This window comes from Sorex araneus, chromosome 4 (assembly GCF_027595985.1).
Source record: "Sorex araneus isolate mSorAra2 chromosome 4, mSorAra2.pri, whole genome shotgun sequence".
Lineage (NCBI taxonomy): Eukaryota > Metazoa > Chordata > Mammalia > Eulipotyphla > Soricidae > Sorex > Sorex araneus.
The window spans coordinates 177061939-178044435 of NC_073305.1; the positions used below are offsets into that span (position 1 = coordinate 177061939).

At 46.0% G+C, this 982497-nt stretch overlaps 4 protein-coding genes across 6 annotated transcripts; all 4 read left to right on the top strand.

Moving 5' to 3' along the window:
* Positions 1–41481: 41481 nt before the first annotated feature.
* On the top strand, positions 41482–142527 carry PPP1R14C (protein phosphatase 1 regulatory inhibitor subunit 14C). Its single transcript, XM_055135572.1, has 4 exons — positions 41482–42250; positions 117179–117262; positions 118465–118497; positions 140943–142527. The coding sequence occupies exons 1-4, from the start codon at positions 41939–41941 to the stop codon at positions 141015–141017; spliced, it is 504 nt and encodes a 167-aa protein (XP_054991547.1). The 5' UTR covers positions 41482–41938; the 3' UTR covers positions 141018–142527.
* A 119390-nt stretch (positions 142528–261917) lies between these two features.
* Positions 261918–275759, top strand: IYD (iodotyrosine deiodinase). Its single transcript, XM_055136901.1, has 5 exons — positions 261918–262121; positions 266849–267046; positions 269487–269646; positions 273501–273657; positions 275469–275759. Exons 1-5 carry the CDS (start codon positions 261941–261943, stop codon positions 275649–275651), a joined length of 879 nt encoding a protein of 292 aa, XP_054992876.1. The 5' UTR covers positions 261918–261940; the 3' UTR covers positions 275652–275759.
* Positions 275760–476664: 200905 nt separating this feature from the next.
* PLEKHG1 (pleckstrin homology and RhoGEF domain containing G1) lies at positions 476665–766437 on the top strand. Of its 3 annotated transcripts, XM_055135924.1 has the most exons (17): positions 476665–476813; positions 544118–544176; positions 652120–652625; positions 688322–688422; positions 710837–710906; positions 720546–720592; positions 724987–725137; positions 731205–731336; positions 734878–735060; positions 735174–735269; positions 735689–735775; positions 747220–747253; positions 748847–748942; positions 749408–749446; positions 749846–749868; positions 750467–752075; positions 764384–766437. In XM_055135924.1, the coding sequence occupies exons 3-17, from the start codon at positions 652218–652220 to the stop codon at positions 765448–765450; spliced, it is 4143 nt and encodes a 1380-aa protein (XP_054991899.1). In that variant the 5' UTR covers positions 476665–476813; positions 544118–544176; positions 652120–652217; the 3' UTR covers positions 765451–766437. The 3 variants fall into 3 exon arrangements, with proteins under 3 accessions (XP_054991899.1, XP_054991900.1, XP_054991898.1); XM_055135925.1 differs by lacking the exons at positions 476665–476813; positions 544118–544176 and adding an exon at positions 637903–638094; XM_055135923.1 differs by lacking the exons at positions 476665–476813; positions 544118–544176 and adding an exon at positions 638183–638336.
* Positions 766438–777499: 11062 nt separating this feature from the next.
* Positions 777500–970713, top strand: MTHFD1L (methylenetetrahydrofolate dehydrogenase (NADP+ dependent) 1 like). The gene is made up of 28 exons (XM_055136619.1): positions 777500–777773; positions 787186–787270; positions 789548–789598; positions 789760–789813; positions 795169–795293; positions 798428–798528; positions 800541–800677; positions 813424–813535; positions 823314–823405; positions 824514–824611; positions 827205–827378; positions 838060–838196; positions 840775–840821; positions 845719–845826; positions 847334–847408; positions 848964–849066; positions 852331–852407; positions 855249–855389; positions 860452–860520; positions 864578–864689; positions 899073–899212; positions 906810–906851; positions 907852–907952; positions 908940–909117; positions 927503–927610; positions 929995–930147; positions 962513–962631; positions 970420–970713. The coding sequence occupies exons 1-27, from the start codon at positions 777523–777525 to the stop codon at positions 962600–962602; spliced, it is 2961 nt and encodes a 986-aa protein (XP_054992594.1). The 5' UTR covers positions 777500–777522; the 3' UTR covers positions 962603–962631; positions 970420–970713.
* Positions 970714–982497: the final 11784 nt, after the last annotated feature.

A 982497-nucleotide genomic window follows, 5' to 3' on the forward strand; every position in this document is an offset into this window, starting at 1 on the left:
AAGAACCCAGCCCTGGCAGCTGAAAACCTCTGGACATGTCATACCTCACACCACTAATATTCCAAGAGTAATGCACCACATTTGATGGGAGTTAGAGTAAAAGGCACCAATCTTAGAGGGAAATGTGTTTTTGCATCTATATGTATATTAGAGCATCTTAAGCAACACATTAGTAATCTCTTATAGAATGGCTTAATGGCCTCTGGGTGAAACACAGCAATCTTCACACACTCTAAGGAAACCTTTTGGATCAATTCCAGTGGTTTTTCACAACAAACATACAAAATAAATTATTTTGGGTCTGCTTTGGGGCAGGAGTTAGAGTTTGGGAAGAAAACTCCCGAAATATGGTGGTAGGAAGGTGTAATGGTGTTGGGATTGATGTTTGAATATTGAATGTAATCAAATATTGTGAACTACTTTATAAAAATTAAAAAAAAATTTAAAAAGAAACAACGGGCCAATCAGAAGCCATGGAATCTCTGTATGTGTTCTGTTTGTCTAGCTAGAGCTGGTTTCCCCATTATGAAACCACTCAGAGAGAAAACTTGCCACACTGGCTTCCTGGGCAGTCTAAGAATGTTGGCGAAGGGAGGAGGGTGATGAGGAATGGGCTTAGATATCCTGAGGAGGTAGTGAAAGGGAGTGTGAAGCAGCCTGAGTCCTGACCCTTGAACAAACAAGGGCATAGAAGTTGGGGCGCTGAAGTTGGAGAGATAATACAGCAGATAAGGCACTTGTCCTGTATGTGACCACCCCATTTGGTCCCTAGTATCTCATATGGTCTCTGAGGCCACCAGGAGTGATTACTGACCTTAGAGCCAGGCAATGGTAAGCCCTGAGCACCACTGAGTGTGGCCTCCCAAACAAACAAACAAACAAACAAACAAACAAACAAACAAACAAACAAATAAAAACAGTCCAGAAAAGTTGGGGGGTGACTTGGTGTCTCAAAAAGGACCCTAATACTGAAAATAGAAAGATCTCAAATGACAGAACATCTGCTTTGCAGGCACAAAGTAAAGAGTTTGGTCCCCAATATTGCCCCAAATGTAGAGTGAAATTTGGATGGCATCACTGTTGGATCCTATGCAATCCTAGTATGCAAGGTACCACATCAATTGCCTGCCATTACAACAGCAGCAGGGAACGGAGAGGGGGAAAATAGAGACCTCATTGGAGTTGATGTGAATTCTATAATGCTCATTCAGATGTAAACTAAAGTTCATAGTCTCCTGACATACCCCTGGCAAAAATTATAACTTCCCCGAGTTGTGGCTTACTTTTACCTTGTTTTTGTTGTTGTTCCACTCAAAGACTATTTAGTATTGAAAGGAAAAAACAACAGGGGAAGAAAAGGAAACATTTCATGGAACAAGTGAAGTTAAGATGGAGCTTTAAGAACAGAAGATACTCTTTGGAAGGCAGGCAACAATAAATAAATCAGGAGAACAGACTAGAAAATGGGGGAAAGGAGGAATAAAGGGAGAATGGATATTCTCATCCCAATAGCATGTGCCTTGTCAAATGCAACAGCTTTGAAGTCTTCTATTTTTTCTCATTATGAAATATTCTAGCATGCTTACAGGAGGACTTTATGAATTATATTTGGACAAAGCAGGTCCACTGGGGGAAGCTGAGTTTGATTACAAAGGTGGATGAAAGAAGTGAAAGATGGGGATCTAAATCATTACCTTTTTTTTTTTTTTGCTTTTTGGGTCACACCTGGAAATGCACAGGGGTCATTCCTGGCTCATGCACTCAGGAATTACCCCTGGCGGTGCTCAGGGGACCATATGGGATGCTGGGATTCGAACCTGGGTTGGCCGCATGCAAGGCAAACGCCCTACCCGCTGTGCTATCACTCCAGCCCCTAAATCATTACCTTTTGACTAAGAGAGGTGAGAGTTGCATCAGTTGGACAGTTGAAAGTCTCGTTGAGAAGAAAGCCTGCAACTAGGCCTTGAAGAGAGGCAAGTGAGATTCAGGCGTGACCTGGTGCGCAGACATGCCTCATGTGGAACGTGAGACAATGAAGGTCTTGATAAGGGAAGAAAAAAGCTGCACTGAAGGACATCTGATATGGAAGACAGGTGTCCTTCATTCTCCAAATTCCTTGGAAGGAATTTTGAAATAAGTCTAAAATATTTTTGAATGTTTTCATTCTATGGTCATAGTGATGGTGGCAGTTGGGGGTAGGGGGTGAGGAGTGTAGACAATGGAAGCTCTTGACCAGTCAGTAGGTGGTTGAAACCAGTGGGTCCTGATGCTCAGGTGACTGCAAAGAATCCATCTCTTCTTGCCAACTGAACATGATGATGTTTCTGTGTAATCATCATTGAATACAGGTCCCATTAGCCCAATTCAGTCTGCAAGGGCAGCTGGCGCTGGGAAAGGAGCATTGTCAGAAGAAAGTTTTAAGAATCAAGAACACCCTTGGGGCTGGAGCAGTAGCACAGTCTTGCACGCGGCCGACCCGGGTTTGATTCCCAGCATCCCATATGGTCCCCCGAGCACTGCCAGGAGTAATTCCTGAGTGTATGAGGCAGGAGTAACCCCTGTGCATTGTGTGACCTGAAAAGCAAAAAAAAAAAAAAAATCAAGGACCTCCCAAAACAAAAAGAAAATCAAGGCCCTCTCTAGGAAAACTTGCGTGATAATAAATGACAGAGTCCTCTGAGCCATCAATAGCTTCCCAGTTATGATTTGCTCTGACTCCTGCTAACCTCAGCTCCAGATTTACTCTCTTCTTTGGAAGGTAAACAACCTCTCCCTCCCTCTCTCTTCCCCCCCTCTCTTTTTTACTTTTTTATTGAATCACTGTGAGATAGACCTTTAAAAAGCTGTTAATTATTAGATTTCAGTCATAGAGTGTTTCAACATCCAACCCTCCACCAGTGTATCTTCTCTAGCACCAGTGTCCCCAGATTCCCTCCCATCACCCCCCACCCCACCCCCTTTCTGCCTCTATGGCAGGTGCTTTCTCTCTCTCTCCTCTCTCTATTTCTCTCTCTCTATATATCTCCTCCTTTTGGGAATTGTGGTTTACAATATTGATATTGAAAGCTTATCAAGTATATCCCTTTACCAACTTTTAACCCTCAGATCTTGTCCAGCGTGATCATTCCATTATTGTTGTCATACTGGTCTTTGTCTTACCTACCCTCAGCCCCACACACACTGTGGTTAGTTCCAACATTGACCAGTCCTCCTAGCCCCTGTTTATCCTGGACTTAAACAATCTCTTTTTATGTAGCGTTTACACATTACACTCCAGGGAACTGCCTGGCAGCAGACATACTTCAACATACACAAATAATTACTATTCTCGCAGCTTTGCCTCCCCCATCACATTGGCCTTCAGTACTGTAGAATTTTGGACTAATTTGGAGTCAATTTGTGGAAGACTACAGTTCCCCGTATGGTCCCCCCCTGAGGTCCTCCCTTGACCAGATTATCTCTGCTTCTAAGTGTCGTTGTGTCCTGTCAACCCCCAAGATGAGCAATCCTGCAGCTACAATACAGTGTAATCCAGAAATGGAATATTTATGTTCCCCAATGGCAGCACCATCATCTCATTCTCCTTCGAAAGAAGCAACATGTGTATTTGAAATGGTGGGAAAGTATGGCACTGCCTGGGTCCCTGTCAGTGGTCGAGGAGAGAGAGCCTGAAATAGGCAACAACCATCACAATAAGCATCCAGGTTTTGTCTTGGAGGTTCTGGCCAGAGCAAGGGGCACTTTTGTCCTCATTAGATAAGATCCGTGAAAGCAGGCAGGAGCTTCCTGCCTTGCTCTGGGATGCATTTCCTATCAGAGTGGGTGCATGTAGCAAGCAATAGATCTTTGTGTGCTAAGTTTATAATGAAGCACTTTACTATATTCACTGTTTCTAATAGATTGTGCAGTGATGGTTGGGGTGGCCAGTGATGTCCAAGGACCCTGGAGGCCATGCCCTCCGGGTCTCAGCCAACCGAGCTAATGAGTTCACTGATGCCATGTTGATCAGATTCCAAGGTATTAGGGTTTACTAGGATCACCCTGGCAGTGCTCAGGGGTCTCTGGAACCACAGCCAGTCGTGTTTGGGGTCTTCAGATGATACTTCGCGATGCTCAGTGTGGGGGGCATATGATCCTGAATTTGAACCAAGGTCACCCATATGTAAGGCATATACCCTGCCCCAGTACTATCACCCAGCCCTGTTTCTAATGTCTCTTTATTGTAGTCATTAATTTTTTATAGATACTATCATACCTACAAATTAAGACAGCTTTAGTTGTCTTGTGGTTTGGATTTTTAAATTTCTTGTTGCTAACTAATTGCTCTGGTTAAGACCTCTAAGACTAAATGAAAGAGAAGCAGTCTTATCTTGCTCGGATCTTAAAGAAGATCTTTCATTGTCCTACCACGGAGTCTATTACAATAGGCGTGTATGGTCTTTATTATGCTGATATGTTCCTTCTATCCCCATTTTCCTGAGAGCTTTTTAAAATCCTAAAAGGGTAGTAAATCTTGCCAAATGCTTTCTTCACATCCATTGATATTATTTTGTGAAGATTTTGTTTATCTGAGTATTTATTTTAAGGCCATGAATTATTACCTGTTCAGTCTCCTGACATATTTGAGGCCCTGTGCCTAAACAGTTTTGTCCCCATGCCTGACGAAAGGAAACAGACTTTTCTTCTTTTTCTTCTCCTTCTTTTGTGTGTGTGTGTGTGTGTGTGTGTGTGTGTGTGTGTGTGTGTGTGTGGGGAGAGAGAGAGAGAGAGAGAGAGAGAGAGAGAGGTTGTATGTGTGCATGTATGTGGGAACACCAACTGTGCTCAGGGCTTACTCCTGGCTCTGTGCTCAGGGATTACTCTTGGTGATCTCAGGGGAACCATAAGCAATATTGGGGACTGAGCCCAGGTTGGCCACAGGCAAGGCAGATAACCCTGTCCACTGTTCTATCTCCCCAGCCTTGGAAACCGACTTCTCTGACTGGTGAGCATGAGGACTTTCTCAGAAACCCTTGCTTGATCAATCAACACTTTGTCCAACACTGGAAAAAAAAATCTCCATTTACAAAAAGCACAGTTACTAAAAATTTTGCTTGAAAAATGCTGTGGCACACACAAGTCCTCTTGACATGGCTGTGGGCATGAACAGCTGTGGTGGAGGAGCAGCTCTAGCCTCTGCAGTGACCTCAGGGCCCTGGAAGCTGGCATACTTCAAATCTCATCAGAGCAAAAGAAGAGCCAGCCGGAGAGAGTTTAGCAGGGGTGACAAACCAGACAATGCAGAGTCACCTTTCTGTTCAAAAAGAACTAAGTTCTTAGGGAGAAGCAAATAGAAAAGTCTTTGGCACGAAGAAATTGAGGAGTAGGGAATGAGGAAGCACGACTTATAGAATACAGCTCCGAGAGATGTTTGTTAACAAATAAATGAAGGAAAGAGCAACGGGGCCTAAATATCTTGGGCAGGAAGGAGGGTCAGCCAAGAGGGGCTGCCTGGTTTTCTCGCACTGTGATAATAAAACATTGTTTGCCTCATTTCTTTTTTTTGTCGGGCAGAGATGAGGCACTTGCCCTGGGATGGTGGCCCAACACCTGTTTTCTCAGAATGTGGAACCCGGGGTTCCTGGCCCTGGACGCCTATCTCCCAATGCTTGGTTAGAAGGCTTGGTGGCTTACACTTTATCGTAAGGGCAAAGCTGAACACCAAAAGCGTTGTGTTTTGATGTGAACGTGATGCTCCTCGCTGTCTGGGGAGCTGTCTGCTGGATATGAGATGTACTGCGCAAAAACAGCAAATTGAAGTTTTGGTAAAAGTTCCTAAGGCCCCAGTTACTAGCAGTTTGTCTGTGATGCTGAAAGATATGGACAAGGAGAAGAAGTTAATCATCTGCCTGCTTTTTGTTTACTTTTTGTGATTCAGTTTTTAAAAAATTTTTTATTAGAGAATCACTGTGATGTACAGTTACAAACTTATAAACTTTTGTGTTTGCATTTCACTCATACAGTGATCATTTACCCATCCCTCCACCAGTGCCCATTCACTTCCACCAATGATCCCAGTATCCCTCTCACCACCCCCACCCCATCCCCCAACACCCCACCCTGCCTCTGCGGCAGAGCATTCCCTTTTGTTCTCTCTCCTTTTGGGTGTTGTAGTTTGCAATAGAGGTATTGAGTGGCCTTCATGTTTGGTCTATAGTCTACTTTCAGCTCGCATCTTCCAACCCTAATGGGCATGATTCAGTTTTAAACTGTTCCTCTGAATGTTGGCAGTATGTAGGCTGAGACACAGTCCACGAGACATCCTGACGGTTTCTTTCGTTAGAAAGTTGTAAGAGAATAAGCACGGACATGCGCCCACTGTAGTGTTTGCTGCATGACGCTAAAATTAATCTTATTTTAGTGAAGATCATCACTGTGGCTTCAATTTCTTTAATGAACTCCAGGCTAAATCCATTATTACTTCACATCTGCAAGTGAGTTTCAAATTCAAAATTTGTTCAAATTTGCAGATTCCAGTCATCAGGTGCTTTGGTTTTCTTTTAATATAAGAGGAATTTTCCCTTTTCTCTCATTGAAGGATAAGCAACTTGTGGCTTCTGTCAAAAATGGAACAGAAATGACATTTATAATTGTGGATCTTTAGGATAAATAGACTTATTTAACTTTAGGTGAAATGTTCTAACAGTTAACAAGAATGATTTGTCCTGGAAACTAACCTCAGATGATTCTTTCAGTTGGGTGAAACTCCCACACGTACGGATCGAATTGGGTCCCCCTAGGATTCATATGTTGAAGCCCTAATTCCCTGGTGCCTCCAAATATGAATGTATTTAGAAAGAGAGGATTTAAAGAGGATTAAAGTAACAGGAGTCTCCCCTGCTCCCCCAGAGGCCCTATTCCAATCTTATTGGTGCCATGGAAAGGTTAGTAGGACACAAAGATACCAGAGGGCCTCAGAAGAAAGATAAGATGAGGACATGGCAAGCAAGTGAGAAAGGGACAGGAGAAACCAAACCTTTATCTGGAACAATTCTAGTCTCCATAACTGCAAAAAATAGATTTCTGATGTTTAGCCACTCAATCGGCAGAGCCTCTTGCCCCTCGCCTGGCTGTCTTCACCGCTCCCCTCCTCGGAGTGGGGCGGGTTGAGTTTCTTTCCCCCCCACCCGCGCCCCTAGCAGTAACAATGATGGCTCCAATGTGGCACCACTGTGAAGAACGAGTAAAGAGAGTCTGCTAAAATCTCAGGGCTAGAATGAATGGAGACGTTACTGCCACCCACTAGAGCAAATCGATGATCAACGAGATGACAGTGATACAGTGATACAGTGATAGCCACCCAATCTGTGGCATTTTCTTACGGCAGGCCTAGTAAATTAACACAACACCTGAATGTACTCATTCTTTGTCCAAATCCATTAACTCTGTGGACAAAGCATCCCGGCCTCTGGAATATCTACAAGTTCCCCCCAAAAGTCCTGTCCATCTGCAGGTAGTTGGAACCATCCTCTAGCTTTGGTTTTGTGAGGCACGAGTCCATTGTGAGCTCAAACTTTCAAGGGCTCCTCTGAGACTTTCCAACAATCTGAGTTTCTGTTCTGGTGACCAAGGGGTGTGGCTCCAATGTGGTGGAGTTTCCATCATCTCCGAAGAAACTAAGCATCAAGCGGTGTTGTGTATGAGCCCAGGTGAAGAATAAATTATTCTGGAATTTGAACTTGGGGCCACATTCAGCAGTGCTCAGGGATCACTGGAAGAACTCAGAGATCATAAGGGGTGTTGGGATTTGAAGCCTGAGTGGCTACATGTAATGCAAATGCTCTACTGGCTGAACCATCACTTTGGTCCCAAACAGCTGGAATTTGGGAGTTTATATCTTCAACTTTACGTGCTTATCAAGATCAATACAATTACCACCCTTTTAATTCTCCTGGGAGAATTACGTGTAGACGTACTCATCTATTTGAACTTCTGTCACACTATAATTTCATATCTGATAGGTTATTAGTCCTTTTTGCTCTGTTTTGTAACACTTCGCAGATTTATTTCTACTTTTTCATTCATATGGATGCTATAGCTGTTCCTAGAATCAAATGAGGCTGAGTCTGGTGTGGTGGTGATAACTAAGCATGGTTTGGGGGACTGTTTCAGTGCTTTGTGTCTATGAAGTCATTGAATCTCATCCCCTATGAAGCTGGCCCTATAACCAACCCCATTTTTAGATAAAGAGGTTGAAGTGCAGTTGAAGAGCTTAAGTCAAAAGTTCAGGTTCACACAGGTAATAAGTGGCAAAGCTGATATCTGAAACTTTTTAATATAATTTCCATTACTTTAGAACAAATTCAGGGCATGACCGACCCTGCAGGTTCCAGTCCCTGTATTTTGGCGTGTCTCCTGTATCAAGAAAGATGATTTTTTAATCAAAATCACCTCTATTTTGCTTGATTTTTCTTTGCTTTTGGATAACACCTGGATACCTCTAGGGCTTACTCCTGGCTCTGTGCTCAGGGATCACTCCTGGCACTGCTCAGATACCTATTGGAGACTGAACCTAGAGAGGTGCCATGCAAGCCAGCCCCTTACCTGCTATACTATCAGAACTCTCAGGTTGTTTCTAACATTTTTATTCAACTTGATTATTTCTGTACTCTAAACAAAGTCTGCTTTTGCCAACCTCTCTCTCATTGCTCACTTCTTCCACCCGAATTGCTCTATTTCCCATTCTTTCTCATCCCTTGACCCAACCTGTCATTTTCCTGTGCATCCTGAAATGCTCCATTTGTTGCCTCCTTTTCTGGAAAGGCTTCTTTGGGTCATCTGTATACAGCTCTCTCTTTACCTCTTGCCTATACTTCCCCTGGACTCCAAGAATCTCCTCTGTGTCACTCCCTAACGTAGCATGACTACTGGGATGAAGTTTTCTTTGCTTTTAGACAGTCTCTGCAAGTAATGAACACAGCACATTACATGCGATTGTTGGGCTATAAATGTTGATTATAGTTTAATTGAAAAGTAAGTTTTCTTGAATGCCTTGTTCTTAGAGAGAACATAAAATGTCCATGCTTCTCATTTCAATTGCCACAGCTTAGAATTTCTTATCACACTGTGTGGAAGTAACTTGCCAATATTAGAACATTTCCCCCTTCCTTCTCTTAGCTTCACTGTTCAGAGTTTGATGTTATCATTTCTTATCTGTGCCCTGTTAGCAATTTGCTTTTTCACCATTATATTAGAAATTTCACTGACATTTAATTATTAGTTAACTTTGATTTATTAAGAACAGTGTTCTGTCTGGTGGCCCTGTTCAAGCTTGTGGTAATACATGTCCTGGTGAACTGAAAGAAAAGAGAAATAGGTGCTCCTGCTTCTTCTATTACAAGAAATTCTGTTTCAAATGAAGGATGGATTTGAGGTTGAACTCTATTGGATAACTAAAGACTTCAGCTAACCATTTTTCCCAAAATGTGTTTATGTGAATGATATTCTTAGATAGACCCACATTTCCTTATATAGCAGCTGGTCTCCTAGATGCCCTCCACTGAGCCTCACTTCTAGGTATTTGTGCTTAGGTGGAGTCATCTCTTCCACTAAATAGGGCAGACATTCTGTGTAAACAATAATAGAAGTGATGGTGTGGGATTTCCAAGGCTAGATTGTGAAAGACATTATGTTTTTCCCCTTCCTCTGCTGGGTCACTTACCCTGGAAGAAGTCAGTCCCTGGGTTTTGGGGACCTAGAACAACCCTATAGAGAAGTCTGTGAATTAAGACTTACTGCCAACAGCCAGCACCAACTTGAGAGTGTTGTGAGCAAACCACTTAGGAGGGATGAGCACGCCTTCAGATGACTACAGCTCCCCCCATGTCATGAATCTAAGTCCCTCAGAGACAGAAACTGGATCATCCTGGTCAAGCTGCTCCCCAACTCCCAGCCTATTAGAATATGGGTGAGATGATAAATATTTACATTTGTCTTCAGTTGCAAAGTTTTGAGGTAGTTTGTTTGTAGCAATAAACAGCTCACATTTGTGGGTCATGAAGTTTGATTTTCTATTCTTTGGGTGTGATCCTATGGTCGAATTTTCTAATAGTATTTTTACCTATATACGGAGTTTGACTATATGACTGGAGTGAAAATCAGTGGGATACAAGGAAAACTCACCATGGTTTGCTCAGATGTTGGGCAGAGACAGATTTCTGAGTTGTGGCTGAACCCCTGAAAGTGCCTAAAGATATGCTCCCCTTAATTGCTTTATCCCCAGACTTCTTTTGTTCCATGCCACAATTTTCCTCCCCACCCTCACAGGTACATTTTCCTGATTTGTTTGTCATCAGGACCACAGTGAACAAGAGCATCCCCAGTTCAGCCTGGACACCCCAAATTCTTACATCTCTCATTATGGTCAACTCTTCCAGTGAAATAGCCATGACTTTTAAGAAATTTGTGGAATGTCTTCATCAATCACAGAAAGAGAGGCAAAATGCTGAGAAGTTGATTCGAATGCAAAAACTACTGGAGAGGTCAACCTTTGGCAATTGAAAAAAATTGCTAAAAGCAAGGAAAATGTGCATCTCACTAGGAGAGAGATTATGAGTCATCCATTATTTCAATAGAACAAATTAGCTCTGTATAGTGGCCCCACATAGGGACCTCCATGGGACTTCACTGTCACTGTATCACTGTCATCCCATTATTCGTCGATTTACTCGAGTGGGCACCAGTAACATCTCTATTACACTCAGCCCTGATATTTTCGCAGCCTCTCTTTACTCATCTTTCCCAATGATTGGAGGCTCTTTCAGGGTCAGGGGAATGAGACCCATCGTTACTGTTTTTGGCATATCGAATACGCCATGGGTAGTTTGCCCTCCCTTGACACTTATTACCCAGAAAGTGGTGAAGTCCCCAAAACTAAGCTGACACGACAGACTATATTTTTGACAAGTACCCTGGGGACATCTGCAACTGAAGTCAAGTTATGGCTATCTCCCTCGATTCTGACTCCTGTGTGCTTTGAAAGATGTCTCTAATTATTGTGGGTGCAGTGTCGGAAGGAGTGGGAGCTCTCCACATCACCTGCTGAGACATTGAATTTTCCTCCTATTCCTCCTCTCTCAACACAAGATCCAATGCAGACACAGTTATACAACTGATCTTTTCCATTCTAAAGGGTGCATTTAAGGCACAAAATTAGTGGAAATTCCCCATTGCTTTGTAGGCCAAAAGTGTGGAAAACACTGCATGCATTTTGTAAACTTGAATTCTATTTTTTTTTTTGCTTTTTTTGGGTCACACCCTGCAACGCACAGGGGTTACTCCTGGCTCATGCACTCAGAAATGACTCTTGGCGGTGCTTGGGAGACCATATGGGATGCTGGGAATCAAACCCGCGTTGGCCATGTGCAAGGCAAACGCCCTACTCACTGTACTATTGCTCCAGCCCCATTGAATTCTATTTTTATTTTTTATTTTATTTTTTGCTTTTTTTGGGTCACACCTGGCAATGCACAGGGGTTACTCCTGGCTCTGCACTCAGGAATTACCCCTGGCGGTGCTCAGGGGACCATATGGGATGCTGGGAATCAAACCCGGGTCGGCTGCGTGCAAGGCAAATGCCCTACCCACTGTACTATCAGTCCAGCCCCTGAATTCTATTTTTTAAAAATTTTATTTTCCTAAGGTAGTTCATATTAGTTGGTTACATTCAATATTTTAACACCAATCCCACCACCATTACACCTTCCTACCACCATTACTTTGAATTTTCCCACCACCATTCAAGCCTGCCTGCCAGGGGCAGATGCTAGATAATTTATTTTCTATTGATTATAATGAATATCATGAGAGGTCATGTGCGCTTCTGGAATTCTAAAATTGGAAATGGTGGGGGTCCAGAGACATCTCTCTAGGGAGCTAATCCGTTTTGAGATTCATTTGGTAGTGTCTGGATCAAGGCTGTTGATGCGCCGAGTTGGCGCCTGGTGGCGGGTCCTGGGCGTGACAGCCAGGACCCCAAGCGGGCAGGGAGATGGGGAGGGACGGTCCATCTCTGCCGCTGCCACGTGGCCTGGACTTTTAAACTTGAATTCTATTACCTTAAAAAGTAAGAGGTTATAACAAATATATATATATGTATATATATATTTTAATTTATTTTTAATTTATTTATTTTATTAGTTTATTTTTAATTAGAGAGTCAACGTGAGGGTACAGTTACAGATTTATACATTTTTGTGCTCATGTTTCCCCCATACAAAGTTCGAGAACCCATCCCTTCACCAGTGCCCATTCTCCACCACCAGTAAACCCAGGGTCCCTCCCACCCTCCCCAGTCCCATCTCCCCCCACCCCAAACTGCCACTATGGCAGGGTATTCCCTTTCTTTCTCTCTCTCTGATTAGGTGTTGTGGTTTGCAATAAAGGTGTTGAGCGGCCATTGTGTTCAGTCTCTAGTCTACATTCGGCACGCGTCACCCCTCCCCCGCATGACCTCCGACCACATTTTACTTGGTGTTCCCTTCTCTGAGTTGCCCAGAATGAGAGACCAGCCTCCAAGCCATGGAGTCAACCTCCTAGTACTTATTTCTACTATTCTTGGGTATTAGACTCCTCGTCTATTATTCAATATTCCACAGATGAGTGCAATCTTCCTATGTCTGTCTCTCTCTTTCTGACTCATTTCACTAGCATGATACTTTCCATGCTGATCCACTTATATGCAAACTTCATGACTTCATTTTTTCTAACAGCTGCATAGTATTCCATTGTATAGATGTACCAAAGTTTCTTCAACCAGTCATCTGTTCTAGGGTGGCCTGGACTTTTAAACTTGAATTCTATTACCTTAAAAAGTAAGAGGTTATAACAAATATATTAAGTGCGTATGTGTTTCCTGTGAAAAGGTCATTTTAAACATATATTTGCTGTGTATCTACACAATTTAGAGAGAAATGAAAGTTTAAAAAATGCGTAGTTAATGTATGCAGTGTTCAAAACCGTACTGGGAGGTTTAGGCAAGAAAATAGATTTTATGTACTTTGATTAAATCTGCATCACACCAACATTTCACTTGGCTCCTCACTGCAGTCTTTTCTGTAAGATGGTGCCAGTAATTCCAGTTATAGGGGCACATACAATGTGCCAAAAAGTCCACCAGAGTCATTTTATGTCTATTTTTCTTTTTCCCTTTTGGGTCACACCTGGCAATGCACAGGAGTTACTCCTAGCTCTGCACTCAGGAATTACTCCTGGCAGTGCTGGGGAGACCATCTGGGATGCTGGGGGTCAAACTCGGGTTGGCCGCATGCAAGGCAAACACCCTACCCGCTGTGCTATCGCTCTAGCCACCTTTGGGTCTTAGTTCACTGCTGCTCACTTAGAATGCATATGCAGGTGTCACTCAGCTAAGGGTTTTGGTAGTGGTTCTCAGTGCTCTGAAGTAATACTGGTGAGTCCAAGGGCAACAGATGATTCCAATTCTTTCAGTCCCTCTTGGAAGCACTCATCTCCCCTGATTATCCCAGCCACAGTTCCCTGTTTCCACAACCTCAGGGGCCCGACCTGGGATTGCTCTGGCCCGAAATCCTTGTTCACTTGGACTCTGTTTGAAAGCCGCTCTCCGGGCCTGTGGCCTAGAGTCTCTGTTTCCCTTACCAGTGCCTGCCCATCAGCTCACTCAGACTGGTTCCAGGTAAGAGCACAGTTCTGGAGCAATCCAGTGTCTGATTACACCTTTCCTACTTTCGGTGCCAATCAAGCTCTTTCCAAAATTGTCCCACACTCCATACCTCAACAAGAGCCATTGTGCTGTTGACACTGCTGCAGGCACTTCCTGGGAACCAGGAATTTATCAAACAAAAACCCACAAGAAGTATGAGCAAATTCCTCAAGTGTTTGCTCCTCTTGGGGCTGTTGGGTTAGGAGAGGGCTTTATGCTTCTGTTTTCTTTCTTTCTTTCTTTCTTTCTTTCTTTCTTTCTTTCTTTCTTTCTTTCTTTCTTTCTTTCTTTCTTTCTTTCTTTCTTTCTTTCTTTCTTTCTTTCTTTCTTTCTTTCTTTCTTTCTTTCTTTCTTTCTTTCTTTCTTTCTTTCTTTCTTTCTTTCTTTCTTTCTTTCTTTCCTTCCTTCCTTCCTTCCTTCCTTCCTTCCTTCCTCCCTCCCTCCCTCCCTCCCTCCCTCCCTCCCTCCCTCCCTCCCTCCCTCCCTCCCTCCCTCCCTCCCTTCCTTCCTTCCTTCCTTCCTTCCTTCCTTCCTTCCTTCCTTCCTTCCTTCCTTCCTTCCCTTCCTCCCTCTCGCCCTCCCTCCCTCTCTCCCTCCCTCCCTCTCTCCCTCCCTCCCTTTTTTATGTCTTGGGGCCATACCAGGTGGTGTTCAGGGCATACTTCTGTCTCTGCACTCAGTGATCACTCCTGGCGGTGCTCAGGGGACAATGTGGGGAGGCTGGAGTTGAACCCAGGCTGGCTGTGTCCATTACACTATTGCTCAGGCCCCATGGACTTGGTGTTCATCTCCTGGGGGAGTCACGAGGGCTGCCAGCAAGTGACTTTGAGCCACAATCATGCATCAGGTTTGTACTGCCCTGTGGGAACTTTCTAGACAGGTCTACTATTCCCCAGGAGAACAATCCATCCCCCAGGGCTCTCTTGGGACCAGTTCTCTGGTGAGGCTTGGGCACGGAGGAATAGCTTTTGGAAAACCACTTTTTTCCAGGTTTTCTCATCCTGTCCTTCTGACACCTACAGCTCGCTCCCCCCAGCCACACGTTTCTCACCACTGACTCACCGCAAGGTGGCTAACCAGCTGCTCCTTCATCTGCTTAGCCCCCCCACCCCCCACTGCCCCCGTTTCTTCCAGCTCATAATCTGGAAAAGCTCTTCCCTGCAAATCCCATGCCTAAGAGCCCACAGCACCCCCAAGGCCTTCTGTGCCTATGATGGGGCCAGGTGTAACCTAACATGCTCCCGTGGCTGCTCCTGGTTTTATGTAGCCCTGTAATGGCTCTGAGGAGAGAAAGAGCAGCCGCGGGGAGCTGACCTCACCGTGGGTGGGCTGAGAGCACCATTTCCAGGGGCGGCATAAGGAGCGATTTAGCCTCGTTACACTCCACACTTCAAGGAGCCTCCATGTTTGACTTCTGTTTTGCTCACGCAGTTACCTTCCATTTTTCTTTGGTCGTCAGTGTTTTACAAGGAGATTTCAAAGTTAAATCTGTAGGTTGGAATTCACTTGAAAACCTGCAGATGTGGTATTACGGGTCTGCATGCATCTCGGTGTGTATGAGTATGAAAAAGCACTTTTTCAGTATGCAAATTGGCCTGCTGCACCAGGCCTGGCAGGGAAGGCCTTGCTGGTGGAGATGATTCCCCGGCTCCCGTGCTGGGGGCCGGTGTGAAGGAAGTCCCATCAGAGTGTCTGCTGCAGGCCTGGAATCAAAAGGAGCAAATATAAGTGACAAATGTGCACCTGACTAAATATTATTTCACAATGAAGCTGACGTCAGCACTTGGAGCTAACTCAGGAAATTCCCAGGAGGTCAAGGAGGATGAGTGCCGAGGAGGTAAGAGTTGGGTGGAGCTCAGGGTGAGCTCCTGGGGAAGGGGGTGACCTTTATAGACACTAGGGCCTCATGCTGGGCTTAATGCTCTACTGAGGGTGTCTTGAAATCAACTGACACTTTACTTTTGGTGCTGGGATCTAATGCAATCTAATGTCACACTGAGGATCAAGCCCAGGTCCCTTCTGGATACAAAGCTTCCCATCAGCCCATAGAACTGTCTCCTCTGCCCTTACAGACGCTTTAAACAAGGATCTAATGATTTCATTTTCTGCAAAGCATCTTTCCCAGGTTCACGAATCATGGAATCCTGTTATTCACCGATTTCTCGGGCGGGCTCAGTAACATCTCATTTTGTCCTTTCCCTGAGATCTTAGAAGTCTATCTCGACTCTGCCCTCCTAACGATGTTGCACTGGGGGCTCTTCAGGGTCAGGGGAAATGAGATCCAGCTTGTTACTGGATTTTGCATATGAATACACCAGGGGAAGCTTGCAAGGCTGTGCCATGTGGGCAGGAAACTCTCAGAAGATTGCCAGTGTCTCCCAGAGGGAGGCCATGCACTTCTGATAGCTTGCTTTTAAGTCTCTCTCTGGATGTTGGCCGTTGATGGGATTACACACACCTGGGTTCCTCTGCCGGTACCTTCATGCATGAGGCCTGTCCGAACATGTGGAGAGGGGCCTCCAGCATGGCTGTAGCTAGGTTCCGGTGGTCTTCGGCCGCCAGGAGCTCTGCTCGGGGTGGGGAGGGAAGCTGGAGCCCATCCCCTCCGAGGGGCCCCGGGGAAGACAGCCAGGCATGCGGGCAAAAGACTCAGGTTAGAGAGCCAAAATTCTAACAGGAGGCCTACACCAGTAGGACACATTCGAGAGTTGATTCTTTAAGGACACTTAAAAGAGTGGAAGTCCTGAGTCTAGAACGTCCTGAGCTGAACAATTTGGTGTAATGGGGTGCTAATCAGGGAAATTAGAGAATCTCACTAATTGATGATGGAATTCCTAGTAGAATGTGGGAGCAACTTAACACATTGTTCAGGGCTCAGAAAACTACTGCTGTATTGAGGAGGTAGAGATTAATATCTCTTCTGCTTGAATGAACATTGTAGGCTGTTGGGTGGAAGAGTAGAGCCAGCTAGGACCACACATGGAGTAGGGCTGGCTTGAAGCTGCCATTCCTCAAAGTCTCCGCATCCAAATAAATGCTCTGGATTCCTCTGGGGAGTAATTTACTCTGGATTGCTACTTCCTTCTGATGGAAATCAAAAGAATATGTGTATACCTTTGTCCATTAACTAACTAGCGTTTTTCCCAGTCGGTGAGACATAGAAAACAGGCCAATAGAATGAAAACTGACAAATAATGAAGATATGGTATACATATATAATGGAATACTATCAGGCCATAAGAAAAATGAAATCTTTTGTAATGTGGCTTTGAAATGAAACTGGATGGGGTCATGCTTAGTGAAATGTCAGAAGATGAAAGACAAATCCTAGATGATCTCACTGGTATGTGAGACATGGAGAAACAAGGCAAAGGAACAGAGAAAACAATGGAAGAAAAATTCAAGGATTCAGATCCCATCACTGAGAGAGCAGAAAGGGAAGAGAGAGGGGACATGAAGGGGCCAATGCAGAGACTGGTACTTTGGTAGTGTATACTGTGGTGACATGTACTTGGGAGGGTGTGTGTAGGGATATTCATTCCTGTTCTGTCGTCTTTGGCTCTGCCTTTGTTCCAGTACCATGCTGTTTGAATTATTACCACTTTGTAGTAGAGTTTGAGGTTGGGGAAGGTGATGCCTCCCATCTTCTTTTTCCCAAGAATTGCTTTGGCTATTTGTGGGTGCTTATTGTTCCATATGAATTTCAGGAATGTTCGCTCCATTTCTTTGAGGAATGTCATGGGTATCCTTATAGGGATTGCATTGAATTTGTATAATGCTTTGGGGAGTATTGCCATTTTGACAATGTTAATTCTCCCAATCCATGAGCAGGGAATATGTTTCCATTTCCTCCTGTCCTCTTTCATTTCTTGAAGTAGCGTTTTGTAGTTTTCTTTGTAACAGGTCCTTTACCTTCTTAGTTAAGCTGATTCCTATGATAGCTATTTTCTTAAAATCTAATAGTCATGGAATTACTTCTCAGTCCTCTAATACTATGAACTATACTATACTTTAAAAATACTGACATTTATTTGTGAGGCAAAAAAAAACTTTGTAAACGTAAAAATATCAACTTTGTAAACTTAATGCCCAATCTAATAGTTGGGTACTCTTCTTTTTGGGTAAGTCTAGTTCTTTATGGGTAAATCTAGTTTACTATTTTTCTTTTTTGGCAAATCTATTTCTTCTTAGATGCATATTATTAGAAATTTAAAAATAAAAAGGTGGTGGGTTAAGAGATATCACAGTGGATAATGTACTTGCCTTTCTTGTGTATTCAATCCTTGATACTTCATATGCCTCCAAAGCCTTACCAGGAGTGACCCTTGAGCATGAGCAGAGAGCCAGGAGTAAGAGTAAGCCCTCTGCATTGCTGGGTGTGGTCCAAAAACAAAAAATAGGGGAGGGGAAGGATGTATTCTGTATTCTAAGATAGCTACATCTCACATTAAGTGAGATAGAGACAGACAAAGATTGCACTCATCTGTGGAATATAAAGTAACAGAGTGGGAGACTAACACCCAAGAGTAGTAGAGATAAGGACCAGGAGGTCTGCTTGGAAACTAGCCTCGCATGCTGGGGGGAAAGGCAGCTGAGATAGAGAAGGGAACACCAAGTAGAGGATGTTGGGAGGACCCATTTGGGTTGAAAGATGATTGTTGAAAGTAGATTATAGACCGAACAGGATGGCCACTCAATACCTCTATTGCAAACTACAACACCCAAAAGGAGAGAGAGCAAAAGGGAATGCCCTGCCACAGAGGCAGGGTGGGGTGGTGGGGGATGGGGTGGGGGTGGTAGGAAGGATACTGGGAACATTGATGGAGGAGAATGGGCACTGGTGGAGGGATGGGTAAACGATCACTGTATGACTGAAATGCAAATGCTATAGTTCATAAGCTTGTAACCATGTCTCACGGTGATTCACTAATAAAAAATTTAAAAAAATAGCCATCATCAATGAGCCTGCAAATATTACAATGAAAGTACCAAAACCCTAGAGTGTGATTTGTCTCATCACTTTAGTTTCTTGCCATCTCATAAATTTCTTTGGGGATTTCATTCTTATTCCTCGCTGTAAGATGAAAGAACCAGAAGATTTTCATGGCATTTTTAGAATTTTTCTGGTTATTTCCAGTTGACCAGACTTCATGTTGTGAGGGTGATCTGGCTGTTACTCCACTGATCACCAGGGTTGATCCTGCTAATATGACTGGCTAAGCGAGTCTCTCCTTTCTCCCTTGCTGCTCCGTGGGTGTCCTTCCTGAATCCCCGAGTCTGTGCCCTTAGTGTAAGAGGATAAGGATGACTTTCCCAGAATAGAGTAACTGTTATGGGATCAAGGTTATATAAGTAGCTGCTTTCCCTTGCTACAATCTCCAAACAAGCGCTCAGTAAACCAGATTCAACCTAGTTATCGATCTGCTCCCTCAGTATAATGCCAAAGCTTCCTGCTGCTCTGAGCTTCCTTTTCTGCAGCAAACTACAGCTATGGTGTTGGTGGGGCTCAGTGCTGTGGGTGGATCTCTCCTCTCTCTCTTACTCTGTCTGTCTGTCTGTCTGTCTGTCTGTCTGTCTCTGTCTCTGTCTGTCTTTTGCTTGGGAATTTTAGGACTGCTTCCCATTCATCTACTACAGTACTGAGTCCTCCCAAGTTTGGATTTTAGGGCAGAGAGGGTCAGTCAGGGAAGTTAGAGAGCCAACATTGCGTGATTATTGTCACTCCCTTTCCAATTCATGTTCACACCTATCATTTCTCCCGAGAACTCATCAACTGCTAAGCAGCCTTTTATTTTGCTTGCTTGCCATATTTATTATTTATCTTCTGTCTCCTCCCAACATATTCAAACTGCACAGAAACAAGATTTTTGTTTGTCCACTGCTGTCTCCCAAGCTCCTAGAAGCATCCTTGGCAATAATTGGTACCCAGTGCACATCGATGAAGGAATGTGTGCTTGAAACAATAAGATGTAAATTACCTTTATGGGTTTGACAAGTTTGGAGAGCTAACATTTTATTTTCCTGTTGAGCCCTTATGTGAATTGATGGTGATCTTTTCTAACTCTTTCCCCAAATCTTATCATTGGGGTCTTCAATGTGGATGAAGCTTCTCTGTTGCCTCTTGGTCCTCTGTTACCAAGAAGTACTTCATAACTGCTTTCTGCTAAAATTCTAGAACCTTCCATGAGTTCCTTTTGATGAGGAGTCAAGAACATCTTTGACTTCAGCTCTATCCCAGGCATATGTGGATCTCACTCTTGATTTACTTTTGAGTCATGGACAAAGTTCATATTTTCTTTAAACACTTTGAGAGAATGGTGGATTCTCTCCTAGCTCAGCTGACCAGTGGCCAGTCAGTTGGGTGTCAGGTTACTGTGACTCCAAGAGCTTCCACCGAAACCCACCCGGTCAGGACACTGAAGGTAAGCACCGAGAACTTCAAACTGCTCTCCTGCAGATTTTGAGGATTTGAGGGGAACGCTCAGCAACAACTCTTCTATAACTCCATCCCTTTAATACTCTTAATGTGAGAGAGGGTTGGAGAGTTGCATTGCTGCCACCCTGCTGCCTTTCCTAATTCCTAGACATTATGTTGTGCACTCACTTTACTTTGGCATGTGGCATCTATTATCATTTGGGAATCTCAGTGAAGTGTGATTTAATTTAGGTTATTCTGAACTAGGCACTGGAGCGATAGCACAGCGGGTAGGGTGTTTGCCTTGGCCAACCCAAGGCCAACCCGGGTTTAATTCCTCTGTCCCTCTCGGAGAGCCCAGCAAGCTACTGAGAGTATTTTGCCCACACGGCAGAGCCTGACAAGCTACCCATGGCATATTTGATATGCCAAAGACAGTAACAAGTATCACAATGGAGACGTTACTGGTGGCCGCTCGAGCAAATTGATGAACAACGGGACAATGGTGCAGACAGTGCATTCTGAACCAGATCCCAGTTTAACTGTTGTAATAGAGTCAATCTCATTGAATCCTCCTAGCAACTTTATGAGATTGGCACTATTTATTTTATTTTATTTTTATTGAATCACTGTGAGATACAGTTACAAAGACTTCATGTTTGAGTTTCAGTCATACAATGACCGAACACCCACCTCTCCACCAGTGTATATTTTCTACCACCAATGTTTGTAGTTTCCCCCTCCCCACCTCACCCCCTCTCTGCCTCAATGGCAGAGAATTTCCCTATACTCTCTCTCTCCTTTGGGACATTATGGTTTGCAATACACATACTGAGAGGCTATCACGTTTGATTCTTTACCTACTTTCAGCACACATCTCCCATCCTGAATGACCTCTCCAACAATCATTGACTTAGTGATGCCTTCTCTATTCCAGCTGCCTTCTCCCGCAGCTCATGAGGCAGTCTTCTAACCCTGGAGCAATATTCTTGGCCCTTGTGTCTACTGTCTTTGGGTATCAGTCTCATGTTATTTTATGATCCACAAATGAGTGTAGTAATTCTATGTCTGTTCCTCTATTTCTGACGCATTTCACTTAGCATGATACTCTCCATGACCATCCACTTATAAGCAAATTTTATAAGTTCATCTTTCCTAACAGCTACATAGTATTCCATTGTGTAGATGTACCAAAGTTTCTTTAACTAGTCATCTGTTCTCAGGCACTCGGGTTGTTTCCAGATTCGGGCTCTTGTGAACAGGGAAACAATGAACATACAGGTGCAGATGTCATTTCTATGGTGCCTTTTCACCCTTGGGATATATTCCCAGAAACAGTATTGCAGGATCATATGAAGCTTAATTTCTAGTTTTTGAAGAAATGCCCACATTGTTTTCCAAAAGTCGGCATTCATCAACAATGAAAGAGCATCCCTTTCTCCCCACATCAGCACCAGCACTGGTTGTTCTTGTTCTTTTTGATGTGTGTCACCATTCTTGAACCAATTTTACTCGGGTTAAGAAAGCTGATTTGTCCATATCAACCAATTTCTAAGTTACAGATCTGATTATAATCTTGTTCTACCCAACTCCAGGATCAAATATGGATTGCTATAATACCAATATATTTTTAGATCAGCTTTTGTTTGTCCAGAAAAGTCCTAAAACAAAACTTCAAAATAATAAAGATTTTAGGGACTGGAGTGATAGTACAGCGATAGTACACACAACTTGGGTGTGCAGTTCCCCTGGCAGTGCGTGGGGCCAACACCCAGCCTGACTCAGTACAACTGTGTGACATGCTGCCCAGTGCTTGAGGCCTGGTGATGCCGTGCTTCTGCAGCCCTGGCATACTGGGGGCCACTAGGGTCCCCATGACAGTGCTGGGTGGGGGGAATATGATACTGGGCATTAAATTCAGGCTCTTACACATGCAAGGCATGTTTCTCAGCTCTTTAGCTATGTTTCTAGCTTTTAGAATGGTACATTTTTATTAAAAGTGGGAAATAAAGTTCAGGATTTATCAGTAATCTCACAACTCTTCATTATATAGCAGAGGCTGCTAAAAATTCATCAGAATCTGTTCATTTCTCCCTGGGCACAGGGTGCATTTTCAGAATCCCTTCTAATTAGGAGTGACTGAGTTCTAGTCAGCAGAATGTGAGGTATGCCAGGTGCAGGCCTGCCTTGTGAAAAACTGCTCCATACTGTCTTCTGGGCTTTTTCCCCATCTCATTTGTGGTGGAGGGTGGACACACCTGGCAGAGTTCATGGCTTAATCCTGGCTCTATGCTCAGAAATAATTCCTGAAGGCCCTCAGTGGACCATATGTGGTGCTGAGGATCAAAACAGGGTGGGTCAGATGCAAGGCAAATTCTTTAACCCCTGTAGTATCTCTCCAGCCCCACTATCCCTCTTCTGAAGGCTTGATGACAATACATTTACATTTGTAGGTTGAAAATGGTTGAGCTTCATCAACCTGGGTCTCTTGCTCAAGAGAGGATGGGTCTCTTGTTTCCCTTTGTCTGGGGAGAGGCTGCTTATCTATCAGAATAATATGTGACCACAGAATAAACTTCTGTAGTATGATTTGTGGTTGGTATTAGAACTCACACTGGATTGATGACTTGTAAGCAGGTGCATAATCAGAGCGGGTGGCTCATGGACCAGGTGAAAATACTTGTGCCATGGAATCCATGCCTGGTATTTACTACCCAGAAAAAGAAGCATACTAATTAAAGTTTTTAAAGAATAGTTTTAAGATATCTTTGATGGCCATAAAGGATCGGCTAATTAGTGACAGCTCAGGAGATGTCCTGGGGGAAGAGTTTGGATAAGTAAACATGATCCACATATTATCTCGAGCACATCAAATAAATGTTCCCTGTTAGCACAAATTTCCCCCAACCTTGCTGCAATTGCTAATGATCACTAAGAAAATGGACTGGAATTCCTAGGCACTTTGACAAAAAGGACACATCACCCTTCCTCCTGCACCTAGAATCCTTGCTGTCATCCTCTGGCTCATCTGCTTAAAACTTAATTTCAATTCTGGTCATTGTATCATATCCAGGGGAAATGTGGCATCTGAGAAGAGAGCTGTCTAAGCAAATACAAAGTTCATCTTTTCAAATATGCGAAATTAATTTATGTGCCAACATTAACATTCCCCTCAAGGGAGGCAGTTGACAACTCTAGGTATCCCACATTTCCACTTGAACCCTGAATCTTGCTTCATGCGGGGGTGTTGCATCGGGAAGGATCCCCTGCCTGACATGGGGGGTGAGAGAATGAAGGAACTGAGAGACTGTGGAATCTGGACCTCAGCACTCACCACAGATGGTGGGAATCTTGGGTTTGGAATAATGTGATCAGGCAGGACCCAGGACAGACTTTCCTGGCGGAACCTGGTGGAGCCCCTTCATCTCAGTGCCAGGGCCAGTACTACATGCAGTGACTACTTCAGAAACATTTACTGGAGGGGATGTTTATGAGAGGTTGAGTAGGGCAGCGGCCACCCTGAGGGTGCTGTCCCTACTAGCTCAGTGACTTAGGCGACTTATTTAGCTTCTCTGTTTCCATCAACTCATCCATAAAATGATGAATTGTGAAGATTAAAGAAGCGGCTGGGGGGCCGGAGTGATAGCACAGTGGGTAGGGCGTTTGCCTTGCACAAGGCAGACCACGGCATCCCACATGGTCCCTCAACACCAAGAGGAGTAATTCCTGAGTGCAGAGCCAGGAGTAATCCCTGAGCATTGCTGGGTGTGACCCCAAAAGCAAAAGAAACAAGAAGCAGCTGGAAGTTAAAGAAGCATCCATGACAGTGGTTGCCATTCAACAAGGTTCTGCAGGTGGTACTCTTGCTAGTACAGTAGTCATATTAATATTCTCTTTGAATATTGGGTTTTGGAATGCTGAAGTGATTCTCAATGTTTCTATCTTAGTTAACTGAGTGCAAGAGCCTAGAAGAGGTATTGCCTACTAAGAAACATTTACTCCCAAAAGGCATTTGGTATTCAAATATTATTATTTTTATTTATTCTTTTGGCTTTTGGGTCACACCCGGCGATGCACAGGGGTTACTCCTGGCTCTGCACTCAGGAATCAATCACCCTGGCAATGCTCGGGGGACCATGTGGGATGCTGGGAATCCAACCCGGGTAGGCCGCGTGCAAGGCAAACACCCTACCCATTGTGCTATTGCTCCAGCCTCCCCAAATATTATTATTTTTAAATAAAATTGACTTAGGTAGTCATGTGCTTATTCATTAACCTACTGCTTGCCAAATACTATTCTAGGTACTAGGGATAAATAATACGCCAAGCAAAGTTTCTATTTTTTTCAGAGATTTTATAACTTTGTTAGCTAAAATACATTTTTTCAGCCCCACAAATTTGCTGAAACCAGTTGGATTTTATATTTAAAATATTGAAAAATATCAGAGCCGGGGCACGTAGCTCTCATGTGTGAGCCCCGAGTTTGGTCCCTGACACTGCTGTTTCAAGCTGGTCCCCCCCTGACTAGTGCCTTTGGAACATTCTTTGGCCTACAGACTAAGTACCGGACCTTGTTTCCACTCATAAATCATAGATATTTGGGGCAGTTATATGTGAATTAGTCATTCTACTTAAGAGTAATTAGATCACTGACATAAGAAAGACGATTCTTCACTTTAAGTGTGCTTTTCCTGCATCCATTCCCTTTTTTTCTATCTAGAGAGTGAAAAACAAAACATCTATTTTGTGGGGAAAGGCCTACCTGGCAGTGCTCATGGGTAGCTCCTGGCTTTGCACTAAGGAGTCACTCCTGGTGGGCTCAGGGAACCATATGGGATGTTGAGGATTGAACCCGGATCTGTTGTGTGCAAGGCAAATGCTCTCCCCCATTATACTATCACCTTGGCCCGTTAAAAGCAAAAACCTCTCAATATGGTTGGCTGGTGGGTGATTGTGGGAACCTCTGGCTGGAATGTGGATGCCCAATCTATGAGTGCAAGGAGGTGTTTCTAGCAGGGTTGGCAGTAAGTTGGCATGAGGCCCAGGATCACTGTGTCTGGGACCCGAGCAGACAGAGTGAAAACCTCGGTGGCCCTATCTCAGCCCTCGAAACAGAGACTCAGGCTGTCTGTGCAGCAACATGGAGATGAGGCTTATTTTCCACCTCAGTGCAGCAGAAGGCTGTAGTGAGCAGTCAGCCACACCCTTAAAGACTGCAGTTATTCCAAGGGCTGGAGTAACAAAGTACCATGAAAGGTGTGGCTTAACACGGCAGAAAATAGCTTCGCTCATAGTACCGAGTTCTCTAACTCTGAAAAATCAACCTGTGCCTAATGGGGCCTTGCTATGTCCAGCAGCAGCGTTGGGCAAGAGCCTCCTGCCTCTTTTAGCTTCCAGTGGTTCAGGGAGCACTTGCATCTTTAATCTCTGCTCTGTTGTCTCCTGGCTTTTGCTCCCTGTCTCTTCACACTGTTTTCCTCCAGCTTGTCGGTGTCCTGGTGACTCCTTAGGTTCTATAAGGACACCACTCAGTAGGCTTAAGAGCTCTTCCTACTTAGATCTCGGGTTGGGGGGCGTTACCGGCACACTCTCCGACCAGACAAGACCCAGAGTTGCTGCACAGAAATGGCTCCTCTGCTCCTAAAACACCTAAGACCCAGAGGTCTACTAATTAATTTCAGCACCCAGCGGCTTCTCACAGAAATGCCTCTAGACTGTGAACTGAGCTGCCACCCCATGCCGCCCCAGGAGGGGAAAGGTTTTTCTCTCTCAGCTTTTCCTTTCAGTGGTGGTGGTGGTGGCAGCAGCGGTGGCCGCATGGTGACCGCCATCTTATAGAGCCCACTAACCGGAGGTACGAGCTTGCAATGATGCAACTTCTGGCAGAAATTTTTCCAGACTTAATTACTAAAATACCAGAAATCCAAAAATGCGCGGCTGCGACTTCATATATTCTTCATTCTCAGCAATGTAAAACAAATTATCAAATGATGCCTTTTCAGCAGGTTTGATTGTTGCGGGGAAATTTTAAATAATAATAGTGAGTTTTCTGTTGAAATATTGAATGTAATCAAAGTGTAGCGAGAGTAAAGTGAAGATCATTAGCCACACAGGTGGTGGTGGAGGTGGGATGGGAGGTATACTGGAGTTCTTGGTGGTAGAACATGTGCACTGGTGAAGGGATGGGGGTTTGATCATTGTATGACTGAGACTTAAACCTGAAAGCTTTGTTAGTTTTTTCATGGTGAGTCAATAAAAAAAAATAAACAATTAAAAAAAAAGAGCCCTCCCTACTTTAATATGACCTTCCCCCAAGGACACTGTTTCCAAATGAAGTCACATTCGAAGATTCCAAGAAGGACAAGTGTGGATTAGGGGGTAGGGGGGAGGGGGTCACTTTTCACTCCAGTTCAGGATCATCTCTGTCTGTTGTACCAAACAGTTGGTTTATCCTTGTCAATGTCCATATCTTGGGCCAACATGTGAAAGAAGGTTGGTGATGAGGAAGGAGAAGAGTAAGGGACAGTGTCAGGGGAAATGGCAGTGAAGGAGGACCAGGAGACCAGAGTACACACATGCACCACCCAGAAGAGGAGATGGCCTGGAAGAAGTGGGACACTATCCACCCCTCCTAATCCCTCCATTCACAGCACAGCTTGTAGCCAAGAGCCAACCCTCAGCCACATTCTTGGATTGGCAACTGCAGATTCCCTCCACCCTCACTAAATAGCCCCAATGTTGAGGATTTGCCTTGTGCCTTACAGGACAAAATACTGGCTCAAGTACCAAGGGTAAAAGAGAATTTTATTCTCCTTCTCAGAAAGACCTCACATTTCTAAGGGCTGGAGAGATAGAACAGCAGGTGATATCAGCATGCAGCTGACCTGGATTTGATCCCTGGCACAATATATGGTTTCCTGGGTAATGTCAGGAGTAATCCCTGAGCACAAAGCCAGGAGTAAGCCCTAAACATGACTGGGTGTGGCCTTTGCATAATGAAAAACTACATTTCTTTTTTTTTTCACTAGATTCATGAATGTACTTGAATCTATATTTTCTGAACAGACGGCTGTGATTACAATCGCCGCTTTATGATATATTACAGTGACAGTTGGGAAGTATTTTGAAGCTTATCATCATGTGTTATATGCTAGTCTGTAGTATTTATGGATTTTTTGTAGAGAGAAAGAGAGAGACTCTTTTTACATTCATAAGTCCCGACAGCCAAAGGGCACTAGTGGAATTTTTTCCTATAATTTTCTCTCTCTCTCTGGGTTGGACAGTCAGAGGAGAGGAGGTTAATGGCATTTATTAATCCTACAGCTCATTGCTTTGCTGCTGCACTGAGGACATTACACCTTACTGTTTGCTTCATTTTTTGGTCAATAGCATTATTGTTTTATCTTGATGCACAATATTACAATTGGGTCTGTTTTCCCAAACTTGTCTGTGACATAGTGCAATACATTTTTCTCTTATTTTAAATCTAAAAGATAAAATGCCATTTTTTACTTTTTCAATATATTATGATTAATAAAATCGACTACATTCTTGACTCAGAGTCTTTTCTCAATTCTAATTAATTTTCTTATTGGAATGATAGATTTTAAAAATTGATATAATAATACAAATATCTTTGATCCATTTATTATTCCATAACTGGGTCTTTTGTCTGTTCACAAGAACCCATCCTTTAAATTTCTGTCACTGTCACTGTCATCCCGTTGTTCATCGATTTGTTCGAGCGGGAACAGTAATGTCTCTCAATGTGAGACTTATTGTTACTGTTTTTGGCATATCCAATACACCACAGGTAGCTTGCCAGGCTCTGCCGTGTGGGCGCGATACTCTTGGTAGCTTGCCGGGCTTTCCTTTAAATTTAATTAAAATTTTTTTCCACTTAATTTTTACAGCATGGTTTACAAAGTTGTTCATGATAATCTGTTATAGGCCTTCAATATTCCAACTCCAGTCCCACCACCACTGTCACCTTCCCTCCACTCTTGTCTACATTTTCCCAACTGTCCCTCAAGCCTGTCCCCATAGCAGCCCCACAGTATTTTCTTTTATATTCCTTGTTACCACTGCATGGCTAATGGAATTATCAAAATACATCAGTAAAAGAAAATTTCTGAACATTTTGAAATTTGTGAAAATTTGTGAGGGTGTCACCAAGGTGACTGTCTCAGACATGTCACCTTGTCTGAGGGTTTACTAGCCTGTTGTTGCTAGTTGAGTTTTCTGTGTCAATGTTTTTATTAATCAAGCTTAGTGGGCATCTACTGATTTCCATTTAACCTAGTGTTCTTCGACTGGGATGTTAGTATCCTAGAGTTTGGAGATGTTGCTCTAGAAAATTCAGAATGTTTTTTTTTTTAAATATGTTTTGCTTTTTTGGTCACACCTGGCAATGCACAGGGGTCATTCCTGGCTCATGCACTCAGGAATTACCCCTGGCGGTGCTCAGGGGACCATATGGGATGCTGGGATTCGAACCCGGGTTGGCTGCGTGCAAGGCAAACGCCCTACCCGCTGTGCTATCACTCCAGAAAATTCAGAATGTTTAACTGGGCAGTGAGCTTACATAGTCGAGGTGGGTTTGGAATGTGGGTTTGGCTTCCAGGGCTTCTGGAAGTAGAGGGGTAGGGGGGGCAGGTAGCCCACCCCCATTCTAAGAAGACCTGGACATCTCAGCTAAAATTTACCCCCTTGTACCTGAACCTGAAAATTTTGGCAGTTCGGCGTCTCTGTGGAGCTTTGTCGTGAGACAGTGAAGTCCAGTCGTAGGTTTGGCGGCAGCTGTTGTGGTGCGAGTGAGGCAGTGGGACTTTGGCAGGGAGAGGATCTGACCCGCTCTGCTCCTGAGGTGCCTCAGGTGATCCATCCTTTTCATATTGCAAGGTTGCCAAATTGCTCTACTAGTTTCAAAGTGAATGATGAAATTCACAGTGACTGACTAGGAATCGATAGCTTTGATTAAGCACTTATGAGGAAATTGAAGATCATGACTGAGGTTTTTGTGGATCAAAACCTCTGACGAGAGAACGGTTAAGAATGGGAGAGAATAGAAGAAAGCTGAAGAGGTCAGGGCCTGGGAATTCAGTTCTTACACCTGAGATTGTTTGAAAGGGCTTGGGGAAGTTGTCTTCAACCCTTGCTCTATTTTGCAACCTGGAACAACACCCAACTGTGCTGAGGACCCGACTCCCAGACTTTAGCCTATTGTCTGGGTAGGCCCAGCATTGTACTTAACACCCCACATGGCTGGGAATATGGAACAAAGCAGATGCCATAGAGAATTGCTACCAGTTTCAGAGGCGCTCGGCTCTGTTCTTAAAAGCAAAGATGAACAGAACAACTGTCAACAATCCACTGGAAGTTGGCAACTTCAGATTTGGAACTGTACCCACTCTTTCTGCAAGGGTCAGACTTGTCTCCCTCTGAGGAAAGCCCACTCTTCTCCGAGGCTCTCAAAATGACCTGAGGTCTGTCAAGTCAAATGACAACTGAAGAAAAGGGTGGTCCTATAGTATCATGAGTGCCCTTGTAACCCTGTGGCCCCGTATAAAGATCCCTTAACTGAGATGAGGGGAAACTGAAATATGTAAGTAAGTTTGGGTCATTATTTGTATTATTAGACCCAAACTATTATAAACCTGCTCCAGGTAAGAGTAGCATGTTAATTCTAGTTGTGTGTTCATTTTGCCATAGAGGACACCTTCATGCAGAGTCAAATGTGGACATCTCAGGTATAAGAAAAACCACTCCTCTCCCTTTTTTCCTATTCCTTCTCTCTTTCAAAAGAAGTTTGACTTCCATAAGGATCTTGCAATTCCAGATATCATCGACACTTGGAATGTCAGGTCCCTCAACAGATACTAGCCCTGTGTCTGCTGCCGTAATATTGCTAAAGTCCTATCAAACTTTCTAAATATTTCTCCACACAAATTCTGTGCTCATTGTGCCTGGAACCGAGCCTTTTGCAAGACAACACAACACACCATTTAACATCACCAACACAATACAATGCACAACATAACACAACCAACATTGAAAAACATAATAAAGCACAACAAAGAGGAAACACAACACAAGACAAAGTAGATCATAATCAACACTGCATAATGTTTTCCAGCTGTCAAAAGGGGCATATAAATAAGGATGTTGATTTCCCACGGAACGATGTTCACACCATCTTTGAGACCATGTGGCATACAAACAGTTTGGAAGCCACATGGTCTTGTTCCATGGTGGAGTCTTTCTGGGCCGTTCAGATTAGCTCTATTTTTTTTTAATTTATTTATTTTTAATTAGAGAATCACCGTGAGGGTACAGTTACAGATTTATACACTTTTGTGCTTATACTTCCCTCATACAAAGTTTGGGAACCCATCCCTTCACCAGTGCCCATTCTCCACCACCCGTAAACCCAGTGTCCCTCCCACCCTCCCCAGTCCCATCTCCCCCCCACCCCACCCTGCCACTGTGGCAAGGCATTCCCTTCTGTTTTCTCTCTCTAATTAGCTGTTGTGGTTTGCAATAAAGGTGTTGAGTGGCCGCTGTGCTCAGTCTCTAGCCCTCATTCAGCCCGCAACTCCCTTCCCCCACATGGCCTTCGACTACAATGTAGTTGGTGATCGCTTCTCTGAGTTGACCTTTCCCCGGAACGTGAGGCCAGCCTCGAAGCCATGGAGTCAACCTCCTGGTACTTATTTCTACAGTTCTTGGGTGTTAGTCTCCCACTCTGTTATTCTATATACCATAGATGAGTGCAATCTTTCTATGTCTGTCTCTCTCTTTCTGACTCATTTCACTCAGCATGAAACTTTTCATGCCCATCCACTTAACTACAAAATTCTTGACCTCCTTTTTTCTAACAGCTGCATAGTATTCCATTGTATAGATGTACCAAAGTTTCCTCAACCAGTCATCCGTTCTGGGGCATTCGGGTTTTTTCCAGATTCTGGCTATTGTAAACAGTGAGATTAGCTCTATTTTTATCAGACTTCCAGAGGAGGAAATTGAAATTAGTGTCTCATCTTATCAAGCTGGAGGGCAATTCCCAAATCTTATTGCTTTGATCATAGCTTTTAAAGTGTTGAAGACATTCATGATCACAGAAAGAACTTTTGTTATGGTGCTTTGCAGAGTTGAGTTCCTGGGTGTGTGCCAGTTGGTAAACTGCCTCTGGTCCACAGGGAAACAAGTGCAGAGCTTGAAAGAAAAGGGTTAGAAAATCTGTGAGATAGTTGGCAATGCTATGGGACCAGGGATAGAGTTTTAGTGTTACCAAGCAGAATGTAGGCAGTTCATACATGACAAGACTTGCTTGGTGAGTCAAAGGAGCATAGACAGCAGGTATCTGTGCCCTGTGTCCGTGCAGAGCTGTGTCCTGCAGGGCCATGCCACCTTCACAGTGACTGGGGTGAAACAAAGCAGGTGTCTTGCACCTGAGGTGCAAGACTTCTGAGTCATTCTTTTTTTTAATTTTTAGAATTTTAAATTTTTTTTAATGAATTACCATGATGTGCAGTTACAGACTTAAAAATATTACATTTCAGTCATAAAATTATCAAGTACCCATCCCCCCACCAGTGCACATTTTCCACCACCAATGTTCCCAGTATCCCTCCTGCCACTCCTCCCCATCCCCCCACCTGCCTCTGTGGCAGGCACATTTCTTTTACTTCTGAGTCATTCTTTTTTTTTTTTCTTTTTGGGTCACACTCAGCAATGTTCAGAGGTTACTCCTGGCTCTGCACTCAGGAATTACTCCTGGAGGTGCTTGGGGACCATATGGGATGTCAGGGATTGAACCCGGATTGGCCACTTGCAAGGCAAATGCCCAACCTGCTGTACTACCGCTCTGGCCCTCTTCTGAATCATTCCTACCTTTGCAGAGGCACAAGCAGAGACTGGAGAAGCTGATGGCAGACCTGGGTGAGAACACACTGGAGTGACCATTTGATTTTATACCTGATTCCTTGGTCATGTGTCAGAATAGTCTCAAACAAACAAGGCACTCAAGAACTCAATCCAACTACCAGAGAAAGAGGATGAGGGGCTGGAGCGATAGTAGAGAAGGCAGGTGCTTCCTCTGCAGCGTCTAACCTAAGTTTGATCTCTGGCAGCCCCTATGGTCTCCTGAGCCCCATCAGGAGTGATCCCTGAGCACAGAGACAGTAGAAGCCCTGAGAACTGCCAGGTGTGGCACAAAACCAAAAAGAAAAAAAAACGAATGAACAAGCAAACAAACAAAAACCAGAGAAAAGGGATTAATGAATCAGCTCATGTGCTCCTGGGCCAGGGGGTGGGTGTGGGGAAACTGGGTGTCAGTTGTTTTCTTTGTTTGCTGTAGAAAATCTAGTAGAAACCTATTGAGATTTAGGGTTTTCTTTTTCTTTTTCTTTTTTTTGGGTCACACCTGGCGATGCACAGGGGTTACTCCTGGCTCATGCACTCAGAAATTACTCCTGGCGGTGCTCAGGGGACCATATGGGATGCTGGGAATCGAACCCGGGTCGGCCGCGTGCAAGGCAAATGCCCTACTCGCTGTGCTATTGCTTCAGCCCCCTATTGAGTTTTAGGAAGGAGGTGAAGAGTGTAGTGTGACTTCCTATGATCTGGAAGACCCATTGCCACCACTGGGCAGATTCTGAGGAGAGATGGAAGAGAGTTGCCTTTCTGTATATCTCTGTGGCAGAAACTAGTAAGTTATAGGAGGGGTTGGGGAGGTAATACAGGGCTTAGGGCACATGCTTTACATGTGGCCAACTTGAGTTTGATCTCCATCATCTCATCACCCCCTGAACAGTGCTGGGTGTGCTCCTAAAGGCCCCTGAGCCCATCCCGGGTCACCCTGGTGTCTTCAGTACCACAGGGCTCAAGCAGCCCAGCATCCTTACATCCTTGGACTCAAGTGCTCAGGCTGGTTCACTGAGTCTCTCCAAGCCTGAACCACTTGGAAGGGTCCTTCCCAACCCCCCAAAAGAAGGTATATGTAGGTATGGACATGGTTTACTCTTTCACTCTTTGGGATGCCCATGAGATAGAAGTAAGTACTGTTTGTGGTTTTGAACATACAAACTCCACTGAGTTACCTGTGTGCTTTGAGGTGTTGATACTCCAAGGGAGAAGCAGATGTCCGAACAGACTTTGCCTTAATAGGAGATACTTAATATAACTGTTAGTTTCACAGTATTCTAAGAAGTGGAGAAACTAGGCTGAGTTATTGGGTTCTGGCCTTCATGAAAGTTGCATTCTGGCAGGAGAGTTGGGCAGGTAACAAGTCTATATATAACTTCGTGTGTCTTTGGGAGAAGTAAGAGAACGGAATAAAGAAAGAGATGCAGAGAGAGGGCCCTGTGTGAGGAGGCAGAGTTTGATCAGAAATCTGGTCTCCTCGAGTTTTGATAATTGATAGGACCAAAAGACAAATGTTGGCTATGGGAAAAGAAGAGGCAATCCTGAGCTAAGACTAGGAGAAAAGGAGAGCACTGAGTCAGGGAGATGAGATGCCAAGACGACCCTGAAGAAGGAAGAAATATCAGCCTGATTTGCAGGGAATTGGGAGGAAAGGTTATCAGCACAGACAAAGGCAGATGGGGGGAGTGTTCCATATTCTTGGAGGATGCCAGGTTCAGTCAGGTATGGGCAGAGTGAGGGTGTAGGAGCACGCGGTGGGAGTGTGTAGTAGATGCTGGAGAAGAACGTGAAGGCCAGAGCAAGAAAGCCTTGAATGCTTGCACTGAGCAATTTGAGCTCAGTCTGAAGTGAGTGGGGGAGTATAGAGGGAATTTTACACATACCATGCCAATCACATTTACTTGCAGAAATTACCTATCATCTGTAGAAACGATCTGGAGAAATCATGGAGATGCTAAGACATTTTTTTTTCTTTTTAGGTCACACCTGGCAACACACAGGGGTTACTCCTTGCTCTGTACTCAGGAATCACCCCTGGTAGTTCTCAGAGGACCATATGGGATGCTGGAAATTGAACCCGGGTTGGCCATGTGCAAGGCAAATGCCCTACCCGCTGTACTATTGCTCCAGACCCGATGCTAAGACTTTTTTAAAAAAAAATAAAAACCAGTAACAGCGATGGGTCACATCTCCCTGTCCCTGGAAGAGTCTCCAATGTGGCACTGTTGGGAAGGACGAGTAAAGAGAGACTTCAAAAATCTCAGGGCTAGGACGTTACTGAGACCACTCAAGAAAATTGATGATCAATGGGATGATGATGATGATGATGATGATATGATATCCACGGGACATCAAAAGAATGCCTAGTTGCCCACCTACAAGATGGTCGGACTTCTTTGTCAAGACCCTGAACAAACGGTTTGATGCTCTTCGTGTACCTGGAGTGAGCAGACGCCATTGGGCTACACTAGCACACAACAGGGACGAATGGAGACATTACTGGCATCTGTTTGAGCAAATCTATGAGCAACAGGATGACAGGTGATATATTTTATAGAGTAGCTCACAATATTTGATTCCATTTAATATTCAAACACCAATCCCACCACCATTACACCTTCCTACCAGCATATTTCAGATGTTTCCGTCCTGAATCCTAGTCCCTGCCTCAAAGCAGAACCAAAATAATATAATATTTCCTTCTAAGGCTGGTTGTTCCCTACTTTGAATCCCATCAGATGTGGTGCGGTACTCTTTATTTATTTATTTATTTATTTTATTTTATTTTATTGAATCACTGTGAGAAAAAAAACAACAAAGCTTTCAGGTTTAAGTCTCAGTCATACAATGATTGAACCCTCATCCCTTCACCAGTGCACATGTTCCACCACCAAGAACCCCAATATACCCCCTCCCACCCAGCCCCCACCTTAGTAGCTAATGGTCTTCATTTTATTCTCTATACTTTGAATGCATTCAAAATTTTAATAGAGAACTCACTATTATTGTTTGGAATTTCCCCCTAACAATCAGGCCTGCTGAAAGACATCATTTAATAATTTATTTTCATTGCTAAGAATGAAGATTCTATGAGCTCTTGGTTTTGGATTTCTGATATTTTAGTTCAGTTCACAGTCTAGGTGCATGTCTGTAAGAAGCCACTCTGGGTGCCAAAATGGGTTAGAAGACCTCTTGGATCATAGTCTGTACGAGCAGAGGGTCTCATGGTGCGGTACTCTTGGACTATGGGTACAGCATGTCCTATAAAGTGTCCAGGGAAAGGTTCACTTGTGGGTGAACTTTTTTCTGTCAGGATGTCGGGAGCAGCCATGAATGTGGCGGTGGTTGAGTTCTGGAGGTTTTCGACTGCAGGGTCTGGGTCCCTTGGGGAGGGGAGGGCTCTCACTCGCCCCCCTCTGGGGCATCCCTCGTGAAACAGCTTGCTATGGTGCCCAGCGGCATGGTTGTGGAGAGCGTCATGTTGATGCTAAGACTTTGAACTCAGGGGAGTCCAGCTGAACAGGGAACTTGACATCGTTCACAACGTTTGGACACGGTGCGTGAGAGAAAAGGCCTTGGCCTTGAAGCTGTGAGGATGGCCAAGAAAGACTGGTGTTGGGGCAAAGGCGATAGGTCAATGGACTAGAGCATGTGCTTGTCTGCAGGAGACCCCCCCCAGAAAGATTTTTTTTTTAAATTTTTTATTTTTTTTATTGAATCACCAAGTGGAGGGTTACAAAGTTCTCAGGATTATGTCAGTTATACAATATTCAAACACCCCTCCCTTCACCAGTGCCCATCTTCCATCCCCAACCCCCCCAGTATATCTGCCGCCCCCTCCCACCTCCCTAGTCCCCACCCTTGTACGTGATAAGTTTCACTTCATTTGCGCTTATCTCGATTACATCCCATGTTTCAACACACAACTCACTACCGTTGCTGGGGTTTCCCCCCAAAAAGAAAAAGACAGTCCTATTGCCAATGAGGCATTTGATAATTCTCCATTACTAAGCATATAGAGATATTAAGTCCTGCTGTTTGTTACATAACTTTTCTTTTTCCCCCTTGCCCCGCGCCACCGAGTTCACGCCTGTTTTGTAATCGCCACGCTGTCTGACAAAGGGAAAAAAACCGAAGAGGATGGTTATTTCCCGTCATCAGCCGGCGTGGGGCTCTGGCTTAGTTGATAGTCTAGTAGAGTGTCTGGAAGCAGTTTCTGGAACCAAAGCTCTTGCGCTGATATCGGCTCCGGCTCGAGATACCACCAGCGTCCCGCTGGTCCATGTACCTAATTTTTCCCCTTATTTCCCATTCCCACGCCACCAGGTCTGTTTGCTTAATGGACATCACACTATGTTTGACACCACGCCACGTTTCTTCCCGAGAAAGAAGGATATTTCTTCTCAGCCGGCGTGGGGATATAGCTTAGTTCAGTCTAGAGAGATGGCTACCATTTTGATTGCCTTCAATATTTCAACAAAATACTTACTATTCTTGTTAGGATCACCCACAAAAGTCCGACCCATTAAGAAGGAACCATTACATACTGCTGATACTAAGATGACATTAGGTCGGTTCTGGGTTTCTGTCTAAAGTCCAGGGAAAAAGTTGAAGGAGAGAGAGAGAGATTTCCACACGGGGGACCTGGCGGAGACTCTCAAGTCACATACTGCAGGTTGCTGGTGGGCTGCCGGTGTCCCAAGCAGCTCCATCCTCTTCGTCAGTCATTCTGGGGGTGCGGGCGCGGAGAAATGGGAAAGCCCACGTGGCTGCACTCTCTTTAAGTGTCCGATGTGGGCGGAGACCGGTACTTCCCCGCCCTCGATCCCCCGCCAGCCGCGCCGCGCACTTGGGTGCGTCTCTCCATTTTGTGCTCAGAAGTGGGGTAGATGCTGTGCTGTGCCCAGAGGTTGAGGGGAAGAGAGATAGATTAAAGAGAAAAAAAAAAAAGAGAAACGTCAGGCCCCCGCTCGGGGGACCTGGCGGAGGCTCTCAAGTCACATACTGCAGGTTGCTGGTGGGCTGCCGGTGTCCCAAGCAGCTCCATCCTCTTCGTCAGTCATTCTGGGGGTGCGGGCGCGGAGAAATGGGCCAGAAAGATTTTTTTAAAAATAGCTGAAAAAACACGATCCGCTGAGCACAGAGTGAAGAGTAGCCCCTGAACTTCACTGCATCTGGATCAAAAACAGACATGCAAAAGCGACATCTTAAACCTTAGAACTTGCCTCTTTATTGCAGTAAAAGGAAGAGAGAGGGACGGGTCAGATCTAGTTAAGGAGTTGGACGACATTGGTGTCTCTCCCCTACTTAGGGGACCTGCCCAAGAGTGTTGGAGCACGTTCCCTACAAAGCTCTTTCCTGCTGTTCAAGTCACAGTCCTTTTTTTTTTTTTTTTGGTTTTAGGGTCACACCTGGCGATGCACAGGGGTTATTCCTGGCTCTGCACTCAGGAATTACTCCTGGCAGTGCTCAGGGGACTATATGGGATGCTGGGGATCGAATCCAGGTCGGCCGCGTGCAAGGCAAACGCCCTACCCGCTGTGCTATTGCTCCAGCCCCTCAAGTCACAGTCCTGATGTCTTTGTGGCACTGTTGGGACAATGGCGAGCCAGATCTCTCCACCATATCTGTGACCCCCTTCACCTGTCGCTATATCCATTTCCTGGTTCTTTATTCCTAGTTATTCCTCACGTTAGTCCCTTCCCCCCAAAACAGTAATTACTGATCATTTTATAGATGGATGAATAGAGGCACAGGGTGGTGAAGTCTATGACAGAGTATGTGACAAAAGCTAGGACCAACCCAGAAAGGCCAATCATGGGTTTTTGCAGGTAACCACCACTGACAACTTATACTCAAACCTGTCCCCAGCGACCTCATGATCCTCCTCCATGCACTCTGCCTTCTCCTCAGGACTCATGGAGACCAGCAAAGCTGCAGGGGAATGTTCAGAATACGCTGAATCTTGAGTTCTTGTGAGTCATTGCCGGTAGAATCTCATATATGACCTATGTTTGCCTATTTGGGGTCAGAGTTGCACACCAAAATACCTCTGGCCCCAAAGAAAGAAAAAGTAAAAGGAAAATCTACACTATTATGAGATGAACAATTGTGTTGTTCTCACTCCCTAAAGAACAGTGACAATGCAGTGTTCCAGCACTGGAGTGTGTTGGAATAAAACTAACAGAATATCAAAGGACAAATGAAGTTCCTTCTAATCTTATGCCAAAAACAAGACTAAAAATTACTTTTCATTTGTCTTCATTTTATCAAATCTTCAAGAGCTTGGAGGTAGGCCTCTTGCACTAACATTTATTATTGAAGATAAGAATTCTGTGTTGTGGTTCGTGGGCCTTGGGCTGTAATTATCAGTCTCTGGTAGATTACCAGGTGTTGCAGAATCATTGCAACATCTCCGCTTCAAGGAGTAAGGAAATTTGTATCTGAGTATAAATATTTGTATTTAATCCCCTTTCCCTCAGGAATAAACACTGGAATTCCCGATTGCCACCTGATGTGTTTTAGCCTAAAGATTAATTTTCAGGGATAAAGTATCTATATAAGTCTTGAAAGAAAGTTGCCCCCAGTCAGAAAGAAAGTGAAAAATATCCAAGAAAACACAAAGCAGGAGGAAGGATATTGATAAAGGATTGACTAGACTCCTACAGATTATGTTCACATTAGGTAGCAATTAATTGCCTTAAGATAAAAACTTCATCTTGTCTTCCAGGAAGGTCTCAGATCATTCAATTCAATTCAAATGATTCATTGTTTTTGAATAAACAGAATTTCAAAAACTTGTCTGAATTGTTAGAAATGAAATGTTTGCTTTGAGTTAGTATATGCATTGGGTGTAGAGGAAATAATGTTGAGGAAATAATGGTAGAAATAATGATTCAGCTGAATTGAAACAGTTATCTGTGCAAAAGGTCTCTGGCTCTTTTCTAGATTTCTTTTGGTTTGTTTTCGTTTTTTGAAGCTCTCTTCCAGCAAGCAATAGTTTTTCTTTTATCTGTCAGGATGTCAACACTGAGTTTTAATTATTTAGACATGTGGTTGTGTGTTGGGGGTCAGGAAACATATAGTTCATTCAAATGTAATTATTCCTGGTGGCCCAATGCTGATTTGCATGTAAGTAGTGATTCAAAGTTGTAATTCTAAGTGATAATGACTTAGTTAAGGATTTGAAGATCAAGTGGTCTAAGGATTCCTCACTAATTATTTTCTTATAAGTTAAGATAAGGAAAACCAGATATAATCTTTTTGGGGGTGGGGGGGAGGAGGTGCACACTCTGGCAATGCTCAGAGATTACTCCTGGCTTTACACTCAGGAATTAGTCCTGGAAGTGTACAGGGGACCATATGGGTTCCAGGGATTAAACCCAGTTGGCCACGTGCCCTACCAATTGTATTATCTCTCCAGATGTATTCTTGGATGGCCTCTTGTACCAATAATTTTTGAAGTCATAAGTGAAATCTGAGTCAAACACAAAGAAGAAATCAGTCCCTGCCTTGAGAAAAATGTAGCATGGAACTTCTCAGAAAGAACTTGGTGAATTTTTTTACACATTCTTTGAAGCTATTTTTGAATGGCTGAATTCATTGTCCGAAGACTCAAAATATAGGAGCTGGAATTTCTCTTTCCTTGCTCTTCCCCTGGATCTCAGACAGAATTTTCAGAATGATGTATATATCCAGAGTGAGGCAGAGACTTTACGTGGTTTTTCCTTATTAACTAAAATTTTACCTGGTTTTCTTTTGATTGAAATTCTGGCTAGTTTAGTTGGTGGAGGCCAGTGTAGGTGAACATGGATGAGTACCTGGAGAAAGACATTCTAGGTGGGAAGACATTCTAGGCAGGGTCCTTTCTCCTCCACTATCTCCGGAATAACAGTCCCACTTTTTGCAGAGAGGTGTAAGATAGGGAATTTGGGGATACATCAGGCAGTGCTCAGAGGCTACTCCTGGCTGTGTGTCTGGGGATGAGAAACGGTGCTGGGGATCTAACCACGGTCAGCAGCTTACCTCATGTTACCTCCTCAGCCTCGTCTCTGAACTCATGTCTTGACCATGTGTTCAGGGTTTAGGAGATCTCTACTCCCCACCCGCAGGCAGGTGGAGTTGGAGGTGGTATGAATACTTATCAATCTCTAGGGGGTGGGGGCAATCACAAGCTGTTTCCCGGAAGTTAGTTTTCTTTCATGGGACACAGATCTTCTTGCTTGACTACTCCCTCAATTTCTTATGATGTCAGGGCCTCAGCCCCAAACCAGGAGCTACTCCTGGAAGTGTGCAGGAGATCATATAGGGTTCCGGACATCAAACCCTGTTGGCTACGTGCAAGACATCTTATCTTATCGCACAAAACCTTCAGCGGTCTGGTCCATCTGTCCTTCCCAGCCTGATGTGTGTGTGTCCTCATGACGGGCATCGAATAGGGGACACTCTGGGATGAAATCCCTACACAAGCTCTGGCGGGAAAAGAAGAGGGGGAAAAGCTGATGCTACCTCTCAGCAGAGCAGACCTGGTGCCAGCCCCTTGCAGAAGTCAGAGAAGCAGAACTAAGCAGTCCCTGGGGCTTTGGATGATCTCAGATTTCATGCAGCAGTGGGCCTAGATCCCAACTCAGAGCCCTCTCCAGCGCAGTGTTGGGAGGCAAATGATTTGATTATCTTCTATCTCTGGGAAACTTCTTTGAGCAGCTGCCAGCAACCTTTGCCAGATTGTTGTTCAAACACATAAAAAGCGGTTGACTTGTGTTTGGGCATCTTTGTCATTTCTTTCAGTTGCTTGAACAGAAATGCATTGTTGCGTTCAACAGAACTCTCTTACTGTCTCCCTATAATTTCACACACCAACACATACAGTCTTGGGTTTATAGCTGCCCTCTCTGTGCCTTTGGCCCTAAGCCTTATAACAAGCTCATTCATTTGTAAATGTGCTTGTTGGCACGATGTTTCAAAAGTAGAGTTTAGTCAGTGTTGTTGCTTTTCAGCAATAAAAAAGAGGTTGGTTGGAAATGGCACCCAGAGAGGAAAACTGGCCACGCGGGGAATGCGGTATCAGAAATGCAAGATCATTTCTTCTAGCAAGATGTTTGCTGTCTGGACGTCGCCAGTCCCTGAGTCAAACGACCAGCTAGCCTTCGGGCTCTTTCAGAGATGAAGCGATCTCCTCTCTCTGCTTATGAATAGACACTTCATGAGCAAAGAAAAACTGGTCTGCAGAAATTTCTCAGGCTCGGTGATTGCCTGATTGCACAAATATCGCCTCGTCAATCTTTCTCTGCATCCGAGAGGGAAGTGGCATGAATAGGAATGTGTTTGGAGCGGTGGGGTGGGGCCGGGAGGGGAGGCGACGCTTCCCCGCCAGCCAGAGAGGCAGCAAATGCGCGGACACCCTCCTTCTCCCCCGGTCCCGATCTCCCCTCTCCGAGCCGGGAGGCGACGGGGTCGGGGACCGAACTGAGGAAGGACGCGGCCGGGAGGCGACAGGCCGGTCCCGGGGCCGGGAGATCCGCGCCCGCCCTCTCGGCCGGGTGCGCTCGGACCACCGCGCGCGCGTTTGGGCGCGCAACTCCCGGGGCGCGGGGTCCGCCTCCCGCGGCCGGACGTCGAGGGTCGTCGGCGGCGTCTTTAAGGCTGCGGTCCCCGCCCCTCTCTCCTCCCCGCCCTCCCCTGCCCGCCCTCCTCCGTGTCGGTGTCGTCGCCGCGGCGGGCGAGCGCGGCACGAGCCAGGCGGCCCCGGGGCGTGCAGGGCGCGGAGCAGGTGGCGGCGGGGCCCTCGCATGCCGCTGCCCGGCGCCAGGTGCTAGCGGCGCCCGCCGCGCTCCGCCCGCGCCTCCCGCGGGGCCGCTTCGGGCTCCGGCAAGCGCGGGGACATGTCGGTGGCCACGGGCAGCGGCGAGGCGGCCGGCGGGGCCGGCGGCGGCGGCGCGCGGGTGTTCTTCCAGAGTCCCCGGGGCGGCGCCGGCGGGAGCCCGGGCTCCAGCAGCGGCTCCTCCCGGGAGGACGCGGCGGCGCCGGTGACCACGGCCGCGGCGGCCGGGCAGGTCCAGCAGCAGCAGCAGCAGCAGCAGCGGCGCCACCAGCAGGGCAAAGTGACAGTGAAATACGACCGCAAGGAGCTTCGCAAGCGGCTGGTGCTGGAGGAGTGGATCGTGGAGCAACTCGGGCAGCTCTACGGCTGCGAGGTACCCGGGCGGCGGGGCGGCAGGGGCGCACCCGGGAATCCTCGGGGGCCCCCGAGTCCTGGCCGGGACACGACACCGGGCGCCGGGCGCGGCGGGGTCTTTCTCCAAGGGTGCCTTCTGGTGCCTGGGCGCAGCGATCGGGCGGGGGGTCGTGTGGGGAGACCCTTTCCCTAGGTCCCACTGCCCGGGGCTGGGAGAGTCGCGGGCGCCCTCGAGGGTCTGGGGTAAGGTCGCGTTCGGGGTTGGGATGGGGGACGCGAGCGCTTCCCGGCTCCCGTTGCGGCCGCACAAAGCCGGAGCTCACCTTAGCCCAGGGAACCCGGGAAGCTCGGGTTCTGATGGAGAGGGAACCGAGAAGGGACTTGAGAACCGCCGCAAGAGAGAGGAGGTGGGAGGAGAGGTTCTGGGCGCCTCAGAGACTCCCCCGGTTCCTGACGTTTTACACCTAAACCCTGAGATGAACGCGTTCCCTTTCCCAGCCAGCCCCAACGTGCGTTCTCCTAAGGCGTCGGTGCATTACCGAAACGCTCCACGCTGGGCTTTGTTGAAGCTGTTTTCTGGGTGGTTTTTTTCTTTTCTTCCCTCACACCCCGCCTGAGCTAAGTTGCTCCTGTTGATGGGCATAGAATGAGAGCCTGGGGCAACCTGGAAGGATGCCCAGGTGGAAGGAAGGGAGCCCCCGCGGGTGGTGTGCAGGAGGGCTAAACCCCACCAGCGCCCCCCGCTGCCCGGACACCGTGATTTCCCATAGTGCAGGAGCTAAGGTTACACCCAAGTCTAACTAGTGGGTTTGCGTTGGGTATGAACAGAAATATTCCGCATAAGCTGTAATAAATGTAACCCAGGAAAATGACTGAAGTCCAAATAATCCCCTAGAAGAGACTATAATAAAACAGTAATTCTGAGGAGGTATTCTCTCAAGGGGGTAGAGTTTGGGAGAGGGTGGGAGAATGAAGAGGATTCATAATTTAGCATATGGTCCCCAAGTTAGAGAGAGAGGTTCATATTCATGCAATTGTTAGATTCTTCAGCAGAAATGAAAGCCAGATGACCCCCCTGGCTTTTTCACTGGTTGGTGGGTATTCTGTCGTTCACACTCTTTATGGTCTATTGTGAACACATATTTTCCTGAACGTTCACATTGCACAAGGAAACAGCTTTCTCATTAGCGACTACTGATGAATGATTATGATATAATGAAGCTTGGCTATATGACTAATGGGCTTGTAAAAATATAGTTTCTCCAGTCCAGCTCTTATTAAAAGCCATTTTAATTGCATCCATAAAAATTGGCCCAAATAGGAAGTGTTCATGGGATTTTATATATATATATATGTATATATTTATAGGAAGTTGGTGAAACTCTTTACAGAAACACTACATTTGCTTTAGATGGGATTCATGTTGGGTGGATAGATTGTGCATAGTCTTGCCCCTGTGGAATCCAATTAATTTTGATTAATTTCATGCAGGCCTTTATTCTCCATTTTGGATTTGAAGATTTGAGTTAATAGAAAAACTGTTGTTAAAATTAACTGCACCTTTTATGGGAGATTAATTATATGTAGCTCGAGGAATTAGGAAAAGTCCCAGACCCTTTGCAGGTTGGAAAATCATATATATTGTAAAATTCTTTGAAGACTTGGGGAAGATGGGGTATTGAAATGCTCACTGCATTGAACATGTAGTTTAGGTACATAATTTAGAGGGCAAATATGACCTTGAATCTTCTCCTTGTATTCCTCCCACTTTCAACTTTCAGTATGTGGCAAGTAGCTAGAGATTTAAGAGGTTTTGTGAGGGAATGGTAAAGATGTTACAAGCAGTCCACATGTCATTAAAATGTGACAAGTGTTTCTCTTCAAGTTGTTTGTGCTGTCATTTGAGGCTGAAGGATTATAAATCAGTGTGAAGATTGTTGGTAATTTGTAGTGACTATGCTGAATGTAGACCTTCACTTAATCATGATGAATACATGGAAGCCAAGGAGGAAAGTAAGATGAAGAAGGGCAGTGGTGGAAGAGCTGGGACCAGGAGCCTTAGGTGACATCAGTCATGTGGCAGAGTGGCATGGCTATATATCCAAACACCAGACTCAACAGCACTGAAAACAGGGGACCCCAACTACAACAACCAAAATTTATTATTATTTATTAATTAATTTATTTTTATTTTACAAAGCTGTTCATGATTGGATTTCAGTCGTACAGTGTTCCAACACCCATCCCTCTACCAGTGTACATTTTCCAGCACCAGTGTCCCCAGTTTCCCTCCCATCACCCCCACCCCCTACCACCTGCCTACCTCTATGGCAGGCACTTTTCTCCCCTCCCTCCCTCCCTCCCTCCCTCCCTCCCTCCCTCCCTCCCTCCCTCCCTCCCTCTCTCTCCCTCCCTCTCTCTCTCTCCCCCCTTTGGGGCACTGTGTAACAACCAAACTTTGAAATGTTGCCTATCAGGGTGGCAGTTGGGAGTGGGGTGGTGGGAGGGAACTTGGGAGCACTGGTGGAGGGAAGTTGATACTGATGATGGGATTGGTGCTGGAGCATTATATATCTAAAACTCAACTATCAATAACTTTGTAAATCAGTTCTTGAATGAAATAAAAAAAACTTTAAAAAAGGAAAATTATAAATAGCTACAAAGGACTGTCATCTTGCATTTGTTTCTTCTCTATTGGGGCTTGATTTTCAATCTAGTTTCTCTTGAATTTTTCTCTTGAATTGCCTTTCCTGGTGGCAGCCCCTGGTTCGCAGGAGGACCTACCCTGACTCATGGCTCTGAAGCTCATGAATGTAAAGGTGTCCTTTTTTTTTTTTTTTTGGATCACACCCGGCAATGCACAGGGGTTACTCCTGGCTCTGCACTCGAGAATTACTCCTGGCGGTGCTCGGCGGACCATATAGGATGCTGGGAATCGAACTTGGGTCGACAGCGTGCAAGGCAAACGACCTACCCACTGTACTATTGCTCTAGCCCCAAGATGTCCTTTTTGTACTTAAGACTGGTAATGTTTTTCAATGTTCCATCACATAGAATTGACAAGACAGCCAAGTTTTCAGACTTCAAACTGTTCAAAGACTCGAGTTACCTGCCAAATTGTTGGGGGAGGGGGGAGGGAGAAGATGAACATGTTTCATTTCAGAAGGACGCATACCCAGCAGCTCAGTCGTTGGAGACTTGTCCTTTTTGGAATAGAAAATGAGGTATTTTGGAGCATTATATTTAAAATTAGAAAGGAGTGGGAATGAAGGAGCATTCAGAATAACTTTCTGGCTGGATCTTATCTAGGACTTTGCAGTGACCAATTAGTTTTATGTGGAGAAAAGCATAATCGCTTTTGTGCGGTGTGTACTGCATACCAGGTGCTGTTCTAGGCCCTTTGTGAGCACCAGTTCATTCGATCTTTACAAAACTCCTACAAAAAGGGGCGCTATTATTAGCTCTGCCTTACAAATGAGGAAACTGTGGCACGGGGAGTTTAAGAGGTTTTCCCAAGCGCTCAGGGCTGGCAGGGGATGCCTGTGGGAGTTTGAACCCAGGCAGTATGGCTTAGAGTCACCACCGAACACAGGACTTGCCTGTAACTCTGCAGGGTCCCGTGCAGGAGAACAAATCGGAGTCTGCCCCGTAGACATCTGAACGTTTCAAAGTAGTGAAGTAAGCTAGCAAGCTTTAGGTAAAAGTTGTTGTTCTAGCCACTTCTCTTAAGCTTTGAAGTTTGACTTTTCAGACCTCCAGGAGCTCCGAGCTGGGGATTGTGGTTGGATGAATCTGCCTCCATCCGGGCTTTCCGTCTATTTCTTACTCATCCTCCTGTCCCACCTGGGATGACAGTGTGTTCGCTTGCATGTCCAATCTTGGTCCACGAAGATTGCCACCCCAATCATGCCTTTGGTTCACACTAGTGACAAAATTGCTTCCTTGGGTGGACAACTCTGCTCCTGCCTTAATCTCTGACCTATTTTTTTTTCCAGGGAGCAGTAGAGCAACCTTAAACCAGTTCTGCCTGAGCAGACTCACTAGGACCGCTTTAGCTCCTGCAGAAGAATCGTGTGGCAGGAGTGATGCCCACAGTTCTTCCCTAGGCCAAGGGTGGAATTATTAGACATCACAGCGTGTACACTTCAGACGCATAGGTCAGTGCTTTTTAGATTCTGAAATGATTTTTTTTTTTTTTGCTTTTTGAGTCATACCCAGCGATGCTCAGGGGTTACTCCTGGCTTTGCACTCAGGAATTACTCCTGGAGGTGCTTGGGGGACCATATGGGATGCTGGGGATTGAACTCGGGTCGGTCTCATTCAAGGCAAACACCCTCCCTGCTCCGGCCCCGCTATCGCTCCGGCCCCTGAAATGATTTTTTTTGTATTTCTCAATTCACCTTCTTGGACAGGTAATTAAGTTAGCTAGGAATTTGGTTGTAATAGAATTGTTATGTTAAATCTCCATTCACATTTAAGGATTTTTAAAGACATAACATGTCTGCTTTGAAAAGCTACATTTCTGTCTCTCTTCCAAGCCCTGGCAGTTTTGTAGCACATTTGAAATTTGGCGTAGTGTCTTCTTTGACACCTTGTATTGCAAAGTGGCTTACTGGATAAGTCACTCCAATTTTCTCCATCTTGCCCAGCATTGAGATAACATCTGTACTTCTAGTTTTGCAATTTGAGTTTCGTTGGAAATAAATCCTGTCGTGAACCTCATGCTATTGAAACGCCTATAGGAACCTGGCCATAAGCAGACTTCTGAGGATCTCCTGGGTTATCCTGCCATCCATTTGGAAGGGCTTCCTCCCCTCCCCCACCTTTGCTCTTGCATTTAAAAGAGTAACATCTGTCATGTTGCACCATTCATTTTTCCTGATTCCTTACTGTTATCATTCTGTAAATCAGTCTTCCAGTGTTTTGGTGCTGACCCACGGGAAGAATGATCTCAGTTGCTGCCTGACACATTCACAGAAGCACTGAGGTATGAAAAGAGATTCACAGGGCACTTCATGTTACTGTGCCAAAGGAACTGTTACGCCACAGAAACTATTACTTACCTCAAATGAGTGATTATTTAGGGTTAGAAATAGTATTCTGTTCTAGTTTCAGAAGTTGCTGATTATGACCCTCTCATTTGGTTTCATGGCACATGTTTTGGATTGCAACACGCAACTTTTAAAAAATTAAGTATCGATTTTCCACTATTTTACAACAATATGGGCAGTTCAGGAATATAGCTTAATTCCTCCATATGTAGATAAAGTCTTATGCCTCCATCACTAAAGTCCTAGCACTGTTCTCAGATCAGATTGGCTCTCTGTGCCCTTTCATCCCACACCCTTCATCACCTACTGTGGTCACCATCTTATTTTTCTCTTATTTTTTTGTTGCATTTGCTAGTTATTTGCTTTATTTGTGTTTGAGAGAGGTGCTCCATAATTGTCTCTCAAATTCTGATTCATTTGTGTTAGCATAATCAAGTTTCATCCTTGTTGTTACAAAAAGCAAGATCTTATTTTTAATAGCTGAGAAATATTCCATTGAGTATCTTTATTTATAATTAAAAACATTCTTTATTCTTTTAATTAATTAATTTATTTATTGAATCACAGTATGGAGAGTTGCAAAGTTCTCAGGCTTATGTCTCAGTTATACAATGCTTAAACACCCGTCCCTTCACCAATGCCCATATTCCACCACCAAAAACCCCAGTATACCTCCCACCCCCCACCCCCCCACCCCTGCCTGCATAACTGATAGATTTCACTTTATTTTCTCCATTGAGTATCTTTATCCAGTCTTCTGTTGATAAGCATTTAGGTTGATTCCATGTTTTGACGATTGTGAATAAGGATGCTTTCAACAAAGTGGTTTATGTCTTTTTATGTTCGTGTTTTCCTATGTACTAGAAAATAACTAAGAGTGGTATTTTTGGGTCATATAATTTTTAGTGTTGTAAAGAAGCTCCATATCATTTTCATTTAATTTTTAGGGAAGCAAAATAGTTTTTTGGGAAGAAATTTATTTAGAGAAATGCAAGGGGAGAGAGAGACAGACAGACACACATGAAGAAAGAGAGAACAATGGGAATCTCCAGAGGAGATATCATTTATGTCTGTATCATTTCCCATGAGGTTGGACCAATTGACATTCCCAGGATCTCTGTAGCTCATTCTTTGTGTACATCTTTAGCAGCACTTCTTGATCACAATTTTTTTTATCTTTTTTTTCTTCATGTCTTTATTGAATAGTTTCAAAATGAAGACATTATTTATAATAAAAACATAGTGAACAAGAGAAAATAGCAGCCATCATAATTTTGATTTTCCGAACTAATAATTTTTTAAAATAATATACACTAGTTTTCCTTTTTTTTTCTTAATTTATTTATTTTTAATTAGTGAATCACCGTGAGGGTACAGTTACAGATTTATACACTTTTGTGCTTATGCTTCCCTCATACAAAGTTCGGGAACCCATCCCTTCACCAGTGCCCATTCTCCACCATCAGTAAACCCAGCATCCCTCCCACCCTCCCCAATCCCATCTCCTCCCACCCCACCCTGCCACTGTGGCAGGGCATCCCTTTCTGTTCTCTCTCTCCAATTAGCTGTTGAGGTTTGCAATAAAGGTGTTGAGTGGCCACTGTGCTCAGTCTCTAGCCCTCATTCAGCCCGCAACTCCCTTCCCCCGCATGGCCTTCGACTACATTATAGTTGGTAATCCCTTCTCTTAGTTGCCCTTTCCCCAGAATGTGAGGTCAGTCTCCAAGCCATGGAGTCAACCTCCTGGTACTTATTTCTACGATTCTTGGGTGTTAGTCTCCCACTCTGTTATTCTATATGCCATAGATGAGTGCAATCTTTCTATGTCTGTCTCTCTCTTTCTGACTCATTTCACTTAGCATGAGACTTTTCATGCCGATCCACTTATATACAAAATTCATTACCTCCTTTTTTCTAACAGCTGCATAGTATTCCATTGTATAGATGTACCAAAGTTTCTTCAACCAGTCATCCGTTCTAGGGCATTCGGGTTTTTTCCAGATTCTGGCTATTGTAAACAGTGCTGCAATGAACATACATGTACAGATGTCATTTCGATTATACTTTTTTGCATCTCTGGGATATATTCCCAGCAGTGGTATTGCTGGGTCAAATGGGAGCTCAACCTCTAGTTTTTTGAGAATCGTCCATATTGTTTTCCAGAAGGGCTGTACCAGTCGGCATTCCCACCAGCAGTGTAGAAGGGTCCCTTTTTCCCCACATCCTCTCCAACAGTGGTTGCTTTTGTTCTTTTGGATGTGTGCTAGTCTCTGTGGTGTGAGGTGGTATCTCGTGGTTGTTTTGCTTGATCACAATTTTTTTCCGTAGCCCATTCTTAGGGATTTGAGGTGATGTATCTTGTGGTTTTGATTTGCATTTCCCTTATTCCCTTATAATTAGTGAAATTGAGCATATTTTTATGTGCCTCTTGGGATTTTGCATATCTTCTTCTTTGGGGGAAGTGTCTATTCAAATCTTTTGCCTACTTTTTGATGGAATTTATTGTATGTGTTCTAAAAGCTCTTTATGTATTTTGGGATATTAGCTTTTTGCTGATACATTGTGTACAAATATCTTTTCCTAGTCAAGATGCCTTGGAGAAGAAAAGGAACTTGCCTTTTCAGTTTTGACATGGCTTTCTTTCACTGTACAAACGATGTCTCACCTTAACATAATCCCACTTATTTATTTATACATTTGTTTCCTTTGAAGTTCAAGTTGAGTCTGTAAAGATGGCTAACACACCTCTCCAGTCAATTTCCAAGAGTATATCACATGCTTTCTTTTGTGTATTTTGTGGTTTCGAGTGTAACCTGCTGTTTGAAAAGTGCATATTTTGAAAGGGAAAAGTTCATGCATATGTAATAGAATTAGAGAAATGTATTATTTGACATTTCTATGTATCAGATATTCTGTGTAGAACTCCAGTCACATTCTTTGATACTCCCATTTTATGGACAGAAAAGTAAGGCACAGAGAGGTCAAGAAGTCACACCAAGATTCTGAGCTCGGCTGTGGCAGAGCAGGACTGTGTCCAGAAATAAGATGCATTTGCACTATTGCATTATTCTGTTTCCTGAGGTGAGACACAGAGTCTGGAACCTTCTATGAACCCCATATGGCGCTTGTTTTCCATGTGTGCATGGTAAAATGTGACTTGCACGCTTTAAGTTGACCGAAACTGCTCCTGTACCTGATCTCGCCTCTTGTTTTGAGTTTGGAGACTTCCTTTGTATCAAGATCCTCTCTTCACCCTCAGGTTAATGTGATTTGTTGTCATTTTGTTGCTGTCTGAGCCAGCAGGTAGGAGCTGCTATCCACAGTGCAGGAGCCTATGGAATTATTTGGCGAATCCCCATCTGTGCGAGTATTTGAGAATGAATAGCTACTTTTCTTTTTCTTTTTTCTTTCTTTTCTTTTACTTTTTTTTTTTTAACAAAACTGCCTTTAGAAACTCCATCTGTAGGTATTAAGGAATAAATTAAGCACATGAAAACCTTTGAATAAAAGAACTCTAAATTGTCAAAAGAAGAAAAGAAAACCCGTGTTGAACACGCTTCTCTTTGGAACAGTGATCAGGCTGGGAAATTGGACCTGGGGGCAGTGGTTAAGGAGCAAAGCTTTGAAGTAAGATGAACCTGAAATTACATCCGCCCCAGCACTTAGTTGGAGTTAGAGATTGGGCAATTTCCTAAACCTCTTGGAGGCTCTTTTCCTGGGAGTTAAAGGGACTCATCCCAACCTCTTCACGGGATGTTACGAGGACCAAATGGAAAATACACCAAGTGGAAGAAGCTGTAAGATAGTTGTAATTCGAACCCTAACCCACCACTGCATTTTGGTTGTTTCCCATGAGGTGGGAATAGGCCGGGAGAAGATGCCCCATTATTGGTAGGATGTGTGAAGGATGGTACTTAGGGGTCAGCTATTGTTGGTGTGTTTTATTTAAACCTTGGCAAATTTAAAAAATAGGGGGTTGGTCAGACCATCTGGTCACATAGTCATATGCTCAGTATTTACTCCTGGCTCTGTGCTCAGGGATCAGTCCTGGTGGGACCAGATGTGGTGTTAGGGTCGGTAAAATGCAAGGCAAGTGCCTTAACCATTGGCCCATCAGCAAATATTCTCTATCTTACTTTCCTGTTTCTCTAGAGCTTTCCTAACTCCGGAATATTTGGTGGTTAGATGAGATCAGTTATATTCCAACAATCTCCGGGGAACACCTGTTCTAAGCTTCTTTTATATGTCCTGAGTACGCATCGTTCATCAATAATTAATTATTTGTTTGAATGAGTGACAAAAAAATCCATCATCAGAAAACCTAAAAAAGTCAAGGATGTTGACTGTAGAATAAAATTAGTTGCTGGTGTTTCTTTACTGAGTCATGGCTAGGGCAGAAAACAGGTCTATGGCTTTGTGATAATAATCCACATCAAATGCCTGTATTATTTCTACTTAAAAATAGAATTGCTAGAGAAAAAATCCCATGTTTCATTGCCTTATTGGCTCCAAACAGAAAATGAAAGGTCATAGCAGCAGCCAAGTTTTTTTTGTTGTTGTTGTTTGCTTTTGGGCCATATCCAGTGGTGCTTAGGGCTTACTCCTGGCTCTGTGATCAGAAATCACTCCTGGGGGGCTCTGGAGACAAGATGGGATGCCGGGGATTGAACCAGGGTCAGCTGCATGCAAGTCAAGAGCCCTGCCAACTGTCATAACAGGAGCCAAGTTTTAAACTTGAGTTCCCCTACACATGTTCTCCCTGCAGTTCCCCTCTTCGACATGAGTCAGTTCCCAGCCACTGGTCCCACAGAACATGCCTGCCCAGTGCCCCCCGGGGGAGCCTTCTCTCTCCCTTCCTAGGTGAAGGGCAGAGTGGAGCCCAGCTGTGTTATTTTACATGCCCTGTGTGCTTCATTGTGTGGTTTACTCTGTGCCTCCCGCTCCTACCGTTCCTACTTGTTGTCTTTGCAGATCTTTACGTACTGTCTTTTCTGCACACCTACCTGTCTTTCCACTTCCCTTCAGCTGTTCTCAAAGCTTCCTTCAACCCCCTCCCCCGCCCCGCCCCTCTCCCTGTGTGTTCTCTTCCCTTCCTTGGTTGCCCTCTATTCTGGCTGCATCGCCTGCCTCCCCCTTCCTACTGGTTCTTGTACCTTAACTTACACAGAACACAGGTGAGGTTGATCTCTATGAGCATCAACTCTGGCCATGAAAAGTGCTTCCCTTGGTGAATCCTTTATCTTTTACACACACACACACACACACACACACACACATACACACTCTGTCAAGGACCTTCTTGAGTCTTAGACTAGTGGGTTGGACCTTCTTGAGTCTTAGACTAGTGGGTTGGTTTGGGTCTTCATTTTCCTGGCCTTCCTGTGAGTTTAGGTACTTGTCACCATCTCCCCTTGATGCCCCTGTCCTATGGCTTGTGAGTGGCCCTCTCTCCTGGTCCACATCCTGTTCTCCGGCCACTGGTGGGGACTCCTTTCTGGACGTTCTGTCTCGCCCACCTCTTCGTGCTGACCTGCACATCTGTCTGAGCTGCTGTTTTCTGCTCCTTCTCGCTTTTCTCTCTGTCACAGGATAATTCCCGTGGATTCAGCTGCTGTCCGTATGCCGACAGCTCTTACAGCTGTATTTCTAGCTCAGATCTGTTTTCTGGGTGTCAAACATATTTCATATTTAGGGTTTTGAAATGGACAGCCCCACTTAGATGCCCCCCATGGGAAGCTGCGGGTCTGAAAATGAATTTTCTCTCTTCCCCATCTCTCTGTTTCTCTACTTCCTCGATGCCCTGTCGATGGGTGGACATCCACCCACCTGCCTGTGGGTGGACGTCCCAGGTGTCCTGGCCGAAGATCACACTGGAGTCCTCCTCTCTTGCCTCTCCCTGGCCTGTCACACCCAACAGCCCGGCGTCTTGTTGCTGCTTGCTCCTCTGAGCTCTGGAATCTGATTCTTTGATTTCTCACCGCCTCTGCTTTCGCCCTGCACCTGGGCGCACACCCATTCACTTTCAACTGTGGGACGGAGCAGATGCTTATATTTCTCTCCTTGACAAATAACACCTTGCTATTGGTGTTCCTCCCAGCCCCAGCCGCCTGGATAAGACCCTCAGTGGAGGGTCGCGATCTCTGCACGATGCAGTGGTCGGGGCAAGGTGGGGTGTTGCTTTCATTTCTGTATTCCTAGGAGAAATGCGCTAAGCTGGGCTATCACTGGTCCTTGCCCGAGGTTCCATAGTCATGCTACTACCATTGCTTCCAGGGGGCGACGTGTGTCTGTAGCTCTTCCTGCATCCCTGTCGTCCGTGAGCCCTTGACTCCGTGCCAGGGTTCACCCTGACGGCTAAGTCAAAACTGAGGGGCCGGGGAGTTTGAGCAACAAGCCCACCCTGACTCTGTTAGTGACCGAACCAGGGTGGGCTGCTGGCCCTCTCCTGGCCTGGCCTCCTCCCCCGAGCCTCTGTGCGACCCGGCCCTGCCACTCTCGAATCCAGAGCGGCTCTCCTGGTCCTGCTGCCTGAGGCTAGAGCAGGGGTACGGGGGTACTGAGCCACACTCGGCCTCCCCTGCCCACCCCGCTAGCCTCACCCTCGCCCACAACCCATGCGTTTTGTTTCCTCAGCTCCTCATACAGGCGCCACTTCTCACTTGCTTCGCCTTCTGCCAGAAACATGTTCCCTTCCTTTTCCACCTCGGCTGTCTCCCTGTCACCTGTTTCTTAGACGGGTTCCAAGGACCAGCCTTAAGACACAGGTCATCTCCGGGCATCTGGTGTGCCTTCCAGGAAGCCTCCTTGATTGGTATGTGCCTCCTCCACCAGGCTGGCTGCCAGGCTTTTTGCTGGCCGTGTTCTCACCTCTTGGTCCATCTTCTGGCATCCTGTGCCGGCCCTTGCTCTGCTACTCCAGGACTCCTGGCCCTTGCGGCCGCCACATCTCTCTCATACCAAGTTCCACTCACTCTGTGCTCTGGGCTGCTGGGGCTAGGGCGATGTGGGCTGGAGGGAGGCTGCTCCAAGGTCTGTGCTCATGCTGTGTGCAAAGCCCCGGGTTGATGCCTGGCAGCACAGGGCCACCTGAGTAGGCTGATGTGGCCCTCTTGGTCCCTGAGCACCACGGGGGAGGTGCCATCCCCCCGCCCCCCAGCACACCCAGGGTCGAAGAGAGAGTTACAGGGGTTAAGTTTCTTGCCTTGCACACAGCCAACCTCAGTGTGAACTCTTGGCAGCACGTGTGGTACCCTGAATATCGCCACGGTGTCTCCTGGGTCCAGAGCCAGGAGTGAGCCGGAGCACAGCTGGGTGTGCTTGGACATCCCTCCACGAATTAGACACAGGGATAAAAAGACTCAGAACAAAATTGCCTTCAAGGGCAGTTGGTAGCAGATTGCAGGGGATGCATTGGGGGTGGGGAGGGGTAAATAGGTCCCAAATTAACTGTATTCACGGAATTTGGCTCTATCCACGTCCCCACCCTGCTCTTTCTTTGCCCCCTCATCTTGTTGCTTGTTCACAGCGATGAAGGATATGCCTCTGTCATCCTTGGAACCTGTGGACACAAAGGACGTTGTTGCCAAATAAGGCACAGGGGCATGGGACCCGAGAGCCTTCAAAGAAGGAATCATGGTTCTTGTTGTTCTGCTCCGCAATTTTCACTTTTCAGTCTGTCTGAGAATACGGGTTTATTTGCAGTGATTGTTCATTTCCTTGGGAGTGGGGACGCGGTGCGGGGAAGTGGTAAGTTTCTCATCAGCTGATAAAATTCCGAGCGACAGGCTCACACAAGCCTTGGTGCAACACGCCATGGGAGCCTGGATTCTTGCCTCTGCTTCAAGTCCTGGCCAATAAGCCCCCAGCAGGTTTTTCTTAGTCAGCACTGGCATTTTGGAAATCTGTTCCACTGTGTGAAAACTGAGGGAAGGAAGAGACCAGAGTGTGGATTTGTCTCTAAGCCTCACTTTATGGTTGAGGAAAATGATCAAAGGGAGGCTTTTCTCTTTTTGAAAGAATTCTGTGGGCCAACCCTGGAATAACTGTCAGAGCAGAAAATAGTCATCTTTTCTCCCTCCCTCTCTCCTTTCCTCCCTCCCTTTGTCCCTCCCTCCTTCCTTCTTCCTTCCTTCCTTCCTTCCTTCCTTCCTTCCTTCCTTCCTTCCTTCCTTCCTTCCTTCCTTCCTTCCTTCCTTCCTTCCTCCCTCCCTCCCTCCCTCCCTTCCTTTCTTCCTTCCTTCCTCCCTCTTTCCCTCCCTCTCTCCTTCCTTCCTCCTTCCTTCTTCCTTCCTTCCTTCCTTCCTTCCTTCCTTCCTTCCTTCCTTCCTTCCTTCCTTCCTTCCTTCCTTCCTTCCTTCCTTCCTTCTTTCCTCTTTTTCCCTCCCTCCCTTCCTTTCTTCAACAGATATTTTCATGGATGAAGAGGAATAATAAAACTTCATCCTTTCAAGAGAGAAAGTGGAGAAATAAGGAAACTCCATTAGACAACCCCGAGGTGTTTGTGTGCTTGGCAATCCTTTGAGCATGGAGATGGCCTCCCATGCAGCATTTTCCCCTTTGCAGTGCTAGGGATGGATCCCAAGTCAGCACACACCCAGGATAAGGGCCCCACCGCTGAACCACACCCCAGCCCCTCTTTTGCAGTCTTGACAGTGTAGTAACACATTTATATAGTGGTTGTGTACTCTTTTCTCAAAGTCTGTTTTCAGGAAAGGGCCAGATGAATTTCTCTTTTTGTTTTAATATTTTTATTAGTCAGTCACCGTGGGGCTCAGTTACAGAGTTATACTTTCGTGCTTGCGTTCCAGTCACACAATGATCAAGTACTCATCCCTCCACCAGTGCCCATTCACCACCACCACTGATCTCAGTATCACTCTTCCCTCTTTCCCTGCTTGCCTCATACCTCACCCCCACCCTGTGGCAGGGCATTCCCTTTCATTCTCTCTCCTTTTGGGTGTTGTGGTTTGCAATAGAAGTATTGAGTGGCCACTGTGCATTGTGTTCAGTCTATACTCTACTTTCGGCCCTCATCTCCCATCCCGAGTGGGTTCTCCACGCATCCTTTACTCGGTGTTCCCTTCTCTATCTGAGCTACCTTTTCCCCCAGCATGTGAGGCCAGCTTCCAAGCCATGGAGCAAACCTCCTGGTACGTATCTCTACTATTCAGATGAATTTCTTGACGTAATGTCAATGGCCAAAAACAATTTCACTCTCTTTCCTTTATAAAAACATAAAGGTCCAATTTACAAAAGGGAATCTTTCAGCAGCTGAAATTTAGGAATTAATAAGCCAGGGCGAAGTGTATTGTCTGTGGGCTCGGGGACCTTGTTGGCAGACATGAAGTCAAAACCTGGACTGTTTTCATTGTTGTGGGAAGGGCGCTGGCCTTCGAGACTGTTCCAGCTTCTTACCAGCTGGGTGACCTTAGCAATCTGTCATGATTGATCTTTGTCTTCAGAACTGCTTCCTCCACTGAGAAAAGCAAGGGCCATCTAGAACCTTTAAGCGTTCCACCTTTAAACATTTTTTTTTCTTATTTTTATATATTTTAGTTTTGGGGCCACACCTGGCTGTGTTCAGGGGACCATATGTGGTGCCAGGGATCCAGCCCAGGTTATTTTATTTTATTTTTGTTTTTTGGGGGGTCACAACTGGCAATGATCAGGGGTTACTCCTGGGCTCTGCACTCAGGAACTACCCCTGATGGGGTTCAGGGAACCATATCAGATGCCCGGGATTGAGTCTGGTTCAGCCACATACCAGGCAAATGCCCTTTCCACTGGACTGTCGCTCCGGCCCCAGATCCAGCTCAGGTTATCCGCACAAGGCAAATGTCTACCTGCTGTGCCAGTTCATCAGTCCCATGCACTACCTTTCAGATGGCATCTAGAATGAAGCCAGTGGGATTTTGGAGAAAGTGAGATTTTTTAGAGGAAGACCCGGAAGAAGAAACAGAAGTATCTTGAGGCAAGAGTTAGACTTGCTAACAAAGGATCATCTGTTTTCCTAGCCCATTTTCTGGAGCAGAAGTGCGAGTGTAATGCACCCTTTCTTACAGGATCCATCTGCTGTGGTGGAAAGACTCAGGCTGAGAATCCTTGCTGGAATTTTCTTACCTTCAGCCCCAACACTTCCTCCCTACCATGGACTTCCAAGTTGCATTGGAAATTGGACAGTACAGATATTCATAGCTTCTTTGTCTGCATTTTTGCTTTTCCCATTTAATTGGCTTAACCTTTAAGAAAAACGCATTTGACTTACAAATTTTTTGACATGTAATTTACAATATTGGCCGGGGGTTGAAGGGGGGGTGCTTTCCTGTTTTGATTATTTGTCCTTTATCTTGGCAGCACATAATGAACTAATTGTGGTATTTATTTTAATTTGAGGATGGTTTGTGTTGAGGTGTCAAAGGAGCCTCTGAGAGGGCAAAATCATAGATGCGAAGGAACTTTTCTCAAAAGGTGACAGATGAGCCCGAATAAGAGATTGGCTACATCTGTACTAAAGAAATTTATATTCATGGGAGAATTTATTCCTGAAATGATGGCTTAGAGTTAGTTTTAGAACTAACATTTCAAAACAGGAAAAAGAAATTAAAAATTTTCACAGACTGTTCTGATAGGAACTGAAAAGCACCACTTATGACAGTTGTTGATTTTGTTTGATGATCGCATCATCAGCCTCATGCAGTTCACACTGGAGTTCTGTGACATCACTAGTTTATCCCATTTTGGTTTTGTGTTGGGGCCACACCCAACAGTGGTCAGGGCTGACTTGTTCTGTGCTCAGGGATCATTCCTGGCAGGCTTGGGGGACCATAAATGGTGTTGGGGATTGAATCCTGGTCGGCCGCATGCAAGGCAGGTGCCCTATCTGCTGTACAATCACCCTGACCCCAGTTATTTCATTTTTTAAACAAGAAAATGAAAGGTCAGAGGGACTTAGTAAGACACACAGGCTTAAACTGTCACTTGAGAAAAGGGAAACACTCAGACTTAGAAGCTGTGTACCTGATTTCCCCCCATCCCAGGTTATAAACATTTTGTCCGCATGGCAGAGCCTGGCAAGATCCTGTGGCAAATTTGATATGCCAGAAACAGTAACAATGATGGTTCCCATGACCCTGAAAGAGCCTCCAATGCAGCACCTTTGGGAAGGACGAGTAAAGAGAGGCTGCTAAAATCTCAGGGCTAGGATGAGCAAATTGATGAACAATGGGATGACAGTGATACAATGATTGAATCGTAGTGAGATACACAGTTACAAAGTTGTTAATGATTGAGTTCCAGCCATATAATGTTCCAACATCCATCTGTACTTAATTTTTATCTCCACCAGAGTGATATTCACTAGAATTACATTCCTGGGCATTCTAGCCTATTTGATACGTTTGCAAGCCATTGGTACCTAATTTACTACATTTTCCAACACGCTTCGTCTTATTATACATTATTTGTTAGGTAAACCATATGCAGGAGGCAGCTATTTCTTTAGAAAAATATGAATCCCACTATCTCTCAAGGACTTATCATGGTGAGAATGAAATCTTTGACTCAGATTTGCAGGAACAGGAAGCGTGGGATGCTTTGACTCCATAGTGTTAGATGGAATCTTGAGTTTGGAAGTTAGAAACTCACTTAGGTAAGTCTTAAGGATAACAGGGTAGCTATATTTTCCTGTATTTGAAATGATGACAAAAATAAAGAAAAATAATGCTTCTAAATACAATAAAAATAATGCTTCTTCTGAATACTCATGGTTATTATTATTATTATTTTTCTTTTTTTATTTTATTCTTTTATTGAATCACCATGTGGAAAGTTACAAAGCCATTATTATTATTATTATTATTTTTGCTAAAGGGTGTTTTTATTTTATCTTGAGCAGCTGTGATCAGTCATCTGCTGGGATATTTTATAATTTTGAAGGCACTAGTACAACTTACATGGCTGCTTCATTCACTTCTGTGATATTAATGGAATCAAATCTAATTCAAGACAAGTAGGTCAGGGGTTTGGTTTTCATATTGGCCAGGATGACTCTTCTGCTTACTTTTCGTGGGCTGATACTCTGTATCACAATTCTCGTTAGCCAACTGTTTTTTTTCCTCCTGTCTGTCATGGGGTGTGGCAGACAAGTCAAAAGAAAAATGAATCATTGATTTGGTGCTAAGACATGATTATGCTTGCTGAAATGAAAACACCCTACACATAGTACAACTGAAAAAAAAAGTATTATCTTTGGTAGACAAGTGACTTCAGTGAAGCTAAAATACTCCCTTTCTTCACCGAATTGCAGATAGTTCAGCACCTGTATACTTCAGCCAGAAGCAGTTTATATGGATGGATGTTGAGGGACGGAGAACATGTGTGTATCCAGATTAATGGCAGACCATCATCTACACCTCCCTTAGATTTTGAAAGCATTTAGCTGCTAATCACGCTTCAAGCCTCTGGAATATTCCCCCGTTCGATTTCAGACGGGCATAGAGGTCTGCATTTAATAAGTGAGAGATCCTATGGTTGAGTTAATTCATTACTCTAAGGAAGAAGAAAATGAGGAACTTGTTTACTTATTATTGAAGACTTACTAGAATAAAGCAATTTAAATTGCTTACTTGCATAAAGCAATTTAAACTGTGAAAGAGGGCAAAGAATGAGATACGAATAACTATAAAGCCTATTAAGTGAAATTCAAATGTGAGGTCAGCCATTGCTACGATGTTGAAACGCACCCGTGCCCCATTCACTTCTGTGGCCCAGGGCCGTGTCCTCTGGGTAGGGTGTCTTTCTCTAAGAAATTCAGGATCCTGATCCCTTCCCTTCTCTTGACCCCACTTCAGGAAATGAAAACAAGCTTTTCATAAAGCTCCTCAATAGCCCACTTTAGGAGGTAAAAACAAACTGTAAAGTTCCTCTTATTGTAGGTCGGAAAGAGTAGATTTCGCTTATGAGATCTCTGCTCTTTGCTATCACAAATTCTTTTTGCAACCCTTAAGCTGGGTTTGGGCATTATAAAGGAACTGTCAGCGAGAGACCCACCCATCTCCTTGGCTTAGGAGTCGCTTGGTCTGGCAGAATGAAGACTTAGGTGTCCCCGCCACCTTTGTTCACTAGTCATTATGCTGGGCTTTCTTTCCCTTCCCTATTTAAAGGAAACAGTCCACTTCAGGGGTATTTAGAGGATGAATGAATCTGGAGATCATTCACAGAAAAGCTCGAGATATTTATGAAAGCATCATTAGCCACATCCGTGTATCACTGTATCACTGTCATCCCGTTGCTCATCGATTTGCTCGAGTGGGCACCAGTAACATCTCCATTGTGAGACTTGTTGTTACTGTTTTTGGCATACTAAGTACGCCTCGGGTAGCTTGCCAGGCTCTGCTGTGCGGGCGAGATACTCTTGGTAGCTTGCAGGGCGCTCCGAGATGGGTGGAGGAATCGAACCTGGGTCAGTTGCGTGCAAGGCAAATGTCCTACCCGCTGTGCTATCACTCCAGCCCACTGTAGTGTCTTAACTTCATAAAATAGAAATTAGGGGAAGATATTATTTCCTGTGTATAGGCAAATTGGGTGATGTAAGCCACAGTTATCCACAGGTTTATGGTGAAGGTCAAAATGAGGTAACAACATCTGTGATCTTTTTTTTGTTTGTTTGTTTTGTTTTTTGTGTCACACCTGGTTGTGCTCAGGGGTCACTCCTGGCTCTGCACTCAGGAATTACTCCTGGCAGTGCTTGGGGGACCATATGGGATGCCGGGGATTGAACTTGGGTTGACTGAGTGCAAGGCAAATGACCTACCTGCTATACTATTGCTCTGGTTCCATCTGTACTCTTTTTGACATAACTAATTCAGCCTGTGGAATACCTATATTCAAATCAAAGTTATGTTCTTTAACCAAAAAGCAGAGACGTTTCATCATTAAAAATATACTTTATTTTGTGGAATTTATACCTTGATTGAAAATGTTGGTCACACACCAAGTTCTGTGAATATGTATCTCTTAAGTACCTCAAAATGAAAAATCATGCTGAGTTTATTCAAGAGCATCACCTCTCTGCACTGTGAACTATATCACATTTGACTTGGGTGATAATAGATAGTGTGCACTCAGGATAAAAATAATTCTTATAGAGTATCTTTCATATGTCCCTGAAAAAAGAGACTGAAAATATACATAATAAGCATTAATAACATAATATTAATTATGTACTATACGCATAATTACATGATTACCACATAATTACATAATTAATTATGTGTTGATGTGACCATAATTCAGTAGCAGTTTTAAAGTGTTGCTCTGAGTAATTTTGATTTTATCTCTTTTAAACTAGCGAACATGTATTCCTTTCATAAAAGACTCTGAAGTTGTTTTTCAAAGGCAGTGGGCATGGATGTTTGCTCTTTTTATCATCTCCTGCCAGAAAGGGCTCCTCAGCCCCCTTCTTCATCGTGTCCAAAACAGCTTTCATGATGCTTTGCCTTCCCTACTTTTTGAAGTAGCCAGGCATTTAAAAGTTTTTTAATTGCCAGTAATTAAGAAAAAAACAAATCAGGAAGTTTTTTTTCATTTTAGATTCTTCACATTTTCAAGTCACTGTCATCCTGTTGCTCATCGATTTGTTCGAACGGGCACCAGTAGCGTCTCTCATTGAGAGACTTATTGTTACTGTTTTTGGCATATCCAATATGCACGGGTAGCTTGCCAGGCTCTGCCGTGCGGACTCCATACTCTTGGTAGCTTGCCGGGCTCTCCGAGAGGGGTGGAGGAATCGAACACATTTTCAAAATGAGGAGGGGTATAACACTTGAGGAAACCAGATTACCTGTCATTTTGGTGAAAGGTCTGTTTCCATTAAAGATGTGTCCCCATTCTTCAGAATTCAAGTTAGGAGGATGGACTGACCTTGATTTTCTCTCAGGAGCTCCCCGGATCTTTCCTGCTCCTCTGGAGGGGCTTCTTCCCCTTCACCCTCGCCTTGATGCCAGGCATCATAAAGCTCTCTCCTGACACATTGCAAAGTAGATCTTGTTGGAGTACTGGAACCCCCCGCACAAAATGCTCCCATTAGCTCTCAGACCACAAGGCGCAGAGAGCTTGTCTGGATTCTGTCCTGTTTTGTCAACCTGTGTCTCCCTCAGCCTTTCCTCCCCACCTACAAGACTCCAGCCTCCATATTCTGAGTCCAAATGTTCATCCATGGGCTCTCAGCTTTGTCTTGTGTTTATTGAGCTACCCTATGCATTATCCATCCATCAGTCATGCCAACATCTGCCCATCCTTGCATCCATCATTGTGTCTCTGACCTGTACCTCTCTTGCCAAAGCTGTTCACTGGTCCTTCCATTAGCCTTCTGCCGTGCGCACTTGTTTTATTCAATAAACTAAAATTTTAGATGGTTTTTATAAAATTTACAGACAAATTATGTATAAGATAGTAGAGAGCGCCTATGTACTTAGCAACCAGTATCATCATAAGTTAGTATGGTTCTTTTTCTACTACCATGAGATTTTACGTTATAATTAATTAGAATCCATATATTTTTCCTTAGTTTTCTTAGTTCCTAACTTCTCGTTGCTGTTCCAGGATTCTATGCTGGAGACCACATTAATTGTCGAGTTTCCTTAGATTCTTCTTGGTTATGACAAATTCTCAGACTCTCCTTATTTCTAATGATCTTGAAAATTGTATGGTATGCTGTTTAGGTAGTTTTGTAGAATGTTCTCATATGCAATTTGTCTGATGTGTTTCTCCTGATTAGATTTGGGTCGTGAGGCTTGGGGAGGAAAAAGCACTGAGGTTAAAAACCAGTCTCATCACTTCCTGTCACGGGGTATTCTGTCAACAAAACTCACTCTTGCTGATGTTGACCAAGGCTACCTGACTGAGGTTGTGGTGTCTGTCAGGTTTATTTACTATAGAATTGGCCCCTTGTACTCTTTCCAGACTGTACTCTCGGTAACGAAGTTTCTATGCGCAGTTCACTTCTACGGGATGAAGAGCTATGCATCTCCGTAATTTATATGGTATTCTTCAGCAAGGGAGCATTTTTACCTCTCCTCCATTTGTTTATTTGGTCAATAATATATTAGCATGGACCGTGGATATTATGTACTTTGGGTTATAATTCACTGCTTTTAATTTTATTCTGTAGTCCAAGTAATTCAAACTTTGATGACAGCAGGCTGTTTCTACTGGATCCATTGTGTGTTTGACATATAACCAGCAGTGTGTGTGTGTGTTTAATAAAGATTTCCTTAAATTCTTTTTAATTGAATCACCATGAGATACACAGTTACAAAGCTTCCATGATTGAATTTCAGTCATACAATATTCCAACAAGGATTTCCTTCCTTTACTAGTACCACAAGATGTTTTAGATTCATCTTGTATATGTCTTGCCCTGAACCTAGAACCAGTCATTTCTCCTGGGAGCCCTGCCTGCTTTTATCAGCAGGTGCTATTCAACACTAAGGGATGGAAACTAGGTGTGCTTGTTGCTACTAGGTATCCCTCGGACCTCACAGCTGATAGATGAAGGAGATATATGTTTGCATACGAGCCTGTGTGTAATCATGCCTCTAGAAATATTATCTGTGTAGCTATCCATATTTAATTAAGGTAAATATGAGTTCAAGCTTGTGCCTCTGATTCTGATCCTTTACCACATGAATCATATTTGATTCCATCATTTGCCTTTTTTGTAAGCTCTCATTTCAACAGTGATGAATCTGTTTTTCCACTACCATTCTCTTAATTAGATTTTTGGTAATATACAAACAGCAGTCTCAGAATTGTTATACCCTATGAGGGATGACTTTATCAGTGGGAGCCCACTGCTTATGTGGAATGGCTCTTGCTTTTAGTTTTATAGATTCCACTATCTTCAGTTACTTAGAATTTATGTTTTCCTGAACCTCCTTCACTGAGGTTGTTTCCTGCGCTTGTAAGATAGTCACCATCTTCATTCCATTTTGTCATTCTTCAATTAGAAAATTCTCCAATTTTCTAAATGATCAAAAAGATTTAGATATATAGAGTTAGTTCTTTGCATTGTAAAGTTCAGTGGGCTTTGAAGATTAATGTCATGTAGCTACCCTTACAGTATCATGTGAAATACTTTTACCATCCTAACGTGCACACACACACACACACACACACACACACACACACGTACTCCTATGCTTCACCCATTTAATTCTCTCCACTTATTCCTGAGCCCCTGGCAACCACTAATGTTTTTACCGTTGCTATAGTTTTGCTTTCTCCAGCCTGTCATATAACTGGAACCATCTAGTATAAAGCTTTTTCAGCTTCCTTTACTTAGCTATATGCATTTAAGATTCATCCATGTCTTTTTGTGATTTAATAGCTCATTATGTAGCAGAGCACAATTTCACTGCATAATGTATCACAATTTGTCCATCAACTATTGAAGGACATCTTGGTTGCTTCAAGCTTGGGGTTATTATATATAAATGTGGCATAAATATTTGCAAGCAGGATCTTTTGGGGATTTATGTTTCAAGTCCATTGGAAAATTATACCAGAGACACTTTTTAAGTGCTAGGGACTCAAGTGGTATGGCTAGAGCTTTGAATTAGAGAGACAGAGACCCAGTGCTCCGAAAACAAACACACACGAGTAAATCAGATGATGACAAGGGGAAAATACAACAGGTAGATCGAAGAAAGAGTACTAGGTGGTAGCCAGGGTGGTGAAACTAAAAGAAACCTTCCTAAGAAAGTTTGTCACATTTGAACTTGAACTCACATGGGGAGAAATGCTGCCAGATGGGCGGGCAGGGAGGATGAGATTTCCTGCAGTGTGTTCTGTTATTGGGAAGATGCTGTGGCTGAGGGGACCCTGCCTCAGTGGAAGACCTGGAAAAGAAAGAAATCAGAGAAGAGACCATGAATGAAATTATTAGTCTCAGCAATGGAAAACAAATTATCAAATGCTTCCTTTTCAGTAGGTCGACTTTAGGGGGGAGAAACTCCAAGCAATAATAGTGAGTTTTTTGTTGATATATTGAATGCAATCAAAGTAAAGGGAAAGTAAAGTGAAATTTACCAGATACACAGGCGGGGTGGGGGGCTGGGGTGGTGGTGGGGGGGGGAGGTATACTGTGATTCTTGGTGGTGGAATATGTGCACTGGTGAAGGGAATGGTGTTTGAGCATTGTATAACTGAGATTTAAACCTGAAAGCTTTGTAACTTTCCACATGGTGATTCAATAAAAGAATAAATTAGAAAAAAGAAATTATTAGAAAAAATATATATATATATTTACAGCATACAGCATACAAAGTATATGACTTTTTTTTTTTTTTTGCTTTTTGGGTCACACCCGGCGATGCACAGGGGTCACTCCTGGCTCTATGCTCAGGGGACCATATGGGATAATGGGAATTGAACCCGGGTCGGCCGCGTGCAAGGCAAATGCCCTACCCGCTGTGCTATCACTCCAGCCCCATGATTTTCTTTATAAAAGTTAATTTTATGTAATTAAAGAACAAAGTTATTGATAATTTACAAAGTTATTGATAGAGTTTTAGGTATATAATATTTGAGCATTAATCCCACCACCAGTGTCAGCTTCCCTCCACCAGTTGCTTCAAGTGTTCCCATATTACGTCCTTACCCTCACCCCTGGCCTGCCACCTTGACAGGTACGTTACAGAGTTCGGTGGTTGCAGCTTAGCTTTTATGTTTTCAGTGTTGTTGAGTCGCGGTTTGGGATATATAGCTGTTCCACTCTCACACATCACCACTCTAAAGCCCTGACCCCCGGTCTCTTATTACTTCCCCTTCTCATCTTCCTTCTTGCCCTCTTATTTCTTTCCTTCTCTGTCCTTCTCCTCCCTAAACTCTGGGGTCATGGGCGATCTGAACAATCCCCCTTAAGTACATTTCCTGTCCAGTTACTGGTTGTTGAGTTTCTTTAAATTGAGCCCAGCCTGTAACCGCCATCCAGGTCAGGAAATGGGATGCTCTTAGATCCCCAGTTTATCCTTTCTGTCCATCACTGACCTTCCACCCCACTCCAGGATAATATGATACTAATGTTATTATCAATATTGTCATTATTTTGGGCTTGGGGCCACATTGGCAGTGCTCAGGGCTTACTCCTGACTCTGCACTTGGGAATCACTCCTGGGTGGTGCTTGGGGAACCATGTAGGGTGCTGCGGATTGAATCTGGGCCAACCATGTGCCAGACAAGTGTTCTGCTCTCTCTAGCATCTCTCTGGTCCCTTATTGTACTGTAGCACTGTAGCACTGTCGTCGCGTTGTTCATCAGTTTGCTCAAGCGGGCACTAGTAAGTGCCCATTGAGAGTCACTTTGTCTCAGTCTCCATTGAGAGATTTGTTGTTACTGTTTTTGGCATATCGAATATTCCACGGGTAGCTTGCAAGGATCTGCCATGCGGGCGGGATACTCTTGGTAGCTTGCTGGGCTCTCTGAGAGGGATGGAGGAATTGAACCCGGGTTGGCCACGTGCAAGACAAACACCCTAGTCCCTTATTAGCTATATTAAATTATTTAGACTTTAACCACCCCCAGCCATGCTCAAGGCCCCTCTCCACATGTTCGGATGAGCCTCACGCATGAAGGAACTGGCAGAGGAACCCAGGTGTGCAGGACCCAGGGCTGAGATCTCCAAGCCTGATCGGATTGGGATGGGCCTCCTCCACCCAGATCCCCCATTTTCCGGTAGTTTGGCAGCCACACCCACAAACCGGCTCCAGGGCCATGTGTTCCCATCAATGCCAACATTCAGAGACTATAAAACAATGCTCCCGGAAGAGCGCAGCTGCCACACGACCGCTTATAGTCTAGTTCTCCCTCTTGGAGAACCTGGCAAAGTACCGAGAGCATCCTGCCTACACGGCAAGCTTTCTATGGAGTATTTGATATGCCAAATACAGTAACAATGATGGGTCTCATTCCCCTTACACTGAAAGAACCTCCAGTGCGGCACTGCTGGGAAGAACAAGTACAGAGAGGCTGCTAAAATCTCAGAGCTAGGATGAATGGAGATATTACTGGTGCCTGCTCAACCAAATAGATGATCAATGGGATGAAAGTGATACAGTGAAACAGTAAATGAATTAATGATTTTTCTCTCTCATTATTATTCTTGCTGTTGTGATGATCAAACTTGATTATATTCTGACCGTATGAAAGTTCCTATTTTTTTACCCTGACTCTCATGTGATCTTTTCTTTTCAGTTTTAATGATCTATGAAGGTAACCCTGGCATTACATTGTGGCTTTCATGAGCATTTACTATGGATTTATGAAATCCAGCCCCTTTTTGTATGTTTGTTGACTGTTTGTGTTTCCTCTTTGCAACCTGTCTGTTCAACTCCCCTTCCCATTAAAAAAAATAACAACACTGCATTGGGTTGTATGCCTTTGCTGTTATTTTTACATCTAGGATATTAATCTTTATATATCCAGGTACAGAATTACATCAGAAATGCATCCTGCAAACATTTGCTTCCACTTTGGGAGTTGACTTCCTCACTATCTTGCTCGTATTGTTTAAGAAAGAGAGGCTCTGAATCTTCACAGTGTCCAATTTATTCACTTCTCTCTTTATTACTCGTACAATTTGCATCCTGTTTCAGAAATATTTGCTCATCTCATAAAGTCTCTGCTGTCACCTTTCAGATTATTTGTTTTCCTCTTTTATATTTAGATCAATAATCTATCAGAAATTCATTTTGTGTGTGTGATAACATGTAGGCATCAAGATTATTACTTTTTCCAGTTGCACATTGAGTCGAGCACACACTGAAAGGATCATCCTCTCTCCATTGCAGTGTCATCAGAGGCCATCATGGGTGTGTGTGTGCCATATTCTGGGGATGGGTGGGGCCTTCCCATCAGCCTCATCTGCATTTCTTGGCACAATGGCCCCGTGTTCCCAAATAGTAAATCTCAGCTAGCTGATGAACAGGTCTGAACTTGCTTCTAGGCAAGAGTATTTAAGACTCCCATTCAGGTTCAAATGAAAAGATATCAATATTTTATTCTAGAAGTGAGTAATTGACTAGTTAATTTTATTTCTTCAAGTATGGTTTTAGATAATGCCTGCTGGCCGGAGCCATGGGGAAGGCGTGTCACCTTTAGATTGTCACTTGTTAGTCCTGCATCTCTTCAGCCAGTTGTGCCACCCCGTAAGTATTTAGTGTGGACCTACTGTGTGCCAGGCAGAGAGAGCTGTGCCAGAATGGGATTCTTTCCAGAGTTTCTATTTTTAATTTTAGAACATGTGTTGTTTCTCTCTTTACTGCTCAATGCAGGGGGAGTCATTTTCAGAATTTTCTTCTATTTCTGGGGTAGCTTTGCTCTTCTATTATAGTTATTTAAAATTTTCTTGTGTGACAGTCTGGGTAAACAGGCAACAGGACTAAGAATTAGAGCTTTTGTGCTGCCATCAGAATATTTAAAAACAAACAAAACCTTCCCAAAGAACCGAGATTTAAGGTTTTTTTCAAGCACAGTTGTAGGTGGCAAATTCAGCCAGCATTCGAATGCTCTTCTCGTTTTCAGAATTCAGTGCCAGCCCTCAGGAGTCAGTGACCTCAGGAGGACACTGTCACCCCAGATTACAGTGTTGTTCGTGGCTCACGTGCTCTTTCTGCTGTAGAGTCCTCTCTTTCAGGGGCAGTGTTGGTGGGTGACTTCCCCATGGCTGCCACCTTGCCTGGGTAAACTGGACCCCGTGTTCCTGTTACTGTCTTTGCTTCTTGTTTCTCTTGGGGATTGGCAGGAGGGATAAAATGCCCACCACTAGAGTCATGTCCCTTCCCCGCCACCACCCCATTCACTGCTGGAAAGTGGAACCTCCTCCCCACCATTTCTTTATCCACCGTCTCCTGTTTCTGGTGGTTCCTGTTCCAGATATTCAGACATTTGGTGGACACTGGGCAAGGTAGTCATGGATCTGGGCCCAAGAGGTTCTCTCTGGCCTCAGGAAAAGGAAAGAGACAGATTAAAAAAGAGAGAGAGAGAGTATTTGTGCCAGTGACTGTCACATACTCGAAGGAGCTGTTCTTTCTTTCATTAACTTTTTTTTCTTTGGCACACTTGGTGACTTGGTGATGCTCAGGGCTTACTCCCGATTCTGTGCCCAGCAATTATTCCTAGAGGGCTCGGGGGACCAGAGGAGATACTGGAGATTGAACCTGGGTTGGCCACATGCAAGGCAAGTGCCATACCCACTGTATCCTGGCCCCTCTTTCATTAAAATTTTAAATTTGTCTCAATTAAGGCTTTTTGGGGTTTGTTTTGTTGTTGTTGGTTAGGGACCATACCCAGCTACACTCAGGGTTTACTCCTGGCTGTATGCTCATGGGATCATATGCAGAGCCAGTGAGCAATCCAACTCGTCTGCCATGTACAAGGAAAGTGCCTAACCCCTGTACTTTCTCTCTGACCCTTGTTTTGTCGCCGGTGCCAAGGTTCAAAGCCAGGCCATTACACCTCCATGGCTAGAGCTCACCCACTTTGTTAAAGTTGAAGGTTTCATGTCTTGAGTGAGACCTCATTCATCCTGAGGTCACTAGTCCTGCAGCCTCATTGATTCGGAATCCGGTGAAGGACCTAAAAGAAAGCAGGCGGGTTCATTTGAAAACCCTGCAGAGGTTGCCTGGAGCTGAGGGTCTTTATTGGAGAGAGCCCTGGCCTTTTGGTCTTCCCACTCCTTAGTTCCTCTGATTTAGAAGCAGCCAACAAGGCTGCTAGATCTGAGAACTGGGAGAACAGCTCGAAGTGACAGCTGACAGCCTGACAGAGGAGTTGGGAGTTGACAGTCTATAAAAAGCTCAGAAGGTTGGAGCCATCTTATATTAGGCGAAAAGAGCTCAATGCATGTCAGCGCCCGGAGGCAATAAAGGGCTAACCAGAGTCACTAATAGGACATATCTATTGGTAGCTTCTGCTTCAGAACGGGTGCGTGTGTGCGTATGTGCATGTGTGTGTGTGTGTGTGCGAGCTACATTTTGAGAGACTTTCTGGAAAAGTAAAATTTAGCTATCTGTAATAATTTGCTAGATAGAGTCATTGATTTCGACTGTATCACTGTTGTCCCGTTGCATATCGATTTGCTCAAGCGGGCACCAGTAATGTCTCCATCTGTCCCTGTCGCATTCAGGGTCAGGGGAATGGTTTCCACAAGATACAAAACCCATCACATAATTTCTGTGTTCCCTCTTTCCCTCCTCTCCCTCCTCCGTTTGCCCTTCTGGCTTTCCCCGACTCCCTTTCTCCATCCACTCCCCCTCATGGTCCCACCCCCTTGCTCTCGCCACTTTTCTAGCTCCCTCCCCCTCCCCACAATACAATTTCTTGATTTTCTTTGTCTGAGAGGGAATTCAGATCAGTGGGTTGCTGGTAAATATTTTACAACTAGCTCTCAGGAGAAAACCTTACATTTACAGCCTTTGTCAATTTCCTTGGTGTCAGTATTAGCTCCTAGTGGATTTCAGGCAACATATTGAAGTCACCGCCCTGTGGGGCAGGGAGTAGTGTTTCCTCCTTACACATATGTTCTGTGTAAGTGACCTCAGTAGCACCGATAAGAGTGAGATGTCATAGAATCATTAGAAAGCAATGAATTTAGAATATCTATTAACTTTGTCAGTAGAATTTATTTACCAGCACATTTATTTGTAATGATGAGGGTTCCATAGTTGGCTTGCAAAATTCCCGGAAGTGGAATTGTCCTCTCAAATGAGATGGGATGGAAGATGGAGTAACAAGCGCTCAATGGAGAGCTGGGGGAAGCCAGCGCCAGTGCACCGTTGCGTGTCTCTGACATTTGAGAGCCGAATCTTGTTTGACCCTAACTACAGGTGACCTCAGGGGTATCAGAGAGTCTCAGGAGCTCGGTGGGAGCCTCTCTTCCCACCTCGTCCCCTGGCATACTCATCCACAGTGTGGCAAAAGGATATTGCAGCTTCTGCCACTCAGATTTCTCCAGTCCAAACAGGGAATCCATGATTGACGGACATGTTTGAAAGTTAAAGGGCTTGAGTCAGGCTCCAAATTGGGACCAGAATTTAATCTTGTTCTCCTGTGGGCCTCTAATTTTATTCTCATGAAACCAACCCTGTTTTTGATTTCATAATTTTGCACAAGATGTGTTTCATTTGTAAGGATTAATTTAAGGACCACAATGCCATGTAAAACACATCAAGGTCTAGTAACACTTGTTGTGTTCATGGTGTTTAGAATCTCTTCTCATTTTTTGCTAAGGAATGTATTTTAATGATTCATTTTCAGTAAGAGTGCTCATTTTATAGTTTTTTTTAAAAAAACTCAGTTATGTTACATTAAATGATATTCTACATAGTGTATGTGGGTAATATATTTTATGTGAGATGTCGATTTGTACAGAATATTCATTTTTGTGCAGATAACTGGTTTATATGGTGAATCTTAGGGTGTCTTTTTGACTTTATGATGGTGCAAAAGCAATCAAAGCACACTAAGTTTTTTGTTTTTTGTTTTTTTTTTTGCTTTTTGGGTCACACCCAGCAATGCACAGGGGTTACTCCTGTCTCTGCACTCAGGAATTACCCCGGCGGTGCTCAGGGGACCATATGGGATGCTGGGAATCGAACCCGGGTTGGCCGCGTACAAGGCAAATGCCCTACCCGCTATGCTATCGCTCCAGCCCCTCAAAGCACACTAAGTAAGAACTGTCTTTTGAAGTTTGAACTCTCTTTTTTTCCATGGGCTATCAGCATGCAGTTGACTCTCATAACGCCATCGGTACGGCCATCCATGCATTCACGATGGTAGAAAGCCTGTATTTTACAAACTGCTTTTTTGCTACTCAGTTTAGTGGTCAAAAACTTTCATGAGACATTCAACCCTTCATTATTTGTGTTAGACAGTTCTGCTCATCTGTAGGTGAATGCAGTGTTCTGAGCACACTCCAGGCAGGTCAGCTTAAGGCAGGATGTTTGAAAATGGTGCTTAAGAGGCCTGGAGGTTCCTCCTAGTGATTCTAAGGTGAACAATCCAGTGGTTCAATGCAAAGGTCCTCGGAGAGGGTGCTGCTCAGGGCCTTAGTGTGGGGCATTACCCAGGCCTCCAAGATCTCCATCAGTAAGGCTCGGGGGCCTCCAGGACTGCACCTGGAAGTATCTGGGGACTACATGAACTGGGGTTCAAATCAGGGTTAGCAGCATGCAAGCCATGTGCCTTAACCCTGTACTATCTCTCTGGCCCCTTAAATGCATTTTTTAAAAAGTGCACATGGCGGGGCCGGAGCGATAGCACAGCGGGTAGGGCGTTTGCCTTGCACGCAGCCGACCCGGGTTCGATCCCCGGCATCCCATATGGTCCCCCAAGCACTGCCAGGAGTATGTCCTGAGTGCAAAGCCAGGAGTAACCTCTGAGCATCGCTGGGTGTGACCCAAAAAGCAAAAAAAAAAAAAAAAAAAGTGCACATGGCTTCAACTTACAGTGTATTTATTGGGCATTACTCCATCATAAGTAGAAAAATGTATATCTATATATTTTTATTTGCTTAGTTACTTTGCTACTTAGTTGCTGATCTTGATCCCTCTGTGTGTCAGGAACTGAGTTAAGTTTTTAATCAGTCTTCAAGAGGTACCTGTGAAGGGACCAGTTAAGAAACTGAGGCACAGAGAGGGTTAAGTAACAACTCATAGTCACACAGCTCACCTGTGATTTGTACCAAGGATTTACACTAAGGGGGTCTGATGGTTGAATTCAGGTTGTAAACACTCTAGTGTCTTTCTTTCTTTCTTTCTTTCTTTCTTTCTTTCTTTCTTTCTTTCTTTCTTTCTTTCTTTCTTTCTTTCTTTCTTTCTTTCTTTCTTTCTTTCTTTCTCTCCCCTCCCTCCCTCCCTCCCTCCCTCCCTCCCTCCCTCCCTCCCTCCCTCCCTCCCTCCCTCCCTCCCTCTCTTTCTTTCTTTCTTTCTTTCTTTCTTTCTTTCTTTCTTTCTTTCTTTCTTTCTTTCTTTCTTTCTTTCTTTCTTTCTTTCTTTCTTATAGTGTTACATTTTTAAAAAATTGAATCATTGTGAGATACACAGTTACAAAGATGTTCATGGCTGGATTTCAGTGCTACAGTGTTCCATCACCCATCCCTCCACCCGGTGGTTTCCCACCAACAATATCTGCAGTTTCAGTTTCTTATATGCACTTTTTCTCTCAATTCAACAGCCAGCTCCTAGGGGGTGCACTTTTGCTTGGAATATACTGCATCCTCCAAGCAGTCTACCAGATACTTTTTCTGCAATAAACATGCTTTATTTTTGTTTTTGTCTTTGGGGACTGGAACAATAGCACAGCAGGTAGGGCATTTGCCTTGCACGCCGCCAACCCAGGTTTGATTCTTCCATCCCTCTTGGAGAGCCTGGCAAGCTACCGAGAGTATCCTGTCCGCACAGCAGAGCCTGGCAAGCTACCCATGGCATATTTGATATGCCAAAAATGGTAACAATAAGTCTCTCAATGGAGATGTTACTGGTGCCCGCTTGAGCAAATCGATGAACAATGGGATGACAGTTATACAGTTTGTCTTTGGATTTTGGGGTCATACCCAGTAGTACTCAGGGGTCATTCCTGGTAGTGCTTAGGGGACCATATATGGTCCGGGGGGAGTGGACCAGTAATCTCCATGCAAGGCCAGCATCTTAACTCGCTTTACACTCTCTCTGGCCAATATCTTAACCCCTGTACTATCTCTCTGGCCCACATTTTTTTTTGTTTTTCTAAGACATTTGCTTTATTTCATTAAGCACACACACATGTGCATAACCACTCACAGATATATTTAAGGTTTACTTATGTTTCAAGTAAATTTTGGGGATAGGATCAGGAATGAGATATGTTAATTTTTCCATATGAATATCTATTAATTTTAGTTAAAAAGTATTTGGTCACCCCGTTGGGTTACCGCAGTATCCATGTCAAAGTGAAACAGACAGTCTATTTGTATGTTTCTGTTAGGACTTTTTGTGTTTAAATGTGCTGCAAATAAGTGAAATTTCCCAAACCTCATTTGATAATAAACAGTGAAGAGCGAATTTCTCTCAGGTCTTGTTTTGATACATACAGGGGCTTGAGTGTTGCTATGGTGTTTAATCCTTACTGACCTAATAATAAAACCTCAAAAAACCAGAATAGAACTTATACAGTGTTTATTGTATGCTGGGTTCTATTCTAAGGCCTTCCCCACATTAACTCTTCATCCTCTTAATAAAGTCTTGAGAGGGGTGCGACGACAGTCCCGTTTTGGAAGGGTGGGCCAGCAGAGAGAGGGTCAGTAATGAACCGGAAACCACAAAGCAACCCTGGCACGGGTGTCTCTGTGCCCCGAGCTCCTGGATTTGCTTCCATGTGGTCTTGGCCAGCAGAAGTCATGCAGCTGGGCATAGGACATACACTAAATAATTTCCTGAGGGACAGATCTTTGATATGTTGGGCATGTTTGGGGAGAGTGAGTTGGTTAATACAGTGAGTCTTTATAAATATTTAACTCCTGACTCTTTAGGGCTGTTTAATGCCCCAGTAAAATATTACTTCAATTTAAGAGAAAAAAAAACAACCTGTTTCTAAATAAAGGCGAATTCTGGAGTATGGAGCTAGTGACAACATCTCTAAATACAAGGAAGCACCTTAACAATTTTCTCCCTGGTGGTGGTGTGGGCACCTGGGAAGCAGGGAGGATCATTAGCAAGCTCTGAGTAGGCGCTTAATCATTTCACAGCGTCTACCTGTTTGAGTAAGCGTGGTACATGTCTTTTGACTTGGCTAGGTTGAAGGCTGGTGTTTTACTCAGCGGTGCGGTTAAAGTAAAACCTGGCCGTCATACACTTGACCTGTTTGGGGAAATGCGATTTGGACCATAAGCATGGCAAACCTGTCGTGGTTTTTAAATTGTATTTTAGCAACATCCATTATTCATCATAATGAGTCTCATGCTAGTCACACAGCAGCCCAGTGGAACTTCTGGGAACAATGAGAACATGTGTATATACAGACCGTGAGTCAGTTGTTCGAAGTCCCACCTCTCACATTTGATGGAATCAGAGTTGAATCTTGGGTCTTATGGATCAAGAATTTGAATCCTTTTATCCCCCCTGAGTATTTATCTTTTAATAAGGCTAGGTTAGTGGCTAAAAGTGGCTTTTTCCACTTCATGAGCTGAGGGAGAAGGCAGCTGGTATAGAGGAGGGATCATTAAGTCAAAGATGGTTGGAGAAATTGTTCGGGATGGGAGATATGTACTGAAAGTAGATAAAGGACCAAACATGATGGCCTCTCAGTATCTGTATTGCAAACTATGATGCCCGAAAGTAGAGCGAGTAAGAGGGAAACTGCCTGCCATAGAGGCAGGGGTAGGGGTGGAATGGGGGGCGGTACTGGGGACATTGGTGGTAGAGAATGTTCACTGGTGGAGGGATGGGTGTTTGATCATTGTATGACTGAAACTCAAACATGAAAGTTTTGTAACTATTTCATGGTGATTCAATTAAAAAAAATAAAAGTGGCTTTGCCTTGCAGAGTATGGTACTGGGTTCAGTCTACAGAATGCCAAACTCGGTCCCTGCAACCCTGCTGTTGGGGACTCCTGGCAACACAACAATGTTCAGTCTCTGACACAATCTAGTGTGTGCAAATGCTGCAACTAAAAATGTTTGAGCATTGCAGCCAGGATGTGAGCTCTGGTGAGCAAATGTGTAAGTAGCACATTGACCTCCGGAGATCATTACAACCAAAATGTGTTAAAGCATCACAACACAACAGGTGAGCAAATGTGAGAGAACAGCAACTAAAATGTGCAACTCCCAGCAAGCACCAGCCAGGCATGTGTGGTCCCCAGCTGTCACAGCAACGCTAGCCATGAAGGGAAGGGAAGAGAGAGGGAAGCTGGAACCGGATGAAAGTCATGCTTTGAGATACAAATGATGCAAATTCAGAGTCAGCTAGTAATGTGCTTGTGTACCCTTTAATACGTGTAAACTTCAGATATGACAACATGGAAATCGATAATGTGCTTATTGATGATCATATTCCTCTTGTAGAACTAGTTTGGAACATGGGTACATACTTTCGATGAAAACCAGCCATTTGAAAGTCTTATGACTAATATCCAGGAAGATTTTTATATGCTCTTTTTTTCTAACTCTGAATACTAGAGTATTTTACCTCTTTTTGCCCTTATTTATTTATTGCTTAGTGAGTCTTGGGTCATACCCAACTGTGCTCAGGACTTACTTCTGGTTCTGCACTGAAGGATCACTCCTGGCAGTGTTTGGGGATCACATGCAGTGTGGGGGTTCAAACCAGGGTCGGCTGGGTGTAAAGCTAGAGCCAACCCCCTGTGCTATTTCTCCAGCCTCTGACCCCTCCTTTATTGATTCATTTACAATATCACAGAATTTCCTAGGCTATAGCTTACTGTGTCTGTATAGATTCACTCCATCCAAATTTGTGGTAATTTTAGACACTGTTGGGGTTGTTGGTCCTAATTGCTTTAGTAGAGAAGAAGATTTCTAGACCAAACATTCCAGATTCACAAGTCACTCCATAAAATAATTTAAAACTCCTCCAGGGGTATCTGCAACTTGAGTCCATTACCTGGTGTTCCACTGGAGTGACTGATGGGGGACCCCTGGTGGAGCTCAGGCCAGGGACTGTGGGCTTAGGGGCTAGAGCCCATGAGATGCTTGCAGCCTGCTCTTGGGCTAGTTGGAGAGTTATCCTTGGAGGCTGTGTTCATCCTCCTCCTTGCTTCGGCTTCTGTGAGGTACCAAGCCAGAACTTGCTCCCAGATTCCCAGCTGGAGGCCAGCTGCCCACGGTACAGTTTGTGCCTGGCTTTCTTGACAACTGCTGCTTTCTTGCCTTGTTCCTGCTTTGGGGCAGTCTTTTGGGCTGTAACCTGAACTATCCCCTTGGTTGCATGTGTTGGTGCTGAATGCACGCGGCAGAATTTTGTTCTAGGTTGTCTGCTCAGAGATATCCACAAAGTTCCAGTCTCTGTACTTCATTTGTGGGACTTGTTCTTCGTTTAATGTCCTTAGATGAATGTGCTTCTTTCTACTGATACATTTAGCAGATAAATGCATGGTGATCTTCAGGGAGTCCAGTTTCCAACATCACAGATCACAGATGTGAGATTTTCCTTTTGGATAGTTATAGGGAGTAAAGTCAGGTCCCTGTGATTGCTACAGGGGTCCAGATTTAACCAAGGCCGAAATCACTGACACTCTTGATTGCCGAGTGGGTCTCTTGATGCCGGAGACAGGGACTTGAGGAAAAGGCCACTTGGGGAAGAGAGGAGAAAGATCAGCCAGTTATATTGAAGGGCAGCCCCCCTGAGAGTCCTTGAGCCAGCCTCTGACTTCCTGTGTTCTTGACCTCATGTCCTGTTTCTCATCTTCCCTTGCCCAGAAATGCTGGTATCCTTGTTTCCCAACCTGCACACGTGACCCTCCTTCCCGACATACATCGTGCTGGGTGGTCTTATAGTTGTTTTCACACTGCAGAGCGGTCAGCACTGTGTGTGTGTATGTGTGTGTGTTTGTGTGTGTGTGTGTGTGTGTGTGTGTGTGTGTGTGAAAAGGAATGAACTGTAGCTGCAGGAGAAGTGCCTGGATGGTTCTAGAAGAATAAAAGATGCACCTGTGTTGCGTGAACGTTCGTGCAATCGGAGGCGCTGAGATAGGAACGCGGAAGAAATGCTCGCTCTGGCTCTTAGCAAAGGCAGAGGGCCTCGTGGACCTCCTTTTATTGATCATGGTACCTCTAAAGGGCGCAATATAGTGACAGTCACCAAAGGCATCAAAAAATGTTACAGGGAGAACATTGAGAAAATGGAAACATTGTTTCCTTGTATGGGTAGGCCTATAGCCTCGGGAAAAGAATACAGAACTCAGAAGGGAAAGATACAAAACCGAAACTGAAACCTTCTACAGGCACCTGGATTTACATCCCAAAGACAAAGCTGGGCCTGCACCTGAAATCTATAATTTACAATATCAAAGGTCAGGCCTGGCTAACGCCATTTGCATGTCAAAGACCAGCCAGGCTTCTGTGAGAGAAGGAAAAACTGCTCTTTTCAGTATTCTGAAATTATTTTTCTGAAGGCAGCTTGAAGGGGGAAAATGTTCAGCTTCATCCAAACCAGTCAGGACACACGAGAAGTCTCGCCCATTTTCATGGGTCCCTATGTTCCTGTCCGTAGCACGGTACAGTATACATGGGCTCGCCCTGATAGCTCAGTCCAGCCCCAACACACCTGTTTTCTACTTGTTGCTGTGAAAGCGCCTGGAGGACCTGAGGGGATAGAGTGGGAGCACGTGGGCCATATCCATGTAGGTATTGTTCCCCCCACGATACCATACCCCCAACACTATACCCCCCTACACCTTAATGGGATTTTCAGGTCAGGTTTGTATTGGAAAGGACTAGCTCTCTTGGTAGATAGGAAGTACAGGGGCCCTGGCGACTCAGGACTGGAATCTGTCTGTTGACCGCAGCGGGCAGACCCAGGGTCATGCTGCGTGAGTGTCCTGGGAGTGACGGAGCTCTGGCGAAGAGGCGGGCAGCAGTTTCACCGTGACCCTGATTCTATTGTCTCCTCTCCTTACTGCCTTCCTGTCTTTCCCTGCTAGAAGGAGGTGGAGCTGGGGACATACAGCCCACCTGGGGGCGGGGTTAGGAGTCTGGGACAGGTGTCCAGCTTCTCTGTCTGATAACACAGCTCCCCCTGGGAGGCCAGAGGAAGCCCCAAATATAGTCGAAGAGAATGGTGGGATCTGCAGAGATTGGAGGGGACGGTCAAAGGAAACTGTTTGTGGGTTATAAAAAGAAGCAAGACTAATTGATTATCAGGAGGCTGCAAGTGGAGGATCAAGGGTGACAGCAGGTGGGATTGGCTGTTGTCCTAGGCTGTGTGACCAGTCCTGGAAGTTCAATCTTTCCATTTAAGGAGAGTCAATGACATTGATTTATAAACCTGCAGGAAGCAGTCTGGCCCAGGAGAGGATGCTGTGTGGAGAGTGACAGATGCATGTCTGGATTGCTTTGTTTCCTTCTTCCTCTTCTCCGGAATCTGTACAGGTGCACAGATGCCTGGGGTTCAGGGTTCCCCTGGCTACCCAAAATACCGTCTCAGGCACAGGCAAGAGGATTTTAAGTTGTCGGTGCAGGGCTATGACTCTCTTCCGGGGGTGGAAAATAACCTCCTGAGATGAAGACGCAGGCAGCTTGGGACCGCCTCTGGGCTCTTGCCCAGGCCTCCGGGGAGACGGAGGCATCTGGGGCTGCTCTCTGATCTGTGGGTTTTCAGATCTCTCAGGCGACTGATTTCCTCAGCCGCAGCAAGCGGGCTCTGGGCTGCCGGGCGCAGCCAGCTCTCCGGCCGCACTTGTGAGCTCTCCAGACTCTCCCTGCTGCTACGGGCTCAGAGTCCTCTGCAGGGCTTCCGTCTACTTCCTGAAATATCCTCCCAATCCGGAAGCCCGCAGTGCCTGCCTGAGGGAGTGCCAGTGTGGGAGGCCTGGGGGGCACCCAGGGCACAATGGGCCTGCTTGGAACTCTGCCACCTACTGTGTGACCCTGGCGGAAGGGACTGAACCTCTCTGTTCGGTTTCCTTTTCTGTAGAATTGGGGGTTACAAAAAGGATGTTGCCCGAATCCATTGAGGTGATCCATGGGTGTCTGACTGACCATATTCACTGAGCGAACAGCAGTGATTGTTTTATCGGAGGCAGAATAGCGGAGGTTCATACACAGCATCCTCTCTCTCAGTCACCAGGGGCTTCCTCTGTGAGACTCAGTTTTTCCATCTGCAAAATGGGGACATCAGTCCCGCCTGTATGAAAGGGACTACATGAGAATTACAGGAGAGTATTTGTTTAAAATTTTTTTTTATTTTCAAATTTTTTTTTCCTTTGAAATTTATTTACGAGTCTCTACAATGCAGCCAGTAGATGAGCTTACATGGCTGTGGCAGTGGGGATGGGTGGACGTGACTTCTGGATCTGCAGAAGGTGGGGGAGGTCGCCCACCCTAACTCTGAAAAGGCCTGGAGTTTTCAACCATGTGCCTGAAATTTTGGCAGGTCAGGTTTTCTGTGGCACTCAGTCCTAAGGGGGTGGGATCTGGCCAGAGGCCTGGCGGAGACTTTGGGCGTGGAAGCAGCTGTCTCGGTGGAGAAAGCACTTTAATAAGCTTTCTGGACCTTAAGTCGGGGTTGTTTTGTGTTTGATCCGGTGTTGCTGAAGGAGCTTGGCACCTAGAGACCAAGCTTTACAGCTCTGCCTCTTGGGTTTTGTCATTTTGTTAGATGCAGACAATGGCCTAACTGCACCAGCCCCTCTCCAAAGTACAGTTTTAAGCATGTGTTGTGAAGATCTTGGGTGACAGCCTGTGTCCCTGCTAGAGACCATGTGACATGACAATACAGTGATCTGGTAGAGATTCAGGACTCTCACGGAGGCGGTGATGGGGCAGGGTGAGTCACCACTAAGAGGTGACTCCGTCTGATCAAGGACCTCAGGATGGCCCAAGAATGAAGGAGGGGCTGATTCAGTGCTAGGAGAATGAGTTGGTGTCTGTAAGTTCTTGCTGCAGGCAACCTGGCACAAGGGCAGAATGTTAGAGTTCAGGTTTGCTTGGATCAGAGCAAGGTAGAGAAACTATAGCTCCTTTTAGGAACAAAAAATCAGATAAATCAGATTTGGGGGGGAAGAGGGAGTGGGGTCACATCCTGGGTGCCCAGGGCTCACTGCACGCAAGGCCCGAGCCTTAACCCCTGTCCTAGCTCTCAGCCCCTGATGGTCAGATTTGACACGAGGATTAAGTGATGTGCAGTCATGCTCTTTTGATGACGTTGATCGATTCTCAAAAACTGGGACCTCGAGCAAAGCGACCTGCTGTGAAAGTGGTCCCTTGAATACTGTTCCCTTCAGCAGATGCCAGGAGAGCATTGTTCTCGACGTTAGAAGGAAACAACACTGGAAAGTGTTATTTGAGGACCTGCTGTCATTTCTTCCTGATTATTTTATTTCTTCTCACTTTTTTTGAAGCACTGTGATCTACAAAACTGTTACTGACTGTTTCATGCATATGCTATTATAATACTGCACCCACCTGCGTGCTCATTTCCAACTACCGGTACCCCAGGGACTCTTCTCATGCTTTTCCTGTCCCCTGCCTCCACCCCCCACTCCCAGTAAGCCCAGTTCTATGGACCAGCTCCCCAGTTCTGTTGCCTTTGGCCATATGTTCCTTCCTTACTATGTTTGTTTATTGTTTATTTATTTATTTTTGGCTTATTTGGATCACATATGGTGGGTGCTCAGGGATTATTCCTGGCTCCGTGCTCAGGAATCACTCTTGGAAGTGCTTGGGGGACCTTATGGGATTCCAGGGATCAAACCTGGGTTGGCCATGTGCAAGGCAAATGCCCTCCCTGCTGTGCTACAACTCTGGCCTCTCTATGTTCCTGTATATCTACTTTCCTTTATTTCTCACCTATGACAGAGATCATTCTTGTATCTTCCCTTTCCTCCTGGCTGACTCACTCAGCATGATACCCTCTAGTTCTATCCGTGTCCTAGAAAATTGCATGATTCCGTTTTTTCCCTTTTAGCTATGATTTATTCCATTGTGTACATATTCCACACTTCCTTTAACCAGTCATATGTTCTTGGGCACTTGGGTTGTTTCCAGATAATGGCTATTGTGAATAGTGCTGTAATGAACACAAGGCACACAAACGTCTTTTTGAAATAGTGTGTTTTGGGGCTCTTGGGGTAACTGCTGTAGATATATATATTTTGAGGTGAAATTAAGTTTGTGTTCAGAAATGCAGTTTCTCTTCTGTCTCCTTCGGCTGTTGGGTAGGTGGCTGGCTACTTCCTGGAAGGCTGGCCAGCCAGGAGAGATCCTAGAGCAAAATAATCAGCTGGGCATGGAATCTGCTCATCTCTGGGAGAGTTTGCTCCAGGGAAATTTCCAGGAAGTTCCAGGTGGAGGGGCCTTTCTTTCCCTTCCCTTTAAGCTTTCAAATTCAGGTTGTTCTCAGAAAAGAACTTTGAATGTTACATTAGGACAGACAAAAATTCTGGTCTTCATGGAGCTTTGGTCACTGAGCTGGGTACCCCAAACTCACCAACCAAACAAAAGAAAAAGAAAAAAGAAAATAACATAACAAAATGCTCAATTGAAAAAAAGATATCTTTCTATTTGCAACAGGAATAAAACTTGTAGGGATTAAACAAGTCAGAGGAGAAAGACAAAGATCAGGTTATTTTACTGATATGTGGAGCATAAAGAAACTATGTAAAGGTATAGATCAAACAAAGCCTAAACAAACCTTCATATCTGACAGCAAAACTAAGGTTAACAGAGAAAAACATGGGCTCAGAGCAAAGGAGGGAGGAAGTCCAATTTTTATTGGCTCATTAAGTAGATGTGGAGAAGTTTGAACTGTACTAAAATATGAAATAAAAAGAATCACTGTATCACTGTCTTCCAGTTGCTCATCAATTTGCTTGAGCGGGCACCAGTAACATCTCCATTGTGAGAGTTGTTGTTACTGTTTTTGGCATATCGAATATGAATATACCACGGGTAGCTTGCCAGGCTCTGCTGTGTGGGCGAGCTACTCTCGGTAGCTTGCTGGTTTCTCTGAGAGGGGTGGAGGAATCGAACCCCGGTCAGCCGCATGCAAGACAAATGCCCTACTCGCTGTGCTATTGCTTCAGCCCATAAAAAGAGTCATCATCATCATCATCATCCCGTTGATTGTCAATTTTCTTGAGCAGTCTCAGTAACATCTCCATTTGTTCTAGCCCTGAGATTTTAGAAGCCGCTCTTTACTTGTCCTTCCCATTGGAGGTGCTGCATTGGAGGCTCTTTCAGGGTCAGGGGAATGAGACCCATCATTGTTACTGGTTTTGGCATATGAATACGCCACAGGGAGTTTGCCAGGCTCTCTCATACGGACAGAAAACTCTTGGTAGCTTGCCAGGTTCTCCAAGAGGAAGAACTAGGCTATAAGATGGCTGCATGCTTCTGGGAACTTGGTTTTATAGTCTCTGAATGTTGGCCGTTGATGGGATTTCACAGTGCCAGGGGCAGTTTCTGGGTGTGACCACCTAGCTACTGGAAAATGGGGCATCTGGGCGGAGGAGGCCCAGTCCCGATCCGAACAGGCTTGGAGATCTCATCCCCGGATCCCACACACCTGGGTGCCTCTGCTGGTTCCTTCATGCGTGAGGCTCATCCGAACATGTGGAAAGGGGCCTTGAGCATGGCTGTGGCTGGGTTCCGGAGGTCTTTGGCTGCCGGGGCTCTGGTCAGGATGGGGAGGGAAATTCAACCCACCCCCTCTGAGGGGCCCTGGTGAAGACAGCCAAGCTGGGGGGCAAGAGATTCTGCCATAAAAACGAATAAGGAGCAAAAAAAAAAAAATTTTTTTTCTGGTCTTAAATACTTAACTGTTACTTATCAGTGATCTTTCTTGTTCCCCTGTTCTTCTGGCTTACCCTAATGCCCAGTTTCCCCAGTTAGCCCGCTTCTCGCGTTAGAAAACAGTGTCTTGCACATAATGTTTATTCTGATAATTATTCCTTAATTAGGAAAAATGTCACCTGAGCAGGATCCTTGGCGACTGGAGATAGAGCACAATGCTTTGTCCTTAACCTTAATTGTCGCACCCAGAGAGCTCAGCCAGCGAAGTTCCTCAGACTCTGAGTGGTCTGTCTTTCGCAGCAGCCCCTCACCCTGACAGAAGCCCTTGACTGTGGCTTGGTTTATTTCCGATTTGTGCCTTCGACAGGTTTTCCTTTGTGTTTCTTCCTTAACTTGAGACTTGAAATAAAATTACCTGCCGGAGTAAAGGATATATCCTCTTCTTCTTCACTCTCGGTTGCTAGATGGAGTGGGAAGCAGGATGCAGGCACAGAATATGAATTTATTTGGTTCTGGAAACTCTGAGGTTGTCAGGCAGCTTACTAGCTTGGGTGGAAATGGCATTAAAGGAGAATAAAACTTTGGTCAGTTGAACGAAATTCAGCATTTTTACCAGGTAGACTTGTGTGACTAGATCTTGAGGTTCTAGTAAGCAGCAGGACCATGTTAGCAAGGTTGGGGGCCAAGGGCACCCCCTCTACACTGATGTGCTGGCTTTTTATCTGGCTCTGGCTCTCTAAGTTGTGCACCTCCAGATTCTGTTCAGAGCTGCTCTAGCTCTCTATTTGTCCAACTGTAAAATGGGCATAATAAAACTATGCACCTACCTTATGCACCTTTAAGCTCATGAGGCTTAAGCAAGATGAATCATGTAAGTTTAGAGTTCATCGCCAAGCATGCTATAATTGTAAAAACCCATCGTGGTACTCTTAAACTGAGAGGTGTAGGTTGTGGATTCTGATTCTGTTTGTCATGCATACTCTAGCAACGTAGACGCTTCGCATTTGAAAGAGTAATTTCTTTCCTTTCTTTTTATGAATCACTTTGAACAACTCACAAGCAACCCTGGTTAGTGTTTGCCATGAATTCCACTTGTATTTTCTACAGTTCTCTTTGCTTTAACATTGCAATAGGAAAAAAGGTCTGGTAAGGGGACAGATAAATAGCACTGCAGGTAGGGCGCTTGCCTTGTACGATCCCCAGCATCCCATAGATAGTACCCTGGCAACACCAGGAGTGATTCCTGAGCTTAGAACCAGGAATAAACCCTGAGCATCACCAGGTGTGGCCCCAAAACAAAACAAAACAAAACAAAATGGTGAAAAGGGGTGTATTGTTTTGACCCTCTCTCTTGGAAAATGGCAAGTATGTTGCTCCTTGCCTGAGGACTTCAGAGGAAGTATGATGCTTAGGAGAGTATTTCCAAATGTTCACATTTCCTGGAGAGTTTATTGCAAGTCTGAGAGATGAGTGTTGGTTCTTACTTAAGTCACCAAACGATAACAAGCCATAAGATGTCTAGAGTATCCAGGGATGCATGTGAAATCTTACACAGATGCCAGCAGAGAGAAGCTGATCTCACCTGAGATCAGCACAGGACCTTGATGTAGTGTCTCACTCATTTTTTTCTTTCTGTTTTTGGAGGGGGCTGGCATATCCAGTGATGCTCAGGCAGTATTCCAGGCTCTGTGCTCAGCAGGGACCCCTAGTGGTGATCAGGGCACCAGCTAAAGTGCTAGAGATCCAACTGGAACCAGCCACGTGCAAGGCATGTCCTTCATCCCTTACCTCTCTGGTCTACCTATTTCTTTAGGGTTGACTGTCAGAGATGTTCCGGCTTTTGATTGGGGGAATTAGTTGCCATTTTTTAGTGATCAAAATCAATCAGGTTAACTAAATAGCATCTTCCTCTGTGACACGAATGGGCCCAGAAATTAATGCCTGGGCTCTCCAGTAACTGCTTTGCAGGTGAAGTCACGTATAAGTCCCACCCCTGGTGATCCTTTATGGGAATCTCTTGACCCCCTTCCATTGCTCACAGACAAGCCCAGTTTCTCAGGGGCACCCAGCCGCCTCCTGGTGAATATGGATGTGTGTTCCTTTGTTGCATCTCCACATCGTACCTCTTTGATATCTCCAGGGTGTGATGACTCACCATTACTTACATTTGGGCAAGGGTGCAACGCATTTTAATGCATGTTTTGAACTTCTCTCTGCCCAAGAGATGGGAAAGTGACCCTGCTTTGTCCCCAGGGCGATCCAACTATTTCTCTACTAAACTTTTAAGGTTTCCTGACAGCAGCCTCTGTATCCATTTTACTTTATAGTACCCATTGCACACCCAGTACACAGCATTCTGGTGAACACCGCCAAAGATGGGAGAGTGAGTTAACGCATGAACACGTTCATGCCTTTGAGCAAAGCTGGGCACACCCGATGCAGCCGAGACAGCACCATCACGAGCTTGTGGTCTTGCTCATCCATTACGGGTGAGAGTGACGAATTCCCCTACGCTGTCCCGACACTCATGGCTAGACAGCCAGGGCTTCCTCTTGGTGAGCCGGACTGTCACTTGTGGTATTTGGGATTGGGGCTGTCATATTTTGTTGTAAATCTACCTCTCTGAGAATTTCAGATGATGACTGATTAAAAGAAATTATTTTTTAATTAAATCACCATGAGATACACAGTTACAAACCTATTCATGATCAGACTTCAGCCATACAATGATCCAATGTTGGCCCTTCCCTCCACCAGTGTTCATTTCCCACTAATGTCCCCAGTTTTCCTCCCACCACCCCCTCCTCCAGTCTGCCTCTATGCCTCTATGTCAGGCACTTTCCTTCCCCCCCCCCCATCTCTCTCTCTCCCTCCCTCCCTCGCTCCCTCTCTCTCCCTACCCTACTGGGTACTGTGCTCATGCTCTGCAACACAGATACTGAGATGTCACCATGTTTGTTCCTTTGCCTACTTTCAGCACCCGGTTCCTATCCAGAGTGATCATTTCCAACGATGACTGATTTTTAACCCATGCCTTCTCATTTCCCCACTTCTCACTTTAGCAGGGTGGCTTTAGCAATATTCCCAGCATCATGCGTCTCCCTTATCAGTCGGGACAGCAGTGTTTTTGCTTAAAGGTTGGTGATGGCAGAAAAGGCATCAGGCACGAGAGTGCTCCCTGCAGTCTAGGCGTGGTCAGCTTTGCCACCAATGATGCTCTAGCCCTGGGGAGCCCCCAGGCTCTTGCCTCCACTCTTGGCCAGAACGTTACTTTCCTTTCCTGGCCTTGTCCAGCTTGATCAGAGACTCTCCTCACATAAACCATAGGGGTTTTCCAGCAGGGCCCCCCCCCTCAGTATAATCCCTAGCACTTAGTCCCAGCTCACATCACTACCAAGCAATGCTTTTCACTGTTGGTGACTGGGAGATGCTGGTGCTGGCTGCTGGCCCTTGATGCTGGTGTGGGGCTCAGGGACCCCTGAGCTGAAGATGGTCATGCCCTGAGAGTTCAGTAGGCTCCTTGTCTGTATGAGAACCTGGTGATCAAATGATCACTCCCTACCATCAGTGCCAAATCAGCTCAGTAGACCCAGTAAGAGAGGGTAGATTACATTATATAGCAGGACTGGTCCCCAATGTCAGTGGCTGAAAACGATAAAGTTTTGTTTTTTTTTTTTCTTCTCATGCAGTGTGGGCAGATGTGAGGGTTCTCTTTGTCTCTCAGGGATCCAGGCTGAGGAATGAGTTGCTTAGCAAAGTCCCTGGTTTCCAGCAGGAAGGACAGACACGCCTTTCACCTCCCAGGAGGTCAATGCAGGTCAAACAGCCGGGCCTGCCCTCAGAGGGAGCGGCAGAGTTGCACCACTCCCTTCCAGGAAGGGTCACCAGAACTGTTGGGGCAGGGAGAGATGCAGTTGATAAGAGCCTGGCTGTCCCCATTGCTGCTGTCACACCTCAGAAGGAGCCTTCTGGGCCACATCTCCGCCCTCATTTAGATTTTATCTAGACAGGGTGTCACTGTCTGTAGCACTGTTGTCCAGTTGTTTATCGATTTGCTCAAGTGGGCACCAGTAACGTCTCCATTGTGAGACTTGTTACTGTTTTTGGCATATCGAATATGCCACAGGGAGCTTGCCAGGCTCTGCCATGTGGGTGTGATACTCTCAGTAGCTTGCCGGGCTCTCCAAGAGGGACAGAGGAATTGAACCCAGGTCGGTCGTGTGCAAGGCAAAAGCCCTACCTGCTGTGCTGTCGCTCCAGTCCTATAAAGAAAGACACTGCATAGAATCTTCAGTTGCAAATGGTGTTCTCTTCAGCACCATAACTAGCAATGGGGTTTTCTGTGCAATTATTTATGCAACTAAATCAATTTAGTAATTTCTAGGCACGGTGAGAAGATGTTAATCCCAGGAAGCTTACCTAGTGTGTTTTAGCCTCTGTGCTGTCTTCTCAAGCTCTTAGTAACGAGTTTGCATTTATTCATGTTGAAGCTACTGTCAGTCTGAGGAACAGATGTCTGGGGAGCCCTTGGGCCGGCCGCCACGAGTGCTATCGAAGAAATGTCACTCAGTGAGCTCCCTCACGCTGTCGGGTTTTGACCCAGGCCTTCTCGTACTCGGGCTCTCTGAGGCCTTCCATCCTGACTCACAGCTGGCATGATGGATAAAGCTGGGGCCGGTCAGCCTGCTCTCCTCATCTGTGTGGGAGGCAACCGGCAACCTGGGAGAGTTGCCTTCTGCGAGGAGCTGGGGCTTGCGTTAAGGGGATGGACAGGTTGGCCAACCAAGGCAGCGTGAAGAAGGCGAATCAAAGGTCAGGGTTGCGCTGGAGAGTGAGGGTGGGGGTAAGGTCACCTGAGGTAGCAGCTCAGGGAGAGTCTCTCCCAGGAGATGTCTGGAAGGTGAAAAGTCAGCTACCCTGTGGTTTAAAAAGAAAAAGGAGCAAAGATCAGAAAATGTTTCCGCCAGCTTGGCTGATACTGACAGTGGGGCAGGACCTTGAGAACCTTGTGGGTCAAGTTAGGGAATTCGGTTGTTAAGTTTGAAATGAAACCGTTGAAATAGGGGTTTCAAAGTGGAGGGTCAGATTTGCTTTTGTAAGGGTTATCCTTAATTCATGGGATTTTATTTTATTTTTACATGCTTTACTTCTTGCTATCATTTGTATTTCCACAATGATTCACTCTCTGCAATACTTCTGCTTTCAACCTACAGTTCAACATGACGCTGAATAATTATGTTTAAATCTGATCCTTTCTAATAATTTCTCCTCCCACAGAAAATCCCAACAGCGTGGAGAAACCAAAATAGAATATTCTACTCTAACAGCGATTTAGTGATGGTGGAGCCAGATCTGTGTATGATCTGGGATTATTTACTTTCTGGCAAAACTGCTGTAACTGTCATGTTGAAAATTGACTGTTTGTACTTAAAGAATCAAGGATTTCTCATTCGTAGTAGATTGAGCTCATCATGGTGTTGTAAATTTTATGGTGAGATAATCTATTTACTTATATCTTTTTTAGGAGTAGCTTAATTGGACCCTCTGGCAATTGTTTATACAACATATTCCCAATGGGCAATGGCACATGGGGATGTTGGAAAGATCCCTGTGGCTGCTGTATAGAGTATGCCCGAGTGCACAGGCCAAAGGTCAGGAGAGAATTAGTGGCCTGGAGGTCACCATGTGTCTTGGGCTTGGTGGCGGGCAGGATGTTGTCGTGGAGATGCAGGTGCTGTGTGGAGGAGGCTGATTGATCAGGTTGGAGGACAGGGCTTACAGATGGCTGTGTGTGAGGTGCAGCAGGCAGGAGAGAGTGGTCACTGCCTGGGAGTCACTGACCTACCCATCCTGGTGGGCAGGTCCACCTCCGAAGGGAGAAGAGAAATCTGGAGATTGATTAGTGGAGAGTAAAAGAAGGAGGCGACCAGCTTACTGAGTATTTTAATTACCCTTGTTCTCGCACAAAACTTCTTCTCCTTTGAATATTGCTCCCCAGGATCTAACTGAAATCAGCCCAACAGGTCTCTGCAGGCCCAAAGTGCCCGCTGGAGAGGAAATGTTTGCATCCACCTCTGTCTTTCACCCTCTGGGCCCCTTCTCTTTAAAATTATGTTTTGTTTGTTGTTGCTCTGAAAGGACTTGAACCCAGGGCCTCACACCTGCAAGGCTAGGGCTCTGCTGCTGAGCTCCAGCTTTGTCCCATCCTGCCCAGGGCTGGGGCTGCTTAATCCATTCCTTCCCATAGACACAGCGCCAGTATAGCTAGGATCGTAATGCAATTGAGCCGATTGCAGCGACTTCAATGACTTTGATTGACATCAGTGTCCCCTTCTTCATGGCCACTGTTATTTGATTTTAGAGCGACTCTGGATAAAGAATTGGATAAGGAAGACACCTGGGTGTCCCTGATCAAATTCACCCAGCATTCTGGTTCTCGTGCACAACACTTGGGAAATACCCTAATCTCATCTGCAAAGTGTCATCAGACCATCTTCTGTGTTGAGGGGACTTCTGGTGTTGGCTCAGCTCATCATTTGATGTTGACTATTTTAACGTTTGTTTCAGTAGGAAGATTGTCTGATTTCATTTTCAAAGGCCACCCCTGTTCAGATCTTTCAAAATCTTTCTTCAGAACAGTAAAGAAAAAAATTTGAATACTGTAAACACTTAAGACAGATGATCACAGTATGGAGTGTTTTGTTTTTGTTTGGAATTATTTTGTGGCTTGGGGCTGCTCTGGCAGTGCTCAGGACTTATTTCTCATTCTGTGCTCAGGGATCACTGCTTGCAGTTTTCGGATGATTGTATGCATTTCTGGGTATTGAATTGGGTTGAGTCATGCATGGCATGTACTTAACCCCTGAACTGTTTCTTCAGCTTCCTTGTTTGGATGTTTGTGCCATTCCCAGAGGGGCTCAGCGGTTACTCTATGCTCTGGAGTCCCTCCCTCAGGCCACCTTATAGTTCCAGCGACCATACCTTAACTACTTGAATGCAAGCAAGATCTCCAGCCTCTTGAGCTATCTCTCTGAACCCATGTTTCAGAGTTTTAGCTATGATTAGATTTAGTTTTACACCCATTTCAACAGTTACCACCCACTTTCTCTTAGTCCTATTAAACCACAAACACTGGGCTATAACCCCACCTATCCCCCCCCACCCCCTGCCACACACACACACAGTCTTCAATATGTATCACTGTCAGAAAACTACAGGTAGGGGAATGTCAAGGAGGTACCTTCTCAGCAATTCTCCCGGGTCTTAACTTACCCTGGATTCCATCTCACTTATAAATGAAATGAGAGTGAAGATGATTTTGTTAACTGCATGATCTAGGATGCAACACGGAACATCTTGAAGCCTTCATTTCTTCATTCATAATAAGACCATCAACCAGGCTAGCTTTGAGACGAGAATAATTAAATGGTTGATTGTGAAATTCACAGATTCTGGCATGGAGGTGATGTTGAAGATTAGCTATTAGGAGTTTGGAAAGAGGACTTTCTTATTTAATTTTGCTTTTCTCAACAAAACCTGGGACTGGAGCTGTGGGATAGTTTGTATTTTATGCCAGCTTTTAAAAGAAAATAGGCTTAGCAGTGCCAAGTCACTGATTCATAACTGACACTGAAGCCTTGGTCTAATCTTCCTAGAATCAGTGTTTGGAAATACCGTATTCTACCGTAAAGATAAAGCTAATGTTAGGTTTGAGAAACTGTCCTTTGTGAGCAATTATTTAGTGAAGCATCAGTGATGTGCAAGGTGGTGTGTGATGAAGTGTTAAACTGCGTATTGTCCCTGTGCTGCTGTTCTTCATTTTGGAGGGAAAGAGTGAGAGAGTCATGCTTTCTGCATTCTGGTTTGTGGGCCTGTCTCAGATGAATGTCTTACCCACTCATTTTCTTATTCTTTCCATTGTTTCGGGACTCACTAGGAGCTGGAGGTGATTAATTACAAGCCAGCCCCAGCACTTTGACCGTATTTTCCAACCCTTCCACTCACACATTTCCCCAGGAGATCAGGTCACATAGTTCCTCTCTCCTCTCTCCAATGCTCCTCCACTAGCATCATGTCAGCAAATGAGCTTTCTGCCTGTTTCATTGAACTAGAGAGTATCAGAAGGAGTTCTCACTTGGCCAGACGGGCACCTGTGCTCTGGAGACACTGCTTGCCTCCAGTCATGGGGAGACTGTCTGCATCTGAAGCAAGGACTCTTAGCACCGACCTCATCCTTCCAGTCAGCTCACGGATATTGCTCCGGTAATTTTCTCACTCGCTTGCCTCACAGTAATGCTTTTTTTCTGCCGGATCTTTCTTCTCAGAGGATAGGCAAGCTATTTTGACTTTCTTTGTAAAGAAACAGGAAATCCTTTATTAATCCTATACTCCAAACACCCATCCCCTCCCTCACACTCCACCCCATGAAATCCCCTGCCCCAGAAATCTAGAATCAGATCTGGATTTGTGAGTAACCATAATGTTTTGTTACTCAGTCCAAGTGCCTGTCATGTGTGTGATCTAACACAGTTGATAAGAATCTAATTTCTACATATCAGAGGCCTCAGGAATTAGTCCTTGGATCTTTTATCTTATCATGCATTCAACCTCTTGGGGTTACTTTTTTAGATTTGATTTGAAATATTGTCTTTGGGACTAGAGAGATGCCGCATTGGGTAGGGTGCTTGCCTTGCTCATAGCTGACCTGTATTTGATCCTTGACACCTCATACCATCCTCAGAGCACTGCCAGGAGTGTTTTTTGAGCTCAGAGCCTGGAATAAGCCCTGAGCACCTCTAGTTGTGGCCTCGAAAGCAATCAACAAACAAAAATGCTGTCTTTATACCTGTCAATCCCACATTTCCACCTTTAAACTGGATCCCTCTACCTTACTTGGTTCTTAGCCAAGTCTTGAGTTCTAACTGTCTGTCTCCTCTTCAGTGCCTGGTGAAGAAGTTGAACCCAGTCATCTAAAACCAAGCTCAGTTCTCCAACCATGTTCCTCACACAGTTACTCCTCTTCGTGCTTGTCAATTCATGTCCACAGTGGCAACCCTATCCTAACAGTTGCTGAAGACTGAAACTGACATGTTTCCTCCTGTATCTTGCATTTTCTTTTTTTCTTCAAAAAAAAAAGTATTGATTGAGATTCTGTGATTTAATACTATTGCTAATGATGGTTTCTCATGAACACAGTTCTGGTACCAGTGTATGCACGTGCACCCCCCTCGAGGACCCTACTAGCCCTCCCTTTCCAAATTGCCTCCCCCAGTCTCAATGGTGTGGATCAGTTGCCCTGTTGTGTTGCTTTTGGCCCTCATTACTACCTTGCTGTGTATCTTTACATCACACATATGACTGAAACCTTGACATCATGCTATCCTGTGGCTCCTCTGCCTGGTTGATCATCAAATACAAATAGAGTTTACCTTCAAAATATACCCATAGTCTGACCTCCTTTTCCTTAGCATCTTCAAATTCTCTTGCATGGATTATTTTAGTAGCATTTCCTGCTCTCTCTCTTTTTTTTTTTCACTCTCTGACTCTTTTTAATATTCTCAACAAAGAAGCTAGCGTGATCCTGCTAATGCAAATTATATTTTATGTGTCTCTATAACTGTCTCTATGGCCTGTATGATCTTTACCTCCCACTCATTACCCCTCTGAGGGCTCCCTTTCCGCCTTCCATCATGCTGTGCCCCTTCCATTGGCCTTTTTGTTCTTTGAATATGCTCTCTGTGTTTCCTCCTCAGAAAAAACTGTGTGTCTCTTCTGTCTGAAGCATTCTTTCTCTGGATATCATGTAGATACATGTCCAGTCCTTTACATCCCTCAGAGCTCTTTCTCAGTAAATATTCCATTATCAACTTGGTTTTTTATTGCAACACCCTCAGTAGTCCTATCTCCCTTTCTTGCTTTCATTTTCCCTAGAGAATCAGTCTACATTATTTGGTATATCTGGTTTCTAGGAGGGAATGCATCTTGTTTCCTATTTTGTTTCCAGGATCTAGAGCAATTCCTGGTAAATAGTAGGTGCTTAGTAAATTTTTATCAGAATAAATTTTTCCACCATCTGTTTATATGTTGTAACTGTGCATAAAGAGGAATGCTTAGAGTCACAAGGAAACAAAAATAAATCAAACAAGTATAGTCTGCTCAGATCTCCATGGTATATTAGGAAAGAAATGCACACCACATCCACCCCTTAAAATCACTAAATTTCATAGCAATAGACTGCTTTAAAAAGAGGGACTTTGGACCTGGAGCAATAGCACAGCGTTTGCCTTGCACGCGGCCAACCCGGGTTCGAATCCCAGCATCCCATATGGTCCTCTGAGCACCGCCGGGGTAATTCCTGAGTGCAGAGTCAGGAGTAACCTCTGTGCATCTCTGGGTGTGACCCCAAAAAGCAAAAAAAAAAAATGACCTTGCCCTTTTTAAGAAGTAAATGGTCTCAGGCATCAGAGTGGGCTTGAGTTAGGGTGTGGGGTGTTATATGGGCTCAGAAAGTGGTCCAGGTGTGGGTGAATTGTACAAGGGGGCAGGAACTTGAGGACTCAGCATAGAGAATGAGTCACTTGGCAATTTCTTTTGTTTGTTTCTAAATTTTCTGTTGATGAAGTGAGGTGTCTCCTTCAAGGGAGGCCAAATACCCTCTCTGGAGTCCTTGTAAAGAGATCTAGTGCTTGAGGTTTGGTTGACTGTAGGTTTAGGTGGGTCTGTTTTGACATTTTCCATTTATTTTGTGGACCTAATTTGCATTTCAGCCGAGCTTTGCAGTATTTAATCATCTTTGGCCCCTGGCCCATTGTTTGTGCTGAGCTGAAGAGTGTTACAGCAGGGCATGAGCACATTTGCACACTCACTCAACCTTTTTTGTTTTTCCTTTTTGGGTCACACCGGCGATGCACAGGGGTTACTCCTGGCTCTGCACTCAGGAATTACTCCTGGCGATGCTCAGGGGACCATATGGGATGCTGGGAATCGAACCCGGGTTGGCCACGTGCAAGGCAAATGCCCTACCCGCTGTGCTATCGTTCCAGCCCCTTCCTCAACCTTTTAAGGGAGAAGATAGACAGTGGAGCCCTCTTTTTTCTGCATTTTTTAAACTACAGTGCAAAAATCCATTATAGAAGTTGTGACTGGCTGGTGGTTACTGGTCAGGCTTTGATTCCTGGAAAGAAGAAAGATGAGAGGTTACCAAGTCCTGGGTTTGCCAAACTTGCTGCTTCTCAGAATCATCAGGGGAGCTTCTCCAAGCCCGTCTACACCAGCTAAGAAGCCTTTCCAGAGACAGAACCCAAAGTCAGCTAACAAAGAAAAAAGCAGCAAACTGTGATCTGGAGGAGGGAAGGATTTCTCCAGCAGCCTCTGCTGGGTTCTTTGGATCGGGAACATCCTTTCCAACCACTCCATTCTGATTCGAGCAGCTCTGGCTCCATTGCCTTTAACTGCTGCTCCTGTGTCATACCCACCAACCACACAGTTCTAAGCCTCCTTCACCTGGCTGGCGCTCATCCAATTCATCAGAATTTTCTTATCTCATTTTCCCCCGGAATCATTTCACTTCAATGACCTTTCCCTGATCCTACAGAAGGTCAGTCAGCCAATCCATAGTCCAGCTGAGGATTGGGGCATGGCTGGAGCTGAGGTTTATCTCTGCATTGCACCCCCCACCCCTCTATTCTCCTGCTTGTTTTTTTTCTTTTTGGGTCACACCTGGCTCTGCACTCAGGAATTACTTCTGGCAGTGCTCGGGGAACCATATGGGATGCTGGGAATCGAACCCAGGTCGGCCGCATGCAAGGCAAACGCCTTACACACTGTGCTATTGCTCCAGCCCCACTTGTTTTCTTTTTACACATATATACCCACCACGGATTGCAAGTGGTGTGTTTAACTTAGAGCTGAGAACCTAACAGTACTCAACCACAAATGGTGTTCAACCCCAGATGGCAGTGACAAATTCTTCTTTCACACTCATTGAAAGACTTGGTCTATCAAGAAATGATTTTCTCAGGATGGATTTTGAAATGTTACTTTAATATGATGAATTAGCTTTTCATTATTACTCTCTTACGTTTTATTTTGCCCTGTTGTCCCCTCTTTACTTTCAAACCGCCAAAACTTAGAAGGAAGTTGGTTACTCTCGCTCCAAATGATTCTGTCATTTGCCAGCCTGAAAAAAAAATTCCTCGGTTGACTAACTGTAAATGGTAAAAGATGCTCTTATAATTTGTTCCAGAATTTAAGGTCCTGTTTTGTTTACTTAAGTCACTAGGTTGTAGATATTCACGGTTCTTTAGCTTCTCACATATAACAGGGAAGGTGTACTGGTTTAAGTACTCATGCGTTGCATACAATTATTGACACAGTACTTAAAGTGAGATGGAGCCAGTTCATAAATATAACAATTGATCCAAGATGCTCTCTGTCTGGGATAAATTGATCAATAAAAGTAAGAGTTATGAAAATAATGTATGTCCAGTTTCCCTTTGGACTTTCTTCAGTGACACACATAGAATAATTACTATTTATAGCCTCTCATATAGGCTACGCTCTATCCCTAATCCTGGGTCCATTGCCAGAGGAAATTAAGTAGACACACAAGGATATTCCTTTTATTTGTAGCTATTCAAATAGTAAATTTGAGACGTGAGCATTTTGTTTAAAAGAGAGCTTCAGGGGCTGGAGTGATAGCACAGCGGGTAGGGCATTTGCCTTGCACGCGGCCGACCCGGGTTCAAATCCCAGCATCCCATATGGTCCCCTGAGCACCACCAGGGGTGATTCCTGAGTGCATGAGCCAGGAGTGACCCCTGTGCATTGCTGGGTGTGACCCAAAAAGCAAAAAAAAAAAAAAAAAGAGCTTCAATGTATTTATTCAAGAAATCGTGTAAATTTCTGTGCATGCATGTGTATTAGATACCGTGCATGTATGGAAGCTAAAGAAATAACGGATATAGGGCCCCTACCCATGGTCCCTACTTCTCCAATTTCTCTCTGCTGGCAGAAACAAATGATGCCCATCGTGATAGGTTTTAATGTGCAGGTGGTCATGGTGGCTTTTAGTAAGCCAGTACCCATGGGGTGATGGGAGGACTGGGGGACAGGAAACTACAAAGGCTGCTATCAGATCCTGAACAGCCTTCACCCCCCATCTCCTCATATGCACTGGATACTGATTGACTTGATACTTGAGCCTGTGCAGGCTGAAGAAGCTGACTCAGTGAGTGTGGAAAGGGCATCCTTCTGTCTTAGGTGACGAAGACTGAGAACTATAGTCTTAGGATATTGCTCTTTCTAGCCAGGAGCCCCGGAAGGGAATCTTCACCATACGTGATTGTTATGACTGCTGAGCTACTATCTGGTCCAGTGGAGCAACCTAGAGCTGGAAAGGATTTATGGCTGGAGGGGCTAACTGGGTGGCCATAAATCTTAACCCTGTCTGCCTTTGTAAAAACTGAATTGGCTTGCTTGTGCAGAGAGTCATTGGGACTCAGAATAAATCATCCCTTCCAGTCACTCAGCGGATAATTATAGGGTGCCCACTAGGGGTGGAGCGTTCAGCTTCCTCTTTCATTGAATGTCAATATTTAGCAAGTAGGAACAAGGTATCCTATTTTTCCATTTAATTTCTGTTCCAAGTACTTTCAGAAAAAAAAAAAAAACCTTCAAGGTTGTTTTGAGTGTATCATCTTCAGTCCAGATTTTTCCCAGCTCAGCAGAAAACAAAACTCTGGATAAAGACTTAACCACATGAGTACCTCATTCTGGGAATGAAAAGGGAAGTTAGAGTAAGGAAACTGCCTCTTTGTTGCTGGCTGCCATTTCTTCTCCCTCCTCCTCCCCCGCCCCCCCCCCAAACAGATCTGTAGTTTAATAGATTCATTTGTTAAAATTAAAGATAAAATAAGCCTCCCCTTCTCTCTTTCCATCTGCTGTGCGTGCGATCTAGAAACGAGTGTCTGTTCCAGGAGCAGAAGTGACAGATGTAGGTGAGGCAGCAACTTGCTGCCTTACGAACTGACGCTTTCTGTGATGGAATCAGAAAATGAAATGGGAGTTGCTGAAATTTTATCATACGCTTCTTGCCTGGTATCTGAGTTAAAAAGCTGTTCTTGTAAAGGTGAAATTCTCTCAGCAGAGTGGAGTGCATGTGTAGTAGACAGATGAGAATCTCCAGGTATGAGGGCAGCCTGAGTGTTCTCTCCCGCCAGTCCAGTCCCTCCCAAACCCAAACATTCATCCGCCACTGACTAAGACCTCAACTTTGCTTTTAGCTTCCTTCCTATGAGTTCCCAGACATCGAACAGTTGTGAAAGACTCCAGTCTCGGTGCCTGAAGGGGCACTGCAGGGATATGAGTATTATCAGTCGCTCTCAGGGCTCAGAGAGGAAAGGATGGGGCCATTTTGTAGGAGGAGGAAGCTAGGAGGAAGCTCAGAGGAAGCTAGGCAGAGCCCGGTCAAAGAGGATCAACTCTCATGAAATTTTTTAGAAATTTATAAAACTTGATTGTGGTTGAAGTCACATGGCTACAGTAGTATTGAAATTTGTGCTTCAGGTGTGCAGGGTTAGTGCCCAGGACCGTCCACTTCCAGTGTCACTTCTAGTCCGCTGCTTTCTTCCTTCTTGCGCCTCCTACCCGCCCTCTTGGTAAACTCAGTTCTGTAGTTACAGTCCAAGGAATTGTTGTCATTTGATTCCATTCATTCCCTTGATTTGTTTATTTATATTCCACATCTGAGTGAGATCATCCCATACTTGTCCTCTCTCTCTTTCTGACTTATTTTGCTTAGTAGGATCCCCTCTCGTTACATCCGAGTTATGGCAAAGGAAAGATTTTACCTTTTCATGTAGCTCAGTTGTATTCCACTTTACACTATAACTTCTTTATCTACTTATCTGTTGTCAGACACTTGGGTTGTTTTCTAGAGCTTGGCTCATGTAAATAATCACAATCACAATCACAAAAATCCTGTTAATCACCGATTTCTCGGGCGGGCTCAGTAACCTCTCCATTCGTCCTTTCCCTGAGATCTTAGAAGTCTCTCTCGACTCTGCCCTCCCAACGATGTCACACTGGGGGCTCTTCAGGGTCAGGGGAATGAGATCCAGCTTGTTACTGGCTTTAGCATATGGATACACCATGGGAAGCTTGCAAGGCTGTCCCATGTGGGCAGGAAACTCTCAGAAGCTTGCCAGTTTCTCCCAGAGGGAGAAGCAGGCTACATGATATTATATCATGTAAATAATATATAAATAATATAGTAATGAACAGAACTCTGCATATATCTTTTCGTGTTTTCGTGTTTATGTGTTTGTGTTCTTAGGGTAGATACTAAGGAGTACAGTTGCTGGGTCATTTGAGAGTTCTATTTGTTGTTGTTGTTATCTGGGGGACATGTGATGCTCAGGAGTTGCTTTAAACTCAGGGATCACTCCTGGTAGTGCTCAGGAGACCCAGTGGGATGCTAGGGATTGAATCCAGTTTGGCCATGGGTAAGGCAAGCACCCTAACCACTGTACTACCACTCTGGATCCACTATTTTTGATTTTTTTCTTGTGCTTTTTGGGTCACACCCAGCGATGCTCAGGGGTCACTCCTGGCTCTGCACTCAGGAATTACCCCTGGCCGTGCTCAAGGGACCATATGGGATGCTGGGAATCGAAGCTGGGTCAGCTGCATGCAAGGCAAACGCCTTACCCGCTGTGCTATCACTCCAGCCCCCTATTTTTGATTTCTTAAGCAATCTCTACCATTTTCCAGAGGCTTCACCAGCAACGTTTCCAGCAATAGTGAATAAGGGTTCCTTTTCATCAACTCCCTACCATTCTGACTGCGTCTTGCCTTTTTTTTTTTTTTTTTGATAGATGCCATTCTCACTGCCTGTGAGATGGTAGCTCACGGTGGTTTTGATTTATATTCCCCTGATAAAATGTGATGATGAACACTTTTTTCATATGGCTGTTCCGGCTGGAGGAATTTTAACTGGCACTGCTGTAAGCACAGTTCTGTGAAGATTGACGGTACTTCCTGCTGTTTGTCTGGGAAGTTGAGCTGTGGGCTTCTTCCGGGCATCTCTCAGAAGATGGGCAGCCAGGCATGTGCTCCAGAGGGCACCTGGCTTGCTCACGGACGGCACTACATGTTTTAACTAACGTGAAATGAATGTTCACCGCTTGCAGAGATCTGTGAGGTGGAGGAAGAGGGAGCACGTGGCCTCAAAGGGAGCACGGCTTGCACATCGATGAGTTCCCCTCTGTTAAAGGATTTCTGGTGTTGGATATCAGGAGGCGGAAGCCTGACTTTGCAGTATGGTGGTTCTAATCATTCTGGCTCTATCATCTCTCCCCACCTTGCCCTCTCTGTTTGTGGCCAGTGAGGGGGAGGCGTGTGCCTCTGCTCTGTTTGCACCATTGTCAACTGACCCCTCACCGGGAGAAGCAGGCTGCTCCTTACTTGATACAGGGGTATGGGAAGGTGTACATGACCCAGTTCCCCTGCCACCCCTTCCTTCGTCCTTGCCACTCTCATCGTCTTATGTTTGAATCTCAAATGATTGAAAAATCTCTGTATGATTTTACACACACACACACACACACACACACACACACACACACACACACACACACACACACATATATATATATATATATATATACCACAAATCCAAGTGGAGGCCTCAGCAGGAGCTGAGAAGCACTCAGTCCCCCACCGCCAGCAATGCGCATGTTCACAGGGGTCTGGATGAACAGTGACTGAGCACTTGGAGAGAGGGTGAACCGAAGGTGCCCCAGAGCCAGGGCAGGTGTGTTGGCTCTCACACATGCTCAAACACATCCCCTGGCCACTTGTATCTGCCACATCATCTGGGTGCAGCCTGGTCATACTCCCAAACTGCAGTTGTGGGTCTTTGAATCCTCAGCACCCCAATCAGGGCGCACCCTGCAGCAGGAATGAGTGAGTGAACAATAAAGTTCCCAGGCAAGGGAATTAGTGACCCTCTAATAATGAGAGTTCCCTCCTTTGATGTTGTATCTGTCATGGAATGGCTTCCTTTACTTAAAAGATACCCCAAGCCCTCTGAGCTGTGAGCAATGGTTTGCAAACTTTTCTTGGTTTACAAATCCCACGAGGGCTCTAGCTTCCAATGGGTCCCCAGAATAGGACACCCATCTGGAGGCTACAGTAGCTCCCAGGGGTGCTCTGGAATCTGCGTTTTCTCAGAGATCTCCTGACGGAATCATTACATGAAACACAGCTTGAGAGAGTTCACCTGGGGCTTCTTCTTCTTTATTTTTTTTACTTTTATTGAATCGCTGTGAGCTACTTACAAGCTTTCATATTTGGGTTACAATCTCACAATGATCAAACACCCACCCCTCCATGAGTGCACATTCCCCACCACCAATGTCCCTGGTATACGCCCCCCTTTCCCACCCTCCTCTGCCTCCATGGCAGACAATATTCCCCATACTCTCTCTCTACTTTTGGGCATTATGGCTTGCAACACAGACACTGAGAGGTCATTGTGTTTGGTCCATTATCTACTTTGGGCACACATCTCCCATCCCAACTGGTTCCTCCAGCCATCATTTTCTAGGACAGGCAACGAAAGAGGGTCTCTGAATGGAGACCTCTCCCTTCCCCAGTGAAGAAGGGATACTTCTTCAGATGCCTGAGCTTTGCACACTTGGATTTTTCTGTCCTATGCTACTGAGTCCCTTATTCCTTTTCAGGTACGCTTTAACTTTTCAGCAACATGGTTGCCATTAATGGTTAATAATGGTTGATATACCAGTTAACTTGTTTTTTTAATGATTACTCCCAAATTGAGTACTTTTAGTTGGAGACCAACCACACACACATTAAAAAAGACTGTGCTACAGTTGAAATCCAGTTAATTTCCTAATAAATATTAGATCTTGGGCTTTCTATTAGTACCTGGGGACTGGTGATATACCCCAGCCACCCCGCATAATATCAGAGGTCCTAGTTTCGTGCTTCTGTGAACCAGTTGAGTTTTTTTCCTTCTGTGGAGCTTGGAATCCATCCCCACCCAAGTCTAAATCTTCAGACTTCGCTTTAGCTCTTTCGTTGTCATGTAGGTATCTAGTTCAGCTTCCAGTCTACAGAACCCTCCTTTGTACTGCTCCATGGCTAATTCAACTGGTCCCTGGCTTCCCACCCACTTTAGGAGTGGTCAAGGCCCCTTGGATACAGAGGTAGCCTTTCTCTGGCGGACTCAGAGAACACCAGCACCACTAAATGTGTGTCAGGTGAAGCCCAGGCCTCCAGCTGTGGCTTAACATGTTCTCGGAAAATGGTTAATCTTTCCCAGACTTGCCTTGACACTCGAGTCCGTTCATATCCATTCATGCCTGTGCATGTAGGATGGTGTCCATGGAAACTGAGAGTCACTTTATGGATTCATACACTGTGGGTGTCTGGAAGCCCCCCAGTGACCACACCCACATCATGGCGCTGCTCAATGCTCCCATAGTCGTTAAACAGTGTGTGTTCAGTGGGGAGGGGAAACCTTTCTGTTAATATTGCTGTATCCCGTACAGCACCGTGCTCACACTGGCATAGCCCATCCATGTTGGCTCATGTGTCCAGTTCGGAAGCCAAGACAACAGTCCCGTTGGGATACTCAGAACATGACTATAAATAGAGATGCTAATACTATCTCAAGGTGCTGTTCATCCTTTACCTCCTCCACTCTCTCTCTCTCCAAAGTAAGTATCTTTCATCAGGGGCTTTCTGTCCCCAGGACTACTGTGTGGACCTACCACTTAAGGAAGGAGAGTAAACTGCAACATTTTCCCTGCGTGGAAAGTGCCACAGAGGGGAGGTGTGGGTGTAAGGAATGCAGTTTCAGGCAGGGGTGACACGGCAAGGGAAAGCAAGGATGTTTGCCCTTAGGAAGTGTTTCCTGGGTCGAGGTCATGTGAGAACTATGTCACATGGGTGCACAGCATGCGCCTGGGTCCTGAGTGAGCAGGGATGGGAGAGGGTTAATGCCTCTGGGAGCACCGTATCCAGTGACGCTGGAGAGGTAGCCAGGGAGAGACTTTGCACTCTGAACGTGGAGGCTGTGTGAAGAATTTTGGTGTGAAGAGTGAATGCACAACTTATGAAAGATTCTCGGCAGAACCGTGCCTGATTCCAGTTTAGCTAGACTAGGAGTTGGAGAGGAGGGGACTGTGAGCAGATGTGGGGAGATCCTTGTCATAGCTTAGATGAAAGGTGACTTGGCTTAGACTTGGAGCTGGTAGGGGTGATGAAAGGGCAGATGCAGGAGACCCTTGAGTAGAAGAAATGACAGCCTTGGTGATGGATAGAGAGAGAGAGAGAGGAGGGGTGAGGGCTGGACATGGCACCCATTAGATGTTAAATCACCATGGGTGCTATGTTCCTTTTGTTCTACTCATTTCCCACTGAGCTCTAAGTAAATGACCTGTTGCTATTTCCTGGATTCTCTTGGGTCACTTGGGTCCCTGTGTCCAGGGACTTGCCCTCTTGGACCATAGGACATTCCTCTTTCCCTCCCTCCAGGAGAGTATGAAGGTGGTGGTGAAAGGAACCTCCCGTGGCTTCTCCTTCTGGGGCAGACCCCCTGCGGGTGGCCTTGAGCCTCACGGGGCCCAACCCTGCAGGGTGAACATTTGCCTTCTCATCTCTGCCTGGGACGTGCCAGAGGTAACTTGGGTCTTTAGATTCAGAGTTGGAATCTCATTCAGGGCTTTCCTGACTTAGCAACTTGCCTATGGGACAACTGTCCAGGGCCCCTTCTCTGGGAGTGTCCCCCACTTCACCCTCCTTTCCCAGGTGGAGCTAGTTTGACTTCTAGGAGCTGTTCACAACCACTGATGCATCAGTCTGTCTCCTCACGTGTTGCATGTTCCCACCAAAACAGTTGTCTTTTCTTTTATATCTAAGGCTAGGTTTTATTTTTCAAGGACAGATTTATAACTCTAGGAAAATTGGGCAGAAAGTGTAGAGCTCTCTGCTCATTCTTACCCCCACCTACCCCCTAACTCCCCTGTGATTGACATCTGGTCTTTGTATTACAATGGTGAGCCTTTTTTTTTTTACATTTAAGATAATTTTATTAAGCAGAGAATTGTGAATGAAAAGGAACAATAATCACAATAGTCACAGTTTTCTGGGGCTTTGTCGGCACTATTCAAAACAACAGTATGAGCTCAAATACAAACCTATGTATTTGCATTTGACTTTACATATATAGACTTACCAACTATTAGCAGATATTAAACCAGGTGTCTCCCTCTGTGTCCTGTGTCTTCCCCTCTGATATTCAAGTTTTATTTATTTATTTGTTTGTTTGTTTTATTATTATTATTATTATTTTTTGCTTTTTGTGTCACACCCGGCGATGCACAGGGGTTATTCCTGGCTCTGCACTCAGGAATCATCCCTGGTGGTGCTCAGAGGACCATATGGCATGCTGGGGATTGAACCTGGGTCAGTTGCGTGCAAGGCAAATGCCCTACCCGCTGTGCTATTGCTTCAGCCCCTTACTTATTTATTTTAAAAGTTTAAGTTATTTTGTTTTATTTTATGCATCTATTAATAATAAAGAGGTTTTTTTTAAATTTTATTGAATCACCATAAGATAGTTATAAGCTTTCATGTTTGCGTTACAATCACACAGTGATCAAACACCCTACCCTCCACCAGTACACATTCCCCACCACCAATATCCCCGGTATACCCCCCTTTCCCACCCTCCCCCTGCCTCCATAGCAGACAATATTCCCCCTACTCTCTCTCTACTTTTGGGCATTATGGCTTGTAACACAGACACTGAGAGGTCATCATGTTTGGTCCATTATCTAATTTTGGCACACATCTCTCATCCTGACTGATTCCTCCAGCCATCATTTTCTTAGTGATTCCTTCTCTATTCCATCTGCCTTCTCCCTTCCACTCATGAAACAGCTATGGGGCAATCCTCCTGGCCCTTGTATCTACTGTCCTTGGGTGTCAGCCTTACATGATGTTATTCTATATTCCACAAATGAGTGCAGTCATTCTATGTCTGTCCCTCTTTTTCTGACTCATTTCACTTACCATGATACTCCCCATGTCTATCCATTTATAAGCAAATTTCATGACTTCATTGGATGAGCCATTATTGATATTGTATTGAGTGAGCCAAATTGAACCAATCCTAATGACTAAAGTCTGTGGTACACATCAAGTTTCATTCTGATTTGTACATGCTGTGGAATTTGATAGGAATGATGTGTATGCACCATTGCAGCGTCATACCAAATTACTTCATTGCTCTGCAATGCCCTGTGCTTGGCTGCTCATTTCTCTTTTCATGGTATCTGTTGATCTTTTCATTGTCCCCATTATTTTGCTTCCCCTCCCCCCCAGAATGCTACAGAACTGAAATCCTACAGTAGTAACCTTTTCAGATTGGCCTCTTGCCCTTGGTTCTTCCAGACTCTGTGTGTGTGTGTGTGTGTGTGTGTGTGTGTGTGTGTGTGTGTGTGTGTGTGAATACCTCATTTTAACAAAAGCTGTACAAACTGCAAACTTGCAAGGAGCCAGCTGGTCAGCACCTGGATGTCTCCAGATGGGAATACCAGTAAAGTGCTGGAGTCTGTGCTAAGTCACATTTCCATATCACCTTCTCAGTCTTACCCTTTTGTGCTCCATCAATCCTGAATACATTTTGGCCGAGGCTGACTTTAGAACTCCTCCCCAAGTAGGAGGTGAAAATTTCTCGGCCCAGGGCCTGTGCTCTGAATAGCTCAAACCTAATATGGTAAGCTCAGGGTCCCCCTCAGTGATGCGGTTTATCACAAGGATGTGAAAGATTTGGCAGCATGGAAGAAAGGCCTTCTCTCTAAGGACTGTAACTGCTTAGGAGTTTTTGTTGCCTTTGTGACACTCTGGGACAAACGGAGTGTTTCCAGCCTTAGGAATTCTGCTTGGTCCGTAAGTAGTTTTACTAGCAAGGCGGGTGCGAGCCATCTTATAGCAGAAGGCAGGCCAGATCAGTAGTGGATGGGAAGCAGGATATAGCCAAATGGGACTTCTTAGAGACAGGCTAGCTAGAGAGAACAGGCTAGCTAGTCATTCCCACTTCTCTTCTTGGGGGGATTCTAGCCTTTCCCTGATTGGGGGCACTCCTTGATTTCCCCCTGTGGCCAGAAGCAACGTAAGTTTATTGCTGGCTTGTGTGATCCATAAGCATTGAGCTGCCCTGTCCCCACTGTCTTTCATGATGGACATGCCGCAGCCTCTGCCCACCTGCTCTCTCGTGCCATCCTGGAAGCTCACTCATTGGTACTGTGTTGAGTGGCACCGCTCTGCGCCAACATAGCGCTCGTAAGGATGGTGACTGTGCCTCTGCTCGCTCGGAGCTACAGGACTCGCAGTCTCCCCTGCTGGCCTCAGAGAGCTCTTGCTAGCTCATCCAGCTGCCTTCACTGTCATTCCTTGCAGATACCTAATTAGGAGCAACCTGCTGAGTCTCTTGTCACTGGGAGGCTGTAAATGACAGACAGCTCTGTGTGTGTGTATGTGCGCGCGCGCGCGTGTTGACCGCTCCTGTGTAAAAATGCAAAGTGTTATTGTTCCCAGAAAGTTCTGCATCTGGGAATTTTTGCTTACACTTTCCTTTCTTTTCTTCCTTTCAGCCCTTGTGCTTTTGAGAAAGTGGGTAACGGGTTAGCCCTTGCAATTTTCAGGCCTCTGGAATGAAGTGACGGTTTCCTGGTAGAGATAGTTATGTTGGTTTTCTCTTAAAAGAAGAATCAACCGGGGCTGGAGCAATAGCACAGCGGGTAGGGCGTTTGCCTTGCACGCGGCCGACCCGGGTTAGATTTCCAGCATCCCATATGGTCCCCCGAGCACTGCCAGGAGTTATTCCCGAGTGCATGAGCCAGGAGTAACCCCCGTGCATCGCCGGGTGTGACCCAAAAAGATTAAAAAAAGAAGAAGAATCAACCAACTGATGTGTCCTTGAAGCCATGTGAGTTCTGTACTATATGGATTCCTGTGGCGTTTCACCCAGCCCTGAGAAGTAGGTCCTTGGCCCATTTCCAGGCGTGGGAACCCAGGGTTTGGAGGAGATTCCCTTCCCAGTTCCCGTAGGCTGAGTGTCAGGAATGGAGTTAAGCTCAGGGGTCTTGTTTATGGTGAGAAATGGGGCAGTGTGGGAAGATGCAGTTTGGGTGTTGTGGGAGATCATCCCCCAAATCAAAACCCCAAAGTTGAGATAGTCCCCTAAGAATAACAGTTTAAATCGGTCAGGCAAAAATGCACCACAGGCAGCAAAAGTGCAGCCAGGAAAGGATAGTTCTGTGTCCTTTAGATGTAGAAGACAACAAAGGCAAATGTCAAATAGGGAATTGTCATGGCTGTACTTTAGGGGTTCCTGCTGGCCATTAAGCCTGAGGATGCTGCTAATCTGCTTTCCTTTGGGAAGCTTCCAGAGTCCCCCATCTCCCCCAAGGTTCTGGTGGCTTGCAGGGATGTGTTCTAGCATGGGCCTGGCCTCCTTTCTAAGAGGCAAGCACTTCTGCTGATTTCCAGAACTTATTTAAATATTCAGTTCTACATTAAAATACGTGCCACTTAAGGCCAAGTGTGAAGTAGGCTTTTGGCTATTCCAATTATATAATAAATGCAAAATTGCAGCTTAAACATTAATGACCCAGTCAATGAAACTGACAAACAGCGTGGATCACTGTCCTGACTAATGTTACTACTTTTATGAGAAATTGTCCCCTCTTATTGTCCTCAGTGATTCTCCTGGCTTCTCTGGTTATGCACAAATCACTTACATATTAAATCTGTCCGTGTCTTCCTGCCAGTGCCGGATCTAAGCACAGAACTTCCTGGCAGGACCAAGAGGATGAGCACCGGCTGATTCTTAGAAACACTTGCTCACCGACAGTATTTTGGGTTGTCATTAAAATGAAGCTCTGAAATGTAAATATTTTCATAGATGACTCACATCATCCAAAGATTCAGTTCATCTCGCTTTTGGGTTTTGGGGGCTGTCAGGGGGCTGAGTGAGACAGGGATTGGAGACCCTGGGGCTTATGCAAACAGAGCATGTACTCTAGATCTTTGAGTCATCTCCCCAGAGCGCTTTATTTATATATCCTATGTGCTTCCTGTGCCAGTGTCTCCTGCAGGCTTCTAGAAAAGTATTTTAGCTGCCACCATAGAATGGTGCCTGCCATATTATGCCCCCCCCACCCCCCGCCCACTCTCTAACTGTGCCTCCCCTCACCCGCCGATTCTCTCTTTGCTGCCCAGACACTCACAGAACTCTAATCCGGTGGTCATGTGGCAGTGAGAATCTTTGAGAGGAAGACTGCCAAGGACTGAGGGTGGCGTCACTTTGGGGAGCTGTTAGATTGAATGTTAAGCGCAGCTCAGACACCACCATCCCTTCTCAGGCCATCTCGGCTCGCACATTCCTGCTGCTTGGTTCACACTGGGCAGAGGTGAGCGGTGGTGATTCTTTAAAAGTCGGCACAACGCTTGGTGAGATTCATGGGCTATATGTTCTGGCTAGTTAGGCATGGGTGTGTGTGTGTATGTGTGCGTGTGTGTGTGTGAGTGTGTGCATACTAAATGGGGTGTCTGTGTTTGCCCATCTATGTGGGGTGTTTGTATATTTGAGTGTGTTGGATATGTGATGGGCGGGCATGCACGCATGTTGAATGTGATGTGTATGTGTGCGCCATGTGTGTTTTGTGCAGGCTGACTAGGTTTCTGGAAACCTGCCTCCGTTGCATTATTTGCAGTTCTGAGCTGCTGTGGGCTGCAGTCCTGGCTGCTGGGGGCTGACCCCCGCAGTGTAGTGTGTGGGTCCTGCTCTTACTAAGGCCGGAAATGATAGTGAATGTCCGGGATGGACTTCTCATTACCGGCATCTTTGGGGCTTGCAATTAGAATCCCTTCTCCAACATTCCATCATCTCCAGCTGTTGCTTCCTCGGTGTGTCTCAGCATCTCTGTGTTTCTCTCTCTGCCCCGTGCATCACATCAGGCGATGCCCCTTAGCTCACATCAGGAAGAAGAATTACTTCTAAGAGCCTCTTTATGTCCACCCTGGACCCTCCTGTCTCTCCTTTCGCTCCCTGGGTCTGAAGTTCTATGTAGCTCCAATGTGCAAGATGAGAAACCCCCGACCGTGTGTAGGCTGAAGGCTTTTGTTCAATTTTCACGCTTTCTTAAGGCATTATTAACCAACTTCGGGAGATCTGTATCCCATAAATCTGTATTTTCCAGTTTTTCTGAAATCACAGACATTCTGACAGGGCCAAGCAGCTTTTCCTACAAAGATGGCACCAGAGGACCAGGAGATACCCTGCCTAGCCTGCGCCTGACCTGGGTTCGATCCCGGTCACCACGTGTCCCCCAGCATCACTGGAGACAGCCTTGGAGACCCTGGGTTGCCTGGGTAACGCACGGGCCCTAGAAGCGCTGGCTGCTTGAACCACCAGCTCAGCTGTCTGGGAATCACTGTGGAGCATATTTGAGTGCCCTCCCCTCAAAAGGAAAGAAAACAAACAAAAAGTGTTACTCTAGGCAGGGTGGAGTGCTCTGTGGGACTTGTCTTCTCCAGTTTGCCAGCCGACCCGAGTTCTTGCTTCTGCTCCTTGTTTGGCCTCCACACCTATTCATATTTGCAGCCTGGAGTGGCCTGACACCTAGACTGCAGGCCTGGCTACACCCATATTTTGTCTCTCACCCTGTCCTAGTCCTTCCATTCTACAAGGTCAACTGTCATCGTATCATCCCCGTGAGACCTGTTCTGGCCATACACTTGGGCATTTTCACTTTTCCTCACTAAAGTGCCCGCACTGTTTCTCTTCAGGTACCACAGAATATCCCTTTGTTTCCGAACTAGACTAAGGGTCCCTCAAGGTAGAACCTCCAAGTGCTGACCCACCACATGGTGTATGTTGTGGCTTCTCAACAGATTTCCATAGTGAAGTGCTGGGAATGCTTTCTGAGGGTCTCCACAGGAGGGGCTCTGCAGGAAGGCCCTCTGACTAACTGGGGAGCAATGTTAGCTTGTGACCTGCCTCAGCAACTCTGAAGTGATTGATTCAGTCTTTGTCACCAGTGCCACTATTTGGGGAACTATTTTCCTGAGGGGAAGTCCCCACACCCACTGGATTATGAGTCACTACCTTGGCAATGGTTGTATCTATCACTGAAGTGACTCAGTGATACTCTCTCAGGCCAGGTATAAGAGCAACAGCAGCAGAACTAGTGAGAACCTTGTGGAATTTATTAATTTTTTTAATTGCATCACCATGAATTATAAAGTTACAAAGGTGTTTATGACTGAGTCTCAGGCATACTGTGTTCCAACACCAATCCCTTCACCAGTGTCCCCTCAGTGAAATCTAGAATATTTCCATACTCCTCATTAAAAATAGGAAATGGAAGACATAGTATAGGGATTAATACGCATGCCTTACATGAGGCCATACCTGCTTCTATTCCCAGCACTGCATGGCCTCTCACGCATCTTGGGGTGTAGTCCTGGAGACCATGAGCCCTGCAAAAGTGACCTGAGTGAGCCCAGCACCCCACCCCCTAACCCTCACATTGAAAGTTGACCATACTCAGTTGACCATGATATAACACAAGAGGAGTCTCTAATGCTCCTGAGCACTCTTGGGAGACCCCACCCTCAACAAAGGTAGAAATTTTACACTTCCACAGGATTCTGATGGGTTTTGCCTCCCAGGATTCCCACAGAGTTGCCTCCATGGTCTGAATGGCCAGATCAGATTTGGTTCCATGTCATTGAACCCCAGCACATATCTCTATTCTTCCACCAATGGCACATGTGACCTTGGCTTTCTTCTCATTTCTCACAGTCAAGGGTGGGTCAGGAAGTGCCATGATACACCACGATGGGTGAACAGAGCCCAAGCCCTGTGATGTTAGTATCACTCAGTGATGACTTAGTTTGTATTGGTTTACCCACTTGGAGCACCAAGCCCAGAGTCTCCCAGCCATGTGCCTGGGGTGCTGGCCCAGCTGCTATCTGCTAAGTGTTTTCTTGACTCCTACCAAGCACCTTTGACAGAGAGGGAGCTCAGCTTCCCAAATGTCCAGGCTGGAAGGGTCATGGACCTGGGGACAGAGCCGCCCAATGGTGCCTTCTCCAGGGATGCAATGTTCTGTACCATACTTTAAATCCCGCCAGTGTAACTGAGAAACTGAATTTTCAGTTCTGTCTCCTGTGATTCCCTTACTGGACAGTCTGCAGGGCAGAGGCACGTGGGCCAAATGCAGAGCCTGACCAGGAGCTGGGTGCAGTCCTATTGATGATCCCCTCGTGGGTAGGACCTTACCTTGTCACATCAGTAAAAAAGCCCATGTGACACTCAGCAGGGCACACAGAGCTAAAGGCTTGCTGGAAACCCTTTGCCCTGCTGTTCTGCGGAGGACTCTGCTTAGTTCTTAGTCCTTATTTCCTCGAATTCGAGCAGACCTGGGGTGTCCTTTGTTTGCCTGGGGCTCATTGAATAGACTCTCCACCCTCAATTTCATTAAAAACAGAAATAGAGTCCTTACTGGGTCCTTACTGGGTATTTATTCCAAATGACTGCTTCAGAGGGAGGATGGGAAAATGTAGGGGAAGGTTGGGTAGACCATCACACTGGTTAACATGCGTTGGTTATTTCTTTTGCTTGGCATTTCTGGAGTGGACTCAGCTGAAATGGGCTATGGGTGTACTGGTGGTAGTTAAAGTCACAGTGTTCTGTGAACACTGGCTTTGCTATGGACGTTGGCTCAACCTCGGTGTAGGTGCAGTGACATTGCCTTGGGGAGGGTCTGTGCGTGCTGTTCTCATAAGGGCTTCCCCTCTGCCCTCTGCTTTCTGGATCCCTGGTCCCCTTCAGGATCTAGTGATTTTCTTTGGGAGTTTCAGTCTGCTGGGCTCCATTCTCTGTGGAGAGATGGTCTGACCTGGAAAGATGAACAGGAACTGTTCTTGATGACCCCCTGCTTCCCTTGCACTGTTCCTTGCAGCCAGGACTTCACATGAACACAAAGAAAGGGCTGAGCACTGACAGCATGATGAGGACCTTGGAGGCTGTTGCCATAGAGGAGAGCATCAGTGGTCTTTCCCTGCAACCTGACAGTGGGGTGTCAGGAACCTTCTGTCTGATGGAGGCTGCATCTGTCCAGGTGCATCTGTGTATCTCCTCCCTTGGAGGCCTGGAAAATGGAATCTTGCCGGAGACAGTAGCTCCATACTTCTGTTGAGGACACGTAGGGCAGACTGGCTATATATATATATGACAGAGTGGACAGATGGATTCTAGGGAAGGGGGAAGTCACAGTGACCTGCCACCTCTAAGCAGGGGACAGGCAGATTTTTTTTATTACTTGTAGGCAAAATCCCCAGGGCTTGGCAGGGTACCGTCCATCCTCTCGTAGTTGGTGCCTTCCCACATCCACCTCACACTGCCTTTCCCTCATCCTGGGAGCCAAGAAACTGTCTTTTAACTTTATTCCCTTTCACTAATTTCCTGCAGTAAACATTCATTCCGAGCACTGAGGTTATTAGACATTTTCTAAGAACATGTACTTCCCCCATCTATCATTAGTATTATTATGAAATATTTTGAAGGTTGTTTTCACCTCAAAAGACTAAGGGTGTTGAGATTGAGCCTGCTTTAGGCTTGGTTTTCTTTCTGTTTTATCTGAGCTTTCAGAGTGGTTTGCTAAATTGGGATTGAAGTATGAATTGTGTACCAGATACTAGTCTAAGTTAACTTGGTAGCAATAATCTCATTTAATCTGCATGTCAGCCTTTGAGGCAGCTGTTGTGTATTCTCCCATTTTATCAGTGAGGCTACTGAGACCAGGGAGGTGAAGAAACTGTAGAAATACAGTGAATCATTGGCACAGCTGGCTGTTCTCCCCTCCCCCCAGTTTATTTAAACAACGTGTTTTACAAAGTTTTTCATGATTTGTTACAGGTACTCGGTATTCCAGCACCAGTCCCACCACTACTGTCACTTTCCTTCACTATTGTCTCCATTTCCCCAACCCCCCATCAGGCCTGCCCCCATAGCAGGCCCACAACATTTATTTTATGTTGCTTGCTACCACTAAATGACTTAACAATGATCAAAAATTATTTCTATCGAAAAAAAATGTGTGAAAACTTTGTATCTCACCACGGCACATTAAGTCCTTGTCTGAGGGTTTAAACTAAGCTGTTGTTGCAAAGTAAGCCTTCTGTGTTGATGTTTTTCTTAGTCGAGATTCGTTGGCTTCTACGTTACATTCCCATCTGGTGTGCTACTACTGGGATGTCAGTGTTGTACAGTGTGGAGATGTCATGTGACCAGGAATGTGGCCGCACATTCCAGAAAATCCAGAATATTTAACTGGGCAGTCCAGCCAGCCAGAAGCATGGTGTGGCAGTTTTGGGACATCAGTGCAGCTGTTGGGGCTTTGGTCAGGCAGGAGCTGGGCCGTCTTCCCTCCCGAGGTTGCCCCAGAGGTCAGAGCTGGTCTTTAAGTCAGGCTGTGCAGTCCAGAACCTGTGTTCCTAGCACTGTTTATCACACAGTAGCCTTATTCTCATCAAATAGTTAAGTCTTCTATTTTTATATATCCAGTTGTGCTGATAGGTAAATGATAATATGAGACAAATACAAAAATTGATGAATGTGGAACTTCTTGATCATTGGGCAGAAGTTTGGTGATGCATTTTACACCCATGACTCAGTCTCCCAAAGACCACCAAGGAGCTGAATCTAATATAAACACACGAGGGTCTTTATTGCAAGCTCGAGCTTACAACACTGACCCAGCGGGTTGAAGCTGAGAGCCCTGAGCCCTTAAGGAGCAAGGTTTATATAGGGTTTACAGCGGGAAGTGGGAAATTCAAACAACATTATTAGAGGATTGGTTGATCTTCATAATCTGAAGAATGTGGTGCTTCATGATTGGCTATGTTCAACCTTAACCTGTTACTAGCTTGTGCATTTGATCTAGGAGGAGCATCTGTGCTGTGGGCCCCTGGCAAGGCGCTTTTGATTGGCTGTGGCCTGGGAGGTTCAGGCCCCCTGTGGTGTTTCTAGACCTGGCCCTTTGTTCTTGGAATGGGCTGTTGAAGTTCCAGTAAATGGAAACTGGCCTATGCTGCCCTTCCACTAGTGAAGCCGGCCATGGCGTAGTTTTGGTTCCTCAATGATACCAGAAACACCCACTGTGATTAGACACTGGCTTTGAAGTGGATTGTTTCACTTAGCACCCAAGCAAAGGATCCAAACAGGAATTGCTCATGGGAACAGGAATGAATCACTCCAGATTCACAGAGGCTGTTTCTGCAGCTCCCTACCGGGAGGTTCATGTCACAGAGAGGAACTGAGGGGGAAGTTGCTCCCCGACCCTGTGTTTTCCACCTAACCCTCATACTCACACACACATCACTTCTGACACCAGGTGTGTGGGCTTTCCACACTTTAAATGAAGCAGTTCTGAGTGTTCTTTAATTTGTTCTTACCTGGAGTTAGCATCAGGTCCCGGAGTGAGGGGCTTGGTCTCACAAGACCCGCTGTAAATACTAACGGCAAATTTCAGGTTATTACCTGTACTTCTGAGAAACTAGTGGTGAATCAGCATTCCTCGGGCCCCCTCCAGAAGTTTGATAAATTAGTAGAGTGGCTCACAGACCTTGAATGGTTTGTAACCAAGAAGATTATAAGGAGTACAGGTGAACAGCCAGGTGAACATATATAGGCAGAAGTCTGGAAGCACCACCCAGCATGCAGAATCTGCCCCCGTAGACTAGACTTAGTGTCTCACCATCCTTGTGTGCTGATATGCTCACCAACCTACACACTCCAACAATCAGGACTTTCATGGAGGCTTCGTCACACTGGTATGATTGGTTAGTAAGTTGACTTCCAGCTCGGACTCTCCGTCCAGGAGAATGGAACTGGAGTGGAAAGTTCCAGGTGACTGTTCTGGGTAATGAAGCCCTCATCCAGGAATTCACCCAGATTTGTCATTAGAACAAAAGATACCTTTATCCTCACCCACCCCAGGAAATTCCAGGGTATTTAGAGTTCAGTCAGGAGCAAAGATCAGTACACACTCACACACCCAAATGCACACATATAACATATAAACACACATGCACAAATGCAAACACACATATACATATAACACAGATGAATACATGTAAATACATGTACTGTAGGATTGTTTCAGTGTTCTCAAAACATGTGGGTCCTCACTTTTGGCTCCGAGTAGAAAAAAAATAACAAAAATGGTTGAGCATTATTTATTAATAAACTAATTTCACTAGAGCTGCAGGATTTCCCCTAAGACCGCATGGCACCACTACCTACCAGAACAGCTAAGTTCAGTAAGGGCACAGGGATTCCTGACCCAGTACTGAAGGCACTTCCTTGGCTTCCTGATGGCTGGAAGGAGGTGGAGAGCAGGTGATATAGGAGAAGGTGGAATACCAAATTATAGTTCTCTCTCTTTTGCTCTTTCTCTTTCATGGTGTGTGTGAGGGGTGGGGTTGTGGGGGTCACACCCACAGTGCTCAGAGCTTGCTCCTGGATCTGCACTCAGGAATTTCTCCTGGTAGGATCAGGGAACCATTTGGGATACCAGGGGTTGAATCTGGGTTGGCTGTGTGCACAGGAAGCATCCTACGCACTGTACTATTTCTCTGGCCATAAATTACAGCTTTTATTAATTAAAAAAATTATATTGAACTATTTGTTTGGTTTGGATTGGGGTCATACCCTGCGGTGCTCAGGGTTACTCCTGGCTGTGCATTCAGGAATTTCTTTCTATGAGAAAGATCCCATATGCTTGGGGGCCCATATGGGATGCTGGGGATCAAACAGGCTGGTCCCATGCAAGGAAAGTGCTCTACTCACTGTACGATCTCTCCAGCTCCCCACTACAGCTCTTTTTATTTTATTTTATTTTTTGCTTTTTGGGTCACACCCAGCGATGCACAGGGGCTACTCCTGGCTCTGCACTCAGGAACTATTCCTGGTGATGCTTGGGAGACCATATGGGATGCTGGGGATTCAACTCGGGTCAGCCACGTGCAAGGCAAATGCCCTACCCGCTGTGCTATCGCTTCCCCCCACAACTCTTTTTAAAAGCAGTTTAGTTTCATGCTTCTTGAAGTAGGGGAAGCCCCAGGAATGGTGGAAAGGAGAGGGAGAAAGTAATTTGGGGTTAGAAGTTCAGATTCCAGGTGACCCAGGTCCCTCGTCACCTTCCAGTGGCTGCTCATGCCTTCTACTTGGCATGGGCCACCCTTGGTTTCGGGAATGGGAAGGTGACACACTGGTTGTAATTATTCTAGGGCTTACCCCAGGGGAGGCAGGCCTGGGAGCTGACAGGCTGGCATGGCGCAGAGTCCTCTCTTCCTGTTTCTCTGCCTTCTGCCCAGACTTGTTCCTCTCTTTCTTAAAGGCTTCTACACTTTCCCAGTTCCCAGCCTCTTTAGCTGACTTGCCAGCAAGACATGGGGGTTCAAGGAGCTCCTTCTTCCAGAAGCCTCTGAGCCCTCTCCTGAGTCAGTCACTGGGGTGGGGCTGGAGCCAGGCTGGCCTCAGCACTTCCACTCAGAAAGCCCCCTCGTCCCCCAGAGGAACCAACCTCCCACACACAGAGCCTGGAGGGGCAGGCGCAGACCCCTGAGAAAGATCATCTAATCACCTAAAGAAGGGTAGATGTTGGCAGGAAACTAACAGTCTCTGCCTTGCTATAAAATGCTAGAATGATAGTACAGTGGTTAGGACATCTACCTTGCATGCAGCCGACCCAGGTTTGATCCCCAGCATCCCCTAAGGTCCCCTGAACACTGCCAGGAGTAATTCCTGAGTGCAAAGCCAGGAGTAACTCCTGAGCATCTCTGGGTGTGTGGGTGTGGCTCAAAAACAAAAGGAATAAATAAATAAATAAATAAATGAAGGAAGGAAGGAAGGAAGCTTCCAAATAATCTCTCCTATGTGCCCAAGTGTAGTTTTCTATTAGAAATTAGAAAATTGGTTTTGGGAAAATCATGCTGTTTTCTACTACACTATGGCTTCCATCTCCTTTGTACTTAGGCCCCTTCCCTTCCTTTCTCCTCCTTCTTGTTCTTTTTCCTTCTGTTTCTTCCTCTCCTCTTTCTTTCTTCTCCCCTTCCTTCTTCTTTCCCTCCTAGCCTTTCCCCCTCTAGTTCACAAGTTCATTAATTTATTAATGAATTTTCCTCCTCTAAGTCTTCCCCGTCTTGATTCACTTATTTAGCTCAAACATACTGGTTCCTGCTTGTAGTTTCTCTCTAAACAGAACGTCTTCTCCTTTGCTGCCCCTCCAGGAAGAAGAAATGCCAGATGTAGAAATTGACATTGATGATCTTCTTGACGCAGACAGTGAAGAAGAAAGAGCTTTAAAATTACAGGTAAGCACTTTTCAAAGCTTAGAAGCTTCCAGCTATGGATATTTGAATGCTGATAGAAAAGCAATGGTAGCCTAAAGCAGCGGTCATTTTCAGAAACAAATGCCCGAGGATAAGGAAGACCTTTGGGATGCGCCTTAGAGACAGGAGTTTCTCCAGCCTCAACTTGTGTCTTGCGGTTGAGTGCAGGATTTCTCTCCAAAGAGATTATCTGCCTGAGGGAAGTCAGGACCTGGTGGGCAAGGAGCAGAGGCTCAAGTAACAAGTGCCTAAACCCAGGGATCTGACCTTAAAGTTGTTGATTATATCATTCATGAATTTCATTTCTAGGGAAAGTGTTTATAACTTAAATTTTTATTTAATGAAATATCTTCTTTTAAGAGTCTGCATCGCATCTTAGTAGAACAATAGGTGATGAGATGTCTCCTGTTTTCTTAGTCCAGACCAATAAAATATTTATTTCCCTTCCCACATGAGGTCAAATCTATCATTTCAAAATCTGTCTGTGGGTGTTTCTAAAACCAATTAACCTCTGACCTCTCGTTGTTCTCTGATAATTACTGCTAATGGCTGTTGGTTATCAGCACAGACAAATGATCACAAAAGGCAGTGCATTAAAGGGCACATTTTCGTGTGTTAATGGATTTAATGTGTTAATCATTACTAGAGTCTCTTGAGTGGCAAACAGTCTCAGTTTAATAATTATTTCTTGTTGGTAAATTTAGTCGTGAGCAGATAGCATCCTAATTATGAAAATGAAAAGTGATAATAAGGTCGCTGCTGGTCCTGTGGAAGATGTAATGATACAAAGATTTGAAAGGGGCTTTTGCTACTATCAGATCATCCTTTTGATTCCTGGCTTCCCACAGCTGGAATGACTATCACCGTCTCTTTTCACTCGGACCTATACAATTTATTATTAACTAAGTTGTCAGTCCAGAGGGGAGGGGTGTGTGTGTGTATATGTGTGTGTGTGTGTGTGTGTGTGTGTGTGTGTGTGTGTGTTCTGGGAGTGTAAGATATGTTTACATAGGAAGAGTACAGCTTTTCATATCTTCAGATAGCCATCAGATGCAGTAATAAAATGCAATTTTGATACTTAATATGAAATTTTGATTTGCCATGTTTTAAAAAAATACTTTATAAAGATGAAATGGTTTAACTTTCAAAACCCTTAAACTCACCTTCTGTGTATTTCATTCTAGGAAGCGCTTGTAGACTGCTACAAACCAACAGAGGTAAACAGATCATTTTTACTATCATGTTTAAATTTTTTTTTATTAAATTGATTTTTGAAGCTAAAAAGAACAATGACTAGGTTTGATTTCATTATACTACATAGTTTAGTTTTTTTAAAAATCATATTTAAATAAGAATGCCTGACTAGCATTAACATCTTTATATATGCCTAAACATGTCTAATTCAGCAAGATTTAAAACTAATAAAATTCGGGGTGTTGCTTGTTTTATATTTATATAAGGCCAATTTCAACGGTAATTGTGAAAGCGCTTGGAATTGTTTTAGTGAAAGATTGAGATTTTTAACGAGCATGCATTCTTTTCATATGTAGTATTTATTTTCACAAAGGTTCTAGCCTGGGCTGGAGTGATAGTACAGGAAGTTAGGCACTTGCCATGCATGTGGTTGACCCCAGTTCAGTCCTTGTACCATATATGGTGCCCTGAGCACATGAGGAGAGATCCTTCAATAGAGAGCCAGGAGTAAATCCTGAGCACAACTGGGTGTTGCCCCAAAACTAAAAAAAATAAGTAAGTGAATAAAAAACATCAGCTGGAGCTTGAGCAAAAGTACAATAGGTAGGGCTCTTGCCTTGCAAGCAGCAGACCCAGATTTTATCACTGGCACACCATATAGGCCCCCAAGTCTGCCAGGAGTGGTCCCTGAGCACAGAGCCAGCAATGACCCCCTGAGCGCCATTGGGTATGGCCCCAAAACAAACAAACAAAAAGCATCGAGTCAATTTTGTTACTCAAAAGAATTACCTTTATCAGAAGAAACTTCATGCTTTGAATAATTATCATATCCATATCTGTAAGTATAAAAGGCTCATATTACTAGACCAAAGCATTTAATGTATACTTTGGCACAAAAAATTAAGGATTTGATGAGTTATGAAAATATTAATAAAGAACTGTTCATTTGTTTCTATATCAGAGAAATTAGAATATCAGATAGTCTGTGCGACATCAAAACACTTCTTAGTTTTGAAGACACATAATTATAAATAAAAGAAAGCATTCTTTCCTAAGGGAGTATAAGTTCTAAGTAATTAGATAGCTTTATGACCATTTATTTGAGACCAGTTACTTAGTTGAGCTTCAGTTAATGTACTTTCTGTTTCCCTTTATGTTTATTACATCTTAAAGTCACAAAGATATAAACTTTTAATTTTACTTGTTAAATTATATCTTTTAATCAATTTGATACAATTCATAGTTTCAAAAGCCAAATAAATCAGCAGGCTTATAAAAAAAAAGCAAACAAACAAATAGAACTTTTCCCATCCCCCTATTACTCTTCCTAAAACATATTTTGTATTTATATACTTCAATAATTTTATACCCTACATTTGACTCTTTCCCTATTATTTACTTTTATCTTATTAAATATGCATTTTCACTTATTGACTTAAGGAGAAATATTTTAGCTCTCATAATAAATTTTACTTCCCTCCAACTCCTCAATATATAAGTATTTTGTTAACTCAGTAGTTAATATTTATAATATTGAATTTTAAATAGATGCTTTTCACTGCTAAGCCAAATGCTAAAATGTAACCTTGGTTCTCTTAAAATTTATTTTTTGTAGTTTTATTTTACTTTAACTGCTGTGATTTACAATTTTATGTTATTGTCAACGGTAAGTTTTCATGCATACAGTATTGCAACATCAGACCTTCTGATATAGCATCCATTTTTCTCCACCATTGTCTCAGTTTTCTCCCCACACTCCACCTCACAATCCTTCCCCCATCACCCAGAGCAGAGAGATGTGGCTCTTTGTTTTTCCTGGGGTTGATAGCTACCTTATCTTTGATTTTATTGTATATGAGTGATAGCACAGCAGGTAAGGTGTTTGCCTTGCACGTGGCCGACCCAAGTTTGATTCCTCCACCCCTCTCAGAGAGCCCGGCAAGCTACCCAGAGTATCTCGCCCGCATGGCAGAGTCTGGCAAGCTACCTGTGGCATATTCAATATGCCAAAAACAGTAACAACAATTCTCACAATGGAGATGTTATTGGTACCTGCTCGAGCAAATCGATGAGCAATGGGATGACAGTGATACAGTGATGTATATATAATGAAAGATATATTTGTATGTTTTTAGTGAAATCGCCAATGTATTTATCAAGTATGTAATATGTTTTCTGTATGTTTAAACACATTACCACCACCCTCCCACACCACATTTCACCATGGAACCTCTGCAACAATCTGGAGAACTCATTTTCTGGGCAGAGTAACTCCAGTCCTGAGACTTTTGTTTACTATTGTCCTATGTTAAATGCTTCATTCCTTCCTTCCTTCCTTCCTTCCTTCCTTCCTTCCTTCCTTCCTTCCTTCCTTCCTTCCTTCCTTCCTTCCTTCCTTCCTTCCTTCCTTCCTTCCTTCCTTCCTTCCTTCCTTCCTTCCTTCCTTCCTTCCTTCCTCTCTTTCTTTCTCTCTTTCTCTCTCTCTTTCTTTCTCTCTTTCTTTCTCTCTTTCTTTCTCTCTTTCTTTCTTTCTTTCTTTCTTTCTTTCTTTCTTTCTTTCTTTCTTTCTTTCTTTCTTTCTTTCTTTCTCTCTCTCTTTCTCTCTCTCTTTCTTTCTTTCTTTCTTTCTTTCTTTCTTTCTTTCTTTCTTTCTTTCTTTCTCTCTTTCTTTCTTCTTTCTTTCTTTCTTTCTTTCTTTCTTTCTTTCTTTCTTTCTTTCTTTCTTTCTTTCTTTCTTTCTTTCTCTCTCTCTCTCTCTCTTTCTTTCTTTCTTTCTTCTCTCTCTCTCTCTCTCTCTCTCTTTCTTTCTTTCTTTCTTTCTCTCTCTCTCTTTCTTCTTTCTTTCTTTCTTTCTTTCTTTCTTTCTTTCTTTCTTTCTTTCTTTCTTTCTTTCTTTCTTTCTTTCTTTCTTTCTTTCTTTCTTCCTTTCTTTCTTTTTAAAAAATCTTGGTCTCCTTATTTTTGTTAGAATATATCCTCCACTAATTTTCTGGGAAAGGATGCATAGAAAGGCAAATTTTTAACCTTGCATATACAAAAAGTATCTTTTGATTAATAGGATGGTGTAGACTTTAGCATAAAATTCATTTGAATGCTCAGTTTGAAAACCATCACTCTAAGATTGCATCACTTCTTAGTGTTAAGAAGTCTGGACTAATCACAGACTTTTATTTGTGACCTATTTTTAGGACTATATACATAGTTTGAAATTTTACAGTGAAATATTTGAGTGTGGATCCTTTTATTCATGTTTTAGAAAAATTTCCCAGGCCTTTAAGTCTGAAAACATGTCTTTCAGTTGTCCTAATATTTATTTTTTTCTTAATTTCTTTGTTAATATTCTATAGTTATGATTTGTCTGTTATTTAGATGCTACATCTCTGGATGGGAAGTCATATTTATTATTTGTTGCCATTTATTTGGTTTTTTTTAAATACTATTTTATGAAAGTTTTTCCTGACTATTTTCTAGCCTTTTAAAATTTCAACTGTTTTTATCTTTAAGACCCAAGACCCCTTTCTTGAGCCCTATTTACTGGTGTGTTTTAGTATTTATTTTATAGATGCATTTTATTATTTTGCTGTTTGATGGCTTTGATAAAAAGCCTTAGTTTTTTCATTTGTTGAGATGATTTTGCTCTCTGCGTGTCTCTGTTTAATCTGAATCCTACATTTCAGTCTGTTTTAGTGTGTTCTTGATAATTTGGGGTGTGTGCCTATGTCTGAATGTCAGGAGTGAATTTATGTTGCTCTCTGAATTTTTATTCTGTCTGTTGGTGGGAGATTGTAATACGAAGTTGCTAAATTAAAAGCCTGGAGGTTTTTGGTATTTGTTTTTTTCATTGTATGTGGATGAAGTAAGAAAATCATTTAATATGTTGCTGTTGAGATAATAAATATTTATGGAGATAATTGTTTCATTTATAGGAGTTTGACATTCTGAACTCTTGCCTAAGGACTGAGAGTCTGACTTTAGGCTTTTTGGAAGCAGAGATGTAAAAGAGAGAAAGACTCGGCATTTAGTTCTTCGGGGAGAGATTCTTTGTCTATAGTTGAAGATTTAGTACGAATAAGTTAAGCAATTAGATATTTAAAACTCCTACTAAGTTGTGAAATATTAGGCAAGAATGGTAGGATTATAGTCAAGAAAGGTGGCAGTTAGACTGATGAACTCACATGTGAGGGGTGTCGGGTGGAGAATTGGTGCAAAGGCAGAAGACAGATCCAGACTGGGAGGTGTAGACAGATCAATTCTCTCTCATCATTCTCTCTCTTTCTTTATTTCTTCTAGATGGAGAAGTTCATGTTTGGGTATTTAGATGGGAAAAATTGGACTTTAATGAACCTCATTCTTCCCAATGTGCTCTCTGGGGAGTAAAGCATTCATAGTCCTGGGTTCAATCCTCCTCACTACCTGGAATGCCTCCTGTGGTTCTAGAAGGAAGCTAATGAGGTGGAAAAAAAAAGATAACTTTAAAAAGGAAGGGAAAAAAAGGCACGGGATTGAAGGCCTTGGAGGTCATGAACAAACATTTATCTCTGCTCTCTGTTTTAACTCATGGTTTCTAAAATGAATGAAGATGCGTTTAAATGCTGAGGAATTTTACTCAAGTTCATTTATCTATTAAAGGATCGTTTCAAGAAAGTTTGCATAACTCAGAGAAGCGATCACCAACTACATTGTAGTCGAAGGCCATGTGGGGGAAGGGAGTTGCGGGCTGAATGAGGGCTAGAGACTGAGCACAGCGGCCACTCAACACCTTTATTGCAAACCACAACAGCTAATTAGAGAGAGAGAACAGAAGGGAATGCCCTGCCACAGTGGCAGGGTGGGATGGGGGGGGGAGATGGGATTGGGGAGGGTGGGAGGGACGCTGGGTTTACGGGTGGTGGAGAATGGGCACTGGTGAAGGGATGGGTTCCCGAACTTTGTATGAGGGAAGTATAAGCACAAAAGTGTATAGATCTGTAACTTTACCCTCACGGTGATTCTCTAATTAAAAATAAATAAATTTAAAAAAAAAATTTTTTTTTTTAAAAAAAAGAAAGTTTGCATAGTTTTTCATTTGCATTAATAATGGTAAGAAACATTTTGCCGGCAAGGGATGGTGATAAAAATAGTAACCTATTTTTCCAAAGCATTGTTTTATTTAATCTGGACAATCATGATTTGAGGTAGAGGCTCTGGGTAATTTAACATTTCACGTCAGCAAACACGGTGGCTGAGACTCAGCTCTATGTTCAGACACCCAGCCTGGTACTCTTTCCTTCCATCCTGCCAGTCTGCCTGGGATGTTCAACTCAGCAAGACAAAAGGCCCCTTAAGGACTTTGTTTGATCTCAACTAAATGCTTAACAACTAATGATGCTCTTTTAAAAGTAGCCTTTTCTGGAGGTGCTATTTTTTGATCAAAGGATTTTACATACAATTATTATGCCTCTTTGAAGTTAGAAATGTAAGGGGGGGGGGAAATCTTTGCTGATTCAGATACATTTTATTTATAGTCTCGTGCAGCGGGTCTGTGGGTGGTGGAAAGCTGGAAGTAAAGTCCAGAATCTTATGCCAGCCCTAGCACAAAGCTTTTGAGCAATTTTCTCATCTTCTCTGAGCTTTGATGTCCTCCTTTAAAAACTGAATATAATCATAAGCTCCTCCCTGGGTTTCAGTAAGGATTATCTGCATTGATAATAATTTAGTGATTGTTATTAGCAACAGCAATAATATAAACCAGATAATTACTGAGCACATGCCAGGCTCGACTCTAACCACATCATATGTATAAAGACATTGACGCTTCCCAACAGGGTTATGTGGCTGACACAATGCTTATCAGTTAAGCATTTGAAACGCAGAAAGGCAATGTCATTTGTCTAAGGTGACATAACTGATATGTGGAGAAGTCAGAATACTTGAGAAAGCACATGACAAAGCTTGGCACAGGCTAGTTGAATCTGTTCTATATAAAGGAGTGCTTTTCTATAACACGAAATGCAGGGTTCAGGGATATGGTCCAAGTGGTAGAGCATGTGCCTTACATGTGAGAAACACTGAATTGGATGCTTGGCACTCAAGCACTACTTGGTGTAGCTCTTATTTAAAAAATATATATTTGCATATACATATACCGTGAAAGCTCACCAATAATAATATTCTTGAGTCATTAAATTTGAAAAGTATATTTTGGAGAATCATGAGTGCTACTGAAGCATGTTTTTGGGTAATCACTTTTTATTTGAGTCCTTGGTATCACCCTATGTGAGTTCCTGACTAATACAAAAAGGGCTTACATTTGCCCACCTTTGATTCATAATCCAAACTGTGGACTCTTGGTATGTAAGTTTTTCCTGGCTTGGCCACCTTAATCATGGTGAGCACTGTGGCAATATGTTTAATTCATTAACTCATAAGAAAGGTGTTTTGACTTTTTTTTCCCTTCAAGTAAATAACATTTCTCACATGGTTGATATTAAAATAGAGCTGATGTAAGGATAGAAAGGATAGAAAAGGTATTCTTAAGTGCATCAAGGAGTAATTTTATTTTAGTTAATACTGGGATTTGAGCAATCGATAGTGACAGCCCGGATATTGTGGAAATAGAAATGGGGCACTGGGTCAGCTAGTCGAGATGGTGTGTATGTATCCAGGTGGGGAGAGGAGAGCTCTCCTGGTTCTCATTCCTTTCATTGGTTTGAGTTCCCTGATGCCCTCCAATATTCTAGACCTGAAATACAGAAAATACATTCACTATGGACTTGAGAGCATCTGTCTTTCCATCTGTCAGGGGAGTGGTCAGTCCACCCAGTGGACTTTTACACATCTTTTTATTGTTGTTTTTAATAGTTCAGGGTAGCATGCATAGCTCTCTGATAGACATCAGAGTTTTCTCTCTGCACACTCATTCCATTCTATGAAACAGGCACTGTGCTTTTATATATCCTTTTAACCATCAAAGCCAATATGTTGACACATGTCCAGGACTCATGTGAGGGGTCTGAGGCTTGTGAGGAGGTGGTAAGAGGCATTACCAGGCCCCAGTCATCTGCTGGCCATAAAAATGTCACAGACAGGTGACTGAGAGATGGTTCAGGAGGTGAGGTGCTTGCTATGCATCTTGCCGACCCCAATGTGACCCTGGAACTGTCTGTGGCCCCATGAGCACCAGCAGGAGTGATCCCTGAGCACAGAGCCAGAATGAGCCCTGAGAAGAAAACAAAAAAGAAAAATGTCATGGCCGTGAGGTGGTTATGGGAAATGGATGCCTGACCAGGGTTTGCAAATGGACAAGCATGAACCTGTGTTTTCAGGGATTCAGATGGCTAATCTCAGACTTGGGGTCTGGAGCATTTCGTTAAAGCCAGCACAGAAGCTTGGCAAAGACAAGTACTCAGAGAGCACGATTCGGGACTTTATTAAACTATAAGTGATAGATGAGGCTCCAGATGACCATTTTCACTCTGTCTTCACTTGCAAGTCCCAGACTTCCCAACATCATAACTTGTGTTTGGTAATTGGCAAAAAGGACCCACTGGACTCCCTAAAAATTGCTGTGTTTGTGGTAATGGCTTATTTCAAGATTAAAATCAGCCATTGAAGAGATGAATGGAACCAGGTCCGGGTATGTTCCAAATGCCGAACCCCATGTCCAACTGTCTTTTTCCCAGTGGTGGGAAAATAATTTGTGCCCAAATAAATGTGGCTGTTCCTACAGAGGATGAACACCCAGGAGGGTTCACTGGAGTCTGGATGTGCAGAATCTATCGAGGTTTAGTAACAAAGACAGGGACTACTCCTTGCATGTCTGACCTCAGTTTCCAGTCCCTTGAGATCAGCTCACTGATATGAAATGGCCCAAAGCCATTCCTCCCCCCCATACCACTCTGGATTTACCATGTTGGCTCTTTGATATTCTCCAAGATCTCCAGGTAAACAAAGGCAGCTTCTTTCAGTAGGACATTCCAGGAGTGTCGAGCTCCTCTTAAAGGAGCATGGACAAAACTGCGACCTCACTTTGAGTGAAGTTAAGTTTTTTCCTACACTCTCTTAGAAGCTTCATGGTTATGAGAAGAATGAAAACAATGATGGTGATATCAGTGAAATGTGGGAGGAAGAAGGCGATGCCACTAGAGTAAACACCACGTGCCTCTTGCCTTTGCAAGTTTTTCTCACTAGCAATGAATGGTGGTTATTTTTATCAAAGACATGATGGAGGAGATACAGGCTTTAAAGGGTAGTAGGCCTGTAAGCGGTTGGCATTTTCAAATGATGGATTATAATTTTATGGCCTTTCTTTTTTCATTAAATTCAGGATGAATGATCATGTTTGAGAAATGAATCAAGCTTGTGTTTAAAAACAACTCCATGTTCTCTTCTTGTATATGGACTTCAGTGGGCAGGAGAAAGATTGTATGTTAAAGGCAATTTGACAGAGGACTTCTGTGTCTTAAGCGAAGGGAGGCAAAATTAAAGACCAGTCTTAAACACTTTGGAAATGGGTTTCTTTCATTCTGACAAAATTGAGGTATTTGTAGCAAAGGCTATTCTTCCTCACTGATAATCTGATTCTTGACAAAAACAACTGGAAGTTCCTATCATGATCATAAAGTGGGAGAGTATAATTTTACCGAATTCACTCAAAGTGGTTATTTATTGTGATTAGATTATGAAGGTGGATTTTATTTGATGTTGTCTGAATTATAAGTGTACAGATTCTGTGAAATGTATTGGTAAGGGAGGGAGAGTTAAATACTGTTAAGGGGGAAATAGGTGAGAACAGAGGAGATATTCTGCTACATGCAATCAAAGGTTGGAATTTGGGTACAAAATGAATGAGTCTAAATGCAATGGTCTGGATCTCCAAAATAGATTAATGGGACTGCCATCACCAACAGAACAAAGTGATCTTTAGAGTTAAGAAAATAAATGGACAAAAGAGTGTCCATGGTTTTACGTTAAAGGAGGAGGGGGGAAAATAGCACCCTCAGGAGGCAGCTAAGACCCTCAGGAATCTCTGTTGACAGAAGTGATTATAACACCACAGGCACCAACTCTAACCCACAACAGATTCATAAACCTCTCTTCAGATCATGAAAAATAGGATTAGTTCTGGTGTGCCCTGTTAGCAAATGAACCTCTGTAAAGATAAACAATACCCCCAGCTGCCATAAAAGAGGGTGATGAAAGATTTTAGTGATGCCTGTGATGGTTCCTGTGGTGCCGAATAATGCCTGGGACAGCAGCAAGCAAAGCCAGTCCGCGTTCTTTACCGGCTGTTTACTGATTCACTGTTCGCCTCTTGGCCTCCTCTGCGACCCGGATGTTCAAAATAGTAGCAGTTTGCTGGATGATATTTAGCACTTTTCCCAGGTTTTGAGTAAGGACCATTTGCCACTGGAAACAATTTTCAGCTGTTACTATTGTCTTAACAGAGGCAGGAATGTCCCTTCCATCGACCAAATTGTAGCGCATCTGGAAATTCTTCATTCCATCCACTTGATCACACCTTTCCTGACTTCCACACCCTCATCTGACACTTTTTGGAAGAAGTGTAAGTTAGTTGTGCAAAACTGTTGTGTACATTGGCTTGACTTGCTGCCATTTGATAGGGAGACTCAGGGCCTGTGGCATGTGACCCTTTAAAGAGCATTTTTTTTTAAATACATTTTTTAAAATAAATTATTTATTTTTAATTAGTGAATCAACGTGAGGGTACAGTTACAGTTTTATACATTTTTGTGCTTGTGTTTCCCCCATACAAAGTTCGAGAACCCATCCCTTCACTAGTGCCCATTCTCCACCACCAGTAAACCCAGCATCTCTCCCGCCCTCCCCAGTTTCGTCTCCCCCCACCCCACACTGCCACTATGGCAGGGTATTCCCTTTTGATCTCTCTCTCTGATTAGGTGTTGTGGTTTGCAATGAAGGTGTTGAGTGGCCATTGTGTTCATTGTGTTCAGTCTCTAGTCTGTATTCGGCCCGCATCACCCTTCCCCCGCATGACCTCCGACCACATTTTACTTGGTGTTTCCTTCTCTGAGTTGCCCAGAATGAGAGACCAGCCTCCAAGCCATGGGAACAACCTCCTGGTACTTATTTCTACTAATTAAAGAGCATTTTTAAAGGCAAACTGATAATACACTCAAGGGAATAGAGTGGAGATAGTACTACAGGTTAGTACCTGGTCCTGACCCACGTGGATCTCGGCTTTCAGAATTCTCACCTGCTGTTTCTGTCCACTCCACTCTGGGTACTATAGGAGTGGGTGATGATTTTCTGGAACAGCAAATTAAACATGCAGAATCCTGCTGGTCACCCCCTTTAGGGGGTTTTATGATTGACACACTCACTCTATTAGTGGCACCATTCACAAAACAGCATTTGTATTTTTGTTTTGTTAATTCTTTGTGTGTTTGTGTGTGTGTGTGTGTGTGACACAGAACTGTGCTGTTCAGGCTTACTCCTGGTGGCTCTGTGCTTAAGGATCACTCCCGATGGTGCTCATGGGACCATCAGGTGCTGGTGATCATGCATGGACACCCACATGCAAGCAGGAGCCCAGCTCTTAAGCTTTCTCTCCGGCTCTAGAGCACTGTTTTGGATCATTTCTTGTAAAAAAAATTATTTCAGGAAATACTTTCATCAAAGGCCTATCATGTAATACCCACTTACCTTCTTGAATGACTCAGTGTTGGAAAGAATGACTTGAGTGCAGTTTCATGATGCACAGGCCAAAGACTTGCTTGTTACCTTCATCCTTTTCGATAGCCTTGTCTGGACTAAAGCCACCCAGTGTTGTCAATGAAGTAACAGATGAGTCACTGGCTCGAGAAGGCTCTCAGACGCCTGGCTATGGTGATAATTACAAAACGGGTGTCCATCTGTTGCCTCTGGCTCAGGCCTGTGACGGGAGGGGTGGGAGCAGAGAGGCTCGGGTGGGAGCTGAGAGGCACGGGAGCCCAGGAGGGATCAGGCGGTGAGCTCGGGGCCATGACAGCCCTGCATGCAGAAATGCCAAAGCGAGGACGGACCTTCTGTTCTCACGGCAGCTGCCAGGTCCCCTCAGAAACAGACCTTGGCTTCTTTCATTCTTAGAAGCCACCCAGAAATCAGGTAGCTGCATGTTCTTGATTATCTAACTCCTAGATAATGATGCTGCTATTCCCTCCTTCCCTTCTCTTTCCCTTCTTTCTTCCCTCCCTCTCTTCCCTTCTATTTCCCTCCTTCCTTCCTTCCTTCCTTCCTTCCTTCCTTCCTTCCTTCCTTCCTTCCTTCCTTCCTTCCTTCCTTCCTTCCTTCCTTCCTTCCTTCCTTCCTTCCTTCCTCTCTCCCTCCCTCTCTCCTGCCCTCCCTCCCATCCTTCCTTCTTTCCTTCTGTGTGTCATATAAGCACATGTATGTGCTTATGTGTGTGTGGAGGGGAAGGGGTATATACATATGCTACCTATATGTGCATGGTATGTGTGCAGTGTATATGCTTGTGTAAGACCTGTGATGTAGGATTGTATTGTGCATGAGTTCTCTGATGGGGTGTCTGAATGTATCTGGGATGTGTATATATGTATAGAAGCTTCTTAGGATCCACCCTTCAGAAGGGTTCATTTTCCAGAGCTTTGAGGAGAACATCCAGAGACTTCTTCCATAGTGACCGAGGCCAACTGAACTCTACAATTCCATGCCCCACCCAATGGGTACACAAAGCTTTCAGTGTCTCCTCTAGGTGCCTCCAGTGTATGCCACAGTTGCATGAATTCACTGCTTTATGTGTGTGTGTTTCTTTACTCTGTAAACTGATGCTGAGAACCTCCTGTACACTCAGCACTGTGTTCAGAAAACAAAGACGAATTGAACTCCCACGACCAAATATAGATGTGGATTATCTTGCATGCCTTATAGCTGTATAAATATTTTCCAGGTTTTCTGCCTCAGCTTGCTTATTTTACCCAGCATTAGACTGCTAAGAGTTGACACAGGAAGCTTTATTTTATTCATTTTTATTGCTAGATAGAGTCCTATCATAGTAATAGCCTATAATATAGTTATATATAGTCATGTATATAGTCATATATAATATAGTCATATATATTATGGCCATGTCCTATAATCCCTCTGTTGATACTTTCTTAGGCAGTATCCAGGTTCTTATTATTGATAACAGTGAGCACTCCATTCTAAATATCCTAGCTATTCTTAAATATTCGTATTTTGGGAACTGGTACAGCGGGTAGGGCATTTGTCTTGCACGTGGCCAACCCGGGTTTGATTCCGAGCATCCCATCTGGTCCCATGAGCACTACCAGGGAGTAATTCCTGAGTGCAGAGCCAGGAGTAACCCCTGTGCATCTCCGGGTGTGACCCAAAAACCAAAAAAAAATGTATTTTTGAAAGGAATTACATTACATATGTATAATTTGGAGGAAAATGATATCAGAGACAGCAATAATAGACACTGAATTCTTGAGAGTAAGAGACTTGCTTGTGGAGAGATTAGTTACCAATGGATTAACTTTTGGTCATTTTGACCTTACAGTTCCCAGGAACACTTCTATTGGAGATCTTTGGCATTGCAAGAAATGCAGACCTGAGAAGAGGCCTGTGGACAGTGGTGGAAGAATTGGTGGTGGATGTGATACAGTGTTCTCTGTCTGCATGATAAATCTAAAACTATTACAAGCCATGCTATCTCAGTCAGAAAAAATTGAAAAGGAAAAAGGAAAATTCAGACCTGGAATCCCTAGAGAATCCCTAGAGGAATCCCTGGAATCCCCAGCTAGAGCTGGCATCTGAAAGTCCCTGTTACTGCCGAGAGAACACTGGGGACTGTGGTTTGGAGCATGCTTGCACACCACAACCGCATGTCACATTAACAATGTTTCAGCCAACGAGGAATGGCCTATGTGGCAGTGATCCATAGATCATACCACGTGACCTAGTCTGTGTCGTAGGCCATGCCCTTTAGGTGATTCTTGGTGATGATTGAAAATGATGAAACTGCCTAATGGTGTGTTTCTCAGACTATATCCTCATCATTAAGTGGTGCATGACTGTGTCATCAGAAGATCCAACAGAAGTAGTTGGCCAACAAAGGGGCGCAAGGGAAGGTCAGAGAATTAAAGGTCAGTTTCTAGAAACATCACTGTGCATATCCTCCAGAATGACTAAAGCATGTGAACGACAGGCAAAACCAAGTATTGACAAGAATATGAAATGACTGGAACCCTCATAGTCTGCCAGTAGCAATGTACAATGGTGCAACCGCATGGAAAATGATTTGGCAAGAAGTAGACATGCAGTTCTATCATTGCCTTGCCAGATATTTATTGCCTCAAAACCAAAAAAGTATATGACCGTACAGACATTTCTACAGGTATATTCATAGCAGTTTTATTCACAGTGGTCAAAATATTGAAACAATCCAAATGTCCATCAACAGATGAATGTATGAATGTGCCCCATGTAATGGAATGCTGTTCAGTGATAGGAGAGAATTCTCCAGATTCAACTTTGATGAGTCTCAGAAGCATTAAGTTAAGAAAAAGAGTCAGGCAAAAAGAGCACATAATGACAGATTCTGTTTTCATAGAATGCAAAGTATAGCAATGGAGTGTGTGTGTGTGTGTGTGTGTGTGTGTGTGTGTGTGTTTGACAGGTAGGAGGAGGGAGATGGTTGAGAAATGCCACCAACCAAATCCTCTGAGGTCTGCCTCCACCCCCTCATGATGTGAAGAGCCAGCTCACTCGCTTGGAGCCCCCTAGAGAGAGAGGGGACGTACGCACAATGTAGCCCTGAGGCAGCTGATTTGGGGAGTAGCTGCGTATGGTGGTGGTGAGCCTCCAAGATCATAGGCAGGGAGTGTGCTAGGCAGGCAATGTGGTCCCGGGGGCCTTGGCCGCATAGTCACAGGGGCACCTGCTGATTTCCTTGGCGATTGCCCACTTGTTTGTCAGGCTCCCTATGGGCTTCTTTGGAAGAAGTGCTTTTGTGAGACTCACAGCCTATGCAGACTCGGAACAAAGCACCCGCCTTCTCGCTGTGGGCCAGGGGCTGGTCTTACAACATATTTCTCATTGACCATAATTGGCAGACCTTTCCCAAGGGTCTGGTGGTGGAGGGTGGGTCAGGCTTTCACTCCAAAGCAGAAATGTCAGGTTTTGGATTCCTTTGGATGCAGAGCTTCTAATCTCTCTCATTAAAAAAAAAAATATTAAAGGGCCATGATTTACAAAGTGACTGATAGTTGCGTTTTAGGTGTACAATAATTCAACACCAATCCCTGCATGAGTGTCAACTTTCCTCCACCAGCGTTCCCAGATTTTTTCCCCACCCTCACCCCCGCCCCCACTCCACCCCTGCCTGTCAACTTGACAGGCATATTACAAAGTTTCAGTGGTTACCACTTAGATCTCATGTTTTCAGTTCTGTTGAATCTGTGTTTTGAATATATGGTCATACCTCTCACTCATACCACTGGTATAACTGAAGCCCTGATGCCTGTCAACCACTGCTTCTTGTTCTCTTCTTTCCCCCATAATTTCTTTCCTTCTCTGTCTCCTCTCTAAACGCTAAAGTCAAGGATGATCTAAGCATCCCCATTTTAAAGGCTTTTGGACGTTGTTCTTTCATTTAACCTCTCCCCCCCGCGCCCCCTTAAGAGAGGCTGAGTGTGAGAGGCTGGAGTTGTCGCTGGTTTGGGCTGGGCAGTGTCCACCTGTGCACATAGCAGCGTTGCAGTGTAAGCCTTGGGGTGGCTGGACCTGTCTCTGCCTCTTTCTACTCTCCTGGTCTAGTCTTTGCTCACACCACAGCACCAGGAATAGAGTCTGGCACAAGGTGAGGGCTCAGGACATGTCTCCAGCCCTCAGTTGACTCACATCCAGAATCCTGGATTTAAATATTTCCTACATGACCGTGCACAGTAACAGATACAGAACCAGAGCTTCACATTTTCTAACCTGTAAAAAGGCAAAAGCTACTACATTGCATTCAATATGGTAACATGGACAAAGCTACATGGAAAGACCTCCAATAAATGTCACATCCTTTCCCTTTCTCCTGGCTCTGCACTCAGGAATCACTCCTGGTGGTGCTCAGGGGACCATATGGGATGCTGGGAATCGAACCCGGGTCGGCCGTGTGCAAGGCAAATGCCCTACCCACTATTCTATGGCTCCAGCCCCCACATCCTTTCCCTTTCTTAGATTAAGCATAACCATTGCCAGATTCCAATACCTTATCCACATTTTTCCAGGGGGTTATTCATCTGTCCTTACTCATCATTTCAACCAGGGACTGAAAGGTAGAAAGAAACAAGGGTGCCCTTTTTAGCGTATGGCAAAAATTCATGCCCATGGTGCTTCAAGAGTCATTGCCATGAAGTTATTACTTTCTCCTAAAAATTGTACATCTGGGAAACCGTTTTTGAGCATCCTTTTGAGATGGTCCATGCAGGTTCTATTGGCAGTGGATATATAGGAGCAGAGGCAAAGCCCTGCTTGGAGTCAGTCTGGTTCTTTAAAAATGCACACTGACATTTGCCAAGACAGATGTACTCCGGGCTATTGAATGAGTGTGAAATTTAATACAAAGTATATTCTTGGACTGCAATGGAATTAAATTAGAAATCGACAACGGAAAGCTATTTGGGAAATCCATAAATGTTTGGGAAATTGAATGACACATTTCTAAATAATGAGCCAAAATACAATTAGAAATTAATCAGATGGGCCACTAGGAATGATTTTTGAAATGAATATAAATTTAAAAAGCTATGGAATTGAAGTGTATGAGATGCAGCTAAAGCAGCATGTCAAGGTAAATCTATAGCAATAAATAACTGTATTAGAGTAGATCTCAAATCAATGGACTCAGCATCTATGCTAGGAACGAGGGAAAAAGAGCAAGTTCAAAGTAAGGTGAAGTAAGAATATAATAAAGGTGAAAGCAGAAATCAATAGAGTAGAAAACAGAAAACAATAAATAAAATCAGTGAGACAAAAATTGTTCTGTGTAAAGATCAATACACTTAGTAAACTTGTGGTATACTGATCGAACAAAGGGAGGAAAAATTTCCAAAATCGGGAATAAGAAAGGTTATATCAGTACCAACTCTGTAGATATTGTGAACAATTTTATGCCATTAAATTCAACAACTAATGTCAAATAGACAAATTTCTTTTCATGCATAAGCTAGCAAGACTTCCTTTCAAAATAAAGCAAAACGAAATACTTTGGATACAAATGACTTTATAGGAATATTTTGCTAACTTGTCTTAATTCATAAACAACATTGAATAAAATCCAATGGAGTCTACAAAAAAGCTGCTGGAACAAATCATTGAATTCAGAAAGCTTGCAGGGTACAAGATAAACATATTGAAATCTACTATATAACAATATTTTAACATGGTACTTATATATTGGAATTCGATAGTGCAGTGGGTAGGGCCTTGCACGCGGCCGACCTGGGTTCAATTCCTCCGCCCCTCTCTCAGAGCCTGGTAAAGCGACCGAGAGTATCTTGCCCGCACGGCAGAACCTGGCAAGCTCCCCGTGGCGTATTTGATACGCCAAAAACAGTAACAGCAAGTCTCACAATGGAGACGTTACTGGTGCCCTCTCAAGTAAATTGATGAGCAACGGGATGACAGTGACAGTGACAGTGACAATATATATCAATTACAAGGTCAACAGTATTTAGAAAAAAATACTTATTATTTGGCAGATAAGTATAATATTTTTAAATGAAAAACTATAAAACATGGCTGAGATGAAGAAAATTCTAATTGATATGTCATGCAGATAGGTAAGAATCACTATAATTAAGGTAGTTCTTCCCAAATTTATCTTTAGATTAGATGCATTATAGTCAAAATCCAGTAGACTTTTGTTAGTAGATATTACAAGAGAATCCTAAATTCAGAAGTAAATGTAAGCAATTAAAGTGGTTTTTAAAACAATCAACTGACATTATCAAATTTAGCTGACAAACATTACCCAATTTCAGAACTTATTATAAAAGTCTATATTTATCCAGACTCCTGGTGTAAAGAGAAGCAAACAAAGAGACCAGTGACTCATCAGTTCCACTCTCAGGTAATTAGCGTAAAATACATGAAGGCATACAAAGACTTACAGATCAATTTTTTTTAGCAACTTTGTTTCTAACAGTTCCAAACTGGATGTTAATCAGCTTCCCATCACATCACTGTAAACAACATCCTGGTCCACTGCAATAGTTCTGAGATGGTTTCCCTTCACACTGTCTTCTTCAAACCTGTTGTCTATACAGGTGGTCCCATGATGTCACTCCCTTACTTAAAAGCTCCAGTTGCTTCTCACTGTACCAAGTCTCTCTTGGTACTTTTCTGTAGCCTATGTAGCTCTGGTCTGCTGACGCTGTACCTCTCATCACGCCCATCTGTACCTGTACCAGGACCCCGACCCCCACCAGCACCTTCCAGTATCTGTTTCTCTACAGTGACTCTTGATGCTTACTGGGGCCCAGACCCCTTACTCGGCTTCAAGCTGACCTTTCTTGTTTAGGACTTGTTCATGTCTTGTTCAAGCCCGCTCGAGCAAATTGATGAGCAACAGGATGACAGTGACAGTGACTGTGACAGTGTTCTGGACTCAGATGTCTTTCCTCAAAGTCACAGCCCTTTTCCTAACTAAATTATTATTCCTGTTCCCCATCTAAATGATCTGCTTTGGAGATAAATGATAGAGGTTGTTTCTTCCATGGAGTGTTTTTGAGTAATACGAATCAAAAAGCACTAAAGCGTATTCTGATTAGAGATCCTCTAATGTTCCTGAAGGACCAAGAGTAGACAATGAAATTAGCTGCCAGTGCTGTGGTTGGTTTCTGAAAGGAAAAGAAATATTGAATATCTTTCCCTTTTTTAATTTACTCAGCTGAGTATCTCCTTAGGCAAGTGTAATGAACAGTTTAAAATATGAACATCATAGTACATTAAGTTATAGACAATATTGCTTATATAAAATTGTAGAGTTTTTAATTCATGCCACTATACCATAAATAAAAATTATTTAAGCTTTTAGAACATTCCACCATGACTGATGTTCTTTGAAAAAAAAGTGAATTCAAATTAAATTACCAAATTACTTTTGTTTTGAAGAAGAAAGCTCTGTAGTTTAGGGTACATTATTCCTTAGGTAATTTTTAGTCTTTATTCTTATACTAATTATTGTAAGCAGTGTTACGAAGAGTGCAGAAAGGTTACCTATCTGAGTATTAGCAAGACAAATGATAGGGTTTATGATCCTGTTGCTTATTAAAAGCAAAAAAATCTGTGCTCAAATAATAAAACTTTTCACAACAGTCATTTGAGTGAGATTCTAAAAACAATAAACTTGAAGTTGTGAAATGTATTGAATATTCTTAAGTCACATAGTAAAGGGGATAATAATGCAGTTAATTTTATGACAAAACAAAAGCTGAATGTGTAAGTGGGGAACTGGCATTTCTTTTTCATCCCAGAAAAGCCTTTAATTAGATAGTGCTCAGAAAATTAAATTAGTTTTTCATCTCACTTCACATATATTCAATTCCAATGATCTTCAACCAGCGAATAGACCAGTGCAAGCCTGCAGTTGTGGGAAGGTTGAAAATCACTAGCCTATCACCTTGGTCATCACTGCTGGACTGTCAGTATGCAGGACAGGAACTGGTCCACAGGAGTGAAACGACTGAAGAATGCTATTCTATTCTGTCCAAGTTCTTAAATGGTGGCATTAAGATGTATATGTCATTTGAGCAGCTTTTGCAGGTCGGTACTCAAAGATATTAACACCATTGTCCCGTTGTTCATCGATTTGTTTGTCCGGGCACCAGTAACATCCCACAATGGAGTTGTGAGACTTCTTGTCACTGTTTTTGGCATATGGAATATGCCACGGGTAGCTTGCCAGGCTCTGCCGTAGCGGGCGAGATACTCTCAGTAGCTTGCTGGGCTCTCCGAGAGGGGCAGAGGAATCGAACCCAGGTCGGCCGTGTGCAAGGCAAACGCCCTACCCGCTCCAGCCCACTCAAAGATATTAACTACGGCATTTTTTATACATTGGAAAAGCCAGGAACCAGTGAAATATCCAGTTATGGGTCAATTAAGCAGACTGTAATATCCAGGCACTGTTAGCACTGTCGTCCCATTGTTCATCGAGTTGCTTGAGCGGGCACCAGTAATGTCTCCATTATGAGACTTCTTGTTACTGGTTTTTTTTTTTCCCCTCTTTATTGTGAGGAAATTTTTTAATTGAATCACTATGAGATGTTTACAAAGCTTTCATGACTGAGTTTCAGTCATACAATGATTGAACATCCATCTCTCTACCAGTGTACATTCTCCACCCCAAAGTTCCCAGTATCCTTCCCACCACCCTCACTCCACCCCACCTCCTGCCTGTATGGCAGGCACTTTCCCTTTTATTCTCTCTCTACTGTGGGGCATTATGGTTTGCAATACAAATACTGAGAGATCTTCACGTTTGGTCCTTTTTCTACTTTCAGCACATATCTCCCAACCCTTTGGGGCCACACCTGGCAGTGCTCAGTGCTCAGTGCTCAAGGATCCTATCCCTACCAATCCCTCCACCATCATTGATTCAGCCACTGCACTATTTCTTAAGCTCCTTATTTCTCACTTTTCTAGAACGCTTTTCTAGAACAAACTGTTTTCTAACAGTTTGAATTCAAACAAGTTAAATGCTTTACTTACCGATTCTGTGCAATCGAGGCAAAAACCAGTTTAATTGGAACTTGAGAATTGAAACATAAAGAATGAACTAGAAGTGATTATTATTAAGAGATCAAAGAGTTGTATATCTTATGTATAATTAAAATTGTGATATCAAGTTGACTTCTATAGAAAGCTTTAAGGTCAGATCTTCCTTAGAGCTATATCATTTTAAAAATAATTTCTCAAAAACAGTAACAAAAATTTTAAGACTTCACAAAAGTCACAAGTAAAGCTAGGTAATTTGTGGTTGATGTCTTTGATGTAAGGGTATGTTTAGTTATTGTTTTTTAACATACTCAGAGTTATCAGGAGCCTTTTATAGTGCTTACATTGCTACATCTGTTGCATCATTGTTACTGTTTTTGGCATATATAATATACCACGGGAAGCTTGCCAGGCTCTGCCTTGTGGGTGGGATACTCTTGATAGCTTGCCGGGCTCTCCGAGAGGGACAGAGGAATTGAACCCGGGTCGGCGCTGTGCAAGGCAAACGCCTACAAAAGTGCTATTGCTCCAGTTCATAATATCCATTTAATACAGAATTGTCTAACCATTAAAATTGTGTTTTAGGAAAACTTTAGTGTTGTGGCAGAAAAACAGGTGACATGATGCTAAGTGGGAAAAAGTATTTTTCTAGCGTCACCTTAATTGTGTGAAAACATTTTCCATAGAGGAAAGTTTTACTGGCACACTGATTTGTATTTTCTAAGTTTTCTAGTAAAAGTACATATGACTTCTATGGCAGCAAGATTATTTAAAAGCTCATGGTGGCGATAAGATACTTTAAACATCTGGTTAAATTTTAGGGTGGGAGAGTAGTTCCCACTACTACTCTTTTGTGACAGAGGTGATGACTAAGTGATCATTTAGTGCAGAGGTCATGACTAAGACTTAGAGTTGGCCCCGAAGATTGTCTGAGAGCTGTTTTTCGGAAAGTCAGGTGGAGATGAAGTCTTCGTGGGTTTGCTCTCGTGCTCCCTGAGGTGCATCCTCAGACTATCACACATTGATCACAAAGTCTGACTGCCAGCTTTGTCTGTGACAAACACAAAATACAAAGACTATATTTATGACATAAATGTTACTAATTTTGCTGCCAGCTATTTGTCAACATGAGGCAAGAGGCAAATATTCCTGAGGGCATAGACTAAGAACCATCCTAGAATGTTCTTCATCTTGGGTGTCTTCATCTGTGTCATGAAATCACTTTGTGGATCTTCCCCTTTAAAATGCATTGGCTGAGCTGGAGTGATAGTACAGTGGGCAGGGCGTTTGCCTTGCACAAGGCTGACTCAGGTTCGATCCCCAGCATCCCATATGATCCCCCCAAGCACCGCCAAGAGTAATTCCTGAGTGAAGAGTCAGGAGTAACCCTGAGCATCACTGGGTGTGACCCAAAAAGCAAAAAACAAACAAACAAACAAATAAATAATTAAAAATAAAATGCATTGACTTCTCAGCCAGAAAGAAAGAGACTCACTTCTCTCATATGTGGGATATAAAGAAACCTAGTAGAGGAATAAATAACAAATACTCAAAGAAAACCCAACGGGACTAGAGAACTGGTCTATAGAACCGAGATACTAGGGCCAAGCCAGAGTGGATAAAAGGGGACTTCGGGATAGTGGTGGAGAGAAACAGACACTATGGACTCTGGTGGAAGGTGTGGTGTTGGAACGTTGTAATGCCCGTATGCATGAAATGCCATTGTTAACAATACTATAAATCAAGGTGCTTCAGAAAGAAAGAGAGGGAGGAAGGAAGGAATGGAGGGAAGGAGGGAGGGAGGGTGGGAGGAAGGAAGAGAGGGAGGGAGGGAGGGAGAAAGGGAGGGAGGGAGGAGAAAAAGCATTGACTTTTAACTGGAGACAATGAAATAGAAAATATAAAGTGTACTGTGGGTAGTAAGTATTCATTTTCACACTCTATTTCAGGAATGTGTACTGAATTATGAACAAAATTTTAAAACTGATTTTCAGTCAAAAAGGGTCAAGGTCTCCTGTCATGATTTAGACACCTGAGAGCAGCACTCTAGGTTTATCCTGAGCTTGGCAGGATGACAGATCCTCATGACCCCTCCAGACTTACAACATCAGGAACTCCAGGAGGGCTGGGTTTAACACCCTGGGTTTAGTTAGTCCCCTCAGGGGGACCTTAATCGGGGCTGGGAATCGAACCTGGGCCAAGTGCATGTATGGCAAACTTCCAAGTACCCTCTGTACTATTGCCCCAGCCCTGCTGACTGAAAGGTTTATTAAGGGAGGAGAAGCACTGATCTGAACTCCAGAGCCCGCGGAGGATGAAAGATAATGCTCTGGAGTGGAGACAGACCCAGATTTCCCCAAAGAAGGCAGAATTGTGGGGGCGAAGTGTCATCATTCCTTAGTTTTTTTTAAGTTCCCTATACTGGGCCTGAGACATGGATGCTGCAGAGGCTAAGACACTCGCTTTGCCTGTAGGTGACCCCACTTTGATCCTTTGCACTTGACGTTTTCCTGAGCATGATCAGGATTAACTCCGAGCGAGTGCAGAGCAGAGAGTAGCCCTGAGCACTGTGAGCTGTATCCAAGACCCTCCCAGATGTGCTTCTTCAGGTTCACACACCCAGCCCAACTCATTTACACAGGTTCACTGCAGTGGACAGAGAGCTCCAAAAGATTTTAAACATGGATTTGAGTCTGGTCACCCTCTCATATTGACAACTTGTTTTGATCTGTTTTAGGAATTTATCAAGGAGCTGCTATCTCGGATAAGAGGCATGAGGAAACTGAGCCCTCCGCAGAAGAAGAATGTGTAATTTGGACACAGGGTAGAACTCTCCAAGAGGCAAAGAAGAGGGCTTGGGGCTTGGACTTCACCAAGACTTTTATTAAAGAATAGTTGTCCTTAGCAGTAGCTTTTTTGGGGGGGCGGGGGGTTAGGTAGATCTACTAGACTATTCAAGAGTGTTCCTTTGTTTTGGGGGGTTTTGTTAGTGTAATATTTTAATAGCATAGCTATCATAACTCTGGTTTCAGTCCAACCAAGGAGTACCACACCAGGCAAATAGCCAAGGATGGGCGGAGCTAGGTAGCATCTTCTTGGAGAAACCAGAGATTTTTAGGACCTAACTATACAGGGATGATGGTTTTCTTATGGCCTGTTTGGTAATTTTTTCCCCCTTGAGTTGTACATTTGACTCAAATGTCAGATTTCTCGTACTTGTATATATCTACAAACGACTAAGTGAAAGTGTAGATGTGAGTTTGACTTCACATTGATGGAACAAACTTGTGGCCATCCTACTGTGGGGAGTCATGGACATGTGTGTTTTTAAGAGGCCACTAGATATTCTTCATGTAAGTGCTGCTGACCTGTCCAACATTCACCGTAGGCACCAAAGTGAGAGATTTGAGTGTATCCATCATTTCAATGAGCTACATGACAAATGTGTGACGTTGGCCCAGGGCTTGAACTTATGGACTCGCTATTATTTCATTAATTGGGATGCTTTGCCAGGTCATGTACTTCTTGCCTCATTTGTGGTATTTTTCAAGTTTTAAGAACCCTTAGTTTGAAGAACTATTTGGATAGCTCGAGAAATGCCCACAGCTCTGTGCGTGGCGTTGGGGGGGAAAGGAAACACCGTGTAGCAATTAATTCTCTGCTTTCAACCAAATACTGTGTATTGTTTTCTCGCCATGAAAGCAGGTCATAAAGAAGTTAGCCAATTCAATAGCTTCCTCCTTAGAAGTAGATTCTGGTCACTTCTGTGCCTGGGCAGCGTCAAGCAAGAGAGGGGACTCTAGAGAGAGTAGGTGTGGAGGTGAGTATTTCTCACCTCCTGTTCAGGAGCATTTGCTGGTTTGGAAATATGGTGGAGATTGTAATTCCGACTTATGGTGAGAACTCTGGCTCCTGTTCCTAATTCTTACACCCAAGTCCTCTTATTTGGAGCAAGGCCTGGGGTGTCTGCCCTGCCCCTCTCAGTTATATACCAGCTCCTTAGAGAAGGATCAACCTTCGGATGGATGTGGGTCGGGTCAGGGTCAGCGTTGGAACTCTTCCTTCCATCCCCGAGGCCCTGTGGCCTCCCTGCAGAAACCTCACCTGCCTATCAGATGTCTCCAGGTGGCCCTGACCCAGGATGCGGGGCCAGGCATTTTATATCAAGGGTGCTCTGAACATATTTTATTTTTTAAGAGAACTATGTTTGTGAATTTTATGTATACTGGCAAGCTTTTGAAAATGTATTTAATTTTGTAATGTTTACCAACAGTTTCTTTACAAGCTATTTACTCAAATAAATGGAGCTGCTTACAACTCTGCTGATGTGTTTGCCTCGCAAAAAGCACCCAAATGTGATGATTTTACTGAGCTGATGAGGCTTCCGAGTGCTTGCTTTTAGCTTTCATTTGAAGGATATTTTGGGTGGAAAAAGGTACTGAGACATCCTCCCAAGTTAAGAAAACTGGACAAAATCTGTGCCCATGGACTTGCCTGCCCTCTCTCCCAACAATCATCCCCACTCTGCAGATCTTCTCGTTCCATGGTTCCATGAAGATCCTCCTTGTCCTTCTGACAGAAATCCTTAATACGAGTTCAGACGAACAAATGTCATGAGAATTGTCAAAATGCCATGGCACAGAAAAACACAGACTTTGAGTCATTCCCCTATAGGCTCAAGCAGAGAAGGGTCTTTGGATAAAACAATAATAAATTCTGCAGCCTCCATCCAGAAGAGATGTACCACCCTGCCTCCACAGTGTTGGCCATGGAGCAGGCCCTGAGCCTCGGTTCCCTTCCCTCTGCCCCAAGGAGCCATCCCACGGTTGGGGAACTAGTACCCAGGACTGGCTGGACTGATTAGGTTGTTCAGGGAACAGAGAGAGACTGGGCAGGAATGCCCCGTCAGAACCCCATTCTCTCTCTGGGGTGGTTCAAATTGCAGTGGACACCTGGTTACAAATTGGTTTTTTGCCCAAGAATTGTGATTATTTTTTAAAAAGCCAAACAGATGTTGGCAGGAGTTCAGACTAAATCTTGGGGCGTGGGTTCCTGTGTTCTTGGCCTTCCACTCCCTTCCCGGGAAAAGCACAGGAGGATGTTGGTGAGCCTTCGGCCTGTCCCCCACCTACCAACCTGCTCAGGCCCCGAAGACCCTTCCCTTCCCCTCTGGCCTCACCTCCTCCCTCTTCTGATTGGAGGAGGGAATAGTGGGAAGCTGTATGGGAACTGGTTTGTCCACATCAACGTCCCCATTGTTCTTGGCCCACCCTCAGGGCAGAGCCCCCTGCCCAGGCTGGGTAAGCCATGGGCTTGGTCTAGCAGGAACCCTGAGGGAGCAAGCCCTTTTCTTTTGGGGGAGGATGTGCCCCCCCACCCCCATGTAGAGATAGGGGCTAGGAGCTCCCCTCCCCTCCTCTTTAACAGCAGGCTCTGTGGGTTTCACTTCCCATCCTCTCCCACCCTGGCTAAGTGTTGTTCAGCCTGTATCCTATCATGTGTCTGAGTGTGTGTGTGTGTGTGTGTGTGTGTGTGTGTGTGTGTAGTTCTGTGCTAATTTCCATGGCTGGTGGCTTTTCCTTTCATGCATCACCCCCCCCACACACCCTCCCGCGTGCCCAGGGGTCACCCCCTGGCATTGCCACACACGCTGGGGTCATTGGGGGAAAGGGGTGGGGCTCACACTGTCTGTGGTCTTGAGATTTTTATTTTTGCATATGGAATCCATCCTGTACAGGTAGCTAACTTTGTAAGCACTGTGTATCTCCCTGCCCCCATGGCTGCTGGTGTGAATAAATGCATCTGCCGTTGGTAAAAAAAATAATAATAAAAATAAACTTTACTTGAAAGGGCCTCAGACCCTAACACTCCCTTTCGGGGCCTGCATCACCTGCCTCTCAGCACTCAAGCTCTGAGCTTATTCTGTGTCCCTATCTTATTCTCAGTCACCAAGTGTGTCTAATCCCTCTCCGTTTTGTCCTTGGTGAAATCTTGTACTAAGGTGGTTGCAGCGAGAAAGGCGGATTTCACCGGGGACAGAATTGAGAGGAATTAGTAAAACTTGATGACTAAGGACAAAACGGGGGTGTGGCAGAGGATTTGAGGAGGAGGCATAAACAACATCATGTCTAGTCTCCACCTGGCAACTAGAATGGTCTTAATGAACAACAGCTTAGATGGTGCTAGTTCTTCACCTACTTAAATCCCAATCCTCGGGCTGCAGTGAAAGCAGAGTGGGTAGGGTGTTAATCTTGCACACGGCCAACCCGGGTTCGAGTCCCAGCATCCCATATGGTCCCCCAAGCACCACAAGGAGTAATTCCTGAGTGCAGAGCCAGGAGTAACCCCTGAGCATCGCTGAGTGTGACCTAAAAAAGCAAATAAATAAATTAATTAAAAAAAACCCTAATTCTCCTTTTGACTTTCCTGTCTCATCTTTAAGCCTTTGCATAGATGTCTAGTGCTTATTTCATTCGGGGCTTCTGGAATATTCTATGTATATTTTCTTTTGGGGGCTTTGTAAAAAAATGTTTCTGTGATCTGGAACACCCTCTTCACCAAGAGCTGCATCTTGAGAGGTAGACGAGATCTCCTTTGTGTTTTTTTAATTTTCAGTTTAACACCCAGTGATGCTCAGGGGTTACTCCTGGCTCTGCACTCAGGAATTACTCCTGGCGGTGCTTGGGGGACCATATAGGATGCTGGGATTCAAACCTGGGTCGGCTGCATGCAAGACAAACACCCTACCCACTGTTCTATCACTCTGGCCCTTTGATCTCCTTCTAAATTGTCCGACACCTCCGCTATCTCCCTCGTGTTTTGTTTTTACAGGTTCTTTCTGTCCATCCACCTGCTGGAATGTCCTGTTCAAATTCGAGATTCTTGAGGTTAGGACAGTTCTGATGAATCAACTCCTCTTTCTGAAGGATCCGAAGGATCAATATGTAAAAAATCAATATGTGTTTGCCTCCTGAATAATCACTGTATCACTGTCATCCCATTGTTCATCAATTTACTCAAGCGGGAGCCAGTAATGTCTCCATTCGTCCTAACCCTGGGATTTTAGTAGCCTCTCTTTACTCATCCTTCCCAACGGTGTGGCATTGGAGACTCTCTCAGGGTCAGGGGAATGAGACCCATCATTGTTACTGTCTTTGGCATATGAATATGCCACGGGGAGCTTGCTAGGCTCTGCCGTGTGGATAGGATACTCTCGGTAGCTTGCCAGGTTCTCTGAGAGGGAGAACTAGACAATAAGATGTTGCACGGCTGCTAATGTGGCCACATGCTTCTGGGAGCACCTCCTGAATAAATGTAATAAAAAATCTCTTCAAGATAACTAAACTCTTTCAAGCTGGGATAAAGTTTCTTAGACCGAAATATACTTTTGAATCACCTGGGAAAATTTAAAAACGACCCCAGTCCTGACTGATTTCATCAAAATATGTAGGAGCAGCATAGTGGCATTTTTCAAGCTCCCAGATTAATAACCACTGGGCCACTAGCTCATTCTTTTGTAACCTCATGCATGAGTTTGACCTCAATTCATTCCATGTATGCCATTTCAGCAGATGGCAGCGATGGCATTTGTGCTTTGAACTAATTTGAACTATTAGCATATTTTAAATTTTTTATTTTCTACTGGAAAGGCATGAAAGCACAGCCCCAGAGGAATAAAACCAAGGTAGTGAATATCTTGTGTAGTGTATATACTTAAACATGGGGGAAATCTAGGTTTAAATGGTATAGGTGGCTCCCATATACTATAATCATTGTAATGGCTCCTATTCATTCGTCACATGTTAAGTACTTGCATGTACTCTTAAGTGTCTGTTAAGTACTTTCATGGCTGATCTCATTTAATCCCATCATTAATCTTATGAGACAGAATGCATTATCCTAACTTTGCAATGGGAAATAAACTTGGATGGTTGAGAACTACCTTGAGGTCACATCGTTGCAGAGCTGAGCCTGCAAGCCCTCTACTCTTGGGAACTGTCCCTTTGTGCAGACACTCGGGGAGATACCTCATCATATCATATTGTGGTTCTCCTTTGACCCTTGTTTTGGGTCTCTAGCCTCAATATGGCACAAATAGCTTAAGTGGTGGGTCTCCCATGGCTATGAATTCCCTTATCTGTAGTCTCCTGGGAAAATAAAAGGACTTGGCGTATTTGCTCATTGGAATTTGTGGAAGTCATAATGGAAATGGACAAAGAGGTCATCTTTCTTCACTACCTCAAATGTGTATGGATCCCAAGAGATCTTGGATAGTTATAACTAAGATTTTAAAAAAAAAACCTAGAGAGTAATTTTCTTCTGAAATTGGGATATAACTTATAAGGTGTTTGTAATATATATATATGCATATATGTAATTTTAGGTGGTTTCTGTCTTCTGAGAGTAAACAAGAGCTATTCAGACTTCACATAATTATCTTCCATTGCCTTTTTACTTATTTTGTGACCATGACTTATCTTGCCTATGGAATGGTTTGTTTTCATTTGGGACCACACCCGGTGGTGTTCAGGGCTTGCTCTTAGCTTGGTGATCAGGGTGGTGCTGTGGGATCATATGCAGTGCTGGGAATCAAAGCAGGATTGGCTGCAAGCAAGGCCAGCAGTGTGTTGTCTTTCTGGCCCTGAGTTCTTGTAGAACTGGCTCATTCTCCACTCCTCTCTGCGCCCACCCCACAGCTGGTGGTGAAATAGAATCTGGATATTAAAACAACAGTGTAAGTCCTGGACATCTGGAATTCTGCTTCTGTCATTGGGTGACTGTGAATAAAGCCAGGTTCTCTCTGCTCTCTCTGGCTGGAGCCATAGCACAGCGGGTAGGGCATTTGCCTTGCACATGGCTGACTCGAGTTCGATTCCTCCATCCATCTCGGAGAGCCTGGCAAACTACCAAGAGTATCCCACCCGCATGGCAGACCTTGGCAAGCTACCCGTGGAATATTCAATATGCCAAAAACAATAACAACAAGTCTCACAATGGAGATATTACTGGTGCCCACTTGAGCAAATCGATGAACAACAGGAGGACAGACAGTGCTCTCTGCTACACATTTCCGTCAACTGCAGGTTCCTCCAGGACAGTGCTGAAAAACACTTAAAATGCACTTTATTGGGGCTGGAGTGATAGCACAGTGGGTAGAGCATTTGCCTTGCACGCAGCTGACCCGGGTTCGAATCCCAGCATCCCATAGGGTCCCCTGAGCACCCCCAGGAGTAATTCCTGAGTGTAGAGCCAGGAGTAACCTCTGTGCATCGCCAGGTGTGACCCAAAAAGCAAAAAATATATATATATATTAAATAAATAAATAAATAAATAAAATGCACCTTATTCTGGTGAGCTTTAGGGGGAGGTATTCCTAGTGTAGCCTAATTTAGAAAATAAAATCAAAACACAACACTTGAACTTCACTGCTGCGTGGAATTGACCCATTCTACATGGGTCTTATGTTTCTGCATGTCTTAATCCTGGACCATTGTTTTCAGGTGTGTTTGTTTATGTAAGCAAGCATCCTTGGAAGCTGGAGAATATTTCCTTCCAGTGCAAAGGGCAGGCCAATTTACTGCACAGTGTAAAAGATCAGGTTCCCTGAACTCACAGTTTCTTGTTCTATGACACAGAGCACCATATACACACTTGGTAGTTTGTTGGCCTCCTTTGCCCTCCCAGGAGAACTGGGGAAACTGGCACCCCAGATGTTACTGTTCTGGTTGCTGCTATTTTCTATAATTGGCTTTTCTCTTGAACTAGGAGTGTTGGGGTCTCTCGGCAGCAGTGATCATGGCACTGAGCTGGCTAGCTTGTCAACTTGCCACAGGTCACACCTTAGACTCTGTATAAGTCTCCACACTTATCACTCTCCGGGTCTCTTAGCAAGGCTTGGCTCACTGTTGTAACTAGTACACACAGTCTAGTTATAACCTAACTCAGTGGGTTATTAACACTCAACTATGTAGGGTCAGAAGTTTTCATTTCAAGACATTTCATGACAGAGAGATAATACAGAGGGTAAGGCACTTGCCTTGCACCTGGCTGACCCCAGTTCAATGCCAGCACTGTATATTGCCCCCAGAGTACTGCCAGGAGTGATCTTTAGGCATAAATAATAGTAAGTCCTAAGAACAGCTGAGTGTGTGAATGTGGCTCAAAAAATACACACACATATACAAACACACAGAGAGAGAGAGAGAGAGAGAGAGAGAGAAAGAGAGAGAGAGAGAGAGAGAGAGAGAGAGAGAGAGAGAGAGAGAGAGAGAGATCATGTCTAAAAATGGTGTTTCTATGAACAGTTTTGACTTACTTTCTTCCTCTTAGCACCAAGAATAGAACCCTGTGTGGTGGACACAATGGCCACTGGCTGATGAAAGTGGCATCACATTTACAGAAAACTGACCTGCTAGCATGAGGTAGAAGAGACAAATCACGGTATTGTTCATCTCGCCCTTCTCATTTTGGAGCCGTGCCCAAATAAATGATATGACAAGCGCACGATCACTTGCTGTTTTGAAGTTTCCAAATTAAACTCTAAAAGCAGCTTCGTGACTAATATATTTGTAGTATCACTGTCCCACCCAGTGGTGACTGAAGCCCAAAATAGAAAATGAGCTCACGGAATAAGGTGCCAGGGTACTGACGTGCCTGGACTCAAGTCGATCCATGTCCAGTGTAACCCAGCGTGCCCTTCGGGTCACGAGTTGTTTGAGACTGATTTACTGTTCAGTGTTTTTTCTATAGTCAGTAGCAGAAAATTCCTCCCCTGGTGCTGATAAGATTCTTTAAAAGGAACATCATTGCTCAAGCCTCCTTTCTGATAGGTCATGAGTAAGGAGACAAATAAGATCATTTATTCTTTTAAGAGGAAAAAATACAGCACTTAGCAGAATACTTTCTTTTTTCTGGTTTTCATCCCCAAATTGGAGGGGGAGGGGTGTGAAAACAGTCTATACTGTAGGCTTGTATCTCTGGAATATCCCAAAGTTACAGTCACCCTTTTTCTGAAACTGGTGATGGGAAGAGGGGTTTGTGAGCAGAATAAAGTCTTCCAAACTGGGAGGAAAATTACATAGTGTTGTTTTGACTTTCTGAATCATACTTTCAGTTTCAAACATGTGTTCATGCTTTTTTTTTCCCAAGAAAAAAAATCTGAGAATTGTCTGTTCATATCTTTAAAGTAGAAGTCCTTTGTTTGTTTTGTATTTTTCTTTTTGGGTCACACCCGGCAATGCACAGGGGTTACTCCTGACTCATGCACTCAGGAATTACTCCTAGCAGTGCTCGGAGGACCATATGGGATGCTGGGAATCGAACCCCACTAACCCGGATTAGCGAAGTGCAAGGCAAATGCCCTACCTACTGTGCTATCTCTCCAGGCCCTAAAGCAGAAGTTCTTAAAACTATAACTCCTGTAGGTTTAAAGGAATCCCCAAGGTCTCCAAAATGTTCTAGGAGAGAGACTAGATTGAGCCAGAGGCCAAAGTGAAAGTGTGTATGTGTGTGTTTGGGGGGGGGCAAGGGGAGGGGGAGACCCAGGCAGAGCCAAGAGAAAGAGCAGAAAGCACGGACTTTGTGGGGAGAATCTGTATTACCATCAGGTTGTCCAAATGTCCAGACTCTGAACAGGTGGGAACTGGAGCCTGGGACTTTGGGAACCAACACAGTACAAAAACCTAATGTTTCTGGGGTTTTAGAAAAGCTGTTGGCTAGTGCAGCCTCCTCCTATCAGCCTAGGACATCCCCCTGCCTCCCACATCTGACTTGGCAATCTCCCTCTTTCCTGCCACAAAACCAGGTGTTCCACCCTGCTGAATTCCTTTTATGTATCATAGCTTCTCTGTGAGATGCTATCCTCTGAGGAAGGGACAGTCCTGCAGAGACACCTGCAATGCTCCAGACCCCCACTCCCACCTCTACACACACACACACACACACACACACACACACACACACACACAAACTGTCAATCAAGAGAGAAGGTCCTGGTAGGGTAGCAGGTAGGGCGTTTGCTTTGCACGCAGCCAACCTGGGTTCGATTCCCAGCATCCCATATGGTCTCCCGAGCACTGCCAGGAGTAATTCCTGAGTGCATGAGCCAGGAGTAACCCCTGTGCATTGCAGGGTTTGACCCAAAAAGAAAAATAAATTAAAAATTAAAACTGGACAGTCACAAGCAAAAAAATAATAAAGAACCATGGCTTGTCCCATGACAAATAACTTTCAGACTCCTTCTGTGTTTTGTTTACATATTTTAGGCATGCAAATCAAGTCAGTTATTGTGTTATATTTGGGCTGGGAATTTAAATTACATAAGATATTTTATAATTTCTAGGAAATAATGAGATCTTAATTGCTCTTTTTTAGTGCATGCTTGATCTTGAGTCTCATTTTATCCTCCATGCTATTCCATAATTTAGGATCCTTAGGTGGAAACACGGAATGATATTACTTCAATGCCACTATACAAAGCAACTGTCCATTAGAGGTTAGGGACAGAAGCCACACTTGTGGCCCTGTACCCACTTGCTTCCCCATCGGAGCCATACAGAGGGTGAACCAGACAGAGGCAGATGGCTAACAGGCTCAGGTGCATAAACACAGAAACCCAGTGGGAGCTAAAGTGCCCCTCTTGCCATGAATATCAGACTTAATATTGATTCAATGATGATTATTTGGGGAAAAACAGGAAAGAAAAAGGGCCTTTGAAATCATAACCAACTGTCAATACCATCATCTCCTTCAGACACTTCATTACGAAGAGGGGGTCATTATCTTTGTTTTGGGGTCGTGCTTTGCTGAAAAGTCCTTGGGGCATGATTCACAGGTAATTGAGAAAGTCGATGTTAATGCATGCTATGGATTAAAAGGGCCTGTTTTATGACTAGCTGCTCAGATGATTGTATTGAATTTGGCTTAGAAATTTCATTGGCTTCTTACCCCAGGCTTGACACATGCTTTTAAATTACCTGTGGCTGTCAGAGGGAGGTTGTCTTTGGCAGCAGGTGGATGGAGTTCCATCTCTGGCCAGCATTTCAGGTTGGTTTGTCGTTTTAAGGTCACACCTGGTGATGTCCAGAAGTTGCTCCTGGCTCTATGCTCAGGAATTACTCCTAGAGGTGCTCGGGGGAACATCGGGGATGCTGGGGATCAAACCCGGGACTACCACTTACAAGGCTAGCTGGACTATCTACCTGCTGGACTATCACTCTTTCCTTCACTTCAGTCTCCACAGTTGAAGCTGTGATTCTGATCCCAAGCTGGAGTGCTCATGATTTCCAAAGAATAATTTCTATAGGAGTTGGAGCTCTAGTACAGCAGTAGGGCGTTCGCCTTTCACGCGGCCAACCTGTGTTCGATTCCTCCGCCCCTCTCGGAGAGCCCGGCAAGCTACTGAGAGTATCGAGCCCTCACAGCAGAGCCTGGTAAGCCACCCGTGGTGTATTTGATATGCCAAAAACAGTAACAATAAGTCTCACAATGAGAGACGTTACTGGTGCCCGCTCAAACAAATCAATGAGCAACGGGATGACAGTGAACTTCTATAGGGAGCAAGCTTAGGTTACCATGCGTGAAAGGAACCCTAGAGAATAGGATGGGATTACAGCAGACATAGATGCATACCCCTTTCCTTCCTTCGTCTCAGCCAGGACAGCAAACTAGTAAGCCCCCCTTCCCCCATCACTTTAGTGTCAGAGAAGACAGTCACTCTCCTTCGAGTTCACCAGCACAACCTCTAGGTAAAGGCTTATATTTTAATTACCTTCGATTGTGCATGAGCGTTGGCGGGGCAGGCCAGCAGTAGGCATAGGAAACAATAACAGAAGTCATTAGAATATCATTAAGTTGTTAAACTCTTGTCCTTATCTGGTAAGAAACCCTGAGGCGTGAGCATCATTCAGTTTGCATTTACAATTAGGAGCTAAGAGCTGAGGAAGGTTAAATAAAGCCTGTGCAATGTGGACATCTAGAATGGTAACCACCATTTGGCAGGGCAACTGGCGTAAGGAAGCTAAAGCTTGGATATATTAAGTACCTGTGACCATAGAGCCAGTAGGTGATAAAGCTTTGATTTCAAGGAAGCCGACCTGATTGCAAAGCCAAATTTTCCCAACTGTGTATCTTGTGCTTATAGGATGAACTAGGATTCTAAGTTAGACAGTAGTCTAGTCTAAGGACGCATGGACCATCATCTCTTTGGCACTTTCTCTATGAACTAGGTCTGCCCCAGACATTGTATAGAGGTATAGATATACCTCTATGAGCTAAAATTTAAACAATAAGAAAACCAAATATGTACTGAAGCAAACGCTGCCTTGGTGTTAAGTTGTCTGACTCTGGTGCATTGATCTCTGGATTTCCTTCACAGACAAATTGTGCAATGCAAATACAGTCAAGAAAAGTCTATATTGGAGTAAGACCTAAGGGACTCAGTTTGAGGCATGTTACATTTGGGTGGTGTAAGGTATAGTCTTTATTGGGATTTTCCTGCAGGCTGGTCTGGTCTGTAGGGGATTGATCCAGTGAAAAGAACAACCCAAATAAAAAATACATTATGAAACTATTACCCATGAACAATAGAAATGAAGGCCAGGAGAACTGGCCCAAGGTTGGAAACTTGTCAGAAGTAAGGGGAAGGGTAAGAAGGCAGCTGGGACAGAGAAGGGACCACTATGATGACAATGACAGTCGGGAATGATCACTCTGGACAAGAGTTGGGTGCTAATAGTAGGTGAAGAGATACACATGATAACCTTACAGTACCTGCACCAGAAACCATAATGACCAAAAGGAAAGGGGGGAAGGGGGAAAGGGAGGGAGGAAGGGAGGGAGAGAGAGAAAGAGTGTTCCATAGAGGCAGACTGGGGATAGGAGATGAAAGGAGGGAAATTGGGACATTGGTGGCAGGAAATGTACACTGGTGAAGGGAGGAGCGTTGGAACACTGTATAACTGAAACCCAATCATGGACAACTTTGTAACTTTTATCTTATGGTGATTTAATAAAAAAAAAGAGAACAACCCAGCCTGCTACTACCAAATTCTGTGATTCTCTGGGATTTAATCTCTTTAGCTAAACAAACATATTGGTCTTCACTGTCATGTGGGGTTCAAGCAAGCATTAATGACAAGGTCCAATAACTCTCAACAGTGCAAGGTTCATTAGATCACAATTGAGTAGCTACAAAGATGGGGTGCCCATCATTCCCTCACTCACATTGGGCTTGGAGCTGTCCTGCAACCTAGCCCCCACGTTGCTGCTGTGATTTCCAGTGCTACTTGAGGTATCTTCTTCTTGCTTTCTTCATCCACAAAGAGGGAAGGGAAAGTAACAGTAGGTGTGAGCATAACTAGACATACTGCATCTTACCACTCTAAGGATATGCTGAATGCCTTTATTTAGAGTTTTTTTCTTATTCGGTTTCCATTTATTTATTTGCAATTTTTAATATATTTTATTTTCATAAAATAGTTCACAATAGTTCATTACAGATAATATTCAAACACCAGTCCCACCACTGAGCACCTTCCCACCACAGTAAGAGGGAAGTGTGCAAAGGTTGTTGCATTTCATTCTGGAGACATTTAATTCCGTATATAACAGAATATAAGCAAATGTGTTAAAACCGAACAAATGTGTGCTACTTTTGGTATGTAAGTGGGCTAGAGTATATGAGGTTGCTCCAAGAGATTCTGTATCATTCTCTTCCAGGGGCTTGAGTTTATAGTCTCTGGATCTTGGTCATTGTTGAGATTACATGGCGCTGGGGCGGGGGAGTTTGTGGGTGTGACTTCCAAGCTACTGGAAAACTGGGGAGCTGAGGGGAGGATGCCCAGTTCCGATCTGAGCAGGCGTGGAGATCTTGGAGATCTCAGCCATGGGTCCTGCATACCTGGGTTTTTCTGCCGATTCCCTCTTGGGTGAGGCTTATCTGAGTGTGTGGAGAATGGCCTTGAGCATGGGTTGAGTGGTTGGGTTCTGGAGGTTTTCGGCTGCTGGGATTCTGCTTGGGGTGGAGAGTGAAACTCAACCAGCCCCCCTCTAAGGTGCCCTGGTAAAGACAGCTTGGCACTGGGTCAGGACATTCTGCTCGTTTTCCATTTAGAGTGTCATCACTACCTTTGGGGCTCTAGCTCTTCTTGTCTGTTCCCACTGTTCTTCTGATTCTGCTAAATCATGAAGGGGAAACCAGGGGAATGTTAGAACCATGCTCCTACAGTCTATAGTCTATAGAGACATAATTAGATGTCTCTAGAATCGAGTGGAGGCCCTGCTTGTGAAGGACCATGTCTGCAAACCAGAATTCTGTAGTTTGAATCTTAGAGAATCTGAATTATTTTTTTATTTGTTTGTTTGGTCTTCATTGTCTGATCTACATTGAATCTTCATTCAATGTATATCAATGCTGTCTACTTTAAAAATATTGAAATATATTGGTATTATTTTTCCCTCTTGGGGTCATCTTTGGAGGAGGGAAGAGTAGTTAACAGTTCAGCAAGAAACCTAAATCCAATGACTGGCAGTCATCCCACTGAGCCAAATTATAGGTGGGGAAGTGCCGTGCCGTATCTCAGGATCAGAGAAGGGGAACTCCATCTAACAAGGCACATGTGTTTTCTCAAGCACTTCTCGGGGCTGATGTTTTTCCAATCAAGGACAATGCTATGGAAGCTCATCTTTAATTAAACTTGCAGCCAGTCCCTCTGGGGATTGGTGTTGAATTCACCTCTTAAAGTATGTTCTCCAATTAACAGAATACTTTCTCGGGACCTGGGGGGTTTATTCACAGGTGTCCTCATTTGTGGGCAGCTCTGATCTGTTCAATTCTTCTCATTTCTTACTCTGATTCCATCAGTTGGAATTCTTTTTCCTTTCCAGTGTCTTCTTGTGAGCTTTAGGAAAGAAACCATTCTCTCTTTAATCACTGTCTGTCTCTCTGCCTCTGTCTGTCTGTCTCTGTCTGTCTTTCTGTCTGCCTGTCTCTCTCTCGCTCTTACACACACACACACACACACGCATGCACACACACACACTATCTCCTTCTGTGTCCCTTGCATTCTAATAAAGACCTTGACTACCATATTTTGCTGTTTCCAAAAAGAAGCCACAGAACTGATATTCTTTCCTTCAGCCAGAAAGCCAGAAATATAAAAGGACTTCCGGGAAGGAGACAGAATTTCTTCCTAAAGTCATCATCCATTCTTCCTGCTAAATTGATCAGAAGGAAAAGTCATTGAGTTTTTCATCATCATCACTCAATAAATTGCTTCAAGAGTGACAAGGGAGTCTGGAGTAATAATACAGCAGGTAGCGTGTTTGCCTGTCAGGCAGCTAATCCAGATTTGATCCATAGCATCCCACAAGTCCCTCACGCCCACTAGGAGTAATTTCTGAGTACAGAGCCAGGAGTAAATCCTGAGTGCTAGTGGGTGTGGCCCCAAAACCAAATTACTTAGCAGAATTACTTTAATATTCTAATATTTCTGCTGTGCATGAAAATCAAGAAAATGATAATGAAATATCAATATCTATTTCCTCTCTCCCTCTTTTTCTTCTTTCTCCCTCCTTTGTTCTTTGTTCTTTCTCCCTTCTTCCCTCCTTTTCCTTCACCTCCCTCCCTTTTCTTTTAAGGCGATGCTTGTGTAATTTCTATATACTATGGAAATTTCTTGCATGAACCCATATGTTTGAATACATTTCAGGAGATGAGTGTCTTCAATAAAACTCGTAGAGAATGAGACTCATCCCGTTCTGAAGACTCAAATGTGACCTGGCTGGTGGTACAGTGTGGGACTCTGCAAGCAGTTGTGGGAAGGGAGCCCGGTAGGCCATGCTCACTGGACACGTGGCCAAAGCATGCTTCAGTTACTTGGCATATTTCATGCTGATACATATTAAAGCTTCTGATTTTTATGACTATCTGGAGGAAAAACATATGAAGAATGGAAGACAACAAAAGCATTAACAATGAACAGTCTTGGGCTGGAGCGATAGCACAGTGTGTAGGGCATTTGCCTTGCATGTAGCTGACCCAGGTTCGATTCCCAGCATCCCATATGGCCCCCTGAGCACTGCCAGGGGTAATTCCTGGGTGTAGAGCCAGGAGTGACCCCTATGCTTCACTGGGTGTGACCCAAAAAGCAAAAAAACCAAAACAATGAATAGTCTTGAAATACAAGGAGAAAGTATGACAAGAGTTGGGGTGAAAAGGAAAACAATATTTATAACGAAGAAGTAAATAAATCAAGGTGGTAGCAAGAAGACATGGACAGGAAGTAATGGGGACAGGGGTCTGGGGCCTCAAGCACATGAGTGGTGTAAAGGAGTGTATAGCTGTATATCCAAACCACAGAGTCCATGATACTGAAAGCAGGTGATATAAACTATAGCAACCAAAATTTAAAATGTGCAAGTCAAAGAGGCAGGCTGCGGCAGGGCAAAGGGTGGGGGGTGCGGGGAGGGAACCTGGGGACACTGGTGGAGGGAAGTTGGCACCGGTGGTGGGATTGGTGCTGGAACATAGTATGCCTAAAACTCAACTATATAAATCATGATGTCTTAATAAAAAATTAACTTAAAAAATAGTGTCTGGGAAGAAAATTTTAGGAAATGGAGAAATCCCAGATGCTGGGATTAGTGGGACTTTTCACAAACTGGTCACAGTGGGGACTTTCAGGGCACAGATGCTCATATTTGAGGAATGAGTTGGCTGAAGCGATAGCACAGCAGTAGGGCATTCGCCTTTCACGCAGCCGACCCATGTTCGATTCCTTCGCCCCTCTCGGAGAGCCCAGCAAGCTACCGAGAGTATCCCGCCCGCACGGCAGAGCCTGGCAAGCTACCCGTGGTGTATTGGATATGCCAAAAACAGTAACAACAAGTCTCACAATGAGAGAAGTTACTGGTGCCCGCTTGAACAAATCGATGAGCAACGGGATGACAGTGACAGTGACAGTGAGTTGGCTCTGATGGATTCGAGAAGACAGCATTTTCTTTCCAGAATGAAACTGTTGGCCTGGAGATAGGCCCCCCTGGACGCCAGGTGAATGCTGACCCTGTGTCCTGTAGGCAGAGGGTCACAGGCTCTATGAAGAATGGGCCGGGAGAGTGGGGGGGCGACTTCTGAGATAGCTGATGTGCTAACGGCCGAGCTCTCTGCAGTGATTGGACAGGAGCAAAGGGATCCCAGAGCAACTCAGCCAGCACAGCAACCTGGCCTCAGTGTTGTGTAGACAGATAAGGGTGGTGAGTGCCGAGCCTGGTGAGGAGGGAGGCTGGTGAGCCTGGTGAGGAGGGAGGCTGGGCTCTGGGCTCTGCAGAGCAGCCACGGGGCCTGGTGGCTTTCCTGATGCAATGGAGGGGACAGGATAGATGTGAAATCCCTTTTCTTCTGAGTCTGCACATGCACTGCCCTCAGGGCCCAACTTCCACCCTCCCTCCCTCTGTCCTCCTGTGTCCTGCAAGGACAGTCCCCCCTCTGCCGCTCCTCCTCCTCCCCCCTTCCCCCGAAGCGTATTGATTACCTCACTGAATTGACTATTTGACCTCCAGCATCTTGATTCATCCTGTGTGAAATCAGCTCCTCCTTGCATTGTTCCCATTTGAGGCTCATTTTATAAAGTCTGAAAAGAAAAAAAAAAGTAGTTGGTTATCATCTGCAAGATCTATGCCCTTGGAACTGAATAAATGATATCAACATGTTTTTTTTTAACTGTTCCAAGCCAGTATTATCATTCCCAAAAAGGTTTTTGTTGACACTTTCTAGAGAGGAATGTAAAGTCTGAAAAATACGGTTTTCATTTTAGAAAATTGGAATAGTATTGGGTTGTAATATTATTGGTTTGTGATATTTGTTAGCATTATATATTCTGTTTCAGGTGTCCACATCTGTATGCACCGTATACACACTGATATATACTACAACATGCCCCCTAACTAAAATCTAGTTTCTGTCTACCACCCTGTAACTAAGCCCTTTACCAATCTTGCAGACTCCCATTTCCTTTTCCCTCTGGTAATCACCAATCTGTTGCCTGTATGTGTGAATTCTGTTAGGTTTTCTTATTTATTTGTTTTGCTGATTTTTAATACTCCAGGTAAAAGTGAAATTATGTCATATGTCTTTTTACATCTGACATTTAATATAATATCTTCTAGATTCATTGTGTTATTGCCAATAGCAAGATTTTTATTGCTTTTAATAGCTGAGTAGTATTTTATTATGTATATTTATATGTATCACTGTATCACTGTCATCCCATTGATCATTGGTTTGCTCGCATGGGTGCCAGTAACGTCTCCATTCATCCTAGCCCGGAAGCATGTCCAAATGCTGCCCGGGCCCATGTGCTGCTTGTGTCCACATAGCCAAGCACATGTGGTGCCAGCTGGAGATGTGTACTGGGACTCTCTCCACCTTTGGAGAAGTCATGTTCTTTCCTTAGTTTGTTCCTCTCTCTAGCTCTCCCCCTCTCCTTCTTCTTTCCAAAAATCCTATGAATAAAATCTATTTTTGCTTCACTGCTCTTCTCCTGAAATTATTTTCTGTGGGAAGGACAAGGACCCAGAATGTCTGGGGAACTGGACTGGTTTTCCTTTACCTGCAAAGAACAATTTCTTGCTCCAGCCTGAGTCCATAGTTCCCCAAGAAATAGATTGGTGGGGATTAATTCCTGTGCCAAGAAGGCCAGGGGACATCAGATGTGGCTTGATGGCTACCCAGTGGGGCTGGCGGGACTTGTGACTCATTCTGTGAAGAGGTTCATGGCCGACTTTATCAGTTTCAGCCTTCCCAGCCAGTCCCAGAGGGACAGAGGTGGATAGGAAGAAAGTGACCATCTCTCTCCTCTCTGCCTCACATAAGTCACAGTGCAGGGAGGGTCAACCGCTTCAATATATATTATGTATTACATATAATATATATGTATACATTATATATTACATATATAATATAGGGTCACTCCTAGCAGTACTGGGGCCAGACTGGGAGTACATGAAGATTGTCCCCAGTAGAGCACGTGGATGGATGCCAGGCTTGCAGATGCTTAGGCATGTGCTCTGCCATAGCTATCTCGGTGGTCCCACAGTATTGTTATATTTTGCTATCTTTTCCCTATTTGATAATAAACACTTACTGAGTCGGCCATGCCACTGCTACAGCCTTCTTTGGAGCACAAACTGAAATGAAAAATTACAAAGAAGGCCAAACTCTGTGCTCCTAGCTTTAGGGAGAGAAGAGTTAGCTGAAATGTAAGAGATAATGGTAGATAATTTTCAAAAAGCATTCCAACGTGGGTACTGATTTAAGAAATTGCTTTTCCCACTTTACATGGAATCTGCTCTGAAAATTACCTGTGGTTCTGCAAGGTCTTTAGACTGCCAGGCCTTCACCTCCCCTGTCATCCTGCCTCCCTGGAAAGGTGCAATGCTGTATAACAAGGCCCAAGTTTTCATAAGTATCATCTGGTTGATAGGGCCATGTCATAAGATGTTCCTCTGAAATATCTAGGAAAGGCAATTGTCTTCACTTCACAGGTGTGGTGATGGGATGCACAGAGGGGAGAGTGATGGAGGGTCCATAAAAAGATTCCACCCCAGGGGCCAGAGTGATAGCACAGCAGGTAAGGCGTTTGCCTTGCACATGGCCGGCCCAGGTTTCATCCCCGGCATCCCATATGGTCCCCCAAGCACTGCCAGTAGTAACTCCTGAGCACAGAGCCAGGAGTAACCCGTGAGCATTGCTGGGTGTGACCCCCAAAAAAAAATCATGCTAAGAGATTCCACACCAGAGCCCTTCTTACTGCTGCAGGTGAGGGACATAGGAGAGCAAGAACTTCCTTCATGTCTGCACAACAGTAAGTGCAGGCCAGTCAAGGAACAGACTCTAGAGCTCTCAGAAAAGCAGAGAATAATCCTCATGACGGGAAAAGGTAGAAGGACCCAATGTGAGTGTAAGTGGAAGCACTCTTTGAAGTGGAAGCCAAATGCTTGAGAATGAGTTCCCAGGCATCGCCTACTTTTGAAAAGATTTGGCCCCAAAAATCAATTGCCTAATTAAGGTCAAGTCTTGACATTCACTGAAAATCAAGCTTGATGATGTTGATTCCTAAAACCCGCTCATTGCCTGCTGGGAACAGCTCTTGGTCCTGCAGCTCTCGGCCATCTTTGCCTTCCACCAGTATAGGTGCCTCCTGTCATCCAAAACATTCCTTCACCCACCAGCTCACACACACTCCCCCTTTGCACTAAGCCTGTTGGGAGGGAACTGTGCGCAGTTGAATAGATTCTAGAAGAATGAGATCCTGAGATGCTCTTGGGCATGGTACATCCATTGCTGGCAGGACAGGAAACAAGATTCAGGAATGTTCATGCAAGTCTAATTAGGCGTCTGTCACATGCAGGAAAGCGTGTTGGGTGCTGGATGCCAGTTCAGTGTACTGACTAGTATTTTCTGGATCCTGTAGGTATCAGCAGAGCACCAAGAAACTTCCCGTGTATTACTTCCTTGAATCCTCTCAACATTTCTTAGTGACCAACAGGGACTAATAATGTCCTATTTCACAGATAAGACAGATGAGGCTCAGAATTAAAACATATGCCAAAGATATAGTAAACATTGTATGTGGCAGACCCTGATTCAATCCCTAGCATCCCATAATTCCCAGAGTATTGCCCCAAGTGCAGACCTAGAGGCCCTAAAAAACATTAATTGTGGCCCTAAAGTTCCCTGAGAATCACCAGGTGGCCGGAGTAATCCCTGACATAGTAAGGTCCAAGTAGCACTCATATTCAGTCTCTTGCATTAAACTGCAGGTCCAAGGCCCGAGAATCACTGGGAGGAGTTCCTGGGCCTCCTGAGCACTGCTTGGGAGCCTTCTCAAAAGAAATGCCTCCATGTATACAGCAAAGATTAGGAGAGTCAGGAAATTGTCTTTGTTGGCTTGACTTCAGAGCAAGGTCTTATCAGCACTTCGAAAACCTAAAGGAGTTGTGAGATGATACAAACCATGACAACAACTCTGAGAACAGAGAGAAAGGACACTGAACAGTCTTGGGGTGGCAGTCATCGGAGCATTTCCAGACTTATGTTCTTGCTATGTGTCCCCATGGCACTCTACAGTGCTATTTTTATGTGCTAACTTGACTTGAGCCGTGGGCTGCCCAAATATCAGTTCAAGCACTTTTCTGGATGTTTCAGGGTGATTCTGGATGAGATGAGCACTTAGAGAGGTTACAGGGTAAAGCAGATTGCCCTCTCTAAGTTGGGGGCTCTGACACAATCAACTGGAAGCTTGAATGGAAACGAAAGTTGACTCTTCTCGGAGTAGAGAGAATTCCTCCTGCCTGCCTGTCTCTGACCAGGATATCAGCTCTTGCCCTGACTTTAGACTAGACCGGAATCATTGCCTCATCCTGGCTCTCCAGCCTGCTGGCCTTTGAATCAGAACTAAGGCATTAGGCCTTCTAGGTCTCAGCTCACCAGCTCACTCTGCTGCTGTTGGCACTTGACAGCCGCCATAGTCCTGGAAGCCAATTCTGCTTCCCTGCAGAATCCTCAGCTACTGGGATGCTACGCGCAGGGGCAGTGCCAGCAGAAGGCCTGTGCGGAATGGAAGACTGCAACTGGAAGGATGGGAGGAAGCAACCAAGCAAGGTGTGGGTGGTGGTGCTGTAGGTGGAAGCTGGAAGATGTTGCAGCGAAGCAATGGCAGGAGTCGAGCATCTGAGAACCGGCTGGGGGAGAGCAGTCTCAGGCCCCGTGAGTTCTACAGGGTTAGAGCCTGCAGGAGACGGTGAAGCCAGAGAATGGGGTTCTCAGGGCTCCAGCTACCTACCTACCAGCTTGGACTTTATCCACCAAGTGGGGCTGAGTTTTCTTGTCTGTCCTTTTGGTTGTTAGACAAGCAGAGGAACATATGCAGGTCGTGAGCATGCAATGGGAAGTGCAGGAGCAGTGTCAGGAGGTCTGAGGAGGGCTGGTGGGCAGCACCCAGTGTGCCTCTGGCTCCATCTCCACAACAGCTTTCTGCTGCAGAGCAGGGCTGGGCAGTGGTGGGGAGGAGTCTGCAGTGGCATCCAAGAGTTATGATGCCTTCCCCGAGTGCCTGACATTAGGAACTGATCTCTGCCTTGGGAGCAGTCAGATGAATACAAGGCTAGAAAGCATCCCTGGGGAACAATCGCAGCAATATGAGCAAGCCTTGGGCTCAAAGCAAGGCTATTGCACTCCACGTTTATAAATACCAGATTCATTTAAGAGTCTGCTGTGTCCTGCGCACTTGGTATTTATCTACACTCCTATTCTACTCAGGTCAGCAATAGGACCTTTTCACCGGCCAAACATGCCACTCTATGAAGAAAAGCAGGACGTGAGTGGGTTAAAGAAACATCACAAACCCCTCTTGGCTCCCAGGTAATCTCCTATATTATAGCACTAGTTGGCCATGCATATTTCTCTGTGTACCCAAATGCAATTATTGTCATTATGGGCTAAAGGGGAGAAGCACCAGTATGATTGGTGGCACATAAGAGGTGTTCAATTGTAAAAAAAAAATATGCACGCGGAAGGATGTGTGTTTGCGGGCTGTCCGGGTGGCTCTCTCACTGGCCGCGTTCGGTGCTCTTGAGCCGCTGTGTATGGACTGGATCCGGATGGCTGTTGGTGATGGGCAGGCAAGGAAGAACGAGGATTGGTTGCTGATTAGTTACCGTTTATTCAATCTCTCCTGTCTCTCCCATCTCACACACTCTTTCTTCATAGCCCCTCATTCCTCGATCCCCGCTCTCCAGATTCTGACTCTGACTCTGACCTCTGGATTCTGATTCTGACAGCTTCTCCCCCGAAGACTCCCTGACTCCCCTTTTATGCCTCTCCCCACTGTCTCTCCACCCCTAGCCCTCTGGGCCCATGCTACATGCAGTCTGGTAGCAAAATCAACATAAGAAAGCCCTTCCTGACTGCCCATCGGGCTCAAGGGCAGAAACACCACCTAGGGGTATTCCTTTTCTCCTAGCATCTTAATTAATATCTTAATATTAGTTATTTTTTATGGACACAGTAAGAGATACACGGAAGCTTGTAGGGCAGTTCTCCTGGAAACATCTTGTCACAGACTCAGACTATAGTTCTCAGGCCAGATTAATAATTCCTAACCCTAGCAGGGTCCGGATCTAGTTATTACATTTTGGACCATGACAGAATTTATCCATGACCATGCTCTTAACTTCACTTTGACCAGGCCCATCTCAATGCCATGGTAGCACATAACTCACCACTTGCCCTGGGTCCATCCAGGTCCGTCCTAACCCTGCTTTTGGGGGTCTAGAAAGTAAGGGAAACTGAGGCTTAAGTTGAGAGAACAGATGTCCAGGAGGTAAATATCATTGAGAGTCAATTAACTCCCTAGTTACAAAAGCATGGCATTTACTGTCTTCCTGTGCCCATACAAAAAGGACATTGCTCTGAATAAACTATGCAAAGGACTTAAGGAGAATAGGAAAACAATATTTACAAATCAATGGAGCACAAGGAAAGAAGTTGTGAATAAACACAGAGGAATGGGAGCACTGTGATGGGAGTAACCCAAATAAACCTAAGCTCCCTGCCGCAAGGAAGAAAATACAAACCAATGTTATCCTACACTCAATAAAAACAAACGAACAAGCAAAAAACCAAAAATGAAAGTCAGCATAGAGTGTGGCATCTACTGAACATTAAGCAACCCCTTACTAAAACACTTGGGTGGAATTGTAGATCATAGAGTCTATTGTAAATATTTTAGACAGAAAGCTTGTTGCTGTTGTGATTTTTTAAAAATTTTGTACAGCGTATTAACTGTTTACCAAATTATCGAAGGTCTAAAGGAGTGGGATTAGAGGCTTGGTCTTCAAGAATGATTCTCACTGTGTGCTAAAAGTAGATAAAGGACCAAACGTGATAGCCTCTCATTATCTGTATTGCAAACCGTAATGCCCAAAAGTAAAGAGACAGTATGAGGGAAATTGTCTGCCATGGAGGCAGGGGGAGGGGTGAGATTGCTGTGAAGGGGAGGGGGGCGAGATATTGGGGACATGGGTGGTGGAAAATGTGCACTGGTGGAGGGATGGGTGTTCGATCATTTTATAACTGAAACTCAAGCATGAAAGCTTTATAACTGTATCTCACAGTGATTCAATAAAATATTTTTTTTAAAACCAGGAATGATTCTCAGAAGATCATAAGTACAAGACAAACCCAGAAAGAATCTGGGGAATTGGTTAGGGTTAGGTTTGGGTTAGGGCTAGGCCTACAGAGGGCTCCACAATCCTGATGCTTATTCTAAGAATCAGCCATTCTAAATCCTGTTCATAGGCACATATTCTCCTACCTGAGACACTAATATCAAAAGCTCTCTCTGAGTCTGCAGGCCACAAAGCCAGCAGCCATGCATCCCCATGGAAATCAGCTTGACTCAGGGCTGCATTAGTGCATTTGAGAGGTAAACCAATCAAACAGGATACCCTAGTGGCAAGGAGTCTGGGAAATCCTGCTTTTAACCTTTTCAGTATGACTCTGCCCTCAGCAAATCCTTAGAAGGTCAGAAGAGATAGAGTTACCCAGCTACCCTGTATCTATTGCACTACGGATCTGATTGTTTCTCTGTCCGGCGTGTGCTGTTAAAGGTCACACTGGAAGTTGGCAAGAGGAAAATTCTCATTAGCCTCCTGTTTTAGGCATGCGTAATTTAATAGATCCACCTCAAGAGGTCTAAACATTTACTTTCTCCCCTGCCACCATTTGTGCTCAAGGCAACCTCAATTTGGAGAAATGATTTACTAGTGCAGACAAGGAACAAGTCCCTTGAGAATTCAGATAATGGCTACTTTTATGAGCCAGAGACTTGGAATCAGTTGGACTCACGGGAACCCACTCACCAGACCTTCTTTCATCTCAAATCTTGCTTCCCGCCCCTTTAAACAAGAGAGGATGGTCGATAGTCATTAAAGTTGAGGTTCTCTACCTCTTAAGAAGGTCTCTGGAAGCCAGTGCTTAACTGTCTTGGTAAGTGGGCTTGGATGATGCTTCTCCCATCTCTGCTTCCAAATCCAGCTGCAGGTCCAATTGGGATGAGGTTCTGTTCTGAACGATAAACTGACATGAAGATGCTCTGATGCTGGATGCACATGAGTCATGAAACCATGGAGGCCTGCCTCATGCACCCCTAAAAATCCCCTTCTCCCCAGTTCCTGGATTGTCACAGTGTACACTGCCCCAGTTCCAGTGTCTAGCTTTCTTTCTGATGATAAAGATAATAAACGTCTAGAACATTGGAAAGTATGCATAAGAGGACAAAAGGGAAAATGAATCTACAATTAGACTGTACACCATTAGATCTTGGCACCTTGCCTTCTCTTCTTTTTTCCCCCCAAATTACAGAACTTTAAAAGCAATCCTAGGGAATAAGGCTGTCTATACACTTCCTTATATAGCCAAAGGGGACCAATTGTATTTTATTTTCTTGCCAGTGGGATTATCTCTTCATAGAGAGTCATAGCCTGGCAGACATTACCACCTACTATTCATTATTCTGGTGAAAAAAAATACAACATTTTGTGGTTCCTTTTAAAATGGTGCCATGATCGTCTATTTTCACAATCTATGGCCCTTGATGATAAATGACATTTGGCCCTGGCTATCTGAAAGATAGACAGAAAGGCCCTCAACCTTCTCAAAGACAAAGGAACTGCTTGAAGGATCACCAAGGAACTGACTATGGTCCAGGGGCTGGAAGGAAGTGCCTTGAATTAATTAGGGTCCTTTGTTTCCCCAAAAGTGTGTGGACAAAAGCTGCTCTGAAAGGACAGCAGCTCCAAGCTCTCTCGACATATGCTCCCACTCTGCTACTTAAGCCCTTGAAAAGTCAGCATATGGCTCTCCTTCTCTGTCCCCAAAGGAGAGGACAGGCCGAGGCATGTCTGTCTAGCTGGCTCTTGTCCCAACTCTGGAAGAAGCCGAGTCTGGGGTTTTGCTGTCAGTAAATCTTCTTCCCAGTAGCTTTGGCCTAGTTTGACCCTGACTTGGGAGAAAGCAACCAAGCCTTATTGTAATGAAGCCCGGGTTTGGTTTGAGTTTAAATCAAGCCCCGTGCGTGGTCTAAAGTCACACCTGGATAACTCAGATGTACAAGGGGAGTATGAAGAGGATTCTCTCAGGAAAAGCCACCCTCTTTCTTTTCCCTTCAGCCAAACCTCCAAGGTCTGTATTGAATTCTGGAATCTTTCTGTTATGGAGATAGGGGAGGGGGAGGGCAGATAGTAAAGACCTCTGATTGGTCATTTTGCAAAGCTTCATTTGCATAAAAGCATGCAGAATCTGATTGGTCATTGTTTCCCAAACTTCCGTTGGGTCTGACCAATTGAATAGCAGGAAAAACTAAGGATAGGATGGATAATGTACATAAAGGCAGGTCATAGGACAACGATTTGGCAGATGACTCAGACTATGCAGGTGATGCAGACAGCTGGAAGAAGATGCTGAGGCAAACAGCAAGAAAGAAGAGAAGAGGAGTAGATATTAAGGTGCTTGTCTCCTGTTTCTGTGTCTGTTGCAGCCCAGAGAGATACCCACATCAGCTTTAAAATAAAGAGCTATTAAAGAAGAGAGTTGTAGCATTGTCGTCCCGTTCGTTGTTCATCGATTTGCTTGAGCGGGCACCAGTGAGACAACACTACTATAAATATAGGGACCAAACTACAATAATTAAACCTAAAAGTGTACCCATTAAGGACGGGACCTGAGATAATTGGTGGAGGATGCTGACACTCATGGTAAAACTAGAGTTAGAACATTGTATTCCTGAAAAAAAAAAAAGAACATTGTATGCCTGAAATTCAATTATTAACAGCTTTGTAAATCATGGTGCCTAAATTAAATAATAACAATATAAAATGAGCCTATTTTTTAACAAAAGAGCTGTAAGACTGGAGACATTCAATGTTCAGCATGCTAATTTAACATGCCATCCACAAGAATTCAGAAGTTAGCTGATTCCACTGTAACATTTCCATGAGAAATGACCTCACAGAAAAAGCTCCTGAGAGGTTGAACGCCTGGCCTTAGTCAGCTCTGTCCCTTTCATTCTCTTTATTTCCACTCAAACTTCACACTACACTACTTTTCCTTGGCACTGATGACAAGTCAGAAACATCCAGAAAAGAGGGCAGGGCCAGGAGAAGCTAATTCAGAAAGTAAGCCCTCGGGTGACAGGAGAAGACCGTGATGAGACTTTTAGGCATAGATTGGCATGGTAACTTTGTCTTTTTGAAAGGGAAGTTATAGAATCACAAAACCTTTCAGCTGTTTCCAGAACCAACCCTGTCTCAAAGTTTGGACTTTGACACACACACAAAAAACAAACCTAACCAAAATAAAACAAACCCTACTGGGCTATTGCTTCCTTATTCCACTCAATAGCAAACAAATTGAAAACTCTCCTTACCACTCCCTCACCTTGAGCAAATGAAAGAGAAGGTATGGTGTTGTGAGGCATAATTATACATTTTTCAGCTGATCTTAGTGTCTCTCTTTCTGCACAGAAGCCCTAACCCCATGACATTTCTTGAGAAGAAAACAATACAGCCATCTTTATTATGTTAATGGGGTCACTTTGGAAAGCCCCTAGGTAGGTGATGTGAAAATGAGGCCCTTTGCCTAAGGACTCAGCCATGTGACTAAAAGATTCAAACTCCTGTTCCAACTAGCTTTCACGAAAGTGAGAGTTGCTGAAAAGATGGCCAATGTTCATTCAACAGACAATCTCAGTTTAATGGTCAATGTTACAGAAAATATTGTAACTATAAGTAGATTTCACTATAACTATTAAAGATCTGCTGATTTTCATATAAGAGATTTAGCAGATGAACCAATAAACATGTTAATTAAGCTTTTATGTATCAATTTTCTAGGCTATGGGACTTAAAGTCAATTCTGTCTTTAACACACATGTCAGATACCCATTTCTCTCAAAATTCATCCTCACCAATCAAATCAATCAATATTTTTGTCTTCAGGAAAAAAAAAGATGGCCAATGGCCAATGACTGAATTGTTGATCACTGTGTAATAATGAAGTTGACATTATAAGTACCAAAGTGGACCAAAGATGGTGTATAAGGATTAAGGTACTTGCCTTGCACATAGTTATCACTGATTAATTGCCCTAAACACTGTCAGAAATAAGCCCTGAGCACCAATGAATGTGGTCTAAATTCCCCCCACCCCCACCATAAAAAAAAAAAGAATGGGGACTTAGAGAATTTGCGGGTTGGAGAACACAGCATATTTGGCCAATAATCACTTTCAGGAAAAGACTTGGACATTTCTGGGCCCTTCTGCTTACTTGCCTTAGGCATGTCTTCTATCTGGTGGATCCTGAGCTGTATTCTTTTATAGTATACCTATAATCTAGTAAGTTAAACATTTTTCTATGAGCAAAAGAACTGCACCCAAGGAGGGGGTTGTTGAAACATCCAATCAATATCTGGAGGGTCAAAAACAGGTGACAAGTTGGATGTGGAATTTTAGCAGAAGTGAATGGCAGTTTCATGGACTGAGTCACTTGTGCAGTATTTAGCTGTGTGCAAGTGAATGGTGAATGGTATTTATTACCATTAATATAATGGTATTACTGACCAGGGAGATGCTACCAATACTACAGTTGGGTGCAAAAACATTAGAAGGCACATAAATGTTTGTGGTAGAATAATCTGAGTGCTTCCTGATCTGTGTTGCATCTTGACTTGCATAGAAAAAAGATATTTGAGACAAGGCTGCAAGCAGAAGGGGAGACCTCTGCAGATCAGACCTCTAACCCAGCAGACAACACCAGGGAAGGTTCTGAACCCTGCAAGCCCAATCTAGCTGTGCTCTCTCAGGACGAGAGGGAAGCCACTCACTATAGTGTTCTTGGAGAGACCCGTGTCTGCATGATTGATTGCTCCTTTCCTTGCTTCCTTTGCCTCCTTTGACTAATTGTATGATTCGTTCTGTCATTAATCAAAATCTGTCTTCAGGGATTTCAACTTTCATTCCAGTGAAAGGAACTGTTAAACAGCCACAAAGCAGAATGAAAGGTACCTCGTGAGGACAATGGTCAGAGGACATGTATTGAAACATGCTTCCAAATCAATTTCATTCAAGAATATGATGCATGTTGGAATAATCTGTTTTACAGATCCAGCCTGAGACCCCTGTCTCAGATTTCTGAGTAGAGATCAGGAGTTTACATTTTATCCAGAAACCCAAAATTCACTTTTGAGGAACATGCTTAAATCAGTGTCCTTTTCTCTCCTTCCTCCCTATAAACTGAATGCCAGCATGCTGAGTTCACGCTGCATTTCTAGGGACTCCTGATGCTCACCTTTAATTCTTTTTCTGTTGAGACATAGGCCCAGAAAAGTGCTATCTGTCAGCACCTGGCCTCCCTTGCTGGGTCCTTGAGCTGGGTTGCCGGAGTAGACACAGTGCCCCAACCTGTTGGGCATGATGGAAATGGCTGCAGATTTTCAAGGACAAAAGACTCCTTGACCTTGACCTGGGACAATGGATGAAGAAAGCAAGTGCTTTGTGACTGTGTGCTCGGGTCACGCCAGATGAGTGGCTTTCTTTTTTTTTTTTTTAATTTTTTAAAATTTTATTGAATCACTGTGAGATAGTTACAGGCTTTCATGTTTGGGTTACAATCTCACAATGATCAAACACCCATCCCTCCACCAGTGCACATTCCCCACCACCAGTATCCCAGGTATACCCCCACTTTCCCACCCTCCCCCTGCCTTCATGGCAGACAATATTCCCCATACTCTCTCTCTCTACTTTTGGGCATTATAGCTTGCAACACAGACATGGAAAGGTCATCATGTTTGGTCCATTATCTACTTTCGGCACGCATCTCCCATCCCAACTGGTTCCTCCAGCCGTCATTTTCTTAGTGATCTCTTCTCTATTCCATCTGCCTTCTCCCCTCCGCTCATGAAGCAGGCTGCCAGCTATGGGGCAATCCCCCTGGCCCTTGTATCTACTGTCCTTGGGTGTCAACCTCATGTGATGCTACCCTACACTCCACAAATGAGTGCAATCATGAGCAGCTTTCTTAAACCTGAGTCCTGGACGCTTGCTTTAAAGAAGTCTTTTTGTCTCTAAGATCTGGCAGGCACTGATGGTCATATTAGCACATAACAGTCTCCCCCTTAGCAGGCCCTGTGCCAGCCTGGCCATATACTTGATGCTCAGCAAACACTGCTGAGAGTGCCAAGGGTTACACAGATTAGGGAAGTTCCACAGGACAGAAATACACATCAGAGTGTCCTGGGCAGCCAGCCTAATACCCAGGCCCTTATGGAAAGAGCCATGAGACTCACTGTGAGCTGATAAGAGCACTGTGGTTTCAGCCAGTTTGATAGAAGTGCTTTATTTTCCATGGGTACTTCCCACCTTAGAGGATGCTAAGGGCTGACCTTTGCTGTCTCCTTACCCAGCTGTGATCTTTACTCCCTCTCTGACCTCTGTGATCCCATCACCTTTTCAGTAAAATGAATCTCTTCCCTCATGCTGATCCTTAGACTCCTTCCCTGGGGACAGTACTGATTCAGGAGCATGTGCTCTACTGCCTTTCTCCTTTGTATTTTCCCTCTTTTCCTTGGCACTAACACCCAATTCTGGACTCACTTGTGATGGAAGCACCTTAGGTTATTGTAGGATAACATTGGTTTGTGCTTTCTGCCTTGCCTCAGGGAGCTTAGGTTATTGAGTTATTCCCATCACAGTGCTCCCATTTCCCTGTGTTTACGTGTAACCTCTTTCTTTGTGTTCTGTTGACTTATAAATATTGCTTTTCTCTTCTCCTCAAGTCCTTTGCATAATTAATTCAGAGCAATGTCCTTTTTGTATGGACACAAGAAGACAGTTAATGCTATGCGTTTGTAATTTGGGAGTTAATTGATTCTGAATGATATTTTCCTTCTGGACATCTGTTCTCTCAACTCAATTGCCCTTACTTTTTAGTACCCCAAAAGCAGGGTCCCGATGAGGGACTAGATGGACCCAGGGCAAACTGTGAGTATGTGCTACCCTGGCATCGAAATGGGCCTGGCCAAGGCGCCATAATACTTAACTATGTTAAGAGCATGGTCATGGACAAATTCTTTCATGATCCAAAAATGTAATAACTAGATTCGAACTCTGCTAGAGTTATAAATGATTAATCTGGCCTGAACACTGTAGTCTGAGTCTGTGGTGAGATGTCCCCAGGAAAGCCACCCTGCAGGCTCAATGTATCTCTTACTGTGTCCATACAAAATGACTTATATTAAGAAGTAGAATTGGGCCCCACTCGCCGCCGAGATGTGATCCTGGGGGCCGCACGTGTGTGCCCTCTCCACAGCTGCACGAGCATGACTCCAGAGACCAGCTAAACTACTTTTGGTATGGGCAGCTCCTTGCAGAATGTCTCCAGACTGAGAACTAAGCCTCGGCCCCATGCCTTTCCAGGAGGGGAAAGATATTTCTCTCTCTCTCTCTCTCTCTCTCTCTCTCTCTCTCTCTCTCTCTCTCTCTCTGTCTCCTTTTTCCTTGCCCAGGGTCAAGGGTGGCGACCGCCATATTATGAGGACCACAGATGAGAGTTACAAACTTGCAATGATCCAATGTCTGGAAGAAATTTCCCTGGACTTAGTTTCTAAAATACAGAAATCCAAAACCTCATATCTCTTCACAACAAGTCTGACTCTAATGGGGAACTCCTAACAGTAATAGTGAGGTTTTTGTTGAAATAGTGAATATAACCAAAGTAAAGAGAAAGTAAAGTGAAATTTATCAGTTGGGGAGGTGGGGGCGGGATGGGAAGTATACTGGGTTTTTGGTGGTGTTTTTTTCTTTTTGATGGTGGAATATGGGCAATGGTGAAGGGATGGTTGTTTCAGCATTGTATAACTGAGACTTAAACCTGAAAGCATTGTAATTTTCCACATGGTGATTCAATCAAATTAAAAAAAAATTTTAAAAAGTAGAATTAAGATGTAAATCGAGTTATTTGACTAAGAAGAGCAGACACACTCCTAGGTGGTATTCCTGCCCTTGAGCCTGATGGGAGGACAGGAAGGGCTTTTGATATGTTGATTTTGTTACAGGGTGTGGGGGCTACCCCCGATGCGGGGAGTTGGAGAGAGACTAGAGGGACCAGGGCAGCAAGATGGAGTGCAGAGAGACTAGCAAGGGGGACAGAGGGAGAAGAATGTAGGGGAAGAACACAGAGCAGGCACATGGAGAGAGACAGCCCAGGCTGTGAGATGGAGGGCAGAGAGATGAGCAGGAGAGACTGAAGGGGACAGGAATGAGGGGCAGTGTGAGACTAGAATAGGGGGGCTTAGTGAGACTGGAACAGGCGCATGTGGAGAATGGAATAAACGGCAACTGATCAACCAACCAGCTTGGTCCTCGTTTGCTTCTTCATCTGTCCCTGGAGAGGGAGCGACCTGAGTCCAACAGTCCAATGAACCGAGGCTGCGAGAGGGAGAGCTGTCAGGGCTTTCCCTAGTCGCCCCAAGATTACACAGGTTAGTTTTACTCATTTCAAAATTCTTTTTCTTATGTAAGTCATATCAGTGATTAAACTGAAGATGATGTAGACATTGTTACTAGTATTATTTCTTTACTTGTTTACAAGTCAGTTTTCTTTTTTTTTCTTTTATTGAATCACCATGTGGAAAGTTACAAAGGTTTCAGGTTTAAGTCTCAGTTCTACAATGCTCGAACACCCACCCCTTCATCAGTGCACATATTCCACCACCAAGAATCACAGTATAGCTCCACCCCGCCCCCCACATCCCCAGCCCCTCACCCCGCCTGTGTAACTGATAAATTTCACTTTATACAAGTCAGTTTTCTAAAGTGCACGGTGTGAATCCCTTTCCATGAGACTGGATTTTAGGGCTTACATCCAACAAAACACCTTCCCTTGCTCTGGGAAGTGTGAGAGAAGGGAATAAAAGTCACAGAACCAATCTCATTAAGTTCTGGTGCCCATCAGGAAATTAAAAAAGCTCAGTCTTAATGGGGTTGGGAGCCAAAAGTCGCCTTCATTTAGTGTGAGGAGAGTTTTTTTCTAGTTCTCTAGCCATCTAAAATTAAAATTCAGTGTTCATCAATAAAGTTACATTGGCACATAGCCACTCCCTTTTGTCCTTATGCCGCTTTGGTCCTTTTGGGTTGTAACAGAAAGCTCACTCTAAATTATAGTCACACTGTGTTAGGACTACCTTATACTGCCATGTGGGGACATTTTTGTTTACTTTTTCTTACTCAGAGTGCAGTGAGTAACCCTGGAGCTCTGGCCTCTCCAGCTCAGGACTCGTTAAGGATCATTTTACTGATAGTTGTCCTCAAGAATTCCACATGATCATGATTATTCTGTTTTTTTTTTTTAATTTGCTTTTTGGGTCACACCCAGGGTTGCACAGGGGTTAGTTACTCCTGGCTCTGCACTCAGGAATTAGCCCTGGCGGTGCTCAGGGGGCCATATGAGATGCTGGGAATCGAACCTGGGTCGGCCTGTGCAAGGCAAACGCCCTACCCGCTGTGCTATTGCTCCAGCCCCCAATCATGGTTACTCTTATGGGATGATAGAGGCAGTGGTGCTTGAGATGGGGTAGAGTTTCATTGTGAAGTACACTAGATTCACCTAGTACTGGTTTAAATAGCTACTTCGTGATCAAGAATATTTATTTTTTAGACATCAACTGTCATTAGTGGCAAATTGTCTCTTTTGTACAGTCTTGCAATATAGACCATATGTATTATCACCTGTTTATTACAAATTATCTGAACAGAGATACATACTATCTTTGATTTTGCTTCAAATACTTAATAGTAGACCCTTTGTGAAGAGTTTGCTTTAGGCGTTGCCATCTCTCTCCAGGGAAGTCCATTATCCCGGCATTCCTTGGTCTTATGGCTGAGTTCTTGTCTTCCCATATCTGATCTTGCTTGATTCTCTGTATCAAGCAAGGAACAGGGACAGATGTGTACCCAGCAGGATTTCACACCTCTTCCCCTTTCTGTGCTCTCAGTGGCTCCTTCACTGGACCCAGCATCCTCTTTCACACCAAGCGCCAGGTGCAGAAGAGCACTCCGTCCCCAGCTCTGTTTCTGTAAGAATTATAATAGCTAATTAAGCACTATCTGTAACCAGGGTCTGTTTCAGCCACTTTGATATAATATCTAGTTTAAGCCTCTTGTAGGTAGGTATTACTATCATCTTATTCTTACAGGTTTCACAACAGAGACTCAGAGAGGTTAAGCAGCCCGCCAAGCTCACACAGGGGAGAAGATAGTTTCCCAGGCTTTGAGTACAGACAGTAAAGCTCCTGAGAGTGAGACTATTTTACACCCTCCATACTTGTGACCTTTCTCTGACCCTCTAGGAAGGCTGCTGCTGTGAGCAGATTGGGGTTCATAGTTGGGAGAAGCAGATCAGTGAAAACTCTTCAAGTCCTGGGAATGCCATTTTCTCTCCTCTCCATGCTAGGTCAGAGACTTTGTACTTCCGGAGATGTTGCTCCACTGTCTACACTTGGACCAGTATCCGGGGTGCCTTGGCATGCATCCACTCTTGACATGTCTCTTGATATTTTGTTTCTTAGAGTGGTTTCTAAATTCAGAGAAAATCAGAAATAAAGTCTAAAGTGGCTCAGAGACCCAGTGCCTAGTTCCTGTTGTTCACATCTTAGACCAGTATTGTACCTTTGTTAAAGTGGATGATTCCAAATTAATATTTTAAGTGAATAAAAGACCGTCATTTGTAGTGATTTCCAGAGCACTTACCTGCTCTCCTTTTTATATTCCAGGGTCCCATCTAGGACGACACATTGCGTCCTGTCCTCTGCTCTCTAGCTCTCCTTTTGGACATGCAGTTTCTTAGGGTTTTTTCCTTTTTGTTGACCTTGGCAGTAGTGAGGAATGATGATCAGGAATTTTGTGGAAAGTGCCTCAACTGGGTTCTGTCTGAAGTTTTTTTTTTTTTTCATTCAGTATGTGCTGTGTCCTGCTTGGCTAAGTCGAACAGGGTCCCCGAGATAGAGGGAGAAGGGCAACGGGGTAAGGAGGGCTGACAATCAATAAAGATGCAGCATCTTTATTGAACAAGCAACAAACCTTTATAGGTCTCTAGAAGGAGACATAGATTGGAAAAATATGCAGGAATGTTCAGGATACATAAGTTTAGAATATACTGGGCTTCTAGACATCGATGATGTTTTTCTGTCATTACATCATTTTAATGATATCTTCCTTGGTTATATATTGATATACCTTAGCAACATGTTTCAATGATATCTTCCTTGGTTATATATTGATATACTTTAGCAACATGTCTTCCACAAGAACAGGGGAAGAGCCACTAGAAAAACAAGAAAGTCAGCTCTTAGATTGTGTAACCCCAAGACAATGGTTTCTAATAAGCCAGCCTTTAGACAACACATCCCATGGACAAGAACTTTCTTAATATTAACTAGCACAGGTTCCCAACAAGTATGGGTTTGTGGAAATAAGACTGCTAAGTAGGCTAGAGAGATACAACAGCAGGTAGGGCGCTTGCCTTGCATACAGGCAATCAGAGTTTGACCCCTGGTACACATATGGTCCAGTGCCCTGCCAGAAGTAACACCTGGGTGCAGAGCCAGGCGTAAGCCCCGGGGACTACTAGGTGTGATACCAAAACAAAAACAAAGGATTGCACAGGTACGTGGTATCCTAATTCTTTTATATCAAGGGCATGTGCTATCAAAATGATTTATGTGTGTTGCTGTTGGCCATGATTTCCTGACTGGGATTATGTTTGTCAGAATCCACCCTATAAACTTGATATTTTTGGAGGGAAGTGGGGTAGATGGATAATCATTTGACCACAGACCTAATGCCACTTTTTCAAAGTGGCTTTCTCAGCAATAAAGCCAACACTGTGACTCACTCTGTCGATTTCTTGTGTCTTATTTTTCCATTGATTATATTCTTGGGAAGGAAAAAAGATAACTGCTTTTATAAGCTCTAGTGCCATTCTCTTTCTAGTTTTCAGATGGAGACAGGGCTGAGGTCTGGTGTAGCTGGATTAACACTTGAGTCCAATAAAGACTGCAAACTACTTTAATATTTATAGTCTTTATTGAATTAACAGCAGAAGGAAGACAGTGTGCCCTGGGCATTGTGTTTCCTGCTAATTGGTTTCTTAAAACATCTAAAAATGAACCATCATTGGAACTGGAGGGCATCATGAGAAATAAACTAGAGAGAAAAGAACAAATGCAACATGATCATAATTATCTGGAATATAGAGAAACAAAATAAGGGCATGGAAAATATTCACTGAGGACACACTCTTGTGCTTTTGATTATAAAACTGATATTACCAAGTCCACAGCAGGTAGAGGCTAAGAGAGTGAGATAAAGAAAAAGGAGGACTAAAATGACATACAACAATGTAGAGGGTCTTGACAACTTTTGTGATTATGAAGGTAAAAAAATTTTGTACACCAAAACCATGAAAGTTAACATCAGTATAATCAGGTTCTTTAGCTACTATACTTTTGTTTTTCACTTTACTTTTTGTTTTTGTGGTTTTGGGTCAGATTCAGTGATGCCCAGGGATTACTCCTAGCTCTACATCAAGAATCACTCCTGGAGGTGCTCAGGGGATAGATGGGATGCCAGGATCGAACCCAGATTGGCCATGGGCAAGGCAAATGCCATACCACTCTACTATTTCACTGGCCTCAACTGTAAACACTTTAAAATTAATAAAAATACCATCTTCTTAGAAAGGTACATGGCCATTGTCATCATAGCAATCATTGTTGATCATATATGATCATCACTGTGCTAGGTGTGTCATACTGTGTTTTTTAATTCTTCCAACTCTGCTGGGCAAATCCTTGCTTGATCCTACTGAAGGAGAATTAGAAACTCAGAGAGGTAAGGCAACTTGCTCCAGTTCATATTTATTTATCACTTGCTTCAGGTAATAAAGATTTGGAACTGCGTAGGCCTAATTCAAGGTTCATTCTATTTCTACCAATTCTACACCAATTTCCTTTATAAACTTTCTAATTTTATTCCTGTTCTGCTTTTTTAATTAGCCAAGTCCAAGAAATTGATGTGAGAAAGGACACAGTATTGGCCAATGGAACACAGCAGATGGACCGAAGTTCTGTTCTTTTGTCATAAATAAGACTCCATTTTTGTAATCTTTTTTTTATTCACTTTTTGGGTCACACCCAGCGATGCACAGGGGTCAGTCCTGGCTCTGCACGCAGGAATTACCCCGGCGGTGCTCAGGGGACCATATGGGATGCTGGGAATCAAACCTGGGTTGGCTGTGTGCAAGGCAAATGCCCTACCCGCTGTGCTATCACTCCAGTCCACCATTTTTGTAATCTTACCCTAGGGTAATCTTACCCTAAAGAAAGCTCATTCTAATCTACTTGTGTAAATTTTACCTGAATCTTCACTGATCTGATTTACTGGATTTTAAGATGCATATTTCGGGGCTAGAGCGATAGGACAGCGGGTAGGGCGTTTGTCTTGCATGAGGCCAACCTGGGTTCATTTGGGTGTGACCCAAAAGGCGAAAAAAATGCACATTTCCCTACATTTTAATAGGCTATACAATTTGAGTGTCCTCTTTTATAGCAATCAACCCTGGATGGAAGTCAAGTTTCTTAGAAATGGGTGTGCAAATAGTTCTATTTAAAATTTTCTCAGTTTCATTCACATTCTCTAAGGATATTTTATCCTACCTTTTCTCAGTGCAGGTTGAGACTTCCATGCCTTTCTTTGGAGGGGATTTTCTTCATTGCTGCCCCTATGCTGTCGTCATAGCCGTTGGTGGCCCAGCTTTAGTTTTCCTTATTGTCATGAAAAAAATAGATATGTCTTGTGGTCAATACTGTTTAGATCCAATGGATTACAGTGTTTATTGGAAGTCAGTTTCAGATAGAATTGTAACCTGTGTTTATAAAGTGTCTCTCTTCCCGTGATTGTCCTCTCTTGATATTTGAAGCCTTTGAAGCGCCCTTCCACATAGAATAAGGCCAACCATCAGACAGTATGGGAATGACATAGAGTGACTTCCAATGATGCATCATCAAAGGCCTTGCTGCTTCTACTGTGTTCTCTTCGGTCACTAATTTTAGAAGGTATCAGTTGCCACTATGTGAAGATACTCTAGCAGTCCAAGGGGAGGTTCTTGTAGGAGCATGTTAGGACCTTCTGCCAACGGCCAGCTCTGACTTGCCAGGCTGTGAGTGAATCACCTTGCAAACAGATCCTCCAGATCATGGCAGCCTGGGTGACTGTTTCGTTTGTTTTATTTTTGGTTTTGGTTTTGGGGCCACATCCAATGGTCCTTAGGACTTATTCCTGGCTCTGTGTTCAGGGATCATTCCTGGCATGATTGAGGAGACTATATGTGATGACCGCTGGATTAGAGCTATTACCGACTGGATTCCAGGGTACATCAAGAGACCGCGTGGCTGCCCACCTATGAGATGGTCAGACTTCTTCGTCCAGACACTGAATGAATGGTTTGAAGTTCTTCGTGCTCCTGAAGCGAGCAGACGCCATTGGGCTACAATGGAGACGTTACTGGTCCCGCTCGAGCAAATCAATGAGCAATGGGATGACAAGTGATACAAGTGATATGTGGCTTCAAGGATCAAACCCTGGTTGACCATGGTTGTACGAAGCAAACACCTCACTTGCTGTGTTATCCCTCTGACCCCTCCAAACATTTCAAATGTCTAATCTAAGTGCAAAGACTTGTAAGTCACTTTATAGTCTATATGTCATATTTCATATTCTAAATGTCATAGTTTCACTGGGGATATTTTTCTGATAGTGATGAAAGTATGTTGGGAAAACTCAGTTTTCTCAATCTGCTTATGGGAAAACCAGTCTTTTTTCTTATGTCTTTCTTCTTTGTGAGTGTCCTTTGCTTCTCACTTCACTTTGGTCCACAGATGTATGTGTGTTAGGGCTTGGGTGCTTGTGGGGAAAGTGGCACCCCACAGCAAACTGGGTGTCCTATAGTAAAACTCACTTGTGATACAATCTATCTGGAGTTAGCTCCAGACATCATTGTCTCTGTCTCTGTCTCTGTCTCTGCCTCTGTCTCTGCCTCTCTCTCTCTCTCTCTCCCTCTTTTCCTCCCCAAATCACAAATCACAAGTAGTATATCTCAGGTTTCCCACAACTTCAGTCTATTTTGGTTACAAACAAGAGGTTCCCTTCTTATGTATTTTCTTTTTTTATATTATTATAGTTCAGGCAATAGGATTACAGTAGATTTTAAAGTTTGTAGTAATGATGTAAAGTTATGCCTGCCTCCACCACCACCACGAGTATCACCACCAGGTCCATGAGCCTCTATCTTATGCCATCTCTGGTCCACTTTTCCTTCCTCCTCCCTTCTCTCCCTCCAGTATTTGTTGATTGACAATTATTATTTGGATGCAGACCGTTATTCACTTCCACCAAAGTGCACTAGAGACCCTCCACCTATGTTCTTGTATTACTTCAAGCCCCCTTCTTCTTTCCTCCCATTCTTCCCTCCCAGCCTGGTATTCTCAGGTCTACAGTTCAGTGATCATCTCTTTTTAGTTCAATGTATTTGCTGAGAGAGCTTACAGAACACAGGGAATACTTACTTGCATTTACCAATTTATTGTAGGATGCGATAAATGAGACAAATGAACAGCCAGATGAAGAGATATATAGGCTGTGTCCTGGGAGAACAAAATGTTCTGTTCTCATGGAATCTGATTGCATCACCCTCCCAGTATATGGGTATGTTTGCCAAGCTGGAAGCCCTCTGAATCCCATTATTTTATGGATACATCATCACACAGGCATGATAGATAATTAACTCTGTTCCAACACTTCTCCTTTCTCCAGAGAATAAAAGTGGGACCTGGACATTTGACTTGTCTTTCTGGTGACCAATCCCCACCCCCACCCTGCCCCCAATTAGTAAACTAGAAACCTATGCAGAAGTGTCTCATTAGAATAAAAGATTCTATCAGTGTCCTTAGGAAACTGCAAGGGTTTTAGAGTTCTATGCTAGGAGCAAGGGGAAGAGAATATATATATTTAACTATCCCAAATTGGGAACAAATGTTTTTTTGTTGCTTTTTGGGTCACACCCAGCGATGCTCCTGGCTCTACACTCAGGAATTACTCCTGGCGGTGCTTGGGGGACTGTATGGGATGCTGGGGATTGAACCCGGGTAAGCAGTGTGAGGGCAAACATCCTACCTGCTGTACTATCACTCGGGCCCCAAAATGCATTTTATTAAAATGATAAAATATTGGTTGGATTATTTTTAACACAGAAGGAATATTTGCAAAGTTTTCTACCTTTTGGGTAGGAAACAACCTTTGAGGAATGGAGAAAGAGGAATGAATCTCCGGGGTAAAGCAGTGCAGCTTAAAGATGGATAACTCGGGCACAAAGGAAAAGGAAACAAGAGAGAGTGAGACAGACAGACAGACAGAGATAGAGACAGAGAGACAGAGACAGAGAACCAGGAGGAATGTAACAATCCCCGGGACTTTCAGAAGACATGGCACAGCTTCATGAAGAACATGGAAAGAGCTCAGAATAATGCTGGGAGGTAAAAGGAAGGGGTGAATACCCCAGAAGAAAGGCTTGGAACTGACATCCCACTAGCATCATAAGTTTTCTGCAAAACGGTCAAGCTTACACCATTGCCACACACATTTCTGCCACATGGAAACCTCAGGTCCTGATGGGCATTTTCCCCAAAGGCCTTTCTTTTCATATACATCCAGCTGTTCTTTAGACACAAAGGAAAAAAACCACAAGTACTCCATCACCAGGAAGACAGGGTCACAATAGCTGGGGCCCAGTGCTTAAATGAACCCCCAGGAAAGGGACAGAGTTGTCAGGGGAGAAGTCAGGGACCACCCCGGATCTTCCCAGGCTTTGTGTTCTGGGATTCTTTGGAAGAGAGAGGCCAACCCCTGGTTTTGTATAGCTGGGAATCAAATGGCCTGGCTGGCTGTCAGCTGGCCTGCCAAGTCTGGTCGCTGGCAGGGAAGGATCAGGGAACTTCCAAAGAACTGGCTCCATTTGCATGTATTGTGTGTTCATATATGGGGTCCATATATGAACATATACAACATCCACGGCATAGACCAAGGGACTGTGAGTGTCTGGGAAAGAAATAAGCTCAGCGGGGCTGGAGCGATAGCACAGCGGGTAGGGCGTTTGCCTTGCACTTGGCCGACCCGAGTTCGATTCCCAGCATCCCATATGGTCCCCTGAGCACCACCAGGGGGTAATTCCTGAGTAAAGAACCAGGAGTAACCCCTGTGCATCGCCATGTGTGACCCAAAAAGCAAAAAAAAAAAAAAAGAAAGAAAGAAGCTCAGGAACAGACCATCCTAAGGCAGCACAAATCAGGGCAGAGATTCAATTCTCATGCATGACGTGATCTCCCGAGAAGATATTTGGCAGCCAGGAAGGCACACACGTAAGAACGAAGAAAAATCATGCTCCTCGGCAAGGTCTGGCCTGAAACCTGAAGCAGGAGAAGGGTTGCCTGGAAACCAGAACCTCCTCCTTTTTCCAGGAAAGAGCACTAGAAGAAGTCTCCTGCAATTCATTTGTTTTTTTTTTTCTTTTACAGATTTTTTGTTCTAATATCATTTCATTTGAAATTGTTGGGAACCCAATGTGATTTGTTTGAGGTCCCATTAAGATGGGGTGGGGGTGGGGGGTCATTCCTCATGGGAAAACTGAACCCCAAGGAGCTAACTTTCATTTTTATTTCCCTGAAGTATTTGCTTATACCTTATGGGTTTGTCAGCTCCCACTATGGGCAGAGTAAAATTAATAACTCGGGGTGGAGATGACATGGTCAAATGTTTATAGAAGCAGGAGAAAATTGATCTGTATGCTCACTCTAGCTTCAGGCCATCAGGATTTTTAAAAATCCAGACACTGGCTTCTACTCCAAATCCACGACTGACTGCCCACGTCCTTTTGTCTCTTAGGCCTTGCCCTTCCCCTCTTCCAGGAAGTGAATCTCCACAGCCCTGGAGTATGTTGTTCTGATACTTGCTGAGAAAGGAAGAAAGCTGATTGAATTAGAAAAACTCCCAAGAATGGAACCCAAATTTGTTTACCTCCATGTACTTTTTATTTTTATTTTTATTTTTTTTGCTTTTTGGGTCACACCCGGCAATACACAGGGGTCATTCCTGGCTCATGCACTCAGGAATTACCCCTGGCGGTGCTCAGGGGACCATATGGGATGCTGGGATTTGAACCCGGGTCGGCCGCATGCAAGGCAAACGCCCTACACGCTGTGCTATCACTCCAGCCCCTCCATGTACTTTTTAATCATTAGCACTGAAGTTTAAAAAAAACATACATTAGGTCTTCAAAATATTCCTTTTCTAAAAAATAAGAAGAAATGCCTTTCTGCTGCATGGTACCTGACCTTTTTGAGTATACCATGCATTTTGTTTGGATATCAAAGCAACAGATGACCAGCAGAAGCTAGACTAGGAAAGTGAGCTCTCAAGAGCAAACACCGGGATTCAATTATAAAATGCGTTCCATGGGATGGAAATCTCATGCTTTCAGCAGATGTGCTAGATGTGCACATTTTCTTCGAGCTTGATGCTTTTAGGTTGGGGACAGGGCAGAATTTTACTAGTAATAGAAGTCTTGCTGACTGCTGGTCATTTCCTGTCAAGATGGAAGCAAACAGATGTGAATCAGGAGGGTTGCATGGGAGATCTTGAGCTGTCCTGGAGACTTGCATGCAGCCTCGAGTAGTGTGACTGTCTCATCCCAGGACTCAGGCATTCTAGAATACCCAGGTAGGATCTGACACCAGCCTGAGGCAAGGAGCATAATCTTTAATCTTTCTGATGGAAACTAAGGATTTCAGTGGTGTGTTGATTTTTACTTTGGATGGTGGTTACCAATGTTGCATGTTTGGAAATGGCTTCTTTGTTTCGTTTTGTTTTGTTTTGGGGCCACACTGGTGATATTCAGGGGTTACTTCTGGCTCTGCACTCAGGGATCACTCCTGACAGTGTTTGGGGAACCATATGAGATGCCAGGGATCGAACTCAGGTCAGCTACATGGAAGCCAAGTGCCCTATCAGCTGTACGATCTCCCAGCTCCTTGAAATGACTTTAATTTTTTTTAAATTTTATAAAGTAGTTCACAATATTTGATTATATTTAATATTCAAACACCAACCCCACCACTATCACACCTTCCCACCACCGTATTTCGGATGTTTCCATCCCAAACCCCAATCCCTGCCCCAAAGCAGAACCTAATAATTTGTTTTGTATTGTTTGTTATGAAATACTGTTGAAAATTCTCCAAAGAAGTTTCCTTAAAGGAAAGAGTGTGAAGATTGTTGTATTTCACCCAGGAATCATTACGCACTTCTATAAGATATCACTAACATGTTGTTAACGGTTGAGCCTTGCAAAAACAGTAACAAGTCTCTCAATGGAGACGTTACTGGTGCCCGCTAGATTAATTAATGAACAACAGGACAACAGTGCTACAGTGCTTATATATATGTCTATATATATATATATAACTGTATTACTGTCACTATCATCCCATTGTTCATCGATGATAGTGACAGTAATACAGTTATACACACGCACACACACACACACACACACATATATATATATATAAAAGCACTATAGTACTGTTGTCCTGTTGTTCATTAATTTGCTTGAGTGGGCACCAGTAACGTCTCCATTTCTCCCAGCCCTTAGATTTTAGCAGCCCCTCCTTACTCATCTTTCCCAATGATGGGAAGTTCTTTCAGGGTCAGGGAATGAGACCTGTTATTGTTACTGTATTTGGCATATTGAAAACGCCACGGGGAGCTTGCCAGGCTCTTCTGTGCGGGTTTATATCTGTAAAAATAATCTCCCTCTAAGATTGGTTGCCTCCTACTTTGAACCCCATCAAATGTGGTGTGGTATGAAGTGAAGTGGGTGAGGCTTAGCCAGAGCTTGTGGAGAGTGGCCGTGAGCATGGTGGTGGTTGAGTGCTGGAGGTTGTTGGCTGCTGGGGATTGGTCCCTTGGGGCAGGGCAGGGTCTCACCCACTGCAGGGTGCCCCAAATGAAACAGCCTGGTGCGGGTTCCGGCTGCATGGTTATAGCGAGTGTCGAAATAGCTTTTTGATGTTTTTTTCTGATCATCTCAAGACTTGAGTTTTGAGAAAACTCATCTGTTTTATTTCAGGGACCACATTATGGTAGTGCTTTGGGGCTATTCATGGCATAATGCTCAAGAGAGGCATGTGGTGCTGGAGATGGAACCTGGGACTCTCACATGCATAGCCTGTGTTCTAGTTCTTTGTACAATCTCACAAAAACTTTTGTCATGGTGGTTAATCGAAGGCACACTTCCCTTGCATTTTTTTCTAAACAACTGACAACACTGAGTTTAAATTTATAAAAGTGAAGTTTATAAAGAACTAACTCATATTTTTCTAAAAACCTCCAAGTTGGGTCTTTTTAAAAAAAGCTTAGACTATTCAGAAACATTTCCAGAGATAAAGAGAAAGTGACAAGTACACGAAAGGCCTGGCTGTTGGATCAATGGCATTGTGCAAATGTAGGGGCGGAAGCAGGTGAGTGAGCCAACGCACATTTGGAGATGAGAGACTGGAATATAATTGTGCCTCAAAGACTCTGGCACTACAATCATAATATTGTTACGTTTGCATTTTATCTCATCAGGTTCATTGCCATATAACTGACAAAATTGCAAGCAGATAAAGTACACAGCATGATGCTATGACACACGTATACCGGATGAATGGTTTCTACTATGGACGGGCTGTACATCCGTAATTCTCCAACACCAAGCTCACATTAGATCATCATGCTTTATTTAACTCAGAACTGTAAGTTTTACCTTTTTATCTACCTCTTTGGCTTCCCACTCCTGCCAACCCCTAGCAACAATCATTCTCTTTTTTGTTTCTCTGCATCTCACACTTTTCTTTTTTTTTTCCCCAAAGACTTCACGTGTGTAATATTAAGTAGCATCTGTTTTCCTGTGTCTAATTTCAGTTAACATGATGCCCTCTGCTTCATCTATCTTGTTGCAAATGACAGGACTTGTTTTTAAGATTAAAAATATCACAGTGTGTGTACACACCGCATTTTCTTATCCATTCATTCCATCTACTGATATTTAGTTTGTTTCTATACCTTGGCGATTGTTAACATTACTATAAACAGTAAGGAAGTGCTCAGAACCCTCTGAGAAAATGATTTGATTTTCGAGTCTGGCAAGCTACCCGTGGCATATTCCATATGCCAAAAACAGTAACAAGTCTCACAATGGAGATGTTACTGGTGCCCGCTCGAGCAAATCGATGAACAACGGGATGACGGTGACAGTGACAGTGATGTACAAGAAGTAGGATTCCTGGATCATATGGTAGTTCTATCTTTTGTTTGTTTGTTTTGTGTTGGGGCCACACCATGTGGTGCTGGGAGGTGACTCCAGCCTCTGCACTTAGGAATAACTCCTGGTGGGTTCTGAGGAGCATCTGGGAGGCCTGAGGTTGAACCTGGGTTGGGCGTGTGCAAGGCAAGTGCCCTACCCATTTTACTATCTCTTTGGCCCCTAGTAGTTCTATTTTTAATTTCTTGAGAACTCTTTATACTGTTTCTCATACTAAAATGGTATCATTTTTATTTCTACCAACAAGGTACAAGGGTTCCCTCTTTTCATAGCCTTCCAACTTTTATCTCTCTCGCTTTCTCTTTGTAACAGACATGCTTACATGCATCATGGTTTGAATTTGCAGTCCCCTGGTGATTAGTGAATTTTAGCACCTTCTCATGTATCACTATATCACTGTCACTGTCATCCCGTTGCTCTTCGATTTGCTCGAACGGACACCAGTAATGTCTCCATTGTGAGACTTGTTGTTACTGTTTTTGGCATATCGAATACGAGACGGGTAGCTTGCCAGGCTCTGCCATGCAAGCAAGATACTCTTGGTAGCTTGCTGGGCTCTCTGAGAGGAGTGGAGGAATCAAACCCGGGTCAACTACCTGAAAGGCAAATGCCCTATCCACTGTGCTATCGCTCCAGCATTTGTATGTCTTTAAATATTTTTATTAATATAAAAAAGCCCATTTATTTGCATGGAATTAATTTTTAATTGAGTGGTGGGTGCTCCTTAGATATTTTGGATATAACTTGTCAGATACGTGGCTAATAAATATTTTCTCCCATTCCATAGGTAGATTTCTAATTTTGTTATTGATTTCCTTTACTGTCAAAAAGCAGAGGAAAATACCACTTTGAATTTTTGTTTGTGTTGCTTTTGAATTTGGTGACAAATCTGAAAAAAATCATTGCCAGGATAAACTTATCTTCCATATTTTGTATAAGTTTTATGGTTTCAGGCCTTAGATTCAAATCTTTCATCCATTTGAGTTGGTTTTATCTATGGAATAAGATAGTCACTAGTTTTATTCTTTTGTATATGGCACATCAGTTTTCCTAACAACATTTATTAAAGTGACTATTCTTTCTCCATTGCATATTACTAACTTCTATTTAAAATGTATTGACCATCTCTGCATGGTCAATATTTATTTATTTATAGATGCTATTTTTTTCTATTTATATTTGTGGCTGTTTTGATTGCAGTACCATAATTTTTTCACTAATGTAGCTTTATAATATGATTGAAACCAGGAATCATAATGTGTCCAGTTTAGTTCTTCCTCAAAATTTCTTTGACTTTGAGGTCCTTGAGGATTCATATTCATTTTAGGATATTTGTCTCTTTAAGTGAGAAGTGCTATTTAAAGTTGACCACCATTTTGAGTTTATTTCTAATTCAGTTTCTTTCTTTGGCATTTCATAATTTTCAGAGCTTTTGCCTTCTGGATTAGTTTATTTCTAACTATATTACTTTTTTTGTTGCATTACTAATGAGATTTTTTTCTTCATTCCTCTTTCAATAGTTTGCTGTTAGTGTATAAAAGTGCAATTGATTTTTGTGTATTGATTTTGCGCCCTACAGCTTTATAGAATTTTTTTTTAAGTGTCCATACTTTTTTCTTTCTGATTTGGGTGCTTTTAATTTTTTCTTATCATTACTTTCTCTGAACATGATTTCTATAATATGGCAGAGTGGACAAATCAATTTTGTTGCATATTTTAGAGGAAAATTTTTTATCTTTTCTCCATTAATGATAATGGGGATATGATTATAATGGGAATATAAATATTATTATATCAGCTGTGGACTTGACATGTATGGCCTTTATTTGGAGCTATTCCTTTTATACTCAATTCCATGAAAATTTTATTATGGTAGAATGTTAAACTTTGTCAAATTATTTTTCTGCTTCTATTGAAGAAAGCATATGGCTTTTACTCTTTATTCTTTGTTACTTTATAATATCACATTTATTGATTTATAGATATTGGACCATGTCATACCATATGTAGAGAAATCACTCTTAATTACTCTACTTGATACTCTATTGTGCTATTGAATTGTTACCACATATTGCTGAGATTTTTTTACATCAAGGGTCATCAGAATGTTAATCTGTAATTTTTTATTTCTTGAACTGTCTTGTTTGAATTTGGTATCAAATAATGCTAGTCTCATACGAATTTTAGGTGTTTTCTTCTCTTCCATTTATTGGAAAAGTTAGGGAAAGATTGATGTTGCTTTTTCTTTAAAATGTGAGATAGAACTCACCAGATCTGTCATTTGGCCCTGTGCTTTTTGTGTTGGAGGGTTTTGATTATTGATTCTCTCTCCATATGAGCAATTGATCTGTTCATATTTTTTATTTTTTCATTATTCAGTCTTTGAAGCTTATATTTTTCTAGAAAATTACTCTAGGTTATCTACTTTGTTAATGCATTTTCAGTATCTTCTTATGATTTGTGGTATTTTTGTGTTATCAATTGTTCTTTATTTCTGATTTATTTTGAATCTCCTCTCTTTTCCCTTTGTTCTACCTAATATTTGCCCACTTTAAAATATTTTTTAAAAATCTCTTAGTTTTGCTATATTTCTATTACCTTCGCAATTTCTATTTTATTTATATCCTTTATAAAGGGTTATTTTTATTTCTTAAATAAATATGGGCTTAGTTTTTTTTCTAGATTTTATTTTTGAGGTATATAATTCATTTAAGATCTTTCTGTTCTCTCATAGAATTGCTTTTGTGGTTTTCTATAAATTTTGTAGACCTTGTTTCCATTTCCATTTCTCAATTTTTTTTCTCTTTTAATTTCCTATGTGGTCCATTAGTTGCCCAGAAGTATTTCTTTTTATTTGTGAACTTTTCAATTTTCTTCTTGCATTTGATTTATAGTTTCATATTACTGTGATTTAAATGGAGTCTTCATATTATCTTGTTAAGTTTATGATTATAGGAATTATTGTGACAACATATGATCTAGCCTATCAAGTGTTCCATGAATGCTTAAGGAGAATGTGTCTATTCTTTTTCTGCTGATTGAAATATTCTAGATATATCTGTAGCTATCAGGTTAAATGTACAGTTTAAACTCAAAGTGTCCTTATTGTCTATAAGGGTCTTCTAGCCAATGTTGAAAGTGGAAAACAAGTCCACAACTATTATCATATTGCTTTCTAGTTCTCCGTTCAGATCTGTTAATGTTTTATATGTAAGATGCACATACATTGGATCAACAAATATTTTTTACAGTGGTTACTTTCTTTTGATGAATTGACTCATTATATAATGTTCTTTGTAAATGTCTCTTGTGTCAGTTTTCATTCTGACATTTTTATTTTAAATATTGTAAGTGTAACTGCTGCTTGATTTTTTTCATTTCCATTTGCATGAAATATCTTCCATTGCTTCATTATGCATGTATAAGTATAATGTTCTTAAATGAAGTGGATCCTTTTGGGTGGTAGATAATTGGATCTTTTATTTGCTTGCTTTATTCCCAACTACTTTGTGTATTTTAGTTGGAGAGTTTAATCTATTTTAATTTAAAATAATTATTAGTAAGCTTGGACTTGCTACTGTCATTTTGTTTTGTGGATCTTTCATCCTTCTCTCTTCTCTTATTCCTTTCTTTAATGATTTGATGATTCTATGGTGGTAAGATTTGACTCCCTATTCTTTGTATATATATATATATATATATATATATATATATATACTATAAAATTTCTCCTTTGTGACTAACATCTTATACTTCTAATAGTCTATTTTAAGCTGGTAACTACTTATCTTCAAGAACACACAAAGTTCAGGGCTGGAGTGATAGTACAACTGGTAGGGCATTTGCCTTGCACGCGTTCAACCCGGGTTAGATTCCCAGCATCCCATATGGTCCCCCAGCACTGCCAGGAGTAATTCCTGAGTGCAGAGCCGGAGTAACCCCTGAGCATCGCTGGGTGTGACCCAAAAAGCAAAAAAAAAAAGAAAAGAAAAGAAAAAGAACACACAAAGTTCTTCATTTTAATGCCCCTCTCCCTCTCACAATTTATGATTTGATGTATTAATTTACACATATTTAGATATTAATGAAATATATATTAATAAATATTGTAGTTACAGTCACTTTAGTGCTTATGTACTCTCAACTTGATAATATAGTAGTAAGTGATGTACTCAACTCTATTACAATGTAAGATTATTTTTTACTTATTTTTTATTAAATCATCATGAGATACAGTTACTAACTTGTTCATGATTGGATTTCAGTTATGTCATACAATGTTCTTTTTCTTTCTATTTATTCATTTATTTTAAATTTTTATTGGATCTACAATATTAGATTATTTTAATTTTAACTCTATGTTTTATATTGGTATTTTGCTTCTTTAAGTTTAAAATATACATACCCTGTAATCCAGCATATGTTGGTGCCTATGAACACATTGAGATAGAAAAGTTTTCGGAATAATATCACCTAGAAATAATTCTTATGTCCATCACCATTAAAATGGGTAAATGATATTGTATTCATTGAATGCAATCCTGAATGTAAGTAAAAATAAATCAGTTACTATTGTGGACCAGACTAATAATTCTCACAAACATAATAAATATACGAAGAAACCAGAATTAAAGAAATATGCCAAATTATCTTATATTTTATCTAGTTTTCTTCATCTCTCTTTCTGTCCTCCCTCCTCTCTCCCTCCCTCCTTCCTTCCTTCCTTCCTTCCTTCCTTCCTTCCTTCCTTCCTTCCTTCCTTCCTTCCTTCCTTCCTTCCTTCCTTCCTTCCTTCTTTCCTTCCTTCTTTCCTTCCTTCTTTCTTTTTTGTTTCCTTTATCTTTGTTTGTGTTTTTTGACTCATGCCTGACTTACTTTTGGTTCTGTGATTCAGGTAGTGAGTTTCACAGGCAAGTGGTGAGATGCCCTACATACTACATTAAATTTCCGGCTGCATATCCAGTTTTAAAACAGACAAATCTAAACAGCATTAGAAGCCAGCAAGATGGCTGCCTTGAGGTGGAGAGGAATGAGGTAATGATCAGAAGGGGGGAAAAGAGACTTCTTCAACACTGATGCTATCTAATGTTTATACCTGTGCAATTTTTGTCACGGCTGTTGACTCAGTAAGAATCTATTAAGATAATCATCTATATTTGTGTGCTTCATAACTTATTATTCTTCATAGCAAAAATATTTCAGATACGATGTCATTTGCCCACTTCCCTAAAAGAATATTATAAACCCTGATGGTTGGGGGTCGAAAATAAATTCCACTTTCCCCTTCCCCCAGTAGGCAGGCCTATTTAACTTCTAGAATGAGTCATCACAGACATATTAACAGCAATTCTTTCTGGTTTCATAAAGTAACAAGGATACTTGGTTTTGAAGAACTCATCTATATAGTACTCAGTCTCAAACAATTGTCACTGACAGACCCTCCAGGACATTGAACTCCAGTGTCACGCTGACTTTCCCAGGCAGCCGGCGTAAATCCTGAAGGAGGAAACACTGTCTCCTTTGTCACACAGCTGGCAGGGAGGGGAGGACAGGCAGAGCCCAGAGCATCTCCATAACCTCCCAAGGCCACAGAGCTAGTAAAAGCTGGGGTGGCATGATGACTTCTGAGTGGCCTCAGTCTACAGCCCATGCCCTACACACCGTGCCACTTTGTCTTTCCTTTTCTTGTTGCTAAGCTGTACTGACAGGAACAGGCAGAGAAAAGATGACAACCTCCTACAAATTAAGATGGATCCTCTCATAAGGGCAGATGGGCCAGGCTCCAAGGTCAGATCTATTAATCCACAAGTGATGGGTGAGTCCAGCCATGCTCCTAAATTCTACCTTGGACACCGCTTCCTGATAAAGCCAGAATATCCCTCCCGAACACAGCAAGCCAAAGCATCTCACGATACAGACAGTGAGCGTTCAAAGTCACAGAATGGTAAAAGATGAAGGAGGGACTGGAAAGATTGTATACAAATGCATGTGGCCTTTCCTGATCTGATGGTCCTTGGACCATCACTGGCAGCAGCCGGGAGGCCTCTGAGAACACTGTTGGGGTGTCCTGGGTAACCTGGAGCACCACAGGTCTGAGCAGCACCATAGACTCAGGCCCTAGCATTGAGCTCTCTGCTTGGTAGCCTGAATCACTGGTAGAAGCTCTTGGACTTCCTGGGCACCGTCACCTCCCACCATCACCAAAGCATCAAATTTGAAGCCTCTGTTCATCAACTGGAACTACCAAAAGGCAAAACGAGTGGATTGGAAAAGGAAGTGATAGTGAGACAAGGAAAAAAAACGTGCCATGACCAGTAAGGATGGCTCCAGATGGTGAGGATGGAGACGGAAACACATGGTGAAGGGCTCTAAATTGTGCAGGGCTCTGCCTGTTACCTTCCAATCGTTTCCCTCTCAGCTTTCCCACTGTGAAACAGCCACCGATGAGCTCAGCCTGACAGATTACGTGAAATGTAGTCGCTGGAAAATGACATTTATATAGCTTAATTTAATTGATATAAAATAAATTGATATAATAAAGCTGACAGATTGACAGATAGACCAGCCTTTCATTTGTTAGTACACATAAAATCCCCACAGCCTGCACTACCTGTGAAAACACAGAGCATCATGTTTCCCAGATGGGATATAGCATCGTGCTTCCAAAACCATAACGAAGGTGTCCTGGGGCAGCCAAACTTACTCAGGGCATCAGAGAATATTTTTCGAATGTAAAATTTGAGGGAAACCAGTGACATCTGTCAGGCACCAAGTGCTCAGCCAGCTTGAGGTAATTCTGAATTACGACACTGGCTCATGCCTTCTTTCTGAAGACGCCATCCTATTCCTGCCTCACACGGCACTGGCGGGTGGTTGCAAACTGCACATAGAGCAACATGGAACAAAAGGTGAGAATAGTGACTGCTCTGAGCCCAGGGTCTGAGCATCGATGCTCTGTGCAACACACACATCCGTGGTAAGCTCGGAAGGTTGTTTATGAATTGACATTTTAATCCTTCCACCCATTGTTTTTCCAAGAAAGTGAACTGTTCAGTCTTATGCATTTATTAATATATTTGCATTTAATAAATTAAGCAAATGGATCTACTAAGCATGGGAGCATATCCAAGCAGTGTTTAGGGGGTTCCAGGTCTCTCTCTCAGTGATATTCAACCAACAGATCTGACGGTTCAATGCAGCTTAGAGCCTGGCAATGTGGGACTGATTGAGCCCTGTGGTGAGCACGTGAAGGTCACCTGGCTCTACCTAGTGGTACTCCTGGGGACCATGGAGTGCCAGGGATTGAACATGGGTTCTTGTGCAGGCAAAGCATGCACCCTTGGCCCCTGGGAAATATCCTGGTTCCTGTTGATGTTGCGAACATTTTTTTTAAATTTTTAATTAGTGAATCACCGTGAGGGTACAGTTACAGATTTATACATTTTTGTGCTCATGTTTCCCCCATACAAAGTTTGAGAACCTTTCCCTTCACCAGTGCCCATTCTCCACTACCAGTAAACCCAGCGTCCCTCCCACCCTCCCCAGTCCCGTCTCCCCCAACCCCACACTGCCACTATGGCAGGGTATTCCCTTTTGTTCTCTCTCTCTGATTAGGTGTTGTGGTTTGCAATAAAGGTGTTGAGCAGCCATTGTGTTCAGTCTCTAGTCTACATTCAGCACGTGTCACCCCTCCCCCGCATGACCTCCGACCACATTTTACTTGGTGTTCCCTTCCCTGAGTTGCCCAGAATGAGAGACCAGCCTCCAAGCCATGGAGTCAACCTCCTAGTACTTATTTCTACTATTCTTGGGTGTTAGACTCCTAGTCTATTATTCTATATTCCACAGATGAGTGGAATCTTTCTATGTCTATCTCTCTCTTTCTGACTCATTTCACTTAGCATGATACGTTCCATGCTGATCCACTTATATGCAAACTTCATGACCTCCTTTTTTCTAACAGCTGCATAGTATTCCATTGTATAGATGTACCCAAGTTTCTTCAACCAGTCATCTGTTCTAGGGCACTCGGGTTTTTTCCAGATTCTGGCTATTGTAAACAGTGCTGCAATGAACATATAAGTGCAGATGTCATTTCGACTATACTTTTTTGCTCCTCTGGGATATATTCCCAGCAGTGATATTGCTGGGTCAAGTGGGAGCTCAACCTCTAGTTTTTTGAGAATCGTCCATGATGTTGAGAAAATTTTGAGACACAAAAGAATCCAATAAAGTGGGGACCTATGCCTGAAGGTGCCTTGGAAAGTATTGTTATCCTAAGAAGTCCCACCTAAATCAGCAATGGAGCCTCTTCCAATCTCCCAGCCATGAACTCCTCTGATGCTGCTAGGCAGAGAGTTGTCTGGGATTTAAGTGACATGCTCAGGTTCAATTTTTGCTCTGGCACTTTCTGTCTGGGTGATGGTCTACTAATACTCCTATTTTCTATGTCTGGTGGGGGCAGGACTGTGGGAGGCCCCAGGGAGGGAGGAGTCGAGGAAGCAGAAGTGTGGACCGAGGGCTGGATTCCTAGACACATCTCTGCTCTCAGTCCTTTGCTGTCCTTCAGAGGCTCAATGGTCAGAGGATCCCACACTTGCTTTAATGCTTTGCTTTTATATCCTTAAAAAGATCAATTTCGTCTTGAAGTAAGAAATCATGTTTTCAAAATCTCAGTCTAGTACCCGGGGATAGAGGAGAGCTCACTGGCTGTGCTCAGGGCTTACTCCGTGCTCTTTGCTCAGGAGTCCCTCCTGGACATGCTCAGGGGGAAATTTGTGATAACAGAGATCAGACTGAGATCAGCCATGTGCAAGTCAAATGCGTCAGTCTCATGCTTTCTCACCAGCCTTCTAATATTACACTATTTAGTGAATTCACATCACACTGTTCATCTCTCTCTTCCCAAGCTGAAGCCTCATAGCTCTTAAACACTGCGTTCCTATTCTCTCTCTCCCCTGTCCTTGGCAGTCACCATTATTCTTGCTGTCTCTGTGATTTATACTCTTCTGAGGTAGTCTGGGTACTTTTATAGGTGGAATCACGCAGTATTTATACTGATGTGTCTGGGTAATCCCGCTTAGCGTTACGTCTTTCAGGCTTATCCATGTGGTGCTACACATCAGCACAGCAGGTAGGGCATTTGCCTTGCATGCCGCTGACCTGAGTTTGATTCTTCCATCCTTCTCGGAGAGCCCGGCAAGCTACTGAGAGTATCCTGCCCTTACGGCAGAGCCTGGCAAGCTACCCATGGAGTATTCGATATGCCAAAAACAGTAACAAGTCTCATGATGGAGACGTTACTGGTGCCCACTCAAGCAAATCGATGAGCAACAGGATGACAGTGACAGTGACAGTGATATTCTTTTTGATCCACTCATCTGACAGTGGATTAATTTTTGAACAATGGCCTCTGCTTGCTCATTTTGACTAGGCCCTATAACTGGTGTAGTTGTGTGTCTCCATAGAGTGTAATTACACAAACCTCGACAGTACATCCTGCTACATACCTGGACTATAGAGAGGGGCCCCCATCTTAGATGCAGTCTGTTGTTAACCCAGTGTTCTTATGTAGCACATGACGATATATATGACCTTTGATACCCAGTATAAAGTCTACCTTTTTTTAATCAAGTTAATTTACCTCCTCCTCCTCAGCACCTGAACAGCATATCTGACCTGATCCTCATTATATGCTTTTCATGATTGGGTTTCAGTCATACAGTGTCCCAACACCCAGCCCTCCGCCAGTGTACATTTCCCAGCACCGGTGGCTCTCTCTCTCTCTCTCTCTCTCTCTCTCTCTCTCTCTCTCTCTCTCTCTCTCTCTCTCTCTCTCTCTCACTTTCTCCTCAACACTTTGTAATTATAAATAAAGCATCATTATTTTTACCGTAAGAAACAATAGTTCCACATATTCATATTATGAATCTAATCACATTTGTCCATCATTCAGGAGACACTGAAGACTCTGAGGTGCCAATGACAGTCTCTTCTCAGGGTAACCTGAGAAGCCTTTGTTGTTCCTCTCTGAATTCACAAGGTGGCTCCTTCCCAAGTGAGCCTAGTTTGACACATAGTTTATTTGGTTACTAGGATCAAGCAAATGTGACCCAAGTGCTTTCCCATTGGCTTCTGCCCTATCTTGCTTCTGGAAACTTCCATCACCACCTGAATGAGTCTGTGTCGGTATCTGGGGAGGGATGAGAGGCCTGCATAGCCACTCACCCCAATCACACCAACTGTTCCAGCCAGGCCTCAGAGCTGCAAGAGGGACCATCAGAGACCATTGAGCTCAGTCAAGCCAGGACAGCGACTTTGGAGGATGTCAGTATTAGTTCCTACAGCCAGAAAGGACCCTGATGAATGATGCAATGGTGAGACGCAGGTGGTGGGACGTAGGTGCCAGCATCACTAGCCAGCACAGGAGCTGTGGGTAATGGGACAGAGCGGAGGAGGCCATCAGGTGAGGCTGGGACTTGGAGAAGGAGTAGCCACTGCTCAAGTGGAATGAGAGACAGTTGTCAGGGTGAACCTGGGCACAGGATGGGCAGAGAGGGCCAGAGTGAGGGGTGCGGGCATGCTCTGGGGGTCATTATTGTGGCACTGTTATGGGTACATGCACATGAAGCTCTTCCTGAACCCTGCTGTTTCTTAGCCTTTGTGTCCTACAGTCCAGCAACTTAAATAGGAACAGAGTCACAGACACATGTGCATGGACATACATTCACACACTCATATAGCACACATACACACACATACACATATGTGCCTACCTATAAGCCTTTCCCCCAATCCACCACCACCCAATTTTATTTTATTAAAGAACCATGAATTACAAAGTTATTCATTGTTTTTTTAAAAAACTTTTATTAGTGAATCACCGGGGGGTATAGTTACAGACTTACAAACCTTCATGCTTGTGTTTCAGTCATACAATGATCAAGTATCCATCCCTCTACCAGTGCCCATTCTCCACCACCAATGATCCCAGTATCCCTGCCACCACCCCCACCACACCCGCCTCTGTGGCAGGGCATTTCCTTTTGTTCTCTCTTTCCTTTTGGGTGTTATAGTTTGCAATAGAGGCATTGATCAGCCATTGTGTTCTATCTATAGTCTACGTTTGGCTCGGATCTCTCAACCTGAGTTGGTCCTCCAAATACCCTTTACTTGGTGTTCCCCTCTTTTTCTGAGCTGCCTTTCCCCCAGCATTTGAGGCTGGCTTCCAAGCCATGGAGTAGACCTCCTGGTCCTTGTCTCTCCTATTCTTGGGTGTTAGTCTCCCATTCTGGTAGTTTATATTCCACAGATGAGTGCAATCTTTCTATGTCTCTCCCTCTCTCTCTGACTCATTTCACTTAACATAATAACTTTCCATGTTGATCCATGTATATGCAAATTTCATGACTTCATCTTTTCTAACAGCTTCATAGTATTCCATCATGTAGATGTACCAAAGTTTCTTTAACCAGTCATCTGTTCTTGGGCACTTGGGTTTTTTCCAGATTTTGGCTATTGTTGAGTTTTTGACCTACAATGTTCCATCACCCATCCTGCCACCAGTGTCTACTTCGCTTTACCAGTGTTCCCAGCTTCTGGCTCCTATCTCCCAGCCTCCAGTCCCAGCCTGTCATCTTGGCAGGCACCTTTTAAGTTTGGTTGTTAAAGTTTGGGTCTCATGATTTCAGTGTTGTTGACTCTGTGGTTGGATATTTAGCTCTATCATTTCTTGACATCCCCATGTGCCTGAGTCCTCTTGACCTCTGCTTCTGTTGCTTCTCATCTATTTCTTCTCATATTCACAAACTTGTGTGTACATACATGAAACTCAAGGTGAAGGTCTGTCAGAAATTACCTTTGCTCTTCAGGTTTTATGACTGCTGTTTCTCACCTTTTCCTTGAGCTCACATATTTTTGCTGAGAGAGCAGATATGTTTATAGAATCACCTTTGTGAGCAAGTCTAAGAAACATGAAAGAAATTTCTGCTGATCCAACAAGGGCAAATTTGTATGATTCAAACCAGTGTTGTCCCTCAACATTTTTTCCCGTTGGTGGCCCCCTGCCAACCTTGTTTAATTCTTGTGGCCTCAGTTAAGAAACATTGATCTAGACCACCTGGGTCCTCTCCAGACCCTTCAGTTAGGTCATTTGCACTGGCAGCCTCCATTTTCCTTGGCTCTGTTAGAGATTTTAATTGATTTGAAATGAGAATTAACTCCACATTGCCAATTGTTAAGCTTCTTGCTCATTGTTCTGCACATTATGTGGGACAGTGTCTTCTTCAGCCTCTCTTGATGCCAGTGACAACAAAGGCTACATATCTCTCTCTCTGTGCTCCCTGGAGCAGAGCCCTGGTCCAGCAACTAGCAGGGACATAAGAGCAGTGATGGAATGGGATGTCAGCTGTCATATCCAGAATGTCACACACCACACTTGGGAAAACTCTTTATTCACGCCAAATGGTTCTTTTGCTGTCATCTGTCTTGACCCATTCTGTCATAATTCAACACAATTCACACTTCATTGTGGTGTGAAATTTGTTTCTCTTTCTCATAGGCATCCTGAACAGTATCATTTCCTGGCACTCACTGCTGATATATTAAGGCATATTTTTATACAGCTGAGCTTTGCTTTGCTCTATGAAATACACATTTTCATCTACTTGCTCGACAGCAGATGGGAGTCCAGGAAAAAATTCTTGCCATCCTAGGAGGGCTGGAAAGTGCTGGAACACTGTCTGAGACCAGGTTTTCAGGTCACTGGCAAAAGTCTGGGTCAGAAGTGTTCACTCAATGACAGCAAGGGTTCCAGTCCCTCGGAGCCAGAAGGCACTCGGAAGGACCTCCGCTGTCTTCCAGTGCAAAGAAATCCATCCTCACTGAAGAGAAAACAGTAATGAACGGAGACCAACAGAGTCTCAGTGCTATAACCCCCCCCAGATCCCCCTGGTTCTCACTCTTTATGCTTCTCTCTTCTACAGCCCCCACTCCCAACACTAGAGAGACATTTCCAGTCCCTCCGGACTACTGCAGCAAAGCAAGAATTCTGCTCCCCACCCAAAGTCAGTCACGTGAATCTTTTGTGTTTTCCACGCACATAAAAGTTATATTTACAGCATGCCATAATCTATGAAGTGAGCAATAAGCATTCTATCTAAAACATGTTCATAGCTTAATGAAAAACCACTTACTGCTAAGAAAGACTTTCCATCACTGGAGCCTCAAACAGCCTTAACTGTCTTCCTGGTGGAGGGTTCTTATTTGAAATGCAAAAAGTAAAGCACAGGAAAAAAAAAGTAAAGCACAGAAAATCCAGGTGTATCTGGAGAAGCATTTTCTCCTCTGTGAAGGAGTTAATGTCATCAGAAGGAATTAGGATCCTCGTTGTCTAGGGCTTAGGCCGCAGGCAAGAGTCAAAATTTAGGATTTGGACTCAATTCTCTCTCGAATTTAACCAGTGTGTCTGTTATTTGGGGCTGCATAACAAATGAGCCTAAACCTCAGGGCTTAAAATATTTATTCTTTTTGATTTTTTTTTTTTAGGGCTGGAGCGATAGCACAACAGTAGGGTGTTCGCCTTTCATGCGGCCTATCCGTGTTCGATTCCTCTGCCCCTCTTGGAGAGCCCAGCAAGCTACTGAGAGTATTGCGCCCACACGGCAGAGCCTGGCAAACTACCCGTGCGTATTGGATTTGCCAAAAACAGTAACAATCAAGTCTCACAATCAAGAGACAAATACTGGTGCCCAAATCGATGAGCAACGGGATGACAGTTTGGGGGGGATTGTGGGAGGTGCTCAAAGATCCAACAGTGGCTTTACTGGGTGAGGCTAGTTCGGCCTTTCTTGGGAGGCTGCAGACAAGATATTGGCCCAGGGGCAGTTGGGGCTGAGGAGGACCCAGCTATGAGATGATGCTGGGGCAAGAGGCGGCAATAAAGGGGCTTTGAAGCTGATGGAAGTGATATAGTTGCATTGGGACAATAGGAAAACAGACAAAGTGAGATTAGAGAGAATGTCCCCCACCCACCCCTCACCTTGGGGCTGGAGGGATAGCACAGTGGGTAGAGGGTTTGCCTGGGTTGCCGTCAACTCTGATACAATCCCGGCACCCCATATGGTTCTGAGCACCACCAAGAATGATCCTTGAGTACAGGGTCAGGAATAAGTTCTGGGCCCCACCTTGTGTCCTGTTGTCATCATTGTTCCCACCTCCATCCGCCCCTACTTCTCACTCCACTCCCCTGCCTGCAAATCAAGGAAGAATGGCCCCAGAGGAAAATTTCTGAGAATGGTTCCGTGATACGCACCCAAGATCTACAAGAAAATAATCCTTTTAAACATCCTGTTCTTCTTCCCCTTAGTCTTTCCATCTTGGATGCCTTAACGCCCATTGCAGAGAGCTCACCTACCCCCCTGGTAAAGACACTAATAAAAGGTTTTCTGCCTTTACTAGCTCCTCTTCCCCATGCTCATCTTCCCTTCCTTGTTTGCAAATGGAGTTCTGGCTGAGTTCAGTCATCTCATCTTCTGTCCTCTGCTTTCTTGACTGGCTGAGGTCAAGAACCTGATTTTGAAGTCAGTGGGCCCCCACGGGTGGCTTATGTGCGGCAGGAAGGAGAGAGATGGTCACTTTCTCCCAATCTGCCTCTCCCACCCCGAGACCTAGGGTCACCGTGTTCTTGTCTTGCATCACAGAAAAGAATTTTAGGAATAGACAAGACAGCGTAGTAAAAATGGTTTTTATTGGGAGGTTTTTAGAAAGTGAAAGGCAGGAGACAAAGTGAGAGAGAGAGAGCAAGAGAGATGGGGGGGAGAGAAAGTAATGCACTCAAAAGAGAATGTGGGTTTCTCCAAAGGCAGAGAGAGCCCCTACAGACATCCCAGCATTAGCTATGAAAGTCCACATCTCAAGAGGGGAGATGCGGGCGACATATGTGCTCAGCCCCGTGGGCACAAGCAGCACTGCCCTTCTTTTGTTCAAGGTGGCTTTTATAGGGTTTTTCCAGCCTGCCCCACATGGAGTTTCTACCTAGGCAAAGTCCCTTGCCAGGGTGGTTGCCAGGGATAGAGTTGGGAGTGGTGGATGGTCTTCTTTGAAATTCCTTCCCTGGCCTTTTATTCCTGCTGGAGCTTCTCTCAGAGGGGGTCCCGCCTTCTCTGGGCCTGTTGCTAGTGCCCAGTGAAAGTCTTCTAAGGCCTTAATTCCTGTGCTCACAAGGTAGGGCTCCATGGCCTTGAGGTTAGGTGGTTTAATTGCATCCTAGCAATTCCCTTGCCATGGGGGCCCTTCCCTGTCTACTTGCTTATATCAAGTTCACTACAACAAAAGCACATGTGGGGGCTGGAGCAATAGCACAGCGGGTAGGGCATGTATTTGCCTTGCATGCGGTCGACCCAGGTTCAATTCCCAGCATCCCATATGGTCCCCTGAGCACCACCATGAGTAATTCCTGAGTGCATGAGCGAGGAGTAACCCCTGTGCATCTCTGGGTGTGACCCAAAAAGCAAAAAAAAAAAAAGCACATGTGTTTCCTGCATGTGGGGGTGCATTTTATCAAGAGCAGTGCAGGCATGGCATGGTCAGCGGGTGAGCTGACCTAGGGAGTGTGGTGGGGGCAGCACAGCTAGCACAAGAGGGGTGCAGAGAGGCGCAGAGATTGGACAGGCGTGAGGAGCATCACCCCATCTTCTTGGACCCATTTGGAAGCATGAGCACACACTTAAGCAGGAGGACCGGCCATTTGGTGGAGAGTTGATCGGTGGGATACAAAGGCCTGTAGCACCAATGCTAAGGGCCGGAGAGGGGCCTGGAGCTAACGACTGGATAAGGCCGAGTCTCCGGCAAGCCGGAGCTAAGGAGAGGACAGTGAGACTAAGAACTACTCAAGAGCAAAGGAGCTGGATCAAACAGCTTTTCCTTTCCTTTCCTTTCTTTTTGAAAGGTGTGTTATTAAAAATGAAAATAACTCAATGATTTACTTTAGGGTGGCCTATGCACCCCAAAATATGAAAGTGCACATCTCAAGGCATTCCCTTTTGTTCTCTCTCCTTTTGGGTGTTGTAGTTTGCAGTAGAGGTATTGAGTGGCCTTCATGTTCTGTCTATAATCTACTTTCAGTTGGCATCTTCCAACCTGAATGGGTCCTCCCAACATCCTCTACTTGGGCGACTCCTGGCTGCCTCTTCCCGGGGCCAAGTTAGTTTCTTCACGGTTCTCCCAAACTGGCCCCCTCTGTTGCCAAGAGAGAGGGCTTCTCGAAAGGGATGGATTTTTCCTATTGCAGGGGTGGAGCCTCCTCATGGAGGGAGTGGTCCTCCAGCACCCCTCCCCTTGAGGCTCTCTCCAAGCTCAGGCCTGGAATTCTGCATCTCAATGATTTTCTGGGCTCCTGAGCTGGGTCTTGTGTCAAAGGCTGACTTGCCTTTGGGATGGTTTCAGTTTCAAAGAGTGTTTTTCCCAAAATAAATTTTCAGCACCACCCTCCCCCCACCTTCCCACGAGCAACAGTAGTGTTTGCTGAGCAAAGCTACTATCCCACCTTTGTTCCCCCCACCCCACCACCCCATTCCTTTGTTACCTCTGGTCTGACTTTCTTTCCCTCTTGATGTAGACAGGTAGATAGGAAAGGACCCATGAGTGGCAAATGGAATTCCTGGGAAGTAATAAAACCAATGCAAAGCATGTGCCCTAGCCCCTGAACTCTGTCTCTAAGAAAATAAAAATATATATGCTGGTCTGGAGCGATAGCACAGCAGGTAGGGCGTTTGCCTTGCACGTGGTCGACCTGGATTTGATTCCTCCGTCCCTCTCAGAGAGCTGGCAAGTTACCAAGAGTATCCCGCCCGCATGGCAGAGCCTGGCAAGCTACCTGTGGCGTATTCGATATGCCAAAAACAGGAACAACAAGCCTCACAATGGAGACATTACTGGTGCCCGCTCGAGCAAATCAATGAACAACAGGATGACAGTGCCACAGTGCTAATAAAACCAATGGTCCTGAGGCTGCAGAAAGCCCACCTTGTGGACTGAGGCCTGACAAGACTTAGGCCTGGCGCCAAGAGACCCAGAGGAGGCTGGACTCCCGTCTGAGAGAAGCGCCAGTGGGAACAAAGGCCGGGAAAGGAATTTCAAAGAGGAACACAGACCACTCCCCACTCCACTCCCTTGGCAACCACCCTAGCAACAGACTCCAATCTAACTAGAAGCCCTATGGAGTGGGCAGCTCCGAGAAGCCCTATAAAACCAGCTTGAAAAAGGAAGGGCGTGGGCATATGCTGCCGGAGCCCATATGACTAAGCACATGTGGTGCCCGAGCACATGCATCACCGAACGAACACACATGTGCCTTCCACATCAACCCTCTTGAGATGTGTAATGAGGCTCTTGCCATCCTAGAGAAGCCCGCATTCTCTCTTTGATGGGTTACTGTCACTCTCCCTTTTCTCTCCCTCCTTCCCCTTCCTCTCCTGATAAGATATTTATTTTATCGAAATAAAATCTGTTTCCACATCGCTGCTCTTGAAATTCTTTTCTGAGGAATAAGACAAGGGCCTGGGAACTGTGGGTAAGGCCTCGGCCAGGCTTTCCTTTCCCGCAAAGAGCAATTCCGCACTCCAGCCTGAGCCCCTGAGAAATGAGGTGGTGGGATTAACTCCCCTCCTGAGAAGACCAAGTGGTCTTCAGGTTGGCTTGATGGTCAACTCGGGGAGCTGTGGGGCTCTGACCCGGGCCCAGCAGGGGCTCATCTGCAAACTTTATCCGTCCTAGCCTTCCCAGCCAGTTTCAGGCTGGCAGAGGTGGATCGGGAGAAAGTGACTCTCTCTCTCCTCCTCACCCCACCCCAGCATTTGTGGGGCCACCAACTTCACTCTGACCCCTCTCCCCGTGACTTGCTAGTTGGCAATTACAGCTTCAGTGCTCACTGTTACCTTCCTTAGCAGCATCCTTGTTCCCGACCCTCCACCTATGCCCCCATGGGGCTCTTGTGTGCTCAGAATTGACACTGACATGCAAGTTGGGCTCATAACATGTTAGCTGGAGTGAGTCCTGGACCTATGGCAATCTGAAAAGTGAGAAACCAGGGTTCTAGGGAGTCTGAAATCCTCAAAAACAGAAGGTCACTAATTACGGGGGGCAAACCTGCTACTGACCTCCCAGTCTCCTGACCCGTGAACTGGGCTTCTTCCCGTGACACTGCCAGAAACAGTGAGGATTTCTAAGACAATGAACCACCTCACCCCAATCCACCAGGGCAAGTTCAGGTTTCGGCCACCCGGTGCCACCCAGGGGTGGGAAGCACCCTTTGAGCGTCAGACCAGAAGTTCAGGAGATGAACAGGGTTGTTTAGGCTGCTGATGCATTTCTCCTTCCTGTCATACATCTCAGGGTGATAGAGGACACTGCAGAAACCTTCAACACTCACAACCCATTGGAAGGAGTATGTGGTTTGCATCCACAGCATCACAGGACTCGCCTAGATTTTAGGATATTTGGCTTCCTCTGACCCAGCGGTCAGAAAACCATTCATCCCGCCATCCCTTGCAGACAAACTCAGACCAGACAGGCAGACCCTACTGTCACCATAATTTCTCATATTCTGCTCCACTGGGTCTGTTTCACCTTTTCCTGGTAAGGCAGGATGCCCAAGCTACTCCTTGGAAGAAGCTCTGTTGAAATCAATGTCTTTACAGTGGGATTTTCATACACTCTTATCAAATCTGACCCTATAGTGAATCACGTGCACCAGTGGCTTGCTCTTTGAAGACTGAGCCAGGAGAACCAAGCTACAGAAAGCCAGAAGTTTACAGAAAAAGGAGTCACTTACAAGCAATGCTTACTTTTCTGTGCTCAAGGGTTAGAACCTTGGTTGTTGAACAATGAGGAGAGGAAGTGGGTGGGTGGAGTCAGCTTAGGGTGTGTATGTGTGTGCAGGAAGGGCCTGGCCTTGCATGTCAGCATTTGTCCCTAGATCCAGCCAGCATTCTCTCTCACCCTTCAGCAGGCATACGAGATAATAATTACTGAAATAATCTTGAAATTAATGGGCCTCATTTGACCACTGGCCTTCACCAGGACTGTGACCAGGAGCACTTCTTACCAGCTTCATATCCCAGTTCTACTTGCTTTTCCATAGCACAGCTATCACAGTAGATACCTGGGGGTCACTTCCTGGCCAGTGGGGACCTGGTTAGAACGAATCCGTGCCCTCGCTGGCTCTAAAAACTTAGATCAAAGCTAGCCAGAACAGGTTTATGGCAAGTGGATAAGTTTCACTCTGACCCCCGGAAAAGCAGCAGGAATCAAACAGTTTCGAGGTGTTGTAGACAGCAATTACCGGGTAGCTGTTCTGTCTGCTTCCACAGGCAGGGCTATGCTAAATTTAGCACCTTGTTTTATTGGTGTTGTACATGATGGCTCAAGGATGGTGCAAGATGCTAAACACAGCTTCCAGCAGCCTGGCCATGGTGGCAAAGATAGAAACAACAGGAGCTGTGAGTCTCCTTTGGCCTGGGGAGCAAGCTGAGCTGGGAGCTGGTAATAAACCAGACTCTGCAGCATGTGGGAGGCAATCTGACCCTTCAGTATATCTCCTGGGTGATAGATTTCAACAATGTGGCACCTAAGGAGTCAGGCTACTTCTGGAGGATTCCCGTCTTTAAGCTGAATCTCAGCTTGAATAAATAGTTCTCTTTCTAAAAGCAGATAAACCAAGCAGGAGATTCATGTTCGACATCTCCAGAACAGGACACTTTACAAAGTAGGTCAGCATATTGCACCCAAAGGCTGTCTGTTCACAAATAAAGTTTTATTGAGATCCAGCTGTACCTGTTATTTTATGGATTCACTTTGGCTGCTCCCAGTCTGCAAAGGAAGAGCAAATGCAAGAGAGGCAGAATGGCTACCACGCCGACAACATTTGCTCTCTAAGCTTGTAAGGAAGCTATCTAGCCTCTGACCTGGAGAAACAGATTGCTCACGTTATGAATTGACTGCTGAAATGATGACAGAAACTGATCACAGCAGGGCATCACCCTGGTGGCCCGGGGTCCAATCCAACCTTCAGAGATGTGTTCTCAGGACAGCACTGTGGCATTTTGAAAAAGTTAACACCATTTTCAAACCAGGCGAGTTTCCTATGAAATGTTTGCTTGTGGGGTCTACGTTGAGAAAATTGGGTGATCTGACCATCTTGGGTTCACAACTACAGCCTTCTTTAGATATGGGACTCTTTATTTGGCATCCATACTCCAAATACAAAAGCATTAATTTGAAAAGATATATGCACACATCTGTTCATTGTTGCATTTAGCACAATAGACAAAAAACCTAGATGCCCAAAGAAGTTGGGGTATATATATGTAAAAAACTATGCAGGCCAAAGGGTGTGTGCACTCTTGGGCTCTCCGGGCGGCTCTGTCTCACCGCCCGTGTTCGGTGCTCTGGAACCTCTGTGTATGGGCTGAATCGGGATGGCTGTTGACCGAGGACAGGCGAAGGAAGAACGAGGACCAAGCCGGTTACTGATTAGTTACTGTTTATTCAATCTTCCATCTTTCTCATCTGTTGCACTCCTAGCTCCTTTCTCTCTCTGGATCTACCATCTTTCTCTTGTCTCTCTCCCCTCTTTTTCTCTCTCCCCCTTGCCCCTAGGCTATACACAGCCAGGTAGCAAAATCAACATAAGAAAGCCTTCCTGAGGGCTGGGCATTCCAAAGCCCTACCTGACTGCCAGCAGGCAAAATACCTCTTAAGGTTTTTCTCCTTTCCTTAGTCCAAGAACTTATTCACATCTTAATACTAGTTATTTTTGTATGGACATAGCAAGAGATACATTGAGGCTTGTAGGACAGCTCTCCTGGCAACATCTTGCCACAGACTCACTACAGAGCTCAGGCCAGATTAATCATTCCTAACCCTAGCAGGGTCAAAATCTAATTATTTCCTTTTGGATCATGACAGCATTTGTCCATGACCAAGCTCTTAACTTATAGTTAAGCATTAGGCGCTTTAGCCAGGCCCATCTCGATGCCAGGGTAGCACACAACTCACCGCTTGCCCTGGGTTCGTCCCGTCCCTCGTCGGGACCCTGCCTTTGGGGGTGCTAAGAAGTAAGGGCAGCTGAGGTCAAGAGAACAGATGCCCAGGAGGAAAATATCATGTACAATCAAATGACTCCCAGGTTACAAAAACATAGCATTTTCTACCTGTGCCCATACAAAAGGACATGGCTCTGAATAAACTATGCAAAGGACTCAAGGAGAAGAGAAAAACAATATTTACAAGTCAACAGAACACAAAGAAAGAAGTTACAAACAAATACAGAGGAATGGAGCACTGTGATGGGAGCAACACAATAAACCTAAACTACCTGAGGCTATGTTATCCTACACACACACACACACACACACACACACACACACACACACACACACATATATATATATAATGGAATACTATGCAGCTCTAAGAAAGAACAGCATTGTGCGATTTCAGCAACATGAATGGAATAGAGGATATCATGCTGAGTAAAATGAGAAAGAAAGGGACAAATGAAGAATATTTTCTCTCTATGTGGGACTTTAAGTTACACATCAAGGGAGAAGGTACTTGCCTTGCATGTGCAAAATACGGGTTCAGGGGCTGGAGCAACAGCACAGCAGGTAGGGCATTTGCCTTGCATGCGGCCAGCCTGGGTTCAATTCCCAGCATCCCATATGGCCCCCTGAGTACCGCCAGGAGTAATTCCTGAGTACAGAGCCAGGAGTAACCCCTGAGCATCACCGGGTGTGACCCAAAAAGCAAAAAAAAATAATAATACGGGTTCATTTCCCAGCACCCCATATGTTCCCCCAAGCCCCACCAGGAGTGATCTCTGAGTGCAGGGCCGAGTAAGCCCTGACTGCCACTGGGTGTGACCCCAAAGCTAAAAACAAAAAGATGCGCAGCAAGATAGCAACAAAGGCAACACAATGGGGGAACTGATTTACAAAGCTGTGTTTGGGGGGAGGGGAATGGAAGAGGAAGCCCCAGTTTCCCTTGCCAACAAATTCATTTTAGCTGTTGCCACCAACCGAGCACACTCATCATCTCCAAGGTCCTGTCTTATATTCCTGTAATTTCCCAAGACCATAACATTCTGCCCTAGAGTTTAGGCTCACCAGACACTAAGATAATGAGCAATACCTTAGTTCTTCGCATTATGCAAAGAATATTTGCAAATATTTGCATTATTTGCCCATTACCATGAGTTTACAAGCCTAGAATTAAAATCAAGAATCTTCTTTGTGTTGGGTCTGTCTGAATTCTCTCAGACTTCTCAGAAGTATGGGTTATGTCACAGTGTTCAGAAATACAGTTTGATCATTGACTATTATAGGCTAATAGTTGATGGAAATAAAATAATTTTCTGACAATATGAGCTACCCTGGCTCTAAAACAGCTAACAAAACAAAACAAAAGACACAAGATGAAAGAAGCAAGTGTTGGATTGGATGTGAAGAGAAGGGAGCCATTGAAAATTGCTCAGACATGTATGTCAGTGTAGTCATCACAGATAACAAACAGTATGGTGGTTTCTATAAAACTAGAAATAGACCTCAAAGGAGCTAGTACCAGGTCAAGTGTATGTGCACTTACAGGAAACCAGCTCAATAACCAACATTGCATGGCCCTTTGAACACTGATGGTCATAGTCCTGGTGACCCTTGAGCACCTCTGAGGTTGCTCTGTAAGTCCTTGGCACTCCCTGGTTTAGGCAGCACTGCATAGCTGGTCCCTTACCTTGAACCACCAGCCCACTTTATCTTTTAGGGTTCCCTGAACACTGCCTCTCAAAAATGAAACAGATGATGCAGTTATTCCTCTTCTGGGTCTTGAAGAATAAAAAACACTAATTCAAAGAATGGTCATTCCAGCATTATTGCCAATAGTCAAGAGTTAGAAACAACTTAAGCATATGGACAACTTGAAAAAAAGAAGATAGAGTATTTATATATATATGTATATATATATATATATATACAAACGAATATTATTCAGCTTTAAGTAAAAGAAAAATTCTACTTTTTGCAGCAACATGGATGGAACTAAAGAAAAATAAACTTAGTGAAATAAGTTCAGAGGGAATATTGCAAGCACCATATAATTTTACTCATATGTGGGAGATTTAAAAATAAAACTAACAGGGGGTGGAGTGATAGTACAGTGGATAGAGCACTTGCCTTGCATACAGCTGACCCAAGTTCTACGCCTAGCATTCCATATGGCTCCCCAGCCCTGCCAAGAGTGATCCCTGATCACAGCTCCAGGCAGTTAGTCCTGAGCACTGCTGGGTGTGACCCAACTTCCCTCCCCCCACCCAAATAAAAGCACTGAGCTCTGTCATCCTGTTGTTCATTGATTTGCTCGAGCAGGCTCCGGTAACGTTTCCATTGTGAGACTTCTTGTTACTGTTTTTGGCATATCGAATATGTCACGGGTAGCTTGCCAGGCTCTGCCATGCAGGCGGGATACTCTTGGTAGCTTGCCAGACCCTCCGTGAGGGACGGAAGAATCAAACCCGGGTCGGCCGCGTGCAAGACAAATGCCCTACCTCAAATAAAAGATCAAAAACAAAACAAAACAAAAACAAAACGAAAAACCCAATGACCTAATAACAAGAAAAGCAAAAAGAAATTCAGTTAAGGCCCTACCCTTGTATGAGCTGAACCCGGTTCAGTCCCCAGCACCCCACAGCTGGTCTCTTGAGCACAATCAAAAATCACTCGTGAACAGAGGCCAAGTATCCCTCCAGTGCTGTTCGGGGTGGCCCAAACTCTTCTCCAAAAAATCATACTCTAGTGTTGCAGAGTAAAGGGAGAAGCGAGGTTGGATTGAATAGAAAAAAAAGGGGTTCAATCATGAGGCTGAAGAGATCCCACAGATATTGAGGCATATGTCTTGTTTACAGCCAACCTGAGCTGGATCCTGGCACCTTGGGGTCCCTCCAATATTGTATTCTCAGACGTTTGCATTGAAGCTCTGGATGATTGGCCAAGAATTGCTAGAAGGGACACATACGTCTTCTGAGCACTTCCTGGAAAGCCCTCCCTCTCCTCCTGCTCTCCCCAGCCCCCAAAAGGGGTGTCAATGAGATGGTAGGGAACAGTAGCTTTTGGTGGTGAGCTACAGTGGGGCTCACAGATGTTGCTCTACCGTGCTGTGCAGCTGCAGTCCATATAATCCTATAGAGCAGGGTTGTTCAATGCAAAATTTTAAGTTCCTCTTAAAATGAAACAGATGATCCAGTTATTCCTCTTTTGGGTCTTGAAGAATATAAAAGCACTAATTCAAAGAATGTTCATTCCAGCATTATTGCCAATAGTCAAGAGTTAGAAACAACTAACTGAAGAAAAAAGGAAAAGCAATGCATTGTCTTCTGTAATTAGAATCACTATTACTTACCAACTATGAGTCACTAGCAAATTGTTAGCTCCAGAAAGATGTGCTAGCAACGGCCTCTGCTAGCGCGTTTCCTGCTTCCAATAGGCTAACATTTTCTCCCAGGATACTCAGAGTGGACTAGAGTGATAGCACAGCGGGTAGGGCATTTGCCTTGCATGTGGCCGACTCGGGTTCAACTCCTCTGTCCCTCTCAGAGAGCCCAGCAAGCTACTGAGAGTATCCCGCCCACACGGCACAGCCTGGCAAGCTACCCGTGGCGTATTCAATATGTCAAAAACAGTAACAACACAAGTCTCACAATGAAGACGTTACTGGTGCCCGCTCGAGCAAATTGATGAACAACGGGATGACAGTGTGACAGTACGATACTCTGGGTGAGCTTTCCTTAGAGAATGGCACCCAAGTCACTTCCAAGGATTCCCCCAGAGCACTTGCTAAAGATGCGCTTTCCTGTATCTGTCCCCAGACCCAGACTCTGTGTCATCTTGCACACTGGGGTTTGTTATGAATGCTGCAGTTTTGTTTTGTTCTGGGGGCCTCATCTGGCAGTGCTCAGGTCTTACTCCTGGCTCTTCCTTAGAGATCACTCCTGGTGGAGTCCAATGAGGACTTTATGTGGGGCCAGAAATAGAATTCAGAGTGACTACATGCAAGGCAAGCACCCTTCTCTCTCTACTAGCTCTCCAGCCCCAGTGCTACATTATTTTTTAAAATTAATTTAAAACAGCATGATTTGCAAAGCTTTTGATAGATACTTGGGTTTTAGGTATAAGATTTCAATACCAGGGACTGGAGTGATAGCACAGGGGGGAGGGAGTTTGCCTTGCACACAGCTGACCCAGGTTCGATTCCCAGCATCCCATATGGTCCCCTGAACACTGCCAGGAGTGATTCCTAAGTGCAGAGCCAGAAGTAACCCCTGAGCATCGCCAGGTGTGAACCAAAAAGAAAAAAAAATCCTACCACAGTGTCAACTTCTTTACACCAGTGTTCCAATATTCTGTCCCCACCCCCGAATACTACAATTTTTGACAATTTTATTTGCCTTCTAAACTCTGAGAAGCTAGGTACATTTGATTTCTCTTTTCTGACTTTTTCTTCTTGTTCTTCTTGTTCTTGTTCTTCTTGTTCTTCTCCTTCTCCTCTTCCTCCTTCTCCTCCTCCTCTTTTTCCTCCCCCTCCTCCTCCTCCTACTCTTCCTCCTCCTCCTCTTCCTTCTCCCCCTTCTCCTCCTTCTTCTTTCATCTTTCTTTGTCATTATGAGGTTTTATTAACTTTGTATTCAAGAGGGGGAAAGAATATTGACTTTCAAAATGCTTTAAAATATCATAATTTCATCTTTCTTCCATCTGCTTGTTTACACAGTTTAGTGCAGAAGGTATTTATTGCCTGATTTAGAATCTGCTGGAAGCTTGAGGTATAAACTTTCAATTCTGGGGCTAATTGGAGGGATGTTCATAGTTATCTAGCCAGCTTCCGTCCAAATGCACTAGGTCAGAACTTTCATTTATTCCATCAGAGAAGCCAACACTGAGGAAACAGACCCCAGACAGAGGTTCTTTCAATCCCGAAGAAATGGCCTCACAGAGGCTGGGGGTGGGTGGGAAAGACTGGCCAGCTCTGTCTTCCTGGTCACATGCATGTTGGACAGCATCATTAACATTTTCTTTAAATGAAAAGTGACGCGGACTTGGAAATTCTAACTTCCCTACAAGAGTTTGACTATTCCTGCATGCAAGTTATGAATAAAGCTTTGTTCTCTCTTTTAGGAAGCCAAAGATCACTGAGAACTTGCCCCAAAGTTTGGAATCTCCCATGCCAGCCTCTGAGCATATCTTAGAGGCTTTGTGGCTGGTGAGTTTAATTCAAATGTGGGGTGTTTGGGTACCCCCATGTTCAGATGCCCACCAAGAGGCAGGCAAGGTGGCTGATGCACCATTGTTAACTCTCTTATTTATTACCTGTAAGGGGTCTTTAGACAATAATTTTTCCTATATAAGCTCCCTACAATTCATTTGTTGAAGAAAGAACTCGATTTTTGTTTGTTTGTTTGTTTGTTTGTTTGTAGGACTGGAGGGATAGCACAGTGGGTAGGGCGTTTGCCTTGCACGTGGCCTACTTAGGTTTGATTCCTCCATCCCTCTTGGAGAGCCCAGCAAGCTACCGAGAGTATTTTGCCCACATGGCAGAGCCTGGCAAGCTACCCGTGGTGTATTCCATATGCCAAAAACAGTAACAACAAGTCTCACAATGGAGACATTACTGATGCCTGCTCGAGCAAATCGATGAACAATGGGACAACAGTGCTACAGTGCTACAGTGTTTTTTTGTTTTGGGGCCACACTAGTAGTGCTCAGGGGTTACTCCTGGCTCTGTACTCAGAATTCACTTCTGGCCAGCTCAAGGGACCATGTTGGATGCCAGGGATCAAAACTGGTTATCCATGTGCAAAGCAAACGCCCTACCCAATATACTCTCTCTTTGGACCCAAGAACTTGGTTATTTAAAGACATTACTTAAGGTAGCAGACTGTGGACTCTAACAGGGGGATGGATGGCTGTCTTTCTCTTTACCTGGCTATACTTCCTTATATGTTAAATTTATGTGTCAATTTTGCTAGACTAACATGCTCAGAGAGTTCATGAAGTATTATTACTGGGTGTATCTGTAAGGGTGTTTCTCAGGAGAGATAGGATTGATTACATTGGATTCGTTAGCTGAAGCAAAGATCATGTGAAGAGAAAGGAATTCTCATCCACTGCTGGTGGGAATGTTGACTGGTTCAACCTTTTGGGAAAACAGTATGGTCGGTTCTGCAAAATACTAAGCATTGAGTTTCCATATGACTCAGAAATCTCCCCAAGGGCTAAAAAGTTTATCCAGAACAAAAAATTGCACTTCTATGTTTATTGCAGCATTATTCACAATAGCACAAATCACAAGTATCAATTTGTGAACAGATGACCGTATAAAGAAACTATGTTATATATATACACAATGGAATACTGCTTTATATATACACAATGGAATACTGTTGGGATGTCAGGAAAAATATAATCAGGCAATTTGGTGCTACGTGGATGGAACTTGACATTTTGAAGCCAGCCAGAAGGAGAGACACATACCTCTCTCATATGTGGGAGTTAAGGAAGCATAGAAGGGAATAACAAATGGCTGAAGGCAACAGAACCTGAGAACAGTCTATAAAACTTAGCTTAGCATAGAGGGGAGATGGTAGGATGGGGACCCTAAGTGGGAGGGTTCCCTGAGACAATGGTGGAGGGAAGCAGACACACTGATAGAACATGTGGTATTGGAACTCTGTAGGCATAAAAGCCTTATCATTAGGAATTTTAAATCACTGTCACTGTCATCCGGTTGCTCATTGATTTGCTCTAGCGGGTGCCAGTAATGTCTCATTCGTCCTTGTTGTGCTCATGTTACTGAGATTACATGGTGCCAAGGTGGTTTGTGGGTGTGGCTGCCAGCTATTGGAAAACAGGGGACCTGGGTGGAGGAGGCCCAGTCCTGATCCGAGCAGGCTTGGAGATCTTAGCCACGTGTCCCGCATACCTGGGTTCCTCTGACGGTTGCTTCATGAGTGAGGCTCATCCAAGCATGTGGAGATTATGTGTCCGGCCCATCTCATTTTCGAAGCTTTGGCAAACGAGACAGCGTCCCTGATTCTTGGTCGTCGACGGAGGTTGGAACTCCGGATTCCTTCTCTCACTTGAGTGAAATGTGATATTCCAAGTATAGCTCTTTTGATTTCTCTTTGAGGTACCCGAATAGCGTTCTCGTCCTGTTTTAGTAGGACCCAGGTCTCAGAGGCATATGTTAGTGCAGGAAGAACGGTGGAGTCGAAAAGATGTGCCCGGAGCTGGAGGTCCTTCATCCTCTTAACCACTTCTTTGACGCTCTTGAAGATGTTCCACGCTGCTCTCTTCCTCCTGCACAGTTCTGGCCAAGTCATTCCTCATGTTGAGTTCTCAACCCAGGTACACATAGCTGCTGCATAATATTATTTAACAATAATAGATATTTTAAAATACTTTTGGAAGAAAGCCACATCCCTTAGGACTAAATAAAGTATATCAAATAGACTTTAAGTGAGACCATTGAATATACTAATTAGCAAGACTATCAGATTGGGTCCTAGGACTGGGATGGGGCTGGCTCCACCCAAAAGGGAATAAGGCAACCATGGTGAGTCTTCAAAGTATCTGCCAGTGCCTTCATCACTGCTGGCATTCTCTGTCCTGGGCTGACTGCGGAGACTGAGACACAACTGCACTCGCTGCCCTGGTCCTCTCAGACTTTGGGTTCATAGCCAGATGGAGTTTGAAATGGAGTAAGCGAGGTGGGCAACAATTCTCTGGGACTCTGGAATCAACTCTTTTGGCCATACTGAGATCATAGGGACTCCATCCATTTACCATACCATTCATTTACTATACCTTCCATGCTATCCACTTGTGCATTTCAGCATCACGGAATGAAAGGAGCCCCAAGAAGTGACGTTTATCTACTTACCACTACAGGACTAAGGGAGGGATAAAAATAAAAGACCAGCAAGTAGTCTGACTTCCTTCACATAAGAATGTCTGAGTTTAGCTTCTAACAGGAAAAGGTGGGCAAAAGACAGTAGTGGAAATTAGCTTCCTTTTATTTGCAAGGTGCAATCTGGCATTTAGCTGGAGGGAGTGACTGTAAAAAGATTTGCAGCAACAACTGTGAAAGAGAAATGGAATGTCAAGATTTCCTCCCCAGTGGGGCCAGCATCAGGGCCAGCATCAGGTCAGAGCAGATGGTACCTCCCTTTATGCAGTTTGCTGAAAACATCCTAAAGGGTGGCTTGTCAACCTAGCAACTCCAACACTCTAATACAATGGGTTATGAGATAGCTAATAAGACGCTGTGTGAAGGGTTGGAGAGATAGTGCAGAGGGTAGGGAGTTTACCACAGCTGACCCAGGTTTGATCCCTGGCACTACATATGGTCCCCCAAGCCCCACCAGGGGTGATCCTTGAGCACAGAGCCAGGAGTAAGCCCTGAGCACTGCCAATGTGCCCTCCCTACACACACAAAAAGATGCTTTATGAAAACAATGATTAATATGAATCCTTATTGGAAGTACTATAAGTTAAAAAAATAGCAAACTCGAAACACTTGTTCTTTTCATAACAATATCTATATTTATCTCTATCTATCTATCTATCTATCTATAGAGAGAGTGGTTGGAACCCATGGCACCTTAAAAATATGATAGTAATGAAACAAAATGGGTTTAGGTTGCCATTCCTTTTAGTCTCATTGATGGCTTTAAGGCAGTCTCTTGCCCCACACCTGACTGTCCTCACCAAGGCCCCTTGGAGGGGGTGGGTTGAGTTTCTCTCCCCGCCCCGAGAAGAGCCCCCACAGCCAAAGACCTCTGGATCCCAGCCACAGCCATGCTCAAGGCCCCTCTCCACACGTTCAGATGAGCCTCACGCATGAAAGAACTGGCAGAGGAACCCAGGTGTGCTGGACCCGGGGCTGAGATCTCCAAGCCTGCTCAGATCAGAGCTGGGCCAATTCTGCCCAGATCCCCCATTTTCTAGTAACTAGGCAGTCACACCCATAAAATGCCCCCCCACCCCCCTGCACCATAATCCCATCAATGGCCAACATCCAGAGACTATAAAACCGAGCTCCTGGAAGTGCTTCACAGCAGCACGACATCCTATAGCCTAGTTCTCTCTCTGGAAGAACCTGGCAAGCTACTGAGAGTTTCCTGCTTGAATGGGAGAGCCTGGCAAACTCCCCGTACTGTATTCATATGCCAAAAACAATAACAATGATGGGTCTTATTCCCCTGACCCTGAAAGAGCCTCCAATGCAGCACCATTGGGAAGGACAAGTAACGAGAGGCTTCTAAAATCTCAGGGCTAGGATGAGACCACTCAAGAAAATCGACAATCAATGGGATGATGATGATGATGATGATGATGATGATGATGATGATGATGATGATGGCTTTAAGATTATCTCCATCTGAATCTTCCTTTTGCTGCTGAAGTTAGTGGATCTCTTCTTCATTATCCTTTTCTTTTTCTACCATGGATGATAAAATGGGCAACCATATCCCTTATGACCAAATAAAGTAAATCTAATAGACTTTAAGTGAGACCTACTGGCAAAGGGTTAAACTGGACCTCTCCTATTTGGGGGGTGGGTATCATTTTGGCTACTAAATTTACTTAATGGTGATAAAGATGTATCAGACACTAGGGGGTTCACTTCTAAACTTTCAGATGCCTTAAAGGCACTGGGAAGTGTTGGAGTGTGGCTTTGCCAAACAGTTGTTCTGTTCTCAAGTTGTTGGAACTGCTGCTGCCATACTTGGTGGAGAATAACCATGCAGCACAGGCAGCTTACTGGAATTCAAACAGCTCTATGTCCTTTATCATTTGAATCTTTGTAAAGAGAACTGCATTAATTGTGTGATGTGATTGGACAAAGGTGAGGAGGTTAACTAGAAGCTGGTTTGCTATGAATAGAGATCATTCTGTCTGGAGGGATAGTTGCAGTGACAAGAAATAGACATGTGGTGGAAACCACAGATAATTGGGGATTCAGAGCAGAGCCTGTGGGAATGGAAAGGAATGTAGGTAAAAGTACAAAGTCATCTGAAAATAAGTGGTAGATACAAAAATGAGACCGGAAGACATGTTGATCAGGGATTTGGTAGGTATGAAATTCCTCAAAGGACCAAGGCTTGAGTCCTGGGCGAATGGAGGGCCAGGCAGTGGGAGACCACATGTGCAAAGGCCCTCCTGACTCCTGAGAGTTGGTCATCTTGACGGAAACCTTAAACATCACACCATGAAGGACTGGAGAGTGTCTACTAAGTGTTCATCTGGGTTCTACAAACCACAAGTGCTGGGGGTATCCATGAAAAGGAGATGGAGATTCTGTAGACATCCTTGTGGGAAAAGAGGGCAAAAAGCCCACGTGACAAAGATCACTTGGGAGGAGTCAAGTGCAATGTATTTGGGGGAGGACTCTTTAGCTGAAAAATGGGGGATCTAATACGTGGGGAAGCACTTTAACCCTACACTCCTCACTCAGTCAGACTCTCTCCCCAGCAGTGCTCTGCTGCAAATCCCTCTCCCTTCAGTTCTGGAAACTCAGATCTTGCCTCTGAAAACCGGGAACCCTATCCCTGTCTGCAGGATCTCCCCCTTTTCAGAAGAAACTATCTTCTTTCTTCAGAGAGGCAGGAAGCTCCTGCAACCACACATGTGAACTGCATTCCTTACCTAGTTTTATTGTTATAGAAAAACTCTCTCTATATGTATTTATTAATTCCTATGACAATAACTGCATAGTCATTTGAGTCTTGACATATATATTGGCTTTGGGGACACAATCAGGGATCAGTCCTGGTGAGACTCAGGGAATCATAACTTTGGTGCAGGGAATTGAACCTGGGTTGGCTGCCTGCAAGGTAAGCACTCTACCCACTATACTATGGCTCGCTCTGGCCCTGGTTTTTCAATTGATATTCAGCACCCAGAGGTTTGACCCACTCACAAGATCAGATTGTCTCTTGCCTGGCTTAGGTTGTTGAAAGGATTGGGGGTAGGTACTGAAGACACAGAATAAGAGTTTCCTGTTGTTATAGAGTGAGGCCGTGTCCCCCTGGGATTGGTGGACATGTCTGAGGGCTTCTCCACCCGAGCCAAGGGCACTCAGTGAATGAATACAGGATGATATGCTAGAAGATTTCCCCTACATTTCCCTGTTTTCTTCTGCACGAGGAGTAATTTTGCTTAAGAACAGGATTCGTGAGAACTGTTCTGGGAGTTCTAAAGAAGACACCTCACTTAATTTTTAAAAGAAGTAGCTGGAGAATAGCCACGCCTGTTCTCCTTAGTTGATGAAAGACACATTGCTTCATGAAATAAAACATCTCAGTCTTTCAAGTGGACGTTAGTGGGAATTTTAGGTAACAGCAAATGGGGAATTCCTGGCACAGCAAAGAACGTGAATAGAGAGTTTGAAACCGCCAACAGTCTCTCTTGCTTGATCCCTTAATGTCTCTGGCAATGTTCTTCATCCCCTCTGTTCTAGCCGAGAACTTCACCATTCAGAGCACCCCGCAAGATGAGAGGGGGAGGGTGGAAAAGAAGCTGGGGGGAGGGGGCAGGGCTCGAGGGAGGGATTCAAACCAGCCTCTCATAGAATATACACTGACAGGGATAAGATAGTAAGTACAGTGGCTAGAGCGCTTGCCTTGCATGCAGCAGACCTACTTTCTCTCTCCAGCACCCCATATGGTTCCCCGAGCACCACCAGGAGTGATTCCTGAGTGCACAGCCAGGAGGAACCTCTGGGCACTGCCAGGTGTGGTCCACAAACCAAAAACACACCCCACTCCCCCCCGCAAAAAAAAATCAGAAAAGCCCACGAATATACATCAACAAATTAAACTTGAATTATTTCCAAGAAAAGCACAGTCCTTGTGGAATTTTCTCCAGATAGACAGGTAGGAATTGGAGGTGAGCAATAGAGTTGACTGAAAAGGTTCGCAGACCCCAGGGGAGGCTTGGAGGCACAGAGGTGGTGAGAGACATCCTCCTCCTTGGCACGCCACAAGGGACGCGCTTCCTGACGGTGCAGCGAGCTGGAAGGAGGGCGAGGCTGCAAGCAAGGGCAGGAATCTCCTGCAGACAGGCTCCCAGACGAGGTGGAGCATTCAATTGCCCTGGAGGGCGGATTCCCTCCCGCCTGGCGCTGCAGAGAAGGTGCACCCAGAGGTCACGGGCAAGTTCCACTCCTAGAATCTTCCATGGCATCTAACAGCAACTTGATCAAAGTCCGAATGTGGCTTTCAGGGCAGTGGACCCTGACAGCGGGTCAGAAGGACCGAGTTCCACCTGCCCCCGGGGCACTTTTCTGAGCAGCGTCTGGGTAATCTCCGGGTTCATGAATCAAGATCATTTCCCACGGCTGACCGGTCCCTGCACGGAAAGCGCTTTCCTAATGCAGCCGAAAAATGAGTAAGCCAGGGCTCACTGGTATTCTCGTTGGACAGAGTGGAGACCCTGGGTCAAGGAGTTTCCTTTCCTTCCTGTCTGGGTTTCTGCTCTGTCCTCGCTACCCAGTGATTCTCGAACAGAAAGAAAAGTGCGTGACTCAAAGCAAAGCTGGAGCCCGGGACGCACCTTCCCCGCGTGTCTCCTGCGCGCCGGCATCTCGTTTCCTGTGTCTGCGGCAACTTTTATCTTTTTTGGGGGCCACACCTGACTGTGCTCAGAGCTTCCTCTTGGCTCTGACCTCAGAAGCCAGTACCGGCAGGGCCCAGAAATCAAACTCCGGCTGGCTGTGTGCAAGACCGGCGCCCTGGCGGCTGTCCTGCCTCTCCTGTTCCTCTCCAGGCTCCCTTTTCTGGGTTGCTCCCTGCGCCTTATCCCGCAGGTCGGCTACTTCATTTCCCAGATGTCAGGTGTCTCCCTGACTGCAGCCTGCACGCAGTGCTGTGAAGCTTGGCTATGGACACTGCCTTGCTTTCCAATGTAGCCTTCCAGGAAGCAGCCAAATTTGAGGAAGAATGCAGAATGGGGGAGACTGAATTGGGCTTTCTGCGCTGCCTCCGCTCTGGCTGTGTCTCTGAGCTTTTTCAAGCTTCCGTCTTGTCACCTGTGAAGTGTCCCCAGCCCACAGGGTGACGACACCTCCCTGGCTGCCAGGGAGTTCTTGGAGATGCCAGCAGCGAGAATGGCTGTGGGGTTTCACTGAGCTCAAGTGTGGACCAAACGGAGTAGGGATGGTGAGGTTGAGACCATGGGGAGGCTTCCTCAGACGGGAGTTCTCTAAGCCTCACCCCTCACAGAAGGGAAGAGACTTGGGGCATGAGGAGTCAACTGAGGATGATGGAGAAAACTAGGCTTTTTGTCGTGAACTTAGTAGTGTCTGAGCACATGCTGATTTTCAGTGCCGTATATCTGAAACTTCTATTAAGGTCAATGCAGCATGACATCAGTGAAGTAGGAAAATGCCCGGAAACTCTGCAGCCATCCCGGAGTAATGGGGCAGGACGGATCCTAGGCTGCTGGGAGCCACATGGGCTCTGCAGAGGAGCTGAGCTCTCCATCGCTCTCGTGCTCTTGGGTGCAATTGCCTCTTTGCATCTTCATCCTCAAAGCCCCACAGCTCCCTGTGCTTTCCAGCAAGGGCTGCTGGCTGGAGGGCATGCCTTCTACTCTACCATAAACCTTGAGACATTAGAGCGAGAGCAAGAGAAGGCCTGTGTCTGCACTCACGATCCTCTTCCTGGTGAAAGAGGAACCCTCGCAAGCTGCTGTGAGCAGTCCCATGTTTGACTGCCCCATCCTATGTTTTCGACTTTTGTGAACTCCCGGGCTCTTTCTGAAAAATAGGGAGTTAACAATTGTCCAGCATAGAATTCTGCCCGAGCGCGTAGGCTCATAGGGAGACTAAGATATGGACACGGCCGGAGGCAAATAGCCAGAAGGACTCAAACCAGCTAGACCCCTCTTTTACAACTTCTTGCACTCTCTGGAACACAAAGACCTGGTTTGCCTATAAAATCCCCACAAAGAGAGCCAGAATTAACTTAGTCCTATGCTAAGTTTGTCCCCAAATGGAGAGTTCCTATTTCTTTCTCTTCTACTTTCCAATCAACTCTTTCACTTTCCAGCTCTGAGCATGAGCATCTTTATTACTCAATATTTTCATTCTTTATTACTCAATATTTTCATTCTTGGGGCTAGAGCAATAGCACAGCAGGTAGGGCGTTTGCCTTGCACGCAGCCGACCTGGGTTTGATTCCCAGCATCCCATATGGTCCCATGAGCACCGTAATTTTTGAGTGCAGAGCCAGGAGTAACCACTGAGCATCTCCGGGGGTGATCCAAAAAGAAAAAAAAAAAGATTTCCATTCTTGATTTCATCAACAGCCATGATCCAGAGACTCATAAATCTCTTGGAAGAGAGCATAAACGACTCGCCATAGCCATGCCACTGGACCTTGTGCCAGACTGTTTCATTTGGGGCATTGTGGAGGAGGGGCTGGTGATTTCTCCTCCCCGCCCCAAGGACCCAGCCCTGGCAGCCAAAAGCCTCCGGAACTCAATCTCTGCCACACTCACAGCCACTTTCCACATGCTCGGGCCGAGCCTCACCTATGAGTGAATCTATTCCCAGACAACTCATACATCACACCACTCACATTCCAAGACTAGCACACCACATTTGGGGGGGTTTAAAGTAGAAAGCAACCAATCTTAGAGGAAAATATATTTTTACATATATATATGTACACACATATAAGTATATAAGAGCACACAGGGCACAAGGCTCAACCTTTAACAACATGTTAATGATCTCTTATAGGGCTTAATGGCCCCTAGGTGAAATACAATAATCTTCACAAACTTTCCTCTAAGAAAACTTTTTTGGATCAGCTTTGGAGGCTTATTCATAACAAACAATACAAAAGGAATTATTTCGGTTCTGCTTTGGGGCAGGGGTTGGGGTTTGGGATGGAAACATCCAAAATATGGTGGTGGGAAAGTGTAATGGTGGTGGGATTGGTGTTCAAATATTAAATGTAATCAATTATTGTGAATTACTTTATAAAAATAAAATAAAATTTAAAAAAAGAAATAAAAAACTCTGTCTAGGCGTCTGTATGAGAAAGAGTCAACCAAAAAGATTTCTCAGGACTGGAGCAATAGCACAGCAGCTACGGTACTTGCCTTACATGCAGTCGACCCGGGTTTGATTCCTGGAACCCCATACTGTCCCCTTAGCCTGCCAGGAGTGATTCCTGAGTGCAGAGCCAGGAGTAAGCCCTGGGTACTACGGGGTGTGACCCTAAAGCAAAGCAAAACAAATATTTCCTGAGAAATGGTTTTTTGTCTTGGTGGGAAAGACAGCCTTGCATGTCAGATGGAGATCGGGGCTAGTGGGACAGAACGGGGACTGTGTTCAGGACCTGCCTTTCCCATTCCCCAGAGCCCTAAACTCCAAAGGAAGGCTAAGCTGCTCATCTTTATCTCACGGAGAGGCAGGGGACGCTGTTTCCCATGAGATCAGTTCAGTGGAAGAAAGCCGACTGAAACAGCTTGTGTCCTCAGTGCCACTGTCTCCATTGAATGCCAGCAGATGACCCACAGAGGGAGTGACTTAACCCATCCATAAAAGAGATACCTGTCTGTTGAGCCTGCAAAGCTGACTTCCTGTGCCTCTCTGTCCACCCGTGCTTAGCTGTTCTTTCCCACCTGTGCCCCTGAAGAACCTTTCCTGAACCACGAATCAGGAAGTCAGTCAAGACATACAATCATGCACTGCCTTTCTCGTTCTCACACATAATAAATTCAGCCTCAGGGCCCAAGTGATACCACAGCAGATATTATTTTTGCCTTGCATGCGGCTGACCTGGGTTCGATCCCCAGCTCCCCGTATGGTCCCCTGAGCTCATCAGGAATGATCCCTGAGCATAGAGACAGGAGGAATCCCGGAGCATTGCCACATGTGGCAATTCAATGCAGACTGAATCTTTCCTAGGCTTTGTGTCCGTTCCTAATTGCATCGAGTGCCAAAGAACTCTGGAGCTGAGAGCACCAGGGAGAAAAGCGACAATAGAGACTCCAAAGGCTATGCAGCTCCAAAGGCTCTATTTTCAGGGAAAACCCAAGTTGTCCCTTGAGTAGTGAGGGGCCAGGAGGAGAGCTGGGGTTCAAGAAGTGAGTGGGGAAGATGTAGTGGGGCCAGGTGGGATGTGGGCACCGACTCTGGGCAAGATAAGAAGCCGACTAAGAGCAAGAGAGTATCATGAGCTAAGTTGTTTTCGCAAGGGTCCCCGGCCAGGGCTGAGGAGAGAGAGGGAGCAAGGACAGAGCATGGAAGGCAGATGAAAGCGTCAAGCTCAGTCTCCCGGTGAAAAACCACAGGAAACGCTGATTGGAGAAAAAAGCCAAATGTTCTCTGTGGTCAGGGCTGGAGAGGCCCACCAGGCCCAGTCAGACAAGGTCAGGGAGAGAGACCCGATGTGATGGTATGAAACCCTGATCCCAGCTTGAAATGTGGCTGGGAGTCACGTTATCTGATGGCAAGCTGAAAACAATAGGGTAAGAAATCAGAATCTGAGCATTGGTGTTCTCCCTCACTCTGGTCTGAAACTTTATTCACTTCTGTGTTCCTGTGGTCTTCCCTGCAATGTTTGTACAATATTCTACCACTTGCTCCACTAAGAATCAGGGTGGAGAGGATTCAAAGGCCATCAGATCAGAACCAGCACAGAATGAATCAGCACTTTTCTCTGCACAGATTTGGTAGAATAACTTTAGACCAGATTTTTGCGTGGAAGTTGGAGAGGAAACAACCCCCACCCCCACCCCCACCCCCCAAAAAAGAAAATTGTCATGGCAGCTTCCTCTGGCTTATCTCAACCTCACACATGTGGAACTCACTTGACCTTCAAGTTCCTTTCTTGGAAGCTAAGACCAGGAACTTGAACTTTTGGTAACTCTGGAGTCTCTTTAGCTCAATAAGATGAGACGGTGAGTGGCGCCCGCTGAAGGGAGATGGGAAAGAAAATCTGATTGTGTGGTGGGCCCAAAGGGCTGAGTCATAGCCACTCTCATGGGCCGTGATTTTGGGATGTGACTGACCAACTCGCTTAGCATTTCTACCTTCACTGTTGAGAAAGGGGAATAAGAGAACAACCAATCTCCATTACCCCTAGATTCTGTATGTATTAGTCGGCCTCCTTGCTAAAATTTTTTTGGAATCTCCCATATCATCACTCCTGGCCCATCTGCAGTTCGACAAGAACTTAATCTGAGCACCAGACCCTTGGTGTTACCTGATGTGCAGATTCCTGCAGGATAGCTTCCCCCTTTTTATCATGATTCCATGAAAAAAATCCTGTTTGCAACAGGCATCCTTTCCTCCATATTTACCTCATGTCACATCTTTTAAAGTTATTTTCCTTTTGGTAACTTTGCTCTTTGAAGTGGTTCCAAACCTCATGCTGAAGTGGTTCCTGGTGTTCCTAAGTGCAAAAAGGCCCTGTGGAGAGAACACAGGCCTTAGAGGATGCTTCATCCAGGAGTGAGTCACAGTGCCAGTGGCCATGAGTCCATGAGTTCCAAGTGTAAGTGAGAGTAGATGCTAATAACATAAATACTCATCAGTCACGATCCCTTCATGACAGTGCTCTAGCCAGGGACTCCCCAGAACCTAAGACATTTCTTCTCCAGGAGTGATGATTCACTATTTGAAAATTTATTATTTATGCAGACATTTTGTAACAGAGTTTTCCAAAGCGGTGATACTATTCCCCAGACTGGACAGTGTTAACCTCAAGATTAATCGGGGAACCTGGGATGGCAGCACTAATTTCACGTGCAATCGGCGGGCTTTTTACTGAACAAATTAGCTTGAACACTTAAACACAGTAGATTTCCAAGGGGATGCTGTGTAATATTTTTTTCTGAATAAATGGTTGCTAAAGAGATGTGTGGTCAATTAATCAAAGAGAAACACTGTAAAATTTTACTCATTGTGGTAGCACTGTAGCACTTCCTTGGAAGTGACTTGGGCGCCATTCTCTCAGGAAAGCTCACCCAGAGTATCGTACTGTCACACTGTCATCCCGTTGTTCATCGATTTGCTCTGAGCGGGCACCAGTAATGTCTCTACTGTGAGACTTGTTGTTACTGTTTTTGACATACCGAATACGCTACTGGTAGCTTGCCAGGCTCTGCTGTGTGGGTTGGATACTCTTGGTAGCTTGCTGGGCTCTTTGAGAGGGATGGAGGAATCAAAACTGGGTCGGCCACGTGCAAGGCAAACTCCCTACCCTCTGTGCTATAGCTCCAGTACATAAATCATTTATGTACACATAAATCATTGTGGTACATAACTAAACAAAACAATCAAGTAATGCTAATTAAAATTGCAGATTGTTAGACAAAATTAGTGATTACCAAATGGGAAGTTTATCTGTTTAACCCCTAGAAAAATGTATAGAGATTTCTCAGAAAAGTTACTATACAGCTGCCATATGACCTAGCACTTTTGTTTCTTGGTTTCTCCCTCCAAGACACAAAGGCATTTATCCATCAGGACATATGCACACCATTTTTATTGCAACACTTTGCATAAGAGCTAGGCTATGGAACATAATAGCTAGGCTAGGTAGATCATAAGGCAATAGTCTATAGACCCAATGGAATACTATGCAGCTTCAAGGAATGATGAAATCATGCAATTCACAGCAACGTGGATGGAAATGAAGGATATCATGTTAAATGAAGTTAATCAGAAGAAGGATGAGCAGAGGACGAACTCACTAATCTCTGGTATATGGAATAACAGAGAAAGGGGTGCAATGTTTCAAAGCAGATGGATACCTAGATTACCCTTGACTCTAGATTATAGAAATCTATAGAAATATAGTCTATAGTCTATAGAAATATAGACTATAGAAATATAGGCTCTAGATTTTAGAAGGAAGGGAAAGAAACAAAGAAAGGAATGGGTAAGAAGTGGTGGATGGGAGGTAACGGGTGGGAGTCAGGAACCTTAGGCACTTTAGTGGAGTAAAGGTGTGGTATACGTAACTATCTGAACCACAGAATCAACACACTAAAAGCAGGAGATCTAAACTACAATAACCAAACTTAAAATGTGGCTGTCATGGAGGTACACTGAAGGGCTGGAGGGAACCTGGGGACAATGTGGAGGGAAGTTGACACTGGCGGTAGGATTGGTGCTGGAACACTGCATGTCTGAAATTCAATTATGAATAACTTCGTAAATCATGGTGCCGTAATAAAAAACTAATAAAATTTAAAAATGCTTTCCCTTCATTTTGAATACACAAAAGAAGAAAATAACCCAATGAAATAACCATTTTCCAAAGTGCCAAATTTTAAATTGCACCTAAAGTTAAATTCATGGCTTGAATAAGTGCAAAAGAAATATATTATGCTCTCTCTCTCTTTGAAGTAAAACAATTTTATTTAGGAAGAATGAGAGAAAATAGATGGAATCCCCTAACTTGAAAGAAGGAGTTATGCACCCAAGTTAGAATGCCATCAATTCATAGTGTGATGCCATGTGATGCCCCTCCTTTAAAACAATTATACATTACTAGCTATCCTCATGATTAAAATATATTTATAAAGAACTTCATTTTTAATACTAAGTGTTGTAAAGTGAGTTAAGATGATTGTATTGACTCTGAAGGTTTCAGGTATCAATATCACTCTCAGAATTTTCCATTAGTTTGGTGGAAGAGATCAGGAAAAATGTGCCTTCCCCAACCCCCGAAATAAGCAAGCACAAAAATTATTAAACCAGCAGGTGCCAAGAGGTGAGGGAAAGGGACCTTTCTCTCACATCTCCACGGACTCAATTCTCCAGCATATGATACAGACCTTTGACATTTTCTAAGCAGAAGCATCAACATATTTTGTTTTTTCAACCAGAATGTTGCCTTTTCTCTCTCCTATGTAAACTTGGGGCCCACCAGCTCTAAGCATTCAGTCTTATCCCACTCCTAGAAGTTAGCCCAAGGTCCTCTAAATTCCATTTTGTTGGTGTAATTTTGGACCCCAAAGAATGTTAATCCCTTGTGGATCACTTGTCTGATGGGAATACTGAACAGTTTTTTGGCAGGTGGCCATAGCTGCCACTTTGACAAGGTACATGTCAGCTGGATGGGTGAACCAGTTAATGATACTAGTGTGACTCATAGGCCTGCTGCTTGTGAAACAAAGCAGGTCATTCACTGTGTTTAAGTGCCCGCTCTGCAATGCTCAATTCAAAAGTCGGCTTCTTCAGTTGGAAGTTGCATGCAATTTAGATTTTTCCTTCCCGTAACCCGTAAGATGACAGGCTAAAAACAAGGTCAGAAGCATTAAAATTTCAGGTGGCAAAACATTAAGTCACACTTAAGAGCAAAATGAAAAAAAGGAAGTTATTAAGGTTGGCTCAGCAGAGTGCCTACAAGTGAATTGAGTGATAAATCTAAAAATGTAGAACTTCTTTGAGTGGAACTTGACAAGAACAGACAGATGGGAGGCTTAAGGAAAGGCACTCCAATGTCCTTGGACTACTTAGAAAATATGCGTCTCATTGGGAGATGATAGAAAGAAAAGTTAAACCATTTAGACTGCCAAGGAGAAGAATAGAGCTAAGAAGGCAGGGTTCATTCACGGAGCACTCATTGATTGCTTATTTATTAAATTCCTTCCCAGATTTATTTGACTATTCATTCAGTTTAGTCCTTCTTTATATTCCTTATGTCAGATTCTTCACTAGGCAGGAGTGACAGCCAAACCAGATAATCTGAGTTTATGGGACTTGCAGCCAGAGAGGAAGGTAGATATGTTAGAAGTGGGAAGGCAGTTACCAAGAGGCATGCACAGGGCTATATTCTTTTTTTTTAATTTTTATTTAGGCTAGAGCGATAGCATAGTGGGTAGGGCGTTTGCCTTGCACACGGCCAACCCAGGTTTGATTCTTCTGTCCCTCTCAGAGAGCCCAGCAAGCTACCAAGAGTATCTCGCCCGCACAGCAGAGCCTGGCAAGCTACCCGTGGCGTATTTGATATGCCAAAAACAGTAACAACAAGTCTCACGATGGAAACGTTACTGGTGCCTGCTTGGAGCAAATCGATGAACAATGGGATGACAGTGCTACAGTGCTTTTATTTAGGCACCAAGATTTACAATAATGTTAATAAAGGGCAAGAGAAAAAAATTATTAATAAATAATACAGGACTATAGGAAAAAAATTTAGAGATCCTGAAATGCTTCTGAGGAAGTGGTTCTTGAATGGAAAAGGATTCTTTTTATTAGAGAAGAGGGGGGAGTCTATGGGAGCAGTAGATGGCGTGTGCCATCAAAGCAGTAGATGACACATGGTCCGAGAGTCCCATGGAAGGACCATGATGATATCTGCGCAGGGAGGGAAAGAGGGGCAGGCTGGAGGGGATGAGCAGGAACTGAAGGGTGCAGGGCTCTGGGGCCATGGTGGGGGTGACTGGGAAGATGCTTTGCTCCTCTGTCCCGTTTCAAACACCTTGAAACTCTCTAGCTTATCACCAGGAGAGGTGTGACAAGGCAGAAAGAAAAACCCACAGGCAAGGCTCTTCCTGGCTTTGGTTTCCATTGAAATGTTTGAGAAATGCAAAGGACCCTGAGTGCAGAAGGCCAAGAAATTCTATTTCCCTTGGAAGTGAAAGAGCATTCCTGGGATCCTAGGAAAAGAGGGGTGTCGGTGATGGTGGTGCCGGGGAGAGGGGACAGGGGGTGGGGTTTGATACCTAATGAGGGTTCTTTCTGGAGGAATCCTATTTCACTGAAAAATCCAGAGGTGAAGATGGTGGGGATGGAGGAAGTGAAGGGTGCCCATATGAGGTGCAGGCAGATCTGGGAGCAGCAGAAAGAGCCACTAAGCAGAGCAGACATTTGATCCCATGTGGAAAGAAAAGGAGGGATGGTCCAGTGGTGACCTGGGAGAACCTAGGGCCATCTCAACCTCTGTCTGGACCCGTCAGGGCATGCACTAAGGGAGGGCTCTGCTTTCTCAATTTAGTTAAAGAAAAAGCTAAGCTGGGTGTAGGAAAGCTGCAAATTAACTGAGATTTGGTTGTTGCAACTGCAACTGAAATAAAAGAAGAAAAGGAAGTGGAACAAGGGGGTGGTTTCATTTCCATGACCACAAAATATTCTGGAATGCAGACCAAATGCAGACCAAAATGAATTTGTTATTATTTGGGAAAGGGACATCTATTTATTTATTGAATTTTATTGAATTATTGGGTTGGAGTGATAGCGCAGCAGGTAGGATGTTCGTCTTTCACATGGCTGACCCGGGTTCAATTCCTCTGCCCCTCTCAGAGAGCCCGGCAAGCTACCGAGAGTAACTTGCCCACATGGCAGAGCCTGGCAAGCTACCAGTAGCATATTCGATAGTCAAAAACAGTAACAACAAGTCTTACAATGGAGACATTACTGGTTCCTGCTCGAGCAAATTGATGAGCAACGGGAAGACAGTGACAGTGATGGTGACATTTTATTGAATCACCGTGAGATACAGTTACAAAGCTTTCATGTTTGAGATTCAGCCATACAATGATCGAACACCCATCCCTCCACCAGTGCACATTTTCCACCACCAATGTTCCCAGTATCCCCCACACCCCTTCCAAGTTCTCACCCGGGAAGGGGACATTATTTACATGACTTCGTTTGCATTCTGGGTGACATGCATTTCTCCCCTGCCCTAAAAATGGGATGGATATGCAAGTCCAATCAGAGTAAACAGAATTGGTTTAATTTTTCTGGGCTCTTCTATTTATTTCAGCAAACAGAAACACTTATAGCCCATTATTTCCCCCAAAGGGCATCAAGTTGTCTTCTGAGAGCCGCCAGTTCCCATCTTATCCATTTTATCCTTATATTGAATATCATGTTCTTTATTCCCATGTTGATCGGCATATAGTCTCAAATTCTTCCAATAAGACACAGAGCAGAAAACTTAAATAAAAAATATGATTTAAACTTGTTCTTTAAAGTGCTCAGTTAGAAAGAGTTTCTAAATCACTCCAGATAAGTGGGTGCATTTACTACTGATAATGGTGCAGATACTGGAAGATTTTATTGGCTCATATATAATTCCTACTCTAATTACAGTAGTATTTCCTTGTTCTATGTAAGAGTTTGCCTCAAATCTTTAAAAAGTGGCAAGAGACTCTCATTTATTTTCGCTGTTTCTCATTGGTTAAAGTCCTTTTATCTATGATGCATGGCATATGTTTTGCTTTTGTAGTTATTTAATTATACAGTTTTCCTTGTCCAGAGCAGTTGTACAGAGCATAGGGCATTTGACTTCCATGCGACTGGGCTGGGTTTGATCCCCAGAACCCTCTCTGCTTCACCCAAGCTCAGCCAGTTCATTCCTGAACACAGAACCAGGAGTTCTCAGCACTTTCAGGTTTGGTCTAAAAGCAACAGCAACAAAATTATCCAGTTTTCTGTTTTCCAGTTAAAATGGTAGACAAGAAATAATATATATATATAATATATATATAGACAAGAAATAATAACACATATATATACCAACAAAGACCAGGCCTCAGGAGCAGAATCTTGTGACATTAACCTTTAAATAAGGTGCTGGGACCTTGGAGCCATGATTCTGGAATGAACATTTTCTCCCATTGGAACAAGTAGACACTCAACTTAATAGTTAAGAACTATTACAGCCAATGACTTAATTAACTAATGGATGGTGTAATACCATGAGAATAGTAATATCCTTTCTTGAATATGACTGCACAAAAGTTTTAAAAAGACATTTCATTTTTACCTCACATGTAATCTCCAGAGTTTAAATTACTTGCAGTAGATCCTGGAAGCCCTATTTCCAACAGTATTTAACTGAGGATAGGGATGAGTGTGTTCTAAAGTTGATACATAGGAACAAATCATTAGCTTGGGAGTAACACTAGCCAACTGTCAGTATCTTTGTTATCACTGGACTTTAGTCCTCTACTTTCTGCCTCACCTGCAGTAGTTATCTGGAAGGGCTGAAAGCCATCACTTAGCTCTTTCCCTAAGAGTGGAAATTGTGGAAATTGTCTCTAGTGGAAATTGTGCATCCTTAAATGCCAAGAGGCATTTAAGCGTTTGACTGAGACCTGGAAGATGTTCATTACATTTTCTTCCGAGAAAAAAAAAAAGTATTTTATTGTAAAAGTATGTAAAAAAAAAGTATTTATTTAACCTTTGCCAAACAGAGCATAGAAATACATCTCAGCTCCCTGCCCAGACACACAAATGCAAACCTTTTTTGTCAGTTTTAGAAACTGCACGCAAGTGTCCTAGTTGCATTTGGGCTGCATCTGCATGAGCAACGGAACTGGGGTTGCTTCTTAGTTAGATCAACAATAGATTGTAGAAATAGTCAAACTGGCCACAAGGTGGGGTCCTTTTGCTTTTTTATTGTTTCGTTGCTGTTTTGACAATGACTTTCATTAAAAAATTCAACTCACTGGAATTATTCAAATAACATCAAACAGACATACAATTTGGGTTTAATTACACAGTGAAGATCGGGGAATTTAGAGTCTAATTGGATGAAAATGTTGAAAGTGTAAATAAAATTGTGTTCTTTGAACAAGCTGAGTTTTTTTCTAAATAAACATCAATGTCTAATTATGGAGGACAGACCAAAATAAAATAAAATTGGTGACCCAGAGTGGCCGCACACAAACGGCTCCTCCGTTCCTCAACGCCCATGATCCCAAAGGTCCACTGACTACTTTTGGCTCCCAGTGGCTTCTTGCAGAAATGCCTCTAGACTGTGAACTAAGCTGCGGCCTCATGCCGCCTCGGGAGGGTAAAGGTTTTTCTTTCTCGGCCTTTCTGTTCCCCGGCAGTGTGGTGATCGCCATCTTATAAGGCCCACTAAACAGAGGTATGAACTTGCAGTGACAGGATTTCTGGCAGAAATTTCTCTAGACTTAAGTTCTAAAATACCAGAAATCCAAAACCACAACAGCATGCTCTTCATTCTCAGCAATAGAAAACAAATTTATCAAATGATGCCCTCTCAGCAGGTCTGATTGTTGGGGGAAAGTTCCAAATAATAATAGTGAGTTTTCTGTCGAAATATTGAATGCAATCGAAGTAAAGAGAAAGTGAAGTGAAAATCATCAGCTACTCAGGTGTGGGGTGCGGGTGGGATGGGAGGTATACTGGGGTTCTTGTTGGTGGAACATGTGCACTGGTGAAGGCATGGGTGTTTGATCATTGTATGACTGAGACTTAAACCTGAAAGCTTTGTAACTTTTCACATGGTGATTCAATAAAATTTAAAAAAAAATTTAAAAAAGAATAAAATATTCATGATTCTGTACTGCTGTGTTTTTCTACCTGTTCTTGGGTTCTGAGACTGAGATAACCTCCACAGGGAAATGAGAGAGGGTGAGTTAGGTAGGTAGGATATTAGGATGTCATGTAAAAATGAGATGGTTTCACCAGTAAATATCCACAAAGGCATAAAAATCTCCCATCACTCATGTATTTCTCCCACAAATATTTACTTAGTGCTTTTTATAGCAGAAACTGTGCTATGCTCCCTCTGCCTTCCTTGATAAAGTGCATTTATCCCAGTCTCAGGCATTGAAATAAAGGGCAACACAAATAATTATAGTTCCCTATTATTTTGCAACATGTTTTGAACATAGAAACTACTGTCAAAATTATCTTGCAGAGAGGAAACTGAACTGGAAAGATGCTATTTAATACATTATCGCACCTGTTCTTTCTCTTGCACTTCAGCTTAAGATTCAAGTGGCGAGAGAGGGGTGTGGGGGGATATCGCTGGAGCGATAATACAGTGGGCAGGGCATTTCCTTGCACGCAACCTACCAGGGTTGGATTCTCAGCATCCCATATGGTACCCCGAGCACCACCAGGAGTAACCCCTGTGCATCACTGGGTGGGACTCAACAACAAACAAACAAACAAAAAAGATTCAAATGGGGCTAAGAAGAAAAGCAACAGGAGTAAAGGTGCAGGAGATGTTCCACACTCTCCGTCACTTCCTCTTTCTCCCTTTGGCAGTAGGTAGGATGAGTTGGGGTCTCAATAGGGTCTCATGAGTTCACAGCAAGTGAGGAGAGGACAGATTCACCAAGGTGGGTAGGTGAGTGCTGGTAAGGTCAGTAACAAGTTTACTGGACCCAATTCTGCTGTGTCTGCTATTCCATCCCGCTGGCATTCCAAATCTAGGTCAAACTTGGCACATTGAAGTTTTTTTTTTCAACAGTTGAAAGCTTTGTGTGTTTTCTTCTTCCAGAATGGATCTCTGGACCTGGAGATAGGCTGCCATGTCATTCATCTTGAGCAGAGGAAAGTCCCGCCCACAGAGATGTTCCCAGGAACTTCTGGGAACTGTGTTCCAAAGTCCACCAAAGAGGAGCGCATCTCACAGGATCTCCACAACCACTGAAGGGACAGGATGAAAGCAAACACTTTCTCTCCCTTTTATGTTATTCTATTGGTCACATTTGGCTGTGCTCAGGACTGACTCCTGACTCTGCACTCAGGGATCACTTCTGGTGGACCCCGGAGACCATCTGTGGTACCAGGGATCCAATCTGGATTGGCCATCACTCTGGCCCCTGTCTCCCTTTGACTGATAAGAAAATGGGCCTTGGAGAGGTTATGAGACTTGTCCAGGCTCAAAAAACCTATAGGTGATTGAGAGAAACGTAAGCCCAGATCTTCTGTCACCAGGGCTTGGTGAAAACAACATTGGCTTGGCAGTGAGCACATACATGTTTTAGATCTGCCCTTTATACCACCTGTCAACTAGAAAGTGAGATGCTGAGATCACCTGATTTTCTCTGAAATTGATTTTGATTTGGGGGTCTAAACTCTGGGGTAATTTGGAATTTGCAGGGATTGATACACTGCCAAGGATTGAACTGGAGTCTTTTTTTTTCTTTTTGGGTCACACCTGGCTATTCTCAGGAATCACTCCTGGCAGTACTCAGGGGACCCTATGGGATGCCGGGGACTGAACTTATGTTGGCCGCGTGCAAGGCCAACACCCTATCCACTGTACTATCACTCCAGCACCCTTGAACTAGTGCCTTGTGCACGCAATGCACCCATACCCTTTGTGCTATCTCCCCAAATTCTGCGACTCACTACACTGTTGTGAAAAGGGTGATCCACTTCTCCTCCCACTAAGAAAAGCTCAGGTATAGAAATTGGGAAAAGAAAAGAATAGCAAGTTTTCCAATGAGATTTTAGTTTTTTCCCAGATGTATATATTTGCTTAAGGAAAAAAGAATTAATGGGGGAATCAGCAAAACCCCTCAGTTCCTCCAAATCTCCTTAAGTAATGTGTGCTGCCTTAAGCCAAAATTAAGCTCTGGCTTTGTTGTGAGCTGCTGGCAAGCTTCCCATCTAATCACAATACAGCAGACACTTCTGTTATGTCTTGTAGAACAATAATTAACCTTACCTGCCTACCCAACTCACCCTCTCTCATTTCCCTGTAGAGGCTCTTCTCTCAGCCCCAGAACCCAAGAACAGGTAGAAAAACACAGCGATACAGAATTATGAATATTTTATTCTTTTGTTTTGGTTTGTTCTCCATAATTAGATGTTGATCTTCAATGAAAAAAATTGTTTGGTTTGTTTAAGGGATACAATTTTATTTATACTTTCAACATTTTCATCTAATTACACCCTAAATGCCCCTATTTTCACTATATGGTTAAACTCAAGTTATATGTCTGTTTGATGTTATTTGAATAATTCCAGTTAGTTGAACTTATTAATGAAAGTCATTGTCAAAACAGCAATGAGAACTCATTTCATAGTGTGAGCTATGAGACTGTGTCACAGACTCTATATTCAGGCTGTCATGATGATTTTGGACTTCATGTCGCCTCTCAAAGTCCCTTCTACCTTCAGTGACCTTCCTACCAGTTTTTCTGAAAATAAACAAAATAAATTGTCAGCAATGAAATTAAGCTTTTAAAATTTTTTTTAAATTGTTTTAATTAAGGGCTGGATCCATAGCACAGCAATAGGGCATTTGCCTTGCATGCAGCCGACCGGGTTCAATTCCTCCGCCCCTCTCGAAGAGCCCAGCAAGATACCCAGAGTATCTCACCTGCACGGTAGAGCCTGGCAAGCTACCCATGGTGTATTCGATATGCCAAAAACAGTAACAACAAGTCTTACAATGGAGACGTTACTGGTGCCTGCACAAGCAAATCGATGAGCAACAGGATGACAGTGACAGTTTTAATTAATTTTTTTTGTCAATTACCATCTTTGTTTTTTAATTAATTAATTTAAAAATTTGTTTTCTGCTTTACTGACTCATCATGAGATACACAGTTAAAAGCTGTCCATGACCGGGTTTCAGTCATCATCCGGTTTCCATCACCCATCCCTCCACCAGTGTACACCTCCCACCACCACTAACCCTCCCTCCAACCCCCCCCACCCCCAAACCCAGCCACTTTTCCTCTCTCTCTCTCTCTCTCTGAGCATTATGGTTTGCAATACAGGTACTGAGAGGTTATCGTGTCTGCATACACAGTTCTTATTCAGAGTGATCATTTCCAATTATTAATGTCATAGTGATCCCTTCTCTGTCCCAACTGCCTTCTTCCCCAGCACTTGAGGCAGGCTTCCAAGTGTGTAACAAGTCTCCTGACCCAAGTCTGAGATTCAGCTTTTAGAACAGTGCCTTGATTTCTGTAGTCATTCCCTCCAGCAGGAGGAATGAAGGAAGAAAGAAGTTCATGAGTCATTCAAAGCTCTGTCTCCAACCCCATGTGAGGAGATGGATTTGTCTGGGTGAGACACACACCCTGCCCCGCCCCCCACCCCCACCCATCTGCAGCTCCCAGGAGTCCCTGATGTGAGTTTCTGCAAGACTCCTCTCCTGGGGCAGCCTGCTTTTCACTTCACTCTGTTATTCCTTATTTACCACAGAGCAGCGGGAATTCATGCTAATACAGTAGCAAACAGATGGAGGGAGGCAGCAGAAGCATCTTAGTTAAAAGACAATTTGATTCTAGCAAGCTTGTTGAAACACTTCGCCCCTGATTTCATTCTTACTCCAGTGGAACCCACCAGTTCTTACTGCTATCCTGCACACCAGTTACTCTCTAGAAAAGATGTAATGTCTCTCTTCTGCCCGTTTCCCCACCAAGATTAAGGATGTGAAGAGTCAGCACCATACCTGTGAGTCCCTCACTGAAATGGGTGGGTGGGGCAGGCAGCTTCGATGTAGATGACAGGCTAAGAGAAGAAACCATTCCTGCAGAGAGAACCTCCAAAGTCTGACCACTTGGTCCTAGATTAATATTAGCAACTCGCCTGGGATAGGAGATATTTTTCTTCAAAGATATTTCTTTGAAGTAGTTTTCCAGGTTATCATCCTCTGAAGCCCTTGAGAGTCTTTCGGAAAGGTATCTCTTGAAATGTGCATCTGTGTCCTAAAGGATGTCGTAGCTTGGCATTTCAGCCTGTCTTCGTGTTCTAGAGCTGCCTTAACAAAGCATGCAGATGGGGAGGTTTAACACAACATAAAAGAATTCTCTCATAGGTGTTCAGTCTGGGACCTTGATCTGGAGTCAGAGATTGAGGTGTTTTCTCAATCTGGGGAAGTAGAGAAGGTAGTGTGGAAACCACTATAAGAAATAAAAGGAGGGCTGGAGCGATAGTACAGAGGGCAGGGCATTTGCCTTGCACGCAGCCGACCTGGGTTCAATTCCCAGCATCCCATATGATCCTCTGAGCACCACCAGGAGTAATTCCTGAGTGCATGAACCAGGAGTAACCCCTAAGTATCACCAGGTGTGACCCAAAACACAAAAAAATAAATAAACAAATAAAGTGCACACACAAATTTCAAAAAAAAAGGATTGTTTCATGAGACTGGAGGGGAAAAGAGACTTGAGGTGATGAGTCAGGCACCCTTGAGGTTACCAAGTTCCTGACAGAGGGCTCAGGAATATCTGTTCCAGACAGCTGCTAGAGCATACTCAGAGAACGGGCCGCTGCCTTTTCTCCTGTTTTAGCCCCCAGTACTTAACTCACACACACCCTAGTTGCATGATGAGATGCTAATGACATTTGAAATGTAGGAGTAAACATGTGTCTTCTCTAAAAATGAGCTACTTGAGCATCACCCAAATCATGCCACTAACACCTCTACCCCTTAGCTAACTAACTCCTTAAAAAAACACTTTACCCCCAAATCCAGTGCCAAACTCTCCCTTGAGGATATCTACATCCATACTCAGGGTACTGTAGTTTCAACAAGTCCTTTTACTCTTATCTACACTTTATCTTCCCTTTGAATTCTCTCTCAGGAGAAGTCAATCCTAGTTCAGTTCTTCTCTCCACAGACAGCACAGATTTGCTTTTTCCTAAGATCCACCCGGCCCTGGATAGTGGTAGCAGAGATGTCAGTCCTTGGCCCTACGTATCAAGCTGATCTCAAGTGTAGCTGATTGCCCCAGTGGAGCTGGCAAGAACCTATCCCAGAGGCTCATGCACGGTCTCCAAATCTCCTCTTCCTCATGATCACCCTGGGAATTACACTGGCACCATCAAAATTTGGGTTAATATCACTCTCATCTCTTCCTGGAATACAAAGAATCAAGTCTCAAGCTGCCACCATGCTGACTCACCCAGCGGCTCTGCTCTTTAGATTCAAGAACTAAATCTCTGGGGAGATGCAAGCCAAGAAGCTGAAACTCATGGACATGCCAGTCTCTCGGTTGAACAGTCTGGGGAGCCCTCAGGGGGTGGGGAGGATGAGTCTCTGCTAACGTCCTGGCAGTCACACACAAATCCCACTGCTGCCTCCACACCAACGGCCCAACCCCATGGCCTCAAGAGAGTCTTTGCAGACTCATCCCAGTTCTACAGATCCTGAAATTTCTGGACCACAATGCCTTGTATATGGTCATGTAACACCTTCATATTCCATAGCACTGAAATCCCAGTAGGAGCACACAAAATTAGATAGGAAAGTCACATAGAAAGCAACTAAACTCAACAAACAAGCCAATTGTACAGAAGGCTCAACTAGCGACACATAGCTTTGTAAATCTTCTGACAAAGACTTAATAACCCCATGGTGAGATATAACACTTTTCACAAATTTTCTTTTACTGAAATATTTTTGATAATTCCTTTAGCTATTTAGTTGTAACAAGCAATATAAACAAATTATTGTGTGTCTGCTAAGGGGGCAGTCTTGGGGAGTGGTTGGGGACATGGGGACAATGGTGGAGAGAAGGTTACTCCAGTGGTGGGATTGGTGTTGGAACATTGAATGACCATAACAAATGTATTATGAACAACTTTGCAAACCACATTATTAAAATAAAGCATAAGAGAGAAAGGAAGAAGGAACAAAAGAGAAAGAAAGAAAGAAGGAAGGAAGGAAGGAAGGAAAGAAAGAAAGAAAGAAAGAAAGAAAGAAAGAAAGAAAGAAAGAAAGAAAGAAAGAAAGAAAGAAAGAAAGAAAGAAAGAAAGAAAGAAAGAAAGAAAGAAAGAAAGAAAGAAAGAAAGAAGGAAAGAAAACTGCAAATCAGCTTACTTTTCTAAATCGCCGCCCCCCGCCCCAAACTAATAAATCTCATCCTGGCCTAGCTCACAGCTCACCTGGGACTCAGAGTGGGAGGAGTTGATGATTATCTGGGGGAGAAGATCAAGTGGGCGTGGCCTGAAGCCACTTTGTGGGACCTACCCCAAGTTTTCCTCAGTCTCTGGCCTCCCAGAGTCTGATTTCCTGCAACATAGATGAGTCCTTCCTGGTCTCACCTAGGTCCTAGGGTTTGCCGGCAATCCTTGGCTGCTTATCAGAACCTTTGGAATTTTGGAAGAAAGCTCTCTTTGATTTCAGTTTCCTCCCTGCAAACTAGTTCCAAAGTAATTTCTTGATTTGTAGATACATTTCTTCAATCTTTGGCTCAATAATTATGTGTGACTGTCTCCCTGTGTGCCTCTCCATGAAAACGACAATAGTCACCTTGAACTTGGGGCCCACCTACATCAGTATGACATGTTCCTAGCTACATGTGAAACAACATTACTTTTTAAAAATGTCAAAATCTGTGGTGCTGGAATTTGGACTTCATAATATCTTTGAGAGGTATGTGACATAGAGAGGATATAAAATCCCAAATTTCCCCAATTCCTATGTTCAGAAAACTTTTTATTTTTTTATTTTTTTGCTTTTTGGGTCACAATCGGTGATGCTCAGGGGCTACTCCTGCTTCTGTACTCAGGAATTACTCCTGGTGGTGCTTGGGGGACCACATGGGATGCCAGGGATCGGACTTGGATTGGCTGCACACAAGGCAATTGCCCTACCAGCTGTGCTATCGTTCTGGTCCCCTGATCAGAGAACTTCTAATAGAAGATAATACTGTGGGCTGAATGATCTGTGGCCCACACTTGTGATGTCCCCAGACCTTCAGCAAACTCTTTCAGAGCGTTCTCTTGCTTACCTCTTCCTGTTAACATCACTTCTCTGTCTTTCAGGCTTCAACAACTCCATTTCCATGGCAGGTTCTGGCTAACCTTGAACATGCTCCAGCACTCGTAACAGTCCCGGTCCCGCCAGGCAGGGCCTCCCTCCCTACTCCTCTGGAGCTCTCTCGAGGTGCCTGTCTGCCATCTGGTGGTTAGACCCGCCTTTTCCCCAGACACTGAGAAAAGGGGGGAGCATTTGGCTGCAGCTGGGATTAATGGCTCCAAAGCTCACCTCCCTGAGGCAGTTATGTACTCCTACTTCTCTTTCCTCTCCTGGTGCTCCCCACCAAGTCACTCTCTGGCCTTTCCGCTGGTCTTCAGAGGATCAGACCAAGCACTGCTTTGTCCCTTCTTTGAGTACTATGTCTCAAAAGTCTCTTTGGCCCCGCTGACCACACACACCTTTGGTCCTTGTTCCTTAGTCTTAGTTCCTTCTTAAGTCATCTTTTAAAATATTGGTTAGTTGGGGGCTGGAGTGATAGCACAGCGGGTAGGGCGTTTGCCTTGCACGCGGCCGACCCGGGTTCAAATCCCAGCATCCCATATGGTCCCCTGAGCACCGCCAGGGGTGACTCCTGAGTGCATGAGCCAGGCGTGACCCCTATGCATTGCCGAATATGACCCAAAAAGCAAAAAAAAATTTAAAAATAAAATATTGGTTAATTGATTCGGTCATAAAATCAGTCAAGGGGATCAGTGGCTTTCAAATACTTTTGGCTAAGGCTTACAGCAAAATGGTTACTTTTAATTTTCAACCAATGCCTACATAGAAACCTGACTTTACATCAATAACTCTAAAGAGATGTTTGCTCCTACCCAATGAGGTACATTTAATTTTCTAGTCTGTTTTATTCTATTCAAGCTTAGCCCGGGGCTGTTTGCATCTTAAAAATGTTCACAGTCATTGACTTGATTTTATTACCATCGATGGATTGTAGCTTGCGTGTTGGCAAAAAAGATCAGGATAGAAATCTTATGGAAAGGCTCCCCGCCTACCTTCGACTTTGTAGCAAGAGTACATTTTGAAGACTGAAAATTGATCATGTTCTTTCTAGTACTGAATTACAACCACCTCTCCCCATCCTCTGCCCCCATCCGTTCTTACTAAGCAATAAGCTCCTAGCAGAGAACACTTTCCAACTTTGTCCCCTCCCAATAGTGGTCCCTCAGATCACTCTATTTCAGCTCATGGGCGTCTGTCTGCCTTTAAAATGCCTACTAGCCCAGGCCTTTGCTGCCATGAATGCTGTTTTGCGATTTGATTGCTAAAGTCATCCCCTTAGAAAGCTTTCAAGATCTCTCTAACCCCGTCCACTCACCACTGATCAATTTTTCCATTTTATATCCTTTTCATACTTACTTTCTTCTGAGGTTATTCATTGGTTTGCCTTGTTTGCTTTCTGCAACTCCCCCTGGTCTGTAAATTCTGCAGAAGGTAAACTCAGAGCACTGCAAACTTATCTCACTGTAAAACTCATCGCACTGTAATAGTCTGTAAACTCGTAGCACTGAAGTAACCTGGAGCAAACAGAGCCCATGGGGCAACACGGTGGAGAGATAAATAGAACTGGGCAGAGGGGATTCACTCGCAATGCCCTCACAGCAGATGCTTCTTTGTTCCCCCTGCCTCCATACAGAGTGCTGAAGACAGGGTAATATTTCGTAAGTATTCAGAACTGTCTCTTGCCCACACGCCTGGCTGTCTTCCCCGGGGCTCCTCGGAAGGGATGGGCTGCAGCTTCCCTCCCTGCCCCGAGCAGAGATCCTGGTGGCCGAAAACCACCGGAACCTAACCACAGCCATGCTCAAGGCCCCTCTCCACACGTTTGGACAGGCCTCACACATGAAGGTACCGGCAAAGGAACCCAGGTGTGTGTAATCCCATCGATGGCTAACATCCAGAGATTTAAAAGCAAGGTCCCAGAACTGTGTGGCTGCAAAGTGGCCGCGTGATATCGTATAACCTACTTTTCCCTCTGGGAGAAACTAGCAAGCTACTGAGAGCTTCCTGCCCACATGGGACAGCCTTGCAAGCTTCCCATGGTGTATTTATATGCCAAAGCCAGTAACCAGCTGAATCTCATTCCCCTGACCCTGAAAGAGCCTCCAATGAGGCATCGCTGGAGAGGCCAAGAAGAGAGAGGCTTCTAAAATCTCAGGGATAGGACTAATGTAGAGGTTACTGAGACCGCTCAAGCCACTTGACGATCAACGGGATTTCATGATCGTGATTCAGAACTGTCCTGGGCTAGAATTCCAGAAGGGAACTCACCAAATTATCTAGGATGATGCCATCAACCTGCTCGTGACCACAACCAGTGTGAAGGGTGGTTGGTACCCAGTGTCATTCACCGTGTTATCTCTGTTTATGGCGGTTGTGCTCTGACCTCCTGGTCACCTCCTCCACTCCCCGCTCACATCCCTGCTTGACCCCCTACTCAGACAGATCCCATCACCAGGCCCCAGGCCACTTGGCTCTACATTGGCTCTAAATACTGAATTCTCTCCTAGACAGTCTTGGCTTCTTTCAAATATGGCCCCATTCTCCTACAGCACTGAAACTGCTCAGTCACCTTTGTAGACCCCATCTGGGTTTCCTGCCTGGTGTCCAGGCTCAAACATTTCTTCTCCGTTCAAACTGATGCTCAACAACTTAGGTTGTGTTGCAAAGCCAGCCAGTGTCATTGTCTAGCTAAAGGCATTTTGATAAAAGCCAAGTAGCAACATGGGCTTTGCTATCATTAAATATCTCACATTGCCCATGGTACTTAATAATAATAATAAGCACTGCATCACTGTCATCCCGTTGCTCATCAATTTGCTTGAGCAGGCACCAGTAACATCTCCATTGTGAGACTTGTTGTTACTGTTTTTGGCATATCGAATACACCACGGGTAGCTTGCCAGGCTCTGCTGTGTGGGCAGGATACTCTCGGTAGCTTGCTGGGTTCTCCGAGAGGGGTGGAGGAATTGAAGCCGGGTCCATTGCATGCAAAGCAAATGCCCTACCCACTGTGCTTTTGTTACAGCCCAATAATAATAATAATAATAATAATTTTATTCGAGTTAGTACACAGATGAACAAGATTTCATTACATGTGAGAAAGAGGTTTCTGTATCACTGTCATCCTGTTGCTTATCGATTTGTTCGAGTGGGTACCAGTAACGTCTCTCATTGAGAGACTTATTGTTACTGTTTTTGGCATATCCAATACGCACAGGTAGCTTGCCAGGCTCTGCCACGCGGGCTCCATACTCTCGGTAGCTTGCCAGGCTCTCTGAGAGGGGCGGAGGAATCGAACTCGGGTCGGCCGCATGAAAGGCGAAAGCCCAACCCCTGTGCTATCGCTCCAGCCCTGGATATGTATATCCGAGATATGTATATCATATGTATATTTACATATTACATATGTATATGTACATAAAAATAATAATTATTATTATGTATATTGTGTATAGCTATAATTACGTTATATATGCTATACATAATTTGTGTAATACTATGTTATTGAAATAGCATAGTAATAAGGAGGATAACAGTAGAATGCTATGTTCAACACATTAACCACCCATGCAGGGCAAGCCACTTATGATACTTACAGTACTCCAAGAAAAGGAGTGAAAGAAATATGAGGAAGTGACTCACCCTGTATTTAACAGGAAAATCACAATAGACTCAGCACTGCCCTAAAGGTGTATTGGGGTGGTGGGGTAGTAAAGAAATAGATAAGAGTAACCCATCTTTCAAGGAGTGTACAATTTACCAAGATGAAATTCTTATTTTCCTATATAATAATAGTTTCATTTCTCCTTGCACTTTACATACATGAACTCAGCTACTCTATCAAGGCATAAACCAGATGTGATCTCAAACTTGCCTCCATACAGAGATCAAGAAGACACTGAAGACAGATGCAGACCCTCCCAGAAGGGAAGGTGGTAGTTTTCGTGAACTCATGAGTGGGTGGTCTGCATCATGGAGTGGAAGACACTTTTCAGCTTAACGTCCCCGAGCCCCCCTCTGGCCCTGCCTTCCCTCTTGAATATGTTGTTTATCTCCCACAGGGCCGTCCCTGCGACTAGGCACTACCTGCCCCAGGGAAACACACGTCGGGGCCAGTGTCAGCTGCACCCTGGGTGTCCCTGATGAGGTCATAGTCACAGTTCATGTAGATCTATACCTAAGGAAAGAGCTTGATAAAAACTCTCTTTGGTCAAGCTCCGTGCTCTCTCCTAGATCAAGTCCTGAGTTTGGACTCTATTCTTGGCTCTCATAGTCTTGATTTAGCAAACATCATGCTGGGTAAATTTAATTAATACTAATATTCCCCCACTGTTTCCTTGTGGGGAATAGTAATTAAATGATTTTCTCATTTTCTTATCCTGGTTATATTAGCTCCTTAGCTTCCCTTCAGCACAAATAAGGGGGGTGGTTAGCAAGATTCCCCTAATCCTTGATGTCTTAGTAATATTCTATCCACTGGCACTCTCTCTCTCTCTCTCTCTCTCTCTCTCTCTCTCTCTCTCTCTCCACACATACACACATTGTGTTCATCAATTCCCACATTTCCTTGTTTTTTATTTTTATACATTTTATTTTCATAAAGTAATTCACAATAGTTCATTACAGATAATATTCAAACACCCACCCCCAGCGAGAATCTTCCCACCACAATAAGAGGGAAGTGTGTGAAGGTTGTTGTATTTCATTCTGAAGCCATTTAAGCCTGTATATAAGAGAATACAAGCAAGTATGTTAAAACCAAACAAATGTGTGCTACTTTAGGTACATCAGCGGGCTAGAGAAAAAAGTGGCAGCCATGCACTCCAGGAAATAATGCATTGCTCTCTTCCAAGAGCTTTATTTCATAGTTATTTCATAGTTGCTGGATCTTGGCCATTGAGATTACATGGTTCTGGGGGCAGTTTGTGGGTGTGACTGCCAAGCTGCTGGAAAACTGGGGAGTGGGGTGGAGGAGGCCCAGTCCCAATTCAAGCAGTCTTGGAGATCTCAGCCACGGGTCCCGCATACCTCGGTTCCTCTGCTGGTTCCTTCTTGGGTGAGGCTCGTCCGAGCATGTGGAGAGTGGCTTTGAGCATGGCTGCGGCTGGGCTCTGAAGGTTTTTGGCTGCGGGTTCTGCTTAGGGCAGGGAGGGAAATTCAACCCGCCCCCCTGCCTGAGGTGCTCCGGTGAAGACAGACTGGCACAGGGTCATATTTTGTCCTTGTTGAATTCAGAGCTGACCATCATCTCTCTCCCCTAGGCATTCGCTCCCTAAAGCACATGCCCACCTGATGCAGTTCCCTTCCAATGGGCACCCAAACCATTGCAGTTACCGTGTGGGATAGAATACTGTGTCCTGCCCTCTGGACAGTGCTGTGGCCATTCAGGTGCCCAGCATCGAGGAGTAGGGTGTCCTGCATTGGAGACAATGTTTACATATGCTGCTCAATGGCTCCAAGCTTCACTTCCCTGTATAAAGTCAGTATAATCAAAGTATTTCAGACTTGAGGGCAATAACTGATCACATCTTTCCCTGATGCTTGAAGTTTAGAGATCGACGCAGAAGTTAGAGAGATAGGAAGAAAAGCACGTATTTCATTACTGGGAAACCACTATTGGAGAATGTAGCTTAATATTTGACCAGAATCTGACTTTCAATTTCTTTCCCACAGCTTCCAAAGCCGCCAAAGTAGTCCCGCTGCCCATCACCCTCCCAAACCCACTCCCAGTTCTGCTCCAGCAGCCCAGCTGCTCAGAGGAGCAGAGGCATGACCAGCACAGGCCTCTAAAAATCTGGGAGATTTCAAAAGCTCCTTGGTCACAGAGCTTACATTAAAAAAAGTTAATTTATTAGTTTTGGGACTATGGTCACAATAGTGCTAAGTATTGATCTACAAACTTTCTGTTCCTCTCCAATAAAGTGCCAGTGATCTTCCATAATTTTTAAAATTTTTATTTCATTTTATATTTGAATTTAGCGCCATACCTGGCTGTACCAAGGGATTACTCCTGTTTCTGTGATCACTCCTGGTAGAGTTCCAGGGACCATATGAAATGCCAGGGATCAAGCCCGGCGAACTATGTGCAAGGCAAGAGCTCTACATGCTGCACTGTTGCTCCAACCCCCTGGTCTTTCACTAATGGCCTTTGTCACTGCTCTGATCTCCACCACTCCCTCTATTGCCTGTCAATAAGTTTTGTAATCCAAGGCCAAGGGGTTATTATTATCTAATATTGTTTATTTTCTTATATTGTTTCTTTGTATACCACAGATTACTGACTTATTTCACTTAACACTATACTCTCCAATTTCATTGTGTAGCAAATCATAAGAGTCCATCTTTTCTTATAGCTAATATGCCCTAATATGTAAACATGCCACAAATGAATTCATCTACTGTTGGACATTTGGGATGTTTTCATTCCTCACTATCTTACTAAGGCAAAGCTTCCATTCTTCAATTTTTATGAAATCACTGTGAGATAAACAGTTACAAAGTTGTCCATGATTAGGTTTCAGTCATACAATGTTCCAACACCCATCCCTCCATCAGTGTACATTTCCCACCACTGATGTCCCCAATTTGCCTCCTTCCATCCCACCCCCACCCCAAGTCTCATTCTCTAGCAGACTCTCTCTCTCTCTCTCTCTCTCTGGTCATTATGATTTGCAATACAAATACTTACAGTTATCATGTATATTCCTTTACCTATTTTTAGACTCAATTTTTTTGTCACATCTGGCAATACTCAGAGGTTACTCCTGGCTCTGCATTCAGGAATTACTCCTGCCAGTGCTCAGGGAACCATATGAGGTGCTGGGAATCGAACCTGGGTCGGCCATGTGTAAGGCAAATGCACTACTGGTTGTACTATCGCTCCAGCCCTTAGGACTCAATTCTTGTCCAGAGTTATCATTTCCAACTGTCATTATCATAGTGGTCGTTTTTTGTCTCTCTCCTTCTTCCCTTAACTTGTGACAAGCTTTCAACCATGGGCCAGTCCTTCTGACCCTTATTTCTATTGTCCATGAGTAATAGTTTCATACTGTGTTTTTTTTATACCCCACAAATGAATGAAATCATTCTATGAATGCCGCTCTACTTCTGATTCTTTTATTTACTTTTTGCTTTTTGGTTCACACCTGGACATGCTCAGAGGTTACTCCTGGCTCTGCACTCAGGAGTTATTCCTGGCGGTGCTCGGGGGACCATATGGGATGTTGGGACTCGAACCCGGGTTGACTGCGTGCAAGGTAAATGCCTTACTTCTGATTCATTTCACTCAGCATGATACTCTCCATGTCCATCCATTTATTACAGTTTGCATTTTTTTCTTTTTGCCTTTTGATTCACACCCAGTGATGCACAGGGGTTACTCCTCCTCTTGGTGGTGCTCGGGGGACCATATGGGATGCTGGGAATTGAACCCAGCTTGGCTGCGTGCAAAGCAGATGCCCTACCCGCTGTACAATTGCTCCAGCCATACAGCTTGCATTCATGTCTGAATCTTGTCACCACGGACAGACTCTCTGAAGCAGAAGAGCAAGGTGAGCCGTGACCTCAGCCTGGGAGCCTCTTGGGAGGTTCGTTCCTTTTATATGGATGATAGTGAGAAGAAAAGAAAAAAATGCTTCTTGAAACCTATGTCAAATAGTTGAAATGAAAATGAAATGCTATAATGCGATCATTATAGTTTCTGAAGCAGGGGCAATTCTCACAAAAACATCAACAGTGATTTTGTCATTAGCATTATCTTTAGCTTACTTTATGCATTTCTCTTCTGAACTACTTTGAGGCAATTTTAAACTGAAATATAAGCAATCCTAGTTTTCCACTTTTCCCAGTTTTATGGTGCATTTTATTTTGTACTTATGTTCTATTATGTTTCACTCTAGGTCTATCATGTTTCACTCTAAATATCTTCACTAAAATTTCTGAAACAAGAATTCTAGAAAGTAAACTATTTTTCTTCTGCCTCCCCAATCCATTTCCTTGTGTTTTTTGTTCTTAATTTATAAGTGGATTTCTATTCCTAATGAAGTTACTCTGATATTTTGTCATCAAGAATGTTAATAGTGCAATGAGCAAGGTGCTTGCCTTGTACACTGCTGGTACAGGTTCTATCCTTAACACCGTGTATGGTCCTCCAGCAACGCCTGAATGCAGATTCCTGAATGCAGAGTCAAGAATAAGCCCTGACGGGGCTGGAGCAATAGCACAGCGGGTAAGACGTTTGCCTTGCACGTGGCTGACTGGGGTTCGATTCCCAGCATTCCATATGGTCCCCTGAGCACTGCCAGGAGTGATTCCTGAGTGTAGAGCCAGGAGTAACCCCTGTGCATCGCCATGTGTGACCCAAGAAGAAAAAAAAAAGAATATGCCCTGACGATCATGGGAGGGGGGGGCGTTACCGGCACGCCCTCCGCCCAGATAAGATCCAGGCCCCTCTGCTCCTAAAGACTATGATCCGAGAGGTCTTTTAACCCATTTTGGCACTCAGAGCGACTTACAGAAATGCATCTGGACTGTGAACTGAGCTAAAATATCAGAAATCCAAAACTGCGTGGCCGAGCTTGTAGAGCTTGTAGAGTCTTTATTCTCAGCAATGAAAAGAAATTATTAAATGATGCCTTTTCAGCAGGCCTGATTGTTGGGGGGAAATTCCAGACAATAATAGTGAGTTCTCTATTGAAATATTGAATGTATTCAAAGTATAGAGAGAATAAAGTGAAGATCATTAGCTATTTAGGTGGGGACGGGTAGGAGAGGGGTATATTGGGGTTCTTGGTGGTGGAACATGTGCACTGGTGAAGGGATGGGGGTTTAATCATTATGTGACTGAAACTTAAACCTAAAAGTTTTGTATTTTTTCACAGTGATTCAATAAAATAAAAGTTTTTAAAAAATTTAAAAAATTAAAAAGAAGAAGCCCTGAGTTCAGTCAAGAGAGACCCAATGTCCAAAGAAATAAAAAGAAAGAAACTTGGGGATTCAGTTAGGATAAGTTTTTAACCATGCTAAAGAAATGGTTTTAACCATGCTCAAGGCCACTCTCCACACATTCGGATGAGCCTCAGGCATGAAGGGACCAGCAGAGGAACCCAGGTGTGCAGGACCCAGGGCTGAGCAAGCCTGCTCGGATTGGGACTGGGCCTTCTCCTCCCAGATGCCCCATTTTCCAGTGGCTTGGCAGTCACACCCAGAGACTGCCCCCAGTACCATGTAATCCCACCAATGGCCAGCATCCAGAGACTATAAGACCAAGTTCCCGGAAGAGAGTCTCTTGCCTCCCGTGCCTGGCTGTCTTCACTGGGGCCCCTCAGAGGGGACAGGTTGCCTTTCCCTCCTTGCCCCAAGCAGAGCCTTGGCAGTTGAAGACCTCCGGAACCCAGTCACAGCCATGCTCAAGGCCACTCTCCACACATTCGAATGAGCCTCACACATGAAGGGACTGGCAGAGGAACCCAGGTGTGTGGGACCCAGGGCTGAGATCTCCAAGCCTGCTCAGATTGGGACTGGGCCTTCGCCACCCAGACCCCCCTTTTCCAGTAGCTTGGCAGCCACACACCCAGAGACTGCCCCTGGCACCATGTAACCCCACCAATGGCCAACATCCAGAGACTATAAGACCAAGCTCCCGGAAGCGCGCTGCCGCAAAGCGACCGCTGACATCTAATAATCTTGTTCTCCCTCATGGAGAACCTGACAAGCTACCAAAAGTCTATTGCCCTCAAGAGAGAGCCTTGCAAGCTCCCCATGGTGTATTCATATCCCAAATACAGTAAAAGATATATGCATACTGCTCGGAGAGCCTGGCAAGCTACCGAGAGTATCCCACACACACAGCAGAGCCTGGCAAGCTACCCGTGGTGTATTTGATATGCCGAAAATGATAGGTCTCATTCCCCTGACCCTGAAAAAGCCTTCAATCATTGGGAAAGGAGTAAGGAGAGGCTGCTAAAATCTCAGGGCTGAGTGTAATAGAGACGTTACTGGTGCCTGCTTGAGTAAATAGACGAACAACAGGATGATAGTGATACAGTGCTAAAGAAATGGCATCCAAAAGCATTTCTGAAAATCAGACTCGATACTAAACGATATCAGATGACTTTTGAAAATCCTGATAAATGTACATGTGACTCAAAAATTTGACCATTTTGGTAAAGGACCTGAATAACTCTTGCTTGTTAGGGTTGTCAGCATTATTTAATTGAGATTAAAATATAAGTAAAATTAAAACATGGTACCTTTGGGTCTCTAGCTTTTCCAGAGACCAAGATTGGATGGAACAGTTCCAAGTGCTAATAATGATGATCATAGCAATGGAATTTAGTCTTCCAAAATTTGTTTAATGCAATCGCAGCATCCTACCTGGAAAGGATAGTCTCCAACAGAAAATTCATTGTAGACAGATAGTTTGTATGGCCATAATCAAGGTTAAAGGGAGAGAAATGGTTCAATTTCTAATGCTTCTTTCACTTTACATTAGAGAGACTAAAAATCTACAGAGTTCATATAGTTTGATTAGTATTTCCCAGTTAACTTGTCCTCAGACCAAAGTGCCTTTATTTCCATTTTACCAGATATTATTAATTGAAATGTGTCCTGAAAGACCTGTGTCAAGTTCACTGGAACCTGTGAGTGTGACATTACTTTGACTTAGAGTCTTTGCAGGTCAAGCTGATGTCATGAAGGTGGGATCTAGTAAAAACTGATAAGCCCCATAAATGAAGAAGGAATAGAAGCCCCCCAGAAGAAGGGGAGGCAAAATCAGATTGTATATCTGTAAACCAAGGAGCATCAAAAAATCACTGGAAGGCTCCAGGAAAGAAGAAGAGGATCTGCAACAGATCCTACTCCCAGCCCCAAGTTTCAGAAGGACCTGATCTTATTGGCGCCTTGATTTTGATGGGGATTCTGGCCTCCTATGCAAGATACTGTGCATTTCTGTTGCTTTATTTATTTTTTATTTTTTCCAGAATTTTATTTTATTAAAGCACCTTGAGTTATAAAGTTATTCATAGTTGGGTTTTTGACATATAATGTTCCATCCACAGTCACACCACCAATGTCAGCTTCCCTCCACCAGTGCTCCCAGGTTCTGTCTCCTACGCCCCATCCCAGCCCCAGCCTGCCATCTTTGACAAGCATCTTTTCATTTTGGTTGTTAAAGCTTGGGTCCCGTGAGTTCATTGTTGTTGACTGTGGTTCAGATATGTAGCTCTGTCGTTCCTTAACACCATTGATGTTCCTCAATTCCCTTGATCTACGGCCCTGTTTCTTCTCATCTCTCTCTTCTCCCCTTCCCCTTCATTCAATTTCTTTCCTTCTCCTTCCTATACTCTGGGTCGAAGGGTGATCTAGGCATTCCCCCCTTTGCTCCATTGCATTTCCTCATCCACTTACTCTTATAAATGTCAGGTAAGTGATATCATCGTTTCTGTTGTTTTAAATCACTCTGTTTGTGATAGTTATAGTAACTCTCAAGAATGAACAGAGCAATCATTCCCCTTCATGAAAACAGTGCTGGGTTGAGGACACCGTGCAGAGGTTCGGACACAAGCCTTGCATGTACCAGACCCTGGTGAGGAGCTGGCACCACAAACCACCTCCAAGCATCATCATCAGATATGGTCCTGGAGGCCCCCTAGGCACTTCCTGGGTAACCCTGAAGGCCCCTTGCCCTGCAGTGTCAGACTTGACTGAGACTATGGTCCCTGTTCCTTGACCATTTCTTGGGAGAACTCTTCAAAATAAATAAAATACAGTGTCTAATCAAGTACCATCATGTTTTGAAAACCTTATGCTTCATAATTTATTCTTAGGGGAGAAATAGTTCTTGCAAAAAGAATCACTCAGAATCACTAGTTCTGACATATATGTTTATATCACTGTCACTGTCACCCCGTTGCTCATTGATTTGTTTGAGCAGGCACCAGTAATGTCTCTCATTGTGAGATTTATTGTTACTGTTTTTGGCATATCCAATATGCCACGGGTAGCTTGCCAGGCTCTGCCGTGCGGGCGGGATACTCTCGGTAGCTTGCTGGGCTCTCTAAGAGGGGCGGAGGAATCAAACACGGGTTGGCCACGTGAAAGGCGAATGCCCTACCACTGTGCTATTGCTCCAGCCCCATATGTATACATACATACATATATACATATACATACACTAATTTGAAGATAAGGAATAATCAACCTCTTTAGGAAGCAAACACAATATTGCTAAGTGCTGCATAATTTTTCTCTGAAATATGCCATGTTTTTCTATTTTAAAAAGTGTAGGGACTGGAGAGATAGCACAGTGGGCAGGGCACTTGCTTTTCTCACGGCTGACCCAGGTTTGATCCCCGGCACCATGAGTCCACCAAGAATGGCCCCTGAGCACAGGGCCAGGAGTAAGCCTTGAGCACTGACAGGTATGACCTCAAAACAACCCCCCAAAAAAGTGTAATATCACCACCACAGGGTTTTTATTTCCTTGTGTAGAATATACACCATTTTGTTTATGATTATGCTCTTTTATATAAAAGCACTGCTTCTAGAACTGGAGAGATAGCACAGTGGGTAAGGCGCTTCTCTTGCATGTGTCTGATCCTCGTTCAATTCCCAGCACCCAGTACATTCCCCAAGCCCATCAGGAGTGCTCCCTGAGTGCACAATCAGGAGTAAGCTGTGAACACTGCTGAGTGTGGCCCCCAAATCACTGTATCGCTGTTAATCCATTGCTCATCAATTACTTTAGCGGGTACCAGTAACATCTCCATTTGTCCCTGTCATGTGCTAGTGTAGTCCATTGGCATCTGCTCACCCCAGGAACATGAGAAGCACGTTATTGTTACTGTTTTTGGCCTACCAAATACATCACGGGTAGCTTGCTAGGCTCTGCTGTGTGGGTGGGATATCCTCGGTAGCTTGCTAGGCTGAGAGTTATAGAAAATGAGTAGGGAGTGTCTTATGATGTGTCCAGGAATATGTTCACTCATATGTGTGGCTTGGCTCGAGCATGTGGGAAAAAACCTGGAGTGTGGTGGCAGTCGGGTTGTGGAGGTCGGATGCTGGGGCTGGGTCCCTTGGGGCAGGGAGGGCTCTCACCTGCACCCCTCTGGGGTGAAAACAGTGAAAACAGTCTGGCGCTAAGTCCTCAGCCCCAAAATAAACTAACAAAAAAGGTGTTATTTTCAAAAGGTACTATCACATAAAGATTGAATAATTCTATCATATTCATTTGTGGGTTCCAATCCATGACTTAGTGGTGCTGTTTGGCTGTTTCATGAAAGATTAAACACTCAAGAAATCCCACTGCACAACCCACTCTTTTACCCACAGAATACCCCCAGGTGTGATCAAAACATCTCAGAAGTCGTGTTTTGATAAGGGCAGTTTCACTTGAAGAATCACATTCAGAACAATTCCTAGCTTTGTGAGACCTGTATTTTCTAAGATTATTTTTCTTGAGCGTTCTTTCCATTGAAGAGTCTCTCCAGGGATCCCGTTGCTGTTCCCACTTAAATGCTTACTGGGCTAAATAAAACAATAAGTCTGTAGACACTCGAACTCCTCAGGAAAGCGGTAGGGTATGAGACAAAGTACAGAGTGGAATATGTGATTTCCTGGGAGGGAGAGGGATTATTTTTTGATTCCCTCTATTATGCCCCATGTCTACTCTTGATATTTTCCACCACCTCCATATTTTGCACAAACATTCCCTCTTCCAAGCTCACAATTTTCTCCTCAGAGCAGACTCAGATGGAATCCTCTCAGTTAGAATCATCCAAACCGCCGCAGTGGTTCTTTCCTTGGCCTTCCTGATGACAGAATCTTGGTTTCGTGAGAAGATTCATCTTCCTTAATATAGTTCTGAAGTCATCATTTTGTCTTAAAATGCAGAATTTATATTTAGAGAGAGGGAAAGACATATAAGCTACTGTATTGTAGTAAGACACTAGGTAGGAATGATGTCAAGCAAAATTTAGTCATGAGACTTTGCTCTTCTGGTTGTCTTAGAGGACTCGAATTTGGGGAATATGAATTTTGGGTAAACCAGGAATGTGAAAAGGAAGTGTACATATTTCTGGGCTCCACCCCAAGTGTTTCAGATTTACTGTGTCCAGAGCCTGAGAACTGTTCTTTCTAACAAATTTTCTGATTGCTGATGTCAGTAACTCAGGACGATGTTTCCAGCACTTTGTACTATCTCTGCTTAGCCACAGTGGACACGCTCTTTGATTTCTTTTCATTGAGAGACATGAAAAAATCTTTTTCTTTAATTTTTTTAACTGCTAGAAAATGGGACTGGAGTGATAGCACAGGAGGTAGGGCATTTGCCTTGCGTGCGACCGACCTGGGTTTGATTCCTCTGTCCCTCTCGGAGAGCCCGGCAAGCTACCCAGAGTACCCTGCCTGCATGATAGAGCCTGGCAAACTACCCGTGGCATATTCGACATGCCAAAAACAGTAACAACAAGTCTCACAATGGAGATGTTACTGATGCCCACTCAAACAAATTGATGAACAACAGGACAACAGTGCTACAGTGTAGTTAGAAAATACATGTTATTTAGGTAAGTAGTGTTCATTACATTCATACTGTTGTATAACCATCACCACCATCTGTCTCCAAGACTCTTCATCATTCAAAGCTGAAACTCTCTCCCTATTGGATAAAACCTTCCCTTTGTCTCTCTCCTAGTCCCAGACAACAGTGATTTCTGTCTCTAGCAATTAGACTTTGGTAGGTACCACATATAAGAAGTAATGATTTTCTTTTGTGGCTGACTTATATCCCTCAGCATAATATCCTCAAGGTCCATCCTTGTAGCATACCTGCATTTCTCTTCCATTTAAGAATGAATAATATGTTGCCATATGTACATATTGCACTTTATTTGTCCATTCATCCATCCACAGACTCTTTCACCAGCTAATTATGTATATATTGTATACTATCTCTATCCTATATGTTCTATTCTTACAATAAATGTAGATAAAGTTTGTAAGAGAAAATTAGTTGTTATTAAGAAAATCATAATATAAAATATATTCATCAATATTATAAGTTCAATTAATTTGTCTACAAAAAATTCTTCAACTCTATGGATCCACATTGGCTCAAACCAATGTGGTTTGAAGATCAACTGAACAACTAAAAGAGAAACTGCTAAAGAGTAGAGCTTCTTAATAAGTGATGTGTCCTGTGGATTAAATGGAATGAGGTAGATAAATGGTAAACACAGTGCTGGCACATAGTAGTATAGATGTTAGGATCACGCAGTCTTCTGAGCAATTAGGTGCAAATAGAACAAATACCCCTGGTAGTGTTGATGTTTCCAGTGAGTGTGACTGTAAGTGATGTCAATTAGGTTTAAAAGCATATGTGAATTCTCTGTCTTTCCAAGTTCACACCTGAACTCAGATTGGATCACGAAGTACATAGAGCTACATCTCATTTCAAGCCTTTCACACAGACACTTGCTATAAAACACTTGGGATAACACTGGTGAGCACTTGATATAAATATTTGATAACAGCTTGCTTGTGTGAACTATTAGAACAGTAACACCTCACTCACAGCCCCAAGAAATCTTTCCTGGGAATTTTTCTTTCAACGTCATTGACTTTCCCTGCCACTGCTTATGGGATAGTATGAAAGCAGAAAGGAAAAGGGAAGAGAGATCATCGGATTCAACATGAGCACTGAAAGTAACAACCATATGTGTGAGTTAGGAAAATGTGTTTTTCTAGCACAGAGCTATTCAATCTTATCAGAAAACTGATCTATACATTCACTTTCAGTTACCAGTCACAACATGAGGTTTGGAGCAGTGGGCATGCACTGGAATGTAAATTTCTAAAAAACCAACCCTCGCTATATAGTGTATGGGGTATGGCTCAGCTGACTTTACAAAAGAAAGTCTATCTTGAAGAAGTGAATGATGTTGAGTTGATTAAGCTTTGGCATAAAGTCCCTATACCACAGACACATTGACCAACAGTGTCCCAGAAGACAATGACTTTATCCAGGCTCTGTAAGTTCTTTGTCTGGGGCTGGAGTGAGGTCGTAGCAGGCTGACCTGCATTGGATTGCCAGCATCCCATATGGCCCCTCAAGCACCATCAGGAATGATTCCTGAGGCAGAATCAGGATGAGTAAGCCCTAAGCATTGTTAGGTGTGACTCAATAACCAAAAACATAAACAAAGAAAACAACCCCCAGGTCCCCAAAACCAAAGTTCTTTGTCTTCTGTGGGGACCAGTCCTTTTCAGGTGGAATGGATTCTGTATATATTTTAACTGCACTCATCACACTGTCTTGTGAAGGCCATATTTTCAAGCATTACAAAGTATGTAGTATCTTTTTGTAGTTATAAAACATGTTTGACACATGCTAAGCCATAAAGAGGGTTGGAGTTCTGATACCTATTCAAACATGAACTCTGAAAACCCTATGCCAAGAGAGAAGCCTCTCACGATATGGTGAGAAACACAGGATTACACTTAGAGAGCAAGGCAGAGTCAGCTTCACAGAGACAGGGAGAATGTGAGAAGTTAATAAGGGCATTGAGGTGGGTGGTCTTGGGATAATTATTATTAATAATTATTATCCTTAGTCACTGTTGTTTAATGGTTATGGACTTTCCATTTTAGTTAGGAAAGATTTGAACATCGGTGCTTTCTTGGATCCTCTTCTTGTAAGGCACTAATTCCACTCACGAGGTCTCCATCCTTATGGCCTAACTACTTCCTAAAGACCCCACCTCCAAAAGCCATCACCTTGGAGTCAGGGTTTCAACGTAAGAATCTGGGGAGTCACACACATTGAGTTCCTCAGTTTACCGCCTTCCATTCCCTAGTGAGGTCAGTTTGGCTCCAATGGGTATGAAACTAGTGTTGTTAAATTTCTATGAAGAAGTCAGTGATGTGAAGCCATTTTTGGCTAACACTCAGGAATTATTTACTCTTCACCCATTCAAATATTTATATTTCCCCTTTGGCATATTAACTTCTTGGTGCTTATTTTCTTCATTTGTGGAAAAGCGACGATAATGAAATTGATTGCATAGACTGATGTAAAGCGCATGTGCGTTAATAAACATTAAATGTGAAAGGGATAACCTAGCATCAAGCTGTGTGAATTAATTCTAATCTCACAACCCCTCCCCCAAATCCCACTTAGGATGGAAAAAAAGCCTCTTTTATAGGACTCCTGGAAGTTGGAGTAATAGCAAAGTGGCCTTGCACGTGGCCAACCCGGGTTCGATTCCCAGCATGCCATATGGTTCCTCGAGCACCGTCAGAAGTGATTCCTGAGTGCATGAACCAGAAGTGACCCCTGTGCATTGCCAGGTGTGACCCAAAAAGCAAAAAAAACAAAACAAACAACAAAACAGGACCCCCTTCTAGCTCTGAGCCTCAGTGGGTTCACTGTATCTCCTGTGTCCACTCTGCAACAAAGGCACAAGCCCTGTAACCCTGACCTTCTGCTTGACAGCTCTTCCCTTTTCTCTCTACTTAATTGATTCCACTCATAGTTCCAACCTGAATGCAAAAATTTCTTCCTATGTGACATCTCTAATATCACCAATGAGGCCAAAACACATTATGTTCTGCTCCCAAACATTGTGTTTGGAAGGGGAAATGTGAAATAGACTTGTGGGATTTGATCCTGCCTATCTTCCCCCTTTACCTATAGCTCCACAAGACACATGCCTTCTGTTCTGTTCGCCATTTTATTCTCAGCACCTAACTCAATGCCTTTCATATTGATCTTCAAAACTCTGTTGTACTATCTCCAGATCTGTAGTACAATGGGTAGGACACTTGCCTTGCATGAGGCAAACCCAATTAGGTCCCATTCTGAGCTTGATTCCCAGAGTCCCACAGGATCACCTGAACACCACCAGGAGTAATTCCTGAGTGAAGAGCCAGGAGGAACCCCTGAATATTGTGAGGTGTGGACTAAAAACCAAATAAATAAATAAGCTAGGTGTATTTTTTAAAATTGTTGAATGAATTAGTGGAATAAGAGAGTGAGCAATTTACTTTTCTTCATTGCCTTTGGCCAATAAATACAGTATAAGAGTTTCTTCCTTAACTTCTGCAAGTTGTCCACCCTCACAGCTTTTCTCCTTTTATTTATTTTTATTTTTATGATTTTTCTTTAGGGAGGAGGCACACTTGGCTGGGCTCAGGGTTTAATCCTGGCTCTGAGCTCAGGGATCACCCTTGGCAAGCTCAGGGGCCCATATGGAATGCCAGATTTCAAACCCGGGTCGGTAGCATGTATGGCAAATGCCCTACCCACTGTACTTTGGCTCCATCCCCTTTTTATCATCATCATCATCATCATCATCATCATCATCATCATCATCATCATCCAATTGATCATCAATTTTCTTGATCAGTCTCAGTAACGTCTCCATTCATCCTAGCCCTGAGATTTTAGCAGCCTCTCTTTGCTCATTCTTCCCAGCGGTGCTGGTGCCCCATTGGAGGCTCTTTCAGGGTCAGGGGAATGAGACCCATTATTGTTATTGGTTTCGGCTTATGAATATGCCATGGGGAGTTTGCCAGGCTCTCCCATGCAGGCAGGGAGTTTGCCAGGCTCTCCCGTGCAGGCAGGAATCTCTCGGTAGCTTGCCAGGTTCTCTGAGAGGGAGAACTAGGCTAAAAGATGACGCACACTGCGCGCTTCCGGAGCTTGGTTTTATAGTCTCTGAATGTTGGCCATTGATGGGATTACACGGTGTGTGGGGCAGTTTCTGGGTGTGACTGCCTAGCTACTAAAAAATGGGGCATCTGGGCGGAAGAGGTCCAGTCCCGATCTGAGCAGGCTAGGAGATCTCAGCCCCAGATCCCACACACCTGGGTTCCTCTGCCAGTTCCTTCATGTATGAGGCTCATCCAAAGGTGTGGAGAGGGGCCTTGTGCCTGGCTGTGGCTGGGTTCCGGAGGTCTTCGGCGGTGAGGGCTGTGTTCGGGGCAGGGAGGGAGACTCAACCCACCCCCTCCAAGGGACCCCTTTTTATAATTATTTTTAATTTTTTAAAATTTTAGGTACTGTGGTTTACAAAACTGTTAATAATATGATTTCATACATAGAACATTCCAGAACCACACCCTCCACCAGTGTCTGCTTCCTTCCACCATGTCTCAGTATCTCGGCCCTGCTCTGTCTGTCCTATGCTTCCCACTGAAGACCAGTTTCAGCTTTGTTGCTGATGGGCATTTGTTATTCTGTGAACCAACCCTACTGTGTTTCTTTATATCCAACCCATGAGAGAGATCATCCTGTGTCCCTCTCCTTCTGATTAACTTCATTCAGCCTAGCACTCTACAGATACATCCACACAGCAGAAAATTGCCTGATTTCACCTTTCCTTAATGCCAAGTAGTATTTCACTGTGCATATGTCCCATAGTTTCTCTATCCAGTCATCTGTTCTTGGACACTTGTGCTGTTTCCAGGTTTTGTGAATAGTGTTACAATAAACATAGGGGTATAAATGTCTTTTCTAAATAAAGGTTTTGAATCCTTAGGATAGGTGTAAGAAGTTGAATTGCTGGGTCACAAGGAAGCTCAACTTCTATGTTTTTTTTTGAGGAGTGTTCTAAAGCTAGTGTATTAGACACTGCATATTTGGAACTGAGCTATTCTTATATTTTCTATCCACAGCAATATCTATATTATTCCAGATATTTTCTCTGCCAAATCAACCAGAAGACTGCCTACGTTTCTCCTCAGCCCCTTAATGATACCTCTACTGGAGAATGTTCTGGTAAATTCAAAAAGGAAAAACGTTCCTGGTAGAAAAGGCAAAATAGATTTCCATCATGCATATCTAGAATGCAATTGGACTGGAGAAATAATAGCAGGAGTTGTTTCATAAGTACAATTCTGAATTTTTTGTTTGTTTAGTATCCAGAGGACCAGCATTGCTATAGTCTTGCAAGCTACTGACTAGGAATGGCTAGGAATGATACAGAACATCACTGTATCACTGTACCACTGTCATCCCATTGCTCATCGATTTGCTTGAGCGGGCACTAGTAACATCTCCATTGTGAGACTTATTGCTATTTTTGGCATATCAAATATGTCACGGGTAGCTTGCCAGGCTCTGCCATGTGGGCGAGATACTCTTAGTAGCTTGCTGGGCTCTCCGAGAGGGGTGGAGGAATCGAATCCAGGTCGGCCATATGTAAGGCAAATGCCCTACCCACTGTGCTATGCGCTCCAGCCCATATGAGGAGGTAAATGGTCCTGTGAAGAATATTATGTGCCAGAAGGAGCAAGTGAACACAATAAACTGGGTGGGGAAGCTGTGCTAATGAGTATCTCTGCATAGCAGGGGGAGAAGACCATAGCCAGGTGCAGTGCAACTCTAAGGCTGTTCACAAGGAGGCCTAAAGAACAGTCTTTCCTGTAAATGCAGGTCTCAACTGCAGTAGCAAGAAATAGTGGACTTAGTGATCCCTTCTCTATTCCATCTGCCTTCTCCCCTCCGCTCATGAAGCAGTTTTGCAGCTATGGGCCAATCCTCATGGCCCTTGTATCTACTGTCCTTGGGTGTCAACCTCATGTTATGTCATTCTATACTCCACAAATGAGTGCAGTCCTTCTATGTCTGTCTCTCTCTTTCTGACTCATTTCACTTAGCATGATACTCTCCATGTCTATTCATTTATAAACAAATTTCATGACTTCATCTCTCCTAACAGCTGCATAGTATTCAGCTGGGATGGGAGATGCATGCCGAAAGTAGATAATGGACCAAACATGATGACCTCTCAGTGTCTGTGTTGCAAGCCATAATGCCCCAAAGTAGAGAGAGAGTATGGGGAATATTGTCTGCCATGGTGGCAGGGTGAGGGTTGAAAAGGGGCGTATACCTGGGATATTGGTGGTGGGGAATGTGCACTGGTGGAGGGATGGGTGTCTGATCCTTGTGTGATTGTAACCCAAACATGAAAGCTTGTAACTATCTCACAGTGATTCAATAAAATAAATAAATAAATCCTTCCCTTCCCGCAAAAAGAAACAGTGAACTGAGAGTGTGGGAGCGGTTGGTGACTACATTTTCAGCATTGCTGCCAGCTGCAGTGCACACTGCCTTTGCTGTAAAGGAGATACTGAGTTCTACATACTGAGAGGATAATTGGCCAGTGGGGAGTGTCTTATCCTTTTTGCTCTGCATCTGGTGTTGTTCCATGATCACCTCTAAATAGTAACTTGATTTTAATGAAATGTGTTGCCTAACTAAAAATCTCTAAGTTATTGTCTAAATTTTGAATTAACGTCTGCTATCTTACAATCAAGTGACAGTTGAAACTAAGAACAAAAAGAAAGGGGAATAAAAAAAATGATAGTACTGGGGTTACGGTGCTCACCTTATATGCAGCCAATCTCTGTTTGATCCCCAGCATTACATAGGGCCCCAGCACCATCAGATGTGGCAAAAACCAGGAAAGGAGAAAGGAGGAAGAAAGAAAGGAAGGAAGAAGAAGCAAGGAAGGACGGGAGGGAGGGTATAGGGAGGAGTGAGGAAGGAAGGAAAGAAGGAAGGAAGGAAGGAAGGAAGGAAGGAAGGAAGGAAGGAAGGAAGGAAGGAAGGAAGGAAGGAAGGAAGGAAGGAAGGAAGGAAGGAAGGAAGGAAGGAAGAGAGGGAGGGAGGGAGAAAAGAAGAGAGGGAGGAAGGGAGGGAGGGAGGAAGAGAAGGAGGGAGGGAGGAAGAGAAGGAGGGAGGGAGGAAGAGAAAGAGGGAGGGAGGGAGGGAGGGAGGAAGGGAGAAAAGAGGAAGGAAGGAAGGAAGGAAGGAAGGAAGAAAGGGAGGGAGGGGAGGGAGGGAGGCAGGGAGGGAGGGAGGGAGGGAGGGAGGGACGAAGGGAGGGAGAAAGGGAGGGAAGGAGGGAGGGAGGGAGGGAGAGAGGAAGAGAGGGAGGGTGGGAGGGTGGGAGAGAGGAAGGGAGGGAGGGTGGGAGGGTGGGTGGGAGGAAAGGAGGAAGGAGGAAGGAAGGGAGAAAAGATGAAGGAAGGGAGAAAGAAGGAAGGAAGGAAAGGAAGGAGGGAGGGAGGAAAACGCAAAGTATAGTTTCACAAACATATTCTACAAACACAGAGTGTCAGGCTTTTTCTGGAAGTTTGTCTTCAGCACACCCGGTTCCTGGAAATATGTTCTTTTAAAAACAAATTCTCCTGGCTTCAGGCACATTGAAGACACAGTTCTCTCAGAAAAGTTCTAAAGAGGACGATGAAGTGCCTTCCACCACTGCTAGTGATCTCAAGTGCATTCAAGTGTTTACTGAGATTCTGGCAATTATTGCCTAAAAATCTATTGATTGAGTACACAGTTTAAAAAGCGATGCCTCTGTGCGTTGCCAAACCCACAACTCGCCCCAGCGCGCACCCACCTGTCTGGCCTTTGCCCCTTTCAAAGTCCTTGTGGGCCGGAGTTCGCGCTGCCCCTGCCCGGGCACACCCCTTCCTTCGGCCCACCTCCCAGCCACCCTCACTCCGGTCTGTTTGTTTAAATCCCACGGTGGGAAGTGTGTGCCCTGTTCTGGCCGGCTCATAACCATGTTCTTCCTGACTCCGGTCTTGGTAGCCGTCGTCTGCATCCTGATTGTGTGGATCTTTAAAAATGCAGACGGAAGCCTGGGGAAGAGGAAAGAGGAATCACAAGCCAGGACCCAGGCTCGTCCCTGGGTGGACGAAGACTTGAAAGACAGCACTACTGACCTCCACCCAGGGGAAGAAGGTAAAGATGCTGGCAAAGGGCCTGAGTGTGACAGGGAGTATTTCTGTGACCAGTGAGTGTGGATTGGTGGCAGGACTGTTGGGGAGAGCGGGGGAGGAAACGTACTCAGGTCAATTTCACCATCAACCTCTACTCTGCAGACGCGTGAGTGGTGGTAGAGGCAGATCATTTCCCCAGGGGGCCAATTTATGGAGTGTGGTACCCACCTCCCTTATTGCTGGGTACTCTGCAAACTCAGGATGACATTTTTTCAGACTCCAAGCCTCTTCTAGACGCTAAAACTTTTCTGAAAAGGGAGCCAGGCTGGCAGCAGAAGGAGAGCAAGTGGTCAGGTTTTGATGGAGAACTTTGTTTTTGTTTGGGGGGTCACATCTGGCACTGGTTAGGGGCTACTCCCAGCGCAGTTCTTGGAGGTCACTCCAGTGGGTACTGCGGGAACATAAGATGCCAGAGATTGAATCTGGGACTCCTGCCTGCAAAACATGTGCTCCAGCTCTTTGAGTCATCTCCCCAGCCCTGGGTCAAGAACTGAAATAAATCATGGCATCTGGCCAGAGACTTTTTACCATGTTAGAGACAGAAGTGTCCTCTGTTCTCAGTGCTGAGGATCCAGTGTAGCAAACAAGGTAATAAGCAAGCAAAAGAATAACAAAGATGAAGACTGGGTGAAATGATTCCAAAGTATTCCCGGGTGGTAGAAGGGCACCCTTAGAATAAGGGGGAAGCCAGTTTTGAGGTCTAGAAGGATCTGAATTTCAAAGTTATGTAGGCGTCCCAGAGAAGGAGCATGAGGACAGGACAGAGACACTTGGGGAATAAGGAAGAGTGTACTGACCAGGAGAAGGGACTGGAATGAGATGGGGGAGCTAGGGAGAGCCACGGTAGAGCTGACCTGAGCAAGAATTAGTCACAAGGGTGCTGGGAGAGGGTGCGGCGGGGGGGGGGGCAAAATTTTCAGAGTCTTGAGTTATCAGTGTTTCAGAATAGTTTGGGGTGGGTTCGTGGGGTGGATTCAATTCCTGAAAAAACTCAGTGATTATCTCTTGCATAGGTGATGCTCCTGAGCTCCCACAGAAGCTATCTGGAAATATGTGTGTATGTCACAAGGGTGTACTTCCGTGTGTGCATGCACAAATACAGGTGTGTGTTTGCACATACCCGAATTGTTCCAATATTAGCATCAGGGAGTTGGGTATAGAGTTGGCATCAGTTCTGGGAGACAGCATTTTTGAACGTGCTGCACAGGGTCAAATGCAAGCAGCCTCTTGTCTGGACCACCTCTCACTCATAGGTTGTAGGATGCGCACCCACATAGCCAGTTATCCCCTACTATGAGACATGCCCTTGAACACAACCTTTTGAAACTGAATAATGATCTGCATGGTAAGGTGTGTATTTAAGGCTGTAAATTTCTCTCCAGATAAAATACTATAGAATATTACATATTTTAGTACAAATTAGCACAGCGGTTGGGCGTTCGCCTTTCACACAGCCGACCTGTGTTAGATTTTTCTGCCCCTCTCGGAGAGCCCGGCAAGGAACCGAGAGTATCGCACCCTCGCAGCAGAGCCTGTCAAACTACCCGTGGCGTATTGAATATGCTCAAAACAGTAACAATAAGTCTCTCAATGAGAGATGTTACTGGTGCCCGCTTGAACAAATCGATGAGCAACAGGATGACAGTGACAGTGACAGTACAAATTATGTTAAAATTAAATTAATATTAAGTTTGAAGTGCTTCTAATTTATACTGAAGTATTTTATTCTATTTTTCAGTTACCTTTTTATTATTGATTTCTAACTTAACTACACTGTGATTAGAAATCTTTATTGAATTAGAAATCTATAAACATCTTGAGTTACCTCTGGCACAGTGAATGACCAATTTTTACAAATGCTTGCTTGAATTACTTTAAAATGGCATATTTTCAACAATTCTTAGGTGCAGCACTCTAAACATGTTCTTTTGGCTACTTCACCAGTTTTCTTCAAACCTCTGCTGTTGATTGATTTTTTTTTCTACTTATCCCATCATTACTGAGAGATATGGAAGAGCTTACAATACAATGAATGATATTTACATTTCTTTTTTTTTTTTTTTTTTGCTTTTTGGGTCACACCTGGTGATGCACAGGGGTTACTCCTGGCTCATGCACTCAGGAATCACTGCTGGCGATGCTCAGGGGACCATATGGGATGCTGGGAATCGAACCCGTGCCAGCCATGTGCAAGACAAATGCCCTACCCACAGTGCTATCGCTCCAGCCCCTTTACATTTCTTTTTCAAAATCAAAAGTCCTGTAACATAAGTGCATGTACATGTGATATTCTGTTTTACAGAATCATTCGATCATTCAATTAAAATTTGTTATGACACCATATTTATCATCAATACTTTTTGTCTTGCACCTTAAAACATTTCATATTCTCATATTTTATATGTACTTTATTACTACATTGAAAAATGCTTTATAGATAAATACTCTTAAATATATACTTTATCTTAGCACTGTGATTCAAGATTTACAATGCTGTCAATGGTAGGGTTTCTTGCATGTAACATTCCAAACCCACACTGGCCGTGAGTGCTGTTTCCTTCCACCATCGTCCCAGGGTCCCTCCTCACCCCTGTGTTACCTCCCAGCCCCACTCTCCCCATCACTCTCTGCTCTCGTAATCACTTCTGTAGACCAGCTCTGATATTCTGCTGCTTTTGGCCATTTGTTGCTCCTTTACTATGGGTTTTCAAATTCCACGCATGAGAGTGATCAGAATGATCCCTCTCCTTCTGGCTGTCTCCACTCAGAGAGATCCCCTTCAGTTCCTTATACGTAGGGGCAGCAAGTTGTGCAATTTCATCTTTTCTAATAGCTGAGTAGTGCTCCACTGTGCATATATATTCATATATCTTTACATATACTAATATATGTACACATATATAGCATAATTTCTGTATCCAACAATCCCTTCCTGGACATTTATTTTTCTTTTGCTCTTAATAAAAATTTAGGCCAAAGGGAAAATTATTACTTCATTTGAATACAAATAAGCTATTAAATTAGCTTATTTTAAATCCGCATCTACCAGATCTTTTACTCTTTGTTATTTACTAAAAGTATCAAAAATACTTAATTTTTCACCTAACAAAAGCATGGTTTTTGAGACCACTAGCACTGTAGCACTGTCATCCCATTGTTCATCGATTTGCTTGGAGCAGGCACCAGTAACGTTTCCATTGTGAGACTTGTTGTTACTATTTTTGGCATATCGAATACTCCACCAGTAGCTTGCCAGGCTCTGCCGTGTGGGCCAGATACTCTCAGTAGCTTGCCGGGCTCTCCGAGAGGGACGGAGGAATCGAACCTGGGCTGGCCGAGTGCAAGGCAAACGCCCTACCCACTGTGCTGTCACTCCAGTCCTTGAGACCACTAAGGTTTCAAATACATATTTCCTAATAATGTGATCCAGGATATTGGACATAAAACTTTCATAGATTCTAAAATTATAGTGAGAAAATATCAGTGAGTATTTTATTTTAAAGTTATTTCCATTATGTGAACACATTTATTTTTCTGGCTTATAGAAAAAAATTGACAGATAATACCGAGTATCTTTAAGGCACATGGTGTTAATTTAGCAAATAATATACTTGGGTTGGAGTTGCAATTTCATAGTAGATAACTTACCTTGCACGTGTGAGACAAGGCAGTGCATGGTTCTCTAAGCACTGTCAGTTAGGGGCCTGGTGGCCCCCAGTGCTACTAGGTAAAACCACAAATGTAGTCCATATATATTCAGTGAAATTATTCTTGTTGTTGGGAGGATTTCAGAAATTTCCTGGGTCTCTTGGATCTGTAAAGTTGTTATTTTTCCCAGGACTAGGGAAAATCTCAGCTGTTTTCTCTTTAACTTGTTGCCTTGCCACATCTTTTCCCTCCAGTCCCGGTTATTCTGTCATGCATGGTAGACATTCTCATTCTGCTTTATTTTTTCTTGCTTTCCCCCAAGCCATGTTTCCCATCTTTTGGTCTCTCCTAGCTCAACTATAAATATTTTTTTTTCTGACTATTCCTCAAGCCCATTACGTCTTCCCTTTGGTGTGTCTAACCCATTACTAAATAGTTCCATTAAGATGTTAAGCACATTATTTTATTTTTTAGTTCTAAAAGTTATATATTTTTTGCTTTGGTTTGGTTTGATTTTTTAGGCCAAACCTGGTCATACTCAAGGCTTACTCCTGGCTCTGTGCTCAGGAATCAATCTTGGTGGTGCCTTGGGAACTATGTATGGTGCCCGGGATCAAACCTGGGTCAGCTCTATGCCAGGACCAATGCTCTTCCTTCTCTGCTGTCTCTCTGGGCCTAATTTTTGTACTTTTTATGTCACTTTTGGGGGGGGAAATATATTAACCATTGTTGTTTTGTCTTTAGAGTCTGGTAATTTTGCATTTGGGATCTCTGCTGGATCTATTTTTAAACTCCATTCCTGCTGTTTCTTGCTCAAGCTGTTTTATTTCTTCTTTTGTGTGACTATTTGTGCTTGGCCAGTAACTCTAATTAACTGACCAACATCTTCTTCATTGTCTTTTTTGTCATCTTCATTCAGCTTCTACTTCATTCTCTGCTGCTGATAGGATAGGGTGCGTATCACTTGACAGCACCCCGTCCTCCCTCCCGTCATTCTGTCTTCCTGTTCTCCTGTAGAGTGACGGTCTTCCTTGTTTTCAGTCGCAGATGCTGACGAATGGCAAGAGTCCGAAGAAAGTGTGGAGCATGTCCCATTCTCACACACTCGGTATCCTGAGAAGGAAATGGTAAAGCGATCCCAGGAATTTTATGAACTTCTCAATAAGAGACGGTCTGTCAGATTCATCAGTAATGAGCAAGTTCCAATGGAAGTCATTGATAATGTCATCAGAGCAGCAGGTTCGTAGTTGAGGACAGGGCTGTGTGGTGATACTGAAGCCATGTTTAAGTTCCAGCACAGAGAACAGAGTCTAGAGCGGTATGTTTATCTAGAAGCGTTACCCACAAGTCAGCCTAGAAACAGAACTTACACTTTCTTTCTTTCTTTCTTTTTTTTTTTTTTTGCTTTTTGGGTCACACCTGGAGATGCACAGGGGTTACTCCTGGTTCATGCACTCAGGAATTACTCCTGGAAGTGCTCAGGGGACCATATGAGATTCTGGGAATCAAACCCAGGTTGGCTGTGTGCAAGGCAAATGCCCTACCCTCTGTACTATCGCTCCAGCCCCAGAACTTACACTTTCAACTTCTAAATTTGATGGGGTGGAGGAGCCACGTTAAGCAATGGTGCTCAGGGCTTCATACTGGCTCTTTGCTCAAGGATCCTATTAGTAGGGCTCCAGGTACCACAAATGGTGTTATGGATCAAACCAGGGTTGCTCATGTGCAAGACAAATGCCTTAACCCTTGACTATTTTTCCAACCCTCTAACTCTTTTAAATTTCTTGGGAGCAGATGTGGCAGCAAGTGATAAACTTCTGAGATTGTTCAGTATTATGATATTCTATTTTAAAAAATCCCTAAATTTTCTGAAGGCACAGTTATATATTGGAAAAGAAATGTTTTCCCACATCATAATGCAAATATTTTCTTATTCATCCCTATTGATTTTTCTTTTGGAAATAAAATTTTTAATTATGTATATGCAAACATGATGCCACAGGACTGTATATCAGTGAATTTGACAAGTAAATCAAAATAAGGCAAACCATTTTCAATGTAGAATATATATTAGTATAATATAGAATAACACCAATGAAAACAATGAGCATTGCAGGAAAAGTCAAAATAAGACATGGTAGAAAACCCTTTATTTGAGGCTTCTCTGATTGCAATCATATTCCTAAAACATCACATTTTAGTAGCAGCTCAATTTATTTTATGATTATATCTGGATCTCTAAAATAAGTACAAAGATAAGATATTCATATCAATCTGGCCTAACAGCAAACATTAGGAAAAAGTTTATTTCTTATGCTTAGTGATATACATTTTTAGTTAAGACCAAAGTGAACTAGAGTCATGATCAGAAATTTTGGCCTTATGTTTAGTTTTTGATTTGCATCACACAATCCAGTCAGACCTCGCCACCACGGGAGTGAGCCTGGTGAGCAAGAACCCCACAAAGTCCTGCCACCCCCTGGCGCTAGGCACAGTTTATGCCATTAGATTATTCACTACTTAGAAGTAAAAGTTTCTTTTGAGACACCCTTCCTGTGAGTGACTATGGCCTACTGCAAGAAACAGTGGGCCACTGAAAAAGAGAGAGAGAGGAAGAGAGAGAGGAGAGACAAAGAGGGGGAGAGAGGGGGAGAGAGGGGGAGGGAGAGAAAGTGAGAGAGAGAAAGAGAGAGAGAGGGAGAGATAAAGGAAGAGAGTGAGAGAGAAAGTATCTGCCATAGAGGCAGGCAGGATGGGATTGGGGGAACTGGGAACACGGGTAATAGAAAATGCACATGCATGCAGGGCTGGGTGTTGGAACATTGATGATTGAAACCCAATCATGAACAACCTTGTCACTGAGTATCTCACAGTGATCCAATTTAAAAAAGTAAGATAAAGAACTTTAAAAAGCATAACAAAAGAAAAGAAATAGTGGACCATTGAGGACAGAGGGATAATTATCAATCAGAAGTTAGCCTGTCCTCACTGGGATGTGACTTGAGTTCCTTGGCCATCATGTTGCATTGTCAAGCTTTGTTCCACAGCACCAGGACTGGTCCAGGTCTGGGCAGAGGGCTGTGGGAGCCAGTGAGAGCAGAAAGATGCAGAGTGATGGATGCTGAGTTCCAGGAGCCAGGAGTTCCAGGGAGTCCTCCCAGATACCATCAATCCAGAGTGCTCCCCTCAGAGCTCTGACATACGCCCTAAACAAACATGCTGCAGTTGCCTGTAAATTAATATTTTCAAAATTCGACCATGTGAGACTTATTTCTGTTAAGCTTCATAACTTGATCCTTCCCCCGCCCAAGACTGTCCAAGCAAACTACACTTTGGAGAGCGTACTCTAAATTTCCCCTCTGCATTTCCTTTGTGCCTACTGAGGGTTATGTAGTGGTCGCCTGGGACTTTGCTTCGCCTAATTAGAGAAGCGGTGATGCATTCCCACAGACCTGGAGCTCCCGTTCTTGATCTCGCTCGGCTGGCTTGGAGGGCCTAGGGTGACGCTGAACAAAACGGTGTCAGTCAGCGGCAACACCCCAGGGTCTCTAGTCGAGGACTTTGTCTACCACTTGACCTAACTCCATTTGGAGCAAAACTGAATTGTTCCATGTTTTCCTAATTAACCTTCCCACAATTTCCTCATTTTAATTTCCGGCTTTAATTTCCTGGGTGATAGGCACAGCCCCAAGTGGGGCTCACACAGAGCCCTGGACTTTTGTGGTGGTGAAGGACCCAGAAGTGAAACATAAGATTCGTGAGATCATTGAGGAGGAAGAGGAAATTAACTACATGAAAAGGATGGGACAACGATGGGTCACGGACCTGAAGAAACTGAGGTACAGGAGCTATCGGGGAAGGGGGATGTTTGATTTCGTCTCCCTCAAAGAAATGACTTATAACTTAGGTTTTTTGGTTTTGTTTTCCATGTCAAACAGTTTGGTTCCACCACTAGGGGGAAACACTGCATTGAAGTCTGGCCTCACCGCTCACCATCAGCCGGAACCTTGAGGCCCGTGGTGTTGGTGAGGGATCCTGGCTGGCTGGAAGCAGAGCTGGATGCAGATTCTAGCTCTGGTTCCCTGATTGCAAGGCTTGGAAACCTTGCAAGTTCACGTTCACAAAACATTAATCTGGATTTTGGTGGAAATAAAAATGTTAGGAAAAGAGAGGTAGAGAGAGAGGGGGTCGGAGAGAAGCACACAGATTTATTATAAGTAATTGACGTGAAATTAAGGAGGCCGAGAAGATCCAAGTGGTGTGATTCTGAGGCTGAAAACCCAGGAGACCATATGGAATTGTTTCAGCCCAACTCGCAGGGTCTGAGAGTCAGGAGAGCCGATGAAAAAGCACCAATCCAACACTGAGGCTCTGTGAAGTGAAAAGGTCCCAGCTCAGACACTTCTAGACAGAGAAGGAAAGTAGGAAAGTTCTTCGTTATTCCACCTTTCTGTTGTATTCAGGTTGTCAGCAGGTTAGGCGGGGTCTGCCAACACCAAGATCTTTACTCAGTCTAGGGATTTTTTTTGTTCATCTTACCAGAACCTCCTTCATAGATCTAGCCAGAATGATGTTTAATCATGTGGTTGGTTAATCAGAGACACTTTGGTGGGGCGCAGGGGACCACATTTGGTGCCGGGAATCAAACCCAGGTCATCTGTATGCTCCACTAGCTAGCTCTCTGTCCTCTGTCCCTCAGATCTTCTCACTTCTCTGTTGCTGGCCTCCAGAGTCTGCCCACAGCAGCAAAAGTGCTCTCATATGTTGCCATAATGAATATTTATAAGTTAGAACAAATTCAAACTATTGTCAGTGAGTACCTAGGAAAATAGTATTGAATAGTGCAGAAATTGTAAAAAATTACCAATCTGGATCATATATCATTTCATGACACGGAGCCTCGCTACCATGATGATGTATGTGTCTCAGCTATCATTGGACATTTTGTTTTGAAACTTATAAAGGGAGCTGAGCGCTCTGCCCGCAGGAACCCTAGGTTCAACCCCCAGCTCCACATGTCCTCCAGCACCACCCACAGCAACTTCCAGCAAAGAGCCCGTAGTCCCAGAGCACTGCAAGTATGGCCCAAAAGCCAAAAGAAAGGGGAAAGGGAAGGTGCAAAAATTGAGCAACCTGTCAGACAGATACTCAAAGGACTGGAATACATGCTTTGCATCCAGGAGCTCTAGAATTAATCCCCAACATTGCATGGTTCTCTGAGAACTTCCCAGAATAACCCCCAAATACCATGCCAGGTGCAGCCCTTGAGTATCACCATGGTTAAAAAAAAATAGTTACCAACATGCATTCAAACAAGGTGAATTGGCCAACATTTATTCTTTATTTATAGTAAAAAATATTTCATATACTATAGCGTGATACAACAGAAATAATAACACCAGTTAACACCTATCTGGCACTAGGTCCTAGGGACTATTCTAAACACTTTATGCATTTGAGTTTATTTCCTCTTCACCATAACTGTATGAGTCTTGTATGCAGTAGTCCAAGTGACCCAGGAGGAAACTGAGTCTTGAGATATTAATTAGTTTTCACTGCATGGCCAAATTAGTAAAGTCCAGAGAGTATCTTTTAGAGCATGAATGTCCTAATTTGCTGGGAGAAAAGGATAAAGAGGTCATGAATGAGCAAGTTGCTTGAGGTACAGTAGAGCTGCTTTAAACTGTAACCAAGAAAGGTTAGTCAGGAAAGAAGAACTCAGAAAAACACACAAATGAGGGTAGTGTGCTTAAGAACTCTGAAGCATAAAATTGACTAAAAATGAATAATCATCTCTTAATTATGACACATTCTAAGAAAAAACCCACATGTGACATTATGCTGTCTATTATTTCTCTACTTCTACCATTTTAAGAACTTTATTTACATTTCTGCTATAGATTTCATTTAAATTGTTTTTGGAATTGATGCACGATATTTCCCCATTTATAAGTTTATGTGTGTATCTTTTCCTTGAACATCTGTGCAAGAAAGGTGTTTGGGCCAAGATACATGAGATGGGGTAGCATTGTAGCATCGTAGCACTGTCCTCCTGTTGTTCATGAATTAGCTCAAGTGGACACCAGTAACATCTCCATTGTGAGACTTGTTGTTACTGTTTTTGGCATATCGAATACGCCACTGGTAGCTTACCAGGCTCTGCCATGCAGACAAGATAATATCAGTACCTTGCCAGGCTCTCCAAAAGGGATGAAGGAATCAAACCCGGGTTGGCCACGTGCAAGGCAAATGCCCTACCTGCTATGCTATGCTCCAGCCCGATGGGGTAATGAAATAAAAATATTACCCTATGAGATGGGGTATCACTGTATCACTGCCATCCTGTTGCTTATTGATTTTCTCAAGCGGGCACCAGTAATTTCTCCATTGTGAGACTTGTTACTATTTTTGACATATCGAGTATGCCACAGGTAGCTTGCCAGGCTCTGCCGTGCGGGCTGGATGCTCTCAGTAGCTTGCCAGGCTCTCTGAGAGGGGCGGAGGAATCAAACCCAGGTGGACCGTGTATAAGGCAAACGCTCTCTCTACCTTCTATGCTATCACTCCAGCCCACGAGATGGGGTAATGAAATTAAAATGTGCACTTAGGTGGAAAACAGAAATTTAAGCTTAACCTTCATAGCTCACATGAAATCTCCCCACTTTCGCAAAGTCTCCTGCCTTTTCTTCGTGACGGGTCTACCCGACCATCTCAGGCCTAGAATCTCGGTCGAACCTTGACTTTCACCTTCTCCACGGAGGCCCTCCCCCTTCAAGTGCTCCCTCATCTGTTTCCTCTGCTCCACCATCAACACCTCCCCAAATTCTCTGGGCTTTGCTGGCATCTCCCGACACTCCTGCCCCTGCAGCAACCTCTTCCTGAAACAATCAGATTATGAGATGCTTCTGCTCAGGTGCGTGGGCCACTCTACTCTGTACCCAAAGATGTCCACTCTGCTCAGGACCTCCTAGGTCACCTGTGCCCCAGCCTCCCTGCCTCCCAGGCTTCTGGAAATGCCTGTGCAGCCTTCTCCATCCTCATCCCACTCACCTCCCCACACCTCCACCATCACATTCATATAACCCTCCCTCATGCCCCTTCTCCACCTGATCTGCAGGAAAACTCTGGAAGGATTCTTCCACTCTTCACAGTCAAAATAACTAATATTTCACTTTGCCCTCTCCCCCCCCAATGCATTTGTTTTTTTTAATTTCTTTTAGACTACCAGTTGATCTGGATTTTATGTTGCCAAATCTGACATATTGCTCTCTGGATGATATGAATAATTTTGTATTATTCCTTCTGCTCTGCTATACTAGGCCTTTCTTAATACCCGTTTATTGGATCTAATAACCTTGTGTCAGAAAAAGATAAACAGGACACTAAAATCCTGTTTCTTTTATTTTATAAGACAAGTGTTTTTATTTTCAAGGTAAATAAACCGGAGTGGCCGCAGAGAATGGAAATTGCTAAGAACAAATATGTTCTAGAATATCTTTTTTTTGGGGGGGGTCACACCTGGCGGTGCACAGGGGTTACTCCTGGCTCTGTACTCAGGAATTACTCCTGGCGGTGCTGGGGGGACCATATGGGATGTTGGGATTCGAACCCGGGTTGGCCGCATGCAAGGCAAACGCCCTACCCGCTGTGCTATCGCTCCAGCCCCTAGAATATCTTTTTTTCTCCCCTTCAGAACCAATTGGATCAAAGAGTACTTGGACACAGCTCCAGTTTTGATTCTCATTTTTAAGCAAATTCATGGGTTTGCTGCAAATGGCAAGAAGAAGGTTCACTACTACAACGAGATCAGTGTGTCCATCTCCTGTGGCATGCTCCTGGCTGCCCTGCAGGTACGTGACCCTCCTCCCTGTCAGCTCTGTGTGAGGGTCAGACAGTGGCCATCCTTGCAAATTGCAGCTGCTTTTCTGGTATGGGGACGCTCAGAAACTGTTGAAAGGTGAATTCCTAAGTAAGGTGACTGACGTGAAAACTGTCTCTGGAACCCTGGATGGGTGGGTCCTCAACAAGCTGGCACTCCCCTTGGAAATTCATTCCACCTTATTTTTGGGCCAGAAGAGTGGTCTTTGTATTTGCCTTCCTCTGGATGGATGAGGCGCTTTCAGGCTGTGGGACTGTGTAGATACACAGTCCACTGCCCAGCAGTGAAAGGTCCCAGGGCCTTTCCCAGCTGTGTTTCCCAAAGGTCCCAAAGGTCCCAGCTGTGTTTCCTCTTTTGCATGATTGAAAAAGCCAGAAAGTGGCACACAGCTCCTTCGAGGTTGAGTTTGCACAGTCATGTATTAGAAAGACTGCGTGTGCTTTCAAAAATTCCATCTACCCAGAAGGGAGAGCAACGCACAGCAGGAAGCAGAGCAGGGCTGGAGTTTGCCTTTCACACATTCATCCCCAACGCTTAGCAACCACATTCCAAGCTCTGTGGCTTTGTGGCAGATGCTGGAATGCACTGGTTTTGGCGGGGACCAAGTTAGAGGGGTAAAGTAAACAGGTACAATTAAAATAAAGGTCTAAGTAAGAAGTTCAAGTGAAATCACTTCTGGGGAGCACAAACCATTCTGGGCTCTACACTACCTCAACAGAAAATGGTGTGGACCCCAAAACTTACAAAACTTAACAAAACTTTGGTGTAACAGTCATTGTTACACCCAAGAGGGACGTGTTTTTGGCGATGTGTGTTAAAGGCCCCGGCATCCTGTTCCTTCCCGGTCCTGGACAGGAATTAGTGAAGAGCTCAGGGTGAGCACCCGGCACTGCCATCCTGTTCGGGGTCCCCAAAGGTGGCCTGTAAAGCGCTCGGGGCGGGGACTCTCTCCTTGCTGTTGAGTTTGCTGCCCTCTAGCGTTTCATAGGCTGGATTCTGGGAGACAAGAGCCCCCAGCAGTGACTGGATTAAACCAGCTGGTCTTGCAGGACTGCCTAGCTCGATCCAGAACTTTCAGCTCAGGTTTACGGGAACTCTCTGATGGGGATGCATGGAGAGGACATGAAACTGCAGAGGTATTCATTAGAGATTTAGGAGGGGCCTGGGGAGCAGTGCATGGAGTGTTTTCACTCCCTCCACCATCTCCCGTGGCAATGAGGTCTCCTCTCATTGGTCATAGGGATTTCCAGTTGGGGCGATGCTGTACTTCCCTCTCTAGGAACTCTTTAGATTTTTAGTTTTCCTTTGTGATTTGTTTTTGTCACTTATTATTTGGGGGAGGGGGCACACCAGCAGTGCTTAGGGCTTACTCCTGGGCTCAGGGATCACTCCTGGTGGTGCTCAGGAGACCATAAGAAGTGCCCAGGATCTAACTGAGGTCAGTCATGTACAAAGCAAGCACTTTACCCACTGTGCTACCTCTGACTCTTTCTCATTTATTGGGTACAGTTGAGGTCCAAGTTTCTTTCCACAAAATAAGCATCGTAAGCATCAATACAAAATAAAACCAATGTTGTTCTTCTTAAAAGGCTTCTGACCTTTGGTTCAAAGAAGGGCCAGGCTGGGCGCAGATAAGATCCAAGATACGAGTGGTCTTAGCTTGGCAGCCTCCTTGCTAGGACAAGTCGATCTTGAAAAGGACTAGCAAATGCCCAGGACGGATTCAAAGCTGTACCTTTACCGGCCAACTGTACCAACGCCTTTCTTTTCCTCTCCTTTCAGAATGCAGGGCTCGTGACTGTCACCACCACTCCTCTCAACTGCGGCCCCCGTCTGAGGGTGCTCCTGGACCGTCCCCCCAATGAAAAGCTGCTGATGTTACTCCCCGTGGGGTACCCCAGCAAGGAGGCCACGGTGCCAGACCTCCACCGGAAGCCTTTGGACCAGATCATGGTGTCGGTGTAAGCAGGAGACGCAAGGAGGTACATGCCTTGCTCCCTCCTGAAATTCCTCTGGGCTACTCAGGTGCCCTTTTTATGGAGGCGTGGGGGTTCATCTCCTCAGCACTCTGCTCCACGGGGCTGGCTCCTGGGTGTGTGCGAAGCTTTCCGCATTCTCCAGCACCAAGTGTGAGCAATCTGGTCCACACTAGTGAGACTGGGAGAACAGATAGACTACATGTTATGTTCTAGTCAGTAGCTATGTTCTCTTCCGTGTCTCATCGATTTTGGAGACGTATTAAAATGGTACCAAGAACATGCCTGGCTTTGTGCACTTTTCTAAATTGTTTCAGAAAATTCACCGACCATTTTCTCATTTTTCTTCTTAATTCACAGATAACCAGAAAATATAATCTCAAGAATTCAGCTATGTAATAACTAGTCAGGTGGATTTTTGCTCTCTGCTTTCTAGCAGCTTTGAGACAGGGATGTGACTTTAGGAGACACTCCTTGACTGAACTTTGAGCAATCTGCCACTTTTGAATAGTCACCATCAAAATAATTACAAGTGTCAAACACAGAGATATGTGTTGGGTAGGCGTGCACAGCAGTGCAGCAAACAGCCTGCTGGATCTTTGCCCTGGCCCAGTACTGTTAGCGTGGTAGGGCTGGTGCTCACCAGCACATGGACGCTCTAAATCTTGGTAGATTGTGAATCAGTTAAGCTCACTCACATTGCCCATGGCAGGGTACTTAAAACACTCAGCACATACTGAAAAACAAAACCTTAGTAACAAGAATAAGTGTAAAAGCTGGAGAAAGCTTAAAAATATGCACACATTCGTTTAAAAATATTCATTTAAAATATGTCATCCCGTTGCTCATCGATTTGCTCGAGCAGGCACCAGTAACATCTCCATTGTAAATTTGTTGTTACTGTTTTTGGCATTCGAATACACCATAGGTAGCTAGCCAGGCTCTGCTGTGTGGGCGGGATACTCTCAGTAGCTTGCTGGGCTCTCCGAGAGGGACGGAGGAATTGAACCCGGGTCGGCCACGTGCAAGCACCCTACTCGCTGTGCTAGTGTAAGAGCTGGTGATAAATCTGTATCAGAGATTACATTTTCAATATAGTTAGATATTATGGGAGTTCATGTCCTCAAGTTTCTAGAAGTCTCTTTTAAAATCTCAAAGCATCTATTTGTGGCCTAATTTTCTTTCATCGTGATTCTCCCTAGATCCTCACATTGTAATAAACACAAGCTTTCTGACATTTCATTTATTTTCTTAGGAATTATTAGTACTGTGATAGGTATTTGTCTTGCCTTCTCTATTGTAAATGAGCGTTCCTTTAGCTGTGTGGTGGCGTTTTCTGGCTCATGTGGGACCGAAGGGAACCTACTCTCTGCACATCCCCATTGTTTTTAACAGGAAAAAAGACACTCTGCATTCCAAATATCAGAATAATAAACACACTTGGGCCTTACAGTGCAAAGACACTGATGTTATATTTATAAACTTCCCTTTCTTATATGAAAAACTATCTGAGATCAGGGAGTTCTTGGCTGGTGTTTTAGCCCACCCTGCTGAGGAGGGCTGAGCTGTCGAAGAGAATCCAGCCTCCTGGGTTTTGGGTGGGAGGAAATCTGCTCAACCGTGGGAGGTCTGAATTCAGTCATGAAGGCAGAGCTTCTTTTGAAAGCAAAGACAAAGCCTAGGGTGCTCATGAACCAGGCGCTCTCACCCAAAGGATTGCAAAGGGTTGGCCACCCTCCCAGAAAAACAACCCGCATGTTTCAAGACTGGACAAAAGTGCCAAGGCACAGACCAGAGAAGAGCTCTCTAGTTGGATGGATTAACAGTAACTCTTAACTTTCCACAATCCCCTCCACCCTACAAGTAAGCACCAGAAGAGAACCTAGATAAAAGTGGAGAGTGGTTCGGGAATGTGTTACTCACCAAACCCTACCATTAACAGAACTGGAAATCATGGTGCAGAAAAGAAAGGAAAAGAAAAGAAAAGAAAAGAAAAGAAAAGAAAAGAAAAGAAAAGAAAAGAAAAGAAAAGAAAAGAAAAGAAAAGAAAAGAAAAGAAAGGAAAGGAAAAGAAAAGAAAAGAAAAGAAAAGAAAAGAACAGAAAAGAAAAGAAGAGAAAAGAAAAGAGCAAGAAAAGAGCTTTTCTGCTGCCGCACGAGCTCGACCCTGGAGGCAGCTGAACTCCTTTGGACACGAGCAGCGCCCCCAAAATGCCTCCAAACTGTGTGATCGGAGCTACTGGCCCCTGGGCCTCCAGCGGGGCACGGTCTTTTCTCTCTCAACTCTCTCTTATTGATTGCAGCAAGGTGATTGCCGGTTTTTAGAGTATGCAGATACCCGCGGAAGTCCGGGAAAGCCGAGGGGGCGGGATTTCCGGATCCCCCCTGCGGCGATATTTAAGCACAGCGCTATGTGGGTACGTTCTTTTCTGCTGCCGCTCGAGCTCGACCCCGGAGGCAACAGAACTCCTTTGGACACGAGCAGCGCCCCAAAAATGCCTCCAAACTGTGTGATCGGAGCTACTGGCCCCTGGGCCTCCAGCGGGGCACGGTTCTTCTCTCCAGGCTTCTCCATCATATGAGCACCACGAAAGGGAAGTAAAAGATTGCAGTGATGCAATTACCAAAAGAATTTTCCCTGGACTTCATATGGAAATCCCAATCCGCGCAGCTGCGACAGCAGCTGTGCGACTTAATATCTCCTGATTGTCAACAATGTGAAAAGGTTCCTTTTTAACAGATCTTACTGTGGGGGGGAAACTCCAAATAATAGTACCGAGTTTTTTGTTGAAATATTGAAGGTAATCAAAGTAGCAGCTATTTCTTTAGACTGTGAACTAAGCCAAAGCCCCACACTGGCCGAGGTGAGGAAATATCCTTCTTTCTCAGTTCTTTTCCCTTTTCTGGGAGAAACACGGTGTGGTGTCCACTATATTATGAAGTCTATTAAGCAGGCACGAACTTAGAGGTGCGGGGATGGGAGGGGAAAAAAAAACAACAACAAAAAACTATATACTTGGAACAGCGGGATGCTTGTGAAGTCTCGGGCCAATACCAGCACATGCTCCGCCAAGACTCGACCCGGGTGGCCACACTTTTGAGTTGCCGCGATGTTGCTGATCAACCAGAACCCGGAGCCTAACTAGACTACTTCCGGTTCCAGAAACTAGTTGCAACCATGTCTCTAGACTGAACTAAGCCATAGCCCCACGCCGGCAGAGGACTGGAAATATCCTTTTTTCTCGTAGGGCGGCGTGGTATCAACCATAATATGAGAACTATTCATTAAGCAGGCATGAACTTGGTGGCTCGGGAAGGAGGGGGGAAAAACTCTATGTACTTGAAACAACGGGACTTCATATCTCTCCAGTTCCAGCAATGGAAAACTAATTATCAAATGTGGCATGGGCAGTAGGGCTGTCTTTCTTGGGGGAAAACTACAACAATAGTGAATGTTGTGTTGAAATATGGAATGTAATCAAGGTAAAGTGAAAATGAAGTGAAATTTATCAACTAAGCAGGCAGGGATGGGGGGTGGGGGGCGGGGTGTGGGAGGTATACTGGGGTCTTTGGTGGTGGAATATGGGCACAGGTGAAGGGATGGGTGTTTGAGCATTGTATAACTGAGACATAAACCTGAGAACTTTGTAACTTTCCACATGGTGATTCAATAAAAAATAAATAAAATTAAAAAAAAGAAAATATAGAAAACAAACAACAACCTTTTTCTAAACCAGGCAAAGTCCTCTGCAGATTCTCAAACCCACCAAGATAATTGTTCTCCAGGGGGGTGGGGGGACTCAGTTCTATAGTGGCTACACTGCAGAGAGCTTTGCTTCCTTGCTCATGGTTCTGGCACCACTCCCTCCACGGGAGTGTTCACTTTTATCTGGATTTTCTTCTGGTGTTTACTAATATCCCTCCGATGCTCTCTCATGGTCCATTGGCAAGAATGAGTTCCCTGGTCTCCCAGGAGCGTGAGTGTCACTCTCCTGCATCTGCATGGAGGTCAGACATGGGGCGACTTTACTTAAGTGTTTCTTAACTCACTGGGAGCTTGGGAAAGAAAAAAAATATGAGATAAAAAAACAGGGGAAAGGAAAGGAGCTTGAAGGAATTGACAAAGTTAGAATAAAATAGTGAAAGGCAGAAGGATTCTCTTTTGAAAGTTTAATTTCGAGATTGGCAGAAATTTGCCTGAGAGACTTGCAAACAGCTTCATTTGGGGCTAAGAAATGGATGGAGAAATGTAGATAGATGAGGACTCAAGTTCCCTTCTCTCTAAGTGGTTCTGTCTCTCTCCAACAAATGAAATAGGAGTATCTGAGAAGAAAAAGAAGAAAAACTCTCATTTCCACTCAGCTTCATCTTACAAAAGTAAGAGCGATTTCTCTAGTGGGTAAAATTGGAGGGGAAGTGTAGTTATTGCACATGTCCAAACCTCACTAAACAACATTTGATTTTATTTATGTGTGTGTGTGAAGCAAATTAGTTTTTTAAAAATGGAAACTTATTGAGAAAAATGTGAGAGGAGAGAAATATGTTTAAGGGAGAAATCAAGAGAGATATGTGTTCAAGGACTTGAAGAGCAAGCTGACAAAGACCACTCGATTTTAAATCAAATGTACAAATTAGGACTTATTATTCATCTTAGAAAATTGACTTACCAATAAATTTCTCTAAATATCAGAGTTTTTTTTTTTTTGCTTTTGGAGTCACACCTGGCGATGCACAGGGGTTACTCCTGGCTCTGCACTCAGGAATCACCCCTGGTGGTGCTCAGGGGACCATATGGGATGCTGGGAATCGAACCCGGGTCGGCCACGTGCAAGGCAAACGCCCTACCCACTGTGCAATTGCTCCAGCCCCTAAACATCAGAGTTTTTTAAAAAACATGCCAATTGACATGATAGTCTTAAAAGGTACATGTAAAAAAATACAAAAGCACACGCATGTGTTGGAGGGGGGGACATGTGGTGTGTGTTGTGTTGTTCTCGGGCTCTCAGGATGGCTCTCTCTCTCTTTCTCTGTCTCTCTCTCTCTCACCGCTCACGTTCGGTGCTCTCGAGCCGCTGTGTATGGACTGGATCAGGATGGCTCCTCCTTGTGCTCTGCTTCTGTGTGTGCTGCTGTGCCCTCTTCTGTCTCTCTATCTCTGTCTCTGTCTCTGTAGTCTCTCCTCTGGTCTCTTCTGGCCTCTCTCTGTCTCTGCTTCTGTGTTTTCTCCTGTGTTTTCTGTCTTGCCTCTGTGTCTTCTCCCCGCTTCTGTCTCTTCTCCTTGCTTCTGTCTTACCTCTGCCCCTTTGTCTTCTTCTCCACTTCTGTGTCTTCTCTCCTCTGTCTTCTCTGCTGCTTCTGTCTTGCTTCTCTCTTTTGTCCCTCGCATTGGTGTCTTCTACCTACTTCTGTTACAGTCTTAGTTTATATAGCAATCACGTAGGGCGGTAACACAAAGTAGGTTGAACATTAACAAATCAACAAAGAGGGGTAAAACCACTTCTCTAGGAGATTAACAAAATCTCATCTAAGGAGATTATTCCAGATTACTAGGTGATCCACGCAAGGGTGGGATCCAAACAAGGGTGTGTCGCTTTCTTCCTTCCTCAGCTAGGAATCTACTTAAATAGTTATAGTAAATTTACTTCTAATATTTCTTGCAATGTAATTCTGTATGAGCACAGTAAGAGATATATCAGACTTAAAGTTTGATTCTTCCTGAGGACATTCACAATATATTCCAGACCACAGTCCTCAGGCCAGGTTAGTCTTCCTAACCCCAACAGGGTCCTAGTCTTATCGTTACTTTTGGATTATGACAGCATTTGTCTATTACAATGCTCTCAACTTATAATTGAGTATTGTGGCACTTTGGCCTGGCCCATTTCAATGCTAGGGTAGCTCACAGCTTGCCCTGGGTCCATTCCATCCCTCGTCAGGACCCTGCTTTTGGGGTGCTAGGAACTAAGGGCAACTGAGTTGAGAAGCAGATGCCCAGGAGTAAATATTATTGGAGTCAATCAGCTCCCAAGTTACAAAGTATAATATTAGCTGTCTTCCTGTGTCCATACAGAGAGGACATTGCTTTAAGGTAAACTAAGTTCCCTATCGCAAGGCTGAAAGGACAAACCCAATGTTATCATACAGTACAAATATCATTTAAGAGTATCTATGGAGGATCCAGACAGAAAGAATAACTGTTAGCCTATGCCAGAGATCCAAGCTTGATCTCCAATAGTACATGGTACCCTGAGCACCTGGGAGCACAGATCCAGAAGTAGCCTCTAATAGTAGCTATCACTGTTGGGTGTGGCCTCCTCACCAAGAAAAAAAATTATAAACCTAATGAAAAGGCAGTATCAATGAATATTTTTTCCAAGAGACATTAGAAAGAGAACTTATTTTTCTTGGTATTAGAGTAGTGCTCAACTCAGATAATGTGGCCAAATAGAAGTGATGGCAGGGCTGGAGAGATAGTACAGTGGGTAAGGTGCTTGCCTTGCACATGGTTGACCCAGGATTGATCTCAGCATCCAATATGGTCCCCTGAACACTGCCAGAAGTGATTCCAGACTCAGGAGTAACCCCCATGAGCATCGCCAGATGTGGCCAAAAACAAATACAAAAAAACAAAAGAAGAAATTATATCTATCAATAATGAAAATTCTAAAATCAATATCACCCCAGGCCTACTGCTGCATTTAATTCATAACCAAATGAAAAGACTGAAGATTGAAAAAAGGAGATGGTTATCTACCTATCAAAGAGAGGAGCTGGGAAAAGAGAACAGGACTTGGGATGGTAAGGAAATTTCCCATTGGGGTAGAAAGAATAAACACTCCCATCTGAGGGAGACCAGCTTAGTGTCAGCTCTGGCTAATTTAGAAAAGATCCAGGGATGAGCCCAAGACAGAAGAACCCCTAAAGGAGAAATTCTGCCCGGTCACAGATAGTGATTCTGATGAAATGCAAACTGCTATAATCCCATTGGGGAATTTCTTAAAAGTCACAAGGAAAGGGAACAGTTTGTGTTATTAAGATGACTTTCAAGTCATGGCCCAGAGCCAAATGCTCAGGATTAAACTCAACAGCATTAAAACGTCCTTCGAGCCATGGAACTATGTCAGCAATGTTTGTAGAGAGCCAAGTAAACAGAGAGGCCAATGAAGTAATAAAGGAAGTTAGCTAACGTGGGTGGAGGTGGAGTAGCCCACTTCCTTCTACTCTAATAATTAAAATCTCAGAAATAGTAACTAAAAGGGAGCTGGAATGAAGGTCCTAAAAGCAAACTCCTTTCAGTGTCTCCATGGTTACCATAGTGGCCCCAGAAAGGGCAGGGAATGCATTGCTCTACTCTCAGCAGTCCCAACTGATCTGAGTTGTCCATAATTTAGTAGATATAAGTTCTTGACGCAATAACTTGGGCTTTCTTGATGCAGAAAACACAACCGTTGTTGAATAAATGACTTTCCAGGTCTGGGAAGGTTTAGAATTAAATATAGAAAGGATGAACTGAATCAAATCCATCATGTTGATACATTCATAATCACTTTAAGGATAACTGTGAGTGTGTTTCTTATTTTAGTGATTCAGAGGCTCAAAAATACATGTGATTTCAATTAAAAATGAAAAATTGATTTTTGGCTCTTGATCTTAAGTTTAAAGGTGTAAGGAAATTTGAGTAAGCTCATTAGCAGCATTAGAACAGAATCACTATATTTTGAAGGCTAATTTGTTAGATTCAGAAGACAAGCTTAAGAGAACATTTTTGGTTTAATTGACTGTAAACTTTCCATAGCAATTATTTTAAGTGCTAAAACAGAAAATTAAATGTGATAAATCTGTATCAGGAGTTTAAAATGTTTAGGAGATGTTAATAAATGATGCTTGTAAAAGAGACTAATGGTTTCAAAGAGTTTAGCTTCTTCAACTTGAGTTCATCAAACATTAATCAAAGGCCCTCTTCCCAGAAGTGATCCGTTTTTATTTGATTTGGTTTTACTAGGTTTATAAATATGATGGTAAAATATGTGTTTCATATGAGAATGCTTCTGTTAGAAAATAAACAAAAATGCTGACTACAGTGGCTAAAAGAAATAAGGATTATTTCCCCCTCATAATGACTAGTTTGGATGAAGATGCATTGGTTTAATGAAATCAATGCCAAAGTGTTCGTGGTTCCTTTGGCCTCTCTTCATAACCATAGGATATTGCTATAGCTCTACCATTCAACATAGAGCTTAAAACATAATAGGCACTTAGCATTGAACTTATGCAAAGCTGAATATCCATAGCCTACAATTTTGGACTACAAGATCTGAAGGGGACCTACGAATCTATGTTTTCATTCCAGGTGATTCTGCTGACCCTTCTCTTGTGACCTCTTCTCTTGAAGGCCTTTAAGCCTGTGTACTCAGCCCGATGGCTCCCAGGGTCTTGCCGAAACCTTAGCTAAACACACTTTCACCCAACTCTTTTCTGGGCTTCTCCACTTTGATGTCTATTAGGAATCTTTCTCTCACATCACTGTATCACTGTATCATTGTCGTCCCATTGTACATCGATTTGTCACATACTCAAAATAATATGTATCTCCTTCTCACCCCTTGCTATGACTCATTCTATGGGCGGACTTCTAAAATGAAAAGCATCTTTTGTGTCTAGCATGCTCATATTCCTACAACCAACCCCATCACTAAGGCTAACCCACTGACTCTTCCTCTGACATTGCCCCTGCAAGAGAGAAACACAGACACAATGTGAGCACTGCCTTCCTCCAATGGAAATAATCAAATCTGGAGCTCTTGACAGAGGTCTTGAGTCTCTCTTGAGTCTCCACAGATTGGACAAGCTACCTTGTTAGTTTGCAAGGAAAACACAGCTCAGACCCTTCCCAGTGAACACTTTGCACCAAATGTTCTCTCTGCCCCAAGTGCTGAAATTACCATGTCATTCATACTTTGAGCTCAGTTGTACCTCTCTGAACTTTCCCCCAGTCTAAATTCCCATTGTGCTATTTTATTCTCTTTGTAGAACTTGTCCATATTCAATGCATTTATAAATGTTAAAGCGAGACTTAATGTAATACATATACAGCCTAAGAATATAATTATAAATAATTATTAACTACAACTTGCATTAAAACGCAGCATTATTATCAATACAGTTGATGCCCTTTAGGTACTCTTGCCCATTCTATGCACTTCCTTCTCTCCGCAGAGGAGGGAATTAATATGATTTTGATGTTATTCCATCTCATGCCTTAAAAATTGCATCTGAAAACAATAAAATTGCTTGACTTGGTTTAAACAATAGTAGTCACCATCTGGGAAAGAGGGTGGGTGAGAGGAAGGGGCAGAGGGGTCTTGGGAAGGTAGGATGGCACTGGAACTTTGGTGGTGGGTGCAGTGAGCTCTAGATACAAACACAGATGAAAAATTACTGAAATGCCATAATGTTGTAAAGTCTTGATAAATCAACAATAAAGAAATATGAATGATGTGATAAAAAACATGTTTGCCATTCAATAATACATATTGGCATTTGTTACACAAAGGCATGGTACTTTACATGCCCTGTAGCATATTTTCCTAAGTCACAATGACTTTTGAGATAACCCACATTCATATTTACAGTTTATTTCAGTTTTTTTTTACTGTTAAACCTCATTGAATAATTATATCATACATTATTTACTCTCTTGAGTGGTCATTTACATTTTTATGACTACTATTTCTCCTTATTCATATATTTAATTGTATATACCAACACATATAATTGTGAGGTTAAAAGGTGTTCATATTTTAACTTTCCTAGATATTTCAAAATTAATAATAAAAAAATCTAAGTTTCCCTCTCAACCCCTACAATTTTTTAAAAATGAAATTGTTAATGACCTTTATGACCAGACTGCAAATTCTAAGACTTCTTATCAATTACATTCACTTCTATATCCCCAGTGTCCAGAACATTGGCTGCTCCACAAATATTTGCTAAATGTCTGAAGAAACGGAGACCCAGAGGGATGAGTCACCCAAGGAAGTTATCTAGTGACCAGGCTGGGATTTGGGGTGTGACTCTTCTCTCAGAGTCTGGCTAAAGGGAAGCATGTCCTGGCCCCAGAAAGTGAATTCACACTGGCTAGAGGGCTTTCCACTTTGCCCCAGATGATATAGGCTAGGTGGGCCTTTCTGTTCTAGAATGTTCTAAAATTGTCTAGAAGATTTCAGAATCAGAATCCCAGCATATAGGAGGAGAGTGGCTGGAAAGATGGGGTGGTTGTACAAGGAGAGTGGAGCTGAGGGAAGGAAGAGACCACTGCTTGGTAGAGGGACATTCACCTGGCAGAGCCTTCCCCAAGAGTCCTGAGCTCACATCCAAGAGATGCCCAGAGACTGGTTCCCCTGTCCCCACAAGTCGCTGCGGGGCAGCCCTGGGCACTGCTTTGAACAGAGATGGAGAACCCCGGAGGGACAGCTGGGAGGGAGGCATGGCCTTAGAAACTGTTGGTTTGAGGCCTTGAAGTTTGTTTATTCTGGCCTTTCTTTCCAGTCAATTTGCATTTGGTTTGCTTCCCACACTGACTTGGATCCAACCTGATAAATCAGTTAGCAAGCCAGCCAAGCAGGGCCACCAGAGGGGTGGAAAAGAAAACCCCCAAAGTGGGGTTGAGGCAGGGCAATCGGGGAAAGGGGAGCAAGGGAGAGGGGGACGGCAGGGCTGGGCACCCTAGAGGAATGGAGGGTGGGAGCTGGCAGGGGCAGAAACAGTGTGTCTGGTCTCCGTGCTGAGATCCAGACTCAGACACCTGAAGAGCGAGAGAGAAAAGGAAGGCAGAGACAGAGATAGACTGAGCATACATAAAGTGCAGAGAGAAGATGAGGCCCGGAACCCAGCCTCAGGGTGTTGACCATCACTCAGAAAGATGATTGGAACCTTCTCTGCCTCCTCACCCCACCCCGCACACATATAACACACATATGCATGCTCACCCACCCAGTCCTGTGTAATCCAATCTCTAATCCGTTGCTGTTTTATCAGTTCCCCTTGGTTGTCCTCTTGCCTTAAACACAGTACATCCTCCTCCCACTGTGCGATAACAGATCAACCCTGCCCTTAGGGCGGGGCTGGCTCTTTGTGGTTTGACAATGCAGACAACCCTCTCTGCATTTCTTGTTCTATCTGGATGTTCCATCCTTAGATTTAAGTAAAATTTTATACACAGCAATTCTTTTTTTTGTTTTTATTCTTGGGCTACACCTGGTTATGCCCAGTGGTTACTACTAGCTCTGCACTCCTAAATTATTTCTGGCAGTGCTCTGGGGAACATAGGGGATGCCTGGGGTCAAACCTAGTTGGCCTCATGCAAAGCAAGCAAGCACCCTACATGCTGTACTATCACTCAGGCCCCTGTACACAACAATTCCTACAATCACGAGATAAGCAGACCTAAATTCACCAAGATGTATTGTGTGAGGCAATGTAGCATGGAAAAGTGTGAAGTATTAGACCATTTCTTCTTTTTTTTTTTTTTTTTTTGCTTTTTGGGTCACACCCAGCAATGCACAGGGGTCACTCCTGGCTCATGCACTCAGGAATCACCCCTGGCGGTGCTCAGGGGACCATATGGGATGCTGGGATTTGAACCCGGGTCAGCCATGTGCAAGGCAAACGCCCTACCCGCTGTGCTATCACTCCAGCCCCAAGTATTAGACCATTTCTATACTTTTGATGGAAAACTTCTTTAAGAAAGGACAGGAGCAAGTTCTGTTGTTTTCAAATTTAGTATCTAATAAACTAGCTACAACGAAGTCCACATAATTATGGGCAGAGTGGGGTACGGTATAAGTGTGGAGGGTGGGTGGCAAGTTGAGATTTAATGAAGCACGGCTTCTTCACTCTGTGACCCTCTGAGTTTATCATTTAATTTCTGATTGCCAGCTGGAAGTATTGGGCTGACTCAACACCATTACTTTGGAGACTAAAAGAGGAATGAAATGGCTGTTTCTGAGGTCATCCTCTGCTCTTGGAAGGGAAGGGTGCCACCGTGTTGCTTCATTCTAGGAAAGATATTACAGAGTGGATTAGACAAGGTAAGCAGATGCTTTTCTAGGTTTTTACATACACAGGAACTAAGACATGAACTCAAGAGTGAATTAATGGTCAGGGAGTGGGGGTGAGGGTAGGGCCAGCAGACAGACTGCCCAGAGGAAGCTGGGGATATCAGGTAGGAGTTAGAGCCGCAGGATTCTGCAGCCACAACCACAGAGACAGAGACAGACACAGCTGAGGCAGGAAGAGGTCAGAGACTGGCTTTGCTTTCACTCTTCCTCAGACTCCCACCAAGGCATCCCGGGCATTGGAACCATCTGCCTTTCTCCTTTCTTCTTCCTGACTTCCCTACTTGTGTTTGAACCATTTTTAAAAACATATTAAAAATGTGTTTTAAGGCAAATCACAAAATTTAAATTTTATTTTTTACTTGTGGTAAAAGACACATACATAAAATTTACCATCTCAACTGTTTCTAAGCGAACAGTTCAGTGGCATGTTCACGTTACATAACCCTTGACACCCAGACTCCTTATCTTGTTAAAAAAAAAAAAACTGAGGTTGGCGAGATAGCACAGCGGGTAGGGCGTTTGCCTTGCACATGGCTGACCCAAGTTCAATTCCCAGCATCCCATATGGTCCCCCGGGCACCACAGAGTGCAGAACCAGGAGTAACCCCTGTGCATCTCCGGGTGTGACCCAAAAAGCAAAAACAAAACAAAATAAAACAAAACAAAAAAACCTGTCCCCATTAAACAAACCCTGTTCTCCACTCCAGTGGTCTGTGCCAAGCACCTCTGTTCGTAGCCTGTCTGCCTATGAATTTGCTCGAATTGGGGGTTGAAACTGGGCCTCCCATATGCAAAGCTTTTGAGGTAAGTCCCCAGGTCCCTCTGTTGGTTTTTTTTTTTTGTACTTCAATAATAGACATTTTAATAAAAATCAGGTGGCATCTTATTTTCTCTTCTCTAGTGTGTATGATGTTGAATTTTTGTGTGTTCATTGGTTATTTGTATATAGTCTTTGGTAACATACATTCAAGTCTTTTAGCTGTTTTTGAATCAGGTTGCTTTGGGTTGGTGGTGTTCATTGTTGAATTAAAGGAGTTTTTTACATATCCTGGACATTAAGCCTTTAATAGATATATGATTTGCCATTCTATCATTTTTCAGTTGTCTTTGGCTTTGGGGCCACACCTCGTGGTGTTTAGGGTTTACTCCTGGCTCTGTGCTAAGGGATCACTCCTGGAAGGGCTCAGAGGACCATACAGGGAGCTTATGATCAAACCTGGGTTGGCCACATGCAAAGCAAATGCTCTATCCACTGCTCAATTGTTACAGTTCCTCACCATTATTTTCCTCATTCCTTGGGTTGCCTTTTACTCTGTCTATTGTGTCCTTTGATGATTATAAGTTTAAATTCTGATAGAGTTCAAAATATTTGTTTCAAGTCATGTAACTTCTGTTGCCTTTATGTTTTGTGATCCAAGAAATTCTTGACAAATGTAAAGCCATGAGTCTTTTTTTTTTTCTTATTTTCTTTTTTGTTTTGGGCCACATCTGGTAGTGTTCATGGCTTACTCCTGGATACTCAGGGATCATTCTTGGCAGGGTTTGTTGGACCCTGTGGGATGCAGGACACTAAACCCGGGTCAGCTGCGTGCAAGGCAACTGCCCTGCTAGCTGTACTATCTTTCCATTCCCTTTTATTTCCCTTTAATATTCCCTTTCATTTTATTTAAAATGTTTTAAAAATATCTTTTTTTTCTAATTTTTTACAAAATGCATTTGTTGACTGCCAGGTTAACAAGAAATAGCCAGTCATTGAGAGAAAGGGGGCATCTGGGTGATTCTGTGGGGACACTGCAGGATTATCCTTGGAGAGCAACACTGAAGGAACAGATCAGGCCTCAGGTTTGGGAGATCATCAAGGCCAGGACAAGGGTAGGAAATAAAGCCCATGATCACTAAAGGTGAAGAGTCCAAAGGATTCTTTTACTTCCTAAAGCTGTGAATCAAAATAAAAAGGGGGAGAGATAGAGAAAGTATAAATTCCTCATAGACCTAACACTCTCTGTCCTCCTACAAAAAAAGTGCCAATCCCAAATTTTACTGAGAGTACACTGTATCACTGTATCACTGTCGTCTCTTTGCTCATCGATTTGCTCGAGCAGGCACCAGTAATGTCTCCATTGTGAGACTTGTTGTTACTGTTTTTGGCATATTGAATATGCCACGGTAGCTTGCCAGGCTCTGCCATGTGGGTGGGATACTCTTGGTAGCTTGCCAGTTTTGATGGAAGAATCAAACCTGGGTTGGCTGCGTGCAAGGCAAATGCCCTACCTGCTGTGCTTTCACTCCAGCCCCACTGAGTGTACAAGGGAAAAGAGATGCATAGCTCCTGAGAGAAGCTGGCCCTCATGAAGGTTTGAACCCTGAATTAGTACCCCCTGGGTGGCTCAAACATCCTGGGCGGAATTTAACACACCCCTAAAATGGTAGTGTTACAATGGATCTAACTTTAAGTTTTGTTTGTAATATGTCAAAATAACATGCCAGCCATCAGATGTCTTTAGTACCCTGGCTCTTTATTTTACAGCTCACTTAGGTGCATCTCTGTGGGTTGAGTCTTTGAGGTAATCTTCAGCAGCAGCATAACAGTAACCTCCACATCTGAGACAACAACCCCCAACTACCACTCTCTGCCTCCCTCTCCTCTTCCTCTTCTTCTTTTCAAGTGACTTGCGTTTTTTATTTAACTAGGTATATGTACAGACATATCCTCACCTCTTAGGGTTTCTGCTATCCGCTTGATTGTGCCCTACATAGTTATCTGGTTTGAAAGGCCAATCAGATGTCACATGCAAATCAGTGTTGATTATGAACAACCAACCAGATCCTCTATCCCTTCATAAGGATTTGCCTATGACTTGTGTAAGTAAGTGTTTGTAATATAACCAATGGAATCTCATCTGCCCATATATTTTTGCATGAGGACCCATCAGATGTCTTGGTTATCCAACCCCTTCCTCTTTTTATCCTCCATGACAGTAGCACCCTGAGTATGAGCAAGAACAAATACAAATTATTTCTGGAGTAAGTATTTTTCATATCAGTGCCCAAAGAATCATCATAACCATGCAGTGATCTTTTTGTCCCCAAACAACTGCATCCTAATTTACATAAAAATTGGATGACCAGGGGCTGGAAGGATAGCACAGCAGGTAGGGTGTTTGCCTTGCACATGGCCAACCCAGGTTCGTTTCCCAGCATCCCATATGGTCCCCTGAGCACTGCCAGGAATGATTCCTGAGTGCAGAGCCAGGAATAACCCCTGAGCATTGCCAGCTGTGACCCAAAAACAAAAAAAAAATGAATGACCATTCCCCTCTCCCCCCCATGGAGCTTATTGATAGACTAGAAAAGAAAAAAAACTCACACATTTACAATAAGGAGTAACATCTCTAGTACCTCAAGAACCTTGAGCATCTTGAGAACACTTCTTTCTTCTTGAGGTCACTGAACCCATGTAAACTGGAGAGCAATATTTCTCTCATACCAAGTCCTGTGGGTGTGGAGAAATGTCTGGACATTCCACCCAAGTTCCAGCTCCTCCTCCTAACCCTCTTCCTGAAGGTTGGGTGTCAACCTCTACCCCAGAGTTAATTCTCCTTCATGGGAAGGGGGCAATGCTCATAGTCCTTACCCCATAGAGTTATCACAGTGTTTACGTACTCAGGACATAGACCAGTGCCTGGCTATCAGTACCAAGCGGCTCTGTTGTCCTCAACTGTCCTTGGAAAAGGATCCAGAGAATAGAAAACCTTCCCCCACAGTCCTCCCTTGGAACTATTTGGACTCAGAGCTCAAGGATCCTCCACTCTCCGCCTTTAACCAAACACACACGATTTCCACCAGTGGGATGCCGGTGCTATCTTGGCCTCCTGCCGAATGTCATCTGGTTAGGACCCAATTAAAACAGGCAGTCCTTCCGGAGGAAAGACAAAATAAGCTCCTGTAAACGGTTTGCAATGGCATTTCAAAATTTGCCATGCTCAGCCGCTGCCCCAGCGCAAATCAGGGTTAATGTGTTGCACCTGCAGAATCAGGGCCCTGGGCATCGGCTAGTGATGTGGCCACCCAGTTCCAGCCAGAAGGCCTGGCAGGCTGTGCTGTTCCGCAGAGACAGCGCAGAACGTGTTAGCACGCATCCATGTCACCCTGTGGCTGGTGAGTCACCCGAAGCCTGGGCCTCTGTGAGTTGGGTTCATATTTGTGAACATCTGCTGACTCGAGGGTTCCTCTAGGACATTCCTCCTTCATGATGCTTGGGTTTAGACGAATACAAACCAGGCCAGTGAAAAATCAGGTTATGGCTCTGTAGATTTAATATGTCAATCTTGGAAACAAAATAAGATTATATAAGGTACAAGGCTCAGAGTTTGATCCTGGAACTATGTGTCCCCTCGGCCCCCAGCACCACCTGCTGTGGCCCCGAGCACTTCATCATCACTTCTGTACCACTGTGGGTGGGGACAAATGTCTCTGGGTTTGGCTTCAGTTCTCTTGGGAGTACTTGTTGGAGGTAGTTTCTTTTCTTTTTTTTTTTTTTAACGTGAGGCCCTCCCACCAATTATCAAAGATTCCATTTATATGACTGAAGTGGAGGTTGGTGAAACTTTTATCACACACTCTCTGTGTACTTAGAAGCTAGTGGACCTCTGATTTTCAATGAGGTGTTTAAATGTAATTAAATCAGCACGGCTGCAATTCCCTTAATTAAGGTCTCAGGGAATGAAGTGATTTAAGTTATGCCAGTTTTTATCCATGCATGAAGCTTTTCCATGTTGAAAGTAAACTCAGAGTTTCCTAGCTTAGAGGCAGAAACTGAGCCTGAGCCAGCGTGAACTCTGGGTGTGACCCGAAGGGAAAATTAGGGGTGCGGGAAGAAGCTCAGAGGAAAGCAGGCTTAAAAGAGGCAGATGTCCACTAATTGAAGCTAAAATGGGACACGTAAATCAAAGTTAATAGATGGTGGCTTAATTCTTTAAAACCTCATCTCCGAGTTTTCAAGGCCCATTCCAAGCAATAGAATTTGAGTGTTAGTTAGATGTATAAAAATGGATTAAAAACTCTCTCACCTGTTTTTTTAATGTGTCTACCTTCAACAAACATTTAAGGCAGCTGACACAACAAAAATACACTTTTTAAAAGGTAGAGTTAAAGACCATTGGGAAGCAGCTCCTGATAACATATGCCTTCTTCAGTGCTCTTTCTATTCATCATGTGGCACTGCAGTTTGGGCCAATTTTAATAGGACATATGGCATATTGTAGGATAATGTTGGTTTGTCCTGTCTGCCTCCCACAGGGAGCTTAGGGTTATTGGATTACACCCACCACAGTGCTCCCATTCCTCTGTGTTTATTTGTAACCTCTTTCTTTGTGCTCTGCTTCCCGACTGGTCAATAACCTTTAATCTCCTAATCAGACTGTTAACTTGTAAATATCGCTTTTCTCTTCTCCTTATGTCCTCTGCATAGTTAATTCAGAGTAATGTCCTTTTTGTATAGACACAGAAAGACAGTTAATGTTATGATTTTATAAATTGGGAGTTAATGGACTCCTAATAATATTCATTCCTGGGCATCTGTTTTCTCGACTTCCTAGCACCCCAAAAGCAGGGTCCCGATGAAGGACTGGATGGATCCAGGGCAAACTGTGAGCTACTCTGGCATCAAAATGGGCCAGGCCAAAGCGCCATAATACTTAACTGTAAGTTAAGAGCATGGTCATGGACAAATTCTGTCATGATCCAAAAAGTAACAACTAGATTAGGACCCTGCTAGGGTTAGGAAAGATTAATCTGGCCTGAGCACTGTAGTCTGAGATCTATAGCGAGATGTCCCCAGGAGAACCACCCTATGAGCTTAAATGTATCTCTTACTGTGTCCATACAAAATAACTAATATTAAGAAGTAGAATTAAGATGTTAATTAACTTATTGGGCTAAGGAAATGAGAAAAAAAAAAAACACCTAGGTGGTATTTTGCCTTTGAGCCTGATGGGTGATCAGGAAGGGCTTTGGTATGTTGATTGAGCTAGATCTGGATGTGTGGTTGCTACCCCCCAAGGCAGGGGAGTTGGAGAAAGACTAGAGAGACTAAGTCGGTGAGTTGAAGTGTGGAGAGACAAGGTAGGGAGACAGGAGGAGATGGGAATGAGGGAAAATTTAATGTGATTGGAACGGGTACATGGGGAGAATGGAATAAAGGGCAACTAATCACCAACCAGCCTGGCTCTTGTTTCCTCCTTCATCCTCCCACGGCATCGGCCCTCCTGGGTGGGGAAGTGTCTCCAGACCACCGAACGAACGAACGAACGCAGGTGGCGAGAGAAAGCCACGGGCTTTCCAGTCGCTTGATGTATACGCAGCATATCAGTGGTACAGATGCCCAAGATCGTAATTGTTGCGATAATTGCTCACTTCTACTCGATGAATTACATTGAGGTCTTTAAGCAATTCTGAGCCTTACATACTAATAGATTAAAGTGCCATTTTCCTCCTTGTCAGTCAAATTTCTATGATTAATCATAAAATGTAAACTGGCACATGCGCCAGCCGACTACCAGAAGACTGGTCCTTTCAAAGTTAAAGGGAGAAACTGGCCGCTTAATGGAAACTCTGGACCACACTGAGTGTGGTCTGTGATTGGGGGAAGCTTTCTATATAGGACAGTTTGTGTAGAAATTACTGCAACTTATTTGAGATCACTAATTGATAAAATGATGCTTATGGTGAGGAGCGTTTATCATAACTGGTAATTAAGCTGAAACAAGTACAAACTGGTGAACTAGTATGAGCCAACCAGGAAGGTTCCCTGGGGTTACTGAGAACTAGCACTTCAGATTCATTTCACAGTGACTCTGAGTGGTCAAAGTACCAACGCAAGACAGAGAGGACAATCTCTCAGTTCTTTGGGCAAGTGAGGTCAGACAAATTTACTCCTACTGTGCATTGTAGAATCTGATGAGATCATGTATTATTGGAAGCTATAAAGCACATTATGATGTCATGGATAATTTGAAGCTATAGATTATCTGTGAGAAATACAGGGAACACAGAAATATTAGTGATTCAATATAAGTTTTTTTTTAACTTCTGAAAGAACAATAACCCAAACATGTGCCTATAAAATACAATCATGGTCTCTATTATAAAAGATAATAAGTGAAATAAACAGATTCTCTAATGTAAAATGGAAAAAATTCCATCTTCTGAAAATCACAATTATGTTTTTCTCCCATTGCTCTATAGCTTCAGAACATAGTGAATATGATCACTGGTTTTTTGAAGGAAAACCTAAGCAATCACACAAAATATATCTGAATACTCAACTGTCATATTTTAAAAGTAAACGTCTCAAAATATCAGTTCATAGTGTTTACTTGGTTCAAGTGATATTTCATGTATTTCATGGTACACAGATCATGAGGTGAATTTTCCCTAGATAAAATAAAAAAATGAAATAGGGGTAAGAGATGGGGCTAGAGTGATAGCACAGCGGGTAGGGCATTTGCCTTGCACGAGGCCAACCTGGGTTCGATTCCTCCATCCCTCTCCAGAGAGCCGGCAAGCTACTGAGAGTATCCCGCCCACAGAGCCTGGAAAGCTACCCATGGCGTATTCGATATACCAAAACCAGTAACAAGTCTCACAATGAAGACGTTACTGGTGTTCGCTTGAGCAAATTGATGAGCAACGGGATGACAGTGACAGTGATACAGGGGTAAGAGAAGCAGCTGAAAAGACTAGAACTCATGTTTTGCATGCAGGATTTCCAGGCCAGCAGTGCACAGTCCCTAAGAAGTACCACCAGCAACCCCCACGCACAGAAACCCAAAAGAAGATTTTTTTAATTAAAAAAGACTAAAAGACCAATTTTATCACTATTAAAATCAGCAAATCAAAAAATAAGTTAATATTTTCACAATGATTCAAGTGTCTTGATTTTGATTTTCAAGGCACAATTTTCAATAGCAAGTATATAATTTGTTCAAAAATTCTCTAATGGTAAAAATGAGAAGGGTGTAGAGTTTCCATCAAGTATAAAGACATATTACGTGGAAGACATTTAGATCTATAGAAATATCAAATTCTGGGCATGGAGATAGTAGAAGGTTTGGGCACACGCCTAGCATGCCCCTGCTCTGGGCTGATTCCCAGCAACACATGATTCCTGGAGTATCACTCATTGCAGCCCTGGGCACTGCTGAGTGCCCCCTGGCACCAACAAGATGACCAGGGTAATACCCACCACCTCAGGGCCTGAGCAGCCCCATCCTCCCTCCCATCCTTCCTTACATTGAACCTCCTGCCCAGTGGGCTGAGAATCACCAAGGGGCCCTGGACTGCTGAATAGGAGAAGAGCTTCTCTTCCCCAAACATCAACCGTTTGGTACATAAGTGAATTTCACCCCATTCAAGACATAAGGAAGCTGCCCTAAATGTCTTCCTGAAGATGCAGAACAACCATCTGCTACAAAGATCTTCAGATCTTCATTCTGGGTCTGTTTATTTTACAAACAAGCTCAAAATACCTACTTAATTACTTCCCCAGCACTTTAAAAATGCATAGGAATTTAGAAGGTGACAAAAACAGAAAGGGGGAACATTAGAAAAGATAAGATGGCCAGCAAGGCTGGCAACTAACAAAAATATAAAGTCAGATGCGTCACTGCTCTGTATCCATAGCAGTTTAGGGGCAGCAAATTATTACTTGTAAATGCAATAGTGCTCAGTAAATGTCTAGCTTTGTCAGAGCATACGAACTCCTAGAAGAGTATTCAAAAAATTGGAAGACAGAATATATTTCAAGAGAATTTTTTTTCCCCTGTGGAAAATCTGGGATGGGCATGAAGACCATGATCCTATAATTTAGAAATGATCATTATTTTTCATTTGTTTTATTTCCGCCAATATGTGTAGTAATTTGCATAGCACTACCATTTGTTAGTTCATTTCCTAATTGCCTGGCCTGGCTTTAAATAGAAAGCTAGTTATTAGAGCATCTGAGAGGAATCCACACACTGTAAGGGATGCTAGATATTTCTCTCTTCCTGGTCTTGGGAGCGAATTGGTGTTCTGGAAGAACCATGAATCCAAACGTACACACTACACATTTTCTGGATATGCCTTTTGAAACACTATTTTGGTAACTTGAAAAATGCAGGTACAGAGACCACAGAAGCATGCAGAAGTCACAGGTCCAGCATTGCGTCTTGCCTAGCTGGCTCAGTATTCCTGGGAATAGCCCTAGCTTCCCTGGGCATTCCTTTGGAGGATCCCAAAAAAGGTAAATAAATTACTATACACTTGTAAGCATAGCACTTGGGCTAAATGAATATTTATGTTTTGTAACTTTGAAATTTTCTCTTTAAAAAAATGCCTGGGAAATAAATGTGCAAACCCCCTCCCTACCCTTGGCTTGTCTCATCTTGTTCTCAACTCGTTTTCACCTTTCTGTAAGGAGTCACTTCCTCAGGAGTCACTTTTGAACAAAAGATATCAACAAGTGGTAGAAATAGGTGGATGACAATAATGAAATAGTGTGTTCAGTGCAAACTCAATAATTCATCAGTTTTTCTAGGTGAAGGTCACAACTTCTTGAAGGATGTTAAGGTGGGCATCCGATAGCTTTCCTGCGTCTAGGTTGACTTGATCTGTGTTGAGATTTCGGATGGCTTTATTTTTTTTCTCAGCTTTATGTGCTGGATGATTTACTTAAATCCCCATACTCGAACTCTGTGCTTTAGTTTCCTCAACTCTAAAATGGGAATAATTGTACCTTAAAGGTTTTCTGTAAGGCTAGAATGAAATACTATACATACAATATTTAGCCCAGATCCTGCCACATAAATAAGACTGAAAAAAATTGTAAACCAAGGGTTAGAGAGATAGAACAGAGGTAAAAACACTTACTTTTCATACAGTAGGCCCTGGTTTAATCCCCCCCACTACATTTGGTCCCTCAAGCACAGCCAGAAGTGACCCCTGAGCACAGAACCAGAAAAAGCCCAGGACCACCATAGAATGTGCACTACCACCCCTGTTAAAAGCTATTATTTTGAGAATTAGGAAGATGGAGAACAGTGTACCAGATTCACAGAAATCAAGTGTGTGTGTGTGTGTGTGTGTGTGTGTGTGTGTGTTTCTTGACCATAATTTAACATAGCTCAGCAACACAATTTTAGCAGGCAACAGTAGGTGACTTATGTGTTTGTTAAGTGCTTCTATCAAGTTCTAAACTGGCATTGAAAAGGAAGATTTAATTCAATCAAATAAACATTTATAGAATGACTGGTACTTACAAAGACCAGTCTAACCTAATAGAGAAGCAGACAAGTGAAGAGGGATTCAAGCATGTAAGTGTGCTCTCTGTGTGGATGGATGCTCTCTTGAGAGGGTATTTTCTGTATGGTTTATCAGAATGACCTGGCCAAGAACCAGTAAAAGCAGATAACCTATGACTGACATAAAGCTAAGAAAGTTTTTGAAGTGAAAACAGATTCTGAATCCAAAAGATTATAAAGAATGAAAATTTATAGGGATTAATATAAGTTGATTAATCCCTAGGCCATAAACTTCCAAAACCAGGGATAACTGGGATAACAGCATGTGATTCCAGTCCTGGGGATTTTAGCTGACCAAAACAAGCCCAGTTTGAGGTAATATAACACATAATTGCAAAAAAAGTCATGCAGTCTTTAGACTACATTATCAGTTTCACAACTAAATAATGTTTTTACTGTGTCCCCGTTTCCCAGAGCACCTTGTGGTCAGATTTGAGTGAAAAGAATATTGACACATTTTATTATCTAGAACAAGGTCCAAGAGATAGGAAGCAATCCATGCCTTTTTTTCATAAAGACAGCTGCACAGAGAGAAATACCAAAGACAAATAGGTGACTTGATGACCTTAAGATTTTTCACAAGGTCTAAAACTTTACCGAAGCATTATAGAATGGAAACCTTAAGGTTGGACTGCTGTAGAAAGGCATTTTAGAAACTATAAATAAGTTGGAAAACCTTGTGAAGGAGACTGCCCATCACTAGATGCAGTGAATGAAATCATTCTCAGTCAGTAAACAGCAGGGAACTTTCTGGTGTCTGTTGGAAGAACTCCTCCATAACAGACTGACTTTAAGATTCTGGGATTGGACAAATATCCTGACAGCAGAAAATACACACAGACAAGCTGTAGAATTCTTCTCTGGATTCGTTAATGCTAAAGTATGTAGCTGGCTGACTTTAACATATGCCCAAAGATCTTTCCCCACCCCACCCTCCAACCAAACTTGCATTAATATCTTTTCTTATGCAACTTTTTAGACAGAAATAATGTTGGTAAGGATACAGAGAAATTTAAACCCTTACAAATTGTTGGCAGGAATAAAATGATACAGCTGCTTTGGGGTAGGGGAGAACTTGTTACGCCTCACAGTTACGCAGAATTACCATATGACTTACCTAGATACACGCCCGAGGACACTAACAGCATCCATTTACACAAAAACTTCTACATAAATGCTCATAGGACTACACCTAACAGTCAAGAGTAGATGCATGCAAAGTGGTGCAACAGCTACTAAGCATGAGAGTAAAGTGTGGTATATGTGTTCAATGGACTAGCATTCTACATAAAAAGGAATAGTAGCTCTCAGTGCTCTAAGACGAAAGAAGTTTAGAAATCATTTCAAGAGCCAAGGCCATGAACACTGTATGAAACTATCTATATAAAATATCTAGAAGGGGGCAAATTCATAGAAATTAAGAAGCAAATTATAATTGCCCTAGAAGGAGTGGCAAGAGGGAGGAGAGTTGCTGCCATGATACCGGGTGTCTTTGGAAGATATCGAAAGTGTTCTAGTGTTTGAAATGATGATTACATGACTTGGTGGATGAGCCAAACCCACTATTCTTAAGAAAGGTGAGTTTTAGGCTCCGTGAATTCTACCTCATTAGAAAACACTAATTTAAAAAATGCATCGATTATTTGGGCTACTCCAGTTTCAAGATGTAGAATGTTTTAACAAATCTGAGATATTCAATTTTCCAAAGTATCTAGAGGGTTTTTTCCCCCAGTCCTGAGTTCTTCTTAGCTCAATTGTTTTGCTATTCTGTAGGGTCATATTTTTACAGAGGTATATGAAATATGTAGTCACTTCAAGGAAATCGGGGAAATAAACTCTGAAAAAATTTTTTTTTAATGTTCTCTGAGTTTCTTCTGGTTCTTCCCTTGTGGTTAGCACTAAGTGCCCCCTTTTCCCGAACTATAATGCAGGGAGTTGAGCAGAGAACTTTGCAGGGATCAGAGCACTGGGAACAGCCTTTGGTGGTGGTGGTGGTGGGGGGGTGGTGTCCTGATGGCCTTCACAATATAGCTCATGGAGAAGATTCCAGAAAGAATAAATAGCTCATGGAGAAGATTCCAGAAAGAGTTTGAGGGAGTCAGAAGTTGATGTGACTAAGTTTCACATTTAAATCGCAAAGGACTAATATCAGAAACATTGCTGAGGAAGGATTTGAAAGATCAACGTTGCTGCTTTGGTTATGTTGAAGGATGGCTATTGAGTTTGGGGATTCTTGTGTATCTTTATTAGTTGCAACAAATGCCTTCACCGCCTCCTGACACCTAATAAAAGAAAGAGAGAGAAGTTGATATCCTCTCCCAGGCAGCCCAAGCTCTGTTAGGAGGGTTCCCCATTTGCTGTGCTGCTGGAATGCAACCACGACACACATTTTGGCATCGAGAGCCTGATTGCAGATGATGTGTGAAGTTCATGGGCTTTCACTCCGTGATTAGTTTAAGTAATTTGGAAGCAGCTGCACACTGGTGTCCTGAAAAGCACTTTCAACCCCCTTCCCCTGTGGCTGCTGGGAAATTGAGGCAGTTAGAGTGAGTGAGAGCACTAGATGGCGTAGTCACACTAGCTGTGACCAAGACTACTGCAGACACGGAAACAACCGTTCCCAGTTCCCAGCCATCTTCAGCTGACATTTGGGATGCTACAGTCTACTTTTTTTCTTTTCCCCAGAACTTCCCTATGTGTTAGCAATTTATGCCTTCCAGATCATGTAAATACAGATGTGCTAGAGTTAGTCATCCTCCAAATCAACTGTTGAGTGACTAAAACTCGGCTGTAAAAATGCTCACTTCCCTTTGTTTTCAGTTCAAGTATTTTGACTATTCCTTTGCCATGCATTCCTTTCTTTTTCATACAGTTACATCAGTGGCCTGGGTCTCTTTTGGTTTGCATATACATTGATAGAGGGGAAAATTATTTATCCTCTATGTCATGGAAAGTCTTTTACAACACACAAGTTTTCCAGCCCTTTAAAAGAGATCACTATAATCTATGTGGCATTGGGGAGTTGGAAAGATGGTAGATGAAATGTGCCAAGATTCAAAGTAAATGATTGATTCCAGGAAGGGAGGGAGGGAGGGAGGGAAGGAGGGAGGGATGGGGGGAGAAAGGAAGGAAGGAAGGAAGGAAGGAAGGAAGGAAGGAAGGAAGGAAGGAAGGAAGGAAGGAAGGAAGGAAGGAAGGAAGGAAAGAAGGAAGGATGGAAGGAAGGGAGGAGGGAGGGAGGGAGGGAGGGAGGGAAGGAGGGAGGGAGGGAGGGAGAGAAAGGGAAGGAGGGAGGGAGTGAGGGAGGGAGGGAGGGAGAGAAAGGGAAGGAGGGAGGGAGTGAGGGAGGGAGGGAGGGAGAGAAAGGGAAGGAGGGAGGGAGAGGGATGGAGGAAGAGAGAGGGAGGAAGAGAGGGGGAAGAGAGAGGGAGGAAGAAAGGGAGCGGGAGAGAGAAACAGAGAGGAGAAAGAAGGGACAAAATGAAAAAAGTAAGAAAGAAAAACTGTGTTTGCAGTCAGAGGTTGAGCCTGCAAGACCAGACATGTTTGTGAAACTGTTTGTGTCCAGTGACACTTGACCAGATCAACTTCCTGTGTACCTGTGGCCCCTGCCAGGAACCCCTCCAGAGCCTAGCACACTCGTGCCCCAGGGAAGAAGTCCAGTAGGTCATTATTTGGAACAGGTCCAGAGTCAGCAAAGGAGCCTAAAGCAACTGGTCTGAGGCCACTGAGCCTTCTGTAGGGCAGCAGAGGCTCCTCCTCAGCACCGGAAGTATAAACTGAGCCACCAGCTTTAAAGGTTCAAGTCCTGCAGGAGGCCAGATGGCTGCAGCTGTCTCAAGAAACGCTTGAGGGGCCTCGGAGGTGGCTCATTAGTGAGCTCTTGCCCTGTAGGTGTGAGGCCTTGAGTTCGATACTCAACGCCACATACATATACACAGATTTTGGAAATGGAGGGAAAAAGAAGAAACTTGAGTTTAGGATCTCATGAACTCTGAAGAAGCCCTGCTGAGGGGGGGGCACAGGAAGCGAGTGGGGTTCTAAGGAAAGGGAGTCTATAGTGGACCCCCGGGAAGGTGGGAGGTGGGTGGGTATGAGCAGACAGCCCTGCTTTCTTAGTTTTCTTGGGATGCTCGATGGCCACAAGAAGAGGATGAGGAAATCATGTGATGTAATACAGAAATCAAATTTATAAAAGAGGGGTGTTATCTTGCTTTCTTATAAAAAAAAGGTGTTGAGTCTTTGTAACGTGCCTGTCAAATTGACAGCAGGTGGGAGTCGGGACGGGGAGGGAATCTGGGAACACTGGTGGAGGGATGTTGACACTGGTAGATTGCTACTAGATTATTGCATGCTGAAAACTCAACCATCAGTAAGTTTGTAAATCATGGCTCTTTAATATAAGTTTAAAAAAACATGAAAAAGAGTTAAAAAACAGTTTTTGATTGTTCTGAAAGATTTTAGGAGATGTTTGTATGACTAGGGTTTCCAATGATGATCTTTAAATCTAGAAACATACAAAGAAAAATCTTCTCCTTCTTCTCCTTTTCTTTCTTCTTCTCCTTCTCCTTCTCCTTCTCCTCCTCCTTCTTCTTGTTCAGTATATTATGAGAGTAGTTCCAAGGAAGAGGGATGTGTGTGCCCTGGATGATCTACCACAATTTTTAAAAACATAGAGTTCTTTTTTGTTTTTTTTGCTTTTTGGGTCACACCTGGCTCTGCACAGGGGTTACTCCTGGCTCTGCACTCAGGAATTATCCCTGGCGGTGCTCCGGGGACCATATGGGATGCTGGGAATTGAACCCGGGTCGGTCGCGTGCAAGGCAAACGCCCTACCCGCTGTGCTATCGCTCCAGCCCCCCCCCGCCAAAAAAAACATAGAGTTCTTTAATATTTTTTTAAAAATCATTGAATCAGTTTTTATACAGGATTGTATTTGAATGATCCTTATTTAGATAGAATTTTTGAACCCCATCTTTCTGTCTGTTCTTTTGAAGCAGATGTCATGCCATATGCATCACGTTTTACATCTCTATCTTAGATCTGTGTTCTGGGGCCTTGGTGCTCTCATGGTTTAGAAAGGGTATGTTCTGTGAGAAAACACACAGGTCATATCAGTTTTGTGACCATGAAATTGAATTCTCAGATAACAGAGATTGGCATGTGATTTAGACATGGAATTCATCCAAACAAGTATAATCATGCTCTGTGTCATTTTTTTTGTCAAAGATTAAAGTGTAAGACATGTGCATATATTTATACGTATATGTGTATGTGTGTATCTATATATATATTAAGATGATCTTCTGTTAAGAAGCTGAAACCCTGGAATTGTGGCAGAGAGCAAGGGGGGAATAAGCACTTTAGAGAAGCTTCTATTTTTAAAAAATTCATCGCTGTCATCACTGTCATCCTGTTGTTCATCAATTTGCTCGAGTGGGCACCAGTACATCTCCATTCACCCCTGTATTGTGCTAGTGTAGTTCAATGGCATATAGGGGGCTCTTTCAGGATCAGGGGAATGAGGATCATTGTTGTTACTGTTTTTGGCATATCAAGTACACCACGAGGAGCTTGCCAGGCTCTGCTGTGTGGGCAGGATACTTTCGGTAGCTTGCCAGGCTCTCCGAGAGGGACGGAGGCTTTTGGGGCGATCTCTAATCACCTTTACAGATGTTCCCAGTCTACTGGTTGACTGGCATGTTGTAATGATCTGCACACTGACAAACACACACTTGTCTGCATCTCTTTGCAGCACCTGGGACATCTGCGGCCTCAGGTTGATCTCTTAATTACGATTAAAAAATTAAAAATTTTAAATCAAATCACCCTGAAAAATATAGTTACAAAGTTCTTCAGGGTTGGGTTTAAATCATCCAATGTTCCAACACCCGTCCCTTTACCAGTGCACGTTCCCAACCACCAATGTCTCCAGTTACCCCTCCTGCTACCCCTCCCCCCAGCCCTGTCTTCCTTTTCCTTCTGTATATTATGGTTTGTAACAATACTGTAACTGAGAGGTTATCATGTATATCACTTTATCTGCTTTCAGCATTCAGGTCTTGTCCAGAGTGACCATTTCCATTTATCATTGTCATAGTAGCACTGTAGCACTGTTGTCCCATTGTTCATCGATTTGCTCGAGCGGCCACCAGTAACGTCTCCATTGTGAGACTTGTTGTTACTGTTTCTGGCATATCTAATACGCCACAGGGAGCTTGCCAGGCTCTGCCGTGTGGGCGGAGACTCCCGGTTGCTTGCCGGGCTCTAGTAGTCCCTGCTTTGTCCTATCTGTGCTTCCCCACAACTTGTGGCAAGCTTTATACCAGAGAATGGTCTTCCTAGTCCTCATTTCTATTGTCCCCAGATATTAGTCTCATACTATGTTTTATTCTATTCTGCAGGGGAGTGCCATCGTTCTCTGTCTGTCTCCCTCTCTCTGACTCTTTTCACTGTCCATGTCTTGGCCTCAGTGTACCCGCAGAGCATCAAGAGTTAGGTATTCAAACAAGCGAAATGATTAGAAGGCCAGACGAAATGCTTTCTCAGTACACTTTCACCTTCATTTACTTTTGGGTGAGGGGAGGGAGGAATGAAGTCAGAATTATTTTTAAATAAGAAAAATGATTTGAAAAAACAACCAACCATTAAAAGGTACAAATAAAATATTCATAAACAATTCCACATCCTTAGTACATCCTTATTCGGCCCCCTTCTAGAAGAGAGTCGAATGCTCCCTCTTTTACACATCTTTCTTCCTGGGACCCCCACCCCCCACCAGCCACTTCCAGCATCTGTCTGCCCCTGCCCGACAGTGCCAGCTGGCCCTCTGTCCCTGCAGGCCTCACCCAGGCTACCATGATGCCTTATCTTTTGTGTTTCCTTTTTTTTCGATAATTACCACAATTGCAAACAAGTTAGCCAAAGTAGCTCTTGGCCCTCAGGAGCAAATGTTCACCATTTTATGTCTGGGAGGAGGAGAGGCAGCAGAAAAGCAGGTTTCTTACTCTGACTGTAAATTCCTGTGTGCTGGAAATGAACAGTGGGATATGACACTTACATTGGCCACAAAGAACAGTGACATCAGTCCAGCTTGCATGACTCCTCCTGCCAAATTAAAAGAGGTGAAAGATGGTTTCTAAAAGTTCAGGTGACTATGAAAGAAAGTTTTGGTCTCCCAAGTTGATACCAAGAGTGCATATGAGTTGACAAATGATTATACAGAGAGCATAAGCTACTCAAGTCCCATCAGAATCTCCTTCCTTCCTTCCTTCCTTCCTTCCTTCCTTCCTTCCTTCCTTCCTTCCTTCCTTCCTTCCTTCCTTCCTTCCTTCCTTTATCTCTCTCTTTCTACCTTTCTCTCCTCCTCCTCCTCCTCCTCCTCCTCCTCCTCCTCCTCCTCCTCCTCCTCCTCCTCCTCTTCTTTTTCCTCCTCTTCTTCCCTCTTCTTTTTGTTTTTTGGGTCACATATGGCAATGTTCAGAGGTTACTCCTGGCTCTGTGCTCAGGATTAACTCCTGGTGAACTCAGGGGACCATAGGGAATGCTGGTGATCAAACCCAGATTGACCGCAAGGCAAAAGCCCTACCCTCTATGCTATCGCTCAGGCCCCGAATCTCTCTCTCTCCTTCTAAAGATTTGAAAGATCTGTAATTTTTGTGCAAGCCAGTGAAAACTTAAAAAATCAGGTTCCCTGTTCAAAAAATTATTCTGAATTCTGAGACATGAGAGCTGAGTAGGAAGCCAGGAGGTGCTCCTGTGGTACAAAGGCGTTGGATTGCCACATCCACCCTACCCCATCAAAGCTGGAGGCAGCTCTCCAAAGGCATTTCATTTTACTCCAAGAGTTCATGCCCCCACTCAGAAAATCTTTAGAGAGCAAGAGAGAAATGTCCTGGAGTACTACTCCATATGTAAGAGGATGAATTGACCTGTGTTGAATTTAAATGGTTCAAGAGAACTTGTCAGAGTGAGTTGCTCACTCCAAGAATTATTTGCGTTTCACACATGTACATCTAATATCCCCACCCTGGCGGGATTGAACATGCCTTGAAATAGTATCATCTCTGGACTTTATCAAAATGATGGAAACCCTATTTCCTCTCTCTCCTCCTCCATTAATAGAGATGACTGCCTCCGTGTGTGGTTACCCTCTGAAGTGGGCTCTGTTGAGGAGCTTTAGTGGAAAATCATCTCCCTGAAGCTATTTCTCAGCGCAGTATGAGGAACAAACAGCAATTTTAGCCCCGGGACCAAGAAAAACAATTTGGTAGCTGATGTCACCTTTCCAGGTTTGTGAGCACTTAGTGGCGGGGCAGAGAAGGAAGGACCAGCCCCGGAAGTGATGGCGGAAGTGGAGAGGCGTCATGCTAAGGACTTCCGGTCTCCAGGAGAGAGGAGCCGAGCAGGAGGGCGCTGGGGAAACTCAGCAGAGACCATGCTCAGGGCCCGGGAGCTGGCACAGACCCAGGCAGAAGGGGGGCAAGAGGCCAAGCGAACCCCATCAGCAGAGTACCGTCACGTGACCACAGTCCGCAGGGAGGCACATCCTCTACCGCACACTCTCCACGGGGCATGGAGGAAAGACTAGAGAATCATCCAGAAGGTCAAATGTGTGGCGGAACTGTGCCAGTCCTCCTCAGGGGGCCTCATACCAGAGACCCTGCTTCTCCCACAGACTTGAGCGAGTGTGGCTGACATCAGCTGACTTGTGAAAGAACATGCTGGAAGGTCTCAGGCTGACTGAGAGGGGAGGAGACATAGGAGAGGGGCGGGAGCAGCAGAGGGGGTCATATGTTCAGGGTCGGAGAGATAGAAGTCACCTGTGGGGAAGCAGGCAGGAGGGATCCAGGTGAGTTCTGAGGCCCAGTCACTCTCTTCCACTGTCACAAGAACCTGAGTACCCTGGAGACTCCCCGTCAGAAGGGAACAGGATAGTACTAGGTATCCTGACTGGTGAGAGGTGCCAAGGGGGGCAGCACCCAGCACCCAGCACCCATGGGCCATTTTGAGGCCAGACACTGTACACAGTGAAGGTCCCTGCATACAAAGCAGAGCTGCTTACGTCTGGAATTCAGGCATGAGCCGTCTCACCCTCTTCTGGGCCTATGGGGGCTGCCCTGGGCATGGTTATGAGCTTTGGTGGAACTGAACCTCGGCTGGGTCCGAGCAGAGGTGGCAGGTGGATGCTAAGAAGGGAAAGTTTGGCAGAGCAGGTGTGCATGGGCTGGAGGGATGACAGCTGGAAATATCTCAGGATGGGGTATTCTGGGGCACCGAGGTCCTTGAAGAGGTTCTGAGGCCAGGCCCAGGAGTGAAGAGGCAGCTGTGTGGGCCATATGGCCAGTTGGGACGGTCACTCCAGTTAGGATGGTCACTCCACTTTATGGAATCATCCAGAGATTCTTTAGAAGGACTTCGTGAAGGGGAAGTTCTCTGTAGAGCCATTGGCATTGTGGAACCACCCGACTGAATGACTTTTAATGAGATAGGTCATGGCTACCCTGACCTCTCCACGGGTGCTGTTAGGTTCAAAGGGCTTCTCCCATGTCGGACCGAGCTATGCAATTGAGAGTCAGGACCTAGGGCGAACAATGGTTTCCCCCCAAGAGTGAATAAGTCGTGTCTCCTTTGCATTATGCCTTTAAATATTTGCATGAAGTAGGCAGAGTTCACAGGGGTCCCCGCAGCCCCTGACCCGCTGTGGGCCACCTTGCAGGAAGAAGCTGAGCTAGAACAATGGTCCGAGTCGCTGCGGCTCCATCTGGGCCTGCTGGCTGGTTGCTGAGCCAGCTGCGTTGGGGCGTGGGGCTCGGGCGGGTGGGCCCAGTCCTCTACTGGACTCCTGCCCGAGCAGGACAGCCAGCCGCTCTGCTGGGTGGAGATAACCCAGCAGGGGCTTGGAGGCTATTCTTCAGCCGGCTGCCCGGTGGGTGGATGCTCAAGCATGCATGACGTGAGCTACTGCTCTTGTCCCACACTTCCTTCTGAGCTCCAAAGTGCTCTTTCCTTCCTTCTTTACACCCTGGAATTTCTCCCCCACCCCCCACCCCACAGTAAAAAAAAAAAAAAAAGAAAGAAAATGACATAAAGAAACACGAGGGATCTGGGTCTATATAGATGTCCTTTGGAATACAGTCTGTGGTTCTCAATTTCATAAATACTTAAAGAGGGAGAGATCAAAGCTCTGGGAGTTTTATGAGACCCCACCGGACGGGCTTCTCCATTTGCTTCCTCCCAAGGGAGCTGCTTTCTGGGAAGGGCAGAGTCCAAGGGGAGTGGGCTAGGGGGGTGGGCACACAGTGTCCAGCTCCTGCCCTGGTGGGTTTCTCAGTGTAGAATAAAAGAGTTCTAGCGTTCCGTGGCTCTACGCTTAGGCCTTTCTGTGACGGCTGTTTCTGTCTCTCTTGCTTTCAAATGCTTGGATTTATTCCAAAAGAACCAGATGCTCAAAAGTGAGAGGGGTAGCTCACTTATTTTTCTTTCATTACCTCTGTTCATAAAAAAAATTGAATAAGGTGTGGGGCAGGTGGCTTGGTAGCTGGGACATGAACACTCCCCAGTGGTCTTCTAGTGGTAACTACTGCCAAGTGTCCCCATAGCTTGGTCCCCGTGAAATCTGTTCATATCCCTAGGGATCACTGTATATTCACAGAGAGCGCCTTTCCTTCACCTTCCACCACCCGAGAAATGTTCCCAGGCACTGAGAACATTACTTTGCCTATTCTAACGCACTGTGTATAAGAATTTCCCTTCTAGAAGAATGTGAGTTCTATGGACCAGCTTTATTTTTTATTTATTTAATTTATTATTATTATATTTTGCTTTTTGGGTCACACCTGGTGATGTACAGGGGTTACTCCTGGCTCTGCCCTCAGGAATTACCCCTGGCAGTGCTTTAGGGTCCATATGGGATGCTGGGAATCGAACCCCTGTTGGCCACATGCAAGGCAAATGCCCTACCTGCTGTGCTATTGCACCAGCCCCAAGACCAGCTTGATTTTTAGGTGTTGTGTTAAACTCACATTTCTACTTCATGCTGAATTGGGGTGGGGGAGTATTTAAGTTCACTTAAAATGAAATCTGGTTTGTTTACAACAATTGAAAAGAATCCAAACTTATTTTACCTCTTGGCCCAGTGCCAATAAGCATGAAGTGGTTCAAAGTCAAACCCTGCAGCTAAAGAGTTCAAATTTCTGGCTAAGGAGGTATTTATTGCTTAGTTTGGATTAAACTTGAAGCTGTCCATCAAAGAGAGAGAGAGAGAGAGAGAGAGAGAGAGAGAGAGAGAGAGAGAGAGAGAGAGAAAGAGATTTAATGAGGATGCTGGTTAGTAAGAACAGTTGCTCAGATTGGAGAGGTGGTTTCCTAGGAAGAGAGACCATCACTTTACTGAAGTACTTCTAGAAAGCATCATCCTTACTTGATACATTCAGGTCTTCTTCTCATTCTCTCCTCGATCTATCCCAATTAGGTTTTCACCATACCATAGATACTGCCCTTGGCAATGAAGAGTTTCGACCATTTTTTCTTTTTTTTTGCTTTTTGGGTCACACCCGGCATTGCCTGGCTCATGCACTCAGGAATTACTCCTGGTGGTGCTCCGGGGACCATATGGGATTCTGGGAATCTAACCCGGGTCGGCCACGTGCAAGGCAAATGCCCTACCTGCTGTGCTATGGCTCCAGCCCCTGGACTAATTTTATTTGAGTCCAGAGAACAATTCTGAGTTCATGTTTACTTGAATCTTAGCAGCATTGAAGTAACAGATCACTTCTCTTTCTCTATTGATCATTTCTCTTGAACACATTGAGGCTGGCAAGTACCATTCATGGCTTACACTTGGGTGTGGCTTAATTAACACAAATTGCAATGCTGGCATCATATAAACACTTAAGCAACCAACTGATAAATTGCTTAGCCAACTGATAACACTAGTCTTCCAGATCACCAACACATTCTTTTCTTTTTAGTTGCCTGCTCTCTCCTTATCAGATCTTGTCAGGATGCTCCAAAATTCAGTCCTCAGCCTTCCCAGGACAAATTGAACTTCAATGTCAGTTACGCATTAATGATTCCCTATCTCCAGCCCTGACCTTGAACAACTGCCAATGTCATTTCTCTTCTTGTACATGTAGAGGCATCTTAAATTGACCACAGCCAGGTCAGAACTCTGGATTCCTTCCCTCAAACTCACCCTCACCCCAGATTTCTCCATGTCCCCGGCAGCATGGACTTAAAAAAATGTGAAAAGCTTTTGTTCATCTTTGTGATCATAATTTCTACTTCTCTGGTAGTAAAATAATCAAAATATCATCTAGCCCAGAGAGAGGAATAAATCTTAATTTTAAGAATCTGAAATGTATTAGTCAATTAGTATGGGTTGAATGAACAAATGATAGGTAAAGAACTTTTATCACCTTTCTATGTCTTTCAGACTTCATTTATCTGTGTAGACATGAACCAAAATGTCTGATTTCAGAGATAGAACCTCTCTGGGCTGACTGCAGTTCTCACCTGCTGTCTATGGATGCTTCTCTGTCTGAACTTCTCATTCTGAACAGACATCAATAATTGGACTAAAATGTTCTAATGAAGGAACGGCAGAGGAACCCAGATGTGTGGGACCCGGGGCTGAAATCTCCAAGCCTGCTTGGATTGGGACTGGGCCTCCTCCACCCAGACCCCCCATTTTCCAGTATCTGGCAGCCACACCCACAAGCTGCCCCTGGCACCATGTAATCCCATCAATGGCCAAGATCCAGAGACTATAAAAGCAAGCTCCTGGAAGTGACATTTTATGGCCTACTTCTCCCTCTTGGAGAACCTGGCAAGCTACCAAGAGTTTCCTGCCCGCATGGGAGAGCCTGGCAAGCTCCCCGTGGTGTATTAATATGCCAAAAACAGTAACAATGATGGGTCTCATTCCCCTGACCCTGAAAGAGCTTCCAATGCAGCACTGTTGGCAAGAACAAGTGAAGAGAGGCTGCTAAAATCTCAGGGCTAGGATGAATGGAGATGTTACTGTGCCTGCTCAATCAAATCGATGATCAATGGGATGACAGTGATACAATGACAGTGATTTAATATATAGCAGAATATATTCCTGTGTCTATATTTATACACAGTATGTGTATGTGTATGTCTATATGCTTTTATACTCAAATACACATAATATGTATATGCCTGGGTATATATATGCTTTCTTATATGTGTAATAAGCACATACATACACTCAAATATACATACATATGTATACTAACATATATAGACACTCACCCTTAGCTTTATACTTCAAGAAAGAATAGTTTAGGGCCAGAGATACAGTACAGGGCTTAAGACATTTTCTTTTCACACAACAAACTTGATTAGATCCCTGGCACCACATACAGTCCCCAACACCACCGGGAGAGATCCCTAGCATAGAGAGATCTCCCTGAGCACTGCCATTTGTGGCCCAAAAATCAAAACCAAACAAAACACCATGGATTAAACAAGATTTTTTAAAAGACAATTTATTTTTACAAACTTCACACATATAGGAGAATTTAATAAATTGTTAAATACACATATTATTTAAACACTGGTTCATTCAACCCATGTTTAAATATTAATATCAATGCATCAGCTATGATTTCTCTGCTTCTAGTTGGTTTGGTTTTCCTGAAAACCCATATTGAGCTTGGAGGTAGACATGTGTATTCTTCTCCAGTCAAGTTAAAAATGTGTAAGAGAATGTTTCTCAATATTTAAAGGAAGGAAAGTTGACAAGAAAAAATGAATAAGATGGTGTTTTCAGGCATAGCATAAGCTAATGGGAAAGGCCAGATAATTATTGAAGACTTAATTTTTGAGAACAGCTTGCAAAGCTGTCTTGCCTGGTTCACTTCTGGTTATTTCAGCTCCAGGCTGTCAATACAGTTCCCTACTTAATCTCCTATGTATTATTTCCTTGTAGTCAAGAGATAGCAAGGCAGTTGCCATTTTTGTATTGACTTAATGCATCAGGAAGAAAATTTACAGTTCCAGTGGTTTGTTTCCCTTGTGAGTTTTATGCCAAAATTTGGAAATGTATTAAGGTGGCATCTAAGAGGTCGCTGGGCTCAAGGGAACAAGAAAAAAAACAAATAATATGACTTTGGGCTGGTGCTGGGGCAGGGAGAAAACATTGTGAAGGCATGATGGCTGAGGCCTTTCCTCCCCCAAGCTTAAGAGAAAATGAAAAGAAAACACTATACATCCTAAACCAGTACAATATATCTAGATAGTGCCAGAGATTGAGCATAACTTGGCATGTCAGAACTGGTGATGTCATGTTTAGTATGTCACTTTACCCATATGGGCCTCTGTTTCCTTGAGGCCCTCAATTTTCTCGTGGGTCAATTGAATGGGTGTCCAGGCAGTCATCACTAGTTGTCAACCCATCAACACTGCCCCTTACCCTTCATCTATACAAAAATCAGTTTCATTCTGGAGGCCACATGCCCAGGGAATTGGCCCTTTCTTCAACGTCAGGGCATAAATCTGACTGGACTAAATCAAACATTGTTTGATTTAAATTTTTAAAAAAATAAACCTATAGTTTTTCAGGAGTGGGCATGAGCTGAGTTGCTTTCCCACCAAAAAAAAAAAAAGTATGTTGTAATCTTAAACACCACTCACATCAAATGAGCCCTTATTGGTGATTCAGCCTTTACACTGGAAATCTCATTCAAAATGAGGCAATGAGGTAGAACCCAATGCTTAGTGCATGATTACTGTCCTCATAGAAAAGGGGAAATCTGAACATGCAGATAGACCCCAATGAGGGGAAGTATGGAGAGACGTGGAGGAAAGATAACCAGGGACAAGCTGAGAGGAGAAATCTGACTCAGATTTTTCCTCAAGGCCCCCAGAAGGGACCAATTTTGTTGCTACCTTGATTTTGAGTGACTAGTGGCCAGGAATAGAGCACTGTAGCACTGTCGTCTCCCGTTGTTCATCAATTTGCTTGAGCGGGCACCAGTAATGTCTCCATTGTGAGACTTGTTGTTACTGTTTTTGGCATATCGACTACGATTACTGCCTTTGGTAGCTTGCCAGACTCTGCTGTGTAGGCAGGATACTCTCGGTAGCTTGCCGGACTCTCTGAGAGGGATGGAGGAATCAAACTCGGGTCAGCTGCATGTAAGGCAAACGCCCTACCTGCTATGTTATCACTCCAGTCCAGAAATGTATGATCAAAAATTTTTTTCTATTGTTTCAATCACTCACCATGTAACACTTTGTTATGGCAGCCCAAGGACACGCAAATTGCAAGTCTGGTCCATGTGCTTGTGAGGTTAATTCCTCTCAGAGACAGAGACAGGAGCATAGAAAGAGTTAGCTTCCCTTAGCCCTGCTGTGCATGTGAAGCATGAGCTTAGGTTCAGCTGTCCTCTGATGGGGCAGGCAGGCCAAGAACAAAGGCTTCCTCAGGTCCGTGACTGAGTCAAGGGGCTGCAGAACTCAGCTGAGACACTGGCCTAACCTGGTTGTCCACTTCCAGCTGGAGTACTCCTGATCTAATTGTCTCAGCCCATGTCAGACCATGGGGATTACTGACTGAAGTCCCAACACAATCAAATTCTTAATATTTATCCTTCTGTGCCCCCCATCCTCACCCCCTCCCTCACTAGCCTGGTGTCTTTTTGTGAACGATGGCTGTGAGGGGAAGAAAAATTCTTGGTGTCAGTAATGTTTTCTGCAGAGAGAGCTCACTTCACTTTGATGTGGTATAGACTTCAGGTGAAAGATATTAAGTTTGCAGGGGCATATAATTCATTTTTGCTCAAAAATTTTTGAAGTGACTCATACACGGGATCATACATAATTCATGTGCATCATTCGTGTATCCAGGATTTTGCATACTAAAATGTAAGAATTGAAACTTGACACTTTACAGTAGCGTTGGAAATCCCTTTGACCCTAGAGATGGATTATTTGACTGTGAAGACAGCTTCTTCAGGTCAAATGAGCTCTCAGATTTTTTTTTCTCAATTGTGAAGTTGATTGAAAAGTCAAAGAGAAAGAAAAAGGAACTGCCCATAGCAGGTGGAACTTAGCACTGCACTGCACTGTCTTCCCGTTGTTCATTGATTTGCTCGAGCGAGCACCAGTAACATCTCCATTGTGAGACTTGTTACTGGTTTTGGCATATTGAATACACCATGGGTAGCTTGCCAGGTTCTGCCATGTGGGCTGGTTACTCTCGGTAGCTTTCCGGGCTCTCCAGAGAGGGATGGAGGAATCGAACCTGGGTCGGCTGATAATTTTTAACAGTGCCATTTGCTTTGTATTGAGTTAAGAAAATTATTCTCTTATTAAAGAACTATAACTTAAAGAGCTATCTATAGTTGAGTTTTAGACATATAATATTTCAACACCAATCCCACCATCAGTGTCAACTTCCTTCCACTACTGTTCCCATAGTCCCTCTCCACCCAAGGAAAATTCTTTCTAAACTTTGAACACAAGTTCTTTATCAGATCAGTGTTTGGTAAATGTGTTTCTCTAGCTGGTCTTTCTCCTTTAATTTTTGAAGAGTTCCTTTTTGAAAACCAGGAACTCTCAGTGTTGGTGAAATTCAACTTTAATAAATTATGGGACATATTTTCTATATTAGATCAGTCAGTTTGACTCAGTTTCCTGTTTCAGTGGCTGCAAGCCCCCAGGCGTTTACAGGGTTGCAATCCTCACTTTCCACTTATAGCTCTTTTTCAAATAAATAAGAAGCCAATTATATATTAAATCATCTTGAACAACTGAGAATCTATTGTATGTATCATATCCTGACTGTCACAGTCTTGACAGAGACAGGAAAAATGGAACAAAAAGCAGCAAACACACGATAGCTCCTTTTAAAAGAATAAATCATCTTTTTTATGACTCTCACTGCTTTGCCCAATTAGAATGTCAATGATAAAAATGAAGTCATGTTCACGACTTAAGAAACAACAGGGAACCATAGCCTAAAATAAGGAGGGTTAACATAAGCAGTGTGGGCTAGGCATAGAACTCAGCGGCAACGCATTTGTTTTGAAATATGTGACATCTTGGGTTCAATCCCTGACATTCCAAAACAAAAAAGAGCACAAACACTGAATTACAGCTCACGCCTCTCTCAAAGGGAAGATCACCTGTCATGTGGCTTGTTGAAGGTTTTATTTGGCACCTTCGCCTTGCCATGCAGCAAGGACTGTGCAAGTTTTTAAAGACATGAAAACTGGTATAAAACAAAACTATTAATAAGCTGTTTAGCTGAGCACCTGTCAATTTTGTTTACCTAATTTTCAAATCATCATCTTTTGAAAGATAACCACTTATAATAGAATATTGTTTGTTCAGTATTTTTTTGCTATCTTGGATGATATCACTGGTTTGTAAATTGTTTTAAAATCCTTCGTATTTTGTAGCAAGTTATTATTTTATGTCTAAGTAACTGCATTGTTGAAACATTTCTCGATTGCATCATTTGTCCAAATTAACGTTAACATTATCCTCTTAAAGGATTATCCTCAGTATTTTGGCTGAAACTTTTTGAAGTTTGGGAATAACTTTCATCTCTATTTCAAAACTACTAATAACCCACTGCAAGTCAAATAACTCTGGATCAAGAACCCAACAAAATATACTGTCTGATCATTATCACAGAGGAATATAGGTAAATACATAAAAGGTATATAGCAAGCAGGATTTATTTTACTCACTTATCAATCAAGAAGTATTTCTCAAGAAGCTCCATGGGAATAATGAGTGACTGCTGTAGTTTCGGGAGACGTAAATATGAACAAAGACTGGTATTTCCTCCACAGGCTGTAACATGTAGTCTAGGTGCATGAAACCATTATCCAATAAGCTCACGAGTAAATGTCAATTTTAAAATGTGTTGTGTTATGAGTGATAGTTTAAAAATGACCTGAGAGATCTCATGGAAATAGGAAAGATTTTTTCCTGGGAAAATAATGTTTGGGTTGGAAACTGAGTGAGAGTTATAAAGAAAAAGGTAGTAGTAGGGCAGGTGAAAAGTCCAGGCAGAATAGTCAGTGCAAAGGCCCTGTTATGTGTTCCCAGAAGACACAAAAGCCTGGATAGGAGCAAACACAGGAAGGTGAAAAGACAGGAGAGGAAGTAATAAGGTAAGAATGAGGCAAAGTAGGGACTTTCAGGTGAAAGATTTTCTTTGCAAACAATGGCAGAGCCTTATTTCAAGTGAAGGAGAGGTTAGAGAGCAGGTATGATCTGATTTTACCTTTTGCTGTATGATTTTACCTTTTGTTGTTACAAAATATGTTAGAGTAGATTAATAAGGATTAATTTAGAGACCATTAAGAGACCAGCAGATAGCTCAAAGGGCTGGAGCACATGCTTACCATACTCAAGGCCAAGAGTTCGATCCCTGTTGCATGCCCCTTCCTCAGCACCAATATTGCTTTGGAGATTCTCAACACTGCTGAACCCAGATAGCATCATATTGCCAGGACGGAGCATTTAATCACTTGTACTGGTTGGCCTAGGAGTGGCCCTCATTGAGAATTGCTTCCTCCCCCTAGCTGTCCACCCCCCCCCCCCACCCCACAAAGGTCATTAAAATAACATCAGTGAGAAGGGATGGTGATTTGGATTGAAGTGGAAGCTATGAAGACAAAGAGAGACTGTGATGAATATGTCTCAATTGGGGATTGAGGGACAGGAAATTCCTTGGCAAAGGATGGCTTCAATGCAGTTTTGGTCATGCTGGGTTTGAAGTCTCCCTAGTGGAGGTCTTGAATAAGATCTAGAGTCAGAAGTGGGGTCTGGACTAGAAATTCAATCTGGGGAGACTTTGAGATATTTAAAACATAGGTACGCATGGAATCATCTGGGCCTTAGTCATGGACAAGGTAAGAAGGGAAGGCCCAGGAATCTGGCCAGTGATGAGAGTAAACTTGCAAGACCTGCAGGGAAAAGTCAGAGGGTGACAGTAGTATGTGGCCCACTGTCTTCAATGCTCCTGAGAAGTCAAGTGCCTGAGAACTGTACAATGACATAAACACCCAGGGTTTATTGCAGCTGGATGTAACAGGATGCAGAAGGGAACAAGGTAGCCAGATGAAACATGCACTGTAGTGAGCAAGAGGGAAGCAAATGGAGATAACCAGTGAAGAAGCTGGACTGAGGACAAGAGGGAAGTAAAGGCTGGAGGGACCCCCATGGACAAAGAGAAAATAATCAATAAATCATAAACAAGGGCAGGTAAAGTGGTGGAAAAATATTATAAACAGTAAAGACCTGTAATATATTCCAAGTAATTTAAGTATATGAATTAAGATGTATCTAAGGGTACTGGCAACCTACTATTTGCTTTAATCCTTTGAAAAAATTGATCTACTATCAGTTTACAAGAGTATAAATGTTATATGCTTTAGGGGCATAGAGTTATCCCATCAAATGTACCTCAAATGCCAACATCCCTCTGTCCCAGTCTTCTGGTCCCTTCAGCCCACTCCCACCCACAGTTCTGTGGTCAGATTCTAGGACCTTGTTTTTGTCCAACTCATGGTTAAGGAAGTTGTATGCTTTTATCTCCACTTACAACACTTCTTCCAAAGCAGATGAAAACGGGCGATCCTGAAGCTTGCAGATAATACAAGCCCCTCTCAGAACAAACCAGCGTCCTTTGCAAAGGCTTGGAAAGGTGGTCCACTTGTTACCTGATGAGCATTCAATAATGACTTACTTTCGAAATTATTGTATTGGAGGCAACTTGAAAAAGACACAACCCCTCCCCCCAAAATAAAACAAAAAAAGGCAACTAATTTGAGCAGAATTAACTATAGAATAGCTTCTAAATGAGTAAGAATTGTGTACAACTTCTAGATGGGCAAGAATTTTTGTCTTTGCACTTCTCAATCCCCAAAGCAGAGGTGTGCACAATACACAAAGGTCCTCCTACTGTCTTATAAGGTTAAGGACTCCCAGCTGCTCAAGAAAGCAACTTTATACGATGAGACAAAGAAAGATGTGTGCTATGAACGCTCACATGGGAAGGGCCAGCACGTGATGGGCAGTGTCCCCCCACAGTACCTTCATTTGTAGTTTGAGTCACAAATTCTCTGCACCTGTTTCCCATATCCCCAACAAACCCAATGGGAGAACATCAAAGTGCAGTAGAATGAAAGCAATTTTGTGGGGTGAAGGAAGAGAGTTGGAGTGAGCTGAAGTCTTCTGAGTTGGGAGGCTGGGCTCTGGATGATGCTGTAGAGTATTGTTCTACTCTCCTTTTCACTCTCGGAAAAACAGAACAGAACAGCTCATGATTTTTCTTTCTTGCACAAGGAATGCCCATTCCTAACAAAATTGCAAATAATTCTGAAACTACTGATTGATTTCAGCCTGAGTATTTTGTCCTGAAATTTGTGCAAGCCTGTTCTGGATGAATTGGTGTGTATTTTACAAGATGAGGTGAGGCCCTAGATGGTGTACATAAGCCCATCTCTTTTTATTTTGCTTGACTGGGAGTATTTGAGTCTTACCTGGCAGTGCTCAGGATTTCTACTTGGCTTACTGTCTGGAGAGGTCACTCAGGGCAGTGATCAATGAACTAAGCAGTGCCAGGGATTGAACTGGGGCATCCCACATGCAAAGCTCTTTGAACCATCTCCCTGGCCTTCAACCTCATCTTTTTTTTTATTGGCCACAATGAGTTCATGACATGAATGCACAATGATCCCCTATCGATGCATATTTGGAGTGTTTCCATTTTCCCCATTATTCAAAATAAAGCTGCCATGAATTTTTCATAGGCTTCATTTTACCAACTTCCTTTCAGGCTCTTCCAGATTCCCTCGGTCAACCTCCTCCTGCTCCGGGGACCTGGTGTGAGCTCATTTGTTTTCTCTCTTTACCATCAAAGTGATCTTCTGCTTCATTTCTTAAGGTCTTGGCCTTTCTCTGTTGGCTCTTCCCTGAGAGGAAAACAATCCCCTGCTGCAAGTCGCTGAGTACTAATGGTCTCGGTGTTTACTCTCCCAGTTAATACAGTTCCAATGCACTCATGCCCTTCTAGATGTTCTCACGCATGCACAGTGCCTCTATCTGGACAGCAGCCTGGCACTGAGGGGCTAGCGGAAGAGCCTGGGCTCCGGCTGACTGGGTTTGAAACTAGCATCTGCACTGTGTGGGACACTGGGGTCGCCTAGCCCCTCTTTACCTCCATCTCTAAAAGTAAGCGTTACAAATATTAATAGCATTAAACATTTTAAAGCACCCGGACTAATGCTTGCCCATAGTAAATAACTGAACTATTTGAACTACTACTGTTGGGAAGTAGAGATAGCTAGCTCAGGAGTCAGGAGCACATGATTCACATGCACAAAGCCCTGATTCAATCCCCCAAGTCCCCCCACCCCCTAGCAGCTCTGAAGTTGCTCCTAGAGGCCCCAGAGTACTAGCAGATATGGCCCCTGGGCCCACAGAACCACTGAGCACTGATCAACACTGCACTGAACCATCTGGCCGGATCAGCCTGGGATCACCAGGGGTGGCCTTGGAGTAAGGAGGCATGCTCGCACACAATGAGACCTACTCTCAGCCTGCTTCACATGGCACAAAGCACTTGGAAACTCATACTAACTTCTCATTCCATTCAACTGGGGCAAGATGTACCACTGTATCACTGCATCACTGTCATCCTGTTGTTCATTGATTTGCTCGAGTGGGCATCAGTAACATCTCCATTCATCCCTGTCATGTGCTAGTGTAGCCCGATCGCGTACTGGGAGTTCTTTCAGGGTCAGGAGAATGAGGACTGTCATTTGTTACTGTTTTTAGCATATATAATACACCACCGGTAGCTTGCCAGGCTCTGCCATGCAGGTGGGATACTCTCGGTAGCTTGCCGGGCTTTCCAAGAGGGATGGAGGAAAGACTGCATTGCTTTCTTCTGGGAGCTTTGTTTTATAGTCTCTGGATCTTGGCCATTGATGAGATTACATGGCGCCGGGGGCAGTTTGTGGGTGTGATTGCCAAGCTACTGGAAAACAGGGAAGCTGGGTGGAGGAGGCCCAGTCCCGATCCGAGCAGGCTTGGAGATCTCAGCCACGGGTCCCACATACCTGGATTCCTCTACCGGAACTCATCCTAGAGTGTGAAGAATGACCTTGAGTATGACTGTGGCTGGATTCTGGAGGTTTTCAGCTGCTGGGGTTCTGCTTGAGGTGAAGAGGGAAACTCAACCCGCCTGCCTCCGAGGGGCTCTGGTGAAGACAAGATGAGGTCCAGATATTTCCATGGCTAATCAACTCACAAGTTATTGAATCCATTCTTCATATATTCATCCTTTTATTGTTATACCCAAAGTTTTATTTTATCTTGATCAAGCTTAATTAGTGAAATTAGAGTAACTTTCATTCCATCATTGTAGTAAACTCCACTATTTCACAGCCAGAGCAATAGTATAGCAGATAGGGTGTTTGCCTTGCATGTGACCAACCAGGGTTCAATCCATGGCATCTCATATGGTGGTGCCACCAGGCACCACCAAGAGTATTGAGTACCGAGTCAGGAGTAACCCTTGAGCATCACCAGATATGCCCCCCAACAAAACAATAATCCCCACCCAAACATCATTTTATTTCTTTAGTTAAATTCTTAACAGATTAGATAGTAGCTTAAGAATTCCCTAGTATACAGCTTAATCAATGGCTGAACAAATAACAGTACTGCTACATTATTTTAAAAAAATGATTGATATAAATAAATTTGTAATAGATCAAATACTTTGAATGCTAGGGAATAAAGGGATTGGGGAGATAGTACAATGGGTAAGGCACTTGCCTTGCCCACCGGGCTAACCAGGATTCAATCTCCAGCATTCTATTGTCTCTTAAGTACTGCCACGAGTAATTTCTAAATTCGGAACCAGGAGTAACACTTGAGCATCACTTGGTGTGACTCAATAAACCAACCAAACAAAATACGAATGCTAGAGTACACGAATATGAGTTAGTTCTGTTTTCATTATAGTAAATTATGTATATTTAAAATTCCTACTCTTACTCTGAAACAGATTTGAAGTGACCTGATTTTCTTGAGGAAAGAAAATTCTCCACCACTATATTCCTAAAGACAGAGAACATTTTCAAAGAGAGTCCTAACTCCTCATGGATTTCACTAGGCTCTTTTCCAAGTTGGCTTGCTAAATCAGTGTTATTATATTTTGATGAAGAAAAGCTCAACAATAACCAGCTTTATTCACCTACCGAGAGTATTCTAGAAACATCCTTTTGAGTGCATACAAACAATGGTCTGTTTATTCTCTCTGCAGTCTCCCACAGTGCCACAGTCTTCCAGGTGCTTCAGAGGACTAAAAATGTCCATAAATATACACACTTAGTTCACCAATTTCTTCTGAAAACTTCTGGACCACTGCAGCTACCTACTGTGGAACCTGAAATATGAACCTACATAACCAGCTCCAGTTACAGAATTTCTGTTCCATAGTTGCCACTATGTATATTAAATTATAATCTTTAGAAACCACTCTGACACACAAAATGCTGACTCTGGAGAATAAACATCAACATAAAAACTCCAACTCTAATAGATAAAACACCTTGGACTACAGCTTAGCTGTGCTTCCTTTTTTGTGGTCTTCTGTCTAGCGATGTTTTACTATAACCTGAAGATAATGGGCCTCTGCATTGACTAAGGACCAATTTTACTTGACCCTAGTGTGTGACTTGACTCTCCTCTCTCCTACTTTAAAAGAAATCACATTAGAGGTTTTCCTTAGGGGGGCTAAATGCATGAACAAACAGGACTTAATTTGGTGGGAGTGGTCATTTTGAGAGCTAAATCAAAGATTGATTTTTGAAAGATTTTTTAAAAAGGGTTGTTTAAAAAAAAGACTGAATAAAAGAAACAAGTAACCATCTTAAGTCCAACTTGGAAAATGTTTTGTGGGGTATTTCTTCTGAGAGAGTCCTTGACAATGGTTTTGCTTTGTTTTGTTTCGGGGGGGAAGGGGGTTGTGGTCTTTTATTTATTTATTTATTTATGCTCCAGTGAAGGCAACAGATAATTATTTTCTTTTTACACATAAAATGATGATTTAATTTTTAAAAAAATGACCAGTGTAAGAGTTATCATCAGAAATATTCTGGCAGAAAAAAAAAACAGTCCATAAAAGAGAGCTAGTTTGGAATGCTGGTGTAACTGGTGAGTTATTACTCAAAGTGGAGACTGGAGCAAGACGTGACAGGGGAGGTAGAGAGGAGAGAGATCCTGAGAGTACTTCAATACAACTGTAAGAGATTTGTATTTCAATTGAGGGTGCCACATTTACGGTGAAATAAGTTTGTATTGCCTTAGAACTTTAGCAAAACTTCTATAAATGATATAAAACCAAAACTAAAAACAAAAGCTACAACTCTCTGAAGTCACTGGCATGTACAGAAAGCAGGCAGATTTGGGGAGGGTCAAAACCTAGAAGCATGGGGGGAAGGGATTAGGGGGTGGGAGGGATACTGGGTTCATTGGTGGTGGAGAATGGGCACTGGTGGAGGGATGGGCTCTCAAACATTGCATGAGGGAAAAACAAGCACGAAAATGTGTGAATCTGTAACTGTACCCTCACTGACTCACTAATTAAAATAATTAATTAATTTAAAAAAAACAAAAACCCGGGGCTGGAGAGATAGCACAGCGGGTAGGGCGTTTGCCTTGCATGCAGCCGACCCGGGTTCTAATCCCAGCATCCCATATGATCCCCTGAGCACCGCCAGGGGTAATTCCTGAGTGAAGAGCCAGGAGTAACCCCTGTGCATCGCCGGGTGTGACCCAAAAACCAAAAAAATATATATATATAGCTGCTTTGTTTACTTGACATAAAAATGGGCAGCTGAAATACAGCTACCTACCCTCAGCTTTTTCATCAGTGAGAGAATAAGTTCCAGGCGTCCGGCTGCCCAAGGAACAGTGGTCTGTACTGCACTGCTATCTATGAGAGTTGTAAGGACAAAGAGCTGAGCATATTCATTGGAAAATGACTTTTTTCTCTAAGAATGCAAAACATTCTGTTAGCTGACATGTAGTTCTAAAACCACGAAGTGCACATTCTAAGCACCAGGCAGGGTTGGGTACATGACAAAACAGAAAGCCTAAGAAACTGGCTTAAATGCGGGCTGAGCCCAGCCCATTCTGCAAGATATTTTGTTTGTTTTCTCAAAAGCCAGGAAATCAGTTTGCTCCCCTTAGGCTGCCTGCCATCTTTGCCTGAAAAAGGAGAGCACAGAAAAAATAGAGAGTGATTCCATTGGTTTGATCCAGTAAGTCTTTCTACAAGTAGACTGCTCAGACCAGCTAGACAGACATGTGGAACCCCAGAATGTCCTGTTGCTGAATGGGTGTCTGCAAGACATAGCCTCAGATGAGGGTGGGATGTGCCAGCTACACTCACAAGATGAGTCCCAGGACTTGAAGTGTGAAAGGACTGACTACCCTCTTATTCGATGATAACTGTGCACGCGTGCACACACATACACACATACATTCACACATAGCCTCTTCTTAGGTCAACTATTGGGTGAGGCTCTCTTGGAATAACCAAGCATACTGGCTGCGCAAAGAGCAGTATCCTTACAGAGCTGGGCTTGGAGGAAGAGAGGCTCACAGGCTGTTGAGCTGGAGAGGATTAGAAAGGTGCCACCATCTTATCACTCCGAGAAAGCTTTGTCAAGTGTGAATGAGGGCTGTTTGTTTCCACCCGCTGAGCTCTCATTGCTTGCCATCATGCTAAGCTCACTGTCATCGGGGGAGCTAATGAGGTGAGCAATGTGCTCTTTCACCAGACAAGAGGTCTAGGCACGGAGAGGCCTGTGGGAGCTAGTTTTCTCAATTGATGCAAGTGGAATACAGCCTGTGCAGTGGAACTTTGGGAAGGTTTTGAAATCAAAGAAGGGAAATGTCCCTCAGGTTCAGCACTTGTGATGGTTGGGTGGGTTGGTTGGGTGGGGAGGGGTTGGGAGGATGGTGCTGGCCATCAAACCCAGAGCTTCACACAGAAGGCATACATTTGACCAAGCAGACACACCCTCAGCCCTCAATATCGGGGTATACTTTTGTGGGGAGCATTGGGTGCAGGGAATCACAACAGATGGTTTCACTCCTAGCTCAGTTGCTGCTTGGGTGTTAACTCCAGAAGGTGCTCAGCAGACCAAGAGGTGCTGGGGATCGAACCTGGGCCTTCCACACTCAAGGCCTGTGTGCAGCTCTTGAAGCTGGCTCTCTAACCCGGACACTGATTTTAAGGGTAATTCCTACATTTTCCCCCTCCCCCCAACCACTCCCAGTGGATGGGATTGCTGACTTCTGGGTCTGCCTTCCTAGTTTCATTACCAGGTTCTGAAAAAGACATCTCCATGGAGACCCTGTTATGTTCCTTGACTACTAGTTCCAACATGAAGGAGCACCTCTTCAAGTAATGGGGCGAGAGGAGAGAATTCCGAAAACTTGGTCAAACATTCTAGCCTTCGCACAGACAGTCCCTTGAGAAACGTCCTTGAGAATTGCTGGCATTTGTCCCATGCTGGCTTGAGACGGGGGTCCCTGAAGACCATACGCCTGCCCCACACCCCCGCGCCCTCCTCCCCCTGATCTCCTCTCCTTTCCTTTTGGCCCAGGCTGCACGCACACCTATGACCCCATGTGAGAACCAGGGGCACATGTGACCCAGTGGACTGCGGAAAATAAAGTAGCCACCCTGCTTTCTGGATTATTTCCCAATGAGCCTGATTCCTGGCAACTGAAAAGTGCTTCCAGGGACAGGATGGTGGGGCGGAAGAGGGAGGAGAGGAAAGCGATGCGAATACTGCTGACAGGGTGGAAAGGCTGTCTGGGAGGGCCCCCGGCACCAGTGGGAGTTCACCTTCCTTCCCGTCCTCTCTCCGGGCCTCGGGGCCAGGTCAGTAGTTCATGCATAAGAAATCAGGATTCTTCGGAACAATTCATGCTGCCAAATCCACTCCGACAATCCAGCCACCCCCCTACCCGCCCCCATCCCCAGTTTTTGAAGGTCATTTGCTCTGTGTCAAGCCAACTTGACAATTACTCAAGGGGAAATAAGGGAATTGTGTCAAAATGAGTCAATTTACCTTCAATGAATGAATACAACTTGAAGCAAACATTTCAGCGATAAACATGCTGCCATGGTTTAACCTGGATGTTACTATAAAGCAGAGCATGTAGCTCAGACTTTTTGACTCTGGTTCTACATCAAGTTTGGGGTAGACATGTATGTGGTTACAGTATGTAGTTCAGGCAGTGTCAGAAAGATTGGAGGTACTCGGGTAAGAACACCTGTTCACATTTGAGTGATCCACAGTGAGTAAGCAGAGCTAATAAAAAACTAGTACCCCCCTTTCCCCGTCTATACCCCAGTCCTTTCATCTCTTTATCTCTGGATTGGATTTTGGGAGGCATATGCATGTATCCAACCCCAGAACTGAGGACCCCAACCTACTTCCAATAGAGTAAGGGGATGGAGAGGTAGCTATTGAGCAGGATGACCTGCAGTAAGGGAGAGTGGACTGTGCAGGTACTGAGCCAACAGTGGGAAAATGTCCCGTTGATACACTACCTGCAGTGGAGATGGGCTATGTGGCGGTGAATAAACTCTACCACATGGGAATAAAGGAATCCTACACAACGTACGTGTAGACAAGACAGAATTGGGGCAACTCTCTTTCATCTTAAAGTTAGTAGGGTTTTCCTTCTTTTCCAACTTCTGCTATGAGCTACACTGACCCAGGGGAGCCAAGCACTTAATTCAAGGAGGCCACTATTCTATTTGCAAACACCAGGCAAAGCTAAATGGTTTTGCATTTTTATAATCCTTAACTCCACCACCAAAACAGTTGATTTTGTTGAAGGATTTACCAAACTCAGAAACTAGATTTGGGGGAACAGGGATATAGCTCAGCAGTAGAGCACTTTGCCTTCCATGTGTGAAGTCTTGGTTCTGAGCCACAACCACCACATACACATGTATGCAAGCACATGTATACATGTACACTCATATCTGTACTAGGTCTTGGGTTCACACCACTTGAGTCATTTAGATATAATTTCAGTTAAAGTCATATTGTGTAGATTTGTGTTTAGAAGAAGAAAAAAATCCTTACAATCTATATACTACTAATGACCCCCAACTCATGACCAATAATAGAGCAGGTAGACACCTGTAGAGAGACCCAAAGTCTGGCAGGGTTCTCTGGGGTTGGCTGCTACACTTACCTGGTGATCCACTCACCTGCCTCCTGGGAAACCCAGGCACTCTGTCGATAGCCTAATCCAGAAAATCACTATCAGCTTCTCCCTTCCTACCTGAGATACCTGAGATATTGGAGATGAATAAAAGAGAAGGGTTATATGTTCCTGCCTATGGAAGTTAAGGGCTCTTGATTTAGATAATACCGCATCTGGAAAACCAGGAGAGTTCGTGTGAGTGTCTATTACTCGACTTCTACATATGGGCTTTTCCTTCTAGCCTCCTATGTAACGGTTCTGCATTGGAAATTTATTCCCTGGGCTGCGCTAGATACATACCAGACTACGTATGTGTCTCTGTGTATTCACATGTACGTGTAGATATTAGAGAAGGGAAGCTTGCCTCAGGGTTACTGAGGAAAGAGATGCCAACTTCTTTCTGTCATCAAAAGGCTTTGGAAATTACTGGCTAAGTCTGTGAAGGGCCAGACAATGTCACATCAGGAGTCCTATAAGCCTGACAGGGTCGGCTAGATTGCAGCAGGGACAGGGGCGTGCTTCTAGGAGAAAAGTGATGAACCGTGGATATGACAGAGAAGAGAGCTTTTCCCTTATAGTCAGAAGGGGGCCAAGGGAATTGCTCAGAGCCTATTTGGATTTATAAGACAAACCAAATGCACAGCTTCTATAGAAAAAAAAAAGAAATCAGAAATCATGAATCTGAGAAAGCAAAATAAAATCCGAGGAAAAATCCTTGCATAAACCGAGAGCTGTCATGTTCAGACATGTGAGTATGAGTTTGAACATGTGTAAGAGATGCTGAAGAGCGTGTGTAAATGTGTGTGTGCTAGAATGTGTGAGTTGTGGATGTGTATATGTGTGACTGCATATGAGCATGTATGTGTAAATAAGCACGTGTGAATGTGTGTGAGGAAGTGTATGTGTGTGAGTGTGGGGTGTTGCCTGCACAATCCCCCAACCCCACTGCTACCAGGGCACAAAATTGTACAGATTCAGTGATGGAAGAAGAAGTTGGAGAGACTTTTTTTAAATTTATTTTTAATTAGTGAATCACCGTGAGGGTACAGTTACTAGATTTATACATTTTTGTGCTCATGTTTCCCCCATACAAAGTTCGATAACCCATCCCTTCACCAGTGCCCATTCTCCACCACCAGTAAACCCAGCATCCCTCCTACCTTCCCCAATCCCATCTCCCCCCACCCCACCCTGCCACTGTGGCAGGGTATTCCCTTTTGTTCTCTCTCTCTAATTAGGTGTTGTGGTTTGCAATAAAGGTGTTGAGTGGTCATTGTGTTCAGTCTCTAGTCTACATTCAGCACGCATCACCCTTCCCCCGCATGGCCTCCGGCCACATTTTACTTGGTGTTCCCTTCTCTGAGTTGCCCAGAATGTGAGGCCAGCCTCCAAGCCATGGAGCCAACCTCCTGGTACTTATTTCTACTATTCTTGGAATATATCCCAGAGAAGCAAAAAAGTATAGTCGAAATGACATCTGCACTTATATGTTCATGGCAGCACTGTTTACAATAGCCAAATAGCCAGAATCTGGAAAAAACCTGAGTGCCCTAGAACAGATGACTGGTTGAAGAAACTTTGGTACATCTATACAATGGAATACTATGCAGCTGTTAGAAAAAAATGAGGTCATGAATTTTGCATATAAGTGGATCAGCATGGAATGTAACATGCTAAGTGAAATGAGTAGAAAGAGAGAGACAGACATAGAAGATTGCACTCATCTGTGGAATATAGAAGTTGGAGAGACTGTTAAGTGACGCTCTATTGTGTTTTCCTATTTCCTCGCTAGGATCTGAAAATACAAAAGGTCAAGCAAAAACAAAAAAACTAAACTAAAAGGAAAGAAGCAGAATGCCTATGAGACCTGTTACCAAGCTTGAGGAAAGTGGGACTCCAACAGCTGAGATCTTGCTCTCTGGCCCTTGTCAGCCACTCTCCCTGCACTCACCTTTGGCCTGCACTGACACGCTTGATGTCACCTCCATGATCTCTGTGTCAGCCCCACCCCTCCCAGCTGCCCAGCAGCCCATCACCACCCACCTTACAGCTGAGGTCACAAGGCCACACTCTATCCACTCTGTAAGGATTAAAGTCTGCCAGCTTCATCCTCTTCCAGGCTCTCTCTGGTGTCCCACCTCATCTTCATTACTTTGTGTTTTTGGTGGTGCTGCTGGGGGTGGGGAGGGGGGAGTAGTTTGGGCCACACCCACCCTGTGCTCAAGGGTCACTCCTGGAGTTGCTCTGCGGACCATATGTAGTGCCAGGGATTGAACCAGGGCTGGCCTCATGCAAGACAACTGCCTTACCCACCATACCATATCTGCAACCCCAATACCCTATGAGCTTCTCATCACCCTGCTCACCTGGATAGAGCCTGAGCCTGACTCAGTGGCACCTGCATATTTTCCAACCTGCACTGGAGGGAGGAAAGACTCAGCTGGAGACAAAGCTGGGACATCAATCCAAAGTGCCCAAAGGCTCTGCCATACCTCCTTAGCACATGTATCCTCTGACACCCCCAGAAAACTGTGTCACCCCCTCTATTTTTGTCCCCAACACCCAGTATTTATCCTGACTTTTTATTTGACCGTGATCAAACACCCAGAAACCATTCTTATCTTCCTACTCCCTAACTGACGAATCTAGCCAGACATCCTGTTTCCCACTGGCCCTGTTTGTGGAATGCCCTGCTCCTCACTCAGCTGGTCACCCCTCCTTCCACTGGGGCTTTTCAGAATCAGATCCTCAGTTGAAGATTTGGGTAAGGCTTTGCTTAAGTTGTTCCCTTCCTAGGGCTGGAGCAATAATACAGTAGGTAGGGCATTTGCCTTGCATGCGGCTAACCCCGGTTTGATTTCCAGCATCCCATATGGTCCCCCGAACACCGACAGGAGTAATTCCGGAGTGCAGAGTCCAGGAGTAATCCCTGGACATCACCAGGTGTGTGTGACCCAAAGTGCAGGAAAAAAAGGAAAAGAAAAAAAACTGTTCCCTTCCTGGAGTCAGCAGTTATAGAGTCAGGAAAGCAGAACAGAGAAGGGAAGAAGCAAACCAGGGTGAATCTCAGATGAGATTCCTGGCGCATTAGTAAAGTTTGATCCTCACAAGTCTGGGCATCCCTTGGCCTTTGCTTTTGTCTGCCTGATGGAACTGGACTCTCCAGCCCTGCCCTTATCAACTACTGGCCAAGGCCCGCCTGAGGGGGCTTCATATTCCCAGATCACTGCCAGTGCTCCCGCACCCCCAGGGCAGGCTCTACTTCTGCAATGGTAGGCAAAGTCAGGTAAATGATAGAAAGATTAAGGCTAGACAAATGCAGTCTATTCGTATAGAATGACAAGTTGATCATGGAATGTGCCGGACTCTACTTATGTAAGAAATAGGAGAGACGAGGGTGTGGAGAGCTGCAGGATAGAACTGGATAGAAGATGAACCTGAGCTGACTTGAGAGGGGTCAGAGAGTTAGTAAGGCAGCTCCAGCAGAAGGGTCTGGGCATGAAAACTCCAGGTTCAACGGAACCGGGAATGGGTGACCTCCCCCCATCTCCCCCTGTTTCCCATGACTTGGCAGTCATGCCCAAAAGCCACCTCTGGCAGGTGCCTGATAATCTCATCATTGGCCATGATCCAGAGACTAATAATTCTCTCAGAAGAGAATATAAAACGACTTGCCATAGCCATGCGGCCGGACCCCACGCCAGGCTGTTTCATTCTGGACACCCCAGAGGGGGCTGGGTGAGGCCCCACCCTGCCCCAAGGGACCCAGCCTCTGCAGCCGAAAACCACCAGAAATCAACCATCACCATGCTCTAAAGCCACTCTCCACATGCTCAGGAGAGTGCATGGGTTCCCTCTCACCCATGAGGGAACCTATTCCTGGGCATCTCACAGCTCATATTCCAAGAGTACTGCACCATATTTGATGGGGTTTAAAGTAGAAGGCAGCCAATCTTAGAGGAAAATACAAATACACACACACACACACACACACACACACACACACACATAGCACTGTCCCTTTTGCACTACAGTGCTGTCATCCCATTGTTCATCGATTTGCTCAAGCAGGTACCAGTAATGTCTCCATTGTGAGACTTGTTGTTACTGTTTTTTGGCATATTGTATCCTGCCCGCACGACAGAGCCTGGCAAGCTCCCCATGCCGTATTCAATATTCAATATATATACATATATGCATATGTATATATGTATAAGCACAAGAGGCTCAACCTTTAACAACATGTTAGTGATCTCTTACAGAAGGGCTTAATGGCCCCTAGGTGAAATACAATAATCTTCACACTCTTTCCTCTAAGGAAAAATTTTTGGAGCAATTTCAGCAGTTTATTCATAACAAACAATACAAAATAAATCATTTCGGTTATGCTTTGGAACAGGGGTTGGGGTTTAGGATGGAATTATTCGAAATATGGTGGTGAGGAGGTGTGATGGTGGTGGGATTGGTGTTCAAATATTAAATGTAATCAAATATTGTGAACTGTAGCACTGTAGCACTATCATCCCATTGTTCGTTGATTTGTTCGAGCAGGCACCAGTAACATCTCCATCATGAGACTTGTTGTTACTATTTTTGGCATATCAAATATGCCACAGGTAGCTTGCCAGGCTCTGCCATGCTGGCGAAATACCCTCGGTAGCTTGTCGGGCTCTCCTAGAGGAACAGAGGAATTGAACCCAGGTAGGCTGTGTGCAAGGCAAATGCCCTACCCACTGTGCTATTGCTCAAGTCCATTGTGAACTACTTTCACTGTATCACTGTTGTTCATCCCATTGTTCATCAATTTGCTGGAGCGGGCACCAGTAACGTCTCCGTTGTGAGATTTGTTGTTACTGTTTTTGGCATATCAAATACGCCACAGGTAGGTTGCCAGGCTGTGCTGTGTGGGTGAGATACTCTTGGTAGCTTGCTGGGCTCTTCAAGAGGGGCAGAGGAATTGAACCTGGGTTGGCTGTGTGCAAGGCAAATGCCCTACCCACTGTGCTATTGCTCCACAGGGAGCTCCACGGGGGGGAGGGGGGGATACTTAATCAGTATCTATAAGTATCTATAATATTTTCTAATCTAAAGTCAACATTCCCTTTCTTAGAATAAAACACTTTATACTTTAATATGCCTATTCAGATTTTCTACTTTAAATATTTTTAATTCTCTTCACTTTTAATAATTCATATTTGCAGCATTTACCAATTTATGTAAGCAAATATTCCATAACATTCATTCTTTTGTGAGGCTGAAGTGGAGAAATGACAGGCTCCACTCGAAGACAAAAATTCAGCAAGCAGGCCTAAGTTTTGGTATCCTCTATCAGAAAGTCCCGACTTCTCAGAAAACAGTATCATCCTGGGCCGATAAACTGCCCCGTGGCAACAGCCTATCAGAATAGAGGACACAAGCAGTGGTGTCCAGCCAAGTAGAGAGGGCCAATGGAGAGGAGTCACGGGACAGGACTGGGACCAAGAATTGGAAACATAGTGTTGGTCTCTGGAATCACAGGACAGAACTGGGACCAAAATTAAAAACATATTGTCAGTTCCTGGGAGAATGCTATTATATAACAAAACCCAATATAAGCTGCGCAGAATTCCAAGTTGGGGTCCTTATCAAGACTCCACTGTGTTGGATGAGACTTGGGTCCTAGCTCGAGCTAGCAGTAAAGAGTGCCTTGCATTTGCATCCTCACGTCTGGTCGGTCGACGTGTGACCATAACTCCCTTCCTGGCGCATAACACTTTAAATTTGCACATCTCTAAAAAGTGAAAGATTTGATTTTTATTTTTTAAAAAATTCCCTTTTGTTAAAATTTATCATTGGTTTACAATCTTGTGGAATTTCAAGAAGAGTAGCCCTATTTATACATATGTATTGACTTTAGAATATGTAAAGTCAATGTATTCTAAAGGAATATTGACTTTAGAAAATATTATACTGTAGATACTGCTTAAGTGTCTGAATTAATAAGTAAAAGATCATAGTAAATTTAGTAAAAGATCATGGGTGTTACCACTGAGAGAGAGAGAGAGAATGTGAGAGAGAGAATTACCATATGTGGGATTAAAAAATATAGTAATAGAAGGAAAATAGTCAAATTCATCAGAATTGAAGATTTTTGTCTTTAGAAATGAGTTTACATGGGGCCGGGGAGGGTCGGGAGTGGTCCTTGAGGTCTCTGCTGATGGGTGTGATATTGAGATGATATATTCACGAAAATTGTGGATTACTACTGTAAATTTAATATTAGTGTTGTACATCCTGGAACCCAATTAAAATAGTTAAGGTAAATAAAAATAGGATTTTTTAAAAGGCCCAAATGTAAAAATAAATAAATAAAAAGGTCATTTATGTCAGGCTCCACCTTACCTTATTGCATAGTTGTCCTCTCCCCCCAGGGGAATTTTATAAGCCAGTCAAATCAAATTCTCCTGATCCCCACTGGTGAGGTAGTTTGCATAAAAGCACCTGCTTCTGGGAAAGCGAGTTTACCTAAAATCACGTGTCTTTTCTTTTTCTGAAAATGTCCCATCCTCAGAGGGACAAAAACTCACTTTCTGTACAACTCCTAAACCATCTGCATCTTGGACGGATGCTGCCAGGCTCATGAGTCATTGATTGAAGCCAATTAGAGCTCTACAAGTGTTTAAATGAATGTTGGGTTTTTAGCAACTTTACTACTCAAAGAACTAAATATTTGTCAAAGACACTGCACTTAAAGGGGAAAGTGGAGGGCTGGAGCGATAGCACAGCGGGTAGGGCATTTGCCTTGCACACAGCCAATCTGGGTTCAATTCCTCCATCCCTCTCAGAGAGCCCGGCAAGCTACGGAGAGTATCCCGCCTGCACGACAGAGGCTGGCAAGCTACCCATGGTGTATTTGATATGTCAAAAACAGTAACAACAAGCCTCACAATGGAGATGTTACTGGTGCCCGCTTGAGCAAATCAATAAACAACGAGACGACAGTGCTACAACAGTTGCTACAGTGCTACTGTGGTATCAAGTGATATTTATAGAATTTTTGTATAGAATTCTGCTTTGATCATGTGGTCTTTCTTATAGTCAATACCCTGAATCTTATTGTGAATCTGTCATGAATATTAAAAGAGAGAAATAAATTTTAATTTTAAAAATGAGGATCTGGTGATAAAGTACAGCTGGTCGGGCGCTTGCCTTGCATGCTGCTGACCTGGGTTCTATTTCTGACATCCCATATGGTCTCCCGAGCTCACCAGGAATAAGTCCTGAGCGCAGAGCCAGGAGTAACCCCTGAGCATCTCTAGGTGTGGCCCAAAAATCTTACGGAAAAAAAAAAAACAACCCACTACAAATCAGGAGAGACAATACAGCAGATAAGGCATTTATTTGTCTTATACATGGCTGACCTGGCTTCAGTCCCAAGCATCTCACATGGAGCTTAGCATCAGCACTATTCTAAGTGCTTTACTATAACTCATTCTACTCTCCCATGCAACAACCCCTAAGGTAGATGCTATCATTTATTGTTCTAAATATTTTAATATTTTGCTTCTCTCTCTCGTTTGTGTTTTGTTTTTCAGTCCCACCAACAATATTACACTTGGCTCTGCACTCAGGAATTACTCCTGGCAGTGCTCAGGGACCATACTGGATGCTGGGGATCAAACCAGGTCAGCCACGAGCAAGGCAAGTGCCCTGTCCCCTATACTATGTCTCCAGCCCTAGAGACTATTACTGTTACCTTTGATAGATGATGGAAGCTGAAGCACAGAGAGGTTAAATAACTGACTCCAGGCCACACAGCTCTCACAGAGCAGAGCTGGGGCTCAAACCTGGAGGTCTGTCGTGGGACCCTTTGATCTTATCATTGTACCTCATGAACTGTACTGGGCATCTCTAGGGGCCAGGCCTTCAACTCTGACACTTTGCAGGTTCTCACCACCGGTGGCCGTCCGTTAGCTCTGTTCGTGGGCTTCGTGCTCTCTCCAGAAGCTGTCTGGAGGATGCCCGACACTCTAGAGCCCAGCCCCCACCAATCCAGGAAGTCATAAAAGGGAAGGGACCCGTGATGTCCTGATGCACGTGGGTGCTCTTGTGTCTTCCTGCGTTTTCATTTTGTTTGTTGTTGAGCCTCGCCCCCACCGCCGCCCCTTATCTCTGCTCGTCTGGTTGGTGCAGACAAGCTGGGGTTTTCCTCTATTTAACAGAGTCTGGATGTGGAGTTAGTAAACAACGTGCGGGAGAGAGCATATGTGGCGGAAGTGGAAACAGCTGGAGCTGGGGAGGCTGGCGGGGGGTTGTTTTGATGTGGGGGTGTCCTTGGAAGCGCTCCCAACGCTAGCCTGGAGCGTCTCTCCCTGACCCCTGTGGTTCCTGCCTTCTCCACTCCCCTCCCTTCCCAGTCCCTGCCGTCCCCTCCTCTTGTCCCCTCCTCTTGTCTCTTTCCTCTGCCCCCCTTCTCTTTCCCCTTGCTGACTCCTCTCCTCTCTATACCTTCACTTGCATGTTAATCAGTGCTTAATAACACAAAGCCTTCCTCCCCCAATTCTCACCTCTTCTCACTCCGTTTCTTGGAGGTGGTAGGTACAGTCATTGCTTTTTTTTGCCGGCAACCAGCAGTAAGAAGCAGGCCATGGGGTCTCTTGCACCTTGACCTCAACAACAGTGACTGCTAACTCCATCGGTGGGTGGGGAAGGGGATAGTCAGAGAGCCTGGTGGGGTGGGAGGTGGGTCTCAGGAGAAGACAGAGGAGGGGCCCTGAAGAGCCCCTGGCAAGGGGACCGGCTCAAGACATTGGCTGGGACTATAATGATAGAATGGAGCCCAATTCAGTCATCTATTTTCATTAGTAATGGCAGTGGGACTATTAACAGGGCAATAGTAGCAAGTACCTATGCAGTACTCCTGGCATACACAGGCACTCTTCCTCTCCACAGTCCTGTGAAGTGGGTATTATTAATAATATCAGTCTCATAAATGAGGGGAAAGACACATCCACACAGGAGACACCAGTTTGCCCGAACCACAGAGCCGAGAAATAACAGAGCTGGATCCAGGCATGTCTGTGTTGTAAACTAGTACCATTAAATAAAATGCTTCTACTTCTCTTTCTCCTTCTTTCCCTCCTTTCTGCTCCTCATCCTTCTTCTTCTTTACCTCCTTCTTCTCTTTCTCCTCCTCTTCCTTTTTCTCCTCCACCGTGTCCTCCTTTTTCTTCTTCTCTGCCTCTTCCTCCTTCTTCTCTGCCTTCTTCTCCTTTTTCTTTTCTCCTTCTCCTTCTCCGCCTTTTCCTCTTTCTCCTCCTCTTTATCATTCTATTTTCTCTCCCTTCTCCTCATTTCCTTCTTTCTCTCCTTTCTCCTCCTCTTTCTCCTTATTCTGTGTCTCCTTCCCTTTAACTTTTTCTTTCTTTCATCTTTTTCAAGTCTTGTCTTGTCCTTCTATTTTTGTATTGTAACAGAAATGTTGGGATATCTGGTTGCCAGCCAACATGGGTACAGACGATATTAAGTTTAAGAGCATCATTCTTGTGTCTCACTTAGCAGTTGTGGATACACAGTCTAGCCGTGTGCCAGATGTGCTGTCCTGTGAGACCCTGATGCTCTCTCATACACTTAGATGGCATGGGACTCTCTTAGTAAGCGCTTTGCCCGCTTGTGGTTTTTCCAGTGGTTTTCTGGTCTCTGTTGACAAAAAAAACCTAAAAAGTTATCTCTTCATTTACTCACTCATTGTTTAATTCTCTATTCTGTGCCACACACTGAGCTGAATTGTCAGAATATAGAATAATAAAATTTTGATCCAGCTGATTAGACAAGAGCCTCTCGAACTTTTTTCACCGGTGACCCCTTTTAGCCCAAGAAATGCAACCAGAGCGAGCTCTGCCAGAAACCCTTTGGATTTATTATGTGGTCGATTTTGAATTAATTTTTGGTTCTTGCATGTTCAGAAATATTTTACTGTTGCCAAATTTTTCTCAGCTCCCACATTCAGTTGCAATGAATTTAAGAAGTTAGGGATTAGACTCCCCAGCAAACAAAAAAGTCTAGTAACATAGGATGATGAGACGCTCCAAAGACCCCAGGGACAGGAGAGAGATGCCAGAAGCGCCCATCTCTAGAGGGCACCTGTAGGATAACATAGCTTCAGGTAGTTTAGGTTTATTGGGTTACTCCCATTACAGTGCTCCTATTCCTCTTTATTTGTAGCTTCTTTCTTAGTGTTCTGTTGACTTGTAAATAATGTTTTTCTCTTCTCCTTGAGTCCTTTGCATAGTTTATTCAGAGCAAGTCCTTTTTTTTGTGGACACAGGAAAACTTAACAAATGTTATGCTTTTGTAACCTGGGAGTCATTTGACTCTACATGATATTTTCCTCCAGGGCATCTGTTCTCTTGACCTAAGCCTCAGCTGCCCTTACTTCCTAGCATCCCCAAAGCAGGGTCCCGACGTGGGACAAGAAGGACCCAGGGCAAGCGGTAAGTTGTGTGCTACCCTGGCATTGGGATGGGCCTGGCCAAAGTGCCTCATTCTTAACTATAAGTTAAGAGTTTGATCATGGACAAGTGCTGTCATGATCTTAAAGTAATGATGAGACTAGGACCCTGCTAGGGATAGGAAAGACTAATCTGGCCTGAGCACTGTAGTCTGAGACTTAGATGGCCCCAGGAGAGCAATTCTAAAAGCTTAATGCATCTCTTGCTATGCCCATACAAAATGATTAATATCATGAATGCTTATACGTTTGTTGGACAAGGAGAGGAGAAACACAACCATGGGATTTCATCATTGATGGGTCCTGCTGAAAGAGTATCTGTCCTAGAGAATAGGTGTTCTGCTATTGTTATTGAACTTTTTGTGCCTAGCATTTTATTTTAAGCTTGAATTGTTATGATGGTTAAAATCTGTCCTAAACAAAAAGGGGGAGAGTGTATAGAGGGAAGATCGGAATAAACTGCAAGTGAGACCAACCATCTTGGCTCCATCCCTTCCCTCGCCCGTGCTTCTCGCTCTACTTTAGTTTTTTACAGGCACCCCCCTCCAACTCCAGATGAGGCTGGCAGGGGCATCTCCTAGGAAGAGGCAGTGTGTGTGAGCTCGGGAGATGAACAGACACAGAGTTACTGCACCTGACAGAAGTTCTTTCCTCAGGACCTGCTGTGTCCTCAGTGGGGGACAATGTCTAATCAAAGATACTCCCTGGTTTGTCACCACAGGTGAGTGGGAACATTGAATTTTCTCTTGCCTGACAAGACCCCCACACAGACTTATTCTCCAGGTAGATAAAAGTTAGAAATATACACGGCATCCTTATGCAATGCTTTCTAAGGTTGGTCAATGAAGAAAAAATTCTTAGATGAATTGTATCTCTCCCTCATTCCCCAGTTCCAAGCATGAAGTCCTAAGCCCTAATCGCTCACAATGTAACTGCATTTGGAGGTAGGACCTTTAGGAGGGGGATCCAGTTTAGATGAGGTCCTTAGGGTGGCCCTGATAATGTAGAAGAGAAGAGTAGGACCTAGACAGAGGAAGAGCCAGGAGGGCTTTAGGAGACAAAAGCCACCAATAAGGTCGGGAAAGAGGCCTCCAGAGAAACCAGCCTGCTGACTCCTTGATCTTGAACTTCCGGCTTGCCTGAAGGGGAGGAAATACCTTTCTGTTCTTGAGTCACCCAATGAGTGGGATTGGTGGAGGAACCCACAGAAAGAGATCCTCTCTTTCCCCATCACTGGCCTACATGCGCTGGGTCAAAGCCCTCCATCTGGTCCATGTCTAGGAAGCTCTTCTGGCTAAAAGCCCTGGATGCTTACCTGCGGGCTCAGAGGGAGAAGGGCACGATTTCTCTCCCCAGTGACCCCAGTGGTCTGAAGAAACACGTGGAGGAGGAGCATCTCCCAGCAGCCCCGCACCCAGAAGGTTAAGGCAGACCCTCCTCTTACCCCCAGCTCTGTCAGAGGCTCTAACCAGAGCAGGTGCCAGGAGCTGCATATGCACCACATGTGTGCACGGCCAGCCCATCTGCACATAAGCCACAGCTGATGAGCTTCAATACCGCTCCATCAAAGAGACTTTTTATTTTCTTTTTCAGAGGACTCTTATTTGCATTTGGCAAGTGGAAAGATGGACACTCAGAGTTTGCGTTTACTAAAGTAGTGTTTCTGTGTAACCTGCCAGAAAATTAGGCAACTGAGTTGGCTGAGTTTTTTTTTTTTTTAACTATTATTAGGTCTAAAGCTGTTCGGAAAATTTGTGCTATTTTATTCAAAGCTAGCATAATTTAGAAGTTGTTTACAAGCCATCTACCCCAATACTTCCTTCATTTAAAAAAAAAAGAGCAGATGGGACAGGTCTACTTACCAGCTTAAAAACTCGGGTAATTAAGTGACAATCTAATTTATCTTTCAAACTAGGACTTTTTTTTTCAGAGTGAAAGGAGATAGGATTAAAAATGATGCCAGGAAAAAGTCAGCATCCAGGTTTGTTCTAAGCAAACATACAGTCATTACACTCGAAAACCCATTTTTGCCCTACATAGAGCTGTCAATGAAGCATCTCCTCGAGTATTACCTCATCGTTTATGAAATCTTAACAAACAGCCATTGCAACTTTTTTTCCCCCTCCCACAAAGCTAATTGGATAAGATCATGATACAATGTAGTTTCAATATTTTCCAAAACTTTGCCCTGTGAAGAACCGCCAATTTGGGTACATCTGGTTCCCGTCTGTGACATGCAACTCTGCTAATGAACTCATGGTTGTTGAGGATCCTAGTTCTGGCTCTGCCAGTGAAGGATGATGATAGTTTTCTTATCTGGAAAATGCTGAGGACGCGATTGCTCAGATCAATCACACCCAGCATTTAAAGACAGGAGTAGTTTTATAACAGCAATTGGGATGGAAGGAGGCTGGGCCCTTGCCCTGAAACTGTATTTACAGTACACCTTTTCTTTTTTTTCCCATAATTTATTAATTTTTAATTGGTTAATCACAGTGAGGGGACAGTTCCAGATTCACACATTTTCGTGTTTGTTTTTCCCTTATGCAATGTTTGAGAGCCCATCCCTCCACCAGTGTCCATTCTCCACCACTTATGAACCCAGTATCCCTCCCACCCCCTGATCCCATACCCCCAACCCCGCTCCACCTCTGTGGCAGAGCATTCCAATTTGTTCTCTCTCTCTCTCTCCTTTTGGGAGTTGTGGTTTGCAATAGGGGTATTGAGTGGCCATCATATTCAATCTCTAGTCTACTTTCAGCGTGCATCTCCCTCCCCGCTCAGGATTTCCAATCACATTTTACTTGGTGCTCCCTTCTCTATCTGGGATGACTTTCCCCCAGTGTGTGAGGCTAGCTTCCAAGCCATGGAGCCAACCTCCTGGTATTATGTACTACTATTCTTGGGTATTAATAATCTCCTACTCTGCCATTTTATATTCCACAGATGAGTGCAATCTTTCTATGTCTGTCTCTCTCTTTCTGGCTCATTTCACTTAGCATGATACTTTCCATGTTGATCCACTTATACGCAAAGTTCATGACTTCGTCTTTTCTAATAGCTGCATAGTATTCCATTGTATAGATGTACCAAAGTTTCTTTAATCAGTCATCTGTTCTGGGGTACTCGTGTTTTTTCCAGATTCTGGCTATTGCAAACAGTGCCGCGATGAACATATAAGTGCAGATGTCATTTCGACTATACTTTTTTGTTTCTCCAGGATATGTTCCCAGAAGTGGTATTGCTGGATCAAATGGAAGCTCAATTTCTAATTTTTTGAGTAGTGTCCATATTGTTTTCCAAAGGAGCTGGCCCAGTCGTCATTCCCACCAGCAGTGTAGAAGGGTACAGGACACCTTTTCTAAGGTTGAGGAAAGCAGTCATTGACCATGTCAAAAATGGGAAGGGGTCAAGAAAGCGAGCTGACCCAGTTAGATTCCTGGTACTGCATCTGGTCCCCTGAGAACTTCCAGAAGTGATCCTGAATGCGGAGCCAGAAGTAAGCCAGGAGCATAGCCTGCGTGGTCCCCAAGCCCTAAATAAACAAGTAAATATTTTTGAGAAACAGGAATTTTTAAGCGCTGATTAATTTTGATGAATTAAATTTGATCAAATATATAATCACTATTTTATAACCAATATTATGTAACAGTATATGCTACAATCAGTCATTATAAGTCTCCATTGTAATTATAAAATTATAAATGTACGTTTATGTGCACATAGAGTGATTTGTGTTTTGTGTTTTTATTCAAAAACTATTTTGTTCTACCTTTGTATTTAGGACTATGGTTACCTGGAATTAATTTATGTTATTAGTGTGAGTTAGGGTTCAAAGTCTTATTTCTTCCCTTAAGGATATAAAACTTGGGGGATGAAGAGACAGCACAGCAGGGAAGGCACTTCCTTTGCACACAGCCAAGCCCAGTTAGATTTCTGGCATCCCATATGGGCCCTCGAGCACCAACAGGATTAATTCCTGAGTGCAAAGCCAGGAGTAACCTGTATGCATTGGCAGGTATGACCCCCAAAATAGAAATGGATATTTAACTACCCTAGAATAATTAGTTAAAAACGTCATACCCATCTCCCCAAACACATACACACTGAATTGCAAAATTAATTTTCTTATTAATGAATTATAAAAATTCTTCACATAGTCTTGAGGTGAATGCTTTGTTACAGGTATGGAGTGTGACTTTTCCCAGTTTTTCAGGTATCTTTTTAATATTTTTAATAATGTTCTTTGAAAAACAGGAGTTTTTATTTTGAAGAAAAATAATTTATTAAGTTTTTTTCTTTTGTTATATGTGGCTTTAGTCTAAGAAGTCTCTGCCTAAATAAGGGTCATAAATATTTCCTTCTCTCTCTTTTCAATAGAACATTTATAGTTCCTGTTTTACATCTAGTTCTCAATCCTGTTTTGAATTAATTTTTACTAGGGTGAAATCAGAGTTAAAGTTTACTTTTTATGTTGCTCTATCATTTTAACAATACATTAATTTTTTTGGCTTCCCCCAGAATCCTACATTAAATTTTTAAAACATGTAGGTTTTGCAGAAAAATTGAGCAGATGGTAGAAAATTCTCATAAATCCCAAACTCAGTTTCCCTATTAGTGACATCTTATACTAGTCTTGTACATTTGCTGCAATCAATAAACCAACAGTGAGTGGCACCTGATTTTTTTTTTCTTTTTGGGTCACACCCGGCGATGCTCAGGGGTAACTCCTAGCTCTGCACTCAGGAATCACTCATGGCGAAGCTCAGGGGACCATATGGGATGCTGGGAATCGAACCTGGGTTGGCCATGTGCAAGGCAAACGCCCTACCCGCTGTGCTATCACTGCAGTCCCTTAAATATTACTATGACAAAACATTTAAGTATTATTATATTTTCATTTCAAATTAATGAAGATAAATTTGTTAAGTGGTCCTTCATTTCTCAATTTGTGCATAAAATTCCTTGGAATAAGCTATTGAATTTCTTTATTTTTTCTTTATTTTTAATTAGTGAATCACCGTGAGGGTACAGTTACAGATTTACTCATCTTTGTGCTCTTGTTTCCCTCATACAAAGTTCGAGAACCCATCCCTTCACCAGTGCTCATTCTCCATCACCAGTAAACCCAGCATCTCTCCTACCCTCCCCAATCCCATCTCCTCCCACCCCACCCCACCACTGTGGCAGGGTATTCCCTTTTGTTCTCTCTCTCTAATTAGGTGTTGTGGTTCGCAATAAAGGTGTTGAGTGGCCACTGTGTTCAGTCTCTAGTCTACATTCAGCCCGCATCACCCTTCCCCCACATGGCCTCCCACCGCATTATACTTGGTGATCCCTTCTCTGAGTTGCCCTCTTCCCAGAATGTGAGGCCAGCCTCCAAGCCATGGAGTCAGCCTCCTGGTACTTATTTCTACTAGTCTTGGGTGTTAGTCTCCTACTCTGTTATTCTATATTCCACAGATGAGTGCAATCTTTCTATGTCTGTCTCTCTCTTTCTGACTCATTTCACTTAGCATGATACTTTCCATGCTGATCCACTTATATGCAAAATTCATGACCTCCTTTTTTCTAACAGCTGCATAGTATTCCATTGTATAGATGTACCAAAGTTTCTTCAACCAGTCATCTGTTCTAGGGCACTCGGGTTTTTTCCAGATTCTGGCTATTGTAAACAGTGCTGTGATGAACATATAAGTGCAGATGTCATTTCAACTGTACTTTTTTGTTTCTCTAGGATATATTCCCAGCAGTGGTATTGCTGGGTCAAATGGGAGCTCAATTTCTAATTTTTTGAGAGTCGTCCATATTGTTTTCCAAAAGGGCTGAACCAGTCGGCATTCCCACCAGCAGTGTAGAAGGGTCCCTTTCTCCCCACATATTGCATTTCTTTATACCAGAATGTAGAACTTCTAAAAGTACTACAAACCTCTACCTAAAAAATATATGTCATAAGTCAGAGTGCTTGTGTTTGACTTCATTCACTCATAAACTTACTTATTTATTCATATGTACCAATGTGTTTTGACCTTGTAACAGTCATTTAGCTAGGTTTAAAGAAATCAGATCTATCGACAGATACGTAACCATAACTAGATAATAAATAGGTGGTTAAAGAGATGAGAAATAATCATTTTGTAGAGATAGTTTAAGATCACTTGTATCACTTGTATCTCATATTAGTTATACAGGTAAGTATATATTATATATTCCTATCTATCCCTATGGATAAAACTGTTTCTGATCTTCCTGTCAGATAGGAATTGAAAAGAGATATTTCACTAATCCTAATCTGTTTATGTAGATTTAAGGCTATCTTCCTCTTCTCTAGCAAAACCAATCACCTCTGGCATCATAACTGTACTTAGAGCACTGGGAGAGTGAGGGTAGCAGAGCAGAAAACTGGAAATGTACATGGTACCAGGTTGCCAATGGGCCTTAAGGGCTCATCAAAGGTTGGACTTTGGTTTAAACGCATAGTGGAGCCCTTATAGTAAACAAGATAGATTACCCGTTTGAAACCCTCAAAAAGAAAACTCTCCTAGCACTGTAATAGCTCACAGACGAACTGTCTCAAGGCAGAGTGGGCAGGGTGGTGTGGAGTGCTGAGGGCTGCCCTGACCCACCCTTTGGGATTGTAACTCTCACACTCTGGGTTTCCCGGATGTTGTCTGTAGATATTTCACAACTCAGGCCCAGATCTCATTTTTCTAGAATCTGTTATTCACTGTCAAGTTCTTGGTGATTTGCTGTTCTTTCTTTGAAATATCTCCTCCACTTCCTATGCCTGGAGCAATTCTATTCATTCATCAAGACTTCCTTAGATATCTCCTCTTACGCCAGATAGGATTGACTGCTTCCTTCTGCTTCCAGAGCATTCTGTTCATAATGTGAGTTTAAGCTTACAGAGTCTATCACAGTCCAACCATACATGTCCTTGGCATCCCCGTGAACTGTGCTCTCTGAACACCAATCTAGGCCTTTCTGATTTATCTTCATCCACCAGAAGTTTGCATAGACATGAACACAAGAAGCAGTGATGGAATTAAATATGCTATTTAATTGAATCTAATTTTTTGTTTGGTTTGGTGACTACACCCGATAGTGCTCAAAGCTTAGTCCTGGCTCCTTGCTCAGGTCTCACTCCTGGAGGGCTCAGGAGACCGTTTGGAATGCCAGGGGACTGAACCTGGGTCAGCTACACACAGGACAAGCCCCCTTCTATAGTATTCCTGCAGCTCCTAATTGAATCTGATTATAATGTGAAGAAAGGAAAAGAAATTTATGCTGAAATGCACCTGGTTATTCTTTCTAACATGTATTTACTATCACACCATAGCAGCTTCAAAGAAGAATTTTCATATTGGTATAATTTCTCATTCATGAAACAATCACTAACAATCCTGTAACACAATAATTCTATCAATAAATATTTTTAAATTTCAGGGTCTAGAACGTATGTCTAATGCAAAAGCATGGAATAGGAAATTCATAATTTGCACAGCAGCTCTGAGATTACTGGAGTTTCAGTTGCCCCGGGATTTCTGTGGCACCAAACCAAAATCCTGCTCCACTTTCTTTTTTTTTTTTTCTTTTTGGGTCACACTCAGCGATGCTCAGGGGTTACTCCTGGCTTTGCACTCAGGAATTACTCCTGGAAGTGCTTGGGGGACCATATGGGATGCCGGGGATCAAACCCGGGTTGGCCGTGTGCAAGGCAAATGCCCTATCCACTGTGCTATTGCTCTGGCCCCCCTGCTCCATTTTCTTAAGGTCTGGGATGGGGAGCTAGCTATAACAGCCACATGACGATTCTGGTGTGGAGAAGCCTCCTTATTACCTTTAGAGTCCTATTCTAAACTTGAGCATTTCACTCTCTCAAATCCCACTGGCCCGAACTGAGTTCTCTGGCTACAAACAGCTGCCAAATGGACTGGGAAATATTGTCTATATTTAGTATGGCCACGTGACCGGCTGAGTATTGGTGCTTCTACTGCTGAAGAAAAAAAGGACAAAATACTCTTTGGAAACTACTGATCTCTTTGCCACATGCACACATACCAAAGAGAAAACACAATGCTCAGATGACATTTTGCAAAAATAAACCAACTTGAAAGACTCCAGCTCTTGGGAAGCTGCCTTTGCTGGCCTTCATTACTTCCATTGGCCCAAATATTAGTCTCCCACTTCTACTTCCTGTTTTCGTGTGTGGGAGCATGTGTTCATCAGAGCCTCCCAGCCCGGCAGGCCTGCTTCGTAGAGCCTTGGGACTGGCTTTGGTTATTCGGGAATGTGCCTAGTTTGCTCTATGTGAGCTCCACTCTGAGTGGGAACTCCCTTGGCTAAAGTGATTTACTTATCAATGATCATTAACCCTTTTTGAAAAGTGTTTTGTTATGCCTTTGATCTGATGCAATTACAATAGTATTAAAATATATTTTCTGCTACTTTATCTTTAAAATATATTTTAATGGAATCTTTGGTTCTGGGCAATACTTTTGGTTTGTTTTTGTTTGGAGCCACACCCAGAAATGCTCAGGTGCGTTCAGGAAACTCAGAAGTGCTCAGGAAACCATATGGGATGTGGGATACCAAACCTGGATCAGCTGAGTACAAGGCAAATGCCCTACCCACTGTACTATTGCTCCAGCCCCTGGTTATGGGAAATTTTTTATATTTTTTAATCTTACCTGTCTTAAGTTTGAAATAGATATGCTATCAGCTGCTTGGGTGAAAGTGAAATAATAGATACCCATCCATTCTTTAGTATTCTTTAGTGCTGCTTACCTTCTATTTATTTAGAGGTGTTTTACTTTCTTGGAGATAATCCTTCACATACAGGCAAATTCAGAAGTATCTCTAACTCTAACCTGAAGATTTTTTTTTTCTGTCTATAAAACACTTGGAGTGATGATTAAGTTGGGGTTTCTTTCCTAGCTCTTCCAAGCTAAAACAAAATAAGAGTCTTGGCTTTATGTTATCTTCACAGATTTTTTTCACTTTAAGAAACTATACATAAGATCAATTTTTCTGTCTTAACAGCTCTCACAATGGAGATGTTACTGGTGCCTGCTCGAGCAAATTGGTGAACAACAGGTGACAGTGCAACAGTGCTACCGCTATATTTACGTGTATTAGGTATTTTAAAGTGTTAGTTACGTTCATATCATCTGCAGACCAGTTCTAGAATGCTTTTCATCTTTCACATCTAAACATCATACCCAATAATGGCCCATTGTCCAGACACTGGACACCACTTATTTCTGTCTCTGAGTTTGACTCTTCTAGAAATCACATTTTAATGGAATCATGTAGCATCTTTCTTGACTTGCTTATTTTACCCACCATAATACCTTCAACGTTCATCCATGCTGGTGCCTGTGTCAACTTCCTAAGCAACAGTACCTCTTTAATCCATCATCACTAATCTAGGTGTTTCTGGGAAGGTATTTTGTTGATGTGGTTAACACCTTGTGCCAACTGACTTTTAGAAGAAAAGATGACCTTTCATAGGAAGGATCTCATTCAGTCAGATGAAGATTTTTAAACCAACACTTGAGACTTTTCTTAGGAAGAAGGAACTTTGCTTAAGACTATATCATCAGATTCTGTCCTTGCAAAGTCAATACCTTGAAATTTATTTATCTGTTTATCATATATTCATTCATCCCCCTTTCTGTCTACATCTACTCACCTATCATCTCTTTGTCTATATCTGCACATCTATCATATTTTATCTATTTATCCATCTTTCTATCCACCCTTTCATCCCTAATGGTTCATCTTTTCTGATGGAATTCTGAATAATACAAGTAACAAAGCTTCATTGGGGAAACTGTTTTAACTAACAACAATAATAGCAATCAAAGCCGATGGTTTCTTAAGTATTAATCATTAACTTGTAGACCAAAACAGAAAGTTTCAAGAGAAAAGCACGTGTCCTTTATAATTTAGATAATTTAGAGTTCTCCCCCACGCTATCTCAACTACACACCTACCCTGCCATAGACTGTGATCCTGACCAAATTTCTAAAATTGATGATTTCATTTTCCTCATCTCTTAGGTTTCTAAAATGATTTTGATCATTAAAGGAACTAATCTATATGTAAAATATATAGTAAAAGAGTGGCCTTTGATATACATACTGCATTTAAATTCTTTCTCATCCCCCTCTGAATTATTTCTCTCAAAGAGTGTAAATTGTTTTGACCTTTTCCAGGGCTGATATAGAAATTTAGTCACTAAAACAAGCATCTTTAATGTTCAGGACACTTTTATGTTTGTTTCTTTATTTATTTGGAATTTTCCTTAGGTAGACAACACCTGACATTAACAAAATCAGAGAAATCCAGAACATTATCCTACACTCAGGCACTTTCTTCCATTACAAATAACCAAACCAAGTTCCCATTTGTTCACAGAAACATATGTGTGGGCACCAAAGTCCAGGTAAAATAAGCAATCATTCATTCCATTTTCTGGGCTGAACCCATTGCAATAGGAAATGAGATTCTTCTTAAATACAAACTTTCACATAACACATAAGCAGCAAAAAAATTTCTAGTGTGTCCACTTTGCCAATCTCTTCCTCTCAGGCTCTGTTAGGAAACTCAGCGCTGCCTTCAGTCCCATCCTACAAATCTCAGCTAGTTTTCCCCACAGGAATTGCTGGTTTGCCCTCTTCCCTCGTAAACAAGACTTAGTCCTACCTCCCAATACATCTCAGGTGGAAAGCTGGCCATACGAGGACATACATAGTACAATACTTGATTTTTTGTGATCATGACCCTATACTTCTTTGTACCTGACCTACAACTGCATTTGCCACAGGTTTCTGAGTTTGTTTCCCTTGTTTTCTGTCTATATCGAGATCAATCCATTGGTGTGATCTACCTTTCCTTTCTGTATCCTGAAGCTTTTCAAAATCCTCATGTGTGCCTATGTTTTCTCTGTCACTCCATGTAGTAGCTACAATTTTAGGCCCTTTTCTCATTGGAATAGCCCTGAGACTTAGACCTGAATTTTGGTTGATGTGCTTGTCAAAGATAATCCTTAACTTTTTTTTTATAATTTTGGATCCCTTACACAGACTACCAGTTTCCAAATTAGGAAACAATCAACCACAGAACACTTCTTCTCATCTACCCTGTGACTTGACCAGAATCAGAAGACACTGTCAAATGTCCTTCCCTATTGAATCATGTTGATTTAAAATGTCATGCCAGTGGAAAAGGTCCTTTAGTTCTTTGAGCCCTTTAGATGAGTATGATAGCTATGATTGCTGACTTAAGTATGTTATCACTGTCTTTTTAACTGGTAATAGGTTATCCAATCTACTCATGTGACCAAGAAAAGGCACATACTTGAACTAGCAATCTAATAGTTTAAACTCAATTAAATGTACTAGGGATAAAGAGATAGGACAGGGGTTAAGGCACTTTGCTTTGCACATGGCCAACCCTGCTTCAAGCCACAGCACCTCTTTGGGCCCCTGAGCACTACCAGAGTGATCACTGGGCACAAAGGCAGGAGAATCCCTGAGTACCACTGGATGTGGCCCACGACAACAAAAATCAAGTGAACAAAAAATAAAAAATACACAAATCAGGTTGCTAAATAGGAAACAATCAAACGGCGGAGCACTTCTCGTCTACCTGGTGACTCAACCAGAACGAGAAGACACTTTCAAACGTCCTTCCCGATTGAATCATATCCTCAGGGACACTTTCCTTTGCCCCTGAGGGATTTGCTCCCACTTCTGAAATGGTTACTCACCTCCTTGGCAGAAGGCACATGGGTTCCTGTTTCTCTGTTGTTTCCTGAAGGATAAACACTGACCTAAACTCCCTTGCTGTCAGTAAGTCCGATTTCACGTGAGTGCTATTTCCGGTCTGCTGGGGTTGTTTGTCGCCTCAAAGAACACTCAGGATGTTTCTCTCTGAGTACCTCAGGACTTTTCATCCCTCAAATGTCCTTCAACAACTAAATAGAATGATGTCATGTTCTAGAGGTTTCCTAACCTGATCTCATGGAGAATAAAATACCTTATGCCTATGTAACTTTGTCTTAAATAAATGGAGAACTGTACATGTATGTGCATAGTTGCATATTTAGTCATATGTGTTTATATTCTTACATGTCAATGCATAACCCATAACCTCTAAGTACCTTGATTATTTATGTGCATGTCTACTTTTATGTGCATAAACTGAGCTTCATCTTATTGTGTTTTGCAGACAATGGGTGCTCTACAAACAGTAGGCTGTTGACAATCCTTCCTAGAGCAATTATAGTCATGTTATTTTTCCAATAATAGTTCTTCCTCCGTGTGTGTGTCATATTTAAGGAAGGGTTCTAATTCTAATTCTAATCACTGTAGTATAACATACACATGCCTTTCAAACATACTGGAAATACTCAAACCTTGTGCAAATTGCCTTATATCCATATTTCCTTTATTAGAAGTTATGTGGAGCAGAACCTGGTGCATCTCCAAAGTAAGGAAATGTTTTTGTAAGTGTGCCCATGTGTTAGTAGCTTCATGTGACACTGCAGACCCACACACATACTTCAACTAAACTGTTCTGCTCACTGTAAAGACAGGGTACTCCACAAGCACTTGGTATCAGAACTTGCTCACTTACTGTTTTACAAAGAAAACTGAGGTATAGGTCACACAGTTGATAAGGGCTGTGCTAAGGCATGAGCTCAGGCCAGCCATTTCCTTAGTCTTTATCTCCATTTATCTCTTACTCTTTATTCAGTCTGCTTCCTGGGGAGGCTTTCTCCTCTTCCTCCTGAGTCTGCCCATCCTTAAGCACCCATAAAATTTCCCTCTCCTTAGCCCTCAGAGTTCTCACTCCTGAGAGGGGGTAGATGGGAGTGCTGCAGGCAGCTGTCTCACAGAGACTCACAAGGCCTGTGTTACTTCTCTGACTCTTCCTGGTCCAAGGTCAATGGCATTATGTTGGGAGCTTAAGATGGCTCATGAGGGCTGGAGCGATAGCACAGTGGGTATGGTGTTTGCCTTGCACATGGCTGACCTGGGTTCGATTCCCAGCATCCCACATGGTCTCCCGAGTACCACCAGGAGTAATTCCTGAGTGCAAAGCCAGGAGTAACCCCTTAGCATCGCCGGGTGTGACCCAAAGAGAGGGAAAAAAAAGATAGGCCATAGTAGGAATGTTTACACCATAGAAGTGTTCAAACAATGAGAAAAAAGCAGACTTTCTTTTTGGAAAACAATGAATAAAAAATTTATCAGCACAATACCCTCCCTTCTAATGTTTAAGTTTTTACCCATTGTGATGTATTTATTCGGGATTAGTTTCCCTACACATATACAGTTCCCATCTCTCAATAATGTAATATGATTTTCTTGGGAAGGATGGGGTAGGGAGGGAGACTTTTGCTCTTCATCACTTAATACTCTTGAGAGACCAAGGACCGTGGAACTCAATGGCCCACATGACACTAGGTGAAAATGCACATAAAGTCCTGTGATTCCCCCATGGCACATGAGATTATGTTCACAGGCTCAGTCAGTTATGACCCATCTCCCCCAATACCACCCTTTGGGCTAGGTGCACTTTATGTCTAAAACTTGGTGACTTAAAAACCCAGCCTCCCATCCTTTCAACCCTACAAACTCACTTCCTTGCCTTCTGTGTCTCACTTTAGGCTGGGTCAGCTTGTCATTACTTTCCTCTCTCACCCACCTCAATTAGTTTTCACAGGTTTGTGTAGTGAATTACTACAAACTGTGTAGCTTGAAACACCAGAACATAATGCCTTGGTGTTCTCCAAAAGGAAGAACATGGCTAGAGCCAAGGTCCCCCAGAAAGCCCCAGAGGAGACCTTCCTTGTCTCTTTCTAGTTCTTGGTGGTGCCAACAACCCTTGGTACTCCTTATAGGTGTTTCAGCAGCATTATTCCATGTAGGTGTCTCTCTACCTCATTATCCAACTTTCCCTCCTCTTAAATATCAACACACTGAATTCAGAACTCACCCTACGCTTGTAAGACCTCCTGTTAACTTGATCGCGTCTGCAAAGACCCTATTTCCTAATGTGGTCACATTCTCAGAATCTATAATTTAGGATTTGAATGTGACTTTGGGGAAGGAAACAATTCACCCAGAACAACACTGCAGCTGGAACTCCATATTTTGCTTATTGGTCTGTTTCTGAACTGTTTCTGTAACATTAAGGATGCAGACATTTTTAAGGAACCTTCTAGGACTTCAGGAACAGGTAGGGGCATATGACTCCCCTCTTGAGTTTTCTTGCACCTGGACAACATCTCTACCATAAGATCATATTCTCTGCAGGTTTCTGAACTCCATGTAGCACCAAGCACCAAACACTCAACAATACCATTCGGTTCCTCAGTGGATTCTTCTGTTTCCTACCCAGACCAGTGATCTTTCCTAGAACATTATGTGTGTGAAAGATTTATTAATTCAGCTGAGCTGCCTAACCTAACCAGGACCAAATGCCAATGAAGTAGGATAAAGTTTTACTTAGAGGATCTTTCTTTTTAGATTTTTAAAATTTGTTTTGTGTTTGGGATCCATATGTGGTGGTACTCAGAGCTTACTCCTGGCTCTGCATTTAGAAATTACTCCTAGTGGTAATTACGGAATCATATGGGATGCCAAGGGATCAAACTCAGGTCAGCTATGTGCAAGGCAAGCATCCTACCAACTGTACTGTCTCTCCAGCCCCAACTTAGAGTATTTTTCTCATTTGTGTGTTCATTGGCTCGTCTTTATTAAAGTCTCTACAAAACTAGACTTCTGAGCCCCACCTTACACAAGAGGAAAATATTAGAAGACCTACAAATTTCTGAACTATTTTTATTAGTTTATTTTTAATTAGAGAGTCATCGTGAGGGTACAGTTACAGATCAATACATCTTTGTGCTCATGTTTCCCCAATACAAAGTTCCCTTCACCAGTGCCCATTCTCCACCACCAGTAAACCCAACATCCCTCCCCCCAGTCCCGTCTCCCCCACCCCACCCTGCCACTATGCTATGGCAGGGTATTCCCTTTTGTTCTCTCTCTCTGATTAGGTGTTGTGGTTTGCAATAAAGGTGTTGAGTGGCCATTGTGTTCAGTCTCTAGTCTGTATTCGGCCCGCATCACCCTTCCCCCACATGACCTCCGACCACATTTTACTTGGTGGTCCCTTCCCTGAGTTACCCAGAATGAGAGACCAGCCTCCAAGCCATGGAGACAACCTCCTGGTACTTATTTCTACTATTCTTGGGCGTTAGTCTTATAGTCTATCATTCTATATTCCACAGATGAGTGCAATCTTTCTATGTCTGTCTCTCTCTTTCTGACTCATTTCACTTAGCATGATACTTTCCATGTTGATCCACTTATATGCAAACGTCATGACCTCATTTTTTCTAACAGCTGCATAGTATTCCATTGTATAGATGTACCAGAGTTTCTTCAACCAGTCATCTGTTCTAGGGCACTCGGGTTTTTTCCAGATTCTGGCTATTGTAAACAGTGCTGTGGTGAACATATAAGTGCATATGTCACTTCGACTATACTTTTTGGCTTTTCTGGGATATATTCCCAGCAGTGGTATTGCTGGGTCAAATGGGAGCTCAACCTCTAGTTTTTTGAGAATCGTCCATATTGTTTTCCAAAAGGGCTGAACTAGCCGGCATTCCCACCAGCAGTGTAGAAGGGTCCCTTTCTTCCCACATCCTCTCCAACAGCGGTTGCTTTTGTTCTTTTGGATGTGTGCTAGTCTCTGTGGTGTGAGGTGGTATCTCGTGGTTGTTTTGATCTGCATCTCTCTGACGATTAGTGATGTAGAGCACTTTTTCATGTGCCTTTTGGCCATTCGTATTTCTTCCTTGGTAAAGTTTCTGTTCATTTCTTCGCCCCATTTTTTGATGGGGTTGGATGTTTTCTTCTTGTAGAGTTCAACCAGTGCTTTATATACCATTGATATTAACCCCTTATCTGATGGGTATTGTGTAAATATCCTTTCCCATTCTGTAGATAGTCTTTGTATTCTGGTCACTGTATCTTTTGTGGTGCAGAAGCTTTTTAGTTTAATGTAGTCCCATTTGTTGATCTCTGTTTTTACTAGATTGCTTAGTTCTGTGTCACCTTTGAAGATACCTTTATCTTCAATATCGTGGAGGGTTTTGCCGACCTTGTCTTCAATGTACCTTATGGTTTGTGGTCGAATGTTGAGGTCTTTAATCCATTTTGATCTGACTTTTGTGCATGGTGTCAGGTCGAGTTCTAAGCCCATTTTTTTGCATGTGGTTTTCCAGTTGTGCCAGCACCATTTGTTAAAGAGGCTTTCCTTGCTCCACTTAACATCTCTTGCTCCTTTATCAAAGATTAGATGATCATACATTTGAGGTTGTGTGTGGGGATATTCCACCCTGTTCCATTGGTCTGCAGCTCTGCCTTTGTTCCAGTACCATGCTGTTTTAATTGTTACAGCTTTGTAGTACATTTTAAGGTTGGGGAGGGTGATGCCTCCCATCATCTTTTTCCCAAGAATTGTTTTAGCTATCCGTGGGCGTTTATTGTTCCATATAAATTTCAGGATTGCTTGCTCCGTTTCTTTGAAGAATGCCATGGGTTTCCCTACAGGGATCGCGTTAAATCTGTATAATGCTTTTGGGAGTATTGCCATTTTGACAATGTTTATTCTCCCTATCCATGAGCAGGGGATATGTTTCCATTTCCTCATGTCCTCTTTTATTTCATGGAGTATTGTTTTATAGTTTTCTTTGTAGAGGTCCTTTACTTCTTTAGTTAAGCTGATTCCAAGATATTTTATTTTCTGGGGCACAATTGTGAATGGGATTGCTTTTTTCATGTCCCTTTCCTCTGTCTCATTGTTTGCATATAGGAAGGCCATGGATTTTTTTTCCTTTCCTCTAGATCGGGGACAAGACAAGGATGCCCACTCTCACCACTTCTCTTTAATATAGTATTGGAAGTATAAGCAATAGCCATCAGGCAAGAAAAAGATATTAAGGGGATTCAGATCGGAAAGGAAGAAATAAAGCTCTCACTATTCGCAGACGATATGAGGTTTTAGGTTTCTTCCTAGAGAAACCTAAAAGCTCTAGTAAGAAACTCTTAGAAACAATTGACCTATATAGTGAAGTCACAGGCTATAAAATCAATACCCAAAAATCATTCTCATTTGTTTCGAGGTATCTCTTAATTTCTTCCTTGATTTCCTCCGTGACCCACTCATTGTTCAATAGTGAGTTGTTTAATTTCCAAGTGTTTGATTTGGTTCTCCGCGTCGGTGCATGATTAACTTCCATCTTAAGTGCATCATGGTCTGAAAAGATAATTGATACAATTTCTATCTTCCCAATTCTATTAAGGTATAATTTGTGGCCCAGAACATGGTCTATTTTGGAAAATTTCCGTGTGCGCTGGAAAAGAATGTATATTCTTTCTTTTTGGGGTGTATAGCCCTGTATAGGTCTATTAGCCCTGTCTCCTCCATTTCTTCCTTCAGGGCCATCGTTTCCTTGCTGAGTGTTGTTCTTGTCGATCTATCCAGAGGTGATAAGGCAGTGTTGAAATCTCCAAATACTATCGTGGTGCTAGTTATGTCCTCCTTAAATTCTGTTAGGAGTTCTTTTAAGTATTTAGCTGGTCGTTCATTAGGTGCGTATACGTTTAGGAGTGTGATTTCCTCCTGTTGTATATATCCCTTGGTGAATATAAAATGACCTTTGCTGTCCCTTCTGATCTTTTTCAGCCTGAAATCTATGCTATCGGATACTAGTATGGCCACCCCCGCCTTTTTTTTGAGGGGGCTGTTTGCTTGCAGGATTGTTTTCCATCCTTTGATTTTGAGTCTGTGTTTGTTCTGACTATTCAGATGTGTTTCTTGTAGGCAGCAGAAAGTTGGGTTTAGTTTCCGAATCCATTTTGCCACTTTGTGCCTCTTGATTGGTGCATTTAGCCCGTTAACATTAAGAGAAATTATTGTCATGGGATTTTGTGCCATTTTTCTGTAGGGTTTGTTGTTCTTATAGGTCTTTTTCCTTGTCTTATAGTAGCCCTTTGAGTCCTTCTTTTAAATTTGGTCTTGAGTCTATGAAGTTCCTGAGCTGTTGCTTGTCCATGAAATAGTGTATGGTTCCTTCAAGTTTAACTGAGAGTTTAGCCGGGTAGAGTATTCTTGGTGAGGCATTCATTTCATGAAGTTTTTTCACTATGTCCCACCATTGTCTTCGGGCTTGGAGGGTTTCTTCTGATAGGTCTGCTGTGAATCTAAGGGGTGCGCCTTTGTATATGATCTCTTTCTTTGATCTTGCTGCTTGCAGTATTGTGTCTCTATCCACGGCATCCATCATTCTGACTATGATATGCCTTGGGGATTTTCTATTTGGGTCCCTTTTAGCTGGCACCCTTCGGACTCCTTGGATCTGGAGGTCCGCATTCTCTAGCTCTGGAAATTTTTTAGCAATGATGTCTTTAATGGTGCTTTTTTCATTGGGATTGGTTCCGTGTGGTTCCGGCACTCCCATGATTCTTATGTTGTTTCTCCTGAGGTCATCCCCTAGGATTCTAACTCGCTCTAGAGCCATTTTGAGGTCTTTTGCCATTATTTGTTGTTGCCTATATGCTTTGTGCAGCTCATCTTCAAGCTCACTGATTCTGTCTTCGGCTGTAGTCATTCTACTATTGAGGGCTCCTACAGAGTTTTTAATTTCATCTACTGATTCTTTTAGTTGTGTGACTTCTGTTCGTAGCTTTGAAATTTCTGCTCTCATTTCTTCCTGGATTATCTTGGTGGAGCGTTCCAACGCTGCATCCATATCCTCCCTTAATTTATTGGATGTTTGTTCCATAGTTTCTTTGAGTTTGTGAACCATCCTCACAATTTCCTCTCTGAATTCTTTATTTGAGAGGAGGATGTATTTCTGGGAGGTCGCTGCTGAGGTTAGTGAGATATTTTCTTGGCTCTCTCCTGGTGGTGGGGATTTTCTCTGTTTCTTCATGTTGTTATAGGCTTTACTATCTGGAGCTCTTGTTAGCTTGGGAGGAACCTCAACTGAAGATTTAGGGCTATGCTCCTTTGACAAAGGACTTTTGTGTGCAAGTTGATGTGTTCATTGACAGTTTTCGTGAAGTTAGGATAGGCTAGGTTAGTTGAGTATTAACATATAGTAACTAAGATGATCAGGGAGTTCTTCGGAGGAATGAGTTCTATCAATTGTGGCCAAAGGACAATGCATGGAATGGTAAAAAAATAACCGAGGCCGCTCTGGAAAGAGGCCACGCCCACTTTTGCGGCCATGCCCCCTAAGATGAGGACACGCCCCTACCCAGCGGAGTGGGGATTGGTCAGGAACCGACGGCGGCGGCAAGGTGCCAGGCGGGGGCTTCAGAACAAGCCCCAAGCCGAGGCGGGCAGGGGGCGGGGAGGGGGCTTCTCCCTCTGAACTATTTTTATTGAATAGCTATAAATTTTAAAAAGCAGTGTATAAAGCATACAAATAACAAGCTATTTAAATTGTATTCCTAAGTCTCCCTCTCATTCACCCTCTTTCTTCATAATTCCAAATATTATTCATTATTTGAATCTAAGTTTACAAACAGTAACTTACAGTGTTATTTTAATTTTCATGCAAAGTTTATAAATACTCAGTAAGATTGATTTAAAATTGATAGGCTGAAAGTATACATAATGCATATGCATAAAAAGGAAAATTTCCATTGTTCTTTTTATACTGTGTTATGGTGGGCCATTGTGTCAGTCAACTATAGCTTAATAAGGACTCCCATATTACTGTACACTTGGGTTACTTCCAATCCTTTGTTATGACAAACAATGTTGCAGTAGATAACTATTAGCTTATGTCATTCATTGTGTGTGCAGGTGTCTTGTGGGGAAGACTATGAAAAGTAGGGTTTCCAGGTCAAAAGGTAAATGTTACTATAATTTTGTTCGTTACTGTCAGAAACTTCCCAACATGGGCAGGATAAACCATAGATGGGTCTGTATACTATTTCTGTAATGCTATTGAAAGAGTTAGATATTGGCCAGTTTGACATTTTGAAAATGTGTTTAATACTCTAGTTTCAGTTTGTACTTGTTATTGTGCATTGGATATATCTTCAAAGTTATGGGAAGATAATATGTGTTTTTAACAGAATTCTTGAATGACCCTATGCATAGAGCTCTCTGACAATTTCTGGTCTAAAGCCAAAAGAAATTGAAGGGGAAATGAAATGAACATATGAAATACTGAACATTCTATTGAGTGGTAATGCTGAGAAGTAGGCTCCTGTCCAGTTTTCCTCAAAAGACAGATTCCTGAAGAGCACTGTAGCACCGTCGTCCCGTTGTTCATCAATTTACTGGAGCGGGCACCAGTAACATCCCCATTGTAAGACTTGTTGTTACTGTTTTGGGCATATCAAATATGCCATGGGTAGCTTGCCAGGCTCTGCTGTGTGGGTGGGATACTCTCAGTAGTTTGCAGGGCTCTCCAAGAGGGATGAAGGAATCAAACCCGGGTCAGCCATGTGCAAAGCAAACGCCCTACCTGCTCACTCAAAAATCAAACAAACAAAAGTAAGCAGTCTCTCTCCCTCTGGCATATGCTCCCCCATGACTCGAAAGCCAGAGAGAGTTCTGAAGTTGCTGTAGGCTGACTACAGACAAATTGGATAAGTCCTTACCCATTTCCAGGTTAGATAAAGAAGGTAGGGGACACTGAATTACTGGAAGAAGTCGGGCTTCCTTGGAGTATTAGCTGTGATGATTTGAACCAGCTCTACCAGGGAGAGATTGTCCACTTCCACAGCCCAAAGCTAGAATAGGAGCTTCATGGGCTCATTTGGAAGTTTTGGTATGAAGCCCTGGAATTTGATGGCCGTGGGAACCGGTATTGTACACACACCTGAAAAGCCGAAAGGTGTGGTTGTAGCTGAAGTTTGAGTGCAATTGATTTTGGTCTCCACATTCTAAAATGACCAGTTATTCCAGTTGGCCCAGGACAGATAGACTTCCTGGGATGTGATACTTCCAGTGTTTAAATCATGATAAATACAGAATGGCTGCTCCCTAAGGGTGAGGCAAAGGAGGCAAAGTTGTTTTTCCAAGGAACAAGATGTTGCCTCTGAAGATTTCATCTAACTCTAAATTATCTTGAAAAAAAATTCCAAACTGGAAATTTTAAGAGTAAAGTATAGCAATGAAAAGTGAAGACTCAAAATCCCAGACTGGCTCACGAACTACAGCCCACAGACTGAAAGGCATTGTCCAGGAATAGAACAGCAAGGTGAAGGTGAAGGAAAAGGGGATTTGTCAGGATGCCCCAGAGCTCCTGGGATATCTGCCCTTGCTGGTCTTCTAGAAGAGAAGGATGGCATGCCACAGTCTCTGTCCACATAGGATAGTACCTCCTCTGATACTGAGGTGGATGCTGGAATGCCTTAACCCAGGACTGAGGACTTGGTTCCAGCTGCTATGAGAGCCCTCTGCTCTCTGCTGCCCAGAGGGCTACTCTTTCTGGGGAAACAAACTTCCAATGGCTGTCAGGTGTGGAAGAATAAAGGCCTGATCCTTTGTCACAACTGGGGTGACTCAGGAGGGTCATCCCAGTTTCAGCTCTCTTAGGGGTCAGCTGAGACCCCAAGAAGATAGCCCCTCAGCTCAGACAAACTCTCTGCCCTATTCTACTTTCTCCAATTCTTTTCTTCTCCTCTCATTTTCTTCCTTCTTCCCTCAATCTCTCTATCACTACACCTATTCTCTTCCACAGATGAGGGTAGTAAAGTCTCATGCACAGTTTTCATGTAAAATAATTGCTATAGAGGAAGCCATCTGGGATTCAGGGGAGCTTTCTCTCATCCCTGTTAATCCAATTTATCCAATGCATCACTAATAGAACACCCTAGTGACTCTTGCACTCTCTACAAAATGAGAAAGCAATACTTTATCTGCTTCTTGTTTCACAAAAAGAAGCAAAGAGTGTTTCCAACTCAGAGAAAAAACGTTATGGGATGTGATACTTTTAGTCAGATGTGCAAAGGCCATATTTAAAACTAAGAACAGTGCTCAGAACAGCGCTGCTCTGGTGACCCCCAGAGTCAGGGTATGGGGATTTTATGTGAGTCACTTAGCCCACTTAGTCATTATCCCAGTTTTCCAAGTGTGCTTAAACTATTTTCTTTATAGAAATGATACAAACCATGTGTTAGCTCAGGCACATGGGGCATGTCTGGAGTTTAATCAAAGACCCCTAGTCACATTGTCATATGATTTCTGAAAACGCTTCTTTATGTGATGAGCAAAGACCAGGTCAGTTAGGGTTCTTGAACAGAAATGCTGGTCTTTTAAGAAGGAGACATAATGTGGCAATTCCATCCTTCTCCTCTGGTCTCCAGCTGGTGTCCCAGACACTGGTGTATTAGAGGGATTTATAGACCCTGAGAAATGAATGTGCACACAATTATGTCTTCACATCAAGGGTCACACCAAAATAACACTGGTCAGAAGGAACCAGGAAAAGAGAAGAAAATCCACTTTATCCACAAAATGTAATTTTAAACATTTGCTTTTCCTGTGCAGCTGTGCAGTCTTATTCCTTCATTGAAGGGTATAAAGTTAAAAAATTATTTATTATTATTATTATTATTATTATTATTATTATTATTATTATTATTATTTGCTTTTTGGGTCACATCCAGTGATGTTCAGGGGTTATTTCTGGCTCTGCACTCAGGAATTACTCCCAGTGGTGCTTGAGGTACCATATGGGATGCCAGGGATTGAACTTGGGTCAGCTGCATGCAAGGCAAACGTCCTACCTGCTATACTATCACTCCAGCTCAAAAAATTATTATTAAAATAAAAATTATTCAACTTACCTCAGGAATATAATATGTTTGGACTGGAAAAGGTCTTTCACTTCATTTAGTCACTCCCTTATGTAGGTGAAGTCATAGCATCAGAAAGGTGACTTACTGGTTAGAAATGGGATGACCCAGTTTTGCTGATACAGAGCAGCCATAACAATATTCTCTTATGCATTTATGAATTGCATTGTACCATGGACAATCTCAACCAAGAATGTCTGAGCTCACCAGTAGGTCGGAAAAGTGTTGTCTCATCAAGTAACAGAATGTTATAAACATTATGTAACTTGTTTTGGTGTGGGACCGGTGGGTAGACTGAGGGAGGGATACTGGTGAAGGGTATGTTGTTGAAATATTGTAGGCATGAAACCCTATCATTAAGAACATTGCAAATCATGCCTAAAGTAAAATATAATGACTTAATTAATTTAATTGAAAATTTAAAAGTTTCCAATGCTTCTCCCCACATTTGAAAGAGCATGGGCCCAGAGATAGTACCCTAGGTAAGGCATTTTCCTGGCACGTGACCAAACTGGGTTTGATCTCCGACATTCCAAAGGGTTCCCCTAGCATCACCAGGAGTAATCCTGAGTGCAGAGCCAGTGGTAAGCCCTGAACATCACTGGGTGTGACCCCGAAACAAAACAAAACAAAAATGCTTTCCAGCCCTATCTTTGCACTTCCTCATCCCTCACCGGCCCACCTTCTTTCTAATTGGCCCTGGTTTCTCACGAGTCCCACCCTTCACTGGCCTCACCCTCTCTTTCCCCATTTTCGACTGGCTGGCCTCTCACCGACTCTACTTTCTATACAAACCAGACCTTCTCATTGGCCTCCCTTTCTCACTAGCCACACCCTTGTCTCCAATCCTATCCCTCATTGACCTACCCTTTCATTGACCCCCACATTACAAGTCGGGTTCCTCACATCTGCCATCCCCAATCTTCATTTTAATTTTATTTTTATAAAGTAATTCACAATATTTGATTACATTTAATAATCAAACACCAATCCCACCACCATTACACCTTCCCACCACCATATTTCGGATGTTTCCATCCCGATCCCCAATCCCTGCCCCAAAGCAGAACTGAATAATTTATTTTGCGTTGTTTATTATGAGTCTCTCTCTCTCTCTCTCTCTCTCTCTCTCTCTCTCTCATAGAGTCTCTTGCCTACACGCCTGGCTGTCTTCCCTGGGGCCCCTCGGAGGGGATGGGCTCCAGCTTCCCTTCCCGCCCCGAGCAGAGCTTCCGGAGGCCGAAGACCACCAGAACCTATGCTCAAGGCCCCTCTCCACACATTCGGACAAGCCTCACACATGAAGGTACCCATGAAGGTACCGGCAGAGGAACCCAGGTGTGTGTAATCCCATCAACGGCCAACATCCAGAGACTTAAAAACAAGCTCCCAGAAGCGATATCTTATAACCTACTTTTCCTTCTGGGAGAAACTAGCAAGCTACTGAGAGTTTTCTGCCCACATGGGACAGCCTCACAAGCTTCCCACGGTGTATTCATATGCTAAAGCCAGTAACAAGCTGGATCTTATTCCCCTGACCCTGAAAGAGCCTCCAATGCAGCATCGTTGGGAAGGCTGAGAAGAGAGAGGCTTCTAAAATCTCAGGGATAGGATGAATGCAGAGGTTACTGAGACTGCTCGAGCAACTCGACGATCAACGGGATTTCGTGATAGTGATCGTGATCATTTATTATGAATAAACCACTGAAAATCCTCCAAAAAAGTTTCCTTAGAGGAAAGTGTGTGAAGATTGTTATATTTCACCCCGGAGCCATTAAGCCCTTCTATAAGAGATTACTAACGTGTTGTTAAAGGTTGAGCCTTGTGTGCATATTGTATACATATATATGTATATGTGTGTGTGTGTGTATGTAACAGTATATTTCCCTCTAAGATTAAGATTGGCTGCCTTCTACTTTAAACCCCATCAAATGTGATGCCCCACTCTTGGAACATGAGTGGTGTGAGGTATGAGATGTTGCGTGTTCCAGGAATAGGTTCACTCATGGGTGATGCTTGGCAGGAGCATGTGGAGAAAGGCCGTGAGCATGGCAGAAGTTGAATTCTGAAGGTTTTTGGCTGCCAGGGCTGGATCCCTTGGGACGGGGAGGGGCCTCACCCACTCCCCTCCTGGGTGCCCCGAATGAAACAGCCTGGCACAGGTCCAGCAGCATGGCTATGGCACCCATCCCCAATCTCAGTTCTGGTATGTTTTGCCACCAGTATCTTTCTGCACCTGCCACACTTCTGAAGACATTGCCTCTGCCTCCCAATGCCCTGCCACCCTGCAATGTAGGGGATGCTGGGGGCATGGCATGAGTCCCAGCTCAACCACTAACCACGCTGGGTGAGCCTTGAGGACCCCTGGAGATCCAGCTTCAGCTGCTCAGGGAATAGCTCACCTCCAGGACTGCATCTGAAGGTTTAGAAGGTTTGAACTCTGAATCTACACCGACTTATATGAGCCGTGTGCGTTCTTGTAGAGCTGCTGGTCTCATCCACAGTTGTGGATCTGCCTGGCAAGCTGCAAACCCCACAGTCTTCTTAGCACTCCTCCCTGATTCTTCTTTACCCACAGTCCTCAATTCATGGAAAATGTCAGCCAAAACTAACAATGGTTCCCAGCGAAACCTATGTTCTTATCAATTTCTTAAAAGCAGACACTTGGTGACTGGTATGCACTATCTAAAGCCTAACAGTATTTCATCATAATTACTTTCAAGACAATTTTTTTCATAGAGATAATAAAATGAAGGACTAAATAAAAATATAATTATGTTTGCTTTAGAACTAAATGGAAATACACATTTCTCAAGGATGCATTTTCTATATCCTTAACCATTTGTTCTTGCTGGCATATGATCTAGTAGTTTCCTTACCAAAATGGAGTAATAGTTGTATAATAATACAACTATTTATGCAACTCTCTGTCTAATATCCATGTCTTTGTTTGGGATATAAGCTCCTTCTATATTGTCATGGCTTTGTCCACAGCACCTCAAACAGCATTGTGACACCAAGTAGATGTTCAATAATTATTCATTCAATTCACCCAATCTCATGTCAGTTCTCAAAGTACAGTGACTGTGCGCATCAGTGGTGGAATTGATGGAATTGGACATTGGAATTGGGACTGCACATCACCTGAGAGTATAAATAGGGTATACTCTATAGACTATAGGGTCTCCACATGCTATAGGGTCTCCACTAATCTCAGTAAATCAGAAAGGGATTGGGGTTGTAGATCCTAATAGTCTAATATAATAAGCCTTCCAGTGATTCTAGTACATAATCAAGGGTTGGAGTATAATCGATTAAGGTGCAGCACAAGACTCTCCTCATATAGGGCCTGGAACAAAGAACATGAAGACATACAGAAAAGAACCTCAGCCTGCGGTTTGGGGAAGCACATCAGAATTGGATGATGGAGATTAACGTGCATCTCTGTGGGCCAATTCAGACTCCATTGAGCTCCTATTGAGGATGGAACTGTCCCTACCCACACCAAGGGCAAACTTTTCTTTAAAACACATTCCCTGGCCACTTGTGGTCTGCTTTTTTAATAACCACGTGTCGTGGGGTCCAGATTTGTGAATATTAGTGGAAGAGGTAGCTGGCCTGCAAGACCACAAAAAGTATCCTGGAAATTTCTGCCTTCAATGCAAGAAGGGAATAAATGCACCAATTTTGAGAATCTAATATAATAGCTATTAGAATGACTGTTTTTTTTAACCCTGTTTTTCCCCCCTCCGTACAAGTCCTGTTAAGTGAAATGGAAGTTCTTGACTCAAGATTTTCCAGGTTGGCCGCCTTGTTTGACTTAACATTGTCCAGATTGGTTTTCTTTTTTTCTATAATGTTTCCTGAAAACATTGAGAAAGCTTAACTTGTTCATTCTACACTTCACATGGAAGAAAACATATGTGATAAACTCTCAGTACTGTATCAGAGATGGATTTGGAGACAAAATCTAATGGCAAGGAAAACAAAAGGAATATAAATAAGTGGAAGAGCAAAGCAAATTTTTTTAAAGTTCAATAGAAACAAATAAAAACAAGTGATCAATCTATTAATTGGGAGAAAATATTTGTACATTTTATATGTGATATAATTGATAGTCAAAATATATAGAGAACTCACACAGGTAAACAAAGTATCTGAATAGATTTTTTTTCTAAAGATATACAGTTGAACCACGGCATTATTTAAATGTTCAAATTCACTTATTTTTATGAAAACACAGATCATATCTGTGGAAATGTCCTATGTCAAAAAGACTGGAAGCAATAAGTATTAGCTAGGGTGTGGTGAGAAACATTTTTCACACTGTTGGTGGGAAGGCAAATTTATTGAGTCTTTATCAAAAATAGTATGAAGTTCCCTTAAAAATCTAAATAAGAAAATGCCTTATGAACAAGAAATAATACCCAAGCCATATACTTGAAATATATAATAAAACTAATTTAAAATTATTACCTATGATTATGGAAGCATTATTCTAATAGCCAAAATATGAAATTAACCCAGATATCTATCAACACCTGATTGAATTAAGAACTTGTGTCATGTTCAGGTATTTTAAAAGTTAAGTCTTTTACAATAACATAGATAAAATCTAAGGTCATTATGCTAAGTGAAATGAATCGAGAAGTACAACACAATTACCAATATTACCACCCATATGTGGAATGTAAACAAGCAAAGGATGAAATAAACTGGCGAAACACAACCAGAACAACCTTTAGACTTTGAAAACATGATACTTATAAGAAAGAAAGGAGGAGGAAGTGTGTGTGTGTGGGGTAGGTACAGACTAATTTGGGTTTAATAATGACTCTAGAACTTTGATGATAGGTATGATGAGGCATATATACATATAGAGTTATAAATATGTACTTCCAAAATTTTACAGCACTGTAAACCAATACTAAATCAATAAAAGTTGGGGCTGGAGCCATAGTACAGCAGGTAGGGCACTTGCCCTGCACACAGTCAACCCAGGTTCGATCCCCGGCATCCCATATGGCCCTTCGAGCACCACCAGGAGTGATTCCTGAGTGCAATACTCAGGAGTAACCCCTCAGTATTGCCAGGTGTGACCTAAAGAGCAAAAAAATAAAATCAGTGTAAAAGTTTATTTTGCTGGTCTGGAGAGATAGTGTAAGGGTTTAGGCACTTGCTTACACCATGACCAACTTCAGTTCTATCCCTGGCACCAGGGAGTAATTCCTGATGTCAGAGCCAGGGGTAAGCTGGGGCACAGCCAGGTATAGCTCCAAAACCAGATATACGGGACTATTTAACTTAAAAAAACATATGAAAGTAAGGTTACATTCATAGTGTTTAAGATACATATGAATATGAAAGGGACTGGAGCAATAGCACAGCGGGTAGGGTGTTTGCCTTGCAAGGGGGCTGACCTGGGTTTGATTCCTCTGTCCCTCTCGGAGAACCTGGCAAGTTACCGAGAGTATCCCACCCACAGAGTATCCCGCCCACACGGCAGAACCCCCCCCCCCCCGTAAGCTCCCCAGGGCGTATTCATATGCCAAAAACAGTAACAAGTCTCACAATGGAGACGTTACTGGTGCGCGCTCAAGCAAATCAATGAACAGGATGACAGTGCTACAGTGCAGTGCTATGAATATGAAAGAATGAATGGAGACAAAAGGAACTTTTTACTTGACCTCCTGGATGACTGGTCCCAAATGAACCAGATTTGAGTTTATTCTCTTCCTGTGACCTTGAGGATGTGGACTAGGAGCCACCTCCAGGAAGTACTCCTGCTTCTGAAATGGTTTTTCTCTCTCCCTACTGCCTGCTTACCCATTCCTTCAACTCTACCCTCACTCTATTACCCCAGGCTCCTTCCCTGCCTGGAATTCCCACAGGCATGCCACAAGGTTAGGACTCTGCGTGCCTCTGCTGGTTGCAACTCTGTCACTGAGTTCATAGTTCAATCAACTGTTTGTGATCTCCCGCCTAAAGTGTTCTGTTTATTCTGTTCAGCCAGATTGTATTTTTTTTCCATACTCCTTTGCTAAGAGAAAAGGTCAGTGGCTTAATTTGTTTAGAAAACATTCATAATGGGCACAGAAAAAATCATAAGAATTCATGTATATGTGGAAGAGAAATTCCTGGTAAATAAGGATTATTTGACCATGGACTTGGTTTGGTCAAGTTCATGGAATCACAATGTTCAATGGACACAGCTGCAATGTATCAGACTATTAAAATTGGGATATTTCAGTCAGGTTGAGATGGACCTCTCAAATAAGTCACTTGAGAGAATGGCCAAGGCACCTAGATCTCTAATCTCTAAAGCACTACCTTTGTTCATGAACTCCTAGAACCTTTATCTTTGCCCCTGATCTCCTGAAAATTCTCTTCTCACTCTCAACCAGCTAGATGAGGTCAAAAAGAATTTAAAATGGAATCAAGGAGAAAAATTCCAAAGTCAAGTTTTGATCCTAAAAACAGTCAAATAATTAAATTACACAGAAACTATCCATAATGCTGTTGGGACAAGAAAAAAAAACTTCATCAGTTTATTTCTAGTCTCATTCCTTGTCTGGTCTCTGTTTATTCTTCCAGATTATATGATAAAGTGAAATTGCTCCTCCTGAAATACCAAGTCGATTGCCAGTGACTAAGAAAAATGAGTAAAAGAAAAGCAAGAGCCTGAGTTGGCCCTCGGGCCTTTCTAGTCTACTAGTTTATTGATAATTATTTTCCCATAAGTGTGTTTCTGTTCCCCATGGGTGTGCCTTGGATTTCACTGCAAACATCCTTGATGGCCTCAGCAGTATCTCCTGATGAGGACTCAATGCTTACTCCCAAACTCCCTTGCTGACCCAGCTCAGCCAACTAGATCATGCCTGAAACAGATGTTCTGACTTCCCCTGGCTGAATTTGGGTCTGCTCCCAGCAAATAAGATATTTCATCCCTCCGACACCAGAACAACTTTCATGACATCATCAGATCAGATGAGATATTTGTTTGGGGGATTATCCTAAAGTCTTGGCTGAAGGAAACAAATCAAATGTGTTAACTTAGTATGAGCACTAACCTGATATGCAAAATACAGCATTAATTAAGAAAATTGTATTGGGCTTTAGCATATTCTTTCTCCAAATCAATATCCCAAAGTGATTTTGGCAAAGGAAGGATAAAATTATCTCAGGAACAAATTTTCATGTTCTGGAAAAGGTAAACCAATTGGAGATTGTGATTGTCATGTAATATTTCCCAATAAGAACTTGAAGTATAATTAAGGTCTAAAGCAATGTTAAAGTGCCTATTAAAATATATGATTATCATATTTCTTCACTCTCACCTAAGGAGCACTTTCCAAAATATAAAATTCTTTATCCACTAAACTTTATGGGGGCACTTGAGTTGTCTCCAGATGTTTGTCATTGAAAGCGGCACTGCTGTGAACATAGGTGTTACATATCTTTGAGCATTAGGGTTTATACATTCTTTGAATAGAAGCCTCGAGAGGGACTGGATGCACACTGTCCTTAAAGCAGTGTTTGTCCAGCAGAGGCATTGGATCATTGTATGAATATCTCTTGGGTTATCTATTAAAACACCTAACAGGAATGCCATGCTTGTCACAGTTCATGAAGTTCAAAAAAATGAAGCCCAGGACTCTGCAGTTTACAAATTGCCCACATGTGTCTTATTAATGCTAAATTCTCAGCACAGACACTGCCTAAGGAATAAATGGAGATGTTGAAATTACCATGAAATTTACATGGGAGCAGTTTTGGCTGTGGTAAGAAGGCTCTTGGTCTGGAAGGGAAGGTACCAGGCAGGTACATAGATATGCAGAGGTATTTTTCAGGGTATCTAATAGCAGTGAAGGAACTAATATAAATATTCCTGACAATATTCTACTGTGTTCAATTTTGTAGCTAAAGTGTACTTTTTTTGGTCTATTGGCACATTTATTAGCTGCTCATTTGGTTTATAATTACACGTTTTCTTCAATTTGGAGTTCAAGATGGGCAAACAGCATGCGGATGGAACAGGTGGTAGTTGGGCAGGGAGATGTTCCCTATCCATCACCAAGGATGGACATGGCTCTGAAGGTTGACCAGTTACTGCTTTGAAGCTCCTGTTCTTGTTTGTCTGAAAATTAGGAGAATCTATCCTCTGCAATCCTAAAAGCAAGTTGTCACTTCCCAGGTTGGCCCAGCGTGGCTCCCACGAACGTCCTTTTATGTAACTTTTTACACTTCAAAAGATGGAGGGCTACCCAAGAAAATTCGGGTACCATATTCCTGGAAGGTTGGATGTCTTTGTTCCCTGTCCCTGCCCCCTCTCCAAATGCAAAGGACCTCATTATGCTGCATCTGCCTTTAATGTTATAATTTGAATAACAAAAGAGAGGCACAAGATGTATGGGAGCCAGTAAATGGCTTTCATTTTTCAGTATTGAGCCAATCCTCCTTCCTTTAACAAGAATTACAATTGAAGGGAGGTGGGACTAGAACAATGATACATCAGGTAGAGCATTTGCCTTATACCCAGCCAACCCGGGTTCGATTCCCAGAACCCCAAATAGTAGCCCGAGTACCACCAGGAGTAATTCCTAAGTGCAGATCCAGAGCACTGCTGGGTGTGGTCAAAAAACAAACATGCGAAAGAATTATAATTTGGAAAAGTTGCTAAAATTAGGTATTTTCTTATCTTCTCCTCAACTTGCTCCATCATGTTTGAGATATTTATCATCATTTATGTGAATTCTTCCATTGGTGATGTGTCTTTTCATTTCAGTTCTCATCTATCTCCATACCTCAGTCCTTTTCTCTTTAATGGGGGAGCAAACAATTTATAAGAAATACTAATGTGGGACTGGAGCAATAGCACAGTGGGTAGGGCATTTGCCTTGCACGCAACTGACCCAGGTTTGATTCCCAGCATCCCATATGGTCTCCTGAGCACCGCCAGGGGTTATTCCTGAGTGCAGAGCCAGGAGTAACCCCTGTGCATCACCAGGTGTGACCTCCCCCCCAAAAATAAATGCTAATGTGTACTAAGAACACACATCCTCAAAAAGCAGTACAAATTTATTAAAAATTGCATGTACTCATTAATACGAAGTTTATATTTGCAACATTGATATGTACCTAGATGGTGACCAGTGAATTGAATTTATCATTGCCGTTAGCCCTGGGTGCGAGAGATGAACCCCTACGGCACATGAGCTTCCTCGAGTCTCCTGAGCGTAGAACATTTCTCCTGGCTGAGGGGCCATAGCTCTTGGCTCGCCCTTGGCCAGTGCATCACCCTGCAATATTCTCAATCTTCTTTTTCCTTTCATGGAAACTACTGCAGTTGCCAGAGTTGGGTGTAGCCACCCTCCCTGTGGCTCTGACCAAATCCAGACTTGTTGGAGTGTGTTTGGCAGCCCCACCCAGCATGACATGGAAAAGTCTTCCTTAAGAGAAGCCCCATCGGATGCCTTGAAGTTAGAGCTCCTCATAAAGCATCATTATGTGAAATTAGTAGAGGCAACATTCTTTGCTTAGTGTCACTTGTATAAGTGAACAGCTTCGTTCTTCCCTTGTGGCCATAGGGTATGGAGAAGAAACCTGCAGATGGAGATCATGCAAACTAAAATTGTTCCTTTGTTGAAGCTATCAACTGGAAATTATTCTAAGTTGTGGGTGGGCCCACATAAAGGTGCGGAGCTCCAACCTCCCCCACAAAAAATAGTCCCCTTGAGAAGGCAGGGTCTACAAATGCCAAGGCGTGAAAGAAAGAAAGACAGTGTGGCAAAAAATGAGAGAGCAAATCTTTTTTTTTTGGTCTGGCATTAATGGAGCTCTAGCCACAATCTTTTGATAAGGGTTCATGTTTTCATCTTTTAGTATGCTGAGGTTGGATATATTGTTGAAAATTGCCTATCATATTAAGGATTTATATAATCCAAACAACCTCTGCTTTTGGACTTACATTCTTTATTGTTGGGGAGATGTTGGTTTAGATCAAATCTCTGGTCATCCTCGATTCATCTCTTTCATTGTGCACTGGTCATATTTCAGCCAAGACTACCCTTCCTACCACCTTCACCTGTCCAAGCATTTGAATTTCTGCAGAGGTTATTCAACTGGTCTTTTTCACCCTTTGTCTGTTTCAGGCACAGCATCTAGACTGGTCCTCCAAAATTAAGAAAATCAGGTCCTGCCTGAAACTCAATCATGAATAACTTGTAATTCACAGTGATTCAATAAATTGAAAAGAAAGAAAGAAAATCTGAACATCTCCTTCATCTCAAAAAATTATGTAAGACTTTTATTCACCTCCCTCAAAGAAAAGGCCAAGGTTGGGGTGGGGGGGAGTCCAGAAAGACAGCATAGAAGGTATGGTGCTTGCTTTGCACCAACCTGCGTTTAATCTCCTGAGCACCCTGAGAACAGAGCTAGGCTCCTCCCAAAGACAAACATTTTTAAGCCAAGGTCTTCTAAGTAGCTCCCAAGGCCTTGCATGATCTAGTCCTGCCTCCCTCTCACCCACCTCTTCCTTCTCTCTCCTGTGCTCCTGCAGTGACCTACCGTGGGGGTACTTAGGACAGTGTTCCTTTGTCTGCAGTGTTCTTCTGTGTGCATGATTCTATTCCTGATCTCTCTTGCATTGGAGTGGTACTACCTTCTCGATGACGCTGTGCCTGACAAGTCTTCTTCCATCTTTAGAGCATCCAATGCTCTATCTGACTCGTACCTCTCAGCAAAGACCTACATGTGATTTGTTCCATTAGCTAGGTTCTGGTGTTTCCTCTCAATAGGACAGAATATTCAAGGAGATCAGTCTTTTCTATGTTTGGTTTGCTGCCACTGTATCCTTAGTTCTCAAAAAAAGTATCTGGCTTTTAGGTAGCACTTTACAGTAAATCATTGAATGAATAAATGAGGAATTTTTCTTCCATTCACACTCTGTATTTTTTTTCTCTTTTGGTCATACTGAGCAGTGCTCAAGGATTACTCAGGAATCACTCCTGGTGGTGCTCTGGGGATCATATGGGATGTTGGGGATCAAACCTGGGTCGACCACGTGCAAGGCAAGTGCCCTCCACACTGTAGTTCTGTTCCAGCCCTCACTTTCTAAGTATTCCCCTCTCCTTTATCTATTCCCCCTTATCTTGCTCATTTTTAAATTGGGTTTTAGTTTTTTTTGTTTGTTTGTTTGTTTTTTGCCCCTTGGACTTGTTACTTCTGCTCTTAGAGGTACCAACCTTTCCCATTTAAATTTAAATTTGATGAGCATTCATAACTAAATCCAACAGGAATTCTCATCCTATAGAACAATACTACTTAACCTTTGAGCTACTACTGATTTCAGGTTGACTTTCTGCATCATTTTCATAATTTGGGAGAGGGATGCAGAGGGGCTTACCAAGGAATGCTCAGAAAGCTTAGGGAGTCCCAGGAAATTTTCAGCCAACCAAGCCAATTCAGGGCAAGGGCCTGAGGGTATGGTGCCGTATATGAGGGCCTTTCCATGCCAGAGATTACTGAGCTTGAAGACTCTTTGGTCACACCCAGCAGCGTTCAGGGGATAGTGCAGTGCTGAGAATCAGACCAGGGGTGGTTGCATGCCAGACATGCACCTTAATCCCTGTACTATTTCTCCAGCTGCTTAAATATTTTTTTTAAATGTGAACTGGAGCGATAGCATAGAGGGTAGGGCATTTGCCTTACATGCAGCAGACCCAAGTTCGATTCCTCTGTCCCTCTTGGAGAGCCCTGCAAGCTACCAAGAGTATCCCGCCTGCACGGCAGAGTCTGGCAAGCTACCCGTGGCATATTCAATATGCCAAAAACAGTAACAACAAGTCTCACAATGGAGATGTTACTGGTGCCCGCTCAACAAATCGATGAACAAAGGGATGACAGTGCGAAAGTGCAACAGTGGATGTTTAACATTAAAACTAAGAAAAGTACCTATCTCTCTCCCCAGATGTTCACAGTTGTTGCCCGAGAGTTGCAATATAATGTTCTGTTCTTTCTCTTGAGCCTGAGGGTTTTCAATCATAAATTCTGCCTTAACTGATGCAAGAGAAGTGGCAATGACATATTGTGTATACATGCATATAAAATTCATTCTCTATATTTTCTCTTTCCTTAAACTTTGTGTACCCTTCATAATCAACAACAACGACAACGGTCATTTCATAAGCCATTCATAATAAATGGACCTACCAATAAACTTAATTTTAATCCTTTGAACTGACTCAAAATTTTATTTATCCCTCTTTTGTGTTTTTTGTTTGGTTGGTTGGTTAGCCTAGTTATTTCTTCCTTATTTCCCTCCTTTCAAAGTTCTATTATGCTTGCCTATTGTTATCTTCTTTGTTCTGGTTTTCTACTGTGATAATCAAATAAATATAGCTAGAGAATACCAACACCTACAATCGTTCATACTCAGGCAAAACAAGGCAGAGGGAGCTTCTGAGGAGCACACATAGGAATAAGGGACTAAACTGAATCCTTTTATATTCTTCTAAACTCTTTAGTCAGATGTTATCTTTTCTTAAATAAAATTCCTTCCATGATCTGGTTCCACTCCTTATAAAGATAATGAGAAGTGGTTTAAGGTAAGATCGAAGGTAGGAGCAAAATGTCTCCATGAAAAGTTTACAGCAGAGAATGGCAATGCATGTTTGGTACAAATACAGCATAATGGACAGTGGGTCTCACAGTATCTCCTAGGTTGGCAATTGAATAAGCTAGTCATGGGAGAAAGACAGGGGTCCTCTATTTTAATGAAAAATCTATGATGATCTACAAAGTATGAGGCTGTTTCTTGCACCTCTTTGGGAGAAACAGCCAAGAGACATTGCAAAGGGCATGGATACAAAGGGTCAGAAACTGGTCATTTTTTGGTAGACTTTCAAAACAACAGGAAGTTATTTTTTATTTTAATCTTTTCAGTATTGGCTTCATAAAAAGTTAAAGCTTAAGCACAGTAAAAGAATTTGAAAACTGAACTAAAAGAGAACTATCCAATTGATAGAACTACAATGTATAGGTGAGATTAAAATGTTCTCATTAACAATGAAAGGGTTATGTCCTCATCTGAAAATAAGCAAAAGATAACAATGGTAGATTCCTTAAAAAAACACAAATATCCCATAAAATTATAGAAAGATTCCTTTGCCTACTTTCAGCACTCATAATATACATGATATATGGGACGTATATGATAACCTCTTCATACCTATATTGTAAACTATAATGCCTGGAAGGAAGAGAGAGAATGAGAGAGATTCAGAGAAAGAGAGAAAGAGAGAGAGAGAGGGAGAGAGAAGTGTCAACCATAAATCTGGGATGGGGATGTCAGGTGAGGAGGGCAACAGGAGGGCAACTGGGAACATTGGTGGTGGTAAATGTACACTGGTGGAGGGATGGGTGTTGGAACACTGTGTGACTAAAACCCAGACATGAACAAACTTGTAACTACATATCTCACAGTAATTCAATTAAAAATTAAAATTTTTAGAAAGATGCTCAGCTCACGAGTAACCAGAAAGCACAAATCTAACAAATGCTGGGGATGCCATCACTACCAGCAGCAAAGATCAAAATGATCAGAAGTATTCAGACTGATATACTGCAGAGAAATCAACTTCCTTACCTTTCTAGAGGCCAGTGAATAATGTTTGTAAAACTACCATTTGTATGTAGGGACTCTGTGTCCCAACCATTTCCCTTCCAGAGATATTTCTTAAGGGAATGATTGGGCAATTATTGGTAACAACTAAAAAGAATTTGATGTCTACTGCAGAGAACTGGAGACCCAAATAATGTTGGTATGTCCATGCCATGTAATGATGTGTTCCAGTTGCTGTAACAAAAGAGAGGGCATAGTTTCTCAACAGCAGCAATGTATTTTCTCATAATACTGGAGCTGGAAGGCTGAGGCAGGGTGTACCTAGGGTTGAGTTGGGTCCTCTTCTATGTAGCAGGCTGATGCTTGCATTCTCACATGGTAGCGGATTCCTGGCAACATTATGGAGTCCTATTTATCAGGGTACTATGCCCATGCATGAGGACTCCACCCTCATGATCTTGCAGTTCCCAGAGCCCGTTTCCTCCTGATACTATCACCTGAGGGCTCAGGATTTTAATTCAGATTATAACATTCTACAATCATTAAAAAGAAGATGGCAAGACTATGTAAATTGTTGGGGGGGGGCAGGAATGCCTTTGCTATGTGAGAATAAATAAACTTAAAATAAATGATGCTATCAACCAAATCTTAGTTGAGTGAGGAATACCTTGTCTCAACCTCTAGAGCTTTACCTTAAAGTTATTTCTCTGACTGGAAATATTCTCAATCCCCCATTTTTCAAAATACAATATGAGTCTGTCCTGAGCAGTCCCCAGCTAATATAATTTACTGCCAGAATTGACAGATTTCTTCATATTCCCCGAGCCAGGGGACAATTCTAAAGAACAGTTTTGTTCTGTCATTTTGTTCAGTCTCTCTGCTGCTGAATCTCTCTCTCTCTCTCTCTCTCTCTCTCTCTCTGTATCTTGCCTAGTCCCTGTAGTTAGCTTTTTTTAAACAAAGGAAAATAATAAGTCTTGTTTATAGAGGAGACAGAAGTTGATAATGTCTTGGCTGATAATAATTTTTGGTTAGTGTTCAAAGAAACAAAGATTTGAGAATGCCTTCAATTTTTGTTTGGATGTGTGTTATTTTGTTGTATAAGAGAGCAGTAGCCTAGGCTAGGGTTGTGATCTGTATCTCCCAGTTCCAGGCCTGGAAGAATACAAGGCTCATTGTAGAGTACATTTGTCTGTCAAAGACAGGCCTGCTGGCTGCTGAACATAGCCTCACATCCCAATACTTACCTGCTTTAGGGGCCTCTGTCAAAGTTTCTCCAGAACATGAAGGTTAACTTACAAATTTACTCCATTTTTATCTCTTTGAATGAATCCACTCAAGATTGATTTGAATGCTCTTAATTCACAAAAATGAGAAGGCACTTAGAGTTGGAGGGAGAGAAATCTGTCTATACCCAGAGGCAGAGCTGAAGCAACACTAAAATTTCACAGGGATAGAGAGAGCAGAGCAAGGACTCACCCCACCCTAGAGCACCAGGAAAACTTCACTTGGAAATAAGAGGTCACTTTTGTAAGATGAGGTCATTTTATGTGACAAGAACCATGGATATAATAATGATTGTCTTTCTTTCCCCACGAGTGCAGACCCAAGAAAATAGACTTTAGTGAATTTTTTTAAAAACTAGAATGATCCTGTAAAATCTTGTGCCAAATAAGAAACAGTATTTGAAAACTACTTCAGCATGCCTATCAGCTATGATGCTAGTCTTGGAATGCAATTAAAAATGATGAAAATACACATAAATGCCAAAGTCTTTTGTGGGTATAAAATTCACAGAAAGACAACAGCTAAAACATGACAGCATTCTCTAAATTTTCTGAAACCATAAAACTTCATTTTAACCCAGGAATAAACTCTCCTCTGCCAAAATATTTCATATTGACTGAAATTCACTGAATTCCTTACCAAATGGAGATATTTAATAGGTAAATGTTATAAACTTGTTATTGTATTATTGTTCAGCTGTTGGATTATTGCTCTTAATGGCTCCAAAAGCACAGAATTGAGATTTTTCCCCCTTGATAAACCCTTATTTTCTAAATATTTCTTTTGAGGGTTCTCCGAAAATGGAATTGCATCGGGGAGGGCACAGAAGTTGGCATTCTGAAAGAAATGACGGTGGCATCGGGTCTCTGACCTCTTATCGCTCACTGATAGAAGATGTATTTTCCTTATTCTTTTGTAGTTAAGACTCCTTCACATGACACAACAAGGTTACATACATGCAAAAAATCTTGTATCAGCCTTCCTACTTTTAGTGATTCTATAGAAAGTGACTTCAGCTGAGAAAAATGTGGCAAACACGGCTGCTTGGCAAGTTTTCATGGGTCCAGATTAAGTACTTTCAGAAGAAATATTCCTTCTGACTGACTTCAATCAGCATGAAATCCTCTCATTTCATCCATATTGCTGAGAATTGCATGTTTTTGCCTTTCTTAGAGCTACATAGTACTCCATTGTGTTTCCATTGTGTTATTCTATTCCATTCCATGCTACAACTTCTTGGATCCTTAGCTGGGCATTTGTGTTGTTTTTGTATCTTGGCTATTTTACTAATCTCTGTGATAAACTTAGCTATGCATTTTTTCTTTCAAATTAATGATTTTGTGTTTGGGGGATAGATGATAAAAAGTGGTTCACTGGGTCTTATGGTAGTTCTATTCCTACTTTGGGGCTATATCTCCATATTGCTCCCCATAAGAGGCAGAGCCAGACAATATCCCCACCAACAGTGGGTGAGGATTCCTTTCTCACCACAACCCCACCAACATGGCATGTCTTTCCATCTCCTGGTGTCTTCTATTTCTCTTGGAGAGAAATAGACTTCCCTCTAGTGATTTATAGTTTTTATTTGTTTATATGTTTTATGTCTCCTATTAAGTTGATTCCTAGGTATTTGATATTTTGAAGGGAACAGTCTTTTAAATTTTTTTCTTTTTCTTTATTATTTCTGTACAGAAAAACCATGGATTTTTGTGTATTAATTTTGTAATCTGCTACCTTACTGTGTTGATGTATCATTTCTAGATTTTTTTGTGGGTTTACATGCCAGACTGAGGTGTCCAGACTTTTTGATTTGTAAAAACATAAATTTTGCCTAGAACTGGTACTATTGGGTTATATGGAAGTTCAATTCTTAGATTTTTGTTTGGGAAGAAGTAAGATATTTTTCTTTTAAGTTTGCTTTTATTGATTGAAGTTCTGTGATTCATAATGCTGTTATTGTTGGTTTCTCTTGCACATAATATTACTTGTTCAGGAAAGTATCATTATTTTTCAAAAGGATCTACCAGTCAGCATTCCCACTAGCAGTGAGTGTGGATCCCTTTTCTCTGACATCCTTGCCAACACTGGTTATTTTTGTTCTTTGTGATGTGTTCCAGTCTCACTGGTGTGAGGTGATATCTCATTGTTCTTTTGACTTGCATTTCCCTGATGATCAGTGATGCCGAGTATTTTTCATATGTCTTTTGGTCTTTAGAGGAAGTTTCTGTTCATCTCTTCTTCCCCCTTCTGATAAGATTGGTTGATTATTTTTCTTATAAATTACTGACAGTGTTTTTATATCTTGGATATTAACTCTTTATAGGTGAGTGATAGAAAATATGTTCTCCCAGTATGTAAGGATTCTTTTTTTTATCCTGGTCGTAATTTATTCAGAAATAAAGAAGTTAGTTCATCATTTCTGAACTTAAGCAGTGCAGAAGCCTCTTAGTTTGAAGTAGTCTTATTTTTTTCTATCTTAGTCAATGGTATTGAATCCTTGAAGATACATCCAGCTTCGATGTCATAAAATGTTCTGCTTCTTTTTCTCAATATAGTTTATGAATTAAGGTCTGATACTGAGATCTTTAATCACTTTTTATTTGACTTTTCTGCATGGTATTACAAGATTATTTGTCTGAATAGTAAGGATTTCTCGATGGACTGTCAATTCTATTCCACTCATCTTAGAGTCTGTTCTTATTCAATATCTCACTGTTTTGATTTCTAAGGCTTTACAAAATATTTTGAAGTTGGGTAAAGAAAGTCTCCCATAATTCTTTTTCCTAAGATTACTTTGGCTATTCTGGAGGTTACTATTCCACATAAGCTTTAACAGCAATCTATATATTTTTTAAATTTCATGAGTATTTTTGTAAGGACTGCACTGAATGTGTATAGTGCTTTGGGCATGACTGACATTTTGATAATTTAGTCCTTCCAATCCAGGAAGAGGGGATGTGTTTCCATACCTCCATGTTCTCTTTTATTTCTTTTAGTAGTGTTTTATATTTTTCTTTATATAAATTTTTCACCTCTTTTGTTGGACTAATTCCTGTTTCAGGATTTTCTGAAGCACGATTGTGATTTAATAATTTTTCTCTATTATAGTTCATTATTTTCATATAGAAAATCCATGGATTTCTGCATATTGCTTTTGTAGCTTTCCACCTGCACTTTCTGCCATCCACCCCGAGGGTTCAAAAAACTTTAGTTCAAAAAGACTTTTGCACTCCTATACTCAGTGCAGCACTGTTTACAATAGTCAAAGCCTGGAAACAACCCAGAGTTGTTTGGTTATTTTACAATTGCCAAAATCTGGAAACACCTAGGTGTCCAAAGACAAATGACTGGAAAAAGAAACTATGGTCCATATAGCACGATGGAATACTACTCAGCGTTAGGAAAAGAAAAATCATGCAATTTGCTGCTGTGAGACTAGATCTGGAGGATATCATGTCAGGGAAGTTACAAGGAAAGAGACAGACTCTCTCATAAGTGGGGCATAAAGGAGACAAGTAGGGTTAAAACACATAACCAATGGCAACAGAAACTGAAAATTGGTCTTTGGTATGAAACTTACCAAAGAGAAGGGAAAAGAGGAGAAATAAGATGGGGGAGAGGATACAGACACAAGGTGGAAGGGGCACTCTGCTGGAAGGTGTGGTACTGCAATGTGTTGTATATGAAACCTATCGCTAACAGTATTGTAAACAATGTAGTACTGTAGCACTGTCATCCCATTGTTCATCGATTTGTTTGAGCAGGTACCAGTAACGTCTCCATTGTGAGACCTGTTACTGTTTTTGGCATATCGAATATGCCACGGGTAGCTTGCCAAGCTCTGCCATGTGGGCAGGATACTCTTGGTATCTTTCCGGGCTCTCCAAGAGGGACAGAGGAATTGAACCCAGGTCACCTCGTACAAGGCAAACACCCTACCCACTGTGATATCGCTCCAGTCCATTGTAAACAATGTACCTAAAATAAATTAAAAATAAAACATATCCTTGGAGAAAACAAATTTTATTAGTGTAATAAATACTGAGTTCTAACAGTACACAAGTTTTTGGTGTACAGTATTATAATTCAACATTTGTACTTACAGTATCATGATCACTACTAGAGATCTAATTTCTTTTTTATTTATTATTATTATTATTAAATTTATTTTATTAAATCACCATGTGGAAAGTTACAAAGTTCTCAGGCTTATGTCTCAGTTATACAATGGTCAAACACCCATCCTTTCACCAGTGCCCATATTCCACCACCAAAAAAAAACAAACAAAAAAACCAGTATACCTCCCACTCCCCCAACCCCCAACCCCCCTGCATAACTGATAAATTTCACTTCCTTTTCACTTTACCTTGATTGCATTCCATATTTCAACACAAAACTCATTATTGTTGTTGGAGTTTATAGCCCAAGAATACAGCCCTATTGACAAGGAAACATTTGATAATTAGTTTTCCACTAATGAGAATGAAGAGATAGAAAGTCTCTTTATATTTTAGGATTTAGGATTTCTGTATTTTAGTAATTAAGTCCAGGGAGATTTAAGTTGGAAATTGCATCATTTCCCTTCCTGGAGCAGCATGGAGCAAAAGCTTAGTTCACAGTCTGGAGACATGGCTGCAAGCACTCGCTGGGACCCCAAGTCATATAGCTGGCTCTGGATCCTGGTCGTTCAGCAGCAAAGTGGCTGTGCAAAGACATAGCCACCCGGGTCGAATCTTGGCGGAGCTGGAGCTGGCACCGGCCCCAGTCCGAGACTGCCTAAGCGTCCCGCTGTTTCAAGTTCAAAACACATTTTTTTTCTTCCACGCCACCAAGTTCATACCTGTTTAAAAGTTCCATAAAATGGCGGACGCCATACTGCTTCTTCCCGGAGGGAAGAAAAATGAAGAAAGAAGGATATTTCCCCCCTTAGCCGGCATGGGGCAAAAGCTTAGTTCACAGTCTGGAGACATGGCTGCAAGCACTCGCTGGGACCCCAAGTAATATATCTGGCCTATTATTATTATTTTTATTGAATCACCATGTGGAAAGTTACAAAGCTTTCAGGCTTAAGTCTCAGTTACACAATGCTCGAACACCCATCCCTTCACCAGTGCACATATTCCACCACCAAGAACCACAGTAAACCTCCCCCCACCCTAAAGATCTAATTTCTATCCACTGCCAGTTACCACCCTTTGCCATTTAACTTAACTCTCAGATTCCTTCTTTTCCAGAAATCACCACTCTGTTTTCTGTGTCTGTTTGTCTTTGTTTGTTTGCGTACTGGCATGTTTTATTTTTTATTATATTCCATGTGTGAGTAAAATCATACAGTATTTGTTTTCTCCAATCGATTATTTGACTTAACATAATATACACACTGTCCATTTATATCACTGAAAGTAAACTGGGAAATTTTAGCACACCAGTTTAAGTCTAAAAGTATTATGGTCTTTGTTTTGGGAACACTAACTAGACAAGTTCATTTCCATAGAAATCTTAGCAGGAGAAGTCTCAGAGTCTCTTATGGTATTTCTCTGGGAAGTTTCCTATTTTCCAGATCACCCTTGTTGGAAGGATGAATCCATGTGTCAGTAGAAACTTTCTCAAGGATCACAGCATTTTCTGGAGCATTTGGGGTCTTTGCCAGTGACTGCTTACCTCTATTCACAAACTCAGACCTATCTTTCTGGTTCCAACTCAAAAGAATTTTACCTATGCTCTGAAGTTGGCTAGAATCAAGTCACAAAAGGAAGGACATGTTCTTGGCTATTCCAGTTCTAGCACAGAGTTCAAGGTCAATGCTAACTCTGCACGTTGAGAACTCAGAATAGTTGGAACTTGTAAAAAGTTTTCTTTTTAAATGTAAAACTCAGGACTTTCTGGGAGGCACTACAGAAAAAGACCCATTCATCGGAGATCCAATAAATAACTGAAAATTAACTTCATGGGCAGAATTCCAGCTCTCATTGACTTTATAACCCATCTTCTTGCAATGACTAAGAACATTGACTAAATACAAACAAATATTTCTCTTGCTGACATCTTTATTTCAAACTGTTCTATTCTACAGGTTGAGATATAATCCTAGACTTAGTTCTTGGATCATAACAAGTCTAAGCCTCCGGAAGCTGGATGAAGAGAGAGTAAACAGAGGATACTATCCTTCTACTGACCAAAGAACCACTGGGTTTCTTTGCCCTGATGTGACCTTCTGAAAAACAGGGTCATGTATTTTCATGAATATGGAAATAAGAGAGTGATTGGCACAAGATTATTTCTCCTGCCTGGTCATCAACTGTGAGTATACATAGTTTCAGTCATTGGAAAGTTCCATAATTTAGGGCAATAAACAAAGATATATTTACTACTGTTGGGATAATTCAGGACCAGTGTTTCTCAATTGGGGGGCCGTATGTCCCCCTTTGGGCTTCCAGAATGTTCCAAGGAGGCCACACAAGTGAAAATTGCATAAATGGAACAAGGGTAGGACAGAAAAAAGCAAGATCAGAAGTGGATCACGGTTGAAAACAAGGTTGATAAACACTGGTATAGACTATTCAATTTCTGCAAATCAAAATTATAATATATCTTAATCAAAGATATTGCTTCTAATTTAATTTATTAATGTTCCCAGCACTGGTGTTGTATTTACATTTCTGAAGTGGCCCGGAGCTTGGGGCTTCAGGTTTGGAGGTGAAAATGAGCCTCAAGCTTACTTGACCCATCAAAGAGGAGGGCAGACGCTTCCAAGGAGGGAGCAGAGATGCCCCGCCGCCAGGGGACTGTTTCAATCTCCCAGTTCCTCGAGGGAGACATTGGAGGAAAGTCATGTCCACGATAAGGTCTTGCTTACACCCAGAAAGGCCTCAGACGCCCCAACCCTATCTCTCTGGATTCCTAACATACTTGCCTCACAGCATTGCAAAACCTGCCCTTAAGCCAGCCCCTTTGTTACTGCAGATAGCTTTCTCCGCCACGGCACATGGCCTAGAGGTTCTTTAAGAATGACTTTTCTTTGCTTAGACAGACCCTTGGCAAGCCCTTTTTTTGTAGGAGGTCTAATCTACTTAAAGCCAAAAAGAACAGCTTTTCCAGTTTCATAAAGCACATCTAGACACTCCACCTGGCAGTTTCTTTAGGAAGGACATAAACCCGCCAAGTTGCTGTGGAGAACATGTGGCCCCTGGTGTCCAAGCATCTGTCACCTAAATCTCCCCTCAAACCTTCATACTTCTATTCTTCTCTCCCGGAAGGGAGCATTATATGACACTCACCATAGTCATGCCACCAGACCCCGCTCCAGGCTGTTTCACTTGGGGTGCCCTAGATGTGGGCAGATCAAAGTCCTCCCTGCTCCAAGGGACCAAGACCTGGCAGCCAAAAACCTCCAGAACTCAACTGCCACCATGCTCAAGGCTGCTCCCCACACGAGAGAGAGAAAGAGAGAGAGAGATGAGAGAGAGAGAGAAGAAAAGTGCATGTCATAGAGTTGGGGGAATGGGAGGGAAAGTAGGGACACTTGCCATGGAATATGTACACTGGTGAAAGTATGGGTGTTGGAACATTCTATGACTGAAACACAATCATGTACAACTTTGTAACTGAGTATCTCACTGATTCAATAAAAAAAAAAAGATTAAAAAAAAAAACCTTCATACTTCAATGCTGGGATGAGTACTGGGGCTCTCCCTCTCCAGTCCGGAGAAGCCTGCAGTCTCTTTTGAGAGCTCTCTCTCTCTCTCTCTCTCTCTCTCTCTCTCTCTCTCTCTCTCTCTCGTTCCTCAAAACTTTCAAATAAAATCTACTATGCTTCCTTTGGAAAAAGAAATGACATAAACCAATTAAGACCTTGAATTATTTCTGATTGGTGAAATAATGAAAAGGGTTCTTGCAAATGCAGGCCTAGCTGGCATCACTCCATTATTTTCATTGTAAACTACTTGACTATAATGGACACAATCTTGAATTTCTCTGATTGTCCTCCGAACACAGACACAGAATCCCAATAGCTTTATGTTCAAAAGGCACTCCACAATATGTTGATAGAGATATAAATGACATTGGTATCTTCAAAGATGACATGGAACTAAGCAATCTAGTAAAAACAGAGATCAACAAATGGGACTACATTAAACTAAAAAGCTTCTGCACCACAAAAGATACAGTGACCAGAATACAAAGACTATCTACAGAATGGGAAAGGATATTTACACAATACCCATCAGATAAGGGGTTGATATCAAGGGTATATAAAGCACTGGTTGAACTCTACAAGAAGAAAACATCCAACCCCATCAAAAAATGGGGCGAAGAAATGAACAGAAACTTTACCAAGGAAGAGATACGAATGGCCAAAAGGCACATGAAAAAGTGCTCTACATCATTAATCATCAGAGAGATGCAGATCAAAACAACCATGAGATATCACCTCACACCACAGAGACTAGCACACATCCAAAAGAACAAAAGCAACCGCTGTTGGAGAGGATGTGGGGAGAAAGGGACCCTTCTTCACTGCTGGTGGGAATGTCGGCTAGTTCAGCCCTTTTGGAAAACAATATGGACGATTCTCAAAAAACTAGAGGTTGAGCTCCCATTTGACCCAGCAATACCACTGCTGGGAATATATCCCAGAAAAGCCAAAAAGTATAGTCGAAATGACATCTGCACTTATATGTTCATTGCAGCACTGTTTACAATAGCCAGAATCTGGAAAAAACCCGAGTGCCCTAGAACAGATGACTGGTTGAAGAAACTCTGGTACATCTATACAATGGAATACTATGCAGCTGTTAGAAAGAATGAGGTCATGACCTTTGCATATAAGTGGATCAGCATGGAAAGTATTATGCTAAGTGAAATGAGTCAGAAAGAGAGAGACAGACATAGGAAGATTGCACTCATCTGTGGACTATAGAATAACAGACTATAAGACTAACACCCAAGAATAGTAGAAATAAGTACCAGGAGGTTGTCTCCATGGCTTGGAGGCTGGTCTCTCATTCTGGGCAACTCAGAGAAGGGAACACCAAGTAAAATGTGATTGGAGGTCATGTGGGGGAAAGATGATGCGGGCCCAATATAGACTAGAGACTGAACACAATGGCCACTCAACACCTTTATTGCAAACCACAACACCTAATCAGAAAGAGAGAACAAAAGGGAATACCCTGCCATAGTGGCAGTGTGGGGTGGGGGGAGACAGGACTGGGGAGGGGGGAGAGGGATGTTGGGTTTACTTTTGGTAGAGAATGGGCACTGGTGAAGGGATGGGTTATCAAACTTTGTAAGGGAGAAACATGAGCACAAAAATGTATAAATCTGTAACTGTACCCTCACGTTGACTCACTAAATAAAAATAAACTATTAAATTTTAAAAAAGTCCATCATTTTAAAATTACCTATAAAATTTTAAAGAGTGAAAACAACTTAAATCACTGAATAAGAGACTAGTTAAAATGGAACATCCACACAATGGAATACTATGAATCATTGAAAGAGAATGAAGGGATTTATACAATATAATAGAATGATCTTCATATAGATTACATAAAAGATCTAAGTGCACAATAGTATGTGTTTTTACTACCTTTTATCTAGAAAGAAAATAGAGATAAATAGTTGTGTTTGCATATAGATTTAAAAAATGTACAATACAACAAAAAATCTGCAAAGGTAATATATATTCATACTTTTATATTGCTTACATATTCAAACATTTACATTTGGGATATATTGACTTAAACATAATATTTAATTAAAATTAATTGTATCCACTTAAGTGTTTTTAATGTGGATGTTACTAATTTTATGTGAAACTCTCTTATTTCTATTGGAGATTGCAACTTTTTCACCATAGGGTGAGTCAAGTATTGTTTGGTGACAAGGATGTAATGTTCTGAGGATTCATCATTAAATGAATGTCATAAGGCATATGACATAACCTTAATGATCTATCCTATTACACACCTATGCAAACATAGGGACCACCAATGTATTTATAATCTATCATTGCCTGCAGGCATCCTTCTGCAGCATATGACTATAGATAATGCCTCTAGACACAGAAAAAGGACGTTGACTCTCATATGAGTCATACTAATAAAAATCAGTACCACATGAATTAATGAGAATATTTGAAATATGTATTCTAACACCTTAGGAGGTTATCTCACTCTTTTGGAACTACTTACCCCAGTGAGACTAAGAAACTCAGAATCTTTCAGAACAGGAATCAGGAAATAGAAGCCATGGATCAGAAAAATAAAACCACTTGTTAAAAGAGATGCCTTTCCTAAAGAATTTAGACTGTATTTTTAAAGTGATATTAGATGTAACAGTGTAGCTTTCAAGTCACAAAGAAAATCCTGTGAGAGAATGGAAATACTGCTGATGTGAGGTCACTAGACTTGGCACATTGGCACACACCTGTCTGTGGTGTACCCACTGAATTTCATACACCCTGGAAATGAGCTATTGAGAAGCCCAATCTGTTCCTAGTGTTGGCATCATAAAAAGGTACTGGAGGCTTGCTCTTCAATCACATGTACACCCTTAAACATGTATATTGTGTGCTTGTCTTTATGTCTTTTTGCTTTTTTCACTCTGGAGAAGCCCATGTTTTCCCTTGAACAAAAACTTCCCTTGTTTCTCTCCTCTCACATCTTTCTAAGCAAGTTTTATTCAATAAAAACAGTTTGCTTCATCAACAAAAAAGGAAGATGTCAGTTGCTACCAACATCAAGATAAGTAAATTTCATTCCAACATAGGATTTTACTAAAAGAATATACATAATATAAATAAAGATGTAATATATATGCTGGGATATTTTCCCCTAATACATATAATCCCCTAGATACATTTTATATAATATATAGCTCCTATATATTATATTATATAATACATAACATATTATATATAATATATAAATAAATACATATGTTTTATACATATATAAATAAAGATGTCAGAGATACTTTTCCCTAGAATGTAGCTTTTGTTTGATTATAAAATAATATAGATTTTCTTTCATATATGATGGGGTTACAGCCCACAAAATCATTGTAAGTTAAAAATACCTTAGTGAAAAATATATTTGTTACAGCTAGCCTGCTGAACACCATAACTTGGCAAAGCCTACCATCAACATTTTCAGAACATTGACATTAGTCTATGACTGGATGAAATTAGCTCATAGAAAGCCTCATTTTATAATGAAATGTTAAATATCTGTCACTGCTCAGCATGCCAATAACTCAAAGAAAGCTCAGACTTAAAAAATGGAGGGCCTAGGAGATAGCCCACAGGTTGGAACACATGCTTTGCATGCAGGAGCTAGAGGTTAGAGTCCCAACACTTCATGGTCCCCCAAACACCCCCGGTATCAACCTCTGAGCACATATCTAGAAGTAGAACCCAAGAACCGTTTGGGTGTTGCTCCCAAATAAATAAATACATGAAACCAGATTTTTTTTCTATTTTTTTCTTTTTTATTATTTTTGAAATTTATTTATTTTTTTAATTAGTGAATCACCGTGAGGGTCCCTCATACAATGTTTGAGAACCCATCCCTCCACCAGTGTCCATTCTCTACCACCAATGAACCCAGTATCCCTCCCACCCTCCAATCCCGTCCCCCCACACCCCACCCCGGCTCTGTGGCAGGGTATTCCTTTTTTTTCTCTCTCTCCTTTTGAGTGTTGTGATTTGCGATTGGGGTATTGAATGGCCATCGTGTTCAGTCTCTAGTCTACTTTCAGCATGCATCTCCCTTCCACGCGGGATCTCTAACCACATTTTACTAGGTGTCCCCTTCTCTATCCGGGCTGCCTTTTCCCCCAGCATGTGAGGCCAGCTTCCAAGCCATGGAGCCAACCTCCTTGTATTATATACTACTATTCTTGGGTGTTAGTCTCCTACTCTGTTATTTTATATTCCACAGATGAGTGCAATCTTTCTATGTCTGTCCCTCTCTTTCTGACTCATTTCACTTAGCATGATACTTTCCATGTTGATCCACTTATATGCAAAGTTCATGACTTTGTCTTTTCTAACAGCTTCATAGTATTCCATTGTATAGATGTACCAAAGTTTCTTTAAACAGTCATCTGTTCTCGGGCACTCGGGTTTTTTCCAGATTCTGGCTGTTATAAACAGAAACCAGATTATTTTTGCACCAATATAAAGTTCAAAAATTCTATTGAGGTCCAAAGAGATAGTACAATGAGTCAGATGCTTGCCTTACATGCTGCTAATCGTTCTTCTACCCCCGCACAACCGCATGTGGCCTCCTGAACACCACCGGGAGTAAGCCCTGAGTACAGAACCAGTAGTCAGCCCTGAGAGCTACTGGGTCACCATAAGCAAAACAAAACCAAAAGTTCAGCCATTTCAAGTCAACTACTATTTGTAATACAAAATCACTTCAAATTTTTATAAATTACTAAGGACTACAAAGGGAAAGGAAAAAGATCCAAAATCCCATCACCCAGAGGGAGCCTCTGTGAACTTTCAGGAACACGTTCTTCCAGGTAATCACTTCTACATATTGTAATCACTAGGTGTATACATGTTTAAACAAAGTGGAATTATTTCTACATGCTGTGACTTTATCCAAAGCAAAACTGTGCAGGAAAGACATTCTGTAGACTGTCAACAAGTATGATTTATTGAGAAACATTTACATGGCTAGGAAAGTGAACATGAATTCCCCCCATCAGAGACACAGGAAAATAATTGGAAAGACCAGCTAAGAACTTCGCCAAATTAGCAAGAAAAAATCCTTAAAGGGATGTGTTTCTTTTAACCTTTGTCACTAATGTCTACATCTTAAGAGTTCCCCTTTGTTGTTTAAGCTGCCTCTGCCCTGATTTAGGAAATGTGAAGCAAGAGCTGTATCAAGAATAGAAACTCTTCCGAGCCAGAGAGACAATGGGAATTCTCCACCACCCCTTCCCAGCACTGGGACTTTACACGTTTCTGCACCACTTCCCTTATAAATTCAGGATAATAGTGCCTACATGGTGAGATTTAGAGATGAAATATGTTCATAGCATTATGCCCTTCAGGGACATTTCACAGACCCTCAGTGAAAGTAGAATATTGTCATCACTGATAGAAAGTGCTTGTTAGTAAGATTTTTTTCCTCTGGAAATAGAACAGAACATTTGCTCTGTTACCAGCCCCAGATGTCTGCAGTCACCAGAGGGAACAGTAGAGTATGTGATCATGTCTTTTTACAGTGTATGTCTTAGGACTGTTGTATGATTTCCTCTGGCAGCAGCAGTATTGCCACCAGATTGTCAGGCTGCTCAGGGTGAGCGGATGGGTTAGGTAAGGGCAAGGACTGGTCAGGAGGTTGAAGATAGGATATTGGTTAGGATCAATCCCGTGGCTCAACTTGGATCCAAAAGTTAGGTAAAGAGCATGTCAATCATATGAGAATGACACCCAAAGACAGTAGACATAAGGGCCAGAAATACTGCCCCATAGTTGGAAGCCTGTCTCATGAACTGGGGGAAAAGGCAGCTGGAATAGAGAAGGGATAACTAGACAGTGATGGTTGGAGGAATCGTTTGAGGTGGGAGATGTGTGCTAAAAGATAAAGGACCAAATGTGATAACCTCTCAGCATCTGTATTGCAAACCATAATGTCCAAAAGTAGAGAGAGTATAGGGAAAATTGCAGGGAGGCAGGGGGAGGGTAAGGAAGAGGGCGTATACTGGGACACTGGTGGTAGAGAATGTGCACTGGTGGACGAATGGGTGCTTGATCATTGTGTAATTGAAACACCAACATGAAAGCTTGTAACTGTATCTCACAGTGATTCAATTTTTTTAATTTAAAATTAAATAAAAGAACATGTTGACAGGTTGGGAGATACAAAGGGGGTACAGGAGAGGTTACAGGAGCTAAGGCACCTGCTTGCATGTGGCCGGTCTCAGTAGGATGCTCAGCAAGACGTATAATCCCCTTAGTACTATGAAAGTGATTTATGAAAACAGTGTCAAGAGTTACCCCTGAGTAGCACCAGCTGTGGCCCCAGACCCCATCCCACCTTCTTTCAATAAAAGAGCAGGGGAAGTGGGACATGGCTGAATGACCAGAGAAGGAAATTCCAGCCTAAGATGGTGAACTCAGTCTGCTCCGGGTGATGAGAAGCCTGAGGTGTACAGATGCCCCAGGAAAGGGGATTCTACCTCTAGAGAAAAGGCTATGAAGGCTTTCAAAATGTGGCTCCAGGTAAGGCTTCCGCGGGCTTTGCAATCACCCATGAATTGGGATTAGGCCATGTAAAGAACTCTGGAAAGGAGGGGGTGACAAGAATGTCCGCAAAGGCAGCCGTGAGTCAAGTGGCATGAGTCCCACATCTGAGCGATGGGAAGGAAGCCCAGGAGAAAAGCATGTGGGTAGGAGCACAGGCTTGGGAGCCAAACAAGCTGCTTCAGATCCCATTCTGCCACTTAAAACTGTGGGACTTGGACAAGTTCTATAGCCTTGTGGTCCTTCGTCTCCCTGCCCCCAATGATGTGTTTTGTGGGTAGCTCTCACATGCCAAAAATGGTCTCTGCTTAAACCTGAAAGCTTTGTAACTTTCCACAAGGTGATTGAATAAAAGAATAAGTTAAAAAAAAAACTTTAAAAAATAAATAAAATAAAATAAAATAAAATAAAAAAATAAAAAATAAATTTTAAAAAATGGTCTCTGATGTGTGGCAAAAGGCCATCTCCCTTAAATGTCTCCATTTTCTCATCTGAGCCTTAATCTTCTGTTAGGACTTAGGTCAAATATCAACTCTCCTCCAAAAGGTTTTCTCTATTCTCTGAGTTCAAAGTGCTCTTTATGGAATTCAAGTTCTCGGGCCCCCAGAGACCCTGTCTCAGAGATGGGTGCCTGTCCCGGAATTAAGGATGGCAGCAACATTGGCCAGGGACATGCCAACCTGCTCAATCCGAGTGCCTGTTGGGTTCTGTGAAGGGGGAAACCTGCATTAAACTTATTTTTCCCTATGAATAAAAAAGTTCTTTCTCTTCACTGAACTCCATGGCAATATCTTTGATTCCCACCTCGCATCCCAGTTGGAATTCTTAGAGCTCTCTGCATTTTTGTTTTTCCTGGACACGTCTTTTATCACTATTAGTTTGCATATGTATGGAGAGAAAGAATATCAGCTTAGTAGTTTGTTTCGTTGAAATGATCAGCAAATATGTGTTGAATCGTTGAAATGATCAGCAAATATGTGTTGAATTTTCTCTATCTCCTATCAACATGAGTCTTCTAACTAAAATTAAGGTAACATTATATAGCCTTTATAACTGATCAGGTAAACAAAACAAAACAAAACAAAGAAACACACAAAACAACAGCAACAGCAAAACCTTTTCAATTTCCTGGCAAAAACCTCTGCACAGATACTCTAGACACAGTCTAAGAATGTTGAGAGAAAGACTGTGAGATCACACCCATGAATTACAGGTAATTCTGGGATCAAAAGATTTCTTGTGAAAAGCCAAGTAATTCATAAACCTTAACTGACAGTAAACAAATGGTCTAACTCAGCACATTCAACGCTTGGGTCTTAGTTTAAGCCAAAGCTTTTATTTGTTTTTCCTTAAGTCATTGAGAAATCTCCTGTTGGTGCAGAAAAAGGAGGTGTTGTAGAATTTAATTCTGTCAGACAAGAATATGTAAGAGTAGTCTGGGAGACAAAACGCAAACCTCCGCTGAAACCTCTCTAGCAGTGAGTTCTTGGTGGCCCAGGGAGGCTGGTCTCTCTCCACGCACAGTGAGTCACAAAGAGAAACATGGTGCACACAACGCAAAAGAACCTTAGGAGCCAAGAGGACGTATGCAGAGGACTAAGTATTACACAACCACTTTTGCATGAAATTCTAGAAAAGGCAAGACCACTCTCCAAGGACAGAGAGCACGAGTGATCTGGGGACTGGGCAAGAACAGCCAAGGGGCAGATGGAACTTTTGGGAATAGAGGTGTGACCTTTAACTCAAGTGGAAGGTGGATGACCTGAGTAGGTGTGTGTGTCAAAATTCATATAGCTGTACATTTAAAATGGGCGCATTTTATTTCAAGTTATACCTCATTAAGATGACTCAAAAATAGCCAGTCCCATAAATAATGGAAATGCCTGAGAGGTAGAAAATAGTAAAATATAAAAGGACACTGTGGCTGGGCAATTCCTCGCTGACCCCGCAGTCACACCCCAATGGGGTGTGTCTGTTTGACCCCTCACCTGTGAACCTGTGAACTACATGCAAGCAGCAGTTCTCACCCACATCGCTTGAGATCAAAGAAAGGATGAGAAACAGGAGCTGCTGGGCTACAGGCTGTGAGAAGGCACCCACAGAGCCCAGCCAGAGACGGAAGAGAAGCGAGCACTGAAAAAGGGGCACAGGCTCGAGGGTTTCAGCCACAGGACCAGACTCCCTACAAGCCGTGTAGGAATCAAGTAATGAGTGGACAGGACCCCGGCTTCATACAGTGAAGGGAAGGACACTGAAAGTCTTCCTGAAGACCGGACTGTGAAGAGAATGAGTGACATGGTACATGGTGAGAGAAAGACAGAGAGAGACAGACAGAGATAAGAGAGAGACAGAGAGACAGACAGAGACAGAGAGACAGAGACAGGTACAGAGACAGAGACAGAGAGACAGAGTTAAAGACAGAGAGACAATTGAATATCAGGGAAGAACCTAGAACCCCTACTGAAAAACATTTGATGTGGCAGTTGGGCCACATCTGTAGGTGCTCAGAGGACCTTCTGTAGTGTCAAGGGTTCAAACTAGGGGTTAGCAGAATGCAAAGCAAGTGCCTTAATTACCTTCTTAAACTGCACAATAAACTGAAACTTCATAAACAAAGACCAAAAAAAGAAGACTTAAATAGGGGCCAGAGCTGACCCGGCTGTGTTCCCTGGCACCCTGTAGGGTCCCCCGAGCACTACCAGGAGTGATCTTTGAGTACAGAACTAAGAATAAGCCCTGAGCACAGCTGGGTGCAACCCAAAACAAAAGTGACTTTTAAAATTAATATAAATCAGGTTAATCTGATGAATCCCCTATGTATCACGAACATTTGATAAGTTGATGTTATGGGGAGGGATAATACAAGGGGGTAAAGTACTTGCGTATTTTGGTTTGATCCTTGTCACCGCATATGGTCTTCTGAGCACTGCCAAGAGTGATCCCTGAACACAGTGTCAGGAATAAGTCCTGAGCACATCTAGGTCGAAATCCCTCTCCTCCCCACAAAAACAACTGATGTTATCAGCAGTGTTTTTAGACAGTTGATGGGATGGAGGAGGATGAGAATGAATTAATTAAAAAGTCAAGGTTGTAAGATATTTATTTTAAGTGAAAATAGCAACGCAACAGAAAGTTTCTCCCCAAGGCAGGAACTCTGCTCTCTCTTCCTCTTAGTGTAAGAGACGGAGGAAGCCAACACCCCCAGTTAATGAGGTAACGTCAGCTTCCCTCTGACAAGGCCATACAATTGGCCTTCCTGATGAATGTCAAATTCAGGAGAAGTCAAGGCTGCTGCTACAAAGTTGCACAGATGAGCCACAAATTTCGGAGCGAGAAGTAAATCCCATTGAACACTCTTGGGGGTGGGTATACTGAGTGGTCATTAACAACAGCTGAAAATTCCAACGTTGCCTCTCACCTTCACTGGTGGTTCTTAAAACTCATGTACTTAAATATAATCTTCAGAAACTTTAGTCCATTTTATACTTGGTTGTCTTAACAAAGTTTTTTTTTTTCGCTTTAAACCATTGAAGTTACTTCATACCTCTTTTTTCTATTTTTTTTTATTTTATAAGGTGGTTCACAATATTTGATAATATTCAAACACTAATCCCACCACCATTACCCCTTCCCACCACCAAATTTGGGATGTTTCCATCCCAAGCCCCAATCCCTGTTCTAAAGCACAACCAAAATAATATATTATGTATTGTCTGTTATGGAAAACTGCTGAAAATGCTACAAAAAAAAGTATCCATAGAGGAAAGAGTGTGAAGATTGTCCTATTTTGGCAGGGGCCATTAAGACATTCTTTAGAATATCTCTAACATGTTGTTAAAGGTTGAGTGATGTGAGCTTTCAGATATATCTGAAACTATGTATATATGTATATATACATATATCCCTCTATGATTTGTTGCCTACTATTTGAACCCCATCACATGTGGTGTGGTACTTATGTAGAATGGGTAGGGAGTGTCTGTCTTATGATGTGTCCAGGAATAGGTTCACTCGTGTGTGAGGCTTGCCTTGGGCGCACGGGGAGCGGCCTTGAGCATGGTGGCAGTTGGGCTCTGGAGGTTTTTGGCTGCCGGGGCTGGGGAGGGCAGGGCTCTCACCCACCCCCTCTGGGGCGCCCCAAGTGAAACAGCCTGGCGAAGAGTCCAGTGGCATGGCTATGGCGGGCGTCATGTTGCTCCCTCCCAGGAGACAAAGCCGTGTGATCTGGATGGTGGCCGATGAGATTATCTGGCCTTCATACCTCTTTTGTGGGAAAAATGCTCAAGTTCCTTGTCTATCAGTTTGGACCCAGAGACCGAGGCACTCCAGTTGCTACCCAACTGCTGTAGACCAGGGTTGAGAGACTCTTGAAGGGTAAGCTGGCAAGAGTTGAGTTCAAAGAGCAGAATCATCAAGTATATAGCCTGATATTTTATAGGTTCTGTGTCCCACACTTCTCACTGTGTGTTGTGTTTTATTTGTTTTGCTTTCCAAACTAAGGCGTGGGAATTTTAGTCTATATTACCCAGAGTACTTTGCACATTCAAATTTTGCCCCAAGACCTGAAGTTCTTTCAATTTGGGGAGGAAGAGAAGACTCTGGGATTAAATTCAAGGTTCATACATTTGAGCCGGACATTCTACCCTGGCCCCATGTATGCTTTCCTTTTAGTGATTATTCTATTTATGATCTCAAGTGATTATTCTATTCATGATCTCATTATTCTATTTTATTATCTCAAGCCCTCTGCTGGAAACTCGAAGCCTATCTCTACTTAGCTGGCTCCAATCTTTGCTATGTTGATTTCTACCATCTTGAGTCCACACTTCTCCTTGACGAATCCAGTCTTAGGATTTCCAATTTCTTTGCAGCGCACGCGCGCGCGCACACACACACACACACACACACACACACACACACACACACACGCGCGCGCGCGCGCAGATGGGGGGGGAGAGAGAGAGAGAGAGAGAGAGAGAGAGAGAGAGAGAGAGAGAGAGAGAGGATACTCATTTCTCTTCCTCTTCCTCATCCCCAGCCAATGATAAGAAGTTCTTCCTGGATGCTACTAATATATCCTGAAAGCATCTTCATTCTCTAAAGAGATTTTGCTTTAAAAATAAAACCAAACAGACTAGATTACTTGTGGCCCAATGCATATACAAATAATTATAGACATGAGAAAAAGCCCCAGCATGCAAGCAGGTATATTAATTTTTTAAGTAATATTTCCTGAGCATTGGACTGGAGCCATAGCACAGCAGGTAGGGCATTTGCCTAGCATATGGCTGACCCAGGTTTGATTCCTCCGTCCCTCCCAGAGAACCCGGCAAGCTACCGAGAGTATCCCACCCACATGGCAGGTCCTGGCAAGCTCCCCGTGGCGTATTCAATATGCCAAAAACAGTAACAACAAGTCTCACAATGGAAACGTTACTGGTGCCCGCTCGAGCAAATCAATGGACAACAGAAAGACAGTGCTACAGTGCATTTTCTGAGTATAACAAGTGCTTGTAATTTCACCTCTATCTGGAATTCATACCCAGTGGAAAAACACTCTGATATATTCTATACTCACAAAGTTCCCATTGTGAAGTAAATCTCACCAGGCAGATGCATTCCTTCTCCCAGGGTCCACTTGAAACAGTACTCTAGTCCCCACACCTGGAAAATTTTCTTTTTCTAAAAATACAGAATTTTATTTTTCTTCGTGGATATTATTCAGAAAATTATTCTTGATTTTCAAGTCCATGCTGGTGTTTTACCTTATAGACCATGCATTGTCATTTTCTCTCCTCCAAACTCTCATTGCCACTAATTCTCAAGTTTTAGGGACAAGATACGCACTCCGAGAGAAGTCACAGTTCCCATTGGGAAGCATATGATTACATATCAAGATGTGTTTTAGAGATGATTAAATATTCTTTCAATCTTTGGAGGATGTCTCATAAAGTTAAGTAACCCAGAAGAAAGACCAGCACAGGCTGATCTCACTTATCTGTGAAATATAGAATCCTGGATGAGGAAATATAGTGGAGTAAAAGGGGGATGTTTATCATTAACCGCCATGATCCAGAGACACACAAAAGAATCTCAGAACCAAAGGAGAGAGAGCAAGAAGGAAAGTGCCTCCCATAGAGGGAGGCCGGGAGTGGGGGCGTGGGATGTTGGGGGATGGTGGGAGGGAAAAAGGGGACATTGGTGGTGGGAAACGTACACTGGTGGATGGATGGGTGCTGGATCATTGTGTGACTGAAAACCAATTATGAACAACTTTGTCATGGTCTATCTCATGGATATTCAATTTAAAAAAATTTTTGGGGCTGGAGCAATAGCACAGCGGGTAGGGCGTTTGCCTTGCACTCGGCCAACACAGGTTCGATTTCCAGCACCCCAGATGGTCCCCTAAGCACTGCCAGGAGTAATTCCTGAGTGAAAAGTCAGGAGTAACCCCTGTGCATCACCAGGTGTGACCCAAAAAGCAAAAAAAAAAAAATTCTTTTTTTAAAAAAGCAATGTGGAGTTCATGCCCAATTCAATCAGCTTAATCAGTGGCTGAATAAATATCTGTACTCCTACATTTAAATATATATATACTGAGCAGCTCGCTACAGAGATGCCTCCGGACCTTGTGCCAGGCTGATTTCACTGGGGTGCTCAGACTGGAGCAGGCGTTGTCCTTCTACCTGTCCCCTAGGAGTCCTGGTGGCCGCCAACTTCCACAACTCAATGAGAAGTGCAGGTACTCGGGTCCAGTGACGCCAAACTCCAGGCCTCAAGGAACAGGGGGTGGGCCGGTCCTTCTCATCTCCAGCCCCTATGGGACCCTGGAGGTCAGGCCCACAAACTGCCTCCAGCTGCTATTTAAGCTCATTAATGCCCATGATCCATAAAATCATAGAGGGAAATATATATATTGTTTATTGTTTCTGTTTTTGGCATATCCAATACGCACGGGTAGCTTGCCAGGCTCTGCTCTATGTATATATATGCCCATATATAGATATATATGTATATACATATACATACATATGAGCCATATATATACATATATATGCCTCATATATATGCCTCATATATATATGGCTTATATATATATATATGCCTCTCGGAGAGCCTGGCAAGCTACCGAGAGTATCCCGCCCACAAGGCAGAGCCTGGCAAGCTCCCATGGCATATTCGATATGCCAAAAACAGTAACAATAACAGGTTTCATTCCCCTGACCCCGAAAGAGCCTCCAATCATTGGGAAAGATGAGTAAGGAGAGGCTGCTAAAATCTCAGGGCTGGGACGGATAGAGACGTTACTGGTGCCCACTTGAGTAAATCGATGAACACTGGGATGACAGTGACAGTGACAGTGAATGCCCATGATCCAGACACACACAAAAGAATCTCGGAATAAAGAAGATCACTTCAGAGATTTCCCCAGACCTTAACTATCTAAAATTTTAGAATTCTAGGGACCTGAGGCCCTGAGACATCTCGTGCTATATTCATAACAACCAATACAAAATAAATTATCTAGCATCTGCCTATTTGTCAGGTTTGAGTGGTGATGGAAAAATTCAAAATAATGGTGGTGGGAAAGTGTAGTGGTGATGGGACTGGTGTCGAAATATTGAATGTAGGCCATTATTGTGAACAACCTTATGAAAATAAAAATTTTTACAAAAGGGGATGCTTAGATCATCCTCAACCCCAGTGTTTTGAGTGGAGATAGAGAAGGAAAGCAATCAAAGGGGGAAGAAGAGAAAAAGAAAAATAGGCGTCAGGGCTTGAGTGATACCAGTGATATGAGTGAGGGGTGTCGCCCTGTACTCAAAACACAGATTCCAGAGCACTGAAAACATGAGAGCTAAGCAGCAACCACTGGAACTTTGTAATGTGCCTGTCAAGTTGACAGGTGGTGGTAGAGTGAAGGGTTGCGGGGGTGGGAAGGGAATCTGGAAACACTGGTGGAGAGAAGTTGACACTGGTGTGGAGGGATTGGTGTTAAATTATTGCATGCCTAAAATGGAACTATGCGTAATTTTTTAAATCGTGGATCTTAAATAAAAAGTAGTAAAGCAGTATAGCGATGTAGCAGGCTGCAAAATCAATAAAACAAATATTTGGGGGAAATGATTCATGAAAATGTAATTCTGAAATTGCTGCTATTCCACAAAAGAACAGACAAGGTAGCACTTTCTGACTCCCAAATACAATTGAGAGAATGTAACAAAAAGAAAACCCATTAAAATAAAGAAAAGCAAAGAAAACCCAGTCTCTTTCTTTACAGTTGGGATTATAAATGAGCATGCCCAGGTTCTTTGTCTTTTAATCCACCAGTGACTTAATAGCATTTACCAGAAGTGAGCATTAAAGGGCAGAATCAGTGGCCATCGGGAGAATATCTGTGTGAGACCAGTTAGGTCAAGACTAGAAATCTGAGTCATCGCTTTAGGCTTACAGGGAGCCCTGATGCTTGCCTCAGGAGATAAATAGTACGCACAGTCCAGCAATGCTCCCTGAAGCACGGAGTTCCTATAAAATGAAAATTGCATCAGTTAGGTAACCTGTCCACCCTTTCAACTAACTCACCTCTCAGTTAGCTTCACCTCTTCTGTCAATCAGCCAGCCCTATCCTGTTTATCCGCTTACTCATTTCCTAAGAAGTTTGGGAGTTGGAATTTCCCTCCAGTCTTTTCTCTAGGAGTCATTCTGGAGAAGAGCGCATTCTTTTCCTCCTTTAAAAGAAAAAAAAAAAATTCGCAAATGAACAGTTAGCCACAGTAAGGGCCAACACTGCCTGGCTTCTGCTCTATGAACAGTCTCTTGGTGTTGTATTTGAAACCCTTATCCAAGGAGCTCTTCCTTCGCTTGGGAAACTACACTGAGTTCTGCTTGTTCCCGATCTGGAATGTTTTCAGATGCTCTTCTCACTTAAGGAAGAAAAAGAAGAGGAGGAGGATAAGAAGGAGGAGGAAGAAGAAGACTGGTTTATTGCCTCCTGAGAGCCACCAGCAGAGCCTGGAAAGCCCACTGTATGTCCAGTCTATCCTTCTAAAGATTGAGAACAGGGGCTGGAGCAATAGCACAGCGGGTAGGGCATTCGCCTTGCATGTGGCCGACCTGGGTTGGATTCTCAGCAGCCTATATGGTCCCCTGAGCACTGCTAGGAGTAATTCCTGAATATCCAGGAATTCCAGAGCCAGGAGTAACCCTGAGCATAACTGGGTTTGACCCAGAAAGAAAAAAAAAAAGATTGAGGACAAATTTGAGCTAGTTCAGTCCCTGAGCTGCCAAACCAGCCCAACTAGCAGCACATTGGCTTTCCTGGGCTCTGGCAGAAACTAATTCACATCGTTTTTATGTGTCCCTTTAAGACAGAAATAGAAATACAGTTGCCTTTTCTAGGGCTGTTCAGAGGAGAAGGTCTTAAATTCCACTACCTTTCTTGATAATTTCTCATCAGCATTAAACACACTCAGAACTTTCTCGCTTAAAAAAATAATGATCTTCTCTCAGCTCCTACATACTTCAGTGGTTGTTTCATCACTCACCACCTCTGCAAAGAAATGCGTGCAAGACTAATCTCTCTCAAGTCTCCGTCACCTCATGCCTCAGTCGTGTAGTCTGGTTCACTGCTCCCCTGTTCTCTGCTAAAACTGCTCTTACCTCTGTCATTTTTTTCCCACTAAACCCAGCAAACACTGGGCAGTCCTTAGATTACTTGCGCTCGAGGTCAGAGAAGATAGTACAACAGGTAGGGTGCTTGCCTTGCATGGGCCTTAACAGGGTTCAATTCCCATATAGTCCCCAGGACCCCTCCAGGAGTGTTCCCTGAGCCCAGAGAGGGAGTAAGCCCTGATCACTGCTGGGTGTAACCCCAAAACAAACCGAAAAAAGATTATTTGAACTCCTGGCAGCATTTAAATGTTGAGCTTTTTCTTTTCACAGTCATCTTGCCCTCTTTCCTCTCTCAGATCCCATGCCTCAATTTCCTTACATTCTCTCTGGTTCTTTTCTCCTTTCAAACAGCTGGACTAATTCTGGTTTTAACTATCTTTAACTGGCATGCACTGAGATCCTGTCCTGAAATCTCTTTCTTTGCTTTCAGTGTTTCTTGCAGTGCATTGGCTGTTCTGTTTAAGGAATTCTTTGCCCCGAGGTTCCAGTCTCACTGTGATGTTAAAAAAGTAAGCAAGGAGCCAGTGTTTCCCTTCACATTGTAAACGTTTGTCTCTATAAGATAGGTATCTCACTGATGTCCCACCATGTACTGAAAGTCCATCTCATAGCCACATTTGCTTTATTATACCTCCTTTGTCATAAGAAAGCAAACGTGCATAAATGTGTCTGCTCCAGGACTCTGATTTCTGTTGCACAGACAAGCTGGGCATGTTTTCGCCAATATCAAATTTTGTACTAGACTTTGGTAACAAAAAGAGCATTATTTTTTCATAAAATTTGTGGAGACATTGAAATTGAAATTTAGACTGTTGAACATGTACATTAACTTTAGTGAAAATGAATAACTTTACAATATTGACAACTTATGAACACAGTATATCCCTATACTTTTAGGTTTCTTTAATTCTTTAATTTATATTAAGAATTTCATATTTTGAAATGTAATTCCAGTAGAATATTTTTAATGACATTTAAAAACATTTTTAATTGAATCACTGTGAGATGGACCATTACAAAACTCTTCATGACTGGATTTCAGTCATACAGTATTCCAACACCCATCCCTCCACTAGTGTACATTTCCCAGCACCAGTGTCCCCAGGTTCCCTCCTGTCACCCCCCACCCCCCACTCCCTGCCTACCTCTATGGCAGGCTAAATAAAATTTTGTAGCTTTTCTGGCATATAGAAATAAAATAATATTTGTTGTTTGCAAGTTTATAGTTCTTTGATTTCTATATAACTCTACATGTTGCTATGTTGTCCATTTTATCTATATTTTTCTGTACTTACTGTACAAATTTTTAAATCTTCCTTAAAGACACTGATTTGAATCTACAATATAATATGAACTAGAGCGGTGGAAAAATAGTGCAGAGATAAATGAACTTAACTTTGCATGAGGCCAATACGGGTTCACTGGCCAGCACTGCATGAAGTCCATCAGGCAACATCAAGAGTGGTCCCTGAGCACAGAGCCAGGTCTAAGTCCCAGATACCACTGAGTATGCTCCAAAAGCCAAGGAGTGAGAAAAATAATAACTATGACTATTATTTTGACTGGAATAATGATAGTGGGGATCCTATTACTTTCCTCAATATTATTTTCTCTAGAATTATTTCCTTTGTTAATCCTAAAGAATAAAATAGAATTATAGAATTTAAGGACAGGAAAAATCTTTGAAGATAAACAGCTGAAATACCAAGAAGTGAATTAAATTTTTACATCACGTATTGAAAGCAAAAGCGAAGATCCGAATCCAGATATTCTGATAACTAATTGCATTTTCTTTTCCCTATAGCAAAAAAAAATGTTAATGGAGAGAGTAAAAGAGACAGGAAGTGAGTGAGAGAGAGAAAGAGAGAGAGCAGAGAGCAGAGAGAGAGAGAGAGAGAGAGAGAAAGAGCAACCAAAGCCATTTTTCCCTAAGGATAGAGAAAGTGCTTGAACTTCAAAGTTTCTGGAGCTGAATAAATCACAGGCTCTGCCATTAACAAGGCTGCTCACCGGGAACAAAACAGGACGTCCTCATTGGCAGGCTCAGCTCATTCCACTGAGAGCTCCACGTCCAGTTCACTTCCAGCAAGTTCCCAGAATGGGCCCTGATTTTTACTCAGCTTTGGAATCAGTAGTAATTTCACTGATCATCTGGCACTGTAAGAATAGTTGGTGAAAAACAAGGCTATTTATAGACACCATTCTCCCTTCAATCTGCTTTCCACAAGATCAAAAATAAAATGAAGAGCCAAGACGCTTGTACAGGACTTAGGACGTAGGCCTAGCAGGAGGCCCAATCCGGTTTGATCTTAGTGAGCATATGGCTTCTGATCACCACAGAATGAAAACTTGAAGGCTCCAGAGCACTTGTAGGAGTGAATTTGGTGGACCAGGGCAATATATGACCTGAGCTGCATCCCACTCTCAAGCTCTAGCATTCGCCAAATGGCCCACATGGCCAAGAATCTCCAAAAGAAGCCACCAGTCCTCTGAAAATCCCATAGGAGGGCAAATAATAAAACTCTAGGGACCGGGGAGATAGTACAGTGGGTCTTCACATGACTTGCACACACCCAACTGGAATTCAACCCCTAGCATCCCATATGGTCACCCAAGCACTGACAGGAGTAACTCCTGAGTGCAGAGCCAAGAGTAACACTGAGTGAGATGCAAATCAAAACAACAATGAGATATCATCCCACACCACAGAGACTGGCACACATCAAAAAGAACAAGAACAACCAGTGCTGGCGTGGATATGGGGAGAAAGGAACTCTCTTCCATTGTTGGTGGGAATGCCGACTGGTCCAGCCTTTTTTGAAAACAATATGGGCATTCCTTCAAAAACTAGAAATTGAGCTTCCATATGATCCTGCAATACCACTTATGGAAATATATCCCGAGGGTGCAAAAATGCACAGTAGAAATGACATCTGTACCTGTATGTTCATTGCAACACTGTTCACAATAGCCAGAGTTTGGAAACAATTGAGTGCCCTAGAACAGATGACTGGTTAAAGAAACTTTGGTACATCTACACTATACAGCTGTTAGAAAAGATGAGGTCATAAAATTTGCTATAAGTGGATGTCCTGGAGAGTATCATGCTAGGTGAAATGAGTCAGAAAGAGAGGGACAGACATAGAATGACTGCACTCATTTGTGGAATATAAAAGAACAAAATAACATGAGATTGACACCCAAGGACAGTAGACATAAGGCCAGGAATATTGCTCCAAGCCTGCTTCATGAGCTGGGGAAGAAGGCAGCTGGGACAGGGAAGGGATCACTAAATCAGCGATGGTTGGAGGGATCATTCGGGATGGGACATGTGTGCTGAGAGTAGATACAGGACCAAATGTGATAGACTCTCAGTATCTATATTGCAAACCATAATGCCCCAAAGTAGAGAGAGAGTATGGGAGAAATTGTCTGCCATAGAGGCAGGGGGAGGGTTGGGATGGGGGGGAATACTAGGGACAATGGTGGTAGAAATGTGCATTGGTGAAGGGATGGGTGTTTGATTGTTTCATGACTGCAATTCAAACATGAAAGCTTTGTAATGGTATCTCTCGGTGATTCAATTAAATAAAAAAAAAAGAGTAACCCTGAGTATAGCCAGGTATGGCTCAAAAACCAAAAGTAAATAAATAAATATAAGTAAATAAAACTCAAAGCAAAACAAAATTAAATTATGCTACCCAGTGTTTTCATTTGTCTTAAGAGCTAAAATAAATGACAAAGCATGACCCAGTGTCTTCATGTCATTGCCATTACCTTCAAGGTCTTTATCTCTTTCTCCTCTCATTAGCTTCTGTCTGGTACTTGCGAAAGTCATCCTTAAAAAAATGTTTTTATTGAACATCTGTGAGATAGAGCATTCCAAAGCTGTTCATGATTGGGTATCAGTCATACAACAATCCAATCCCATCTCTCCACCAGTGTACATTTCCCACCACCAAGGTCCCTCATTTCCCTCCCACTGTGTTCCGACACCTCAACCCCACCCCAGCTTGCCTCTATGGCAGGGACTTTTCTTCTTTCTCTCTCTCATTTTGTGCATTATGGTTTCCCATACAGATACTAAGGGCATTCAGTATTTTTATCGGGAAGGTAAGGCTGGAGTAGCTTTTTTAGCTAGATGGAAGCTTTGGGGTGTGGAGACTTGACTGCTGAAGCTTCTGGATGTACAGGGAGGTGGGGGTAGGTAGCTCATCCCAACCCTGAGAAAGCCTGGAGATTTCAGTCTCAAAACCTGCATACCCAAATTTCCAATATATTAAAACTTGGTGAAGTCCATCCCAAGACAACGGAGTCCGGCCAGGGGTATGGCGGCGATTTTGGATTGTGGAAGCAAGCGGCTGCCTGGGGCTCAACTTGGGCAGGCACCAGGCTAAGACACCCCACTCTGATTTACCGTAGTCTGTTCAGCCTTGCACAGGTCCAAGATTAAATGTCACTTTTGATCTCTTTCAAGATTTATTTATGGGTCTCTGAAGCAAGGCCAGTGAATGAGTTTGTATAGTTGAACCAGAGATGGTTTGTGGGTGTGGCTCCCACACACCTAACTTTTGGTAATTTAATTTCTCAGGAAATTTGGCCTATGTTGGGGTCTGGCCAGAGGCACAGCGACAATTTTGGGGTATCAGGAAACCTGAAGTCACCATCAGGCTGCTGATGCACTTGGCCCGTGGGTACAGGTTGACCTGTTGGCAGCACTGCATCCCCAATAATGTCATCTTTTAATATGATTTCACAGCATTACTTGCATTGCTAACTGCTGCTGGAACCAAGAAGACACTGAAGTCATTCATTTATTTCAAGATCCTACCTCAAAAGGTAATACAGACATCATACACATGCCAGACCTTTCAGAATGTATAATCTGGCTGAGGAGGCAAGATTAACACAACATTAAATGGGAAGCAGTCAATAATCATGTACCTGCAGAAATAATTCCAACAACTAAGCAAGCTAAGCAAGTGAGCAAACCTTAAAGAGGTGTGAGGCCTGATGCCCGTAGTCCTGACTTAGGCCTACAGTCACCCTGCTTCCTAAAAAGATATTATGCCCTTGTCATTTGAGCTCTTCTTCCTGGTTCTTTCTGCCTACCCCCACGTCCCACCTAAGTCTCAGAGAGAAACGTTTGCTTGGTTGCAACTTAGATGGATTTTGTGCCAAGTAGCAGTGGTTAGAAATCATGCAAATACAGGTTATGTGGACTTTTGTGAAATATTTATGACTATTTCTTTGGAAAAGCCACTTTTAATACAAACTAACCTGCTTCAAGTGAAGTTTCAGAATCACAGATTTGTTTTTATCTCCAAATACTCTAAATTCAGCACTCGGGAAATAGGACATTCTCCTTCATCAATGATGCTGATTATCTTCTTTTTTTTGTATGATTTTTTCCTACTTTTTTATTGAATCGCCTTGAATTACAAAGCTACAAAAATATTTATGATTGAATTTCATGTGTACAATGTTCCAACACTAATCCCTTCACCAGTGCAATTATCCTCCACCAATGTCCCCAGTTCCCCTCCCATTCCCAGTCTGCCTTTTCCCCGCCTACATTGTCCTATCATTCCCTTTTCTAACTTATATCCACACCCCTGCCCCAATGCCAAGCTTCCTACTGGAGAGCAGTTCTCATGCTCTTCATTTCCGTTGCTACTGGGCCTTTGATACTCCCTTTTGACATTTCCTTGTATCCCACATCTGAGCGACATCATTCAGAGTCTGTCCCTCTGCCTCTGGCTGATTTCATTCTACCTGATACTCTCCAGATTTGTCCACATTGCCATAAATTGCATGACTTTATATTTTCTTAAGGTCAAGTAGTATTTCATTGTATAATGTACCGTAGTTTCTTTATCCAGTTATCCGCTCATGGGCATTTGTATTGTTTCCCTATGTTGGCTATTGTATATAGTGCTGCAATGAATAGAGGTGTGTAGATGTCTTTTCTGATTTATCCTTTTAGATCCTTGGGCACATTCCCAGGTGATTATCTTCCTATCGTGTACAAAAGAATAAAAATGGATGCATTGAGCAGTAAAGTATGATGGGCCCACTTGTTCTATGTCATGGATTATAGCACCTTTCTATTTGTCATAGCTTTTTTTCTGTCAAGGGCCACTAAAAACATTCCAGGAAACGTGGTCATGAAAGCATGACCACGGACTGCACACACTTCATGTACAACCATAGTACAAAATCAGCAACGCCATCTTGGTTTTCATTCTTGACTTAATCTGAGCAAGACAACTTTGAGGCTCCAAACGGCACCTAACCTGGAGGCTGCCTCAATAATGCAAGCGAGGCCATATCTGAAGAGGCCAGACCTCAGGTTTCCCATTGTTATGCTACTCCAAATATGGTCCCTGGACAAAACCATCAGCCTGATTGCGAGAAAAGCAGATTCTCACTCAGGGGTCCCTAGAATCAGAATCTCTTGGGTAAGACCCAACTATTTGAGCATTAATGAATTTTTTAAGTGAGTGTTATGGTTGGGCTTGTATTCTCCCAAACTGTGAGTTAGCCTTGGTGGTGGTCTGTTTGAAATGATAAAGGTCCCAGAGACTGAAGAGGACCTCTACTTGGCAGGCATAGATTAGAGAAGAAGCTGAGCATGGCGTCTGGCTCCGAATTTGTGGAATGAATGCAGGTGGTTCTCCCTACTTCCATATACTCTTTGTTATCTTTTAGGAACTGAATTTGTTACTCCTAATTAATATGTGGAAGTACTAATCCTGTTAGCTTATAAAATACTTCATTTGAAGATAAAGTTTTTAAGAGATATTTAACTGGGGGCTAGAGCCATAGCACAGCGGGTTTATTGCATTTGCCAGGTTCAATTCCCAGTCTCCCATATGGTCCCCTGGGCACTGCCAGAAGTAATTCCTGAGGGCAGAGTGCATGAGCCAGGAGTAACCCCTGTGCATCGCTGGGTGTGACCCAAAAACCAAATATTTTATATATATATATATATATATATATATATAGAGAGAGAGAGAGAGAGAGAGAGATTTAACTTTTAAATGAGCTTAGTAGGGTCAACCTGCATTTGATAAGACTGGTGTCCTTATAAGAACCCCAGATGAGGACACAGAGATACACAGAGAAAAAGCCTTGTAAAAGATGCAGGGACAACGAATCTCCAACAAATTGATGAGAGAGAAGGGCTACTCGAAAGAAGTCAGTCCTGTTGGCATATTGATCTTGGACCACTAGCCTCTAGAACAGAGAGAAAATAAATGTCTGTGGTTTAGTCCACCCATTCCATAGTACTTAGTGATGACAGCTGAGCAAATTAACTTACTGCCCACCTCTGCCTTCATACAAGTAGAGTAGTTGATACAGTAGTTGATACTCAGTGCCCAGAGTAACTGCTCGTTCTTATAATAACACATCACTGACCTATGCAGTGAGGACTGCCTATAAGATTATCTGTGATGGGACATTTGTAAGGTGTACCTGTGCACAGCCCTGACTTGGGAGAGCCACAACCTCTGTGCTCTGGTTTTCAAGTAGAGAAAGAAGGCACCTGAGCTTATGTCAGGAGCCCAGGGTCCCAGTGTACACCTCTACCAACATGAGTTCCTCCTCACAGGTAATGGGAAAGCATTGATGACCACTATATTGACAACAGCTCTTTCTCACTCAGAAGGCTGTGGAAAAGGTCAAGTGGGGTAACTTATGTAAGAGCATTAAAATGCATTGCAAATGGGAGCTGGGCATGTGGGCTATTGTTTCCGCAGTATCATCAGGACTATTATTAGTGAACCTGAGCTATTTAGACAGCCTGGGCTAAGCACAGCTGGATGCACATAAGGGAGCATCTGCTTCCCTCCACTCAGTCACCTGCTAGAATTTAAGGGACATCAGGGTCAACCCCACAGTCAGGACTCTGGAAATGTGCCAAGGGGTCATATCAGCATGTGTATATTTTTGTCATTTCCTTGTGGCTCCACATTTTCATCTCAACCTTGGTGTCTCTGTGTTGTGTGTGTGCTTCAACTCTAAGCAGACCAAGTTAATGCATCTGTGGTTTGTATTCCATCTATTCCCTCTTCTCAGTTGAAACCATCACACTCCTTCCTCCTCTCAATGAAGCATGTCTGTATCTTGGATCAATATGGATACAACTGGCCTGAAGAGAAAGGCCCCCTTATTACTCAGTTTAAGTCATCAGAAGAAAGACATATCAAGGACTCTGCTCTGTGTCAGCCAGGAAATGCAGTAGATGGGGTGCTAAATGACACTAGACAAAACAAGAGAATGTTTTGAGAGATCATTGGTGGAATTTAGACTCAAAGACTTCTATTTAATTCAAACCACATAACAACTGATGGTGATATCATTAAAATAAATATCCCACATGGGCCATCTCTTTCCCTCCCATATCATAGCACTGACATCATTTTTGCATATTATATCAATGGCATTTTCCATTTTCTGCGAAAGGTCACAATTCTGTCAGTAATGAGATTCAGCCCCCAGTCCAGCGGTTCCAAGACACCACCACCCATTTCCAAAACAATGTTCAGGGCGGCTTCCCAGCAGCATGAATTCCAGAGAGCAGATGTCTCCTTGGGTGTGAGCCACAAGTGAACTGGGGGAGTCCACTCCAGATGACTGTGATCTGAGATCCAGGCCACCAAGGAGGACACATAGTAGCATGCAATGTCCAGAAGGGCAGGGTTCTACAGAACAAGTGGATAGAAGCCCAAGGGCCCAGTGACACCATCTCTCTGAGTCAACCCTAGAGTCCTTATGCAGACAAACACTGTGATCAAACAAGGAATCCTTGAAATGCTGGTAAGCGTACTTTGTCAGAACAATTAAGAGCTCTTTACAGTGAGGTAGACCTCAGAGACCTGGACCTATTCCTTGCAGATCTGTGGGTGTTTAAGAAAAATATGTAGCTTCTCTGAGCCTTAGTTTCCCCAATTGTAAGACAGAGATAAAATTTATAGGTTGCTGTTAAAATCAAGAGATAATGCACGTATGCAAGTCCTCCACAAATACCTGTTATTTTGCAACACTAGTGAGGATTTTAAAGTTGGAGTGAAGGTCAATAGCTATTGTATTGCTTCCCTCCATCCCTTCAGTCCCAAATGGGGCCATAGATAGGGAATATGAGGTGCATTTGACTGCACTTGGTTCATTTCGTGGTTCTTAGAATAGAGAAATAAAAGTAAAGTGTGCATTGGATTGGATTCTTCAGGGGCAGTATAATTAGTTATAAGTCTATCTCTCTCTATATTCATCTGTGCAAGGATCTATTCTTGAGCTTGTTTGCAAAGTCACTAAAATCTGTTCCCAGTTCCCATTCTCTGCAACTACACACCTTTTACATTTATAATTACAACCCTCCCTCCCTCTCCCCACCATGCACTGTGACTTCCCTAATCCCACCTGGGGCCGATAGAAAGAGGTGTGTGATTCTGCTACCATGTGAGTGAATGAATGCAACATTTTCTGTTTCAAAATGAATGCACAGGAGAGAAAAGGTCTCGTGTCAAGGAAATGATACAGACATAGACTATCTGGATTTTGGCAAAAGCCCTCACGATATCCATGTGGGAGAAATAGAAAGAGTGAGCCATGGAGAAATGTAAACCAGAAAAGAACACAGTTCTATTTATAACTAGTTCAATGTTCATAGCAGAAAACAATGTTCATTGAGGAAAGAAGGTAGAAGAAGCTAGTGTACTTGCAGAGGGTCAGAGAACTCTCCAATAGGAAAAGGCAGATGGCAAGCTAAACAAAGCTCACAGCTAGCCGATTCTGTCGCTGATACAGTTTGGTGACCTCCCATGCTCTTGTTGACCTCATAGCATGGCAGAAGAGACCACCCTCAGTTCTCATGGACTGTGCTCCTGATCGTCTCAAGCAACGTGCCAAGTAATCTGCCCACACGGTTTCTAGTCTTACAAAATATTGCCTCTCATCTCCATATTTGAAATAAGGAAATATATTCATCATAGTTGAAGAAACTGGTGGAGGAGTCAGGAGGTAATACAGAGGTTAGGGTGCCTGCTTGGAATACACCAGAGAAAGATTTGCTTCCCAGCACCACATGGTTGCCAAGCATTGCCAGGTCCAGCCCTGGAGGCCACCAGTCAAGGTGACCCAGGTATCCCTAGCTTGGACATGGCCTGAGCAGCACTCCATCCTTGGGCCATGGCACTGGGCGGCCTGTCTGGTTGGAGGAGAATCACCAGTGGTATCCCTGAGACTCCTAAGCCCCACTTGGGAGCCCCCCACCAAAAAGAAAACAGAAAACATGAAGTCATGAAATTTTCATATAAATGGATCAACATGGAAAGTATCATGTTGAGTGAAATGAGTCAGAAAGAAAGAGACAGACATAGAAAGATTGCACTCATATGTGGAATATAATGTAACTGAGAAGTACAAGTTGGCAACGATGCAACTTCTGGCAGATATCTCTCTGGACTTAGTTACTAAAATACTAAAATACAGAAACCCAAAACCGAGAGGCTGCGAAGTGTGGTCACTCGACCTCATGCCTCTTCATCCTCAGCAATGGAAAACACATTATCTAATGCTTCCTTTTCAGCAGGTCCGCCTTTAGGGGAGAGACTCTCCAAACAATAATAGTGAGTTTTGTTGAAATATTGAATGCAATCAAAGTGAAAGTAAAGTGAAATTTATTAGTTACACAGGCGGGGGGGCTAAGGGTGGAGGGGCTAGGGGCGTAGCGGGGGGCTAGGGTGTGGGGGTGCGGGGTAGAGCTATACTGGGATTCTTGGTGGTGGAATATGTGCACTAGTGAAGGGATGGGTGTTCGAGCATTGTATAACTGAGACTTAAACCTGAAAACTTTGTAACTTTCCACATGGTGACTCAAAAAAAATTTAAAAAAAAAAAACGAAAAGAAAAGAAAATGAAAACAGAAAACATGAATGGAATCCTATTGCTGAATTAGAAGGAAAGAGCTGAAGTTCAACTTCAGATTCATTTAAATTCAAAATCTGTATACTTTTTGGATCTAATTTAGTGTAAGATATGTTCTGCATTTCCTTTAAAATACAGGAGGGCCTGGTAGACAGCAGAGGGAAGGATACCCAGCAGTGTCTGGCACATATAGGTGCAAAACCATTCATGGGAGAAAGAAAAATGGCAGCAGGTGGGAGAAAGGAAGGGAGGGATAACAGTTCATTCGGTCTGTGCAAGTAATTGTGATCAATGGAAAATAGCCAATGGTATTTAGCTGAGGGAATAGAGACCAACTATGTTTCTTTGAATATTGAAAGCATTGTGATATAAAGAAATATTAAATGTAACTCAGAGAGGTAGATTTTAATTCTGTGTGAGTCTGAACTTCCTCACTTAATGAGCAGCAGCCTTCCTCCTGACCTGGTGTCCTGCCCCCTGGATCAGATCTGTCACTGGAACAGTGGGGCAGCCATCTGTGCATTGCGAAATCAGTGTAGCAGTTCAGATCCCTCAGTACTGAGATGCAGAGTCATTTTGGAGCAGCGGGGTTCTCTCTCCTTCAGTGTATTACACAGGCCTCCACCTTCTCCTCTGAATATGCGAAAATGAGGAACTTAGCAATGGTTCCAGACTATACGAAACGCCAGCAAAATGGTGGCTTGATTTCATTCTTTGTTTTGGAGAAAGAGCTAAACACTCTCTTGCAGACTTCTGGGGAAAAGAGAAACCCTCGAAAGTACAGCAGGGGGTGTACTGAGAAGCACAAAATCAGCTTTGTTCTGCTCTGCAAGTCTGTGCCAGAGGAACAGTGAGCAAATGGAAAAGTGCCCTGATCCACCATGTGGATCTCTCATGCCATCCTGCATTCTTCCGAGATTCGTCCCCCAGCGACACCTCCTTGCTGGGACACTCCTGCAGATGAGTCGGAGCTATCTGGAATTCTGTTTTGTTTTGCTGGATTTTGATTTCCAAGGCAGTCAACCAGGAAGATCTTTAGCCATTCTCCCAGAAACTAGAATACTAACAATGAAATACCCCAGGACCGGGGCCCTGCTTGATTCCTTCCTCGTTTTCTCTTTAAGCCGGTTCCAGCCCTGGAGACTGCCAGATGCTCAGAGCTTCCTTTGTGGCCGCACAGTTTCCACTTCCCGGTTGGGAGCCAGCCTCCAAGAGGATCTTCTGATTTGAAACGAAATGAAACAAAAGATGGCCCAGAATTTGACTGCAGCCAGGAATCACAGGCTCACAGACGAGAAAAAAGTGTGTCCCAGAAATCCCAAGGGTGGAGGTGGTGCTACTCTACAGAAACAAATCTACTTGCTGTACAGTCTTTCTACCCAATTTCTTTGGACTTTTGGCAAAATTTTGTTAAAAAAATAATTTCATGTTAAATTCTCACCAATGTTTCTTTTGCCTCATTCCCTTCTCACTCATCTCTACAGTACTTTCTTTATGTGCTATTTCACCAGCTGAGGTTTCAATTAAACTCAGTCAACCACTACAGGATAAAATATTCTATAAAATTCTTTGAGAGAACACATTCACACATTTTGTCTTACAGTATACTGTTATAATTATTCTGCTGTATTATTACTGTTCACTTTTTATTATGCCAAATTTATACATTAAACTTTATTGTATGTGTGGGGGTAAAAACAGAACAGAAGATAAAACTTTTAGTTTGTGCTGTTGGGAGTGTTAGAATATGCTCCTCATGGAAAGATAAGTAGATATGCACGTACTTCATGTACAGAACTTCCATAATTTCATCATTTGGTCATTTATCTTCTCACTTGATAATTAAGTCAACAAATGCATATTGAGCATCTTATCATTTATTTGCTTCTGCAGTACCCATCACAAATAAGAATGGGGTTGCATTGATGAGATTAAAAGAAGACAGTTTCTCCCGGTACCATTGCCCTCACATGTTGAATGTTTACTCAATGCCCTGCCTTTTCAAAGAACTTTCACCTACATGCAAAATGTTCCATCTGTACTCCTCCAGACCTTTCTGTTTTTTCCATGCCCACAGCCATATTTCAACCTGCTTGCATGGTTCACTCCCGTCCTGATTGTTCCCCCACCCCTTGAACTTCAACATGATCAGAACCGAACCGTTCGAACCCACTAACACGGCACCTCATGACCTCCTGTTTCTCTGACATGATCATCTCAATGCACAGGCGCAAGCTCAAAGATGACATTCATGTTGCTTTTCCCTTTACCCAAAAAAATAGGTCAAGTGTCCTTGTCCAAGATGTCTCTCAAATGTTTGTTTTATTCCATTTTTTAACAATACCATTTAAAGACAGGAGATCAGTGCTGATTGCACTAATTGCAGTAGCCTCTCCACTGATCTTCGACATCTTCATATTGCCACACTCTGAGCTGTCACCAGAATAATCCCCCTTATTCACATTCTTGCAGTGTCACATTCCTGCCATTTACATACAAGACAAACACGCCCTTACAATATGTCCTTAACCCACTACTTCTCTCCTGTTTTTCTGTTCTCAAATTTTGCCAGATACTTTTTAGACTTTACAACACCGTGCCCTTTTTCCTCCAATATTGAATCACCGCAGTAGTTACAAAGCTTTTCTGTTTGAGTTTCAGTCATACAATGATCAAACACCCATCCCTCCACCAGTGCACATTTTCCACCACCAATCTCCCCAGTATCTCCCCATCCCTCCCCTCTCACTACCTCTACCCTGTGCCTTTTCTTATGCTCAGGTCTCGGCCTGGTACCTCCATTCCAATTTCTGCCTGCAGAACGTCTCCCAAACTTAAGTCTTCAAGCCCAGGTCCTCTACAAAACCTCCCTCCCTCCTCTCCCTTTCTTTTCTTTCTCCTTCCTTCCTTCCTTTTTTTCTTTCATTCATTCTTTCTCTTTCTTTCTCTCCTTCCTCTCCCTCCCTTTCCTTTCTTTCTTTCTTTCTTTCTTTCTTTCTTTCTTTCTTTCTTTCTTTCTTTCTTTCTTTTTTCTTTCTTTCTCTTTCTTTCTTTCTTTCTTTCTTTCTCCTTTTTCTCTCTTTCTTGCTTTCTTTCTTTCCTTCTTGCTTTCTTTGTTTTTTTTTATGTGTGTTGGCAGGAGGGATCGCACCCAACTCACCTGTGCTTACCGCTCATTCCTGGCTTTGAGTTCAGGGATCACTCCTGGCAATGTTCTGGAAAACCATAGATGGTGCCACGACCAGACCTGGGGCAATTATGTGCAAGGCAAGTGCCTTAACCCTCTGTACTAACACTCCAACCTCACCTGCTTCTTCATTTGTGAAGTTGGGGACAAGAGTATTCCTGAACTTATTATTTGGTTGTGAGAGGTATATGAAATAATGCCAGTCAGTGCCTGGTCCAGACTCAGTAACTTATGGCAGTTCTTATCATATTGTAGTCCAAAAAGGGTGGAGTGGAAGATGTTGCAGTGTAAAAGTGCCCGGGTGTATAACGAAGATGTAAGTGACTGGCTGTGGAGAGCAGATATTAAAATGAAGATGCAAGATCACCAGCGGGGGTGGATGTGATGAGACAGCAAAGCAAGTGATTGTTGAAGACCACCCTGCCTTGATCCAGGACAGCAAAGACGGAGACTGGTTATAAACTACCACTTCCCTAGGATGATAGGGTAGTTCTGGTGGGCATGTGTAAGCAACAGGCTATAAAAAGAAGCTGTGATGAAGAATGATCCAAACAAAAGTGAAAAGTTACTTCCCTTCCCAATGCAAATCTCAGCATTGCATCATCAGTAAATCATCTTTCTTCATTCCTTTCCTTCCTCGAACTTCTCTTTCTCCCCTTTGGACTCAGGTACTGACATAAAACCATCACAATATGGTGGGGGCGGGGGGCAAGTTCTGGGTGCCAAAGCAACCTACACTTTTGTACCTTTAGCAAATCACCTGGCGGGTAGGGAGGGGGAGGGTGTGATTTCACGTTTCTGTATTCCAAGAAGATTTGGACTGGGAAGAGGAATCAAAGGCACCTATTCCGAGGCCCAGGGGAGGACTTTCAACTACTAACCCATGAGAAATAAAATTCTATAAAGATGCTTCCTTAAAGCTTATTCCATTGCCGATTTCAAAAAGTATAGGTACCAGGGAAGCAGCCTATATCTAAGTAATAAAATCGAGATAGGACTATATATTTAGATCTAATCTGGCTGCTTTGATAACAAAATGAAACCTATGACCACATCATTTCTTTAGAAGATAAGTTTTCTGGACAAGATCTGATCTGAAGGTTAAAAGTAGGTAAAGGATATTCTTGATAACCTTTTAATATCAATGCTGCAAACCACAGTGCCCAAAAGAAGAGAGACAGAGAGAGAAGAAAAGCACCTGCCACAGATACAGGCAGGGAGTGGGAGGTGTGTGTGTGGGGGGGGGTGGGGGGGTTGATTGGAGAGAACCTAGGGACACTGGTGCTGATGCACTGGTGGTGGGATGGGTGTTGGGATACTGTATGACTAAAATCCAATCATGAACAGCTTTGAACTTGTCTGTCACAGTGATTCAATTTAAAAGTTAATAAATAAATTAATTAATAAGAAGATAAAATTTTGGAGGGAAACTATTGGATTCTGACAATATAACTGAGGTTATCAAGGTAGGCATGGAGTGATGGGGGTCGGGGGTGATCCAGAAAGGACCTAGGGACAGAGATATAGAGGGACTGGGGCACTGTAATGCAATGGTGTTGGTACAGTGCCTTCGAGCACTGAATGCATGAACATTAATTCTATTGTAAAACATGTTGCAACAATAATAAAAAATAAATAAAACAAGAAATAAGTTTCCAGGATTTCTATGGAGATGCTTCAGTAGCCCCTGCAAGGAAGCCATCTGTTGTTTTCCATGCTTCGGCCCCCCCTGTTAGATTTTCAGCATCCTCAGCCTGTGTTCATACAACTGTGGTTGAATGAACTGTGGTTCCTGCTTTGAACCAGGAACTGTCCCAGAGACCCAATTAACCCTCCAGCCCTCATTTATTTGTAACAGCTTCAGGATGATCTACTTTCTCTGCCTTGCGAGGTGATTCAGTACAGGATTCGTGCTCTAGGACTGACTCCCTGATCAGGATCTAGAGCAGAAAATTAACTCTAGGCATTCACCTCTGCCAAGGCGTTCTAGGTAGCTGGCATCTCGGGGTAAAGAGATACCAAGTATCTCTTGGAAAGACCGAAAGCAACACCTTTTCAACAGAGTCAGGAAGCAGAATTAGGTGGGCAGATTGCTCATCAGGAAGCATAGGCTCATAATTTTGACTTTGTATCTCCTGGGCATGAGAGAAAGTAAATTTCCAACCCCACCAGGTCCTAGAAGTTGTGAAAACAGCAGTTATTCTTCTCTTGAGGTTTTAATTCAATTTGGTATTTTTATATTTATTTGTTTATTTATTTGAGCCATACCTGGTGGTACTCAGGGCTTACTCCTGGCTCTGTACTCAGGGATTCCTCATGGTGATACTGGAGGAACCACTTGCAAGACAAGTACCTAAACCCCTGTACTGTCTGTTCAGCTTCCAATTTTTTTTATTGGAAAGAAAACACAAAGTTCAGTAATAATCAACTGATATTAATTTTTCTCATATTTTCCTGTTAATTTTTTGTTTTGGAGCCACACTTGCGATGCTCAGGGCTTACTTCTGGCTCTGCACTCAGAAATCACTCTTGGCGGTGCTCAGGGGATCATATGGGATGCTGGGGATTGAACTCAGGTCTGCTGCATACAAGTCAGGTAGGTGCCTTACCTGCTGTACTATTGCTCTAGTCCCAGCCTGTTTGTCCATAGACGGGATAGTTTAACAGCATAAATTAGTTTCTTCTCAATTGAAGAGAAAAATGGAGCCAGTTCTGTTAGGTCTGAGAAAGAAATTTCTTTCTGGCTTGCAGAGGGCCACCTTCACCTGACTTCTTCCGCGGCAGGAAGGAGGGGCTTTTATGAGTTTCTTCTTTATAAGGACACTCGCCCTATCAGACCTGGGGCCCATCCTTATGGACTCATTTAATTTAATCCATTAAGGGTCCATCTCCAAGTTCAATTATGGAGTTACATCTTCAACAGAAAACTTTTAGAGGGACACACATACGTAGCACATGATACTACAGAAGTTGATCATGAAGATACTCATGGGGAAGTCCATTCATTACATGGCTTTAGTACAGGATCTCGTTCTTCTCCAGTCCCTGATGAAGACAACAACAAATACATTGGATGAATGAAAATTCCAATCTCACAAACTTTCTTCCTGAGTATTTTTGGTAGTGAATTGACCTTATTTTATTGAATACAGTTAAAACACAAATATATATATAACACATAAATATATATAAAATGTAAATATAAAAACTAAATGATAATTGGGGGCCATTTTTTATTACATATTTTAAATAGTGGTTTTACAGAAATGCAATTAGGACAACAATTTTTTTGTTTTTTAATGAAACAGTATAAAGGAAAACCTTGGAAAAAGATGCTTCAGCTAAAAAAGATTAAAATTCAAAGTTTTTCCCATAAATCTCTGGATAATTGACCAAAATAGACTAAATTTTAGGTTGACCTTCCTAATAGAAAAAAAATCATAAAGATATTCTGAATTGTTTTTTTAACAGCTAGTCCCATAATCTTTAAAGTTTACAGGGTGGAATGAAATGGAAAGAGAGATATTATGTTCTTAAGGAAATTAAGAAATGAATTAGAATACAAACTTATGTTAGATGTGCTGAGAAGTATGTACCATCAATTCTGCTGTACAGAGAAAGGGGTTATGAGAATGTGTCTATTAGCTAAGGCAAGATTTCCAAAGAAAGTTGTCTCTTTGGACAGAAAGCATAAGTTCTTAAGTTTAGTCATGCAAAAGAACCAGCTGGAATCATTTGTTAGAATTCATCACATATGAGGGCCACCCCTGGAAATCTTAGTTAAGGATGTGAAGGCTGGTATCTAACAATCTATGTGGTTTGTAACAATGCTAATTCTGGTGGCCCACCAACCACACTTTAAGATACACTCTCAAAGAGAACTCGTCTGCTACAACTTCACCAAGAAAATATTTTAAGAGACTGGGAATGTGCCTCAGAGGAAGACCACATGCATGGCACCTATGAGGCCCAAGGTTCAATGCCCAGCACTGATAAAAAGGAAAGCTTTCCAAACAAAATGTACAACTCTGTATATAGAAATATGTATGTACACATACATATACACACTTACACAAAGAATCCATAGAAAGCACATTTTAAGTAGTGCCACTTCCCAGTTAACCTTCCAACATAAACTAGTTCTAAAATGTATCCCAAGGAAGCTTAAAAAAAAAAGTTGACTTGCTGTACATGGTTTTGGATAGAAGCCAATTAAAACTCACAGGTCTTTTTCACATGAGCTGCCCTTGAGTTATTGATTTTTTTTGAAGCTCAAACACAGAACTTTACATTTATTCTTGTTATTTTCCACCCATGACTCCAGTTGATTGGCTGGCCTGAGTCCACGGAATTGGTCTCATGGGTCCAGTACTCTAAGAGCTGAATTCATAAAGGACACCCTTACATTTAAGCTTTGGGAACATTTATCAAAGTCAGTCGATTTTCTTGAATTGACAATGAACAACATATTCTATTTAAAGTTTCTTATAGTCTTCCAAATTTAATTTCTTATTTGGGGAGTTAACTGAAAACTGACTTAATGCTTCTGGAAGTCTCTCTGGATCACACAAACCCATCACTGTCTTCATCTTTAGATGTCTTGGGTCTTGAGTGAATGAGGATAAGAAACGACTGCTGGATGGGAGAATAAAGAAAGAATGGATTAATACAAAATTCTCCTGGACTTTGAACTAAAATTTTCAATAAAATTTTACCTAATGGATAAATGACCACTAGAGCATTAAAAAAATCAATTAGCCAGGGGTCAAATGCAGGCAGGGCACTTGCCTTCTACTTAGCAGCAAACTCAAGTCCAAGATCCTCGGCACCCTATCGTCACCAGAACCCACCAGAAGTGATCCCTGAGTGTAGAGCCAAGAGTAAGCTCCGAGCACAGCCGAATGTGGCCAAAAAAACAAACCAAAACAAAACAAAAAGCAATTTAGCCAGTAATTACTAAACTCTGTCACTTAAATCAGCTTCAGTAAGGGGGGGGGGGGCGGGAAATGAACAGAAACTTTTCAGAGAAGAAATACAAATAGCCAAAGTCACATGAAAAATGTTCTAAATCACTAATCTTCAGGGAAATTCAAATCAAAATAATGATGAGATATCATCTCACACCACAGAGTTAGCACCCATCAAAAAGAACAATCAATGCTGGCGTGGATGTGGGAAGAAAGGGACCCTCGTTCACTGTTGGTCGGATTGCCGACTAGTCTGGTATTTTTGGAAAACAATGGTATTTTTCCTCAAAAAATGTAAATTGAATTTTCATATATAGAAATTGAGCTTTCATATAACCCAGGAAGACCACTTATGGGAATATACCCCAGGTACCCAAAAACACATTGCAGAAAAATTATCTACACTTCTATGTTTATTGCAGCACTATTCACAGTAGCCAGAATCTGGAAATAGCCTGAGTGCCCAAGAACAGATTACTGGATAAAGAAACTGTGATACATCTACACAATGGTATACTATGGAGTCACCAGGAAAAAAATTACATCATGAAATTTGCTTCTAAATGGATGGAGATGGAGAATATCACTGTCACTGCGTCACTGTCATCTCGTTGTTCGCCAATTTACTTGAGCGGGTTCCAGTAATGTCTCCATTTTCCCCAGCCCTGAGATTTTAGCAGCCTCTTCTTACTTGTTTTTCCCAACAATTGGAGGCTCTTTTCAGGGTCAGGGGAATGAGACCTGTTATTGTTACTGTATTTGGCATAACAAATATGCCACGGACAGCTTGCCATGCTCTTCTGTGTGGGCAGGACATTCTCGGTAGCTTACCATGCTCTCCAAGAGGTATACATATATATTTCCCTTTATGATGATATGTCCAGGATATGTTCACTAACGCGTGATGCTCAGCCCGATCATGTGGAAAGCTGCCTGAAGCGTGGTGGCGGTTGGGTAGTAGGTCGGCTGCCGGGGTTGGGTCCCTTGGGGCGGGGAGGGCTCTCACCCGACCCCTCTGCGGCGCCCCTGGCACGGAGCCCAGTGGCATGGTTATAGGGACCTCGTTTTATAGTCCCTTCCAGGAGAGAAGCAGCCGTGAGTTCTGGAGGGTGGCCGATGAGATTATCTGGCACCGGCAGGAGAATATCATACTGAGTGAAATGAGTCAGAAAGAGAGGGACATACATAAAATAATTACAAAGACAATAGAAATAAGGGCCAGGAGGACTGGTTCATGGTTAGAAGCTTGCCACAAGTGATAGTGGGGTGGGGGTAGGATGGCAGTTTAGGATAGAGAAGGGACCACTATGACAATGATCACTCTGGACAAGAACTGAGTGATGAAAGTAGATAAAAGGACAAACATGATAAACTTTCTGTGCCAGTATTGCAAGCCATAATGCCCATGAAAGGCAGGGGGAGGGGGGAGAGAGAGAGAGAGAGAGAGAGAGAGAGAGAGAGAGAGAGAGAGAGAGAGAGAGGGAGAGAGAGGGAGAGGGAGGTAGGGAAGGAGGGAGGGAGGGAGGGAGGGAAGGGAGCAGGGAGGAAGGGAGAAGAAAAGTGCCTGCCCTAGAGGCAAGTTGAGGGGGTAGGGACCGTGGTGGAAAAGAAACTGGGGACTTTTATGGTAGGTAATGTACATTGGTGATGGGACAGCTGTTGGAGCATTGTAGGACAGAAAACCAAATATGAACAACTTTGCAGGTACCTTATGGTTATTTAATTTTAAAAAAACACTTAACTAAATCTTTTATTCAAATTAACTGTTTTCAATGCCGTTTCCTCCCTTGGCTACCATTACCACCAATATTGATGGCTAGGGCTACAGGGGAAAAGCTTAGAAATGCAAATTAGCCAGTCCCCAACCCAGATCTACTGAGGCGGTCTGTCTTTTATTCTGCCCCCTACTCATTCTGATGTAACCAAGCTCGAGAACCCTTAAAATAGCACCAGTCTTTCAGAAGTTACAGATTATCTGTGTTTCATAAAGTGCTCTAACACAAGTATATTGGTTGTTCAAAAATAAAAATCATCCTGTCAACATCATTGTAAACACATTATCTTAACTATAATAAATTAATTCTTAATAATAAAAATGCAATTTATTAGGCACTTACTATGAGTTAGGAACTATGCTTGACACCTAGAATAAAGATAATAAACACGAACTTATACATACCACATTCTATTTTTTTCTGCTCATCAGTATAATTAATCACTGTATCACTGTCATCCTGTTGCTCATCGATTTGTTCGAGCAGGCACCAGTAATGTCTCCATTGTGAGACTTGTTACTGTTTTTGGCATATCGAATATGCCACAGGTAGCTTGCCAGGCTCTGCCCTGTGGGTGAGATACTCTCGGTAGCTTGCCAGGCTCTCCAAGAGGGGCAGAGGAATCAAACTCGGGTCAGCTACATGCAAGGCAAATGCCCTACCCACTGCTATCACTCCAGTCCCAGTATAATGAATACTTAAGGAAAAAAAAATTTTAAGCACAAAAAAGTACTTATAAGCAGCAAGAGAAGGAAGACTAAAATTCCATTGCCTAGAGGTAAGCTTTGTTACTCCATTTTCATTTAACAGCAATATCAACAATTAAGGCTTTCAAGATCATACAGGGGTTAAGCACCTGCCTTGCAGGTGGTGGATCCTAGCCGCACTTCTTATGACCCCCTGAACACTGACAGGAGTAATCTTGAGCACAGAGCCAGGAGTAAATCGTGAGCACAGCAAGGTGTGGCCCCCAAACAAAGCAGAACAGGAAAATCCACAATGTTAAGTGCTGGACCTGGGGTTCGTTTGAGGCTGTTTCACAACTTGGACAGACTCTAAGCAATAGCACAGAAGGGTCTGGAGAAGCCAGGATGGAATCAGCGAATTGGTGCCACCCCCCTTTCAGCCAGCCCATTGGGTGACCGGCTGCTCTGGTTTGCCCATGTCTGTTTCAGTTTTAGTACTTGAAAGTTCTACATGCTAGGACCCACTCAGTCCCCAGTAAACCAAAATTGTTGTGACCTGAACTGACATCAGGTCTTCTCTTGATCTTCTCCTCTTCTAAAGATAACTGTGACATGATGAAAGACGAGGTAAGTTAAGAGCTCTCATTTCACACCAGGCCCTACCTCCGTGGGATCCAGGCAGTTTGTGGAATGTCCCTAAGTCTACGAAGATGGAATTAATTCTGCTGTTTTCCCTACATAGCTCGGAGGAAAAAGTCCAAGCATTTACACTGGTCTCCCGGATTCCACACACCCAAGCCAAGCTTATACCTCTGGGCCCTCTCTTCTTGCTCTACGACACGCTGGACACTCCATGGCAACCACATTCACCTGTCTTGCAGATTGTAAAGACCCCACCATAAACAAGCTCTGCAGATGAGCAGCTGGCTGTAAGAAGTCATTTGCAGCATATGTAATAGGCCAACCAATGTCACCGATGGTTTATTTTTTTTTTGAAACCCTAATTATCAAGGGACTGGAGCGATAGCACAGTGGGTAGGGTGTTTGCCGTGCATGTGGCCGACCCGGGGTTCGATCCCTCCATCCCTCTGGGAAAGCCCAGCAAGCTATTGAAGAGTATCCTGCCCACACAGCAGAGCCTGGCAAGCTACCCGTGGTGTATTCGATATGCCAAAACCAGTAACAACAAGTCTCACAATGGAGACTGGTGCCCACTCGAGCAAATCAGTGAACAATGGGATGGCAGTGCTACAGTGCTATAATCATCAAGAAGAAAGAAATTGGGGCAGAGTGATAGTACAGTGGGGAGGTCATTTATCTTACATGCTGCTGGCCAGGGTTTGATCCCCAGCACCACATATTGTTCCTTGAGCCCCATCAAGAGTGATCTCTGAGTGCAGAGCCAGAAGTGAGCCCTGAACAATGCTGAGTGTGGCCAAAAAAACAACAACAATGCGGGGGGAGGGGGGAATCTAGCAACACAACAGAAAAAAAAGAAAGATATTAACAGGAAATCTACAACAGGAGAAATATGGTGCTTAATGGCTTTGGGCAGGTGACTAGGTTCTGTGTCTAATTTTCCTAATCTATATAATAGCTCCCTGGCTCCAAAGATTAAAAGCATGCGGTGAAGTAATACAGACTTATAAAGTGGTTAATGTAATGATTAGTAACGTGAGCAATACAGCTAGGAAAATAGATGCCACATCCTGCTATACAAACTCCAGTGGGTATCACTGTGAGTGGTAATTAGCAAATGTGTCTGAAAGTGTAATACCACCCTTTGCTCATTAGATTGAATTTTAAAATGTGATTCTAACAGTAAACGACATCAGAGATATAGATAAATATACCTATTACATGAAGCTGGTGTGGCGATCCAATGGAACAATCCTTTCACTGGGTAACACCTGGTAGAACTAAAACTGTTTCCAGCCTCTAATTACAACTTAAAGTGATACTGTCCAGACCTCTTTGCTAAGAACACATGGGTGACGGTGAAGATGCATATCCCTGGAACACAGTCCAGACCCACTGACTCAGATTCACCAGGGAGGGGGTCTGGGAATCTAGATAATTCCCATGTATCCTGGGGAACCTCATTAGCAGGCAGCTCTAGGAAACAGTGAGCTTGTCCTTTTATTTCAGACTTCTGGCAGGAGGCTAAATGTGGCCATCTTAACAAAAACAAAAAGATGGAAACAGCCCAGTGTGTATCAATAAGGCATTACCAAAGAAACTATGACAGATGTACATGATGGAATGGTCAGCAGTTTAGAGTTAGAACTCTATGTGTCGGTATGAGTAAGTCATTAAAAACTGGATGAAAATAAAATGTAGAACTCTATTTGGCAGTATTTTACAGTCTAACAAGCACGGAGTCTAATAGTATGGCACTATTTCAATAAACTTTTAAATGCACTAATTGGTGGCATTAGCACTTTGTAACATGGTTCACTGAGGTCAGCTAAGTCTAATAATAGTATCATAAATTCAGCAATTCCACTACTTATTATATAATTCATTGGAGCACCAAAAGCCACGTGTGGGGCTAGAGACAGTGTAGGAGTTAAGTGCTTGCCTTTCATGTGGCCAGACTTATTTCAATGCCCTCCAACACATGGTCTCTCAAGCTTTTCCAAGAGTGACCCCAGAGCATAGAGCCAGGAGTAGTCCCTGAGCACTGCCCACCCCCCAAAAAAGCCATACATGAGAATATTCATGGCAGCAATTATTTATTATGACCTCAAAATGGAAAGAACTCAAATGTATATGACAGAATGTAAAACTAAGTTGTAGAATATAAAAGTGATTACATAGTATGAAGCAATGGAAGTAAATGAATTACAGCGACATGCAAAATCATGAATGAATTCCACATAATTCATTTGTTGAGCAAATGAAGCCAGCTGCAAGAAACCCCATTTACACAGAATTGAAAAACAAAATTAACTCACATGAGACAATATAGGAGCAAGAGGAGGTAGAAGATAATACAAGGAGTGTTTGTGCAGGAGAGCGGGAACCTAGAAAGAGTCTGCTCTTAAGGGGGATGTCATGGGTCACACCTGGTGTACTCGGGGCTTACTCCTGTTTCCGTACTCAAGGATAACAGCTGGCAATGCTTAGAGGACCATATGTGGTACCCGGGAGCAAGTTAGGGTCGACCACATGTAAGGCAAAATGCCTTAAGCCTTGAACTATCTCTCCAGCCCCCCAAAATAGTTCCTTCTTTTATCTAGATGCAGTGTGTGTTTGTGGTAGAGAAATGTACTGAGATATAATTTTTAACATACTTCACACACACACCATTTGCTTGAGGACAAAGCAAAATACACATTAAGTATATCCTGCATTTTATTAAAATGGGCTTTAATTATACATGCCAAAGTCATCATCAAAATTTGGGTGTCATTGCATAGTTGGGTGACATTTATGATAAAGGTTAGAGGGGTCATGGGTGCTGATAAAAGTTAATTTTAGCCAAATTTGTGATTTTTTTTATTCAGAACTGAAAACCAGGGGTCGGAGAGTTAGTACAGCTAGTAGGGTGCATGCCTGGCACATGATCAACCCAGGTTCCATCCCTGGCATCCCATATAGTCCCCCTAGTACTACCAGGAGTAATCCTCAGTGCAGAGCCAGGAGTAACCCCTAAGCATCGCTGGGTATAGCCCAAACCATGATCATAATAAAAATAGATAAAAAATTAAAAACAGCTTGTTCTTCAAGCCCATATTCTCCCTTGAACATGTATCTCACTTGTCTCTATGTTTCTTTGCTGCCTTTGTTCTCTCTTTAACATATATCCTCTTTCTCTCTCTCACCTCACATCTTTCTAAATAAGTTTCAATAAAAACTATGTTGCTTCACTGAAAAAAAAGAAGAGAAGAAAAAGAATGAAACGAAAGAAAAGCAATGATAAAAAATTGTAGAAGATGATAAAATAAATGTTAATTCGATAGTTCTGGGTTAAAGAAATACATACACAATGTCAAAAAAGAAACCCTCCTTTACTGCTGCTTTGTCCTCTACAGAAAACATTTATGACAATTTCTAAAAAAAAATAGTAAGAATAAAGTTTTCATAGGATATATATGCATACACATCTATGCTCATTGCAGCCCATAATACAACAGTCAGAATATGGAAACAACCCAATTGCCAATGAAAGATGAGTGGGTAAAAGTTGAATAAAATACTATAGAATACAATAGAATACTATAGAAGAAAAGAGATCATACAATTCACTGCAAATTGGGTAGAACTGAAGTCCGTGATAACACTGTAGCACTGTCATCCTGTTGTTCATCGATTTGCTTGAGTGGGCACCAGTAATGTCTCCATTGTGAGACTTGTTACTGTTTTTGGCATACTGAATACACCACGGGTAGCTTGCCAGGCTCTGCCGTGTGGGCAGGATACTCTCAGTAGCTTGCCGGGCTCTCCAAGAAGGACGGAGGAATCAAACCCAGGTCGGCCATGTACAAGGCAAACACCCTACCTACCCACTGTGTTATTACTCCACTGGGGGCTGGATCAAAGGCCATGATATTAACTAAAATAATATCATTTAAAATAATATCATATTAACTAAAATAAGTCAGAAAGTTAAGGATAAATACTGGATGATTTCATCCATCTGTAGAATATACAGAAACAAACTTAAAAAAACTCTGGATTAGAGAACTGAGAATATCAAGTAAGGGGATTGGAGAGTGGAGTGAGGGAATGATGAGATAGATTGGAAGAATAGGGGAACATTGGTGTATAATCCTGAGTGCCTTAGTTGTGGTGAAGTATGACTATCATATACATCAAAACTATAAAACTTAGTCCATCGTGAACATGTGACATAAACTATTATTAAATTTTAAAATACATAAAAATAGAATATGTATGTGGACTGGAGCGATAACACAGAGGGTAGGGCATTTACCTTGCACGTATCCAACCCAGATTCGATCTCCATCCCTCTCAGAGAGCCTGGCAAGCCACCAAGAGTATCCCATTGCAGAGCCTGGCAAGCTACCCGTGGCGTATTCGATATGCCAAAAACAGTAACAACAAGTCTCACAATGGAGACGTTACTGGTGCGCACTCAAGCAAATCAATGAACAATGGGGCGACAGTGCTACAGAATATGCATGTATTATTAGTTATATTATTCTTTGTTCTTTCTTTAGAACTCAATATTTTTAATATAAGAAAGCAAAACATTTTAAAGCACGGCACTGTAAAATCTGAGAGGAAATAATTGTTTTTATTTTCATCAAACAAATTTATGAAATGTTTTTGCTGTGTCATCTATAGCCTTTTCTTTAAATTCTTTTTAAGAGTGAAATTTGAAGAACATAATAAAATCATTTACCTGTTGCCCCATCTACCCACTGCTATAACCTGATGCAAAAATCCCTTGAACATTCACAATTCTGGTCGTTCTAGTGTTACTAACAAAACAAGGGGAAAACATGTTGCTCTTTGGACAGAGGAGGGAATTTTACCCCTCTGGCTAGCAGACAGAAAGATAGATGGAAGGAAGGGAGATGAAGCCAGAGGAAGTTTGTCCTTCTCATCTGAAGAACATGATGAAGACCTAATAAGACCTCTAGGACTTGTAGAGGGGGACTTTGGTGCAAGTCTGTGTTGGGGCTGGGCAGACAGGCCACGTGCATCAAAGGCTGGCAGCTGCTGCAGCTGGAGCTGAAACATAGCACGGAGGATGCTCCAACCAACACAATTGACTTCCTGTCTCTGCAAGAGATAAAGTCGTCCTCAAGGGAAGAATGCCAAAAATAGGAAGTCCCAAAATACAAAAGAGTCAAGCATTGTTTTTTCCTGACCTTGGTCCTCTTGACGTGGCCATCAGGAGATAAAGTGTCCCCTTTAAAAGGAGCACATCTTCCAGAAAAGAGAAAAAAATGTAGCTGCACCTGTGAGCCATCTGATTTCCAGTTGAGCATCATTAAGGTTCAGGGGTGACTTTTGAACCCTGGTCAAAAGTTATGGAAACATTGGCTTCCAAATGTCAGCACTTTCCCCAATGTCTCCAAACACCTCCACGGCAGCTGTTGATGTCTGCAATGTTCGACCAATCATGAAGCTTGTAATTGTCCTCCTTTTCCTGAGTGTCTGCTTGGAAGTGAAAACGGCACTGTTCCTTGTTTACTTAGCCTGCCGAGCCCGGGTGGACGCGAGCCAAAAGTGAACAGTCTGACTCAACCGGTGGAAGAGGCACCTTTGTGATCAAAATGTTCATTCTGAACAAAAAGCCGCCTGTCCAAGCAATGAGACAGAGGTTTAATACAGGCTCATTGTAGGTTTACTGGTGTGTATTTTGTCTAGGATTTTCTCCATTCCTTTTGATGGGAAGTGGCTTTTTGCACACCACCTAAGGAGCAGAACAAAACTCTTTCCCAGGGGCTGCTTCCTAGTCTCCAAGCTTTTGGTTTCTTGCGCTCAGATGGGTGTTTTCATGCACATGGTGGAAAATATAAAAATAGAAGTTCCAGTTGGCTTTCAGAAGGATTGCTTCTGGTATGGTTCTCCTGATCCACTCCAACCAGGTGAGTGTGGTGGTCCTATCCTCCAGAGACACCCCAGTTCCACTCCATTACGTGCACATTTTTCAGATCTGCTTTTTTCCTGTGTTCCGGCTGCTGCCAAGGAGGATGTGAGCAGGGGTGGCAGGAGAGAGAGGGAGAAATCAAGGAGTGTGGGATTCCTCGAAGCAAAGAAGGGTTCAAGACTAAGAATGTGTGGTGGTAAAGGAAGAAGCAAGTACCAATCCTACTTGGAAACTAACTCTGAAGGTAATCCTGAAGAAAAGTTGGAAAAACTTAAGTGGATTTCAAATTGGCCTTTTGGTCAGAAGAGAAATTCATGATCAATAAGGAATACTTACTTGGGGCTGGAGCAATAGCATAGCAGGCAGGGTGTTTGCCTTGCATGCGGCCGACCCGGGTTCGATTCCCAGCATCCCATATGGTCCCCTGAGCACCTCCAGGAGTAATTCCTGAGTGCATGAGCCAGGAATAACCCCTGTGCATCACCAGTGTGACCCAAAAAGCAATAAATAAATAAATAAATAAATAAGGAACCCTTACAGTCACTCCTTTTTTGGCAAAGGAACAGGAAGAGACTTGGCAAAAGCTAGGAGGATGGAGAGTGGGATAGGGGATTCTGTACAAGAGTTGTAGCTTAGATTCAATTCTAAGTTTGAATCTTCATTCAAGTTCCAACTTTATACCACATGCCTTTGATTTTAGCTCTAGCTAAGTCCAATTTGAAGCTTCCTGACAACAGGAAGTGATGATTTGGCCAAGGAGCAAAACTCAAACGACACAATGTTTAACAGAAGAGAAAAAAAGATGGCCATAGCTAGTGCTGTAAGACAGAGACCCGCAGACAGACAAAGTTCCTTTTCTGTTGCCAGGGAGGTATTTGCGATGAGGAGAGTGGTCAGAGCTGAACAGACAGGCCCAACAGAATTCTTCCAAGGTGGCTGTCAACGCCAGTTTCCGGTCAGCCTCACTGAATACCTTGTTGCAGAGATCACATAATACATTACATCCCTTAGAGTACATGTGACTGTTGGCCAGCCAGTATTTTAACTTATATTCTGTCGACATTTCCTTACATGTGGAGAAAGTGGATCTGGAAGGGAAATGGGAAGCATTAGGTCTATGCACAGTTTCTCCCTTCTGAGTATCTACGTATCCTATTGGCCAAGTCCTGGGGGTATCAGTGAACTAGGACAGTCTATAAGAGCCACTCCTATGGCTCCCGGCAAGATGGCTGAGAGCGGAGGACACATCTCGAAGATCAAAGACACGGGATCCAACATACTGCCTACCTTTGCGGCCTAAGAGTTTGAAATGATTGCCAAGATGGGGCAGAGAGAGATATCATCTAGGCTCCTCTCACAGCCTACATCGTAAAATAAGCTCAACCCACCTCATGGCAACACCCAAACCTGCACTCTTTGTCAGCTTCAGTTACGTCATCATCAGTAAGAGGATCCTCCTTGGGCATCTGAGGCGGGTGACGGCTTTGCCAGGTCCATCCTACCTTGCAGCAGTCCTGGCGAGAACCGGATCAGCCATCAGCAAAGACGCATCCGTAGACTATTCTAGGGCTTCAAACTTAGAACTCATATTTCCACCAAAAATTCCACCAGAAGCTAATCAAAATCTTTCTTTCCAGTGACTCCAAAATTACTCAGACCAAGTCTCCACCTTCCACTTCATTCCTGAAACGCTCTCCACCCTTCAACCTCCGGCCTCCCAGGCCACTCTTGCTCAGGTAACTTGTTGACCCCTGTTCTTGCCTAGGTATCCTCCAGTCTTGGTCAGACGACGCTTGTTGGTTCCGGTTCTCTGGGCCCCTTCAAAGCACATGGCTATGGGATAAAATTCTGAAGGAGCCTCCTTATTGGGGCCTTCCCTTTCCACCAGGTTCTCTCCACCCCTCACTATGAAATATTAGAAATCAAAGCTGAAAGGACCTCAGGGTCCCCTCCTTCAACCTCCTCCTCTATGCACAGAGTCACAAGAGCCGATCAAGCTCCTTGGTCTGCACTCTCGGGCTCCCAGCCCTCTGCCAGAGGGATTTCTACTGGTTACAATCTCTGCAGGGCTTCTAAGAAAAAGTGCCTTTGAGAAAAGCTATAGCTAAGGCCTTCTTTTCCTACATGTTGCAATGAAGGATGTTTCTTTTTCAAAACTTTTATTTTTTAAATTGAACTACAGTGAGATACATCGTTACAAAATTCTTCATGATTGAATTTCAGTCATATCATGTTTCAACAACTGTCCCTTCACCAGTGTACATTTCCCACAACAAATGTCCTCAGTTTCCCTCCCATGGCCCCTGGCTCTATGGCGACACTTCCCTCTCTCTTTCTCTCTCTCTCTCTCTCTCTGCATTATGGTTTGCAATACAGATACTGAGAGGCTATCATGTATAGCCCATTACCTACTTTCAACACTCAGTTCTTGTCCAGAGTGATCACTTCCAACTATTATTGTCATACTGGATATTCTTAGGACTAACCCCTTCTCATGCTCACCAACTCCTGGCTCTTGGGTCTTGTCCTCCTACTGCCTCTTCCTTTCCCTTTACTTCTCCCACTCTGGATCTTCACTGTCTCGTCTCATCTTATACATCAGCCTTCCCCCTTCCAGCTGCTGGAAAAAGGTTTTGAGAACTGAGAAAATTCATAGAATGAGGCGGGCTGGGAGTGGGGAGAGGGAGGAAGTATCTGGAGCTCCTGCTAAGCTGTCTTTGTATTATTGTACTTTGAATAGCTGACCTCATTTCCCAGGGAGTTTGTTTATGTGGATTTTTCTTCACGCTCTGTAATGAAGTTCTCCACATTCCAACCATGAGCGGGCCCATCTGGGCACTCTCTCTTTAATTAAGGGCACCACTCCTGATATACTTAATTTAGAAAATTCTTCTGGAGTGATTAGATCTTCTCTTTGTTGAACCAGTCTAGGCTTGTGACCAGCGAATGAGCATTTTGGGGAGAAGGGGAGGCAGGGCCTGCAGATCCCTCCTTGCCTTGCCTTGGTCCTGCTTGGAGCATCCCCAAGGAGCACACACCCCACCATTACAGATCTCCAGAACAGCGTTCTGCTGACCTGCCCCGTTGGGCATGTTCCGTTCCCCCAGGCCCTTCCCTTCACTAAGTATGGCCTGGCCCCTAAAACAACGTCCTGGCAGGCAGTATCTTGATTTGTCATCCCTAAGGTTTTCCTAGTAATAATAGTCTATGAATCAAATCAAGTTAATTAGTGATGCATACACACACACACACACACACACACACACACACCAGTGCCCCATCAAATATGCATCTACCACTATACTTCTCATACATACATTTTGGGTTTAGCACAAACTTATTCAAGCCAGATGGGAAGATCTCTGCTACTTGGACAGTGGTGCCTGTCTAACAGGATTGTGTATACTCCTGCGGGGCACCGTCTGTGATCCACAGAGGGCTCTATACCCTGTCTGGAACCCAGCTGATGTGGATGCTGACTTATGATCGCTGTGACTGTGTAATTCCACTCAAGGCCACTCCAATCCTCAAAGCCAGAAATGCCTTCCTTCACTGTCCTAGGGTAGCCTTGTGTCTTCTGAAGAAGACAGCTCTTCAGACTCAGCCAAATCTTGAACAGAATTGGGACCTGAGAAATCACAAGCATTTTCTGCTTTGAATGTAAACGCTTGATTTTTGTGTCTCTCTCTTTTATGGGGAAAAGCTGCCTGATAGGGTCACTTTGGTTCACTGACTTAGCTATTCAATAATGACTTAGTGCTAAGACTACAGTTTCTAGGCTGGTAATCATGAGCAGAGCTCCTGCAGGGTATCAAATGAAAAAATAAATACAATCAAGTAGAGAGGCAATATTTAATAGCTCTAAGGGTAAGAACAAATCCAGGATCAGGAATGGATAATGATAGAAGAAGATCTATTTACTCATTTTGCAAACTCTTCTGATTGAATGATTTGTTTGTCACATAGAACTTCAGAAATATAAGTTCACACCTCTGTATGTGTCTAAGATTCACCACACTCAGGCGGCCAGAGTGGTAGTACAGCAGGTAGGAAACTGCCTTGCAGGTGGTCAACCCAAGTTTCCAAATTTGATCTCTGGCACTCCATATGGTGTGCTCACCTGCCAAAAAAATATCCACTACATCTACCACCAAGGTTCCAATATTGTCCCATTACCAGAAAAAACCCTTTACCCACTCATTTTTCTCTCTTCCCATTCATTTTTCCCCTCTAGGAATCACCACAGTTTTTTAATTAAGTCTTGGGGCAAATTTCTTTTTTTTTTTTTTTGACAGTTGCTTTGCTTTGTAAAACTATCTGGTAACTGTCCTTTACGTCTTTGTTTGTTTCATTTATCTAGTATAATCATTTCACCTATCATCCAATTTTGTCCCCAAGAGCATTTTTGGCATGTTTTAATGGCACAATCATTATTATGACATTGAGCCTGTATGCCATACTTCTTTATCCAGTCATCCATCAATGTGACATTGGGTAGATTTCTTGTTCTAGCTATTGTGAATATTACTGTTACAAACATAGGGGTGCAAATATCATTTTAATTGTGTTTTAATATTCTTCAGATAAATGCCTGTGAATGGTATTTCTGGATCACATATATAATAAGAAAGTAACCCAAGTGTTCACTGATAAATAAAATATGATATATAAATACATTGGAATATTTATCAGTACTAAGGGCATAGAGATTTTTACACATGTTACAATTGGGATAAAACTGGAGGACATCCTTCAAATTAGTCAGTCACAAAAAGGTAAATACTATGTGATTCTATACATAGGAACTTCCTAGAACAAACTCATGGAGGGAAAAAAAAGTAGAACAGTGGTTTCCAGGAACTGAGATAAGGGAGAAAATAGTAGGGGTGATGGTATTTAATGGGTGTAGAATTTCAGCTTTTTAAAAAATTTTTCTTTATTTATTTTTTGCATTTGGAGTCACACCCAACAATGCTCAGGGGTTATTCCTGGCTCTGCCTCAGGAATTGCTCCTGGAAGTTTTTGGGAGACCATATGGGATGCCGGGGATCAAACCTGGGTTGACCACGTGCAAGATAAATGCCCTGCCTACTGTCCTATCCATCCAGCCCTAGAATTACAGCTATGCATTATGAGGACCTCTGGGGATTAGTACACAATTAAATATACACAATTAGCACAACAAATGTACAATTAAATAGTACACAATTAGCACAGCAATGTAAATATGTTTAACATTCTCTGTGTCATGTAAACATGTAAACATTAAGCTAGAATAATAAGTTTACGGCTGGAAAGATAGTATGGGAAGTACGGAGCTTGCCTGGCATGTGATCAACCCGAGTTCAAATCCCTGGCACCATGTATTATCCCCCAAGTACCACAGGAATGATCCCTGAGCACAGAGCAAAGAGTAAGCCCTCAGCACTGCCAAATGTGTTCTCTAACCCTCCCCAAAATGGTAAGTTTAATGTTAAGGAAGTTTATCATTGTTAAAAACAAAAGCTTTGGAGTAAGTAAAGTAATTTAATTGTGAACTGGAGTGATAGCACAGCGGTAGGGCGCTTGCCTTTCATGCAGCCAACCAGTGTTAGATTCCTCCGCCCCTACCGGAGAGCCCAGCAAGCTACCGAGAATATTACGCCCGCACGGCAGAGTCTTGCAAGCTACCCGTCGAATATTCCATATACCAAAAGCAGTAACAATAAGTCTCACAATGAAAGACATTACTGGTACCCACTCTAACAAATCGATGAGCAATGGAATGATAGTGACAGTGACAGTGATACTAATTTAATTGCAGTTTACACAACAGAGTTTCAGCATCGATAACTTGTGTGGTTTTGATGAGCAGATAATCCACATCACTGCCTCAGAAGTGCCCACATCTCTCCACCGCTGCTCTTCTCTCAATTATAGTCTTCCCAACATCCTCACCACTGCTTGGTAATCTCAGTTCTGCTCTCAAAAGCCAAGGGCTTACAATCCTTTATCTAGGTTGTGATCAAGACTTGTCTAGATGAGTGAGATGATCTAGTATTTGTCCTTCTCTTTCAGGCTTATTTCATTTCACATGATGCCCCCTCCCAAGTTACATCCAAGTTGCAGCAAACTGCAAGTTTTCTTCTTTTCTTATAACTGTGTAATATTCCTTTATTAATATATATCACATTTTCTTTATCCCATTTATCTGTTATTGGACATTGTTTCCATAGGTTATTGTTCTTAGTGCTGCAATGAACATAGGTACACATATTTCTTTTCTAAATAATTTAATACACATTTTTAAATGAACAATAGCATATTTTCAGGAAATAGGAACTGAGATTTTATTTATAGAATTATTTCATTATAAAATTACTAATTAATGTTGTTCTAGTGACAGCAGAACACCAACAGATGTTTGATCAAAATAAAGGAAATCGATTTCTTTTTTCTTGAAGGATAAACTAAATTTTTTGTAAAGAAATAATTTTATTGAAGGATTAACTAGCTTTTTTTCATTATTTCTTGAAGCAATAACTAAAGCACTTAAGGCAAAAATAATAATATAGTGTAGGTTTTCAAAAGTAATTAAGTGAATGACAACTATCAAGGAAGAGGTATATTAAAATTATACTGTTTTATGGTTCTTGTGCTTATAGTCATATGAAAATAACTCAGAGAAGCCTATATTCCCGTAAGTATAGTAAAACCATCAGAGTAACAGTTAAAAATAAAACAATGAGATATTTTATTATTCCTACCTCAATAGCTGATCAAACAAGTGCAATCAACTTATTTGACATATTGACTTTCATAGAACTTTCCAAGCGAAGAATATTCATAATCTTACAAATAAATGTGAAAAAAACCAAGGTAGATTATATGCTGGAACATTAGAACATCTGTAACTTAAAAATATTCAATTATACAAGGTGTGTTGCCTAACTTTTATGAAATAATTTTGAAAGGGACTCTTCTTCACTGCTGATAGGAATGCCGACTGGTTCAGCCGTTTTGGAAAGCAATATGGATGATTCTCAAAAAATTAGAAATTGAGCTTTCATTTGACCCAGCAGTACCACTCCTGGGAATATATCCCGGAGAGGCAAAAAGGTATAGTAGAAATGACATCTGCATTTTTATGTTCATTGCAGCACTGTTTACAATAGCCACAATCTGGAAAAAACCAGAGTGCCCCCAAAATAGATGACTGGTTAAAGAAACTGTGGTATACCTACACAATGGAATACTATGCAGCTGTCAGAAAACATGAAGTCATGAAATTTGCATATAAGGATCAACATGGAAAGTATCATGTTGAGTGAAATGAGTCAGAAAGAAAGAGACAGACATAGAAATATTGCACTCATATGTGTAATATAAAGTAGCAGAGAGGTACAAGCTTGCAATGATACAATTTCTGGCAGAAATTTCTCTGGACTTAGTTACTAAAATACTAAAATACAGAAATCCAAAACCATGCAGCCGCTAGTGTGGCCACTTGACCTCATATCTCTTCATCCTCAGCAATGGAAAACAAATTATCAAATGCTTCCTTTTCAGCAGGTCCGACTTTGGGGAAGAAACTCCAAACAATAATAGTGAGTTTTTTGTTGAAATATTGAATGTAATCAAAGTAAAGTGAAAGTAAAGTGAAATTTATCAGTTACACAGGCGGGGTGGGGGGCAGGGTAGGTGGGGGGTGGGGGAGGTATACTGTGATTCTTGGTGGTGGAATATGTGCACTGGTGAAGGGATGGGTGTTTGAGCACTGTATAACTGAGACTTAAACCTGAAAGCTTTGTAACTTTCCACATGGTGATTCAATAAAAGAGTAAATTTTAAAAAAAAATTTAAAAAAAACCTAAAAATTTACAAATATTTGGAAATTAAATCATGGTATATAGTTAAGCAAGTGAAATAGAAAATAATAAATTAAATGTTTAGTAAAAAAGAAACTAGTTCTCTAAAAATACCAATACAACTCAAATATTCAAGCTAAATTAATCAAGATAAAAACATCAAAGGAAAGCACAAATTACCAAGAGAAGAGAATCACTACAGATAACATAGTTCCTAAAAGGAAATAAGATAATATCATAATCAGTTTCAGTTCTACAACCCATATTAAATAATATACACTGAAGTATACAACCTGTCAAGACACCTCAGGAAGATAAAATTAAAAATGAAACTTGCTTAAACCTCTATCAACAAAAGAAGTTATTTTAATTTTTTTCCAGAACATGAAAATCTTTTTAGATTCTATCAAATATATATCACTTGTATCACTTATGATCCTGTTGATCTTCAATTTGCTCGAGCGGGCGCCAGTAATGTCGCCATTTGTCCCTGTCATGTGCTAGTGCAGCCCAATGATATCTGCTTGCTCCAGGAACAGGAAGAGCCTCAAACAATTCATTCAGGGATTTGACGAAGAAATCTGACCATCTAGTTGGTGGGCGGCCACGCAGTCTTCTGATGTCCTGTGGAATCCAGTCGGTAACAGCTCTAGTTCAGTGGTCGTCTCTGAATCGCATTTCATGACCAGCCCATCTGATTTTTGATGCCTTGACAAACAAGACATCGTCCCTGATTCTTGACCGCCGACGGAGGTCAGAACTCAGGATTCCTTCTCTCACTTGAGTGAGATGTGATACTCCTAGCATAGCTCTTTTGATTCCTCTTTGGGACACCCGAATAGCGTTCTTATCCTGTTTGCATAGGGTCCAGGTCTCTGAGGCATATGTTAGTGCCGGAAGAGTGGTGGAATCGAAAAAGATGTGCTAGGAGTCAGAGGTTCTTCATCCTCTTATCCACCTCTTCGATGTTCTTGAAGGCATTCCATGCTGCTCTCTTTCTCCTGCACAGTTCTGGCACCAAGTTGTTCCTCATGTTGATTTCTTGACCCAGGTACACATAGCTGCTGCATTCGGAGATGTTCGTTCCATTGAGAGCAAATGGAGCTTCAGGGACTAGTTTGTTTTTCATGAGCATTGTCTTGTTGAGATTCAGCTGCAATCCAACCTTTCCACACTCGAGGTCGAAGTCGACTAGCATTTGTGCCACTTGGCTAATGTTTGGCGTTATGAGAACGATGTCCTCAGCGAAGCAGAGGTGGTGTAATTGCCAACCATCTATTTTCACTCCCATTCCTTCCCATTCCATTCATCGCATGATGTTCTCGAGGGTGGTACTGAAGATACCATTTCATTTCAGTGAAATGGTATCACCCTACCACACCCCTCTCTTTACATCAATGATCACTTCCTTGTAGAATGGTGAGATCCTGGTGGTGAATCCATAATACAGCTCTCGGAGGATTTTGATATACTGAGTTTGAATGCCCTGTTTGGCGTTAAAGAAAGATTATCTATTTTGCAACTCTTTCCAAGAAATATAAAATTATTAGACAACCCCATAATCCTTTTATGAGGGCAAATGTACTAGACAAAAAGATAACAATGAAAACAAGCCTCAGGTCTGTATCTTTCATCATATTAGATAGAAAAGTCTTAAATCTATTATCAGTTCATATAACACAGAAATATGTGAGGGGGAAAAACAATTGTTCAGGACAAACTGAGCTCTATTCAGGAGTTTAAGATGTTTAATATTTAAACATCAGTCCATGTAAGTCATTAAGGCAGCAGAATAAGAGCAAAATCATACAACCATAGGAGTAGATATAACAAAGTCACTTGACAAAAATATATATAAAACTTACAATTATTATCCAATTTAATGGCATAGGCCTGAATACCTTTCCTCCTCTGATGGAAATCAAACCAATATACCTGCCCCCATGATCTCTATTCAGCCAAGTAGTCACTGTCCTCGCCAGGACAGTAAGATGAGAGAAAAGTTAATTCCTCCAAAAAGAAAACCACTGAAACTCTATTTTTCACAGGAGCCATGGGTGTGTACAGACAATCCTATAGAACCTCTGAAGAAATACTGGAACCAATAAGATAAATTCGGCAGAGCCTTGCAAGCTACCCGTGGCATATTCAATATGCCAAAAACAGCAACAAGAAGTCTCACAATGAGATGCTACTGGTGCCCGCTCAAGCAAATCTATGAACAACGGGACCACAGTGCCACAGTGCAATAAGATAAATTAGATAGGCCGTAGGATATTTACTTAATGCAAAATACAATTTTATTTCTATATTCTCGTACCTGATCTCCCATTTTCCAGTAGGTAGGCAGTCACATCCACAAACTGCCCCCCAGCACCGTGTAATTCCATCAACGGCCAAGATCCAGAGACTATAAAACAAAGCTCCCAGAAGCGCACAGCCGCACGACCTCTTATTGTGTAGTTCTCCCTCTCAAAGAACCAGGAAGCTACCGACAGTATCCTGCTCTAACGCCAGAGCCTGGCAAGCTCCCTGTGGCGTATTCGATGTGCCAAAAACAGTAACAATGATGGGTCTCATTCCCCTGACCCTGAAAGAATCTCCAATGTGGCACAATGGGAACGACAAGTAAAAAGAAGTTGCTAAAATCTCAGATCTCAGGGCTAGGACGAATGGAAACGTTACTGGCGCCCGCTCAAGCAAATCGATGAACAATGGGATGACAGTGATACAGTGACAGTGATTCTCATACCAAACAGAAAACAGTTTAAAAAACAGTACCATCTATTTGGGAATTCAAAGATACTTTAGTGAGGCTGGGATAATAGCACTGGAGGCAGGGCTCTGCCTTGTATAAAGTTGACTCAGGTTAGACTGTCCTGCATCCCATATGGACCCTTGAGCACCACCAGGAGTGATTCCTGAATGCAGAACCAGGAGTGACCCCTCAGCATCACTGGGTGTGGCCTCAAAAACATTAAAAAAAGATACTTTTTGGTAAGTTTAACAAAAATATACAAAATATCTTCACAATGAAAGTTATAGTGCATATCAGGTTGAAAAATTTAAAGCCCCAGTAAGTGGAGAAAAAGATCATGCTTACCAAATATATAATATTAAAATAACAATTCTCAGATTAATTTACAAATTCAGCATTATTTCTATCAAAATTCCTTCAGAGTATTTTTTTATTAAATTTGATGAGCTAATCTAATATTTACATGCAAATAAAAGATCCTAAAGAGTCAAAATAATTTTTAAAATAAAAACAAAAGTAGAAGCTTTGAGAGGCTGAAGAGATAGTACAGTGGGTAGGGCACTTGCCCTGCACGCAGCCAATCCGAATTCAAACTCCAGCATTCCATATGGCCCCTCGAGCACTGAGTGCAGAGCCATGAGTAAGCCCTGAGCACTGCCTGGTGTGGCTCAAAAACAAACAAACAAAAGTAGAAGCTTTTTGATGATTTCCAAACCTTACTATAAAGTCATAATAGTCAAAACTAAATGTCAGTTCTGACATAAGGACAGACAAATCAGTGGGATAATATAGTGTCTAAAAATATTATACACAGCTGTGTGTCATCAACTGGATTTTGACAATAATATTAAAGGAACTGGAGGAAAAGACAATCTTTTCAACAAATAGTGCTGAAAAATCTGGCTATTCATGTGTATATGTGGGTGGGAAAGAGCCGTGACTCATGTTATACCAAACACAAAAATTTATTTGAAATAGATTATAAGCCAAAATCTAAGAACAAGAACATATTAATTTCCAGAAGAAAATATGAAAAAATTACTGGCATTAAGCGAAGATTTCTTAATACACAAAAACACGAACCATAAGGAAAAAATAAATAAATCAGAACTAACCAAATTTAAACTTTAGCCCTTCCAAATTCTTGGTTAAAAATATAAAAATGCGAGGACTAGCGTGATAGTACAGCAGGTAGGGGCCTCGCCATGCAAACAGCCAACCAGAGTCCACTCCTTGGCACCTCATATGGTCGCCTGAACCCTGCCATGAGTGATCCCTGAGCACAGAGCCAGGGGTCAGCTCTGAGCACCACTGGGTGTGGTCCACAACCAAAAACAGGACAATAATATCAAAATGCAATACACAAGGTCAGGGAGACAGTGCAAAGGATTGGAGTATGTGGTTTGCATGGTCTCCAGAGCACTGTCTGGAGCAACCCCTGAGCACTGAGCCAGGATTATGCCCGGAGCACCACTAGTTCTGGCTTAAAAACAAAATTTAAGAATACAAGATGCAAACGGGGGAATACAGTATGCAAAATGTGTATCTAAAGAAGGACTTGTTCTCAGAACATGTAACTAACTCATACAACTCAACTGTAAGAATGTAATCAAATTTTTATTTGGTAGGAGGGCTTTCAAGTAGTGCTCAGGAGCCCTGGGAACCCAGAATCAAATCTCAGCCAACCAGAAGGGAACCTAAATGCAAGGGATCGAGTATGAGATGCTGCTAGGCACCCCCAGTGCCACACCCAATTGTGCTGGGGTCACTGTTTACAATAGCCAGAATCTGGAAACAACCTGAGTGCCCAAGAATAGACGACTGGTTAAAGAAAATTTGATACATCGACATAATGGAATACTAGGCAGTAGTTAGGAAAGTCATGAAGTTATGAAAGCTATGAAGTCATGAAATTTGCTTATAAGTGGATGGAGAGTATCATGCTAAGTGAAATGAGTCAGAAAGAGAGGGACGGACATAGAAGGACTGCACTTATTTGGGGAACATAAAATAACATAACATGAGACACCAAGCACTGTAGAGACAAGGGCCAGGAATATTGCTCCATGGTTGGAAGCCTTCCTCGTGAGCTGGGAGAGAAGGCAACTGGAATAGAGACGGGATCACTAAATCAATGCTGGTTGGAGAGATGGTTGGGGATGGGAGATGTGTGCTGAAAGTAGATAAAGGACCAAATGTGATAGCCTCTCAGTACGTGTATTGCAAACCATAATGCCCAAAAGTAGAGAGAGAGTATGGGGGAAGTTGTCTGCCATAGAAGCAGAAAGAGGGGTAAAATGGGAGGGGGGATACTAGGGACATTGGTGGTGGAGAGTGTGCACTGATGGAGGGATGGGTGTTCGATCATTGTATGACTGAAGCTCGAACATGAAAGCTTTGTAACTGTATCGCACAGTGATTCAATTAAAAAAATTGTTCTGGGATCCTCTGGGGCTGCACTCAGAAATGATTGGGGAAACATGTGTTGCCAGGATTCGAACACAGATCAGTCACAAGTTAGGCATCTGCCATAGCTGCTGTACTTATCTCCATGTAACCTGATTTTTTTAAATAGAAGATTTGACTCACACGTAACAAAGAAGAAAGACAATGAATATAAACACACTCAACATAATATTGAAATATTGAAACATAAATATTTATTATTTCAACATTTATGTTTCAATATTGAAACATAAATATTGAAATAATAAAATTTAAAACTACAGTGAGTTACTAATCTATGCTTATTAGAATTACTAAACTCAAAAACCTGACAATATTAAGTATATGAAAGAATTTAAACTCTCATACGTAGCGGGCAAAATGGAAGATGAAAGAATCACTTTTTTAAATGATTTCCTGGTTTCATATAAAATTAAGCATACCATACATAATTTCCACAAGTAAGCTTTTACCCACAAAAAAAATGAAAACCTGGAAATAAGTATTAGTAGTCTTCAAAGAATATGCCTACCTCCTCCAAGAATTATAAAATTAAGCATACTCTTACCTAATCTCCACAACTAAGCATTTACCCAAGAAAAATGAAAACCTGGAAATAGGTATTAGTCAAATGGTTTACCTTCTCCAAAATTTTTGTTTCCTATCCAAGACTAAAAGGCTACCCCATTTTCCCCCTCCAGAACATTTTTTCCAGGACTTTATTTTTCTAGCAAGTTAAGAGTTTATAACCAGAGATACTCAGAGATACTCCTAAGATTCCACGGTTGTTAGAATCCTCATCCATTTGAATTCTACCACAGTTCACAATTCTTACACAGAGTGTAAGTCCTGATACTGACCAAACTACCCCACCTTTGAAAGTTAAGGTTTCTCCAGGCACCTAATGTACTTCTTTCTTCCCTCAAGACAAAGCAAAAAGGATTGTCACCAACAGCTCCAAACCTCCCCCTTCCCACGCTGCAGTAAGAAAAACCTATAGTCCAAACATGGTACATTATCCTTAAAACACATTTGATTCTGACTTCAGTGACACCGAAATGCTCTGGAAACAATGGCCTTGGCAGGCTTTCAATGTTTCTGGACACTGCTTCTTAACATAAAGTGAGTTCACAAAGGCTGGGGTTTCACTTCTGAGGATAACAGATACTTTAAACACTGCTCACTTTCGTGTCTGCACATACAGAGTCAATCAGTGAACTGAAGCAATTATCCCTGTAATCCAAGAGTACCCATTCCTCCCTACTTACATATTTGGGGTTTAATTATTTGAACATTTCAAATGGGAAAAAAAAATCTCCCCCTCTGCCCCCTCCCAACCCTCCCGGGGAATTGCTTTGCCTTTGCCTTTCTACTTTGTTTCGTGTGTGTGTGTGTGTGTGTGTGTGTGTGTGTGTGTGTGTGTGTGAGAGAGAGAGAGAGAGAGAGAATGCAATGTAATCCCTTGGCCATATGTAGAGATGAGAGAAACGTTTGAAAATAAATCATTTCAGAAGCAACACTTTTCCTGATGGAGAGCCTAGAGCAGTTCAAATGGGGGTAAACAGGCAAAAGATGGTTCGCTGGTGTGGCTGCAATCCCACCCATGCAGAGACATTGTGTCTCCTCTGTCTCCCACCCCGAGGAGCAGGGAGGGTGGGAAAGACCCTCCCCTCTGGGGTCAGACAGAAGTTGTCATCCAGGAGGCAGGAATGCAATTCACCTGTGGCCTGTGTCTTATCATCAGATGTGTTGACAGGAGTTGGGGCCTGCAGGGGGAGACGAGGTCTCCTCTGCCAGCTGCTGAAAGCATGGAAGCTTCTCTCTCAGACAGCAGCGGAGAGATGCTAGTGTCAGCATCAGGGGTGGGCATGAGCCCTCTAAGCTCTGGACACTGAAAGCTCTGGACACTCTAGGGATCTTTTGTTTGTTTTTTAGTCAGGGAACCATGGTTTTTTTTTTTTAATCGGGGCCCATAGAGTAGGGAGGAGAGAGGCGCTGGACAACCAGGATTGGAAATGGTCAACTGGTCTTCGGTGCTGGTGCACACACTCTATGTGATTGACCTGAGAATCCGAATGAATCACCTGCCCTAATGCAGTCCCATCAGTGTAAGTCCCATCAGAGTGCTGTGGTTTGGCAGGTGCACCAAGTACTCCCTTTGGGTGGTTGTTTGTCCTTTGCACTCAACTATGAAAGGAATGTGTTGCTTTCTTTCAAAACCAGATAGACACGCTTTGTTTCAGGAACCCTTCGCGGTCCGTCATGGGGTGAAAGAGGAACACACTTTTAAGAAATCTGTATGACAAACTCAGTCCATATACATTCAATTCATCTGCAAAATGCTTTCGCTACGCCAGTATCTCTGAAAGTGATATATATGTGTCATGCGGGAAACCAAGGTCAAAAGAGTGTAACCCCGAAGGACCTTTCACAACGAAAGTGAGGGGCGGGTGCTTGGTGGTTTTTATTGTACTGTGACTGTGATTCCAAGATTTTAGACAACAGTAAAACATTCTTTGTTCCCTGGGTAGTGAGCAGGAGAGTTTGTTGGTTCCAAAGAAATTCCGAGTGAGTGGGTGTGGGTGGATTCTGCTTAGAAGCCAGTTTCTTCATAAACCAGCTGATAATGAGAACAAGATGCCTCGTTTCTGGAAGGAGCCGTAGAACCAAGCCACGGCAAGAGGCCCGAGGCATTGAAGCAGTGAGTTCCTTGGGACTGGCTGGAGCCGTGGAAGACGGATGGTCAGGATGAAAGGTCTGCTCCTAAATCCTGGGAATGGTCAACACACAATGTGACCGTGAGGATGAAAGATTATTTCCCAGTCCTTAGCTTTTTGTTTTCTGTTCATCAATCAACCTCGGTCAATGTCAATGTACTTTCAAAGGAACACTTTGTCAGATGAGATAAATTTAACATCATTTCCTGCTGTTTCAGGCCCAAAGCACAGGGTGTCAGAGAAGAAGGCCTGGTAGGTAATGGACCCTTGCATGGAGTCCAGCTGGTCCCATTCAATGGCCAATGCCTTCAGCAGTTACAGATCTCTTCCTCCAGGGATATACTATGAGATCCTAAAACACTATTCCTTGTTTCAGTTTCATCCTATCTACCTTCCCGCTACCCCCTCCATTGTCATGTTCTGGTAGAATCTTCAAGACCCTGTCCACCCTTTGAGTTTTTTATCCTACACCTTAAATTTTCACCTTTGCCCTTAGTGGAGCCTCCCCTTTCAGAATATTCCATAACACCCCCTGTCTGCTTCTCATCCTTCCTCCATCCTTCTCCCTTCTCCCTATTTCCCTCTCCCTCTATCCTCTTTGTCTCTCTTCCAAATTCAAATTCAGTAGACAACTTTCTTCTCGGCTACTCTTTGACCTTGGACACTTTCAGAATCTCTCATTTTAAACTAATTTCTTTGCTTCCTTGTAATTGACCTAGCTCCATCTCTGCTATGTCCCTTTTCCCTTTCCCTCTTTCATCTCAAGCCTCACCTGTGAGCACTTTAAGTCTCTCTCTTTAGCACTCACCTCTCTCCCCAGCCATCATCTTTATTCATATTCACTGCTCTTGGGAAGGTCCAGCCTTTTGGGAGAAAAATGTGGACACTTCTCAAAAGAAACCTAGAAACTGACCCAATAAATTGACCCATTGAATTCCACTTCTTACTATCTCCCCCAAGGACTCAAAACCTGATTCAAAAAGTCATTTGCACTCCTATGTTCATTTTAGTACTATGGGTAATAGCTCAAAGCTGAGAATAACCCACATGTCCAAAAACAGATGACTGGATAAAGGAAGTATGGTACATATACATAATGGAATACTGCTTAGCTGTGAGTGAAAAAAATGAAATCATGCAATTTGCTGCTCTGTGGATGGGCCTAGAAAAATATCATGCAGAAGTGCTGTTAGTCAGGAGGGGGACAGACACAGAATGAACCCACTCATATGTGGGATATAAAGAAATATAGTAAGGCGGGGCTGGAGCGATAGCACAGCGGGTAGGGCATTTGCCTTGCACGCGGCTGACCCAGGTTCTAATCCCAGCATCCCATATGGTCCCCTGAGCACCAGCCAGGGGTAATTCCTGAGTGAAGAGCCAGGAGTAACCCCTGTGCATCGCCGGGTGTGACCCAAAAACCAAAAAAAAAAAAAAAAGAAATATAGTAAGGCAATAGCAAATGCCCAAAACTGAGACACTGAGAACTGGTGTTCAGTATAAAGCTTACACAGTGGGAATGGAGGGGCGTGGGGTGGGCCCTGGGACAGTACAGTGAGGGAGGGAAGAGGACACTCTGGAGGAGGGTGTGGTGCAAGAATGTTTTATGCATGAAACCCTGCATTAACAGTTTTGTAAACCACAGAACCTAAAATAAAAAAGAATTTAATATTTTTTACACAGTTACAAAGCTGTTTGTTTCATGATCAGGTTTCAGTTATACAATGATCCAACACCCATCCCTCCACCAATGTCCATTTCCCACCACAAATGACCCCAGTTTCCTTCCCATTACCCTCCACGCCCCCCCCCCACCAGCCTGTCTCTATGGCTCTATGGCATGCACTTTTCTTCTCTCTCTCTTTTTCTCTCTTTCTCTCTCTCAAATTTAAAAATTTTAAAAAGAATTCCCTTTCTCAAGGGTCCCATCTCCTAAACTTAGGCTGTTTTTTAATGTAAAATCCCTGACACTTGATTTTCCTCCCTATTCCTCAACCCTCATCTCCAAGTTGGCACATTTCAACAAGACCCTTCTGTAGAGCCTTTCCTTACCTCTCTCCCCAAATATACTCTTCCTCCCTCCCCTTTGACGTTTATTTCTTACTCCTAACCCAGTGCTCCCTCTACTTCTCTTGCATGAGATCAGTCCTTGATCCTCCATGCCTGTCTTTCTGAGCAGCGTGACCTCTGTGTGAAATTCAGTCTCTCTTAAGGTCACAGGAGGCAGTGGATCTCAGGGTCAGTCTTTGGATCCTAATTGGGCTACTTACAAATAATTTACTGCCCGTCCCTAAGAGTTATAGTTTCTCTCCTTACAATGTCTCTGATATTTGTCTCTTTTTTCACATTCCCACACTCAGCATCTCAGTTTCAATTCTTTCCACAGCTCATCTGGACATAGACAGTAAGTCCTCCCCCAAATTCCCCTTTCCGTCCATCCTCACCCTCATCATTGTCACCATGATCATCTTCATGACCATTCCCATCACCATGCTCACGATTTTTACTATGTTCTCTGAGTCTCCATTTACTGAAGACCTTTTACATGTTCCCATCATATCATCCTCCGCATATCAGTGCAGAGTCAATGAGCAGATTTAAAAACTACAAACAATCAAGACCAGGATGACTCAAGGGCTATCCAAGAGACAGGGACTGTGGGAGTCACCTTCCTGAAGTCACAGGTCTGAATTTTCTTGTAACTGTTACAAGTTAAACCATGCTCTACCACTCACCTGCGTTATTTTCCAATGTGAAGATTATTGTCCACAAAAGAGAGCCTGATTTCATGTACCTGGCTCTGGAGGTAGAGCCCTTGGTCAGATTCCTAGCTCCTTCTCCTACTCTAGCTCATGAACCAATGCACTAATTCTTCAAGTACAACATCTGCCCACCTTGCTACTGGAACTGGCTCCATGTACAGAGCTTAGTTTGTCTCTCGGCTCTAGCCTCCTGTGTCATCTTAGCAGTGCGAGTGGTCTTTTAGAAATTTCAGCACAGTCGTGCCAGCTCTCTGCTCAGAATAAAGCACCAGGTGGTTACTATGGTATCCAAAGAACCTCATAATCTGATCCTAAGACCTCTTTAGAGCTCTTATCACTTGCCTCCTATACACTTGCCACGTTGATTTGTGCTGAAGGATTTCCCCTTCACTGGGCTGTTACATTTATCTGGGGATTGCAAACTCCAGGTGATAACCTCCTTCCATGAGACTTGTGTTTCTCAGAAAGGATTTCCAACCACCTTCTTTATAGTAACTCTTCCCTTGTCCCTCTCAGGCCCCCTTTTCCTGCCTTAATTTCTTTTCAGTTTCCAGCTCTGCTATTGATATGCTATAGTTTTATGTAATATAGTCTTTCTCCTGATGCTGGAAAGTAAGGTCCATGAGACCAAGGCATTGTGCTTAGCTTATTCCAGCACCCACCCCCCGACACACACACCTGGAACCTGGGGAACAGAAGGAGTTCATAGATACTGCCAGATGAATCATTCAGGGAAAGAAAACGGAGCGGCTTGTTCTTTACAGTCAACACATTCCTACTTGTGTTGTTCTTTCGGCTGACATACATGGGGTGTTTGTTCACTCTGCCTGAGACTTTGCAAAAGAAGTAGTGCCCTGATTCATGCTAGTTCATTAATCCTCAACTCCAGGAACAAATACCCTACTTCTGAGCACTCAAGATCACTCCATCTGCAAGTGGATTTGCTTACCTCCACACTCCAACAACAATGCCCTTTCAGGGAGGTGCAGGCATTGCATCTGTTATCAGCACATGTGCCAATTGCATCCGCCTGTCAGACCACACTTGCAGGAGCAGAGATGTTGTATCTGTAACAACTGTAGCACTGTAGCATTGTCATCCCGTTGTCCATTGATTTGCTCGAGTGGGCACCAGTAACGTCTCCATTGTGAGACTTGTTACTGTTTTTGGCATATCGAATATGCCACGGGGAGCTTGCCAGGCTCTGCCGTGCGGGTGGGATATTCTCGGTAGCTTGCCAGGCTCTCCGAGAGGGGCAGAGAAATCGAACCCTAGTCGGCCGCATGCAAGGCAAACGCCCTACCCATGTGCTATCGCTCCAGTCCTCTGTAAAACCTATGACATATCTATTAACAACTAGCTATACTAGATATAGAAAAATCTTTACAAGCATATTAAGAGAATATGGTCTCATATTTAGTTAAATATGAACATAGAGAAATAAGGAAAAGTGAAAGGTGACTGGGTAATTGTAGGTCTGCATGCATAAAAAGAGGGAGGAGATGAAGGGATAAATTAAAAGAAGCAGATATAAATCTATTATCCAGACTACATAGCTTGGTGCTGGAAAGATAGCACAGGGGTAGGGTGTTTGCCTTGCACTCGGCCAACCCGGACTTGATTCCCAGCATCCCATCTGGTCCCCTGAGTACCGCCAGGAATAATTCCTGAGTGCAGAGCCAGGAGTAAACCCTGTGCATCACCGGTGTGACCCAAAAAGCAAAAACAAAAATAAAAACCAGAGTACATACCTTGTTTTGTTTTTTCTCTCACTTTATTTAAACTCTGCGGTGTACAAAGTTGTTCATGATGATTTGTTAAAGGCATCCAATATCCAACACCAATGCCACCACCACTGTCACCTTCCCTCCACCATTGTCCTTATGTTCCCATCCACCCCTCCAGCCTGCCCCTGTAGCAGGCCCAAAGTAATTAATTTTATATTGTGTGTTGTTACTAAATGGGCAATGGGATAATAAAAAAAAAATAATTCCGTAAAATAAAATTTGTGAAAATGTTGTATCTCATCAAGAGGCTATGAAGTCCTTATCTTTACTCAGCTAGTTGAGCCTTCAGTATTAATGTTTCTGTTAGTCCATCTTAGTTGGCTTCTACACTACATCCCCATCCAATCTGGTGTGCTCCTGAGGGATGTTAGCAGTGTAAAGTTTGGAGATGTCCAGAAAATCCAGAATATTTAACTGGGTAGTGAGCTTACATGGTGGTGACAGTGGAAAGGTGGGCGTGGCTCTGCGGCTTCCGGAAGTACAGGGGTGGGGGAGAGGTCACCCACACTGGCTCCAAGAAGGCCTAGAGTTTTTTGTTTTGTTTTGTTTTTCTTTTTGGGTCACACCTGGCGATGCACAGGGGTTACTCCTGGCTCTGCACTCAGCAATCACCCCTGGCGGTGCTCAGGGGACCATATGGGATGCTGGGAATCGAACCCGGGTCAGCTACATGCAAGGCAAACACCCTACCGGCTATGCTATCGCTCCAGCCCAAGGCCTAGAGTTTTCAGCCACAAAACCCGGTGTACCTGAAATGTTCGGCAGTTTGGCATCTCTTTGGAGTTCAGACATGAGGCGATGGGGTCCGGCCACAGGCATGGCAGCAGCTGTTGGGGTGTGATCCTGGCTGCCAGGTCTTTGGCAGGGGGAGTGCACATCCTGCTTTGGGCTACACCCTTTCTTGAGACAATAACCTGGTTCGTGTCAGATGACCTCAACTTTCATTGCTCTTTCAAAGCCAATGGGTGGCTGGAGTGTGGAAGCAGGGGAAACAGAGATAAGGACAGAGCAGAGAGCTCGCTCTCAATCTCCCTAGCTCTGCTAATACCCACCAGTGTCAGCACTTTCCCCCGTGGCCCTGCTGCTATTGTTCTGACCAGCCTGCACACCACCAGAAAGTTCCCTGACCCTCTGCAAGCAGAGATCAGAGGTTGCTTCCCGACGTCACTCCTGGGCACGGACCCAGATCAAGGACTAGCGGTCAGCAGTAGAGCAGAGTGGGGGACACTGAGTACACAATCTGTAGCCAAGAATGCACGCTCCTTCCTGGCTGCCTCAGAGAAGGAAAGTGGGAGGAAGAGGCCTCTGGGTCATGATCACTAAGGTGTAGCAACAGGGTATTTCCAGGACTTTGGGAGATCAGCACGTGGAGTGGGATGAGTGCCCGGAGCACAAACTGTCGCCTGGGTCAACGAAGGCAGACCAGAAGGGCACAGGCTGTCCCTGCTCAGCCTTTTAGGGAGGGAGGTGAGTGGTTGTAACAGCAAGTCAGCAGCTGTTCTAGCTTTGTGCCCTGCTGACCCAAGGTTCTGAATCCCTCCAATCTCTGCCTTTACCACTCACACATCCCAGAAACTGGAGCACACAATAGACACAAAGTATATGTGTATTTCCTGCACCATAATTCTACAATCTGCAAAATGGGTCAGATATCACTTATGCATCCCATGCCTCAAATAAAATCACTGTCACTGTCACTGTCATCCCATTGCTCATCGATTTGCTCGAGCGGGCACCAGTAACATCTCCATTGTGAGACTTGTTGTTACTGTTTTTGGCATATTGAATATGCCACAGGTAGCTTTCCAGGCTCTTCCGTGTGGGCAAGATACTCTCGGTAGCTTGCCGGGCTCTCCGAGAGGAGCGGAGGAATCGAACTCGGGTCGGCCGTGTATAAGGCAAACACCCTACAGCTGTGCTATCACTCCACCCATCAAATGAAATATAAGTGAGAATTTTCTTGTAAGACATTATGCTTTCAAGGCTGATGCAGACCTTCTTCCACCTCCAATTGTACCCTTTCCTCGCTTTCTTCATCTTTCCTTATCTGTCAACTTACAAATTGTCAACCTGTAAGTTGACAGGTAAATGCAGATCAGGACACCGCACCGGGGAGGTTGATGGTAATGATGAGGCAGGCGAAGGAAGGAACGGAGCCAGGCTGGTTGGTCTCAGTTGCAGTTTATTCCATTTCTATCTCCATTCTCCTCTGATTCTCCTCCTGCTTCTTCCTCCCCCATCCTACTTCATTCTCCTTCTCCTCTGGATCTGGATCTTGGTCTAGCTTCTCCAGATCTCGCTCTGGGACTCGCACTGGGACTGGCCCTGAAACCAAACATAAAGATTCTAAAACCACCAGAATAGATCATATATATATATATATACTTTGATTTAAAAAATACAAAAAATATTCATTATTTCAAACTGATTATGCAGAGTTACATTCGTTTTGCTCCAAATCACCTTTAAGTGGATGCTGGCAACGAAGCTTATTCAGGGTAACTGGGTTCCTGTTTGTTTTGTGTTAAATCCAAGTGCCAACAGCAATGTTCTGCACCCACTTTAGGCCTCATACCCCTGACCTTCTCTCTTTCTCATAATTTTTGATGACTCGAATGTCACCATTCTTTAGAAAAGTTGAGAATTGTGGCCTAAAATGAGAAACTCTATTTGACAGCCATCATGATGACCAAAATGCACCTTTCCAACTGAGAACAGATTCCTAGAAAGCAACCAGGTGTGGCATGGTGCATCTGACATGGGAAAAGGGGGTCTTCAAAAGCATGTATGAGGTAGGGGAAGAAATATAAAGGAAGCAATTAAACACCTCTTCGGACTTCAATAAATATTCTAAGTGTTAAGAAGAGATATGCTGGTATTTTTATTCCAGAATCAGAGTTCTGTCAAGCACAGGAGTCCCTGGATCTATATCCAATGATAAAACACTCTATTTTGGAAGGGTTGGGGTGCTCTATTGCTGACACACAGTAACTTACTTCTAGCTCTGCATTCAGGGGACTATGTGGGATGCCACCGATCGAACCTGGATCAGTCATATGCAAGGTGAGCACCCTACACACTATTTCTCCAGCCCCATCCGATGGAAAAAGCCTGATATAACCGGCCAAACAGATGACAGAGGGGCCTGGAACCAGCGGGGAGTAAGAGGACACGCAGGATGAAACACTGTCCGAGTCAAGTGTTATTATTGTTAGTGATGGGGGTAGAAAGGTAGAATAGGTTTAAGGCACTTGCCTTGCACACTGACAACCCTATTTCATCCCTGACCCTATATGATTCCCTGAGCACTTGCCAGGAGTGATCCCTGAGCACTGCTGGGTATAACCCAAATGCCTCCCCTCAAATACCATTGTTAATGGCTGAACTTAGTCAGGACATGCCATGCACATTGAAAAGAAAGAAAAAAATGCAATTTCATGTTTGTTGGATCCTGCTCTAATTCCAAAAGCTACCAGGATTTGGATACCTACTCTATGCCAAGTGTTATTCTAAGCGCTCCACACATAACCCTTTCCAGCACCTCTATATGACATGTACCCATCTCAATGATGAAGAAAATCAAGACTAAAGTTGAGCTATTTGTCACTGATCAGCTGTCAGATTAGCTCTCCACCAGCAGGCAACAGAAATGGGATTTGAACCCTGGCACCAGGACTCTTATGTCCACTTTATGCCACAGGCCTAACTGTCCTGTACAAGATGGGTTTTATAAAGCCAGTAAAAGGACTTCCTCTTTTCTGAATACGAGCCTGGCTAGAATTCTATTCTTTATTATTATTACTATTATTATTATTATTATTATTAGAGAATCACTGTGATGTACAGTTACAAACTTATGAACTTTTGTGTTTGCATTTCACTCATACAGTGATCGTTTACCCATCCCTCCACCAGTGCCCATTCTCCTCCACCAAATTCTATTCTTCCCATATTTTCCTCACTTGCCAGCTTTCTGAGACACATAATGACTCAAACCCTTTCCCTTTCATTCTTCTAATGACCAAATATGTTTTCAGGACTGTGGTGGAGGTCTTAGACACTTAATTCAATCGTAGCGGGGGTGCAGAAACTGCATCAAAACCATAAACATGAATGTGATTGTCACCTAAACTATAATATGAAATAAAATTAAAATGTCCACAGTGAGAATTACTGATTGAACAGCCCGGTTCTCCATCCCTCCCTACCTACAGTAGAGGCCAATCTTTACAGCCACTGGTATGGCAGGGCCCAAGGGACCCCGTCAGCCTTGTGGCCAAAGTAAGATCTCTCCAACCCCTCTAGGCTGGAACTCAGAGCCCTTAGGCTTCATACAATTGTTTTTCTTCAAACATAGACATGCACGTGCATGCGCGCGCGCACACACACACACACACACACACACACACACACACGCATGCACCTATAAACATAAGCACATTAGGGAGCAGAGACCTTGTCTAACCCCTCTCCCGGTGTCCTATGACTAAGCTACTGATCTCTACCCCTGTGACTCAATGCTCATCTCTGTATTACTTTATGCCCTCTCTTCTCTCCTCCCTCCAGAGCCCTTCCCGGGTCCACGAGTCCCATGCAGAATTAGTCTGCTTCTCTTGAGACATTTTGCAAAGATGTTAGGCGCCTATGTTCGTGGAGTGGACGGAGCAGTACCTTGTGGGGTAGTTGGGAGTCCATGGCCCTTATCTGATAACATCAGTCTACAGCCAGGTTTCTCCAAATCCCAGAATAAAGGCTGGTGTGGGAGAAGGAGGGAGGGAAGGAGTGTGACAACCAAACACAATGCTTCCTTGAAGGGCATGCACTGTCTCGGGAAGAATGAGACACATACTTTTCTCACCAGACCGAGAGGAAGGGCAAGGTGTTTAGGCAGATCTCGGGGGAAAGATACAAGACGTGTGTCAGGTGCAGATGCAGAAAAACGAGGGTAGATGCAGAAAAACGAGAAGCCACTGGCTTTAGAGCTGGGCTTTGCCAGGCAGGTCACAGCAAGCTGCAGAATGGGCGTAAACAAGGCTTGCTCCGGGAAAGCATGGGACTATGCAGGAAACACGAGGTGGTTTCCTTTGACGGGAGCAGGAGAAGCATAAAATGAAAAGAGCTGCAGGGCCAGAGGCGGGTGGGGTGGGGCTTAGGGTGGAATGGTGGGGGTGGGGGTGGTGAGGGAAGCAGACGGGAGGATCAAGGTGCCCCCGGAAGTGCCAGGCTGTCTGAGGAAGCAACAAGGAGGCCTGGCTGCCTTTTATGCTTTCTCCTCCCTTCTCATCTGGTTCCGAGAATCGGTTCTGTTTTCAGTGGACCAAGGGACTTTCCTTGACTCCTTTCTGGGCCTGTGACTAGACTCTGCGGAGCCTGCAATAATGACTTTCTGTTTAGAACCAGAAATCCAGCTTTGGGAGGGCATTCTTCCTAGAGAAGGGAAAGAATGGACTGTTATCTGTTTGGGGAAAGCTCTCATCCTAGGCAACTCCAGGAGGCTGCGTGCCGGGGTCACAGAATCCTCTGGTCAAGAGGCACATACTCGGTTCTTCCCATCGGCAGTATTACTCGACTGGATTCCAGGAGTGGAAGCTGCTCCAGTGCTCGGATAATTGGCAAACCTGCAGGGGTTTCTAGGAATAAGGCAAATGAGTAACAAGTGAGATACAAGTGAAGATAAAAACCCCTTTGAGTCCCCTGTTCATGTCTCCTTCCTGCATCTGGCTCCCATCATCCCTCCCCATGAATTATCACTGTTATCCTGCTGCTGTATATAGTTCCAGGACTTTTTCCTTTGTATCAACTTTTGAGACTCTCTGCCCTGCACTTTGTGTCCATATACCTAAATATATAACTTCTATGACATTGGAATTTGTTTCTCTCTCTGTTTTTTTGGTTTTTTTTTTTTTGCTTTTTGGGTCACACCCAGTGATGCACAGGAGTTACTCTTGGCTCTGCAATCAGGAATAACTCCTGGTGGTGCTCAGGGGAGCATATGGGATGCTGGGAATCGAACCCAGGTCAGCCGCATGCAAGGCAAACACCCTACCCGCTGTGCTATTGCTCCAGCCCAGAATTTGCTTCTGAAAAGCCTGAAGGAAGAATATGAGTGGAACATTGAATGCATGCTGCAGCATAAATATAAAGTTTTTCACGTTCTATGAATAAAAGAATTTTTCCCAACTAAACCTTGGGATTTTTCTAACATGTTTAGGAAGATATGGAAGGACAAACTGACCCTGCTTGGATTGTTATGGATTTTGTGGAAATCCCTGGAGACCTCCCATACTTTACAGTTGTGAAGAGTCTATTTTCCAGGGATGAGTCGAGGGAGAAATCCATGATTGCCCAGAAATAACCATTCTGTTCACACAGAGAAAGAAGGACCCTCTGGCCACACCCGCTGGAAGGGCACTGGCAGCTATTTTGCAAGTTCTCTTGCCTTCTTTTCATTCCAAATGCTTTTCAAAGAAGTCCAAAAGTCTAGCAGATAGAGGCTTTCTGTTGAGAAAGAATGTGCAGCCTGGTGAGATAACTCATAGACTGGCAGTGTTTAGGTGAATTATTAATAAATTCAACAATAAAGATGATTTCTTCACCTGGAAAATGAAACCCATCTTGTAGGCACCTTTGAGTTCTTTGGTACTTCTTGAGACTTAAACCTTTTACTACGTTTCCCCCAGCACAAAGCAGAGAAGGTCGATTGCATGCCCCTGCAAGCAGCTCCAAGGCTTAACTAGAACCCTGGATGAATTAGCTCCCGGCACTAGTCTGATTTCCTAAAGTACCAGTGAGAATTTCATCAGGTGGCGGATAAAGAGCAGGTCAACCTTCCCTCCCAATTCATCATTCTGTTGATTTCCTTATGGCACTGACAATCCTTGTTGTCTATTGTCAACTATGACAACAACTTGTCCTGCTTTCATTGTAAGGACAAATGACAAATTGCTTTAGAGTCATGTTTTATGAGGATGATAAAATCCTCTAGTGGGCCGCAGGCACTGCTGAGGTCACAGGACGGCTGTTAACAGAGCTCAGTTATATTGATAGGACAGGTGGACCTGACATTTTTCTTTCACCTTTTCTTATAAAGGATTTCCTTTGGAATTTGGAGGTCTTGAAAGGTTGAGATGTGCACTCTGAAGGGAAATAAATATTATTGTCCAAGCTTCTGCACATATTCTGTTTCTCTGGTTTTCTAATTTGTCTTGATGGCTGGTTAGTTTATTGCATTTCAGGTCACACTTGGTGGTGCTCAGAGGTTATTCCCAGAATACATTGCTTGGGTGTCACTGCAGGAGGTGCTCAGAGGATCATGACACGCCAGATATCAAACATGGGTCTCCTCTCTGCATTCCTGCCTTTTTAGCCTTCTCCTCAGCCTGTCACTGTCACTGTCATCCCATTGTTCATAGATTTATTCGAGCGGGCACCAGTAACATCTCTATTACACTCAGCCCTGAGATATTAGAAGCTTCTCCTTACTTCTCTTTCCCAACGGTTGGAGGCTCCTTCAGGGTCAGGGAAATGAGACCTATTGTTACTGTTTTTGGCATACTGAATACGCCACGGGTAGCTTGCCATGCTCTGCTGTGAGGGAAGGATATTCTCAGTAGTTTGCCGGGCTCTCTGAGAGGTATGCATATATCTTTTACTGTATTTTGGGATATGAGTACACCATGGTAAGCTTGCAAGGCTCTCCCATGAAGGCAATAAACTCTTGGTAGCTTGTCAGGTTCTCCAAGAGGGAGAACAAGGCTATTAGATGTCGCGCGGCCGCTTTGTGGCCACGCGCTTCCGGGAGCTTGGTCTTATAGCCTCTGGATGTTGGCCATTGGTGGGATTACACTGCACCGGGGGCAGTTTGTGGGTATGGCTGCCAAGCTACTGGAAAATGGGGGGTCTGGCTGGAGAAAGCCCAGTCCCAATCCGAACAGGCTTGGAGATCTCAGCCCCGGGTCCCGCACACTTGGGTTCCTTTGCCAGTCCCTTCATGCTTGAGGCTCATCCAAGTGTGTGGAGAGTGGCCTTGAGCATGGCTTTGACTGGGTTCTGGAGGTCTTCAACTGTCAAGGCTCTGCTTGGGGTAGGGAGAGAAAGGCAACCCGTCCCCTCCAAGGGGCCTAGGTGAAGACAGCCAGGCACGGGGGACAAAAGACTCGCCTCTCTCTCCTTAGCCTACAAATTCTGTGTCTAATTTATCTTAATAGTCCTGGTAATTAATTTTCTCACTCCATCTTGCGTTTCCCCTGAGTACCAGCAAGGTACCTCATAATACAAGTTCTGCCTGGTGACATCCTGATGGTCTCTCTATGGCCATATCAAGTCTCATGTCACCTATTCCTTGGCCTTCTACAGCTGTTTTCTTGCATATAAGTGAGTGAGTGGTGGAGAGTGAGTGGCAAAACCTAGAAATTGATGTCCAATCTGATAAAGCAGCATCAGAAAAAAAAATTTTTTCCCAAAAATGAGCTTCATGCCCTCCTGAGACAGCACATTCTGTTGCTGTCACTCTTGTAAGTGATGATGCTACCCTTACAAGCAACACATTTTGCTACATTTTGACAACTTTACACTCTCATATTCAGGGTTCGAGTTAAACTAGTCCTGTTTAGGGGGGACTCCAATTGGAGGTCCGATGTGTTAAGGGAAAGACTTAACACATTGGAGATTAGCACAGTGAATGGGCTACTGTAAATCTACCAGGAGATGGACAGTAGTCCCCCGTCTCTTTGCTCTGCGCACCCACGGGAGAGTCTGGAGCCTCTCAGAGGACAGTACCGATCTGCCATCACCCTCAGAAGCCCAGAGCGGGGCGCAGGGATGGCATTGCCTTGTGCTGGGACTCTGTAGCTTCCTCCCAGGCGACTGTTCTTGCCCTCTGCCCAGGCTGCACAGCTATTCTTGCCCACCATCCCACGCCTGGCTGCAGGGAAGAATGGGCTCCCTGTTCTCAGCAGCTTGCCCGGCGTGGCCCTCTGACAGCCCCTCTCTGGCGTCTACAGTCAGCAGCGACAGGGATTGTGGTGTCACCGCACACACCCGGCAGTGACTGGCAGGCCTCCGGCGATACCCACCAGGAGCTGGGCCTCCACCAAGCCCAACCAAGGGTCTCCATCTAACGTCTCTTGTCTGTCTGGTGTGGTTTCCTCTTCTGAAGAAAAGACCTTTCAGTCCGCTCTGCCTACTTTCAAAACATAGTTTCCCTTCTGCCAGGAGCTGCCTAGCACAGAAGTTGTGAAGCTCAGAGCATGGAAATGGGAGTGGGGTGGGGACAGGGGATGACTGCAGTGGGCGTAGGGATGGTGGCTGGGTGGCCTGGGCTAGATTCCCAATCTCTTTGTCCTCTATTTCATTATCAGCAAAATAGAGGTAACGGTGGTGATGGCTTATGGTCTCGGTGGGGTTCTTTGTTGGATTAAGTTATAGCATACTAGGAAGCACTTAGTGATAGAGAAATCTGCCAATAAACAAAACGGTTTTTCCATGTTCTTTTTCAATTCCCACATGCCTTAATATATTCTGTAGTACACGGTATAATTATTGGCAAATTATTCCCAAATCCTAGACCATAGTATGTGTGTGTGTATGTGTGTGTGTGTGTGTGTGTGTGTGTGTGTGTGATCCAGATGTTGCTAGATGCTCAATAGATCGTATGTGTGCCATGAAAGAGGAAAGGAGTAAACTGAAGTTAAAGAACCAATTAGGGATATGAGATGTTTTGTAAAATAAATGCTATGATGGGACTCCTTAGCATAGACTCCCTCATCTCGGGACACTAAGACTTTATTTGCAGAGCTAGTACAAGACTTGTACCAAGGAGCAAAAGACAAATGTTCTCAGTGACATTTTCAGGTACCAGTGTGTCTAAAGATTTCCTACCAAATGTACTGCAAAGAAAAAGGAGCTCTCATTACTCCAGTCCCCTCGATACAGTAAGCCATAATAGTTCACTTCCCAAGATTTTATTTAATCCAGACTTTTCTCAATTGAGTGAGTGAAGAACACTTGTGGATTGGGGGACCCTGGCTGTGTGTGGTTGAACTAGTATACATTGCATTTCTTTTTTTTTTTTCCTGTCCTCATGCAATGCCATGTCATTAGTCATTATCTATGGTTTAGGTCTTGGATTAGAGTGCATAAAATACATAATCACCAGATAATATGCTTCTCTGAAAGCAGTTTTTAATGCTATTAGTCTAACCCTGAAAATTCTCTTAGGAGGCAAATAAAAGTCAGTCATTACTCCTTTCTATTGCCAGAGAAATGAAGGGAAGAAACTGGCTGGAAGGTTGTTTGCAGTTCCCAGTAAAGGATACTCTTCCCCAACTCACACTGGTTCTGAGCCGTATGGATTCTCTTCCTTCCTCTCCCCTACCATCCTGTCTTTGAAGATTTGCTTACAACTGTATTCCTGACTTTCCCTAACCTGAGTATTCCTGATTTAGGGAAGAATGACCAGTCCGGGGACTACTGTCCATCTCTTGGTGAAGTTACAGTAGCCCATTCATGATGCTAATCTCCAAGTGACTCATACAACAGCTGCTTAGATTTATGGTCAGTTGATGTAGTTAAGGGCTGTTGGATCTTTGGCTGAAGTGCACATTAATAAAGAAGGGGGGATTCTATAAAAACTAACTGTTTCAGGGAAGGAAGCCAGAAAGCATAACAATGCAAGGATTGTGATGGTCTTACAACTAACAGAAGGTAAAAACCATGCTTTCTTCTGTCAGGTTCTGTGGCCTTAAAAGAAAGTAGGCTTTGAGGGAATTTACTCAGGAAATTTTCAGGGCAGCCTAAAATCCAGCAATTACATATAAACTCCTTGTTCTCCTCTTCCCCACCACCACCACCACCAAGAAGTTACTTTTCCCGCCAAGGCATAATGATTATTATTTTTAAAAGATTATATGTAAACACTCCAAGGTTAAGTTCTGTCTCTGACCCAAGTTTTTAATTTATACCCTCATCTAGCCCATATCAGTTTCATCTACTCAGGAGAAATTAAAACCTAGTGATGCAATACAGACCCAAAAAATTCTGAAGGAGCATCCAGATTTGTAAGGGAGAAGAACCATTCCTCTTTGTAATAGAAAATCTCTGACATAAGAGCTAACCTGAGAAACCAGAAAAGGATATTTGCTTTTGTTGCATATTTGCTATGTTTTAGATCCCATATATATTTCTCCTTCTCTTGATATGGAGTATTCTATCGATTGTGTATGTTGAACCCTCCTTGCATCCCTAGAATAAACTCCATTGGTCATAGTTTATGTTACTATGTGTTACTATCAACAGAATAATGTGTCAGTGAATGTTCTCCCTCCATTGTACAGAAGAGTAAACTGAGACCACAGTACTTGCATAACAATCTCATTGGGGTAATCACAATAAGCAGTGTCTGAATGGCACCCAAGATTCTACGCCCTAATTCCCAGAAACTGCGGCAATAATGAGATGTAACTAATGGTTATGCCATAAAATATGGCAGAGTTGGCTTGATAATATCCGTGAACCTTATTTATTCCCATAAATCCTGAGAAACAAAAATCTTTCTCTGCCTACTACTGGAAGTAATCAAAGCGATTCAACGTATGAGGGAGCTTCCACCCACTGATGGCTTAAAGTCAGAGCATGGCAGAGCCATAAGCAAGTACTAGAAAAATGTCTCTAGTTTCAAGGATGACCTCTACTAACAGCCAGCGGGAACCCTGAACCTCAGTCTCTCACACAAAAAACTTAATTCTGTCAACAATCTGAGTCAGCTTAAAGTGGATTCTTCCCCAGAACCTCAGATGATATAATTGCCAGTTAACATTTTACATGTGAGACCCTCAGCAGAGAATCCAGATGAACTAAGTATGCAATATTTCTGACTTATGGAAACTATGAAATAATATTAAGCATGTGACTATTCATTATCCAACAAAAGGATACTCATAAGGTAATTACATGAGATTGAAACTCAATATCCATTTGATTTCAACCAACTGAATTTAAAACAAACTAACAAAATAACAAACAAAAAAATCTTATGCCCTTATCAAAGTTAACTCATCACCAAAATAGATTTTTGCAGGATTGGGGACCACATTCAGTAGTTCTCAGGGACTACTCCTAATGTGGTTTTCAGGGTCACTCCCAGTGGTACCAGGTGTCAAACCCAAACCTCCTTCATATATGATCTAGCCCATTGAGTTATCTCTCTTCTCCCTAGATTTCTTAAATGAGCTCTTAGCTTAATATTTGTCTCCCCCTCATCCCTGATCTAATCTTTTGAATCATCACATTTCTGCTAAGCCTTCTTTACTCATTGCTATTGTAATCCATATTATATTATTGGGCTGTTGCGATAGCATAGTGGGTAGGGCGTTTGCCTTGCATGCAGCCAACCTGGGTTCGATTCCTCTGTCCTTCTCAGAGAGCTCAGCAAGTTACCAAGAGTATCCTGCCTGCACGGCAGAGCCTGGCAAGCTACCTATGGTATATTCGATATGCCAAAAACAGTAACAAGTCTCACAATGGAGACATTACTGGTGCCCACTTGAGCAAATCACTAAGCAATGGGATGACAGTGATACAGTGACAGGATTATACTATATTTTTATATTTAAAAATCTTTTGTTTTGCTTTTTGGTTCACACCCAGCAATACTCAGGGGTCACTCTTGGCTCTGAACTCAGGAATTACCCCTGGCCGTGCTCAGGGGACCATATGGGATGCTGGGAATCAAACCCGGGTTGGCCGAGTGCAAGGCAAACGCCCTACCCGCTGTGCTATCACTCCAGCCCCTAAAAATCTTTTTATATCTCCTTTTTATTATACTTCCTGAATTTTTATAAATGTGTTACTTCCCAATTATGCCTCTTCCTCTATGCACTTACTCAGCAAAATATAAAGGGATATCCCCACTCTATAGGCAAAATGTATCCAAAGATCAGAGTAGCTAATTTTTCAAATAGTCCCCCAAATTGTTAGTAGAAGAACCAAGGACCAATCCTAATTTTTGGTCAACACAATCTCTTTCTGGACATTAAGAAAGCAAATCTCTGCTGGAGATGTAGCTTAATAATAGATTTAGTGCTTCACATGTCTCAGACCCTGAGTTTATCTCTCGCCTCACCCTTCCCCTTTATCCTATTAAATCTAACTCTTTTTTTCTCTTCCCAACTCAATGGATAACTTCCTTAGAGACAATGTCTCAGAAACTCTGAGTTAATTGTCTGTGTATGAATTCAAAATGACAGTGTCGTTAAGGTCATTGTACTCACTTTTTGACAAGTCCATGATACTGGACCATGACCTCTTTTTTTTTTTAATTTTTTAATTGAGTCACCATGTGGAAAGTTACAAAGTTTTCAGGTTTAAATCTCAGTTATACAATGCTCGAATACCCATCCCTTCCCCAGTGCTCATATTCCACCACCAAGAATCCCAGTATAGCTCCACCCCGCCCCCCCACACCCCTAACCCCCCCACGCCCCTAGCCCCCCCACCCTTAGCCCCCCCCCCCGCCTGTGTAACTAATAAATTTCACTTTACTTTCATTTTGATTGCATACAGTATTTCAACCAAACTCACTATTATTGTTTGGAGAGTCTCTCCCCTAAAGTCAGACCTGCTGAAAAGGAAGCATTAGATAATTTGTTTTCCATTGCTGAGGATGAAGAGGTAGGAGGCCATGACCTCTTTTACATGTTTGTGTGTAGCATGGTGTTAGCATATACATGGAACACAGCTCCTATTAGATGCATTAATAAATGCATTTCGTGCACTTAGGCATGAATCATATATTTTGCCAACTCCTTATACATCGAAGACTTGCCCTTCAAAATGTTTGTCAGTGAAAGTAATTTGGCAATTTTCACGACCAAATCTTTCAACCTCCACCTTGTATATTAAGGCCCAATAAAATTGTTACAATCTATCTCCTCAAAACAATACCAAAACAACCACCAGCACCAATACCTCTTTTGCGATCCTGAAAGAAAAGCCATTGGTACCATCATTTCACTTCTTCCATGCCATAGGCTGAGTTGGAAGCTATTTCTCACATCACCCAGACAGCAAAAATACTGGCAGATTTTCTGAGGAAGAGCTTCTCCCACCTCCAGGTGACCCAAGTACACACTGGAAGCCACTGTGTAAATAAAGACCCCTGTCCCGAGACTGTTCTACATAATCAATGATTCACCCAATGACTGTTGGCATTTTGTTTTCTTGAAAAATGGTATCTGAAAATTATTTCAGAAGTTGCACCATACAGTCTCTCAGTTCCTTTCTGAGACTGAGCAATATTATCAGGCTGTATTCACCTTGGCATGTTAGAATCAAGATTTACTTCAGTGTCTCACTCACTGAGAAAAATCAAGCAGCATCAGATTCCAGAAAGTTCTCTGTCAACATAGAGAATGCTCTCTTCTCTGAAGAGGGACATGACTAATGCATCTAATGCATTAATGTTACTTTTAATCTAGTTTGAGCTTTTTTATTGCTTCTGCCAACTCGTTAGCTATCTATTAAAAATACTTTTAAAAATCCACTCATGAATCATTTCTTTATACAAATAGCTACCTCTAATTATACCAATTTTGTTTGCTTTTGTTTAGGAAAAAACAACAAAGATCATGTACATGCAAGCCTAGCTATTATACAATTGCCATAAAATTGTCTCACCTGCCTTAGTCTATCAAAGTCAAACTTTCTGCTCTGAGTGTAACCCACAACTCATTCCTATCCTTGTTGCAGTTTGGGACAAGAAAATATGGTCAGTGCTTGGTTTGTATGATTTGTATCTACGTTTTTATATGATTTGATCCCATCCCTGAGATTTGTAGGAAACATACAGGAATCAGAGCTAGAACTTTTCCTTGACAGAAGAGAGACAGACAGACAGAGAGAGAGAGGAAGAGAGAGAGAGTGCATATTTCGTCCACACAAAAATTCATATCATAAGGTACAGTATGGGACAGAACATAGGACTGCAACTTACTTTTCATTGTATGTGTTAACGGAATATTTTGAATGGAATTACGATAATGATAGTGGTGGTGATGATGATAATGATGATGATAGGCAAGGTGATCACTTAGGAACTAGATTAATAGGCTCTGTATGTCAAACTAAGAAGTTTGAATTGGATTCTAGGAAGACAGTAAAATTTCCTCCAAGGGGAAGCTAATATTCACCTCCATGAAGCACATGTGGCCCACACCTATACAACTTTGTTTACTTTTCCACACTGAGAGTGGGTTCCCCACCCCACAAAATCTTTCCTTAACAATGCAGGGGGCAGGGGAATGTTCTGAATATATAATATTATAAAGTTATCAAGGAATAAATTAATTCAAGCTAAAATACCCATATTATGAAATGATCCAGAGTTTTTTAAAGCGATGAATGCAAGTAAATGTGTAAACAACAATGCAAATAATATATAAGCGTTTATGTATTTGAGTCCTTCTTAAGAAATTTGCCTTCAGAAATCAAGAAATTTGTGAAACTCACATGAACAAGGCCTTCGGTTTAACCCCTGGAAGAGGAAGAAAAAAAGGAATTTATGAAACTGCCTGCGAAGCAGAGCCTGGCAAGCTACCCGTGCATATTGGATATTGGATATGCCAAAAACAGTAACAATAAGTCTCTCAATGAGAGACGTTACTGGTGCCTGCTCGAACAAATCAATGAGCAACGGGATGACGGTGACAGTGACAGTGACTGATATAGTGAGGATTTGACTCAGTGAACTTCTTTTATTTTTATTTTTATTGAATCACCATGAGATGCAGTTACAAAGCTTTCATGTTTGAGTTTCAGTAATACAATGATTGAAGACCCATCTCTCCATCAGTGCACATTTTCCACCACCAATGTCCCCAGTATTTCCCCCAACCCCCATCTCACCCCATCCTCTGCCTCTATAGCAGACAACTTCCCCCATACTCTCTCTCTCTATTTGGAGTCATTATGGTTTACAATACAGATACTGAGAGGTTATCATGTTTGGTCCTTTATCTACTTTCAGCACACAACTCCCATCCCAAATGATCTCTCCAACCATCATTGACTTAGTGATCTCTTCTCTATTTCAGCTGCCTTCTCCCCCAGCTCATGAGGTAGGATTCCAACTTTGGAACAATATTCCTGGCCCTTGTCTCTACTGTCCTTGGGTGCAGTGAACTTATTTTAAGAGAAATATCTTTGTACCGGAGCTATCAAGCATTTCTTTTATGTTCCTGATTTGGGATGATTTGGTGATCCTTTTAGAGATCTAGTCCACATTCCAAGAAAATCCATAAGCATTTGTTTTCTTGCAATTTCTAGCTTGCAATTTCTCAAAATTAAGTGTTACAAAAAAGACTTCCTAAGTCACAGTCTTAACTAGTTACATTTTTTTCCACTTAACCCCGGGTTATTTCCGAAGGGGATTCAGCACTGATGGACCATATCCACACAGTACCCAAACTCATTGAAGTTTCACGTGAGTTCAAGATGCTGCTCTGTCTATTGTTCATCGACTTAAAGAAGGCCTTCGATTCTGTTGAGACTGAAGCAGTCATCGAAGCCCTAGCCAAAGAGGGAGTTAAAGCTTGGTATATCAAAATCCTCTGAGAGCTGTATTATGGATTCACCACCAGGATCTCACCATTCTACAAGGAAGTGATCATTGATGTAAAGAGAGGGATTCAGCAGAGTGATACCATTTCACCAAAACTCTTCAGTGCCACCCTCGAGAACATCATGCGACGACTGGAATGGGAAGGAATGGGAGTGAAGATAGACAGTCAGCAACTACACCACCTTCACTTCTCTGATGACATCGTTCTCATAACGCCAAACATTAGCCAAGCAGCACAAATGCTGGCCACTTCGACCACGAGTGTGGAAAGGGCGGATTGCAGCTGAATCTCAACAAGACAATGCTCATGAAAAACAAACTAGTCCCTGAAGCTCTATTTGCTCTCAATGGAACAAACATCTCTGAATGCAGCAGCTATGTGTACCTGGGCTGAGAAATCAACATGAGGAATGACTTGGTGCCAGAACTGTGCAGGAGGAAGAGAGCAGCGTGGAAGTGCTTCCTTCCTTCAAGAGCATCAAAGAAGTGGTTAAGAGGGTGAAGAACCTCCTACTCCGAGCACAGCTTTTCGATTTCACCGTTCTTCCTTCACTAACATATGCCTCAGAGACCTGGGCCCTAAGCAAACAGGATGAGAACGCTATTCAGATATCCCAAAGAGGAATCGAAAGAGCTATACTAGGAGTATCACGTCTTACTCAAGTGAGAGAAGGAATCCTGAGTTCTGACCTCTGTCGACAGTCAAGAATCAGGGATGCTGTCTTGTTTGCCAAGGCATCAAAAATCAGATGGTCCGGTCATGAAATGCCATTCAGAGACGACCGATGGACCAGAGCTGTTACCGACTGGATTCCATGGGACGTCAGAAGACCTCATGGCCGCCCACCAACTAGATGGTCGGATTTCTTCATCCAATCCCTGAATGAACAATGTGAGGCTCTTCCTGTTCCTGGAGCAAGCAGATATCATTGGTCTGCACTAGCTCTCAACAGGGACAAATGGAGATGTTACTGGCACCCGCTCGAGCAAATCGAAGATCAACGGGACGACAAGTGATACAAGTGAAGTGATAACCCCTGTGCAAGACTCTATCAAGGCTGAGACTTCCTGAATTTGGAAGAGTGGTGCCTAAGGTTGGCATGGAAAGAGGAGAGACAGGCAGCAACCCACTAGCAAGTATCCACACTCCACACCAATTTTTCAGCCTTACTTTTATTCTGGGATACACCCCCTAAGTCCTTCTGGGTCATGCAGCTTGGTTTTATTTTTAACCATTTTGGAGCCTTTGTATGTTGTTGACTATGCTAACAGAATCCGCCTGGCGTCAGCAGGCAGAGGCTCTCTCTTCTTTCCTTAGGAACTGGGAGGGCTCCCAGCCCAGTCTCAGAATCGTGTCAAGCATTGAACTAAAACCAGAATGAAAAGAAGTCATGGATGGCCAAGCTTCTAGAATATTAATTTATGCTTATTTCATTTTTATGAAAGCCATCATCTTTTTAATTGCAAGATTACAAGGCTGTTTGTTACTTAGGCTACATCGAAACTGGCGTCATCTTTTTTCCCCCTTGTTGGATAATCTTAAAAGAACTCTCTGTCCTTTTGAAGGGTAAAAGGATACATTTCCCAAGAGAAATAGGAGCTCCTCCAAATCCCTTGCTACTAGGAATGTGGGAGTCAACTCTTAGAAAGTATTTGGTGGCAGAGAGCGATCATGAAATTGGGTTATTCATAAAGTCGTTCTGTAATCACAAAAAAAGGAACTTTGGAAGCTGTATGCTGAGCACATGTCATTACAAAGGGTTCCAATGCACCCAGCCAGAGATGTGCAGTTGAATCCCCTCCCCCAAGTCATGTGTGAAATTTCCACCTATAATATTTGTCTACACCTAAGTCAATTACTCCCCTATGATAGATGAGTCACAGGAAACTTCTTAAGGGGAGAAATGAATTTTTAATAGAAAGTTTAATTAAAAGTTTTGACACAAAATTTAAATAACTATTAAATGTGTTCATTTAACTTTACTTTTGTTACTAAACATACTTTAAAAATAAATTTATAAAAGGCATGGCAATTGAGGGGGTACTTCTAATTTTATTTGTTCTCTTCTAAAATTGCAAAGGAAAAGGGGGCATCCCAGAAGGCACAGGCAAAACATTGATATCACATAATCCTCTTTTGCTGAAATAAGCTGGTAAGAAAATATTCATGGGAATAAGAGTCTTGATCATGTGAGCTAAGTTGGGCTTTGGGAGAGATGGGAGTGGGGAGACTGTGGAGCTCAGAAATTAAAAGGGGAAGAAGAGGAAGGCCGGGGAGCTGGAACAATAGTACAGAGGGCAGGCCACTTGCTTTGCACATGGCCGACCTGGGTTTGATCTCTGGCATCCCATATGGTCTCCTGAGCACAGGAGTAATTCCTGAGTGCAGGGCAAGAGTAACCCTTGAGCATTGCTGGGTGTGACCCAAAAAGCAAAAAAAACAAAAAGGAGTGGGGGAAGGCTGGAAGAAGAGGTCTGTACAAAGAAGCAGAAACTTGCAAATAAGGTTGCAAAGGGGAGGTGGATTTTCCTTCCGTTCTGAAGAGAGACTTAGAGGTGAAAGAGTATGATCACTACTGATGCATACAGAACTGTCCATCAGTCTTTAATTGATGCAGCATACAATTCTAAATATTTAGGATATGATCCCTGAGCCAGCATAAAGGAACTAATAATTATGTTTAATATTTAATTAATTCTTTATAATGCTTTCATTCATTCAGAATACTATTTTAATATACTCTAATTACTACTGAGGATAAATAAAACTGTTCCTGAGTTTAATAACAAAGGAATTTGGAGACAAAAAATTGGAGATATTTTGGTATTAGTGGTGTGTATGATCCTCCAAAAAAGGAAGTTCGCTCAGTTTAGTACATTAGAAAGGTTGATCAGGTTTAGCTTGCAGAGTATCATGGGGTTAGAATGATGTCATCCTCAATTCTCACCTCTCCAGGAACTCCCAGCGATAAGACAGAAATTTAATCTTTCCCTATTCACTGCCTTGTTCACCTTTGATACCCATATTGTCTCTGTTTTTCCAAGACCGGGTTTTATGAGCCTGTTGATAATTGCTTCCTTCATTATTAAATTCTATTTAAAAGTCAAGTCACCATATCTTAAATTTATATATTATCCAGTAAAAGAAATCACCAATTCTCAGAAAGTATGTGATTGTAGAAATAGACCATGAAACTAATTTCATAGAACTTAATTATTTTATTTCATATTCATTCATCTTATGAATTTTAACTACGTCAAGCTATTTAAGTTTTGACTTATAAAATGTGTAATATTAAGGAAAAACAGTTCTAGGACTAGGAGATAGTTCAAGTCTTAGAACACATGCTCAGCCCAGGACATGCTAGTCCTTCTGTTTCACCCCCAGTCTGGCATGGCCCTGTAGAATCAGAATGCCAGGTCCTCAAGACAAGCTGAGAACCACCAGGCATGGTTTTTATTAAAGAACGACTAATTTAGACAAGTAGTACCGGGGTAGGGTGTTTACCTTGCACAGAGTTGACTCAGGTTCGATCCCCAGCATTTTATATGGTCTCCTGAGCACTGCCAGGAGTAATTCCTGAGTGCAGAGTCAGCAATAAACCCCTAGATATCACTGGGTGTGACTCTAAAATCACAAACCAACCAAGCAACCAAAACACTAGAAAGCTTAATGTCACTAAAACTCCCTTTTGGAGCTTTTTGCTAAACAGAAGGCTAACACAGTCATTTTTAATTCTTCAATAAATCTAGCCTTCTACCACTTAAAAGGAAGAATTTTTTAAAGGAATGCCATTCTGTTGAATATCCCATCTCCAAATTTGCCAGCAACTTCTAAAGAATTGTTACAGAATCCCCAGCAATGGCCCTAGATAATTATTCCTAAGATTATGTTGTGTCTGAAAAAGCACTGCCAATTTCAAATCTCAGTGACCTTTCCTAGGATGTAATGAATAAGAGTAATTATGGAGTTATTTCTCTTCCCGCTGATCCCTTTGCTTCCTATAATTATTCAGTTCCTTTTTATTCCTTTCTTTCTACAGTGTGTGCATTCAGATCTTGACTACAGATTCCTTTCCTTGCAGGTACCAGAGTTAATTCTGAAGATTTATGAAAGAAATAAGTAGCTAATCATTAAGCTCCATCTGAAGGTGGCAATATATGAGTCAAGGCTTCAAGGGACTAAACACTTTGTTTCCTTCCAAAATTTGTGTTAGACCTTGTACTAACTGTTCAGCCATGTGCTCTTCCTTCAACCCATACACTCATGCTATTAAGTAATTTCCCAGTAACTTGTCTGGGCTGAGAGAAGATGAAACTCAGGTCTGCAGAGAAACATCACAGTTCTGGGTTAGCACCATTCACTGCTCTGACTCAATCCATCACTTTTCTTCCAGTGGTCTTTGTGCAGTAGAACCTTAATCTTACTATTTTTTATGTCTTCCTTTTTGAAAGGGAAGAAATGTGCTGGAGAACTAGTATAGGAGTTGTGAGGGCTTTCTTGCATGCATGTGACCATAATTTGATCCCCAGTACTATATGACCATCCCCCCACACACACACACACACTCTCACACAAACACCACTGGGAATAACAGAGTCTGGAGTAAACCCCAGCTAAAAGCTAAATGAAATGAAAAAGGAAAGTGAAAGAAAACTAAAATGAAAATAAAGAGGAAAGACACCAGAAAGACACATCTTACTCTTGTCCCATCAAGGTACTGATTTTTTTTTTTTGCAATTTCACAAATTCCCTAGCACTTGACTGAACATGCTAAGGCAATGCCACAGAATCCACCTTTATTATGCAGCAATAAAATACACCTCAAATGTGTATCTCCTTATGCTCTTGCACTTTCAAAATCCCAAGGCTGCTTCTTACTAATTATAATACATTGGCTGCATTATCTAAATTTTCTAAATTCTAATTTCCTGACATGCCTGCGTGCTCTAGGAATCCATGAAAAGTGCTTGTCAGTGAAATCAGTCACCATTTTCTCCTTCTCTGTCCTAGACCCTCCCTTAACACTGTGTAATCTGCAGGTAGATTAGGAAGAGTTTGCAGTGTGACGTTTCCCACCCCCCTTTTCTCTAATGCCTATTAAGTGGTATGCTGGTTACTGTTTAACTGCCATCTGGAGTATGGGGAAGAGGAACGCCCTCCTGGCTACAGTTTGCCAATTTCTGTGTTGTAAATATTTCCACCGAGGCTGATATCAAGTGGCTCACAGAATTCCTGAAACTTTGACAATCACCTCTTGCAAAGTGGTACAAACGAATTCCAACACATCACTGCTTCTTACCATTCATAAAACAATTTTAATATTGCCTATTCAATGTTTACATGGACATGTGTAACATCAGGTGCATAATCCCTAATTCAGGATTTTAGACAGGTTCTGACAGGAGACTTAAAAGGGCAGTGCAATGCATGTATCATATATTATGCAAAACCCCAGAGCATCACTCAAAAGGCAACACTTTAATATTTCTACAGGTAAGGGAATAAAAATCCACACTAATTTTATTTTCTTTTTGGGTCACACCCAATGATGCACAGGGGTTACTCCTGGCTCATGCACTCAGGTATTACTCCTGGGGAATAATGGCTCAGGGGACCATATGGGATGCTGGGAATTGAACCTGGGTCAGCCGCGTGCAAGGCAAACGCCCTACCTGCTGTACTATTGCTCCGGCCCCAATCCACACTAACTTTTAAAAAGACTACGATAGTCTCTAACCATTGAGTTGCTCCATTGCTTTCTTGAGGGCTGAGGCAGCCATGCCTTGTAATGCTTGAGGACTATTCCAAGCTCTGGACCTGGGGATCACTCCCAAAGGATCTTGGGGGACCTTGCAGTGACAGGAATTGAACCCAGGTCTCTTACCCTTTGCACTCAAACCCTTTGTACTCTCTCTCCAGCCCTGAAGGTAAGTTATGTTTTATTTAACCATTTTTATTGAGGTAGCAGGATTTTCAATACTGTTAATTATGCTCTTCCTGTATACAGAGGCAAGAATTTTGTGTTGGTTTTTTGTTTTGTTTTGGACTGGAGTGATAGCACAGTGGGTAGAGCATTTGCCTTGCACATGGCCCACCAGGGTTCAATTCCTCCGTCCCTCTTGGAGAAACTGGCAAGCTACCGAGAGTATCCCACTCGCATGGCAGAGCCTGGCAAGCTACCCGTGGCATATTGGATATGCCCAAAACAGTAAGTCTCACAATGGAGACGTTACTGGTGCCTGCTCAAGCAAATCGATGAACGGGATGACAGTGCTACAGTGCTACCCTACTAGTAACAGTGGTTTACAAAGTTGTTCATGATGCATTTGTTACAGGCATTAAATATTTCAACACCAATCACACCACCGGTATGACTATCCCCTCACCATTGTACCCATTTTCCCAACTACCTTAAAGTCTGCCCTCTTAACAGGCCCCACATTATTTTATGTTGCTTGTCACAACTAAATGGCTAATTAAATTATCAAAACTATTTCAGTAAAACAAAATTTGTGAAAATTGTTACATCTCACCGTGGGGTTGTCAAGTCCTTGTCTGGGGGGTCTGCTATGCAAATTGAGCCTTCTGTGTTACTGGTTTTGATTATTGAGCTTAGTTAGCTTCTATGTTCCCACCTAATTTGATATGTGCCCGCCGGGATGTCAGTATTGTAGAATTTGCGGTTGCATGCTACATACAGAAACTCCAGGATATTAAACTTGGCCGTGAGTTTACATGGAAGTGGTTGCATCGCACTGAATTCTCAGCAGGGGAGAAAATATTTTCTTTCAATCTTTCTTCATGCTCTTGAGTGCATGTCTCTGAGAGAGAGAGAGAGAGAGAGAGAGAGAGAGAAGGCAGAAAAGGAAGAGAAGAAAAGAAGGAGGAGTAGGAGGAAGAGAAGGAGGAGGAGGAAGAGGAGGGGGAAGAGAAAAATGAAGAGGCCAAAGGTTTCCTTTCTTCTTACTTCTCCTTTGTCTATCTGAAAGGCTGCCCCAAAGTAATTGGGGGTAAAAGAGAAGGAGCCAATTAGAGGTCTGAAAGAAGACCATGACTTATAGGAAGGTTGGTTTGGCCAAAACAACTAAAGTGTTAAAGGAACTTGAGTTCAGGGTACTGGAGCAATGGTAGAGTGCATTTCACATGGCAGACCCAGGTTCTATGCCCAGCACAACTATATACTCCATCAAGTTCCCCCAGGTGTGATCCTGAGCACAGAGCCAGGAGTAAACCCTTAGCACTGCTGTGTGTGGCCCCCAAACAAAAAGTTAATGAAACTTGAGTTCACGCCAGAAAGATAGGGTGGGAGGTAAGTTACTTGCCTTGCAAACAGCTTTGGCTGCCACAACGTTGGTTTGATTCCCTGTCACTATATATGATGCCCTAAGCATTGCCAAAGATTTCTTTTGAGCACAGAGGCAGGAGTAGATCCTGAGAACTACTGGATGGAGATACACAGCAGTGAATCCCAGAAGGCAGCAGCTCACCTGAGATCTCTCCGGACCCCGTACCAAGCCAATTACACCAGGGCACCTCAGACGGAGAAAGTGTGCCTTCTCTGCCCACTCCAGATGAAACCCCGGTGACCACAAGCTTCCAGAAGCAAAAACCAAGTATGCGGGTTCAAGGACTAAGACCCCAGGTCACATGATGGCAGTGGAAATGGACCGTCTCTCTCCATTTCCCTGCCCGCTTGGGGTCCTGGCTATCATGCCCATGATCTGCCTCGAGGCACCATCTCAGCGCATCAACAGCCTTGATCCAGAGTCTCCCAAATGAATCTCAAAATGGATTAGCTCCATACAGAGATGTCTCTGGACCCCAACCATTTACAATTTTAGAATTCCAGAAGCACGCGACCTCTCATGATATTCATAATGAGCAATAGAAAATAAATTATCTAGCATCTGCCCCTGGCAGGCAGGCTTGAATGGTGGTGGGAAAATTCAAGTAAACCATAATGCCCAAAACCAGAGATAGAAAATGAAGGAAGTTGTCTGCCTTAGAGGCAGGGGGAGGGCTGGGGTTGGCAGGAGGAATACTGGGGACATTGGTGGTGGAAAATGTACACTGGTGGAGGGATGGGTGTTCGATCATTGTATGACTGAAAGTCAAAGGTGAAAGCTTTGTAATTATCTCACAATGATTCAGTTTGTTTTTTTTTTAAAGGAAATAAAAAGAGAACCACTGGATGAGGTCCCAAACCCCCAAACAAACAAACATTCTACTGGGATTTTCCCCCCACATATCAATAATTGAGAACCCTAAACACATACACCTTACTATACACAGAGTTGATCAGATCCAAAGAAATTAAGGCAATTACAGGACTAGATAAAATCGTGGAGCTGATGATGAGCTATTAACTCTTCTTATTTTCATTCTGTCTAGGACACAAATTTCTGTCTCTTTTGCATCTGTTGGTGTTCCTTGATTGCTTTAAGTCCTGACTGATATCTGGGGAATCCTTCTACATGGGACCTTTCTCAACCAACAGATACGTCACCTTCCAGGAAGAACCACTGCACTTAGTGTGCTAGTTCAGAGATGGGTGGGATAACCTTTCACCTTTGTCCTTGCTACATCATGAAATTTGCTCTTACTCCCAGCCAAGAAAGGTGACGTCATCTGAAGGGAACTGGGAAGGAGATGTTGCAGACCAGCAATGGAGAGGTGCAGAAGTCTCAGAATTTCTTGGTAAACTCGAATTCTGCTCCCTGCTTTTAAGTTCAACTCAGCAAGACACAAATAATTACATTCCTTTCTTTTTCTTCCCTTTTGGGTCATGTCTGGTGATGTTCGGGACTTGCTCCTGGCAGTGCTCAGGGGACCACCTGGGATGCTGGGGATCAAACCCCATGCAAGGCAAACACCCTACCTGCTGTGCTATAGCTCCAGCCCCTATAACTATTTCTTACATTGCCTTTCATTATTGAGTTTAGCACAGCTTCTGAATTTTTAATCTTCTAATCATAGGCTTGAGGGAAGGTAGCATCAGCACCAGTAAAAACACTGAGGGTCATCCTACTCTGGAGGGCATTTGAAAGCCCCTGCCATCCTAATCACATGCTTCGTTTTCTGTCTTCCCCATATGCAAGTCGGTCCTAAGTTCCTACTCTTAACCAAATCTCAAGATGGCCAGAATATTAAAAAAAAAAAATTTTTTTTTGGTCTCATGAAATTTGTAGTTGAAATAGCTCTCTTTGGCTGGGGCTCAGGGTGGATAAATTCTACCTATGCATCTCCTCAAAACCAATGGACATGATCTTCCTGATTTTGTGTAACCATAAATTCAGCAGAGCTATCATCTGTATCATAAAAGTTATCACTTTTCAGTCATAAAAGGAAAGCAACCTGCGAGCGAGCCTTTTAACTCTGTAAGCTCTGCAAACACTAACTCCCATAGGTGTGGAGCTTGGTGACCCTGAAATGTGATTCAGCACCAGATTGTGTTCGGCTATAACTATTGTGATCATAGGCCACGCAGGAGAACTGGAACGCAGAGTTCGGCCATGGGCCGCTGAGTAGCCTGGAGCAAGTCACTGAAAGTTCTTGAATGTCTGCGACCTTGTACATAATTTGGGGATTACAGTACCTTACTTTTCTAGAACTGGATGGTTGGAGAAATAAATTAGATGCTGTAAGAGACACTTGGTGATTTCTTTATTTTTAACAGAAATGTAATTGGCAAATTTTATTTGATATTTTGAGAAAGAAAAGGGCATGACTTCAGGGCTATGAATGTCTGACTGCCTCAGGTCCGTTTTCCTCCTTCTCCTGTTGAGGACGCCAGGATTGCAAGCATAGCTGTGAGAATACACCCCTGCAGGCAACCCTACTAAGTATTCTGTCACCCAACAAAATGGGTTTGGGGGGAAGGAAGGGACCCTAGGTTATTTGGCCCCTGTGCCAGTATATAAGGCAGTGGCAGTCCCTCGGGCCCCATAGCCCCTTCTATCTGGACCACCCTTTGCCTGCCCACCTCTCCAGTTTAAGCAGATAGTGGTTTTCTGCTGGGTTAATTTCTGGATTGCCACACTCCCTCCTTCTAGGCTTTTGGTTTTTCTGCCCTGTAACAGAAGAACCAAATGAACCCAAAGAATTATGAACCCCTGTTGTTCATCGATTTGCTCAAGCGGGCACCAGTAACATCTCCATTGTGAGACTTGTTGTTACTGTTTTTGGCATATCGAACATGCCACGGGTAGCTTGCCAGGCTCTGCTGTGTGGGCAGGATACTCTCAGTGGCTTGCTGGGCTCTCCGAGAAGGATGGAGGAATCGAACCTGGGTCGGCCTCGTGTAAGGCTAATGCCCTACCCACTGAGCTATTGCTCCAGTCACATCTTCCAGTCTTCTGCCCTATGTGGAGACAATATCCTCCATAAAGAGCCTCTCATGTGTGTACTCTAAGTAGTTTCTGTTTCCCTTTGTTGGTCTCAGCTCTTCCTATTAATATTCAGAAGGCCTCTCACCAAAAGAACTTTCCTGAGTCTGGTCTAGCAAGGGGAAACCATCCCACCAGATTCTTTTCCGAAGTGGGTAAGTAGTTTCTGGCTACCATGAAAGGGAACCAAAGAGCGTTTTGACAAAGAGCACGTGTTCCTTGCACCCATCCATTCTTCCCTCCCTCCACCCCTCACTCTTCTGCCTTCCTTTCCCCCTCCCTCCATCCGCCCCACTACCCACCCTCCTATTTTATATCTGTTCTGAGTTAGGAGGCGAGCTCAGGGCTGGGGGTGTAGCTCATGAGTAAAGCACTTGTCTGACATGTAGAGAACCTGGGTTCTATGCCCAGCATGGAAAGGAAAAAAGCAGGTGCAGTGAAGCTAAGGGCTGGACCGCGCACAGAAACTAGAGACACGGTGTGTTCCTGCGAGATTTCAAGTCCCCTCTGGGATGCCCTGAAGGACAGGGCTTTCATCTGACGGGGCATCAGCGTGAATATTTCCACGTGCCCTGTCTGGCTCTTGGTATTACCCAAAGAGGTTTCAGGTTTCCGTTTCTACCTCCCACCTCACTGCCAAACTGAGATAAAGAGAAGTGGGCCAGTGGGGCAATAGAATAACCCTGGCTATAGAAGAAGAACCAAAGTTCAGAACTGTTATCTGCCAAGGGGGTGCAATTAGCAAGTGGCAGAGTCTACAGCTGGTGTTCAGCTCACACTGCGTCCCTCCCTGTGCTCGGTGCTAAGGGGTGTGGGACCAGCTGGAGCCAGGCAGGAGAGCACCAGAGCGTTCCAAGGAGTCAGGAAACCCTAGCTCCCCTCCTATCCTCTCCCAGCTCTGCCCAACCCTCACCCAACACAAACACACCCAGCCCTTGGCATTAGGATCCAGGGAGAGAGTCCAGTGACGACCAGCCCCCAGGTCGTGGGATGGCAGGAGATCACCAAGTCAAATGCCACCGCCAACAGTTGGGGTGTGGTGGGCGCTCGGGTAATGGAAAAGTCTGGTTCAGACTCCAGGACCTCAGTTTCCTGTCTGTGAAAGGAAGGCATTCCCCCACCTCTTTTTCTCCCAAGGCTGTGGAAGTGCCCCGGGATGAGTGCTCTGAAGGCCAGTTCCTGGTCTAGTCCCACTGCAAATCTCCCTTGGGAAATATACCCCGTGCATCACCCAGTCTCTTCCCTCGAGAAAACAAAGCCAGAAGAGGAAGAAATAAATAAATAAATAGATAGATAAATAAATAAATAAATAAATAAATGGGAACCAACTAAAACTGTACAACGTAGCAGAATTGCAACTCGGTGCGTCTGGTTTGCTGGTGTGCAGATGCCTAGAGCTTGTCGGGATGGGGAATAATCACTAACTTGTACCCCAGATTCTTGCCTGTAGATCTCCAAGTTTCCCCCTCATTGATGTCACACGGATGCACGCGCGCGCGCGCGCGCGCACACACACACACACGGAGCGGTGTTCTCCTTATATACCGAGGAGGAAGTGAACTAATTCCTCAGGTCTTGAGGAAGTGAACTAATTCCTCAGGTCTCAAGGGGACACGGCCATGGGCAGGGTGAGCAAGTATCACCCTACAGTGACAGAACTCAGGGGGGCTCTGAGCCGGACTGATCTGCCAGAATAGGCAGCGGAGTAAGGGCTCCCAACCCCTTTGCCTCACCTTGGATGTTCCTCGCCAGGCACCTTAGTTCGAAGCCATCATTTTACAATGGGGTTGGTGTCTTTAAACACCCAGGCGCTATCACCAAGTGACCCTGCCTTGACACTCTTACTTTCCCTAAGCAAAGGTCACTGAACGCATTCACTGCAGTGGTGGAGGTAATAAGGTCTACAAGTAGCGAGCCTCACCCCTCTTTACCAATGATCGCCAAATAAGAACCAAAAAACTGCCTTAAAATAATGATTGCGGGGGGGGGGGAGGGGGGCTGAGCGATAGGGTGTTTGCCTTACACGCTGGGCCGACCGGGGTTCCACCCCCCCACCCCCCCACACCCCCCCCCCCGGCATCTCATATGGTCCCCCAAGCACCGCCAGGAGTAATTCCTAATTCCTGAGTGCAAAGCCAGGAGTAACCCCTGAGCATCGCTGGGTGTGACCCAAAAAGCAAAAATAAAATAAAATAAAATAAAATAAAATAAAATAAAATAAAATAATAATGATTGCGGGGTGGGCGTGGGACGGGGGTGACGAATGTTAAAGAACCCAGATGGGCACGATATCGCTCAGGCGAACCGCCCCCCTTCCGTTCCCCCCTCCAAAGATCGCCAATAAACGAAGAAGAGTGAGGGATGCACGGTGCCTGCGCGAGCCCAGTAGTAGCGGGGACTGTGCTGAATAAATCAGTACCGCGCCTTCTCCCCGCAGGGGCTGCAGTTTGACTGCTCCGCCTGGCACGGCTCCAGAGCCACGTCCCGGCGCTTCATCCCTTTCTCCCCGGGCCCCGCCGCCGCCTCCCCGCCCCTGCGGCCCGGGGGCCCGGGGGGAGGCGGCCGGCCGAGCCCGCATCTGGGCGCTGCGAGGGGCGGGCCGGGGCGCGGCCGGCGGCGGGGCCGGCGCGAGCAGGAGGAAGTGGGTCGGCGCGGCCGCGGGAGCCGGCGGGCAGCGCGCAGAGTCCCCGGGCCAGGAGCCGCGCGTCTCCGGTAAGCGCCCGCTTTCTGCCGGCACCCCGGGGTCCTTCTGCGGGGGTGGCCCCCGCGGGGCGTCCCGGCCGGGCGGGGTGTGGGGGGGAGGAGCACCCTGCAGAGGGATCTTTGTTGGGGGCGCCCCGCTCCGCAGGTGGAGGTGGGCGGGGCGGCGGGTGGGCTGCAGGTTCGGACCTTTCTTTCTCCGCCGGGCGCTGCTGGCCGCGGGGTTGGGGGGGTGGGGGGGCACCCCGGGAGGGTCTTCCAGGAGCGCCCCGCTGCCGAGATCCGGCCGGGCCGCTGCCCTCGGCCGCCTGGAGGGGGCGACCCGCGGAGTCCCGGTTCCAGTCGGGGTTGCTGCCTGGCTGGACCCGGCGGACCCGCGGCGGCTGCAACGGTGGCGGCTGAGAATTGGAGGCCGGGGGCGGGGGGGGGGCGGGGGAGGTGGGCGAGGTGTTTCCGTGCATCCGGGAGCGTGACTAGACCCCCCCACCCGCCCCCGCACGCAGAGGCAGACCCCCAAACGATACCCGTTGTTGGGGGACCAACCGCGCCTGGTGGACTCCCTAGCACGGTGGCGGGTCCCAGTGCATCGTCCCCCACCAGGACCCAAAACGGGGGGATCTGCGGGGGCGGGGGGCGCGCGCTAAAGCTGCAGGGTCCCCGCTTTAGGAGCAAAGTCGCGGCTGGTCGATGGCCCCTTGGGGCCGGTGCGGGGGGAGTCGAAAGCCGGTGGCTCCTCCGTCCCCAAGGGTCAGCGGTCCACCTTTCTGGTCTCGGAGGCGCGCGCGGGTCTGCGGGGGACGCCGGGTGGACCCTCTTTGTGTTCTGGGATGGAGGGGTCTGAGCCTCAAGCTGGAAGCTGCAGGGCGGGAGGCGGAGCGGTGCCTGGGACACGGAGAGAGACTCCCCCTGGCTGGGAAACTTTCTTCGGTGCGTCCCGGGAAACGCCGGCGGCGCGGGGCGTGGGAGCCGGAGCTGCGTGACGTGTGAGCGCGCGGCTTCCCGGTGTCCCCCCACCCTGCAGGTGCTCGCGGTTCCCGCACGCATTTCCGCGGTCGCGGAGCAGCCCAGGGCCGGTGCGGGGCTGTTTCCCGGCGGCTGCGGTGTAGCCGAGGACAATGCCCCCGGGCTCCGAGGCCCAGCTGCTCTGGGGGGTTTCCGACCCACGACTGGCTATGGGAGTACCGAGTGTTTGTGTGAAAGCCAGGAAGCCCCGAGGTTGAGTCTAGGTCAGATTTGTCATCCGCCAGAATTCCAGGCTCCACGCTCCGTCGTATAATGCCTCTGAAAATAGTTTATCAAGGGTTCGACTCCTCGGCATCTTCTGGCGTCTCGATCTCTGTGCTTGGAGTGCTGGGGAAGAACTTGGCTCTTCCTTAGACACCGTTGAGCCCGCTCTGAAGCCCAGAGATGGGGAATTAGGAAACTTCTTCCTCGCTTGGACCCGGCCAGGTGCGGTCTGCTGACCTTGGCTTCCTCTGAACAGCCTGACTTTCATGCATCTGATGGTTTTCTAAAACCTCATCCGCCTTCCTTACCTTTCACTCCGGGAAAGGTAAGGAGTGTGGATACTGAGATACAGAAGGGACATTTGACCATTTGTCCTCTTGGAGCCGAACTTCACTTTTTGTTCTGTTTGCAGCCACAGGTGCCCACCACCAAACTACCTTAAGAACTGTTTTCCCAGGGGTCACCCTCCTCTCCCCACCCCCCTTCTCAGGATGTCTTAGAGTGCCTGGCCACTTCCTTACCTGGTGCCAAGTTCCCCCAAAGCTCTCTGCTGCAGGCAGAGCAGAGAGAAGAGTAGGTTCTCTGGCCATGCTCTCAGTCTGGGTACTTCCTAACTCTGCTTTTCCTTTTTTCCTTGACTGGATATCCCTGCTCCATCTCCGTCTTCCCCAAGGTCATCAGCTTCCTTCATTGCCTATCATGGTCGTTGCCAAAATAGTCCAAGCTTCCAATTTTCCACAGTATGTTTAACAGGTATTTCAAAGAGGTTAAATGATTTTCTTTTCATAAATCAATAGAAAGTGACATTCTGATTTTTCCAAACCAAGAATAATTATTGAGGCGATGATTCCTCCTCAGGCCAATAATTTAAATAAGATATAAAGGTATAGAGACTGACACAGAAATAGAAGACAGATTTGAATCATATTAAATCTTTGGGCCCGACTGGTGGAGGGAGGGATGTTTGATCATTGTGAGATTGTAACGCAAACATGAAAGTTTGTAATTATCTCACGGTGATTCGGTAAAATTTTAAAAATTAAAAAAAAATCTTTGGGCCCTATAGAAACTAAGATCCACTCCTGGATCTCTTCCTGGATTCTTTTTCTTTTCTAAGGGGGTGGGGGTTGGGTGGGGTCACACCTGGTGATGCTCAGGGGTTACTCCTGGCTCAGCACTCAGCGATCACTTCTGGTGGGCTCGGGGGAACTTATAAGACGCTGGGGATCGAACCTGAGTTGGCCGCGTGCAGAACAAGCGCCTACCTGCTGTACTATGTCTCTTGCCCCTCTGCTTGGATTTTTAATGGCTGAAGTCTACATAATAACGGTTTCTGATCACTGCTGAAGGTTATCTTCCCGACAGTTGTCACCAAGGAGCTAGTATAGCCCCTGACTCCTGCTGAGTTCGGACAAAAATAAGTACACTGGGCCCAGCCAAGCTCTGAGTGAAGGTGGCCTGTGCAGCTTCTTAGCACCAAGCCTGTTAGGCCCCGAAAGGAAATCACTTGGACATCGGCTCTTTTACAGTTGGGAACGTGGTGAGGTCAGAGTTGCTCAGTCTTTCTGGATTACCTCACCTTTGCTCATTTCTTCCTCTATAAATGTAAGAAGCAATGGCCTTTTCTTCTGGAGTTGGGCCGGGCTGTGATGATTATCAAGGAAATAATGCACCGTCTGTGCTGGGCACATATTGTGTGCTTTAGAGATGATGGTGGTCTAAACCCAGTCCTGGGAGTGAATGGTTTTGCTGGTGGCTATTCAGCTCTGGATTGTTTTGGCATGGCTGGGATTTCACCCATGTGTGTTGCTTTCTCCCCTGAACCTCGATACCTGGAAGTGATGGTGCCAGGGAGATATATTTCTAGTTAAAGGTTACGGCTCACTCTTTAAGAGACACCAGCAAATCGCTTGTTGTTTTTGACTCAGCAAAAACATGGTTTCTAAGGCAAAATAGTCATGCATTTCAGCAGGGATGGCATTGGGAACATTTTCTAAACAAAAACCTTGAGCAGGGGCTGGGGCGATAGCACAGTGGGTAGGGCGTTTGCCTTGCACTCGGCCAACCCGGGTTCGATTCCCAGCATCCCATAAGGTCCCCTGAGCACTGCCAGGAGTGATTCCTGAGTGCAGAGCCAGGAGGAACCCCTGCACATCGATGGGTGTGACCCCAAAAGCCCCCCCCAGAAAAAAAACCCAAGAAGCCTTGAGTAGCTTAGTCCTTGTGTGTCTAATGTATCTCAAATAATAGTGTTTCGTTGCATGCAGACCTGCCTTAGTCTTGCATAATCTTGCATTATGAAATGAAAGACTGACACCCAGCTATTCAGGCATTCGGAGCCATGGGCATCTGTGCTAAATAGAACTGACTGGCTGAAGAGATAGTTTTCAGGTAATTAGCTGCTGATGGTGTGCTTGGTTTTGAATTATTCAAGCTGAAGGAAGCTTTCACAAAGATGATAGAAATAGAGGCTATATTCATCTTAGCAAATATAGACTACTCTTGGAAGCAGAATAACTGGACCATGGATTATACAAAGTCCCATTTCAAAGACTCATCCAACTTGACCGTTGATCAAAACGGTTTTCACATTTGAGTCATGTGGGAGTATCTTTTCCATCTGAAGACTCTAGGTTACTGGAAACAGTTTCCCTGATAAGGTAGTAGCCAAGTAAAAAATTCTAACATTGTGGGGGTCTGGGGATAGGGATTCACACCCGGTGATGCTCAGGGGTTACTTCTGGCTCTGCACTCAGGGATCACTTGTGGTGGACTCAGGGGAACAAGTGGGGTGCTGGGGATCGAACCTAAGCTGGCCGCATGCAGGGCAAGTGCCTACCCGCTGTGCTGTCTCCCTGGGCCCTCTACTTGGAGAGGCATAAACTTCATTTTTGGGTAAATATTGAATTACTGAACCTCATATTTGGGTAAATATTGAATTACTGCTTGACAGAAAGATTCAGGGACTGAAAACCCATCCCCCCAACCCAAGCTTCCCCCCACCCCCATATAATCCCAGAGGAAAGACAGCCTGAAGGTTGTTAATGTTAGGCTAAGTTTTGAAAAGCTTCCAGCTCCACCCACTTGATACAGTAGCCTGACTCTAGGAGGGAGAGTCGGGCTGTTTGCAGGTCTTTAATTAAGAAAGTTGTTTTGGTAAATTTTAATAACCGGGGTGCTGCCAGTCCTTCAGAAAACCACTTATCAGCAACATTAGGAAGGTCAGATGGTTAGAACATTTGGTCAAAAAGTAGCAAGCCTCTAAATGTGAACAACTTCTCTTTAAAATATCGAAGGACTAAATTAGTAGATCAGGATATCATCAGGTGAGCCCTAAATTTTGCTGCAGTGAAAGACAGCCTGTTCTCTGCATCTGGTCCCACTGAATACAGAGCTCAGTGACCTACATCTGACTAGAGATGGAAGAGCAAGACAGGACGAGAAGTTCCAAATTGCAGAAGAGAGGCAGGGGCAAACCTTTGTTCTATAAAGTGACAAATAACATTTTAGACTTAGTGTGTGTGGAGGCGTTGGGGGTGAGGGGAGAGATTATTTACTGTCCTTCAAAAATGTAAAATCAAGTGTTTGCTCATAAGCTGGATTTCTCCTGCAATCATAGCTCACCAACTCTCTTCTGATGAGACATTCTGATGAGACGTAATATCCACCCCTATTTTCATGGAGACCAGAAACACTCAGGTCATCGCCTCTGTTGAGTCTGAATCCACTTGACTTATAGACTTATGATCTCTTTCGCCCTCCTTTCTCCAGCCCTTCTTCCTTGTTTTCTCCTTACAGTGGGTTGGAAGTCTTGATCAGTGTTTGACAATCAGTTGATACAGGAATGGCAATGAAGAATTTGTCAGTGTTGCCCCCTTGAGTTAAGTGCTGCATGGGGAGAGAAGCCCAGCTAGGGTGGAATAAAACTCATGTGGAAACCGGTATTTGGTGAAGATTATTGGCCCTGTGAAATGAAATCCAACCCACTTTCCGCCCTGCAGAGCCCCTAGGCTGTCTGATCTGTACCCCTTTTCTAACATCTTCCCCTGTATCCCCTTCATACCTGTAATTCAGGAGAACTCACCGAACCATAGACGGGCTGTGCCCTCGGCAGTTACAGAAATCCCTGGATACAAAATTTAAATCAATTTCTCTTCCTGGGAGTATCTCTCCATCCCATTGGGCAGAGATGTGAGATGTGTTGTCAGCAAGCGACCTTATACATGAAGGGCTTAGGAAGACGGAGGAATCTAGTCTAGATCTAGGTCCAGGATATGGCCTTTTGAGACTAGGGGACAGTTTTGTTCCTCCTTGTATCTTAATGGGTTTGAGCTTACCTCTTGAACCCATCACAGAGTCGGGCACGGAGTTGTTACCTGATTTGTATATGAAACACTATCAAGCATCGCATCTACAGATCAGGCTTTGAAGTCGGGTTATGCTGAGGTCTCGCCTGAGCTTCCCCATTTATCTGATGCAAGTCCCACCATCTTTAAAAGAAATGATAAGAATGATCTCCTAATTGGTTTTTTTTTTTTTTTTTTGCTTTTTGGGTCACACCCAGTAATGCTCAGGGGTTACTCCTGGCTTTGCACTCAGGAATTACTCCTGGCGGTGCTTGGGGGACCATATGGGATGCTGGGGATCGAACCCGGATTGGCCACGTGCAAGGCAAACGCCCTACCCACTGTGCTATCGCTCCGGCCCCTGATCTCCTAATTGTTAGGAATGAATGAGAGTTCCCTCTCTAAAGCATTTAGTTCAGGATCCAACATGTAGTAATTGCTTAATAAATGGTAGCTTCATTATTCTAGAGCCATTTATTGAGAACCCATTGTGGCTAAAATTAGACCTGATGCTGTTCTAGGTCAAGTGGCCAACACTGAGACATGGTCTTTAAAAAGCTGTCACCATAGGGGGATGATGGGTGGGCCACCGTGGACCGGTGCCTCCAGGAAGCTTCCCAGGGAAGGCAACCTTTGATCTGTGATTTTAATGATAGCAAGAAGTTCCTGTTCATCAGCTCTAAAATACTTTTTAAATACGTCATTTTTAATGTACCTCTAAGAAAAGAAAATGTTATCAGTAAAATTGACATCATCTCTGAGAAAATGCATCCGTAAATTGTACAAACATGATTCTTGGAATCAGTAAAATGTGTTGGTTATTTGTGCACCTTAAATATCTGTTGCCCAAATTATGTTAAGTCTGGTTGCATTTTGCTTCATTGATTTACATTGTAACTCATTTTCTCTTTTCTGCTTCTTAGCTCTGGGAAGTTGTCTTAGATATGGCAAAAATAAAAAAGGTTAACAATAATAAATTCACGAACAACGTTGTGAAATATTTGTTGTCTGGTTCACTTCAAACGTATGACTGAAAATATTAAGTTCAGCTATTTTAATGAATAAAGTATATAAGTGGTTCTGTTTAAGTGAAATTGATCTACACACGACTTGGGTAAGCTAGACTTGGCCTACTTTCGCAGCTGGAGAATTCCCTTTGGCAGCTGTCTGAAAGATGTGTGAAAATTTAATGTACATAAATGCCTTCCTAAGAGCAACAAAGACATTAATTAGCTGTGTTTATGTCCTTCTGTTTTCTACATTTGATTTAACTTCAATACTCCTCTCCTCTGTATCCCAAGGGACTGATCATCTGTCTTGGTCCGTGATGAAAATGAAATGGAAGGAGCCCCCTTCCTTGAGAGCGGGCCCTCTTCCTGCTTGGGCCGACCTTGCCTGCTTCTCTTACAGGAAGCTCTGTCCTCTGTCCTTCCTTCCCCACCCTTCCCTGTGCCCATGAGAGGGCAAAACGCTTCTGAGTCTTTGCTTCCCGATGTCCTCAGAACCCTGAATCCTCCCCCAAGATCTTTTCAGGGCCCCGCTCAGAGCCCTGGTCTGCGCTCTGTCCAAGCTTCATTTAAGCTCCCAGTTTTTGATGACTCCCAGGACTTCTGATGGCCCTTGGCTGTCTCTAGCTGTGACAGTATGTGCCTTCCTGTGGCCATGATTTGCGTTTCAGCATATCCCCCAAGTCCAGTACCCAGTGGCATGCTGGCTCTGCACCACGCCCTTCCCATATCTCCCTGAAATCTGTTCCTCTGGGGACACTTTAAACATTTGATTTATCACTGTGGAATCCCAAGGTCATAAGTTCACATCTCTCTATGTGTTCTAATACTTCTTCCACCGCCACCGCCAGAGCTCTGGCTCACCCTGAAAAGACACCTTATTCTTCCCTGGGCCCCGTTCCCTCTGATAACCACCTGAGTCTGGAAGTTCATTGTGTTGGCTTTTGCCAGTTGATTTGCTTTAGCTTTTCCTATCTGACATATGACTAAGACATATCTGACATTCCTATCTGACTTATGAGTAAGAAAATATCTTTCACTTCCTATCTTATTTCACTTTGTTTCATCATCTGCTTTGACCTCAGAGGTACAACTTCAATCACTGTTAACGGCAGAGTAGTGTTCTATAGCTATATATGCCGCCACCACCAGTTTTATCTTTGGGGGACACTTTTCAGCTCTTCCCAACCCCCACTCCATCCTCTGACAAAAACCCAAGCAGAGATTCCTTCCTGAGAGAGAGCGTTTGGCCAGGAAGGATGCTAAAAACAGACTTTCTCTTCTTCCTGAGCCACCTTCTTTCTCCCTTCGACTTTCTCACACGCTAGAATAGTGACCCTCTTAAAAACCAAAACAAACTTGAGGAGCCTGCAGACCCAACCCCATCGCAAGCTAAAAGGGAGTCTTTGGAAGCAGAGAAAAAGCCACTGGTAGGCGCTCCAGGGGTGCCTGTCACCCAGGTTCAGTGTTAGCGTGGCATAGGCCTATTTCTGATCAGTGACACTCAGGTGATGGGGGTTGCTGACAGAGGGACATGGGAGGCTGTCGGGAGGGGCCTGAGGTAGACATGGGGCTGCAGGAAGAGGGAGTGGGGGCATGAAAGCACTGTGATTATAGACGGCTCAGACACTGACACTGTGCTTCTCTGCTGTGCTGCAGTCCGGGGCCTGAGTCTGCAGTCCTGGGTTTGCGCCCCTGCACTGGCTAAACCTGTTATTAGTTTAAGCCTCTGTGTGGTGCTAAAATATCATAGCTGCCTTCAAGAAGGACATAGCAACCTGTCTGAAACTGCTTACAGTTTAAACTCTCAGGTGTCTCCGTACTGTACAAAAAAAAAATGTGAAGGAAATAAACACAAGAATTTTAAGATCCAGTGGGGCTGGAGCGATAGCATAGTAGGTAGGGCGTTTGCCTTGCACACAGCCAACCCAGGCTCGATTCCCAGCATCCCATATGGTCCCCCAAGCACCGCCAGGGGTAATTCCTGAGTGCAGAGCCCGGAGAAACCCCTGTGCATCGCCGGATGTGACCCAAAAAGAAAAAAAAAGAATTATAAGACCCAAGAGTCCAATTAAGAATTGAGGCTTATAGAGTGGGGGCCTGGGGAGCCCAGTGGGGCCTGCGAGGCCTTTAAACATTCGTGTCTGTGGGGAGAGGCCTCTCTGGTTTGTGCCTTTCCCATCTTCTCGAGGTTTGGAGGTGGAGCTCCCAGGGTGAAGAGAGGCAAAAGCAGATGGGAAATGGGGGTGGAGGTGGGCACCTCAGGGTCCTCGATTCTCTAGGGTAGGGCTCTGGGAGACACTGGCAAGCTTCGAGGTAGCGTCAGAAAATCCTGATGGTCTTGTCTTTTATCACCTCCCCTCTGTCTCCAGAAGACAAATGCTTATAGTTCCCACCTCTACTCTCATTTTTTTAGGTTAAACTCCAGGACATGCTCTCTGCTCCGTGTCGCCTGGTATCTGGTATTGGATCTAAAAACAGCCGAGGCAGTAAAGCAAAAAGAATGTCTTGGTCTGGATGCCCACGGGTGGGGGGGTGCCCCAGCACAGACAAGGCATCTCCTCAGGCGATGCAGAATCCCGATGACACCCCCAAGGTTTCCTTCTTACACACCTCTCACACCTCTTGCTCTGAAGAACATATTTTTTGTGTGCTTTTTGGGTCACGCCTGGCAATGCACAGGGGTTACTCCTGGCTTTGCACTCAGGAATTACCCCTGGGGGTACTCAGGGGACCATATGGGATGCTGGGAATCGAACCCGGGTCGGCCGCGTGCAAGGCAAACGCCCTACCCACTGTGCTATTGCTCCAGCCCCTGAAGAACTTATTTTGATAGGAAACTCAGATGGAGTTGTGACGGTGGAAAGCACAGAAGTTTGTTACACTCTTCCCCACCCCCCTTCTCCCCCCGCCCCACCCCTACCCACCGCCCAATGTCAGGAGGAGATCCCATCCAATCTAGTACAGCAGCTCGCAACATTTCAAATAAGAAGATCTCACATATTGGTTTCTGGTTTTTTATATAAAGAAGGCACCAAAGATGTAATCACTCACAGTCACTATTCTAAACATCCCCTGGGGTTTTGTTTTAATGATATGCAATGGTGTACTAGGCTGGCCAGTGGTCAAACCTGGTAAACTTCACTTTTTGACTGAGAAAATTCATCCCTATTGGAGGTTTCAATAGGCAGGATGGAGATGGTAATGGAATCGGATATTTTCTTACTCTCTTTGCTGACTTATTTTAGTCGTAGTTCAGATGCTCTGGATATGGGGAGGGCGGGGATGAAGTACATGAAGAGAGAAGTTTGTTTCTCTCTTGCTTTTGCTTATCTCTGCTGAATAGCCTGGATTTCTCTCTAGGCAAGGTCTGAGACTCAGATTCTGACAAGGTCTCTGACTCAGAGTTGACACATGGGACTGATCTGGGACAAGATGGTCTATAGGACTCATTTGGATGTTATTTGAAAACAGTTTCTAAAATGGGGCTTTGGACCAGAGAAGTGATACAGAGATAATGGTACTTACCTTGCAGTTTGGTCCCCACCCTCATATATGACCTCATATATCACTCCAAATAGGAGTGACCCCTAAGTACCACTCGGCATAACTCAATCCCTCCAAAGATAAATAAATTAATTAAATAGGGCTAAAACTATTAGATACACGGTTTTTATAGATATTTTGTGGGTTGAGTACATACTGTATATAGAGCTCCTTGTTCATAATCAACCCTGAGTGAATAGTGTTTCTCTGATTACATTTATTGAACATCACAGTAAGTTATGTTCTGGATATCGCAGGAAGGGATGTCATGATCCCTGCCACTAGGCATCTGGAAGAGTAAACCACATGAAAATTGGCATGAAGTTCACCCAGCCTGGAAGGGTAGCCTTCTGTCCCCTGAGACAAAAGTCAGTGGTGAGCGAAAAGGAAGAGGAACTAAGTTTTAGCTTGCTCCTTCATACGAGAAATGCACGATCCACTGCCCTGGGATATCTGATTAGAAGCGGTTTGTTCCACAAACAAATTTTTCTAAGTTTCAGGAACACTGTGATGAACAAAACAGACCACAAGTAGCAGGAAGAGAAAGCCCTATGTAAAGACTTCCTTAAAGAAAAGCAAGAGGGGGTGGTGTTAGGGGTATTTTGAAGGGCACCCGAGGGGTGTGTGTGTCTGTCTGTGTGTGTCTGTGTGTGTGTGTGTCTGTGTGTGTGTGTCTGTGTGTAGAAAAGTCTCAAGTTGCTGGGTGCTCTGAGGCAAGGTTTCAATTGTCAGTGCCCTGGAGAAGATCCAGATAGAGGGAACCAATCAGTATGGAGGCAGTAGCCGCAGGAGCAGAAGGTGAAGCCATGCCTGGATGGTATAGCTTGGAGTGTTCAGGGTCTTTATCTTAGTTTCAGAAGTTCAGTGCAGAGCCACACTTTGCAGGTGTGCTGAGCTCCCGGGGCAGCTCCAGAATCTACTTCATGCCCAGGTGGCAGTCTAGAGCAGCCACTGCAGGTGGGGAGAAGACAGTGTGGTTCAAGAGGCGGGGTCTGGGGGAGGTGGGAATGTGTGGCCGCCTTCTCTCACTCTGCCCAGACCGGGCTCACGAACTTCTTTCTTCATGTACATCATCCCCCTCCCCGCCCCACCATCACCATTTATTCCACAACATTTGAACTAGTACTAAAATAAATAAGTAAGGGGCTGGAGTGATAGCACAGCGGGTAGGGCATTTGCCTTGCACGCGGCCGACCCGGGTTTGAATACCAGCATCCCATATGGTCCCCTGAGCACTGCCAGGGGTAATTCCTGAGTGAAGAGCCAGGAGTAACCCCTGTGCATCGCCGGGTGTGACCCCCCCCAAAAAAATAATAAAATAAAATAAATAAGCAAAGAGTGCAAGAAAGTATTCAATTTGATCCTTCACTTCCGTGGTGCTCCCTCTTCTAACCTCAAGGGGGCGCTGTGTGTGAGGCCGTATGGAAAAGCTGTCCTCTCCCCTCAGAGCTCAGGGGCTGGTCCTTCTGACTCCATCGCATTCTCCACATTTCTTGTCTGCAGCTAAGATGTCATTTTGAGAAGATATGCATTGAGTATCTGCCTTCTCTTCCTAGACTTGGAGTTTCTAGAGAGCAAGCATTTAGACTATCATTTTTTTTTTCCCCTTCAACAGCTTGAAATGAGTTTGGAGGTCATACCCAAATCTCAGTTTTTGCAAACTAACTAGGAATGAAAAGTCTGTGGCAGAGGAAGGAGAAAAAGGAAGTGGAAAGGAATCCCACAGGAAGAAAATAGAGGAGCTCCCCATTAGCTCTTCATAAAGGAGTCTTTAGATAAGTGTTTTTGTTGAGATAAGTTCCTATAAAGAAAGTTGGTAGCCACGGTGTATGAGTCGAGCGGGCCTGCAATAAATGCAGTGCTCTATAAATATGTATGCCGATGCCTGCCTTTCACTAGTTTATAGCCCTTGGAAGCTCAACTGTGTTTATTCTGGAATAGAAACAACTATTAGAGAAGCTATATTGGTAGGAAGTTGTTTCATGTTCCAAGCCAGTTGAGTAGCTGTTATGCATTTCCACACAGGATATCTGCCCCACTCCAACTCATAAACAGACCTTCTTCTGGAGAGAGAGGGCAGCCTAGGTCTTCAACAGGTTGAGAAACTACTGAGGAGGAGAAAAAGGGCTGTCTCCATCCTGGTATTCCCCCCTTGAGAGTATGGCCTTGGGCTCACCATTGACCCAGAGTCAGTTGTTTGCCTGGAAGTTTGGTCCAGGTCTCGATTTCCCCTGCAAAGGAGAACGGGGAGGTGTGGTGCTCCATGTTAGTGTGTGGGTTTGGGATGGAAACCTTAATTTTAGTTCACCAATTTAGAGTTTAGAAATGTAAGCGTATTTTGAGAAGTCTATGTTTGTGATTTTCATTCAGAATTTAACAATCTTACTGGAAGAATACAAATATAGCTAAGCCAGATTATAGTAGGCTATTCTAAGTGGGGCCATCACTTGCTCTACTATTTGTGAATTTGATTGATGAAGACAAGTCTTCAAATCTTTTTTTAAATTATTTTATTTTATTTTATTGAATCAACATGGGCTGGAGCAATAGCACAGCGGTTAGGCATTTGCCTTTCATGCGGCTGACCCGTGTTCGTTTCCTCTGCCCCTCTCGGAGAGCCCAGTAAGCTACCGAAAGTATGGAGCCCGCATGGCAGAGCCTGGCAAGCTACCCGTGCATATTGGATATGCCAAAAACAGTAATAATAAGTCTCTCAATGACAGACATTACTGGTGCCCGCTTGAACAAATTGATGAGCAACGGGATGACAGTGACAGTGACAGTGAATCACTGTGAGGTAGTTACAAGCTTTCATGTTTGGGTTACAGTCTCACAATGATCAAACACCCATCTCTCCACCAGTGCACATTCCCCACCACCAAGTCTTCAAATCTTTACTAATGTGAATCTTTCACATTAGTTTTAGTTACTGAGCCTATCAGAAAATAATAGAATGCAGTTTCTCTTAGAATATTGTGATTTAGACTATTCTGGCTGCAAAAGTTAGGCCCTATTGTGTTTCCAAGTCAAGAGAGAAACTGCAGAAGGCCTTTCTGGGCCTCCCACTCTTATTCATGCATTCTGAGATTTATCTCTTTGGCTTTTGCACAATTGATTTAAAGTCACCCACCCAGATCTGGACTCATAATCTTTATGTCCAGACCTACCTCTAACTTCCCGAGGTTGTTTTCTTTTTCTCTTTTTCTCCTCTTCTTAGTTAATAGCCATCACAATTTGCTGGTCAGTGCAAAAGCTACTTTCCTTCCTTTCCTGCCTCATCTAATCAGCAGTAACTTCCTACAGAGTTCATTCATTTTCACTTCTTCATGCTCCGTTGCCAACCTTTTAGATGCCTATCTCTCACCTAGATCACTAGAACGATTCTTAGCCAGCACTGATTATTCTGTCTAGAATACAAATGTGACAATTGGATAAACTTTCACAGAGGTCTTTTGAACCCAATGGAAAGGACAATGGTAGAACTTAAGAATAGATGAAAATTTCAGTTAGAGAGACTTTAAGACTCTTTTAGTCCCAGCCCTCACCCCCACTCCACACTCTCATGCCACAGTTCTATTCTCTGGACAAAGCCTATGGCCTTACCTCCCAGCCTGCAGAATCTTGCCACCTTCACAATCCTCACTGGCCCCATATGCCCAATTTATTGTCTCATTCCCAGGATTAGTGCAGAAGGGTCTAACTCATCTCCTTGCCAAGATCCTTTGCCTCTTTACTACATAGTTTGCATGTACATGTCAGCTCATTGAGTCTTCTGAATGGTTTCCCATCTTTCCCAGAGTCAAAAGCAGGTCCACCCAACAACCTCTGAGACTCTATACGAAGGGGGAAATTCTTCTCGCTAAGGAAACTTCCAAATTAGTGTAAGGAGAGGAAAGGGTGAAATGATTCCCCTTTGCCCACTTTGGACCCTTAAGAACCTATCCCAGAGATGATGTTATTTTACCCAGTATTGTACTAGTCATCTCCAACTGAGAATAACACGCTTTCCCATGTGGTTGCCACACAATTAATACAGCTGATAAAAATAACCACTCTTGGGGCCAGAGAGATAGGACAGCAGGTAGGGTGCTTGCCTTGCACACAGCTGACCCAGATTTGTTCTCCCCGGCACCTCGTATGGTCTCCCAAGTCCTGTGATGAGTGATCCCTACATGCCGAGCCCAGAAACAAGCCCAGAGCACAGCTGGGTGTGGCCCCTAACCCAAAATAAATAAAAATCAATTTTTTAAATACAATTAAAATAGCCACTCTCTCTTAGCCTATCAAATGCTGTCAGAGTGAAATTGTCCTCTGAGAGTCAGGGTTTTTCTTGCCTAGTTGTTACTGCTGCATCCCAAATACGGACTACATACTACAGCATTTAATTAGATGAGTGATTGGGTTGTATTCTAAAGTTTTATTTTTGGAAGACAGCTCTATAAAAACGTTCTAAGTGGTGATTGTGATCTTGTATTATTAAATGAAGACCTGCTTGACTCGTGACGTAACTGAGCATTAGTGCTGTTGATGTTCACATGCCATTAATCTTACACCAGTGTTTTTATTTATTTTTTGAGTTTTGTGTCATATCCAGCAATGCTCAGGGGTTACTCTTAGGTCTGCACTCAGGAACTGCTCCTAGTCATGTCAGGGGACCATATTATATAGTCGGGTATCGAACCCGGGCCAGCTGCATGCAAGGCAGGCACTTTACCCACTGTGCTATTCCTCAATGTCTTTAATGCACAACACCAGTGTCTTTAAATGTACAAAGTCTTCAGGATTCCCCTGTGAAATAGGGGGTTCTCAAAAGGAAAGAGAGAAAAAGGGAATGCCCTGCCACAGAGGTGGGGTGGGATGGAGGGAACAGGATGGGGGTGGTGGGAGAGATGCTGGGACCTTTGGTGGTGGAGAATGGGCACTGATGGAGGGATGGGTACTCGATCATTGTCTGACTGAAACACAGGCACAAAAGTTTGTAAGTCTGTGACTGTACTTCACGGTGATTCACTAATAAAAAAAATAGAAATATTTTTTCTCATATAAAAAAAGAAATAGGGGGTTCTTTGAGCTCTCTTGCCTCACAGGAGTCTAAAATTTTACCTCTTCTCCCCTTCTTCAGCAGGGAGTGAAGACTACGTGGGTCATGGTTTTAGAGTCGGGTCAACCTTCTTTTGTAGATGGTTTATACTAGTAACTAGCCAATTCTTCATCCATACAATGGGGATCCTTATAACTTTTTAAAAGAGTTATTATGAATAAGTAATAATTGTGAATAAACTGTTAGACAGTGCTTGGCTTTTAGCTGCTATTAATGGGCAATTGTGATCTTTCCCACGTCACGAAATAAGTTGCTGTGATGCTTCCAAGGCAAGAAGGGAAGGACCCCCAAGGGTTGGTTGGGACCCTTAGTTGTATTGCCTCCTCAAGTTTCCCTGCCCCTCTACCCAGTGTGTGTATGTGTGTATGTGTGTGTGTGTGTGTGTGTGTGAGAGGGAGAGAGAGAGAGAGAGAGAGAGAGAGAGAGAGAGAGAGAGATCTGTCTGCCTGGAGAGAGATCTGTCTGTCTCTGTTTCACTTTTTGTGTCTGTCTCTGTGTGTGTCTGTTTCTGTCTGTGCCTCTGTGTGTCTGTCTCTGAATGTGTATATACATGTCTGTCTGTCGTCTCTGTCTCTGTCTCTCCTTCCTCTCTTTTGGTTTCTCTTCCTACTTTAGACATTCAGAATTCTCACTTTTGTTGTGCTCTACTGTGGAATGGAAATCAGTGTTGTATTTGATTTTGGGACAGTACATTGCCCTTTGAAAGGTTAATTTGTCAAATTTTTATTGCTTATAATGAGACTTAAGAAAAGCCTCATGGTTTTGTTTTCTCTTTGAACAAACACTTAAGAAAAAATTATGGGTATCAGAAAACAAATATGTCTTCTCTTGCCAGGTGAGAGGGTTGCCTCCCTTCCACTCTGGAGAAATCCGAATTGTCCTCCATCCACCCCAAGTGTAGGCATAGATGATTGGGCTCACCTCTGGATTCGTCCCTCAGGAAGAGTATTGTCAAGTGTGCCAACTTCCTAGTCCATTTTGAGGTCCAAACTAAGCATGTCAGCAACAAGCTGGCAAGCCCTTTTTTAGAACAGACTTCGATACAAGTTTAGTTTTCTTCCTTCATTGCTCGTCTGGTACATGGAACTGGTCTCCCCATTTTAGGGTGGGAAGTAGCTGCCTTCTGCTTCCAAGACCACACCCTGCACTAAGGGAAATGAACCTGGTGTTGAAGTAATGCAGCTTCCGATAACCTTTCACCTCTGCAAACTTTGTTCCTTGTCTGCAGCCCAGAGGGTTTCAAAACTTTAGATCCAACTCTGATAACTTTGTGCTGGCATCTAATCGAATCGATCCCCTTTACAGTTATGACTCGAGAGCCCCACTCTTCAGACTAAACCCAAAGTACAATTCGGAATTCTCTGTTCTCAGTTGGCTTGGGTCTCCCTTCTAAAGTTGGCAGTGGATTATTTTTTTCTTTCTCCTCCAAGAAGCCCTTCCTCTTTCTAAATCTCCCCAATGAGACATTCTCAGCACAAGAAAAATATACACGTGTAAATCTGTGTCCACTGCAACATTTTGCAAGGAATTACACTGAGGAGGGAATGTGGTGGATGCAATTGGTGTTTGGAGAAATAGGGTGAAAATTCTAGGTTAGGAGGAAAGTAGTTCAGAGGGGGCATGGTATCTTGGGAGCAGCTATGGGGGCGGGGGTGAAGGGAAGTGCAGAGGGCAAAGGTAGCAATTAGGAACTTTCCTTCTGGTTCCCATTTGCTGCTGTCTGCCATCCAGTTCTGTGCTGTAGCAAGAGTACCAGCCCCAGCAGTGTCTGATATGGAGCTGACGACAGTGGAAATGATTCTCATTTCTGTTAGGTCCAGGCGATGTTCCAGAGACTTTGAACTTACTAATTTCATGATCACAATCATTTGAATAGGTTCACTCATACCCTTTTCATAAAGAAGAAACTGACGCATTGAACAGGTTAACAGACTTGTCCATTGGCACCCAACTAACCAGTGACAATGTCCGGATCAGTGTCATCCAGGGAGGGCGCAGTCCTGTGCTCACGGTCATGCTCAGTCCTTATGGTTTATGGGTTAGGATTAAATCTAGTCACAGGTGTGTGTGTGTGTGTGTGTGTTCGTGTGTGAGAGAGAGAGAATTGTGTGAGAATGAATGTGTGTGAGAGAGAGAAAATGTGGTTGAGAATGTGTGTGAGAGAGAGAAAATGTGTGTGTGAGAATGTATGTGTGAGAGAGAAAAAAATTTGTGAGAATGTGTGTGAGAGAGAGAAAATGTGTGTGAGAATGTGTATGTGAGAGAGAAAATGTGTGTGTGAGAGAGAACTTGTGTGTGAGAGAAAATGTGTGTGAGAATGTATGTGTGTGTGAGAATGTGTGTGAGAGGGAGAGAAAATGTGTGTGAGAATGTGAGTGTGTGGAAGAGAGAAAGAGAGATGTGTGTGTGTGAGAATGTGTGTGTGAGGGAGAGAAAATGTGTGTGTGAGAATGTGTGTGTGTGAGAGAGAGAATGTGTGTGTGTGTGTAGGGTGGGGCTGAGGGGTAGGGAAAGAGAATCACATGCTGAGTAGGTACAAGTGTAGACGTAGGTCTCTGCTCATGAGGTCCCAAGCTTCCTCTGTCCTGTTCTTGTGAAAGATGTCGTCTTAAATACGGGCAGTCAGATGCTAGTAAAAATTGACAGAGCTTTATGCAGAAGACAAGACTGGGGAGCTGGGGGAGAAATCCCCCTGAACAAAGGGGACATTGCAAGATCTGGCAGACAAGAGGTTGAGGGCTCCCAGACCCACAGTCTGTAAACTCCTCTGTACCTTGCGAAGTTGGGACACAGTAACTATAAAAGCAAGGTTTCTAATATCTTTTTCCACTGTCACACAAGAAATTTTCATACAAATTATAAGCATCTGAGATAGATTACTACAAAACATTACCAATAGCAAATCATAAAGAAATTTATTCTGAAGCAATTTTTTAAAATATCCGCAACCCCCACTTTCAAATTATGTATTGGGGGTGGAAGATGGGGGCGGTCACAATCCACAGTTTACGAAGCTACTTTCTACAGAACTTGAGTGGCTCCTGGGATCTTCTCTAAAGGGAAAAGTCTGCATCTGAAATGTTTTATCAGGGGGCTGGAGCGATAGCACAGTGGGTGCGGGTAGGGCGTTGGCCTTGCACACGGCTTACCCAGATTCGATTCCCAGCAACCCATATGGTCCCCCAAGCACCACCAGAAGTCATTTCTATTGTATGAGCCAGGAGTAACCCCTGTGCATTGCCAGGTGTGACCCAAAAAGAACAAATAAAGTTTTATCAGCTGCATGCAAATAAACAGTAGATGCCAGCGTTTGGTTAACAACTGGGCATTGCTAACAAAGTTGAGCTTTGGCAGGGGCTGTCAGCTGACAGTTTGAAGCAGTCTCTTTTGCCCAGAAATTTTGAAAGGTACTATCAGGAGAGAATGTCACTGGTTGCTGGTGACTTTCGGGAGCACTTGAAAGCTGATGAATGTGCTCTGCTTGCCTCCGGCCTCATGTTTTCTAAAATATTGCTTTTCTGTCAAAGGATCATACTCACAGACACTTGCAGAATCCCCAATTTGGATTCACTGCACTGTGGATCGACATTGCAATAGTCTTCACACACGATGGTTTTCTTGCATCGTAAAGGTTGATGTTCTAGAATTAAGGAATACCTTGAGCAAGGGATAGTTGAAATATTATTGAGTGGAGGATGGTTTAAATATTATCAAGAGCTTGGGAGACAGAAGTGTCTGCCAAGATTAAGGATTTGAAGATGTGTCATTGAATTAGATTATATATTTTCAGAAATTTAAATTCAGTGTTCTCTTCTATTGCATGTTCCCAGAGAATTACAGGAAATCCTTTGTAACTGGGTATCCTGAGTTGGAGGGGTTGTTAAGTTTAAAAAAAAAAGCAACCTCTTTTGGTTGTATGCTCCTGGTGAAGATTATAGAATCCTTTATGCTTCACTGAGTCTGAAGAACAACAATCACTTTTATCACACTTGTTTTCATGGTGACCAGGGAAGAATTAAGAGGTTTCCTTTTAAAAACTTTTGGCTTACATAGCATTTTTATTCTCCACTTGAGTCAACTGAATTGTCTTCTGTTGGGATTCCAGAATTAAAAGACGCCCCATAGAGTTTTGAAAATGAATGAATAAGAAGCAGCTAGCCAGTTTGTCACTAGTTGGCAAGGTAAACTTGTACTTAGATTTTTTTTTTCAACTACTTAAATGGCCGGGACAATTTGTCCATGTTCTGAAGCCTGCCGAGTAAGGAACTTCCTTGGCCGTGTTTTTCCATGAGAGTCCATAAGATTCGGATCTCATAGAAAGGTATTTATTTCTTTGTGAGCTCCCTAAAATACTTAAGCCCAGTAGTGATGATGGGATGGGGGAAGAAAATTGCCAGCTAATGAGCCTGGGCTTGGGAGCCGAGCAGCAACACCCACCCAGGTTTATAAATGCAGAGGATTTCCTCCCATTCTCTGAGGCTGTTTGACGGACAGATGCCTGCAGTGGATTGATGGCCCATATCAGCAGACATTGTTATGTGCCAGACCTGGGGTGTGGGAACAGGTCTGGGGGGGGAATACAGCAAACACAAGAGCTGTGGCAGTCAAATATGGTGTGTGTTGGTAAATGTTTAACTTGCACAAGGAAAGTGGGATGTGTGCAAGCAGGACTATATTTGCAGACACACACACACACACACACACCCCAGATAGACATATCCCCATGCACCATTTTATTATAAAGTGTACTGATGATGTAAAAGAGAAGTGCATAGTCCACAATTTTCAAATACTAAAACTTCACCTTGGTCTTCAGAGAATGCTCTTGTGGATGTCTGTGGAACTGCGTAGATTCGTAACCGACCTATCAGCAAATGTAGTTTCAGTGTGGCTAGTGTTTGGGCTAAGAAAGGTGAAGTAAGGAAGATGTACCTCAGTAGAGTCTGCTCGGTGGGATAGCCCGAGGCGGTGCCAGGATCAAACCTGAGCCAGCCACAGACAAGGCCAGTGCCCCCCCACCCCACCCCCCCACACTTTTGCTCCAGCCTGAATGCTGGATGCGTTTATTCCGGTAACAGCAGCGAGACAGACAGCACACTTGGACTTAGTCTGTCTTGCTAACATTTTCTCCAGTTCTTTCATACACATGAAATGAACAAGCCAAGCCCAGATCTTTAGTATTTGCCAACTTGCCTGGTCTAAATAGCGCCACTGTGGCCACTTTCAAGCTGCCAGAGAGGCGGGATTGAATTCAGAATTGGATGAAATGTGCAGTCCCACAGCACTGATGAGTATTTGTACCCTGTTGATGCAAATAATCTCGAGCACAGAGAGCAGTAAAATACAGTGATTAAGAAATAAGAAGTTGGGGCTGGAGTGATAGCACAGTGGGTAGGGTGTTTGCCTTGCACACGGCCAACCCGGGTTTGAATCCCAGCATCCCATATGGTCCCCTGAGCACTGCCAGGAGTAATTCCTGAGTGCAGAGCCAGGAGTAACCCCTGTGCATTGCCGGGTGTGACCCAAAAAGCAAAAACATACAAACAAAAAAACCACCAAGAAATAAGAAGTTGAAATCATGAAATTTGCATACAAATGGATCGACATGGAGAGTATCATGCTAAGTGAAATGAGTCAGAAAGAGAGGGACAGATATAGTATGACTGCATTCATTTGTGGAATATAAAGTAACATAATGGGAGATTAACACTTAAGGATAGTAGAGATAAGGGCTGGAGCGAAAGCACAGCCGTTGGGTATTCACCTTTCACGAGGCCGACCCGGGTTCGATTCCTCCGCCCCTCTCGGAGAGCCCGGCAAGCTACTGAGAGTATGGAGCCCGCACGGCAGAGCCCGGTAAGCTACCCGTGTGTATTGGATATGCCAAAAACAGTAACAATAAGTCTTTCAATGAGAGAAGTTACTGGTGCCCGCTCGAACAAATCGATGAGCAACGGAGGACAGTGACAGTGACAGAGATAAGGGCCAGGAGGATCACTGCATAGCTTAGAAGCCAATCTCATGTGCTGGGGGAAAAGGCAGCTAGGATAGAGAAGGGACCACTAAGTAAATGATGGTTGGAGGGCTTGCTCCGGATGGGAGATGTGTGCTGAAAGTAGACTATGGACATCCCGGTCCCTCCACAGGGGAGAGTCTTATGAGAAGGTGCACTCAGGATAGAAGAGTCTAGAAGAGCATCACTGGTCCTCGGAGGAGTGAGTGAGCTGATGGAATGGTTCTGAGAAAAGGTGCTGGGAACCAATCCCCTCCCCAAGAGGGAAGCAGATGCACTTAGGGAACTAAGTTACTAAGGACAATTGAAATTCCAAGGCCCGGGGGTTGGAGCGATAGCACAGTGGGTAGGGCATTTGCCTTGCATGCAGCTGACCTGGGTTCGATTCCCAGCATCCCATATGGTCCCCTGAGCACCACCAGGAGTAATTCCTGAGTGCATGAGCCAGGAGTAACCTCTGTGCATCACTGGGTGTGACCCAAAAAGAAAAAAAAATTCCAAGGCCCTGGTGAGCCCCTGGCTAGCCATTGCTAGAGACCACCTTCTGGTCACCCCAGTGACCTATGACCCACTGGAGGTGAGGGGGATTGTGGTGAAGGACTGAAGGAAGGACAAGCTTCTGCGAAGAGCTTAGAAGCCCAAGAATTCAAGAATTAAGCAAAACACACACCCATGCATGTTGTGGGGACAGATCTTAGACTCGAGACCTTTCTCCAGATTGCACCAGATGAGAGACACGCGGACTAAAGCCGTGGTTCCAAAATCTTCCACTCAGTGCTCACGGTTGCTCTTTTCAGCAACTCTGCACAGCTCAGCACTCCTGCTGGCTTTACCGTGTCCCCTTGTCCTGTACCCTCTCCCCTGTCGCCTGCTCTGAGAAATGCTTTCCCGGTCTTCCACATTCTCCCGGCTTCTGCTCTTGCAGGAAGTTTTTGTATGTTTATTTGGTTCGTTCATTTGGGGGTGGCAGAGAGACACGGCCAGTCATGCTCAAGGATGACCCCCAGTTCTGTGCTTCCGGGATCCCTTCCTACAGTTGCCGGGAGAGCCACGAGATGCCACAGATTGAACCTGGGACTCCTGCATGCAAAGCATGCACTCAGGCCTGCCGGGCTCACTGAGCCCCCGGTTTAGGTTTCTACAGTCTCTCCATCCGTTGCATGATCACACTCGGCATGCGAACACCCCTCCACAATCTGTCTTCCTCAGGGGCAACAGATGATAAAAGCAGACATCCATTTCTCTGGCACATTTTTGAAAAGTGAATTCAGTATGAGCTGGTTTTGTCATAATGCTCAGAGTTCGCCCTTGGGGTGCAGGTGGGAAGGAAGTTCGGTTTGGAAGTAACAGTGGTGAAACCAGCTCTGCGTTCTACCGGGGACAGAGCAGCAGAGCCTTTGGGGGCTATCCAGACCACCGCTGCTTGCACTGATGATAATTTGGGAACCTACAGTGATTCCCTCTCCTGAAAAGATGCGCGTTGAGTTAGGAGAGGGATTTGCCACCTTCTCCACGTCCTGCTGTGCTGTTAGATTCACAGACAGACCGTCACCCTTCCAGGTCCACACTGCTTCCTCTCATCATGCTCACACGGCCCTGGTCATGTTCGATTTTCCGCGTGATTATTTATATGTTTACCCGTAGTATTGATTTCATTGGGATGGAGCGATAGCACAGTGGTTGGGCATTCGCCTTTCACGTGGCCGACCCGAGTTTGATTCCTCCGCCCCTCTCGGAGAGCCCGGCAAGCTACCGAGAGTATGAAGCCCGCGCAGCAGAGCCTGGTAAGCTACCCGTGCGTATTGGATATGCAAAAACCAGTAACAATACGTCTCTCAATGAGAGACATTACTGGTGTCCGCTCGAACAAGTCGATGAGCAACGGGATGACAGTGACAGTGATTGATTTCATTGTGTATATTGGTATAAGTGTGTGTTTTCTTTTATTTACCTGTTGGACCTCCCAAGCAGTGCTCAGGAGGCCCCAGGAGCCCCAGTGATGGTTCTCAGCCTACACAGCCACGTTTCAATACAAGGGTCCAAGGTGGCAAAGTTGTACCTGGTGATGCCCAAGGGGTGAAGTGGTTCTGGGGGTCATTCTGGGCATGCATGTGCCCTAACCTCAGCTCTCTGGCAGGCCTTATAACTGTTTCTAGTAGAGAAAAGGTTTCTCTGTGTGTGAAGAGTGAGAAAATCACCTTCCAAGCCACGGCTCAGCCCTGTAGGGACGGAAGCCCCCGGGTCCCTGCTGCAGGAAGGCGCCTGGACTTGATGCCCACCCCCCCCCCAGCCTCACCTGTTCCCAGACACACCCAGGCCCTACCTGAGATTGCAGCAGCCTCCCGGCCCGGCCTTTGTCCCCCAGGCCCCTGTAGTATTTGTGCAAGTGAGGAAGGGCTCTTTGTCAACACTGTCCCTCCCCTCTGTGACTCTCAGGCCCTCCACCCCCACCAAGCAAGGGTTGCACTTGGCTTGGCTTGAAATCCCAGCCTCTGTGGCAGTGGGGAGTGTGTGTGTCCGGGTGTGCGGTGGGTTCTGTGGGAGCGTGCAGGCTCTCGAGACACGTGGGTGAGTCAAGCCATCACCCTCTGCAGAATGCACAACCCCTTCAGGGGCAGGGGTAGAAACCATCCAACAGTCGATGCTTCCGGGAGTGATCATGCAATGAGGGAAGGGAAGCAAGGCCGGGGAGGAGGGAGAAAGGGCGTGGAATCCGGGCCAGAGAGAGAGGACGAGGTTTCAGACTTGCACACAGATGACTCAGGTCCAGTCCCCAGAACCACAGAACACACCCCCCTGCTGGGCTGGTGTGGTTGCAGCGAGTGATGGAGTTCATCTGCGTGATGCCTTTAGAGCCTGGGCGTTAGCTCTGATTTGGGTGATGATGACATTTGCTGCGTAGCACTTGTGCCAGGAGACCATGTTCCAGTTATGTCAGGAGAGGGGCCTGACCGAGAGTCACCACAGTCTCTCTGAGCCTCATCCTCCCGGTGCTCCCTACCTCAGGGCATTTTTGTGGTGCACGTCCCTATGGCCCCGGGAGAGCACTGGGAAACTCCGGATGGGCAGAGTGGGTGGGACTGAGTATGGTGTAGAAAGGATTTAATTGGGGATGCTATGAAAATCCTCCCACGGAGCTTGGCGGAGTGCTCAGAGAGCTGGGGTGAGGGCCTGGCTGTCACAAGACTGTCACTTTGATACTCAGTACCCGAGACACCACCAAAGCATCACTGCAGTGGCCCTGGTGGCCCCAAAAGCCTGCATCACTAGGCCTGAGCATTCCCACCCCCTTACCAGGCCAAGTATCCCTGAGTGTGGCCCCCAAGCACCCTGGGCAGTGCTTGGGTCCCCCACTTTGCGGAAGAATTCTGCACGTGCCATAATGTATGCCTTCTACCTCCTTGTCCTTCTCACTTGTGAAAATTTTCCTCCTGTCACCCAATGCCTTCTAGTTCACCCCAGGGGGTGCGGTTCCCCCCCCCCCCCGTCTTCCCTGTGTCCCGCCCTGCTCACCGCCAATTATGTTGCATTCATGTAGTTAACTGTGAGCTGTAGGTTGTAGCTGTGAGAGGCACGCTCAACTCCATCCCACCTGTGAATCCGGTTCCCCTCCCCTGACAACTGTCACCCTCAGGGGTGGATTTGGTGCTGTCAGCCAGCAATTCTCATGGCCCCGCACGGAAGGAAGCCAGGAGGCAATTGAGAATGTCAAGCCAGGGCAGTAAGGAGTGGGGGTGTCAGAATCATCCCTGAGTTGAATGAATGAATGAATGAATGAATGAATGAATGAATGCTAGCAGAAGCAAAATTGTTCACTCAGAGCATTTCTTCACTGTAGGGAGTTTTCTAAATGCCATATTGATGATTTGGGTCACTTTAGTCCAAAGGCAAAGAGCAAGAGTTTGTCCTGCTAGGTACAGGAGCACTGTAGCACTGTCATCCCATTGTTTATTGATTTGCTCGAGTGGGCACCAGTAACGTCTCCATTGTGAGACTTGTTACTGTTTTTTGGCATATCGAGTATGCCACGGGTAGCTTGCCAGGCTCTGCCGTGAGGGCGGAATACTCTCTGTAGCTTGCCGGGCTCTCTGAGAGGGACGGGGAAATCGAACCCGGGTCGGCTGTGTGCAAGGCAAACGCCCTACCCACTGTGCTATGGCTCCGGTCCGCTAGGTACAGTAACAAGAAGGAAATCTTTTTCCGGTACAGACTTGTTTTGGGGGAAATTCACTGGAGACCCCAGCGGTGTTCTAACCAGGTGGGGCACACACCTATTCTGAGCTGTGTCCCCAGCTAAGCTCATACTCCCAGGGACAGTGCTCAGTGCCAGAGGGTCTCAAGCAGCTTCGAACTACGCCAGGAGCCTCCCCGAAGTCTCCCCCATGCCCTGGTTCTTGAGCCAGGTGGCCGGATGGTCCCACCCTTCAGGCTGGTGGACAAGATGTGCGTGCCCAGCCCCTCGCCGGCTCAACACTTCCCGCGGCAGAGTCCGTGTTCCTGGATGTTCACTATGAAACCTGCTCGTTTGTTTCCGTGAGATCGCCACGATAACCAGCCCTTGTTTGCTTCAGTACCTGCCAAGTGCGTGAAAGTGCATCCAGCCCTACCAGGGGAAACGAAGAGGGAAAAAAAGCAAACAAACAAAGAGGAGGTGGTGGTTATAGCCTCCCCCACCCGACTATAAGCGGGAAGGATCTCATCAACACTGAGCTTCAGCCTGGTGTCAGGAGGAGATGGCTCTTCCTTCTGTGGCACTAGATACGGGGTCGTAATTAGCATCTTTTTTTGTTGTCGCTCTGGAGGAAATGAGTGTGCGGGCTGGGGAAGCCATTTCTGTCATTTGTAGAGGACCCTGCGTGTCCGGGAGGCATTCTTGAGGTTTCACTTCTCTTCCCTGAAATCGCCCCCTCTCATACAATCCATCAAGTGGCCCTGAAATCCCAGTTGATTGTTATCATGCCTTCAACCACGCAGGTGCAGCCTCAAGGAGGAAAACAGATGGGATGAAGTTTGGTGTGTTTTTTTTTTTCCCCTCTCACTTTGCAAGTTAAATAACCTGATGAGGGGATAATGTTCACATATTTTGTGAGGGCTGGGACTCTTGAGGCCCTGGAGAAAATGTCATCTTAGAAAGGACTTTAAGAGGAGGGAAGTTCTATTCTAAAGATTCCTTAGTAAGGGGCTGGAGCTATAGCACAGCGGGTAGGGCGTTTGCCTTGTACGTGGCTGACCCGGGTTCGAATCCCAGCATCCCATATGGTCCCCTGAGCACTGCCAGGAGTGGTTCCTGAGTGCAGAGCCAGGAGTAACCCCAGTGCATTGCCAGGTATGACCCAAAAAGAAAAAAAAAGAAGAAGAAGGAAAAAAAGATTCCTTGGTAAGAACTCTGAGAAGAGGGGCTGGAGCGATAGCACAGCAGGTAGGGTGTTTGCTTTGCACTCTGCCAACCCGGGTTCGATTCCCAGCATTTCATATGGACCCCTGAGCACCACCAGGAGTAATTCCTGAGTGCAGAGCCAGGAGTAACCCCTGTGGATCACCAGGTGTGACCCAAAAAGAAAAAAAAAAGAACTTTGAGAAGAGCATTAGGGGTGTGTGTGTGTGTGTGTGTGTGTGTGTGTGTGTGTGTGTGTGTGTGTGTTGGGGTTCTAGATCAGCAGTCACCACAGTAGGGTTGAGGATGCCTTGTGGCTTCCTGGCGCCCTGACAGGGTCCCAACTATTTTTGCAATAATGCAAAGCTGCTATTTGCCTAGACTCTCGTCTCCCATGCAGACACAGTGAAGCCTTCCAGAACGATGTGACATGTGATGTCATGACAGATTGAATGCAGGAGTGGGTACAAGAATTGACCTGTTTCCTTACAAACTTAGAAAAAAATAAAGTGCCATTCTTCTCACTAAATATTTTTGATTTGAACTTTAAAAAAAATTTCTGTAATGTTATTCATATGGACATGTTGTAGGTTTCAAGGCGTGCTGTTCCAAAATACCTATGTGGGAAAAATTCAGCTTCTAATAGGATAGACATCACTATTCATAATTCACATAATCCAAAACCCTTTGGGGTCCTCCATAATGAAGGCAGTAAAAAAAATGCCCTGAAGATTTTAAGAATGCTGATTTAATGCAAGAACTCTGAATAGAACAGTAGAAACAATCTATTGCCACCTTTCTAGAGAGAAAAAAAAATTCTATATTTTCCCTAAGTATATGGAAGGACACAATGCTTACATAAACTCCCACACTGATATCTGTTTCTGTAGGATTTTTCCCTCTGACGCTCATGCCCAGACACTTCCAGCTTCCTCCCTTTATTACCCTGTTGGTGACCCGGTGCTTTAGGGAGTCACTTCGCACTTGGGCTTTGGGCGGACTCCAGTATGCCCAGAGCATCCCTATCTGTGCTCCTTGCCCTCAGGATTTCCACTCTTAGGTAACCCCGTCTCCTTCCCCATGCCCTCAACTCCCAAGCCTTAGGTTTCCCAAGCCTTGGATTTCCTCTTTGCTGTGTGGAGAAAATGGTACCTACCTCCTAGGGTTGGCGGCAGGAACAGTTCAGTTCATTTCCAGAGCCTCTGGATGAGGGCCAGCACAGACGGATTGCTGAGACACTGCCTTTCATTAGCCTCTACTGCTTTTCACTTACCCTTTAAAAATCATGTCCCTTGTACCCTTGTTCTGATAATCACCTCTTGTGGTTTAGTAAAGGATGTTTTCTACACTTCGTATGTAGCATCCAGGAATGCAATTGCCCTAGGATTATTTCTTTTAAAGAAATTCAGCATAAAATTGGAAGACCCTTCTTGTGTGCATAAGAGAAGTAGGAGAGTATTAGCAGCGTCATGATTCCTACAGGTATAACGATTACTTCTTCATTCGAACTCACCAAGCAGACCTTGAGGCTTCTGTTTGGACAAAGAATGAGCGGGATGACTGCTTCATGAGTGGAGGGGAGAAGGCAGATGAAATAGAGAAGGGATCACTAGGAAAATGATGGCTGGAGGAACCAGTTGGGATGGGAAATGCATGCCAAAAGTAGATAATGGACCAAACATGATGACCTCTCAGTGTCTGTATTGCACATAATGCCCGAAAGTAGAGAGAGAATATGGGGAATACTGTCTACCGTAGAGGCAGGGGGAGGGTGGGAATGGGGGGTATACCTGGGATATTGGTGGTGGGGAATGTGCACTGGTGGAGAGATGGGTGTTTGATTGTTGTGAGATTATAACCCAAACGTGAAAGCCTGTAACTATCTCACAGTGATTCAATAAAATTTAAAATAATAATAATAATAATAATAATAATAAGAAGAAGAAGAAGAAGAAGAAGAAGAAGAAGAAGAAGAAGAAGAAGTAAAAAATGAGAGGAGAAAGAAAGAATGAGTGAAACTCGATTGAGTCGCAGACCAGAAAACAGCAAAATAGCCTTAGGATGGTATATTTGCTTGCTGGGGCTGTCATAGAAAACTGAGTGGCTTTAAACAACAGAACTTCCTTTTTGTATAGTTTCAAAGACAGGAGATCCAAGATGAAGGTATTGGCAGGGTGGGGTTCATTCTGAGTCGTCTCTCCTTAATCATCTTCTCCCTATATCTTCACTTCATTCTCCCTTGTGTCTGTCCAGAGTTCCTGTCTTTGCAAAGATCAGAGTCAAATTGGATTTGGATGCACCCTCACCACATTTAATTTGGTTATTTCTTTTAAAAATTTCCGAATAACTCTCAGAGTCACGTTTCTGTGGTCCTTACTTAGGACTAGCATTGGGTTTGCGAGCAACACGGCTCATCCTGCAACAGAGTTCTGGTTCACTCTGAACGTAGACTAGATATTAAGTGTCATTATGAATTCTTGAAAATTTTCTGTGGCACAGAAATGACTTGTGGGTCTCTAGGAAAGTGTTACTTCATGTGGGGGCAGAGGCGGAGATACTGGGTGAATATGTGCAGGTGTGAGAAATGATTTCTGTGCATGCAAATCATTCAGCAACCACCAAAAAGTCGTGAATAGAAGGAGAGATGCAAGAGATGCCAAAATGGGGAGACAGAAAAAAGTATCCCCCATATAAACAACAGACAAGGAGTTATTCTAGAGAGTACGTAAGAATGCCTGCAGGTTATTAAGAAAGACCAGGGTTCCTGTAAGAAAGAGTGAGTAGCAACACTGTGATTTGCCCAGAGCAAGGCTGCTGGCTCTCTCTCCAGGGGTTCTCCGCAAAGGTGCATTATTCCTTAGTCTGGCTGAGTACCTGCCTGGCCTTGTCTGTTGGCTCAAGATTGGACACCCTGGCCCTGGGCAATCAGGAATCAGGCATCAGGATTGATCTTCCTCATGTTTCTGTCTGGTGGGGAAACATGAGGACATGGGCAACGTTTTCACCCCTCCTGGCCTCTTGAGAGAAACTTCCATGGCCTCTGCATCTATACTGCAGACCCACTTTTCTCACATTGTGGGGCTCCATTGTACCTCATTAGCAAACTTTTGTTTTAAAATATTTTCAAGATATTTGGCAATGATAGCAACCAAGTATTATGGGATGTGACTGGAATTAGCTCAGCTTTTTTTTTTTTTCCTTTTTGGGTCATACCTGGCGATGCACAGGGGTTACTCCAGCTTTGCACTCAGGAGTGACCCCTGGTGGTGCTCAGGGGACCATATGGGATGCTGGGAATTGAACCCGGGTTGGCCGCGTGCAAGGCAAATGCCCTACCCGCTGTGCTATCGCTCCAGCCTCTGGCTCAGCTTTTTAAATGGCTGCTTATCAATTCTGGTTCAAAGGTTCACAAGATCCAGGCATTTGGTCCCTCAGTGTGCTGGAGGAACAATATCCTTTCAAGGACAGGTTTTCTTTGACTTCCAGTGCAGTTACATCCTGGTAATATTCCAAACTGCATCTAATGTTCCTGGCTGATGAGGCTCCTCCTTTCGCCTGGCCTGTCTTACGTGTGCTCAGAAAATTGACACAGACCTGCCATTGGCAGAATTATCTAACACACAGTCTACTTCATGATGAAGGGTGCCATATCGTGTCTAAAGTTATTGAAAAGTTGTCTGTAGAGTACCGGTTGTTTATTCCTTTGGTCTCTGAATCCCAGCATCACCAGAGATTATCTGGATTGCAGATTGCCAGACAGGATGAGTCCAAAATTCAGCATTTGTGGTACCTTTTTACTGAATGTATGTAGCTGTTATACATCATAGAACTAAAAAATTAAGAAGCTGCACCATCAAGACTTGGGTTAAGTCTCTATAAAAAGTCGCTTTATTTTCTTTCTGGAATTTTGTGGTGGGTGAGGTAGATTTTTACCTCCTGTTTAGTTCAAACTTAGAGAAAACTAAAGTTAGAGAGCCTTGTTAGAATGCTATGCCTGGGAAACCACCAATAACAGTATTGTAAATCGCAGAACTTCGATCCATTAAAAATAAATTTCAGAGAAGTAAAAATTAAATGAGAGAGTCCTGGGCTCAACTGCTAGGAAAGCTGGGGAAGCTTATGAGAGAAAAGTCGTGAATAAACCATGCATGAGTGTGGAGGGTCCCTTTGACAAGGCGCATGGAAACCTCGCTGTCTAGACACCGTGGTGCGGTCTGTTCTCTTGTAACAGATCAAGGGAAGGGTTTCTTCCTAGGAACCGTTTCTGGAGGCATGCTATAACAAGGGAGCAAGGCCATGAACAGACATGCTTATTTATACCATGTCAAATTCTGGACAAAATATTTACTTGAAAAATGAAAAATATTTATGTCTTGAAAGGCGTTTGTGTGGCAGAGATGGAAAGTCTTTTCATCATTTTTCTTCCTAAACTCTTACTTAGGAGCTACAAAATCTATTCTGAAAAAAAAAATGGGGGAGTGGGGACAGCTGGCACTGTGAGAGAATTCAAAGCATCATTATCTCCACTTCTGAATTTTGCCAACGTTGCAACAATCTGTTCCAAAGTGAAATTTTTCCTTTGTTCAGAAAGCAGCTTATCAAGCTTTTTTTCCACCAAGAAGAGTGAACATTTCCATGAACTATTGTAGTGCAAATTTCGGCGTGAAAGAGAAATGAAACTTGAGCTTAAATATAGTGGTGGCCTTTAAATAAGAAATCAACACCAACATTATTGTTTGAGAAGAAAACTTTAAACATCTGGTTTCCTTCTGGAAAATGGCATATTTTTTTTCTACCTTAATTTTTAAACATTCTTTACAAGCCTGGCCCGAAATTGTGAATTAAAAAAGAATTAAGACACACCTGATAAAAAAGCTGGCATTGACACACAAATTTTTTTTAGAAGGATTATAGGAAGACTGAGGAAATTGGCTATCCATGTTGCCCTGCCTGGAATAATTGAATATAAATATCTGTGTCAGCATATGGCTGCCACAATTTGAAAAGGTTTTCATCACCCTCTTGCCTTGAGCACTATTGGAGGAATTTATTGCCATCTGCCTTCATTAGAAACCTAAATCCCAGATTACATAGATAATAATAAAAATCGCTGCTTTGTTGCTTTCTACACATGTTGCTGTGTAATATGCTGGGAGTTTGTGGAATGCAGGCTTATTCTGTCTTAAGTAGAGAGACAGAACTCCATTAATTTTATTTTTAATGATATCCTTGTAACTGCATGATAATGGGACTTTTAAATAGAACTTGTTCTGGTTCTGAATCAATATTGCAAATTTAACTATTCTTGCAGCGGACATATGGGAAACAGATGAAGCCAAAGTAAATGTTTCAAAGGTTTGGTAATAGTGAAGTGATGGGCTGAGGAAAATACTGTTTCTGTTATAAAACTGAACAATGAAGCCATGATTTAGGCATTTGAAGGTCCCCTATTAGAGGTTTGCAATGGAATATATATCTTTCCTGAGTGGAGTGTTCTGTTGTCCTGTGTTTGAAATGTGCATATTTTTCTTAGTATAAGCTTCATAAATGATGTTGACTGAGTAGAAACTCCCACATCCAGGAGAATAGTATAAAGTAGCAGCTATTGACACATAAAATTTTCATCTGATTTCTCTCAGCTTTTCTTTGAGATTTGTTTTCGAAGTGTCCTCAGCAAATGGACATTTGTTTGGGGGCAAAGGGTAAAAATACACCCTTATGTACCCCCCGCAATGCACACATGTGCCCGCCATGCTGCCTTTTGTCCTTCCAACTAGCTTGTATATTAACTGGACTCAGTGTGGGGGACTTAGGGTTGAATTCTTTTTGATCAATGGAGTTGGTTAACATTCTGCTCTTACTTATGGCTGGCTTTGTATCCAGTAGAGAGGACACCGTGATTGCACCATCACTGTATCATCTTGGAAGTAGGGATTCAGTGTGGGGAGCTCGTGTTTTGCCAGCTGGAGTCCCAGGCTCCAGGCCCTGAACGTTCAAGCGCTAAGCCAAGAACAGCCCCTGAGCACTGCCAGTTGAGGCCAAAATTAAAATTTGTAGAGTACCTCCACATGGAATTCACAGGTACATTGCAATAAAGAAGTTCTGCCCAGGTGATCGTGGCGAGTGCTGAGTGGTGCCCACGTGCAGGTGGTGAGCTCAGTGACAGTTTCGGTGGAGCAGAGGGCTTGACATTTCTCTCACCCAGAAAACAAAGCAGAAACTCCTGATTTCACTAAAGGTCATGGAAGACTAAGAGGCAGGGAAGGTGCCGGAGATCCAGACAAACCCTAGCTCAGACAGGCGGTACCAGTTTCAGTGATTCTGAGGCTGTGTGACCCTGAGGCTTATCAGTGTCAGGTCACTGCCCAGCCTGTTTTGAAAGGAATCTACAGTCTAGCTTCGACTTCAGTCACTGCCGATGATCTTACACTAGAGCGAGTCCCTGTAGCTTCTCTCTCTCTTTTCTAATTAAAATAAGAAACCACTGGGGGCCAGAGAGATAGTGCAGTGGGCAGTGCTCACCGCTGATTTAGGTCTCCCAAGCCCTTCCAGGAGTAGTCCCTGAGTACAGAACTGGGAGTAAGCGCTGAGTGCAGCTGAGTGTGGCCCAAAAATTAAAAAGAAAGAGAAAAAACTTATTTCACCCACCTTCCATCTAGCATGCTTCAAGATCTGCTTAATGGGGCTGGAGTGATAGCACAGCAGGTAGGGAGGGCATTTGGCCTTGCACGCGGCCAACCCGGGTTCGATACCCAGCATCCCCTATGGTCCTCTGAGCACCACCAGGAGCAATTCCTGAGTGCCGAGCCAGGGGTAAACCCCTGTGCATCGCCGGGTGAGACCCAAAAAGAAAAAAAAGGAAAAAAAAAAAGATCTGCTTAGCAGTGATGAGCAGGCAGGAGTGTGGGGCAGGTTGTAAGGAATGAAAGTGTCCTTAGGCTACCCATCTCCTACACACAGCGCCCCCTAGAGGCTTAGCAGGAATGCCTCACTGCACACCTCGCATCTCCTGATCTTCAGACCCCTGGTGGACCCCACTGCCTGAAGGGAGCGTCTTTAGCTCAGCTCACAAGAGACTCCAAGTCCCTGAGAGCTCTCAGCAAGTAGAAGTTCCAAGCTGGCATCCCAGAACCTTCTTCCCTTGCTACCACATATGGATCAGGACCTCCTGTATCTCTTGCCAACAACCTCTCCCTACTTGTCTAGCAAGAAATTTCCAGAGGCTTCTAAGCATAGAGGCAGGGGTCCTGAAAGGGAGGGTGAAGGCTTTCTGGTCTGGTGAGAAGGTGACGGGGCGGATGGTGAAGGCAGCCTCTAAAGAGGTTGCGGGGAACTCGGGACGTAGAGGACCACCTTCCTGCCAGGGCTCTCAGCTCCCGGCGTCTGACCAGGCCCCCAAGCTCCCCGCCAGATCGTCCCCCAGCCCTCCTGCTCACTGGTCTTCTGAAAAATCATCACTGCCCTCATCTTCAGGACTGTTTGGCTCCCCAGACAAGCATGCGGCACTCCTGGTTATTTTCTGAACATGTTTGCGGCGAGTAATGAAAGGGCAAAGGACTGAATCATTCTCTGCTCCCTGCAGGAGGCGAGGAGGTCAGAGTACGCGGAATTGTTTAATGTCCGTTCTTGCACACAAACAAACAGGAGGGCTCTGGAAGGGAACGAGCACGTTCCCAGGGCTGTCTCTGGGCAAGGAGCTGTTTTCTCCATGTTTTTCCTCTCCCTCTAGACTGTGTACAGCAGGTCTCTTATTTTTCTCACCGAAGGAACAACTTAGAGATTTCTTCCCAAATCCAGTTCTCTTCTTGTCCACAGTCCCATTCTGCCTTGGCAAATGGGACACCCGGGCAGTTTGGGGGACACCAAGACTCTGCTGATGGCCATTGTCAGAGTCTTGGGAGCTGAGCTGTATCCTGTGAGGGGTGACCTGGAGTGAGGCTACTAAGGGAGCAGTTGGAGTCCAGGGATGGCCGCCCACCCGGCCTCGCTTCTCTGCCCTCTTCCTTCATGCCTTGTTCCTGATGGCCCAGCCTGGAATAGAATGAATAGAATCCATAGCACTCATAAGATAGGACATCTGCCTGGACTAAAGTGCCTTTTCCCCCATAGCCAGCCAGTTGGGGTGTTTGGGGAGGGAGGGGGCACACAGTTCGGGTCACACCTGGTGAAGCTTGGGGAACATAAGCTGTTGGGGGTCAAACAAACCTCGGGTCAGGAGCATACAAGGCAAACTCTGCCCCATCTTTCCAGCTCCTGGGAGGGTACTCTGGAGTCTTGACAAGGTATGAGAAAACTGATGTCTGAGACTTCCCAGACTTGCACATTCCAAATGGGGAGATGGAAATTCAGAATCCTTGTTTCCTTTCACATGCCATAGGGTTTTTTTGTTTTTTTTTTTCTTTTTTGGGTCACACCTGGCACTGCACAGGGGTTACTCCTGGCTCATGCACTCAGGAATTACTCCTGGCGGTGCGCAGGGGACCATATGGGATGCTGGGAATCGAACCCGGGTCAGCCGCATGCAAAGCAAACGCCCTACCTGCTGTGCTATCGCTCCAGTCCCCACATGCCATAGGTTTGTAGATCATTGTAAGCCATAAAATCTGTGGCAAACCATTAGGGTACAGCGGGGAGGGCGTTTGCCAGGTTCGATCCCCGGCATCCCACATGGTCCCCCAAGCACTACCAGAAGGAATTCCTGAGTTCAGAGCCAGGAGTGAATCCTGAGCACTGCCGGGTATGGCCCAAAAATAAAATACCAAAACCAAAACAATCTATGCCCCCAAAACATTGCTATGAAAAGAATGGATATGAGAAACATAAATTTGAGCTGCCTAGAATGAGTGAGAAGGGCCCAGCCTTAGGAAGTGTGTGGAGGAGGGGATGTGTTTTTAATCATCAGGACACCCAAGGGCAGAGCTGAAGAACCCACCGGCTCAGGCCATGCTGAGCTGGGAGGGAGGGAAAGAAGTAATCAAAGCCAGCAAAACGCGTGGAGGAAGAAAATAGAACTCTCCGATATGCAGCAAGCACACTCCATCACGGACAGCTCGGAGGAAGCTTGCAGGGGGGTTCGAGCTAAATGGTGCAGAGATAAGAGATGAGTGACACCAAGTCAGAGCCCAGCTCGCTGCAGGAGGGGCTGACATCCTCTGACGGGAGTTTCCACATGGAAAACACATAAATCTGCATGAGGACGCATGCATAAGAAACAAGTGATTGAGGCCCCCCTGCCTGAAGTGATAGCACAGCAGGGAGGGCATTTGCCTTGCATGCGGCTCACCCAGGTTTGATCCTTGGCATCCCATATAGGATTCCTGAGTGCTGAGCCAGGAGTAACCTCTGAGCACTGCTGGGTGTAACCAAAAAAGTAAAAAAAAGAAAAAAGAAAAATAAGTGATTGAAAATTTATTAATATTTTTTATTGAATCACCATAAGATAAACCATTACAAAGCTGTTCATGATTAGGTTTCAGTCATATAGTATTCCAACACCCATACATTTACCAGTGTACATTTCCTAGCACCAGGGTCCCAGGTTCCCTCCCACCACCACCCCACTCCTGCCCCCACCTCCTTTCTTCACTCTCTCTTTTGCTCTCTTCTCTCCCCACCCGCCTCTTGCTTTCTCTCTATATATAGCCTTTTGGGCTTTATGGTTTGCAATACAGCCACTGAAAGGTTATCATATATATCCCTTTACCTACTTTCAACACTCAATTCTTGTCCAGAGTGATCATTTCCAACTATTATTGTCATACTGGTCCCTTCTCAATCTTAACTACCCTCTGTGCCCTACACACTTGTGGTAGATGCCAACCATTGACAAGTCCTCTGGCTTCTATTCTCCATGGCCTTGCATATTAGTCTCATGCTTATTATATATATATATATATCACAAATGAATGCAGTTATTCTATATCTGTCCCTTTCCTTCTGACTCATTTGACCACTTCTGCGAATATACCCTGAGAACCCAAAAAAACACACAGCAAAAACACCATCTGCACTTCGACGTTCATTGCAGCACCATTCACAATAGCCAGAATCTGGAAATAACCCAAGTGCCGGAGAACAGATGAGTGAATAAAGAAACTATGAGAAATCTACACAATGAACTACCAGGCAGCTATTAGGAAAAATTAAGCCATGAAAGTTGTCTATAAATAGATGGATCTGATGATTGAAAATCTCTGACCTATTCTTTTTTTCCATGCACACCACACTCATCCTTCTTTCTGAGCTTTTTTTTTTAATTTTTAAATTTTTATTGAATCACCATGAGATAGTTACAAGCTTTCATGTTTGGGTTACAATCTCACAATGATCAAACACCCCTCCCTCCACCAGTGCACATTCCCCACCACCAATATCCCGGGTATACCCCACTTTCCCACCCTCCCCCTGCCTCTAAGGCAGACAATATTCCCCATACTCTCTCTCTACTTTTGGACATTATAGCTTGCAACAGCTTTGAGACACACGATGGGGCATGTGTGTGTGTGTGTGTGTGTGTGAGAGAGAGAGAGAGAGAGAGAGAGAGAGAGTGTCTGTGTGTATGTGTGTGTCTTTGTGTATGTGTGTGTCTGTGTGTGTGTCCATATACCCAAGCAAAGCTCTTCCAGAGTTTTGCCAATGGGGATCCAGTGTCGCATGTAGTCCAGTCCATTTTCCTTGAGTTCCAGATGTGTGCAGGGCCCTCTCTGCATTTTGACTTCTGAAGTATATCATGAAGGTAAAGTCAGTGGTGGTGATAGGGGCCAAACCCAGAAATGCTTCAGGGGCGAGGGCCTATACACCGTGGTGCTCAGGCATGGACCCTTGGGCCTCCCACATGCAAGGCTTGTGCTCTGTCCCTCGAGCCACACTCCTGGTGTACACCAATTTTTTCGATCTTTTATTTTATTAAAGCACTGGGAATTACAAAGTTATTCACAATAGGGTTTTTGCCATATGGTGTTTCATCACTGATCACTGGCACCACCAGTGCCAGTCTTCCCCACCAGTGTCCCCAACTTCCCTCTCCTACCTCCCAGCAGGGGCAGACGTGGGCAGTGGGGTAAGACACGGGTCCCAGCCCCAGCCTGCCATCTCGACAGGCACCTTTTAAATTTGATTATTATTGTAGTTTGAGTCTCATGATTTCAGTGCTGATAACTCTGTAGTTTGGATATTTAGCTCTGTCTGTTTTTAACATCACCCATGTACCTGAATCCCCTTGACCCCTGTCCCCATTGCTTCTCATCTCTCTCTTCTCTCCTTCCCCTTCACTCTTTTTCTTTCCTTCTCCTCCCTGTACTCTGTATATAGGAGTCATCTAGGTGTCCCCCCCCCCTTTAAACTACTGGATTTCCTCATCCAGTTACTCTAAATACCACATATAAGTGATATCATCCTGTGTTTGTCCTTCTCCTGACTTACCTCACTTAACATGATTTATTCCAGTTCCATCCACCCTGCAGCGAATTGCGGGATTCCATCATTCCTTACAGCTGCCTAGTGTTCCACTGTGAATATATACACTGCATCTTTTTTCGTGATCTCCTGATCTTTGTTTGGACATCCAAGCTGATGGTAAATCTTAGCTATTTTGCTAAGTGCTACAATGAATAAAGGTGCACATATCTCCTTTTGAATGAATGTTCTTTAAACTCTCAGTTGTTTGGTACCTAACTTAACCTTTCCCCTTCTCAGCTCTTAAGTCCCTTTAGACATCTTGTGTTGGCAGCACCTGGCTTGGTCATCAGTGCCAGTTTGATCGAAGTCTGTTGGAACCAGAATGTCTTTGATCGTAACCTGGGCTCTGTCTATAGGGTTCTGTGGCTGTCTGGGTCCCAGCAAGAGGGGAAACCCCAGACCTGCTGAAGCTTTTCCCAGGGATCGACACAGGCTGTGGTTGGTGCTGAAGGTTCAGTACTAGCTGAGGAGAAAGAAAAACCACCCAGTCCCACCCAGGCAGCTTCTAAGACTGTAGAGGAAGGGGGGTCCTTGGCATGCAGTGTGAAGGGAAACAGCGCTGGCATTCTGGAGAGGACAGGAAGTCGATGTCTGGGGTTGCATGTGGCAGGGTGGGGTGTCTATGAAGAAGCTGTGGTTGAAGACTCCACAGCTCAACTTGGGATGTTGAGGCCACACATGTGGCTCTTTCTTGTGGTAGAATCTAGGCCAGGCCTCCTTTTGCCCTTCTTCAGTGGATGCAGCCCCCTGGGGATCTACTTGAAGCCCTGATTCAGGAGGTCTACGGGAGGCCTGAGTGGTCTCATGTCCATTAATGCACCAGATGGTGCAGACGCAACCCGTTGATGGTGGATCTGCAGGTCATTCCTGGAGGTCTGTGTGGAGAGAGGCTCAGTGCACAGCACGGCCAGCACCCCCACGGTGCTGGTGAGGAGAGCCAGAGTGTGGAGATGGAAGACTGGAACTGGAGGGAGGAGTGTGGAACCTGGGTGGATGGTGCCTTTGAGGGCCCTTGGATCAGAAGCTGATGGTACAATGGGTCTGTTTGTGGGTTACACCCAGCAGTGCTCAGGGGTTACTCCTAACTCTGTGCTCAAGGATCACTCCTGGTGAGACTCAGGGGATGATATTGGGTGCCAGGAATCAAACCTGGGTCAGCTGTATACAAGGCAAGTGTCTTACCCGCTGTACCATCACTCTGGCCCCGGAAGCTGACATTCTGATCTGACTGGAGGCTGCTGGAACATTCGGAATGTGGTTGGTCTTTGACTCACTCTTCTTTGGTGACCAAAAGTTATGTCTTGTGACTGGTTGGCTTCAGCATGGCCCTCCAGTATTTGAGAAACAGCAATACTTTTGTCACCAGAGAGCAGGGTTATGAGTTTAGAGGCTTGGGCACCTGAGCAGACTGCTAGCCAAACAGGCTGACTCTGAGGCCACAGGGAGGTTTTGTCTATACCAAAGGGCCTTTCCGAAGAAGTCATCAATTCTGTAGGTGATCTTGAACACTGCCAGGCTCAGCGACATGGACCCAGCAGTCGAAGCTCCCTGAATGCCACTTTTCTCCCTTCCCTCTGCCGTGGAGGTGGTTGTGATGCCCCGACCACATTCTTTGGCAGCAGTGCGCGTCCTTCTTTGGTGGACCGTGCAGGAGATCATGTCCTTGGTTGTGGTCCCAGAGATCCCCAACAGCTACCTCCAGGACTGCTGGGTGCACACTTCACACATAGAGCAGTGCTGGCTGTTGAGCTTATGGCCCGTGTCCTGCAAAGCGGTGCTCTGCCACCAAGCTGCCCCAGGGGCCCCCACATAGAATCCTTTTTTATTTTCTTTTTGGGTCATACTCAGGGATGCTCAAGGGTTACTCCTGGCTCTGCACTTAGGAATTACTCCTGGCAGTGCTCGGGGGACCATATGGGATGCCGGGGATTGAAACCAGGTTAGCCGTGTGCAAGGCAAATGCCCTACCCGCTGTACTATTGCTCTGGCCTCCACATAGAATTCTTGACACTTCCCAAACCAACTGATTATAGCCTGCTGTGACTGCAGACACTAAAAGTGTTACTGATAATGCACAGTCAAATATACTGTCCGCCTTGGTGGTAGAAAATGTGCACCGGTGGAGGGATGGGTGTTTGATCATTGAATGACTGAAACTCAAACATGAAAGCTTTGTAATTATCTCACAGTGATACAATAAAAGAAAAAAAATAGGGGCTGGAGTTATAGCACAGCAGGTAGGGCATTTGCCTTGCACGCAGCTGACCCAGGTTTGATTTCCGTCATCCCATATGGTCCCCCGAGCACCACCAGGAATAATTACTGAGTGCAAAGCCAGGAGTAACTCCTGTGCATCGCCAGGTGTGACCCAAAGAGAAAAAAAAAATAAAGAAATATATGGTCCAGTAATACAGTACACTGTTTGTACATGATTTGTGTGTTCTATGTATTGTATATTATATTCTTATTATAAAGTAAGCTAGAGGAAAGAAAACAATATTAAGAAAACCATAAGGAAAATAAAATACATTTGAAATACAGTACTGTGGGGTCAGACATTAGTACAAAAGTTAGAGCATTTTTTTATTTGCATGCTACTGATTCCGGTTGAGTCCCCAGCACCTTCTGTGGTCCCCTAAATACCTACAGAAGTGACCCCTGAATACAGAACCAGGAGTAAGCCCTGAGCACCACCAACTATGGCCCCCCAAAACAAAACACAATCCTGTACTATGTTGACTCCATAAATTTACATCATCCATGACAAGAAGTCTGTAAATGGCCCCTCATGATTCAATCCCTGTTGTTCAAGAGTCAACTGTGTATATGTGTGCTCTGTGCATTCTCATCTGTCTACATATTTATTAGTAATAGTACTTATACTTAGTCACAGAAGCAGAAGAATCCTGGTGCCAAAGGCAATTTATGAAGTAGTCCAGTCCTCTTAGTATGATGTGAATGGGGCAGAGAGAAGCAACTGGGCATGCTCACGTTCAGAAACCTTTATAGCTTTCTGTGGCTCATCAGTGAAGCATGTGCCTTGTATGAAAGAGACTAGAAAAAAAAAGAAAGAGACTAGAGTTCCCTCCGGAGTGCTGCAAAATAGAAGAATGAAGTGCAAGTCCAGCCAATACTGCCGGGTTCTACCATGAGTGAAGTGAAGAGGGAACAGTCATTTGAGAAAAGAGAAGACCACTTCAGAATTAAGAGTAAATTTGAGTTTCATGTATCCATGGCCACCCTCTGCTGGTGGAGTAGGCACTCACTCCCTGGAAAGGGGCCTCTTTTACATAAATACACACATGCACACACACACACACACACACACACACAATGGTGCTATCGTTTTCTTTCTTTCTTCTTTCTTTCTTTCTTTCTTTCTTTCTTTCTTTCTTTCTTTCTTTCTTTCTTTTTCTCTCTCTCTCTTTCTCTCTCTTCCTTTCTTTCTTTGTTTCTTTCTTTCTTTCTTTTTCTCTCTCTCTCTTTCTCTCTCTCCCTTTCTTTCTTTCTTTCTTTCTTTCTTTCTTTCTTTCTTTCTTTCTTTCTTTCTTTCTTTCTTTCTTTCTTTCCTTCTTATTGAATTACCATGAAATGCAGTTATGAAGCTTTCAGTGTTTGAGTTTCAGTGAAACCATGATGATGCTGATGATGGAACACCTATCCCTTCACTAGTGTACATTTTCCACAACCAATGTCCTTAGTATACAGCCCCCATTCCCATCTCTCCCCCTGCCTCTATGGCAGACAATTTTCCTCTTACTTTCTCTACTTTTGAGCATTATGGTTTGCAATACAGATACTGAGAGGCCATCATGTTTCAATATTTGCAAACAACTGTACTAGTGATTGTTTTAATCAGTTGTTCATGAAACCCCTGTAGTAATTACAAACAAATGAGCCCTTTTCTGGTATGTGGCGTGGACACTTGAAGCCTGGAGGTTATTGATCACTGGTTGAGTGTCAGCTGCCTTGGGCTCCATGGCCCTGAAAACAAGGTCTGTCTTTTGCTTCTGTTGACTTGCCTTTCAGTGATGGCAACAAAGCTTTTCAGGGTTGTGGACAATGTAATCTTGTTCTAATAAATAGATCCCCTTCATCCAAGGATGAAATGAGGACTCCTGACAGCGTCGCTGGTGGGAGATGGGGGAAAGGTGAAGACAATGGATCTATGCACCCCAGGAGGAGAAGGGACCGCCACGTCCAAGGCAGTGCAGGGAAGTTCAGCAAACACAGCGTGGAGGCATCACGGGGCGGATCCCGGGAGAGTGGAGATGACGGTGCTGCTAGGGCAGACTGCTCCAGTACCAGGCACGTCTTGAGTCTGAAGACGCCTTCTTTTCTGTTGCAGTTTTGGTTTTTAAGTCACCGTAAGAGTATAAAGTCACTTGTGATTGGTCTCAGGCATCCCGTGTTTCAACACCAACCCCTTCACCAGTGTCCACTTTCCTCTACCAGTTGCTTTCCCTGTCCCGGCCATTTGCCCCCCACTCACCAGTCTGCTTCTCTGAGAGGCCCTTTTTTCTATCTTTCTTCATTTTTTTGTTCTTGCATGGTGTTTCACAGCACTGTTGCTCATAGGGTTTCATACGTAACACTTCAGCTTCTTTCTGGGACAGCAGAGCAGCCCTGACTGGTGAGAGGCAGATATGGTGGCAACAGAGTTCTATGATAAGCATTTGATTTTTTTTTTATTGAGCCACCATGAGATACACAGTTACAAAGCTCTTCATGTGGGTTTCAGTCATACAATGAATACCAGTCATATAATCCTTCCATCAATGCACATTTCCCACCACCAATCACTAATGACCCCAGTTTCCCTCCCCTGACCCATCCTGCCTATATGTTAGACACTTTTCTTCTCTCTCTCTTTCTCTCTCTCTCTCGCTCTCTCTCTCTCTTCTCTCTCCTCTCTCTCTCTTCTCTCTCTCCCCCTACCTTTTTTAGGCATGGTTTGCCATATACATACTGAGAGGTTATCATGTTTTTTCCGTTGTCTTCTTATAGCACTAAGTTCTTATCCAGAGTGATTATTTCCAACTGTCATTGTCAATAAAACCCGGGTTGGCTGAGTGCAAGGCAAATGCTCTTGAGCGATAGCACAGCGGATAGGGTGTTTGCCTTGCACGTGACCAACCTGGGTTTGATTCCTCCATCCCTCTTGGAGAGCCTGGCAAGCTACTGAGAGTATCCCGCCCCCACGGCAGAGCCTGGCAAGCTAACCGTGGTATATTCAATATGTCAAAAACAATAACTGGTTACTGGTGCCTGCTCGAGCAAATCGATGAACAACGGGATGACAGTGATTGTTGTCAAAGTGGTTCCTTTTCTATCCCAACTCTCTTCTCCCCCAGCACCTGAGGCAGGCTCAAACCATGGACCAATCCTCCTGGCCCCAATCCTACCCCAATCCTTGGGTATTAGTTTCATACTATGATTTTTTTTTATGTCCCACAAATGACTGTAATCATTCTATGTCTGTCCCTCTCCTTCAGACTCATTTCACTGAGTATGATGCTCTCTATGTCCATCCATTTATAAACTAATTTCATGACCTCATTTTTTTTCTTAACAGCTGAGTAGTATTCCCATTGTGTAGATGTGCCATAATTTCTTTTTACAGCCTCTGTTCTCAGGAACTTGGGTTGTTTCCAGATTCTGGCTATTGTGACTAGTGTTGCAATGAACATAGAAGAGTAGATGGCATTTTTGCTGTGTGGTTTTTAACCCCCCCCCCCGCTCCAGGGTATATTCCCAGAAGTGGTGTTGCTGGGTCATGTGGGAGCTCAATTTCTAGTTTTTTGAGAAATACCCATATTTCCAAAAACACTGTACCAGTTAGCATTGCCACCAACAATAAATGAGAGTTCCTTTCTTCCCGCGTCCACACCAGCACTGTTTGTTCTTCGTTGGGATGTGTGCCAGTATCAGTGTGTGAGAAGTGTTAAGCATGTGAGTCTTGTATGTTTGGTGAGATTCTCATGTGAATTGGTGAGTGGTACTTTGGGAATAGCAATGAAATCTCTTGTTTGCCATATTCACACATCATTTATCTACTTGGTTGGAATTTTATGACACATAAAAATAATTTGTATCTCTTGGATGAATGCAGTCTCTCTATGTCTCTCCCTCTCCCTTCACTCATTTCACTCAGCATGATGCTTTGCATGTACACCATTTATAAGCAAATTTCATGGCTTTATTTTTCCTAAAAGTTTCATTGTATTCCATTGTGTAGATGTACCATAATTTCTTTATCCAGTCATCTGTTGTTGAGCACTCAGGTTGTTTAGATTCTGGCTTTTGTGAATAGTGCTGCAATAAACATAGAAGTGTAGGTGGTGTTTCTGCTGTGTGTTAATATGAGACTAATATCCAAGGACATACAAAAACAGGGGCCAGGTGGACTAGTCCACAGTTGGAAGCTTGCCACAAGTGGGGGCTAGGGGAGGGCAGTTTGAATAGAGAAGGAACCATTATGGCAATGGTAGTTGGAATGACCACTCTAGACAAGAACTGAGTGCTGAAAGTAGATAAAGCGGTGTGCATGATAACCTTTCAGTAGCTGTACTGAAAACCACAATTCCCAAAAAGAGTGGCGGGGGGAGGGGGGAGGGGAGAGAAAAGTGCCTGCCATAGGGACAAGCGGGGTGTGGTGGCAGGAGGGAAACTGGGGACATTAGTGGTGGGAAATGCACACTTGTAAAACAATAGTGTTGGCACATTGTATGTCTGAAACTCAATCATGAACAACTTTGCAACTGTGTATCTCACGATGATTCCATTTTTCTAATTAATTTTTTTAAAGAAGACTTTTGTAGTCGCTTGAGTGTAATTGCTCTCAGCATTGGTCATACTAACTCCAGTGAGTTGTATGTGGGGCTTCTAGGCCCCAGACTTCTCAGCTGTTGCTGTTGACTTATTTGCTTTCAGAATCTGGGTGGGTACTCTCTTATAACACCTTTTTGTTGGTGCTGTTTGTTTGTTCCTTCTCTAGTCATTCTTCCCAGATTTTTAGCTTTCCACAGTTATCCCTACAATGAACTCAGCATCTAAAGTCATCAAGAGAAACCCACCCACCCCAAAGCCTCCCACTCATCCCTCTTCCACTAGTTCTCACAGAAGTACAAGACCAATTACAGCAGAGCCTAATGAAAGCACGGAACTGAGGGGTTCTGCACACCGGACACTCTAAGGAGTGTAAGGGGCTTCCCCTTTCCAAATTCACTGTGTTCCCATCTGTGGCCACAGGGGACGAGTATCCCCTGAGTTACACTTATGACACTCTGGGATAAAGGACATAACCACGTACCAGTCCTTAAGGCCACACTACAATATGGAGGGAGCTATATCGTCTGCTCTGAAAGTGTATGCATCAAGGGCCAGAAAGTATGGGGGTTAAGGCACATGTCTTGCATGTGACTGACCCCCATTGAATCCCCAACATCACAGGGTCCCCTGAGTATTGCCAAGGGGCAGCCATACCGGCCCCTAAGCACCACTGGGCTGACGTAGGGTCATCAGCACTGCAGGATGCTTGCAGCACCACAGCCTCAAGCCCTCGAACTAAAGTTCCAGGAATATCCAGGAGTGGCCCCTGGACCCTCATGACCCCACCCCCTACCCTCAAAAGAAAGTGTATTGATTGAACATGATTTAAATGAGCAGGTGAAAATGCTCTTTATCTGAAGAGGAAAGACACACTCCCTGCTTGTTAGGGGCCCTGCGCAAGAGGGAGAAAGACCTAGAGAATACTGATGGTAAAGACGGGGAAGCGATGAAGCCAAATGGGAAGGAGGGGGCGGTGGTTTGCAGGAAGATATCACGTGCTGGTTTAGGCTGTGTCTCTTAACACACCCCTTCTTTCCTACCCCTGCCACTTGCTGCCAGCATTTCTCACGGAGATGTTCTTTTCCTCCTCCTAGAAATTCCCCAGGAGACTTTGGGGGCAGGTCCTGTGGGCATTCCTGGGCTCTCTTACTTAATTAAGGGATCTCCGGGCTGCTTTTCAGGCCAGCATGTTGGGTGTTCCATACCCATTGCTTCCCTGTAAGCAGAGAGTTGTGTTGCTGTCTCAGCAGGACAGACCCCCATCCCTGGTGGCCCCCAAGATGAAGCAGTGTCCTCTGTCCTGCTCCACTCCTGCTGTGCTTTCGTTACTCAGCCTTGAACACTCTCCCCCTGCTAGCAGTGAGCCAGCGAGGACGGAGTTATTCTCCTGGAGCACCGCGTCTAGCTTGATTCCTGGCAAGTAAGAGTGATGCCTGGTGGTCGATGGGCACTCAGCATGGGGACCAGACTGAGGGGTCCCTAGAGGAACCCAGACCGATGAGAAAGGATCCCCAGAGGAGGGTGTAGAGGAACTGAGTATGGATCATTAGCCATTGAGTCTAGATGAAGAAATGCTCATTGAATATGCCAAAAGCATTCTAAAAAAAGTCCCATCAGGACAAAGATGCAAATTCCCTGGGTTTCAGTTCCTTTCCTCTGTTATTGTACTGGCCTTGTCAGCCCTCAGAAACATCCCCTCTCTCGGGGACCAGACACAGAGTGTGGGAAGGAAGACACTGGTCTTGCATGCAGCCCAGATTTGGATCCCTGGCACCACACACAGTCCCCAGGGCAACTGCTCAGGGTCACTCCTGAGCACAGTCAGGACTAGCCCCTGACCACTGCCAGGTATAGCCCCCAAACCAAGAATAGAAATGTCACCACTGTCGGGGCTGGAGCAATAGCACAGTGAGTAGGGCGTTTGCCTTGCACGCGGCCGACCCGGGTTCGATTCCCAGCATCCCATATAGTCTACTGAGCACCGCCAGGATTAACTCCTGAGTGCTAAGCCAGGAGGTAACCCCTGTGCATTGCCGGGTGTGACCCAAAAAGCAAAAAAAAAAAAAAAAAAAAACAGAAATGTCACCACTGTCTTCTCAGGGATCTGACCGTCTCCACACTCATGACACCCCGCCTAGAATGGTGTGGGGAGACCCACAGGGGCTCAGAGTTGCTGAGATCGATGGAATGATCTCAGTTGCCCATGATGAAAAGGACTTTTAAAAAAATTATAGGACCTGGGGCCAGAGCAATAGTACAGCGGGCATGGCACTTGCCTTGCATGCAATCGACCTGGGTTCAATCCCCGGCATCCCATGTGGTCCCCCCAAGCACTTCCAAGAGTTTTTCCTGAGTGCAAAGTAAGAAGCAATCCCTAAGCATGCTGGGTGTGACCCAAAGAGAAAAAAATTATAGGACCAGAGAGGTAGCACAGCAGATAGGAGACACTTGCCTTGCGCTGCAGCTGACTCAGGCTTCCTCCTGGCACCATGTATGATCCCCTGAGCACTGCCAGGAGTGATCCCTGAGTACAGAGCCAGGAGTAACCCCCAAGCACTGCTGGAGAGCAAACCTGGATCTGCTCAAAAGCCAACATATACATATGTAAAGGATGCATCATGATGGTGATTGGGAAGGAAAAATAATCATAGCATCTAAATCTCAGCTGTATCGCTACCCATCGGAGTAAGGCATTTTGCTTGCTGGTGTTTTCCTCACATTTGCCTTTTCCTGCTCTCAGAAGTGGGATCTGACTCTCCAAGACTCTTGGGTCCAGGCCTGCCTTTGTCACCACCAGATTGCAGTCATTTTGGCTATTTCTTTGCATCGAAGCTTCACAGTCCACCAATTCCTGCACTCTGCTTTGCAATTCTGACTGCAGGAAGTGGCCCACTGAAGCCCAGAGAACCGTTCCTTAAGCTCCTCATTGTAACACAAACACTGTTATCTATTGGGGTGCGGATGGTTGGTTCCAGAGGCAATATGGGAAATGGCATGAAAAGGAGAAACTCTCTCCCAAAGCAGCGTTTTCAAGGTGACGCTTGCAGACTTTATTTTGCTATAAAATGAGATGGATCACTAATCGTGGGTTTCACGTACCAAAATGGCTCTGAGGAAGCCAGCTGGTTTCTAGCTAGAAGGTGTCAACAACTGAAGTCGCCTGTGCTGCTAATGATTTCACTTGAATTTCCCTTTTCTAACACAGTTGATGTTTTGTTAATGACTTAATTCTTTAGTTAGGCTCTTGAACCATTCTCTCAAAATACCTTATGCAATGCTTTTTTTTTTTTTGTCTTCCAACTTCCATTATTTATTTTCACTAGGCCAAAAAAGCAGACTTCACATCTGGGAACAACTAAAGAATGGATTTGCTCTGCTTTGAAGACTTACTAATTCAGTTTCACATTCTTGAATAGTGACTCCGGGCACGAGAGCCCAGAGAGGAGACCAGGTTTGTCTGCCCCTGAGGTCACAGTTCTCAGGAGGAAAAAGCAAAAGGAGGGGTCCCCATGGCCTTCGTATTTGGAGGTGCCTTTCTGAAGGAGGAACCTGGTGGACGAGCTGAGTCTCGAGGGGAGGGGAGAGAGTCTGTGAATGTCCTGCCGTGTCACCCAGCAGAGCAGACAGTAGGTCGGGCCTAGGAAAAACGCATCTGGGCAGAAGCAGCCACACATGCCAGGGGTTGTCCCACCTGCAGTGCTGGGCTTGAGGGAATTGACTGAGGATGGTGATGGACAGAAGCCACTGGAGCGTTTCATGCTGGCTGGTGGCCAAGACAGAGGCGTGAGGCCATTCCCCAGGCCGTTGGAGGGGCGAGCCTGCAGGTCATCAGGCTTGGGGGCATGCTGGCCTGTGTCTCCATCATCTCAGTGGCCAAAGAGAAGCAGCAGGAGTGAGATGATGAGGATAAAGAAGATCCAGAATGACCGTCAGCCATGTCCTTGAGTGAGGCAGATGGTGCTAGCAGAAAGAGGGGGCTCGGTGGGGTGCAGAGAGATGGGTTTTAGTCTGAGTAGGTTCCATTCATCAGTGAGTGGGGGCAGAAGCATTCACCTGGGGGAGAAATGTCTAGAAGGAGAGTCCTGGTGACAAAGTGCTGCTTATCATGGCTGGCCATTCTCTCCTGGAACCTACACGGTAAGCCAGAGTTGGATCTATACATGGCTAAGAGAGAGTTCCCGATGCCCTCCTTCAGCCGTGAAGAGGGGGCTCTTTTCCAAGAGAGCATGGATGGGTGCGTTAGAAGGCTGCAGGGGTGAATAAGTGTGAAGCTTGCAGCAGCGAGCAACACCAAGGGGTTGGAATACAGCAGGCCTGGCCAGCACAGTCCCTGCCCCTGCCTGCCCTCCCCGCAGTATTCAGAAGCCATTTGATTCAAAAAGGAAAGGTAGGGCCTTGGAAGCAGCACAGAAGGTAATGTTCTTGCCTTGCATGAGGCCTACCCAGGTTCAATCCCTGATACCCCTTATGATAGCCTGAGCCCTGCAGGCCAGGATACCCCATATGATCCCCTGATCCCTGAGCACAGAGCCAAGAGTAACCTCTGAGCACTCCTAGATGTGACCCACAAACCAAAAACATACACACACACACACAAAAAACAGTTTCTTAGTGTTGGAAAAATGTGTCACCTGAGATTGTCTAGGGAACCTTGGATGGATTCAGTGAAATGTTAAGTCATAGTTGGAAAAAACAAAACAGGAAGCTCAGAAGGAAGAGTGAGTCCTCCACCAGCCAGCCACTGACTTAGGTAACAGAGCCGCGTTCAATGCTATATTGGAAAATGCAGAGCTCCTAGGAGGCCTCCTTTAAAAATAATAAAGGGCTAGAAATAAACCTTAAAAAATATTTTTCTGAAACAATAAATCAATTTCTCCCTCACTAGATTTAGTAGTTTGAGTTCAAACATATGGAAAAAATTAATATTCAGTTCCAGACTCTGATACTAATTCTGGAAGAGAAATAATTAAAGAAATGAAACTATTGAACAGTAAATCTTTATTTTGTAGAGACTACAGTGAATGCCTTGAGTTATGTCATCATTGCTGTGTTTGGGGTTTATCACAAACACTAACATCTTGGTTTGTAACTGACTTCAGGATAGGGCTGGGTAAGAACTTATGGGATATTATCCTTCCAGAGACTTCGGAGAATTTTTCTTAGGCCAAAACTTAAAACAACTGGGTTTTTAAGGAGTTGAGTGATTCTTTTCCTGGAAAAAAAATAATTAGTTCTCAATCCTGTTTTATCTGAATGTTTAGTAGAGACTTTAGTGGGAAGCAAAGGAAAATGTAGGCAGGTATTGTTGCTACCCATAAAAGATTTATTATAGAATATTTTGAATTTCACACAGATGTTTTACATTATTCCATTAGATTTACTCTAGTGCATTTTAATTTCACTGCCTTTTGGAAACTTCTGAAGAGTTGTGACAACTTATATACGGCAAATTTCACTTTCAATCTATGACATTGAAATAGTTGAATAAGAATTTGAGGAGTCTTGTAATTGCAGTAAAAGACACACAAACTATGGGTAGACATTCCCATGGAATTATAACTCTGTTGGTTTTTGTTTTGGACTTCATGAATCAACTCTCTGTGATTTGTAGTTCAAAAGAATTGAGAAACATGTCTGTTTGGGTCTAATTTTGTCCTTAATGTTTCTAATTTCAGCTGTCTTCACTTATAGAAGCAAGAGCTCAGCAGCTTAGCATCTCTGGAACTACATTTTGTTAAAGTTTCTTTCTTGAATTCAAATATGTTAGTCATCTTCAGACCCATGTTCAATGACTTATGACTGTGATATTTTTGGATTTTGTCAGCTTCTAGACTCTGGCTGTTTAAGATACACAGTTAATTTAGCAACTTTACAAGGAGCCTATGTACTCGTTGAGTTGCTAAATGTGTGAAGGACAGTGTCTACATTTTGTATACTCAACGGATTTAATTATGGACTTCGTAGCTCATAACTTGCCATGGGGAGAACTAGGTGGTTTCTTTCTTTTCTTATCTTTTTTTAAATTTTAAGTAAATATTGTAGCTTCTTGGTGTTAAAAGAGGGCATTCTTTAGTTGATGGGAATGAAACAATTATCATCTTTCATGGTTGTGTTATCATTTGTAGATAAGTTAATGGTTTCCTGTGCAAATAGCTGTGAACCAGCATACTTAAACTTTGTATTCTCCTTAAAGATACACACACAAAACCAGCTCACACACTTACCTGCAGATACGAATCCCCCTTCCGGGTTATTAGACATCAAAGTATTCTGTGAGAAGAAGCCCTGTTTAGAATTTTTTGCTTGTTTGCTTAATGCAATCCATGGTTTGAGCATGAAACATCTCAATATTCAGAGGTCACTGCTGGCTTTTTGGGAAATTCAGGGTAGTAAGACTCACAGACAGGGCGTCTTCTAAGCAGGTTCTCCCTGGAGGGGCTGGGGTATTGGCCCACCAGAAACATCAGTATACAAAGCATCTGCCAGACTATTTACATGATTCACTTGGCTTATTTGGTCCACCCTCCCCCCCACCTTTTTTTTTTTGGTCTGTTGAAGGCTTCCTCTGTTCTTTCCTATACCCATCAGTCTTCACGAGAGCACAGACACTGCCACCAGACAAAGGAACAGATCTTCCTGTCCTTGGTTTTGTTTATACTCTGGCTCTCAAATCAAAGTTAAGATAAAATTCCCTGGTTTCATCAGTTTTTCAGTTAGCTTCCCTGTTTGGAGCCCTGGGTTTTTCTCATTTTGAAATATTCTCATTGTTAGCTGCTAGTCGCCGCAAATAAGACTCGGCTCCTTTCACTCAAAATGGGTATAGTGTTTTGAAAATCTAACCTGTCTAATTAAAAATGAAATTGTCTGAGAGGAGAGGAAATCAAGCAGAGGAATTGGATTGTGTAAAGGTGGTTACTACTAACAGTTGTTCTCTCCATGCTGGTTGTCACCACTGTATTTCTTTCCCCAAGCATCTCCTAAGGCCAGGGAGAAGCTCGACAGCAGAGCACTAATCTTTGTGTCTGAAGTCCTGGGTTCCAATTCTGACACTATAATAAATAAACAAAGCATCTGTTGAACTTTTGCTCTGCAAAAATGAAGATATTAGTGGCCTTTCTTTGTTCCCCTACAAAAAAGATGAAAAACTATTCTGGTTTTCCCAGGACTTGCCTAGTAAAGGGGATGACAGTGATGCAGTGACAGTGCCTAGTTTTAACACAAAAAGTCCCATATCTGGAAACCCCCTAGGTCTCCTGAGGGTCAGTGTCTACCTGTGACACCCTCCTGTGGGATGTCAACTGCAGTAGGGTGGTTTCACACTGTTCCATTTGCTCTTATAGTAAAATTTAGAATGTTTGTTTCCTCTGAGGATTGTTTTTAATGAAAGCCAGTATGCAAAATTGTTCACCAAGAAGCCAAATCATGTACTAAGTAATATATCCCTAGGGGGAAAAAATATCCCATCCCTGGTCATTGGGTTTTGCTACATGAAGGAGGTTTTTCTGATGGCTTCATTTCTTAGTTCACACTCCACTTGCATTAGATTTGGATTTTATTTGCATAATATTATATTTATACTCTCATTTAATATTTCACCCTAATCCTTATTCATTTTGGTTATATCATCTAAGGTCTTGTCTAATTAAAGATATTTTCTCCCTATGAAAATATATGGATTCTTCATTTGCAACTTTAGGAAATGGATTTTTATACTTTTTTTTTCTTTTTGGGTCACACCCAGTGATGCACCGGGGTTACTCCTGGCTCATGCACTCAGGAATTACTCCTGGCGATGCTCAGGGAACCATATGGGATGCTGGGAATCAAACCAAGGTCAGCCGCATGCAAGGCAAATGCCCTACTCTCTGTGCTATCTCACCAGCCCCATGGATTTTTAGACCTTTTGGACCAGTTTTCTATGTCTTTCATATTTTCCTCCCTTTTGAGGGTTTTATTCTGAGGTTTTTCATGGTTTTACATTTTGCAGCCTACCAGATAGTGCGTTAGCCCTTTACAGTATGAATGCTATTATTTAGACTATGGGATTTTCTAGTTTGGCAACTTTTGTTTAATAATGAGAGAATGTTCCCCTTCTTCTCCCGTAGAAGAAATGTGAGCCCCTTTCTTTCCAGCTGTTAAGAAAGCATCACTGTTGACCATGATGACCTTTTGAGTTTTCAGAATTTCTTTTCCTCCCCATCCCCAAATAAATTAAGGAATCCCTTGATAAATTAAGGGACACTGACCCTTAACTTATTAATTAATAAATTAATGTATTAATCTTTTAAGCTTAATATAATATTGTTTTGACCCAAATTCCGGTAAGTTAACTTGGTTACCTTCAGACAACCAAGGTTTTATACCTTCTCACACTGGTTTTGAATGTCATTCTTCCCAATCCCAGCTCTTCCCACCCTACTATTCTAATTGCCCCCAACACACACACACACACACACACACACACACACACACACACACACACACACACCCCTCCCCTTGATCTTACACTCACTGACTCTTACTTAAGCCTTTCTTCTCATCACCCTTCCCTCTCTCTTGCTGGGATTCCACAGCAAAGATTCCTGAAATGAAACCTAGTAAGAGTATCAAGGGAACAGGACAATTATCAGGTTTGAGAGGAAGCCAATGGGAGTTGTAATGTGAAGTGAATACTGGCCTACAAGAGCCTCTCTGTTACATAAACCCTAGGGGTTTGGCATTTCCGATGTTACAGCTTACCTAGAAACTTAAGTGGACTGAAACAAAATTTTTCAAATTATTTTATGTGTCAAAATTCTTCTAAGTAAATGTCAAAAGCTGACCAAAAAAAAAAAAAAGTAAGTCATTATAAGTCTTATTACATAGAAGGAAATAGAATTATATAATCTACATGCATTCTTGAAATTTCTTTGTGGTTTGACTTCAGTAAATTGTTGCTTTACATACAGCTTTTAAAATATATTTAGACTTGTGTTTAAAGAGTGAGAACCACTTGTGTAAACATCATTGAATACCATTCTTTTAATGAATGGGGAAATGTTATTTATGTTCTTTCTTCACTTCCTCTGGAAAGCCCATTTCTTTGGGGAAGGTTCTCACTTACATTATACACACCTCAAAAAGTGAAAGGAATTCACTTTAGTGTATTCTAACTCAGCCACAAGATTCTCATTATTGCTACTGAGAAGTGCTTGGACAAAGTCCCTGTGTACAGACAGTATTTTTGAATTGGGTGCCCTTTTGAAAACTAGGACATGACGAATACATGTATCACCAGAGTAGAGAGTAGTTATATCTAAAGGATTGACTTGACCCTTGTTTATGCTTTGATAGAAAATAGTTTCTCTTTCTTGATTTTTTCCTTTCTTTTGAGAAGTAATTTTGCAGTTAGAATTTCAGCGAAGCAGTAATTGAGGCAGAAACTGTTGACAACGGACTTCCCGAGCTGGACTGAGTAGTCGTTCACCCAGACAGCAAGACAACAGAAGGGAGAGTGTGTAGTGGTGGTGGGGGAGGGATCGGGGAAGGGATTCTTTGAGGGATTAAAGCAAAGACATCACCGGATCCCATCTGCCATCTAGATAGCAGGATGGAAGTAGGACTGGAGGCAACCAGAGAGTAATTCATGTTAGAAATCCAACCCAGACCATGAACCCAGGCAATAAAATGGCATCTATCCAGTTCTAAATTTTTATTCTGTATTAATTGGCTACCATCAGACAGAGTGGCTGGTTATTTTATGAAGAATGAGCTCCTTAACTTATTTGTTATAGTTTAGGTTACATGGTTATAAGCGTGTTAATGAATTAGCCCCTTTAGAGATGGGTCCTTGGCGAGTTTGTACAACCTGCTCATTTTACACATTTATACTACGGCTTAAAGAAGGAAAGTGATTCCTGCTGTGTAGACAGTGCAGGAACTGGGGCTTGTTCCATAGTTTCCTGAGGCTGAAGCCAAAGCTTTCCTGTGATGCTACATAGCCGGGTGTCCTACACTTTGCACCTCGTTGGCTGATGGTGCTGTGAGATATTGACCAACTTCACTGTCTCTCGCTGGGCTCTTAAGGCCCTCCTCCACAAAATGACTTAGTTCTAGGGGGATGGAGCTATAGTCCAGCAGATAGAGCACTTGCTTGCATGCCGCCAACCTGGATTTCATCTCCAGCATCCAATATGGTACCCTGAGCACTACCAGGAGTAATTTCTGAGTGCAGATCCAGGAATAACCCTTGAGAATCACCGGGTGTGTCTCAGCACCCCAAGACTGTCTTAATTCTGTCCTTCCCTATTCTTCTCAGATACTCACTGTTGGCCCATTACATCCAGAAGAGGATTGAGCCTCTTATAACCCCCCAAATAGATGTTCCTCAAAATCCCCCCAAATTCCCCTGCCATCAACTCTATTAGCTGCCATCTGTGGGTCCCCGTGTTTGAATAGCCAGTCCAAACCTAACTCAGTCCAAACCTAAGTCAGAGCCTGCCTCTGGCTTCTCCTGCAATTAAGAAGGGTACTTACTATGGGTCGTGTTTTTCTGTTCCAGTATTTTTTCTTTTCTTTTCTTTTTTTCCTTTTTGGGTCACACCCGATAGGGCTCAGGGGTTACTCCTGGCTCTGCACTTAGGAATTACTCCCGGTGGTGCTCAGGGGATCATATGGGATGCCGGGGATCAAACCCGGTTCAGCCACTTGCAAGTCCCCCCACTATGCTGCCTTTGGACCTTTGTGGCACTCCTACCCATGGGGAGATCATCCGGTATCTATCCTTTCCTTCTGACTCAGGCCGCTCCACATGATATCCTCTAGTTTCACCCATGTTATGCAAATGGCATGATTTTGTTTTCTTAGAGATGCATAGTACTCCATTGTGTATATGTACCACTTCTTGATCCATTCATCTATAATTCAGCACACAACCTAGACCCCCAACTGTAGGTTAATCATTATTTTTGTTTCAGCCGTAGCAGTCTGTGAAGTATTTTCCTATTTTCATGTGTTGGCAGCTGTAAAAATGTTGAATCATTACTGATCTGGATTCTCAGGGAGGACCCTGCTTCTCGAGCTGCGGTGTGGCACAGTGGTAGAACATTTGTTTTTCTAGTGTGGGTTTGATCCCCAGCACCATATATAATGATAGTGATACTAATTAAAACACAGATAAAACACTGTTAGACCGCTACTGATCTGAGGTCACACCACTCAGTTATTCAGGGGCAAATTGTATGTTAGGGTCAGAGAAAGCATCCGGGTAATGAGGCGCTTGCCTTGCATATGGTCAGCTCCAGTTCCAGTGCGAGAACAACCATGAAAGGTCCCTGGAACAATGCCAGGAATGATAGCTTGAGCACAGAACCAAGAGTAAAGCCATGAGCACCACTGGGCATGGCACCCAGACAAAAGAATAAAATACAAAAAATAAATATATGTGAATAATCACCAAGTATGATTCATCAAGAATGCTGTTCTCTCCTAAAGAAATGCAGTCTCGGGGCTGGAGCGATAGCACAGCAGGTAGGGCGTTTGCCTTGCACGTGGCCAACCCGGGTTCAATTTCCAGCATCCCGTATGGTCCCCTGAGCACCACCAGGGGCAATTCCTGAGTGCAGAGCCAGGAGTGACCCCTGTGCATCGCTGGGTGGGACCCAAAAAGAAAAAAAGAAGAAACGCAGTCTCCCCTGGCCTCCTGTGGCAAACAGATGCTACAGAAATATTTCTTGCTGAATTTTTATTTCTTTATTTTGGTTTTGGGGCCACACCCAGCAGTGCTCTGGGTTTACTCCTGATTCTTTGCTCAAGGATCACTCCTGGAGGGGTTCAAGAGACCACATGGAATACCAGGGATGGAACCCGGGTTGGCCACATGCAAGGCAGATACCCTGCCCACTGTCCTATTGCCCTGACCCAATTCTTGCTAACTTTTAGATTGTAAAGTTTTGTTTCCACTAATGTTGTGACAGTAGGTATCCTATTTCAGTCATTTCATTGATGCTGTCTTGGTTTCATAGTGAAATTAGTGGCAATAGAGTGTATTTGTAGCATATTTGGAATTCCAGTCCTGCCCTTTGCTCTGGGTTTGTTAAATATCACATGATTCAGTGTCCATCCTCTTGTAACTTGTTTAGATCCAAGGGTCTGGTGTAAGAGTACACAATCACAGAATCTGAAGAAATATTAATCTGGGGGCTGGGGAATTGGTTCGGTGGTCTGAGCACATGCTTTCCCTGGGAGATTTTGTCAGTCCCTCCCACTTCATAGCCCTCTGAGCAAAGCCAAAAGTGACCAGCTTCTGAGCACAAATCTGAGAGTAGTCCCAGAGTACTGCTGGTTGTGACCTCAAACAAAAATAAAAAACAAAAACTATCAGTCTGATTATAAAATTTGGATCGAGAAATCATATCTATTATTTACTTGAATTGAAATTCATTTTCCAATTAAAATACATGATTGACCTAATCTAATGTAATCTAAACTTACAAGATAGAATAAAGAAAATAATAATTATTTTCTGCAACAGGAACCAACAATATGACAAAAAATTATCTGTTAAGTTTCATAGTCCCTGAAATAGTTTTGAAAACAATGTTTTCTTTACATAGTCAATTATCACCTTCCTGTTTCCTCCTGGCTGCATAATTTGATTTTACCATTTCTCCTCATTAAAAATATTTTTTTACTTTATTATTTTTTTTATCGAATCACTGTGAGATACACTTATAAAACTTACTCTATCGGGTTTCAGTTATACAATGTTCCAAGACCCATCTCTCCACCAGTGTACATTTCCCACCGCCAATATTCTCCATGTCCCTCCTGACACCACCCCACCCCACCCCGCAAAGTTTTCTTCTTCTCCCTCCCTCTCTCTCTCTCTCTCTTTCTCTCTCTCTCTTCTCTCTCTTTCTCCTCCCTCTCTACTTTTGGGGCATTATGGTTTGCAATGAGTATCCATCATGTTTGGTCCTTTACCCACTTTCAGCACACATCTCCCATCCAGAGTGATCCCTTCCAGCCATCATTGTCATAATGGTCCCTTCTCTATCCCAACTGCTCTTTCCCCCAGCCCTTGAGGCAGGCTTCCAACCGTGGACCAATCCTCCTGGCTCTTGTCCCATTTCTCCTCTTCTTAAAAGTAGAAGCGGGTCACATTAGCAAAACCAAAGGTTTCCAGGATTCCCTAGGTGAGGAAGGTGTAGCTGGATCAGTCTGGGCAGTGAATGTATGTGATTCATAGAAGGCACACTCCCAATTGTCCGAAATTTGAAAATTCCCTGGAATCACCTCAAGATGGATATTAAATTAAACTCTGTACTACATTTGGTAGTTCACTTCTAAGACACTTGTATGTCCAAGATTTGTTTTATATAGAAAGGTTGGAGAAAAAAGGTCTACAGTGAAAGGAAATTACCATTCTAAATATAACTTTCTAAAGTGATGTAACAACTATTTCCATATGTTGCCTGAATAAATGTAAAGTTTTTACATAAATCTGGTTTACATAGACTTGTGTGTGTATATATATGTGTGTATATATGTGTGTGTCTATTTTGCTATAGACAGCACAAATTTAGTTTTATGTCACCTCTCCCAAAATATTAGCTAAGCAAATAACTGGAATAAAAGAACTGGTATTGGGGCTGGAATGATAGTACAGAGGGCATGGTGTTTGCCTTGCATGCTGCCAACCTGGGTTTGATCCCTGGCACCACATACGGTCCCCTGAGTACCTCCGGGAGTTATCCCTGAACATAGAGCCAGGAGTAAGCCCTGAACACAGCAGATATGAAATAAGGAAAAGAGAGAGAGATCTGGTTTCTCTTTACCAGAATCTATTCACATTGTGCATTTTTACATTTTTGCTAGCACATTCTAAATTGTTCGTCTTTACTGATCTAAGTTGAATAAGTTCTTGGACACTAATGTATCTTACCATTATCTATGGTAGCAATACCTGCAAAATTTGTTGTTTATAATATTTTTCCTGCTTAGAGATGTCTATCTATTCTTGTGGCTTCCTCCACTTTACTAAGTATAGATTCTCCCAAATCTTAGTAACTTTCACCTCTGCCTTTCTTCACCATTATTTTTTGGGACTTGAGAGTCTTTGGAAAGTTTTGACTTACCCATTATACACCTCTACTGTGATGTTACCGAGGCTCCAATTATAATATTAGGGTTATATTATTTTTATGCTTTCTCTTTTGTTTGTAGTTTTTGTTTGAAGGGAGCATGCCCTCAGTGCTCAGGGCCTACTCCTGGCTTTGCACTCAGGGATACTTCTGGTGGGCTTAGGGGACCATATAGGGTTCCAGGGATCTAATCTGGACTGGCTATGTGCAAGGCAAGCCCACTCCCTGCTGTACTGTTGCTCAGACCTCTATTTATATGCTTTAAAGAGTATACTAAAAAGCTGGAGAGATAGTACCAGAGGTAAAGCATTTGCCTTGCATGTGATCAACTGTGATTCCATCCCCAACAACATATGATTAACCCCCAGAACCACCTGCAGTGAGTGACCTCGAAGAACAAAGCCAAGAGGAGCTCCTGAGCATGGCCTGTCTATGCTCACACATGCATATGCCACGTGTGTACACATACACACACACACACTATAACTCAGCTATCTCTGGGTATTGTAAATTCATAACAGTTCATCACCTAGCTGAAATTCCCTGCTGAGTAAGGACCCATCTAACCTGGTCGCTTCTGGATCCTCATGGCCTAGGCCTGCCATGTCACCCATGGCCTGGTGTTAGATGAGTTCAAGGGACATCAGGAGGAGCACAGCTGCTTGGGTGATAGGGGAGTAAATGAGGCAATTGTTAGAGTACCCATAATTTGCTCCTACCCCTGGTCACTTCAAAGACAGCTGCTGTCTGGGGAAGTCTTGGTATTTTTCTTTGTCATCCTGCCACCCATATAGGCCCTTAAATCAAAGTCATTCATACTTTATATTTTTGTCCATTGTCACCTCCAGCACTGAAAAAGAAAAAAAAGTGATATTGGACTCCCCAGTTTCATTGGATTAACTTTTCTTAGCTAGAGAGCAGACCCTCTTTGCTATAGAATTGGAGGAGAGAGAGAGAAAGAGAGAGAGAGAGAGAGAGAGAGAGAGAGAGAGAGATCTAGGGGAAGAGGCCACTTGCTAGAACTCCTCACCTCTGATTAAATTTAGCCTGAAATTTGTCAATAATTATGTCAGCTGTTAGTCACTTTAAAAAGAAACCAGTGGGAAATGGCATACTCATTAGTCCATGGAGTTTTTGTTATGCAGTATGCAATTTTTGTTATCTTTCACTTTTCTCTAATCAAAAGCCTCATAGCCCATGTGGCCCTGGATCTTCACTTAGTGAGCACTCCTGGTAAGCTTGGAGAACCATATGGGATGGCAGAGCTGGCCACGGGCATTGAAAGTAGCCTACCCACTGTACTATCTCTAGGGCCCAAAGATCTGTGTATCCTCTCCACAGATTCCACTTTTCAGTTCTAAAGTTGAATTTTGTTTTAGGTGATAGAGACCAACTAATTTTTTTTCCAAAGCAATAAAGATAGCACATTAGAAATGGAATTGACGAGTTTATAGGGGAAGCAAAATGCCTGCCATTGGCCATGTCTATGAGAATAGGAATATGGTTGGTTATCCACACCCGACCCTATAAGCTTGTTGAATGAATAAAATGAAAACCGAGGGACAAATAGCCTAAGTTTCCAGAGGTCAAGCCTATAAATAAGCCATAAAGCATTCAGTGACAATGCAATAGGATCCTGTCCATCTGTAAAAACAATTGCATTGCCTAGTTAGCTAAGCAACATGGAGCAATCTCACTAAACATATTATTTTTATTCATTATTAATTTTTTTGCATTGGCGCCTCACCTGGAGGTGCCTTGGAGCTATTTAGAGGAGAGCTGTTTAGAGGTCACGCCCAGTGAAATGGGGCATTATGCAATGCCATGGATTGAACCTGGGCCTCCTGCAGGCAAAGCAACAAGCTTCTTAAAATGCATCTCCAAACAGATCCACTCTACAGTTGGATTTATTTTTTTTTCTTTCTTTGTTTCTCCCTTCACTTCCCTTTGTTGCCCCCCATGATGGGGGGGTGGGCGTGAAGCGGGGAGGGGGGATCACACACAGGAGCTTGCACACATGGTTGTGGTACCAGGGCTCACAGATGGCAGTGCCACCAGGAATACACTCAGCTCGTAGGGTGGTGCCAAGGCTTGGACTCTTGGTCTTATGCAGGTCTTCTATCTCTGCTGTATCCCCAGACCCATAAGCATAGAAACAAGTCAATGGAAGTCATGGAGTCTGTTTCACAATTCAGAAACACACAGAATCACACACATCAGAAGGAGAATGTCTCCAGGAGGGCACATATTCTGATCCCATGGGTTTATTGGAAGCCCACAGCAGCTCCAACCTCTAAATCCTCTATAGTATGTGGAAGAGCAGGTAAAGGTCTATTGGCCTAATCGTTCTTGTAAAGGACTCAAATCAGAACTCACAGACCCTGATTGGTGTGGTGTGGGTCATGTGGGCCAATCAGGGAGAGGAAATGATGAATAACTAGCTTAGCCCGACTCATGTTATTCAGAGCCTGTGGACTGGAAATCCAGTTTAAAAAGGTTATTATGGCCATGGTTGTCCTTACTTGCTTCAAGTCTTCAAATGGAAGTGGCAGCTGGATGCAGAGAGGTTCACATGTCAGGCATTTCTTTGGGGTGTACATGAACAAATGGTGTATCCCTCAAAAACACTCGCTTTGTTTCTGTGTGTTTGACCACCCATGTTGCTGGTTCAAATAATACTTTCTAGATAGTGACAGGAGGAACATAGCAAAATTTTCCTTTGGTGGGGAATGTTGTCTCTATGAATGACATTCTTCTACACATAAGTTCTGTGATTTCTGGAAGCCCCTATATAAATTCCCACCCTCTGACAGTGTTTTTATCAACGAAATTAGGGAAAGCAGATTTTATGCTTAAGAACAGATTTTGTAGGCCTCCTTGTTCAGATAGCCGGCATTTTTTGAGCACATGTAGAGTTATTACCATACGTAGAAGAGTATTTCCCAGATGTGCTTTTTAATCTCTCCCTCATTTAAACCCCATCTACTAGGTCTATTTTTCCCAAGATCTATTTTTTCCTCTGGCATTCAGGTGCCTTCACTCCTCAATTCTGAGACATTTATACATATGGTTTCTTCAATTAGTGATTCTTCATCAAGTTTGGCTCCAAATGGTCTTAGATTGTTCCTCTTAAACACTTCCTGTAGTTCGCTGGTGTGCTATTCAATTCTTTGTAGACTTTTAAACATCTTGTGGTTTTTTTTTAGAGATTTCTCGCATCTCTGGATATTTAGCCCTTTGAAGCTCACAGTTCTTTTATTTTATCCTACTTATAAAGAGCAAAGCTGGTTCTTTTGTGGGTGATTTTCATTAATATTCATTCTGGAAGAGTTAGAATTGATTCTCTGCTGGCCAGGGACACATAGCTTTTAGTGTCTTTAGTTTCTTTTCTGTTGTCAAAAATTCAAGGTAAGCTTATTTCAGACACTGTAGCTGGAAGGGCATGGTGACACATTGGGCTGAAGTGTCCCTGATTATAAAACCAACCCTGACATTTTGTTTATTTTTACTCCCAAACTCACATTGGTTGTGTTTGGCACATATAGCTTATTTTAAACATCACCTTGCCTCTATCTATAGCAAACTATAACTTTAGCATTGTTCTTCGGCCAAATGCAATAAAACCTGACCTATTTCACTGTGATTCAATGACGTGCAGCAGCATTTTATTTTCACAAATATAACATCAATGAGAATTTATAACATTTATCCAACCTTCAAAGGAATCATAAAGTGCTTTGGGGTTTCTTGGTAACATCAGATTCTATTTGTATTTAATGTCCTGAATACAATATGTTAGTGGATTTTGCAGTAAAGGCCGGATGATCAAATATTCTTAATGCATTTTTTTCTAAAAGTTCTATTTTGGATTTATGTAACAGTTTCTGAGGCCTTCAAGTATTCACCTATAAATAAGCATTGCTGATTGTAAAAGCCTCTTACTGTTCCTACATTTCTATAATGATAGTTTACAAAAAAATGTCAGTTCATTAGTTTAGCTCCTATTGAATTTCCTGGCTAGATAATGCTTTTTCCCCCCTCTTTTCCATAAAAGCACATTTGTATTTTTCATTATTTCTCATGAGAAAACCATTATCCTAAAGATTCTTTAAATAGATTCTTTACTATAGGCAACAGTCACTGAATGATGTATTTTTGCATCATCTGTTTTCTCTTCCATCTTAAAAATACCTGGTCATTGGTCCTGCTGGAGGCAAACAGTGCTTTTTACATATTCTTTTTCATATCATCTAGGGCACCTTTACTGTCTCCAATTGGGTATTTTTCAGATGCTCTCTCTTGGGTTTTTAGCTATTTAACCTTGTCATCCAGCTGCTTATTATTGCACTGTAAGCATCTGTTTTTTTTTTTGCTTTTTGGGTCACACCCAGCGATGCTCAGGGGTTACTCCTGGCTTTGCACTCAGGAATTACTCCTGGCGGTGCTTGGGGGACCATATGGGATGCCGGGGATTGAACCCAGGTCGGCCGAGTGCAAGGCAAACGCCCTACCCACTGTACTATCGCTCCGGCCCCAAGCATCTTTTTTTTTTATTCCTAACTTTTAGAGAAAAAATAGTGTCTTGCTAAATTGCCTTTTTATGTATGTCTAGGTTACCGGGAGGTTATATAGAACTTAATTGACTAAAAACATACAGTGTCATTATTTAGTATATTCGAATTTTACTTTTCTGAGCATTCTCATGTCTGTCCATTTTATTTAGCTAAACAAAATGAACCTCTTACTTGTCTCTCTTTGTACTGTACCAGGTTTTGTTAGCAGGCTTGTGTCAGTCTGACAAACTGGGAGGGGACCATTTTTCTCTAGAGCCTGAAAGCTTTTAACATGTTTTGGGAATATTCTAATTCTTCTAGGAAACTACATGTACTCAGTTTTCAGCTTTTGTTATTTGGGTTGAGTTTCAGTAACTTTATGACACTTAAGAAAACTGTCTATTGAGAGAGAGGCAGAAACAGAGACAGACAGAGAGAGAGGAGAGAGGGAGAGAGAGAGAAGAGAGAGAGAGAGAGAGAGAAGAAAAGCTCCTGCCACAGAGGCAGGCTGAGAGGTAGGGAGGGAACCTGGGGACACTGGTGCTGGGAAATGTACCCTGGTGGAGGGATGGGTAATACTGTACGACTGAAATCCACTCATGAGCAGCTTTGTAAGGGTCTTATCTCACAGTAATTCAATAAACAAATTAATTTCACTTAATCTAATAAACTGTCTATTGAGTTGTCCAAATTTGTTTCCATGTATATATTACTTTTCATTATTTTTTATCTCTTTCATGGCAGTCATATATTTGTCTAATAATTCTAAACAACTGTGTACTGAACAAATGTTGAGTTTTCAGACTAGATTTGCCCAAAATATGTCTGAGATATTTTATTTGGGGACCACACCTGGCTATGCTCAAGACTTACTCTTGACTCAGTACTCAGGAGGTCCACGGACTCTGCCCATGATTCTTAACCAACTGGGCCAGTGGTTCAGTGTGAGGTTCAAGCATGTGGTGCAATATCGGGGTTCACCTGGGCTACCCTGCAGCAGACAGTACTCAGGACCCCTCGTGGCACTGGGATCAAATCAGGGTTGGCCGCATGCCAGACAAGCACCTTAACCCCTTTCCTGTCTCTCTGATTCCTGTGCTTCAAGTTTCAAATATTGACCTTTTCCTGGGCTAATGATACATGATGGTATGACACTCTTTTGTCATGCTGGCGGCCGGTGGCAGACTCATCAGCCACTGATAACCAGTGGTTATCAGTAACGGGGTTCACAGCCAACACTCTCCACCACGCCGCAGTGTAAGGGTACTCAGCGCGATTAAAGTGGGCCAAGGCAGGCTCTGTTGTTCAGTGGTTTCTATGGCTCAAATGCAGTTTTTGATTTATAATTATTTCAGCTTCAGGTGGGTTTGTTAGAACATAACCACCTGGTAAGTCACAGGAAATCTGTTCTGCTCGTCTCCTTTCAGTTCTCTCCCGAGTAGGGCACATTCTTCTAGGTTTCTGGCAAGTCCTTGATGTTAGTGCTATGGAACGCTGAAGATGCCTTTGATTTTCTGAGTATTTCAAGTGAAAAGGAGAATCAAGGATTGGACATCAATAACATTCTAACATCACATCCTGAAAGCTTTTTTGATCTTTGTCTTGGTGATTGCTAAAGTTCTCTTGGACACCTATGGTGCATATGTGGCACTTTCCTGGTACAATACTGTCCCTTGTGTGTCCAGTCTTTCTTGACACTTAAAATCAGCCCTGTTGGGGCTGGAGAGATAGTACAGATCGAATCAGGGTTGGCTGCATGCCAGACAAGCACCTTAACCCCCTTCCTGTCTCTCTGATCCCTGTGCTTCAAATTTTGAATGTTGATCTTTTCCTGGGCTAATGATACGTGATGGTATGACACTCTTTTGTCATGCTTTACAGAGCACTTGCCTTGCACGCAACTGTTCCTATATGTCAGTGACGTGTTGTTCCACTATGTCACTGATCATCAGAGACTGCTTCCTTCCACCAGTGGTGGGCCTTTCCCAGACACCCCCTACTGTAAGCTCAGTTCCCTAGACAAAATCTCTAGTACCTATAACTTTGGCTATTGTTAGTCCCCAATTTTCTCTCTCTCCTTTCATCTCCCTTTCACTCTCTTTCTGTTTGGGGGCCACATCTAGCAGTGCTCAGGGCTTACTCTTGGCTTTGTGCTCAGGTATCACTTTTGGTGGGCTTGGAGGACCCTATGGGGTGCTGGGGATTAAACCTGACTGTCTCTTTGGCCTTTGGCCTTCTGTTAGTGTCTCTAATCCCACTCATGAGAGAGAAACTTCTTTCTTATTCACTGTGGAGGTGGTGACATCTACACACATATAGATGAATGAAGCTAAATTCCTAAAATCCCACAAAATTACCAATTATAAGTTTATTTTTTCAAAAGCTATAATTTTTCCTAAGGACATACACATTTTGAAATGAATAATTCTATGCTAATGCATTTTAAAATTGACATGAAAAAGATAAATTCTACAAATATTTAGTAAGACTGAGAAGAGGAGGATTATATATAAATATAAAAATGTGAGAACATTGGCTTTATGTTAGAAAATATTATATTTTAAATAATGATTAAGTATCTGCATTCATAAGTAAAAGACTGTAATAAGAATCTCTACTGGTATATAAATATTGCCTGAATAGAACAGCATATTCAATATAAATGAAACATTAATTCATTATTGAAAATCCCTTAGTAAACTAGGAATAAAAAGACACTTCTCTCTCTTTTTAAATGTAGAATTTATGTTTCATATTTTAATTTCAGATCTCACATTGTAAAGTTTGTGTACAATTTGTCCTGAAGCTTTGTGTTTGGCTGCACCTGCTAAAGAACTGTGATTTAAAAAGTTATTGGTAGCTGAGTTTTAGGCATACAAGATTTCAACACAATCCCACCAGCAGTGTCAACTTCCCTCCACCAGTGTTCCCAGGTTTCTCCTCACCCCCACCTCATCCCCACCTTAACAGTCATATCCTCAACTTTACAGGCACATTACAGAGTTCCAGTGGTTGCAGCTTAGATCTCATATTCTGAGTTGTGTTGAGTCTGTGTTTGGGACAAATGGCTGTACCACTCACCCATATCACTGGTATAACCAAAGCCCTGTTCACCCATTGCTTCCCTTTCTCTTCTTACCCTTTTGACTTGAAGTGATAGCACAGTGGATCGGGCATTTGCCTTGCATGTGGCCGACCCAGGTTTGATTCCTCTGTCCTTCTCGGAGAGCCCAGCAAGCTACCCAGAGTATCTCGCCCGCACGGCAGAGGCTGGCAAGCTACCCATGGCATATTCAATATGCCAAAAACAGTAACAACAAGTCTCACAATGGAGACATTACTCGTGCCCACTCAAGCAAATTGATGAACAACTAACTGGACGACAGTGCTACAGTGCTACCCTGTTGACTTATTTCCTTCTCTGTAAACAGACATTTTTTAATCTAGTGCTGTGCAACCATAACTCAATTCTGTATTTAGTGGCAAAGTGCTGAGAAATTTGGACTGACCTCAGTTTGATCCCCAGAGTTGCTTAAGGTCCCCCAAGCACCACCAAGAGTGACTCTTGAGCACCTGAGTTTGACCATGTCCCCTCAAAAATAAAATTACAAAATACGTAAAACAAAATTATCCCCATACATAAAATAAAATTATCCCCATCATCTCATTCTTCTTCTTTTAAAGTTACTCTAGAGGAGTAATCTTTGAGTAAAAAATGGTTTAATTTGTCCGTTGCAGGTGAAGACGGATGCTAGGAGCCTGTGGGTAAGAGCTCTGCGAAGACTTCAGCTATAAAAGTGAGTCATTTTCTTCTTTTGTTATTTCCATTGACATGTAAAAAAACCCTGTTTTGATTTTTAAAACAGTATGGAACCAGTTTAAAGATTGATACAGTCGGAATTTAGGTTTGTTGGTAATTTTTAAATATGTACTCTATAGGCAAATTTTTTTTTGCTTTTAACTATTTTGTAAGTTATTTGATAGAATAAGCAATTTGTTGCCATATTCATATTCATTTTTATTGAAAAGAAAATGCAAACTTCAGAAGATGCATCTGAGGGAACCCCAGTGTGACCTGGTGTGTTATTTTTTCCTGAGGGGCCTTTTAATGTTAACGACTTAGTCTTCTAGGTAATATTTGAAACGCTTTTCATTGGTCAGAAAAGTTCTTGTTCTTCTTAACTTTCTAGTTTTCAAGATGTGAAATCTCAGTCTAGTCTTGTGTAGGGAGCACTTGAAAAGCCATAATGCATGATAAAAGGCAGAGGAAGGAAAGGGATATGGCTTTTATTTTTAGATCTGGGCAATGATTTTACTTTTGCTTTCCTAAGTACTTTAACTTATCCTCCGACCGCATTATAAGCTATTTGGAGGACGCACAACCCTGAACTTACACTCCATTACATATGGAACCTTGCTACAGAGCCTGTAGGAAGAATTGAAGACCCCAATCTTTAAACACAGGGTCCTCGCCTGCCATTTTTTCCCAGCCCTCTTCTTTTTTAATAAAAGTAAAATAAAAAAAATTAAAATGTAATATGTCATGGTGGGTTAGAGTTTTATGGCCTTTCACTTGCAAAACCAGAGAGCTTCCTTGGAATCATACATATTTGATATGCTGCATCTGTACTTGTAGTACTCAAGGTCATTCGAAAGTCAAAGGTATTTCTGCAGAGTAAGATGGGTTATTCAAACTTATTGGTGTTTTATTAACAGGTAAAAGAATGGTTTTCTTATTGCAGATCTTTATTACTGGTGAGAAAACCCCAGAAGTTTTTTGTGAGTTGTCTCTTTTTCCTCCTAATTTAGGATTGAATGCAGAGTAGCTTAAAAGTTAAGAGTTTCTGGTCCAGAACTTATCCATTAGGCATACAGCCCAGGGCTCATGATACTTTTAGTGATCCACAAAAATGTTTTAATTATAATTGCATTTAGGAGCAGTAAAAAATGAGTATTATTATAATAATAATAAAGATATAATAGTACACCAAGTCTGGGACTGTAGTTTTATTCCAAGGCAGCTGTCAAATATCATTTTTGGTATTTTTATGGAGAAAGAACATAGCCCATAAAAATCATTGTGTGCTCATACCCCAATCTTAGATACTCCACATAGAGAGATTGGCTATCAGACTGTTTGCCTTTTCTTGTTTTATTTTCTGGAGAATGGTGTCTCCTTTTTATGTGTATGTATCTTTTTATTTTTGCATTTATTTTATCATGAAGCCAACTTCATTGGATGTCTGCTTGTCAGAGAGACAAGGATTCTCTTTACAGAAAAATGTCATCCTTCTACGTTCATTTGCTGTAGTTATTCCTTCTGTTTTCCTGGCATAAAACAAATCCTTTCCCCCTGGAAGTCCAATGGATACTTGATTTGCTCTATAATATGATACGAGGTTTGGGAGGGAAGCCAGATTTGACTCCAGAGTCTTGGGTCCATTTAAGTGAGCATTTTTGACTAAGGATTGTGCACTCCTGAGACCTGTGGCTGACCCCACCTCTTGGCTGCTGTAAAAGTCTAGAAGTTTCATGTTCCCTCACTGCTGCTCTGTACTACCAAATGAACAATATTTTCTGTTACCAGGATTGGTTTGGTTGTGTTTGTGTCTGAAGCCGTGATCTGGTTTTGGAGAGAAAATATATATGTTCATCTTCAACATCAGGGACCAGATGCATGACGCACAGCATGTCCCAAGAGTGTTCCTCATGATTAACATGTTGATTCTGGTGCTGCGATTGTGTTACTGAAGCCACATTGAAGTGTGAACAATTGGTGATCTGTATTGACATCAATGTGTTCAAGTCAGACTTATTCTTTTTTTATTATTTATGTTTTTATTTTATGCTTTTTAATTGAGACACCATGAGAACAGTTACAGAGCTTTCAGGATCAAGTCTCAGTCACACAATGATCAAGCACCCATCCCTTCACCAGTGCACATGATCACCAGTGCACCATCAAGAACCCCAGACACCCTCCCTCCCTCTCCCCCTCTGCCTGTGTGGCAGATGATCTTCAATTAACTCTCTCATTGCAGATTTATTCTTATTCATATAAGAAAGTTCTATTGCACAAGAGTTGCACACCTATGTATATACTTCATGCTTCCCTGAGAACCAGCATCTTTATTATTATTATTATTATTATTATTATTATTATTATCATCATCATTATTATTATTATTATTATTGCTGTCTAACTAGGAAAAGCCAACCAGGAACTCAAATCTTGGCTGATTGGATGGATGCACTAATGTGTTCCTTTAGAAAAGATCTGTTTTACTTCTGAAGGATTCTGAAATTGTTTGGGGTATTAGTTTGACTAGTCCAGGCATGCAGGCAAAATTGGTAGTAGACCTATATAAAATAATTATCTACCACTCTATTGTTCACAAACAGCATAAAGATCTGTCTTCTCTGGTTCAGAAAAATCAGAAGATGCCTTTGAACACCACTTAATCGAGCTAGGAAAGGAGAGTTTTAGAGGAATATTATGCCCCAAACCTCTGTAGCTAGTGAAGAAGACTTATCTGGGAGTGTAAACAGAGAACTCAGCCGACCTCCACTAGCAGTAGGTGGTCAATGTTTATAGGAACTTGAAAATTAGAGGCATGAAGACCTCTTTTGCATGATTTGTTGACCTTAGAAAATGCAGGAGAATTGGCCCATGGGTGGAAATCTGCCTTGAGTGCTGGGGGAGAAGGCAGCTGGAATAGAGAAGGAACTGCTGTGACAAAGATACTTGGAAATGATTACTCTGGGTAAGAACTGCATGCTGAAAGTAGGTAAAGGAACAAGCAGAATAACCTCTCAGAATCTGTATTGCAAACCATAATGCCCAAAAGAAGAGAGAGAGAGAGAGAAAGAGAGAGAGAGAAGAGCTAGAGAGAAGGTGCCTGCCATAGAGACAGACTGTAGGAAGGGTGGCGGAGAGAAACTGAGGACATTGGTGGTGGGAAATGAACACTGGTAAAGGGATGGGTGTCAGAACACTATGACTGAAACCCAACCGGACTGTGAATAGCTTTGTAACTCTGTATCTCATAGAGATTCGGTTTAGCACCATAGCACTGTCATAGCACTGTCACCCTTGTTCACCGCTCAAGCAGGCACCAGTAACGTCTCCATTGTGAGACTCGTTACTGTTTTTGGCATATCAAATATGCCATGGGTATCTTGCCAGGCTCTACCGTGCAGGCGGGATACTCTCGGTAGCTTGCCGGGCTCTCCAAGAGGGGTGGAGGAATCGAATCTGGGTCAGCCACGTACAAGGCAAACACCCTACTTGATGTGCTATTGCTCCAGTCCAGAGATTTGATTTAAAAAAAGAAAAAAGAGGGAAAAAAGAAAATGCAGGGGGCTGGAGTGACAGCACAGCAGGTAGGGCATTTGCCTTGCACGCTGCTGACCCATGTTCTATTCCCAGCATCCCATATGGTCCCCTGAGCACCGCCAGGAGTAATTCCTGAGTGCATGAGCCAGGAGTAACCCCTGTGCATTGCAGGGTGTGATCCAAAAAACCAAAAAAAATGCAGAATGCATTCTTTTTTCAATTGGTATGATCTGCATAGGTGAGTGGCCCTTGAAAAACACATGCAGCTCCACACACTCGTGTTACCTGTCCCCCCACAAATTTGACCCCCACAAATGCATATGTCCCAACAATTCATTTTGAGTCTCTGGTCCAGGGCTTCTCTGCCCTTTGAGGAAAGCGTGTGGGGTTAAAGCTGCTGTGGAAGTGTGCCAAGGAGAGCAGCCTGCAGGGCAGCGATGCCAGCTTCTTCCCAGGCGTGCACCTGCTCTTTGACCTTCCTTCTAGAACTTTCCAAATCCTTTCAGCCGTTTGTGAGGGAACTGGATCGAGGGCTGCCTTTAGGAAATGTCTAAGATTTGAAAGACAGTTCCTGCTCCCGCCCCACAGGCCCGTAGCTCCGCTCTGCAGTGCTGGTCCCTGGCGACTGTTCTCTGCAGGCCCGGCTCACGGCCTCTTTCTCTGGTGCTCCTGATGCCTTTTCCGTCCCTGCCATGCGCAGTCCGGGAAATTCACACCCACACGCTGAGCCGATTCCACACCAGTGGCTGCTGCTCTGTCACCTCCGAATGCGTTGCCTTGAAGCGGAAGGCCTTGTGGGATTAGAACATTGTGGCTTATTACCCCTAAGACTCACAAACAATACCATAGAGGCGTCCTCAGAGGACGTGACCCTTCCCGTGTCCTGTGAGTGACCTTGCGACCGCGTCCCAAGGGCCCTGTGAGTGTCTTACTTAGGCCTGATAGATTTGTCAGACGGCCACTAAGAGAGGAGCCCTCGGTATCTCTAGCACGAAATGCTCCACACGCTGAATAAATAATTTGTTGTATTGAGCTAGACGCTGCTAATAATATAACCATCCAGCGTGATCCTTGGCAAGCACTTAAAGGACAGGATGCAGCGTAAAGTCTTTAAAAAGCCACTGAGAAGTTTTCCTTCTGTTTCTTTCATTGCAAAATCCTCTCGTTATCTCTTGACATGATGCGTCATAAAAAATGATTTTTAGGGGCCAGAGAGAGAGAGAGAGCACAGAGGTTAAGTCACTTGCTCTGCCTGCAGCCGATCTCGGCATCACAGATGTTCCCTCTGGAGACCACCAGGAGTGAGTCTCAAACATTGTCAGGTGTGGCCCGAAATATATTTTAAACATCCAATCATAGGGGCTGGAGCTATAGTATAGCAGGTAAGGCATTTGCCTCGCACATGGTGGACCCGGGTTCCATCCCCAGCATCCCGTATGGTCCCCCAAGCACAGCCAGGAGTAATTCCTGAGTGCAGAGCCAGGAGTAACCCCTGTGCATCACCGGTGTGACCCAAAAAGCAAACAAACACACACACACAAACAAAATAAATGTACAATCATAGAAATAAAGCTGCTATAATGACTAAATATTGTGCTTGCAAAATTATAGCAGAAGGTAGGGCTTGCAGGAAGCTCATTCACATTTCACTCCAAACATTGAGCAGCTCTTTTCTGTCCAAACCGATGTCCTGAAGTCAGGGGTGTGACCCAGTGCTGGAGTGCACCTCTCACATGTGTGACCACTGGCCCTGCAAAGAAAAGAAAAGAGATATATGCCATGAAAGAGTTCTGGCAGATATCTTTCATGTTTGTATGCATGTATTTGCTTGTATTTGCCACTGTTAAACTGTATATTCTAAGAAATTGCTAAAAAGGACAATTTTCTCTATGCCTAATTATATTATGTATAATTATATTTTTCATTAAAGATAAAACTACATAGAATGACTGCACTCATTTGCGGGGTATGAAAAAAACATCATAGTTTGAGACTAACATCCAACCACCCTAGAAACAAGGACCAGTGTTGGAAGCTTGCTATAAATAGATGGGGACAGTTAGGATAGAGAAGGGACCACTATGACAACGATAGTTGGAAATGATCACTCTGGGCAAGAACTGAGTGCTGAAAGTAGGTAAAGGATATACATGATAACCTCTCAGTACTTGTAGTGCAAACCATAATGCCCAGAAAGAAAGAGAGAGAAAGAGAGGAAGGAAAGAAGAGAGGGAGGGAGGGAGGGAGGGAGGGAGGAAGGAAGGAAGGAAGGAAGGAAGGAAGGAAGGAAGGAAGGAAGGAAGGAAGGAAGGAAGGAAGGAAGGAAGGAAGGAAGGAAGGAAGGAAGGAAGGAAAGGTATTTGCCTTGCATGCGGCCAATCTAGTTTCTATCCCCAGCATCCCATATGGTCCCCTAAGAACCATTAGGAGTAATTCCTGAGTGAAGAGGCAGGAGTAATCCATGAGCTTCACCAGATGTGACCCAGCAAGCGAAAGGGGAAGGAAGGAAGGAAGGAAGGAAGGAAGGAAGGAAGGAAGGAAGGAAGGAAGGAAGGAAGGAAGGAAGGAAGGAAGGAAGGAAGGAAGGAAGGAAGGAAGGAAGGAAAAAAAAGAAAGAGAAGAAAAGTGCCTGCCATAGAGGCAAACAGGGTGTGAGGGAGGGAAATTCAGGACTTTGGTGGTGGGAAATGTACACTGGTGAAGGGATGGGTGTTGGAACATTGTATGACTAAAACCCAATCATGAACAATTTTGTAACTGTGTATCTCACAGTGATTAAAAAATGTTTTAAATAAAAAATAAAATCTCCCTGGAAGTGTGATATAGAGACTAGACAGCTTTTTTTCAGCAGGGGAGAAAGTTCCTCCATACAGATCCTTTGTTACATCTGGCAGAGGAGATGAGCAATTTCCAACCATTCTCGGAAGAACGAGGATGTTAGTTTCTTTTCTCAAACCTTGTTTTCTCATGGAGCGATGACCTTGGGAATGAGGAACTAGTCCCAGTTCCTGGCACTGAGATTTAGGGGATTCTCGGGGCAGTATGTCCTGAGTTTGGCGAAAGGACAGCGTAGGTTTCTGTGTAAAACCCGGTGGCTGGAGGGCTTCATGGTCTAGTGAGTTGGGAGTCTCCAGGGGTGCAGGAGAATCTTTTCCTGCAGAACCTTCCACGAGCTGCGGCAGCCTTCATCTTCAAAGTTAAGCCACAGGCAGCATTTCCCAAACCTGCTAGAGCATGGACACCTCCTCCTCCTCCTCCAACCTTGCCTTTCAGACTTTTAAATCTTCCTTGTTTAGGGGCTGTAGTGATAGCACAAGGAGTAGGGTGTTTGCCTTGCACGAGGCCAACCCTGGTTCAATTCCCAACATCCCATGTGGTCCTCGAAGCACTGCCAGGAGTAATTCCTGAGTGCAAAGCCAGGAGTAACACCTGTGCGTTGCCGGTTGAGACCCAAAAAGCAAAAAAGAAAAAAATCTGCCTTGTTTAGTAGTTTTGTAAAAGCAGACTTGGAGTGAAATGTAGAAGGGAGGAAGTGAAGAGAAAAAACCCAAAAGTCAATGATCAGGAAAAATAGAAGGGAGAGATCAGAGATGGTACAGTGGATAAGGTGCTTGCCTTGAGTGTGGCCAGCTTGGGTTTGAGCCTCAGCACCACAGAGGGTCACCTGAGCACCACCAGGAGTGATCCCTGAGCTTAGAGCAGACGTAAGCCCTGTGCACTGCCAGGTACGGCCCCCAAACAAAATAAACAAAAATGAGTTGAAGCCATCCTTGATACCTGCCATTCTAGGAAGAGGTAGGGAGACACCCCTGAGAGGTTCAAGTCCTGTTTACAAACTTGGCCACTCCATCTGATGCCCCAGTGGAGAAAGCTCCCAGGTCTGCTGGCTCAGGAGTTCTCTACCCTTTGCTCTCTCCTGGGATTGATCTACTTGTCCCGCGTATAAAACTTGTGGGGCATCTGGAAGCACTTAGCTGAGCCACTGTCTCAAGGATCAGGGCTGGAAGACCCTCAATTGTCTGAAATTCTGATGTGGCAGAATTTCACATTAGAATTTTCTTAGCTTCTGTGGTACCCTTTGAGAGATTCTATGGATTCTTTGTACACCATGTTATTGGAAGAGTTGGCACATAAAGTTAATCTAAGTGACTGTTTCTAACAAGATTGAAAATGATCTCTTTCTGAAGGCACATTTTAGAAATGAAGGCTTACTTGGTATAAGGTGATCACTGTGTAAAGTACTATGTCATGTGCTGTTGGGTATGCTTTATGCACGTGTGAACAATGCAAAGGCAAAAGGCAAGTCTTTCCTTGAAAAGGTTTAAAGTGAGGCTGGAGAGATAGGAGGGTGCTTCCCTTGTACGCAGCTGACCCTGGATTGATCCCCGGCACTCCATATGGTCCCCGGAGCAACTCCAGTAGTGACCCCTGAGTGCAGAGTCAGCAGTAAGCCCTGAGCACTGCACATTGGTATGTCCCCCAAAATAACAACAACAACAAAATAAAATTAAGAAATAAAAATAAAATGAGAAAGAGAAGGCGAAACATCTTTCTTGCAAGGCAGAATGTGGTAAGATGTGGCATCTGAAATGTCGAGTCACAAAGGAGTTAGATAAGTGATATACTGCCCACATAAATTGTTCACTCTCTGGGGCCAGGAAGATAGTATACAGGTAGGATCCTTGCCTTGCATGTGACAGACCTGGGTTCAATCCCTGGCACTGCATAGGGCCCTTCACGCAGGAGGGATTCCTGAGCACTGCTGGCTGTGGCTCCCTCAAACAAAAACTAAATATTTACTCACTTGTGAGTTCTCTGTTTCAAAAGAAATAATACTTTCTGCATTATTCATTACATTGAAGTCATTTCTTTATTATTTAAATAAAGATATCTTTCCTTTTATTTTCTACGCCCCCCCCCCCCCACCACCACCACTTGTTTTGGACCCATTCAACTATGTCTAGGGCTTACTCCTGGCTCTGTGTTCAGGGATTATTCCTGCCTGTGCTCAAGAGACCATATGGGATGCCAGGGATCAAACTCAAGCTAGGCATGTATAAGGCAAGTGCCCAACCTACTAAACTGTCTCTCTGGTCTGATTTCGCTTTGGCTACGAGACTTGTTTTGGCGTTCTCAATCGATTAGTAGATTGCAATACGCTTCAGCTTAGTTCTATCAGTTTTTCCTTTCTATGTATGAAAGTGTGTTCCAGATATAGAAGGTTAACAAATTATTGATTTGTTGTGCTGAGAGGTGCAAATGAATCTTAAACCAGATTAAAACACCGTTTCCCCACTGAAGGCTGGAACCACAGAATCTTGTTGAAGGCCTCGTGTCTTTAACATCTGCAGCTGGTGCCTTTGACATCTGCAGACTCCAACTGCCAGGGCCTTGCTCAGCACCGTCTCATCAGCACGGAGAGGCTGTCATGTAAAATGTCAAAAGAACCAGCTGTGCCTCATGGTGCCTCATTCATGGTCAGCTGCTACAGATAATGGGCGCAGTGTCTGGGACAGCCGTTCCTAGTATAATGTTTAAGAAATTTGTGTAAGCAAAGAGCCAGACTCACCAAACAGAAGAAGTGGAGTGAGACTGCATGATCCATTCTGGTGTCAAGTAATCCAGGTCTGCCCGCGTTCTCCTCCTCTCTGCCCAGCTCCTTCCTTCTAGATCCGGATGGGGGTGACTTCAGCGCTTTTTCTAAGGTCTGCGTGCTTTCAAAAAGCTGAGTTTTATTGCCTTTCACCCCTCCTGCCCTTCTCCGCCACCAGGAAAGCCTGTTCTGGAAGAAGATTGTATTTCTGATAAAGATTTTTTAAGAGTCCAACAGGGCATTAAAGCTATTATTGGGCTTTAAAGTCCAAAGGTTCTAAGTTGCTTTTGATCTTAAATCCTGCATTAGGCAGAATATTTTCTTGTGAAAATATTTGTCTTAGAGAAAAATGTTGAGTCTGGTTTCCTGAAATATTGTTACTTCATATAGGTTCCTTTGATTTCTATTTTTTGTTTTTGTTTTTGGGTCACACCCAGCTGTGCTCAGGGCTTACTTCTAGCTCTGAGCTCAGGGAGCACTCTCGACAGGCTCAGAGGAACTTTTTTGGGTGCTGGGGATCTAACCTGGATCAGCCGCCTGCAAGGCAAATGCCCTACCCACTGTACTATAGCTCTGGCCCAGTTCTTTGATTTCTAAAGCACAGTCATTCAAAGAGAAAGAATCAGGCCACTTCACAGGCCCTCACTGTATCACTGTATCACGGTCATCCCATTGTTCATCAATTTGCTCGAGCAGGCGCCAGTAACATCTCCATTCATCCCTATGGCGTTCAGGGTCAGGGGAATGAGGCCCATTATTGTTACTGTTTTTGGCATATCGAATATGGCACAGGTAGCTTGCCAGGCTCTGCTGTGCGAGATTCTGCATCTTCCGGCAGCTTTGTTTTATAATCTCTGGATCTTGGCCATTGATGAGATTGCATGGCGTTGGGGGCAGTTTGTGAGTGTGGCTGCCAAGCTACTGGAAAACTGGGGATCTGAGGGGAGGAGGCCTAGTCCCGATGCAAGCAGGCTTGGGGATCCCAGCCCCGGGTCCCGCATACCTGGGTTCCTCTGCTGGTTCCTTCATGGGTGAGGCTCGTCTGAGCATGTGGAGAGGGGCCTTGAGCATGGCTGTGGCTGGTTCTGGAAGTTTTCAGTTTCTTCACAGGCCCTCATCAGTAGAATATTCTAGCAACTAGGCTGCCAAAACAATTTTTCCTGGTTCCCCTTTTCTTCCTAACCTTTCTGCTACTTGCCTTGCAAGTGGTTGACCAAGTTCACGGCCTAGCAACACGTATGGTCCTCTGGGTACCACCAAGAGTGACCCCCTGAGTACAAAGTCAGGAGTAGACCCTGAGCACTACCAAATAGGACCCTCCCACCCACTCACCTACTGATAAATGAATAACACACCCTCTGCTTATTTCTAACTCATTTCTGGGTGTTTTCTATTAGGCTTTCAGTAGCCCCTAACTGCTATCCTTCCTAACTCCTATTTCTGACAATCCTTGTGTTGAGACTGATCATTTCAAGTGCTCTTTAGATTTTTCTCCCTAACTCCCAATTTACAATTTGTCACCAGATCTCACCAAGTTTACTTCATATGTCATCCCATTTACATGCCCCGCAGTGGGGTAGGATGGGGGGAGGGGCAAAAGAAGAGTGTGTTAACTGCAAGCTACACTGGATGTGCTCTCAGTTAATTCTGGTGGTGGTGGTGTTTGGTCTCACCTGCCCTGCCTGTGCTCAGGGCTTATTCCTGGCTCTGTGCCCAGGACTCACCCTTGGTGGGGTTCAGGGAACCACATGGCATTCCAGGGATCAAACAGAGTCAAGCACCTTACCCACTGCACTATCTCTTCGATGCCTCTTAGTTCTTTGAAGCTTGAATTGTACCTGACTGAAATGCAAGTCACAGCCTATGTTCACGTAACACGTGACTGTAGACAGGAATTAGCGGTGCCCAAATACAGTCCAACTTGGGGATCTGAAGAGCCTCGCAGCCCCCCAGGCCACATGCCCCCCATATTTTCACGTGTGGGCAGAAGACTTGGAGGCTTTGATTCTTCTGAACTTGGGAACCCCTGCTCAGGCTGCCTGTCAGCCTGTTTCATACATGCTGGGTCCCTGATGCCAGCCACCTGGTACAGAATTCGCAGTGGCATGTTGTTGCTGGCTCCCTAGGTCCCACCTTTCATGGTTCTAGAGAAGTGGGTTGCAGGCTGGAGAGACACTACAGTGTATGAGGCCTTTCATGCCACCAGGCTGTTTTTGATCCTCAGTCTACATATGGTCCTCCAAGCCCTTCCAGAAGTGATGCCTGCGCACAGAGCCAGGAATGAGCCCTGCACAGAGCCAGATGTGGTGAAAGGGAAGGGAAGGGAAGGAAGGAAGGAAGGAAGGAAGGAAGGAAGGAAGGAAGGAAGGAAGGAAGGAAGGAAGGAAGGAAGGAAGGAAGGAAGGAAGGAAGGAAGGAAGGAAGGAGGGAGGGAGGGAGGGAAAGAGGGAAGGAGGGTTGTGGGGGAGAGGGAGGAAAGGAAGGAGAGAAAAGAAGATTTTCAAAATGTTTGAAGAGTATTTGAACATTGAAGACTAGTATTCTATAGCAAAAGATGAGCCAGTAAGTATTTGGTTATATATGACATATGTGTATGTGTTACATGCAGGTGTTCTTTCCTCCAAGACACGGCAATCTTCGTAACATTCTTTTGTATCTTTTTCTCATTTACCATAACATTGTGTGTGGGGTCCTCAGACTGGCAGAGAATCCTGCACCTGTAAATCAGCTGGAGTCGTGGGAAACCAGCAGCCAATTCTTTCTGCTTCGTTCCCATTAGTAATTTTGTCCCCATAAGTAATAGAGAGACTCCTGAATACAGAACCCGGCTTTGCTTCTGAGCACCACAAGGTATAGCCCAGAAAGAAAATAATAGTAACTATTTTTTAAAGAATGTCGCAAAAATAAGAAAATATTTTTATAGGCCATGTACCTGTAGTGATACAGAAATAAGAAAACATCAGTAAGAATACTTTAAGAATGCAACATCTATACATCACTCGATAATAGAATGCCCTAGTGATTAGATATTTTAAATGTTCATGTCAAATTTTATCCCAGTTTATATATCAAAACTCCAACTCCAGATATTCATACTTCCAGGCCAGACCTAGAGAGAATACTTGGAAATGAATGCTGAGCCTGTCCAGGGAGGAGAATGGAGCGGCACAAAGAATGATGGATTTGACCAACCCCCTTAGCTAGCAGAGGGTGGGGCATAGATTGTACAGAGGAGGGGCCCAGAAAAGGGAAGCCCTCACATGAAGTGGAGGTCCTCCTCCTTGTGTACCCCACGGTGATAATTTACTCGCATGTTCTTTGCAGTGGAGAAGGGGTGGGGGGAGAAGCAAAGCCCTCAGTCAGGGGTATCCCCTGGCATCATAGATGCATCTGTCTGTTAAAACACTGGTCATCCATGGGCATAGCTCCTGTGTGAGAAACACTCTAGATAGGAGGTTTTACAGGCAGAGGGCTGGAGTGATAGCACAGCAGGTAAGGCGTTTGCCTTGCACGCAGCCAACCCAAGTTTAATTCCCAGCATCCCACATGGTCCCCCGAGCACCGCCAGAAGTAATTCCTGAGTGTATGAGCCAGGAGTAACACCTGTGCATCGCTGGGCATGACCCAATAAATAAATAAATAAATAAATAAATAAATAAATAAATAAATAAATAAATAGAAGCTTTTACAGGCAGAGCTGGGAGCCAGAGCAGCTATTGGAACTCTACACATGTTATGCTATGGAGATAAAACCACCACTTAACAGGAGAGTTTTAGAATGTGCTCTACTTTTAAAGCCTTCTGCCTATACACTTATAGCTGGGTGTGCACGCAAAGAATAAAACTCTGGAAGTAGGGCTTCGTCCTTTGGAATTCAGTGAACTGTTCTGCTGACATGCACACTTAGAAACTTGTCTCAGTTATGGGTTTCTCTGACCAAACAAAATTTTACTTTTCCAAGTCCATAATCTTTTTTTCTATGTCCATGAGCTTTCCTAGCTGGGAAATTTTAAACACTAAATGAAAATGAGCTGGATGCTCTCGGGGTCACGGTAGAGTACAAAAGGAAAACAGATGGCAAGAGGTTTGTTGACATGACCTGCTGACCTCCTGTGAAATAGTGGACACTTCCTTTTTCTTCCTCATAGTCATGCCTCTATCTTGAAAGATAGGGCCAACAAAACTTTTTCTTCTAATTATTTTCAACCACTCAGAAATCCATCCAGAGTTACAACTGAATAAATCTTCTCTTGCTTTGGCAGCACCAATTTAAACATTAGATGTTCACATATCTTTATGGAGAGAGAACTAATGATCTCTTCCTCCAAACAGGGTTTAACCTTAAAAGCAAGTTATTTTAGGTTTTGCTATACTTGAATCCTAAACAGTTGCTCATTAAATAAACGGGTTAAACTAGTCCTTCCCAAAGAGGAACTGGCTTGGGGATAAGGGACGGAGGATTCTGTCTCTTTTTTCACTTAAAGGAGGTTGATTTCCAGGGGTAGTACAGTGTAATTTTTTTTTCTAAAAAGTGATGACAGGTCAAATTAGTTTGGAGACCTCCGTCTTAAACAGTGTCTTCATCCCAAAAATTCTGGTTCACAAGTAAACCATTTACAGCCAATGCTGAACATTTTGAATTTTACACTTCTGGCAAATCAAAAGCTGACATTAAACAGAATTTTAATGAACAGATCAGCATATGTTCAGAAAGAAAAGTGAGATACATACCAAACTTTTATTTTTACATAGCTTTCAAAGCATTCGCATTACTTATTACTTATTTTGAGGGGGTATTTGGGTTTGGGGACACATCTGGTGAGTGCTCAGACTCTTCCTGGGTCTGTACTTAGAGATGAATCCTGATGGTGCTCCGGGGACCATATGTAGTGCCGGCAATTTGAACCAGAATTGCAGCCACCACAGCCCTACCTTCTGTCTTCTGTATAGTCTCTGCAGCCTGTTACTTTTTTTTTTCAATCTCTGGTATAGCAGAGAAGTGGGTTCAGGGAAGTCGGCCGAGGTCACTTTGGAATCTACTTTAAGGCTCAGAGACATGAGTCTCAATAAAATTCGGTCAATGACAGACTGCACAAATGACAGTGGTCCCTATATATAGCCTAAGTGTGTAGTAGGCTCCATCTCACTTTGTATAATTACACTCTTTGACATTCACATAACAGATGCATTTCTCAGACAGCGTTCCCATCACTAAGTGGCACTTGATTGTAGAAGATATGGTTCAGGTTAACTTCTAAGTCATAAACCTGCTTTAGTGGGCCTGTCTCCCATGAAGGGACCATGTTCCACCCATCCCACCTCTTGAGTGAAATAGTTATCTCCTAGAAGACCTGGTTTCCCCCAGTTCTTTGCACATTGAAATCGCCTTGCTTGATTAAGAATTCCTCATTTAAATCCATAGCAGAATATTGCAGCCGATTCATGTATTTGTCTTGTTTCTCCTGAGTTTTTTTCTTGGCGCTGGCAATGCTCTGGATTAAAGAAGCAAGTTTATGGATCATGTGGGTATAGACTATATTCACACATGGAGCAAAGTTGTCTACATATTCAGTTCCCGCTGAGGCCTCGCTCCAGCTAGGGGAGGTCCCTTTCTAGCCTCAATCCGATGTCATAGCTTGCTGATCTCTGTGTGTGTATCCAGATTTGCTCTAAGAAGAACACCAGATTGGATCAGCGCCTGCCCTGGATGATCACCCAATATTCTCATCTCACTTAATCTCCCTTTGATTAAGTAACCCAACTGTTTCCAGATGGGTTGTATCGCACATTTAAAACAAACAAAAAACCACAACTAATGAGCAATAAGAAAGGTTTTTTATGGTGTGGTTGGTTTAAAAAAATACATATTTGCTAAATTAGTCTGTTGGAGTTTTGGGGACACACCACCTAACCGTCACGGCGTGGAGATTGGACTCATTTAACTGTGTATGGGGATTGAATTTCTATCACGTTTGATCATCTAACCACTAACATTTCAAGTTCCTGGCATCACCAAATATTTGATCAACTACCTTTATAATTAATATGATTCCATAATATCCATAAGTAGAGAGAGAGTAAGAGGGAAATTATCTGCCATATAGGAGAGGTGGGACAGGGGCTAGGGAGGGATACTGGGGACGTTGGTGGTGGAAAATGTGCACTGGTGGAGGAATGGGTGTTTGATCATTGTATGACTGAAACTCAAACATGAAAGTTTTGTAACTGTAGCTCACAGTGATTCAATTAAAAATTAAAATAAAGACAACAAAAAATTAATGTTTCTATATATAAGACTTCTACTTAAAAGAAAAATTTTTATTGAGGTACTGTTAATTCTATATGGTTCTAATACCACACACACCACCAGAGAACCAACTATTCCCCACCAGGTCCCACAACCCCTTTAATTCTGCCTGCATTCAAGCTTAGTTCTATAGGTTTTCATCTTCTCGGCTGTTTGTTGTTCCCTTACAATGTTTCTTTATTATTTTTTAGTATCATATTTCATGAACTGGAGTGATAGCACAGCGGGTAAGGCGTTTGCCTTGTACATGACTGATCCAGGATTTATTCCTTCGTCCCTATTGGAGAGCCTAGCAAGCTACTCAGATTATCCCACCTGCATGGCAGAGCCTGGCAAGCTACCCATGGTGTATTCCATATGCCAAAAACAGTAACAAGTCTCACAATGGAGACATTACTGGTGCCTGCTCGACCAAAACGATGAACAATGGGATGACAGTGCTACAGTGCATATTTGGTATAGATATCTCTTTTTAATTATGGAGGTGACACCTACACAAACACACCTAGGTAAATAGAGCTAAATTTCTGGAGTCCCCCCAAACTGTAAATCAATAATAATAAAGTAAAATATTTTTTTCAAAAAGTCTATCCTGTTTTTACAGGTATATAAATAAAAAATAAGAATATGAATAATTCAGTGCTAATGCATTTTAAGATGTACATGGAATAGATAAATCCTACAAATGTAAATTTTAGTAAGAGTAAAAGGAGTTAAGAAAAATTAAGAGGAAATCTGAATAGGCCTATAGATGTATAAAAGTTGTTTTATCCTGGGAGGAGAACATTGGCTTTGTGTTAGAAAATACAGACTTTCAAAATCACAGTTCTTTAATAAAGAATTAATTACTTTAAAGTTTCATATAATAGGTACTGCTTACGTGCCTGCATTCATAATAAGTAAAGGATTATTTACTTATTATTTATTGTTTGATCAATAGATCCAAATCTATATTGATGCCCCCCAAAACCCCATCTGATCAGATATAGAACATTTGACAAATAAAATGTTAATTTTTGTTGCAAATGTATAAAATCCCTTGGCAGGATAGAAGTAAGCAAACCTTTGTAATCTAGTAGAGAATAGCATACGCCATGAGTAAAAGCCACGCGCAGTGCCAAGTGCTTAGTAGTTTGTATTACCCTTCTTAAAAAGCTCCTTGATTGCTTCTTGCAAGACTGGTTTCAAGGCTATGAATTCCCTAAGCTGCTGCCTGCCACTGAAACTCTGTTATCATTCCTTCAAATCTAAATGATTATCTAGCTGGAAAGAGTATTTTTGGTGACATGCTCAGTTCATTGAGTTTTTTTACCCTATCCCTCCACTTTCTTCTGTCTTGTAGAGTCTCAATGATAGATCTGCTGTGTCTCTTAAGATATTTCCTGTGTAAGTTTCTTATTTTGATCTTGTTGGTTTCAATACTCTATCTCTATCTTTGGATTTTTGTCATTTTGAATACAGTGTGGTGCCTTGGAGTTTTCCTAGTTGAGTCTGATTTTCCTGGGACCCTTCGGGCCTGTTGGATATGGGAGCCTGTATTCCTCAACTTTGGAAAATTCTTATCTTTGATTTCTTTAACAATTGTTAGGGGGCTGGAGCTATAGCATAGTGAGTAGGGCATTTGCCTTGCACGAGGCCGACCCAGGTTCGATTCCTCTGTCCTTCTCAGAGAGCCCAGCAAGTTACCGAGAGTATCCTTCACCCATGGCAGAGCCTGGCAAGATACTCGTGGCATATTCGATATGCCAAAAAACAGTAACAACAAGTCTCACAATGGATACGTTACTGGTGCCTGCTCGAGCAAATTGATGAGCAACAGGATGACAGTGACACAGTGATTGTTCTTCATACAATTTGCCTTCCTCTTCTTCAGGGACTCCAACAATTCTTATATTGTTTGTTTCTCTTGAATTCATCCCATGGTTCTGTGTCATGCTGTTTATTTCTTTTCAGAGACTATTTCTTTTTATTATTTTTTAAATTATTTTTAATGAAGTACCATGAGGTACAGTTACAGACTTACAAACTTTCGTGCTTATGTTTCAGTCATACAATGATCGGGTACCCATCCCTCCAACAGTGCCCATTCTCCACCACCAATGTTCCCAGTATTCCTCCCACCCCCCCCCCATACCCCCTTCTCCCCCCACCTGCCTCTGTGGCAGGCACATTCCCTTTTGCTCTCTCTCTTTTAGGGTGTTGTGATTTGCAATTCAGGTATTAAGTGGCCATCATGCTCGGTCTATAGTCCACTTTCAGCACGCATCTCCCATCCCGAGTGGGCCCTCCTAGCACCCTTTACTTGGTGGTCCCTTCTCAATCTGAGCTGCCTTTTCCCCCAGCATGTGAGGCCAGCTTCCAAGCTGTGGAGCAATCCTCCTGGTCCTTATCTCTACTATCCTTGGGTGTTCGTCTCCCATTCTGTTACTTTATATTCCACAAATCAGTGCAATCTTTCTATGTCTGTCCCTCTCTTTCTGACTCATTTCACTTAGCATGATACTTTCCATGTTGATCCACTTATATGCAAATTTCATGACTTCATCTTTTCTAACAGCTGCATAGTATTCCATTGTGTAGATGTACCAAAGTTTGTTTAACCAGTCATCTGTTCTTGGGAATCAGAGACTATTTCTACCTTTGGTTATTTTCTACTGTTTTCTTCATGACTGCTTGGAGCTACTTGGTCTTTTGCTCAGCTGATCTCAATCTGCTGCTCAGAGCACTCATTCAGTTTTTTTCTATCATCTACCATACTCTTCATTTCTGCTTGTAGTTTTCTTATTGCATCACTCATACTTTATTGAGCTTGGCTGACTACCTGTGTCATAATTTTATTTGAGTTCATGAAACATCGCACAATGATGTCCCTTAAGTCATTGAAGATTTACTGAGCTGGCTGATGCTGGTTGAGCCCTCTAGGTTCTTGTTTTTGCTCAATGAGCATGGAGAGCTTCTACAACCTTCTCCATTGGGTTTTGTGGTGCTGTTGATGTGCTGAGGGTGAAATGTTGTAGTTAGCCCCCCTGGTACTCTCTTAGGAATTGGGCTAGGGATTACTCTTTTCTTTCCCTGCCTGTTTTCACTGTATGATAGGAAGTCTGACTGTGAGCAGTGTGAAACTTGATGAGGAGCTGAGCTGCACAAACGTCAGGAGCTATGGGGCTGTGGAGGTCAGGCTTAGAGACTGCTGGGCCTAGCCAGAAGGGAGGGGAACCCAGCCACCCTTATTCCAAAAAGCCTCAGAGTTGTCAACTGGGAGATCAGTCTGAAGGGGTAGTGCCATGAGCAGGTAGGAGAGGCATTGTAGAGGTGGGCTGGTTGGAAATCCTGTTGATGATACTTTTAAAAAGCACATTCTAGGGCTGGAGAGATATCACAGTGGGTAGGGCACTTGCCTTGCACGAGGCCAACCCGGATTTGATTCCCAGCATCCCATATGGACCCCCAAGCACCTCTAGGTGTAATTCTGAGTACATGAGCCAGGAGTAACCCCTGTGCACCGTCGGGTGTGACCCAAGAAAAAAAAATAAAAGCACTTTCTTCTATGCCTAACTTTATGCTCATAAAATCAACGACACTAAGAAGGCTACTTGTTTTCTATTATCTGTCCTGTTGAGTCTTGTGTTTTAGCGAACGTGTAAGATGGTACTGTATGGTCTTAGCAGCAAACAAAAACAGGGTTTGGACAGAATGGGCTGCTGTGTATTGTACACAATCTCACATTGATAAGCAAGCTTGGAAAAGAGCAGTGTGAAGCCCAGAATCCGTGGTCTCAATTTACTGCTTGTCTTTATTCATAGCTGCCCAGTGTTTCCTGTATGCAGCAGATGTCTGAACAATATTTTATTAATTCAAGCAGAAAATATTTCCTGTTCTAAATTTACCTAGAAAAAATCACCTTTTTTGTTTTCTGTTTTTGGTTTTATTTTGGTTTTGGTGTTTTAAAATACCCTTTCGTGGGGCTGGAGCAATAGCACAGGAGGTAAGGCGTTTGCCTTGCACACAGCCAACCTGGGTTCGATTCCCAGCATCCCAAGTGGTCCCCTGAGCACTGCCAGGAGTAATTCCTGAGTGCAGAGCCAGGAGTAACCCATATGCATCGCCGGGTGTGACCCAAAAAGCAAATATATACATATATATATAAAGTGTCTATATATACATACAAATACACACACAACACACACACACATATATATATATTCATTACTGTTAATGAATAGTAACAATAAGTCTCTCAATGAGAGACGTTACTGGTGCCCGCTCAAACAAATCAATGAGCAATGGGATGACATTGACAGTGACTATATTCATACACTGTATCACTGTATCACTGTCATCCCATTGCTCACCGATTTGCTTGAGCAGGCACCAATAGCGTCTCCATTGTGAAACTTGTTACTATTTTTGGCATATCGAATACACCACGGGTAGCTTGCCAGGCTCTGTCATGCGGGTGGGATATATAATAAATATATATACCTCTCGGAGAGCCCGGCAAGCTACCGAGAGTATCCCACCTGCATGGGCAGAGCCTGGCCAGCTACCCGTGGTCCCATGGTGTATTAGTTATGCCAAAAACAGTAATGATAGGTCTCATTCCCCTGACCTTGAAAGAGCCTCCTATCATTGGGAAAGACAAGTAAAGAGAGGCTGCCAAAATCTCAGGGCTTGGAGAAATAGAGATGTTATTAGTGCATGCATGGGTAAATCGATAAACAATGGGATGACAGTGATGCATATATATATATGTATATATATACATATATACATATATATATTGTTTTTGTGCTGCTTGGAACTCTTAGAAAAGGAATTCAGAAATACAGAAGAAATGGGCCAGGAAAAGCAGAATTAATCCTCCTTTAGACTTAAAAGTGATATTGAGCTCACCAACAATAGCTAAAGTTGCTATACTACTTTTGTTCAGTATTCCTTCATTAGATTTCTCTGTCAGCAGGTATAAAGATTCCTTCAGAAGATTTCATGGACATCTTTGTAAGATTTCTCTATAAGCAGATATAAAGATTTCTTAACCTGTCTGTGACATGAATGCCGAAAGGTATATAAAGAATGAAAATATTAGAAGACTGATTATATGAAATACTCACGTGTATCTCCAGGGTTATAGAAGTGAATATTTTTTTAAATTTTTTAAATTTTATTGAATCACCGTGAGATAGTTACAAGCTTTCATGTTTGGGTTACAATCTCACATTGATCAAACACCCATCCCTCCATGAGTGCACATTCCCGACCACCAATATCCCAGGTATATCCCCCCTTTCCCACCCTCCCCCTGCCTCCATGGCAGACAGTATTCCCCATACTCTCTCTCTCTATTTTTGGGCATTATGGCTTGCAACATAGACACTGAGAGGTCATCATGTTTGGTCTGTTATCTACTTTTGGCATGAATCTCCCATCCCAACTGGTTCCTCCAGCCATCATTTTCTTAGTGATCCCTATAGAAGTGAATATTGATTCTAAGAAATGGCTTGTTTTTAAAACACCTTGCTGATGAATGTGATCTATTTCTATGAATTGGTGAAGATTATACCCCAATTTTGGTCTTCGTGTCTACACAGACACTGAAAAAGCCCCTTTTATGTTTTTTGTATCTTCTGAGAAAGCTTATAGAACATCAGCCACCCCACCTGTATCTCTGGCTCAAAGTAAAATATTATCATGGGAGCATTAAAGAATTATAACCCTTTCTAAACAAAATGCAGAGTGACTTCATTCTTTATGATATCATCAAATATTTTCAACCACCTCTAGTCAAAATCAAAAGAAAGGAATTATGGTTTTCTTTCAGAGTCAGATGTTTCTTTTGTAAATTTCTGACTTTGGGGGATGATACTGTGAGTTCTTCAATACAATTCAATGCTTCATTTGAGAAATTGTACACATCTTGAGCGTAGTTTCTATCACTGGGTTGTCAGAGCAATGCTTGAGTGGCAAACTCTTCTTTGATCTGTTGGGACTCACTGGTTTCCAAGGAGTCTTTCTGGCTGATGACCAAGATGTCAACATTCTAGTCAGCTGGGTTCAATGTTCCTAATCAAGTCTGACCTGAAATACTTGCACAAGGAAAGAGTTTTAACCGTGGCCTTGCCTTATGTATAAGCACTGAAAGTTAGTTGACTGGGGAAAAGAACATGGCAAAGGTTTTTAAATGTGTATTTAAAAACTTACATTTTTAATTACTTGAGAAAAATTGTTTTACTCATCTGATGATACAAACTATATAGTTTTTCTAGTTCTCCTGTTCCATACAAAATATTACAAAACATAGTTTGTCTTATTTGTTCTTAGATGTGAATCAAATAATAACCAAAGGTTTGCAACTAATGTATTTCGTACATTATGGCAGAAATGTTTGTATTTTACACAAAGGATGATCCAATGCAATAGTGGATCCCCATTTATTTATTTATTTTGCTTTTTGGGTCACACCCAGCAATGCACAGGGCTTACTCCTGGCTCATGCACTCAGGAATCACTCCTGGCGGTGCTCAGGGGACCATCTGGGATGCTGAGACTAGAACCCAGGTCGGCTGCATGCAAGGCAAATGCCCTACCCACTGGGCTATCACTCCAGCAACCCCCCCCCGATTTATTTTTAACATTTTTTCCAGAGATTGCTTTACTTCTCTCCCTCCTGGTTGGCTCAGACAGTTAAAACAGGATCTCAGTAAGTAGCGACATTCATTTTCGTAACTCGAGTATTTGCACAGCTCCAGTGTGGATTTAAGAAAGACAAAAGGAGATTCCTTACTCAGAGCAAGCCCTTAAAAAAAAAAAAAAAGGATGAAAGCTTTGCAGGATCATCCATGTAGAGTCTGAGATGCATCCGTATTGTAGACAATGAAGAGAGCAAGAGGAAGAAAAGATGGCTTTCGCCCAGGTGGGTGGTGTCTTGAAAAGGCTTTGGAGCTGACGTCTGCACGCCCACAGAGTGCACGCTCTGACCTAGTTTGATGCCTTTCTGCCTTGAAGTTACTTCTGAAGTCCACAAGACTTCACCTTAGAAGGCAGATTCACTCCTGAGCTAATTTATAAAATCAGGAGATGCTCTTTAGAGTAAATTTTGGCCTAACTTACTTTGCATATTATACTTAATATCAAAGTTGTTGAAACTGGGGTTAGATCCTCTCAGCAAAATCTGTGAGGCAGATGTTGAGAATGATTCTTAAACACCTATCATGTGTGTTTCATTGACATTACCCTAACCTAGATTTTTATCTTAAAATGGATTTCAGATTTCCTTTTGAAACCATTCCTGGATTACTAAGAGGTCTTTGTATGTAAGGAAAACAGTGACTTCATAATTTTTTTCTCTTTGCTCTCAGTAAAATAAGTATTTTTATTCAGGAGCCAGAGCAATAGCACAGTAGCTAGGACATTTGTCTTGCATGAAGTCACCTGGATTCAAACCCTGACATCCCATATGGTCCCCTGAGCTTGCCAGGGGTGATTCCTGAGTATAGAGCCAGGAGTAGCCCCTGAGCATTGCCGGGTGTGATACCCCCCAAAAAAGATTTTTCTTCATAAGCTTCATGAATTTTTTATAGCAGTAGCAAGAAAAAAATTATATCATGTTTTTATATGCCCTTGTTTTTAAATAAACCTGAGATACTAATTTTCAAAACATAATCATACTAGGTGTTGTTCTAATGAAAAATTGACTTTTGTCAATCATCTTTCTTCTCACTGATGTTTAATTCATTGAACAGATCTTTGTAAGGAACATTTCCCACTGTACAGTATCCATGGTGCATGTGTAATTTAGAGTGAACTTAGGGGCAAAGCAGAGTCCAGAAGGAATAATCTAGAAGGGCTTCCTGCAGGAAGACCTGCCTAGCACACTCCACCAGGAGCTGAGTAGAAACCCATCTATGATCAGGCTTCCTGGAGCTGTGTCAACACATTACCCCAAGAGCAAATGGTTATAAAATGGTTTTTACTTCTTGTGCTCATCCTGCAAACTTTGGGGTTCCATAATTATCATCAGAATGATGAGAGAAACTTGGGTCACAAAAAAACATTCACATCTCAATGACCCATCGCTTTTGACCCCAAATATTCATCCATCTGAGAGAGGCAGAGTTGCTGCATCCTCTTTCATTATGGGCTGAGCCACTAAAGGGAGGAAGGAACCCAAACCCAAGATGGTGGAAGGATTGGTAATATCAGAGTCCTCCTGTGTTTCGCTTGCTCAGCCTTCCATGTTGCCAACATTCATGGAAGGGCTACGTAGGGCAAAGAGTGGAGTGGAGACCAAGGACACAGTGATTAAAATGAAGTGGCTCCCACAGGGCACTCAGAATCTAGTAAAGCATGAGGATAATTTTTAAGACCATCATAAATGTTCAAAAATCAGATAGGCCAGTCATGTAATGCGATTCAGAGACGACTGCTGGACTAGAACTGTTACCGACTGGATTCCACAGGACATCAGAAGACCTCGTGGCCACCCACCAACTAGATGGTCAGATTTCTTCGTCAAATCCCTGAATGAACAATTTGAGGCTCTTCCTGTTCCTGGAGCAGACAGATATCATTGGGCTGCACTAGCACGTGACAGGGACAAATGGGAGACGTTACTGGCGCCCACTTGAGCAAATCAAAGATCAACGGGACTACAAGTGACAAGTGACATAAATGTAGTGTTACAAGTTTTCGGGGGTATGAAGAAGAATGGGTGGGAGTAAGAGAGTGAGTGTTCTTTGGCAGGAGACTCATGGGTGGGTGGAGGTGGAGGTGGGGGGTGGTGGAGAGAGTAGTCAGGGTATGAACAAAAGGAAGAATGGGCAAATGAATGACAACCAGAGAAGAGAGTGAGCAGTAGGCTAATGAGTCCCAGAGATAAGGTTGAAAGGACCGACGCAGATCATGTGTAGGGTTTGGATTTTATTCCAAATGCTTATTCCGAAGCATTTGGCTTTAAGCTGGAGAGTAATAAAAAGAAATCTAGTTTAGCTTTTTGAAGATTCACTGTGGCTCATGGGTAGAGAGTGAATTGCAGTCATGAGTGGGAGAAAAGAGGATCAAGTTAGTAACCTTTTGCTATGGAACAATTAAGAACAAATGTTTCCTTTGAGATGAGCCTCCAAGGCACACAAATGATGTGATGTGGATAATAAAGAAGTAAAGATTTTAGAAGTCTTCCTTGGAAAAAATTTTCCAATGTAACTGAACTTTCTGTACTTAATTCTGTTATTTTTGTTAATTTGTTTTGTTTTGCACACAGCAGTACTTAGGGCTTACTCGTGGCTCTGTACTCAGGGATAACTCCTGGCAGTACTAGAGGACCTTATGGGCTGCCAGGAATCGAACCCGAGTCATCGGAGCACAAGTCAAGTACCCTACCCACTGTGCTCTCATTCTGGCCCCAGGTACTGACCTTTTTTTGCCCCTCTGCCTGGGTTATCTCTACCACAGAGAAAACTAGAACCTGATTCTGTGAAAGTTCATGTGAATAAATTCACATTACTAGGCTCTTTGAAGTGTTATTCAAAGTCTAGAAATTACTGCTGTCTTCTCTGCTTTGCCCCTTTTAAGTTCCTGAGGGCAGCCACAGGCCCTTTGTGTGTGACGATGAGTGTTCATCAAAATTAGGAACTGATTTTATAATTGTCTTAGAAGTCGAACTCTTTGAAAAGATATAATTAGTTGTTCTTGTGACCCTGAGCCTGTACTGAAATTGATGCTGTTTCATCTACAGTAGCATGTAGGTGAAATTAGAAAATACAAAAAAAATCTAACTCATTACTGCTTTGCTCTGTGTGCAATAAAAGCAATATAAACTGCTCATTATCTAAAGATGCACATTAAATTGTTATTGACATATGCCCTGTGGCCCCTGGAATAACACAGGTCTCAACTGCATGATCTCTATATGCTATTTGTTTAGTAAATACAGTTTGATCTTCCATAGCCCTGAGTTCTATATTTCTGGGTCCAGTCCACCTCAGTTTTTAGCGGGATAAATATGTAAGTGCAGAACGCACAGATATAGAGACCCATGTCTAAGGAAACTTAGGCTTTGGTACCGATTTGGGGGTCTTTTAACCAATCCCTCTCAGATACCTAGGGATGACTTTAGTTAAATTTGGTGGGAGTCAAAGTTAAATATGGATTTTGTTTGTTTGCTTTTTATTTTTTTAAGTTACACCCCATGATGCTCAGGGGTTCTTCCTGACTCTATACTCACGAATTACCCCTGGCAGTGCTTGGGAAACCATATGGGATGCCAGGGATCGAACCCGGGTTGGCCACATGCAAGGCAAACAGTCTACCTGCTGTACTATCGCTCCGGCCCCTAAATGTGTATTTTTACTACAAGCTGGGAGAGGCACTATTCCTAACCCCCACTTGTTTAAGAGTCATTTTTAAATAAGTTATGTTGATTACAACACATAAGACATATTTGAGAAATGCTTTCCATTATTATTAAATATTATGGGATTGATGTATCATAGCTATACCCACTGCCTTATTCCCCAGCCTCCCAGAGGTAACTTCTTAATGAAATGAAGGTTAAAAATACCTCACTTCCAGATTGAATGGGAAGCAAGAGAACTTCTCTTTTTTTATAGCCAAAAATAATAATAATAAATAAAAGACTTTAATCAAAGCCTGGTCCCCTTTGCCAGCCCCCTTCTCTCTTTCAGGGTCCCTACAAGTAGACTGGTTCATGATCAAATGCTCCTAAGAACCACGAAATAAATAATTCAGCGTTTTCTGCTACATATCAACTCTACTTATCCACCACGCCCCCTCAAATTACATATTCTGGCAAGATTTCTCACTTGTTAAAGCATTTAATTATTATGTTTGGCAGTCATGACTGGTTGCATTGTATAAACAAATGCCTACTTCAAACATTGAAACTGATTTTTTCATAGTCTGCCAGAAAAGCGAGACAATCTGATGTGTGCTTTGAACGTGCCACCTCTGATTATATCATTGGGGTCTGGGAATAGAATTTGGGCATTTGTCTGCAGTCCTTATTCCATAGAAACATTGGCTTCCTTTCCAGGAGGGCAAATCACACACACACACACACACACACACACACACACACACACACACGTTCCAAAAGCACTTTGAAGGTAAGCTCCCTTCTGTAAAGCAATTTTTTTCCTCTTGGAGCATGTGGACATCTATCTACTGCTTCCTGATTCTCACACATTCGGTGTCACCTGTGGCCTCAGCTAATTTGGTCCCATTTTCAAATCACAGAGGAACACTGATATTTCAATGAAGAACCTCCTCTCTTTCCACTATCAGATGTCACTTGTCATCCCATTGTTCATTGATTTGCTCGAGCGAGCACCAGTAATGTCTCCATTTGTCCCTGTCACATGCTAGTGTAGCCCAATGGCATCTGCTCACTCCAAGAACAGAACACAAAGAGCCTCAAACCGTTCATTCAGGGTCTTGACGAAGAAGTCTGACCATCTCGTAGGTGGGCGGCCATGCAGTCTTTTGATGTCTCGTGGAATCCAGTCAGTAACAGCTCTAGTCCAGTGGTTGTCTCTAAATCAAATTACGTGTCCAGCCCATCTGATTTTCAACGCCTTGGCAAAGGAGACAGCGTCTCTGATCCTTGATCATCGACGGAGGTCGGAACTCCAGATTCCTCCTCTCACTTGAGTGAAATGTGCTACTCCAAGCATAGCTCTTTCGATTCCTCTTCGGGATACCTGAATAGTGAATAGCGTTCTCATCCTCTCATCCTGTTTGCGTAGGGCCCGGCTCTCTCAGGCGTACGTTAGTGCAGGTGAAGTCGAGAAAATTTCTGTTCATTTTATTGCCCCATTTTTTGATGGGGTTAGATGTTTTCTTCTTGTAAATTCCAACCAGTGCCTTGTATATCCTTGATATCAACCCCTTATCTGATGGGTATTGGGTGAATATTCTTTCCCATTCCGTAGGTTGTCTTTGTATTTTGGTCACTATCTTTTGCGGTGCAGAAGCTTCTTAAGTTTAATATAGTCCCATTTGTTTATCTCTGTTTCCACTTGGTTGGTCAGTGGCGTGTCATCTTTGAATATACTGTTAGCTTCAATGTCGTGGAGAGTTTTGCCAGCCTTGTCTTCAGTGTACCTTATGGATTCTGGTCTGATGTTGAGGGCACTGGTGGAGGGATGTAAACAAAAGGCAATCATGAAAGCTCATAAGTTTGTAACTGTAACTCATGGTGACTCACTAGTGAAAAAGAAAAAGAAACCAAAAAATGGTGGAGTCAAAAAGATGTGCCTGGAGCAGGAGGTTCTTTGTCCTCTTAACCACTTCTTCGATGCTCTTGAAGGCATTCCACGCCACTCGCTTCCTCCTGCATAGTGGAGCCTGACCTTGGACTCTAGGCTCCACTATCAGATGCAACTAGAAATTTCAGAATGATTTCCTAGGGCATTTAGAAGCATAACATGTAGAAAAATCCTTAACACACGATTTCTTTTGAAGCTAAATTATTTTAAAAATCGCCTTTAGGAACACCAAGTAAAATGTGGTCGGAGGTCATGCGGGGGAAGGGTGACGCGTGCGGAATGTAGACTAGAGACTGAACGCAATGGCCACTCAACACCTTTATTGCAAACCACAACACCTAATCAGAGAGAGAGAACAAAAGGGAATACCCTGCCATAATGGCAGGGTGGGGTGTGGGGAGACGGGACTGGGGAGGGTGGGAGGGAGGCTGGGTTTACTGGTGGTGGAGAATGGGCACTGGTGAAAGGATGGGTTCTCGAACTTTGTATGGGGGAAACATGAGCACAAAAATGTATAAATCTGTAACTGTACCCTCACGGTGATTCACTAATTAAAAATTTTTCTAAAATTTAAAAAAAAAGAAATCTCAATACTTTAATAAATAAATAAATAAAAATCGCCTTTATTTAGGTACTGGGATTTACAATCTTGTTCCTCATACTTTACATGGATACGTGGTTGCAGCACTGCACTCAGCACTCGAGAACCCACCCCCCCACCGGTGTCCCAAGGGCCCCTCCCCCCACAGCCCCAATGTAAGCTCTGTTCTCTAGGAAAAATCTTCAGTTCTGGTAACTTTGACCATTTGTAGTTCTTTTATAATGTCTCTTTTTTAAAAATCTCATATTTGAGATAAATTTCTTCTTTTTTTCTAAATTGTGGAGGCAGTGATACCAACACACATAAGTAAATAGAGCTAAAGTCCTGGAATGCCAAAAATTTGTGAATCAATGATAAATTGATAATGTAATTTTTTTCAAAAACTATATTTGTACAGGTATACATGTTTTCAAAATTAATAGTATGAATAATTCTGTGCTGATGCATCTTAAGATTTGCATAAAATAGATAAGTCCTACAAATATATAATTTAGTAACAGTGTACAGAATTAAAAATTTAAGGAAAGAATCTGAATAGGCCTATAGATGAATGAACGTGTGTATTATCCTAAGAAAGGAAATCTTGGCTTTATGTTAGAAGATTATGTTATTAGATTATTGATAATGCTTAAGTGTCTAGATTAATAAGTAAAGGATTATAATAAAAATCTCTGTGGATTTTAAGAAAACCTGATCAGATATATAACATTTGATACAAATGAAATGTTAATTCATTATTGCCAATGTATAAAATAACCCTTAGCATGGGAGGAGTCCACGAATCTAAAAGAGAATCTAACCCTCTCTCCCCACTGTATACACAAAGTGCATAGTCATGAAAATCAGTTTTTGTTTTGCTTGGGGAGTGTGGGTTTAGGATCACACCCAGTGCTGAAGGGTTACTCCTCATGGGGCTCAGGGAAATATACGTGGTGCCAGGGCTCAAGCTAGTGTCAGCAGCATGAGGACCAAGAACCTTCTGTTCTCCCTCTCCAGCCCCCTAAGAAATCTATTGCAGGGGAAGAACAGATCTCTGCAGTGGATTCTCCCGTGAGTCTGTGAAATCCAGTCTCCCACCTTTTGTTCCTGGAAGCTGTTATGCTTGTCCTTGGACCTAGAGCTGGTGCTGAGGTAGAGCAAGTGTCTGAATCATCCAAGGAAAGTTCTCATTAGGACACAGGACTTACTTATTGAGAGGGGGGACTCCTATGTCCCTGTTAAAAAAAATTTGGTAAGGGTCAAATAGGGCCTTACTGTTAACCCTGAAGAGATCAGAAACTTCAGTGAGGCAGAACTTCTCACTCCTTGAGGAACTTGGATAATTGCTGTTTCACTTTAATAATGACAGTGATGACCCCACAGGCTGAGTTCTCTCCCCTTCCGACTTTCCCAAAATTAATCCCCAGGGAGTCAAATAAGCTTTTCTGAGAATGGTTTTCACCTAAAGGAGGTACTCAGAACCCACTAGGCCTGAGGCCTGAGCTGTTGTCACATCCCATGGTAAATATGCATTTATGGTATCTGGGGTTTCATTTATTTCAAATTGTATTATACCAGATTGTATTTAAATGGTTTCTAGAAAAAACTCACACCAATGGGACCTATTCATTATTTGCAAATGCAGTGATTAATCTCAAAGCTTTTATGTGACTTGATGAAGTGTGCCTCGCTGAGAACCGTTTCTTCCCAGTTCTGTTTTGTTTCGGTGCCACACCTGGTGGTGCTCAGGGGTTACTCCTGGCCATTTGTGAATCACTCCTGGCAGTGCTCAGGGGACCATATGGGATGCCAAAGATCTAACCCGAGTCAGCTGCATGCAAGGCAAGCGCCCTACACTCTGTACTGTCAAAATAAACCCAGTTTATTATGAGACACTTTAATTTACAAACCTTGTAATAGATTTTCAGGTATGCAATATCCTAACAACACATGCATCACCAGAGTATCAACATCTCTCCACCCATGTCTCAGGGTTCCCTCCCAGACACCCCTCTCCCTACTCCTGTGGTTAGGTCTGTAGGCTGTTGTCATTGGCCATTTGTTATTCCCTAACTACTTATTTATTGTCCACATATGAGAGAGATAATTCTTTATTTGTCCCTTTCCCTCTGACTCAGCATGATTTTTTTTCTACTTCTGTCCACATTGCAGTGAAAATGCCTGATTTCATCTTTTCCTATAACAGCTGACAATGGGTAATATCCAAGCTACATAAAGCACTTGCAATAAATAAAACAAGTATTTGTACTGCCAAGCCAGAGAGGTAGTACAGGGGTTAAAGAATTTACCTTGCATGATGCTGAACTTAATTCAGTCCTCAGAAATGCTTATGGTCCTTTGAGCACTGCCAGGAGTTATCCTTGAGCAAAGAGCCAGATTTAACTCCTGAGCATAGCTAGGTATGGCCCAAACTCCCCAAAATATTTTTTAAGGAAAGAAAAGAAAACCAGGGAGATTGCTGAATATACACCTCTTTCCTCAAAGAAACAACATATAGATGGCCAATAGAAATGTGAAAAAGTGCTCTTCATCTTTTTTTTTTCTTTTTGGGTCACATCCAGTACTGCACAGGGGTTACTCCTGGCTCTGCACTCAGGAATTACTCCTGGCGGTGCTCAGGGGACCATATGGGATGCTGGGAGTCGAACCCGGGTTGGCCACGTGCAAGGCAAACACCCTACCCGCTGTACTATAGCTCTTCATCATTTATTATCAGGGAAATGCAAATAAAAACAACAGTAACACATAAGCTCACACCAGCAAGATTAGCACATATCAAAAAGAGTAGAAACAACCAGGGCTGGCGAGGATGGGGGAGGGGGGGAGAGAAACCTCATCCTCTGCTTTGGGTGAGACTGTCATCTGATTTAGCCTCTCTGGGAAACAGGATGGAGAGGTCTCAAAAAAATTAAGAATTGTGAGTAATTTCACAGCCATAGCCACAGACAACGGCCACATTTGGGGAGCTGCAGGGAGTTCCCTTCTGCTCAGCAGCCACTGTGGGCCGGGTGCTTGGGGCACGGTTTCGTATTTCCCGCCTCCTTCATCATGCGATAACAGATGCCGGCTGGTATTCCCGATCAGGGTCTGAGGCTGATCAGTCAGTCCAGATGGTTCGGGATTGGCCTGGTGAGTGGTGACGCTGCAACCCAGCAGTGCTGACCACCACCAGGGCCCCCCGATGCTATTCTGACACTCCATGGATTATACCCAGGTGGTGCCAGGGACCAGACTCGAAACTTTGTGCATGCAACAGCTGTATCCCAGCCCTTTGAGTAGCCTCCATGCCCCCCCTTCTCATCCCCCTTGTGCACCATTTATGAACGCACGGAGTTGGCAAGACTCACGCGGCCACGAAACCTGCCTCAAGTGACACGATTCCAAGGCAGCAGAAGCAGAACAGCAGCTAGGTGTCAGGCACCAGCCTGTGCCCTTGGCCCTTCGCGTGGCCTCCGTTGTGTCTTCTCAGATCAGCTCATCTGGTTTTGCCCCTTTCTCAGCTAAGCCGGGGCCTGGGAAGAAGGAAGGTGCTACTTCTCCAACTCCATCTTCTACTCTCCACATTTCCTATATACAGGTGGACTCCATCCTTTATCTTTGTGTTTGAACCATCCCCAGCAGTGCTTGAAGTGACTCCTACTTCGGTGTTAGGGGTCACTCCTGGAAGTTTTGGAGGGTTTGAGGAAGACAGGGGTGGAGGGTGGGAAACATGGGTGGCAGGATCAAATTTGAGCCTCCTGTATGCAAAATATGCATTCAGTCCACTGAGATATTTCTGCATTCTTAGAATTTTGTTTTCTTTTTGTCTTTGCTTTCTCTTTTGTACATACCCTCTTCCCCGCTCCCCTGCCCTTTCTCCTCAGGACCTTAGAGCTATTTTCAGTGTAGCCTGATTTGTCTTTTTATTTTGTCCCATCAATTTTATATCTGCATATTGCACATATAGGTGGAGTCATCTATCATATCCTTGTCTTTTTTCTCCTAACTTATTTTGTGTCACATAATTCCCTGGAGTTCTTCTCTTTTGTTGCAGGTAGAAAATTCTTTTTTATAGATAAATAGTAGAGTAGTGATGTATAAATGTACCTCTTTTTTCAATCATATGTTAATAGGCCCTTTAGTTGCTTCCATATTTTAACTACTGTAAATATTGCTGCTATAAGCATTGAGGTGGAAAAACTTTTGATGTGGATTTTTTCATGTTTTTGGGATAGATACTAGACAGCAGAATTGTTGGACCTTCTGTAGCTTTATTTTATTTTCTCAAGGAAGTTCTCAAGACAGTTTTATTGTGGACTTAAATGATAAAGCATCTTTTGGAATAGGTGAGTAAGCATGAGAATTATTTAATCCTGGAAGATGAAGTTGAATCACAAAAAGGAAATTTAACTTAATATCAAATGGTCATGATTCAGTATTTTTAATATATAGATAAATTACATTATAAATTTATTTTTATTGAATAACTGAGATCTAGAGTTACAAAGCTGTTCGTGGTCAGGATTCAGTCAGACAGTGTCCCAAGACCCATCCCTCCACCAGTGTACATTTCCATCAATGTCCCCATGTCCCCAGTTTCTTCCCACCACCCTCCCCCACAGCCTGTTACTATAGCGAGCACTTCTCTTCTCTCTCTCTCTCTCTCTCTCTCACTCTCTCTCAATCTCTTGCTCACTCTCTCTCTTGTTCACTCTCTCTTGCTCTCTCTTTTTTTAATAAGAATTTTATTTTATTGAATCACCATGTGGAAAATTACAATGTTTTCAGGCTTAAGTCTTGGTCATACAATGCTGAAACAACCATCCCTTCACCAGTGCCCATATCCCACCACCAAAAAACACACACACACACACACACAAAAAAAACACAGTACACCTCCCATCCCGCCCAACCCGCATCCCCCCAACCCGCCTTGTAACTGATAAATTTCACTTTACTTTCTATTTACTTTGGTTACATTAAATGTTTCAACACTAACCTCACCATTATTGTTAGGAGCACCCCACTAGAGTCAGACCTGTTGTGCGGCCGTGCGGTTTTGGATTTCTATACTTTAACAACTAAGTCCAGGGAGATTTCTTCCGGATGTTGGATCATTGCAAGCTTGTAAACCCCATCTGTGGTCGTCATAATATGGCAGTCCCTACGCCCTTCATCCCCAGGAAGGGAGAGGTGTCTCTAGCTCTTTTGCTCTCAATCTCTCTCACTCACTCGCTCTTTCTCTATCTCTTTTTTTTGCCATTACAGATTTTGCAATGCAGATACTGAGAGGTTATAGTGTTTGTTCCTTTACCAATTTTCAGCAAGAGTTTATTTTTTTTAAGTCTAGTAAAAACAAAATTACTAACCACAAGATAGAAAGGATTCAAACAACAGAAACCACAACAAATGCTCAATGAATTAAAGAGTCTCAATTTGGCATAGCACAGTTTCTGCTATAAAGGAGAAAAATTTATTGAAGGAAAAAGTGCTTAGGGGAAATATTAACAAATATAATTATTTAAAATTTAAAAACCTTTTAAATTCAAAAGCAAAAGAAGTGGGAAAATATCGCTAGTGAAGTTGTACTTGATTATATACACATAGACACACAAGCATACACACACACAAGTTCATATAAGTGGGAGCACAATATCAGAGCTTTGTTGGGTAAATGATCCAGTAGCATCAGTGTTGGTTTTGAAGCAGCCCTTGCAGAGCCAGTGGCACCTCAGGCTATTTCATAATGTGGAAAACCAAATCTCAAGATACATACAAACCGTTTTTAAGCAAAAATTCCTACCAAGTAGAAGTCAAAGGCCAGCATTGTATAAGTTGTAGTAAACCATAGACCCTTGCATTATTATTGATGATATAAATGTATTTGATCTTTTTTGACTAAAATCCACAATATTTAGCAGCACTGTCATCCTGTTGTTCATCTATTTGCTTGAGCGGGCACCAGTAATGTCTCCATTGTGAGATGGTTGTTACTGTTTTTTGCATATCAAATATGCCACGGGTAGCTTGCCAGGCTTTGCCATGAGGGCAGGATATACTCTCGGTAGCTTTCAGGGCTCTCCGAGAAGGACGGAGGAATCGAACCCGGGTCAGTAGCATGCAAGGCAGTTGCCCTACCCGTTGTGCTATTGCTCCAGTGTGAGATATTAAACTCTTACTACTTAGGCTGCAGCATTCTTCCGGGGAATTTATCCCAAGCATATTGTGAGATAAGCATTTATTGAATAACTGTGGTGTTAGAAGCTGTGAGAAAGACATGAAGGAGAGGGACTGGAGAGATAGCACAGCAGGTAAGGTGCTTGCCTTGCACTCAGCTGGCTCAGGTTCAATCCCCAGCATCCTATATGGTCCCCCTAGCTTGCCAGGAATGACTCCTGAGTGCAGAGCCACGAGTGACCCCTAAGCATAGGTATGGCCCCAGAACAAAACAAAAAGCAGACAAACAAAAAAAGAAAGATGTGGAGGAGATAGATTCTAATGCAATTGCAAGAAGTAACTAGGGCAGTTCAAGCACACTAAAACAGTACACACACATTTGAAAATGGTTTCCAGGGATTGGTTGTATTGGTAAAATATTATGCTAGCTAAATAATTAAAAATAGAAAATTTGTATTTGCCGTAATCACCCACCACCTTCTACCCAAATTCCCTCTTCTCTTCCATGTTAACCCTTGAGAGGGGGTGACATGCCAGCCCCCAAGGTATCAACCCCACAGACCTTTTCTCCCTGCTTCCTCCCTCCTCACCTCACCCACACCTACCCAGTGACCCCGATGCCTTCTTTAGGTTGCTGCCTTCTCTTCCTGGCTGGGTTTTCAGCTCCCCACTTACATACTCTGATCTGTTGACCCACGTTGTTGAGAGTGTTTTCAAAATGTAGAACTGATCTTGGTCATCACCTCTTTCAAACCTGCATTGCTTCTGGATAAAGTATGCCTGTGATCAGATGTATAAAGCTATTCCTTTTTCTTCTGAGATTTTTATGCATTTTATTTTCATAAAGTAGTTAATAATAGTTCATTCCAGAGAATATTCAAACACCCACCCCACCAGTATCTTCCCACCACAATAGGAGGGAAGTGTATGAAGGTTGTTGTATTTTATTCTGGAGCCATTTAAGCCCATACATAAGAGAATACAAGCAAGTATGTTAAAATCAAACAAATGTGTGCTACTTTAGGTATATCAGTGGGCTAGAGTACAAGAGGTCGTGTGGCTGAGAATGCGGCCGCATGCTCCAGGAAATATTGCATCACTCTATTCTGGGAGCTTTATTTTATAGTCTCTGGATTTGGCCATTGATGAAATTACATGGCGCTGGGGGCAGTTTGTGGGTGTGACTGCCAAGCTACTGGAAAACTGGGGAGCTGGGTGGAGGATAAGGCTATTCCTACAGCCCTCAGTAATCAAATTTCTCTTCCTTCTCACAACTGCTCTCTCTTTCTCTCTTATTCCTCTCTCTTTCTCTCTCTCTCACACATACACGTGAAATGAGAATTATATCTCTCTCCTCATCAGTGATGATGACTTACATTTAAAAGGCCAAGAAACAAGCGATGCTGGCAGAGATGCAGAAGAAAAGAAAAACTCTAACTTGATATACATACCTATGTTCATTTTGACACTATTTACTATAGCCAAGATGTGGAAACAACCCAAGTGCCCAGTGACAAATGAGTGGATAAGGAAATTGTAATATATGTACATAATAGAATACTACTCAGCTATAAGAAAAGAAGCAGTCTTTTATTTGCTACAACATGGATATCTTGAAACGAGAAAGCTGAGGAAGGAAGGACGTCTGGGAGAGGAATGAGGAGTCTGTAGCTATGGAGTCAAGGGTCTCAGACACTTTGGAGATCTAGAAGTGAGGTAACTATCTACATCAAAACCATGATTCACCACAAAACCCATGACCCAAACAATAATAAGTTAAAAATATATTTTAAATTCACTTGCGAAGGAGGAGGGGTAGAGAGCAGGAGGAAACTTTGTATCATTGATGGAGGGATGCTGAGCTGGTGGTTGGTTTGAGTTTGAACATTACATGACTGAAACAGCACTGTTAATCATAGTGAATTTTTTTAAAGGAACTGTCACAGATTTGACAAGCTCTCTTTTTTTTTCCTTTTTGGGTCACACCCGGCAATGCACAGGGGTTATTCCTGGCTCATGCACTCAGGAATTACTCCTGGCGGTGCTCAGGGGATCATATGGGATGCTGGGAATCGAATCTAGGTTGGCTGCCAGCAAGGCAAACACCCTACCCGCTGTGCTATCACTCCAGCCCCGGAGATTTGACAAATTCTGATAGCGGAATATCTAGTTTCCCTTCTGTTCCACAATTTTAAAGTCTATTAATTGATTTTAGTATACATCGTATTTGTGATCTTACATGTTTCTACGAGTATTATCTAATTCTTAAAAATAATCATAAAAGGGGTATTAATTCCCAACTTTCTCTAGTAAAATGTTTTAACAACCTACATTTTTAATTCCTGAAAAAGTTTTAGTAACTATAAAATGAGTATGAAAAAATCTCATTCTGTGCCATTAATGGTTCTTTATTTGTAGATAAGAGCTATTTCCTAGAGGAAAGTATCCAAGTTAACATCAAAGGCCTTAGTAAACAGACTTTTTATGTTATGTTCAGCCTGAATTACCCATCTTGACCCAATCTAATTGATGTGAGTACCAGGAATTAATTTTGTGCAGATAGGGATAAAGACTAATCCAGGTCAATCAACAGCTTGTAATCAATCCACGTATTCTTTTTAAAAAGAGAGGAAAATGTGGGCTCATTCTCTGGCTTAAGGTATTGTGCCAATCTAATAGAGGATTTTAAATTTTTATGGAGCTCAAATTTCAGGGTGAAATTACAAATAACAAAGGTTTTGCTAAAGCAGATGGTTATTTCCAACAGCCAGACTTGCGGTTTGGAGTTTGTTCTTGCCATCTGTAAAATCAAATAAATGAGTATGTGAAATAAAAAGAAAAAACATTTCTAGAGGTCTCCTAAATATGGTGGTAAAACATGAACTTGATCATTAGAATTATCATGAGTATAATGGTTATTAAAGCCTGAACTCTTTGGATAGTAGTATTTGATAGTAAACTGGAAATCAGTCTTAACTTCATCAGCATCTATTTCTGAGAAGATAGAAAATGAAGGGATGAAAATATGAAAGTTCATGTTCTATAAAGTTTTAGGGTGTTAAACAATTCTTGTTCAACCGCGTTTGTGAGGAAGGTCCATACCTTGTTATTTTAATATAGAGGTGAAGTTTAATGTTGATATTATTCTGACTCTTTATAGAGGGTTTGGCATGAGAATGCTCTATTTGGCTTTATCTGGGTTGCAGTGTTTAAAGTACAGTTTCACAGTTTTTAATTTTAATTCAGGTATTAGTCTTACATACTAAGCCACAAAAACTCATTATTTGTTAACTTCTTGAGCTATATGGCCATACTCATCGATGTAGAATTTTTAGAGATCTCAAATCTAAATGGGAGATAAGTACAAGCACAATGATCTTTAAACCACAATGATCTCTTTGAATAATCCATAAAATAAAGAAAGTATATTAAGTTGACCATGTTTTCCCATGGGAATGAGTTTATAATTATAGACTGCTTTCTTTACCAGAAGTTAGGATCTAATTATAACAGTAGCATGTTTTTTAAAAAAACTACAACAGCTATAATAGAAATATCACACGCACTAATTATATTAAAATCCTCAGGGCACTAGAGCTCATTCATTCAGTTACCAAGTGCTCAATGAGTGTGTACTATGTGCTAGGCTCCCTTCAGGCCCTAGGTATTTGATGCGAACAAAAACACACACCACCCTTTCTATTATCAGTGTGTCCCAGGGAGGGGAGGACTATAAGTCATTGAAAGTTATGAAGCTGGAAAGGAAGAAAATGTTGACCTGGCCTTCCAAAGGTGGTGAGCAGATCTGACAGACCAGGCCTGTCAGAAGAGCGATGTGGAGAGGCCTTGGTGGGTCCCTGGGGAGAGTTGGAGAAGGGCGACGAGCCTGGCAAGGTCCAGGAGAGGAAACCAGCAAGGCTGACAAAGAGGCAGGGACTAGACATGGAAGATGCTCGAGACCAAACTGAAGGTTTGATCGTTTTCCTAGGAGAAATAGAAAGGCGCGGTAGTTTCTGTTTGAGTGAGGGTGGAGTAGCATCCGATTTACAACATGAAAAGATCACAGGAGAATCTACTTACTCCGGGAGAAGTTCAGAGAAAGCTTGTATAGAAACAAAAAAGCGGTGGTCAGGATAGAGATGGAAAATAGTGACGATGTGGAGGAAGACTAGGGGTGATTTTGTTTATTTATTTATTTATTTATTTATTTATTTTGCTTTTTGGGTCACACCCAGCGATGCACAGGGGTTATTCCTGGCTCATGCACTCAGGAATTACTCCTAGTGGTGCTCAGGGGACCATATGGGCTGCTGGGAATCGAACCCGGGTTGGCCGCATGCAAAGCAAACACCCTACCCGCTATGCTATTGCTCCAGCCCCACTAGGAGATTTTGATTTGAACATCTGGTATCAGGGATAAAAGGTGGAACCAAAAAAAGAAAAAAAAACGACTTCATGATTCCTGGGTATTATAACCACAGAGAAGGTAATGGCCTTTCTAAGGAGAGGCTTTGCTTTGGTATGAAGGTTACATTTACTTTAGGGTTCCCTGTGACATCTCAAAGCTGAGATATCCTCACTTGTCTACCGGGCTGATCCTCAAATGTTTGGACTGAAGTTAGAAACAAATCAGAAGATGCCTCCCGGAAAGGAAACTGGGAAGGAATTCCAGTACAGGTAGGTGGCAGAGCAGGACAATGGACCAGGGTCCCTGAAGGAAGACAGTGCTTCAAGAAGAACAAGCAGGACCCGAAGTGTCACTACCAACAAGTTACATGCGATGGTCACAGCTGATGGAATAAGTAGCTCTCTATCAGAGATTACTATTTGGGCGGTCGGCGAGAATGGGGGAATAATTAGATGGAGTGCATTGGGGTGGAGATGAGGCTGAGTACAGAGAGCACTTTGCACAGAGAGGAGAGCGAAAGCCAAAGGAGGAGTACACTGGGCTGGCCAGGGGCCTGTCCTCTGAGATGGGCATCTTTGAGCACATTGCCCTGCTCATGTTCCCTCCAGCTTGCTCACTGGGGTAGAGAGAGAGAAGAGATGTCTTCAACAGCTAACACACACCAAGACCTGTTTACATACACACCAATATAAATTCCACCCAAAATTACAGGTGATTAGTTGAGGGATGCACTAACATTGACAGAAATCACATGTGTTGCTCTTTCCTCCTGGGGGAACACTCCAAAACAAAGGATGTGATCATGGCATGTAGGAGTCAAGAGTGGAGGGTTTTAGCAGTATCCTGTTCTGAACAGTTCAGCCTGGGTGTTGGTTATTATGTAGAGGAAAGACATGACTGCGGATGCTATCAACCTTTCATTTCGTTTTTTGGAGAAACTTCATAGAGTTCCCTCCAGTTGCTCATGTTGGGAACAAGTCTAACAAATGATTCCTCAGCCTCCCAATTTAGAAAACAGGTTTTACTTCCTACCTCTTGGAGGAGCAGTTAGCTGTGTGTCATCACTTTTTAATGCAGTACATTAACCCAAAGACATTGCCAAGTACAGAGCAGACTGGGTGGTATTGAACAAAACCAAGCCATCGATAAAGCCACCTTGAGGCCCCAGAGTGTGGGGACAGTCTCCAACCTGAGGATGAACTTAAGTCTAAATGTTGCCCTTCCCCACTTTCCTCTGGACCTTGAATGCAGAATGAAATTTGGAGCCAGATCAATGTGCCTATCTCAGCCTGGCCAACATCACCGGAAGGGCAGCCTGCTCGACAGAACTTGATGCCTTGCAGCCAGCCTGTGGTTCTGTCCTTACTGTCTTGTAAGTTAGTAAACACACAGACTCCCCTTTGTCTGGCATGGACTCCATCCACTCTGCACCTGTATAGATCAAAGCCAAGCCATGGCAGCCTGCTTCCTAAGCAATGCACCCCCGCTCCGCCCCCATCCAGTGAAGTCAGCCTTTCCTGAGACCATCCAGCCCCGCTTTGATGGGTGAGCCTGCATGGCTGATACTCTGGAAAGAACCATTCACCTATGGCCAAGTATCTGAAGCTGAATCAGCCACCCATGTAAAAAGCCCATGTGGCATAAAGCTTAAAACTGTCCCCAGCCATCCGAAAGGCCAACTGTGTGACAGTACAAACGGACCTAACCCTATGACAACACAACAGTCTGCTGTCAATTACCAAATAAACACTGGTGGCCACCCTTCGTGTCTACAGCGAGTGTCTGCCAGAAACATCAAGCCGTTTTGTTCCCCGAATGTTCTCCATGAGCTAAGCCACCAGATGCCGGGGCCTGGGGTCAGAGCAATAAAGACCTCTTCTGTTCCACCCAGGTGCTGAACCGGCCTGGAAATTGGAAAAAAAAATTAATAATAAGGCAGGTGGGGGCTGACCTCCCAGCTTTCTCCCTAGCAGAGTTGTTCTCTGTAGACAGGTGCGCATGCCCTGTCAGACTCGGACAGTGCTCCCAGGAAGGAGTGGACGTTGTGACTGATAAATCATTGACAGATAAAGCAAGATCATGTGCTCCCTCAGCACAGCCCTCCGCCCCCAGAGAAGTAGAGGTGGGTGACACCTGCTCCATTGTCCCTTCACCACTGACCATCTCTTCACTGACTTCCACCGCCCAAGAGAGACCTGAAGTTCTGGGAACTGCTCCCAGAGAGAAGAAAACTTGAGGCCTGAGAAGGAAATTCTCCATAAACAGCCTTACTGCCAAGAGCTTCTCCCATCCCTGCCCCCATCAGCCTCTCCCTGCAGACTGTGGTAGGAAATTACAGGTAGGTGGCTCAATTCACAACTTCACGGTTGACAGCTCTGTCATCACAGCCTGATGCTTTGATCCCATCAGCACCTGCTAATTCCCTCCATGTGCCCTGAACTATGTAGGTCCTAAGAAATGACCTAGCAGAGCCTGCGCCAACCTTCTTCCTCTTTTGTGACTGAACGGGGGCAGGTACCGATGCTCATGGGCAAAAGAGCCTGTAGCTCCTCATCCCCCTAAGAGAGCAGAAGGCAGCATGTGTGAACTGAGCTCTGTCTCCTGAGCCGTATTGGCTCTTTCAAAGCTAAGAGTCTGATCCTGGTTTTCTTAACGTCTTGCCTGAGGAAAATGTATTTCCTTCTCCGGTGAATATTCCTTCCCACGTGCAGGGTAGGAGAGAATAAGGAGGATATAGTGGGAAAATGACCCCGTGCACCTGCAGTGGAGCTGTTTCCCCTTGCATCATGATGGAAGGGCTCGGATGACCAGTGGCCACAGCCTAAGGAAGTATATGTGTATGAGCTGGGAAGGGTGGGGCGGACCTTCACTGGCAGGATATTCCTCTTCTTCCTCTTCCTGACCACATTTCTCACAGCAGTTAGGGTCATGACTCAGCCTCCAGTTGGGAAAAACTGGAGACTGAACTTCCACCTGTCGCAGTGGGCCTACAGAACAACAAAGTACTGGGTACCGTCGTAAAACCCGAGCTTGAATTGACATCGTGACCCCAGTATCCAGGGCCTGGTACCACTGAAGCAAAGATGACATCCTACTTGATGGTGCGAAAAAGCCAGGAAGAGGCTGCCTTCAAAATTATAGTTTGTGTCAAATCATCCTGGAACAGGGAACAATGAGGTTTCCAAGGGCCTGAGTGCAGAAAAGACAAAGAGATGTCAAAAGATTTTAGTGGCAGCTGGCAAGGCATGGCGGGGAGTGGCCACCATGGGGGCCCAGGGAAGTATGAAGGGACCAGGCAACTTGATTGGTATGGCCCTGGACCAGTGTTGATTCTCTTTGTCCCACTGCTGATGTGCTAGGCCTGACAGTCATCAAGGTCATGGTCCCAGATTTCAGGACATTCCCAACTCAAGTATATTGGCTTCATCATTTCCCTGGCTGGACCCCAGGATCATCATGGCCCCAGTGGTAGTTGACTACAGACACTCTTGGCTCCCTGACTATAGCAAGGCAAGCACTGAGTATCTGTACTGTGTGGTGTTTCTGAGGCTCAGTGAGGTTTGGGGATAGCTGGTTGAGTGAGGGGGACAAGTATACATAAACAGGAAGTTGTAAGGGACTGCCCAAAGAGCTATGAAAACAGAGAGGAGGTAGTGGGGAATTGCCTATGTGGGGCCTGGGGAATTGTCATTGGCGTGTTCCATGGTTCCTTTTTCCCATTTCTCCTCGCACCCTGGTGACTGATAACAGCTGAACAGGATTCTTACTGTCTGAGTCGGAGCTGTTTGCTGTACTTCAGAAAGGCTCCAGGATGGAGGGATGTTAGAACACTATTCGACTGAAACCCAATCATGAAGAGCTTGGTAATGGTGACTATCGCATGGTGACTCAATTAAAATATAATTTTAAAAAATGCTCCAGGGGCTGGAGAGATAGTACAGTGGGTAAAGTGCCTGTCTTGCATGTGGCTGACCTGGATTTGATCCCTGGTATCCCATCCTGCTCCTGAGCACTACCAGGAGTGATTCCTGAGTGCAGAGCCAGGAGTAACCCCTGAGCATTGCCAGGTATGGCCCAAAAAAAAACAAAAACAAAATAAAATTAAGGAAATAAAAATGTTCCAGGCCTTGTGTACTTTAGCCCCCTGGGAATGGCGCTTCAGGTAAGAGGCAGCAGGAATGCTAAAGACCCCAAAGAGGAACCTAGAGGGAAAGTGTTAGTAGCCCTTTGGTGTCTTTATAGATGCTCTTGCATTCGGCATCACTGTGTTATCTCTGCAATCTCACACTGAAGAGGCCCCAGGTGCCTTCTGCTTACCCGGATGAACAGATTCTCCTGGATTCTCTGCTGCCCACCCCCTTCCACTCCCATTCAGGTTTCTGCAGTGGGACCTGCATTTGGAAGGGACATGATCCAAGGTGAATGACCACTCAGTTCTCTCCCCTAATGCATACGTAGTCTTGAGCCCTTCTCAAGATCCTTGCCTGACCCCATGCCTCCCACCCAAGTACAGCCCTCAGGCCTGAATCCTTGGCTTCCCTTCCCTAGAGTCATCCCCTGCTCATAGGGAGTGGCCCCCACAGAAAGCAGGTTCAGTTGCCTTCGTGACTCCAGAGGTCACAGACATAGACTGTTGAAAGACTCTTTGCCCTTTTCCTAAAAGTCAGCTCTTTCGGAACTCCATCAGAGCCCGGCTCAGCCCTCTGTAGCAACAGAGTTGTCCACAGGGGCCCCCACATTTCCTAGGAGATGCACCGCAGGGAGGAATGAGCCTGTAGCTCTCACTGGAGGATGCCTAGTGAGTGACCACTGAGCCACAGTGTGATGCTGAGATGCAGAGGGAGCAGAGTCAATAGCCTCCTATTCTGATGTCATTTCACTTGATTTAGGGAGGGTTGAACCATGCCCAGTGGTATTCCTGGCTCTGTGCTCAGGGGGGGACTCTTAGTTGGCCTCGGGCATCATATGCAGTGCCTGGGATCAAATAAGGACAGCACCATGCAAGGCAAGCTCCTTGCCCCCTCTAGTATCCCTCCAGGCTCCTCTGATGTCATTTTAAACTCCCAGCTTTTATTTCTACTTTCCCTCCATTTTGCAGTAATACCAAAGTCTTCCAAAATCATGGAAATGTCTAAATAACAAGGACACAGTAAGGGAGATGTTAACTAAACGACTCTGTAAAGCACATGTTCTCACTGCACTGCTGCCTTTTTTACCCAGTTCTGGGCTTAATAAATAATAATAGTGGGGGAGATGAAACAATAGTACTGTGGATAAGGCATTAGCCTTGCACGACTCCTGATCCAGGTTTGATCCCCAACACCCCACTGGCCCCTGACATCCTGGAGTAATCCCCGAATGCAGCCAGGAGTAGTCCAAAAAGAAACCCGGACAGGGCCAGCAACACCGGGGGGCCAGAAGGAGGAGGTGCCGCCAGCACACCTTCTCCAGATGGAGCCCTGGCGACACTGAGCAGCAACTAACATGGCTCCAGGATTCGGGACTGGGACACATCCGAGCCGCGCGGCCGCTAATGCGGCCTTTTCTAAAACCTGAAAACATACAATCTTTGAATGGAAAACTAATTATCAAATGCCTCCTTATTAGGGTTATCTTGTTTGGGGATATAACTCCCACAACAATAGTGAGTTTTGTGTTGAAATATGGAACGTAATCAAGGTGAAGAGAAAATAAAGTGAAATTCATCAGTTATACAGTTGGGGTTGGGGGCGGGGAGTATACTGGGGATTTTGGTGGTGGAATATGGGCACTGGTGAAGGGATGGTGTTTGGATACGGTATAACTGAGACATAAACCTGAGAACTCTGTAACTTTCCACATGGTGATAAAATTTTTAAAAAAATAAAAATTTTTAAAAAATTAAAAAAAAAGAAACCCGGACAATAATAATAATAATAATAATGTGACCGGTGTCAGGGGGAATTTGGAGAAACTGCCTGCCTTCTACAAAATCAACCTTGTCCTATTAAATAAGGTATAACTGGGGAAAGGAGAGGAAGAGTGATATCAGGTATGAATCGTCCCATCCTGGGTGTAACTCAGTGATGTCACCAGAGGAATTAACAATATCAGAAATCTCTCAGACTTCCTACAATTAATTTGAGCTTAGTTCCACCCAGGCTGAATGAATTTTGTCTTTTGAATTTTTATTTTGGTTTGGGGTTTGTTTCTGTTTTGTTTTGGAGCCACACCTGGCAGTGCTCAGGGCCGACTCCCAGTCTATGCTCAGGGGTCCCTCCAAGCAGTGCTCAGGGGACCAGATGCTGGGGATGAAAGCCAAACCTCTAGCACTCAAAGTGTGTGCTCAGCCTGCTAAGCGACCTCGACAGCCCAAAGCTGAATAAAGTTTCAATACCATGCTGCTCAAGAGGTTCTAGAACTTTCTATCACTTGCCCCTCCCGCAACAATAATGCAATCATCAGTCTCTAACCAAGGTGCACCTGGCATTCTGGTTAGAATAGCAAGGAGCATAAATGAGCAACAAGCATCTGTGAGTAAAATTCCAGGTCCACCTACTCAGGCTGAGGCAACTCCAGCTGTCTCACCAGGAGAGAGCAAAGAACTAGGGCATTGGAAATTGAGCCTTAAAAAAGAAGAAGAAGAAGAAGAAGCCTTTGAAAGTTTACATGATGATAAATTTTTATTGAATCTTTTTATCAACTTTCCTCATCCACTAAAGCTACTCCAGTTCTATGATGGGAACACTCAGAACATAAGAAATACTTTTCAGATATTATAAACAAATTCTGTTTATCTAGAGAATGATCTTCTTTGCGGAAAGGGCAAAAACTGCCCGAAGTTTCAACTCAGCAGAGAAACTTGGATGAGGAAAGAGAAGTGGCTCGGGTGGGGGGGCCCTCCTTGCCCCTCCCCACACCTTGAACTTCCTCCCCTACACACTCATTTTTTTTTTCATGCTGAAACATTAAGCTTCTTCACGTCCACAAGTGAAGTCTCAAAATACCAAATACCGACATGCCTTCTGTATAAACACTTCTCTGCCTGGACCACCCTCTTCCATGGGCGAGCTCCGTTCACGGCCTGACTGGTTTCTCCCCCCCTGCCCAACTTTCCCTGGCCCTGCTGAGGGAAGGCTCGCAGCACAGGCCCGGAGAATGTGGGTGGAGGACAGAGGCGGGTGGGTGGAACTGCCCGGACCTGTCTGCTCTGGGCGGAGCACCTGTCCCAGGTGGACACGATTCTCCTGACGGTGGCAGTCTGACAGGGCCATCCCTTCCCCAACGCCCATTGTGACCAGGGCCGCCCAGGTGTCTGCTGCCAGCCACCATGGTGGGGGCCCTGGTCAGAGGCTGGAGGAACCGAAGTGCTCCCCGTCGGGCCGGAGCCAAACTGGCCACGCCACAGAGCCAAGATGGAACCCGGAATCTGGGTATGTGTGTGACACTTGACAGGGCTTTTTTTTTTCTAAGGCTTCAGGAGGGAGACTGTGTTTCCCAGCTTGATTCTCCGGCCTTTTCAAATAGAAGGGGCAAACCTGGGTTTCTCTCCCTGTTACTATTAATTATAACTTACTCCGTTGTGTGGGGCTGGGGGGAGGCAGGCGGAGGAACGTTCTCTCTTCCTCCTGCAAAGGCACAGGGGCCTTCAGCGGTAGATATTCTGTGAAGGAGGAGTGTTCCATCTTCTTTGCTTTCCAAAGCTCTTGTTCTACGATGCCATCCTCATTCAGTGTTACTCACCTCTATCTAGTAGGAGAAAAGAGGTTTCCTGGCCTTTGGCAAATTCTAATTGAAATCATATTCTTTTATTAACTCTAGTCTGGGAAATGATCAGAGATTGCTTTGGGGTTTCCCCACTCTTTTATTTTTTTTTCAATTTTCTGTTACTGTTGTCCGGTAGCCACGTGACCAAAACGGACTAGTGACCACAATGTATTCTTAGTCCAAAGCCATTGAGTTCTTTTCTGAAACAAATAGAAGTGTGTTGGAGTGAAGGGCTTGACAACTCCCTGAACTCAGCCTCTTCTGTGCAGTCCTCAGACTTCTTCATGATACCCATTTAGAAGGGTGTGTTCTGGCCTTCCTGATCACTGATCTGTGGAGAAGCCAGAGGCAGCTGAAGAAGCAGGAGGAGTCATTCCCGGGGCTCCGAGCTGCCTCCTGCCCTTCAAAAATACTTCCTCTGAGGCACAGAGATAGCTCAATGGTTGGAACATATATTTGCTTTGGGGTGGCCTGACTTCAAAAATCCCAAGCACAGAGCCTGGAGTAGCCCCTGAGCGCCACTGGATGTAGCTCAAACACTCAAGTTCCCCCAAGAAAATTTTTACTTGACTCAGACACTTACTTAGCAATCAATATAAATGCTCTTCCATTTCAACAAACATGTATTTAAAGCTAATATATGGCAGGTATTCTTCTCAATACTGGCATGGTTTGATCTATGCTTAATCTATGTTTAAGGGGTGCCAAAACCAACTGTTGTCATTTGTTTTATTTTGACGTGGTTTCCAGTCATACTTATCAGTGATCTAGAAGAATTAAGCCAAGAGATTATTTTAGAAGTGCTCTGATAAGTAATCACTACAAATAGGAAGTTAGCTATTTCACCAGACATTCAAAAGACATGTCTTCTGTGGATAAGTTCTGTGGATAAACTGCCAAGGGATTATGATTTATTTGTAACACCTCGCATTTGGTAAGAAGTATGAATCATAGCATTTCAAACAGTGAGCAACTCTTTTGCTCCTACTAAGTTTATTTAACAATATTCAGAGCTCATAAGGTAGCAAAGTAATGAGCTAATGTATAAGAAATGGCAATTCTCTTTTTTAAAACAGCTTCACTGAGATATAATTTTTTTGTAAACTTTTTATTTTTTTATTTTTTTATTAGTTTATTTTTAATTAGAGAGTCATCGTGAGGGTACAGTTACAGATCCATACATCTTTGTGTTCATGTTTCCCCCATACAAAGTTCGATAACCCATCCCTTCACCAGTGCCCATTCTCCACCATAATTTTTAAGCCATACTGTTCACCCATTCTAAGGGCACCTACTCATTGGCTGCTGGTGTATAATGCTATTTGCCTGGTTGAATTTGAAATAAGATATCTATGACATTGAGCTTGTTGCTTGGACCATTTTTGACTCTCCAATTAGGTGCATTCCTAACATTTGCAATTTTGTGCAGCTATCACTGCAGCCACTTCTAAAACATTTTCATCTCCTCAAACAGAAATCCCATAAGCACTGGGGAGGAGCTTCCCTGCCCCTGCTTTTGGTAACTACTCAAAGAGCCCATTTATTAGACCAGTCTAGGTAGCACTGTAGCACTGTCATCCCGTTATTCATCCATTTGCTTGAGCGGGCACCAGTAACGTCTCCATTGTGAGACTTGTTACCATTTTCAGCATATTGAATACATCACTAGTATAGAAGTAAAATCATGCACCATCTGTGCTCTTGTATCTTTCTTTCGCTTAATGTAGGAATTTTGAGATGCATGACAAGTATTAGACCTATACTTTTTCTTATCACTGGTGAGACAGGATGTTGTCATTCCCTTTATTTTTATTTGTGTGTGTGTGTGTGTGTAACAAAACAAGTTGATTCAGAAAAATAAAGGTAGGCTAGCGAGAGACAGTGCTCAAGAGAGAACACAGGCTTCTCCAGAGTGGAAAGAGCAAAGTATATATCCCAAGCAGGATGTACAGGTCATTGCCCCAGAATGGAGAAGGGCCCCCTAGAGTAAGAAAGTCCACATCTTGGGGGAGATGCAGGCAAATATGTGCCTTTTCCTCTGCCAAGTTAGTTCATATTTGGTTTTCCCAAAGTCCATGGCCAGGGTGGTGGCCAGGGGGGTACACTTGGAGTTGTTGACGGTCTTCTTTTGACATTCCCAGTATGGCCTTTGTTTCAGTGGTGAAATCTCTCCTCCTGGGGTCCAGCCATAGAATTCTGCATCTCCGTGGTTCAGTGGTCCCTTTTATTTTATTCTCATCATTTCCTTTTACCTTAATTTCTCACCTGGCCATGAATGAATTTTTCAAATTTTATTTTATTCTTATAAAGTTGTTCACAGTAGTTCATTACATTTAATATTCAAACACTAATCCCACCACTGTGCACCTTCCCACCACCATAAGAAGAAAGTGTGTGAAGATTGTTATATTTCATCCTGGAGCGATTAAGCCCTTGCATAAGGGATGGCAAACATATATGTTCAACCCAAACAAACATGTGCTACTCTTGGTATATCAGTGGTATGGAGTAGGAGAGGTCACTCCAGGAATTCTGAAATATGATTATAGAGCACATTCACTCATGGGTAAGGCCTACGCTACTCTCTTCCAGGAGCTTTATTTCTGAGTCTCTGGATCTTGGCCACTCGTAAGATTATATGGTACCAGGGACAGTTTTTGGGTGTGACTGCCAAGCTACTAGTAAACTTGGGAACTGGGATGAGGAGGCCCAGCCCTGCTCCGAGTGAGCTTGTGGATCTCAGTCACAGGTCCCACATACCTGGGTTTTCCTACAGGTTCTCCCATAGGTGAGGCTCACCTGAGCCTATGGAGGGAGAGAGGTCATGAGCATGACGACTGTTGAGTTCTGGAGGTCTTCAGCTGCTGGGGCTCTGCTCGGGTGGGCAGGGAAACTCAACTCGCCCCCCTCTGATTTGCCTCAGTGAAGACAGCCTGACGTGGGGTCAGGGCATTCTCATGAATTAATTTTTAACTCTTTTTTCCCACTCAAAAATTTAAATATATAATAAATTTTGATATTCAATTATTTAAATTGTGAAGTGAACTCAGAAAGGTGTTTCTGAGTTCAGTTTTTTAAAAAGTCAGGGGTCATTGATGACTCTCTTTTTATTAACAAACAAACCCAAAAGGAGTCTATTTATCTCCATTGGCTAGTCCAGATCTTGGTATAGAATAATTAATTATCCACAAAACTTGTTTTAAGATGGACAGATGTATGCATTCCTTCTATGGTTTTACTTTTAGGTGCCAGGAAAGAGATCTTAAATAATTATATGGCTTTTGTACTTTAAATCTTTGTTCTCTGAAATTAAATATTCTTAATTTTTATGTTCTATATTTTATATACTGGACATAAAATGGTATAGCTACAGTTGTCTCACCCATCATACAATTGCTAAGTATCAAAGCCTATGTGTTAGATTGTGGAAGTGTGTCCCTGACACATGTCAAAGTTAGCCCTGGCAATCACAGTGCCTCATTCATCCCTCAAGTGAATATTTGATGATGCTTTTTTATGGAACATTGTCTGAGTGGCCCAACAGCTAAGCATTTTGACTTGAGATACATCCATAATACTCTTGATCCTGGCTACCTGGCGCTTCATTCCCAGTACTGGGCTCAGGAAAGCAATCAGAGAGAAACAAACGGCTACATCCCAGGAACCATGTCACACTTGACTAGAGTAAAAAAAGAAAAGGTGAATTTGGATGATTCTTAGTTTTTCATCTTTAAGTGCAGAATGTAAGTAGGTGTCCACTGCGCTGCCCACATGAAGTCAGGATGCGTGCACAGCCTGACATGCAACATGCAACAAGGTAAAACTTGATCTCAGAGGTCAGAGAGATACTACAGGGGTTAAGGCACTTGCTTTGCTTTGAAGGCAGCCCACCTGGATTTGATCCTCATATGGTCCCCAGCACACTGCCAGGAGTGAGCCCTAAGCACAGAGTCAGGAGTAAGCCTTATGTCCAACTAGGTATGGCAGAAAATCATAATAGGGGAAAAACCCTACCCTTTGCATATTTCAATAAGAAGGAAGCAAGAGAGGAAGTGTGAGTAATGCAAAATAAAACTCTGATTATTAGGTCTGTAGATGATTTTCCCATCACTTTCACACACACAAAATGATGAAGCACAAAAAGTTTTTTTTCAGTTACTAGTGAAATACCACTGGTTTACAACATTGTATATATGTCATCTACATTATAACTATAATGTTTTTATATCATTATAAATAAGCAGGTGTGGTTAGGAAGATGTTCAAAGGACTGGTATGCATGCTCTTTGCATGTCAGAGTCTGGATTTAGTCTCCAGTGCTTGGCATGGTTCTTTGAGCACTATTGGGAGTGACCTTCCCACACACACACACACACACACACACACACACACACACACACACACACACTCACTCACTCACTCACACACACACACTATGCCTGGAGTAGCCCTGAGCACTGCATGGTGAGAGTAAAATCCATAAACCTAAAATAAACAAACCTGTGGGGGCTGGAGTGATAGTACAACAGGCAGGATGTTTGTCTTACATACAATGGACCTGGGTTAAATCCCCGGCATCCCAAATGGTCCCCAAGCACCGCCAGGAGTGATTTCTGAGTTCAGAACCAGGAATAACCCCTGAGCATCACTGTGTGTGCCCCCTTTCTCCCTCCCCACACACATACACACAACATGTATACTCTTAGATCATATTTCATATTTTACCCACCATCATACAGTTGACTTCTTTTAATCAATATGCTGCCATCCTTACCCTTCTGGTATCCACCATTTGGGAGGCAGGGGAGGAGACAAAACTTGATGGTTGTTACTTCCTCCTGGCTGTGTGTTCAGGGATTACTTTTGGTCACATCAGGAACCATGTGGGAAGCCAGGGATCAAACCAGGGTCAGCAACATACAAGGTAAGGGCCCTACCCCCTGTACTATCCATCCAGCCCCATCTATTCTCTTGTTATAGTCTAAGAATTTTGTCTTGTCTGGAGGACAAATGCATTTTCAATCACAACTACTTTGTTGTGTTGGATCCTCTCTGTTTTAGTGTATCCACTCTTCCAGACGTGATTTCTCCCATGCGGTCACCTCTCGGGTCTGTCCCTGAAGAACATTGTGTGACACCCACTTGTGTTTAGCATGTGTGCTTTGTCCTCTGAGAGTCCTGTCACTGTGGTGCCCATCTCCCTAGATTTAGCCTGCTTCAGCTTTTCTCATTCACAACACTTTTCACCAGAGAGATGCAACTCGGGCAGCATGGTAGAAACACTTCTAGTTCATTACACACTTCATTTTGAATTGCTTTTTGGACATTGGACATTTAGGAAACGTACCATTTGCCAAATTTTTCACACCAGATTCAGTTATCAGATCCCATGTGAGGTCACAACCACAATTTAAGAAGCTTGGATCTATGAAGTCACATAGTTCAGGGGTAAGATGCTTGCCTTGCATGTGGCTGGATCTGGTTCATTCTTTGGCACGTTATGGTGCTTTTAAGAGCACTGTCAGGAGTAATCTGAGCACAGAGATATGAGTAGCTCCCTATCACCACCAGGTTTGGCCCCAAAATAAAACAATAAAGGATGCTAGAGTCTAGATGATTAGCACAGTTAGAGGTGCTTTGCTTGGTCCTTCCCAGGTCCACCACGCCCATGTCCTGTAGTGTATCATGACTATTTGATATCAGCGACTTTAGAAACACACAGTGTGGTGGCTGGAGCGATAGCACAGCAGGTAGGGTGTTTGCCTTGCACACAGCCAACCCCGGTTCGATTCCCAGCATCCCATATGGTCCCCTGAGCACCGCCAGGAGTAATTCCTGAGTGTACAGCCAGGAGTAACCCCTGTACATCGCCAGGTGTCACCCAAAAAGCAAAAAAAAAAAAAAAAAAAAGACGCAGTGTGGTGTATTATAAAATCAGGAGCATGGTTTTCATCTATGGCCCGTGCAGTTTATCACGATGCTTTGTAAATCATACCAGCCACTTAAGTTATTATTGTTTTTCACATTTCAAAGTCATGCAGACTACCATTGGCCTAAATATAAAACAATAATTTCTGACTGTAGAGCTATACACCCTGTAGTCTCAATGAAAGCCCTTCCTTCCTCATTTCTCAGTGACAGCCTGTAATCATCTTTGAGTAATTTTTAAGATTCTTTCTAAACCGCCATTTCCTTCACAGTGTCGGCGGTGGAACTTTTTCTCCTTATCATCAATGGGATGGTTGTCATTCCTTTCCCAGCTTAACCACCCACCTAGTGACAAAAAGGCAACGAAATAAATCCAGTCAACTTTCGATTTCAACAGTTTTGTTGGGAACGAGTAAGAGGGTAGAGTGAGCTATACACCAGCTGTTTATTGGGGCCCTGTCGAAGTCTCAGTAGCCGTGAAAGAGGATATAACTGTGTTCTTCCCAGTCCCAGTTCACTCCTTCAGCTCCGGCTGAGGCTGTTAGATCAGGAGTCAGGCAGGGGGATCTGGAGTCCAGCCAGGACCTGGGTCAGTTTTTCCCTTTAGGATCGGATGCAGTTTGGGGTAGCCTGGCGAGACTTTTACAAATCCCATAGGATGAAAAACAAACTGAAAATATATATGGCTGAGCAACTTCAAAACTGAGTTTTAACAAACACTGGGAAATTTCCTGTCACAGACTGATATGGAGTCTGTTTAGAAATTAAGAAGAAATTAGCTCCGTTTTATAATAAATAGTAATGAATGCATTTAACAGTAATGTTTTGAAATCATTTACTGTCACTATTTACTCGGTCCTGTATGAATGTACTTAGTTTAAATTCTCTCAATAGCGCTATTCCATATTTGCCCATAATTAGCTTGTAATTACCACTTGATAAGAGCCCCTTATTTTAATTAGAATAATCACTGAGCTCATGATTCAATACCAGTAAATAATACCAGGCAGCTGCTATGGGTAAAATCCTGGCTAGAAAGAGAAAAGAATTAATAAAATTTATCCTTGACCACATAAAATTATTTGCTATCTGGAGAAAACAACTTTAAAGAAATGTAAGAAAATGGGCTGGAGAAATAGTACAGCAGGCAATATGCTTGCCTTGCATGTGGCCTGCTCCAGATGGATCCCTGACCACTTCTAGAAATGATTCCTGAAAATGGTGGTAGAAAGGTGTAATGGTGGTGGGATTGGTGTTGGGATATTGAATGTAATACATTACTAGCACAGCAGTAGGGCATTTGCCTTGCACGAGGCCGACCTGGGTTTGATTCCTCCGCCCCTCTTGGAGAGCCCAGCAAGCTACCAAGAGTATCTCGCCAGCATGGCAGAGCCTGGCAAGCTACCCGTGGTTTATTCAACATGCCAAAAACAGTAACAAACAAGTCTCACCATGGAGACATTATTGGTGCCCGGTCGAGCAAATCAATGAGCAACAGGATAACAGTGACAGTGAAACATTTTTATAAAAAAAAAATAAGCTTAAATTAGAAAAAATAAGTTATTCCTGAATGCAGAGCAGGAGTAAGCCCTGAGCACAGCCAGGAGTGGATGGAGGAAGAAAGGAAGGAAAGAAGGAAGGAAAGAAAGAAGGAAAGAAGGGAGGGAGGGAGGGAGGAAGGAAGGAAGGAAGGAAGGAAGGAAGGAAGGAAGGAAGGAAGGAAGGAAGGAAGGAAGGAGAAATGTAACAAATATAATATGAATAGGAAGAATTAAATACTTGTTAAATGAATGATGGGGAAAGAAATGATTCACTTTAAGACAAAGTATAAAATTTGACAAATAGAACTTGAGTTGGGCCTTCCAAACCATTGAAGATACTTTCAACTCTGCAATTAGGGCCACAGTTCAAACAGCTTAATCAATGGCTGCATAAATAGCAGTACGCTTACATTTAAAAAATGAAAAAAGAAAGAAAGAAATCAGGGCCAATGGAAAGTCAGTATTTGCTACTATTTTATTTTTGGTCTTTTTTTAAACTCATGAAGTTTTTGCTAAATCATACTGAAGACTTGAAATCAATCAATTTAGTTATATTTGGCAGGGGCAATCATAGTATATATAAGCAAATTCAGAAGTCTGGAAATGTTGGCAATTTCCTTAGTCTGGTGGGAGAGTCTGTCCCGGGCAGCTGCCAGCATGAGACGGGCAGAGAAACAGGACAAGCAACTGGCATTGGTGGGCAATGGTGAGTGTCCAGTATGGCTGCAGTTCCAGACCAGAATCTAGAAGGCCCTTTCCAATATAACAAGCCTGTTGGGCTTGGTCTGTGAACTCTTGGGAAGTACATCATGCTTTCCTGGCAGAAGAAAGCTCATATTCTTGTTTAGAGGAAAACTATGGAAAGCCTTGAGTTAAAGAGGCAAGAGATTGAATATAGCAAGTTATGTTAAGAAGCTTATTGCAGAGCCAAAGAGATCATAGAGGAAGTCCATAAAGGACTGCACTTGAGTGCAGTCATGGTGGATCCCTATTCAATTCCCAGTACTGCATATGATATTCTGAGCGCCATCAGAAAGAGGTCAGTACCAAGCACAGATCTGGGAATAGCCCCTGTGAATAACACTGGGTGTAATTCCAAAATTCACCCCTCTAAAAATGTTATTGCAATATTGCAGGCCCAAACTATGTAAAGGATAGGAAAGAAGAAAAGGACAGAGGCGGCACAGAAATTTAGCTGATGGGGGCAGAGCGGTAGAACAGCAGGTAAGGCATTTGCCTTGCACTGGCCAATCTAGCTTCTATCCCCAGCATCCCATATGGTCCCCTAAGAACCACTAGGAGTAATTCCTGAGTGTAGAGGCAGGAGTAATCCATGAGCATTACCGGTGTGACCCAGCAAGTGGAAGGAAGGGAGGGAGGGAGGGAGGGAGGGAGGGAGGGAGGAAGGAAGGAAGGAAGGAAGGAAGGAAGGAAGGAAGGAAGGAAGGAAGGAAGGAAGGAAGGAAGGAAGGAAGGGAAATTTATCTGATTCTATTTTATATCATACATGAAAATTGTTATTTTACTTGTTTATTGAGATCTATTCTCAATGATTGTACCCATGGAAGTGTGTGTGTGTGTGTGTGTGTGTGTGTGTGTGTGTGGTGCCAGGGATGAAACCCAAGGTCTCACACATGCAAGGCAAGTGCTCCAGCTGCATTTCCAGGTGTGCCTATGAGATTTTAATTGACAGAGGTCACTGAGTGACATCACGGAAGACTAATGTCAGTAAATGGATGTGTGTGACATTTCACAGGAAGAAGAGATAGCAGGGAATCCCAGTGTAAGTTGGAAGTAGAATGGGAAAGAAGAAAACTTAGGGACCACCCTTTAGTGTGTGTGTGTGTGTGTGTGTGTGTGTGTGTGTGTGTCTGTGTGTGTCTGTGTCTGTGTCTGTATATCTGTGTGTCTGTGTGCAGGGAATCCCTGGGCAGAATAAGGAATTTAGAATTTTCTAGTTTGCATTATTCCTTCAGGCCTAGACATAGGGCTGCTCCTCCTTGTATGGTTCTTGGTCCTACAGGAAGTGGAACACAAGCAATACTGGTTCTGTGTTGAGTTGGCTAAGGAGGTAGTTTTGAGAAGCTTATTGCAGAGCCAAAGAGATCATAGAGGAAGTCCATAAAGGACTGCACTTGAGTGCAGTCATGGTGGATCCCTATTCAATTCCCAGTACTGCATATGATATTCTGAGCGCCATCAGAAAGAGGTCAGTACCAAGCACAGATCTGGGAATAGCCCCTGTGAATAACACTGGGTGTAATTCCAAAATTCACCCCTCTAAAAATGTTATTGCAATATTGCAGGCCCAAACTATGTAAAGGATAGGAAAGAAGAAAAGGACAGAGGCGGCACAGAAATTTAGCTGATGGGGGCAGAGCGGTAGAACAGCAGGTAAGGCATTTGCCTTGCACTGGCCAATCTAGCTTCTATCCCCAGCATCCCATATGGTCCCCTAAGAACCACTAGGAGTAATTCCTGAGTGTAGAGGCAGGAGTAATCCATGAGCATTACCGGTGTGACCCAGCAAGTGGAAGGAAGGGAGGGAGGGAGGGAGGGAGGGAGGGAGGGAGGAAGGAAGGAAGGAAGGAAGGAAGGAAGGAAGGAAGGAAGGAAGGAAGGAAGGAAGGAAGGAAGGAAGGAAGGAAGGAAGGAAGGGAAATTTATCTGATTCTATTTTATATCATACATGAAAATTGTTATTTTACTTGTTTATTGAGATCTATTCTCAATGATTGTACCCATGGAAGTGTGTGTGTGTGTGTGTGTGTGTGTGTGTGTGTGTGGTGCCAGGGATGAAACCCAAGGTCTCACACATGCAAGGCAAGTGCTCCAGCTGCATTTCCAGGTGTGCCTATGAGATTTTAATTGACAGAGGTCACTGAGTGACATCACGGAAGACTAATGTCAGTAAATGGATGTGTGTGACATTTCACAGGAAGAAGAGATAGCAGGGAATCCCAGTGTAAGTTGGAAGTAGAATGGGAAAGAAGAAAACTTAGGGACCACCCTTTAGTGTGTGTGTGTGTGTGTGTGTGTGTGTCTGTGTGTGTCTGTGTCTGTGTCTGTATATCTGTGTGTCTGTGTGCAGGGAATCCCTGGGCAGAATAAGGAATTTAGAATTTTCTAGTTTGCATTATTCCTTCAGGCCTAGACATAGGGCTGCTCCTCCTTGTATGGTTCTTGGTCCTACAGGAAGTGGAACACAAGCAATACTGGTTCTGTGTTGAGTTGGCTAAGGAGGTAGTTTTGAGAAGCTTATTGCAGAGCCAAAGAGATCATAGAGGAAGTCCATAAAGGACTGCACTTGAGTGCAGTCATGGTGGATCCCTATTCAATTCCCAGTACTGCATATGATATTCTGAGCGCCATCAGAAAGAGGTCAGTACCAAGCACAGATCTGGGAATAGCCCCTGTGAATAACACTGGGTGTAATTCCAAAATTCACCCCTCTAAAAATGTTATTGCAATATTGCAGGCCTATGTACTCTGGATGGAATGGAAGATAGGAACAACTTGAGCTGTTAATTTCACCCTAAAATGTATGAATCCCACAGGCAATTAGAGAATCTAAGAAAACCCAAATTAGAATAGTGAGTTCTAGAACACTTGGCTAAATGTGTGCTGTACTTGATCCCCTTTGCTCCTCTCAGCAGTCTGCTAAGTTGTCCTCACTGTACACATCCAGCAACTGAGTCCCAAAGCATTTCAACTCCTTACCTAAGTTCACACAAGTGGCAACGAGTATTTTTTTAGCTGGCTGTAATCCTTTGTACTCAAATTCCAATCGTCTGCAATTGATCTCTGCACCCTGATGGACTTGGTCTTCTCTGCTGGGATATTTATTTTTCCTCCCCCTGGATTCAGAATGTGAGACTAGTTTCTGCTGGAAAAGGAATAGTGGAAACTTCTAGAGGCTGCTCCAGTGCTCCCTGAACTACGGGCCAGGGGATGGTATGTTTTACTGTCTCTCTACGGTCTTTCTGCTCCTTCCTCCTTTGTCCGAACGGTGTGGAGACATATTTATTTGCATTGTGGTGGCCTGCCATTTGGCATGTTAACAAAACAATCAACTTTTAAAAAAGAAAACACTAATATGCCTGAATTAATTGGTGTCTCCTTTCTTCTGGGGAAATTGCTTCTTTTGGCTTTGGCCCTAACTTTTGGCTTCACTCTCTCTGATCTCGCTAAGTCTGAGACTTGGAAGTGCTCGTGTCAGCAAACCAAACCCTTGGCAGATTCCTTCCTCCCATGTATCATCAGTCAGTCCTCCAAATTGCGTATGGAATAGTCTCTGCGTTCCCTGGAATAGATTCTCAGGTCCAGCATCCATAACTCCCCTCCCATTCCAGCACGATTTTTTGATTGAGGCCAACTGTTCCCCTTGAGTTCCATCTCTTTAAAACCATCATAGCTTTGTTCTCCAGAGCACTTGGCTGCCTTCTCGGCCCTCTTATGCTCATCTTCATGCATCACTTCCATGGAGGGCTTACTCGTGTTCAATCTCGGCGGGAAGGCACCCACAGCTCACATAAATCAGATAGTCACCTTCCCAGAGAGTCTGTTTTACACAAAGCCAAGGTCGGGAGATTGAGCCAGGAGTGGCCCATGTCAGGATCCCAGGGAACTTGAAAGACCAAGTGCAATCATAAAAGGTTGTAATAACATTTCAAGAAAGTGGAGCATCTGCCACGTGGGAGTGGAGAAGTCGTTCCACACCAGGTGTTATTGCTTTGCGCATTGTTAATGCTTTGCTCATCTTTGCTGGTGTTTCTGCTTGTTCCTGAGTTTTCCTGGGGCCCCTGACTCTCTGTGTGGATTGTGAGCCATTCAGAGACAGAGAGACATCCGCAGTCTCGTGACATAAAGCCTCTGCTGAAGGGGCATCGTGGAAGTTCCTCCTTTGAGACCACCATTGATTCAATTACATAGAGACAATCTCTGTCTGGCAAATAAGATTCTCTTTCAGGGAACTCTTACCACAGAGACGGTAAAAGATACAATTCCAGAATTAGACTGTTTCGGTTCAAATACCAGTTGTTGTTGTTGTTGTTGTTGTTGTTATTGTTGTTTTCAATGTTTATTGAGAGACCATGATTTATAATGCTGTTGATGATAGAGTTTTATTCATATAATGTTCCAGCAAGACACCCACAGAGCGTCCACTCCCTCTACCCATGTCTCGAGGTCCCCTCCCACCCCTCACCTTTAGTGACCTCAGTTCTGTAGGCCAATTTTCTGTTTCTTTGTTTCTTTTCTGTAAAGGTGGTGGAAGTTGGGGTACACCAGGTAGTGTTCAGGGCTTGCTCCTGGCTCTGTGTTCAGAGATCACAGGTAGCAGTGCCCAGGGACTCTGTACAATGCTGGGGGTTAGACCAGGGCTGGCTGCGTGCAAAGCAAGCACTTTACCTCTTCTAATATTTCTCTTGCCCTGTGGAGTTCTTTATATCTAGCTCATGAGAGAGACCATTCACTATTTACTATTTGTATTGCTTGGACTGTAATGTTCTGTCTCTCTCAAGTGGCCCTTTTTTCCACAAGTACATAATAGGGGTGATGGTAATACCACCTCTTAGAATTTTGAGAAGTACATTGGTTCAACTTTTTTTTCAGTTTTGAATAGTAACTAGCTCACAGAATGTTCTAATTTAGTGTTAGCAATTACTGTAAATTGTTGCTATGGGGCCATCATGATAAGTGATTCCCATTTCTTAGAGGTTTCCTAGTAAATCTTAGTAATAAGCTGCCTTACGTATAATTTATCTCATTCATCTTTCTCCTATGCGAACAAATCGTCATAAACTAGAGGTTAAGAACTTCAGTATGGCCTTTGCTCTGGGATACTAAAATTATTGGTATTTTATCGTTTCTGCCAATGTCAATCTATCGTTGACATTTATTAGCCAACAATGGCTTTTAAAAGAAGTAGGAAGACATATGGCATCTGTTGGTCTTGGTATTGGAGTTCCTGTTGTGTCTTTGTTTCCATGGGAACCTTATTTTTTTCACAGTTTTATAAGCTTCTTGCTCCATGGTGAGATTCAGCAACAAGTTTCCATTCCAAATAACACTACTTGCCCTACAAATGTACCCGGGTTTCCATTTTCTTTCTTAAGTTGCCCAAGGTTTGTGCTTCTAGACTATGAATCTAGCTTGATGTTTTTTTAAGTATCACTTTTCATATTTGATCCTTTTGCAAGTCATCTTTAAGGTGCAGAGACAGCCCATCTTCTTTTGGAGTTCAGATGCTAGGCTGTCTTTCCTTGTGCTTGGTTTGAGGAAAAGAGAGTGAAAATATTAGGAGTTCACTGAAAACAGCTCTCTGTCCTTCACACAAGCTACTAGATTCAGATAATATTTCTCCCTTCTAGAAATAACTGTTGATTCCGTTTTCCTTGAGTTTCAATGTATAGTCAGTTACGACAGACTCCTAGCCCTGGAACCAGCCATAGGGATCAGTGGTAGAGCATATGTGAGAATTTGAGTTCAGTCCCTGGCACTTCCCCACAGAGGAACACACCGTCCCCACATTGCAGCAGGTGCAATCCCTAGCAGTACATCCTCCCCCCTCCCCCCCACACCCTCCTTACCAGGTCCTCAGCAGCAAGCAAAGAACACTAACCCTGGAGGGCAGATCTTGGATCCAGGCCCTTCTGCTTATCAGTTATGTAACTGCATAGCTTATCTCAGCCTCAGATGGGCCGTCATTGGAATGGGAGTAACAGTTCTTAGCACAAGCACTGACAACAAACACAAACTCTCTTTATTATTAGTTTGCAGAAGTCTTACTAATACTGGAAGTTTTGATAGTGAACTGTATCTGGATGTTGATGTTTACTTACAAAATAATGTTCCCTCCTTATATGTGGTGGTGGTGGTGGTGGTGGTGGTGGTGGTGGGGTGTGTGTGTGTGTGTGTGTGTGTGTGTGTGTGTGTGTGTGTGTTTGAGAGAGAGCGAGAGAGAGAGAGAGAGAGAGAGAGAGAGAGAGAGAGAGAGAGAGAGAGAATACCTGTGAAGTGACCAAGGGTACTGCTTTTAAATCAATCCATTCAGATAGTTGTTCAGACTTAGTCACTCACCTCTGAAAATTGCTCATTCCTACTATTCTTACCACATCACAACCAGCCCACTGGACCGGGACACTCACTCCGGAAGCTATGAGGGGGAGTGCAGAACTCGGGTGACCCCCACTAAAGCAGTGTGCGAAGAAGCCCAGGGCTCAAGGGCAAGATGCCGAGGAGGAAGAATTTCCTCACAGAGAGTAGTTTAGATATCCCCTCTGTAAATATTTGTAAGAGCCCGTGCAGACTTTAAATTATTTCTTGGGTAGCTTGAGTTGAAAGCACCCAGAGTCTGACGGGGGAATTTACACGCAAACGCAGAGACGTGATGGCTGTGGGCAGGGTTCAAGCTGGGGATGAGGAGACAGACGTGGCCATGGAGAGGCACCCCATTCCCTCAGTCCTGAAGCCCCGTTGCCTTTCACAGGGCTGCATGTGGCAGGCTGCCGGCTCTGGAAGCAAATCTGCAGTTTTCAGTTTGACAGTAAGGATGACAGTTAGACACTTATTGATCTTGCATTAAGCCCTTGGACAGTCTACTTACATCCACACACACAAGTGCATATAATTTGGGCAGGTGGGGGGGGGAATTGCTTGTTTCAAGGTTCTGTTTTTCGTCACACCATTGATCTCACTTTGTGGGTGTTTTTCCAAACTCCTGCCTCTCTATGTGTGAGGCAGGAGGGAAGTTTTTTGTTTTGTTTTGTTTTGTTTTGAGTGTTTTTTATTTTTGGCTTTTTGGGTCACACCTTGCGATGCACAGGACTTACTCCTGGCTTTGGACTCAGGAATTACTCCTGACGGTGCTCGTGGGACCCTATGGGATGCTGGGAATCGAACCCGGGTCGGCCCGTGTGTAAGGCAAATACCCTACCCACTGTGCTATTGCTCCAGCCCCCAGGAGGGAAGTTTTAAGCCCACTAGAATTTGAAAAACAAGCCCCTGACTCAGGAGCATGATTTTACAAAGGCTTTTTAAGTGCGGAGATAGATAAAACGGTCTGTGCAGAGATAATTGGTCTTGAGGTCAGTGCTGTCTACACCCCATCCTGCTGTCTACACTCATCCTTGCCAAGTCTGAGTCTGCTGGTGGTGGTAGGGGGTAGATATTTCCTTCCAAGGGTGGTTTTAGAAACCACATTGGAACGCTTTCACAGGTGCCTGTCTCTTTCCCTGGTACCTAGTGGATGGATGACTTTGTTATCTTTCAAAGAATTCCGTTCCTTTCGAATTTCTAAGAAAACATGTAAAACTACACTGGCCAAGGAAAACTTCCTTGATTTTTGATTCTTTGGTGAGTTTTTAATTTTTCAGATATGAGTTTAACTATAGACACATCACAAAAACATACTTTCATGTCTTTGTCTACATCACTACATTTTACTAAAGATTGATTGGAAACCTTATGTTACTATTGGAAATACTTTTGGTTTGAGGGTTTTCTTTTTTCTTTTTTTTTCTTTGGTTTTTTGGGTCACACCTAGCAATGCTCAGGGCTTACTCCTGGCTCTGCACTCAGGGGTCATTCCTGCCAGGCTCGGGGTGCTCAGGTTATGGGGGCCAGGGATCCAGCCCAGGTCAGCTGCATGCAAGGCCAGTGCCCTGATCCACTGCACTAGACTCCGGCCCTACTATTGAAAATGCTTTGTACACAAGAACACTTTAAAGCATTGAACAGCCCGTAAGGCGCCGAAATCAAACATACACGATGCTTTGATCCTAAAGGAGTAGAGGCAGAAAGGTGTCGTCACCCTTGAGCGTGAACAGGAGTAAAACACTAGGATCTTCAGAGCCATGGAATCTTGGAGTCTCCGGCTAGTGATCTTGGTAGGGTGACAGCGGCAGCCTAATGTGGCAGCCCTGGAAGAAATGGGATCCTGCATGAGGAGGGGGTGGGGAATTATGAGAATTAAGGACACTCAGTTAGGCAGTGCCTGGGGTGCCTAGAGACCACGGAGGTGACACCAGTGGATTCCACACTAGCGTCTCCTATTTCAGAATCGTGCAGCTTTGGGTGCTGAGAGCCCTTTCCCAACATTCTTCTCGGTTATTCACAGTTCTCATGGCCCCGGTCGGGCGGATCCTGATTCCTCTGTCTATCAGAGCCTCTGCTTATTCTGGCTGCCCTGGCGGCTTCCCCGCCATTCAACAGGTGGGGCTGGGCTGGTCTCTCCCCCCCACCCCACCCCCGCCAGACCCACTCTCCGCCGGCCAAGAGTCAGGCTGTCACCACATCCTCACTGGCCTAGGAAAGGCGGTCCAGGGCTTCAGGGAACTCCTGCTGAATCTGCTTCTTAGGAGTGTCTGCGAACTTTTCTGTTGTTCTAAGTGGGTTTTGGTAGCGGTTGTGACTTTCGTTTCTAAAGGCCAAGTGTTGGTGCCAGTGTCAAAGAGGTAAATCCATTGGGAGTAATCTTGGGATCTATTTTAATAGCCGAGAGAGAGAGAGAAAGACAGAGACAGAGAGAGACTGAGACAGAGACAGACAGGCCTAGAGAGGAGAAAGAGACACAGAGGAAGAGAAGAGGGAGAATTACCTATTGTAGAGGCAGATGGTGGGTGGGAAGTAAAAGGAGGGAAATTGGGGACGTTGGTGGAAACTTACACGGGTAAAGGGATGGGTGCTGGAGCACTGATGGAAATCCATTTGTGAGTAACTTTATTACTGTGTATCTAAAGGTGATTTGATAAAGTAAATAAATAAATTTTTAAAAAGCTACTTGCTAGTCAAGGAAGGTATTGAGATATATATTTTCCCTTCCATTTTATTATTATTTTTGCTGTGGGCTGGGGGAATCACACACGTGGCTTCAGTGCAGAGGCATACGTGGAAGATCCCGGAATCAGTGAGACCTTGTCAGGGATCGAACTCAAGGCCTTGTGCATGCAAGGCAGGTGCTCTGCCACTGGACCGCAGTTATTTATATACTTATGTTTTGTCTCTTTAACCTCACTATCCACCATAATAAAACAAGTTACAGAGTAATATCTTACTCCTTCTCGCTAACATACCCGGTTTTAGTATTTCTAGTTGCGTCTAGAATAAGGCAGAGTATGCTAAAAAAGATTATTCTGGGAACCTCTTCTAAATTGTGAATGTTTATAACAAATATGGCAACTGAGGTTTCTCACTATTACTTGAGAGAATTCAGCAAATCCAAAGACCTCTTACGTGCCAGGTAGAAAGTTCTAAATCTCATTTATTCTTTCATGACAACCACCAGGTCTGTGTGTTTGTTCAGGGTTAGGTTCTGTGTGTATCGACACTCAGGGTCACCTCTCACTTCTTTTTTACATTTTTTAAAATTTATTTTTCATTTTTTGGGGGCTGGAGCGATAGCACAGCGAGTATGGTATTTGCCTTGCACACACCCAACCCAGGTTCGATCCCCAGCATCCCATAGGGTCCCCCAAGCACCGCCAGGAGTAATTCCTGAGTGCAGAGCCAGGAGTATTCCCTGTACATCGCCGGGTGTTACCCAAAAAGAAAAAAATATATATTTTTCCTTTTTTAGTAAAAAACAATGATTTCTAAAGTCATTGATAGTTGAGTTTTAGGCATATTATTATTTCAACACCAATCCCTCCACCAGTGTCGACTTCCCTCCACCAGTGTGCCCAGATTCCCTCCCCATCCCGACCCCCCACCCTACCAACACCTGTCAACTTGACAGGTTACAAAGTTAACAGTCGGTGCAGCTTAAATCTCGTGTTTCAGTCTTGTTGAGTCTGTGTTGGATATGCAGCTATACCACTCATCCATATCACCAGCCTAATGGAAGCCCCGTTCCCTGTTCAACCATTACTTCCTGTTCTCTTCTTCCCCCCCCCCCCTAGATATTTTTCCCTCTTCATCTTTCTCCTCTGTAGACACTGGGGTCAAGGGTGATCTAGGCATTCCCCACTTTACCACAGTACAGTGCCTCACCTAGTATTCTATTTGCCACAGATAAGTGAGACCATCCTTTGTTTATCTTTCTGCTTCTGACCTCCTTCACTCAACATGGTATCTTCCAGTTCCAACTGCACCGCAGCAAATTGCATGATTTCATCGTTCCTTGCAGCCACGTAGTATTCCATTGTGTACATCTACCACATCTTCATAATCTTTTCATCTGTCATCGGACACCTCAGCAGATTCCGTATCTTAAGCTGTTGTACTGTCACCAGTCACTTTTTTTTGAAAAGAGGTTGGATGTGGGCCTGAGGGATAGTACAGGAAGTAAGGCAGTTACCTTGCATTTAGTTTCTTCCACTGACCCCGGCCCTGACTATCATCCCCCACGTACTGCTAAGGCTCACTCCTGAGCACAAAAATGGCTCCTAGAAAAGCCCCTGAGCACCACTGGCTTAAACCCTCCCCCCAACGCTCACAGGGAAAAGGAGGCTAAGTGTCTTCACAAATAAACTATAACTATAGATGATTTGGACAGCTGATTACTCGGATAAGTGAAGCTCAGTCTGAAAAAGAGATTAAGTCCCTTCTATTTTCCAGAAGTTTATTAATCCCATCCATGTGCCTAACAGTGACTGCTTTTCAAGGCTTGTCCAAAGACAAATTTCAAAATAATTGCCACTGATCATGAGTGTGTCCATTACCTTTATTTCTTCTGATTTTTTTCCCTCTCTGCTTTTTATGGCCTTCAACCCCAGAATGTAACTTACCTTAAAATTGGTGAAATCTGGTTGTGTTCTTTGACTGGAACCCCAGTGAGGAGCGAGCTTAGTCCTGGTTTTCTTGCTGTTCGGGAGTTAGATGTAGGACAGGCTTGCTAATGAAGGGTATCAGGGATACAGAGAAGTTCTTTATATACGTAGGACAGCATATTGAAATATGGGTGTCACAGGTTTTTGTGGATCCTACTTGTTTCCAAATCCAATTCAAGAAAAAACAAAAGTGTTACAATGGAATACTTCACAGCCCTTAGAGAGCTCAAAATCACCCAGTTGGCAGCAACATGGAAAGAAGTAGAGGATATCATGCTGAGAGAAATCAGTCAGAAGGGATAGATACAGAGCGATCTCTCTCATGTGTGGAACCTAAAGATGCACAGCAAAATAGCAACCAAGGAAAGGCAACTGGTACACACAATTGAGTTGGGGGAGAGGAGGTTGGGAGAGAGGGGCCTTTGGGTCCTTGGGACAAGGAGGTGGGTATATTAGGGATGGGTGTGGTGTTGGAATTTTGTGCATGAGAAACCAGTGTTATTAGTATCATGAACAAGAGAATATCAATTAAAAGATTATTTTAAAATAAGGTGTAATTGATATCGAGGATCATTACCTGAGGTCTCTGGGCCCTGGCAGATATTCCTAAAGAGGCACTGATGAAATGTTAAGGCACTGCCAAGTCCAAAGCCCTGCGAGGACTTTCCAGGCACCAGCTAATCCCCCTGGACAGGTAGGTGCTCCTTGGCGCTGTCTGGATGTTTTGGTTTCCAAGTCCTCTTGGCCAGCCTCTTTATTCCAGAAGAGAAAGTTTTGATGATGACTTGTCTTCTCTGACGGGGATTGTACTTAGTCCAACTGTCTGTCCAAGCAATGGCGCCAACCTCAGGGTCCTTTAATAATGGGAATAATAATGTGAAAATCTCTCTGGCGCTCTGTGAGCACTTAGTATGCATCCGGTTCCATCGTGCCTTGCACTCCTTAAGCCCCTGAAAGCCCCAGAATACCCCTGCAACCCATGAAAACAAAGCAATTTTCATCTTGGCGGGTTTACTCAATGATTAAATAATGTCCCCCCTTTCAAAAAAGACACTGCACTGCTGGAAGCTTCATGAAAATCAATGGGTCGTCTTAGCTAAACAAATAAACAAAAAAATGTTCCTCTTGAATTATAATGTCAACAAAAGAAAACTTTGAAATTGTCTCCTCTTCTAAGGCTACGTACTGGCCATTGTCCATCACCCCTGCTCTTTTCGCTAACTCCTGCTGTTTATCGCTGGGAGAGCCAAAGTCTAGATTACACGTCTCAGTAAATAGCTCAGAGTGAGAAATAATATTGACTATTGGCAGCAAGCGGGTTTGTGAGGTTTCAGATTGATTGTGTGTTGGGGGAGCCATAGAAAGTCATAGTTAAGTCTTAATAGTGTAGTGGATCGTGATATACTGTACTGAATAGAAGTTTCTGGATAACTCAAGTAAATCAGTCATCAAGAGAGCATCCCCTCCCTGAGTTCCCTGGGCTGTTCTTGCAAGCTGGGCACTTCTGTCCCTCCCCATAAAAAGACTGAATCCCGCCAGTTACGGGGAAGGTGCTGACTGCAGTGAACAGGATTCTTCTGCTTCAGCCACCAACAAGGTCTTTGAGTCTTAAAATGTGTTTCCAGAACCAGCAGCATCAACACCATCTGGGGACATGTTAAGAATTCTCAGAGACTCGGTGGCCAGGACCCTGCTGTCTGTGTGTTGTTCCAGATGATTCTGACTGCAGCTGAAGTTGGGGAATCGCTGATCTACTTACCTCTGGTGGCCATTTTTTTAGTTCTATTTCATTGTGTTTTTTTTTCTATAAAATGGAAACTTTGGAACAAACTCTATATAATGCCCAAGAACGTACAACTCAAGCTGTCTCCTTCAGTGATCTGAGTAGTAAATTTATACATTAGGCAATATTACAGGGATACAGAGAGGACAGACTCTTCAAATCTGCCTTTTCTAGTTCAAACCTTGGTGCTTCCACTTAACTCATTGGGTATCCAAGCAACCCTTGGAATTGCCCTGTTTGGAGCTAAAGTGGTAGAACTTGGGGGTAAGACACAGCTGACCCTGGTTCAATTCCCTGGCGATGCATATGGTCCTTCAGACAGAAACTTGAGCCATGATTGAGCAAGGAGCCAGCAATAGCCCCTGAGCACTGTAAAGTGTGATATAAAAAAAAAAAGAAAGAAAAAAATATGTCCTACTCGTTGCTTTTCCCATACATAAAATGAAGATAATTGCTCCCATATACCTGGCATTGTAAGCCTGTGGAGCTGATCTATCAGAGATCCTCATGAATTAGTTATTAGCAGACCTCTCCCCCAGCCCCCCACTAAAACATCCTGAAACTTGGCAGATAAGAGTCATAACTTGTACTGCTTGCTTTAGTACCTACCTAGGAGCCATGCAAGTAAAAGTGCTCTATGACACTCATGGAAGGAATGCAATAATCACTCTAACATTTGTATTCAGGGCCAAGGGATGGTTTAGTGGCAGAAGCGCCCACTTGCATGCTTGAGATCATGAGTTTGATCCTTTCACACCCCAGCTCTCACACAGAGCTCTGTCCTGGAGAGTCTGGTGTTTGGGGAACCCGGAACACAGCAGCGTTTGCTGTCTCTGGCTCTCCAGAGACTGGTGTGTATGAGCATCACAGCAAAGGATGCAACCCCCAGCAAGCAGCTGTGTGGGTACCGCAGCCAAGTATATGCCAGTCTCGGCCATGGCAAAAATGAAAAAGTGCAAAAGGGAAGGAAAAATAAAAGATACTTGTTGAGTCCTTGCTCTCTCCCCGCTCTCACCCACCCCACAATTCAAGTATGTCCATAAATGTCACCAAAGCTGAATTCCCCCCCACACACACTTTATTTAAACACTATAGTTTACTAAGCTGTTATTGTAATTTGTTGCAGGCATTCGGTATTCCAGCACCAATCCCACCACCCCTGTCACCCTCCATCCACCATTGCCTCCATTTTTTCAGAGTGTAGGAGTATAGGAGTGGCTGCCAAGCAAGGCTAAATTTTTAAAGAAGTTATTCCTTAATTGAACCTCGAACTTCAAACCTAACTCATCACCTGGTGTCCTTACAACAGAGCTGGCAGATCTCACATGCTGCCCAGACCCCTGTCCTCCTGCCAGACAAAGTGCAACTACAGAGGAATTCGCTATAATCGAAGGTTGCTACATCCCAACCCTAAAACCCAACCTGATTTCTTACTATCTCTATGTCCAGTTTTCCATTCCTCTTTCAGGCACTCTCACGTTAAGTGCCCAAGGTCTCTGTCATTGAGTCCACGCAAACTAATCTTTATTTTGTTGATGGAATAGGGGTGTCTGCCCTGGGGTGGGGGCTATTGGGTCTTGAGCTCCCTCTGGAGCAAAGTCACTTGACCTTGGCTGTCCTTTAAAAACCACACAGCGTCCTGCCGAAGTCCATCCAGAGTTCCCATCCCAACGTCACGCTCTTAAGGCTGACTGTTTGTGTTGACAATCCAGCTGGGTGACTGTCTGAGTCAGCCCAGGTGACTTCCGCAATAAGGCACCGCAGAGGAAGCGGCTGAAACAGCTGACTTGTGTTTTCTCACAATCCTGGGGACTCTCGTCTAAGATCAAGGTGCAACAAAGTTTCTGTGGAGGCTTCTGTCAGACTTGCAGGCGGCTGCCTTCTTGCTGCGACAAAGTTGTCTGGGATCTGTTTTTCCTCTTTGATCCAGACTCCGCCCTTCCAACCACATTTCATATTCATTGCCTCCTCTCTCTCTCTCTCTCTCTCTCTCTCTCTCTCTCTCTCTCTCTCTCTCTATCTATCTATCTATCTATCTCTCTATCTCTAAATATGCCCCTCCAAGTACCTTGGGGGTTAGGTCTTCCCTAGTTGAATTGGGGGCGGGGTGGATTGGTGGCACAGTCCTCTTCCTTGACAGTGATTGCGGGAGCGGTATTGGCCCATACCTGGAAAAAAAGCCTTTTAGAAGGAATACAGCAATCGAGTTTCTTTTGTCAAGGATTGGCTTTCCTCATCATTATTATAACAGATGGACTGGAGCGATAGCACAGAGGGTAGGGCATTTGCCTTGCACGCGGCTGAGCTGGGTTCGATTCCTCTGTCCCTCCCGGAGAGCCCAGCAAGCTACCGAGAGTATCCCACCCACACGGCAGAGCCTGGCAAGCTCCCCGTGGCATATTTGACATGCCAAAAACAGTTAACAACAAGTCTTACAATGGAGACGTTACTGGTGCCCGCTCCAACAAATCAATGAACAACGGGACGACAGTGCTACAGTGCTTTATAACAGATATGTAATTGAGATGTCTAAAATACTTCAAAATCTTTCGATGCCTACAAAAGAATATTTGAAATACAAGGTTTATCTGAGGTTTGCTTGTTTTTTATTTTATTTTTGTTGGTTGGGCCACACTAAGTAGGGCTCAGGGCTTACTCTTGGCTCTGTGCTCCTGGGTCATTGTTGAGCAGTGTTCAGGGGATCACTTGTGGTGCTGGGACTTGGGTCAGCTACCAGCAAGGCATATGCCTGAGCCCGTGTACTATCTCTCCAAAGCAAGATTTACTTTGAAGATATGTCTTCAGAGCATTCATTTCCATACTTTATATATGGGGTAGCTCTTTAGAGGAACTTAAAAAAAATTAAATAACCACTTAGTACCACTGGGTGTGGCCTTTCAGCAAAACAAATTAAAATAATGATGATAATAATGAATTTAATCACAGAGCTGGGCGACTGACTCCAAAGGCTGGAGTGCAGGCTTTGCATGCAGGAAACCCAGGTTTAGACCTCCAGCACCCCATGGTCCCCTGATCACTGCTGGGAGCCGTCCCCAAGTTCTGAGCTGGAAATAACTCCTGATCCCCACCAAGAGTGCTGCCCAGGATAGGAGATGCGTGCTGAAAGCAGACCATAGACCAAACAGGATGGCCACTTACTACCTGTATTGCAAACCATAACACCCAAAGGGAGAGAGAGAGAGTAAAAGGGAATGTGCCTGCCACAGAGGCGGGGGAAGGGCGGGGGGGACTGGAGGGCAGGGAATGGCAAGAGGGAGACTGGGAACATTGGTGGTGGAGAATGGGCACTCGTGGAGGGATGGTTGATCATTGTATGACTGAAACGAATGTTTGTAAGTCTGAAGCTATATCACAGTGATTCATTAAAAAAATAATAACTGTAGCACTGCAGCACTGTCTTCCAGTTGTTCATCAATTTGCTCGAGCGGGCACCAGTAACGTCTCCGTTGTGAGACTTGTTACTGTTTTTGGCATATCGAATACACCACAGGGAGCTTGCCAGGCTCTGCCATGTGGGCGGGATACTCTCGGTAGCTTGCCGGGCTCTCGGAGAGGGGATGGAGGAATCAGCCCGGGTCGGCCACATGCAAGGCAAACGCCCTACCCGCTGTGCTCCAGTTCATTAAAAAAATTATAGTAATAAAAAATAAAAATGGATTTTTAGAAAAGTGCTGCCCACACAGAAATAGCATATCACAGAATGGGATGCATGGACACAGAAGAGAAAAAGAACCCTCTTCTGTCCACTACGTGCTTGTCCCAGGCTTTCTAGGAATACGTCACAATGAAAGCATCAGGAACCAGCCTCTCTGCATTCAGCCTCAGTTGCAGTGCTCATCCTTGTGCTCTCCTCTGACCTCAGCTGCCAGGTCCACACTCACCTCGCGCTGAAGGCCACGTGGCTTCTAGAAGACAGGCTGGAAACCTGGGGTCACGTAAACAGATTCCCAACTTGGGGAGAGAACTGGGAGCACAGTCAGCAGCTTACACACTTTTGTGATTACGTTTCCATCAAACGATGATTGAGTACCCATCCCTCCACCAGTGCCCATTCTCCACCACCAATATTCCCAGTATCCCTCCCACCACCCCCACCTCATCCCCCCCACCCCTGCCTCTGTGGCAGGCACATTCCCTTTTGCTCTCTCTCTCCTTTTGGGTGTTATGGTTTGCAATACAGGTAATATGTGGTGTGGCCATTGTGTTCGGTCTATAGTCTACTTTCAGCACGCATCTCCCATCCTGAGCGAGCCCTCTCAGCACCCTTTACTTGGTGGTCCCTTCTCTGTCGAGCTGCCATTTCCCCCAGCATGTGAGGCTGGCTTCCAAGCCATGGAGGAATCCTCCTGGTCCTTATCTCTCCTATCCTCTGGTGTTAGTCTCCCATTCTGTTACTTTATATTCCACAAAGGATATACAAGGCACTGGTTGAACTCTCCAAGAAGAAAACATCCAATCCCATCAGAAAATGAGGTGATGAAATGAACAGAAACTTTCTCAATAAAGCCTTGGCTTTCTGCCTTTGCTCACTCACCAGGGTGAAGACAAGAGCAGTCCGCTCTGTCCATCCCTGACCCTCGCACCCTCTGGCTTCTCCTGTAGCAGAGGGAGCCATCCCAGGCCAGAGAGGGCTCTCCGTTGTCTCCAGATCCTCACCGAAGCCCCCTGTGTCACAGCTTTTATCCCTGGGCTCGGAAGGAAATACACATGAGTATGGGGAACACAATGACGTTTTCCCCTTTCTAGGAAAAATGCTGATGCCACAGAATGAATGCCTCTGGGGGTCTTATCAAACAGAGTCTCCTCTCAGACAAGGGGGCTGCTAGTCCCCTGTCCCTTACCCAGAAGCCCAGTCTTACCGCCTGTCTTCATTTTACTGGGGTGGGAGCTCCAAGTCTTAACTTCTGTCTTTAATAATGATTGCTTTCGGGAGATAGCACAGCGGGTAGGGCATTTGCCTTGCATGCGGCCGACCCGGGTTCAATTCCCAGCATCCCATATGGTCCTCTGAGCACTACCAGGAGTAATTCCTGAGTGCAGAGCCAGGAGTAATCACTGTGCATCACCGGGTGTGACCCAAAAAGAAAAAAAAAAAGATTGCTTTCTTTTTCCTTTTTGAAAAGTTATTGTTTTGTTTTGGTCTTAAAGGGGGGCCACACCCATCGATGCTCAGGGGTTCCTCCTGGCCCTGCCCTCAGGAATCACTCCTGGTGGTGTTCTGGGGGTCCATGTGGGATGCCAGGGATCAAACCCAGGTCAGCCCTGTGCAAGGCAAGGGCCCTAACCTCTGTGCTACCTCTCCAGCCTCTTCCTTTTTGAAAAAAATGTAATGAGTCCTTTTTCACATAAAACTTTTTAAAAAATATATTATTATCTGTATGAGGTCTCTCCCTGGCGGTGCTCAGGGCTTACTTCTGTCCCTGCCCTCAGGGACTCTGCTCTCCTGGCGGGATTCAGGGGACCATATGCACCCCCACTGGGGGTCGGGGGTGGAACCCAGGGCAGGACCTGAGGCGTGTCCCTTAACCCCTATACTCCATCTGTTTGTGTCTGTTCCCTTTCCCCTGTTGCTGCTGCTGTTGCTGTGATCACCGGGGGTCTGTGCTTTCCAGACCTCTTTCTCTTTCATGGGGCTGCCTGTGTAAATTTGGATTGTAGCGCTCTCTGGGGTGGTCGTGGGGCTCACGCCGGTGCTTACTGAGTAGGGGGGGTGGGGGGGTCGCACTTTCTAGCTATGAGGCTCATGCCTCTGTTTTAATTACAGTGCTCACTGGAAGCTGTACCCCTTTGTCGGGATGTTTATACAAACCTGGCTTCAGTGCAGTCAGAAATCGCCTGCAGTGCCAGGGATCAGAGATGGAGGAGCTATCAGGAGGATACTCAGCCATGTGGTGACACCAGGGATCGAACTCTTGACCTAGCACTTGAAGGCAAACCACTGAATCATTTCTCCAGGCCCCTATGTCCTGTTATTCCTTTAAGAGATGCAGATATGGGGGCTGGAGTTATAGTACAGTGGTTAGGGTGCTTGGCATGCATGTGGCCAATCTGGTTTTATCCCCAGTACCACATATGGTCCCCCAAATTCCTCTACGGAGTGATCCCTGAGTGCAGAACCAGGAGTGAGCCCTGAGCACAGATGGGAGTGACCCTGAACAAAACTAAGAGAGATGCAGATAGTAAAGGAGGTCAGATGCTTGCCTTGTGGTGGTTATCTCTGTACCAAATCCCCAGCACCAAATCCCCTGATCCCCTGAGCATTGCTAGGGCTCACCCCTGAGCACAGAGCCAGGGGTATCTCTTGAGCACCACTGGGCTTGGCCCAACACCCTCCCTCCACTACCAGCACCCCCCAAAAAATAAAAGATAACAAAGCTCGTGTTTGATGAGATGAGGATACAATATGGAGATCTGCCGTTCTGTTTGATCCTGACTTATTTTCAGATGACTGTCTTGTCTAAAGGAGTTCTCCACACAGTACTTGTATAAGGGTATCTTATACAAGTATAAGGGTGAAGCCTTGCATTCACCGAGGTTCCCGTGGGAGTTGATCTGAGTGGCCCCACAACCTCAGCCCTGATGATACTTATATTCTACTCTTCCCTTTTATGGGAGTAAGATTTCCTTTCCTTGATATTCTCTTCCCTGTGAAAGAAGATCTTACAACTAATTTACAGCTAAGTTTCTCACTCTTGCTCTCACTGTCTTGCATTCTCTTCTCTCTTCTCTTCCCTTCCCTTCCCTTCCCTTCCCTTCCCTTCCCTTCCCTTCCCTTCCGTTCTTGTCTCCTCTCTTTCTCTCCCCCCCTCCTGCACCCCCTCCTCTCTCCTTATGGTTTCAGTGAAGGTTGGGGTCATTCTATTAGTGATACCAAACTCCCCCACCCCCTCTCTCCGAGGACCAGGAAATCTTTCACCACTATCTTGATCTCTGATCTGCATTCCCACCCTCCTCTCCCAATACAGAAGCTGAGACCTATACCTGGAACTGTCTAAATCCCACTCTTATGTAATCTTAGAATCACTTTTCTGGGAGCCATCTAAAAATAAAAACAAGTAACAATCAAAGCAAGGACCCCAGATTGGACTTCCATGAAGATTTCCTGATACCATCACCATAAATTTGCTTCTATCACCATGATTGCATGTATACTTAAGAGATATGAGTGCTTCAGATAATTTAGAACAAGCCACACTTTCCATTATATATCTATTATAAGTGTAATTTTTGCAGTTGTACAGATCTATCCATTTTTATGTTGTCATTATTCTAAGGAATATTTTAGGGCAGGTGCAACCCCAAATGATATGCCTCTGTGGTCAAAATGACCTATTTCATGATCTGCGTAACCTGGTTTCCAGAGGCAATTTTTCAGAAAATGAAGATGATGTCACGGAGTAAATCAAAAGCATAATCTTGGTTCTAGACATGGGTCTCCTGTCAGATGATTCTATTAAACACTTTTGTGGGGAATCTTTCTGTTGATTATAGTTGAGTTCAGTGTCTAGCACAGGTTCTGCCACATAAATTACAGGTGAGTTGAGGCAGATTCTGTTCAGAGGCCCCCCGCTCCTGGTTTTCATCAGTCCTTGGTTCTCTGGGTCAATAGTATTACCGCAATTAAGACCCTCCAGTGATCTGAGATCCTAAAAAGAGATGTGTGAGGGTTAAGAAATGGGTCATTGTGTTATAACAGCCCCTGAGTGATGGCGTCTCAGATTGGCAAATTTGGAAAGCGTTCTGAAGTTTCATGGTCTCTGGCGTTCTCATTTTCCTAATCAAGAATCTCGAAACCAGAGAGGGCCGTAACTTGCCCAGGATGACAGCATTGTCTGGGAGAGCCTCGATTCCACACATCTCCAGCACTCGTGGCCCCGAGTCTCCTACACGCGTCACTGCCTGAGCAGTAAATAATAGTTTAGGTGGAACAAAGCCAGTTCCAGCCTGAAGGGCGGTTTTCATTGTCTCATCATTAGGATGGCAACCAACAGTCTTTATGAAAAACCTAACTCCTCAATATTCCAGGGCAGCTTGATGTATTGGAGCATGCAGGTGTATTGTGCCCTAGTTTTGTTTGTTGTTGTTGTTGTTGTTTAAATTTTTTATTGAATCACCATGTGAAACGTTACAAGGCTTTCAGGCCTAAGTCTCTGTCATACAATGATCAAACACCCATCCCTTCACCAGTGCACATGTTCCACCACCAAGAACCCCAGCGTACCCCCCCTCCCACCCCCACCCCCTGCCTGTGTGACTGATGATTTTCACTTTACTTTCTCTTTACTTTGATTACATTCTATATTTCAACAAAAAACTCACTATTATTATTTGGAATTTTCCCCCAACAACCAGACCTGCCGAAAAGGCATCATTTGATGATCTGTTTTCCATTGCTGAGAATGAAGAGTATATATGAGGTTGTGCAGCCGCGACAATGGCCATGCGATTTTGGATTTCTGGTACTTTAGTAATTAAGTCCAGAGAAATTTCTGCCAGAAATCACATCATTGCAAGCTTGTACCTCTGTTTAGTGGGTCTTATAAGATGGCCGTCGCCACGCCGCTGAGGAAGGGAAAGACCGAGAGAGAAACACCTTTCCCCTCCTGGGGCGGCATGGGGCCGTAGCTTAGTTCACAGTCTAGAGGCATTTCTGCAAGAAGCCGCTGGGTGCCAAAAGTAGTTAGTTGGCCTCCGGGATCATGGGCGTTCAGGAACGGAAGAGCCGTTCGCGTGCGGCCGTTCGGGGTCACATCTGGGTGGAGAGCGAGTTTTGTTTGTTTTTATTTGGAGGCCACACCTGGTCATAATCAGGGACTCCTCCTGGCTCTGTGCTCAGGGATCACTCCGGAGATTACATGCTATGCTAAGGATGTAACCAGTGCTGACCTTATGCCAACCTTAACCCTATTTAACCCTTGACCCCTAGACTATGTCTCTAGCCCCTGTGCCCTAACTGGCACAGACTTCACAGCTGGTGTCTTAGGTTAGGAACCAGACTGCCCCTAGGAAGTGGTCCCAGGCTTGAGTTGTCCTAGAAAAGGTGACAAACTGCTCCTAGGAGATACTGGAAGCTCGAAAAGCATTTAGCACAGGGTCAACCCCTAAGTCCTTGAGAAGGAACAAGGCAAGGCACTTAGAGCCGCCCCTCCCTGAACCTGTCCTTCTGTGACCTCACAGCCTTCGTGCCCGCCTCCAGCTCTTTTGATGTTCATTTTAATCTGATTAGACTCAGGTGCAAATACTGGGCAGGGAAGTTTACCTTGTGATTTAGTGTCACCACACCTTGTAGGGGGCCCTGTCCAAGCAGCTGGGCAAGATACGGAGTCAAGTTTACTGTCCAGGCAGCTCTTCCGTATTCAGAGGGGATAAATAAGAAAGGCAGAGAAGTAGGGCTGGAGCGACAGCACAGCAGGTAGGGCATTTGCCTTGCATGTGGCTGACCAGGGTTCGATCCCCAGCATCCCACAAGCACCTCCAGGAGTAATTCCTGAGTGCAAAGCCAGGAATAACCCCTGTGCATCACCAGGTGTGACCCCAAAAGATATATATATATATATATATATATATTAAAGGCAGAGAAGTGAGATGCAGCTAGAAGTAGTATCTCTAAATATATGCAGCTAAGAGCAGAAGAGAAGAAAGGAACTAGAAGATTCTTTAATAAGAGGGCATTGTTACAGAAAACATCGTTATTAATTGTGGCATGCCACAGTATATTTTCAAACAGGATCATTCTAGGGTAGTGGTCACTGTGAGCATACTGGGAGTCTGTCCTATGGAGAAGTAAAGTGACCTTATCTCTTCTTGATGCCTGACTGCTTGCCCTTGAACTTCTCTGCCATTAGAGGTCAGTTTGCACATCCATCCTGAGGATATCTTTCACTGGCCATGCAAATGTGATCTGCTCCCCCTCATGTGTCTCATAGACCTCATGCCTCCCTGCATAGTGCATAGCTCCTGTCAAAATAGTATCATGTCATTGTCCTACGTCTGTCTCCTCAGCCATTCTCCATGACCTTGGAGGGCAGAGGGTAGAGGGCGCATGTGAATAGGACTTAGGAGGAGCATTTCTTTCCAGGGGATGTTTCTAGAAAGCGAATCCTACTGGACAGGAGAGATAGTATAGCAGGTAAGGGGCCTGCCTTGCATGCAGCTTACCCAGGTTTGACTACTGGCACCCCATGCGGTCCCCTGAGCCCTCCAGAAATGACGCCTGAATGGGGGCAATGAGGAAGCCCTGAGAACTGCACCATGGGGCTCCCAAACAGACAACAACAAAAAGTGTTTTACTGACATTTATTTTCAGTAGTTAGCATGGGGATTAAGAGTCTGAAAACACTTTGACAGATACCATCAGAAAGAGCCAAGTCCTAACTAACATGGAAAAGGGATCATTTCTTAGGATTCACTCCCATTCCCCACAGCACAAAGAGAAATTCTGCTCTGCTCTGTTGAACGCCACCTCTAAGGATTTAGACTAATAAATGGGGTGGGAGTCCCCTGCATCATTTGAAGGCCTAGGGGTCACTTTGCCAGTACTTGGCCCAGCTATGTGAGCCCAGCGGTTCAGTGTCCAGACCTCGTGGTGCAGCCCTGCTGACCACGCTCCATACTGGCTATGCCTAGTGGTGCTGCAGTGTGGGGTCGAATGCAGTCCTGGGAGCGTACAGCAGGAATCAAAACTGGGGCCTCCACCATTGGTGGAGGAGAATGGGCACTGGCGGAGGGATGGGTAAACGATCACTGTATGAGTGAAATGCAAACACAAAAGTTCATAAGTTTGTAACTGTACATCACAGAGATTCTCTAATAAAAATTTTTTAAATGATATTGCATACCAAAAAGTGTTCTATGGCAGATATTTTATATTGCTGCATATTATCTTTTATCTTGGCCATTAAAGGTTAAATAAGAAAAAAAATGGGCCTCCAAAAAAAGTATGCACCCCAGCCCTTTTAACTCTTTCCAAGCCATATTAATAACTATTTTAATGAAGAGATAACTACATCTGGGTACACCTAGTCACATACATGGTTCCTAACTGTTCAAAAGTAGAAAGTGCCGAGTGGATATGATTTTATAAGTAATTACGTACGGGCTGTGGGAATAGTCAGATTTTTTTTTCCATTTTGACCATTGACACTGGAGAAATATTCCTAGCAGGAAAGGTGGTTGCCTATACACAACCAACCCAGTTCAATCCACAGCACTCTGTATGATTTCCCCAGCACTGCTAGAAGTGAGCCAGGAGTGGCCAAATTTTTTTTCCATATAAATTAATGGCAGCTGGAGCTGTTAAGGTAGTTCAGGGGTTCAGACACTTGCTTTGCATGTGGTCATCTTCCATTTTCCTGCCACCACATGTGGTCCCCCAGATAGTTCCAGGAGCGACCTCTGAGCACAGAGTCAGGAGTAACCCCTGAGAACAGCCAGAGGTAGCCCCAAATTCCAAAAGTAAGGAAAGAAGTTTTAAAAATTAGTGGCACTAGCTTTCTCAGAGCTAAAGTATAACTTATGTCACAGCAAATAGAAGCATCCTATTTTCAAATAGCAAGAGAAACCCAGATCATTAAGAAATTTCCAAATGAAGGTGAGGTCTAATGACAATGGTCCTTAGTGAACTTCAGCTTTAGGCGAGAAGATCTTTTATAGGTTGGGATGGGCTCTCCGTGCCGAGATATGCCTGGTGAGGACAGACTCAAGCAGAGACTGGGCAGTACTCGATTGGATGCTCGCCGATTCCAAGACCAGACAGATGTGGAGTTAGACTAGAAAACCCCTGAGGCCAGAAAGATAGTACCAGGATTAAATACCCTGGATACTTAAGCCCAGGATAGTACTCTTGCCTGTACCCAACTCCTATTCTATCCCCAGCAGCACTGGTGGTCCCCCAAGCATCACTAGGAGTAATCCCTGAGCACAGAGCCAGGAGTAAGCCCTGAGCACACCCAGGAGTGAAACCAAACACACACACACAAAAAAAACAAGCAAAAAAAAAAAAAGATGATAGGTGAGAGGTGGGTGGGGGGTAGGGGGATAATGAGGACATTGGTGGTGGAAATGTGCACTGGTGGAGGGATGGGTGTTTGATCATTGTATGGCTGAAACTCAAACATGAAAAATTTGTAACTGTATCTCACGGTGATTCAATAAAATAACTTTTTTAAAAAGATGATAAAGACTTCTATCCCAGTAGTTCCCCCACTCAAAAAGTATTAACTGCAATTAATTTTTCAAAATAATTTTAGGGCCAAAGCAATAGTACAGTGAGTAGGGCACTTGCCTTGCATGCAGCTGACCATTCTCAATCCTCAGCATCCCCTGTGGTTCCGTAAGCACCGCCAGGAGTGATCCCTGAGTGCAGAGCCAGGAGTAACCTCTGACCATCGCTGGGTGTGGCCCTCCCTCCAAAAAATTTTAATTGATTGAGACTCTGTGATTTCCAGTCCTGTTAATAATGGTTCCTCCTGCACATAATTCCAGCCCCACATAGGTCATCGTGGTACCCACTTCCCTCCCTCAGGCACCTCCCGTTCTTGCCACCTTGCTGGGCCACCACGATGGCACACCCGGATGTCCCAGCCAGTGGCCTCACTCACGAGCATCAACAAGGGGAGCTGGAGCAATAGCACAGCGGATAGGGTGTTTGCCTTGCATGAGGCTGACCCGGGTTCTATTCCCAGCATCCTATATGGTCCCCTGAGCACCACCAGGAGTAATTCCTGAGTGCATGAGCCAGGAGTAACCCCTGTGCATCACCAGGTGTGACCCAAAAAGAAAAAAGAAAAAAAAAGAGCATCAACAATGCTGACGGGAGTGACCAATGCCAGGTTCTGTGGAAGTGGTGCTCCGCACTCATCCTCTGCTGTGAACGAACATGAACAGACATGGTTGACATCATTGAGCGTTCCCAAGATGAGAAAGTTGTGGTGATTCTTACAGGTGGGCTAAGGAAGTGGGGAATGATCAGCCCTAGGTTTGACGTGCAATTCCAAGACCCAGAGAAATGGCAGGCACACACCACGGAGTAGCCACGGGAAGCAAGGAGGAGGGGAGAGCCTGGGATTCCTCTCGGATGGATACACGTATGTTTTCTTTTATCCACTTCCTGATTAAGTGCTTTTTTCCATTGCTTTGAATCAAGCCATTCATAATTCTAAAGAGAGGCCAAAAAAAAATTGGCAGTGTATCACCCATTGAAAAGCTGATGTCCAGCTAAAAAAAATAGTATAGCAGCTAACGCGCTTGCCTTGCATGCAGCCAACCCAGGTTTGATCCCCAGCACTGAATATGGTCCCCCAAGTTCCGCCGAGAGTGACCCCTGAGCACAGAGTCAAGAGTAAGACCTGAGCCAGGTCCAAAAATCAGATTAAAAAAAAAAAAAGCCAAGCTCATCCTTCTGACAAAGCCTGTGTCAAAGTGTTATTCGCCCTTTAGATAACCAGACTCTAGAGTTGGTATGAAATTCTACCAGTCAGGGGCTGGGTAAGATGCAAAGTCTGCTGGTTGGGTCAGAATGAGACCTGTGGGGTCCAGGGAAGCATTTAAGGAAGGGTCACTTGGTCCAAGGTGTGAAGGGCCAGTGGGAAGATGATGGCGGAGGGAGGTGGCCACAAAGGCAGCCCCAGGCCCTGCCAGGAACATGATCACAAAAGGAACCTAGTGGGAGTTGGGAGCTTGGAGTCTGGGCTGCCCATGAAGAAACCCCCTCATCAGACAGGCTGCCCACTCCTGCCCCAGCACCCTGACACCTTCTTCCCTTAGCCTTCTTGGAAGCTGTCAGCAGGGGCAGTGTGTTAACCTGGGCAGAGCAGAAAGGAGGTGGGGACAGTGATGTGAGGGACATCAGCCCCTGGGGAATCGCCATCACATACGGTCATTTTGCTCTTCCTCTATTATAATTACATGTTGACATGTGATTATATATATATAAGATAATAAATATAGAGACCTATCCCCATACGAAATGAGTATTATATCACTAATAATAGTATTTGGATGCTCTCTTCCTCTCTCTCTCTCTCTCTCTCTCTCTCTCTCTGTCTCTCTCTCTATCTCTCTCTCTGTCTCTCTCTCTCTTTCTCTCTCTCTGTCTGTCTGTCTCTCTCACAATATTTTTTTCTTTTCATGTATTTCATGTATTTATGTGGGCTGGAGCAATAGCACAGCAGGTAGGGTGTTTGCCTTACACAGAGCCGACCGGGGTTCGATTACTCCGCCCTTCTTGGAGAATCCGGCAAGCTACTGAGAGCATCCAGCCCGCACAGTAGAGCCCGGCAAGCTACGGAGAGTTATCTTGTCTGCACAGCAGAGCCTGGCAAGCTCCCCGTGGCATATTTGATATGCCAAAACAGTAAGAACAAGTCTCACAATGGAGATGTTACTGCTGCCCGCTCGAGCAAATCAATGAACAACGGGACAACAGTGCTACAGTGCTACATCTGTTTATGTAGGATTCACTCAGTTTTACCCAGAATGAACTAATATAAATTTCATTACACTTGTTCCTTGGCCTAATTAAGATTAAACCTGTACACTGACAGAGAGATCTTTTTTCCCCTGGCTTTGTTCTGTTAACATAAACAAGTTACTTCATGTGCTCCTGTGGGAACTGGAAATTAGGCAAGTGTTGAGACAAAAAAAAAAAAAAAAAAACCTTACAGCAAGTTTGGCTGTCAGCTCAGATACCGAGTAATTAAATACAAGATGAAAGATGAGTCAAGAGCTCACTCTTAAGATTAGAAACAGTAATAGAAGGAGATGCAACAAGTTTGCTTGATTTGAGCATCTCGAAGTGGCGGTTCTGTTTCAGTAGGACTGGAAGGGTAGTTTGAAAATAAGAGGGGAAATGGTTTGTAAAAAGTTCTGCAGATGTAGAAGGTGTAATTCTTGTTACACCTGTCACATCCCATACACTGCTCACGCTTCTTATTGATGCTTGTCTACGCTTGCTAGACAGAAGCTTCTAGAAAGCAAGGCCCATTCACTGAACCCAGTGTGGGGCCTGGCCTTGAGTGGGCCCCCAATGTATGGCTAATGCTCTTATTTAAAGTAGAAAGGTATGAAAGGATGTGGGTCTGCAGGTTGGCACGGTCTTTGCTGAAGCTGTGAAGGGCAGCATCAGGAACAGGTCGCACAGGTTGGCACCCAGGAGCTTTGTAACCATAGACCTAAAACTGGCTGCCTTCATGCCCTCCTTCCACTTAGGAAAAAAAACTCCTGAACAGCAATCATTCGTCTCTGCTTCTTTTTTGTTTGTTTTTTTGCTTTTTGGGTCACACCCGGCGATGCACAGGGGTCACTCCTGGCTCTGCACTCAGGAATTACTCCTGGAGGTGCTCAGGGGACCATATGGGATGCTGGGAATCGAACCCGGGTCGACTGTGTGCAAGGCAAACCCCCTACCCGCTGTGCTATTGCTCCAGCCCCCTCGTCTCTGCTTCTTAAGAGGGAAATATGTCTATTTTCCCCAGCTGGGGTCTTCACTTGACCTTTGACAAATCTCTGCCCAAAGGGGAATGCCATCATGACTGGGTTCAAGAGCTCAGAGAAGTAGAAACTCAAACCACCTATTTCAGTTGTAGGAACTAGATAAGGGTGCTCACCGGTCACTCCTCTGGCTGGTCAGGCCGTCAGCCCCTAAGCACTGAAGATGGACTTGGGGTTGGGAACCGGACACCAATGGGGACCATTCCTGGGAGAAAGATTTGGAGCCTGGAAAAAAGGTTCTCCTCAGAGATAACCTTATTGCTACCTGGATGACTTGTCTGCAGTGAGTGTTCTCACCTCTATGACTTTTGATTGTTCTCCCTCCGAGCGCCCCATCCCCCATTTCAAAGTCTATATTGGGTGGGTGGGGGGGGGGTGACCATGATCAGCTGGATCCTCCACATCACACCTCACTTTGGAGCGATGGGGAAAACACCGTCCAAGGCAGCTGCTGTCTGTGCCCTGCCAAGACATGAAGTGGCTTTGCAAACTCACATTCAAGTTGGGACCCTCCCCCCTGGCTGTTCCTCTGAAGGTCTCATCGATTCTCGTTTTAATTAGTATTTTGGAAAGCACTGCAGCAGGATTTCCACAGAGCCTACAGGCCCCTTTCTCCCAGTTCAAGTACATTTCTGAAGAATGTCTCGAGTAGAGATTGTGTCGAATGCCTCTGGTTAGGACTGGATTCGATGTGTGTTATCTCCAGGAGAAAAATGTGTCTGGAAACACTGCATTCTTGCAGGGATAATTAGTCCATTGTGCTGAGCATGGGGAGTCTTGATGGTGACCTTAAAGATGGGGCTGAGATACGGACGGAAAAGCAAGGACTCTTTGTAACATCTCGCGCGCTGGCTATCTGCAAATTGTTCGGTTTAGAAATAGCTCAGCCTTGATTGCATTGTCTCTGGAAACGAAAGACTGAAACATCCCAAGGAAAGAACAGAGTACAAACTAGAACGAATGACAATGCACCAGACAAAGAAATGAGCTGAGGCAGATCGGCTCCCCAGAGCTGAGAGAGCTGGTGGTGCCTGGAGACCCAGTTGGTTTTCAGGGCATCGCTGAGGGGGATGGAACGGGTGCAATGCAAAGGTAAGGCTGTGCTGTGCTCAAGAGCGGCCAGGTGCTTTGTTTTCTTTTTTTTTCTATCTGGGTCACACTCAGCGATGCACAGGGGTCACTCCTGGCCCTGCACTCAGGAATCACCCGTGGCGGTGCTCAGGGGACCATATGGGATGCTGGGAATCGAACCCGGGTCAGCCATGTGCAAGGCAAATGCCCTATCCACTGTGCTATCACTCCAGCCCCAAGGTGCTTTGTTTTCTAAAATTCTCATGGCCATGCCTCCCCGCTGGCCTTGCAGTAAGGGGTAGGCGGTATGGTCATTTCAGTTGCATCATTTAAGTATGAGGAGGACTTAGTCTTTATACAAAATGATTTCTGTTGTTAGATTTAATACTCCAGGACTAACCAAAACAAAATAATACTTTCCTTTCATGTCTCCTATACATGTTATTTTTTTTCTGCTTCAAATCTCTTATCTTTTGTTCTCCTAAGCACATTCTAAATTTGTGAAGACAAACTCACGCACAATGAAAATGACTTCACTTTGAAAAAAACTAGCTTAGGGGAAAACAAAATGATAAGTGTGTTTGTTAAGCTTTAGTCTGTGTAACAATAGCAAAGCTGAAAGTTGCAGTGGGTGATCTTGAGTGGGCTTAGACCCTTCTGTCTGGAATAGTATATGAAGATTTTTAATAAACAACATTTGCAATAAACATGGTGTAATGAATAAATAATACCATATAGAAAGATGTTAGTGAGGTGACTGAGGCCTCCTTGGGGACATTGGCATGTGTTTGTGGGGAGTGGGGGAATGAGTGATACCTTGGCAGGAAATTGACTTCATATTTATCACTTTTTTCTTTGATATGTACTCAGAAAAGGTCATTCCATGGCTTTTGCTTTCAAAGAAAAAAAGCTCGAATTGATTAAAAATATAGTAAGAATGAAAATATATTAAGAATGTGGGGCTGCGTGGTTAAAGAAACTTTGGTGCATCTATACAATGGAATACTATGCAGCTGTTAAGAAAGAAGTCATGAAATTTGCTTATGGACATGGAGAGTCTCATGCTAAGTGAAATGAGTCAGAAAGAGAGGGACAGACATAGAAGGACTGCACTCAATTGTAGAATATAAAATAACATAATATGAAACTAATAGCCAAGGACAGTAGACATGAGGGCCAGGAATATTACCCCATAGTTGGAAGCCTGTCTCATTAGCTGGGGGAGAAGGCAGCTGGAATAGAGAAGGGATCACTAAGACAGTGATGGCTGGAGGAATCATTTGGGATGGGAGATGTGTGCTGAAAGATAAAGGACCAAACGTGATAACCTCTCAGTACCTGTATTGCAAACCATAATGCCCAAAAGTAGAGAGAGAGAGTATATGGGGAATATTGTCTGCCATGGAGGCAAGGGGAGGGTTGGAAATGGGGGGAGGGGGGTATACTGAGTACATTGATGGTGGAAAATGTGCACTGGTGGAGGGATGGGTGTTTGATCATTGTATGACTGAAACTCAAACATGAAGACTTTGTAACTATCTCACATGATTCAATTAAAAAAAAAGAATGTGTGGTTGGAGCAATAGTACAGCTGGTAGGGCATTTGCTTGCACACAGCCTACCCAGTTTTCGATCCTTTGCACCCATATGATCCCCTGATCCCCTCCTAAGCACAGAGCCAAGAGTAAGCCTTGAGCACCACTGGGTGTGGCCCCAAAATACAAATAAGCAAGCAAACAAGAAGAACATGTTGTGCATGGCCTTGTCTTGGAGAATAATTGGCTTTATCCTTTGCATCGAGAGATGTGTACCATGTTTTAATATTTATTTTTTAATTAATTTTTTAATCACCATGAGATACAGAGATACAGTTACAAAGCTTTCATGATTGAGTTTCAGTCATACAGTCATCAAACACCCATCCCTCCACCAGTGTATATTTTCCACCACCAATGTCCCCAGGATCCCTCCTGCCACCCCACCCCACCCCTGCCTCTATGGCAAAAACTTTCCTTCTTACTCTCTCTCTACTTTGGGGCATCATGGTTTGAAATACAGATACTGAGAGACCATCATGTTTGGTCCTTTGTCTACTTTCAGCACACAGCTCCCATCCCAAATGACCCCTCCAACCATCATTGATTTAGTGACCCCTTCTCTGTCCCAGCTGCCTTCTCCTTCCAACTGTGGAGCAATCATCCTGGCCCTTGTCTCTACTGTCCTTGGGTGTTACTTCTATATTCTGTTATTTTATATTCCATAAATGAGTGAAGTCCTTCTATGTCTAGACAGTATCTTTAATCCAAAGATAGCATTGTGGATTGCCCCAGCCTTCTCCAACATTTAAGCCACTATATTCCATTTATTAAACATTAGTTGGGTGTTGCAGTTTCCCTTATGACTTCTATTTTTTTCTTCTTTTTGGGTCACACCTGGTGCTCCACAGGGGTCACTCCTGGCTCTGCACTCAGGAATTACCCCTTGCGGTGCTCAGGGGACCATATGGGATGCTGGGAATCGAACCGGGGTCGGCCACGTGCAAGGCAAATGCCCTACCCGCTATGCTATCACTCCAGCCTCCCTTATGACTTCTAGCCCTGCAGGGGCCAAGGGGCTAACTCAGTGGGCTGAGGGCACGCTCCATATGTCGGAGGCTCTAGTTTGATCTCTAACAACACATGGGATCCCTCAAGCATCACGGAATGTAGTGTCTGAGCACTACCCCGTGTGCCCCCCCCAAAAAAACAAACAACAATAAAACATAAGAACTGACTGAAAGCCCTTCCATATTTGAAAATGTAAAATTATTTTCTAAATCTGCATTCTCCAATCATGATTCTAGGAAGCATAAGTCTCTCCTTGGCTCCCGGAGACTGCGCGTGGCGCGCCCTTCTCCTTTTTCCAGGTCATTCTTTCATCCTTTGGTCCTCAGACTCTGAGAGCTGAGCTGAGCTTCAAAGTCAACAGAGTGTCTACTTGAAGCCGGATTTTGAAGGCAGGGGTAGCGGGTGGGGTGCAGTGGCACAATGCATGCTCTCCGCTCTCTGCACTCTTTCTTCTCCCCCTAAGTCTTTCTGGCTTCATTCCCAAAAGACCCCAAAAATTGGACAGTTTTTTCCTACCTTAGCCACCTTTCTAGAGCCCTTCCCAGGGAGTATTTGAGGTTCCTTCCCCCACCCCCACCCCACACCATGACTTTTCGGTTAAACCAGAAAGAGTCGGTTCTCAGGGTGGAATTCCAGGCCTGCTCAGAGATTTCTGGGAAAGGATGTTTTTTTCATGGTGGGGCTGCCTGGTCCTCCTTCAAGTAGGCCACCAGACTGGCCGGCGCTTGGCTGGCCGGCCAGTGTGTGTTCTGCAGGTTGGAGATAGGGTCCCGACTCCTGCTTTTCCGCTTTGGCTCCCCGCTCCTGGCGGGGTGACTGTGAAGAGCCCCTGTCCTTCCAGACTGTGCCACCTCTCGAGTGGGAGAGGAAGTTGAAAAGAGCATCTTTTACAATGAATAAAGCATACATGTGCATGTTATTAGAGACAGCTTTTACCATCCTTTAAAAAGAGATGTGGGTGAGGCTGACACCCAAGGATGGTAGATACAAGGGCCAGGGGGATTGCCCCATAGCTGGAAGCCTGCTTCATGAGCAGAGGGGAGAAGGCAGATGGAATAGAGAAGGGATCACTAAGAAAATGATGGCTGGAGGAACCAGTTGGGATGGGAGATGCATGCTGAAAGTAGATGATGGACCAAACATGATGAACATGATGACCTCTCAGTGTCTGTGCTGCAAGCCATAATGCCCAAAAGAAGAGAGAGAGTATGTGGGAATATTGTCTGCCTTAGAGGCAGGGGGAGGGTGGGAAAGGGGAGGTATACCCGGGATATTGGTGGTGGGGAATGTGCACTGGTGGAGGGATGGGTGTTTGATCATTGTGAGATTGTAACCCAAACATGAAAGCTTGTAACTATCTCACGGTGATTCAATAAAATTTTTAAAAAATTTTTAAAAAAGATGTGGGTTGTGGAATATAAAGTAATAGCATGGGAGACTAACACCCCAGGATAATAGAAATAAAGGCCAGGAGGATCATTCTATGCTTGGAAGCCGGCCTCCCATGCTGGGGAGAAAGGCAGCTGGGATAGAGAAGGGACCACTAAGTGAATGATGCTTGGAGGGCTTGCTCAGGATGGGAGACACGTGCCCAAAGCAGACTATAGACCAGACATGACGGCCACTTACTACCTGTATTGCAAACCATAACACGCAAAAGGAGAGAGAGAGAGAGAGAAAGAGGGAATGTACCTGCCATGAGGCCGGGGGCAGGGGGTGGTGAGGGGGGAAGGGGGATGGGGGGAAGGAGAAATACTGGGAACATTGGTGGTGGAGAATGGGCACTGGTGGTGGGATGGGTACTCAATCATTGTATGACTGAAATGTAATCACGAAAGTTTATAAGTCTGCAATTGTATCTCATAATGATTCATTAAAAAATTAAATTAAAAAAAAATTTAAAAATAAAAAGAGATGTAGGGTGAGGAGAGAAAGTACAGTGAGAAGGTGTTTGCTTTGTACACACCAGACCCAGTTTTGATCCCTTATAGGGTCCCCCAAGCCCTGCCAGGAGTGAACCCTGAGCACCAAGCCAGAGTAAGCCCTGAGCCACAAACCAAAAAAATAACTAAAAAGAAACTTTGCTGAGCAACAGCAACCTTTCACTTGCAGTTACTGTTAGCAAACAAAGTAGGTAGCAGGAAGCAGCCAGACTGCAGTATTGGTGCCCCTTTGCATGACTTCGATTTCTTTTGTTACATGCACAACAGTCCTGTGGCAGGGTACCTCCAAGAACTGCAGTGCCCAGTGCTCCCCTGAGTGTGGACTCTGAGATGGAAAGACCGAAAAGCAAAACCATCGCAGAGTCCTGACCAAAGAAAAGATCCACTGAAATGTGCTCTGCCCTGTGCAATGCAAGCCCCTTGGCCCCTGGCCGTCTCTCCAGCCCACATCTTTATGTTTCTAAATAAAAGTCCAAGTCTCTCATGTTATAACCAATAAGAACTCTCAGTAAGTTAAAGCAGTGTTTCATAATACCGAGAATCTAATTTCAGTTATCCCTACAGAGGAAATTACATTTTATTATAACATAAAATACTAGCTCAGATAATTGCGCATGACTACTAACTTAACTAATTGCCCTTCAAGAATTTGTGACCAGGGCTGGAGCGATAGCACAGCGGGGAAGGCATTTGCCTTGCATGTGGCCAACCCAGCTTCGATTCCCAGCATCCCATGTGGTCCCCTGAGCACCGGCAGGAGTAATTCCTGAGTGCATGAGCCAGGAGTGACCCCTGTGCATCGCCGGGTGTGACCCAAAAAAGAAAAAAAAAAAAAGAATTTGTGACCAATGTGGTTTGCTCAAGTTCATAAAATCAGGGGTCGGAGCAATAGAACATCGGGTAAGGTGCTTGCCTTATATGCATCCAACCCGGGTTCCATCCCTTGCACCACCCAGATTCCCTGAGTACAGCTGGTGTGGCCTCCAACATCAACAACACCACAACAACAATAGTAACAACAAATAGCTCATAAATCAGTTTTGTAAAAGCCTACTATGTAAGGGAGAATTCAGAAGTTCTTATTGTTTAATCTTAAATGAGTATAAAATGAGTTGTATTCTTTTGGCTAGAGTAAAATGTGAACACCTTAATTGTCATATTATAATTTTTGTATGGAAAAGACAATATATCTTGAAATATATCATTATAACTGTATCACTGTATCACTGTCATCCCATTGCTCATCGATTTGCTTGAGCAGGCACCAGTAATGTCTCCATTGTGAGACTTGTTGTTACTGTTTTTGGCATATTGAATATGTCACGGGTAGCTTGCCGGGCTCTACCATGCAGGTGGGATACTCTCAGTAGCTTGCTGGGCTCTCCGAGAGGGACGGAGGAATCAAACTTGGGTCGGCCTGAAATATATATGTAGCATAAATGTTTCTCTTTAAAATTGGTGTCTTAGGGGATCAGAGAGATAGCATAGTGGATAGGATGCTTGCCCGGATTTGATCCTCAGCATCCCAAATTGTTCCCTGAGCACCACCAGGAGTGATTCCTGAGTGCAGAGCCAGAAGTGAGCCCTGAGCATCGCTGGGTGTCGTCCAAATAACAAAGCAATAAAATAAAATAAAATTGGTGTCTTAAAATTGGTTATCTTTTATCTCTATACATTTAATCTATATTAAATTATATTATAGTGATGTCTTAAAATTGGTTAAATCCATATTAAAATTTTTTAAATAAAGAAAGAGGGGACTAGAGCAATAGCACAGTGGGTAGGGGTTCAATTCCCAGTATCCCATATGGCCCCCCGAGCACCACCAGGAGTAATTCCTGAGTGCAAAGCTAGGAGTAATACCCCTGTGCCTCACTGGGTGTGACACAAAAAACAAAATAAAATAAAATAATAAAGAAAGATCCACCAGTTCTCAGGTATAAAGAAACCTTTACTTTTGCTCAATAAATATACTTTTCTTTTGTCTTATCCCTCTCCTGGGTCTATGTGCTATTACTGTATTAATTTACTCAATAAGTGCTTGACACTGAGATAAATATAAAGGCAAAACAATAATTTCTGTGTTGTTGCTCTGAAATGTTTATAATCATTTTACAATTATTTATTATGTTATAGCATACCTAATTATAGGTGATAGAAAAGCTCTTTACACAGGTCGATGGCGCCGCTAATGCAGAAATCATGGGTACACTGATCAATGACTCGTACCTGGGCCGTGTTGCCAGCTTTGAAGTCTCTTTTAAACCAAGGCCTGTTGAGTGTGTCGTGGAACCGTCTCCCCCTAGCATCCACCACCAGAGCAGCGTGGTTGACATAGACACAGCATCTTTCAGAAGGGACCTTTTAGGACCAGGGAGACGGCACAAAGGACCAAGCATTTGCTTGTCGTGCTGGAGCCTCGGGTTTGATCCCTAGCACTGGTTTATCCCTCAAGTCTCACTGGAAGTGACCCAAACAACCAGCCTGGAGTAACCCCAGAGCACCACTGGGTGTGCCCCCACCCCAACACACACACACACACACACACACACACACACACACACACACACGAAAACAACGTTCATCAGAGCATGTTTCTAGGTGGGGAAATAAACCCAAGCCAACCTAAGATAGTACTTAACTGGAAAATGAAAGTAAGTAAACTTAGGAGAAAACAAATAAGCCCAGTTGTAGCCAGGAATCTCTGCCTGCGAAGCCTGGTCTGAGAACAGTGATCTTCGAGTCTTCTGTGAGCTGATAATCCCGGGTGGCAGCTAATGATAAGGAAAGAACGAACCCGGAGATTGCTCTGACTGTCGCAAATGATCGTTGAACGGATGGAAAGAGCAGTCAGCCTGTTTGCAGAAATGCCACAGAAGCGTGAGAGGAGAGAAGCTTAGCTGGCCTGTAGCTAAGTACAGTGTTTCTAAGTTGGATTCAGAAAGTTGAGTCCATCTGAGGCAGAGGTATGGGGAGGGAGTGAAATTAGGGAGTGAAATCACCGTGGAGATCAGAAGGAAGGATTCAAACAGCTCCCACAGCCCTGGGGAAGTCATGTGCCTTGAATCTGCCTTTTCAGGAACCAGAGAACTAGCTCCGGACTTAAGATATTACCTTGCATGCAGCCAAACCCAGTTCAACTTTTGGCACCACATAGGGTCCCCCTTGAGTCCCACCAGGAATGATCGATGATCTCGAGCACAGAGCCAGGAGTAAGCCCTGAGCTCTGATTGCCAGATGTAGGCCAACACCAGCAGCCAAATTAATTCATTAAAAATAAACTGAAAAAAATAAATAAACTGATTTGGGGGCTGGAGCGATAGCACAGCGGGTAGGGCGTTTCCCTTGCACACGGCCGACCCAGGTTCGATCCCCAGCATCCCATATGGTCCCCCAAGCACCGCCAGGAGTAATTCCTGAGTGCAAAGCCAGGAGTAACCCCTGAACATAGCTGGGTGTGACCCAAAAAGCAAATAAATAAATAAATAAAAATAAACTGATTTGGGGGCTGGAGTGATAGCACAGCGAGTAGGGCGTTTGCCTTGCATGCGGCCGACCGGGATTCAATTCCCAGCATCCCATATGGTCCCCAAGCACCACCAGGGGTAATTCCTGAGTGCAGAGCCAGGAGTAACCCCCGTGCATCACAGGGTGTGACCCCCCCCAAAAAAATCAAAAAATAATTAATTAATTAATTTTAAAAATAAGCTGATTTTTCAGCCTCCACAAGCTCATGACTTCTAGCAATTGAGTTTTGCAGGGAGGAATAGCGCCCCACATTCACCTGTACTGGTAAATTCCCCTCCGAGTGGGCTTCCTAAGGCAGTCTGTCTCCGGTTCAGCCTTAGTGGGGAGGAAATAGGCGTTAAAAGAAATTATCCTATTATGTTGTTAGTTTAAAATCACTTAATAGGCATGATAGAAATAGCTATATTAAAGATGATCAGCTAATGTTCCTTTCCATAACCACAAATTAATGCTTTAAATGGTGCCTCTATTTAAAGGATTTTGATCCTTTGCAATCATTTCATCTGGGGTGTCTATACAAGGACAAAATTCATATTTGCAGACAGAGTCCCATGGTGCAGCAGAATTAGTTTTCAATAACAATACCAATTTTCGCTCCTTTTGAAGATCTTCATCAATACCATTTTCAAATAGGAACCTTTTGGATCTTTCCATACAGGCAGACAACATCAGAACCCCAGGTTCTTCCTACTAACGGTGGAAGTACATCATTCTGGCTTTACCTCTTAGGATTTATAAATAGAAGGCAAAAAAAAAAACAAAAACCCTTGCTTTTTCCTAGAAAAAGTCTTTAACTTTTCATTTAAAGTATTTGTCTTAAGAGAGATTTATTTGGGGGGGATGGGTGTTTGGATTTCTTTCTCTCTTTTTCTTTTTGTAAGTTTAAATCAAGTTTCACTTGATTGCTTAAGGTTGTATTAAAAGTGAATGGAAACTAATTACCCCAACTGACTTCAACTCTGGTATTCGCTCCCCCACTGCCCAAACCTCCGTCAAACTAAATCTTAAGTTAATGGTCTGGGGGTGTAGCTCAGCGGTAGATCCCATGCCATGCCTGTGTGAGGCCTGAGTTTGATGCATGGCACTGCAATATATATATTTAATTTGAAAAAATAAACTTAGGTTGAAGATGTATGGGTCTGTTTGACTTACAGGTTTTAAGCGAACGTTTCCATTGAACTGACTTTGCATTCAGGAAGTGAACTTGGAAATATCAGCGCTCCCAAGCTCTTGCTGGCTGGGGGAGGAAATTTGGAGGCAGGAAGGTGGAGCTCTGGGCAGCTTGAGCCCAGTGTGGGCTGTATTTGATGTTCACAAAAGAATGGCCAGGGCGGGCGGGCGCGCGGGCGCGCGGGGTGCTGCTCAGCCAAGTGTGCATTTTCAAGTTCCCCACAGTGCTTTCCATTGTCCTGCTTCTCAATTGAATGATGTCATGTTTCATTTAAGGCTCGCGGTGATGCCGAAGCTTGTGGTCGGCACACGAGGGTGGGGGGGAGGCAGGGAGAAAGTTGCAAATCAGGTTTCCGTCCAGCCTTTGTGCGGTGGGGTTCCGCGAGATAAAAGCTGACTCATGCAATATTTCCAAGGAGGGAGCTGCGCGCACTTACGGGTAAGCGGCTTGTTTCACCTGACCGCGCTCCTCCTCCTCCTCCTCCTCCCTCCCCCCTCCTCCTCCTCCTCCTCCTCCACCCGGGAGGGGTCACTGCATCAGCTGAAGGCAGGCGCCAGTGGTGGCTTGGGGCCCGGGAGAAAGAACTCACGCACGTGGAGGTGCCAGGGAGCCGATGCCCCAACTAACTTGTTCCTGCAAGTTCCCTGAGCAGCCGGAGCCTCCTCTCCGCCGTCCTCACGGTGAGAAACTGCACTGCGGGCCGACGACGACGGGGTTCTCGTGGCTCCGCGGGGTAGGAGATGGATGCATTGTGAAGAGTTCTCCTCGGGCAGACAGCGGGGCGGAGATGCGCCTGCCACCTGAACTGCCGTGGTGGAACGGTGGCGGCTTTGGGGTTTTTTGCTTTTCTTGCTTCTGTAGGACTGGGGCTGGACTGGAAAGGGAGATGGAGCTAGTGTAGAGAGAGGATGACCTGATTGTGCCCAGGGCAAGCTGGGATCCTAACCCGGCACTGAACACTCACTCAGCCTTGTAAGTGTGTGTTTCTGGGGAGGCTCCAGCAGATTTTTGCTGGGAGGAAGAAAAAGCAGCGGTGGCCAGTTTCGTGCTTAGCAACAGCAAGAGATGAGATTCAGTCTCCCCCCCCCCCCCCCCCCCCCCCGTTCGGCGGGAACCAAAGTAGATTAAATGCAGTTTCCACTCAGGATGGTTCTGGGTAAGAACAACTTTTGTTAGGAGCAGTGATTGGGGAGAAAGAGGCATGGAAATTGTGTTAGGTGTGTTCCCAGTTGGAATGGGATGGTATTTTGTTTTGTTCCTATAAGTTAGGCACGTTGATGTTTTGGAAAGGTGGTTGGCATTTCTGTTTGATGACAGCGTACTGAACACAAAAATCATGATCTTCATTTAAAATGTTTCAGTATGCGAGACAGCCTAAGGCTGCGATTTTGATTTTAAGTAGTTTTTTTTTTTTTGAGTGGTGAAAGTCATACAGTTATTGACAAAAAGTGATGTTTATAGATAATTATCCAAGGTGAGAGCCATCTGCTTCCCTCCTTGATAAAAATCAATGTTAATATTTTATGCTATATCCTGTCCATTTTTCTAATATGAATAATAAATAGATGGCATTTCAAGTCTAACTTCAGTTAACATCGCCTATAAACTTTATAAGCCAGCATCTCACTCTGTGGCTTGTCATGGACATTTCCTATCGCCTCCAAGATGTGGAAACATGACCTTCAGTCTTTTCACATTGTGTGCCTACTACAAGGATTTATTTACTCAGATCTCTATTGTTAGACACTTTGAATTCCCTTCCTCCTTTTTCTTCCAGAAAATGTTTAGTGTACTATCTAGGCAGGGAGATTTATTTACTCAGAGACCTATTGTTAGTCGCTTGAGTTAGTCCGCTTGCATTCTTGAATTTCTCCTCTTCTTCCTCCTCCTTTTTCTTTAAGAAAGGGTCAGTTAGCTGCATGCCTCCCTCTGTGCTGTGCGGCCAGGGCAGTGTTTGCAACTGAGTGTGTTCAATCCAGCTGGAGCCTGTGTATCTGCCTGTCCTTGTCGCTGGCCTGAGTGTCCACGCTTAAGTGTCGGTGCTGTTCAAAGGGAAGCTGAAGCATGGATGGTTATTTCATTTAAGGGAAAGGTAGAGATCCTTGATCTTTGGCAGTCGAAACACATTTCATCCTCCAAGAGTTAGGGAAGAGGACAGCTCCATTGGGGTTACTGCTCAGGCTCTGAGCCTAGTTAGAAAGGGACAGTGGGGCGGTTGCTTCCAGGGACTGGGGTTTATTTCATGGTTAAGGTCTTGTCCTGAAGGCTGGGTGCTACCAGGGGAAGTCGTCACCCCAGCTGCCCTCGTGCACGTAAGCAACAGACCAGTGGCACAGAGATCGCTGTGCAAAGCTCTTGATGCAGGCCTACACCAGAAACACAGTGCCCTCTGCCCTAAGGGAAATGTTAGGTCATAGCCGGTCCTGTACATGTGGTTGGTGCGCTCTCTCTCTCTCTCTCTCTCTCTCTCTCTCTCTCTCGCTCTCTCTCTCTCGCTCTCTCTCTCTCTCCTCTCTCTCTCTCTCTCTCTCACACACACACACAAAAAAAAAATCTTTTTTTCTCTCTCTCTCACTCTGTCTCTGTGTCTCTCTCTGTCTCTGTCTGTCTGTCTCTCTCCTCCCTCTCTCTCTATAGAGGCCCTTTTGGCACCTGCGCCTCTGTGCTTTAGACATGAAGCTTTTATCAGTTTCTTATCTGCTCTGTGTTGATAAGAATCTATAGCCAAGTACCGGAAAAAGTGGATTAGAAATCAGAAACCGTAGTCTCGGATTCACAGTTCAGCTTTGAGCAAGTTGTCGAACCTCTCTGAGATTCTCCCCACCCCACCCTCCTCCTTCATAATATTTTTCTATGTGTGCAAGTGAGCTTTGAGGCTGTATGTTTTGTTAAGAATATTTGGATAGAGGGGCCGGAGCGACAATGCAGCAGGTTGGGCGTTTGCCTTGCACATAGCCACCCAGATTTGATCCCCGGCATCCCATATGGTCCTCCGAGTAATTCCTGAGTGCAGGGCCAGGAGTAACCCCTGAGCATGTTGATCATGCGCCCCCCCAGACACCAATAAAATAAAATAAAAAGCAAATTAAAAAATATAATTTGGATGGAGCATTAAAGCAGTGACATATCATGGTAGGAGTAATCATCTGTTATAATAGGAGATTAGGCGGTTAAATCTTACTGCAGAGCAAACCACTCAAAACCTAGCAATGACTGAAAACACTCACTGTGAGTCAGAACTTCAGGAGAGGCTCTGCAAGATGCTTCCGGCCCTGCAACTCAGGAAGTTGTTCTTCCATGTAAGGGTCTGTCATCTCGAAGGCTCTCAGTCATGTGTAGAAACACTCTTCTTGCAGGGGCTGAACATCGTGGGGCCTTGAGTGTCTCTCTCTCTCTCTCTCACTCTCTCTACAGATCAACATGCAGTCTGTCTAGCTTCAGGGTGACCAGAGTTTCCATGCTCAGGGCATCCCTGGCCTCCCAGACTTCCCGATGTCCACTTGCTCTGCATAGAATTTCTCACCTTTTTTTCAGACATGGTACCCTTCTGGCCTCGTTTCCTCTTCCACACCCCCCTTCCACCCTACCAGTTGGCGCCCCCCTAGTCTCATACTATGTCCCCCAATTTATATTTACAGGCACTAATTTTACCTGTGGCCCCATTGGGATATTGTTGGGGTCCCCAGGATCCAGATCGCCCCTAGTTGAGAAATGCTGCTCTAGGATATCAGTGCCATGTTCACCGAGTCATGGTGGTGCCCTGCCATGTCTGGGTTCTAGTGGGAAGAAGAAAGAAGGTGGGGGATGGGGGCTGGAGTGATAGCACAGTGGGTAGAGTCACACAGCCGGCCCAGGTTTGATTCCCAGCATCCTATATGGTCCCCCAAGTACCGCCAGGAGTAATTCCTGAGTGCGGAGCCAGGAGTAACCCCTGTGCATTAACAGGTGTGACCCAAAAAGCTTGAAAAAAAAAAAGGTGAAAGATGATATCTAATGCTTGGGAAATAGTCCCTCACTAAAACCTGTATTTCCGTTGGGGAGAATTTGACCATATGACATTTCCAATGGCAGGTAGCTGGGAAGTGTATCCAGACACAGTTGCTAGAAGGAGTGGGTTTGGGTGGATAATGGTGCTCTCTGAAATGCATCCCAAAGGGATAACTCAACCTGAACCTCCCCTCCCCAATTTCTTTCACCTTCTACATGAAACCAAAATCAACCCCCTCCCCCCAAAAAAAAAGCAGAGGATAAATGTGAAAACATGAGCATTTGGTTAAGAGGCCTTAATGGATTTCCCCTTAGATCCAGACTGGAATGTGTATGACCTTCAATGTAGAAATTCTGGAGGTATTATTACTTGAATTATTATTATAATTTACAGATCACATTAGGCTTCATTCGCTGCCTGACTTCCCTCTCAGTTGCAGTAGTCATGGCCCCTCCGAGTCTCTGGCATAGACACAGTGAATTATCTGTGTGTGGGTATCGGACTTTAACTCTTGAAGGAATCTTGATTCACCACTCAACGCCTCACCTCTTCTGTGTTTGAACAACAGTATTTTTGCAAAACCTTTTTTCTCATTTTTATTCTCTTCGACAAATACTCGGTTTACTGACTTCTCCAGGTTCAAGACTTTTTTCTCCCACTATCCATTTTGGAAATTTTGTTTAGTTTGGGGGGCCACACCTGGTGTGGTGCTGGATGATTATTCCAGCTTGGTGGCTGGGGGCCACTCCTGGTGGTACCCAGCCATAGGGTGCCCAAGAATTATACTTGGGATTCATGCATGCAAAGCAAGAGCTCCTGGAATATTTTTGTTTGGGGGCTACACCTGGTGTGCTTAGGGCTTATTCCTGGCTCTGCACTCAGGGATTACTCCAGGCGATGCTCAGGGGACCGAATGGAATGCCGGGTATTGACCCCAGGTCAGCCTCATGCAAGGCAAATGCCCTAACTGCTTATATCACTCTAGCCTTGGAATTTATTTTTAATCTGCACAGAAGTCACAAAGCTAGTCCAGCTTTTCTTCAAACCCATATTTCTTATTGCGAAGAACATTTAACATTGGTCAAGAGAAGGAAACAGAGTTTATACCTTTCCCATTACCAGGCCACCACTAGTTAGTGTGAAGACCAACTTCCCTACTTGATGCCTTTGAGCCTAGAGGAATAGTGGGACCCATGTTCCTTGCCCTGCCATTTTTGCAGGGTTCGGACTGGTCTTGTCTAGAACCAAGAAGTCGAAATCCATGTTACTCTCTGATGGTTTTTTTTTTCCTCCGTTGTACTGTCTACTCTGATGAAGGTGTGTCAGGGAAAAGGATTCTTCCCAAATTCCCACTGTTGCCTTTGAAATACAGTGTAAGTCTGTAATAAATCCCTATTTCTTGCTTCTTCTGTGCTTGTTTTGGGGTCACGCCCAGTGGTGTCCAGGGCTTTGTGCTCATGGATCACCCCTGGAGATGCTCAGGCAACAAAACGCAATGCCAGAGATGGAACCAGCATTGGCCACATTTAAGGCAAGCACCTCACCCCCCTGTGCTATCCCTCCCCGATCCAAGTCTGTAATTTATAACATTGACTTTAAAGTCTGGATTGTTTTTGGTCTTGTTTTGTGTTTTCATGATGACATCAGTTGTTTACAGCTTGCATAGGCATGGTGTGAAGCAAACTTTGTTGGCGGATAGAATCGCTTCTTGCTGGTTTTCTTCTGTCCCTGCCTCCCCTCTTTGAGTCATTCACAGCAGTGTAATGAGGAACTACCTCGGTTTCGTTATTCATGGGCCCTAGGCACAAGACATTCTCTTGGTTTCCCTGATTGTCCTGCCAAGGAACTCAGACTAAGTATTTGAAGACTAGAATAACAATGAAGAGAATCTGGAAACCCTGCTCCATCCTCACCCCCTGCTGGGTGGGGAGGTTTTTCAGTCTCTCCTTGCCTGGATAGCTGGACAGGGAGTGTCTGCTGTGGAACCAGCAAGCCCCCCCCCCCTTCAGCATGTAAACACAGTGACAGGAAACGTGGGCCGAAGGGCCATGGAAAGTTCTGCTTTAACCCTCCCGCAGCCCGTGAGCCAAGAAACGCTGTTTTTCATTCTGGCAGTGACATTCCAAAGGAGAGCAATTAAAATAATGGGAGTTTGAAGAGCAAACAAAGAAAAGCTCAGGAATTAGAGCCTTCACCTAGAATCACAGGGCCCCATGCGGTGTGAGGCTGTCTCCGTGGAGCTGCATGGCTCGTTTCCATTGTACTTCTGATGGCACCAGGAGGATAAATACAATCCAAGAAGATACAGAGCTGTTTTATTGGATGCTCTTAGGCTGACTGGGCTTCTCGGGTGTGTTGCCTCCTCTGTGCCCCTCTAACCCAGCAAGCAGCCTTGGGTTTGGGGAGGATCCGGTGAGCCAAGCCCCATCCGAGGTGGAGCGCCAGCTTGTTTTAGGGTGCTAAAAAGATCCAGGGATGTGGGACCTAAATCCTGTTTGACAAGTTCTCGGAGGTTGTTGCTATATTGGGGACTTGGTGCACTGGCAAGAAAAGAAGGAAAATAGCAAGTTTCCCTGATGTGGACACAGTTTGCCACCGGGGTTCACGGAGGGCAGAGAGGAAAGTCTTCCCGCTCTGCTGCTTTCTATTACCCGAGAAGCCCATGAACCCGGTGGTGACTGCACAGTACAGCCCCAGCTCCATGTAGGGAGCTCAGGGCAGTAGCAGGTGTGAGTGAACAGAGTGACAAAGTAAAAGTCAGGGTCTGAGCCAGAGAAGTAAGTAGTACAGCGAGTCCGCTTGCCTTGTATGCTGTGCACCCAAATGTGGTTCCCCCAATTCCCACCAGGAGTGATTCCTGCGGGCAGAGCCAGGAGTAGGCCCTGCCCAAAGAATCGGGGCCAGAGGGGGGGGGCTCAGGGGTTAAGGCGTTGTATGCGGCCCAGTGTAATTCAGTCCCCAGCACTGCAGCTCATTCCCTGAGTGCTGCTCGGTACCCCAGAGCACAGAGCCAGGCGGAGCTGGCTCCCCGAGCATCGCCAGGTGAGTTCCTTTCGCTTGAGGAAGTAAAATTCCAAGATGAAATACTCAGGGACAGTAGAAACACAGGCCAGGGGGATGGGTCCGTGGTTGGACTCCTGCCTCAGGTGCTGGGGGGAAGGCAGGGAGGGGACCATTACAGCTACTCTAATTGGAAATGACTCTGCATGAGCTGAAAGGAGGTAAAGGAACAAACATGATAACCTCTTGGTATCTGTAAGGGAAACCATAATGCCCAAAAGGGAGAGAGAGAGAGAGAGAGAGAGAGAGAGAGAGAGAGAGAGAGAGAGAGAGAGAGAGAGAGAGAGAGAGAGAGAGAGAGAGAAGGTACCTGCCATAGAGGCAGGCTGGGGGTGGAGGAGGGAAACCGGGGTCATTGGTGGTGAGAAATGTACACTGGTGAATGGGCAGGTGTTGGAACATTGTATGACTGAAACCCCATCGTGAACAGCTTTGTAACTGTGTATCTCACGGAGATTCAGTTTAAAAAATAATCATCGTTACATTTTAAAAAAAACACTGAGGGGCCGGAGCGATAGCACAGCGGGTAGGGCGTTTGCCTTGCACGCGGCCGACCTGGGTTCGATCCCCGGCATCCCATATGGTCCCCCAAGCACCGCCAGGAGTAATTCCTGAGTGCAAAGCCAGGAGTAACCCCTGAGCATCGCTGGGTGTGACCCAAAAAGCAAAAAAAAAAAAAAAAAAAAAAAACACTGAAATTCTGTAATTTTTGTATAATTTCCTGATATTGGACTGGAGCGATAGCACAGTAGTAGGGCATGGTAGGGCATTTGCCTTGCACATTGGCCTACCCGGGTTCGATTTCTCCGCCCTTCTCAGAGAGACCAGCAAGCTACCAAGAGTATCTCGCCCGCACAGCAAAGCCTGACAAGCTACCCGTGGCGTATTCAGTATGCCAAAATCAGTAACAAGTCTCACAATGGAAACATTACTGGTGCCTGCTCGAGCAAATTGATGAGCAATGGGATGACAGTGACAGTGACAGTTCCTGATATTATTTGACAATGTATATAAACTACGAATAAAATAAAAGTCACTTTTCACAAAAAATAACTCAAAGATGAGGGACCTGGCAGTTAGCACAGATCCAGACCCAACCCCAGTTAGATCTTCAGCATCCCACTCCCACCCCCCACCCCCACACACATACACACCCAGCACCTGGGGTGGCCCGGGGGGTCCATATCCTCAGCTTTTCATTGAACCGCTAGCCCAGTTAGCTGAGTATCACCAGCAGTGGTTCCCAGCTCCCAAGCACTTCTTGGAACATCCAGGATCAGCCAATTAAAGATGAACTTTAAATTGTATGTTCCTCTCCATTCGATTATTAGGCAAGGATTAATAAAGAAGTACATTTGAACTCTTACAGAATAGCAACTACTTGGGGATTCCTACCTCAGTTTTATCTCACTGAAGTACAATACAACACAAAGTAGAATTCATTTTATGGAGGCAGGCGAGTCTTTGTATAGTTGACTTTCTGGCCAAACCTGAGTGTGTTGGGGGGTTGCCCCAGCAGTTATCCAAAGACCATGTAGTACCAGAGATGTGCTATGCCCTTCAGAGCCAGCTCACCCATCCCAAATCACTGAAATCATTTTGAGGTTACTGTATGTAATCCACTCTTCCAAAAATATTTTTCAACATGTCATTAATATCACTGTCATCACTGTCACTGTCATCCCATTGCTCATCAATTTGCTCGAGCGGGCACCAGTAATGTCTTCATTGTGAGACCCACTGTTACTGTCTCTGGCACATCGAATACGCCATGGGTAGCTTGCCAGGCTCTGCCGTGTGGGCAGGACACTCTCTGTAGTTTGCCGGGCTCTCCGAGAGGGAATTTCATTAATATAAAGAAAATATTAACATGAACTGAAGATGCTAGTGCAGAGATTATGCCTTGCATGCATGAGACCTGGCTTCAGTCTCCAGAAACACAAAAAGTGGTGGGGGGATGTTTAAAATTATTAACGAAGTAGCACTGTAGCACTGTCGTCCCGTTGTTCATCGATTTGCTCGAGCAGGCACCAGTAATGTCTCCATGGTGAGACTTGTTGTTACTGTTTTTGGCATATCGAATACGCCACGGGGAGCTTGCCAGGCTCTGCTGTGCAGGTGGGATACTCTCGGTAGCTTGCCAGGCTGTCCAAGGGGGACAAAGGAATCAAACCCAGGTCAGCCACGTTCAAGGCAAATGCCCTACCCACTGTGCTATCGCTCCAGTCATTAACGAAGTATGTGGAGTTTTATTTATTTATTTATTTATTTTTATTGAATCTGTAAGATACAGTTACAAGCTTTCATGTTTGCGTTACAATCATATAATGATCAAACACCCATTCCTCCACCAGTGCACATTCCCCACCACCAATGTCCCCAGCGTAACCCCCCTTTCCCACCCTCCCCCTGCCTCCATGGCAGACAATTTTCCCCATATGCTCTCCCTACTTTTGGGCATTATAGTTTGCAATACAGAGAAGTATGTGGAGTTTTATTTATTTTTTGTTGATTTGTTTTTGGGCCACACGCGGCAATGCTCGTGGTTACTCCTGGCTCTGCACTCAGGAATTAGTCCTGGCAGTGCTAAGGAGATCGTATGGGATACTGGGGATCCAACCTGGGTCAGTTGTATGCAAAGCAGCACCCTACCAGCTGTACTATCTCTCTGACCCCATGTCTGTGGGTTTTTGTAATTGTTTCCTATGATGTCTGTGAAACCTGATGCATTTTTTACACTTAGAACATAGCTCAGTTTATATTTTATGCATTGGCTCAAATTCCTGCTGCATATGAGCCCCGTGCAGCTTTCAAAGGTAAATATTAATCATTGGTGAGTTGGTTGTGTGAGGAAAAGTAGACCAGACAGGGTCGAAATCTTAAATTATTTTGAGAGTGGTGAGAACAAGACTAGACAGTTTTTATGAGGTACATTTCCTTATGGAAGAAAACTATAATTATCTTCTAAGCAATGAATCAACATAAAAATGTTATCCATTAGCAAATGAAATCTCATATTATATGCCCTGATGTGCTCTAGTTCTAAACGGTCCACTTCTGTCATTGGTAATTTGGGGAGGTATGTAACTTCTCCCTCTGGGAGAAACTCGCAATCTTCTGAGAGTTTCCTGCCCACATGGGACAGCCTTGCAAGCTTCCCATGGTGTATTCATATGCAAAATCCAGTAACAAGCTGGATCTCACTCCCCTGACCCTGAAGAGCCCCCAGTGCAACATCGTTAGGAGGGTCAAGTCGAGATAGACTTCTAAGATCTTAGGGAAAGGACGAAATGAGATGTTACTGAGCCCCCCCCCTCCCCGAGAAATCGGTGATTAATGGGATTTCGTGATTCGTCATGTAACTTAGGCCAGTACATTTGGCAAAATACTATGGAGACTAAATATCTCAAAAGTTCTGCTTTAGCTCCTGGTTGCCGACCCATTCAGCCAGTGGCGGTGGCTAAGTTGGCCTGATTGGGAACATCTGAGCGTCCCTGGGGGCAGGAACCAATTCATGGTTCTAATTGATGATCCATTTATATGAGGATCTTCTGTTCACCTGGGAAGCTTTGGGATCTTCCCCTTGACAGTTTAAAAAGCACCATCATCCTTCACAGTCCCCGTAAGCTCCTCTAAAACGTTCTGCAAATTTATTTGGTCCTCTTTTTATCTCATGATGTGCCTCTGGCCATCCAGCTTGGAAGTGAAAGCTAGTAGAGAAAAGGAGTTTCTAGCATATCTGCTTTTCACTCTAGAGTGATATATTACGTGTTGTTAATATGGAACGGAAGGCTGATTGTTTACGCATCAGAATAATCAGAACTTGCGCTGGAGATCACTGTATTCATATCTACAGGGTAAATTTATCTAGATCTTTCTCGGTTGCTCTGGAGTTCTATACCTAATTGAGATTTGGTCCTAACTCATGCCTCAGTGGGCCTTGGAGATCTAAAAGAAATCTTGATTGGGGCCAGCCATATGGTCTAGGGGTCAAAGCATATGCCTTGCATGCATGCAAGCTGGGTTCCGTCTTTGGCACTACACTCAGTTAAAAGCATCCTGATATACTTCCAAAATTTAGTGCCCGTTTCTGAATGGGAGATTGGCCACCTGGTAACAGTCCTGGTGCATGGTGAAGGGGGAGCAAGGCCTATTATGTCTTTTGCCTCCACTGACCTGCAGGAGTTTCTCAACTGTGGGCATGCACACTTTGCTGTGGGCACACTTAAATGCCTGGAGGCTCCTTGGATTCTTGCCACACCCAAACAGGACCAGACTTTCTAGAGCAAGTGCACTTTAATGACTAGGACCAATCCATGGTTTATAGGCTATAAAGTTGTTATAGAGCAAGCGGAAAGCATATTGCAAAAGCTTTAAAAATTTGTGGCAAACAAGCCATGTGGCAGTGGTTACACTGGTCGTGGTTAAGTGACTCATTTCCTACATGTTTCTTACAATTCCTTATGGCTCTTTTTGTTTCTCTTCATAATTTTCATATTTGCATTTTAAGGTCACACTATTACTTGCCACGAATTTAAACTATCTAGAAGAGGCAAGATGATCACTTGATTTATTCAAATCAGAACAAGTATTGCAGAATTATTGGTAGGTCCAGTTTGATCCTTAAAACAGAGTCAGAGATGGGCTGGAGCAATAGCACAGCGGCTATGGCATTTGTCTGGCATGCGACCAATCTGGGTTCGATCCCCAGCATCCCATATGGTCCCCCGAGCACCGCCAGGAGTGGTTCCTGAGTGCAGAGCCAGGAGTAACCCCTGAGCATCACTGTGTGTGACCCAAAAATAAAAATAAAATAAAATAAACAGAGTTAAAGCATGCTCCTTTTGTGTGTGTGGGGGGGGGAGTCATTGGGTTTATGTTTGTCCCATTATATTCTTCCAACCATAAATTTCATTCCATTTTTTTCCCCAAAAATCGTGAATATGGATTTCTTACCCAAGAAAAGCAGCATTTTTCATTTATCACTCTCTTTTTAGTTGTTTTCAGTTTGGGGATATTTTGGGGTTTGGTTTGGTTTGGTTTGGTTTGGGGGCCACACCTATTGGTTCTCAGGGCTTACTTTTGCTCAGGGATCACTCCAGGTGGGACTCAGGGGACCATATGTGGTACTAGAGATTAAACCTGTGTAGGCCTCGTGCAAAGCAAGCGACTTGCCTGCTGTACTGTCTCTCTGGCCTCATTTATCACTCTCTGGATCACATTCATTATGCAGCATTTTGTTTCCATAGACCTGGGATCTCGCTATTGGAGGGTGCAGAGGAACGGGAAGAGAACGAGATTCACAGCAATTAAAGACTGGAATTTTGTGTTGCTTCAGATTTATATTCTGAGGGAACACAGTGAAAGTAAAGTGAGGAGGGTGTTTGCCTTGCATGCGACTGACCTGGGCTTTGATCCTGAGATGGTCCCCTGAGAACCTCTAAGAGTAATTCCTGAGTGCAGAATCAGGAGAAACCCCTGAGCATCGCCAGGTGTGACCTCAATTTCTTTTCATTTAGAAATATTTTTATCATTAGCTTCTGAATGTTTTACTATCACATGACTTTCTGGAGCCAAGATACAATTTACTGTGGGTTGTTGTCACCTTTTGACTGCAGAGAGTCTAAACACTTAGAACCCTATTTCTTTTTTTTTTTTTTATTTTTTTTATTTTCTTATTATTTTTTTTTAATCGTATCTTTTTCTTTTTTCTTTTTTTTTTTTTTGAGGGTACAGTTACAGATTTATACACTTTTGTGCTTATACTTCCCTCATACAAAGTTTGGGAACCCATCCCTTCACCAGTGCCCATTCTCCACCACCCGTAAACCCAGTGTCCCTCCCACCCTCCCCAATCCCATCTCCCCCCCACCCCACCCTGCCACTGTGGCAAGGCATTCCCTTCTGTTTTCTCTCTCTAATTAGCTGTTGTGGTTTGCAATAAAGGTGTTGAGTGGCCGCTGTGCTCAGTCTCTAGCCCTCATTCAGCCCGCAACTCCCTTCCCCCACATGGCCTTCGACTACAATGTAGTTGGTGATCGCTTCTCTGAGTTGACCTTTCCCCGGAACGTGAGGCCAGCCTCGAAGCCATGGAGTCAACCTCCTGGTACTTATTTCTACAGTTCTTGGGTGTTAGTCTCCCACTCTGTTATTCTATATACCATAGATGAGTGCAATCTTTCTATGTCTGTCTCTCTCTTTCTGACTCATTTCACTCAGCATGAAACTTTTCATGCCCATCCACTTAACTACAAAATTCTTGACCTCCTTTTTTCTAACAGCTGCATAGTATTCCATTGTATAGATGTACCAAAGTTTCCTCAACCAGTCATCCGTTCTGGGGCATTCGAGAACCCTATTTCTTTAAAGTACTTGACCTTGAGGCAGAAAGAGAGGGACAGATATAGAAGGACTGCACTCATTTGTGGAGTATAGAATAACATCACATGAGGCTGACACCCAAGGACAGTAGATACAAGGGCCAGGAGGATTGCCCCATAGCTGGAAGACTGCTTCATGAGTGGAGGGGAGAAGGCAGATGGAATAGAGAAGGGATCACTAAGAAAATCATGGCTGGAGGAACCAGTTGGGATGGGAGATGCGTGCCGAAAGTAGATAATGGACCAAACATGATGACCTCTCAGTGTCTGTGTTGCAAACCATAATGCCCAAAAGTAGAGAGTATGGGGAATATTGTCTGCCATGGAGGCAGGGAGAGGGTGGGAAAGGGGGGGGGTATACCCGGGATATTGGTGCTGGGGGATGTGCACTGGTTGAGGGATGGGTGTTTGATCATTGTGAGATTGTAACCCAAACATGAAAGCTTGTAACGATCTCACTGCGGTTCAACAAAATTTATAAAATAAATTTATTAAAATAAATAAATAAATAAATAAAGTACTTCACTTTGGGGGCCAGAGATAGAGTACAGTAGGTAGGGCGCTTTGCCTTGCATGCGGTAGAGACTAGTTTGATCCTATAAGGCTCCCTGAGCACTGCCAGGAATAGCCACTGAGCATCACAGGCTCTGACCCAAGCTCCCCCAAACACAAAAATTACTAATTGCACTGTGCCCTGGACGCTAAATCTGGAGTTGAGCCCTTTGGGACAAATCTGACTCCAACTGATTGATCGCAGCTACTTTGAGGGAGCCCTAAAGCTCGGACCCCAATGAGTGGACCTATGGCCTTGGGGATGCGCAGGCACACATTGAGGATACCGGGGAGCACCTGGCCCTGCTTCCCAGGCCTCTTCCGGAGGATGGGACGGTGCCCCGCAGCCGAGCACCGCAGTCTCTTCCTCTCCCTCCATGCCCACTCGCTCCCCCGGGCAGATAGTGCCTGGGGTTCGCTCTTCACCTCTTCAATAGACTCTGGAAAGCCCCACTGACCTTGCCTCTCTTGCATTGCATACAGATGTGCAGCCGTCGCTTCGCCAAGCACCCTCAGCTGTGACCGAAATTGCAGCGCCCGCGCCCGCAGCCAGGTGCGGCCACTGCCCAGCGCAGAGGACCATGGAGCTCTCGGACAGCGACCGCCCCATCAGCTTCGGCTCCACGTCCTCCTCGGCCTCCTCCCGGGACAGCCACGGCTCGTTTGGCAGCAGAATGACCTTGGCATCTAGCAGCCACCTGGGCTTGTTCCCCCAGGATAAGGACGCCGGGGCCATCAAGCTGGAGCTGGTGCCCGCCAGACCCTTTTCCAGCAGCGAGCTGCCCAGGGACAGCCCCTCGGGGCCACCGGGCGCCAAGGAGGGCAGTGAAAGGCAGCCCCGGACGCCCTGGAGGGCCGAAGCCAACGGGATGGCCAAAGCCGGCGCTCAGTCAGCCGCGAGTCCTAAGCTGCTCTACGTAGATCGTGTGGTCCAGGAGATTGTGGAGACCGAAAGGACGTATGTGCAAGATCTGAAAAGCATCGTAGAGGTAAGGCGCGGTGGGGCAGGTTGGCTGGGCTTGTGGCTGGAGCAGATGGGTGTCTCCTGCACGGAAGTGTCCGTGTTCAAACAGACCAGAACAGCAGAGGAAATCTAGCCGTGTACTCAACCATGTGAAAATCCTCAGGGTGAACCCTTTTTTTTTTCAATGTAGGCGTTACTGCTATTTATTCAGTCACTGATAAAGCTGATTGAATTGGGCATGAACTCCACATCACTTTTTTTTATTCAGTATGTTAATTTTATATTATTATTATTTATTATTATTATTGCTTTTGGGGTCACACCTGGAGATGCACAGGGGTTACTCCTGGCTTTGCACTCAGGAATTATTCCTGGTGGTGCTCAGGGGACCATATGGGATGCTGGGGATTGAACCCCCGCCGGCCGGGTGCAAGGCAAACGACCTACTACTGTGCTATTGCTCCAGCCCCTATTTCTTTTTTCAATCACTGTGAGTGATTAAAGTGATTACAGTTAGAAAGCTTTCCTGTTTGAGTTTTGACTGAAACAATGATCGCCTAACCCTCCACCAGTGCACATCTTCCACCACCAAGGTCCCCAGTATCCATCCCATGCCACCCCTCTTCCTCCCTCTATGCCAGACAATCTTCCCCCTACTCTGTTTTGTATTGCTTGTTATGAATAGCATAAGATGCTGCTCAGCTACAAGAGCGATCACATGCTCCTGAAATTCTAAAATTTTAAATAATTAGGATGTGGAGAAATCTCTGCAGCGAGCTGCTCAGTTCAGAGATTCTTTTGTGTGTCTCTGGATCATGGCCCTTAAAGAGCTTAAGTAGCAGCCGGATGCAGTTTGTGGGCGTGACCTCCAGGGACCATGGGAACGGCAGGGGTGGGGGATGAGAAGGACCAGACCATCCCCTATCCCTTCAGGCCTGAAGTTTGCCGTCACTGCACCCGCGTACCTGCACTTCTCATTGGGTTCTGAAAGTTGGTGGCCATCGGGGCCTCAGGGCGAGCCTTTGCATTGATGAGGTGATTCTGTGTTTGAAGCGAGGATGATGAAGCGGGGAACCAGAGAGAGAGAGAGAGAGAGAGAGAGAGAGAGAGAGAGAGAGAGAGAGAGAGCAAGCTTAAAGGTGTGAAATGTAAGCTTTGTTTTTGAGAGTCCTGGGTTGCATCCCCAACACCACATGGTCCCCTGAGCACTGCTGGGAGTGACCCCTAAGCACAGCTGGAAGTGGACCCCGAGTGCCATCAGGCGTGGTTCTAAAGACCAAAACAAGAAGAGGAGTGTTAATCCAAGATCAAGAAGGTAGTTCAAGGTCTATGACACAGGCTTAGCATGCTAGTGGCCTGGATTCGAGCACTGGCACTTCCCTGAGTACTGCTGGCTATGACTCAGAAGTCAAAAAGTGAGGAGAAAAAAATAGAATGATGCTGTGACTGTGTTTGCCAGTATGTTGAGTTCATCATTTCTACCCCAGGATCTGTGTTGTGTTCATCAATCCAACACCATGACCTCAGGGGCTTTGTGGGTTGAGCTGAGAGGCGAGCTAGAGGATGCTGTTTGCCAGTGAGCTTGAAAACCCGATTATAAAAGATTCTCTGCTCCTGGCGGGTGTTTGGGGGAAAGGTGCGAAGGGTGGAGAAGGCCATGGGGGTTTGTCTTCTCATGAACATGGACCTTCCTGTTCATCTTCACGGTCCACAAACCTGAAAAGATCACTTGACTTAACTCCACATGCCCCCTCACTGACTCTGAAATTTCAGTCACTGACTTTGCTCTGGTGTATAGATCTTTCTTCAAGGACAAAGTGAGAAATTGCCACGATAGCTCAGGTGTAAGTCATTCTCATTGATTAACGATATTAATATTTCAAAGGCATAGGTATTCATCTATTATAAAGCTGTGTGTGGGCTGGGAGATAGTTCAAAGGGCTGGGGTGCATGCTTTGCTTGTGGGAGCCCTGGATGGCCCTCCAAGTAATGAGCCTGGAGTGGCCACTGAGCTGGGTATGGTCCCCCATAAAGCAACAAGAATACCAGGCTCAAGTTTGGAGAGAAAGCGTAGGGACTAAGACGCTTGCCTTGTGTGCAGCTTCTCTGAGTTCAGGCCCTGGCATCACATGGTCTTCCCCGGGGTATCACTGAACATAGCCCCGGGGACCCCTGACTACTTGCAGGGTAGCTTGGGTAATTGCTACATCCCTTGAACTGTAGGACCCAACCAGCACCCTATTCTCAGGCTCTTATTGTCTGAGTAATACCAGGAGGGGCTCTGAGGTCTCTAAGGACAGTTTAGGAAGATTTAAAAAAAAATTTTTTTTAATTGTAAAAAAGCTATAATCGCTTTTTGCTACCTAGTAATATATCAAAATTTCTCTCAGTTACCCACTTTCTGTTTCTGACTTTTGATCTCAAATATGTTCCAGAGCATAGTAGAGCATTTGCTGATGTGCACATTTTTCACCAAGTTATGTGCATTCTTACAGCTTGAGAGAAAAATTCTAAGGCACGATTGTGTGTTGAGTTTCACAAATTCAACCCTGTTGGCTAAAAATAGCTATGACCTAACTTCCCAGTAAAAATAGAACAATCAATTGATGCTCAACCCAAACAATATGTGATCCCAAATGTAGATGAATCCAAGCCAATTTTTTTCATTTCAACAATGATGTCATTTGTACTTGAGAAAAAAATACTTGTGAAATTGCCAAAAACTTTATGACCTCTCAGAGAACTTAAGGTTGTCAGGGATTCCTTTAGCCTATCTTATTTTTCCTATCTTTTTTTCTTAAAACTTTTTCCACTTAGTAAAAATATTAACATACCTTTAGTTACTAAACTGGTATTTCAGAAAAAAAAAATTTTAATTTTTGGAGGCTAATTGATAGCTTAGATAAAAAGAAGTAAAATAGGAAAAAAAATAGTCAGGGAGTAGCTCCAAGGATCAAGCCTAATCTGCATGTGGAAGCCCCAGGTTCCATCCCTGGCATCACATGGACCCCTGAGATCAAACTGGCTGAATCAACCCTTGAGGACAACAGGGTGTGGGAAAGCAAGGAAGGAAGGGAGGAAGAAGAGAGAAGATGGAAAGAAAAAGAAATCCCACTTTCAAAAGGAAAGAAAGAGTTTGCTTTTGTTTGCTTTATTTGTTTCACCTTTTTGGGTCACCCTCTGGATATTCAGGAGTTACTCCTGGCTCTGCACTCAGGAGTTACTCCTGGCAGTGCTCGGGAGACCATATGGGATGCCGGGGATCGAACCCAAGTCGGCAACATGCAAGACAAATTCCCTGTATTATTGCTTTGGCCCTGAAAAGAGATTTTTTTTCTTGTCCATTTATTAAGTATGTTTTGCACTAGGGGAAACAGAAAATTTCTCTAAAGTACCAATAGTAATAAAAAGTTTAAGCTAGAGAACAGATGACTGGTTAAAGAAACTTTGGTATATCTACACAATGGAATACTATGCAGCTGTTAGAAAAGATGAAGTCATGAAATTTGCATATAAATGGATCAACATGGAAAGTATCATGTTAAGTGAAATGAGCCAGAAAGAGAAGGAGAGACATAGAAAGATTGCACTCATCTGTGGAATATAAAGTAACAGAATGGGAAACTAATGCCCAAGAATAGTATAAATAAGGACCAGGAGGTTTACTCCATGGGTTGCAAGCCAGCCTCAAATGCTGGGGGAAAAGGCAGCTCAGATAGAGAAGGGAACACCAAGTAAAGGATATTTGGAGGACCAGCTCAGGTTGGGAAATGTGAGCCAAATGTAGACTATAGATGGAACACAATGGCCACTCAATGCCTCTAGTGTAAACTACAACACCCAAAAGGAAAGAGAGAACAAAAGGGAATGCCCTGCCACAGATGCAGGGTGGGGTGTGGGGAGGGATACTGGGAACATTGGTGGTGGAGAATGGGCACTGGTGGAGGGATGGGTACTCGATCATTGCATGACTGAAACGCAAGCACAGAAGTTTGTAAGTCTGTAACTGTACCCCACGGTGATTCACTAATAAAAAAATTTTTTTAAAAAGAGAGTTTTAGCTAGAGGTTTTCAAACCTGTTGGGCTAATTATCCCATTCTTAGAAGAGAAGCTACTTAGCACACCTTCTCACCCCCAGCCTTAGAAATCTGCCTTCTTTCGGTGAACAAACAGGATCCCCTCCACCACCAGCCATTGCAGCACCATCCCCCCTGGCAATACTTTGGAAAGTGTTGGCTCAACTTCCAGGGCCTTAGGCATTATGTCAATGGATAGAAATAAACATTCCAGTTTAACTTTAGGGCTGGATTCCACCCGAGCCAACCCCTATCTTAGAATATGTCTGTGTTGAATTAACTGCAAAGTGGGGCTAATAAATAATCACTGCCTCCTCGAGTTCTTAGGAGGTTTAAATTAGCTGGGAGATGACCAAGGCGTGCAGCTGTGACACAGGGAGGGCAGTTAATAAATGGGAAGCCTCATCATCACTGCCCTCCCTTGAATTTGCTGGTTCAGAGCAGTAACCAATACTTAGTTGCACATTCACTTATTCACTCAGAGAATCAGACTGGTCCATTCACTACAACTAGAACGTAATTGTGGGGTGGGGGGGGGGGAATGAACGGGTGATGCCCACATTATTAGCTCTGTGGTCCAGTTGAAAGTAGGTGACCTCACTAGTGCCCACAATTTTCTCCAAAGCAGGATTGTCAGTGACCCACTGTGATCAGCCTCTGCCATACAGATCTCCCTTATAATTGATTTCTTCTTCTTGGCTGGGGGGAGGGGTGTAGGATTTTTCAGAGTCTCTTGGCCAACTGGCCTGAAATTCAGTGTGAGGACCTGCAGGGGGTGGTGCTAAGAGGTATTAGGGATCAGACATGTTCAGCCCATGCCAACCATGCATCTTAACCCCCATCATGTCCTTCTGGCTTTATCATTTTCAAAGCAGTTATTTTGAGGTGTGGGGAGGGGGGAGAAGTCTGTTTTAGAAAAGTAACTGTGAATCACGTCTCATTTATGCAATAGGAGGTTGTCGGGTTTCTGCGCTCCACTTTACTGAATCCCATCTGATGCACAAGCTTCCATACTCATTCTCTGTTTGGTTCATTTCCTTCACAAGTGGCACAGTTACAACTTAAACCCTATCCCTAAGCCGTCCTCACAGCTCAGGTTTAGATTTTGTTTTTGGAATTGATGAATAGAAATATCCTTGTGAAATATGATGGATACGCACACTGATTTCCCAGCCGTCAGTGTCTTCACTTGTGATCAGATGGTCCCCAGCGTCATCAAATTATTATTGTAGAGAACAAACCCAGTAAAGTTACTTGCAAGATAGGATTCACAGATGTTGGTTGCACATGCGAAAAAGGTTATATGCCTTTCTTCCCCAAATGTACAGACATTGTATTAAAATAATTCCACATATAGAGAGAGAGAGATTTTTTTTCCCTTTCCCAGGCCATTAGCTGTCCAGAAATGAATTCCCTATGCTTTCTGAAAATTAATGGAAAATATTATGGTTCTTTTCTTGGAGGGAGAAGTGGAGTGGTTTGGGCCATGCCCAGCAGTGCTCAGGGTTCTGGTTCTGCACTCAGGGATCACTCCTGATGGGGTTCCAGGGAACATGTGTGGTGTTGGGGATTGACTCTTGATCAACCGCATGCAAGACAAGAGCCCTCTGTCCTGCACTCTGTCTCCTGTCCCTGGTTCTTACTCCTTTTGCTCTTTTTTGGGGGGAGGGTGGAAGGTAAGGGGGGAGTCAGGGGAGGCCACATCCGGCAGTGCTCAGGGGTTACTCTGGGCTGTGCACTCAGGAATCACTCCTGGTGGTGCTCTTGGGGAAAGGAGCGGGGGCGTATATGGGATGCTGGGGATCGAATCCTAGTTAACTGCATGCAAGGTGAGCACCCCACCCACGATAGCTCTGGCCTTTCCTATTGCTCTTGATTCCTCTTGTTCTTCCTAGCTCCTCTCTCAGTGCCCAAACTGACTTCTCCACCTTCTGTGCCTCCACCCAACACGATAACTATTTACTTTTGTACATTTGGTACTTCAAACACAGAGAGCACTGTGGTCTGGATTGTCATTTACGTCGTAACAATGGAGCTAACATGCCCATTTCTACATAGAGTTCATAGTAATGTTCATATGTAAAGAAAAAAATTCAATATGAAAGCAAGTTTTGAAAGTTAGCATGGGGGAGGCAGAGAGGCGGCACAGGAGAGAAGGCATTTTTCTGGCATGTGACAGACCCCAGTTCAATCCCCGGCACCACATATAGTCCTCTAAGCACCTCCAAAAGTTATTCCTGAGCATCGAGCCAGGAGTAAGGCCTGAGCATCACTGGTTGGGGCACAAAAAAAACAAAAGAAAATTGAAAATGGAAATTTGAAAATTTCAAATTGAAAATTTGAAAATTAAAAATTGAAAAAATGGAAAAGTTAGCTCTTCCCCCTGACCCTGGCTAATAGACTTTGAAGTGACAAGGAACAGAAGAGGCAGAGCCAGCTCAAGGGTACCCCCTCTCCAGCCAGCTCACAGGGGCCCCACAACACTGAGGGTGTGGCAGTGGTCTCGGTGACTCTGGAATCCTTTCGAAGACGCAGATGGTTCAGTGTGGAAAGGCTGTCCGTGTCTCAGGCGCTCTTTCCTGCAGCCGTGGAAAGACAGTTTTGTGTGGGCACTGCCGGGATGGGTCGCGTAGGTGAAGAGACTTGGCAAGAGGAGAAAGGAAGGTTCTGAACAGGCGAGGCCAAGGCCAAGTGGTGAGCCATGCTAGAGTTCTCGCTAGCTTTTGATTCGCAGCTGTCTTCATCCGGACTTTCTCTTCGGTTGAAGTGGCCTTTATTATCCCGACACTCTTTACGAGACTCATTTCAAGTTGTGAGACTACTGAGGGGAAAATATGATGAATGCATCTGTGTAGGATTTGGCAAGGAGAGTTGTAATGAAGGCTGCGTGTGTGGGAGGATTTAATAAAGATCCTGCTCTGTAGCACTTGGCACGGTGGAGTGTCCTTTTTTCTTTTATGGGACTTTTGAGCACCGTTCTTGAATGTGTCTCCTTCATTTTCCCGCCAAGGGGCTTTTATCCTAAGGCGTGGAGGTGAATCTCCTTTAAAGCCATTTGGGGGCTGGAGCAATAGCACAGCGGGTAGGGCGTTTTGTCTTGCACGCAGCCAACCCGGGTACGAATCCCAGCATCCCATAGGGTCCCCTGAGAATTGCCAGGAGTGATTCCTGAGTGCAGAGCCAGGAGTCACCCCTGTGCATCGCCAGGTGTGACCCAAAAAGAAATAAAATAAATAAACCCATTTGGGTTCTGCGATCATTTATTTTTTTTTCTTTTGGGGTCACACCTGGCGATGCACAGAGGTCACTCCTGGCTCTGCACTCAGAAACTACCCCTGTGGTGCTCAAGGGACCATATGGGATGCTGGGAATCGAATCTGGGTTGGCCGCGTGCAAGGCAAGCGCCCTACCCGCTGTTCTGCCATCATTTAGGAGCCAATCTGTTCCATTGCCTTCTGCTGGCATAGGGGCTGTCTCTAGGCGGGGTCATCTGCACCTTGTACAGACCTCTCCCAGATCTCACTCTGCTCATTTCCATGTCTCTGCTGTTGCTCATGGCATTATTAGACCCCTGAGTCCCCACCCAACCTCGCTCTCACCTCAACGACAGCAAGAGCTGAGAAGGTGTAAACTCGGGGAGTTCTGCTTCCTCTGCCACGTACAGGGAAGGAGGGGCGGGAACTGTTCTTCCTCTTTCCTCCTTCCTGGTGGGTCTACCTGCTTTGAATAGTTGCTTCATACCTTCTCATGGGCTGGAGCCATAGCACAGCGGGTAGGGCGTTTGTCTTGCACGCAGCCAACCCGGGTTTGATTCTTCCATCCCTCTCAGAAAGCCCGGCAAGCTACTGAGAGTATCCCACCCACATGGCAGAGCCTGGGAAGCTACCTGTGGCATATTCAATATGCCCAAAACAGTAACAACAAGTCTCACAATGGAGACGTTACTGGGGCCCACTCGAGCAAATTGATGAATAATGGGACGACAGTGCTACCTTCTCATCGATTACTAGTGAACAGTGAGAAGAGTGCAGCCTGGGACACTTCCGGGGCCAAGTCGGCTTGTTACCACTCAATGGCTAATGAAATGATAAAAAAAAAAAACCTTCAGTAAAAGAAAATTAGTGAAAATTCATATCTCACCATGGGCATATTAAGTCCTTGTCTGGGGGTTTATTAAGCTGTTGTCGCTAATTAAGCCTTCTGTGATAATGCTTTTATGGGTGCCGCTTAGTTGGCTTCTACGTTACATCCCCACCCAATCCGGTGTGCTCCTGTTTGGATGTTAGCATGGTCAGGTTTGGAGCTGTGGCTCCAGAAAGTCCAGAATATTTAACTGGGCAGTTCAGCCAGAGGCCTGGCGGCAGCTGTTGGGGTGTGAATGTGGCTCTGGGCCTTTCCTAGAGTGGGAACTTTGCCCACCCCACCTCACAACGTGGCCCCCGAAGTGTCCCAGGCTGCACTGTTCACTGTAATTAATACCTGAGAACTTCCCCTCTACCTGGCGCTGGAGTAAGTACTTCCACCCTTACTCACAGCCCCATCTTAAAGGTGTTGTTTACATTTTCCCATTTTAGCCCAAGAGTGCCGAATCTACGCACCAGGAAGAGTAAGAATGAAAATACTTGAGAAAATAAGAAAGGTTTAGACTGGTGCTTGCAGTGGAGGTGAGGGTTGGGTGTGTGTTTACATGCAACTCCTCACTGAGCTCTTGGAACCCATTCACATCCTCGTAGCCTCTTGTATTCCCCCTCCCCTCTTCTGTCTCCGTCATGCCCTTTTTTCCCTCTTAATTGCCTTCCTCTTTTCTTTAGCTATTCATGCCTACCCATGTGCCCTGCCAAGAGGACTCTGGAATCATTGGCTGCCGTGGGATAGTGTTTCAGTTTAGAGAAAGTGCTACTGGGTCTTGCAGACTTCAAAGGCAGGGCATGTGCTTATCTTGCTGGTAGCAAGGAGACCTTGTGCGTTGAAGGGAATCAGCGGGGATAATGGACTTAAGCTGTCAGACACCTCCTAGAATCACGCTTGAAAGCGGCAAGTCTGCGGCCACGTGGGTAGTGTTTCTAAGGAAACTGAATGTCCTTCTTAGTTCCCAGCCCTTCTTTTATACGCACTTCCAGAGCCTTTTTGAGAAGCCAAAATAAAAATGATAGGCACCAAGGGAAACCATAAGCAATGAAAACTCAAAGTGTGAAAATCACTCTAACACATTCTTAAGCCATATACTCCTTACCAAATCAACCAAAATCCTGTGGGCGCTTTTCCTTAAGAAGTGGAAATCCAGGAACTGGAGTGATAGCACAGCGAGTGGGGCGTTTGCCTTGCATGTGGCCGACCCAGGTTCAATTCCCAGCATCCCATAAGGTCCCCCGAGCATGTCCAGGGGTAATTCCTGAGTGCAGAGCCAGGAGTGACCCCTGAGCATAGCTGGGTGTGACCCAAAAGGCATAAAAAAAAAAGAAGTGGAAATCCAGGCACTGAAGCAATAGTAACAGCCAGTGGGCTCTTGCCTTGCACGCATCTAAGCTAGGTTTGATTCTCGGTACCTCCTATGGTCCCCTGAGCATCACTAGGAGTGATCCCTGAGCACAGAGGCAAAAATAAACCCCAAGCATCTCCAAGTGTAGCCGCTACTCCTGAAAGAGGTAGAAATCCAATAGCGTCTTTTTAGGGGTGGCCTTGTAGAAATAAAGTTTCCATTATCAGTGGTAGTTTGCTCATTCACAGCAGAGCCTGGGGAGCTCTCCATGGCATATTCAATATGCAAAAATAGTAACAAGTCTCACAAGGGAGACGTTACTGGTGCCCACTTGAGCAAATCCATGAACAACTGGACGACATTGCTACAGTGCTACAGTTTACTCATTTGCTCACCTTTACTGGAATACAGTTTTCAAATCACTGAGAACTTTGAGGCACTACCCTAGTGCTCATCATTGGTGCCATAATTATGGATGGGTGAGGCTTCTCATCACCCTGACAGGCCCCATATCTGATTACGGAAGTGTCATCTTTGAGTTCCTGCTAATCCTGATTGCGACTTGTTTTACAAAACTCAGAACTAGGACAAATAATCGAGGTCAATCTAAGGATTCTCAGAGCATAGGAGTCTCTGAATCTAGCACTGTAGGATGTTCAAACCAGACTGTGAGAATTCATGGCCTGGGAGAAGTTTGGAGGTAGACTGTTCATAGTAGCCTGATCACATGTCTGAGACCCTAGAAATCAGAATCCATAGAAAGGATGGGCTATGTGAGTTCCAACATGCCTACAATTGGTTCTGCCCTTCTGTGACACGTAACATCAATGCTCCTATAAATCTCTCCCCATGCAGAATCACAGGGAGAAGAGGAAGCAGGGCTTGTAGAGGAAAGGGATTCTGGGCACAACACCCCAAATCATCATCAGTGGCTGGGGAGATAGTACAACGGTTAAGTACTTGCTTTGCATGTGGCTGACCCTAGTTCGATACCTGGTACCATGTACTTTGCCTGAAAACAGAGCCAGGAGTAAGCCTTGAGCGCCTATAGCTGTGCTTTCCAGTCAAAAAATATATCAATAACATTTGAAAAGGGACAGGAATCCAAGAAGAATGGTGATCCATTCTAAACATGTTAAATGTTAAACTTGAGCAATTACTCAACTTGAGTAACTTGAGTAGTTACTTCTTGTAGTAAATACCACTGTTCACCTTGGGAAAACATGCAGTGGCTTGGAATAAAACCCTGAGTTAGAGCAGGTGCCAGGTCCCACACCTCCCGCTCTCTGTGTGTAAATAAGAGAAGAGGGTTGAGGGGGAGTACAGGAGGGAAGGTGCTTGCTTGCCTTGCAGCCAGCCAGCACTGAGTCAAATCCCCAGCAGGGTATACGGTTCGCCAGCACCGGGGAGCACTCCTGAGCAGAGCCAGGAACAGCCCCTGAGTACACAGAAAAGAAAGAGAAAAAGGAGGGGGAAAGAACTACAAAAGGGGGCCGGAGCGATAGCACAGAGGGTAGGGCGTTTGCCTTGCACTCAGCCGACCCGGGTTCGATCCCCGGCATCCCATATGGTCCCCCAAGCACCGCCAGGAGTAATTTCTGAGTGCAGAGCCAGGAGTAACCCCTGAGCATCGCTGGGTGTGACCCAAAAAGCAAAAGAAAAAAAAACTATAAAAGGGGGCTGGAGTGATAGCACAGAGCGGATAGGGCACGTGGCTGACCCAGGTTCAATTCCCAGCATCCCATATGATCCCCTGAGCACTGCCAGGAGTTAATTCCTGAGTGCATGAGCCAGGAGTACCCCCTGTACATCGCCAGGTGTGACCCAAAAAGCCAAAAAAAAAACTATAAAAGGGTCAAACAGAGCCTCTGAGATTACCAGACTTATATGGCCTTCCAGTCCCCTTTTCAGAAAAAATATTCACTGTATCACTGTATCACTGTCATCCCGTTGCTCGTCGATTTGCTCGAGCGAGCACCAGTAACGTCCCCATTGTGAGACTTGTTGTTACTTTTTTTGGCATATAGAATACACCACGGGGAGCTTGCCAGGCTCTTCTGTGCAGGTGGGAAACTCTTGGTAGCTTGCCAGGCTCTCCGAGGGGGACGGAGGAATCGAAACCAGGTCGCCCAAGAGCTAGGCAAACGCCCTACCCGCTGTGCTATCGCTCCAGCCCAGAAAAAGATATTATCAGGCAATAATTATAGATCCTGGAAATCGTCCCTTTTTTCAGCAAACACAAAGGAAGCACCCCCAGTTGCACCCCCTGAGTCTACTACTGTCCCCTTCCCTGGGTCTTTCTACCACCGCCAGGAAGAGGATCCCAACTTTGGGAAACACTGACATCCAGAGAGGAAGGCAGAGAGGAAGGCAGCTGTGGGGTTGCAGCCTGTGCATCCTTAGGAAGTGGGGTCACCTACACGCCTGGGCTGGCTTACATCTGTGAGGTGGACACAGGGGCTGTCAGGGACTGGGGGAATGTGTCCTGCACTCCCCCGGGAGCAGGCCCAGTTCTTGGCTTTCACCAGTGGTCCTCCTGGGCAGTCTTGTGAAGCATCTGCAATGTTTGGACACTTAAAAATGGACTTGGGGGGGACTGGAGTGATAGTACAGCGGGTAGGGAGTTTGCCTTGCACGAGGCCGACCTGGGTTCAATCCCTGGCATCCCGTATGGTCCCCTGAGCAATGCCAGGAGTGATTCCTGAATGCAGAGCCAGGACTAACCCCTGAGCATCTCCAGGAGTGACCCCACCCCTAAAAAATAGCCAATAAAAATGGATTTGGGTGAGGGAGCTAGAGAGAGAGCACAGTAGGCAAAACGCTTGCCTTGCATGTGACTGACCCAGACTTGATCCCTGGTACCCCATGTGGTCCTATGAGAGCTGTCAGGGGTAATCACTGAGCACCGAGTCAGGAGTAAGCCCTGAGATTCAGTGGCTGTCCCCCCAATAAGGGACTTTCAATGGATCCCTAAAATATTAATCTTGTGGGGACAAATTCATGTTTCCAAAACAAAGGTTAAAGCAATAGTGACTTGTCATATTATGAGTCGTAACAGGTTGATTTTTCTCTCCACTCTCTGAGAAGTCTAAAGGATGGAAGAATTCCCTATCTACTACCTAAAGGCGTGGTCTTCCATTTATAGTATGTTTTTGTTTTTTGTTTTGTTTTGGTTTTTTTCAGGTTTTTTTTCTTTTCAGGTCACACCCGGTGATGCTCAGGGGTTACTCCTGGCTCTGCACTGAGAAATTACTCCTGACAGTGCTCAGAGGACAATATGGCTTGCTGGGAATCGAACCCGGGTTGCAAGGAAAACATCCTACCTGCTATTCTATCGCTCCAGCCCTTCCATTTATGTTTAAAAAGACTAAGAAAGCCTCTAACAAATATGCCTAATGCACTTTTTTCTCGACCTCCTGAAAAAAAAAAAAGCCCAAAGAATTATCATCTCGCTTAGCCATTTGAGACTACACTCATGTTTCTGAAGCAATATTTACATCCGCTATGGACTAAGAAATACAATTATTGTAAATACAAATAGTCATAGCAGATTTTTCTTTCACTGGAACAATTCACATGATTTGGCCAAGTAGTTTCTCCTGACTCATCACATTTGCTGTCTATGACATGGCTTGCTTAGGACCAAGAGAACTTAGGAGGCAATAGTCAGTGGGTTTCTGGTGTTAAAATCACATTCCCCATCTCCACTTGCAGACTCTGCCTTTTAAAGGAAGTGACAGACATAATTAAAGGAAAAAGAAAGTGGAAACTGCCCTTTGCACAGACATCACTGAGAATGTCAACTTCATGTGCATGATCAGTCTCTTCTCTGAATGCCTGCGGCTAAAAAGTCCCTTCCTGTTCTTTTAGGCTTTTCTTTTCAGGCAACATTTTGATTTTTTAATGAAAAGGCATTTCAAAAACTTCAGTTAACTCAGGTGATTGAGTAGCTATTATTACTGGTCTGCTAAAGAGCTGCTAATATATTTCAAAGACTGCCTTTGGGCAAAATTCTATTGAAGATTTGCTAAAACAGGACCTGTTGGGTTAGAATCTTGCTGTCTTTTGGGTTTGTGCCATCTTGAATATTCAATTATACTGAGTGGGTAGAAAATTATGGAACCCAGGAAATTATGTTCTAAACAAACCAGTCTTGGGTGGGGAGAAGTTTCCCATGGCCAGAAACTTCTTCCAAAGGTGTTGCCTACACCTTATGAAACTAGTCACAAGGAAGAATGTACCCAGTTCATGCTATAAGCCTAATACAAGTGGTGGGTGTGTGTGAGTGCATGCGTGCGTGCGTGCGTGCGTGCGTGCGTGCGTGCGTGCGTGTGTGTGTGTGTGTGTTCACGCGTGCTTGCGTGCGATCAAGTGCATCCAAGTATCTTTGTTCACCAACTCCCAGCAAAAGGAAGAGGCAGCCTGAAGTGATTCATGACTTGTCAAGCTACATCATTTGACTAAAACATATCTCTTTTCTGAACATTTTTAGTGCTTTTGGTTTCTCCCTTGACCACCAAAAGTGCTTTGCCACTGAAGGAGTATAGGTTAAGGAGTATAAAAGTAAAGTGGCAACTGGCTTTAAATTTGTGTGCATAAAATTTGTAATTTTAAGTGTGCAATTCAGTGATGTTTTTCAACCATCACCACCATTTATCCCTAGAACTTTCTGTCTACCAAACTCTGTCCCTGTTCAACAGTCATATGTCATTCCCCCTTCCCTGGGCCTCTCCGGCCTTTTGTATACATATTTCTTAGATTGTGGTAGAGTTCCAGAATATGTGACTGAGCCTGCCATGGGTTTGTGTCTGTGTTTGGGGGTGGGGGCCGAGTTGCCCCAATCCCCGTCATCCTAAAATGATACAATGAAATAAGGGGCCAGAGCACCAGTGCAGTGGGTAGGAAGTTTGCTTTGCACTTGGCCAACCTGAGTTCGATTCCCAGCATCCCATACGGTCCCCTGAACATCACCAGGAGTGATTCCTGAGTGCAGAGCCAGAGGTAAGCTCAGCACAGCCAGGGGTTGCCCCAAAACAAAACCAAAGTCATGCAAATGAAACAAGAGACCCAAAGATAACCAGCAGGCTGGAGCACATGCTTTGCGTGTAGGAGGACCTGGCTCAATCCCGACATTGCATGGTTCCACCCCAAACAGAGCCTAGAGTAGCCCCTGACCGCTGCTAGATATGGCCACCAACCCCTCCAAAATGAATAAAGCAAGAAGATTAGACAATAAAATACTTAAAATTTTAATTGTGTATCATAAGAAGTTGATTGCCGTGAAAGGATTAAAAAAGATCTAGAATAGAGGTGGGGTTTTTTTTCCTGTCTTGTCTATGAAGTTTTGGGGTTACTGTGTTATTGTTTGTTTGCCTGTTTGATGTATATGTGAAGCATGTTGTCTAATAAGAAGCAAAAATTTAATTTTTCTGAGCTTTAGCCACAGCAGCAAAGTTGAATCATGGTAGACCACAACCTGAAATGTCCTGTCTAGATTACGTGTACATAGACACTTCAGTGGCTTTAAGTATATTCAGATCGGTACAGCTACGACCTCCAGTTTTACCAAACTAAAACTGAAACTCAGACGCTAACTCCTGCCTTCCCCCTGCCTCCAGCTCCAAGACCCTCCAGTCTGTCCATGTAACACCGTATTTCTTTCAGCAGAATGTCTTCAAGCTTCAACTGGGCTGTTGCATGCATGGGCTACAACGTTCTATACAGGTTAAATAAACCACTGTAAGCAGATGTCCCATTTTGCTTGTGCAGTCATTGGTGAGCTCTGAGATTACTCAAAACTGCACCCAAGTTCTTCTAAGCTAATTCAAATCATAAAACTGGACACTGACTTCACTCTCACAGACTCTCAATTCTCTAAGGGGCTTGAGAAGTTTGCAGCTCCTAGCAATCAGCACTGTCTCTGGCAGCTAAGAAACCCCCAGTCAATATTTGCTAACTAAATTCTAGAGTCTGACCAAGAACTTTTAGAGGTGGAGATCAGAGAGCAAAAGAGCCGGGGTTGCTCTCCTCCACCTTCAATCCGAAACCATTACTCAGGTGACCTTTCTCCATTTAAGCCGAGGTATTTCACACGTCCTAGGACATCTGGAGGGTGGAATACAATGATGTCTGGAGGTGCTTTGCACAGCCCTGCAACCGTGGAAACCTCAGAGCTGATAGATGTTTGTGCCAGAATTGTATTTCAGTTTTGTCTCCCAGCCATTTCATTTAGAAACAACTGGGAGAGGAGAAAAGAGAAATAAAAAAAAAAAAGCATATATTGAGTGTCTCTTGGGTACCAAGAAGGCAGTTTCTCATAAACACTGTTAATGAAATTTTCTGGACGCATTATATTTCATTGCCTTTCCAGTAACTCACCTGCCCACTGACAGTTGACAAGGTGAAACTGACAAGCAGGTGTGCAACGGGGAGGGTTTCTGGCCTCTCCTTCCTGCCACTTCCAAAGAAGGGAAACAGGGTGAGCCAGGCCTTTCCTGGGTATGCTTTGGGACCGATGGAAAGCCACCTGTGAAACTGCCTCTTGCTGTTCCCCCACACTGACAGAGGTGGCCTTTGCACAGCAAGAAATTGTCTCCAGCAACCCTAGAAAGTGTGATAGGTCCTGTCTACTCATGATAAGGAACAGACTCTGACATATTCTGAGTCTCTTTATTTTGCCACCTCATGTCTTTTTTTGTTTTTTTGCTTTTTTGGGTCACACCTGGCGATGCGCAGGGGTCGCTCCTGGATCTGCACTCAGGAATTGCCCCTGACGGTGCGCAGGGGACCATATGGGATGCTGGGAATCGAACCTGGGTCGGCCGCGTGCAAGGCAAACACCCTACCCACTGTGCTATCACACCAGCCCCCCACTTCATGTCTTAACTAGGAGCTGGTTCTTCCTGAACTAAGAACTAGAGGGGGAAAGGGAGGTTGCTGGCTCGATGTGTAGATTTACCCAGGTTATCAGGATGATTTTGAAAAAATGGCTATTGAGAAAATTCATTGGGAGAAAAAGCCCCACTTCAGAAATATAAATTTCAAAAAAAAAAAAACAGCTTAAAGATCTCTTATGAGCTGCAGGCAATTAACTGGTCATGAGCTCAATTCCTACTGAGGATACTAAACCCTCATAAACAGGTTCAAAGGTGCTATTATTTGAGCAATTAGAAGCTATCACCTGAGAAATCTTGTCAGGAGAACAGCTAAAATAGAGGGATTTTTTTCCCCCTGAAGCTGAGGCTGCACTCAGTATCACCTGAAAATCTTTTGAAACTTCTGCCACCTGACAGGTAAAGCCTGAATCTCTCTCCCTGACATATTTTTCTCTTAAAGCCCTTCAGATTCCAATACGCAGTCTGCCTTAAAAGTTGTCCTAAAGAGAGTTTCTTTTTCTTCATTGAAAAGCAAATAAACATTTAAAACAACCCAAATATCTTCCCCTCCCTCCTGGAATATGACAAGAGCAGCAAAAAGCTAAAATCTGCAAAAAAATATCACTTCACTGTGTGATGTTGAACCAGTTACTAAACTTTTCTGAGTTTCAGTAGTCTCATCTGTAAGAGGGGGCTAATGGGATAATGGGAAATCGAATGAGGTTATCCATGTAAAACGCTTACCATCATCTCAGTATTTGGTAAGCCCTCAAATGAGGGCCATTAGGATGATTATGATTATTAATGTAATTGGTATTATTTGGACATAGCCAATTCTTTCTGGGATGTTTGAAACGATCACAGCATCATTGTGTTTGCTAATGTCTAATTAAGGAGCATCGCAGGACGTGTTTGAGCCTTGCCATTGGAAGAGAGCTATGTGATGCTTTGCTGTGACACTGTAGTTTATCTGCTGTAGCTCCGTGAAGCTACCATTTGTTTCCAGAGCCCTAGAGGGTTGTAGTTGCTTGCCGGATTTTGAATTTAACTGAGTCAAACCAGGATGGTTTGGGCTCCAGTCTCAGATTCAGCAGCACTGTGCAGCAGTGACCAGTCGGCCTGACCTCAGCTTTGTCCTCCATGAATGAGTCTTATTCAAAACCATCTAAGTCTGAAGCGTGCCTGGAGAGGCATCTCCTTCAGCCTCAGCTCTTAAGAACGAGCCAGAAATAACCAAGTCCTTTGAGCAGTCAAAATAGATATTTCAAATGCCAAACAGTCACTTCAATGTCTTTTGCAGACAGAGAGGCCCTGCTGCACTCAGTAAGAACCCGTTTCCCCTCCACGTTTAAAATAAACTTAATTATTTGGAATCCTAGCCCATAGCACAGGGAAGGGAAGGATGTGAGAGTGTCCAGGAGCCTGAGGAAAGAATTTCTTGGCTAGATTCATTATTGAAAGCTGGTTTGGGGGGCGGGGGCAGTCACCTCCTTCACCCTAGTGAATTTCACATGTGAGTTACACGTAGCCAGGAGCAGAACCGGAAGTGTTATTGATGGAAATACCCAGACATTTTTCATAATGGTTGCTGTCCCATGTGAAATACACTGCCTGATGCCTGCCTTTTTCTGCATAGTGACTTTGTTCATTATAACCTACTTTTTAAAATGTGTGTTGTTGGGTTGATTTACCAGGTGAGAGATTGAATTCAGGTTCTCACACTCCTTCTCTGAGCCCAATCTCCAGCCCCTTAAAAAGTTTTCTAGGGGCTGGAGCGGTAGTAAAACGGGGAAGGCATTTGCCTTGCATGCAGCCAACCCGGGTTCGATTCCTAGCATCCCATATGGTCCCCTGAGCATCACCAGGAGTAATTCCTCAGGGCAGAGCCAGGAGTAACCCCTGTGCATCTCTGAGTGTGACCCCCCCCCCAATAAAAAGATTTCTAATGTGGTAAAATAGACATGATCTCAAACGACCACGTGTGCTGTTTTTACTGTTCTGGGCAGAAGGACGTTCACTAGGCAGTGCAGCCTGGTTTACTTCCATTTTTCACTATATTTTTTGTCATCCCAGAGAGAAACTCCATCTCCGTCTTCTCTCAGCCTCTGGTTCCCTCCAGCCTGCTTCTTGTCTATGAATTTGAAGCTATTCCTGCATTCCTCATGGAAATAGAAATAATATTTGCCTGTGCTGTGTTTGGCTTATTTCGCTTAGCATAATGGATAATCCATATGGTAACATGTAGCAAGAATTTTATTAATTTAGAGTTAGTTTACTTTTGTTAGTCTGGGGGTAGGCCTGCTCGTGCTTTGAGGCTATTTGCTCTGACTCCATGAGAGTTTGCTTCTGGTGGTGCTCTGGGGACCATGTCATGCTAGGGGTTAAACTGGGGCACATGCAAGACAGGTGCCATGCCCGATTTCATGGCCGCATGGCGTCTCATGCTTTATGCCACTGATATACCAAGAGTAGCACGCCATATTTGATGGGTAGAAGGTAGAAGACAACCGATTTTGATCAAAAAATATATATATGTATATATATATGTATATATATATAATTAGCACACAAAGTCTCAAACTCTAATAACATGTTCATGATCTCTTATACAGGGACTTAATGGTTCCAAGACGAGGTACAACAATTTTCACACACTTTCCTCTAAGGAAAACTTTTTGGATCACTTTTAATCAATTATTCATAGCAAGCAATACAAAATAAATTATTTAGCATCTGCCTGTGGGGCAGGCTTGGGTGATGGTGGGAAAATTCGAAATGATGGTGGTGGGAAGCTGTCATGGGGGTGGGATTGGTGTTGAAATGTTGAATGTGATCAGTTATTGTGAACAACTTTATGAAAATAAATTTTTTTTTTAAATTTAAAAATTGGTGCCATAATGTCTGTAATATCTTACTGAATCCTAGTTTGCTTTTTGGGTTAAAATTTCCCCCCCTCTTGGTTTGAGGCCACCCCCAGTGGTGCTCGGGGCTTACTCCTGGCTCTTTGCTAAGGACTCATACTGGTCACAGGAGACTCTATGCAGGAACAGAACAGGGTCAGCTGCATGCATGGCAAACTCCATAACCCTTGCGTTTTCTCCCGGGGCCCCAGCTTGCTTTTTTCCCCATGAATTTTATTGTACTAAAGCACTGTGAGTTACAAAGTTATGTGTGCAGTTCAGTTCTTGACATACAATGGCCCGTCACCCATCCCGCCGCCAGTGAGATAGAGAGGCATTTTTTAAGTTTGGGTGTTAAAGTTTGGGTCTTGTGATTTCAGTGTTGCTGACTCGGTGGTTTGGAGCATTAACTCAGTCCTTAACACCACAGATGTATTTGAATCCCCTTGCCCCCTGCCCCAAATCCTTCTTGTCTCTCCCTTCTCCCCGTCCCTTCACTCTCTCTTTTTCCTCCCTCTCCCCATGCTCTAGGGCCAAGGTGATCTAGGCATGCCCCCTTAAACTATTGGCGTTTTCTCCTCTGTTATTCCGGATACCTCACATGAGTGAGATCATCCTGTGTTTGTCCTTCTTCTGACTCACTTCATTTAGCATGACATCTCCCGGTTCCCTCTGTCTTACAGCAAACTGCATGATTTCATCATTCCTTATAGCTGCTTTTAATTTTTTTATTAGCACTTTTATAAATATATTTTTTAATTTATTTTGGAATGATGGGTATTTATAAACAAAAAAGTACAGAGATTTCAGATGATTAATTCAGGTTTAGATATACATGAAAATTAGCTGTTAAGGTTTTGTTAATTAGAATCATTATGCCCTGTTGGGTGTTAAGCAGCGTGAAAGGATGCGAGTATTTTTTTTCCCCAGCAGAGTCCTTTAGGCATTGATTCTGAGCATTAAATTCAAAGGCAACAAAACTAGCCTATATAGGATATATTTTTATATGTTATAATTATAAAGATTTTTACTTAAAATACAACTCTCTGGGTGAAGTATCATACACTTCATTTTTTTCCCTGTCTTATTGGGTTTTTTATTTTACTTTTTTATTGAATCACGCGAGATAAGTGGTCATGCTTAAGTTTCAGTCACACAGTGTTCGTTCCAACACCCAGCCCTCCACCAGTGTACATTTCCCGGCACCAGTGTCCCCAGGTTCCCCCCCCTCCCCTCCCCTCACACCCCACCCCCACCCCCGCCTCTATGGCAGGCATACCTGCTTTTTAAAAGAAATAAATCCTTGGGCAATGCTAGCTGGTCCCTTAAAGGCACTGACAGGGCATGCAACTCAGCAGCAAAGCATGTCCCTTGAAGCTGTGCAGGTCTTGGGTGTTCCACCCTCCACACCACCCCGTTGCCAGGGGCGATGCCCAGCAACTGACCCCCAGGGCACCACAACCAAGCACACCACCAAGGGTGCAGCCCCGGAAAGCCACCCCAACAACAGCTGAAGAAATGAAATGGCACAATGGAAAGGGAGCAAGGGAGGGTGATCCTGACTGTCTTAATGACCGGAGACAGGCGTCCTGAGGAACTGCATACTGCTGACCAACGCCAACGCCAGAGGAAATTCTTACCAAGAGTCTTTGTTGAGTCAAACGAATAGCAAAGAATCCACAGTGACCAAACTCTCCCTCCCCTCAAAGTAGACACAGTAAAATGAGAACAAACTGCAGTTAAGGTGTGGTTTCACATGGCGAAATCATTGAGGCAAAAGGATAGCTCAGTTTTCTCTGCCTGCCTGCCTTATGGACATCGTATGTGTATGTGTTGTGTGTGTGTGTGTGTGTGTGTGTGTGTGTGTGTGTGTGTTGGAGAAGACAGTAAATTCTTTTACACCATACTGTACAGTATTTTCTCCTGGTGATGGGGTGAAGAATTCTTTTCAAACTCTTTGGATCAATAAGAAAGACTACAAAATGTTCTTCCCTCTCCTAATGGGATTTGCAGTTGCTCTATTAACCTTTTCAAAAGCTAGAAGTGTGGGAGATGAGTTGGGAGGGGCAGGGACACTGGCAGCAGCTCCAATAAGTACAGAATTGCTAAAAAGACTGTCCTTTGCTTGCCAGGATGTAGCGGATAAATCACTCCATCCGAGGGCCTGTCATAGCCTCCTAAAGCATAAACACTGTTCCCGGTGTAAATGCAGTGAGAAAGGGGTGAGAGCTAATCTCCCTCTTGGTGTTTTGTTTTTTGTTTTGTTTTTTGTTTTTGTTTTTTTGGATTAGGAAAGCTCGGCTTTGAAACCCTTTCCTGGTGGGAAGAGCTGGAAAATGCTGGGCTTAGGAACCTTTGTCATCTTCCAGAGGTAGTGAGTGGTGTAAAAATAAAAAATTAAAAAAAAAAAAGACCTGTGCTCCACAGAGACAAAGGGAGGGGAGGGAGCCCAGGGAGATTGTGGGCTTGGGTTTCAATTCAATACAACTTCAGGCCACTTCCAGAGCTGGTGAGATCTGCCTGAGATGGGGTTAACCCTTGCTTGCCCAGGCAGGCCCTTCTGTCCAGATCCTCCAAGTTCACTGGAGGAACCCATGCTCATTCTAAGGCCATTCCATGCAGAACGAGTTAAAGCATCATTGAGGAGGGTTTTGCAGGAGGGAAGGCACCACAGGTGACTTTTGTAACCCGGGCCGATGACCTGGCTTCCTTTATCTGGGGATTTGTGACTCGGTGCTCCCAGGAGCCGCTGGGGCCCCCTGTGGGTGGGCAGGATGTTGGAGGGCCTCGTTAGCCAGGTGGTGACCCTAAGACAGCTCATCTTTTGGGTGGAGGGCTGGGGAGGTGTACTCGACAACGGTGCCCGAGACGGAACCCTGGCTCTGTGCCCCTCGCAGAACCCCAACTATTTCTGTGCCAATGAATAACTTCTTCCCCCTCCCCACACCTGATTTAAACACCATGGCTTACAAAGTCACTAGTGATGATTTGTTAGCGACATCCAATATTGGGGGCTGGAGCGATAGCACAGCGGTTGGGCGTTCGCCTTTCACACGGCCGACCCGAGTTCGATTCCTACACCCCTCTCGGAGAGCCCGGCAAGCTACTGAGAGTATGGAGCCCGCATGGCAGAGCCTGGCAAGCTACCCGTGCCTATTGGATATGCCAAAAACAGTAACAATAAGTTTCTCAATGAGAGACGTTACTGGTGCCCGCTGGAACAAATCGATGAGCAGCAGGATGACAGTGATCCAATATCGAAGCTGCCTTCCCACCACCCCTGTCGCCTTCCCTCCCTCCACCGCTGTCTCCACTTTCCCGAGCCCCCGCCCCCGGCCCCCAGGACCAATTTATACCTTCTGCTGGAGCTCACACATCGATGAGGTCAGTTGGAGCCAGGGAAGCAGTAAGACATGTCCTTCAGCGGAGGCGCATTGTTTGGGGTACAATGGAAGGAAGAGTTGGGCTTTCCATATTTAGCAGTGGATTGCCGAATGCCCCCAGAATATCATCACGTTCTGACAACTGCCCGCGCAGAGGGGGTCCTTGTGGAGAGAGATTCCTTTGTTTAACACGCACGCAGCCTTGTTGCATCTTGGTGGGGAGCTTGGTTCCCAGGCCCTCCTCAGGTCGGGGGACGCAGCCTGGGGAAAGTTGACGTGTCTCTTGTCTCTTGCAGCGGCTCCCTCTCCCCGTCTATTGTCTGGGTCAGGGACCAGTGACCTTGGCTGGCGCTTTGGGTAGCCCAGGTGTGCAGGACAGGTGCCAGTCTGCGGGGGTAAAGGGCTTGAAGAGGGGCAAAGACAGAGCACGAGGGGGAAGGTGCTTATCCTGCACACAGCCCATCCCTGTTCAGTTACGGCACCACATCTGGTCCCCCAAGCATAGCCGGGAGGATTCCATGAGCACAGAGTCAGGAGTTTGCTGTCCGCCCCCCCAAAAAAGTTTGAAGAACACTGATCTAGATATCCCTGGGGGGGTGGAGGGAAGGGGAGTTGGGGGGCCCTGGTTGAAACTTGGTTTTATGATTTTATATCAAGCGTTAGAGCTCCAAGTGGCCGGAGCAATAGTACAGCAGGTAGGGCGTTTGCCTTGCATGTGGCCGACCAGGGATCGATCCTCAGCATCCCACATGGGCCCCCAAGCACCACCAGGAATAATTTCTGAGTGCAGAGCCAGGAGTAACCCCTGAGCATCACCAGGTGTGACCCAAAAAGAAAAAGAAAAAGAGAGCTCCAAACATTAGAACCAAACAGCACCCAACATTTGACCAATAAAGGCTGGCCCTTTCTCCTGCGTGAGCACTGCTTGAGCACCTATTGTATTCAAATAGGTTGCTGTGGGAATCGCCTGCTTTACTGTTCCAGTCCCAGGAAGAGGGATGCGTGTGTGTGTGTATGTGTGTGTGTGTGTGTTTGTGTGTGTGTGTGTGTGTGTGTGTATGTGTGTGTGCTAGAATTAAGAGCCATTGGCTCTAGGGGAGGTTGTTATTTCACTTACAAATAGGAAATTGTTTTGTGTGTGTGTGTGTGTGTGTGTGTGTGTGTGTGTGTGTGTGTGCTAGAATTAAGAGCCATTGGCTCTAGGGGAGGTTGTTATTTCACTTACAAATAGGAAATTGTTTTGTATGTGTGTGTGTGTGTGTGTGCTAGCTAGGAGGTGTGTGTGTGTGTGTGTGTGTGTGCTAGCTAGGAGAGGTGTGTGTGTGTGTGTGTGTGTGTGTGTGTTAGAATTAAGAGCCCTTGGCTCTAGGGGAGGTTTTTATTTCACTTACAAACAGGAAATTGTTTTGTCTTTGTTTGGGGGCCACACCCAGTAGTGCTCAGGGCTTGGCCCCTGGCTCTGTGCTCAGGGATCATTCCTGGCAGGACTTGAAGGACCCTAAGGGGTGCCAGGATTAAACCCAGGTGGGCAGTTTGCTAGGCAATCGTTTTAGCCTCTGTACTGTCTCTCCAATGTTTTTACTGTAGAAATCAATGGTCATATTTTAATGTTGAGTGAAGGCATGTAGTCATAGTAGTAGTAGTAGTAAAAATAATAACGGACTCTCAGTGAGGAGGAGCTGAACTTCAAATGGCCTAATAATGTGAATTTATTTGACCAGTCTTCTGTTTTCTTTCCCATCTACAAATCTCTTGGGCTTCTTTTGATCTTTGTTTTGGGACCATACCCAGGGATGCTCAGGATCTGTTTCTGACCCTGAGCTTAGGGGTCACTCCTAGCATTGCCCAAGGGATCGTTTGTGGTGCTGGGGATCAAACTGGGGTCGGCCACGTGCAAGGCAAACACCATAGCTCATGTGTTCTCTCTCTCTCCAGCCAGGCTTTAAAAATGTGGCAGGTTATATAAACATAGGAGAAACTGTTTCAGTAATGAGACATACGTAATAGGAATTTTTTCCGGGGAGCCTTCCCATTTCTCCTTCTAAGAACTTCTACTTATGAGCTAATTATCAATGTAATTTGAAAAATAAACAAAATGTAAAAAATTATTTTAGGGTTTTTTTTTTTAATTTGGGGGCTTTGGGGTCATATTCTGCAGTACTTGGGGGCTCTTCCTGGCTCTGTACTTGACCTTTGATGCCTGGTCGTGCTCAGAAGGGGATTCAAACTGGGCATGGCGGATGCAGCTTAACTCCTAAGCACCGTTTTTCAAAGAAAATATTTAGCCGAGTAGGGATGGAGAGAGCAAGAACAGCGAGTAGGGCGCCTGCCTTCTACACTGCCGACCGGATTCTGTCCCTTGCACCACATGAGGTTCTCTAAACCCACCAGGAGTGATCCCTGGGCACGGAACCAGGAGTAAGCCCTGAGCGCGTCTGGGTGTGACCCAAAAACCAAAGGGAAAAAAATCAACAAAGTAATAAAAAAATGAAATTTGTTTTTAATACGAGAGGAGTTGGAGCAATAGCACAGCGGGTAGGGTGTTTGCCTTGCATGCGGCCGACCCGGGTTCGAGTCCCAGAATCCCATATGGTCCCCTGAGCACTGCCAGGGGAATTCCTGAGTGCAGAGCCAAGAGTAACCAACCCCTGTGCATCGCCAGGTATGACCCAAAAAGGAAAAAAAAAAAAAAAAACAAGAAATTCTTCCAAGAACTTTTTGGCATGTTATAACTCAGGGTTGAATAAGAAATTGATTTTAGTGTTCTGTTTGTATCAAACTTGTCTGTGTCTACTTCATTCTGTTTCTGTGTGTCCCATCGTTTTCGTGGCGCCACTGTGCATTGGATGAAGGCATAGCGGTCCTGAGGGCAGAAGGAAACAGGAGTCCAGTTGCTTTAAGAACTTAACATTAACCTTGGGGTAGATAGAACTGTGTCTCAGTGGCGAGGCACTCTCCTCACATGTGTCACCCTTGCTTGCATCCTGGTTCCCAGAAAGATGTTCAATAGATCCCGTCTCTTTGGGCCCTTCTTCTTCCTCGCTGTTGTTGCAACAACTTGGGGCCACACATCTTGGTCAGAGTGCTAGCATGGACCCCCCCCTTCATGGACTTCCAGTGGCCGACACATTCTGACTGGGCTGCTCGCACAGCCACTGGAGTGGTGCCAGAGGGGGGAGGGGAAGGGGGGGTGACACAGTGCTCTGGAAATCACATACTTCCTTGTGGTGCTGGGGGGATCCCTGGATCAGTGCATGTGGGGATGTCGGGGGCATCAGGCATCAAACTTGTGGCCTTACACTTGTAAGAAGGCCATTTAGGGGTTGGAGCGACAGCACAGTGGGTAGGGCATTTGCCTTGCACGTGGCCAACCTTAGTTTGATTCCCAGCATCCCATAGGGTCCCCCTGATATCGGTGGGCCCCACGGATGACTTTCGTGAAGCGGGGAGGAGAAAGACGGTCACTTTCTCTCCAACCGCCTCAAACACCCGGGACCCAGGGTTACTGGGTTCTTGTCTCGCTCGCGGAAAAGAATTTCAGGAGTAGACAAGCAGTGAAGTAGCAGATTTTATTTAGGTCTTAGGGAAGGAGGAAAGGATAAGTGGAAAAGGGAAACCAGTAGGAGTAACGCGCTCAAGAAAGAACTCGGGCTCCTCCAAAGATGGAGAGAGCTCTACACACATCCTAGCACTGGACACGAAAGCATGAAAGTACACATCTCAAGGGGGGAGATGCGGGCGACACATGTGCTCGGCCACATGGCACAAGCAGCACATGGGCTCAGGCAGCATATGCGCACACTTCCTTTGTTCAAGGTGGCCTTTATAGGGTTTCTCCAACCTGCCCCCACCTGGGGGCTTCTTCCCAGGTAAAAGTCTCCTGCTAAGGAGGTTACCAGGGAGGTTGGGAGTGGTTATGGCCTTCTTTGGGGAACCCCCTGGGGAGGGGTCTATTGTCCTCAGAGTCTGTTGAAGGTCTTATCAGGTCCGTTTCCTATATCCACAGGGTGGGTCAGTCTCAGGATTCTCCTCCCCGGAGACTTTGATGATCTAAGTTTCATTGCCAGGGGCCTTTCGCTATCTACCTGCCTACATCACCCCGAGCACTGCCAGAAGTAATTCCTGAGTGCAGAGCCAGGAGTAACCCCTGTGCATCGCTGGGTGTGACCCAAAAAGCAAAAAAAATAATAAGAATAAGAATAAAAAGAAGGCCATTTATCCACTGAGCCCTCCGCCAACTCTCCATCTTATTTCTTCCTATCTTACTTTTATCACTAGGTTACTAGCACATTTAAGTTCCAGTTCACAAATGTTTTCTGTTTAAAGTTGCTGGTGGGAAACTAAACAAATATTCCTGACTGTTTTCAGACAAAGATGTCTGTCTCCTCCTCCTCCTGTCATCCCAAGCCCTCTCTCTGGGGAGACCTCCCCTGCCCTCCACTTGCTCTGTCCTCTGTCCAGCTGTCCACTGCTCCTCTGAGACAATTGAGGTGGCCGAGCAAGCACATGTTGCCTTTGTCACAGGAAGGCCATGCCTGGCACTGTAGCACTGTAGCACTATTGTCCCGTTGTTCATCGATATGCCAAAAACAGTAACAAGTCTCACAATGGAGACGTTACTGGTGCCCGCTCGAGCAAATGCCTGGCATTTTTTTTTTGTTACTTCTTTTTGGGTCACACCCAGTGATGCACAGAGGTTACTCCTGGCTTTTCACTCAGGAATTACTTACTACTCCTGGCAGTGCTCAGGGGAACATATGAGATGCTGGAGATCGAACCCGGGTCAGCCACCATGCAAAACTAACACCCTACCTGCTGTACTATCACTCCAGCCCCATGACATTTTTCTTTAACTGATATCTTATATATGGATTTTAGAAGGTAAGTGAGGCTGAAACCACCCATTAAAAAATTTATTCTTGGGGCCGGAGCGATAGCACAGCGGGTAGGGCATTTGCCTTGCACGCGGCCGACCCGGGTTCGATCCCCGGCATCCCATATGGTCCCCCAAGCACCGCCAGGAGTAATTCCTGAGTGCAAAGCCAGGAGTAACCCCTGAGCATCGCTGGGTGTGACCCAAAAAGCAAAAAAAAGAAAAAAAAAGAAAAAAGAAATGACTGCTGTGCACCCCTCCCCCAAATAAACAAATTAAAGTCAAAGTCTAGCTCTGTTTAAAAAAAAAAAAAAAAATTTATTCTTGGGGCTGGAGCAACAGGACAGCAGTAGGGCGTTTGCCTTGCACGCGGCTGACCTGGGTTCGATTCCCCAAGGGCAGTGCCACAGTGCAATGCTACTTAAATATCTTGGAGGCTTTCATGCTGACGGCCACACCAGCCTTTTACAAACTGTCATCTGCAGCAAAGCTTCTAGCTTGAAGTCTGGAAAGCGCTTTCTCTCTCCTACCAGCTATTTCTTCTCTCTTTCTTCCCCCTTACCCCCACCTCCCCTTTTGCCCCCTCTTTTCTTCCCTCCCCACTCCCCCACCTCTCTATGGCCCCCTCCCTCCTCCTTTCTCTCTCTCCCTCCTCCCATCTCTGCCTGCCCCATCTCACCATTGGCAGAAAGATTATTTGTGGAGTGTCTTCTCAGACAATGCCCTGGGCCGGGAGCTGTTAGCCAAACTCAGGAGACATTGTTCTCCCAGGGAGTTTGTTCCCAGAGTGCCCAGTGGCGAGGCCCCCCCCCCCCCATTCCTTTGCCTCTGCCTTCCTCCTGCCCTGCTACGCCCCCTTGCAGATAGAGAAAGAAGAGAAAAGAGATCGACTCAAAGATTAGAATTCTGATACTTTATCTCCAGGCTACAGCAGGAAATCTTTCTATAAACCCTCTTCCATGGCTTATTCAGGAGAGTTTCTTTCTTTTGGAAATGCTCCCTTCTAGACTCAGCACTGGGTAAATAATTGTCAATGCTCACGTGACTTGTTTTGTTACTTCTTTCTTTTACCTGTCTCTCTCGTCCCTCCCGCTCTCTGCTGAGTCCCTGGAGGAAGAGAGATCCTGTCTTCCTCATTTTTGTATGCTCTCTGCCTTTCTGCACTAGCGCAAACCTCATCTTTGCTGTATGAAAGTGCACCCCAAAGTCTTGATCAAGTACTTTATAGTAAAGCCACCCAATGCCATTATAAAGAGCAGGAAGACACTCTATATGCACATAGGAATTATGAGCGTTTCCATGCATTGAGTGGCAAGCATGAAATTATGAATCAAAAGAAGAATCTCATCTTTGACAGCTGTAAATATGTCCAGAATACACCCCAGAAGCCTGTTCATAGATGGACGGATAGGTCAGTGGGTGGATGGCTGAATGGATGGGTGAATAGATGAAAGAATGGACGGATGAATGAACGGATAATCGGATGAATGGATGGATGAATGGGTAGGTGGGTGGATGGATGGATGGCAGATAGGTGGATGGACAGATGAATGTGTGGACAGATGGATTCATGAATGGATTCTTGATTGGGTAGATGGATAGATGGACAGAGAGACAGATGGATGGACAGGCAAATAGAAGAACAAATGGATGGATGGATGCAAGATTAATGAATCATCCCTCGCTCCTCAGCAATCCTAGATCTCTCCCAGTTACTGCCTCACCACTCTCCTTTTCTAACCCAACATCTCAGAATTTATGCTCATCTTTTATCCCAGTTCCAAATAAGTCCACATCTCCCTATAACATGGGCTTGGGGCTTCCTTGTTAGGACCTGGGGGAATCGGTTTCCCTGCTGCTCCTTTAAGGCTCCTTGCACACTCACCACCCCCAGAAAGCCTCTTGGAAGGGGCCACTTCCTCCTCTGTCTTCTGTCTTCTGTGCCCAGTTTGCATCTGTCCTGCAGCCAAGCACTGGATTGGATGGATTTGTTTGCTCTGGTCTTTCATTCAAACAGAGAGATCCTAGGGGCAGGGACTAGGAGAGGAGGAATTGTGTTTTTTTTTTTCTTTTATAAAACAGAGCTTGGCACACAGTGCACACGTCCTCAGAGAAAGAAGGGGGAGGAGGGTTTGCTTGAGTGAATGTGAATGTGCTTTTCAACTGTGAACTGGAGTTGACAATGTAGGATATGGTAGTGTAGCATCCATGGCCTTCCAGGGCCATCCATGGTGTCTGGAGGGCAGGTTTCAGGGTAAATAGATGACCAGGAAATGGTACTTCCTCTAGAATAAAGATAAAAGAAACATTGTACATGGGCATTATAGCAAAGGGGCATTTTGCTGTATCAGAGTACTCACATCAAAAAATAAGACGTACAGGTATGTAGTGCAGTGAGTAGGGCCTTTGCCTTGCACACCGCTGACCCAGGTTCGATTCCTCCATCCCTCTTGGAGAGCTGGGCAAGCTACCGAGAATATCCCACCCACACGGCAGAGCTTGGCAAACTACTTGTGGTGTATTCGATATGCCAAAAACAGTAACAAGTCTCACAATGGAGATGCTACTGGTGCCCGCTCGAGCAAATTGATGAGCAACGGGGATGACAGTGATACAGTGATACAGGAATAAATCATAAAACCATAAGATACAAATCTGAAATACAAGCAAGAAGATCAGGACTGGGACCATGTTTGGTTTGTTTCTTGGATGAGCTCTGTGCTCCAAGACCACTCCTCACTCGCATACCTCATATGTGGTGTTGGGACGTGAACCTGGATTTATCCAGTGCTAGGCAAGAGCCTTAACCCTGGACTATCCTTTTGGCCCCCAATATGAAAACGTTTCATGTTATTTTAGAGGAGGAAGGAGATGGAGCAGGAGATACACGTTTCATAGCATCATTGGAGAACAGGGCAATGCTGCCAGGGGCGTTGCCTTTGAATCTAAATTTGAATCCACCCATTTCTGTAAAGTGTCTTTACTGAATGGTTGTTTAGACCAGGCTTCTTAAACTCTCCGTGAGGGATGGAGGTGTTGTCGTTTGCATGTTTTCTAATCAGTAACACAAAAGACAGTTTCTGAAAATAAACTAGAATGGTTGCATTCATTGGCGGGATATAAAGACTAAAGAAAGTATGAGAGGGGCTGGAGCGATAGCACAGCGGGTAGGGCATTTGCCTTGCACACAGCCAACCCGGGTTTGATTCCCAGCATCCCATATGGTTCCCCCAGCACTGCTGGGTGTAATCCCTGAGTGCAGAGTCAGGAGTGACCCCTGTGCATCGCTAGGTGTGACCCCAAAAGCAAAACAATAAAAATTAAAAAAATAAAGATAGTATGAGAATCTTCCAGCACGCACCTTCTTGTACCCTAGGAACAGTTTGCAAAGTGACTCCTGCACACTTAGCCCTGAGTTTAATAGTTCCCATCACAGTCAGTTTAAGGTCAGAAAAATTACCAAGAGGGCACTTGTGCACAAATCTTGTCATGCTGAAGAACTTGGCACATAAATTAGTTAGGAAATAAGTTATCGGGTTGGAGCAGTAGTACAGTGGGTAGGGCGTTGCTCACCTTGCACGTGCTGACCCAGGGTTCCATCCTTGGCACCCCGTAAGATCCCCTGAACTCCACCAAGAGTGATCCCTGAGCACAGGGCCAGGAGTAAGCCCTGAGCACTGCTGGGTTTGGAGAAAAGAAAGAAAGAAAGAAAGAAGGAAGGAAGGAAGGAAGGAAGGAAGGAAGGAAGGAAGGAAGGAAGGAAAGAAAGAAAGAAAGAAAGAAAGAAAGAAAGAAAGAAAGAAAGAAAGAAAGAAAGAAAGAAAGAAAGAAAGAAAGAAAGAAAGAAAGAAAATTAATTCTGGAGGCAACATTGAAAATCAGATGACAGGGAATTATTCCAATGGAAGAACACCCTTCTTGGTTTCTGTCTCCCCACTTTCTTCCCCAAATTAGAGTGAATTATTTGATCCTCTTGGAAAACAATTTGTTCTCAATGCAAGAGCTGACAATCCATCCTACGTTGCTAAGAGAAGGGTCACCCTGGCTGCCGATATCAGGCCAATAAAGTTCATAAGCAGCATGACAGGCGCTAATAAATTTCATTGGTGCTTTCCTCTGTCATTTGAGCATGGAGTGCACTGTTATTATCACTGTGCTTCAAACCTCTCATTTTGGTTGCAAATGATGGCAGCTGCAAATGCAGGCCATGCTACAGTCCCTTTCAGTAAGCAGGTTAGGGGTAAAGTATCATATTTTAAAAGACTCAATTATGATCAGAGAGAGGAGCAAGCTGTGGCCAGCGGACGCTGATCTGTTCTCTAGAGTGGGCTACAGAAAAAAAAAAAGAAAATATTGGACTCCTAACAATCCATTTGCTCCCCAGTTCCAGATCTCCTTTCTCTCCCACAGACTCGGTTCTGAATCGTTTTTAGTACAGATGGGTCCTCGTTAGCTGGGAAGGGGCCACGATTCGTGTCTCTCACCCCAGATGAAGCTCTTCAAGCTCTTCAACTCAGTCTTTCCCTGAGTGGGAGAATTTAGTATTGGGTTTCTGCACATGAGAGCACTTTGGACTGGGAGTGAGAAATGGGATTGTTTTCTTAAGAGGTCCCGCACCACAACCTGTTGCTTGGCAGAGATCATTCCCGTTCTTAGACTTCTGTTTCATTTGTTGATTTCAAGCCCCATCTCTATGCTTCTATTCCTGCATCCTTCTTCATTTTGCGTGCTTTGTATCCTTTGAAATCAAAGGATGGCACAAATATCAAAGCATTCCACTCAAGTTATCCTGTTGTGTGATTGCATGAAGATATCACACATTTTACACCATGGTTTGCATCAGTCAATAGGCTTAAGAGGAAGCAAAGCATTGCTTAGATTTTACATACTGTTCAAAATGTGCCATGACTGCCTTCTTCAGCATTTCCGTGTGGGCGTTAGATCTCTCTCTCTCTCTCTCTCTCTCTCGTGCACCACATTGAAGCCCTTTTACTCTCACTGTCATCCCATTGCTCATTGATTTGCTTGAGCGGGCACCAGTAACGTCTCCATTATGAGACTTGTTGTTACTGTTTTTGGCATATCGAATATGCCACAGTAACTTGCCAGGCTCTGCCATGCGGGCTAGATACCCTCAGTAGCTTGGTGGGCTTTCCTAGAGGGACGGAGGAATCGAACCCAGGTCGGCTGCATGCAAGGCAAACGTCCTACCCACTATGCTATCACTCCAGTCCATGAGCTATCATATTTATTTATTTATTTATTTATGTGTACATGCATATGATTATATATACTTTTCCCTCTATGATTTGCTGCCTACTATTTGAACGCTATCAAATGTGGTATGGTACTTAAGTACCACACCCCAAGCCCTTTTAAATAGTTCATAAATGTAAGGCAAGTAGGTCTTACTATTGTGAATTTGTTATTATGTCAACTACAGTTAAACTGGATGAATGTCACTCCATAGTCAGATGGCCACTTTTGTTTGTTTGTTCTGTTTGGGGCCACACCCTGCAGTGCCTAGAGCTTACTCCTAGCTCTGCACTCGGGGAATCTCTCCTGACAGGCCTCAGGGGACCCTATGAGGTGACTAGGATCAAACCTGAGTCAGCTCTGTGCAAGGCAAGCACTCTAGTCACTGTACTAGTGTTCTAGCCCCTAGATGATCACTTTCTTAAGAAGAAAGTATGTTACCACAAAGCTTATAAACAGTTCATATGTGTATGAACATACATACAAGGCCCATACAGTTTATAACACCGGTTCATGCATAGCGATGAATCGAGCGCTAAAGGACTAGAATGGTGGGTGGTTTCATGCAGTCTCTGTAAGATGTTACTGAGAAAGTTAAAGTCTTCCCTGTTCTTCATTTGAGGAACATAAAGGAGAGAGAGTGAATGCAGGTTACCAAGATGTAGAAAAAGCAATTATCTGATGATTCTTAAAGGCCTGTGTCATCTTTGGCTAATTGCATCTCAGTGGTCCTGTGTCTGCGACCGGCATTGGCACATGGGCAGAGAGCGAGCGTTGTCAGGACCTGGCCAACTTCACAGTGTTACAGACTCTGGATGCTGAGGCAGGCTGCGTGACATTTGCTAGAAGGCACTGCTTAGCCCAGAGCAGTGGATGGATTTTTTTTTTTTGGTTTTGGTTTTTTTTTTTTTTTTTTTTTTTTGCTTTTTTGGGTCACACCCAGCGATGCACAGGGATTACTCCTGGCTCTGCACTCAGGAACTACTCCTAGCGGTGCTTGGGGGACCATATGAGACACTGGGAATTGAACCCGGGATGGCTTCATGCAAAGCAAATGCCCTACCCGCTGTGCTATCGCTCCAGTCCTGGTATTTATTTTTTAATTTTACATTATTTCAGCTGTTTTCACTTTTTTCTTCATTGTTTTCTTACCTCCTGCAGATCTTTCTCTCTCTCTCTCTCTCTCTCTCTCTCTCTCTCTCTCTCTCTCTCTCTCTCTCTCTCTCTCTCTCTGTCTCTCTGTCAGTTATGAACTAACTCTTTAATACACAGAGGCAAAAAGCGCTTTCCTCCTCCTTCAGCAATTCCAGAAGCTTCTAAGTCACATACTTTGAACCCACTGTGGTCTGCGCCCATATTAGCTCTGCTTTGAAATTCTGCCTGTGTTAACACTGAAGGTCATTTCTGAGCTTTCTGTGCTTGGGCCGGAGAGCTAGTACAGAGAGTGAGGTGCCTGCTTCGAGGGAAGCTGACCAGGGTTTCATCCCCGGTTCCACATGTGCTCCCCGAGCACTGATACAGGAATGATCCCTGGGTACAGAGCCAGGAGTAATCCCTAAACACTGTCAGGTATGGCTCCAAAACAACAAGGAAAAAGCAAAGTTTTCCATGTCCCTATTAAGGTCATTAATGCCTATGAGATAGTATAAGTGAGTTATGTGCTTTTTTCTTTTCTCAATTATTTTTGGGGACAAGGATTTGGCTGGGTAGCTTAGCAGGAGAATGCATGCCTTATGTGCAGGAGGCCCTGGGTTCAATCTCTGGCATTCATTAAAAAAATTTGTATAAATTTTATAAAATTGTGTATTTTTATAAAATTATAAGATTTAGTAAAATTTTATAAATTGTCCCAGAATTGCAAAAATAAAAATGTTATTTTTTTACCAACTGGTATTTGAAGAGGAATTGAGGTCTGTACTTCAATAATCAAAAGCTTTCTGACATAAGGATTGTGTTGACACACGTCTCACTTTTTTTTCTCCCTTATACTGAGATATAACTGGCCTAGAATATTGTGTGAGGTTTTTGATCTTATTTTTGAGCAGTATTCAGGAATGACTCATGACTCTGTGCTCAGGGGTTACTCCTGGCAGTGCTCAGATTGTTGAGCAAGAGTCAGCAACATGCAAGCCAGGTACCTTAACCTCTTGGCCCATCTCATGTTAGTTTATGGTGTAAAACAATGCTTAGCTGATAGCACAGCGGGTAGGGTGTTTGCCTTGCACATAACCAACCCGGGTTTGATTCCTCTGCCCCTCTCAGAGAGCCCGGCAAGCTACCGAGAGTATCTCGCCCGCACGGCAGAGCCTGGTAAGCTACCCGTGGTGTATTCAGTATGCCAAAAACAATAACAACAAGTCTCACAATGGAGATGTTACTGGTGCCCACTCAAGCGAATTGATGAGCAAATGGGATGACAGTGAGAGTGACAGTAATTTTAATATATTGCAGAAATAATTGCTATAATGTTTGGTTAGTACCCATCCCTTCACCATTACCCATTTTGTCTTGTAAAAAAAATTAATTTACAAATTCTATTTTTGGAGTTTTGGAGGATATTTCACCACAAATCAGCCAAGAAATAGAAGGAAATGTTATGTCAAAACTCTGATGTGTTGGTTACTGTGGTTATTATAATCTTCTCTATTTAGGGAAGCTCTAAGATGCTCAGAGAGTTTAACGTCTACCATACCCTCTCTCCATATGTAAGCCCCCTATTCTGTAGGCAGTAAAGTGCCGCTGTCATTAATAGCAGAGGCTGTATTCTCAGAGGAGTGTCCGCGGGCACGGCAGTATGACCGGAAAGTGAGCACACGCCTAAGCTAAGCGGACTTAGTAAAGGACAGAATTACCTGACTCTTTCCCATTGACTCCACAGGATTACCTTGACTGCATCAGGGGTCAAACGAAACTTCCTCTGGGCATGGAAGAAAGATCCGCACTTTTTGGAAATATTCAGGATATCTACCACTTCAACAGGTGAGTTGATGCTCGAAGGCTGGGGCCAGGGGGAGAGCTCAAAAGACTCGAGCGTGGGTTTTGCATGCTAGGATCGATGCCTGGTGCTGTGTGATTCCCTGGAGCACTGCTAGGGATGACCCTCCACTTGAAACCCGTCAGGGCTGGGAATATCACCGTAACACCAGAGTGTGGTGCCAAACCCCCAAAAAAAACAATTTTTGAAAAACCTCAAAAGATTGTTGTCATATAATAAAATTATGATCTTGGGGCCAGAGTGATAGTACAGCAGGTAGGGCATTTGCCTTGCACACGGCCCACCTGGGTTCAATCCCTGGCATCCCATATGGTCCCCCAAGCACTGCCAGGAGTAATTCCTGATGCAGAGCCAGGAGTAGCCCCTGAGCATCACTGGGTGTGACCCAAAAAGGAATAAAAAAAGAAAAAAATGGTCTTAATGGTCTTATCTGACATTAATGCAGACAAGAAATTTTGACCTATAACCCCTGATTCATCTTGCTATATTTTTGTGGCTGGTCATGACACAAAGCATACCGTGAGCATCCTTGCTTGTCTATTTTTTTCTTGGGTGGGGAGTTGGTTGGTTTGTTTGGGTTTGTGTGTGTATGTGTGTGTGGTTTGGGGGCCATGCCCAGCTATGCTCAGGAGTTACCCCTGGCTCTGCACTTAGGAATTATTCCTGCTGATGCTCAGAGGGGGACAATAGGGATGCCAGGGATGGAATCTGGGTCTGCCACGTGCAAAGCAAATACCCTACCCACTGTCATCTCGCTCTGGCCCTCACATCCTTGCTTGTCTACAAGTCTCATGTTATTCTGCATTTTGGTCCACTCCATCCTCTAGCTCAGAGATAAGCTCTTTTTCCCGGACAGAGCAGCATGTTCCTTCTTCAGCCCAGCGAGAACAAAACTTCCCCCAAAGGCCAGGGATGAGAAAAGCTCAGTGGTGGAACTACATCCCCGGCCAAGCATTTATTCTGCATGTATGAGACCTACAGTTCATCCCCAGTACCAAAACCAAAGAGAAGATATATGAGTGTCCACACTATCCCCACTTCTACTAATCTTTCTTTAAAATATTCTATTCCTTGGGGGCTGGAGCATTAGTACAGTGGGTAGCGCGCTTGCTTTGCACGCGGCTGGCCTGGGTTTGATCCCTGGCGTCCCATAGGGTCCCCTTTGCCCCAACTCAAAAACCAAGAAATATATAAAGCAAAATCCAAAAAATCTTCTATATCCTAGACAATGGACAGGACACGGACAATAGACAGAAACATACAATACATACGTTGTCATCACGTATGAAATGAATTCATGATTTGTGTTTAAATGATTGAAATCAAACGTGCATTAGAGGGCAGGTACACGGTAGGCGTTGGGGGCGAGAGTTAACAAGGCCAACAGAGCCTGCAAACAGCTCCTCCGCTCCTGAACAGCCATGATCCCAGAGGCACACAAACCAATCTCAGAATGTATCGGCTGCTGGCAGAAATACCTCTGGACTTAATACCAGAATCCCAAAACTGGGCGGTTGCTTTCTCGACTGTGCAACACCATATGCTCTTTGTTATTGACAAGAGAAAACATAGGATCTAATGATGCCATTCCACAGGTCTGACTGTTGGGAGTAAAAACTCCAAATAATGATAGTGAGTTTTCTGTGGAAAATTGAATGTAATCAAAATAAGGAGAGAGTAAAGTGAAAATCATCTGCCACACAGGCAGAGGGGGAGTGGAAAGGGGGTATGCTGGGGTTATTGGTGGTGGAACATGTACGCTGGTGAAGGGATGGGTGTTTGATTATTGTATGACTGAGACTTGATCCTGAAAGCCCTGTAACTGTTCTCACAGTGACTCAATTTTTAAAAAAATAATAATAATTAAATAAATAAATAAATAAATAAGGCCGACAGAGAGCTGACAGGAAGTGCAGGCAAATCAGTTGTAATAATAGTCCTACAGGTTGAGAGCAGAGGCCTGTTCTGGCATGCTGAGCCCTGGTGAGCCTCTGAGTGGAGTCGAATCTTGCTTCGCTGCAGCCTCCCTTGCTCAGCAGAGCCTGCAGGACACCCTCACACGTGCATCCCCTGCTCCAATTCTCCCGGCTCGTTGCCATTTCTCTTGTCCTCTGTGGTTGGCTGTGGGGTGTCGTGGCTTCCTTCCTTCTTACCCCCAATCTCAGAACTGTCCCCAAAGCAGGGGACACCATGTGCCAACTTCACTGTCCCAGTTCCCCAGGCAGCACCTGGCTCCTCTCACACTTCCGAGGGCTGGAGGAGTAGGGACAGAGGGATGCCTGCCTTATCCGCTATTGGAGATTTCAGTGAGCGGGCACGCCTGTGTGCCGGGCTCAAGGCCAGCGCAGAATAAGCACCCAGGATTCTAACATTCAGGGTGAGGCTAGTGAGTTTGTTAGCGTCAAACCTCATAGTGTCTTACAGTGCCTTATTGTACTATCAGCTAGTATGCAGATTGGAAATCCTACCACTTTTTTGCTAACCAAAATTGGCGTATGTGAGATCTTTGATTGGCAAAATGCCCATCACTCCCAGGAGATGCTCAGGAGACCAGTTGCAAACCCTAGGCTCCCACATGCAAAATATATGCTCTAGCCCTTTGATCCATCTCTGTAATGCCAGCACAAACCTCGCCACTGGAAAACATGTATTAAATCGCATCAACTTAGACTTTTATTTTTGGTCTGTTGTTTTGTAGTATGGGCATGTGCACATGTGTTTTGGGTGTTGGGGGGAGCCCAGCACCCACATTTGGGAGTGTTCAGGAGCTGATTCCAGCTCTGTGCTTGGGGATCACTCCTGGTGGTCCTTGGGAGTCGTGCTGTGTTAAGAACCAAACTGAGCCCCCCCCACATACACTTACAAATCATGTGCCACAGCTTATTTTCAGTATCTTGTCAGCCCCTCAGCCTTGCAAAGGCGACCTCCAGTTGCCCTTGTTGCCGCCTCTTTTGTTGTTGTTATTATTCAATGACCTATAAAAACCAGTTTGGGGGCTGGAGTGACAGCACAGCGGGTAGGGCGTTTGCCTTGCACGCGGCCCACCTGGGTTCGATTCCCAGGATCCCATAGGGTCCCCTGAGCACGGCCAGGGGTAATTCCTGAGTGCAGAGCCAGGAGTGACCCCTGAGCATCGCTGGGTGTGACCCAAAAAGAAGAAAATAAATAAATAAATAGAAACTAGTTTGCATGTTCCAACATAATGATTCCCAACCAGGGCTGCACACTCGAATCACCTAGGAAGCATAAAGAAAATTTTTCTGATGAATTGTTCTGGGGGGTTCCCAGAGCTCTGGAAATTTTTGGAAAGTCCTTCGACGTTTGCAGTATGCAGCCCTGGCTGAGACGGGCTGCGAGACCAGAGGTTCCCAGAGTCTCTTGCTCTACAGAAAACATTCCTAAAAACGTGCCTTTTGTGGGGGGTCACACCCAGCCGTGCTCAGGGTTTACTCCTGGAGCTGTGCTCAGGGGTCACTCCTGGCAGTGCTCAGGGATCGAACCTAGGCTGGCTATGCTGTACTATCTCTCCGGACAGGAAATGTGCCTCCTCCTTTAAATAAACAAATAGAAAGTTCTGCCTGATTGCATCCACGACTACTGCCACCACCTGTTTCGGTTCAGCATTCCCAGCCACCCCCTAATCCTGGAAACTCGGGAAAGACAGGTCTAGATAAACCGACAGTAGGAACAGAGCAAGGGTGTAAGAAATGTCTGTTCAGGAGGAGAATCTCACCGTCATTCCATAGCTCTGAATTCCGGCGTGCATTCAGCGGGGCTAGTGGCGGCGTCCCTGGCACCCAGGGGAGCTTGTCCCTGCCGAGAATACCATTGCCTCGAGCCAGATCGAGGCTGCCTGGCTGCCTGGAGCCTGCTGACTTCAGCCTTCTGGTGGTTTGGCTGCGAGCTGCGGGTAATGATAGTTTATCTAGGCTGCTTCAGGCCAGAGCCAGAAGCTGTGTGTGCGTGGTCACTCTCTGTGTCTCCTCTGGGCTTCTTGCACTCCAGACCCCGACGCCTTTAGCCGCATTTCCTGCCACCAGGGTAGGACCGCTGCCTTGGCGTGTGACTTTGGCGGCATTTTCTGTGAAGGGGTTTCACTGCCTAGAGTGAAAATCTTTCAGAAAGGTTAGAACGAGGCCAAGGTTTATACAGATAGCATTTAGGGTGTGTCATACGGCCTGGTGCACCCCAGCGTCCCCTGAGCAGTCGCCCAGGTAGGACCTGGCACAACAGGGCCCAAAGAGCTTCACAGGTTATCTGAGAACCGCTAGAACCCAGGGCCTCTAGCACGCCGGGGGCCCACCCCTGACCCCCCAAGAAAAGAAAGATGAGAATGAAGTTGCCCCTAGACCTGTGAGAGGGGCCTTAGACAAGAAGCCCAGTCTGTCAGCTGAACAAGACATTTATCTGCCTGAACAGGCTCTGGCCTTTCTCTTTGGCACTGAACCAGGGTGTCAGACTAAGCAAAGCTGAGGCAGGGTGAGTGTGCAGTGATGGTGCAGGGAGAGTGCAGTGATGGTGGTGCAGAGTGGATGAAGGCAGTGGTGGTGTAGAGATATTGCAGTGACGGTGCAGGTGCAGAGTGAGTGCAGTGATGGTGCAGGGAGAGTGCAATGATGGTGGTGCAGAGTGGATGAAGGCAGTGATGGTGATGGTACAGAGTGAGTGCAGTGAAGATGCAGAGTAAGCGTAGTGATGGTGATGGTGCAGTGAGTGCAATGATGATGATGGTGCAGTGAAGATGCAGAGTGAGTGCAGAGTGATTGCAGTGATGGTGATGGCGCAGAGTGAGTGCAGTGATGGTAATGGTGCAGAGTGAGTGCAGTGATGGTGATGGTGCAGTGAATGCAGTGAAGATGCAGAGTGAGTGCAGTGATGGTGATGGTGCAGAGTGAATGCAGTGATGGTGATGGAACAGAGTGCAGTGATGGTGATGGTGCAGAGTGAATGCAGTGATGGTGATGGTGCAAAGTGAGTTCAGTGATGGTGCATAGAGAGTGCAGTAAAGGTGCAAAGTGAGTGCAGTGATGGTGATGGTGCAGAGTGAGTGCAGTGATGATGCAGAGTGAGTGCAGTGATGGTGATGGCACAGAGTGCAGTGATGGTGATGGTGCAGAGTGAATGCAGTGATGGTGATGGTGCAGAGTGAGTGCAATGATGGTGATGGCGCAGAGTGAGTGCAGTGATGGTGATGGCACAGAGTGAGTGCAGTGATGGTGATGGTGCAGAGTGAATGCAGTGATGGTGATGGTGCAAAGTGAGTGCAGTGATGGTGCATAGAGAGTACAGTGAAGGTGTATAGTGAGTGCAGTGATGGTGATGGTGCAGAGTGAGTGCAGTGAAGATGCAGAGTGAGTGCAGTGAAGGTGCAGAGTGAGTACAGTGATGGTGATGGTGCAGAGTGAATGCAGTGATGGTGATGGTGCAGAGTGAGTGCAGTGATGGTGATGGTGCAGAGTGAATGCAGTGATGGTGATGGTGCAGAGTGAATGCAGTAATGGTGATGGTGCAGAGTGAGTGCAGTGATGGTGCATAGAGAGTACAGTGAAGGTGCATAGTGAGCACAGTGATGGTGATGGTGCAGTGAGTGGGTGATGGTGTTGGTGCAGAGTGAGTGCAGTGATGGTGTTGGTGCAGAGTGAGTGCAGTGATGGTGTTGGTGCAGAATGAGTGCAGTGATGGTGATGGTGCAGAGTGAACTCAGTGATGGTGATGGTGCAGAGTGAACGCAGTGATGGTGATGGTGCAGAGTGAGTGCAGTGGCAGTATAGAATAAGTGCAATGATGGTGATGGTGCAGAGTGAGTGCAGGGATGGTGCAGAGTGCAGTGATGGTGCAGAGTGAGTGCAGTGATGGTGCAGAGTGCAGGGATGGTGCAGAGTGCAGTGATGATGCAGAGTGAGTGCAGTGATGGTGCAGAGTGAGTGCAGTGATGGTGCAGAGTACAGGGATGGTGCAGAGTGAGTACAGGGAAGGTGCAGAGTGAGTGAGTGCTGCCGTGATGGCCTTGAGGCGGCATCCATATTGTCATCTGAGACTAGTGTTCACGCCTCTCCACTGTGGGTGTTTCTGTGCGTGTCTCTGATGCGGAGTCTGATCCTTTCCTCCAAAGCTACTGTGTGTGGAGAGGAAGCTGTCTGCTCATCCTCAAAGCCAGGGGTGCAACAGATGGTATTGGAGCAGGACCGTGCTCAGGCATGTCAGGCAAAAAGGCAAATATTGCCCATTTTCAGTCGCAGGATTATGTCAGTCTCTATTGGTTATAAATGTTATTTATTGTTGTCATCAGCACTATATATCATGTTACATATAATACATAATATATACGATCATAAATTGTCCATGACTATCTTATTTAACTTGCTTTTGAATTGTCTGTACCATCTTGTCCCTATTCATTTTGTTTCCTTTCATTTTGGTCTGGCGTCTAATTTTTAAGTTCTGATGTCTTTGTTATTCTATTTGGTTAAATGAGAGCGCTGTTCATTTATGTGAATGCCTCTTGTGAATCTCTTGCCCTCATCCGTTGATTTGAAAGTAAAACTGTCTGGAAAATTGATGATTGCGGCTTAAAGTAATAGATTTTAAAGTACTATTATTAGTTCAGGTCTAGTTTTTCTACATGATCTATTATTATTTTGACCAACTAAGCAAGATTTAGATCTCGGAAATTAAAGAGGACAAAAAGAAAATGGTTTTGTGCTGGGCTGAACCTTTTAGCTGACTTTGGAGTTTTTTTTTTAAACAATAACCCCCCCCAAAAAAAATACCAAAAAAGCAAAGAGCAATAATATAAACTTCATGGACTGCCCCCATTCTATTCACGCGTGTTTGCTTTAGACATTCTTCAAAGCATGAAGATATTACGTATCATGTTGAGGTCCCTGATTTGCCCCTTCTCAATTTAACACCATGCTTAGAGAAGGGCGGTGATGTGCTGGTAACTGGCTTTCTAGGATGGGGATGAGGAAGGGAGAATCTCCAGCTTAGCGTCTGCCAATTTCCATGGTATAAATACTCCCATCACAGCAGACTCCAAATTACTAATAAGCGTCACTGAACATGGAATTATAGAAAGAGATGGTGCATCTTTGGCTCCAGCAAGCCATGTAATTTTACCCAGCATACCCCTGAAAACATAACAACCCCCCCAAGTCTTGGTGTTTTGTTCCCAAGTAGGATTTTATCACTGTAATTGTATATAAAATGTTTTTTAAAATTGTAGCGTGCTTTCTCTTACACAGCACAAATTCTATCAGATTTACAGTCTTTTTTTTTTAATTTAACTTAGCATTGGTTTTGAAATTTCTAACTCTACTTCATTTGGTTTGATGGTGATTTAGCATTCCAGCGTTTCTCTGATTGCAGTGAGGTCTGGCATCTCTCCTCTGTTAACCCCCTAGATTTCTTCTGTCAATTTCTGATTCACTTCCGCTTGCTGATTTTTTTGCTCAAGGTCTTTCTTTTTCCTATTGATGCACAGGAGCTTTGGTGAATGGTGGCTACTAAGCTCTGTGGAAACTGGGAGTTGCAGATCTCCTCTGATATAAGAGACTTTCTTTTTAACTTTAATTGTGAGCTCTTTGAAAAGTAGTTGTATAATTTATAAGCTTGGCAACGCTCCATAAGTGTACTTTTTATCCTTGGTGGATATTATGCTGTGTTCTTAAAAGTGTGCCCTACTCTTAGTTTATATCATTTTTCCTCTAAAAGCCTAAAATCTTGCTTTTTTGCATTTGTCCTCATCTGACTAAGATTGATAGAGGTGTAGTGTATCAGAGGCATTCCAGATTCTCTGATATACCACCCCTCCATCATAGCACTATACCACCATAAGGAAGCGAGAGTGTGGAATTTCTATGATATGTCTCACCATTGATGGATACTCTCACCATTGATGAACAAGTGCTCCTGGCGGTACTCAGGGAACCATATGGGATTCTGGGAATCAAACCCGGATTGGCTGTTTGCAACGCAAATGGCCCTACCCGCTGTGCTATCGCTCTAGCCCCCAAGTACCTCCTTTCTATACTGACTTCCAGCCCATATTTCTTGTGTGTCACATTCACATGTAGGTTTGGGTCTCTTTCTGGGCTCTGTGGTTCATTTGCCTTTCTGTCCATCTCTGCCCCAAATCACACTCGTTCCTAATGGAGTCGTCAGTGCCCTCAACATCGGTTTAGCTCTTACTGGCACTGCGCTGTCGAGTTTGTCAAATTCCAGGAGTAACTCTGTGGGGATTTTATTGGAATTTTATTTATCGATTAATTTTGGCAGACTGGATGGCTTTGGAATAGGGAATCATCCTGTCTATGGATATATAGCTCAGTCATCAAGCCTTTCGTAAAACATCCTGCAGTCGTATTTTATCATTTCTGTCCCTTTCATGCACACAGGGGAGAGTTCCAAGCAGTACTCAACAGCCCGCTCCTGAGTGGGCCTGACAGTTCACTGCATTGGCCTGGTTCTATGGTACCACTCTGGTCCAAGGTTGCTTAGAGCCACATGGGTCGGAACTGGCAGTGCTCAGGCAGGGTACATGGTGCCAGGGATTGAACTCAGGGATTGAGCTTCTTGTGTGCTGGGCATGTTCTCTGGTCCTCTGAGGTTATTTCCTCAGCTCCTAAACTTCTCATTTGTGTATGTGTTTGAGGGATGACGGCTTGGGAAGGAAGTTACAAACCTAGGACTTCATACTAGTACTCATAGATAGTACTAGCTAAATTATTCTCTTCCCCCCCCCCCCCAATTTTTGGGTCAGACCTGGGCCTCTTGCATATTGTACACAAGACTGAACTCTTTCTCCAGCTCTGATGTTGTTTTGACTAGAACGTTTTTACTAAGTAATTCTTATTGTCATCTGGCAATGTTCTGATTTCCTTTTCTAAATGTTTTTGATTTGGGGCCACACCCAGCTGTGCTCAGGGCTTACTCCCGGATCACTTCTGGCGGTGTTCATGGAAGGGGGGTGGGGGCTTTGGGGTGCCTGGGATTAGATCCAGGTTGGACACATGCAAGGTAAGCACCTTAGCTGTTGTGCTGTCTCTCTAACCCTGTTTTTCATTCCCTGATATCCGAAAGACAATTTGGATATGTTAAGACTATACCCAACAAATTTCTAAACTGTCCCTTCAGTTCTCATATTAATTTATAGACTCTTTTGGATTTTTCTAGATAGTATCACTGAAAATAAGATTTTCTCTGAGTGTCTTTTAATAATTATTCACCCCTAACTTTTTTTGTCATAAAACTTTGGCTATGTGTTCCCATACATTGTTGATTAGATGTTAGCCTCTTTTATGACTTTAGCAGAAATGTTCAAACTGTTATACCTTGAAGCAAGATGTTTCCTAATAGATTTAGATAAACACTTGTAGCTATTTTGTCCAGATTTTCTTGTGAATTAATATTAAACTTTCTTGTATGTTTAATCAGCCTTTTAGAAAATCAGCACGGGGGCGTGGGGGCTGGAGAGGGAGGCTGGGGTGATAGCACAGCAGGTAGGGTGTTTGCCTGGTACATGGCCAACCTGGGTTCGATTCCCAGCATCCCATATAGTCCTCTGAGCACCACCAGGAGTAATTCCTGAGTGCATGAGCCAGGAATAACCCCTGTGCAGTACTGGTTGTGACCCAAAAAGAAAAAAAAAAAGAAAAAGAACCCCACAAAACTTCCTGAAAATCAGCACAGGGGTTGGAGACATAGCACAAGGGGTCAGACACTTGCCTTCCCCAGTACCCCAAGTACTGTCACAAGGGACTCCTGAGCACAAAGCCAAGAGTAGTCCTGGAGAACTGCCAGGTGTGGCCCAAAAATAAGTAATATAATAAAATTTCTTAATGTATAATTTTAATGATATGTTTTCATTTAACTTAATAAAAATTATCATTAATGATAATAATTTTTAGTTGGACTAAAAATAAATTCCTGTCTGTTTTGTTTGTTTTTATCCTTGGACTGGAGCAATAACACAGCAGGTAGGGCATTTGCCTTGCACGTGGCCAACCCAGGTTTGATTCCTCTGTCCCTCTCGGAGAGCCCGGCAAGCCTCTGAGAGTATCCCGCCCGCACAGCAGAGCCTGACAATCTCCCCGTGGCATATTCGATATGCCAAAAACAGTAACAACAAGTCTCACAATGGAGACATTACTGGTGCCCACAGAGAGCAAGTTGATGAACAAAGGACAACAATGCTATAGTCCTATAATTTTTAATGTAAGAAAATTAGCCTATGATATTCTCCCTATTTATAGTGTGCTGACCTTCCTTAATTGGCTTCTGATTTGGGCAATACTTGCATTACTGGAATAAACCCTACTTGGTCGCTGTATTTTACATATGTAAGCATTAGTTTGATTTGTTTATATTTTGTTTGCTTCTTTTTTATTGTAGTGTCAGGGTCCAAATTTAGGGACTCAGATGTGCATGGCATATGTCCTACCCCCAAACCACATCTCTAACTCTATTCATTTACTTAGTTTTGTTGTTCTGTGTTAGAGAATCAAACCTGGGACCTCACGCTTGCAAGGCAAGACCTACATATCCCTGGCCTCCCTGATTGTACTTTTCAAAGAATTTTTTATACACACGCATAAATGATAGTGGTATAGAATTTCTCTCCTTGTACCAGCATCGTTTAATCTTACTGTATAACAAGATTTAAATTATTACATCACAAAACCTTCTAACATGAAATGTTTTAAAATATAATTGAGATTCCATTTTTGTTTTCTTTTTTGTAGCCAAATCCCTTTTTTCTCTCCTCATTCCCAGGATAGCCTTGAAATTTAAGCCTTTGGTTTAGTGTCTGGAATGAATTCTCTAATAGTCAGGAAACTAGGTCAGTCCAATGAAAGCACTTTCCCCCCTTTTTTTAACTTGCCCCTAAAGTCTCAAAGCTTTTGCTTTCTTTTCACCAAAGAGCAAAGCTGCTTTAGATAGCATCTTCTTCTAAAGAAAGGAGCGAGGTCGAAAACTTCAGTGATTTTTATTTAATTCCTTTTATGTTTTGGTTTTGGGGACACACCTGGTGGTGCTCAGAGCTTATTCTTGGCTCTACACTCAGGAATAACTCCTGTCAGGGGAGTCACATAGGATGGGGGGATTGAAGCCAAGTGGACCTCATGCAAGGCAAGAGGCACTATAACTCTGGCCTCAGAGAAGTCTAAAGAATTAAATATTTCTGGAAGAATGAGGAAACAAAATCCATTCCTTTATACAGAGTTTTTCTCTTTCTCGTTTCTCATCACACTGAAACCATCCACGTCTGCTTTCATCTTCAGAAGAGGGATGCTTTTTCCTTTTCCTTCAATTCTTTCTCTCTTCGGAATAACACACTGAGTCATGGCAGTGTGGGAGACACTGAGAAGGGCACCAGGAGACCTAGAGGCATAAGTCATCCAATTAAGGAATGAGCAGAGCTGCTTTGAAAACTGCAGGGAACATGCAATTAATTTTGTCTGAGAGGGCTAGTGAAAGTTTCATGGAGCAAATCACCTATGTCTTAGGGAATAAATGGATTTGAACCAGGCTGTTTTTTTCCTCCCCTGGAATGTGATTTAGATAGTGAAGCATGAGGGGTTTTTTATGCAGCTGTACAGATAAGGGGTGGATCTTGCTGTCTGTAAATTATAGCTCCATTTCCCTGGCTAGTAGAAATATTTATGTGTGCGACATTCTTTCAAAGGGTGCCCATGACACTGAATATTGGGGAGTGCCATTTTACACATTAAATTACTCGTGATTTAAGGGAGACTAAAAGGTTCCAGCTAAGTTTCTCTAGAAATCTGGGGAGATGACTCCATGGACTGAAGCACAGGATTTTTCTATTTGTTTGGTTAGTTTGGTTGGGTTTTGGCTTTGCGCTGACTTTCTCAGGGTTTCCCTGGCTTTGTGCTCAGAGCTCACTACCAGTGATGCTCAGGGGACCGTACGTAGTACTGAGGGTTGAACTGGAATCAGCCATATTCCGGGCAGGCACCTTAGTCCCTGTGCTATCTCTCCAGTCCAGAGCACAAGGTCTGCATGCAGGAAAGCTGTGGTTTAATCCTTGGCATGATCCATGAGCACTGTGTGGGGCGTAGACACCGAGCACCACAAAATGAGAACCAAAAACTACAGAAAAGTGACGATGTTCATTGCCTTATGGTACATTATCAAAAACTATAGATATACATACTTTGTAGTTTTTTAAAATTTTTTATTAGTGAATCACCGTGAGGTACAGTTACAAACTTATGAACTCTCATGTTTGCATTTTGGTCATACAGTGATTGTTTACATCCCTCCACCAGTGCCCATTCTCCTCCACCAATGTCCCCAGTATCCCTCCCACCACCCCCGCCCCAACCCCCATCACCGCATCCTGTCTCGGTGGCAGGGCATTCCCTTTTGTTCTCTCTCCTTTTGGGTGTTGTAGTTTGCAATGGAGGTATCGAGTGGCCTTCATGTTTGTAATTCTTTTATCTGTTTGTTTTACTTAATATAAATGTAATTTTATATCCACTCAAGCTAATAAACACTTCTCTTTGTATTTTATAATAAAGTAAAATGAACCATGGGATACGTAAAAGAACAGGCAATCAAAAGTCGGGGCAGTTAGGGCCAGAGCAGTAGTACAGTGGGGAAGGCGCTTACCTTGCACACAACTGACCCAGGTTCGAGCCCTGACACCCTAGATGGTTCCTTGAGTTACATCTGGAGGGATCCATGAGTCAGATTTAGGAGTAAGCCCTCAGCACCACTGGGTGTGCCCCAAAACAAAACCCAAGAATGTGGAGCAGTTATTCTTTAGTGCCTGGGGTGTTCTCCAGTGGTACTCAGGAGTCCTGGAGGCCCCATTAGGCATTTCAGTCCAGTCGGGTCAGTGCAAGGGCCTGAGGCTGTGATGCTGCTCAGATGCTGAGTGCCAGAGATACCCGGACCACTGTGGGGGCACCGGGGCCCTCCAGGGCCGCACATGGTGATACTCAGAGAAATGTGGTACCAGGGATCAAACCTGTGTCTGGTGTACACTAAGCCTGATTGCTATACAATCTATGGGCACTTTTTTTTTTGGTATATAGATTTATTTTATTTTATTTTACAGACTTAGAAACTTTCGTGACTATATTTCAGTCATACAATGATCAAGTGCCCATCCCTCTACCCATGCCTATTCTCCACCACCAATGTTCCCATTATCCCTCCTGCAACCCCCATCCCAGCCCCATCCCCGCCCCCCACCTCTGTGGCAGGCACACTCCCTTTTACTCTCTCTCTCTCCTTTTGGGTATTATGGTTTGCAGTACAGGTAGTAAGTGGCCATCACGTTTGGTCTATAGTCTACTTTCAGTACACATCTCCCAACCCAAGCGAGCCCTCCTAGCACCATTCACTTAGTGGTCCCTTCTCTGTCCCTCTCTGGACTCTTCTTTTGGTGCATTTTTATCCCACAAATTGATCTTTAACTTCTATACAACTGGCTGTGGAGGAATATATATATTTATTTATCTTGGGGCTACACCTGGCAGTGCTCTGAGGCTACACATATTTCTGTGCTCAGGGGTCACACCTGGTGATGTGTCAAACAGGGATTGGCCACGTATAAGGCAAGCACCTTAACCCCCGGACTATTTCTCAGGCTCCTGGTAGAAATATTTTTGCCCACAGTCTTCTTTTTAACCGAACTATTTCATGACAGTGCTATTGTATTACTGAAATCAGGAGGCTGTCGAGTGCTATTAATCTCACCCCATTTTCTGGCCCCTCCCCCACAAGCACAGGGCCTCTGTGGATGCAGCAAGTTCAATGCCAGCTGGCCCAGTTAGGTGGGAAAAGGAAGTGGTGCTCGGAGTTGTTTGGAGACTGGAAGGGGCGAGGCCCCATTCCTGACTCTTGATGAAGGCAGAGGAATCAAGGTCAGAAAACAGTTCCGGCCTTTGAGTTTCCAGCAGTGGCGAGAGAGGAACTTGTGCGTGCAGTATGTTCTGTAAAGGATCCCTCACCCAAACGAGGGGCTTGAGCTCCAGAAAGAATCTCAGCAGGATCTTTATTGTCCTGGTCAAAAGAAGTAAATACTTCCAGCAGCAGTTACTCAAAGGGAAGTGAAAATACCCAAATCCTGATGATAAAGTGACTTTTATCACAGATTGTTGTCATGTATTAGGATTCTTGTTATTTTCCTAAGTTCAATTGCCTAATGCTCTCTATATTTTGTACCCCTCGAATAGATATCATTTCCCCCCTCCCCCACAATTTGCAACTAGATCTTTTGACCTAGTATAAAAAAAAAGATAAAATGATTCTAATTTCAGCTTTGAGCATAAAACACATATGAGTTACTCTATCCTGCTTGTGAACCCCTAGGATTGTACTTTAGTTTTTCCGGTGCATTAAGAAATTTCATTCCCATGCCATTCTAACGGTGGCCCTGGAGTCTGCAATAGTTTTGTTGCTCGTCTTGTTGGTTTTTTTTTTTTTTTGCTTTTTGGGTCACACCCAGCAATGCTCAGGGGTTACTCCTAGCTCTGCACTCAGGAATTACTTGTGGCAGTGCTCAGGGGACTATATGGGATGCCGGGGATGGAACCCGAGTTGACCGAGTGCAACAGTACCCGCTGTGCTATTGCTCCGGCCCCTGTTGCTCGTCTCCAGTGACTGATCACACATCAGCTGACCTGTGCTGCGCCCCCACACCCCGTTGTACTTGACATGGGATTAGCCAGTTCCTTAGTGTCCCTTCTCTTCCCCCGCACTCAGGAATCACCGCCACGAGCACCTTCCCTTGGTTCCAACACTGTCCCCTGAAACACCCCCCAGCCGGCCTCAGTCTCCAAATACTCTCCATGACGTCACCGTCCTATTTCCTTCCTCTCTCCGAGGACAACATCATCTCTGGTTTTTTCTTTTGTTTTGTTCTTCAGCATAGATGTCATTATTATCTACAGGTCAGGTATTTCAATACTTCTATCACATTCATCAATTAAAAACAGTATTTTTCACACAAATATTTCTTTATAAACAAATATTTTGGCATGTGCCTGTGTGCTGTAACTTCAGATTTTTCTTAGAAAATTCATTTTTATTTTATTGCATATGGAAACTTAGCTTGTTCTTTGTTGTTGTTGTTGTTGTTGTTCACCCTCTGAGCAAAAAAAAAAAAAATTATTTTCATTTTTGAGTCATACTGTGACCAGAGCATACTTCCGGCTCTGTGCTCAGGGATCATTCCTGGTGGTAGTTTGGGGGTCGTCTGGGGTGGGCCAGGTGCAAGAAAAGTACCTTGTCCTTATGTCACTGGTTGAGTCCTTCAGTGGCCGGTATATTATAATTAGTGTCAATGTTGTACTGCAGAATTTTAGAACTTTCTCATCTTATGTAAGGGAAACTTCATAATAAGCAACTGCTCCTTTCTTGCCCCTGGCACATAGGAACCACTGTCCTTTCAATCCTGTGAGGCAGTTTCAGATTCTTCCTACAAGTGGAATCATACATCATGTGAGCTTCTGGGACTGACTTGTTTCACTTAGTGTAACAGCCACCAGATCCATTTATGTTGTTGTATGTGATAAAAATCCCTTTTTGAAGGCTGAGTAATGCTTCATTTGTGTGACCATGTCATTTTCTTTTTCCACTCTTGGACTTCTAGGGTGTTTGCACATCTCTTTTGTTTGTTTGTTTGTTTGTTTGTTTGTTTGTTTGTTTGTTTGTTTGCTTTTGGGCCACACCTGGAGATGCTCAGGGCTTGCTCTTGACTCTGGACCATCTGGGGTGTCAGGATCAAACCTGGGTCAGCTGCTTACCAGGCAAACGCCCCACCTGCTGTGAGATCACTCCAGCCTGTTTTCACATCTCGACTGTTATGATGGTTATTTAGTAAATACAGATGTGCTCCTCTCTTTACAGCTCCAGATTTCAGTTCTTTTAGCTAAATGCCCAGAAGGTTGGATCAGGGGATGGTTCTACTTTCTCTTCTCTGAAGAGCCGCCATACTGGTCAGGACCTGCACCATTTTACTCTCCTCCCTCCCTCCCCTGCCCCCACCGAGGATTCTGATTCCTTACCCCCAGACCAATGTTTATTGCCTTTTGTGTGACACAGTGTCTGCTTATTCTCCTAGGGAGTTCTCATTCCTCATCCAAATAGAAGCACCATAAGACAGGGCCTCTCTTCATGTTCCCCATAACCTCCATGATTCTGCCCGTACCTGGCTCAGGCAGCTTCAATCCTTAATGCTGAATGGAAGCAAATAAGGTTCTGAGCCAACTCTATCCTAATGTTAAGAACTTAAAAGTGAGGCTAGGGTGCTGGAGTGATAGCACAGCGAGTAGAGCATTTGCCTTGCATGCGGCTGACCCGGGTTCAATTCCCAGCATTCCATATGGTCCCCTGAGCACCACCAGGAGTAATTCCCGAGTGCAGAGCCAGGAGTGACCCCTGTGCATCACCGCCGGACTTGAGGTCAGTCCCCAGCACTGCTAGGAGCAATTCCTGAATGCAGAGCCAGGAGTAATACCTCAGCCTAGTTGGGTGTTGCCAAAAACAAAAAAAAGAAATAGAAAAATAAAGGGTTGTAAATAAAATGGGGCCAGCCGGTCACTCAAGGCCCCCTAGTCTAACCCATGTTAAGAACCCCAGGATGCAGACCTTAGCCCACAACTTTCCTGAATCAATCAGGATATGCCTTTTGGTGGGACATTTGTCATGGAGCTAAAGGCATCAGAGAGTTCTGATCCTGGACCAGAGTGATAGTATAGTGAGTAGGGTGTTTGCTTTGCACACAGCCAGCCCAGGGCTCGATCCTGGATCCCATATGGTCCCCTGAGCACTACCAGGAGTAATTCCTGAGTGCAGAGCCAGGAGTAACCCCTGAGCATTGCTGGGTGTGGCCCCCAAATTACGACAACAGCACAAACATCAAGAGCCCTAATCCTAAACCCAGCTTTGAAAGGCTAGCTCGCTCCCTTTCATGAGCCATGATTCCCAACTTTCAGATTAGGATTTGAAACTGGGAAATTACTTGAGCTCTCTCCCTACTCTGGGCTTCTTAAGCCGTGAATGCCAAACTTTCATGGACTGAGCACTGTGTGCGAGTCCAGGCCTGGAGATCAGAGAGGAGCATGACAGCATGGAGAACCCAGGGGCTTAACTAGTGTCACTGTTGAGAAACGTTTTTACGAAGCAACCTGATGGATTCTGCTCCAAATTTGTTTCTGCACAGAAGAAGAGTTTCTAAGACCTGGACACAAAACCTGTCAATCTCTTAGGAAAGTTACTCTTTGGAGTTAGGACTATCCTATAGTCATAGATTAGTGAAAAGCGTTTTTCAAGACACACGATCAGTAATGGATTTTAAAGGGACAGGGGGGTTTCAGATTCAGCAAGCCACAAAAAACTCGAATAAACTCTCACTAGGTTTCAGGCTGATGTTAAAGGCAACTTTATCCACACACATCTGAACAAGCTATTAAAGTACTTCTCCTCTTGCCAATGACATATCTGTGTGAGGCTGGATCCTTTTTTTTTTTTTCTATGTACTTCAGCCAAAAAAACAGGATACAGTGGATTGAATGAGGACACAGATATGAGATTCCAACTGTGTTCTAGTAAGGTAGACATTAGAAATTTTCAAAAGTGTAAAACAAGGCCTCTACTCCCACTGAATTTTGTTTTTGTTTTATAAAGACAAATTATTTTGTACAAGTAATTTTTGCTGATGTGTGTAGATTTATTATTAAATTAATCACTTCTTAAAATAATTTTATTTAACTAAATATGGATAGACAGGGGCTGGAGCAATAGCACAGCAGGTCGGGTGTTTGCCTTGCATGCGGCCGACCCAGGTTCTATTCCCAGCATCCCATATGGTCTCCTGAGCACCGCCAGGGATAATTCCTGAGTGCAGAGCCAAGAGTGACCCCTGTGCATCGCCAGGTGTGACCCAAAAAGCAAAAAAAAAAAAAAAAAATAAATTTAAATAAATAAATAAATAAATAATATAGATAGACATAATCTAGATAAGGGTTTGTTGTTTGTTTTCTTCAATAACCCCAGTAATGCTCAGGGGCTACTCCTGCCCCAGCACTCAAGAATTACTCCTGGTGGTGCTCGGGGAACTGTAGGGAATGCTAGGGATTGAACCCTGGTCTGCTTCGTACTAGGTAAGTACCTTACCTGCTTATTACTATCTCTCTAGCCCCAATAAAGAATTTTTAAGTATTTAAACAGGTCTTCGCACACACACCCAAAACTTAAGAACTCTTTGCGACTGGGTGAGGAGTACTCCAAGGATCAATCCATGGTTCATAGTATTTATGTGTCTAACCTTCAAATAGGACAAATTCACAAATATCCAAGGAGTCTCTAAGCATGAACAATATGTGCCAAAATAATCAGAGAAAAAGATGGGAGTTTGGGCCTGAGCAATGGGTAGGGCACTTGCCATGCACCTGGCCAACCTAGGTTCGATCCCTGGTCCCCGGCATCACATATGGTCCCCAAGTCCTATCGGAAGTAAGCCCTGAGGAGGCTATGTGAGCTTCACCCCCCACCAAAAAAAAAAAAAAAGGAGGGGGAGGGAAAGAGTTGAGGAGAATGAGCATAAAAATTGAAGTTCAAAATAATAGCAACACTATCCCCCTTGGAGTTAGAAGAGATTGTGCACTCATAAAATAAGGGCAGAAACAAGAGAAACATCTAATGAGCAATTTAAAGTTACCTTTAGATTAAAAACTAGGGAGTAAAATAGAATACTCAGTGGCAAGGAAAATAAAGTGGAAGTACGCCAGAAAGCAAAACCATTAACCAGAAGAGGCAGAAGGAAGAAAAGAGAGAAAGGGAGACCAGAAATCCTGAGTGGAAGACCTCAGTGTCCATTATAGAAGCTCCAAAAAGAGAGAGCAAGAGAAAGTGGGAAGGAGAAAATAGCAAAGGCATTGGGATTTTTGGTCCAATGATCTGTTCCTGTTTAAAATTTATGAAGTAAAACATTTTGGGGGCAAAACATGGCCAGCCATGACCAGGGTATACTTCTGGTTCTATGCTCGGGGAGCACTCCTGTCAGTGCTCATGGTCTCATGTGCCCAGGATCATATAAAATGCCCAGAAGGTGAGCAGCTAAACCTCTGCATTATCCTTTTAGGCCCCCAATTTTTTTAAAATGTCCTGAGGATCAAAAAGATTTTTTTATTTTTTATTTATGCCATTTTGTTTACTGTGGTAGAAATCAAAACTGAAAAATTGTGAAACTATCCAGTATTTTGCTTTTCTTTTGTTTTCTCACTAGCAACGTTTGTATATTGGAATTTACAGTTTTAGAAACTCTTGGCCATCTGTCTTGTTCGCAGCCACTGGCCTTTCTTACCTGCTGGCTGCTCTCAGTCCATCCCTACCCCATTAGTCACAGGCCCTCCGGAAAGGCCCACTTCATTCCTACAAGAGAATGAAAGTAAAAACACACAATCGTACCTGTTCGGAGTGTTTGTTTGTTTGAGCCATGCTTGAGGATTGCTCCAAGCTTCATGTTTGGAGGTTGCCCCAAGTGGTACTCAGGGGACCTTGTGGTGCTGGGGATTGAACCCAGGGCTCTTATAAAGCATCCACTTCAACCCATTGGGACATCTCCCTTATCCATGGTATTTTTAGGAGAACAGTGGCCGTAGGGGCCTGCCAAAGGCATCTCCAAAATCTCAAAGTTTACTAGATGCTCAGAGAATTGATATCCAGGATTTCCGTTTCCAAATTTTGCGTGTTTTTAGAGGGGAGAGTTGGGCCACACCAGCAGTGCTCAGGGGATACTCAAGGCTCCCGAGTTGCCCTTGGTGATGCTCAGGGTCCCCCAGGAAGAAGAGGCTTGATCCTGGGGCTCCGGTATGCAAAGCACATGCTCCTGGTCTTTGGAGCTCTGACTTCTACCCAAAACTCAGAACAGAATTTGTTGAGATGATGTATCCCTGTATCACTTGTCATCCCGTTGCTCATCGATTTGCTCATAACATCTCCATTGTGAAACTTGTTGTTACTGTTTTTTTTGTTTTGTTTTATTTTACATATCGAATATGCCATGGTTAGCTTGCCAGGCTCTGCTCTGTGGGCAAGATACTCTCGGTAGCTTGCCAGGCTCTCCAAGAGGGGCGGAGGAATTGAACCAGGGTCGGCTGCATTCAAGGCAAACACCCTACTCGCTCTGCTATTGTAAGGAAAGGATATTTGAGTGAGGTAAAGTTAAGAAAACAATATCTTAGAGCTGGAAAGATAGTATAGCAGGTAAGGTGCTTGCTTGCATGTGACAGCCCCGGGTTCGATCCCCAGCATCCTCTATGGTCCCCTGAGCACCACCAGGAGTGATTCCTGAGCACAGAGCCAGATCAGAATAAATCCTGAGCATAGGTGGCTGCAGCACAAAAGCCAGCGCATGAGAGAGAGAGACGTGGGGAAGAGAGAGAGAGAGAGAGAGAGAGAGAGAGAGAGAGAGAGAGAACTATCCAATAGTTGGATATAATGAAAAATAATGAAAGTTCAGTATCAGTACATTTAGAAAGATGGAGACATATAACAGAAACAGCTGAAGAGTTAAAAATACATTCTGGGCAGTCAAGTATGGGGAAACAGCAACAAACTATAAAATTATCGAACTTTTTATTAACTATATAGTTAATTAAAAGAAGAATTCAGGACTAGAGCAATAGCACAGAGGGTAGGGCGTTTGCCGTGCACACGGCTGGCCCAGGTTCGATTCCCAGCATCCCATATGGTCCCCTAAGCACCTCCAGGGGGTAATTCCTGAGTGCAGAGCCGGGAGTAACCCCTGTGCATCACCAGGTGTGACCCAAAAAGAAAAAAAAAAAAAAGAAGCACTCAACATGGTAAAATTCGTATTAATGGAACTGGAATGGAATGTAATTTAGAAATGCGTTAACAATTACACTGATAATGGTCTTCAACCCAACAATTCCATTTATAGAATTTTATCCTGCAGTAAGATTAAGTTAATTATAGTATCCATATAGTGTAATATATGTAGTTACTTAAAATAATGAACTATTAAAATAACATAAAATTTAAATATATGTATGCATTTCATTTGAGAGGGGCCAGTGTAATAGTACAAGACATAAAAAGCTTGAGAGAGTAAGAGGGAAGTTGTCTTCCATAGAGACAGGGTCGGACGATGTGTGGGGGGATACTGGGGACATTGGTGGAAAATGTACACTGGAGGGATGGGTGTTCGATCAGTGTATGATTGAAACTCAAACATGAAAGCTTTGTAACTGTAGCTCACAGTGATTCAATTAAAAAATATTTCTAAGGGGCTGGAGAAATAGCACAGCGGGTAGGGTGTTTGCCTTGCATGCGGCCGACCTGGGTTTGATTCCCAGCATCCCATATGGTCCCCTGAGCACTGCCAGGGGTAATCCTGAGTGCAGAGCTAGGAGTAACCCCTGTGCATCACCGGGTGTGACCCAAAAAGAAATATATTTATATATATATACATATATATAATTTTTTTAATTAAATAAAGAAAGAGGTAAAGGTCTTAACTTGTCAGCATCTGGCCCTGATTGAATATCCAAAACCACTAACCCTAACCCAGACCTCCACCAGGGGTCACTCCTGAGCACAGAGCCAGGAATGGTCCCGAACACTGTTACATGTGGCCCCAACCTCCCTTCCCTATACACACACACACACACACACACACACACACACACACACACACAACACACACAACACACACACACACTTACATCTGAGAAGAGATGTTTTCTCTCCAGTGTTTATTTCCATCTGAGCATTTTTTCCACCTGTAGTGTTAGATTTGTGAGTGTGATATTTTTTTCCCCATCACTGAATGTCTGACTTCTAATGGACTTCAGTTTTTTTGTTGTTTGTTTGGTTTGTTTTGGGGTCACACCTGACAGAGCTCACGGGCTACTCTTGACTCTGCACTCGGTGATGTGGGGGGTGCCATATGGGATGCTGGGGAATGAATCCAGCTCCTCTGCGTGCAAGGCAAGCACCCTAACCACGACACTATACTCCAGCCCCTGACTTCCAGCAGGACTCAGACTCCAAGACTCCCAGAAATGGGTGTCACTTTACTCAATGACATGCTTATTCTTAGTGGCTTGCTCCACCCCTGCTCTCTAGAGAGTGTGTGCATGTGTGTGAGCATGTGTGCAGAGTGACAGACATGTAGAAGATTGTGGGGCTTCTCTCTGCCTGCTTGTGGATCCTTTTCCATCTGACCTTGGGACATCCTCTCCCTTAACTTTGGTTCTCTGGATAATGGTCCTCAGTGTTCCCGTGAAGAACCCTTCCTTGTCAATGCCAGGTAAGCGATCACACTTCTTAGCGATGTAAACTATCATTGTGAGACTACGGTCTAAAACGTTCTCTGCTTGCTGTGTTTTTCGTTAGTGAACTTCTGCAAGATTTGGAAAACTGTGAAAATGATCCGGTGGCCATAGCAGAATGCTTTGTGTCCAAGGTAAGTGTGTTCATTTCTCTGAGCCTATCAAGACGGAGATTTCATTTTAAAGTTAAAAGATGGGTGAGCACTGCCAGGAGTAACTCCTGAGTGTATGAGCCAGGAGTAACCTCTGTGCATTGCCAGGTGTGACCCAAAAACAAACAAACAAACAAAAAAGTTAAAAGTTGGGTAAAGTTAGCCACTAATCTCTGTGATTTGTGTGTGTGTGTGTTTTACCAGCAAGAAAAGTACAGTGTTACTGTATTGTTTAGTAAGTTAGAATTTTACACTTGTCATAGAATATATAGAATAGCTAGAATGTTGGTATCTAACTAGTCAGTGAACCTACAGCAGCCAGAGTAAAATATTGGAAAAATAAGACATGAAAAGTACCAGTTGTAAAACTTGTTTTATTTAACTATTTTATAGATTACGTACGTGCGGCTGGTAGAGGCTGGGTAATTACCCTCCGGGGGATAGAGAGAAGCAGACTCCACCTCCTGTATCTTAAAAAGCTGCACTGGGGGCCAGGCATGTGGCTCAGTGGTAAAACACCCAGTTCAGTCTCTAGCATAGAAAAAAAAAATAAGGGGACATTCATATCCAGGCCTTTATTAGGGGGTGGGCAGAGGGGGTAGCAGCACCCCACAGTGCTCAGGGGCTACTCCTGACTCTCTGTCCAGTGATGCCCAGGGTGGAACCCGGGCCTCCCCACTGAGCTCTCTGCAGCTTCTCCTGCTTTTTCCCTTTGGCAGCTTTGATGGTTCAGAAAAGTACCAGGATCCAAGGCAAGCCTTTGACTTTGAAAGCCTCGGTGGTGGTTCCTCGCCGTCTCGGGGCTGGGGTTTGGTTCTGAGACCTACACCGCAGCCCTTCCCCACCCCCCCCACCCCCCACCCAACATCTCCGTGTGCTATTGGCCCTCCAGCATCTCCCAAGTTTCTCTTAAAAACCCAACAGCTTTGGGGCTGGAGCAATAGCACAGCAGGTAGGGCGTTTGCCTTGCACGTGGCCAACCCGGGTTCGAATCAGCATCCCATAGGGTCCCCTGAGCACCACCAGGAGTGATTCCTGAGTGCAGAGCCAGGAGTAACCCCTGCGCATCGCTGGGTGTGACCCAAAAAGAAAAAAAAAAAAACAGCTTTGGCTGGAAAAAATCTCACGCGGCAATGATTTTGCAGCCGAAATGGACGTGATCTCTGCCAGGTGCTTTTCCAGACGGGCCAGGGTTCAGGCAAAGTTCGCCTCGGGTGCTTTGGGATGGGTTCAGAATGTGCACCTCAGTCGGAGCTCCAAAGCGAAGGGGAGGGCAGCTGTCCTCCCCGCCTGACCTGGAGCCAACGAAAGTCTTCCAAAGGGCCGTTTCTTCGGCTGCAACACCCAGGCAATGGTTTTCCAGCCAACTGCCGTCCTGAGGGGTTTCCTGTGGCTCCCTAGAGGCAGTGGCTGGGCGCGGTGGCCCGCTGTGGGGTTCGGGTGAACCCGTGTGCACACAGCTCTTCTCACAGGCTTCGTGGGTCACTCTCCTAGAGGGTAGGGCTGTGAGAAAGAGGAAAGGGAAAGAGGAGGAAGGGATCAAAGGAAGACGGGCCAAGGGTATCAGAGAAGATAGGGTTCGAATAACCGCAGCGCATAAACAACACAGAAGCTTTCGGAAACGTTGGGGTTTTTACTGGTAACTGTAATCACACGTTGATTAAAGATGGTCCAGCGTACGCTTAGCTCAGGCTTAATTATTCACATAAAAGTCTGTTTATGGGCCACGCTGCCAACTCCCCGATCTTCCTTTCATTGTAATGGTGCCAAGTTTCATTAGCCGACTCACTCGGGCGGCCCGCTCTCCCATGTCAGCCGGGAAGGGGGAGGGGGGGCGGGTTTGTCCTGGCACGGCCCGTTTCTCACTCAGCACCCTGAGACGGAGGCGCGGGGACGCCCTCCTCGCCGAGGAATGGAAAATCGCTCTAATTGAGCGGCCGAGGGAGAGAGGAGGGCGCTCCAGGCTGACTGGGTCCCCGGGGCTGACCCGGGCTGCAGCTCTGACCTCGCCTTGGCCATCCCACCTGCCAAAGTGAGTTACTAGCCACCCATGATGACAGCCAGGAGCCACAGGACCCTGCTCTGGGTGGTCCAGGCCGGGCTGGCCCCAGGGAAACTCATAGACAAACACTTGATTTAACTTTTGCTTCGTGCCTCACCTCCACCCCATTCAGAGTCTCTTATCTCCACTGTCTATCCAGGGGATACCCCCACCTCGGGCGGGAGTGATGATACAGCAGGTAGGGTCGCCGTGCATGCAGCTAACCAGGTTCGATCCCCGGTATCCCATATGGTTCCCCCAGCACCGCTAGAAGTAATTCCTGAGTGCAGAGCCGGGAGTAAGCCCTGAGCATCGCCAGGTGTGACCCAAAAAGACAGGAAAAAAAAAAGACACCCTCTTTCCTTCCCTGCAGGGTGCGCATGCACATAAACCACACACACTCATACACACACACACACACACACACACACATGCCATCTGTTGAAATTATACTCCAAGTGCTGATTTTAATTACTTACATCCTTGGAGTGAATTCAAGTCAAAGTTACTCACATGTGCTTTGCATGTTAAGCCTTTGGTGTGGGGGGCCCAGAAGGTGGCTCCAAGGGCTGGAGTATATACTTGGATCTCCAGAGCACTAGAAGGAGCAACTCCGAGCACTCAGCCAGGAGTAGCCCTGATGCACCACTTAGTGTGGTCCAGAAACAAGCTTTGGTACGTTTCCCAGTGAAAGCCTAGGAACCTATGGTAGGCGTGGGACTTAGGCTCCGAGGGGAAGTGAGAGCCTGTAAGGAGGAAATCCTAGAGTCACAGATTTCCTCGGTCTAGTGAACATCAAGAGCTGAGTGCCCATTGGTGGAATATAAAGTAACAGAATGGGAGTCTAACACCCAAGAATAGTAGAAATAAGTACCAGGAAGACTCCTCCATAGCTTAGAAGCCGGCCTCGCATGCTGGGGGAAAAGGCAGCTCAGATAGAGAGGGGACCGCCAAGTAAAAGGTGCTAGGAGGGCCCACTTGGGATGGGAGATGCGTGCTGAAAGTAGACTATAGACCGAACATGATGGCCACTTAATACCTCTATTGCAAACCACAACACCCAAAAGGAGAGAGGGAGCAAAAGGGAATGCCCTGCCACAGAGGCGGGTAGGGTGGAGGGGACAGTGTGTGGGTGGTGGGAGGGATACTGGGATCATTGGGGTGGAGAATGGGCACTAGTAGAGGGATGGGTACTCAACCATTGTAAGACTGAAACACAAGTTTGAAAGTTTGTAAGTCTGTAACTCTACCTCACGGTGATTCACTAATAAAAAATTTAAAAAAAAAAAAAAGCTGAGTGCTGAGGGCCCCTCGGGTCAGCTCTGCTTGTGTTTTGGGATCTTCCATAATTAAATTTCCCATTTTTATATCATCTGAAATTGCAATTTGAAAGAGTTAAATAGCCAGAGGGAAATACCCATATTATTTTTCATAATGTCTTTATCACTGCTTCTGAGAAGGAATTAGAGCCGCAGAAGTCCTAAGTGATGGGAATTTAAGGACTGATAAGGGGCTGCTGTTTTCTTTATGTCAAACCTTTGTGTGAGCAGTTGGCAGGGCTTGTAGGTCTACGATTAAACATGTGTTTGATGGTACCGTAAGAATGCGTAGTTGAGGGGCCGGAGTGATAGGACAGTGGGTATGGGGCTTTCCTTGCCTGCCGACCCGAGTTCAATCCCCAGCATCATCCTGATCCCCTGATCATCACCATATGTGGCCCACCCCCGCCAAAGAAAACCATAGTTGGAGGGCCCAAGAGATGACTCCATGGGCTGAACACATGCGTCCTATCCAGAGACGGCAGGGCCACATGGTCACTCAAGCATCAACAGGAACAACCCCTGAGCACTGCTTTGAGAGACCTTGGCCCAAAGCAAGACAGCAGGCAGTTGATCTGCATAAAAACCCAAGGTAGGAATAAAACAGTCTGGTGTCATGGAATGGGCAATTAAATGGTGCCAGAGGGGCTGGAGCAATAGCACAGCGGGTAGGGCGTTTTCCTTGCACTTGGCCTACCCGGGTTCGATTCCCGGCATCCCATTTGGTCCCCCAAGCACTGCCAGGAGTAATTCCTGAGTGCGTGAGCCAGGAGTAACCCCTGTGCATCGCCGGGTGTGACCCATAGATAGATAGATAGATAGATAGATGGATAAATAAATACATAAATAAATACATAAATAAATAAATGGATAAATAAATACATAAATAAATAAATAAATAAATAGATAAATAAATACATAAATGGTGCCAGAGCCCCAAGGCTTTGGGGGAGAGAGACATGCAGAGGGCAAGTGTTGCATGTCCCATTGACCTTTGACCTCTTCTCATTGAGGGGGTTGTGTTGAAGTTTGATGTGGCGAGTGACCCCCAAAGCCCTCAAATTTAAGGAAATGCAGTCTGACATTGCCCAACCCCAGGGTGAGTTCCACAGAGGGGTCAGGAGGGGAAAAGCAGGAAGCTCAGAGTGGGGAGGGTGGAGGAAGGTCCCAGTCTGAGACTCAGCGGGGAAGACCAGGGACCGATGCTTCACGTCTCTCTTTCCCGCCCAGGAAGCAGGGGCTGGAGGTTTCCGGGCCTTGGGGAGGGGGCTGGGAATGCAGGGCCCTGGTGGCCCTGGAGACGGGCTGCCTCACAGCGACAGAGAAGCTGGTCGCACTTCGGGCCCATCCCCAGTGGCTTACACTTTTCCAGGAAACATCAGAAATCAAGATGTTTCCGTCTTCTAATTTTTAGAGGAGTTGGCAGCTAGTTGTAGGTTTGGGTTTTAAAGGACTTGGCTTGAAAAAATTGGTAGCATGAAAGTTGCCAGGGCCATAGAAGAACAGGCACTCATATCGGGGGGTGGGAAGGGGGCCCAAGGGGTCCACGGAGGAGAATCTCCCTGCGTCCACCAGCATTACCTCCAAATCCACCTTCAGTATTGCAGTCTCCTTCTGGAGTCCGCTCCAAAGGCGGAATGTCTCACACCCAGTGAGGGGCTGAAGAGAGAAGATGGGGCGAAGGCGTTTGCCCTGCAGGAAGCCAACCCCAGTTCAAGTCCCGACACCACATAATGCTCTCCCAAGCCCCATCAGGAGTGATCCCTGAGCACAGACCCCTGGGTGCCCCTGCCAAACTCACACTAATACGATTCTTTGCAATAAGGTTATAACTTATAAATAAACAATATATAGAAATATATACAAAGGATGGGGCTGGAATGATAGCACAGCGGGTAGGGCGTTTGCCTTGCACGTGGCTGACCCAGGTTTGAATCCCAGCATCCCATACGGTCTCCTATAGGACCCAATATATATATATTATATATATATTCACATATATATATACAAAGGAGTAGAAGTAAAACCTGAGGTGTAGAACTATAAAATATGTGGAAACAACCCAAACATCCTTAAACAGGACGCCAGTTGAATCAACCCTGACTTGGCCAAATAATGGAGTATGGAGTATGATCAGAGAGTAAGAGGAAGTAACTGTCACTGTTACTACTACGTGCAGGGGGTGAGGAGAGTAGGCAGGCACGTGGATGGTTCTGCGGGTCCTGGGTGAATGGCAGTAGCAGCAGTGAGGAAGTTGTTAGAGGTACACACAGGCCCGAAAGGTGGCTCAGTTGTGCATGCATGTCTTTCTGCATTGGATTCATGTGTGCAACCCAGGCACCACATAGAAAAACACAAATTCTCAGTTCTATTAAATTAGAAACTTTGGGGTATGTATGTGCATGTATGGCGGGGGATGGGGGTGAACAAGCCCTCCAAGCATTTGTGATACACATTTAAGTTTGATAATCACTGACCTAGTTTGATTGTATTTATCTAGGATGGGGGTGGGGTTAATGTCCATGTCCCTTTATTTTAATGTGTGTGTTTCTGTGTTTTAAGGATAAACTATAAGATAACCAATTGGCTATCGGGGGCCAGAAGGATAGTAGCACTTGCCTTGCATCCCCAACCAGGGTTCAATCACCGGCATCCCATAAGGTTCCCCCAAGTGCGCCAGGAGTGATTCCGAAGTGCAGATCCAGGAATAATCCCTGAGCACTGCCAAAAGTGGCCAAGAAAAGAAAAATTAGTTATGATAGAAAAGAGAAGGGGCTGGAGTGATAGCACAGCGGGTAGGGCGTTTGCCTTGCATGTGGCTGACCCAGGTTCTATTCCCAGCATCCCATAGGGTCCCCTGAGCACCGTCAGGAGTAATTCCTGAAATGCAAAGCCAGGAGTAACCCCTGTGCAAGGCCGGGTGTGACCCAAAAAGCAAAAAAAATTTAAAAAAAAATCTAGAACACAAGGTATAGGAGCAAGTCCTCTCTAAAATGCCTATCCCTGGACAACTGACTGTAAAATCAGTTGCCTGCTTCACAAGATTGCAAAACTAAATTAAAGTTTTGAGAAGCAGTCTCTGGAAATCAAAAGCAAAATAAAACAATGAGGCTAATTGTGTATTTATTTTGTAGCAGAACCACACAGAGGAAATTCTGACTGAATTTAAAATAGGCAGTGGACAAGATTGAGCAAATAGATCTTTAACTGCTTTCAGTAATTAAGTCATCTCTGGTGGTGTTTGCAGCGTTGGTCTGAAATTAAGTGTATTGTGAGAACACGTGAAAATTTATGATAGTGGCTCTGGGAATTGAAGTTGGTCAGAAAAAGAAAACACGAAACAAGAATGAGACAAATCAGAAATGCTGTAATCCTTCATGAATGTCGATTGCAAGTTGAACTGAGAATTTATCTTTAGCTTTTTTTTTTTTAATTTTTTTGGTTTTGGAGGTTATGCCCCAAAATCCTAGGGGTAACTCCTGGCTCTGCATTCAGGAATTCCTCTTGGTGGTGCTTGGGGGACCAATAGGGATGCTGGGGATCGAACCCAGGTCAACTGCATGCAAGGCAAGTGCCCTACCTGCTGTACTGTCCTTCCGGTTGGGAATTCATCTTTTAAAATCATCATATTTGGGGGCTGGAGTGATAACACAGTGGGTAGGGCATTTGCCTTGCATGCAGCCAACCCGGGTTCGATTCCCAGCATCCCATATGGTCCCCCCAGCACCGCCAGGAGTAATTTCTGAGTGCATGTGCCAGGAGTAAACCCTGAGCATTGCTGGGTATGATTCAAATAGAAAAAAAAAATTCATTTAGAGAAAAAAAATCGTCATACTCTGGACCTGGAGATAGCTCAGAGGGTGTGGTTTGAGTTCCAGAGTTCCAGCTTGGTCCCTAGCCCTGCACGGTCCCCTGCGCATCTCTGGGAGCAACCTCAGAGCAGATCCGAGCTATCCCCTGAGCAACACAAGATGTGCCCCAACGTGTGAAACAAACCAACCCACCGTATCGCTAGCTCAGAAAAGGCCTAGAAATAACTAGCAACCTTTTAGTAAAAGAATCCCTAGTGCTCAGATTGTGGATCCAGGTTCTACTTACAACAAACAGAGAGCCAGGAGTCCATGAAAGAGTGGAAGTAGGAAGTGTACAAGATGGCTGGAACATCTTGTCAACCAGCAAACACAAGGACGCTCCTGGAAGGCTGTAGGTCGAGCTCGGAAATTTAAAAAGAGGCTCCTACTGGCCAGATGTGAGCTCATTCCAGCCATCGATCAAAATAACGAACTGAAAGCAGCTGAAACACGTCAACGGGGATGGAGAAGAGAGTCCAATAGTCTGAGCAGATGCTTTGCATGCAGGAGCCCAGGGTCAGTCCCCAGGCCCGGGTTGGAGGGGAGTGGGGGAGCCCCTGAACACCTCCTGGAGCACTCCCTAAACACTGAGCTGGAAGTAGCCCTGAACACTGCCAGGTATGGCCCCTCCCCCCAAAATGTAATTCCATTTAAATTTGCAAGAGTCAGTAATTCACTGGCTTTGAATGCTTCCTCCTAACAGCAGTTTTACAATCAGAGGCTTAAAAACTTGGCTTTGGCATCTCACCTGCCAGGCATGTCTCTCTTTCTCGTGGCAGTATAAGGGAAACTTGCAGAAGACTTTGAAGCAGACAGAAATGATTTCTGGATACCTTTAAAAAGAGGGGAAGGGATGGGATGGAGAGGGAAGGGACAGAGGAAAGCAGAGGGGACAGGGAGGGAAGGAGGAAAGGAGGGGAGAGGAAGGAAAGGAGAAAGAGAAAAGGAAAGGCATATTTTTAGGGCCAGGGAGATAGCCCAAAGAGCTGGAGCATGTGTCTTACGTGCAAAAGGCCCCGGGTTCAATCCTTAGCACCAAGCACACGTGAGCACTGTAGTCAAGTGGGTTTTGTTTTAGTGTTGTTGGGTTTTGGTTTTGATTTTAGTTTCAGTTTTTGGTTGTTGTTTTTTTTTTTTTTTTGCTTTTTGGGTCTCACCCGGTGATGCACAGGGGTTACTCCTGGCTCTGCACTCGGGAATCACTCCTGGCAGTGCTCGGGGGAACCATATGGGATGCTGGGAATCGAACCTGGGTCAGCCTCGTGCAAGACAAATGCCCTACCCACTGTACCATCGTGCCAGCCCCTCTGATTTTTTTATTACTATTATTGAGGCCACGCCTAGTGGTACCGCCCAAGGAGGGCCACATGCAGTGCTGAGTGCTGGGAATCGAACCCAAATTGGCCACATGCAAGGTGAGTGCCTTACCTACTGTGCGAGCTCTCAGGCCTTGAGATTTCTTTTGAAAGTGGGGGGAGAGGAGAGCCAGAGAGAGAGCTCAAAGCGCTGAGGTCATGCGCTGCATGCTGCAGACCTGGGTTTATCCCGGCAACCCATGGCACTCAAGATCCACCGGGAGAAAGCCCCGAACACAGAGTTGGGATTGGTCTCCGAGAACTGCCCGCTGCACCCAACTCTCCAGCCCCCCGACAGGAAGAGTCGCTATTCTTTGGCAAATACTACGAGAATGCTGACAACCATAGGTAGGGACCCAGAATTAGGATGTGCCTGTGTACAGGGCCACGTAGCGGCCGCCGGAGGCAGAGATGGGGGGACACTGGGCAGAGCTGTGGAGCAAGGCCTCAAGTGCATGCGACGGCTTCCTCTTACTTCCGGCATTTTCTTACCACATGCTGGGGTTTTTTTTGGTTTTTTTTTTTTTTTTTTTTTTGCTTTTTGGGTCACACCCAGCGATGCTCAGGGGTTACTCCTGGCTTTGCACTCAGGAATTACTCCTAGCAGTGCTTGGGGGACCATATGGGATGCCGGGGATCGAACCCAGGTCCTGGGTCGGCCGCGTGCAAGGCAAACGCCCTACCTGCTGTGCTATCGCTCCGGCCCCCACCACATGCTGTTTAAACACCCCATTCATACCTCTCCCGCACTGCAAGTCCCCCGAAGGATGCTGGGCAGAAACCTTTCCCTCCTCTTCCCATTTTGCCTGCCTGGTCACCCCAGGGTAAGCAGCTGCTCCCTGTTTAGTGGCCTCAGCGGGGTTCAAGCATAAGTGGGTTCCAGACAGAAAACAAGGTATATAAAGAGGCACAGATGTCTGCCCCGGGGCTGAGGAGATGGCCCCCTGTGATCAGAGAAGTACAAGCACGGGTTCGGATGATCGTTACTGTTTTCAGAATGAATGCTGCTGCCCCTTCTGCCTCGCCCACTGAAGTGTCCTTGTGTTTCCTTGCAGAGTGAAGAGTTCCACATTTACACCCAGTACTGCACCAACTACCCCAGGTAGGGATGGGGGCCTGGGGGCGGGCTCAGAGCATTGCAGATCAGTCTGGCCCTTGTGGCAGACTGAGTTTCTGCATAAGGGCAGGGCGTGGGCACTCACGGAAACTGAAAACGAACTGTGGCCAGAAAACAGGCGTCGGTCCATTGAGATCTGGGGCTCCCTGCTGAGCAGTATGCGAAAATTATCACAAAGACTCTGAAAGAGACCCGAAAAGCTGCTTGAGGTCTTTCCAGGGGAAACCGAGTGAGCCGCCTGTGTTTGGCATGTCTTGCCGTGAATCCTTCCTGCACGGAGCCGTGTGGCAGACAACCCGGAGAGCGTTTGCAGTGCGTTTCTGGGAAGAAGAGACAGCTGTGCTGCCCAAGTATGAACGTGCTATGGCTGTCCATTTGTTTGGGGCCATGCGGGCTGTGCTTGAGCCTTCCTCCTAGCTCTGAGTTCAGGAATCAGCTATGGTGGGTCTCGGGGGACCATGTCTGTGCTGGGGATCAAACTCCGGTCAAGCCGCATGCAAGGCAAGTACCTTACCCACTGTACTGTCACTCCGGCCCATAACGTTTTATGGTGTTTTGAGATAGGACAAGTCAGGATACACTTAGCTGAGGACAGCCAAACTCACAAGATGCAGGACCTATGATCCTGAGAAGGATCCTAGCCGTCCTGGGGGAGGCAGGGAAGGTATCTGCAGACAAGGGAAGAAATCACTTCTGAGTTGGCAGCCTGGATGTTTGTGTTCATATTTTTCTTACTGAATGATCAGAAAGGAGATGAATGATAAGTTTAGGTAAGATAGAAAAGGGGATTTTATAATTGCACCAGGGGCTGGAGCGATAGCACAGCGGGTAGGGCGCTTGCCTTGCACGCGGCCGACCCAGGTTCAATTCCCAGCATCCCATAAGGACCCCTGAGCTCTGCCAGGAGTAATTCCTGAATGCAGAGCCAGGAATCACCCCTGAGCATCACTGGGTGTGACCCAAAAAGAAATAAATTAAATTAAATTAAAAATGCACCAAATAGAAGAGACAGGAGTTGAAACATTATGCGACTGAAATCTAATCATAAACAACTATGAAAAAAATAAAAGGTATTGGATCCAAAAAACAAAAAATGTCCCAAATAAAGGTAGTGTTTTATGTCACGGGATTATTGTTAAGAAACCATCATGCATTGAGCATGGTTCCAAACCTGGGATACATTGGTAGAACATAGGAACTAATAGCCCCGGCCTTCTGGCAGTTGATAATCTGTTTTTGTTAGTTTGTGCGGGGGCCACACCTGGCAGGTCTCAGGGGCACCATGCTAAGTGTTCACTCCTAGGAGACCGTGCAGTGCCAGGCATCGAACCCCAGCCTCCAACACACGAGAGAGCGTGCTCAAGCCCACTTGAGTTATCCTATCTCCTGCCCCACTTAATCGATTTTTAAGGGTCAGGACCAAATTAAATACAGTGGTGAACCGGAGCATTAAGGAGCATGTCACCAGGGCTGTAGAGATAATACAGTAGATAAGGCTTTCGCCTTGCACACAGCAGACCCGGGTTCTATCCCCAGCACACCCTCGGGTCTACTGAGCACCACCAGGAGCGATCCCTGAGCACCGCTGGGTGTCCTTCCACCATCCGGGAACAACAGGAAAAGGAGGATTCAACCAAAAACTACAAATCAGCGTGGAGCGAGTGAGCTTGCTTGAGGAATGGGCCGGTGTCACGGCAGCCACACCTTCACTGCAGCAGAAGCGAAAACATTGCAGGCGTGGCCGCCACCGTGGGCCCCAGCGAGGAAAACTAAGGACAGTTTCCCGGAGGAAGTCCTTTGTTTTGTTTTGTTCTGTTTTGAGCCTGACTTTGAAGCAGCAAAAAAAAAAAAAAAAAAAAACTTGTCGGGAGAGTTTCCGGCACCTTTTCCAGACCAGCAGACCTGGCTGGTGTCTTGCCCAACTCTGTGGTTTTTATCTTCATGATGAAAAATCTCCATGCTTGGAGAGATAGTATCGGAGCTCGTGGGACGTGCCTTGCACACGGCCAGCCCCGAGTAGACCCGGGTACTTGGTATGGTCCCCTGAGCACTGCTGAGTAGCCTCTGAGCACAGAGCCGGGAGTAAGCCCTGTGTCCAGCCTGGTGTGGGCAGAAAAATTAAAACAAAACAAATTGCCTGGTCTCCATGGAGTGTCTCTTGGGGCTTCCTCTGCACTGTTGTAATCAGTCAAGAGCAACAGATGGTTGAGCCGACAGCCTCTGCCACCTGGGGCCCGACTGGTCCTGAATGTCCCCTGCTCCCTGGGCACAGGCACCAACACCCCCCCCCCCCGTCCCTCCACACCTCACAGCTGGGAGGGGCAAACCTGATAGGGGTCTCTGTCGCCTGGGTGTCCCAGAGCCCCCACCCCCAGGCATGTGAAGCCTCACGTATCTGGGATTTTCAGCTGACCCTTGTTATCCTTGGGCGAGCACTCAGGCCTTGAGGTGGCGGGAGGGCCACGGAGGAACTAGTTCTGTGTCTGAAGAACCTAGAAAAGTGTGTGTGTGTGTGTGTGTGTGTGTGTGTGTGTGTGTGTAGCTCCACAGCGGAGAACGTGCCTTGTATGCTCAAAGCCGTGGGGCCAATCCCTGGGACGAGGGGAAAGGAAACAATGACATAATGACAAGTCAGGGGTCCCAGAATCATTGAATGGTCCCCTGGGCACTGCAGGAAATGACCAGCAAGCACTGCCAGGTGTAGCCTCCAAAAATAAACCCAAAATAAGGCGGGGGGTGGGCAGGAATAAAAAGAACTTTGAAATATTCCTCAGCTTCCTGCTGAAGAATTCTTCTGAAACTTTGATTTATGGGGCTAGTAACCCTATTTGGACAGATCATTCTCAAAACAGATGAGCATATGGGGGTTCTAGAACCTTCATTGTAAAGCCCCTGTTTCGTTTCTTTCCAAGGGGTTTCAGTTTATTGTTTGACTCTGTCCAATTTTCCAAATTGATCTCTAGAAACATACTGGTGACCTAGAGAAGAGGGGCTGAGGTTCCTTCCCCAGCTTCCAGGTTGCGAAAATGTGAGATTCTAACTTTTACATGTGTGTGACTCCATGAACCCGGTCGCTTGTGGTCTGAGGTCTGAGCACAGAGTTGACCACTCCCCCACGCATTGGGGCAGAGAGAGCGGCTGCTGTCCCCATGAGGGACACCTGCCTTTCCCCATCCACCAGAGACTCCTTCCTTCCAAAACTATCTTTGAAATAGCGAGGACCACTCAGGAGCAAGAAGGAATCTGCTCTGAGATTCTCAAAAGAAAGTTGGTGTGTGCTACTGTGTCTTTAGTATGTTGAAGATAACCAACAGAGGGGGCCGGAGCGATAGCACAGTGGGGAGGGCGTTTGCCTTGCACATGGCTGACCCGGGTTCAATTCCCAGCATCCCATATGGTCCCCTGAGTACCGCCAGGAGTAATTCCTGAGTACAGAGCCAGGAGTAACCCCTGTGCATTGCCGGGTGGGACCCAAAAAGCCAAAAAGTAAAAAAGGGAAAAAAAAGATAACCAAGAGAGGGTCCGAGAAATAGTATGGGGCTCAGGGTGCTTGCTTCACACATGACCAAGCCCCAGAGCACTGGGGCACTGGCCCCCGACTGAGCATTTGGGGGGGAAGGGCACCAAAAGGGGACCCCCCCCATGTTTTATTGGTCAACAGAAGAGTGGCAAATGCCCAACACAGGGTTGGATCTGTGGGAAAGAAGGAATTCAAGAACTGGGCTGGAGCCATAGCACAGTGGGCAGGGCATTTGCCTTGCATGCAGACAACCCAGGTTTGATTCCCAGCATCCCATATGGTCCCCCGAGCACCGCCAGGAGTAATTCCTGAGTGCAGAGCCAGGAGTGACCCCTGCGCATCACTGGGTGTGACACAAAAAGCAATAAATTAATTAATTAATTAATTAATTTTAAAAAAAGAACTGAAGCAAACATAAAAGTTCATAAGTTTGTAACTGTACCTCACAGTGATTCACTAATAAAAAATTAAGAAAAAAAAAAAGAACTGAAGCTACGTGTCCCCCTTGAAGGGCCCCCCCTTTGCTCATTTGTCCAGAGGCATTCTAATCTAGGTGCAATTTTTTTTGGTTCCCCTACTGGATTTAGGATATTTAAAATGTGAATCTGGGCTACAGAGGTGATAGAGGAAGTTAAAGCACTTGCCTGGCACACGGCTAGTTTAGGTTCAGTCCCCAGCACCACTTACAGTCTCCTGAGCACTGCCAGGAGAGGTCCCCAAGCACAGAGCCAGAACTAAGCCCTGAGCATCTACCAGGTGTGACCCAAAAGCAAAAACAATTATGAGGGGGAAAAACAAACAACTGAATGCCCACGTTCAGCGTTGTCCTTCTGATAAGGAGTACGTTTTCTTCCTGCAGCTCGGTGGCCGTGTTAACCGAGTGCATGAGGAACAAGACGCTGGCCAAATTCTTCAGGGAACGGCAGGAGACTCTGAAGCACTCGCTGCCTTTGGGGTCCTATCTGCTGAAACCTGTCCAGCGGATTCTCAAGTACCACCTCCTCTTGCATGTAAGTTTGCAGGGGGCGGGGAGTGGGCGTGTGTATGTGAAGTTTAGGAGAGGACCGATCAGAAAAATCTGGGGACATATGGAAGCGTTTTCCACCCTCATTCCTTACAACTGACTAATCTGCTTTGAGGAATTAGAGGCCTTTCTAGGCTAAGCCCGCGGCCCCACTGACAAGCACCAAGTACAAAGGCTCATTTTTCGCAGATTCGGATCGGGTTTTGGACTCCCTCGCCCCGGTCAGTGAGCGTTGCGGGCAGGGAGCTCTCCTAATGGAAACCAGACTAGGGATGTTTCCGTTCCTGGAGAGGGAGCTCTCAGTCAGGAGCCAACTTCTGCCGAGCAGGGGAAGGGGCTCAGGAGGGAAAAGGCAGGTGGGCAGCCTGCAGGGTCTCTGAGGAGGAAATCTCAGCTCCTGGTTTGGGTGGGGGTTTGGGGACGGGGTGGAGCAAAGGGCCCTCCCCACACACGCAAGGTACAGCCCCACCATCGACACCCAGCTGCAGCTTCACTTTCTTTCCTGCCGTTCCTATAGTTTGAAGGGAACAGATAGGCATTAGAGATGAAAGTAGGGGCTGGAGCGATAGCATAGCAGGTAGGGCGTTTGCCTTGCACACGGCCGGCCCGGGTTCGATTCCCAGCATCCCATATGGTCCCCTGAGCACTGCCAGGGGTAATTCCTGAGTGCAGAGCCAGGAGTAACCCCTGTGCATCGCCGGGTGTGACCCAAAAAAAAAAAGAGATGAAGGTAGACCCTCTTGCGGGCCCAAAGGAGGGAAAGAGAGTGTCTTCCATAGAGGCAGCTGGGTGTGGGAGGAGGGAACCTGGAAACACTGGTGGTGTTAAAAGTTCACTGCAATAGCACAGCAGGTAGGGCGTGTGCCTTGCACGCGGCCGACCCGGGTTCGATTCCCAGCATCCCATATGGTCCTCTGAATACCACCAGGAGTGATTCCTGAGTGCAGAGCCAGGAGTAACCCCTGTGCATCTCTGGGTGTGACCCAGAAAGCAAAAAAAAAAAATATTCACTGGTGGAGAGATGGGTGATGGAATATTGTAGGACTGAAACCCAATCATGAGCAGCTTTGTAACTGTGTATCTCACAGTGACTCAAAAAAAGGAGAAAAATGTCTAACTTTAAAAAATAAAGTGTATGATTTGACCCAGTTGGCTGGGTGTAAAGTACTCTTATGATCCTTGAGCACAGAGCCAGGAGTAAACATGAGAACATGAGCACTGTCAGGTCTGGTCCCCCCGAAAAAAAAGAAAAAGATAAAACTAAATAAGATAAAATGTCTGATTTTTTTTTTTTTTTTTGCTTTTTGGGTCACACCCAGCAATGCTCAGGGGTTACTCCTGGCTTTGCACTCAGGAATTACTCCTGGCGGTGCTCAGGGGACCATATGGGATCCCGGGGATTGAACCCAGGTCTGCCGCGTGCAAGGCAAACGCCCTACCTGCTGTGCTATTGCTCCGGCCCCAAAATGTCTGATTTTAGGGGCCAGAGAAAGAGCCCGATAGGTCAGCCAACATACTTGGCCTGCGGGAAGCCGGAGCTCAGCTCCCTGCACCCCGTAATTCTGCAAGCACAGAACCAAGAGTAACCCTCAGACATTACTGGATGTGCCCCTAGAAATTTTCAGTTTACCATGAGTCAATGATGAATGTGCCTGTTCAGTTTCTGCTTGGTTTGAGGGCCAGCAGTGTGTCTGCTCCTGCCTCTCTTCAGTTATTTCGCCAGCCACCACGGTACCTATTTAATATACCTGGGGATGGAGCCAGGGGATAGTAACAGCAAGTAGGGCATTTGCCTCACACACAGCCAACTCAGGTCCGATCCCTGGCATCCCGGCATCCCATACAGTACCCAAAGCATTGCCAGATGTGATTCCTGAGTGCAGAGCCAGGTGTGGCCCAAAGCATTGCTGGGTAGAGCCTAAAGCCTCCAATTCCCACAGCACCCCCAGAGAAAGTTGTAGGGGCTGGAGCAATAACACAGCAGGTAGGGCGTTTGCCTTGCATGCAGCCAACCCAGGTTCGTTTTCCGGCATCCCATATGGTCCCCTCGAGCACTGCCAGGAGTAATTCCTGAGTGCAGAGCCAGGAGTAACCCCTGAGCATCGTCATCGCTGGATGTGACCCGAAAAGCAAAAAAAAAAAAAAAAAAAAAAAGGGGAAGTTGTATACCTTGGGTTGTTTACAAAAAGATTATTGGCAGGGCCTGGAGAGATGATGGTGCAGTAGGTGTAGCGAGGATAGGGTGCTTTGTCTTGCCTCTGCCAACTCTGACTTGGTCCCCCTGCAGTACCATAAGTCCTGTCAGGCGTGAGCCCTCAATCCTGAGTCAGGGGTATATGCTCTGAGCAGCACCCCTCAGGGTCACCAGTGGGAACCGTTTCAGAACCTGATCTTCCCAGCATCCCCCGCAAACCTCTGTTCCCCAGAGCTCGGGGCGTTAGAGCCGTGGCACCAGGAGCATGCGGGGCTGAGCACTCACGAGGGCCACCTTGGTGGAGAGAGACAGGAGAGCTTGCTCCTGGGGCCCCTTGGATGAGGCCACTAATCCCACGGGACCAGGGTTGCTCCACGGTCATGGCCCTCTCATCTCCCCAGACGTCTCCTAATACAGTGCAACCAGGAGGATTTCAGCACAGGCTGGGATGGAAGAATACGAACTAACTTCTAGCTGCCCTTCCGAGCTGTTTTGCTATTCCATTTGATTTGAGTGTACCTTCTAGAACATTCCCAGCATTTCAACACTGTGCAAAGAGCCCGGCTCCCAAGTCTGTTTATTGATGGAAGAGATTGTCTCTCAAGGGGGGCTGGAGCAATAGCACAGCAAGTAGGGTGTTTGCCTTGCACGTGGCTGACCTGGGTTCGATTCCCAGCATTCCATATGGTTCCCTGAGTGCAAAGCCAGGAGGTAACCCCTGTGCATTGCCCGGTGTGACCCAAAAAAAAAAAAAAAAGATTGTCTCTCAGAAGGCTGGAGAGATAGGGCATTTGTCTTGCACATGGCCAACCCGAGTTCGATCCCTGGCATCCCATATGGTCCCCCGAGTACCACTGGAAGTAATTTGTGAGTGCAGAGCCAGAAGAAACCCCTGAGAATTCTCAGATATGCCCCAAACACACACACACACACACACACACAATGTGTGTACACATTGCCTGTCAGTCTCAGAGAGTAAAGTAGTTTTCAAAACATTCTCTGATGCTCTGCACTTTTCCTGGGAGAGGTGAACTCAGTGGTGGGATTTCTCAGACTGAGTGTGGATAGAGAAGTGTTAATGGAAAGTTCTTTTCCAGTTACAGCTAGCTGGAGAACCTGAATTTTTGTAAAAGTAAATAATGAAAAAGCGTGACTCTAAAATAATACAACTGACCCTCATTAGTCATGCTATCATATTCAGCCTCCTTCTTGTATAACTGAACAGTGACTCCCAACAATGTCATAGGAGTGTTCTGAGACACTGTGATATCTTCTGTCACTGCTGTTGTTATAAGAAGATATAGCTTCAGGGCTGGAGCGAGAGCACAGCAGGTAGGGCGTTTGCCTTGCACACAGCTGACCCGGGTTAAATTCCCAGCATCCCATATAGTCCCCTGAGCACCGCCAGGAGTAATTCTTGAGTGAAGAGCCAGGAATAACCCCTGTACATCACCAAGTATAACCCAAAAAGGGAAAAAAGCAGATACACCTTCAATTTAATGAGCACTTGCTGATCACTTAGCTAAGCCAATAAAGAATTAAAGGGACTAGATAGATGCTCTCCTTCCACTCCTTAAAATGAAAGACATGAACAAGAGAGATGACTCAAAGATACTTTGCATGTGGAATCCCTCCCTTTGGTTGCCAGCACTTCTATCCTCCTGAGCATCTCTGGGCATGTCTCCCGAGCACCATGCCAGGAGTAGCCATGGATCAAGGTGCCTCTGGGGTAGGGCCCAAAGCAAACAATAAAATAAATTCCACTTTACTGATTGGCCATTGGGTTGCAACACTGAGTTTCTGGAATTTGGCTTCCTTCTCCCCCGGCTGTGTGTTATCCACAACTGCTTTCTTCCCTTGACCTTTCTGGACAGTGCCCAGTGCTAAAGGCTGCTGCAAATACTTTTGAGCGTCAGAAAATACAAGCCGTGAGGACTTTCTCAGCACTAGACTTGAGCAAACTTCTTTGGGCCTTAAAGCCTTGACTACATTTTTTTGTTTTGTTTTGTTTTGTTTGTTTTTGGTTGTGGTTTGCTTTTGGGTCACACCTGACAATGCTCAGGGGTTACTCCTGGCTCTGCACTCAGGAATTACTCCTGGTGGTGCTCAGGGGACCATATGGGATGCTGGGAATCGAACCCTTGGCAAGGCAAACACCCTCCCCACTGTGCTAACGCTCCAGCCCCTTGACTACATTTTTTTTTTTAAAACTGACATTTGCTAATGCAGCCTGTAGCTCAGACGGTTCACCTACAGCTCAACCTGAAATGTGTCTCTCTCTGTCCACTCTGGAGAAGCCCACTGTGCTCTTGAACATCCGACTCTCTCTCTTACTCATATATCTCTAAATAAAGCTATTTTGCTTTCTTTAAAAAAAAAAAAAGATGTTCTTACTATAGAGCTACTTTGTTTTTTTTGCTTTTTGTTTTTTTTGCTTTTTGGGTCACACCTGGTGATGTACAGGGGTTACCCCTGGCTCATGCACTCAGGAATCACTCCTGTTGGTGCTCAGGGGACCATATGGGATGCTGGGAAGCAAACCCCAGTCGGCCGCGTGCAAGGCAAACGCCCTACCCGCTGTGCTATCGCTCCAGCCTCTGGAGCTACTTTTTAAGCATAATATCCACTGTTATCTTTTTTCCTTGCAAACATACATATTAGAGAGAATTGATTTCTCGAAGAATGTTCAGTTGAGGAATAGAGTTGAACAGTTTGAATAATTACAATGGACATGGCCACCAGTCCTATATCTCATTTACTTATGATTATATTTTCCCTAATAGGATTACAGTAATGTTAACATTGATGGTTATGAAGGACAATTAATGAAACTTTACCCCCACCAATCCCCCATACCCCTCCACCCCTGCCATTCTGCTTCTTCTAATCCCCACTTCCTCCCCCACCCTCCCCTCCCACTGCTGGGTAATCTGGGCTTTGTAATCCATCACTGTGATTTTGAGTCTATTACACATGTAAGTCCTGTGTGATTCTATTTTCTTTCTCTGGGGTTAAAAAATAAGTATGTTTTCTGTCTTGGAGAACGGTGCTGATGGTGCTGAAATTATATTGTGTGGGCCAACAGGCAGCTGGGAAACCTCCAGCTCTAATGGTAATTTTCATTCCAGTTACATTAGCGCTAATATCTCAGTGAGACGCATGGCTGGTTTGCATGCCTTCACCTTCCTTGACTTAAAATCTAACCCATTTTTTCTAGTTCTGGTTTTACTCCTAGCCTGCCTGCCATTTTGTGGCTGGTATTTCTCTTAAGTTATCTCAGCATCTTAAGAAATGAGGGTATACACAACACCCAAAAAGAGAGAGTGAGCAAAAGGGAATGCCCTGCCACAGAAGCAGGGTGGGGTGGAGGGGACAGGGTGGGAGTGGAGGGAGGGATGCTGGAACCATTGGTGGTGGAAAATGGGCACTGGTGGAGGGATGGGCACTCGGATCATTATATGACTGAAACGTAAGCATGAAAAGCTGTAAGTCTGTAACTTTGTCTCACGGTGATTCAATAATAAAATAAAATTTTAAAATAAAAAAAAAAGAGGGGCTGGAGCAATAGCACAGCGGGTAGGGCATTTGCCTTGCACGCGGCCCACCTGGGTTCGATTCCCAGCATCCCAGATGGTCCCCTGAGCACTGCCAAGGGTGATTCCTGAGTGCAGAGCCAGGAGTAACCCCTGTGCTTCGCCAGGTGTGACCCAAAAAGCAAAAAAAGAAAAAAAAAAGAAAAAAGAAATGAGGGTATATAATGAGCAGAAATAAAAGATGATTTTATTTGTTCTGTGGCACATTTGAGAATGAAAAGGGGAATAACCAGCCTTGTGGGGTTTTCTCGGTTTTCTTTCTTAAGGAAATAGAAAATCACCTCGCCAAGGACACAGAAGGTTATGACGTGGTGCTTGATGCCATCGACACCATGCAGCGGGTAGCCTGGCACATCAATGACATGAAACGGAAGCACGAGCACGCCGTGCGCCTGCAGGTGAGCTCGGGCCCGCTCTGGCAGTGCCCACCTGGGCGGGTGCCCGGGGTCGCGCACGCACACACTCGTGCACGTGCACGCGAGGCCACTTCTGCAGTCAACTCTTCAGGCTGCTCAAATACTCTACTCGGGCGCCGGGGAGATAGTACAGTGGGGAAGGCACTAACCTTGCACACGTTCAACCCAGGTTCGAGCCTCGGCATCCCATAGTCTCCCCATGCACTCCTAGGAATGATAACTGTGCATTGCTGGGTGTGGTCCCAAAACAAAAGAAATACTGCATTTAGTTCACTGTAGTCTGCGTGGCTCCCCCTAGGAGAAAGATCGGGATGCTGATAAGACCGATCATTGTTTTCCTTTAGAATGACTGGACGGCTGGGGGTGTAGGGTAGGTATACCTAATTATGAATCATTGTCTAAAGCGGGGATTTAGGAGAAAGTTACACGATGACTTTTTTTTTAATTTTTTATTAGTGAGTCACTGTGAGGTACAGTTACAAACTTATGAACTTTCATGTTTGCATTTCAGTCATACAGTGATCGTTTGCATCCCTCCATTCTCCTCCACCAATGTCCCCAGTATCCCTCCCACCACCCCCACCCCATCCCCCACCCACCCCACCCTGCCTCTGCGGCAGGGCATTCCCTTTTGTTCTCTCTCCTTTTGGGTGTTGCAGTTTGCAATAGAAGTATTGAGTGGCCTTCATGTTCGGTCTATAGTCTACTTTTGGTACGCAGCTGTCAACCCGAGTGGGTCCTTCCAGCATCCTCTACTTGGTGGTCCCTTCTCTATCTCAGCTGCCTTTTCCCCCAGCATGTGAGGCCAGTTTCCAAGCTGTGGGGCAGACCTCCTGGTCCTTATCTCTACTATTGGGTATTAGTCTCCCACATTAGAAAGTCAGAACATGAGTGAGAAAGAGAGAGACAGGGGCTGGAGCGATAGCACAGTGGGTAGAGCGTTTGCCTTGCATGCGGCCGACCCTGGTTCGATTCCCAGCACCCCATATGCTCCCCCAGCACCGCCAGGAATAATTCCTGAGTGCAGAGCCAGGAGTAATCCCTGTGCACTGTAGGGTGTGACCCAAAAAGCAAAAAAAGAGATAGAGAGAGAGAGAGACAGACAGACAGACAGACAGACAGACATAGAAAGATCGCAGGCATCTGTGGAATACAAAGTAACAGAATGGGAGACATGGTGACTTTTAAGTGGATCCTTGGCCCCTCGGGTGACCCAGGATGCTGAGTGGGCCACGGCCTCACCTCCTGTTCATTTCAAATAAGTAATTCTAAGGGATGAGAGTTTTCTTTAAACTCTTCTGGGCTCCTCGGACCCCTTCCCTTACTTGTGCAAAATCATGTAGTGGTGACTGTGTCCAGTGGCGCAGGGACTTGGGGGATGCAGAGTTGAGTCTGTTCTGTTCTGTTTGGGGGCCGCAGCTGTGGGGAGGGGGTGGCGGGGGCAGGAGGGCTACTGCTGTGCCTCAGGGGCCTGTACTGAGAGGGAACAGGCTGGGAATTCATGGAAAGCCAAGACCAGGAGGAACCAGGTTCTCTGAAGTTTCCCCTGAGACGAGACAAAATTGGAGGCAGAGCGGGGAGAGACCCCTGCACTGCCCGGGCCCCCGAGCGCATCACGTGCTGTCCAAAAAACAAACCAAGAGAGGGCCTTCTCTTCCAAATAAAATGAGGGGTTTTGCTCATAACAGTATTTGAGCCTTCGTAAGGGTTTTGCTCATCATAACATCTAAGCCCTCCCTGGGAGCCTCTGGGAGGTGTTTGCTCAGTGCTCACGTCCAGGGGCCCTCAGAAAATGCATTCTTTTAATGCAAAACAAGCATTACACCGAGAGGCCATGTTCAGGCGCCTCCTGAGGGTCCCTGGAGTGAGACATAAAAGCAGGAATGTATCCCGGCTTGGCAGAGCGCCTACACCCAGGGCAGGAGGCAAGCTACATGATTTGGCCTTTAAGTCCAAGTCCAACCCGAGGCTTCATCTATAGGCGCTCGGGGTGTGTGGAGTACTTGACCGTCACAAAACAATGCAGGAGAACAGTGTCATCTTAAAGCCACCTCTCTCTCTCTCTCTCTCCCCCCCTCCCTCTCTCTTCCTCCCTCTCTCTCTTCCTCCCTCTCTCTCTTCCTCCCTCTCTCTCTCCCTCCCTCCCTCTCTCTCTTCCTCCCTCTCTCTCTCTTTCTCTTTCTCTCTCTCACTCTCACTCTCGCTCTCTGTCTCTCTCTGTCTCTCTGTCTTAATCTGACTCTCTCTCTGCAATAATAAAATATCCAGTGCTTTATTACGAGAATGTTTATTAAACTTAAGGTCAGACGTTATACCATATTCAGAAATGGTCTAATGGCTGATTTTTTCCCTCCCTTGAGGATCTGTTGTTTGTGCTAGCCACGCTGCTACATCCACTATGAATCTCTCTGTTTCTCTGGCCAGCTAATGGAATTTGGGCTTGTCTCATGGGCTGCTATATTAAATGCAATTGAGGATTGTTTGCACACTTCATAATAATGAAATATCTCTTCCTCAAAAAACCCATAGGTGAGGTGGTGGCAGCAGAGAACATATAAAAAAAAAAATCCCCAAAGAAATTTCAAGGCCATGTTGCTATTTTGTTTCATATGTAAAGTTCTAGATTTTAAAAACAGTGGGAAAAAAATGTATATTTCTTGGGTCAGAGAGATGGTACAAGGGGGTGGGCACTTGCCCTGCACGCAAATTCCATCCCCAACACAGATATGGTCCCCCTCGAATCTCCCAAGGGAGACTAGACTGAGCACGGAGCAGCCAGGAATAGCCCCCGAGCAATGCAGGGTGTGGCCCAATGTGTGTGTGTGTGGGCAGGAAGCTTATTTCCCCTAAAATGAATGAAATTGTAACAGAAAATGTCTGCAGTGTGTCCTGTGTGATTTTCTTTCCCCCCCCCCCCCCGAGACTTTAGTTTTGAGTTACATATCTGTGATGTGGACTCATGTTTCTGGGGGTAGAAAAAAAAAAGTTTCCAAGTCAGTAGTTTTTAATGTTTTTGTTCAGGTTTGGGGTGAGAAAGCCAGGGGACCAAAGCGAGGTCGTGTCCAGACAGCCCCTTACCTCACTGGCAGCCAGAGCGCACGGCTGGTGAAGGGGTAAAGTTGACACCCCACCAGCTAACGACTGTGTGTCTTTGTAAACCTGTGAGTGGTCCCCACTCATCAATCAGCCAAAATCAACTTATGTTGGGGCTGGAGCGATCGCACGATGGGTAGGGCGTTTGCCTTGCATGCGGCCAGCCCAGGTTCGATTCCCAGCATCCCATAGGGTCCCCTGAGCACCCCCAGGAGTAATTCCTGAGTGCATGAGCCAGGAGTAACCCCTGTGCATCGCCGGGTGTGACACAGAAAGAAAAAAAAATTCAGCTTAGGTCATTGATCATTAGACACCCCGTCCTGGGTCTCTAGCCCACCCCCCACCCCGTCCTGGGTCCTGGGCTTGCCCTGCAGACCTTCCCTCCCAGGCCCTGTTTCACCCTGGGGCGCGGGTGCCTTCCCTTCCCCAGGAGATCCAGAGTCTGCTCACTAACTGGAAAGGACCGGACCTGACCAGCTACGGAGAGCTGGTGCTGGAAGGCACCTTCCGCATCCAGAGGGCCAAGAACGAGCGGACGCTGTTCCTCTTCGACAAGCTGCTTCTCATCACCAAGAAGAGAGACGACACCTTCACCTACAAAGCTCACATCCTGGTGGGTCCCTCTGTCACGGGCAGGGACTCCTGGGTTGGCTCCATTTTCCTGCAACTGTCTCACCCGCTGCCTCCCCCCTCTATCTCTCTATCTCTCTCTCTCTCTCTCTCCAGTGTGGCAATCTCATGCTCGTGGAAGTGATCCCAAAGGAGCCACTCAGCTTCAGTGTCTTCCACTATAAGAATCCCAAACTGCAGCATACGGTTCAGGTAACAGCCACACCTCTATCCCAGTGGGCCCACTCCTGGGAACTGTGAGTTCTTTGTCCCATTCCAGAACCTTCCAGACCTTTCCAGAATGGTCCAGGCCTTCCCAGAACTTTCTGGCCCACCACACAGTGTGTTTCCCTTCTGGTCAGAAGGCTGTAGGAGTGGGGCTGGAGGGATAGTACAGCGGGTAGGGCGTTTGCCTTGCACGCAGCCGACCCGGCTTCAATTCCCAGCATCCCATATGGTGCCCTGAGCACTGCCAGGGGTGATTCCTGAGTGCAGAGCCAGGAGTAACCCCTGTGCATCGCCGGGTGTGACCCAAAAAGCAAAAAAAAAAAAAAAAAAAAAGGCTGTAGGAGTACCTGTATCTTGTGAGTGGTGGGGGTATGCATCGTCTGATTGTCCAAATCTTCTGGTAGGCTCGATCCCAGCAAGACAAACGCCTGTGGATTCTTCACTTGAAGAGACTCATCCTGGAGAATCACGCGGCGAAGATTCCAGCGAAGGTGAGAGCACAGGGAGACAATGTGCAGAGGAACCTGCTCGTGCTCCTCTCTGGGTAGCCTGGCATGTTTAACTTCGAGGTCAGGGAAATTGAGAAACAAGATGTGTTCGGAAACCAACTAACTCTACTGTATATGCTGAAAACAATTCACACGTGGAGCGCTATGGAGAAAGGGGGATTTGCCGGCTTTATCATGTTTGGTGAGGTATTGGGGGAGATAAGGGAAAGACCAAGAAAACTTCTCAGATACCTGCTGGAAGTAAGTAGTCATGAAGCATCCACTGCAGACACCGCCTGCTCCGGGTCCGTGTGAGGCTGGGGACCAAGATCCCTGCTCGCCTACACGGGGGCCCATAGACAAAGATGCTGATCAGAAACCAATCGATGGTCTGCCGAACACGCTGAGTAAAGAGAGGTATAAACCGGGGCCAGAGCGACAGCACAGCGGGGAGGGCGTTTGCCTTGCATGTGTCCAACCCACGCTCCATCCCTGGCATCCTGTATGGTCCCCCTGAGCACCACCAGGTGTAATTCCTGAGTGCAGAGCCAGGAGTAACCCCTGAGCATCGTTGGGTGTGACCCAAAAAGCAGAGGGGCAGGGAGAGAGAGAGAGAGAGAGAGAGGTATAAGCCAAGTGTAGTGGAAGGATCGTGATCCGTTCAAATCAAGGGGAGGGGGAGAGAGGAAGGAAAGGCCCTTCTTTTGATCTTGAAGGATGAGGGATACGTAAGCAGGAGAAAGGAAAGAGAGGCTGCCCGGGAACCGGGGACACCATGAGCAGAGCAGAGAGCTATGAACAAGCCCCCGTGTTCAACTATTGACGATGCCAAGACCCCGCTTTGGGAGGTGGGGCAGAAGCAAGTCCTCAGAGGTAGGGGCAGTCAGCTGGCCGGGAGGAGCCATCAGGAGGAGTCAGGACAGGGTGGTGGGGGCGAATTATTGGAAGTTTAGGAGGAAGGGGGATGACATGATCTCCCTCGGCCTCGGAGAGTCTAACTTTATGGTCAGAGAAGGCAAATGAGCTGAGGAGTGAGGCCGGAGATGGAGAAGAATGAGCCCATGGAAGCATCTGGAAAAGGGGACCGGAGCACTAGCACAGCAGATAGGGTGCTTGCCTTGCACACCGTCGATCCGGGTTCCATTCCCAGTATCCCATATGGTCCTCTGAGCACCACCTCCAGGAATGAGTCCTGAGTGCGGAACCAAGGAGTAAACTCCGAGTATTGCGTGTGTGTCCCCCCCCAAACAAAATACGTCTAGAGAAGGAGGGCGGGCCATGCCTGGGAGCCCCGGTATGGAGGGGGTGGGGGAGAAGCCCCCTGTGGGCAGCGGGCACAGAGCCTTGTCCAGCAGGCCCAGGGGAAACCGTTGCCAAGGCTGAGCGAGGCGGCCGGGCTAGGGGATGTGTTCCAGATTCGAAGCGGGCTCCCGGGAGGAGGAACCGGTTCTGTGGGGCGGATGTGGGCGCGCGGGGCAGGTGCTGGGCGGGTCTGCGGCAGGTGGAGAGTCAGGTCGGGGCGCGGCCGTCTGGAGGCTTCCTTCCCACAGAAGCCCAGAGCTGCCACGGGGTGTGAAGGAATGTGATCCCCCCCCCACCCCGTAAGAGCGTGCAAAAAGGGAAGGCGAGCCTCGGGGAGCCTGGCATCTATGCCATCTACCTGGTGGGCAGGGGGGCAGGGGAGGGGAATAAGAAAATGGGAGGGGGCAGGGGTGAGGAGCCAGGAGAGGAGGGGCTGCAGGGCTGTCTGAACTGCTGCTGTGGTCCGAACAGATGCCGTCCTGAGGAGGTGTCCCTGTGGCCGCAGAGATAAGGGAGAGGTTGCTTGGGGGTGAAAGAAAAGGGAGTGAGGGAAAGAAAAGGGAGTGAGGGATGGACTGGGGTTGGTTTCAATAAAATTCAGGGCCAAAGGGATAGAACCGGGCGTAAGGCGCTTGCCTGGCATTTCATGAGCCCAGGTTAGATCCCTGACACTACAGAGGGTCCCCGGGCACCGCTGGGAGTGACCCTTGAGCATCCTTGTACCCAGGTTAGATCCCTGACGCCACAGAGGGTCCCCGAGCACCGCTAGGAGTGACCCTGGAGCATCCTTGGACCCAGGTTAGATCCCTGACACCACAGAGGGTCCCCGAGCACCACTAGGAGTGACCCTGGAGCATCCTTGTACCCAGGTTAGATCCCTGACGCCACAGAGGGTCCTTGACCACTGCTAGGAGTGACCCTCGAGCATCCTTGTACCCAGGTTAGATCCCTGACACCACAGAGGGTCCCTGGGCACCGCTAGGAGTGACCCTCGAGCATCCTTGTACCCAGGTTAGATCCCTGACACCACAGAGGGTCCCTGACCACCGCTAGGAGTGACCCTCGAGCATCCTTGGACCCAGGTTAGATCCCTGACACCACAGAGGGTCCCTGGGCACCGCTAGGAGTGACCCTCGAGCATCCTTGTACCCAGGTTAGATCCCTGACACCACAGAGGGTCCCTGGGCACCGCTAGGAGTGACCCTCGAGCATCCTTGTACCCAGGTTAGATCCCTGACACCACAGAGGGTCCCTGAGCACCACTGGGAGTGACCCTTGAGCATCCTTGGACCCAGGTTAGATCCCTGACACCACAGAGAGTCCCCGAGCACCACTAGGAGTGACCCTGGAGCATCCTTGTACCCAGGTTAGATCCCTGACGCCACAGAGGGGCCCCGAGCACAGAGTAAGCCCCGGGCACAGCCGGGTATGCACCCCAAAACTAAATGAACAGGTGAACTGAGTCCCACTAAGGTGAGCGGTGGTCGTTGGTGCAGAAGCGAGACCCTCTGCGTCGGTGAAGGCTGTTGGTTTCCTTGGGGAGGGGGACCAGGAGGGCAAACACCCGCGCAGACAGACTGGGCGTGGGAAGGCCCCTGAAGAGGGGCAGGATGGGGCCCAAAGCCTGGGGGTCTGGGGGCCTGTCGGAAAGGGCCGGGCACATCCTCCCTTCAGAGCTCGGAGAGGAGAACCTGAGAACCACCAGGGGCGGAGGGATTTGGGCGAGGGCCTGAGGGATGAGGAAGGTTTTGAAGTCACTGAAGAACAGACGAGATAGTTGGTGGGGGTGACTGAAATGAAATTTGTGGAAAGAGAGGGAAGGAGAGACTGAGGGAGGAAGAGAGGGGAAGGGAGACAGGGCAGGAGGGAGGGAGAGAGGGATGGAGGGAGGAGAGGGGGGTGAGAGAGGGATGGAAGGACGGAGGGAGAGAAGGAAGGAGGGAGGAGAGAGGGGGAGGGAGAGAGGGATGGAGGGAGGGACAAAGGGGGGAGGGAGAGATGGATAGAGGGAGGGGGGGGAGGGAATAAGAGAGGGGGAGGGAGAGGGGGGTGAGAGAGAGGGAGAGGGGGGTGAGAGAGAGGGATGGGGAGAGGGAGGGAGAGAGGGGGTGAGAGAGAGGGATGGAGGGAAGGAGAGAGGGGGTGAAAGAGAGGGATGGAGGGAGGGAGGGAGAGAGGGATGGAGGGAGGGAGGGAGAGAGGGAAGACAGAGGAAGGGAGGGAGAGAGGGAGCCTGCCATAGAGGCAGGCTGGCAGGGAAGGGGGGTGGGTGATGGGAGGGGCCTGGGGACCCTGTGCTGGGAACTGTGCACTGGCGGAGAGATGGATGTTGGAACACTGTGACTGAAACCTAACCAGGAACAGCCTTGGAAGGGTCTATCTCACGGTGACTCAATAATAAACCTTTTTTAAAAAATTGTGGGAGTCCCCTCAGACGCACTGAAAACTGCCCCCCTCAGAACTAGTGAGAATTGGGCACCTCGGCAGCCCCTGGCGAGGCCCCCCCCACGTCGTGCCAGGGCGCCCCCCGGGCGCAGATGGGCGAAACCAGTGAGTGGGGAGGCAAGGAGAGGGCTGGCCCTGCCCGCACGCAGGCCAGGCAGTGGCCGGGCGCGACTTCCTTGGGCGTGGGGCACTGGCGTGAAGGGAGAAGGTTCTGCGGGGGGGGGGGAACGCGGGGGGGAGGAGTTGGGGGGAAAGGCCGGAGGCCCAGAGGTGGGACCCGGGAGTACCCTGCGGAGAAGCGGGTGTGGGGTGGCTCCTTGGAGGGAGGCGATTCCCAGGGGGACACAGGCAGGCTGGGGGGCGGCTGTGATCGCCCCCGAGGACGTGGGTGGTCTGGGTTCGAGGACAGTGGGTCCCGCTGGAGCGGCCGAGAGGAAGAGGTCGGAGAGCTGAGAATGCGCAGGGTGGGAGGTCAGGGGGTTGGAAGGAAGGGTCGACTTTGCTCTGTGCCCTTGGGGGACCCCCCTGGCTGCGGCTGTGCACCCGGGAAATGAGGGTGCTGCCCTTCCCCGAGCCCGGTTTCGCCAGGGGATTCCGAGACAGACGGGTGGGGGCGAGGGAAGGTGTCGGCAGGGCCTCTGGGTGAGTCACCTGGCAGCCGCAGTGCCTGGGAATGCCCCCAGGAGCCGGCTGGTGTCTGGACGCGCCACCCATTGTTCCGCCTGTGGGAACTCTGCGGCCAGAGCAGCCCCCCTCACCTGCCCGCAGCTGGGGGTGGGGGGGGCTCCGGGCAGTTTGTTTCTCCTCCCGGAGTAAAAAGGTCCCACCGTCGCCCTCGGGCCGTCCGTCTCCCGAGTTTCAGTTTCTCTGAGACTCAGAGCCGTGTTTTGCCCGGGTTTGGGTTTTAGCCTCTGGAGCTCCTATAGTCTGTTCCAGGCGGGCTCCCTAACCTTTCCCCAAGAAAGGCAACACTGGGCCGGAGGGCGCTTGCCTGGCATGCAGCCAACCCGGGTTCGATCCCCGGCATCCCATAAGGTCCCCTGAGTAATTCCTGAGTGCAGAGCCAGGAGTAACCCCTGAGCATCACTGGATGTGAGAAAGAAAGAAAGAAAGAAAGAAAGAAAGAAAGAAAGAAAGAAAGAAAGAAAGAAAGAAAGAAAGAAAGAAGGAAGGAAGGAAGGAAGGAAGGAAGGAAGGAAGGAAGGAAGGAAGGAAGGAAGGAAGGAAGAAGAAAGAAAGAAAGAAAGAAAGAAAGAAAGAAAGAAAGAAAGAAAGAAAGAAAGAAAGAAAGAAAGAAAAGAAAGAAAGAAAGAAAGAAAGAAAGAAAGAAATGTAACACCAGGGGTGGAGCCATAGGACAGTGGGGAGGGCATTTGCCTTGCACGTGGCCACCCGGGGTTCGATTCCTGGCATTCCCCCCCACAGTGGTTCCCCCAAATACCACCAGGAGTGACCCTGAGCATTGCCAGGTATGCCCCTCCCCCCAAAAGAAACTAAAGAAAACAGAAGTGGATCCTGCCAGAAACACCTCCGTTCAGGCCACACAGCTGATTTTGTGTTCTTCCTCGACCATGGTGGGTTCAGACACCGTTCCCGGTAGCCCAGTGTAGACACCCCCACAGTCCGCCATGGCCCCTGGCTGAGCAGCCAGGCCCCAGGCACAAGGGACTTGGTCCCTCAGCTCCTCCTCAACAGAAGGCCTTAGATGCGTCTCCTTTCCCCTGCTCGGAGGGAGGGAGAGCGCGGCGTTAACCCAGCCGCCTGTGCGTGCAGCTAGCACGAGGCCAGGGCCGGCTCCCTTGCAGGTCTGCGTCATCACCACGTGGTCCCGGTGCGGACATACACGGTCCATAGATTCCATCCCTGTGACACTGAAGTCATTTTCTTTTTTCTCTTCTTTTCTTTTCTTTTTTTTTTTTAACTTTCTGGGTCACACCTGGCGATGCTCAGGGCTGACTCCTGGCTCTGCACTCAGGAATTATTCCTGGCGGTGCTCAGGGGACCATATGGGATGCTGGGAATCGGACCCGGGTCGGCCGCGTCCAAGGCAAATGCCCTACCTGCTGTGCTATCACTCCAGGTTGGATGCATGCAAGGCAAACGCTCCCCCCCCCATGCTCTTTCCCCTCCCCGACGTTCTCTCTCCCCTCCCCCCACCCCGTTGGAACCATTTTCTATATTATTTAAGCAGAATTGGTTTTAAAATGGGTTCTTCTTATGGGGCTGGAGTGATAGCACAGCGGGTAGGGCGTTTGCCTTGCAAGCGGCTGACCCGGGTTCAATTCCCAGCATCCCATATGGTCCCCTGAGCACCACCAGGAGTGATTCCTGAGTGCAGAGCCAGGAGTAACCCCTGTGAAATGCATCTCTAGACCCAGGAGTAACCCCTGTGCATCGCCGGGTGTGACCCAAAAAGCAAAAAAAATAAAATAAAATAAAATATATGCATTCCTTTTAAAGCAAAAAGTGCCTAATGGGAAATTTTAAGTAACCAATAACCCGTGACCCTGGCCTTCCTCCCAGCCCCAGCCGTCCACTCACACCTGGTCCCTGGCTGCCCCCTAGTGGCAGTTACGGGAACCGTCTGTTTCTCAGTTAAATGTCACCAAACCTTGGAGAGATTGGATGTGAAAGACTTGGGGGTGGGATTGCCCCTGGCAGTCCTCAGGGTCACCCTGAGAGGTGCTGGCGTGGGGAAGAGGGTGAGGGCTGCAGGGTGGACAGAAGCTGGGCTTGAGCTCAGGTCTCCTGCGTGTAAAGTCTGTGCTTCAGCCCGTGAAGTATCTCCCAGCCCCTAAGCTAATGTGTCCAAACTGAGAATGAAGGTGACGGTGGGGCTTTGCATGTTGTGTGTAAACCTGGGTCTAGAGAAGCATTTCACAGGAGGCAAGCTGACCTTGGCATCTGACACCAGTTCCAACCGCTCATCTCAAATTCCGAGTCTATGATAGAAGTTTGGGCCTATAAAAATGGAAGCATCCGTCTTCTCAAGACTAAGATGGTTACATTCAGGCTCCCCACCCCGTTTTCTAAAAAAAATATGATTTGCATTCAGTTTACATATGTGACATGTTCAATTATTTTTAAGTGATTAGTTTATCCGTAGTTTTAAAAACTATAATAACATTAAAGAGACAAGAAAAGCAAGTAAGCCGAAGTTATTTCCTTCTGTGAATCACGCCGTTCTTTTTGTTTGGGATCGCACCTGGTGGTGCTCAGGCCTGACTCCAGGCTCTGCACTCAAGGATAACACCTGGCAGTGGGTGGGGGTGGGGGAGATGTAGAACCATATAGGGCACCAGGGATGGAACCTGTGCTGTCCTGCACAAGGCAAGCAACCCTCCTTTTTGGATCTTAAGTTAGTTTCATGTTCAGGCAATTTCTTTTCCTTTCCTTTTGGTTTACAGATTACATCATATAGGGCACAAGGCCACAAAAAGAAACCTCAGTGCAGAGAGGGAGAGGAGGAGGAGAGAGAGAGAAAGAGAGGGAGAGAGAGAGAGCTGCCATAGAGGGCAGGGAGAGAGAGAGAGAGAGAGAGAGAGAGAGAGAGAGAGAGAGAGAGAGAGAGAGAGAGAGCTGCCACAGAGGCAGATTGGGGGGTGATGGGAGGGAAACTGGGGACCCTAGTGGTGGGAAATGTGCACTGGCAGAGGAATGGGTGTTCAAACATTATGTGACTGAAACCCAACCATGAACAGCTTTGTAATGTTTTATCTCACAGTGATTCAACTTTTTTTTTTTTTTAATTTAAAAAGGAAAGAGGCGGGGGCTGGAGCGATAGCACAGCGGGTAGGGCGTTTGCCTTGCACGCGGCCGACCCGGGTTCGAATCCCAGCATCCCATATGGTCCCCTGAGCACCGCCAGGGGTGATTCCTGAGTGCATGAGCCAGGAGTGACTCCTGTGCATCGCCGGGTGTGACCCAAAAAGCAAAAAAAAAAAAAATAAATAAAAAAAAATAAAATAAATAAAAAGGAAAGAGGGGACTGGAGTGATAGCACAGTGCATAGGGCGTTTGTCTTGCATGCGGCCGACCTGGGTTCGAATGCCAGCATCCCATATGGTCCCCCGAGCACCGCCAGGAGTAATTCCTGAGTGCATGAACCAGGAATAACCCCTGTGTTTCACCGGGTGTGACCCAAAAAGTAAAAAATTTAAAAAATAAATTTAAAAATTAAAAAAATATAAAGGAAAGAAAGGAGGACCATATAAGTGAAGTGCAAATCCATTCAGAAAAGTTATTTGAAAATATTCTAGTTTTTAAATTGTCAAATTTACTGTTGCCAATTGTCTACTAAGTTACATATATTTATATATAATCTTTGGGGTATATCGAATTGTTTTTAATAAATAATTTTAAGAGGGGCTGAAGCAATAGCAAAGTGGGTAGAGCATTTGCCTTGAACGGGGCCAACCCAGGTTCGAATCCCAGCATCCTATATGGTCCTCCAAGCACTGCCAGGAGGAATTCCTGAGTGCATGAGCCAGAAGTAACCCCTGTGCATCACTGGGTGTCACCCAAAAACCAAAAATAATAATAATGATGATGATAATAATAATAATAATAATAATAATAATTTTAAGAGCCTTCAATCGTTGGGAAAGACGAATAAGGAGAGGTTGCTAAAATCTCAGGGCTGGGATAAATGGAGACATTACTGGTGCCTGCTCAAGCAAATTGATGAACAAAGGGATGACAGTGATACAGAATTTTAATGAAAAATAAATTATTTATTAAATGTTAAAAATATGAAAAGAGGGGCTGGAGTGATAGCACAGTGGGTAGGGTGCTTGCCTTGCACACGACTGACCTGGGTTCGAATCCCAGCATCCCATAGGGTCCCCTGAGCACAGCTAAGGGTAATTCCTGAGTACATGAGCCAGGAGTGACCCCTGTACATTGCCAGGTATAACCCAAAAAGCAAAAAAAATATACAGATATGAAAAGAAAAGGGCCAGAGCAATAGCACAGTGGGTAGGGTGTTTGCCTTGCACGTGACCGACCTGGGTTTGATCCCCGGCATCCCATATGGTCCCCCAACATGGCCAGGAGTAATTCCTGAGTGCATGAGCCAGGAGTAACCACTGTGATCCAAAAAGAATATATATATGAAAAGAAAAAGGAAGACACCTCATACTTGTCCCTCCCCAGGGGGAGAGAGGGATCCGTGAGGGGGAGAGTGCCCCCTTGGAGGTTTAAGAGGCCAGGCTGGCCCCTGAGGGGTCAGGCAGGAGGTGCGGGGTCACAGCTGGGCCACGAGCCCGACACTTGCTCCCCAGGGCAGCGCTGACAGCTGAGGAATCACACTCCCTGGAGTGAAGCCCCCCACATCCCTCTGATGAAGCCCCACACCTGGATCCCTGAGTCACTCTCAGACGCCCACCAGTACGCACGCTCGCACAACCCACCCATGAACACACGCGCTCACACGTGCACAGACATCACACACGCACCCAGCTCTTTCCACCCCGCGCTTTACTACACATCTGCAGTCGTGTGCATGCTGACATACGCCTGCACACCCCACAGTTCTCTCTCCCCCTCGGGGTGTTTGTGAGGCACCCCCGGAGAGTTTCCTGACGAGGATCAAGCATCAGAAAAGAGGGGACACAGCTAGAGGAAACTGCCAGCAAACTTTGTGCAGTGAACTTGAAATACTGGGACTGGACAGTTAGAGATAATCAAGGTGCTGGCCTTGCATCTGACGGACCCAGGTTCCTACTAGCAGCAGGCGTGATCCCTGAGCACAGAGCCAGATGCAGCTTCTGAGACCCACTGGGTGTCAGGAAAAAATAAAGCCGAATTGAACACGGAGCTAAGGCCCACCAGATACAGCGTATCTGTAGGGTGTAGGCTCTAGCTTCTACCCTTGCGTTCTTCAGTTCAGTAGATCAGGGCAGGTCATAGGAATCTACAACTTAAAGATAATGTTATTGGGGCTGGAGCAATAGCACAGCGGGTAGGGCATTTGCCTTGCACTCGGCCAACCCGGGTTCGAATCCCAACATCCCATATGGTCCCCTGAGCACCGCCAGGAGTAATTCCTGAGTGCAGAGCCAGGAGTAACCCCTATGCATTGCTGGGTGTGACCCAAAAGGCAAAAAAATAAAATAAAATAAATAAATAAATAAATAAAGATAATGTTATTGATGCTAGTGGTTATCCAGGCAAAATAATATTTTTTTCTTTCTAACTTTATTTGTCAAGGCCATGGTTCACAAAGCTGTTCATGGTACAGTTGTTTCGGGAATTCGATATTTCATTATCCGTCCCCCAACCAATGTGACCTTCCCTCCCCCACAGCCCCAGTTTCCCACTTCTTCCCCCCAAGCCTGCCTCCTTGGCAAGCCCAAAATAATTTATTTTATATTGCTTGTTGAAACAAAATGATAAGTGGAATTTTTTAAGTTCAGTAAAAGGAAATTCATGACAAATTTTAGACCCTCCAGTGGTGTTATTAAAGCCATTGTCTGAGGGTCTCCCGGACTGTTTGTGACTTGTTGAGCTTTCTCTGTTGTTGTTTTCACTTACTAAGTTTTGTGGGCTTCTTGCCATCTAATCTGGGCCGAGCATGGTGGAATTTGCAGGTGTCACAAGGCCACGTATGTGGCCACGTGCTCCTGGAGCTGTAGAAATGAGACGATTCTTCGGCTTGACATCTCCAAGATGAGCTATGAGGCTGTCAGGCAGGGCCACAAGGCCACAAAAAGAAACCTCAGGAGGGGCTGGAGGGATAGCACAACGGGGAGGGCATTTGCCTTGCATGCCGCTGACCCGGGTTCAATTCCCAGCATCCCATATGGTCCTCCGAGCACCTCCAGGAGTAATTCCTGAGTGCAGAGCCAGGAGTAACCCCTGTGCATCGCCGGGTGTGACCCAAAAAGCAAAAAAGAAAGAAACCTCAGTGGGAGGGGCAGGCAGGGATTCAGACAGTAGAGGGGTGAAGGGTGGGGGGAAGCTGCCCGCCCCCACTCTGAGAGGGCCCCAGAGTTTTCAGCCCATAAACTGGTGATGTACCCAGAGGTTTCCTAAAATCCTATTTTAATTTTGTTATGGTTAAGGAAGTTACAGTTGTGTTAAAATTTATAGTATTGAGATGCAGACTCACTACCCTCCCCACCCCCCATGGCCTCCACCACTGTCCTTACATCTCCTCTGGTCTGGGCTTCATGGTTCTGTGTTTCTGTATTCAGCCCTGGCTGGCGGGTCAGATAATCCTGCCTGTGCTGGTGACCTTGCAGGGAATCTCCAAGGCAGGGAGAAGCCAGTTTGGCACATCAGCTGCAGTGCCTCATCCCCCCACGTGAGGGCGCTCCTCTCTCTCTGAACCCCTTGAACGACAAGGAAACATTCAAGCTTTTCTTGAATGCCGAAAGTTCTTTTCCCCAATTGCAATAAGACTGTTTCTAGGCTCAATAGTTTTTTTGGGGTTTTTGTTTGTCTTTTTGTTTGTTTTTTGCTTTTTGGGTCACACCTGGCAATGCACAGGGGTCACTCCTGGCTCTGCACTCAGGAATTACCCCTGGCGGTGCTCAGGGGACCATATGGGATGCTGGGAATCGAACCCGGGTCGGCTGCGTGCAAGGCAAACGCCCTACCTGCTGTGCTATCGCTCCAGCCCCTTAGGGTCGATAGTTTAAAGGAAGAAACAGACAAACAAAAGTCACTGAAATTATACTTTTTTTTCCCCCTTTCAGGCCAAGCAAGCAATACTGGAGATGGATGCCATTCGTAAGTTTGTTTCCTTCACACAACTTGCAATGTTACTGTCTGCTGGTACCCAGCACTGTTCTCCCTCAACGCATAGCAGCAGCTTTCTGTGGATTGGTTTGTTCCCTTTTGCTTTTTCTCCTTAGTTTGGGGGCCAAACCCAGCAGTGCTCAGGGCGTCCGCTTGAGAGCAAACACCCCACCCCACCCTCTCTCCACCCCGCTACGAGCTTTTTTTTCTTTTAATCTCTGAAAAGAGCCTCCAGGCCCAGTGTCTCTTGCAACACAGGGCTCCTTGCTCGAGGCTCCTGGTCGTGGCTGGAGTCCCTGTCCCTGACTAGTGTCACACTGCGTTTCCCTCCTGCCCCTCCAAAAGGAAACTGCTGATTACCTGCGAGAAACCCTCTTTCTAGACAGCCAGTGCTTTTCCTGATGCCCGTCGTGCTCTGAGATCACAGTTTCCCACCATCTCACCTGTGCTCCTCCCTGGCTGGGAAGAGCACTGGACTGAGGCCATTTCCCTTGGTCCACGGCCTCTGCGGATAGACTTGAGGAGGAAATCTGGCTGGATCCCCTTTCTGGGGAAAGCGTCCGTCCTGGCCCCGGGGCTGGGGGCTGGGCTCCTGCGCCCCCAAGAGACCCCAGCAGCACGGTGGGGTTCTCCTGCAGACTTCCCTCCACAACCCCGACTCGGGGGCCTTGGAACAAGGAGTTTCCGGGTTGGTGGAAACTTCGGAACTCTGAGCCGCGCAGAGCTGCAGAGGAGACTCGGGGTGTCCGTGGGAAGCCACGGCGTGGCGTAGCTCTGTCAGGGGAGGGAAGCCCAGGCTTAGGTGAACATGGTCCCTCCAGACCCCGCCAGCAGCATCCTGGAGCACAGAGCCGGGAGGACTCCAAGCACCAGTGGGTGTGGCTCCCAAAACCCCAAAGAACGACGATTAAAAACAATTATTATTGAGGCTGGAGCGATAGCACAGCGGGGAGGGTGTTTTCCTTGCACGTGGCCGACCCGGGTTCAAATCCCAGCATCCCATATGATCCCCTGAGCACCGCCAGGAGTGATTCCTGAGTGCAGAGCCAGGAGTAACCCCTGAGCATCGCCGGGTGAGACCCAAAAAGCAAAAAAAAAAAATCATTATTAAGACCAGAGAGATAGTAGAGCAGCTTGCCCTGCACACAGTTGGCCTAGGTTTGATCCCTGACCCCCCCCACCACCACCGAGGGTCCTCTGAGCTCCTCCAGGGGTGAGCACAGAGCCAGGAGCAAGCCCTGAGCACTGCTGAGTATGGCCCCAAACACCAGGCACCCCTCAAAAAAAAAAAAAGGAGAATGATAAAGGAGCATCAAGACAGTGTGGACCTGTGTGCATACGTGCATGTTTGTTGGGGTGCACAAGGCTGTTGCTGTGTCTGCACATGCGTGCGTGTGCTGCTGTGTGTGTGTTGCTGTGTGCGTGTGTAGGAAGGCTCGGGCCTCTGGGGAGAAGTGAAGCCTCCCCCTTTCTGAAGGGGGCGACATTGTCTAACGAGCGAAGAGTGAATCTGGGGGTGAGCACCAGCCTCGGTCATGGTGGGGGCCGGGGACGCCGCCCGTAACCCTGGGCTTCCCTTCACAGACCACCCCGGCTTCTGCTACAGCCCTGAGGGAGAGACGAAAGCCTTCTGCGCTCCGAAAAACAGCTCCACCCCCTACCGCCTTCGGAGGAAGTCAGGTAACAGCAGAGAGGGGCGGGATTCCAAGTTTGGAAATGGGGTTCTCTTTTTGTTTTGGTTTGGTTTTTTTTGCTTTTTTCTGGAGGGATGGGGGCGGGGGGTCACAGCTGGCAATGGTCAGAGCTTACTCCTGGCTCTGCACTCAGGAATTACTCCTGGTGGTGCTCAGGGGACCATCTGGGATGCCAGGACCAAACCCGGGTCGGCCACATGCAAGGCAAACACCCTTCCCACTGTGCTGTCGCTCTGGCCCCGGACTCTGTCATTTGACTCCGAGTTGTGAAGCTCAGGGTTCCTGAATTTGATGAAGGCTAATGTTTCTCAAAGAAGGGTGGCTGATGGGGAAGACGGACAGGAAATTTCTAGAGCTCCATTTTTTCATAAATGCGTAGTTCAGTCATAAATTTAATAGAAACCTTGATTAGGTTTTACTAATGGTGCTGCGTTTATATTTCTTCTCACAGAACCTTCCTCGAGGACACATAAGGTTTTAAAGACCAGTGGTAAGTCTCTCGTTCATTCTTACTGCTCTTTAGTAAGGGGGTGGGGGTGTATGTGTGCAGATTGGACTAATTTCTGTAAGGATGGGCCAGAGGGAGAGAGAGCACAGGACCTGTGGCTACACATGGCTCTCCCGGCACTATGTAGTGTCCCCTGAGCACTGCTAGGTGTGCAAACACCCAAACAGCCAGCAAAACACTGTAAGACGCAGAGGGTCCCATTGTAAAACAAAAAGCTAGGGTTGGAGAGATGGTTCTTGGGATCTAGCATATGCTTAGCATGCGGGAGCCTCTGCTTCCTCATCACCCTACACCATGCACGCTGGCCTCTCTCTGAGATACTGTTTATTAAACTTTTAAAAATCATCATCATCATCATCATCATCATCTTTTCTTTTTCAGAAACGGTGCAGGACATCCAAAAGGTAAAGCCCGTTTGCATTTCTTCTTCCTCTTTTTTTTTTACGCTTTTTGAGTCACACCCGGCGATGCACAGGGGTTACTCCTGTCTCTGCACTCAGGAATTACTCCTGGCGGTGCTCGGGGGACCATATGGGATGTTGGGAATCGAACCCCAGGTGCAGCCACATGCAAGGCAAACACCCTACCCGCTGTGCTATTGCTCTGGTTCCCTGCAGGGTTGTTTTTTCTTTTTTTGGGGGGGGTTTTCTTATTTTCTCCTTTTGACCTTTTGGGTCACACCCAGCGATGCTCAGGGGTCACTCCAGGCTCTGCACTCAGGAATCACTCCTGGCGGTGCTGGGAGGACCATATGGGATGATGGATGCTGGGAATCGAACCCAGGGCCACCACGTGCAAGGCAAACGCCCTCCCCGCTGTGCTATCGCTCCAGCCGCCTGCATTTCTTTTGGTCCAAGGCTCCCGAGCCTGCTTAGCTGGACGCCCACGTTTGTCGGGCCCTGCCAGACAGTCCCACGTCGGGTGGGGGGAGTGCGGGGCTGCGTGTTGGGAGAGGGGCTCCCTGGCGCCGAGGTTCACCGATCCTGTCTCTGTCCTCCGCAGGCGGCGTCCAGAGAGGAGGGGTCCCCGCGGCTGCCTTGCGCGGGCCCCACCCCCGCGCAGAGAGGCGGCCAGCCTGGCGGCAGCGGCGCTGCCAGGGGCGAGGCCCTGGTGGGCACACGGAGCATCTGGACCGACCACCAGATCCGCCAGGCGCTGTTCCCCAGCCGCCGCTCCCCGGAGGACGACGACGACGACGACTACCAGATGTTCCTGCCGTGCGAGGACAGCGCAGCCAGCCGCCCCTGCAGCTGGCACCTGGGGCAGATGGAGGCCTCGGGCAGCCCCGGCCCCGGCCACCGCGTGGTCCGGCGGGCCAGCAGTGCGGGCGAGAGCAACACGTGCCCGGCGGCCGAAGGCAGGACCCGGGACAGTGGCAGCGCCCGGGCCAGCACGGTCAGGGGGCTGCAGGACGGGGCCCCCGCGGGTGCGCAGGAGGACGCCACCACGCCCTTCGGGTCGTCTCTGGAGCTGACCGCGGACCCCCTGGACCACGTGTATGACAACATCAGCTACGAGGACTTAAAGCTCCTGGTGGCGCGGAGAGAGGCCTTGGAAACCTCGACCCCCAAGCCCCCCACCCGGGGCTCCGTTCGCCCCAAGAGCACCCCGGAACTGGCCTTCTCCAAAAGGCTGGCGGGCCACGAGCAGGGCGCTCTGCGTCCCGCCGGAGAGGGACCCCTGCCCGGCCAGGCCGCGGCCACCCCCGGCGCGCGGGAGCTGGAGGAAGAGGAGGAGGAGGAGGAGAACATCTACGACACCATCGGGCTGCCCGAGCCGCCGCCGCCCGGCGACTTCAGGGCCGGCAGCCTCAAGCCGCCCAAGAGGACCAGCTTCCTGGGCCTGGACGCGGACTTCGCCTGCTGTGACAGCCTGCGGCCCTTCGTGTCCCAGGACAGCCTGCAGCTGAGCGAGGACGAGGCCCCGCCTGCCCACAGGGACGCCGAGTACCTGAGCGCCCTGTACGGCGCCTCCCCCCGCGCCAAGTCCCTGTCGGACAAGCTGTCGGAGGAGGTGGACGAGATCTGGAACGACCTGGAGAATTACATCAAGAAGAACGAGGACAAGGCTCGGGAGCGGCTGCTGGCCGCCTTCCCGGTCAGCCAGGACGACGTGCCCGACGGGCCCCGCGCCCAGGGCCGCCCCGCGCCGGCCAGCCCGGAGGCAGCCCGCGCCCCGTCCACCCTCTCACTGCTGCCCGGGAGTCACCCCCTGGGCTCCCCGCTGAAAGGCAGGCCGGGCCGGGCCGGCCGCGCCCACTGGCCTCAGGAAGGTGACCGCGGGGCCCAGGAAGACTCGAGGGTCACCCTGAGCCAGCTCTCGCTGGCCAGCGAGATGTCTCCGCTGGGAAATCCCTACGAGCTGGTCAACAGCCATCTGCCCCTGGCGGACCCAGAAGCAGCAGAGCTGGAGCTGGACCCCACGGATAAGACCAGGAGCCGAGTGTTCATGATGGCCCGGCAGTACAGCCAGAAGATCAAGAAGGCCAACCACCTGCTGAAGGCCAAGGGCCCCGAGCCCCAGCAGCCCCCGGCTGGCCAGGCACACACAGCCGCGCCCCGGGACCTGGCCGCCATCCTGGAGGACAAGAAGCAAGGAGGGCCCGCCATCGGTAAGCCCCTGGCGAGTCCCCCCCCAGGCCTCGCTGGACGCTCTCACCTGGCCTCCTCTCTAAGGACACACTTGGTCTCACGCGAGTGTACACACATGCCCAGTCGCCCGTACACGGGCACACACGCTCCCCACAAATGCACAAGCACGTGTAAGTAAGACACAGAGACACGTGCTTCTTCCCACACACGCGCACAAATAAAAACATTCATGCAAACACAGGGGCACACATGCTCACACAAACACGCCCTTTCATACTCTCACACACATACACACGCGTGCTTTCAGTAACACATTACAGAAACACACATACACTGCAAACATGCTCTCTCACACATTGTCACAAATAACATTTATTTATTTATTTTTGCTTTTTGGGTCATACCTGGAGATGCACAGGGGTTACTCCTGGCTCTGCACTCAGGAATTACTCCTGGCGGTGCTCAGGGAACCCTATGGGATGCTGGGAATCGAATCCGGGTCAGCCGCGTGCAAGGCAAATGCCCTACCCGCCGTGCTATCGCTCCAGCCCCACAGATAACACTCATAAAACATATACACATATTCTTGCACAAACGTGCTTTCACACACACACATATGCTTTCACTAACACACGCAAAAGCATATATACTGCAAACAATCATACATGAACATGCTCTTTTTTTTTTTTTTTGCTTTTTTTTGGGTCACTTCTGGTGATGCACAGGGGTTGCTCCTGGCTCTGCACTCAGGAATCACCCCTGGCGGTGCTCAGGGGACCATATGGGATGCTGGGAATTGAACCCGAGTAGGCCGAGTGCAAGGCAAATGCCCTACCTGCTGTGCTATTGCTCCAGCCCCCCAAACATGCTCTTCCACACGTACTTTCTCACAAACGTGCTGTCACACACACACAGCCTCTCACACATTCCAAAACACTCATATTCTACACACACACACACACACACACACACATTCTCTCACACACACTCTCACACATACTCTCATACACATAGACATGCTCTTACACACAAATACACTCGTCCCACGCAGACACACATAAACACACTCTCACACACAGAGACACAGGCGCACGCCAGGCCGTTGGTAAGTCCTCTCACGCGGCCTCCACCCTCTGCGCGCGTGGCACCTGGTTTGGTCTCCAGGGCTGTGTTGGGGGAGAACCTGGCCATTTTGCGACACTCGACTCTAAGCTGACTGGAAAGCAGCTGTGGGGGTCTCCCTCGCAGCAGCTGGTCTCCCCCGGCGCATAAGCAATGCTCTGAGGGGTGAGGGGCTGCGTTGAGGGTCGAGCAGAGGCCCGAGCTGGCTTTCCTTCCTGGAATCCCCTGCGCCTCCCTGGGGGTGAAACTGAGGCCTGTCGGCGGTGTCCTCCGAGGCTCAGCTGGACACGGTGTCTCCTCACCTCTTTCCATCTTCTGTCACTGTCACTGTCGTCCCATTGCTCATCGATTTGCTCGAGCGGGCACCAGTAACGTCTCTCATTGTGAGACAGGTAGCTTGCCAGACTCTGCCGTGCGGGCGAGATACTCTCGGTAGCTTACCGGGCTCTCCGAGAGGGACGGAGGAATCAAACCCGGGTCGGCCACGTGTAAGGCGAATGCCCTACCACTGTGCTATCACTCCAGCCCTCAGACTTTCCATCTTCACAGACTTTTTATCCCTGAGGCAACAGTTCACCAAAGCCCTCTCTTGGGTCTCCTCATTCTGGTCCTCCTTTCAGTTGAGGGCCCCAGGGGTGCTGTTGGCACCTTTGGGGCCAGAGAACGAGATGGTCACGGTTTGGTATTGTCTCTGTGTGATGAGGTACATGTCACGCGGCCAGACCGGGGGAGGGGTCCCGCGTCCCGCTGCACCCCAAGCTCAGTGAAAAACAGGGTCGGCCCCCAGACCTTGTTGCCGTAGAAAGACAGGTCCCCCGGGATGTGACCCCTCCTGAGTTCTGCATCCCCGGCCAGTTCTGCATCCTGGGATCAGGCCCAGGAATCTGTATTTGTCAGACAAACAGAACCCACCACCTTTATTGTATTTATTTATTTGTTTATTTATTTATTTATTTATTTGGCTTTTGAGCCACACCAGACGCTGCTCAGGGCATCCTCCTGCCTCATGCTCAGGGCTCACTCCTGCCGGACTCGGAGGACCCTACGGGGTACCAGGGATCAAGCCCAGGTCAGCTGCATGCGAGCAAGAGCCCTGCCGCTCTACTGCTGCTCTGGCCCGTGCACCCACTTCCTTTCCCCACTCTTTTAGCCTGGTGGAGGGGACACCCTTGTTTGCAGTGCTCAGGGCCTGGAGACCACGCCCCGAGCTACCAGGCCAGCAGCTGGACCAGTCAAAGCCGGGGCCTGCGGGTACGGGGCTGCCAGGAGCTGCCAGGTAACCTGGCAGTGCTGGGGAGTGGGGGCCACACTGGGTGCTGTCTCTGAGACCCCAGCACAGCCGCCGTCTCGAGTCCTTCGCTGCGTGGTTGGGTTTGCTCACCCGTTTTCTGTCCTGACCCACTGGCAGGTGAGGCTGCCCTGTCCGTCTCTCGGTTTCACCTCGTGACTCACTTCACTGGGCTAGGAATCCGTGCTAAGGCCACTGTGTTCTAACCCTGTCGGGCCTGGCCTGACACAGGCCCACCTAAGAATCAGGTGGGGGAAGCAGTTTGCCAGCTGAAAGGAAAACCCAGGGCCTGGAGCGATAGCACCGTGGGGAGGGCAGTCGCCTTGCCCACAGCCGACTCGAGTTCAATCCCCGGCCTCCCGTATGGTCCCCCGAGCACTGCCAGGCGTGATTTATGAGTGCAGAGCCAGGAGTAACCCCTGAGCACTGCTGAGTCTGGCCCCAAACCCAGTAAATAAATAGATAATTGGAAAGTGTGGGGCCTTTGAGTGGGCTCTACGGGCTGAGCGCTTGCTTTGCCCGGGGGTCCCCGGCTCAACCCCTCAATCCCACATGGTCCTGCTGAACACTTCACGTATAGTCCAAAAACTAATAAAAAAGACGAAGAAGAACTGGCTAAACCTAAACTTCCTTTCCTTTCAACAGGTCCTCTGTGTCTTATGTATAGTATCAAAAATACCCAATAGTACAATTTCTTTTCCTGGCCCTGGTTCAGAGTGACCGGTCCAGTAGCCACTGGGGAGATAGTACAGCGGGTCAGGCACTTGTTCCACCCAGGGGTGACCCCTGAGCACAGAGTCAGGAGTAAGCCCTGAGCACCACCAGCTGTGCCCCCACCCCGGCCAGAACAGTGAGCCCTGGGAGTGCTAGCGAGGAACGTATGAGGGTACTGAGGAGGGCAACCGGGTCAGCCGCATGTGGGGCCAGCGCCTCTGCTCCTATACTCTCTCTGGTCCCAGGATCACTCTCACTGTCATCCCGTTGCTCATCGATTTGCTCGAGCGGGCACCAGTAACGTCTCCATTGTGAGACTTGTGGTTACTGTTTTTGGCATATCGGATACACCACGGGTAGCTTGCCAGGCTCTGCCGTGTGGGCGAGATAACTCTCGGTAGCTTGCCAGGCTCTCCGAGGGGAGCAGAGGAATTGAACACGGGTCGGCTGCATGCAAGGCAAACGCCCTACTGCTGAGCTATCGCTCCAGCCCAGGTCCATCCTGGTCCCAGGATAATTTCTGTATTTCATGACCAACCAATTAAGTGAAGCCTGGGGAGCAACATCCGATTTTGCTGATTCTCTTTGAGTTGTTCTTCTCTTTAGAGCAAATAAAAGCTTAGAGGTTTAGTTGGGGGGCTGGAGCGATAGCACAGCGTGTAGGGCGTTTGTCTTGCACACAACCGACCTGGGTTCAATACCCAGCATCCCATAGGGCCCCCCAAGCACTGCTAGGAGTAATTCCTGAGTGCATGAGCCAGGAGTAACCCCTGTGCATCACCGGGTGTGACCCCAAAAAGAAAAAAAGTTTATTTGGGGGGCTAGAGTGATAGCACAGTGGGTAGGGCATTTGCCTTGCACTCGGCCAACCCGGGTCCAATTCCCAGCATCCCATATGGTCGGTCCCCTGAGCACCGCCAGGAGTAATTCCTGAGTGCAGATCCAGGAGTAACCCCTGAGCATCGCCGGGTGTGACCCAAAAAGAAAAAAAATTTTTTTTTTTTTTATTTGTGAGTGGAGGTGGGGGCATGGCTGTGCGCGACTTTCTGGCATGTGTTTTCTCCTGGTAAGAGTGCGCTTGGAATAATTCATGCTCCTGCACGCGTGTGGCTGAGCCGCCTTGCGGCTCTGGGAGGGAAGAGTGTGACTGCGTCTCAGCTGCATGTTCCTTGGCCGTGGCGGGGGACAGAGAAGGTCAGGAACCGGTAACGAATGGGGAGAGTTGTTCCCCCGCTGAATCGGAGGAAGCACTCCGCAGGAGGAAAGGCACTGCATTCCCGAATTTCTGGCGATGATGGATGACACCAGCAGACCACCATTTTAAAACGTGATGGGGGGCTGGAACAATAGCACAGTGGGTAGGGCATTTGCCTTGCACGCGCCCGACCAGGGCTCGAATCCCAGCATCCCATATGGTCTCCCGAGCACCGCCAAGAGTAATTCCTGAGTGCAGAGCCAGGAGTGACCCCTGTGCATCATTGGGTGTGATGCAAAAAGCAAAAAAATAATAATAATAAATTAAAACGTGATGATTCTTGCAGGGCTGGAGAGACGGGACAATGGATAAGGCTCGTACCTTGCATGTATTCTACCCAGGTTTGATTCCTGTCCCCACATTGGATCCCTACACCCAAGAGTGATCCCTGAGCACAGAGCCAAGAGTAATCCCTGGGAAAAGCCAGGTGTGGTCCCCCTCAAACAAAACAATAATGAAGACGAGATAAGATGACCAGGCCAGGAAGGGAGTAAGGGAACAGGCATTTGCCTGGCATGTGGTTACCCCAGAGTCAATCCCTGATATTCCAAATAGTTCCCCTCAACCCCGCCATGAGTGAGCCCTGAGCACATAGCCTGGAGTAAGCCCTGAGCACCACTGAGTGTGGCCCAAACTCCCCCAATAAATAAATCAATGAATATGCAAATAAACCTGCATGGCTGGGTAGTTTTGTTTTGTTTTATTTTGTTTTTGTTTTTTCGGTCACACCCAGCGATGCACAGGGGTTACTCCTGGCTCATGCACTCAGGAATTACTCCTGGCGGTGCTGGGGGGACCATATGGGATGCCGGGGACCGAACCCAGGTTGGCCACATGCAAAGCAAATGCCCTACCTGCTGTGCTATCGCTCCGGCTCCTTGGCTGGGTAGTTTTTTTGTTTTGTTTTATTTGCAATGCTCAGGACTTACTCCTGGTAGTGCTCATGGGACCTTATGGGATGTTGAGGATCGAACCTGGCTTGGTCACATGCAAGGCAAATGCCCTAACCGCTGTACTATTGTTCCAGCCCCCTGGCCAAGCAGTTTTGAATATGGACTGTGTCCATGACAACGTGAAACTCTTTTTTTTTTTTTTAATTTTATCGAATCACCGTGAGATAGTTACAAGCTTTCATGTTTGGGTTACAATCTCACAATGATCAAACACCCATCCCTCCACCAGTGCACATCCCCACCACCAATATCCCGGGTATACCCCCCACCCTTTCCCCTTCTCCCCCTGCCTCCATGGCAGACAATATTCCCCATACTCTCTCTCTACTTTGGGGCAGTACGGCTTGCAACACAGACACGTGAACCTCTTAAAAGCGATGGAGCACATCGGGGTAACGGAGCCATGGGGTGCCCAGCAGCTGGAAGAGCCATCCCTCTCTCCTTTCTTCTCCGTCTGCCTCTCTTGTTTCCGACGGGGTGACGGATCCTCGGCCGCTCTGGCTGTGTGCTTGTTCCATTTGATCCTGCCTCCTTAGTGATGCTCTCTGGAGGTCACACAGGTCCTTCGTGGACGTGGTATGCCAGCACCAGCATCCCCTCAGACCCCCAACATCGAGGATCAGGCATCTCCCAAGGCATCTCAGAGAGTGGGGGCCACCCCGTCCCCCACACCCCATGCAGTAGGGTAAGAGAATATCCCAAGGGCCTGGGACAGTGTCCCTGCAGCAAGCTCAGACCCCCCCCCTCCACCGCCTCCGTCTGGGCTTGTCCCGACACTTCCTGTGCCCAGCTGGCTGTCCAGCGGTTGACGTGACCACCCCTCTTCTCTCTCTCCTTTATCTGGGCACAGGACGGCGTAGTCGCACGGACCGATTCTCCAGACTGCTTCGCGTGGGCCTGGCCACCCTGCCCGGAGCTTGCTCTCGGTGCTGTCCAGAAGGAGGCGCGCGCTACACACCCGCGGAAACTCTCGAGCACCTTTAGTGGACTCGCGGGCCGGGGTCTACAGGCCCTGGGTCAGATTTCCGCCTAGAAATCACCAACCAGGTGCAGCCCCTGGTAGCATGCTGGCCGTCCGCCGCGGCCCGTTCTCCCTCCTCACGGTCCCTGCCTCCGAGGAGACCTCTGGGTTCACGTTCTCCTTTCACGCGGGAGAAAAGCTTCACACGGGCCTGAGGAAGTTTCATGTTGAACCCCAGGGAAGCCAGACAGCACTGCGTTAGGGCCTGTGACCCAGACGCCGTCAGAAACGTTCATTTCATTTGGTGGGTTTTTCCTTTGTTTGGTAGCTTGGTTGGTTTTGGTCCACACCCGCAGTGCTCAGGGCTCACTTCTGACTCTGTGCTCAGGGGTCACTCCGGGAGGGTTCAGGGGACCTTGTAGGGGTGCCGGGGATTGAACCTGGGTAGGCTGCGTGCAAGGCAAGCGCCCTCCCTACTGTATTACTGCTCCAGCCCTGAAACGTTGATTTACATCCTTTGTCATTTTTGTTGTTGTTGGTTTGCCCTTCTTTTATGTTTTTTATTTTATAAAGTAGTTCACAATATTTGATTCCCATTTAATATTCAAACACCGATCCCACCACCATGACACCTTCCCACCACCATATTTCAGGTGTTTCCATCCCGAACCCCAGTCCCTGCCCTAAAGCAGAACCGAAATAATATATTTTCCCTCTAAGGGTGGTTGCCTCCTACTTGGGATCCCATCAAATGTGGTGCTTTGATGGAATCCTTTGACATCCTTTGTCTTGAAAACAGTTTTCTTGTTTGTCTCAGCAAAGACTATTCCGGATAAACATAAGAACCCTCCTTATAAACCTGCAAAATAAGAATTAGACCTAAGGTCTCTGTAGACCCTGGGGCCAGTCACCTAATGGTCATGATGTACACGTTTCTATAAAGACCATTAGGGGCCAGACAGATGGTAGACCAGACAGGGTACTTGCTTGTAAGTTCAATTTCTGGCAATGCATGTGGCCAACCTTGATTCAATTTCTGGCAATGCATGTGGTCCCCTGAACACTGCCAGGAGTGACCCCTAAGTACAGAGCCAAGAGTTATCCCTTAGTGGTCTGAAGCACCACTAGGTGTGACCCATGCCATCTCTGTTCCCCCCCAGCCCCCCCCACCGCCATCTCCCTCAAACAAAAAGACTGTCAGGGGCTGAAGAGATGGCTCAAGGCTGGGCACATGCTATGCATACATGACACCCATGAGAAAGAGAAAAAGATCGTACCACAACTAAGGATCAAGAACCTGGATTCAGCTGGCTGGCACTAAGCTGTCTGAAGTCTAGAGATGTTCGCTGTGCTCTTGGCTCAGGGTTCAACCTGATGCCAGTCAGTGCTTGGGAAACTCGCTTTGCTCACATCAGCTGATGTCGGCTTAAAGAGTCTTAGAAGGCGATGCTGAAAAGCAAAGCGGGGGCCGGGGGGGAAAAGACACAGTGTCGTGTCAGCTGGTGAGAGGCTTTCTGTTCAGACCATAGAACTGGTGGGTTTAGCATCTGAAGAGAGACGGGGTTCATTCTGCATGAATCTGGGGAGCATTGCAGTCCAGGTCATCTTCCTTCTGACCGCTGGTCTGTTCGCCCTCTGACTTCCGGGCTGCCTCTCTGCTCAGCCTTAGAGAAACACTTCTTGCGTTAACTTTGTGCTTCCACATTTGACATTACGTTTTAAAAACAGTCTAGAGGGGCCGGAGTGATAGCACAGCGGGTAGGGCGTTTGCCTTGCACGAGGCCGACCCGGGTTCGATCCCCGGCATCCCATATGGTCCCCCAAGCACCGCCAGGAGTAATTCCTGAGTGCAGAACCAGGAATAACCCCTGAGCATCACTGGGTGTGACCCAAAAAGCAAAAAAAAAAAAAAAACAGTCTAGAGTTTGGGAGGTAGACCTGAGGACTGCAATACATGTTTTACATGCCGGACACCATGTCCAAGTCCTAGCCCTGCAGAGTCCCCAGAGCACTGCGCCAAGAGTAGCTCCTAAGCACCTCGGGGCATGTCCCTCCCCCAAACAAAATTAAAAGGAGGGAGGGCCCCACTTTTCTAAGTAGCAGTTCTTCCAGTCAGTTTCTATCTAGACCCAAGCTTGGCATTCTGCAGTATTTGTTCTCTCTAAGAGTAAAAACTTGATGAATTGGCTATAACACAACACAGAGACATAGAAAACAAGTAGCGGGGGCTGGAGCAATAGCACAGTGGGTAGGGCATTTGCCTTGCACTTGCCCGACCGGGTTCGATTCCCAGCATCCCATATGGTCCCCTGAGCACCGCCAGGGGTAATTCCTGAGTGCATCGCCAGAAAAGCAAAAAAAAAAAAAAAAAAAAAAAAAACAAGTAGCAAGACTGTGTCTTTTGTGTCTTGCCACAGGTGTAAACAATAGCTATTAGCATACACATTATGCAGAGCAATCAGAAAAGAATGTTGAAAATGTATGAAACTTTTATAAAGGAGGGCCAGAGAGATAATACAGCAGGTAGGGTGCTTGCCTTGCATATGACCAACCTGGGTTCTAGCCCTGGGTTCAGGCCCCCCATATGGTCCCTTCGAGCCCCACCAGGAGTGATCTCTGAGCCCAGAGTGCAGAGTAAGCCCTGAGCACATCCGGATCAGATGTGACCCCCCCAAAAATGTAGAGAACTTCATCAAGGAATAAGGACTCCGGAGGGCTTTGCAAGATATATCGGTAGATTTTGATTCAACAAAGGAAGAAAAGGACATGCAAATTATTTTTTTGCATGTTTGTTTTAGGGTCACAGTCAACAGTGCTCGGGGGGCTAGCTCTGGCTCTGTGCTCAGGTTGGACTCCTAGCAGTGCTCAGGGGACCATTTGTGATGCCGAGGATTTGAACCAGGGTCAGCCACATGCAAGGCAAACTCCTTACCCCCTACATTATCTCTCCGGCCCCAAGAAATACTATTTTGGACAGACCTACATGGTTTATAAAAGAATTTTATAAAATGAATCAAGAATTCATTGTTCTCACGAGATTCCATGATTACATTTTGGGGATAGGAATCATCCCATTTCCCCTAGGTTTGTGCTCCTTTTTTTTTTAAGAGACATTATTAAAAATAATAATAATTTATTATTTTTGGTTATGGGGCTACATTAGGTGATACTCAGGGCTTACTGCTGGCTCTGAACTCAGGAATTACTCCTGGCAGTGCTCAGGGAACCATATGGAATGCCGGGGATCGAACCTGGGTCAGCCACGTGCAAGGCAAATGCCCTACCCACTATACTATCTCTCCAGCCCCTGAGTTTGTGCTCTTCTTAGAACATTGGGTTCCTGCACAGTCTCCCCACCTTCAGCTGCAGGGTCGGGCTCTGGAGTGGAATGTGGGTGAGAACTGGCTACCTCTTGGGTGGGACTGCTGGCCAGTGGCTCAGTCTGAAGTCCAGCTGCCTTGAGTTGTGTTTCATCGTGGATGCATGTCTGCCGTCTCAGGATGGCTGACAAAGATTCCTCGGTGTGGTATATACATCACTCTCCTACACGGTTAGTTTAATCCTGATTGGGACCGGCTGTACCAGCTCAAGTCTGTGTTACTGAATCATCTCTGTCTTTCCAAGAAATTTTGATAGGAAAACCCCAAAGGACTTGAAGAGAGGGTCTAGACTAACTGATCAAGTCAGGATGTTCAGCCTTGTCACTGGGAAGCAGGCAGCAAGCCATTTATGGTCATGGAAGGACCTATGGAATTATGAGCAGAAATCTTTTTTCTGGCTCCAAAGACTCAGGGCTGGAGCAATAGTACAGCAGGTAGGGCATTTGCCTTGCATGTGACTGACCCAGGTTCAATCCCCATGTGGTCCCCAGAGCACCGTCAGGATTAATTCTTGAGGACAGAGCCAGGAATAACCCCTGAGTATTGTCACTACTTGTAACCCATTTTAGCACTGTTGTCCCATTGTTCATCGATTTGCTCAAGTGAGCACCAGTAATGTCTCCATTGTGAGACTTGTTACTGTTTTTGGCATATCGAATACACCATGGGCAGCTTGCAAGGCTCTGCTGTGGGAGCGGGATACTCTCAGTAGCTTGCCAGGCTCTCCAAGAGGGATGGAGGAATCGAACCCGGGTTGGCTGCGTGCAAGGCAAACTCCCTACCTGCTGTGCTATCGCTCCAGCCCCAAGGAAAAAAAAAAAGAAGAAGAAGGTAGACTCAAAAGAAACAACTGAACTAGATAGTTTAAACTCAATGAGTTAAATTGCTAAGAACAGGATTATGGAAGAAAACTATAATGTCTCTTGCCGGCCACCATCTCCGGGGTAGAAAAACCCATCCTAGAAATTGTGGAGCTGTGGTCTGAGCCATGCATAAGTCTCCTGAGAGAAACCTTTTGATGCATAGTAGTCATGCGACTACCTGCACTAGGGTGGAGAGGGTTTTGGGCCCCCTCTCTGACATCATGGCTGGCCCAGGAGAACGCTCCTCTGGATCACAGCTCTGGTCATGTCTTTAGAAATGTCCACATTCAGAAATAGAGCGGAGAAGGGAGCAACCTCGGCGCCAAGAGCACTCCTGTAAGGCGCTGTCAAACCCTGCTCTGGAACTCTCCCCACACAGCCCTGGAGGGGCAAATACCAGCACAGCCTGTTCCTTTCCCGTGTCCTGCAGGCGCAGGCTTCAGTGGCTTGGCTCACTGGGGTGAGGGGGGGGGTGAGGAAGCATGGTGTAGAAGTACCGGAAGGGACACCCTCTCAGGGGGGAGGGGCATGCCAGGAAACAGGAGGTGCCCGAGTGCTGGCCGACTCTTCTGCAGTAACTGTCCGAGGACAGTGAGAACCACTGCCTGGGGGACTCTGATCCTGCAGCTGCTGTGGACACTTCTTCACTGACCGGCTTGCACTCACTTCGTTTTCACCTGTCTTTTTTGTTTGTTTTGTTTTGGGGGTCACACCCGGCGATGCACAGGGGTTACTTCTGGCTTTGCACTCAGGAATTACTCCTGGCGGAGCTCAAGGGACCATATGGGGTGCTGGGAATCGAACCTGGGTCAGCCGCGTGCAAGGCAAACCCCCTACCTGCTGTGCTATTGCTCCAGCCCCTCACCTGTCTATTTAGCGGGGATGCCTTTCCATGCTTTACAAAACAGCTCTAGGGGGTTTCTTTGGAAATGACAGACACATGCAATCCTTGCTGAAATAATCCGGGACTAGATTAAATTGAGTGAACATTTCGGTGGCATTCTTATTTGTCTTTAACTTTTGCTTCTTCCATTGGTTTGTGTGACTTCATATCCAGTGACTTCTGGTCCTCAAATTTGATCTCAAAGTCCTATGTATCTAAATCTTTTCAAAATCTGTTGATTGGAATATTATATACTTTTGGAGGTCGAGACTGGGGCGCACTCGGCTGTGCTGAGGGCTTACTCCTGGCTCTGGACTCAGGGATCACTCCTGGTGGGGCTTGGTGACCATCTGGGGTGTCAGGGAGGAAACTGAGGCCAGCCTTGAACAGGGCAAGTGCCCTACCTGCTGAACTATCTCTCCAGCCCTTGAATGGCATTCTTTTTTTTTTTTATCATTATTTGCTTTTTGGGTCACAGCCAGTGATGCTCAGGGGTAGTTACTCCTGGGTCTGCACTCAGGAATTACTCCTGGTGGTGCTTGGGGGACCCTATGGGATGCCGGGGATTGAACCCAGGTCAGCCGTGTGCAAGGCAGACACCCTCCCCGCTGTACTATCACTCCATCTCCGAATGGTACATTCTTCTTTTTTTTTTTTTTTTGGTTTTTGGGTCACACCCAGCGATGCACAGGGGTTACTCCTGGCTCATGCACTCAGGAATTACTCCTGACGGGGCTCGGGGGACCATATAGGATGCTGGGAATTGAACCCAGGTCGGCCACGTGCAAGGCAAACGCCCTACCCACTGTACTATCGCTCCATCCCCGAATGGTACGTTCCTAAATTTAACCTTCCCCTGGCTAAGCGAGCCCTGTGTACATACTGAGCATTTCTCCTTGTGTCTCACAGGTGCCAGGATCGCCGAATATTCCCAACTGTATGACCAGATCGTCTTCCGAGAGACCCCAGTGAAACTGCAGAAGGATGGCTGGGCCTCCCCCCAACCACCGTCGGGCCCAGCGGCCTCTGCCTCGGCATCCCCCGCCCAGCTCGTCAGCGAGGACTGGCTTTTGAATTCGACCTACAGTAACGGGGAGTTGGCAGATTTCTGCCCGCAGTCCGAGCTAGACCTGAGGTCCAAGTACCCCACGTTAGAGCCCGGCAGGAGGACCATGCCTCGGAAGCTGTCCACAGCCTTCTCCGTGCCTTCGCTCCAGACGGCCGACCCTCTGCTGGGCTCCGTGCAGAGACGCAGTGTGATCGTGAATCAGCCCAACAAAGACCCCTCGGGTCAGGGGCCCCTCTACAACTCCCTGGGGCGGAAGGGGCCGGGGGTGCCCCCGCAGCCCTACAGCCGGTCCCAGTCATCATCTTCCATCCTGATCAACAAGTCCCTGGACTCCATCAGCTACCCCGGGGAGCTGGGGCAGCCCCAGCCGCTGACCCCGCACACAGGCACCCGTGGGGACAGCCTCCAGGATCTGCTGCCCAGGATGGCTGAGTCTAGTCCGCAGGGCGGGGACAGACACTCCGACCTCACCCTCCAGGATGCGCAGAAGGTCCTGGTCGTGAACAGAAACGTGCCCTTAAAAGCCCAGATCGCCACCCAGAACTATTTCTCCAATTTCAAAGAGACTGACGCGGAGGAAGATGACTATGTGGAGATCAAGTCAGAGGAGGACGAGGCCGAGTTCGAGCTGACTCACCATCGTCGGGCGAAATCGGACCCCAAGCTCGTGGACAGTTACTTCCCCCATAGCCTCGGCAGCAAGGACCCCGCATATGCCTTGGGTAGCCCTTGCACTCCCAAAAAGCCAATGGGTGGCAGCCTGGGCCTTGCGCCTTATCTGACCCCGTACAACGAGGCCGACAGGCTGAACGACTATCTCTGGCGGGGCCCGTCTCCCACTCAGCAGAACATTGTCCAGTCGCTAAGGGAGAAATTTCAGTGTCTCAGTTCTAGCAGCTTCGCCTAAGGTTTTTCTCCAAGGTTGCCGGGGGAAATCGTGCACCGGAGGCGGTGTTTTGTTTGTACCCAGTTGAAACCGTTTTGTAATAGCCAGAGGTGTAAAATATACTTTTCTTTTATGGCACAAGTGTTTTGAGACTGCTGAGGGGGCAGCCCGCAGTGGTCCGTCCCCAAAGCCTGCCTCTGAACAGGGCGTCCAGGGCTGTTGGTTTCTCCACGTTGCATGGAAGTCAAATCTGACTTGGCATTTTTTTTTTTTTGTTTTTAGGCTTGGTTAGTTCCCCCCCCCACGCCGCCCAGTCAAGCACGATGACCATGACATTTTGTTTTGTTTCCTTGACAAGAGTGCTGAGATTTTAAGAAATGCCACATCATCCTTTCTAGAGCCACACGGAAGTTTGAGTCCCACGTGACAAGAAGGCCGTTTCCCCTGGTTAGGAAGGAAAAAAAAAAAAACAAAGTCGATTGCTGAGCTGTACTAGCATGTTAAGTTTGGCAGCAAGATCAGAGTATCAAACTCTCTAACTCTGTCTGCAGCGGCCGAGTTAGGGATTCTAACCCGGGGGTTTCGCCACAAAGCAAAAATTGGGTGGGAAATGAGAAAGGAGAATGTGGCGAGCCAGCTCTCGCCCCTGGACCCCGTATTCCTGGACAAGGCCGCAAGCCTGTGCCGCTCCCTACCCCCATGTTCACGATGACTCCTGGGGACAAAGAAATGAGTCCCCAGAATGTAAAAGACAAAAGCGTCCCAGGGCATCCACAAAACCCAGAGCAAGAAAATGCAAATTGACTTAACTCTTAGATGGGTGAATGAAGGGATTCCCTTGCCCGACCTCCTGCCCGCCCACCCCCCACCCCCCAGCACCTTGACATCCTCACTGGGTGGGAAGGAGAGGGTCGCAGGATTTTTTGTGTGTCTCTGATGAGCATGAAGGAAACCATAAGTTAAAGGAAAACAAGCACTTTACAGGCTCCCTTTTCGGTAGGACGCCCCTCCCCCCCGCTCCCTCCCCCCCCCCCCCCCACTTCTGGGCTCGGCCTGGTGACTTCACCCTGTGTTCATTCCCAAGACACGGAGTTTCACACAGTATTTTTTCCATCCCTGGGAGGCCCACAGAGGAACAGACCCGAGGGTTGCTCAACCTTGACCCAGAACATCTGACTCTTGGTTCTCATTATGATCTCATTATAATAGCAGTTCTCTGTGATTTTATGCCCTGCTAGAGCTCATCAAAGGGGCACAGTGAACAGAAATACACACACACACACACACACACACACACACACATATACACACCCCAAAAAAACGAGAGCAAGACCGGGAGTCAAAAGAACCCAATCAAAGAAACTTAGGGCAGAGTGACTGGACTCCTGCTATGTTATAAAGGCTTCTGCCCCATGGAAGGCGCCAGCTAAAACATTTTCTCTGGGACCCGGAGCCATTGTATAGTGGGCAGGGTGTTTGCCTTGCCCTCGGCCGACCCTCATTTGTTTCCTAGTCTCCCGTATTGCTCCCCTGAGCACTGCCAGGAGTAACTCCTGAATGCAGGGCCAGGGATAACCCCTGAGCACCACCGGCTGTGACTCAGTGGCCTTTATCTTTTCAGGACAAGCAGTTTTTCCCTTCTGTGGTCCCTGCTCTACCCGCTATTTTCATTTTATTTCATTTTGTTTGCATTTTAAAAGCCATGCTAAATAAATCTTGTGGCATAGCAGGGAGATAAGTCAAGGGCAGAAGCCTATGCTTTGCATGCAGGAGTCCCGGCTTCTGTCACCACGCTGAGAGTGGCCCCAAAACCAGAAAGAGGAAAAAGAGAGTCTGGGACCTGGGGAGCTCAGAGGGTGAGTGTGACCTAAGCGCCCAGGTTTGATCCCAACTCATCAGTGGCGGCTGATGCTCGCAGACGTGCTCCCCACCTTCCTCCCCCAAAAGAGTTTATGGAAAGGGATCCTGAGCTTTTTCTGACCCATACTTCTTTTCTTCTTTGGAAGCTCTGTGATTTTTTAAAATATTTTGGTTTTGTTTTTGGTGGTCGTGGTGTTGGGAATCAACCCCGGGCTTCCCATATGCAAGTGCTCTGCCACCGAACCTCATCCCAAGTTAGTGCTCTCTTAACTGTAAAATAGAAAATGTGACCACCCTTCTTTCCAGACAGGTACTGAGCATTTTTTTCTTTTTCTTGTTTTTTTTTTTAATTAAAAAAATTTTTTTTTGGTTTGGGGGCCATACCCAGCGATGCTCAGAGGTTACTCCTGGCCCTGCACTCAGGAATTATTCAGTGCACAAGGGACCCTCTGGGGTGCCGAGCATTGAACCTGGGTTGGCCGCGTGCAAGGCAAGCACCCTCCTCCCCTCTGTATTCTGTCTCCAGCCCCCCTTTTTTTCTTTTAAAATACTAAAATATGACCCAAGTGTCCCTGCTTCTCTATTTGGTTATAAAACAAGTGCAGGGCCCAAGGATATAGCTCAAAGGGCTTTGTGTGCAGGACACCTGGGTTTCTCCTGGTACCGAGTGGATTACCCTGAGCACAGAGCTGGGAGTAGCCCCTAAGCATGGCAAGGTGTGGGGCTGGACACTGGGCAAGTGAGGAAAAACTCCATCTAGCTTAGGGTAGTTCTGGACACATTCCGTCTTTGCTTCCCTTTCTCTCCGTGTGATAGGAACTTTCAAGATTAAGAAGTTCTGGCTTAGAGGAGCAACGTATGAAAGTATATTCTTGACTTACCGTTGTTTTGTGTGTGTTTGTGACAAACACACTGTGTGCCTCCTCGCATTCCTGAAATTAGAATTTTTGCTTCTGCCTTGTAGGGCACAGATCCCATTTTAACCATAATGCAAGAACTGGTCTTACTCTCGGTCATTATTCATTCTTCCGTGTTGGGGTGCACGCTCGGTAGACTGAGTGCAGACCCCCTGTGTGAAGGGAGGGTGTCATACTGTAGAAACCATCTGTGTGGTTGTCCGTGGGCCCAAGAACAGTCCATAGTCTCATAGATCAGTTCTGCCGGCCAGGTGCCGATTTTGAGAGCTGTGTGTAAATATATAAGCATGTCTCTCCTGCAAAGCATCAGGCAAGGGCTTTGTTTCAAAGAATTTCAGACGTGGGGGAGGGATGTATATAATTGGGAGGGACTATTCTGTATACTTAAAAAGTATGTCAAGTTCTTCTTAGGTCTCTGTGCTGAAAGTTCATTTTGGTTTTGTTTTTATATGTAAGTTCACTTTTCACCTACCCTTATTCTTTGTGCAAAAAAAAAAATGAATTTCATCTAGGAAGATATAGTTTAAATACTGTACATAAATATACTGGAAGTTAGTGATGCTCATTATTTAATAAAGTTTGTAAAGTACGAAGTCAATGAGCCTGTGAATGAATGTGTTTGTCTCAGAAAGATCAAGATAATTCCGGACTTCCTTTTCGTCATGCCACCCGCCTTTCTGAGCTATGTGGGAGAGGGGTTTGATATCGAGAGGCACCGTGTTCCAGCTTCCGTACGATCTGGGGGAGGCCGCAGTCCGGTGGGGTAGAGGGAAGAGACCAGAACGTTCAGATTATCTGATGCCAGCCGACCAACGTGCATCCTTCCCCACGGCGGTGAGTGCCCAGGGGGCGAGTCCTCTTTCCCGTATCTCTGAACCCACAGCACAGCCTGCTCTCTTGGCAGCTGCTTTATTAGTTCCGGGTGACTCAGCTGGACATCAGAGAACGGCTTGTTGAGCACATCAGCAGCTCCCAGGCCAAAGACAATCTCCCAAACGCCCTATTGTTTTCCAGAACCCGCGTGGGTCTGCACGTGATTCTTGCATAACCACCAGGAGAGGAAGGGGTTAAGCAGATGCCTTTCTTTAATAGGAGCCACACCCAGCCCTTTCCTAGCTGGGGGGGAGACTGGGAGGGAGAAGTGGTCTGTTTATTTTTGTTTTTGTTTTTGTTTTGCTCTTTGGGTCACACCCAGTAATGCACAGGGGTTACTCCTGGCTCTGCACTCAGGAATCACTCCTGGCGGTGCTCGGGGGACCATATGGGATGCTGGGAATCGAACCCGGGTCGGCCACGTGCAAGGCAAACGCCCTACCCGCTGTGCTATCACTCCAGACCCCCCAAGAGAAGTGGTCTGACTTGTGGGGACAGTGCTCACCTCAGGCCGTGTTAGGGGGCCAACGAGGCTGCACCCCGCAATGCTAGGGGGCTATGCACGCATAGGGGTCAAATTCAGGGCACTGTGCCGAGCACGCCGGTGTTCTGCTCCCTGAACCATTTCCCCCGTCCCATGCAGGTGCCGCTTTATGAAACTCAGGTGCATTCAAGCCAAAATGGTAGCCCGCAGAATTGGCTTGTGGAAAGCTTTTTGAGCTATCGAGGTGATGAGGTGAACCTAGTTCTATCCTGATCACCACAGGTAGTCCCTAAGCACCTCCAACATGACTCCTGAGCCCAGAGCCAAGAGTAGCGCCTAATCTGCCACCCCCCACCCCGCCCCCGCCCCTGGAATAGAAACCTACCATCAATAATATCCAACTCCACATTGGCGCCAGGAGAGAACGCTCGCCAGGCTGAACACAAGCTTTGCATGCAGGGGGCCTGGGTTTGACCCCCTGAACAACACAGTTCTTTGCACAGGGAGTGACACCGACCATTAAAAGCTGTGGCCCAAATAGGTTTCCCCCCCCCCAAACACACACACACATACACACATAGATGTTGTGTTTTTTGGTGGAGACATACAAGCTCAAATCTGTCTCTCCAATCTTGGAACGAGGGCGAATTTGACAAAAGGACACTTTGGCTAACGCTGGCTGAGAAGATGAAGTCAATATTGGAAAAGGCTTAGCTTGTTAGTGGCACCCTCTGGCAGTCCACAGTCCTTAACGGGCTTGTCCTTCTCTGCTCAATTTATGCTCATTGGTGTTTCTTTCGTTTGGTTTTATTTTTATTTGGATATGGGGGTCATACTGGCAGTGCTCTGTGCTCAGGGAGCACCTCGGGGGACTATAGATGGCACCAGGGATCAAGCCTGGGTACGCTACATGCAAGGAAAGTGCCTTCTGGCTGTGTTTTCTGGTCCTAATGGTGGTAGGGCCTGTGTGTGTGTGTGTGTGTGTATGTGTGTTGTGTTGTGTTGCCAAAGACAGAACACAAGAGCCTCACATATGCAAGGCAAGTGCTCTATTGGTGAGCCACATCCTTGCTGTGTCTCCTGCTCCCACACCCTCTTCCTCATCAGCCTACCCCACACCTTGGGCTCACATAGGAGTCTCTGTTTGGAGCTACACTGATGACCAAGTCTAGTCCTCTATTCTTGAACTTTTGACTATACATAGAGGGATCCGACTATCAATAATATACATCTAGATGTCTAGTAGGCTAGAGTGATAGCACAGCGGGTAGGGTGTTTGCTTTGTACGCGGCCGACCCGGGTTCGATTCCTCTGTCCCTCTTGGAGAACCCAGCAAACTACCGAGAGTCTCCCGCCCGCATGGCAAAGCCTAGCAATCTACCCGTGGCGTATTTGATATGCCAAAAACAGTAACAACAAGTCTCACAATGGAAACATGACTGGTGCCCTATCAAGCAAATTGATGAACAACGGGAGGACAGTGCTACAGTGCAGATGTCTAGAACTAGCCAAAAAAAATAGATCATATTATGTTATGGATACATTGAAAGTAAGGACTTCAAGCACTATCTTTTCCCAATTTCATGATATCAGAGAGAGAAATTAGTACATAGATTATCATCATTCATCATCATCATCCCATTGATCGTTGAATTTCTCGAGCAGTCTCAGTAACGTCTCCATTTGTCCTAGCCCTGAGATTTTAGAAGCCTCTCTTTACTCATCCTTCCCACAGTGCCACATTGGAGGCTCTTTCAGGGTCAGGGGAATGAGACCAAAGATTGTTACTGGTTTTGGCATATGAATACAACATGGGGAGTTTGCGAGGCTCTCGCAGGTGGGCAGGAAATTCTCGGTAGATTGCCAGGTTCTCCTAGAGGGAGAACTAGGCTATAAGATGTCTCCCCCGAGAGAGAGAGAGTCTCTTGCCTCCCGTGCCTGGCTGTTTTCCCTGTGGCCTCCCGGAGGGGGTGGGCTCCAGTTTCCCTCGCTGTCCCGAGCAGAGCTCCCACCTCTGCTCCCATGGCTGAAGAGATATCTACATAGATATGTAGAATAATTGCAATCTTATAAAAACAATGTAAAATGAAAAGCTGAGGTCAGAATTTACTTTTGTCTGTTGTTTGACCTCCCTTGGTGAGACTCAAGGGTTTCCTCTATTTCTGGGTTCAGGGGTCACTCCTACTGGATCTCAGGGAATCAAATCGTGGGGTACTGGGAATCAAACCTGTCTACACTTAGCTCACGGAACTAACTGGCCCCAAGAAATTCAATAGTTATGTTTTGAATAATATTGCCAGTGATTTAAACTTCTAACTGATACATGAGACAAATGGATATGTTTTGGGGGTGGTCACATGCAGCCTTGCTTGTGGGACCATGCAATGCTGGGAATCAAACCTGGGTCCCCAGGTCATACAAAGCATGAGCCCAGCTACCCTTTGGACCATCCCCCCGGCCCCCGATCGATATTCTATACAAATTAAATAGTCCTGGCTATCTAAAAGCCCTCAGCTCAAGCTCTAGTTTCTCTTTTCTCTGATTTTTCTCCAGAAACAATGAAAGAAACAGCCTTGTCTCCCAGCGTTTTGGTGTGACCAACTTGACTGACACAGAAACGCGTACGCCATACAATTCTACACATTGTGTGCGCCCAACTCAGTGCCTCTGAGAATATTTCTGGATCTGTGCAAATAATATCTCAATTGATTTCAGGACATTTTCATAACCTCATAAAGGCACTTTGTACCCATTAACTATGACCTCATCCCCCCCAGCCCCCATCATCCCACCCCGAAGCAACCACTAATGTATTCTTTTCTCTCTCTATCGTCGACTATTCTGGCTATTCCTACAAATGGTTCATAAATAAATAATCTCCACAGTCTTGTCTTTGCTTTGTATATTTTTGTCCACTAGTTTGGGGGCCACACCCCGTGACAATCAGGGGTTCCTCCGGGCCCAGTCCTATGCTCAGGAATCACTCCTGATAGTGCTGGGGGGACCATATGGGATGCCGGGGATCGAACCCGGGTCAGCCCCATGGAAGAGAGACCAAGACAAGTGTCCTGACTGCTGTACTAGCGCTCCGGTCCCTTTTGTTATTCTTTTGTTTGGGGGCCTGAGCACTTGGTGGTGCTCAGGGCCTACTCCAGGTTCTGTGCTCAGGAGTCACTCCCGGCAGTGATGTCCGAGGTGGTGAGGTAGGCCTTTGGCGCGTCCATGGGGTTCTTCCTCTGGCCTCGCCATACTGTTTCCAAACACGACCGTCAGCATTCCTGAGGCAGCTACATCACCACCATGATGAGGTATTCTTGGAAATTGCCAAGGGAAGGCAGCCGGTAATTTGCTGTTAGTGTTTCATTTTCGGGTCACATCCAGTGGTGCCCAGGGGGTTCTTGTGTGTCAGGGAGAGACCCCCATGCCTCTTGCATGCAAAGCATGACCTCCCAGCCTTCAAGCATCTTCCCAGCCCCAGGACTGATTTTCAGGGTTACACCCCCTTCCTCTCCCCCCCCCCCCCCCCGCCCCCACAACGCCCAGGAGCAACTCCTAGTTCTGTGCTCAGGGACAGAACCATGACTGGCCTCAGGCAAAACAAGTGCCTAAACCCCCTACTCCTTCTCCACTCACAACTGGAAATTTCTCCTGCAAGCACCTGGCCTGGCTCATTCTTGGTGTCCTTAGCTCACTTTTGAACTGGTTTTCCCATCTTGCTTTGGAATGTAAATAATTCCCTGAGAAGGGGGCAATTTCCCGATAAGACTGAAAAGACAGCATCACTCTTTGTAACAGCTGAGGTAAAGTTTTGCCTGCAGCAAATGATGCTTCTAGATGAAGACTATCTTTGCCAAGGATTTACTCAACACATATGCTTGGCAGAAATTTATACCATTTCACACTGCAATAGCACCCAGAATAATAGCTCTCAAAAAGCCAAACATACTCCAAAGTAACAGTAGGTTAGTGACACTATCCCAGGCAGAAGGGGAGATCAAGGACGTGTGCTTTTCTGAGAGGTGATTCTAAGGAAGTGGACTTGGTTAAGCCAGGACTGAAGTCCAGGGGATGTGGGCAGACTCCACGGGTGCTTATGTGAAGGGGAAGGAGAATGATGTCACTTTTTCCCGATCCGCCTCTGCCCCCCGGACCCAGGGTTACTGGGTTCTTGTGTCACTTTGAGTTTCAGGAGTAGACGAGCGGTGAAGTAAAACAGATTTTATTTGGAGGTTTTTGAAATGGAGAAGGGAGAGAAAAGAGGGAGAGAGTGGACAGTAACGTGCTCAAGAAAGAACCCGGGCTTCCCCAAGGGCGGAGAGAGCCCCTACACACAGCCCAACATTAGACGTGAAAGCATGAAAGTCCACATCTCAAGAGGGGAGATGCGGGCAACACATGTGCTCATGTGCTCAGCCACATGGGTGCAAGAAGCACACGGGCTCAGGCAGCATATGCGCGCCCTTCCTTTGTTCAAGGTGGCCTTTATAACAGGGTTCTTCCAACCTGCCCCCACATGAGACTTCTACCTAGGTAAAAGTCCGTTGCTAAGGGGGTTGCCAAGGGGAGGGGGTTGGGTTGGGAATGGTGATGGTCTTCTTTGAAATTCCTTTCCTGGCCTTTTGTTTCTGCAGGGGCTTCTCTCAGAGGGGGTCCAGCCTTCTCTGGGTCTGTCGCTGGCCAGGTGAAAGTCTTATCCGGCCTTAATCCCTGTTTTCTGCAACGATGACTTTCGCAATTTCAGGGCTATAACTTCCTAGGACATTTTCTACCATTGCCTTGGGAGGGAGCCTTCCTTATCTGCCTTCCCGCCTACATCAACAGGTGTCCAGGCAAAGAGAAAATTCTAGATTGCTAAGGTTGGATGGTCGCTGAGCTCAGACACTGGTTCTGGGAGGCAGAAAAATCTTCCCAAACAGCAGCGGACTTTGCCTCTTCTCAGGTGAGCGAGGGGTGGCAGGAACAGAAAGCCTCTCGCCTCCGGGTCTGCAGACCTGTTCAAGACTTGCCCAGACTGAGACTCTCTGTAAATCCTCACCCTTCTGGATTTTTAAAGTTTAAAGGCCCCTGGATGTCAGTCATGCCCCTGGATGTTCACATAGAGAAGCTTGATGCCACCAGATGAAAACCGTGATCCTAAAGGGACAGTGCGACTTGGCATGGTCCCAAGGAGTCAAATGGAAAGAGGACTCATGCTCTTTTTCCAAGAAACTGCTTTGCAGAGGCCTTGCCTAACCATAACCTTGGCAGGAAAACAAACGAACAAAAAAAAGCTTGGCTGGATGGGGATGGATAGTCCAGTAGGGAGGACGTTTGCCTTGCACGTGGCCCACCCGGGTTCGATCCTGGCATCCCATATGGTATCCCTGAGCACCACCAGGAGTAATTCCTGAGTGCAGAGCCAAGAGTCAGCTCAGCACTGCTCAGTATGGCCCTAAACCATAAACAAAAACAAAAATGAGCTGGGGTGATAGTATAGTGGGTAGGGTGTTTTGCATGTGGCTGGGTTCAATCTCCGACAGCCTATATGATCCTCCAAGCACCACCAGGAGTGATTCTTTTTTTTTTTTTTTAATTTAAATTTTATTGAATCACCATGTGGAGGGTTACAAAGTTCTCATGATTATGTCAGTTATACAGTACTCAAACACCCTTCCCTTCACCCGTGCCCATATTCCATCCAGGAGTGATTCTTGAGTGCAGAGTAAGGAGTAACCCTTGAGCATCGCTGGGTGTGACCCAAAAAAAGAAGATGACTGATAGATGACTGGTTCAATCTCCAGCACTGCTAGTAGTGATGCTAGAGCAGATATATATATATATATATATATATACATATATATATACACACACACACACACACACACACATATATATATATATATATATATATATATAGAGAGAGAGAGAGAGAGAGAGAGAGTGATATAGCACAGCAGGTAGGGTGTTTGCCTTGCACACGGCCGACCCAGGTTCGATTCCTCCACCCCTCAGAGAGTCCAGCAAGCTACCGAGAGTATCTCGCCTGCATGGCAGAGCCTGGCAAGCTACCCGTGGTGTATTCTATATGCCAAAAACAGTAACAACAAGTCTCACAATGAAGATGTTACTGATGCCTGCTCGAGCAAATCGATGAGCAATGGGATGACAGTGATACAATGATATTTATATATGTATATATATATATCATATGTATTATATATATATATAAAACTATCAATATGACCTGAGCGGTGTGCAGCTCCCAAACCGAAAGCTCCCAAGATGAGGAAGCAGACAGTCTTTGACCAGAGCCTAGGACTCTTCCACTCTAGGTTAGTAGGAAAAGCAGAGAGCATTCTCATACACTTGAGTCCCCTGACCTGACCTCACTCAAGTCCGCCTTCCAGTCTATTCTGAAACTCCCTCACCTCCATAGCTCAACAAATAGACAAGAGACGAGTTCCCAGCTCCTCCTTTTTGCCCAAGTAAGTATTCTCTGAAACATAGGACACGGCGCTCCTTGCACTCTGCACTACAACGAAAAAGACTTTCATTCCTTGCTAAAAAGCATGTAAAGGCAGCGCCTGGCTTTTTGGAGCACTGGGGGGGGTGGTTCAGTTCAGGCTTTGGATAATCCAGAAGTGTGACCTCTTCCTGCATAAATTCATGCGGATAAGAACGAAAGCAGCCAACTTTGAGTCCAGAGGTTTAGATGCTTGCTTTACAAGGGGTGGACCCAGCAACACATATGGTACCCTGAGCACTGACAGGAGAACCCCCCCCACCCTGCGCCACGCCCACCCCGGGTGTGGCCCAAAGCTCCCAATCCCCCCCCAAGTATCCAACTTTGAAACAGTCTCACTCAAGTGATTCAAAGAGTTCAAACCTCAACGACCTTTGTCCAAAACAAGCTTTTGAGAACTAACTTTGAAATCTTAACCCTGGACCAGTAGCTCAGGTTCAATAGGTTAAGTAACAGGCCTAATGCTTACAAAGCCAGGATTTGATTTATTGGGGGGTGGGGGGGAGTGGGCACACCAGTCCATGCTCAGGGGTTACTCCTGGTTCCGCACTCAGGAATTACTCTTGGCAGGACTCTCCGGGACCACAGGGGATGTTGAGGCTCGAACCCAGGTCGGCCATGGGCAAAGCAAGCGCTGTGCTATAGCTACGAGACTTGGGCACAGAGACCTGCTGTGTTATATAGCTCAGCCCCCCCAAAACGTCCACATTTGAATCCCGAGGCTCATTCTTTCTGGTTCTAGGATTGTGATGTCTCTCCGATAGCCTGAGAAAAAGGTAAGGAGAAAAGACCAAGATCCTAAGGTGGTGTTGCTTTGTTTGGGGGTCACCCCTGGGTTACTCCTGGCTTATTGCTCCCTGTTCGGGGTTCAACTTCTGGGGAAGGGGAAGGCGCACACGCGGTGCCAGAGATCTCACCTGGTGTCCTGCATGCAAAGCAAGTGCACGCTAACCCGTAGAGCTGGTTCTCCGCCCGGGACCAGATGTTTTCATTGGAGAAAGCAATACATTTGCATAGGCCTGGGGGCGGGGATGGGGGAGAGAAAGACCCAAGCACCATTCACCGTTAGGTCTCCGCGAGCTTCACAGGTTCAAACCCAGGTCCAACATCTTGGGGGGAGTCGGAGGGGTGGCAAGCGGTCTTCAGGCAGGACCCCCGCCCCCCCCCCCCCGCCTCGGACGTTTCTCCCTCGCTCCCTCTGCAGGAGGCGTGACCCCGGGGGCCCCTCGGGTGCGGAGTCCCGGCCCCGCCAGCCCCCGCCCTCCTTCCAACGTCACGGCCACTAGGTGCACTGCCCCCTGGAGGCCCGCGCTCCGCCCAGGAGGAAGACACAGGTTCTGCGTCCCGCCCGCCCGGCCCGAGCCACCGCCACCGCCGCCGCCGCCGCCGCCGCCTCTCCGCGGAGACCCGCCGCCGCCGCCGCCGCCCGCCGCCTCCGCGCCAGCTCGCCCCGCGCCATGAGCGCGCGCCTGTCCCGGCTCCTGCTGCGCCAGCTCCGCCGGCCGCCGCCCCCCGCGCCCGCGGGCCGCCCCCCAGCGCCCCGGCGCGCCAGCAGCGGCCGCGGAGGAGGAGGAGGCGCTGGCGTGGGTAGCGGCGGCGGCGGGGAGAGCCTGCTCGGGCAGCGGCGCCTGCAGGATGCCCAGGCCACGAGCAGCCGCGGCTCGGGCAGCGACAGCCAGGCGCCCCCGGCGCGGGACTCGCTGGTGCGGTGAGTGTCCCGGGAGCGGCGTCGGCGCGGGCCGGGTGGCTGCTGCACGGCTGGGAGTAAGGCGGGAGCCCGCTGGCGCCCGTCGGGGGGCGAGGGGCTTCATATAAAGGGGGCTCTGCTGAGTAACGGGGCCCAGGGTGCTGGTTGCCAACTTGCTAGGGGCGGACGGGGCGCGCCGGAAGGGGGTACCCCCGGGAGAGGGGGGTTTTGCGTGCCCTGGGGGTACCGAAGCGGGAGGGGCTTGCGCGCCCTGAGCATCCCCCGCGCTCTGAGCATCCCCCGCGCCCCCCGGCATCCCCCGCCGCCCCCCGGCATCCCGCGCCGCGCCGGTCCACGTGCGCCCCGGGCCGCCGGCTCTGATGCAACCGCGCCGCCCCTTTCCGGCCTGGCGGGAGCGGGAGAGGAGGGGCGCCCGCGGGCCGGCCCCCGGGGAGGGTGGGGGCCGCGGGCGGGGCCCCGAGAGAGGCGGGCCGCGGCCCGGAACGTTTGGCCACCCGAGGCTGGGCTGGGCGTGCGCCAGTGCGTGGCCACCTCCTGGCCCCCAGGCTGAGCGCCTCTTCGGAGTTATATAATTTCTTTTGCTTTGGGGAGCAGCGACCCGGCAGCCCGCGAGCCGGCCGGGCTGGAAGGAAGCAGAAGCCTCGGGGTGACTCACGGGCAACATCGTGTTCCCCGGGGACATCGGATCTCCCGCGTGGCTGCGGTTGGCAAAGGTTTCTCGGAACCCCACTGCTGGTTGTCTGAACCCGGGTGTTGCCTTTCCGGCCCGCCCCAGGAGGTGCCCCAGACCTCCCCCCCCCCCCAATACCCCATCCCGCACCCCCACTGTATTGCCTCCTTCATGGTCCTCAGCGCTCCAGTAGGAGAGGGGAGGGAGGCCTTGTGTGGCCCTTTCTGGAAGAGGTACGAGTTTCCTTTGCTAAGGGATTCTTTTTGCGGTTATTGGCAGAGATTGAGTTTGGGACCCCCCGCACAGGTGAGGCAGCCGCTCTGGGCTGAGCCATACGCCCGCCAAAGGCGGAGGCTTTTGAGTTGTTTTTGTTTAGGGGGGCATGCCCGTCGATGCTTAGGGCTTACTCCTCGCTCTGTGATCAGGGATCACTCCTGGAGGGCTGGGGGGATCGTATGGGTTGCAGGGGATCGAACCAGGTCAGCCTCATGCAAGGCAAGCGCCCTCCCCACGGTACCGTCTCCCCGAGCCCAAGGAGGAAGTCTTTTTATTGACTTACATCCATATTATTGAATCACCGTGAGATACAGTTACAAAGCTTTCATGTTTGAGTTTCAATCCTGCAATGTTCAAACACCCATCCCTCCACCAGTGCACATTGTCCACCACCAATGTCCCCAACATACCTCCCCTTTTCCAACCCTTCCCCTGCCTCCATGGGAGACAATTTCCCCAAGGGGGAGGTTTTTGTTTTGGTTTTTGTTGTTTTGGTTTTTGGGTCACACCTGGCAATGCACAGAGGTTACTCCTGGCTCTGCACTCAGGAATTACTCCTAGCGGTGTTCAGAGGATCATATGGGATGCTGTGCTATTGCTTCAGCCCCCAAGGGGGAAATCTTAACCCTGGACTTGGGGGTGGTGGGAAAGCCCTGGCTGGGTGGCACCCCCAAACCCCCACGAGGATTTCTGGTTCCAGGGTGCCATGCCACTGGGCTGGCTGTCCCATGGCGACCATATCCTCCTGCCCGTCATTCTGCAAGTACTCTCCTTCCTCCTCTCTCGTTTCCAAGGCTCTTTCTTCCAGCCGAGGCCCAGAAATTGGCAGCCTTTTGCTTCCTTATCTAGTCATTCATCTGAGTGTGCCCGTTTCTCGATGCCAGTTACCGGTGCCAGGGATCAGTGTTGCAGGTGCATAAGCACAGAGGAAGGGCTCCAAGGTGGGGCCACACACAGGCCTTTCTGGGCTTGGGGGGGTGGGGGAGATACCCAGATACTCAGCAGTGGTCCTTGGGTGCTGTGGCCCTTCCTGGCTTAGTCCTCTGGGGACTCTGCAGTGTGAAAGATCCAACCTAGGCTCCTCCTTCCAAAATTTATGCTCCAGCCCTCTTACCTGCCCAGTCCAGGTCATTTGATTTTTTTTTTTTTGGCGGGGGGGGGGGGGCGGTCACACCTGGCGATGCACAGGGGTTACTCCTGGCTCTGCACTCAGGAATTACCCCTGGCGGTGCTCAGGGGACCATATGGGACGCTGGGAATCGAATCCGGGTTGGATGCGTGCAAGGCAAACGCCCTACCCACTGTGCTATCGCTCCAGCCCCAGGTCGTTTGATTTTAACCAGAGTCAGCCCGAGCACATCTTAGTGGATGAGAAGCTGAAGACAGTGCATGAGGCATGCTCCACCATCACCATCTTTTTTTGTTTTGTATATTTGTTTTCTTATTGGTACGGGGAGGAGGGTGTTCACACCCGGTAAAATTACCCCTGGCGGTGCTTAGGGAATCATATGGGGTGCCTGGGGTTGAACCCAAGTCGTCCGCGTGCTAGGCAAACGCCCTACCCACTGTACTATTGTTCCGGCCCCAGGAGTGAATCAATGTAAATGTACACTGTGTCCCAGGGTCCCAAAGAAATCAAAAAACCATGCTGCATTGACTGAGGTTTATTTTTCTTTCTGTGTTTGGATTTTTGGGCCACGCTTGACGATGCTCAGGGGTTACTCCCGCCTCTGCTCTCAGAAATCACTCTTGGTGGTGCTCAGGGAACCATCTGGGATGCTGGGGATCGAACCCCGGTTGGCTATGTGCAAGGCAAATGCCCTCCCTGCTTGTGCTATCACTCTGGGCCCATCACCCTGCCTTTTATTTCCTGCACACCTCGGGGACCCTTGTGTAGGTCACCCATTTCTGGCTGACAGGAAGCCTGGTCATGCCTTCACTGTTTGATCCGCGCCCCCTCCCCCCAAACATACTGATTTAGACACTGGCGACATGGATGAATCATGACTCAAGCATTTTGCCTCCTGTGCGGTCTTTCGTTTAAAGCCCTAGCTGGGGCTGGAGAAATAATCGTGCGGGGGTTAAGGCACTTGCCTTGCAGGTGACCAGCCCTAGTTTGGTCCACTGAGCACTTGCAGGCGTGATCCCTGAGCCCTGCCTAGGTGCTCAAAAACAACAAGGAAAAAAAAATTAAGGGCATGACTGACAAGGCCTGGAGTGATAGCACAGGATAGCACAGTGGGTAGGGCATTTGCTGATCTGGCTGATCCAGGTGCGATTCTCAGCATCCCATATGGCCCATAAGCACCGCCAGGAGTAATTCCTGAGTGCAGAGCCAGGAGTAACCCCTGTGCATCGCCGGGTGTGACCCAAAAAAAGCCAAACAAACAAACAACAATAACAAAACATAAAAAAAAGGCCATCTTGGGGCTGGAGCAATAGCACAGTGGATAGGGTGTTTGCCTTGCATGAGGCCGACCCGGGTTCGATTCCCAGCATCCCATATGGTCCCCTGAGCACCGCCAGGGGTAATTCCTGAGTGCAAAGCCAGGAGTAACCCCTGTGCTGTTGCGGGGTGTGACCCAAAAAGCAATAAAATAAATAAATAAAAGGTGTGCAGGCAAGGCAAATGTTCTATGATGGAGGCCACCCCCAGCCCCATATTTTTACATTTTTTTGGGGGAGGGACAGTTGTTCATTACACCAGCGATGCTCACGGCTTGCTCCTGACTCTGTGCTCAGGAATTACACCTGGCGGTGCTTATGGGCTATATGGGATGTTGGAGATCGAACCCAGATTGGCCACATGCAAGGCAAACGTTGTACTATTGCTTCCGCCCCAATTTTTACCACTTTTATTGGTAAAGTTCAAATTCAGTTTGTGGACACTACGCGGCAGTGCTCAGAGATTAATCCCAGCTTGTTTGCTCCGGGGTCTTCCTTCGTGGGGCTCAGGGGACCACACGCCATGGCAGGGATCAAGCCCTCTTGCTGAACTATCTTTCTGGTCCTTTTGAGACTTTTATTTCCAATTTTGTTTCGGGCACTGTGGTGTATGAAACTGTTATCAGTACGGCTTCAGACATAAAACATCCCCGCACCCCACCCTCTTCCCGTGTGCCTGCCTCCCCCGCTGTTGTCACCGTGTCGTGCCCCCCCCCCCACCTGCCCGCCAGCCCTCCCTCCTGACTGGCTTCCCAGGGAAGGCCAGTTCTGTTTCTGCAGCCTCTGGGCCCTGGTGAGTCCCCTGTGGTGCATCTTTATGCTCTGTCCACAGAAGACCATCCTGGGAGGAGACTGGATTTCTAAATTTCGGGTAATATTGTCATGGTCTTTTTTTGGTGGGGGCCAGTCACACCAGTGACACTCAGGGGTCACGCCTGCCTCTGTGTCAGAAATCACTCCTGGTGGTGCGCAGGGGCACATACGCGTGCCCTCGGTCTAACGGGGCGGGCCAGATAAAGGCCAGCGCCCTACCCACTGTGTTCGCTTCCCAGCCCCTGTCCTACTGTCCACCTTGGAAAGCAATGAACTGAAACCTTTGGGGCAGAGAGAGAATACAGCCCGTTCTGGGCTGGGCTTGCACGCAGCTGACCAGGGTTCAGTCCCCAGCTCCCTAGATGGTCCCCTGAGCCCTGCCCGGAGCCATCCCTGAGGCAGAGCCAGGAGTAAGCCTTGAGCAGAGCCGGGTGTGGCCCCAAACCTAAAAATAACTAAAAATGAAGAAATCAAAGTTACTCATTTTGTCTCTTGGCAACTTGTAACAAGTGGAGGTTTCATTCCCCGGGGTTCTTCCTTTTTCTTGTATATAGTAACAAAGCTAGGGAGAGCCAAGTGACCAGGCTCTGGACTTTTTTTTTTTTTTTTGCTTTTTGGGTCACACCCTGTGATGCACAGGGGTCACTCCTGGCTCCGCACTCAGGAATTACCCCTGGCTGTGCTCAGGGGACCATATGGGATGCTGGGAACCGAACCCGGGTCGGCCACGTGCAAGGCCGTGTGCTATCGCTCCAGCCCCGGGAAAGGCTTTCTTAATGGACGGGCAGTAGTGTCCAGGCTCCTCTGCTAAGAGAAGCAGGTGTTGTATGGTCACTCACTGCTTCCTGCTGGCTGAGAAACAGGGGCTTAGTCTTTTGCGAGGACGCCCCCACTTAACCGTGGGAGCCCAGGCAATGCTTCGATCACAATCCTTAATGAGCGACACGGAAATCATGTCACCAGCGTCCTAAGGCTCTGGTGAATATATTTTACTGGACTTTCTGTCCCTCACTGCCATCTGCCAGAACTCACCAGCTGGTGGCCAGAAGGGAGTATCAGGCCACATGCAAGTGCAGACGAGAAGGTGTGTTGACGGGGGCTCCCACCTATTGGTTCTATTAGGGAGAGGAAGGGAGCTCTCGGGGACTGCTCCTGACACAGTGCTCAGGGGACCATGCAGCCCTGGGGACCAGAACCCAGGACTCTGGCATGCAGACTTTTTTTTTTTTTTTTTTTTTTTTGCTTTTTGGGTCACACCCAGCGATGCACAGGGGTTACTCCTGGCTCTGCACTCAGGAATTACTCCTGGCAGTGCTTGGGGAACCATATGGGATGCTGGGATTCGAACCCGGGTTGGCCGTGTGCAAGACAAAAACGCCCTACCCGCTGTGCTATCGATTCAGCCCCCGAGGCATTTGAGCCTGGCTTTGAGCAGTCTCCCTGGCCCTGGAAATGCACTTCCTCCCCGGTAGCTGTGTGCAGAAAACTATGAAAGGAGAGGAGCTCAGAATTCTCCAACATATTCCCGTGCATGGGATTGCTTATTACTCAAAGGCAGTACCCAAGACTAGGTAACTCATCATTACCTGCTTGTGACTGCGAGCGAATGAACTTTCTAGCGCCAGAGCTGGGGTGTATGATAGTGCTTTCCCTCTGGGATGTCTCTCGGAAGATGCATGGTCATCTTTGGCAGAAAGGGTTGAAAATATTACATATCTTCCCTCCCTGGCCACTGGAAAGCGTGAAAGCTTTGAAGATAGGGACCATGCTGAAGCTTGGGGAGAGGTGCTTAAATGACCAGTTTGCAGTAATGTGACCGGCCAGTGCTTTGCAGACACTCTGGCAGCCTGGCTCAAGGGAGGCTGGGAAGAGTCGTTACGCTGACAGCCTGGTGCCCAGCCCGATGTGCAGCCCGTCTTGGAGAGGAGAACATGAATCATAGCAAGTCCCGGAGTGATGCTTCAGCCTAACAGCTAGAGCTGCTGGCTTTAATTCTCTGGTTTCTCTCGGATGACAGCTCTGATTTGCGCAAGAGTCACATTCTTTCCTGGGAGAAGTGGACCCTTGGGAGGGCTGGAAGTCCCGTTAGGAACACAGGTGCTACTTTTTTCCGGAGTCTGGACCCGGGGTGCCTTGGTTCTCCTTTGCTTTGTTACTGTAACAAAACAGGAGGATCCCAGGGAATGAAACCTCCACTTATTACAAGTTGCCGGAAACGGAATGAATGAGCAACTTTGATTTCTTTATTTTTAGTTATTTTTAAGTTTGGGGCCACACCCGACTGTGCTCAAGGCTTATTCCTGGCTCTGCCTCAGGAGTCCCTCCGGGCAGGGCTCAGGGGACCATCTAGGGAGCTGGGGATTGAACCCTGGTCAACTGCTTGCAAGCCAAGTCCAGAACGGGCTGTATTCTCTCTCTCTGCCCCAAATGTTTCAGTTCATTGCTTCTCAAGGTGGATGTTCCTCTAGCCCACCCACCCCCAGCAACTGGGCAATGCTTTGTTCATTGAAAGAAGGTTGGTTTCCTGGGGGAGGCGGGGAAGGGGTGCCGAGTGATTTGGGGGACCATTAGCTCAGGATAGTCCTGGCTCTGTGCTCAAGAGTGACCCCGGGTGGTCCTCAGAAGATAGAGACAGAGTCACCGGTGCGAGCATGTACCTTTCCTCCTGTCACGAATTATTCTTGTTTCGGTGGGGGGGCAGCCCTCAGCAAGCCCACCGCTGTTTCTGGGGAACTCAGCAGAATGAGCGTTTGTTGTGTGTGGCTATTTGGGGGGCACAGAGAAGCTGTACCATTGGACCAAGAAGGGCACGGCTTCATGATCGTGGGACTTCAGCCACAGCACAGCGGGTAGGGTGCCTGCATTGCATGTGGCCAACCGGGGTTCGATCCCCGTCTTCCCATCTGGTCCTCCGAGTCCCGCCAGGAGTAACCCCTGAGCATCACCAGGTATGGCCCCAAAACAAAACAAAAAAGAACTGCCCCAAAGGGCTCCCCAGTGTGCCCTCCCCTCGTCCCACCCCCCCTTTCCCCGGTTGGTCAGGAAAAGGCCCCGGGCACGGTCGTAACCGCACACTCATTTCCGGGCTCCACCACGATGAACTGAATCAGACTTTCTGGGCCCGCCCCAGCAGCCTTCGCACCAAGCTCCTGAAATGGGCCTTGTGTGCTTCGGCCTTGCCAAGAACCACTTGGCAGCCGCCGTCTGGCGCTCTGGGGCGCAGGCAGCCAGAAGAGTTGCCTCGGCGTGTGCAGGAGGACGCGGGGAAGGGAAGGGACTCGTCAGCTGCACTTCCCGGCCGAGCATGGCCCTGCTCACTTGCATGGTGTGGTGTGGCCTCGACATCGCATTCCTGCCACATGGTGGTCCGTTGTTTATTCTTCTGGGGATCAAGTTGTCGGGCCCACGTTTTGTTACAGAACACACTGACCTTTGCTTTTGCTTTTTTTTGGGGGGAGGGGGGAAGCGGTGCATCCGGCGATGCTCAGGGGTGACTCCTGGCTCTGCACTCAGGAATAACTCCTGGCAGTGCTCGGGGAACCATATGGGTTGCTGGGGGTTGAACCCGGGTCAGCCGTGTGCAAAGCACACGCACAACCCGCTGTGCTATTATCACTCTGGCCTCAACACAGCGCCTGGGCCCTGCCTGCCCACTTACACCCGCTTTGATCCATTTCTCCAGTCCAGTTTCTTGCCCACAGCAAGGCGTGTCCTGCCTCAGCATCTCCTTGTGGGGCACCGTCAGAAGTCACACCCCGCCGGGGGTGGGGGTGAGCCCAGGGCCTCCCACATACCAGGCCTGTATCTGCCCCCTGGAGCCGCACCCTCAGCCCCAGCTTGAGAGTCCTGAAGGCACACACCGCTGCCCTGTCTGTCATTCGCCAGTTTCTCTGGCTGCCGGGGCAGGCTGGCCCAGGCCTCTTCTGTCCTCAGGGGTTTCATTGCTGATGCTTCTGGCTGGAACTGCACTTGGCACGATTGAAAGTACTTTTGCTCCTGCCAGCGCCTGAAAGAGGCAGAAACAGAATGGAAAGAGCTTGAGAGTGACAGAAAACAGGATGTACAAACGTCTCCTTATTTTTGGTTTGGGGTTTAGGGCTACACCCAGCGGTGCTCAGGGATCACTCCTAATTACTCCTAGTTTAGTGCTCTCGGCTACCAGCCAGGGTTTCCTGCATGCAAAGCTGGTGCTTCAGCCTTTGAGCTGCTTCCTGCATGGCCCGGAAGCAATCCTTTGTCTGTCGGGGGAGAGAATTAGGCCGCCTTCCCTGGCTTTTCTGCCAATGAGAAGGGTGCTGACAAGGGTCAGTGAAGTCTGTCTTCTTAAAAGACTGTGGAGGAGGGGCTGGAGCGATAGCACAGCAGATAGGGTGTTTGCCTTGCATGTGGCGTACCCGAGTTCGATTCCCAGCATCCCATATGGCTCCCTGAGCACCGCCAGGATAATTCCTGAGTGCAAAGCCAGGAGATGATAACCCCTGTGCATTGCAGGGTGTGACCCAAAAAGCAAAAAAAAAAAAAAAAAAAAAAAAAAAAAGACTGTGGAGGGACTGGAGTGATAGCACAGCGGGTAGGGTGTTTGCCTTGTACTCAACGGCCTGGGTTCCATTCCCCAGCATCCCATATGGTCCCCCAAGCACCGCCAGGAGTAATTCCTGAGTGCAGAGCCAGGAGTGAGTCAGGGGTAACCCCTGAGCATAGGCAGGTGTGACCCCAAAAGCCAAAATTTAAAAAATATATATATATATATGTATATATGTGTATATATACATATATATAGAATTTAAAAAATTCAGGCCGGAGCTATAGAAGAACAGTGGGTAGGGCACTTGCCTTGCATGAGGCTGAGCAGGTTCAGTCCCCGGCATCCCATATGGTCCCTCGAGCACCGCCAGGAATAGTTCCTGAGTGCAGAGCCAGGAGCAACCTCTGAGCGTTGCCAGGTATGTCGCAAAAACCGAGAACGAAACTCGAGGTTCTCTCTCTTCAGGGTCTATCCCTGAGGCTTCACTTTTAAACGAGAGGGTCACACTGCACCCAGAGTTTCCAGGTAAGGATCCCAGTGTGTCTCTGGCCACAGCTGGGGCATTTGTCTCGCCTCACTGGTCTTCCTTCTCGTGAGACACTCGCATCCCGGATGTGTGGCATCAGCGTTTGGCCCGTCAAAGCACTGACCAGGTGCCGGTGGTGTTTTTTTTCTTCGTGCAGGGAGGTCATCGAGAACTCCAAAGAAGTCCTGAGTTTACTGCAGGAGAAGAACCCTGCCTTCAAGCCGGTTCTCGCTATTATCCAGGTGAGTGGCAAGGCGGCTCAACCCCCCGGAGGGAGTGTGCCCAAAGTCCAGCCATGTGGCTGCCCCGGGAAGTTCCAGTGGAGCGTGCCAGAGGGCAGAGAGGCCACTGGCCACAGCCCCTGGGGCTGCTAAGTTTGCTTCTTCAGGATCCAGTTTGGGAATTTTCTTTTTTCTTTTTTTATATTTTGCTTTTTGGGTCACACCCGGCAATGCTCAGGGGTTACTCCTGGCTCTGCACTCAGGAATTCCTCCTGGCGGTGCTTGGGGGATCATATGGGGTGCCAGGGATTGAACCCGGGTTGGCTGCGTGCTAGGCAAACACCCTACCTGCTGTACTCTCCTGCCCCTTGGGGAACTTCTGAGTGTGCAGGTTTTTGTTGTTCTATTTTTTTTTGTTTGTTTGTTTTTGTTTTTGCTTTTTGGGTCCGACCTGGCGATGCACAGGGGTTACTCCTGGCGGTGCTCAGGGGACCATATGGGATGCTGGGAATTGAACCCGGGTTGGCCGCGTGGGTAGGCAAACCTCCTACCCACTGTGCTATCGCTCCAGCCCCTGTTTTTTTTTTTTTTTTTAAGCCACACCCATGATGCTCAGGGGATAGTTCTGACTCAGCTTGGGAATTACTGCTGGTGGGATGTTACTCTGGGGACCCTATGGGATGCCGGGGATTGAACCTGGGTCAGCTGCATGTAAGGAAGGCAAGTGCCCTGCCCGCTGTACTATCGCTCCACCCCCTAGCGAGTCTTTCCTGGCCTTGGGTGTGGAGACCTTTGTGGTCAGGAGACGTGGAACCTGCGCGACTCGGATGTGTCGTGCTTCCCATGTGCTTATCAGACGTGAGTGAGCGTCAGATCGATAGCACGAGATACACAACACTGGCCTTACATGCAGCCCATCCTGGTTCAATCCTGGAGCGCCTTAGGGTCCCCTGAGCCCTGCCAGGAGTGACCCCTGAACACCACCGGGTGTGGTGCAGACACAAACAAAAACTGTGTCTGCAGAGGAGAGTGGGCCTGAGTGTATTTGCAGGGCAGGTAGCTCGGTGGGGCCTGGGCTGGGCCGTCTGCCCCTCCGTCCTCTGAAGCCTGCGTGATCGGGAAGGGCCGAAAGCCAGGGCAGGGCACAGGGACTTGAAATTCCACGCGCATCTCTTGGCTGCCGTCCCCGTGTTCCCAGTCGTGCTTGGCACCGCTCGCTGCCCTCATTGGCACAGCCAGGGCGACAGGTGCAGGGGGGACGGTGGCGGCTCCGCTGGGCCGCTGAGTTGCCACTGTGGGTCTGAGCCTGTGTGCTGGGTGGCTTGCAGGACCAGTGGCTGATTCTCGGCCGGGGCCTCTGCAGGGGGAGGGAGCAAAGCTCCAGTAACTGGCCCGAGCTCTGGCTTTGCACCCCGCCTCAGAGCCGCCAGGAGGGCTTCTGGGATGCGGAGTATGGGGCAGCCCCCCTCCTGGGGACGGGTCACCTGTGCCTGGCCCCGGGTCCTCCCTAGGGGAGCTGTAGCCTTGCTGGGCCCTCCGGCCCCCTGGCACTGACTGATTGACCTACTGGAGGGAGGAGCACTCTGGTGGGAGCGGTGTCAGGGGCTACTCCCTCGGGGTCTCTAGCTCTCGGGTACTTGCAGAGCGTGGGGGGGGGGGGGGGGCTCTGGGATGTTGGGGTGGGAGTTAAGGCCTTGTGCCTGCCAGGCAAGAGCTCCAGGCCCTGGAACGCTCTCTCCCCAGCCCGAATGCTCTTTTATTGGGTGGAGGAGCGGGTTTGGGTCACGCCTGACCCAAAAGTGCTCTGGGCTCACTTTTTTTTTTTTAAACATTTATTGATGGTGAATGTCATTCAAAGAATGCACAGTTCCACACTTCCTGTAAGCAGCACTTAACTGTTGTATATTTGAATGGTTGTTGTTGCCGTTGTGTTTGCTTTTTGGGCCGCAATGCTCAAGGGTTACTTCTGGCTCTGCACTTGGGAATTACTCTTGGTGGTGCACGGGGGACCATGTGGGATGCCAGGGATTGAACCTGGGTTGGCCGTGTGCAAGGCAAATGCCCTCCCTGCTGGACTGTCGCACCGTCCCCCAGGGTCAATTGCCAGCCAAGCAAGAGCCTTCCCCATCTTATCTCTGTAGCCCTTCTCTTTTGGCACCTCATGGTCTCTTCTGCCTTTTCCTTCTCCTCTTTGTCATTAGGTCATGTATCATCACAAGCTTGGGCTCCCTCTCATTGAGTTATTATTATTATTTTTTTAATGTTTTCACCCTCTCTCTTTTACTCCCTTCCCCTAAGGCCGGTGATGAGAACTTAATGCAGGAAATCAACCAGAAATTGGCCGAGGAGGTGAGGACGCTGTGTCTGTGTGTGTGTGTGTGTGTGTGTGTGTGTGTATGTATGTGTGTGTGTATATATATATATATATATTTTTTTTTTAAGTAATTGTCATGTGTTTTTGGCGGTGAGTTCCCACGGGTGACAGGAGTAACTGGTGGCTCTCGTTTCAGGCGGGCCTGGACATCACTCACATCTGCCTCCCCCCGGACAGCAGCAAAGACGACGTAAGTGGCGCGGGGCACTCCCCCCCTCTTCCCTCCTTGGAGCTAACGGAGCTGTTCGATCCCCTTCGCTGTGCCGACCGCAGGCCCCGTCTCCTCCCATGCTGAGCTCGGGGAGGGAGACGATCATTTTCCCCTCCCAGCCCTACCGCGTGTTTGCAGGGGACTCACGCATAGCAGCAGGCTGGGGCCACCCCCAGCAGTGCTCTGGGGTTACTCCTGGCTCAGCACTCAGGACTCACCCCGGCGATGCCTGGAGGACCGTATGGGATGTGCAGGGTCAAACCTGAGTTGGCTGCGTGCAAGGCAGGTGTCCTCCCCGCTGTGCTAGTGCCCTGGCCCTTTGGCAAAATGGCTTTTCCTTTTGTGTTGGGACCACATCCAGCGGTGCTCGGGGCCCTGTGCTCATGAATTAATTCTGGCAGTTTGTGGGGGATCCTATTGGATGCCAGCGATTGAATCCAGGTCGGCCATGTGCACGGCAAGCACCTTCCCCGCTTTTCGATGGCTCTGGCCCTTGGCTGCATTTCTTCAGCGCTGGTGCTGCGGAGTCCCGACTACCCATACTGGAGGCCCAGTTCTGGCTTGGCGCTTAGCTGACAGGTGGTGTGACCTGGGCCCCGTGTTCTCTGAATGTCTCTGTGCAACGGAAGAACAGGATACGGGGGCCAGAGCGATAGCACAGCGGGGAGAGCGCTTGCCTTGCATGCCACAGATTTGTGTTCCATTCCCAGCATCCCATATGGTCCCTGAGCACCACCAGGAGTAATTCCTGAGTGCATGAGCCAGGAGTGACCCCTGAGCATTGCCGGGTATTACTCAAAAAGACAAAAGAAAAAAGAAAAACAACAGGACAGGATGATCTTCGGAGTCTTTTTTTTTTGCCAAATGCTCAGGGAGTTATTTGGAATAGTGAAAGGAAACACCACCAGCCACAGCGTTCCTTCTTCCTGGTGTGTGTGTGATTTCAATGTTTCTTTTTTTTTTTTTAATTCATTTATTTATTTATTTTTTTATAAGTAGCACTGTAGCAATGTCATCCCATTGTTCATTGATTTGCTCAAGCGGGCACCAGTCACGTCTCCATTGTAAGACTTGTTACTGTTTTTGGCATATCGAATATACCACGGAGAGCTTGCCAGGCTCTCCGAGAGGGGCGGAGGAATCGAACCTGGGTCGACCTCATGCAAGGCAAACACCCTACCCACTGTGCTATCACTCCTGCCCCATTGATCCCCCTTTTTCTTTTCCCCCAAGGGTCCATTTGTCTGCTTCTTTCTCCCTTCCTGCGTTTTTTTAAACGTTTCTGTAAATGTGAGTTTGATGAGTAGGTAGGGCTGTTCATTTATTCATAAGATGTGTCATCGTGGCTTCTGCCATGTCCTCGTTATTGTCATTGGTGGGGGACAGAGAAGGGCGCTCGGGAACGGCCCTGGGGTCAGCCTGTCCTTGGAGGCCTGGCTCTGGCCATGCCCATGGCCATGGGAGGATGGTGTTCGATCCCCTTCGCTGTGCCGACCACAGGCCCCGTCTCACACCGGGAGGGGCTCACACCGAGCCTGCTCCCGCCTCTGCTCTCACTCACCAGCGGTTACAGGCGGTTGGCCCTGGGTCGTGGGGCCAAGAGGAGGCGTCTGGCAGGGCCCCGAGGCTGGCAGGTCTCAGTGACTTGCTGAGTCTTGTGGGGAAGCGGGATCTTTGCCCGATGCATGACTGTGTCCTCCCCGCTCTCCCCGTCACAGTGCCCAGGTGAAGCTCCCCAGTGCTTGGCCCTAGTGAGGGAAAGGATGGCCGAGGTCTAAGTCCATGCCTAGCCCGGGGTTTCCATCACCATGTGGTCCCCTGAGCGCCATCAGTGTGGCCCCTATAAAAAATGCAAAAAGTGGGGCTGGAATGATAGCACAGCGGGGAGGGCGTTTGCCTTGCACGCGGCCGACCCGGGTTCGATTCCCAGCATCCCATATGGTCCCCTGAGCACTGCCAGGGGTAATTCCTTAGTGCAGAGTCAGGAGTGGCCCCTGTGCATCGCCGGGTGTGACCCAAAAAAAGCAAAAAAAAAAAAAAATGCAAAAAGTCTAGGACTAAGAACCCAGATATTGGCCGGGTAATCCCTGTAATAACCTGTCCCGGTTATTGTGTCAGTGCTGGGCAGGGCTGTCTGCAGAACGACCCCCTGTCTGTCATAGAACTTGCATTTCCTTGGCTGTTTTTTGCTGCTGGTATGAACGGCTCTTGGCTTTGCTTTTCTTACAACTTTTATAGTTTTCTTGCTATTTTTCTAGAGGGAAGTGTTGGTTTTTTCATTTTTTCATTTTTTTTTTCTTTTTGGGTCACACCCAGCAATGCCCAGGTGTTACTCCTGGCTCTGCATTCAGGAATTACTCCTGGTGGTGCTTGGGGGATCCTATGGGATGCCGGGGATCGAACCCAGGTCGGCCACGTGCAAGGCAAACGCCCTACCTGCTGTACTATCACTCCGGTCTATCACTTTTCCATTCTTATCTATGAAGCTAGTATCTCACTTATATGTTAACAGATAATATTAATTGTGTTGTTTTCGAATCTATTATGAAAGGGGAAAGAGCTCCAAAGCAGTGCTCAGAAGGCCCCGGGACTGAGGGCTTAAAGATGCAATACTGCTTGAACCGTGTGGTGCTGGACAGTGCTTGGGGGGCCTCCAGAGAAGCCCCTGTGATACTTGTGGTGCCAGGCTGCTAACTGAGTCGGCCGCATGCAAGGCAGGCACGGTGACCCCAGAACAAATACTATTTATCATCATCCCGTTGATCGTCAGTTTTCTCGAGCAGTCTCAGTAACGTCTCCATTCGTCCTAGTCCTGAGATTTTAGAAGCCTCTCTTTACTCATCCTTTCCAACGGTGCCGCATTGGAGGCTCTTTCAGGGTCAGGGGAATGAGACCCATCATTGTTACTGGTTTTGGCATATGAATGCACCATGGGGAGTTTGCGAGGGTTTCCCATGCAGGCAGGAAACTCTCGGTAGCTTGTCAGGTTCTCCCAAAGGGAGAAGTAGGCTCTAATGTGTCGTGTGGCCGCAAGGCAGCCGGGAGCTTGGTTTTATAGTCTCTGGATGTTGGCTATTGGTGGGATTACACAGCGCCAGGGGCAGTTCCTGGGTGTGACCACCTAGCTACTTGGAGAATGGGAAATCTGGGCAGAAGTGGCCCAGTCCCGATCCGAGCAGGCCTGGAGGTCTGGGTTCCTCTGGGTACCTTCATGCGTGAGGCTCGTCCGAATGGGTTATAATATTTATAACCCAATGAATCAGTCAGCATGTTACGGATATAAGCCAAGAGTGGGCAAAATGTTGCTCACTTCCAGACATTCCTTAGCTGTTACACAAACTTCCTAAACTATCCTTGGGCTTTTTTTCTAAAGAGTGGGTTATGAGGGGCTGGAGAGATAGCACAGCGGGTAGGGCGTTTGCCTTGCACGCGGCCGACCTGGGTTCAAATCCCAGCATCCCATATGGTCCCCTGAGCACCGCCAGGGGTAATTCCTGAGTGCAGAGCCAGGAGTAACCCCTGTGCATCGCCAGGTGTGACCCAAAAAGCAAAAAAAAAAAAAAAAAAAAAAAAAAAAAGAGTGGGTTATGAGAGTGTTCTAGAACAAGGAGATCTCTAGACTGAGAGTTGATCTGTTGGAAGCCTTTGAAAATGTTCTTTGTGTGCCACTCCGATCCAGACAGGGAGGGGACCTGAGTGATAGCAAGGATGTCTCTACTTTTGGCAAGTGCAGTGTTTGAAACACAGTCTGGCCAGGTCGTGTCAGAGCACTCAAGATTTGTGGCCCCTCGTCTTCCAGAAAGTTGGCTCCTTTTGGGGATGGGTGACCTCCCCCCACCCCCCTGTTCTTCAGGGACCCTGGCAGTCACGCCCATGGCCTCTAGGGCTGTATAAGCTCGTTAACCAGCCATGATCCAGAGACTCAAATAAATCTTGAAAGAGATCACCAAGCTGCAGAGATGCTACCGGACCCCAGAGTCACCACTCAGTTAAAAATTTAACTCCAGGGGCTGGAGCGATAGCACAGTGGGTAGGGCGGTTTGCCTTGTACCCGGCCAACCTGGGTTTGATTCCCAGCATCCTATATGGTTTCCCGAGCACCACCAGGAGTAATTCCTGAGTACAGAGCCAGGAGTAACCCCGGTGCATCACCAGGTGTGACTAAAAAAGAGAAAAAAAATTAACTCCAGCTGTATCACCTCATTTAAAATTGTAGATATCTCATACTCTACACCACTGATGTACCAGGAGCTGCATACCACGTTGGACAGGATATAAAGGAAAAGGCAACCCATCTCGGTTAAGAAAATAATTAACACAGAAGGTTTAACTTTTGATAACATGTCAATAATCTCTTATTTAAGGGCTTACTGGCTCCAGGGTGAGATGCAGCAATCTGCACACACTTTCTTCTAAGAAAACTTTTTTTGATCACTTTTAGTGAATTACTCATAACAAGCAATACACACTAAATTATTTAGAGTCCGCTATTGGGCCGGCTTGGGTGGTGGTTGGAAAAATCGGAAATAATGGTGGTGGGAAGGCATAATGGTGGTAGAATTGGTGTTGGAATATTGAATGTAGTAGATCATGAACAACTTTATAAAAATAATCAAAAAAAAGAGAGAAGAAAGAAAATTGACTTCTGTGTTTGGTGCAAATATAGTTGCCAGGATTTCCTTCTCTCTTGCCTATCTAAAACTATTTTTTAAAAAATTTTTGGGCTTTCGTTTGATTTTGTTCTGTTCTGGCAGAGAAAAGAGTGAAAAGATGGAGAAATCATACACACAAAAAAATTTAGCTTAGAATTTTTGCTTTTTGCACTTTTGATAAAAATGATGAAAAGAGAGAATGATTGCCTTCCTTTTGCTGGACACTCCAAATGTGAAATGCAAGAGGCATTTCATAAATTTGTTTCATGTGTAAAGCTTACTTGGTTTTATATATATATACATATATATATATACACACACACATACATACATACATATACACACATATATATATGTATATATACACACATACATACATACATATACATACATATATATGTATATATAACACAAATATATATACATATATATAAATATATATATTTATATATTTTTGGGGTCACTCCCAGCAGTGCACAGGGGTTTCTCCTGGCTCTGCACTCAGGAATTACTCCTGGTAGTGCTCGGGGGACCATATAGGATGCTGGGAATCAAACCCAGGTCGACTGTGTGCAAGGCAAATGCCCTACCTGCTCTGCTATCACTCCAGCCCCTGGTTTTATATTTTTTGATACGTAAAATGTCCATTTTTTAACATGGATTTTTTTCCCTTCTCCCTTAGATCATTGATGAGATCCTGAAGATCAATGAGGACCCTCGGGTCCACGGCCTCGCCCTCCAGGTGTCCGAGGACACATTCAGCAGCAAAGTCCTCAATGCCTTGAAGCCAGAGAAAGATGTGGATGGGTGAGTAAAAGCGGATTAAAAAGGAACCTCCATGGCTAACTGAAGTTTCCTGGGGTGATTAAAAAAAAAATTTTTTTTAAACATCAATTATGTCAATTTTAAGAGATGCCCCCAAATGGTTTAAAGTGCTTCAAAATTTTGATGCAAATATGAAAGTTCATAAGTTTGTAACTGTACCTCATGGTGATTCACTAATACAAATTAAAAAAAAAAAAAGATTTTGATGGCTTTTGAAATTTTTGATGAGAAAGTTCCTTATTCAGGTGTGGTTTTGCTTTGCCTGGGAGGGGACGGGGTACAGGTGGTCTTGGCTACACACCCAGCAGTGCTCAGGGGCAGCAGTTCCTGCCTCTTGGCCCAGGTGCTCCTCAGGGGACCATAGACTATCAGTGGCGCCTGGGTGCGCAGCCGGGCTGACAGCGTACGCAGCCCCTTCCCCCCTGTGCTGCATCTCTCGCCCGAGAGCTCTTTCTTCCTGCCTGTACACTTGCCTTCTGCGTGAGGCCGTGCCCTCTGCAAATGATCTCTCTCCCCCATCCTGCTCGAGCCTCGCGCCAGCTCTCCCCTCGGGAGAAAGAGGTTTTCCTTGCTCATCTCCCAGCTGGAGAGAAAGAAAAAAGCCCCGAGCCCTGGTTCCCAGCAGGACCACGCTCTGCCTTGGCTCCAGAGGTTGAGAAAAACCAGACAGTCGTGTTTATTCATCACACAAGGTCTCCTCTGACATTGGAGGGGGAAACTCCAACTCTCAGGTGCTCTGGTTTTGCACTTTGACTCACATCCTGGCTGGCGTAAGCTTCCTGGGGCATGAAAACGGCCCATCCGTCTGCCTGGGGATTTGTGGGGATTAAAAGTCCTTGTTCTTGCGGCTGGCCCCGTTTGGATCCTGGTACCACATAGGATATCCCCTGAGCATCTCCGTGAGTGATACCTGAGCACCGAGTCAGAATTGAGCCCTGAGCATCACTGAGCGTGGTCCCAATCCACTGCTCCCCATTCTGGTACCAGTACCACCCCCCCAAAAAAAAAAATCCTCTGTGGAGATTCTCCTGTATGGAAATAGCAAGTATTTTGTTAATGTGAGAAAACACAAGAGAAAACACACACACACTCAACACACAAACACACACAAGCACATGCACATCTATATAAAATTGTGTGAATGTGTGTATGTATATGTAGTTGTCCGTGTGCATGTATGTTGTGGTGCTAGGCATAGAACCCAGGACCTCACACACGCAAAACACGTTCTCAGCTCCCAAACCACATCCCCGACCATATACCGTAAATACACTCAGCGTTTTCCAAGGTCGTGGGCGTCTTGCTGGGGGCTGGCACGACAGACCACGTTCTCCCAGAGATGCCAGAGGCTCCGTCCGTCTCCATCCCGGCCTCTGCGGTGACTCAGGCGTGGGTGGGCTGTGAACTCAGGCTCAGACTTTTGAGAACCGGCAGCAGTGGCCTGAACCAAGAAACCTCTCTGCCTGGTCAGCGTGGAGGCATCCAGAGCCGGGCCAAACCAGGCCCGTTTCACATCTTCTCGTGACGGAGCGGTTGGACTTTCCGTCCCGGGTCCCCACTGTGTCGCTGACCTGTTTGGAGACGTCAGTCGAGCTCAGGAGGGTGGGATCCGAGTCTGAAGGAGGAGGAACACGGACACCACTCAGAGTGTCTGACACTCACTTGTCCCTCCAGCCTCCTCTCCCCAAGGGGTAAATATTGACTCTCAGGGTCTTGGTCTTCCTAGCTCAGCGCAGAGTTCTGTGATTGCTCCTGGGTGCCCCGGGTGGGAGCTCTTTCAGCTTAGGTCCTGAGGTGCTGCGTGCATGGTCCTGCTCCAGGCAGAAGAACCAGGACCCCCCAGTTTATTCCACTCGGGGGACCCACCTGCCTGGAAGTTTCCCACGGGATTGCTCATAGGAAGCCTCGGTCCCTGCTGGCTTTTTATATTTATTTATTTTTTTTAAATACCGATTTTCATTTTATTATATTGAATCATTGGGAGATTCAGTTACAAAGCTTTCATGTTTGAGCCTCAGTCATGCAATGATCAAACACCCATCCCTCCACCAGTGCACATTCTCCACCACCCATGTCCCCAATATTACCCCCACCCTTCCAAACCCTCCCCCTGCCTCTATGGCTGACAATTTCCCTCATATTCTCTCTCTATTTGGGCATCATGTTTTGCAACACAGACACTGAGAGGCCATCCTGTTTGGTCCTTTATCTACTTTCAGCACTCTTTTCCCATCCCGAGCGATCCCTCCAACCATCACTGACTCAGTGATTCCCTCTCTATCCCAGCTTCCTTCTCCCCCAGCTCATGAGGCAGGCTTCCAACCATGGAGCAATCTCCCTGGCCCTGTCTCTATTGTCCTTGGGTGTCAGTCTTCTATTATGTTATTTTATATTCCACAAATGAGTGTATTCTATTTCCCTCTCTCTCTGACTCATTTCACTGAGCATGATACTCTCCATGACCATACACTTATCAGCAAATTTCCATGACTTCATCTTTCCTAACCGCTGCACAGTATTCCATTGTGTAGATGCACCAAAGCTTCTTTAAACCAGTCATCTGTTCCTGGTCATTCAAGTTGTTTCCAGATTCTGGCTATTGTGAACAGGGCTGCAGTGAACATACAGGTGCAGATGTCCTTTCTACTGTGCTTTTTTTGCACCCTCGGGATATACTCCCAGAAGTGGTATTGCAGGGTCAGTTGGAAGCTCAATTTCTAGTTTTTGAAGGACTGCCCATATTGTTTTCCAAAAAGACTGGACCAGTCGGCATTCCCACCAACAATGAGAGTCCCTTTCTCCCCACATCCACGCCGCTTGCTGGCTTTTTAATCTGTCCCTGACTGGTTTATTTTGGGCCACACCCAGTGATGCTCAGAGGTGACTCCTGGCTCTGCCCTCAGGAATTACTCCTGGCAGTGCTCGGAGGACCCTCTGGGATGCCGGGGATCACACGCAGGTCAGTCACGTGCAAAGCAAATGCCCTTTCCTGTTATACTTATTACTCCAGCCCGTGTCGCCAATTTCATAATGGCTCCATCCAAACGCTGGCTGTGGACCAGGGCTGGCGAGTGGCAGACGAGCGTGTCTGGACCCACTTTTTTTTCTCCTTGCAGGGTTACGGATATAAACCTGGGCAAGCTGGTGCGCGGGGACGCCCAGGAGTGCTTCGTTTCCCCTGTGGCCAGAGCAGTGCTCGAGCTCCTGGAGAAGTCAGGTAGGCGCCTTCCCGGGGCTCTGCGCCCATTTGCGTTGTTGACTCTCACCTGACTCTGTGCAGGCCGGGTGCTCCTGGCTCGGTGCTCCGGGATCATTCACATGGGCTCGGCAGACCCAGTGTGGTGGTGCCGGGGACGGAACCAGGGTAGCCCGTGGCCACTGTCTCTCTGGCCCTGATCCTCCCCTCCTCCTTCGAGAGGGTCTCGGAGTGGCCAGCAACACTCAGGGGGAGCAGGCGGTGCTGGGGACTGAGCCAGGGTCGGCCTCAGGCCAGGCTTGCACCTTGACCCCTGTACTGGCCTCCGACCCTGACAGTGTACTTTTAACTTTTATTATCTCATTTATTTTGAATTAGTTTTTGGCTCAAGGGTTCCATCGGGCAGTGCTCAGAGCTCATCCTCACAGGGCTGGGGGAACCGTGTGGGGTGCTCAGAGTGGAACCCCGTGGGCCGTGTGAAAGGCAAGGCCTTGCCTTCTGTGCGACAGCTCTGGCCCCTTGGTTGTATTTTCACACTTTTTTTTTTTTTTGCTTTTTGGGTCACACCTGACAATGCTCAGGGCTTACTCCTGGCTCTGCACTCAGGAATTACTCCTGGCAGTGCTCGGGGGACCATATGGGATGCTGGGAATCGAACCCGGGTTGGTTGCATGCAAGGCATGTAACGCCCTACCTGCTGTACTATCGCTCCGGCCCCTGTATTTTCACTCTTATTCTGTGGTCCTGCAGATGGACGCGGGTTGTCACATGCTGAGCCACACCGAGACCCTCACTCTGCACCCTTACGTCAGTGATGGAAGCAAATCACTGCATGAGCTTTAACCCTGTTGTAACTGTGTCACCCAAACAGAGTGGAGTCAGGAGAGTGGGTGTGAGCTCGGGTTCTGTCCCTGGGTACTGCCTGCAGTGGCCGCACTGGCCATGGCTCCAGCAGCAGAAATAGCCGCCCAGGGAGGACTGGAGCCAGCGTCCTGCGGGGCGGGCTCTGCACTGGCCTTGCATGAGGCCGATCTACGTTCCGTGCCTGGTACCAACATATGGATCCCTGAGCACAAAGCCAGGAGTCAGCCCTGAGCAGGACCAGGTGTGGTCCCCAGGCAACAAAACCCGGTTCTCTCTTTTTTTAAATTTTATTTTTAAGGAGTTGTTCACAGGAATTGATTACATTCAGTGTTTCAACACCAATCCCACCACCGTTATTTTGAATTTTCCCACCACCACTCAAGCCTGCCCAAACGGCAGATGCTAAACAACTTATTTTGTATTGCTTATTAAGAATAATTGACTAAAAATGATCAGAAAGATTTCCTTAGAAGAAAGTGTGTGAAAATTCTTATATCTCATCTTGGATCCATGAAACCCCTGTATTAGAGATTATTAACATGTTAGAATTTTGAGTTTTGTGTGCTAATGTGTGTGTGTGTGTGTGTGTGTGTGTGTGTGTGTGTGTGTGTGTGTGTATACTTGGGCTGGAGCAATAGCACAGCAGGTAGGGCATTTGCCTTGCACATGGCCGACCCAGGTTCAGTTCCCAGCATCCCATATGGCCCCCTGAGCACCGCCAGGAGTAATTCCTGAGTGCAGAGCCAGGAGTAACCCCTGTGCATCGTCGGGTGTGACCCAAAAACCAAAAAAAAAAAAAAAAAAAAGAATGAGTCAATTTTGTTTATAGTCACTCTAAGCTCAGGGGGCCCAGTTTCCAGATGTTATTAAGTTGGGGGGCTTGGGAGGCCACACCCGGTGGTGCCATCTCTTTTTCTAAAAAAAATTTGAGGTCCCAACCAGCAATGCTCAGGGTTCACTCCTTGCTCTTGGGAATTACTCCTGCTGGTACTCGTGGGACCTTCTGGGATGGAACCCGGGTCGGCCTGGTGCCACACAGGCACCCTACTCTTCGTCCTGGGCTGCTTCCCTCCCTCCCTCCCCCCGCCGTTTCTTTTCCTTGAAGCGAGAGGGGTGCACAGAGAGGGGCCCCGAGCCAACCCTCACGCTGCATTTCTGTTCGTGCCCAGGTGTTGATCTGGAAGGAAAGAAGGTGCTGGTGCTCGGAGCCCACGGGTCCTTGGAGGCTGCGCTGCAGTGTCTGTTCCAGAGACGAGGCTCCCTGACCATGAGCGCGCCCTGGAGCGCCCCCCAGCTGCAGAGCAAGGTAGGGCGCTGTGCGTTGGTGGCAGAGAACCCGTCCAGGCAGAGAGCGAAGAAGGAAGGAAGACAGGGGTCACGGGCTGCTTGATCAGTGAGCGTTGGTTCTCCTCACAGCATTGGTTATATGGAAATCGTGAAGGGTGGGGGTTACACACAGGTGGGGCTGAACATTGTCATAACAACAAACAGATGCAAAACCACTCCTTCAGGGGAAGTTCTAGGAGATTAACTCAGGGACAAAATCTCATCTGGGGATTCAGCACTCGAGATTACATGGAGGTCCGCTCAAAGGTGGGATTCCATCCGGGGTGTATTACTTTCTCCTTTCCTTAGCTATTAAAATATAATAATCAGGGGCTGGAGCGATAGCACAGCGGGTAGGGCGTTTGCCTTGCACGCGGCCGACCCGGGTTCTAATCCCAGCATCCCATATGGTCCCCTGAGCACCGCCAGGGGTAATTCCTGAGTGAAGAGCCAGGAGTAACCCCTGTGCACCTCCAGGTGTGACCCAAAAACCAAAAAAATAAAATAAAATAAAATAAAATATAATAATTATATTAAATTCACTTAATAATATTTCTAGTCATTTTGTATGAACACAGTAAGAGATATACTAAGCTTGAAGGTTGGCTCTTCCTGGGACATCTGGCTCTATATCCCAGACTACAGTTTTGGGCCAGGTTAGTCTTTCCTAACCCCAGCAGGGTCCTTATTCAGTTACTACTTTTTGGATCATGACAGTTTGTTCCATGACTGTGCTCTTAATTTATTATATGTTTTACTGCTCTTAGCCTGTCCCTTTTCTTTACCAGGGTAGCTTATGCTTATCCATGCTACCCTGGCAAAGGTAGCTTATGGGACAACCAAATGGGACTTGGTTCCATCCAAGTCCCTTGCTGGGACCCTCCTTTTGGGGGTGTTAGGAACTAAAGGCAACTGAGGCTTAAGTCAGGTAAATATGAAGGATGCCCAGGAGTAAATATTATTCGGAGTCCATTAACTCCCATGTTACAGAAGCATAGCGTGAACTGTCTTTCTGTGTCTATACAAAAAAAAGACATTGCTAACCCATGCAAAAGGACATAAAGGAAGAAAAGCAATATAGGATTATTAGTGCCTGATGGAATTGGGTGTGCCTTGGGAGCACTGTAATGGGAGTAACTCATAATAAGGTCCCTGAGGGAGGAGCAAGGACAAACCAGTGTTATCCAACAGGGCGCCCTGGCAGCAAGCACAGAACCTTCCCTGGGCCAGGGAATGTCCAAACCTAGCCTGTCTCGGGAGAAGTCGGAGAAAAGGGGGTGAACTCTTCTCCCTGCCGCCTGGTGAGCGTGCCGGAACCCCTCTGAGCTGTGTTTGTGCTTTTCCGGCCACACCGGCAGGGCTCGGGGCTTCCTCTTGGCTCTGTGCTCAGGAATTGCTCCTTGGGAGCTCAGGGGACCGAGTAGGGTGCTGGGGGTCACACCTGGGTGGGCCACGTGCAGGGTCAGCATCCTGCTCTCTGGACTAGCTCTTCTGTGCCCTACTAGACTTTTTTTTTGCTTTTTGGGTCACACCCGGCAATGCACAGGGGTTACTCCTGGCTCTGCACTCAGGAACTACTCCTGGCGGTGCTCAGGGGACCATATGGGATGCTGGGAATCGAACCTGGGTCAGCCACGTGCAAACACCCTACCCGCCGTGCTATTGCTCCAGCCCCAAAAGACGGTGTCTTTCCTCCAATGTTCACTATCTTCCACTATGGGAAAACCTTTGAAAGTACTCCATGACTCAGCCATCAAAGGGATAATAGCTTTGATGGGAAACTCTTTCCTAGCCTCTAGATCCATGGTCTCCGGCCCCAGGACATGGCTCAGAGCCAGAGTGCTCGTCTTAGTATGTGTGAGGGTTCTAATCCTGGCATATGGGATGCTGGGAATCGAACCCAGGTCAGCCGCATGCAAGGCATGCAAGCCCTACCTGCTGTGCTATTGCTCCAGCCCGACTTTTTTTTTTTTTTTTTTTAATAAGAAACAGGGCGAGCAGGAGCACCCCCAGAGTCACACGGAACGAGGAAGGCCGGGGGTCTCCATGTGCCCAGGGCAGCAGTTTGGGGACAGGAAGCGAGCTGTAGAGGTCAGGCTAAGCCAATTTTCTGGGACTGAAAAAGGCTCCAACTACAAAGATCATGTTTCGGCTTGAATGCTTTGAGCCCAGCTGTGGAGCTGAGAGAATTCTGGCTTTTAAAGAGATGTGAGGATTTTGAACTGGAAGGAGATGAAAAGGAAGGGGCAAAACATTCTGAACTTCATGTTTCATTAAAAAGACAATGAAATCTTGGGTTATGTTAAAGTCGGGGCCACCAGGCAACCATTGGTGTTTGGGGCAGGAAAATTGAGTATTGTGAAGAAAGCTCCCCCCCATGGGAAAATTGGCTTGGGCAGAAAATATTAGGGCCCTAAGGGGCTTGCTGTGCATGCAGCCACCCCGGCTTCTATCTGCCTCCCACCCCCAACTCCTAGAAAACAAAACAAAACAAAAACAAAGAAAAAAAGAGAAAAAGTAGCCGAAAACCTCAGGTAATGAAAGCAGTGGAGAGCAGCGTCATGCAACGGAAAACAAATCCGTGTGAGAGATTACTAACAAAGCCCGGAGCCAGAGGTCTAGCAACATACACACCAGTAGCCAAAATAATCAAGACAAAAGGATAATGACCAGCAAGGCTGGGGATGAACTGGAGCCCTAGCCACAGAAATGCATTATTCTTTTTTTTGTCACCAGGAGAATATAAACAAGGTTTTCTGCTGGACTGGAAAATCTGTATCAAGTGAATGCTTTCCTAGAAAAAGTAATTTTCGAAAAAGAATCTGTGTAAAATTACCCTGTATACATTCAGGACTCCCATGCCCCCCAAACAGGCAAACCCAACCCACTGGAGGTGATTTTAAATACACAATAGACTGAGTTTCCTACCAAAGAAAGAGAAAAGGAAGAATCTGCCTTTTGGGATCAATTTCATTTTTTCTTTGTTTTTTTCTTACTCCCAAACCAGATAAGGGCAGATGTTAAAGGATGATTATAGGCTAGTTTCGCTTAAGGGTAAAGAGGAAAAAAAATCGTTAGCAAAATTGCGGAAATTTTATTGCAATTTTATAATCTTAATAAAATTAACAAATTTTATAATTTTATACAACTTTATACAATTTTATTATAGGATTGCTGTAGGATAACAATGAGTTTGTCCTTTCAGCCTCGCCGCAGGGAACTTAGTTTACCTTGAAGCTATGTCCTTTCTGTATGGACACAGGAAGACAGTTTATATTATGCTTTGCAATTGGGAAGCTGATTGACTCCAATAATATTTATTCTTGGCATCTGCTTTCTCAACTCAGTTGCCCTTAGTTCTTAGCACCCCAAAAGCAGGGTCCCGACAAGGGACAGAATGGACCCAGGGCAAGCTGTGAGCTACCCTGGCATTGAAATGGACCAGGCCAAAGCGCCACAATACTCAACTATAAGTTGAGAGCATGGTCATAGACAAATGCTGGCATGATCCAAAAGTAATGACGAGACTAGGACCGTGCTGGGGTTAGGAAGACTAACCTGGCCTGAGGACTGTGGTCTGGAATATATAGTGAATGTTCTCAGGAAGAACCAAACTTTAAGTCTGATATATGTCTTACTGTGCTCATACAGAATGACATTGCTAGAAATATTAGAAGTAGATTTACTACAACTATTTAAGTGGATTACTAGCTGAGGAAAGAAGAAAGTGACATACCCTGGATGGGATCCCACCCTTGAGCAGATCTCCTAGTCATCTGGAGTAATCTCCTTAGATGAGATTTTATCCTTCAGTTAATCTCCTAGAGAAGTGGTTTTACCCCTCTTTGTTTTTTTTTTTTTTTTTTTTTTTCTTTTTGGGTCACACCTGGCGATGCACAGGGGTTACTCCTGGCTCTGCACTCAGGAATTACCCCTGGCCGTGCTCAGGGGACCATATGGGATGCTGGGATTTGAACCTGGGTCGGCCGCGTGCAAGGCAAACGCCCTACCCGCTGTGCTATCTCTCCAGCCCCTACCCCTCTTTGTTGATTTGTTAATGTTCAACCCACCTTTGTGTCAGCACCCTATGTGATTGCTATATAAACTAAGTCTGTAAGAGAAGTAGAGGGAGAAGACACCTAAGCAGGGAGAAGACAAAGAAGCAGCAGGGAAGACACAGAAGCGAGAGAGAAGACACAGAAGCAGAGACAGAGAGAGGTCGGAAGAGACAGAGATAGAGACAGACAGAAGAGGGCACACACAGAAGCAGAGCACAAGGAGGAGCTATCCCGATCTGGTCTATACACAGCGGCTTGAGAGCACTGAATGTGAGGGGGAAGAGAGAAAGAGAGAGAGAGAGAGAAAAAACAGAGAGAGAGAAGACACACAGAGAGAGAGAAGACAGAGAGAGAGAGAAGACACAGAGAGAGAAGTGAGAAGACAGAGAGAGAAGACGGAGAGAGAGAGAAAAAGAGGGAGGGAGAGAGAGCCCGCAAACAACATACACACATCACTTCCCCCTCCACACAAGGATTGCAAGGATGATTAATGTAATAACCTCTTTAAAATTTGGAGGCCAGAGAGATGGCACGCTTGCCTAGCACACGGCTGACCCCAGTTCCATCCCAAGTACCATCCCTGGTCCCCTGAGTGCTGCCAGGAAGTGACCCCCTTGGGCCAGGAATCAGCCTTGAGCAGACGCCCCTGTGGCCCAAACGGATGTGTTTCCCTGTGGCTGCCACTAGGTGGCAGCCTATTCAAGATAATGCAGGGGCACAGCTGGCGCTTTTGAGGTCAGCTGCTGGGGTTCAGGCAGAGGGAAAGAAAACCCTGCCCCGAGGAGAAAAACGCTGGCATTGGCGATCGACTGTTTTCACAGCTGTCAGGATGCTTTTCCCATGATAGCTGTCCTTTGCAACAACAAAGGCATCTTTCAGAGCTTTTTATTTTTTTAATTATGGAATTGAATCACCTTGCCTCTGTGCTGGGGCAAATCCTAAGAGGGAGGGCGATTAAGTGCTCTCGCTCCTTTGGGCAAAGTCCGTGTTCTCCTCTGAGGAGGCACTCTTTTGCTCTATCTGGGGGCTCCTTGGTCCTTTACAGCAGCGCCACTGGACCCGAGAGATGGCAGGCGCTTGCCTTGCTCACAGCCGACCTGGCTACATTGCTGGCATCCCACCCGAAAAAGGCAAACTAGCCTCAGGCTGTGGGCGTCACTGTCCCAGGGTGGGGAAGGGATGAGGGGTCACTCTCCTCTCCTGGGCTGTGGGGTCCCGCATTCAGCTCCCTGGCCCTGGCCGCCCACCCCGCCCAGGGCTGGACACCCCAAGGTGTGGAGTGGCCTCCTGTGGGGATACCCAGAGACGGGAAGCAGCCTGGGGGCCTCTCCTCAGCTCTCCCTCCTGGTGCATTCTGGCTCTGGCGAATAGTGTTGCAGTGAACACAGACGTGCCGGTGGTGTGGTGGTGTTTCTGCCACCATGTTTGGGTCTCCACAGCGTATATTTGTAGAAGTATTATTATTTTTTTATTTTTTTATTTTTTGCTTTTTGGGTCACACCCGGCGATGCACAGAGGTTACTCCTTGCTCTGCACACAGGAATCACCCCTGGCGGTGCTCAGGGGACCATATGGGATGCTGGGAATCGAACCCGGGTCGGCTGCGTGCAAGGCAAGCGCCCTACCAGCTGTGCTATCCATCCAGCACTTGTAGAAGTAGTATTGCGGAGTCATACGGGGTTTTTTTTGTTTGTTTTTTTTTTGGTTTTGGGGGGTCACACCCGGCAGTGCACAGTGGTTACTCCTGGCTCATGCACTCAGGAATTACTCTTGGCAGTATTTGGGGGACCATATGGGATGCTGGGAATCGAACCCGGGTCAGCCGAGTGCAAGGCAAATGCCCTACCCGCTGTGCTATTGCTCCAGCCCCTTAATTTCTAGTTTTTTTGAGGAATGCCTATATTGTTTTCAGAAAAGGCTGGAGCAGTCGGCATTCCCACCAACAATGAAGGAGAGTCCCCTTCTCCGTGTTCTTGTTCTTCTGGCTGTGGGCCAGTCTCTGTTGTATGAGATATCTCATTGTTGTTTTGATCTGCATCTCCCCGATGAGCAGTGATGCAGAGCATTTTCTTTCATGTGCCCTTGACCATTTGGATGTCTTCCTTGAGGAAGTTTCTGTTCATTTCTTCTCCCTATTTTTCGATGGGGTTGGTTGGATGGTTTTTCCTTGTAAAGTTCTGCCAGTGCCTCATGTATCTTTGATATTAACCCCTTATCAGATGAGTATTGGGTGGATCGTTTTGGGTGGGCTATCTTTATATCTTGGTCACCATTTCTTTTGAGGTGCAGAAATTTCTCTGCTTTCGCCTGCTTAGTTCCGGCAGTCTTGAGGCTCTTTATTGCTACCATTTCTAGCCTTGTTATGTTGGTGCTTCTCTCCCAAGGAGGTTGTGAAAGTTCAGTGAAAGCCTTGCTTGCTTTTGTGTGTTTGATTTTTGTTTGCAGTGAGGGGAGCCACACCTGTGGTGCTCAGGGCTTACATCTGGCTCTTAGCTCTAGGCTCCAGCAGCGGAATTGCCATAATTGTATGGGATGCATGTGCGACACCCGGGATTTGAACTCATGACCATACCATGAGAAGTTGATGCTCTGAGCCGCTGCAGCATTCCTCTGGCTCGGAATAGACTTTATTTATCGGACACCCGGCAGTGCTTAGGGCTTAATCCTGGCTCTGCTCAGGGATCTCTCCTGGCAGTGCTCGGGAACCATATGTGGTACCCAGGATTTAACCAAGGTCACTTGCTTGCACTACAAGCATCTTAACCCCTAAAATATCTCTCTGGCACCCGTGAACAGAACTTTTGCTCAGAACCCTGAATCGGGTCATTTGTATTCCGACTGGGAGGAAGGGATTGATGAATCTAGTGAAACTAATTCGCAGTGCCTTCGGGGGGGCTAGATGTGACTGTCTTCAGTCAGGGTTCAGAGTTTGAGCTGGAAAAATGAAATTCAGGAGAAACAAACTAGCAGTCTTGTATCAGATGGGAGAGAAATGTAGTCAGAGACAGTCCACTTCTCCTTGATTCCCTTCCAGCCACCCCCCACCCCCGTAGCTTGTGGCAAACTTTTCTCCTTCCCACCTCCCTGGGCGGTGGGCAGGGAATGGGGGTTTCTCGCTGCTGTAACATTAGCCGTGGTGTTAGGTTCCCCGGGTTGGGGGACGCCAGCGTAACAGCTAATCCGCCTCGGTTAGACTCTTGGCGGCTCCAGTGCTTCTGGGGGAAGCTGCCTTTGGAGGTCCCGTTTCAGCTTGAACCTCCTTTGAGACCACAGGCCAGTGCGTGAGTGTGCATGGATGTACGTGTGTGTGCTCATGAGTGTGCATGTGTGCCTGTGCACGTGTGAATACATGTGTTTGCATGTTTGCATGCATGTGTTGTGCATGTTTGCATGCGTGTGTGTTTAAGTACGCGTGCTTGCATGTTTGCATGCATGTGCACATGTGTGTATGTGCGTGCATGTATGTACGTGTGTGCTCATGTGTGCCTGTGCCTGTGTGAATGCATGTGTATGCATGTTTGCATGCATGTATGTGTTTTATGTTTGCATGCATGTGTGCCTGTGTGTGCCTGTGCATGTGTTTGCATGTTTGTGTGGATGTGTGTATGTGCACATTTACATGCATGTGTGCATGCATGTGCGAGTGTGTATTTGCATGTTTGCATGCATGTGTGCATGTGTTCTTGTGCATGTTTGCATGTGTGCATTTGCATGTGTGCATGCATGTGTGTGCACACATGTGTGTGTTCTTGTGTGCGTGAGTGCGTGGACGCGCGTGAAGTGGCATCCCAAAGGGCTCTGTGCAGGCTGGTAGGGCCAGAGTGGATCGCAGTTCCCCTCCTGTCTTCCCGGACCATCGGCAGAGCCTCGTCTCACCTCTCTCATCCCCTCCTCAGCTCCTAAGGATGTGGGATTAGGAGACGGCAACGGGGTTGTTTTTGTTTGTTTTTCATTCGGGAGGGGCCATGCCTGATAGTGCTTCCGGGGCTGCTCCGGGCTCTGTGTGGCGCCAGGGACCACGCCCAGTTGGCTGTGTGCCAGGCGAGAGCCGGCCCCCGGCCCCAGGCCTCCACGCCAGCCTGAACGCAGTGCCTCACGGGATCCGTGTCTACCTGGGGTACGAGGGCTACCCGAGGCCTGGTGTTTGGGGGTGGTCCTGGCAGTGCCGGGGATGGGTCCCCAGTGGGGTGGGGACCCCAGGAAGGCCCAGAACCTGGGGTAAAGAGCGTCTCCACAGGCCATTGTTAGTACCGATGGTCCGGCCCCAAAGGCAGTGGTGGCATATTCTCATAACCGAGAGCTCAGAACCCAGACGGCCGAGGCTGGACAGATGGTCTGGGGTAGGCACTTTGCACACATTGAGCACAGAAGGAGGAGTCAGAACACTGGCGGTTGTGCTGTGCCCCCCCCCCCAAATAAAAACAAAACTAAGTAAAACAAAAGTGAATTTTTACTGAACTTGATTAAAGTGTCTCATTTCATGGTAGACAGTGCTGAGATGGTCGCCATCAGCCTCAGAGCACACTTTCCGGAGCCCCTCCGGCCACTGTGTCTGAGCACCACTGGGAAGGATCTGGAAGCCTAGAGCTGGGAGTAACCTCCAGCACTATTGGGTGCAACCCAAAAATCAACACAAGAAAAGAGGGCTCATAGGGGCCCGAGGGATTGTTCAACAGGTAGGGTGTTTGCCTTACACACGGGTAACTTGGGTTCAATCCCCATATGGTCCCCCAAATCTGACAAGAGTGATCCCTGAACAGGAAGGAAGGAAGGAAGGAAGGAAGGAAGGAATAAGGGAGAAAAGGAGGGAAGGGAGAAAGGAGAAAGAAAGGAAGGAAAAAGGGAAGGTAGGAGGAAGGAAGAAAGAAGGAAGGAGGAAAGGAGGAAGGAAGGAAGGAAGGAAGGAAGGAAGGAAGGAAGGAAGGAAGGAAGGAAGGAAGGAAGGAAGGAAGGAAGGAAAGGAAAGGAAGGAAGGATGGATGGATTTGGTCTTTTGTGTTGTTTTGGACTCAGCTGTGTCTTGGACAGCCTCCTAGCCTGCTGAGCTGTGATGAAGTAAGGGTTGGACTTAGGCACAGTGAGACAAAGGCTCGTCATTCATTATCCTTTGGAAGGAAAATGTGAGCGGTTAATGCTGTAATCGAATCCCCGTGTGTCCGTTTGGCGTGCAGGGGTTCTGATTTATGAAAGGACCGGAAGAAAGGTCTGCTCTTGACAGCCCCGTCCTGGGCTTTGCTGACTGCAGGAGACAGTGGGGGAAAACAAACACGCCCAGTTCCTAAAAGGAAAAGCTGCTCCCAGGATGAGATCACTTGGTCTTGCGAGCGGGAAAGTTCCTCTGACCCAAACTGACCGTTCGTGTCTTCTTACCTCGCCAGAGAATCCTGGTGTACCGTGGTCCCAAGAGAGCTCAGAGGACAGGCGCACAGGCTTGGGGTGGTAGAGGCTCCAGGTCTGATCCCTGGCACCACCCGACGTGAACCAGCTGTACCACCCTCTCTGGTACTCATTTTTTGGGTAACACCCGGCAATGCTCAGGGGTTCCTCCTGGCTCTGCACTCAGGAATTACTCCTGGCACTGCTGGGGGTGGTACCATATGGGATGCCGGGGATTGAACTCAGGCCAGCCGCGTGTAAGGCAAACGCCCTCCCCACTGTACTATCACGCCGGCCCCAAGGCACTCAGGATTTCTGATTTTTGTTTTTGGCTTTTGGGTCACACCCAGCAACGCTCTGGGATTATTCCTGGCTCTGCACTCGGCAATTACTGCTGGCCGCACTCGAGGGACCATATGGGATGCTGGGGATGGAACCTCGGTCAGCCGTGCTTGAGGCAAACGCCCTCCTCACTGCTCACTGTACTGCCCCTTCCAAGCCCCTGATTTGCTCCCTGTTCATAAGCAACATGGATGAATCATGTTCTGGCGTCTGAGCTGCCTGTCTCTGAGCTTTCTCCATCCTTGCCGCTGCTCACACGGGCCCTTCTGCCTGGGGAGTGGGCGGGCCCCCTCGGGCCTGCAGTGTTTTGTGGTGAGGTCAGGTTTCAAGCCCAGCTCTGGCCGGGTCCTTCTCACTTAGGAGGGGAAAGTTCGAGCCAGCCAGTGTGCCGGTCATTTTCACTGCATCTGAGCTCCTTAAAAATCTTCCCTTGTCCATCGTGGGTTATGTCTTGATTGAAAGCAGCCAGCTCTTCTCCGGGCCGAGGGACCTGGCATCTCTGAGGTGGTCCTGCGGGAGAGGGCTTCCCTCTTCTCTCCGCAGGATCCGCTGCTCCCCTGTAACTTGCCTGCTTCGCCCTCTTGCTCGGTGCATCGAGGCAGGTTGGCTGAGGGGCTGGCGGGAGAGCCCGAGATTTCAGGGTAAAGAAGACGGAGCAGGTGGTATCATCAAAGGCAACTCACTGCGGCGACTCTGGCTCTCGGGGACCTTGTGAGTCCAGCGGGAATGCTCCCGCCTGTGAGAGCGTTTCAGCCGTGAGGACGTGCTCTCGCTTTTCTCGGCGCACGAGCAGGCGACATCTCTGACCTCCTGAGAGTTTGCCGCAGGCGCCGAATGCGTGTTTCTCGACAGCCATCGGTGGTGGGAGATCCAGGTCTGGAGGTGTAACTGAAGAGTTGCGTTTTCTCCAGCCGGGCAGATGTCTCTGGTCTTCCTCCCCTAAGGGTCAGCTGGCCTGGAGCCTGGCTGCGTTCCAGATCTCCCTGGAGAGGAGAATCCTGGGCCCGTTGGCTGCAAACTCAGTTTCGTGTCACCCTGTGGGTGACAGCAAGGGAGAGGCGCTGCTTAGGCAAATTCTTGTATTTACTTATTTTTTTCTTTTTGGGTCACACCTGGCGATGCATAGTTATAACTCCTGGCTCATGCACTCAGAAGTTTTACTCCTGTGCTCGAGGGACCATATGGGATGCTGGGAATCGAACCTGGGTCGGCCGCGTGCATGGCAAATGCCCTACCCGCTGTGCTATCGCTCCAGCCCCAAATTCTTGTATTTTAATTGTATTTCTCGGGTTTTGAGTGGTACTGGGGATTGAACCGGGGTTGGTTGCATGCAAGACCTTAAGCTTGGCGCTATCTCCCCAGCCCTACACGGCAACTTCTTTTGGATGTGCTGAATCCAGTTGATTCTCTGTATCCTCTTTTCAGTGCTCAGGGATTATTGTCTGTTTCCTTTGTGGCTGCTCGATGAATGGTTTTTATTTTATTTTATTTTGTTTTATTTTATTTTGGCCACACATGGTACTCAGGACTTACTCCTGACTCTGTGATCAGGAATCACTCTTGGCGGGGTTCAAGGGGACCCTATGGGATGCTGGGGATCAAACCTGGGTCGGCTGCTTGCAAGGCAAGTACTCTCTCTAGCCTCTGCTCACTGAATGTTAATTCTCTCTCTGTTTGCATGATCAAGTTGATGGAACGTGCGGATGTGAGCTTTTGAAAGTTGGCTTTGGGACTGGAGAGATAATACAGCTGGAAGGGTGTTTGCCTTGCACATGGCCAACTCGGGTTCAGTCCCCTCCAGCCCGATTTATTTGTTTTTCACTTTTGGGGCCACCCCTGGCAATGCTCGGGTTACTCCTAACTCTGCACTCAGGAATTATTCCTGGCGGCCCTTGGACGACCATATAGGATGCTCGAACCCGGGTCGGCCACATGCAAGGCAAACGCCCTTCCCCTTTGTTCTACTGCTCTGGCTCCGATCCCTGAGATTTAAAAATTTTTTAACTTACTTCCCCCCCCCCCTTTTCTTTCTTTGTTTTTGTTATAATACAACAAAGTGTGGTGGTCCGACACTTCAGTTGCAGTGCTGGTCACCCACGGGCATGTGGGCTGGTGCCAGGGATCGAACTCATAGCCTCACAGCTGCGCTACCCCAGACCCTAAAGACATTTGGGGAGGGTGGAGGACACTTCTCACGCAGTGCTCAGGGCTCTTCCTGGCTGTGCTTCAGCTGACCTGGGGGCTGCCAGGGCTACTTGGGGTCTTACTGGGGGGGCCACAAGCTATTCGGGATCAAACTCGCGGGCTTTTCACGGGCCTTGGGACCACACCTGGCAGTGTGTGACAGACCAAGTGGTGCTGGGGAGGAAACTTGGGGTTCCCGCCAGCAGAGCTGGGTCTGTGGCCCTTTGAGCAGTCTCCCTGGCTCCCCGAAGACAGGCTTTAGATTTTTTTCTTTTTCCTTTTTGGGTCACACCCGGGGATGCACAGAGGTTACTTCTGACTCTGCACTCAGGAATTACCCCTGGCGGTGCTCAGGGAACCATATGGGATGCTAGGAATCGAACCCGGGTCGGCCGTGTGCAAGGCAAACGCCCTACCCACTGTGCTATCACTCCAGCCCCCTTTTTTTTCCTTTTTGTGGGGAGAGAGGTGGGCCTGGGGTAGGGATTAGGGCTCACTCTTAGCTCTGTGCTCAGGGATCACTCCTGGTGGTGCTCAGAGTCCATAGGGGATGCTGGGGATCGAATCAGGGTCAGGCATGTGCAAGACAGGCCCCCTCCCCTCTGTACTGCCACTCCAGCCCCAGATGGTAGAGTTTTCTGAGAGGCGGCCGTCGTGATGTCTGGGAGCCGATGGCCTAAGCTGATCAGCTGGCACCGGCTGTTGTTCATCATGTCTGGGGGCAGTGTGGGCAGGGGTGAGAGCGCTGTGGTGTCTTTCTTTCCAGCTTCAAGAGGCTGACATTGTGGTCTTGGGCTCGGCCAAGCCAGAAGAGGTTCCCCCGACCTGGATACAACCAGGAACCATTGTTCTGAACTGTTCCCACGACTTCTTGTCAGGTAAGGTGTTTTTGTGGTTTTTTTTTTTTCCCCATTTATTTGATTATTTTTGGGGTCACACCCAGTGATGCTCTGGGGTTACTCCTGGCTCTGCACTCAGGAATTACTCCTGGTGGTGCTCGAGGGACCACCAATGGGATGCCCAGGATTGAACCCCAGTCAGCTGTGCGCAAGGCAAACGCCCTCCCCGCTGTACTATTGCTCTGGCCCCACAATTAACTCCTGATGTTGTCACTTTGAGATGCTGTTTCACATGTTTCCACATTCTAAAGCAGCATAGAGCCTAAGTGTTTTGGAATCTAACAGAAAGAAGAGAAGATACATGGGACTTAGAAGCATTAATGAAGTGCTGCCTGTGAGAAATCATGGGCCTCCCTCTGTATCACAGACTTGACATCTTCCTGAATTGACGGATGAGCTTTCCACCCCTTTGGGAGTGAAGGGGTGGTGTGGATTGGGGGTTACGAGGCAATCTTCCAGAAGTCTCATGTTTAACTGCAGAATGCTGAGCGCAGTGCCGAATGAAGCAATTAGCAGTACACTATAACGTCAGTGGGATTAATGGCTCTTTTTAGGAAAGAGAAGTATGTGCTAAATAGCTTCTTTGAAATATGTGACTCGAGCATGAATTTCGTTCTGTCTGAGAAAGCCAGTGTCTGATCATAAATAGTGGACAAGGCAGCTGTGCTCCTCCTCCATTGTTTGAGTTAGATTGCAAAGTCGATTATGACAATCTTTTCTTCTTCTTTTTCTTTTTCTTTTTTTTTTTCTTTTTTGGTCACACCCGGCGATGCACAGGGTTACTCCTGGCTCTGCACTCAGGAATCACTCCTGGCGGTGCTCAGGTGACCATATGGGATGCTGGGAATCAAACCCGAGTCGGCCGCGTGCAAGGCAAATGCCCTACCCGCTGTGCTGTCGCTCCAGCCCTCCTCTTTTATTCTTAATGATGGCGGCTTGCTGTCATTACTGACCAGTTGTTTTATTTATTTATTTATTTTTGCTTTTGGGGTCCCACCTGGCAATGCACAGGGGTTACTCCTGGCTCTGCACTCAGGAATTTTCCCTGACGGTTGTCAGGGGACCATATGGGATGCTGGGAATCGAACTCGGGTTGGCCGAGTGCAAGGCAAAGGCCCTACCCGCTGTGCTATCACTCCAGCCCCTGACCAGTTGTTTTAAAGTTTACATGTATTTGGATAATTTTGGCATAGTCCTGCTAGATGTCAAGGCCCAGGAGCCAGCTCAAAGGATGTATTTGCACACGTACGGCCTGCACTGACCCCCCCCCCCCGCCCTGCATGCGTCCCCCCGGACCCCTGGGAGCAAGCCCACTCCCCACTCGAAGCACAGCCAGCCCCCCAAACAAACAAAAAATATTCTTCTGGGACCCCCCTGTGCCTATTGGGTCTAGTAAAGTGCTTTTTTTTGTTTCTGTTTAAGGGCTGCAGCCAGCGGTGCTCAGGGCCTGCTTCCTCCTGGCGGGCTCTGGGGACCATATGGGATGCCGGGGATCGAACCTGTGTTGACCAAGTGCCTTCCCATTGGATTATCACTATGGCATCTACATTTTTGTTTTGTTTTGATTTGGGGGTGGGCCACACCCATTAATGATCAGGACTTAACCCTAAAAGTGATTTTTTTTTTTTAAAGGGAAGAACATTGTGCTTTTTTTTTTTTTTTTTTTTTTTTTTTTTGCTTTTTTGGGTCACACCTGGCAATGCACAGGGGTTACTCCTGGCTCTGCACTCAGGAATCACTCCTGATAGTGCTCAGGGGATCATATGGGATGCTGGGAATCGAACCCAGGTCGGCCACGTGCAAGGCAAACGCCCTACCCACTGTGCTATCACTCCAGCCCCAGAACATTGTGCCTTTTTAATATTACACTTTTTTTAGGAACTTACAACCCTCCCCCCCCCTTTTTTTAATGCGTTCTGAAATTTGTTACAATTCAGTGTGATGAGGGGATAAAAAGAGTATCTTTATTTAATGGTTCTTTTGCAGACAGATTATAGGTAGTTTATTTTACATATGTCTGGCCCAGTAATACAAGTTTTCTTCCAGTAATATGAGTGCCTGACACAGCATGTGCTTAGAAAGTATGGGTTGAATAAGTGAAAAATGATGTACTCAGCGTTCAGTTCTGATTGAAGACAATTTGAAGTTAAAGTTAACTGCAGTTCAGTGTCAGATAAACAAAACAATGATTTTCTTTTCTTTTCTTTCTTTCTTTTTATTTTAATGGTTTTTGAGTAAGATCTAATGATGCTCAAGACTTTTCCTGTGTGGTATTCAGGGAACCACATATGATGCCAGGAATCAAACCTGGGTCAGCTGCGTGCCAGGCAAGCACCTGAGCCCTTGCACTTCTGATGGGCCCAATGATTTTGATATTTATACTCCTTGACCTTTTTTTTTTTTTTTTTTTGCTTTTTGGGTCACACCTGGCGATGCACAGGGGTTACTCCTGGCTCTGCACTCAGGAATCACCCCTGGTGGTGCTCAGGGGACCATATGGGATGCTGGGATTCGAACCCGGGTTGGCCGCGTGCAAGGCAAACGCCCTACCCGCTGTGCTATCACTCCAGCCCCCATATACTCCTTGACCTTTAACCAGCGTGGGCTTAAGGTTGCCAGCCCCACCTATGCTGGAAAGCTTAGATATAAGTCTTGACTCCCCCGAATTTAATAGTCTGATGTTGGCAGCCTTACTGATACTATAAGCAGGCTATTAACATTATATGCTTCCTGTGCGTTATGTTTGATACTGTTTACGTACCATAAACTGGAGAAAATGAAAGCGTTAAGAAAAATCCTAAGACATCGAAATTGACTTACAATCCTGAACCGTGTTTATCAGTGCTGCAGTGAATGTATGCCATCTGTTTATCGGAGGCCCCGCCCCCTTAAACCCCAGCCATCAGCTGCTGTCACTGCGGAGTGATCACCGGTCCCCGCCTTGTGAGCCTCCGTCCAGCTGACACACACCCTCTGGCTCGGGTATTCGCTCCACTTAACGTTTTTCACTCATTACCCCAAAGCAAAGGGGGCTTTATTGAAGCTGGAGAGCAAAAGAATTTTTAATAACCTTGTGGCTTGGTGAAGGCTCCGTTTTATAATGAAATTTGTATGCTCGTCCTGACAGGGGTTCCCCCCACGCCCCCTTGTGAAAACAGATGGGATCCGGTGATGGATGACGGGGTCCCTCTACGGAGGCAGCTCTCGGCGGGCCCCTGCCCAGGCGGCGCTGTCCCGATGGCCGGGAGCCCGGTGCAGGGCTCAGAAATAATTCCCCTGGACTTGTTGGATCTGTCCGCCGTGCCGTGGCCTGAGCCTGGCGTTCAGATTTAAAACAGAAACCCGGCGATGCTCGGCCTGCTGGTTTCCAGGAGGATTCTTTTCAGTCTTTGATATGGGGGCCACGCCCGGCAGCTCTCGGGGCTCAGCTCCTGGCTCTGAGCTCAGGAGTCACTCCTGGCGGGCCTCAGGGGAGCAAGGTGGGGTGTCGGGGATCAAACCCGGGTCAGCTGCGTGCAAGGCAAGAACCCTCCCCGCTGCTGTACTATGACTCTGGCCTGCACTGTGAAATAGGTGTGACTTTCAGGGGCCCGGGAGGTAGGCCTGAAGGACCGGAGCAAACGCATTGTGAGTGAGTGGAGGTGGGCAGGGGCGGAGTTCTGGGGTATTCAGGGGCGCTTCCTGGCTGTGCTCAGGGAACCGTGTGCTGTGTGGTACCTGTGCTCTGCAGCCTTAATCCTTACACCGTTCCTCTGACCCTGTAGTGTTTGCTTTGTATGCAGGCATCTCAGGCTCAATTTCCCCCCTGCTCATCCTGTCTCACACACACACACACACACACACACACACACACACACACACACACACACACACACACACACACACACACACTGAGCCAGGAATAGCCCCTTGAGTACAGATAGGTGTGTCCCAGAAACTTCCCCCCTGCCCATCCTCTCTCTCTGTCTCTCTCTCTCTCTCTCTCACACACACACACACACACACACACTGAGCCAGGAATAGCCCCTTGAGTACAGATAGGTGTGTCCCAGAAACTTCCCCCCTGCCCATCCTCTCTCTCTGTCTCTCTCTCTCACACACACACACACACACACTGAGCCAGGAATAGCCCCTTGAGTACAGATAGGTGTGTCCCAGAAACAAAAGGAAAATCTTTGGAAGGGAAGACGAGGGTTCTGATCTTATAATGCTAATAGGGCAGAACCGGTTTTGTGCCCCTAGTTGGAGTTTATTTCCTGGTTGCTGAATGGGGCTCAGAAGAGCAGGTCCTTTGTCCCGGACTTCACACACACACACACACACACACACTTCAGACTGTGGAGTGATAGTACAACCGGGGTAGGGCGTTTGCCTTGTATTCATCCAACCCAAGTTCAATCCCCGGCATCCCATATAGTCCCCTGAGCACTGCCAGGAGTATATCCTGAGTGCAGAGCCAGAAGTCAGCCCTGAGCATCACTGGTTGTGACCCAAAAAGCCAAAAAAAAAAAGAAAAAGAAGGGAAAAAGAAACCAAATTGCGGACTTTTGGGGGGCCACTTTTGGCGATGCTTAGGAATCACTCCTCGCAGACTCAGGGGACCATCTGGGGTGACGGGAATGGAACCCAGGTCAGCATATAAGGCAAGCGCTCTACCCACTGTGCTACCTCTCTGGCCCCTGCAGACTTATTAATAGAACCGATGTCTGTCCAGGAGCAGTCACTGCCAGGGAAGAAAGCCTAGTGAGAGTCTGGTGGAGTGGAATTTCGAGAAATTCAGGTGGAATGGAATTCTTGTACCTGTGTACTTGTGGTAAATTGAGCACATTTGCTTATGATTTTACTTGTTCCCCGCCCCCTCCCAGGAAATTCTATATGTTTTGCACCCATCTCAGTGATTTCAAAAGAACTCCTTATATAAGCTGAAACTCATATTTTAGTGATACTTCTTCCTTTGAAGCTTCTGACATTGTATTATTTTAAGAACTCGCAATGCACTGTCATTGGGTAATGGACTGCAGATGTTTAAGGCACAGTGAAGCCCTGAATATTTTCATATAAATTATACTAAAAGGTGATGGCTCTTTACGGGACAAGGTTAATGTAGTTATTAAAGAGTGAGCCCAGAGTTTGGGGACGTTTTACCATACCGATTTATAATTTTTGAACTCTTCTATTTTCATAACTTCACGAACTTTTTTTTTTTTTTTTTTGCCGTAACTTCTAGAGGGGGAGAGCGTATCCGAGCCTGAGTCTCTGGGTTCGTGCAGCCTGTTTGTGATAAGAAGGGGCCCTCGCTAAAGCTGGCCTGTTTCCAGACAGCAGAGATGGCAGGGGGTGGGTGGAACCCTCGAATTTTTTTTTTTCACCCTTGCCTCCATTCTCCTCTCTTCCCTGTTTCTTTCATTCTGGCAAAAATCCCGGGGTGGTCTCCGACCAGCTCCTGGGAGGGAGAGACCATCCAGATTTCCAGGGAGAGCATGTGAATGCATCAGCTGACCTTCACTCACCGTAGAAAGTTTGTTCATTGTCAGAGTCGTTGGGGAAAGTCCATCTTTTATTCATTGCCTTGTCCCCCGGGGACCATGAGCTCATAGGAGTGTGGGTGGGCGTGAAAAGACTCGTAGGGTTTGGGTCCCGGGGCCCTGCTGGACTTGCTGGCCCGGTGTGGACAGCACGGGCCGAGGGGGTCGAAGCAGTGGCCTCCCTTAATGACTGTCCTCGGCCGTGGATTCCAGAGGCTGTATTTCTGGTGTGCAATGTTGCCATTCTTCATCCTCCCAGCCCCAGGGAGCCCGTGACATAGCTGTAAGGTTACGGTGATTCCTGTGACAAAGGCAGTCCAGGGACACTGCTGAGATGCAGAATGGTAAACAACAGTGATTTCCGATCCAGTGACCTCAAAAGAACTAGTTAGTCCCCGGTTAAAAGGCCGGTGAATTTATTGTATCAGGAAGATGAGAGCAGGCGGAAATGCAAGCAGTGTATTAAAAGCATCACTGAGAGGCAAATCCCGTCGCTTTAAAAGAGAAAGATTTGGAGAAAAATAAATAAAGAAAGAAAGGTTTGGGTTCAGCGAAGACTCTGCTAGAGTTTATAATCCAATATGTTTGAGCTTTGCCTCTTATCTTCAAATCTTTGTTGATTCTAACCTTGTTCTCTTGTTCACCACAAGGCGGTTGCCAGAATGATAGGAGGGTTGGTTTTCTAGCTAACGGCAGGTGAAATCGTCTTCATTTGTGTCTGTGATTCTGTTCTGGAAACGTGCATTATACGTGAAAACTATTTCCTGGAATGTAGCCTTTTCATTTTTCCCAGTTACTTAAACAGAGATAGGATAAGAGACACTTTTTTTTTTTTATTTTGTATTTTTTTCCTTTTCTTTTTTGAATTAAAGAGCCATGATTTACAAAGTTACTGATAGTTATGTTTTTGGGCATGCAGTGATGAACATCAATCTCTCCACCAGTGTTCCCAGAGTCCCTCCCCACCCAAACCCCACTCCATGGCACCTGTCAACTAGACGGGCACATTACAAAGTTCTAGTGGCTGCCACTTAGATCTCATGTTTTCAGTTCTGTTAAATCTGTGTTTTGGGTATATGTATGCATCCCTCACTCATATCACTGGGATCACTGAGGCCCCGATGTCTGTTAACCCATTACTTCTCATTCTCTTCTTCCTTTTTTTTTTTTCCTTCTCTTTTTGGGTCACATCCAGCGATGCTCAGAGGTTACTCCTGGCTCTGCATTCAGGAATTAGCCTGGTGGGGCTTGGGGGACCATTTGGGATGCCAGGGATCGAACCCGGATCTGCCGTGTGCAAGGCAAATGCCCTACCCACTATACTATCGATCTTCTGCCTCTCTTCCTCTTTTGATATCTTTCCTTGTCTGTCTCCTCTCTAAACACAGGGGTCAGGGATCATCTACGCATCCCCGTTTTCTACAATGCAGTGCCTCATCCGTACTCTCTATTCCCACAGATAAGTGAGATCATCCTTGTGTTCGTCTTTCTTCTTCTGGCCTATATCACTCAACGTATATTCCAGTTCCAACCATGTTTCAGCAAATTCCATGATTTGACCATTCCTTGCAGCTGCATAGTATTCTGTTGTGTATATAGAACACATCCTTACACTCCAGTCATCTCCACTTCTATTCAACACAGTATTAGAAGTCCTGGCTACAGCAAGCAGGCCAGAAAAGCAGAAGGGATCCAAATCAGAAGAAAAGAACTACTTGCAGATGACATAATAATATACATAGAAGGCCCTAAAGATTCCACAAAAAAGGCTCCTAGAAAAAAATAAACCAACTCAGCCAAGTGACCGGGTACAAAGTCAGGACACAGAAATCAGTTACACACTCCCATCCTTGTTGAGGTACCATTACGGTCTTGTGATTGGCTTTCATCCTCCATCGTTCTAGTACCAGATGCAGCATCTTCATCACTCCACCAACATCTCACATACTTACCCATTCTTTGGCTGGTTTGATCTTACACCGTGTCTCTCTTTTTATTTTGTTTTGTTTTCTCTGGATTTCCAGAGGCATCATGATTGTTTAATTTCCAGGTGTTTGTGTTTTTCCCACTTCCCTTGGGGATTAGTTTCCATTTGCAAAGCTTTGTGGTTTGAGAGGACAGTGGATAGGATTTCTACCTTCTTGATCTTACAAAGAGAGTTTTTGTGGCCCAGCATGTCAGTGGGGAATGTGTACTCAGTATCAGAGGGCGTGGAGGGACCCTATCTCTGTCTGTTAAGCCCACCTTCTTATTTCCCTTCAAGGCCAGTTTTTCCTGGTTGAGTTTTTGCCTACTTGATCTTTCTAGCAGTGAAAGCCAGGGGACAGGAGAGATTTCTTATTTATAGTGGCTGGATAACACTTTTGCATGAAATCTCTCGAGGATCAAAGAAAACAAAATAGATCTCACTCTCTCGACTCTTGGCTTTTGCCCAGATACAATTTATGAAACTGAAGTGTTGCTAATCTTTAAACAATACCCAAGGGGTGTGATTTTTCTAGCTCATTTAACTGGAGAACATCACAAGGCACTTCAGAGTGAGTGTTTTGTGCTCGTTTCGGCAAAGGATTGGCAATGAACATAATTTGAAAGCAGGGTGATCCAAAGAAGAAGTATTGCCTTTAGAAATGTTGGCTTTTTTTTCCCCTCTAAGGGAAGGTGTGTGCAAAAAAAAAAAAAATCTACATATATCCTTTATAGTAGAAGATTCTCATCTCTTGTCGTTCTTTACAAAAGCCAGTCACTATTTTTCTGAGGTTCTCATGGTTCTGGTTTTAAAACGTTTCAGTTCTTTGGTAGGGGGAAGGATTAGGCTTTTGGTGCACACCTGGTGTTGCCCAAGGTTTGTCTATTCCTGGCTCTGTTTAAGAGTGAGCCTGGCTATGTTTGGGGTCCATTGTGGTTCTGGGGCACGAATGAGGGTCAGCTGCCTGCAGTTGATGCCTTAAGAGCCTTATTCCTGTACTATCTCTGGTTCCTAAAATGTTTCAACTTCGATTGCACTGAAAAGTTTTTGTATGAAAATTATCTTAGTTTTAGTTATTTAAAAAAAATTACATTTTTGGGGCTGGAGCGGTAGCACAGTGTGTAGGGTGTTTGCCTTGCACGTGGCTGACCCGGGTTTGATTCTTCCGTCCCTTTCAGAGATCCTGGCAAGCTACCCGTGACATATTCCATATGCCAAAAACAGTAACAACAAGTCTCACAATGGAGACGTTACTGGTGCCCGCTTGAGCAAATCAATGAGCAATGGGATGACAGTGATACAGTGATGTACTTTGTATAAACATTCCGTATGCCAGTTGCAAAGAAAAAGGCAGCATTCTTACTGATGGCTATTTTGTAAAGAAGTTCAACCTGAAAATTCGCATCCTAAAATATGACTTCCCTGTTTTGTTTGTTTTTTCTTTTTTGGGTCACACCTGATGATGCTCCGGGGTTACTCCCAGCTCTGTGCTCAGGAATTGCTCCTGGCGGTGCTCGGGGGACCATATGGGATGCTGGGGATCAAACCTGGGTCGGCTGCATGCAAGGCAAACAAACGCCCTACTTGATGTCCTATTGCTCCAGCTCTGATTTCCCTGTTTTGATAAAAATTGGTTCTGACAATTTTATATAGGTTTTTTTTTTTTTTTGGAGGGGGGTGGTGGTGGCGGGCCACACCTGGCAGCACCCAGAGGTCTCTTCTAGTGGTTCCGGGATTGGGCCCAGGGAGTCCCGCGTCCTTGCATTTCAACCTTTCAGCCGTCTCCAGCCATCTCTCTCCTCCTACCTGGATAGGGATTTTGTAAATGACCCAGTAGCCCAGTCTTTGACATTATGCACCAACTGGGCTGATGTCGTGAGCTTTCTGCCCCTTTCTGGCTCATTTAGAAATGCAGCCCCATCCATGGAGTTGTAGTTCTTACTTCCCGTGTTTGTCTGTTCTCCTGGCTTAGAGCCACAGCCATGCGGTGCCGGGGATTGAACCCGGGGCTCCTGCTCACCCTCCTGGACACTCCCCAGGCCTGCCTGCCACCTTTGTTGAAATCCCTACCCTGTCGCTTTGGCTCTTCCCTATCATGCTGCATGCAGCCGTCCCTGAGTGTCCACAAGGGAGGCAGGGAGAGTTCCAGAGGCCCAATTTCGAATGAGAAGTGGCGTGAGGTCTGGGCACCAGGTGAGAGCCTTCCCCCTCCAGCCTCCTTGGAGTTCGCTGACTCCATCTTTTCCCCTCCTCACCTGTCTTGCAGGGAAGCTGGGCTGTGGCACTCCCGGGGTGAATTTCAGCAGTCTCTTCGCCGAAGATGATGTGAGTCTGCTCGCGGCCGCTCTGCGGATCCAGGTGAGTCTGAGAAAGCTGGTGAGGGGGCCCCGGCATGCGGGCGCGGGGGCACTGCTTGGTGCAGGGATGGCACTTCATTCTCATGACCGGGCCAGGTTGCTCTCTCCCTCAGAGAGGAGCAGTGGAGACTTGGAAAACTGGAACCTGGAGTGACTTAGGCCTGGGCCGTGGGGAGACAGGGACCCGGAGAAAGCGTGGCTCCTAGCCAGCTCCGGCCTGCCACCCGTTACTCCCCGACACCCGGCAGCGTCAGACAGCGTTTGTTTATATGCGGCCCACCTGCCTATGGGTCAGCGGTGTGTCGGCCCCTTAGCCAGGTTTGTCCTGACTCAGGGTCTCTCGGGGTGATACCACAGCAGGGAGGGCCTGTGACTTGCACGCAGCCAGCCCGGGTTCAATGCCTGGCGTGTCTTGTGGTCTCCTGAGCACCACCCAGGGGTAATTCCTGAGTGCAGAGCCAGGAGGAAGCCCTGAGCATCGCTGAGTGTAATCCCCAAAACAGTCAGACAGCTAGAAAGAAGTCTGGATGTCGGCTGGGACTGCTGAAGGCTGGCCCCAGGTGGAGGCTGTATTTTCCATGGTGGTGGCGTTACTATGGCGACAGGTATTTGATGACTGCTGGCAGGTGTCTTTGAGACCCGGCCCACAGGTACTGGCAGTGGGTCAGCGCCCCAGAAAGAGCCGAACAAAGGGCAGAGCAAGGAGGAAATGGCAGTCATTCTAGGACACAATCGGGACCCCTCTTTTTTTGTTGTTTCCCCCTCTTTGCTCCAAGAGAGATTTTTGCTCTTTCCTCCAAGTCTCATTCACACGCAGGGGGAAGGGCCAGAGGAGCTTTGTTGAATTGGATGGAAAATTGGATGAGGGCCATTTAGGTAGCACAGTGGGCAGGGCCCTTGCCTAAGCACATGCCCATCTGGTCTCCGAGCACAGAGCCAGGAGTCAGCCCCGAGCCCTGCTGGGTGTGGCCCCCATAAAACAAAGGCAAAGGCAGAAGACTTGCGGGTCTCCTGCACTCCCCGGGGGTCCGTGAACACTGCTGTCCTCTCCCCCCGGCCCCCGCGGGCCAGCGTTCTCTCCGCCCAGGCGCCCCTCTCTGTCTCTGCAGAACATGGTGAGCAGCGGCCGGCGGTGGCTCCGCGAGCAGCAGCATTCCCGCTGGAGGCTCCACTGCCTGAAGCTGCAGCCTCTGGCCCCGGTGCCCAGGTGAGGAGGCTGGTCGCTCACGGCACGCGCGCGGCGGGTACTGGGCGCCGGGCGTGAATCGCGCCTCCGGGCGGGGATGACAGGGAGTATGGGACGAGTCTCTGATGGAACACTGTGCAGCTGTTGGGAAAGAGGCGGTCATGAAGTTTGCTTCTACGTGACGGCATGGAGATGAGTGTAAGGGGCCACCAACATGCTGGCACGGGTTGGGTCTCGTGTGCTGGCATTCCTTGCGACCGAGAGCGCTTGCCTTCTACCTTACATACACCCCATCCAGTGTGGTGTGCTGGTACGTCAGTGGCTCAGGGACTGAGATGTCACTGCATAATTCTGAAATTTTGGTTAGATAGAGCAATAGTTACATTTTTTTTTTCCCTTTTTGGGTCACACCGGGCGATGCACAGGGGTCACTCCTGGCTCATGCACTCAGGAACTACTCCTGGCAGTGCTCGGGGGGACCATATGGGATGCTGGGATTCGAACCCGGGTCGGCTGCGTGCAAGGCAAACGCCCTACCTGCTGTGCTATCCCTCCAGCCCCGCTATGGTTATATTTTTAACTGGATGGTGACTTTGGGGACCAGCGGCTTCTCTGCAGCGTGTGGCTCTCTTCTGAGATTGGTCTGTGAGTCTCTGGGTCGTGGCGGTTAATGAGCTTCTATGGCAGTTTGTGGGTGTGCTTGCCAGGCTCCCAGAAGCACAGGGAGACGTGGGGGGAGGTCACCCATTCCCAACTCCATGAGAGCCTGCAGATTTCCGGATACCAGCACTCTTTTTTTTCTTTTTTTGCTTTTTGGTCACACCTGGCTCTCATGCACTCAGGAATTACTCCTGGCGGTGCTCGGGGGACCCTATGGGATGCTGGGAATCGAACCTGGATCGGCCCCATGCAAGCCAAACGCCCTCCCCACTGTGCTATCGCTCCAGCCCCCGGGCCTGTTTATTTTTGTTTTTAGGTTTTTCTTTTTAAGCAGATGAGTACCTTCTTATTGGGAGCAAAATAATAATAATAATAATTGTGGATGCCACAAAATGCTGTGCCAGTCTATGTATCTTAAAATAAACCCTACTGGCAGGGAGCATCTGCTTTTATGGCTTAATCACATTTGGCTCCCCGCGCCACTGGGGAGAGGGAGCGAGCAGCGGAGTCATTAGCAGGCCCTTAAGGAAGCAGAAGGACGGCACTGGCACGCGGGCGGGGGCCGAGCAGGCCCTGGCACCTATCCAGCCTTGCATTTAGGGCCTTGTCGAAGGAGAGAGAAGCTTTCTGGTAGGAGGCCGGCATGAAGGCGAGCCCGGGTGGGGAGGGAGAAATGGGAAAGAAGAGGCAGAGAGAGTGGGTGGGAGGCACCCCTCCCGGTCACGGGCCCTGGGGTGCGTGGGGAATGGAGTCGGTTTGCTGTTTCCAGGGGTCCTCGGAGATGATGCGGACCTCCGAGGGCTGGTGATGAGCACAAACAACAGCAGACTCGGAGCAGGAGCATGGCCTGTGCACCCTGACCCCCTTCCCCAGCACATCAGGCCACAGCTGTCTGCTCACAGGTCAGACCCCAAGACAGGACCTGAGACCTCTCGATGCCTCGGCTAGCGGGTCTCTGCAGGAGGTGGGCCAACAGCCCGGTGACCCGAGTCCCCCACCAGAAGCCCCGGCTGTGCTCTGAGTGTGGCTCCGCTGGTTTTCCCGGCACACATCAGAGATGAGCAGGGCGGGGGCGTGGTCACAGAATGTGCTCAGGGATGCTCCTTCGTTCCTAAGACCATCCCCGGATCTGCAGTGGTGCGTCCCGTGCTGGGTCTGTTGGCTGATGATGTTTTGGATGTGAACTAGGAAAGAGGTGGGGGGGGAGGTGGACACAGATCAAAGGAAATGAAATAGCATCCCCCGGTTCTCAGTGAGCCAACGGAGCCAAGAATCCCAACGGCATTTCTTTTTTTTTTTTTTTTTTTTGCTTTTTGGGTCACACCCGGCGATGCACAGGAGTTACTCCTGGCTCTGCACTCAGGAATTACCCCTGGTGGTGCTCAGAGGACCATATGGGATGCTGGGAATCGAACCCGGGTCGGCCGCGTGCAAGGCAAACGCCCTCCCCACTGTGCTATCGCTCCAGCCCTGACATTTGTTCTTTTTGTTTCTTTGGGGACCCCACCCAGTCTTGCTCAGGGCTTACTCCTGGCTTACTCCTGACTCACTCCTGGCGGTGCTCAGGGAACCATGTGGGATGCCGGGGATCGAACCCGGGTCGACCATGTGCGAGGCACATGCCCTTGCATTTTGTTGTTGGATGGATTTCTGCTCCATCCTGGAAGTTTTTCTGTTAGAGCATCAGCACTAATCCTTGTGCCTGGGCAGGATCTTAGCACTTTCCTGGGTGGGTGGTTTTTTGTTTTTTTTTTTAAGAGTTGCTTTTCAAAAGAAATGTCCCATTTTCTCGCGCATGTTAATCCTTAGCAGTTGGGTCCGATGCTGTGTGGGATCAAGGACGTCAGAGCCGTCTCGTTGATTTAATTGCTGGCGGGGTGGCTGGCTGGTTTTCGAGCCAGCAGAGACCACCGCAGCTGAGGCGTCTCTTGTCCCTAATGTGCTTCTCCCCCAGTGATATCGAGATCTCCAGAGCACAGACCCCCAAAGCCGTGGACGTCCTTGCCAAGGAAATAGGATTGCTAGCAGACGAGATTGAAATCTACGGCAAGAGCAAAGCCAAGGTGCGTCTGTCCCTGCTGGAGAGGCTCAAGGATCAGGCAGACGGGAAATACGTCATCGTTGCCGGGTAAGACTCCTTGGAAAGTCGTTTTTCCAAAGACGCTTTCTGACACGTCCCTGTGTCTGCCCTGTTGTCCACCTTGGCCTGTCCGTGGTGTTTCTGATGGAACAAGTTTGGGATTGTTTTGTTTAGCCTTCTCATATTATTGGGAGGGAGGTTCCCCCCCCTTTGTTGTTTGTGTTTTCATTTTGTTTTCATTTTCAGTGTCCAAGAGTTTCCATGGAATATTTAAGCATACGAATTTGCTAATCCAACCTGGAAGTTTTCGTTTCTTGTAGTATGGGAATTTTGATGTTGTGAGTTTTATTTTGGTGCCACACCCAGCGATGCTCAGGGTTTACTCCTGGCTCTGTGCTTAGAAATTAACCCCTGGCAGTGCTCATGGGGACCATATGGGATGCTGGGGATTACACTGCAAGGCAAGGCTGGCCAGCGCCCTACCCCCTGTACTGTCGCTCTGGTCCCGCCCCACAGATTTTGTTTGAACTGGTTCTCCTTGGTGAGCACTTAAGTGTGACCTCTCCCTCTGGGCCCTTATAAACAGTGCCGAGCAAGCCGTTAGGAGAGATGAAGTCATGAACTTGGCTTATAACTGGATAAACATGGAGAGTAGCATGCTAAGTGAAATGAGTCAGAAAAAGAGGGACAGACAGAGGGACTGCATTCATTTGTGGAGTAGCATCACATGAGGCTGACACCTAAGGACAGTAGATACAAAGGCCAGGGGGATTGCCCCATAGCTGGAAGACTGCTTCATGAGCAGAGGGGAGAAGGCAGATGGAATAGAGAAGGGATCACTAAGGAAATGATGGCTGGAGGAACCAGTTGGGATGGGAGATGCATGCCGAAAGTAGATAATGGACCAAACATGATGACCTCTCAGTGTCTGGGTTGCAAGTTATAATGCCCAAAAGTAGAGAGAGAGTATGGGGAATATTGTCTGCCTTAGAGGCAGGGGGAGGGTGGGAAAAGGGGGGTATACCTGGGATATTGGTGGTGGGGAATGTGCACTGGTGGAGGGATGGGTGTTTGATTATTGTGAGATTGTAACCCAAACATGAAAGCTTGTAACTATCTCACGGGGATTCAATAAAATTTAAAAAATTAAAAAAAAAACTTTTGTCCTGATAGTCTATCTACAATGTCATTTTTTTGCCACATTAAATTTACATTCAATGTAATTTATCTAAGTTCAAACAAATATTTCTAGAGAACTTAGTAATAAAGTTTTTAATAGGAAAAAAATTTAAAAATAATAATAAACAGTGCCAAGCAGACAGCCCGCTAGCTTGTCTGGTGATGTCCCCTAGAGGTGAGTTCAGTGGCTTAAAGCTGCAAACACAGGTCAGGCAGCTGAAGCGGGGTAGCCATAACGACCCCCTCTTTTGTGGCAGAATCATGTGTCCATATGTTCCCTCCTCTCCCAGCCTGCCCCCTTCCTCCCCTTCTTTGTTTTCTCTAAGGCAGTGGATGGTACTTACATTTTCTCTAAGTGGACAGTACAGGCACATCCCACCCCCTCCGCCCATACCCCCCTTTTTTGTTTTTTCTTTCTTTTGTTTTTTTCTTTTTTGGGTCACACCCGGTGATGCTCTGGGGTTACTCCTGGCTCTGCACTCAGGAATTCCTCCTGTCACTGCTCAGGGGACTGTATGGGATGCTGGGAATCGGACCCAGGTCAGCTGTGTGCAAGACAAATGTCCTACCCATGTGCTGTCACTCTAGCCCTTTGATAGAGACTTTGGAGGTGTATTTATGGATGGTTTTATTCCACTGGTAGTGGTATTAGCATCACTGCTGAATGCTTTAGCATGGTGTTTAGATATGAAGTCTCCAGCCCCTTGTTTTTTCTTTTTTGGTTTTGTCTATGTCCCATGGTGCATAGGGCTTATTCCCGGCTCTGTGCTTAGGGACATTTGTATATGCTTCTGGGGATCCCTTTTGGAGTGTCAGACACATGCAAGGCAGATAGGTTGTCCTCGACATTCTTCTGCTTCCCTCTACCTGTTTGTTTTTTTTTAAATTTATATTTGTAGTTCTTTATTCTTTTTTGGGGACTGGACCTATAGCACAGAGGGTGGGGTTCAAGTCCTCCGCCCCTCTCGGAGAGCCGGGCAAGCTACCGAGACTATCCCACCCTCATGGCAGAGCCTGGCAAGCAACCCGTGGTGTATTCAATATGCCTAAAACAGTAACAGCAAGTCTCACAATGGAGACATTACTGGTGCCTGCTGGAGCAAATCGATGAACAGTAGGATGACTGCTACAGTTCAGTGCTATTCTTTTTTTGGGGGGAGGGTTCACACGCATTGGGTGCTCAGGGCTCACTCCTGGTTCTGTGCTCAGGGCTCACTCCTTGCAGTGCTCGGGGGACCATATAACGTAACCAGGAGTGCACCCTGGGGTGGCCACACGCAAGGCCTGAGCCCTCCTCACTGTAGTCCTAAGGCAGCTATACCTGGTTGCCTTCTAACAGCCCAACCAGCTCCCTTGGTGTCAGAACCCCCACGCTCATGTCCCCTGGGCGGAGGGAAAAGCTCCTTGTCAGTGGACGGAGGGGCCCCCCACCACCCACACCCTTGCTTCAGGCCCTGTGTGTGAAGCAGCTGGCTGGCGGTGGCGGCAGCCCCGAGAGGGGAGAGCAGGCGCCAGGCGGAGTTTCTTTGGGCACTGGGCTTGATAGGAGTTTGCTCACGGTGTCGAAACAAGCTCCTGGACGTGGAGAACTGTGAGATCTAATTCAGCGTCTCCTCCGTGGTTCGCTTCCCTCTTCCACGCGTCAGCTGGCTGGTGGGTGGGCCAGTTTTCTCCCCTGGGTTCTGGAGGACATGCAGGAAGCTCAGGAGGCTGCACTGCCCTGGGGCTCGTGGACACAGCCCCGGTCTGCACAGAGCCTTGTCCGCGACTGAGGAAACCACTGAGGCTCCTGCTTGGCAGCCCAGGCCCAGGCCTGGATTCGTGTAGGAGGCACCAGCAGCCTGGCCAGTAAGGACTGTGGCTTCCCAGCCCTGCCCAGTACAATCAGCTGTCATTGCTGTGCCAACTTTCTTTTTTCTTTTTTTTTTTTTTAAATCATCATCATCATCATCATCATCCCATTGATCATTGATTTTCTCGAGTGGTCTCAGTAACATCTCCATTCGTCCTAGCCCTGAGATTTTAGCCGCCTGTCTTTACTCGTCCTTCCCAACGGTGCCACATTGGAGGCTCTTTCAGGCTCAGGGGAATGAGACCCATCATTGTTACTGGTTTTGGCATATAAATACACCACAGGGAGCTTGCCAGGCTCTCCCATGCGGGCAGGAGACTCTTGGTAGCTTGCCAGGTTCTCCCAGAGGGAGAACTAGGCTATAAGATGCTGGTCTTCATAACCATGTTACCAAGATAATTTTATATTCTGTCCAAATGCCTACTCCTTCCACTTCAATATATTATATTAACAGAAAATATTCAGCTACTCAATCCTAGGTGCCCTTCAATTTTTTTTCATTTTATTTATTTTTTTCTTGGTGGTACTTCTTTATTTTGTGATTTTTTTTTTAATGGAGTCACCGTGAGGTACAGTTACAGACTTACAAACTTTCATGATTACGTTTCAGTCATACAATGATCGAGTACCCATCCCTGCACCAGTGCCCATTCTCCACCACCAATGTTTCCAGTATCCTTCCCGCAACCCTCAACCCATTCCCCCTCCTTCCCCAGTCCCTGCCTCTGTGTCTGGCACGTTCCCTCTTTCTCTCTCCTTTGGGATGTTATGGTTTGCTAAACGGGTACTAAGTGGCCATCATGTCAGTCCATAGTCTACTTTCAGCACACATCTCCCATTCTGAGTGAGCAAGCGAACCCTCTGAGCATCATTTATTTGGTGGTCCCTTCTCTATCTCAACAGCCTTTTCCCCCAGCTTGTGAGGCCAGCTTCTAAGCTGTGGAGCAATTGTGCCAACTTTCTTTTTTCTTTTTTTTTTGCTTTTTTGGGTCACACCTGGCGATGCACAGGGGTTATTCCTGGTTCATGCACTCAGGAATTACTCCTGGTGGTGCTCAGGGGACCATATGGGATGCTGGGAATCGAACCTGAGCCGGCCGTGTGCAAGGCAAATGCCCTACCAGCTGTGCTATTACTCCAGCCCCTGTGCCAACTTTCTTGATGGCACTGAGCTCTTAGAAGCCAGCTTGCCACACTGTTGGGGAAAATGAACATTTAACTTGAATTTGCCAGGATAAAACCACCAGAGGCCAAGAGTTCTTAAAAGTGGGGTCTAGCATCTTGGACCAGTACCACAACCTCTGCACTTCTTTCTCCTAAAATGATGACAGAAGCCAAAACTCAATTCTATTCCTTCCAAGTGCACCTATAAGTAAATAAATAAAAAGGCAAGAGAGGATAAGATTTTGAGAGATGTCTGCTTCTGTCGACGTGCCAGAAGGATTTAAAAATGTCCAGGCCACACTGTATTCTATAAACTCCCTCATCACTTCCAACATATTGTTAGTGTAGAAACTGCCTTCATTTATCTCATCTCTTAGTAGTTCAATGCTTGGGCTCAGCTTACAACACAGAAACTAGTTTATCATCTAAAATGAAAAGTTATTAGAAAGAAAAAAAGTCACCCTATGTTTTTAACTTAGTTCAGTTTAATTGTGGGGAAATGACATAAGCAAACAGGTATATTCTCACAACTCCCTGAGAAATAGAGGAGCCAGGGGAGACCAAAGCAATAATACAGTAGGGAGGGTGTTTGCCAACTCGAATTCAGCCCTCAGCATCCCACATGGTCCCCTGAGCACTGTCAAGAGTGTTTCTTGGATCTGCACTTGCATGTTCATTACTGCACTGTTTGCAGTAGCCAAAATCTGGAAAAACCCGAGTGCCCAAGAACAAATGACTGGTTAAAGAAACTTTGGTACATCTACACAGTGGAATACTATGCAGCTGTTAGAAAAGATAAAGTTATGAAATTTGCATATAAGTGGATCAACATGGTGAGCATCATGTTAAGTGAAATGAGTCAGAGAGGGAGAGACATAAAAGATCGCACTCATCTGTGGAATATAAAATAACAGAATGGGAGACTAACACCTAAGAATAGTAGACATAAGGACCAGGAAGTCTACTCCATGGCTTGGAAGCCAGCCTCACATGCTGGGGGAAAAGACAGCTGAGATAGAGAAGGGACCACCAAGTGAAGGGTAATGTGTAGGACCAACTCAGGTTGAGCGATCCAAGCCGAACTTAGACTAGAGATCGAACACAATGGCCACTCAATGCCTCTAGCGCAAACTACAACACCCAAAAGGAAAGAGAGAACAAAAGGGAATGCCCTGCCACAGAGGCGGGGTGGGGTTGGTTGGGGGGGTGGAGGGAGATTGGGACCATTGGTGGTGGAGAATGGCCACTGGTGGAGGGATGGGTACTCGATTATTGTATGACTGACACGCAAGCACGAAAGTTTGTAAGTCTGTAACTGTACCCCACGGTGATTTACTAGTAAAAAATTAAAAATATAAAAAAGAGTGGTCCTTGGGGCTGGAGTAATAGCACAGCGGTAGGGCGTTTGCCTTGCATGCGGCCGATCTGGGTTTGATTCCCAGCATCCCATATGGTCCCCTGAGCACTGCCAAGAGTGGTCCTTAAGTACAGAGCTAGGAGTAAACCGTGCACACTATGGGGTGTGGTCCAAAAACCAAAAATGGAAGAACTGCAGGAGCTGGAGAGACAGTGCAAAAACTAAGGCACTTGGCACTTGCTTTGCACACGCGTGACTGGAATTTGATTCCTGGTACCTCATATGGTTTCCTGAGCCTCACTCGGGGTGATCCCTGAGCACATATTCAGAATTCGGTGCTGAGCACCACTGGATATGGGCCTCCATCGCCACACCACAAGAAAAAAAAGAAATATGAATGAGCTCTTCATTAAATGGAGAATTATTATTTTTTTCTAAAAATTATTTTATTCTAAATGCAATGCTAAATTATTTTATGGAAATTTAAGATAAAAAAATGAAATATTTTTTATTTGGCCAATAATGAAATATCCCATTACTTAGAAATGTTTTCAAAAATTTGTATTTCTGTCCAGATTCTAGGTAGGGATCTACCCCCCACTTTTTTGTACCGTCACATGCTACACAGTACTACTTTTTGTTCTTGCCTTTTCTCAGACTATTCTAACACATCTTTCCCCATGTTTTAGAAGAATTCAAATATCCAAGTAATTTTTTCAACAAACCTAAATAACGATCCGTTATTGTCTCTTTGAATTTATGTATAAATGTGACTTAAATGTATCAGCAATGGGATTAAAATACAAAGCAGTGGGATTTTTAAAAAATCTTCTACTATTAATAACTTAAATGAAGACCAGATTAACTCGTTTAGGACAGCAATTCCTCAAACTTTAGAATTTCTTATTCTGTCAGGATCATCTGTATTTCATCAGCTACACATCGAATGGTATTTACACCTCCGTATCACTTTATTTGCTTTGCCTGACAAAATGAAAAGTATTGGGAATTGTTCAGGGAAGTAAGCCAAAGAATCTTAAGGGCTCTTGAGTCTTACATACTTTCCCAGTTACACTAATGAAAAGGAATTTGTTTGAGAACTTGCCTCAGAGTGCAGCTGTAGGGCAGCGAACGTGTGTGCAAGGGGCTCCAAAGACCCTTTCCCGGTTCTGTGTAGAAGTTTCTAGAACTCCTCTGAATGGCTTGGACAGAATCATTAAGAGAGGGGCATGAAGTTGCTGGTAAACAGACCAGATTTCATATCCAAGAAAAAATTTAAATCACAGCAATTTTGTGTTTTCCCCCGAGGAGTGTCAAATGTGTGATTTGGAGTGTCTGTGTTTCAGCCCATTATTTTGGGTACTTCCAGACCTAGCTACACATTTGCTTTTCTGCCTGGGGCAGCCATTTATAGATATCTGTGTTTCCCTTTAATTGGCACTGTTTGCTGTATAGAAATGAGGCCTCCAGGAGGAATCATTCCTGACAGTTTGTTTGAACTCTTTATCTCATCCTATGTGATGCAAAACCCAGCCGAAATGACAGTTGAATTTGTCATTGGATGATGATTTGTTTCATTTTGGGGTCACACCTGGCAGTGCTGAGGGCTTACTCCTGGCTCTGCGCTCAGGAGTCACTCCTGGTAGTGCTCAGGGGACTGTATGGGATTTTGGAGATCGAACCCAGGTCTACCTCATGCCAGGCAAATGCCCTACCCACTATACAATCTCTCTAGCTCCTTATTAGATAACAAAAGGCTATTTAAAAAAAGTCATGGGGGGGGGGCTGGAGTGATAGTACAGCGGTAGGGCGTTTGCCTTGCACGTGGCCTACCCGGGTTCGAATCCCAGCATCCCATATGGTCCCCTGAGCACCGCCAGGGAAATTTCCTGAGTGCATGAGCCAGGAGTGACCCCTGCGCATTGCTGGGTGTGACCCAAAAAGCAAAAAAAAAAAAAGTCATCCAGGAACAGAGAGGTAGTAAGGGGCTATGGTGTTTGCCTTGCCTGTAACCAACCCTGGTTCAGTCCCTGGCATCACCAGATACGATCCTTGAGCACAGAGCCAGGAATAACTGTGAGCACAGCTTGATGTTATGCTAAACTAAAAAACACCAAAAACCAAAACCAAAAACCAAAAAAAAAAACTAAATTAAGATAAAAGTCATTCAAATCATATGAATAATGGGGTGAATAATACGGATTCCTACGTTGTTTGAGCACATAGTTTTGGAGTGGATGGTTAGGCTTACATGGCTTGTGTCAGTAACTGTTCTGTGGAAGACAGATTTTTTTGTTGTTCTTTAGTGGTGCTAGGATTAGAACCCGCACACATACTAAGGTGAGCACTCTACCTCTGAGCCATATCCTGGGGCTGGAGACCGTGGATCTAGAGGCTAGGAAAGAGTTTCCTATCAAAGCTATTCCTTTGACGGCTGAGTCACGGAGTACTGTCAGAGGTTTTCCCATAGTGGAAGATAGTGAACATTCGAGGAAAGATACCGTCTCCTGGGGCTGGAGCGATAGCACGGCGGGTAGGGCGTTTGCCTTGCACGTGGTCGACCCAGGTTCGATTCCCAGCATCCCATATGGTCCCCCAAGCACCGCCAGGAGTAGTTCCTGGGCGCATGAGCCAGGAGTGACCCCTGTGCATTGCCAGGTGTGACCCAAAAAGAAGAAGAAAAAAAAGAAGACACCGTCTTCTGCTGTTTGGGAGCTGTTCTTGCCCTGAGTGGGTGAGATCGCTTTCTTTTGCAAGTGTGTGGTCTGGTAGGTGAGAGAGAAACAGGCCAGAAAACGGGACATAGCCCTCTCTCTCCAAAAGTTCTATATGAAACCTGTCATAAATGCTTCGCTCTCTCCGAGGGGGCAGATAAATCTGCCTAAGAGAAGTGGAGTTAGGTAAGGAAGCAATAGCACCATTCCAGGTCCACAAATTCCAAGGTCACACGGAAAAAGAAACCAAGTCCCTTCGACGCTCTTTCTGAGCTCTGGATACAGGACGGTCATTAAACCGCAGTGTGATACCGGCTTGCAGGAATGAGGTGACATAACATTTTTTTTTTTTATTGTCGCTCGCCTTTTACTGCTCCCAACAAATCCTTCCTCCTTCCTGACTTTTCCTGAACCGTGGTCATTGGCAGAACACTCCGTGGGCCTGTGTTTCTAATTAAGAGTTGGATGGTGAGCCGGAGTTTTGACGGGGTCATCTCTGGGCGTGTCGGCCTTGGTCCACGTCCAGCAGCTGTTAGTGTATCCTTGGGAATGAAAATGGAATCCTTCTCAGGACGGGCCTGAAGAACACCGCCCCGTCTTCTGCAAACAGGAAATGCTCAGTGGGTATTCACACCCCGCGACGTGGGATACCACATTTCCTCCACAGGCCGTTGCTTGGCTTGTGAGGCCCGTGACCTTGTCGCCGTGTCAGAAAGTAGAAGGTCGATGCAGAGCACCCCATCCTCAGGGGCCCTCGCTTTGACCCAGGCTTGTGTGGGACCTCGGGACGTTCTTTTCCGTGGCCTCGTCACTACATTGGGCAGGTCAGAAAGTGAAAGTTTGTAGGTCAGAAAGTGGGTGGGTGGGTGGTGGGTGGTGGTGGTGGGTGAGGAACCTGGCAGCCCGACAAACCCTCTTGAGTTCCTCGAAGACCATATTGTAAGCCCACGGACTGTAGTTTGTTTCTTTTTAATTAGTGAAGGTGGTTCAAATACACAAAGGGCAGATCTTGTGGGTCCCTGCTTGGGAATGCAACGGCCGCCTTTCCGTGGCGCCTCTGATGTGCGGAGCTCGTGATGTTTGTTCTTGTAGGTCAGCTGTAAACCCCAGGAAAGAGGCACTCCACGGCCTTCGTGTGCTGAGGCATTTAGACTTAGTCTTTTCCGATATGGGATGGGCTGTTCTGTAGGACGAGATTAGGGACTATGTAAGACACCGGAAGCTTCACGAATGCAGTCATCTTGAGTTTTTTTTTGTTGTTACTGTTTTGGTTTGGCTTGGTTTGGGGGCCACGACCAGCGTTGCTCAGGGGCTGCTCCTTCCTGTCTCTGCACTCATGGTGCGCTTGGGAGACCATATGGGATGCCAGGAATCAAACCCTTATACAAGGCCAGTGTCCTATCCACTATTCTATCTCTCTGGCTGCTCGTCTTATTTTTTTAAGCTGTAGAACTCTCTCCCTGCAGAAGCTATCTAAACCGACTGCAGGTTATGATCCTCCTATCTCCGCTGTGTCCTAGCGTGGTGGAGCAAGCCCTGAGCTCTGACGGAGGAGATACCTGGATCGGGACTTTGCAGATTGTCCTTTGGCCCAGTCCATCCATGCCTCACTCCTGAACCGCCTAGTTAGACCCGCGAGCCCAGCCAAGTTTAATGACTCAGGAAGAAGAGAAGCCAAATTATCATTCAGTAAGAAATGATACTGGCTTAGTTTTGTTCCCCCATTTGAATATGGTTGGTGGATAGTCAACCATGTCTGATTGGTGGTTTTATTCCATTTGATAGAGACTTTGTTTTTTGTTTGTTTGTTTGTTTGTGTTTGTTCGTTTTTTGCTTTTTGGGTCACACCTGGCAATGCACAGGGGTTACTCCTGGCTCTGCACTCAGGAATTAACTCCTGGCAATGCTCATAGTACCATATGGGATGCTGGGAATCAAACCTGGGTCTGCCGCATGCAAGGCAAACACCCTACCTGCTGTGCTGTCACTCCAGCCCCTTGATACAGACTTCGGAGGTGTATTCATGGATGGTTTTCTTTTTATTGGTAGTGGTATTAGCATCACCTCTGAATGTCATAGCATGTTGTTTAGTTTTGAAGTCTCTTTGTAAAGGTGGAACTATACCTGGTGTTAGGCACAGCCTGTGCGATGTGGATAGACCGTTACCATCTGAGAAAATTGAATTTGATTTTTTTCTTTTTGGGTCATACCTGGCGATTCACAGTGGTTTACTCCTGGCTCTACACTCAGGAATTACTCTTGGCAGTGCTCAGGGGATCATATGGGAATTGAACCCAGGTTGGCCACGTGCAAGGCAAATGCCCTCCCCTCTCTACTACCGCTCCAACCCCAAGATTGAATTCTTATTATGGTCTCTACCAGTAGGTGGATTTGGTTCAGGGACCCTGGGCTGCTTTTTTGTCTAGAAAATGTCACTAACATCATCTCTTTCCTCCGCATCAGGATCACACCCACCCCGCTCGGAGAAGGGAAAAGCACGGTGACGGTGGGGCTGGTCCAGGCGCTGACCGCACACCTGAACATCAACTCCTTCGCCTGTCTCAGGCAGCCTTCTCAGGGGCCGACTTTTGGAGTTAAAGGTACTTTGTTTTGGGCCATTGCGATTGTACAGCAGGTAGGGTGTTTGCCTTGCAGCCATCCTGGCATGCCATATGGTCCCCTGAGCACTGCCAGGAGTAATTCCTGAATACAGAGCCAGGAGTAACCCCTGGGCATCGCCAGATGTGACCCAAAGCACTGTCTGTCTTCCCATTGTTCATCGATTTGCTTGAGCCGGCACCAGTAACATCTCCATGGTGAGACTTGTTACCATTTTTGGCATATCGAATACACCACGGATAGCTTGCCGGGCTCTGCCGTACGGGCGGGATACTCTCGGTAGCTTTCCAGGCTTTCTGAGACGGATGGGGCAATTGAACCTGGGTCAGCCACGTGCAAGGCAAACACCCTATGCACTGTGCTACCTCACAACCCCTTGTTATTTTCCAAGTGCACAAGTAGAGGGAGTCTTAGAAAGAATCCCTAGTAGATGTAGGTCTTAGAAACCTCAGGTTGCCATGGGAACCCCTCCCTGTACCCTCTGTCCACGCAGGCTACTGGTTGGTCCCCCTACAGAGAGGGGGCGCTGTTAAGGCCTCATTGGAGCCCCTCAGGAAGCCGACCCCCCAGTTCCATAGACCCAGGGGCAGACTCCTGACCTGCAGCTTATGTTTCATCGGCACCTTGGCCAAGTAATTCTGAAACTCTGTTACTCACCCTGGTGCTCTGTCACCCCAGCCACAGTGAAAGGTCTTTCCGTTGTGGGGTTCGAGACCCCTCTGAGCCCCTGGCTGGTCAGACGTGTCGTGTGAGGCCACAGAGCTCCTCAGTCAGGCCTGGGATGGAAAGACGGGGAAACTCGTCCCAGGCGCTGGTGTTTCTGGTTTCTGGGACCTTCACCTTCTCTGCTTTTCTTTCACTGATTCATCACAAGGTCACTTGCCGCTCTTCACAGTGACCTCTACTCGGGCACTTACTGTGTCTTCTGGGCACTTCGGGTTCTTAAAGCGTTATATTTATGTCCCAGGTCTGAGTAACTCCCTATATATTGATAACTCCCAATTCATCATGTACTGATTCACTCAGGGAATGCCGCACATTATGTCTTGGAGTAAACACGAGACTTGGGAGGCTGAGCCTTGTTCGTTGGCTGCGTCTCTTAATGCTGTGTCACCTTTTGCCAAGCACAACCTCTCTGAGCTGTACCTATGAAAAGATAAAAATAGTCAGAGCCTTTTGGGGGTGCCAGAATGATAGCTGAGGGGTTGGGGCCTTGCACACAGTGACCTGGGTTCTATCCCTAGCACTGTATATGGTCCCCTGAGCCTCATCAGGAGTGATCCCTGACAAGCCAGGTGTGACCTGAAAATCAATACAAAGCAAAACAAATAAAAAGCCATTGGGGAACTTGTGAATGATGTTCATGTGGAAAGTATTGTTTTTGAGAAAAGAAATGGTTCTTCAGAGACCCTCCTGGAGATCCATGGCAAACTGAGCTCATGGGGGATGCATGCCAGGCGTTGCCCTGAGCCACCTAGTGGTATCTGGGTGGGGGGCCAAGGGCTCCCTCAACAGTGCTCCCGGGACCTTGTGGTGCCAGGGTGGGTGTGTGCCTAACTGCCCTACTCTCTCCTGGCCCCTGTAATTACTATTTTCAGGGATAAGCGGCATGCCAATCGTATATGCACTTACCTAAAATAAAATGAAAGGAAGTTTATAGTAGTCTTTCTGCTTAACTCTTGAGCGTTCTTTGATGCAATTTAACTGAAGCATAGCCGCCTAGATAAAGATCAAAAACAAGGGGGCTGGAGCAATAGCACAGCGGGTAGGGCATTTGCCTTGCACGCAGCCGACCCAGGTTCGACTCCCAGCATCCCATATGGTTCCCTGAGTACCGCCAGGGGTAATTCCTGAGGCATCACCAGGCATGACCCAAAAAGCAAAAAAAAAAAAAAATCAAAAACAAGCCATAATCTCATATTCTGCTTCTGACGAGTGGCATGACATTTGCCTGAGTCGTTTTTATTTTATTATTATTATTATTTTTTTTTGAGGGCGAGGCAGGGCGCTCCTGGCAGTGTTCTGGGAACCACCCGGTGCCAGAGATCCGACCCAGGCCACCTGCTTCCATTCCACATGCTCTGCCCATTGAGCTCTCTCTCCGGCCCTCATTTTTCACATGATGGATGTTGTTATTTTATTTTTTTTATTTTTTTTGCTTTTTTTGGGTCACACCTGGCGATGCACAGGGATTACTCCTGGCTCTTTACTCAGGAATTACCCCTGGTGGTGCTCAGGGGACCATATGGGATGCTGGAATTCGAACCCGGGTTGGCCGCTTGCAAGGCAAACGCCCCACCCACTGTGCTATCACTCCAGCCCCAGCTGTTGTTATTTTTAACACAGACCGCGGGCCTTCCTCAGCCTGTGCCATGGGTCTGTGGACCGGTTCCCTTCTGTGCCGCTCAGACGGGTGTCAGTGTCTGGAGCTTACTGTCCATTGCTGCATCTGGGGCAGGTGCAAGTCACCTTTCGGACTGGGGAGTATCTTCAGGGCTTTGCCCCTCTGGGTCTCGGTCCTCGGCTACTGACTCTAACCGGTGCTGCTGTCTTGTCTAGGAGGAGCCGCGGGGGGCGGATACGCACAGGTCATCCCCATGGAAGAGGTAAGATTCCGCAGATACCCCCGGGAGCCTTGTGCTCTTCCCCTTCCCCATAAACGCAGGCCCACAGTCCTTCCTCCTCAGCTCCAACGTCCCCCAAAGCTCTGAAAACCCACGGTATTATCTGGCTCACTGGGTGGCCAGAAAGCATCTGTTTGTTTTGTTTCTGCCGGTGATAGAGATCATACAGCGGGGAGCACGTTTGCCTGGCTTGCGCCTGACCTGGCTTCGATCCCCGGCATCCCATGTGGTCCCCTGAGCACTGTCAGGAGTGATTCCTGAGTGCCGAGCCAAGAGTAACCCCTGGACATTTCCAGCAATGGCCCCAAAACCAAAAACTTAAATGAGAGTCTGGTAACTTGTTCCCGTGGAAGGTCGGCAGTGGGAACCAGTGATGGGGTGATCAGTTTATTGGGGTGTGGAGGGTGGGGGTGTTGTCTCAGGACATACCTGGCGGTGCTCAGGCATCGTATGTAGTGCTACACGCAAGACGAGTGCTTGCGCCTCTGCGCTGTCTCTGGCCCGAGAGGTCATTCTTGCTTCTCTCCTTCAGTCACTGCATCAGCTACAGCCCAGGTGCTAAGATAAGACACCGTGGCAGGCAGGGTATTGGACTAAGCACAACCGTGGGACTAACTATATTCTTTTTTTTTTTTTTGCTGCTTTTTTGGGTCACACCCGGCGATGCTCAGGGGTTACTCCTAGCTTTGCACTCAGGAATCACTCCTAGCGGTGCTCAGGGGATCATGTGGGATGCTGGGAATTGAACCCGGGTCGGCCGTGCGCAAGGCAAACGCCCTACCTGCTGTGCTATTGCTCCAGCCCCTATATCCTTTTCTTAAAAAATTTTTTAAATTTTATTTTCATAAGGTTGTTCACATTAATTGATTGCATTGAATATTTCAACACCAATCCCACCACCGTTACACCTTCTCACCATCACTACTTGGAATTTTCCCACCACCATTCAAGCCTGCCTGCCAGAGGCAGATGCTAGATAATTTCTTTTCTATTGCTTGTTATAAATATCATATCATGAGAGAGTGTGCTGCTGCCTTTACTGCTGAGTCTCTCAGATTAATTATTTCTTAAATGGAGAGGCAGTGGCGTTAGGGCTGGGAGATATAAACGAAGTTGCCAAGGGAAGGGGCATCAGACAGAAGGAATAGATTCATGTAAGGCCAGTGGGCATCTATGTGGATAACGAAGGACATCTGGAATGAAAAACTTAGTCCCCGGTTGTAAAGGATTTGCTTGCAGATGGGTGTTTGACTGCGCTATGAGCCCAGAGAATCCACACTCAAACCACCCTCTTGTTCTTTTACTTGTCCAATGGGCAGAGCTGGATTTCTTTTAAATAATGATTATATTAAATGTTGGTTAAGTGAAGTTGCTAATCGCACTGTTTCGAAGTGGGCAGTGATGAGTCTTCCCTGGAGGGGAATTAGAAATGTGCATCCTATGCCTTCAAAACATCCAGACCCTCTGGACTAAATAAAGCCTAAGGAAAAGCCGTGTGTACAAGCATGTCATTTTAAAGCACAGCGGTTGGGCATTCGCCTTTCACACGGCCGACCCATGTTCGATTCCTCCGCCCCTCTCGGAGAGCCCAGCAAGCTACCGAGAGTATTGAGCCCGTGCGGCAGGGTCTGGCAAGCTACCCGTGCGTATTGGATATGCCAAAAACAGTAACAATAAGTCTCTCAAGGAGAGACGTTACTGGTGCCCGCTCGAACAAATTGATGAGCAACGGGATGATAGTGACAGTGATATTTACATAATCTGTAGCATTTAACAGTTGGGGAGAGGAGAGAATTTTAAGTGTCAAGACATCAAGGCAACTATATTTTCAGGAAAAAAACGTTGATACATGTGAAATTTAAGGTATAAATTATTCCAGTGTTATATCAATCGTTAGAGTTATAAGTGTAGGGGCCGGAGAGATAGTGTAGTAGGTAAGGCCCTTGGTGCTTGCCTTGCACGCAACCATTCCTAGTTTGATCCCCTGTCCAGAACCAGGAGTAAGCGCTAAGCACCACTGGGTGTGGCCCGAACAGCTCCCCCACTCCAAAAATTACGTTTATTTCGCATAATTAGTATATATATAATCACTGACATTCTCTGGTGTATGTCTATTTAGAAGATTTGAGCAGGAGAAGATAAACATTCAACTTAATCAAGCCCTTAAAACCTGGATATTTTGTTTTGTTTTTGTTTGGAGCCACACTTGGCAGTGCTCAGGAGTTACTTCTAGCTCTGCACTCAGGAATTACTCCTCGAGGTGCTCGGAGGCCCCTGTGGGATGCTGGGGATTGAACCCCCCAGGTGGGCCTCGTGCACAGCAGATGCCTTACCTGCTGCACTATCCCTCCAGCCCCTGAACTATTTTTTTTTATGTCTAGGGGTTATTTTGGTTTTTTTGAAGTAATGAGTTTACTACTATTGCAAAAAAAGCAGTTTGGTGCTATTATCACGGTGCTTTAACCTAAACATCACTATTGATAGTACTGGGAGGAAGGGGGTGTTGGTCTTCCAGGTGGTGTTGTAGGACCCAGGCAGCTCCTCCTGCTGACTTTCAGCGAACCAGGCCCAAGGTCCAAGGTTGAGCTGGTCAGAACCTTTGATATTAGGGACTACCTGGGTCACCCTTCAGTGCTGGGTCGGGGGGAGGCTGTGTGGTGTCCAGGGTTGAACCTGTCTGCTGTATGCAAGGGCTGTGACTTTCATCCTCTCTCCAGCCCCATTATTTGATTTATGGGAGGGAAGTGGCCCATGTCCAGCACTGCTTGGGACTCCCTGGGGACCAGGGAGATCAATCCAGGTTTGACTCCAAGACACACTTGACCCCTGTACCATCTCCCCAACCCCTCCCTCCCTGCCCAGTATATTTTAGCTTTTTCCAGCCATTCGGTTATTTTCTTTATCATTGAGAAAGTGAATAATGAGAAGCAACTTGAGGAGCTTAGGGTAGAAAACGGGAACATTGGGAGCACTACAGACCGTCTCCATATTAGTGTCTTGAGAACCAAACTAGGCCACTGTGTCATCCTGGTATTTAAAAAAGGAAATGACCCAATTATTGGTTTGCTGCCTTACAGATACCAGTCACAGTACACGTAAGGTTAGTAGGAAAGTAACTCTCACTATAAGATTAGTAGGGAAATACCTCTGACTAGAGTTGGGCAGTTAGGGATTTTTCTGTTTCTCAGACTTTCTAACCTTTTTATGTCCTTCTGTTATTGTTGATTTTATTCCCTAGTCCATTCCCAGTGCATTTGATACGATGCTATTTTTTTTAAATAAAAATTTTATTTTATTAAATCACCGTGTGGAAGATTACAATGTTTTCAGGCTTAGGTCTCAGTTATACAATGCTGAAACAACCATCCCTTCACCAGTGCCCATATACCACCACCAAAAAAAAAAAAAAAACCACACAATACACCTCCCATCCCGCCCCCCCACCCCCTACCTTGTAATTGATAAGTTTCATTTTACATTCTGTTTACTTTGGTTACAATCAATAATTCAACACAAACCTCACTATTGTTGTTAGGAGTACCCCACTAGATTCAGACCAACTGTGAAGACAAATAAGGTTGCGCAGCCGCAGTAGCGGCCGCACGGTTTTGAATTTCTGTACTTTGACACAAAGTCCAGGGAGATTTCTTCCAGATATTGGATCATTGCAGGCTTGAAAACCCAATCTGTGGTTGTCTTAATATGGCGGACACCGCGCCCTTCATCCTCGGAGAGAAAAAGGCGAGAGAGAGAAATACCTTTCCCCTCCTGGGTGGGCACGGGGCCGAGGCTTAGTTCTCAGGCTGGAGACATTCTGCGAGAAGTTGCCCATGCCGAAAGAGGTTTTGCTGGGTCTGGATTCACGCTTGTGCAGCTGCGGAGAGGCCGCACTTGCGTGCAGCTCCCAGGATCACATCTCGGCGCTGGGAGGGGCCGGTGCCTCCCACCTTCCCAAGAGCACCCTCGTGTCCTTTTGCTGATGATGCTATTTTCTAAACCATGAATTGATGCATCAGAAGTCAGTGGACAAGGGATCACCAGGCATTGAGATCATTCAGTAGCCTCATCATAACATTTGCCCTTGTCCCCTAGAATGGGAGACCTTGCTACAGTCTGTCCGACTTCTTAGTGAATAACTGGAACACGGCTAACACGGATTTTCTGATTTTTCTGTACGCCTTTCTTAGGTGTACTTAGCTCATAAGCAAGTTCTATAATTAGAAGAATGTCACATTCATTCAGGAAGTCCTTGAAGGCTGCCATGTTTGTTAAAAGCAAGTCAAGATGTCTTCATTTTATTTACAGTTCAGATTCCAATGGTTTTTATTGTTGTCCTTTTGCTTTTTGGTTGTTGGGGGACTGCGTCCCAAGATGTTCAGGGCCTGTTACCAGCTTTGTGGGTAACGGGGTCATTCCTGAGGGGTTCCTAGATTGTAGGATAACATTGGTTTGTCCTTTCCACCTTGCCACAAGGAGCTTAGGTAAGGGTGACTGAGTCTTAGATCAAGAGAAATAAGGAGGTAAAAATGATTCAGAGTCAGTTAACTCCCAAGTTACTGAAGCATAGCATTAACTGTCTTCTTGTGTCCATACAAAAAGGATATTGCTCTGAATTACTATGCAAAGGACTTAAGGAGAAGAGAAAAACAATATTTACAAGCCAACAGAGCACAAAGAAAGAGGTTACAAATAAACACAGGAATGGGAGCACTGTGAGGGGAGCAACCCAATAAACCTAAGCTCCTTGTGGCAAGGTGGAAAGGACAAACCAATGTTATCCTACACTAGATGGTTCCGGGGATCAAAGCCAGGCGGGCCCCCTCGCAAGGCAAGCTCCTTAACCTCTGTGCCTCAGCCCTGTCTTCCTGCTCGTTCGTAGTTCAACCTTCACCTGACCGGGGACATCCATGCCATCACTGCTGCCAATAACCTGCTGGCCGCTGCTGTGGACACAAGGATTTTCCACGAAAACACTCAGACGGACAAGGTAAGAAAGGCCCCTCACGTGCCCCTTGGCTGTGCTTACTCAGGATTCCTGAGTCCTGCAGGAGTTCAGGGAAAAGTTAGGGTGTATGCACGTTCTCAAGTTCTGTTCAAAGTTGTGTGCAGTTCACAAGGATCCTTTCCTCAGGATGGAGAGTTGCTCCACACAATGGTTAGCACCTCAAATGAGTGTGTGAGCGCAGTCAAGGGCCTGAGAGAGTAATAGTAGTTGTACTTAGTTGGGCGGGGGGCATCTCCCAACAGCGCCAGTTGTGGTGTTCATTGAACGAGTGAATTCCCAGCTTGTTTGGTGCATTCTTGATTTCCTCTATCGACTGAGAGGACCATGTTGTCCTTGGGCCAAGCAGTTCGGGTGCCACATAGGCCCCCCCCTCCCCAAGCAGTGCTTGAGGGACCGTTGGGTGCTGCTTCATACCAGCGTGCGTCAGAGCCCTTGACATGGTCTCCCTCTGATCACCGGACCTGGAGTTTGGGGGACTCACCTCACAGTGCTCTGAGGCTCGTCTCAGCTCCGTGCTCTGGAGATCACTCCTGATGGTGCTCCAGGGCCCATGCGATGCCAGGGATGGACACTGGGCCTCCGGCATGCCAACCGCACACTGGCTGAGCTCTCTCTCCTGGGTGTACATTTTCAGCCAACAATTCTTGGAGATGAATCTGGTTTGGAAGGAAGTTGGTAGAGAGGTTTTTCTCTATTTTTTCACGGAATCCATCTTGTCTGTCCTTAGGGGAGTGGGGAATGTTTTTTTCTTTAAATTTAATTATTTATTTATTTAATTTAGAAATATTATTTATTTATTTATTTGCTTTTTTTTGGGGGGGGTCATACCCGGCGATGCTCAGGGGTTACTCCTGGCTCTACGCTCAGGAATTACTCCTGGCGGTGCTTGGGGGACCATCTGGGATGCTGGGAATTGACGCAAGGCAAACGCCCTTCCCGCTGTGCTATCACTCTAGTCCCCACCCCTCCATTTTTTTTTTAAAAGATTGTAATGTTTCGGGCCGCTCTCCTGGATGTCAGATCGCCCTGAATTTGACTCCGAGAGATGAGTGACTCTCCAGAAAAGGGGACAGGACGCCGGGTGCCGATTTTACAGATCCAGGACTTGGATCACAGTGGAACTTTCTGGCATGTTCCATAAGTCCTGATTCCCTCCAATTAAATTAACTCCCTAGTGAGTTTTTGAGTTCAAGTATAGAGATAAATATTAATTTGATGATAATAATAAGGCCAAAATAATAATAAGGTCAAAAGGAACACGTACTTATGCAAACTCCTTGCAATGTGCATTATTTCAGATCTTGTCAGATAGATTAAAATGACAGAATTGAAGTTCTATATTGTTTGCATCAGCCAAGAATTTTTATAGGGCCTGTAATCTAAACAGTTTGGTTATAAATGTAATGGACTTTGGCATATCCTGTGCATTTTCCAAGTTCGTGGTTGACCCTTAAAAACTTCTGCGGGGTTTTATTTTTTGTATTTCTAGGCTCTATATAGTCGACTGGTTCCTTCTGTGAATGGTGTTCGAGAATTTTCCGAAATTCAACGTGCTCGGTTGAAAGTAAGTCTTCAATTTGTGGTACTTTCAAAAGGAAATGACTCTGGGAACAAATCAGAAAGTATTCAGAGGCGGAAAATTCAAATCCGATTTGATTAGGGTTTTAAGATGCTCTTGGGTATTAAATCTCAAAGCACAGAAATAAGAAAACTAAGAGCACAGAGGCATCAGTCACTGGTGCCTACACCAAAAGCCAGACAAGTGAATTCCCAGCTTATTTGGTGGATTCTCAGTTTCTTCTATCGAATGAGAGGACCATGTGCTGATGCAGTTACCTCTTGAATAACCAAATGAGAATTCCCATGAATTTTTCTTTTAATTTCTAACAATGCTACTCAATAAAGAAATCCAGCTTTTTTTTTTTTGTTCTTTTATTGAATCACCATGTGGAAAGTTACAAAGCTTTCAGGTTTAAATCTCAGTTATACAATGCTCAAACACCCATCCCTTCACAGTGCACATATTCCACCACCAAGAATCATGGTATACCTCCCCCGCTCCCCCCCACCTCCCCAGCCCCTCACCCCACATGTGTAACTGGTAAATTTCACTTTACTTTCACTTTACTTTGATTACAAAGAAATCCAGCTTTTGAAAATTCATCTATTGCGATTCCTGTTATAATCAGATGTTAAAATTATATAGGGTGCCGGAGCATTGGGCCTTTGCCTTGCACGCAGCCAACCCGTGTTTGATCCCCAGCATCCCATAGGGTCCTGTGGGCACCGCCAGGAGTAATTCCTGAGTGCAGAGCCAGGAGGAACCCCTGAGCATCACTGGATGTGACCCAAAAAGCAAAAAAATAAAATGAAATAAAATAAAAAATAAAATTATACAAGCAAACATAATTTCAAGTCTTAATGATCTTATCACTTCCTTGCACTCTTTGCTATGCGAAGTTTTACTAGTCATGTAGAAATCAAAATAACTTGTTTGCAGCCAGCCCGGGTTCGATCCCATATTGTCCCCTGAGCACGACCAGGAGTGATTCCTGAGTACAGAGCCAGCAGTGAACCCTGAACATCACTGGTGTGACCCAAACACACAAACACACACAAAAAGCAGAAATGCTACTGAAATTGCTGGTGTTTGTGTTTGCAAACGAGAGCTCAGGAATGGAAGCACCAGTACTGTGGACATTCACACATGTCCCTTGTGAGCATAGCATTTGGTGGCGTGGAGAACATGGGACATCCTGTGGTTTACCTATTGCACATGTGCTACAGGAGTAAATGCTGAGTACCACTGGGTTCTACCCCAGAACAAACCATAAAAGAGTGATGGTTTTATCAGTCATAGAAAAAAGAGGGAAAATCTTTTTTTTTTTTCTTTTTGGGTTACACTCCGCGATGCTCAGGGGTTACTCCTGGCTCTGTACTCAGGAATTACTCTTGGCGGTGCTCGGGGGACCCTATGGGATGCTGGGAATCGAACCCGGGTTGGCCGCGTGCAAGGCAAACGCCCTCCCCGCTGTGCAATCGCTCCAGACCCAGGAGGGATAATCTTGGTTGCCTTTTTCCTTCTGAAATCACTCTTTCCCCTTCTTCTTCATCATCAGAAACTGGGAATCAACAAGACGGATCCAGGCTCCCTGACAGAAGAGGAAATACGGAGATTCTCCCGCCTCGACATCGACCCCGCCACCATCACTTGGCAGAGAGGTGGGTGGTCGCTGCTACGGCCCTCGGACCACCTCCTGCAGCATCACTTCTCCCTCCTCCTGCTTCTCAGCATGAGCCTCGGCTACATCCTCTCCGCAGCTGCTCACCTGGGCCCTCCCCCCCACGCTCTCCTTCCTCGGCCCCAGGAGAGGCTGCTTCCTGGGGCCCTCACCCTCTTCCTGCATGAAGGATACATCCGTCATCCCATTGGGCTCCTGCTCGCTCCTTTTATCTCCTGATTTCCTCTTATCCACGCCCCTTGATGTCTGTCTCTCTTCCTTACCACCTTTGCGAGGCGGCTCTTCTGACTATATTTCCAGAGCAGCGTTTTTTGCCCATGCAAAAAAGAGCAAACTGCATCAGCACTTGGTAACTGCATTTGCCCAGTGTCTCACGTCAATTGTACGGGCATCTTTGACTTCTGTCCGTCCAGTGGCAGAAAATGAGACAAACACAGCAGGAGACAAACAAACACACGGACTGTGCAAGCTCTCGGTCGCTCGGGCAGCTATGACCTCACTGGCTGACCAGGTGTTCAGTGCAGTGTCCTTCCCAACATACAGTGGGTTCATGAAGACCCCAGTCTGGGCTACTTCACACAGCTGTGTAGCAGCCCTTTAAAAGTATAAAGTCTTCACTGGTTTTTCATTTTGTTTTTGCCCCTGTTGTCATCTGCGTGTAAAAGATCCTAAACAGTCTTACTCGGGCTTATCCTACGCTTGCTTTATTCTATGCTTATTCTCCGCAGTCTTCTTCTATGCTTGCCGGGTACACAATGGCCGCCAGCAGTCATTAGTCTTCTATTCTCCTCTTTCCTGCTGTTGTTTTTCTTTCCAGCGTGCACATTTTTGCAAGTCCTTTGCGTTCTAAAACCTAAACTGTTGTTGCAAGGGAAATCTCCCAACCTGGCTATTCTCTTTTTTAAAAATTTTTTAAAATTATTTATTTATTTATTTATTTATTTATTGCTTTTTGGGTCACACACAGCAATGCTCAGGGGTTACTCCTGGCTCTGCACTCAGGAACCACTCCTGGTGGTGCTCAGGGGACCATATGGGATGCTGGGAATCGAACCTGGGTTGGCCGAGTGCAAGACAAATGCCCTACCCGCCGCTGTGCTATCACTCCGGCCCCTCTCTTTTTTTTTTTTTTTTTTTTTTTGCTTTTTGGGTCACACCTGGCGATGCACAGGGGTTACTCCTGGCTCTGCACTCAGGAATTACCCCTGGCCGTGCTCAGGGGACCATATGGGATGCTGGGATTTGAACCCGGGTCGGCCGCGTGCAAGGCAAACGCCCTACCCGCTGTGCTATCTCTCCAGCCCCTCTCTTTTTTTTTTTTTTTTTTTAGAGGAACAAATTCCCACTGTCCGTTATGTGCGTCTAACCCATCCCCCTTTAACTTGGTGGGGTTCCCTGTATATCTGCCCGCAACACCAGGACCCTCCACCCCAGAGCTGTGTGGCTCCATTCTCAGTCTACTCATGTCCTGCCCAGTGCTCAGCTACTGATGTCTGAGGTGGGCCTGAGTCTCTTGCAGATAGAAATGGCCCTGGGGATTGCGGCTCAGAGGCACAGGGTAGGAGCACCGGCTAAAGCCCACTGGACTGTGACGTCTGACGTATTTGGAACTTTCCACACCCGCCCCCAAACCTTTCCCCTGTTTCTCCTTGTTTGTGCTGGGGTCGTATCTAGTAAGGCTCAGGGACTACTCCTAGCTCAGTGCTCCTAAGTCCCACGTGTGAACTCTCTCCCCGGCCTCTCTTTTGTCGGTTGGTCGCACCTTTGCCTCTCTCTAGGGCTCAGACTTCTCTCATCATCCCCAACTGAAATTGGGCCCGTGAGGCCCTCACTCCCTTCTCCCCCGCCCACCCCCGGGAACTCCCGCCCCGCTGGGACTGTCTGAGTGAGTTTGCCGAGTGGAGGTGCCACGCTCCTTGGCATCGGGCCTTGCCCGCCCTTCTGCTTCTGATCTCTCTCTTGGTGCTGCTTCCGGTCTCAGTCTCCATTCGTATTGTCACGTTCCCCGTCCCCCATTCCTCGTCCCGGACTCGGACACCGTCCCGTATTTCCGCTGTGCGTATCTTTCTCTGCACAGGAGACTTGGCTGTTCCCTGTGGGCAGCGCTGCCCTGAGGCGTGGTGCGTGGGAGCTGGTTCCCAGCCCTGCGCTCTGTTCCACTGGGTGCATGCCTGCAGACAACGTTGCTGGGTCTGGTGACCATCCGGTGTTGAGCCTTTTATTTTTAATGTTTTAATTTTTTAAATTTTCTTTTGTTAATTTTATTGAATTCTAGATATGCCAAAAGCGGTAACAACAAGTCTCACAATGGAGACGTTGCTGGTGCCTGCAAATCGATGAACAACAGGATGACAGTGATAATGCTACAGTACTAATTTTATAGAATCACCGTGAGACAGAGTTACAAAGCTTCCATGTTTGAGATTCAGTCTTAGAATGATTGAACACCCATCCCTCCACCAGGGCACGATTTCCACCACTGATGACCAATGTTCCCAGTGTCCCCTTCCTCCTTGCCCCCCATCCCACTCCTCATCCTGCCTCTATGGCAGACAATTTCCCCAATACTTTCTCTCTACTTTTGGGCATCATGTTTTGCTTGAATTTCCCCACCACCATTCAAGCCTATAACTGCCAGGGGCAGACGCTAGATAATTTGTTTTTCATTGCTCATTTTGAGTATCATGAGAGCTTGCGTGGCCGCAAAAGCAGCCGCGTGCTTCTGGAATCCTAGATTGTAAATCGTTGGGTTCCAGAGACATCTCTGTAGGGCACGAATTTATTTTGGGATTCAGATGGGCGTCTCTGGACCAAGACTGTTGGTGCACTAAGATGGTGCCTGGGAGGCACATTGTGGGCATGACAACCAGGCCACGGAGCGGGTGGGGACCCGAGGAGGGACAGCCCAGTGCATGCGGCCTAGAGATTCAGTCCAGGCACCTGTATACCCTGAAGCTAAACATGCCCCTTAGGACTCAGCCTGCGGTGGAAACCCTGGGGAAAGTGTTTCTTACCCTGTCATCACACTGTCATGGAACATGCATGCCCTGCCACACGCCCTCTGTCCCTTCCTTCACTCTCTCCTGGTCCTGATCCTCCTGGCTAATGGCTTCCCCTGTTTCTTGAGGCTCCCTCTCTGCACCCCCAGAGCTGTCAGTTCCACAGAAAGCAGGTTTTGCCTCCCTCTGCCTCCCTGACACCGGGAATCCCCCGCCCATGTTTGCTCTCTTCTGTTCCCTTTCAGTATTGGACACAAATGACCGATACCTACGAAGAATGACCATCGGCCAGGCAGATACGGAGAAGGGCTATTCCCGGGAGGTAGGTCACTTCTCTTCCTGAGAGGACTCTGTGTTCTGTGCATTTCCTTGGGCGGGGGTCCCTGCTTCTGTCTCTTGGATCCTCTCTGGGCGATGGCCCGGGGACGTCTGCCCGTGTGGGCTTTAGACACAGTCCCTGCACAGCTCGAGGAAGGAAGCCGAAAGCAGAGGCCCCAGCACTGTCGTCTTTCTCTTCTGCATTTTATTGATTCTGGGCAGAGCCATTCAAGGTGCCCCTTGAATGTAAATTCTTCTACCCAGCCAATCGGGAGTCTGTTCGGAACCCCTGACAAATGAAGGTCTCAGCGGTATGACTCAAGTCTTGGAAGACAAATACTTATTAGGCAAATAGTCGGAGATTTTAAGGATGATGTCTTATTACTCAAATCCACGGAAAAGAAAATGTAGGATAAATTATGCTCTCAGCCTTCATTTTAATGATGCTGAGGGAATATGAATTCATTCTGTGATTTTTCAACCAGCCACACTAGGCTGCTAAATTTTTTTTTCCCTTGTAATAAACTTCGGACGCTTAGACAGTGGTAGAGTTATTTATGGCTTTTTCATTGTTGGGTTTTTATTGGGGGAAAAAGGAATCCTTCTCACCCCAGCATTCATTGCTCATGCCAAGCTGACTCCTGGCCCGTTTGTATGGAAAAGTAAATCTCGAGCAAGAGCACGGGGGTTCAGTTCCGGCACATCCCTGGCACACGGCTGGCCCTGATTGGACCGCTGGCACCCGGCATCAGTGTGTGCAGGTTAGGAGGTCCCCAGCGCCTCCAGCTGTGATGTTCGGACCCGTCCACTCCCCTGACCCCCTAAAACATCTGTGTGCTGACCCGACCAGCACTGCCTCCTGGGCCTTCCCTTTTCACCCCGTCACCTCCGGCTCCTCCTCCTCCTCCAAACTCTAGAACATTCTATCCTTAGCCGTCAAGTGAGGCGGGTGGAGGCCTCACTTCCTGGACAGCAGACATTCTGTTCCTCGAAGTCAGGACAGGGTTAGCCCAGCTCCGCAGGGCACTGGTGGGTCCAGGGACAGTTCCCAAGAAGCCATCACTCGGGCACCAGCCAAGGAGACATGGTGGCGGTAGCCTGACGGCCTGAGTGCGGATCTTGGGCTGGTTTGTCCTGCCCTGGCCACAAATTCACAGGCAGGACAGGGAGAAGCTCCAAGAGACAGCATCGGGCCTGGGGAGAGAGCTTCGTTCTCAGGGCTGAGGGCCCAGTACCCACGTTCAAACCCCAGTAACTTTTTTTTTTGCATTTTGGGTCATACCCGGTGATGCACAGGGGTTACTCCTGGCTCTGCACTCAGAAATTACTCCTCCTGGTGCTCGGGGGACCATATGGGATGTTGGGGATTGAACTCGGGTCGGCCGCATGCAAGGCAAACGCCCTACCTGCTGTGTTATCGCTCCAGTCCCTAAGTCATTTTTTAGTTGCAGTTTCCAGTGGAGTGGTGCTGTAGAATAGCATGCAGTCACAAATCACTTAGGCGCAGGGAGCATATCTTGATATTTAACTTTCAATGCATTAGAGGGTCCCCTGCGGGTCTGGGAAGGAGGAAGGGGAGCAGGTGTGAACATGGCGGTGGTTCCGTGCCAGAGACCTACAGTGCTGGGGGTCTGCAGGCTGAGCCCAACAGTGCTCATTGTGCAGTGTCCAGCATTGAGCCTGGCCATGTACGCTGTAGCCTGGACGGTCTCCCAGCACTCGGGTGGTTTGTTTTCCCTGAGTCAGTGACTCCTGACCTCGGCCTGCCTGGGAACCCCAGGACGTTCCTTCTCGTCTTCGTTTCCTGCCTTGTTGGTTAGCTGCCTTCGGAGGGATCCTCCCACACCGCCCTCTGGCTCACATGCCCTCGGAGGAGAAGAGACGGAGGCCAGAGTCCAGGTGTGCTGGAGTCCAGTGGTGGCGTGATGTTGGGGAACAGGTTTTCCTCAACGTGTCCAGACACATTGCACACTCGGTCTGACAGACACGGGACGAAGGATGACGGGTGCACGGAGAAACCACTCCAGGAGACCACTGATGGCTGCTCACTTTATTGCCGAATACACACATATTTTAGAGAGGGTCTCAGCTTACAAGGATGGTCCAGTCACATCAAGTTCAGCATTACTGACCTATCACCTTTCCAAGTCTGCTTTGGCCCGGCCCAATCCCAGTCAGGGCTAGATGCTACGGTTAGGAAGGAATGCAGTTAGTGACAGTGCTTGGGGGATGAGACTCAACACTGGATACCTGGTGCTAGTAAGATGTGCCCAGACACTCCCTACTGGGTCGCTATGCAGGGACGGGTCTTATCAACTCTGGCTTCTCTTGCCGTGCTCCACAGCATCAGGAGGACAGGAAAGAGAGGGAAGGCCAACCACTTCAGCTTCCCATGTTGTTCTGCTTATCTATCCTGGTTACTTTTTTTTTTTTTCCTTTTTGCTTTTTGGGTCACACCCAGCGCTGTACAGGGGTTACTCCTGGCTCATGCACTCAGGAATTACCCCTGGTGGTGCTCAGGGGACCATATGAGATGCTGGGAATTGAACTTGGGTTGGCCGCGTGCAAGGCAAACACCCTACCCGCTGTGCTATCACTCCAGCCCCTGTCCTATCCTGGTTCCTGATGGACAGTGCAGCTTGCAGGAAGAGCCGAGGGGAAGCCCTGAAAAGCCCAGGAACATTCTAGTTTGAATAAATGGGTCTGTTCTGTCCTCAGCGACATGCATTCTGTGTCACTGGGTGACACCCTCAGCCCTCTAGGGTTGGGGGCTCGGGGGTGTCCTGGGCTCGGGGTGTGAGGGTGCAGATGGCTCATGGCTGAGTCCCTGTGGATGCTCTCCCAGGCCCAGTTTGACATCGCGGTGGCCAGTGAGATCATGGCAGTGCTGGCCTTGACCGACAGCCTCACGGACATGAAGAAGCGGCTGGGCAGAATGGTCGTGGCCAGTGACCGGAGTGGACAGCCCGTGACGGCGGAGGATCTGGTGAGTCCTGGGAACTCTAGTGTGGCCTTTCCCCCATCTCTATGCAGGACACAAGGAGAAAGAGGATTTATTCATTTGTTTATTTATTTTTATTGAATCACTGTGAGTTACATTACAAAACTTGCCTGTTTGAGTTTCAGTCATACAATGATTGAACACCCATTCCTCCACCAGTGCACATTCTCTACCACCAAGGTCCTTAGTATTCAACCCCCCCTTTCCAACCTCCCCCTGGTTCTGTGGCAGACAATTTCCCCCCTACTCTCTCTACTTTGGGGCATTGTGGTTTGCAATACAGATACTGAGAGGCCATCACGTTTGGTCCTTTACCTACTTTCAGCACACATCTCCCATCCTGAGCGATCCCGTCAACCAGCATTGACTCAGTGATCCCTTCTCTATTCCAGCTGCCTTCTCCCCCAGCTCATGAGGCAGACTTTCAACTATGGGGCAATCTTCCTGGCCCTTGTGTCTACTGTCCTTGGTTGTCTGTTTTATATTATGTTACTTTATACTCTATAAATGACTGCAGTCCTTCTATGTCCATCCGTTTCTTTCTAATTCATTTCACTTAGCATGATGCTCTCCATCCACTTATAGACAAATCTCATGACTTCATCTCTCCTAACAGCTGCATAGTATTCCATTGCCCAAGGACAGACGACTGGTTAAAGAGAAAGAGAATTTTTGCACATGCCTTTGCAGGCACATCTGTACCCCAAGCTGCTGTCTTCCAGCTGCAGGTTCCCGCAGGCCTCCTGGGGGCCTGCAAGCAGAGCACGTGACCTGTCTTTCAACAGCTGTTTGGGACTCTGGCCGAGGGTGGGGAGGAAGTGAGGTGGTTTTTCAGTCTATTCTTGGTGGTGTTTAAGGACTACTGCCGGCTTTATGCTCACTTGGAGGTGCTCGGGAACTTGAATGTGGTTCCAGTGAAAAAACCCAGGTTCCCCTTGTGCAAGGCATGCACCTTAACCCTGGCATTATCTTCTGGCCAGTTGTGGTCTCTCCTCCCCGAGTAGGCTGGTCATGCAGCTGTGGCTTTAAGAGTAAATCCTGGAGGGCTCAGTATCTGTATAGCTTAGTGGAGAGGGCGTTTTCCTTGCATGAGGCCAACCCAGGTTCCATCCCCGGCATCCCATATGATTCGCTGAGCACTGTGCCAGGAGTAATTCCTGTGTGCAGAGTCAGGAGTAACCCCTGAACATTGCTGGGCGTGACCCCAAAACAAACAAACAAACAAAAAGGTAAGTGAATATTGGGTCTGTGCTTTTCACTCAGGGCACGTCACCCTTTGCGCGATAGAAGCTACCTTTCTCTGCTCACCAGAGGGAAGACAGTGAAACTGGGCACATTGGTCACCAGTCTGCTCTCTTGGCCTCTGTCCTCTATAATTTCATGCCTCGGGTTGGGTTTCCTGCCAGGGGTTAGCTCAGGGGTTGAATGTGTGTTCTGCTTACATGGGCCTTGGGTTGCCTCTCTGGACTTCCCCCAGCCGAGTTTGTTTTGAAAGTGGGTTTCACATTCTAGAAGCTGCTTTCCCAGGAAAGCCTTTCACATACAGAGCCTTAGAGAGCGGTGATGCTTCCTGATCCAGCCATACCACCTTGCATACCTATACCTTGGCTTTCTCTTTTCCTTTCTCCTTTTTTTTTTTTTAAAGGGGTGGAGGCGACACCCAGCTGTGCTGATGGGCCTAGCTCTGTTTTTCAGGGTCACTAATGGCAGGTTCTGGTGGTCGTGCAGGGGATTGTACCTGGGTCAGCCACGTGGAAGGCTAGTGCCCTACGTGCTGTGCTGTGGCTCCAGCTCGCACCCCCATCCCCAAGTCCTCCACCTCTTGCTTAACGGAGCCTTCTCATTTAGCATGCTCATTGGCTTTATTTGGGAGGTTTGGGGTCACACCCCGTGGTGCTCAGAGGGCTGTTCTGGGCTTTACACTTACGTGGTCACTCACTCCTGCTTGTGTTGGGGGTTGAACCAGGGTCAGCCTCCTGCACGGCATGTATCTTCACCCCTCTATGTTCTCTCTGGCCCTCGTGTTTTCTTTCAGTGATGACCCTTTTGGGGTGAGGATATGGGATATGCAGCGTGGTCTGGCCGTAGACCATGAGACAGAGATTGGGACATATGTTTTGCATGTTTCATGTCTCACCTGACCCAGGTTTGACCCCCCCAGCATCACGTGGGCTCCAGAATAGGTCTGGATAGGTGCCCTCGCAGCCCTGGGGTGTGCCTTGGAGAGTCCCCCCTGCCCCCTGCCCCCAGCTTAGCCCTGGTGGTCCCCAACACTGCAGGTCTAAGCAGCACCTCATCCTGGATCCCTGACACTGCTTTAGTAGCTCGATTGGCCAGTGGTTACCTGGAGTGATCGATGGTCTCCCTGGGTACCACTGGGGAAGCTCAAAAAAGAAATCATCTTTTTAGTTTTGTTTTATTTGGGGGCCACACCTTGTAGTACTCAGGGCTTACACCTGGCTCTGCTCAGGGATCATTCCCGGCAGGGTTCGGAGGTCCATGCAGGGTGTCGGGGAACAAAGTCGGGTCAGGCAAGTCCCTTACCGTGTCTTAACGCTCTGACCCCACAGTGAAAGAAATATCTCTCCTGATCCACTCACCCTGCTCCCGGCGGCAAGTCGTTCCCCCGGAGAGGCCGGGGCTGTGGGCACCCAACCTGGCAGGCCTCTCTTACTCTTTGCTGACTCACAGGGTCACAGGGGAAGCACTCCCGCTGACGAGCGTAAGAGGAGAAAGGCAGCTTCATCCTTCATGAGTCCCACGAGCTTAGGACATAACTGGGATCCTTGGCCAAAACGTCTGGGATGGCTTTCTTGGCTCCGTGCAATGAGGCCAGTCTGACGGACTCAGTTCATGGTCTTGTGGGGAAGCTAAATGGATACAGGGCTGGCAGCCTCCCCACTGTGGGCGCGGGGTTTGAAGAGGACACCCAGGTTCAGCTGGTGGTGTGGGTACCACTGCGCTCTCTCACTCACTTTTTGTTTGTTTGGGGTCCCCTCCCCAGCAGTGCTTGGGGTTTGCTAGCTTGTAGGGCCAGGGATTGAACCAGACCTCCTATATGCGAGGGCTTTGTTCTTGCCCTCCGAAGTACCGCTCTCCAAAAAAACCAAATTTCAACATTTCTATCTATGATAACCTATTTCAGCTTCTTTAAAAATATTCCCTAGGGGCTGGAGCAATAGCACAGCGGGTAGGGTGATTGCCTTGTGCGCGGCCGACTTGGGTTCGATTCCCAACATCGCATATGGTCCCCTGAGCAGCGCCAGGGGTAGTTCCTGAGTGCAGAGCCAGGAGTAACCCCTGTGCATCGCCGGGTGTGACCCAAAAAGAAAAAAAAATCCCAATTCCCTAGATGAGAGTGACAGAGGCTCCTGCCTTGCATATAGCAGACCCAGGTTCGATCCCCAGCATCCCATATGGTCCCTTGATATGCCAAGAATGATTTCCAAGTAAAGAGCCATGAATAAGCCTTGAGCATCGCCAAGTGTGGCCCCAAAACAAAAACCAAAACAAGCAAAAATAAATTGCCTCTGTTATTTTACAAGTAGGTATCCATCTCATATATGTCAGAGGAAATTTTATTATTGTTATTTTATTATTATTATTATTATTATTTTGGTTTTTGGGCAACACCCTGGCTTGCTCTGGGCTTACTCCTGGCTTTGTGCCTTGGGCTCAGAGGACAATATGGGGTCCGGAGATTGAATCTGGGTCAGCTGTCTGGAGCAAACACCTTACATGTTGCCCTGTTGCTCTAGCCCTGTCAGGTATAATTTGAAACATAACCGACAACCCTAAATTTTTGCCTGTGTGACGAATTCTCACCAAGTGAGCAGAAACCAGAGCTAACTCTTTTTAGTTATCTTCTAATTTGTCAAAAGCACCTAATTTCTTTTTTTTTAATGTTTTTAATTTTTAATTTCTTTTATATTGTTTAATGAATCACCATGAGATAGTTAGACTTATAAACTTTTGTGATTACGTTAAAGTCAGACAATGATCGAGCACCCATCCCTCCGCCAGCGCCCATTCTCCACCACCAATGTTCCCAAGTGCCCCCACTTCTTCCCCCCGCCCCCTCTCTGTGGCAGGCACAGTCCCTTTTGCTGTCTCTCTCCATTTGGGTGTTGTGGTTTGTAATGCAGGTAGTAAGTGGCCATGATGTTTGGTCTACACTCTACTTTCAGCACGCATCTCCCATCCCAAGCGAGTCCTCCAAGCATCATTCACTTAGTGGTCCCTTCTCCATCCCAGCTGCCTTTTCCCCAGCATGTGAGGCCGGCTTCCAAGCCATGGATCGATCCTCTTGGCCCTTAACTCTACCATCCTTGGGTGTTAGTCTCCCACACTGTTATTTTATATTCCACAAATGAGTGCAGTCCTTCTCTGTCTGTCCCTCTCTCTTTCTGACTCATTTCACTTAGCATGATACTCTCCCTGTTGATCCACTTACATGCAAATTTCATGATTTCACCTTTTCTAATAGCTGCCTAGTATTGTGGATGTACCAAAGTTTCTTTAACCGTCTGTTCTCGGGCACTTGGGTTTTTTCCAGATTCTGGCTGTTGTAAATAGAAAAGCACCTAATTTCTTCCAATGATGTTTGATCCCGTTGGAGGAATCATGTCTTTGTCCCCTCTCTGTGCTCGGGGGTCAGTCCTGGTGGTGCCTTGGGGACCCAGTGTGGCGCTGGGGGCAAGTCTGGGTCCTTGCTGCCCTCCAGGCCCGCTTGGTGACTAGCTTTGCCAGCTTTTACATCAGCAGCCATTCCCAGGAAGCCTGTAGTGAGAAGACCGATTGCACAGTTGCCCAGAAACTCCCCTAGGTCCGTGGGCACCTCTGCTCTGGGGCCTCCTCCCAGAGCACTGTAAAGGGGAGTTTGGAAAGGATACTGTGACAGCTGCCACCATGTCCCAAAGTCGATGACACCTGTTCCTGCGTCAGGGTGGCAGAGCTGGGCCCGGCAGGGACCTCGTTGGGGGAACGGCCTTCACACAGATGCCAGTTATCAATAATCCAAGTGCCGTCTGTTTTTTTTTTTTGGCAGGGCGTGACTGGTGCTTTGACCGTTTTGATGAAAGACGCAATAAAGCCAAATCTGATGCAGACTCTGGAAGTAAGTGGTTTTCTTGGGCAGAAGCTGGGGACAGTTTGCTTTCAATGACTGCATCGTCCCTCATTCCTCACCCCACCCACCGCCTCCCCTAAATGAGTATTTCCCGCCCAGAGGCACCCACGAGGAACCCCCAGGTAACTTCCGGGTTGTGCAGAAGGCAAGTTCGGAATGTCCTCGGCTCTTAGCTGGGATTCCTGTCCTGGCTAATGAAGTATGTGCTGAGCTGTGTAGACACTCGCACCCTCCGCATGTCACTTCTCTGCCGTTGTGTGGCTGTATTTCTATTTTCCATCTTGCCTTCCTGTTGCTGATTGGCTTCTCCTGATCCTTAGGGTTGGGGGTTCCAGGCAGTGCACGTAGTAAATCCTCCAAAGTGCCTTCCGGAAGAGTCTGTTAGCCCGCATTCCCAAGGTTTGCTGTCCCCGACTTTTCCGGCTCATTGAACTTAAACTTGATCATCAAACTGAGATGTTCTCAGCCAGATACTAGTTTTCATCCAATTTCTTGGCCTCTTGTCTTATGCATGTGAGGCCATGAGACCTCAGGATTTGCGTGTGCATGAGGCCGGGAGGAGGGGATGGTTGGGGTGGGGTGAACAGGAGGCGGGTGGGAGGTGGAGAAATGGGGGGGGAACAGGGAGCATGCCAGCAGGCAGCTCTCTGGCGAAAGAGCCTATCGGTGGCCCGGGCCAGTGTGTGCTGTGGAAGATTCCACCGGGGCTGACCTCTGGCTGCCTCCCAGATGCCCGTTTTCTGGCAGCGGGCAGAGGGCGTAGCGTGGTACATGTACTCTGGCTGTCATGGGGCAACAGGAGACGAAGGAGCCACAGGGCGGACAAGTTCATAAAGCGGACAAGTGCTCAGCGAGTAATTTGTTCATTTGTGGGGGCTGGGGTGGTTGGTCTTCCATGGCCTCACTGTGTCCTCTCCCAAGGGTGCTCTTAGCACGGTGCTCACCTTCTCAGCCCCTCTTACCTGTGACATGGAGCTTTAGCAGAGCACGGGCGGAGATGGCAGGGCTGGGGAGAGCCGGCCGCCCAGCACAGCTGCCTAAACCTGCATAGCTCGGCCAGCAATGCTGTTGCCATGGACGTTTGTCTGATCTCATGGGGACCCGGGATATTTTTCCCCCTAGGGAAAGTGGGGTTCGTGGCGGAGCGGGGGGAGGGGATGTAGTATCTGGGATCCACCCTGATTCTCCGAGATGAGTCTCTGGCTTCCTTTTTTCCTTTCTTCCTGCTTTTGTTCAGCTTCTCATCTCTGCACCATGGTGGGCTGCAGGCCCCGCCTGGTTCGTGGCTCCCGCCTCGCCCACCGGCATCCCTGCGGTCTCCCGGGGTCAGCGCGAGGCCAGGCGGGGCCTCTATTTTCACAGGTGGGGCGGAGGCTGTGTGGACACAGCCCTCGGCGCCCCGGCCGCTCTCAGAAGCAAAGCTGGACGTTTCCCTTCACAGGAGAGAGCAGTTCAAGCTGTGGCCTGTTCTCACGGAGAAAGAAAAAGAAAAAGTCTGGGAGTCGCATTGTGAATGCATATACATATATATATATATATTTAAATTTTGGCGGGGGGGCGGGAGAGGGGTTGTTTAAGAATTGAAAGCTAAATTTTGATAATTCCTTTAAGAGACCCCCCCCAACTTTCTTGCAAGAAATTAGTCAAACACTGTATTTTTCACTTAGCTTTTCCTTGGCTGAACAGCAGCGAGGATTTTTGAAACACAACAAAGAAGGAAACAGACCATTAAAAGAAAGAAAAGAAGAATTGGGACTAGAGCCGTAGGACAGTGGGTAGGACATTTGCCTTATACACGGCCAGCCTTGGTTTGAACCCTGGCCACCCCTAGGGTCCCCTGAGCACTGCCAGGAATGATTTCAGGGTGCAGAGCTAGGAATAAGCCCTGAGCATCGCCTGTTGTGGGCCCCAAAACAAACCAACAAAACTGGAATAATGAGTTTATTGTTGCAGATATGAAAACTGGCTGTAAAAACTCGAACCTTATTTAGTTGCTTTTTGGGTCACACCCATCGATGCTCAGGGGTTCCTCCTGGCTCTGCACTCAGGAATTACTCCTGGTGGTGCTGTGTGTGATCACAAAAAAGGGGGCAGTGGCGCTCTATCTCTCCCACTGCCTGTGTTCGGTAGTCTCACGCCGCTTCCCCCACCCCGGGGAGGTCAATGACGATGGGCCAGGCTGGTTGGTCTCAGTTGCAGTTTATTCCATTCCCATCTCCATTCTCCTCTGATTCTCCTCCTGCTTCTCCCTCCCCCATGCTACTTCATTCTCCTTCTCCTCTGGATCTGGATCTCAATCTGGCTTCTTCAGATCTCGTACTGGGATTGGCCCTCAGCCCACTCTTTCAGCCTAGTTAAACTGCCAAGCATCAGGGGTTGGGGTTTACACATAGGTGGTCACGGTTCTTTCCCTCAGGGGATGCTGCTTCTAGGACAGATTTTCATACAGCAAGATGACCCGCCTAAGGGCGAAATACCATCGAGGGGTGCGTTTCCCCTTTCTTTAGTCCGACAAGCATACATTCATTATACTAGTCATTTTGTATGGACACAGTAAGACATATATTAAACTTATAGGATTGCTCTCCTGGGGTCATCTCGATCTCAGACTACAGTGCTCAGCCAGATTAGTCTTTCCTATCCCTAGCAGGGTCTTAGTCTGGTCGCATTTGTCCATGATCAAACTCTTAATTTATAGTTAAGAATCGTGGCGCTTTGCCTGGCCCATATTGATGCCAGGGTAGCTCACAACTTGCCCTGGGTCCTTTCAGTCCCTCATCAGGACCCTGCTTTTGGGGTGCTAGGAACTAAGGGCAACTGAGGCTTAAGTTCAGAAAGCAGATGCCCGGGAATGAATAATATTCAAGGCATTGAATTATAAAGCATAATCTCAATTATAAAGCATAATATTGACTGCCTTCCTTTGTCCATACAAAAGTGACATTGCTTTCAACTAAACTATTCAGAAGACATAAGTAGAGGAGAAAGGCAGTATTTCACTCATGCATATAAAATCATGTATTTCTGGAGAATCTGACCTTACAAGTTAACAGAGTCTGATTAGGGGGAAAAGGTGATAGACCGGTTGGGGAAGAAAGCATAGAGAGGAGTTTATAGATAAACGTAGTGGAATGGAAGTGCCTCTGGAGCACTGTGATAAAACTAAGCTTCCTGTGGCAAGGGGAACCGGACATACCAATGTTATCCTAAAATGTTTAGAGCTACATTCCAATAAACACAGGGGAATGAAGGTGCTTCAGGAGGACTGTGATGGGTGTTACCAGATAAACCTAAACTCTTTGTGGCAAGGGAGAAAGGACAAACCAATGATATCCTACACTCTGGGGACCGTATGGAATGCTGGGAATCGAACCCGGGTTGGCTGCGTGTAGCGCAATTTTTTAATGAACCCAGCTCATCAGAGGTTGTACCTGAGTATGTTAAATTTCCTCTTTCACGGCCCCCTGAGGCAGCTAACAGAGTCGAATTTTTTGAAATTATATTGGAAAATTTTGATGTATCAAGACTCTTCTTTCTAGTTTATGGAGAATAGCATGTGTGTATGAGTTGGGAATTGAGAAAGGTACTTGAATTTTTTAAATTTTTTTATTTTTATTTATTTTTTTGCTTTTTGGGTCACACCCGGTGATGCACAGGGGTTACTCCTGGCTCTGCACTCAGGAATTACCACCTGGCAGTGCTCAGGGGACCTTATGGGATGCTGGGAATTAAACCCGGGTCGGCCTCGTGCAAGGCAAACGCCCTACCCGCTGTGCTATTTCTCCAGCCCCCGGTACTTGAATTTCTTTTTGAGAATCGGTGCTTAAATGCAGTGCACTGCCTGGGAACATGGCTCCATGCTTGATTCCCTTGCATCGTGAGGTGTGGGGTCGATTCCTCCTGCTGAGGGGAAGGAGTAAGGCTTCCTTGTAGAGTATCGACGGGAGAAGATGGCTCAAGCGAGTGCCTGAATCCCCCTGGCTGGGTCGCCTTGCCCGCCTGCCTTCCGTCTGCGGGGTTTTCATTTGTGTCTCTCTCTCCTCAGGGGACACCTGTGTTTGTGCACGCTGGGCCCTTCGCTAACATTGCCCACGGCAACTCTTCCGTGTTGGCCGACAAAATCGCCCTGAAACTTGTTGGTGAAGAAGGATTTGTGGGTAAGTCATTTCTCCTAAGCTTTCTTGTGGAATCTCAAAGATCTTCCTAAGTTGGTGACCGGAAATAGAGTGACAAGAGTACAACTGAATGTCTTCTGAATAGGGTAGGGGGAGGAGGACCTGGGGCTCAGGGGCGACTCCTGGTTCTGTGGGCCGGAGTGACCGCGGCGGAACTCAGGGTAAACCCGTCTGTGGTGCCGGAGATCTGCACCAGAACCTGGGCCACTGCGGCCGCTCGTGAGCTGTCTCTGGGGCCCTGGCAGTGTTTTCTTCCCGTCTGTGTGGCATAGATGGTCTCTGTCGTGGAACCATCCTGTCTGCTGCGAACTGGATTGTAGGTTTCTGGTCTCCGGTGCTTCAGTTTCCATCGAAAGCTCTGATGCTTGTTGGCCAGTGTATTTGTTGAGCGCATATACATTCTCGTACCCGAGCCTCAGGTTTCTTCCTCTCCTGTCAAATGATGAGACCAATTATTGTCCGAGCTCTTTGGGGTGACTGTGGAAACCAAGCGAAGCCCTTCACTCAGCTCTTTTTTTTTTTAATTTTGTTTTGGCGGCTACTCCCAGCCCGGTGCTCCAGGGTAAACACTCACTGCTCAGTGCTTGGGGGTTGTCGTGGTGCCAGGGATTGAATCTGGCACTCTCGGCACTCGAGCTGACTCCCCGGCCTCCCTCAGCAAACATGGGTTAAGAATCTGGGGCTAGGTGGTGAGCAGACCGGATCCAGTGCCTGCTCTCCTAAGGTGCGCCGTACGATGGGAAAGACGATTTAATAGGAGCAAGCCGGCCGGCTCTCTCAAACCCGTGTTCTCTCCTGAAAATGTATTGTCTCTCTTTCTGCCTGCTCTTTCTCCCTTGGAGGAGTCTGCATTCTCTCTCGAGCACATATTCCTCTCTTTCTCTACCCTCATGTCTTCCTCAGTTAAGTTCATTCCATCGAAGCTATCTTGCCTCACTAAAAAGAGCGAGTGAGAGAGCCAGAAAATGCCAGCTCACTGGATCTGAGCCATTATTAGCAGCAATAATACTGCTAATAACGAAATCCAGGGGCTGGAGCAATAGCACAGCGGGTAGGGCCTTTGCCTTGCACACGGCCAACCCGGGTTCGATTCCCAGTATCCCATATGGTTCCCCCGAGCACCACCAGAGGTAATTCCTGAGTGCAGAGCCAGGAGGAGTGGCCCTCTGTGCATTGCCGGGTGGGACCCAAAAAGAAGAAGAAAAAAAAAAAGAAATTCAATTGATCTTCCTCTGATCTGAGTGGTTTTGTGGCCCGACGGGGGAGAGAGGGTGGAATTGCCAGACAAGAGGGAGAAGTTTGATTATTGTGATTTCACACTCCGTCGCCGCCAGGCTCTCTGCTTTGGACCTCTTCCTCTTGGGCTTTTATTAGAGATTCCAGCCAGAAAGAAGAGGGCGTGGCCAGAGAGCGCGCCCGTCAAGTCTCACCGGGGATGCTGAGACTGCGCAGAAGGCGACAGTGCCTTCTGGTGGGGAGCACCGCATGTGCCGCCTGGAAAGCTGCATCGGCCTCAGTTTCCTCAGGGCCCACGGGGGTGCCTCTCTCTGATCAAGGCCGCACAGCGGCTCCTTTCATGCCCATCACCAGCCTTGTGGTCTCAAACGCAGACCGAGTTATTTTTAGTAGAAAAGAGCCCCGGAGATCAAAGAGCTTAGGTTGGCGCTTTTATGTTCAGACAGAGGAGTGCTGAGACCAGGTCATCGAGACCGTCCTAGTGTTTCCTCCTGGGCATGGCCAACCGAGCCAGTGCGGCTTCCTGCAGCTTGTTCCTCGGCGGTTGGCATGATAGGGCTCTCTTCCTGCTTCGTACCAGGGCTCACAGGGCAGTGCAGAAGAAGCCCTCTGGCGCTTCCGTGCCGTTGATCAATCAGGGCGAGATTGTAGCGTCCATGGGCAGGGAGGCTGGGTGAGGGCAGGCTCTGGGCAGTGGGGTGATTATGCAGAGTGGTGGTGCTAATGCATCAGCTCCGCAAATAACAGGGCTTTTAGGAGGAAGCACTCTGTTTTACGCTGACGGCGGGCACGCCTGCCAGATGGGTATTTATAGAACGTGTGTTACCCTGGCAGGCTCTGGGAGCAGCTGTACGGGCCGATGCCAGGCGGGAGACAGACCAGCTCTGTGTGACCTTGGAAAAGCCACCAGCCCATCTGTGGGTGTTTCCTGGGGAGCGAGGCTCTAAGTTTAGAGCTGTGGGATCAGAACCCTTTGTCGGATTTGAGGCCGAGTGTGAGGGCCGAGCGCCCAGTTTCTAGGGAGAGGAGATTCCCTGGACTAGAGTTCTGTTTCATTTTGGTTTGGGAACGTATCTCGCCGGACTGGGGTGCTACTCCTGCACAGTTCTGCGGGAGGGCCACTTCAGCCCCCTCTGGGAGACCGCAGGCCATGTGGCGCTGGGGGTGGACCCTGGGCCTCCTGTGTCCTTGGGCTGCGGTCCTCGAACCCACACCCCCTGGCCGTACTAATGAGAAAATGCTGTGTAAACTCTGTGCTTTGCGAGCTGGCAGAGGGCAGGGATTGATTACACAAACCTTTTTATTATTGTTGTTGTTGCTCTTTTTTTTTTTTTTTTTTTGCTTTTTGGGGTCACACCCAGCGGTGCACAGGGGTTACTCCTGGCTCATGCACTCAGGAATCACCCCTGGCGGTGCTCAGAGGACCATATGGGATGCTGGGATTCAAACCCGGGTCGGCCGCGTGCAAGGCAAACGCCCTACCCGCTGTGCTATCACTCCAGCCCCTGTTGTTGCTCTTTTTGGGTCACTCCTAGCGATGTACAGGGGTTACTCCTGACTCTGCACTCGGGAATTACTCCTGGCCATGCTCAGGGGACCGTATGAGATGCTGGGAATCGAACCCGGATCAGCCACATGCAAGCCAAACACCCTACCCGCTATGCTATCGCTCCAGCCTCATTAGACGAACCATTTTGATGAACTCTTCCAGACGACGACGAGGCTGTGAGCGGCGGGAGAGTTCCGTGGCTCTGGAACCTGCCTGCCGTGGCCAGGTAGACTTGAAGCTTGCTCCAGACCCGGGGCCTCGGGCTTAATTAAGTCCTTTCGACTTGGGTAACTTGAAGCCGGTTCCTCCTTCCGAGCCTGTTTCCTTCTGGGGGAAGTCGGCCTTTCCGGTGGCACGTGCCACACAGGTTTGAAGTGAGGGCGGAGTCCAGGCTTCTGGCATCCTGGCACGTGGTGTAATGCCATGTCATGCCCGCCACACCTCTAAGTCAGTGAGTAGCCTTGCGCTCCTGTCATTGATGTGTCAAGGATGAATGAAAGTTGGGTTTCCTTTTTCAATTCAGCTTATATTTTTTTTGGCTATTTTCTATTTATCTGTGAAATATGCATTGAGTTTGGATCAGCCCTTCTGCCCATGAATTGTGCCCGCCAGTTGTGAGGTTCTGGTGCCGCCGTCTCTACTGTGCATCTTCCCAACTCTCTGTATAACCATCCACTGCGTGCCTGGCAGTGCTCGGGGCCTCTTTGTGTCCTGGAGTGACCCCCGCTTGTGGTGAGGAGCCGTGTCCTGTCCACCCCCTCTTTCTACTCCCACAGCACCAGGGTGTGGTCCATAAAACAACAAATGAAGGGACAGAGCCAGAGAAACATTTGCAGTTAGATAACTAAATACCCTTCTCGATCTGGCAACCATCAAGAACTGCAGAGTGATAAGAACAAATAGCCAGATCATCCAACAAAGAAATGTGTAGCACATTTGAAAAGGAAAAAAATCATAATATGGACAGAATTTCGGAGTAAAACACTTAAACAAGTAAGTGTTCGAGCATTTAAAAATAAAAAAAAAAAAACATTATTCTCTTATGAATATCCTAGAAAAGAACTAAGGGAACAGACATGTACGTTCTCTGGACTCATTAACCCGCTCCATCGATTGTGCGTCTGCTTGCCGTCCGGGAATGGGTGGTGGGAGGTGGGGGGTTGGGAGGGGACAGACGCATTGCTTGGCGCCAGTCATCATAATGTGGCGGGTGAGCGCTTTCCATCCGAGCAGAGCACTTAGGAGATTGAGCATCATATTGATGAAGCAACAAGCCTGGGAGAGGTCGGGCATCTTAGCAGTTTTTTCCTTTACTACTGGCTTTGCTGAGGGACAGCATTAAGCCTCTTTTGATTTGGGTTCTAACCCAGCACACTCCAGAAGAGAGGAGAGAGAGAGAGAGAGAGAGAGAGCACTCTGCAGGACTCATGCCACCATCTTCGAGTCTTTGCCACCGTGTGATGCTTAGTTAATGAATGTGTGTATGTGGGAAGTCTCTGAGAATGTGGGGCACCCTATTTCGGGGGGGGCTTCCATCTCCCTTTTTCTGGGTCTTGGAGGAGTCTGTCTGTTTTGTCTGTCATCCCGTTGCTCATCGATTTGTTCGAGCGAGCGAGCACCAGTAATGTCTCTCATTGAGAGACTTATTATTACTGTTTTTGGCGTATCCAGTACGCACGGGCAGCTTGCCAGGCTCTGCCGCTCGGGCTCCATACTCTCGGTAGCTTGCCTATGCTGCAAAAATCATCTGCACCACAAAGACAGACGCTTCTCTGCTGGCATGCGGCCAATCGCGTGTGAGGCTGTGAGGAGCCTCCGGTGAGGCCCAGGGGCTTCCAGAGCTGTACCAAGCACGGTCGGGGTGGGGGGGGCCCGGAGGTCCCACTCTGGCTTAGCTCTCCTCGCTGTTCCTGTCACATGCACCCCTGCTCAGCAGATTGTCTTTCTGCTTTGGCTTCCGGACGCTGCCTGTGACCCCAGTCTGTTCTACCTCTGTTCTGCTGCGTACATAGGGCTGTGAATTTTGCATCGGAGACCTTCGTGTTTGGTAGGAGAGAGCCAGACCAAACCGAACATTCCTCTCACTTCACCCGCCCGTTAAAAAGCAAGTGTGACGTCGAGCGGTCTGCCCGCTCTCTCCACTTGGATTCTCCCAGACCTCACTGTTTATGTGGTGGAGAAACACAGGCCCACCCCACCCCTTGCCGCATCGAAGATGCTGTTTCCATTCTGTCCCCCACTGATCACTTCCTTCACGCAGTCAAGGACCCAAGAAGCATGCAGCTCGCCAGGAGAAATTCTACTCAGCAACTGCTGGGTTTTGTTTTTGTTTTTTTTGCTTTTTGGGTCACACCTGGTAATGCACAGGGGTTACTCCTGGCTCTGCACTCAGGAATTACTCCTGGCGGTGCTCGGGGGACCATACGGGATGCTGGGAATTGAACCCAGGTCAGCCGCTTGCAAGGCAAATGCCCTACCCGCTGTGCTATCGCTTCAGCCCCGCAACTGCTCGTTGATTTACAATTTTGTGGAATTTCAGGAGCTTGGCTTTAGACATCTCTGTGTCAGTAGGCGTCACCACCTTCACAATTAAAGAAAAAAAAATCCATCTCGAATGTGGGATATAAAGAAATATCGTGGCTGAAAATTCCAGGCCTCCTCGGGGGTCAGGGTGGGCGATCTCCCCCTACCTTCCATACTTCTAGATGACCCAGCAGCCGTGCCCAGTTAAATATTCTGAATTTTCTGGAGGATATGGCCACATTCTTGGGTCGAACAAATATGTCGAAATTCTACAACACTGACATCATGCGGCCGACTCAGGTTCTATTCCTCCGTCCCTCTCGGGGAGCCCAGGAAGGTACCGAGAGTATCTCGCCTGCATGGCAGAGCCTGGCAAGCTCCCCGTGGTGTATTCGATATGCCAAAAACAGTAACAACAAGTCTCACAATGGAGACATTACTGGTGCCCGCTCAAGCAACTCGATGAACAACGGGACAACAGTGCTACAACAAGTCTCACAATGGAGACGTTACTGGTGCTCGATCGAGCAAATCGATGAGCAACAGGATGACAGTGATACAGTGATACAGTGAAGCAGTATAAATTAAATTATTGTGGGCCTGCTCCAAGGGCAGGTTTGAGGGGTGGTTAGGAAGATGGAGACAGTGGTGTTGGAAGGTGACAGTGGTGGTGGGATTGCTGTGGAATATTGAATGCCTGTGACAAATCATCACGAACAACTTTGTAAACAACGGTGTTTAAATAAAGTGAAAAATAGAATTAATTTTTAAAAAAAATTTAATAAAGAAACATAACAAAGGAACAACAGATGGCCAGTGTCATCGGAGCTGGAGATTTTATCTGCGTGGGGGTTGGGAGGGGCCCTAGGGACCCTGGAGAAGGGAAGCTGCATTACTCTGGTGATAGGGTGTAGGAGTGATGTGTGCATGGAAAATAACTATATTGTAAATCCTGGGACCTCACGTGTTTGACGTTGGAAGGAACACAGGCTGCCGGTACTGAAACAGTGGTGTCACTCAAAGGAATAGGACTTACGGCCTCCACTGCATTGGTGCCCGGGTATTGCCAAGTCTCCAAAATGATCCCAGTCCCTTCTGTTTGCTTCTGTCTATGCCTTTTGGGCACACCTTTGGGACCCAAAGACAGGGCAATTGCGTTTTGATATTCTTTTTCTGTGTGTGTGTCTGAATTTTTATGTATTAGAACATGTCACAAACTGCACTAAGCTGTAGTGGGACTCCACAAACCTTTTCTGCAAAAGGCAAAACTCATTCATGGGGCTGGAGCGATAGCACAGCGGTTAGGGCGTATGCGTTGCACACAGTCGACCCTGGGTTCAATTCTCAGCATCCCATATGGTCCCCCAAGCACCGCCAGGAGTAGTTCCTGAGTGCAAAGCCAGGAGTAAACCCTGTGCATCGTTGGGTGTGACCCAATAAGAAAAAAAAAAAAGCCTTCATAATTTCTGTCTTTGAGAGCACTATTGTCTGAGCCAGTACACATGGTCAAATCAGTCACAGGTGTAGCTGGACTGCAGTGAGGCTGTTTCCAGTAGACTTTCACTTGGACTGACATTCGAATCTCTTGCCATTCTCACTTTTTTGTTGTTTTTATCAAACATTGAGAAGGTGTGAAAATAAAATATTTGCAGACAACACCAACACAACCCCCACGCTCTGTTATTTTCGAGCCAAGTCTCGCCCTGTAACCGGCTGTCTTGGTTTGCGTTCATTTTTGCATTCTTGCACTGGCTCTGTGAATCTCGCACCTGTCGTAGTGAAGCCTTGGAGAATGGCACGTCCAGGCCTCTCGGCGATGTCTTGTTGCCGGTCATGCAGCAGGGGGCTGTGGTTCCAGCACATTCGTGTTCATGTCTCTAAGAATACGTGTGAGGAGTTTTGGGTAGCGCCAGTTCCTCTGGGAAGAGTTGCTGCATCCTAAGGAGGCTAGTACCAAAGTAATAGTCAGAGCAGTTGTTTCTAATCTCCACCTTGTTTTTATGTCACTTCCCCTCAATTATCACAGATCTCATTTCTCCATATTTTTCCCAACATTCGTGTGGTTAGAGTCTTGTCAGTCTGAGGATAATGAAACGACATTTCATCTTCATTGGAAGGGCAAGTTTATAGACGGGTTTTGCAGTCTATTCTGGATTATTTTCTGTTAGTTTACAGGGACCATCATGGTGTCTTCTGAAGATATATAAATTACCCTTAGGTGTTGAAAATATCCCCTCCCATGTATGGTTTGTCTTTTAAATATCTATACACACACACACACACGTATACATATATATATATATATATATATATATATTAGTTGAGGATTTTTTTGTTTTGGTTTGGGTTTTTTTTTGTTTTTTTGTATTTTTTTTCTTTTTTCGGGTCACTCCCAGCAATGCTCCTGGTTCTGCACTCAGGAATTACTCCTGGCTTATAGAACCATATGTGATGCCAGGGATCAAACCTGGGCCGGTCACATGCAAGGCAAACACCCTACCCACTGTACTATCGCTCCAGCCTCTTTTAAATATATTTTTATTTAAAATTTTTTATGAAGCTTTATTTATAAACAACAGCCTTTAAATCGCTGAATGTTAGACAGAGCAGCATCTTGAACTCTCACAAAACCTCAATGAGCTTGGTCACCATGTGGATGTGGTCCATAAATAAAGAATATTTATCTTTTATCATGAAGCTTTATAAAGATGTTATCAGATTCACATTTAGTCCTTTAATCCTATCATGCAAATTCCTAATTCATACAGTTTGTGAAACTTCTTCCTCAGTGATTCTTTCCATTTGGGAAGAGTTCTAGGGATAGACCCCAGGGCCCCTGCCAGCAAAGCACACTTTCCCTCCTGCTATACACGTACTCCAGCCCCGTGCACGCAACCAGCCCTGTGTACACGTTCCAGCCCTGTGTTTGCACTTCAGCCCCTTGTACACATTCCAGCCCTGTGCACACACTGTAGCCCCATGTACACATTACAGCCCCATGCACACACTGTAGCCCCATGTACACATTACAGCCCCATGCGTGCACTGTAGCCCCATGTACACATTCCAGCCCCTCACTCGCACTCCAGCCCCGTGTACACATTCCTGCCTTGTGTGTACACTCTGGCCCTGCACATGCACTCCAGCCTCGAGCTCACACTCCAGCGTGTATATTTTCCAGCCCTCTGCCCACATTCCAGTCTCACATATACACATCCCAGCCCGTGTGCATATTCCAGTCTGAGTACACATTCCAGCCCCGCACTCTCATTCCAGCCCTGTGCACACACTCCAGTCCCGTGCTCGCACTCCAGCTCCGTGCATGCATCACAGCCCCATGTACACATTCCAGCCTGGAGCACGCACTCCAGCTCTCAAACGCAGGGTTGTCCACCCAACCCTCACACCCCTGTAGTTCTGAGTCATTAGTCAGCTCCTTCCCCGTGTCCAGCAGTGGGGGGAGCCCTGGAGGGGATTGATCAGTGTGTCTCTGGGCCGCCAGGGATTGGCATCCTACCTGCAGGGAATTCATCTCCCACTCGCCGCAACTACTCCTCACTCCTCCCCTGCACAGTGCCTGTCTCCTGTCTTTTGACTCCCCCAGGAAATGCCAGTACTTAGCAGGTATTCTCCTTTTTTTTTTTTCGTTTTTGGTTTTTCTTTTCTTTTTTTCTTTTTTTTTGGGGGGGGGTCACACCCAGCAGTATACAGGGGTTACTCCTGGCTCTGCACTCAGGAATTACTCCTGGCGGTGCTCAGGGGACCATATGGGATGCTGGGAATCGAACCCAGGTTGGCTGCGTGCAAGGCAAACGCCTTACCCTCTGTGCTATCGCTCCAGCCCCTTTTTTTTCCGTTTTTGGGTCACACCTGGCTCAGGGGTTACTCCTGGCTCTGCACTCTGGAATTACTCCTGGTGGTGCTTGGGGGACTAGATGGGATGCCAGGGATTGAACTCAGGTCAGCCGCATGCAAGGCAGACCCTCTGCCCGCTGTGTGTCGCTCCAGCCCCAGAAGACGTCTCCACATCTGCTTCTCTCCTTCTCCATCCAGAGGCCCCACATCCTTAATATTGTGTGTTATGGATATTCAGTGGATTGTGTTTGTGTGGGATTTTTAAATATATTTCCAATGAATGAACCTAAAGCCTCACACCTGGGGTGTGTAGGGTTTTAAGGTGTTTTGTTTTTGTTTTTGTTTTTGGGTCACACCGGCGATGCACAGGCGTTACTCCTGGCTCATGCACTCAGGAATTACACCCGGCGGTGCTCGGGGGACCATATGGGATGCTGGGAATTGAACCCGGGTCGGCCATGTGCAAGGCAAACACCTTACCCTCTGTGCTATCGCTCCAGCCCCGGGTTTTGAGTTATTGCTATCAAGGCTGGAGTTATAGCACAGCGGGTAGGGCATTTGCCTTGTACATGACTGACACGAGCTTGATTCCTACATCCCTCTTGGAGAGCACAGCAGAGCCTGGCAAGCTACCCGTGGCATATTTAATATGCCAAAAACAGTAACAAGTCTCACAATGGAGACATTACTGGTGCCCACTCGAGCAAATCAATGAGCAGGGGGACAGGACGACAGTGCTACAGTGCTACCAAGTGAAGACTTTGGGTTTGGGGCTTTTTGGATTTTTGTTCTCAGGTCTCACTCAGTGGGTCTCAGGGGCTGCTCCCAGCTTGGTGCTTGGGGTTCATTCCCAAGCCGTGGTGGCTAGATTACTTCCAGCGTCCTCCTTGGCTCAGGAAACCTTCCTGGGTGTAGAGTAGAATGCCCAAGTGTCCAGCAGAGTCCAGGGAGTCCCTCTTTACCCTGAGCCTGGGTCTTTGCTGGAATGGGAACACAGAAATGCTTGGGAAGCCGTGCAGGGGATTTTTGCAGTGGCATTACACATCAGAATTTAAAACACATGGTCTTCAATCCACTAAGCAGAGTTAACATCTCACATACACTGTTGGTGCCAAAAGAGAGGCGGCTCAAGACATTAGGGTCTTTGCTCCTTATTTGGGGAAGACTGTCCCTGCCAATAAAGAAAAAGACAGAAGACAATCACAAATAGCTAAAGCATTTAACATATATATATGTATACATATATAGTAAATGACTATATATATTTACTATATTTAGTATATTTATATTTCGTATATATTTATTTAAATATATATTTACTACATATAAAGTATGACTATATATGTAGTAAGCAGCTCTCCATATTTTACACGCATATATGTTATGGACATATATGTATCTTTGTTTTTTTGTTTTGTTGTGTTTTGTTTCGGGGTCACACCAGTCAAGGCTCAGGGGTTACTCCTGGCTCTGCCCTCAGGAATTACTCCTGGCAGTGCTCAGGAGACCATAGGGGTTGCTGGGGATTGAACCCAGGTCAGACATATGCAAGGCAAGTGCCCTACCCACGGTACTATCTTTTTGGCCCCGACATATATGTATGCTTGAAGCAACTTTGTGGTATTCGTTATCTCTATACTGTAAGCAGTATATTCTAAATTTATTTATTTTATCGACAGTGCTGCTAAATGATGCAAGATTCAGTGGGACAACTGTTTTGTTTTTGCTTTGGGGCCATACCTGGTCATTCTCGGCCCTTACTCTAGTCTCTGTACTCGGGAATTTCTCCTTGGAGGTACTTGGGGGACCTTAGGGGATGGATGCCGGAGATCTAACCGGGGCCAGTTGTGTGCAAGGCAGGCGCCCTCCCCGCCGTGCTCTGGCTCCGACCCTTCTTCCTTCCGTTTCACGCTGAGGTCACATTGGCTGACCAGAGTCTGGATGTTTTGGGGCTCAGTGGTCCCACACCTCTGATTTCTTAGGAGCACAGTCGGCATCCCACCGGGAAGCGCCCGTGGGATGCTTTAACAGGGCAGAGTCTCTTCTCTGCAAAGTCGGTCTCTGAGGTGGGTTTCTCCCGCAGCCGTGCTCACTGGGCTTTCTCCACTTTAGGGGGTGCCCTTGGCCCTGCGCCCCCGTCCACCCGCCATGCCGGCTCTCTCACTGGGTATTGCTCTCTCTGCTCTCGGGGGATCCTCGCTGCCCCGGGTGTCCTCTCCCCCCGGCCCCCCCTGGGCTCTCTCTCGGGTGGGGAGAGGAGATGTGCACAGCTGCCTCGGGCTCCCCCCCCCCAAGCCTGGCCCGTCTCCCTGGGCCCTGACTGGCCACTCTGGCTAGCGCCAGCTTCCTCTTCCCTGCACGTGGGGTGCCTGGCTGCCTCCCGAGATCCTCTCAGTTGTCTTCGTTCCCGCCTCCCGGTCTCTCGTCTCTGCCCTGCTAGGTCTTCCCTTCCCCGGGTCCCCACCCTGCTCCGCCTCTCAGTACAGTGACCGTCTCCCAGGGCCTGACCTGCCTCTTGATCCTCCCTCCGCCCCTCTCTCCGCACCCCTGCAGGCCTCCTGTCCCCTCAGCTCGTCGCCACTGTCCGTGCTGGGCTCCGTGAGAGCTACTGCCCCGAGTGTGCCCCTGTGGTGCTTTTGGAGTGGCTCTGTTTCCTGTCTGTCCTTCTAGTGTTTTCTGTCTCCCGGAATCTCTCCAGACCTTCCCTGAACCCCACCAGCCCTGGGTCTCAGGTGCTGCTACCCTGTCAGGCCTGTTCCACCCCAGGGCCTTTGCCCAGGCTGGGCTTGCAGCCTGCCCTCGTGGCTGTGTGCCTCCTCCCTCGCTCTGTGCCACGCTGACCCACACTCACTGTGACCCAGACCCACTGTGTGCTTTCCAGTGACAAGACCACCCAGCCTTCCTTCCAGGTGCTGGGCCATGTGTGTGTCTGCATGTCTGTGTGACTGTGTGTGTCTGTATGTGTATTTAGTGTCCGTGAATGTGTCTGTGTGTAGTGTGTGTGTCTGTCTCTATGTGTGTCTGACTTAGTGCATGGGGTTTGTGTGTATCAATGCGTGTTTGTGTGAGTGTATGTGTCTGTATGGGTATCTGTGTTTGTCTATGTGTGTGTGTCTCTGCTCATGGTGTATGTGTGTGTGTGTATCTTTATATGTATCTCTCTCTATCTGTATTTCTGTGAGTATGTATGTGTCTGTATAAGTGTGTGTGTCTCGGTGTGTATGTGTGATGTGTGTGTATCTGTGAATTTGTATCTGTATAGTGGATAAGATGTGGGTCTCTGTGATTGTGTGTGTGTCTCTCTGGCGTGTCTGTGTGTCTGTGTGTGTCTGTCTATGACAGTATTGTGTGTGTGGTGTATGTATGAGTATGTGTGGGGTGTGTGTCTGTGAGTATCTCTGTGAGTGTGTGTCTCTATTCGTGGTGTGTGAATGTGTGTGTGTGTCTGTCTGTCTGTGTGTACTGTGTATTCTTACACCAGAGGCTTGTGCCTGCATCTCCCCTCCATGACACTGGAGCTTTGCTCCTCTCCTTCCCTGCTCGGTCCCAGATTCTGTGCAGACATCAATAAGTGTCTCCCGAGTCCAGAGATGACCTGGAAGGCAGCCCTCGGCCTTTCCGTCAGCAGGGTCGGGAACGTGGCTTTGGGGCAGCCGCACACCCCAGCCCAGCCCCATCCTCTCAGCCCCGTGGCTCTGGTCAAGACTCCAGGCGTCCCCGCACTATGCGTGGGGGTTGCAAGAAGTCTGGAAGTTTTCTTTTAAAATGAATTTGAAAATGATCATTGGGAAATGATTGGTTGATTTGTACACGTAATGTCTATACCCATGTACCTGAAACAGGAAAACTGGGGACAGAAAGGGGCCAAGAGTAGGAAACCTTGAAACAACTTTGTTCTAAGCTCACGCCTCCATACCGTTTTTGCCTTTAGTTTTTTTGGTTTGTGGGTCACACCCGGCAATGTTCAGGTTACTCCTGGCAGTGGTAGGGGGACCATATAGGATGCTGGGATTGAACCCAGGTCAGTTGTGTGCAAGGCAAGTGCCCCTACCTGCTGTACTATCACCCCATCCCACTCACCCCCTCCTCACTCTCTTTCAGAGCAAACCCTCACCTGCTGTGAAGTCAAACCCAGGCCCTGCAGGTGGTATGGTAGGACAGAGAGACAGAACATTGCATGGTAGAACACCGCAATAGTTGTCATGGAAAAGTAAGTTTAGGGGGCTGGAGCAATAATGCAGTGGGTAGAGTGCTTGCCTTGTAAGCAGCCAACCTGGGTTCATCTCTGGCATCCCGTGTGGACCCTCAAGTGCCCAGGAGGGATCCCTGAGTACAGAGCCAGGAGTAACGTCTGAGCACTGTTGGGTGTACCCCTTCCTTCAAAAAAAATGTCATTTTGATACTGTTTTGCCTGTGTTTCAACCTGCATTATTCTGGGGCCAGATCGATCGAACAATGCACCTTGCACGTGAAAGACCCGGGTTCGATCCCCAGCATTCTATACGGTCCCCTGAAATTCCCAAAGGCAGAGCCAGGAGTAAACCCTGAGCATCACCCAGTGTAGCCCCCAAGCAAAGAAAACAAAATAAAATCAGTATGCCTCATTCCAAGAGCTACACTGGGTGATTCTCTGAGTGGTCAGTCACTTGTACAAGGACAAGACTGGACAGGTTTGGAGAAAGGGTCAGGTTTATTTTTGGCACCTCAGATCCCAAGGGTTAGCTGTGTCCGAAACACGATTTTCTGGAAGAGGATCAACCCTTAGCAGCATTTCAGAGGCAGCCCCGGTCTCTCTTCTTTGCCTGTTGACTTGTATTGATTGTCTCCTTTCAGAATCTGCCTTGGAAATATTATGGTCCATTACGGATAGCTTGGGGGGGAAAGAAGAAAAACAAGTGTTTTTTTGGTAAAAGCCGAAGGGAGCGCTCCCACTTTGTATAAACACACATGATCTTTCAAACACAAAAATGCCACAGAGATGTGGAAGGAGAGATCTTTGTGGGATTGTCCTGCGTGTGACCCTGAGACCAGCATCTCAGCATCTCAGTTCCATCAGCCAAACGCACAAAGCATCGTCAGGTCGTTGAGATGATCAGCTAGGATGTGCCTCCCCCACCCCCCTTCCTCTGGGAGCCGACAGTGTTTGGTACCCCTATTTTCTCATCTGCATTGGGAGGGGAAGTAACAAGCCTAACTCAGCATCAGCCACAGAGAAACAAAGTATCCACAGAGAGTTTGTGTGCAGAACACCCTTTGGGTCGTATTCCATGCGTGTAGAGTACAACAGCCTAAGGCATTGGCCAAACAAGTTAGTCTTTTGCCAGGTGGTGGTGGTGGGGGGGGGGGAACCCTTGCAAAAGTACCTGGATTTGTGAGCCACAGCGATAGCACAGTAGATGGGCCATTTGCCTTGCATGCAGCCAACCCGCTTTCAATCCCCGGCATCCCACCTGGTCCCCTGAGTCCCACTGGGATTAATTCCTGAGCACAGAGCCAGGAGTAAGTAAAGTAAGCCTGGAGCATTTCCAGGTATGACACAAAAACCAGCAGAACAAAATAGCTGGGATTTGGACCCAAGTCCTAGGCCAGAACCTTTGCTCCCTCTCACCCCCAACCCCTCCCATGTTTTACAGCTCCTTCCATATTCACTTTTCTCTCCACCTGGAAAGGCACTAAATGTTCTGGGAGTGAAAAAATGATGACAAGACAGTTCACTGACAGACTCAGGGACCGGGAAATGTGTCTGAATATGGCACAGAGAGGCGCATTTGACCCTTGGTGTGTTAAAGCGGTTTTTAAATAAAAGAAGAACTAGATGAAGAGAGTCAAATGTATTTGCAAGGAGTTCTAGACTCCTAAACCGTCTGACCTGACTCTGTTTGCAAAATGCTAATTTATTTTCAATGGGATGGCTCACCCGCCCCAATTGAATGATTTATGTATATGTTCCAAAGAGCGTGCTCACCACTGAATCCTGCACAGCATCGTAAAATATGAAGTGAAAAGAAGCCCTTGTCAAAACACTCTCTTGCAGAGATTAGTGCTATGAACGTTCACATAAAACTATTTAAGAATGTGACCAAGAGATTAAACATGAGTTTTGGGGAGTCCCCAAATTCGTGAGTTTTTTTTTTTTTTTTAAATTTTTTAAAATTTTTCTAAAAACTTTGTGAGCTTTGGAGGATTTAAAGAAATATAGCCACTGTGACCTGGGAGCTATGGAAATGTGTCAGGGGCTAAGGGGAGTTGCCGCTGGTGTTTGGGGGGGCCAGAGTGCAGGGGTCAGCTCTGGGAAGCACACACAGCATCACTTCGTTGGTTGACTGGTCTCTGGTCCCCATGCCATGACTCTGCAGTGACGTTGTCTGACTCTCATCTCACCCCGTCTTCTGAAGAACTTGAAACTGAAGGTGTAGAAGCGGACCATTATCCTCACCTCATATATAAATTGTCCTTTAGAACGTTGTGCTCACACGAGGCTGTTTTTAAGCTCTTAGCAGTGTTAAAGCAATCTGTGCTGTTCTCCAAGAAAAAAAAAATCCAGCAAATGATTAATAATTGCGAAGAGATCAGGTCACGTAAGAAAAGTCCATGACTCTCTTTTCCTCTTGGGAGCAGGGAGAGAAAAATGAATTATTACCAATTTCTACGAGTCTTCAATTGCATGCTAACTCTTAATCTTCAATGATAAATATTATTTTAACCATAAAACTTTGATACAAGAAATATCCAGTTTAAAAAACCCTAATTACCTACGGTTTAAGAAGTATTGTGGTGGGGTGGGGGACCATATGGGATGCCGGGGATTGAATCCGGGTCAGCCGTGTTCAGAGCAATGCCTTATCTGCTGTACTATCTCTCCAGCCCCTGCTCCAAGATATTGAATTATATCTGTAAGACCCTTTCCTCAAAGGAGTTCATATTCATGGGTTCTCAGGAAAATATCTTTTTTTTGGGGGGGAGGGTGGTCACACCCGGTGATGCACAGAGGTAATACTCTTGTCTCTGCAGTCTCTGCACTCAGGAATTAGCCCTGGCGGTACTCGGATTCGGGATATGGGATGCTGGGGTTCGAACCTGGGTCAGCCACATGCAAGGCAAACGCCCTACGCGCTGTGCCTGAAAATACCTTTCGAAGGATGACTGTTTTGCCCTCTGCTGAACTCTTAACAAGGCAAGGGCCCTGCTGTACTGTCAAAACAAGGAAATCCTAAGAAGGCCTGAGAAAGGCTGTTCAGTTTGTTTCTGTTCTGTTTGTTTGCTTCCGGGGCCCTGCAACTGTGCTCAAGGCTTTGCATCGTGGTTTGGTTGTGTCTGGAGCTGGGATCTGCTCAGTGGCATGGCTCTGGGGGTCTGACAAGCATGTCTGCCCACCTCTCCGCCTCCAGGCTTTTACCTCTTGCATTCGCATCACTCTGAGCAAGTCTCTCCTCTTTTCGCAGTGAGAAATGAAACTTTGACTTCCTTCCCAGAGTTACCATTAAGCAGAAGGAGATGCTCCGTAGTGTTCAAATCAAGTACAAAAGTGGAATGATGGAATCAGAGAATGCTACAGGGTGTGTGTGTGTGTGTGTGTGTGTGTGTGTGTGTGTGTGTGTGTGTGTGTGTGTGTGTTTAATTTGCTCTGGCAGTGTTGGGGGAAAGTGGCCCAAAGAGTTTCTTTTCAGCTTTCTTTCTCTGTCTCATAAAAGACCCGCAGTGGGAAGTAGCTCGTCCCACTTAAGGAGCACTGTGGGGCCTCATCGTCCAAGATGGCAGCACAAGCTCCGGCCATCATACCTGTATCCCTACCAGCAGAAAAGGGGAAATGCACATCCTCCTTTTTCCAGGCGCCTCCCTGGTCATCAGGCACCTCATCTCTTGTCTTCAGATTCCTTGTGGGTATGGCAGGGTTGTCCCAGGCAGAAATGAGCTTGTCCGTTCCCATTTTGGCAGCACCAGCCAGCGCCGGGAAAGCAAACCTCATCTCATCTACAACCAATGTTGTAGATACCCCTGTCTTCAGGGGTATCTACAACATTGGTCACACTTGCTGGGGCCACATGTGTGTTGGTGAAAGGAATTGAATACAGTCAGAAACAAAAATTTCACAGGGCCTTAAGCACAAAGGTGGTAGTTGGCTCGCTGGGTGCAGGAGGTGGGTGCTTGGTCCTGAGAGGTCTTTGGGGTGGAGCTGAGGAGGCCAGCGTGGGTGGGTGCAGACAGAGTAGCCACAGAGTCGGCAGGGAAGCCCGGGAGTAGAAACGTCTGTAGAGATGAAAAGGGGCCTGTCAGGAAGAGGAAACTTCCCAAACGTGTTCTTGTGAAGACTCGGGAGTTGGAGAAGGCAGGTCTGTTAGGGCGTGGATCGAGATCTCCCGACAAAGAGACTCCAGAGGCTGCAAACAGCATGCAGGATTTATTGTAAGACTGGCTAGCCAGGGTCCAGCCTCCTACACGGACACGCAGGTCCAGCAGGTTGGGCAAGACCCCGAGCTTCTCCAAAGGAGATCTTATACAGGCCTTGCCCGGCCGTTACAGCAGAGCCCGCGCATTTCATAGCCAATAGATTTGTAATATTACAAACACTCTTAACCAATCCATTTAAAAGGACATCACTCCTTAGCCTATGGTTTTAGAGATCAGTATTCATGCCAATATTTAGGAATGTCCCGGTTCTGGGGACAGTCCTGGGTCCTGTGATATGGGTCTTGTGATATGGGTCTGGTTATCTGGTCTGACCACCACCCTTCTTGCAACCCAGGGTGCCTGCATCCAAATTCCTTGCTCAGGGACAGATAGACAAGTTATTCTGCCATGCAGCCTCCTGTAAAAAGAGTCTTAAGAAAGCTACATAGATTCCTGTGGTCTGTCCTGGGCCAGTTCCTCACAAGGTCCAGGAGTCTGCAGGAGAGTTGGAGAGGTCAGGGGAAGGAAGGGGCGGGCTGGAGGGTCCCGGCCCCCTGAGGCCCCTGGTGCTTGCCGGGCAGAGGGACCCGTGAGTCGTGGTGAGTTTCTCTGACAGAACAGCCCCTCGCAGGGTGGGTCATGGGCGAGTGAGGATTGACGGGATTAACGGCGTGCCCTCAGGAATGAGAAACAAAGTGAAGTATGCTTTCATCCTTGAGTTCATATCCCAGTTCAAAGAGAGCTTAAACTCTGGCCAAACCCCGCGTGGGTGTTTTGGTGTTCTTTGAGGGGGGCTTGAGAGGGTGGCATATGGGGCCACTTCCAGTGGTACTCGGGGCTTACTCCTGATTCTGCACTCAGGGATCACTCCTGGTGGTGCTCAGGGGATCGAGCGGAGGTTAACCCCGTGCACAGCACCTGCCTTCATCCCATCCGGTCTCTCCAGCCCGGCCCCAGCAGATTTCTAACTCCTCATTTCACTGGGGGCTGCACACTGGGCTTGTGCATTGTCGTGTAATGCTTGCTCACTCCCTGCAGTACTCCAGAGGTCAGCTCCTGGTGTGTTGCCAGGAATCCCAGGGGCAGGGTTAGGTTATATATATAGTAGCTTGTACAGGGTCAAGTGCTATACTCGCCTTGTGTACTTAGGCAAGTACCATACAGAGAGAGAGAGTACAGGGTCAAGTACTACACTTGCCTTGTGTACTTAGGCAAGTACCATACAGAGACATAGTACAGGGTCAAGTACTATACTCACCTTGTATACTTGGGCAAGTACCATACAGAGAGAGAGCACAGGGTCAAGTACTATACTCGCCTTGTGTACTTAGGCAAGTACCATACAGAGATAGAGTACAGGGTCAAGTACTATACTCACCTCGTGTACTTAGGCAAGTACCATACAGAGAGAGAGTACAGGGTCAAGTACTATACTCGCCTTGTGTACTTAGGCAAGTACCATACAGAGAGAGCGTACAAGGTCAAGTACTGTATTCACCTTGTGTACTTAGGCTAGCACCCTACAGAGACATAGTACAGGGGTGAAGTACTATACTTAGGCAAGTACCATCCACACAGAGAGTTAGTACGGGGTGAAATACTATACTTGCTTCGCGTATACTCAGCATGTTGACAGGGCCTTAGATCTAATGCAGAGCCTCAGATCTGAAAGATGAAAGGTCTAAACTGGTCTGTCCCCCCCGCCCCACCATGGCTCTTTCTTACAGTGAAATACTATATAATAAAATCTTACCAGCCGGGGAGATGATATAGCGGGCAGGGCATTGCCTTGCTAACCCAGGATTGCTTCCCGGTATCCCGTATGGTCCACCGAGCATGACCAGGCCTAAGCACAGGTCCAGGAATAAGCCCAGAGCACCGCTAGGTGGACCCTCTCCCCCCCCAAAAAAAAAAAATTAAAATGCAACCTTATCATTTGGGTATAAGAAAAGGTTCCTAAGCAGCTCCCGGGAACTACTCCCTGTGGTGCTCAGTCCCTGCCTTGTGGCCCTGTTCAGGGTCCCCGCTGCCATCCTGGCCTGTTCAGGTGCTGCCAGGGCCACACCTGGCAGTGCTGGGATTTGAATCTTTGGACCCTCAAGGCCTCCGCCTGTGACCCCTGGCGGTCTCCCTGGATCCAGCAGTTGTTACTGTGGTGTGGAAATGCGTCGTCTTAGTTTGACAGTGAAGATCAGAGCAGAGCCCGGTTCCCGGGATGCTGAAGACGTCCAGTGGGGGGCTGCCGTCTTTGGGGGCCGCCACGGCTAAGGAACCCACCTCAGAGTTTTGCAAGCCAACGGGGCATACTGGCACTTCGGTTGTAGCAGATTATCTTCTTGCCGGGATAATAACCGTAACAGTAGACTATTTCTGTGCGTCTCGTGTTTCCCGGGGTGAGGCAGAAGGCCCTCTTTCTCGCCCGAGCTTCTCTCAAGGCAAGGCCAGTTCTGGGCGCAAGGTCAGTCTGCAGACTTGACAGATGAGGGAGAGAGGGAGGGGGCCGCCAGCGGAGGGTTTGTTCTTGGATCATTCCAAAGTGAGACCCGACCAAACAGCTGAAAGTCCCGTCCCGGGCTTCCGGGGGAGAGAGAACAGTCATGGGTGCAGTTTCTTTTTTTGTTCTTTCCTCATGAAACACCCAACTTCCTTCCAAGGCAGCTCTCTACTCTGGAGTCTGGATGATAGAGAGAGCTTTTCTCTTCTTTTCTTTTCTTTTCTTTTCTTTTCTTTTCTTTTCTTTTCTTTTCTTTTCTTTTCTTTTCTCTTCTCTTCTCTTCTCTTCTTTTCTTTTCTTTTTCTTTTTTCTTTTTGTTTTTTGTTGTTGTTGTTGTTTTGGGTCACACCCGGCGATGTTCAGGGGTTACTCCTGGCTCTGCACTTAGGAATTACTCCTGGCAGTGCTTGGGGGACCATATGAGATGCTGGGAATCGAACCCAGGTCAGCCACGTGCAAGACCTACCCGCCGTGCTATCACTCCAGCCCCGGAGAAAGCATTTCAAGGGCCCGATCTGTTTCCTTCCTCCCGTTGCTCTTTCCAATAGCCTATTCCTAATGATCCATGGATTTGAGAGGCAGAAGTTGTTTTGGAAAGACGTCAAAGAGAAGCAGACACCTTTTCGAATTGCTTTGCTTTCTTTGTGGCTTTTTGCCCCAGATGGAAACAGGAATCGTGGGTCCTCTCCCTGGGATTCACTGGTTCTGTTCAGCTAAATTCTTCTCTTGTTTGTTTAGTTTGGGGGCTATACCTGGGGATACTCAGGGCTTACTCCTGACTCTGCACATAGGAATCACTCCTGGCCAGTGATTGGGGGACCACTTGGGGCTCTGGGGATCAACTCAGGTGAGCCACATGCAAAGCAGGTGCCCTGTACTAGTGCTCCAGCCCCTAAATTAAATTCTTTTTTTGTTTGTTTTTTTTCCCCAGAGGGAACAAAACTGTTCCGGTCCCTGGGAATTTTTATTGGCCAAGATGGTCCTAACATTGGGTCGGAGCGATAGCACAGCAGGTAGGGTGTTTCCCTTGCATGCGGCTGACCTAAATTCAACCTCGGTCATCCCATATGGTCCCCCAAGCACCACCAGGAGTAATTCCTGAGTGCAGAGCCAGGACTAACCCCTGAACATCACTAAGTGTTGTTAGAAAAAGAAAAAAAAAAAAAGGATGGTCCTAACTTTAAGCTGAATTATTTTTTTTTGCTTTTTGGGTCACACCTGGTGATGCACAAGGGTTACTCCTGGCTCTGCACTCAGGAATTACTCCTGGCGGTGCTCAGGGGACCATATGGGATGCTGGGAATCGAACCCGGGTTGGCCGCGTGCAAGGCAAACGCCCTACCCTCTGTGCTATCGCTCCAGCCCCAAAATTGAATTCTTTTAAGATCTAACACCACTATTGAGTTAGGGGAGATTTCATTGGTCAGGGATACACACATGAGGCTGGGACCAAGTCCGATCCCTGGCACTACATAACCTTCCCGGTCCTCCCACGACCCCTGCCCCAAGTCCTTCCAGACGTGGCCCTGTGATCCCCAGCGCCATCAGGCCTAGTCAGGCCTAAGCTCTTACCACAAAATTATCACAGATTTCATGCCAAATTGTGCATTCTTGACCACAGAAAGGGGGTGTGGCCATTATGTGACGTTTTTTGTTTTACAACTTTGGTGGTATTCATTGGGGATAGGGTGTCGGGGGGAGGGTGACAATCACGGACTCATATAGGAGTGGTGATAGGGGCTGCTGAGCACTGCTGGGGCGCCCTTCCCCACCTCACCCCCGAAATGAATGAAGAAAGAAAGTCATCTAACACCACTGGTAGATCTGGCAGGCCTTAGGCTTGTCCCGTCTCCTGCACAAGCAAACAAAGAAGGGACCTTCGGACCGTTCTTGCCCTGCACCCACGAATACCGCCATCTGCTCCCTCACCACCCTTTTGGGTGGTCCAGGCCTGAACAATCACGAACTTCTTTTGGGGGGTGGTGGGGGGCGGGGTTGAGCCGTACCTGACAATGCTCAGGGGTTACTCCTGGCTCTGCACTCAGGAATTACTCCCGGAGGTGCTCGGGGGAGCCTATGAGATGTTGAAGATCGAACCCGGGTCAGCCACGTACCGGGCAAGTGCCCTACCTGCTCTACGATTCTTCCAATCCCGGAATGACTAATTCAACAAGAGAGTGGGGGGCAGATTCCCCTCCCAGATATGAAATCTCCCAAGGACACAGTCTAGGGCTTGAGCGCATTTCCAGTCCCAGCCAGGTCATGCATGCGTACATACTTGTGCACGAAGAATGTTGATTTCTTAGGTATCAATCCAGCTTCCTCTGCGTGTGACCTGAATTTGCCCCACTTCGTTTCTTTCCTTAAATTCAGATTATGGTCCAGGTTTTGGGTTGTTTGCAGCATTAGAAAGCACCCCCACCTTCACCTTGAAATGCCCTGCTTGGCTTGCATAATTTGGTCAATATATGGTCAAACGTGCTTTCCTTCTGTGTCTTAATTTCCTCTTCTACAATAGAAGCCGTGGGAATATCGGCATGTTTATTTTTAGCTCAGTGATCCCAGTTTTACTTGCCAGGTTTCTTACACTTGTTTAGAAAAAAAAAAAAAGCTATTACAGGTGTGTTCATGTTGTTTTTCTCTGGGGACATTTGAGATAAAATATTTCTTATCTTTTGGTGTTTACCTTTTCTTTTTTGGGTTTGTTTTCACAAGTAGCTCCAAGAAAAATGTTCCGTTTCATCTTTCCGTTGTTTCAGGTGAGGGTCTGTTGCTACCAGAGCCTGTTAGCAGTGGTCTGTTTTGGGTTCTCCTTGAATCCAGTTCTAGTAACTTCCACAGAGCTCCTCCGTCCCCATGTGGTCTCCCTCGGTTCCAGCTGTGGGGATCCAGCTGTTGGCTGCAGTTTCGAGGCTCTCTCCATGCTGGCTCGTACAGTGACATGATGCGAAAGCGTCTGATCCTTGGAAGAAGAGGGGAGCTATTTGGATAATGGGTGTATGAATTTAATTCAGTTGGATTTTTAGCAGCAACATGAAAAATGAGATGTTTAATTTAATTTGCATTTGCATTTTTTCCCCAGAATTAAATTTCACTCTGATCAAAATCATTTTGCAAGCCAGGATGATTCACGAGGGTTCTGAAGATTGGGAACCCTTGTCTGTAACTAATTAACTCTGTAGAGGAAGGGAATCTGGGGTCTTCACACCAGAACACATCTAAATGCTGTTACTGGAGTTTTCAAAGCTGCTGAAAACCTGTGTCCCCTTTTACACTTTGCTTCTTTTCTTTACCTGTCCCCCAAAGAATCTGCTTTCCTGTTCGTTCTACAATACAGCTCAATTTCCTCCCTCTGTCTTTTCATGCCTTTTCCTGCTAATAATAAAGACCCAGGGGCTGGAGCGGTAGCACAGCGGGTAGGCATTTGTCCTGCACACAGCCGACCCAGGTTCGATTCCCAGCATCCCATATGGTCCCCTGAGCACCACCAGGAGTAATTCCTGAGTGCAGAGCAAAAGTAACCCCTGAGCATCGCCGGGTGTGACCCAAAAAGCAAAATAATAATAATAATGATGATAAGAACCTAGTCAATTTGTTCTCCTCTGTGGAAATTTAACCCTAAGATATTTAATAAAACTAAAGAGGATCTCAGATCAAATAGCAAATTCCAAACAAATGGATGAGATTTGATTTTTCTGGGGTGGTGGTGGGATGGAGGAGAAAGCACAGCTTTATAGACTCAAGAGGACTTGGCTTCTCCAAATGGCTGTGCTCTAAATCCAGGTCAGTGTTTTGTGTATTGGCAATGTGTTCTTCCCCCGACGTTCACGGAATGATTCAGCTGGTTTCCTTTCCTTCTAGTAACTGAAAAAATAATGAGAATCTTCAACGCGTAACCCTACCTTGAGCCCCAGCTCAGACTCCGCGAGCTTCTGAGACTTTGAACCCGACTCACCCTGTTTGTCTGCAGAAAGCTGAAGCTCAAGAGAGGTGTTGACACAGGGCAGAAAGGGCCTGTTGGAAAAGCCGATTTTTCCATGGCTTTGCTGTTCAGGAATTGTATTATCCTAGTCCAGTCCGGCCTATGCCTCACAGCTTCCTGCACAGAGACTTGCTCTTTATGCTCTTTATTTTTGATTGGTTATAAGGAAGTCAAGTTCTGAATCCACGGCAGGTTTCATTTCTCCCTTGGGTCTCCAGAAATCCTTCGGAGGGTTCAGTTGGCCGAGCTGCTCCGTGCTGACAGATTTCTTATCTCGACCTGTCTCGAGCTACGCAGATAGCGCTGGTCATATGACAGTTCCTTCTCTGGGACCTCAGACCATTCATAAATTCAAGTTCATGTCCGGAAGTAATGGGACACTGAATGTGTTGTGCATTTGATATGTATGTGTGTGGAAGGGGAAAATTACCCTTATAAGTGGCTCTGAAACCCGAAAGGTCTGATCTTCGGAGGATACCTGGAGTCAAGGGTTCCACACTGACCTTGCAAGGTGGAAATTCGATTTGCAATTACGGTGACGATGTTCAGGCATATAGCCAGTAGCCAGAGACTCAAGGGAAGGTTCCCTCATGCCTCCATTTAACTCACTCAGTCCCGGGGAGTTTGATCCCCGGCATCAATGCAAAGATGAGAATCTCAGATCTAAAACTGTGCTGCCTTGTCTCCGGGTGCATTTACAGTAACAGGAAACTGCAGTTCGGGTGTGGGAAGGAGGCAGGCGAAACTCAAGCTGGAGATTACGACTTTCTTCAACCAGCAATGGGAGGGGCACATCTAGCTGAGAAGTCTGGGGGTCTGCCTTATTCCGTTGGAAACCGGTCAGTTGTCTCCTGCACACACACACACACACACACACACACACACACACACACACACACCAGAGAACATTTGGTTCTGAGGGGTCAGATTGTAGAGCATCCTTGGGTGTCCCTGGGTGTCCCTGGGGGGGTCAGATTCTAGAGCATCCTTGGGTTTCCCTGGGGGGTCAGATTCTAGAGCATCCTTGGGTTTCCCTGGGGTGTCAGATTCTAGAGCATCCTTGGGTTTCCCTGAGGGGTCAGATTGTAGAGCATCCTTGGGTTTCCCTGGGGGGTCAGATTCTAGAGCATCCTTGGGTTTCCCTGGTGGTAGGACAGTAGAACTTAGGCCACCATGATGTCCCCTGGACCAGGATTTCTGCAATGTTGCTTTGAAAACCAAGAGCTAAGAGGGGATGGTGACTCATAATCCCTTAATGAAATGCTCCTGGAGGGAGGGAAAAAAAAAACAGCACACACATATTCACTGAAGGGGAGAGAGAGAAAGGGGAAGTGGCCCTCGAAGGTAGAGCTATATGATGAGAAAATGTCTGAAGAGCTCCCAGAGTTCAGCAAAGGGCTCAGATGTCAAAATACTAGTTTCTAGCAGACCTGGATTCCGCATAAGAAGTGCCGTGTGATTGGATGGGTGTTGACAAGAGAACATGGTGGGGGAGGGGGCTAAACCGGAGAGATGGGCGGTGGTTACTGTCCCAGATCTATCGCTCAGATCTGTGGGACCTCAGAAAAAAAGAAGTTAAATGTTCTCCTCTTTCCTTGTCTATGCTCAAAAGAAGAGCGGGAGGTATGTCCCGGATAGCAGGGAGTGAAATGGGGACGTCTGTCCTGATGTACTGAGCGCGCCCTACTTGGGGCTCCCGAAGGCTAATTAGCCTGGCAGTCCCCACCTTCGATATTCCCCACCAGAGTCCTAGTGGTAAGGCCGATCCCGTCTGTCCCTCGTACTGTCCTATGCTGAGGTTTCTTGCCCATCCCTCCCACGTCCTCTAGAAATTAGTACCACGGTCACCCTTGGACTCAGCTTGGCATCCTCAGAAGCTGCCCAGCTGAACGTGCTCTGCAAGGTGTAGAACAGAACTTTCACCGTGATTATTCTTATTTCAGGATCTCAGAGCTGGTCATGTCGGTGAACGACAATGGTAATAACCTGCCAGTCTTGAGCATTTCTTCAGCATCTGATGCCTGTGTGGCCTTTTCAGAGTCTCTGGAATGTACAAGGCTTCTTGGCATGCTTGAGTGTCTAAATCTTTGGGGGGGATGTGGGGGCGGTGGGTTGGATAGATTAAACTGGCTCTGTTTTGTGGCGGGGAGTGAGATAGAATTGCCCTGGGCATTTAAAATTGCTCAGCAGCTTCCCTGACTCTTTTTGCTAAAAATTATTTTGGGCATCACCATGTACCCCCCCAGAATGGGAGGAAGAGAACCATAGAGCATCCCAGTTCAAAACCTTTGAGTCACTTTGAGTTGTAGATTATCGTTTCTGTGATTCCATGGAAAGGGCTTCATTGGGTGTGCAAGAGCATGGGAACGTGCAGAAATAAATGGGAACTTTCCAACGTCAGATGAGCCTGTGTCCAGATAAATAAATGAGGAAGAAGTTTCAAGTCCCAAAGGGAATGCCAGTAAGGAAAGGTGAAAAGGAAGGTCGAAAAATGTCCTCTTTGGCATGAGAAGAGGCAGCTGGAGGCGGGTGGGGTGGGGGGCTGTCTGCTCCCTGAATGCAAACACAAAGACTTGGGTGATTGTTTAGAGGTCATGGGTCATCATTCATGACTGATTGAGAAGACACGGAGCTAGTTCCTAAATTCTGGGATGTTTGGGTTAGAATTCCAGGAGCCCCCAAGGAGGTAAACATGCATTATCCTGAAACTTCCCTCATAGATTGGGAATTTCAGCCATATGTTAGAGGGTCTGCTGACGGGGGAAGGAACACCGCCCCTGACCCCAAGTGAGCAGATTCATGATTGCATTAAAATCTTCATTGTTCAGCCATAAAACAGATAGTACAGGGGTTAAGGTGCTTGCCTGGCATGAGGCCAGCCCTGGATCCAACCCCAGCACCACGTATGTATGTGTGGTCCTCCAAGCACCACCAGGCACATCATTCCTGAGTTACAGAGCCAGGGAGAAGTCCATGAGGTCTCTGGGTATGGCGCTCCCCCCCCCCCCCGCCACGCACACACCCCAAAATATTTATTTATTTATTTATTTATTTATTTATTCATCTTTGCCTTCTGGGTCCCACCCGGCAGTGCACAGGGGGTTCCTCCCGACTCTGCACTCAGGAATTACTCCTGGCGGTGCTTGGGGAACCATATGGGATGCTGGGACTCAAACCCGGGTCGGCCACGTGCAAGGCAAACACGCCCTACCCGTTATGCTATCGCTTCGGCCCCGAGAAAAAAAATTTAATTGTTGCTTGTGATATGCCACAAGTTGGAGACAGGGTAGAATAATCTGAGAACAACAAGGATCACCTCTTGGAAGCGCTTTCTGGAAGGATTCCCGAAACGAGCTTGCCAGGATTACTCAGTTGTTGCTGCTAATCCCGTTTGTGGGTGCCAGGAGCCCCAGCGTGCCCTCCTGGGGGCTGCCAGGGTTTCCTGGGGTGATTCCCGCCAGCAGAACCCAGAGCTGCTGCGGGTCACTCACAGTGCATTCTCAGTCCATGCCTCTCCCCCCCCCCCCCCCCCATCTGCTGGCCCTTCTCTCTGGGCACTGGTGTGATTTGACCCCTGAATCCATCCCTGCTCAGAATCACTAACTGTCCCTCCGCCCCCAAGTCAGCATTTCCTGTTTTCGCTCACACTGTCCATCTCAGCCACCCCGTAACCGCTGCCACTGGGATTGCCAAGATAAATCATCGCTGTGGCATGTGCAAACAGTTCCTCGCCAGCCCGATTCCAGGGGCAGCTTTCACGGAGGAGTTGTCGTCTTGTGCTTTTCAGGAAAACGTTGGCGAATGCGTGAGCTTGTGCCCGGCTGCAGAGCGAGGTGAGGCTCTTGCCTTGCATGCAGTTGGCCCAGCCTCAGTCCCCAGCTTTTCTTTTCTTTTTTCTTTTTTTTTCTCTTTTAGTGTGGAAAAAAAAATATATATATATATCTCCAAAGATATATATAATATTTTTAAATGAATTACCATGAAATACAGTTACAGAAATACAGTTAAATACTTTCATGAAATACAGTTAAAATCTTTCATGGAGTGATAGCACAGCGGATAGGGCATTTGCCTTGCACACTGCCGACCCGGGTTCGATTCCCAGCATCCCATATGGTCCCCTGAGCACCACCAGGGGTTGTTCCTGAGTGCAGAGCCAGGAGTGACCCCTGTGCATCGCCGGGTGTGACCCAAAAAGAAAAGAAAAAATCTTTCATGACTGGGGGGCTGTTGCCAGCGTGCTCTCTGCCCAGACGGGACCCAGAATCTCGCACGAACAGCTCCTCTGCTCCTAAAAGACCATGATCCCGGAGGCCTACTAACTACTTTTGGCATCCAGGGGCTTCTTACAGAAATGCCTCTAGACTGTGAACTGAGCTGCAGCCTCATGCCGCCCCGGGAGGGGAAACGTTTTTCTCTCTCGGCCTTTCTTTTCAGCGGTGGCCGCGTGGCGACTGCCATCTTACAGAGCCCACTAACCGCAGGTATGAGCTTGCAGGGACACAACTTCTGGCAGAAATTTCTCTGGACTTAATTGCTAAAATACCAGAAATTCAAATCCTCATATTCTCTTCATTCTCAGCGATGGAAAACAAATGATCAAATGCTGCCCTCCCGGCAGGTTTGATTGTGGGGGGAAGTTAAAAATGATAATAGTGAGTTTTCTGTTGAAATATTGAATGTATTCAAAGTATAGAGAGAATAAAGTGAAGATCATTAGCCACACAGGTGGGGTGGGAGGTATACCGGGGTTCTTGGTGGTGGAACCATGTGCACTGGGGAAGGAATGGGGGTCTTATCATTGTATGACTGAGACTTAAACCTGACAGCTTTGTAACTTTTTTCATGGTGATTCAATTAAAAAAAAATTTTAAAAATAAAATCTTTCATGATTACGTTTCAGTCATACATAATCGAGCACCCATCCGTCCACCAGTGTCCATTCTCCACCACCAGTGTTCCCAGTACCCCTCCCCCCAGCCCCCCACCGCCTCTGTGGCAAGCACATTCCCTCTCTCTCTCTCCTTTTGGGTGCTAAGGTTTGCAATACAGGTAGCAAGTGGCCATCATGCTTGGTCTAGAGTCTACTTTCAGCACGCGTCTCCCATCCCGAGCGAGCCCTCCAAGCATCATTCACTTAGTGGTCCCTTTCCTAAATCCCCAGCATTTCATATCACTCCCCCAGCCCTGCCAGGAAGGAGGACAGAGGCAGAAACCAGTCCTGAACACCTCTGGGTGTGGCCCCAATGTAGAAATAAATGGACTCTCAGATCCCGGGGGCAGGGAACCCAAGGTTTTCTTTAAAGCAATTCCCAGGATGTGCCTAAGGCTCTGGCAGCTGCCCCTGAGCAGAAGCCGTGTCCCCTTGTCCCCTGGTGGGGCTCAGAACCGGACCCTTACCCTCCGCCTGATGCATTTCCAGGCCTGGCTTACGGGCTTACAGGCTCACCTGCCACAGCCCGCCTTGCCAATGACGCTCACACACGCCATCCCCGTTTCCGTGTTTCTGCTCGTTCGCAGAAGGGAATGTCCTGACAGAGACTCCGGGTGCGGGAACCTGGCCCCTGATCCTGTTTTCCCCCACCCGAGTTTCCTGTGTGTTGGGAGCCCGGGCCCTGCACCTTTCGTCCTGTATCCTGTTTTCCTCCCTCGCTGAAGGTCCCGTCCTGCTACTTTCTTTGGGGGAGATCCAACAGGTCACTTAAAATATGAAATTAAGCTGATCTCATCTCTAGAGACAGACATTCTTTATGTGTGGTTCTTTTCTTTTTCTTTTTTTTTTTTTCCATTTGGCGGGGGTCCGGGGTGAGGCTCCAAAGCAGGGAACAGGGAATCATTCCATCCTGGAACCAGACCAGCTGGCTCTGCAGTGCTGGGCGTGGCCAGGGCCACCCGTGTAATGCTCAGGCTCGTCCAGTGCTGGACGCAGGTATACTGGCTCCGGAGAAACACGGTGCCAAGGACATAATTCAGTGCCTTGTACATGCAGGGCTTTCCCCTCCTCGCCAGCCATCTCCCTGGCATCCTTCGCTTCAGGTCACTGTTGATACCAAGTCTCAGTTCTGAGCATATGGGTTCATTCATTCATTCATTCGTGTTCCCCGGGCTCTCTTTGGTGCTGAGGCCACCTTGTTCAATGTAAAGATGACCAGGAGACGGTCGCTGCCCTCCCAGTGGGCACTGACCCAGGTTTCTGACTCGACTGCTGCCTGCAGTGTAGATGGAGCTCCCAAGTGCCTGCCAGGAAACAGGACGAGGTGTTGACGAAGTCAAGAGGGGAGCAAGGAATGTTCTAGAAGAGAGGCAGAGATGGCAGGTAACTCTTTCGTGGGCTGGCCCGGAAGCTTCTCGTACAACAGTTTAACATGCATGGGAGAGAGTGAGGAAGAAGCAGGTAGCAGGGTGTGGACGGGGTTCCTTAATGTGACGTTGGGGTTTCCATTGACGGAAGTGAGATTAGATGGCGAAGAACTGATGAAGTGGGCAAAGGGACGAAGGGAGAGGAGAATTGGAGTTTGCAGCTTTTTCTTTTTCCTTTTTTTAGGGGGAGTCACACCCAGCGATGCACAGGGGTTACTCCTGGCTCATGCACTCAGAAATTACTCCTGGCGGTGCTCAGGGAACCATATAGGATGCTGGGAATCGAACCCGGGTCGGTTGCTTGCAAGGCAAAATGCCCTACCTGCTATGTTATGGCTCCAGCCCCTGCAGCTTTTTCAAGGGAAGGAAATGATAGAAACAAAATATGCTATCTATAGACCTATTGCAGTAGCACAGCAGGGAGGGTGTTTGCCTTGCACGCAGCCGACCTGGATTCGATTCTTCTGCCCCTCTCGTGGAGCCCGACAAGCTACCGAGAGTATCCTGCCCACACAGCAGAGCCTGGCAAGCTCCCCGTGGCATATTCGATATGCCAAAAAACAGTAACAAGTCTCACAATGGAGATGTTACTGGTGCCTGCTCAAGCAAATCGATGAGCAACGGGATGACAGTGACAGTGATAGACCTGTCACTACTACACACACACACATACACACACGCACGCACGCATGCAGATTTTGGTCACTTGGTTCCGGGCTTTCTCTGTTCCTCACCCCTGGTACCTTTTTCCTTTGACAGCCAGTTTTTGCGCCCTCCTTCCTCCCCCCTGCTCCCAGCCCACCCCACCCCTTCTCACCTCCTATCTCTCAGCCTTCAGAGTGTGGCTCTGTGTCACCTCAGACTCTGTGTCACCTCAGACTTCCCCCCAGGCAATACTCTACCCTCAGTATTCTCCAGAGGGGTGGCCGATGGCTTCCCCACCTGTTTTTTGGGGGGGCGTTGGGGGACGTGTTTGAGGGGCTGGACCTTAAGTTACTCCCACAAGGAAAATGCCTGGACACAGCAGGCATCGAGCAAACGCTTACGAACAGGACAGGGCTTCTAGCATGTGGAGATTCATGATTTTAGTAATAAGGAATACCCTCCCTTCAGTTTTGTGAATTCCAGCTCTACTCCCCCCATCCCCCACGCAAAAAAAAAAAATCAGCTCGTACCTTACTTCTCAGGTGTTATCCACTGTGAGTCCTCCTCACAACTGAGTGGGGACATTGCAAGTCGCCAAACTCGCTCCTCCTAGAGGACTCGGTCCCGCCTCTCTCTGCGGGTCTGGGCTTCTCCAAAGCGGGACCTGCCGTCCAACCCAAGGCCATGTTACCCATGTCGCCCCCCCCCACCCCCACTCCCACTGTGCCCCCATCTGGAATGCTTCTTCCCCGTGGCTCACCATGCCTTGCGAAGAGTTAACATTTGTTTTTCCGGGCAAACCCCCAAGAGAAGGGCTGCAGCCGTCAACTTTTGACTATTCTCCGTAGAATCTCCAGTTTGCCCCAAATCCTATGTAAAGAGGAGTATCTTGTGCTGCTTTAAGTTATTCTGCTATATCACTTACTCAAAGAAAATACCACAAAGGATAACATGACTTGGAACCGTCACCATTCCAAGCTGAATATTTTTAAAGGAATATTTTACAGTTTGTCAAAAGTATATCAACAATCATAAAATATTTTAGATCCTCTGGCTCAATGTGCTCACCCTTGGGAATTTATTCCAAGAATATGATTTGAAAGAGGTTAAAGCTCATATGTACAGATACTTTGCAGTGTTATTTATCTTGGAAAGAACCCAAATGGCTAATAACGGGAGAATAGTTTTGTAAATCTTGGTACAGTCACTGAACAAGATTTTAAGCTGCTATGGACAGTCATAAATTTTGAAAGTTTGTAGTAGAACAGGAAAACATAATTTTAAAGTAAAGGAGCAGACTACAAAATTCTGCCTATTCTCTAAAAATTATATGGGCTTATGAAGGACCGAAAGACAACCCTAAAGAAATCGGGCAACTGGTTGATGTATTTACAGCTTGAAATTATGTGTGACATTTCATCATTTTTATTTCCTTAATTCTTCTTAAAAGATATGCATTCTGTGAATATGGGGCCAGATATCTCCATTTATATTTTAAACATTTGAAAAAATTTATCTTCATACTTTTTTAATTGTCAGTCCCCCTCTGCCATAAATTATGGCCTCAGTTGTATGGTCAATAGAGTGTGGATTTCCTTTCGATTAAGAAGTAGCATTTCTTTCCTAAAGACCTTTGTTCTCATTTTTTTCAAATAGAATTTTTCATATTTTTTTAATTTTATTTTTCAAGGAGAATTTTTATTTTATTTCTTTCCACTGGGAGGCCATCCCCAGCAGTGCTCAGAGCTTGCTCCTGGTTCTTTGCTTGGGAATCTCTCCTGGTGTGTTGGGGTGACCAGGTGCAGTGCTGGGGATCAAACCTGCATGCATCACGTGTGAGGCAAGTGCCCTGCCCGCTGCACTGTCACCTTGGCCCAACTTTTATTTTTCTTAATTGGCAATTTCTTTTTTTTTTTCGTTTATAACTCACAGGTTTATTAAGTACTGGAAGGATAACTATTTTTTAATTTTTTTAAATTTTTAAGTAGTTCACAATATTTGATTACATTTAACATTCAAACACCAATCCCACCACCATATTTTGGATGTTTCCATCCCAAGCCCCAACCCCTTCCCCAAAGCCGAACCGAAATAATATATTTTGTATTGTTTATTATGAAAAATCACTGAAAATGCTACCAAAAAGCTTCTTTAGGGGAAAGAGTGTGAAGATTGCTGTATTTCACCCAGGGGCCATTAAGCCCTTCTATAAGAGATCACAACATGTTGTTATAGGTTGAGCCTTGTGTCGCCCCCCCTCACTATCTATATATCTATATCTATATCTATATCTATATCTATATATATCACTGTCATCTCGTTGCTCATCGATTTGTTCGAGCAGGCACCAGTAACGTCTCTCATTGAGAGACTTATTGTTACTGTGTTTGGCATATCCAATACGCACGGGTAGTTTCCCAGGCTCTGCCCGTGCGGGCTCGATACTCTCAGTAGCTTGCCGGGTTCTCTGAGAGGGGCGGAGGAATCGAACTCAGGTTGACCACGTGAAAGGCGAAAGCCCAATATTTCCCTCTGAGTTTGGTTGCCTCCTACTTCGGACCCCATCACATGCGGTGCGGTCCTTTTGGAGCATGGGTAGGGTGTGACCTATGGTCCAGCCTGGTGGGTGAGGCTCGACCCAAGCGTGTGGGGAGCAGCCGTGAGCAGTTGAGTTCTGGAGCTTTTCAGCTGCCGGGGCTGGGTCCCTTGGGGCGGGGAGGCTCTCACCTGCCCCCCTCCAGGGCGCCCCGAGCGACACAGCCTGGCGTGGGGTCCGGCAGCCTGGTTAGGGGGAGCGTCATGTTGTGCTCCCTCCCAGGGGAGAAGGACGTGCGACTCCCGGGGTAGCCCTGGCTTACAGACTCTGATTGGGTCTGTTCTTTACGGGCGTTGTGCCAGCACAGTGCTCCCAGCACCACAGGATCAGCGAGCTACTGTCCGCCCAGCACTGCTCCTAGGGCCCTCCCTGTCCACACCAAAGCACCCCCCCACCCCCAGCCCTGGCACCTTAGTCCCGTCCTGAGACTGTATACCCCATCGCTGAGTGAGATCGTCTAGTATTTGTCCTTCTGACTTCAATCGCATGCCCTCCTCCAGTTCCGACTGAGTTGGGGCACATGGCCTGGGGAGAGCCATCTTCGTAGGGAATGTGGGGGGAACCTTCTAGAAGACAGCAGGAAGCTCAGTTCCCCCCCCGCCCAAGTACAAGTGAGCTGCGAGTGCATGTGATCAGTGGGTCCTGGTGGGGGGCGGAAGCCGTTGCTGTCACCGTCCTCGCACGGAACGTCCTTGTGTGTCCGGGTCATGACACGCGTGCCATCTGATTCTCCGCAGTCACGGAAGCAGGCTTCGGCGCGGATATCGGGATGGAGAAGTTCTTCAACATCAAGTGCCGCGCTTCGGGCCTCATCCCCAACGTGGTGGTGCTGGTGGCCACGGTGCGAGCTCTGAAGATGCACGGAGGCGGCCCGAGTGTGAGTCCCCACTGTCCCCGCCCACCGAGCCCTTGGTCCGAGAAGGAAAGCGGGGCGGGATTGACCTCTGGCGCCGAGGGAGGGGTGAGGCCCTGGTTCCCTACCTGGCACATCCCTGAGCATTAAGAAGCTACAGCTGAGCTTTGAAGCATTGAGGGGTGAGGACTAATGATGGTTTTCTAAAGTCAAGTGAGCTTTGGGGGGAGCGGGAGAGAGAGTGCAGAAGGGGGGACGCTTGCCTTGTTCGTGGCCAACCCTGTTCCAGCAACATATAATTAGGTCCCTGAGCAGCACCAGGACTCAGCCCTGGGCACCGCTGGCTGTGGCCCAAATGCCAGTGGAAGTATCCGTGAGATAAGGCGACTTTTCAAGTCTCCATGGTTTTAGTAAATCTAAGTTGATGGTTCCCCCTAGACAGTGTTGGGCAAAGCAGTATTTTGAAAAGGAGCAGACTTGGATGCCCTGCAGTGCTCCAGTTTCCATCTGGGGTGGGCTAGAGAGACAGAGCAGGTGGGCACCGGCCTTCCACGTGGCCAACCGGGGCTCAGTCCCCAACGCCATACATGGTCCCCTAAGCACTATCAGGAGTGAGCCCTGAGCACCCTAGGGGTGGCCGCCACCTCCCATCCCCCACACCCCCCTAAAAAAAAAAATTTGTATCTGGAACTTACAAATATTTTATAACCTTGGGGGCTGGAGCGATAGCACAGCGGGCGGGGCGGGGGGGGGTGTGTTTGCCTTGCACATGGCCAACCCGGGTTCCATCCCTGGCATCCCATTTGGTCCCCCAAGCACCGCCAGGAGTGATTCCTGAGTGCAGAGCCAGGAGTAACCCCCGAGCTTCCCCGGGTGTGACCCAAAAAGCCAAAAAACCTTTGTAAAAGGACGACGAAGACCCCTGTTCCTGTGGAGGGAACTTGATTTGGGTCGCTGAGGTCTCTCAGGGCCCCGAAAGCCTAAAGGGAGAAAAGTACATATTCTGTTTGACTCAAAACACTTCTTGCTATAATCATGCCTTGACTAACTTGAATCCACGAAGGGACCATTTTCAAGGACGATTCTGTAGCACTGTAGCACTGTTGTCCCATTGTTCATCAATTTGCTTGAGCACCTGTAACGTCTCCATTGTGAGACTTGTCGTTACTGTTTTTGGCGTATTGAATACGCCACAGGTTGCTTGCCAGGCTCTGCCGTGCGGGGTGATGGTAGGTAACCAAAGAATATTTGTTTACTTTGACTTATATGTAGGACGATTCTACCTACAGGAAATGTGTTTGAAATTCGTTTTGCACCGTGAGAAATTATAAAAATCAAAGAACCCAAGGACTAGAAAGGGTTTCCCTGGCCTAATCTGGTTCAGAACACAAAGATGTGTTGAGTGCAGAGAAACCGCACCTCTGCAGGGGGCCTCTCACACCCAGACCAGGGGGTCTTGAGATTTTGTCCAATGTTTTGTTCTGTTGGTTTATTTTTATTTATTTATTTTTTTATTTTAATGAATCATCGTGAGCTATAGTTACAGACTTACAAACTTGCATGGTTATGTTTCGGTCATACACGTTCAAGTACCCATCCCTCCACCCGTGCCCATTCTCCACCACCAATGTTCCCATTTATGTTAGGCTTATTTTTTTCTTTTCTCTTTTTTTTTTCCCCCCGTTTTTGGGTCACACCCGGCGATGCACAGGGGTTACTCCTGGCTCTGCACTCAGGAATTACTCTTGGCACTCAGGAATTACTATGGCTCAGGGAACCATATAGGATGCTGGGAATCGAACCTGGGTCGGCTTCGTGCAAGACAAACGCCCTACCCATTGTGCTATTGCTCCAGCCCCTATTATTTTTTCTTTTCACACTCTAGTCTCTGTTCTCTAAAACTCTTTTGGGTGCTATGTTGGGTTGGTTTGTTTTGGGGGAGCCACACCCAGTGGTGCTCAGAGCTTATTCCGGACTTTGTATTTAGGGATCACTCCTGGCGGGGCCCGGGGGACCAGATGGGGCCAGGGATCAGGCCCAGCTCATGCAATGCAGTGAGGCATTCCTGTCTCCCCAGCTCCCTCCATGTGCTTCCCAAGCCTGTTCTCAGCTCATCTTTCTGTGCTCTCTTTGCCGTTGGCTGCGTTTTCTTCTCATCTTACTCCTCCGGGCCTCTTCCACTTCCACTTGAATATCAAAAGTGATGAGTGTCACAGACTCAAGCTTAGTGGCCTCAGAAGTCGGGGGTTCGAGGGGAGTGTGGGACATTTCAGAGTCCAAAGCTGCACCGTGATTGGCTCTCTACTCAGCTCTAAATTCCAGCAGTCTCAGAGTCTAGCTGATTAATGTGGAATTCCTGGTGCTGGGCGAAGTCTCTTTCCAGGAAACATTTTGAATAATTGAATCACAAATGAACTTTCATCTTCTTAATCCTATACTCCCCGTTATCCATCTCTGTGTCATTCCCTCTTACTTGAAACAACTCCATTTTAATTTCCACTTCCTTTTCATATCATTACACAAATATCCAGGGCTGTCTCCTGTGTTTATTCAGCTTGTTTTTTTTTTTTTCCCCACTATTTGTACAGTGGAAAATCCTGTGACCCTTCAACTTGCCCGTTTTAGCCCCAATCTTTAAAAATTCATATCCTGTCTTTCAAAGCGTTCTTCTTCTTCTTCTTCGGGAATCCTGATACTGCTTTCACAACTCGTTCTTGAAAGCCTTTGTCTGAAGGGGGATCCCCCTCGAAACAGAACCCATGGCAAGTCTGTTTATATAAGGAGAGATTTATTATGAGGAATTGACCTGCACCGCTCTGGAGGTTGAGTCGACCGCGTGAGCCAGCGGGAGAACTGACGTTTCAATTTCAGTCTGCTCGGACATTCTCTCGTGCTTGCTGGCGTCTCTTTGATCTGATCGAGCCTTCAGCTGACTGGATGCAGTTCACCCCATTACGGAGGACGGTGCCTTTTATTCCCACTTATTTATGTTATGTATTAGGGTGGGAGGGGCATGTCTCGTGGTGCTCAGGGTGACTCCTGGCTCTGTGCTCTGTGATGTCTGTCTTTGGAACCGAGGGAGGCAAGAGAGACATCAAGTGCCCTAGCCCTTCTACTGTGTTTCCAGCCCCTCGACCACTTCCGTGCTGTTCTCACCCAGAGCCACTCCATGGGGACCCCCAGAGTTCAGCGGGACCATGGCCCCCACTATTACTGCTCCTTCCATTGTTTCTGTCTAAACCGTCACTTGACCTACTGCTGTTGCCTGTAGGGCCCCCTCCTCACCCGGCACTGAGCCCCCCTCTAGATGAGTCAGTGCTCAGAGCTCGTGCCGACGCTCTGGGAACGCCCTCCCGGGCCCTTGCCTATTTATAATGGTCTCTCCTACCCCGCCAGCTGCCCCGTTGCTCTGTCTTTGGAGCCCTCTGTACTTGCGGGGGATTTTAGGAGGAGCCAGGAAACTCCATGAAGAGATTCTTGTTTTGTTTTGTTTTTTGTTTGTTCTTTTGTTTTTCTGTCTGTGTTAGAATCTTTTATTTTTAAAAAATTTTCAATTGAAAAAAATTTTTTCAATTGATTCACCATGAGAAGGAAAAGGAAAGCGAGAGAGAGAGAGGACAGGCAGACAGACAGAGACAGAAAAGTCCTTCCATAGAGGCAGACTGTGAAAGGAGGGTGGTCATTGGCTAGGGTTATAGCTCAGCGAAAGACTAGCCTGGTAATAGACAAAAAGGACAGATTATAAAATAATAGATGAAAATTGGGGAACATTTGACAGCTTCCTGGGGCGCTCGCAGAATGGGATCGCTCTCTGTTTAGATTTTGATCTTCTAGAATGTACCCTAATAGAGGGCAGAGCAATAGTATGAATAGGGTGTTTGCCTTGCACACAGCTGACCTGGGTTCAGTACCCGGCCTTCTTTTTGGTTCCCCGAGCCCTCCAGGAGTGATCCCTGAGCACAGAGGCAGGTGTAGGCTCTGAGCACCACAAGTAAATAAATAAATGAATAAATGTGCCTTAATATAGGCTAGAGCATCCATGGGTAAGGAGTTTGCCTGGCACACAGCCGATCTGGGTTCAGTTCCCAGCATTCCCATGTGACCCCCGTAAGCCCTGAGCACTGCTCCATGTGGCCTCAAAACACCAATAATAAATGAATAAGCAAGCTACCGAGAGTATCCCGCCCTCATGGCAGAGCCTGGCAAGCTCCCCGTGGCATATTGGATATGCCAAAAACAGTAACAAGTCTCACAACGGAGATGTTACTGGTGTCCGCTCAAGCAAATCGATGAGCAGTGGGATGACAGTGACTGACAGTGACCTTAATAACAACTTATAGAGCCCGGGACAGGACATAGTTCAGCGGCAGAATGCATGTTTCACGTATGAGATCCTGTGTTCTAGCCCTGGAACCAAAATTATTTGCAATATTTCATACAGAGCTTCTGGGACTAGAGAGCTGGTAGCCAGCCTGCGTGCTGTGAACCCCAAGACAGCGAGAGTGTCCTGAGCACCAGCAGGGGTCATTCCCAAGTTTTGTCTGGTGTGACCTCAAAACGTCCAGCCTTCGTGGAGAGGGGCGGGCCGTGCTTCTGGATTCTTTTTTGAGTTCCTATACACCTTATATATTTGAATAATTTAGGAGGTTATTTCTGGATTCTTATGGATTGCTTTTATATCCAGAGGCCCCTTTAGATTATTGATTTTACTCATTTAGATTCCGTTACTTCGGAGGTTCTAAGTGAGTGATCCTATTGAAGGATAATGACCTTTCTGGTTTTTTTCCTTTCCAGTTTGAAATTTTTTTTTCTTGTCCCAAACAGGTCTTTCTGTTTGCAGTGGAGCTTTAAATAGACTGGTAATAACAGCTTCCCCCTCTAATTCCTGATCTGAAAGGGAATGCCCTCGTAGCTCATTACTAAGTCTTATGCTCACTTAACTCTGGTTTCAAGTGTATAATTTTATCAGGTTTAAGTCTTTGCTTTCTGTTTTTGAATTGGCACTTTTTTTGGGGGGGGGGGGGCGGCAAGGGTTGGTTGGAACATACCTGGCGGTGCTCAGAGTTTACTCCTGGCTCTGTGCTCAGGGATCACTCTTAGCAAGGGTCAGGGGACCATACTGGATGCCAAAGATCAAACCTACGACAGTTGCTTACCTGCTGGACTATCTTTCTCTACCACAGTTTTATATTAGATATTGACTAGTTTTCATGTTTAGACATACATATTCTCTCTTTTCCTTCTCTTTACCCCCCACCCTATTTTTTAAAATTTGGGGACCATACCCATCAGTGCTCAGGGGATATCAGCATCCCTCTGTGTTCAGAGATTGCTTCCAGTGATACTCACAAGACTTTGCAGTGCTGGGGGGGGCGGGGCGGTCACCTGGGCATCCCCCCACCGGCAAAGTCTGTACTCAGCATCTCAAACTCTCTGCCCACGTTCTTCATCTCTGACCTATTAATGTGGCAAATGTCATTACATCTCCTTCGAATCTGTTTCCCCAGAATAAATAACAGTTGGGGGTATGTTCAGCGTTCATAAGCAACTCGCTTCTGCTTACAGTTTTCTAATGTTTTAAGTAGGGTTTTTGCATTTACATTTATGAGTGAATTATGAGCCACATAAAATAAATTGCAAAGGATTCCTCTTTACATACTCTGGAAGGGATTTTATGTAATAAACAGAGTAATCTGTTTATTGGAAGATGGGAAGAGTTTATATGTGACAGTGCATTGGTTGCACATTACTGAGAAGAGGGTTGTTTTTGTTTTTTTTTTTTTTAATTCTTTTAACTGAATCACAGCGAGATACACAGTTTCACAGTTGTTCGTGACTGGGTTTCAGTCATCGAATGTTCCAGCATCAGTGCCTTCACCAGTGTGCATTTCCCACCAACAAAGTCCCCAGTTTCCTGCCTCCCCCCTCACACACCTGCCTCAATGGCTGAGGAAAGATTTTTAATGATGACTTTAATGTATCTAGTCACTAGAGAGCTATTGAGAATTTCTCTCTGATAATTGAGCTTTAACAAAAGTTAGATTTTTATGCTTGGAAATAAATTGGTATAAAGTGGAACATAGTACCCTATTTATTCTGTCTGTAGCATGTCATCTTTTTTTTTTAAATTTCCTTTTTTTTTTTTTTTGCGGCAGGGGGGTTGTTGGGTACCACACCCCACAGTACACAGGGCCTTACTCCTGGCTCTGTGCTCATGGGTCACTGCTGGTGACCATATGAGGTGGCAGGGGTCAAACTGGCGTTATTATGGCAAAGCAAGCATCAGTCTCGCACTATCTCTCCAATTCCTGATCACTCACTTTTTTTTTTAATCCTATCTATCAGTGTTGTCTATTTTGTTAGTCATTTGTTTTTTGTTCTTCACTTGTTTTTATTTGGGGAGGAGTATGTTTGATGGTACCTTTTCGGGTCACTCTTAATAGTGCTTGAGGGACCAGATCTTCCTGGGGACCCTCTGTTGTTATTCTCTCTTTTTTGTATGTTTTGGGGTCATACCCAGCAGTGCTCAAGGCTCACTCCTGGCTCTGAACTCAGGGATCACTCCTGGCAGATTCTGGGGACCATATAGGTTGCCCGGGATCAAACCCAGGTTGGCCACATGCAAGGCAAGCGCCCTCCCTGCTGTAGCATTGCTCCCCACCCACACCAGCCTTTGATCTGCCCCTCCAGCCCCTTGCCTTGTGAGAAACTCGGTCCATAAAGGAGTCATTGGGGTGGGCAGTCCAAGTCCTCCCTTTATTAACTGCCCACAGGTTCCTGGCAACTGACTAAGCGAAGCAAAGAATCGTGAAAGCGAGTCCCAGGATCAGATCATTTTATTTGACATTTCATTTAAGCATTTATTCAACGCTCTGCCTAGGGCCCGCAGAGCAGGCTCAGCACAGGGTGTCCAGGTGGGAGAGCTGGTTCCACCCCTGATCCTGCAAGGTCCCCTGGGCACCGGGCGCAGACCAATCCCCGAGCACCGTGCCAGTTTTGCCCAAGACGAAAATCTCAGAATAAAATGAAAAGACCCCGGCATCGCCATGGTGCCTTCCTGGCACCACATCCATTTCACATTTATTTAGAAATAATGGTATTCGTTTCTGAGTGCAGAGCCAGGAGTAACCCCTGTGCATCACTGGGCATGACCCAAAGAGAACAAGAGAGAGGGAGAGGGAGAGGGAGAGAGGGAGGGAAGGAAGGAAGGAAGGAAGGAAGGAAGGAAGGAAGGAAGGAAGGAAGGAAGGAAGGAAGGAAGGAAGGAAGGAAGGAAGGAAGGAAGGAAGGAAGGAAGGAAGGAAAAGAGGAAGGAATCATTGAGTCTTCTCTCATGGAAGTGCCAATCCTCGCTCAGCCTCTAATCCCCCATGCACTGTCAGATGTTGCTCACGCCGGGTGCTCTCCCAAGAAACTCCATCCGCACTGGTGGGGTGCAAGTCGAAGCAGCAGTGTTTGGTAAACGCTCCCCCTAAGACTGCCCAGCCAGAGTTGCCCACTGGTTCAGGAGCACTGGTTCAGGATGCTAACTGGGCCCGCCCCTCAACATGACCTGGTTTGTTTGGCTTTCATCAATTTCAAGGAACCGTCTTAATGGGATTTTTCTCACTTTGTCTCTCAGGTCACTGCGGGTGTTCCTCTTAAGAAAGAGTACACGGAAGAGGTAAGGCCCTTGGAAAGAATTGTTGGGACCCAGGTCACCGTTGCCTGCAGCTGAAAATGAGAGCTTGGGGGCCAGAGAGATGGTCCAACCTTTCACTTGCCTTGCATGTGACTGACCCAGCTTCAGTCCCCAGCACCCCGTAGGGTCCCCCAAGCTGAGCCAGGGGTGATTCCTCAGCACAGCCAGGAGCCAGAAGTAAACCCTGAGCCCTCGTGGCCAGAAACCAAAAATAAAAGAAAATTGGTGAATCCATCCCTCACCATTGTTTTCTTCCAAACCTGCTGCACTCATCTCAGGAAAGAGCTGGAACAAAGGAAAAATTCAGTCGTTGAGATCTTTCCAGAAATGACTTGGGCTTCGTCTACGGTTCCTCCCTCCTGCTCCATCAGAGCAGAGGCTTTCATTTTGAAAGTGGGGGAGAAAGCCTGATATTGATGATTCGCAATTGACTTTATCACTTGCGGAGACGCCCTTTCTGGCTGCAGTACCTCCGAACTCCTACAGGTGGCACCAGGGAACTGAGCAGCAAGGCGGGACCCTTCCGGGCCCTCCTGGGGCCTCAAGTCTTCCTGTCCACCCACCTCTAGAGGACCTGCACAGTTGGCTAGTCGCTTGACTCCAGTCCCAAATGTGCTCCTGGACACACACACACACACACACACACACACACACACACACACACAATTTTAGAATTGAGTTGGAAAATGAGCCTTGGCAATCAATAGATCAATAGCCATCTTTTACCAAGAGCAAAACGTGAGTCCAGAGAGCTCCCTGGGCGGAGTCCCAGCCTTGCCTGCAGAAGCCTGAGTCCAGACCTCAGCACTGAGTGGTCCCCCAGTACCACTGAGTGTGACCCCCCCCCAAACAAACACAAACAAAAACAGCTTCTTGGACAACCAAGAGAGCAAACCTGGAAACTGGCCCCACCGGGGGCCCGGCCGGTTGAGGTTAGCAGGTTTGTTGGAAGGCAATCCACAAGGCTCCCGTTTTCTTCCAGAACATTCCGCTGGTGGCGGCCGGCTGCTGTAACCTCCAAAAGCAAATCCAGATAGCTCAGCTCTTCGGGGTTCCCGTTGTCGTGGCTCTGAATGTCTTCAAGTAAGTCCAGTGTCAGCCGCCGCTACGGCGTGTGGCGCTGCATCGAGGCTGTCTCGGAGTCGGTGGGTCTTTACTCCGTGTTAAAGCCCGCAAGACACACCACGGGCTGCTCATTCTGCGGGTTTGGATCATTTCTGACGGGCAGAAACTTCTGGGGTGTTCTTAGGGGGTCAGTCCTTAGAGTGAGTCACCACTTTCTTGCCTTCCCACCCTCTCCCTCCAATTCCCAGATTATTGCTGTCGGAAAGACACCTCGGAGATCAAAGGGATGGATTATAGAATTCCCTCGATAAAAGCCTTAATGACCTGGAAACTTGCATGGGATTGGAGAGGAAGTTGTGTTTCCCAGCTCCCTCCCTCCTCTGAGTCTGATTTCTTGAAATCCGCCGTAACCACATTTGATGCTTGAAACCTATTGTGCGTTAGGGTGCCGAGTTCCGTCTATAAACGATTTGTGTTTCTTTTTTAAAAAATAAAATAAAGGACCAGAGCAATAGTACAGCAGGCAGGGCATTTGCCTTGTATGCAGCCAGTCCAGGTTCGATTCCCAGCATCCCATATGGTTCCCCTGAGCACCGCCAGGAGTAATTCCTGAGTGCATGAGCCAGGAGTAACCCCTGTGCATCGCCGTGTGTGACCCAAAAAACATTGTCATTGTCATCCCGTTGCTCATCGATTTGTTCGAGCGGGCACCAGTAACGTCTCTCATTGAGAGACTTATTGTTACTGTTTTTAGCATATCCGATACGCACAGGTAGCTTGCCAGGCTCTGCCGCGCGGGCTCCATACTCTCGGTAGCTTGCCGGGCTCTCCGAGAGGGGCAAAGGAATCAAACTCGGTTCGGCCGCATGAAAGGTGAACGCCCAACCGCTGTGCTATCGCTCCAGCCCACCCAAAAAGCAAATAATAATAATAATAAATAAATAAATAAAATAAAACACATTCAGTGAAGACAGATGCCAACCCACTGCCCTTGTTCCTCCCCAGAACCGACACCCGTGGCGAGATCGACCTGGTGTGCGAACTGGCCAAGCGGGCGGGCGCCTTTGACGCGGTGCCCTGCTACCACTGGTCCATGGGCGGCAAGGGCTCGGTGGACCTGGCGTGGGCCGTGCGAGGAGCCGCAAATAAAGGAAGTCGTTTCCAGTTCCTGTACGACCTCGAGGTAAGAGCCGCCTCCGTGTTGGGGTTCGAGGGCGCTGGGCAGGGTCTGCAAGATAAAGGAAATTCTGGAGAGGCTCCTGGTCTTGTGGCTGCGCCCAGGGCCGCTGGTCCGGCCCCTCACCCGGGTCTGCGCCCTCGGAAGGTGACTCACCCTCCACGTCAGGCCAGCGAGGCGGTTCGGCAGCTAACTTTCTGGGTTTGTGCAGAAAGGAGACTTTGGGGGTGCCCGGGCAGAGGGGCCTCGTAAGCGGTGCTCAGGGGGAAAGGAGTTTGTCTCCAATGCTGCAGGCTTGGGTGAACCCCCAGCACCCTGGAGAGTCCCGAATACTGCCAGGAGCAAGCCCTGAACACAGCCATGTGTGACCCTGAACTCCACCCCTCCCCCAAATACAAGTGGTGGCAGGAGGAGGGGGGCATATGCAGGGCTGAATTCGGTCCCCTGGGACGTCTGCACAACCCCGTAAGTGTGGGGAGCCCGTGGGCGTTCGTATCCTTGTCTCTTGCTTCTGTAACTTTCCGTCCTCCTTGTGGTTGGAATTCGGGGGTTTTTACTTTTGTTACTGAGCCACTGTGAGCTGGACCCTTACAGAGCTGCTCCTGATTAGGGTTCAGTCGCACCCTGTTCCAACACCCGCCCCTCCCACCCCAGCCTGCCTCCATAGCAGGCGCTTTTCTCTCTCTGTCTCTCTCTGGTTCTGTCTCTGTGTCTCTCACTCTCCGTCTCTCTCACTTTCTCTCTGTCTCTGTCTCTCTCTGTTAAGCTCTGTCTCTCTGTCTCTCTGACTTTCTCTGTTTCTCTCTCTCTGTCTCTGTGTTTCTCTGTCTCTATTTCTCACTCTCTCACTTTCTGTCTCTGACTCTATCTCTGTCTCTCTGTCTCCCACTCTGTCTCTGTGTTTCTCTGTCTCTATCTCTCACTCTCACTTTCTCTGTCTCTGACTCTATCTCTGTCTCTCTGTTTCTCTGTCTCTGTCTCACTCTGTCTCTCATTTTCTCTATTTCTCTCTCTGTTTCTGTCTCTCTGTGTCTCTGTCTCTCTCAGTCTCTATCTCTCACTCTCTAATTCTTGCTCTGTTTCTCTCTGTCTCTCTCACTCTGTCTCTGTTTCTCTCTGTCTCTCACTTTCTCTCTGTCTGTCTGTCTCTCTGTCTCTCTCTCCTGGCTGGACTTTAATCAGGGTGACATGACATCGGCCATGGTGGCTGCTGGGGTGGGCGTCCACGTCTGTGCCATCACCTCCCCACGCCCCCGCCACCCCCACCCTCTGGCTCTGGGGGGCTGATGTCACTGCATCCTGCCCAGCTGTCAGGTCTTGGGGGCCTTGTTCACTCCCTGTCTCCCCCGTCCCGGCCACCTCACAGGCTGCCATGTTCTGGGGGCCTCAGGAGCCACATGTTTCATTCTCCCCTGGAGGCCGGCCAGCCCAGGTCAGGGCCCAGCTACTGCCGTTTCTGGGGGCACCTCCACTGCGTCTTCGGAGAGTGGATGGGCCGGCGGTCTCCCCGGGCCTGTCTCCTAAGGGCACTGACCCCTTTCCCTGGCGCCCTCTCGCTAGGGACTGGGCCCTCACCCAGACCTCGGGGCAGCGTGGCCTCCGCGGCCATCCGTGGTGTGGCGTGTCCACTCTGGTCCGCGTGTGCTCCCTTCTGGAGAGGAATGTAGCTGGTGGGTCCGTTTGTTCTTCTCAGAGGCTTGCTCGTTTGTTCCTTGAGCAGCTGCGGCCACGGGGCTTGATTCTGCTCATCGGCTACTAGAAACAGCTTCTTGGCACCTGTGTGTGCGGCTGTCTCCTGTGTAGCCCAGAGAGCTCCTTGCCTTGCCTGGATGCCAGGCTGGGCTTAGCGCCGCAGCGCTGCAGAAGAACAAAACCAAACACTGTTTAAGAGGACCAGATGGGAGTGATAGTCCAGCGCAGACGGCGTTTGCCTTGCACGCGGCCAACCCAGGTTCGATCCCCGGCATTTCGTGTGATTGATTCCCTGAGCACTGCCAGGAGTAATTCCTAAGTGCCGAGCCAGGAGTGTCCCCTGAGCATCGCCAAGTGGGACCCAAAAAGCCAAAAGCAAGAAGCCAAACAAAACAAATCCCTAGAGTGCGGTCAACACTGGGTACGTCAGAAGTGGACCGGTCAGTGGTCTGGTCTGTTTATGGCCATCGCCGGACGTGGCCATCTCCATCCGTGCTCTGCAGCCCAGCTCTGGTTCCCAGTAGCCCGTGGTTGTGGGCAGGTCAGCCCTCTGGCCAGTGGCTGTTCTCCTGCACCCTTGCCGCCGTGGGCACCTGTGCCTCACCATCCAGCCTTCCTCTCCTGTTTCGGTGACCCAGAGCTGCAGCACGAGGCGGGAGAGGCCAGGAAGCGTCCACTGCCGCCCGCCACGGCACTGCCCAAAGTGTGACCTGTCGGTGAGCTCCTAGTCCAGGGCGGGCCTGCTGGGGACCCAGCATGCTGGGACTCTGCACGGCCAACTCTAGTTCTCGTCCCTGCAAGCTGCGGCTGCTGAAAATCTGTTGTTACAGACACTGTCTGACCCGGCCAGGGGCTGGCATGCGGGGTCTCTCTCACCGGCCTGAGTGGTCCTGCAGAAACAGTCATGGGCCAGGGGCACAGTTCAGGGGGCTGTCGCAGGCTCTGCCTGCCGCTGGCCCGCTCTGATGCCCCTGAGTGTCCCGCCCCTGAAAACACACATGCACACACACATGCACACATGCACGCACACCCCCGCCCCTCCAAATTTCAGTACTTTGCTCACCATGGAATGGGGTTGGGATGCAGCTTACAGGGGCCGTATCTAGGGGACCCTTCTGGAATGCAAAGGTCGTGCCGACAGGTACAAAGCCACCATATGATGGGCACTGTGGGCGCCCAGGAGTAGTGGCTTGTTGGAAAGAGAGGGTTTGGGAATGAAGTAAAGGGTATGTGAGAGTGTGTGTGTGTGTGTGTGTGTGTGTGTGTGTGTGTGTGTGTGTGTGTGTGTGTGTGTGTGTGTGTTTTGCCAGGGATCATACAAATCAAATCAATCACAATCACAATATCCCGCTAATCACCGATTTCTCGGCGGGCTCAGTAACATCTCATTTCGTTCTTTCCCTGAGATCTTAGAAGTCTATTTCGACTTGGCCCTCCTAACAATGATCATACACCGTGTTACTTTCTTTTCACCTGCTGGACAATCTCCCATCTGTCCCTCAGCAAGCACCGGCGCTACTGTATTTCGTCTAATACATCACACTTTTTTTTTGGGGGGGGCTGGGTTTTTGGGTCGTCCCTGGTGGTACTTGAGGGACCCTGTATTGAACTAAGGTTGGCCTTGCGTACAGTTCCCCGTGCTCCGATCCCCAGAACTGCGTGGGTCTAAGACTCTGGGATCAGCCACGCTTGCTGCCGCCTCTTGCTGCAGCCCCAGGCCACCCCAGGGAACGCACTCCGCTCTCCCCGACTGTGGTGGTACCCCAAATGCCACCGAGAACATTGCGGGGCGGGTGGGGGAGGGGGTTCAAAGCTGGAGACACTCCGAGCTGAGGACACAGTGGCTTTTGAATGGAAAGTAGAAATCACCTCACAGGGGAGAGAGGTGGGCCAGAGCCCTAGTACAGCTGGTGGGGCACTTGCCTGGCACACACCTGACCCAGTTTTGATCCCGGCATTTCACGTGCTCCCCCATGCACTACATACAAAAAGTAATTCCTGAGTGCAAAACCAGGAGTGACCCCTGAGCATCACCAAGTATGGCCCAAAAAGAGAAGTGGAGGCTTCTGGGTGGATGTCAGGGTGACAAACACAAAGAAAGTGGGGGGGGGGCGTTCTTTGTGGGTACAAAGGGGAGGGATTTCGGTTGTTGGGTCACACTTGGAAATGCTCAAGGGTTATTCCTAGCTCTGCACTCGGGAGTCATTCCTGGTGGTGGCTCAGGGGATCATATGGGGTGCCAGGGATCGAACCTGGGTCTACTGCATGCAAGGCAGGCATGTTCTCAGCCCACTGAGCTGAGACTCTCTTAGATTCCTCCCTTGAGCAAGGAAAGCTTTGAAGAAGGGGATGAGGCTGCTGCCCGGGAGCTCTGGGCCGAGCTTCCCGGGAAACTGCCCCTCAGACAGTTCCGAGGCGTCACACAGAGCCACTTCCGACTCCGAGCCCAGAGGCAGCTGTGTTGTTCTGACCCATTGTTTAAGAAAGTGGAGAGACCAAAAGGAAGGGAAGGAGATGGGAAGGAGCAGGGGGCGCTTCCTGTGCCTGTGCCCCAGGCCGGCGGGAAGTAAGCGCCTCCTTCTGTCAGGACCCGCTAGTGTCCTCACAGCCCCCTGCAGAAGCCTTCAGAGCCACCTCCCAGCATGGAGGCTGCCCGAGCCCAGGTGCTGCCTACGCCCTCATGGCCCAGCACATGTGGTACCCGAGCACATGTGTCGCCTGCATCTCCCCTCTTGGGATGTGGACTTTCGTGCTTTCCTGTCTAATGCTGAGACGTGTGTAGGGGTTCTCTCCACCCCCGGAGAAGCCCGGGTTTTCTCTCTCTCTCTTTTTTTTTTTTTTTGCTTTTTGGGTCACACCTGGTGATGCACAGGGGTTACTCCTGGCTCTACATTCAGAAATCACTCCTGGCGGTGCTCAGGAGGACCGTACGGGATGCTGGGAATCGAGCCCAGGTCAGCTGCATGCAAGGCAAAAGTCCTACCCGCTGTGTTATTGCTCCAGGCCCGCCCAGGTTCTCTCTTGAGCACGTCACTCTCCATTCTCTCCCACTTCCTCTCCCTCCTTAACTTCAAAACCTCTGAATCTAAACTATAATTATTTTTTTAAAAAAGCCACCTTCCCGCTCCTGACTTTTTCATTTATAATTTTCATTTATAATTTATAAAGACAACAGCCTTTGCTGTTGTCGAGGATTGCAGTGTCGGTCCTTGGGCTGGGGGGTGAGGGTGTACAGGCTAAGCCAGGAGACCAGCTAAGGTGGATCGGCAAGTACAGACACACCGTGCTCTGCCCTGCAGCCTGAGAATGCGTAGCCCTGAGTTCTTAAAACGGAGGCTCCGAGCAGGCGAGGTGCCCACCCCACACGATGGACGGGACACTGCCTAGAGGTAGACCTTGTGGGGGGGGGGGCGGCAGAATAGAGGCCAAATATCTAACACCTCCCAGTTAGGCCAAGTTAGCTCGTCTCTCTCTCAGCCTGGCTTCTTCATAGAAGTGTCTTACAGGAAGACCGACTTCACCTAGTCTCCAGGGGAGCCGAATGGAATGTCTTGAAGCATAAAATTCAGGGCCTGAGAGATAGTTCTGGTGTTTGATTCGTGCATGCCCCCCGCAGTGCAATCCCTGATGCCACAGATGATTCCCCCACCCCTCAGCAGGAGCGGGCCCTGAGCACAGAGCCCTGAGGAAGGCCTAGAGCACTGCCAGGTCGGGCTCAGCCACACACACACACACACACACACACACACACACACACACACACACACACACACACACACACACACACACACACACACACACACACACACACACACACACACACACACACACACACACACACACACACACACACACACACACACACACACTTCAATTCAGCGTTAAAGACATTTCTCCTGTCAAGTTCACAGGTACCTTTGTTGGTCTTGGATTCAGAGCAGCAGTCTGGGCCAGGGCCCTGCTACATGAAGCGCCTTCGGCTAACCTTCTCCCTGGGAACTGGGAGCCCGGGGCAATGCCATCGAAAGGCAACCACTTTCTCAAAACACAAGTCGGGTGTTTGTTCCATCAGGAGTTAAGGTCAGGAAGCGTCTCCTTACCCGGCCTTTCTCCTGGCAGACATTCCGAGGTGAAACCTTGACAGCAAGACTGCTAGTGAGTGTTTGTTTTTGTTCAAAGGGCCTTCCTGTTCTTTGTGGGAAGCCCTTCTCTTGATCACCGCGGGGGCTGGATGAAGGGAGAGCAAAACAGAGCAGGGAGACCCAGCCTGGGTTTCTGAACTGTTGTACTTTCACTGCCCGTGTGTTTCCCGGTCTTCTCCGGGCCCTTTAAGATAGGGCAAGGGGGTTGGGGGGCTCTTGAGCAATTGTTTCTTAAATATTCAGACAATATTTGCAAGTCAATGGTGGAGTTCTGGGTTATTTTTAATTGAACTCCTGGCATTTTCCTGCTAAGAAGGTCAAATTTTTTATGGAGACGTTACTGGTGCCCACTCGAGCAAATCGATGAACAGTGGGACAACAGTGCTACAGTGCAGCTTATTTATTTATTTATTTTATTGAATCACCGCGAGATACATTTACAGAGCTTTCATGTTTGCATTTTGGTCATACAGTGATCAAATATCCATCCCTTCCCCCGTGCACATTTTCCACCACCCAAATCCCCAGTATCCCCCACCCCCATCCTAACCCTTCCCTGCCCATGGGGCAGACAATTTCCACAATACTCTCTCTCTCTACTTTGATTACATTCAATATTTTGACACCGGTCCCACCATTATTATTTGGAATTTTCCCACCACCACTCAAACCTGCCAAAAAGATAGTACGAGACAATTTGTTTTGTGTTGCTTTTTATGAATGAAGCTCAAATTTTAAATCATTAAAATGCATTGGAGCATGGGGCCGGGAAGAAAATACAGCAGGTAACGGAGAGAGCTTGCTTGAGCGGAGCCGACAGGCACCCTGGGTGCTCCCCAGAGCCCTGCCAGGAGTGATCCCTGAGTGCAGAGCCAGGAGTAAGCCCTGAACACTGCTGGGTGTGGCCCAGAGAACAAAAGTAAAAAAATAAAATTCACCGGCAGAATTATCTGTGTGTAGGTGGCTGGAGCGATAGCACAGCGGGTAGGGCATTCGCCTTGCACACGGCCGACACAGGTTCGGTTCCTCCTTCCCTCTCGGAGAGCCCGGCAAGCTACCGAGAGTATCCCGCCCACACGGCAGAACCTGGCAAGCTACCCGTGGCATATTTGATATGCCAAAAACAGTAACAAGTCTCACAATGGAGACGTTACTGGTGCCCGCTCGAGCAAATCGATGAGCAATGAGACAGTGATACAGGTATAGGTAGTGATTTGTTTTACGGTGCTAGGGATCGAACCCAGGGCCTCACACATGCGAAGCAAGTGCTCTGCTGAGTTACATCCCCAACCCTTTTTCTTTAAAAAAAAAAAAAATCAACTTGATTTACATTTCCTTCCCCCTTTTGCTGTGGGGTGGTGGGTGACCAGCGAGTGGGCGGGGTGGAGGAATAGGTGGGGCCACGCTCACATACTTGGCCAGGGGCTTTGGATTGTGTTGTCACTAGACCAGGGTGCACGCATGTTTTTTTCACTTGTGTTCTGCCATGGCACGGGCGTGCTGCTTTGCAGACATCAGGTGGCGTGGGCCGGAGACCTCACATTCATGGCAGTCCCTGGGATTCGCAAATATTTGAACAGAACCACTGGCACTTGGCATGTGGGCGGCACAGGGGGTCCAACTCGTGGCCTCGTGCTTGCAAGGAGCGTCTGAGCCCTCCCCGGCCCCGGGCCCACTAAGGCTCTGTCCCACGGACTCTCCAGGGCCAGTCAAACAAGAGACCCTGTGGTGAGGTGAGAAAGAGCTTTGGTGGCAAACAGCAGCGGTTTGGGCCACGGTTGTCCTCAGCAGCCTTTGTGTCTGGGAAAACAGGGAAGGAGGGATGGCTTGAGAACAAACAGCGGATTCCTTCGGTGAACTCCTTCCTGGCTGTGCCCCCGAGGCTCAGCTTATCTGCAAACCTAAACAAAGGAGACACTCCAGCCTTATCTGGCCTTATCTTCCGGGCAGGGTCGGCCAGCGGCAGCCTCCTTCCTTGTCTGAGGCTTGGCCCTTCCGCCTCTATTTCTCTGGGTCAGGTGTAGGCCTCTTGGTGCTTGTTTTGTTTGGAATCATGGCAGGATTTTCTGTTTTTCAACCAGTTCTGTGGCTCACGGTCCATTCGCACTATATGATAGGATGTTTCTGTTTGGTTTGGGGACCCCACCCAGTTATACTCCAGACTTACTCCTGGCTCTGCACTCGGGGATCAGTCCTGGTGATGCTCCGTGTACCATATGGGATGCCAAGGGTCAGACCCCACTGTGCTATCACTTCAGCTCCCGGTAGGGTTGTTGGGTTGGGTTTTTTTTTTTTTAATTGAATCACCGTGAGATAATTGCAAAGCTTTCTTGTTTGAGCTTCAGCCATACAATGATCGAACACCCATCCCTCCACCAGTGCACATTTTCCACCACCGATGTCCCCAGTATCCCCCCCTCTCCCCATCCCAGTCCTCCCCCTGCCTCTATGGCAGATAACTTCCCCAATAAACTCTCTACTTTGGGGCATTAAAGTTTACTCAAATTTTCCAGCCACCATGCAAGCCTGCCTGTCAGGGGCAGACGCTAGATAATTTATTTTCTGTTGCCCACTTTGAATAGGAGAATGCTTCTGGCATTCTAAGATTGCAAATGGTTGGGGTCCCGAGACATCTCTGTAGGGCGCTAATCCATTTTGGGATTCAATTGGCATCCCTGGACCAGGGCCTTGCTTCTGGGAGCTTGTGGTCGCTGTGGTTTCATCTGCAGTAGCGGGTTTTAGTAAAAGAATTCTAAAGGGCTGAAATGACAGTACATGGGTAAGGTGCTGACCTGGCACGCAGCCAACTCAGGTTCAACCCTCAGTATCCCATATGGATCCCCTGAACCCACTAAGAGTCATTCCTGAGTCCAGGAGTAACCCCTGAGCATCACTGGGTGTGCCCACCCCCCCACCCCCGAATTAAATTTTAAACACTTAAAATGATATGGGTACCTGTGTGTGTGTGTGTGGGGGGGGGTGTTATATATCTTATAGCCTACTTCTCCCTCTGGGAGAGCCTGGCAAACTCCCCGTGGTGTATTCATATGCCAAAACCAGTAACAATGATGGGTCTCATTTCCTTGACCCTGAAAGAGCCTCCAATGCGGCACCGTTTGGAAGGACGAGTAAAGAGAGGCTTCTAAAATCTCAGGACTAGGAAGAGTGGAAACGTTACTGAGACCGCTCGAGAAATTTGATGATCAATGGGATGATGATGATGATGATGATGATGATGATGATGATGATAATTTTATATATATAGTGGTATTGTTAAAAAGAAAATTATTCCAGGGATAACACTGTCTCTCTGGCTATGGCCTTGTCTTCTGTGCCCTCTGGGACCTCCTTGCTCTCCCCTTCCTGTCCACAGGTCCTTCATTTGCCTTTCCCACTGACCCTCTCTTCACCAGGGAATGTTCTAGAAAGCCACCCCTGAGGCATTTCTCTTTCTCATTGGCTCTCTCAGTCTTGTTGCTGCGCGTGCACGTCCTCGGCCCTGAGCCCCTTCTCCGTGACACATCTCCAGGCTCCCCCGTCTCTCCCCGCTGTGATGCTCTCCGGCCGGAAGGAGCTTTGAGGAGGGGCCAAGTCTGGTCTCTGTTTCAGACATGCAGGCCGCAAGGCTTCCTGCTATTTGGACGCTTTCTTCCACCGTGAAAAATGGAATGTTGTGGTGGTAGAAGTTTCTAGAAAGAACTGTTTCACTTGAAAGTATGGGCCAGTGCAGGAAGAGTGAGTCTGGACAGTCCAGGAGCTCTCCTCCTGCCCTCTCCTTCCAGCCCCTGCCGACCCGAGTTCTGGGACAGGGGCTATTTTGTGACGGAAGCCGGACAGTCTGTGTGGCCCTGCCGGGCCTTCCCCGGCATCTGTGAATAGTCAGTTGTGCACCGCGGGAGTTACCAACGTTGGCCCTGTAGATAAGGGACAGTCTACACTGGTAATCCTCACCGTGAAGGGGAACAGGTGTGCAAGGAGCTATTGGACCTGAAGCAAGGATGGGAGAAACAGTCTGAGGGGCCCGAGTGAGCACCGCAGGCTCCATGAGTGAGACCACCAAGGTGGGGACACGCAGCTCTGCAAAGCCTGTCAGACCAGTGGGCTGGAGATAGGCAAGGGGCTGAGCACTCACCTTGCACTCGGCCCAGACGTTCCATCTCCGGCATCCTGTGTGGTCCCCTGAGCCCCGCCAGGAATGATCCCTGAGCACAGAGCCTGGGGTAAGCCCTGAGCACTGCCAGGTGTGGCCCAAACAGCTCTCTCTCGCTCTCTCTCTCTCTCTCTCTCTCTCTCTCTCTCTCTCTCTCACACACACACACACACACACACACACACACACACACAGCTCTGTCATTTACCACTTAGAAGTCAAGTCCCCTGTCAGATTTGGAACCAGATCACTGGGCTAGACTTTGTTTTTTGGTTTTTGGTATGGGCGATGCTCAGGGTTTAGTTACTCCCGGCTCTGCATTCAGGAATCACTCCTGGCAGTGCTCAGAGGACCATATGGGATGCCGGGGATTGAACCCAGGTCGGCTGCATGCAAGGCAAAAGCCCTACCCGCTGTGCTATCACTCCAGCCCCTTTTTTGTTTCTTTTTTTTTTTCTTTTTTCTTCTCTTTAAACATTGTCTTTCTCACACCCATGGCGCAGTGACGACCTAGGAACTGCCTTATCAGGTTGTTCTTCACCTGTATCTTCAATCCAAGGGATAGGTTTGCTGAAGGGATTGTGTTATAGCAAGAGTCCTGAGAAAACTATTTATTTTCATATGCTGTTAGATGGAGGGTGGTTATATAAGGGTCACTAAGTCGATTTGGGCACAGCTAACAAAGTAAATCTTGGCTTCAGTCCCTCTCAGGACTAATTTCATTAGTCAGTAGCAAGCGGTACAAGTGGCTGATGTCTGGGGTTTTATTTTTGATGTCTGGTTATTGTCAGGACATTCGTCATCTTTGGCTGTTTAGCAGCAGAAACGCTTTAGGTTTGGTTTTTTAAATTTTTTAATTAATGTAATTGAATCAGACTGAGATTCACAGTTACAAAGTCGTTCATGATATGACTGTGTTTCAGTCATATAATGTTCTAGTGACATCTCCCACCGCAACCAGTGTCCCCAATTACCCAGTTACTCTCCCCTGCCAATGCCTCCCTCTATGGCAAGCACTTGTCTTCTCTCTCCCTCTCTCTCTCCCTCCCCCCACCACTGTCTGTGTCTGTATCTCTGTCTCCCTTCCCCCAATCCCCCCTCCTCTGTCTTCAGTTTATTATTTTTTTTAATGGACATAGGAAGTGTCTGGTATATTTCCTGGTTTCTCACTAGCGGAGTTCCATCTCAGTTTTTTCCTGCTTGCACAAATTCCAGATGGCTCAGCAGCACTGATCTCTGATTTGGGGCATCCTGGTGTGCAGTACAGATACTGAAAGGTCAGCAGGAGTATCCCTGAGGAACCTTTAATGATGGGAGGGGGAGGTCAGGGGCGTGAGCAAGGGGCCTTACTGACCTGGCTTGGGGCAGTGGCACGGCAGCAGTGCTGACGGGCTTCGCCCTGGGTGGTCGTGGGCTGTGGTACGTGTCTCGTGCATCCTCATCTTCCGGGGTGGCATCGCTGTGTCTGCATGAACTCACAAAACCCGTAAGGCTCTTGCCTTGCACACACGTGACCTGGGCCAGTTCTCAGCCCTGCTCAGGGCACCCCAAGCACCACCAGCACTGATTCCTGAGCACGGAGACTGGAGTAAATCCGGAGCACTGTTGGGTGTGAGCCAGAAACATAAACAAGCGGCAGAGAGAGTGCAGGGGGTAAAGGTGCTTGCCTTGTACGCAGTCTACCCCAGTTCAATCCCCAGCACCGCTGAGGGTCCCCCAGACGCCACCAGGAGTGAGGCCTGAGCTCAGAGCCAGGAGGAAGCCCTGAGCACCCTGTCAGCGTGAGTGAAAGCAGATTTCTCTGCACTGGTGGGCTCCTCAGAATTGTGTGAAAGATTCTCGAACAAAACTCAGTAGGTGAAAAGTTAGAGTTTTGGGTTTTTTTTCTTTTTTTTTTTTTGGTTTTTGGGTCACACCCGGTGATGCACAGGGGTTACTCCTGGCTCTTCACTCAGGAATTACCCCTGGCGGTGCTCAGGGGACCATATGTGATGCTGGGATTAGAACCGGGGTCGGCCGCGTGCAAGGCAAACGCCCTACCTGCTGTGCTATCGCTCCAGCCCCGAAAATTTAGAGTTTATTGTGCAAATGGAGGTAGAGGGGCCGGGTCCCTCCGCAGATGTCCAGCCTCTCCTGCACCCAAGGACATCACCAGCCCTACCCCACACCGCCTACTCACCTCCCGTGAATGACGGCCAGGTCCCGAGCTGACCCATCCCGTGAACGATGTCCCCGCCTTGTCCCCGGCCACGCCATGTGTGCGAGACCCCCGTGCCTGTTCTCTGCTCCTGTGTGGGTCTCTGTGGGCTGCCTGGACAGGCCCCGTTTCCGGGGCGCACAACCCTGCCCGAGAGAGGAGTGCAGAGAACGCCGCTCAAGGGGGATGAGATGGGGCTGGGGGCTGCCTTTATTAGCTGCCAGATTCCCCCCACCAGCCACGCCATTATCTGTTCCCTTGGGCTTTCCTGTTTCCCGGGTGGAGATTTGAAGTGACCTGGTGCTCCACACTTCCACTCCTGCTGGCTCGGCCCCCAAACAGAAAAAGCCTGGTGACACCCTCTAGCCCCCACTCAGAACATGATTTCTGAGCTCTGGACCACATGGATCACACAGTGGTGACCCTCGTGGTCCACACAGGGGCCACACGGCCATCGTCACGGGAGCAGACAAATCCAGGGAGGGGACCGGGTGGAAGCAGACAGAAGGGGCCACTGTCTTTCCCAGCTCTCCTGCCCCACCTCGGCCTCTTAGCTAGAGCTAGAGGACACAGTGTCCTCAGAGATGACTTTCCTGACAGTGCAGGGCTATTGCTCATGAACGCTGTGCATTCTAGAAATATCCACCAGCATCCTGCTAACTCTTTCTTCCTAAAAAAGGGTTGCTCCGTGCAGCACATTGATTGGTCAACAGAGATCTTTCTAATTTGAGCATCACGTCGATGAGAAGGACTTGGGCACCCGTCAGCATACATTCTTAGTTCCTCCTTTTCCCTGGCCGGTCCATCCAGAGACCCAGTGGGGGCCCCCCCACATCCCAATTGCCAGGTACCATTTCTTCTTTATGAGGGTGTGTACCTCTGGTAACACTGGATTAATCACTGAAGTCCACTAAGTGAACAAGAGTAATACCAGGCAAAGTAAGGAAGACAGTGTTCCCGTTGGGGGGCATTCCCACATTCCCAGCCCATCTTAACTGCACTGAATAGTTTCAGACCCTGGTTGGTTGTGAGTAGTTGTCGGGAGGTGGGATTTGATGGCGCCGCAGAGAAGGGGCAGTGCTGATGAGCGAGTGTATCCGAAAGCCCCCCTCGGGACTGTCTCAGCAAATTTTCACCCCAACTTCCCTGGAATTGTGTGTAACCATTGTTCAGGCGGAATTCACACTTGGTCAGCACGAAACTGGGGATAGGTCGTTCCTTCCCCTTCCCCCAACCCCTGGTGGTTTCTGAAGGGCCTGCTCAGTGCTCTGGGGCCTGAGGAAACTTCACCCTCCACTTGGGTATGGGTCCCTGCAGAATCTCCTGCACAGAAATGACCCTGAGGCCTGGGGAACGTCCAGAGGGGAAGGCACTTACCTGGCACCCTGCTGATCCCATTTGAATCCCCAACGCACCCCACCATAGGGCCATCCCCTGCCCCCGAGCCTCCACCACCAGTGATCTCTGAGCATTACTTAGTATGGCCCCAAACCAACACCTGACTAACAATATAGTCAGGCTGTTCTCTTCCTAGCCTGCCTCAAGTTTGCACTCTCTCTTTCTACTCCATTCTACACGCCCACATCCCGGACCCCGCACAGACCCTCGGGTGCAGACAGGGCACCCCTGCGTGGGGCCGCTTGCATCCAGGCTCTTTCTTCTTCTTTGCTTTTTGGATCACACCTGGTGATGCACAGGGGTTCCTCCTGGCTCAGGCACTCAGGAATTACTCGTGGTGGTGCTCGGGGGTCCATATGGGATGCTGGGAATTGAACCCGGGTGGGTCGCATGCAAGGCAAACGCCCTACCCGCTGTGCTATCGCTCCAGCCCACAGCATCCAGGCTCTTTCTTGACCTCTAGGCATAATCCTGCCCCTGCTTCTTCCTCAGTTTTTCCTTCCGGCCCGATTCCGGCAGGTGGGCCCCGTCCAGGTGTGGCGTCTCTCCCCCTGCTCCGTAGACTCCTGATCCGTCTCCATGTCGGAACTTGGTTCCAGGTCTGTTCCCTAACTCTTGCTGGTGTCGGCCTTGGCCAGCAGCCTCTCGCGGCCAGACCTTGAAGATCCCAGTGACCCCACGACCCCAAGAGCACCCGGACTTGAGCAGAGAGTCTGTCCGGGAACTCCGAGAGTGGACTCTGGAGATTTCCGAGAAGGAGGCTTTGGGTGCAAGGCCTGGAGATCAGAATGTAGGGGCTGGAGAGACCACCTCGCCACCGGCTGCGTGGATGCTTTGTCTGGGGAAGACCCAGGTTCACCCCCCAGCATCGGGTGGCTTCCTCGAGCTCTGCAGGGGCCAGAGAGATAGTACAGTGGGGAGGACGCTTGCTTACTGACCCGGGTTCAATCCCTAGCATCCCGCATGGTCAGCTGAGCATTGCCAGGACTGATCCCTGAGTGCAGAGCTAGGAGTTACTCCTGAGCCCCCAAACCAAATAAATAAATATTTGCAGATACCTTCTCCCACATTCCTCCTTTATTTTTAGCTAGAATGATTTTTTTTTTTTTTTTGGTGGGGGAGGGTGGTTGGATGCTTGGCCACACTCAGCACTGATCAGGGTTTACTCCTGACTCTGCTCAGGGATCACTCCTGGTGGTGGCAGGGAGGATCAAACCAGGAGCAGCTGTGTGCAAGATAAATGCCTGGACCTCTGTACTAGCTCTTCGATCCTGATACACTGGCTTTTCTTACTGCACGAGGTCTTGAAATTTCATATCATCCTAACTGTGAATTGTTTCCTTCAAGGAGGGCTTTTCTGTTGCTTTGTGTCAGAAATCCTTCCCTGCAGTGTTTTAATAATTTATGATGAAAATGGCAATAAAAATTAAGTTTTTGTCGTCTGTGGTATCTAGGTCTTCATCCTCTTCATCATCATCTGCTTGTTGATCCTCTCCTAGCCGACAAGTGTTTACCTGTTAAAAAAATTTTAAATATTTAAAAAATACTAACTTGAAAAAAAAAGAAAAATTGATGGGCCAAGAACCAGAAGTGTTTTCAGTACTTTGGTTGGGATTCCGTTACATCCAGCCGGAACATGAAGCGTCTCCTGCTCTCAGTGCCAGATTATCTCCTCTCCCCTGAGGCCAAGTCTGTCTCCTTTGCTGCAGACCCTCTTCTTATGTCCTCCAGGAAAAGATTTATAAGAATTTACACCTTCCTTTGTTTTATTTGTTAGCGTCCAACCAGTAGTTTCTTTGCCAAAGAACACCTCTACAGTAAAAAAGCAACCAGAATGAACAACACGTTTTAAAGCCCTCAGTTCTCTTGTCTCAAGAGGTCAATCTATCCCTTTCTCTGGTTGGAAGACTCACCTTCCTGTAAATCACTGTCACTGTATCACTGTCATCCCTTTGTTCGTCGATTTATTCAAGTGGGCACCAGTAACGACTCTGTTACACTCAGCCCTGAGATTTTTTTTTAATTTTATTTTTTATTGAATCACTGAGATACAGTTACAAAGTTTTCATATTTGATCCACCACCAAACCCTGCATGCCCCCCTCCCACTCCCCCTCTGCCTGTGTGGCAGACTTTTTTCACTTTACTCTTTCCTTACTTTGATTGCGTTCAATTTTCAACAGGGATCTCACTATCATTATTTGGAGGTTTTCCTCCAACAGTCAGACATGTTGGGTGACATCAATAGATTGTATGTTTTCATTTTTCAGAAAAGGTCGTGCAGCTGCATTAGTGGCCGAGAGGTTCGGAGTTGTCCCAGTCCCACATTCCGGAGCCGTGTTAGTTGCTGCTCATTGTCGCCGGGGCTCCATCTGGAGAAGGCTTACCGGCTGTGCCTCCTCCATCTCAGCCCTGAGATTTTAGCAGCTTCTCCTTACTTGTCTTTCCCAACGATTGGAGGCTCTTTCAGGGTCAGGGGAATGAGACTTATCGTTACCGTTTTGGGCATATTGAATACACCATGGGTAGCTTACCAGGCTCCACCGTGCTGATGGGATACTCTAGGTAGCTTGCCGGTCTCTCAAGAGGTATGCATATATCTTTTACTGTATTTTGGGATATGAGTACACCGTGGGAAGCTTGCAAGGCTCTCCCATGCAGGCAATAAACTCTTGGTAGCTTGTCAGGTTCTCCAAGAGGGAGAACAAGGTTATTACATGTCGCCCAGCTGCTTCCAGGAGCTTGGTCTTATAGTCTCTGGATGTTGGCCGTTGGTGGGATTACACAGCGCCAGGGGCAGTTTGTGGGTGTGGCTGCCAAGCTACTGGAAAATGGGGGATCTGGCTGGAAAAGGCCCAGTCCCCATTCGAGCAGGCTTGGGGATTTTTAGATATTTGGATATTTCCTGTAAATATCCAACATAACTCATGCCATCATGCCATTTAGATGAGTCAGGGGTAAAGTGCATGTGAGACCTGGGTTTGGGCCTCAGCATTGGAAAAAGTAAAAATAAAATAAATACCAGGTCTGCCATTGGCGTTGCCAGGTCGAGTTTTTGAGTCCGGCCAGGAGGGCCTCCATCCATTGGTGGGTGCCCCTTTATCAACATGTGACTCTGCTGCTGTGCACACACCAAGTACACAGGCCAATGTCATGTCTACCCACAGCACAATTCTAGATGATTGTTTTCAAATCCGCTTAACTCAGCATTTCCCAGAGTGGGCAGTGTCGTCTCCTGGGGGCTTCTGGAACAGTCCGGGAGGGTAGTAATAGATTGGGTGCAACTGCGGAAGAGCTGCTCTCTCCTCATTCCCTGAAAGAAGATTTACAGGGGAGTATTGAGCAGTTTTTTTCTAAAAGGAGGGGGCTGTGGAGGGGGGTGCAGAGACGCAGAAACAGTGCAGGGGTGAAGATGCTGGCCTTTTAATCAGCCAACCCACACTGTTCCCGCACTGCATGTGGACCCCCGAGCACCACTAGGGGTAACCCCTGAACACAGAGCCAGGAATAGCTCCTCAGCACTGTTAGGGGTTGCCCAACAAGCAAAGTGAAAAAGCAGGAACCAGTGACCTATTAAGTTTGGGAGCTTTGGCTCAAATGAAGCATCACTTCTTGGCAGGTGTCTTCCTGATCATCTGTCCTTGTTTCTCCCTTTCTGCAGAATTTCTCATAATGTCTCTAAAGTAATAACTCAATTTTGCCTTCACCTTCCCAAAGAGATCCCATCAGCATTATATTGAAATCTTGACATATTCTACTCAGAAATGTATATGTGTGTGTATCTACATATGTGTGTGGATGTATATACATGTGTATATGTATGCATATGAATATATAGCACTGTAGCACTGTCGTCCACCAGTAACGTCTCCATTGTGAGACTTGTTGTTACTGTTTTTGGCATATTGAATACACCACGGGGAGCTTGCCAGGCTCTGCCGTGCAGGCGAGATACTTTCCGTAGCTTGCGGGACTCTCCAAGAGGGGCAGAAGAATTGAACCCAGGTCGACCGCGTGCAAGGCAAATGCCCTACCCGCTGTGCTATTGCTCCAGCCCATGAATATGTGCATATTAATATATGTATTCTTTAATGTTGCTAAGTTTTTTTTGTTTTGTTTTTGTTTTTGTTTGTTTTTTGTTTTGTTTTGTTTGCTTTTTGGGTCACACCTAGCAATGCACAGGGGTCACTCCTGGCTCATGCACTCAGGAATCATCCCTGGCGGTGTTTAGGGGACCATATGGGATGCTGGGATTTGAACCCGGGTTGGCCGTGTGCAAGGCAAACGCCCTACCCGCTGTGCTATCACTCCAGCCCCAATGTTGCTAAGTCTTTGATGGTTCCTACAAGCACCGAGTCTCTGGTACAGTCCTTTGCTCTGAGTCACAGAGCCATTGGGTAGTCTAGCCAGGGAGAGGGCCCGTAGGGCTGAGGCCAGGCTTTGGGGGAGTCCCAGCTTCCCTCCCCAGAGCACCACATGACCCCCTGAGCACGGCCAGACCCCCATGTATGGCCCCAAAATAAATAAAAAGTGTGGCATAAATAACAGTTCTGCTAAATGCCACGATGATGGATAAAAATCAATAAGCTGGATAAGCACCCTCCAGATGGACTTCCTGTCTAGCCCTGCCTGCTTGCTAACTGACCTCTGATTGGGAGATGCTCCAAGCTTCCATGGCAGCAAAGAAAAGACTGCTCATTTCCCAGCCCATGGCTGCCAGGGGGGGTTTTCAGCCGTCACGGGACAGTTCACAGAGCCCGCCCTGCACTCTGGACCGAAACTCACATCCCTGTTGTTCCCTGTGTTTCTCCAGCTGCCAATCGTGGAGAAGATAAGAACCATTGCCCAGACCGTCTACGGGGCCAGGGACATCGAAATCTCTCCGGAGGCGCAGTCCAAAATCGATCGCTACACGCAGCAGGTACAGATGCGGCTTGCCCGGACCGAGGCCACCGTCGGCATTGAGAACGTTCCCCCTGGACTTGAGGAATGGCCTGTGGCCCACGGGCTGGGCGGGGCCAGTTCATGTCAGCCAATGGAAGAGTCCTGAGTAGGCTCTCGGGGACAGGCCAGGGGTGTAGGTACCTGTGTGGTTGTGCATGTACGTGACGTGGCTGCATGTGCTCTGGCTCCTGCTCACCCAGAAATGTCTATAGTGCCCAAGGGTGAGGGCCGTGGAGAGAGAGGCAGACGGCCGCTCCTTGCTTCTGCTTCTTAGCAGGCCTCGATGCCTTTCTTAGCAGGGTGCCAGTAGGCCAGGTGGGGGTGCAGCACCTAAAGAAGAGCTGTGAGGAATTTTCTTTCTTTCTTTTTTTTTTTTTTTTTTTTTGCTTTTTGGGTCACACTCAGCAATGCACAGGGGTTACCAGGGGTTACTCCTGGCTCCTGCACTCAGGAATTACTCCTGGCGGTGCTCAGGGGACCATATGGGATGTTGGGAATCGAACCCGGGTCGGCCGTGTGCAAGGCAAATGCCCTCCCCGCTGTTCTATCGCTCCAGCCCCACTGTGGGGTATTTTCTTTCTATACAAGTGACTTGCTTACTGGGTGTTCGGAAGGCCCTTCACACCTGAAGGGTCATCATCTCAGTATCCCAGCGTGACGGATCAGTGCCCGAGAAGGTGACACCAGCCCAGCCATGGGAAGGTCAAGGTTTTTCTTTATTGGGGAGGGAGTAAAGTTTCTTTATTTTTATTTTCTTTATATAAATTTTTTACTTGGCAGGGATTGCGGGGGTGGGGCTGTGGAATGGATTGGAATTATTTACCCAGAGATGCTCGGAGACTGTTCCTGGCCCTGTGCTCAGGTGTGACCCCTGGCGGTGCTCCAGCGAGGAAGGTCAAGTGTAACATATGCTCTTGGCTTGGGGTTTCAGAGTGAATAACTAATTTCCCGACGTCCTCGCCCAGGCGGCGGGGTTTTGCAGTGGTGTTTTCACTCGCGTGCAGTGAAGCGGTAAATCCTATTTGTAAATCCTCCCCGACCTTGTGCTAAATCCAGCCAGCGGCGACCAGAGCATCCTCTTTGGGAAGATCGTCAGCAGCTCAGTTTGCCCTTAGTTTTCCTGTGTCTGTACTTGGCTTGTGCCTTAAGATGAAGAAATGACCCTCCGGCATCACTCTCGGCCCTGGTGTGGTTCCCCGGCGGGGTTTTCACTCACGAGCCAAGAGTGAAATGAGGTCACTGTCGTGAATTGGGTTTTTCTTAATCGAGAGTTCTACATAATGCTCTTTAAGACTGGCCTGTGCTCTGACCCTCGGTCTTCCCAATTTTATCAGTCTTCGGAAGGTCCTTTACAAAGTAGACGGTGATGCTAGATGTCGTGTTGTGATTTTTGCCCAGCCGCCTACTGGCCGGATTTTCTTTTGGCAAACCTGCATCCATTCAGAAATGTTATTTCAGCACTCAATCTCTGAAAGCCAAAATTCTGGGCACCGTTTCTGTAGATCGATGGTCATTACCCCTCAGCAAAATTCTTATCTAGTATATGCGTGAGTACATATCATATTTCCTGGAAAAAGGTGGGGGGGAAGCCTCAAAGCCCCAAGTGGTGATACTCAGAAATTCTCCGAATAGCAGGAAGGTGAATCATCCAGAGCTGAACACGACTTCCCTCTGAGATTGCGTTCCTCTTCCTCCCCGAGAGGGGATGGACCTGCAACGTAATGTGTCAAGTCAACGGTGGCAGTTCCTCAGCAGGGTCTGTGCGGGGGGGCTGTGCCCCCCTCGGAACGGAGCCCAGCCACGAGGACACTGTCCTTTTTGTGAGACGCCCAGCGGGACTTCCTGCCCTTTCACCTTCGGGCATGTGGGTCAGGCGCTGCTTTTGCTCCGTAGACATAAAGAGGCGGCTTCCGAAGTGACCTCATCTTCGTTCCCGTCCTGTAGTCACAGATCCCGTAGCCGTGACTCATACGTCAACACAAAAGGCTCCTGTGCAACCCCCCCCGAAGGAGTGAAGCACGTGACTCCAGTCCTCAACTTCAGCATCTTTCTCTGCAGACCGTACCCAGGCCTGATGCTTAGAGCAGCCTCTCCAGCCACAGCCACTGCTCTCCCGAGAGCCTTTCCCCCCACCCCCTGCCCTCACACCATACCGCCTTCCCTAAAGACAATCCCCTGCCCCCACCACGACACCCACATGCCCTCAGCCTGCCAGATGACGGGCCCTGGGGCGGTCCTGCCCGCTCTTGCTCAGTGAGCAGCTGGTGATGTGCACCCACCGGGTGCTGTCTCAGAGCTGCCAGCCCCGGAAACACGGACTCGGCCCCTTCTCACCGATGCGTCTCCTTCCCCCTCTTCTAGGGCTTTGGCAATTTGCCCATCTGCATGGCGAAGACCCACCTGTCTCTGTCGCACCAGCCCGACAAGAAGGGCGTGCCCAGGGACTTCATCCTGCCCATCAGCGACGTCCGAGCCAGCATCGGGGCCGGGTTCATCTACCCGTTGGTGGGAACGGTGAGTAGCCGCCTCCCCCGGGTGCGGTGGCGGGGGCTGATCTGGTCCCGGAAGGACAGGGTTCACGGCAGGTGCCAGCTGTCAGGTGCTCTCTCTCTCTCTCTCTCACCGTTCATTGGACGTCATTACCATGAGGCTTGAGATTTCCCTTGGGTAGATCGTGGGTTCGGGTTTCCTCGTCAGATTTCCCTGGGGAGAGGCAGGAGCGGTTAACGGAGAGAATCCGGCCTGCCAGTGAAGCTGGCTGATGACTGCACATGGCATTTCTCTGTCTTGTTTGCTCATCGTCACCTTCTACATACATGATCAGTTTGTATCATGGTGGGGGCACGTGGGGGGAACCCTTGGTGCCAGGTGGGACCAGCCCGCCCCTGTGGACCAGGCTCGTTAACCCTTCACCCCTTCGGTTCTTCCCCACTCATCAGGTGGGAAACTTCCGACCGTGAGCAAGTCCCAGGAGGTCTTGCGTGCTGGACGTTGTTGTCGCAAGGGGAGAGTGTTGGGGTGGCGTTTCAGGTGCTTGGTGGGGGAAGGGCAGTGACAGCCCGGAAATGAAAGCTCGTCCAGGCCCTTGATAAACGCAGGGTAGGGCCAGGGATGTAGCTCAGCGCAGCACACGCTTTGTATGTGCCAGGCCTTGGGCTCCATCCCCTATACCACATTCCCCCCCACCAAAGAAAAAAAATAGTAATGAAATGAAATCCATAGGCAGAGGATTAACTATTCCCTGCTAGCCATACAGGGATACAGTAGCCTTCCTGGTAACCACGAATGACTGAAATTTGCCTTCTCTTGGAAGTAATCCTGGGTCAGATTTGCATCCAAAACTCAAGATCATTACCAAGTGTTGCTGCCAGAGTTTGATCCAAACCCAAGTAGGCAAGATACTTTTTTTTTGTTTTCCAAATAAACCACGTTACTCTTGTTTTGTGAGCTGGCAAAAAGGAAGGAAGGAAGAAATCTTTGCATTGATATTTATACGTGTTTTATAGATGTTGGGCAAATGTTTTCAGTAAGCATTTGGAAATTGCCATAGTATCTATGAGTCTTGGGATGCCAAGCAGAATTCATGAAGGAGCATGGATTTAAATAGTATAGAAACATGTAGAACAGGCGGTGTTGGTGTTCTGGCAGCCCTTGGAGTCCAGGACAAAGCTGCCTGGTGTGGAGGGAGCCAGGACCTCTGTGGAAGACTCAAGAATGTTCCGTGAATGGGCTGGAGTGATAACACAGCGGGTAGGCATTTGCAACAAACAGAAAACACCCCTCCCCATCATTCATGCCTGCATCCTCCCCGCAGCCCCTGGAGGTGGGAGGAAAGGTCCTCAGTGGAGGGAGGCACAGAGGCAGGGGGTGGGGGGTTGATGGGGACGAGCATGAGCCCCTTAGAGCTTCCAGTCTGCGAGGGCAGGAGGTTGCACTGATGGTGTCGGCAGATGGCTTGAGTTAGGTCAGGCGGGTGTTGCGGGAGGTTTCAGAAAAGGATCAACTGAAAATAAGGAGTTCCCGCTCAGGGGCCAGATCGGCCACAGCGCTGCACGCAAGTGTGGCAGGAAATTTGGACAACGGGAGCCATTTCTTTTTTTTTTTTTTTTTTTTTTTTTTTGCTTTTTGGGTCACACCCGGCGATGCACAGGGGTTACTCCTGGCTCTGCACTCAGGAATTACTCCTGGCGGTGCTCAGGGGACCCTATGGGATGCTGGGATTCGAACCTGGGTTGGCTGCATGCAAGGCGCCCTACCCGCGCTGTCCTATCACTCCAGCCCCAACAGGAGCCATTCCTGGTGCTGCTTTTGGTGCCAATTATGGACTGAAGTGATTGAGTTGGTTATATTACAGTTTTCTACCGCAATATTTTAGAATAGTTAGAGTAATGATATCATGATGTATATTTAATACATGTATTTCTATGTGATGTGTATGTAATTTCTGTACTTACGCTATTTATGATATTATTTCCGTATTGAGGAACATGTGTGAGTGACTGCCATTCGCATTTTTTAAATGCCATTCGTTTTCTAAAAATTCCCATTGGGATATAGATAACATCATTGTGGAGGGGCTGGAGCAATAGCACAGTGGGTAGGGCGTTTGCCTTGCACGCGGCCGACCCGGGTTCTATTCCCAGCATCCCATATGGTCCCCCGATTACCGCCAGGAGTAATTCCTGAGTGCAGAGCCAGGAGTAACCCTGTGCATTGCCAGGTGTGATTCAAAAAGCAAAAAAATAAAATAAAATATATTTTTTTTAAAAAATCATCGTGGAAATAGGTAATTTATATGAGGAGTCTGTAATCACAAGCTGGAAAAATGCTAAGACCAGTCATACTCTCATCCTCTCCATAGGAGAATTTTCTTGACAAATCATTACACATACCAGGGGGTACAGTCTGCTGCGACATCCAAATGTGAGCCACTGGTTAATGCGTTAAAGACAAATCATAGTAGTATTGAAAATCTGGGGCCAGTGAGGTTGTGCAGTGGGTAGGGTGTTTGCCTTGCACAGGGCAGACCCAGGTTCAATCCCCAGCATCCCATAGGGTCCCCCAAGCACCGTCAGGAGTCATTCCTGAGTGCAGAGCCAGGAATGACCCCTGAGCACTGCCTGGTCTGGTCCGAAATTAAAAAGAAGAAAGAAAATCTTGGGGCTGGAGAAATGTTCCGAGGTTAAGGCTCTTGCATTCCACACGGCCAGCCCCGGCTTGCTCCCCGGCACTGCAGGGCCTTCCCCGAGCTCAGAACCAGGAGTCGGCCCTGAGCACTGCTGTGTGCGACCCAGAAACCAATCAGAGAAAGGGACATTGGGGGAGGGGAGTGTCCCTTCACAAATAACCGAGGGCCGGAGCCATAGTACAGCAGATAGGGCGTTTGCCTTGCACATGGCTGACCCGGGTTCGATTCCCAGCATCCCATAGGGTCCCCCGAGCACCGCCAGGAGTGATTCCTGAGTGCAGAGCCAGGAGTTACCTCCGATGATTCCTGGTTGTGACCCCCCCAAAAAAAAAATTGATCAAGTAAGTCTCACTCCACGCCAGCCACCCCCCACATCCCTGAGCATGTGAGGCCACAGGGAGTCACAGCACTTCCTGTGTGAGCCCCAGCCCGGCCCTCTGACAGTGACTTAGCAAGTGAGCTGAGCGGGGCCAGGAGAGTGGCCACAGCTCCCCCTCTCCGGAGGCTCGTGCCTGTTCGACACGGCCAGCGGGGCAGTGCTGGGCACAGTCCCCCCATAGGGGAGGGCTGGGAGCACTGATTGAGAACCCCTTCTGGGAAGGAAGGAAGTCGCCGGCGCGTGGCCTTAGGGGTCCCCGTCCCCTGACGGAGCCGGAAGTTGCTGCAGGGTCCCCTAATAAGGCGGCCCTTCACTTTTCCTCGAGTGCCGGCTGCCGAGACGCCTTCCGAGCTGTCACACTCACTCTCCTGCGTGGGCCACGCAGTCATTTCCTGCTGGGTGACCCAGGGCTGGGCGGGGGGCTACGGGGCAGGAAGGACGCACTGAAGGGAGGAACTTCCCGGCGCCGTGAATCATTGTCTTCCTCACTGGACGTGGGCCCCGTTGCCTGCGGGCCGCAGACTCCGGGGGTCCCGCCAGCAAGAAAGTCCCGTGGACACTAGAGAAAGCTTCTAGAGTGTTCCTGATTGGGGGCCGGGCTTTGGGGAGGGGGCGATGGGTCACACCTGGTGGTGCTCGGAGCTTCCTCCCGGCTCTGCTGTCCAGGGTCACTTCCTGGCGATGCCCCGGGGACCCAGTGACCAGTGTGATGCTGGGGATTGAGCCATGTGCCGAGCGAGCACTGTAGCCCCTACATGTCCTTGGCAGCCCGAGTTCCCTCTTCCTCGTGCACGAATCTATATATATGGGACAGGGAGACAGTACTGGGGTAAGGCATTTCCTATGCATGTATATTCCCTGTCCCAGCACCTCCAGGCGTGACCCCTGAGCACAGAGCCAGGAGTAAGCCCAGAGCAAGGCCAGGTATGCCCCTACCCCCCAAAAAATTAAAAAACAATCTAACAAATACAGATCTTTAATATAGACAGGCACAACCTTTTTTGTTTGTTTGTTTAATTTTCCTGACCTCCTGTTTGCAGATTAACCTGTTACATTGTTTCCAAAATTCCTTCCAAGCTTATGCTTTGTAGCGTGCACGAAGACCTAATAGCTTACAAACTCCCAGGCCGTCTCCTGCCAAAAGTACAGCTTTAATAGGGTGGTCTTTGTCTTGTGGTTACGTTGTTTGGGTTCTGTCTTTAATTTACCAGGGTGTTTCCCATCATTTGGCAAAAGTTTCATGACATAAAGATACTAATATGTAAGCAAAGTACATGAGATTACTGAGAAGTAACTCATGTTCACTGAAGGAAAACGCCAGAACGATCCCCAAGTGTTAGCGCCGGCTGTGATTTGGGTGGGGCAGGGGTTGGGCCGAGACAGGGATCAAGCCAAGGTCAGTCGCCTGCAGAGCCCTGCCCTCCCCCCTGGCTGGGATGGCGGTGACATATTTTCTCTGTGCTGCTGACTTCAAGTGACCCTATTCAGCATCGTGCCTACAGCCCGCGGGGAGGAAGGCGAGCGCTTAACTCCCAGCTGCAAGGATCTCTGGGAGGAGGCAGAGGATGGGGGGTCACCTCCTCGCCTCCCTGGGTCTCCCTCAGCTGGCACTAGCCTGCAAAGTGGGACATAGAACAGACCGGAGGTGCCAGCGTGACCGGGACCACAGCCCGGTGTGACTTGTCTTCTGATCTTTCGGGAACGTTTTCCATGTCCGTGTGTCCGGGCTTTTCTTGCCGGCTGTCTTGGGGCCGCAGAGAGAGGGCGTTCCTCCCTCTCTTACATAACCAGGCCCGGCCGAGCAGAGAGGCGCCCCAGCCGTGCATTTGGGGGCTGAAGGTTTCCCTCTCACCTCAGTCTCGCACGCTGCCCGGGTGAGCGTGGCGCCTAATGCCAGGACCTGAGGCTCTTGAGTCTGGGACCTGGCGAGAATCGGGGGTTATGGGCTCCTGAGCACTGTAGAAGGGACTAAGGTGTCTCTGGGAGTTTTCGTGATCAGTGGAGGCGCAGGCTTTCTGGGGTTGGGGGGCGCCTGAGGCTGTAGGGAATCGGGCATCAGCACTGCAGGGGGAGTGACGGGAGAGGCAGAGGCTGGGCGGTGCAGTGGGCGGATGCGAGCACACCCAGGCACGCACGGGCACGCACATAGGTGGGCTTGGTGTACACACACACACACTTGGCACAGACTTGCATACTCCTGTTCACACTCAGCACAGACTTCTGTACACTCCACAGCCTTAAACACACTCGGCACAGACTTGCACACTCACCTGGCACATACTTATACACTTGGTACAGACTTACACACACTCAGCACAGACTTGCACACTCACCTGGCACAGAGTTACACACTCAGCACAGACTTACACACTCACCTGGCACATGCTTACACACACTTGGCACAGACTTACACACTCACACTCAGCACAGACTTGCACACTCACCTGGCACATATTTACACACACTTGGTACAGACTTACACACACTCAGCACAGACTTACACACACAACAGACTTACACATTCATCGCAGACTTGCACACTCACTCGGCACAGGCTTACACACCAGCATATTTACGCACACAGCACAGACTTCTACAAACTCCACACAGACTTACATACTCATACTCAGCACAGGTCTACACACTCACACTTACAGGTACATTCATGCACACAGACACTCAGCACAGGCTTACACATACATCCCCTCACATACAAATATACACACAAACACATACGTACACACAGAGACTTTTGCACTCACACACATACATACCCTTACATGTAAACTTATACACTCATACATACATACAAACTTTTTTTGTGTACACGCATACACAATTACCTACATATCCTCACATATGTAGACACAGACTTACCCACTCACAATTAAGACTTACATACTCACACACTCATGCATACATACAAACACACACACAACCTTACACCATATACAGAGATAGACGTACACGCTCACCTACTTACATGCATACATTTATACACGGACTTCTACATTTACTCACTCACAAACTTGCACAATCATGCTTACTTGCAAACTTATACACACACAAACTTAAACTGTGGGGGTTTTTTGTTTTGTTTTTTTTTTTGCATCACACCCAGCAATGCACAGGGGTTCCTCCTGGCTCTGCGCTTACGAATTACTCCTGGCAGTGCTCAGGGGACCACATGGGATGAATCAAACCTGGGTCGGCAGCGTGTAAGGCAAACGCCCTACCCGCTGTGCTATCGCTCCAGCCCAAACTTACCCAGTCTTCATCACTCACACACACACACACACACACCCTACCTGGTGTGCTATCGTACTATTGCTCCAGCCCAAACTTACCCAGTCTTCATCACACACACACACACACACACACACCCTACCTGGTGTGCTATCGTACTATTGCTCCAGCCCAAACTTACCCAGTCTTCATCACACACACACACACACACACACACACACACACACACACACACACACACACACACACACACACACACACACACACCCTTCTCTTAGCAGACCAGAGTGCAGTTATTCTCCTGCTGTGACTGATCTGAGCTGGACCTGGCTCTGCGGGGCAGGTGGCCGGGGGACAGTTACCGGAGTCGTGCCTTTCACAGCAGCGCGTCACCTGCGCTGTGGCCGCGTCATGGGCAGCGGATCAGCCCCTCCCGCCAGCATTTTCTCTCCTTCTTTCTCATGTTCCTGCCTCCCAGCCCGGCCCGTTCCTGGCCAAGTATGTCCCGAATGTGGCCTTTGCGCCCAGGCGATGCAGGTCAGTGGAGGGGTCGCTCTGCCGCCCCAGGGAGCCCTCCCTCCCTTGCAGGCCAGCCCTGCCCACGCACCTCCGGGGGACACGGTGCGCCCGGCGGGCATGGGAAGGGATCCGAGGGCCGCCTCGGCGCAGCCCCCGGGCCCGGGGCTCGGAGACAGGCAGGAGCGAGCATTGAGGGCTGCAGAGAGAGCGGGCGGGGGGGGGGGCAGTGGGGGCGTGCGCCACCGGAGTCTGGGTCACAGAAAGTGTCCCCAACCCTGCTGGCGGTGGCCCCGAGTCAAACAAGTCGCCTCTGGGGAGGGTGAGCCGCGGTGGCCTGGTCACTCATCGTCTTGCACCTTCGTATTGATCCTGGGGGCCTTGGTGCCCACACAAGACAAACGCCCACTGGGCACTCGGCGCGGGCACAGCTGCTGAGACCCGTCCCCTCCGTCCTCCTGCCCTCACCCTCCTGTCACCTGCCCTTCCCGTGCCGCCCCGCAAATGCAGTGGCTCTCCCTCTCTCTCTCTCTCCCTCTCTCCCTCCCTCTCTCCCTCTCCCTCTCTCTCCCTCTCTCTGCCTCTGTCTCACTCACTCACTTGCTCGCTCTCCCTCTCTCCTCCTCTCCTCCTCTCCCTCTCTCCCTCTTTCTCTCTCCCCCTCTCTCCCCCTCTCTCTCCCTGTCCTCCCTCTCTCTCCCTCTCACTTTCCCTCTCCCTCTCTCTCCCTCTCCCCCTCTCTCCTGTCTCTCCTTCTCTCTCTCCCCCCTCTCTCCCTCTCTCCCTCTCTTCCTGTCTCCCTCTCTCTCTACCTCTGTCTCTCACTCGCTCGCTTGCTCGCTCTCCCTCTCTTCTCTCCCTCTCTTTCCCTCTCTCTCCCTCTCACTCCCTCTCTCTCTCCTCCCCCTCTCTCCTCTGTCTCTCCTTCTCTCTCCCCCCTCTCTCCCTCTCTCTCTCCCCTTCTCTCCCTCCCTCTCTCCCCTTCTCTCCCTCCCTCTCTCTGTCCCCTCTTTCTCTCCCCCCTCTCTCCCTTTCTTTCTCTCCCCCCTCTCTTACAACCCTCTCTCTCTCCCCTCTCCCTCTCTCTCTCCCCCCTCTCTCTGTGTCTCTGTCTCTCCCTCTGTCTCTGTCTCTCTCTGGGTTCTGGGGCCACACCCAGCAGTGCTGCACAGGGCTCACTCCTGGCTCTGTGCTCAGGATCACTCGTGGCGATGCTGGGGAGACGGTTTGTGATGCTGCAGCTAGAACCCAGGCCGGCCCTGTGCCCGGCAAGCCCCGCCCGCTGCACCATCTCTCGGATGTTCCTCTGTCTGTCCGTCTCTGCCAGCTGCCTCCCTGTCTCTCAGGCTGTGAAATAATCCAGGTCGGCCCCACCTGCCCGCCCAGCCTCGCCCTCTCCGTCGCCCTGCGCCCCGTCCTCCCCAGCCCTGGGGGTCTGCTCGCTGTCCTCGTCCCCCCCACCGGCTCCTTTCCCGCCACCCCGCCTGTCTCCCTCCCCATCAGGATTTCCTGCTTCCCCCCCACACGCCACTCCGGGCCTGACGGCCCTGCGCTTCCTCCCGTGGTGACGTCACTGCTCTGGGGTGACCGCTGCTCGGTGACCGCCATTTCCGTCCCAGTGGCTCCAGGGGACGTGTCCCTCCCCCCGGAGAGCAGCCGGGGAGGGGACAGGAAGGCCACCAGCAGCGGAAGCGGCATGACCCAGGAGGCTGCCGGAGCCTCCGTCCCCGAGGGCTGTCTGGGCCCCCGCGCCGCCGTCCCGAGCGCCCGGCCTCTGGGTGCGCTAATTTCCTTCCCGCAGAAATAGATCAAATTCCTCTCGGTGAAGTCAGCCCCCGCTGGGGAAACACACTGCTCATGTCCCCAGCTCGTTCTCTTCTTGAGTTACACTCGGGAGAGGGGGCACGAGGGCCAGGCCCGGCAGGTTTGGGGACACCACAGCCACAGCTGCAGGGAGGGAGCTGAAGGCACCGGGGAGCAAACATGCAAGATTCATTTTCTGCCACACGAGCCGCATCGCCAGCCCGTGTTAGGAGCTGAAGCTGCTGTTTGTCCGAGTCTGTTTCACTTTCTTCCAGTGAAATTTCCTTCCTTCCTTCCTTCCTTTCCTTCTTTCTTTCTCTCTTTCTTTCTTCCTTCCTTTCTTTCTTTCTTTCTTTCTTTCTTTCTTCCTTCCTTCCTTCCTTCCTTTCTTTCTTTTTTTTTTGCTTTTTGGGTCACACCCGGCAATGCACAGGGGTTATTCCTGGCTCATGCACTCAGGAATTACTCCTGGCGGTGCTCAGGGGACCATATGGGATGCTGGGATTCGAACCCGGGTCGGCCGCGTGCAAGACACATGCCCTCCCCGCTGTACTATGAAGCTTTCTTTTTTTTTTCTTGTTTTTTGGTTGTTTTTTGTTTGCTTGTTTTGGGGGGACCAGGCCGGCGGTGCTCAGGGGTTACTCCTGGCCGTGCACTCAGGAATCACTGCTGGCACAGGAGATGCATGCAAGGCAAACCCCCCTACCCACTGTATGATAGTCATTCCTCTCTGGTCCCGGGTGACTCGACACTTTCAGAGGTCACTAACACCATCACTAGGTGCATCTCTGCCTTTTTTTCTCCGTGGATGGATTTGTGCATCCGTTATTCCACCTCCACCTACTCTGCATTTAGAGTCATCGTGTGAAATTGACCGCAGAGGTGGCCCCACATGCAGAGGCCCCTGTCGAAGCACGGGCCACTCTCTCCAGCACCCTGTCCCGATGGCAGTGCCGGGAGAGCTCAGGTTCGGCTGAGGAAACAGGGCTGAGGAGTGGCGAGTGCCTGTTGCTTGGTACCAGAGCGTTGCTTGGTCTGCAGGTCTGCAGCAGGGATCTCGGGGGTCCGTGTAAAGGGGTGGCGGCACTGGGGGACAGCAAGAAAAACTGACTTTTCGGCCACAAGCAAAAAAATAGCAGAGACCCAGGTGCCTGCCGCGTCTGCCCCTTACTCTGGCCTTGGGGCTCGGACCCTCAGCCATTTGTGTTGTTGCACCTCACCCAGCTGAAGACGGGGCTTACACCTGGCTCTGTGCTCAGGGAGCACTTCTGCTGGTGCTTGGGACCCTGTGTCTGTCTGTCTTTCCTTTCTGCCTTCCTTCCCTCGCTCCCTCCCTCCCTCCCTTCCTTCCTTTCTCCTGAGTCCCTCACACACCCCTCCCTGCATGTCAAAAATGGAGGCTTGGCCTGCTGTAGTTCGGGAACTTTCTACAGGTCATCTGTGGTGACTTTCTTTTCTCCTCTTCTTTTTTTTAAAATTTTTCTTTACTTTTTCTTGGGGGGGTTGGGTTGGCTGTGGTGCTAGGGATAGAACCGGTGTCCGCTGCATGTATAACAAGCACTGTAACCCTTGTCCTGTCTCTCCAGCCCCTTTGTTGTGTCTCTGTATTATTTTTTTTTCCCTTTCTGGGTCACACCGGTGATTCTCAGGGGTTACTCCTGGCTCTGCACTCAGGAATCATTCCTGGCAGTGCTCAGGTGACCATATGGGATGCTGGGAATCGAACCTGGGTCAGCCGTGTGCAAGGCAGATGCCCTACCCGCTGTGCTATCACTCCAGCCCCTTGTCTCTGTATTGAATGCATGGCCGATGTCTCTGTAGCCCCAGATTATTCTGTTCCTTTTTCCCTAAATGCAGCGGTGATGCAGGAAAGACCCGTGGAGAAGAGGGTTAGAGGTACTGGGGCCTGCCGAGGTTCGGGATTGGAATGAGGGTTTGTATCTAAGAACAGGCTCTTTTTCTTCCTCTTGGTTAGCATGAAGCTGTGTCACTTAGAGGATAATCTTGTGCGGCTGGAGCTAGAGGCCAGTGGGGGAGACACTTGCCCTGTGTGTGGCCAGTCCACTATCCCTTGTCCTCTGAGCCCTGCAAAGGATGATCCCTGAGAACCACCGGATGTGACCTAGAGTGTGTGTGTGTGTGTGTGTGTGTGTGTGTCATAGTCAATGGCTTTTCCCATTGAAACGCTTGCATCTACCCAGCAGCCTGTGTGGTGATGCTGGGTCTTTAATGTTTAATGACTTGGAGAAAATAGATTCGCTTAGTGGGGAACCAAATGAGCATCGTGGAGCATGTATCAACAGGGAAAAACGCACGGAAGAGACAGCAGAAAGAAAGCGATGTCTGCGCAGAATTTAATAAGAAGGACTAAAACTAGGGTGCGGAGCGATAGTACGGCAGGTGAGGCATTTGCCCTGCCCACTGCTGGCATCCCATACGGTCTCCTCAGCACCGCCAGGTGCGGTCCAAAAAAGAAAAGGAAAAAGAAAAGAACTACAGCCCTAATCGGGGCTACAGTTTGCTGAGCGCCTGTCTGGGGTTTTCCGAGCAGTTGGGCTGAGTTGACTCCTCTGCTGTGCTGAGCCCCCTACCCCGTCCTTGTTTCACAAAGCCGAGTCCCTGAGCTTAGGTGCCCTGCCTGGGGGCCGGGCGATGCCCCGCCCTTGCCTGCCCAGAGACGGGCCGTGCCCTGCCACTGTCTGTACAACCTAGTTTTACCTCCTCCCACTTGCTGCAAGTGACCATCCATTCTGAGCACCGTCTAATTTGAGAGGGTGGCTTCAAAGGAGCTGAGGGGCGCAGGGTGCACCCAGAGCTTTCCTCCACACCTGCCGGCCTTCACCACTTCCCTGGCCGAAGGCCACGCTGCTCCGAGGGTAGTTTCATGGGGCTGGAGATGGAGTCCAGTGGAGAAGACACTTGCCTGCGCGCAGCCAACCCAGATTCCATTCATGTGTGTGTAACAGACAGACAGACATAGTTGATGGGGTTTCCCGTCGAAACTCTTGCTTTGGATGTCTTCAGGCCAGAATGGCGTCCACCACTTTTTACAGCGTGGGCATTTCTGGAGTTCGAATGCCCCCTGAGTTAGTGTGCTTGAAGCACGTCCAGAATTGTTGCTGAGGGAAGTCCTGTGTTGTCTGTCTGTCCGTTTCTCTGGCTCTGGCTCTGTCTGTCTGTCTGTCTGTCTCTCGCTCTCTTCCCTCTTGAGATTGGCTATTGATTTTCTTCCTTAATTTATCAAGACTCCAACCAGCCCCACTCGAGTCTGGGCCGTGCCAGGCGGAGGCACAGAGGCAGCTGCTTCCCCTTCCCGTCCAGGCCAGCCTCGAGTCTAGCCTGGACCTCTCGCCAGCCTGCACTTTAAAAATAATATTTTTTAATTGAACTGTGAAATAGCCCATTACAAAGCTGTTCATGATTAGGTTTCAGTCACACGGTGTCCCAACACCCGTCCCTCCACCAGTGTCCGTTTCCTGGCACCCGTGTCCCCAGGGTCCCTCCCGTCACCCTCCACCCCCCCCCCACACACACAGCCTGCCTCTATGGCAGTCTCTCTCTCTCTCTCTCTCTCTCTCTCACTCTCTCTCTCTCTCTCTCTCTCACTATCTCACTCTGTCTCACTCTCTCACTCTCTCTCTCACATTCTCTCACTCTCACTCTCTCTCACTCTCTCTTTCTCTCTCTCACCCTCACTCTCTCACTCTCACTCTCTCTCACTCTCACTCTCTCACTCACTCACACTCTCACTCTCTCACTCTCTCTCTCTCCCCCCACCCCCACTTTTAGCAGAGGGTTTGCCTGGGGAAGGAGTTTCGAGGCTTCTCTGCAGTCACAAGAACACCGTTGGCAAAGGCGTCGCCCTAACATGTGACGTGTGTGTCTCGTCCTGCTCCTCACCTGGTCCCCACATTTCCAGTCAGTTCGCTCCTCAGTTTCCCAGAGAGGTGCTGAGAGCACAGGTACCACACCCCACTCCTGTCCCCATGCCTGGTGCCGGCCTCACGCAGAAGGTTCCACTCAACTGAGCAAGCTTCTTCCAGCCCAAGGGACAATCATATTTTGGATGTTTTGCTTTCCACCACCCCCCAACCACCACCACCACCACCCTAGGCTTCTCCCTGGGGATTGAAAGTGCTTTTCCAGATGTGCACAGTACTTCCTGCATCCGAACTTCGTTCTCTTCTGGCTTCGGGTGCTGTAGTAATCGGGGACCTTCTCTCCTGGCTGGATCTTGTTCTGTTTCTTGGGGGTGGGGGCACCCTTGGCCGTGCACGGGGCTTACTCCTGGCCCTGCGTTCAGGGGTCTGTCCTCCAGGGACTACAGCGTGCACTGCTGGGGATCTAACCTGGGTCAGCTGTGTGCAAGGCAAGCGCGTCACCACTGCACTATCTCTCTGCCACTGGGCTTGACATTAACTCAGTAGATGTTTTGTTGATTATTAATATTTAATTATTATTATTATCATCAATTATTATTTATTAATTTAATACACACTGTTCAGGCTAACATCCGATACTGCCTAACTCTGTATGTGTGTGTGTGTGTGTGTGTGTGTGTGTGTGTGTGTGTGTGTGTGTGTGTGTGTGTGTGTGTTGGTTTTGATCTCACACCTTGTGGCGCTACTCCCAGCTCTGCTCTGGGCTTGCTCCTGAGCATTCGACTCTGCTCTCTTCTTTTCGTTCATTTTTATTCCTGAAAACCAGTGACTATATGAGACCGCACAGAGACCAGCGTCTCCCCAAGCGGGTTTTCCGTGTGTCTGAGGCTGGGTTTCTATTTATTTATTTATTTTTTTAATTGAATCACCGTGAGAGAGCTACAAGCTTTCATGTTTGGGTTACAATCTCACAATGATCTAACACCCATCCCTCCACCAGTGCACATTCCCCACCACCAATATCCCGGGTATACCCCCTTTCCCACCCTCCCCCTGCCTCCATGGCAGACAATATTCCCCATACTCTCTCTCTACTTTGGGCATTATGGCTTGCCACACAGACCCTGAGAGGTCATCATGTTTGGTCCATTATCTACTTTCGGCATGCATCTCCCATCCCAACTGGTTCCTCCAGCCATCATTTTCTTAGTGATCCCTTCTCTATTCCGTCTGCCTTCCCCCCCCTCCGCTCATGAAGCAGGCTTCCAGCTACGGGGCAGTCCCCCTGGCCCATGCGAGGCTGGGTTTCAAGCCTGGCTCTGGGATTGGCCGCGCTCTGTCCCGTGGCACCTGCACACACCAGCTGGGCTGAGCTGCTTGGGGAAGGTTCCTGCTCCCTCGGTGACGTAATGCCTCGGGGACTCGTCTCTCTGCCTGTATTTACTGCCAAGTCGGTGCTTCCAGGAGATTCGGGCTTCTCTTGGTTCCGGCCTCCGGCCCTTTCTGTAACATGGGGCGGGAGCAGTGGAGACTGGGACGGGGCCATGAGCAGCGCAGGGAAGGACACAGGTGACCCAGGTCGGTGAGCCGGCATCTCTTCAGTAAACAGCCCTGGGTTTAGGGGGACTGATGCCAAAAGCCGTGTGCTAACAGCCCCTCCGCCGGCCTTCCCGGGGCATCAGGAGAAGGCGCAGGATGGGCTGGGACCCCGGGAGGGAGCACGGTGCCTTGGTGATGGTCCTTGGTGGGCAACCATCCCGTGGAGAGGACCAGTGCTCGTCCTGCAGACTCACCCTCCGTCCACAGGCCAACGGCCACTGCACACAGGTGCACACCGCACACAGGTGCAGAGGCGCCCTGCGCACGCACCTCCCCCCTCCGTGGCTGCACACTTGGCTGCGGTGGTTTGCACACGCGCAGCTGTGGGGCCAGGGATGCACACGTCGGTGCTGTTGGGGTTGTCCTGGCCGTGTGGGGTCAACAGTCAAGCAGCCCCGCTACCCAGGGGCTCCTCCTCACCAGGGGCCTTCGTGAGGGAGTTTTTTGGGGTATTTTTGTTTTTAATTAATTTTTATTTTAAACCCCGTGATTTACAAAGATGCTCACGATACAGTTGTTTCGAGCATTTGGTGCTCCAATACCACCCAGGTGACCTTCCCTCCAACAATACACTCAGTTCTCTCCCCCCCGCCCCCGCCCCGTCCTAGCTCAGACAAATTTACTTTCTCTTAGTCTTTCCAACAGAACTCTTACGGTTTGTTTTCTGATCACTCTGCTTGCCATTTCTTAAAGTTTTGTTAGAATGACAGGGTTTTACGTTGGCATTCACTGTGAGCCACTGGAAATGAGAAGTCACTGTGACAGTGTCTTTGCCTTGTGGTGCTTAGATTGTAGGGTCGGAGAAGAGAGGCCAGCACGGTCTCTGTATGGGGGGCAGGGGGGCCGGGGGAGGCAGTAGGGCTCAGGATGGGCAAGGATGCCCCTCTCAGATGTAGCCCTGTAGCACTGTCGTCCCGTTGTTCATCGATTTGCTCGAGCAGGCACCAGTAACATCTCCATTGTGAGACTTGTTACTGTTTTTGGCATATCAGATACGCCACGGGGAGCTTGCCAGGCTCTCCAAGAGGGATGGAGGAATCAAACCTGGGTCAGCCACTTGCCTCTCAGATATAGGACTCAAAATTAAATCGAGGGGCCAGAGTGATAGCACAGTGGGTAGGGCGTTTGCCTGGCATGCGGCTGACCTGGGTTCGATCCCCAGCATTCCATATGGTCCCCCAAGCACCGCCAGGAGTAATTCCTGAATGCAGAGCCAGGACTTAACCCCTGAGCATAATCCTTGTGACCTAAAAAGTTAAATAATAATAATAGTAAGTTAAATAATAAATAATAATAAGTTAGGTTTCGTGGTGGTAGAAAGGTACAGAAAAGAAAACTCTATGGCTTGTGCAGTAGTACAGCAGGTAGGGCATTTCCCTTGCACAGGGCTGACCTGGGTTCGATCCCCAGCATCCCCTATGGTCCCCCAAGCACCGTCAGGAGTAATTCCTGAGTGCAGAGCCAGGTGTAAGCCTTTGAATGTCACCCGGTGTGGCCCCAATATAAAAATAAACAAACACAAAAAAAGACTGTTTACATATGCCACCCCCTTATCACCACAGATCTGATGCCAAATAAGGTAGGACCATTACATCAAACTTTTTTTTTTTACTGTGCTGTATTCCAGAAAAAAAAAAAAAACAGGGTGTGGCGACTGTGCAGTGAAATACAGCAGGTGCTGCTGTGGGTCCCAGGTGCTGGCTTTGGTGCTGGAGCAGTTACTTCTGATGCCCACAAAGGCATTTTATTTTTGGGTGGTCAGATGGATTTCCTTCAGTGTTGGCTTCTTCTGTGTGGCTATTCATAGGCAATGTTGCATTATTCTCATTTTCAAGGGGGGGGGGATCATGAAATGCGTGCAGAGTCCAACTTCGTGGTAGAAGGAAGGTTTTAAAACAAGTCTCGGGTCACGTGTATTGCCTCTAAATATAAAGAAGGGAAACAAAAACGTTTCCCTCCTGCATCTTTATTCCGATCGCAGCTCCGTTTTTACTGCCTCATTTGTCATCTTAGCAGTCTTTGTTCTCTGGGCCTTCAAACATGATTAATGGCTGATGTCCTGCCCCGCAGAGGGAAGCGGCTGAATATTTGGTGAGACGAGTCATCGGCTTCTACGCCCCTCTCCCTGTTATCCTTGACCAACAATTATGTCGGTTGCAGCTGGAGCGCCCGCTCGCTTGTTTCCCTGTTGAAATATTGCACTGTGCGCCCGGCGCTTTCCTTGGCACGACTGTCGCCAACCATAATATTGACCGCTTTATGAAAATCTGTCATCGGAGACTGTGACAAACTTATGCAAATATATTTAGATGGCTCGCTGAGGGGACCGGCTCCGCATCCAGATGGCAAGGCTGAGAGGCTGCAGGGCGAGCCAGCCACTGAGGTTCCTCCTCTGGCCTCCCGTTGGAAATGTGTGACGTGTTTTGGAAGTGGACACTGAGCTTACCGCGGTGGGGGGCCGTGAGTGGGGTGTGGGGGACATTCTGGTGGAGGGTGTGGTGTGGGAACCTCAGATGCTTGAGACTCACTATTATAAACTATGGAATCATGGGGTTTTTTGTTTTGTTTTGTTTCGTTTTTTAAGAAAATGCACCTTGAAAATCAAAGATCTGAATTCTGTTCCTTTTGTTGTTTTTTGTTTTTGTTTTTGTTTTCTTTTTTTGTTTTTTCAATTTTTATTTGAAGAGAATGCGTTGAAAGCAGCACAGTAGGGGCTGGAGCAATAGCACAGCAGGTAAGGCGTTTGCCTTGCACTCGGCCGACCCGGGTTCGAATCCAAGCATCCCATATGGTTCCCTGAGCACCGCCAGAGATAATTCCTGAGTGCAAAGCCAGGAGTAACCCCTGTGCATTGCCAGGTGTGACCCAAAAAGCACACACACAAAAAAAAGATAAGATAAGAATGCAGCACAGTATCATATCACATTCAGATTGCTGTAGAGACTGGCAGGCATTTCAGGGAGAGTTTGTTTTTAAGCACAGGCCACTCTGAATTTTAAAAACTGCTTGGCGCATCTTTGCAGTGAATCTTTCCCTGGGACCTGCATGAACTCACAGATGGCGAGATTTTCAAAATACATCATCAGGTCGTTTCTCTTACAAATATACTATTTTAACGTTTTAAGAAATCAAAGAATGAACATAAGGCGATAACTTGGCAAAAAACAAAACACACCCAAAAAACGGTGCATCTGAGAAGTTGTCACCAAGAAACTTCATTTCACTGGTAGTTTGTTTCCAGAAAGTTCACGTTGTACGTCATCCATCTGACATGTTTCTCTTTGTGCCATGTCTTACATTCCTGATACATTCCCTTGCCATGGTAAATTGCTCTTACTATTTGAAAATGGGATTTTTTTTTTCCCTGTTGATTTAGTGGAGATTGGTTTAGTGTAATTGGATAAAGAAAAAGAAAGAAAAGACTTAAGTTATTAAGCCAAACCATGACCTGCAACTGTTTAAGTTAGCAGATATCTGTTCATATTACAGCGTGCACTAATGGCCTCGATTGCCTTGGCTTGTTTTTGTTGGTTGAAGCAGTGCCGGGCTTACTCCTGGCTCTGTGCTCAGGAATCACTCCTGGTGGAGCTCAGGGGACCGAATGTGAGCATCTTTGTGTGCTGTTTGTGTACGCGTCCCATGTCCTCTCAAACTAAAGATTTCTCATCTTTCATCTTCCTCCCACAAGAGTCTGTCTGCTGTGTTTGTCTTTCCTTTTGTGTTCAGCTCTGAGTGCAGTGTGTGTGTGTGTGAGACCATGTACATATTGGAACCTAGATTCATGTTGGGCGGGAGCAATAGCACAGCAGTAGGGCGTTCGCCTTTCATGTGGCCGACCTATGTTCGATTCCTCTGCCCCTCTCGAAGAGCCCAGCAAACTACCGAGAGTATCGCGCCCACACGGCAGAACCTGGCAAGCTATCTGGTATGCCAAAAATAGTAACAATAAGTCTCACAATGAGAGATGTTACTGGTGCCCGCTTGAACAAATCAGTGAGCAACGGGATGACAGTGACAGTGACAGATTCATGTTGAGAACCTACCTACCCATAACTAAGTGGCACAGTTCATGTTTTACATGTGTGAGGCCCTGGGTTCAATCCCTGGCACTCAGTACCAAAGTAAAATGGATCAGTGTGTAACCTAGTTCTCTTCTTCCCAGCCCCTAGGGAAGGGTTGAAACATGGCAGTGCTCAGGGCTTACCTCTGGCTCTGTGCTCAGGATTCACTCTGGGTGAGGCTCGAGGGTCCATATTGGGGTGCTGGGGAATTGAACCCCAGATCGACTGCAAGCAAGGCAAGTGCCTTAGCCTCTCTACTATCACTCTGGCCCAATATCTGCTCTCTGGAGGCCTTAAGATGATCAGTTATTGGGCTGGAGCGATAGTACAGCGGGTAGGGCGTTCGCCTTGCACACGCCGACGAGGGTTCGATTCCCAGCATCCCATATGGTCCCCTGTGCCCCACCAGGAGTAATTCCTGAGTGCAGAGCCAGGAGTAACCCCTGTGCATCACCGGGTGTGGCCCAAAAAGGAAAAAAGAAAAAAGATGCTCAGTTATTTTAAATCATAGTTTCGATCGCGCTCATCAGGGCTAGGTCTCAGCTTCAGGCCTGGTGTCTGGAAATAAGCTGCACGTCGAGGGGAAATGGCCGTCTCCGCGGCACTTGAGTGCGGTGACTTGGCTCACCATGTGGCTGTTCTTCCCCAGGAACCAGAACAAGGGGCAGCGTGCCCTCTTGGCCTCGCCACTCACTCCTGGCCTTCCTGCCTCCGGGCAGACAGCAGCCCGGTGCCCTCGGCAAGGTCTCCACAGCGCTGGCCTGTGTGGAGCGCACGTGCGTGAACTCCAGCGGAGGCTGGCCGAGGGAGGCCCCAGAGGCAGCTTGAAGGTTGCCTTTGAAGAACCCGCGCGTTCCCAGGCCGGGTGCTACATAAAAGAGATGAGCCGTGCTAAGCGGAGAACCCGGTTCTGTTTCACGCCGTGGGCAGCAGCAGAGCCCCTGCATAAACAGACCAGGCTGACGGCGAGGACGCAGGTCTGATAGCAGCCCCCACTTTCGATTAAATCCCAAGACGACCAAGGAAAGTTCCCACTGGTCCTCCTGCTAAGGGTCGCCAAGGGAGCAGAAATGGCAGCCTTTTTTTTTTTGTTTTAATTTTTTTATTCTTTTATAGAATCACCATGTGGAAAGTTACAAAGCTTTCAGGTTTAAGTCTCAGTTATACAATGCTCGAACACCCATCCCTTCACCAGTGCACATATTCCACCACCAAGAATCACAGTATACCTCCTCCCCTCCCCCTGACCTCCCCAGAAATGGCAGCCTTTTACCCAGGGACCCCTTACAAGGGAACTTAAGCCCGGGTTAGAAGGGAGATGGGTGTGACCAACCCTGGCAGAGTCTGCAGCCCCTTTGCCCGTTCTCCTGGCTCCGAGGAGTATCTGTACTTTGACCTCCCGTCTCTTCTGGTGGGGTGCAGGAACGAGTCTCTCCCTAATACTCTCAGGCGACAGGGCCGGCAGTTCAGTGCACGGTCTCAGGATGCAGAGATGCCTGAGGCGACAGGGCTGCACCTGGCAATGCTCAGGGGACCATAGGGTGCCAGGGCTCAAATCCAGGTCAGCCACGTGCAAGACTGTGGCTGGTTATGGTTACTCACCATAACCCCTCTGTAGCCTCTTCCTTCGGCTCCCTTCTCAGACTTTTGATGTCAGTCACACATTCCAGGAGCTTCTGGTATCCGGTCCAGTTTTTCCAACAGTTGCATAAATTTCTTCAGTTCAGTGTGAATTACATGCATTTTTGTTTGCTTGGGGGCTACACCCAATGGTGCTCAGGGCTCACTTCAGGCTGTGGACTCAGGGGTCACTCCTGGTGGTACTCGGGGCACCATATACAGTGCTAGGGATTGGATTCTTCAGGTGGGCCATATGCAAGGCAAGTGCCTTACCCACAGCACCAGCTCTCCTCTGACCCTCACACATTCTTTTGTTTTGCTTCGTTTTGTTTTGCTTTTTAGGTCACACCGGTGATGCACAGGGGTTACTCCTGGCTCTGCCATATGGGATGCTGGGAATTGAATCTGGGTTGGCCTCATGCAAGGCTACCCGCTGTGCTAATGTTCCAACCCCCCTCATGCATTCTTTATCTTAAAAGTGATTTTCTTACTATGTAAGACAGTTCGACTTGACTAGATATGAGTTACAATTCCGAGTGCTGGAGAGATCGTACTCCTGTAAGGCTCTTGCCTTGCTTGCAGCAGACCTCATTTTAATCCCCAACACTGCACATTTAGTCCCCAAGCACATCTAGTCCCCAAACAAACAAACAAACAAACTTTTTTTTTTAATTTAAAAAGAGCTGCAGGGGCTAGAGAGATAGCACAGCAGGTAGTTCGCCTTGCACGCAGCCGACCGGGGTTCAATTCCCAGCATCCCATATGGTCCCCCGAGTACCGCCAGGGGTAATTCCTGAGTGCAGAGCCAGAAGTAACCCCTGAGCATTGCCAGTTGTGACCCAAAAAAAGCAAAGAAAAAAAAGAGCTGCAATTGGGCTGGAGCAATAGTATAGTAAGTAGGATGTTTGCCTTGCACATGGCTAATTGGGTTCGATCCCCCTGCATCCCATATGGTCCTCTGAGCACCGCCAGGAATTAGTCCTGAGGGCAGAGTCAGGTGTAACCCCTGAGCATTGTCAGTTGTGACCCAGAGCAAAAAATGAATAAATAAAAATTAAAATCACTACAGTTTCGAGAACGCTCTATAAAGTTGGCAGGAATAGGTCATCCCATTCCCGGCAAAGATCCAGACGGGTCTCTGCCCCCACCCCCCGCCTCTTTCTCCGTCCTTGGCATTGTCAACACTCCTGCATTTCTGGGAGGGTACCAATCCTCCGTCACTAAGAATAACATCGCGTCTTGTTCCCCATGGTCTTTCTTTTGAACTCAGCTCCGTGTCTTTGAAGCGTTGACTGTGGTATCCAACTCCAATTCCTTCCCGGTGGACTTATGCCAGCTTGCCTGATCGCATTAAATTTTTAGAAAGGCCGAAAATTCTGGTATCGTTTCCCTACAGTCCTCGCATCAATCATCATTGGTGAAAGATGAGGAATTTGGACTGGGAGTGGCCCTGTGGCCAGGGGGGTGGGCTACGGGGAATAACCATTTCACTGGAACTCGGGCCACCTTCTGCCTCGCGGTTTCCTAGCAGTGGCCTCGTTTCAGAGTGGCTGCATTCCTAAGGCCCACACCCAGGTTCATGGAAACCATGCAGTTGGGGGGCGCTGAGGCACCCCAGGGACTGAGCCCAGGATCTCCTCCACGTGGTGTCCTCTACCACTGAGTTAGAGCAGAGCCTCTGAGACCCTGCAGTGTTTAACTAAGTGCTGATCTTATTTTATGCCTTTTTTAAAAATTCATTTTTGTGTAGCCAGGGCAGGAGAGATAACTTAAAGCGCTATGCCCGCGCTTTGCATGCTGGAGGCCCCAGTTAGGTGCCCAGCGCTGCATGGCTCCCCAAGGACTGCCAGCTGTGGCCCAAATATAAAGAAATGGCCATTTTTATGTCCCCCGCCCCCAGCCCTACAGCTGATAAGAGAAAAGCTTGATAGGCCCAAGGACTTGATGCAGAATATTTTATAGCAACAGTGAAGCATAGACTCTAGCCCATGCCGTGCATTATCTCTTTACACCTCACCCTGCCACTTGCTCGTTGTAGTCTTCTCCCCTGGATTGGCCGGCCTGGGACCCCTCTCCCTGGATTGGCCGGCCTGGGACCCCTTTCCCTGGATTGGCTGGCCTCGGGAGCCCTCTCCCTGGATTGGCTGGCCTTGAGAGCCCTCCCTCTGGATTGGCTGGCTTCAGGAGCCCTCTCGTAGGATTGGCTGGCTTCGGGAGCCCTCTCGTGGATTGGCTGGCCTCGAGAGCCCTCTCCCTGGATTGGGTGGCCTAGTGCCCCTTGCATAATTAGCCAAAGCACTCTGCAATATAGAGCATCTTTTGTCTTCTCAGGCATTTGTGCTTCGAGAACTGTGTTGTGTGTCCACACTGTTTAATTCTGGCCAGGTGTTGCTTTGCCCGGGAAGGCCCTTTCCCACTCAGAACCCAGTTCTCCTCCAAACCCATGTGATGAAGGGCCAGGTCCGAGAGGACATTAACAATCCTCAGTCACTGCTGTGATTTCCAAGTTCTCGGCTCATAGACCCCTTAACAGGTCCTTTTGACACGCAATGGTTCTTTTGGGGGGAGGGGTTGGGGCACATCCGGTCCTTCTAAGGATATACTCCTGGGTCTGTGCTCAGGGATCACTCCTGGCAGGACTCAAGGGACCAAGTGTGCTGTCTGGGATGGGGCATGGAAGCAGGGTTGGCAGGGTGCAAGGTAAACCCCTTAACCCCTATGCTATTTCTCTGGGCCACCTTAACAGTGGATGAACAGCAGAATCTGGGATTTCCTTGTCAGTGCCCATCCCCACCCCACACCCCGGGAACCCTTTTACTGCCTTGTCAGGGATGTGCTGCGCCCTCACCAACACCAACAATCTGATTCTGTGTTGATTCTTGTAAGAGCAAAGGTTGTTCTGCAGCCTTCAGATGCCCCTGGCTCGTGGAACAGGGGCTGTGTGCCCTTTGGTGCCAGAGAGCCTGTGACCACGCTGATTACCCCAAAGAGACTTGGAAACCAGTTAGATCGCCCACCTAGAGCGCAGGACATCCAGCCTTTCACGCCTGTAGCCGGGGGCCGCGTCTGCAGACCAGAGCTAAAAGAAACCGGGGTCAGTTACCAACAGTAACTTTCTGCAGACAAAAGGACCCGCAGCAGGAAATCGCAGACGGAGAATCTACATTTTATGAATCGATGAGTCATAGTCTGCAAATTAGATCTCTCTCCTGGTTGGAATCTCGATCCCCAGGGAGCAGTTTCACACAGGACGGAGCCAGGGGTGTGACTGCCGTGGCAGAGCTCGGGCCTTGCCCTGTGAAGCCCTGGGCCTGACCCCCCTCGCACCGCCTGCGCCTTCCTACCCCACCAGCAACAACAAACGCCACCATAAATTCAAGTGTTGAAACACTGTCCCCCGGAGCCGGCGGCTCTCCCCCGCACAGTCGCCTGAATATATCAACTTAATGGCCCGGACCTTGACCTTTGGGAAATGAACGTGTGGTCGAGCCAGGATTTTCGGAGCTTTCACCTCCCCTTTCGCTTGCATCTGCGTCTAATGGCTGTGGCCCTGCTGTCTTCAGGAGCCTTACTGCACCCCCATGTGCATCGCGAGCTCGTTACCCCTCTCCGTTTGCATTAAACCGTCCTGTTTAAGCTGTTTGTGTCCGAGCACAGAGGCCCCTAAGTGTACGCAATGAAAGGCCAGGTGGAAGGGATTTTAGACCTTGCAGACCCCATCCCTGGCCTCCAAGAGCAGCACATGACTTTGTCAGCCCCACAGCCCACGAGCAGCCTTGGATGCTGACAGGCAGGCGAGGGCAGCTGCCTCTCTCGGGCACGTGGGCTGTCATTGTCACCACCCGAGAGGCGGTCTGTGGGTACTAGTGCCCCTTGCGTAATTAGCCAAAGCACTCTGCAATGTAGAGCATCTTTTGTCTTCTCAGGCATTTGTGCTTCGAGAACTGTATTGTGTGTCCACACTGTTTAATTCTGGCCAGGTTCTGTTTAAACCGTGGGTACTACTCCTAGTGATGTGACTCCGAACCCCCCCTCCAAGCCTCCTTCCCATTAAAAGCTGATTTTACATCCCTGGAGTCCCCAGGTAGTAGCAGGAGCGAAGCAAAAAGGCCAGAGGTGGGGCCGGGGCGCTAGTACAAGGGTGAAGGCTCTTGCCTTGCATGTGACCAACCTGGGTTCGATCCCCAGCACCACCTGTGTAATCCCTCCCGCGCGCTGCCATGGCTAACCCATAGCTCGGAGCCAGGAACAAACCTTGAGCATGGCCAGCTGTGCCCCCACCAAAAAACAAAAGGTCAGAGGTGCCGTTCCTGAAGCAGACACGTGGCCGGGTTGGGTGCAGGAGGGCAAAGCAACTGATCTGGAAGGCTCCAGCCAGCCAGTCACAGCTTCTGCGGGGACTTCTCTTTATTTGGATTTCGGGCCATACCTGGTGGCTCTGTACTCGGCGGTCACTCCTGGCAAGGGGGCCAAGGATTGAACAACTGGGCTGCAGGCCAGCCAGCGCCTTAACCCTTGCACTGTCCTCGCCCACCCACCGCCCCTAGGCAGACTGGACTTGAGGAAGCAGAAGGTGGCTTTGCTTCCACGTCAGTATCCACCCAGGTGATCTCTGTCTTGTCTTGTTGGGCAGAGAGATGGTTTGAAATGAGCGAGCCATGGCAGCTCTGAACTTCCAACCTTCGCCTCAGTGAGGGAAGGAGGCCCCACAGGACAGGAAATGCAGGAAATGACAGTGTGATTTTTTTTTTTTGCTTTTTTTTGGGGGTCACACCTGGCAATGCTCAGGGGTTACTCCTGGCTCTGCACTCAGGAATTACCTCTGGCGGTGCTCAGGGGACCATATGGGATGCTGGGAATCGAACGTGAGTCGGCCACGTGCAAGGCAACGCCCTACCCGCTGTGCTATCGCTCCAGCTCCTTTTTCTTTCTTTCTTTCTTTTTTTTTTTTGTGACAGTGTGATCTTGGCCCAAATGGCCGAGCAGCTGTTGTTACGCCCAGCACCGAGGGGACTTGGTCTTGTGTGTGTGAAAAAAATTCGGGAGCTCTTGGCTGGGATTCTGTGGGAACATAGCTGGTAGCTGATGGCACGGGGCTCCTTCCGCGTGCTCGAGAGCGACCCCGACACTCGAGTCAGATGCCTGTACCATGTCCCCAGGCGTCCTGGCAAGCTGTCACTCGCCAAGGTCACAGCGAGGGCAGTGGAGGGAGGCGCCCGAGACTGCAAATGCTTCTCCCGGCTGGTAGCAGGAACAGAGCCACCGGGCAGGCCAGGAGCTGGACGCCCAGAACAGAAACGTTCGGAGCAAGTGGCCTTGTTTGACTGGAGAACGACACCTCTTTGTTTATGGTGTTCTCAGCGTCTAAAATCAAGCCTAAGATGCGCCGCCTCGCTTCTTTCAGTCCGCTTCTTTCTCTACATCTCTCGGGTCCTTTCTGAGACGGGGAGTCCTTTTTGTGCGGGATATTTCCATCCTGTCTTTATTTTACATGTTTGTAAATGAATGAAATCTGGGCCCTGGGTTTAAGGAGATTCTGCGCTGAGTGCGTTGTCTTGGACCCGTGGACGCTGCTAATTTTCTATATGCTTGGGCTTCTTAAAGTCAGATTCGGCCACTGGAGGTCATGAAACAGTGCTTCCGGTAACCTTACTCTTTAATTAGGTGGAACGAGCGGCCTAATCATACCTTTAAAACCACCATCAACCTATAAACATCTCATGCTCACATTTACAAGGCAATAATATCACCCGATGATATATAACCCTTTTTTTTTTTTCATAAAAGGAGAGTGCATTCTAGTGAAGAGAGAGAGAAAGATGGGAATCGGGGTCTTCCTCCCGCCCCATTCCAGGCACTGAAACCTAGACAAAGTCTAGGAAAATCTCCACTAGAATCATCGGGTATTGGGGCTGGAGAGATAGCACAGGCTGAATGCGCTTATCTTGCACGTGACCAACTCTGAGCAAAGATCACTCCTCCTCCATCTGGCCCAAATCCACCCATCCCCCACCCGACCCCCCCAAGAAAGGGGAAAAAGACATTAAATAGGAAAGGGCCTTGATCCCTGAAAATCAGATCATAGGCTAGGGGGGGCCCTAAGAGGTCCAAGCCTGCCCCCTATGCAAAGACTGTGTAGAGACTGGAGCAATAGTACAGCAGGTGGGGCATTTGCTTCGCACAGGGCCCAGCTGGATGCAGTCCCTGGCACCACATACAGATGACTGAGGCCACCGGAAGTGATCCCTGAGTGCAGAGCCAGGACTAAACCTGACACAGGCAGGTGTGACCCAAGTACAGAGGGAGGGAGGCAGGGAGGGAGGCAGGCTGGCTGTGTAGGGAGACGAACCTCGGCAGCACTCAGCTCTTTTCTTTATCACTCTCCTTTGAGCCTCCCACTCCGGAAGCTGAAAGCCTTGGGGCTGGGGCAGAGGAAACAAGGTAGCACTCTGAAAGGGGTACACACGGGGAGGGGTATACACGGGGAAGGGTACACACAAGGAATGGTACACACGGGGAAGGGTACACACGGGAAGGGGTACACACCGGGAGGGGTACACACAGGGAGGGGTACACACGGGGAGGGGTACACACCGGGAGGGGTACACACGGGAAGGGGTACACACGGGGAAGGGTACACACGGGGAGCTCAGACTCCACGAGGGCCCCCTCCTCTCTGCCTTCAAGTGAGCCAAACTGTGCGTACGGGCAAGAATCCCTGAGCCCAGGAAAGATTGTCTCCAAAGAATGAGGGGGGACGAGGCAGAGCCGCCACCTCCAGAGTCAGTCCCCGCCAGCCAGGCTTTAAAATCAAAGCCTTCCATGGTCAGCTCATTTCCAAGCACCTCCGTGTAAAGAGAATTATAAAAATGCAAAAAGATTAGGGCCGGGGAGATAGTACAGTGGGCAGGGCGCCTGCCTCGCACACAACCAACGTGGATTCAGTCCTTGGCACCCCATGTGGTTCCCCCCAAATGTTGCTAGGAGAAAGCCCTCAGCACCGCTAGGTGTGGCCCCAGACTAAAATAATAAATCCAAAAGAAGACCCCGAAGTGTCTGACGGCCAGCCCAGAGCTACAAGCACACGTGCAAATCGGCAGAGTAGAGCCTGTCCTGGGAAAAGGAGATTGACAACAGAGTCATCAGGGACATTGAAACTGTAAATCTCATTCGTATGCCTGACAAACTCGAGCAGTGAATTAACATGCTGGGGTTAGGACAGTGGGCAGGGCATGTGCCCTGCACACAGCTGACCCAGGTTCTATCCCTGGCATCACATGTGGTCCCCTAAGCTTGGCCAGCAGTCACCTCGGAGCATCGCCGGGCGTGGCCCAGAAGCAAAAAAAATAAATAAAATGCTTAACATGCTAAGTAGAGACCAAGAAGATGGGAAAAAGGAAGATCAACTTCTGGATGAAAACTATAGTGTCCAGAATGGAAAAATACTCTGATTAATGGTTGATTCGATGGTTCAGGGGGAAAAAGATTATTTAACTTGAAAAAAACAGCGGCAGAAGCTATCCAGAAGGAAACGGGAAAAAGCCAGAGACAGGGTGATGAGCGCGTTGCTGAACTCTGGGGTAGTGTCAAGTGGTGATGAACACAGAAGGTCTCACAGGAAGGAGGGGAAAGGACTGGGAATATTCGAAGAACTAATGGGCAGTTTTCTCCCTAGTTAATAGAAACTAGAAACAGACTCAAGATGCTCCACAGACCTCAAGAAACTTCTAGAAAACGACAACAGTTGGAGCTAGAGAGATAGGACAGTGGGTAGGGTGTTTGCCTTGCATGCCACCAGCCTGGGTTCTATCCCTGGCATCCCATATGGTCCCCTGAGTGCTGCAGGACCTTGGGTTTGACCCAAAAACAAAACAAAAAGATAAATTGGCGACTGATTTTTTTTTTCAAAAGCCATCCAAAGTGTTAGGCAGTAGGAGCCAGTACCCGTAAGATGAAAGGAGAATCTCCAGTCCATATTCTCTGCTTTTTTCAATTCGTTCATAAACTTAGGTGAACGGAAGATTTTTGTAGTTTTTGTTGATTTGTTTTGGCATTACACCCAGCAGTGCTCAGGGCTTACTCAAGAATCATTCCTGGTAAAGCTCAGGGGACCAGAGGCAATGCCTGGGATCGAACCCAGGTTGACTGCGTTCAAGGCAAGTTCTTGGCTTATTATATTTTTCATTTTATTTATGATGATTATTATTACTATTTCTCCAGCTCTCAACTTTAGATTTTTTTCTTCAGCCAAAAAAGTTAAAGAAATGAGGCCAAAGGGATAATGCAGTTGGTAGGCTGCTCGCCTGGTATGTGGCCGACTGGATTTGATCTCTGACACCCCAGATGGTCCCCCAAGCACCACTAGCTGTTTGTGGGGGTGGGAACATATAAAAATAGTTAATATCCAAAGAAAAAGAAATCTTAATGGGGACAGAGGGATGCCTTAGTGGGCTTGATTGCATGTTTGCATGCATGAGTCCGGTTTTGAACCCCATACCCCACCACCAATGGCCCTGAGTACTGAACAGGGAGTAGCCGCTGAGCGCTACTGACTGGCAGCAGAGAGAAACAAGGAATGAAATTCTTTAGCAGGCTGATCTTATTGCACTGAGAGGTTTAGATCTGCTCCAAGAAATGATTCTTCCTCCCCGCCATACACACACACACACACACACACACACACACACACACACACACACACACACACACACTTCCCTTCCCTATTGTTGCTGTGAAGACTGGTGATTGCATGCTTTAGTTACAGTGTTTGCACTTGTGCTAGCAGGGGAGGACTCTTACTACAGTGCTCACACAGCTGGCTTGGCACCAGAGTGGACGCACCAGGGGCCCTAAACAGCAGGGCCTCTGGTGCATGTGGGTGGCACTGGGGATCAAGCCCCAAGGCCTCAGGCCTGCCATGTGGCTACTTTTGCCCCTGAGCCATCCCCAAATAACAAGACTTTTAAAATCAAGTAAGCAGAGAGACAACGAGGCTATAGACTACTTGAACAGAATCATAATCCAAGTTGACCTTATTGGCATTATCACAGCGCCCCGCCTAACAACAGCAAGATACAGATTCTTTTCCGTGTACACAGAACACTTGGCCAAGACAGACCGTATTCTGGGCCACAAATTAATTCTCAATAAGTTTTAAAGGATTCAAATCATACGAAATATGTTCTCTAACCACAATGGAATTAAATTAGAAATGAACACCAAGAGACATCTGGGAAAATCCCAAATATTTGGAAACCAGCTAAGCCACAGAGAGGGAGAAAACATTTGTAAGTCATCTATCAGATAGGGACTTGTCCAGAATGTGGAAGGAGCTCTCAGCAGCGATAAACGGAAAACAAACAGCTCTTAACGAGGAGCGAGAAATGGGGATGTGCACTTCACCCAGGAGAAGGGTGACAAGTGCTTGAGTATAAGGAACTGCAAAATAAGATCCTGCAGAGACCCTGCCTTCCTGGTATCCCAGGTCAGCGAGAAGAGCCTTAGCAGGCTCACCCCGGAAGGAAAACAGCCGGAACGCCCAGACACTGCCGGATTATAGTATAATCCCTGTGGAAAACTCCTGGGGAGTTTCTCTGAAGATTAAACAAAAGGGCTGAGTCCACGCTGGGGACAGGGTGAGGAGGGCCTGGGTTCAGTCGTCAACAGAGCATGGTCACCTTTGTACGTTTGGGGGTGACCCCCCAAAAACACAGAGCCAGGAGTAACCCCCAGCACCACTCAATAATAATAATAATAATAATAATAATAAAGGTTAAATAAGATGCACCTACCTTCTATCCTGGTTGTTTACTTAAGAGAAATGAAACAGGTTCAATAGACACAGCGGGGAGTGGGGGGAGAAAACTCAAGGAAAAAAATGCATTCTTAAAGAAACCTAAATTTAGAACTGGAGAGGTAGTACAGAGGTTGATGTGTTTGTCTTCCAGGCAGCTGAGCCTAGTTCAGTCCCCCAAACCACATACGGCCATACCCCTCCCCCCAACCCGCCCCATTCCGCCAGGAGTGATCCCTGAGTGTAGAACCAGGAGTAAGCCCAGAGCACCACTTGTGTAGTCCCAAAACCAAAAATATAAATCTAATTTATATACGTATAGTACGGTTTATAGGCATGTATAAAAATTATACCTATACCTAGGGGCTGGAGTGGAATGGAGCGATAACACAGCGGGTAGGGCGTTTGCCTTGCACGCAGCCGACCCGGAATTCCTCTGTCCCTCTCGGAGAGCCTGGCAAGCTACCGAGAGTATCCCGCCAGCACGGCAGAGCCTGGCAAGCTCCCCGTGGTGTATTCGATATGCCAAAAACAGTAACAAGTCTCACAATAGAGACGTTACTAGTGCCCGCTCGAGTAACTCCATGAACAACGGGATGACAGTGCTACAGGGGCTGGAGTGATAGTACAGTGGGGAGGGCATTTGTCTTGTAAGCGGCCGACCTGAGTGTGATTCCCAGCACCCCATATGGTCCTCCAAGCACTGCCAGGAGTAATTCCTGAGTGCAGAGCCAGGAGTAACCCCTGAGCATCGCTGTGTATGGCCCCCAAACAAGCAAACAAACAAACAAAATAATAGTCACAGCGTCTAGAGCACTGACTTACCTTGCACCTGGCTGACCCCCGTTCAGTCCCAAGCACTGCATATGGTCTCCCAAGTGCCTTTGCGCACAGAGCCAAGAGTAAGCCCTGAGCACTGCCAGGTGAGGACGGTAATTTCTCTGTCCTTCTAACTGAGCAGGGCGCAGCCCCAGGGTCAGTGCTCGCTTGGCTTGCGTGGGGTCCCTCCCAGCCCTGGGACTAGCTAAACAGTGAGTGTTCGCCGTCTCACAGCTGGGGAGCCAGGGATCGCTCGCTGGTGGCAGTGACGACCTTGTTCTCTCCAGATACATGGGGGTGCTGGGGGGCTGGGGAGTGGGGTTGGTTTGGGGGGGCTTGTAGTTTGTTTTTGGCTGGTCTTTGCAGGTCCTGCTTCCTGCTGATTTTTCAGCAGGGAACCACAAATAGTGCTGGCTTCTGGCTGTTCCCTTGTTCCAAAAATGGATCCAATTTTGGTTTGGTTTGGTTTGGTTTGGTTTGGGGGCCACACCTGTCAGTGCTCAGGGGTCCCTGCTGGCGGGGCTCAGGATACCTGCTGTACGGTGTCTCTGGTGTGTGCCCGGCACTCTCTGGAGTCGGCTGAGTGAGAATGTGCCCTGTTTCTTCCACCAAGGAAGGTCACAGGAGCACCCCCCATGTCCCTTGGCACGTGACTGCAGGTGGAAACGTGACATTGGCACTCGGGGAGGAGGGTCCTGCTGGCCTGGGCCAGAGCTGCCCCACCAGGGTGCCTGTGAGAGAAGGCTTCAGTGAGGCCCCAACATCGCTTCAAAAAGGGTCAGAAGGCACCAGGACTGCGGGGAAGGGGATGCAGCAAAGCCTCATGGGGCCAGAGCGAAAGCGCAGCGGGGAGGCTGCTTGCCTTGCACCTGGCCAGCCCAGGTTCCATCTCTGGCACCCCAGATGGTCCCTGAGCACCGTCAGGAGTGATTCCTGAGTGCAGAGCCAGGAGTAACCCCTTTGCATCACCAGGCATAAACCAAACCACCTCCATACCCCTTCTTCCTACCCCAAAAATAAAAAAAAAAAAGATGCATTGAAACAGTATACCTGGCATGTGGCAGTTGCTCAATAAATGTGTCTTCCAGTTGTTGCTCCAGTCTTTGGAGCTGGAGAACTGAGTGTTCAGAGTAGAGAGTTAACAAAAACATGTGCTGGGAGCTGGAGTGATAGCACAGCGGGTAGGGCGTTTGCCATGCACGTGGCCGACCTGGGTTCAATTCCCAGCATCCCATATGGCTCCCTGAGCACCGCCGGGAGTAATTCCTGAGTGCAGAGCCAGGAGTTACCCCTGTGAACTGCCAGCTGTGACCCAAAAAGCCAAAAAAAAAAAAAAAGCCAAAAAATCATGTGCTGGTATGAGAGGGAGAACAGAGTGGGGTGTTCAGTGCACCCACACCCATGGGCCCCATCAGCCGATGGCTCCTTTTTCTCGGGGGTTCACATTAGAACCCAGGTCTAGGGGAAAGTGTGTGGAAAGCTCCAGTGTGCCACAGTGGGACCAGGCTGGGAGGTGAATGTCCCCAGTTTCTAGAAAGCTGGGCCAGAGAGAGAGAGAGACAGCACAGAGGTTAAGGCCCTTGCCTTGCCCGTGGCTGACACTGGTATAATCCCTGGTACCACATACCTCTAGTCCTCCAGGAGTGAGCCCTGAGCACAGAACCAGGAGTAATCCCTGAGTATCACCAGGCATGGCCTAAAAAACAACCATAAAGTTTTTTTTTTAAAAAAAAAAAAAAGAGTTTTCTGGAGCAGACGGCTCCCTGTCCTCATTCTTCCCGCACAGGCTGGTTGGGGATGGCGAGTAGGAACACATGCCTGTACCCGAGCATCCCCAAGGGGACGCCACGTTCAGGGGGTTGATCGGATGGCAGGTCTGAGGCACGTTTCCAGTGCCGTGTCGCTGCCTGCTGCGCCTTTGGGGTGCTCACCACGCTGCCCCCCCACTCAGCACACTCGTGTTTCCTCCCGCAGATGAGCACCATGCCCGGGTTGCCCACCCGGCCCTGCTTCTATGACATCGATCTGGACCCAGACACGGAGCAAATCACAGGCTTGTTCTGAAGCAACGCGGCGTCCACGGACCGCTTCAGGTAAGCTCGGTGGGGCGGTGGGGCTTGGGGTTTGGGTTTGCGTGTTGGTTTGGGGGGTCTTGGGGATCCTTTCCGGTGATTCAGTGCAATGCCACTGGGTCTGACTGAGCAGGGATGTCCGGGCTCACCTCTGGTGGTGATCAGGGGGCTCGAGCCCCGTCCTGCTTTTTCTTTTCTTTTTTCTTTTTCTTTTTTTTGGGGGGGGTCACACCCAACAATGTTCAGGGGTTTCTCCTGGCTCTGCACTCAGGAATTACTCCTGGCGGTGCTCGGGGGACCATATGGGATGCCAGGGATCTAACCTGGGTCAGCGCATGCAAGGCCAATGCCCTCCCTGCTGTGCTATCACTCCAGCCCCTGTCCTGCTTTTTTCAATTTCTTTTTTTTTTTTTCAACATGGGTTCTACTTGGTGGTACTTAGGTGGTGCTTAGAGGACCCTCCGGTGTCAGGGATCAAGCCCGACCCTTCGTGTGCCATGACATGACATGCCCCACCCCAGAATTATCTCCCCAGCCACCTTGTGCCTTTAGTTTTAATTTTTAATACTTATCGTATAAATGGTCTCGTTGTGGGGCTGGAGACAGAGCACAGCAGGTGGGGCACTTGCCTGGTACGGTTTAATCTCTGCACCGTATATGTAGTCCCCCAAGCCCCTCCAAGAATGATCCCTCGGCCCAGAGCCAGGAGTAAGCCCTGAGCACTGCCTCCCTTCCGAAACAGAAAGGCCGGGGATTCCCTGAGTGGTGGCTCTGATGCCCGCTTCATAGCAGCCCCAGTGTGGCTTGGCACTCGGGCCCTTGATAAGCCCAGACTGTCCAGAATATGGAATCGTGTATCTCTGACTTGGGTTAAAGGCACCATCCGGTCATCTCCAAGGAACCCCATTTCCTCCTGGTTCTGTCCGGTTTCTGTTTTGTTTTGTTTTGTTTTGGCTTTTGGGGTCACACTCAGCGATGCTCTGGGCTAACTCCCATCTCTGCACTCAGGAATCACTCCTGGCAGTGCTCAGGGGACCCTGTGGGATACCCGGAATTGAACTCAGGTTGGCCGCATGCAAGGCAAACGCCCTACCCGTTGTGCTATCAGAACTTCCCAGTTCTGTTGGGGCTCAGGGGAAGAGCATGTGTCTTGAATGCATAAGGCCGTCGTTTGGTCCCTGGCATTCTAAAAAAGAAAAAGAAACTTACTAAGTTTTTTTGTTCTGTTTGGGTTTGGGGCCCCGCCCAGCAGGACTGAAAGCTGACGCCTAGCTCTGGTCAGGGATCACTCCTGGCAGGCTGGGGGGCCGGGAATCAAACCCAGGCCAGCTGCGTGCGAGGCAATTTCCCTACTCGCTGTACTATCTCTCCAGCCTGAAACTTGTAGTTCTTCTTTTTTTTCTTTTTGGGTCACACCCGGCGATGCTCAGGGGTTACTCCTGGCTCATGCACTCAGGAATTACTCCTGGCGGTGCTCGGGGGACCATATGGGATGCTGGGAATCGAACCCGGGTTGTCTGTGTTCCAGGCAAATGCCATACCCACTGTGCTATCGCTCCAGCCCCTGAAACTTGTAGTTCTTGTTCCAGGGTTTATTTGGGTGGTGGTGTTGGGTGAAATACGGTACACCCTCTAGTGCTCAGGGCGACTTCTGTGCTTGGAGTTTACTCCCAGCTCTGCTCAGGGGGGATGCAGTGCCAGGATCAAACCAGGGCTGGCTTCATGCCCGGCCAACTCCTTCACCCCTCTATGAGCCTTTCTTCCAGTATTCCAATCCGGGCTGTAGCTCTTCATGCTGCAGGCCCTGATGGTGTTAGCTCCTGGGACGAGAGCAGCAGTACAGGGGGTAGTGCGGCCAGCCCAGGTTCAGTCACAGCATCCCATATAGCCCCCCAGTCCTCCAGGAGTGATCCCTGAGCTCAGACCCAGGAGTAAGCCCTAGGCACAGCTGGCTATGCCCCCTGCACACCCCCCTCCCACCCCCCAAAAGAGATGTTAACTCTTGGCCCCAGAGAACCAGTGCAGGATTAAGGTGCTCACCTTTCATACGGTTGACCCTGCTTTGATCCCTAGCACGACATTGGGTCCTCTGAGCCCCACCGGGAGTGGCCCCTGAGCACACAACCAGGAGTAGCCCCTGAGCACTGCTAGGTGTAGCCCCCAAAAGAGCACCCCGCAACAGAAAAAAATTTGTTTGACTCTTTGTCTGATTTGTTGTTGGGAGCCACACCCAGCGGTGCTCTGAGACCCGTATGTAGTGCCCGGGTTCCGACCCGTGTCACAGTGTCCGCAGCTGTGCACCTTAACCTTTTTTTTTTTTTTCCGCTTTTTGGGTCACACTTGGCGATGCACAGGGGTTACTCCTGGCTTTGCACTAAGGAATTACCCCTGGCAGTGCTCAGGGGATCATATGGGATGCTGGGAATCGAACCCGGGTCGGCCGCGTGCAAGGCAAATGCCCTACCCGCTGTGCTATTGCTCCAGCCCCTGGCTTTTTTTTTTTTTTTGAGGGGGGGAGGTCACACCCAGCAATGCACAGAGGTTACTCCTGTCTCTGCATTTAGAAATCGCTCCTGGCAGCACTTGGGGGGCCATAATGGATGCTGGGAATCGAACCGGGAACGCACTATCTGTTGTGCTATCACTCCAGCCCCAAGCATCTTATCTTGGATGGCTTCTCTCGGGCCCCCAAGAATGTTCACTTGGACGACTGTCCACTGGGACAGATCTGGGTGTGAGATGAAGAAGTACCTGGCTGGTAGCTTCGCTCAGGAGAGGGGATTGTGGGTGGGCCAGCTGTTCCTGGGGTCATGCCCCTCTCCACCCCCACCCCCATTCAATAGGCCTGGAACAGGGGGTGACGCTTTCCTGCTTTCCTGCCCGCCTTCTCTGGTCCCTTCACCCCCCATGCCCCCCCACCAGTAACCGTGCGTGGGAAAAGCCAGGAAATCTCCAGAACTTGAGCCCTCAGCCCCATGGAGGCCTCGCTCCTTTGCTCTCACCTCGGGACCACGAACCCAACCCAGCCTTCCCGAGGCCGTCCTGTAGAGCTCATGAGAAGGACTTGCTTGTCCCAGTGAAACCGATCCTGCCGCCGCCCCTATTCTTTCTTGGGAAGTGATTGGATTGCGGGTAGTTGAGTTTGGGGTTTTGCTTGTGGTTTTTGGGGGTCCCTCTTGGTTTCTCATTCTGAACCTTTATCATATTTCTGAGTCTTGGCAGGACTCAAATGAATATCAGACAGTCGCGCCAAGTTCCTGAAGAATTCAAATCGTCTCTTAGTTGGTTTTCTGCTGTGCAAAGTTGCGTTTTTGTTATGGAGTCAGATGGACTGGGCTTCGGGTCCAGAAATGTTCACTGTTTCATCAAAAAAAAACCTCTTTCTCTTGCATTTTCACACACAGGAAGGCCTGGAACCCCTGCTCATGCCTTCACTCAGTTGCCTTTGGAGCAGAAACTGTCTGCCAATACCTGTAATAACCATAAGTCAGTCCTGAGGATGGCTGTTACCCCCTCCCTTCTGTGGACAGGACCTGGCATCCCTGGGAGAGTACAGGGACTCTGTGACTTTCAATCTTCAGAGTATTTCTCAAGGCCGGAGAGATAGCACCACGGGAAGGGTGCTTGCCTTGCATGTGGCTGACCCAGGTTCGATCCCTGGCACCCCCAGAAATGTTCCCTGAGCACAGAGCCAGGAGTAAGCTCTGAGCACTGCTGGGTGTGGCCCCAAACAAAACAACACCCCCCTCCCCCCAAGTATCTTTTTCAAGAAGAAGCTTAGAGGTTCTTTATCACCTATGCTTCTAGATAGGGCTAAAGAGATAATGCAGTGGTCATGGTGCTTGCTTTGCACACAGCTGACCATGCTCGATTCCCAGTGTCATATATAGTCCCCCGGGCCCTGCCAGGAGTGGTCCTTAAGCACGGAACCTAGAGTAAGCCCTGAGCACAGCTGGCAGTGCGCCGTTCTACCCCCCAAAGGGGCTGACTGTTCGTCCTCCCTTCCCCCATACTTGGGGCTGAAAGAGGGCTTCCTCTTTATCACATCCAGGCAAGGCCCAAGCAGTCTGCAGGACAAATAGCTTCCATAAGAGATGGCACTTGTTCAATCTTAAGATTGGATCTAGAGATAACAATCCCTCACTATTTCGTGGACATCTGAGCCTGATTAAATCACCCAAGATGATGATTAAATCACCTAAGATGGAATGTTTGGAAACTTTACCTTTAAGAAATTCTTCATTTCCCCGCCCCCACCCAGCCTCCAGCCCCCCCCCCCCAAAGAAAAGAAACTTGGAAACTTGTACTGAATACTTTTGTTCTTTCATTCCCGTGAGATAAGCACTGATTCTTTATCATATTTTCACCTGACAGTTTGCTTTACAGACAGATGACAGGAAAGATGACAGATTTTTCCTGATCCATAATCAGACTACCTTATTTTTTTTTGTCCAAATTTTGAGTTTTTTAAAATAGGGAGCCCCCGTACCAGAGCGATGGCTCAACAGACTGAGCGCGTGCTTTGTATGCAGGAGGTCCGAGTTCCGTCCCCCCACCACCTGTGGCCCGCTGAGCACAGAGCCAGGAGCAGCCCCTGAGGACAGCTCCAATAATCAAGTGTAGGAAGGATAACAATAAAGCACAAGACCCTGAGCTCCTTTTTTTAAAATTTTTTTTGCTTTACTTTTTGGGTCACACCCAGAGATGCTCAGGGGTTATACTCCTGGCTTTGTGCTCAGGAATTTCACCTGGCAGTGCCCGGGGGACCATATGGGATGCCGGGGAATGAACCCAGGTCGACCACGTGCAAGGCAAATGCCCAACCCGCTGTGCTCTCACTCTAGCTCTGACTTCCTTTTTTCTTTTTTTGGGTCACACCTGGTGATGCACAGGGATTACTCCTGGCTCTGCACTCAGGAATCACTCCTGGCGGCAGTCGGGGGACCATATGGGATGCTGGGAATCGAACCCAGGTCGGCCACGTGCAAGGCAAACGCCCTACCTGCTGTGCTATCGCTCCAGCCCCTGAGTTCCTTTTGACATAGAACTGTTAGAGGCGAAGTGACAGGGGTGAGTCATTGGGCACCCCAGCCGTCCCGTCTCTCTCCAGGTTGTCCTGCCCTGCTAGTCGGGTCACCAGGCCTGCAGCCAGCACCCTTCCCTCCAGCCACCATTGAGTTGCTTTCCATTGTTGCTGCTTGTCCTCTCGGGGAAGCTTCCCTTTCCCCTCTCCTTTGTGCAGTCCGTCTGGGGGGCGTGTTTCAGGTCCCCCGTTCCCTGGCCGCCTAACCTTCTCCCCCTCCCAGGCTAACCGAGCATCCGGGCCAGCCGCCCCCTTCCCCTCCTTTATTCCAGTGTAGAAAACTCTTGGCCCCAGAGAGAAATTCTTTCATGAACAAATTCAGATGAAAGGCCAGTGATTGCATGTACATTTCCCCACGAGTGGTGAGCTCATTATTTCTTTCCTGGAACTTAGATGTTTTGTAAATTAGGTTTTGGGGGGGTGTTTTTTGTTTGTTTGTCTGGATTTGGGGGCCACACCTGGTGGTGCTCAGGGTCTCCTCCCGGCTCTGTGCTCGGGGGTCACTCCCGGTAGGGCCCCAAGGACCTGTGGGCAGGGATCAAACTGGAATTGGTCACATGCGAACCCCCATGCTAGCTCTCTGGCCCCTCTTAGCTTTTGTTTCTTTTATTTTGGGGAAGGGCGACAACCATCCGTCCATGCTCAGGGGCTACTCGGAGCTCAGGAGACCCGTGTGGTGCTGGGATCAAAGCCCAGGAAGTCCCACCTGCAGAGCACGTGCAAGGGCCCATGGAGCCATCTCCCCAGGCCCCTCACTTGTTCTTTTTATTTAGTTTTTATTTTTTGGCTTTTTGGGTCACACCCGGCAATACACAGGGGTCACTCCTGGCTCTGCACTCAGGAATTACCCCTGGCGGTGCTCAGGGGACCATATGGGATGCTGGGAATCGAACCCGGGTCAGCTGCGTGCAAGGCAAACGCCCTACCCGCTGTGCTATCGCTCCAGCCCCTCACTTGTTCTTTTTAAAATGCAGTGAAGGGGCTGGAGCAATAGCACAGCAGGTAGGGCGTTTGCCTTGCATACGGCCGACCCAGGTTCAATTCCCAGCATCCATTATGGTCCCCCAAGCACCACCAGGAGTGATTCCTGAGTGCAGAGCCAGGAGTGACCCCTGTGCATCACTGGGTGTGACCCAAAAAGTAAAAACTCAGAAATAAAAATAAAAAATAAATGCAGTGAGGCCATCTCTCTTTCAAAACGATGGTTGGCGTGGACAGGGAACCTTAGTCTTTTCTTTGAGAGAAAGTAACAATACAGAGATTTCAGCAGTAGTGTAAGTTCCTGGTCCATTCTCTTGCCTACTCTCCTACATGCATTTTTCCTTTTTTATTTTGGTTGGGACCACACTGGGCACTGCTCAGGGGCTACTCTTGGCTCTGCACTGAGGAATGACTCCTGGTGGACTTGGGGACCCTAAGGGGTGCTGGGGATTGAACCCAGGTCAGCCACGGACAAGGCAAGCGCCGTCCCCACTGTACCATGGTTCCCGTCCCTCTCTGTGTAGTTTTCAGGTCTTGTTTTCAAGTCTGTACATGCTCTCAGAGAGGAGCTGGAGTCCCAGGTGAGAGAGTTGAGAATCTAAACTCCCAACCCCGCAACCCTGGTTAAGCCCCTGGAGCCAGGACTCCCTCAGTTTAGAAGCCGTGGGATTACTGCCCCGTGTCCATCTTAATGTCCACCCATCTGTACATCTGGGAGAAAGTTGCAGGAAGCTGCCAGCAGCCACAGAACAGCGGAGAGCCTAATTAGCCAGTGACTCTCCATTAATCATTAAGAGTCGTAACCAGAGCCTCAGCCTTGGCCGGGAGAGCACTTGGCTTGCAGCAACCCGGGTTCGATCCCTGGCATCGCACATGGTCATCCAATCCCACCAGGAGTCTTTCCTCAGTGCAGAGCCGGGGGTAAGCCCTGAGCACCACAGGGTGTGGCCCAAAAAACAAAATATAAAAGCTCTCCTTGTCTTACAGCTAGACTTGCTCTGCTGCTCTTGTTTTCTTTTGGTCTCCAACTTTTTTTTTCTCTTCATCATGTTATTAACAATATTAAAAATCAGAGTGCTCAGTAGAAAACTATACCAAAGAAGATATGCAAATCATAGAAGGGTTTGCATGACTATAAAAGTATATTTTATCCAAGCAACACTCAATATAATGTAACAAGTTTAAAATATTAGACTCTTCTCAAAATTCTGTAAAAGCACCAAGAAAAAGTTCCATTAATAGATGGCTGAATAAATAGCAGTACTCCTACATTAAAAAAAAAAAGAAAAAGTTTCAATAATAACACAGTTCATCTTTTTATTTAGCCTATATTCTTTACACAGTTTAAGTATATCCTCAGTGTTCTATTTGTGGTTCAAGTAAAAATTCCAATAATTCAGTCCTCAAGGATCCTTTGTATGACCAGCCTTTACTTTACAATGCCTTCTTCATACCTTCATATTTTCTAGACCATTTTGTATTATCATCAGTCATGGCTGTACTCTAGAGTCTTTGAAGATTTTGTTTTTAATTTTTTCTTATTGAATCACCGTGAGATACAGTTACAAACTTTCCTGATTACATTTCAGTCACACAGTGATCGAGCACCCCTCCCTCCACCAGTGCACATTTTCCACCACTAAGGTCTCCAGCTTTAAACCTACATTTTCCTAACAGTTTAACACCAGAGGAGAAAGGCCACGTCCTAAACCACTGAAAATTGTTTTTTTTTTTTTTCCTTGCAGGCTCCCAAAATCACAAACTCACGCCTTGCCTTTTTACTACATTTGGAAGAGGAAATGAATTTGAAATACACTGGTTACAAAACCTAAGGAAATGGTGAAATGACCAAAGATTGATTCTTCTGTCCAGAGAATACTGTTTGCAACAGAGTATTTCTCTACTTCAGCAAATGGACCTCCACCAAGTCTGAAAGAAACGGATTCTCTTCCCACTGCTGTTACATTAGATTGTTTATTTTATGGGGACGAGGGATTAAAAGAGTGTGAACTAAAAGGTACCCCGTGGCAGTTTTGTCTGTGGAGTGTTTGAACTGAAAATAATAGTGTATCTGGAAAACCCAGCGGATTGGTGCTGGGTTATACCGGGGTCACTGTAGCTGCTACCTGGCGTCAATACCCTGGGGAATCAGGAATGCAGCCAGAATGTTCTAAACATCACACCACACAGAAATATCTGGTCCAGGGCCAGAGACATAGAACAGCAGGTTAGTATTTGTCTTACACGCAGTCAACATGGGTTTGATCCCTGGCCCCCCCTAACGTCCCCTGAGCACCACAGGGTGTGACCCAAAAAACCAAACCAAAAGAAATATCTGGTCCAGTGTCAAATTGTTTCCCTGCAGTGTTCTGACGGTCCCTTGAAACAAAGTACATTTTATATCCTGAACCTTTTTTGCTTTTTTCCCATGCTCATGGAGTTTGCATCATTTAGCCTGAAAACTAGGTTTATGCGAGTTCTTCCACCATGAGCGAATCTCAATGGCCGGGGGTCCCAGAGGGCAAAGAAAAGGGACTGGGACCTCAGTGTGTTCCTTTCGCCCAGCCCTTCGGGGGCAGTCCAGAATGTTCTGTGGCCCTGTCACCCCCTCCCGGGAGAGCCTGAGCCTTTGTTTTCTGGAGTTTCCTACCATCATATAAAATTAGAAGTTAAGACAAGGCTGAGGATTCAGGAACAAACAAGAGGGGATTGTCCTGGAAGACGTGTATGTAAAAATAGTCGCCCGGAATATCTTCCGTGTTCCCCAGGCATATCCCCGAGAAGCCCCGGCCCGGGCGTCTTTCCTGGGTGCCCGTCCCGTACCCTCCGAGGGCCCTGCTCTGCAGCGCGCTGCCCGGAAGGATGCACAATTTCATTTGCTCCAAAATACCTCGATACCCCTCCAAAGACTGTCCCAAAAGCACCTGAAGTGCCGGGAAGATGGTTCAAAGGGCTGTGGTGCAGATTTAGAGGGTTTCAGGGCTTGGGGGTTTTGTTTTTGCGGGATGGGCTGTGGGGAGGAGGGGAGTTTGGGCCACACCCAGTAGTGCTCAGGGCTGACTCCTGGCTCTGTGCTCAGGGATGACTCCTGGCTCTGTGCTCAGGGCTCACTCCTTGCTCTGTGCTCAGGAATGACTCCTGGCTCTGTGCTCAGGGCTCACTCCTGGCTCTGTGCTCAGGGCTCACTCCTGACCGTGCTCTGGGGACCTCGTGTGGTGCCAGCAATCAAACCTGTTTCCGCTGCATTCAAGACAAATGCCCCCATCTGCTGTACCATCTCTCCGGCCCTGAAGCTCAGGTTTGGCGTGTGGGAGGCCTGGGTTTAACACCCAGGACCACATGAGTCCCTGAGCACCTGGGTACGCTCCTCCACCAGAAAGGGACATCTGAAGCATTCTCTCCCCTGTCCCCCAGCCCGCCCCATCCCCCCATCTGCCTGCCTGTTGGAGTCTACCACCTCTCTAGAACTGCTGTCTTCTAGGGTCTTCCAGGTCTAGATCCAGCTGAGAGTATCGGGGTTGGTGTGGTAATCGTGGCCTTTCTGCGATGCACTCCACAAGCAACCTTCTGGGGACTGATTTAGACTTTGGGGTGGGTTGCTTGGTTGGTTGGTTTTCATTTTGGAGTCACACAGGCAGTGCTTAAGACTTACTCCTGGGACTGGAGCGATAGCACAGTGGGTAGGGCATTTGCCTTGCACGCGGTAGACCCAGGTTCGAATCCCAGCATCCCATATGGTCCCCCGAGCACCGCCAGGAGTAATTCCTGAGTGCAGAGCCAGGAGTCACCCCTGTGCATCGCCGGGTGTGACCCAAAAACCAAAAAAAAACTTACTCCTGGCTCTGCACTCAGGAATCAGTCTTGACAGGGCTCTGGGACCATATCCCCATATCCGGTGCTAGGGATCGAATCCGGGTCAGCCCATTCTGTCTCCTTAAAGTTTCATTTTCTGGGGTCCGAGCCGTAGTACAGTGGAGACGGCCTTTGCCTTGCACGAAGCCAACCCAGGTTCGATCCAGGCATCCCATACGACCCCCTGAGCACCGCCAGGAGTGATTTGTGAGTGCAGAGCCAGAAGTAAGCCGTAAGCCCTGAGCATCGCTGGGTGTGACCCAATAAGCAAAAAAACAACAAAAACAAACAAACAAAAAAACCCTAAGTTTCTTTTTCTGTTCTTACTCATTTGCTGTGGTCCCAGGGACTGAAGCTAAGGCCTCACACACGGAGAGCTACTGGACTCTGTTGAGCTAAGAGCCTCTTTTTCTACTTGAATAAATGTTTCAGAAAACATTCTCATTAATTTTTTTCCTCCTATCTTGAATTTAGTTGTGAGTACATGGCTAAATTTGATCAAATAAAATATTCATTGGAAATTGCATCTGACAATGCCTGCAAACATTCCCACAGCCTTTCATGTTTGTCCTTGTTGGTCAAACCTTGCAGTGCCCCAGTGTGGAGACACAGATTCTCCCCTCGGTCCACTCCCCGTCACCCAGCTCTCAGTTGCCCTTATGAACAAGGACTTCTTTCTAAGGTGAGGTGGTTGTCAGTTCTCAGTCTTGGCTCGTCCCGAGTTTCACTCTCTGGCCCTTGGGTCAGCGGAACTAAGTTTACATGTTTGGCTCCAAGTGTCGGGTTCAAGTCCCAGCTCCTGGTAGCAATGGCCGTAACGGTACTTGGGACTCGGGTCTGCAGAGATCATCGGGTTAAGAGGTCCATCGGGCCGGTAGCAAAGAGATGGGGCACGGACAGACCGGCACAGAGGGAAGATGTGGAAAGAGATCTGGAGGGCCCCCACCACGGCCCTGCTGCCGCCCTCCGGGTGAGGCTGGTCCCAGGCTGGCGTCTCTGACCCTGTGGGGGACAGGAAGCAAACCCCCCACTTCTGGCTCCGTCCCAGGGGGCCTCCACGCCGGACCGCGCCCTAGTGCTGGGGCCCATATCACCTTATTTTAGTTCATTTTAAATGAGCATGTGTCAAGTATCTTTTCCCTTTTTTGGTTGGTTGGTTGGTTGGTTCTGGGGTCTCACCTGGCAGAGCCCAGGGCTCACAGCTCCACACGCAGGAGTCCCTCCTGGGATGCCAGGAGTCGTACCCGGGTCTGCATTCAGGAATTACTCCTGGCGGTGCTCAGGGGTCCATACAGGCTGCTGGGGGTTGAGCCTGGGTCCGCCGAGTGCAAGGCAAACGCCCTACCCGCTATGCTATCTCTCCGGGTCCATGCCAACACGTTTCATCCCAGCAGCTGCTACATCACAGTTTAGCGGAAACAGAAACGTTTGTCTTTTGCCCCCGTTCAAGTACATGGTGCTCCCACCGCCAAGCTAATTCCCGCTTGCCGTGTCTGCCTTTATCTTCTTTCCTTCTTGACAGGGCTTGGGGTGCCTTGGAGAGCCAGGGATCGAACCTGGGTCAGCCGCTTGCACGGCCGGTACCATTCCCACTGGACTCTTCCCTCGGCCCACAAGGTCTCGTTTCTTAGGGACCCACATGCGGATTCATTTACTAACCAGCTAGCTCGGCATCCCACGTGGTCCCCTGAGCTCCGCCAGGATCCCTGAGCCCAGAGCCAGGAGCAAGCCCTGAGCAGCCAGGTGTGGCCCCAAAACAAAAAATGTTATTTGGGGGGTGGGTAGAGTGGGCCGGAAGGCACACCTCCTATGCACTTAGGCCCAAGGCTGATTCTTGGCAACCCACTCCCCACTTCAGCACTTCCCACTGTGCTCTGGTGGCCCCCCTGCACTGTGGCCCTGACCACGTCACCACGTCACATGCTCCTGTGTGGCCCCGGGCCCCCCAGGAAGCCACACGGGCTGGGACTGTGAGGCCGAGGCCTGTTTTCTGTGGCAGCCCCCCCCTGAGAACTCAGCTACACTTCGTGGCCCCTGGTGTGTTGCATCAGACTCTGGCTCTGGGCGGACCCCGGCTCACAGGAGCTCACCCAGCCCAACAGGGCGTGTCCAGGACCCATGGTGGGTCCAGAGTCAGCCCAGCGCCGAGCCCACCGCCAGCGGCAGCTCCTGGGTGCTCTCCTCAGTTCCCCACCCTCTTTCCACACTGTCACGAGCACCAAGGCCGGATCCCAGCTCACCCAGGGCCTCCACTCACATCCCAGGGGGCCCGGGAAAGCCTTCCCGCTAAATCACAGCTCTGTGCTGTGGGAGAGAGCATCCGGGGGGCTGGCCGGGAGGCTTAAGGCCAACCCTGTAAGATCCCCGGCACTGCAAACTGCCCGCAAGCAACGTTAGACATGATCGCAGAGCAGAGCCAGGAGTGAGACCTAAGAACTGTGGAACAATCGCTCCCCCCGCCCTCTTTCCCCACCCCCCCAAAAAAAAATTACAGGTCTCGCTGGTTCTCCTGATAAAGATTGTGGACCACAGAAGAATAATGTCATTTTTTTTTTAATTGCACCTCCATGAGATACCGTTACAAAGCTTTCATGTTTGAGTTTCAGTCATTCAGTGATCGAACACCCATCCCTTCACCAGTGCACATTCTCCGCCACCACCAATGTCCCCAGTGTCCCCACCACCACCTTCGCCATTCCAGCCCTCTCCCCGCTTCTATGGCAGACCATTTTCCCATACTGTCTCTCTCCGTTTGGGCATTACGGTTTGCAGTGAACATACAGGTGCAGATGTCATTTCTACTGTGCTTTCTGGCACCCTTTGGATATATCCCCAGAAGTGGTATTGCTGGGTCATATGGGAGCTCAATTTCTAGTTTTTTAGGGAATGTCTATATTGTTTCCCAAAAAGGCTGGACCAATCGGCATTCCCACCAATGAAAGAGAGTCCCTTTCTCCCCACATCCACACCAGCACTGGTTGTTCTTGTTCTTTTAGATGTGTGCCAGTCTCTGTGGTGTGAGGGGATATCTCATTGTAATAATGTCTTTTTACATGCATTTATTTGTTCATCATTCATTCCACAAACATGTTTTGGACACTGCCCAGTGTCAAGTTGGATGTTTGAAAAAGAAAATCAACTTCCGTGTCTGAGATGAACATTCGGGATGTTTGGGGTTCCCAGCCCATAGGATTGTGGGCCAGATGTTTTATTTCCCTTGTTTCTGCTTTATATTGTTTCATTGGGGGGCCACACTCAGCCAAGCTCAGGGGTTGCTCCTGGCTCAGTGTTCAGGGATTATCTTAGGGGGGGCTCAGGAGACCATTTGGGGTGCTGGGGGCTGACCTGGCTCTAAGCAAGGCAAGAACCCTCCCCGCTGTGCTCGGGCCCAGGAGGTGGTTTCGAGTGAACTCACCCGTCCACTCCTAAAGCCTGTGACCTGCCCTGGAAGTGAGTCCGTCTTGTTGGGGACCCCGTTCTTAGCAGTAGGGCTGTCAGAACTGTGCTTGGCTCCGGGTCACCTTAGTCGGGGTTGGAGAGCAGATCCTCGGAAGGCCTCACCCAGGGAGAGATTTCCCAAGCCACCCGCCTTACTTCACATTCTGAGAAACTCAAGATACACAAATACCAAACGTTTCCGAAATACCAGCAGGATCCTGGCTCCCGGCCAAGCCTGACCGGCTGCCCACTGACCCCGGCCACACTTGGAGAACCCCTTTTTCAGAGCATGTCCACGGTCAGCGTTAGCTGCAGACGGGCTCAGAGGCTGGGTTTGGTTCCAAGCCCTTTTCCATGAAGAGCCGGGCCAGATTTCTGCGAGATCCCAGATCTCCTGAGAGCCGGCTGGGTCCACAACTGTGACCAGACACCTTGGGTCACTAGAGATGTGAGACTGGGCTAAGGAGTCCGTGTCTCATTGAGGAGGTTGTGTGGGGTAGGGCCACCTGCCTTGCACGGAGGTTGACCCTCGTTCAATCCCCAGCATCACAGAAGACCTCCAAACATTGTCAGGAGTGACCCAGAACCACTGCCAGCCCTCGACCCCCCCCACCACCAAATAAAATAGCCAGTGTCCCTGAATGGCCAGTCCACCAACAAGGCAGCTGCTTCTGAGCTAGACCTACAGATGCCCCCTGTGCTGAAGATGCATTATATTACCAGGAGTTGGGAATTGGTCCAAAAACCCACAGGCTGGAGTGATAGCACAGAGGGTAGGGCATTCGCCTTGCATGTGGCTGACCCAGGTTCAATTTCAGCATCCCATATGGTCCCCCAAGCCCCGTCAGGAGTAATTCCTGAGTGCAGAGCCAGGAGGAACCCCTGTGCCTCGCCAGGTGTGACCCAAGAAGAAAAAAGGGAAAGAAAAAAGCCCATCCTTCCTGAGGACCACGGAGGTCCCTCATTTTGGGAAGACGGTTGGTTCGGGGACAGAAGGTAGATTTCACAAGGCATAGCCTAAGGCGGCAGCCAGGTTCGAATCCCAGCACTGTGAGCACTGTGTAGATGATCCCCTGAGTACCCCCGGAAGTGATTACCCCCACCCCAAAGTAAATTATCAGATCATTTTTGCATCGTCCTATGTCTAGGATCGACACAGATAAGATACTACTCAATGCTTGGAGTAATGAGTGAAGCGGATGGGCAGGGAAATGACTACAGTCCAAGCTTGCGTGCTTAGGGCCCCCCGGCTTGGTCGCTGGCACATCATCCTCCACCTCAGCGCCATCAGGCCTGAGCAGCTCCACGCTGCCGGGTCAAGATCTGCCCAGTCGGGCAAGTCTCACCGGGAGAACCTTCAAACCGCCCACCACGGAAAGAGGAAGCCTCCGTTTCCCCGTGCCAGCTGCCCTGAGCAGCCCCAGTTTTGACTCTCCATCCTACTGTTTGGTTTGGGGGCCTCCCCTGTCTGTGCTCAGGGCTTCCTCTCAGCGCGGGGGGACCCTAGGTAGTGCAGGGGGTGGAACTTAGTTCAGCTACGTGCAAGGCGAGGGCCTACCCTCTAGACTACCGCTCTAGCCCTCCTCGAATTCCTAGGATCTTTCTGATAAGTGGGAAGTTAACAATTCTCCAAGAGCATCGATTTTGCCCTGACCTTAGACTCAGGAGACTGAGACAATGAATAATATTTAAGGCCAGTGGCCAAATAGATAATCCAAAAGGGGCCATGGTTAAATAGGTCATCTAAAAGGCCTGAGGCTAGCCAACCACCTGTAAAATTCTCTGTAAATGCTCTTGTCACTGGAGAAATAACACAAAATCCCAATTTCTATTTTTTTAAGCCATATTTAACTTAATCTTACACTAAGTTCCTCTCCAGCTGGGGAGTTTCTTTCCTTTCCCTTCTACTTTCCAAAAAGCATCTCTGTTTCCAACTCTGAATCTGAGTATCTGTATTCCATATTTTCATTCTTGAAAATATTGGAGTTGGAGCGATAGTACAGCGGGGAGAGCATTTGTCTTGCAAGCAGCCACCCCAGGTTTAATCCCTGGCATCCCATATGGTTCCCGGAGCAATTCCAGGAGTAACTCCTGAGTGCAGAGCCAGGAGTACCCATTCAATATCGCTGGGTGTGGCCCCAAATCCAAGAAAGAAAGGAAGGAAGGAAGAAAGAAAGAAAGAAAGAAAGAAAGAAGAAAGAAAGAAAGAAAGAAGAAAGAAAGAAAGAAAGAAAGAAAGAAAGAAAGAAGAAAGAAAGAAAGAGAAGAAGAAGAAGAGAAGGAAGAAAGAAGAAGGAAGAAGAAAGAAAGAAAGAAAGAAAGAAAGAAGAAAGAAAGAAAGAAAGAAAGAAAGAAAGAAAGAAAGAAAGAAAGAAAGAAAGAAAGAAAGAAAGAAAGAAAGAGAAGAAGAAAGAAAGAAAGAAAGAAAGAAAGAAAGAAAGAAAGAAAGAAAGAAAGAAAGAAAGAAAGAAAGAAAGAAAGAAAGAAAGAAAGAAGGAAGGAAGGAAGGAAGGAAGGAGGAAGGAAGGAGAGAGAAAGAAAAGAAGAAAGAAAGAGAGAGAGATAGAGAGGAAGGAAGGAGAAGGAAGGAAGGAAGGAAGGAAGGAAGGAAGGAAGGAAGGAAGGAAGAAGGAAGGAAGGAAGGAAGGAAGGAAGGAAGGAAGGAAGGAAGGAAGGAAGGAAGGAGGGATGGAGGGAAGAACCTGGGAACCGTGGACCAATACAGCGGCCCGCTATCACTGCTCTGCATCTCTAGGATAATCTGGCCTATGTGGTCCAGCTCCATGTTCTACAGCCCCTTTACAGGCTCAGTGCTTCATCTTTCTTTCGTGCCTCTCTCTCCTCCCGAGTTGTATGTGTTTAGGCCTTTCAACAGCCATAGATCCCTTAGGAAAGTTTTGTGACGACCCAGGGGCTGGGGCTGGGCAAATCCAGCACCTCCCTCCCCAGAGTCTTCTCCCCCCCATCCTGGCTGCGTTGGGGGCCCACCCAGGCAAGACTTTACATTCAGCTCTGAGGAATGCCAGGAAAATCCCCCAGAGCCGTTGCAGGGTGGGGGGTGGGCAGGCTGGCCCTGTGTGGGGACAGATTTCACCCCTCCACCGTGGCTGTCTAGCCAGACTTCCCGGTCCGTTTTCACGGAAACCCCACTCCCGGCTCTTCCACAGCTCCCTGAAATGCTGTCGAAACACAAACCTTCCTAGCCGTTGCCGACCCTCCTCCATGCTGGGATCAGCCTGCGACCAGATCTCGTGGGGAACAGCGGGGCAGCCCCAGGAAGGTGCCATCACAGGCCCCGAGTCTGAGGTGGGCTGTCCATGGAACGAACCAGCTCAGGGTGCGGTCAGGCCACAAAGCCTTGCCCAGCGCCCCATGGAGACTGCCAGCCATCCACTCACCCCGCCTCCAGCCCCAGGGGGTGGGGGGTGAACGCCAGCCCCCCCCACCGTCTCACCCCACGCCCGTGGCTGCAGCGTTTTCTGCACTCTCATATATCGTGGCTTTGTGAATGGGAAGAAGGGAAGAAGGAGCAGTACCTTCCGAGGTTAGCCCTGAGGGGCTAGGAGATGGCGCAAAGGGCTGGGCTGGCCTGGGATGCTTCGCAGGGAATCTGGGGTTCCATCCCCAGCCCTGCGTGGGATAGCTGGGTGTGGCTCCTAGGACACGAAAACAAAACAACTACGGAAAGCCCAGAGGTTCCTGTTTAGAGATGCAGAAAGAAACAGAATTGGGAGGGCTGGAGCGATAGCACAGAGGGCAGGGTGTTTGCCTTGCACGCGGCCGACCCGGGTTCGATTCCCAGCATTCCATATGGTCCCCCAACCACCTCCAGGAGTAATTCCTGAGTTGCATGAGCCAGGAGTAACCACTGGGTGTGACCCAAAAAGCAAAAAAAAAGGAAAGAAAAGAAAAGAAACAGAATTTGGGGAACTGCTTCCCACCCCAGCTCACCCCCATGCAAATCCCAGGTTGGTCTGTTGGGTCTGTTTGGGTCTGTTTGGGCCATACCCAGCTGTGCCCAGGACTTACTCCTGGCTCTGCACTCAGGAACCCTATGAGGGGCCTAGGATGGAACCTGGATCAGCCTCATGAAAGGCAAAGTCCCCTCCCCCATACTCACCCCCAGCCCACCAATTCCAGTGCAAAGATCTCTATCCCCACTGGACATTCTCACTCAGAGAAACAATTGACCAGGGAAATCGTTAAAATAGTGTCAGAGACCTTGTCCTCTGGTAGGTAATTCCCAATATTGTAAATGAGTAAGAAAAAAATCTTGCTTGGGCCTGACTTAGTGATGCTGGGGGCTACTCCCGGCACTGTGCTCTGGGACCATTCCTGGCGTTGCTCCCCAAGGCGTTAGGGGGAGCGTGTGGGGTAGGAGCTCTCGTCTAGCCTCCTGTGTGCGAAGGATGGTTTGCCAGCGTGCGGCACCTTGATTCATCTCTCTGGCCCCATTAAAAAAAAAAAAGCATTTTCCCATCTCTTTGTTTTCTTTTTGTTTAGGATTTTCTTTTGTTTGTTTGTTATCTGAGCCACACATGGCAGTGTCAGGACTTACTCCCGGCTCTGTGCTCAGGAATCACTCCTGGTGGGCTCAGCGGACCATTTGGGGTGCCAGGGATCAAACTCAGTTTGGCAGTGTGCAAGAGAAAGTGTCCTAGGGGCTGGAGCGATAGCACAGTGGGTAGGGTGTTTGCCTTGCACGAGGCCGACCCGGGTTCAATCCCTGGCATCCCATATGGTCCCCTGAGCACTGCCAGGAGTAATTCCCTTGAGTGCAAAGCCAGGAGTAACCCTTGTGCATTCGCCGGGTGTGACCCAAAAAGCCAAAAAAAAAAAAAAAGAGAGAGAGAGAAAGTGTCCTACTCACTGTAATATTTCTCTGGCACTTGAAAAATCACTGTCACTGTCATCCTGTTGCTCATTGACTTATTCGAGCAGGCACCAGTAACGTCTCCATTGTGAGACTTTTTGTTACTGTTTTTGGCATATCAAATAGGCCACGGGTAGCTTGCCAGGCTCTGCCGTGCGGGCAAGGTACTCTCTGTAGGTTGCCGGGCTCTCCGAGAGGGGCGGAGGAATCAAACCTGGGTCAACTGCGTGCAAGACAAACGCCCTACCCGCTGTACTATTGCTCCAGCCCCAAAAAATACAATTTGAATTTTGAGATTATTTACCTGAGGCAGGAGCCATGCTCAGTGTGAGGAAATGCAAAATTAAAAATGATGCATCATAAGATATTCTGGTTTGGGCCTGAGAAATAGTAGAGGGGTTGAGGGCTCCCGGCCCCTGCAGACGTCTCTGGAATCAGGAAAGGAACCTTTTCCTTTAGGACTGTAAAAAGTGCTCTGGGTCTGGTGGGGGTGGGGGTCGGGGGGAGCAGAGGGACAGTACCATGCCATCCTGGCCCGTGGCCAGTCCCAGGTCAGTCCGTGGTACCACACGGCCAGGAGTAACCCCTGATGAACTCTGCTGCGTGTAACCCAAATCCTTTCCCCAGCACCAGATGGATGAGTGATGTCTAAACTTCTCTCTCTCTCTTTCTATCTATCTATCTCTATCTCTATCTCCCTCCCTCCCTTTCTTTCTTTCTTTCTTTCTTTCTTTCTTTCTTTCTTTCTTTCTTTCTTTCTTTCTTTCTTTCCTTCTTTCTTTCTTTCTTTCCTTCTTTCTTTCTTTCTTTCTTTCTTTCTTTCCTTCTTTCCTTCCTTCTTTCTTTCCTTCTTTCCTTCCTTCTTTCTTTCCTTCTTTCTTCTTTCTTTCTTTCTTTCTTTCTTTCTTTCTTTCTTTCTTTCTTTCTTTCTTTCTTTCTTTCTTTCTTTCTTTCTTTCTTTCTTTCTTTCTTTCTTTCTTTCTTTCTTTTCTTTCCTTCTTTCCGGAGGAGAAGGGGCTTGAGCCACCCTGGCAAAGCTTGGAGGTGAGCCCCAGCTTCGTGTTTCGCAGGGATCGGGGACCATCAGGTGCAGGGGGTGAAAGCCAAGTCTCCCACATGCTCCGCCAGTGACCTGTGAGCCGCCTCTCCAGCCTGGACTTGGGGCCACTGTGACCTTGGGGCCAAGGAGACGGCCCAGGGCTGCAGCGCCCGCCTGGGTCCTGAGCCCCTGGGGAGCAGCTCCCAACCACAGGCCCCCAAGCCAAATCAGCTCTTGTTAGCCCGTCTTACCCGCGGTCTCTGCAAGATCCCGGGATGTAACTGAGGTGGGAGCACAGCGATTATGTCTCGGGTTCGGGGGCCACACCTGAAGGTGCTCAGGGCCTAGTCCTGGCTCTGCACTCAGGGGTTGCTCCTGGCGGGGCTCAGGGGACCAGATGGGATACACTGGAGATCAAACACAGGCCAGCTGCGGGCAAGGCCAACCCCTTCCCCGGTACTGTCCCTCTGCTCCCCCCGACCCCCACCCCCACCAGACCCAGAGCACTTTTTACAGTCCTAAAGGAAAAGGTTCCTTTCCTGATTCCAGAGACGTCTGCAGGGGCCGGGAGCAGAGCACAGCAGGCAGAGTGCTTGTCTTGCACACCTGTCACCCCAAACT

Bases quoted from the DNA above. Each gene is read 5' to 3' on its own strand.
- PLEKHG1 (XM_055135923.1), top strand. From the start codon at position 638,270: ATGCCCCAACTAACTTGTTCCTGCAAGTTCCCTGAGCAGCCGGAGCCT. The intron at 652,626-688,321 runs GTAAGGCGCGGT...TTGACTCCACAG, and splicing joins ATCTGAAAAGCATCGTAGAG to GATTACCTTGACTGCATCAG. The intron at 749,869-750,466 runs GTAAAGCCCGTT...TGTCCTCCGCAG, and splicing joins CGGTGCAGGACATCCAAAAG to GCGGCGTCCAGAGAGGAGGG.
- IYD (XM_055136901.1), top strand. From the start codon at position 261,941: ATGTTCTTCCTGACTCCGGTCTTGGTAGCCGTCGTCTGCATCCTGATT. The intron at 269,647-273,500 runs GTACAGGAGCTA...TCTCCCCTTCAG, and splicing joins ACGGACCTGAAGAAACTGAG to AACCAATTGGATCAAAGAGT. The intron at 273,658-275,468 runs GTACGTGACCCT...CTCTCCTTTCAG, and splicing joins TGCTCCTGGCTGCCCTGCAG to AATGCAGGGCTCGTGACTGT.
- MTHFD1L (XM_055136619.1), top strand. From the start codon at position 777,523: ATGAGCGCGCGCCTGTCCCGGCTCCTGCTGCGCCAGCTCCGCCGGCCG. The intron at 795,294-798,427 runs GTGAGTAAAAGC...TTCTCCTTGCAG, and splicing joins CCAGAGAAAGATGTGGATGG to GGTTACGGATATAAACCTGG. The intron at 849,067-852,330 runs GTGGGTGGTCGC...GTTCCCTTTCAG, and splicing joins CACCATCACTTGGCAGAGAG to TATTGGACACAAATGACCGA.
- PPP1R14C (XM_055135572.1), top strand. From the start codon at position 41,939: ATGTCGGTGGCCACGGGCAGCGGCGAGGCGGCCGGCGGGGCCGGCGGC. The intron at 42,251-117,178 runs GTACCCGGGCGG...CTGCCCCTCCAG, and splicing joins GGCAGCTCTACGGCTGCGAG to GAAGAAGAAATGCCAGATGT. The intron at 117,263-118,464 runs GTAAGCACTTTT...ATTTCATTCTAG, and splicing joins AAAGAGCTTTAAAATTACAG to GAAGCGCTTGTAGACTGCTA.